This window comes from Bos indicus x Bos taurus, chromosome 26, assembly GCF_003369695.1.
Source record: "Bos indicus x Bos taurus breed Angus x Brahman F1 hybrid chromosome 26, Bos_hybrid_MaternalHap_v2.0, whole genome shotgun sequence".
NCBI lineage: Eukaryota > Metazoa > Chordata > Mammalia > Artiodactyla > Bovidae > Bos > Bos indicus x Bos taurus.
This window is the reverse complement of record NC_040101.1, coordinates 16,683,422-17,746,275: the sequence shown is the minus strand read 5'-3', so window position 1 is coordinate 17,746,275 and position 1,062,854 is coordinate 16,683,422. Positions and strand designations below refer to the sequence as shown.

Below are 1,062,854 nucleotides of genomic sequence, written 5' to 3'. Positions count from 1 at the left end.
AATACACATTCCTGGTTATTGTTACTTAGAGTCCAAGCTTCCTCCTTGCAAAAATACCAAGCAGAGTGCTGACGTCTATGAGGAAGATGCTTCCCTTGGCATCATGGGCTCAAGTCTGGGTTTCTGTTTGCTTTTTCTCAAGATGCCACTGGCCTATTTTAAGTACCAGCTTTAGGCTCTGCCCTGAGCTTTTCCCTCTGAGCAAACTTCCATAAACCATCATAAGCTGATTATATTTGTAAATTGCCCAAAATAGGTCTCTCTACTAGGATGCAGTGTATTCAGCACGGTTTAAGACCTCAAGGAAACCGAGAAAGAAGATAATGTTCACTGAAAGGACATGGACACTGGTTGAGAAATCCTTTCTCTTGTCCAGCCTTGCAGTGCATCACCCGAAATCTTTGGACTAGATACTCTGGGCACCACAGATTGCGTCTTGACTTCCTAGGAACACACCCTTCTGTCTGGCTTTCCATCTGGCAGGTTCTTTTCCATCAGATGTCTGGACAGGTGAGAAGCTGTGGTGGTCACCAAATTAAAGCAGCAGCAATGCATCTGTGTATTTAGGCAGGGACACAAAGGGGCTACCAGTAGCCCCAAGTAGCACGCATGTCCGAAGGAAAGTTATCCTTCAGAGTTCTGCAAAGAACTTCAGAGCTCTTTGCAAAAATATGCAAAGTCAAAAGGTTCTTTTACACTGTTTTGCCTTATAAATGTTTTTGCCTTGTAAATACAAGGTCTGTGCCCCGCAACATCCACATGCCCTGGGGGCTTGTCAGAAATGCAGAATCCCAGGCCCTGCTTCAGACATGTTCAGCAAGAACCTGCATTTTAACCAGAGCCCCAGGGGATCCACATGCATGTGGCAGTTTGAGAAACTCAGTTTTGACGGCAAGGACCACTTGTTTACACGTTTTGCTTCCCCTGTGCACTGAAGCTGGAGCTTCATAATACTTTTCTGTTGTTCAGTCACTAAGTCATGTCTGGCTCTTTGTGACCCCATGGACTGCAGCACACCAGGCTACTCTGTCCTCCACTGTCTCCCAGAGGTTGCTCATATTCACATCCAATGAGTCAGTGATGCTATCTAACCGCCTCATCCTCTGCTGCCCACTTCTCCTTTTGCCTTCAGTCTTTCCCAGCATCAGGGACTTTTCCAATGAGTTGGCTCTTTGCATCAGGTGGCCAAAGTATTGGAACTTCAGCTTCAGCATCAGTCTTTCCAATGAATATTAAGGGTTGATTTCAGGGAACAGCTACTCTCTCCAGTATTGTGGCCTGGAGAACCCCATGGGGTCACAAAGAGTCAGACATGACTGAGCCACTTTCACTTTCACTTTCCTTTAGGATTGACTGATTTGATCTCCTTGCTGTCTAAGGGACTCTCAAGAGTCTTCTCCAGCACCACAATTTGAAAGCATCAATTCTGTGGCGCTCAGCATTCTTCATAGTCCAGCTCTTACATCCATACATGACTATTGGAAAAACCATAGCTTTGAGTATACAGACATTTGTCAGGAAAGTGATGTCTTTACTTTTTAATATGCTGTCTAGGTTTGTCATAGCTTTCCTTCCAAGGAGCAAGCGTATTTTAATGTCATGGCTCACAGATGATTTCTTTTAGGATTGACTGGTTTGGTCTCCTTGTAGTCCAAGGGACTCCCAAGAGTCTTCTCGAGCACCATATGCCTAAAAAGAATTCATGAAAGAACATAACATGTTTTGGAGCTTTCACAGAAGACATGTTTCAAGCATGTTTTAATCTTCAGCAAAATCTTCTTGTAAAATTATATGATGCCATTAATCTCCATGGTATACTTTCTGTGCCCATCTCCATTTTAAGTGAGCCTTCTGCTGAATGATACAATAAGATTGTTTACACGTTCTCAAAATGTTTGAGAATGTGAATTGCAGGCTTTAAAATGTCTTTCATAGACTGAATGGGATTAAGGGAGCCATTCTTTGCATGGTTTTGTCACAGGCACAGATTGTTGTGCACTGAAACCACAGATCCTTTCTCTTCCCACCTGTCCTCCCAGTTGAGAGAATAATTGCCTCTCCCTGCCAGTGTGCCCTCAGGCCATAGATCACCCTTGATATATTTCAGTACTTTGTTTTGGGTCAGATGGTAAATAATTCTGATTCATAAATCATTAGCACAGACACACCAAGCACACATTTGGAAGGTCCCAGCCAGCGCCACAGTATTGGTGTGGACACGGAAACACCATTAGCTTGCAAGTTCATGCTTGTCTAACCGTCTAAAAGTACATGATCAACACCTGAAAAGCCAAAAGCCAGATATGATGAGTTGACTTTAGCGTGAAGTTTGGTTTATATAAATATTAATGACAGTACAATTTTCTAATAAATTTGTTTTAAGCATTTAAAGCCAACCTGTGTCAAAGGATTTACATTTGGAAGGCACTTGGGCTTATAAAAGCAGGAATACAAGCCAGGCATTTCTTGAGCTTTGATGGCCAGATCCAGGTAGATGGCATGAGGTTCAGAAGGAATTTGGTAGAAAGGGAGGTAGAAACAGTCTGATAGGTTTGGCCTAAACTGCTAGTTCCAGGGAGTTGCCAGCTGGCCTAGTGGTTTGCAACTCCATGCTTTCACTGCTGTGGCCTTCAGTTCAGTCCCTGGCAGGGGAACTGAGATCCCATAAGCTGTGCAGCACAGCCAAAGAATAAAAGCAAAATAAAATAAGTTGCTAGTTCCAGCTTCAGTTGCTTGAGGCATATCAGTGCTCACAGCATCAAATTCTTTCTTATGAGCCAGCATTAGCAGAGGTGCTTTTAACCATCAGTATTTAGAAACTTGGCTCTGGATGCTTCCCTGGTAGTCCAGTGGTTGAGAATTTGCCTTGCAATGCAAGGGACACCAGATCCATCCCTGGTCCAGGAGTACCCCACGTGCCACAGAGCAACTAAGCCTGTGTGCCACAACTACCAAGCCCACATGCTCCAACTACTGAACCCCACATGCCTAGAGTCCATGCTCTGAAACAAGAGAAGCCACCACAGTGAGAAGTCCGTGCCCCCGCAACTAGAGTTGCATTCCAGAGAAAACTTGTGTGCTGCAACAAAGACCTACCACAGCAAAAAAAAAAAAGGTGGTAAATAAATAATAAATAGATCTTTGAAATAAAGAAAGAAACTTGGCTCTGAGTCCCATTAAAAGATAAACTGAGGCAAACTAAAATTTTAGGAATTTATTTAAGCCAAAGGGGAAGTGGTTAGAAGTGCTCCCTAAAGGGAGCTGGGGAAAATCTTTTACAGGGAAAAAGTGGAAGCAAAGTAAGGAAATTATTGATTGGCTGTAGCTTAAACCCAGGTTGGCTGTGATTGGTTGCCCTTAGCTTTCTCTTTCCTGATCTTGAGATGTTTATAGGCTTAGATTTTGATTTGCTTATGTCGGTGCAGCAGCAGTCACTCAGTTGCTCAGTCGTATCTGACTCTGCGTGACCCCATGGACTGCAGCACTCCAGGCTTTCCTGTCCTTCAATATCTCCTGGAGTTTGCTCAAACACTTGTCCATTGAATTGGTGATACCATCCAACCATCTCATTCTCTGTCGCCCCCTTCTCCTCCTGCCCTCAGTCTTTCCCAGCATCAGAATCTTTTCCAATGAGTCTGCTCTTTGTATCAGGTGGCCAGTGTATTGGAGCTTCAGCTTCAGCATTAGTTTTTCCAATGAATATTCAGGGTTGATTTCCTTTAGGATTGACTGGTTTGATCTCCTTGCTGTCCAACAGACTCTCAAGAGTCTTCTCCAGCACCACGGTTCAAAAGCATCAATTCTTCGGTGCTCAGCCTTCTTTATGGTCCAACTCTCATATCCATACATGACTACTGGAAAAACCATAGCTTTGATTTTATGAACCATTATTGGCAAAGTGATATCTCTGATTTTTAATGTGCTCTCTAGGTTTGTCTGAGGTCTCCCAAGTACAGGCATTACACCAAACATTGATTTATACAGCAAACATTTAAAGAGCACTGCTAAATCCCAGCGGAGAAGGCAATGGCACCCCACTCCCATCTATGGGTCGCACAGAGTCAGACACAACTGAAGCAACTTAGCAGCAGCAGCAGCTAAATCCCAGATGTTTTATTAGGGGTGCAGCTAAAAAGATGGCCAAGAAATGATACCCCAGAGGAGGCCAAGAAATCACTCCAGTAAAATAGTGACTTATTTTTGTTTATTAGCTGAGCTGTGCATTCATTACTCTAGAGTATAGGTGAAGAGGTGTCCCTCTGCCTAGGGATTCAGAGGGGTTCCCGGAGGATATATGTAACTCTCTTCCACTTTATCCTCCCAACAAGGCTGAGAGGAGGCAGCAGACACAGGAAACAAAGGTCAGCAGGTAGAAAATGTTTACTTTCACTTCAGTTCAGTTCAGTCGCTCAGTCGTGTCCGATTCTTTGCGACAACATGGACTGCAGCACCCTAGGCTTCCCTGTCCATTACCAACTCCCAGAGTTCACTCAAACTCATGTTTATTGAGTCAGTGATGCCATCCAACCTTCTCATCCTCTGCCTTCCCCTTCTCCTCCCGCCTTCAATCTTTGCAGCATCAGGGTCTTTTCCAATGAGTTGTTTCTTCCCATCAGGTGGCATAAGTATTGGAGTTTCAGCTTCAGTATCAGTCCTTCCAATGAATATTCAGGACTGATTTCCTTTAGGATGGACTGGTTGGATCTCCTTGCAGTCCAAGAGACTCTCAAGAGTCTTCTCCAACACCACAGTTCAAAAGCATCAATTCTTCAGTGCTCAGCTTTCTTTACTGTAGCGATTCTCAAGTATTAGGTGCCTGAGAACCCTGGAGGATCTGTGTTTGAAGCAGTTTCTTACACCCCACTTCACTTCCATTGTAATTCAGTATTTCTGGGTTGGAGACCAAGAATGTGCACATTTAACAAAAGTGCCTGGAGATTCTGATGTAGGTGGTCCGAGGACAGTGTGCTTTATACTGATATTAAAAGATTCCCTTGCAGATCAGCATGAGTGGCAGTAAAACCTCAATTAAACATCTAGGAAAAACCATGAAAGGTTCAGCCATTCATGGGCTATAATCATATCTGGTGACTTAGTCACTTGGGACTGCTGACAAATTTCTATAGAATGAGAGGCTTAAACAGCATTTATTTCTCACAAATCTGGGGTCTATAAAGTCCAAGATCAAGGCACCAGTAGATTTGATGTCTGGTGTAAACCTGCTTTCTAGTTCAAAGATGGCTATCTTCTCACTGTATCCTCACATGGCAGAATGGGCAAGAGAATTCTCTGGGAGTCTCTCTTATAAGGGCACTAATCCTATTCATGAGGGCTTCACCCTCATTACCTAATCACCTCCCTCAAAGCCCCCTTCCTAGAGAAGGATCAAATCAACAAAATTAGAAATGAAAAATGAGAGGTTACAACAGACAATGCAGAAATACGAAGAATTCAGTTCAGTCACTCAGTTGTGTCCGACTCTTTGTGACCCCATGGACTGCAGCACACCAGGCTTTCCTGTCCATCACCAACTCCTGGAGTTTACTCAAACTCATGTCCATTGAGTCAGTGATGCCATCCAGCTGTTGCATCCTCTATTGTCCCCTTCCTCTCCTGCCTTCAATCTTTCCCAGCATCAAGGTCTTTTCAAATGAGTCAGTTTTTCACATCAGGTGGCCAAAGTATTGGAGTTTCAGCTTCAGGATCAGTCCTTCCAATGAATATTCAGGACTGATTTCCTTTAGGATGGACTGTTCAAGGGACTTTCAAGAGTCTTCTCCAACACCAGATTTCAAAAGCATCAATTCTTTGGCTCTCAGCTTTCTTTATAGCCCAACTGTCACATCCATCCATGACTATTGGAAAAACCATAGCTTTGAGTAGACAGACCTTTGTTCACAAAGTAATGTCTCTGCTTTTGAATATGCTATCTAGGTTGGTCATAACTTTTCTTCCAAGGAGCAAGCATCTTTTAATTTCATGGCTGCAGTCATCATCTGCAGTGATTTTGGAGCCGAGAAACATAAAGTCTGTCACTATTTCCACTGTTTCCCCATCTATTTGCCATGAAGGGATGGGACCAAATGCTATGGTCTTAGTTTTCTGAATGTTGAGTTTTAAGACAACTTTTTCATTCTCCTCTTTCACTTTCATCAAGAGGCTTTTTAGTTCTTCTCCACTTTCTGCCATAAGGGTGATGTCATCTGCATACTTGAGATTATTGATATTTCTCCCAGCAATCTTGATTCCAGCTTGTGCTTCATCCAGCCCAGCATTTCGCATGATGTACTCTGTGTATAAGTTAAATAAGTAAGGTGACAAAATACAGCCTTGACATACTCCTTTCCCAATTTGGAACCAGTCTGTTGTTCCATGTCTAGTTCTAACTGTTGCTTCTTGACCTGCATACAGATTTCTCAGGAGGCAGGTAAGGTGGTCTGGCATTCCAATTTCTTTAAATTTTTCCACATTTTCTTGTGATCCACAGAGTCAAAGACTTTAGTGTAGTCAATAAAGCAGAAGTAGATGTTTTTCTGGAACTCTCTTGCTTTTTCAGTGATCCAGTAGATGTTGGCAATTTGATCTCTGGTTCCTCTGCTTTTTCTAAATACAGCTTGAACATCTGGACGTTCACAGTTCACATACTGTTCAAGCCTGGCTTGGAGAATTTTGAGCATTACTTTGCTAGCATGTGAGATGAGTGTAATTGTGCGGTAGTTTGAGCATTCTTTGGCATTGCCTTTCTTTGGGGTTGGAATGAAAACTGACCTTTCCCAGTCCTGTGGCCACTGGTGAGTTTTCCAAATTTGCTGGCATATTGAGTGCAGCACTTTCACAGCATCATCTTCCAGGATTTGAAATAGCTCCACTGGAATTCCATCGCTTCCACTGGCTTTGTTCATAGTGATGCTTTCTAAGGCCCACTTGACTTCACATTCCAGGATGTGGAATGTGAGTGATCTAGGTGAGTGATCACACCATCATGGTTATCTTGGTCATGAAGATCTTTTTTGTACAGTTCTTCTGTCTAGTCTTGCCACCTCTTCTTAATATCTTCTGCTTCTGTAAGGTCCATACCATTTCTGTCCTTTATCGAGCCCATCTTTGCATGAAATGTTCCCTTGGTATCTCTAATTTTCTTGAAGAGATCTCTAGTCTTTCCCATTCTGTTGTTTTCCTCTATTTCTTTGCAGTAATCACTGAGGAAGGCTTCCTTGAACTCTGCATTCAGATGCTTATATCTTTCCTTTTCTCCTTTGCTTTTCGCTTCTCTCGTTTTCACAGCTATTTGTAAGGCCTCCCTAGACAGCCATTTTGCTTTTTTGCATTTCTTTTCCATGGGGATGGTCTTGATCCCTGTCTCCTGAACAATGTCACAAACCTCTGTCCATAGTTCATCAGGCACTCTATCTATCAGATCTAGTCCCTTAAATCTATATCTCACTTCCACTGTATAATCATAAGGGGTTTGATTTAGGTCATACCTGAATGGTCTAGTGGTTTTCCCCACTTTCTTCAATTTAAGTCTGAATTTGGCAATAAGGAGTTCATGATCTGAGCCACAGTCAGCTCCTGGTCTTGTTTTTGCTGACTGTATAGAGCTTCTCCATCTTTGGCTGCAAAGAATATAATCAATCTGATTTTGATGTTGACCATCTGGTGATGTCCATGTGTAGAGTCTTCTCTTGTGTTGTTGGAAGAGGGTGTTTGCTATGACCAGTGCGTTCTCTTGGCAAAACTCTATTAGTCTTTTCCCTGCTTCATTCCGTATTCCAAGCCCAAATTTGCCTGTTACCCTAGGTGTTTCTTGACTTCCTACTTTTGCATTCCAGTCCCCTATATTGAAAAGGACATCTTTTTGGGGTGTTAGTTCTAAAAGGTCTTGTAGATCTTCATACAATCATTCAACTTCAGCTTCTTCAGCATTACTGGTTGGTGCATAGGCTTGGATTACTGTGATATTGAATGGTTTGCCTTGGAAATGAACAGAGATCATTCTGTCTTTTTTGAAATTGCATCCAAGTACTGCTTTCGGACTCTTTTTTTTTGTTGACTATGATGGCCACTCCATTTCTTCTTAGGGATTCCTGTCTGCAGTAGTAGATATAATGGTCATCTGAGTTAAATTCACCCATTCCAGTCCATTTTAGTTGGCTGATTTCTAGAATGTCAATGTTCACTCTTGCCATCTCCTGTTTGACCACTTCCAATTTGCCTTGGTTCGTGGACCTAACATTCCAGGTTCCTATGCAATATTTCTCTTTACAGCATTGGACCTTGCTTCTGTCACCAGTCACATGCACAGCTGGGTATTCTTTTTTCTTTGGCTCCATCCCTTCATTCCTTCTGGAGTTATTTCTCCACTGATCTCCAGTAGCATATTGGGTACCTACCAACCTGGGGAGTTCCTCTTTCAGTATCCTATCATTTTGCCATTTCATACTGTTCATGGGGTTCTCAAGGCAAGAATACTGAAGTGGTTTGCCATTTCCTTCTCCAGTGGATCACATTCTGTCAGACCTCTCCACCATGACTTGCCCATCTGAGTTGGCTGTCCACGGCATGGCTTAGTTTCATTGAGTTAGACAAGGCTGTGGTCCATGTGGTCAGATTGACTAGTTTTCTGTGATTATGGTTTCAGTGTGTCTACCCTCTGATGCCCTCTCGCAACACCTATAGTCTTACTTGGGTTTCTCTTACCTTAGACGTGGGGTATCTCTTCGCTGCTGCTCCAGCAAAGCACAGCTGCTGCTCCTTACCTTGGATGAGGGGTATCTCCTCACAGCCACCCCTCCTGACCTTGAACATGGAGATAAACTCAAAATGGATTAAAGACCTAAATGTAAAATCAGAAACTATAAAACTCTTAGAGGAAAACATAGGCAGAACACTCAATGACAAATCAAAGCAAGATCCTCTATGACCCACCTCCTAGAGTAGTGGAAATAAAAATAAAAGTAAACAAGTGGGACCTGATTAAGCTTAAAAACTTTTGCACACCAAAGGAAACTATAAGCAAGGTGAAAAGGCAACCCTCAGAATGGAAGAAAATAATAGAAATGAAACAGCTGACAAAGGATTAATTTCCAAAATATACAAGCAGCTTATACAACTCAATACCAGAAAAACAAACAACCCAATCAAAAAGTGGGAATAAGACCTAAACAGGCATTTCTCCAAAGAAGGCATGCAGATGGTTAACAAACACATGAAAAGATGCTCAACATTGCTCATTATTAGAGAAATGCAAATCAAAAGTACAACGAGATACCACTTCATACCGGTCAGAATGGCTATCATCAAAAAGTCTACAAACAATAAACGCTGGAGAGGGTGTGGAGAAAAGGGAACGCTTTTGCACTGTTGTTGGGAATGTAAATTGATACAGCCACTATGGAAGACGGTACGGAGATTCCTTTAAAAACTAGGAATAAAAGCACCATTTGACCCAGTAATCCCACTCCTAGGCATATGCCCTGAGGAAACAAAAATTGAAAAAGATACATGTATCCCATTGTTCACTGCAGCACTATTTGCAATAGTTAGAGCATGGAAGCAACCTAGATGTCCATTGACAGATGTACGGATAAAGAAGTTGTGGTACATATACACGGTGGAATATTACTCAGCCATAAAAAGGAATGCATTTGAGTCAGTTCTGAGGTGGATGAACCTAGAACTTATTATACAGAGTGAAGTTAAGTCAGAAAGAGAAAGATAAATATCGTATTCTAACGCATATATATGGAATCTAGAAAAGTGGTACTGAAGAATTTATTTACAGGGCAGCAATGGAGAAACAGACATAGAGAACAGACTTATGGACATGGGGAGAGGGGAGGAGAGGGTGCGATGGATGGAAGAGGAACTTGGAAACTTACATTACCATATGCCTTGTCCGACTCTGTGCGACCCCATAGATGGCAGCCTACCAGGCTCCCCCGTCCCTGGGATTCTCCAGGCAAGAACATTGAAGCGGGTTGCCATTTCCTTCCCCAGTGCATGAAAGTGAAAAGTGAAAGTGAAGTCGCTCAGTAGTGTCCGACCCTCAGTGACCCCATGGACTGCAGCCTTTCAGGCTCCTCTGTCCATGGGATTTTCCAGGCAAGAGTACTGGAGTGGGGTGCCATTGCCTTCTGTAAAATAGATAGCCAGCAGGAATTTGCTGTATGGCTCAGGAAACTCAAACACGGGCTCTGTATCAACCTAGAGGGATGGGATGGGGAGGGAAATGGGAGGGAGGTTCACAAGGGAGGGGATATATATACACCTATGGCTGATTCATGTTTCGGTTTGACAGAAAACAACATTTTGTAAAGCCATTATGCTTCAATAAAAAATGAATAAACTTTTTAAAAAAGCCCCCCTTCCTAACACTGTCACATTTCAGGGGGTTAACATTTCAATATATGAATTTAGGGGAGGGGCACAAATATTCAGTCCATAACACCCAGCTAGCCATCCTATCCCAATACCAAATGTGCTCAGAACTAGAGAATACTTGAAGCCCAGGTACTTCCTGAGGCTGAACAGGAACTTCAAGCCCAGGGTAACTTTTGGAGGAAGCTTGGTAAGTGTGAGGGAGTTTGCAGTGAGTGGGTCCAGATGCATAGGCTTCTCCAGCTGGTATCTGCAGGCACACCTCTTTCCTCTTCCTCTCAAATCACTTAGGCAGTCATTTCTAGGCAAGAGGGGCCACTCATGTTTTCCCTATCCTCTCACTTCTCGTAGGTACACAGTGAAAAATACTGCCTTTAACAACATTACTGACAGTTTAAAAGGAACTTTTCTCTCCTACATCTTTCATAATTAATGTTAACCAGGTTAATGTTAAGTAAGAAGAGGAAAAATTAATTCTCAAGTGAATGTTTTTTTATACCAGAGTGTAGGACCAACTCTTAAAAAACTTAGGAAAATCAGCTTTTGCAAATTATCTCTTCTGAAGCTTCCAGCTGTATTAAGTGCTGACAGTTTTTAAGCACTGAGATGAAAGAGACAAATTCTTTTGCTTTTGTGTTGCTAATTACGATTTCGCTTGGCGTTTTGAAGCCTGCATGTCTCCTGAGACATTTGCCAGCATACATTAACTGCACAAATATTTACAGACTAAAGCATAGGGGCAGCTTATACCAAAAAAGATATGGAACACTTGAAAAAAAAAAAAAATCTCTCTGACACATTATATTTGCAGCCTGTTACCCAGAATCAGCACAAACTATTTGCCCCTTAGCCTCAGCAAATGTGTTTAAAGAGCGGTGTCCCGGGTTGACTGTTTACTTTGCTGGCAATGGATGCTGAAGCCTTCTTCAAGAGCCTTGTGGGTGACACTTTTTTTTTCTAGAGTTAAAAATAAAGTTTCCAAAAATATGTATGCATCTTATGGATTGCTACGCTGTCAACACTTTTCATCTCCTAGGCCACCCATGTGGCGTGGAAGAGGTTTATCCAGTGGTTGTTCCAAATCCCAGGAGCTTCAGAAAGCTAAATTGAACAAGCTGGAAAATTGGAACAGCGAAGCCACAAGGCTGTCTGTACCTTCTCCGTTTCCTAGTGTGCTAGTTGAGAACAAAGACTCTGGAGGAAGAGCCCTATTCCCCATCTATCCAAGTTGCATAACCTTGAGGAATCTTTCAAGCTCTCTAAACCTCAGTTTCTGCATCTTAAAATGGAAATAGCCATGTGTAGGTACCTAGGCTGTGTAGGAGAAGGGCATGGCAACCCACTCCGGTATTCTTGCCTGGAGAATCCCATGGACAGAGGAGCCTGGTAGGCTACAGTCCATAGGATCTCAAAGAGTTGGACACAACTGAAGAGACACCATGCATGCACGCACACAGGTTCCTAGGAAATGATATCTACCTTGAAGAGTCTTGTGATAAATAAATGGAATAATGAGTATAAAGCCCTTAACACAATGCCTGACACACAGATAGTACTCAGTGAATATTTAACTATGTTTTTAAACCGTGGGACTTCCCTGGCATTGCAGTGGTTAAGACTCTGAGCTTCCAATGCAGGAACTAAGATGCCACATGCTGTGCAGTGTGGCCAAAAAATAAAACAAACAAGCAAACAACCCAACCTGACCTTATTAATAATTTAGGACACAGAAAGGAGATTAAGAATGGGGAGAAAAGGAAGAGCAAGTGGACTCTAAGCTACAGAAGAGGCTTTCTGAGAATTATGGCTACCCATGCTTTGGAGGGAATGATGGTAAAGCTGAAACTCCAGTACTTTGGCCACCTCATGCGAAGAGTTGACTCATTGGAAAAGACTCTGATGCTGGGAGGGATTGGGGGCAGGAGGAGAAGGGGACAACAGAGGATGAGATGGCTGGATGGCATCACTGACTCGATGGATGTGAGTCTGAGTGAACTCCGGGAGTTGGTGATGGACAGGGAGGCCTGGCGTGCTGTGATTCATGGGGTCGCAAAGAGTCGGACATGACTGAGCGACTGAACTGAACTGAACTGAACTGAATGCAGAGGAGAGGAAGGACGAAGGCAGGAGCTGGCTGTCAAGGTCCTGGGACAATATAGGAAAGCAAAAGAATGGCGGAGCCGATAGTCTGAGCTTCAGGAGAGGAATGGACACTGAGTGTAGAGATGCCCAATAGAAAACAAGGTGTCAGTTACATTGGAATTTCAAAACAATTTTTTTTTAGTGTAAGTATGCCCCAAATATTCCATGAAATAAACTTATCCTGAAAAATCATTTGTGGCTGATCTAGACTTCCAGTTTAACTGGGTATCCTGTTTTTATGGGGTCATTTTTTATTGTATTTGTTTATGTTTTGTTCAGTCTGGCTGCCCCAGCCCTAACTCTGCAGACCCTCGTTACAGCTGCCGTCACCTCCTCTTGGCCCTGAGTACCCACTTCACATGGATGTTGGGAAGAGTTAGAGTAAAAATGTGTGGACAGGGTTTTGCAAGCTCCAAAGAACTATAAAATCAAGTAAGAAGACATTTCCTTTGGTGGGTGTTGTTATGAATCATCAAGCAAAAGCTAGGTCTTTGGGAATTTAAAGAGATAAATGTAAAATTCCAGGGAGTTTATGTAGAAGCAAGTGGGTGGGGGAGAGTTCTAAAGACCCTAATGAGAGGCACTAGATGTGATGGTCCTCAGTCGTGGCTACACCCTAGAATCACCTGGAGATCTTTTCCAGTCCCAGAGCCTGGGCAGCATCCCAGACCAGCTCGGTCAGGATCTCTGAGGGTGGAACCAGGAATCAGTGCTGTTAAACACTGATTTCAGTTTGCAGCCAAACTTTAAACCAGTGGTAGAATGCACCCTAGGAAGAGGTAACAGTTGAACAGTTTAGAAATTTCGGAGCCCAGAGAGGGTTCTAAGGCATAGCTACGCTCTTCAGTGAGACTGAGTGTAAGAAGGTGAGGAGGAAAAACAAAAAAAGAAGACAGGAAGGAATTATAAAGATAGATATATTCTATCTGCTAAACTGTTAAAAAATAATATAAGTACCAAGAGCAAATGCGTATAGCTAATTTTAAAACCAGAAGATTTGGATGTGTGCTGGAAGCGGGGATTAGGTAAGAATACCAAGCAAGATTTTCAGTAATTAATCAACCAGTGCCTAAAAGCCACATAGCTGATGTGAACAGCGGTCCCTCTCAGTTGAGAGGGCAAGACGGTCCATTTGTGACTGAAGAGGGCAGTTGGAGGATTTGTATTTTCAGTGAAGTCACAGCTAGTTCACAATTTTTCTTCCAACTTAGGACTTGTGGGAACTGAAGACCGATTTCTTTTTCAGGCATAGAGATCTGGAAGGTGTGGGTGGATATGTAAAAACGCACGACTTTGTGTTCTGGGTAAACTGCAGCTACATAGGGAGCCACCACTTGTCTTTGACTAATCATGATGGATACCAAAAAGGAAATAACCTTTTGTATACTTTTTTTTTCCTCAATCAACTGATATTTACTGATCTGTGCTAAGCACTCTTCTTAGAATTGGGCAAAGAACAGTCAACAAAACAGTCTTTGGCCTCATAGAATTTACATTTTAGGGCAGAAGAGAGATGGTTAATATGATTTCATGCAGTGAAAAGAATGAAGAAATTGAGCAGGATAAGAAGCTCAGGTGGGACTTCCGTGGTGGTCCAGTGGTCCCTGCTTGCCAATGCAGGGAATGTGGGTTCTCTCCTTGGTCTGAGCAGGCTCCACGTGCTGTGGGGCAACTAAGCCCATGCACCACAACTGCTGAGCCTGTGCACTCTAAAGCCTTGTGCTCCACGACAAGAGAAGCCGCTGCAGTGAGAAGCCTGTGCACCGCAACTAGAGAAAGCCCACGTGCAGCAGCAAAGAGCCAGTGCAGCCAAAAATAAATTAATAAATTAACAACAATTTTTTTAAAGCAGCTCAGGAATGGTGAGGTAGGTGAGAAGACGGTTACTTTAGGTAGAATGACTGGGAGAGACCTCTCCCAGGCCTATATCTGAGTAGAGTGATGGGGTAGGCCCTGTGGACATGCAAAGAAGGAATTTTTTTAGGCAGAGCAAGCAGCGAGTGCAAAGACCCTGAGGCAGCTACCACCTGGGCCTAGTTGAGAAACAAGAAAGCCAGTGTTGCAGAGCAGGATGCTGGGAAATAAGGATGAAAAACGGGCAGGGCCTGACTGTGTAGGGCCCCCAACCATGGTGAGCACGTGGATTTCATTCTAATATAACAAATGGGAAGCCCTTCAAAGGATTTGAGTGGGGAAGTGATGGGATCTGATGAACTATTTATTGTCAAAGATACTCTAGAGATTAGACTGAAGAGTAGAAGCAGGGAGCCCAGGTGTTTCAAAAGTGGCCGAGGTGAGAGATGATGGCAGCCTGGCATGGCCAGGGACATCATGGTCAGACATGGGCTTTATCTTGAAGGCAGAGGCAGAAGGATTGGCTGGCGGGTTTGGAGCAGGGATGTGCAAAAAGACGAAACCAGGTTGATTCAGGTTTATAGGCTAAGCAGGTAATGAATTGGTGCCGCTTCCTGGGTCTGGAAAGAGGAGGTGGGAGCGGGGCAGAATGTGAAAATCAAGGGTTCTGTTTCTCACAAGTTGTTTGAGCTACCTGCTGAACTTCTGTGCTAGACCCCAGGGTTAACCCATCCAGTATCCATTCTCTCTGCATTAGTTTCTGATTATTGCTGTAACAAATTACTCTGAATGTCATGGCTTAAAACAATATAATTTATTCTCTTGCAGTTATGAAGTTCAGAAATAGAAAACTGAGGCATCAGCAGGGCTGTGTTCCACCTGGAGGTTTCAGGGAGAATCTATTTCCTTGCTGTTTCCAGCTGCTAGAGGCTTTATATTCCTTGGCCCCTGGCGCCCACCCCCACCCCCCAAGAAACACTTACTGCCACCTCCAGACACCACACCCTCTTGGATTTTCACTTGCTACTTTTCACTCTCCTCTTTCACTTTCATCAAGAGGCTGTTTAGTTTTTTACTTTCTGGCATAAGGGTGGTGTCATCTGCACATCTGAGGTTATTGATCTTTCTCCCAGCAATCTTGATTCCAGCTTGTGCTTCATCCAGCCCAGCATTTCACATGATGTATACTCTGCATGTAAGTTAAATAAGAGAGGTGACAATATTCAGCCTTGACGTACTCCTTTCCCAATTTGGGACCAATGTAACTTACCTGATATCAAACATTTTTTATCAGCTGCCTTCCCTTCTTGGGAATAATACCTGCCCTGCTTCCCTCGCAAGATTTTTATGCAAGCAGAAGGAGACTGCATAAGTGTTTTGTAACTGGTAAACTGCAGAATCAGTTAAGCTGCTATCAGCTTAACTGGTACATAACCCCCTTCTCCAGAGGGAAAAAGGGGACAAACCCAAGGTCTTCCAGTAAATTGAAGCAGACCAGAAGCATAAACTTGGTATCCTGATTCTAGGTCTGGCAGGTTTCAACTCTGTCATGATGTTTATTACCAGATGACTCTTAGATGATTGCTGAGCCTCCTGTGGCCTCTATTTACTGATGTGAAATATGGAAAGAATGACATCACACCCCCAGTGCCACTGTAAAGTGCTTTGGAGAGTCTTTAAACCCAGAGGGGAGGCTTCAGTTCAGTTCAGTTCAGTTGCTCAGTCGTGTCTGACTCTTTGCAACCCCATGGACTGCAGCACACCAGGCCTCCCTGTCCATCACCAACTCCTGGAGTTTACTCAAACTCATGTCCATTGAGTCAGTGATGCCATCCAACAATCTCATCCTCTGGCATCCCCTTCTCCTCCTGCCTTCAATCTTTCCCAGCATCAGGGTCTTTTCAAGTGAGTCAGTTCTTTGCATCAGGTGGCCAAAGGATTGGAGTTTCAGCTTCAGCATTGGTCCTTTCAATGAATATTTAGGACTGATTTCCTTTAGGATGGACTGGTTGGATCTCCTTGCAGTCCAAAGGACTCTCAAGAGTCTTCTCCAGCACCACAGTTCAAAAGCATCAATTCTTTGGTGCTCAGCCTTCTTCATAGTCCAACTCTCATATCCATACATGACCAATGGAAAAACCATAGCCTTGACTAGACGGACCTTTGTCGGCAAAGTAATGTCTCTGCTTTTTAATATGCTTTCTAGGTTGGTCATAACTTTTCTTCCAAGGAGCAAGTGTCTTTTACTTTCATGGCTGCAGTCACCATCAGCAGTGATTTTGGAACCCCCAAAAAATAAAGTCTGACACTGTTTCCACTGTTGCCCCATCTATTTGCATGAAGTGATGGGACCAAATGCCATGATCTTAGTTTTCTGAATGTTGAGTTTTAAGCCAATTTTTTCATTCTCCTCTTTCACTGTCAACAAGAGACTCTTTAGTTTTTCTTTGCTTTCTGCCATAAGTGTGGTGTCATCTGCATATCTGAGGTGATTGGTATTTCTAGCCCCTCCCATTAGAGGTGTGACTCCTACACAAACTCATTTATAAGTTAAATTCCACGCACGATGCCCCTGACTTATTTGACAAACACATAAAGTGCTTACTGTGCGCCAAGCACTTTGCAAATAAATATCTGCTCATTTCATTCTTGTAACAACTCTATCAAGTTGGTGCTATTATTGTTCTCATTTAAAGATAAGAAAACTAAGGCACAGAAAAGCTAAGTGATTTCTCCAAGAGTACAGAGCGTTAGTAATGAACTCTTGGAAGTCTAGAACTCTGACTCTATGCTTGAAAATACTATGCTAGGACTTTCCTGGTGGTCCAGTGGTTGGGAGGCTGCCTGTCAGTGCTGGAGACACAGGTTTGATCTCTGGTCAGAGAAGATCTCATATGGCTCAAGGCGAGTAAGCCCACACGCCACAGCTACTGAGACCACACACCTAGAACCTGTGCTCTGCAGCAAGAGAAGCCACCACAGTGAGAAGCCCAAGCACCGCACTGAGGACCCAGTGCAGCCAAAAATCAAATAGTTTTAAAAAATAAATATTAACTTAAAAAAAAGAAAGAAAATACTATGCCGTGCTCAGTCATCTTCTTTTTCACCCTGCCTTTTTTATCCTTTTTCTCCTGTAAACTCTCTCCCCCTATCTCTATCCCCAGGGCAGTACCTCATGTTCAAATCGTAACACCCCTCAATCAAAATGACTTCCATTTGCACAAAACAAACAATTTAATGCAACCTGATTTCAACAGTCAAGGGAATTTCCGTTTCTTCTAACAGGAAAGTCCAGAGGAAGGATGAAATTCAAGCACAGTTTAATCCAAAGTTTACCAAGCCATCAAGACAGTGGCTCTATCTCTGTGATCCTTTCAGCTCTGCCCTTTCCCTGAGTCATCTGCATTATCAGGTTGGCTTCCCCTTGAGGAAGCAAAATGCTTTCCTGTCGACACACTGTGCTGCCCAGAGAAAGAGAAGGAGCCTTTGGCCCAGAATCCCACTCACAAGCCTTGAGATTCCCTCGGCCTCTGAACCAGCAGCTGAGGCCAATGCTGGAGTCCAGTGAGTCCATTATCCAAGAGTCACATGGGTCCCAGAGACCACTGGAAAGTGGGAGATGGGGGAGATTTTTAAGATCCAGCTGAAGTATCACCTCCTCCACAAAGCCTCCCTTGGTTTCCTCCTCTTCCCTCTCTGGAAGAACAGCTGTTTCCTCTGAATTCCTGTGACTCTTGATCTGCAGCCATCACTCTGCATAATCCTCACTGGAATCCTCCTGGCCCATCTTCGTTTGCCCCTCCAGGCCACTCTCCACTATTCTGTTCTTCTCAGCCCTGCTCTGAGCCCAGCCAAATGAGCCCTTTCTCCCTGTCTCACAATAGTGAAGAGGAAGGGACAAGCAGAGTAGAAAGGAGACTCCCAAACGGGGGACCCCCTGCAGGAGTCACTTTCCCAAAGCCTGTCACGTGCACAGTGCGTGTGTGCTAAGTCGCTTCAGTTGTGTCCAACTCTTTGTGACCCCATGGACTGTAGCCTGCCAGGCTCTTCTGTCCATGGGATTCTCCAGGCAAGGGTACTGGAGTGGGTTGCCATGCCCTTCTCCAAATGTATAGGACAGGGTGTAATTACTGTGGAGAGGGCAATGGCACCCCACTCCAGTACTCTTGCCTGGAGAATCCCGTGGATGGAGGAGCCTGGTGGGCTGCAGTCCATGGGATCGCTGAGAGTCAGACACGACGGAGCGACTTCACTTTCACTTTTCACTTTCATGCATTGGAGAGGGAAATGGCAACCCACTCCGGTGTTCTTGCCTGGAGAATCCCATGGACGGAGAAGCCTGGTAGGCTGTAGTCCGTGGGGTCACACAGAGTCGGACACGACTGAAGCGACTTAGCAGTGGCAGCAGCAGTAATTACTGATGCCTTAGGTTTCTCCATTGGTCTGCAGTGGGGCTTCCCTGCCGCTCTGGATCTCACAGCTGCCCACTTTATTTGTACTGGATCTTCTATAGTAATAGAAGTAACCATCTTTTATTTATGGACCTGGAGAAGAAAAAGCATGTTCCACATGGATTTTGTATGAATAGTGAGTTTGAGGAATCAGGTGAAGCCCATAAAATCAACATTGAACAGCATTTCATTCTTCTGTCTTTTGTCCTGGAGGATGCATAAACATTTAAAATGCTTTTATCCCTTTCCATTCCTATTGAAGTTGAAGGCAGTTAATAAAAAAGAATATTTTATTTTAGCATTTATTACTACCAGTTGCATAAGGGTTCCTATTAGGAATTAAAAAAACAAAACAAAACAGAAAACTAAGATGCCATCAGACTTTCCACTCTACACCACTCTCCCAAGATAGCTCTTGGCAAGGCCATGATGACCTCCGTGTTGCCCAATCTGGTGGTCAATTCTCAGTCTTCATCCTCCTCCTCCTCCTCCTCCTGGCAGTGTTGGGTGTGGCTGATGCCTCCTCCCTCCAGAAACACTCACTGCCACTTCCAGACACCACATGTTCCCGGATTTTCACTTGCTCCTCTGACTGCTCCCTGTTGATCTCCTTCACCGGCTTCTCTCCATCCATCCACCCCTATCCATCCCTGTTCTCTGCATGCAGAACCTTGGTTATGACTGTGGCCATGCTCCTTCCCCATCCTGTACCATGGTGTTTCTCCTGTAGCTACAGCCTGGAGGAGAATCTGCTAACACTGCTCCCTCCTCATATCCCAGCAGGGCTAGAAGTGGTAAAAGTTACTGCTAGACCCTGTCTGCTTCACCAACTCTTTGGGCTCTCTTAATCCAACTGCATGCATGCTAAGTCACTTCAGTCCTGTCTGACTCTTTGTGACCCCATGGACTATAGCTTACCAGGTTCCTCTGTCCATGGGATTCTCCAGGCAAGAATGCTGGAGTGGATTGCCATGCCCTCCTCCAGGGACTCTTCCTGACCCAGGGATCAAACCTCCATCTCGAATCTCCTGCATTTGCAGGTGGGTCCTTTACCACTGGTGCCAACCTGGGAAGGCCCTTAAGCCAGCTACACCTCTGTAAATAGTCTCCTTGGTAACTCTCTTCCATAAATCCTTTGAGTGTCCTGTTCCCTGCTGGGACCCTGATGGACACACTGCTTGCTTTTGTATGTTGCTCACTCCAGTACTTTTGCCTGGAGAATCTCATGGACGGAGGAGCCTGGTAGGCTGCAGTCCATGGGGTCACTAGAGTCGGACATGACTGAGCGACTTCACTTTCACTTTTCACTTTCATGCATTGGAGAAGGAAATGGCAACCCACTCCAGTGTTCTTGCCTGGAGAATCCCAGGGATGGGGAAATTTGGTGGGCTGCCGTCTATGGGGTCACACAGAGTCTGACACGACTGAAGTGACTTAGCAGCAGCAGCAGCATCTCCCATATTAGCTTGTAAGGTCCTAAGCACAAGGACTTAGTTCTCCCTTTATTCCTATTAATGATTGTTATACAATTGGTACCAATAAATGTCAAAACAAAATATTCTTTCATATTAACTGCCTTCAACTTAAATAGGAAGTGAAAGAGATAAATGCATTTAAAATGTTTATACAACCCCCAAGACAAAAGGCAGAAGGATGAAAGAATGTTAGTTGCTGATTTTATGGGCTTTGCCTGATTCCTCAAGTTCGCAGTTCATACAAAATTCATGTGGAACATGCTCTATCTTCTCCAAGTCCATAAATGAAAGATGGTTACTTCTATTGCAATAGAATTGAAGTACAAATAAACTGGGCAGCTGATGAAATCCAGAGGGGCAAGGAAGCCAGCAGAGGACCAGCAGAGGGAGCTCACCTAGGGTGTCAGTAATTACGCTACATCCTATACATGTGATGGGCTTTGAGAAACTGGCTATGCAGGGGGTCCCCACTTTGTGGGGGGGGGGGGTCTCCTTTCTACTCTGCTTGTCCTTCCCTCTTCACTGTTGTAAACTGCACTGCCACTCCTTCCCTACCAACTCTGATCCCACTGCCTCAGTGCCAACCAAGTGGGCAATATAAGGATTCAGTGCAACAAAGGGAAAGTAAAGGAAGAAAACAGAAGCAACTCTCCTCATCTTCCCACTGGCCCCAGAGGTGGTCTTTTTGGCTCTCCCCAGCCTACAACCTTAAGGTAATCTTCTATCACCTATACACATTCCCCAATCCCTAGAAACTGGACCCAAATGTTCTTGTGAAACAAAGAGGCTTCTGACTTCAATCATCTATGGATCCAAGGGTCCTCCTTGTAACACATGTTACATTTATGTCTACTTTTGCTTTGACAAATGAATTCAACTATTAAAATGGACACTATTGTATGTGTGTGTTAGGGGAAGTGGGCAGAGATGATTAACTTCATTCTGTTTTTAATTTCAAAAAAAATTAGATAATTTCAAAAGGATTTTGTTCCATTAACTAGACATCCATGTGGATGATCAACCATCTTAGCCACTAAGTTCTTTGACCTCCTCATTGCCAATGACCTTCTTATACATTGTAACTCAGCCATTCCCTCCCTGCAACTGTTCACCTTTTAAGATCATCAGTCAATCATACTCTCTCCAAGGATCACCTCCTACCCTTCCAGCCAGCTGATTCTACCTGTCTTCAATCTCACCTTTACTTCCTCTCCAGGAGCCCCTCCTATCTTCTCTTGCCTCTGTATGCCTCTATGATTCTGTGGTTCATCATTTTGGGCACCCTTTTGCAAGTAACCTAAGCTGCCCTGCTCTTTTGTCCTTCCGTGGCATCTCCCCAGCAAAAATTCTAACCCAGAATGAACCTCACCACCTGGCTTCCCCACACCTGCTACTGAACAGCTGGGTGCTGCTGTAGAAAATCACACACTGGGCAGATAGGAATCTTGCCGGATTTATGGTCACCAACCTCAATGAACCCTCAACAGTTCTGGCATCAAAAAATGCTTGAAAAGTGGATAAATTTCTAGGGAAGGAATGCTGAGGATTCTGAAATGTAAGGATTGCACACAGGGAGAGAAGTGAACAAAAGAGACAAAGAAGATAGATCCGCAGAGACGAAAACTAGATAAAAAAGTAGCTTGGAAAGAGATTTTCAACAAGGCTTCACTAACTGCCATTTTCTCTTTTAAGCAAATCTCTTTGTGTCACCAGCCACTAGCCAACCCAACAGAGGGGTGGCTCTAGGGTCACCTGCTCAGCTGACCCAAAGCCCAGGTTGACGCATCTCCTTTGACAGGGAGTTGAGGAATGTCAGTTTCAGCTAGAAAAGGTCACTGGTCACAACAGACGTGTGAAGGTATGAGGAAGGGTCAAGAATCTTGAGGGTTTGGAGAGGCTGGATAACAGGCTTGGTTGAAGTAAGAAATGGTAGAAGGATGGGAAGTTGCAGTCAGAAAATGGGATACCAGAATTTTAATGTGATCAAAGGCCAGACAGGTATGGGTAATTACAAAGTTCCAAGTGTGGCCATGGGAATAGGGTATGGAAGTAGAGCAGAAGTATCATTGGAGTATTAGAGTTCATTGTCTCTGGTCTCCATGGCCATATTAAGAGCTCTCAAAAGACATTCATCTTTTAACCCATAAAATAACACCTTGCATGTAGTAGGCCCACAGTAAACGAAGAATGGGAGAAGCATTTAATCTAGCTACTGGGGATGCAGTGGTCAGCAGAAGCCAACATGATACTAATAATTCTCATGGATTTTTCAGCCTTGTGGAGGTAGAGACAGACATTAATCAAATAATGAGACAAATGAAGATAGAATCACAAATGGGAAAATGTGTTCTGAAGTTAACACAGCACCATGATAATGTACCAAGAGAATCTGGCCTTATCTAGGGGAAAGAGGGAATCCCTGGGAAGTGGAGAAGTTATCCAGGTGAAGAGATGAAAGAAGAATGAATCAGAGAGAGGGAACAGTAAGTACACAGGTAAAGATGCCTAGAAGGCAGGGAGCACAAGTGGGAATTTTCAGAGGTGATCTTGGAGAAGGAGTTAGGGACCAGGTGATGATGTCATCAACAGACATTCTGCATCCTCTATCTTCCTGATAACTGTTCCTCAATTTTGTTCAGATGCCAAGGAAAAGGATCATGATTGGTCCAAGCCAACCCAGGAAATCGTATTTCCTCTTGGTCAACAATAGACCTTGAGGTGACACAAGACCTATTTTGTACAATTTGATGTAAGGAGAAGTCTTCTGCAGGTCTTGTAAGAAACTTTTTTCCTCCTAAAGTGGAAGGTACATAAAAAGAATCTTCCTTTTCCCTCAACCCTTCTTTGCTGCTTGACATGCTGTCTTGTGAAACTGTGATGCTTGTGACAGCAGATGTGTGGCCGTATAGAAAAAAATCAAGAAAATCAGGGACGTGAAATCAACCTTCTAACATCACTGAATCATCAAACCAGCTCTGAGTCTGGTGCACTTCAGGCATCTTACATTATGTACGATAAGCCAATTATAAGCCACTACCATTGAGTACTTTTTTTCCACTTGCAGCCAAAAGCAATCCTAACTGTGTGGCAATTCTCAGTCATAGAAGAGAATGATAGAAAACATTTTATATTATCGATCCTGTCCTCTTTACAAATTTAAGATGATTTAGATTGCCACCAAATAGGCTGTTAAAAGTAGATTTTCATCTATTATCATTTTAACCCAATCTAAAAGGCACTCGAGTTGTTCTTTTTTCCTGTGTACAGCTTTCCCCTTGCTTCCCTTGGAGTCCCTGTTCAAAAGAAGAGGTACAGCAAGAATATCCTGAAGTGATGCGATTGGTGTTGCTCCTTCACTGGTGACATCCGCAAAGGCATATATACTATCCACTTGGAGAACAAGCATGCAACATGCAACGAGACAGCCTGTATGTTGATGAATCATTGGCATTGCCTCAAGGGCATCATCATAATCAGAACTCAATGGGTACTTGGAGCTCCTTAACGAAGGGACAGCAATGGGGATAGGAGGCCCAGAAAGTATCAAGCTATGTAGGGTCACACAGTTGGTGGCAGAACAGGTCAAGAGCCCGGGCTGACAGATCCCAGCCTAGGATTCAACACAGTAGAGGGTGCAAAGGACATGTATAAGCTTAATAGTCAAGACAGTCTGATTTCTTGTGGTCTACATGTTAGTTGTATGACTTTGAGCAAGTTGTTTTTTTCTCTCTAAATTTCAATTTCCTCTTTTCAAAAGTAAGGCACTTATCCTACAAAATTGTTGGGATTAAATGAGATATTATATGTAAAAGAAAAATTCCCAAGTGTTAGGTCATATAATATAAACTGTTCAGTTGTGTTTTGCTTAAAAGGCAGCAGAGCTAATAAGCACCTCTTTCATGATAGAAAAGCACAACTGGAAAAATCAGAAAATAATTTACCTGATATTTCAAATGAACGAGTGAGTGGCCTTTTGCAACAGGTATTTCACTGATCTCTTGTTTACAGGTCACTGAAGAGAATCGAGGAAACTATACTTGCTTTTCATAGGTATGGTCAGTTTTTACAATCTTAGTATTTGGTGTCTACTTGCCATTTTTTTTAAATTTTCTAGATGGCATCTACAGTACAAATAACTCTCATAGGCACCTGTAAGATATATTAAGCCTTTTCTTTGAAGAGCTTTATAATATTGTTAGGAAAATTTGACCATAAAAACCTAGAACAAGGTGAACTGGGTGGGTAGATATTTGAATGGATACACAGATGGATGAATGGATGGAAGGGGAGTTCCTTTGTCTGTTTAACTGGTTTATAGCCTTTCCAAAGGGATGCAGTCTTAAAGTAATTTTCTCTCCTCTGCTTTTTGGTTAAGTCCCTGGATTATGAGGTACTGTCTGTCTGTAGCTTTATAGTTCTGAGTAAGTAGAGAGAAGCACAAGATTTTCAAGAGCTACTTAGAGCAAAAACTAATGATATCTGGTTAAAAATCAAATGTAAAGATACTAAAAACTATTTTTAGAGTAGTCAAAACCTGGCCTAAGGAAACATCTAGAGAAATACATTCCAAGAAATTATTTCTTCTCACTCAAGCAAAACCTGTCCCATGAAGGAAGTAAGCTATAAAATACTCACTTCTGCATTTCTGAAATTCATCTGTTTGCTAAATGAAGTATTACCTGCACCCTCCATAAGATACCAAAAGGGAAAGCAGAGAAATAACCATTGTTGAATGGTTACCATGAATCAAGCACTGAGCTATAGGGTTTTTATGGTGAAATCTTCATTTTTAAAAGATCCTGTGAGGTTAGCATTATCCACCTCATTTTTCAAATGAGGAAGCAGACTCAGAGAACTTGAGTAACTGGCCAAAACCATTCAGTGAATATCTGGTAGAGCTGGTTCAAATTCAGCTACACTAGTGAAGACAAAGATTAAAATTATGTACTTTTACTTCTGAAGGTGATATAAGAAGTTAAAGTCATTTGCCATTTCCTCTTTCCCCTTAAAACAATTTAATAGAAATGAAAATATATCTAGGGCCCTTTGGTGACCAGATATAACTGAGAATGACCAGTCATGGTAGCCTGCTTTTTTTTTTTTGAGTAATAATTATTGAATATTATAATTGTACAATATGGAGAAGTATAGAACTAAATACAATTATTGGGGAACAGTTGCTCTACAATATTGTGTTGGCCTCTGCCACACATCAACACGGATCAGCCACAGGTATATATAGGTCTCCTCCCTCCTGAACCCCACTCCCATCTCCCACCCCATCCTACGCCTCTAGACTGTCACAGAACACTGGGTTGAGCTCCCTGTTTCACACAGCAAATTCTTTTGCTGTCTGTTTTACATATGGTAACATACATGTTTCCATGCTACTCTCTCAAGTCATCCCACTCTCTGCTTTGCCCATGGTGGCCACAAGTCTGGTCTCTATTTCTGCATCTCCATTATTTTTAAGAGTTGTTGGTGGCTGTGCAGGATGTTCAAGACAGCTTGCCCAGTGCTACGCTGTTGATGACCACTCCATTATGGATATATAAGCAAATCTTCAGGAAGCCCCTTGGCATGTGCAAGTGTGTTGGAGAAGCCAGACTTTTGTTTCTTTATCTGGCATAAAAGAACCCTTCCTAACTTCCCCAGGAGGCTTGGGGAGGGTTTGGATGGGTGGGTAGCAAAGGAATTGTTTCACTGGTGGTCGCCTCAGGAGGTCAAGACTGGGCTGGCACTGTTTTCAATAACAGCCATTGTGATCATGGTCCAAAGTCTGGCAGGAAATTTTTACATGTTTGCTTTCATTTTGTTGTTAGATACCTGGAATGCCAAGGGCAGTTCTCTGCCAAACCACAAGAAGAATGAAAGCCCAGGACTTCCCTCGGGTCACCAGCTTCCTTCAGCTTGGGGCAAGAGTAAAATCTGCCCAAAGGTAGAAGTTTGGGAATTTCCCGTTGGCTCACATTTCAAACAAAGCTTGTACTTAATCCTCAGAGCTCAGAGTGAGCAGGGGTGAGTTCAAGAGACACAGGAACAGAGCACTCTGCTGAGAAACACACTAGCGACCACCTGGCTTCTAGTAAGTACGGCTTGCTTGACATGATGAGTTTGGGTTCTCAAGGCTGCGCCAATCTGGGCTGTTGTGACTTTTTCTTTATAACCTTCTTGGGCTGTACCATCAGAGGGAAATAGGACCTCTTGGGATTACACTCATCAGATTTCATTATAATGAACAGGTTAGGCAACAAGACTGGGTCAAGTCTCCTGAATAAGATCAAAGAGCTAAATCTGAAAAGATTTTTTATTTGGGGGCAATGACAAGAAATAAAAGCCGAACTATGAACAGATTTAATTCTTTTTTTCTCAGATAAAAGGAAGAGAAAAGTGGTTCGGACACCAGCTCTCAAGTTATGATTCTGACTCTGCTTTTTCTTATTTATGTGATCAAAAGCAAATTACTTAATCTCTCTGGTAACAGTTTCCTAGTCTGTAAAATGGATATTGTATCCCTGTAAGAATAATGAAAACTTTATAGTATTGTTGTATCTCATTATTATGTTATGTTGAATCTCATTAGATTTCATATGTGATAGATAATATTAAAGTTTTGCTTATATTATATAAGCAGAGTTTATATAATAGATTTTGTTTTCATGTGCATGTAATAGTAGATTTCATATATATGTATACATATACTGGATTTCATAAAAATAATTTGAATTTGATATAATAGAAATTAAATTGCATATATAATATGCAATATATGTTACATGAAATCCAGATATGTATACATATATATGAAATCCATTGATAAACATATAAAATCTATTTTACAGGTTTTGCTTAAAAGTGCTTGGAATGTATTAAACACATAATACATGCCAGTCATTATGAAGCAATCATAGACTCTCTGACCTGGACATGACCTAACAAGCAGCACTTGTTAAGCACCTACAAATTACTGACTGCTCCTTGCCAGATTATCTCAAGTAATGCTGACAAATCCTATGAGGGTGGTGATATTATCACTTCCATTTTATAGGTGAAGAAACAGAGGTGTAGAGAGGTTAACATGTACATATTACACACATATAATATACATACATACATATAGTATACTACGTTTGTATGTATATATGGAGAGTATAGTATATAGTACATAGTATATAGGATTCCCCGGTTGTTCAGCTGGTAAAGAATCAGCCTGCCAATGGAGGATACGAAAGAGACGTGGGTCTGATCCCTGGGTCAGGAAGATCCGCTGGAGGAGGAAATGGCACCCCACTCCAATATTCTTGCCTGGAAAATTCCATGGACAGAGGAGCCTGATTGGTTACAGTCCATGGGGTCGCAAAAGAGTCAGACATGACTGAGAACACACGCATGCAGCAAGCAGCACACAGAGATGGTAAGGGACAAAGTGCTTTTCAAATACTTTCATCCTTCACCCATGAGTTATTTAATGAATAATTGTGTGTGTGATATGAATATATATCTTTCCAGCATTTCTGTGAGTCATTTATATCATTTATACCCTGGGAGGAATGAGTGTTTATGCTGGAGAAAGGGAGCACTCAGGAGAGGAGGAATGAGCTCATGCCAACCAATAGTAAAGGACCCTTTGCCTCCTCCTATTTACTGGGATGACCCTGGCACTGCCCTGTTCGGTGCTTCCTCCTATTTGAGAGTCCTATGAATTCAAGGTGAAAATTTGATTCTTGATTTAAAGATCACACCTGCCCCTTGGGCTTTCATCCTGTGGGACCCCTCTACTTGCAGGGCCTCAAGTCAGTTACAGGATTGCCAGCAGATGTGTGCAGGAAAGGACTTGACATCTAGAGTCAGTTTGATCATATCAGCCTGAGCTCCTAGGGTTGGGCAGCCATGGGAACAGGCCTCTTGGGTGGCAGGGGCAGTTTAAGGACAGGGGTGTGCCCTGGTCCTTGCTCTCAGGTTTCCCTCGAGAGAAAATGAGTTCCTGGCACAGAGAAGAGCTTATCTTGGGCTTCCTTTTGGCCAGGAATGCTTTATCTGCTGCATTTGGTCCATAGCATCCTGCCCTCTGCCCTATTCTTGTCTCCATTGTTTGGTGTTTCTGTCTCCAGGGGCTCTCTTGTCAGAGCCACTTAAGAGGCAGAAACGGAGAAAGTCCAGGGAAGATGCTCCTTCAGTCATCCAGCAACACTTCCACAGAACTGCCACGTGGTGAGCACAGGCTGCTGGGATGGTCCTTGTTACCATGACTGCTATCAGCCTCAAGGGCAGAATGGGAAGCGGGGCTGATGACCCATCTCACCAACATTCGAGAGCACCATTCTGCCACTTGGTGACTGAGTGGCTATCAGTGAAGCATACTGTTGTTTGGGGACTAACACTTAGTCCTTCTATTTTGCAGGTAAGAACAGACAGCCATAATGGAGCGCAAACCCCAGAAGAGTTCAGGTACCCAAGGGGCATATTCTCAGAAGGGCATACTCCCATATTTTTTATTGGAAATAATGATCAATTCCCATAAAAGTAGCCAGGATACAGAAGATGGTTTTAGTAAGGATAATGGGTGGCATTCTAGGGTAATGATTGTTGATGTGGAGAATGTAGCAAAGACTGTTAGATTCGGTTAATTATTTTGTAAGAGTTCACTTATCTAGAACTTTGGCATTTTCCAACTTTTATGGATCAAATATTTTATGGAGATGGTATTGATATTAACAGCACACTATATCCCTGAGAAGACTGGAAAATATTTCCTTAATTTTACAGGAAACTCTCATTTGGACAGAAACTGCCTAAACTGTTACCAATAGATTAAGGGGCATCATTCAGATGTTCTTGCTTCATGCTCATATGCCAGAAGAGTCAGATTTAGGATGAAATAACTTAGAAATCAAACTATCCAATTCAATTCAAAAATAAATGTTAATGAATAATTATTCAAAGCACCTATTATTAGTAAGTTACAGTACTTCCTATTGCAGAAGGATGCACAGCCTAATTAGTAAGAGTCTTTGCTCTCAATGAGCTTGTAATTTCATTCGGAAGTTAAGATAAGCACATACAATCAGGATCAGGTTATGAAAGATAAGAGCAAAATGCTGTAAAGCTTGAAGAAAAAGAGAAAAAAAAAAAAGCCACACTCATAGTTGTGGCAATCCAGAGAGGTTGTATGAAAAGGGATTTGAACTGGATCCGAAACGATCCAATCAAAGTTTCAAAAGAGATTGGGAAAGAGAGCACATCTCAGCAGAAAGGGATGGTATGACCAAAAGCAATGAAGTAGGTTAGAGGCAGGTTGTGTTCAAGGAGAATATGGCTATAAAATAGGACGGGAGAGAATAGACTGGTGCCAGGAATTGACCTCGTAGGACCCTGGCAACCCTTGAAGAATTTCAAGCCCAGAAAAGGTATCATCAAATATGCTTTGGGGATTGCTCATATTTTGAGAAAAATAGCTTTATTGTAGTATACTTGACATACAATCAACTGCACATATTTTAAATGGTTTGTGTGTATATGACTTGGAAATAATCACCACAGCAAGAGAGTAATCACCTGCATCACTCCCAGTAATCTCCTTGTGCCTCTTTATAATCCTTCCTCCAGGAACCAATCCTGCTCCCCGCAGTTCCGCTTTCTGTCGTTCTAAGTTCATTTGTACTTACTCCAGTGTTCTTGCCTGGAGAATCCCAGGAACAGAAGAGCCTAGTGGGCTGCCGTCTATGGGGTCGCACAGAGTCGGACACGACTGAAGCGATTTAGCAGCAGCAAGTCGCTTCAGTCGTGTCCGCCCCATAGACGGCAGCCCACCAGGCTCTGCCGTCCCTCGGATTCTCCAGGCAAGAATACTGGAGTGGGTTGCCATTTCCTTCTCCAATGCATGAAAGTGAAAGGGAAGTCACTTACTAGAGCTTTACACAAATGGAATTTTACTGAATGAATTCTTTGGTTTCTTTCATTCAACTTAATTCTTTTGAGATTCACCTTTACTGTTACATATATCAAGTTTTTTGTCTAGACAGTCAATTGAATTTTTATCTTTTAAATAGTAAGGAAAATATTCCACATATTTATCCTTGCCGTTACCACTTCAGCGTTCATCATTCACTTGTATAAATTCATATTTCCATCTGGCGTCATTTTTTCACCTGAAGGATTTCCTTTAACATATAAAGCAGTCCTCCTAATTCTTTCAACTTTTGCATGTCTGAATATGTCTTGAAACTGCCTTCATTTCTGAAAGATATGTTTGCTGCATATAAAATTCTAAAATGACCTATTTTTCTTTCAATAGTTCAAGCATCTTGTTCCACTGGTTTTTGTTATTATTATTGTTTGCTTGCATTGTTTCTGATGAGAAATCTAATGATATCTGTATTTTTTCTTCTCTATGCATGAATGTCTTTTCTCCTCCTCTGATGGTTTTTAAGATTTTTCTTTATCACTGATTTTGAGCAATTTGATATGATGTTCCTTATCAGTTTTCTTCATATATTTTGTGTTTGGCGTTCCTGAGCTGCTTAGATTTCTGAGACAGTTTTCTTTAAATTTGTGAAATTTTCAGCATTATTTCTTCAAATATTTTTTTCTGTCTCTCTCCCCTACTTCAGGGACTCCAATTACTTTAAATTGTTGTTGTTATTCAGTTGCTAAATTGAGTCTGATTCTTTTCAGCCTCATGGACTACAGCACACCAGGTTTCCCGGTCCTCCACACTCTCCTGAAGTTTGCTCAAATTATGTCCATTGAGTCAGGTCACTTGAAATTGTCCCACAATGCACTGGTGCTTTTTTAATGTTTGGGTTTTTTTTTTTTTTTTTCTTCTGCTTTTCACTCTGCGTTTGTTTTGGTAGTCCTGTTAATCCCATCTGGTATTGCTGTTTCTCTGAGACATTGTAGTTTTCATCTCTAGCTCATTTTGGATCTTTTCTATATCTTCTGTATATCTAATTTCTTGAATGTGCAAAATGCAATTAATAATGCTGGTTTTAATGAACTCCTCTATTAATTCTCATATCTGTGTCAGTTCTAGGCCTGGTTTGATGGCTTGATGATTATCCACATTATGGATAATGCTTTCCTTCCTCTTTGCATAGCCGGTAACTTTTGATTGGTTGCCAGATCTTGCAAATTTTACCTTTTTGGGTACTGGATATTTTTGTATTTCTATGGGACAAAAAAAAAAAGATCTTAATGACCCAGATAAATGTGATGATGTGATCACTCAGCTAGAGCCAAACATCCTGGAATGAGAATTCAAGTAGGCCTTAGGAACCATCACTGCAAACAAAGCTAGTGAAGGTGAAGGAATTCCAGCTGAGCTATTTCAAATCCTAAAAGATGATGCTGTTAAAGTGCTGCACTCAATGTGCCAGCAAATTTGGAAAACTCAGCAGTGGCCACAGGACTGGACAAGGTCAGTTTTCCTTCCAATCCCAAAGAAAGGCAATGCCAAAGAATGCTCAAACTACAGCACAATTGCACTCATCTCACACGCTAGTAAAGTAATGCTCAAAATTCTCCAAGCCAGGTTTCAGCAGTACGTGAACCGTGAACTTCCAGTTGTTCAAGCTGGTTTTAGAAAAGGCAGAGGAACCAGAGACCAAATTGCCAACATCTACTGGATCATGGAAAAAGCAAGAAAGTTCCAGAAAAACATCTATTTCTGCTTTATTGACTATGCCAAAGCCTTTGACTGTGTGGATCACAATAAACTGTGGAAAATTCTTCAAGAGATGGGAATACCAGACCACCTGACCTGCCTCTTGAGAGATTTGTATGCAGGTCAGGAAGCAACAATTAGAACTGGACATGGAACAACAGACTGGTTCCAAATAGGAAAAGGAGTACGTCAAGGCTGTATATTGTCACCTTGCTTATTTAACTTCTATGCAGAGTACATCATGAGAAATGCTGGGCTGGAAGAAACACAAGCTGGAATCAAGATTGCCGGGAGAAATATCAATAACCTCAGATATGCAGATGACACCACCCTTATGGCAGAAAGTGAAGAGGAACTCAAAAGCCTCTTGATGACAGTGAAATAGGAGAGTGAAAAAGTTGGCTTAAAACTCAACATTCAAAAACCAAGATCATGGCCTCTGGTCCCATTACTTCATGGCAAGTAGATGGGGAAACAATGGAAACAGTGAGAGATTTTATTTTCTTGGACTTTGAAATCATTGCAGATGGAGACTGCAGCCATGAAATTAAAAGACGCTTGCTCCTTGGAAGAAAAGCTATGGCAAACCTAGACAATGTATTAAAAAAGCAGAGTCATGACTTTGCCAACAAAGGTCCATATACTCAAAGCTGTGGTTTTTCTGGTAGACATTTATAGATGTGAGCGTTGGAGCATAAAAAAAGCTGAGCGCTGAAGACCTGATGTTTTTGAACTGTGGTATTGGAGAAGACTCTTGAGAGTCCCTTGGACTGCAAGGAGATCAAATCAATCAATCCTAAAGGTAATCAGTCCTAAATATTCATTGCAAGGACTGATGCTGAAGCTGAAGTGCCAATACTTTGGCCACCTGATGTGAAGAGCGGACTCATTATAAAAGACTCTGCTGCTGAAAAGATTGAAGGCAGGAGGAGAAGGGGACAACAGAGGATGAGATGGTTGAATGGCATCACTGACTCAATGGACATGAGTTTGAGCAAGCTCCAGGAGGTGGTGAAGGACAGAGAAGCTTGGCGTGCTGCAGTCCATAGGGTCACAAAATATTAGACACAACTGAGCAACTAAACAAACAAAAAATAAACCTTGAGTATTTTTTCTGGGATGCAGTTAAGTTTCTTGCAAACAATTCAATCCTTTTAAGACTTGCTTTGCTGATTTGCTAGATCTGGAGCAGTCCTCACTACTGAGGAACGACTTTCTTGAGTACTCTTCCCAAAACTCCATAAATGATCAGTTTTGCTAGTTTAGCTGGAGCGAACAAGCACTTTCTCTGACCCACCAGAACACTAGGCACTATTTCCTCTAATTTTTTCTAATGGTTCTTTATCTGGCCTTGGGTAATTTTCCCACACACGTATACTGATAAATATTCTTGAATACTTGAAAGTGAAGTCGCTTAGTCTGTCCAACTCTTTGCAACCCCACGGACAGTAGCCTGCACCAGGCTCCTCTGTCCATGGGATTTTCTAGGCAAGAGTACTGGAGTGGGTTGCCATTTCCTTCTGCAGGGAATATTCCCGACCCAGGGATCAAACCCAGGTCTCCTATGTTGTAGGCAGACACTTTACCATCTGAGCCACCAGGCAAGTCCTATGAATACTTGAGGGGGACCTTATTAATGTCTCTGGGATTCTCTCTCATGCAGCTTTTTCCTCTGTCTTGTGAGCTCTAGCTGCCTTGATCTCCCTGAACCCTCATCTTTCTTCCCCCAGTTCAGGGGTCCACCTGGTCCCACCTCAGTTCCCCTTTTCTGTGCTGTGGGCTGGAAACTCCATCAAGGAAATTATGGGGCTCACCTAGTTTGTTTCCTGTCTCTTAAAGGTCCACTGACTTTTATTGCCTATGACCAGTGTCTTGAAAACCACTATTTTATATATTTTGCTTATTTTAAACAGGAGAGTAAATCCTATCACTACATCTTTGTCCAAAGTGTAAATTTGGTCAGATTTGGCATGGATTTGATCCCTGGGTTGGAAAGACCCCCTAAAGTAGGAAATGGCAACCCACTCCAGTATTCATGCATGGAAAATCCCGTGGACAGAGGAGCCTGGTGGGTTATAGTCCATGGGGTCGCAAAGAATTGAACATGACTGAGGGCAAGCACAAACAGATTCTTTAGTAAAGGCTATTTTTTACCAAACCCATGGACGAAATAGAATTTTAGCCTGGATGTAAAAGCAAAGTCAAAGTCTTCTTTTCAAAATAAATTCTATTTTAGCAACATTAATTTTTTTCTAAATAATGAAAGTAGTTCATATTTCTTGCAGACATTCTCAAAAAACATAGGAAAAATCGAAACTGCCTCTACATTTCAATCCTTACCGAGAAGTAGTTAACAATTTGGAAACCTCTTATTTAACGACTTTGCCACCTTATTTTCAATAACAGGTCATTTTGCTTTTGTTTGGTAAGTCAAAGGGCAAGGCAGAATTATCTGGCTGTGGCTGGTGCTTCAACAGAAATGGAGACAAATCTTTGTTCACATCTAGAGAGCCAATCGGAGAAGGCAATGGCAACCCACTCTAGTACTCTTGCCTGGTAAATTCCATGGACGGAGGAGCCTGGTAGGCTGCAGTCCATGGGGTCGCTAAGAGTCGGACACGACTGAGAGACTTCACTTTCACTTTTCACTTTCCTGCATTGGAGAAGGAAATGGCAACCCACTCCAGTGCTCTTGCCTGGAGAATCCCAGGGACGGGGGAGCCTCGTGGTCTGCCTTCTATGGGGTCGCACAGAGTCGGACACGACTGAAGCGATTTAGCAGCAGCAGCAGCAGAGAGCCAATAGCCTCCTCCAGAGACGGGGAGCCAGACAGGTGTGAGCTGAATTAAAGAGCTTCTAAATGTCATCTGAATGAAGGTCCTAACAGTGGATGAATAAGAATCACACACGTGGTCCTGAGGTTTTTGTTCTCTTGGCCTATGGTAGATGTTCTTTTCCATAACTGAATAATTTGAAGACCTTTCCAGAGGTAAACAGTGTTTTTCAATTGAATCAGTTCTTCTCAGAAATTTTTAGAGAACAGACTGAGTCCTGTTCACTTTCTTTTACTAGGCAAACAATTTACATTCTATTATGAAAAAGAAGTCTGCAAACAAGATTACTTTATTAAATCACCACCTCCTCAGCTTTTCTTCTCTGCGGTAAGTATTCACAAAGATTTAACAGGCCTCCCACCAGCCTCATGAGCATTTTTTAAATCCTTTCTCTTCCTCTGAGATTTAACTGAGATGCAAAGTGTTTTCATTTTTCAGACCTCTTGGAAAAAGCGGTTTTTCATTCTGTCAAAGAGTGGAGAAAAGGACTTTAGTCTTTCATATTACAAAGACCATCATCATCGAGGTTCTATTGAAATTGACCGGTGTGTATCCAATCAAGAAAATGTTGATAACAACAAATACTAACATGTTGCATGCAAATTAGAAAAAGAATTAGCAAACATTAATTTGTGGAACCAAGACTCTAACTGAAATATGAATTTTTCAGTTAAGTTTTAGGCTGAACAAAGTATTTTTAATCAGTGATAAACCAGATCTAAACTTATTTTCTAAAACTATTGGATACTTTTCAAAGCATTGGTCAAACAGATCTAAAGTTTTATTCAGTTGGGATCTTAACAATTGAAAAATATTAGTCAGTTTTCTTCCTAATTTTGTATTTGCATCTGTTTTAATACTTTATATCTAATAGAAATTCCAGTGTAGAAGTTGGCATCAGGAACCATGAAAAAATGCAGTCTGTACAGAAGATGTTTAAATGTCACCCTGATGAAGTGATGTCCATCAAGACCACTAACAGGGAATACTTCCTCATTGGCAGTGACAGGTAAGTAGTAAGATAACGTGGAGTGTCTCCTGTATTTTAAAACAATAAATATGCCTTGAATAGAAACCAGCGGCCACAGCCTTATAATCAGCTATGCATGCATGCACACTAAGTGGCCTCAGTGGTGTCTGACACTGTGCGATGGTACGGACTGTAGCCTGCCAGGCTCCTCTGTCCATGGGATTCTCCAGGTAAGAATACTGGAGTGGGTTGCCATGTCCTCCTTCAGGGGATCTTCCCAACCCAGGAGGGATCTAATCCATGTCTCTTTCATCTCCTGCATTGGCAGGGATGTTCTTTACCTCGAGTGCCACCTGGGAATACAAAATAAAATACAAAATACAAATAATAAATGCTGGAGAGGGTGTGGAGAAAAGGGAACCCTCTTACACTGTTGGTGGGAATGCAAACTAGCACAGCCACTATGGAGAACAGTGTGGAGATTCCTTAAAAAACTGGAAATAGAACTGCCTTATGATCCAGCAATCCCACTGCTGGGCATACACACTGAGGAAACCAGAAGGGAAAGAGACACGTGTACCCCAATGTTCATCGAAGCACTGTTTATAATAGCCAGGACATGGAAGCAACCTAGATGTCCATCAGCAGATGAATGGATAAGAAAGCTGTGGTACATATACACAATGGAGTATTACTCAGCCATTAAAAAGAATACATTTGAATCAGTTCTAATGAGGTGGATGAAACTGGAGCCTATTATACAGAGTGAAGTAAGCCAGAAGGAAAAACACCAATATAGTATACTAACGCATATATATGGAATTTAGAAAGATGGTAACGATAACCCTGTATACGAGACAGCAAAAGAGACACTGATGTATAGAACAGGCTTATGGACTCTGTGGGAGAGGGAGAGGGTGGGAAGATTTGGGAGAATGGCATTGAAACATGTGAAATGTCATGTATGAAACGAGATGCCAGTCCAGGTTCAATGCACGATGCTGGATGCTTGGGGCTGGTGCACTGGGACGACCCAGAGGGATGGTATGGGGAGGGAGGACGGAGGAGGGTTCAGGATGGGGAACACATGAGAAATCAAGGAATAAATTTAAAAAAAAAAAAAAAAAAGAAAAAAAAAAGAAAGAAACCTATGACCACAACCTTAAACCCCATCTTGGCGGTCTTTCTTTTTATTGCAGCTTGTTTAGGCTGTGCTGGGTCTTCGTTGCTGCACAGAGTTTTCTCTAGTTTCGGTCTGCAGGCTTCTCATCGAAGTGGCTTCTCATGTACAGCATGGGCTCTAGGGTGCGTGGGCTTCAGGAGTTGCAGTTCCTGGGCTCTAGAGCACAGACTCATAGTTCTGGCACATGGGCTTAGTTGCTTCGTGGCATGTGGGATATTCCCAGACCAGGAATCAAACCTGTCTCCTGTATTGGGAGGCAGACTCTTTACCAGTCAAGCCCCTTGGCATTCTTTATTATGACTTTAGTCTTTATTATGCCCCTTGACACATCACAGTATTCATTTCCTAGGGCTGCCATAACAATGTGCCATAAACCTGGTGGCTTAAAACAACAGAAATTTGTTATCTCACTGTTCTAGAGGCTAGGAGCCTGAAATTGAGGTGTCACGGGCCACGACAGTTCTAGAGGTTCTAGAGAAGATCTGTTCCAGGCCTCTTTCCTAACTTCTGGTAGTTTCTTGGCCTTGCTGCAGCAAACCTCCAGCTTTTACATGGTGTTCTCCCTATGTGCACATCTCTGGGTCCAAATTTCTCCTTTTTATAAGAACACTAGTCATCTTGGATTAGGACGCCCTACTCCAGTCTGACCTCATCTTCACTAATTACATCTACAGCAACCCGACCTGATTTCCAAATAAGGTCACATTCTGAGGTACTGAGGATTGGGATTTCAGCACATGAATTTAGGGGGCACAATTCAGCCCATGATAATCACCATCACCTCAGAAGCACTTTATGTGCACGAACCCAATATACAAATGTCTGTGCAAGCTACATATATTAGGGAGGGGCTGTGCTCATCCCTGAAGGAGTCTTCAGTTTTTAAGAGGGGCTTCTGGTGCTGGCAAAGATGCCTAATGGATCCTTTGTAGATGATTATCTGCTTGACAGAGAGGCTAATGTTGGGGGAGAAAGAAGTACGGAGGAGGCAGCGAACGCTCAAGCCAGAGTATGAAGAAACTTGAGCTGCTGTAGATCAACCCCAAGGCGAAAAGCTTTCTTTTCAACCGTCCTGAGAGTCAACAGAAAAGGAGGTGTGATTGATACACATTCGTTCAAACACGCCCTTCATAAACACACACACTCCCTCACGGGAGGCACACCTGGAGAGCTCCAGAAAATGGCACTGACAGATTAAGGGGCCGCTTAAGAACACAAAAGAAATACATGTCAAAGCCAAAAGCTCCAAAACCTGTGATTATACTGTTACCTCCCACTTTTCTTCCCATTTCTCTGAGCTTTCCTCACAGAGGCGGCATGAGGGTTAATTCTAGTGTGTGAGTGTGGAAGTGGTGAGGAGCTGGGGATGGGCATTTAAACTACTCGGGGAGGGGGAAAAGTCCTTATCTGCCTGGTACCTACCCCCACTGCCTGTTCCGGTGTTCATGAAAGACTCATTCTCTGGTTCAGAGGGAGTGCAGGCACCACTGGTGCCACATGCCAGCTGAAAGTTTATTTCTTTCAACAGGGAGAAGATTAAAGACTGGGTCTCCTTCTTGTCATCACTCTGCCAGGATATAAAAGCAGCGCACCAGAATACAGAGGTGACTCCATATCACTAATAAAATCGCAGAGCCCCTGAACACAGCCCTCTTTCCCAAGGGAACAATGCAAGCTTTTTCCCCCCCCGCTTGGCAACTGGCATTCACAAGGAATAAATAAGTGAGAGAATGTACATCCTTGTAATTTTTATGATTAGCAATAGAAAAAAATTCTTTTGTGTTTTACAAGAAAGCTAAAATATAGACACTTGAGATTTTCATTACTGGAGTAGGAGGGGTAAATTTTAGCTGTGGCATTTTTTTAATAGTAGCTGAAACTACAGTATTTTTCATCATTGTTATTCAAAGTACATAACAGCTACCTTTGGAATGACTAAGTTCAGGGTGGTTTCTATAGAAATGCATTTCACCTGTCTTGTATTTTCAATAGAATGTTTCTCTGATGTAAATGCTAGTAATTTTAAGTTGCTTACTTGCTTCATAAGAACCTTTGCTAAATTTACCTAAGTCCTTTCTTATGATAGGCTTCCCTTGTGGCTCAGCTGGTAAAGAATACACCTGCAATGTGGGAGACCTGGGTTCAATCCCTGGGTGGGGAAGATCCCCTGAAGAAGGGAAAGGCTACTCACTCCAGTATTCTGGCCTGGACTATACAGTCCATGGGGTCTCAAAGAGTTGGACACGACTGAGCGACTTTCACTTCTCACTTCGCTTTTCTTAAGACAGACCTTTATTAATGAAACTGGCCTCTAGGTACCATTTTGACATGGTTTCTAGGTTGTCCTATGCTTACAACAAAAGCAGAGGCCAAGGAGAAAGGGAAAGCAAGGGTGTGTCTGTAAGAACTCAGATGATTAGAGAGAAGGGTACAGAGGGATATAGGGTTGAAAAGACAGGGAAACTCAGAGCATCTCTGAAGGCCAGGCTGGAAGTCCTCAAGGGTCTGGAAACAGGAGAGGGACAAGATCAGCTTTAATCTTAATGGGAGCAGGCTGACCAGCAGTATAAATGCTAGCGGTCAAAGACTGGGAGCAAAGACCCCAAGACCAGGCGGTTGCTTCATTCTAGACCAGGGATCAATTGTGCCCTGATTCCAATATTCCTTTTTCATAAGCAGGAGAAACTCTCATCAGGTGATAAAAGGCCCTCTTCAGACCCTCTCCTTGGACCTTTCCGCATGCCAGAGGCTGTCAGCGCCACCATAGCAAGAAACAGTCTTCCAGACATGGTAATCAGACTTACCCCTCTTTGTTAGGACACCATGCCTGGAGCTAGCTGATTCAGAAGTCAATTGTATTTGACATCTTCCTCAAAGCCTAACCCATCATGAATGATTTTTGGTCCTAGGATCTATCCTTTATTTAGTCTGTTCCACCTACCATGATAAGCCTCACTGCATGCCCTGCCTACCTCTAAATGTATTCTTTCATTTTGGATGCTCCTTGATACACATCCAGGTACGTATCCGCATTGGATGGAGATCCTTCAGCTAAACAAAAGCCTGGCTGGCAACCTCCTCTTTCCTTTCACAGGGCAAAGATTACTTCTAAAAAAAAATTCCCCAAACACCACTTGACCATTTGTACTCTTGAGGCAAAATCAGATTCTTATTAATTTCGTGTATTCACCCAAATCAGTCTTACTTCTGTGTGTGTGTGTGTGTGTGTGTGACTTCAACTTCATTTCTAATGAAATCCACTTGAGGAAAAAATTATACTACATCTGCCCCTTGAAAGTGATTTGTAATTATGCCTCAGCTTTCTTAGATTTGCAGGCTTCCTAGTTTTGGATATTATTAACAAACAGGCTGAATGTTGTTTTCTTCTGCCATGGATGCTATTTTGTGCCTTAGAGATGTTACCATTGGCATTCTCTTTTTTTTCCCCTTTTTTTCCCCTGGGTACCAGGCACATCTCAACAGGACCTAGCCTCCTGTTTTATCTAGTTGGAAGCTCTCCAACTATTTTAAAAGCTTTTTGTAGCATATCAAATGCACCAAGCCAAATACTTCACTTGGGATTTGTCATAAGGGTGATAGGAATAAAGACTGAGAAGGATAACTCTTTTCTATAAATGCCTCTTGCCCTCCTGCTTTTCAACGTCCATACCCTTCTCTCTAAAGATAATGTTATTGGTCATTTTGTCTGTTTTGCGGTGTGTTCCAATCAGTTCCCATTAAGGGTACCACCTACATTGTTGGGAGCTGTTGTGGTTGTTGTTTCCAAAATAGAATGGGAACCCTTCCTCATCCTCAATTCAGCATGGCCTGGCTCCATGAGCTTGGAGCTAGAAAAATGGACACAACTTAAATACATCTTTTAAAAAAAAGTCACTTTCTTTCAAGGACTTCCTAGAGAACATTCAGGGTTTTTTTTCAAACCCACCTCCCCCGCTCTTGCTCTAAGGCATTGTTCTTGAAAGAACTGAATTACAACAATTTTTCTGCCACGCAAAGCAGCTACTTTGCAGAATGTTCTGTATCTATGAGGGAGGGAAGCAATAATTGGTGGAACCTAGATCACCTTGAAGGCTTATAATTCATACTATCACAAGATCAAAGCTAAAAAATTGCATTGGAAACAATAGAGGTATAGAAGCCGAACACAGAAGAGGAATATTGGGCAGAAAGTGAAAAGACGCAGTGTCTTGCCTCTAGGCTGCTTACCTTCTCAGATGGCACTGAAAAGCAGGAAAAGATGAGAGTGAGGATTCTGCGGCAGAGCTTAGTGACTTAGAACACCACGCACCAGAGAGAATCACTTGTTCTGAGTTCCAGGACCCAATAGTAGAGAAAAGCCTGAAAGATGCGCTTATAATTTTCTATCAGTGGTGATAGAAAGCAGGTTTAAGTCATATGGGCTTCTGGATATAACCCTGGAAGATCCTCAGGTGTTCCCAACCCAGTTACTCTATTATGCCTTTTCCAGAAAATATGTGGCTTAATTCTGTCTGTTGCAAAGAAAAAGAAAAAGCATTCATTCTGTCTTGATCTCTTGATTCAGCGTTTAGTGAAAGAACAGTCTCCAGGACTCAGAGAAGCTCGCCTATCGCATGACTTCTCATCAGAAATCTCTGAAGATTCAGAAGAAGACAGCCATTATATTAGTCCTCGGAGCATTCTTTTAGAGGTAACCTCTCCCACCCATCAGTCATTTATTCCTTCTACAAATATTTACTGAGCCCCTACCAGGCACTCAGACTAGGTTCCGAAGCAGACACAGGTGACGCGCTCACAGTGTTGACACTTTGATAGAAGCTAACCAGGACACACGACAGAAAAGTCTCCATGCTGAAGAGAGATGCTTATAAAATGCTCAGAGGGCCTGAGGCGTGGGAGGCAGGGGGAGCTGACTTTCAGACAGAGGCCAGGGAAGGTTCCATGGAGATGACATTTGGCCTTATATGCCAGGCGAAATTTAGACTTGAGGGGTTGACCTGAGGAGTATTTCTGGATAGAAACAATAAATATGAACAGACCCAATATTCTTGGGTGAGAAACTGTGCGGTATGTGCCAATCAGCATATTGATCATTCGGAAGCCCCTACTGAGAGCCTTCTGTGTGTTAATCCTGGCCTGTGCTAGGCGTGGTGGCTGCCAGGAAGGACCTGACATCATGCCTGCCCCCCTTCCCCCACCGAGCTCACAGTCTTACCAGTCTTACAGGTCGATGCTCCAGCAGAGGTGTGGTCAGAGAGCTCTGGAAGCAAACAGCAAGGCCCTGTAGTATAGCACAGGAGACAGTATTCAATAACCCGTGATAAGCCGTAAAGGTGAAGAATATGAAAAAGAATGTACTTATATAATATATAACTGAATCACTTTGCTGTACAGTAGAAATTAACATAACATTGCAAATCAGCTATATGTCAATAAAGCTGACATAAATATATGTCAATATTATTTTTTTTTTAAAAAGAGCCCTGGAGGCACTAGGAAAAAAAAAAATAGGTTTTCTGTCTCCACTGGAGTCAGGGAAAGCTTCAAGATACAAAATAGCATTTGATATGGGTGTGATGAATAGTTTAGCTTAGCCCTAACCTAATACTAACAAGTGACCTATTGGGGGAAAACACACAAAAAGCAGTAAAAAGACTCAGTCAGACCATGACGGATTATGAATGCCAAGTTGACTTCATGCTACAGGCAACACAGGGGGCAGTAGCAGCTTCTCAATCAGGAAAGAGCAAAACCAAATTATCTTCTAGGACTGCTAACCCCGGGCTTCACAGGTGGCTCAGTGGTAAAGAATCCACCTGCCAATGCAGGAGACACAGGTTCAACCCCTGGGTTCGGATGATCCCCTGGAGTAGGAAATGGCAACCCACTCCAGTATTCTTGCCTGGAAAATTCCATGGATAGAGGAGGCTGGAAGGCTACAGTCCCTGGGGTCGTAAAGAGTCAGACACGACTGAGCACTCACTATTAACCTAAGAGCTACATTTAAGGTGGACAGTGGAGAGAAGAGAATGGAAATGGAAGGTAGGAAGACAGAATTGGGGGGAGGGGGCAGCAGTTCTCAAACCAGGGGGAGTGGTGTTTCTGCAAGATGATGACATGTGTTCATATGAAGGAAGCATTCTGAGGTCAAGTACGTTCTAGAAACAGTAAATCAAAGTAATTTACACAAGCTTCTTTCGTGTAGAATTCTCTGTGCCTTTAGCATGCAGTGGTGCATTATCAACAGCCAACCAGAACACAGCGCACAGCATGTGACCCCAGGACCCTGCTTTACCCCAGGTTTTTTCACAGCTGAGCTCTTTGGGACACAGTGACGACAACCAGTCTTTTCATGACAGTCGAACCAACCGGTCAGGTGATATGAACACTAAGCTATAATGTCTGGCATTTTCTAGGTACTTTATGAGATGCAAAGTCTAGTAAGGCAAATAAAACTAAGCTGGTGACTTCCCTGGCAGTCCAGTGGTTAAGACTTCGCCTTCCAGTGAAGGGAGTGTGGGTTCTAGCCCTGATCGGGAGCTAGGATCGCATGTGCCTTGCGCCCAAAAAACCAAAACATAAAACAGAAACAATATTGTAACAAATTCACTAAAGACTTTAAAAAGAGTCCATCTCAAAAAAGTAATCTTAAAAAAAAAAAAAAACTGGAAGACGGTTACAAAAATTAAGTGTAACAACTGTGCTAAAGAAGTTCAGAGAAGGGAAAGGTTGGCAGTGGCTAATGTGATCAGAAAGACCTCAGGCCAGGCCTGAATACAGCATCATTAGACAGAAGGGAGGGCTTCCCAGGTGGAGCTAGTGGTAAAGAATCTGCCTGCTAATACAGGAGATATAAGAGACTCGGGTTTGATTCCTGGGTTGGGAGGATCCCCTGGAAGCCAGTTTTCTTGCCCATAGAATCCCATGGACAGAGGAGCCTGGCAGGCTGAGGTCCACAGGGTCTCAAAGAGATGGAAGCAATTAGCATGCACACAGACAGAGGGGAAAGGGGGCATTCCAGGCAAAGAAAATGGCATGAAATGGATAAGGGGCACAGTGGGAAGACTGGCTTGTCTGGAATGAAGTGTTGTAATAATGGTTGATGATTTTTTAGGTAGGCCATCGAAAGCCCTCAGGGAATTTTGAGAAACCATTGTCCCAAATGACTCAGTTCTGACCACCTTGGTGGGGAGCCCCCAGAGGGCAGTATTTTCTAGGACCTTCACAGCCCCTTGAAGCAATTTGCCTGCCTGTGAGCACAGTAGCCTGCTCTCTACAGAGAGAGGCCAGCCCTGCGTGTGTCAGAGCCTTTGGCCCAGGTGATATTATTCTATAATAGCACTGGTTGGGAGAAAAAGAGTTCATGTCATTAACTGCCTAATGATGAAACGAAAAAATAAATAGCAATTGAGTCCAGTATGCACCTGTATCAGGAGCGTGGGGAACCCAAGAGAAGAAAACGAACTCTGAGTCTGCAGAAACTTTACTGGTTTGTTCTCCCAGAACAAGCACCACTGTTCATTCGATGGTAGACGTACTTACAGTTTCAGGGACCAAAGCCATCAGGAGGCAGCACAAGGTACCAGGCTTATTGGTAGACTTGCGTCCTTACATCTCTGCCTCTTTTCTGTAGTTGGGTAATATTGCTCCCAATGATTCTGGTGAACTCACGGACCCCATTGGACCTCGTAGTCCAGACAAGGTCTCCAAGACAGCTGAGTGTCATTACTTGTCAATGAAATCCTGGTAAGTAAAACTGCCATACTCTAAAATTTGCTCTTAGCTAATGTGCTATTCAATGACAATTGCTGTCAGTTCATTTCAAGGGCTGATGTAATAATACAGATGCGTTACTGTAGACCAAATTCAGCATATTATTCATCTCAAAACAAGAAAAAGTGAGAATGGTTTCCCTACCTATAGAAAACATGCTTAGTGACATCCTTGGGACATTTTCTGTCTTGTGGGGCAACATGCTTAGTGACATCCTTGGGACATTTTCTGTCTTGTGGGGCAGTTCTTTCCTATTTTGTATTCACATCTCTCACACTCTGACTTCTGTCTCCAAACTGTCCCAATGTAAAGAGCTATTTTGATTCCATATCCATTTTTAGAAGGGAATTCTATTGGATTTAATTCTGACTGTGGTTGGGATTCTGCTGGTTGGATATACTTCAAACACTGTTAATTTTTACACGGCTTTAGCTACTTAAATCTGATTCGCACACCGTGGAAAGTTGTAGACAGACATGCTGAGAAAACTTTTGTGTTAACTTCTTATGCTCTAGTCTTCTCAAAGAGCTGTCCCTTGAGTCTGTTGATGGCAAAGAGGAATTTCAGCCCCTGGCAGAGATCCAGAATGGGGAGCTTCATCAGCAAGAACAAGCCTCAGGAACTCACTTTTATCTTCCACCTGACAATTCCGAAGCACAGACCACGAATGACGCAACGCAGTCGGCCTCACTAACTGTTGTGCAATTGTCCATATTAATCAAGTAAAGTCTTCATTTCTAAAACTTTATGGGCCCATAGAGCAAGGCAAACTTCCTTTTGTACTCAGAATTCACATTTTCAAGCAGTTCCTAAAAATCTCCAACTTGGCCAAGAATCTGACCTTGGCCTTGTCACTGAAGTGGTGGCTAAGGACAGTACGTACCAGAGCTGGGAATACAGTGGTCCCTGGGCTGTGGGTGGTGATTTCAAATACTTTTTAAAAATTCTCTGTTAGCTGGTTTTTCAGATTCTGGAATTTTGGATCATTCTGATCAGGTTAGCACATCACCCAGATTTTACTATTAAAATTATGGGCATGCAAGCCATGTCAGGTTTGGTTATAGACTAGAAGGGGAGATCAGTTAGGTTTTAAATGATGCCAAGAACAATTTGATGAGATTGCTCTCAATTTTAACTCTTTCTGGTGTCTCCTTCAGTGGAGAAATGTGCAATCTGATGTGATACATAATGAATTTAGTCCAATTTTTACTTCTTTTTCATTGTCCACCGTCATGAACCCATTCCAGGAGGGATGAGGGAAGGCATTGATGCGGAACTTAAATCTATGTTCTTCTCCAAATGTTTTAGATAATCTTTAACTGGACAATACCCTCTCAGGTGTCAGAGCCCAAAGTCCACTCGGAAAGTGTAGATCAGAGCCTGTGATAGCTGCCTGATTTTTGCAAACATCTTATTTTACAGTAATATCCCAGATGAAAGCCAAGTGCAGAAACTGAACGTGTTCCTTTCTCTTCCTGACATCAAAACTTATCTTGTTCTCAAAGAAGCTGCAGGACGGATATGGTAGGTAGGAGATTTGAGGGTTATTGATTATAAATGGGGTTGGATGATATGAAAGCAAGAATTATATCTTGAAGTACTGTATGTGGCAAAACTGACTGGAGAACTTGGACTTGTGTCGTTGTTGTCATGCAAGCATGCAGATTCCCTTCAGTCATGCCCAACTCTGTGCAAACCTATGGACTATTGCCTGCCAGGCTCGTCCGTCCATGGGGTTCTCCAGGCAAAAATACTGGAGTGGGTTGCCATGCCTTCCTCCATGCAGTTGTCACAAAGGGTCTTTGAGAATATCGCTGTATAGGAGAGTCAGCTGAGGGTAGGTGGGTATAGAAGGACCCAAAGTTCCAGGAAACGGTAAATTTCTGCTGTTTTGAAGTCGGCAGGGATATGTATGGTCCAAGGAAATCATTGCCAATCAATGATCAGTGATTATTTTATGAATGAATGAAGTTACTGAGGTCAACAAGAATCTAAGATCTAAAAGAAAACAGCATGCCCGGGTAGAAGATGTCCAGACATCAGCTAAACACCCGCTGGTCAGGAAACTCAGACACAGAAGCCTGTGTGGCAGAGAATTTCCTTAGAATGACCACTGTTTATTTGACTCTATATTCTTTTTAAGACTTTGTAACTCATTTTGACGGAAGATGAGTTTTATAAGAGAAAAAAGCTTGCTAATGTAAACATCACGTGTCAACTGTCTTATAATTTTATTAGAGGGAAGGAACCATAGCTTGCCATTTTTCCAGACTTCCCACAATCCAGGGCTGAACACAGTATTTGACAGGAACTATAGACTTCTCTGTGTCTGAGCTTGCTCATCTGTTAATTCATTTATGTGTTCATTGGCCATTCATTGTGTAATCATTATGTACCCACTTTCAATAAATACTTAGCATCTTCTGTTTATAGGATTATAAAAATATTTTAACGGTGGTACCACATGCCTAGGGTCTCAAAGCCTGGTGGAAAAGACAGCTACATAAACAAGTAAATATAAAATCGCATTTTATTTAAATATACAATAAGTGAGGGGCCCACACAATACAATAGAAACCCAGAGGCTGCTGCTGCTGCTAAGTCGCTTCAGTCGTGTCCGACTCTGTGCGACCCCATAGACGGCAGCCCACCCGGCTCCCCTGTCCCTGGGATTCCCCAGGCAAGAACACTGGAGTGGATTGCCATTTCCTTCTCCAATGCATGAAAGTGACAAGTGAAAGTGAAGTCACTCAGTCGTGTCCGACTCTAGCAACCCCATGGACTGCAGCCCACCAGGCTCCGCCATCCATGGGGTTTTCCAGGCAAGAGTACTGGAGTGGGGTGCCATTGCCTTCTCCAAATCCAGAGGCAGGAGAGATTAATTAAGCTAAAGGAAGTGTGACAAGGGCTTTGCAGAGGTAGCACACTTTGGAATAGGACTTTGGAAGAAGGTTCAGGCTGGTAGAGTAATGACAGAGGAAAAAATATTCCAAATAGTAAAAGGAGTTTGATTGTTTCAGATATGGTGAAACGCAGCTAAAGAAATTAGTAACAGTAGTGGTAGAATAGACTAGAGTGAGGAGCCCAATCTGTGCCCCCATCTGTGCCTGGCATTCCCAGCGGGCGCCGTCTCACACTTGTGTTGGATGCTGTACCCTCGTTGCAGTGTGGCTCAGTGGGATGCCCCCCCACGCCTGGGATGCTTATTTTTCCATGGAGATCACCTTTTGGCCGTGAATGACCTGAAGCCCCAGAGCCTGGAGGAGGTCTCCTTGTTTCTCAGCCGGTCCATCCGGAGGGAGGTGAGTGTTGCTGATTGGCTCTGGACAGGGCAAGAAAGAACAAGAGCAAGGCCTTGGTTGGCATCTGAACAATACTCCGAAGACAAATGAGATGTTTCAGTCCTCAGCCGCCGAATGTAAATAAGAGAATCAGAAGTGTAAATAACACTTCATACTATACATCTAAATAACAAGAATGTTATTTTAGAACCCTTTTAAAATTGTTTTGTATAAAGTACTATTTGGAGGGAGCCCTGGGCTAGGAGACTGAAACAGCTGGGTTCAAGACCTCAGACTCAGCATGACCTGGCAAAAAAGAGCTTGCAGAGATATCAGACAGGCTTTACATCCCACCTCCTTGAACCAAATGGTGCTTCAATTTTCTCTTCTGTGAAATTAGGGATAATGACTAATTGGGCTTCCCAGGTGGCGCTAGTGGTAAAGAACCCACCTGCCAATGCAGGAGATGCAGGAAACGCAGGTTCAAGCCCTGGATCGGGATGATCCCCTGGAGTAGGAAATGACAACCCTCTCCAGTGTTCTTGTCTGGAAAATACCATGGGATAGAAGAGCCTGGCGGACTACAGTCCATGGGGTCACATGTACACATGTCCTTAAAAGGCTCGTCATGTTTCTGCCTGTTTGTAAGTCCCAGAGTCGTTATCCCTTTCCTGGTCTTATTTTATTTCTGATGAGCCACATGACCTTGGGAAGGTCACTTCCTTCTCTGACAAGTGAATTTGAGTTTCTTCTCTCTAAAGTGAGAGAGGGTTGATTTTCAAACTGTACTTCTTGGACCCCTGAGACAAAGACAGGAGGAGAGGAGAGGAAAGGGACAGTGTTCAGGGCCTCAACTATAGAGAGTAGGGTATATTTTTCATTATTTTTTCACGTTTGAATTTCCTGTTATCTTACCTTGAGGAAATAGTGACTTGGCTTAAAATTTCTAAAAACTGCTCTATTGGAAGATCTCTCAAATTTCTTCCAGCTCTGAGAGTTTATGATTAAATATGTCTTATCTCATCTACATCACACAATAACCTGGTTGGTTAGACAAATTGTTCTGCCCCTACTGTCTAAATGGGGAAACTTAGGAAGAATGAGTGAGTTCTTTACGATACATAAATAGTTTTAGAGCAAGGACTCATTCATTCCTTTATTCATTTGCTCACTCGCCATTTATCAAACATCTATTGTATGCTGGATTCTCTGCTAGGTCCTAGAGCTACAAAAATGATCTTTGAGTTTAAAGAGCTTGCAGATTAGTGGATAAAACAGATATGTTACAGGTACAGTGTGTGCCTTGAGATATGAGCAGAGGGCCATGGGATCACAGAGGAAAAATGAAGTTAATCTATTTGAGGGAGGCCAGAAAGGTGTCTCAGAGAAAAGGATGCTTGGCTTGGGTTTTGAAGCCTAGGATAGGAGTTTGTGTGGTGGAAAAAGAGGGAGCTTTCAGGAGTCCAGCTCAACAATCTAGTAACTGTGATATATTTCCTCTGCCAAAAACCCACACTGAGGCCACATGTTTAATATAATCTTCTGAAAGTTACCAAACAACACTCTGATCCAGAGACCCAGGCATCAACTCTGAAGCCAAGAAAAGGGTTTTTTCCTGGGAGCAGATCCAGGAACTCCACCTGGGCATCGCTGACTGCAGTTTATCAAGACTGCCTTCTACACTGTGCACTCACTTGCAGAGAGTGGCGGACAACGTTTGTTTTGGGCCCTTTCTGCCTCTTCACTTTCTCCTGTGTGCTATTGAGAAATACGGGGTGTTCACTGACATGATTATTGGAAGGTCAAAAAATCCCCCAACTTGCTTACCCCACCATTCTTGATCTATTCCTTTATGTTAAAAATGAATACCTGGTCCTTTTAAAAATTCAAATAGCTGGTCCCTGGAAGGAAAATAATGTTGGAAGAGGGGAAATGTGGAACCAAAAGTGTGTGTGTGTGTGTGTGTGTGTGTGTTAGTCTCTCAGTAGTGTCTAACTCTTTGGAGCCCCATGGACTGTAGCCCACCAGGCTCCTCTGTCCTTGGAAATCTCCAGGCAAAAATACTGGAGTGGGTAGCCATTCCCTTCTCCAGGGGATCTTCCCAACAGGGATCAAATCTGGGTCTCCTCCATTGGCAGGCAGATTCTTTACCCTCTGGACCACAAGGGGAGCCTAGAGAGGGTAGTCAAAGACTGATAATGTCTTAGAATAGTTGAACCAAGCAGACGCATATTCCATCCTTGAGACATGAAGTTGATGGAAATAGGAATTTGGGGTGAGCAGGGGCTGGGGTTGGGGAGGGGAGAGAATGTGAGTGTAGAAGGGGAGGAGATGCTAGATTGCAGGAAAAACAGAGAGAGCTTCAGTTTCCTCTCAATTTTGTCAGAGTCTGGTCCTGTCTAGTGCTCCGGTTTCAAGAGGCTTTTTAATTCTTGGTACAAATAGGCCTTTCTGGACAGGATTAATGTATTCTGATTGTGTGTGCGTGTTCAGTTGCTCAGTCATGTCTGACCCTTTGCGAGCCCATGGACTGTAGCCACCAGGCTCCTCTTGTGGATGGAATTTTTCAGGCAATAATACTGTAATGGGTTGCCATTTTCCTCCTCCAGGGCATCTTCCCGACCCAGGGATCGAACACGCATCTCTTGCATCTCCTGCATTGGCAGGCAGATTCTTTACCACTAGCACCACCCAGGAAACCCCAGTGTACTCTGGAATCTGCCCTGAAGTCTCAGGCCAGTGGAGGCCAGAGAATAAAAACCCATCTTCCCCCTGAATATATAAGGTCATCCTGGCTTTTTCCTGCCCAGATTTTCTTCAAAACCAGCTTCACAGGGTGTGAATGAGGACAGACTGAAATTGAGAATCAACAGTCCTAAGGATAATCTTTAGCCATTTAATGTTCTTCTCTCTTGTGTTTTAGAAAGTAAAACTCACCATCGGTCGTATCCCAAATTCAGAGAAATTTCACACAATAGCCTGTACGTGCTCCTTACAAGACCAAGGTGTTAAACCTTCTCAACTGGTTACATCTGTACTGGAGAGTACGCTGAAAAGGACTCGAGCCATTAAAAGGGGTCAGCGGAAAAGATCTGGAGAGTAGCGTGCTGGGGCCCACCTCCACCAAGCCAGGACGGGCTTTGGACTCTGTGCTGGTCTCTGGCCCTCATCTCTGTGTGACACCAGGCAGCCAGCACACCTCTCTGAATTTCTCCATCTGCATCGTAACAATGGAACAACCCTCCCCTCCCTGGCTTTAGCATCAGGGATGCTGGAGAGGTCCAAAGGGAATAACGTCTATGGAACCCAGTGAGCATGCGAGGCCTTATTATCTTAGACTTTGTCCCAAACACCACGGACAGAGAGTGGGTAAGTTTCTCATCTAAAATGCGCTGTGTGTTCTGTGAGGTCATGGTCCACACAATCTCTTCTTTGTTAGGGAATGGACAGTTGGAAATACTCATTCCGGGAAGCCAAGATTCCCCAGGGAGATGTGATACTGTATCGGCCTTCCCAAACACCTCCTGTTACTCATCATGTCCAGAATGTTGAGACATCAGTGGCCTCTTGGATTCCATGATCCTCTTGTTTCCTTAAAGACTCAGGAAGAATTTTAGAAGTCAAAGCAGTTTGAAGGTTATATCCAGCAAGTTTGCTTGTTCTACCAGTACCAAGAGAACTGCGTAGCACTTGAAAGTTTGAAGAGTCTAAACTAATTGATGGGCTTCCTAGGCGGTGCTAGTGGTCAAGAACCCACCTGCCAATGCAGGAGACATAAGAGACTCGAGTTCAATCCCTGGGTCAGCAAGATTCCCTAGAGGAGGGCATGGCAACTCACTCCAGTATTCTTGCGTGGAGAATCTCATGGACAGAGGAGCCTAGCGGGGTACAGTTTATAGGGTCTCAAAGAGTCAGACGTGACTGAAGTGACTTAGCACACACGCAAGTAATTGATGCATTAAACTCACTGATCCTGAAAGGTGGGAAGTATTTTTTCTCATAAATAAGAAAACAAATTCAGAGGACTAAAAAGGATGAATCAAAGCAAGGAATGGTAGAGCAAAAGAGGGCTTTGGAAAATAGATGGTACTGGGTTGCCATTTTACACAGGAAGAAATAAGGCCTCTGATGTTTACTGATGTATTTTTTTTGTGGCTCCTGGTTTCATAGCTATTTAGGGGCAGAAGCAAGAATCTAAAAGCAGATATGGCAGATGTCCTGATCCTCTCTTTGGATTGGGATTTAGATTTGAAAAGGCCTTCTGCGTATGGATAGAAAGCGCTGGTGGCTCAGACAGTAAAGAATCTGCCTGCAATTCGGGAGACCCGGGTTTGATTCCTGGGTTGGGAGGATCCCCTGGAGAAGGGAATGGCAACCCATTCCAGTATTCTTGCCTGGAGAATCCCATGGAAGAGGAGCCTGGTGGGCTGCTGTCCATGAGGTCCCAAAGAGTCAGACACAACTGAGCAACTAGCACTTCCAGCATATAGATGAGACACTCAAAGACAGTTTATTTTCTGTCATCTAGATTGTACAGAAAAGTATTAAAATTTTTATTCATATGCCCTATTGGATCTGTTTCTTTCTCTATTTTTGTAAAGCTCTATTGGAATTAAGACTCTACATTTTTTCTAGTTTTACTGAGATGTAGTGGACATATAACATTGTATTGGTTTAAGGTGTACTGTATAATAATTTGATATGTGTATATTGACCTACTGTTTCCACTTCTAGAAATTTATCCTATGGAAATAGTCACACAAATACACAAAGATATCCGTTAAAAAGTTGTTCACAGTAGCATTGTTTGTTACAACACAACAGAAATCCTTTGGGAATTGCTTAATTATAATGACTTCATGTAAGTGATCACTCTGTGGATGTTCGAAGCTTCACATTCATGATTAGGAAAGATGCTCACGATGCCTTAAGAAAGAAAGGAGCAGGTTGCAGTACAGTAAGTAGAGCGTCATCACACTTTTACAAAAATGGCTGGGGTTGGTGTGTATAAAATTTCCCCAACCCTAATTAGGGAAAGAAATTCTTGCCTCGTGGGGGTTGCTGTGAGGTTGAAATGGACGGTCTGCATACATCACCTGACACATTGCCTGACGGGGAGTGAGCACTTAGTAAGGATTAGCCCTGCCACTGCTGCTCAGACAATCTTTTTTTTTTTTTGGTCTTCTTAGAAAAACATACATCTAATTGTCAATAAGAATCATCTCCGAGAAGTATGATCACAGTTGGCCTTCGGGGGGAGGCATTTCTGTAATGTTTGAATTGCTCTCTTTTTTACTGTGAGCATATGTCATGTTTATAATGAAAAATAAATACAGGTGTAGTAAATAAATAATATGTGTATTTAAATATATTTATGTATTAAACCTTTATAAGTAGAAATCAAGCCATCTTATTGAAGGAATTAAAAAGCCATCAAGGTGAAACTGTCTGGGAATCAACAGTAGGGGTGTACACACTGCTTTGAAGCCCAGAAGTCCTTCTTCTGTTTTGCCCAGACATTTAAACTAAGATGGGATGGATGGTCAAGCGTTAGCTCACAGGCCCTTCAGCCTCCCCGCACTGGGGAGAAGAAGAGCCTGAAGACTTAGACACTAAAGCGTCTATATGGCTCCCAGAAGTGCTGGAGATCACAGCACTCCTGGCTCCCGGTCCACGCTCTTCCCTGTACCATGAAGGAGGCGAGCCTACTCCCAGCCCTCTCTTCCTCCCAAAACATTCCACCTGAAGCTGACCCAGCTGGCGTACTTGTCATGAAGATTCTGCTCTAGGGGCTTCTCCCACATGAATGGGTTTGTTCCCCCAAAGGAAGTCTCAGGGCAGATTTCAAGGTGTCCCCCAACCCAAAGATTCTGATGCAGCAGTTCTGGTGTGGGGTCCTGGAATCTGCCATTCTCAGGTGACCAGATGGCCGGTGGGCCAGGGGGAGCATGTTGAGGGAGCATCGCTCCCCTGGGTCACAGGGAGAGGCCCGTGTTTCTTCTGAGAGGCTGCAGAACACGGAACCTGCACAAGAACGACATTAAAGGGAAAAAGTCCTTCACTTTCGATAGCTCTGGAAGAGGCTGCTGATAATCCCCCATCTCTTCCCCTCCAGAAAAGAACCTGTTCCTGAGCAGAGAAGCCTGGTTTCCACTCTTGGCTCTCTGCCACTGGGGAGTGTCAGCCAAGGCCTGGAAGAAGCAGCCTGTCCTGACTCTGGGTCCCTGTACGCCACTGGGAGGAGGGTGAGGTGCGGAAGCTTTAGGATGGAGAGGAATGTGGCACGGGGCTGCAGGCTGCTCCTCATCCAGTCTCATTCCTTCCCAGTGTGGGAAGCCAGCTACTCTTTCCCAGGACTTAATCTAGGTCCAAACATAGGTCTTCTTCCTCCTAACAGTGGTAGTGGTCCCAAGGAAAGCTGGTGGCTGAACTGACCCAAAAGTCTGCTAATTGAGGCTTTTGTCCCAGCGCCCAGCTTTTGGAGCCTTCTGTGACTCAACAAAGAGCTGTACGACAGCTTGTGGATGGGTGGGGGGCAGGTCTGAGGCCAAGGCTGAAAGGACATGTGCCTCCGAGAAATATAATTCATGAGAGCAGAGAGGGTGGGACAGACCCTTCTCCCGCTGTGCGTCCCCAGCCACGTCCACAGCCATCCTGGGTACACAGAGCCCTCTGCGACCTTCCCCTTCCAGACCTGCCCTTGATGTTCATGCCACCCGATTCCAGGTGGAAGACCAGAGTGAAGGTGGAGTGGAGGGCTGCAAAGTGATGGAGGCAACTGTCCCTGCAAGGGAGAGCCCTGTTCTGGGCGTGTTTCTGGAGGAGAGGAGGTAACAAGAATGGATTATAAGCTAGCCTTGGAGACTTTGCTGGTGGTCCAGTGACTAAGACTCTCCACTGCCAGTGCAGGGGGCATGGGTTTGATCCCTGGGCAGGGAACTAGATCCCAGATGCCAAAACTAAGACTTGGTGCAACTGTGTGTGTGTGTGTGTGTGTGTAAAGTTAGTCCTGGCCATCATACAATCTAGGCCCAAATCTGGTGCAGTCTTGCTGGGGAAGAAACCAGACCTGGCCATGCAAAGAGACTTACCTGAGCTCCCCAGCTCTGTGCAGTGCCTCCAGCTCCCAGGGCAACATCTTTTCTGTGCTTGTTCAACTTTCCAGCAGGGCATTTGGAGCTGCCATCTCTTTGGCCACTCCATTTTGCTAATGGTTTTCTCATGTCTCTAGAACAAGCCCCAGAGGACGCCTGTCTCTTTCCACTTTGTTCTTTCTGCTGAGGACACAAACTATTCAGAGTGAAATCTAAACAGCAGCTGGTAAGATATGCAATGAGCGTGCAGGGTCAAAGGCATCCATTCCGACACAAAGCTGCTGACACGTGAGCATGGATTCTAGAAAGGCGTTCATCGTTACGTAGAGAGTGAACCGGTTTGCTCTTCAATAGATGTGCGTGTGTGTGTGTACGTGTGTGTGTGTGTGTGTGTGTGTGTGTGTGTGTGTGTGTGCAGGTAGATGGCAGGGATGGAGTCGACAAGGAGAGGACAATAATAATTCTTTAATCAGCTGAGAAGCTAAAGCACTGCAATAGCCCCACCCCTCCTCTATCTCTTCAAGACTTGTGTCAAATACTTTAATTGGGATAATAAAGAGAATTTAAAGTATCATAAACAGGCCCAAGGGAGAGGGCTTTCAGATTCAGAAGCTGGATTAACTCAGGGTTCTTTGGTGAAGCTGAATTTACAGATAGCATGTTTTTGTTGATGAAGTATTTGTCTAATGAGCAAAGATCTGGAAAGACCTTGGGAGCCATTCTCAATATCAACTCTGGCTAGATGGTTCTGGAAATCTAAGGGTTTAAGTGAATTTTGCACTCACAGTACTGAACTTGGAGCTAGGCTGCCCGATTCAGTAGCTGCTAGCCATGTGTGACTTTAAATTTTTAAACTAACTAAAGCGAAATAACGGAAAAGGCAATGGCACCCCACTCCAGTACTTTTGCCTGGAAAATCCCATGGACGGAGGAGCCTGGTGGGCTGCAGTCCATGGGGTGGCTATGAGTCTGACACGACTGAGTGACTTCACTTTCACTTTTCACTTTCATGCATTGGAGAAGGAAATGGCAACCCACTCCAGTGTTCTTGCCTGGAGAATCCCAGGGACGGGGGAGCCTGGTAGGCTGCAGTCCATGGGGTCGCACAGAGTCGGACACGACTGAAGCGACTTAGCAGCAGCAGCAGCAAAGCGAAATAAAATTTAAAATTTGGTTTTTCAGTTGTACTCGCTACACTGGAATTATTCAGTAGCTCTGCTTGGCAAGTGGCTACAAACAGATACAGAGTATTTCCATCACTGCAGAAAGTTCTAGTGGACAGCCCTGATCTAGAATGTATGTTAAACCCCTCAGGGGGGAACAACGCATATTTGCCTTGCTCAGTACCATATTTCTAGCACATAAATACAGTGCACTGTGCACAACCAGTGTTAATACATTTATATTAAGGGACTTCCCTGGTGGTCCAGTTGTTAAGACTATGCTTCCAGTGCAGAAGATGCAGGTTCAATCCTTAGTCAGGGAACTAAGATCCCACATTCTGGGGCAACTAAGTCACAGGCTGCAACCATTGGGTCCCTAGCCCTGGAGCCCGCACGCCGCAACTGAGACCTGACCCAGCCAAATAAAAATTTAGCACAAATAAATGATGTTATAAAAATATGTTGACAGAAGGAATCACTAAATAGGGGGTTATATACCTTTTCTTTAGCATTATTCTCTTTTGATAATGCTTTCAAATAAAATATTCTTAATGATTTTTATAACCTTTTTTTTTTTTTTTTTGGTGTGGGGTCAGATCCAATTAACTTAAAAGCCCACCTGCAGACCTTTTTAATATCAGCTATTTTCTCAACAATTCACAGGTTTCTATGGACTACTCAGTGTTATCTTGGGAGCGTTTGTGGGGACACAAACAATATACAAGATCTAAAATTCTTTAAAAAAGAGTTTATGACATGGTATAAAAGAGGAAGGTGACCAGACTGTGATCTCCTGTTTACCTGATGTCATTTGCAAAGTCACTCATCTATAGTTTAAATTTTAAATTATGCTCGTCACAATCTTTCTGAAATTTGATAATGTTCTCTCACCATCTTAAACTCCTCTTACTCAGAACCATGGTAATGGGCTTTATTTTACCACACTCTTAAGTATTTTCTAATAAGTACTGGGACATGGAAGCCTTTTTTTTTCTTATACCAAATGATCTTGGACTGCTTTTGTTTATGCTGTGGGCTGGGGAGGCAGATGGTGCCTCGTGTTCTCACTATATATACAGTAAGAGTTAACAGGCTATGAGTGTGGGTATAAGATGTTCCATGAGTGGAGCCCATTCATTTTTATTTTATTTTATATTATTTTCAAGCTTTAAACTTTTTATTCTGCGTTGGGGTATAGCCAATTAACAATGCTTAGCCGTTTCAGGTGAGCAGCAAAGGAGCCCATTCATTTTTAGTATAGGGGTTCTGTGACATTAATTTGGGGTACGCAGTTATCTTGATGGTGGTAGCGGAGCTATTGTTATTTGCCTGCCTCTTGGCTCTCAAGTGTGTTCTGGGAAAAAGACTGAGGGACTAAGTAAAATTATAATAAAAGTTAGAGGACAATTATCACATACCAAACTGTATGTGATAGAGGAAGAGGTGGTGGTGGAAGGGAGTGCCAATCATGACTAATGTTCAGTGAGCTCACACACACTAGTGAACCAACAACAGCTTTGTAAAACCAGGACTGTCACTACCCCCACGTTTTGGATGGGAAACCAAAGCACATCAGCGCTAAATAATCTGCTCAAGGCTATGGCTGCTACAGTCTATGGGTTGCAATGAGTCGGACAAGACTGAGCGACTGAACCGAACTGAACTTGATGGCTGATACATGCCAGAAAGCGAGAGTGATAGTCGCTCAGTTGTGTCCAACTCTTTGCAGCCCCAGAGACTGTAGCCCACCAGGTTCCTCTGTCCATAGCATTTCCCAGGCAAACATACTGGAGTGGGTAACCATTCCCTTCTCCAGGGGATTTTCCTGACCCAGGGATTGAACCCAGGTCTCCTGCATTGCGGGCAGATTCTTTACCATCTGAGCCACCAGGGGAGCCCCTATCCATGACAGAGCCAGAATGTATATCAGACCGGTTGACTTTGGAGGCCACAAGTCTAACTCTACATCACACTGAAAGCTTCTTGGAGAAGGAGAGGACTCGAGCTCGGCAAGTAGTCCACAGGCAACAGCGGCACAGACAGAAGCGAGCACAGCGCATACTTTCCAAGTGCAGCAAGAGCTGCGTGGAATGACTCAGATTTTTCATACATCTCTGATTGCAATGATATCCACTCATTGACTGGGCCTCTTGCCCAGGAGAACCATAAAAGTCGACACCTTCTGTTCCAGGAACCAGGGGGATTCTACGGAGGCTCCTGTTATGACTGGTTAGCATGTTTTACACCCCTCCTTTTAGATGGCCATCTGCCTCCACAGGACAAGTTAATAAGCAATGCACATCTCCAGTGGCACAAAGGCATGAGGCTAGAACTGTGGGCAGGAGAAGAGCGATAAAGCATCTTTGACTCTGTAAACCTTTTCATCAAGTGGGGGAAACAGAAAAGCATGCATAGATAACTGCAAGACAAATCCAATAGCTCTGAATCCTTATTAAATTAAATTCAGCGTTAAATGAGTAAAAGTCTTAAGGATTAATCATATTTGGTTGGTTTGGGGAGAGCCTCATCGGAAGGGTGATTTTTATTTATTCATTTTTATATTATTCATCTATTTTGAGGAGTGAAATTTTACCTATGGAAGAATGCATAACATTTAGTGTATTTTCTAGAACAGGCCAAACCACCAGTGCACTGACGTCAGAACCTGACTGGAAGGACCAAAGAAATCCTCTAGGCCCTTAAACCACCCAAGCCCTTTGAATTGTCACCTTATGCACCTTTTAAGCACATCTTGGGTTCAGAAAATGATACCAAACACTGGTGACATCAACAGAAATAAAATACTTTCTCTTAGGGATGTGATAGCCTAATTAAGGATATGGGTATAAAAATTGCTTAGGCATAAAATTTTTGCAGATAGAATTAAATATATATGTTCACACAAAAACTTGCACATGAATGTTCATAGCAGCATTATCCCTAATAGTCAAAAAGTGAAAATGTCCATCAGTTGATGTATGAATAAATAAAATATGATATATCCATACAATATAGAAAGTGAAAGTGCTAGTCTCTCGGTCATGTCCGACTCATTGTGACCCCGTGGACTGTAGCCCGCCAGGCTCCTCTGTCCAGGCAAGAATACTGGAGTGGGTAGCCATGCCCTTCTCCAGAATGGAATATTATCTAGTCATAAAAAGAAATGAAGTACTGAGATTTGCAACAACATAGATGATCCTTGCAAAGATGCTAAGTGAAGAACAAAAAGTCACATATTATATGATTCTATTTAAATGAATTGTCTACAATGTACAAATCCATAGACAGAAAGTAGATTAATGGTTGCCAACAGATGGGAGGAGGGGATAATGGGGAGTGACTGCTAATGGGTATGAGGTGAGAATGTTGTGAAATTAGATAGTGGTGACTGTTGTACAACTCTGTGGATATCCTAAAACACACTGAACTGTACGCTTTAAAAAGCTGAATTTATGGTGTGTAAGTTATATGTCAATTTTTAAAATATAAGATAAAAATTTCCCTCACAGACTCTAACCTGGGGTAGGAAAACTGGATATCAAAGTTATCTCCCCAAACTTGAACCTTGGGTTCATTTACAGTTGATGAAGCAAAAAGGCAGGAGCAGCCTTTCCTGTGGCTGATGAAGCCGTCTTTTCTAAAACATTTCTTCGTGTGAAGATGATAAGAATATCCCATTGTAAGAAACAGTTGATCACCTGATTAACAACAATAACTCTTTTATAGGGGTAATTCTTATTACCATCAAATCTTAAGATAGAAGTACCTCAAGGACATGGGATCCCATTTAAAATCTCATTTAGACTAAGGTATAAATGACTACAAATCTTAGGGCAGAGGATGGTGAGAGAGGACGAGAATGTACTCAGTGCCTCGAAGGGCAGGATGTGCAGAGCTAGACGACAAAAAAAAAAAAAGATGAAATATACCAATAAACATACCAAGACAAATAAGATCCAGAACAAATAACATTATTAACTTGTCAAAGTAGCTATCGACACTGGCTAAAGTGGCCAGAAATTATATTCCTTTCTCTGAAGCCTTCTTCTAGGAATTGCTGAGTAAACATAATTGTTATTTTTAGTTCAGAGTCATATATACTGGCAGGATTTTCTTGTGCTCCAAAGAAAGTGCTCCTTGATCAAATGTTTTCTGCCTTCTATGCAAATCCAGTCCCACTATCTCATAAACTGCTTTGCAATTACTTTCTTGCCACCAAAAAAAAAAAAAAAAACCACACACACACAAAATTTAACACTGTAGTAAAAAAAAAAAGTCTTCCCAAAGCCCCCCAGAATTTAACACTGTAAAAGAAAGGCCTTCTCAAAGCCCAAATCAAGAGGATCCAGCTAGGAGGTCAGAAGCTCTAGCAACGAGCTAGAGGAGGAAGAGTAGGACTTAGTTCAAGAAGAGGGAGATTTAGGAAGAAATTGGTCTTAACCAATTACAGATGGCTAGCAAGATGCTGCCAGCTCAGCTCAGCCTGGATGCTATAATCCAGCTTTTCTTTAATTAATATCTCACACTTCCAAACAAAGTGGGTGAGATCACAAGTGCTGTGCCAAGATTCCTCTCAGCTTACATAAGCCCAACTTGAGCTGGGCTGTGGGTTTATTAGGCGCTGCTGTGAACATTGTTAATGCAGTGTTTATTTACTGAGCTGTATAAATAGGCTCGATACGAGTGCCATCCTCAGTTTAGGAAAGATGCTCCTCTTCACATGTTGGCTGTAAGATATCTGCACATTATTCATTATCTTCAAAGTATCTTCCACCCTCCCTTCCGCCTTGCCATCTTTCTCTCCTAACTTGCTGAATTTGAGAATACAGGTGACAATTCAGATCATTTAAACCATATCAGGATTGCCTGGTTAACTCTCTACGAGGCAGGAGTTAAACAAAAAGTTAAATGCTAATCACAGCACTGTGAACATTTTTAAATGCTCATATTTAAAAGCAAACTTGACCCCTAAGGTCCATCTCAAATGTCATCCTTCTTTATCTCTTTGCCTCTCTTTCTCAAGTAGAATGAATTGCCCATCCATGTTTCCACATCAATTTGTATTCATTTCCTCTGTAGTATGTAGATCGATTCATTTTTTTTGTTAATATGTCTGTTATTCCATACAAGTCTGTGGATTCTTTGCAAGCAAGGCTATATCTTTGTCACTTTTATATTATTAGGATCTGTAAGAATGTTCAGAATAACAAATGCATGATGAATTAAAGTAAAATGTGAGGTTACAATCTCACAATATGGAGCCTTCCTCAAAGTGCAGCTACAATGCCCATTGCACACCAAGTCTCCACTTGGTTTTAATAATGAAGATAAGTTCTTAAAGCTGTATACTTCAGAGATGCTAGGATGATAGAGTTCTAACATTTGTCATCAGCAAAACTCTACTTTTATCTTAAGTCAATAAGAGTATTTATTCAGTGGTGCTTAGTAAGACTTAGTGGAGTAAGTGGAGCTTAGAAATTATAGAAGATGCTCTTTAAGATGTAGAAAGGAATGAAAAGTGGTCTTTTTTTTTTTTTTTTTAGCATCTATTCAATAACACTAGGCACTGTTTTCTGTGCATTATTCCTTTTCAACTTCTCAACAACTTTCCAAGGTAATTACTACCAACCTCATTTTACAGATGAGGAAAAATGAAGCTCAGAGAGGTTAAGTAATTGTCTCAAGGTCACAGATTTAAACCTAGGTGGCGTGGCTTGAAAACCCATGCACTTCCTTATAAGGCTTTGGGGTCCCACTGATCTATCACCTAAGTGCCATTTGACCTTGGGCCTGGAACATTCACTTCATCTCCCAGGCCTCAATTACTCCATCTGTAAAATGGGAATGATACAACCTTTGTGGACAAACGACAGCCTAACATTGTAAGAAACGCTTGTAACCCTATCAGGCCTGTCATACTAAATCCATTAGAGGACATGTGACTATCATGAAACAAGCATTGTGTAACACAAGAAAGAATGTTTCAAAGTGCTAAAATCTACCATCCACACAAGGAGTAATGCAGGAATTCACAGGAAGATCACGTGCATGTAAGCTAATGATCTCTGAGAAGGCCGCTTGGAACAGACGTGCAATAAACTGGAACTAAAAGGATGAATGAGATTTGGAAAGACAAAGGAGAGAGCAGATTGAACAAAGGAAGAAAAATGAATTTGAAATGAGCATGTTAAGGAAAAGAGCATTCCACATTATGATAAAGAAAACTTCCATTTACTGTGTGTTTATTATTGATATATAACAAGAAGTGCGCCAAGCAATTTGTAAGCATTACTTTATTTAATCCTCACCTAATCTTGTGAGGTTAGCTGTTTGAGAAACCCCATTTTACTGATGGAAAACTAAGGATCAGAGAGGTGAAGTGATTTTCCCAGGGTGACACAGTTTCTAAGTGGTAGAACCAGAATTCTGATTCCATGCTCTTGACTAACCAGGAAAGATGACAATGTGTTAAAGAGAAGTTATTCAGAAGCGTCTGGAATATCATATGGTTTCTGTAGTCACTGAGATTATCAGTCTATGTGGATTAATTTTCCCCACAAAATATTAAGAACTGTGACGCCCTAAAGATATCTTCCCTAATTCCTGTAATTTGTCCTATCTTTTGATGAACCAACAAACTCAACTTATTTGATTTGGACTTTTCTGGATATTCATTGCATCGTTGTATTTTTGTCATGTCAATAGATTTCGTTTTTGTTTGTTATATTCTGATGTCATTATAAAATCAAGGTGGTTTCTGTTACCTACTTTTCTTCCCTTTTGAAAATTAACCTTTCTTCCTCTTTTCAAAATTAATATCTAGTAACTTTTTTACTTAATAACTGGTCTATTATCCCATGTCGAAAAACAACAGGGAGAGGTTGGCAATGAATAAGCAGATTTCTTTCTTTAATTCCATCTGATAGATGGTAACCAGATGAAACTCTTTACAGAGACACATTTCCCAAGGGTTCTCTAGGAGGAAATAGTTCTTTGAGATCTTTGTAGTCCAAATTTCTTTTAATTTCATTTAAGAGTGCCAAATGTTGTTATTATTGTCATAATTTCTAGATTTGTTCTTCATGTGTCTGTTGATATTTTTTTTCTTTCTCTTTCTCCCAGGCTTTTAACTCTCAGTTCTTGTCTTTGAGCTCTTTGACTAATACAGTTTTTTTCTACACGTTAGTTTATCAGAGAATTTGGCTCTCTAGAGGCTTTGTTTCTGTCATATATTTAGTCCTTGTGTTCTAAGCAATTCAAGAATTTAACACCTGACGTCTAATATAGAAGTGATATCATATAAGAAGTCACTTTCTCACTGCACTGCACAATGTGACAATCAAATACTATGACTATGTGACTTCAAGAGTCAAGAAGTGATGGGCTTCAAATTAAGCCCCCTTTGACCACTGGCCCTTTTTGGTTCAGAGAGAACTACTCTAGAGGATCACCACGCTTTCAAGCATCCACATCTGTTTTCACTCATCTGCAATGGCAAAAACTCAGTCAACCTATCAGCCAACTTCAAGGCACAAATGTTCAAGGCATAACCTATCTCCCAGCCTTCAAGGCTGGGGCCTCCAACACTTGGTGGGAATTTGTACCCGGAATGTGTGGCAGTCTTGAAGATTCAGTGACCATCAATTGAAGTTGCTGTTACACATTGCATTGATTTTCTCAGAACACCAATTATTAAAGACTAAAATGAATAACTAGCAAAGGATAAAGTCTTTCCAGAAGGGAAAACTCTGGATGTCATGGCGCTAGATGTAAAGATTACCATTCGGAAAGGAATGTTGTGTTGAAGTGAAGAAGTGTTAGTCGCTCAGTCGTGTCTGACGCTTTGCGACCCCATGGACAGTAGCCCACCAGGCTCCTCTGTCCACAGAATTCTCCAGGCAAGAATACTGGAGTGGGTTGCCATTCCCTTCTCCAGGGAATGTGTGTGTGTATTGAAAGCTGGCTTTTAATAATAACCACCGTTGTCACCCTGAGGAACATAAATGGACAAAGGAAGAAGGTGTGGTGAGGTGGTGGGGAGTCTAGTCCTGTCCCCTCTCCTGTGTGCCCAACTCCCCATGGTGTCTCATGTGAAAATTCAGCTGTGCAGCCCCCTTAACAGGGAGTCTTGATTAGGTGGGGGCAGCATAGAGCAAGCTTAGCCATATCCTATCAACCTACCAGGTCTTGGAGGGGGGCCTTATATTGGAATACTTAACCAAATTATCTTAATATAACATAAATTCTTTGGAAAACCACGTGGAGAATTATGCAGATAGTACTTTCTTTAAGAATTACTGGCAGGTGGAGAGGAATTGTGCAGTGGTTTCCCATATGGGAACTGCTTTTCATTTCAGGTTGGAAATAAGACCAAACTTAATCATTGCAGCAGGACTGAATAACAGTATGTCTATGTGCTCAGTCCTTATGTCGATTTTTAACCAGATTAACATTTGTCAAAAGAAGTAGAAAGCTACACTTAAAACTGAAATTGCATAGTTCAATGCAAATCTGTAGATGTGAATTGAAAACCTAGTACATGCAAGACATCCTGAAGATATAAGATTAGATGAAATATAACTCTTCTTTCTATTGCTACCCCAGCCGGGTGTTGAAAATTGTCACAGTGAACACGTGATGGCCAACACATGGGCTGAAGATTTGAAAATATAAATCAAGATCAAAGTGGAAATCCCTTCTTTATTCCCAAATCAATGACCAACCCCAACCTGAAAGTGGGAATGGTGGTAGTGGTGGTTTAATTGCTAAGTTGTGTCTGACTCTTGTGACCCCAAGGACTGTAGCCCACCAGGCTCCTCTGTCCATGGGATTTCCCAGGCAAGAATACTGGAGTGAGTTGCCATTTCCTTCTCAAGGGCATCTTCCCAACCCAGGGATTGAACTCGTGTATCCTGCTCGGCAGGCAGATTCTTTACTGCTGGGTCCCCTGGGAAGCCCAAAAGTGGGAATAATAGCCGAGTATTAAATTCTCCTTGGTCTCAGTAAATCCTCCAGATTTCCAGTCCTGGTTACTTGGCGGCCAATTTGTATCTGTTTAAGAAAAAGCCACTCGTTCAACAAATATTTCCAGCACCTCTTATGTTCTAGGGACTATTCAAGGTACCAGAACTATAGAAATAAACCCAAGATGCGTTGCTTTAGAAATTGGTGTCACTATATTCTCTCCCTGAAGATTATAAATCTGTTAATATCTACATTTTTAAACTGTTGGAACTGGCCTAAGTATGGAATAAATACCATAGTGACTCAGACTCAAGGAAATATTTTCTAAAATCAGTTTCATTAAATTACTTCCTACTTCCATTTCTGGATCTGGTATCTCCTAAAATGTAAGAAAGTAGTTACTATTCATGATAAATCATCTGCTTGTTACAAATGTGAAGTTTAACAAATAAGTAATACATGCTATATTTATCGCCCTGTCTACTGCTTAACTGTTCATTGTGAGCAGATTATTAAAGATTACTCTATTTTCTGCAGTTTATTACACAGTAAGTCTTTGAATAAGTTGAAGTTTAAGCATGCCACAAAGTTATATTAGAATACAATTTATTTTTTAACACTTAAAAAAATTTTATTTTAAGATAAATATCCACGGAAGTTGAAAAAATAGTATTGGGAGTTCCTGTGCAGGTTTTCACTTAGTTTTTTTTAGTGACATTTTTTTTTCTTTTTTAACTTTTCTTTTTTAATTTTTAATTTTGTGTAGGGATATAGCCGACTGAAAAACAATGCTGTGATAGTTCAGGTGAAAAAGGGACTCAGCCACACGTATACATGGATCCATTCTCTCCCAAACTCCCTTCCCATCCAGGATGCCACATAATATTGAGCAGAGTTCCAAGTGCTACCGTAAGTCCTTGTTAGTTATCACAGAATACGATGTAAAGTGTTTTTCTCTATAGATTTTTTGACTGGGGAAGCAAAAAACAATGTTGATTAGTGCATTTTTAACACATAGCTGTGTTTCTATAAGACGTGTTTCTGCATGTCCCAGAGAGCTGGAAAACTTTGTTCTTTGCTTCCATTTGTGGGTTCTGTTTTTGTGGGTTTTTTTTTAAGAAATGCATAAAGGAATAAAATCTTCCTTACTTGTTTTAAAAAAAAAAAGCAGCAAAGTTGCTGCTTTCATAGACCTTACATTTTGGTAAAAACATCACCTCCAACTTAGAAATTATAATAATGGATGTGTTTTCTATACAAAATTGACAGAGAGTATGTATTTTCTGCCAATATTTTTTAGGAATAATTTTCATTGACTGACATCTGAACTGAACATAAACTTTCCTGATTTTCCCTCTGTGTGTCCCATGGACAACACCTGAGGTATACAAGTTAATAAGCTTCTGTTTGCTTTTCTCTTGTTAAAAAAATAAACTCTTCTAAATAACATTGTTGATGAAATATTAATCAGATGATCTAAGAAAAAATGGAAAATTTTATTTGAGCCAAATTTGAGGATTATAACCCAAGAAGAACATCTCAGAAAGCTCTGAGAATTGTTCCACCTGTTAAAAGTCAAGGCACAGTTCTATAAGTGTTTTGAGACTAAGGGCTATATGTTAAATGACATATCATTCATAGTTTACACAATCCAGATCTAAGTGGCATCATGGCCCCTTACAAGGTCAAGAAGAAATGTTATCTTTTAAGGAGTTGCTTACTGATGCTGGGAGAAAGTTGCTCTTCTTGGTTGGAGGGTGTTTCTGCCAATGGGGAGGTCTAATTGTATAATGCAGATATGTAATGCACAGCAGCAGGGAGAGAGGAGGCCAAAGAGCAGAGAAAAATTTTACATCCAAATCTTTCTTGTCTTGCCATAAAATATGAATTTCATTTCACAATATGAGAACTGGTTACAATTTAATTATACCCTTATTTGAAAAATAAGGTATTTTAAAATTTAAGTATAACTGTTATTGATTGGAGAAGGCGATGGCACCTCACTCCAGTACTCTTGCCTGGAAAATCCCATGGACGGAGGAGCCTGGTGGGCTGCAGTCCCTGGGGTCGTAAAGAGTCAGACACGACTGTGTGACTTCACGTTCACTTTTCATTTTCATGCATTGGAGAAGGAAATGGCAACCCACCCCAGTGTTCTTGCCTGGAGAATCCCAGGGACTGGGGAGCCTGGTGGGCTGCCGTCTATGGAGTTGCACAGAGTCGGACACGACTGAAGCAACTTAGCAGCAACATCAGCAGCAGCAGTGTTATTGATTAATATGCATATTTTAACTGACTATTTAAACATTTAAATACACTTAACATGCTGACAATATCAAAACACTTTCATGAATTTGCTGTTATTTCTAAGATCCTGGGTCTTGCTGGAATGTGGTTTCTTGGCTTTCCCCTCCCGGCAGATGTAATCTCCTGAATAACTTTGTTTTGTCCTAAGAAGTAACAATCCCACATGTGTACCCTTGTGCTGCTACTGCTGCTGCTAAGTCGCTTCAGTTGTGTCTGACTCTGTGCGACCCCAGAGACAACAGCCCACCAGGCTCCCCCATCCCCAGGATTCTCCAGGCAAGAACACTGGAGTGGGTTGCCATTTCCTTCTCCAATGCATGAAAGTGAAAAGGGAAAGTGAAGTTGCTCAGTCGTGTCTGACTCTTAGCGACCCCATGGACTGCAGTCCACCAGGCTCCTCCGCCCATGGGATTTTCCAGGCAAGAGTACTGGAGTGGGGTGCCATTGCCTTAAAGGCCTCAAATATTTTTCACTTCATAATTTTGCTACATTTGCAAGGTAGTTGGAATGGATCAGACATTTCCTAGCAACATCTTTTAGATATAAAAAGTCTGGAATTTAACATTCCAATGAGAAAGTGCACCCTTTGGAAAAAGCAAGAAATTGATGAAGAACTTGCAGAGGTTTGCATTTATCAAAAGAATTAAAAAGAGAGTAATGTCAACAGTGCATTCAACAGTGGGGTTCCCAAGGCGGTGGGGTGTTGGTGGACAGCAAAATACTTGGATGTAGTCTGACCTTGACCATGACTCACTGTGCGACCTTAGATGAGTGATAAGCTCTCTTCGTCCCCAACGCTCTCCAGTTTAAACCCATACCTGGCCTCCAAATAAAGAGTCTGCCCTCCCGAACAATTTGATGGAGTAGATTGGGTCTCTATGAGCAATCCTGTTTAGTTTAAAATAGAACCAGGTGGAAAAATCCATCTTAGTGATAACATTTTGACTGATGTTGACACTAATCTCAGGAATTTAGAACTGCCTGTCTACTTTGCAGTACCAAAGGGTGCTGGAATGATTTCCTTCCAAGTACAAAATGATTTTAACAGAAATTTAAAAATCGCATTACCTTCCCTAGATCTATTCTGGATGATCAGAATTGGAATCTTGGCTAAATCGAAAATGATAATGCTGGGAAATTCACGGGACTATAATCCTCTAGATAAAACAAGTGTGAGAGAATGAGCTAGTGGCTTGTTTTCAAATAATTTCAAGATCACATCTCCCTAGTTTTGTAACTCGTTTCTTCAGCCATGAAAATAAATAATTGCACAATATTTTCAGAACTTTAATCAGGCAATAAGACTAAAACCAAATGAATTTACTCTGCCTCCCTTTCATGTGTCCTTATATTTTGTAAGGCTATATTTATTGGAAATCTTTTAAGTTCGGTAAAAATTTCAAATTCATCTTGTTAAATAATGAGTTATATTCTATTACAAAATGTTTTCCATAAAAATTTCACTTGAGACTAACACTGGCAATTCTCCCCCATCAGACTGAGAAAGCACTTAACAAGACTGTGAATTTTTTGTGTGTTTATAAAATTTTTGAAGCTAAGGAAAGGCCTAAAGGCCAAAAGATACCAGATGAGTTTTTTTGTTGTTACTTGTGGTGGTTCGGTTTGGGGTTTGGCTTTTTTCTAGAAAGCTCACACAGTTAAAGAAAAATGCCACAGCTGTAGCTTCCTAAATGCCATGAAGTCCAGCAGGTCAGAGTGTCAGGGTCTCACAGGTACGGGTGATGGATAGATTCTGACATTCTGTCCTGACAAGATACAAAGCCTCCCAACCATAATGAGGATGTACAGGATAAGCAGTCTGATGCTGCTTTCTCAGTTCATCCCCCGCTCTCCTTCTCCCACTGTGTCTACAAGTAGCACTGACATATACACCCTGTGCTGTGGTGTCTTGTGCTTAGTCACTCAGTCATACCCGACTCTTGGCGTCACCATGGACTGTAGCCCATCAGGCTTCTCTGTCCATGGGATTCTCCAGGCAAGAACACCGGAGTGGGTTGTCACGTCCTTCTCCAGGGGATCTTCCCAACCCAGGAATCAAACTGGGGCTCCTGCATTGCAGGTGGATTCTTTACCAGCTGAGCTACCAGGGAAGCCCATATATACACTGCTGCTGCTGCTGCTTCTAAGTTGCTTCAGTTGTGTCCGACTCTGTGCGACTCCATAGACGGCAGCCCACCAGGCTCCCCCGTCCCTGGGATTCTCCAGGCAAGAACACTGGAGTGGGTTGCCATTTCCTTCTCCAATGCATGAAAGTGAAAAGTGAACGTGAAGTCGCACAGTCGTGTCCAACTCTTAGCGACCCCATGGACTGCAGCCTACCAGGCTCCTCTGTCCATGGGATTTTCCAGGCAAGAGTACTGGAGTGGGGCGCCATCGCCTTCTCCGTATATATACACTACAATGTGTGAAACAGATAGCTAGTGGGAAGTTGCTGTATGACACAGGAAGTTCAGACCAGTGCTCTGTGATGACCTAGAAGGGTGAGAGGCAGTGTGGAGTGGGAGGGATGCTCACGAGGGAGGGGATGTATGCATACATATAGCTGATTCACATTGTTGCATGGAAGAAACCAACACAGCACTGTAAAGCAATTATCCTCCAATTAAAAACAAACTTTTAAGACAAGGATAAACATGCCATGTTTTCCTTTGGGCTGTTTGAGACTGGGATTGCTTAGGGTATAAAAACACTTCCTGACCTGCAGCCGACACAATACCTCCTGGGAACACAAGATTAACATTTATTTATTCTAATAGATGTTCTTTGGATCATCTGTCAAATTCACTTCCAAGGCAATCAAACCCCTTTTCCCATGCATTTGTAATTTCTGAAAATACATAAGATTTGTACATGATGCAAGGTGTGTGTGTGTAAAGCTTATATTATTTTCTTCTTTTGAAATGTTCAGTTTTCCTCATGACCAGATAGAAATTCAGTCTTGAATAAATTGCCTTTTTAATCTGCCTGCTTATAATAGTAAGAAAGCCTCTGACTTAGTCTAACATTGACTCATGTGTTAAAATAATGCCAAGCTTACAGGAACATTAAAATGAAGTACAAGCCACCTCTTTCTGAATTATACATTATCATAGCTTTTAATAAGAAATGCGGTAAAATAATAAAGCTAACTTATTTTAGGCTGGATTCTTGTTTAGTCATGAGGAAAATCCTAAAAGTTTACAGAGAAAATAATTGATTTCTATTTTTTTAATCCATAAAAATCACCTAGAGTCGAAGTGAGTTGTATTAATGGTATGAAATAAACTGGGGTACTGGTCTATATATGACGAAATTGACTGCGTATTTTTCACAGTTACACTACCCTTCCTATTATCTGTACTAGTGAGATTTGGTTGATTTAGGTTGGTGTCTCTCAATCCTGGCTACAATTTAGAATTCTCTGGCGAGCTTTTCAAAAAATACCAATGCATAGGGTCCTCCCCAGACTGAATTGAATCAGAATCTCTAGGGGTGAGGCTTGGGCATCAATACTCTTACAGCAACTTCTTTTTTGTGGGGGCACAGTGTGTGGCATGCAAGATCTTCGTTCCCTGACCAGGGGTCAAACCTGCAGTAGAAGCATGGAATCCTAACCACTGGGCCAGCAGGGAAGTCCCCGGCATCCACACTCTTGAAAACATCCCATGTGGTTCTGATGTGCAGGTGAAGCTGAGAATCATTGATGTACAGAGAATCTGACCCTAGAACAAATGATCGCATGGTCTATGGCCTGGAAGGTGCCATTGCAGATCCACCACCAGTAGGTAGCACTAGAGGGAAATCAAAAGCCAGGCCAGATGCCAGCCCTGGTTAGGAAGCCGGACCCAGTGGGCCCCAGAAGGAGTCTTTAAAGACTGGAGGACTTTCTGAAAATTATTCTCAAAGTTGTGGGGTTTTTGTTTCTAAAACTTATATTTGGGTCTGATATTTGGAAAGTTCAACACATTTATCCAAGGAAAAGATGTATGGAAGCCTGGAAAATGGAACAGGGAAGAAAAGAAATCACAGAATAAAAGATGTTTCTTTTTCAAGGACTTCTTTGCTTCCAAATAATGTAAAGTTATTGAGAGAAAGAGCTGTATCTGTCTATATTTATGTCTGTATTTATGTCCTACATGTTCGGGATTTGGAAAGAATCACGGAATTTAAAATGAAAGGTAGAGGAATCCTGATGCTATGACAATGAGGTCTTGAGCAAATCAATCTCTATAACCCTCAGTTTTCTCACTTGAAAAATATAGCTTAGATGGAAAAACAATTGAAATGCAAACCACATGCAAAATTTTCAAGTGTGCAAGTACTAATTATTTTCTTTAAAGTTGGCTTTCAGGTATATTGGAATTTCAAGGTCAATCCCTCAGCAACCATTCTTTGAGAGTCTCTCATGTACAGAGCTCTATACTAGGGGCTTTATCTAATGATGACCCTGACTTGTTACCAAGTATGGTTAAGAATACTCATCACAGGAACTTCCCCGGTGGTCCAGTGGCTAAGACTCTGTGTTCCCAATGCAGGGGGCCTGGGTTCAATCCCCGATCAGGGAATTAGATCCCACACGCCACGATGAAGATTTTGCACGTCACAGCTAAAGATCACATATGCTGCACCTAAAACATCTTGCACGCCACAACTAAGACTCAGTGCAGTCAAATAAATAAGTACTCTTTTTTAAAAGAGAAGACTTCCCTGATGCTACAGTGGATAGGAATCCACCTGCCAATGCAGGGGACACAGGTTTGATCCTTGGTCCAGTAAGATTCCACATCTCGCGCACAACTAAAGCCCAGGGAGGCACAGCTACTGAACTCGCACTCTAGCACTTTAGAACCCTCTGCTGCTGCTGCTGCTGCTGCTGCTAAGTCGCTTCAGTCGTGTCCGACTCTGTGCGACCCCATAGACGGCAGCCCACGAGGCTCTGCCGTCCCTGGGATTCTCCAGGCAAGAACACTGGAGTGGGTTGCCATTTCCTTCTCCAGTGCATGAAAGTGAAAAGTGAAAGTGAGGTCGCTCAGTCGTGTCTGACTCTTAGCGACCCCATGGACTGCAGCCTACCAGGCTCCTCCGTCCATGGGATTTTCCAGGCAAGAGTACTGGAGTGGGTTGCCACTGCCTTCTCCTTAGAACCCTCAAGATGCAACCACTGAGCCCATGTGCCTGGAGCCTGTGTTCTGCAACAAGAGAAGCCACCAAAATGAGAAACCTATGCGCTGAAAAGAATAGCCCAGCTCACAGAAACAAGACAAAGCCACTGTGCAGCAACAAAGACCAGTGTAACCAAAAAATAATGAATGAATTAAAATATTTTTTAAAAAAAGGATACTTATCACAAAAGTAGCCATTGTTCTAAATACTTGTATATGCCTTGACTTTTTCTTGGTGTCTCAAACTAGCTAATAAGGAGTTAAAAATTCAATTAAAGTTACTTAAGTGTGACTAAAATAGGACATTCTCTTCTCAGCAACTGGAAAGAGTGCTGGCTTCTGGAGAACAGCCGAGTTTTAAAATGTTTATATCCACATGTCCTCCTGCCCCAAAAGGCTTAATAAAGATTCTAGTTGGAATTAAATTTACAATACGGTGACTAGACATTTCATTTTTTACTGAGATGCAGTCTAATCCCCTTAGAGTATTGCATTTCATCTATGTAAATATCTACAATTTGTAGATGCCTGTCCCTCCTCTAATAAATTGCAAAAGACTGTTGATGATATTTGGCCTCCCAAGAGCTCACAGATTTGTTTACAAACTGTATCCAGTATTATTTTCAAGCTTTGCAATCAGAACTGTGAGCCTCAGCAGTCAGCTGCTTGGGCATTTCATAACACATAGCCTTGGACTGATAATTCGACACTTGTTCAAAGGCCTTAACCCCTCACCTGCACTGTAGTTACTGAAGGTCAGATACCAAGACCTCGGTTTCCTGTCCCTTCTCACAGTCTCCTATACATTTCATTCAAAGATTCTCCGTAATACAGAAAGTGCTGGAATTGGATGGAGTATGGGAGGGCATTTGATCTAACAGTTTCATCTTCTGAGTAAGGTTGAAACACTCCAGAAACTCCAAAGACATGTACATGGTAACTCAGTAGCAAGATGAGAACTTGAACCTAGCACTCCCAACCTCTAGATTCATTGGATGAATTGGTAAGAAACACTAAACATCACATAGACGATCTGGTGCTTTGAAAGGCTGCCAGAAATAAAAAAGCAATAAAAAGTGTGGAGTCATTCTATTCCCCTTAGCTGCCTCCAGGTCCCCTAAGATGGACTGACACCAGGTTGCCAGTCTTAGTGGAACACATGAAAGCAGAAGTAGTGGCATTTGGAGGGATATAAGGATGTGGAACAAAAGTGGAAGGGGTCTTCCATTCCAGCCTATCTCCAGGAACTTTCCCAGCTTGTCCAGGCCTGGTTCTTGAAAGAGCACAAACTGATAACTGAAGCTCTAAGTAAGGACTTTCAGGACATCTGCTTATATTGCTCTGGATTTAAGTAGGTGAGATGAGTGGGAAAGAGATTTGTAAATAACAAAGCACCAGACAAGCAAAAAGGAGATTATTGTCCATCATTTATTTTAATCCAAAACAGACATGACTTTCATTTGTACTGTCAACATATGGAATCACAAGAAAAAGTAAGTTACAAAACTCAGTCTCACTTTTACAGTGCAGAGTGCCCATACTTGTTCACTTCATCACAGGAAAGCCTCGACTTGCTGCAAGTGAAGTTCTCTGATGACACTCGCATTCTAAGATACATAAGAAGCACATATCTTTTATTAGATTCAATTCCATACATGCCTAATATTTCTAAGGCTGACAAAACACAAGAACATAAGGACAGCTTTTGTGAGTAATCCTTGTGTAATATAATGATTTCAGGCATTCCAGAATCTGACGTTTACAAAAGGAAATGTCAGTTTCAGCTCTTGCTACTTGATTCATGACAACAAATCAATGACATATTGTTACAACTCAGCCAATGAAAAGTCACCATATTTAGAAGCTCCAGGTTTTCCCAATGGACTTTCTGTTTATAAACAGTCCCTTCCAACATCCCCTTCTCGGCTATAAAAGTTTTCTCTCTTTTGTTTTACTAGACTTACATGGGGTTCACCATAGTTGCCTGCCCTGAATTGCAAGTCTTTGCTGCTCCCAATAAACTTGTTTTGTTGATCAAATACATAGCTGTTCTATTGTTTGAGGTTAACAAGAGTCAGTAGGGAAGCAGTATTTGTCAAAACCTGTAAGGATTGTATAAAAATGGAAAACTTCATAATTTAGCAATATAAGCCTTTATAAATATAAAACAGATTTTTTTTCTTATTCATCATTCCACAAAATGTTCATTTAATCAACACAGAGTGGATTACTGCCAACCAAAAACTTTTAATTATTGACTTTTCTTCTTTTTTTAAAATATTTTTTTTTGACAGTTTTCTTCTTGGAATGTTCCATTCTTCAATCCCACTGTTTATTTTAAATGATCCTATTTTTGACAGAGTGACTTTGCTGTAAGCATTTATAAAAATTTCTTTCTTCTATTCCTATCCATGAAAAATAGTTTAAGAGGTGGGTCATTACAGAATTGAGGCTCCCCTGGTGGCTCAGTGATAATGAATCTGCCTGCCAAGCAGGAGACATGGTGCATCCCTGGCTTGGGAAGATCTCCTGGAGAAGGGAATGGCTACCCACTCCAGTATTCTTGCCTGGAAAATCCCATGGACAGAGGAGCCTAGCAAGCTACAGTCTATGGGATCAGAAAAGATTCAGATGCAACTTAGCAACCAAACAACATTACAGAATACAACATGGAAAGCTTAGGTGCTTCTCTGGTTGTTGTTTGTTTGCTCGTGTCTTGGCTTATTCTCAGCCATCAGGTTTTCCCGGGTACCCAATGCTTTATCTAACACCATGGGGTGGGTTGTCTTCCCTCCCCTCTGTGTGTCCTTTCTGATTATCTTCGGGAAGCTTCTGCACACTGAGTTCACAGCAGAGAAGATCCAGAAACACAGGTTTGCATTTCAGGGAGAAGCCAGCCACCTGGCGAGGCACTGGATCTCAATGTTTTTCCACCTCAGATGATAGTACTATTCCGTCAGCTGCATCTCCTGGCTCTACAACATGCAGACGGTGGGTAATGAGCCATTGTGCCCACCGTGAGGCAGGAAAGAATGCCTCCGGCATGGAGATTTGGCAGTAAATTGTGCTGGAAATTCACTGCAGTACAGTGTGCTGAGATCCCTAAAAAAGCCACTTCCTCATTGAACCTTTGTTTTCAGGTGTGCCGTCTCTTTCCATACACATAGTGCGTATTATTCTTAAGCCCCCTGCAGATGAGCTTCCTAATTCGTTTTCTTTTTGAGGCTTATGATGTTGGTATCTTTTATGATATCTGACTATGTATCACAGCAATGCAGCAAATGTTTTCTCTTTCAATATTTGTACACATATCTTTCTTTAGTGTTTCAGGATGCTTAGAGCTATGCAACACCCACATTTCTTGGCTGGTGATGAAAGTTCTAGACACTGTTAAATTTTATCCTTCACAGGGAGAAAAACAGAGCCCTGAGTCCTATGGATTAAAGCAGTGATTCACAAAATTTTGGTGACATTAAAAATCATCTGAGTCCTTCCTCCTTAACTATAAAAAAAATAAAAAACCTTGCTAACCCTGCATAAATTCCCAGGTCAACCCCGCTAGCCCCCTTGGAGATACTGATTTAGGTCCAGAAATTTGTCTTTTTTTAAATTAGGGCCCCAGGTGATGTTAAGAAATGCTCACAGATCATGCTCTGAGAAACCCTGGAATGGAGGAGAGCTGTCTTAGGTTTACTCACCTCCTTATTAAGCTCTTATCTGAGGGTTCTCTAAGCTCAGAAAGAAACCCATGAGGAGCGAAAAAGTCCTTCTGGGAGTGAACTGCACATTCCACAGTGGGAAGTTTCTGGAGGCCTCCGAAGAGATACAGGCAAATGCTTTGTTTCAAAAAATGGTCTTGTTTCATCATCTGGTTGGCTTCTTCTTCTCCTTCCTCTTCTCTCTCCTTCTCCCCCACCCGCCTCCCTTTCCTCATCCCCCATCTCTCCTTTCCCTCCTCCTCCTCTGCTTCCTTTTTTGGTGCATTTAGGCACTATAATCTTTTCTCCTTTCACTATCCAATCCCTTTTTCCACAAGCTATTGCACAGTCTGTCAGGTGACTATTTTTAAGATGGAGTAGGTAGAAATTATCAAATGTTAGCAGAACTGAAAGACTTCTGTGAAGCTAAAGAGCTGCTCTCTGCAGGATCTTGGCATTGGTTGGGGATATATTACCTTTCTTATTTTTAGGGTGAATCAGATAGGTCTGTAAAGTGGTGGAGAAATTCAGCAGCACTCCATTGCTCAGATCCTAGCAAGGGAGAATTCACCACCCCACCCCACCCCCCACTCCCCACTACTCCACACAAACACACCCATTACCAGGAACAGGCAAACACAGAGTCCAAGTTCCTACCAAATTCAAAGCCATCACAGGCACTAAGACTCTGCCACAAAGAAAATCTCCAGGAACTGATTATCAAGATTAGTCACCAGGGTGACTCACAGCCTAAGAATGGGCAGAGCATTTGAAGTAGCCCTTGGGGAATGCGAGGGTAGCAAGGCTAATTTAAGAGGTTGCTAACACAGACAAAGCTATTTACAAGCAAGGCCTTTCATTCTTTTATCGGTGAAACAAACCAGCTGCCGGTTAGTCTTGACGCTGTAATCTGGCCAGTAAATGGCAGATGGTGAGCAACATCCTCTCTCGCCAGGCCAGGATATGGCAAAAATAAATTGTCTCCATGGACCCCTTTAGGGATAAACAACAGATAATGCTTAATATCTTTTGATCATGTCCCTGTTGGGAAGATACGCATTGCCAAAATGAGTGAACAATGACCAGTGGGGTTTGAATCCTGGTGGGTTTGTATCTGTTTCACTTATGGTTGAAGAGCTGGCTCCAAAGACTGAAAGAGAGAGTCAGAGACAGTGGAACTTTAAAAAGCCACTCTTTTTTTTCCCCAAAAGCAGAATAGCTCTGTCCTCTACTGCTCCAACTAGGGGCCAGACCTCTGTCTTGGCTTGCCTCATAGAGAATTAAGCCATCTTCTATCTGGGAAGAGAAAGGTGTAGAGAAGGGAAAGGCTGCCCACTTCAGTCTTCTTGCCTGGGAAATTTCACGGACACAGGAGCCTGGAGGGGTATAGTCCATGGGGTCGCAAAGAGCTGGACACGACTGAGCATTAGCTCCTTAGCCATTATAGGTCTTACCAACTGCTTGTATGACACACCTGGCTTATCAAAATGAATAATCCGAGTATGCAGATTTGTTCTGCTCTCCTGTGCTCACTATTCCCTGAGAATGCAGAAGAATAAACATGCTGTTCTTACTCACTCTTTCAGTTACTTACCGATGGGCTAGTCTGTTGATATTGGCTCCTGACCAGGAGCCAAAATAGTTAACACAACTATTTTGGTTAATAACACTATGAGAGATCAATTCTACCGTTGCTTTACCTCCAAGGCCACAAATCTAAATGGCAGGAAGTTCTGCTTTAATATATATTAAACAAAATAAATTGGTTGAAACCCTTTTCTCATCTGACATATTTTAATATTATACAATATATATATTGTGATAAGAAGCTTGACCAAAACCATCATATCCAAGTCCTAGAAAAGCATGAAACACTCAACAAAACAACAACTGAGCTAACAGGACTTAGAATTATAGAGTCACCATCTAGAGATCCATCAGCTCTCCCATTGTAGTGGGGGATACAGACCTCATTTCAGTAATTCAGGGAAGTGAATTAATTTGCCCAAGGTCACAAATTTAGTGGCAGCTGCTGCTGCTAAGTGGCTTCAGTTGTGTCCGACTCTGTGTGACCCCATAGACGGCAGCCCACCAGGCTCTGCCATCGCTGGGATTCTCCAGGCAAGAACACTGGAGTGGGTAGTTAGTGGCAGAACCAGGTGTAAATTGTAGTCTCTGGACACTAAGCCAAAAGTTTTCATTACTATACCTCCCACAATAGCAATGTTGCTTCTCAAAAATTTTGTAAATTGATTACAGGTTGTATATGATGATAGGGCCTTCCTTGCTGGCTCAGATGGTAAAGAATCAGTCTGCAATGTAGGAGACCCAGGTTCGATCCCTGGGTTGGGAAGATCCCCTGGAGAAGCAAATGGCTGCCCACTCTATTATTGCCTAGAAAATTTCAAAGACAGAGGAGCCTGGTGGGCTACAGTCCATGGGGTCACAAAGAGTAGGACATGACTGAGCAACTAATACTTCTCCTTGATGATGATACTGACCGTCTTTTTTGCAGAGCTAACACCTGACCCCTTTAAGCAACATGAAATGAAGTTAGTATTCTTAGCTCACTTGGCTAATTCCACCATGTTTAATTGGAGTTAGAAAAATTTCCCTCCTCCTTTGGTAGGTGGTCATTCCAACCAAAAGGTTTCCATCATCTAAGAGCCATGAGGAATGAGATTGCTTACCCATTCACATTCATCTCTAAAAGGAACTCAAGACTTGCCATCCGTCTCTTGATCTGCTTCTTTGTGGGTTGCTACAGCAAGGACGACCATAGCTGTCAAGGCTTTATCTACAGGGTTTTCCAAGTGTGAGATCTAATCTCATCTCATACTCTCCCCACAAACTCCTGGATGTATCAGTCTGAGGTTTCTCATTCATTCACAGACTTATGGAATAGCTGCTAAGGCCTATATTTGCCGCTGAAGTTTATAGCACATATGTGGAGTCTGCCATCAACAACGTGCTGAGAAGTACCTGAGTAAATGTTTTGATGATATAACAAGTGGCTTATAATTAGAGACATTTTGTTTAAACAGAGTACAAGCTACCACAAAACAATCAGGCCCTTAATATTCCTGTGTAATTTGCCAAATCACTTATTGCCTCCAAGAGTAATTATAAAGAGAAAATCATGAAATACGATGGAGGAGAGAGATTTCATATTGGTTAAACAGAGGCAAGAAGTGTGGCTGGTTAATTATAAAGGAAAAGTAATACTATGACAGAGCTGTGTTAAAAGAGAAATAATGGCTTGAGGGTAGAAAGAAGCGGGTGGGGGAATGCCATATTAAGGAAATAGCCATGTGCTGAGAATATCCTAGTTGAGAAAATTTGGAAAAATACACAATCCAAATCTCAATCAATAATCAAAAACACAGCAGCAGCAGCATAATTTGTAATTTGTAAAGTTATAAAATCAATTATCTTTTTCTGGATCTTGAGTGTGTGTGTGTGTATGTAGTTATACCGGGAAAGGTGAAAAAGACACGCAGAAACTGTGAATGTGACCATAACGCAGGAAAAGCCAAGCATCTGGAGGACCGGTTTTGTAGGGTCACGTTCTGAACCAGCACAAACAAGGCGCTGTCAGCTCGCTGATAACGCACTGATTACAAATGTGACCGAGTGGAAAAATCTTCCTGCTGCCAAATTAGTCATTGGAAACTTGATAAGAAAGTGACAATTTAGCAGTGGGTGCAAGTTCAGTGAAGCATGAACATTAAAAGGGGAAAACCCTAAAAAGGAGGAAAAGGTGGTAGCTTTGTCAGTCTCCTTAACACACCAAAAAACAGTCCCCAGTCCCTATTTCCTCATATATTTCTAAGCTCCCCAAGCGAACGTCACTCGCGACCTCATGGTTCTAAAAACATCGGCCATTTTTCAGATCTGAACTGAATGCTCTGCTGGCCGCACTCTTCACTTTATGTTGGTGACTCTCAAACCTATTTCTAGCCAAGATCTTCTAGCCCTGGAAAGTCAAATGTTCCCCGACTGCCTTTACATCCGTCAACACCAGGAATCTTCAAGTTGCTCGCTGGTCTCCCTCTGCCCATGTTGCCCCTCAGTGACTGCTCAGCAAACAGCCCATCATTCACCCATGTAACCTAGTTAGACTTCTGAGTTCATCCTTGATTCTTTCCTCTTCTTTGCATGCATACGTGCTCAGTGGCTTTAGTTGTGTCCGACTCTTTGTAACCCTATGGGCTATAGCCTGCCAGGATCCTGTGTCCATGGGATTCTCCAGATGAGAATACCGGAGTGGGTTGTCATGCCCTCCTTGATCTTCCCAACCAGGGATCAAACTCATCTCCCCTTTGTCTCCTGCACTGGCAAGCAGATTATTTACCACTGAGCCACTGTGGAAGTTCTCCTCTTCTTTAGATCACAAGTATTCACTGAGCGTCAACATGGACCAGGAACCATGCTAGGTGGTCCCTGGAAAGGAGCAGTAACAAAGGTCCTTGACCTCACTGAGCTTATAGTTGTGAACACGCCTCATTCTCACTGATGCTGCTAACACTGTCCTGTTGTTCTTGAGTCAGCCCCCTTCTCTCTAACCCAACCACTCTTTTCTCACTTCAGGGATCCATCATTTCTTGCCTTGATTGCTTCAACTGCTTCCTAAATCATTTCTCTGATTCGAGGCTTGCTTCTTCAAATCATTTCCACAATACAGAGAGACCAACCTGCCTGAAGCCAATTTTATCGCACCTTCTCTGCTTAACACACCCCAGTGGATCCTCACTGCTCTTAGGTAAGGGTAAACCTTCTCAAGAAACAGCTCATTAAGTGGCCTGTAGGACTCATAGGAAGGAAGATAACACGGTGTCTTTTCAAACCTAAAGTCTTTAAATATTCATTCAACATTGTTAATCAGGAAAAGGTGGATTCTATTAATAAAACTTGAATATCCATTTTTATCTAAAGTTAGGAATTCACCATATGCATTGACTATAGCACAGCATCTTTTTTATGCATATGTGCTTCATATATATATATATACAGAAATAGATCTAGCTCTACATATTGATATGTTATGCAACCTACTCTTTTTATTTTCATATTTCCATGTTATTAAACATTCTTCTACCACTGTGATGACCATACAGTATTTTGTTTTTAAATTTGATCTTTTCCAAAGTGATAAATGCACAGTTAAAAAAATTAGATAGTATTAAAGGGTTTATAATAAAAAATAACAAAACCAATAGCACCCTGTGCCAGCTGTCCACCCTGCAGATCTGGTACCAAGAAGGAGCCACTTAGGGATGTTTCAGCTGTTGTTTTTCCTAACTCATCTCTATATTTCCAAATAATATGGGTATGCCACTTTGCATTGGTTTATTTTATCTGTTGTGATCGAGTCAATAATTCAGCTCAGACATGTTACTCACTACTACATGCCAGACACCGTTGCAGACAATGAGCAAAACAGATAAGATTATTATATTCGTGAAACTTAATTCTAGGAGAAAGGCAATCAAAAAGCAAATAAGTAGGACTTCCCTGATGGTCCCGTGGTTAAGAATCCGCCTGCCAATGCAGGGACATGGGTTCAGTCCCTGGTCCAGGAATATTCCATGCATCTCCCATGTGCCGTGGGGCAACTAAGCCCATGCACCGCTGAGGCCTGCCCAGTGCTCTGCAGCAAGAGAAGCAAGCCACTGCAATGAGAAGCCCTTTCTCTGCAACGAGTAGCCCCCGCTCACCACAACTAGAGAAAGCCCAAGTACAGCAACAGAGACTCAGCGCAGCAAAAATTAATTAAACATTTTTAAAAAAGGAAATGTTCATCTGAAATAACATTTGAGGTGAGCCTGTATTCTGAAGATCTAGAGTAAGAAAGAATGGTATTAATTAGGATCTGGGTAAGGTGCATGTAACAGACCCTATGACAACAGCTTAAACAAGTGAAGATTAGTGTTTGACTTATATCGTAGCCTAAGGGTATTCAGTGGTCCAGGCTCCTTCTGTTTTCTTGCTTTTCATCGGTAAGGTCCAAGATATTTTCACTACATTTGTGTTCCACACGGCAAGGTGGAAGAAAGATCAGGGTACATCCTTTCTCTGTAAAGACACAACTCGGAAATTTCCCATCTCTTCTCCTCACATTCTTTTTGCCAGAACTTAGTCACAGAGACACAGCTAGCTGCAAGAGAAACTTGAAATGTGGATTCTATTCTGGGCAGCCATGTGCTGAGCTAAAATTCTATTCCTGTGGGAGAAGAGAATGGGTAACAGGGATCAACATATTCTCCAACAAAAGAATATTTTACACACAGGGAAGATCAAGGGCAAAGGCTCTGAGGAGGGAAAGACCTTGACCTGTTCAAGGAAGAGAAAGAAGGCCAGTGTCACTGAACAATGGTTCAAGAGCTGGAGAGAGAGGCTGTGGGTTCAGGGAGGCAGACAGAGACCAGAGGAGGTGAGGATTTTTAAACCATGGTGAGGATTTCACTCTAAGTGCAATTGGAACCCATGGGAGGCTTTTCAGCAGGGAACTGATTTAACCATCCTCTCTCACATCCTCCTCTGTTCCATTCCTTAATAGTGTTATAAAACCGACTTGGATGAAATCATCACCACTGTTAACATCATCGTGCCTATGTGCTTAGTTGCTTGGTCATGTCCGGCTCTTTGCGAACCTTTGGACTATAGCCCACCAGGCTCTTCTGTCCATGGATTCTTCAGGCAAGAATACCGGAGGGGTTGCCATTTCCCCCTCCGGGGGATCTTCCTGACCCAGGGACTGAACCCACGACTCCTGTGTCTTCTGCATTGCAGGCGGATTCTTTACCCACTGAACCACTGGTGAAGCCCATCATCATGATATGTAAATATCGTTCACTGCAGAACCAAGTAGTGTAACTGGGCTTCCATTTGATCTCTTGTATACCTTTTGGCTTGCCTCATGCTAATAATACAATTTGGTTTCAGCTTACTTAATTATACACACATGCACACAAATACACAGTTTCAACTCATTCCGAAGTATGTATCATACCATCTGTCATCTGTTCTGACCAGCTGACTTTTTTCTGTCTTCCAGAAATTTCTCATTGCAATCTTCCACCCACTGGCGGGATTATTCATTTTTTGGTTTTGTTTTGCTTGTTGTTGTTGTTTTTAATTGGAGTGTGGTTGCACAATGCTGTGTTAGTTTCTGCCGCAGAGCAAAGTGAATCAGCTACACGTATACATGGTATACATATATCCCCGCCATTTTGGATTTCATTCCCATTTAGGGCACCAAGTGAGTAGAGTTCCCTGAACTATACAGTTGATTCTCCTTGGTTATATATTTTATACATAGTACTATATATATGTCAATCCCAGTCTCCCAATTGACCCCCACCATTGGATTATTCTTACATATCTGGATTATTCTTATGTATTATTCTTACGTATTAAAATGTATTTAATACATTTACTACCATATTAATGAATCTTGGGATAGAGAGAAGGAAAATATCCCACAATTTAACTGACATTCCATTAACATTTTAGCTTAAGAATTCCCTCCTTTTATAATAACTATTAACTTGGAAATACACATTGAAAATAAGACTCCCCTTTTGACACTTCTGTGAGACTACAGAAAAGATTCAAAGTCTTCCAATATGTCTTTGTTTAATTGCTCCCTTGAATGTGTCTGATGCCAAGGGCTCAGCTTTAATGGGGCCATACTCCTCCTCTGTCAGCCTCCAACTTGGACACTGTCTCTGCCCATACCATCTTATTTCCCAGATGATGTATTTTAACTTCCTAAAAGGCAGCTATCTCTCTTTTTGACTGCTTTTGAACTGCTCTGTTTATTGCCTGAACTTTTGTGGACATTTAAATGTTTCTTGGATGTATGAATGCTATTCACCTCTTCTTTGAGTGGAAACTTTTACTCACAACCAACTTTGATTTTTTTTCCTTAAGATATCATTGTCACCCTGAGCTTTTATCTATTATCAGTATCCCAATTGTTGTTGTTCGGTTGCTAAGTCATGTCTGACTCCGAGATCCCATGAACTGTAGCACATCAGGCTCCTCTGTCTTCCACTGTCTCCCAGAGTTGGCTCAAATTCATGTCCATTGAATCAGTGATGCTAGCCAACCATCTCAAACTCTGTCGCCTCCTTCTCCTGCACTCAATCTTTCCCAGGATCAGGGTCTTTTCCAATGAGTCAGTTCTTAGCATCAGGTGGCCAAAGTATTGGAACTTCAGCTTCAGCATCAGTCCTTCCAATGAATATTCAAAGTTGATTTCCTTTAGGATTGATTGGTTTGATCTCCTTGCCATCCAAGGGACTCTTAAGAGTCTCTTCTAGCACAACAATTCAAAAGCATCAATTCTTTGGCATTCAGTCTTCTTTATGGTCCAACTCTCACATTCGTACATGACTACTGGAAAAAACATAGCTGTTTAAAATCTACTTTAAATGCTACCTGGTCCCCGAAGACCTCCCTAAGGAATCCAAGCCCCTTCCCTTGCCCAGCACAGTGTCTTACATATAATTAACATCCAGTAAATGTCTCCTGAATGAATAAACTAAGTCAACCAATGAGGATTCAAATGAAATTTTTTCATGCTATGTGTTAAAAAATTTTCAAGTTTCTGCCACCAAATAGTGAACAGCTGGAAAAGCCAGCATTGTTAATGTCAAACACCATTCCTAGCCTAGATACAGACATGTAGCAAAAGGATATTTAACATTTTCCTCAATTGTTTATTTGGCACAGCAAGGGTAATGTAACCAAAGCCATCTGTTTCCTCTTGTCTGGGGATTTCATATGGTGACAAAAAGAACTTTATGCTGACCTTCTCATGACTCCTGACTCATCTCACCTGTTCTTTGTCACAAACTTGTTAAAAATTTTAATACATATGAATAAATTACTAGGACATAAACTGGGATAAGTAAAGAGTTCTTATATAAATGTCAACAGCTTCAAAACAAAAAGATAAGTTTCTTGGCTGATTATCTATTCTTATGACAAGTGAATAGCTGAACTGTTTAAAACACTGTGCTTTTATTATGTATTTAAAAAAAAAACCTGGATGTTAACCAGGAATTATATAATTAGAGGATTTAAGACTAAACAGGACCCAAGTAAGTTGTTTATTTCATTATCTAGCCTTCACAAAATATCTTAAATAGCATGCTGCAATTTTAGAGTTTAAAAATTGTTGTTAAAAAATTGGATAAAGATTTACATTTATATATTCACATCAACTTCTTTGGCCATTTTTATAAATTGCATTGCTTATTCAATATGACCTGCTGTTATCGACCACAGTATTTGAAAACTTCCTGTCTTCCTATCTCAAGTCTTCCTTTCCAACGTATAATTACGAAGATCATTTTGCTTCCTTTTTGCAAACTGAGGCAGGAAGTCTGTGTTACCTGAGTTGCATATAACCACTTTATGGTACTTGGAATGCTGTTATGCATTTAAAATTTATCTTGTTATTAATTCAAGTAATTCTCATTGGACCAACATTTTACACCTGTCTTTACTAAACATCATCATCTTCTAGCAAGTCAAAGCCACAGTCTATAAAACTGACTATTTTACTTATGCTTAACTAACACATTTTACAACAACCAGTTAAGTAAGCTTTCTGAACAGTGTACTCTTTCAAAATAGAGTTAGTGAAAAATTGCTCAACATCATTAGTAATTAGGGAAATACAAATGAAAAGCACAACCAGATACCACTGCATATCCACTGGTAGTAATCAAAAAGGCAGACAATAATAAGTGTTGGTGAGAATGTTGGAGAGATTGGAATCCTCATAGATTCCTGGTGGGAATGTAAAATGGTGAAGCACTTCGAAAAACAATTTGGAGTTCCTCAAGAAATGTAAACGGATTTGCCATATGACCCAGCAATCCCCTTCCAGGTACACACCCAAGAGAAAGATATAAAACCTTTCTCACAAAAACTTGGACAAAACGTTAGCTGCAGTTTGTTCCTAATAGTCAAAAAATGGATAATCCACATATCCACTAGCTGATGATTGGATAAACAAAATGTATTTTCAAACACCAGAATATTATTTGACCATAAAAAGGAATGGCATACTAATACATGCTATAACATGGATGAACCTTGAAAATATTAAATCAAGAAAGTCAAGAACAAAAGACCATGTATTATATTTCATTTATATGAAATGTCCAGAATAGGTAAATCTACAGAGACAGAAAGATTAGTTGTTGCTTAGGAAGAGAGGATGGTGGTAGTCATTGGGTGGGGGGAGGGGAGCAGAGGCCTAGGGAGTTATTGCTAATGGGCATGGGAGTTCTTGGGGGCGTGATAATATAAAATTCACTGTGGCAATGATTGAACAACTCTGTAAGTATGCCAAAATCCATTGAATTGTACACTTTAAATGGGTAGATGATATGGTATGTGAATTATAACTCAATAAAGCTATTAAAAAAAAAACAGAATTTAGCACTCTTTCCATGGATAAAAGACACTAATAAAAAAATTGGCTGATTTAACAAAACAAGGGTATTTGGCCTTTAATCCCCTTCCAGACACTGTTGCTTTTAGTTCATTTACAGTTTTATCTGCTTATCCTGTGTGATATGTAATCAGAGCCTGGAGCCTCGGAAGGAAGTCCACAACAGTTTTTCAAACAAACTTAAAAAAACAGTTTAATAACATAATCTGATAGTGTATTAAAGCATTGCTTTGAGCATTGCTTTATGATTTTAAGCTCCTTGCTTTCCATTTTGAAATAGCAGAAGGACTTATACAGATAATGTAATTTGACTTTATGAAATTTCTTTTTTCATTGGAAAAAATCTGTCATATTTACGACAAAGCAAATAGTGTTCTTAGCTGTTTTTAAATCCCTATGTAATCTACAATAGCTTGATAAGGATTTAAACCACAAAATGCAGTCCAAATAGAAGAGCAGTACTTATATAAACCAAATTTGATTTAAATGAGCTTGTTAAAGACTGGTTCAATTGATCACTCATGAACTGTTTACATATTGTTTCTAAATTAGTTTCACATGTATTCTATTTCATCAGCTAGCTCATATAACTCCAACCTACCCCAATCTCCTTTCTCAAAATATAAAGCTACATAAATTTATCTCTTAATAATTTTACATATATTAGCTTTCTTTTCCAGCCCCCTAAGCACACGCTAAGCTCCTCAAAGACAAGAATTTTGTCTTAAATGTCAACATCTCAGATACCCCATAACTATAATGCTTTTCAAGGTTCAGCACTTAGCCCAGTTCTCCTGTCAAGCTGTATATATTGTTCATATATGTATTAATATATGTGTGTATATATATCAATATCTATCTCACTTTTACTTCATTTCATTAGTATATGCTGCTGCTGCTAAGTCACTTCAGTCGTGTCCGACTCTGTGCAACCCCATAGACGGCAGGCCATCAGGCTCCCCTGTTCCTGGGATTCTCCAGGCAAGAACACTGGAGTGGGTTGCCATTTCCTTCTCCAATGCAGGAAAGTGAAAAGTTAAAGTGAAGTCGCTCAGTCGTGTCCGACTCTTAGCAACCCCATGAACTGCAGCCCACAAGGCTCCTCCATCCATGGGATTTGCCAGGCAAGAGTACTGGAGTGGGGTGCCATTGCCTTCTCCGCTGGTGACACCCAAATCCTCAAAAACTTTCAATTTGCTTCAGAATAACCTCCAAACTCCTCAGTAGGGATATCAGAGTTGTTTGCCATCTTCCCCGCCTATTCTTTCTAGCCTGAGCTTCACATGCCAACATACCAATTGCTCAAAGCTCCTCTTCCACACTTTGCATCTGCAGTTCCCAACCTTTTTGGCACTGGGGTCTGGTTTTGTGGAAGAAAATTTTTGCACAGACTGAGGCAGGGGGAATGGTTTCAGGATGATTCAAGTGCATTACATTTATTGTGTGCTTTATTTCTATTATTATTATATCAGCTCCACCTCAGATCACTGGCTATTTGATCTGGGAGGCTGGGGACCTCTGCCTTACACTGTCATACTTCCAGGACCCCACTGTTTCTTAGTTTTCTCTCCAGCCTATGAGAAGTCTGTTGATTTTTTAAGGGCTGTGTACAAAGTCATGTTCTCCATGGACTCGTTCTTATCAGAATTAAGTTCTCCCTTTAAAGTGTTTCCCTGGTGGCACCGAGGTTAAAGTGTCTGCCTGGAATGAGGGAGACCTGGGTTTGATTCCTGGGTCGGGAAGATCCCCTGGAGAAGGAACTGGCAACCCACTCCAGTACTCTTGCCTGGAGAATCCCATGGAAGGAGGCTGGTAGGCTACAGTCCATGGGGTTGCAAAGGGTCGGACATGACTGAGCGACTTCACTTCACTTTGAAGTGTTTGGTATTATATCAATTATCATGGCTGGACTTACATGGTGCCTGGAAACATGTCTTTCTCTCCTAATATTATTTTTTGACATTGAAGACTTTTATTTATATGAGTTTCTGGACAAAGGCCATATTTGTATCCCTTTCACCTTATACAGAATAATCACTCAATAAATCTTTATTCGATTGAATTAGTCTCACTTTCCCCACAACATCAAAAACAGTGTGGGCACACAGCAGTTATCAATCAACAACAAATAATGTTGATTGATATAGTATAAGTTCTGGGAGGGAGGATTCAAACACTCAATGACTGATTTTAGTGACAAACTAAAACAATAAAACTTGACCAAAAAAAAAAAGTGTATTCTTTAGATTGATCATGTACTGAAGTAACAGACATTTTAATATACCAAAACAAACAATCAACTGAGTAGTTTCAATATATTTTTATTTTTAGTGGTTCTTCTGGAATCAAACAATTTTCGCCTGAGGAAAGCACATAAAAGAGTTTTGGAAGTCAAATTCTTATAATATAGATGGATTTTTCACTGTTTATTCAAGATTCATTCAAGCATTTACCATCTGTTAGAACTGTCTCTGGACCAGACAAGACACTGAAAAAGGTACTAGACCATAAAATGAGTAAGATATGAGCCCTGCCCTGAAAGTGTTTATAATACCCCAGGTGAAGAATCGTAAAGGAATCTGGGTTTTGGTGCTGGTATTAATTAGCTCTATATCAATGAATCTGGAAATTCTTGAAAATATACTCTTCTAAATTCAGATTACAGTATTTACATAGATATTAAAAAGTGTATATAAAATATATATATATAGTATATATTAAAAACAAAGCTATATTCTATTTAGAAAGCCATTTTGGATTTATCAAAACAGCAAAAAACACAATTAGGGGCTTGCAATTAGGTCAGGAAGCAACAGTTAGAACTGGACATGGAACAACAGACTGGTTCCAAATAGGAAAAGGAGCATGTCAAGGCTATATATTGTCACCCTGCTTATTTAACTTCTATGCAGAGTACATCATGAGAAATGCTGGGCTGAAGGAAGCACAAACTGGAATCAAGATTGCCAGGAGAAATATCAATAACCTCAGATATGCAGATGATACCACCCTTATGGCAGAAAGTGAAGAGGAACTAAAAAGCCTCTTGATGAAAGTGAAAGAGGAGAGTGAAAAAGTTGGCTTAAAGCTCAACATTCAGAAAACTAAGATCATGGCATCTGATCCCATCACTTCATGGCAAATAGATGGGGAAACAGTGGAAACAGTGGCAGACTTTATTTTGGGGGGCTCCAAAATCACTGTAGACAGTGATTGCAGCCATGAAATTAAAGGATGCTTACTCCTTGGAAGGAAAGTTATGACCAACCTAGATAGCATATTAAAAAGCAGAGATATTACTTTGCCAACAAAGGTCTGTCTAGTCAAGGCTATGGTTTCTCCAGTGGTCATGTATGGACATGAGAGTTGGACTGTGAAGAAAGCTGAGTGCTGAAGAATTGATGCTTTTGAACTGTGGTGTTGGAGAAGACTGAGTCCCTTGGACTGCAAGGAGATCCAACCAGTCCATCCTAAAGGAGATCAGTCCTGGGTGTTCACTGGAAGGACTGATGCTGAGGCCGAAACTCCAATACTTTGGGCACCTCATGTGAAGAGTTGACTCATTGGAAAAGACTCTGATGCTGGGAGGGATTGGGGACAGGAGGAGAAGGGGACGACAGAGGATGAGATGGCTGGATGGCATCACCGACTCGATGCACATGAGTTTGGGTGAACTCCGGGAGTTGGTGATGGACAGAGAGGCCTAGCGTGCTGCCATTCATGGGGTCACAAAGAGTCGGACAGGACTGAGCAACTGAACTGAACTGAACTGAACTGAATCAGGGCTTAGAACTAGTGTGAGGCAAGAGAGATTTCCTAGTGTTGAGTTTAAGAAGATACTCTCAGGGTCATGTGAGCATGGGGTCAGCCTTAAAATTCAGACTTCCAACTTTTGCCTTTTTAAATCTTATACCCTAGGCATCTCTCCTCTGCCTCTCCCTAGTTCTGGTCCAGCTATGACTGTTTAACAAAAGAATAATTCTGTGTTATACTCAGATAACAAGTGTTTTATAAATTATTTGTGGCTTACCAAAAATAGAAATGTGAAATCATGAAGGACTGAGTTCCTAAGCAAAGACAGTATGTCTACTTTCTGGAGAAGGGGTAGATACTAATGGAAAGATGAAATGTAATTAGCATATAAAATGATTACCAAGTTAAAAGCTTCTACCTAATCACATTGGAATGAATTCTCTTACTAGATCATTCTATTATTATCTATAACCATTAACTTATAATTCTGCTGATTTCAAATAACTGCTTATTTGGAGTTTTTCTAATGTCAATACCAAATGAACTGAATGAACAGGGATAAAACCACCAGGAAAGTTACAAGGCAAAATCAATAGTCTTTCAAGACAGATAATTTTAGATATTGGTACTTGAAACTTCCTGGTCCGGTATAGATGGCTGTTGTTGCTGTTTTCAGTTGCTAAGTCGTGTCCAACTCTTTGCAACCCCATGGACAGCCGCGCGCCAGGCCTTCCTGTCCCTCACTATCTCCTGGAGTACAGATGGTTATTCAGGACCAAATAAGTAAATTCTTGATGTATTTGGTTCACAGGAATATAACTCAATAACACAAGAAAGCCAATAATTTAGCTTTTCTGAAAACCAGTTTCATATTTAAGGACATTAAAAAATGCAGGGAAAGTGATAAATAACTTAGAAATAAAAGGCACTGACAGCAAGTAGAAAAGCTTTTCCTGTTAAATCAAAGTCATGAGAACTTGCAAACAACCTGTCATGTATCACTGTATCTGGTAATTGAATATTCAATGTCAGATTAAGAGTATAAAGGAGCTTTCTGAGAAGTCCCCAATACATGTAACGTGTGGTAACGCATTTTCCCTGCATTGGCTTAATTCTATTTCTCCTTCTCTACTCCTGTTAAAGAGCTGCTGTCCATTTAATTCTTTGCTTCGTTTCACTTTAAAAGTGAAAATTTTTACCTACCAAATTAGGTTGTTAGGCTATTAGAACTAAGAATTTCATATACAGTTTTCAACAGAGCCTTGAAAAGTTTGGTTGTTGTGACTTATTTATAAAATAAATCCCATTTTTGGGATGGTCTCTAAATGAGGTTGTGCATATTCTGCAATAATAATAGCAAAACAAAACCATTCTAAGCTGCCATAAATGGACGATTGTGTAGAAAGATGTTTCTGCGCTAGAAAATGAGACAGCTGAGGCTGCTCTTAAATAAAACGCCTGGATTTCCAAAGTAAAACAGTCAAAATCATGAAACATTTTTTTGCCAATGAAAAATACAATTCTAGGAAAAAACTATTACTCAAATAATAAGTAATAACCTTAAATGACTATACTATCTCTCCCATGTTAAAAATTCCTTTATTTGTAGTCTTTCTAATTCTTAATAACTTATAAAAAGTGTAAAACACCAAGCCCAAACAAGTCAAAATATTTTAAATACATAATTGAAGTCAACTGAGAACATACTTACACTGGATTTATTACTACTGGGTCCCCAAAGCTTTTCCTCCCTTAATGTGATCCCTGTTAACAATTACCTCTGTAACAAAGTAAAATCCAAGCTTATGAAAATAAACTTCATTGGAAGTACCATCCTTCTAGTGACTAAAACTGTTATGGAAAATAATTTTCTATTAAAACATTTATTAAGAAATCCCTAAATTAATTTCATTGTTAGAGGCAATGCAAGAATTGTTGTTGTTAAGTTGCTAACTTGTGTAGGACTCTTATGACCCCATGGACTGTAGCCTGCCAGGCTCCTCTATCCATGGGATTTCCCAGGCAAGAATACTGAAGCGGGTTGCCATTTCCTCTTCCAGAGGATGTTCCCACCCAGGGATTGAACCCACATTTCCTGCATTGGCAGGTGGATTCTTTACTGCTGAGCCACCAGGGAAGCCCAATGCAAAAATATGTTTTCTTATTTAAACTCCATTAAAACATTTAAAACATGCATTATCCCAAATTTTCATTTTGGATCAGCTACTTAATCTCTGTTTGGGTGATCCAGATTCATAAATAAATTACATAATCTCACTTAAAAAATTGCAGTCTAAACTTTTAGTTATCTGATGTCTTGAGCAAACAATCCAGATAAACATTATTCATGCAAGCTTTTCTCCAGCCTTTATTGGGTAATTATCTAGGCTCTCTGAGTCATCTTCAGAGTCAAATGTTCAATTACTGTCACTGAAATTTTATAAAATTACATAAACATCAATTATAAATCCTAAAAAACAAATGACACTATAGCATATTTAAAGATTAATTTATTTAAGTATGCATATCATATAAACTTTTTATCATAAAAATATGCCCCATATTAAATAATTTTAAAGATACGTAATTACTTATATATAATGCTTTCAATAGAGTTCATTATCATGAATTCTTTGGTTCCCGAATCTGTCTTTGTTTCCCCTCCTACTGCTGGATGCGGAATACAATAGCCCCCGCAAGAAGGGGCAAAATACAAAGGTTCTAGGCTGACCAGTCTCAGTTATCATGGACGATGCTAAGATGCTCTGCATAGTCAGCACCATGAACATACTACTCAAATGTAAATGAGAACTTAGGCAGAACGAGTGACCTTCATGAGGCTTTTCACATAAAGTGTACTTCATTATCACTGAAGATTTAACTACTAACAAGGGAGGTCTAAGTTATTTAACTATTTCTGAGCCCTTTGGGGTAATGTCAATATCCAGCTTCCAGTTTCCACTCTTGAAAATATTTCTCCATTGTGCGTCTAGATTTCAAGGAGCCCACATTCACGGTAGGTATGATTTTCTGCGGCTTCAGCCACTGAACAAAACGTTTCATCTCTAGGTAGCTGCTGTGTTCACTGTAAGGAATCCCTGCAATACAAAAGATAGTGCTTACTAAACAAACTAATAAAAAAAACTGCATACACCCAAAATAAAATAAAAGAGAAAAAGAAAGCAATCCAAGTATTTTTGCCAAAAACTCCTTGGTGTTTTTTTTTCTGATAACAAAATTTGCTAGTATTTTTTACAAATTGTTTTTCCTTTGTTCAGTCCTTAAGTTGTGCTCAACTTTGTGCGACCCCATGGACTGTAGCATGCCAGGATCCTCTATTTATGGGATTCTCCAGGCAAGAATACTGCAGTGGGTTGCCATGCCCTGCTCCAGGGTATCTTCCCAGGTTAGGCATCGAACCCATGTCTCCTGCCTTGGCAGGCGGATTCTTTACCACTGAGTCACCAGGGAAATCGTCTATTACCAATAATAAAGATTAAAATTATATAAACACTTTTGAACATTAAAAAATGCTATTACTTTTCTACGTGAGCTTCCCTGGTGGCTCAGATGGTAAAGAATCTGCCTGCCAATGCAGGAGACCTGGGTTCAATCCCTGGGTCTTTTCTACTTTTCTATGTAGATACTTAATGATATGTATTTCTATAGATTCTTATATGTAAATAGATTTTTTCTTTTTAAACAATTCTTCCCTTAAGCACTTTGCCCAGCTACTGATTTCATGAAAATTCTAGAAGAAATATGAGTAAAACCTGAAGGGTAACAAGCAAAAGATTCTTGATTTCCAGAGCAAGTAAGCAGATTCCATCTCCAAGCTTTGTACACATTAAAAGGAAAAAAAAGAAAAAAAAAGATTAAGTATTCAAAATCTCATTATCTTCTTTACTGAAGATCAAATACCACAGAGAAAGGGTCCTGGTTAGAGTAAACTAGGGTCTAAAAATGTCTCCATTGGCCACTATAGTCATAAGCCAATTTCTGAGGACAGAAATGATTAACGTACTCCAAAGATGAAAAAATTAAAGTCAAGTCTGTAACTCTTGCTGTCACCACATCAGTCACTGTCTTCGTATTCTCAGTGCCACAGCATCATTTAAAACACAGTGGTACCACCCATCTCTCCTTTTGAGTAGTATATTGGGTTGGCCAGGAAGTTCTACAATCTCCCTGACATGTCACTGATAACACACACGGGTTCCTCTGTATTAGTCACTGTCTACTAGCCATACTTCTTTATATAAGTTTACAATGTACTAAAGATATAGGTTTAGAAAGTGAGGAGCAATTTTCACCTGTTAAATTCTTAAAGATACTTTGGTGCCTCTTTTTTGTTGGATCTTAATTTTACCGCTTTTTTAAAAAAAATGTAAACTAATTCCAAATATTAAGAGTAAAAGCAAAATGAATATACCATATATTGAAATGTTTCCTTTGGTCTGGGGAATAATATCTGCTAGACTAGTTAACTTGTTAGAATGCGTCCAACCTGTCGGTCGAAAAGCCAAAATCTGATTGTATTTCCCACCACATTTCTTCAAGTGATTCTGTAAACCCTGTTTAAAAAAAAAAAAACAAGATATTTATTTAATGGTTGGTGAAGATGGGTAATGTGGAATAAAACAGAATGATTAAAATGCTGCATCGGCACAGTTTTGGGGAGTTTTCAGTTGGTGAGCATTGGAAAACCTAGTGCTGTGTTCCTCACAAGAAAATAAAATAACTGAAAAAAAAACTTTCCCCTTTGCTTAACTGAAGTTGTGTGTGTGTGTGTGTGTGTGTGAGTAGCTCAGTCGTGTCTGACTTTTTGCAACCCTTATTAGAGGTATGATACTAACACTGATAAATGTGAGTCCTTACTCTCCATGCATTTACACCAATACAGGACTGACGGATGGATATAAAGATGGAAATAACTTTATAACTGCATTATACTCAGCACAGACATACATTTTAAGATGCACAGTAGCTCTTTTCAAATGTTTACTCCTTTTCACCCTTTATACATGAACTAGAATAACTGCAAAACTTCTCAGGCTGCTCTAATTAGAAATAAAACGCTAATACATTTTGAGTAGAATAGAACTTTCCAAACTAAGGTTGTCACTAGTGAGGACATTAGGTAAGATTCTTAGAAAATCAGTGACCAAGGTTCAACCTTCGAAAGATAAGAAAAACCCAGATAAAGGCAAAATGGCATGAGGGATATTTAAAAAAAAAAAAAACTAATATTTTTTGGCTAAAGACTAAACCCAGAGTGTCAAAGGCTTAATGTAAATTTATAATAACATCCTCCTGCTGCTGCTGCTAAGTCGCTTCAGTCGTGTCCAACTCTTAGCAACCCCATGGACTGCAGCCTACCAGGCTCCTCCGTCCATGGGATTTTCCAGGCAAGAGTACTGGAGTGGGTTGCCATTGCTGTCTCCATAATAACATCCTAGTTTTATTTAAAACAATAAGAAACCTAAATAGTATATAGTGTCATCTTGGATTTCCAGAAGTCTCCTTTTTCTTCTTTAACCATACATATAAACTACTGAATTTTAAAAAGATGCTGGCAAGAAGTTCTGAAGAAATCATAAAGACAAATCCACTCATCTACCTATTCGTTCATTCAGTAAGTATCTGTTCCAGGGGCTGATATTCGAGTGGTCAGTGAGACAGAGCCTTCGCCTTATGGAAGCCTACAGCATAAGGGAAGACTTCCATAAACACCACTTTCTGAATCCTTTTCTTTTTTTTTTAATGGAAACAATGTGCTCTTTCTTTTTAAAACTCTCATAATCTATTACACCATCAGCACCTAGGAACCTTAGATTGATTTCTTCAGAAAGGACTTATTTGTTTATAAACTCCTAGAAATGGAATAGCTAAGGATTTGCCCCTAATTTCCCTTATAAGTGGATGAAGAATGCCATTTCTCTGAACCTCAGCATAGGAATACTACCTTTTTAAAAAGTATGCCTATTTGGTAGAAGACAAACACATCATTGTGCTTCATTTAAAAAATTTTCTTCTTATTATCTACAGGCTGATGATTTTATTGTGTTTATCAGACATTAATATTTCACTGGTAAATTAATAATAATCTTTTGATTTCTTTTATATCAAATAATGATCTTTTGCTAATTTGTACACCTACCATTAAACAGTTATATATCTTACCAACTACTATCCCTCCTCCAAAAAAAAGTTTCAGTTACAGATATATAAGTTTTCATTACCACATCCCTGGTTCTGCAAATTTTCAGGTTTTTGTCTTGCTTAGTCTAGGATCTAGCTAACATAATGCTCTTTGCTTAATTACTAATCCTCTTCTCTTCCTGTCCTCACAAAGAAAAGAAAATGACAGGAGCCAGGTTTAGAGCAATTATACATGTAGTATCATAAACTAAGAGTCCAACTTTCAAAAATAGGTCATCAAATTTATCCATTCTTATGTGTCTCTGTCGGAGAAGGCAATGGCACCCCACTCCAGAACTCTTGCCTGGGAAATCCCATGGACGGAAGAGCCTGGTAGGCTACAGTCCATGGGGTCGCTAAGAGTCAGACACGACTGAGTGCCTTCACTTTCACTTTTCACTTTCATGCATTGGAGAAGGAAATGGCAACCCACTCCAGTGTTCTTGCCTGGAGAATCCCAGGGACGGGGGAGCCTGGTGGGCTGCCGTCTATGGGGTCGCACAGAGTTGGACACGACTGAAGTGACTTAGCAGCAGTAGCAGTATGTGTCTCTGTAAAAACACTCGGGAGAACTGAATCAGAAGTAATTTCTGCTTTTCATAAGACAAATTAGAGTTACCACAAAAACATCATTAACCTGTGCCACAAACAAAAACACAGGACATCATCATCTAAGCCAAGCACACAGAAGACTGCAACCACCACCAGTCATTCATTAACCACAACTGGAGGACTACTATCATGAGGAATTTTATTATGATTTAGTCAACATAAAGTCCCTGATCTATGACTTGTTTCTCTGTTTATTGATAACTAGTTTGTGATAAAAATGCCTTCAGTAGATGCTACTAAAGTTATTTTTCAGTATGTAAATTAATCATCTATAACTAATGTTTTACCACATCCCATCAATCAGGTTAAAACCAGGGGTGGTAGTCAATTACGTTCTTACATACACGAACCTGGGATGCTGAACTAGGTAGCATGAGTGCTATCATTTATAGCAGAGGCCTCCAACCTCTGGGATCTGATGTCTGATGATCTGAGGTAGAGCTGATGTAATAATAACAGAGATAAAGCGCACAAGAAATGCAGTGTGCTTGAATCATCCCCGAACCATTCCCCTCCCGCCTCCCAGTCTGTGGAAAAACTGTCTTCCATGAAGTCAGTCTCTGGTGTCAAAAAGGTTGGGGATCCCTGATTTACAGTGTTTTTAAGTCTTTCAAGCCGGCCTCAGAAACCCTGACAATTGTATCATGTTTACATTTGCACAAAAAAGTCATTTTCTCTGATGCAATAAAACTATTTTGCCTAGTTTAAAAAACTGCCTTTAAGTACTAACTAAAATGTAGCCTTATGGTAACCATCTGCTTCCGCTCCACCTGCGTTTTGAAGATATGAAATTGTAAAAAGAATGTCATCAATACCTGGTCACTTTAATGGAAGAAGGGGAAGAGCTACAGAAAAATACCAAAAACATACAACAAATAATGGAAATAAGACAAAGATTTCAGATATTCTTTTTTTTTTCTTCAAAGCAGGTAACTGCTAGTTTTTTTTTTTTATTTAAACATACAGTTCAGTGGTTGTTGGTACAGTCACAAAGTTATGTGACTATCACTGCTGCCTAATTCTAGAACATTTTCATCAATACCTCCATCCACCCCTGCAAAGAAAACACTGTTCTCATTAGCAGTTGCTCCCTATCTCCTCTCCCTCAAGCCCTGGAAACCACTAACCTACTTACTCTCTCCAGATTTACCTATTCTGGACATTACATATAAATGAAATCATAAAATATGTAGTCTTTTGTGTCTCTTTCACTTGGCATGTTCTCAAGGCTTATTCATACAGCAGCATGAAACAGTAATTTATTTCTTTTTACAGCTGAATACTTCTGTTTTATGTACATAACACTTTTTTTTTTAATCCATTTATCATTTAATGGACACTGGAGCTTTTTCCAGCTTTATGGCTACTATGAACTATGCTGCCATGAACATCTGTGTAGAAGTTTTTGTGTGGACATTATGTTTTAATTCTCCTAGGCATATACCTAGGACTGGAATTACTGATCATATACTCAATCCATGTTTAATTTTTAAAGACATTAACACATTGTTTTCTAAAGCAGCTGCACCACTTAACGGTCTTGTTAGCAATACATGAGGTTCCAGTTTCTCCATATCCTCATCAACAATTGGCACTATCTTCCTTACTACAGCTATCGCTGTGAGTCTACAGTGGTGTCTCACTGTGGCTTTGATTTACAGTTCCCTGATTGCTAACAGTGCTGATCCTCTTTTTCTCATGTGCTTACTGGCTGTCTGTATACCTCCTCATTCATTCCTTAGCCCTCTGCTGCCTCTGGCTTCCTCCAACATTACTTCACTGAAATAGTCCTTGTGAACGTCATCCTTTCCTTACATGACCTCTCACAGCACAAGGTACTCATAAACAGTCTTTCCTGAAAACTCAGCCCCTTCACCTCCATAATATTCTGACTCCCCTACCCGTTTTGTCCCCTTAAATGGATCATTTGTTCAAATGAAACAAACTAAGCAAGAAATAAGACAGTAAGATAAAAATCATAAACATATGTTATACCCTCCTCAGGATATCAGTGTTCATTTTTTGATTAAGCAACATTCTCATTAGCCTCCATGCAAACTGGATACCTCTCAAATTTAACACATGTTTGCAAAGCTGGCTTAAATGCTAATGGACAAGACTATGACTTGATTATCCTTGACATTTTTATGAATTACATACTCATGGAAATAGGTGCCAAAAGGATTTTATCATAATCTCATGAAAAGAGGAGAATTTCCTTACTCAAGGCATAGAACTAAAATACTAATTTTCCTTACACTGTATCAGTGTTCTTATTTATGACAGATATAGTAATCAATACCTACTAAGCTATTTCAAAAGGCTCCATAAAACTGTTTCATAAATAACAAAATTAAAGATATGTTTTTTGGTGTACATCATGTTCTTTATTGCTTTTAATACACAGGTTTGATGTATTCCTTTGCAAGGTGTCAAAATGTCAGTAAAAGGAATGAATCTTAGTATCTGAATAAATCTGACAAACAAACCCCCATAAATTACAGGGAGGTCACATCATATGTATCTTAATTTATACCTCAGAACTAACACTAGAACTTTTTTTTAAAATACACCTCTACTATTTCATTTAATCCTCACATATATATTTTCAACATATATCAATGGTATAGTGGCTTAATAATATACAGAATAGACCTGAAGAAAAGTAAGAATGCCTTAGAATTCTTCATTCATTTCCCCACTCATCCAGGAAGAAATGGAAAATAATCTTATAAACAGAAGGTGTGAACGACCAGAGAGATGCATACATTTTTCTATTTTTGTTTCCTCCTTTGTTTCTTCCTTCCCTAGCTCCTAAACTCCTGGTGAGCATATGAATCACTCTATACAGCTGCACCAAAAAAAACTTAAAAACATTTCAAATTTCACTTAAAGGATTTTTTAGGGCAAACTACTTTGTCTCCGTTGTAATTGAATTTCTCTACCTTAAATGCAAGTAAAATGGCAAGTAAAATGGCATTCTAGTTTACAATCATCAGATTGCCTTTTCTAGTTCATCCTAAAGACGTATCTCTTGAGTGCTTACCTTAAAATTAATTTGCATCATTGGGAGAAGGTGAACCAGTGAATTGCACATGTCTGTAGTGATGAAGGAACTGACTTCTGGTATATTGAAGCACTGTAATGTGTTATATTTTTCTTTGGACATGCCTACTTTTGAACCCAGAACATCGGCAATGGCTACAGGAAAAGTTTAAAAATAATAAGTTATAGTTCATGAAAAGATTAAATAACAACTTAATCAACTTTAAAACAAGAATTTACCAAAAAGAAATTTAAAACATTCACACTTTTGCAATAATGTCTCAAAAAGGCTGAATAATTTTCTTGGTTAACCATAAGGAACGGAGAAGGCAATGGCACCCCACTCCAGTACTCTTGCCTGGAAAATCCCATGGACGGAGGAGCCTGGTAGGCTGCAGTCCATGGGGTCGTTAACAGTCAGATGCGACTGAGCAACTTCACTTTCACTTTTCACTTTCATGCATTGGAGAAGGAAATGGCAACCCACTCCAGTGTTCTTGCCTGGAGAATCCCAGGGACAGGAGCCTGGTAGGCTGCCGTCTATGGGGTCGCACAGAGTCGGACATGACTGAAGCGACTGAGCAACAGAACCATAAGGAATAAATTGTGAGAAATCCAATAACTTATTTTTAAAGAACTAGTCTTTCAAAATTATAAAAGATGGATGGAAAGGGGTTGAGGGAGGGGGAAAAAATAAGTTTGCAGGAGTTAAAACCCTGACTGTATCATTTTACATCTTAGTATTTGACATTATGGGACCACAGTTAAGAAGAAATGGAAAATACTTTGCAAAATAGTACCATACTATCTAGAAAAATTACAGTTGCATTTCCAGAAATCATTTAGGAACAAAAACTAAACCTGTTCTCTAAAATAATTAATTGATAATTATCATCAAAAAATGCAGTGAAACTATACACTAGTCATCTCTCAGTCTGCTAAAATATTAATGTAGTGTGGGCTTTTGCTCTATCAACACTTTGTAGATATAAAGGCTACCATAAACACACTTATCAAATGTTTCCATTAAGTCTTTCAAAGTTTAAAGGAATTAAACTCTATCAAATTTTTCTTCAATTTCAAAGGTAATACTGAATTGTTTCAGGAAATAAATATCGAGCACAAGAACGATGCCTGAAAGGGCTTTATGCAAAAAGAATCTGATCCTTGTAATACAGTAATGTAAATTAGCTATAGCTATCACCCACCTAGGAAGATTTTCTCTTTTCCAATAGAGTAAGTGCCACAGACAACAAGAGCCCGGGGGTTTAGAGTTACAGTCTCAAAGGCAGTGTTGATGGCAAACTGGATAACCTCTTGCTGAGATGGAAAAGAGTATTCCGGGCTGCAATATCTGTAATATGTAAATACAGTCTTACTAAAAGAACAACAAGAAAGCCATAGCATTAAGTCGGATGCTATTTTACAAAAGAAGCTTTATCAAAATTACATACAATAGCAGTATAGTGTATGAACACCACTGCAGTTACCTCACCAGTGCCTGTGGTTAAAATATTTGTTAACAGCTATTGATTATTTATGATGGAATTACACATTTTCAATATACCTTTTTCATTATATTTATCACTCTCAAATACAAAAACTGCATTTTCTTCCTTCAAGAATATTTCTAGTTAGCTATTTTATCTATGAATTGTAAACCTTAATATCTTCTTTTTTTAACCCCAAGCCCTGTCAAAGAAAATACTATTGATAGGGATTGTCTTTATGGACTAAAGAATTCTGCTTTATCAAAAATATATATTTTTAATAATGAAATGGAACATGAATTTGATGAAGTAGCATAAAATCAAGTAGTTAATATTCACACGGTTGTTATTCTCTCTTAGGAGATACAGAAATATATATAATATTATAGGAATATAGCAGATCTAGTTGTGTTTACCTCAATATAATAACACCCAAAGAAAAATACTACTATTAGTATTAACTCTAACACTTCTAGTTATAGATATTCGACATGAAAGTTCAGCACTTTTTTTACTAAAAAACTCATAAAGTATAAACATCAAAGAAATATACTCTTTGCTGGTCAGCTATAAGAGCAGACAAAACTCAGTCTTCTCTCCTATAAAAACCCACATAGAAATTCAGAATGGTATGTAGATTAAAGTAACAATAAAAAGGTTTCTTTTAAAACATTATTTTCTTAATTCACCTAGTATTTAAGTACATATAGAAGGATGGAAAAATTAGCAATAGTGTTAGAAAACTGGATATGGAAGATCATCTCTTACTAAAATATGCCATCCAAACTCAGGTCTTATGGAGACAGATTGAAATAGTTAACATCATTTCTGAAAAACCGATGAGAGGTATTTTAACAATAATAAAAGGACAAGGGATTAGATCTGACAGAGTGCCTGAAGAACTATGGACGGAGGTTCATGACACTGTACAGGAGACAGGGATCAAGACCATTCCCAAGAAAAAGAAATGCAAAAAGGCAAAATGGCTGTCTGAGGAGGCCTTACAAATAGCTGTGAAAAGAAAAGAAGCAAAAAGCAAAGGAGAAAAGGAAAGGTATACCCATTTGAATGCAGAGTTCCAAAGAACAGCAAGGAGAGATAAGAACGCCTTTCTCAGCGATCAATGCAAAGAAACAGAGGAAAACAATAGAATGAGAAAGACTAGAGATCTCTTCAAGAAAATTAGAGATACCAAGGGAACATTTCATGCAAAGATGGGCACAATAAAGGACAGAAATGGTATGGACCTAACAGAAGCAGAAGATAGTAAGAAGAGGTGGCAAGAATACACAGAAGAACTATACAAAAAAGATCTTCATGACCCAGATAACCACAATGGTGTGATCACTCACCTAGAGCCAAACATCCTGGAATGCGAAGTCAAGTGGGCCTTAGGAAGCATCACTAGGAACAAAGCTAGTGGAGGTGATGGAATTCCAGCTGAGCTATTTCAATTCCAAAAGATGATTCTGTGAAAGTGCTACACTCAATATGCCAGCAAATTTGGAAAACTCATCAGTGGCCACAGGACTGGAAAAGGTCAGTTTTCATTGCAATCCCAAAGAAAGGCAATGCCAAAGAATTCTCAAACTACCGCACAATTGCACTCATTTCACATGCTAGCAAAAACAGACTGGTTCCAAATAGGAAAAGGAGTACGTCAAGGCTGTATATTGTCACCCTACTTATTTAACTTATATGCAGAGTACATCATGAGAAACGCTGGGCTGGAAGAAGTACAGCTGGAATCAAGATTGCCAGAAGAAATATCAATAACCTCAGATATGCAGATGTCACCACCCTTATGGCAGAAAGTGAAGAGGAACTAAAAAGCCTCTTGATGAAAGTGAAAGAGGAGAGTGAAAAAGTTGGCTTAAAACTCAACATTCAGCAAACGAAGATCATGGCATCTGGTCCCATCACTTCATGGCAAATAGATGGGGAAACAGTGGAAACAGTGTCAGACTTTATTCTTTTGGGGTCCAAAATCACTGCAGATGGTGACTGCAGCCATGAAATTAAAAGACGCTTACTCCTGGGAAGGAATGTTACGACCAACCTAGATAGCACATTAAAAAGCAGGACATTACTTTGTCAACAAAGGTCCGTCTAGTCAAGGCTATGGTTTTTCCAGTGGTCATGTATGGATGTGAGAGTTAGACTGTGAAGAAAGCTGAGTGCTGAAGAATTGATGCTTTGGAATTGTGGTGTTGGAGAAAACTCTTGAGAGCCCCCTGGACTGCAAGGAGATCCAACCAGTCCATTCTAAAGGAGATCAGTCCTGGGTGTTCATTGGAAGGACTGATGCTAAAGCTGAAACTCCAATACTTTGGCCACCTGATGGGAAGAACTGACTCATTTGAAAAGACTCAGATGCTGGGAAAGACTGAAGGTGGGAGGAGAAGGGGACGACAGAGGATGAGATGGTTGGATGGCATCACTGACTCAACGGACATGAGTTTGAGTAAACTCCGGGAGTTGGTGATGGACAAGAAGGCCTGGTGTGCTGCAGTCCATGGGGTTGCAAAGAGTCAGACACGACTGAGCGACTGAACTGAAAAAGACAATGGGGCTTCCCAGGTGGCGCTAGTAGTCAATAACCCCCATCCAAGGCAGGAGACATAAGAGACATGGGTTCTATCCTGGGTTGGGAAGATCCACCTGGAGGAAGAAATGGCAACCCACTCCAGCATTCTTGCCTGGAGAATCCTATTAGTCAGAGGAGTCTGGTGGGCTACGGTTCATGGAGTCGCAAAGAGAAAGACACAGCTGAAGTGACTTAGCAAGCATGCACTCAAAAAGACAATGGCTTATACTATTATGTTGATAGCACTTAGGAATTCAAGACTGTTGCTTATAGATTACCTTTTGGAGAAAGGAACAATGTAATTCTGAATATTCAGACACAGACCTCATTCTCTGTTTTCTTTTCTTCATAATCACACTTAATTGTTACAAAGATACTTTGAAAGGATAACCTTAAAGGATGTTTTCCTAAAGTTTGCTCCCAAATTTCAAATTTTCCTTCCTTGTTTCTGCAACAAGATTCTCATATAAACCATATTTTCAAAGGGATATTACCAAAAAAAAAAAAAAAATTGAGCTGGAGTCAATTAAGACATGTAATCCCAGATTTGTGCTAAGTATGTTTTTTCAACCATCTTTCTGATAAGTACTTAAAATGATAATTGACAGTAAGTCATTACTTTGATTACCTAAGCACAAGCTCAAATTATTCATAATATACAGGGAAATGCTGTCAGTGGAAAAAAGAAGCACACAAACAAAGCTTCTCTTACGTTGTATCTAAGTAAAGCGTGTGGACTTTGTGGCTTCCAAGTAGAGAACGTTCCATGCTGGGGTCTGCTCTGAAGTCTCCCGTGTGTAGTATGACGTGACCGTTAGGAAGACAGAAAAGGATCATGACAGCACCTGGACAGCTGAACACAGACATTTCAAAGGAATATTATTTACACAGATCAAAACAGCTAAAGAAAGAGTATTCATTTCAATATCAACAAGTTAACACACTTTATTAACTGACCACAATGATACAGCATTGTACTACAGAGAAGTGTAGCATTTTAAGGTAAGGGAATTTATGTCACACACACAAAACACTGGTGTGCAGGAAAAGGTTAATTCAGCAGGCCAAGGCTGGTAAAACTCCACACATGCTCAAGAAAGGCCTGTCTTTAGGACTAGTCCTTGGAAGCTGAGTTTTGGGTCCTTGGAGCATTCTGCCTGCTAAGAGTGTTTTGGATGCTGCGCCCATTGGGCCATGTGTTACTAGTTTGATCACATAGTTACTAATAGTGGTGAATACTTGTTTTCTGCTTTAGGGGAACTGGAGTCTGAGTACTGAGGTCAGTCATGTGGGTGCTAGAATTATACACTGCTGTTGCTGCTGCTAAATCACGTCAGTCATGTCCGACTCTGTGCAACCCCATAGATGGCAGCCCACAGGCTCCGCCATCCCTGGGATTCTCCAGGCAAGAACACTGGAGTGGGTTGTCATTTCCTCCTCCAATGCATGAAAGTGAAAAGTGAAAGTGAAGTCGCTCAGTCGAGTCCGACTTGTAGCAACCCCATGGGCTGCAGCCCACCAGGCTCCTCCGTCCATGGGATTTTCCAGGCAAGAGTACTGGAGTGGGGTACCATTGCCTTCTCCAGAATTATACACTACTGACTTCCAATAAAATCCCTGGATACTAAGGCTCAGCTGAGCTTCCCTGGTTGGTCACAGGTCCCATGTGTTGTTAGGGCTTCCCTGGTGGCTCAGATGGTAAAGAATCTGCCTGCAATGCAGAAGACCCTGGTTCAATCCCTGGGTCAGGAAGATCCCCTGGATAAGGGAATGGCAACCCACTCCAGTATTCTTGCCTGGAAAATCCCATGGATGGAGGAGCCTGGTGGGCTGCAGCCCATGGGGTCACTACGAATTGGACTCTTAAATTCTAGGAAAACACAGGAAATAATTGGAGAAGGCAATGGCAACCCACTCCAGTACTCTTGCCTGGAAAATTCCATGGACGGAGGAGCCTGGTGGGCTGCAGTCCATGGGGTCGCGAAGAGTCGGACATCACTGAGAGACTTCACTTTCACTTTTCACTTTCATGCATTGGAGAAGGAAATGGCAACCCACTCCAGTGTTCTTGCTTGGAGAATCCCAGCGATGGTGGAGCCTGGTGGGCTGCCGTCTATGGGGTCGCACAGAGTCGGACAGGACTGAAGCGACTTAGCAGTAGCAGCAGCAGCATTAAATAATTACAAACTTCCCTTTCCCTGAACCCAAAATCCACACCTCAGTGACTTCACTGGGGAATTCTATGAAACATTTAGGGAAGAAATAATAACAATTACTATATGACATATTTCAGAAAATATATTTCAGAAAATAGAGGAGAAGGGAATACTTCATGAGGTCAGTATTACTCTGATATCAAAGTAAGACAAAAGTATTATTTAAAAAAACCTGTAGACCAATAGACATTGTAAAAAAGACAAAATTCCTTAACAAAATATTAGCTATCAAATCTACCTATAAATTTTCAAAAAGGGTAATACATGAAGACTAAGTGGGGTTTATCTCAGTAATATAAGGCTGGTTTAAATCCATCTTTGTCATTTACCACATTAACATTATAGAGGAGAAAAATTATATTATAATCTCAATAGATGCCAAAGAAACATTTGACAAAATTCAACACCCTTTCATCATCACAAACTTCCAGCAGAGGGGATTTTCCTGATAAAAGGCATCTATGAAATACCTATTGCTAACATCATACTTAATGGAAAAAGACTGAATACTTTCTTAAGATTAAGAACATGGGAACATGTCTGGTCTCACCACTTATATTTGACATTATCTGAAGGCCTAATCCAGTACAATAAGTAAGAGAAAAAATACCACTCTAAATGGAAAGAAAGAAGTAAAACAAAATCATATTTGTAGACATATGTGGAAAATTTTCAAGACTCTATTAATACCAAAAAACCTACAACAGCTAATGACAGGTTTAGCAAGGTCTCAGGATGCAAAGTCAAAGAACAAAAATCAGTTGTCCATCAAGAACTGAATGGATAAAATAATTGTGTAGATACTATGCAGTAATAAAAAGGAACACATAACAGCATGGATGAATCTCAAAAATACAACATGTGACAGAAGCCAGATAGAAAACAGGAGTTACTATATGATTTCATTCAGATGAATCCCTAGTAAAGACAAATCTAATCCACAGTCACAGAAAACAAGGTTTTCCGAGTCCGAATTGGGGTTTGGGATTGACTGGGAAGGAACACAAGGAAATCTCCTGTGGTAGGGAATATTTTCCATATTTTTATTGTGGTGGGAATTACACGGGTGTGTACTTTTGTCAAAATTCAACAAAGACTTAAAATAGGTCCATTTTATTTATGTAAATTACACCTCAATAAAGTTCACCAAAAAAAAAAAATCAGAACTGGAGTTGTTATAATTGGTGATTAAAAAAATAAACAGCAGCAAAGTTAGCAGATAAAATCTCACAGGCAATCTGAAAAAAACAGCACTGGCCTGGAATTTAGGAGACCTTGGTTTAGTCTTAATTTTAATTCTCTAAGTATCTATGATATCTAAGGTACACGGAAAGTGTAATGTGTAGCTGACTGCCAGTTGTATTTTGGCACTGTGAATCCTGATAGTACTTAACATTGAAAAAAATGAGGCGAAAAAGAAAAAAATTTTTTCAAGAAAAAAGTCTTCCAAGTCTTGAGTATCAAAAACCTAAAGGATTTCTTAAAGGAAAAAAAAAAATCCTCTAGAATCTGAAGTAACAGCTGGAGTACCAGCTGTTAATTTATATAAGTGATATTAAAGAAAATGGCCAAAGGTTATCTCTTAAAGAACAGCAACAATATGTTAAAAGATTAAAAAAAAATAAGATAGAGTCTCATATATAAAGCACAGTAATTAAACTATACTAAAAAAGGGTTAGAGAACACTTAAGAGAATCTCTCTACATTTAATCTTTGTTTCTGTATTGGGTACATTTTGTTTTTCCAAAAGAAGAAACACATTTTACTTGTTTTAAGAAATATCAAGCATAATAGTTTCAATAAAAAGTTCTTAAATAACCATGCAATGTGTTTTCCTTTTGAATATTTAAAAACTGGTTGTCAGTAAGGTAACTTTAATACTTACTGATTGGCATCTAGCAAAATAACCTTGATACCATTCACTATACATTCAGTGTCTGTTGGCAAGGGATGGATATATTGTTCTTGTACATGAAGTTTGCTCTTCAACAAATTGCCAGTTATCTGCAAAACAGGATGTGCTTATTGCTGATACATGAAAACACTAAATAAGTTTATTTCATATCTACTGAAGAACTCAAGCATCTTAATAATTTCCTTATTCTTTCACATATATTCATGTAAACCTACCAGAATGCCAGGAAGAACTTTCTAAAATGCATCACAACTTTGCTTAAACACTATCACCGACTTCTCCCTCACCTGTAAAAAGTCTGTTACCCAGCATGACACACAGAATCCTTCATGATTTGGCCCCTACCCATTTCTGCGGGTTTATCTACTGTTATTCCTTAGCTTGTTTTTAGCAACTGAAGTTCTTGGAATGGCTATACTTCTCAGGTGTCTGTTCCTTTACACAAACTCTTCTCTACCTGGAAGGCTCTCTTCTCTTTCTTTTGCCTGGATCTGGAATCAGACAGACCTGTGTTGAAACTCTGTGTCTGTCATTACTAGCTCTGTGACTTGGGGCATGCTACTTAACCGCTCCAAGCCTCAGTTACTTCACTAATAAAAAGAGGTAATTCAAGAATACTTAAGGATTAAATCAAATTCTATCCAAAGTCCTCAGTAGTACACATTAAAATGCTCACCTTTTAATGATTAGTTCAAGGTGTCTCTCTCACCATGAAACTTTTTCTAACCTTAGCCTAGGACATAGTAAAGCCCCCAACTTCTCCCTACTTCTAGGCATTCTGTTTACTTTTCTACTACAAATAGAGAGCCCACTGGAGTACTGGTGAATGTGTAGGCTGTAAGCTCCCTGAAGTTAGGTATTTTGCCATGAGTATCTTTTTAGGCATTCAGTAAATAATTACTGAATGAAACATGTTTCAGTACATCATGAGCTAGCTTATCTGTTGTCTCTATAAAATAAAGCATATTTTAAAAAATCTATTGTAACTATCGACAATAACTCATTTGATTTTAGAGTCTAAAATGTGGAATCTGCTTTTTCATATATTTTCTAGAAAAATGATCTTAAAATTTTAATTATTTTTTAACCAAACTGCTTAGAAATTCACTGCATTCCACAAAATCAGAATTGAGAATACTAGAACTTACCTTACTACAATAAATGGGAAACGTGAAGTTTTTAGACAATCCAGCATAATGATCAGAATGGAAATGAGTGAGAAAATAGGCAGTGCAACCTTCAACCCATCCATACTGAAAGGCATCGACCGTAAAGCCAGTTCCTACAATGAAAACACCAAAGCAGCTGCTTTAGCAAGAGTGAAGTAAAAGTTACCCAATTTGCTTATATAGCAAACGCTCTTACACCTTTACATCTCATGTCCAACTTAACTTTACAATTTAATTTAAAAATCTACACCACATAAATTCATCAAAGGATGATCCTAGAGATAAAAATGAGTCTTGTTAAGTTTAGGCTAAATATACCCAGTATAGTCTTTAAGAATAACTTTGCCAAAAAAAAAAAAAGTACTAAGCTACAAACCAGTTATTTGCTTAGCTGAATGTTTTCATGATACTTACTAGGCACCTAAAAATCCTTTACTTCTGTGAAACAGCAAAAGGGGAATGCTATCTTTCTTCTAAAACATGAAATCTCAATAGGGGTGACATTGACCTGCTTCTGGCAGGAGAAAAATGGCTGATGACCCAAATGATCTCACTGGCCCTCCAAAGAGTCACAGAACAACAACAGGTAAATAGATACCCCTAGTATTTGAATTTCATTGTGGGAGGTGGGGAGGAGAAAGGGAAATGAGAAAAAAAAAAGCCTAAAAAGGCTCCCTAGAGCAGCAATTATGAAAAAAAAAAAAAGATTGAGCTGTTGTAAAACATGCAGGTAAATAAGCATACCTCCACAATTCTACAGAGGCCTATCCACACATGGCCCACTAGTTCCGGGCTCACTTTAAATATATAAATTTAATCAAAATGTGCATAAATACTTTTCCTTACATAAATATTTTGAGCAAATTATAATTTATAGTATCAAAAAAGCACATTAAAGAATCCTCCTGAAACCAAGTGCATTTTGGCAGTTTTATAGTCTTTTCAGAAAGGTACCTGGTTTCTTCAATAATAAAATTCATTTTACTACACATTTCTCTATTAGCTCTTCTATGAAGGCACAAGAAATTTAAAAAATATGAAAAGATTACGAAACTAAATTATTACATGGTTTAAAAATGGTTAGCATTTATTATGACCTGTGTAACCCATGACATTTTCCTTCTTTGAAGCTTTTTCAGTTCAGTTCAGTCACTCAGTCGTGTCCGACTCTTTGTGGCCCCACGCCAGGCCTCCCTGTCCATCACCAACTCCCGGAGTTCACTCAGACTCACGTCCATCGAGTCAGTGATGCCATCCAGCCACTTTGCATTTCTCTTAAGTTCTTAGAGGCTGTCTGTTACCATGGTTACTTACAGAAATCCTTTCCTTCCTCTGTATTAAGCTGATCTATACTACTTTTTGTCAAATCTGTAATATCTATATAGCTAGTACAGTATCTTGTATATGGTGGTGGTGTTAGTCACTCAGTTGTGTCCAACTCTTTTTGTGATTCCATGGACTGTAGCTCACCATGCTCCTCTGTCCATGGAATTCTCCAGGCAAGAATACTGGAGTGGGTTGCCATTCCCTTCTCCAGAGGATCTTCCCAACCCAGGGATCGAACCTGGGTCTCCCACATTGAAAGCAGATTCTTTACTGTCTGAGCTACCAGGGAAGCCCCATTTTGTATATAGAATATGTTTAGTAGAAGTTTGCTGAACTAAATGGACCAAAAAAAAGATTAAATAGGCAAAAAAAAAATCTGTTACATAAAAAATAAGGGAAACACAACAAACTGTTTCACATGCACACAACATGAGCAATGAACATGAAGTTTAAAGAAGTTGCGTCTTTGTAGATATATTAAGCGTTGCTACTTCGACTTACCAGGTATTTTTTTATAGAATGGGCATGTCCTTTTCCTTAATTCTCCTGCATTAGATGACTCTGAGATTTTTGTGTTCTCTCTCTGCACTCTGCCATGAGCTGATTTTATGAAGGTTTTGTCTTTACTTAAATTGACTGTTCTAGGTACTGTCTTCTTAAGGTGACCTGGATTCTTCTGATGTCCTCCTTCCTGCAATGAATCTGACTTTTTAAGTCTCTTTTTTTGACGCTGTGACCCCTTATCAGAAAGCTCCACAGAAGGCTGACTTTCACTTAAATTCTTTGCCTCTAATTCTAAATCACTTAAAGATTTTTCTGCTTTCCTCTTGCGCTGCTGGGACCTCTTTTCATTAGGACTTACAGCTGTATTGAAGTTCATCCCTTCTAATGAACTTTCCTCCAGCAATTTCTCTTTTCTTTTGGGTGGCAGTCCAAAATACACACCTATATCCATCTGCTTCATTACCTTAGTAGAAGGCTGTGTTGCATGACACTTAGGGCCAGAGGGCAACATTTTCGAAGGCTTAGCAACAGTAGGTGTACTAGAAAATGTTTCTGAATTTAAAACTGGAACTTTATTGTCCAGCATACCACCTAATGCCTTTCTGCAGAAACATGTTGAGTTTGCGTTGTTCTTAGCATTGGAATTCTTATTTGATAATTCTCTAGTTTTACTTTGGGTTGGGTGGAAAGAATGACACCCTCCTCCCTGGTTTTCAAAACGTTTTGACATTTTACTCTTAAGTAATGGAAGAGAATTTTGATTGTAAACAGCTGATTCTTCAATCACCTGTTTCTCTTTATTTGATTGAGATGAGCGAAATTCTGGCTCATCAGGTTTTGCTTTAGAGGCTTGGTAACCAGGAGAAGTAAAACTCTCTGCTAATGCAGGTGGAAGCAACATAAAATCATCATCAGTATATGCTGGATGACCATGTGAAACAATTCTCTTATTTTGGAAAGTAAGTTGAGACGAATCATTAAGAGAGTTGCATTCATACAATTCTTCATTGTATTTATCCTGCGTTAAGAAGCTATCCACTTCGGGGCAGGCCTCCTGGTCCTTCAGTAAGGGGTCATATAGTTTTTTAAACAAAATGGAGCTGTTGTCATCTTCTTCTAGATTGCCATCTTTAGAGCTTTCCATGAAAAATAGTTCCTGTTGTGAATCATCCAGCTTATCATTTGTATCGTAAGTTTCTTCATCACTTTGAAGTGGAGAATAGGAGATTTCACAGTTGCTAAAGTCATTTTCTGGCAATGGCAAATTTCTGTGTTCTGGGTTGTTTTGGCTGTCTAATTCTTCAGCAAGAGGCAAACCAACTCCTACCAGTTTGTCACTGTTAACATGTCCTGTAAATTGTGGGACTTGTTGGGAAGTTTGGCTATTTGTCAAAGAGGAAATCTTTTTATTGGTTTCAGTTGGAGACTGAGAGCTTTTTAGACACTGTGTCACTAACAAGGGATCAGCTGAAACATTTTTTAAGTTTTCTGTTTGTTTCTGATGTGGAGACCATCTTTTCTCAAGGCTACAAAGAAAGTCTGAATTAGTTTCGCGGAAACTCCGCCCTGACCCATGGGAAGGATCCTTGAGAGGACTATTACCAGCTCTGCTTTGAGCTAGCAGAAGGTGAGTGTATCTCTGGTAATGAGAAGGAATTGTTGAGGAACACTGAAGACCATCAGGACACTCTGAAAATTTTAATAAAGAAAAAAGTATTACTGGATCAAAGCACAGAATAAGCTTTGACAGTATTAGCACTATAAATTAACAGGTAAGTGGTTTAACAGGTAAATAATCAGCCCTACTTTGCAGCCTTAGGACAATAGCTATCTTTATACCAACAAAAAATCAACACACAATTATCAGTAATCAAGCATGGTTTTACAAGGTGCTACTTATTATTTTTAAATCAAATATTCTTTTAAGTTTCCTTTCAAATACTCTTTTCTTGGGGAAAAAAAAAAATTAAGACTAACACCTTTTTCTCCCCACTAAAAGCTTTCACAAAGATGAGTTCCTCCAAAATGCATGTCATGCTTGTATGAGAAATCTATCCCATCAGTTTCACTACATCTCTATTGCTCAGGCAAAAAAAGAGTAGAGAAAGCTGGTATGTCTGTATCATAAGTTTAAAATTCCAGACTAAAATTCTACTCCAATTTTTGTCTTATCAGGCAACACAGATGTATGACAACCGCAGTACCAAATTAGGTTCCATTATTTAATATTCACACTGTATACAAAAACAGTAATACCAATCTTAATCAGAGTTGTCCATACACTAAACATTTTAGATTCTGTCATAAGATTTGCAATTTAATTTGATAAATTGGTTAATAATAAGGCTTAAGTAATCTGGAAACTTCCCTGGCATACTATTATGATTGAGAAACAGTATGGAAACTGTCTTGGCATAACCTCCCCCTTGTATGTCACTTTCCAGGCCTATCAAAAAATGACTCCCTCCACCTCCAAAGGGCCCGCTTTGTGGCTCAGCTGGTAAAGAATCCGCCTGCAACGTGGGAGACCTGGGTTCCATCCCTGGGTTGGGAAAGGCTACCCAATCCAGTATTCTGGGCTGGAGAATCCATGGACTGTGTAGTCCATGGGGTCGCAAAAAGTCAGACATGACTGAGCGACTTTCACTTTCACCTCCAAAAAAGATATTACATTAAACTGGAAGACTTCATTGCTTAAAACTTAAAACTCCCTCATAAAAGTATACGTTAAAGAACTCAAGAACAATCCACCTGAGATTCTGTTCAAAGGAGTTTATCAGTGAAAAGCAAAGAGAAAAATCTCTTTGAGGTGGCTTCATCTGTAAGACATTTTACCCTGAGGGGCTCATTATGGGACTTCGATTTCTGATTTTCAAGCCACTGAAAACCAAATTACTAGCATTTGTTGAGGCTTTCACTTTTACAGGAAAGGCTAGTGCCAGTTTTTTGTTGTTGTTGTTATTTTGCATCTTTGCAGTACTTTAAAATGAGAACTAGAGGTTAATAATAAAATGTCTTTTGAATCATAGTTAACTGAAAGCCTTATTGAATATTACTTTTATTCTATTGAATTTAAATTCTCTGAGATTTAAAATTTTATATATGGTATATAACTTTAAAATATACAAAGCAAATAATCAATAACAACTTATTCTCCATATACTATAAGTAGGATTTATATTACATTTAATTTACATATTAATTCTACGTATTACATTTAATTCTACATATTAAACATGACATTTACTATATAGTTTAAAAGGTAACAACAGTGTAATATTACTTCCGTTCTCATTTGGCACAATTATTTACTAGAATCTTAATAAACTAACACTCCTTCCTAGTCCTTCTTTCTATACATTAAGAATGTACGGCATCCTTGACTTCAAGAACCCTGTGGACTACATTCATGATTCTCTAAAAGTCTGTTTCACAAAAGATAAAACGGGCAAAGGGTTCCAACTTTTAAGAACACCAAGTGCTCAGACGGTAAAGAGTCGCCTGCAATGAGGAAGACCTGGGTTCTAGCCCTGGGTCAGGAAGATCTTCTGGCCAAGGAAATGGCAACCCACTCCAGTATTCTTGCCTGGGAAATGCCATGGACAGAGGAGCCTGGCAGGCTACACCCATGGGGTCGCAGAGTTGGACATGACTGAGCGCCTTCACTTCACCTCTACTGGATATCAATTGCTGTTGTTTAGTCACTAAGTCAAGAAGGGCATGGCAACCCACTCCAGTATTCTTGCCTGGAGAATCCCTATGGACAGAGGAGCCTGGAGGGCTGCAGTGTCTGGGGTCACAAAGGTTTGGACTAAGCACAGCACAGTCACTAAGTCATGTCTGACTCTTTGCAACCCCAGGGACTGTACCCGCCCCCACCAGGCTCCTCTGTCCATGGAATTTCCCAGGCAAGAATACCGGAGCAGACTACCATTTCCTTCTCCAGGAGATCTTTCCAACCCAGGGATTGAACCCATGTCTTCTGCACTGGCAGGTGGATTCTTTACCGCTGTGCCACCTGGGAAGCCCATTAGATGTCAATACCACCTACCTTATGCAGGTGAAAGTAGCCTAATATATGCTCAATTAACATTTATGAAAAATCACAGATGTTTTGGAACTCTTATGAAATAATAAAATGCATTAAAACTTTCTTTTTTGGCCATGCGGCTTATAGGATCTTAGTTCTCAAACCAGGGATTGAACCCATTCCACCTGCAGCAGGAGAAAAGAGCCCAAACCACTTACCACCAGGGAATTCCCCATTCAAACTGTTTTTCAGGTTTGCAACACTCTCTACAGTTATACCAATGACTAGTATCTTTTTACCCTCACAAGAAGGGTAACAATGCATTATCTTGTTTCCTTCAAAGGTGAGTCATTCTTAAGAGTATCTCATCTCACTTCCGGTTTACTACTTATCTGGTTTCCTTCCTTCCTTCCAGATTGTTAAGTCTGGCCTCATTCAGGTCTTGTTGACTATTTCGAGCCCACTGTCTTTTTTGGAATCTTACCTGTTCCAGAGACTGGTGTGGAATCCAAACACTCAAAAACGTGCCATCGAGGTGTTTGACCTAGCAAGGAGGAAAAAGGCATCTGGCAGTTGGGACAGTACCCATCATAAACCTGCCGTGTCTTTGGAGACATGTGTTTGGTTTCGTGAGTCCTACCGCGCTTTTCTGGAGTGGTCTCCGTGTCTTGGCACTGTTGAACACCATCTCCACATATGGAGCTCTGACTGGAAGCTACAGATGTCTGACTGTCTGTTTCTCTAAGGCACGTTTCCGGGGTCTTGACCTTCTTTTTAGTTTCTACAGTCCTTTTTTTATTTCTGTTTCGTTTTGACTGGTGTTGTCCATCTGTTGCTTTTTCAACAGAATCTGGAATATTCTCAGAGCAATTATTTGGACGTACTCGTTTTGGTTTTCTTTTGGATTTGTATTCCCAGATGTCTTCTTCCAAAAAAGCATCTTCTAACATGGCAAAATGATTCTGATCATGAAAAAAGCACTAATCTTAAGCAAATTGACAATCTGTTTCTTGTTACAAAATTATTAAAGGGAATTATTTTGCTGAGGAAAAAAAAGGTAACAAAAAACTTACTAACTTGATGGGACTCTAAAGCTCTGGTAATGAATATATTGGGAAACCACAAACCTCTTACCTAAGAACACTTGCTGTTCCATTTATAGCACAGTAAAATTAACAGGGGTAGCATCTGAGTTTTCCATTGTGTATACTTCATTCAGGTCTCTTGGCTTTTTCCAGGACTTGATTCATAAAAGTAAGAATCAGTAATACTTTGAATACCAAGTCCTAATGGAAATCATAGGTTTAACAGACTAATTTTAGAAGGAGCTTTGTAAAATCCTTATAAAGCTCCTGTCAATTCTTTTTCAGCTGGACAACTGTACAAATCACAAATTCAACCACAGTCCCTAGGCAACTGACTCAGCAGGTGTTCCAAACACTTAATGGCTACTTCAGCTTGCTAGTAACTCTAGTCACACCATAATCAAATGTGTGTGATTGGCAAAAGAAAAGTAATAGCCCTTATCCGTGACTCCAGGTCATTCAACAGCTTCGGTTTCCTGGGTCAGTCCAGTGTCTTCCTCCAGCGGCAATGAACAAAGACTGCATAATGAACAAACAAAATTCAAGTATGTGAAGTTGTACCTGCACCGAGACCACCCACACGCCTAACTTCAGATCGCAGAGGTGATCTGCCTGCAAGTCATCAGCTTTCTTTCCCACCAGCCTCAAAAACCAAGGTTCACCTGCCTGATGACACCCACCGGCTCGACCTCCTGTTTGGGCATTAGAGACGGCAAGGCCAGTGGAGAGGGCCCTCATTCCCCTCCATTCCTCAGGGCTGGGAGTGAGGGAGCTGCCAACACAGCCCGCTCCGCAAAAGCCATCGGTGCCCCTACCCCCCACCCACCCACCCCGCCTCTTCTGAGGGCAGGCGCCCACCTGCCACCCTCACCACCCCCACCTCCCTGCGAGGAGCTCCAGCTGCGTCCGCTCCCCCCGGACACCCCTCGCCCGCCCGGTCCCCGTGTTCGCTCCTGCACTTTCACGGCACTGCTTGGTAATAAAACGCGGCGCTCATGTATAAGCCAAGCCATTGGCTAGTCCCTCCCAACTTAAAAAAGCCTACTCCTTTACCTTTCATGTCGTGGCGGGAACAGCTTCCCGTGACCAACGCTGTGTCGAATCGGCTGTTCCCGGTCTAAAAGGGGAACTTTGAAAAGAAAAAAAAAAAAGTTTGGGCCCTTTAAGTTCTACAGATTTATTTCGTTTTATTTTAGTTCTAAAACCTGCTAATTTCCAAACTGAAGGGTGGGGAATTGTTCTCTTGGAGCTTCTAGAACGCCGGCCCAGTGGCCTTTTCCTTGTTGAATCTGGCGTTCTGAATGTCCAGGCTCCCCTGGGGCGAGAAGACTTAGGAGGGGCGGGGTAGGTTGGGAAGGTAGTTTAATTACGTGCCTGGGAATTGCCCCGATTTACACTTTAGCCTTTGAACAAACTGCCGTTAGCGTAGAGTGGGGCTGGTGGAAAGGGAGGCGAATGTGCGGTTTGGAAACCAAAGAACAATAAAGCGCTTCCTCTCTCTCCACCCGAGACCGTCCCGCGGGCTGGGCGGCCGCCCCTGGACCATCCGGAGAGAACATGGCGGCGCCCGGAGCCCGGAGCTGCAACCTCTCGGGCCTGCTCCCGGCTCAGACCTCGCTGGAGTACGCCCTGCTCGACGCCGTGACCCAGGAGGAGAAGGACGGCCTGGTCTACCAGTATCTGCAGAAGGTGGACGGCTGGGAACAGGACTTGTTGGTGCCCGAGTTTCCGGAAGGTGAGGGGCTGGCTTCGGGGTGGGGACCCCTCCGGAACCTCCCCTTTCTCGCGGACCGCGCCCTCCCCTGATGCGGTGGGCGAGGCGGCTGTGCAGCCGAGCCGCGGAGAGACGCCTCGCCCAGCCGAGACTCTGTCCCCAGGCGGCAGCGAACTAGGGTTTGTGGAGGGCGGGAACCTGCATCTTCGTCTCTATCCTCCGTCTCTTCCCGGGCCTTGGGTTAACTCAGTACACCGAGTTAAAGTTTCGTGGCCCCCGTTGGCAGTGATTCCAGTGTCCACGCCACCCTGTCCTTTCAGTCTGGTTGCGCATCATCATCATCATCTTTGTGCATCATCCAGGCTAAAGGTTACGGATCACTTGTGGGCCACAAAGAGTCCTAAACACAAAGTATTTGTTACTTAATCTTTGCAAACCACCGAGGTGGTCTTATTGCGTGGGTGCTTAGTCGCTCTGCCATGTCCATCTCTTTGCAACGTCATGGACTGCAGCCTGCCAGGCTACTCTGTCCATGGGGATTCTCCAGGCAAGAATACTGGAGTGGGCTGTCATGCCCTCCTCCAGGGGATCGTCCCAACACAGGGATCGAACACAGGTCTCCTGCATTGCAGGCGGATTCTGAGCCACCAGAGAATCCCGAGGTGGTCTTTTCAGCTCTGTTTTACAGTTGGGAAACTGAGGCACGGGAATAGAGTCGTTTGCCTAGGGCCTGGCAACTAAGAAATGCTGAAGTTGGATTATACAGACACTGCCTCCCACATCGGCCGGTTTCTTAACTGGGCCACACTCCTTTCAAAGTTGTGGAACTTGTCGTTTTAAAAACCTGAATCAATTATGGCCCATCTCCAGGTTTGAATCCTGTTGCTGTCAATGTTGGGAGCATGAGAGAACTGATATTCCCAGCAGTGCTATTTGTGAAGCTCATCTTGCTATGATAAACGAAACTGAATGTTACCTTCTTTGGTTGGGACTGGCATTGTTTTGCCTGGTGATGTTGGCGTGTCTCCTGGCATGACACTGAAACCACATGTATAGTTAATTGGTTGGCTGTGGCAGGGTTCAGTGTCTCATGGGAGGTCTGTTGGAACCCTGCCCCTGATGACAGCCTCGTGTCTTTCCAAGCCTTTTGCTCTGGCCTTCAGAAGTGCTTATTTTTTTTCTGTTATTAATCCTATACTGGACTTGAATTATTGTAGAATTCTGTCTAAAGAATTGGGTGCATTAGTGCTTATCCTATCCAAGAAACTTTAAAAGTTTATATACATGTTGTTGTTCAGATGCTAATTCTTGTCCAACTCTTTGCAACCCTATGAACTGCAGCGTGCTAGGCTTCCCTGTCCTTCACTATCTCCCGGAGTTTGCTCAGACTCATATCTGTTGAGTTGGTGATGCTATCTAACCATCTCATCCTCTGCCACCTGCTTCTCCTTTTGCCTTCAGTCTTTCCCAGCATCAGGGTCTTTTGTAACGAGTCAGCTTTTCGCATCAGATGGCCAAAGTATTGGAGCTTCAGCTTCAGTATCAGTCCTCCCAATGAATATTCAGGGTTGATTTCCTTTAGGACTGACTGGTTTGATCTCTTTGTAGTCCAAGGGTCTCTCAAGAGTCTTCTACAGCACCACAGTTCTGAAGCATCAATTCTCTCAGCCTTCTTAATGGTTCAGCTCTCACATCGAAAAACCATAGCTTTGACTGTACAGACCTTTGTTGGCAAAGTGATGTCTTTGCTTTTAATACACTGTCTAGGTTTGTCATAGCATTCCTTCCAGGAAGCCTGCATCTTTTAATTTCATGGCTTCAGTCACTCTCTGCAGTGATTTTGGAGCCCAAGGAAAGAAAAATCTGTCACTGCTTCCACTTTTCCCCCTTCTATTTGCCATGAAGTGATGGGCCTGGATGCCATGATGTTAGTTTTCTCAATGTTGAGTTTTAGGCCAACTTTTTCACTCTCCTCTTTCACCCTCATCAAGAGACTCTTTAATTCCTCTTCATTTTCTGCCTTTAGAGTGGTATCATCTGCATATCTGAGGTTGTTGGTACTTCTCCGAGCAATCTTGATTCCAGCTTGTGTTTCATCCAGCCCAGCATTTGAAAAGATGTACTCTGCATATAAGATACGTAAGCAGGATGAAAGTATACAGTCTTGGCATACTCTTTTCCCAATTTTGAACCCATCAGTTGTTCCATATGAGGTTCTAACTGTTGCTTCTTGACCTGCATACAGGTTTCTCAGGAGATAGGTAAGGTGGTCTAGTATTCCCATCTCTTTAAGAATTTTGCACAGTTTGTTTTGATCCACATAGTCAAAGACATTCACATAGTCAATGAAGCAGAAGTACATGTATTTCTGGAATTCGCTTGCCTTCTCTACAATCCAGCAAGTGTTGGCAGTTTGATCTCTGGTTCCTCTGCCTTTTCTAAACTGTGTTTGTACATGTGGAAGTTCTTGGTTCATGTACGATTGTATGGTAGTTTGAACATTCTTTACCACTGCTCTTCTTTGGAATTGGAACGAAAACTGTTCTTTTCCAGTCCTGTGGCTACTACTGAGTTTCCAAATTTGCTGACGTATTGAGTACAGCACTTCAACAGCATTGTCTTCTAGAATTTTAAGTGGCTCAGCTGGAATTCTATCACCTCTACTAGCTTTGTTTGTAGTAATGCATCCTAAGGCCCACTTGACTTCTCACTCCAAGATGTCTGGCTCTAGGTGAGTGACCACATCATCGTGGTTTTCCCAATGAACATGAACAGTAAGAAAAAACAAAAAGATTCGACACTGGAAGATGACAACCCACCCCCAACTTCCACCGCCCACAACCCCCGTCAGAAGGTGTCCACTATGCTACTAGGAAATAGCAGAGGGCAATTACTAATAGTTCCAGAAAGAATAAAGCGGCTGAGCCAAAGTGAAAACAGCACTCAGTTGTGGACTTGTCTGGTGGTGGAAGTAAAGTCCGGTGCTGTAAAGAACAATATTGCGTAGGAACCTGGAGTGTTAGGCCCATGAATCAAGGTAAATTGGAAGTGGGCAAACTCCAGGAGATGGCAAGAGTGAATGAACATCAACATTTTAGGAATCAGTAAACTAAAATGGACCTGAATGGGTGAATTCAATTCAGATGACCATTATATCTGCCACTGTGGGCAAGAATCTTTTAGAAGAAATGGGGTAGCCCTCATAGTCAACAAGAGAGTCTGAAATGCAGTACTTGAGTGCAGTCTCAAAAACGACAGAATGATCTTGGCTTGTTTCCAAGGCAAACCATTCAACATCACAGTAATACAAGTCTAGGCCCCAAACACTTATGCCAAAGAAGATGAAGTTGACTGATTCTATGAAGACCTACAAGACCTAGAAATAAAATTTAAAAAAGATGTCTTTTTCATTGTAAGGGATTGGAATGCAAAAGTAGGAAGTCAAGAGATACCTGGAGTAACAGATAAGTTTGGGTTTGGAATACAAAATGAATCAGGGCAAAGGCTAACAAACTTTTGTCAAGAGAACACAGCAATCATAGCAAACACCTTTTTCCAGCAACACAAGAGATGACTGTATGCATAGACATCACCAAGTTGTTTGTACCAAAATCAGCTATATATAGTACACTGTCATAAACCAGCATGCCAGCAGCTAGGATTTTGCCCAGTGCTTTTATTTTCTTGTTGGTATTTACCGTGAGTGTATTTTATTACCATGAGATTTGATCTCCATGACTCATACATAATATAATAACAAAATACTCAGTCTTTGTTTTTAACATAATTACTGAGGACAGATTATTGGATATGAGTTTTTTCTTGGTTTATCAATTATGGTAATAAAGAAGTCATAACTCTCTCAAAAACACTTTGTTTATTTCTTAAAAGAAACATGTTTTATGGGAAGCAGAATGGTATAAATGAAGGACTCAGACAGACCTGGAATTAAATCCCAGTTATTCCATTTGTTAGTTATAGGATCTTGAGCAGGTTTCTTAACTTCTCCAAGCCTTACTTTTCTCACTTATAAAATGGAACCAGTATTTGCTTTTCAGGTTTATTATGCAGTTTGGAAGTAATATATCTAAAGTTCTTACTTCATATGAGAGCTCAGTAAATGTTAACAGCTTTTAAAATTATATTCATTGTTATTTTTAATATAAAATGCATTATTATTATTAAGTCTGCTAAGCACCTAGCACAATAACTGACATATATAATAATACTTTCCCTACTTCCCTAATCTAAATCGCTTGATTATTTATAGAAAATATATTTGAGACTCATAAATATTTTAAAATTAGGAGATATGAAATACGCATTAATTAGTTTGGAGCTTTATATGGTCATTTGATCAGGTATATAATTAACACTTTAATAAAGTGGATAATTAAGACCTTACTGTACTCTGAAACCTCACTGTTGTGCTTAGTCTTTCAGTTGTGTTCAACTCTTTGCGACCCTGTGGACTGTAGCCCACCAGGCTCCTCTGTCCACGGGTATTCTCCAGACAAGAATATTGGAGTGGGTTGCCATGCCCTGCTCTACGGGATCTTCCCAACCCAGGAATCAAACCCAGGTCTCTCATGTTGCAGGCAGATTATTTACTGTCTGAGCTACCAGGGAAGCCAAAACCTCACTAGGTTGGACTATTGACAGAAATACTAGTTTGATTTGCAGGGTTGTTTTTTTTTTTTTAGATTTTGTTTTGAGTAACTCCAGTTGCCGTTATTAGTTGTTAACTGTTATTATTCATTTGTTCCACCCAACTTTGGTTTTCAGTTTCTATAAACTATTTATTTCCAAGCTTCAAGGTATAATTAATGGTTTTAGTAGGTACATTTATTTACTTATAAGCAACAAACTCTTTATCTTTGTTTCTTAAATTGGTAACAGATGCTGCGCTTTTAATCTACTTTTGTTTGACAAAATTTTTCTTCATAGTATGTAGTTAAAGTTGTAAATCATGGTCTAGTAATTATAAATTCTGATTTATGAAATCACAGATTAATTAGATTTTATTTTCTTTCCTTTGGAGAGAAGGGAACATGGTCTTCATCGATATTAATATTGCTTTCATGAAATCTTTAACTGTGTTTTGCTTAACTTTTCATTTAAAATATTTTCATTTAAATGAAATGAAATAAAATATTTAAAATATTTTGTATTTAAGGTCTCATTTAAATCCAGAGCATTTTAGCTCTTTCTCTTATGAAATTGGCTTAGGTATTTTGTATGTTTATCCTTTGCCAACAAAGGTCTATATAGTCAAAGCTATGGTTTTCCAGTAGTCATGTACAGATATGATAGCTGAACCAAAAGAAAGCTTAGTGCTGAAGGATTGATGCTTTTGAACTGTGGTGTTGGAGAAGACTCTTTAGAGTCCCTGGGGAACAAGGAGATCAAACCAGTCAATCCTAAAGGAAATCAACCCTGAATATTAATTGGAAGGACTGATGCTAAAGCTAAAGCTCCAATACTTTGATCACCTGATGCGAAGAGCCGACTCATTGGAAAAGACACCGATGTTAGGAGAGATAGAAGGCAGGAGGAGAAGGGTACAACAAAGGATGAGACGTTTGGATGGCATCAATGACTCGATGGACAGGAGTTTGAGCAAACTCTGGGAGGTGCTGAAGGACAGGGAAGCCTGGTGTACTGCAGTCCGTCGGGTCACAAGGAGTCGGACATGACTGAGGGACTGCACAACAGCGTGTTTATCCTTAAAGTTTAACACTAACACTGTTCCTTTTTGTTATTTATTCTATTCTTAAGGGTGACTTTAATTTTCAATAGCTCATTTGTACCTAATCATGTACCTAAACCCTTTTAATATTGATTCTTCCTCCCTATATTTTACCTAAATATGTTGATCTTCCTTTCACACACAGACTAATATGCTATTTCTAAGAGAATTTGGTAGCTTTTTCTTACTATATTTGCAGACTGCCTCATAATAGTAGCTTTCTATGTATTAACTCCCCTCTTCCTTCCTGTCCCCCATCTTTTCTTACAAATAATAATGGTTCACATTTTAATGGAAAGTTTTAGATAAATTATCTTCATTGTTTCCTTTAATCATTATTTATTTTGTGTAAATTTCAGGATTAGAATGGCTGAATACGGAAGAACCTATTTCTGTCTATAAGGATCTATGTGGAAAAGTGGTCATCCTTGATTTCTTCACCTACTGCTGCATAAACTGTATTCACCTGTTGCCCGATCTTCATGCGTTAGAACACACATACTCTGATAAAGGTATCTGCTCTTTTTAGTTGGTTTCTAACAGACTGTCCTGGCATAGTCACTGGAGAGTGGCTGACTCATTTTGCTCATAGGAGAATGAACATTTGGCAAGACTGCAGTGATTCTGAAAGTAATTTCTAATCTTGAATTAAGGACTCCGTGTACCTTTTTGTGAAGAGTTAAGCTTAGTGATAATGGTTTGCCTTCCTAAAGAACCAGCGTTTAGTATATGATTTTTCTTTAAAAATAAGGATATAGTTTACTTTTTTCATGATCAAGTATTTTAAAAATGTCATTTTGTACATCTGGACTTAACTAAATTTGTTCCATGAAAAAAAGAGAAAATAAAATGCATGACTAATTTTATACTCTTCTCACTATGATAAAAAGGTTTAAAGTTCTTTTTAGGAACTGTCACTAGGCTTCCTTTAATTTCAAATGACCTAAAACTACTACTAATATTTTAGAAGGCAGAATATTATAACAGATACTTTTTCTTTGACCCTGCTTTATTTATTTATAAAGGTTAAGGCTTTCCAGAGCACACTAGGAAATCCTTTTTTATGGTATTACAAATTTTGAAATTTTAACAAGAGATTATGCTTAGTCTTTTCTTTAGAACTTTGACATTTTTCAGATTTTGTTTCTTGTTTACTTCTTTCTATAAAAAGAGGACATGTGGAGTAAATGAAATAAAGGCTCCATTTGATTAGGCTTAAATTAATTGAAGCTGTCCTCTTTGCAGTCACTAAAAAGTAGACTGATCTTGTGAGAGTAAAAATGAGAATAGAGTATGCATGTACAAAAATGAAGGGTATCTTGAAACTTAGTTACAAAAAAAAAAGAAATGTTGAATAAAATCTTCAGTGCAAATGAAACTTCCAATGCTTTTAATTTGGAATGGACTATATTGGAATTGCCTGTTAACGAGATTTATCAAAAACTCAAATATTCCCAGTAATTAAATCATGTTTTTAAAAATTCATCCATATTTAAGAAATAAGAGTATTTCATTGCCTCCTAGGTTTTAGATGCTTGTGTGTCTTGTTCAAGTCCATGTAATAAATGCATTTATTGAGTATGTATTATGTGCAGGATACTCTAACCGCTAAGGAAATATATAACAAAGTTGAATTAAAGCAGTGGGGAAAGGAGTAACTCACTTTGCCTAAAAGCTTTGGAAGATGTTTCTCAGAGGAGACAATTAGGTTGAAACTTGAAAAATGAGCAGAAGTGTAGCTGAAAATGAAAATGGGGCAGGAGGGACACTCCTGGCTGAGGAAGCGACAGGTAAACAAGCAGGGAAGCGAAGAAGGACTAACGTTGAAGGAGGAAGACTTGGTTTACATTTTATATTTCTGTTTGAATTTTTGCCATATGAATATATTACCTTTCTATAAAATGCTTTTATAAAGATGTTAAAAGAAAAAGATTAAGCATCTTAAAAATTATTTAAGTTAGATTTATAGCTAATATAAGAGGCAATTAATTCCCCTGATCCATTTAATCAAATTAGGAAATTTTACAATAAAACAATTAAACAGTGATACTCTATTCATATAGTCAAAGATTAGAAATGTCCATGAAATGCTTTACTTACAATCCTCCTTCTAGGAAATTGCAAACATTTTCATCTCTCTTAGATACCAAATGGAAGGAGTAGATTTGGGGAGTGAAAAATAGTTTACTGTGGCAAGACTTTAGGGGCTCCTTGGAAAAGTGAAAGAGAGGAAGGTAGATTAGGTTCAGACTCACTATGAAGAGCTTTGTGTAACATTCTTAATAGTTAATAGGCTTTTTCATCCATTGAAAATACAGATGTTTGAGGTGGTTTTTATTTGCATAATAGGAGAATGACAATATGATTTGTGTTTCAGGATGGTATTTACAGACTTGGTTAAAAATCCCAAAGTTAACCATTTCCTACTTCAGATCACTGCTAATAAACTCTTAGGTTAACTCAGTTGTTTAACCTCCATCTGAAGCAGATTCAGTGGCTTCTTAGAATGGATCCTTACAATCTCTTTACCAGTTTACTGAAAATATTTTAAAACACATTGTGACAAAAAATAACAATTTTTACATATAAATACACTTGTGAAAAGTAAAATACTTTGTAAGTGGTTTCAACATTGTAATTTCAAAGAAACAATACTTCAGTAATATGCTACTGTGTTAAAATTCTGGTAACTTAGGAAAAAAAAAAGATTTTTATATTGCTTCAAAGATAAGTTCAGTTCATATTCACAAAAGCAGGCATAATCAGAATTATCATATGAAAGTTCAATAAGCTGGCACTAAATTAATTTGCTTTCTTGCTGCTAAGAGTCTTTAAAAAAATTTTTTTATTGGAATATAGTTGATTTACAATATTGTGTTTCAGGTATAGCAAGGTGAACAGCTGTACACACACACACACACACACACGTGTGTGTATATATATCCTTTTTCAGATTCTTTTCTCATATAGATTATGTTATTACAGAATATTGAGTAGACTTTACTGTGTTTTATAGTAGGTTCTTGTTATTTTTTTACATATATTAGTGTGTATATGTTAATTCTAGTCTAATTCATCACGCTGCTCTGTCTTATCTCAGTACTATCTGATATATTTATGAATGTATCTGCAGCCATGTTATTTATGTCCTTGAAGAGGCATTCAGCAGCCTGTTTTTATTTCATGGAATTTCAGTTTGTTTATCAGTAAGCCAGAAACGCTCAGCTGAGTGAGTAAGTGGATTTTAATTTAAAAACACTCTGAAAGAGGACCAATTTAATACTCAGTCTCCTTCCTCTTTAAAACAGCTTTTAGAATCAGGTTTGTAATTGTGACCAGTATCACTTTCACAGTAGCATACAAGAAATTATAAATGTCAAAGATCTAAAGCAAAAGTAAAGATACTTAATAGTAGTGAATGGTTCTGATATTCAAACAGTTTTTAAGAATGTAGCTGGGCCCTAAGCTTGTTATTAATTCGTAATGAGTTAGCATATATTTGTATTAAATTGACAGATACCTCTGGATTTTTTTCCCTTTTCTCCTTGAGGGTTTCTAATTTTCTTTTTAACCTCTTTATACTGGCTATGTTAATGGTATATTTTTATATAACATGCAAATTTAGCACAGTGGCTATCTGAAGAAAAGCACTGATTTTATAAGAAAACATCTAGTAGGAAAATTTGGCATACTTTTAAATGTGCTTACTAGGTGAATGTTAATATATAATTAAATCAGACTCTAGAAGTCTAAATTCCACAATACTTCTGAGTAACCACTGGTATTCTCATTATGTGAGAATACCATAATGTGCTATTTTTCTGTTGCATACTTTGTTAAAAATTAGAATATATTTCTGATTTTACAGTGAAAGTAAACTTTTTAAAAAATTTTATTTATTTTTAGCTGAAGGATAATTGCTTTACAATATTGTGTTGGTCTTTGCCATACATCAACATGAGTCAGCCATAGTTATACATATGTGCCCTCCCTCTTAAACTTCCCTCCCACCTCCCACCCCACCCCTCTAGGTTGTCACAGAGCACCAGTTTGAGCTCCCTAGGTCACAGAACGAATCCCCAGTGCCTGCCTGTTTTACATATGGTACTATATATATGTCCATGCTGCTCTCTGCATTCGTCCCACCCTCTCCTTCCCCCACTGTGTCCATAAGTCTGTTCTCTGTGTCTGCATCTCCATGGTTGGCCTGCAGATAGGTTCATCGGTACCATCATTCTAGATTCCATGTATATGTGTTAATAAACAAGATTTGCTTTTTTCTTTCTGACTTCATTTTGTATAATAGGCTCTAGGTTCGTCCACCTCATTAGAACCGACTCAAATGCATTCCTTTTTATAGCTGAGTGATATTCCGTTGTGTATATGTAACACAACCTCTTTATCCATTCATCTGTCAATCAACAGCTAGGTTGCTTTCATGTCCTAGCGTTGTAAATGTGTTGCAGTGAACATTGGGGTACATGTGTCTTTTTCAGTTAAGTTCCCTCAGGGTAATGCCCAGTAGTGGGATTGCTGGGTCATATGGTAGTTTTATTCCTAGTTTTTAAAGGAATCTCCATACTGTTCTCCATAGTGGCTGTATCAATTTGCTTTCCTACCAACAGTGCAAGAGGGCTCCCTTTTCTCCACACTGCCTCCAGCATTTATTGTTTGTAGACTTTTTGATGATGGCTATTCTGACTGGTGTGAGGAGATAATTTCATTATAGTTTTGATATGCATTTCTCTAATAATGAGCAATGTTGAGCATCTTTTCATGTGTCTGTTAGCTGTCTTGAGAGTCCCTTGGACTGCAAGGAGATCAAACCAGTCAATCCTAAAGGAAATCAATCCTGAATAGTCATTGGAAGGACTGATGCTGAAGCTCCTGATACAAAAAGCTGACTCATTAGAAAAGACCCTGATGCTGGGCAGGGGGAAAAATTGAAGACAGGAGGAGAAGAGGGTGGCAGAGGATGAGATGGATGGCATCACTGACTCAATGGACATGAGTTTGAGCAAGCTCCAGGAGATGGTGAAGGACAGGGAAGCCTGGCGTGCTGCAGTCCGTGAGGTCACGAGGAGTCGGTTAGAATACCACCACACTGAAAAACAGCAACGACAGAGTAGCCGTCTGGGAAATGAAACTTTTAATGAGTCATTATTTGATGATTTTACTCTGTCAGGGTTCCCAAAACCACCCCCAGGTCAGTTCTTTAGGAGGACTCATAGGACTCGGCATGTAGTTGTACTCCTCGTGGCTACAATTTTTTACAACAAAAGAATACAAAGCAAAATCAGCCAAGGGAGAAGACACATGGGGCTGAATCCAGGGGAGACCAGGAGCAAGTTTCCAGAGTTGCCTCTTGATGGAATCACATAAGATGTGCTTAATTCCCCCAGCAAGGAGTTGTTAGGGTAAGTTTGAGATGTTGCCAGCCAGGGAAGGTCATTAGAGACAGCTCCCGAGGTTTTTGTTGGGGGCTGGCCACAGAGGCATCTTCTGCCTGGCGCCATGTACCAAAATTCCAGACTCCCAGAAGGAAAGCAAGTGTTCACCGTAAACCATAGTGTTTGTACAAACAGTTTAGATCTTGTGTGCCACTCTTATCAGTTCTGGGAATGATGGGGACACTCTCAAAATCCAGGCAAGGACCAGCCCTATAAGCAGACCTTTGAAAGAATAGCAGTGGGGCCTGGTGTGTTAACTCTTTTTTGTACACACTTCATATTTTCTTTTTGCAGCAGCCTATATGTTTATTATTCTTTGTTCCTAAAGTATGATAAAAAAATATTGGCCAATTTATGGTAAACTTACAGAGTGTTTAATGTGGCCACAGGGAAATGTCAGTTTTTGAAATTTAAAAAACATTCAAATTTGCTTCTGGCCTCTGCTTTAATTTAGTAGTCCGTGATTGTGATTTTTTTCCACCTCGTGTTTTCAGTGCTCTTGGTATAAAACCTAAAATCCTCTCTCTGCATACCTTTCTTGCTTTCCCTCAGGGTCTTCTAACCTGCCTTGTCTGCCTTCATCTTTTCTTGTGTATGCATTCTCAGTCGCTAAGTTGTGTCCGACTTTTTGCAACCTCGTGCCAGGCTCCTCTCCATGGAATTTCCCAGGCAAGAATACTGGAGTGCGTTGCTATTTCCTTCTCCATTGGATCCTTTCTTGCCTAGTACTAAAGTCACACTTGTCTTTTAGATCTCAAGATGTGTCAGTTTACAGTTTTTGTAACAGTAAAACTCCTCAATTATTTTTAGTTTTTTCATTGAACTAAGTTATTATACTGCCTGTGATCAAACTTTACTGTCTGCTGTATATTATATATACATAATATATGAGGCTTTTCAGTGTAGTGGTAAAGAATCTGCCCACCAGTACAGGAGGCACAAGTGATATGGGTTTGATCCCTTGGTCAGGAAGATCCCCTGGAATAGGAAATGGCAGTATTTCCAAGAATAACTCCAGTATTCTTGCCTGGAAAGAGGAGCCTTGTGGAGTACAGTTCATGCGGTTGCAAAGAGTCAGATGTAGCTGAGCAACTGAACACACACACACACATTATATATATATATATATATATATACACTACTATATATAATTGTATCTATATGTCTATACATTTCACAAAAATAAGACCTTAAAAGTTTTTTTTAAAGTCTTAACACATTATTGACTGCTTCTGCAAAAATTCCCCAGTTAATGATGAGTTAAAAACTTAACTTTATTACTAACATTTTAAAAGCTGTTACTCTTTATTTGGTTTCACCTTCCTTTTTTCCCTTTCTTCTTCCTCTCCCTCTCTTCTCACTTTCTTCCTTTTCCCTCTCTTCCTTTTCTTTCTTCCATATTTTATTTTAAATGCAGTAGTTTTGATCTGCTGCTGCTGCTGCTGCTAAGTCGCTTCAGTCGTGTCCCACTCTGCGAGACCCCATAGACGGCAGCCCACCAGGCTCCCCCGTCCCTGGGATTCTCCAGGCAAGAACACTGGAGTGGGTTGCCATTTCCTTCTCCGATGCATGAAAGTGAAAAGTGAAAGTGAAGTCGCTCAGTTGTGTCCGACTCTGTGCGACCCCATGGACTGCAGCCCACCAGGCTCTTCCGTCCATGGGATTTTCCAGGCAAGAGTACTGGAGTGGGGTGCCATTGCCTATGTGATGGCAAAAAATCCCAAAGGGAAGAGTCTTTTACATCCTGTTTTATTTTTTATGTATGATTAACAGAACAAGCGAAATATTTTAAGAAAAATCTCTGTATATGTACTTTAAGGTTGTTGACACTGAAAAAAATTAGATGCAGTTATTTGGCAGTTGTTTTTGTGTATAAATCAATATACATATCCTATTTTGTCAATATAATGTGGCTTATTGCACACATAAAAGTTTCTTTAGCATTTATACCCTGTCCATTCATTACCTACTTTGTACGAGGCACTGTGCTGGTAAATAATAAAACAGTGTATGGTCCCTAAATAATTAATAGGAATTACAGTCTAACAAGGAGAAAAGTTAAATAACCACATAAATATTTTTATAATTTCGATTAGTGCTAAGAAGGAAATTACAGTAACCTGGAAGAATAGAAAGTTTTTTCTTTTTTAATGGAGTATATTTGCTCTACAATGCTGTGTTCGTTTCTTCTGTACAGTGAAGTGAATCAGCCATATATCCCCTCTGTCTTGGATCTCCTTTCCTGGACTCCCAAGCCCACCCATCTAGGTCATCACAGAATACCCAGCTGAGCCTCTGTGCTATCTATAGTAGCTAGGTATCTAGCTACTAGATACCTGCTATCTATCTATCTATCTTACTAGCTATCTATAGTATGGAGATTCCTTAAAAAACTAAAAATAGAACTACCATATGACCCAGCAATCCCACTACTGAGCACATACCCTGAGAAAGCCGTAATTCAAAAGGACACATGTACCTCATAAAAACAAGAAAGCCTTTTTAAGAGTAAAAATGGAGCTTGAGATCTGAAAGACAGGTATGACTTTACTAGGTGAGAGCATTCCAGACATAGAGGCACTCTGTAACAAAGAAAGCCCTGGTTGCTACAGCACTCTGAGCTGGATGTGGAAGAATATGCTGAAGACAAGCCATGTGGTTTTTGTACGTAGAACAATGGAACGCCCATGGAGGGTTTTCTGCCAGAAGATGATGTGATCAGATTTGTGTTTTGTAAAGATCCGTTTGTCTCCTGGGTGGGTAACTGTTAATTAGTGAAGAAGAATGGATCTGTGACAAGGCTGTTGTGTTCCCCGTGAGACCTGACGATAGCTTGAAGTCGGTTTTAGGTAATGAGATCAATAGGACTTGATCATGGATTAACGAAGGGTGATGATAGAGGGCTGGTTGGTTATGACACAGGTATTGTAGGTAGTTTTCTGGCTTGTGTAATTGGACAGATGGTGGTGCCGTTCTGTGACAGGAAATGCTGTAGAAAGGACAAGTTTGGAGGGATGTTCACGAGTTTAGTTTGAAGTACCTTTGAGACTTGCACTTCATTCTTCATCTGACTTCCGTTGTTTTTAAGAATGAAGATCTCAGTCCTTAACATGACTCAGGAGACTGTCTCTGTCTGTAGGTTTATTCTCGTTTTGTCCAGTGCTCCCGTTTGTTCTGTGTGTTGAGTCACTGACCTTCAGTCTCTTGCGTGTGTTGCTTTCTCTCCCAGGAATCTCCTTCATTGCTCTCTTAACATAGTTAACATCTTCTCATCTTTCAAATCTCACCCTTACTCATCACTTTTTTGAAGAAGTATTGGGGTATATTGACCAGAAGAAAAAAAATACATTTTTTGAAGTAATATAATATCATTTCAGTTGCTCAGTCGTGTCCGACTCTTTGCAACCCCATGGACTACAGCACACCAGGCTTCCCTGTCCTTCACCCTCACCCTGAGCTTGTTCAAACTCATGTCCTTTGAGTCGGTGATGCCATCCAACCATCTCATATAATATAGATATGATATATAATATATATATAATATGTTTGGACTCAGCTCATGAATTCTTATTTGCTTTTATGAAGCGTCACTGTCGTTATTTATTTTGGTTTTCACAGTTTTCCTGTTTGACTAATAGGATCTCCTTCAAGCTGTTCTATCGCCTGTGTCCCTTTGTCCTTAATCATTCTCTGAGCACTTCTTGTCAATAACAAAATATTTCCAGGTTCGTCTTGTAGTTTCCCAGCCCCACCTCTGAATCAGCCATTTTTCCAAGGAGCCTCTGATTCCTTTTAGTATTGAATATTGAGAATGGTTTTGAGAAAATAAGATCTGGACACTAGATGTGCTTGTTGCTACGGGGATGTCTTTGCTTCCAGTCCCTCTCAACTAAATTGAAAAACTATTTAAATTAGTTCCTCCCACTCCCCACCCCCCATAAGATTATGTTATTCATTTGAAGTGCAGCTAGATTCATTTGTTTTTATTTGTATTTTTAGCCCCCCTTCCCCCATTTTGGTTTGATACTGTTTGTTTTTTAAGTATGCAAAACTATGGGCTTCCCTGGTGGCTTAGACAGGAAAGAACCTGCCTGCAATGCAGGAGCCCCAAGTCAGGAAGATTCCTTGGAAAAGGGAATGGCTACCCGCTCCAGTATTCTTGCTTGGAGAACCCCATGGACAGAGGAGCCTTGGAGGCTACAGTCCATGGGGTCACAAAGAGTTGGACAGGACCGAGTGACTAACACTTTCACTACTTCGTGAAGAATTATGACTTGGTCTAAAAGTCAGAACCACACAGAAAATATAGTTCCATCCACCCATCTCTTCTTCTTATTCTTACCATCTCATTCTTTTTGTCCTGTTCTTTTTCTTTTTTAAATTTCTTTTTTTAATATTTTATATTAAGTGACATACCATTGACATTTTTGTGCACTTTACTTTTTATCATGTAAGTTTTCCTGGCAGTCACTCCATATAAATTTATAGAAAACTTCCCAGTTGTTTTTAATAGTGCATAGTAGTGTGTGCGTGTGCGTGTGTGTGTGCATGCGCACGTGCCATAATTTATTCAGCTGCCCTCCTGTCCTGTGTATTGACCCTTGTTATTCACTCGCTAAGTTGTGTCTGATTCTTTGCGACCAGGGGACTGCAGCACACCAGGCTGTTACATTGTTTCTAGTATTTAGCAGTCACAAACAGTGATCATCTTGTGGATGCATTTTTGTGCTGGTTAGTTAGTCTACCTGTAGCTGTTGCCTGTATGTCTGATGGTTCTACCCTGTCAGGAGGTCAGGTAGTTGAAAGGAAAGATGGATATGAAGGAGGGGAGAACAAGGGCAAACTACAACCTACATGCCTGAACTGGAGCCCATGTAAGCTTCCAACTTAAGTAATGAGTTGACCAGCAGAATATGTTTGTTCACTTCATCATGCAGTTAACAGCTCAACCTGGCCCAGGAGTTGGACACGCCAAGGGAGGAGATCTGGCCAAAGCTGGTGCAGCTGCCAGGGGCCCCGCCGCTCCCCCACAGCCCTCCGGGTGAGCCCACAGAGGAGGAGAGTGTATACACTGGTGCCCTGGCGCCTGGTGCCCTGCACCCGCCTTCCCACGGAGAGGATCGGGCTGCTGCTGCCTTTTAACCTTCCAGTTCTCTCACAAAATATCTCGTGGTCCAGGATAACCCAGAACTCGACGGGGAAGAGACTACTGGAAGAGTTCCAACCTAGCTAAATCAGCAGAATACAACCCAAGAGATGAAGAATAATATAAAATCATATGTTCTGACAGAATTAGAAAAATGCAACTAAAGAAAAATGGAAATAAAAGGGAAAGTGGGGAAACAGACTATTGATAATTGTATAGGTAATAAGTGGCAGTTAAAGGATACCATTTAAAGATGATAGACCAGATCATAAAAGCTTATAAAAATGGGAATTAATACTTTTATAATATGATAAAAAATATTAATAGAAAATAGCCACTGGAACAAAAATACAGACCTTCCTAAAACCCCCAAAAAATCTTAATAAAAAAAGGAAAATGGGCATACCAAATAGACACACTGTAACATAATGTACAGTAATTACAGAATAGAGAAATACAAAAGGTTTGATTGACAAACCACATCAATAAATGTGATTAAGGTTAACTTTCCTACTGAAAGAAAATACCCATCAGTTCCTATTTTCTGTTTTTCAGTTTTTTATATTTTTTTGTCAGGAGTGAATGTGTGAATGCTGAATTTTTTAAAAAAATTTGTCTCTCATGAATTTCTTGTTTATCTTTATTACTTACTTCTGATTTATTTTCTTTTCCTGGCCATGATTAGGAGCTTGATTAGTTCAGGCCCCTACCACCCCACCTCCCATCCCTCTTCTTCAGAGAGGGGAAGAGGCTGGAAATGGAGTTAATGATGGACCATGCCTCTGTGATGAAGCCTTTTTAAAATTTCCAAGGGTATAGAGCTCAAAGAACTTAAGTTGGGGAACACAGGAGGAGCTGGGGTAGTGGCAGGCTGGGAGCGCACGTGGAAGCCCTGCACCCCTTCCCACATACCTCGCCTTACGTTCGCTCTTCCATCTGGATGCTTGGCTGTATGTTTTATCATACTCTTGTACTGTAAACCAGTAAAGCATAAATGTTTCTCTGAGTTCTGTTATTGTAGCAAATAATCCAAAGGAAGGGTCATGGAAATCTGATTTGTAGCCAAGTTGAACAGAAGTGTGGGTAGCTTGGGGACCTATGACTTGCTGTTGTCATCAGAAGTGGGAGGGCAGTCTTGTGAGGGACTGTCCCCGTGTTAGAATTGAGAACACCCAAAAGTTGTCGCAAACAGTTGCCTAGTGTGGGGGAAACACCCACCCATCTGGTGTCAGCAGTGTTGTAAGTGGTATTAGTGTAGGAGTAAAGGAGAAACATGCAAGAATAGTGGAGTTTTTCTGAAACAAAAGACAATTTTTTTGTTAATAATACCAGCTTTACTGTATTGTGGTTTAGAATGTAATCTTTATAATCCTTTCTTTGTGATCAGTATTTATAAATATCCCATGTACACTTGAGAGGAAAGTGTATTTTTTATTATCGGAGTGTGTCTGATTTATCAAGTTGCTTCCTTTATTGCTTGGGGGTATTCCTAGTTGTCTTGTCTTTGTTTGTAAATGCTTCTCACATGAAAAAATTTCTTCCTTTGTTTAATGCTGTGAGGATTGACATCTGCCTTGTCAGATATATCCTACTGCTGCTGCTAAGTCGTTTCAGTCGTGTCCGACTCTGCGACCCCATAGACGGCAGCCCACCAGGCTCCCCTGTCCCTGGGATTCTCCAGGCAAGAATGCTGGAGTGGGCTGCCATTTCTTTCTCCAATGCATGCATGCATGCTAAGGTGCTTCAGTCGTGTCCGACTCTGCAACCCCATGGACAGCAGCCCACCAGGCTCCTCTGTCCACGGGATTCTCTAGGCAAGAATACTGGAGTGGGTTGCCATTTCCTTCTCCCAGATATATCCTACTTACCAGAATTACACCCTTCTGTTCCTATCCTTTCATTTGCCCACATATGTTTTCCCATATTTTTATTTTTTGCTTTCTGGTTCACTTTGTTTTCGATGTGTCTCTGATGTATAGAAGGTGTCCGAATCTTTTTAATAGATGAATTAAACCCATTCACATTTATTTTTAAGTATTATTATGTATAGTTATGTGTTATTTTGTATATTAGGTTTTATTTGTTGTTTCTCAACATGATATGCTTTTTTCCTGTTTTACATTACTAATTTCTTTTGATACATAGAAAATGTTATATTTCTCTTTTATTGATTATCTTTGTACTTATAACTTAAAAAAATAATAATAGTGAACATTTGTTGAGGTTTTACAGTTTTACAGTGTACTAGGTACTATGCTGGAGAAGGCAATGGCACCCCACTCCAGTACTCTTGCCTGGAAAATCCCATGGATGGAGGAGCCTGGTAGGCTGCAGTCCATGAGGTTGCTAAGAGTCGGACACGACTGAGTGACTTCCCTTTCACTTTTCACTTTCATGCATTGGAGAAGGAAATGGCAACCCACTCCAGTGTTCTTGCCTGGAGAATCCCAGGGACGGGGGAGCCTGGTGGGCTGCCGTCTATGGGGTCGCACAGAGTCGTACACGACTGAAGAGACTTAGCAGCAGCAGCAGCAGCAGATACTATGCTACATGTCTTATACAGATTATCTCTATATCCTCAAAGCTGACCTGTGAGGCAATTTACTGTCATTTTCCCATTTTACAAATAAAAAAACTGATACACAGAGAGATTTAGTGCCATGCCTGAGGTAACTCAGCAAGTAGTAAAGCCAGAATTTGACTTCAGGGAGCTTATTCTGTTTTTTAAAGAACTTTATTGCTGCGTATCTGACATACAGTGTATTGCAAGTGTGCAGGCCTTCCCACTCTTCTGCCTGGTTTTCCAGGCGCCACTCATCACCGTGTCTTTTTTTTTCTGCAGCTGCTTTCAAGGCGTTTGTGGGTTTTTTTAATCTTTGGTTTTCAGAACTTAATGATGTGTGTAGGCATGATTTTCTTTCAGTTTCTCTTCCTTAAGGTGTACTAACCTTCTTGAATTCTGTGAATTTATATCTTTAATCACATTTTGGAAGTTCTGGTGTTATGTATTTTTTCTGCCCCAGTCTCTTGCTCCTCTCCTTCTAAGATTCCTGTTGCATGTATAATAGATCTGAAACTGTTCCACAGGCTCACTGGGGTCCATTCTCAGTGCAAAGCTGTGAAAGGGGAAACAAAATACAGCTGAAAACTCACCCTCCTGTAACTTGCTTTTCCAAGTTCTGACCCCTCTCTAGCAGTCTACCTGCTTTTGTTTACTATTCTCAGTCGTCAGGCATGTGTTTGTGTATGTGCTTTGATTTGGAGTTACTAGTTGTAATGGAAGGATGGGCTGTCTGGTACTGAGACCTCCCAATTTGTGTGGTTTTATTTTTTCTTCATACTGGTTTGTATAGTTTTTAATGAATATGTTGGGAGATTCTAATTTACATGGCTGTTATTACCTCTATCACCTTGGTAGTCAATACTGAGTTTTTCTCTGAATCTAGCCTTACACTTCATACTTTTTTTTTTCTGTATTATTTTCTTGACATGCTGTATTGATTAGGTAAAAGAAATATATTGTTTTTAATTTTCAGCAGTTCTGCTGTCTATAATATGGTCTGTTCTAAGAGCTATACAGTAGGAATTTTAAATAAGTCAAGGACCTTATGGAAACATCTTGTTCCTGTTCATTCTGTTAATCTATGATGTAGTTAGATCAGAAAAATTTAAGAGGATAATGTGACAATCAGTACCAGCAGAAAGCAATCATAGTCTTTGTGAATTTTAAAGGAGCTTAAAATAGGTGGGAAAAGGTTACAAAATTTCAACATCTTTCTAATAAAATAAAAAATTATTTTAAAGCTTTAGATAAAGGACACAGGGTTTTAAACTTAAAGTTGCTACATGATTTTGATCATATGTGGTTTTTATGTAGTTATCAAGATTGAGTTTAGGTTTAAATGTTAATTTTTTATTCATGAGTTTAAATACAGTTGAAGATACTAATTTAGTCCTATCTTTTATCTTTTTTATCTGTTTATACTTACTAATGACCCCAACCCTAATATATGGATGGTGATAGTCAAATTTTAATACTTAATAATGTTCAACTTTTAATTTTTGGCATTTAGATGGTCTTCTGATTGTTGGTGTTCACTCGGCCAAGTTTCCAAATGAAAAAGTCCTGGATAACATTAGGAGTGCTGTTCTTCGATACAACATCACCCACCCTGTGGTTAATGATGCAGATGCCAGCCTTTGGCAAGAACTAGAAGTTTCCTGCTGGCCAACTCTGATCATACTCGGACCCCGTGGAAACATGTTGTTTTCTTTGATTGGAGAAGGACATAAAGAGAAATTATTTTTATATACTTCAATAGCTTTAAAGTATTACAAAGACAGGGGACAGATCAGAGCTAATAAAATTGGAATAAAACTCTATAAAGATTCCTTGCCACCTTCACCATTGCTGTTTCCTGGCAAAATAACAGTGGACCATGTTTCTAATAGATTGGTAATAGCAGACACTGGACATCACAGAATTTTGGTCGTCTGGAAGAATGGACAAATTCAGTACAGCATTGGAGGTAAAGTTTGCTGATTATGATATATAATGTATTTTACATTATATATGTAAAAATTATTCAGAGAAATGTGTTAAAATGGAAATTTATAAATAACTATAGAAGGGCAATATACATTGACTGTTAACTTCATCAGAAATTATTTTGTTAATTAATGTGGGGTATCTGAATTAATGTCTTCTCACTTCCTCAAAAACAACCAAAACTACCCCAAAAAATTCCGTTAGATCAAAAGGAGGAAATCTTTTGTATAATTTTCAAGTATATCTGTATATTCCATCTTTTTTCAAAAAACTGTCACTTTATTGTATCTTATGAAAATATTGTATACATTTTAGATTTGAGGCATTTCATATGGAAGTATTATATTTCCCTTTCCATCAAAATACAGCCATATCTTTTTTAAGACCAAGATTAAATAAACCCTAAGAACTTGAGACTTAGATTATAAAATAAATAACCTAGGGTTTGTATAACATTATACCTTTCTCTCCTTCCATAAGAACTTAAGCATACTTTTGAATCCACTGCCTTTGGTTATAGCAAAATAAAAGTATCATATAAGCGTAGGTCATTTTCTTCCGTATCTCCCTGGTCTGTATCTAAAAAGGGCTCTTACTGACATCTTATGTAATTAAGAATATCTACTAAGTACACTATTAATCCTGCTCACCCAGGCTGAAATGACATCCAACAACGTATTAGTCAAGGAGAAAAGTAATTCATCTCTTTGCAGTCTTGATTTAGTCACACATGCACTGTTAGTACATAAGGTAGGATGCAAATAAACTAATCATACCCTCAGCCCTGGGGCTGTTCTTATTATGCCAGGATAATATTCCCTTAGCTCTTGAAGGCATTTGTTGTTTCTGTTAGAGTATGTGTGTGTTCTGTTTATTTTGCTTTGGCAACTTTGTATTTTAATTTGTAACAGGCAGAGAATTGTTACTCAAAAACATGTGTTATAGCAAGTTACATTTAAATAATTAAAAGCTTTTTAATAGCTTCTAAAATTTTCAAAATAGTTTAGATGGATATCCTTTGTTAAACAGAGAAACCAGCAGCAAACTACCTTTTCCAAACATGTTTCTAGAAATACTGTTATCTTGTGATAAATTTATAGTTATTCTGCAAGTTTTAAAAGAGAATTTTGTGGTCACATACACTCAGGAGATACTGATCAGATGTGCTTTAGAAGATTCTTGGTGGTGGTGGTCTCATTCTACTAGATCTTTTACTCTGCTAATGTGGCTCAAGAATATATGGGTTAATAGTACACAGTACTCTCCAGTCTGAAGTGACCATGGTACTCTCCCTTTTTTTCCCCCTCAGAGAGTTCTCATCATCAACAATAATAGTGTTATTAATAATAACAAACAAAATATGCCTGGCATTATTCTGAGCACTTTACCTGTATTAATGTACACAGTGCTATAAGTTAGGTATATTATTAGTTTCGTTTTACAGAAGAGAAACTTTCGTAAACTTTTGTCACACAGAACTTGCCTACATCAGCAGCTAACTAGAGCTGGGGTTTAAACCAAGTCTGTTAAGTTGGGATTCATGGGCTATTAAGAAATGCTTGAATGATCCTCATGACCTGTGAACCCCTTGAAATTGTTGGTGACATTTAATGCTGCTGCTGCTAAGGCACTTCAGTCATGTCCGACTCTGCGACCCCTGTAGACAGCAGCCCACCAGGCTCCTCTGTCCCTGGGATTCTCCAGGCAAGAACACTGGATTGGGTTGCCATTTCCTTTTCCAATGCATGAAAGTGACAGGTGAAAGCGAAGTCGCTCAGTCGTGCCCGACTCTTAGTAACCCCATGGACTGTAGCCTACCAGGCTCCTCCATCCATGAGATTCTCCAGGCAAGAGTACTGGAGTGGGGTGCCATTTCCTTCTCCAGACATTTAATGGGCATGTGTATTTTTGTAAGGGAAGGGCTCATAATTTTCATTGTTATCATCAAAGGAGTTTATCTTCCAAAATTGTTAAAAATCCTTCATCTAGATGCTGAAAGATTTAAATTATTTTTAATTCTTTGTAGTCTAGGTAATAGATGCCTTTTTTAAATTTTTTTTTAAACTTTACATAATTGTATTAGTTTTGCCAAATATCAAAATGAATCCACCACAGGTATACATGTGTTTTGAATTAATTTCTTCTGATACAAACTACTAAAGTGTTCTAGTAACCATTATCTAGTAAGTCCTTTCACTTGCAAAACTTATTGCTGAGAAAAACAGGTATCTTGGGAAACAGGTTAGTTTTTAGGTTGTTGTTGTTCAGTGGCTCAGTCATGTCTGACTCTTTCCGACCCCATGGACTGCAGAAGTATCATATTAAAATCCCAGCTTTAAATATAAGTTTTTGTTTGGGGGTTTTTGTTTGCTTGTTTTACTTTGAGATAAGAAAAATTTTCTTTTATGGTTATTTTGTCTTTTAGGACCTAACCCTGGAAGAAAAGATGGAATCTTTTCAGAGTCAAGTTTCAACTCACCACAAGGTGTAGCCATAATGAATAATATCATATATGTGGCAGATACAGAAAATCACCTTATAAGAAAGGTAATTTTCCATTTTAAATAAAGTTTTAATACTTCTAATCAGAAAAACATATATACTTGCTACATAAATATTTGAAATGAGAGGGTGTTGCTTAAATATTTCAGATCATCCTTTTCTTAGAGGTACTTGCTTTAACTTTATTCTTATGTAACTTGTTTTTCTGTGTGTCAGCATATTGTCACAGAGGGCAAATCAAGTCCTTTTTTTAATCCTTTATTTCAAACTCATGTGCCTGATCACCATAAGGCTCCCCAATTTGAAATATTTTCTTAATCAGTTTGTAAAGTGATGCTTTGTCCCTTTTCAGTTAAATTTTCTCAAATCTAGGAAAAAAGCAAACACTCCTGCCTCCCTTCAGCTCTTATGTTTTCTCTGGGAATATTTATGTGTCAATTAGACTTAAATATTTTTGTAGTCTCATTATAGTAGTAATATATGATCTCGTTTTTTTTTAATGATGTAATACCTAAAGATTTAAAAAGTCCCCTGTGATCTATTTGGGCTCCCTAGTGGACTCCAGTGTTCTTGCCTAGAGAATCCAGGGACGGGGAAGCCTGGTGGGCTGCCATCGATGGGGTCGCACAGAGTCGGACACGACTGAAGCGACTTAGCAGCAGCAGCAGCAGTGATAACCATTGTTAAAATTTGTGTCTTCAGAAATTTTCTACTCATATGCAAACTAATTTTGTCTTTAGAGAATCTTCTTTTTTAAACAAATGGAATCATAATGAATATACATAATTTTTGCATTCCTCTTTAACTTTTTTTTCCCATATTAGTCATATGAATATGACTGTGCAGTATTACCTAGTTATTTTAAGCATTTCTTACTGATGAGTATTTTGGCTGTAATTTATTGGTCTTTAACGTGCCATCTATTTGGAAAATAAGTTCATCTAACCCATTCTGTCTGAACATACTATTTCAGGCACTTCCCTTGCTTTTCTCACTATTTCTCTCTATCGATGTTTTTGCCTATTTATATTGACAAAATTGTCAACTAATATACTTAGTTGATAATTATACATAAAATAGGAAAAAACATGTAGAACATATAATGATAATAATCACTGTAGTGTAAATCCCCACACGGGCGTGAAATTTGTTTTCTTTACTACTGAAATCCTAAGCACCTAAAACAGAGCCTGGCCCACAGTAGGTGTATTTAATAGATATTTATTGAATAAATTTATGAGCAAGTAACATCTGTTGAATGAAGCATTTTCTAAAGTGTATATTCATCCTAATATGAAAAGATGTTACATGAGAAAAAGATTTTGTGGCTTTGTAAATTAAAGCAGATTTGTTTTTTAAACATCTTAGAGAATTTCTTAGATTTTAATATGCCATATATTGTGCATACGTTAGTGGGGGGATATGTGTGCAGTATTTCTAAACTTACTTGACCAAGAAGCCCTATTTAGCAGAACTTTTCATAGGACTAATAACTTAACGTTGTGTACTTTGGGCAACCGTGATTTTACGTTGCTCCTTAAAGGTCAGTATTTCTTTATCATTATCTTTTTTGGGTCTGTGCTTCTAAAATTCATAGTATCGTAGATATCGAAGAGAATAATGAAGTAGTAAGGTATTTAGCCCACAAGGTAGAGGGAATACTTGTCCTTTTTTGATTACACATTAATTTCTCTTGCTTTAGAACTTAGTGGGTATTACAGTATTGATAGCATAATCATCATAAGAAATATAGGTTACTTGGAGTCATTTTTATATTTTATGACAGTTTCAGTTCAGTCGCTCAGTCGTGTCCGACTCTTTGCAACCCCACGCCAGGCCTCCCTGTCCATCACCAACTCCTGGAGTTCACCCAGACTCACGTCCATCGAGTCAGTGATACTATCCAGCCATCTCATCCTCTGTCGTCCCCTTCTCCTCCTGCCCCCAATCCCTCCCAGCATCAGAGTCTTTTCCAATGAGTCAACTCTTTACAGTTTAGTATCTTCAAAAAATGGAAATGATGTAGAATTATTTCTTCCTCTCTTTTTAAATCTATAAAAATGTTTATTTTACGTTTTTAAGATCTCATTTGCAGAGGGTGGACCATACTCCTGTATTTATACCTCATGAACATCTTTGTTCCATGTCAGCCTGTTTCTTGTTAGAAATAATTTACTTACTTTTGTAAATTCCTCTTCATCTCCATTTCTGTCTCCCCTGCCATTCCCTGTACATAAGTACACCTATAGGCAGCCTTTCTGATGTGTTTAATTCACATCTTTTTATTTGTTTGTGACATCTATTTATTTGTTTGTTATAAAACCTGTAGTATTTTATTTGTTTGTGACCTTATAAAATCTGTAGTATTTTAAGAACTTTATTGTGATATATTTTCCATAGAATAAAGGTCACCCGTTTCAAGTATATAATTTAGGAATTTTTAGTAAATTTAACAAGTTGTGAAACCATTATCATAAATCATTTTTAGAACATTTTCATCTTCCTAGTAAGAACCCTCATACCTAGTTATAATTAATCCCCATTTCCATCCCCCAGTTTCTGTATAAATTTGCCTCTTTTGAACATTTATATAAATAGAATCATATAATGTATGGTCTGTGTGTCTGGCTTCTTTCATTCTGTGTAATGTTTTTGAGGTTCACTGATGATGTAACATGTCAGGAGTTCCTTTATACTGCTGAAGAGCATTCCATTGCATGTATAAACCACATTTTATCCAGTAACCCGTTGGTGACATTTAGGGTGTTTCCAATTTTTGGCTATTACAAATAATTCACATAGAAGTTTTGTGTGGGCATACATTTTTATTTCTTTGGGGGGGTTGTTGTTGTTCAGTCACCCAGTCCGACTCTTTGTGACCCCATGGACTGCAGTGTGCCAGGCTTCCCTGTCCTTCACCATCTCCTGGACCTCACTCATACTCATGTTCATTGAGTTGGTGATGCCATCCAACCATCTCATCCTCTCTCGTCCCCTTCTCCTCCTGCCTTCAATCTTTCCCAGCATCAGGGTCTTTTCCAGTGAGTCAGTTCTTTGCATCAGGTGGCCAAAGGATGAGTTTCAGCTTCAGCATCAGCCCTTCCAATGAATATTTAGGACTGATTTCCTTTAGGATGGCCTGGATTGATCACTTAGCAGTCCAAGGGACTCTGAATAGTCTTCTCCAGCACCACAGTTCAAAAGCATCAGTTCTTCTGTGCTCAGCCTTCTTTATGGTCCAACTGTTATATCCATACGTGACTACTGGAAAAACCATATCTTTGACTAGATGGACCTTTGTCTCTGCTTTTGAATATGCTGTCTAAACTTGGCATAGCTAAGGGTTCAACTTCATTCTTTTACATGTGGACATCCAGTTATCCCAGAACCATTTATAGAAGAGACTGTTCTTTCTCCTTTGAGTAGTCTTGGCAGCCTTTAGAAAATCAATTATTCATACATGCATGGGTTTATTTCCAGACTTTCACGTCTATTCCATTGGTCTGTTTTTCTGTCTTTATGGTAAAATCACACTGTTTTGATTGTCATAACTTAATAAGTTGTGCAATCAGAAAGTATGAGTCTTCCTACTTATTTGTCAACATTTTTTGACCGTTCCTGAATCCCTCTCGGGTCTACAAGAATTTTAGGATCAACTTAGCCATTTCTGCAAAAACTTCTGTTTCTTTCTCATGTGAATATATTTTTTGAAAAAAACACACAACAGTTTTATCTTTTCCCTTTTCATTTTTATACTTCATTACCTTTTATTATATTGCTTTTAAGCATTATGGTAATAGTAGATATCTTGTCATGCTCATAGTCTTAAATAGAATGCAAGTAAACTTTCTCCAGAAGTTTACATGCATTTTCTGTAGCTTTGGGAAATAAAATATTTATGAAGTTAGGAAATTTTCTCTTAGTTACTAAGAATTATTATATAATTTTATTAAATGCATTTTCTGTATTTATGGAAATAATTGTATAGTTTTTTGCCTGTAGTATACTGATGTGATGAATTATATTATTAGGTGTATTTGATGTTGAGTCATCTTTTTATCCCTGGAATAAAACTTACCTAATCATGATTTTTTTAAAAAGCCAAATTAGATTTGATTATCCAAAATTACATTCAATGTTATAAAATTCATATTCATAAATTCTATATTTTCTTGTTCTGTTCTCACCTGATTTTGGATCAAGGTCATACTGATCTCATCAAGTGAGTTTTTTTCTTTTTTTTCTGTTTTTTTTGAATAATTTGCCTCACATAGGAATTAATGGTTTTTGAATATTTATTAAAACTCCTATAACATTACCTAGGCCCAGGCTTTCTCCAAGAGGAATTTTTAAACTATCCTATCAGTTTCTGTGAAAAGAGAGTGAAAGTGAAGTCGCTCAATTGTGTCCGACTCTTTGCAACCCCATGGACTGTAGCCTACCACATTCCTCCGTCAATGGGATTTTCCAGGCCAGAGTACTGGAGCGGGTTGCCATTTCCTTCTCCAGGGGATATTCCCGACCCAGGGATCGAACCCAGGTCTCCCACATTGTAGGCAGATGCTTTACCACCTGAGCCACCAGGGAAGTCTTAAATCAAGATCTATTTCAAGAACCCATCCCTGGCTGCCTTTTGTATTTTTGCAGATTATATGTTGCAATAAAAATATAAAGTTACATTGATTAACATTTTTTATAATTTCAGAAGATTATAGAGCAGCTACCAAAAATAATGCACGAGGATATCACCAAAATAAATCAATGTAATTTGCCATAATAACAGAATGAAATAGCCATCTGATGCTTTACTAGATTCAGAAAAAAACTGGAAAACATTTAATCGTGTTAAAGTTAATAAACTTGAAATGGAAATGAGTGTCTGCAATAGGATAAATATCATCTACAAAAAGCTTACAGCTACACTTAATGCAAAGTATTGAATACTTTTGCCTCATGATTGGGAACAAGACAAGGCATGATCACGTTCATCATGCCTATTAAACATTGTACTGAAAGTACTAGCCATTATAATGAGGCAAAAAAGAGGAATAGAAGGCATATAGGATAAAAAGGAAGAAAAACAACTATTTGCCAGAGACATGTCATGTACATAGAAGACTGTATCTATACAATCTTACAAAGTAAGATTATATATATATATATATATTATATCTATCTATATAGATATATCTATCTGTATATTTTCTATATATATCTATACAATCTTACAAAGTAATCTATACAAAGTTACTCCAACTAATAAGTGAATTTGGGAAGGTTACAAACTACAAAGTCAATGTAAAAAGATCCATATTTTTATATACTAGTAACAGTCAACTGGAAATGGAATTTTAAAATTCTGTTTACTTAGCAACCAAAATAGAATATTGGAATAAATTTTTAGAAATACATAACCATAAAACATTGCAGTCACTGCAGATGGTGACTGCAGCCATGAAATTAGAAGACGCTTGCTCCTTGGGAGAAAAGCTATGACCAACTTAGACAGCATATTAAAAAGCACAGACATTACTTTGCCAACAAAGGTCCGTCTAGTCAAAGCTATGATTTTTCCAGTAGTCGTGTATGGATATGAGAGTTGGACCATAAAGAAAACTGAGCTCTGAAGAATTGATGCTTTTGAACTGTGGTGTTGGAGTAAACTCTTTTTTTTTTTTTTTTTTAATTTTATTGTAGTGGTTTGCCATACATTGACATGAATCCTCCACGGGTGTACATGTGTTCTCCATCCTAAACTCCCCTCCCACCTCTCTCCCCATCCCATCCCTCTGGGTCATCCCAGTGCACCAGCCCCGAGCACCCTGTCTCATGCTTTGAACCTGGACTGGAGATCTGTTTCACATATGATGTTATACATGTTTCACTGCCATTCTCCCAAATCATCCCACCCTCTCCCTCTCCCACAGAGTCCAAAAGACTGTTCTATACATCTGTGTCCCTTTTGCTGTCTCATGTATAGAGTCATCGTTACCATCTTTCTAAATTCCACGTATATGCATTAGTATACTGTATTGGTGTTTTTCTTTCTGGCTTACTTCACTCTGTATAATAGGCTCCAGTTTCATCCACCTCATTAGAACTGATTCAAATGAATTCTTTTTAATAGCTGAGTAATATTCCATTGTGTACATATACCACAGTTTTCTTATCCATTTTTCTGCTGATGGACATCTAGGTTGCTTCCATGTCCTGGCTTATAAACAGTGCAGCGATGAACATTGGGGTACACGTGTCTCTTTCAATTCTGGTTTCCTCAGTGTGTATGCCCAGCAGTGGGATTGCTGGGTCATATGGCAGTTCTATTTCCAGTTTTTTAAGGAATCTCCACACTGTTCTCCATAGTGGCTGTACTAGTTTGCATTCCCACCAACAGTATAAGAGGATTCCCTTTTCTCCACACCCTCTCCAGCATTTATTGCTTGTAGACTTCTGGATCGCAGCCATCCTGACTGGCGTGAAATGGTACCTCATAGTGGTTTTGATTTGCATTTCTCTGATAATGAGTGATGCTGAGCATCTTTTCATGTGTTTGTTAGCCATCTGTATGTCTTCTTTGGAGAAATGTCTGTTTAGTTTGTTGGCCCTTTTTTGATTGGGTCTTTTATTTTTCTGGAATTGAGCTGCAGGAGTTGCTTGTATATTTTTGAGATTAATTCTTTGTCAGTTGCTTCGTTTGCTATTTTTCTCCCATTCTGAAGGCTGTCTTTTCACCTTACTTAGTTTCCTTCGTTGTGCAAAAGCTTTTAAGTTTAATTAGGTCCCATTTGTTTATTTTTGCTTTTATTTCCAATACTCTGGGAGGTGGGTCATAGAAGATCCTGCTGTGATTTATGTCAGAGAGTGTTTTGCCTGTGTTTTTGTCTAGGAGTTTTATAGTTTCTGGTCTTATGTTTAGGTCTTTAAACCATTTTGAGTTTATTTTTGTGTATGGTGTTAGAAAGTGTTCTAGTTTCATTCTTTTACAAATGGTTGACCAGTTTTCCCAGCACCACTTGTTAAAGAGATTGTCTTTTCTCCATTGTATATTCTTGCCTCCTTTGTCGAAGATAAGGTGTCCATAGGTGCGTGGATTTATCTCTGGGCTTTCTATTTTGTTCCATTGATCTATATTTCTGTCTTTGGAGTGAAGTCTTGAGTGTCCCATGGACTGCAAGGAGATCAAACCAGCCAATCCTAAAGGAAATCAGTCCTGAATATTCATTGGAAGGATTGATGCTGAAGCTGAAGTTCCAATTCTTTGGCCACCTGATGCAAAGAGCTGACTTATTTGAAAAGGCCCTGATGCTGGGAAAGATCAAAGGCAGGAGGAGAAGGGGATGACCGAGAATGAGATGGTTGGATGGCATCACTGACTCAAAGGACATGAGTTTGATTGAGCAAGCTCCGGGAGCTGATGCTGGACAGGGAGGCCTGGTATGCTGCAGTCCATGGGGTCACAAGGAGTCTGACATGACTGAGCAACTGAACTGAACTGAGAAAAATTAACTCAGTATTGGACTGCAAAACTCAGTATTAAAATTCATTTTATTCTAAATTGATCTATAGACTTAATGCAGTCCCAATCCAAACACTTCAGACTCTGTGCGACCCCATAGACGGCAGCCCACCAGGCTCCCCCGCCCCTGGGATTCTCCAGGCAAGAACACTGGAGTGGGTTGCCATTTCCTTCTCCAGTGCATGAAAGTGAAAAGTGAAACTGAAGTCACTCAGTCGTATCCGACTCTTTGCGACCCCATGGACTGCAGCCTACCAGGCTCCTCCATCCATGGGATTTTCCAGGCAAGAGTACTGGAGTGGGGTGCCATTGGAACTAGGATCCCACAAACCACATGGTGTAGCCACAAAATAATTAAGGTGAAAAGCCACAGTCTATCAGAAAATAGTCACAAAAATTCACAAAAATACATCTATGAAGAGGATTAGTATCTGTGTAATATAAAGGTATCTACAGCTGAAAAATGGGATGACAACCCAATAAAAAATGAGCCAGAGATTTTAACGTTTTTCAAAAGCAGATATGATAGTAACCACAAGTACATAGAAAAATGATCAACATTGTGAGTTGAGAAGGAAATGTGAGTTCAAACCACAGTAAATATCAATGTATATCCCCTGTAATGATTAAAATTAAAAAGACTGGGAGATGGGAGGGAAGTTCAAAAGGGAGAGGATATATGTATACCTATAGCTGATTCATGTTGAGGTTTGACAGAAAACAACAAAATTCTGTAAAGTAATTATCCTTCAATTAAAAAAAAAGACCGACAATACCAGAGGTCGGCGAGGATATGGAGCAATTTGAACTCTCATACGTTATTGGTAGAAATAGAAAATGATAGACCATTGGAGAAAACCTTCTGGAAGTTTTTATATCAAGCTGCTAATACACCTGCCCTATAACATAGCAGTTACTGTCCTGTGTACATACCCAAGAAAAGCGAAAGCATGTCCACAAAAAGGCTTATATGAGAATGTAAATAGCATCCCTACTTAAAGGCCCCCAAGCTGGAAATAGCCCAGGTGTCCATCAGTAAGAAAATATATAAATGAGGGACTTGGTAGTCCAGTGGCTACGACCCTGAGTTCCCAAGGCAGGGGGCCCAGGTTCAATCCCTGGTCAGGAAGCTAGTTCTCACATGCTGCAACTAAAGATCCTACATGCCTCAACTAAGACCCAGTGCAGCCAAATAAATAATAATACATTTAAAAAATATGTAAATGAGCTGTGATATATTCTTTTGATGGAATACTATTCAGCAATCAAAAGGAACATGAATAAATTTCAAACATGTTAAATGAAAGAAGCCTCAAAAAAGAGTTCATTACTGTATCATTTCATTTATCTGAAATCCTAGAAGAGTTACAGCTAATCTATGATGGGAAAAAAAATTTAATACTGTTTGCCACTGGAGTTGGGGATGACTGGAAAGAGGTGTGAAGGAACTTTCTAGAGTGACGGTAACGTTCTGTATCTTTATGTACGTTGGGGCTACACAAGTTTCTGTATCTTTGAGAATTTATCAGATGGTACACTTATGATTTGTACATTTTGTTGTAAGTTTTGCCTCAAAAGAAAACGGAGGTCTGAAACAATGAAGCACTCGAGTTAAATTCTTTCAGCTTTTCTCTGTGTTTGAAAATTTTCATGAGATATTGAAAAGTCTCAGGAGATGAAACCAGAGTATCTTTTTTTTTCAGTAGAATGCGTTAGTTTTTTTGGTTTATGAAGCAGAGGCATGTAGTAGAGCTGGAAGTCCAAGATCCTGGACTTACTGGCTCTGGGGTGTTGGGATCTTAATGATCTGTGCCTCAGTTTCCTCTGAAATAATCAAAATCACAGTTGTAGGGATATGTGAGTTTGGATGGATAGATGGGGTCAGTGCTTGCCACATGTTAAGTTCTAAATGTGTTAATTACTAACCAAGCACAATTGAAATATACATTTAATTTTAAGAAGTGTTTTTCTTGATGCTGCTTTACATTTTCAAGTGTCACCTTCTTTTAAAATATTTTATAGTTGAGTTCAATACCCGTTTTGGTAGAGGCATGATGAAGGCGAGTGGGTAAGAGGAGAGTAGGGGAATGGATGGATAGAGAAGTGAAAAGGACTAAGTTTTATGCATTTTAATAACAAGATCACCGTGTACTTGATAAGCCTTTTTTCTTAAGCTTTTTTTAAAGTATTTATGTTGCACGTTTCCTTTTTTATTTTACATACAAAACCACTCAGTTTTTTAAATATATAATAAGTTCACACATAGAATAAATAAAGCACATGTTTTCTATATGTTCTATTGTAAATAGATGCATTGTATAAAACTTGTATTAATTTCTATAGATTGACCTAGAAGCTGAGATGGTGAGCACTGTGGCTGGCATTGGAATTCAAGGTACAGATAAAGAAGGTGGAGCTAAAGGAGATGAACAGCCCATTAGTTCCCCTTGGGATGTAGTTTTTGGAAGGTCAGGTATGTAAACTTGATATTAAATAAGTAAATTTTGCTGAGTTAAAGTAAGATTTTTAAAATATTACAGGAACATTCATTTGGATTAATCATTACTAGTTATTTTATGCTTTTATATCCATGACTTGGGATTTGTTAATTGCATAAAAGCAAAGCTACCAATAACATATAGAAGGTAGGATAACTATATAATTATATATAACATGTGACATTACATGCATGTTTTATATACACGATAGATTATATATTTCTCTCATGTTAAAGAATTTCATTTTAGTTGCAGTTTTCGATTAAGATAGTTCTGAATATTCTTAAATTGGAAGGATTATAGTTTCAAAATTTCAAAAGGTTATTCATGCAGTATACTGTTTAACAGTGTCCTTTTTATTTACTGCCATGTGAAAAACAAATCAAGAAATGACTGGGGATTTTTTTTAGATTATTAAAATTTTAATTTAAAAATTATAGCTTATTTTGAGTAGTTTAAAAAAATAATAATACTTATATATAATGGAATATTCCTCAGTCATAGAAAAGAGTGAAATCTCGCCATTTGTGACAACATAGACGGACCTAGAAGGTGTTATACTACATGAATGTATCAGAGAAAGACACACACTGTCTAATTTCGCCTATAATCAGAATTTATATTGTTTAGAAACAGGGTGTACTTTACCAGATGTTTTACTATGTTGGATTCATTTAGTAGAGTACTTGCATATTTTTCTAGGCTAAAAATTTTTCGGTCCTGCTTTATGGCATGGAATTTCTGGTTGTTTATCTCATATTGAGAGTGTACCTAAATTGCTTTCCAAGGAAAATATTGGCTCTGTTGACAAGTACTCCCTCAGCTTCCAACTGGAGTGATGTGCTGAGGCTTATATCTTTATTAGGCTCAGTTTTTAGAAAGGAAATGAGTGCTACCTTAGCTCAGTAGATCATTAAAAGCACGCGTGCATGCTAAGTTGCTTCAGTCATGTCCAACTCTGTACGACACTATGAGTGCAGCCTGCCAGGCTCCTCTGTTCATGGAATTCTCCAGGCAAGAATACTAGTGAGGTTTGCCGTGTGCCCTCCTCCAGGGGATCTTCCTGACCAAGGGATCAAACCCACATCTCTTGCATCCCCTGCATTGGCAGGCAGTTTCTTTACCTCTAGTGCCACCTGGGAAACACCATTAAAAGCATGTGGCTCTGCATTTAACTTAACAGTTAAAGAGATGGGAATACCAGACCAACCTTACCTGTCTCCTGAGAAATATGTATGCAGGTCAAGAAGCAAGTGAGGACTGGACATGGAACAATGGACTGGTTCCAAATTGGGAAAGGAGTATGTCAAGGCTGTATATTATCACCCTGCTTATTTAACGTATATGCAGAGTACATCATGCGAAATGCCGAACTGGAATCAAGATTGCTAGGAGAAACATCAATAACCTCAGATACGTAGATGATACTACCCTTATGGCAGAAAACAAAGAAGAACTAAAGAGCCTATTAATGATGAAAGTGAAAGAGGAGAGTGAAAAAGTTCGCTTAAAACTCAACATTCAAAAAACTAAGATCGTGGCATCCAGTCTGATCAGTTCATGGCGAATAGCTGGGGAAACAATGGAAACAGTGAGAGACTTTATATTTTGGGGCTCCAAAATCACTGCCGATGGTGATTGCAGCCATGAAATTCAAAGATGCTTGCTCCTTAGAAGAGAAGCTATGACCAACCTAGGCAGCATATTAAAAAGCAGAGACATTACTTTGCCAACAAAGGTCCGTCTAGTCAAAGCTATGGTTTTTCCAGTAGTCACGTGTGGATGTTAGAGTTGGACTGTAAAAAAAACTGAGCACCAAAGAACTGATGCTTTTGAACTGTGGTGTTGGAGGAAACTCTTGAGAGTCCCTTGGACTACAAGGAGATCAAACCAGTCAATCCTAAAGGAAATCAGTCCTGAGTATTCATTGGAAGGACTGATGCTGAAGCTGAAGCTCCAGTCCTTTGACCACCTAATGTGAAGAACTGACTCATTGGAAAAGACCCTGATGTTGGGAAAGATCAAAGGCAGGAGGAGACGACAGAGGATGAGATGGTTGGATGGCATCACTGACTCGATGGACATGAGTTTGAGCAAACTCTGGGGGCTGATGATGGACGGGGAAGTCTGGCGTGCTGCAGTCCATGGGTCGCAAAGAGTCAGACACAGTTGAGCGACTGAACTGAGCTGAACTTAAAATCACTTCCCTTCCAGATACTTGGCAAGAGGAATAATCTTGAATTTAAATAACCTTAAATAAGCTCAGCACCTTTCAAATGCTAACAGTAAATGGTTTTCAAATACTGTAGGAATGTCCTGTAATCACAATGGCTACAAGAGTTTTCTTTTTTTTTAAACCACAAGAGTTTTTAACCTTGTCTTAATATACCCAAGGCATTTGTGGTTAGACTTTGTGAAGTACTTAAATTTCCCAGAAATTCTACTTAAGGTTTGGGGGGAATTGGTCAGATTCTCATCAGAGTTTCAAAGTGGTATGTTACCCAAAATCATTTTTAGAACCACTGCTTTAAATCACTCTGAAATATAATCCTGGATTAATGTATTTTGTCAGGGTATGGGGAAATTGGATCATAGACTACTTCCTCTCCTTACAATTGTTTTTACTAAACTATATTTTGGCATCATATCATTCATTTAAAAATATTTTAACATATCAATGTATCTTACATTCATTTTTATTTATATGTTTCATATTTATATTTCATCAAAACACAGTCCTATGGGACTGTTAACTGTTTTTACTGTAAGGGCTTGCTGCTAATTTTAGTTACTATCTTAATCTCTCTGAACATCTACTAGAGAATTTCTTTTCTGTGTTATAGATAATTATACTTTTTTCTCAGTATCAAGTTTATTTTTAAGTTCCTGGATGATTTAAATATCGTGTTTGCATTGTTATATTAATTTCTGGGAAACTTAGATTTGTCTTTAGCAAAGTATAATGGAAACATGACATTCATATTTTAATATTAGTATGGCTGCATCTTTTTTTTCTTCTCTCTTTACCTATTGCTTCAATTTTATTATTTTATATTTATTTATCTTACTAGGGTTTCTTTCTTTGTGAACTACCTAAATACTTTGTAAAATAAAAGTGGAAGTGAATAAATCCAGTAGAATCCTTTATTGAAGTGATTGGCTATGATAAGCGATCCATAAAGGAAAAAAATTGTTAGATCTGAGAATCGTAAAACTAAAAATGCTTTAAGAACTATAAATATACATTGTGTCCCCTGACAGTCTTTATTATGTATTATTTTGGTGTCCTTAAACCATGATGAGTTTTTTTTAAACACCTGCAAAATAAACTGAGGGCTGAAATTTTTTAAAGCTATTCTTTCCAGTTATCTTTCCACATCTAGTTCACTAATAATTTGACTTAGCTACTTGCCTTTATTGAGTCTTTCCAAAGTATTAACTTTGTTTTCAGAGAAATAGCTTCCCTTTTGCATTCATGTTGAATTGATTCATATACATTTAAGTTATATAATTGTAGAACTGGTTTAAGCAAATGTGGGATTAAATGCAGTTTGACAGGGATTGTGGTTAAGAAGAATTGTTTTTGTAAACAATTAAATTCTTTAATACTTTAAAAATTATATAGAATATTTCTGAAATTCTACCATATTTAGGAGTATGAAAGAGGGTGGAATTATCAGAAGGAAAACATGAAAAATAGGTTGTATTTATTGTAATATCTTCATATATTAAGCTGTTGTGCAGTGCAAACAAGAGCCCACAGCCATACCTAGTAGCAAAGATGAGTATTAGGAAATCTGTTGAGCATAAAAATGTTCCGTTTTTGTAGAATGTTCAGTAGCAAGCAAGACTAATTATACAATGAGAGAACCGTTCAAACATGGTAATTTTTAAAAACTGAAGAATATAATAAAAAAACATTTTTAGACTGGTAGAGAGGAGGATGATATATTCATAAAGGGATGCAGGAGGTTTTCAAATAATACTGCCTTTTGTTGAGCTGGTGGTATGCACATGGATATTTATTTACTGTTTAATCTTTATAATGAACACTTATCTATTCATATGCATATTTAAAGAAAAAGTAAATCTTAAAAGGAAATAAAATAGGTCAGAGAATGGAAAATAAAAGATAAATATACAGTTGAATATATACTCCCCGAAGAGACTCAGATAATGAACAGCACACTTAAAGAAGACATTAAGGAAAGGGATTTGAAATACCTCTGATTATTTTAAATATATATGTAATATGTAAATGTGTGTGTTTGTATTTTAACTAGTACCTGAATATTTAACCCAATTATGCTGTTACAGTGATAAAAGCATGAAAATAATTAACATTTATGCCAAAGTTTTTTCATCTTTATTTTTGATTATCACTCTAAATATGGTCAGAACTTTGTCATCCACTAAATAATTAAAAATAACTCCAATAAAATCATTTTTCAGCAGAAACATTGCCATGTTTCTAATGTGCATATTAAATCTGTGCTGATTCTTACTCATACAAGACAATAACCCAGGAATTATTTTTTATTGTAAAAAAATTTTTTTTCAGTATCCCCTGCTAGTCTCTAAGTAATTCAGACTTTACCTGATTTTAAATCATTTAAGGAAAGATAGTATGCCTGAATCCCATTAACCTTCCTTGGCCCTTTAATCAGCATTTCCCTAGATAGAAATTTAGCTGTACTTATTTGACCTTTAATGATTGAAATCCAACTATTTAGTATGCTTGTCTGGTAATTTACAGCTTAGATAATATGCATCTCTCACTTCCATTATTATGCTCTGAAATAACATTTATCTTCTAATCAGGTGAAACAGAATTTTTTTTTGAGGAATAAATCTTATATAATGTGACTAATGTGTTTTTATTTTAATAAAATAAAACAGTTGTATTTTTGTATCTGAATATTATCACATTGACTTGGTGTTTATAAAGCACAAGCTCCCTTCTGCAGTTCCTTCATTCTGATCATAACACTGATAATCTGGATTTGGCCTCACTGCTATGTGCTGCTGTGTTAGTCACTCAGTCCTGTCCAACTCTTTGTGACCCCAAGGGCTGTAGCCTGCCAGGCTCCTCTGTCAATAGAATTCTGCAGGCAAGAATACTGGCTGCTGCTGCTGCTAAGTTGCTTCAGTCATGTCCGACTCTGTGTGACCCCATAGACAGCAGCCCACCAGGCTCCCCCATCCCTGGGATTCCCCAGACAAGAACACTGGAGTGGGTTGCCATTTACTTCTCCAATGCATGAAAGTGAAAAGTGAAAGTGAAGTTGCTCAGTTGTGTCCGACTCTTTGCAACCCATGGACTGCAGCCTACCAGGCTCCTCCATCCATGGGACTTTCCAGGCAAGAGTGGGGTGCCATTGCTTTCTCCAAGAATACTGGAGTGTGTAGCCATTCCCTTCTCCCTGGAATCTTCCCAACCCAGTCATCGAACCTGGGTCTTCTGCATTACAGACAGATTCTTTACCATCTGAGCCACCAGGGAGTTGAACTCACTAAAATATTATTATTCCAGGTTTAGCTGTGTGAATACCAACAAATTATTTAACCCCTTTGAATTTCAGTTTTTTATAAAATAGAGATGATAATAACAAGACTTGCTAATGTTGTCAAATTAAACGAAATAGTCCATGTAAAGGGCTTATTCTTAGCTCAGTGCCTTAAACTAGGAAGTGTTCTGAATGGTTATCCTTTTCATCACCACACCCCCCATCATTATCCTCATCAGTTGATATGTAGAATCATGTCAACTCCTGAATCCCAATCTGACACAGCCTCTGCTTCTGCACTCTTTTTCATACCCCTAGCTTCTAAAGGAAATAAGTACACAGAGACCAAGAACAAACAGGCTCACACTAATACTACTTTGAGGCTTTGGCCTCAACCCTAGATGAGCTAGTCTGGCCTGTTTGGAGAAGTTGGACACCTGATTTGATCTTTCACTTGTGTAGAAACCAGAGAGTTCTTTGGCCAAGTTAGGCTTTAAACTCATGTCATCTTCTAATGATTACAGTTTTATTTCCAATCTTTATGCTTTTTGCTTCTTTTTCTTACTTGTATGAATTAGGACCTTCATATGATGCTAAATAAGTGTTGATAGCAGATCTCCTTGTCTCATTTCTATTCACGGGGAATGTCTTAGCTCGGGCTGCCATAACAAAATGCCACAGACTGGGTGGCTTAAACAACAGAATTTTATTTTCTCACAGTTCTGGAGGCTAGAAATCCAAAGTCAAGGTGCCAGCACGATTGGTTTCTGGTGAGAGCTCTCTTCTGGCTTATAGAAGGTCACCTCTAAGCTTTGTCTTCACGTGGCAGGGGCAAAATAAAATAAGAATATAATAATGAAGAACTTTTGATCTAGTTTTAAAGTGATTAAGCAGAGACTGAGTCCCCAGAGCATATGGATGCCGTTGTCACTTTTAATACAGTTTTTGTTTATAAAAGTATTTGACTATGAAAAATTAAAATAAACTCTCTTCCTTTAGATTTCTATGATAGCAATTAACAGAGAAAGCAGCAACATGTTAAATAGAATTTTCTGTTGGATTATCTGGGTTCAGATTCCAGTTCCTTCATTTACTAGCTCTGTGATCCTGTCAAGTCACATGACCTCTCTGAGCCTCAGTTTCCTCTGTAAAGGGCCACCTGTCTTCCAGGGCTTTTGAGAAGATTTGGGTAGTGTTCTCTATAACGTGCTTGGCATACAGCACCACAATTTGTTGATCATCACCTTATTTTTGTTGCTGTGAAATACACTTGAAAATAATACAGGTTAATGAAGAAAAATTTCTTCTGGACACAACAACTTAAAGAAAGTAAAAAAAATAATCTTACCAAGATATTTCTTTTAGCATAAGATACATCTGACCAAATTATTTTAGTGAAAATATCTCAACTACATGTAAAAGTAGACTCAGAATTCAGTTTAAATTAAAATAATTAAAAATTTTAACAATAGAATTAATTTTTGAAATGGAGCCTTGTCACATTGTAATAAGTTGCAATATCAGTCTTAAAAAACAATTATTTATTAATTTTAGAAAACAAGTATAATACATTGTACTCCTAGCTTTATTACATGTCAACTATATCTTTTTGAGAAAGGTTCAGAGCAATTAAACAGTAGGTTTTTAAATAGCAGTAGTGATGTGAGTCTAAGCCTAAAAGCTAATATGTAGTGGAAATATACATTTCTTAAACTATTAAAAGGTACAATTCTTCCATGAGAAATTGTTCAAAGAACTATTCCTGTATTCTTGAAGCGTGTAATTTAGGTTCTTGACTGCCAAAGTTTCTTTGGAGTGCGTGCATCAAGCCATTTCTTGTCACATAAAATAAGAAATCAAATGTTTAAAAACATCATGCCCAGAGATGTAGAGGGACATTTTGCTACTGAGAATACTTTGGATTTCTGTGAATGTATATTTTTATTTTTAAGTCTAAAGAAGTAAACCTTTCACAAGGAAAATGGAAAAATTTCCAGAATGACTTAAAACATTGCAAATGTTTTTACTTCCTTCTATCAGATGATTTGTAAACATACTATTGTCTCCCTTAATTTAAATTTCTGAAACAACTGGGGGTGTTTGTTAATCAGATACATATATGATAATTACTGTTTCTTTTCATAAAGGTCCAGAGGTCCAAAGAGATAACATTCTGTGGATAGCCATGGCAGGGACTCATCAGATATGGGCACTCTTACTGGACTGTGGCAGATTACCAAAGAAAAAGTAAGTGGTAACGTCTCTCTCTGGGTAAACATGGAGTTCACAGAATTCCTTTTCCGAAAGTCTCCATCCTTGTAACACCCCCTGTACTGGACAGGATATGCGGGGCTATGCTGCCATAATGAACGGCTCTGGTTCTTGGTGGCTTAAGACAAGGTTTGTTTGCAGGGGGAGCACTACTCTGCCACCCAAGCTGATGCAGCAGCCGCCATCTGGAGCTTTGCCAGTTGTCTTGGCAGAGAGAGAGAGGTGGTGAGGTGTTCACTGGCTCTGAAAACTTTTCCTCAGAAGTAACATATCACTTCTACTTACGTTTCATCAGCCCAAGTATGTCTTAGGACCACACCCAACCTTGAGTAGCTTAGGAAGAGCAGTTTCATCAGGCATTCACGAAGAGAACTGGAAACATCTTTTAACACATATTTCTAATATCCCTGATCAATTCAGATATTTGAAGACTGCATGGAAGAATGGTGAACAGCTCCGGTTTTGTTGTCAGGCCTGAAATTGAGCCTGGCTCTGCCACTGTTTATCTACATGAGCTTAGGAGAGTCACTTTAACTTTCTAAGCCTCAGTTTTCCTTATTTTTATCTACCTCATAGGTTTTGTTTTGAGAATTAATATGTGTGAAAACCTCAGCCTAGTGCCTGGCCTGTGCAGTGAATGTAGGTAGCATTGCCGCCACTGTCAGGGGTATAAAGATAGAAAAGTAGTGTCTCTACAAAGTTTCTTGTATTTTTCCTGTAAAGCCTTTCCTCTTCTTCTAACACCCCAGCCTTTCTCTTCCCCTCCCCTCCCATGTCTCCCTTCTTCCCTCCCTCTCACCCTTCACCCCACCATCCTCCCCTCTTCTCTCTCTCAACTTCTGTATTTTTGTTTGCACTTATTTGTTTACAAAGCTATTTTCTCCCACTAGACTGCCTCTTTAAGGAAAGGGCCCTTTCTCATTCACTTCTTGTCCCCTGCACCTAGCACAGTATCTGGTGCACGACAGGAGCTCAGTAAAGGTCTGCGGAAGTAAATGAATGAAATTCATAGACCATAAAGGCTATCAAATCACTGTAGAAAGTAAGTGCCAGTCACTTCAGTTACCTTTATCAGTAGAGAGGGTATCCAGAATACCAGATATTCTGAATTGTGTGTGTGTTGCTTTGTCAGATGTTTAGCAGCATTTAATCGTCCATTGAAAAATATTTATTAAGCAAACAAGGCACTATGCTTTGCTGTAGGGATGAAATGGTATGGTCTCTTACATAAACAAGAGGAACATCCAATATAAATGAAATTTGAGGTATCAAAGGAACACTTCCTAGAAGAAGCTACTAACTAAGACCTCCTTTTTAGCTACTGACTGAACCTGACAGAGGGTAGGAAGGAGTTCAGAAGGGAGAGGTTTTCCAGGCACGAAATGACCCTTGTGATGTCAGTAGAAGCCAGATCCTTAGAATTTAAGAGATTTGAAAGTTATTCTACATGACGTTATAGGAAGTTTTAAGCTGGGAAGTGATGTGATAAGATTTGTGTTTTTGAAAGAACACTGGTAGCATTTGGAGTGTGGCAACACTACAGACAGGTTCAAGGAGGAGGCCACTGCTGTTATCCAGGCCAGAGCTGACAGAAGCTGAATAGTGAGGTGACCAACAACACAGATGAGGAAAAAAGAAGCAGCGGAGATGACCAGACTACGTTGTTCTCAATGATGACTGTTTTGGACCTAGACGGTCAAGAGCCGTCTAAATTTCACTAAGTAGAGTTGTCACGCGTTCACAATAGAAAAGTCTCCAGTCTGATCACACTGACTTGTATTACATATTCAAGGATGCGTTATTTGTCACTGACCTTCAAGGGGTAATAACTACTGAACTTTTAGAAGTTACTGTTTCTCCCCACTATTTCTAGCTTTTATCAAGAGAACTCCTTTGTAAAATTGTTTTAACTCCTTTGTTTGGCATATTTGTTATTACTTATAAATAGGCCTTTAATAAATGGCTGTATTTATACATTTTCTATCCCTTTGCTTCCACTCCTTGTTCCCTACCTACATTAGCATTGGGGTCATATTAACCAGTAAGTGACTGATGGTCATTTTAGACTTTTTTTTTGAATGTTTTACAGTATTAGAAAATGATACAGAGTCTCTCATTGTTTTGTATCCCAAGTCAGCTTCTTCCCTCCCCTCAATACAAGACACTAGCATGTCTTCCTTACAGTTCCTCTGACATAAACTTAGAAACCAAGGTATAAAACTTTCTCCATATTGCAAAGAAATCATTACAATAGTCCTTTAAATAGAAATTTCCCTAGTATACATAGGAAATGGATTTGTACAATTGATTAAAGCAGCGAAGTCATATTATTACTTTAAAATGAACACCCATCTTTCACAAATGATTCTTTTAATTCTTTTTGCTAGTCTCTTCTTATATCTTTTGTTATTTAGTCGCAAAGTCATGTCCAACTCTTTTGCAACCCTGTAGACTGTAGCCTGCCAGGCTCCTCTGTCCATGGAATTTTCCAGGCAATAATACTGGAGTGAGTTGCCATTTCCTACTCCAGGGACTCTTCCCAGCCCAAGGATTGAATCCACGTCTCCTGGTTGGCAGGTGGATTCTTTACCACTTAGCCACCAGGGAAGCCTGGTCTCTATGTGCAAGAAAATAAAATATTTTTAATGAAAATTTAAGCTCAGAACTTTCAAGAGCTAGAAGAGATTACCTGCTGCTGCTAAGTCACTTCAGTCGTGTCCGACTCTGTGCGACCCCATAGACGGCAGCCCACCAGGCTCCCCCGTCCCTGGGATTCTCCAGGCAAGGACACTGGAGTGGGTTGCCATTTCCTTCTCCAATGCATGAAAGTGAAAAGTGAAAGTGAAGTTGCTCTGTCGTGTCCGACTCTTCGTGACCCCATGGTCTGCAGCCTACCAGGCTCCTCCGTCCATGGGATTTTCCAGGCAAGAGTGGGATCTTTTTAATTCCCTTTCAGAATCTAATATTGCATGAAGCTAAGAAGAGACCAGGATGTAAAGGTGGGATCTAGCTGTACCTGCCTCTCATCATTTGGAGGAAAACTATCCCATCAGTGATGTGATCTTTATTCATGTATTTTTAACTTTGTCGGGGATCTCCTGTTTAATCATTGAGAATAGTTTCACTTTTGAGTATGTTTAAAAAAAAAGAAAGGTAGAAAGGTCCCTATACAGTGGGTAAATAAGTTAATGATTAGAAAAACCACAATGAAAGCTTACTTGCACAATTTAACTAGGTCAAGATCAGCAGATTTTTAAAAAAATATATAATGCTATCACCCTTGGCTTCATCATTTACATTCATTTGTTTAATAATTAAACTGGGTCAGTGTAACAGTGTTGACACTTCACCTGTGAATTTGTCTTCTTCAGTGAGTTAAAAAAAGGAACCTGCCTTCGGTTTGCTGGAAGTGGAAATGAAGAGAATCGAAATAACGCGTACCCGCACAAGGCAGGCTTTGCCCAGCCTTCAGGTCTGTCTCTGGCCTCCGAGGGTCCCTGGAGCTGCCTGTTCGTGGCGGACAGCGAGAGCAGCACAGTGAGGACCGTGTCGCTGAAAGACGGAGCAGTGAAGCACCTGGTGGGAGGGGAGAGAGACCCCATGGTAACGAGAGCACTTCTGCGCCGTGTGCCTGTTAAGCCAGCTTGTGATTTTCTCAATTGTGAAGTTAATAAGACCTAGGAAGGAAAAAATTCTTGGACTTATCCGTGTTAAAATGGAAGTCAAACCAAAGGAAATATGGCTATAAAGAAGCACAAGTAACAAAACCACCTAAGAAAAGCTAACTGATCTGATTTGATTCTGTATAAATGTCAAGGCTTCTGAGAGGAAGGAAGGATAAAATTGTGATTACTGAGCAAGGGGAAAATGAAGAGTAGATATTTGGCAGGAGGGTGGAAAGAGCTCCAGAGTAGTAGACCTGAATCAGATGTGCCATTTTTGTGAATAAGATTCCTTAGAACCACAAATTAAAAATCAGGTTCAGAATTCTGTCATTTTTTTTCTAGTTTCAGTCAAATGCCCCAACCCTATTTATATGAAATCAGACTTTTCCCCCTTTAACTTCAGTAGCATGTACAGCCATCTGAATTTTCACTTTATACCCTAACAAAGTTCTGTGAAAAAATTTTAATACATGCTGTTTCTTTTCTTTTCAAAAAAAAAGAATTTATTTGCTTTTGGTGATGTTGATGGAGTAGGAATCAATGCAAGGCTTCAGCATCCACTTGGAGTAACTTGGGACCAGAAAAGGAATTTACTGTATGTGGCAGACTCTTACAATCACAAGGTGAGTCTTGACAGAATTATATAATACCCTGCTTTTCACTTGTGGTATTTAAAATGCTGAAAGATCTGTGAGCCTCCTACAACTGCCACTCTAAACTGTAGGGAGGAGTAACAGTCTTTGACAACTGTACATAAGCCTCTCTATTCCTTTTTTGGTCCTTTCTTTGCAGAAATGATGTGTTAGTACTCTGAGCTGGGGAAAGGACTAAACAAATTCCCAATGACGATAGCCAGAAATTGGGAATTGCAAGCCACTAAAGCTGTTGAGTAACATCTTCAGTAAATAAGGAGAAGGCAGGTAACAGGGAAATTAATATGTCAGTTAACAAATGAACATTTTTGAGCCTTTGCATAGTTAGCAAATAATTCGTTTTCATCAACATTTCTGTTTTCTTTGTCTATTTTATTTTTACTATGCATTTTTAAAATAAAATCATTGGAACATAAATATTAGTATTTTGTGATGAGAAGCTTATGAATTTAACGTAATTGAAACACAGGAATCACAGCGTCTAACATAAGTAGCAAATCCTCAGCCAGTATTAGATGTTCCTAAGAAGGAGGTCAGTTCAACTGTGTCCCATTGTGAGGGAAAAGAAGAACATGAAATAATTTTTTCAAAGATTTCTTCTAGAAGACAGACTGTAACTGGGGATTTCATAGTGTTTAGCTCTCAGGATGAAATATCTCCCCTTAGACTAATTTGAATGTTTGGCTGTTCAAGAAAATATGGAAGTGTCTGTTCTTTCTCTGATGTTTATTAAGAAAACTAATAGCAATCAGGAATTCTCTGCCTTCCCAATTAATATGTTACTCTTCCATACCACAAATGTGAAACTGAGCTTCAGATAAATAAATTTTTGTTCTGTCCTTTTTAGATTAAAGTTGTGGATCCAAAAACAAAAAACTGTACAACACTAGCAGGAACCGGTAATGCAAGTAATATGATCGGTTCCAGTTTTACCGACTCAACTTTTAATGAACCAGGAGGTTTGTGTATTGGAGAGAACGGTCAATTATTATATGTGGCAGACACCAATAACCATCAAATTAAAGTGTTGGATTTAGAAACCAAAACAGTTTCCGTGGTAAGTAATCCTTAAGTTAAGGGGCATCATTTTAAGAAAGGTTCTGAAATCCCTAGCAACAGCTGAGGCACTTTTGGTCGGCCAGCACTGGTGGTGAAAGTGAAGCATATAGACAGAGCAGTGAGTGGGTGCCTTTCCCAAGGATGTCCTGTTATTTTTAAAATAAAAATTCCATCTGTGCCAAGAGTGTTTGAGAAAAACAATAGAGGTTGGAGAGAATTTGATCAACTTTCAGAAAAGGAAAAAAAAAGACTCATCTGTTTTTAAATGTATGGACATACTGATACACACAAACTATGTGGGTTGGATTGTTTGAGTGTTTTTTGTTTTTTTAATTTTTAAACAATCCTCAGACTGATGTGTAATCTTTGTTTCCTATGGTGAATCCATTACCAAATAATCTTTAAAGAAAGGTCTAGAAGCCACATTTCTCAGGACTTAAAAATAAGATGAGAGGAAACTTAAATACATTCTACTTTTAAAGATATGGATATGGTCTCTAATAAAATTTCAAGTTACCCCTTTCTATGTCACATTTGTCCAGAAAATGCAGGAGTTCTTTATCTAAAATTCTAGGAATTTCCAAGATGTGTTTTAAAATAAAAACACAGATTGCCATCATAACAATAAGTTCGTTTCTCATGACATAGATCTCTGATATGAGATGAATGATGTCTTATAGTTGGCAGTGAAGATTATAAGAGAGTGTATATTATATCCACTGCATTTAAATTGATAAAGTTTTAATTTCCTGCTATCTATAAACATATTAAACAATTAATTTCATTCCATTTCATTCATAAATGTTGACGGTCTTTTGGCCAGGATGAAGTTTTTTTTGAACCTACAAAATAATCATGAGGAAGTCTAAGTAAACGCATTCTGATTCAGAAGAAAATGGCAATCAAGTTTCCTTGACATTGAACCTCACTTTTGTACTGAAGTCTGAAAATAAGCTCTCTCAGTCTACAATACTGTAAAGTACTTGTGCTTTAGAAAACAGATTTTCTTGTTTTTAGTTCCCAGTCTTCAGATCTGAAAATGCTGTGGTGGATGGTCCTTGTCTAGCAGGAAAACCAAAGACCTTACCCAAACTACCTAAATCTGCTCCAGGCATTAGACTTGCCCCTGTGGCTGCGTCTCCCGGACAGACTCTGCAGTTCAAGCTGAGATTAGACCTCCCATCAGGAACAAAGCTAACTGAGGGAGCTTCCAGTTGCTGGTTTCTGTCAGCTGAAGGTATGACAGTAACCTTTGCAAATGCAAATATTTTATGAATTCTTGATGTTTGATCTAGAAAATTTTCTCATTTGTTATGTGATACTTTAACTGTACATTTAGGCTGGATTTGAAGGGGGTCTTATAACACAGAAAGATCCAGATCTAACCCCACTTTAGCAGTTTTCTTTAGTCTTTGAGATTCTTTCTCTCTCTTTATTAATAACTGTGTAACTCCCCAAAGGTAATCATAATTGTTGCCATTTGCTCCCAGGTAAGTTCATCACGAGGTGGACTGTTTGTGGTCCTGAATAATAAATAGGTCCTTGCATATTAGAACTGAAAGGCATCAAAAGACACCCTGTGTTCTAAGCCTCTTATAAATGAGGAGACTAGAGGCTGAAAGAGATAAAATTATTTGCTTAAGGGCATATATTTAATTAGGTCAAAAGACGGAATTTGAACCCAGCTCTGCTAGTTCTTAATTTAGTTACTTTTCCTTTGTGCTGTGTGTGCATGCTTGGTCGCTCAATCATGTTTGACTCTTTGCAGCCCCATGGGCTGTAGCCAGCCAGGCTCCTCTGTCCGTGGGATTTTCCAAGCAAGACTTTTGGAATGGAGTGCCATTTTCTCCTCCAGGGACTCTTCCCAACCCAGGGATCAAACCTGCATCTCTTGCGTCTCCTGCATTGACAAGCAAATTCTTTACTGCTAGCACTACTTGGGAAGCCCTTCCATTGTGCCACTCCATCTCAAACTAGCTCCAGGGTTACTAGTGCTTGAAATGAACTTAATTTTCTAAAGACATATAACACTCAAGGCCACCAGTTACACATTTGCATGTTACAGAAGCTTCCAAACCTTACTCTTCATTTCTGCACTTAACTTATCATTGTGTTGAGTTAACACATTGTGTTGAGGACCAACAGCCATCCCTAGGTTATACTTTGGTGGCTCTGTTCTGGCACAGTACAGCATAGAGATCAAGGAAGGGAAGAGGGACCCTCACAGGAGACTGAAGAATGAATAAGCAAGCACGTGCAGGCAAAACTCAGAGAAGGTCGTTTTCTAGAGCCGGTGTTTTAAGGAGAGAGTGATCAGCTGTGTCAAGTGCTGTTGATAGATGAGCTAAGATAAGGGCTAAGAATTGATCTTTGATTCAACATTAAAGTTAATTTATATCCTCGACCAGAGCTATTTCAGAATGATGAAAGAGGTGCCTAATGAGAGCAAATTAAAAAAGAAGAAAGGAACTGTAGAAAGCAAATGTAGATAGCTCTTTGAGGAGTTTAGTTAAAAAGATAACAGGAAAGAGAGCAGTTGCTTGAAGGGGAAAGCAGAGTTGGGAGAGCAGTGTGTTTGCTGTTATTGATGGCAAAGATCAGTAGAGAAAAGATGATGTGTGGTAGCCGTGGATATCCTTTAGGAAGATATGAGAGAAGATGGGCTCGAGTGCACAGGTGGAAAACTGGTCTTTGCCAGGAAAGTGGGCAGCATTTCCATGGTAAGGAGGGAAGGCTCCAGGTGTGACCCCGAGATCTGGTTAGGAAGTTGTGGAGATGAATGCTTGCAGAAGTGTTTTTCTGCATGCTTGTTTTCTTAGTATTAATATGTTGGGGAGTGTGACCATCAAGCTGAGAGTGAGAAGGGGATGGGGAGAAGGTTTTGGAGGTTTGAAGAAAGAGGGTCCGAAAGGTGAAAGGGTGACTACGTGAGGGAAATACAGTATGCCTGCTGAACGGCTGAAAGGCTGCATTTGAGGCTGGCTGTCATGAACTGAAAGTCAGTCTAGTCCACATGGAAGTGGTTTTTCTCCAGCCAAGGTTACACACAAGGAAGCAGCTCTGTGACAGCCTAGAGGGTGGGGGGTGCTTGGAAGGGGGTCAAGAGGGAGGAAATACATGTATACTTAGGCTGATTCACATTGCACAGCACAGACCAACACATTGTCAAGCAATTGTCCTCCAATTAAAAATAAATTAAAAAAAAGAATGCAGTTACTAAGTAGTTTAATCAGAAGTTCTCCGAAGTCCTGATCCAGTATTAATTGTGATTACTACTATACCATTAAATCGCACAGATTCTAAAGAATTAGATTTCCCCCTTGAGTATGATTTAAAAATTTTTTTTAATTCTTGTTTTTAACTGAAATAACTTGACAGATTCTAATTCAGTTCTTTGGTTGTTTTATTATCTTTCACTTTTCCAGATAGTTTCTTGTCAAATACTTTAGAGCTTTCAGTTGCTGTTCATTTTATTTCAGTAGTATCATTAAGACTTGACTTTTTCAGTTGCTCAGTCATGTCTGACTTTTTGTGACCTCATGGACTACAGCACACCAGGCTTCTCTGTCCTTCACTGTCTCCCAGAGTTTGCTCAGATTCATGTCCATTGAGACCAGTTATTAAGCCTGAATCTGTGTTTTCTTCTCCAGGGATTCCCAGAGTAGCACTTGAGCCCCATTAACTTGCTTGCTACAAGAAAATGAATGCCAAAGCCATTGCTTAAAAGTATGCCATTCGAGTAGAAGAAAAAACATTGTTGGAAGAGGATGTGTAATTGAATACAAACGAATTACTGTGATTAGAATCCAGGCAGAGCCTTTGTCCTCACTGTCTAATTTGTGATCTTTGAGCCTTTTCTCAAAGTATTCAGTTACTGTAAATTATGTTAAGATTTGGGTGTGTATTTGAATCAGTGTGAACTTATTTCATGAATTTACAAGTAATCAGTATACTGCTTGTCTTATAGCAGTGCTTTCCAGCGTCTCCAGCAAAGTAGGCAGTAATTTCAAAGTGAAATAGTTGTAGTCCATAATGGAATTCTGACATCTTGTCTCTAGTGATCTTCTTCTGTCCGAGCCTCCCATGCTCTCGCACATGTTCTCACTCAGTTTTTCCTGCCCTACTTCACCTCTCTCATGCCTGCTCACACACACACCTTGGTACATTCTCAGGGCAGCAGCTATTGTCCTGCAACTGCCCACTTGGAATCCACGCAAGAGAGCAGAGAGCTCTTGGTAGGCTAGCCAGAAGAAACTGTGCTGGCTCTGGAGGGACCGACTGAGCCTGTGAAAAGATCACCACCATCCACTCCCTGCAGAGGAGAGTTCTGAGCCATGCGGCACTAGCGGATGTTTGGAGCTAGGATTGTGGGCAGAAGAGAGCTCAGACCCTGGCCATTCACTCCTCAGTAAGTTTAGAGCAAGTCCTCGACTGCCAGTTCAGCTGTTCTGCCTAGGTCCATTAGTCTGAAAGCATTGCATCACTGGGAGATCATGTTAATTTAATTTCTCTCCATGAAATTAAACATTATTTTTAAGTAGGATACTGGTAAATTAACATGCTTATTTTCACTCTACTTTGTCAGTTATACAAGTTAATGATACTAATATTGAGTTATTAGAGTACAAAGTATAGATAGTGTTAAAGGAAAATGAAATAACCTATAGAGAAAATTCTTAGTTATCTTAACACTTATCCAAGGCATTGGTTCTGTTTTTATTGTATTGTGCATTAGTTGCCAACTCATGTCCAACTCTTTGTGACCCTATGGACTGTAGCCCGCCAGGCTCCTCTGTCCGTGGGATTTCCCAAGCAATGGAAAATGGGTTGCCATTACTGAAATGGGTTGCCATTTCCTTCTTCAGGGGATCTTCCTCACCCAAGGATCAAACCCACATCTCCTGCACTGCAGGCAGATTCTTTACCGCTGAGCCACCAGGGAAACAATTTGTTTTGGTATAGGGACAAATAAACTTTCAAGCAAGAATCCTAATAATTTAAGTCTTTGAGTATATTATTTTATAGGATACATTTGTAAACCTGTGATTAAAGGACATTTTTTATTCTTGGCTTGTTATTTAGAGACCATAACACTGATTTTTAACTAAATTTTGGTGGGTCTAGTCTTAAAGCTGCCAGCATTTATGGGAAGGTTTTAAGCCAATAAATTAATAAATAAATGGCAGTATAAAAGCCCCAAGGGCATATTGTGCTTCACAAATCCTTCATGTGAAGTATCTGAAAATTGTCTACAGAAACACTTTTATTTTTAAACCTGGACATTAAAATAGCATAATTTATTATTTTCCTGTTTTCATTTAACATATAAGTTCCCTTACTAATCTGCTGTATAACAAAATCAAACATATTCCTCAGTGCAGAAATAAGCAAAGAAGTCCAGAGACTTCAAAAAGAATTATGTTTAAAAGCTCTGCATTTAACTCTTTAGAGTCTCACCTTTCACAGTTTCCTTACTCTTACTTGATATATTTTTCTCAAATTTAATTTTTCAATCAACAGAATATTAGAAGCACTAAACTAAAGGAGAGATGAAGAGCACAGGTAGAGACAGGTGCTGTGGTCTGTTGACTCATCCTGAGGTCAAAAAAGAAAGAGAAGCTAAAAAAACAGACATAGAATTTCATCACTGCTCAGTAGATGGTCCAGTTTTTGTACAGATAGCCCTGAGTTGTTGGTAAGTCATTAGATTTTGTTCAGTTCTATTTCAGATGGCAGGAAAGCATGCCCTGCATTTCCCAAACACTGGCTCTTAATAGCTAAGCCCCTCTAACGCTGTTAGCCTAGGTATGTGCTTCCTCAGAGTGACACACACATTCCTTTGGAGAGAAGGCATTGGGTGACTGAAGACGTTTTAAAAACTTTAATACTAGAAGACAGATTTTTAGTGATTTTTAGATGTTTGTTGTATAGATGATCTATATATTTAACTCTCAGAGGAGTCTTATGTATTAAAATGAAGTAAACAAAGACTTGTCTTTTACACTGAGTCTATTGGAATAATGTATGCAGTGTTACTTGTTTCTGAAAAAAAAAATCAATTTTTTTTATTTCCTTTGGATAGTCAATAATTCATCACTGTCTTTAATGGAAAGTCACTGCAGAGTTGTACATACGTTTGTTTTCCCTGGCTTGTTTTGTAGTTTGCATATTATATTTCTAGATACTTTTATCTGGTAAAAATTAACTATTTTCTGAAGTGTCTTATGTTTATTTCTAGGACTTATTAATAGGTTTCATTTCTACATTTTCATTTTAATTTTACCACATTTTAAATCTATAACCATACTTGTAATATTCATCTTGATTTCAATAAAAATTAATTTATATTTATGTTTGCAGTGTTCAAAGAAAGAATTTTAATTTGATATCAAGATGGCTAGATTAGGGACTTATATCTTGTGTCCCTCACACAGAGCACAATGCCTGGCATTTAGAGGCTTTCAGTAAATATCATTCGAGAAGGCAATGGCACACCACTCCAGTACTCTTGCCTGGAAAATCCCATGGACGGAGGAGCCTGGTGGGCTGCAGTCCATGGGGTCTCGAAGAGTCGGACACGACTGAATGACTTCACTTTCATGCATTGGAGAAGGAAATGGCAACCCACTCCAGTGTTCTTGCCTGGAGAATCCCAGGGACGGGGGAGCCTGGTGGGCTGCCATCCTGGTGTCGCACAAAGTCGGACACAACTGAAGTGACTTAGCAGCAGCAGTAAATATTGTTAGTTGAGTAAATCTAGTGTTTGTAAAGTTTGTCTGATTTCCTACTCAATTTCTTATGCAGTCTTAATAATTTATGTCTTTATTTTCTAGGCAATGAATGGCTTCTTCAAGGACAGATACCATCTGGAGAGATAGAAAGCATTTCCAATCAACCAACAATCTCACTGCAGATTCCTGGAGATTGTTTATCACTTGAGGCCATTCTGTCTATCAGCGTATTTCTCTATTACTGTAGCTCAGACAGTAGTGCCTGTATGATGAAGGGAATTTTGTTCAGTCAGCCTTTACAGATAACTGATACACAGCAAGACTGCATACCTCCAGTGGAACTCAAGTATATATTTTAGCAAGCTGGCTAGCAACCCAGTGCCACCTCTTCTTGCTCCCCACCATTACTGTAATTTATGAAAAGAAACTTTATTTCTGCCTCCGGGTACCCAGAAACCCAGTTCAGTTCTAGCACCTGATATTAAAATAAAGTATGCTCCTTATTTAATTATTTATTATAGACAAATTCCTTCATTCCGGCTGTGTACCAACGAAGTCACTGACCATGATTTGAACCATGATTCTGTAATCTGTGCTGTTACTTGGCACAAGACTTAAGTCCATGTTACAGGAAAGAATATTATCATGAGATAATTTTCAGTGACTACTGATAACAATAATGATACCAAATGTTTTAACTAACTTTTTTACCTTTTATGAAGCAGCACATCTGAATGTGTAAATTTCACAGTAACTTTAAACAGAGCTTAAGATCCAGTCCACGTGTTGATATAAGGACACCTGCCATTCAAGGCGTAGGGTCTGTTTTAGATCAAGAAAAAAAATGTCTTCATCACAGTAGTGGTTTAAAGAGCATCTAGGTGGTAAAAATGTTCCTTGTTCTCGTCTGTGATTTTCTCATTTGAGATATATTTATGGTTATAAATTATTTGCTATTTTAGCATACCATTATTGATGGTATGTTAAATATTCTGTATATTTCTATTTACAGAAAATATATTTCTATATTTCTGAAAGTTGGAGTCTCTAAGGACATATACAGACTCCTTTTAACATTTTTCTGAATGAACAGTTTTAGTAATGAATGAACAGTCTTAGTAATGAATGACTCCTTAGAAATATTAGGACTTTCAAAGAGAAAGGGACTTCAGAACACATTACTGCATGTGACACCACTTAATGGTAAAGAATTAATTGTTACAGCTGAGTCCGATGCAAATGGGTATATATGTTGTATTAGAAATTTACATTTCAGTTGAAGCATTAAATGCAGATTTGCTAGGTTTAGGGTTTTTTTGGTTCCCATATTGAGAATTTAAATTATCATTATTGTGATTTTTTAAAAAATAGCTGTTAAGCCTTCAAGGTGAAAATTTCAATATGAAGCACTTTTATGCTTTCATTATGTATAGTATATCTTAATATATTACTTTAAAATATTAAGGCTGAAACATACAGTGACTTGATGATCCTGTTTTTGGTGTGTTTTTTCTAACCTTAAAAGAAATAGTCACCAGAAGATATAGGAAAGGTTTTTTTTTTTTTCCGTGATGCTTTCTCTTTATAACTGTTTTAAAAGACTCTGCTTGTTTTTACCAAAACTGATTCCACATGTTTGTGGTTTAATCAGCTTACAAGATTTTAAAAACAACAGGTGAATCATACTTATTCAGTAAATATTTATAGACAATATAGCATAATACGCCTTGTTGCTTCAAAACCAGTGCTGTTTGAATTGTAATATTTTAAGCATAATCATCTGCCCATATCTTTATATTCTTTTGAAATACAGTTTTGAACATACTATTTCAGATTACCTAAATATGAAGTAAGGGAATGCATAGATCATGACTATTTAATTTGTAGCCTCCTAAAGCTATATTTAAAGAGAAGAATAAATGTAAAGTTAAAAGAAATTCTGTTTAAAATTATATATAAGTACTTCATAAACCTTTTCTCTCCATTAAAAAAAAATGTTCTGTAATAAAAGAATATATAATATTGACATTCTCTTTTATGGAGAATAGGCCATAGTCATTTTTAAAATCTCATTTTATTATTATACTTCTCATTTCCAGCTGGACAGAATGAAAATAGTTTGGCTTAATTTTTTCCTATTTAAGGACATAAACAGTTTCACTCTCTGAAGAAAATATATACACTTTTAACTTGCTAATTCAGGAATGCTTGATAATTATTTTTGCAGTATTATGCATGAACTTACACACAGTATATATTTTCATGTACATTAAAATCTAAAAACATTTCTAGAATATATTAATGTCCATTTTGTCTGTATAGAGTTTTCTGTTAGAATTAAGCTTATGCTCTTCTTGATTTTTAACTACAGTTCTATTGAATATTCTTATTCTTACCCAGCCAGTAATCTACATTGTTTTTCACATTCAAAATATTATGTATACAGATTACATGATTTTTTTTGTCAATCATGCTAAGCAATATAAATAGGTTCTTAGAATTTATGACTAACATAATAAACCTCTTACATGATAGAAAGCACTAGAAAGTTCATTTTTAAAAACTTCTGTGATTCCTGACTCTGTTTTTAAATGTATGGCATGAAGAAAAGCAAAAGTTATGTTCAGTGATAGTTTGAAAAACGATTTTAGTGTTAGTCACCATAATCAAATTGCCAGTGATGTGGCATTATATACACTTAGACGCAATACCTGGAATCTTTGCCCCAAATTATTCTGCTTCTCTGTCACTGTTTTTTTCTACCATTCTTTATATCACTTCACAAATGGTAAAATTTTCTTTTCTGAATTTATAGTCAGAATTGATATCTCTGAAAAGAATTTTGGTTATCTTGGAAATGCTCAAGCAAATATTTAACCTGTCCACAAGGGAAAACTTTACAGTTTAATCACCCATAAGTGTAACTTTGGCAAAGTTCAACGACTAAGCAACTTTCTCCTAAACTATTGTAATAATACATTTACCTATAGTATTATCAGGCCTGCAGAAAGCTATAAATTTTAACACAGCCCCCAAAAGCTTAGTATATGTAGATGAATGTACGTGTCTATATACTTACACAGATACAAAGATCAACTAAATTTCTCACATGGCCAGTATACTCTGGAGATGGTACTACTGAGATAAGTTGCTCTCTGCTTGCTTTTTCATAGTTGGAAAATTTGGGAAGACATTAACAATACATATCTCTGTAATATAGTAATTTTCTACTTGCCCAGCATTTAGTATTAGTTTATATCTGCCGATTAGAAACAGTCTAACCATTATATTTGACATAAGAACAGTCATCAAAAACTAAATTTCTTAACTCATGAGTTGCATGAAAATATATGCAGAGGGACTGTCATGTGGTGGACTATGAATGGTGGAATTGTGAATATTTTTTACTTTTTCTGTTTTTTTTAATTGAACAATGGGTTATTAAAAAAAAGAACGGGAATATGCTTTTAAAGACTTAAAATGAACTGAACAGTAAGCACTAGTTACATACTAACTTTTTCTGAAGTCACTTTTATCACGGAAGGTCAGAACTCAGTTTAGAGCTCTTTGATCTACCAGTTCTCTTCAGTTTGTGATTTGGTGGAGACAAAAATAATTGTGGCTTTTGCTGCTAGTGATTTTATTGTGTGATGTAGTATAGTGTTTATGAACACAGGCTTTGCAGTCACTTGGATTCTGCCCTATTAAATGGGGTCACTATACCTGCCTTATGGGGTTGCTGTAAGGGCTCAGTGAAACAGTATTTGTATAGCAATTAGTAGATAATGGAACTGCCAGTTATTGGTCTAGTAATAATAATGATAATAATTTATGACCATAAAACACATGGCTTCACACTTTCTTCGCAACTGCAGTTTCTAAAGGAAACTTCCTCTACCAACTGTGTGGTATGTTAATACTCTCTGCAGTGCTGGGATTCAAGAAGAGAAATAGTTTTATAATAAATATGTTACTGTTTTATAAACCATGTTATAAAGAAACAACCTACAGTTTTAAGAACTTTTTTAAGACCTGGAATGATGACTGATGAGCTTCCTTTGAGAGAGTCCAGACATACCCTAAACCATGTTCCTGGAATATCCACTGATGGTGCTTTCCCAAGCCGGAATTCCAAGTGCCTTCATGCATTTCGCCTCACGAATCAGACAGGTAGATCTTATGTCCGTTTTACACTGAGGAAACAGCTTTAGAATGTTGGCTTCATGTCTCAAGTTCAGCACTCCCCGAGTAATGCCTGATGCTGGGGGGTGCCCGGGGCAGGCAGTTGCTCAGCCAGTTTTGCTGAATGATTGAGTGACTAGTGGGTGATGGGTCTTTTATTTGAACACAGATCTCCTACTAATTTCTAGCTCTACTCCTAGACGTAGAGTGCAAACAAACTGGGATTAAGAGTATTTATTTTTGTGAATGCTTTCTTAAGCCTTTGCAGTATTTGAAAAAAGTTATAAGAATAATAGCTAAATCTATTCAGTGCTAACTATGTGCCTGGCACTTTTCTAAGTGCTTTCTGTGTATCAACTAATTTAATCCTCACAGCCACCTTATTAGAGAGGTTCTAGTTTTCCTTATTTCTCTGATGAGGAAACTGAGACACAAAGAAGTGGTAAGCACTTAGACCAGCGTAATTGAGATCAGACATTTAGGGCTGGCCGAACCTGGGTGCATCTACTCAACCACCATGCTTCTATGCCTGCCTTTAAAAGTGTGTGTTTGTTTTTTAAGCATAAATCTTCCATAGTTATATATAGTAACTAATCAACCCAAAGAACTTCAAAAGTCCTAGTAGTGATTGTTTTTGAAGTTTAAAGTAAATCCATTTAATTAATATCAGCTTTTTGGACTTTTCATTATACATAGTTATCCTTCAGGGTTTGGAACAGTCTGTATAATTGTCTCTCCCAGAAGATTTTATGTACCATTCTTTCTTAAATTCAGATATTATCAAGCGTTTTTCTTGGCAGATGGATGTATTAAAGAATTAACTAGCCATTCAGTATTAGTTCCAACGATGTTATTTTAATTGGTCTTCAGAAGGTAATTATAAGACCTTGTCACAAGTATAACTGGATTCTTAGTACAGGACTGTCTCAAACTTTTGAAAGCTTGTTCATATTTAAGAAAATAACTGTTTTAATGACCAAAGTGAGCTATAGAAACATAATACTCGGCCCATCTGTTAACACCCAGAATCATCTGCCTACTTGATTCATAACTACTGCAGTATATAGACCTCATCCCACCCTGCCCCCCAAGACTCAAGATCTATGCAGTTCTATTCTAGTAAAGTTTTCACCAGATCACCCTATTATTCCAGCTTTCGGTTCTATTAAAAGATATGACGTAGAATGCTGCCTACCGGTGATTATGATTCATGAGCATCCAGATACAAGAATGTAAATGGTTTTCATTTATCATCTGCTAATTTAAATATTATTAGAATTTGTTAATATTGTTATAAAATTCCAAATCAGAAATCTATCAGGAAATGTACATCAACTTTAAGAGATGGAAGTGTTACACTTTACAAGTAGAATTAACTGTTAATCACCAAGATTTCCTCCTTTTTCCTCTTCTAGGGGCACATAGTTTATTTAAATGAATTCACAGTAACCATAAATCATGATTTTGTCCTGACTACTTAAAAGTATGTCTCCACCCCCTCTTTTCCTAGCAGTAGGATGATAGAAAGCATGGCCTTAAGAGCTAGAGGCGGGACTAACCTCCTGTGTGTATTCCCTGCCCTGCACAGCTTGGCCCTTTCATGTATTATTAGACTGCAGGTCAGCCTAGCTGCTTTGGGCCAGGGCTGCCAGTCTGACCACAGCCTGGGAAAAGCAGAACAGGAGGCAGCGTGGTCGGCCTCTCTGACTGCATCCCCTTTGTTTCTGAGTGTGCTGATTTGGTTTAGTTTTTGTCAAAAGTTGGAGTTGGAAAGTGGAACCCTAGATACCTGTGGACTCTTAGCCTAGCTATAGTTATTCCTTGTTTGGGATGTCCCTTTTCCACATTGGCGTGTCGCTCTCAAGTGGACCAAAGGACATTTTATTCTGTTGAAAGCCCCATGACCAAAAGGAAAGAATTGTAAGTACTTCCAAATCTACCTCCTGGCCTGTACCAACCATATCCTGAAAAGCCCTGAACAAGCATGGTGAAGCACTGGACAGCCACATACTCACAGGCATTTTGGAACATGTCAGGGCATGGTACGGATGCCTTCCCCTTAAAGGAGCAGCTTTCAGACCTGGTGTTTTTCAATAATACAGAATTAAGCAAAATTGTCAGGTTTTTTTTTATGAGTTAAAGGGACAGCAGAATTTATTGCCTTTTGCTTTTAGTATACTGGGTTACATATTTATGTTTGAAATGAGGCCTCATAATACTGAGAGGGAAAAAAAAAGCAATCCTCAAATTTGACTAGAACCAGTTTAAATAGTATTTTTGAATATCTAGTGTGCTATGCTCATAAGTATGTGTTAAGGTATATAGGGCAAAACAGTTGATAAATGATGGTAGTGAAGGGTAAAAATAGACACATTAATTTCTGAAAATGAAGAAGGGCTCAGTCTAGGAACTATCTTCTAGTTTTAGATTTTTGTCATCACTATTCTTAGTCCCACCAGAAATGTGTTTGTTCTGTGAGCATGTGCAGAATGGGCTACCTGTTGTGTTCATTACATGTTCAGATGCTAACAAGTGTGTGTGTGTGTGTGTGTGTGGAGTTGGAATGTACTTTCTCTGTGTGCCTCTGATGTTCATCACCCAAATTTACCTGTAGGAGTACACAACCACATCCTCTCCACACTTTGGGCTTCCCTCTCTTTGAAAACAGTAGTGTCTGTAGAAGTTTCAATGAGGAACTGTATGGTTCCACAAATGACAGATATAGTAGATTGGTTTTGTTGTGGTAAATTTTTTTTTCTAAAATTCTTAATATTTCAGTTTCTGAAGAAGGAGAACATTGTGCTACATGACTTTAAAATCAATTTTACTCTACTTCAGGTATATGTTTCTAATTATGTTATACATAGGTTAATATTTTGTAAAAGTTTGAAGTTTTCACTGTTAGGATGCATTGAGAGCCAGTTTAGAAATGCTTTAATTGCTGTCATTACTTTACATGTGGATTATGGATTAATCAAAGTGTGCTGTGATACATATATATCACATACATACACATATACATACATATATATACACACAATCACTTTCAAATTGTAACATTTCATAAATTTGTCAAGTTTTAAAAACTCAGACTCTTCTCCTCTTGTGTGTGCATAAAGTTGTGGTTTTATCTTTGAGAATAGAGTTGGTCTGCTGTGCTGACTTCATCTCTGTCATTCCAAGAGTTTGATTATGTCTATTTTTTCTTCAAAGATAAAAGATGCAATTGAAATCCAGTTTACAGGATCATGTATTAGACTTGGTTGAGTTCTAAAAGAATTGACTTGGTCTGCATTTGTAAGCATTTCATGTAGATAGAGTAATATATTTTTGTACAACACTGTATTTCTACATTTATTTCAAGTCTTTTCAGTGACTTTAAGTACATGTGTTAAGATGGTTTGGAATGAGAGCGCAGTGGCCTTCATTACCAACTCAAAAGAAGTGTATAATTCATGCAGTTATAGAAAACCAGAATGTGTTCAGACTGTACACTGAAACCGAATGCCTCTTTTCTAAAGCTTTGTACATTTTTTTCATGAAATAGATTAAATATTTTCCCTCTAAAGCTATGTTTCTCTTTTTTATGCTTTCTGTTGTAAGTATACCATGAGATCATTTTGCTGCTTGGAATCCTATCATCCAGATTAAAAATGGTGCTTAGTTTGGGTGGGAGGAGGCAGGGAGGCAAGATGAGGGTGACCAGTAGACGTGAGTCATATGATCCTAGCTTTTGTGTTAAGTGATTCAGGAGTTTTAGGGAGAGGGGTTAAAACCAGGGGTTATGGATAATACAACTGCCTGTACTTCATTCCATTAAAAAAGAGAAGGCAGAGAGGCCGGTACAAACTTGCTGCGCTCGATGGGGTCAGGAGGACGGGGACAATGTCAAGAGGGTAGGCAGCGGCCAAAGCTTGAGTGATGTGCATCCTCTAGCATTTCAATAAGCTAGACGCCATTAAGGAATTTTTAACAGGGAGTCCTGTGATCTAGTTTGTTTTTAAAGATCTCTGTGCCTGCTATGTGAAAAACGGCTTATGAGAAATGGGGCCGAGAGAAGAAGCAGTTAGAATGCTATTAGTCCAAGCAATAAAGAGTTAATTATGCCAGACAATATGGTCCTGGCACAAAAACAAAAATACAGATCAGTGGAACAGAAGAGAAAGCCCAGAGATAAATCCACACACCTGTGATCACCTAATCTATGACAAAGGAGGCCCGAACATACAATGGAGCAAAGACTGCCTCCTTCAATAAGTAGTGCTGGAAAAACTGGACAGCTATGTGTAAAAGAATGAAATTAGAACACTCCCTAACACCATACATAAAAATAAATTCAAAATAGATTAAAGACCTATGTGTAAGGCCAGACACTATAAAATTCTTAAAGCATACAATACTCTTGGACATAAATTGCAGCAAGAGCTTTCTTTGATCTTTCTCCTAGAGTAATGAGAATAAAATAAGAAGGACCTAATTAAACAAAAACTTTTGTTTTTAAGCAAAGGAAACCATAAACAGCAAAGGAAAGGAAAGGAAACCATAAACAAGGCAAAAAGACAATCCTCAGAAAGGGAGGAAATATTTGCAAATGAAAAAGATGAGTTTCCAAAACATAACAAACATGCAGCTCAATATCACAAAAACAACCCAATAAAAAAGGGTGGAAGGTCCAAATAGACATTTCTCTGAAAAAGATGTACAGATGGCCAAGAGATGCATGAAAAGATGTTCACTATCACTTAGAGAAATACAAATCAAAACTACAATGAGGTATCCCCTCACACCTGTCAGAATGACCATCATCAAAATTCTTACAAACATTAGATGTTGGAGAGGGTGTGGAGAAATGGGAGCCCTCTTGCACTGTTGGTGGGAATGTAAATTGATACAGTCACGATGGAAAACGGTCTGAAGGTTCCTTTCAGAACTAAAAATAGAACTACCATGTGATCCAGCAATCCCACTACTGGACATGTACTCAAGAGAAAACCATAACTTGAAAAGACACGCACCCCAGTGTTCATTGCAGCACTGTTTCCAATAGTCAGGACATGGAAACGACCTAGATGTCCATCAACAGAGGAATGGATGAAGAAGATGTGGTGCATAAAAGCAAGGGCTTCCCCAGCAGCTCAGCGGCAAAGAATCTGCCTGCAACACAAGAGATGTGGGTTCTATCCCTGGGTGGGGAAGATCCCCTGGAGAGGAAAATGGCAACCCACTCCAGTATTCTTGCCTGGCAAATTCCATGGACAGAGGAGCCTGGTGGGCTACAGTCCGTTGGGTTGCAAAAATGAAGCGACTTAGCAATTAATCAACAACATATATACAGTGAAATAGCAATATTAAACATAAAAAGGAATGAAATTGGGTCATTTGTAGAGATGTGGGTGGACCTAGAGACTCATACAGAGTAAAGTAAGTCAGAAAAAAAACAAATATTGTATATTAACAGATATATGTGGAATCTGAACAGATCGGTATAGACAATCTTATTAAAGCAGAAATAGAGATGCAGACATTGAGAACAAACATACAGATACAAAGTGGGGAAAGCGGGAATGGAATGAATTGGGAGCTTGGGATTGATGTATATACACTACTGTGTATAAATTAGACAGCCAGTGAGAACCTGCTGTAGAGCACGGGTAACTCAGTGCTCTGTGGTGACCTAAATGGAAAGGAAATCCAAAAAAGAGGGGATATATGTATATGTATAGTTGATTCACTTTGCTGTGCAATAGAAACTAAAGCAACTATACTCCAATAAACATTTTAAAACTTTTTTGAAAAGTTAATTATGAATTGGGTTAGTATGGGAGAACTGGATAGAACTGACACATGGAGGTAAACCCATTAAGATTTGCTGGTAGATTTGACTTTTTTGCCCATGAAATTGGCAAGATTTAAGAAGACTTGGTGAGGTCACATGGAAATGGGCACTTTTATAATGGCTTTTCACACAGAGTTGGACACAACTAAAGCAACTTAGCAGCAGCAGCAGCAAAGGAATATAAATTATGCATCTCTTTTAAGGGCTATTTGGCAATGTCTATCAAAGTTTTAAATGCATAAATGTCTTGACCCAGTAGTTGCACTTACAGAAATTCATTCATTAGAGTACTTGCCTACGTGGACGAAAGAATGTCAGCAACCCTAATAGTGAAAAACTTACAACAACCTGAATGTCCATCAACAGAATGTGGTAATGTAAATATCCTATTATGTTTTTTTAACTACACATATTACCAAAAAGACAAAAAACAAAAAACAGTGTTGGTGACAATGTTGAAAAAGGGAACCCTTGTGTATGTACTGTTGGTGAGAATGTAAACTGGTGCAGCCATCATGGAATCGTGGAAAACATTATATGCTTAGTTGCTCAGTCATGTCCAACTCTTTGTGACCCCATGGACTGTAGCCCACCAGGCTCCTCTGTCCATGGGGATTCTCCAGACAAGAATACTGGAGTGGGTTGCCCTGCCCTCCTCCAGAGGATCTTCCCAAACCAGGGATCAAACCCAGGTTTCCCGAATTGCAGGTGGATTCTTTACTGTCTGAGCCATCAGGGAAGCCAAGAATACTGGAGTGGGTAGCCTATCCCTTCTCCAGGAGAACTTCCAGACCCAGGAATCAAATTGGTGTCTCCTACATTTCAGGCAGATTCTTTACCAGCTGAGCTACCTGGGAAGCCCTGGAAAACAGCATGGAAGTTCCTAAAAAAACTAAAAATAGACCTATCATATGACTTAGTAATTCCATTTCTGGGTATTTATCTGAAGAAATTGAAAACACTAACTTGAAAAGATACATACACCCTCATGTTCATTGCAGCATTATTTACAAGGGCCAAGATATGAGGGGAAAAAAAAAACCTGTGTCCATTTATGGATGAGTAGATTAAGAAAATGGGATACATGTATGTGTGCATAGTATAAGTATATATGTGTGTATATATGAATATATACAGTAGAATATTATTTAGCCATAAAAAAGGAGATCTTGCTATTTGCACCAACTTGAATGGACCTTGAGGGCATTATAATAAGCAAAATTAAGTCAGACAGACAAATACCATATGATCTCACTTTCATGTGAATCTAAGAACAAACAAAACACAAACCAAAAAACTGAGCTCATAGATGAAGAGGACGGATGGGTGGTTGGGAGGTGAGGAACAGGCGAAATGGGTGAAGGGTCAAAAGGTACTGCTGCTGCTGCTGCTAAGTCGCTTCAGTCGTGTCCGACTCTGTGCGACCCCATAGACGGCAGCCCACCAGGCTCCCCCGTCCCTGGGATTCTCCAGGCAAGAACACTGGAGTGGGCTGCCATTTCCTTCTCCAATGCAGGAAAGTGAAAAGTGAAAGTGAAGTCGCTCAGTCGTGTCCAACCCTCAGCGATGCCATGGACTGCAGCCTTCCAGGCTCCTCTGTCCATGGGATTCTCCAGGCGAGAGTACTGGAGTGGGGTGCCATTGCCTTCTCCGCAAAGGGTACCAGTTCTACTTAAAAATAAGCAAATAGCTCTATAGAAGTACACATTTGTTTACACACACACAAATTACATAAAGGGTCATTGCTGTGTACAGCAATGCAAGATTATAAAAATGACCATGCATGCAAGCTGAAACTACAAAGCAATCTTGATAATCAATGAAAGAAAGTATTATTTGTCCATGATCTTTAAAACTATTTGTTAATTAAAATATTAAAAACGTTCATGTTGATTATAAATACATGGGGAAATTTTTTAAATGAAGCTAAATTTATTTTTTATTTATTTAGCACGCTGTAATTTAAAACTTTACAAATATTGAGAGTTGAAGTTTTTACTTCTTCATGAAGAAAACTTACCAAGATTATTTGAACAGTGTTTGCTTTCTTCTCACCACAAATTTATGAGACAGAGTAGGTGTCCTTTCTCTGCCCTGGCAAATCGTCACGCTCCTTTCTAAGTTTGGATCAGCTACCAGCATTTTAATCTTTGTGCTTTCAGTGCGGTGTTATCTCTAAGAGTTCCTTTAACGCGGTGTGGTTTTTTTTTTTTTTTTGGCCAGAGTGACTTCCTCTGAGGGAATTCTTTTCATTACATTCACTTTCCTCACTTATGTTAAGCTCACCCTCACGAAGTTTCTCTGGTTGTGTACCTAGAGTCCATCAAACATTCTCCTGGGCAGCTATTTTCTCTGAAACTGTATTTACATTCCATTCAAATTTCACTTCCACTGTTTTCACTTTTCATTCCTTTGCTGTACATATTTAAGGCCAATTCCCTCTTTTGGTTTTCCACTTTTGTAAAATGTCGAATGGCTCTGTGACCGGAAACCAAGAGGGCAGCACAGCTACGTGATTTGCTGTCTGTGCATGAAGTAAAAACATGAACAGTGGCCGGTCACTAATGGGCTTTGAAGGCGGCATTATGAATCGCTGGTCATGGGATGCATCTGTTCATAGGTAAACTACTCTCGGTTAATATACCATGATAGCTGACGCTGAAAGTTGTGTTGTTGGGCAACTGGTGTTATTTAAACTGTAGTCCCTGAGACCGTGCACACCAGAACTACTCAAAGCAAGGGCTTTGAATATAGAGAGAAACAAGGAATAGATAACAGAAGGGACACAATAATTTCCTAATAACTATGCAGAGTTAAGACCCTGATGTTGAGAAAGATTGAAGGCAGGAGGAGAAGGGGATGACAGAGGATGAGATGGTTGGATGGTATCACCAAATCAATACACATAAGTTTGAGCAAACTCTGGGAGATGGTGAAGGACAGGGAAGCCTGGCATACTGCAGTCCATGGGGTCACAAAGAGTTGGACACAACTGAGCGATTTAACAACAGCAACAAAATACAGAGTTAAATACAGGGGATAGGTCAGGACTAGTATTTACTGACCTGAAATACTTTTCTATTGTTTGATCTTTTGCAAATTAATATTTATAGCTTTGAGGGCAAACGAAAGTGGGAAAAAGATTACTTCTGTCTCCCAAAATCTCATCCTGTCTCCCACAGTTGGCATCCTGGTAAAGGTAACCAGAAGGACATTGACAAGTATTAATAATATGAGAAACAGTGCTGAATAAGAAACTCTTTGTTGGAGGGGTCAGGAAAGCCTGTGATGGTTATCTTAGAATATGTGAAGGGAAATCACGTAGAGTGAGAGTGAGTTTGTCAACAGCATAGTGGCATGTCTAAAACACTGAATTTGTGTCAACTGACCTGACTCTATAACTAAACAACAGAATGGCCTTGAGCAAGTAACTTCACCTCTGACATTGCTTCTTCATCTGTCAGACTGAGTATTAATACCTCACAGAATTATTTTACGATAACATTAGAAAAGAACTTAGCCCAGTGACTAACAACTAGTCCATGCTCCAACACTGAGTCATTCATGTGCCAAGAGCACTGAGTTCTCTGCCCATGAATGTCTTCAGATAGAGGCTATAAGATAGTTGGATCCAGTATTTATCACAATGGGTGGTAAATGAAACCAGATGACCTCAAGTTCTGAATCACTCTAAGAGTCTGTGATTTGGAATACATATGGAAAATTCTGTTAACTTTTACTTCAAAATAATAACAATTCATTATTTATGCCTTAGGACTTTAAAACATTTTTTAGAATGAAATCCACACACTACAAACCAACTCAAATACTAGTACATTTAAAGATACACAGATTTTTAATAGAACTCAAAAAATTACTTAAAACACTTATAGATAACCCAATGCAATGTTATTAGTATAAATAATTTTATATAACTTCCCTTTTGCTTTATGAATATGCCACAATAAATATTTTAAGTATCCTTTATGTACATAAAACCTTACTTAGAGTATTTTTAAAATCCATTAAAATGAAGGTTTACAGAAAGTCATGGGCTATCCAATATATAGTAATTGTGCTGTTTTACAGATTTGTGACCTTGATCTTAACCGCTTTCCAAAAAATATATTGCTCTTTATTTTGTGATTTTTTTTTTCACAATACATGGGATACATCAAGACACTGATGATGTTTTGTGTTCAATTCTTATCTAGTTAGCCATTTAGGAGCAGATAAAATCAAGGAACTTGGATACGGAAATGACAGGCAAATGTATTTCCAAGCTCCTGCAATCTGAAATTTGTCTTTCATTAGGTGAAAGGTAAAGGCAAAGGAGAAAAGGAAAGACATAAGCATCTGAATGCAGAGTTCCAAAGAACAGCAAGGAGAGATAAGAAAGCCTTCCTCAGTGATCAATGCAAAGAAATAGAGGAAAACAATAGAATGAGAAAGACTAGAGATCTCTTCAAGAAAATTAGAGATACCAAGGGAACATTTCATGCAAAGATGGGCACAATAAAGGACAGAAATGGTATGGACCTAACAGAAGCAGAAGATATTAAGAAGAGAAGGCAAGAATATACAGAAGAACTATACAAAAAAGATCTTTATGACCCAGATAACCACGATGGTGTGATCACTCACCTAGAGCCAGGCATCCTGGAATGCGAAGTCAAGTGGGCCTTAGGAAGCATCACTAGGAACAAAGCTAGTGGAGGTGATGGAATTCCAGTTGAGCTATTTCAAATCCTAAAAGATGATGCTGTGAAAGTGCTGCACTCAATATGCCAGCAAATCTGGAAAACTCAGCAGTGGTCACAGGACTGGAAAAGGTCAGTTTTCATTCCAATCCCAAAGAAAAGCAATGCCAAAGAATGCTCAAACTACCACACAATTGTACTCATCTCACATGCTAGCACAGTAAAGCTCAAAATTCTCCAAGCCAGGCTTTAACAGTATGTGAACTGAGAACTTCCAAATGGAATTAGAAAAGGATTTATAAATGGATTTAGAAAAGGCAGAGGAACCAGAGATCAAATTGCCAACATCTTCTGGGTCATCAAAAAAGCACAAGAGTTCCAGAAAAACATTTACTTCTGCTTTATTGACTACGCCAAAGCCTTTGACTATGTGGATCACAACAAACTGTGGAAAATTCTTAAAGAGATGGGAATACCAGACTACCTGACCTGCCTCCTGAGAAATCTGTATGCAGGTCAGGAAGCAACAGTTAGAACTGGACATGGAACAACAGACTGGTTCCAAGTAGGGAAAGGAATACGTCAAGGCTGTATATTGTCACCCTGCTTATTTAACTTATATGCAGAGTACATCGTACGAAATGCTGGGCTGGATGAAGCACAAGCTGGAATCAAGGTTGCTGAGATAAATATCAATAACCTCAGATATGCAGAGGGCACCACCCTTATGGCAGAAAGCAAACAACCAAAGAGCCTCTTGATGAAAGTGAAAGTGGAGAGTGAAAAAGTTGGCTTAAAACTCAACATTCAGAAAACTAAGATCATGGCATCTGGTCCCATCACTTCATGGCAAATAGATGACAAAACAATGGAAACAGTGAGAGACTTTATTTTGGGGGCTCCAAAATCACTGCAGATGGTGACTGCAGCCATGAAATTAAGAGACAATTGCTCCTTGGAAGAAAAGCTATGAGCAACCTAGACAGCATATTAAAAAGCAGAGACATTACTTTACCAACAAAGGTCCATCTAGTCAAAGCTATGGCTTTTCCAGTGGTCATGTGTGGATGTGAGAGTTGGACTATAAAGAAAGCTGAGCACCAAAGAATTGATGCTTTTGAACTGTGGTGTTGGAGAAGACTCTTGAGAGTCCCTTGGACTGCAAGGAGATCCAACCAATCCATCCTTAAGGAGATCAGTCCTGAATATTCATTGGAAGGACTGATGCTGAAACTGAAGTTCCAATATTTTGGCCACCTGATGCAAAGAACCAACTCATTGGAAAAGATCCTGATGCTGGGAACAATTGAAGGCGGGAGGAGAAGGGAACAACAGAGGATGAGATGGTTGGATGGCATCACCGATGCAATGGACATGAGTTTGAGTAGGCTCCAGGAGTTGGTGATGGACGGGGAAGCCTGGCATGCTGCAGTCTATGGGGTCTCAAAGAGTCGGACATGACTGAGCAACTGAACTAAACTGAAATGAGGTGAACAACACTTTGTCAATATCCACGATGTGTCAGTGCAGCTATTTTCCAAGGAGGGTAAATGCTTCAAAATAAACAAACAGGATTGCTTCAAATCAGGTTTTAAATAATTTATTGCTGTTGTTTAGTCGATAAATCATGTCTGACTCTTTTGCAACCCCATGGACTCTAGCCCACCAGGCTCCTTTGTCCATGGGATTTCCCAGGCAATAATACTGAAGTGGGTTGCCATTTCCTTCTACAGGGGGTCTTCCCGATAACAGGGTGGGAACCTGTGTTTCCTGCATTGCAGGCAGATTCTCTACCACTGAACCACCAAGGGAAGCCTTTTTAAATCATTAGGTTTTAGTGAACTAGGATGAGAATTTTTTTCACATTAATGAGTATTGTACTTCATTTTGCTATTCATCAAAGCACTTTAAGTTGACTTTCTTTTAGCTCAGATAGAATTTAGCTTTTTAGCTCTATGCGTTGAAAGTGAAAGGCTTACTTGCTCAGTCGTGTCCGACTCTTTGTGACCCCATGGACTACTATAGCCTACCAGACTCCTCTGTCCATGGAATTCTCCAGGCAAGAATAGTGAAGTAGGTTGCCATTTCCTTCTCCAGGGGATCTTACTGATCCAGGGAGAGAACCCGGATCACCTGCATTTCAGGCAAATTCTTTACCATCTGAGCCACCAGGGAGCTATAATACTCAGTATAAATATATATTGATCACTATATCTATCTATATATCTATATGAATATAATCATAACATACATATGAAATTACATATATAATTCATAGTTTGCATATAATTTTTGTGTATTTCACCAACTGTAGTTCCCAGTTTTTCCTTTTTGACTCAACAGTCAAATTCTAGTATCCTAGAGCACAACTTTAATAAGTAGTCAATTTTAACCATACTGTGCAAATGATCATTTAAATATATGTTCAGAGTACTTTGTGTTGCTAAGAGAAGTTGTCAGACAGCATCACTGTATCTGCTACTTCTTCCTCTTACTGAAGAAATTACTGAACTGCCACTGGAAGAGTGGGAAGATCCCAAAGAAAGACCAAGTTCTATAATCTTGCCAACACGTGAGAACATGCATTTCCTTTAAGATTTTTAGATTTTAACTTGCAAAGAGGCATCTCATTAAATAATATATATCTTTTTAACTTGAAATCATTATATATTTGGCATTTCATTTGAAATGAAACCACAACCAAGTGCCTTACTAGAATAAGCAAGATATGGAGGATAAATATTTGAAGTACGATTTATCTCCTCATCCTGGAAAGGGAAAAACAATAGCTTACCCATGTTCCGGAAGCTGACATGCCCTGAGAACCCAAGCATTGCCAGGGATCTAACGAGGTTGTTTACCCTGTGCTCCAGTCTGGGCAGCAACATAGCCTTGCCAGAAGTCAAGAAGGAAAGATAGCTGTTCTTATTTGTTGAACTTCCTGGTGAAGTGAAGTCACTCAGCCATGTCTGATTCTTTGCAACCCCATGGACTGTAGCCTACCACACTCCTCTGTCCGTGGGATTTTCCAGGCAAGAGTACTGGAGTGGGTTGCCATTTCCTTCTCCAGAGGATCTTCCTGACCCAGGGATTGAACCCAGGTCTCCTGCATTGTAGGCAGACACTTTACCATCTGAGCCACCAGGGAAATCCTTAACTTCCTGGAGGAAGAACAAAATACTCATCTGTCTGGCCCAGAACATCATTTGGTTTAATTGCACTTTGCTATTAAAAACTTTGGTGGCTCCAGTGGTAAAGAATCTGCCTGCAATGCAGGAGACCCAGGTTTGATCCCTGGGTCGGGAAGATCCCCTGGAATAGGGAGCGGCTACCCACTCGAGTATTCTTGCCTAGAGAATCCCATGGACAAAGGAGCGTGGTGGGCTGCAATCCCTGGAGTCTCAAAGAGTCAGACACAACTGAGCACACACACATATTAAAATTTTTTAAATATTTATATTTTGCTCCGACTGAATGTTGTAGGTAAAACGTACAACCTGATGCTATTTTAATAATTTGTGTTAATAAAGTACCTCTGTCAAATTCTTCCATAATGAATGTGGTGATAGGGAAGCTGCGTTTTACTTACTCAGGAGATCAATCATCTAAAGTTGAGGATCCAGTTTGTTTTAAAGTGCTATTCTACAAGCTTTATGGGGAGCACACTCTGCTATTTGACAACTTTTTAAAGAGATTATTTGTGTCTAAATTATGTGTCTTGCTCTCCACTGCAAGCATTCCACTTTTTTGTTGCTCAATGAACATGTCCTAAGCTCTTCACAACTTTAAACTTTACTTTTCAAAGGTAATTATTTCATATTTTAACATTTTCTCCAATTCAATATTAATTCCCCACATACACATCTCCTATGCGGTCTTTGTGTCCTATTTTCTGTCAGCCCTCCCTGAACTGTTCACAGGCACCTAAAGTTACAAAGCCAAGACTTGAAGTGCATTGCGGCAAGGCTGGAGATTGGGCATACTTCTAGAATTTCACGTGAGGAGTCCTGAGGACCCTCTTTCCAGTGAACAACCTTAACTGGTGGAATTATCTATAAATAACCATCTCTGTAAATTGTCCAATTGCTTACAGCAAAGGAAGAAATACTGAACCAAGAAAATCTACTTAAATGTCAAGAATCTGTTGCACTAGAGCTATGACCCTTACTCTTGCAGCCTTTGCCCAGATCAGTGTGATAGAAGGCTCACTCTGGCAGTCCAAGAAGACTGAACTGCCTCTCCCTAGTTCTCATAAAGAGCTGCAGTGGTTCTGCAGGCGGGCAGGCTGCATGCATGTCTATCTTGCCTACCCCACCGGCCTCTGTTGAAATTCCAGATGAGTGTAGCCAAGAGATCATGGACTCCTTTCCTTTACCCAGCTTTACTTATACTGTGATGGCTCTACTCCAGGTATAGCAAGCCAAGAACCCTGGGGCCTGAGCCCCTCACCCCACCTCACTCATTTGGCAGAGGTTCCATAGCATAAAACTCAAGCCAAGAAGACCAGAGGCTACCACCCCGCCCACCGCCATGCTCAAGAACCATGAGTGTCGCTCCAGAAACAAAGGACAGTATTTTCATTACCATCTCCAGAACAGTGATACAAAGAAACAGAAATGGAAAAGAGGTGTTTGAGAGAGGTGACCTTACAAATACAAAAATTTTTAAAAAGGATTATGAATAAAAAAATGAATAATTTAACTTAGATAAAATGGACACATTTCCATAAAGACGAAACGGACTCAAGAAGAAATAGAAAGTCTTAAAAGATCTAAGAAAATTGATAGATTGAATTATTAATTGCAAAACTCTCACAAAATTTTTTCCAAGAATAGATGACTTCACTGGTAAATTCTACCAAATGTTGAAAGAGGAATTAATATTAATTCTTCACAAACTCTTCCAAAAAATAACAGAATACTCCCCAGTTCATCCTATAAGCCTGATACCAAAAACAAGACAAAGACATCTATAAAGGAAATCTATAAACCAATATCTCTTTTGAATACAGATGCAAACATTCTCAATTAAAAATACCAACAAACTGAATGTAGCAACATATTAATATAAAAGGAATGGCATGTGATGATTGTTGTGTAATAAACACATTGTTGTGTAATGATCTGTCTGTTCTTTGCCCAGAGCTCCTGGCATGGAATTTCCAAAATCCTTGGAATTTCCTGAGTGATGAAGTACCTTTGTTATTTGTGAGCCCCTTGGATTACACCTTAGTTTGTGTCAATGAGTTGACTCACAGTGAACCCCTGATTAGCATCAGGATGGAGACTGGTCATGTTGGAAAGAACCCTGTGATTAGAGAGTTGGAACTTTGAGCCACATGATATCAGCCTGACCTCCTGATCTCCAGGGAAGAGAGGGGAGTAAAGAGCTGGAGACAAGAGTTCACATGGCCAATGTTCAATGCAATGGTAACCTAATAAAAACTCTAGACATGCCTGGTGGAGCTTCCTGGTTAGCAAACACATCAGTGTGCCCGAAGGGGGACATACACTGATTCCCTGGGGAGAAGGCATTGAAGCTCTGTGTTTGGGATCCTCCCAGACCCCACACTGCCTCTATCTTCATTTGCAGGTTAACTATGGTGTTGTCCTGAGTTTTGTGGCTTGTTCTGGTAAATTATTCAACCCCTCTGGCTTGTAGTCAGTTGATCTGACATAGGGTCAATCTCGTTGTGGACCATACACTTCAATGTGGGGTCTATACTAACTCTGTCTGGTTGACATTTTATCTTTGAGCACTTTGAATATGTTATTCCCCAACCTCAGGCCTCTATTGTTTCTGCTGGGAAGTCAGATGTTTATCTTATTGAGATGGCCTTGAAAGCAGAGACATTACTTTGCCAACAAAGGTCCATCTAGTCAAGGCTATGGTTTTTCCTGTGGTCATGTATGGATGTGAGAGTTGGACTGTGAAGAAGGCTGAGCGCCGAAGAATTGATGCTTTTGAACTGTGGTGTTGGAGAAGACTCTTTCGAGTCCCTTGGACTGCAAGGAGATCCAACCAGTCCATTCTGAAGGAGATCAGCCCTGGGATTTCTTTGGAAGGAATGATGCTAAAGCTGAAACTCCATTACTTTGGCCACCTCATGTGAAGAGTTGACTCATTGGAAAAGACTCTGATGCTGGGAGGGATTGGGGGCAGGAGGAGAAGGGGACAACAGGATGAGACGGCTGGATGGCATCACTGACTCTATGGACGTGAGTCTGAGTGAACTCTGGGAGTTGGTGATGGATAGGGAGGCCTGGCGTGCTGCGATTCATGGGGTCACAAAGAGTTGGACACGACTGAGTGACTTATCTGATCTGATCTGAATGTAACGAGTTTGGTTTTTTCTTGTTTTCAAGATTTTTTCTCTTGTCTTGCACCATTTTTACCATGATATATCTATTTGTGAATCTCTCTGTATTTATCCTACTTGAAGTTCATTGAATTTGTGAGTTGTGTAGGTTATTCTTCATTACTCTTTGTCCTTAGGATCATTTCCAGAAGTTTTAATGGCTGCTTTCTTATAATTTTAACTGGTTTAATCAGAGAGTGAGCCAGCTGAGCTCTACACACCATCACTCCACAGGGTAACCTCCTCTCCCCCATCCTCTTGGGTTGTATTCCAGGCAAGGACCATCATTCCCTGCCTTGCACTCATGAGATTGTTCTTCCATTATAACTGTCAACAGCAGCCATCTCCAAAGTCATCGTGAATCTTTTAAAACGTCAAAAAAAAAAATGGCCTTTACTCAAAAGTTCATGAAAATGTTATACAGTACTTGTAGAAATTCCAAAATGGTCTCCTAAAACCAAAAGCTCAAAGTGGCATTCAGTGGTTCAATGTGTATGTGTGTGTGAAGGATTAGGACTTGAAGACATGAAGAAGAACTAAAGAGCCTCTTGATGAAAGTGAAAGAGGAGAGTGAAAAAGTTGGCTTGAAGCTCAACATTCAGAAAACTAAGATCATGGCACCTGGTCCCATCACTTCATGGGAAATAGATGGGGAAACAGTGGAAACAGTGGCTGACTTTATTTTTGGGGGCTCCAAAATCACTGCAGATGGTGACTGCAGCCATGAAATTAAAAGACACTTACTCCTTGGAAGGAAAGTTATGACCAACCTAGACAGCATATTAAAAAGCAGAGACATGACATTGCCAATAAAGATCCATCTAGTCAAGTCTATGGTTTTTCCAGTGGTCATGTATGGATGTGAGAGTTGGACTATAAAGAAAGCTGAGTGCAGAAAAATTGATGCTTTTGAACTGTGGTGTTGGAGAAGACTCTTGAGAGTCCCTTGGACTGCAAGGAGGTCCAACCAGTCCATCCTAAAGGAGATCAGTCCTGGGTGTTCATTGGAAGGACTGATGTTGAAGCTGAACCTCCAATACTTCGGCCACCTGATGCAAAGAGATGACTCATTGGAAAAGACCCTGATGCTGGGAAAGATTGAGGGCAGGAGGAGAAGGGGACAACAGAGGATGAGATGGCTGGATGGCATCACTGACTCAATGGACGTGAGTCTCAGTGAACTCCGGGAGTTGGTGATGGACAGGGAGGCCTGGAGTGCTGTGGTTCATGAGGTTGCAAAGAGTTGGACATGACTGAGCGACTGAACTGAACTGAACTTAGTCTATTTAGTCTGCTTATAACAAAACATCATATCCTGGGTACCTTGTAGACAATATCAATTTCTCCAAGTTCTGGAATCTGGAAGTCCAAGGTCAGGGTGCCAGCATGCTTGGGTTCAAGTGAAAGCCCTCTCCTAGTTTTCGGATTGTCAATGTCTCACATGTCCTCACATAGTGCAATGGAAGAGCTAACTCTCTGTGGTCTCTTTTATTAGAGCATTAATCCCTTTCACCAGAGCTCCACCATCATGACCTCAGCAACTGTCAACAGCTCCACCTCCTAATACTATCACTGGGGGGGTTAGGATTTCAACATATGAATGAGGGGTGTTGGGAAAGACATAAACATGAAGACCACATCCCTACATCTGTAGTTTTATTTCTTTTACTGGACAAAACTCTTAAATTGATCTTCCACAAGGTGTGTTCTAGGAAATCCAAGTCTGAGGAGTTTACATGAGAAAAGATTCCTTAATAATTTTCACGTTCCATGAAAATAATTCCACAGGAAGTTTGGCTTCCCATCTTACCAGACCTCAGGAGTAAGACTCAAAGAATAGATCTTATTGGAGAATGGTTAATAATACATCCACTACCCTAAAACCAAACATGAACCAGAAATATGACTCCCGCTATATGGATGGAAACTTGGAGACAGTGAAATGGTAACTGTCAGAATGTGACCTTATTTGATAAGGAGGTCTTTGCTAATGTTAGTTAAGATGTAGTTATAATGTATTAGGATGGCCCTAATCCCTTGGACTGCAAGGAGATCCAACCAGTCCATTTTAGAGGAGATCAGCCCTGGGATTTCTTTGGAAGGAATGATGCTAAAACTGAAACTCCAGTACTTTGGCCATTTCATGTGAAGAGTTGACTCATTGGAAAAGACTCTGATGCTGGGAGGGATTGAGGGCAGGAGGAGAAGGGGACAACAGAGGATGAGATGGCTGGATGGCATCACCGACTCGATGGACGTGAGTTTGAGCAAACTCCGGGAGTTGGTGATGGACAGGGAGGCCTGGAGTGCTGCAATTTATGGGGTGGCAAAGAGTCGGACACGACCGAGCAACTGAACTGAACTGAACTGAATCCAACAACCAGGGCTTCTGTAATAGCTCAGCTGGTAAAGAATCTGCCTGCAATGCAGGAGATACCAGTTTGATTCCTGGGTTGGGAAGATCCCCTGGAGAAGGGATAGGCTAGCCACTCCAGTATTCATGGGCTTCCCTGGTGGCTCAGATGGTAAAGAATCTGCCTGAAATGCCGGAGACCTGGGTTCGATTCCTGGGTTGGGAAGATCCCCTGGAGGAGGGCATGGGAATCCACTCCAGTATTCTTGCCTGGAGAATCCCCATGGACAGAGGAGGCTGGTGGGGTATATGGGCCATGAGGTCAAAAAGAATCAATCATGACTGAGCAACTAAGTATAGCACAACACAATCCAACAACCAGTGTCCTTTTAAAAAAGAAATTTGGACACAGATGCATGAGAGAGACCATGTGAAGACAGAGATCCAGAGACACACAGAGATAAGGCTACACAAAGACAGAGACTGGAGTGATGTACCTACCAACTAAAGACCACGAAGAGTTGCCAGAAGCCTTCGGAGGCTAGGGAGAGAGGAATGAGATAGAGCATTCCCTGAACTCAGAGGAAGCATGGTCCTGTCAATACCTTGGACTGTCAACACCTTGAGTTTGGACTTACAGCCTCCAGAACTGGGAGAGAAAATTTTCTCTTGTTTTATGCCACCAAGTTTGTGGTACTTTGCTATAGCAGCCTTAGGAAACTGATACAAATTAATTCTGTACAAATATTTACTATTGTATAAAAAAATAACAACAAAGCAATATTGAATTCTAACAAGATAGAATTCTTACTGGTTTAAATGTTACCTCATACTGCTGCTAAGTCGCTTCAGTCATGTCCGACTCTGTGCGACCCCATAGACGGCAGCCCACCAGGCTCCCCCTTCCCTGGGATTCTCCAGGCAAGAGCACTGGAGTGGGTTGCCATTTCTGCCATTTCCTTCTCCAATGCATGAAAGGGTAAAGTGAAAGTGAAGTCTCTCAGTCATGTCCGACCCTTCTCGACCCCATGGTCTGCAGCCTACCAGGCTCCTCCGCCCATGGGATTTTCCAGGCAAGAGTACTGGAGTGGGGTGCCATTGCCTTCTCCAAAATGTTACCTCATAGATATAGTTAATTTAGAGGTGTCTCTACCCATGGGCACTGTCAAATTACTATTATCAGTTGACGTTTAATTATGTTCTCTAAAAGAATCGTGGGCATTTGTTTCTCATGAGTTAAAAGCTCAAGAATTTGGAATAAAATCTATGTTCTCTGTCCAGGCCAGCTTAAGTTTTCAAAAATTTTGTTAATAAAAGAAATCATTAAGCATTTTTGCAGACGTTTCTGAAATTTTTTTCTCTTTTTTTCCAGCATATTGCCACTTCCAATCCAGCTTGTCCTCAAAATAAGGTCTTTTAATTAGCTAATCCTTCAGAAACAACATATGGTGACCAGATTAAAGATTAAAGCAAGGGCATAAAATTGGTCTTTGTCAAAGAATGATTAGCTCTCCTGATGTACCAGCATCAGTCTGGGTGGAAAGCATTCACTGATTTGTGGATGGTTTCTCAAGTTCATCACTTTCTTTATTCACCAACATCCTACCCTTTGCTTCACCCAGTATATCAGTGTGCCCCTCATAACCACACATTCAACCCTGAGTCTCAGTACCCGTCTTTTCTTTCAAAATACGATTGATTAAATAAGCCCTTCTTTCTTTAAACTTGACTCATTTATGTCATGAATGAAAATAAAAATAATTAAGAAAACAGCAAGAGTGTCATTCACTTTGTGGAAAGCAAGCCCACCCGTCATGGCAGCAAAGCCTGGTTCATGATACCCTTACTACGGACGTCACTGTAGCTGATCAGTTGATGGAAGGTAAACAGCTTACTTGGGGACTGAATTATGGGAAACAAGGCATTCTTTGTGTGAATTCTGCTTTTATGCTGCTTATGTTATCTCTTGAAAAGGATATCTATACTTTGACAAGTTATGAGCAATTAAACCAGACACACGACCGCACCAGTGGCCCATTGTCCAGCAAAAGGCTGCTCCCCGCATCTCGGAACCACAGAGATCTATGTTGGATTTTCCAGTTCTTCTGGTTAGGGCCAGTGGACTCTGCCTTCAAACAGAGTGAGCACGACAGTGTCAAGCAAACCCACGTCAGGAAGAAACAGCAGCACGCACTCCCACTGAGAGACAGCTGGCCGGCTTGCAGAATGGTGACAAGGACGTGCAGTTTGGAACTAAATATGGAAAGTCCTAAAACTCCCTGTGAAGACCTTCCATCACGCTGATGGAGACTGGGTAGGTTTTTTTGGCCATCTGGTTAATCGCTACCAGCTTCAGTTAAAGGTGTTTCTTCTCCAAATGGAGATGCCTCTGTTTAACTATGGCTCCCACCAGCCTCATATTCGGGGGTGACCCCGAAAGGACCCTCCAAGTCGACCCCATGAGAGGTGATGGCTGGGCTGCCTCGTGTCACCCCAGAGCATAGTGAGGCGGGGGAGGGGTCTCTTTCCCTGGACTCATTTATCTGGGAAGAAAAGCACATCTTACATTGAGCCTTTTTCTAGGGATCTATAGAGTGCCTTTATTGACCCCCAGAGTGGGAAGTGACACCCTGGGAGAGCTGATGAGGACTCAGAAGTTCACGGGGCCATGGAGACCCACTAGCTAAGCCATCATATTCTCAGGAAAATGAGAAAATCAGAGCCACGGAGCTTGTGACTTAACACAGTCCTACTGTTAGTGGCAGAACTGGGCTTAGAACCCAGGCATCTAGCAAGGCCATTACACTTAACACCATCATGGTCTTATTTACCATACCCCAGATGCCCCAAAGTCTGCTGAGACTCTCATAATGGTATTTTCTCACTCTATACACGAGAACACTTGGAAAAAATGATGCCCTTTCATCTCCTGTTTACTTTGTCTGAAGACTGATAAAATATTTCTGTACCCGTAACAAAATGCTCTTGCTCCCTGTGAGATTATATCTGATATTTACTTAGGGTTTAAACCTGGGCACAACCAGGAGGTTCTGGCTGTCTGGTTTGGTCCTAGGAAGGGTGGCAGAGAGCAGAGACATTTACAGATGCAAGTGTTTGCCTGATGAGTCATAAACTCTCAGTCCCATTCTCTTCTGAAATCCCTGGATACAAGTTAATGTTCTTGACATCAGGTGCCCAGCCTGGTATCAGTGACTATGTACAGTATGTCCTCCTACCCTTCACAGCACCTCCAGGGAGTGAGGCTGTTATTATCCCCCATTTACCTTCTGGAGCCTCGGAGTCACGCCCCCAACATCACCTGGGCAACGCTGCCAAGCCAGGACTCAAACCTAGGTCTGTGCAACTCTGCAGCTGCTAATACAGCTTCATAGTGGGCAACAAAACCCTTTTTGTTAAAACATTGTCAATTTAGCATCTGACACATTTTAGATAGGTAAATGAAAGTATAAAAAGATCTTAGGAGGTAGCGTTAAGATTACACCCGAGAATAAATTCCAAAACACAAAGTCCATAAAAAGGACAAACGACATTAATTACCTTTTTTTTTTTTTTTGGCTGTACCACATGGCATGTTCCCCAACCAGGGATCAAACCCCTGCCCCTCTGTGCAGTGGAAGCACAGAGTGTAAACCACTGGGCCCCTAGGGAAATCCCTAATTACAAATATTTGTTATTCTTTCATTTGAGCAATTCCCCTAAAGACCTCCCTCTCCCAACTGATTTTCTGTTTCTCTAGGTTGAGCGTAAGGAAGTTGTATTTCCTTGATAATAACCTAATCCTGACTTTGTATGCATTCTTCGGGAGGACCTTGACTTCTCACCTGAAAGATTACTTTCCTTGTTCAGGTACAAGAATAAGTTTTAAAGAGTAACAAATAAGACAATTGATACATCCTTGGTGCCCAGAAAAAAGAAGGTTTCAGAAAAAGGCTTACAGTAAAATTAGAGGATATTACAAAGCCACACCCAGCTCTCACAAAAAGTCCCTAATTGTCTTCTCTGGTGCCTCAGATGGTAAAGAATCTGCCTGCAATGCAGGAGACCCGCGTTCAGTCCCTGGATTGGGAAGATCCCTTGGAGAAGGGACTGGCTACCCACTCTAGTATTCTTGCCTGGAGAATTCCATGGACAGAGGAGCCTGGTGAGTCCATGGGGTCCCAAAGAATCAGACACGACTGAGCGACTAACACTTTCACTTTCAAGAAATAAACATCAGGCTCCAGAAAAGCCAGATGTCTTTAGTGTCTACACCTGGCACATATTTCTTTCTGTTTCCTATCCAAATCCATTCTTTCTTTGATGTCCCTTTCCTTTGCACGTGCAGATATAACTTAATTCCAGGCATCATCAGCCTGGCTTTGAAAACCACCTCCAATAATACTGCTCTAGTCTACCCTTAGAAAAAGGATTATTAGCTCAGTCGGTAAAGAATCTGCCTGCAGTGCAGGAGATCTGGGTTCAATCCCTGGGTCTGGAAGATCCCCTGGAGAAGGAAATGGCAACCCACTCCAGTATCCTTGCCTGGAAAATTTCATGGACAGAAGAGCCTGGTGGGCTGCAGTCCATGGGGTCGCAAAGAATCAGGCGTGACTGGGTGACTAACACTTACTTACACTTACTTACTACCCTTAAGGTTACCCTTAGGGTTAGGGTCCTGGAAAGCATTCTTACATATGAAACTGGTATCTGCAGCACTTGTTCATAATCCTCATTACAATCACTCCTGGGAGCTTAAAAGGGTAGGATTGCTTTCTTTGGAGGAAAGGGTAAGCTGATTTTCATGATGCTGTTTTGGGGGCAGGGCATTCTAGCCATGTCTGAATGAGATGCCCTCATTTAACCTGGCTGCATGAAGAAGGAAGGGGAAGTTCTCTGGAGAACTAGATAGAAATATGCCACTGGAGCAGTCTGAGAACTGCGAGGTTTCCTGCTGATGTACTTCTCATTCGAGGCAAGGCATGTCAGAGCAGTGGGCTCGTGAGAAAGTGGAAAGCACATGTTAAACTAGGCAGAGTTCTGAAATCTTATTTCTGCTGAGGCATTGCCAAATAGAATGCCTGGGAGATTCAGCTTTGGAAGCTGAGGGAAGGATGCAGGAATGTCCATGGAAAAGCCCGACAGCCACACAGGAGCCCATGCACCAGCTCAATCACATGCCCCTCTTCACTGGGCATTGCTCCTGTAACAACTGTACAAGGTGGTGCTGTGTCTACACCAGCCCTCGAAACAACTAGATGCATAGGCCAGAGAGGAATCCACTCGGGATTTAGAAACCCTGGCTGATGCCCACAGGACATCAAAGAAGCAGCCCCCCAAAATGAAGAAAATTAGAACAGCTTCCGTTGATCGCTTCATGACATATATAAAGGGAAAGGTGGAAACAGGGACAGATTTTATTTTCCTGGGCTCTAAAATCACTGCAGATGGCGACTGCAGCCATTTAATTAAAAGATGTTTGTTCCTTGGGGAAAAAGCTATGACAAATCTAGGCAGTGTATTAAAAAGCAGAGACATCGCTTTGCCAACAAAGGTCTGTAAAGTCAAAGCTATGGCTTTCCCAGTAGTCATGTATGGATGTGACAACTGGCCATTTAAGAAGGCTGAGTGCTGAAAAACTGATCCTTTTGAATTATGGTGCTGGATTTTGAATTACGGTGCTGGATTTTGAATTACGGTACTGGAGAAGACTCTTGAGAGTCCCTTGGACAGCAAGGAGATCAAATCAGTTAATCCTAAAGGAAATCAACCCTAAATATTCATTGGAAGGACTGATGCTAAAGCTAAAGCTCCAATACTTTGGCCACCTGATGCAAAGTGGAAGTGAAGTCGCTCAGTCGTGTCCGACTCTTCTCGACCCCGTGGACTGCAGCCTACCAGGCTCCTCCACCCATGGGATTTTCCAGGCAAGAGTACTGGAGTGGATTGCCATTGCCTTCTCCAAAGGGTTACTTTAAAATTTACTAAAAGAGTCAGACACAACTGAGCGAGTGAGCATGGACCACTGGAAAGCTATTTGGAAATATGTTTCAAGCACCTGATGCAAAGAGCCAACTCATTGGAAAAGATCCTGATGCTGGGGGAAAGATCCTGATCCTTTTGAAAACAAAAGGAAAAGGAAGTGGCAGAAGATGAGATGGTTAGATAGCATCATCAACTTAATGGACACAAGTTTGAGCAAACTCCAGAAGATAGTGGAGGACAGAGAATCTTGGTGTGCTGAGGTCCAGAGAAGCCTCAAAGAGTCAGACATGACTTAGTGACTGAACAACAACCATCGATCCCATCTACAGAACCCAGAAAGATCTGAATTGTTTTCCTTCATGTTGTGATGCAAATCCAAATGGCCTGACAAGGCAAGCTTTAAATCTTTTTAAAGAAATCCTTAGAGCCCGTCACCCTCTGACATCATGATGTGAAATGCGACTAATAATAAGAATCATTTGAACAGGGCATTACTTAAAGAAACCCAAGTGCGTATTGAGTGGCTGCCTCTGGTCTATTCCTGGCAGTACCACAGGTTTGCATCTGAATGAGTGAAATTGATCACTTGGTTCTTGCACCTCACCTGCTTCCTCCCTAGGTTAAAAGAAGAGAGATGTCAAGACCAATTACCTGCACAAGACAGAACTTTCATTTTTTTCTCTTCTAGGAATCCTCTGCAATATCATGAATCCAGGTGAAGCTTGCTACATTGCGGCTATGCAAAACTGTCATAAAATTATTTGGTCCTTGATTTGTTCCTCTTTGTTCCTTTCCAGTTAACTTAAAAAAAAATTCCCCCCTTCAACATCTCCCACTTCAGCAAAGACTTTGACAACCCCTCATAAGCCTGCACATTTGGTGACAGATCTATGATTATATTTAAGCAGGCTTGTCAGGGGAAGCACACGCAAGCTTTTAGTTGTTGCCCAATTTTAAAGAGTGCAGTGAACTCATTCATGTTCTATTGAGAGCCTTCTGCACTTCAGAAAGGAATGGAAAATGGGTGGGACTTTTCGAAGGTAATGGTTATCATTAATACATAAAAGCAAAATAAATAAACATACTAAGCTACACTAAAGGAAGTCTCTCTGGACCTAACCGTCACTGGAAACTAAGGCAGGGCAAGCTTAGCAGTCAAATCAGTAAAGGGATTCGTTGGGAGGTGGGGGTGGAGAGGGGGGTTGGAGGCAGGCAAGGAGGGTAACTGCTCTGGGACACAGAAGGCTCCGGGTTTTGTTCTGGTGGCTCTGGAAGCAGCTGTCAGCAGACACAGCAGGAAAGTAAATGCCCTCTGATTACAGAGAAGGGCGAGACAACAATTAGACATGTCTGTGAATGGAATGGACAGGAAAAACCGTGTCGCCCCACAGCCAGAAGTGTTCAAGCAGAGGCTGAGTGATCACCTGGCAAAGAGTGTGTGGAAAGTGTTTCTCCTTTGGGTGAGAGATGAAGCTAGATCACAAAAGACCAAAAGTGTCTTCCATGTCTAAAAGCATGTGATTCCACAGAGACACAGACATAGGGAATGGACTTATGGACACAGCGGGGCAAGGAGAGGGTGGGATGAATTGAGAAAGTAGCTTTGACATATATACACTACCATGTGTAAAATAGAGAGTTAGTGGGAAGCTGCTCTATAACACAGGAAGTCCAGCTTGGTGCTCTGTGACAATCTAAAGGGGCAGGATGGTCGGGGGTAGGGTAGGAGGGAGGCTCAATAGAAAGGCTTAATAGGCAGGATGGTGGGGGTGGGTGGGAGGGAGACTTACTAGGGAGAAGGGCTCAGTTATGACTGATTCGTGATGCTGTATGGCAGAAAGCAACACAACATTATAAAGCAATTATCCTCCAATTAAAAACAATGAAAGTGAATGAAAGCATAAGGTTCCATGGCTTTGGACAATACGTAGTCCACTCTGGTCTCAGTTTCCATATCTGAAAAGTGAGAGCTTTGACACATAGTGAGAGCTTTTGACCACACAGCTATGACCACAATGTCTAAGGTCCTTCCCAGCCAGAGGCGAGATAAACGTATGGCCTGGTAAACTGGTTCATGTGGGAGGCCATGCCCGGCAGCCTCACTCTCTGTCTAACCCAGACGAGGTCCCTGAGCTTCTCTGAGCTTTGCTCCGAGGTCTTTCCTGTAATCCACAGTCAAATGGCAGACTGGGCAGACACAAGCTCACCACCGAGGGGGAAAGCAACAGGTCAGATGACTGAAGTCAAAACATTGTAAAACAGGGAGTAGGAGGAAGGCCCAAGAGGGAGTGGATACGTGTATACATATAGCTGATTCACGCTGTTGTACAGCAGAAACTAACACAACATTGTAAAGCGATTTTACTCCAATAATCAAATAAAATTTAAATGTAAAAAATCATTGATAAAACAGAGGTTTTCTAAACTTTTGTTTCAGACAATATCTATGGCAAGGAACATTGGGACAACACCTTAGATTCCTTGTCATGGATTTAAGGGAGTCTCTCAGGCGTTGATGGCGTGTCTTATAGAGCAGTTTGAGGTCTAAAGAAGGAAAGCCCCCCCAGCAGGGACAAGTCACCAGTCCTGCTTGTTCCCACACTGGTTCCCACACTGGTGACTCTTGCCTTCTCAGCCACATTCGTGTTTGGTAAACAGTTGGTGCCCAAAATATATTTAAATGAACAAAATAGGTTTTCTCAAGGGAAAATGTTTATACCAAGCCTATTCTAAGCTTGTGCATTCACTTCAGCTATGCATGCTGCAGAGCATATTTGAAAATTACCTTGACAACTAGAGTTGAATCCCCAGTAAGCAAAGTCTCTGGGGGGAAGGGGGCCACTGTGACATCACAGGGGCATGTGTCAGGGCTGCCAGGCTGGAGGAAGCTCTGATGCCTTGAGGCCATTCCCTGGCATGCTCCCTGATTTCTGGTTACATGTTTCCGTGATTAAGTGAATTTTTGCCTCTCAGGGAGCTATTTGTCCCTATACAAACAGAAAAGGTGTTTTCATTCACCTAAAAAGCAATGCTGATATATTTTTCTTTCTAAACTGTTAGGGAAAGAGAGAGCTATGTTGTGCTTAGTTGCTCAGTTGTGTCCAACACTTTGCAACCCCATGGACAAAGGAGCCCGAGGGCTACAGTCCATGGGGCTTCTCCAGGCAAGAATACTGGAGTGGGTTGCCATGCCCTCCTCCAGGGCATCTTCCCAATCCAGGGATTGAATCCGGATCTCCCACATAGCAGCGGATTCTTTACCATCTGAGCCACCAGGGAAGCCCTAGAGAGCAGGGTGCACTTTATCCATAAAACTGAAATGCAAAGACCTGGAAGACCCTCCCTTGTAACAGCTTGTCTCCACGCCCAGAGCCTCTGAGCTGTCCAACAGAGCTGACTCGGGGCAAAGTGATGAAATGGCCAAAAGAATCTCTCTCTCTTTCACTTCCTACTCTCTCTCAGTGCCTTCCCAGTCATCCCCAATACTTGTTCCAAGTCCCAGGGATAATATCCCATGTTGGTGCCTATTTCTTGATATTTATAAGATTCCGTCCTATTCAGCCCAATAGCCCAGTACTCCTGGACACACTTAAGCACCCTAAGCTCCATCCAGAGCAGGGCTTCAGGTGACTGATGAATGTGTTCCTATATTAATATATGGTTTAGGGTGTTACCCTTCCAAGGACATATACATTGTAACAAGATTGAAGTTCAAAGAATGAATCTGTCTGAGGTAGAGAAGACAGGTAGAGAAAACTCTAGACTACATGACCCCCAGCTTTTCCTGACCAATAGTTAAGACACATGAACTGAAAAGATAATAATATACTTAAAATCAGAGCTACTTTGAAAAGTTGAAACATAAATATACATTCCACTAATTTTTCAAATTATATAAGTTAATAGAAGACCATGTCCTGTAGTCATCATATCCTCTACTTCTTCTCCACTTCTTCAAATGATCTGATAGATGGGGACCTAGTCTGTATTTCATTGTAGGAGTCTTGCTGGAGGTCTGCTGCTGCTGCTGCTGCTAAGTTGCTTCAGTCGTGTCCGACTCTGCGCAACCCCATAGACGGCAGCCCACCAGGCTTCCCCGTCCCTGGGATTCTCCAGGCAAGAACACTGGAGTGGGTTGCCATTTCCTTCTCCAATGTGTGAAAGTGAAAAGTGAAAGGGAAGTTGCTCAGTCGTGTCCAACTTGTAGTAATCCCTTGGACTGCAGCCTACCAGGCTCTTCCATCCATGGGATTTTCCAGGCAAGAGTACTGAAGTGGGGTGCCATTGCCTTCTCCAATGCATGAACGTGAAAAGTGAAAGGGAAGTCGCTCAGTCGTGTCCGACTCTTAGCGACCCCATGGACTGCAGCCTAGCTACTTGCATACAAGTTTCCTCTCTCTGATGAGATTATAAGCTTGTTAGGCAAGACTCTTGCCCTAATAATCTCCACGGTTCATAGTGGAAGACTTACAGCAGTTTGTTCAACTGTTACGTGATGGGTTGGTGAATGGATGATGGAAGGCTAGTTACACCCACTGGAGCCCACAGCTTAAACTGTAGGTGCTGTAGGAGTGGAGATTGGATTTAAGAAGAAGACAGCAGAGAGGCAAGTACTACAAGAAACAGAGCAGAGCCCTTGGTGCATCTGGTTCGGGGGTAGGACAGGAAAGGTTCTGAGAAGACTGAAGAGGGTCTCTGGGCCTTCACTACTCTGTCTGCCAAGTGCGTGGGTTTAGATCACTGTAAGGTCCCTTGCAGCCTGAGAGCCTTTTGGATCACAGATTGTGAATTACTAGCCACTGGGCCCTGGTGGATGCAAATGGCCCAGCTTCTCTCACCAGAGGATGCACTGGAGAGTGGCAAGCATTTCTGAGCATTATTTTAAGGACAACCTTTAAGCCTTAATCATAATTCTCATGGTGAGCTATTTGTCCTCCTTTGAAATTCCTGCAGTTCAAAGACTCTGCAAACATGAGCACGAGCCCCTCGCATGGCATTGAATCTGGAGAACATCCTTTCAGCCTCCCTCTCCTTTGCACAATGCTGCCGATTCCTCTGTGTGAACCTGCCAACTTGGATGCACAGAACGTGTCCCACAGCCACCTCTATTCCCGCTGAACCCTGACCTCTGCTGCTTATTATAAACTGGCATGATTACAAGGCAGCTGAGACAACCAAAAACTCTACACTCACATATACAAGAGCTGCTGTGAACAAACTGCTCCAAGTCCATCCAAGTTCAAGAACATGATGGGGAGAAGGGCAGAGGGATTTTAATCTTTGGCCCATCACGTGGAAGAAAGGAGACAATCTCACGTACCCATGCTTATGTCCTGTGATGTTCACCATCTGAGACCACAGGCAATGAATCTGTTCACTGTGTCCCCTCTCCTCCCCCAACCCTGGGTGGGGGCTGCTGGCCTGGAGTTAGAGAGGACAGGATGCCCCTCCCCAGAGAGGAACCAGGAGACTGAACTCTAGATGGAGCCTCCAGAGGCTTGGCAAATGGGGCCTAAACCAAGGCAGCTGTGCATCTTTACTCACTGTCAGAAACCCCTTGGACTTACTGCAGACACTGGGGAGGTTTGGCTGGAATATTTTTCCAAGGAGATAATACATTACTGCTTCTAGGGTCTGTGGTGTGAGAGGTACGTTGTTGCAACAGCAGCCTCCAAGGCCACCACCAGGCTGGCTAAACCAGAAGCCACAGAACTTAAGGTGATAGGCAGCTTCTAGGTCGGTCCCCAGTAATTCCTGCCTCCTGGAATTCAGATCCTTATGTAATCCCCTCCCCCTGTGTAGTGGCTGGACCTGTGACTTCCTTCTAACTGATCTTGCAAGAGATGGGATGTGAATCCTGAGATTAGGTTATGAAGAGGCACTGGCTTCTGTCTTGCTTACTTTCTCGTGCTTTCTTACGCCCTCCCTGTGATGGAAGGCAGATCCACATTGTAAGCTGCCCTACAGAGAGGCCCACATGGCAAGAAACTGAGGGTGGCCTCTCTCCAGCCTGTGAGAAATTGGAGCATCCTGCCAATACCACTTAGGAGGACTTAGAAATAAATTCTCCCCAGTTATCCTTGGGAGGGCTGCAACCAGGCCAACGCCTTGATTACAGCCTATGAGAGACCCTGAGCAGAGGACTATATCCCGATTCCTGACCTACAGAAATTATGAAATCATAAATATTTATTTAAAGTCACTAATTTGGGGGTAACTTGTTATACAACCTTAGATAACAAATTACTGTGGACTGAATGTTTTTGTCTCCCCCCAAAATTCATGTTGCAACCTAATCCCCAGTGAGATATATTTAGGAAGTGGAGCCTTTGGAGGTGATTAGGTCATAAGGGTGAAGCCCTCATGAATGAGATTAGTGCCTTTTTAAAAGAGACCCCAGGTTGCCCCGTCGTCCCTCTACCACATGAGGACATAACCAAGAAGACAGTCATCTATGAACCAGAAGGCAGGCCTTCATCAGACATTGAATCTGCCAGCATTTTGTTCCTGGAATTCTAAAGCTCTAGAATTGTGAGAAATTTCTGTTGTTTATAAGCCATCCAACCTATGATATTATGTTATAGCAGCCAGAACAAACTGAGTCATTAATGCAGCTTATTAAAGCAATTAAAAAATGAGAAACAAGAGGAAGGAGAAGGGGTGGGGTCCAAGTGAAATGAAAAACCACATAACTGAAACCCTCCCCAACGAAAGACTCATTTTTGCGTACTAATTTTTAAAAATTGCAATTAAAAACTCTTTAAAAGGTGGGTATAGAGGGAACATACCTCAATATAATAAAGGCCAGATATGACAAGTCCACAGCGAATGTACTCAACAATGAAACGCTGAAAGCTGTTCCTCGAAGATCAAGGACAAGACAAAGACGCCCACCCTTGCCACTTTTATTCAACAAAGTATTGAAAGTCCTAGCCATGACAACTAGATAAGAAAAAGGAAGAAAATGCATCCAAATTGGAAAGGAAGAAGTAAAACTGTCTCTATTTTTAGATGGCATGTTACATACAGAAAACCCTAAAAACTCCACCAAAAAAAAAAAAAAAAAGAAAGAAAAACTGTTAGAATAAATAAATAAGGTAAAATTGTAGGATACAAAATCAACTTTACAAAAATATAACCAATCAAGATACAAAAATCAGTTGCATTTCTATACACTATAGAAAGAAAGAAATTAAGAAACCATCCCATTTAGAACTGCATCAAAAGAATAAAGTTCCCAGGAATAAATTTAACTAAGGAAGTGACCACTCCAGGATTCTTGGGCTTCCCTTGTGGTTCAGCTGGTAAAGAATCCGTCTGCAATGTGGGAAACCTGGGTTCAATACCTGAGTTGGGAAGATCCCCTGGAGAAGGGAAAGGCTACCCATTCCAGTATTCTGGCTAAAGAATTCCATGGGCTGTATAGTCCATGGGATTGCAAAGAGTCAGACACGACTAAGTGACTGTCATTTCACTTCACTTCAAGGAAATGAAACTATAAGACATTGGTGAAAGAAATCAAAGAAGACACAGATAAACAAATATATTCCATGCTCATAGATTGTAAGAATATTGTTAAAATGTCCATACTCCCCAAAGAAATCTACAGAGTCAGTGCAATCCCTACCAAAATTCCAATGACATTTTTCACAGAAATAGAACAAACAAGCTTCAAATTTGTATGGAACCACAAAAGGCTCCAAATAACCAAAGCAATCTTGAGAAAGAAGAACAGAGCTGATGATATCATGTGTTCTGATTTCAAACTGTATTATAAAGCCATAGAAATCAAAACAGTATAGTATTGGCATAAAAGACACATACACCAATGGAACAGCATAGAGAGAGCCCAGAAATAAGCATACATACCTATACATACACACACACTCACACACACACACGACAAATTTATGACAAATGAGTCAAGAATATACAATGGGGGAAAGGACAGTCTCTTCAATAAAAAATGTTGGGAAAACTGGACAGCTACATACAGAAGAACAAAACTTCCACCATACACAAAAATTAACTCAAAATCCGTTAAAGACTTTAATATAAGACCTGAAACCATAAAGAAGAGAACACAGACAGTAAACTCTTTGGCACTGGCGTTGGAAATGGTTTTGTTTTTGGATTTGACACAAAAAGCAAAGGCAACAAAAGCAAACGTCAACAAGTGGGACTATATCAAACTGAGAACAGATGAATGGATAAAGAAGATGCAATACTTATATGCAATGGGATATTAATCAGCCATTAAAAAGAATGATGATTTTGAACTGTGATGTTGGAGAAGACTCTTGAGAGTCCCTTGGACTGCAAGGAGATCCAACCAGTCCATCCTAAAGGAGATCAGTCCTGAATATTCATTAGAAGGACTGATGCTGAAGCTGAAACTCCTATACTTTGGCCACCTGATGCAAAGAACTGACTCATTGGAAAAGACTCTGATGCTGGGAAAGATTGAGGGCAGGAGGAGAAGGGGGTGACAGAGGATGAGATGGTCGAATGGCATCACCAACTCTATGGACATGAGTTTGAGTAAGCGCCAGGAGCTAGTGATGGACAGGGAGGCCTGGCATGCTGCAGTTCATGGGGTCACAAAGAGTCGGACACGACTGAATGACTGAACTGAACTGAAAAAGAATGAGACAATGCTATTTGCAGGAACAAGAAAGTATCTAGAGATTGTCATGTTAAGCAAAATCAGATAAAAACAAATATATATTGCTAACATGTGGAATCTAAAAACAGGTTACAAATGAACTTATGTTTCTACAAAACAGAAATAGAATAACGCATGTATACTACAAACTTATAAGAGGGTAAGATGGGAGGGATAAATTGAGAGATTGGGATCAATATACACACCACTATATACAAAATAGGTAACTAATGATGACCTATTATATAGCACAGGGAGCTCTACTCAATGCTCTGAAATGACCTATATGGAAAAATGATCCAGAAAAGGGTGACTATATGTATATGTATAAATGATTCAGTTTGCAGGACACATGAAACTAACACAGCACTATAAATCAACTATAGTCCAATAACATTTTTTTTTAAAGAAAAACTTTTTTTACTTTATTCCCTCCCCACCCCCACACCCCCCCCCCTTTTTTTCTTTTTTTGAAGGAGAGCAGCAAATGTTTGATGTGGGGTCAGATGCTGCTGCCAGAAACCAGTTTTTCCACAAGACAGTTCCCACATGGGAGTTGTCCTGCTTCTCCCCAGAGTCTCCAAAGCCAGGTTTCAGAGGCTGTTCTGACAGCCCGGACCCGGGCTGATGCCAGGAGTTCCAGGTCTGAAGCACCCCTTGGAGGAGTTTTAATGTTCTTGACAGACAATTAAAATACTCATGTCTTCATTTGGAGTTTCCATCTCTGTGTTTGAACTGAGCTCCATCCAGCTAAAAAGGGAAAGAAAATATTTGATGTTTTCTTTACTGCAAGGTCCAGCCAGATACCAACCAAACTTTATTATCAGTGGCACCAAATTCTGCACCATCTGTCCAACCTGGAGACTCTAAATGACTCCCCAAGGCCACAAAGCTCGTGTGGACTTGGGGTTTGGAAGAGGGCAATCTGGTTCTGGCAAGTGCATGGCAGGCCACCCCCCAAGCCTAAAAACACCCATCAGAATGATTTTAAGTTCAAATGAATATCAGCTGGCTTTAGCCACAGTGCCCCATTTATGTTATAAAATCATGCATTCTTAGAGCTAGAAAGGATCCTGGAGATCTTCTAGGACAACATCCTCATCCTACAGCAGTAAGTTGAAGTGGGTCATTGAAGGAAACCTTCTGGTTGGTAACAGAGATGGGACTGGAACCCAGCCAGGCTTCCTGACCCCTGGCCCCGATCCAAAATTATATCTGCTCACTACAATTCAGCAGGGTTTCCAGATAACCAAAACATGGAATAGACCCTGCCAGAGGCCCACCAATTTCAGTCTATATTTTCTATGACAGCATTCCAACAGAACCTAGAGATTTTGACATTTCCTTTCACAGTGTTGGATGTGTCCAGTAGGAGAAAGATGCTCTTTGACTTTTCTTTATAAGTGATCTGTTTATTGAGTTTGCCCAGTTGAGTGTTCTATACTCCTTTACCAGATTCATGCTCGGTAAATGTTTCACAAACATCTAGCCCATTTCTTCTGCTTCTGTAGCCCCCAGAAAAGATTGACATGACAAACACCTTCTGGTTCCCTAAGGCAGGCTGAGGTTGAGTAGCAGATAATTAGAATTTTCTGCTATTTGGTTCTGGTGGCTTCAGTTAATGGAGCCATTGAATCAGAAGTTAGGGGGACCTGGGGTTGAGTGTGGCTCTGGCCCATCCCTGCCTGGTTCCCTTGGAAAGCTTCAGTCTTAGCCTGGCTTGTAGAAGCCAGGAGGGATGTGAGCAGCTCTGCCCTGGGCTCTCAGTTTTGACTTGTGCCAACTGCCTGTTTCCTAGGTGGGCATCTGTGCTTTGCTCTTCTGTGCCCTTGGCATCATCTACTATGCTCCTTGCTCTGCTCTACCCTGAACACTCATTCATTCTTCCCCACAACCCTGTCTGTGATAGAAATCCTAAGAGCTGGGTTCTGGATCCCCTGCCCTTAAGTCCTGCCAACCTCTTGGAACAAGGAACAATCTTAGACTAGACCTCTCTGGTGCCAAAGCCTCACCTGGCTGGGTTGGAATGAAGCACATGGTGGTTCAGAGTCTGTACATCTGTGTACATGCAGGTTCCCAATCTGATGTCCCACCAGGATTGGGAACCACAATCCCATGGACGGAGAAGCCTGGTAGGCTGCAGTCCATGGGGTCGCACAGAGTCGGACACGACTGAAGCGACTTAGCAGCAGCAGCAGCAGGCTCAACCTCTCTCTGGCTTCCCTCCTGGTCTCAGCTATCTTTGCCTGGCCCCCTCTGCCACTCCCATTCCTCCTTCAGCCCCCTGGATGGGTCTAATTCCAGATTAATCCCACCCTGTCTTATGGAAGCCAAGAGGGCCAGGCTGGACACCATGACTTAAGGAAATGCTGACATACACAAATACGCAACCACGTGTATGATTTCTCTGGTTATTGGCATGAGAGGCATACAAGACAGAGCATGAAAAACTTGGCCACTAGAAAAACCAGGCTGCTGGGTCTCCTGAGGTGAGTTTGATTATTTATTAATGTCTTTAAAGTGATCTGAGTTTATATGGGAGTAGAAATGTACCCACTTAATGAATATGAAAACTGAGGATCTGAACATGGTGATGGGTCGGTCCTGCCCCCAGACTCAGATGGATGTCACCAACATGTGGAAACTCAGCCATAGGAAAGATACCAAAACAAGACTTTGATTTCTGAGGACATGTTTTTTAAGCCTGTGTGTATGTGCTCCAAGTTGCTTGCTCATTGCAAGGAAAGTTATGACAAACCTAAACAGCATATTGAAAAGCATAGACAAAGTTCTGTATAGTCAAAGCTATGGTTTCTCCAGTAGTCATGTACGGATGTGGGAGTTGGAACATAAAGAAGGCTGAGTGCCGAAGAATTGATGCTTTTGAATTGTGGTGCTGGAGAAAACTCTTGTGAGTCCCTTGGACAGCAAGGAGAGCAAACCAGAGCAAACCAGTCAATTCTAAAGGAAATCAACCCTGAATATTCGCCGGAATGATTGAAGCTAAAGGTTCAATACTTCAGCCACTTAATGCGAAGAGCCAACTGGTTGGAAAAGACCCTGATGCTGGGAAAGATTGAAGGTAAAAGGAGAAGAGCACAGCAGAAGATGAGATGGTTAGATAGCGTTATCCACTCAATAGATGTGAATCTGAGCAAACTCCAGGAGAGAGTGGAAGACAGAGGAGCCTGGCATGCTGAGTCCATGGGTAACAGAGTCAGACATGACTTAGTGACTGAGCGACAACAACAAATGTGTTCCTTGTGAAAAGTACTAAATCTGGTGATATAACAAAATGGCCTTCGTTTCTATTTACATTTTGTTCATCAAAAATCTGGGTTAACCATTTGCCCCCCTGACAGTTTCCTTCCTGATACAGCTCTCAAAAGTGAATCTAGTCTGGGCCCTTGTCCTAGGCTCAGGACTTTGCCTTTCTTCTGGAGTCCTGAGAAAGGTCACACAGGGAGTGGAGTGGGAACATGCTGATGATCCTTGGGTGGAAAATGGTGCCGACTTAGCAGACAGAGCAGTGGAGGAGGTCCCCTGAGACCCAGGAAGATGAAAGCTCCCAGTGGTTGGGACAGCACATGGAGGCCGATAGTGCTGAGCATGTTATGGAACAATTAGCTTCAGGTCACATTTTTAACTTTTGTTCTGTCCTGACCCCAGTACTTTAGAGATGGAAGATTTGCAGTCAGTTCTGCAGTGATTTCAAAAGGCAATTTCTCACATTATATTTCACTTGTAAATTTTCAAAATGCTCATAAATTGTCTTCAATGGGGTCCCTCAGATGTGGACTCAGGAGAAGGTTTATGGGCAAGTGATTTACAATGGAGATGCTCCCAGGAGAAACTGGCCAGGGGCTGGGAGAAGCAGCTCCAGCAGCCCAAGGACCATCCTCCAAAGGCGGTCTCAGCTTGGAGCCTTTGGAAGCACAACGCTAAGAAACTGGGGGATAGGCACACAGAACCAGTCAAAGGGCTCTAAGGAGGCCTGGGTACAGCGCTGACAGCATCTGCTAAGCCTGGGCTACTTTGCTTGGTCCTTAAACAACTCTAGGAGACAGAAGAGAATACAACCTCCATTTACGTCTGGAGTCCCCAACCGTCAGATCTAATGCCTCTGAGGTGGAGCTGAACATGTAATGCACTTGAATCATCCTGAAACCACCCTCCTGCCCCGGCCCTGTGGAAAAACATTGTCTTCCATAGGACAGGACCCTGGTGCCATAAAGTTTAGGGACCGCTGATTACAGAATGTGGGAGCTAAGACAAAGAGAAGCTATGCCCAAGGTCACAGTTTAGATAAAGAGGCATATAGGGCTCACCTATCTGTGCTCCGCCTTCCAGGCTCTTCCTTCTCCACCATGTGAGTGCTCGCCTTCCACAATGGTTTTCCACCTGGTCAAGATGATGCATGTCCAATGTGATTAGGAAGTCAAACCAGCTGGAGACTACTTTTGGTTTGTTGATGTTGATTATTTAGCTTTCTAGCCACCTAAACTAGAAGAGATAATCAGGAATTGGAAGAAATTTTGTACTTTTTAATCTCAACGCCTCTGGGAAACAGACATCAGAATAGCATTTCAAGTACATAAATTCGCCACTCTCCTGGCATGCCTTGCTGCATCTCACTTCATACCTATGCTGTTCTCATCTGTGAAATGTACCCACCCCCTCTCACCACTACCAAAGACCCCCACCTAAGCCAGTGAACGAGTCTTGCCAGATCTCCTAAACTTGGGTTGAGTAGCCTTTTGGTGGCATCTTGTCCCGCTTACCTTGTAAAATAAGTTTGCTTCTTTCTGCCCAAAGAGAAAAGTTGCTTTTTAGGACTGGCCTCACATCCAGTGGGGAAGCCCAGGTGGTGCAGTGGTAAAGAATCCGCCTGCCAAGGCAGGAGATGCAAGAGACGTGGGTTTGATCCTTGGGTCAGGACAATCCCTTGGAGTAGGAAATGGCAGCCTGCTCCAGTATTCTTGTCTGGAGAATTTCATGGACAGAGGAGCCTGGTAGGCTACAGTCCATGGGGTCACAAGGAGTCAGACATGACTGAGCACGCACACACACTCACATCTGATGCCACTCTATATTCTCTGCTAAGTACAGCACAACGCTTCAGAAAAAAACGTTTGAAAAGCTTTCAGTCATTCAACTTTGGAGACAGAAATGGAAGCAGGAAGAGCAACCTACCCAGATAAATCACAAGCCACGGGCTTGCAGACACTTCCTCTTGGTTTTCCTCATTGAAACCGAGAAGGACTGAAGAGAACTTGGTTTAAGAGCACCCCTTTTAGGGCTAACAAGAAAGAGGCGGGCTCTGGAGTCTACCTGCTTTCCTAAGTGGTTAACTGTGAAGCCTTAGGCAAACCCACTTCACTTTCCTCTGCCTCTGTTTTCTACTCTGTAAAATGGGGTTATTGATAGTACCTTTTTCATAGAATTATGGAGCTTGAGTTTCATGTGTATAAAGACCATTAAAAGGTACAGAGGAAACACTTTAAATAGATTTATCTATTATTATTACTATTACTGCTGTTATTTTATGAGTCCAAAAGAATAAGGAGTTTGCCTAAACATTTCCTGTCTAGGAAGATTGTACTCAATCATCAGCTCCTCACTGAAGCCTTCCCTGACCACCCTATAGGAATTTTTCTTCTTTGTATTCTTTGTCTCCCTTTCCTACTTGTCACCTTTTAACCTACCCTGTAATTTACTCACTTTGCACGTTATCTGTTCTCCTCACTAGTGGGGAGGCAAAGGCTGGTTCTCTGCCCATTTTGCTCACAGCTGTGTCCTGTCCCACCCCCTCACCCCCCAAACATGGAACAGTGCCTAGCACACAGGAGGGGCGCCATAAATATCTATTGAGTGATGAAGTGGCAAATCTGGGACTCAGTGTCACCTTTGGTGGCTGTGGGAACCACCATATGCTGGTCTGGGTGGCGTGGCTTCCGGTGGACAGACCTCCCTCTCTGTACCCCCACCCCCAGCGCCCACAAATACGCAGTGAGACTTCAGAGGTAAATCACAGAAAAGGTTCCACGTCTCTGCCCAGGTGCTACATGATTTAGAAGGCAGGACAGTTGGGCTGCCAGTCAGAACCACATCCCAGGCCCAGGTTGGCCTCTCTCTAGGCGTGTGTACCTTGGAGAAGGGCCCTCTGTCTCTTGGGATCTTCCTCTGGGCATGGTAGTCTCCAGGCTTCTCCCAGCTTCCTCGATCTCAGTTTTAATTAAGGCCTGCTTACTTGCAGAACAAAGAACACTTAGATCTCCCTGACCTTCCTTGTTACACCTGGTTTTAAAATCAGCAAGGGCCACTCTGGGCACCGTTGCTCTCCATGCAGCCAGCCCTGGCCCCAGAGAGAGGAAGGGAAATGAGTAGGCTACACTGGCCGCCCCGGCCAACTCTCCCAGGACTGGCTCTCGTGCAACCCCAAGCAGCAGAGCCTGAACACTTGCTGAATCCTTTGAAGCTGGGACTGTTGCTCGGGGCTGGGGCTGGGAGGGGGCGGCAGGCAAGTGTCAGCCTGGGCAAGCTTTTGGCTTCTTTTTTTTTCCCCCTTATTGCAGAGAATTTCCGCTTCCAATGGCATTCATCTTCCCCCGGAACTCCCTTCAGCTAAAAGAGAAAAGAAAAAGCAAACAAAAGAAACTCTCCCTGGACAAGGAGATTTTCTTTCTCTGACTGTGAGTCCCTGATAAGAAAAACCCTCTGCCAACTGCAGCATCCTGCTCTAGACCTGCCTGCTACTCTTCTCCTTGGTGAGGCCATTGTGTCTCTCTGTCTCCCAGACCCACTTTTTAATAACAACTTATACACATTGCCTGCTAGACAATGTGTTTTAAAAAGATAAAAATGACCATATTATCTTTTCTAATCTGAGACACTCTTTCACTTTAATAATGAAACCCGCAGGCCTGAACCCACCAGAGACTGAATTCTGCTGTATGGGGGAGAATCACCATCCAATATGGAAGCCATCTGCCACATACGGCTTCCTGGGCACTGGAGATGTAGTGACTCCCAAACTAAGATAAGTTGTAATTGTAGATACACGCCAGGTTCCAAAGGCTTAATATGACCAATATGTAAAAATGGTAAGTTTTATACTGATTACCTGTGGACATGATAATGTTAGGGATATATCGGGTTAAATAGATGACTGAAATTAATTTTTACTTTTTTAATGTGACCACTAGGAAATTTAAAATTATGTAGAGATACCAAAGGAAAATTTCATGCAAAGATGGGCTCGATAAAGGACAGAAATGGTATGGACCTAACAGAAGCAGAAGATATTAAGAAGAGATGGCAAAAATACACAGAAGAACTGTACAAAAAAGATCTTCACGACCCAGATAATCACGATGGTGTGATCACTGACCTAGAGCCAGACATCCTGGAATGTGAAGTCAAGTGGGCCTTAGGAAGCATCACTACGAACAAAGCTAGTGGAGGTGATGGAATTCCAGTTGAGCTATTCCAAATCCTGAAAGATGATGCTGTGAAAGTGCTGCACTCAATATGCCAGCACATTTGGAAAACTCAGCAGTGGCCACAGGACTGGAAAAGGTCAGTTTTCATTCCAATCCCAAAGAAAGGCAATGCCAAAGAATGCTCAAACTACCGCACAATTGCACTCATCTCACACGCTAGTAAAGTAATGCTCAAAATTCTCCAAGCCAGGCTTCAGCAATATGTGAACCATGAACTTCCCGATGTTCAAGCTGGTTTTAGAAAAGGCAGAGGAACCAGAGATCAAATTTCCAACATCCTCTGGATCATGGAAAAAGCAAGAGAGTTCCAGAAGAGCATCTATCTCTGTTTTATTGACTATGCCAAAGCCTTTGACTGTGTGGATCACAATAAACTGTGGAAAATTCTGAAAGAGATGGGAATACCAGACCACCTGATCTGCCTCTTGAGAAATTTGTATGCAGGTCAGGAAGCAACAGTTAGAACTGGACATGGAATAACAGACTGGTTCCAAATAGGAAAAGGAGTTCGTCAAGGCTATATATTGTCACCCTGTTTATTTAACTTATATGTAGAGTACATCATGAGAAACGCTGGACTGGAAGAAACACAAACTGGAATCAGGACTGCCGGGAGAAATATCAATAACCTCAGATATGCAGATGACACCACCCTTATGGCAGAAAGTGAAGAGGAACTAAAAAGCCTCTTGATGAAAGTGAAACAGGAGAGTGAAAAAGTTGGCTTAAAGCTCAACATTCAGAAAACGAAGATCATGGCATCCGGTCCCATCACTTCATGGGAAATAGATGGGGAAACAGTGGAAACAGTGTCAGACTTTATTTTGGGGGGCTCCAAAATCACTGCAGATGGTGACTGCAGCCATGAAATTAATAGACGCTTACTCCTTGGAAGGAAAGTGATGACCAACCTAGATAGCATATTCAAAAGCAAAGACATTACTTTGCCAACAAAGGTTCGTCTAGTCAAGGCTATGGTTTTTCCTGTGGTCATGTATGGATTTGAGAGTTGGACTGTGAAGAAGGCTGAGCGCCGAAGAATTGATGCTTTTGAACTGTGGTGTTGGAGAAGACTCTTTCGAGTCCCTTGGACTGCAAGGAGATCCAACCAGTCCATTCTGAAGGAGATCAGCCCTGGGATTTCTTTGGAAGGACTGATGCTAAAGCTGAAACTCCAGTACTTTGGCCACCTCATGTGAAGAGTTGACTCACTGGAAAAGACTCCGATGCTGGGAGGGATTAGGGGCAAGAGGAGAAGGGGATGACAGAGGATGAGATGGCTGGATGGCATCACTGACTCGATGGACGTGAGTCTGAGTGAACTCCGGGAGTTGGTGATGGACAGGGAGGCCTGGCGTGCTGGGATTCCTGGGGTCGCAAAGAGTCGGACACAACTGAGCGACTGATCTGATCTGATCTGATATGGCTCACATTACATTCTATGGATTGTGCTTTTTCTTTTCTCTTTCAGCTGAAGGAAGTTTCTGGGGAAGATGAATGTCATTGGGAGCGGAAATTTCTTATTTTCTTAGAATTACTTCTAGTTTCTACATTCTAGCAAAGAAGACTAATATTTTGCCCTGCGCATCTTCCTTGGATATTCAAATCCACATTTCCCAGACTGCAAGATGAGAAAGAACAATCCTTTATTTCTTGCTAGTTACTGGCTCCAAAAGTCCGGAGAAGGGAGGTAAGCACAGGACTCTGGTCAGTTAGTCAAGTTAAAGGAGGATAATAAGTTCCCATTTTCCCCATAAAGAAGCTATGGTAGTTTCTGCAGTGGACGACCATCATTTCCAATTGTACCTTTTACTTAGAAATACTCGTTATTTCAGAATCTTATTTGTAAAACCACTGTTTTCCTAATTAACCAATTAGCAGAAAGTGCTTGGAAAGGCATTTGTGAGCAGCTGAGTTAGGGATAGCTCTGCTGGAACTCTTTAAGAATAAATCATATGTTTGTTGCTATTCACTATCTTAACCTGCACCTTGGAAGAGCGGTTATAAGACTGGTACCCAGGAGACACGAATGCCAACCCCAGATCTTTGACTAGTAACTGCATGACCTTAAGAAAGCCACTTCTCTAGCCTGCAATTCTGTCATCCATAAAGCTGGCAGGTGGCTTCTAAAGTTCCTTGTTCCTTTTGGACTAGATTTAAGATTCTAGACTTGAAAATAAACACTCGATTTTTCAATATGCATCTTGAGTAAGACAAGCTTAATGATAATGTCATATTCAAGATGCAATAACAAAAAATTGAATTTTTGTAGTCAATTTTTCAACATTATGCAGGTGTTTCTGATTATCTTATAAAGATTTTTCCTCTTTTAAGTTTGAGATTATCAAATCTAAGGAGTAGAAGGACCTATAACATGTTCATAATTATTTTATAGTAAAAACCACATCTGGTTTGTGCAAATCACCCCATAGTAGCAGTTTGGTAATAAATATTAAGATTGGCAAAACTCATCTCCTGTGATCCCTTCTTGGAATCCATCATAAGGAAATTATCAGGAATTTGAACAGAGATTTGTATGGGGATATAACACTGTGAATCAACTACACTCAATATAAAATAAAAATGAATTTGAATTTTAAAAGACTCATATGGAGAGTTAATAAGCAAGGCTACTTAACATATAACAGCAATAATAATAAAGTTCAGATGTCCAGTAACAAGTGAACAGTAAAAATAGATGAGTAAATCCATACATTATTATTGTTAAGATTATTATTACAGAAATTGCTTTACAAAGCTATTTCACAGCACAAGAAAGTATTTTTTCTATTTTTAAAATTTGAAGAAAATTCTTCAATCCTAACAATAGTTTTCTCCAAGTAGTGAAATTTATGAGTGACTTATTTTATATTTTTCTATTTTCCAAATTCATTAATAATTCTAATTACCATGATAATCAGAAAAATGATGACTTGAAAAAAAGAAGGCCGTTGTATTTTCCAAGCCTGACAATGACCTAGGCTTTATTTGATTCTGTGATGGACTTGTGGCTGAGCCGGAGTACATGGTGATCTACATGCTTTAGAACAAGACAGAGAAGTGTTCAGCAAAGGCTTGATTAATGACTGAATGAAGAATTGGAGAGAAAACATAAATCATGATGAGTTAAATAAAATAACTTTAACTTTTCAGGATTAATTTTTAAATGAATGGTATAAAAAACTGAGTTGAGAGGGAGAACAATCACAACGAACTTCAGCTGAAAAACAAGACCTTATGGAGGAAACCTGCATTAGCTTACCGGGACTGCCATACAAAAACACCCCAGACCAGGTGGCCTACACAATAGAAATGTATTTCTCACAGTTTGGGAGGCTAGAAGTCCAAGGTGTGGGCAGGTGTGGCTTCTCTACAGGCCTTGCTCCTTGGCTTGCATGTGGCCACCTTCAGGCTGTGTCCTCACGTGGCCTTTCCTGAGTGTGTGCATCCCTCGTGTCTCTCCACGTGTCTAAATCTTTTCTTATCAGGACCCCATTCATATTGGAATAGGCCCCACCCCAAGGGCCTCATTTTAACCTAATCATCTCTTTAAAGACTTTGTTTACGAACACAGGTTCTTTCTGAGGTCCTGGGGCTTAGGGCTGCATGTGAATTTGGAGGGACACAATTCTGCCCTTGACAATCCCGATCCCAAGTGATTCCATGAACCTAAAATCTCCCAAGTGGTCCTTGGAGGAGCAGGGAATGGACTTAATTCTCTGGCACTTCCTGCCAACACTGTCCCCCTCCCCACTGCCAGAGATGTGTCAGAATCTGAATTGGAGACACCAGAGACTTCAGTGGAGCCAAAGGTCCCTTTGGGAATGTTTTTGGAAGAAAAGTGAGGAACCACATTAGAAGAGTAAGAATGCAGTAAATCCTTTCATCCTTGGCTAAGAAATCAGATGTAACTCTAGATATTAGAGGATCACTGCTGCCCTGTGCTTAGTTACTCAGTCATGCCCAACTCTGCGACCCCATGGACTGCAGCCTACCAGGCTCCTCTGCCCATAGGATTCTCCAGGCAAGAACACCGAAGTGGGTTGCCATGCCCTCCTCCAGGGGACCTTCCCAACCTAGGGATCAAACCTGGGTTTCCCACACTGCAGACAGATTCTTTACTGTCTGAGCTACCAGAAGATCATTAGACAAATATTAATAAAATAAACTTGTGTAACTTCCTTCTTCTTTTTTTTTTTAATTCTAAAAATGACTATTCCACATGAGACTTCAGAGGTATTGGTTGTTAATACGCAGCATTTAAATAGAGATAATCTTGGCAAACAAGTCTTAGGGTTAAAAGAAAAGATAGTCTTTGTTCCATTAAATAAAAATATCACAGAATTGAACAAACATGACTCTGTTTCATTGCGCCTGCACAGCCAAAGCAGAAAGTCAAGTCAATTATCTAGATAATCCTGTTTTATTTATGAAGCTTTTATTTCTAGTGGAGGATGCTTACCTAGTACTGTTACTATTAGAAAATAATTAAATCCTGAGCCCTTTAAGTGCTAGAGGTAAAATGGATATTCCTTCCAGAATTTTGGTTTTTGAGTTCCTGCATTGTGCAGGCTGTCTGATTTTTCCTTAACCTTTGACTTCCTCTGCTACCCTCTCAAGTTGCCAAGTTCCCCACCAAGAGATCCCTAGAGGAAGGCAGTTACAAGAAAACTGTCAACTGGCTGTGATGGAGCCTGCTTTTCTTATTGAAATGGAGATTTAAGGTCAGGGAACCAAACAAAAACCAAAACAGAACAAGCTCATCAAAATGCAGTCCCCTAAATTGAGACTAACAGTGTTTAACTCTTTATTTAAAAGAGAGATGGGAGAGAATGCCGCTGGCTTTCCAGAAAACAGGGCAGTTTCCCTTCCTGAGACAACACAGATTTCGTTGTCTTCTATTTTAAGACTCAGCCATATATTTCATCCCTTCCCTGCTGTCTTTTACCTTGTCTCTCTCAGTGACTTCTAATTTTTTTTTAATCTTTGCAAGCCACCTTAAATTGTTTTTAGAACAAGACACACATAGAGACACACTTATCCTAACAAATAATACTTGAAAGCGCTCATTGATCATGCCGCTGTTCAGGCTTTTTCTTCTCTCCACTTTGTCTCCTGAAAGCCTGGCATGTGCAAAAGGAAACAGCCCCGGTCTTATCCATCTATTCAAGTCCCTCCATATCCACTTCGGATTGGTTCCAGGATCTTTGCCCCTCTCCTCATCCTCCTCAGATACCAAATCAAAGGATGCTAAAGTCCCTTATGTTAAATGGTGTGGTATTTGTGTATAACTTCCATACATTCTTTTGTATATTTTAAATCATCTTTAATTTACTTAGAATAACTAACAATGTAAGTGCTATGTAAATAGGTGTAAATACAATGGAAATGGAAATAGAAATACAATGGAAATAGTTGCTGTGCTGTGCTTAGTCACTCAGTCATGTCCAACTCTTTGTGACCCCATAAACTGTAGCCTGCTAGGCTCCTCTGTCCATGGGCATCCTCCAGGCAAGAATACTGGAGCAGGTTGCCATACCCTCCTCCAGGGGAACTTCCAGACCTAGGAATCAAACCGGTGTCTCCTGCATTGCAGGCAGATTCTTTACCAGCTGAACTGCCAGGGAAGCCCAAATCTGCTGCTGCTTGGCAAATTCAAGTTTTGCTTTTTGAACTTTCTGGAATTTTTTTTTTTTTTTTTTGGCGGGCGGTGGCCACACCTAGCAGCCTGTGGGATCTTAGTTCTGCAACCAGGGATTAAACCCACGCCTCCTGCAGTGGGAGCTCAGAGTCTTAACCACTGGCCTGCCAGGGAAGTTCCCATTTTTCTGAGTGTTTTTGATCCAAGGTTGGTTTTCTCCACAGATGCAGAACACGTGGATGCAGAACTCACAGACACAGAGGTGCAACTGCATTCTCAACTGAGTGTTGACAGAACTGAAGTACAGAGAACATCCAACGGAGGGTCCCTTACTGTGCCCCGAGATTGTAACCATGTGTGATGGAATGAGGGCTTCTGACGTGGTGCAAGTGGTAAAGAACCCACCTGCCAATGCAGGAGACAAGAGATGTGGGTTCAATTTCTGGGTTGGAAAGATCCCCTGGAGGAGGACACAGCAACCCACTCCAGTATTCTTGCCTGGACAAGCCCATGGACAGAGGAGTCAGGCAGGCTATGGTCCACAAGGAGTCAGGTACAAAGAGTCAGGTACAACTGAGGCGACTTAGCACACATGCACACTATAGAATGAATGCTTATGTTCCCCCTGAAAGTCCTGTGTGGAAGCCCTAACCTCCTATGTGATGATACTTGGAGGTGGGTCCTGCCAACAAAAGAATGTCCCTTGCCATCTGGTTCTTCAAGAATTAAGTCATTAGCTACTGCAGTCACTGACCTTCAACAGATCCTAAAAGGAATTCAGGGTGGAGATCAGGAATGAAGCACTCTGTGCTCTGAGAAAACTGGCAAAACAAGTATTCAAGGAGTTAGCTATTTTCAGGAGAAAATTTGTGAACCCCAGTTCTTGCATCTTCCCATACATAAAAAAGCACCAAAGCCATTAACTAGGATGTTGGTTTCTTATGACTAGCAGCAGCATCTACTGAGATGTGTGCCTGGTTGCGCATCTCTCTTCTCCAAAATCACATATATGCTGACCTCTGCCCTACCCCACCTCTTTGGAGAAGTTCCTCAGAGCTACCTGAGAGACTGTCTCCCAGGCTATAGTCCTCAGTAAGTCCCCCAACTAAAATGGAAACTGACACCTCTCACATTGTTTTTATTTCAGTCAATATTCCTTTGGGAGGAAAATAAGTTTAGATGAGATCCTGAGAGTACAGTCCCCAAGATGGCTCAGTGCTCTTATAACCCTGGTGGTTCAGTGGTAAGAACTCCACATTTCATTGCAGGTGGCCCAGGTCTGGTTCCTGGTCAGGGAATTAAGATCCCACAAGCTGTATGGCACTGCCAAGAAAAATAGAAGAAGAAGAGAACGAGATATTAGAGCTTCCTCTCTCCACCACACATCAAGACACGTCAAGAAATGGGCAGTCTGCCAGTCAGGAAGTGGGCCCTCACTAAGAACTGAGCCTGCTGGCACCTTGATCTTGGGCTTTCCAGCTTCCAGAACCGAGAGAAAAAAGTGTGTGTTGCTTAAGCCACCCAGTCTGTGGACTTTTGTTTTAGCAGCCGGAGCCCTGGCCAGACACCGAAAGTAAAGCAACAAACCTCCCAGCATTCTTGCCATCAAGACACTTGGCAGGTCATTTCCATGGACCACAGACAGCTCTGATGGGTTTCCATCACCTCCTAGGCAAGAGACTGGTGAAGCCTTTTTGAGCCCAGAGGATCTCAGAGGCTTCATATCATTTCTTTCTCTCTTAGAAAAATTGGAAGCACCTGTCCTTAAACATCTGCGGCTCAAACTAGCATATTTTATGCTCATAGGATTTGGTGGCGCTTCACAGAAAGTAAAATCTTCCTCTCATGTGTTCCTGGGAACTGACCTTTTCTCTGACTGCTAATGTTGCAGTTTCCATAAAGTTTCACCATGTGCCATCTCTCTAAATTTATGGCTAATTTACTTTTTTTCTCCCCATCCCATTCAGTGAAAGCCAGTCACAAAAAATTACACATTGCATTTTTCAGTCCAGGCAGGCGGTCCAGTTGACGACAATATGTTAATTACAGAACTTTGCGCTGTTCATCTAAATGAAGACTGATATGGTCTAATTGTCTGAATTGGTTGGAGGGTGGGTGCAATTCTAAAACCTGTGCCATTGCCAAAATAATCTGCTGCCTAATAAGCAAGCTGATTGTGTTTCTCTGAAGCGATTTTGCATAGAGCACTCTGGGGAGCCAGGGGTCCCACTCAACCACCTCCGACACTCTTAGTCCTCTCTGACCTTCAGATTTCCGGCAGAACTTAGACTCTAGCTCATGGAGTCACAGGCCAGCCCCTGGGTCCCAACTGCATCAAACCATTGTCAAAGTTCTCAAGGGCTCCTCTGGAAATCCCACAGGCTTAGGCTTGGGTGAGGGGCCTGGGGGATTCACAGCCAACCCTACTGCTCCCTGAGTACTCATTCCAGTGCGTCCGATCCCCTCTTTCTCACTTTTGTTCTGGCCTTGGTCAGTTCCCAGGGTCATGTCTTTTGGAAAGCTGTGTATGGGAAGGGCTGTATATCCACACTTGGGCCCAGTGGTTCTCAATCAGACAACACTGTACCCTCAGGAAGCTCATGGAAATGCGTAAAGACCTTTCCGAGGATTGTTGAAACAATGAGTTGGCAGATTCTCCTAGCATTTTAGCACCTGGATCAGGGTTGCTAAATGTTCTGAAATGCATGGGGCACCCCTACACGCTGCCCCAGATGTTCGGAGTGACACTCCTCCTAGAGAAATAATGGTCATCAAAACTAGGGCACAAGAGCCCCATTCTAACAAACTGATATATTCTGGAGCCCCCTTTCTGCTTAAGTGAGAGCTTCTATGGAGCCTGAGTGACTTGGGAATTTGCCATCTGTGTCCTTCTGCCCAGACCATAAGCATCTTGAGGGCTGATGCTATTTCTGATCCTTTGAATGGCATCTGCGACATAGTAGATTCCAATTAGGTCTGTTGAACTCAACGAACTGAATTACATTTCACTATTTCATGAGAATATGAACAAAGATCCAAACACATAAAGTCTGAGAAGGATAAAAACCCTGATTGGACTTGACAAAAATACTTTGTAAGGGGCAGTGAATAGGAAGTATATTTACTGTTCCTTAGAAAGTGGGTTCATTATCCCTTCCCCATGGCTTCTATTTGTACCCCATCCCTGCCCCCGCTGGCCTGGCCAAGAAGAATACAGTAAATATCCCCAAATCAACTTCTGGGCTTTATGCTGATCAAGTAGTGAATCAGAGCAAAGAATAAGGTGACAAAGAAACAGCTGAGCTTTGGAAATGGGCACAAGTTAACACCCTAGAAGGTAAAGGGGGATCTGAAAGGAGGGAAGGGTCAGGAGAGCCAGACTGTGGGCAGAGCCCTGGTGGGAAGTGTTTGGACAAGGGAGGGTAGGGGATGGGACCAGGCTCAGCAAGGAGAATTTGGAAGCATAGTCTGAGGGGCTTTAGGTCCTTCACACCGGTTTTATTCGTTTGTTGAACTTTCTCGTACATGAGGGAGGTCACAAAGTCAATAAATAGTTGACCATTATATAAGCATCTAGGGCTTCCCTGGTGGCTCAGTGGTAAAGAACGTGCCTGCCAAAATGCAGGAGATGCAAGCTCAGTTTCTGGGTTGGGAAGATCCCCTGGAAGAAGAAATGGCAACCCACTCCAGTATTCTTGTCTGGGAAATCCCACGGACAGAGGAGGCTTGAGGGCTACAGTCCATGGGGTTGCAGGGAGCCGGACACGACTGAAGTGACTGAGCACACATAGGTTACAAGGATGGAGTGCTACTGGTTTAGTTAAGGTTCCAGAAACAGAGCTTGAAACAGGAGTTTGAAGCAAGTGATTTATGAGAGAGTGCCTCTCAGAAAAACCTCCATGGAAGGGCAAGAAGGAGGGCAGAGCAAGAATGGGTCTGATAAAGGTAAGCTGCGACCAGAGCATTTCCATATGGCAGTCACACTGTCCTGGGAGGCAAGGGGGCTGGCCCTGTGCCCCCTGCTGTGTTGGGGGGCAAGCAGCTTGGAGATGAGGGCCCTGGTCTGGTGAAAGGATATGGCTGCTTCTTTTGGAGGAATGCCATACTTTCATGACTCACGTATGCAAACCACCCACAGGCTAGAGAGCTGAGATGGTTATTCCTGGAAACAGGAATAAACTATGGTCCAGTTATGAAGTGATTCCTCTAGCTAAGAGATGTCCATGGTAAAGAACTTTCCAGTGTGAGAACTGAGGCTGAGAGGGTGAAGGCAACCGATGACTGACATGGAGGGAACGTAGCTATTACCTGCTGCTGCTGCTGCTAAATTGCTTCAGTCATGTCTGACTCTGTGCAACCCCATAGACAGCAGCCCACCAGGGTCCCCTGTCCCTGGGATTCTCCAGGCAAGAATACTGGAGTGGGTTGCCATTTCCTTCTCCAATGCATGCATGCATGCTAAGTCGCTTCAGTTGTGTCCAACTCTGTGTGACCCCATGGACAGCAGCCCACCAGGCTCCTCTGTCCATGGGATTGTCTAGGCAAGAATACTGGAGTGGGTTGCCATTTCCTTCCCCCAGCTATTACCTGCTACATGGAAAAATATGGACACAGCAATTTTTGGAAAAGTTTTATGTTTTAATTGGAAGATAATCGCTTTATAATGTTGTGTTGGTTTCTGCCATACAACAATGCGAATCAGCCATAATTATATATATATATACATCCCCTCCTTCTTAAGCTTCCCTCGCCCTGTCCCATCCCATTGCTCTAGGTTATCACAGAGCACCAGGCTGGGCTCCCTGTGTTATACAGCAGCTTCCCACTAGCTATCTATTTTATACGTGATAGTATATATACATCAACACTAGTTTCTCCATCCATCCTACCCACACCTTCCCCCACAGTGGACACAGCACTATTTTAAGAAGAAAGGAAAAAAATAACTTAATACACAAGTTTACTGCTTGTAAAACCCAACATCACAAAATACCCTGATAAGAATCGACGCCAGAGAGGCATTTTAAATAGTTAGCATCTTCTTCTGCAGTGGATGTAATTACCACTCTGCTTTGTACATCTGTGTTTGCTGTACCCTCCAAATGGAACAGGATGCCATTTCACTGATTTGGCAGATTCATCCACCTGGCTTTTGAGCACTTGGTCACTTTTCAGTCTGGTGGTGAATGCTTCCCCACCCACTTCAGCGTGTAGGCTGGTCCCTCCCACCCCAAGCTCCCAAATCCAAGAGAAAAAGAAGAGAAGTCAAGGAGAACTCAACACAGGATGGTTGATTTTTCCATTGATTGTCTGCTTTCTGATCCTTCCAGAAAATGCAATTGGCTAGTTCAGTGGGCACTGGGGGAGCAGGGGCAGCTTAGCAACCCAGAAATGACAAATGCCAATGACACACCCTGAGGGATAATATCTGCTCGTTGACAAAGAGGGAAGGTCCCAGTGAGGCGTGGAAGGACGCAGCTGAGTCCAGTGGCTGGGAGGCACAGTCACTACCATCCCAGGGCGCTTGAATCTGATCTTCTGACCCAAAGAGTCATCTCATCCGGGTTTCCTCCTGGTTTCTTGCACCATTTGTAATCATCAAGATAGCACTGATTTCAAGGAGGAAACTTCCCTTATGGCTAGACACTGTGTCAACTCATGATTTTCCCAGCTCAGAAATTCTAGAGTGATGAGACTGTGTCCTTCAGGGTGGGGTGCAGCCTTCCACCCCCTCCAGCCTGTGTACAGAGGAGACTTGCTCCCCAGAAATCAGCCTCTATGGGTGAGTTTGCAGTGCTCAGGGCTGGCCCAGAAAAGTCTAGAGCCCTTAATCGCATGAATAAACAAGGCTTATTCTCTGCCAAAGGTAACTGCCAACTCTGTCCTAGAGTCCCAGTGAGTTTCTCCCTTCAGCCTCCCTCCTGTCCCCTAAGACACCCTCTGGAGTAGGAAAGTGAGTCATGAAGTATTGCATCTGTCAGGGATGCTGACATCGTCCAGCTTAGGGGGCTCACTTTCCCTTAGTGGTCATCAAACAAAAGTAAATCATGAACAGGAGTTGGCTCTAGTCAGAGCAGAGAGGACACTAACTCCAGGCTTACTGACCTACCCACATCCACTGACCCTGGAGCCCCCTGGAGTCCTCAGAGCCATTTGGAAACCACTGATCTACAGCAACTCCTTTTGATGTACATAAAGAAAACCCTGGCTACAATGGACAATTATTTAGTTGCTAAGTCATGTCCGACTCTTGCAACCTACGAATTATAGCCCTCCAGGCTCCTCTGTCCATGGGATTTCCCAGGCAAGAAAATTGGGTTGAGTTGCCATGTCCTTCTCTAGGGGATCTTCCTGACCCAGGAACCAAACCTGGGTCTTCTGCATTGGCAGAAGGATTCTTTACCACTGAGCCACTAGGGAAGCCCAGTGAACTATTACACAGCCATAAAAAAAGAAAATAAATGAAATGTTGCCATTTGCAACAACATGGCTGGAGCTGAAGGCTATTATGTTTTGTGAAATAAGTCACAGAAAGACAGTTACTGTATGCTATCACACTGTGGAATCTAAAAAAATAAAACAAACCAGTAAATATTAATAATAAAATAGAAACAGACTCACAGATATAGAGAACTAGTGGTTACCAGTGGGGAGAAGGATGAGGGGTAGGGAACTAAGAGACAAAAACTACTGTGTAAAAAATGAATAAGCTATAAGAATATATTGTACAGCACAGGGAATAGTATCAATATTTTTTAATAACTTTAAATGGAGTATAAAGTATAAAAATTTTGAATCACTCTATTGTATACTTAAAACTATTGTAATATCATAAATCAACCATATATCAGTAATAATTTTTAAAAAGCACATCTAATTTTATACTTCGGGGAAAATGCTGGCCTAAAAGGGAAACCTGTGTTTCCAAGTCTCAGGAGATCTGCGGGGGAGATGGGCCTGGGTCCCTCCTGTGTCCCGATACATATGGCCTGTCCCATGGGCCTGACCAGGCTCCTGCTGGGACTGTGTCCCTTCCCAGGTCAACCCTGCTCCTTGGTCAAGGCTCCACATGAAAGACCAGACTTGGTTTTCGTGGTTCTCGTTCTCGGGCCCCTGACTCTTCAGCACCACAGCCTCAAGGCCGCCTGCCCTACACCCACTGTGCGTGTCCTGGAAGGTGACACCCAGGCTGGAGCAGCCACTGTTTGCCTTGCCCAAGCAGAGGACGAGCGTGACTCTGTTTGATGTTGCTAAGGAAATAAAAAAAAATAAAACCACAGGCTCCACAGTGAGGTTTTGGGTATGACTGTGCAGCACCGTCTCCCAGGGCGGTGGGGCTTGGAGCCAGGGCTGGGCTGAGATGAGAACCACGGCTTGGGAGAGGGTGTGAGGGGAGAGGGGACAGGAAGACAGCAGCCATGTGATGAGGAGACAGAAAAGTGACAAGGGAATGACACTACTCTTTGGGGAGTCTGCCTGGTGCCCCAAAGGGCATGTCTCTTTTTTAAAAAATATTTACTTTTATTTATTTGTATATGTTTGGCTGGGCTTCCCCAGTGGTTTAATTAGTAAAGAATCTGCCTGCAATGCGGGAGACCTGGGTTTGATCCCTGGGTTGGGAAGATCCCTTGGGAAGATCCCCTGGAGAAGGGACCGGCTACCCACTCCAGTATTCTGGCCTGAAGAATTTCGTGGACTGTATAGTCCATGGGGTCACACAGAGTCGGACACGACTGAGCGACTTTCACTTTCATATATTTGGCTGCACTGGGTCTTAGTTGTCCCACAAGGGGTCTTGGATCTTCACTGCGGCATGCGGGATCTAGTTCCCCAATCAGGGATCGAACCCAGGCCCCCTGCGTTGGGAACGAGAAGTCTTAGCCACTGAACCACCAGGAAGCCCCCGAAGGGCATTCCTTAACACCAGAAAGGATGCAGACTTAGCACCTCTGAGTCTCTCCTTTTCTCTCGCTTCTCTTTCTGCTCTTGCTCTCTGTCTTTGCCCTCGGTCACTTGTTTCCCGTCCCCTGGCTTCTTTCACTCCCTCACTCTCTCTGTGTTTACACAAGCCCATTGCTCTGTGGGTCTCTTTTCCTTCTGTGCTTCCATTTCTCCATCTCTCTGCTTTCCCTTTGGCCATTCGCATGAACACCACATACACGCACACATGATACACACATGAACACATACACAGTCCCACACAGCTCACACTCTCCCAGACTCACACTGTCACCCGTCGATAGAAACTTGCACGTCCCCACTCCCCGCTCCCTGTCTAGGCTAAGGTGAGTAAACTCAGGAGGAGACCAACTCGATACTCACAGGCTTGTTGACATCTCTTCGTATTAAGAGCGATTAGTAACCATAGGGGCGTCTTGGTTAATCAAATATCTGAGGTTCAGGACCAATAAGCTGGGAGGCCTCTTATATGAAACTTGTTCCAGCCACATCACCCCCTGGAAGGGAGCCTCCTGTCTCAGTCACTTAAGCAGGTGGTGACTCTGTCAGCTGTAGCCAGACTGCTAAGAACTGGAACATCTCATATGCCTTTTGAAGACGGTTGTGATTAGAGTTTGGAGGCCTGTGTTGGTTTAGATTTTCTGAGCCTGGCTTTAGAAAGGAAGTATTATTTTGAGGAAGGAGATCATAATCACGCTAGTTTGTCTGATTTGGCAGTTCTCCTCTTGTATAAAAACTCCTCAGGAGGGATGCAGGTTTTGCCATGTAAGTCAAAAGGAAGATGGTAGCGTCACCAGGTCAAAGAAAAGAGAGAGACGTAAGGAAATCTAAGTTTTCACCAGCCTTGCTACAGATCAAGAGGTTGATACCATTGCCAGTTCAGCTCCTGTGGCCTCGGTTACCTATTCTCACCATGCCAACAGACCCCTAGGGGTGGGCCTACCAATGAAAGCATTTGTGCAGAAAATTATTTATCAGGGTTGAAGGGTAACAAACAGGAAACTGCAAAATATTTTTATTTCATTTTAATTCATGCAAGGCAAACACATGAGTTATGATTCCCTGTTGCATTGTTATTTGGAGCCACTTATCGTAAAGACAAGTAGCCTTTCAGCTATAGTGACTGTACCTGAACAGAAAACCAGGAAATGTAATCTGATAAGAATAAAGAAAGTAGGAGAGAATCTTTAAAATTGGAATCATTCCAGAAAATCTGCAACACATGGTAGCTTTCCAATACTGAGTGATCCTCAAGGGTGATGCTATTACATGGGATAATAGTTTATATTCAAAGAAATGCCCCCAACACATCACCAAAATGTTAAATAAAGTTTAATGCATTCTGTTTAAGTAGAAAGGAATATATATATATATATATATATATATATGTATAAATTCATACATCTACAAAGAAATATATGATATATATGACTCATATGTATGATTCACAAAAGACTTAATCTTCCCAAACATTAAAATGTTAAAGTTGAATGTTTAACTCAAAATGTTAAAAATGAAACCTCCTAAAAGTTAAAAATGTTCATCTTATAAAATGTTTAAACTAAAAGATGTTTCAGGTCTTAAATGAGTATACCCTCAGCTTTTTTAGAAAAACTCAATTGTCATCAGAACATATTTAGCAAGAGTCCAAATAGCTGAGACTTCTCTACACATAATTTATAACTGTCCAGCATCTAGTAGTTTTGAAGAAGAGGTCGCCTTTCTATCTTTTGGGGGCATGCCGGTCTGGACTAGGGCAGTGTATTAGTTGTCTAGTATTGGTCTAACATGTTACAGCAAGCTTAGTCATTGAAAACCAGACACACTCTCTTACAGCTCTGTAGGTCAGAGTGAGCTAAATTCAAGGTGTTGGCAGGACTGCTCTTATGGGGATTCTAGGGGAGAAAGTTTTTCCATGCCTTTTCCAGCTTCTAGAAACTGCCCACATTCCTTGTCTTATGACCCCCTTCCTCACTCTTCAAAGCCAGCAATGATGGAAAATTGAGTCCCTCTTGTGCTATGCTGTGCTATGTTGCTTCAGTCATGTCCGACTCTTTGTGACCCTATGGACTTTAGCCCGCCAGGCTCCTCTGTTCGTGGGATTCTCTAGGCAAGAATACTGGAGTGGGTTGCTGTGCCTCCCTCCAGGGGATCTTCCTGACCCAGGGATCAAACCCACCATCTCTTTAAGTCTCCTGCATTGGCAGGCAGGGTCTTCACCACTAGCACTACCAGGGAAGCCCCTTGAGTCCTTCTTATATTACGTCAATCTGACCCCTTCCTTCTGCAGTCACATCTCCTGCCCCCCATCCTCCACAGCCAGGAGAGGGTCTCTGTTTTTAAGGATTCAGATGATTAGATTGGACTTGCTTGGATAATCCAGGAAAACCTCCCCAACTCAAAGTCCTAAACCTTAATCACACCGGAAAGTCCCTTGTGCCTAGTAAGATAACATATTCACAAGTTTCAGGGATTCAGAGGTAAATACCCCTTGGGGGTGGGGGAAGTGGTGGGAGATAGAGACCAAGATTCTAGATGTGAAGTTAACAGGTCGGTTCAAGCTTAACCACTATCAGCAAATGATTGCAGGACTAGAGCGAGGCATGGAATTGCTCTGCAATTTTGCTTTCCCCTCCAGCCAAATAAGAAAACTAGGAGTTCTCCACCTCATGGGCCATGTCAGACAGCAATTTGAGGTTGTCCCACTTTGGAAGCATCATTCAAAATCCTGGGAAGAGGCTGCTTTCTGCAGCCCCCAGAGAGAGCCCAGCGTGTGTCCATGCTTCGCCTACATCTGCGTGCTTGGTCATGTCCAACTCTTTGCGACCCCATAGACTGTAGCCCACCAGGCTCCTCTGTCCACGGGATTTTCCAGGTGAGAATACTACAGTGGGTTGCCATTTCCTACTCCATGTTATCTTCTGGACCCAGGAGTCAAACCCACATTTCCTGTATCTCCTGCCTTTGCAGGCAGATTCTTTACCACTGTGCAACCTGGGAAGGCTATTGCATATCAGAGCCCATCATCAACAACCTGCTTCTGAGAAAATACCTACTGGATCCAACTGTTGGATTTCAAGCAAAGTTGTAAAGTGAACTGGTTTGCATTTTAGGAGACTAGGGCTCCAGTGCAGTGACAATAAGGGGATGATGCTTGGGGGTGAGGAGAAAACAAAGATGATTGATTCCTTGAGTCCCTGAATTAAAGTGATCTATAATTTAGTGATAGGATCAAGCACACCTATCACTCAGATGCAGGACAGGATGAATTAGGGGTTGCAACTCAGGAGGAATGTGCCACAGGGCCAGGCCCAAGCTCCATGCCCATGCTCCATGCCCATGCTCCATCCACAATATTCTGTGTCTCTGTTAAAGGCATAAATAAACAGTTTTGTGGACGGTTCAGCCAAACTGAGAAGGCCAAAGTCATTCCCTAAGTTTTCTTTATTTCCTTCTAACAGTGCATTTCAGTTCTATCTTGCTTTAATTTATTTAATCCTGTTTTTAAAAACCTAGTGCAGTCGTAGAGACCTTTCAGAACTCTGAAAGGGTGCTGAGTAAATGTGGTGCCTCTTTTTTTAATAACATAGAAGTTTGTGAAATACCTTTTGTCTTTTTTCCTACTTTGGATTTTGACAAACTTTTTCTCTGCCTCCCAAGGATAAAGAGGCTACGTTGAGACCTCTGTTGCTTGAGCTTTATGTTGGCAAACATGACTAATACCCAGTTATCCAGGTGTTATCCACTTGTAAAGTGCCTACTGTGTTCTTAGCAGTGTTTGCACATCCCACCGTGTTGGAACAGGACTTTCAATATGGCGCGGTGACAAGGATTTTGGTTTGGTTTTGACATATGCAAATCTATGTAATGATATAAGAGTAAAGGTGTGGTGAATTGCCCACCAGGTGGAAGGTGAGTTAGGGGGAGAAGTAGGGGGAGGATGGGAATATAAAAATCTAGCCTTACAACAGAGACTCCAGAGGTGATGGGGATGACCCAAAAGCTGGAGATCTAGGAGGAGGAGCTGAAGGCGGAGTGTTTGCCAGGGAGGAAGGAGTTGGGGGGGAGGTGGTGATGAGGGGATGATGGTAAAGATCATATCAGGGAGCCAAATCTGTACCCATCAGGGCAGGAAGTCAGCAGACAATGTCTAAAGCTGATAAAATAAGAAATTGTGGTATAAGCATTTGAGTTAAAGATAGGGAAGTCACCACAGAAACAGAGAAATGAAAAGGAGGAAATGTAGCTCTAGGGAGAGGACTGGGGTTGCAGAGGGTTGAGCAGAGGTCAATTTTTACTCGCCCTAAGAGCCCTTCTACCCCAGCTGACTTTCTGAAAGACGATGTGTGTGTCCTGTCTGATGGGAACAAATACGTTGAGCAGATTAATGTAATGAAGAGTCCCCATTCAACTTCTACAATATTCTACTCTTTCAGGGAGGTTTAATTCTTTCTAAGAGAAACATATCACATATGTATTAGCTGCATATGTATAACACAGGTATCAAAGGTCGAGTGCATGTATGTAAATCTTAATTACTACATTCATTTTTTTTACTCTTTGCCAACATTTTATTATAAAAAAATTTCAAGCATACGAAAAAGTTGAGGAAATGTTTATGGTAAATATCCATATACCCACCACCTACCCACAATTAGCATTTTATTATACTTGCTTTATCAGCTATCTGTCCATCTCTCCATTCTTCCATCTGTCAATTTATCTTAGCTTTCCGAGGCATCTATTATGCAGATATTTTATTGTGGTAAAAAAAAAAAAAACACATAATAAAACTGATTGTCTTTAAGTGAACAGTTCAGTACTGTTAAATATATTCACGCTACCGTGGAATTGATCTCCAGAACTTTTTACATCTTGCAAAACTGGAACTTAAATTCATTAAACCACAGCTCCTCTTTCCCCTCTGCCCTGGCCCTGAGTAACCACCTTTTAATTTCTGTCTCTGGAACGTTGGCTACTCAACACATCTCATATAAGTAGAATCATACAATATTTGTCTTTTTGTGACTGGTTTATTTCATTTAACACAATGTCCTCGAGGTTCCTCCATGTTGTAGCATGTATCAGGAATTCCTTCCTTTTTAAGGCTGAATAATATTCCACCATATGCACATATATAACACTCTGTTTATTCGTTCATCTACTGATGAATGACTATCTCCCACTTCATGGCTGTCTCTGAACATATGTGTGCAAATATCTTTATGAGACCCTGCTCTCAACTGGGATATACCCAGAAGTAGCATATTGGACATCTACCAACCTGGGGTGTTCATCTTTCAGTGTCATATCTTTTTGCCTTTTCATACTGTTCATGGGGTTCTCAAGGCAAGAATGCTGAAGTGTTTTGCCATTTCCTTCTCCAGTGGAATACATTTTGTCAGAACTCTCCACCATGACCCATCCATCTTGGGTGGCCCTACATGACATGGCTCACAGTTTCATTGAGCTAGGCAAGGCTCTAGTCCATGTGATCAGTTTGATTAGTTTCCTGTGATTGTAGTTTTCATTCTGTCTAATGGATGAGGATTAAGAGGCTTGTGCAAGCTTCCTGATGGAAGGGACTGGCTGTGGGGAAAACTGGGTCTTGTTCTGGTGGCAAGGCCATGATTAGTTTAAGTCTTTAATCCAATTTTCTGTGGATGGGGCTGTGTTCCCTCCCTGTAGTTTGGCCTGAGGCCAAACTATGGTAGGGGTGATGGCGACCTCCCTCAGAAGGACTTATGCCAGCACACGGAGCCTCCTAGGAGTGTTGCAGTCAGTGCCCCTGACCCTGCAGCAGGCCGTTGTCCACCCACGCCCCCACCAGAGACCCCCAAGCCACACAGGCAAGTCTGGCTCAGTCTCTTACGGGGTCACTTATCCTTTGTCCTGGGTCCTGGTGCGCACAAGGTTTTGTTGTGCCCTCCAAGAGTCTCTCTTTCCCCAGTCTTGTGGAAGTGCTCTAATCAAATCCTGCTGACCTTCAAAGTCAGATTCCCTGGGGATAATCAGTCCCTTTGTCAGATCCTCAGGTTGGGAAGTCTCTTGTGGGACCTATAAATTTTGCAGCAGTGTGAGAACTTCTTTGGTATAATTGTTCTCCAGTTTGTGAATTGCCTGCCTGGTGGCTCTATGGTGGAGCTAATGGTGACCTCCTTCAAGAGGACTTACACTTGCACCTCCCAGGACTACTGTTGCCAGAGCCTCTGTCTCCATGGCAGGCCACTGCTGACGCACGCCTCCACAGGAGACCATCAAGCACTCAAAGACAGGTCTGGCTCAGTTTCTTGTGGGAGGTCACTGCTCCTTTCCCTTGGTCCTGGTGCACACAAGGATTGTGGCTCAGATCATGAACTCCTTATTGCAAAATCTGGACTTAAATGGAAAAAAGTAGGGAAAACCACTAGGCCATTCAGGTATGACATAAATCAAAACCCTTATGACTACACAGTGGAACTGACAAATAGATTCAAGGGATTAGATCTGATAGAGTGCCTGAAGACCTATGAACAGAGGTTTGTCACATTGTACGGGAAGCAGTGACCAAAACCATACCCAAGAAAAAGAAATGTGAAGAGAAAAATGGTTGTTTGAAGAGGCCTCACAAAAAGCTAAGAAAAGAAAAGAAGCAAAGGCAAAGGAGAAAAGGAAAGATATACCCATTTGAATGCAGAGTTCCAAAGAATAGTAAGGAGAGATAAGAACGCCTTCCTAAGTGATCAATGCAAGGAAATAGAGGAAAACAATAGAATGGGAAAGACTAGAGATCTCTTCAAGAAAATTAGAGATACCAAGGGGATATTTCATGAAAAGAAGAGCACAATAAGGGACAGAAATGGTACGAACCTAACAGAAGCAGAAGATATTAAGAAGAGGTGGCAAGAATACACAGAAGAACTATACAAGAAAAGATCTTAAAGACTCAGATAATCATGATGGTGTGATCACCCATCTAGAGCCAGACATCCTGGAATGTGAAGTCACGTGGGCCTTAGGAAGCATCACTATGAACAAACCTAGTGGAGGTGATGGAATTCCAGTTGAGCTATTTCAAATCCTAAAGATGATGCTGTGAAAGTGCTGTACTCAATATGCCAGCAAATTTGGAAAACTCAGCAGTGGTCACAGGACTGGAAATGGTCAGTTTTCATTCCAATCCCAAAGAAAGGCAATGCCAAAGAATGCTCAAACTACTGCACAGTTGCACTCATCTCACATGCTGGTAAAGTAAAATGTTCAAAATTCTCCAAGCTAGGCTTCAATAATACGTGAACCGAGAATTTCCAGATGTACAAGCTGGACTTAGAAAAGGCAGAGGAACTAGAGATCAAATTGCCAACATCTGTTGGATCACAGAAAAAGCAAGGGAATTCCAGAAAAACATCTACTTCTTCTTTATTGATTACGCGAAAGCCTTTGACTGTGTAGATCACAACAAATTGTAGAAAATTCTTCAAGAGATGGGAATACCAGACCACTTTACCTGTCTCCTGAGAAACCTGCATGCAGGTCAAGAAGCAACAGTTAGAACTGGACATGGAACAATGGACTGGCTTCAAACTGGGAAAGGAGTACATCAGGGCCATATATTGTCACTCTGCTTATCTAACGTCTATGCAAAGTACATCACGCAAAATGCCAGGCTGGATGAAGTACAAACTGGAATCAAGATTTTGGGGAGAAATATCAATAACCTCAGGTATGCAGAGGACACCACACCTTATGGCAGAAAGTGAAGAGGAATTTAAAGAGCTTCTTGATGAAGGTGAAAGAGGAGAGTGAAAAAGCTGGCTTAGAACTCAACATTCAAGAAGCAAAGATCATGGCATCTCGTCCCATCACTGCATGGCAAATAGATGGGGAAACCATGGGAACAGTGACAAACTTTATTTTTTGGGGCTCCAAAATCACTGTGGGTGGTGATTGCAGGCATGAAATTAAAAGACATTTGCTACTTGGAAGAAAAGCTATGACCAACCTGCTGCTGCTGCTGTCGTGTCAGTTGTGTCCGACTCTGTGCGACCCCATGGACGGCAGGCCACGAGGCTCCCCCATCCCTGGGATTCTCCAGGTAAGAACACTGGAGTGGGTTGCCATTTCCTTCTGCAATGCATGAAAGTGAAAAGTGAAAGTGAAGTCGCTGAGTCTTGTCCGACTCTTAGCGACCCCATGGACTGTGGCCCACCAGGCTCCTCCGTCCATGGGATTTTTCAGGCAAGAGTACCGGAGTGGGGTGCCATTGCCTTCTCCATGACCAACCTAGACAGCATATTAAATGGCAGAGACATTACTTTGTCTACAAAGTTCTGTATAGGCAAAGCTATGGTTTTTCCAGTAGTCATGTACAAATGTGAGAGCTGGACAGTAGAAAAGGCTGAGCACCAAAGAATTAATGCCTTCAAACTGGTGCTGGAGAAGTCTTGAGAGTCCCTTGGACCTCAAGGAAATCAAACCAGTCAATCCTAAAGGAAATCAACTCTAAATATTCATTGAAAAACTGAGGCTGAAGTTGAAGTTCCAATACTTTGGCCACCTGATGCGAAGAGGTGATTCATTGGAAAAGACCCTGATGCTGGGAAAGATTGAAGGCAGGAGTAGAAGGGGATGACAGAGGATGAGATCGTTGGATGGCATCACCGACTCAATGGAAATGAATCTGAACAAGCCTCAGGAGATGGTGAAGGACAGGGAAGCCTGGTGTGCTGCAGTCCATGGGGTCACAAAGAGTCAGACACAACTGAGTAACTGAACAACAGAAACTACCCAGAAGTAGAATTGCTGGATCATGTGGTAGTTTTATTTTTAGTTTTTTGAGGAACCTCCGTACTATTTTCATAGCAGCTGCCCCATTTTACAATCTCACCAAGGGTTCCGTTGATAATATCCTCATATCTTCACAGACACTTGTAATCCTCTGGGTGTTTTGTGCTTGTTTGTTTTGGATGTTAGCCATCCTAATGGATGTGAAGTGGCTACTACAATTAAAAGTTAACCTTTTCTAAGTAACTGAGAAAATAGTATCCTTAGAAGAAATTGCAATGCTAATGACAAGACAAAGTTCAATAAATCTAAGTAAAAAAATTTCCTTAGGAATGGATGGTAAGTCAGGAAGCTCAGAATTTTTTCATGGTAAGTTTTTTCCTAATTGCTTCCTTGAGTCAGTGCATAGGCTGAGTTAAAAGGCTACAGGTTTGTCACCACCAGGGGTACTAAGAGAAGAGTAAATACTATGTATTAACAGTTAGATTATGGACCTAACTAAACCGAGGTTGTTTCATATCCTGAGTTTTCCCATTGATTCTGATCCATGGGGCTTCTTGTAGTTTCTACACCAGATTTAGGCTTTGTTCTTTGGTGAAAACATCTGTCAGTTTGGAATTATGTTGGCCTTTGAGCCAGAGTTACCTTTGGGAACTTTTGACTCCTTAAAAGTTCCTTCTATGGAAACGTCTATCCCTCAGCTAGACAGACACTGTTCTCCTCCTAGCTTCCTTTGGGTAGGTAGCTTGGTGATCACCGTTTTAACTAACTCCTGATGAGAGTGCAGTCTGGCCTTCATGATATTATCATCCTGGAGTTGCATTACAAAAGACTGATCTGGGACTAAATGTGATCTGGGTACCTGTGAAGCTGGTAAGAAGATTAGCAAACAGAAACCTTAAGAACAATTAATCCATTTCTACATAGCTGCATGGCTGTTGCTCTGCAAGACAATTCTGAAAATGGGTTTCTTGATCCGTTCTAGTTCTGTGCTTGCATCTGTGGCAGATTGAAAGGCTGAAGATGAGGAAGAAGATAGGAAAGCAGGCAGTTGTTTGTGTGTTCAGTCTCAGTTGAGTCCAACTCTTGAGGCCCCATGGACTATATAGCCCACCAGGCTCCTCTGTCCATGGGCTTTTCCAGGCAAGAATACTGGAGTGGGTTGCCATGTCCTCCTCCAGGGGATCTTCCTGACCCAGGGATCAAACTTGCATCTCTTACATTGTAGGTGGATTCTTTACCACTGAGCCACTGGAGAAGTTCAAAAGCAGGTCGTTACTGGTTCCCAAGTACTGTGTGACACAGTCAGCCTTGACACAGCCACAGCCAAGTAATCCCACCATAATTGGTCAACCCTTGGCTAATCCCATTTGTAGATCCTGTTTACTTGGCAGGATGGTTCAGCCATCTAATTAGCATTTTCTGAGATGGGAATACCAGACCACCTGACCTGCCTCTTGAGAAATCTGTATGCAGGTCAGGAAGCAACAGTTAGAACTGGACATGGAACAACAGACCAGTTCCAAATAGGAAAAGGAGTACGTCAAGGCTGTATATTGTCACCCTGCTTATTTAACTTCTATGCAGAGTACATCATGAGAAACGCTGGGATGGAAGAAGCACAAGCTGGAATCAAGATTGCCGGGAGAAATATCAATAACCTCAGATATGCAGATGACACCACCCTTATGGCAGAAAGTGAAGAGGAACTCAAAAGCCTCTTGATGAAAGTGAAAGTGGAGAGTGAAAAAGTTGGCTTAAAGCTCAACATTCAGAAAATGAAGATCATGGCATCCGGTCCCATTACTTCATGGCAAATAGATGGGAAAACAGTGGAAACAGTGTTAGACTTTATTTTGGGGGCTCCAAAATCACTGCAGATGGTGATTGCAGCCATGAAATTAAAAGACACTCCTTGGAAGGAAAGTTATGATCAACCTAGATAGCATATTCAAAAGCAGAGATATTACTTTGCCAACAAAGGTCCATCTAGTCAAGGCTATGGTTTTTCCAGTGGTCATGTATGGATGTGAGAGTTAGACTGCAAAGAAAGCTGAGCACCGAAGAATTGATGCTTTTGAACTGTGGTGTTGGAGAAGACTCTTTCAAGGCCCTTGGACTGCAAGGAGATCCAACCAGTCCATCCTAAAGGAGACCAGTCCTAGGTGTTCATTGGAAGGAATGATGCTAAAGCTGAAACTCCAGTACTTTGGCCACCTCATGCAGAGTTGACTCATTGGAAAAGACCCTGATGCTGGGAGGGATTGGGGGCAGGAGGAGAAGGGGATGACAGAGGATGAGATGGCTGGATGGCATCACCGACTCGATGCATATGAGTCTGGGTGGACTCCAGGAGTTGGTGATGGACAGGGAGGCCTGGCATGCTGCGGTTCATGGGGTCGCCAAGAGTCGGACACAACTGAGCGACTGAACTGAACTAAACTGACTGAAGGATACGCCACCTCCTGAAGAGCCTCCTTTGGAATACCATAGGCACTGTGATGCTTGATCAAGAAAGGTGTAGATTTAAGGTACCCTCTCTTCTTTGATTACTAAATAAATTAACTAATTAATATTAGTCTGACATTAGAGCATTTGCCATGTTGGCCAGCTCTACAGACAGCATTTTAACAGGCAAGATCTTATTACTGAATCCATTATTTAATTAATCAATAGATTAACCAGTAACAGAATTAATTAATAAGGGAAATAATTAGTAAATAAGGGGTTAATTAACCCCATAATGCAGGCGCTCATTATGCTCACGTAGACAAAGTGCAGCTCAGAAGGGTAAAGTAACTTATCTAAGAGAACTAGGATTTGAACCAGGTTTGTCTGAGCCTGGAGCAGACCTTTAACTACCGCCTGAGTTTCCTCTCTCTGTGTTCCTGCGTTCTTAGGACCAGAGCTATCCCACTTCAGGGAGCTAGTTCATTGCCAGTTTTGTGTTAGTCATAGCCCCCAACCAGACAGTGAACTCTCCTTCCTGCGGCCCATAGGGCACAGTTTTGGGCACCTAGTAACTGCTGGGTGGATGCTCGGTGATTGATGAATGTGCTTCCATGTGATCCCTGCATTTAAACTTCCTACACCAGCTTCCCTGAACTGTCAGCTCGGCTGCGCACAGAACACTGGATAATGGGGGAAACCTGGGGTACAAATGAGAGTGGCTCAAGACAAGTGGCTCATTCTCCCTGGGGTTCTTTTTCCTCTTCAGCAATTTCCATGTGTTAGCCACATGATCTGCGGTTTCCTGTACTGAAATATTGCATTTGTAAATATAAATTATAATAAGATGTTGGTGTTAGTTGGGGCCCCAAACTAGTAATAAGGGCCCAGAAATGAAAATAGAGTTGCTATATACCATCCTCTGCAAAGAGTCATCAGCTATGGGGCCATTCACCCCCTCCAGCATAAGAAGTGGCAAACCTTTCTTCCCTCCTCCTCACTCAGAGCACAAAGGCTCTTTGGTCTTTGGGGAGGCTGAGTGTTTGGGGAAGGTGATTCTTGTCCCTCTGATTGGAGAGGAGAGAAGAGTGTTTCTCTCTACTGTGGTCTGACCTAAGCTAGGTGATGGCTGTCAATTATTGAGCTATTTTTTCCATATATTAGTAGCTTTTAATAGTTTTACAATAGGGAAGAGCTAACAGTCTCTCTCACTCTACAATCCGGAAGTCCCAGCCAAATCTAACATACATATGCTAATTTTATAAACAAGTTGGCATAACAAAACAAAACACAATCCTCCAACCTGCCTGTGAACTTGATAAAGTCCCTACAATCTGTCCTTGGATTCTCTAGAAGCAAATGCAAGAATGTTCTACGGGCATGTTTCAACCAACTAGTCATCATCAAGAATCCTAAGGAGCTAGAAAGTGAAGTGATCTTAGGCCCAAAGTGCAACCTGGAAAGAACAGGCAGTTGTACTCTCTAGGTTTTTACACTCTATTTATGGCAGCCATGCTTGTACACCATGCCCGTCGATTGGTTCACATATCTTGAACATCACTCATTTCACAAGCATAAAAAAGTCATTTCTAAAAATCCCTCCACTAATTAATAAACCCTCTGGTGTTGATTAGAGATAAAAATATTTCTATCTGATAAAGTCCTGGCAGAAAACAGCACATTCCAATGAGGTAATGGAAGAAAATTGAATGAAGGGACTATTGCAAAGGTGTGGTCAGGGTTAGGAGAAGCCAACAAAGGATGGAGAAGCACCCCAGGGCTTGCAATTGTGAGAGCCTTTGTTCCTCTTCTCTTGAACCTGAAGGGGCACAAGAAGAGGTTCCTGGAACCTGGAAGAAGCTTTCTGTGGAGCAGAGGGTTAGAGGAAAGTAACCACTGCCAACCTGTAGTCCAAAAGGACTCGTTTGGATTGTTGGTGAGGAGGAGGGGTAGGCATTCTAGTCTTTCCTTTCCAGCCTCCAGTCTCCTGCTGGCGCCTCCCACTAGCTGAACCCAACCGGAAGCCAAAGACCAGGGGACTGGGTTGATGAAGTTCTGAGAGGTCAGCTCTTAGGGTCCACTCCCAGCAGTGCGGAGGACAGGGAGTGGATCTGGAGGTCATCGGGCATCTGGTGGAAGGCTTGCAGTAAACTTTAGAGTTTTCAAAGGCAGACAGCATCCCTAGAGTGGGGCTTCTTAGCGCACTCCAAATATTCACTAAGGTCCCTGAGTTTAACACTGAAACCCGTGCATAGATCATACTGTGTCCGGTATTTTAAAGTAAATTGTAGGGCTTCCCTGGTGGCTTAGGGCTAAAGAATATGCCTGTCAATGCGGGAGACATGGGATTGATCCCTGGTCCAGGAAGATCCCACATGTCAAGAGGCAGCTAAACCTGTGTGCCCTAACTATTGAGCCTGTGCTCTAGAGCCTGGAAACTTCAACTACTAAACCCACGTGCTGTAACCATTGAAGTCCAAGTGCCCTAGAACCTGTACTTGGCAAGAAGAGAAGTCACGGCAGTGAAAAACCCGCACCCCACCACGAGAGCGTGCCCCCCTTGCCGCGGCTAGAGAAAAGCCTGCAAAGCAACAAAGACGCAGCACGGCCAAAAATAAAGAAAAATTTTAAACAAAGTAAATTACAGATAATTTAACACCTTCTCTGAACTCAAGTAAATCACTCTTGAGAACTGGAGATAACTGCAAAAGGGGGACCCTGGTATATCATTCTGTAATTGGATATCGGCTTAGGCTGCTGACTTGGTGACCTGTACAAGACCAGTCTACCTCCTAAATGCTGGAACCGTCTTCTAAAGGCTGGAACTGTCTTCTAAAGGCACAGCTGAAGTGCCAGCTCAAAGGAAACCTTCAGAAAAGGTGGGGTGCATCCTGCAGGACACAGTATGTTTATTAAATGAGAGATTCCTGTATGACACTGTGTCGCCAGTAGGAAGGATACATTTCAGAAACCATGGGCAAGAAGCAGCAGGGCTCCCCCTACCATCTCTCCCAATGACTAGGAAGCTTGTCCCTGCAACTCTGGACTCTGCTTACTTGAATGTTCTGGTCTGGCAAAAGGGCCCACTCTTGGCAGGGGACACAGCAAGGGTCCCATTGCACTCTAGTTTACCACTGCCACCCGGGTACTTTGAACTCCTTGTGCCCAAGGATCGGCAGGTGAGGAGAGAGATCATTATACTGCCAGGGGCTATTGACTTTGATAATCAGAAGGATGGAGGGACACATTCGCCTGTCTGTGGTTGTTCAGTCACTAAGTTGCATCTGACTCTTTGCAACTCCACGGACTGCAGCACGCCAGGCTTCCCTATCCTGCATTGTCTGTCAGAATGTGCTCAAACTCACGTCCACTGAGTTGATGATGCCCTCCAAGCATCTCATTCTCTGTCTCCCCTTTCTCCTCCAGCCTTCAATCTTTCCCAGCATCAAGGTCTTTCCCAGTGAGTTGGTTCTTCACATCAAGTGGCCAAAGGATTGGTGCTTCAGCTTCAGCATCAGCCCTTCCAATGAATATTCAGGGTTGATTTCCTTTAGGACTGACTAGTTTGATGTCCTTGCAGTCCAAGGGACTCTCAAGAGTCTTCTCCAGCACCCCAATTTGAAAGCATCAATTCTTCCACATTCAGCCTTCTTTATTGTCTGACTTTCGCATCCATACAGCATGAAAAGGGCAGGTTACCAAGACCTCAGATCCCCCTAGGAGTGCAGATTTGGCTCAAACCACCAAATATGCCACCAGTACCTGTCAAGGTGAGAGCTGAGGGTGAGAGGAATTTCGAGTGGATAGTGGAGGAGGAAGAGGATGAGTGAAGCTGTGACTCCTAGACCCATTGCACCAAGGTGGCTGTGAGAACACACGAGCAGACCTCCATCTACAGGGAGTGTAATTAACCAGTGGCCCCAGGTGCTGCCCCTGAAACCTGCTGCTGGCCTTGCCCAGAGGTCACACATCCCTGCACTACTCCTGGAAAGACGTGGTCAGGATTCTCCTGGAATAATGTGGCCAGATTTCTGAGGCACTCCCCTTCCTAGGAGACACCATACTGTTCTCTCAGCTGACTTTGCAGGGGGAGATCCCCACACAGACACACACAGCCTTGCTCACCCTTCCTTGGACTACATTGGCATCTAAGATGTTCCATTCAACCTTCCACTCAGATCAGACCTGTGTGGTGGTCTTCCCTCATTCCCGCCTCATCTTCCCACACTCATGTTTCCACTAATGAAGTCCTGACCTCTTTAATCCTGTCTTGGAATCTATTTATTGGATGACTAGAGTAATACAAAGCCTTGGGTAAAACACTTCTCCTTTTCAGGTCTCCCTGTCCTTGTTGTGGAATGAGGATGCTGGCTCAGTGTTCCTGGAGTTCCGTCCTGCTCCTGGTTTAGCTGGTCTGGAGGCTGGTCCAGACTGACTTTCCAGCCGAGGCTGTGTGCTGCCCTCTGGACTGGCCCACTTTCTCAGGCCTCCTTCTGAAGATCCAAGACCCTGATCCAGAGCAGGGCTGTCATTTTCATAGGGCTGACCCTATGAAATGTAGCCCACCAGGCTCCTCTGTCCATGAGATTCTCCAGACAAGAAGAGTGGAGTGGGTTGCCATGCCCTTCTCTAGAGGATATTCCCGACCCAGGAATTGAACCCGTGTCTCTTATGTCTCCCGCACTGACAGGTGGGTTCTTTACCACAAGTGCCATCGGGGAAACTCTGATCCAGAGTGGAGTAAGTGCCTAAAAGCCCTTCTGTCTTGTTACAGAATCTGTGCTGGGATGGTGATCAGGCTCTTTTCTATCTCGCCTGCTTCCGTATTTGGCATGTGACTGCTCACAATGCCCTTGGACCACAAGTTAACCCACAGGTGTCAAGGCTTATCATGCATTGCTAGAAAACTCTTAAGTAGAGCCTGTAAGTTTCATCCCTGGAGACACTTTCACCCTTATAAATGGACCTTCCAATTCAAGGACTAATGTCCCCCCTGCCCCGAGATAAAGAACCAAAATAACTCTTGGGAAAAATGTGATTTTTGCTCATTTGGAGCCTTATTTTTTTTCACCCTGGGAACCATAGACTATCCCCTTTTGCTGCCAGAACAAAGGGTAACTGCTTCTTTGGAGGAGAAAAAAAAAAGAGTTATGTTCAGCTCTATATCAAAATGTCTCCTAATCTTGAGATTCTATCTAGGACAGTCTATATTTTCAAGCTTTAGTTCAAGTTCATGTCCTTTGGTTGCCTCAAACTCAGCATTTGCCCTGCTTGCTGACGCAGGGGGAAACATGTGCTTTGCTCTCAAAAATAAAAAGGAAAAACAGAAGAAGAAAAAGAGAGTTCCCATCTCAAGGGTTGGGTTTATTCTGGATTAGTTACTGAATTCAGAAATGTTTTACTTCAATTCACAAAGGCAATTTGGATGTTCTTTCTCTGTGTGGCTCTGTCTGTCTGTATCTGTGTGTGTGTGTGTGTGTGTGTCTCCTCCTCCTTCTAACTCAATCAGTTAACTATACCTCCATTTCATCTGATTCTGCTTTAGTGGCTTCCTGCCTCAGCAGAGTTTGATCTCATACCAACGCAATCAGTGGCACTGGTAGAAAGCAGGCATTTCTCTTCAACCAAGGTATAACTGATCAACGTGGCGACGTGGGGCTTCCCAGGTGACGTCAGTGGTAAAGGACTCACCTGCCAGTGCAGGAGATGTAAGAAATGTGGGTTCGATCCTTGGGTCAGGAAGATCCCCTGTAGTAGGAAATAGCAACCTACTCCAGTATTCTTGCCTGGAAAATCCCATGGACAGAGGAGCTAGGCGGGTTGCAGTCCATGGGATTGCAAAGAGTCGGACACAACCAGGCGACTAAGCACCACGACAAGGAGTAACTTCATTTTGGCTTTAGCACCGCCATCCGCCAAATAGCTGTGAAGGAGCTGGGTAAGTTGTCGGTGATAAGATACCCAACAAAGGCAGAGGGGTGGAAGAGCAGCCCAACCTAGAGAGTGCTGCAAATACAGAAACAACAAAAACAAATGGCAGGGACCTTGGTAGCGTTTTCCAAATTCTAGCTCCTTCTGTTTTCTACTTATGCCTTGAGCAAGCTGCTGAATACTGAGACCCTCTAGGTGGGATGGACCCTCTCCATCTCAGGCAAGGAGAGGTCTCTAAAGCAGCTGACATTCTCTTACTTTGTCCCTTGTCTGAGTTTCTGCCTGCCTCCCCACTTCATAAAAGCCCACTACTGGTCTCAGTCAATAAGAGGGTGAATTATAAACCAGTGAGCTTTTTGTTTTGCTGTATAATGATCACACGCTGAACCCTGTATCCAAATAAGCAAGGCTTGATTCAAAGCAGTCACCCTGGGAAACCCTCCATCCTGTGTTTAAACAAAGCTATGGCTGCTCATGGGCTTCCCGGGTGGTGCAGTGGTAAAGAACCCACCTGCCAAGCAGGAGACGCAGATTCCATCCCTGGGTCAGGAAGATCCCCTGGAGAAGGAAATGGCAACCCACTCCAGTATTCTTGCCTGGGAAAACCCATGGACAGAGGAGCTGTTGTGCTACAGTCTGAAGGGTCACAAAGAGTTGAACACAACTGAGGAGCCATAAACAACAACAACATATGGCTCCTCCCATTGCCTTACAAGACAGTGGGCTATAATAACTTAGTAGTCAAATCTCTTAGTAGCTTGCAAAGCTCAGATGGTCACACGCTTTGAAGCTGGCACTGTTCTCATTGCTGTTTCATGTAAGGAATCATCCAATCCTGAGGTTACAAATTGAGTTACCATCAGGCAGTTATACACAAGCTGTCCTAATCCATTTCTGGTGACAGGACAAATGTGTGTGTGTGTGTGTGGTAAGTCGCTTCAGTTGTGTCTGATTCTTTGCAACCCTATGGACTGTAGCCTGCCAGGTTCCTCTGTCCATGGAATTTGCAGGCAAGAATACCAGAGTGGGTTGCCATGTTCTTCTCCAGGGGATCTTCCTGACCCAGGGATTGAAACTGCATCTCTTTAAGTCTCCAACATTGGCAGGTGGGTTCTTTACCACTAGCCCCACCTGGGAAGCCAGAACAAGAATGAACTGGAAGAAAATCCAGCCCGCTCCTTCCTACCTCTTTGCTGGGAGACAGTTCTCCATGGATCTCTTCCATTTCTACACACCTTGCAAGCAGAAGCACTGTCTACCTTCATTCTGGATTGTCTTTTCAAGGTCTTAGAAGTGTAGTTTCTCCCTCCAGAGCAAAGGACATGTGGGCTTACCACCTTGTATAAGGATAATAGCTCCTTGTCATACAAAAGACAGGAATGTTTACTGCCCAGTATAAAACTTTCTTAACTCAAAGCTTTTCCTAAACTCAGAGTTTCTTTTCTAACACAACCCACTGTGTGTTCGCATCACTTATGGGAACTGGGATGCAGGGAACTAACACAAAGTTGGTACTCTGGCTACTGCCATCATGGTGAGTAATAAAATGTCCTTTTCCTCTGACCCAGGAATCTTGTATCTTCTGCCAACATCCATGGAATTGTGACGAGCTAATTTATAGGTGAGACACCCTTCACAATTTTGGACATTCTCTACTCCCAGGAGATGGAAGATGTCAAACAGTGTAGGAAGAGGTGGGGAGTCCCAGAAGAGATGTAATAATAGGTCAATCCTTGTGTGGATTTAGAGGTTGGATTGGTTTCCAGCAGCTACTGTGGCAAATACCACCAACTGATGGCTTTAAGCAACAGAAATTTGTTCTCTCAGTTCTGGAGGCCAGAGGTCTGAAATCAAGGTGTCAGCAGGGCTGTGCTCCTTCCAGCTGCTATGGCTGCTGGCATTTCCTAGCTTGTGGCTGCATCACTCTAATCTGGGACTCTTCCACTCTGTGTATCTCTCCTCCTGACCCTTACAAGAACACTTGTCACTGGGTTTAGAACCCACGCAAATAATCCAGGATGATCTCATCTTAAGATCCTGAGCTTAATTACATCTGCAAAACACCCTTTTTCCAAATAAGGTAACCTTCATAGGTTCTGGAGATTAAAAAGTGAGCATATCTTTTGGGGACCCTCATCCGGCCCACCATAGGAGCCCAAATTCATATCACTGGGATGGTCAAAAAAAAAAAAAATCTTAAGCCATTAATATAATTGAAAGTCCTGAACGGATATACTTTTCTAAGTACCTGGCAGAAGCAAACACAAATCTTCTTGGATAAAATGCATCCCTAGTGTAGGGGGAGTCTTACAAATAATTTCCCAAGGAAAATGAGCAGATCATGGTAAAATAAATAAATAAATAAATAACCAAGCACCACAAGAAAACAAGGTCAAAAATTGCCTGCCACACGTATACTCGGTTCTTTGATAAATTACCTTGCCCACAGACCCTGCTTCCTAGGAACCTATGTTTTGAACCTGTTGACACTGACCCCTGACCTTCACGTCCACTGATAACCAAAGTGGGCATCAGTACCAAGAACAGTCAGTTTTCTGGTTGGCTCATGACTTGCCTTAGTGTTAGTCACTCAGTCATATCCTACTCTTTGTGATCCCATGGACTGTAGCCTGCCAGGCTCCTCGGTTCATGGGATTCTCCAGGCAAGAATACTGGAGTGGGTTGCCATTCCCTTCTCCAGAGGATCTTCCTGACCCAAGGATTGAACATGTCTCCTGCATTGGCAGGCAGATTCTTAACCATCTGAGCCACCAGGAAAGCCCCAAATGACCTGGTACAAATAGATGACCTGGCTGATCGGTTTTCTCTTTCTTCCTCCCTTCCTCCTTCTTACAAATTTGAGCTAATAAATTAGAATAGAATTGGTAGGTTAGTGGTGAAAGCTAAAACCAAAAGCTTATGATGTAGAAGAAGTTGAGAAGACCATGATGGGTCAGGTACAATCTGTTATGGGAGGTACAAAGAGTTATGGGAGAAAACACTGGGTCATCAGAGGAACCAGAGGAAACAATTGAGACCAGATCTTATACAAACAGATCCATTGAGTTAGCTGGTCATTAAAATAGTGGACCATACAATGAAGGTTCATTAACTCATTGAACAAAAATGCTAGATACACTTCCTTACATTTTTTTCACTCTAGGCTGGTTTGAGAGAACGTAGCTCTGAATGAGATGAAGAACTTCCTTATAGCCTAGCAGGAGTTCAGAGCTAAAAACAGAACAAAACAAACCCAAAAAACCTCACACATTTCCAGTGAATGATATGAAAAGGAAGAAACCCCTTATTGACATGCCTTGCAAGAATCTAGAATCACCTCCCATCTCCATCCTCTGTGATGTCCAGCCCTCAGACATCACTGTTCTTGGATCTCTGTGAAACTGAATCATAGGAATCCTTATCTGAGCTCATCTAAGCAGGTCTCTGATGTGTGTGATCAAGAATGAAACCATGCCACAGTCTCCTCTTCCATCCCTTAGCTCAGGAAGTAGTCAATAATTATTGACTTGGGGATCATTTTGCAGCAGTGCAAATTAACTACAGTCAAAAGCCCCCTCCTTGGAACCTTGGGAGCAGGTGATTTTACTGAGATGGAAAGGGAAGAGCTCTGAGTTGCATCTGCTTGCTTCGCCAACTTCAACCCTGATGCAAGATTCTAATCCTGCAGCATCCCATCCATTCAGTACTCAGGTTAGTACAAGTCCTAAGCTATCCTGTGGACTTTGGTCTTTCTAGAAGATGCATTAGAAACATGAGGCTTTTCAGTGGGATGTTTGCCTTGTGCTCTAAGAGGGGGAAGATGGGTTGAGATCAAAGAAGAGCTCCCAAGTAGAACATACCCAGTGACCACAGACAAGCAGTAGCATCTTGGAATGCAAGAGTGGAGGAGGCTTTGGGTGTCCTCTTTGGGTGCTAAGGCAGAGGCTGTGGTAGGACTGAGGCTGTTATTTCTAATCACATTTCTGCCCTTCCCTTTCTTCTGGACACAAAAAGTAGGGGAAAGGAATTGCCTCTTACCAGATACATGACCTAATTACCTTCAACCCCTACTCCTTCCCATCCTGTTTATGTGATTATGTCATTAAAAAAAACTGTATGATTTATTTATTTTTGGCTGTGCTGGGTCTTCAAGGGATTTTTTTCTAACTGCAGCCCATAGGGGCTACTCTTCATTGTAGGGCACAGGCTTCTCATTGCAGTGGCTTCTCTTCTGTGGAGCATGCGCTTCACATGCTCGGGCTTCAGTAGCTGCAGCACATGAGCTCAGCAGTTGCGGTTCCCCGGCTCTAGAGCACAGGCTCAATAGTTGTGGTGCCTGGGCTTAGTTGCTTCAGGGTATGTGGCATCTTCCGGACCAGAAATCAAATCCTTGTTTCCTGTATTGGCAGGCGGACTGTTTACCTCTGAGCCACCAGGGAAGCCTCTATAATATTGTTTAAATTTGACTTCAAAGAGTTGGGAAGGTTCTACTTGGTTCTGTCTCTGGCTTCAGGAACACAGCACATGGGAAGCCAAGGAGCCCTCTAAGTGGAGGGGCCCCGGGGTTCCCGGCAACTGACTTCCTCGTGGAGAGGTTCTTCCCCAAACACCTGTGTCTTCTGTGTGAGTGTGGAGCCCTGCAGGCACTCCAGGCTGCATGTTGACATAAGAGATTAGGTTACACTGGAATACCCTACTTAAGAGATATTTTGATTGAAAGAACAAACTAAAAATTAATAATGATAATTACACTTCATTTCCTTCACTGAGTTCTATCATTTTTTTGAAGGCGACTTGAGAACAAGAATCTCCCCTTTGTGTACAAATGGAAATGAGATCTGAGGAGAGAGCAAAAACCATGGGTCACAGCTTCTGGCATTTCCCTGTTTGCTGCCTTTATTGCTCTCAGAACAGAGTGCTCACATTTTTCTTTGTTTATGTCACAATTCCTTTATCAGTGGTTTCCTTTCAAAAAAAAAAATCACGTAATTTTCTTTATCTATTTTTAAAGAGACCAGTAAATTTCTTCCCCCACTCCGACCCCGCCAAATGTAGATGTCTTTAAAAATATATATTTTTTTATTTATTTTGGCCATACTGTGCAGCATAGGGGATCTTAGTTCCCTGACCAGGGAACGAACCCACACCCCCTGCAGTGGAAGCCTGGAGTCTTAACCACTGGACCACCAGGGAAGCCTTGAGACCAGTAAATTTCTAAACCCGCTTGCATCTCGGCTGACCGTGGAGCTTCCATTCTTGCTAGCCTGGCCCAAACTCAGGTTGGCTTCCAGGCCTTGCTCTTCCGCTGGTCATGCTAGGCATTTCCACGTGGACAGGGGGCGAAGGGCCAGGCCCACAGGAAGCTACACAAACATTCTGACGCACCATCTTGTAAAATCTCCCAGTGACCCAGGTGGAATGAAAAGTCCAACCTCCTTTCCAGCCTGTATGAAAGAGCCCGGTAGTCAGGGATGGTGACCTGCCGTGCACTGGGAAGCCCCCTCCGGTGACCGGTAAAGGTCCCCTCCTGGAAGAACAGCAGGAGCGGCCAGGGGAAGTGATGGTCTAGCCTCCTGGGTAATCACGGTTGGTGTCCCTCGCCTGCTGCCGGAAGTCCAAGAGGGAACCTTTTCCAACGCTGGCCACCAGGCCACATGGGGCCTGCAAAATCATTCCAACCCTCCCTGAAAGAACATAGAGCAGCCATTGTCGTGTACAATTAGCCTGGGCAAAGCCCCAGAGAACGTATCATTGGATGCCTTCCTGCTGTTCCTGCACAAGAGCATGTGACAGAAATGGTTCCAACTCCTGCCTTGATCATCAGCATTTTCCCAGTTTTCACTATCCATCTCTGCCTTTTAAAAATTATTTATTTATTGTTTTGGGATGCGCTGGGTCTTCGCTGCTGCGCAGGCTACTCTTCATTGCGGTGCGCAGGCTTCCCACTGTGGTGGCTCCTCTTGCTGTGGAGCACAGGCACTAGGGAGCACGGGCTTCAGTTGGTTGCAGCACATAGGCTGAGTAGCTGCAGCTCCAAGGCTCTAGAGCTCAGACTCAGCAGTTGTGGTGCACGGGCTCAGTGACTCCGAGGCATGTGAGATCTTCCTGACCCAGGGATCAAACCCGTGACTCCTGCATTGGCTGGCCAATTCTTTACCACTGAGCCACCGGGAATGCCCCATCTCCTACTTTTAATTTCCTTCCTGTCCCAGATTCCTTGGTCACTGAATTTCCTCCCAGAGGCTGCCCAGGAGAGAGTTGTAGTCTCCTGGTGGCCATAGAGGGCAGAGAGAAGCCGAGGAAAGCATCCAATGGTCTCGTATCTGCCAAGGCTCCATGGAAACCACGTCTCAGCTCTGGGTGAGCAAACTAATTTGGCTCTCCTTCCAGGCTTGGCCCTCTTCATCAAATGTCTACTTTGCCCAAGATCACCCTTCAGCCTGATAACACAGAATAAGGCCACTGTCTGATTGTGCCCGAGGCCTTTCATTCAAAGCCAAGTCCACTGACATTCTGCCTAACACCTCCCCCAAGGAAGGCCGCAGCTTTCTCTTCACGCCTTTGCAAAACGCAGAGCTCCCTCATAGTCAATGGCCTGCTAGAGCCAAGACATTTCTGTGGGCTTCTCATCAATTACTTCTTATTTTCCAGGTCGGATACTCCCTCTGGAGCAAAATTGAAAGCTGAACTGTGCTCAGAGACTCTCCTGGCAGTGAACACACCAGAGTGCGAAGTGAAAAATCTATGATCTCCCCACCACCTTCTCCGATGAGTGGGCCTCACCGGCCACAGCAAGGATTCATTTGAGTGCTGTCTTCTCTTGGCATTTTGGGTTGAGTTTTCCAGGACACAAAGGCATGAGATGTTCCAGGATCTCGATCATTTTTATGGCCAGTGGGGAGGTAGATGAGAATAAATAATTGGATCCAGTGTCCTGTGGAACAAATGAAATGGGAAAATGCTCACGGTCAAGTTCTGGTTCAAAGTGACTGGCTCTTAGATACGCAAGAAATTTGGCCTCCCTTAAAATACGCAATGAGGATGGAGCCTCCAGGATTGAGTCTTAAAAGTGAGTCTTTCACAGGTTTCAGGAAGCATTCAGTGCTTCCCATTACCACCCAGCACTCAAGAGACAGTGTCATCTAAAAATCTGAGTTACAAAGTAGGGGCTGAGATTGGAAATAAAATACATACATGAGTTATGCTATGATGAGGGGATTCCTGGGTAATTTTTTCCTTTTCTCTATTTTCCTAGGTTCCTGTATGCCATTAAAAAAAAGACACAACCCCCTTTCCTTTTTAGAAAGTCAGCCATGCAAACACCGAGTTAAAATTTGGGCATTCATTCTTGAGGCCTTTCTTCTCCTTAAATGCCTCAATCCGTGCATCCTCTCTTCTCTATCTCCGCCTTCTGGCCCTTAGCGCAGGCATTTGGGGCCATTTCAGTGCTCTTTTGAGCACTGACATCCTCCCCTACGTGGCTTCCCCATGACTGGACTCTCTCTTCATGCAGTCCACCCTCCAACGGCAGTCAGAGCAACTTTCTAAAATAGAAACCCTGTCACGTCACATTCCTGCTCAACCTCTTCAATAGTTTTTCATTGCCTCCAGGAGACAATTTAAATTCCTTTCCATAACACCCGGGGCTCTTCAGAACGAAACCTGCCAAGCTCTTCCTTGCTCCTTCCCCAGCAGCTCTTCCCCCAACCACTGCTTTTTCAGGCCCCGGGGTCACTCATTCCAGCCAAAAGCCTTTATTCCAGCCATTCCCTTTGCCTGAAATGCCCCCACCTCCCACCAATACAGCCTCCCAGGCTCCACAAAGCCCAAGCATCCTACCCTTGTCCACCCAAGGAAACGCTGCTGGCCATACACATGGCCTTGACACTGACCCTGTCCATGTCACAGCACTGCACACGGGGCTTTGGAGCTGTGCCCCCTGCATTTGTCTCTCTTACTAGACTGTGGGCTCCAGAAGGGCAGGGACCTGGTTTGATTTATTTCTGGATCCTCAGCACATGGCTTCTGCAGCGCCCAGAGCAGGGGAGATGTTCAGTAAATATTGTTGATTTCAGAAAAGGAGGATTAAGTCAAGGAATTAAAATGTGGCTTCCTGCCATACTTGTCATATTATTTAGAACTGTATCATCTACTTCAGCACAATGAAAAATAAAATTTAAAAGAAGCATCCTCTAAAACCTCAAGGAGAGCCAAAATCCATCCAATGCCTATTGGTTCCCAGATTCTAGGCTTTTTCTCTTTCCCCACTGCTCACCCCCTTATCGGCCCTCTGCTGCCTTCCAAGTGTTTTTGTGCGGAAAACACAAAGAGGTACCTAGAGGAATTTTGCTGTTTTGAGTTTTAGTGTATTTTTGCTCAGGACCTCTGTGGCAAAAGATTATGGGTGTTAATGCTGCCTTAAAGGAGGGTTCCTGTTTTGAAGAGTCTTCTCATAGAGATTCTACTGTGATTACAGAAGCCCTAACTACTTAATAGGAGATATTAACTACTTAATAGGAGATAAGGAAAAACCCAAGCCAAAGTGGTAGAAGCCACTGTCCAATGAAAAATAGCTAGAAATGGAGATAAAACATCTCTGAAATTACAACACGAATCAGAAATAGAGTTTGTGTACATACCGCTGAAAAGTCCAGAGTCTGGATTCCAGCCCATCCAGCCATTTGTGTGGACCTGGGGCTTGTGTGTGTATTAGTCCCTCAGTCATGTCTGACGCGTTGCGACCCCATGGACTGTAGCCCACCAGGCTACTCTGTCTGCGGGATTCTTCAGGCAGGAATACTGGAGTGGGTAGCCATTCCCTTCTCCAGGAGATCTTCCTGACCCAGGGGCTGAACCCTGGTTTTCCGAATTGCAGGCCTAGGGCAAGTCACACAAACTGAGAACCTTAGTTCCCTCAGCGTAAAGTGAGGCGGGATCAGAGTAGGTGTCCTACGAGAGTCTGTGCAAGCATTTCAGAGGACAGAAATCTGGGACAGTATAAAGGTCAGAATCGGGCCACAGAGGGAGGCCAGGCTCAGCCGGGCTCTGTCACGTTCGGCTCTATGTCCTTCGTTGTCCTTGAGCAGATTCCTTAAGCTCTTTGAGCTTCAGGTTCCCCAGCAGAAAGATGGGGCTTATAAAATGGGATATTCAGAGCTGTTCTGGAGAAATAGAAAGTAGCCCATGTGTAGGAAAGGATAGCTCAGATTTTTGGGGTTTGAGACCATAGGGCATAGTAATCAGGAAGGCAGACCTATCTGGTTCAAATTCCAGTTCTGCTGGGTTACTCTGGGCCTTGAGCAAGCTCCTCACTTTCTGTGAGCTTCGTTTCTTCCTACTACAAATGGAAACAGCAGTTGTACGGACCTCAAACCGTTGTTGGGAGGGTTTTTTAAAAAAAAACAATGTACACAATGAATGTAGGGGAAGCACTCAGGATTTGCCCATGACACCTTCTTCACCCATCTCAGGGTCTGAGGTGTGCCTGTCCCCACCCCACCACCCCTTCTCAGCTCACTTGCCCTGAGGTCAGAAGGGTCCTTCCTTCCCATCCCTCCAGGGAGGAGAGGGGAGGGGAAAACAAGATCACAGGTGACAGGGGAAGGGCCCAAGGTGACCTTGGAGGCATGCAGAAAGCTGGCCTGAAACTCTTCTGCACTTTGAGCCTGCCGTTCACCCCACCTCACCTCCCCACCTCACCTCCCTTGTTTCCGAAGCTGAAAATAGACCGAACCGGTGTGGCCACATTTCAGTGCCACTCAGAGAGCACCCCTAGGGTGTTTTCAAGCCAGCTCTGAGCTCCTTACTAGCTAGGCATTGGTCAGGAGTTATTCATTCACACCCGGCCTTCAGCAGGTGTGTGGGGAAATGCTTGCCGAGTGAGTGCTTTTCTGCTCAGGCCTGGAACTCTACATGCTCCAAGGGGTCAGACCAATCAGACCTAGGCCTGTGGGACCCTGCCAGCTGTTGGGCAAAGGCTGCAGGGAGGAGCGAGGGATGGCAGGATCACATGATGGGGTAAAATCTGCACTGGGAGTCAGGTGGTGGGTGGTCTAGATCCAGCACCGCCCTTCATTCCAGGTGGTGACCTTGAATGAGTCGCCTCCCCTCTCTGGGCCTTTAACTGGCATCTGATCTTTCTCCATCTTTCAAACTGGCTCTTCTCCACCTCCCAGTGGTGGAGAACATTCTCAGACCTTCCGTGATGTCAAGATGGCTCCCAGTAGCTCCTAACCAGCAAACAGAGAACAGCAAACACAGAAAGCTTCTCTTCCCCATTGCTGGCCAAATGAAAGTGCTGACTTTTTCTTAAAGATGATTTGGTGTCCCCCATTTGTGGGGTCACAGCAAACCAATCCCCGTTCAGGATCCCTTCAGGATGCCTCCCTGTGCTGCAAAGCCTGCGAAGTGGAAACCTACATCCTCAGCCCTTCTCAGCTAGGGTTCTGCATGCAAATTAGGTGCCACTCACCTGATGTCCCAGCGTGAGATTCAGAAGGCAGCAGTGAGCTGGGTACCATTCTCTTGCTGCTTCAGGTGTGGCTCCTGGTCAAGTCCTACATAGAGTCTCCAGCTTGTGGGCGTCCAGAAGCTTCTGAAGCCTGATTGCAGCCTCTGGGTGTATTCTTGAATGGGATGGCAGGGTGGAGGTGGTGCTCCTCTCTCTCCACCTTGATCCCTGGTGGGCAAAAAGCATCTTTCCTGGAGACCCAGCCAGAGCTTTTCTGGTGATTTCATGAGTGTCTATTTCCCGGCATTAAATATCTTTCTGTTTAAAAACTGCTGAGTCATCCCTGCTCCCTGTGCCTGACTCCTGACCAAGGCCCCATCCCTGGCCCAGTCCCTGGACCAGAGGGAAAGGAACATGCTGACGGCCTGAGCCTTGGGCACATTGTGACCCACAGAGTCTGGGTTAGTCATCCCTGCCAAGAGATACAGACTAAGAGGAATCATTTCCTGAAATTGCTAATATTTTAATACTGCTAAATTACTCTAATGATAATTAACTTATAATTATCAAGGGAAAGTGGGGGATGGAGATGGGGCAACCAAAAGCCACAAATGCCCACGACACCTCCCAAGCCAGGTGTTGGGGAAGGAGCCCTGGCAGACATAAATGGAGCAGTGGAAGACATCAGGATTCTGTCCAGGCCAAAACTGTGATGAAGTCACTGACAGTACTGTCCTGAGGTCCCCTCCATCCCGCTTCCCGTTCCCTGTGTCCAGCCCCTGACCCTCTGTGCTCCGCTTCTCACCTGCAACAGAAGACTACCCTGGGTTCCTGCACGCACCAAGAGCCAGGCTGCCTGGGAGCTCACCTGGGATAGGCTGGCCCTCGATTGATGACTGGCTGGTGGAGGGAAATGAAAGACCAGTTCTCCTGCCTCAGGTGTGGACTGACTCTGAGGCATTAATTGACACTGCAGGGCTCCCCCAGGGGACCTGGCTGAGGCTAGGACTTGACCTGAGAGCTTATCTGTACTTGACATTTCCTCTTTCTTGTCCTGCTCCCCCAGTCCCTGGGAAGACTTTTAATAAATCATTTGCATACATGGCCTTATCTCTGGGCCTGCTTCCGGAGAAATCAGGACATATCGAAATAGCCAGAGGTGTACACAGCCAGTGAGAATCCTACCATCTGCTCTGGCCCGCCTGGAAGGTGACATCGTGAATAGAGATGAGTCCCACCTCTGAGCTGCGACTCTGGATGCAAACTGGTTTCCTCTTTTTAAAAAAGGAAATCATTACATGGGGAAGTTTTATAATGCCTGCTTTGTCCTTAGATTAAAGCCATGCAAACCTAAGAGAATATCAATTAATCTTGGTTTTATTTTCACTGCTCCTTGATAACAAAAATTACTAAAGATTACCAGAAGTGTTCACTTATAATCCAAGTTCTTAAATAAATACTTGAGGAAAGAACACTTTCATTAGCTTAAAAAAAAAAAACACTCTGGTGGAAAGAGGCAAGCCATAGGGAGTAGCAGATGGCAGGATGAATGGGTGGAGGGGGCACAGGGAGATTCCTTTCCACTCTGCGGCTGCTGGACAAACTAAGGCATTGTGGGACCATGGGACCTCTCTGAATCCACTTCCTCATCTATTGAAATGATTGCCTCCTGGGTCCTGTCCAGTTCCAAAGTTCTCTATCTCTTCTAGGAAGGATGTCCACACTGCTACAGAAGTTTTAATACTGAATTTTATTTTTTCATAGAAACCAGAGGGGAGTAGAAGCAATTTATTTTATTAAGTGTTCTTTTACTTTTCTGAGAATTTAACAAATTCACTGCACTACAGATCTATAAAGACTAATGGCTGACCTCACAGCTTCCAAAACAGTTCCTGATCTCGGCCAAGATGAGCACTGGGAATCTCCTTGAGCAGTAGTTCAAATGTCCAAATCACTGTCATCTTTGTCTTGGGCCCCTGTGACCCACAGTCTCGCCACATCCCACCGGGAAGGACCATTACTGGGGAGACAGCTGTATTGCAAGAAAGCCTTTGTTTGCCAAAAGAGAAAGTTGGGTAATTACAGTTCCAGGACTTCATGTAGGTGGCTTCTTCAAATGACTTCATTTATTTGCTGCTTGATGTAAAAGAAGCCTCATTTATGTCGTTTCTTTTTCTCACAGGGAGGTTAAGAGCTCAGTGTAACTAACGGACTACATATGTCACTGACTTTGATAGTTCCAGGCAACTAAATGCTAAAGCAATGTGATGATTTTGTGTCATAAAAAGCATTCACTTTTACTGAGAATGGAAGATCAACTAATCAGGTGTCCATTCAGAAAATAATGTAGTTGCTGAAAGGCATTTGTTGAGAAAGTGAGGAAGGAAGGTAGGACAGAAGGAAGGGAAAAAGGACGAGAAAGAGGAAGCAAAGAGAGAAGGAAGGATAGAAAGGCAGAAAGCCAAATTTATAAATGCTGTTGAATTTTTAACCCCAGTAGACTAGCCAGCTGTGTCCAATAGAAATATGTCGGCAGAGACTATCTTCATGGATCACCAAATATCCCTAAGTTACAGTGTCTGGCATGAGGTGATTATTCTATGAATATTAATGCAAGAACACATGCACGAATAAACTCAAGTCATATTTATTATCTACAACATTATATTAAGCACTACATTAAATATTAAAGAAATGTAAATACTTTTTGAGTAAATGAATGAGCAAATGAAGGAATGAGATCATATCCAACATGCCCTTCTAATCTATTTATATAATGGGGGGGTGGTTCATAATCTAGGACTTAGTATTTTCAGTATGCTAAAACAAAACCACTGTCACTAAAATATTTATTTAAAATAAACTAACAGCCTGTTTTTTTTGCCTAGAAAATTTTCATATTTTTTTTGTCATGGTTCTTTATAACTAGAGCTTAGGATCATTCTCTTTTATTGAGCATAGAGATGCTTATATAACAGCAGATGGAGTCTTTGTTGACACATTGCATCATCCCTTCAGAATATCTGATAATCTGCAAGAAAAAGAGATAGCAACAAACATACACAAAATCATAAGAAATGCTTGTGTTCAAAATAATACTGTTCAGGAAAAAAAAGAGAAATATAATGTGAGTCACATGTGTAATTTGAAAGTATCTAGTAATCATCTTTAAAAGGTAAAAAACCAAAACAGCCCTCCAATAAACTCATTTGTTGTCGTCTCTATTTGGACAGCTTCTTCTCCCAGGCTCCCAGGCCAGACCTGGCTCCTCCATTCAAGACACATATTCCCAGCTGCCAGAAAGACTTCTCCACCTAGCACTCCTCAGCACCTAAGACCAAATGTTCAAGACCAGCCCTAATCTCTCCTCTTACCCATGCTAGCTTTCTTTCCTGACATCCCAGTTTTTGTCCGTGTCAGCATTACCATTGAACAAATATTTAATGATCATTTACTCTGTTCCAGCTGCGGGGATACAGCAGTGAACAAGCCAGATGAAGATAAACAATCGAACATAATCAATAAGTAACGTGCATACTACGTCAGAAAGTAATATTTGGTACAGAGAAGAACATAGTAAAATAAGGGGGATGGGGGGCCCAGCAAAGAGGTGACCTTGGGACAAAGCCTTGGAGGAGGAGAGAGAGTGAACCCTGCACATATCTGGGGAGGAGTTTCCAAGCCAAGAGAGAAGTCCTCATGGCTGAATGTGTCCAGTATTTGATGTTTAGAGAAACCACAAAGGCTAGAGCAGAGTGAACAAGGCGGGAGATAAGAAGGAAATGAAATCAGAAGGAGAGGAGAGTCTAGAATGACAGGCTGCCCAGGCCATGGTGAGGGCTTTGGTCACCCAGGCTTGGAATGTAGGTCTGATCTCTTTCCTTTGTCTCTCCATTCACCCAGTCTTTGGGGCTGACCTTCTTTTTTCGTGGTTGTTAGATCATGTTTTATTTTGCATATGTGTGTGTTTTTAATTAACTTTTTAAGATTTTTATTGGAATACAGTTGATTTACAGTGTTGGGGAGGCTGACTCTCTTGATCCACCCCATGCTTCATTTTATCCAGTCCCCACCACCCTACCCTTGGTAGGTTACTCTCCCTAAAGCACAGCTGTGGTCATGTCCTCCTGCACAGCCTGGCCCAAGCACCTCTGAAATAAGGTTTAAAGCCTCAGGTGAATCACTTAGGGTCCCCTCCATAATCAGCCATTCCCTGCTCACCCACACACGGCTACCCCTTGTTCCAGCTACATTGGATTCCTTGCAACTCCCTTTGCATGCTATGTGAATTCCCTAGCCCCTGTCATTCCCTCCATTTGAAATACACTGAGTTGCTACTCAGTTCAATGAGTAAACACAGTTATCTTCCATGAAGATCTCCCTTAAACAGACTCACTCCCACCTGGTAATTTCTTCTCTGGATTCTCGTACCATTTTGCATTTGTCCTTGCTAGCACATCTGCCACATTTGGACTTGGGTTATAGTTACGCTTGGCTTATTTCCTTTCCTAAATTTGTCCAGGGAACTTCCTTTTATGCTTGTGCAGATCTCCTAATTCCTAGGGCTATGCCTTCCACAGATGGGATATCAGGCAACTGTTGACTCTCCTAGTGGATGGATGAATGACTGAATTGCAGTAATATAGCTAGCTGCTGTGTTATATTGTTGGGTGAGGTTGGCAGAATTAAACATTGTCTTTCTTTCCTCTAATCTATGGGAACTTGAATAGGATTCGTATCCTGCTGTTGTGTGAAAAATGTATAAATTTTAATTATGCTGAATTGGTTCATAGTGCTTTTCAGGTCTACTACATCCTTTGACTTTTCTGTCTATCCATTCTATTAATTTTTGAGAGTTTGTTATTAAAACTCCAACTAAAAATCTTAAAGTATCTACTTAAAAAGATAATTGTTCATGATGATGTGTGACAGAAACCAATACAATATTATAAAGAATATCATTATACTTTAAGAATGAATTTTTAAAAATAATTATAATATATAGTGGAACTACATGTAAATTTGTTTTGTATTTTCCAAGTCACCTGCAAATGTGTTATCATATTTCATAATTTAAAAAATAAAGAGAGAAATCTTTGTAATATCTATTTTATTATTTAATTAAAATATTTATGTAATTTTAAAAAATCACTATAGTTCATGCTGGGTTGGTCATGAATGATCAGGTAAGCAACTTAGTTTCTCTGAGCCTGTTTCCTCAGCTATAAGGCAGGGACAGGATTCTTACTTTATAGAGTCTCAATGAGAATTCATATTCATATGAGATTGTGTATGTAACATATCAGGTATCTAGCCTGGCACATAGTAGGTACTCAGTTAAAGAAAGGATAATGATGATGGTAACAATGGTGATGGTGATGGTGTAGTCGCGGTAACAGCGATGGCAAAAATTATGACTTTCAACCAGCTAAAAATGAAGTGCTAAAAAGAGAAGGTTCTGCCTGGGTGGTTGAGGGACCACAGCTCTCAATGTCAGATAACTGACTTTTCCCTTCATCGGATGCTGTTTACAAAAGCAAAGGTCATCTAATATATTCATAGAAGGCTCTAGGCATATCAGCTATTTATTCCCATATTTGAGACTTTGAAACAGATACATTTCATACTGGGGCTACAAATGATTAAAAGGAGAAAAACCCAGTTAGTGTGGTTGTTAGCTGTGATGAACTCTGTAAAAATGGTTTATTGGAGGCACGTACAGTTGTTGTTTTTTTTAAAGGAGCAAATCTTTCTTATAATAATTTTGTAGCTTTCATCTTTATATTATAAAATAATTCATGTTTATCATAGAAAATTTGCAAAAAAACCCAATAAGACAATAAAATAACTCATAATTCCACTGTTTTGTTTAGAAACAAAAGCTGTGTACGCTTTGAGGTGTATTTCTCTGATCTGTCTTATTTTTTCCTTTTAGAACTGAAAATTTGGGTGGCTTCTTCGTCACTAGCCAGTGATTTTATTTTCATGCCTTTTAAAAATAGAAATGAAAGCCTAGCAGACAGTTTTAGAAGAAATGAAAGTAAGGTATATAGAAGTTTTAAATGTAGACTAAATACCAGTGGTTTCCCATGCAGATAATTCCACAGGAGCCAGGCAAGGGCTTGGTTGAGGCCACGTCAACCTACTTCTAATTTGGCTAATACCCAAATTCCTGGTCAGGCCTTTATAGGAGAGCCCCTATAGTCCGCTGTGATGTTCACTCTTTCTTCTTTCTTTCATCCATGAGGATGGAAATACCCTCATGGGTTTGATGGGCCTTTTGGTCATGGGAGGAGGTGGGGTGCCCAGCCATAGTCTTCCTGGAAAGGGGGACTTCAGAAAGCACTGAGGCAAAATAAAGTGGGTGCGACAGGAAGATTTCAGGGGAGCCTAAGGAGGGAGAGGCGGGGCTGGGAATAAGAGTCATGGGGGAGAAGCTGGGAGGGATAAGACCAGTTCTGGGGAACAAAAGGGATCCAGCAGCAGAGCAGGAGACCAAGAGCCTGAAAAGGAAAGTTGGGCATAGGTCAGGACTGAAATATTCTATCGGACTCCACCCCACCACTCTTCAGCCCACAGGAAAGTCGGCCAAGTGCCACAATCTTGTGATAGCGTGTCTCATGGGAAGGGAGCTGCGGTCAGCTCCTGGGTGGGTGAGGGAGAGAGGCCGAGACGAGAGACAGTCCAGGAGGGTGGCTGCTGAGTTCGGCAGGTCTGAACCGGGGAAATCTCTGAGGCAGGGGCTGGTGAGCAGATTGCAAGGCTCCACCAGGGACCTACAGCAACCTTGGAGTGGATGCAAAATGGTTCCTGCATGTGCGGTGGGACTGAGAGCATCATATACTGAAAAGTTGGAAGGACGGAGCCCAGAGGCTGGGAGGTTCAGAGACAACTTGTTGCCATCCCCTGGCTTACATAAGACTCATCTCCATTGACAGAGCCATCTCTGGCTTTCGGATAAGTGAATTTTTAGTCTGTGGCAGCTACCAGCACATGACTGAGTTGTAGTCACAATGTTTTAAAACACCCCTGGAGATTCCTGGCCGAAAAGTGAAAACTGTCACTAGAAAATGACAAATGAACCGGAATAGCCAGGCTTGGATGACCTCCACCAGCTGCCCAGGCTGCTTCCCATGATAACGAAGCCCTCCCCGTGCAGAGACAGAGGTCCTGGTTACCCCACTAGACTTCTGTTCCGGGAGCCCACCCACTCTCGGGAGGAGGGGTTCTTTTCAAAGAAACCTACCTGGGTTGGACAATGGGGTTCTCTGGGTCACTGCAGAGTGGTGCGGTGAGGGAAAATAAATGATCCAAGTATTTGGAGAGAACGATTTCAGAGAAAAATTATACTTAAAAAACAGATGGTTCCTTTGTTTCCAATAGTTGCCTATAAATTGTCTATTTTTCTGTTCTGCGGAATTGAAATTGATTGAAAAGGACATTCTTTTATCATGAGTCAGTTGACAAGAAAATTGAGAAAACAAAACAATGAGTGCCAGCTTTTTTTTTTTCCTCTCTCTTTTCAGACAAGTAAGTCCAGAGGTTCAGGTAAGAAAAGAGAAAGAAGGTCGTCAGTGGTGGTTTTTAGCTGCTGTCCGTGGTCGCCTTTCTGAAGCTGCTGTGCAGATGCCTGGACACACACGTCCCTCCAGCTGCCTCACATCTGGAATTCTGGAGTTGTCCCTCTGGTGCTCCACGAAAAACAGCAAAAAACCAACTTTGGTTTCAAACCCAACATGGTTTCACAGGCTTTTCCAGACTTGGGCTGTGGAAAACTGCCGCTCTTGGCTTGAAATTCAGTTTAGCAAGTGGTATGTTTCAGGGGAACTGGTGGATCTGAAGATTAATTTGTCTCTGCTGCCTCCTGAGGCTCTCCCATCAGCTGCTTGGCTCCCAGAACCACCAGTCTGAGTGTCGCAATGCACTCCAGGGGCGAGGAGGAATGCGGCACAAATGTCGTCAGTGAGAACAGCCCACTGTCTGGGTGTCTTCTGGTCTGTGCGTTTTCTCCCGTTTTCACCATATCATGTATACAAAGAGGGTGATAGGAGACACGTGTGTCTTCCACCGGTCACAAAATGCCTCCTTGTCCTGTAGACCTGGACGGGGTGTCTCTTTGCGGTAGCTGTGTCTTCCTTCTTCTCCCAGCCACGTGACCCCCCTGAGATGCTTTACGCCAGGTCTGCTGATGAGTGTGCAACAGGAGGTTGCAATGACAGGTAGGGTACCAGCTGACCAGCTACCGGAGCTTGAATCATTTCTCCAAATAATAGGCATATGAGAGAAAGGTTGCTGGTCTCTAAACGTGGTGAATTGGTTTAGTAAAGAGTCCTCTTCCTGCTTTTAAGTACTGCTGAGTCCCAAAGGATGTTCAACTGTCCACACATGACTTTTAGAAATGGGATGGAATTTTGGGTGGAGGTGGGGAGAGCAGTGCATAGAATTAAACTATTGAATTTGGGGTTTCCCTGGTAGCTCAAATGGTGAAGAATCCACCAGCAATGTGGGAGACCTGGGTTCAACCCCTGGGTTGAGAAGAACCGCTGGAGGAGAGCAAGGCAACCCACTCTAGTATTCTTGCATGGAGAATCCCCATAGACAGAGAAGCCTGGAGGGCTGCATTTCATGGGGTCGAAAAGCATCGGACACTCCTGAAGTGACTAAGCACAGCACATGTACAATGGTTGGCACATATACAGTGGTTGTATTTTTTCCAATGGACAATCCTGAGATCCACAGTCTTTGGCTGATCATTAAGGTGCTCTGGGGAAACAATAATAATAATAATATATAATAATAATGTTATTAATATTAAATAATATTATATATTATTATAGAGTTAGCAAATGTTCCCTGCAAAATGAGGGCCACAGATTGGTGGATGTTCATTGTAGGCAAATTCAGGTAAGCTTTCATGGGGGACATGGGTTTCTCAGTTGGCACAGCAGTAAAGAATCCGGGTGCCAATGCAGGAGATATAAGAGGTGTGGGTTTGATCCGTGGGTGGGGAAGATTCTCTGGAGTAGGGCATGGCAACCCACTCCAGTATTGTTGCCTGGAAAATCCCATGGACAGAGGACGCTGGCGGGCTACAGTCCATGCTCTATCAAACAGTCAGACACAACTGAAGCGACTTAGCCCGTGCACAGCACATAGAATAATGCTAATAACCTTCCTAGGTGTTCTTTCCATTTTTCTCAAGTCTCCAATAAGACTCTGGACAGGAATAGTGGTGCAGACACTGTGGACATGGCGGGAGGGAGGATGAGATGAACTGGGAGACTGGGGTTGACATGCTGCGCTGCCAGGTGTGAAATAGGTGCCCAGTGGGAGGATGAGATGAACTGGGAGACTGGGGTTGACATGCTGCACTGCCAGGTGTGAAATAGGTGCCCAGTGGGAGGATGAGATGAACTGGGAGACTGGGGTTGACATGCTGCACTGCCAGGTGTGAAGTAGGTGCCCAGTGGGAGGATAAGATGAACTGGGAGACTGGGGTTGACATGCTGCACTGCCAGGTGTGAAGTAGGTGCCCAGTGGGAGGATGAGATGAACTGGGAGACTGGGGTTGACATGCTGCACTGCCAGGTGTGAGATAGGTGCCCAGTGGACATGGCGGGAGGGAGGATGAGATGAACTGGGAGACTGGGGTTGACATGCTGCGCTGCCAGGTGTGAAATAGGTGCCCAGTGGACATGGCGGGAGGGAGGATGAGATGAACTGGGAGACTGGTGTTGACATGCTGCACTGCCAGGTGTGAAGTAGGTGCCCAGTGGACATGGCGGGAGGGAGGATGAGATGAACTGGGAGACTGGGGTTGACATACTGCGCTGCCAAGTGTGAGATAGGTGCCCAGTGGGAGGATGAGATGAACTGGGAGACGGGTTGACATGCTGCGCTGCCAGGTGTGAAATAGGTGCCCAGTGGACATGGCGGGAGGGAGGATGAGATGAACTGGGAGACTGGGGTTGACATGCTGCACTGCCAAGTGTGAAGTAGGTGCCCAGTGGACATGGCGGGAGGGAGGATGAGATGAACTGGGAGACTGGGGTTGACATGCTGCACTGCCAGGTGTGAAATAGGTGCCCAGTGGGAAGCTGCTGTGTAGCACAGGGCGCTCAGTTTGGGGCTCTGCGATGACCTAGACGGCTGGGGTGGGGAGGGGGTGGGAGGGGGTTCAAGAGCGAGGGCATATACGTATACATACAGCTGATTAATTTCATTGTACAGTAGAAACGAACACATTACAAAGCAATTATATTCTGATTAAAAAAAACAATAAGGGCAGATATGTGCCTATTGTAACCCCAGCATCAGATTCAGGGTCCTCCCTGCAGAAGATCTCAAAATAACCTAATTATGTAGAAAGTTCCATTTATGTAAGGAACTGAGGACAAGTATCTTGCAGTAGGAAATGACAAGGACAGCAGTTCTGTTCAGAAAACACTTGCTGATGTCTTCCTGGGGTCATGGCTAAAAGCGACTGTCACAGAAAAGTGAAAGTCACTTAGTCGTTTTCGACTCTTTGCAACCCCATGGACTGTAGCCTGCCACGCTCCTCTGTCCATGGAATTCTCCAGGCAAGAATACTGGAGTGGATTGCCATTCCCTTCTCCAGGGGATCTTCCCAATTGAGGGATCAAACCTGGGCCTCTTGCACTGCAGGCAGATTCTTTACCATCTGAGCCACCAGGAAAGCCTCCTAAAAGGAATTCCTAATTCCAGAGGTAAAGGCCATTGTACTGGCCACTTGACTGTCTTCAGTGTGACCCAGAGGCATGGATACAGGGAGTGGAGAAAATCTGAGAAGCCATAGGAATTGGGGCTGCAGAAGTGTAGCCTATCCCTGAGTTATGGAGAGGAAAATATTGATACACCAAAGCCAGCTGTTATATACTCAGCAAAATTGCAGGATTTTGAGAGTCAGTTGTTAAGTGACTGGTACCTTAAGACTGGCTGTGGTAAGAGTATTTACATCATGCAAATAAGCAAACACAACAAATCAGGTTCCTCCCATCCTATGCAGAAGAGCTGCTTTACCAGAACATGGCTGCGAACCTGACCATTTGTGAACAGGCAAGAGTAAGTTTTTAGAAAAAGCTTCAAACTGACTGTGACCTTGACAGGACTTATTCAAAGCACCAACCTCTGCCAAAAGCAGCCCCTATGGTTCTCAGACCAAAGGTTGGAGATTACCTGTAGCTGAGAATCCTGGTCATTTCTGGGTTCTTGTTACCTGTATCTGTCCACCTGAAACCACTTAAGAGTCACAGCAATAGGCATACACATATAATCTGAATGTTGAATTTATAGACTTCTTTTATTATGAACCCACAGAGCACTGCGTATGAATTAGGTCAGCCGTGGTTCCTACTGGTGATGGTGTTAAGTCACTTCCAGTCACATCCTGCGACCCCATGGACTGTAGCCCGCCAGGCTCCTCTATACATGGGATTCTCCAGGCAAGAACACTGGAGTGGGTTGCCATGCCCTCCTCCAGGGGATCTTCCTGACCCAAGGCTCGAACTCTCATCTCTAACAGTCTCCTGCATTGGCAGGTGGGTTCTTTACAACGAGCCCCACCTGGGAAGCCTTGTGGTTCCTATTAGTGGCCCCCCAACTTGAAACAAGCAGAACCAGAGTAACTACAGGTGGCCTGAGTCCCCTCACATGACACTTTCTTCTTGGACATTTGCTGCCGTTATTTGCTCTCCTCTGTAATTAATGCTTCTCTGGCTGGCATCCCTGGCATTCAATACTGTTATACTCTGATCACACCCAAATCCAGCTATGATCTCTTCCCTGAGCTCCAGACTCACATCCAACTCTCTCCTTGACATCTCCACTAGGAAGTCCAATGGGTGTCTCAAACCTTAGGTTAGAGGTTAGATTGGCTCATGTCACTTCTCTGCTCTGGAGGCTTCTCATCTCATGCCAAGTAGAAATCCCCAAAATGGTCTGATCTGTGTGCCCAGCCAATCACTTTCCTGTTCTCCTCTATCCCTGCTCTCCCCACTGCCATGCTGGCCTCTTTGCTGTTTCTGAAACATGGCAGACAGGCTCAACCTTAGGAGAACTTGCTATTCCATCTGCCTGGAAAGTTCTTTTATGGGATGTCCACGTGACTCTCTCCCTCACTTCCTCAAGTCTTTACCAAAGGCCCCATGTTAAACAAGCCTCCTAATTTTACATCCTTCACACTCCCTATCCCCTCCCCAATCCCTACTTCCCATCACTTCTCAACACGCTATATCATACTGACTTGCCTGTTTGCTGTTTTTTCTCTCCCACTAGAATGTAAGCTCCCTGAGGGCAAGGCTTTTAGTCCAGTTTGTTCAGTGTTGTATTCCTAAGACAGTGCCCAGCACATGGCAGGGGCTCAGTAGACACTTGCTGAATAAATAAATGAAAATCTGGGCCTCTCTCTTCAAACCTGCTCCTCTCCAGTCTCCACTCTGCCAATGGGCCCCCACCATTTCACTCCATATTTCAGGCTAAAACCCTGAGCCACCCTCATCTTGCACATCCAACCCACTGACAAGTGCTGACAGCTTGACCCTCAAAACACATTTTGAGTCTGACAACTTGCCCCCACTTCTTTGCAAACATCATAGTCCAAACTATCCCCAGCTAGACAACGGTGATCACTTTCTACCTGGGCTTCCCACCTCCCATAGTCCTCATGCCCACCCCTTCACACACACACACTTTGCCAGCGTGATCTTTAAAACATGTCCAAGAGAACACCTGACTCCTCCACCGAGAACTCCCAAAGGCTTCTCACCACATTTAAAACACAATCCATTCTACTGACCTGGCCACTGCTGACTTTTCCAGACTCATCTCTGACCCTCTCAATTATTCTCCTTCCTTCAACAGCAAGTCCTAAGGGCCTGCTCAGGGATGGAGCTGTGCATGGTGTTTGGGACACATCGTGGTTGGAAAAATACTTATGCTCTTGTGGAACTTCTGTTCTACTGATGGGAAATAAACAACAAGCAATAAGCATGGTAATAATAATAATTGAGTAGGCGTTTCCCTCATAGCTCAGTTGGTAAAGAATCCGCCTGCAATGCAGGAGACTCTGGTTCGATTCTGAGTCGGGAAGATCTGCTGGAGAAGGGATAGGCTACCCACTCCCGTATTCTAGGGCTCCCCTTGTGGCTCAGCTGGTCAAGAATCTGCCTGCAATTCAGGAGACCTGGGTTCGATCCCTGAATTGGGAAGATCCCCTGGAGAAAGGAAAGGCTTCCCACTCCAGTATTCTGGCCTGGAGAATTTCACAGAATGTATAGTCCATGGGGTCGCAAACAATCGGACATGACTGAGTGACTTTCACTTTCATATAATAAGGTGGGCCTTCCCTGGTGGTTCAGTCGGTAAAGAATCTGCCTGCAATGCAGGAGACCCAGGTTTGAACCCTGGGTCAGGAAGATCCCTTGGAGAAAGGAATGACTACCCACTCCAGTATTCTTGCCTGAAGAATCCTATGGACAGAGGATCCTGGCAGGCGTGTGGCAAAGAGTCAGACACAATTGAGCAACTAGACACTCACACATATACGAAGGTGATGAGTGGGAATTCCCTGGTAGTCCAGTAGTTGGGACTCTGTGCTTCCACTTCAAGGGCATGGGTTCAATCCCTGGTCAGGGAACTAAGATCTTGCATGGTGTAGAGTGAGGCAAAAAAAAAAAAAAAAAAGAAGGTGATGAGTGCTATGGAAAGTAAAGAGACATTAGAGAGGATTTAGAAGGATTGTGTTTGGCCCAGCAGAAACTGGCTGCAATGTTAGGTAGGTCGTCACTGATGGGACAGGACCTAAACAAAAATGAGAAAGACAAACCACCCTGGTCATCCTGTGTTTCCAGCAGGTCATCCTGTGTTTCGTATTGTGTCAGCTCAGTTAAGCTGAATGTCTGTCTTAGACGAGCGTAGCTGCATGCATAGTTCTGGGTTAGCACGGCCCACAGTCCTAAGTGTGGTTTGGAGGCAGCCGTATTTTTTGCTAGGAAAGTAGGCTACGAGGTGCAGGCATAGCTCGCTCCAGACCATGCTTCTCTGCTGGCTCTGCTTTGTTAGCCAGAGGCTGAGCCCCAGTTCCTTCAGTTCCCACAGGGTCTCTTCCTTCAGCAACTCCAGCTCCTGGCCAGGGGAACACCTAGCCCTGTGACCAAGGGCGCTGAGGATGGAGGCTTAAAGGCATCGAAAGACCAGTCAGATTCCAACTCATTCTTGCACTCCCTGCTGGTCCTTCCTTCCCTCTCATCACACCACACCATTCCCAACTGCCTGCCTCACTGACTTTAGGATGGATCACAGGATATAGGAGCAACAACCTCACACCAGCTAGTTACTGGCTGCCAGGCTTCTCTGAGGCTAAATCCCTCAGTAACAAATGAATGAACTAAAGAAGTTTTTATAGGATTTATTACAAGGATAATACATTTTACTATACTTATTATTAATGTATACACAATGGCTGGCTCTTTATCTTTTAATCTATGCTCTTATGTCATCACCTTATAAAAATCTTACCTAAGTATCTAAGACAGAAGTTTCTGTACTCACTCCATATCCCCTCACCTGTTCTTTTATGGCATATATAACTCTGAACTTTTTCTTAGAAATTTATTTGATTACTTACTAAACAGGGCTCACCCTATTCATCACTCTGTCTCCAGTGCCTAGAACACAGACTGCACATGGTAGGAATTTTTTAAAAATGATTGAATAAATGTGTCTGATGTCTTTTATTTTTGGTGTCTATGAACACATTTCCAAATACCAAATTAAGCTATAATGGTTTCACTTACTGGAGTTTTGGGGCTTCCCAGTTGGTGCTAGTGGTAAAGAATCTGCCTGCCAATCCTGCCTGCCAATGCAGGCAGAGAAGGCAACGGCACCCCACTCCAGTACTCTTGCCTGGAAAATCCCATGGACAGAGGAGCCTGGAAGGCTGCTGTCCATGGGGTCGCTAAGAGTTGGACACGACTGAGCGACTTCACTTTAACTTTCCACTTTCATGCATTGGAGAAGGAAATGGCAACCCACTCCAGTGTTCTTGCCTAGAGAATCCCAGGGACGGGGGAGCCTGTTGGGCTGCCATCTCTGGGGTCGCACAGAGTCGGACACGACTGAAGTGACTTAGCAGCAGCAGCAGCAGCCAATGCAGGAGACATGAAACCCGGGTTTGATGCCGGGATTGGCAAAATCCCCTGGAGGAGGGCATAGCAAACAACTCCAGTATTCTGGCCTGGAGAATCCCATGGACAGAGAAGCCTGGAAGACTATAGTCCATGGGATCACAAAGAGTCAGACATGACTGAAGCGACTAAGCCCTCACGCACATACTCAAACCTGAGGATTTGATACCTCTCTAGCAAGAAATTGAACTCAAAGTTTCTCCCTAGCAAGAAAATACAGAATTAGAAGATTTTTTAAATTACAGTATACTAAAACAGGAAAATCTTTTAAAACAAATATCTATGTTTAGAATTTTAACCTCTAAAGCCAAAAATACTTCTGAATCAAAACTTCTTTTGCCAGTTCTTCAATGGAATGCTATGCTGTGCTGTGCTTAGATGCTCGGTCATATCCAACTCTTTGCGACCCCATGGACTGTAGCCCCCCAGGCTCTTCTCTCCATAGGAATTCTCCAGGCAAGAATACTGGGGTGGGTTGTCATGCCCCTCCAGGGGATCTTCCCAACCCAGGGATTGGACCCAGATCTCTGGCATTGCAGGTGGATTCTTAACCATCTGAGCCACCAAGGAAACCCTTCAATGGAACAGTGGTCCTAATTTTTGGCAAGTAACTCATTTTAATTGTTATTAATTATTCTTTGTAGGCATTAGACTGATGTTTGCTCATCTTACTTTCCTTTCCTTTAGAGTCTCTACTCTTAGCATCCCACCTGGCTGTAGATCTTCTGCACTGAAGCTCCATGTAAAAGAATTTGGTGCTTTCTTCCTGGGGTCAGTTGTGGCATAACTTCTCATTCCTTCTAAACATATTTGTATGTTCATTCATGCGTTGAACCAATATGAATTGATCATCTCCTATTTCTCAGAGGTTGTTTTAGTTTCAAGGTGATTGTCTTGGAGGAGTCCCTTCTTTTTCTGACCCAGAAATGCTGTGCCATTGACCTGCAGCAGCAAGTGTTACCCTGTCTTGTTTTCCCAAACATTCTCCCTGAAATCATTTGGGGTGTAACACTTCCTGCTGCTATTCCTACAATTCTCCGCAACTGATTCTTATTTGTCCTTGGCTAAGTGCTCTTCCTTCCCATTTTTGTTCCAGCCCTTTAAAGTCTGAGAGCATCAGAGGATGTCCTGTGCAGCCTCTGGTTTTACTAGCTCCCTTCCCTTTCCTTCTGAAAGAGGAGCACTTTCAATCAAAGATTTAGAGTGACATTTCTCAGAGTGCCCCAACCCTCTTGAGACAGGATTCATCTAAAAATCTCTGACAGTGACATCTGGGTTATCTCTCTTCTGACCTTTGGGAAATCTGCTTCCCTAAAGTCTGATTGTGTGTTTTTACTGCAAAACTTCCCCTGTCCTTGATGCTCATGAGCTCAAAAATGGATTTTGAACCAGGCAGTCAAAAATTCGAATCCTGGGTCTACCCCTTCTTGGCAATATCACCTAACCAAGTCATGGAATTTGCCTGAACCAAAGTTTCCTAATCTGGACAAAAGATGACTACTGTAAGGGTTATACCCCATCCCGTGTGCTTTTACTACATGTGCTGTTGACATCCCCGCATCTGGGCAGGCAAGAGAATACTGTGTAGCTTCTGAGACAAAGTCAAAACAGGCAACAGAGCTGCTGCCTGGCTCTCTCAATCTCAGAACACTGCTTTTGGAATAGGGTTGTCAAATTTAGCAAGTCTAAATATACAGGATATCCACTTACATTTGAATTTTGGAAAAATAAAAAATAATTTTTTAGTGAAAGTATATCCCAAATACTACAAAGGACATATACTAAAAAGTTATTAATTGTTTCTGTAAATTAAAAGTTTAACTGAATGTCCTATATTTTATATGGGAACTCCACTTTGGAGCCCAGAGGCGCCATGTAAGAACTATGGCTGCCCAGAAGCTACTAGCTCTCCCAGTTTCTTGGTGTTTGAGTGTTCCCAGTTCAGGCATCAGACATATGTACAAAGAAGCCTTCAGGATCATTCCTGCCATAGTTACAGTTTACCTGCAAACATGCAGATACCCCAAGACAAACCCCTAGATGAACCCAGCCAACCTTCATAACAATAAGGGATGATAATAATAGATGATTGTTACTGTTTAAAGCCACTAAATTTGGGGGTAATTTGCTATACAGAAATAAATAAATGCCAAGACATAAAAGCAGCCTAAATGTCCATCCATTGACAGAGGAATGGATAAAGAAGATCTGGTACATCTGTACAATGGAATATGACTAAGCCATTAAAAAGGACAAAATAATGTCATTTGCAGCAAAAATGGATGGATCTAGAGAGACTGTCATGCTGAATGAAGTCAGATTAGATCAGATCAGATCAGTCACTCAGACGTGTCCGACTCTTTGCGACCCCATGAATCGCAGCACGCCAGGCCTCCCTGTCCATCACCAACTCCCAGAGTTCACTCAGACTCACGTCCATCGAGTCAGTGATGCCATCCAGCCATCTCATCCTCTGTCGTCCCCTTTTTCCTCCTGCCCCCAATCCCTCCCAGCATCAGAGTCTTTTCCAATGAGTCAACTCTTCGCATGAGGTGGCTAAAGTACTGGAGTTTCAGCTTTAGCATCATTCCTTCCAAAGAAATCCCAGGGCTGATCTCCTTCAGAATGGACTGGTTGGATCTCTTTGCAGTCCAAGGGACTCTCAAGAGTCTTCTCCAACACCACAGTTCAAAAGCATCAATTCTTCGGCACTCAGCCTTCTTCACAGTCCAACTCTCACATCCATACATGACCACAGGAAAAACCATAGCCTTGACTAGACAGACCTTTGTTGGCAAAGTAATGTCTCTGCTTTTGAATATGCTATCTAGGTTAGTCATAACTTTCCTTCCAAGGAAGAAGCTGAAGTTGAACGGTTCTATGAAGACCTACAAGACCTTTTAGAACTAACACCCAAAAAAGATGTCCTTTTCATTATAGGGCACTGGAATGCAAAAGTAGGAAGTCAAGAAACACCTGGAGTAACAGGCAAATTTGGCCTTGGAATACAGAATGAAGCAGGGCAAAGACTAATAGAGTTTTGCCAAGAAAATGCACTGGTCATAACAAACACCCTCTTCCAACAACACAAGAGAAGACTCTACACATGGACATCACCAGATGGTCAACACCGAAATCAGATTGAATATATTCTTTGCAGCCAAAGATGGAGAAGATCTATACAGTCAGCAAAAACAAGACCAGGAGCTGACTGTGGCTCAGACCATGAACTCCTTATTGCCAAATTCAGACTGAAATTGAAGAAAGTAGGGAAAACCACTAGACCATTCAGGTATGACCTAAATCAAATCCCTTACGATTATACAGTGGAAGTGAGAAATAGATTTAAGGGCCTAGATCTGATAGATAGAGTGCCTGATGAACTATGGAATGAGGTTTGTGACATTGTTCAGGAGACAGGGATCAAGACCATTCCCATAGAAAAGAAATGCAAAAAAAAAAAAAAAAAAAAGAAGTCGGATAGAGAAACACAAATATCACATCACTTATATGTGGAATCTATAATAAAGGTACAAATGAACTTATTTACAAAACAGAAAGAGTCACAGATGTCAAAAACAAGCTATGGCTACCAGGGGGAATGGGGAGGGGAGATGAACTGTAAGACTTGGATTGACATATACACACTACTGCACACTCTTGTCTGGAAGGTCCCATGGACGGAGGAGCCTGGTAGGCTGCAGTCCATGGGGTCGCTCACAGTCAGACACGACTGAGCAGCTTCCTTTTCACTTTTCACTTTTATGCATTGGAGAAGGAAATGGCAACCCACTCCAGTGTTCTTGCCTGGAGAATCCCAGGGATGGGGGTGCCTGGTGGGCCGAGGTCTATGGGGTCACACAGAGTCGGACATGACTGAAGTGACTTAGCAGCAGCATACAAAATAGATAATAAGGACCTGTACAGCACAGGGAACTCAATACTAAGCAGAGACATCACTTTGATTACAAAGGTTTGTATAGTCAAAGCTATGGTTTTTCCAGTAGTCGTGAATGGATGTGAGAGTTGGACCATAAAGAAGGTAACCATAAAGAAGGCAGATAGCTGAAGAACTGATGCTTTTGAATTGTGGTGCTGGAGAAGACTCCTGAGAGTCCCTTAGACTGCAAGGAAATCAGACCAGTCAATCCTGAAGGAAATCAACCTTGAGTATTCATTGGAAAGACTGATGCTGAAGCTCTAATACTTTGGCCACCTGATGCAAAGAATTGACTCTTTGGAAAAGACCCTGATGCTGGGAAAGATTGAAGGCAAAAGGAGAAGAGGGCAGCAGAGTTTGAGATGGTTAGAGAGCATCATGGAGTCCACGGACATGAATTTGTGCAAACTCCAGGAGATAATGAAGGGCAGAGAAGCCTGGTGTACTGCAGTCCATGGGGGTCACAAAAAGTCAGACACGACTTAGCAACTAAACAACAAAACTTACCTCTATGGGAAAAGAATCCAAAAGAGCATGGATGTATATATGTGCGTAACTGATTCACATTACTATACACCTGAAACTAATTACAACATTGTAAATGAACTGTATTCCAATAAAAAAATTTTTTAAACTTTTTTCACTATATCCCCCCCCCTTTTTTATAAGAGAGCAGCAGATGTTTCATGTGAGGTCAGATGCTGCTAGAGACCAGTTTTTCTGCAAGACAGTTCCCTTGTGGGAGTTCCTGGTCACTAAGGCAATGGCACCCCACTCCAGTACTCTTGCCTGGAAAATCCCATGGACGGAGGAGCCTGGTAGGCTGCAGTCCATGGGGTGGCTAAGAGTCGGACACAACTGAGCGACTTCACTTTCACTTTTCACTTTCATGCACTGGAGAAGGAAATGGCAACCCACTCCAGTGTTCTTGCCTGGAGAATCCCAGGGACGGGGGAGCCTGGTGGGCTGCCGTCTATGGGGTCTCAAAGAGTGGGACACGACTGAAGTGACTTAGCAGCAGCAGCATCTAGATAGCATTCCTCAAACCACCCTTGAAGCTGGGGGTGGCCTGTGACTGAGGTCTAGCCAATGGAATGCGAGTGAATGATAAGTGTCACACCCAAGCTTGCCCTCCTCCAACAACACCCCACCATGCATGTTATCATATGTTCTTTACCCTTCCACTGGCTTGATGCAGATAATCATGACAACCTTGGAAGCAATATGTTGTATATACCATACAACAGATGGAGACTGGGTCCCTGAATCACCCCCTGGAGGAGAATTACCAGCCAATCAGGAACATTTGTTTTGGACTTTATGTAAATAAGAAATTTGCTTTTATTGCACTGAGTAATTACACACTTGGGGGGTTGTTTATCATAGCAGGTAGCATAACTGTAAGGAAATACAATGCAAATCTCAAATATTTTAGGTAAGCACAGTCTATTTTGCAGACAGGCACACCAAGGGATCAATGCCAACTGTAAGAAGCTGATTGGGGCTTATGTGTCACTATGAACCCAGAAGGTTTTATAAACATGCCTTGAAGAATAGTTCTTTTCAGGTTCTCCTGGCTCAGCCCAATTAAAGCCACTGCTGATGCAACAAACCCTTCTCTTAATGCATTACATAACTAGTATTAACAAAAACAGTATGGTTTGAATATTTTCACTGTAGTCTAAATCTGAATAAGGAAATCACTTAATACCCTTTGACTTTGTCAAAACACAATTTTCTGGACACAACCATTCAAACACTCTTTAATGTCCAAGAGAAGCATCACCCTACGAATGTACGCTCATCTCTGGACCTAAGATTAGGGGACCAACCACCCCAGTTCACCTGAGACAGAGGGAATTCCTGATATATGGGACTTTCAGTTTTAAAATCAGGACAGTCTCAGACTAACTGAGAAGAGCTGATAACCCTACAGGATACTATTTTGCTAGAAGCAAGTCTAAACATATGACTGGAAATCCAGAATAGAAGAACAAAGAAAAGGGACTTTTCCCCGCTTCTGCCTGGAAGGGCAAACTCTCAATTGAGGAAAAGATGTCTTCCTTTAAGGCACCACTGACTGGGAAAATTCCAGAAACTCTGACTCATCCAATGGTCATGCCCATGCCCTCACAAAGGCCAAAGGCCAATGCTGAAATTAGGTCATTTGGGAATAACGTGTCCTCAACTTACCTTGTGTTCTTTCTTACACAGCAGGGCAGGCAGCTGACACTAAATGCTGTGAGAACAGTCCTGAAGCAGAATGATAACTCCGAGGGGAGGTGGGTGCTGATGGCAGCAGGAGGGCCTGGGAGCAGGAGGGGGACAGCACAGCGCTTGGCGGCGCAACACAGCTCAGCTGCTCCTCTGCCCTGGTGCTTCCCGCCGTCTGCTGACTCACAAACTCTTGAGGGGATGTTGAACAAATGATTTGAGTGGTTCCCGTCACACGGTGCTGCCCACCTCCCTTCCAGCATCTTGAGACGCATCTCTTTGACATGACCTTGCAGGAGTGGATGAAGCTAACTCTCACCTGATTGCAGGTCAGGCCACGTGAGAGGACGTAATGTTTCCCGCCTCTGTCTTTCTTATGCCACTGTCCCCATTTTGGTTACATCCCATACTTCCTATGCTATTCTTTACCACAGATTTTCCTTGATATGGCCTCCCTTTTTAAACTCAATTCTATCTTCAAAGGAAATTGCATATCACCAACATAAATGGCAATACTTTGGCTACCTGATGCAAAGAACTGACTCATTGGAAAAGACCCTGATACTGGGAAAGATTGAAGGCAGGAAGAGAAGGGGATGACAGAGGATGGCACGGCTGGATGGCATCATCAGCTTGATGGAAGTGAATTTGAGCAAGCTCGGAAGTTGGTGATGGACAGGGAAGCCTGATGTCCTGCAATCCATGGGGTCACAAAGAGTCGGACATGACTGAGTGACTGAACTGAACTGAACTGAATATAAACGGAAAACTGATATCACTTGACATAACTATAACATAAAAAATTAAGTACAATGAAAGCAAAGCAGTGTGGTTCAATTCCTACTTGATGTAATTTCTGATGGACAGCTCCAGGTCTCAAGCCTGCTCTCTCTGGATTCAAAAGGGACATCAACAGAAGTTAGAGAAGTACTTTAGATGGACTGGCACCACACTGAGGCTTTCTTCTTGGTTAACTGGGAGAGAATCCCTTTTAGTGAATAATTACCTGCACATCTCTCATCTTAAAGGAAACCTCCCTGCTCATCCACCTCCAGCTGTTTCCCCATTTCACTGTTCTTTCTTGCATCTCAAATTCTCAAAGGAATGGTCTACACACCCACTGGATCCACCTCCTTTTCATTCCTTAACCCACCATACTCCAACTCTAACTTTCATCTCCCTGTCATCACACTAAAATTGCATGAGTCAAGACCTCCACCTTCTTACACGGTCCCTCCCTCCCAAGGCATTCTTCTCCTTGGCTTCCATGACACCCACATTCTTGGCTTGCCTTCTACTCTGTCTGCTTCTTCTGAGTCTCCTTTGCAAGACCTTCTTCCTCTATCCAGCCTCTCACTGTCTGCCAGGGCCTGGCCTCCAGCTCTCCTCTCCTCCCTCCACACACTCTCCCAAGGGGGCCTTAGTAATCCCACAGCTGTATCATTCACAGGCTTTAAACGCCTGAAATTGTCTCTCAGGCCTGAGTCACACCTTTGTCCTCTCCTTGGCATCCACAGATGCTCATTTTCAATCTCCATTTGGATGTCTTACAAGCATCGTCAACCTTATATATCCAAAATGAACTTGTGATTCCTCCCGTTCCCTAGCCTTTCTCGTTTCAAAGGGCCCCACCCTCTATCCCATGGCCTGAACTAGAAATCTGGAGGTAATTCTTGATTCTCTCTCCCCCTTTCTCACCTCTCTCAGTTCTAGGCCTGTGGCTACTCCCCAGATGTATCCCCCATCCATCTTCTCCCCATCGGCTCTGTCACCGTCCTAATCCAAGCCACCATCATCTCTTTTCTGGATTATTGCAATGGCTCTTCATTTCCAATACTCCAGAGGCATCTTTAAATACACATCACTTCCTCCTTTGAAACCCCTCTGTGGCTTCCCACTAAACACAGAATGAAACTCAGACTCTTACTATCAAACCTACAGAACCCTTCTAGACCTACCTCCACCCACCTCTCCAATCCTGTCGTATGTCTCTCTCTGGATTTCTCTCCTACTACCTTGAAACTCCCACTGGCTTTCAATAAATGAACAACTTTGAATGAATGAATGGATGGATGGATGAATAAAATGCCCAAGACTTAGAAAAAAGTAAAGTTTAATACAAGGTTTTCAGATAAAAAGTCATTAGAAGAATTAAGGCCTTTTCAAAGAAATACATATAAAAATAAGAGTGTAATCCCAAAATTCGTTAAAAGTATTTGTTTAAAGTTTCCTCAAAGGTGCTTGGGTGACACACATACCCATTTCTGAAAATTGCAGAACTCCTTATTTGAAAAAGTATTCACACTGCCCTACCTAAGGAGAGAATTCACACCTATCTTCAATTTGTTCACAGACACACACACACAAACACCTGAAAACATGGCCAATATTCTTAGGAAGGAAAAATGAGAGGGATTTATGCCCATAAAGAGAAAGCTCTTTCTCATAAGTTAGAAGGTAATCATGTATTGCGTCTTTGAGGCATTGGCATGGTGAACAGGTGGTCCAAGACCTTATTTCAGACCACCACAAACTTACTCTGATTTTTCAAAAGCAGCTCAATATCTCAGTGCCTCTAATTTTGTTTCTCCTTCTTTCAGACTGTTATTACAATTAGCAAGATAATTTCCAAGATGTATTATGTTATTTTGAAGAGAGGTATCACATATGTAAATCCAAATCTATACTGAAGTAGAGAAAACTTCAGTACTGCATTCATTTGGAGCAATGAGAGATTTGCATGTCCTAGGAGTGTCTGGATCAATTGCCATAATAAGGTGAACCATGGATATAGTGAGATTCTAAAGTTATTTTTTGAGTTATAAAAAAAATATATGCTGGGTCAAATATTTCAGAAAATATAATGTCATAATGGTGGGTTACTACAACTCAAAAGATTAAATATAGAGTTAGCATATGACCTAGCACTTTTCCCTCCTAGGTGTATACCAAGAGAACTGAAAATAAATCTTCAAAGATTTGTATGCCAATGTCCATAGCAGCATTGTTCATAATAGTCAAAAAGTGGAAACATGTCAAAAGGCACACATGTCTACCAACTAACAAATGGATAAATAAAATGTGATATATTCATATAATGGAATATTTTGGCATAAAAAGAAATGAAATAGTGATACATGCTATAACATGGATGACACTTGGAAACATTACGCCAAGTGCAAGAAGCTGGTAACAAAGGATCACATGATGTATCATTCTTATTTATATAAAACATACAGAATAAGTAAATCTATAAACATGGAAATAGACTGGTGGCTGCTTAAGGCTGAAGCTGTTGAGGGTGGGGGAAACTAGGGACTGATGGCTAAGGGATAAAGTGTTTCTTTTGGGAGTGATGGAAATATTCGATAAGTGGTGATGGTTGCATAACTGAGTATGCTAAAAGACAAATGTGAATGTGAGAATGTCAAAGTCGCTCAGTCGTGTCCAACTCCTTGCCACCCCATGGACTCTCCATGGAATTCTCTAGGCCAGAATACTGGAGTGGGTAGCCTTTTCCTTCTACAGGGGATCTTCCCAGCCCAGGGATTGAACCCAGGTCTCCAACCCAGGGATCAAACCCAGGTCTCCCGCATTGCAGGCAAATCTGAGCCACAAGAGAAGCCCATAGAATAAAAACTAATTCAAAAAGCCATTGGATAGCACACTTTGGATGAATCAGATGATATGTGAATTATGTCTCAATAGTTATTAAAAGCAATAATCATATGCTATTTTCCATAAAATCATTTCTTCATCCCATTTTTATAGGAGCATTCAGCATGTTAAGTTAGACTCAGTAAATCAATATTGTCTCGTTAAATGCTGTTATCTATTTAGACATTTTTAATAGCATGAAAATCAGTTAACAAAAGCTGACTAAACAGTTGATGCTTATAACCTGACAGATTACACTCCAGAGACTTTTATTCATGTGTTCATTTGTAAATACCTTCATTGGCCAGCCTCTGGGATGGGCTTTTTAATACCAGTCAAGGAGTTTGCTATTGCAAAGCTAGACATTTTCTGTGCCTTAGGACTTTTCCCTGGTTGTGCCCTTCAGAAGACGAAGCACCACTGCTTACAGGAATTTCACAGCCTTTCCCCACTGCGTATCCTTTTAAGTTTTTTAACATTTAGATTTATTCCTCACTTATGGATAAAAATGTCACTTCAATTAAAAATAATGTTCTCATTATGGTGGTGTTCAATCACCATAGAAAGTGGTCTTGCTCTTGAACTTGTCTCTTGTCACCCTCTCAGCTATGGCTCTAAGATCCCTGGGTATGGTATGAACTTGACCTTGAGACAATGACAGCCGCAGCATGCTGTTAGCTTAATGTCATGCCAGAGTTGTGACCAACAATAGCCATAATTGTGTCCAAACAGTCTTAATATTCAACAGTGTCAAACAAGATTCTCAAGGGTGCATTGTGCTGGTGTAACTGAATTTGATGACTTTGGCTGCTCTTTTTAGCAAGTGTTCTAGATTAGTTTTTGTTATAAGGTTTTGCTCTTTTAAGTGTAGGAATATCTTCTATGATCTCCCAGAGTCTCTGTTTTCAAAGTAGATAATCATTTTAATGGCCTGATTGCTTCCATTTTGGCTAAAGAAAGTGATTTGTTTCCAAAGGCATCAAAGAATATGGTGCTTTTGCCTAGACATGATGGCTTTTTAAAAGGATGCCAAAGAATATACTGCTGCTATTATTTAAAATAAAACAAAACAAAATGACAATGTTCCTTAAAGGGTGTATATCACTACACGGTTATAGATTTTATTAACTTTGAGTAAACATTATCATTACACAATCCCACATTGACCCATGTAGTAAAAAAGGCACACATCTCACTGTTTTAAATATTCCAAAAGAGAAGATGCTTAGGCCAGTGACAGGGCTTACAGGACTTACGAAACACAAAAGTATTAATTCCCACAGAACGATAAATACTGGGCTCATCAAAAATGCCAATAATAAGTGGTATAAAATGCCCCTTAGATTAAATTGCTGATTTAATTTTCCTTTCCTTAATTGTAATAAAGTCTATGATGCTAACACCAGGAAGTATGTCATTAGCTTTGTTTTGTTTGTAGTTTACTTATTCCATAAATAGCCAGCTGGGAACATATTTTATTGGGGAAGAAGAGTAATCTATTCTTTTCCGTAAAACTCAAATCAAGATGAATTCGAAGTTCCCCCAAATAATTGTTCGCTAGGTTATAAACAAGCACTGGAATTCCAAGCATGAATCGCTCATCTCTCTGAGTAAGCAAGCAGAACTCAAGAGCCCTGGAGAATGGGGTCCACCGGGAACCCTGGAGCAGAAGGCGGGGCTGTGTAGCTTTGGGGGCCATGCAGCGGACAGGTAGTGAAAGCTTCAGAAATAGGAAAGTGTCCACAGGACAGTGAGTGAGTGAACTCAGTCACAGATTCTAACAGAATAAGCCGATGGCCTTGTTTCCACCTCCCATCATTGACGAACAAAACAAATGATGCGCTGGGCTGAGGTCTCTGTGAGGAATACTGGGTAAGAAACCACTGCTCATCAATGCTCTTAATACACACAGCAGCTGCAGACCCAAGCCAGAGTTCAAAGGCCAAGGGTCAGTGGCCTGAGGGCCTTCAAAACTGTCCTGAGAGTACTATGTTGGATTCCTGTGCAGTAAAGTGAGCCCACCTCATTTTCTTAAAAAAAAGAAAAACTAGCAAAGTTTAATTTTCCTAATACCAGTGTTGTTTAGTCACTAAGTCATGTCCGACTCTTTTGCAACCCCATGGCCTGTAGCCTGCCAGGCTCCTCTGTCCATGGTATTTCCCAGGCAAGAATACTGGAGTGGATTGCCACTCCCTTTTCCAGGGGATCTTCCAGACTCAGGGATTGGACATGAATCTCCTGCTTGCCAAGTAGATTGTTTACCACTGCACCACCCGGGAAGCCCTAAAAAATAAGTTAAATTATGCCTTATAGAAAACCAAACTCAGACAAGTATAAAGAAAAAAAATCTATCATCTTTCTGCCCTGATTACTTTTAACATTTTAGTGTTTTTCTTTTAAAATGGTTTTCTATACAGATATGGTCATAGGTTATAACAAAATACCATGATGAATATCCAGTTTTATATCCCACTTTCTCACTTAGTATTATACTGTGAGCATTTTCTCACATCATTCAACAGCCTTAGAAATGTGATTTTTTTAATGGCTGTATATTATTCTATCAATTGGATACACAAGAACTAACCATTTCCCTACCTTAGACATTTAGATTGCTTTCAACTTTTCATTATTATCAATCACTCTGCGATGAACACTCCTCCCAACTTATTTTTAACAACCTAGGGAGAATCTTTGTGTTCTGTGCAGGTAGACTTACTAACACAGTAAGAAAAAAAAATGACACCACAGAGCTTGGAAGAAGTTTCAAAGATGGTCCGTTAGAGACAATGACATGCATGCTCCCAATGGAGCAGTTCCATAAAACATGCACAAAATCAGACCTCAGTTGCTCTCCATTTTAGGACTTAAGACTCCAACTGCTCTTGAAAAGCACTTTGCTTTGCAACACAGGTCAGTCAACAATTATCTCCCTCCTATCAGGTGGCCAAGTCTCACCCACATGCAGCAGCAAGAACTTTCTGATGAGGGAGAATCAGGCAGCATTTGCCGAATGCCCAGTGGCCGTAACAAAACGACGAAGGAGGGAAAGGAGACCGCTCTCCACTGCCCTTTACCTAGTTACTCATTGTCTGTTTTATTCTGGCAAAACATATAGGACTTCCCTGATAGCTCAGTTGGTAAAGAATCTGTCTGCAATGCAGGAGACCCCGGTTCAATTCCTGGGTCAGGAAGATCCGCTGGAGAAGGGATAGGCTACCCAGGCCAGTATTCTTGGGCTTCCCTTGTAGCTCAGCTGGTAAAGGATCTGCCCGCAATGCAGGAGACCTGGGTTCAATCCCTGGGCTGGGAAGATCCCCTGGAGAAGGGAAAGGCCACCCACTCCAGTATTCTGGCCTAGAGAATTCCATGGGTTCATGGGGTTGCAAAGAATGGGACACGACTGAGTGACTTTCACTTTCACACATAACATAAAATTTACCATTTAATCAGTTTTATTCCAGGAGCATTAAGTACATTCACATTGTCATGCAACCATCATCACGATCCTCTTACAGAACAATTTCATCTTGCAAAACTTAAACTCTGCTCTCATTAAACAGTAGCTTCCTGTTCCCCTCTCCTCCAAGCCCTGGGCACCTGCTCTAGGCACCTCATATCAATGGAATCAGACAGTACTTTTCCTTTGGTGTCTGGCTCCTTTCACTTGACATAAGGTTTTCAAGGCTCACCCATATTCTTGGAATCTTATTTCACTGAATGGATAGATTGCATTTTGTTGATTTACCCCAAAATGCTGATGGACATCTAGATTGTTTTTACCTTTTGAGGATTATAAACAGTGCTGTAATGATTCACATAATTGAATGTTTGTGTGTGGGTGCCTGCTTGACACTCTGCTTTTGATTCTTTTGAGTACATAACTTGGAATGGAATTTCTGGGTCATATTGGTAATTCTATATTGACTTTTTCAGGAACCACCAAACTGTTTTCCACCACAATGCACCATTTCACATTCCTACCAAAAACACACAAGAGTTCCCATTTCTTCACATCTTCATCAACACTTGTTATTTTCCTTCTGTTTTTTTTTTTTTTCCCCAGTAGCCATTCTAATGGATGTAACATGGGTTTCATGTGCATTTCCCTAATGAGTAGTGACATTGAGCATCTTTTCATGTGCCCATTGGTCATTGGTGTATCTTCTTTGGCGAAATGCCTATTCAAGTCTTTTGCCTATTTTTGAAAAGGGTTGCTAGAGGCATCTGCAAAAAGCTGGGACAGGCAGACACTCAGCATCAGAGTGCTTTCCACGCAGAACACTTGATGGCAAGGAACAGATATAGATTCCCCAAAAGTCAACATTTAGAAGGGAGTTATTATGAGGCAAAGGGGACCCCTCTTGGGATCCTGGTACAGGAAGTTCAGTGGACCTCTGGGGCTGGGAAAGGCATCAGACGACTACCCTGTTCCTCTCTCTCTCTGGGGATGGTGCAGTCCTGTCTCTGCCTCTCCCTGCTCATCCGCTTGTCCCTGTGTGAGGCACTTACCCTCTGCTTCCCACCCCGAGCCTATGTGGCTGACTTCCCAGGATACACGCCCAAGCTTCATCTTCACATGACCTTAGAGCTCCAGGGGCCCCCAGTCAACTCCAACTTCTCTATCCCCTCATTCAGCATTTCTCCTCTGGGGTCAGGAGCCCCTGTAGCCCAGTCAGCTTTGGCAAACACGGTCAACTCAGCTCCTGCTTGCATGGAGGACTGTGGATGGAAAGCAACTCCAAGGAAGAGCATCTGGGGGTTGCGGCAATGGCCACACTTAGTAGCCAGAGGAAAGTTTCAAAGGTTTTCAACAACTCGTATCACATCATTTATTACACCCATTTCTTAATCACCCAAGAGTTTTCTACACTCAATATTATTTGCCTTCAGCCTGATATACAGGCCTTTCAGGGAACGCAGCTGTAATATTCCAAAGGCACACTTCAGGGTTGGTGTGAGACAGCACCGCATCCAACGCTGAGAACAATTAATAAGCCCGTGATGGCATTTCAGTTCCAGAGGCTGAATATTGATCTCAGCAAGGCAAACTTGCTCAGTCCAGAATATTTCTATATGAATGTGCTGTCAGCTGATCTCCCTGGTGTTAAATGCAAGCTATATTCTTTCTCCATCTTTTCATTTGCTTCAAAAGGGAAAATGGCAATCGTGTTACTTGAGAGTAGTTAGAACATGCAGAGTTCAAACAGGGCAGCCGTGGGAGCAGCTCCGGAGTCAGCCCAGGTGGGACCCAAATACCCCGGTGAGACAGGAGGTCTTAACATTACTTACAGGTTACCACCGACTAGTAGCAGCTAATAAGAGATGAGGTCTTGTAATTAGGACAAGATCCTATTACAGATGACTCCATCTGTTTGGAATGTAAACCAAAGGTAAGTTGTGAGTGGTTCTCATTGCTCGTTCCAGCCCCTCCATCTTTGGATGGAGCCTCTGCTTAAAGGCTGTTAGTCCCCGAGAAAGCAGATATTTCCCAGAGGAGTGCTGTGTGTGCTCAGTCACTCAGATTCAGTCACGTCTGACTCTTTGTAACCCCCTGGACTGGGGCCCACCAGGCTCCTTCCTCCGTGGTATTTTCCAGGCAAGAATACTAGAGTAGGTTGCCATTTTCTTTTCCAGGGGATCTTCCTGATCCAGGGATTGAACCCATGTATCCTGCATTGGGTAGGCAGGTTCTTTACCACTGAGCCACTAGGGAAGCCCCTTCCCAAAGGAAAGGACAGTCCTATGTTTCTTTGTCAGATGATGACAGATCCAATCAAAACCCTTTTCCCATTAGATAGCACCTTAGGAGGGAAACCGTGTAAAGGATAAAATGGGGGAGGTGGACAATCAGAGGATGAGAGAAATGCAAGACAATACGTCTTGGTAGGTAACCTTGGAGGCAGGGGGGAGTAAGGTGGGATGGCATACTGTATTTTTTATTAGCATGTGTTTAAAAAATGTAAGAGACTTTATTTTTTTAGAGCAGCTTCAGGTTGGTGGAAAAATGGAGCAGACAGCTCAACATCATGAATCAGCGAAGAAATGCAAATCAAAACCACAATGAGATATCACCTCACACCCATTAGGGTGGCTACTATCAACAAATAAAAAAATAACAATTGTTGGCAAGAATGTTGAGAAATAGGAACACTTGTGCACTATTGGTAGGATTTCAAAATGGTGCAGCTGCTATGGAAAATAGTATGAAATCCCTCAAAAAATTAAAAATAGGACCATCATATGATCCAGCAATTCTATTTATGGGTATATACCTAAAAGGATTGAAAGCAAGGTCTCAAAAAGATATTTTCATACTTATGTTCATAGCAGCATTACGCACAGTAGGCAAGATGTGGAAGCAACCCAAATATCCATCAACAGATGAGTAGATAAACAAAGTGTGGCATATACATACAATGGAATATTATACAGCCTTAAAAAGGAAGGAAATTCTATCACAGGCTACAACATGGATGAACCTTGAGGACATTATTATATGTGAAATAAGTTAGTCACAAAAAGACTACTACTGTATGATTCCACTTACATGAGGTAACTAAGGTAGACATTCATAGAAATAGAAAGTGAAACGGAGATTACTAGAGGCTAGGGAAGAGGAAAAGGGGAATTATTATTTAGTAGGTATAAAATTACAGATATGCAAGATGAAAAAGTCCTGGAACTGTTTCAGAGCAATTTGAATATACTTACCACTACTGAACTATATACTTAAAAATGGTTAAGATGATACATTTTTATTCCACAGACATGTGTTAATATATAGGAGCCTATTGTGTAGCACAAAGAGCTCAGCTTGGTGTTCTGTGATGCTTTAGATGGATAGGATGGAGTTGAAAAGGGATGTTCAAGAGGGAGGGGATACGTGTACACGTACAGTTGATTCACTTTGTTGTACAGCAGAAACTAACCCAACATTGAAAAGCAATTATTTTCCAATAAAAGTATAAAAGAGGTAAAAAAGATAATACATTTTGTATTTTTTTACCATAATTTTTAAATGAAGTTACCTAAGTAACTCAAACAGGTATGTGTATACTAGTGTTCATAGCAGCATTATTCATAATAGCCAAAAGGTGAAAATAGCCCAAATGATCAGCAGCTCGTAAAAGGATAGAGAAAATGTGGTATAGCCATGCAATGGCATATTTATTCAGTCTTAAAAAGGAATAAAATTCTGACACATGCTATAAAATGGATGAACCTTAAAAAATGAAGCCTCATGAAAGAAACTAGACACAAAAGGACAGATACTGTCTGCTTTCACTTATATGAGGCGCCTAGAGTAGGGACAGAAAATAGATGGTGACTGCCAGGGGTCGGGGGCCTGGGGGGAGGGGTAGTTGTGTTCAGTGGGGACAGAGTTTCAGTTTAGCAGGATGAAAAAGTTCTGGAGATGGATGGTGGTGATGGTTGCACAAAATTGTGAGTGTACTTAATGTCTTGAGCTGCCCATTTATAATAAATACAGTTAAAATGGCAAAATCTGTTATAAATATGCAAGCTTGCATGCTTAGTTACTCAGTCGTGTCTGACTCTTTGCAACCCCATGGACTGTAGCCCATGCTCCTCTGTCCATGGGATTTTCCAAGCAAGAACACTGGAGTGGGTTACCATTTCCTCCTCCAGGGGATCGTCCCAACTCAGGGATTGAACCTGCACCTCCTGTGTCTCCTGCATTGGCAGACAGATTCTTTTACGCCACTGGGGAATATATATATTGCCACAATTCTTTTAAACAGGAAAAGAATGAAGTTGCCTAACTTTTCTTCTTTTGTTCAGAAAGCTTAGCTGCCATAGGAAATGTGTCCAGGAGGAAACCAGCTTAAGCTGGAGACTGTTGCCCTGTGGCTTTCTTAGAAATCATTTGTAGAATCCAAGACTGATGGCAGATCTCACTGTCATTAAATTCCAGGTTGTGTTAGACATTTCATCAGTGAGAAGGAATAAGCAACTGGAAGCAAAGGGAAGGTGAGCAAAGGCCTGCTTCCTTGACCAACTGGTAGCATCCAAGATTCAAAGAATCATAGAGATCAGCTCACAACAGCCCCATTTTACCTCCTGGCCGATTGAGGCACAGGAACTTTGAAGTCAATTGCCCCAAGTCACATATGTCTGAGAAGCAGGTTTAGGATCCAAACCCAGATGGTCAGACAAAAGAGGCTACATTCTTGACCACTTACTATTCTGCCCCAGAGGAGGTTAGGGGCCAAGAAACCACAGACATGGATGCAAATAAGAGACAAGAACATGAGGGTTTGCCCAGCCTTACCAGGGGCGAAGTTTTAGCTCATTCAACTATGGTACCTAACTCTAGGACATGGTCACCATTTCTATTCCCAGTCAAGGTACCTGGGGGGCAGAGATTTAGACCAGTTTCCCCAAATCCCCCAGCCAGTGAACCCCATTCAGACTCACCAGTCCCAGTTATTGCTGTGGTTGGAAAATAAGAGGTTTCTCCATATTTTGTCATTTCTCAGAGGCAGAATTGGTCCAGGTTGCTAGAGTTGTTCTCTAATTTTTTTTTTTTTTAATTTTAGATCCTGGTAATTTAGTCACTAAGTCATGTCCAACTCTTGCGAGCCCATGAACTGTAGCCTGCCAGGCTTCTCTGTCCATGGGATTCTCTAGGCAGGAATACTGGAGTAGGTTGCCATTTCCTTATCCAAGGCATCTTCCCAATCCAGGAAATGAACCCGAGTCTCCTGCATTGCAGGCAGATTCTTTACCGACTGTGCTATATACATCCTGACACTTCCTAATTGTGCGATGCTTTGACACTTTCACCTCTTTCCCCCAAACCAAGAGACTAGTAAGCAACTAGGGCTGGAAGGGCTCCGCAGCTAGACTCAGGGAGAGATCAAAATGATCAGGGTCAAAGCGATGGGCAGTTCTGGTCTGAGCCCTGAGTTTCTGAAACATGAGATTCTGCCTGGGGTGGAGGAAACTATGAAGCTGGAGGAAAATGTTGAAAATGAGAATCCACCAACGTGGAAGGAAATCTTTACTCAAGATTTTCAAACTTAAACACTGTGGGAAGCAGTGGCAGATGGGGGAACATATTGCAGGAATGGGGCTGAGTTAACTGCTGACACCGGGGAACTTGGACCAAGGCGAGGAAAATCATAGGCTCCAAAATCGCTCGAATGTGACTGGGGAAAATGTGAACTAATTTGTTGTGGTCAAGAGCAGTTAAACTTGTCGCACACGCTAATGAGTTCAGGATACCCAAGGAAATGGACCACTAGCCAAACCCAATAGCAGCCAGAGTCAAAAGGCAACAGGACTTCTCCCAAAGGAAGAATTCAGGAGCAGCAGCGCTCGGGGCTCTTTCCGGAGGGGTTATCTTGGATGGCTCTGGAAGGGGGTCACTCTGGTCACCCCCAGTGGCTGGTGATGCTCCGATGCCTGGACAGAATCAGCCGTCAAGCCTGCTCCTCTCCCTTCCACACTCTTGATGTTCTCCTCTGCCTCCCACGGCCGCCTTCCTGAGCCAGATGCCCATCACCTCTCGCCTGCTGCCAGATGGAGTTCACATGCCAGGTTCCCCTGCTTGGAAACCTCCAGGAGCTCCTCATCTGCTGTACAGCAAACCTCCAACTCCTCAGTTCACTCACCCCGTGCACTGATCCCCCCACCCTCCCACCCACAGCTGCCAGGTCATTCTGTCTCCAGGTCATGACTATGCTGTCATGACTTCCTCAGGACAGGGATTATGTCTGTACCAGACAGATTCTCCATCATGTTTGTTGCATCAGCACTGCCAATTTCACATGCTTTCGAGTCAGAAGATGTGAGTTGGAATTTCGGTTCTACCACTCATTGGCTTGGGTAAGTGAACTGACCTCGCTGAGCCTCATTTTCTACGTCAGAAATGGGGGTCAGGGTGTCTACTTCATTGGCTTATGAGAACTAAATGGGGCAAAATATGCAAAATGCTTAGTCGATAATAAACTGCCAATAATTTTTTTTTTAATTTAGTCAACAATAAGCTCTCAACAGATGCTTACATTTTTTTTTTCATTAATAACAAACTCTTTGTAAATGCTTTTTGGATAATTAGGTCTCCCCTGCATCTCTGACAGTCACCTGTGCCGCAGTGCTTGCCCCCTTTAGCCTCAGGAAAGGAGAGAAGTACCACCAGATAAAGGATTCGGGCGGCATTTATTAAAAGGAGCTCTTTTGTTACAGTGCCCAGTTTTAGTTAGCTCATAAGACAGACAGCTGAGAGAAAACAGGCTGGAGAAGGAATTTTTAAAGGACTGGACCAAGAGGAAAGACAAACAAGCTGAAGATAATTATTGATTCCAGAAAGAGGGAGAAATACAGCCGAAGTATTCTACCTTCCAGGAAGGTCATCAAGTCTGTTCCATTCTTGTGAGTTTCAGCTTCCCTGAGAGAAGTATTATCAAATCCAAGGGCAGTAAATTTAGAATAAATGAGGGCACATGTGCTTTCTGAAGCTGGGCTGGTTCTACTAGCTGGGAAGGAAGCTGATCTCCTCCCCCATCGACCTCTGCTAAGCCCACAGAGGCCGGGCTTCTCCATCACCCAGGATTCACCGCTGGCGTGGTTGTGGTCCAGGTTGTGGTGGAAACTGGAGTGACTAATGCTCTGAGCAGTGTTATGGTGCTGTCATGGCACTCGGGCCCTCCCTCTATATTCTGGCCACCCTCCCACAACCATCCATCAGCTTCCACACAATTCTCCCCTTGCCTCCTCTACGTGGCAAGCACTGTCCTCTCCTTCTCCATCAGAAAGTGTTAATATTTCAGTGCAGCGTCTTAAACTTGCAAGATGCAGCCCGTTAGTGTCACTAAGGTCAGTCCTGTGGGTTGCCATCAACTACTTTTTAAAAATTAAACAGAAAGTGACATAGTGCATCACACATGGTAAAGTATTCTTTTATGACACTTTTATCTCAGTTATGTATATAGGAGTTAGATGTACTTCATACTGTGGGTCCCAATCAAAAATGTTCAAACATCTGACTCGGGTATCTGTTTTAGAACTGGCTATAATCTTCATGTTTGATTCCTGTTTTTATCTAGTTTAGCACCAAGCACCATGCCCTAACACAAAGGAGATGTCTACTAAACATTTGTGGAATACGTAGGGATGAATGAATCAGTTATTGCTCAGTCACTAAGTTGTATCCAACTCTTTGTGACCCCAAAGACTGCAGCACACCAAGCTATCCTGTCCTTCACTATCTCCCAGAGTTTGCTCAAATTCATGTCCATTGGGTTGGTGAGGCTATCTAACCATCTCATCCTCTTCTCCTCTTGCCCAGATCTTTCCCAGTATCAGGGTCTTTTCCAATGAGTCAGCACCTTGATCACATCAGGTGACCATAGTATTGGAGCTTCAGCATCAGTCCTTCCAATGAATATTCAGGGTTGATTTCCCTTAGGATGGACTGGTTTGATCCCTTTGTTGTCCAAAGAATGAATCAGAGCATGCATGAATAATGAAGTGCAAGTAGCTAGGACGAGGAAGTTCTTGAAGGGCAAGAAAACAGGTAAGAGAAAAAATTTAAGAGGGTTTTAGGGAAGTTTTTTCTTCCTTTTGGGAAAGAACTGGGTTATTTCAAGCTGCTAGGATCTGGTTCATGAGGCACAACTTAGGCCTTTTTTCCTTTAAACTGGAGTCTTAGTTGGACAAAATATTCATTTGATAACTTCCTACTTTCCAATGTGCTTGATGCTGTGTGGATCCACTACAAGAACACTTCAGAACAGATGCTGTGTTTTGAATAACTCAAAATCAGGACTGGATCAAATTGCCATTTCAACATTAGTGTCACGTCACTTAAAATGATCAGTGACCAAGTAATATCACAGCAAAACTTGAAAAGGATCTTAAAGTCCATCAGCAGATGGAGACTTTTAACAAATTGATCTCTCCATACAGTGGGATACTACTCAGAAATAAGAAAGAATAAATTACGGATACATGAAATAAGGCACAGTGCTATAAAGAACCTGCCTGCCAACGCAGGAGACACAGGAAACGAGGGTTTGATCCCTGGGTCAGGAAGATCCCTTGGAGTAGGAAACGACAACCTGCTTCAGTATTCTTGCCTGGAAAATTCCATGGACAGAGGAGCCTGGTAAGCTACAGTCCATGGGGTTGCAAAGAGTTGGACACAACCGAGCGACTGAGCACGTACTCGCACGCACACAAAACAAGACGAACCAACCTTAAAAGCATTATGATAACTGAAAGAAGCCAGACACAAAAGACAGCATATGGTATGATTCCATTTATCTGAAATTTGTAGACAGAAAGCAGATAAGAGATTGCCTGGGCCTGGGGTGCTGGCAGGGGAGCACGGGTTGACTGCAAATGGGGCCAAGGGGACCTTAGGGGCTGCTGGACGTCTAAAACTGGATTCTAGTTCTGGTTACACAACTGTATACATTTATAAAGACGCATTGGATTGTGCACTTACAACAGGCAAATTACGCTATGTAAATTATACCTTGTGAAGCTGTTAGAAAAATCACAGGTGTTTTGAAAAGCCTCCCTCACTGGGCCTGATACAGGAGAGATTTTCCCTTCTACTTCTCATTTGCGGCTTTCTTTATTGGAAAGGGAGTGGATGTCTCTTGAGTCAGACTGTTACATAACCTGGCCACTTCCACCTTTTCAGGGACTATGGACGGAACAGCAGTATCTGTCTATCTGCTTGCTGGTCAGTTCTGTGGGACTTCAAGACAGCCCGACACCAACCGACAAACAGGGCCCCGCTGGCCCCATGCCCACTCACTCCACAATGAGAATGGCAGGGAGGAAAGAAGGCCCCCGAAGCCCTCTCTGTACTGTGGAGCTTTACAGCAGACAGGATGTGGGGTCCTTTCTATGCTGCCCAAATCAGCAGCAATTGTAAAGAGAGAAGAGAAAAAAAAACAGGCCAATATAACGAAAGTACAGGTTTTTTCTTCCCCAGATATAACTCAGCTCACATTGAAAGTACAAAGCAGTTATAATATTTTCAACCTTATAACCTAAAATCATACAGCTATTCAAAGCTAACGATCGAAGCAGACAGCATTTTGAGGAATCAATTGCCATTTTCCTCCTCTCTTGTTCACAGAATGAAGGAATGTGTTTTTTACTCATCTTTCGCGTCTTCCTGCTCTTCTTGCAAATGGTATCCTGGAACTGCGCTACGTGTATAACAAGTCCCAGATAAATACTTGTTGGTTTGATTGATTCTTTGTCTTTCTTGGTGACAATGGCTAGATTAGAATTGATGGGATGATTTTCCCCAGGGTGGACTGGAACACCATGTACACTGTGGTCTCAGTAATTTGATTGATGATCATATGTTCTACAATGATTACTTTCAAATCTCAAACCTCCAGAATCTTTCAAATCCAAACCAGAAGTTGTTTTTTCTTTTTTTTTTTCTTAAAAGCTTAGCATTATTTTAGCTCTCACCAGTGCTTGCCAAAACTGCAAACCAAACCCAAGTAGGTGAAAGTTATTATAACTCACAATTCTATGAAAATCAATTTCAGCTTTGCTAATGTTTAAAACAGACAAGCGTGGCACTCAAGTTTTGTTTGTTTGTCTAAAACCAGAGTTTCCATGTGGTGGGAAATTCTAACTCAGAAAAGCCAAAATATACACGGCTAGGTCTTTGGCAAAACACACAAAACACAAACTAAAATGAACACTAAATCACAATTTGATATTGAACTAAGGATGGCATTTTGTGCCATTTTTTAACTTTTCTGAGTATTTCTTATAAAAATATATTCCTAGCTGCCGAATACACACAGATAAAGGGAGATGGCTCCAATCCAGCCCACTCAGCGGCTGAAAGTGACTCTGATTCTGAATCTTCTCCACTGGGATCGTCATTGACGAAGCATGCAGTGAATAGCCCTGCCTCGCCTGAAGTGCCGACAGCCCGTGGGGGAGAGCTGGCTCTATTAAAGGCTTCAAGCCACAGCAGTCACTCGCTGGAGAGGAAGAACATGGACTCAAAGAGAAGCAAGAGCCACCTACCTGGTTCAGTTACTCCACCCAAATTGCCAAAATTCAGGCTCAAAATCCCTTGTCCTCAAATTAAATATGGCCAAGAGAACCTGCGGTTCATTTCCATTGTTTTCATCCAGTATTTACTGAAAGTCTACACTGGGCCCAACCCGTGAGTAACTCAGTGAATTTTGAACATTTTTGCTTTTTGACTGTGCCTGACTCTCGGTGCTTTGAAAGATTTTTGAGGAGTAGGACTGAGCCTTTCTGTCTTTGTAGCCTTGGCCTCTAGCCCAGGGCCTGGCAAAGAGTGTGCATTCAATTAATGCTGGTTGAATAGATGGATGGGTGATGGGTAGACAGACATGGATGGATGGATGGGTAGGCAGGTAGGCAGCTAGGTGGATGGATGCTTTGATGGATGGATGATGGGTTGATGGATGGAAGGATGGATGGATGAACAGATAGACCAATCATTCAATAAGCTTCCCCACTTTCAAGGTCCTATCGGTCAAGGTGTCCCGGATTTCAGCTGTTAAATAAATGCATGGGATTATCATTAAGTTCCAGACATTCATCTGTTTTGATGATAAGAATGGTGAGAGTAGACAGAAAAAGAGTTCTGTGATTCACTGATGCCACATGGGGAAAGCTCTTTGCCAAAGGCACTATTTATCACCTGAAAACTACTCTTCCTCATATCTTATTCCATTTATAGATTCTGACTCTAGAGCATAAGATTTTATTTTTTGAATTAAAATGTGATAAGTGACCTTTCAGTTCCCAGAGTCTCTTCTCTGTAGGTCAGAAGTTACTGGCTGGACTCCCGGCATCTCCCTGGAGCTTCTGCAGCCTCCTGCTGACCAAACCTCCTCAGCCGTCAAACCAAATGACATCATATTCTTTATCATGCATTTTTCTAACAGTGGACTTACATCAACATATATACCCATTATCTTTGATTTCCCACTATTTACAGGAATTTCAAGCAGTTAAGCAAGTTCTAATTCTACATAGTGAGTACTTCATAGGGGGTTTGATGATAAAGCAAATGAAAAGTGTGTTGTTATTTGTTCAATGCACTGTCAATGATGGTATGGTTTTGTGGCCTATTATATAATGTGACATTTAATCATTGATGAAAAGATATCTCTTAGAGGTACTGTATTCTGACACAAAAGTTATGAAAATAAATAATAAATACTATTTACTAAGTACTATGCAGGGCTCTCACACCTATTTGCTTAGTCATTTCGCACTAGAGTCCTAGGGAATAAGGGATATTATTCTGATTCTGTTGGTGAAATAACTGAACTTCAGAAAAAATGAAAGGTACTGCTCAAAGACATATAGTCCCTGGCAAAGTAAGACTTATACCTAGATCAGCCTGTGTTCTTTCTACTCCATCACCTGGCTTAGATACTGTAGTTATAAGAAAAAACGCATCTCTTTTGCTTGTTACATAGGACACCATGGTACTGCTCATGTGCTAAAACCATGTTCAGAGGTATTGTGGTTTTGAGTGATTAAAAAAAAGAAAAAACAAGCTCAGATGTGTAGATTTCCTTTGACTTCAGTACAGTGTGACCTCAAAAAAAAAAAAAGCCCTTAATCTTTCAAGTACCGGTTTCCACAATATGCATATTCACATGTACTCTGAAATGACTGGGTAGAATGAGTCTGGCTGATTACCTCCAGAGCGATAAGCCTTGGCCCAAATTACAAGGCTGGAGGGCCAGAGTGAGAGGACATTGCAACCTTTGATAATCCTTGCCTATGTGTGAGTGCTCATACTGAGAATCCAGGACATAATGGCAGCACCTCCACTTGGTTTTTGCTTTATAGAATTTTTAACAACAGTGGCAAACTGGAGGTGACTGCCGACTGGCTGAAATCTACAGTTAATCCGAAAGGTCAAAGAAGCCTCTGTTTCACATATGCCATCCCTCCCCATTCGTTTGTAGGCTACTCAGCAGTGGTGACCCTGCCAGGGTCATGCCTGCTCTCGTCCCCAGTGTGTTGTGGTGATGCAGGGGGTGCTGATACGGCTTTGGGGCTCAGTCTAAGGTCAGCCTTTCCCATGTGTCATGTCATGGCCCAAAGGGCACCAAGCTTGTGGTTCAACCTCTGTCTCTGGCAGCACTCAAGGCCAAGGCAGACTGCCCAAGACTGACAACAAAGGGACACCTGGCTGCCCAACAGTTCAAGACACCGTAGCCAGCCACCAGGGCCAGCCACCAGCCCCAGGGTTCACGTGCCTCCTGCCCACCTCCACACGCACACATGCAAACCCTTCCCAAGCACCTTCTGGCCCTGCTCCATCACAGTCCCTAACCCCTCAGCCCCACACTTCTTTAGCCATTCAGAAACTTTCATCTTAAGACACGGCAAATAATTTCTTTCCTGATGAACTAACTGCTCCTTCTCTCCCTCACCCTCTAAAGCACGCTCTGAGATAATTCTCTTTGACAAGACAGTTTACTCCTGGTGAGGATTAAAGGTTATTTTTAACCTGAACCGCACACAAGGAAATGATGCAAGAATTTCTCTGAGCTGGCTGAATGGTTCCTCTTTTTTTGGTCTTTGAATTCATATGATTCTGAGCTTTGTTTCTGGCTTTCGTGAATTAATTTTGTAATCCCAAGATAAAGTCCCCGTCTTACAATTTAAAGAGTTGATGAGTAGGGGATCCTTTTCCTAAAGGACTGGCATTTTTCTTAGATGTAGACCTCAGTGTTAATACTCAGAATGATTTCAAGTCATCACGCACTTTCAGGAAGATCTCTCGGCTCCCCCAGAGATGTCTGACGTCCTCTTTAATCCCTTTCCCAAAACCTCTCCAATAAAAAGGTAGTTTACTCTGTCACTGGGGCTATTTCCACATGTGTGTGTGTGTGTGCGCGCGCTCAGTCGTGTCCGACTCTTTGCAACCCCATGCACTGTAGCCCGCCAGGCTCCTCTGTCCATGGAATTTTCTCAGCAAGAATATGGTAGTGGGTTGCCATTTCCTTCTCCTGGGAAGCCCATAGGCATTTCTTAATCCATTTTTAAATTAATTGTGCCTTTCAGGCCATATGTTTATATCAAGGCTTCAGAAACTCAGCACTATTGAAATTTGGGGCCAGATCATTCTTTGTTGTAAGGCTGTTTAAACACAATGGGATGGTTAACAACATCCCTGGCCAACACACTCCATGCTGGTAGTACTCCCTCCAAAGTGACGACACCCAAAACTATCTCTAGACATTGCCAAATGTCCTCCAGGGAGGCAAAATTGTCCTCAGTTGAAAAACACTGGCCTTTATGCTGTTTTAAATTACAAGCTCCTCTTGGACCGGAACTAACCTAATTTGTACAGACTTCACAACAGGAAGGTGCTCAGAGAGGCTGTTTAGTGATGATCACTATCACTAAAATTGTAACAAGAATTTCTGGCTCACATCTAAAGAAAACGGAACATTTAAACAGATGATCAAGTAAACACTGGATGATTTGTCTTATTCAGCCTTCCGTTCAAATCAGTAAGATTAAAACAACAATCAGCTCTCATGTATTAACCACACAGAGGAACTGAAAACCTGTAAGAAAAGGGTCCATCACTTCAGAGTGAAATTGCTCCCACAAGGTAAGGTAAGAGGCAGGTAAACTGAAATCCCCCACAACAGTGAATGATCGCAACCCTCAGAGTGAAGAGTGTGAGCCGGGACAAACATTCCTTTGCAATTACTGTTATGTGAGGCAGGCAGTGAGGGCGGCCCCCATTCCCTCAGCGGGACTGATCTGGCCCTTGTAAAGTACTTCGAGTATCTTTCATGGGTGAGAAACCAAAAGATAGATATGAACTGATATGTCATTATAACTGCTGCTGTTAGTCATCCATTCAAGCGGCGTGAAACTGCTGGATTTGTAAAAGAAAAGCTTCTAAATGATCTTTTAAGAGCCCTCTCTCTAGGCAAAAGAACAAAACCTTTATCAGTTAATCTCATGAATTACATGGGCTATTTTTAACTTCTATTCATAAGAGACAAAGCATGGAGGTCCTGCTTGTTCTCACATGCATTAGTTAACAATTCAATTAAACAAATATTTATTAAAACCTTGAACAAGGCAATCTGATAGTCACCAGTCACTGCAGTGGAAATACTCAATGAGTTAAAAAATACGGTTCTGCCCTCAGAATGTTTACGATTTTGATTTCTATAACAATTGGTTGTATATTTGTATAATATCTCTGTACACACTTGACTTTGTTACTTTAAGTTCCAATACTATGAATTCTAGGAAAGGTTTAAAACATCCAGTGATGATTCAAAGGCCCAAGCAACCACAGATGATGAGCAATCAGGGCAAAAGTTTACAGAAAGGAGGGTTTTAAAATTAGGGTGAGTGCTCCAAAGAACATTAATGGTGAGATTTTGTTCCTGATTATAAAATTAATGCATTTTTTTGGTTTTTTTAAAATATAGAAAACAAAGAAAAATCCAAGAAGAAAATGGTCTCACATAAGCAGCAGAAGGTGTGGGACTTGGCATGAGGAGGGATAGTGGGACCTTTTGGGGAGCCTGAGAAATAATGGAGGAAAGTGGGGTGGGAACTTGAATGCCAGACCTAATTAGGAGGGTAACGCGGAGCCATTGATGGTTGAATGTTCTGGGAGTGGACTCCTTCCATCCTCACCACAGTCCTGTGAGATTGCAGTGGTTCTGCTCAATTTTCAGCTGGAGAGCAGGAGGACTTAAGACGTGCTGTTAACTTGCCCAAGGTTATGCAGCTAGTAAGTGGGAGAGGCAGGCTCTCCAAAACTCCACGCATCTCATACCTAGTGGGAACCGAGTGGGACAAGACAGGTCTGTGCTTTAGAACATTAAGAGTCTACATGGACAGATAGAACAGACTGGTGGTTGCTGAGGGGGAGGGATGGAGTGGGAGACTGGAGTTAGCTGATGTAAGCTGTTATATTAGGATGTATAAATAAGTTCCTACTGTACAGCACAAGGAATTATATTCAATATTCTGTGATAAATGACAGTGGAAAAGAATATTAAAAAAGAATGTATATATATGGATAACTGATTCACTTTGCTGTACAGCAGAAATTGACACAACATTGTAAATGAACTATACTTCAATTAAAAGAACATCAAGAGTCTAGACACAGCAGATATACCTTTGACCCAATGGAATGGATCAAAAAATTCTATAGGTTCAGGAAAAGGATCCAAGTCACTTGACAGATAAAAGACCAATTTAGAGCCCAGAGAAGCCACACAGAGCAGGTACAGCTTCCCTTACCCTCGGGAGCACAGCATGGCACAACACTGCCAAGGTACCACCTGAATGTGGTCAGGATCCCTTCCAGTGCTTTGAGCATCTCCCATTGCACTTTGCATTAGGAATCTGTGTCACCGACCCATTCCAACAGATATTCTGGACCATCTGGCTAAGAGCCAGCCTGCTCAGCAGGTGTGAAGGGATGGAACCCTCAGCACACATTCCTGAGACTATAGGATCCATTCCCAGGCTCCCCAGGCTCCTGGTAGACCCAGGCCTCATGCCAAGAAAGGACAAGATTTCAAAGGAAGATTCATGAGTGTGAATAGGATTATGAGTGTCAGAAGCTACAGAAAGGGCACAGTGCACAAAGCAACCAGTTCTAACAACCAGGAGTTTCCGAGAACCTCTGAGCAAGCACTTTTGAATGGTAGAGGCAGCAAAACCGGACTGCTCAGAACTACAGAGGGAAGGAACAATAGCAAAATAAATACATTAGATATGGTCTACTTCTTTGAGAAGTGTATTGACAAGGAGGAGGAGACAGACGAGAAGTGGTGGTGGGATGGGGAGGATTTAAGTCCAGAGGCGATAGGAACTTTTCTTTTTCAACAGCATTCAAACATGTTTTCTGTGACTTGTATGTGCCAGGCACTGTCCTAGACCCCAGAGATAGAGCCACGAATACAAACCAGCAAAATTCTTACCTTCAGCAGCTTATGCTCGGGGGAGGGATTAGGAAAGGGAACGGGTGGAAAAACATACCAAATATAAAAATAAACACATAAATATAAATAAATACTTTTAGACGATGATGTGACAATGTCAATAATATAGCAGTGACGTAAGAGTTTGTTATAATGAGATGGAGGCTGGGGGAAGGGTGGTTGGACAGGGCTTCCATAAAGGGGTGACATTTGAGCTGAAAGCCTCAGGAGTGAGAAGGAACTGGCTGTGCAGGTCAGTCAACAGGGAGTTCAGAGGCCCTGTGGCAGGTACCAGTTCAAGGGACAAAAGGACCAGTGTGGTAAAACACAGGAAGCAGAGGGGGGTGTGGGGGAGGAGAGGCAGCGACAGATCGCCGACCACTTCAGGCCACAGAAGTGAGTTTGGGTTTAATTCTGATTGCAAGGTGAAACCACTGGGAGAGTTGAAGCAGGAAAGCTAAGTAATCATGTATGTATTTTTGAAAGATGACCTTGCCTACAGAGTGGAAAATGAATTCTAGGGGCAGGAGCAGAAATGCTGGTGTCTGTGCACGAGCCTGGATAGGAGATACTGCCACCAAGGGAGTGACGGTGGGGAAGGTGAGAATCTTGCAGATGCAGGGTTGATAACACTCACTGATGAACTGCCTGTGGGGAGAGCTGGGCAGAAAAGAATTGAGCATGACTCCCAGGACCTTGGCCCCAGCACCTGGGCTGAATGTTGGTGCTCTTTCCTGAGATGGGAAGACAGGAGCAGGAGCTTGGGGAGAGCTGAGAATATTGGACAAGTCAACTTTGAGATGCCAGTATGCCAGGGGAGATCTGAAGGAGACGGCTAGGAGAAGATAGGCCAGCAATACAAATTTTGAAGTTATCAGAACACAGATTTTTAAAAAAGAAGTCAGATTAGTTAAAAATAGAGTTACCACAGTTACCACATAAGCAATTCCATTCTGGGTATAGACCCCAAAGAATTGAGAACAGGTGTTCAAAAAAACCTTGTACACAAATATTCATAGCAGCACTATTTAAAATAGCCAAAATGGTAGAAACAATACACATGTCCATCCACAGATGAACAGATAAACTAAATGTCAAATAACCATTCTGTGGAATATTATTCAGCCATGAAAAAGAATGGAGTGCTGATACGTGCTACATGGATGACCCTTGAAAACATTATGCTAAGTGAATGATTCTGTTCATTTGGAACATCCAGAAAAAACAGATCCACAGGCTTCCCAGGTGACTCAGCGGTAAAGAATCTGCCTTCAGTGCAGGAGACACAAGCTCAATCCCTAGGTTGGGAAGATCCCCCAGAGGAGGAAATGGCAACCCACTCCAGTACTCTTGCCTGGAGAATCCCATGGACAGAGGATCCTGGTGGGCTACAGTCTGTGGGGTTGAGAAGAGTCAGACACAACAGAGCATGCATGCATAACAGCAGCATACAGAGACATAAGGCAGATTCATGGCCAGGGGCTGGAGGGAGGGCGAAATGGGGCGTGCCTGCTTAATGGGGATGGCATTATTTTTTGGGGGGGTGATGGGAATATTCTGGAGTGAGATAGAAGTGATGGTTGCACAACATGAATGTACCATATGCCACTAAACTGCATGCTTGAAAGGATAAAATGTATGTTAATGGTATTTTGTCACACTCAAAAAAAAAACAAGCAAGGGGATTGGAGGAGACAATCTAAGGAGAGGATGTTGACGGGAAAAAGGACCCCAGACTGAACCCTGGAGCACGCTGATATTTAGAGGCCAAGCAGAAGTTGGTTGGCCAAATACAGAGGTTCAAAAGGAGCCAACTGTGATACTGGAGGAAAATTACGGGAGTTGCTGTTTAGAACCCAAAAGAGAAAGTGCTTCCAGAAAGTACAGTGGCCATCTGTATCAAGAAATGTGGTTTGGATAGAGGTTGCCAGCTCCGCCTACACCCGAGTGGAGCCAGTGTGCACCGTGCCCAGCACTGATGTGCTCTTTTCTGTCTTGCCAGCGCGGCGCGTTGTCAGAATGTTTGCCAATCTGGAAGGTGAGAACTGGATCTCGGGGTAGTTTTCACTTGCGATTCCCTCACTGACAGTGAAGTTGAGCATTTTGCCAAATGTTCGAGGGCCATTTGACTTTCTTTCTGGAAAGCTATCTGTTCGTGGTCTTTGCCCATTTTTCTGTGGAGCTGTGAGTCTTTTATTTCTGATTTCTAGGAGCTGTGTAAATATCACAGAGTTTGGTCCTTTAAAGCATCCCCTTTTCCTGAAACTCTCTTCTCTTTGTGTCCACTACAGGACTGTCTCCTAGGTCTTCTCTCACCTTCTAGGATCTCATCTCAACATTTGGTTTCTTTCTTCCCCCTCTGTGTGTGGGTTACTCTTCCCCTTGGTACCTTTTACATGGTAGTCCTCCTCATCTTCACAGCCTCACTACTCTGTGTATCTTTCTAAAGCAGCTCTTCCCTGCCTCCTCTCTCTCCATCAGGATTCTAATTACAACTATGTGCTAAAAATGCCCAAATGTATTCTTCTTGTTCAGTTGCTCAGTCATGTCCTACTCGTTGCAACCCCATGGACTGCAGCATTCCAGGCTTCCCTGTCCTTCACTATCTCCCAGAGATTGCTCAAACTCATGTCCATGGAGTTGATGATACCATCCAACCATCTCATCCTCTGTTTCCCCCTTCTCCTCCTGCCCTCAGTCTTTCCCAGCATTAGGGTCTTTTCCAGTGAATCAGCTTTTCTCATTAGGAGGCCAAAATATTGGAGCTTCAGCTTCAGCATTAGTCCTTCCAAAGAACATTCAGGGTTGATTTTTAGGACTGATTGGTTTGATCTCCTTGCTGTTCAAGGGACTCTCAAGAGTCTTCTCCAGCACCACAAACCAAAAGCATCAATTTTTCAGTGCTCAACCTTCCTTATAGTCCAACTCCCACATCCGTACATGACTACTGGAAAAACCATAGCTTTGACCATATGGACCTTTGTCAGCAAAGTGATGTCTTTGCTTTTTAAATACACTGTCAAATGTATAGGGAATCAGATATTAAAATAGGATTTTTCTGATGCTCCCATCTGGGTTGAGACCCCAGAGCTGATGGCAAGGATTGTGAGGCAGCCATGCCTTCTAAATAGAGGGGTTAGGCCATCCATGCAGACCCTGGAAGGGTGACCCAAACACTGCACAGGAGCCTTGTCTCATCCTGAGGATCTTTACTGGAGGCTGGGGGGTGGTTCCTGGGTTTTCTGCAGAGTTGAGGGGCTGTTGTGGCTCTTGCCCACCTGCCTCAAACCAAGCAGGGAGCTTTAAGAGAGTCTTTTGGAGAGTGTGGCCTGTGCCTTACGGAACTGGGGAGACAGAGAATTTGCACCTGCCTCACGCTTGAAAAACTCTAGTAGTGAGAGGCTGGGTTCTGGTCTGGGCCCTAAGTGAGGAAAGAGAAGGGACCAAGGTCAACTGTCATCAATGCTGTTTCAGGTGGTGTGACCCCTAGTTAGTGGCTATTTTCTCTCTACTGGTCATAGAAAGTTAGAAAAAATCTTGAAGGCTTTATAAGGGTGTAATTGTTGATTTGTGTGGGAAGTCAGGAGGCAGGCAATGTAACAACAGAAGAGAAAAAAATGCCAAATAGATAGATTCAGTAAGTCACAGAGGACCAGCCCTAAGTTCATGGAAAACATCCTTACAAACGAAGTTTTTACAAAAGACAAGCACAGGAAAAAAAAAAAAAAAAAAAAAAAACCTCTTATGACATCATGTAGCATTCACTTAAGACTTTTTGATATCAATTGAATTTGGACCTTAGTTTCAAAATAATAAGCTGTTTCAAAACGAAAGGAAAATAAAATGAGGTCTTATTTTAGAGCCATAAAGAGGGCTCCCTTTGGAGTCACACAGACTTGGCTTGGAAGTCCTGCTTTGCTATTTAGTAGCTGTGAAACTTTGGGCAAATCACTCAACTTCTCCAAGCCTCAATTTACTCCATCAGAGGGAAAATAATGCCTGACAAGACCATTACAAGAAGTAAATGGGATATTATAAGTGATACCCTTTGCAAAGTGTCTGCTGTTTAGTCATTGGTTTTGAGAGAGAATGTGACATCACCACTAATAATCATGGAAATGTAAATCGAAACCACAGTAAAATACCACCTCACACCTGCTAGATGGCTGTTATAGAAAAGACAAGAGATAACAAGTGTTGGCAGGGATGTGGAGAAAAGGGAACGCTTGTGCACCATTGGTGGGAATGTAAAGTGGCACAGTCATTATGGAAAACAGTGCGATGGCACCTCAGAAAGTTTAAAATTGAACTACCATATGATCCAGCAATCCCACTCCTAGGTATACATCCAAAGGAACTAGTTAGTATCTTGAAGAGATATCTACCTACCTATGTTCTTTGCAGCATTATTCACATTAGCCAGGATATGGAAATAACCTAAATGTCCAAATGAATGAAGAAAATTATAAATTTAGACATATGTGTATGTCTCTATATATGTCTATATAGAATGTGTATATTGGAGAAGGCGATGGCACCCCACTCCAGTACTCTTGCCTGGAAAACCCCATGGACGGAGGAGCCTGGTGGGCTGCAGTTCATGGGGTCACACAGAGTCAGACACGACTGAGCGACTTCACTTTCACTTTTCACTTTCATGCACTGGAGAAGGAAATGGCAACCCACTCCAGTGTTCTTGCCTGGAGAATCCCAGGGACGGGGGAGCCTGGTGGGCTGCCGTCTATGGGGGTTGCACAGAGTCGGACACGACTGAAGCGACTTAGCAGCAGCAGAATGTACATATACATACACAGGGGCTTCCCAGGTGGCTCAGTGGTGAAGAATCCACCCACCAATGCAGGAGACTCAGGGGATGTAGGTTCAATCCCTGGTTCTCGAAGATCCTTTGGAAAAGGAAATGGCAACCCACTCCAGTATTCTTGCCTGGGAAATCCCATGGACAGAGGAGCCTTGGCAGGCTATAGTCCATGGGGTCACAAAGAGCAGGACACAGCTGAGAACCGAGCGGGCATGCATACATAGACACACAATAGAACATTACTCAGTCATTAAAAATAAAAAGGAAATCTTGCTTCTTACAACAACAGGAATAAACCTGGAGGCCATTACGACAAGTGAAATAAGCCAGTCAGAGAAAGACAAATACTGTATGGTGTCATTTACATGTTGAATCAAAACAAAAACAATCAAAACCAACTTCACAGAAACAAAGAATGGAGAAATGGTGGCTGCCGGGGGCTGGAGGGAGGCAGACACACGGTGATACACAAGCCGCTGCTACTGAGTCGCCTCAGTCGTGTCCGACTCTGTGCGACCCCACAGACGGCAGCCCACCAGGCTCCCCGTCCCTGGGATTCTCCAGGCAAGAACACTGGAGTGGGTTGCCATTTCCTTCTCCAATACATGCATGCATGCTAAGTCGCTTTAGTCGTGTCCGACTCTGTGCGACCCCATAGACGGCAGCCCACCAGGCTCTTCTGTCCACAGGATTCTCCAGGCAAGAACACTGCAGTGGGTTGCCATTTCCTTCTCCAATGCACACATGCATGCTAAGTCACTTCAGTCGTGTCTGACTCTGCACAACCCCACAGACAGCAGCCCACCAGGCTCCCCTGTCCCTGGGATTCTCCAGGCAAGAACACTGGAGTGGGTTGCCATTGCCTTCTCCATGATACACATGAGAAGGTACAAATCTTTGTACATCTTTGGTTATGAGAACAAGTTCTAAGGATCTAAAGTGCAACGTAGTGGTTATAGTTATGGTATCGCAGACTTGAAAGTCGCTGAGAGCAGATCTAGCATCCTTACCGCTCTACCAACACATACATACAGAGTTATCTATGCTAACAACATGACGTGATGATATGCCAGTTATCTTGATCTTGGTGATCATTCTACAGCACGTATGTATATCAAATCATCACACTGTACACTTTAAATATGCACAATTAGATGTGTCACTTATTCCTAAATTTAAAAAAGAAAGAAACTCTGCAAAGATAAGCTTCTTGAGGAATGGGTCCAAATCTTTCATACAGACTTACTACTCTACATTTCATACCAAGTGAATTTTTACAGCTGGATATTACTATTAATACTATGACAACAATGATATTTCAGTTAAAATTTTCAAGAATCTTTGTCAGTCAGAAGTGTTGGCACAGGTTTTACATGACCACAGGAAATATTTTCAATAAAAATAAAAAGAAACAAGAAAAAGTACAAACTAAAGAGAATGTGACATAAATCTGTTTCTATTGCACCGCACTGGAAAGAATGCATGTATTCTATGATTCTGTTTCAATTCTTTAATTTTCATCATTCAGTTTGGTCCTTTCTGATGGATGCTACCTACTTTCAGGGAAGTGTTATGAAATTTCCAAAGAAAATTCCCTGTAATATGTTCTGAAGGAAACTGAGAGGAAAATAACCAAACTGAAGTATGGAAACACAGCTTGGGAGTTCAGAAAAATTATTTGCTCATCATAAATCAGGTTAAAAATACAGTTGCACAAACAGATGACTAAATAATACTAAGATCCACAGAACTGAGCTTTTCTTTAAGTACCATCTTATATAAGCTTGTTCTACTGAACTAACCTCACCATTAAACAAATATAGACGTGACATTTAAAAACATACAGTTTCAAAAGAAAAAAAAGATACAGTTTCATATACATCCAAATCCATGCTTTTTACCTTTTACTGTAGCATACACAGAGCAGATACACTGTAAGGAGGAGTTGGCATCATTGCATGGAGAATGCATGGTAAGGATGTTAGATTCTCAGAATTTCCTACTTGGGCATCCAGTTCTCATTCAGCTCTGGTGGCAGAGGTATTTAGGACAGCTGTGAGTCATTCTTAATACCAAATGGCAAGCAAGTTATCAGATTGAGTTTTTAGATCTTAATTAGGCGGGGATTTGTTTTTTGGGCATGAAGGTCAGGTTGATTTGGTCTGCAGACATGTATAGATTAAGATATTATTAGCTTGATCATCAGTATCAACAAACGCCAATCAGATATACAACTTAGGGACACATACAAGCAGGCTCTTTGTGAACTTCAGATTCCATAATAAATCTAAATCAACATACTGAAGGCAGTTATTTCTTAGGTCAAACCTCTGCTAGCCAGTATTGTAAGATCTGAATCACTCTCTCAATCAAAATCTTTACTTCAAGGTCATAAAAATCTTGTTTTTCAATGGATTCCATATGAGTAAGCACCTGGTTTATCTCACCTCAAAGGCTAGCTTTGTTCTTCAGTTATAAAGCTTTGTTATATCTCACCTACTCAGTTATTTGCTGTCTGTTACTTTAATTTTAGCTCAGGAAAAAAATAACAGGCATGTTGCAGCTATGGACAACTCTGAATGTGTCCACACAGTGTCAAAACAACCTGCGGAAAGTGGTTTATACAACAACCAAGTGGATTGGCTGGTTCTTCTCCTTGAATGTGAATTACTAAAGTGAGTTTGAATTATTCTACTCCATTTCCCAGAGAACAGTGGTTTCCTGGTTTGTGCGTGCACACATGCTCAGTTGTATCTGACTCCGCCAACCCATGGACTGTACTCTCTAGGCTCCTTTGTCCATGCAATTTTCCAGGCAAGAATACTGGAGTGGGATGCCATTTCCTCCTCCAGGGTGTCTTCCTGACCCAGGAATTGAGCCCACGTCTCTTGTATCTCCTGTATGGGCAGGTTGATTGGCACCATTTACCATTAGTGCCTAATGAAAAGTATAAAGGAGTAGTACGTCAGCTCCTTCCTACCCTAAAGTGAAAGTGAAGTCGCTCAGTCGTGTCTGACTCTTTGTGACTCTGTGGACTGTAGCCCACCAGGCTCCTCCATCCATGGGATTCTCCAGGCAAGAATACTGGAGTGGGTTGCCATTTTCTTCTCCAGGGGATCTTCCCAACCCAGGTCTCCCACATTGCAGGCAGGTGCTTTAACTTCTGAGCCACCCGGGCAACAAGTACCTAAAAGGCATAGGGCATACACCCCCACCCTATCTAAGAACCAGGCTACTCAGCAAACCTGAGGACTTGATCTGAGCACCATCAGCCTGCAGCATTCACGACTTTGTGACAGCCTGGAACTCCACTACAAACTTGAGAGTTCTCATCAGGGTCTGAGTACTATTTATTTGCAGAGCCGTTTTTAGTATGAGCTTTGAGAAGACATTATACTTGCCCTCTGTGCTAGTAGACATAACAAATAAAGCATGTATGAGATACAGGCAATAGAAGCAATCAAGGCAAAGTGAGGTCATGAAGGTGGTTCCTAATCTAATATGAAAATGAGAAATTTGGACACAGAGACAGACATAGAGGGGAAAACAGCCATCTCCAAGCCAAGGGGAGAAGCCTGGAGCAGGTCCTTTGCTCACCTCAGAAGAAGCCAACTTGGCCAACATCTTGATTTTGGACTCTTAGCAAACTACTGTATACCTCATTGATCTAGTACCATGGGAGGATAAAAATAGCCTATATCTATTCGATTTCTAGATAACCAAAGTGTTCTAGAAAATAAGTTCCCCAATTTTCATACCACTATTGTTCAATAAAAATGTTTCTAAAACACACCTTCCATATTCTTAAACTGAGGATGATTTAATGTAATCTACAACTGTCTTTACCCATTTGAGCCAGTGGTAAAGAATCTGCCTGCTAATGCAGGAGATGCAAGAGACGTGGGTTTGATCCCTGGGTCAGGAAGGAAGGCACAGTGGCCCTCTCCAGCATTCTTGCCTGGAGAATTCCTTGGGCAGAGGTCTATAAGGTCACAAAGAGTTGGACAGGACTGAAGCGACTTGGCATGCATGCACACAACTTTCTTAGTGACCCAGGTCTATCAGTGACTTCAAGCTGCAGAGCACAGAGCACTACTGGTCTCTGCAGTAAATGGCATCACCTGTTTTCCTGTTTTCTCCTCTAATGTAAAGTTCCCCGAAGCCCCTTTGATCCCTTCACCATCCTTGTGCCTTCACTTTAATTTGCTTCTCCTGATCTGTTATGAAAAATCAGAAACCAAACAAGATATTGAATCTGTTTGGGGAATAAAATTAATAGTTCTGCGTGGGAGTCTGAAAGACTCTCTGAGGGTTTAAGCCACATGGTCTTGGGAAAACCTTTTGTTGCCTGCTTCTTTCTTTACTCTCTGTTCTTAGGGTGTGGGCTGGTTAGACCCCTTGTCCTCAGGACAACCGAAATGTCTTCCACTGACACAAAACAAGTCACAAGAGAACCTTCTGGTCTCCTTGAGATCTTATGAATTTATACCATAAAAAAAAGCAGCTTGAATCAATTAGAGCTTAGGAAATAAGCCTCTCTATTAAGAGTCCAAGTGAGGCTTTATTTGGTCATTGCTATTGTTTCATATATTTGGAAGATGGTTTATATCACAGGATGGAAATCCCTACAATGACCTTTCCATAATGTAAAATTAGTTTGAGAAATTCTAATTCCCCAAACGGAATGATAATCAAGTTAAACAACCATAGAGGAATAAACTTGCCTTTGAAAGCAAAAGAGTACTTACCAAATAAGATTCTTTACTGCATCCTCTCACTTAAAAGGAAAATGCAATTATTCAGTTTCCATGGACTAGATGCTACCTCCTTTGTGGCCCTTGGTTTTGGGCAGAATGAGGGTTTTTCTGCCACGATCTTTCTCATTGGTGGCAGCGGGGGCAGGGGGGAGCGGGAGAATGGAAAAAAAGAAAAAGTAACATGTATTAAGTACTTAACAACGAGCCAAGCACTACACCAAAGGCTTTGTGTATCTTATCAAACCCTCCAAATACCTTAGAGGTAGGTACAATTATTATTATTCCTACTTAACAGATAATGAAACAGAGGCCTGAGATGGCCAGATAACTTGTTAACTTATCCAGCTACTAACTGGCAAAAACCTGGATTTTAACTCAGGCAGTGTGATTCCACAGGCTGCATGCTTAATCATGATGGTATATGCTGCTGCTAAGTCACTTCAGTCATGTCCGACTCTGTGCGACCCCACAGACGGCAGCCCTCCAGGCTCCCCAGTCCCTGGGATTCTCCAGGCAAGAACACTGGAGTGGGTTGCCATTTCCTTCTCCAATGCTTGAAAGTGAAAAGTGAAAGTGAAGTCTCTCAGTCGTGTCCGACTCTTAGCGACCCCATGGACTGCAGCCTACCAGGCTCCTCTGTCCATGGGATTTTCCAGGCAAGAGTACTGGAGTGGGTTGCCATTGCCTTCTCCGATGATGGTATATATTGAGAGGTAAATGTCACAACTAATTATGAAAATTAGTCTCATCTTACTAAAATGCCACAATTTGAAATTATGTAATAAAAAGCCTGCAAAACAAAAATGCATAAGCCAGGGATATTTTCAAAATCTCCCATCAAGACTGGTTATGGTATAACACACTGATTATTTTCTGTGAGGTGAAGTGTGGGTTTTTAGCTTGCTTAATAAATTACTTTAGTCTAAGTCAACTCCAAGGTAAGAACTTATGAAAACTATACATACCAATATGTATGTGTGGGAATTTTTTAAACCAAGATTATTATCCTCAAGAGAGATCTATGAGAGGGAGGAGGGAGGAGGGTTCAGGATGGGGAACACATGTATACCTGTGGCGGATTCATTTTGATATTTGGCAAAACTAATACAATTATGTAAAGTTTAAAAATAAAATAAAATTTAAAAAAAAATTAAAAAAAAAAGAGAGTATGAAATGTACATAATCTCCATTAATTAGTAATGGGGGAGATGTCAAAATGCCTACAGTGTGACTGGCAGCAGAAGGAGGAAAGGTAAGGAGTGGGATGGAAATGGTGACAAGTTGGAGTAAAATCATCACTTTAGATATTTCCAGAATAAGAAAAAAATAAATTTTCGGGACTAAAATGTCAATACCGTTTTAGTGCATTTTCCAGGCTTTTCCGAGAGCCTCAACGTTCAACATGCCCATGACATAGCTACCTGGTTCGGAAAAGGTATTAGGGTGAGGAAATGACCCAACAAGAAGAGCTTGCTTTTTAATTTTCTGTTCCAAGCTCCCAAACAGCTTCATTTTGACTCTTCAATAAAATCCCCAAGGTTGTCACAAGTCTGGGGCCTTTGAGTCTCAGTAAGAGTCTCCTGTGAATTTTTTTTTACTAGTTACAGACTTGAAAACAAAACAAAAAACCAAATCACTTAATTGCTTTGCTTTGCTTTTTGTATTTTTGTTTTTTTGTTTTTGTTTTTGTCTTCAGAGTTAGTATTCATGTGGCACTTTCGCAAATCCACATTGAAATGCAACAAAGCGACTTTAATTTGTGTGGATAAATATGACTATTCTTTCAGATCTATTATACTTAAACTGAGTGAAAAACACAAATAAACATAGCGTGATGGAATCTCCTCACTCATTCAGAGCTATTTATTTAGAAAACTACTCTATGACTTGCTCCAGGTGCTCCAGGCCCCCAAATAGATCGTGCAACTTAATCACACTGACAAGTAGTCATAATCTGTGAAGGATGAAGGCTCTGGTAATTAAAGATTAGCTCAGGAGACGGAAAAAAAAAAACTCCCTTTCCCTTTCCTTCAAACCTTAAGCACGCCTTTCTCCTTCTGTTTCAGTGTCTTCATATTAAAACAGGAAGGGAAAAACTCAACCATTTCTCACCAGTGTGAAAAGTAATTTCTATTTAGAAGAGGTCTACAAAGAAGGTCATTGCCCCGCTAACATTTAATTAAGGGATAATGCTCTGGAAACAGAAAGCTATCATGGGATAAAGATTTCTAACAGGTATTATTCAAGGAGCTGCAAAGATGGGACATTGTGGAAAATAAATGTCATGTCGAAGGTCTGATATTTATTTTCAAACCCTGACCGCAGTGGTTATCAAAACCAAAGTAGCGGGACTTCCCTGGTGGTCCAGTGGTTAAGAATCTGCTTGCCAGTGCAGGGGACACAGGTTCGATCCCTGGTCCAGAAGGATCCCACATGCCACGGGACAACAAAGCCCGTGTGCCTAGAACCTGTGCTCCTCAACAAGAGAAGCCCCCACAATGAGAAGCCCGTGCACTAAATGAAGAGAGGTCCCCACTCGCTGCAACTGGAGAAAGCCCGCATGCAACAACAAAGACCCAGCACAGCCATAAATAAATTAAAAATTTTAAAGTAGCAGCAATAGTGTCCAGCTAGTGTGGAACTCTACCCTTCCAAGGCAAAGGACTTGCTGTGCCTCTATTTATTGAATGGATCTGGATAAGCATTTATACAGTATGTAAATAATGTCAGTTACCTACAAAAACATATGGAAAAAGATACCTGTTTGGTCTACTCAAAGTAGTGAGTGAAAAGAAAGCAAGGTAAATGACTTTGTCTGCTACCCAAAGGCACGGCAACCTGTTTTTCTCATTGGTTCCCGTTGGCAGTTCCATGCAATTGGATGGCCCAGATCCATCTTTCTTGGGTGAACGGAAAACACAATGTCTTCTTTTATTTTAGAGAGTGTGCTGTGTGCTGTACTTAGTTGCTCAGTCGTGTCCAACTCTTTGTGACCGCATGGACTGCAATTTGCTAGGCTCCTCTGTCCATGGGGATTCTCCAGGCAAGAATACTGGAGTGGGTTGCCATGCCCTCCTCCAGGGGATCTTCCCAACCCAGGTCTCTCGCATTGCAGGTGGATTCTTTACCGTCTGAGCCGTCAGGGAAGCCTGGTGTATGTAGAGAGTGTACATAAGCTTTTGGGCTTCCCTAAAAGTTCAGTGGTAAAGAATCCGCCTGCCAGTACAGGAGACGCAGGTTCAATCCCTGGGTCGGGAAGGTCCCCTGGAGAAGGAAGTGGCAACGCACTCCAGTATTCTTGCCTGGAACATCCCAGGGACAGGGGATCCTGGTGGGTTACAGTCCATGGGGTCGCCAAGAGTCTAACACGACTGAGCACGCAACCACCACATAAACTTCTAAGTGTTTCCTTTATTGCACAGGAATTTACAAAACACCAGCTATCAACACATGACCCAAATAAATGGGAGCTAACGTATTTAAAAGGTGTCATTTCTACCCTTTAGAAACTTAAAATCAGGGCTTGGGGGATTCTTGTTGCTACAAATTTCTCAGCTTTTACAACATAATCATTTTATCAGGAGCACAATAAGACTCTGTTAAAATAAAACTTAAGAGTTTTCAACAATTAGCATAGCTTGTTATCATTACAAGCTCTAGACTTGGGCAAACTGAGGTACAGCTCTTAGCCAAATGCTTTCACATATACAGATAACACTCTCATCGCCGCCAGCACTTCAAGGTAAGATCTTACAGCTGAATAAGAACAGAAGTTATGAAAGTTGGCTAAACTTTACATTGAATTACCTTCCTTTTGTAAAAAGCTACTATTTATTGGCACTAATTGAGAAAAAAAAATTCTTTCTCTGCTGCTAATATTTCACCACCGAAATCCTTTAAAGGAATTTACGTCCGAGAATCACATAAACAAATACTTTTTTAAGAGTAGTGTACCTATTAAGGAGGGGCTTCCCAGGTGGTGGTAGTGGTAAAGAACTCACCTGCCAAAAAAGGAGACTCGGGTTCAATCCCTGGGTCAGGAAGATTCCCTGGAGGAGGACATGCAACCCATTCCAGTATTCTTGCCTAGAGAATCCCACGGACAGAGGAGCCTGGTGGGCTACAGTCCATGGGATCACACAGAGTTGGACACGACAGAAGTGACTTAGCTTACACGCATGCACGCATCTAATAAGAAAGGGCACCAAAATGGGGGGAAGACTTTTTTTAAAAGGTGATTTCCCAAAGGTAAAGGCATTTAAAAATTGCTTACTGTTACTGAGCCTCTGGGGCTTCCCAGGTGACGCAGTGGTAAAGAATCCATCTGCAATGCAGAAGACGCAAATGCTGGTTCAATCCCCTGGGCTGGAAAGATCCCCTGGAGTAGGATACGGCAACCCACTCCAGTATTCTTGCCTGGGAAATCCCGTGGACAGAGGAGCCTGGTGGGCTACAGTCCATGGGGTTGAAAAGAGTTGGGCACAAACAAACCAAGCCTCTGGGTTGTAATTAATACCTAGTGGGAGAAAGAAAGGAGTCAGTTGATACAGAGAAGCTTATATAAGTGAATTGAGTCTTCTCATACAAGCAAATCCTGACACCTTTCCTGATCTGAAATATCATGATGATGGGATGAGACAGCATTTGATACATTACAAATATACAGTGCTATATGAGATTTCAAGAAGCTTTCACATACATCATCTCATTTCATCCACTTGTAACCCTGTGAGGGAGCAGTGAGTCCATTTTAAAGATGAAGCCAGTACTGAAGGTCAAACTTAAAAGTGACACCAGACACAAAATTGGATCTTCTGCCTAACACTTTCCAATACACCCAAATTTTGAAAAATATTATTGGCTCTTGCACTGTTCAGGGTACTCTTTAGACATACCAGGAAGAGGGGAAGAGGCAAAGAGGCAGGAAGTGGGAGAGAGGAGAACTTCTGAATTCTCCAAGTAGTCCCTGCTTTGCTGTGATTATACCACTGTCTTCTGTGCTTCTTATCACAATGGATGCAATTGCTTGTCCCTGTGTAAACTGTGGCTTCAAAATCAGTATATGACCTTAAGCCAGCCACAGGCACAAACTGTTCTTTGCTTAGTGCTAAGAGAACGTTTCAGCAGTAACATTGCTTTATGTGAAAAGCTGTATATCTTTTCTCAGAAATAGCCACTAGAGCTCTGATCAATGATTTCTACCACCTATTATCATCCTCAAGGCAAATTATGCTAACTTAACTGATTCGATACACTTCTTGGGTATTTACATGGAAATTTCCCCCAGACTTTCTCTGGCCAACCTTCCAGAAGCTGCCCAGTTAGGCTACTCACTATTATTTTAATCTCATTTTCCAGCAAAGTCAACTGAAGAACAGTCAGGTCTTCACCAAGCTCATGACTTACAACCATGGTTGGGTGGGACACCCATTAGTCACTGCTATATACAGACTTTTAATCTGAACTAGAATTTGAATCCAGATTCAAGTCACTAGCTTGAAATGCCTGGATACAGAGTATCATAAATGAAGGGAAAAGGTAATTTACCATGAATGTTTATAAAGATTAGGTAGCGTTTTTATTATATGGACTTACATGATTCCTTTGGAAAAACTCTTAAGCTATGTCTGCCCCACTTTATTTATTACCAAGTATGGTATAAATTGGAGAAGGCACCCCACTCCAGTACGATTGCCTGGAAAATCCCATGGATGGAGGAGCCTGGTAGGCTCCAGTCCATGGGGTCACTAAGAGTCGGGCACGACTGAGCGACTTCACTTTCACTTTTCACTTTCATGCATTGGAGAAGGAAATGGCAACCCACTCCAGTATTCTTGCCTGGAGAATCCCAGGGACAGAGGAGCCTAGTGGGCTGCCCTCTATGGGGTCGCACAGAGTCGGATGCGACTGAGGCAACTTAGCAGCAGCAGCATGGTATAAATTTGGGCTTCCCTGGTGGCTCAGACGGTAAAGAATCTACCTGCAATGTGGGAGACCTGGGTTTGATTCCTGGGTTGGGAATATCCCCTGGAGGAGGGCATAGCAACACACTCCAGTATTCTTGCCTGGAGAATCTCCATGGACAGAGGAGCCTAGCAAGCTGCAGTCCATGGGGTCCCAAAGTTAGTCGGATATGACTGAGCGACTAAGCACAGCACAGCACATGATATAAATTTGTTTATCTCATTAGCCTACCTTATATTTGTAAAGCTTATATTTTGAAACATTTATATGAAAATATCAACTAGGGTATTTGTTGTTGCTGTTCAGTCACTAAGTCATGTCCAACTCTTTGCGATTCCATGGACTGAAGCACTCCAGGCTTCTCTGTCCTTCATTATCTCCTGGAGTTTGCTCAAACTCATATCCATTGAGTCAGTGATGCCATCCAACCATCTATAAGAGCATGAGTTATTACTCTAAACTTGAAGCATGAGGAAGGATCGTAACTCCAAAAACACTTGATTATTTCCCATACTAGTTAATATGAGAATATTTTAATAAACATTTAATCTCTATGAATCAAAGCTTAATGCTAATTAATGTTAAGTAATATTAGTAAACATGGAAAATATAAAGATGTATAGGACAGCCTTCGCTCTCAGTGGGCTTACAATCCATATGACAAGAAAAGAGAAAAATAAAAAAGTTATAAAAATTAAATCACAATAAAAGAGACATCAAAAGGCAACATACTTTTAATTGACACATGAAATGCAATTAGCAAAGTAACTACGATAAGTAGAGGAAGGAGAGATCATTTCTAGAAACAGTGGGCAGGGATGACTGTCATGAAAAAATATATCAGCCAGATCTTGAAAGCTGAATCCAATAAGACAGAGATGGAGGAGGGGATTCGTGGTGGAAAGATTCCAGAGAGAAAGAGTACAGATAACAAAAAGGGAAAAGAGTATAAATTCAAAAACTAACTTACAGAACTGCAAGCTAGGGTGACACGGAGATTTCTAGTATGAAACAGTGCTGGAAAGGCTCTTTGGAAGTGGACCGTGGAGGGCTTTGAAGGCCATGTTGAGGAGCTGAGGTTTCTGAACAGAGAAGCATCTTGGTCAAAGTAGCACTTTAGAGAAATTAATTTGGTTGTGATATGCTAGATTAAGGGCTTTCCTTAATCTAGTTCAGTTGGTGAAAAATCTGCCTGCAATGCAGGAGACCCCAGTTCGATTCCTGGGTCAGGAAGATCCGCTGGAGAAGGGATCAGCTACCCATTCCAGTATTCTTTGGCTTCCCTTGTGGCTCAGCTGGTTAAGAATCTGCCTGCAATGCGGGAGACCTGGGTTTGATCCCTGGGTTGGGAAGATTCCCTGGAGAAAGGAAAGGCTACCCACTCTAGTATTCTGGCCTGGAAAATTCCATGGACTGTATAGTCCATGGGGTTGCAAAGTGTTGGACACAACTGAGCGACTTTTTCACTTTCACTCTAGATTAAATGGACTGGGGAAGACTGGTGGTGGGAGATCAAGAAGAACCCAAAGCAAGTTCAGAAGTGAGAGGGAGGCAGTGGGATGGGAATGGGAGAGGTGAGAGCAAGAAATACTAAGGAAGAAGCCCACTCGTTTTCAATGTGGTGATTAGCATATAGTGTTGCAGCTTTGTTCCTTTCTAAAGCATCATCAAATCTGTGGGTTCCCAAGAACTGAATCATTTTAACAGTTGGGAGTGGGGAAATGGAGGAGTTACTCATTTTAAATTTGCAATATCTAATACCTGGATAAGTGGATAGGTTTTCTTCTTAATCTTGTATCCTTCTCTCTCTCTCTTCAGTCACTAAGTTGTGTCCAACTCTTGCAACCCCATGGACTGTAGCCTGCCAGGCTCCTCTGTCCATGAGATTCTCCAGGCAAGAATACTGGAGTGGGTTGCCATTTCCTTCTCCAGGGGATCTTTCAGACCCAAGAATCGAACCCAGGTCTCCTGCATTGCAGGCAGATTCTTTACTGACTGAGCTATGAGGGAAGCCCTGTATCCTTATCTAAGGACAAAAAAGATGTCAGCTCAAAAACTTTTTTAAAAAAGAGTGTCATGAAGTGTAGGGATTAAAGGAAATCTGAGAACATTTTATTTTAAAAGAAAGCGAACTCTACTTGAATCCAAAGTATTTCAAATGTTTCCATCAGTACAACCGAAGGACAACCTCAAGACCCCAGGAATCCCTTTATGCCTGCAGCCCTACGCTGGAATTCCTATCAAAATAACTTTCTGATTTTGGATATTTGTGATTTAATGTATTTATTATCCAGAAATTCAAGGAAACTTGATTTATCTCTAAATAAGCAGGGGAAAAAATTCAGGAGAGTTTTTCAGCGATTCATATCTCATGTCCTGATATTTCTGGTGTGTTGGTGAGCTTCCCTGGTGGCTCAGATGGTAAAGAATCTGCCTGCAATACAGGAGACCCTGGGTCAGGAAGATCCCCTGGAAGGGAATGACAACGCACTCCAGTATTCTTGCCTGGAGAATCCCATGGACAGAGGAGCCTGGTAGCTTACATAGTCCATGGGGTCGCAAAGAGTCAGACACAACTGAGGGACTAACACACACGCATATATACATATACCAGTACGTGTGTATTGGTACTATGGTAATGCTAGTGGCATCCAGGCGTCTGCACTGAATCTCTGCAGCCAAGTTCAGGCCTTATCACTCACAGAAACGCAATCCCTTTGCCCTTCAGGGGCCCTTAAAATTGTCACACAATATTCCGGTAACACCACTTGCCAGAAAGATGGCGCCCAATAGAAAGCGGCCTTCCCCACATTCCCTACATTTCATTGCATGGCCCAGTATTCAGAATCCTGCCGCCTTAAATTCTGCTTTTTCCAACCCCTTGGCTGACTGACCCTTGAGGGTGGGAACAGAATAAAGTCAGAAGAGGACACAGGTTTGCAGAGACTTGGGTAACTAGTGCTCTCTGGGCACCTACACTGAACTTAGGGTGCAGATCTCCAACCCCCTCTTTCTAGCCCTCTCCTTCCCTTGTTTCCCCTTCTCAAGCTTCCCAACTGGCAGAACTAGGCTGACAAGTCCTAGGCCAGGGGTGAACAAGTAATTCACCCACACCCACCCACTGATCATCAAATTTGAGCCTAAAGCAAATTTATAAGTTTGGATAAAGAAAAGTTGGGCTTCCCTAGTAGCTCAGAGACCCGTCTTCAATCCTTGGATGGGGAAGATCCCCTAGAGAAGGAAATGGCAACCCACTCTAGTATTCTTGCCTGGAAAATCCCACGGGCAGAGGAGCCTCGTGGGCTACAGTCCATGGGGTCGCAAGAGTCAGACACAACTTAGATACCAAACCACCACCATGGCTTAAAACTGTTTGACTTTATAAACTGAATACACATTGCTGTTAGCTCTTGACTTAGGGAGCTCTCTCCAAGGTAAGAAAGCTAGTCTTTTTATTCCAATGCTAGAAGGATGTGTGAGCATTATGTAACATTTTCATGCACCCTTGAGTGGGTAATTAGAAGCTGTTTACTTCTCAGGATTCAATTAAAAGCCTTTTATTTTCAAGGCTGAGTTGAGAACTCCTGTGGTGGAATTAGACAGGGGGCTTACACACCTTTGGCTACATTGTGTGTTGATGGTGACTGTCCTGTAGGTAGGTCCCCACATATAGTCACACCACTGCAGAGCTAACGACTCACTAATTTTAAACGCATTCAGCTGCCAACCCAACAGCCTTTGATATAACTTTAAATGCTATTGGATTTTAATCTTCTTGAGTATTTATATATTTTTTCTTCTCTCATCCCTCCAAAATTAATCCTAGAGTTTTGAGAATCTGGGAACTTGGGCAAAGGAGAAGGCAATGTAGCAGACCAAGAAATTTGAAATCTCAATTCACTACTGTGTCACCCAAAGACAATGTACCTTTTTTGTTTGCACTGACCCAGATCAAGTCATACAATCACGTGAGTAACAGAACACAAAATCCAGGTGTTATTACTGAACACCAAAAGTCTGAAAAGTAATTAAACGTGTTCTAGCTTCCGTGGCGGTGTCATTTACTCTAACATGCCTATGTCCTTAAGCCTCTCTGTTTACATTACCGGCACACACTGTTGCACCATACCCACACATCCATCAGCTGGGACCCGGGAGAGTGTATTTTTCCAACTGATCCTTAGCATTAGCTGTCAGCTGCACAAACCATCCCTTCCTTTCTGCATCTGCTGCCCTGGAATGACAGAAGCTTCTTGCAAGAATAGCTCCCGGGGAGCGTTCCTGACAGATGCGCGCTCTGCTCTAGCAAGGCGCTCGCTGGAAAGTTTCTTCTAACCGCTCACACCCGCCTCCGATCCGATCCCCGAGCTGGCAGGATGCGAGCTGGCTGGGACTCCTCTTGACAGAGGAAGGGCTGTCACACCCTCCTAGGCTGCCCAATACAAGAAACAATCTTGCAGCCAGACTCCTCCACCCCCAGCGAACAGACCGAACAGAGCGGTCCAACAGACCGCTCTGGTGTTTCGAGAACACCGAAGTCCCCTCCCTGCTATAGGGAACACGCGCTCTGCTCTGCAGGAAACCTGGGCACTGGAGGTAGATGGGATGGGTGGCTGAGGGTAGAGCCGGGGCGCAGGAGGAAACCAAACGCCGGAGGCAAACGGGGCGCAGGAGAGGGGAGATTGGGGGCCGCGGGAGGGGACAGGGTGGAAGCCGGGCGCGATTGGGAGCCGAGGGGAACTGGGCACTGGAGCCAAGAGGGCTCTGGAAGGGACGCGCGGGCAGGAACCCGCGAGCGCCGGGGAGGCGCTTGCTTGGCGATCTGCCCCGGACTCCCTAAAGCCGCAGAACCGCCGGTGGAGGCGGGGTGCGAGGAGTTGGCGGGGCCCGGGAGAGGGGGGGTGTGGGGGGGAACCAGAGAGGGGCGTGCCTTCGCCAGGATTGGCTGCAGGAGCCTGACGCGAGGCCCCGGGGGTTGGCTCGGGGGAGTGGGAGCCGGGTGGGGTGGGTGCTGGGTGCCGGGGCTGCGGGCTCCGCGAGCTCAGAAACATGCTGAGGTCCCGGCAGCTGTTCCAGCAGCGACAGCGGCTCCAGCAGCAGCGGCGGCGGCGGCGGCGGCGACAGCGCACGGCTCCGGCGGGGAAGGCGCCCGGCGCCCATGCCTCCGGCCCCGCGCCGCGGCTGCCCTGACCTGGCCGCGACCTCCCTCCGCGCGCCCCGCCGCTTGGGCCTCTGGGGGGGTTCCCCAATCGCGGCCCAACTCCGCCACACCCCTCTCCCCAGGCCTCCGCAGCTCGGCATGGGCGCGGGGGCGCTCGCCCTGGGCGCCTCCGAGCCCTGCAACCTGTCATCGGCCGCGCCGGTCCCCGACGGCGCGGCCACGGCGGCGCGGCTGCTAGTTCCCGCGTCGCCGCCCGCCTCGCTGCTGACCTCGGCCAGCGAGGGACCCCCACTGCCGTCGCAGCAGTGGACGGCCGGCATGGGCCTGCTGATGGCATTCATCGTGCTACTCATCGTGGCGGGCAACGTGCTGGTGATCGTGGCCATCGCCAAGACACCGCGGCTGCAGACGCTCACCAACCTCTTCATCATGTCGCTGGCCAGCGCAGATCTGGTCATGGGTCTGCTGGTAGTGCCGTTTGGAGCCACCATCGTGGTGTGGGGCCGCTGGGAGTATGGCTCCTTCTTCTGCGAGCTCTGGACCTCGGTGGACGTACTGTGCGTGACGGCCAGCATTGAGACCCTGTGTGTCATCGCCCTGGACCGCTACCTCGCCATCACGTCGCCCTTCCGCTACCAGAGCCTGCTGACCCGCGCGCGGGCGCGGGCCCTCGTGTGCACCGTGTGGGCCATCTCGGCGCTGGTGTCCTTCCTGCCCATCTTCATGCAGTGGTGGCGGGACAAGGACGCCAAGGCGAGCGGATGCTACAACGACCCCGAGTGCTGCGACTTCATCATCAACGAGGGCTACGCGATCACCTCTTCCGTCGTCTCCTTCTACGTGCCCCTGTGCATCATGGCCTTCGTGTACCTGCGGGTGTTCCGCGAGGCCCAGAAGCAGGTGAAGAAGATCGACAGCTGCGAGCGCCGCTTCCTCAGCGGCCCCGCGCGGCTGCCCTCGCCCGCGCCCTCGCCCGGGCCCCCGCTCCCTGCCGCCACGGTGGCCAACGGGCGCGCCAACAAGCGGCGGCCCTCGCGCCTCGTGGCCCTGCGCGAGCAGAAGGCACTCAAGACGCTGGGCATCATCATGGGCGTGTTCACGCTCTGCTGGCTGCCCTTCTTCCTAGCCAACGTGGTGAAGGCCTTCCACCGCGACCTGGTGCCCGACCGCCTCTTCGTCTTCTTCAACTGGTTGGGCTACGCCAACTCGGCCTTCAACCCCATCATCTACTGCCGCAGCCCCGACTTCCGCAAGGCCTTTCAGCGCCTGCTCTGCTGCGCGCGCCGGGCCGCCTGTGGGAGCCACGCGGCTGCCGGGGACCCGCCGCGCGCCTTGGGCTGCCTGGCGGTGGCCCGGCCGTCGCCGTCTCCCGGGGCCGCCTCGGACGACGACGACGACGACGACGAAGACGACGTCGGGGCCGCGCCGCCCGTGCGTCTGCTGGAGCCCTGGGCTGGCTACAACGGCGGGGCGGCGGCGAACAGCGACTCGAGCCCGGACGAGCCAAGCCGCGCGGGCTGCGCCTCGGAATCCAAGGTGTAGGGCCGGGCGCCCCTCCCCGCCTTCCCCGGCTTCCCGAGTCAGGGCGTGGGCTGTGCGCTCCAGGAGCAAGAGAACCCGGGAGCCCTGAACCGCTTCCCCGGGAAAGAGGTCTGTGTTTACTCGAGACCGAAAGCAGGTGAACTCGAATCCCGCGAACCTCGTCTGCATCATCCAAGGGCAAATAGGAAAGCCACGGACCGTCGCACAGAAAGGAAAGTTTGGGGAAAGGTGGGAGAAGTTTGGGGAGGGGTGGGAGAGTGGCCTGCTGATGGTTCTTGGGGTTCTTTTTCCAGTTTGTGGCCCGGCCTTCTTCTGTGTGTGCGTGTGATGCATCTTTAGATTCTCTCCTCCCCCCCGCCCCCACCCCGCCACGTGGCTTTTAACACTTTCTGCGATGACTGGGAAGGGAAGGGAGAAGCGTTAGGAGATAAAAGTCTCTCGACTTCGCTTCCATCCCATTCCCGGGAACAGGAGCGGTCAGCCAGAGAGAGAGGAGAGAGAATGACACTTTCTCAGGACGTTGCTTCCTTTTGCTTTTCAGAGAAATTGCATTTTAATTTCTGAGGAATGATTTCTCCTGTTCTGAAAGCCGAGGGCAAGGATGGATGCAAAAATCGCGTTTCAGGAAGTTTTATGCTCTTCTTGGAACAAGCCTCACCTTGATTCCCTTTCGGAGGGCAAGCGGGCTGTCCCTGAACGCCTCCTCGGTGGTCAGGCTGAGGGGTTCCTACCTCACTCACACTGTGCACATTGCACAGCCAGATAGAAAGACTTGTTTATATTAAACAGCTTATTTATGTATCAATATTAGTTGGAAGGACCAGGCGCTGAGCCTTTGTGACATGTGACTCTGTCCATTGAAGACAGGACAGAAAAAGAAAAAAGGAAACAATTCAGATTACTGCACATGTGGTATAAACAAAAAATCAAAACAAAAAAGCCGTGATTCAAAGTGGCATTTTTTTGCACAGTATTAGGAACTGTAAAGTCCACAGAAGACGTTATTTGCACAAAAAGAAATTAAATATTTTTTAATGGGGGTGGGGTGGGGCAGATCTTAAAAACTAAAATAAAATTCAGACTCTATCTCTGTTGTCTGTTATGTTATTGAGCTAGCGATTTATTGGAAAAATACCTTTTTATACTCTTTTATCATGGTACTGTATCCATATTATAAAAAATTATCTTAAGGATTTTTTTTTATTATATTTTTATGTCCAAAGGCACACGTGAATCTGCTGGTGAAATTTAGCACTTGTGTGTAAATACTATTTCCTCTGTGTGCTTTACCAAGTATTTATACTCTGGTGCAACTAACTACTATGTGAGGAATTTGTCCATGTGCAATAAATACCAGTGAAGCACAAAAAAAGATTATGTACTGTGTGTCTGTAAGGGGGGTCAGTGATAATGGAAAAGACAGTTTGTTTTGTTCGAAATATAGACTGGATTTCCCATAGAGCTCTTTTAATAGCTTTTCATGACTCAAGAGCATAGCAAAATGCCTCTAAACCAAATAAGGCGTGCACCTACTGAGAGCTGCAGACTTGCCCTACATTTTCACAGCCGGTTTCAGAATATTCTAGACTACTTGGAGGTGTTTTCAAGATCCCATCTGCCACACTTGACTTAAGAAGTAACATTTGGGTTTGTGCATCTTTTTTAAAAAAAAAAAAAAATTGAGTCAGGTAGCTCAGCTGCAACGTCAGACAACGCAGGAAAGGAGACCAGCCTGTGGAACCATCACTGCCTGCTTGGAATTTGGTAAGTGGCATTCACGGCTGGCTTTTGTTTTCCAACAGAAGATCGCAGCCTGGAGGTGTACACATGTATCCAGGGACTGTTTAGAACGCAAAATGCTTTACTGGTTAAGTGAAAATTCATAAAAGAGCCTTGAAGTAAAGACTTTTCTCTTGTGTGATTAAATAGACCATTTCAGTGGAAATTCTGGCTGGGCAGGTAACTGGGAGAAGTAAATCTGAAGTTTTAAATTTTCCTAACAAGGTTATGACACCCTCAATGGATAGTTTTCCTAAAATTAGTTCCTAAGGAAAGTATAGTGAAATTCTATCTTGTGATTAATTCTGCATTCTCCAAAATAACTTCAAGTATTTCTCTTTGTATTTTTAAACAAGCTTTTCATGATCGTATAGTAAGGAAACCAAAGTGAAGAGTACAAAGTTCTGGCTTATACCGAGATGAAACATGAACAAACTCTTCTCTACCAAGGAAAGTCAAGACCAATTATCCTTTTTCTGTAATGAGATATTCTAAGGACCAGGAGAGAGGAGAGTCTTCTGAGAAAGGTTAATGTTGCCGATGTTTTAAGAGACCAGCGGAAAGTTGCATGAACAGTAGCCATTTCAACAAAAGCTGCTATGAAGTTTAACCCCTTTCTCCAGGAGGAAAAAAAGGGGGGAGGAGTGGAGCAGGAGATGGCAAGACTTACTTAAAAATAGAAAGATACATACTTGAAGAATCGTATTTTGGAGAATGTAAAAATCAATTTTTATCCTTTCCCCAAGGAACAAAATACAGTCCATTTCTATCCTCCCTTCCCCCAGAGTATGTAAGTCACATTTTGTTAGGGACTTTGTTCCTCTTTATTTTAAATCACACAAGATTAATAGACAATGTCTGGTTTCATCTGAAGAAACACTCAAATACCAGGTAATGCTTCACTTTCCTGTTTTGTCTAGATAAGTCTTTACATTTAAATAAATTTTTCCAGCCCCAAACTTACATATAGATCTGTCAAACTCTAGGTCTCAAAATCACAAAAGTCCTATAAACTTTAATAACAAATATAAATATATATATATATGGATATATATATATAAGTAACTGTTTAGTATACAGATCTAAACTCTTTAGTGAGTTAGAGGAAACCACTATAATTCTGGGGCCAACTTATATGTTGTTTATATATGTTGTTTAGTTGCTAAGTCGTGTCTGACTCTGCGACCCCATAGACTGTAGCCCACCAGGCTCCTCTGTCCATGGGATCTCCCAAGGCAAGAATATTGGAGTCAGTTGCCATTTCCTTCTCCAGGGAATCTTCTCAACCCAGGGATGGAACCCATATCTCCTGCACTGGCAGGCAGATTCTTTACCACTGAGCCACCTATCAACCAATGTTGTTTTGAAGAAGACATTGACTTGTAGAAATGTAGGAACCTGGGCTGCCAATCCACATAGCTATGGCATTTGGAAGAGAAAACTGTCCATCCTGTTTAATCTGTTGAGACCATGCACAACAGAAGTGACAGGAGGGAGTTAGTGAGCAGGCAGAAAAATCAACTTTACCCCCTAGGTTTGTGTGTAACAGTACTGAAGGCATAAACCTTAAAATTAAAACAGTGAACATGTGACCAAGATTAACTGACTTGCTGCATTTGAGATTATGCTTTGGTTGCACACTGTAACGTTCTCCGGATATGACATGACGATATTCCAGCTTCTATAAATTCTCCCTCCAGTGTAGGAATGTATACTTAGTATAGCAGATAGCTTCATCCTTTGGTGAGCTTGCCAATATAAAACTTTGCAAATAGAGCTTATTTTTTCAGTCTAGGCTTTCTTTGGAACTGGAATTATTAATAACTTCTAAGCAGCTATTGTGAAACCTTTCCTTGTTAAGCACATTTTCCTAGCTTATTTTAATTTCGCATTTTGTTGAACGTGCTGACTTCCTCTGGCAATATGTAAAATTGCCAGGCGGAAATTCTGCACTCAAAGCCTCAGGATGATATTAGTAGTCAAATTTTGAGCAAGAGCTTCTAAGCAATGGTCAAAACGAAAATTATTAAGTTTTGCTATCATTTGTGAAAGACTTGAAAAAAAAGTGTTTTGTTTTTTTTTTTAACAAAGCTGGATCTATTAGTTCTCTGGAAGGAAAAAAATGTTAACCTTAGCTGTAGTTCAAATTAAACACATTGGCACAGATAATTTAGTTTTATTTGTACATTTCTGGTATAATGTGCTGAGAAATACTAATTCTTTTGACTCCCTGCCAATTTGCTACTAATCAAAACGGAGAAGATATGCACTGTTTGGATTATACCTAAAAATAGTTGTGCTGCAGTCACATCAGCAAATGGAATTAAATTAATTTCGTTTTCTTCTCCTGCACACACACCCTCCACATTATTTAAATTTCCATCTCGAATACTGCTTTTGAATCTCATAGTCTGTGAATGTGTCCCAAATTGCACTGCCACATTGCAATTATTTTAAAGCAAATTCTATCAAACTACTTTTCAAGAAGTACACCTCTCCTGAAATTCCAATTTCTACCCTGCTCTCATTTAAAGAGTCTCTACTAAATAGTCCATATAATGTAATCAAAGAAGTATTAATACTATGAATAGATACTTTGTGGATTAATTTACCTTCCAATAGTCTTTTTAACATTTCATGGGAGGAGGGAGAGGGTTTCTGAATCAGTAAGACTTGGGTATTTGATGGAGCAGTTAATAAGCTTTCAAATGCAATTGCTCCAATGATAGACTGGAAAACAGCTGCTCCAAGGAGAAGCTGACACTGTTCTGGCAATATTAGAGCATGATCTCAGCAGTCATCTTAGCAGTACCCAAGGAAACCTGGAAAGTCACCGTCTACACCCCTTACACCTTTGTCTCACTTTCACGTTGCCTTCATTCTGAACGTACCTGAGAGAGTTCCAGTCTTGGACCAACCATATACTCACCAGCCCGTCTCTTGAGCATGTCTTCATTTCCTCTTGAATGAACTAGAACCATCTAGAACATTTAGTTCTAGATAAATTTGTCTTCCTAGAAGCATTAAAATCTCATGAACGGTTTCCTAAAACTCTTGATTTTCAACATCTCTCAATACTTAGAATTGTTGTTTTCTTCTCGCTCAACATTCCCTGGCTCATAGCTTTTATTAGTATCAGCAAGAGTACACTGTTTTCTTCCTGTTTATGACATAGAACTTACCTGTGATGCATTTTAAATGTCTGAAGTTTGGATTTCTTCTTCAGAATTTCAGAGTTGCACATAATTATGAGTAGAAAAAAATTTAAACTCTTGTCTGTACCTTTCCTATAAAAAGTCTTCATGTTGAGTTTAATATTTGGGATGTGGGGCTTTCTTAACAGACTTTATTTTCCTGTTTATCTCTATTTTTCGGTTAACTTATGACCTTGTCAGTTTTTCGGCATCCTGATTGCAAAAGATAACATAAGCTGTTCCACTTTCAATTATTTTGTAAATTAGTTTTCCTAATCATTATTAGGCTAGCTGATTTGAGGGAATTGTGGGTAAATTTCTACCAGAGGAGCTCAGAAAACTTGTTCAAGCAGACAGTCTAAAGACTGGCTGTTCTGGCTCCTCTGTATTTACTGCTGTGCCCAGTGACCTTGGGGAAGTTAGTTGGTTTCCCTGCTGCTCAAGTTCACTTCCCACAAAGCCTGACTATTAACCTTTGTTTGTAAATCCCTTTGAGATGCTCTGATAGAAGGAGTTCATAGATTTGCAAAGTCTATCATTACTAATACTTCCTCCTGACCTTCTTTTCCCTTTCCCTGCAACTCCACCCACAAAATCCCTGTTTTTCTTTAAGTGAAAAGAACAACTAAGAATAGCAAAAATACACATAATACCCCATGCATCCCAACAAACAGTCCTTCACTTATTATTATACTTAAAAGTCCACAAAAAGCACAACTGAATAAAATAATCTTCCCAAACATCGGATTAGAAAACTTGTTTGCTCTATGCTAAGGAAAAGTGGCTGTTTAATGATTCTGAACCCACAGCCACTTTGAGAAAAGTAAGTAAATTTGGAAAGTTACTCAACTCTACGATTTTGCATTGAGTTGTAAATGGTAAAAGCAACTCTCTAGATGGTTCCCCTTTTCCTGGAAGAGCAATTCAGAGATGAACAGTGCTGAGAGCAATGGCAGTCTGTGTTTTTGTTTACCTCTTTTGTGACTTGCAGAGCATTGAGTTTCTCTGTTCCCAACTTAACACAGTGACAAACCTACAGGAACTTACTGACTTAAAATATCTGTTATGCTAACTATAGAAACTCACCTGCAATCTTGAGGTCCTAGTTAAAAATGCTTTTAAACAGTAAACATTAATGTCCCAATGACATTTTCTGCACTGCAGAGATTTTTTTCTAAAGCCATTCAAGGTAACGGTTTAATAAGATGCTCTTATAAGGAATTTCATGTGCTTAAATGATTCTATGGTCAATCTTGAAATAATGTGTGGGGTTTTTTTTTCCCCTTAGAAAAGGCATAACTAAGTAAAATAAATTGAAGAAATTTTGGCATGGGAAGGACCTTGATAGGTAAACACCACCATACTATATATAAAACAAATAATCAACAAGGACCTACTGTGTAGCACAGGGAACTCTACTCAGTATTTTCCAATAACCTATATGGGAAAAGAATCTAAAAAGAATGCAAATATGTATGTGTATGTGTGTATGTGTGTGTGTGTGTTTGTGTAACTGAATCACTTTGCCGTACACCTGAAAATAATACATTGTAAGTCAAATATATTACAATATAAAATAAAAATTAGCTTTTTCAAAAAATAAAAGATATGGTCCAAAAAAACCCCAAACACCCCCATACTCAAGAATACCTAGAGATCAGCGCAGACCAAGACTGATGTGATTTAATTTGAAGTATAAAGACCTGGGGACTTCCCTGGTAACTCAGCTGGTAAAGAATCTGCCTTCAATGCAGGAGACCCTGGTTTGATTCCTGAGTCAGGAAGATCCCCTGGAGAAGAGAATGGCTACCCATTTCAGTATTCTGCCCAGAGATCCTATGAGAGGAGCCTGGTGGGCTACAGTCCATGGAGTCGCAAAGAGTTGGACACAGCTGAGCAACTAAGCAGAAGCGCCATGATATTAATACATATGAACAACAGGGCCCTCCCCCTCAGCTTTCTATGTGTTAATTCCATTTCCTATTATAACCAACTTCAAATCCTTTCATTCCTCCTGTTGTTCAAATGGGAATCCCATTACTTCCCAGTTACAGGGATTTTTCCTGGCTGGAGACTGGGATGAATTATAGCATAGGGCAGTGTTCAGTGCAGCACCAGACCTGGTGGCACCAACATGTCATCCTTCAGTAACTGTGCTGCTAATTTTTTTCAACATTACCAGGTCACAAAACTCCAAGGATCTGAAAAAATACTGTACCGAGTGACAAAGGGCAATATGAAAATTGTAAGTCCTTATAGTACTGCAAAAGCATTCTTGCAAGCACAGGACAATATCAATTTTACTCAAACCAGGCAACCAGTATAACTCCCTCCCCGAACAGCAAACATTTACAAGTCTCTTCAAACTTTTGGAGTGTTAATATACCTATATGGAGAAATAATTTTTTTCACAATAGAGGTGCTCAGAAGACCCCTGGGCAACTTAACTATTTGAAGGATACCTGTGATTAGTTTTTGAGTTGTGATTCATATGTTTACCTGTTCCTAAAAGATTGAGGGTACTATGTCCTCAGTGACTGTGCTATATGGGGTACATCCCCTGAAAACACTGGGCCTAATCCCAGAGCAATCACACTCTGGCTAAGGGGATCAGACACTCACAAGTTAAAAGTGACAAAGAATGAGGCAGATGTGGCTACGTGCCAGACATGTGGCCAAAAAAAAGGGCTCTAGACCAGCTCTACCTGGTAGAAAACAATGCAAGCTGTAGAGTTCAGGTCCAAGATGGAGGAGTAGGACACACACTCCTTTCCTCCTGCAAGAATACCAAAATCGCAATTGATTGAACAACCATTGATAGGAGGATGCTGGAACCCACCAAAAAAAGATTCCTCATGTCCAAAGACAAAGAAGAAGCAGCAACAAGATGGTAGGAGGGCCGCAGTTCAGTTCAGTTCAGTTCAGTTCTCAGTCGTGTCCGACTCTTTGCGACCCCATGAACCGAAGCACACCAGGCTTCCCTATCCATCACCAACTGCTGGAGTCCACCCAAACCCATGTCCATCGAGTTGGTGATGCCATCCAACCATCTCATCCTCTGTCATCCCCTTTTCCTCCTGCCCTCAATCTTTCCCAGCATCAGGGTCTTCTCAAATGAGTCAGCTCTTCGCATCAGGTGGCCAAAGGATTAGAGTTTCAGCTTCAACTACAGTCCCTCCAATAAACACCCAGGACTGATCTCCTTTGGGATGGACTGGTTGGCTCTCCTTGCAGTCCAAGGGACTCTCAAGAGTCTTCTCCAACACCACAGTTCAAAAGCATCAATTCTTCGGCGCTCAGCCTTCTTCACAGTCCAACTCTCACATCCATACATGACCACAGGAAAAACCATAGCCTTGACTAGACAGACCTTTGTTGACAAAGTAATGTCTCTGCTTTTTAATATGCTGTCTAGGTTAGAGGGATGCAAACATAATAAAATCAAATCCCGTATCTGCCGAATGGGCGACCCACAAACTGGAGAACAGTAATACCAAAGAAGTTCTCCCACAGTTGTGAAGATTCTGAGCTTTGTGTCAGGCTTCCCAGCCTGGGGATCCTGCAAAGGGACTGAGACCCCCAACGAATCTGACTTTGCAGGCCGGTGGGGTTTGATTACAGGAATTCCATAGGACTGGAAGAAACAGAGACTCTTGGAGAGTGCAAACAATGCAAGCTGTATAATTGATTTTGTATATCCTAGCAGGCACTTTATTTGAAACTCTTTATTTTATACTGGAGTATACCCAATTAACAAAGTTGTGATGGTTTCAGGTACACAGCAAAGTGACCCAGCCATACATTTACATGCATCTATCCTCCCCCACTCCAGTACTCTTGCCTGGAAAATCCCATGGACGGAGGAGCCTGGAAGGCTGCAGTCCATGGGGTCGCTGAGGGTTGGACACAACTGAGTGATTTCACTTTCACTTTTCACTTTCATGCATTGGAGAAGGAAATGGCAACCCACTCCAGTGTTCTTGCCTGGAGAATCCCAGAGACGGGGAGCCTGGTGGGCTGCCGTCTATGGGGTCGCACAGAGTCGGACACGACTGAAGTGACTTAGCAGCAGCAGCATCCTCCCCCAAACTCGGATGGATAGGATGGCATAAACTAGAATCTTGGTGATGTAGTAGATCTTGGATAAGGTGATTAAGTGTTGTGAACAGCCATTCTACAAGAAGCCACAAGGGGAAGAAAACTGCTTAAACAACAGCACAGAGGTGTAGATAGTTGAGATGAATCTTTAGACAATGACTAGCCAATTGCAGACAGTATATGCATTGATGAAGCAAATAGAAGATGAAATCGGAAAAGTAATTCCAGAGCAGATCAGAATGTTAATGCAAAAGTGTTGATCTCTAAACTTCCCTTAAGCCTGCAGATTGATGCACAAGAGTCTCATGACACAAGCAGTAGCTGAGAGAGATTGACTTGGTATCAGAGGCAGGACAGCTGGCTCTCACATTTTAAACTTCAAAATAATTCTGAGTTAAATAAATTCAATAACCATATTTTATAAATCAAAAGATTAATATTTATATAATCTCATATAGTGAACATGAGCTCATTATTAAATTGGCTTTCTGGCTTTCATATATCAACCCCAGGGGCTGACTCAGAGAAATGCATCCTTAACAAGCATATTTCTTTTTTTTTTTTTTTCCTTTTGTGTGGCACACAGACTCTTCCTCATATCTCATGAGTTTAGTTGCCCCGTGGCATGTGGGAATCTTAGTCCCTGACCAGGGACCACACCTATGTTCTCTGCATTGGAAGGTGGATCCTTAACCACTGGACCACCATGGAAGTCCCCCAAGCAAGTTTCTGAGAGCATAAGGCTGAGGGCCTGGTAAAGCCAGAAGGTTCTGCCCTCCTTTGGAGGTAAGGTATATGAGCTCAGGTGATTTTTTTCGAGAAAACAGGTAACCAGTCTTGATCAAGTCAAGGTGTCTGACTCCTAAGTCCATCTGTTCTTCATGTCACCAAACCACATGTCTGTTCCCAATAAGACTGGAAGCTCCCTTAGGGTAAAGGCCTCGTCTTTTTATCTTTGACTCTCTAATACCTGATACATTGCCGGGCACAAGGTATGAACTCTGAATTTTCATTGACTGGATTTAGCTGGAGGCAGAGAACCAAGGTCTCTGACTTCTGCAGCAATCTAAGCACAGAGTGTCAGCAGGTCTTGCTAGAGCAGTTCACTGTGAGATGTGATGGAACCCTCCATTTCCTTTGAAATTCAGATTTTTTAAAAAAACTTTTATTTTTTTAAATAAAATTACTCATGAAAACATTCTAAAAATGTACAGTTTTTCATTTTTAACAAAGTATAATAAAATGTAAAACCCCCCAAAACAGAATACTTGACATTTACAATTGAAATTCAAATTAGCAGAATATTAAATATTTACAAAGCTATATATTTTAAAAGTATTTATAAAGTTATGTGCAATTTTGTAGAACTGACATAAAAGAATGACTCACTCAAAAGTGGAAGAATTCTTCTTCATTCCTAAAAAGAAAATATGTCCAACAGAAGTTGTGAAGATTCTTGAGTACACAGGGTCTTTGGTACTGAGATTGAAATTCAGATTTTCACCATCAGACAAAAATAAGTTTCTCTAAGAAAGGTGCTAAGCCTCAAATTGCAACATATATGGGGCATTCTTTGCTAATGTTACAGGACACAATGAGATTATTTCCCAAATATTTCCAAGAAATGGATTTATTTGTAGAAATCGCACATAGACTACTGGAATGTATTTCAGCAACATAAATTCAGTGAATGTGAAGGTGGTATACCCTGTATGAAAATGTCCATAATTATTCTTTAAAAATAAGCATTTCACTAAAATTGTTAAATAAGGACTCTATGTTCTAGGCTCTCGGTTCAGTTGTCAATGTATAAAATACTTGATTTATTTGTTGTATATTGTATTCTATTTTAAATGGGTTTTTTTCCTTGCCAACTGAAAGATTTATAGCCATTTATCTTACTAGGCTTTACAAGGAAAAAGCCCCTTTCCCCACCCCAAGTTTTATTCCTGAACCCCATCAGTCAATACAGCTAAGAGAATCAAATTCTGTTTCACTGACTTATAGATTCCAGTCTTAAATTTTATTTCTGCATTCCTGTCCTATAAGAAATAACAATATATCTATTAAAAATGTATTTGGAATAAACAAACATCAGAGCCCTCTCAAAGATTGCATATCTCATGTAAGTCTTTTCCACCTGAAACAGATTCATAATCATTATCTTCCTATCTTAACACAAGAAAGAGTTCATGTTGACTCTTTCGCTGATTTGAGAGAAATTATATGGATTCTTGTCTTTTGACAATGCATTAGGACTTTGCTGGTATACATTTTTTAATGTATGTGTGTGCTCAACACTGTAGAGTTCATTTTAAATAGCATTTCATTTTCATTACCTGGCCCAGATTAATGTTTGTAACATACACCTGAAAAATTGGGTAGGGAGGGCAGTAATGTGGAGTCAGATATAAGGAACACACCCAGGGGTGTCATGACCTTCCAGCATTTACAGGTCCTCAGTCTTGAACACTCAGAGACATATTTGGTAAGAATGCATTTCTCTGGATCATCTCCTGAGATTATAGATAACATCAGAGAGCCAGTTTATTGTAACTGTCATAAACCTATTACACTCCCTTGAACATGATCAGATCTTCTGTCTATACCCAGGGAAGAAAATTAGGATCACAAGGTTGCTTAGCAAGCATGGGGTCAGAACGAGGAAACCCGGTTGCAAAACTTAACAGTAAGGGCATCTGGCTAAGGTTTATCCATACATTCACTTCTACCATGCGCTGGAATACCAGAAGTCTGCTGGCTTTTCTCCGACTCTCTTTTCTCCCCTAGATAGGGCATGGATGGGCACTGACAACAGTTGACTCCCTGTCTCTCTTTTTTCTATCACCAATAGCCACTGCACTCGTCCTTGCCCCAGCAGATGCCTTCTTCCTTTATAGAAGTTAGGACAGGTAAGCAGGTCATCGTCAAGTCTTGTTGATGTAGCTGTTTCTTTATAAGGACAGCATATCTCCACTCTCATCCATTTTTTGGGATTAATGGAGGGTGGGAGTGGGGAGAATATTTTGCTGGCTTCCCTACAACACTGAAATTAAAGCATATTCCCCATAGAAAAGCTCCTGGTTCCATCTTCACATTATAGAAACCCAGGGTTGTTGTTTTATTCAATTTTTAAAATTTCAGTACAATTTTTAAGGGCTGCTTTCTATTCACAGTTATTACAAAATATCAGCTATATTCCCTGTATTGTAAAATATATCCCTGAGCCCATCTTACACACAGTACTTTGTGCCGCTCTGCCTCCCTGCTGGTAACCACTAGTTTGCTCTCTATATGTGTTAGTCTGCTTCTTTTTTGTTGTATTCGGCAGTTGTATTTTTTTAGATTCGACATGCAGGAGATATTATGCAGAATATGTCTTCCTCTGTTTTATTTCACTTAGTATAATGCCCTCCAACTCCATTCACATTGCTGCAAATGGCAGGTTTTCATTCTATTCTTTGGCTGAAGAACATTCCATTATGTATATATAGCCTACCTCTTTATCGATTCATCTGTTGAGGGACACTTAGGTTGCTTCTGTATCTTGGCTATTGTAAATCATGCTGCTGTGAACACTGAGATGCAGGTATATTTTCAAATTAGTGTTTTTGTTTACTCAAACGTACACTGAGGAGCGGAATTGCTGAGTCATGCGGTACTTCTGTTTTCAGTTTTCTGTGATACCTCCATACTGTTTCCCATAGAGGCTGCACCAATTTACATTCCCACACACACTGCACAAGGGGAACCCAGGTATTTGATTCTCTTAATCCTGCTAACAAAGATAGCATTATTCCTCTTTCACTCAATGATATGATCTCTTTCTTAAAATACCTTAGATGTATGTCCATCTAGCCAGTCAAGCTTTCTCTCTCTGATTTGCATATTAGATGAATTTGAACTCTAAATGCATGTTCCTGATCCATATGGTAGAAACCTGTTAGCTACATTTGACTCTGAAAATGCTGCTTTCTTAGGTCATCTTAGCCTGGAACTCTGAACAGATGTCTAAGAGTTGAATCCAGGAGAGAAAAATGGTGATTTTTGCAATGGCACTGAGGGATTAGATTCACGACCTAACTCATTTTAGATTATAATTTTAGAGCATGGAAGATGCAAACTTTGCAATTTGCATGGAAGATGATTATATTGTTAGGCTTTCTGTTTTCAACCAATGCCATAAAACATTGTCATTTGATTAGACTGCAAATACAAATATTGACCTACTATGCACTAGGCATAGTAGGTAAATATGGAGCAAGACAGACACACAGGCCTCAGAATGAAGCAGCTACTCTGTATCATGTTTCTCCCACATACACTCAAAGCATTAGCAGAAACAGGGTGAACAAGCACTTTTTAAAGTTCTTCCTCAAAGATCAGAAATAACTTGCTGTGTGCCAGTCCAGTTTGGAGAGATGAGTACTTTGTTCCTCTTTTAAGAGTGACCACACAGATACCAACACACAAACTTATAGAAGGTTTTTTAGGCAAAATATATGGTCCAGGTCCACAGACTTTTACCTGGGGTCCCATGGGGGCAGATGTGTTTTGGAATTCAGAATTTGTGGGCTTCTAAGAAGACAATAGGGTGCATAGACTACATATTACAGAACGTCCTAAGCAGGGTGCAGGTCAGCATTCCATTATCAAACATGAATGTCTCTGCAGTGAAATGTATGATTATTCATACTGAGTAGATAAATAATAACTATAAATAGTCTCATGCCACTTCAGGTCAGATCTTGCTGCCAAATGAGTTCAAGTCAGGTCACATTTACTCTCAAGTGAGTTACAGAAAAATCTCCATCTTCAGAGCTCTCTAGATTTGGTTACTAAGAGTGAACCTGTATTATGAACTATTCTTTTGTAAAATGTCATCTACTCATTAGGAAGGCAAGGAAACATTTAAACCTACCAAATAAGTTAAATCAATTAATTTACAAGTAGTATTATTTAGCAAATACTGTCCAATGAGGAATAAACACAGTTATTTGGATAAAAACAAGTATTTAAAAAATGGCAATTACAGGGAGATTTGAACTAATAGGTTATATCCTGTTAACAGACTTTAAGAATGGTGGAAGTCTTGATAGTGACGGGTGATCAACATTTTTGGAAACAATTAACAAGAGCCAATATGTTACATAGCCAACCCACTGCTTGTCAGAGGCAACATATCAGCTATGAAAATATTCTTGATTAGTACAAGGCTAATTTCAGAGAATCTCAGGATTGGCATCACTTTAAAATAAGTGTAATCCAACCACCTCTTAGAGCAAAGAATCTTATCCTTAGCTCACCAAGCCCTTAAAGATTACAAAAGGAAAAAAAAAGAAGGGGAAAGGTTATGATCTTCACCCCAGAAAGATGCACCCACAGGATAAGTGTCACAATCTTTTCCAAGGGATCTATCGACCCTGAGATAAGAATCCCTGCCTTAGATGCTTGCCATATTTGAAAAGAAAGCTAATGTTTTATCATTTCACAGCAGTCTTAGTACCCTGGAGAGCCTCTGTATTTTAAGTTGCTCATAAATTGACTGTGGTCATATGTGTTAGTGGCTTCCATGATATTTATCTCAACTTATGATTTTCTATGCAATATTTATAGGATAAATAGTTTTGAACTCTCTGTGACCCTTTATTGCAAAGGTTGAAAAGAGGAAGCATGATGACAATTTTTTGGCTTTTCTTTTTATGTTTTTTATATCCCATATCATATATAACTCAGAGGGCAGAGAAGAAGAAAAAGAAATCCCCTAAGGAAAAGATGTAATTTTCCTACTAATAAATTTATCAAGAATCAATTTTCAATTTGACATTAACTGGGATAGGATATGGCGTAAATTTTCTAAGTGTGAAGCTGTCATGGAAGAAAGGGATTGGTCTCTGGCATCAGATCATGATTTAGATTTGTCAGTATTAGGCACACCATTTGTTTTCTTTGACGTTTTTAGGCATCCCATAGGAGAGGATTCTGCATACGTTGCAGTAAACACTTCTTTCTATGCAGTTAGCCAAACAGTTCATCGAGAGCATCCTTCTCAATTTTAGCATCTCAAAGACTCTGACTCACCAACACCAGTACCCAGGCACATCCACAGAAGGAGTGCATGAACTCCACAATCACATAGAAAAGACGGATTTCTCTTTTTGCAAGAAATTAAGAAAGCAATGGTTCCTGCCAGACATGGACAGAAAAACTGCCCTGCAGTCTCTTTCCAACTAGTCTGGTGAAATTGAACATAAGCTGTTCTAAGGGCAAGGTGGATCTTAGCTGAAATCTCACCCTGTTACTAGGCATCTTCCACTAGCTTGCCACACCATCTTCATGTCCACCCAAGGACTATGCAAGGAAAAAGCCAGGCAGGTCAACAGGATCACAGCCAAGTCAGATGACAGGCTCCCCGCCCTTCCTACACGTAATCACACCATCAGGCTCAGCCCAGGGCCCAGAGAAAGTGATGCAAAGCCATCCTTAGGTCAAGTGGCTAAGGGATGTGGAGGATTTCCCTTCCCATTGTTATCCTTGAGGACCACTGCTTCACCTCTCCCAGTAGGAGAAAAACTCTCAGTCATAGTAATTCTCATGTTTGACTTGTTCTTGTGCTGCTCTTCAGTGTCAAAGACATACCGTGAACATTACAAAAGACAGAATCAGATACATCTTGAAAACGTCATGCTCACTTAAAGAATCGGACACGAACGCCATATATTCCATGATTCCATTTGTACGAAATGTCCAGAATAAGCCAGTCCATAAAGACAGCATGTAGATGGATGGATGCCAGAGGCTGGGAGGAGGGGTCATAGAGAACATTTAATGGATGTGTAGTTTCCTTTGGGATGATGAAAATGTTCTGGAACTTAAGAGTGATGATGATTACCTCTTTCAACATGTGCTAAATATAACTGATTTTTGAGCTTTCAAATGGTTAAGATGGTGAATTTATGGTATGTGTCTTTTACTACAATAAAGAGAAATCTGAAAGGATCCTTTTCTTGCAATTTCATTTCTGTAGACAAAAACATACATATAAGGTAAAGATTGGGGAAGATTCTTCAACAAAAGACGAAAGGGAGAGAATTTATTCTAGCTTCAAAAATAGTCATTTATTTTTATCAAATTTTTATCAAATTTATTTTTGGAACAAGCAAGGAAGAATCTTCGTCTTCATGAGCCAATGCAATTCCCTCATCTCACAATTCTAAGGGGGCTTCCCAGCTAGCGCTAGTGGTAAAGAATTCACCGGCCAGTGCAGGAGAAATAAGAGACGCAGTTTCCATCCCTGGGTCAGGAAGATTCCCTGGAAGAGGGCACAGCAACCCACTCTGGTACTCTTGCCTGGAGAATCCCATGGACAAAGGAGCCTGGTAGGCTACAGTCCATAGGGTTGCAAAGAGTCAGATATGACTGAAGTGACTTAGCATGCATAGTGCTAAGAAGTTAAGGCTTTTGTGGTAACCTGGCCTTGGGAGCAGACATCCAGCTTTGAATCTGGTTCTGCCAGATTCTGGCCTACTGGTCTACATGGAGGAATGCCATCTTGACAAATCTTAATTTCCCAGAAGAGAAAGTCAAAATGAATATTTATAGGATTTTAGGATCTGGTCTCAAGTGACTTGGCTTCCCTGGTAGCTCAGCAGGTAAAGAATCTGCTTGCCAATGCAGGAGACGCAGGTTCAACCCCTGGGCTGGGAAGATCCCCTGGAGGAGGAAACGGCAACCCACTCTAGTATCCGTGCCTGAAAAATCCCATGGACAGAGGAGCCTGGTGGGCTACAGTCCATGGGATAGCAAAGAGTCAGACAAGACTGAGCGACTGAGCACACACTCACTCAAGCAACATATAGCCAGTCTTCCAATGTGGAGCTGACTAAGATTAGGTGGAGTTCAGAGCATCAGAGAAACAGTGAAGACAGCAGGGCAAGGAGACTGAAACAAGTCTTGACTAACTATTGTCTGGATAGCCGGCTGTTCACCTGTTGCTTTGGATAAATTGCTCTGCAAGAAGCAAAGTGTGAAGTTATTATTGGTTTACAGCCTTGTTGTTCCTGAGGGCAGGGTTCCTGGAACAAACAAGCAAGTCATGTCGACTTGCGTAGTCTCAGTTTCAGGCTTTAAGAGTTCTGTCATGTGTGATGTAGGGGGTCTCAGAGGCTCTATAGTTATATGTCAAGCATATAACCAGCACCTACATTCAATAAATCATTTATTTGCTCCCCAATCTCACCACCACTCCCACTAAACACTTACTCCTCGATGATGAATCTCAGCCAGAACTAGAACCAAGTCTTCCACCTTGGATTCTAGAACCCTCACCATGATTGAGTTGGGTTCCACTTCTCCTGGCATAAGCAAGTTTATTCAACCACAGTAAAAAGCTCCAAATCTTTTTGCCACACCGAATGAAGAAGCCACAGAGCCAAATGTTTACGATGCCTGGGTCCCAGGCTTTCTGTCACTGAATCTGTGACCCTAGGCTAATTATTCGCCTCTTCAAGCCTCACTTCCTTAGGTGGAGAATAAGGGTGGTTATGCTTAGCACTCAGTATATATTCAGTTAATTTTTTAAAGTAATAAATCCACACTCCCAAATTCTAGTTTCAATTCCTTTTCTAAGGTTTGACAGAGAAGACTTTCATTTTGTTTTGCACATATTCCTGATCTTCTGGGAGGACCTGGGTGTGGCTCTCAGGATGCTGAGAAAGCAGTCTTTCCAGTGGCATCCGGAGACTGACCTATTCCAGAGAATGACACAGAATCCCTTGGGACATGAGGGACCCACAGAGTTTAAACCAGAGAAGTTCACACTGTTTAAATGGGCAGCCCCAAAGTTTGATGATCTGATTTTGTTGCTGTTCAGTCACTGAGTCATGTCCAACTCTTTGTGACCCTATGGACTACAGTTCATCAGGCTTCCCTGTCCTTCACCATCTCCGAAAGTTTGCTCAAACTCATGTCCATTGAGTCAGTGATGCCATCCAACCATCTCATCTTCTGTCACTCCCTTCTCCTCCTGCCCTCAATCTTTCCCAGCATCAGGGTCTTTTCCAATGAGTTGGCTGTTTGCACCACGTGGCCAAAGGATTGGAGCTTCAGCTTCAGTGTCAGTCCTTCCAGTGATGACTTTCATGAAGCTTAAATTCTCTTTCTGAATACTTGCCTCTTCCCCTTTCCTGTAACGTTCATCACCCTTCATGAGCAAAACTGTTGACATTTTAATTTTTTTTTTTTTGGCCACACTCTGTGACGTGTGGGATTTTAGTTCCCCAACCAGGGATTGAACTGGGCCCTTGGCAGTGAAAGCAGAGTCCTGACCACCAGACCATCAGAGAATTCCCCACCGTTGACATTTTTAGCTGCTACCTTTCAACATGATTTACTGCCTACGGGTCAAGTACAACAGTTTTTGTTTCAGTATTTATTCATATAAACTAGCAGTCTGTCTGACCTGTAGAACTAACCACACCCACATGGCAGGTTAAATCTATGACACAAGAGTATTGTAAATAATTCCTATTCTGGACACTTCCAATGGAGGCATCAGAAAAGAAGGCCCCCAAACTAGGTATTGGGACTGCCATGGGTTCTAATGCCCTCTGCCCCTGATAAGTTTGGGGGAATAATTTTATATGTTTTAACCACAATGTTGAATCTGAAAAAGACTGCTGGTTGAATAGGGTAACAGCTAAGATCTTTTCCTATCTCTGATGATCTGTAGCTACCTACTTTAACCAGGGATGTTTTCCTGAAAGTTCATGATCTCCTTGAAGGCAAACTCAATAACATTCTCATGGGTTTTATAAGAGATTAAAGTTAACAGGTTAATGTATATCTTTCTGTCCAGAAACATTTATTGCACTCTAACTAGAAGCCAGGTATCACCACAGGTAATGGAAACAGACGAGTTGCTAATCCTGACCCCCAGGGAGAGCTCACAGCCTGGTGGATGAGCAGCCAGTTAAAGCCCCAAATTGAATTATGCAGGGTTTACTCTGAGGCCCCCAAAGAGGGAACAGACTGAAAATAGACGGGGACAATTAGGGAGAGCATCTTCCACAAGCTATCAAGGGAGCTGGAACTTGGTTGATTCTGTAGTTTTTGCCAAGATGAAAAGGGCATTCCGAGCAGAGCAGAGAATTTTCTAAAAGCACCAATGCAAGAAAGAACAGGCTGGATTCTGAAGACAGCGAGAACATTTGCATGGCTGGAGCGTAAGGCTGCCAAGGCCAGTGCAGTGGGAAAGAGACTGGATAAACAGGCAAAGGCTAGACAGGGAAAGAGTTTATAGTTCTTACCAGGAATTTTGAAGTTCATTCTGAAGGGCAGAGAGAATCACTGAAGGTGTTAAGTAAAAGAAGCCCCAAGTTAGATTTGAGTTCCATCACACGTACTGAACAAGGACAGGAGGAATGGACCAGTGAATAGAACCGGAAAGGGGGAGATGGGTGAAATGAGTCAAGACGATGAGAGGAGGCCATAAATTACAGAAAGGATGGCAGGACCAGTAGCAGGTTTTGTTGGGGGGACACTCAAGGAAACAGAGTCGGATGTGTAGTTGGAGGTTCTTGAGTCTCATTTGGACACACAGAGTGAGAGGTTCACTAAGGCTAGATACAGAGGTGTGGGAATTGTTGGAGCACCTCTGGGGAGAAGTAAAAAGCGAAAACTTTCTAATACTGTAAACAAAAATACAACAAAATAAATAAGAAAATAATGGTAGGGAAGGCACAAACAATTTCTACAGTTTTCCTTAGGCTGTTTCCTATGTCTTCACAGATAAGCATTTCTTTTTTATAGCCAATTCTGACATTAGATAATAGCAAGTAAGAGGAGTACAGGTTCACAACAAGATTACAGAACAGACTGGACATACGCAACACACTTAGGGGGTCACTGCCTCCCGTCATCCCAGATGGGACCACCCAGTTACAGAAAAATCAGGGCTCCCACTGTTCTACATTATGGTGAATTGTATAATTACTTCACTATATATCACAAAGTAATAATAATAGAAATAAAGTATACAATAAATGTAAAAGAAAGAAAAGGAAAAGGGAAGTTTCTGGAATGATTAAATATATACACATATGCATGCAAATATGTGTTCGGCATTTGTTTAGGTGTCTCCTTCCTCATTCTAAGGAAAGATGGTACATCAGCTTTAAGCCAGGTGAGTTGCCCAAGAATAGCTAGGAAAAAATTATATTAACTTCTTTCTATTTTAGTTTGTTGTCCAATGTATGTAGGACTTTGCCCTCCATCCCTGAAAGAATGTGTTTGGCCCCAAGGACTTGGTATCAGGCAGACAGCATATTTCTTACTTTAGAAGTGGCACTGTTAGAATAAAGAGCCTGAGAACCGGAACTGTTGCCAGAAATAGCCGGGTCAATTCACCCACTTCCAAGAAGGTCACCCAGCTTCAGGACAGGGTGCAGGCAGATTGAAGCAGAGTCTTGGCACTGCCACTGCTCTGTCAGTCGGTTGCAAAACTCATGCCTCTTAGTTGCCTTGATTGAGAGAGTGCTGGTGTCGACCGGGCATTTGCTGTTTCTCTTGTTACACTGCTTTCCCAGCTGTGTCACTGTTCCCAACTGACCTCCCCTAAGAAGCCAGTCTCCCTTCTGTCTTTAACAGCTACCTGTTGAGAATCCTATTTTTAATGAACAATTAGAACCTCAAAGCTGTCATCTGTCAGGTTTTAAATGTTTGTTAAAAAGAGAGTCCCAGACACATAGTCATTAGACGACAGAAAACCATAAACAATAGCAAAAGCCAGTGACAGCAGGAGGTGTTAATTATCTGAATTCGTTACTATACCTCGGCTGGGAAAGGGAGGGCCAGACTCAGAAGCAAATCATAAAGAAATGGAGGGTTGTGGTCCTTAACGGAAGCAGTTCTACTGGCCCATGAGAAACTATTAACACATCCCTGGGGACATCCTGTTCGTGTTAGTAACTGTAGCTATGCTTTCGTGGAGGGGGCGCTTAAACTAGGAATTGGAAAAATAGGGTATTATCTCAAGAACAGTATGTAACTCGGGAGAATGCTTTGAAACAATAAGTGATTTTTCTTTAGTGTTTCTTATTTTATGTAACACTACACTAAATGCTCCTACAGATCACATTGCTTGGTCTGAAAGAATACTGTGATACAGGTCCTGTGTCAGCTCATTTTACTGATGAGGAAACTGAGGCTTTGTGAGGTCAAATGACTTTGCCCAAGAATCCAGAGCTGGGGAGTGGCTGCCAGAGCTCTGGGGATCCAAGCACTTTTCTCCGGAGCCTTCCCTCTCTTTTTCACACGACTGCCCTACCTAGAACACCAAAATGCCCTTTTATGGATACTAAAATGGGCACACCACCTCCCCACCCCCATCCCATTGGGCTCTCATTCCTGCTGCACTTTATCAGATGGGTGGAGACTTGGCTTTCCTCAAGTGACTAACTCTCCCTATCCTCTTTAGCTGGGGAGAGGAGGTGGGGGTTTATTCCATGGCCCCATTCTCCCTACCTCAACATGGTACCATGATGACCCGGGTCATCACAGACACTCAAGATGTCCAAAGATACAAATCCAAGGACACATCTACACTTCTTCATTAAAGATCACATTTTTAATATTAGTAGCTTCTTTTGTGTCATCCAATTTCCTTTCTCAGGCCAACACATTTTTTTTTCTGTTCCCACGCACAATGGAATATGTGCTTTTCTTTCTGAGCTATACCCTATGTAACTCACGTCCATGGTCTTGCTCCCACAGTATTTCTCTACCATTTCCCTGATTTTTGGAAATTGAAACCTCCATATATGGAACCCTAGGACAGAATAGACTATTGAATTCAGTTGAGCAGAAGACCTTTAAATAGCAGCCCCTGGTACACTGCACTACATGTAGTTAACAAGCACTGCAGGGGTGGGATGGGGAGGGGGTGGAGGCAGTACAGTCCTGACTAATTGACAATCACTCAAAAATTAATACAAAGCATCTCTGAAATGCAAATTGTTAAGTGTTTTTTGAAACCTGTCTATATGCCTGTGCTGAATACAACATACAAAAACATTTCCAAAGAACTTATTGTCTGATTACACTCAAATGAATAATTAGAGGAAAATGTGATACATAATCAAGTGTTAAAATGTACAGAAGGTGATTCAATTGATCAAAGTCTATTGTGCGATCACATTTCAGATACACATCTACAATACAAAGTGAGCCATCATTTTCTTGGTTAAAAACTATACAGAAGTTCATAATTTTCTATGGGAAGCTTTGAGGTCAGGCTTAAGACAGCAGGCTAAACACCAGTTTTAGCCTGATGTCTTTCTTCCTGGTATTTAGGCTTTCCTTTTATTTGAACTTCATTTTAATATCCTTGAATTATTTAATAAGAAATGCAGTCACTATAACCACAAATGGGGTTTTTCATTGCATATCAAAATTATTTCCTCATTACCTACTTGCTCCTTAGAAGTTGTTTTGAAAACGTACTCTCTAAGATAATACTTTTCTTAAGATTTTATTTTGGGGATCTAAGTAACAATAGCCCTTTCTCCCTCCATCTCCTGAAATTCATCTGCTGGGAACCCTGGTGCCACAGAAAGGATTCTCAAGCTCTCCGAGAGAAAATACCTGATAAACTTTACAGCCAACATCAGACTGGAGAAGAGAAGACAAGCGCGGCTGGGAGAGGACCATACACAGAGGCCTTCTAAATTCCTTTTTCATTTCTAGTGCTGCAGATAAGTTTTTCCATGAAGCAGTCCAACCCCTGTTCCTGCAAGACCTGTTTTTTTTTTTTTTTCCAATAAGTCGGTAAACCAACTGAAACTTCTGTCAAGTCTGGTGACTCTGTATAAATGGGTGCAAATATAACTTGACATGTTAATTTCTTTCTAGAAAACAATTTATATCCATAGAATCATGGAATCCCATAGCTGAAAGGACCTTAACAGTCACCCAGTCCAAACACCCATCTCATGCTGGAATTGCTCATTTCTAAAGAAATCTGTTTTCCGAGAAGCTGAGCTGAAGTCCCAGAATCAGATGTCCTGCTCATCTCTGTCCCATTAAGGAAGTTCAGTGTGAACATCATCTCATTGGTGATTATTTTTGCTGGGTGGTATGGATAGATCACGAGGGATAGGTTTAAAATGGATTGCTAACAGGTTGAACTAGAAATTGATTTTTTTTTTTTGCTCACCCCAATGGCCAAGGTATACTTCTGTATATTTCTATTTTTCTTTTCTTTACAGAAATATCTGTACTTCTGAAAATTCTGACATGTTTGTCATTTTATTATAAATCTCCTCTAAATAGATGGAGTTTTGAAAAATCTATCAGTCACCCATGAAACAGGATGAGTAGTTTGAAATTGAAGGCCTGCAAAACTGACCAGAACAGAATAAATACATGAACTGGCAGACACACAAGAGATGAAAAACCCAAGGACAGTAGCTGAGAGAGAGTCCTCACGGACACATGCTCACAAATTGGGGCCAGCTCAATCGATGGATTGTGGGGAAAGGAGACCAGAGTTTCTGAGAACTGTTTAGTAGAGAGTCTTGCCAGACAGGAAGCTCTAACCTGTCCAGTGACCAAGAGAATTAAGAGAGTCCTGACTTCATCTCCAGACACAGGAGCCAAAAAAAGAAACCTGATGTCAGACTATAGGCCTGATTAGCAAATTCAGCTGAAAAGAGATAAGTCGACTAAATGAGATAGAATTACTTGTAATAACCTTGGTGTATTTAGTCTGTATTCCCCAAACTTATATGATAGTGCAGTAAAAAGTTTTACTACAAATGGTTATGTTGATTAAGCCAACATGGGCTTCCCAGCTGGTGCTAGTGGTAAGGAACCCACCCGCCAATGCAGGAGATGCAAGAGACTCTGGTTTGATCCCTGGGTTGGGAAGATCCCTTGGAGAAATGGCAACCCACTCCAATATTCTTGCCTGGGAAATCCCATGGACAGAGGAGCCTGGCGGGTTACAGTCCATGGAGTCGCAAACAGTCGGACACGACTAAGCACACACACCTCATACTGCTTGTCAACATGGAGAAGGGATTCCAGGAAGGGGAAAAGAGTACAAGAGCAAAGAAAGAAAACTGGTCCATGGAGGTGCAACCGGCAGAAAGCACCATTAGTAACAGCAGCCCAGGAGTTTCTGTCTCATTCTCACCCAAGAATTAAACAGAAGGACCTTATGCAAAGGGTCAGATTTGATTTTTCTATCATTGGAGTTTATATTTGCTTCCATCTCCACAACAACTGCTTCCTTTACGGCTGACAAATCTATAATTGAGTTCAATTGAACTCAACTGGGCTTTTTCCATTTCCTTAAACGTTTACACTTTATTAAACAGGAGGATAAAGAAAATGGGAAAGTATAGATAATTGGCAGCAGACATCTATATAGCACTAGCTACTAGAATTTATTAATACTAATACTGGTCCATGTTCCAAGTGCTTTTAAAAATACCAAAAAAATAAAAGAAATTGAAGCCGTTTGGTTTCCAAATCAACACCATTCTCCCCTTTCCTTCCCCAGAGGCAAGATCTATCATGAATCTAATAAGCATTTATTCCCAAGGATTCGTGCCTATACCATGCATAGATACATCATAGAATACTTTCTAGTTACATTTTTAATATTACAGGCATTATATTATTGGTATTAACCTACAGTTTGCTATTTTTCAGCCAACATTTTTGGGATCCAGCATTTTACATCTTACAAAGTCTCAGTGACCACTAGTTTAGAGAACTATTTTAAAAAGAAAAGAAAAAAGAATGATTCCAATAGGTAAATGTTCCTATTAGATAATAATGAAGGATTAAAGCAATGATTATTTTGGACAAAAGACATTAAAAGCACTCAGTTGCACCTCCAAGGGTATCATGAGGGTCTTTGATCTATCAAATTAAAAAGCACAACATTTTAAAAAAATTGCAATGAGTACTAATCAGACCAGATACTTTTCAAATTTCATGGAGTTGTTTTATTCAAATGAAAGTGCTTTGAAGATGAAAAGCGCATGTTTTCCCTCCCAGAATTAAGTCACTCTGTCCCTCATCCCACAAAGTTTATTAAAGTGGGAAAAATAAATACTTATGTTCTTCCCTTTTTCAGTTTACTTGTGTTAGAGCTTGCTTCAATTTTCTATCCTGATTTCTTGTCACAGTTTGTAATTTCCCTACACTGATAGATATTCTTTTCCTTCCCCTTAAATTATGCAGAGTAGTGGTCTGGAGGGAGGGTTCTTGAACCTTACTTTCCTTGTGGTTTTCTCTCATTATTTCATTGCAAGGCAATAGTTCTTGAAAGACCTCATGCTAGCGAACGGCAATTGACATAACAGAGCATAACAACTCTTTTGGAGTCTGAAGGTCTGTGATGTAAATACCCAAGTTTGTTTTTAAAAGGTTTTCATAATCCATTGTATAAATATACATACTTAGATAATTTCCAAAACATGTTCTTTGAAGCCGCAATCCTTCCAGCGCTATTATCTGTTAGTAGCTAGTGAGTGTGGGATCTGCAGGCTTGAATTCCAGCGTATCACTTTAACATTTTCAAATTTCATGAGAGTTGGAACTCAAGAGGACAGACTTACCCCATCCGGCTTTAGGAAAACATCCTCAGCACGTCTTTCATGCTGGAGGGAAGAAGACTCCTGGGTTTTGATAAACTTCACCTCTGTGGAATTACACCAGAAGGAACGGAAATAAAACACTTGTCAGCATTCAGACTCATCCTCGTAGGTAACATTCTGCAATTCCTCCTGGGGTCCACTTTTTATTTTGCCCCCAGACTGCTGACCAAGGCCATGGGGGTTTCAGTGGAAGTCAACAAAGACAATACACGGCCTGCTGGAAATCCGAGGGGTATTTCCTATTATGAGAGGTTTTGCACGGACTTGGTCTACCCTGGCTTGGGGGCAGAGCTACTTAGAGAGAGACGGAGAGGCCTAGTAACAGTTTCAGTTGAGTTTTTCTGATTTTTGGCTTACTGGGGAAAACACCGTGTTGGACTGCACCGCACAGGCCGACAAGCCTTGTAGTTGCCTAGCCGTGAGAACAAAGAAAGAGCCTGTAGAAAGCAACAGAGACATCATTTATTTTTGGACAGGGGGTCTTACTCAAAACATCCTGGAGCAACACCCCACTGTGTACAGCAGACAACAGGAAGGATGAGGCCTCAGTCTGCCATGCTGGGGGAGAAGGAGGCTCCCATTTATAGGGGAATTGACTACAGATGAGCTCGTCAGTTACCAGGGACTACTTAAGTCCTATAATTAAGAGTTGTATAGTCATGTAAATGAAGCAGGGCCTGCTTGGTCAGGGGGATGGACAGAGAGCCAGAGTGGCCGAACCATTGTCTGAACACAATCCCATGGGTGTTTCCAGCCTCATCTGCCTACCTGTACCTGAAACCAAAGAGCAAAGATAGCTGGAGGTCCTCTGGACCAAGCCCTCTGCTAGGCCTTGACCGGACCTTTTACCAGCCCCTCTATATGTTGCTCCCAAGAATCCTTTTGGATTTTTGGTTTCACCAACCAAGATCGGTCGTTGGTATCTTCCAGACTTTCCAACACCACAGAATTCTTGACCCTTGGTGGACTTCATTTTTTACTATAATGAAATTACTTTGGGGTACATTATCTTTTTTCATAGCTTCTGTTATTGCAGTTTGCTTTCCTGATACTTTCTTTGCATTTTCATCTTTAAGAAAATAAGACGGAAGGCAGTAAGAATAAGGGAAAGAATCTCAAACCCAGGGACCAAATGCTGGTTATCTCCGAGTGAGCTCCGCCTCACTCAGCCCTTCCCTGTCAGCGCAGCTCTCATTTCAGCTCCAGATGGTCCCCTTGACCTTGAAGACAGCTTTCTGGGAGAACTCCTTAGTCTTACACCTAAAATCATTATTCTTGGCAGTTCAGTGGAGGATACAGGCTAAACTATTCCCTCTGGGGAACTGTAATCCCAGCCCTAAAGTTGGCTTAGTGGGGCTGGAAATATACTCTCTTATCTCAAGATGAGTAAGTTTACCAATTAAAATTCTTGATTTCTCATCTGCATAACTTTCTCACACTGAGGTGATTAAGAGGAATGCTGGATAGTCTCCTTCTGTCCCTCTAGATCCACTTTCCACTGCTTCTCCCAGGCAAATCTGGCCTAAAAACAAAACAAACAAAAAAAACCCATGTAGGCAAAAATGTATCTTTAAACCAGAAAAGGACCAGACCATCCAGTGCTTTGAAACCATCACCACCATCATCATTGTAAAACATTTGTCAGACACCTGTTCCAGACCCACAAAATACAAGGAAGTGTAAGATGTAGCTTCTGCCTCCAGAGATGTCTCTAATAGCATGTGACTACAGGACTTGCATATATTTGCATAGGATGGAAAAATAAATAGGTTTAAGGAAAATGCTATGGGAGAAAACCGCTCAACCATGCAGGCAATAAATACTGCAGGAGTTTAGGAAAGGGGAAGAAGACTGCAGCTGACTATATTTTAAAAATGATCTCAGTGAAGAGGTGGGACTTGGGAAATACAGTTTTGAGATGATGAGAGAGAAGGGTGTTCTTTCTTCCAAGGAGAAACGTGTGAACAAAGACATAAAAGAGAAAGGAGACAGACCTGCCTGAGGTCCTTTACTGGGCCAGAGCTTGGTACTGAAGTTTTGTTTGACCTGCCCTCAGGACAGGGCCGGCCTCTTTTCCAGGTGTGCTACAACCTGTCCAGGCCATTCGGTATACCTGGGGGATGCTACAGCACCTTTGCTACGGAAGCAACGTTTTGCTGCTTGTGTCCTACTTGATTTGATAAGAATGGTGGGAGTTTTCAGCTGAGAAAAGATTGAGAACTGTATTTGTTTCAGCTCACTTAATTCTGTTAACCCCAGCACACTTTTTCATGCTTTACAATTAATACATGTAGTAGAACATACGAATTACAGGCAGGAAATTGAAACATTTTAGTAGATAGACCTTTGAGTTTTGATAAATGCATGCAGCTGCGTAACCGCAACCACAATCAAGACATCAAAGAGTTCCACCACCCAAAAAAGTCCCCCTGGGCCCTTTGTAAGCAACTATCTCTTTCATATCCAACCTCTGAAAACCACAATCTATTTTCTGTTCCTGCAATTTTGCGTTTCCCAGTGAAAGTCGCTCAGTTGTGTCCGACTCTTTGTGACCCCATGGACTGTACAGTCCATGGAATTCTCCAGGCCAGAATACTGGAGTGGGTAGCCATTCCCTTCTCTAGGGGATCTTCCCAATCTAGGGATCAAACCCTGATCTCCTGCATTGCGGGAGGATTCTTTACCAGCTAAGCCACAAGGGGATGTCTATAAATAGAACCACATATTCTGTGGCTTTAGAACCTGGCTTCTCTCAATTAGCATAATGTGTTTGCGATTCATCCATGCCATAGCATATATCAGTAGTTTATTATTTTTTGTTCCTAAATAGTATTCCACTGTATAGATGTTCCAGAATGTTTACCATACAAAAGTTGAAGGATATCAGAGTTGCTTCTACTTTTTTGGCAATTACAAATAAAGCTGCTATTAACATTCACAAACAAGTTTTTCTGTGAATGTAAGTTCTCACTTTTCTTGCATAAATACTTCAGAGTGAAACCTCTGGCTCACACAATAAGTACATGTTTAGGTTTTTGGCTGCTGTCATTAAGCAAGTCCTCATAGGCACATTGAGTGTTTGTGTAGGGGAAAAGTCTGAAAAGGTTCACTACCTTATGTTCCCTTGACTTTTCCACATTTTTTAAATGTAATTTAACATAGTTTGGAGGGGAATAGCTAAAGAGCTCTTTTGCTCTTGCCAGCAAAGTCACACAATAAGTGATAAGAGCAGCTCAGTGTTTATCAATACTCCTCAACGTTTCACTTTATTTTTTCTTTAGTTTTTTTTTTTTTTTTTTTTAGTTTTATTAGTTGTTAGTATACTTAGTTTCATAAGAAACTGCCAAACCATTTTCCAAAGTAGCTGCACTATTTTGCATTCCCACTGTCTTCCAGTTTCCCTGCACCCTTGCTAGTACGGGTATTGTCATTTTTTTTTTTTTTTTGTAAACGTAGCCTTTCTTATAGGTGTGGGGTGATAGCTTCAGTATGTACTTCCCTAATGACTAATAAAGGGGACGACAGAGGATGAGATGGCTGGACGGCATCACCGACTCGATGGACGTGAGTCCGAGTGAACTCTGGGAGTTGCTGATGGACAGGGAGACCTTGCCTGCTGCGATTCATGGGGTCACAAAGAGTCAGACACGACTGAGCAACTGAACTGAATGACTAAAGATGCTGCGCATCATCACACTGGGGAGGTTTTAGTTCTACCACAACTATGAGTAACTGCCGCACTGCTCGGTGGTTCTGGGGGACACTTGGCAATGTCTGGAGATGTTTTCAGGTATCCCAATGGGGGAGTGTTAGTAGCATCTAGGGTAGAGACGGGTAGAGGCCAGAGATGCTGTTGAACCTCCCGCAGCGTAAGACAGCCCCCCACAAAAAAGTCATACATCTCAAAATGTCAGGAGTGCCCAGGCTGAGAAACTCTGCACTAGAGGTTGTCAGATTCAACCACAGGCTGCTCTGAAGACCAGGCGAGGTCTTCATGCCACACTGTTGATGTTTGGCTGCTTAGCTGTGTCTGACTCTCTGTGACCCCACGGACTGTAGCCCACCAGGTTCCTCTGGTCATTGGATTTCCCAGGCAAGAATACTGGAGTGGGTTGCCATTCCCTCCTCCAGGGAATCTTCCCCACCCAGGGGTGGAAACTGAGGCAGGTGGATTCTTTACCACTGACCTACCAGGGAAACCTCCATGCTATATTACATTTATCCTAAAATAAATAGACTGAGAAAACAATTTTCAGTTGATTTTTAAACCCTTATTTTTTTTCAGTCTGCCCTGGGGCTCACATGCCCTCAGCTTGATACTTCCCATGATAAGCTCCCTCGGTTTAGACGCACACTCTTGCTAACTTGCGTATTTGGCCTTTTCTGACCTGAGTAAATGTCAAATTACTGAGTTTTTTTTCTTTGCGTCTGAGTTCCTTTTAATGGTGAGACTCTGTATTATCAAACTTTAGCTCAAAGTAAGTTACGTTTGCATCATAAATCCTTGAAAACGGTTACAATTTATTGCCAAAAGGCAAGTCACCTACTTTCTGTGCACCTCGGTTCCCCTGGTGTGAAATAAGAGAATCAGAGGGGCAGCTGATTGCCAAGGCCCCTCTGACACTCTCCTGTGCTTTGATTCCTATCAAGACTGTTGGGTGCTACTGCCATCTAGAAGGGTGATGAAATCATTCATGTAGCATTTCTTGGCACCAAAGGTATACAACTATTTGGGAGTCCATGCCTCCAATCACCCCATCCCAAATTTTTAAAAATAATTAACAGATAAACAAAGCTATGTGATTTACAGATTCTAGCCATTTAAAAATTTTTTTTCAAATTGGAGGATAGTTTATATTGCTGTGTCAGTTTCTCCTGTACAGCAAAGTGAATCAGCCACACGTATGCATATATCCCCTATTCTTTGGATTTCCTTACCATTGAGGTCACTGCAGAGAACTGAGTAGAGTTTACTGTGCTACCTAGTAGGTCCTCATGTTCTAAAAATGACTGGAATTGGGATACCAGGATTCCAGTCATTTTTAGATTGGGGTTTTTATTTATGGTCAGAAATAAAGCCATTTCCAGTCCATGCTTGTGAGCCCTGATGTTATTCTTCAGAATGTGTGTATAAACAGCAGTGAGGCAGAAGGGCAAGCCATCACCTACCTGCTGTAGCCAAAGACTGCTCTGAAATTTTTATCTCACTTTTCGCCACTAATGCAAAGCCATAACTTCATTCAACAAGTCCGTATTGAGTATCTACTGTACTCTCAAAGCTGTGCCCGAGACTTAGGCAGACACCAAAGAAGATCAACATATGGGACATTTCGTCCCACAGCGTCCCTCGACACAGGGAAGGACTAGCCCATCACCCGCCCTAAATCGTTAGCCAGCTATACAAAGCCAGGACTATCAGCTCCTTGGAGGCTTGTGCCCTAGAGAAGACACTTGCTTGTGAACTTTTTTTCCTCTGATGAAGTAATGGAGCACCAACCAGTGCTTCTTACAGTAAAGGACCTTTTTTAAAATTTCTAACCCACTGGAGACCGATCGATTAGAGACCAATGCCTTGGTAAAACGCAATAAAAGCATGTGTGGCCATCACAACAATGCCCAATGGTTACACAATTTGCTAAAAGCTTCATCCGAATTTCTGTGGTTATCTCATTGTAGAGTAGTAAAATAACAAACAGAAACACCCACAGGCCAGCGCTGGTCTGCACACCACACTCTGGTAATAAAAGAAAAAGGGAAAAGAGGATATATTATGCCTAAAGTGATAGTAAAGCTGGAATCTACAATTCACACTGATTTTGCCCACCAGATCTGGGCCTTGATGCAAGTAAGAAATTGAAACAGAAAGACTCCCCATCCTCAAACCCCACCCGGACTTGACTTTACTTCCCAGCTCCTCTTTCTCCCAAATCTACTTTCTTGTCTTTTTAAAAATAGGTATTTATGTATTTTGGCTGTATTGGGTCTTGGTTGCAGCACACAGGCTCTTCATTATGGCACGTGGGCTTCTCTGTAGTTGTGCCATGTGGGCTCTAGAGCACACAGGCGCAGTCGTTGTGGAGCACAGGCTTGGTTGTGGAGCACAGACTTGGTTGCCCTGAAGCTTGTAAGATCTTAGTTCCCTAACCAGGAATCAAGCCAGTGTCCACTCATTGGAAGGTGGGTCCTTAACCACTGGACCACCAGGTCAGATCAGATCAGATCAGTCGCTCAGTCGTGTCCGACTCTTTGCGACCCCATGAATTGCAGCACACCAGGCCTCCCTGTCCATCACCAACTCCTGGAGTTCACTGAGACTCACGTCCATCGAGTCAGTGATGCCATCCAACCATCTCATCCTCTGTCGTCCCCTTCTCCTCCTGACCCCAATCCCTCCCAGCATCAGAGTCTTTTCCAATGAGTCAACTCTTCGCATGAGGTGGCCAAAGTACTGGAGTTTCAGCTTCAGCATCATTCCTTCCAAAGAAATCCCAGGGCTGATCTCCTTTAGAATGGACTGGTTGGATCTCCTTGCAGTCCAAGGGACTCTCAAGAGTCTTCTCCAACACCACACTTCAAAAGTATCAATTCTTTGGTGCTCAGCCTTCTTCACAGTCCAACTCTCACATCCATACATGACCACAGGAAAAACCATAGCCTTGACTAGATGGACCTTTGTTGGCAAAGTAATGTCTCTGCTTTTGAACATGCTATCTAGGTTGGTCATAACTTTCCTTCCAAGGAGTAAGCGTCTTTTAATTTCATGGCTGCAGTCACCATCTGCAGTGATTTTGGAGCCCCCGAAAATAAAGTCTGACACTGTTTTCACTGTTTCCCCATCTGTTTCCCATGAAGCGGTGGGACCGGATGCCATGATCTTCATTTAAGTCCCCCCAAATCTGTTTTCTGTTCAAAAGGAAGAAGGGCAGATGCCGACTGACGCCACTACCCAACCTGAGTGATTGACAGAGGGTGTTCCCAGCAGCCCTCTCAGGCTCTCCTCTTCAGCTCCTTAGGTCATTCTGGGCTTCTCACACTTCCCTGATTAGTTACTGGGCAGTATCCATCACGCTCTGAAGACGTTCAAGCCACTGACCTACCACCTAATGGTTCTCTCATGAGTTTTTCTAGCTCCCTGAAGCATCCAGTCACAGAAATCAAAGACTCCTCTCCTCGTCCATCCCACCCATGGCCCTGGCCAGCTACAGTCACCATAAGGCAGCCTTGACTTTCCTTCCCTCTCAGTCTGTCCAACTGCAAGCATAAGACCCAGAGAGGAAACTCCATCTCCCATGAGTAGACCTGGGCATTCTGCTCCCTGCAGAAAGCGTTTTATTTTAAGAACCAGAGCAAACTGTCATGGCAATAAGTCTTCTACAACTCAAGATGAAACTTCATCCCCAAAGTGCTTACTGAAAAAACAATGGAGAGAAGAGCTCCGTATTCTTAGTTTGATGGCCAGCCAGGTTTGGATTAGGCCGTGTCTCCACCAAAACGCTGAGAAAAAATGACGTGTGAAAATTCCTCTGTCTGCCTCAATACTTTGGTGGATGGTGCTGAATATTTGCAGGACATGGTAACAGAGAAACACTCTGCTATGCAAGCCATTGTTGACACTGTGTTCTTAAAAGAATAGCAAAAGGAGATGCTCAGCAGACTTCTCGGGTCTCTGATGCAATCATACCAACGTTGCCTTTTTTTAATCACTCAAGAGGACAGGAAATTAATCTGACCCAGAAACCAAGTTGTGGTATAGAGGAACCAAACTTCATGCATCTTGACACTTTGACATAAAACTGAGTAAACAATATTAAAGTTGAATGATATTATTTTGAGAAACAGTGACTGGAATTGCCTCTCAGCAGTACTTCCCACCTCAGCCTCTTCCGCCTTCAATCTCCCCTGCATATGAAATTCATCTTCCTAAAATACTCCTCTCACATCCCTCTTTTAGTCATGAATCTACAATGGCAGCCAATAATTTATCTCAGAGGCAGTGCCTTGTAAAGCAGAAGGAATCTCAGCCATTTCATCCAGACTCCTTATTTGCAAAGTGATGAAGTCAGAGTCCAGAAAAGGTGATGGACCACGGTTGCTCAGCCAGTAATTGACAGAAATAAGGAGCTAGAGCTCTGAATCCAAGGCATGGCTGTAATTTTTTTTTTTAAACTTAATTCCTCTGATAAACCTTCAAAGCACAACTTGATCCAACATTTAAGCAGAGCATCGTTTCTCAGCCGGAGTCCCCAGTTCTACCTCCTCGGACCTTTAGCAGGAAGGTCCTCTCCCTCCTACCCTTTACTCCCCAGCCCAAGGATCTTCTACTTCTACTCCTTTCTTGGTTCCTCTCCTCCTCTTTGGCTATACATGTGGTGATTGAGCATTCAGTCACATAGTCTTGTTCTTTCAGTGTTTCTTGGGTTTCTTCTTCATTAGCATCATAGAGTCATAGGACTTTAGAGGTGGAAGGTATCTAGAAGTCATCCAGTTCAGTCTCAACCTATACCCCATTGCTGACTCGCTCTCCCAGACCACTACCAAGAAGGAGAAAATTAATACCTGACCCCCAGCTGCCCATTTTAAGTGAAACAGCGTGACTTGTCGGAGTTTTTCCTTTTGCTGAGACAAAAATCTCCTTCCACCAATCTCCACTAAAATTGACTTTATGGCTGTTCGTCAGGATGACACAGAGTGAACTGAATCTCTCTTCCATACATCATCTGTTCAGATAATTAAAGACAATTTTTGTGCATCCTCCCTTTCCTTGGTCCCTTCCTTTCCCCAGGAATCTCACTTCCAGCCCAAATAGTTCATTCATCACATTCTCCCCATGATATGGTTTTGAATATGCCACTCACATGGCTCTTAAATCATGATTTTAACAAGTTGAACACAATACCAAAAATATAAAATCAAACACCAGAAAATAGTCTGCTGATGGCCCAATCACCTTCCTTGTTCTAAAATTATACTCTGCCATTGTGTCCTGCAACCTCACTCACTTTCTGAATGCCGTGTCACACTGTGGATCCACCATGAGCTTGTTAGAACTGAAACTTATCATCATCAGGGTATATCTTCCCTCTCTAGACTATGTGTGATTACATTTTCAGATCTTTGCAGAGTGTTGCATCTGTTCTCCTTAAAATAATTCCTTCCTTCTTTTGTTGAACAAGTCATGATTGAATTCCTTGGCACATGTGAGAAACAAAAAAGAATCAGTCAATACTCCTTCATCAAAAAGGGCTCGTAGGGACCTTCATGATGGTCCAGTGGTTAAGACTCCATGTTCCCAAAGCAGGGGATCTGGGTTCAATCCCCGGTCAGGGAACTAGACCCCGCACATTGTGACTAAGACCTAGTGTAGCCAAATAAAGAAATAAAAATATTTTAAAAAAGTGCTTATAGTAGTTGAGGTTGTATATGCATATGCTCAGTCATTTCAGTTGTGTCTGACTCTTTGCGACCCTATGGACTGTAGCTACCAGGTTCCTCTGTCCATGGGATTCTCTAGTCAGGAATACTGTAGTGGGTTGTCATTTCCTCCTCCAGGGGAATCTTTCCAACCCAGATATTGAATCCATGTCAACTGCATTGTAGATGGATTCTTTACTCACTGAGCCACTTGGGAAACCCAGGTAAGATTCAGTTCAGTTCAGTTCAGTCACTCAGTCGTGTCCAACTCTTTGGGACCCTATGAACCGCAGCATGCCAGGCCTCCCTGTACATCACCAACTCCCAGAGTTTACCCAAACTCATGTCCATTGAGTCGGTGATGCCATCTAACCATCTCATCCTCTGTCATCCCCTTCTCCTCCTGCCTTCAATCTTTCCCAACATCAGGGTCTTCTCAAATGAGTCAGCTCTTTGCATCAGGTGGCCAAAGTATTGGAGTTTCAGCTTCAACATCAGTCCTTCCAATGAACACCCAGGACTGATCTCCTTTAGGATGGACTGGTTGGATCTCCTTGCAGTCCAAGGGACTCTCAAGAGTCTTCTCCAACACCACAGTTCAAAAGCATCAATTCTTCGGTGCACAGCTTTCTTTATAGTCCAACTCTCACATCCATACATGACCACAGGAAAAACCATAGCCTTGACTAGACAGACCTTTGTTGACAAAGCAATGTCTCTGCTTTTTAATATGCTGTCTAGGTTGGTCATAACTTTCCTTCCAAGGAGTAAGCATCTTTTAATTGCATGGCTGCAATCACCATCTGCAGTGATTTTGGAGCCCAAAAAAATAAAGTCAGCCACTGTTTCCCCATCTATTTGCCATGAAGTGATGGGACCGGATGCCATGATCTTCGTTTTCTGAATGTTGAGCTTTAAGCCAACTTTTTCACTCTCCTTATGGGTGTAAGATTATACACCCATAAATAATTTGTTCTAAGGTAGACATTAATGTGCTTTTCACAAATTTCAGTTATGGAAACGTGGAAGTTCAGAGAAGAGGAAATCACTCCCAAACAGTAAGAGAGGATAGAAGATATGGTGGAGAAAGGGCATGGCTTGAATACACTGAAGTGATAGGAAGGGAATTCTTTGTGATGGGAAAAGGATATGCAGAGATACAGAGGCAAGAGATCAAAGACTCAAAACAAGCTCAGAGGTTAAGAACAGACCTCGTCAGTTGCACTGACACCGGTCTTATCGGGTGCTTCCCTGTTTTCCTCCAGTTCACGTTTGCACATCCCTCCCTCCCCAGGAATGACCTCAGGTCCCCCAGTATCGGCACATTTACTCACTTGCTCAATTCTATGACACTCATTGACACACCCATGTCACCTCACAAAACAAAGCTACTGAAAAGAGTTCAAGATTAACTGGCAATTTTTTTCCCCTCTCTTGGATTCATTCTCCCACCCCAGGCCTCTTTAGCACTATTGTGTTATTCCTTTGAAATACAGTGGGGCTCATTTGTTTCTGTGTGCATGCGGTGCAGAGTTTTTTCCTCTTTCTTTTTTTTAACTTGGGAATGATTGCTTTACAATGTTGTATTGTTTTCTGCTATACATCACATGAATCAGCCACAGGCATACACAGGTCTCCTCCCTCCTGGACCCCCTTCTCACCTCCCACCCCACTCCACCGCGCTAGGTGGTCACAGAGCACTGAGCTGACCTCGCTGAGTCACACAGCACATTCCCACTTGCTATCTGCTTTACATATGGTAATGTGTATGCTTCCATACTACTCTCTGAATTCTTCCCACCCTCTCCTTCCCCCTCTGTGTCCACAAGTCTGTGCTCTGTGTCTGCATCTCCATTGTGCGTGTGTGCCAAGTCACTTCAGTCATGTCCAACTCTTTGTGAGCCTATGGCCCATAGCCCACCATGCTCCTTTGTTCTTGGGCATCCCCAGGCAAGAACACTGGAGTGGGTTGCCATGCCCTCCTCCAGGGGATCTTCCCAACCCAAGGATCGAACCCAGGCCTCTATGTCTCCTGCAGTGACAGGCAGGTTCTTTACCACCAGCGCCACCCTCCATCGCTGCACTGCAAGTAGGTTCCTCGGTGCCATCTTTCTAGAGTCCACACATATGTATTAATACACAATATTTGTCTTTTTCTGGCTTACTTCACTCTATATAATAGGCCCTAGGTTCATCCACCTCATTAGGACTGACTTGAATGCATTCTTTTTTATAGCTGACTAATATTCCATTGTATATATGTACCACAATTTCTGTATCCATTCGCTGGTCGATGGACATCTAGGCTGCTTCCACGTCCCCTCTTATCTTTCTTGATTTGACTTTAGTTTTCTAATATGTAGAACACACATCTGCTTGACCAGAAACATTATGTTTCTCTGGTAGCTTACTATATCTAGCAAACTGGATCATTCAAAACAGGCAGTTGCTTTTTGACTGACTCATTACTGAATAAATAGACAGTAAGATAGTGTGTATATCAATCAGATATACCTATTACTGAGGAGGTTTTCTGTTGAACCTCCAGAGTACAGAGTTCAACTATAAGCTTAAGTCTTTGATGTCCAGTCATAGCAAAGTCTGATGTGCCCCTGAAGTCTCAGGCTAAGGAAGGGCAGACACCCAGATGGCAGCCTGGGATGCCCCACAGGAAGGGACTCCATCTGGGATGCCATTCAGCGGTGCCCTGGGCAAGCCTGCCCTGGGGTTTGTCCTTGATGTCGCAGTGGCTGTTGGAAAGATGTTTTGAAGTTGCACCTGTACAGTAAACTTCCTCACGTGACTGCTGCTTCTTCCGCTGTGGTCAAGGTACAGGAAGGAAGAAAGAGGCTAACCTTCCTCAGAGGTTTAGACAGATCAGTGTGTGCACGGCATTTCTTTGGGTACCCATAGGGTACCCATATTTGAGAAACATGAATTACAGCCAGGTTGGCCTCTCCATGAAGAAGAGATAAGAAAGATATGATTCATTACATAAACCTGAGAAGAAGGGCTCTAGTTAACATAGAATCTGTTTCACTTTTCAATTAGACTTATCAATCACTATAAATGTAATCATTAACAAATTATTTAAATAATTGGCTGTGCAAACAGGGGGCCAGAAAGACAAACTACTTGTTTGGGAGTTCCCAAAACTATCCTTTGAAATTACAAGATCCCTTTTTTTCTCATGAAAATTTTCATGAAAAAAATTCAGCTTCAGTACTATGCATTAAGTGTGATTTTCCTCTCCCAGTGAAGGGAGGAGCACACTGCAAGTTCATTGGTAGCATCTAAAGGAGTGTGACTCATTCCAGCAGAACCTACTGGGCTCCTGGAATGAGGAGAAGCTCAGCGCAGTAGCCTTGGGGCTCCTGTGACATGAACCCTTTATCCAGGTTTCTCCCTTAATGCCCTCAAACCACCTCACTGGAGAGAAGAATGCAGATAGAGAACTGGGTAAAATTCTCTCCTTCAATTGTTGAAAACACATTTTTGACCTTTTAATACAATCAGAGAGAAAACAGAATTTGTTGATATCATTCAACTTAACCTAAACAAAGGTCTGTCTAGTCAAGGCTATGGTTCTTCCAGTGGCCATATATGGATGTGAGAGTTGGACTATAAAGAAAGCTGAGTGCAGAATTGATGCTTTTGAATTGTGGTGTTGGAGAAGACTCTTAAGAGTCACTTGGACTGCAAGGAGATCCAACCAGTCCATCCTAAAGGAGATCAGTCCTGGGTGTTCATTGGAAGGACTGATGTTGAAGCTGAAACTCCAATACTTTGGCCACCTGATGCAAAGAGCTGACTCATTTGAGAAGACCCTGATGCTGGGAAAGATTTGAGGGCAGGAGGAGAAGGGGATGACAGAGGATGAGATGGTTAGATGGCATCAGCGACTCAATAAACATGAGTTTGGGTGAACTCTGGGAGTTGGTGATGGACAGGGAGGCCTGGCATGCTGTGGTTCATGGGGTCCCAAAAAGTCAGACACAACTGAGAGACTGAACTGAACAGAACTGAATGATAGAAGATGAGATCTCCAATCTAGAGGTAAACATGAGTCACCAGGGGATGAGACACCCAACTCTCACTGTCCCATGCTATTTTTCATTCTCTCCCTCTGTATCTCCTTAAATAAAAGCTGTAGGAGGATTCGTTATTGATCACATTTTTGTGTGTGCAGAGCAAGGTACTAGGTGTAAACTGTAAGGAGACATTTGACAGGTTTATCAGTTAAATGCTAACACATAATTAAGGAATGGCAATTCAGTCCAGTACTCTTGCCTGAAGAACTCCATGGACAGAGGAGCCTGGTGGGCTACAGTCCATGGGGTCACAAAAAGGTGGATATGACTAATAGATGCACACAGTAAACCACATAAGACCTAGAGCTTAAAACAACAACCGTTCTATTTATTCTAGGTGTCAGAAGTTTGGGCTGGTTCCCTGATAGCTCAGTTGGTAAAGAATCCACCTGCAATACAAGAGACCCTGGTTTGATTCCTGGGTTGGGAGGATCCTTTGCAGAAGGGATAGGCTACCCACTCCGATATTCTTGGGCTTCCCTGTGGCTCAGCCGGTAAAGAATCCACCAGCAGTGAGGGAGACCTGGGTTCCATCTCTGGGTTGGGAAGATCCCCTGGAGAGGAAAAAGGCTAGCCACTCCAGTGTTCTGGCCTGGAGAATTCCATAGGCTGTATAGTCCATGGGGTCGCAAAGAGTTGGGCACGACTGAGCGACTTTCACTTTCACGTTTACCTAGTGGTTCTTGGGCTGGGTCTGCCTAGGGTGCCTTGTTCAGTTGAAGCCATCCACCTGGCAACTCAGCTTGGGCTGAGTGGTCTAATGTGCCCTCACATGCAATGTCTGGAGGTTGGTGTTAGCTGCCAACTGGGTCATGTGTCTCTAACAGGCAGGCAACATTCCAATATGGCAAACCTCAGTATAAACTTTTCAGGCTTCTTATATCCTGTTTGTGGATATCCCATTTGGCCAAAGCAAGGCATTTCATCAAAACCAGAGTCACCAGGGGAGGAGCCTCCCAAGGGCATGGAGGTGGAATTCTCTGAGGACAACTGCCATGCTAATCTACCACACTCAGTCTTGCAAGGCCATGGCTATATGCTTTACCATCAAACCACAGTCAAGGCTTCTTTGGGCTGCTCAAGGCTCCAAGCTAGGGCTCTTTCCCCAGCCCACACTCTCTCTGTCCTCCCCAGTCTAGCTCCTATTTCCTGGTTAATGTGTCATTCATGCCAGGCTGTGGTGGACTCAGATCTACACAACTTAAGAGACCTCCTAAGCGCCTAGGCTTTGAGCCCACCACTACTTCAATCCTGGCCAGCAGTTCCTCTTTGTTTTATTTGTGTTTTAACTAGCTTAACTTTATAGAAAAACAAAATAAACACCTGGTAAAGTAAACCAAATAGTACATACGAATAAAAATGAAAAGAAGGAATCCTTCAAGCCTATCTACATAAACTACACTCCTCGATTGTTCTTCTGAAGGCATTCCAGCACTATCTGAGCTCCAAAGTCCATTTCATTTCCCACTCAGGACTTCAGAGCCACAAGAATTCTCTGGCTCTGCCAAAGTGGGCAGGGATCAAGGAGGTTTTTCCAGCCTCTACAGATGACCTGCAATCTCCTGGCCCATCTCTCTCAACTGGCTGTTAAGTTCACATTTGTTAATTTCAGAGCTCTGGAGCAGAGAGTCTCCTCCGCTACCCAGCAGCTTATTCCCCAGGGCTGGTAACAAGACTTGGGTGCTGATATAGCACTGAGTGGTGCTTCTGTGTCCGCGTGAGAACAGGCAGGCGTTACTTGATGGGAAAGCTTGAGCAACAGCTAGGGAGGGGGTTTTAAGGTGCTCCATGGAAGATTGCCGGAAGAAATATCAATAACCTCAGATATGCAGATGACACCACCCTTATGGCAGAAAGTGAAGAGGAACTAAAAAGCCTCTTGTTGAAGGTGAAAAAGGAGAGTGAAAAAGTTGGCTTAAAACTCAACATTCAGAAAACGAAGATCATGACATCTGATCCCATCACTTCATGGGAAATAGATGGGGAAACAGTGAAACAGTGTCAGACTTTATTTTCGGGGGCTCCAAAATCACTGCAGATGGTGACTGCAGCCATGAAATTAAAAGATGCTTACTCCTTGGAAGGAAAGTTATGACCAACCTAGATAGCATGTTCAAAAGCAGAGATATTACTTTGCCAACAAAGGTCCGTCTAGTCAAGGCTATGGTTTTTCCAGTAGTCATGTATGGATGTGAGAGTTGGACTGTGAAGAAAGCTGAGCGCCAAAGAATTGATGCTTTTGAACTGTGGTGTTGGAGAAGACTCTTGAGAGTCCCTTGGACTGCAAGGAGATCCAACCAGTCCATTCTGAAGGAGATCAGCCCTGGGATTTCCTTGGAGGGAATGATGCTGAAGCTGAAACTCCAGTACTTTGGCCACCTCACGCGAAGATTTGATTCATTGGAAAAGACTCTGATGCTGGGAGGGATTGGGGTCAGGAGGAGAAGGGGATGACAGAGGATGAGATGGCTGGATGGCATCACTGACTCGATGGACGTGAGTCTGAGTGAACTCCGGGAGTTGGTGATGGACAGGGAGGCCTGGCGTGCTGCGATTCATGGGGTCGCAAAGAGTCGGACATGACTGAACGACTGAACTGAACTGACCTGACGGAGGAGTATCACAGAATCCAGGATACACCTTCATCTCACATTCCACTTAAGAACTGATTTTCCCCCTTCAAATAAAAGTGAAGCCCTTCCATTGGCAAACCATATGCACACTCTGAAGAACTGAACATTGCATCCGAGAGCAGGCGGACATCGGACAGAGAACCAGGAGCGCACACTGGTGAAAGGGAGCGAGGACAAGCCGGTGGACTCAACACCAGCCTAGATGCTAAGACTGCACCCAAAAACAAACAACCACAACAATCCTGTGAACAAGAGCATCAGCAGAAACTGAAACTAAAATGGTGACTCTGGTTCTCAGCCCGGGGTAAGACCTACAGAAAAGGAGTAGCTGGACATAGGCAGAAGAGTAAGCCAGACCAGAGGAAAAAAGGACTGTTCTCTCAGCCACGCTATCTGAGGTTTTTCACCTGCCTCCCCATGCCCAGGAAATTAATACACTAATCATCTACACCAGAAGTTCAGAATATGTATTTCCATGAAATGCTTATGCACAATATAAATTATTCTTCAATTAGCTGCACTAAACTGCAATTCTCATTTAATAACAGTGGCTTCTAGTTAATCTTATCAGATCTTTTTAATTGTCTACCTCAAACCCTGGATTAGAGAACTCTTGTAGCTTTTGTTAGAGGAGAATGTGTGGTCTGTACAGACTCTCTCTAAATACTACTGTCAAAATGCTGGTGGCCAGAGTGGCAGAGCCCAGACAAGCCTCATCCTTTGCTGAATCTTAATTTTATGAGGCTTATTTCCACCTGTTCTTGGGCTACGTTGTACTTCCTCGTAAGCTCTGAATTCACTCTTTCTATGCACATCTTCATTCTCCCAGACCAGCACTTTTCAGAGTAGCTTTTTGTTTCCATTCCATCTTCTTCTATTCCCCAATCACTTTTTGAAATAATATTTATTGTTATTAAACTTGCCCCATCATCTTTTTTATTTTTCCTCTGGGTTCTGGGAGAGTTTCCTAACCTTATCTTCCCCTTCCTTGATTTACATTTCTGTGGCATCCAGTGCCTCCGTTGGGGTTTGTAATTTGGCAATCACATTTTTCATCTCTGGGCTGCCTCTCCTGCTTTCAGATATCTCCTCCTCAAATTTGCTTCAACTGTTTTCCCAGCAGCCATTTCCCCTTGGATCTTACTGAGAACACAAATCAGATTCTTTTTTTTTGCACTGAGTTGATTTCATAGTTTATTTTGCGTATTTGCTTGATTCATCTGACAGGTTCCCTTCTTCAGAAGCTTGGAGTTCCTCTGGGTCTCATGCATTCTGTCTGAGTCAAGCCTTTCAGAGAGAGGGGAGAGTTGGGAGCTGAGGTACAGTCATTCCAAATGATGGGGTCACCTGTTTGAATTTTTCACACAAGAGATTGACTCTAGCTTCACTTTGCTAGGTCAGACTGGGTCCGGCTGCTCCGGCAGAGTAGATGGTGGAGGTTGGGGGAAAAAAGCAGGAAAGAAGGCAGCACCCTAGGCTCCAGGTTAGAAGACTTCACCCACATGCCAGAGACACCTTCTCACATCTACAGTGACAGAGATGTTCTGCCTGAGGCAACTGTGCTCTGAGAAAGCAGCTCCGTGTTCCCCGTCTCTGCCTGAGACCATAGTCCATTCCAAGAGCTGGAGCTGGAAACGACTGCACCCCAAAGATACTAAAGAGCTGGTGAACTTGGTGCTCCTCTTCCTCCCTTCTCTGCCCCCACCATCCCCACCCACTCTCCAGCCCTCTCCCTTGGGTTTGGTGGGTCCTGGTGGGCGAGGGGGTTCTAAGCCTCTTCCACTTCCCAGGTAAGTAGTTCCTTTATACCTGTATTTAATAAGAGAATGGAATTGTATTTACCAGAATTCCTATTCAGGAGAGCACTGTGTTTGGAAGAAATAAGTTGATCAGCTGCCTGATAGAGGGGATGAGACTCCAAAGGCATATTTGTATTACTAAAGATGATTTTACTACTAAAGATGATTGTGGAATTGTGGACCCTGAGACAGGGAGAGGAATTTGGCTCCTGAGAAGCAAAAGAGAGAGAAAGAGAGAGGTGGAAAGAGAGGAAAAGGAAAAGGAAAAGGGGAAGTCATGGAGATGGCAGAAACCCATGGACAGTGCAATGCCACCAGGTCTGTGGCATTTACATCTTCAGGTAAAGTCGGGTTTCTCAGTGTCACCACTGAGACATTGGGGGCTGGGTCCTTGTTTGTCATGGGGGCCGCATCCCTGGCCTCTCCCCAGGAGATGCCACTAGCTCATCTCCTCCAGTTGTGACAACCAGAGATGTTTCCAGACACTACCAAATGTCTCTTGGGGATGCAAAAGAGTTCACAGTGGAGGACAACTTGAGTTAACACAGCTAAACTCATGAAGTGCCTGGGCTGAGTGAATTCTTTGTGGAGAGGGTTGAAGGGTTTGAGTTTCTGATCAGGCTGAACTGGGGGCCAAGCCAGGGCAGCAGTGTGAGGGTCAGAGGGGTCAGAGGCAGAGGGGACCGTGAGAACAGAAGCCCCAGGAATTCTTGGATGTGGCGAGTCGGGCTTTGAAGTTTCACGAGCTGTGGTCTCTGGGGGGCAGACTTCTGATGCCTGCAGTACAGATGTGGTCCCTCATCCTTGAATCTGGCCAGATGTAAGCTGTAGATGACAGAGATTCCTCCCTGTTCCTGGCATGTGGTAGTCAGTCGCCCTTACTTTCCAGCTCTAAGACAGGCTGTTTCCGTTTCTTCGGTGGGAATCCAGGAGCCAGCTAGAGGTCACCCCACCCAGAAGCTGTCCTATTAACCTAGTCTCTGCACCTGCTTTAAGTCTTTTGCGTCAAGCAGAAGCACGAGTGGGTACGTTTATGTTGACACAAGGAGCAACAGGCATTTCTGACAGGCACATACTAAGACCTCAGAGCAGTTTTTTTCAAGCTCAAGGGGAGCAATATTTTCAGAAGCTTCCTGATGTATCCTGGAAACTGGCACGGCCAATTGATATTTTTTGTTTTTCATTTTTTTGCCTAGGCTGGTCGATGCTTCACCATTTCCCATGAGCACCTGCTTTCTTCTCCCATGTGAGTGCTTGGACTAGTTTATTTTTTATGGTGCCCACCTGCTTTTCTATAACAAGCACCAAGATCCTTAGAAGCTTCCAAAATCCTTTCCTTCTCTCCTTTTTTAAATGGAGAAAGCTTCCAAAATCCTCTCCTTTCTCTCCTTTGCCAATTTCCTAAACACGAAATGGTGGTTTACCTGTTAATTCAACTCAGTCAGCAAATACATGCTCAGGAGTTGGAACAGAATGATCTCCCAGAAACATGGACACCATTTATTAAGCAATTTTCATGTGCCCTCTGCCCTGATGGTTCAGACAATAAAGAATCTGCCTGCAATGCAAGAGACCCGGGTTCAATCCCTAGGTTAGAAAGATCCCCTAGAGAAAGGAATGGTTATCCACTCTGGAGAAGGAAATGCCAACCCACTCCAATATTCTTGCCTGGAGAGTCCCATGGACAGAGGAGCCTGGCGGGCTATAGTCCATGGTGTCAAAAAGAGCTGGACACAACTGAAGTGATTTAGCATGCACCAGTGTCCTTGCCCGGAGAATTCTATGGACTGAGGAGTCTGGCAGGCTTCAGACCATGGGGTCGCAAAGAGTCAGACACAACTGAGCGACTCACACACTCTGATTCTTTAGGGAATTAATCTAACAGCAAAATCCCATTTTAAAGATAAAGAAATTGAGGTTCTTCTGTACAGTACAGGGAACTCTACTCAATACTCTGTAATAACCTGAGAAAAGAATTTGAAAAAGACTAGATACATGTATATGTTTAACTTATCACTTTGCTATACGCCTGAAATAAGACAACACTGTTAATCAACTATACTCCAATATAAAATAACTTTGTAATTAAAATTAAAAAATTTTTTTTAATTTAAAAGAAACAGGTTCACAGAGGTTAAGTAACTTGCCTATTGTCATAGTACTAGCGACTTAACAATTCAGCTGCACTTAACAAAACTTTCTGTTTTTACAGTATTATAAAATGACATAAAAGAGGAGACTATCAGATATAATTTTGTGGGTTTTGGGCATAGCATAAATTTATGAAAGGAGAGTTCGCTTTTTTAAAAATGAGGTTATTTTCACAATACTTAATGAGTTGAAAAATTTCCAAAGAGATTAACTTGTGGTTCTTTTGGATAGCAAATATAATATTTAATGTGATAATACTGAAAAGCAATTTCATAAATAACACAGCTAATTAGTTAGCAACATCCAAATACTTAATATTATAAATTAAAGTGTTAACCTGTTAACTAAAATACACTATAACTTTCTATCTTAACAAATAGGACTCAATATAACAAAATAAAATGTACATGTGAATTTACATTATTTTTATGACTAAAATAATTATTTTCAAAATTCACGCCTTCAGACAGATTCCTAAAAGTGGAATTTGGAGTCAAAGGTAATATACATAATCTCAAGGCTCATAGTACACATTGCCCAAGTTCCCTATTTTAAAATCTTTGCTATGTTGGTAGGTGAAAACAAGCTACCTTTTAATCTTATTGTGCATTCTTTCTTTATCTCTAAGACTGAACATTCTTTCGTGTTTTTTGAGTATCTGCACTTCTGTTCATGTCCTTTGTCTATTTTTTGGTGCACTTTTTTCTTAACATTTTGTGAAGTTTGCTTGTAAAATAAGGCTATGTACCCTTTATCACAGCATTAAATTATTTTTGTCATTTGCCTTTTTGGTTGCTTATTATTGCTTTAGACACTTAAGAACTTATTTTATTTTGTTGGAAAAATCTCATTTTTTTGAAAATAGTTAATTGTATTGATGCAGCATGTAGAAAGTACTCAATTCTGGTATTTCCTTCTGATTTTAAAAAGCTTCGTGTTTTACTTTCAAACTAATCCACCTGTGATGCATTCTTACCTATCAGGTGAGGCTATAATTTTAATCTTTTACAAAATTTCTACCATTTTTTGACGAATCCAAATCTTTCTCCAATGGGCCCTTTAATGCTATACTGCTGCTGCTGCTGCTGCTGCTAAGTCACTTCAGTCGTGTCTGACTCTGTGCGACCCCATAGACGGCAGCCCACCAGGCTCCCCCGTCCCTGGGATTCTCCAGGCACGAACACTGGAGTGGATGTGTACTTAAATATTCTGGGGTCTCTTTAGGTTGACTGTTGTGTTCTGTCCAGCCACTTATCAATTCTTTTGCCCATAGCATAGAGTTTTAAAGTAGTTTTCAGAGCTCCTTGGGCTTCCAAGGTGGCATTAGTCATAAAGAATCTACCTGCCAATGCAGGAGACACAGGAGATGGAGGTTCAATCCCTGGGTCAGAAAGATCCCCTGGCATAGAAAGTGGTAACCCACTCCAGTATTCTTGTCTAGAGAATCTCATGGACAGAGGAGCCTGGCAGGCTACTGTCCCTGGGGCCACACGGAATCAGACACGACTGAGTGGCTGCGCACATACAGATCTCCTGTATTAGTTAAGGCTTCTTCTCTGCTCATTATGCTTTTCCCAGACCTTCTTAACTCAGTCGTTGTGTTTATTTTTCCAAATGAAGTTTAATTGCTACGTCATTTTTTTTTTTTCTTAAAGAGAAGCAACATCTCATTGCTATTTACATTGGGATATAACGTAGGGATAGTTATATGGGTTGGGGTAGTTAACCTGCAAGTTGGGATAGTTAACCTGCAGCTCTCCCAGTCTGCCTCTTGGGTCTTTTGCTCCGTCTTTCCCTAGAATCCCTCCCCCAACTCCTACCCCACGTCGTCACCTAGGCAACTCCAGGCACTGGTTTAACTGCCCGGTTGTTCATGTCTCTTTCGCATCCCTCTCCTCCTGCTCGCACCCCCACCAAGCTGTGAACCTCTTAGGAGCAGAGGTGAAATCTGGTTCTAGTCCTCCACCCCAGAGCCTGACTTTCAGCAAAAGGTGTTTAAATAAAAGATCAAGGTAGAGCCAACTGGAGGTGAATGTGTGAGGTAAGTTTCAGCCTCCATCTCGAGGAGGCTCAGGGTGCAGCTGGGCCTTCCTAATTTCAGAAGCCCCCTGAGGCCCCACCCTAGTCTCCAGGGCCTCTTCAAGACTCCTCTCACATCTATGCCTCACTCCAGCCTTCTGCCGAACTGCTGTCACACAACCCACGTCAGAGAGATATTCTGAGATGATTTCTGCTACAGGCCCAAGTCAAAGACTTATGGAACTGAATTTTAATGCTGGCAGTACAAAGTGTGAATAAACATTGCCATGCTTTATTGCTGTAAATCTGCTGCTAAATCCCTTGTTTCTCTTTGAGTTAGAAGCCCAATAAACAACTTCTGCAATGTTCCAATAATTACTTTGTCATTTCAGATACTCTGAATGATTCATAGAGTCTTCCTGCCGATTCCAACCACAGAAGTACTTTCTGTCTAAAGCATTAAGCCTGAAAATCCATAACTCACAGGGTCCTCAGAACAATTGGGAAAATAAGAGACACTGAAAGTGATACCTGGAGCTGGAAGTGGCCACAACAAGACTTGGAGAGCAGCATCTTTCTCCTTGATGAGCAGAAACACAGGTGAGGGTTGCATACCTATTTTCATCCTTATATCGGATCTAGTCTCTAAGATGTAGGGAAGGTCTTGCTCCTGCAAAGTAATGACTGTCTCATTGGCAACTGCACTGTGGGCTTGAAATAGAAAGGGAGCCATATTCCTCTCTATTACATCTTCAACCGAATAGGCTCTGCTTGTCCTGGGTAAACAATCATCACCCCTTCTAAATCTGCACTCACACCCTGTATTAGAGACTAAGGAGAAGGACAGTCCGTTAGATATAGGTAGGTGTGTTAAGTTTTCAAGTCTGTGCTAATATTTTATGAGCAGGATCCTCCGTGCTCTGGCTCTATACATAGGCGGAGGAGGAGGGCACTGGCTGAGTGGTAGGATGAGAACACTGCTTACATTTATCGCCCAAGCCCATACGCCCACGCCCAACTGTCACAGAGCCTGAAATTCCTACCATTAGAGTTGCTACTTTTGGTTGAGGCAGAGGGCTTCAAGAAAACCCTTGTTCAAGTACAAATATACCAGGCAGGAATTGTTCCACCACACTCAGCTGCAAGCAGCATCTCATTTCTTTATTTTTCTATTGCAAATAAAACAGGGTTGGATGGCTTTTAAAGAATAGACTATGGAAATGGAAACAGTGACTTGACAGTGGTGAAACTTTGCAGATACCTCCTTCAACAAGTGATGAGAGCTGACCTTACTGGTGATGTTATGTGGGTGTCAGGATCCCTCTGATATGATGTAATGGGATGAAAAGGGCAAGTCCCCAAGTTCCCCAGCCCAAGCCTAATATGAGAAAAACATGTGAAACCCAGGGACATTCTACAGGATAGCTGGCCAGCTCTCCTTAAAGATGTCAAGGTCATGAAAAACTAGGGAAGACTGAGAAACTGCCATAGATCAGAGAGGAGACTGAGGAGACCCTGGATTAGATCCTGGAACAGAAAGAGGACATTCGTGGAAAAAACTAGTTACATCCAAATTAAGTTTGGAGTTTATTTAATATAGTGTACCAATGATGGTGTCTGAGTTTTAACAAGGTGCCAGAAAAGTCACTGGTTCACAGGGCCTACCCCTCACTCAATTTGCCTCAGTTTGGGACAAACTGAGTGAAGGGTAGACAGGAACTCTCTGAACTATCTCTGCAACATTTCTGTTCAGTTCAGTTCAGTTCAGTGACTCAGTCGTGTCCGACTCTTTGTGACCCCATGAATCGCAGCACGCCAGGCCTCCCTGTCCATCACCAACTCCTGGAGTTCACTCAGACTCACGTCCATCGAGTCAGTGATGCCATCCAGCCATCTCATCCTCTGTCGTCCCCTTCTCCTCCTGCCCCCAATCCCTCCCAGCATCAGAGTCTTTTCCAATGAATCAAATCTTCGCGTGAGGTGGCCAAAATGCTGGAGTTTCAGCTTCAGCATCATTCCCTCCAAAGAAATCCCAGGGCTGATCTCCTTCAGGATGGACTGGTTGGATCTCCTTGCAGTCCAAGGAACTCTCAAGAGTCTTCTCCAACACCACAGTTCAAAAGCATCAATTCTTCGGCGCTCAGCCTTCTTCACAGTCCAACTCTCACATCCATACGTGACCACAGGAAAAACCATAGCCTTGACTAGACGAACCTTTGTTGGCAAAGTAATGTCTCTGCTTTTGAATATGCTATCTAGGTTGGTCATAACTTTCCTTTCAAGGAGTAAGAGTCTTTCTGCACATTTAAACTTTCCAAAATAAGGTATTTTAAGGATCAGGGAGAAGTCCAGAATCTATTTTATTCTTTGGCGCTCCCACAACCAGTCTTGGGTTGTAAGGGACCCAGGGAACTTAGTAGGGCTGTAAATGATTCTCGAAGTGTAAATGTAAGGGCAGTGCTCAGCTGATCCCCTCATGGGTGCAGTCCACAGCCATCTGTTCACTGCTGTGCATGCATTGGAAGCCAGCCTCACTAGCTCTGTGAGCCTAGGCCAGCCTGGTCCAGGAACTGGGCAGCAGTTCATGGTGAGTGCTCCACCCCTCACCTACCAGGCTGGGCACCAGGGGGCACTTGCCTTGGCTGTTAGAGCATCTGACATCAGTACCTGATGTGCAGGTAACTGGCCTTTATCCAAGGTGTCCCCTTTCACGAGGTGGTGCCTGCAAGTTATGGTGGGTCTTCACCATTTCAGAACCTCCCTTCTTGCATCTGGCCTCCATCCCCTGCACCCTCCCCTTCAACCCACAGAGCCCTCATCATTCCAATGGATCCTATCTCCTGCAGGAATCTAGACTGTTGAAAACACAGGCATCTAATGTTCCCCTGAGATGAGAGAAGTCCAAGCACCCAGGACAGAGTATCTCGCCCCTCTCTTGGGAGAAGAGGGGAAAAATGATTCTCATTTTTTCCTGATGAGCTTACAGCTGGGCAAAAATAGGCATAGTTAGTTCTGAGCTGGTTATTCTACCAGGTTAAAAGTTCAATATATAGTCTCATACCACCAACCTGTGAGGGGTGACACATAACCCAGTCATGGGAAGAAGTAGCACCAGGCCCTGTACCATACTCCAACCCCAGAGGGAGATGGAGAAAAAGAAAAGGATGGAGCCGTCCTTTCCATGAATGACCCAGCAACCATTGTCAAGAGTGTCAACAGCAGTAGCCAATAGAGAGTAGTAGGGGATCTTTGGGGCTTCCCCAGTGGCTTAGCAGGTAAAGAATCCACCTGTAATGTAGGAGATGCATTCAGTTCCTGGGTCAGGAAGATCCCCTGGAGAAGGGCATGGCAACCCACTCCAGTATTCTTGCCTGGAGAATCTCCTGGACATAGGAGCCTGGTGGGCTACAGTCCTCAGGGTCACAAAGAGTCAGATGCGACTGAAATGACTTAGCATGTATGTAGGGGTCCTTTACTGTCTTGGGGGCTTCCAAGGTGACCACTCTGCATAAAAATAAGCCTGGCTCTCCCTGCAGGAAAAGAGCCCCGCACTGCAGGTGAGAATTTTCTTTGCTGATATGGGTCTAGATTACACTGCCGCTTGAGGCTTCATACCTGTCCCTCCTTTAGACGTGCACCAGCTTGCTCTAACAGCCAAGCAGTCAAAGAAACAGGAGTGCCTGCCAGCCCCACAGCAGAACAAGAAGAGGGCTCAGTTAGCAAGGGGAGTGGACCACCTCTGTAAACATTATTGACCATCAAGCTGAAGCCCCAGGTGTCATTCTCAACAGAAAGACTCCAACCTGAGCAAAAGCAATAGGGGTATCTACAGCAAGGGATGTGGGCATAGTTTCAGAGCATGAGCCCCCTCCCATTGGCCCAAGTTGAGTTTCCCATAAAAGATGGGGTTGGGGGGAGATCCTCATACAGGTCTTAGGAGAAGGAGGAACAGTCTGAGAACCAGAGGATCCTGGTTCAGGTTTGGGGGGTCTGCTGTGATGACCACTGTTGCTGCTACTGCTGCTAAGTCGCTTCAGTCGTGTCCGATTCTGTGCGACCCCATAGATGGCAGCCCAGCAGGCTCCTCCATCCCTAGGACTCTCCAGGCAAGAACACTGGAGTGGGTTGCCATTTCCTTCTCCAATGCATAAAAGTGAAAAGTGAAAGTGAAGTCACTCAGTCGTGTCCGACTCCTAGCAACTCCGTGGACTGCAGCCCACCAGGCTCCTCCATCCATGGGATTTTCCAGGCAAGAGTACGGAGTGGGGTGCCATTGCCTTCTCCGGTACAGCCAGTTTAATAACAGAGGACCTAGCAGTTTGTTCAGTGTGAGATCTGGTCCAGGACAAACTATAGCCTCTTTGCCCAAAGTGAACTCAGTGGAGCATCCTTGAGGACAGTCCCAGAATTGATGTCAGGGATTGTGGCTGATTACACAGTCTCCAAGCTTTATTCTCCATCCCTTGGGATTCTGCTGCTGCTGCTGCAAAGTCACTTCAGTCGTGTCCAACTCTGTGCGACCCCATAGACGGCAGCCTACCAGGCTCCCCCGTCCCTGGGATTCTCCAGGCAAGAACACTGGAGTGGGTTGACATCATCTAATACACTTTAATAAATGCTTTTTCTGCTTTGAAGGGCCAGACTTGGTCTCTTGTTATTTGCTATTAAAACCTTGATTAAAAAGAAAAAAAAAAAACTTAATCAACACATGTTAACTCCTCTTATTCCAAATCAACATAGATAAATGTCCCACAGAGAAGATTCCCCGGAGCCTGGAAACAGTAAAACAGTAAATTAAATCGACTTGATGGACTCTTTTAGCAAAAGGGACTAAAAATGTGTTTTTGTTTCCTCCTCCCACAACGCTTATTAAATAACCCCTTCTCACATTACTTTCTGCACCTCAGAGACTCAGAAACCACTAGGAAGCAAAGGAGGGCTTGTGAGTTAATTATAACAGCCTCTGCAGGATTCGGCTTGTGGTTTTCCTTTTACAATGAAATGCGAAGCATGGGGGAGGTGAGCTCTGCTGCATGTTGCTGCTAATGTTTTTAACCAAGGATCTAAGGCTGTTTGATATTCTTGGCTTCCTCATTCTGATTTCCAGTCCTCTTTTGGAAATAAAGCAAGATTGACGTCCGAAGGAGTTTCAGAACCACAAAATGGTCTGTTGGCCCAAGGCAAAAAGTTAAATTCCCGAGGTCCCTCTTCCCATTTTTTCAAGGTTTCTTTTGTCATGTAGCATGGGCTTTCTGATGCTCTCTTGAGCACCTTCTTAGTGTACTGAGCCATGCATCAGTCTCAAAATCTGATGCCCTTTTGTTCTTTCCTCCTCAGTGCTTACTGTGGGTCTCCTTTCTGCCTCAGATTATTGCAACATCTATTTTGTGGCTGTGGACTTATCTCTTCTTGGAACTCCTCCTGGACTGTGAGACTTCAGATTCAGGCCTGGGCACCAGAAGACTTTGCCGGTGGCCCATGACTAAGACTCTGTGCTTCCAGTGCAGGGGCCCAGCTTTGATCACTGGTCAGGAAACTAGATCCCGCATGCCCCAGCTAAGACCCAATGCAGCCAAATAAATAAATAAACTTTTTAAAAAAAGGAAATCATAGAAAAATGCAAAGGAGTAAAAAAGGATATGTAGGTATGCATACAATAGGGATATAAAAAATATCAGAAAAATACTATAAACATGTTTAGGCTTATAAACTTCAACATAGATAATATAAACAATTTTTCTAGAAAATTTTGTTTAAAATACCAGTTTGAGCCAGGAAGATATAGAGAACCTAAATAAAAGAATAATCATTAAAAAAAATAAAAGAAATCAAAGCAGTCCCCACTTTGCTCTTGGATTCCTGAGGAGGATGTGACTCTTTTTCCCATCCTGCCCATACCCCATCAGGTGACTAGAACCCAACAGAGACGGGGTTCCCCATGGCTGAGATCAGAGCTTGGTTGTATGCTCATTTAACTTCAAAGTTTCAAAATTCAAGAAAGAGATCCAGGGTGCCTGATGGTGTTGTTTTACTCCCTATGAACTTGTGCCGTGCATCTGCAGAGCTTGGGAAGCCCAAACAGTAAGGAATACCTGTGCCTTGCACTTTACTTAAGGACAAGTGCAACCTCTTCTGGCTTCTGTACACTCCTGTGTGTGTGTGTAACTGACCCTTATTTTCCATAGAACCCAGGAATGTCTGCCTCACTGTAGCAGACATTCAGTCTTTAAGAGTGACAGACTCTGAATTTTTCCACCCTGAGTTTAACCTATGTGGTTCCATTCCCCGCCCCAGGGTGACCTCCTCTGAGTTCTTCTGAGCCTCCAGATCCTGAGCAGGCCCCTGTGATTGAGGAAGGAAGAGTCAGGGGAAGTTGTTGAAAGCAAGAGATATTTTTAGCAGAGCTCCCCATAAGCTGCACAGGAAGACAAATTAGAAGTCTTCTCCTACTTAATGACATTTCCTATAAAATTCATCTAGCCAGCATGCCATTCTGCATCATTTGTAGATAATGGATCACAGTGACCCAGTGCCCAGCAGAGTAGGTGTGAAATCGATGGTGAGGAATAAACGAATGGAAACGTGATTGGCATTAAAGCTCAAAGAGCCAAGAAAGCATGATATTTAGCCGCACCTTTGCCAGTGCATCTTTTCCTGGCAGACTTGTCCTTCAAAGCTCAGGTATATATAGAGGACACAACTTTATATTGGTCTCTAGTACTCTTGCCTGGAAAATCCCATGGACTGAGAAGCCTGGTAGGCTACAGTCCATGGGGTCGCAAAGAGTCAGACATGACTGAGCAACTTCACTTCACTATAAGACCTCCAGTCCTAAGCTGCTTATCTCACCCTTGTAAGATAACAATTTTCCTTTCTGTAGAATCTGATGCCCTTCAAAGTCACTTTTTTTACTTACTTCATCTCATTTGAGCTTCAACACAGGAAAGGAGGGGCAGTTTTACTCCAGTTTTCCCAGTGAGGAAACTGGTACTCTCTTATGGGCTGAGTTGAAAGTAAAAAGTGAAAGTCACTCAGTCGTGTCTGACTCTTTGAGCCCGCCAGGTTCCTCTGTCCATGGAATTCTCCAGGCTGGAATACTGGAGTGGGTAGCTTTTCCCTTTTTCAGGGGATCTTCCCATCCCAGGAATCGAACAGGGTCTCCAGCATTACAGGCGGATTCTTTACCATGTGAGCTACCAGGGAATTGGCTGAATTGTGTCCCCCCAAATTCATGTGTGGAAGCCTTACCCCCCAGGTCCTCAGAATGTGACTCTACTGGGGACAGTGTCGTTAAAGAGATAATTAAGGGACTTCCCTGGTGGTCCAGTGGTTAAGAAACCGCCTGCCGATACCAGGGATACAGGTTTGATCCCTGGTCTAGGAAGAGTCCATATGCTGTGTGGCAAGTAAGCTGGAGTGTTACGACTACTGAGCCCTTGCACCCTGGAGCCCGTGCTCTGCAAAGAGAGAAGCCACTGCAGTGAGAAGCCTGCGCACTGCAATTAGAGAATAGCCCCCACTTGGTGCAACTAGAGAAATCCTGCATAGCAACAAGACCCAGTGCAGACAAAAGTAATCAATTTTAAAAAGAGGTAATTAAGCTAAAATGGGGTTGTTTGGGTGGTCCTAATCTGATTGGTGTCCTTAAAATAAAAGGATATTAGGGCACAGAAAGAAGACATCAGAACATCATGGGAGCACAGAGAGATGACCGAGTGAGGACTTGGCAAGACGGTAGCCTTCTGCAAGCCAAGGAGCGAGACCTCAGGAAGAAGAAAACCCCTGACACCTTGGTCTTTGATGTCTAGCCTCTGGGACTGTGAGAAAATAAATGTCTGTTGTTTAAGTCACCCAGTCTGCGGTCTTTTGTTATGGCAGCCCTTACAGACTAGCACAGGCTCAAAGACATTAACATCCTGTAAGAGACAGAATGAACTTTAGTCCACATGCCCCAGTTCGAAAATTCTTTATCAAATAAAACAATTGACTTAAGGGGAACACCCCTGCTTCACGGCTGCTAATGAGTCATGGGTCTCTAATTTACTCACTGCTTTCTCAGTGTTTGATTCCCTGAGGGGTTGTACACACACAGACACCAGTTCCAATGTTCCTTTCATTTCAGGTGACTTTTCGTTCAATTAGTATTTAGAGCTAAAATTCAATTAGTATTTAGCAGAGCTGGAAAATAACTCAGGATCCTCCCCTGCCCGGCCCCACTTCCCCCACAGGAAAGCTCAAACCTCCCTCCTATATTCCCTGTTTATCCAATATTCATATTTCCTACTTGAGCAACACACAGAGAATCACAAAGATTTTGAGAAAAAATAGACTTCTTCAGGTAGGCCTAATTCCAATTAAAGCAGCCCTTGGACATGTGGACACGGTGGGGAAGGGGAGGTTGGAAGAAACTGGGAGACTAGGGTTGACACATACACACTGCTCTATGTGAAACAGATAGCTAGTGGGAAGCTGCTGTTTAGCACAGGAAGCTGGGCCCTGTGCTCTGTGATGACCTAGAGAGGTGGGATGGGGGTGGGGGGAAGGGGGAGGAGGTCCAAGAAGGAAGGGAAATATGTATACATATAGCTCATACACTGCATGGTACAGCAGAAGCTAACACAATATTGTAAAGCAATTATACTCCAATAATAATAATAAACCAGCTCTTGAATCCTGACTTGTCTTCTTTGGGGAAACATGGAATGCACTGCTCCTCCCCTCAGGCCAGAAGTGGCTGGTCACTGCGAAGGGGCCAACGTTTTAACTCTATGTCAACACTTTCCCTGTCTCCAGCTTACTTTCTCAGAAGTAGAGCAGAGCAGAACTCTTTGTAGGTGTGCATGCAAAGTCGCTTCAGTTCAGCTCAGTTCAGTCGCTCAGTCGTGTCCGACTCTTTGCGACCCCATGAATCGAAGCACGCCAGGCCTCCCTGTCCATCACCAACTCCCGGAGTTCACTCAGACTCACGTCCATCAAGTCAGTGATGCCATCCAGCCATCTCATCCTCTGTCGTCCCCTTCTCCTCCTGCCCCCAATCCCTCCCAGCATCAGAGTCTTTTCCAATGAGTCAAATCTTCTCATGAGGTGGCCAAAGTACTAGAGCTTCAGCTTTAGCATCATTCTCTCCAAAGAACACCCAGGGCTAAGTCGCTTCAGTCGTGTCCAACTCAGTGCAATCCCATGGACTGTAGCCCGCAAGACTCCTCTGTCCATGGGATTTATAGGATTTCCCAAGCAAGAAAACTGGAGTGGGTTGCCACTTCCTTCCCTACCTAAGTATCGAACCTGTGTCTCTCACGTATCCTGCATTGGCAGGCATGTTCTTTGCACCTGCCTGGGAAGCCCCCTTTGCATTCTGAAATGGAACTGAAACTTGGGTGTGAGCAATGATTTACATTAGAAACCCATTTCCCCTTTTCCTCCCACCCTCTGGAGGAATGCTCACCATCTCATATGGGTCTGACCTCTGGTGTTGGCTTTCTGAAGCCAAGAGGCCCCCTCAGTCCCCCAGGTAAGTGAGTGAGTGCAAGTCGCTCAGTTGTGCCTGACTCTTTGTGACCCCATGGACTATACAGTCCATGGAATTCTCCAAGCCAGAATACTGGAGTGGGTAGCCTTTCCCTTCTCCAGGGGATCTTCCCAACTCAGGGATCAAACCCGAGTCTCCCGCATTGCAGACGGATTTTTCACCAGCTGAGCCACAAGGAAAGCCCAAGGTGGCCCAGGAGACAAGCTCTATTCTGGGCAGGACACGCCCCCCTGCCTAAAGGGCTAGAAACGCCCTTGTTATGCTGGGGCTGGAGGGGGGCCCAAGGAAGGACACAGCTGACTTTCCCAGCAGGCAGAGATTAGGTGCGACCTGGTTAAAATAGTAACTGTTGAAAGTGACAGCGACATAATCCATGCGTGCAGCAGTCACCATCTGAGTTCTCCAGCCACGTTCTGGCTGAGGACCGCCCTGGATCATTTTGTATCCTGCCCGGCTCCAGGACTAAAACCTAAGGGCTTTGAGAATTTGCATTCCTGTTCTTTCAGGTGAGTGCTAAACATTAACTGGTGTGCTGCAGTCCTTGGGGTCGCAGAGTCGCACACGACTTAGCGACTGAACAACAAAAACACGAACTGGATTCCTTAAAAATGTGCCTCTGTCTTCACTATCATCATCTTTGTAGCTTTCGGGATGATCATTAGATTGTTATCCATATACGCACAGCTGGCAAAGATGCCAATCATGCCAATAAAGGCCAGTCTCAAAATCTCTGATCTTCATGAGGAGTGGGGAAGTTGGCGTCCCACCCAGGCTGTGACATAGGGGTGACAAGGGGGGTTGGGAAATGGGTGAATTTTTAGACCTGGTAGGCTCTAAGTAATGCAGCTCCTCCCTCTCTTCCAGTGGCCTTTGAAGTAAAGGCAAAACTAAACCTCCTGGTTCCCAAGCGTGATAAAATGAGGCACAGGAACCGCCAGGCAGTGGGTGATGGTTCATCTAAACAGCCGCCACGGAGGATGTACTGCTGGTTCCCAATGCAGCACAACAGTCTTTTATTCAAGACTTTATTAAGGAAAACCGTATTTTACACTCCCCATTAAAGCCAGTTTGGAAATGTCTAAGAATACTTCAGTATTATGACCAAAGCTGAAGAAACGCACCCCGCTACTAAAGCAAATATGATCCAACATTAAATGAAAATAGCTCCCTGAAAAAAAAAATTCCCTGCATGTCAAGCCAGGAACCACCTAGAAACGAGAAAGACGAAATGAGTGCGGTTTTCCTTCCTAGAGTGAAAACCACCGAGAAGGTTACTGGCAGCAGGGATCAGCCTCCCCGTGGGCTGCGAGGGACCCCGTGCAAAAGGAGGAGAAACCGGCCTTACACCCCGGATTGGGGGGCGGGGGTGGGGTGGTGGCAGAGGCACTGCTGGAGGTGGGGCTTGGGGCTCTGGAAAGAAAAGAAGGCCTGGGCTGTGGTTCAAGCTGTGGGAAATCCTCAAGTGATGAGGATTTGGGAAGTGAATGGGGACCCACAGCGGTGAGCAAAGTGTCTGGAACGGGGGCAGTTTCCAGCTCACTTCCCACCCCCAGGGCATCTTTCAAAGCTCTGTCCAGACACTTGCCAACAGATGAGCCAGCTTAGAAATGAGGCTGCCTGAGGCTTCTCCCCTCTACAATGCCTTCCTCTCCACCTCCAGCTGCCCCTGACCACCGACAGGCACTCTGCTCCCTCTCTGGGCTTCCTTCTATTCACAGCTGGCTGCGCTTCCAATGACCCTTGATAGACAGCGAGAGGAGGGGAACCTCCAACCCCCGGCTTGGCTCGCATGGGCGAGGGCAGTAGGGTTCCTTCAAAGAAGGGAATGATTGTCTTGACTTCACTTCGAAGCCCCTGAACTTCATGTGCCCTTAATTTGAAAGCTGGATTTCTCTCTTACTTTCTTCCCAAAGCTGAGAAACAAATCCGTTTGCTGGAAAGCTCCAGCCCTGGAGGGAGCATATGGCCGCTGCAGCAATCACTTGCAGGAGGAAGGGCACGATGGGTAGAAAAAAAATGCTCTGGCAACATCTCAGCTGACACCAGAAGCTAGGAGCTCCTCAGTAAGAAAGCACTGCCCAAGCGGGACGTGGAGGCCCTGAACAGCTCGGGGACACACTGAGGCTTTAATTGATGGTGGCTTAGGGCACAGGTGGGCTTCCCAGGGGCGCTAGTGCTAAAGAACCCGCCTGCCAATGCAGGGGATGTGAGAGTCGCGGGTTTGATCCCTGGGTTGGGAAGATCCCCTGGAGAAGGGAATACTGCAGTATTCTTGCCTGGAGGATCCCATGGACAGAGGAGCCTGGTGGGCTACAGTCCATGGGGTCGCAGAGTCGGACTCAACTGAAGCGGTCCACTTAGCACAAGTAGGGCACAGAGGAGAGTGGGCTGCACCCGAGGACATACTCTCAGGAGCCACCTCCAAACCCCGCTCCACCGTCACCTGGACAAGGCGTCCTTTCACACTGTGAGGTCTCCATTCTGTGTCTTTATCACATACCCTGCTGCCATCCCAGCCGGCCCTGTGCCAACCCCCAGTCACATCTGTCGTGTGGGAATAGAAGAGGAGGACTCGATTCCTAAACCAAGGGCCTCAGCCAACCTTCAGCTTTCCTCTAGAAACTGGAACAATTAACTGAATGGTTATAAACGACAGGAGAAAGTTCTGTTACTCTCGGCAATCTATGTTGTATACAATAAAACTCTGAGTCATAAAGCAGAGCCTGCTGGATTTTTTCTTCATGGGGTGGTGACATGGCATTAAAGCAGCAAGTTCTCTAAGAGAGCATTTCCTCTCTGCTTACCACGCTGCTCGATCAATCCCATCCCGAACTCTCTCCAGATAGAATATAATTGAGCCGGCACTCAGAAATAAAAGCAGTGCTTTCTAGCTCAGACTCAGACCTTTATTTTTACAGGAAGAAAAAGAAAAGAAAGAAAATTTTAAAAAAGAAAAGGCCCATTGATGAACCAAGTTTAAGCTGAATTAGCCTCTCAAACTTTGGAGTGTTTGAACCTATGCTCAGCAGCCAAAATGAATGACGTCTGAGATTAGGAAGTTAAAGGTTTTCATAGCAGAGGTGTTGTTGGCTCCTCCTGGGAGTGGGCAGGTTGAGAAGTGGATCTGACCACAGGAAGGGAGCGAGACAGCTGGGCAGTGTATTGGGTTCATTCTCTCTAACAAGTGTCTGCAGAGCCCTGCAGGAATGCTGCTTTTCTTCCAAATGTCCAGCTCTAGGAGACTCGACAATTTTTCAAAGGATGGAAAACTCTGGGTATTTTCTTTTTAGGGATTTGGGCCCATCCAGGGCCACAGACTCCTCTGGGAGGGGTGAGTATGCGGAACCACAGGGACTAAAAGGCCAAGTGAAAGGAAAGGTCTCTCAGGATCCTTCAGACAGGGCTCCCTCCAGGAGACCAGGAAAGGGAGACACGCACTTTTCCTAGTCAGTGATGATTGGCGGGTTTCATAACGTTCCTCTGCCACCTAGTGGCAGAGTCTACATGTAAATTCCACAGAACGTTCTAGGGATTCCTATGTCAGGGAGGACAATCTGCAAGACTTTTATGAATTAACTTTGTTTTACTCAATCAGTTTTCAAAACATCCTTCCTGGGGCTTACCAGAGAAGCGATCAATGAGAATTGACTTTGGGTCTATGTTGCTGTGTGGGGTGATGACCACTTTGCCATGTGGACCCTTTGCCTGAGGACTTGTACCAAGTGACAACTTTTTCCATCATAATAATGTGATTCACAGCACAAAAGCTACATACACACATGCATGTGCTCACGCATGCACACACACACACACACACACACACACACACAATCCTTGCTCTCTTCATCACTAGAGACAAGGAGGTCCACCATAATTCCTTGACTAGCCTCTACCATATGTATTGCTTTGGGGATTCTTTTATAAGGGTCAGGCCAATCTTTAATGACATCATGCCATTTACATGCCTGCAGTCTTTGCCTGACCTTGCACTGTTCTAAGCCTGGAAGAGCCATGTTCAGTTCTGGTGTTCTGGACTCTCAACCACGACAGTGGCTAACATTTATTTCGTGCTCATGCTGTGTGACAGAGTACATAGAGTACACTCGTCATCTCATTTGAGTATCACAGTAATACTAGAAGGAAGGTACCTACCCTCACCATCATTGTACCTACGAGGAAACTGAAGCATGAAAAGGTGTAGAGGTTGTTTGACATAAAACAAAAAATTCTGTAAAGCAATTATCCTTCAATTTAAAAATAAATAAATTGTTAAAAAATGATATAGAGTTTTGATCAACTGATCCAACCCATATGGGCAGATTCTGAAGTGTACATTCTTTCCCTATTTTGCCAAAACTGCCTTCATGTTCCTATCATATCTCCACTGTTTGACTTTTTGATGATATGAAACATAGGATTTTTCAAATTGATCAAATTGCTTGATTAATAGTCCAAGCTCATCACTGTGCACAAATATAAGGTCTCAGCAGGAGACATAAGAGACCTGGGTTCGATCCCTGGGTCAGGAAGATCCCCTGGAGGAGGGCACGGCAACCCAGTCCAATATTCTTGCCTGGAGAATCTCATGGACAGAGGAGCCCGGAAGGCTATGATCCATTGGATCACAAAGAGTTGGACACGACTGAAGCTACTCAGCATGCAGCATGAAAAACCACAGCCTGATTCCAGGAGGCGGGTGCCATAACAGCAATGCATATCACATTAAACCAAGGACTTCTTAGCACTGAAGCAGAGGCCTGGAAGTGAATTAGACGTGTGAAAAATTTGTAGCATATTTCGGACTAGCAAATCTCAGGGAAGATTTCCCAGAGCCATTTCAAAGGAAGACCTTGTAGATGGTGTGAAGGAATGAAACGAGCCCAGATCCAAAGTCAGACATCGAGGCCACCTATGCAGTCAAATGAATTCAGAACCTACTTTCATCAATTGCTAAAAATCATTCTTTTGACAAAGCTAAAAAGGAAAATAAACGTTGAAATTTAAGATCTCAAATAAAACGTGACAGCAGAAAAAACATGCTTCAGTTTCCACACTTTCAGGCAAGCAGAGAACGTCTTTTAGTGCTTTGACATGAATGAAATCATTCAGTTTTGTGCCTTCCAATTTTTAAAGCCACTTGAGGTTTTAAGGCCAAGTGTCGCTAACTCTGTTAGATGATCTTGTCGCCTCAGGGCGCTCCTAAATCTTTTAAAATTTGTTTTCATTTAGAGAAACGGCACTCTGCTGAGGATAGAGCAATGAGAAGGGTCAAAATTAGTAATATGAAAGGGAACAGACTCCAGAAAAACTGATATTCATGTCATTTGAGGTTGTTTAAAGTTTTTTTTTCAATTTTCCTTTTGAACAATGATGTACTGTACAGGGCAGTAAGTGATTGCACCTATATGATTAATTTTGTTGATCTCTACTTGTGTGTTTCTACCTTCGCTGCATCTTTTACAACAGGCATTTGATTCATGCCAATTATAAGATTAATTAATAATCTTGTTAATATTTTATATTAATTAATAATAACATTTAATTATTTTAGTTAAATTTAATTACATTTTTATTAAATAAAATGTTGCTGCTGCTGCTAAGTTGCTTTAGTCGTGTCCGACTCTGTGCGACCCCATAGACGGCAGCCCACCAGGCTTCCCCGTTCATGGGATTCTCCAGGCAAGAATACTGGAGTGGGCTGCCATTTCCTTCTCCAACGCAGGAAAGTGAAAAGTGAAAGTGAAGTCGTGTTGTGTCTGACTCTTAGCGACCCCATGGACTGTAGCCTACCAGGCTCCTCCGTCCATGGGATTTTCCAGGCAAGAGTACTGGAGTGGGGTGCCATTGCCTTCTCCGAATTAAATGTTAAGCTTAATTTAATATTTAAATAATAATTAACAATTAATAACATATTAATTAATGTAAGAAATGTCAATAAAGGAATCCAGCGGTTAAGACTAGGAGATGGCGATGGCACCCCACTCCAGTACTCTTGCCTGAAAAATCCCATGGATGGAGGAGCCTGGTGGGCTACAGTCCATGGGGTCGCTAAGAGTCAGACACAACTGAACGACTTCACTTTCACTTTTCATTTTCATGCATTGGAGAAGGAAATGGCAACCCACTCCAGTGTTCTTGCCTGGAGAATCCCAGGGACGGGGGAGCCTCGTGGGCTGCCGTCTATGGGGTCGCACAGAGTCTGACACGACTGAAGCGACTTAGCAGCAGCAGTAGCAGCAACAGCAGTGGTTAAGACTCTGTGCTTTCACTGCTGGGACCTAGGCTTGATCCCTGGGTGGGGAACTAAGATCCTGCAAGCTACCTGACCAAAAAACAGAAAAAGAAAGAGTAAAGAAATGTCAATAAGTCAGAAACTTGCAACCAGCTGTACTTGGCCTTGAAATCTTGGGTCTATTGGGGCCATATGTTTATTTTACAATATTTGATAGAATTTTATATATTGTAATGCTTTCACATCCAATAACACTGAACTCCGCCAGTTTTTACCTTGGCTGTTGGTAAATCAATCAACTAAAGTAGTTAATGCAAAAAAAATTTTTAATACATTGTTGGATTTTCAGCAAAATGTCTGCCAAGGAAACTTTTCAGCACGGAAAACAATATTTTTAGAATATAAATACATATTTATAAGTAGAAGATGTATTTTAAAATATAAGGTGAGGGATTCCCTGGCTATTCAGTGGGTAGGACTCGGGCTTTCACTGCCAGACTCCATTCCTGGTTGTAAAACCAACACCCCACAAGCCATACAGCGTGGCCAAATATGTATAATTTGAAGCAGTCCCCAAACAAAAAATGTGTTGTTTTCTACTACACATTAAAATGCAATGACAAAGCTCTGCTTCCTTTCAACTAAAATGTGGCCAGATACCAAAGGCAGTCCACAGCCAGGACACTTCTTTGTCTTTCCTGAAGTCAGTGTCTTCTTGCATATCTTGCTAGAGAAAGTTGGCACAGAGTGTGTATCTTTCCTAGCTAGATATTCTATCCCACTGGCAAGAAATACATGCCATTTTTGTAAATTATAACAATCCAAGAATGCCATACTCTTTCTCAATGACCTGCAGAGCAAATTGTACCTTGGGCTGCACAAATTAATCTGAATTACCCAAGGAAAATGTGACCAGTACAGAGATCTATTGAGATATTGTTTATATGGCTGTGTTAATTTTTCTTTGATATTGTGTAATTTGGTTTTGCAACTGCTTAGATAAATAGTAGTTAAGAGAATACTGAATAATTTATAATTCATTCACTTATTTGATAAGTGGTGACTGTGCATTCTCTCAGGGCTGAGGATTCTGGCAACTAGGACTCTGGTGTCCTTGCTGAGAGCAAAAACTCTACAGTCATCTGGTCTGAATACCACCAGTTTCCCCAAAAGTAATTTATAATGATTTCCAGACTTATTTTTCCAAATGAAATGTCTATTATCTACAGCCTACATTGGGTGTTGGGCTTCCCTGGTATCTCAGCGGTAAAGAATCCTCCTGCAATGTACGAGATGTGGGTTAGATGCCAGGGTGGGGAAAATCCCCTGGAGGAAGGCATGGCAACCCACTCCAGTATTCTTGCCTGGAGAATCCCATGGACAGAGGAGCCTGGAGGGTTATGGTCCATTGGGTCACAAAGAGTCGGACACGACTGTAGTGACTGAGCACGCACATTGGGTGTTAGGTTCCTCCTCCAGACTTTTAGGAGCCAAGCATGATGAAAGAACATCATGGCTTTGAGGAGCCATACAAATGGCCAGTGGGTACATGAAAAGGTGCTCAACCTCCCTGATCATCCGGGAAATGCAAATCAAAACAATGAGCTATCAGCTCACACCTGTTAGAAGGGCTTTTATGAAAAGCAGAAGTGTTGGCAAGGATGTACTGAGTGAAAGGGACCCATTTTACACTGTTGGTGAGCATGTAAATTGGTACAGCTACTATGGAAAACAGTATTGAGGTTCCTTAAAAAATTAGAAGTAGACTTACCACAGGATCCAGCAATCCCATTTCCAGGTACATAGCCACAGGAAATGAAACCAGCATTCCATGTTCACTGCGGCGATATTCACAAAGCTGAGATATGGAAGTAACCTAAATATCCATCAACAGATGAATGGATTAAAAAATGTAGTGCTTATATTCAATGGAATATTATTCAGCATTAAAAAAGAAGGAAGTCCTTTTCAGGTCATCTGATGTACTTCACTTTCAGCAGTAGTCTGGGTCTAGTCAGGAGAGAGAAACAATTCAGTAGGTTAAGCAAAATTTAAATACAAAGAATTACTAACTATGAGAAAAGACTATGGTACCTCGGCTGATGGAGAGAACCCAAGAAAACACAAACTTGGCAGGGGTTCAGCCCACTGAGCAGCAGAGGTGTTGGCTGGTTTGGCCAGCAGGGAGATGGTCTGGATTGTTCAGCAAACAATATGTAGGAGTGCCAGCAGAGGGGCAAGTGGTCAGCAATCAGCAGCGCGGCCCTGCAGTGGCTACTTTGTATGACTCTCTGGACTACATGTAACTGTGTGTATTCCTGCAGGGGCTTTGCCTTCCATGCTGAGAAGGCTATAGAAAGGTCATCAGGTGCTGCAAAGTTGCAGAGGGATGGCTGGAGCAGGCTCACTAGATGTCCTCTTACACAAGGCTGATACTCAGCCCCTTCCAGCAATTTCTAGAAGGTTCTTCCTCCTGTAATGTGCTTCCATTGCCCTCTGCTAAGGAAGCTTAACACCATGCTCACTTCGAAGGAGTATTGGTTAAAGGAATTCTCCTGTTGGTCACAGGGCAGATATTTCACATTACATTTGGACCTGAGAGGCAATAATTCAATAACCCACATACTTTCCATCTTCAGAGCTTCCATAGCTTATTCGGTGCTTGGAACCAAATATGTAGAACCATAAGGTATTGGTATCAACTGTGATTCAGGCACTATCAGGGTCATCGGTGCTTCTGGAGCAAGGAAAAGCCTGGCAAAGTGTGACCTCAGGCAGATCACTTCCTCCCATGGGCCTTTCCCCTCCTCTTATACTGAGTGGCTGGAGTGGATCTGTGATTTTCAAATACCAGACTCCACTGAGGGGAGAAAAATAAATAGAGCTTTTCACAGTACTAAACTCATGCAATTTAAATGTTAAATCTTTCAGCCTCTTTTGAAAAGTGTTAAAGCTTCCTCTTTCATGAAATTATGGTGATAAATGGCAATTCTTTTTGATCCTCACTTAGCAGAATAAGTCTGCAAGCTCAGAATTTTGTTTCTGAAATGTTATTAGCCTGTGGGACCTGAAAGTCTGTTTGCCGTAAGCCTAGATGCTCTCTCAAGCCTTCCTCCATCTCTGAGAGCTGTGGTCCACATGGCCCTGCAGTCTTTGCTTCTCATCGTTCAACTCTAAAACAGGCAGAATAAAATCTAAAAAAGGTGCTTGCTCCAGCAGCACGTGTAATAAATTTGGGTCCATCACAGAATTCATGTGGCCCCTACACAGTGATGACTCATGAATAAATAAAGCATTTCATGTTTTTAAGATATTTTGTAAACCCCAGGGCAACCACTAAGACATTTTACAAAGAGGATTAACTCGTAAGCCAATTATGGAAATATAATTGAATTGTACAAAATAATCCAAAAGCAGGCAGAAAATCTAGAAAAGGATGGAGAATTATTTTACATGTGTATCTGGCTTAGCTTAAGGATTGAATCTTAGTGGCTGCAAACACAGCCTGAGTTCTATCAAAACACACCTTGAGGGACTTCCCTGGTGGTCCAGAGGTTAAGAATTCACCTGGCAGGGGACGCAGTTTCCATCCTCGGTCAAGGAACCAAGATCCCACATCCCAACTAAGCCTGTGGGCAGCAACTACTAAGCCTGGCAACTAGAGAAAAGGAAAAGCCCTGACTCTGCAACAAAGACCCAGCACAGCCTAAACAATTAATTAAAAAATAAAATGTAAAATGTTTAAACATACACACACTGACTCAGGAGCCGTGCTTGAGTTATCAAGCCGTGCTTGAGTGGAGCTTTGAAAAGCACCACAGAACCTAAATGAAATATTGACGATGGAGCTTTCTTAAATTCAGAGAAAGCCAACCTTGTGCCGGGGTGGACACATGGTCAGTTGCCAGCACCTGTCTGCCTTCCTGTCTTCAACGGCACACCATTGCCTGGTTTTAAGCTGGGGTGGCTGAAATCGGAGCCCTGGTTAAACCCCCTGACCCAAGGACTAAAGGAGGCAAGTGTTGCCAACACCTTCCTTTGGCTGGTATTAGTAGAATTCCAAGCCCTGTCGTGTTTTCCTCCCTTTTCTCCCTCCTTCCTAGCAAAGGTGAAACACCCCCAGTACGTCCACAGTAGAACCTGGCCTTTAGCACAGAGTCTGTGTGACCATGTCCAAAACATCTTAATTTTAAAGGTCCAGCCATCTAAACACTCTCCCTACTGACACCTCAGTGGCTGTGCATAAGAGGATGGGGTTGGCTGGAAAGAGTAAGTTCAAAGGCACCTGCATCCTTCTCATTACTTATTCTCATCCTTCAGCCACTGCACCTGCTGTCCCACCTTCAGAAACAGCATCAGGCTGCAGGTGTCTCCAGGCAGCACGGGTCTGACGCTAGACTTGAATTATAGATCTTTTCAGGGAATGCTGCTCAAACGAACACTGGCAATACATCACCTTCTCTTACCTCTTTCCAACTGTATGAGGAAGCTGAACAATCTCTTTCAGGAGAATTAGAAAGTTGAACAATAGGATCTTTCTAGATAATAAGTATGTGTGTGTTTGTATATAATCTCCATCCCTGCCCTCTTTCTCTTACTATGCACCTCCTATGGTGCCTGGCATGTGATATGATTCTTAGAATACAATTTTACAAGCCACCTATAGCAAAAGAGCACACACTCATTGAAAAATATCTTGGAAACAAGAATTTAAAGTGAAATATGAAAGTATACCAGGGACTTCCCTGGTGGGATACATGCAAGTCCATGTCCAGTGGATAAGAATCCACCTGTCAATGCAGGAGACATGGGCTCGATCCCTGGTCCAGGAAGGTTCCACATGCCTTCTGAAGCCTGCATGGCTCTAGAGCAGGGGACTCACAATTAATGAGCCCCTGTGCTGCAATTACTGAAGCCCATGTGCTTAGAGCCATGCTCCACAACAAGGAAGCCACCTCCATGAGAAACCCGTGAACTCCAATTAGAGAGCAGCCCCCTCTCTCTGCAACTAGAGAAAGCCCACACACAGCAGTGGAGACCCAGCACAGCCACAAACAAATGACACAGCAGTGTGTACAGGGCAATCTCAGGGAAGCATTCACATTAAAAAATCTTTTTAAAGAAAGTGCAGCACGCCTCAGGGGAAGCCACTGTTGAGTCTATGAATCTAATCAGAACTTCGCCTTTACATACATGGACAGTTGTATATTTAACAGTGCTTTTTCACTCTGTTGTAAAGGCTATTCTATTAAAGCAATAATCTTTGTAATACAATTATATATGCATCCTTCAACATTTTAATAATAGTATTTGCAAAAACAGGAATTACCCCTTTCTTTTTAAAGATTTAGCTTATCTGGCCACATCTCAGAGCTTCACAGTCTACACAGTTCTTCCGCATTCAGTGCCCAATTTAATCCTCAGAACAGCTCTGCAAAGTGCGTTTTATCATCCCCATTTTACAGGTGAGAAAACTGAAGCTCAAAGAGGTTATGTGTTTAAGGTTTCACAATCAGTGGCAGGGCAGGGTCATGCAAGTCCGTGTCCGGATCATTTTACATCCCTCAGCGTTCTCCAGCTGCCTTAGATGAAGATGGGGCCGGAAAGGGAGGCCCCATTACAGTCACCAACAGGGCAGCAAGAAAAGATATACCCACAGGTAATTCAGAAGCTTAAGGAACCCAAAGTGCTGAAAAAATTATAGTATCATCCATTAACTGAGTCCTCTGCAAAACCACTACTGAGGTTACAGAGAACAAAATGACTGATTTTTATACTTCTCTGATCACAGTTAGAGGAAGAGCTTAGTCAAAAGACAATCAGAAAGAGGAAGAAAAGAGAGGTGCCAAGTCTCCAGCTAAGAGTCTGCTAAATCACCCGAGCTTGCACATCCATCTTCTTTTAACAGTTGATTGGTCTTTTTGTTTAAACCATATTAATACAAAGAAAAAGAATCTAATTATGACTTCAACCCACTCATGGATATATTTGTGCTTTAACTGTGTTCCTTATCATTTTAAAAGGAAAACACACATTCTTAACATGCAAAAGCAATATAGTACATTATATTTATTTCTGACCAGAGACACTAGGTCCTAAATGCTATTGGGCTAAGTAAGTACAGCATTGGGTAAACCCTTAGAACCTGTAAGAGCATCTCGCAGGACAAACCATGCTCATATAGGAAACTACTTTTCTTATGCTGACAAGTGTCCAAAACCAATCAGAGGGGCTTTTAACTTCATTGTTGGAGGGATCATGCAACCAGCTGTATCAGAACATGAGACTCAGGGCCCTCAACCCATTTCTGCAGACCTCACCTTCACTTGAACTTGGTCCTTACCTCTACCCTACCCACCCCCAAACCTGATAAAGTCTCTGCTTCTCATGCCCACCACTCTATGACACCTACTGATCTGTTAATGAGCATTTAAGGCAGAAATTAATCTAGAAAAACATTTCAGTATACTCTGAGTAATTGTTTCTCAGGATTGACTGGCTTTTTTTTTTTCTTTTTAGAGGGGAAGTTTTAATAGAATCAACTTTAAATTATATAATACATGAATTTATCCTTTTAAAAGGGGCTTCTCTGATAGCTCAGTTGGTAAAGAATCCAGCTGCAGTGCAGGAGATCCCGGTTTGATTCCTGGGTCGGGAAGATTCACTGGAGAAACAGGCTGCCCACTCCTGGATTCTTGGGCTTCCCCTGTGGCGCAGCTGGTAAAGAGTCCACCTGCAATGCGGGAAACCTGAGTTCGATTGCTGGGTTGGGAAGATCCCCTGGAGAAGGGAAAGGCTACCCACTCCAGTATTCTGGCTTAGAGAACTCCATGGACATCCAAGGGGTCTCAAAGAGTCAGACACGACAGATTTTCACTTTCACTTCTATCCTTTAAAAAACTGGAACAGTCCTTAAACCTGGCACCTCCTCCTCCATTCCCCTCTCAATACACAATCAAAGTAATTTCTTCTAGTGTTTAGTGTTTTCTATTCAGTGTTTAACTTTCTGGAAATCCCCTCCTTTTAAAAAATAATACATATATGTTAAACTGTACATCTCTAGTTGAACTTACAAAAATGTGCAGTGACATCAGGAATCACTATGGAACATCCTCTATAAACAGCCACGTTATGTGGGTCCTGCCTCCTGTGGCATACCATCCATAGCAGAGGCAAACCTATCTATGATACAGTAGAGCACTTCCACCATCACAATAGCAATTTGACAAGGAACTGAATGTGACAAGGCATCTTGCTGAACTTTCTCGTTTTTCCCTTTCATCTCTTCCTCACTTGACTGACTTGTAAAAAAAGCCTATCCCAGCAGAATTTGAAGGAAGTGATGAAGGTTGGAAACTCAAGAGACAGCCAAACCAGCTCTGGGCAACAGTGTTGTTTTGGGTGTGTGTTAAGTTGTGTGTGGGAGATAGGAGTGTGGACAGAGACAAAAGGAAAAATTCTCTTCCGCTTTATCCTAAATTTGTTACTGAAATGAAACTACACTGTGCCTGCAGGTAGAGTGCCATCTTTAAAAATCATCAGCAACCTTTGTGCTTTAGAAGACGGACTTGGCAAACAAGTGACTCAGACTGACTTCTGAGACTTCAGGACACCTTTGTGAGACTGTAATATTGGATCATCGAATTTCTCAGGAGGTATCTGGGGCTTGAGTGTGTGGCACACCATTCTGCCTTGAAGCTTCCAAGCCTCTGCTTTAACTTTTTTTTTGGAAAGTTGGTGCCTTGGAGCTTAGAAAGCATTTAACCACATAAAAGTAAAGAAAAAAATGTAATAAACGTTACAGGCAAACACACACAGCCTTCTAGCCCATAAATTTTGATTAGAGTTAGTCACTGTTTGAAAATACCATTTCTATAAGGTGGATTCTGGATTCCAATTAGGAAGCAAGCAAGAGACTTTTCTTGGCCTGCGAGTCCCAAGCAGGTTCTCCCTCCATCCTTCCAGGCTTGCCTAGATAACACAAAAATAACAAATAACACAAAAACATTCAAATCCAGGGAGAAGCTGGTTCAGAGCCCAAAGCAATAGCCAGGCCTTTAGCATGAACTCTAGGGAGTTGGGTTTTGGTGGGGGAGTTGGGATCTATTGGGGGCTCTGGTGGGAAGAGCTGAAAGTGTTTCTGTCGTGTTGGCGGGCACACTAGATCAATGGCAGCATTTGGTCAGACTTCATAAAAAAGAACCTAAGAAATACCACGGCAGGCTTAACTGCTTTGGGACAAGTAACATGTAAGGATGCTGAAAACACATCTTGCCCTTGGGTCTTTGAAAAATAAAAACACAGTGAAATGGATGATATGCAAAGCCATTCCAGTATTTAGTTTCCAAGTAAATGTAACTAAAAGTTGGCTAACTCTGTATTTCAGTGAATCCTAAAATTTCAATAGAACTCTTTTTGCACTGGGTTAAATGGCAGGGACTCCTCTTTCAGATGTAACACCCTACCTCTTCCCTTTTTTCTGAAATGCAATTATGGGTAGATCATCTGACTGGCTAGCAGCACAGCCTTCGGACAATTCAAAAGGCTGAAAATCTCTCAGAAATAGGATATGACTTCAGTGGGTGCTTCTTTTAAAAAATTAGAATCAAGTCTCCTAAATGTAATTTAGGAATTAATAGTGCATCTCTGCAGGGGCAGGGGCATCTGGTCTGGTCACACTGTTCTCGGCATTAGCCCTGGTCAGCCAGAGGCATCCTCCCAAGTTGCTGGTCCTCTTGAAGAAGTGTGCACCCATCCTGCACTCACTGATTGAAGCAGACTTTAGTAAGAAAAGGCAGGACTTCCCTGGTGGCACAGTGGATAAGGATTCGCCTGCTAGCGCAGAGGACACAGCTTCCATCCCTGGTCCGGGAAGAGTCCACAGGCCGAGAAGCAACTGAGCCCGTGCACCAGAGCTACGGAGCCAGCATACTGCAACTCGAGCCGGTGCTCTGCAACGAGAAGCCACCTCAGTGAGAAGGCCGCGCCCTGCAATGAAGAGAAGACCCTGCTCACTGCAACTAGAGAACGCCCGCATGCAGCAACAAAGACCCAGCGCAGCCAAAATATACATTTTTTAAAAAGAAATCATTAAAAAAAAAAAAAAAAGCAGTCTTGGATTTAAGTCCATTGGAACGGTCCTTCATAACTGCAGGTCACACTGACCAGTTAAGAACCATAAGCTATCCTCTTCCAAAAACTGACTCTTCTTTTATATACTCCTTTCTCTTGCAAACAAATCTAGAAGCCGCTGAAAACAGATTACTAAGTAAGTCAGCAAAGCTTCCTCAATCCTATTAACTGTACCTTTATTTTAAGGATCCTGATTTCAGGAGATTCTTTCCAATACTGAACTCGTTAAGGAATGTGGCATAATCTGTGTGTATCTGAACTGTTATGAGAAACGGAAAACAACACACCACGATGTGAAATATCCATTATACATGTTACCTGTATGAAGCTAATGCCATTTCAATATCTTTTTATTGAACCTATTAGGTCTTTATTATTAAACCTACATAATTTGGGCAAGTAAGTTCCATAGTTTTGTGGAAAATCTGAATTTATTACTGGCTTGTCAAGTTCAATGAGAAATTTTCACCTAGGCAGCCTTTTACAAAAGGCCAGATTTAGACAAAAATTTAAAATACAACATGGCATTCAATTAGTTTACTATTGTTCACGGACTTGTAATTAGTAGAATAAAGACAAAAATGGAAAGCAAAAATTCTTATTAATCTGGTTTAAAAAGGAACATTCAAGCAATTTCAGTCTTCTGATGTCTGGAGAATCAGTCTGTTAGTAGTGGTATGTGTAAATAATCAAAGATGCCAGTAAAATACAACTTGGTAAACAGGCATTTCCTATTTAATAAGTACAGTATATACATAAAATTCTCTTGAAAAGCTTCATTTTATACAGAAAGATATTTACAAAATGAACAGTGTAATCAAACTAAAGATTATCTGTACAATGCACACATATATATATATATGAACTTTGGAAGATAAACAAGTTTCATCATAGTCAAAATGGACAGCTATATGCATTTTAAAAAAGAATTTCATTTCAGAAGAAAAATACATCTTTAATATACAATTATATTTTTCATTTATTTTCCTGAAAAATTCTATTTGGATTCTCTTTTGATTATCTTCTCTTGTTCAGTCTTGAAAATTTTTCAGGTTTCTAGTGCCACCAACCGGTATTAAACATGAACAATCTTAGTGTCAAAAAAGAAATCTTTTGTTTTAAAAAGGTTATTGGAAGACAGACCACTGAATCCAGCATTCATAAGGCAAATTAACCATATGGAATACCATGATTGATAAAAATAAAATATTTTCATCAGGGTAACATATACAACATTTACAGTATTAATGGTTTCTAGTGCTTTTTTTCTTCTACTGATAAATCCTCATCTGAAATTATATGTAAAAATCTTTAGAAAATAATATACTGCAAAACAATTTAGAAACAAACATGACACCATGATTAGGTTCATCTTTATGAGCATCAAGTGGACATTAATAACTTACTAAAATGGCAAAAATTAAGTGCCATTTTATGGTCACTGGATTTTTTTTCCCCTTCTTAAAACAATAATTAAACATCAAACTGTGAAAAGTTAGGAAATGTGCAGAACCATCACAAAAAAAACAATCTGCTCCCAGTGTACCTCAGCAAGGATTCACTTCCCAAAGCATCATGCCAGAGCGAGACTTCTGGATCACCTACTTGCCAAGTGCATTAACCTCCTATGACAAGGGCTGGTTGTGGGCTGCAGAGACTCAAAGACTGCCTCCCAGCGGTTTTCACTAGACCATAAGCCCCATGCGGACACGAACTGCCCTGTCTAGCCTGTCTACAGTATAATGTTGACACCCTATATGGTGCCTGGCAATAAAGGGGTTTTCAATAAATGTGTTTATTATATGAAAAAATAACATTTGTTGGTAGCCTGACAAACTTTAATTTCAAGATAAATTGCTTTAAATGGTTATGGATAGAAAGTTTAAAAAACAAACAAACGAAGTTTAAACTCATTCTACTGTTCACATCCACCATTTTCAATCCTTAGAGCTTAACAGGCTAAACTCTGAAGTGGTATGGGGAAAAGGCAGTCACAGTAAGTATTCACTTTAAAATTAAAACCTAGTAAAGTGCATACTTACTGTGACTGCCTTTTCCCATACCACTTCAGACTTTAGCCTGTTAAAATTTGGCCTGTTTTAAAATTAAAACCTAGTAAAGTGCACGTGTATGTATACACACACACAAAAATAATTTCCTCCTCAAAGAAATCAAAATGGCGCTAACAAAAACAGCCTTTGATGTGTTTAATTAATAATAAACAGACAAACCAAAATTTCTCCCAGAAGTTTATCATTTATCCAACCATTTTCCTTTTCTGGACACCCCATTCTTCTTTCCATATATTGCCTTCTAAATGCTTAATCAGGATCTGTGGGTCAGTCTAGAGAGAGATCTGATAAATGCACTTTGCTGTACACACTTTTGCTGAGTCATGATCTATATACAAAAGGATATAGTAGAAACTAAAGAACAAAAGGAAAATAAAGCATTTTCTTCAAATTTTCCACAGTTCCTTACATTTATGGGGGGAGTAATAGTAAGTCAATATATGGTTTATAACTGCATTCTTCTAAAACTGTTTAACCATTAAACGTCTTTGAATGCTGGCACAAATGTTAATATTGGAATGTTTCATTTTCATATGCAATATATGTATGCAAAAATGTGTGTGTGTACGTACATATATATTTTTAAAGTGTACAGACATAGAATACTGTAGATCTGACCACTGTTTGGTCTCCATTAACATATTTTGTGTCTTGGAAGGAAAAAAACAAATACTGTAGTGTATGAACCTATATCACATAAGAAGCTGTAAAAATTTAGTTACATTGACTAGTCTTTGGGAGCATCAATACTATTATCAAAAACAACTAGGAAAATAATTCAGATGTGATTGCACTTACCCTCATTTCTTTATTTTGATAAAATTATTACTGGTAAAAAGACACATTATGGTAAGACTAAAACTTTTACAGCTATTTTAAATATAAAGTGTTTCTGAACTTATATTTCCATTTTGAAGTGAAAAGATTTTGTTTTTGGATGAAACCTATTAACTCAACATACAGAAAAAATAAGATGGTACAATGAATCATCTAGCCTTTAGTAAATGATCTTTTTACACAATGCTAAGTTGATTTAAAAAAAAAAAAAGTTAAAATACATTAAAGGGACATTGCTAACAAAAGCCCAGCCCAACTGGTAAAGCCATACAATTCTTTAAAGGCTTTTAATCCATCACCTCAATGCTTACTTCTCTTGAGAGGAAAAGAAGGATGCAAAAATTCAAAACAAAAACGAAGCTTGCTGCAACATCTGTGTATGTGCCAAGGTATCATTACAGAAATGATCTGAATATAACGAAATGTAGAAAATCAGTGAGAAATTACAAGAGACAAGAAAAAAATTCAGTGACAGAAATACTGATACTGTGACCAGCAACACTTGAGTGCTTATCTTAAATAAATATTGTAAAAATCCAATAGGATACATAAATTTGGCTCTAAAACTCCTTTGGTTACAAGGACGTAATTATTTTGTGTTTTAAATAAATATATCGAAACACAGCACATTTAGGGGCTGTAAGATCACACCACTATAACATGGAAGTAAACTAACAGTAAAGAATGGTGCACAGATAAAATGGTTAACAGTGCCCTATGCTGGATTCTCTTGGGAACTGGTTCATCATAAGTATCTTATATTTATCTTTATACTTGATGTCAGTAAAACTAAAGTATTTCTGTTTCAAAGAATTCGTTATTCATCTCTTGGTTCTAATGACTAATTTACTTCACATTTTAAAATACAACTGAAGTCCACAGGAATTTTCTAAATGAGCAAATTATTTCAAATCATAGTTTATGTAACTAGAGATTTTTAAAAACTTAACAATTAACTCAATTCACATCTGAAAAAAATGTTCCTAGCACAAATAAGGAAACCTGACAGAAGCATCCACGCCCGATCCCTGCTGGTCACTGAGAGCCACTTTCCTATCAGCTTCCATGAAGATCAAAGGATTTAAGAACTCACTGGTGTCCCTAACACACAAGCAAATGTTATATCAGAATGTCAAAACAAAAACTTTCTTCATTTCTTTAGTTTTATTCATGTTGGAGAAATAGCGTATTACTGAATGATTAACACCTGTCCTTTCATGCATAATTTTAGAACGTGAAATCATTTCTGACATTATATATTTTAAAGGGAAGAAATACGGAGAAGGGGTTTTCAAAAGCCCTTGTTGTAATGTTCAGCACTTCATGTGACTATCAGCCAATTAAATTCAGTGGTTCAGATTCAATGACAGGCTGTCACTGTACAAGAACAAGTTTCATCAGAGCTCACATTCTTACAGTACACACAGCAATGCATTTGTATTGTAAAAAGGTACTTCTTTATACAGATAAGCAAAACAAACTTTTTACTGGCTGACACACAAAGCAGGGAGAAGTTTCCAACAGTGCTGGGCAGTGGCACCTGCTCCGTGTGTGGCTTTTGTCTGTTCACTGAGGAAGAGCTTTTGCGTTAGGTTTTCTTCGTCCTCTGCTCTAGTTCATGCTGGTGTTTAATAAGACGTTCTATTTCTGTTCCAAGTGTTTGCAGATTTTCCTTTAACAGTTAGAAAAAGAGGGAAAAGAAAACAGAACTACTAAGTGTAATAAGTAAAAAGATCTGATCTGAACTATTTTTCCCTAAATTTTGAACTAAAGAGTGATAAACAGTCGTATCTGCCATGTGAGATAAACTTTGCACATACATGTTTTCAGTGTAGCAATCCTGTATACTTCAGAATCATACTTAATCTTTTTACTAAAGCTGTAGCAAATTTTAGTGCATAAAAGTATTATCAGATTAAAACTTTTTTTAAACCCATTACTAACCATTAAGGCCCAAACAGCACAAACAGAATAGCTGGGTCAGATAACAGCTGCAAAAAATAAAATATAGCTGGAAAATACATTAGAAAATAAATACTTCAATCTTAATGCCTCAGTAATCAATTGTAACTATTGTAATATATGTCAAAGACTTTCCATTGCAAAGCAAATGACTCATCTTAGGGAGTCTATCCAATAGCTATACTAATTTTTTTTTTTTTGGTATTTCTTTCTTTCCTTGTTAATTTTAAAAATTACATTTTTAAAAAAGAGAAAAACATAAAATGTCATCTATAGAAACAATGGCTACCCTTCATTACAGAAATAGTCCATCCATGTGTTAGACTGAATATCATTTCTGCCATGTTTCTTGGTTGGTAAGTGAATGAGAAATACAAATACCTTCAAAGTAATATTTTTCAGCAATGTATCCTCCAAAACAGCCTGTAGTTTCCGGTTGATCTCCAAAGAGAGTTCCAATGTTAATCCAGTATCGGCTGGATGGGACGTGTACAAAGATGCCATGATGCCACCCCGCCTACTTAAATGCACTTTGTTAAAATCAGATGCCTCTGAAGAAAGTGTGCCTGATTCTTCTCGTAAAATATAACTCTGAATTATTCTGTAAAATAAAACACTATGACAATTACGTTCCTGCAGAATTTATAAACACTGCAATTTTCAAGAGTGAACTAATCATAAGTGTAAAGATGATGAATAAAATAATTACGTTATTAGGTTAATAACAGAACTATATTAGAACACAGGGGCTTCTCAGGTGGCGCTAGTGGTAAAGAACCAGCCTGCCAATGAGACATAAAAGACTCAGGTTCAATCCCTGGGTTGGGAAGATCCTCTGGAGAAGGGCATGGCAACCCACTCCAGTATTCTTGCCTAGAGAATTCTATGGACAGAGGAGCCTGGTAGACTATATACAGTCTATAGGGTCACAAAGAGTCGGATATGACTGAAGCAACTTAGCAGTTTTTAGAAAATAAGGGAATTTTTCTTATTCAGATGGCTTTTCAAATGATCCCATTTTTGTTAAAACATGGTATTTAGATTTAAGATATATAAACATGGCTCTATTTTTTTCCTTATGTAAATCAAAATACATGAACAATTTATGTTCCAGTTTCAGTTAATATTTTCTATTTTCTTGTCACTAAACTTAAAACTTGTGTTGTCCTCTTTTTCTTTTAAAAGTCATGGGCAGGGATGTCCCTGGTGGTCCAGTGGCTAAGATTCAATGCTCCCAATGTAGGGGGCACAGCTTCAATCCTTGGTAGGGGAACTAGATCCCACATGCTGCAACAGAGACCCAGCACAGACAAACACAAAAAAATACAAATAAATGTGTGGAAAAAAAGAATGGCTTCGGTAACTTTAAAAAAAATTTTTTTAATAAAAGTCATGGGCAAATTTTCCCCTAAATCTGTAATACCTCACTGTGTCCTGCTCAACAGGAATGATAATCCACAACCCCATTATCTCTTAGAACCACCAGCTTGAAAATAAGAAGCTAAGCAGAGCACAATCTATTTTTAAGTTCAAAGTTATTCTAGTAAACAAGTTTAACACCTACTGAACTCTATATCACCTTAAAGGAAAAACCTATGCCTTCTTTCATTTCTGTATTCCCAAAACCTAGAACAAAACTAAGTGACCAATCAAAGATTGAGAACTATATGATCATAGTTTTAAAACCATTTTTTGAAAGAAAGGCTCTTGATATAATTGATTTTGAACTCAGTAACTTGATCGTATGAATAACGGTATTCTGAACACAGACCCCAGTACCATAACAACACACACTTTGGGACTTCCCTGGTGGTTCAGTGGTTAAGAATCCGCCTGCCAATTGCAGAGGACCTAGGTTCAACCTCTGGTCTGAGAGGATTTCACGTGCCAAGGGGCAACTAAGCCCGTGTGCCACAGCTGCTGAAGCCCACGCACCCTGGAGCCTGTGGTCTGCAACAAGAGAAGCCTCCGCCACGAGGAGCCGAAGTATCACAAGCAGAGGAGCCACGGCTCCCCACAACTAGAGAAAGCTGGCACGCGACAATGGAAACCCAGCACAGCCATAAACAAACACACAAAGAGGAAAAAAATACATACTTTGTTTTTTTCCTAATTTCTTCCACCAGCTGTTTGATGTGATCCTCCATAAATTCTATCTTCTCATTTTTCCGGGCATGTGCCTTTTGCAGCCTTACTATCCTCTCAATCAGCATGGCCTTGTCTACTTCTGGGAAGTTATCTACAGCTACTGACGACCCAGTATTTTCTGGAGATCGATCTTCTGCACTGCTTCGAGCATTGAGGGACCCTAAGACCAAAAAAAAAAAATTTAACTTATTGTACTTAGTCTGGAGTCAACTCTAATCTCAGGCATTATTTCTTCTATTATCATTTTCAAATATTCAATCTAACAGAGCTGGGCACAGAACTCAAGTCATATCTGACCATATCTGACCTGAGTTCTTGTTTTTGAATAGACTGATGATACAAAAAAAGGGTCTAAAAAACAGAAATATGAAGTGGCAATAGAGAAATGAGAAACTCAAGACACCAAAATTAAACAGAGACACACAGAAAGAGAAAAAAGTCACAAGACAGAATATAACCAGTAGCTGAAGCTCTGGAGCTGGTCCTCCCAGTAGCTCTGCGACTCTGGACTCTATCACAGTCACATCATTTAAAACCGGGAACCATGGTATGATCTGCCTCACTGGACTGCTATCCTCATTTAAATGAGTTACTATGTCCAAAGAGCTTAGAGCAGCATACAGTAAGCACTAAGTAAATGGTGGCTATTTCTTTTTACCAATATCCGTTGAGAAGAACTTCTAATCTTTTTTAATCCCATAAAGACATATTTTTTTCCAATCCCATTTTGTAGATTTAAGTTAAGTAATACTATCTTATTCAAGGTTCAGTTCAGTTCAGTCGCTCAGTCGTGTCCAACTCTTTGCGACCCCATGAATCGCAGCACGCCAGGCCTCCCTGTCCATCACCAACTCCCGGAGTTCACCCAGACTCACGTCCATCGAATCAGTGATGCCATCCAGCCATCTCATCCTCTGTCATCCCCTTCTCCTCTGGTCCCCAATCCCTCCCAGCATCAGAGTCTTTTCCAATGAGTCAAATCTTCGCATGAGGTGGCCAAAGTACTGGAGTTTCAGCTTTAGCATCATTCCTTCCAAAGAAGTCCCAGGGCTGATCTCCTTCAGAATGGACTGGTTGCATCTCCTTGAAGTCCAAGGGACTCTCAAGAGTCTTCTCCAACACCACACTTCAAAAGCATCAATTCTTCGGTGCTCAGCCTTCTTCACAGTCCAACTCTCACATCCATATGTGACCACAGGAAAAACCATAGCCTTGACTAGACGGACCTTTGTTGGCAAAGTAATGTCTCTGCTTTTGAATATGCTATCTAGGTTGGTCGTAACTTTCCTTCCAAGGAGTAAGCATCTTTTAATTTCATGGCTGCAGTCACCATCTGCAGTGATTTGGGAGCCCAGAAAAATAAAGTCCAACACTGTTTCCCCATCTATTTCCCATGAAGTGATGGGACCGGATGCCATGAGCTTCGTTTTCTGAATGTTGAGCTTTAAGCCAACTTTTTCACTCTCCACTTTCACTTTCATCAAGAGGCTTTTTAGTTCCTCTTTACTTTGTGCCATAAGGGTGGTGTCATCTGCATATCTGAGATTATTGATATTTCTCCCGGCAATTTTGATTCCAGCTTGTGTTTCTTCCAGTCCAGCGTTTCTCATGATGTACTATACATATAAGTTAAATAAGCAGGGTGACAATATGCAGCCTTGATGTACTCCTTTTCCTATTTGGAACCAGTTTGTTGTTCCATGTCCAGTTCTAACTGTTGCTTCCTGACCTGCATACAGATTTCTCAAGAGGTAGGTCAGGTGGTCTGGTATTCCCAACTCTTATACTAGTAAATGGTAGAGCTGGGATCTAAATACCTATGTGTAATCTCAAACCCATATTCTTTCTACTATACAATTTTTCCACTATTATAAGAGTTGATGATGTTTTTCCCCTACTGTGCAACTCCTGGGAGGCAGTGAAAATGTCGTGGCATGCAGCCTCTAGAGTCTGAGTTCTGTCACTGTGGATCTGGGGAAAGTCAAGACTGATTTCCTTTAGGACAGACTGGCTGGACCTCCTTGCAGTCCAAGGGACTCTCAAGAGTCTTCTCCAACACCACAGTTCAAAAGTATCAATTCTTTGGAGCTCAGCTTTCTTTATGGTCTAACTCTCACATTCATACATGACTACTGGAAAAACCATAGCTTTGACTAGATAGACCTTTGTTGGCAAAGTAATGTCTCTGCTTTTTAATACACTGTCTAAGCTGGTCATTAACTTTTCTTCCAAGGAGCAAATGTCTTTTAATTTCATGGCTGAAGTCAACCAGTTCATCCTAAAGGAAATCAGTCCTGAATATTCATTGGAAGGACTGATGCTGAAGCTGGAACTTCAATACTTTGGCCACCTGATGCAAAGAGCTGACTCATCTGAAAAGATCCTGATGCTGGGAAAGATTGACGGCAGGAGGAGAAGGGGATGACAGAGGATGAGATGGTTGGATGGCATCACCGACTCAATGGACAAGTTTGAGTAAATTCCAGGAGTTGGTGATGGAAAGGGAGGCCTGGCGTGCTGCAGTCCATGGGGTCACAAAGAGTTGGACACGACTGAGTGACTGAACTGAACTGATGGAACCACTCTGAATTTTAAGTTTCCTCATTTATAAAATGGGAATTACAACACTTACCTCACATGACTATTCTGTGAGTAGATATGTTTAAAGCATTCAGCATGGTTCCTAGCATTCCAAATATGATAAATATGCTGACATTTTGCTAATTATCATTCTCACAATGCTATCAATCAAATTTATAGACTATTAATTTTTGTTTTAAACTAGGGGCATTTTTGGAGAAAGAAATGGCAACCCACTCTAGTATTCTTGCCTCGAGAATTCCACAGACAGAGGAGCCTGGAGGGGCTGCAGTCCATGGGGTTGCAAATAGAGTTGAACACGACTAAGCGACTCAACAAGAGGCATATTTACCATGAAAAAGCAAAAAGATTCAGAAATACATACATATATATATTATCTGAAATATAATGATGACCCCATCCCATTAGGTCTCAGGTGTTAAAAGCAATATAAAATTAAAAAGAAAACGGAACACATGCTATACCATATCTTTCATAGAGATGGATACAAATCTGAACTGAAAAATGGAAGAAGAAATTGTTGCACAGAATGAAAAAGCAGGTAAGGAAAAGGAGGTAAGGAGACATGGTATAGAACCCCATGACAAACTTAAAATCCTGTGTAATGATTACAACTTAAATGTTTTAACTGGAAGTATTTTTTACAAAGTAATTGTATATAACCACTGCTTTTTATAATTCAAAATTAAAGAAAAACATATCGATACCTTGTAAAACAAAAAATGCTATTTCTTTTGATAACTAATCACTGAAAAACAACTATAAAAGCATTAGTTTTTACCTGATGAACTAGAACGACTTCCCATGCTGCTGACTTCTTTATCACAGCTTCCATTCTCAACCTGATCTAACTTTCTTCGTGCTGCAGGAAAAGAAATGGATTACTTGTGACAACAATCATGACCATCTGCCCCCACTATCTCTGATTTTAACTGCTAAAGTCACTTAGGCCAAAATGGCATAAGCAACAAAAGAAATTTCTTGAATACATACTTTCAGCAGGAGGTCTGTAGGGTCATTCATTCACATAAAATGACATTTAGAAACGCACAGGTCAAATACAAAGTACATGGAAATAATATTATGATAACAACCAATACTGACATCACTTAGGTACACAGAACCTAACTTCTGGAGTCCTGAAAGATTTAAAAGAACTCCACAGTACCAGAAAATCCCCCCAAATTTCCCTTCAATTACATCTATGAAAACTAAATTCTTCTGGCAAGTATCTGAATATATTTCTATTAAGTAAATGCTAAGTCTCTTTTACCATTTTACTTTATGTGACCCTATTTTAATACAAATAAAACAGTGGGGAGTAGTAGAGAACAGGACGTCAGACTATCTCTTATTCATCTGCGTATCCAATCACATAGCAGACTCCATAACTGTATACATTTTTAAATGACAGAAATTTGAGTTCCAGTTCTAGCTGTCAATCATTGTGTTCTGGAAATTTATAACTTTTCTGGATCTCAGTTTCCCCTAAAATTTAGGGTTAGGATTCAACAATCTCTAAGTTAGAGGTCATCAAGGTGGGTGCAGGTACCCTAGATGCTGTACATAACAATTCATAGACAAGTGTAGGCAGAAAATACTAGCACTCTACTTAATCTGATCTTCTTAAATTTATATTTTTCATGTTTTTCTAATGTGCATAAAATAGAGTAATACATGTATACAATTTACAAATTGGAGAACGAATACTTAAATGCTTTTCATTGATAGTAACATGTGATTAACAAAGTCTAGACATTGCTGTCCTGGAAGGCACTTTCCCCATTCTTCTATTCTGTGATTCTGTGAACAAATGTATTTTAGCATAGAACATGCTTTAAACTATTTATGAAACAACAAAGTCAGTCATTTGGTTTATGAACATTAAAAAGAACCTACAGCTCTACTCAATGTGGGAGAAACTAATGTAAAATATATTTTTTCTATAAATCCTTCAACAAAAAGAAACAAGAACATTTAAGTTCTAAGTGCAGAAGAACTGTATACCTTGCTGAAGTTGTTTGGTAAGATCCTTGACACTAGAGGCATGTTTACGTCTTTGAGTCACTAATTCATCTTTTAATTCTTCAACCTGGGTACTCAATGCTTTAACTTCAGTTTGTCTACAAGTGAGTTCAGCTTGCAGAGCCTGGACTTCCTCTTTTCGCAGTTCTTCTTCTTTTAACAATCTACTTTCCTAAATATTAAAATAAAAATACCGATTTTTGATATGTTTTAATTACTGCCCAGAGTTTAAGACCTTAAAAATACAAGCCCTTTGGTAGTAAATTCTTCTATCATCACTCCTTACCAGGTGGTTATTGTGTTCCTCAAATTTCTTATGCAGTAAAGTGGGGTGGGGGCAGAAGGGGAGGAGTGATATATTAATGCATCTGCCACCTCACACAAGCAAAACAACATGTGATATAGGTCTCTGTAGTTTTGGACTAAAGTCTTAAATTATTTTTAAGAGTAACTTAAGACCCCCTCACAACTTGGAAATATTAAACCATTTTTAAGCTATAAAAATACAGAAATTTAAAGTCCTATTAAGAAATACATGGTAATTCCAGTTAGGAATGACAAAAATCCTGGTTTTCTTACTTTCAAAAGTGAAATACTTCTTCATAACAATGTTAGGGAGAAATTTTATTAAAAAACACATAAGTTGAAAGGAAAAACTGACATTTCTCAAAGCGTCGGAAATTATCAGAAAGTCTGTGCTTATCCCACCAAAAAGAGCTTAATCATCCACCATTAGGTTTACATCTTTAGGGAAATTTAATTTGTGCTTCTTGCTGTGTTGCCTTAAAAGTTAAATGTACACTAATACTTACCAAATTCATATTTGTCTGTTTCATGTGTTCACATTGGCTTTGTAACTGACTTTCACTACAGGAAAGTTTATCAAACTGTGACTGCAAAGAATTGGATTCAGATTGAAGCTGTGCATTCTTACTAGTGAGCTTTTCTGTAAACAGTAGTAGCTCAGATTCTCTTTTCCTACTGCCTTCGATGTCTTTTTGTAGGTCATTAATCAAAGAATTAAGACTTTCCACTTCTTCCTTCAAATTTTCAATTTCTTGTTTACCTCTAAAAAACAAAGTTTATATTTCAGAAAAAAAATTAACTATTAAAGGACATTAAGGGTTTGAGAATTTTCATTGATTGAAATGCTTTATAAAGGTACTTTTATTCATTCATTCAAATATTTATTTGGATCACTACGAACACCTAATATATGCTAGGAACTAAGAGCTCACTAAGAGCTATAAGCAAGACTGATCTAACTCCTGGTTTCAAAGAGCTTTTAATCAAGCACTGTGAAAAAACATTTTTGATGATGAAAGCACAGAGTGTAAGTGATTAAAGTAATACTTAAAGGGTTAGCAAGCTTTTCCTATAAAAGACCCAGACAGGAAACAACATCCTGTTCCTGGGGCACGTGGCCTTTGCTGCAGCTGTTCTAACGGAGCCACGGTCGTGTGAGAGCAGCCACACAGCACGTAAGGGGTGACAGTGGCTGTGCACCCAAAAAGCGTTTCTCTACAAAAAAAGGCAGTGCACTGGAATGCCCTGCGGGCCAGAGTGCAAATTCCTGAGTAAGAGCAGAAGCAGGAGTGAGTGGGAGAAGACAACACATTCCAGGTAGAGGAAACAGTATGTGCAAAGCTGGGGAGGGAACGAGAGAATGACGTCTTGTTGATACTAACAGACAGATATTCAATACTGATGAGGATAAAGACTGTACTATATCCTAGCACTTACACAGGGCTCCACACCTAGGAGACAATTAATCCACGTCTGTTAACCAACTACTGCTAAAATACAGAATGAAAAAGGAGAACGCACAGGAGGAGAAGCAATGTTACTAATGATCATCCAAGCCATGTTAAGGCATCTGAACTCACTAGGCAATTCTTGAGGCAATGGGAATCACTGAAAGGTCTGAGACTTCCTTTTTAAAAAAGATCATGTTAACTACACTGTAGTAAACTGACTAAAAGGGAAGTAAGCAAACAACAACAATAGCAACAGTTTAGAAGCCGTGGCAGTTTTCTAGATGAGAGCTGATAACGGCTTAGATGATGGTAGTAGCAATGGGGATGTAAAAAGTAAATGGACTTGAAAGATACTAATGAGTTAGCATCAGAAATATTTTGTGACTGGTGACGTCTGAGGGAAAGGATAGAAGAGCCAAGGGTAATCCCCAGGTTTCTGGATTGGAAAATCGTTTGGATGTCACACTCATCACTCATCTCAGCAACATCAGAGAAACGTATTTGCAGGCAAGACAGATGAACCAGTTTGGGACATGTTAAAAAGTTTGAGGTGTCTTTGATATTTGCATGTCTAGAGCTCAGCAAAAGGGGTTAAAGATAATAACTTGAAGGTTCTGCAACACATTACAGGAAGAGTTAGGATCGCCCAAGGGTATAATAAAATAAGAATAAAAGACAGCTTAATGACAGAAAGAGAGGGCTACCAAGGAGACAAAAAAAGACTGGCCAGAAAGTTGGGGAGGAACACCAGGAGAGCACAACGAAATTCATTTGGCTTCAGCCAAAGGAATGGAGCATGTCAAGAAAGGTAAGGGGCTTAGTGTGTCCATACTGAGAACTCAAGCATGGCTTAATCTGGGAAGTATCTACTCTATTTAAGGATGTATTAGCAGTTTGTAACAGTACGTTGGGGAAGCTTGAAGAAAATGGAGAGAAATAGAAGAGCAAAGGATGCACACAAATGGAGGAGGGCTACAGATGATTCTATAAAGATGTGGTTGTGAAGAAAAGGAGAAGGGCGATCATAGGATTTCTGAAGTTTTTAAGATGGAGCAACATTTAAATGTAGACAGAAGAAAAGAGGGAGACAGTGAAAAGAGGGAGGTAAGAGATAAAGGAAAAAGAAGGAATAATCAAGGAAGACCCTGAGAAGGCAGAAGAGCGTGGGATCCACAGTAGAAGTAGAGACCACAATTTGATTCAGAAATAGGAACATTTCTTGCACAAAAACAGAAGGAAAAGAAAAACGACTGCAGACGCAGGCAAGCTCACAGGACTGACGGCAAGAGGCTGAGAGGTGTCACCTGACAGCCCCCTTTTTTCTGCCAAGAGTAAAGGGCGAGGAGAGAGAGGAGATTACTGTGAAAGCAGTATGGTTTGGAACAGACGCTAAGAAGATGGGGGAGAAGACTCTAAGGACATACGGTAGGACTGCGGGTGCAGCAGTAGTCCCAGCTGAGGTTGCTAACCATGAATTTATAGCAGCAGCATCTGGATGATGGTGAAGATCTCTTCAGCAACACTCAGCAGCCTGGGTGTTGGTAGGGTATAACAAAGAAGATATTTGGATCCAGTCTGAATCCAGGCTTTGTCAGGTAAAGTCCTAAGCAGAACTCAGCTAACTGGTGTTATAAGAAGCCAAGGAATAATGTTACCTCCTGATTGCAAGCTACATACATGCAAAGATATAGACAGAGATACAAATCTACCTTTTAGAAGAAACACTACTGTGTATAAGTAACAGAATTTGAAAGCTAAGGAATGGATTTAAAAAAAAACCCACAATCCATTCTGTCTTATAAATAATTACTGCCAATGTTTACATAAGAATATAAACTTTGATTTTTAGAAGCGTGTTGGGAACCTCAAAAATAATCCAAAACAGTTCAAATGAAGATAGGAATTAAAAATTTTTTTGCCTAGTAAAATATAAGATTATTCTTATTTAATGCAATGACTGCATTTAAAAACACCAACTTAGACAGAATCAAAAAGCCTGTTGATTAGCACAAACAGAAGTCGCTCATTTTATACCTTTGATGCTGCTCCTGTATCTGATCTGCAATTTTCACTTTGTCCAACAAATTCTGAATTTCAGCTTTTTGGCGATTAATAATCTCTTTATATTTTGATAATTCATCTTCTGTCCTCAATCGTTCGTCTTCTAGACATTTTACCTATCAAATAATCATAAGCAAGTTAAACTACAAAACAGTATTTTCTTGTTCCTTATTAGCTATTTCAGATAGTGGTTATATTTTAATAACCTGAGCTGAATTGTGAAGCAGTATTAATTAACATGAAGAAAATACAGCGAGAAGTTAATACTCCTGTGTTTCAGTCTCAGATTTCTCATGATTTAGTCATGGCAGTTTTAGCATGCCACTTCATTTTTGCTGCACCTCCATTTTCTCATCTGAAGAGGATATACCTTCCCTTACCTACCTCAAAGTACTGGCATAAAGAAAAAATAGAAGGGCACATGAAAGACACTTTAAAAATTAAGTGATCATAAATTCAAGACGGTTACCTAAAAGCTTATTTCTAAGTAAATGAAACATACACAATGATAGCATATTTGACACATATTAAAAGGGATACTATTCTTATAAGGACCATAAACACTGGAAAAGACTTGGGAGACTGTTAAAAATTAAACCTGTATACAAGACTATGAAATATATTCAAGAGAAATGTACAGTCTTTCTACTATTTTCTGACATAGTTCTAAAGCCCATGTATCTTCCCAATTAATTTGCTAGTAAGACTGCCTTTAGATCAGAGGTCCAAGGACAAGTTACAGATAGAGCAAATGTGCTGTGAGACAGGAATGTTTGGCAAACACTTTAAAGGGACTGAAATGGAAGACATTTTTATTTCTCTAAGAGTCAATTTTGTTGCTAGGGAATTGACACGCTACTTCTTGATTTTAGATTATTTCTATATAAATATCCTTCCCCCAACATTTAAACATCAGAATGAGGACTAAATGAAAGCTGTTTACCTGTCCTCTAGGGTCACGACTACAGACTGAATTACCTTTGTTCTCAGTGTCCTGAGCTCATCCATGCCCTCCTTAAATGTCCTCTTCAGATCTTCTAGTTCCTTTATTTTGGCATGATGCATCTTTTTAAAAGTTCAAAAGAAACCACAAATCATTATATGCTAAACCAGATCTAACATTTATTGCCTGCTCCTTCTAAAAGACCTTAAAAGTAGATGGCAATAAGCACTTGTTTCTCTCCTTCAATATTACACCATCTAAGGTATACAAATACAGAGCTACTCACTTCTAGCTGGTCAGATTTTTCTTGCATTTGTTTTTCAAGTTCTCCTTTTGTGACTCTAAGCTTGGCATCAAGCTCATTTGATTTAATTTCTTCTGACTCCTAAGGGAAAAGAAATGACAAAAGTATGGCAAGTTTTAAAGTTTTATGCTTTGAAATGTGAAGACGGCTTTTGCAATTAAGTTAACTAATCATAAAATACACAGCTCATGCATCTAAAATTGATGACTGCATTAAATATTTTAAATATATCAATTTTGCACAACAGAAGAGAGTATTTAATATGCATATTATACAGAATGGGCTTTTTTTTCCCTAAGTTATACATTTCCTTGTACTCATCTTTCTTCTAAAGTTTTACAGTGTTTTTATTTGTCCAAAAACTTTTCTAATAAGATTTCTATTTAAGCTGCAAGTATTTTAACATAGGAAATAGCCTGCATTTAATTTAGCTGCCCTAGAAAATCTACTCCACACTTCAAATACTACAGATACAAAAATTTATGAAACCAGAGTATTAATATTTGCTAAAACTTGTTATAACTTGTTATAAATAAATCTATTCAAAACTTTAGCATACCTGATATGTTTTTATCATATCTTGACAATTTTTCCTAATCTGATCTGCTTCTTCCTTTGCTTGAGTTAATTTTGTTGTTGTTTCTTTGAGTTTATCTTTGGTTTCCTGCATTGACAAAAAGATAGTGTGAGATGACAGAAAATAGATATTGGTCTCTGCCCCCAATTCCTGACAGAGCTCCTGAAACCCCTCATAGCCTGGGCCCAGGCCTGGCATCTGAAGTGGCAGGCTGGGGAGGTTTTGTGGGACTGACACTCTCTCTGAATAGACAATATCAAAGTGAGTTCAACTGTAGGTCACTCGGCTGGTGTCACACACAACTGCTAAGGGAAAAGCCTCCACACACTGGTAACCAAAGGAGTCAGCAGTGAAGTGTTCTGTGTTAAAGTAAAGGGGACACGCAAGAAGAAACCCACAGGAGGGAACTGGATTTTCCCTATGCTAGAGGAACGGTTTTTTTTTTTTTTTTTTTAATTTACAGACAGCAACAAGGCTGGCACGGTGATGTGATGACTGGTGAGAACCATGGCCAGAGAGTAGAGAAAGTTCTTGTCTCAGCACTGCCACTGGAGTCAGAAACTATTCCAGTAACAATACTTTGCACTTCTGACAAAAAACTAATGTGGCCTACACAGCTGATTGATCAAGTCATTGAATAAAGTCAAATTTGATAGTTTTCAGCAAATCAGTAGAAGTTACTAACTTGAAAAGACAAAAATGCAAAATGTTTAAGCAGTTCTTTGTAGACCCACATAAAAGACGATTCTTTGTTTTATGGCCAAGGTACCTATTCAGAACTTTTTTTTTTACAGATTCATGCTGCAATTTGGTTTCTCTTCCTCACCACTCTATTAAAATAGCCATTCGGATGGTTTGCGTGGAAGACTTTCTCATCAGATCCAGCTGCTTTTTCTAATTTCTTATTCCTGACTTACCTATTCCAGTTCTGATCCACTCCTGACTCTTTCAATAGCCTTCCTCTGTCTATAAGGCAGTATATTTCTTTCCCCCACCCGCTTCTTCCCTTCTCTCTTTTCTTACCTTGCTGGACTTCCTGTAGTGATTGTCCAAGTACAGCCCTACCCTTCAACTTCAACGTTCTCCACCAGAGTACCCGTACAGTGCCATAATTGGGGTACCACGTGGATTTCTAATGAAAATTTAGGTATCATCTTCTCCTGGCAGGTTCCCTTTAGGAAGGGACAGAAGCTGCTATTCTGCCTTCCCACAGATAGAATCCAGGGAACGCCAACACTGGAACAAATGGTACTTTCTACTGTAGCTCATTACATGCTTCCCTACTGAGAAGACAGTTCTGGCTTACAGCTAGCTCAGTATTCACATATGAACTGTTCATGTAATAAATACCGAATTAATGAAGGAATACTTAACATGAATCTTCTGTTCTAGTCAGGCTGGTTTTCCCAAACACCAAATCTCCCTTTTCTCCTTATCTTGTTCCTCCACTTGGAATGCCTTTCCCTTCATCTCTTGATATAAATTCCATCTACACTTCAGATACCACTTCTTATATGTCACTGTTTTTTGATAAATTTACTACACAATTAAGTGTCTAGTGACATACTTTCAGTTGCAGGTCTTTTAATAATAATTTGGCTTATATTAAAACAGTGACTTTTAAAATATAAACATTTGAAGGCTTTTTCAAATACTGTTTTTTAAAATATGAGAATATTAGCTCAACAAGAGGAGGGAGAGATAAAGGAACTTTATCTGTAGCCCCCCAACTTCTATATCATCAATAACTAAAGCAGAGCTTGACACACAGAGGCACTCACTCCATTCATTCAGAACGTAGCAGCTGAGACATTCCAGTACGTCAAATACAATTTTAAACGGTGTGTAGCCATCCCAGTGTGAACCCTAAGGATTCTTGCTCCTATTCCTTCTGGCAGTTCTTCCACTGCCCATATATCAGCAGTTGCCTAACACTCATTTGCAGATCAGCAATTAGCTCAGAATCCCACCATTCTCTAACCTTTGACCATTGTCAACACAGACACCCAAGACGGACAGGTCATGGTGGTGAGTCCTGACAAAACGTGGTCCACGGGAGAAGGGAATGGCAAACCACTTCAGTATTCTTGCCTTGAGAACCCCATGAACAGTATGAAAAGGCAAAAAGATAGGACACTGAAAGATGAACCCCCCAGGTCGGTAGGTGCCCCATATGTTACTGGAGATCAGTGGAGAAATAACTCCAGAAAGAATGAAGAGATGGAGACAAAGCAAAAACACCACCCAGTTATGGATGTGATTAGTGATAGAAGTAAAGTCTGATGCTAAAAAGAGCAATATTGCACAGGAACCTGGAATGTTAGGTCCATGAATCAAGGCAAATTGGAAGTGGTCAAACAGGAGATGGCAAGAGTGAACATCAACATTTTAGGAATCAGAGAACTAAAATGGACTGGAATGGGCGAATTTAACTCAGATGACCATTGTATTTACTACTGTGGGCAAGAATCCCTTAAAAGAAATGGAGTAGCCCTCATGGTCAACAAAAGAGTCTGAAATGCAGTACTTGAATGCGATCTCAAAAACGACAGAATGATTTCTGTTCGTTTCCAAGGCAAACCATTCAATATCACAGTGATTCAAGTCTATGCCCCAACCAGTAATGCTGAAGAAGCTGAAGTTGAACGGTTCTATGAAGACCTACAAGATCTTCTAGAACCAACACCCAAGAAAGATGTCCTTTTCATAATAGGGGACTGGAATGCAAAAGTAGGAAGTCAAGACATACCTGGAGTAACAGGCAAATTTGGCCTTGGAGTATAGCATGAAGCAGGGCAAAGGCTAATGAGAGTTTTGCCAAGAGAACGCACTGGTCATAACAAACACCCTCTGCCAATAACACAAGAGAAGACTCTACACATGGACATCACCAGATGGTCAATACCGAAATCAGATTGATTATATTCTTTGCAGCCAAAGATGGAGAAGCTCTATAAAAAAGATCTTATTGACCCAGATAACCATGATGGTGTGATCACTCACCTAGAGCCAGACATCCTGGAGTGTGAAGTCAAGTGAGCCTTAGGAAACATCACTATGAACGAAGCTAATGGAGGTGATGGAATTCCAGTTGAGCTATTTCAAATCCTTAAAAATGATGCTATGAAAGTGCTGCACTCAATATGCCAGCAGATTTGGAAAACTCAGCAGTGGTCACAGGACTGGAAAAGGTCAGTTTTCATTTAAATTCCTAAGAAAGGCAATGCCAAAGAATGCTCAAACTACCACACAATTGCACTCCTCTCACACACTAGTAAAGTAATGCTCAAAATTCTTCAAGCCAGGCTAAAACAGAATGTGAACCATGAACTTCCAGATGTTCAAGCTGGATTTAGAAGAGGCAGAGGAACCAGAGATTAAATTGCCAACATCCACTGAATCATCGAAAAAGCAGGAGAGTTCCAGAAAAACATCTATTTCTGCTTTATTGACTATGCTAAAGCCTTTGACTGTGTGGATCACAATAAACTGTGGAAAATTCTGAAAGAGATAGGAATACCAGATCACCTGACCTGCCCCTAAAGATACCTGTACGCAGGTCAGGAAGCAAAAGCTAGAACTGGACATGGAACAACAGACTGGTTCCAAATAGGGAAAGGAGGATGTCAAGGCTGTATATTGTCACCCTACTAGGAAATCACTCCTGAATATTCACTGGAAGGACTGATGCTGAAGCTGAAACTCCAATACTTTGGCCACCTGATGTGAAGAACTGACTCATTTGAAAAGACCCTGATGCTGGGAAAGATTGAAGGTGGGAGGAGAAGGGGATGAGAGAGGATGAGATGGTTGGATGGCATCACCAACTCAATGGACATGAGTTTAGGTAGGCTCTGGTAGTTGGTGATGGAAAGGGAGGCCTGGTGTGCTGCAGCCTGTGAGGTCTCAAGCAGTCAGACATGACTGAGTGACTGAACTGAACTGAACATAGACACCTATCCCTACAGTTTTCTCTGATAATATTATATACAAATATCCAAAGGTTAACAGTTCCTGCATGTGTGCTAAGTCGCTCAGTCGTGTCCATCTCCTTGCAACTAACATTTCTACAAACTTGAATTATTTAAAGAGATAACAGGGACTTCCCTGGTGGTCCAGTGGCTAAGACTGCACACCCCCAGTGCAGTGGGCCCAGGTTTGATCCCTGGCCAGGGAGCCAGATTTCAAATGCCACAACTAAAACCTAGTGCAGCCAAATCATTATCAATACATTTTAAAAAGCCAAAGTTAAAAAATCCCATCTAATTTAACATATAAATCATGCAAGAAAGTAGCTTTTCATAATTCGGAAAACTCAGCAGCGGCCACAGGACTGGAAAAGGTCAGTTTTCATTTCAGTCCCGAAGAAAGGAAATGCCAAAGAATGCTCAAACTACCATACGTTTGCACTCATCTCACACGCTAGTAAGGTAATGCTCAAAATTCTTCAAGCCAGGCTTCAGCAATAGTGAACTGTGAACTTCCAGATGTTCAAGCTGGTTTCAGAAAAGGCAAAGGAACCAGAGATCAAATTGCCATCTGTTGGATCATTGAAAAAGCAAGAGAGTTCCAGAAAAACATCTATTTCTGCTTTATTGACTATGCCAAAGCCTTTGACTGTGTGGATCACAATGAACTGTGGAAAATTCTGAAAGAGATGGGAATACCAAACCACATGACCTTCTTCTTGAGAAACCTATATACAGGTCAGGAAGCAATAGTTAGAACTGGATATGGAACAACAGACTGGTTCCAAATAGGAAAAGGAGTACGTCAAGGCTGTATACTGTCACCCTGCTTATTTAACTTATATGCAGAGTATATCATGAGAAATGCTGGTCTGGATGAAGCACAAGCTGGAATCAAGACTGATGGGAGAAGTATCAATAACCTCAGATATGCAGATGACACCACCCTTATGGCAGGAAGTGGAGAGGAACTAAAAAGCCTCTTGATGAAAGTGAAAGAGGAGAGTGGAAAAATTGGCTTAAAGCTCAACATTCAGAAAACGAAGATCATGGCATCCAGTCCCATCACTTCATGGGAAAGAGACGGGGAAACAGTGGAAACAGTGAGAGCCTTTTATTTTTGGGGTTCCAAAATCACTGCAGATGGTGATTGCAGCCATGAAATTTAGAGACGCTTGCTCGTTGGAAGGAAAGTTATGACCAACCTAAACAGCATATTCTAAAGCAGAGACGTTACTTTGCCAACAAAGGTCCATCTAGTCAAGGCTATGGTTTTTCCTGTGGTCACGTATGGATGTGAGAGTTGGACTGTGAAGAAAGCTGAGTGCCAAAGAATTGATGCTTTTGAAGTGTGGTGTTGGAGAAGACTCTTGAGAGTCCCTTGGACTGCAAGGAGAGCCAACCAGTCCATCCTAAAGGAGATCAGTCCTGGGTGTTCTTTGGAAGGACTGATGCTGAAGCTGAAACTCCAATACTTTGGCCACCTGATGCGAAGAACTGACTCATTGAAAAGACCCGGATGCTCAGAAAGATCGAGGGCAGGAGGAGAAGGGGATGACAGAGGATGAGATGGCTGGATGGCATCACCAACTCAATGGACTTGAGTTTAGGTAGGCTCTGGTAGTTGGTGATGGACAGGGAGGACTGACGTGCTGCAATTCATGGGGTCACAAAGAGTTGGACACAACTGAGCGACTGGACTGAACTGAATCACGAAATATTTTGGCTCAAGCTATACTACAGGAGTCACTAAAATAAGCTTTACGCCTGATTAATAACTATTGCTATATTTGTTCTTAAAACTGATTCTAATAGTTTTTCCACTGTGTTACAGTACTTACCTTATGTGAATCCATTTCTGCTTTTAATTTGTTTTGTGCCCATTTTACTTTAATGATGTGAGAGTTGATATCTTCCTTTAATTTGTCTATTTCTCTGATGAGTCTAGTAGCTTCACCTTCCTAAAATAATATCACTGGGTCATATTTTTCATTTAAACAACCAACAATCATTTGTGTGTCTTTCATATCTCAAGATTATCAGTGCAATCCAGGGGCTAGCACTTTATGGCTTACAAGCGATAAAACTGATTTAAAGTTTAAATCATAAGAGGAAAGTAAAAATCCTAAAACCAATGAACAGATATAAGATGATTAACATTTATACTTTAACCGACTATTATGTTTTGTGAGTATAAGCACACCTCTGGTGCTTCCCAAAAGGCTAACATAAGGTGAAATGTAAATTAAATTGGTTTTGCCAGAATTACTGACAACAATGACAACATTGCTAAACTAAAACTTAGTAGAAAATAACACTGATTATCAAGAAATGATAACCTGCTGGACACAAAACTATGCCATGAGGCTGTTAGTTAAAAGCAAAGGCTCTGAATAGCTCAGTAATTAAATCTCTTTAAACAGCATCTAAAAACATGTTTTTCTGCAAGAAAAATATAAATCCTATTCTATGAGCATTACATTAAAATTCTGGTCAATTATACTTCTCGCTCAAAAACTAGGCTTCCCTGGTAGCTCGGCTGTTAAAGAAATATGCCTGCAATGTAGGAGACCCCAGTTCGATTCCTGGGTTGGGAAGATCCCCTGGAGAAGGGACAGGCTATCCACTCCAGTAGTCTTGGGCTTCCCTGGTGGCTAGGTTGGTAAAGAAGCTGCCTGCAATGAGGGAGACCTGGGTTTGATCCCTGGGTTAGGAAGATCCCCTGGAGAAGGGAACAGCTACCTACTGCAGTATTCTGGCCTAGAGAATTCCATGGATTGTATAGTCCATGGGGTCGCAAAGAGCTGGACATGACTGAGTAACTTTCACTTTCCTGTGTATCTTTTACAAAAGTAAAATCTTCCTTTGAAGCATGAAGTCATTTCTACAACATGTAGATTTTAAAAGAAAGTTTTAAAAAAGATCTAATAAACAACATGTGTCAGTTTCTCATGTTTTCACAGGAAAAACGTTTTGCAGTGACTAACAAGATATTGGAATTATTAAAGCATTCACATTCTTTGAAGGTAAACTAACAAAACAGCTTTATGTTTAACAGTGGTTGAACCATGTTAATTTATGATTATTTGATTAAATAAGGAAAAGCAAAGAGAATAAGCTTCAGGTAAGGACAACAGCGAAAGTGATACCTTTGTTTCATACAGCTGGTGTAATCGTCCTTTCTCCTGAGAAAGTTGCTTAATTTTGTTAGTGTTTTTCTCACATTCTTTATTTGCATCTCTAAGTTTTTTTTCAAGCATCTCTTTTTCCTTTCGAAGGTCTAAAGATTCCTTCTCACCTCTTACATACTTCATTACCATTGCTTCTTTTTCCTGGCGTGCCTCTTCACATTTCTTGTTGGCCTTTGAAAAAAGTATCTAGCATTAATAAAATATGGTTTTTAAAGTAAAAATAAACTAAAACAAATAATATTTTCCTACAATATCACCAATTTATTTTTTGATTTTTGCACATTTTGGGGACCCGTGTCATGAAATCATAAAAAAGAAATGATACGATGAACAAATTAATATCACTAACATCTGCTTCTTCCCTTTCCTATTTCACTTCCTTTGGCTAATACAGATGCTATTTTCTGTTTATGCCTTCAGATCACTTTTCCACTCTTTCCTAGCCTGCCCTGTGCTCTGGGAAAATGACCAGCAGGGACTATATTAACAAGTTTCTTTATCCTCATACAAAGAAAAGGTTTGGAAGAAGACATGTTTTACTGTTTGAATTGTTATTGTGTACAATTTATTATCATTCTGTTTTTATTTTAAAATATAATCCTAATTCTAACAGTTATTTTAATGAAACTATGTTTGGGTTTATTAAAGCTATCAATTTCTTAATGTCTTATCCTCTATATTTTTCTTTAATTAGTATAAAAGGTTTGAGAACTGATAGTATAAGTGTTAAGCATGTAACATTCCTATTGCTCAGGGTCAGCATATTGTAAAGAATCACAGAAATAAGAGTTGAAGTTTTTTGTAGTTAACATACATTTATGTAATGCTTTAGTATTTTTAAAATCCTATTCCTAATACACACTAATGTCTAAAATTATCTAACAGGGTTAAATAAACAAAAAGTCAACAGAAAGTTAATAATAATGATGATTTGAAAAATACCTGTTCCATCCGATGGGCCATCTCTTTGTGTAATTGCTGAATTGCATTTTTGGCTGCAATGTCTTGAGCTAATACTTTATCTTTGGAAGCCTGAACTTCTTTATTAAGTTCCTCTATTCTTGTTTCCAACTGTAAAGAAAATTATTTCCAGATTATTTTTATAGCTATAACAAACAGACCACTAACATTTCAAATAAATATAAATTATATATATATGAGCATAAAGAATTCAAGAATATACTTCAGCCATAGACATAAAAAGTAAACATTAATGATGTGCCAACATATCATTAGAATTAAGTCAGTATAAATCTGAAGCAGACTCTGAGAAGAAAGATGGTAAGCTCTAGAGTAATTATCAATAAAATAACTCAAAAAAGTTAAAATATCATGAAAAAAATTTAAATGTTACATATTTACTTAATGCAATATAAAGCAGTAAGTGAGGAATAGGGAAACAAAATAGGAACATACCAAAAAAGACATAAAGAAACTATAGACATAAAATACTCAAAAATGGTAGACATAAATCTATAAACCTAACCCATAACCCTAATCTTAAATATTGTAAAAGCTACAACTTGACAGAAATCTTGAAAAAATTACACTAAGAAGCTAGATATTACATGATTCCACTTATATGAAGGAAAAGGAAGCATATATGATTCCATTTATATGAAATATTCAGAACTGGCAAATATATAGAGGGACAGAAAGTAGGTAGTTGTCCCCTAGAGCTGAGGAGAGACAGCTGACAGGGGCTGGAGGGAAATGAGGGGTGACTACCACGGGCTTGCAGTTTTCTCCTGTGATAAAATTTTCTAGAACTGTGACAAAATGTACAACTAAAAACCATCAAACCGTATACTAAAATGAGTGAATTAAGTGGTATGTGAATTATATATCAATGAAACTGCTATAAAAAACCCTACATGTTAGCTTACATATAGTACACATGTACTACTTTTCCTTATGACAACACTGTCCAACACAATACAAGCCCAATTTTTTAGTAGCAACATTTTAAAAAGTAAAAAGAAACAGGTGAAATAAGTGTTTTATTAAACCCAATGTATACAGAATATCATTTCAACAGGTGGTCAACATTAAAGAAACTGAGCCATTTTACCCCTGTTTGTACTAAGTCTTTGAAGTGCACATTTCACACTTACATCACCTCTGAATTTGGACTAGCCACCTTTCACATGCCCAATATCATGATGGCTAGAGGCAGCCATATTAAGTGGTACAGATTCAAAGATAAAATTAGGAAAGAAAACTCTGCTATACTGGCTAGCAAAAGAAAGGTCAATCGAATTTTCTCCTTTAAAAAGGCACAACCACTAACAAGTTCAAGAAAAGAACAGCTCTGGTTAGCCTCCATCTGTTTATTCTGAAGTTTCTGGTCATCAGCAGTGATCTGTCTACCAAAATTCATATTCAGCCCCACACTTTAAAATTAAGGCACCTTCACTTTAAAATTCTAAATTTGGTCTACATGTGGTAGATGACACACACACACACACAAATCAGGATTAAACTTTCCTGATTAAGTATAATTTCATTAAGTATAACAAAGTGTAAGTAAGTGAAACTTGGTTTAACTTTTCATTATGGTACTACCAGCTGTTTACTTTTATTTTCATTATACAGCTTTCTGTGAAAGATGAGGCAAAAAGAAAGACTTTTAAGGCTACCATGTTTCTAACCTTTTCCACAGAAGAAAAGTGAAAGTGAAAGCCACTCAGTCATGTCTGATTCTTTGCAACCCCATGGACTATACATATAGTCCATGGAAGTCTCCTGGCCAGAGTACTGGAGTTGTAGCCTTTCCCTTCTCCAGAGGATGGATCTTCCCAACCCAGGGATCGAACCCAGGTCTCCCACAATGCAGACAGATTATTTACCAGCTGAGCAACAAGGGAAGCCCAAGAATACTGGAGGGGGTAGCCTATCCCTTCTCCAGTAGATCTTCCTGACCCAGGAATTGAACTGGGGTCTCCTTCATTGCAGGCGATTCTTTACCAGCTGAGCTACCAGGGGGAAAAAAAAAAAAAAAGGCAGCTCAAAAAGATAAAGAGCGGCTGAGCTACCAGTCTAGAATATGCACTTTGCTGATCCAAGCATCACAGTACATTAAAAAAGAAAAAAAAAGGAAAGGAAAGGCTTGGGGAAACTAGCTAACCAGATAAAATCTGAAGTAAGAGAGTCAGCCTTCAGTATAGTTTATAAAATACTAAGAACAGAACTACATTGAACTATCAGCTTAAAAGGGCTTCCCAGCTGGCACTAGTGGTTAAGAATTTGCTTGCCAATGCAGGAGATCTAAGAGACGCAGATTCGATCTCTGTGTCAGGAAGATCCCCTGGAGGAGCAAAGGGCAACCCACTCCAGTATTCTTGCCTCAAGAATCCCATGGACAGAGGAGGCTGGTGGGCTACACTCTACGGAGTCACAAAGGGTGGGACACAACTGAAGCAACTTAGCATGCACGTATGCTTAAGCTGTAAAACCTTCTAAGGCCAGATACAAACGTTTAGGTATATACTGCTTCTTCTGAAACAATCTATTTGACTGCCAAACAAACTGTCTTTCCTTCTCAGATATCTATTATAGATAGAATACTGCCACACATATCATATAAAAATATTAATTTACATAAAACAGAAAGATAAGGCTAGGATTCCCATAAGAGAGAATGCTTCACATACCAAGCAATCTTCTGCATTTAAAGTATGATTTAATTTACAGAACTTCGATTTATATACAAATTTTCAGGAATGTATTTAAGAACAGACTTCTAAGATTTGTCTTTTTACCTGTTTAATTGTGTTCATATGCTGCTTCTCTGTTTCTGTTCTTTTTTTAAGTTCTTCTCTTAAATTGTCTTTTTCTGAACAAATGTCTAAGATGAGTTCCTGATGCTTCTTATTTTCTTTAATTAACCTAAATATAAAAAGGCCAGTATAAGTAAAACATAATTTAAAATGTGAAAAATAATCTGTTTGCAGACTGAGGTGGAGATACTTATGATTAATAAACTAATATTTCCAAGAAGTTCTTTGGTAATGATATATTTCTTGGACTCCAAAATCACTGCAGATGGTGACTACGGCCAAGAAATTTAAAAGACCCTTGTTCCTTGGAAGAAAAGCTATGACCAACCTAAACAGCCTATTAAAAAGCAGAGATATCACTTTGCCAACAAAGGTCCATATAGTCAAAGCTATGGTTTTTCCAGTAGTTATATATGGATGTGAGAGTTGGAGCATAAAGAAGGCTGAGCACCAAAAAATTGATGCTTTCAAACTGTGCTGCTGGAGAAGACTCTTGACAATCCCTTGGAGAGCAAGGAGATTAAACCAATCAATCCTAAAGGAAATCAACCCTGAATATTCATTGGAAGGACTGATGCTGAAGATCCAGTACTATGGCCACCTGATGTGAACAGTCGGCTCATCAGAAAAGACCCTGATGCTAGGGAAGACTGAGGACAGGAGGAGAAGGGGGCGACAGAGGATGAGATGGTTGGATGGCATCATCAACTCAACAGACATGAGTTTGAGCAAGCTTCAGGAGCTGGTGATGGACAGGGAAGCCTGGTGCTCTGCAGTCCATGGGGTTGCAAAAAGTCAGACACGACTGAGTGACTGAACAACATATTATACTTTACAAAACATTCTCTGGCAAACAGGCTATTACCCTTTTCCTAGAAATCTGTATGTTTCAAATTAAGTGAAATATAAGCAGATAAAGAATACCACACTCTTTTATGTCTAAAGGCACACGAATTATGTGCTCCATCCCTTCAAAACTGGAGTCCCTTCAAATCAGTCAGGGTCAATCAGGTACAATGTTTCCCCTCCAAGCAGGTGTCTGGAGACAGGCACTTTTGGAAGTCACTACGTGGAAAGCATTGCTACAGCCTTTCTATGGGTAGAGGCAGGGTTGCTGCTAAACATTCTACAATGCAGGACAGCCCACCACCAGCAAAAAACCATCTGCCCCCATATGTCAATAATGCTGAGACGGAAAAATTTCGCTTTAGATTTTAATGACATTCTAATTCTTGGGCTTCCCTGGTGGCTTAGAGGGTAAAGCATCTGCCTGCAATGCGGGAGGCCAGGGTTTGATCCCTGAGTTGGGAAGATCCTCCCCTGGAGAAGGCAATGGCACCTCACTCCAGTACTTTCGCCTGGAAAATCCAATGGACGGAGGAACCTGGGAGGCTGCAGTCCATCAGGTTGCAAACAGTAGGACACGACTGAATTAGATACCATCAGGAGAAGGAAATAGCAACCCACTCCTGTGTTCTTGCTTGGAGAATCCCAGGGACAGAGGAGCCTGGTGGGCTTCCATCTATGGGGTTGCACAAGAGTCGGACACGACTGACACGACTTAGCAGCAGCAGCAGCAGATATTAAATTAGAATAGAATTAGAAATCTAATGATATTCTAACTTAATATCTATGATATTCTAATTTAATATTTAATGGTATTCTAATTACAGAAGTAGTCAATGTAAAGTAATAAAGTGTGAGCAGAAATTTCATTTTGAGTTATCTAAAAAATATAAATAAAACCTTAAAAATTACCAATAAAAGTACTTAAAACTATAAAATAAGATACCTAAGAGGGTTAACAGCTAATATTTTAGGATTACTAACAACAGCAACAGCTATTATTTAACATTTATTGCACAATTACTATTTCCTAAGTGTAGCTTTAAATGTATTATTTAATTTTCAGGTCTATAAATTAATAAGTCTATAAAATCATTATTTTATGCTTTATGAATTTGAAAAACACACCAAAAATGAAGCCTACAACTTATTCCAGGTCATATACTTAGTAAGTGGAGAAGGAAATGGCAACCCACTCCTGTGTTCTTGCCTGGAGAATCCCAGGGACAGAGGAGCCTGGTGGGCTACAATCTATGGGGTTGCAAAGAGCTGGACATGACTGAGCAACTAACACATATAGTAAGTGGGTGAAGATTAGATTTGGACCCAGGTCTAATTCCTTGCCATCTTCTACTTTGAAGATCCCTCAATTACTCAACAAATGTTGACTGAGTACCTACTATGTACATATACTAGTAGTCTACATTTCGGGGGTATGTCAGTGAACTATCCCTGCACTCGTGATGCTCACATTCTAAGAGAGAAATTAAACAATAAATAGATATATAATGAAATGCCAAGTTGTGATTAAGTTCTATTAAGAAAACTAAAAAACTGGCAAGAGGACAGGGAAAATGAGTTAAACTATGACTATACTTACGGAGAAGGCAATGGCACCCCACTCTAGTACTCTTGCCTGGAAAATCCATGGACGGAGAAGCCTGGTAGACTGCAGTCCATGGGGTCGCTAAGAGTTGGACAGGACTGAGCGACTTCACTTTCACTTTTCACTTTCATGCATTGGAGAAGAAATGGCAACCCACTCCAGTGTTCTTGCCTGGAGAGTCCCAGGGACGGGGAAGCCTGGTGGGCTGCCGTCTATGGGGTCGCACAGAGTCGGACACAACTGAAGTGACTTAGCAGCAGCAGCAGCATGACTATACTTGAGGTAATCAGGACAGACCTCTCTCATAGTACAGGAATGCAGTGAGGAGGAACGTTGTGAAAATGTTTGGGAATAGAAAACTGTGTAGCATACAAGCTTCTTCAAGCCTTTTATGGCACAGTGATTTAACTCAGAGTATATGACAAAGATGAACACTCAATTTGTTGCAGAAAACAACTAGAAGCACAAGAATCCTGACTATAGTTCATAAAGTAAACAATTTAGGGAGAGAGAAGTGAAGAACAGCAAGCCCTGAAATTATTATTCTTATATGCCAAGTGCACATCCTATACACAAATAATTGCTCCTAATTAAAAATCTGGTTGGGACATTGGATAATAATATGACGGATGTATTAAACAAAGACATTTGCAAATAGATGCATTCATGAAAATTAAAGCCAAAGCAACTAAAAGGTAGTTTTCTTTACAGGAAATTGAATGAAGGTAAAAGAAAAAAAGACAAGTTATTTTAGAGCTAACCTGAATCATAAAGCATTTTATTTGAAATCTAAAATATTACATGCATAATAAAAATAACTTGGGATTTAAAGTAATAATATTTTAACCCTTTAATGTCTTCAAAACAATCCTATCAGGTAAGTATTGTCCCCTTCATACAGATGAAAAATCTTTGTCTCAGAGAGGTTGACTTAACTAAGCAAACAAAGCTTGCAACTGGCAGTGGGAACCTTCCAACTGTGCTTATTGCCCCCGTCTACCACGCTGCCTCTGTCCCGACATGATAGAGCACAAAAGAGGAATTAACTTTCTACTGTATTCCTAATGTTTTTAGCTAAATTTAATAACATGTAACCTGTTCATTTCTGATAAGCACATTTAAAAAATTCACTTAAGCCAGACTAAATGGGTTCAGATTTTAACTTTGTCATTTAGTAACTTGTGACCCAGAGCAAGTTAGTTACTTAACTTCTCTGTGCTTCAAGTTACCTTATCTGTAAGATGGGAATAATAACTGTTCATACTGCATAGAGTTGTTTTGTGAGGATTCCATGCATTAATACATGGAAAGTGCCAGGCACACTAAGTCTTCTGGCTATTATTATCAAATCTATAACATCTTATAATTTACAAGAGAAATATGAAAGTGGTCAAGACTCAAAATCTAAGGAAAGTAGAAAGAAGTATCAGGAATAATCTCAAAGGGAAACTTTAAAAGATTAAAGTATAAATCAGATCAGATCAGATCAGTCACTCAGTCTTGTCCCACTCTTTCCAACCCCATGAATTGCAGCACCCCAGGCCTCTCTGTCTATCACCAACTCCCGGAGTTCACTCAGACTCACGTCCATTGAGTCAGTGATGCCATCCAGCCATCTCATCCTCTGTCATCCCCTTCTCCTCCTGCCCCCAATCCCTCCCAGCATCAGAGTCTTCTCCAATGAGTCAACTCTTCGCATGAGGTGGCTAAAGTACTGGAGTTTCAGCTTTAGCATCATTCCTTCCAAGGAACACCCAGGACTGATCTGCTTTAGAATGGACTGGTTGGGTCTCCTTGCAGTCCAAGGGACTCTCGAGTCTTCTCCAACACCACAGTTCAAAAGCATCAATTCTTCGGCGCTCAGCCTTCTTCACAGTCCAACTCTCACATCCATACGTGACCACAGGAAAAACCATAGCCTTGACTAGACGGACCTTTGTTGGCAAAGTAATGTCTCTGCTTTTGAATATGCTATCTAGGTTGGTCTTAACTTTCCTTCCAAGGAGTAAGCGCCTTTTAATTTCACGGCTGCAGTCACCATCTGCAGTGATTTTGGAGCCCAGAAAAATAAAGTCTGACACTATTTCCACTGTTTCCCCATCTATTTCCCATGAAGTAATGGGACCGGATGCCATGATCTTCATTTTCTGAATGTTGAGCTTTAGGCCAACTTTTTCACTCTCCACTTTCACTTTCATCAAAAGGCTTTTTAGTTCCTCTTCATTTTCTGCCATAAGGGTGGTGTCATCTGCATATTTGAGGTTATTGATATTTCTCCCAGCAATCTTGATTCCAGCTTGTGTTTCTTCCAGCCCAGCATTTTGAGAGAGTCAGTTCCTAGGCAGGTTGATAGAGAGTCTAAGGGTCCCCAAGGAGAGAGGGGTCTGGAATTCTCAAGGAGGAAGAAAGGACAAACTTTTTTTCTTTCTCCGCATTCCTTAGGATTATATAACAATAATGTATCCTGCCTAAGGACAGTCTTTGGATTCAATCTTCTGTTATCTTAAAATGTTAATTATGGGAGTAGACCTGGTCTTTACAAGGATGTATCTTGCCTGAGGACAGTGTTATCTTAAAATGTAAATTATGGGAGTAGGTCTGATGAGGTCTTTACAACCTCCAGACATTCTTTGGATTATATAACCTCATTGTTAACACTAGCAAGCGGGTACTCTTTCTGCCCCCTTCTGATGCCTATGTCAGAAGCTTTCTCTATCTCCTTTATACTTTAATAAAACTTTATTACACAAAAGCTCTGAGCGATCAAGCCTCGTCTCTGGCCCCGGATTGAATTCTTCTCCTCCAGGGGCCAAGAATCCTGGTATATTCACGTGATTCAACAACAACCTTTCAGTTTCTCATGATGTACTCTGCACATAAGTTAAATAAACAGGGTGACAATATACAGCCTTGACGAACTCCTTTTCTTATTTGGAACCAGTCTGTTGATCCATGTCCAGTTCTAACTGTTGCTTCCTGACGGGCACACAGGTTTATCAAGAGGCAGGTCAGGTGGTCTGGTATTCCATCTCTTTCAGAATTTTCCAGTTTATTGTGATCCACAGAGTCAAAGGCTTTGGCGTAGTCAATAAAACAGAAATAGATGTTTTTCTGGAACTCTCTTGCTTTTTCCATGATCCAGCGGATGTTGGCAATTTGATCTCTGGTTCCTCTGCCTTTTCTAAAACCAGCTTGAACATCAGGAAGTTCACGGTTCACGTATTGCTGAAGCCCGGCTTGGAGAATTTTGAGCATTACTTTACTAGCGTGTGAGATGAGCGCAATTGTGTGGTAGTTTGAGCATTCTTTGGCATTGCCTTTCTTTGGGATTGGAATGAAAACTGACCTTTTCCAGTCCTGTGGCCACTGCTGAGTTTTCCAAATTTGCTGGCATATTGAGTGCAGCACTTTCACAGCATCATCTTTCAGGATCTGGAATAGCTCAAATGGAATTCTATCACCTCCACTAGCTTTGTTCGTAGTGATGCTTTCTAAGGCCCACTTGACTTCACATTCCAGGATGTCTGGCTCTAAGTCAGTGATCATACCATCATGATTATCTCTGTCATGAAGCTCTTTTTTGTACAGTTCTTCTGTGTATTCTTGCCACCTCTTCTTAATATCTTCTGCTTCTGTTAGGTCCATACCATTTCTGTCCTTTATTGAGCCCATCTTTACATGAAATGTTCCTCTGGTATCTCTGATTTTCTTGAAGAGATCTCTAGTCTTTCCCATTCTGTTTTTTTCCCCTATTTCTTTGCATTGATCGCTGAAGAAGGCTTTCTTATCTCTTCTTGCTATTCTTTGGAACTCTGCATTCAGATGTTTATATCTTTCCTTTTCTCCTTTGCTTTTCGCTTCTCTTCTTTCCACAGCTATTTGTAAGGCCTCCCCAGACAGCCATTTTGCTTTTTGGCATTTCTTTTCCATGGGGATGGTCTTGAACCCTGTCTCCTGTACAATGTCACGAACCTCAATCCATAGTTCATCAGGCACTCTGTCTATCAGATCTAGTGCCTTAAATCTATTTCTCACTTCCACTGTATAATCATAAGGGATTTGATTTAGGTCATACCTGAATGGTCTAGTGGTTTTCCCTACTTTCTTCAATTTCAGTCTGAATTTGGCAATAAGGAGTTCATGGTCTGAGCCACAGTCAGCTCCTGGTCTTGTTTTTGCTGACTGTATAGAGCTTCTCCATCTTTGGCTGCAAAGAATATAATCAGTCTGATTTCGGTGTTGACCATCTGGTGATGTCCATGTATAGAGTCTTCTCTTGTGTTGTTGGAAGAGGGTGTTTGTTATGACCAGTGCATTTTCTTGGCAAAACTCTAATAGTCCTTGCCCTGCTTTATTCCGTATTCCAAGGCCAAATTTGCCTGTTACTCCAAGTGTTTCTCGGAGAAGGCAATGGCACCCCACTCCAGTACTCTTGCCTGGAAAATCCCATGGACGGAGGAGCCTGGTGGGCTGCAGTCCTTGGGGTCGCTAAGAGTCGGACACGACTGAGCAACTTCACTTTCACTTTTCACTTTCATGCATTGGAAAAGGAAATGGCAACCCATTCCAGTATTCTTGCCTGGAGAATCCCAGGGACGCGGGAGCCTGGTGGGCTGCCGTCTATGGGGTCGCACAGAGTCGGACGTGACTGAAGCGACACAGCAGCAGCAGCAGCCAGGTGTTTCTTGACTTCCTACTTTTGCATTCCAGTCCCCTATAATGAAAAGGACATCTTTTTGGGGTGTTAGTTCTAAAAGGTCTTGTAGGTCTTCATAGAACCATTCAACTTCAGCTTCTGGAAATAAGGAAGTTACCCAGAAAAGCAAGAATGGCAGAAAAACTGATGATTCAAGTATAAAATCATTGTTTTTTCCATAACAGCAGCATTCCAGTAAAGTTATTAGCAGCAGTAGCTGCCATTAGTTTTTAGGCAGTATTAAGAAAGTATCAAGAGATATCTGGAGTCTCAACAGATATTTGTACACTCATGTTCACAGCAGCATTATTCAAGACGGTCAAAAGGTAGAAGCAACCCAAATGTCCACTGACGGATGGAAGATAAACAATATACAACATACATACAGTGGACTATTATTCACCCTAAAAAGGAAAGAAACTCTAACACATGCTACAGTTGGGATGAACCTTGAGGACATTCGCTAAGTGAAACAAGCCAGTCACAAAAAGGCAAATACTGTACAATTTCATTTACACGAAGTATCTAGAGCAGTCAAACTCTTAGAAAGCACGACAGAATGGTGGTTACCAGCGACTAGGGTGGGGGAATAGGGAGTTGTTTGATGGATATAGAGCTTCAAATCCATGAAAAGCTACAGTGCTGGCTGTACACTCTGTGAATATACTTAATACTACCAAACTGCACATTTAAAAATGGTTAAGGTGGCAAATTTTATGCTATGTGTATTTTATCACAATTTAAAAATAAAAAATAGGAAAAAAAGGCTTTGGATACTGGGATTAAAATTCATTGGACAAACCAATTTCCTCCTCCCCTTTCTCTACACACACCCCTCCCATTCTAAAAAACTTTTTTAAAGTATCACTTTTTAAAAAAGAAATCAGTCTATATTAATGAAGGCTAGCAAGTTTCATTTTCCTTTATAAGGGTTATAAGAGTATATTAAATATATGCATCACTGACACATATAAATATAAAATGAAAACACAGGGTGATATAACACTAGGAAAAGATAAAATGAAATTTAAACTGTTGTTAAAATAGAAATTAACTCCACAAATTGAAGAGAAGGCAAAAATTAACTATGTTATTATTTACTGAATGATAATATACCAATTCTTCTGTTCTCTAAATTTTAATTTTTTTAACCAATAAATTTACAGCGGGGATTTTAAGAAAAAATTTTTAATTTCACAACTTCTCATTCCTTTTGAATTTATCTTAGTTCTGACAATGTAATGCTTTACATTCTTTTAAAAATGAAAAAATTGAGCTGTCTTTACAAACATTTCTAGATCTTTAATGAACTTACACTTTAATACAACATTTATTCTTTTAAACTTAACATATTAAGACTTCTATCTAAAACAAATTTTGAATCATATTCAAAACAGTGCCTTTATAAACATTTCTATATATGCTAACATATTTAACATAGGTATATTATATATAACACTCTTAAAAACACTATTTACCTACTATTTCTAAAATAATGAAAATATCACATCCTAAAAAAAAGTTATGTATTAACTAAGCAAACTTGACATTTGCTCAATAACTTAACTACTTATGTGCATGGCTCTACTGCGGAAATAAAAGTAAATAAAATGATACTTTAAAGAATTTAATCTTTAATCCCCATGTAAAAAATGACTTGAAAGAATAAAAAACTTACTTTTTTATGGTGTGTTCCTGCTGCAAATACTTATCTTGCACACACTTTTCAAACATAATTAATGCATTTTCTCCCTTATTCATTCCATTTGGTACTCGGTGTTCTTTTGCAAACTCAGTAGATAAGAGCTCAGATTCTATTTCTTCCAACAAATCCTCTGATGTTGAAACATTCTTTATTTTTGAAATAAGTTTCTTGGTGCAGTCTGTATCATAAGGACTTTCTGAGTAAGTCTTTTGATTACCTGCTGCTGTAAATGTAGATGACCTTAATTCCGCCAATATTTGTGTGACTGTTTGTTCTGCTTCACTTGTTTTCAAAACTTGCTTTGTAAAATCTCCACCAGGAAAACTAGCTATTTGTTCAGAACTTTCTGGGCCTGTGTCTGTTTTAGCACAGGAATCCTTACCCCCACCATGATCTGGAATATAATTTTCCTGTGTTTCAGTTTGATTATTGTGTTCATTAGGCTGACATAAAGTTTTATCCAAGTTTAATGACAACAGTTTGGACTCATTTTCTAAGCTGCTGCTTTCATCACCAGAAGAAGAGTTGCATGAGCCTTCCTTTGTTTCCGACGTTTTCTCAATATTTTGATCAGAGGAAATGGAGGCTATGTGCTCTGTCTCCGACATGCTGACTGGCACCGATTCACTGTGTACGTCTTCAAATCTGCTCCTGATCTTCGTCTTACATCTAAGAAAGTCAAAACACACATTTTTAAAAAGTTTTTTTTAAACCAAGACCCCATATATAGTTGCATGCATTTCATGATGTAGAAAAACTAAGGCTACACATTTTACCAGTAAAAGTTCGTTCACTCTCTTCTCCTTCGATCCAGTCCTACCGCTTCACTTCAGCGGCAGTTTGGCCCCATGATACTGGGTACACAATGATACTAACAATGAGATTAGTGCCCCAGAATTGTTTATTAATAGAATTCCTTTAGCTCCATAAGGGGAAAAAAAGACTATGTAAAGAACTTAAAACAAACTATTGCAGAAATCAGATAGCAATGAAAACAATGGGCAAGAAATTACAAATCAAGGTAATAAAACAATGTACATTAACAATGCTATTTACTGCCAAAGGAAAACTAGACAATAAAACACAGCTGCCTACAGCCCAGACACCTATAACTGAGCTGAAAGAAGTCAAGGTGTAAAGGATTCCTGGCAGGAATTCATGTTTCTCCCTGGGATAAAGAAGTATCATAGTGATTTCCAAACATTCTCATCAAGAACACACAATGCTCAGCACAACTCAGATGGACCCCATTTGCATTGCTTCGCTCATAAAAGGAACATTTACAAACCTAATTCAACAATGTTAGAATATATTTTTTAAGCTGTTTATGAGGGTTACTAAGCTAGCTATTTTCTGAAAAATTAGTCAACTTCAAAAATTATCCTGAGACAAAAAAACATAGAACATTCCAACAATCTTAATGAAGAATTCTAAGAAAGGAAAAGAAGACCAGCTTGCCTGTTAAATATCCTGGCATCAACTAATTAGACATTGGCCCTAATACTATAAATTACCTACTTGTACAACGTATTTCCAAACAACCAAACAAATTATCATTATTATCTTGCTGTGTGTATGTTACAACTAAGACAAAGTCCACACTAGCAATAAAAGTTTGGTTTAGGCAATAACAATAAATGCAGTAAGTTAATAAAAACCCTTATGAGTAAGGTGTATTCCAAATCAAGGACAAAGTAAAATAATTCTCAAACAGGGACCTTAGCCACTATGTGGCTTCCTCATTTGGAAGGAAGCCACTACCTTCCTCAAAATAACTAATTTTAAGATACAACTTATGAATGTATTGCTGCTGAATTTGAAATCTTAATTTGGAAATCAATCTAAAAAGTGCTTTCAAACATCATAACTAGTCATAACTAGTCAATGTTATGTGATATCTACTGAAGTCGAGTTCAGAGCTGACCAAATGTAATGGACAGAAGATAAAGAATCTATTTGAAAGAGAACGAGTCTGTGACTCTCCAGCATAGACTGACCAAGTCAGAAGAAACTTTCATTTGACGACTCTATGGCGCTTGTCTGTGTGCTGTGCTTTGTCGACAGAAAAGCATCACACAAACAATGGTTATCTTCTTACCCAGCTTTCACGTTCCCCAGGGTTCAGTCCACAGCTTTATTTTCCCTGCTAGAACTCCTCCAGTGTGATCACTGAAGCCACAAGCTCATGGTTGACGCGCACTTGGTTTCACCCTGTGCTCCTGAGTTACAGATAACAAATTACCTCTTTGTTTTCACTCTACTTCTACATCTGTAATAATCTCACACGAATAGTGGCATTTCCAGTGGCTCAATTCAAAAAATGGCTAAATCCAGAATCACAACAATAGCTTCTAAGGTTGAGAACCCCTCATCCTTCATTTCTGCCAATGCTATCGTTTTTCTTCGTCATGACTCTTTCTTTCCTTTAGCCTCATATTCTTCTACTGATTTCATGTTTCCTGCAATTACACCCTCATTTCTGCTGTCACTGTCCCCTTCCTGCAACTCAACCCAGGCCTGATAACTTCCTATCTGAACACTTGAACTGTTGGTTTCTCAATCTCACTCCATCCTCCCTCCAGCTCTCCTTCCTGAAACTTCAAGTCAAGGAGCAAGGAGGCTAATATTAGGGCAGATGACCTGAGACGGCACCAGGTAAGTGTCATCCAATCCAGAGAAGGCGGTAAGTGTACACTACATTGGCTCTGCCACAGAGGCACAGGAGCTGCCCTGCAAAGTGAATCCTCGGTGGCACAAGGGTCAAGGGAGTTACAGAACTGCCCCTTCTCCCCAAAACACCACACACACCACCTCCAGGGAGATCACATCAAATACAACCAGATGAATCAGAGTAAAGGCAGAGCTACTGCTTCCCTCTTTCAAGTTTCAGATAGTGAGAACTCTGCCTCCACTGGCTGGTATTCCCCCAACTCTGAAAGGGCCAGTTAAGAGGAAGGAGAGGGGACAAATTTTAGAGCCAAATTACATCTCTTCTTTAATCTGAGCAGCTGGGAACTAACAGTTTCAACATTTCTTCATAGAGAAGAAAGAGTTTATGATTAACATGTTTTTGTTGTCTGCTTTTGTAAGCAAGTGAAACCAGTCGTAATTCCTGGAATAAGTTTTTTCTAGTAATCAAAAGTGGCAGAAGAGTTTTGACACCAAACCAAGACATTATTAAAGGACTGTACCTCAGAGGCAAGTGGAGGGGATGTGGACATTTCATGTTTATACTTCAGAGTTGCGACTGTACTATTTTCTCAATCTTATCTCTCAACACAATCTTAAAATCCTAGTATTTCTCTATCGTACCTTACCAGCCCTTGACCAGACGATTCTAGATTCCTCCAAACAATGTGCACGTTAACGTCTCCATGGCTTTGCTCTCATCTAGACCAGTGGCCCTTCAGTCTAGTGGCAGTGGTTTAGCCCCTAAGTTGTGTCCACTTCTTGTGACCCATGGACTGTAGCCCACCAAGCTCCTTTGTCCATGGGGTTCTCCAGGCAAGAATTCTAGAGCCGGTTGCTACTTCCTTCTCCAGGGGATCTTCCCCACCCAGGGATTGAACCACTTCTGCTGCATTGCAGGAGGATTTTTTACTGCTGAGCTACCAAGGAAGGCCCTCCCTTCAGTCTATCCAGAGCCTAATTATACTTAAAGGACAGACTCTAAGGTCATGTCGCCTCCAAATTTTCCTAATGGCAAGCACAAAAAAAACCCTCTCATGTAAATGAAAACATACTGTACTTACACTCATCAGGTACACAATCATAGCCTTCCTTGTGGCATTTCTCAACAGCCTTTTAAAAGATTTCCGTACTCGCAAGGAAGAGGAACCTCACTCTGAACTGAATCAAACTTCTTAAATCCCAAGCAATGAAACAGTAATAGTAAAAAGATAAACAAATCCAACAAATATATTCTCTACTACACTTAGAGTCATTCTTGCAAATGCTATTCAATGGTTCTCAGTGAGGGTGGGGCTGAGTTTACACAATGAGCTGGGGGTGCTGAAGACATTTAGAGGGTGGAAACCTGGCTGTAAGAAGACTTGCTATGTGCAAGACAGCACAGAACAACAAAAATGTCTCATTCTGCCGGCTCTTCATCTAGGTAATAAATGAACAAACACACACCTGTTGCTATAAATACCTCAGCTTAGATTCTGTTTTACATATCAAACCTCTGCAAATTAAAGAAGGCTGTAGCTCAGATGATAAAGAATCTGCCTCTGATGCAGGAGACCTGGGTTCAATCCCTGGGTCAGGAAGATCCCCTGGAGAAGGAAATAGCAACCCATTCCAATATTCTTGCCTGGAGAATTCCATGGACAGAGGAGCCTGGCAGGCTACAATACTTGGGGTCACAAAGAGTCACACACGACTAAGTGACTATCACAAACACAGTTCAACATCAAAAGGCAAGTACTTTCTATATTGTTTCTCAGTAATATGTCCATAATCTTTGGAAAAAGTATCCATATAAACTGGCATCTGATAACCACTTAGTCTGCAAACTCAGTTTTCAGATGTTCAAATGAATACTGATCGGGGCAAAAGGAAAGGCGTTAAAGAAGATTTGTGTGTCTATATGTAAAAAGCCATCGCCAAGAGTAAGTAAGTACACAAGAACGCTGCAGGGAGGGGCCGCCATCATGTGCTTGACTGTCTGCAGCTAAGCAGGGGAAACAGTCAGCTGAGTCCTCCTGTGGGCCTCCAGCTGGCAATGCTGATGCAGGCCCATTTGGCTGCTGTACAAATTTTTTCTTGGGGGTGGGGGTAAAGGAGTAGATGTCATTAAAGCTACCAATGATGGAATAGCCTAGGCGTATATTAAAGGGGTAGGATGCAAAACTATACATTTGTATATAAGATTGCTTTAGTTAAGAAGTGCTTGTATAAATCAAATTCACACTCATATACAGACATAGTGACTATAATTACTAATTACAATCTCTTTTGCTGAGGTAAGAAAAAACACAGGTTACTTGACTTTTTAGCAATTCTTACTCATTAGGGGAAGACACTATATTTAAATTTAGCGAAGTCACAAAATTCCTCTTAATTCAAGGACTTTTTTTCCCACCAGGGTTGTTTCTGTTTCTGACACAGTACTACAGGACCAATTCGCACTTCAAAACTGTTTCAGCAGAGTGAGAAGTGGTTTCGCTCTTACTGGAGCTCATCAGCTGTAGGCAACTGGTCAAGAAACACTCTTCACTTGCCTTAAAGCCAACCATTATTCACCATAGATTTTATTCTTAACCAGCAACTGTACAAAATCATTCCTATATAAGAACCTTATAAACAAAAACTCTGTTTTTAACAACTTTTAATACTATTTCTTGTTTGCCAGTAATTAGTAGTATAAACAAACAACAAAAGAAAAAAGCTTACTCAATAAATGCAAATACAAACTAATCCAAATCCACAGACATTTGGTACTAGATTATCAAACATACAAACCTCATACAAAACTGCCAAACCAGAAATACATTTCTAAACTAGATATTAATTCATTTATTCACCACATATGTATTGAATATGAATTATGTTCAGCACTGTCTTACCTGTTGAGAACAAAGCAGTGAATAAAACAGATATCTTTCTGGAGTTTACTTTCTGGTGTAATGAACCAACACACAAAATCTGTGTTAAATCTTTTACTCTTTGTTTACAGTATTGTAACTGGAAGGTCAGCATTCCATGAGACGCTATATAAGAAACATATGAGTGTTTAACTCCAACAGAAACATGTGACTCAGTTCGGCATAAATGTTATCTATAACAAACTACAAATTTTAAACTTACAAATTGTACCATTTGAGTCTCAAATAATACCAGCTGTAGCTTCTCAAGTAATGTACATCAAGATAAGCAAGTTGAGCTTGTGATGGCACTCCTGTTCTTCAATATAATAGTTTACTGTCCTTTGAAAAAAAAAGTAAGTACATCCAAAGGTCTTTTACACATTCCTCAAATACACTTTGAAAACAGAATAAACAAAATGATAACTTATCTTTCCGACCAGTTCTAATAATGTTCTAATAAAACAATTAAAATCAGAAGCAACCAAAATCATCATCCTCAGTCCAACATAAACTGATCACAACCCCCAAGTGTCTGACTTTTGATAGATATGAACTACAAAATATAAATACTTTCCTGGATAAAGTTTTAAAACACAGAATAATGAACAGAAAAGAACCCATACCAGAGACATAAAACTTTGTTTCCCGTAATGAAAATATCTGACACTGAAGTTTATACAAGGCGAACCTAATTCTACTCTTAAAAGATTAAAACCTGAGCTTGTTATTTCAAAGAACTCTAGACTAGTTCTATCAAAAGGAAGATTTATTTGTAAAGTAGTCACACTGTAAATGAGCTTTTTGGTAAAATTCAACTTTAATATACTGCGTTTCCTTGTGAAACACATTACTAGCTCTTTGTCCATTAGTTTAAAAAGTGTATCATATGAGGCCAAGGTCAATTATCCCTGTAGGGCTTTGTTTAGCTTTGCACCCATGGGTCAGGGCATTCAGAATTTCACAGTATGTATACTATAACACACACAGAAAAAGATGGTGAAAAGACTCAGGGCAATAGATGCAGCAGGACACTCACCCCCACAAACAGTACGAAAACCTGTGATACGATAACAAGAGAAATTACGGTCTGTCAAGACTCCAGGAAAAAGCAGCAAAGTAGCTACATCATATATCACATTACAAGTTATATGTCATATTAAAAGTTTGGTATTTTAGATCCATGGTATTTTATATATGTCTTATAGTAACTTTTAAATCAGAAAAGTTATTAGCATAGAAATCTCATCTAGAAGCTCCTTGTATAGACCTCACCAAAAAAAGTTCAATGACTCTAAGAAAACACGAAAAGTATTTTCAGCTAATTTCCCCCCCAAAAAACCTAAAAAGTAAAAAATAAAAAACAAAAAAACAGGGGGGCAGGGTTGACCTACAGTTTCCTTTTCAAAATGGGACTAGCTAATAACCTAAAAAAAATTTTAAAAAGATAAGTTTTAAGTCTGCCTTATATTAAGAAGTTCTGGTTAATGTTTATATTTTGAAGCCACCTTTGGCCTGGGCTTGGTTAATTTGGTACAATGCAATTTACCAAAAAATTAAATTATTAGCTATGACATGATCATCTCTGAAGCAGGTGAATAATTCGTGTTTCTTAATGACAGGCAACTGTACTCACAATCCAACTGACACTTTGCTGGGTTTGATTTCTACTTTCTGTCTTTGCCCCTTCACACCAGTACTTCTTTTGTTTACTTCTTAGCCCAAATAGATTTTTAAAATCTCAGTAGCTGAGAAATAAAGTTGAAAGGTGGCTTCTGAAATAATAAAATTACAGGGTTACTCGCAAATTTAAGTTATCTATGCTCCCATCCTAAAGGAAATCAGTCCTGAATATTCATCGGAAGGACTGATGCTGAAGCTGAAATTCCAATACTTTGGCCACCAGATGCAAAGAACTGACTCATGTGCAAAGACCCTGATGCTGGGAAAGATTGAAGGTGGGAGGAGAAGGGGATGACAGAGGACAAGATGGTTGGATGACATCACCGACTCAATGGACGTGAGTCTGAGTAAGCTCTGGTAGTCAGTGATGGACAGGGAAGCCTGGAGTGCTGCAGTTCATGGGGTCGCAAGAAGTCAGACACGACTGAGCGACTGAACTGAACTAATGCTCCCAAGGTTGCCCCGAAATGACACTGAACATAATATTCCCAACACAGTAAGCCCAGTGACATGTTTATAAGAAATTCAAGAATCAGCTTTAATTATTTAAAACTAGAGATAAGAGGTAAAAAAACAAATCTAAACTTTGTGAAAGAAACGTAACTTCAGGTTAAGGAGTCTTTAACATGAACTGTTAAGATGAATTTGAAAAACTAGTACAGATTATTAGTCATTCTTCAAAGGAAAAAATGATTTTTCTAAATCTCTAAATAAAGGCTGCATCAACCTATCACCTCTCCTAAACAGCAGACTTCCAGGAAGTTAGCATGTATTTGTAAATAGATGGTTTTAAATAGAATATACTAAGCAATCCTCATTAGCTATGCTGTCACTGAATAGCATCAAAGAACTACTCTTTAGTTTACGGTTGAAGGGACTAAAAGGTTAAAGGTCGGTTACTGTGCTCCACCACTGCTTTCTCGTTAGCAATAAACAAGACTGAAATACCAATGATACTCTTATGGAATCTCCACTCTCTATGGAATCAGTGGAGTGAATCAGTGAGATTTTTAAAGGAACCTCCGAATTTATATGCAGGTATTTTGAATAAGAAAAGGTCTTAAAAAGAATAAAACCAATATAATTGTAAGCCAGGCATTTCCAGGTAGAATCTTTAGTGATTATACATGCCCGCCTATTACAATGTAACAAGGGGTTTTAATTCTTTATGCTGCAAAGTTTGTGAATCACTCAGTATCTTCCACTGAATTTAAAATAATAGGAAAGGACCAAAAAGGAAGGAAAAAAAGAGAAGAAAAACAAAGCCAATCTTCACTGTTTTCTATTTGTACAATGATGGATAAGGAATTTGAAAGTAGCTGAATAGAAAAGATACACAAGCGGATGGTCGGTTTTACTATTAACATCTCTCACACCTTAATCTTTCCCACACTCTGCAAATATGAAGGTGTAGTTAGCAGTCCGGAAGGCTACACCCACAAGCATACCTAAACACTTACAGTTTTTTGGTGTGTTTTTTTGTTTGTTTTTGAGCGACTGCCAGCATACCTCTTGAAACACTATCACTGATTTGCCACATATTGTCCTCAGAAAAACTCCCAACCTATCATTTTAGAAGAAATTTAAAAAGGTAGGCATGAAAGGTAGATTACACAGGTACACACAGAGAAAGCTGCCAAACGCCTGGGGCTGCCCGGCATTACTATACTACATAACTCTCGGAGGTAACAAGATCATCAAATCGAAGATAACCCAGATGTTTCAAATCCAGGCCTCTTTCCTCTAAGCAAAATCAAGATGTAAAAATTAGCTAAAGTTCTTCCATTGTTAACAGGCGATGAATAATTATACCTGCACTGTTCCCCAAGATTGCTACGAGGGGACATGTAGAAGGGGGTTTACCATTTTACAGGTTTGACAGACACATAAATTTGAAATCTGATCCTTAGCAACCAAGATTTATCAAATGCCTTGATGTCCTTGGCGGGGGCGGGGGGGGAGGCAATATAAATACCAAGAACGATTTCGCTCATAACCACGATCCCAAAGAATCGTCTCTAAAATTGCTTAAAATCATAGTAATGGAAGTGTTTGGAAAAGGGTTTAAAGTCACTACAGTAAACACGAAACACGAACACAGTCAACTTGGAGAGGAAAGGAGAAACAGACGCTGAGTCCATGAGGGGTGGCCGTGCAGGTGGGGCTTAGCTGTTGTACACACGGGGAGACCCGGCCAGCGGCCTAAGTTCTGCCGCTCTCTACGGACCTCTCAGGAGGCGCGGCCCCCACGAGCCCCCGCGACCCCTCGCCGCCTCCGGCCCCGGCGGCCCGGGACTGACGGCCGGGAGGCAGAAAGAGGAGGGAACTCCTTCCCCCAGCGCTCGCCTAACTCCCTCGAGAAGCCAGGCTAGGGAGCCGCCCCGGGACGTGCAGGATGGCGCAGGAGGTGGGAAGCCCGCCGCGCCGCCACCGCGACTCCCCGGTCCTCCCCGGGCGCCCCTCTAGGGTACTTACCCCACTGATCCGAGCTTCAGGCCACACCCCTAAAGAAGCCGCTGGAACTACCGCTCAGGAATCAACTTCTCCATAGAGGGGCCCCGCAGACCTGGAAGTGCGGGGGCGGTGGGGAGAGCGGTGGGAACAGAGCCAAAAGCACGCTCCCTCAGCCGCGGCTGCCCCAAGCCCCCGCGGAGCTGACACATCAACAAAGATGGCGGCGACGCCGAAGCCGGCCAGGCTACAGCTGAGGGGGCGGGGCTCCTCAGAGGAGCCAATCAACGAGGCGAAGGCGTCGTGACGCAACGCACCTTGGGCCTGGGGAACCTGTCTGCAGTGGGCGGGGCCGACGATCCTCTGTCTCCAGCTCGGCCAGCGTCCTTCCCGGGCACTTCGTCTTCGGAACTCGCCACCCCTTGGCCATTCTGGCGAGCCAGCTGTCCTGCCTCGCTAGTCCGGCCCTACCTCTCACGCCCCTCCCCGATCCAAGTAGGTTATTGCTTCCTGTAGGACGCGCTCCTTGGAGCTGATCCCTCTGCACCCTTTGGCCCCTACTCATTTTACTCAGGGACATAAAGAGAATTTGAAATTGTGACCTCCCAGCTCTGATGCGTTAGTCTTGCACCTGACGTGGGCGGAGTCAGCAGGAGCTGCCTACCTGCCCCTCAGACAGTTCATCTCTGGGAGAGGCCCAGGGGGTTTCCATAACACCGCATTCATGCCTACCGCTTGGCACCTACTGCCATTGTTTAATAATAAACTGTTGGTGCGTTCCTCTCTAGTACCCGACTGTGAGCCTTGAGCACGGGAAGTGTCATCACCCTAGCACGCAAAGTGGGGTTTGGCACGCCAGTGCTGCTCAATAATTAGCTATATATATGTCTATATATATATAGTGTACTGGGCGGGGGAAACGTATACTGAATACAGTTGCATAATCACGTCCGGAGAAGGTGAGCAGTTTCAGTCTGGAGGTTTTGCAAACCTACTCTGCCCAGTTTAGTGCTGCTCTTTGATTTAAGGCTTCTTACTGCACAACTCATGACTGAAAGAACAAAACCCCCAAAACAAAAAGTCTCACTTGAAAAACATTCAACACTGTGTAACTCTATTCCTCTTTCCAACAGGAAATGGCACCTCCCTCCTTAAATGAAGATATTAGTTAAAACACATTATGCAGTTAAAGTGTGACAGTAAAGAAATGACTTTTAAGCAATAAATTTACCAAACATTCCTGTTGTTTAGTCACTCAGTCGCGTCAGACTCTGAGATCCCATGGACTGCAGCCCAAGCCCAGCAGGCTTCTCTGTCCATGGGATTTCCCAGCAAGAATACTGGAGTGTTTCACCAAGCATTCCTTTTGAGATGTTATTCCGAGGGGAAAAATATAAAAGAAACTTTAAGCTTTTTCAGTATGCTTATTGGCAGTAATATTGACACTGTTATTTCTGAACTATATTAGTATTAAACATGTATGTAATCCTTGGAATCAAGATTTTCAATATTGGAGAAAGGAAATACAAATATAAAAATCAAAGAAGTTAAGTGTAAAAAAACACTGCAATCCTAACTTTGAATTTAGAAACATCAGTATGAATTAGTAAATTTGAAATTAGAAATATCAGCATGAACTCATGGTACATTTCATTTCCATTAAAAAGAAAAAAAGGCTGTCTACTGAAAAGGTCTAGAATAATGATCAACCCAATGGACACCCCTATTGTCCAATCATCTCTAAATGTAATTTCCCACTAAAAGTAACCTAGGCTCCTCTAGGAACTCAAGGGCTAAATCTACAAAGCAAGAAATGTACAAGAAAATTTAGGCTATTTTGGTTATACCAGAAAGTAAAGATCAAAGGAGTTGTGTCAAAAAGATTTGAGCCAATTTAAAGGTGTTCCCCATAGAAGACAATTTTAGCATTTAAAAGTAACAGCAAACGAAACAAATCTACCAGTTTAAAAATTAATGAATGTGTTGATTTTTTTTAAATGGTATTGGTCACCTTTGGAGGATGCCAATAAATCATCACATTTTGAAAACTAATAAAAAAATCGAACATCCTGCCTTTTCTGTTACAAACTGAATCTCAAATAGTTGACATGAGAAAGTTCTTCTTTATGGACTTTCAGGTAACACATGCAGAGAAAAAGACTATTATCATTTTGGAAACACTTCTCTGGTAACTCAGATGGTAAAGAATCTGCCTGCAATGCAGGAGACCTGGGTTCAATCCCTGGATCAGGAAGATCCTTTGGATATGGGAATGGCAACCCATTCCAGTGTTCTTGCCTGGAAAATTGCATGGGCAGATGAGCCCTGGGGGCTACGGTCCATGGGGTCACAAAGAGTGGGACACCAAGTGACTAACACTTTCACTTTCAATGAAATAATGTATCTAGATAATGATCACCAGTGAATCCAGAATCCTATGGAAAGCTGGCTGGAAACTTTAGAGTGTATATCCCCCAAAGAGAAATGACTAGATATTAAGTGTCTTCTGAGTGAATCAACAGAGAGACACAATACCACCTGGGAGGTATTCTTGCCAGAGGGAATGTAATCAAGAAAATTGTGAGGAAAACTGCCATTCCTTCAATGTGTAAATTGCAAGAAGATGAAAAGATTAAAAGAGAAATCTCTTTTTAAAATACATCACTGAATGCAAATATAGGATCTGATGTGACCATACCTATTAAAAGTCATTCGAGACTACCTCAGAAATTTTAAATACTAACTTTATGATATTATGAAATTATTTTTAAAGACGGGATAAATTTGGGTGATGTTTTTCGGAAGTTAAAATCTTTTAAAGATACCTACTTAAATATATATGGATGTAAAGATACAATATACCAGAAAGAAAGAACATGCTTCAAAAAATAAAAACAACCCCACATTGATGGGGGTATGTCAAAGAAGAACAAAACATAACTGAAAGAGTTGCCAATAGTCAAAGTTGGAACAATTTGAGCAAGGAAATAAAGGAGTGTTGGATTATAACTCAGAGCATAAAATGAATATCTGAGTCTCTAATGATGTATATATGACTGAATATGATTGAAACATCTGCTTCTGCTTTATTGACTGTGCCAAAGCCTTTGACTATGTGGATCACAACAAACTGTGGAAAATTCTGAAAGAAATGGGTATACCAGACCACCTGACCTGCTTCCTGAGAAATCTGTATGCAGGTCAAGAAGCAACTGTTAGAACTGGACATGGAACAACAGACTGGTTCCAAATCGGGAAAGGAGTATGTCAAGGCTGTATATTGTCCCCCTGCTTATTTAATTTATATGCAGAATACATCCTGAGAAATGCTGGGCTGGATGAAGCACAAGCTGGAATCAAGATTGCCAGGAGAAGTATCAATAACCTTAGATATGCAGATGACACCACCCTTATGGCACAAAGTGAAGAACTAAAGAGCCTCTTGATGAAAGTGAAAGAGGAGAGTGAAAAAGTTGGCTTAAAGCTCAACATTCAGAAAACTAAGATTATAGCATCCAGTACCATTACTTCATGGCAAATAGATGGAGAAACAGGGGAAACAGTGGAAACAGTGAGAGACTTTATTATTTGGGGCTCCCAAATCACTGCAGATGGTGACTGCAGCCATGAAATTAAAAGACGCTTACTCCTTGGAAGGAAAGGTATGACCAACCTAGATAGCATATTCAAAAGCAGAGACATTACTTTGCCAACAAAGGTTTGTCTAGTCAAGGCTATGGTTTTTCCAGTGGTCATGGATGGATGTGAGAGTTGGACTGTGAAGAAAGCTGAGTGCCAAAGAATTGATGCTTTTGAACTTGGATGTTGGAGAAGACTTTGAGAGTCCCTTGGACAGCAAGGAGATCCAACCAGTCTATCCTAAAGGAAATCATCCCTGAATATTCATTGGAAGGACTGATGCGGAAGCTGAAACCCCAATACTTTGTCCACCTGATGTGAAGAACTGACTCACTGGAAAGACCCTGATGCTGGGAAAGATGAAGGCGGGAGGAGAAGGTGACAACAGAGGATGAGATGGTTGGATGGCATCACTGACTCGATGGATATGAGTTTGAGTAAGCTCTGGGAGTTGGTGATGGACAGGGAAGCCTGGTGTGCTGCAGTCCATGGGGTCACAAAGAGTCGGACACGACTGAGTGGCTAAACTGACTAATGATTGAATATATTAGTAAATTGAAGAGGAGAGACAAATCTCCCATGCAAAAAAATTTCAAACAATTTCTGTAGGCACTCTACTTTTAAGGAAGGGGAACATAATTCCCTTTGTTTAGACGTAGACTGCACAAAATGACTCTGTGTTCATGACATAAAGGAAGGGAAAAAAGAATAACTTTATAGTAGAGAAACCTGACAAATACTAGCCAGGTGATCACAAAAAATAGCAACTGTCATGTTCAAAGAATGCTTGATGTGATGCTACAGAAATAACACTTTACCTCTGTAGTCTTTCTAATAACTACCCTGTTATTATGAGAAAACATCAGACAAATTCCATCAGTGGGACATCCTACAAAAATGTCTCACCGATACCCCTGGAGGCCATGAAGACCATCAAAACCAGGGACTGAAAAACTGCCTGAGGAGACAAGACAGCTAAATGATGTGTGTTATCCTGAATGGGACCCGTGCTGAGAAAAAGGACAGTAGGTAAAAACTTAAACATTTTCTCAATAAAGCATGGACTCTAATAATGCATGAGTATTGGATCCTTGTGCTTAGTTGCCTCGGACTCTCTGCAACCCCATGGACTGTAGCTGGCCAGGCTACTCTGTCCATGGGATTCTCCAGCAGAATACTGGGATGGGTTGTCCCTTTCCTTCTCCAGCGGATCTTCCCAACCCAGGGATGGAACCTAGGTCTTCCACATTGCAGGCAGTTTCTTTACCCTCTGAGCTACCAGGGAAGTCCTAGTGGATCCTTAATTGTAACAGATGTATTCTACTAGGATGTTAATAATAGGGGAAACAATTTAGCTTATGTGGAAATTCTCCATAGTCTTCTGAATCCACTTATTCTCCTAAAACTGTTCTAAAAATAAAGATCTTAAATTGAAGAAAGTAGGGAAAACGCCTAGACCATTCAAGTATGACCTAAATCAAATCCCTTACGATTATACAGTGGAAGTGAGAAACAGATTTAATGCACTAGATCTGATAGAGTGCTTGATGAACTATGGATGGAGGTTCCTGTGACATTGTACAGGAGATAGGGATCAAGACCATCCTCATGGAAAAGAAATGAAAAAAGCAAAATGGCTGTCTGGGGAGGCCTTACAAATAGCTGTGAAAAGAAGAGAAGCAAAAAGCAAAGGAGAAAAGGAGAGATATAAGCATCTGAATACAGAGTTCCAAAGAATAGCAAGGAGAGATAAGAAAGCCTTCCTCAGCGATCAATGCAAAGAAATAGAGGAAAAAAACAGAATGGGAAATACTAGAGACCTCTTTAAGAAAATTAGAGATACCAAGGGAACATTTCATGCAAAGATGGGCTCAATAAAGGACAGAAATGGTATGGATCTAACAGAAGCAGAGAAGATATAAAGAAGAGGTGGCAAGAATACACAGAAGAACTGTACAAAAAAGAGCTTCATGACCCAGATAATCACGATGGTGTGATCACTCATCTAGAGCCAGACATCCTGTAATGTGAAGTCAAGTGGGCCTTAGAAAGCATCACTACAAACAAAGCTAGTGGAGGTGATGGAATTCCAGTTGAGCTATTTCAAATCCTGAAGGATGATGCTGTGAAAGTGCTGCACTCAATATGCCAGCACATTTGGAAAACTCAGCAGTGGCCACAGGACTGGAAAAGGTCAGTTTTCATTCCAATCCCAAAGAAAGGCAATGCCAAAGAATGCTGCAACTACTGCACAATTGCACTCATCTCACATGCTAGTAAAGTAATGCTCAAAATTCTCCAAGCCAGGCTTCAACAATACGTGAACCATGAACTTCCAGATGTTCAAGCTGGTTCTAGAAAAGGCAGAGGAACCAGAGATCAAATTGCCAACATCTGCTGGATCATGGAAAAAGCAAGAGAGTTCCAGAAAAACATCTATTTCTGTTTTATTGACTATACCAAAGCCTTTGACTGTGTGGGTCACAATAAACTGTGGAAAATTCTGAAAGAGATGGGAATACCAGACCACCTGACCTGCCTCTTGAGAAACCTGTGTGCCGGTCAGGAAGCAACAGTTAGAACTGGACATGGAATGACAGGCTGGTTCCAAATAAGGAAAGGAGTACGTCAAGGCTGTATATTGTCACCCTGTTTATTTAACTTCTATGCAGAGTACATCATGACAAATGCTGGGCTGAAAGAAGCACAAGCTGGAATCAAGATTGCCGGGAGAAATATCAATAACCTCAAATATGCAGATGACACCACCCTTATGGCAGAAAGTGAAGAGGAACTAAAAAGCCTCTTGATGAAAGTGAAAGTGGAGAGTGAAAAAGTTGGCTTAAAGCTCAATATTCAGAAAACGAAGATCATGGCATCTGGTCCCATCACTTCATGGGAAATAGATGGGGAAACCATGGAAACAGTGACAGACTTTATTTTGGGGGGCTCCAAAATCAGTGCAGATGGTGACTGCAGCCACGAAATTAAAAGACGCTTACTCCTTGGAAGCAAAGTTATGACCAACCTAGATAGCGTATTCAAAAGCAGAGACATTACTTTGCCAACAAAGGTCCATCTAGTCAAGGCTATGGTTTTTCCTGTGGTCATGTATGGATGTGAGAGTTGGACTGTGAAGAAAGCTGAGCACCGAAGAATTGATGCTTTTGAACTGTAGTGTTGGAGAAGACTCTTGAGAGTCCCTTGGACTGCAAGGAGATCCAACCAGTCCATCCTAAAGGAGATCAGTGCTGGATGTTCCTTGGAAGGACTGATGCTAAAGCTGAAACTCCAGTACTTTGGCCATCTCATGCGAAGAGTTGACTCTTTGGAAAGGACTCTGATGCTGGGAGGGATTGGGGGCCAGAGGAGAAGGGGACAACAGAGGATGAGATAGCTGGATGGCATCACCAACTCGATGGACATGAGTTTGAGTGAACTCCGGGAGTTGGTGATGGACAGGGAGGCCTGGGGTGCTGCAATTCATGGGGTCGCAAAGAGTCAGACAGGACTGAGCGACTGAACTGAACTGAAAAAGAAAACAGTATACAAGTAGGAATTTGCTTCAGACAATCAAGGGAGATTGTTGCATCAGTGGGATACTGACTGATGCAGACAAGAGAGATCTAAATAGATACTATTGGAACTGGGTGATTGGTACATACAAGTAACGTTTTTCTTCCGAATTTTTTGTGAAAGTCATCGTTTAAAAAGTCAAGTTTACAAATGTTTTTCTTTGAGCAACATCAACCTATAATGAAGTGCTCTCAGGGCAAACTGTGATCACGTGTACCTACTTTCCGCAAGCTCACAGAAGCAGGGATTGATTTGAAAACCTTTTTTAAGACTTTAAGTGGTTAATATGACCCAAGTGACCTTTGAGGAGACAAAGTCTGCATCTTCGCCTTTGGAGTTTCCAGCGACTCCTATCTAGAAGCTGGAACACTAGGTACCTATGTTTCCTCAGAGGATTGCCCTGAGCCCGCAGCCTTTGTACCAGCCCCCACAAAGCTGCACCACCAGGGCCTGAGCACGCCTCCGCATGCACGCGGAGGGTGCACGTGGACGCAGCGTGAGCACTTGGGCGTGGACTGCGCAGGCGCCACACTGGCGCCAGGAGGGCCGGCTGGGCATCCGGAGCGAGGTGAGCTCAGGGTGCGCAACTGGGCGGCAGGGCTCCTGGCACGGGCAGACGCCACCACCACTACGAGGCTTCAGAGACGGGTCGGATCCACAGCCTTTTTGCCTTTTTCCAGGTCGGGGTTCCCATGCACACGGGGGAGCGAAAGGGGCTGCATGAGGGCTGCGGGACTTCGGTCGTTGGGGGCCGGACGTTGGGCGCTGGACGTTGGGGTCGGGCGTTGGGGTCGGGCGTTGAGCGGGTACCAGGGGCCTGGAGGTGGAGAGAGTATCGAAGGTTGGAGAGGTCCTAGGAGCTTGGGCGGGGAAGGCACGTCTGGGGTGGGAGGTTTTGGTGGGGGAAGATCCCATACTGGGGGGAGGGGCGAGAGATGTGAGAGTTGAACTTTGGACGTAAGGGGGACTTGCAGCAGGTTTAGAAAATAGTTCATACTTACAGGCGTGACTCTCCAGAGTGCAAACTTCCACTTGCATCCCCTTCAAGTACCCCTTTCCCTTCTAGGAGAATTTGACTTGCTATAGTGCAAAGAATATTTTTTAGATTTTACCCCCCGCCCCCTTCCTACCTCCTGTAAAAGGAAGGTGCATTGCAGCATTTGCTTCGACATAGGTGAGGCAACCCTGGTTCGTTTAACACGTGTCTGTAGCCTGTGTGCGGTGTGCCAGTCGCTTTTCTTGGTACTCAGGCCCTGCTATAAATACGCTTGCCTTTTTGGCCTCTGGAATTAAGGAACATGCCTCTGGTTGCCTTGTTGAGCCATCCGGGTATTGAATGCACAATTGCAAGGCCTAGGAACATGACCTGAATTTTCATCTCAACTGTGTAAGGGCGCTGGTCCTTGTGGGTTTGGAGAGTTACTAAACCTTCTCACGTCTTCTTTCCTTCTCTGTGGGAATAAAGAAATAGGACTACTTGAATTCTCAAATTATTTCTCTCTTTAGGGTGCAAACTAATTCCGCAGGAGTAGAAGAAATTCTTTGAGTGTGGGAGTGCTACAAAAGTAAAGTAAAAATAATAGCTGCCTCTTATGGGTTTAGTAAGCACCTGCCACGTTGCTAGGTGGTTGACATACAGCCTCACGTTTAATCCTCATGATTAGATATTATGAGGAAGTTACTGCTGCTGGCTAGACTTTACAGTCACTGAATCCTAGAAAGATGAAGTGATTTGCCTGAGCTAGCGTACTGAATGAGGAAGATGAAATTGCTCAGACTTGTATCTGACAGACTTTAAAGCTCATGTTCCTGTGGAACCGTTGAGCTTCAGAACTTGAAAAGTTGAATGTTTCCTTTGGGTAGCCATTCACTCTGAATGCAAGGGGTTACCGGGAAGACAAAAGCAAACAGAAAAGGGGAAAAGTGAGTTATCTGCTGCACGCACTTTCGGTATTTAGCTCCCTCGTGGCTCAGACCATAAAGAATCCGCCTGCAATGCTTCCATCCCTGGGTTAGGAAGATCCTCTGGAGGAGGACGTGGCAACCCACTCCAGTATTCTTGTCTGGAGAATCCCATGGACAGAGGAGTCTGGCAGGCTGCAGTCCAGGTTGACAAAGGGTCAGAAACAACTGAGCGATTAAGCACAGCACACTGTGAATTTACTCTCACCTCTTGGCTGTGGTGTCCTGAAGAGAGGAGAGACCTTATGTCACGGTTTGCAGTGTATCCTGGGATGCTCCTGGCTTCATAGGGGAGGGGTTGCAGAATTCTAAGGAAATAAAGAAAGTTTTTACCCTTGAAAGTGTGTCCAGTCTTACTGAGATCAGTTTGTGCCATCAGTTTGTGTTGTCTAAAAGACAACACAAAACCAAGGCCTTATATTTGCCTATAGAACTGCAGAAGTTAGTTACTTTCATTCCACTGCTCTTTTATTACATCAGTTCAGTTCAGCTCAGTTGCTCATTCGTGTCCGACTCTTTGCGACCCCATGAATCGCAGCACCCCAGGCCTCCCTGTCCATCACCAACTCCCGGAGTTCACTCAAACTCATGTCCATCGAGTTGGTGATACCATCCAGCCATCTCATCCTCTGTCGTCCCCTTCTCCTCCTGCCCCCAATCCCTCCCAGCATCAGAGTCTTTTCCAATGAGTCAACTCTTCGCATGAGATGGCCAAAGTACTGGAGTTTCAGATTCAGCATCATTCCTTCCAAAGAACACCCAGGACTGATCTGCTTTAGAATGGACTGGTTGGATCTCCTTGCAGTCCAAGGGACTCTCAAAAGTCTTCTCCAACACCACAGTTCAAAAGCATCAATTCTTTGGCACTCAGCTTTCTTCACAGTCCAACTCTCACATTCATACATGACCACTGGAAAAACCATAGCCTTGACTAGATGGACCTTTGTTGACAAAGTAGTGTCTCTGCTTTTGAATATGCTATCTAGGTTGGTCATAACTTTGCTTCCAAGGAGTAAGCGTCTTTTAATTTCATGGCTGCAGTCACCATCTGCAGTGATTTTGGAGCTCCCCCAAAATAGTCTGTCACTGTTTCCCCATCTATTTCCCATGAAGTGATGGGACCAGATGCCATGATCTTCGTTTTCTGAATGTTGAGCTTTAAGCCAACTTTTTCACTCTCCACTTTCACTTTCATCAAGAGGCTCTTTAGTTCCTCTTCACTTTCTGCCATAAGGGTGGTGTCATTTGAGTCTCTGAGGTTATTGATATTTCTCCTGGAAATCTTGATTCCAGCTTGTGCTTCTTCCAGCCCAGCGTTTCTCATGATGTACTCTGCATAGAAGTTAAATAAGCAGGGTGACAATATACAGCCTTGACGTACTCCTTTTCGTATTTGGAACCAGTCTGTTGTTCCATGTCCAGTTCTAACTGTGGCTTCCTGACCTGCACACAGGTGTCTCAAGAGGCAGGTCAGGTGGTCTGGTATTTCCATCTCTTGAAGAATTTTCCAGTTTATTGTGATCCACACAGTCAAAGGCTTTGGCATAGTCAATAAAACAGAAATAGATGTTTTTCTGGAACTCTCTTCCTTTTTCCATCATCGGTGATTCCTTAAAGAAATTTGGGAATCTTTCTAATTAACCTCTTGTGTTGGCTAAGGAAACAACTAAACTATTTACTGTGGATTTGAGGATGATTATAAATTTCTAGTGTTCATCACCAGTAGCATGTAAAAAAAAATAGTGGATTTTATATGGAGGAACTACTTACTTTAAAACTGGGTGAGGTATTATGACCTGCAAAGCAATATCTGTGCCTACATATATTGGAAGTTTGCAACCCAAGGTTGGGAAGCACAGCATTATGGTACAAGGCCCATTGACTCCATATTCAGTTATGCCCCCGTGATTGACCCAGGATGAAGCCAAACAAAGATACTTGCACATTATCATTGTTTCATAATGTTGAAATTCAGCTTTAAAAGCCTGTTGTGTATCCCAGTTGTGGTGGTTACATAAATCTATATATGTGTTAAAATTCATAGAACTTACAAATCAGAAGAAAAAAGGCAGTTGTGTGGTAGGATAATTACACATTAAAAAAAAAATTTGATTTCCAAAAGATTTTAGATGGCTCTGTATGTGTGCTCACAGTAATCCTACTTCCTCCAAAAGCTGGAGCATGGGCGAAAGTGGTTTTCAGAGTCGGGGACAGCACGATTCTCCTGTTGACCATTCGTCAGCCCACATCTGGAATCCTGTGCTTTTAGGAGAGTCCTGTCTGTGTGTGGGTTGTTCATGAACTAGAGAAAGTGCTAAATTGTGGGAGGTTGGGCAGATCCTCAGCTGGTGAAGGACCTGGAGGAAAGTGGACGTGGTGCCCATTTCAGATGTTTGAAAGGTTGGGGTCACAACAGGAGTCAGTGGTCAGTTGGGAAGAGAATAATTTTACAGAGACGTGTGCAGTACAGTTGGCTGTCCAAAATTAAAGGATGTTAGAAGCCTCTAGTTATAGGACAGGTCTAGATGTCTGTTTACCCTGGGGGTTGTAATGAAAATTCCTAAAGTGGGTGAGGCAAGTGAACCTAAATTCTAACCTAAAGATTCCACCGTAGGTGAAGCTTCTTTTAAGCTTAAATCCTCTTTGTTTGCTGCTTCAATGTGGAAGACCTGGGTTCAGTCTCTGGGTTGGGAAGATCCCCTGGAGAAGGGAAAGGCTACCCACTCCAGTATTCTTTCCTGGAGAATTCCATAGACTGTATAGTCCGTGGGGTCGCAAGGAGTCAGACATGACTGAGCAACTTTCACTAAGCAGACTAAACTTTTTACATTAGGTCTAAGACTGATTCTGTTATCCTTCCTAAAGTCAATATATATTTATTAATTTTTGGACTTTGGAAGAGTTGAGCTAAGACATGAATTATTGCTATTAAATTTCAATAAATCTCATACTATGATGTATTCTCTGTTTGAAAGTGAAAGTGAAGTTGTTCAGTCATGTCGAACTCTTTGCAACCCCATGGACTGTAGCCCACCAGGCTCCTCCATCCATGGGATTCTCCAGACAAGAATACTGGAGTGGGTTGCCATTTCCTTCTCCAGGGAATCTTCCCAACCCAGGGATCAAACCCAGGTCTCCCACATTTCAGGCAGACGCTTTAACCTCTGAGCCACCAGGGAAGCTCATAATTCTCTGTTTAGGATGGTCAGATGACATTTTCGGACAGTGAATTTAACTGTCCTGTCCAGGTTGTCAGGAAGACAGTGCAATAGGGCATGTTAGCTAGTTTTTGTCATACACTTATCTTTTGAATGCCTCTTTATACCAAACACCACAGTAGGTGCTATAGGAAATTAGAAGGGTTTTTGTTGTTAATTTTTTAGTAAGACATGGTTCCAGCACCAGCTTAAAATAACTATCTTTAGTCAACTGTACAGGGTAGTAAGGAGTTGTGGACTGACTGTCAGCCTTACCGAATAAAGAGAAATTTAGGAATGCTATTTTAGGAGTTAAAGACTGTGTGTTGAGGGTCCCGGTGGTATCTTGAAAAGCTGTCTGTACCCTAGTTTTGTGGTTTAAGTATTACTGTGATTTTTTACTTGGTTTAAAATTAACCACACTTTAGGAAAAAGGTTTAATTGAACATGCAATGATATTTTAACCCTTAAAATACTTTTTTGTATAAAAGTAACTCATCCTTTAATATAATTTGTAAAATGAAAACAATAGTGAAAAAGATTTTCCTGTCAACTTACCCACCCCGGACCACTGTTATTTAAAATTTTAAATTTAATGTATTTCACTCTTCTTTTTTACATGGAGTTTTGTTCTTTTTTATTTTGCAGTTATTATACTAAATAGCGGTGTTTTTCTGACTTTTTGTTTGCTGTTCTAACATATTTTCCAGTGTTTCTGAAAACTAAAATTCTAAATGGTAGTGTAATATCCTATCTAGTAGAGGCATCACCAGAGCAGGCAATGGCACCCCACTCCAGTACTCTTGCCTGGAAAATCCCATGGATGGAGGAGCCTGGTGGGCTGCAGTCCATGGGGTCACTAAGAGTCGGGCACAACTGAGAGACTTCACTTTCACTTTCATGCATTGGAGAAGGAAATGGCAACCACTCCAGTGTTCTTGCCTGGAGAATCCCAGGGATGGGGGAGCCTGGTGGGCTGCCGTCTATGGGGTCACACAGAGTTGGACACGACTGAAGCAACTTAGCAGCAGCAGCAGCAGAGGCATCACAGTTAACTTTCTCTTTTTTCTATTTTATTTAATTAATTTATTTTTATTTTTCTATTTTAAATGAATATTTATACATACTGTATTTTTTGATATTTACAATTATTTCAGTGGGATGATTTCTAGAAGTAGATTTGTCTGGTGAGTGGCTATGGACATTTTTAAGAATATATATTATGTATATGTTTATGTATGTATATGTGCATATATATATATGTACACATATATGCAAGAGAACAAAACGCATATATAAATCTCCAAATTATTTCCCAGACAGAACATATTCATTTATATTCCTTTCATCACTGAGTTTTATTTACATGTATGCTGCGTAGGAAGTGATACATAGGTATTCCCATTTGAGTTTTTTTTTGTTACAAGTGAGATTGAATGTTCCCCCCTTCCCATATGTTAATCAAGTAATCTTCATCCTCTGTGCGTTTCGTTCACACCTCTTGCTCGTTTATTTTATTGGTATCTGTATCCTTTGGGCTGCAAATAAGGGAAAACCCAAAGGTTTATTTTTCTGATGCCACAGCAAGTCTATGCATAGGCTGATCCGAGCTAGAGTCAGAGCCTTTGCCAGGGGCACCAGACTGGTTATTTTCTACTCTAATGTCCTAGAGTTGTGCTGCTTGATTATGCTTATTGCTTCCTCATTGTGATGTGGGTGGTACATCTTCAGGCCTCAGGTCCATGTTGCCGGAAGAAAAGAGTGAAAGACCCTGCTAGCTGGATCTGTCCCTATTCATCAGAAGTGGACAGAGGTTCCGAAGAAGCTCAACTCGGGAGAACTCTGATGATGGCCAATGTTGTCTCTAACTCAGGCTGGCAAATCAGAGGTGAAAGGTGGTGTTTGGGCCAGTCAGCCACAGTGTCTCGATGTTTCTTTACTGTTTATCCCGCTTTTTAAAGGTATCCAATTGGTCATCTTTGAGTTAATATTTATTTCCTGATCTCTTTACTATTTTTTGTAAGCTTTTAATTGTTCTTATAGTCAGGCTTGCCATCATTTCCTTTGTAATATTTTACCACTTTTAAACTAAAACAGGGACTTCCCTGGTAGTTCAGTGATTAAGATCTCATGCTCCCAACGCAAGGGGCATGAGTTCGATCCCTGGTTGGGGAACTAAAATCCCACATGCCTCAGGAGGGCGGCGGGAAAAAAAAACAACTAAAACCAAACCCAAACCCCATCGTCCACTGTGGGTTTTGCATGCTGGTTTTTCAGGGAAGTAAACTCTGAGGTGGAGATTGGTATAGTGTGGTGAGTGAACGTGGCTTGTATGGTACTAGTTTCTTTTGGAGTTAGATGAAGTGGACTTGGTAGTCCGGTATATCTCAATGTTGGAAAAAATGAATATTCTTGGTTGTATTGGTCGCTACTAGATCAAGTTTCATTGTGGTAGTAAACTGCATCTTATCACTGATGATTGAGTGGCTACAGGACTGGGAAAGGTCAGTTTTCATTCCAATCCCAAAGAAAGGCAATGCCAAAGAATGCTCAAACTACCACACAATTGCACTCATCTCACACACTAGTAAAGTAATGCTCAAAATTCTCCAAGCCAGGCTTCAACAATACGTGAACCGTGAACTTCCTGATGTTCAAGCTGGTTTTAGAAAAGGCAGAGGAACCAGAGATCAAATTGCCAACATCCGCTGGATCATGGAAAAAGCGAGAGAGTTCCAGAAAAACATCTATTTCTGTTTTATTGACTATCCCAAAGCCTTTGACTGTGTGGATCACAATAAACTGTGGAAAATTCTGAAAGAGATGGGAATACCAGACCACCTGACCTGCTTCTTGAGAAATCTGTATGCAGGTCAGGAAGCAACAGTTAGAACTGGACATGAAACAACAGACTGGTTCCAAATAGGAAAAGGAGTATGTCAAGGCTGTATATTGTCACCCTGCTTATTTAACTTCTATGCAGAGTACATCATGAGAAACGCTGGGCCAGAAGAAGCACAAGCTAGAATCAAGATTGCTGGGAGAAATATCAATAACCTCAGATATGCAGATGACACCACCCTTATGGCAGAAAGTGAAGAGGAACTCAAAAGCCTCTTGATGAAAGTGAAAGTGGAGAGAGAAAAAGTTGGCTTAAAGCTCGACATTCAGAAAACGAAGCTCATGGCATCCAGTCCCATCACTTCATGGGAAATAGATGGGGAAACAGTGGAAACAGTGTCAGACTTTATTTTTTGGGGCCCCAAAATCAATGCAGATGGTGACTGTAGCCATGAAATTAAAAGACGCTTTCTCCTTGGAAGGAAAGGTATGACCAACCTAGATAGCATATTCAAAAGCAGAGACATTACTTTGCCAACAAAGGTCTGTCTAGTCAAGGCTGTGGTTTTTCCTGTGGTCATGTATGGATGTGAGAGTTGGACTGTGAAGAAGGCTGAGCGAAGAAGAATAGATGCTTTTGAAGTGTGGTGTTGGAGAAGACTCTTGAGAGTCCCTTGGACTGCAAGGAGATCCAACCAGTCCATTCTGAAGGAGATTAGCCCTGGGACTTCTTTGGAAGGAATGATGCTGAAGCTGAAACTCCAGTACTTTGGCCAGCTCATGCAAAGAGTTGACTCATTGGAAAAGACTCTGATGCTGGGAGGGATTGGGGGCAGGAGGAGAAGGGGACGACAGAGGATGAGATGGCTGGATGGCATCACTGACTCGATGGACGTGAGTCTGAGTGAACTCCGGGAGTTGGTGACGGACAGGGAGGCCTGGGGTGCTGTGATTCCTGGGGTCGCAGAGAGTCGGACACGACTGAGCGACTGAACTGAACTGAGTATGTTTCTAAAGCTGGTGTGTCCTTTTGGAGGCTGAATTTCTCTTAGTTTTTACTTTATATTGATACATCTCAAGGCTGTGTCACTGCTCTCTCTCCTGGGAGTGTTTCTTTTATCAATATAAAATATCTCCCTTTATCTGAATATTTTCTACCTTAGGTTCTTTTATCTGCTGTTAATCATTAGCAGACCAACTTTATTTTGGTCATCTGCATAGCACATGTTATAGTCCTTTTATTTTCAAGCTTGCCGTATATTTTGTTTAATGTATGTCTTTTGTGCATATTATCTATCTGGATATTTTTCTCCCTGGGTCTATCTCTCTTTTAATTGAGACTTAATCATTGATACTTTGGTTACTTAGGCTTGGTGCGGTCATCTTATTTGGTGTTTTCTATTTATCATTTTATCATAATGGGAGTTTTCCCCTCTGTTGGGTTTTGAAGTTACACACTGTTTCTGTCCTTGTGGTAGTTGCCCTAATGATTTAACTGGATGTTCTTTATATTTCTTGCACAGAGTCTAGTTACTCACTGTTCATCTCCCCACCCAGTATCCCCTGGAACTTATTTTTCCTTTTGTAGTTTCACAGTATTTCTCTCTTACTGCATCCAGCATTGTCGTTCTCAATCTGATCCTTCAGTTTAGTGTACTTTTTGCTACAGGTAGGCTTTCCCTGTGGAGAAGGCAGTGGCACCCCACTCCAGTGCTCTTGCCTGGAAATTTCCATGGACGGAGGAACCTGGTAGGCTGCAGTCCATGGGATCACTGAGAGTCGGACATGACTGAGTGACTTCACTTTTACTTTTCACTTTAATGCATTGGAGAAGGAAATGGCAACCCACTCCAGTGTTCTTGCCTGGAGAATCCCAGGGACGGCAGAGCCTGGTGGGCTGCCGCCTATGGGGTGGCACAGAGTCGGACACGACTGAAACTACTTATCGGCGGCAGCAGCAGCAGGCTTTCCCTGACACCTGCCTCCCAGCACAGCTGCCCATCCGAAGGCCTTGTTAGGCATCCTCCAGGACCTGGTCCCCTGAGAGTTCCCTCACCTTGAAGTCTGCTTGTGTATATCTTTTCTTTTAAAATTTCATTATCTTTCCTGTGTTGTCATTCAGTGGACATGAATTTGAGCAAACTCTGGGAGATAGTGGAGGATGGAAGAACCTGATGGGCTACAGTCTATGTGGTGGAAAAGAGTCAGACCTGACTTAGCAACTGAACGACAACAAGGCCTGATATAAAGCAGAGATAGCAGTTTTAGGACACCAAGGGGGAGGATTTTTCTGCTTTCTTTATCTTCTATTTAAAACAACGTTACCCACCCCAGTATTCTTGGTCTTCCCTTATGGCTTAGCTGGTAAAGAATCTGCCTGCAATGCGGATTGCAATGCGGAGACCTGGGTTCGATCTCTGGGGTTGGGAAGATCCCCTGGAGAAGGGGAAGGCTACCCACTCCAGTATTCTGGCCTGGAGAATTCCATGAACTGTATAGTCCATGGGGTCGCAAGGAGTCGGACATGACTGAGTGACTTTAAATGTAAAATGTAATGTAAATAACATTTAGCTGTTACTCATACCAGTTTGGGCTATCTATGGCCTTTTTTTTTTTTCTTAGCTGTTTTGGGAAGATAGGCAGACATTTTGCCTGCAGGCTGAAGACAGATCTATAGGTCAGTATTTCAAAATAAGATTGTTTCTCCACTTTTTTTTTTTTAACTTCCCCTGAGCACTTAGTATTCTCAAGGAGTAATAGAAAAACAACAAGCCAGCCTAATGTCTAGATAGAGGTTTCTCAGAGGCTCTCTGCAACAATATGTGTACCTTACTTGCAGCCAAGCACTCACACAGATAAATATTTAAAAGCAACAGATGCAGGTTACAATTTATAAAGCTCAAATGGAGATTATGAAATGGAGGACTTGAGGGAAAAGAAAAAAACAAACAAATCAGCTGAGGCAAATAGGAAGCAAAGAGTTGACCAGGGGGATGAGAGCAAGGACATTCTGGGGACCAGGTTCAAGGTCATAGCAGAGCAACAAGCAGGAGAGGGTAGACGGGTTCTGAAAGGCTCAACAGGCAGATGATGACCTGATTTAAACACTACCCTCTGTTATACTTCACCATTGAGTTGTAGGCTCTAGGTCAGAAATACATTAAAAAAGAAAAAAATGTAAGTCAGTAAGTGTTAGTCGCCCAGTCGTACCCGACTCTTTGCGACCCCATGGACTGCAGCCCACCAGGCTCTTCTGTCCATGAGATTTTCCAGGCAAGGATACTGGAGTGGGTTGCCATTTCCTTCTCCAGGGTGTCATCCAGACCCAGGGATCAAACCCGGATCTCCTGCACTGCAGGCAGATTCTTTACCGACTGAGCTAATAGGCCTTTTCTATCCCTGTTGTTTCCAGAAGCTTTTTAAAGTAAGGAATGATGCGGAACTCAGAGGTGTAATGCTTAATGTCTCTTGAATTGTCCACTGTTGAATTTTGTTCAACTTGGAGTTTGTACTTAAATGATAAAGAATCATTCTTTTCTTGTGCCTGTAGAACAGGCTTTGGTATTAAAACTGTTTACCTCAGATTGGGATTTGAACCCATGTGGCTGGGACTCAAACCCAGTCAAAACCCATGGTACCTGGTTTCAGGACCAAATGAAGCTCGGGTTCTTAATGTCTCATTGCAGAAAAATTCGGTGAGAGACAAAGTGATAGGTAAGAAGTGGATTTATTTGGATACAGAGAGGAGCACAGTCCACAGAGTATGGGCCATGGCAGAGGACGAGTGTGGCTGAAAAGGGGCGTGGTTAGTTTTTATAGGCTGGGTAATTTCATTTGCTAATGAGTGGGAGGATTATTCCACCTGTTTTAGGGAAGGGGCGGAGATTTCCAGGATTTGGGCCACCACCTTTGAACAGTGCCTTGGAACTATCTTGGCACTTCTGGGTGTGTCATTTCACCTGCTGACTGAGGATCAAGGTCTAGTCTTGTCCACCAGCTTGGTCCCACTGGATTCTAATCAGTCAGTGTTGTGTCCTTGGGCTATGTCATTCTTTCAAAAGTTGTGCCCTGCCCTTTTCCCTCCAGTTCAGTATCACAGTTAGTTACATCTGCTTTGGAGTCATTTATGAGAAAGAGCTGTTGCATAAAAAAGAAACCACCTGGGCCTGCAGTGCTTCTATTTTTGGAATTAAAAGTTGCCTTTTGAATACATTTCTTCCCTTAGACTTCTGTGAATGTTAAACTGCTGCTTAATATGATGTCAAGAAATATTTTGGCGGCATCTACCTGTAAAATGACAGAGCCATTTAATTTTGAGAAAAATGAAAGCAAGCTTCCATCACACGAGTCTTTGAGAAGTCCTGGAGGACATCCTAACCATCCTAATTTCAGGTTGAAAAGCCCAGAGAATGGAAATAAAAAGAACAATTTTTTGCTTTGTGAGCAAACCAAACAGTTTTTGGCTAGCCAGGAAGACAGTTCACTGTCTTCACACCCTAACGGTGTCAATGGAGAAATGGCTGGATCCAAGGAAGACAGGAAGACATTGCCAACAGGTGAGTACAAACTGCAGGTTTAATATTCACTTGATTCTGATGGTTTCTTAGACTTACTGAAAGTATCTGTAACTACACACCAGGGGCCGATTAACAGAATAACCAAATGGCTAACTTACAGTATTTGCACGTAAATATTAATTTAGAAAGGAAAACCAGATGCCAAGTAGCTACTTTGGTTACGTTAATCACAGAAGGATTCATGAGAAAATGTCTATAAATGAACTTCTCTCCCCAAACCTCCACCTCATCCAGAGATACACTAGAGATGAAGAAAGGAAACACTGGCTTTTTATGAATGTTCTAAAGATTGGTCTTAGGCTAGAAATACTGTGCAAATTTTGTGCATATAATAGTTCACAAAGATGTATCTAAGACAGTAATTTGTTTCATTCCTTTAGTCTTAATTCTAAAAATCTACTTTTTAAGGAGGCTGGGGCCTGGTGGAATTTAGCCTCTGTGAATGTATGTAAAGTATGACCTTATAATATGGTGATGTAATCCTCAGAGTTTGGCCCTTGGGCCTCTGAAAAAGTGAAAGTTGCTCAGTTGTGTCCTACTCTTGGCAACCCCATGAACTGTAGCCCTCCAGGCTCCTCTGTCCAGGAATTCTCCACTCAAGAATACTGGAGCAGGTAGCCATTCCCTTCTCCTGGGGATCTTTCTGACCCAGGGATTGAAACCACGCCTCTTGCATTGCAGGTGGATTCTTTACCATCAGAGGCACCAGGCCTCTGGGGTCACAAGTAATTTCCTAATAATACTAAAACATTATTTGCTCTTCTTCACTGTGCTGAGTTTATGCAGGTGGTGCAGAAGCAAAGGTGGGTAGCCTCTGACACCTCATTAGCTCGTCTTTAGCAGGGGTGCCAGCCTGGGTTAGGGGTCATTGTTTTTCATTGTCATGCACTTGCATTTAAGACAAAAGCAAGCCAGAAATGTCAGTGTTACGTAAGAGTGCCCTTGATAAGGCAGTACAAATTTATTAATAAGTCTTGACTCTTGTGTACAGGTATTTTTAATATTCTGGGTAACAAAATGAGAATTACTCCTAACTTTTGCTGCCTACTGAAGTATGAAAAACATGTGTGCAATTGTTTGAATTGTGGCTGAATGGAAATTTTTTTGGAGTTTTTTTTGTAATTTTTCATTTTTGCTTGAAAAGAATGACAAACTGTGATCATTCAGACTTCGCTATCTGGCAGTCATTTTCTCAGAAGTGGGCAGAGTGGGCCTGTCACTTCAAAGGGAACAGCTGACGGTATTTTGTTGCTAATGATAAAATTGGAGAAGGCAATGGCACCCCACTGCAGTCCTCTTGCCTGAAAAATCCCATGGACGGAGGAGCCTGGTGGGCTGCAGTCCATGGGGTCGCGAAGAAGTCGGACACGACCGATCGACTTCACTTTCCCTTTTCACTTTCATGCCTTGGAGAAGGAAATGGCAACGCACTCCAGTGTTCTTGCCTGGAGAATCCCAGGGACAGGGGAGCCTGGTGGGCTGCCGTCTATGGGTCGCACAGAGTCGGACACGACTGACGCGTGCCCTACAATGATAAAATACAATTTGAGGAAATGTGTATCAGCCACTGTGAGCTAGAGAGCTTCCCAGTACTTAGAAGATTTTTCTGCTGAGGTACACAGTGATATTAACACTTAAGATGTTTTATATTGTCTGATGAAATATGTCAACATTTGTAAGATCTGCATAACTCAAGAGTTTCTTAGTCTTTTCCAAAAAACCAATGTGTAGTGTTTTGTAGTCATGCATGGATAAAAATCCATTTAAAGTGCAAGATAAATCAATGGATTCTAATGTAACAGATGAAAAGTTTATTGATATAGCTTTAGATTCCATATTGCAACTAACCCTTAAACTACCACTTAAGTTTTGGTGTGAATTAAAGGAAAATATCCACAGTTATCTGAGAGGGCCATGAAATACTATTCCTGTTTGTAACCGGATACGTGTGTGAGGCCAGATTTTCTTCAGAGACGTCAATTAAAGCAACATATGACAACAGATTGGATTCAAAAGCAGATACGAGAATCCAGCTATCATTGGTGAAGCCAAACATTAAAGAGATGTGAAAAAATGTAAAATAATGCCACTCTTTAAACAATTGTGGTTTTTTCTGCTTTGGAAAATGCAGTTTTTTTCTAAAAAAATCATGGCAACATGTAATACATTTGATATTTTTAATAAATATTTTTAAATGTTTAGTTTTAATTTCTACTTCTTAGTTTTAATTTCTTTTTTTTTGGGCCGTGCCATATGGCTTGTAGGACTTACCAGGGATTGAACTCGGGCCCTCAGCAGTGAGAACATGGAGTCCTAACCACTGGGCTGCCAGGGAATTCCCAGTTTTCATTTCTAATAATGCTAAATATTGGTAGATATAAACCATGTAGACAAAAGCTCTTTGAGGTCCTCAGTGATGTATAAGAGGTAAATGAGTCTGCAGTTCAGAAAGCCTGGTAACTGTTTCCATTGTGAATGGAGAGAAGTTCACAGTGAGCAGGGTGCACTGGTAGAGGAAATTGCAGGCAAATCCTTATTTTCCATTAGGAAAAGAAGGATGTTGCTTATTTATAGTATGGCTTTAAGGCTATTATGGTATAGCTCTATTTGAATGTTACCTAATTATGTTATTGTACATTTTCAGGAATAAAGTAATATTTGACTTTTATTCGGCATTATGTTTTATATCCCCAGGTAACACTGTGTCACCATTAAATGTTGGAAATAATTCACCACCCAAAGAAGTAAATAGTGTAAGTTAATGTGGATTTTCTTCTCTTTGGCATTTCTGGATAAAAGATTCTAAACATGTTTTTGTATTATGTTAGTAAAGAATTACTCAATTTGCAGGTAATATTCAAGGTCACACTGTTTTATTTTTAGCCTAGTATCTTTTAAAAAAAATAAACTTTTTCTATTTAGGTAATTACAGGTTGACACGCAGTTGTAAAAAATAATAGAGATCATTTGTAGCCTTTACCCAGTGCTCCCTATGGTCACACACTACAGAGCTGCAGTGTAATGTTTCAACCAGGATCATGAAACAGTACAGTCAAGATAACACAATATTTCCATCACTCCAAGGATCCCTTCTGCACCTTTTTGAGGTCACATCCACTTCCCTCCTGCCCCCATACCCTCTTCTTAACCCCTGGCAGCTATTAATCTAATCCATATTTCCAAAATGTCATTTCAAGGATGGGATGTCATACAAACAGTATTATACAGTTTGTACCTTTTGGGATTGAATTTTTTTCACTCAGTGTGATTCTCTGAAGATTGACCGCGACTGTTGTTGGTATCAGTGGTGTATTGCTTTTTATTGCTGAGGCCTATTTAATTCTGCGGCCCACTGAAACACATCTGGAATGTTGCCAGTTTCTGCCTATTGTAACTACTACTACTACTATAAACATTCCTGTGCAGAGTTTTATGTGAACATGAGTTTTTTGTTTTTGCTTTAGAATAAGTGCCCAGGAGTGCAGTTTCTGGGTCATATAGTAGTTGCATATTTAGGTTTTTAAGAAGCTGCCAAAGTGTTCTGCAGAGTGGCTCTACCATTTTACATTCCCATTGAGAATATATAAGTGACCTAGATTCTCTCCATCCAGCATCCTCTCCAGTGTTTGCTAGTGTTAGTATTTTTAGTTTCCCTGTTTTCATGTTTATCTACTGATGGCTCATTGTGATCTTAATTTGTTTGCCTGATGGCTAAGGATAAACATCTTTTCATGTGCTTATTTGCCATCCATGTGTCTTTTTTGGTGAAATGTTCTTCATGGCTTTTGTCCATTTTCTAATTTGAATTGTTTATTTATTTATTTTTTCCTACTGAGTTTTGAAAGCTCTTTATGTATTCCAGATTCTAGTGCTTTGTCAAATATATGATTTCCAAATATTTTCTCCCAGTTCCTGACTTGTCTTTTCATTCTCTTAACAAGGTATTTAGCTGAGCAAAAGTTTTTAACTAAATCCTGGCCATTTTTTCATTTTATGGAGTATTTTGGTGTCATGTCCAAGAACTCTTTGCCCGTTTAGCTCCAAAAACTTCGGGATTTTTTTTTTCCCCAAAGAAGTTTATAGTTTTATATTTAAATGTGTGGTCCATTTTGAGTTAATTCCAACTCATGAGACTTAGGTTGAGGGTAAATTTTTTTGGCTAGGGATGTCCAGTTGCTCCAGCACCATTTGTTGAAAATGTTATCTTTCCTCCACTGAATTGCTTTTGCCCTTTTGTCACAAGTTAGCTAGACTAATTTGTGTGGGTCTGTTCTGGATGCGCTGTTCTTTTCTGCTGATCTCTGGGTCTTTTCCCTGCATCAGTACCATACAGCACTGGAGCTGTGATAGATAGTCATGAAGTTGGGTACAGTGATTCCTCCCATTTTCTCTTTCATCTTTCAAAATAGTTTTATCCAGTCTTGTTTCTTTTCTTTCCAGTCTACATTTTGGAGTACTCTGGTTTGTAACTAGAAAAAAATCTTGCTGGAATTTTGATAGAATTGCATTAAGCCTGTTTATCAATTTGATAATTATTGCCACCTTTGCTGGGTTGGGGCTTCCCTTGTGGCTCAGCTTGTAAAGAATCTGCCTGCAATCTAGACAGCATATTTAAAAGCAGAGACATTACTTTGCCAACAAAGGTCCGTCTAGTCAAGGCTATGGTTTTTCCAGTAGTCATGTATGCATGTGACATTTGGACTATAAAGAAAGCTGAGCGCTGAAGAATTGATGCTTTTGAACTGTGGTGTTGTAAAAGACTCTTGAGAGTCCCTTGGACAGCAAGGAGATCCAACCAGTCCATCCTAAAGGAAATCAGTTCTGAATATTCACTGGAAGGACTGATGTTGAAGCTGAAACTCCAATACTTTGGCCACCGGATGTGAAAAACTAACTCATTTGAAAAGACCCTGATGCTAGGAAAGATTGAAGGTGGGAGGAGAAGGGGACGACAGAGGATGAGATGGTTGGATGGCATCACCGACTCAATGGACATGAGTTTGAGTAAACTCTGTGAGTTGGTGATAGACAGGGAAGCCTGGCATGCTGCAGTCCATGGGGTTGCAAAGAGTCAGACATGACTGAGCAACTGAACTGAACTTGCTGGGTTGAATCTTCTAATTAACACAATCTGTCCTCCAATTCATTGAAATGTTCTTTGATTTCTTTCACTGTGGTTTTCAGTTTATAAGCTGTGTATGTTTTAGATTTACAACTAAGTGGGTTGGTTTAGATTTACAGCTTTAGATTTACAACTAAGTGGGTTGGTTTTTTATTTTTTATTTTTTGAGTAATTATACATTTTATTTCCATGTGTCTTCATTTTCATTGCTAATATGTAAAAATACGGTTGATTTTGCACGTTTATCTGTATCCTGTGACCCTCTAGGAGTCACTTATTCTAGGAATTTTTTTGTAGATTGCTTGGGATTTCCTATATAGATAATTGTATCATCTGCAAATAAAAGACAGTTTTATTTGTTCCTTTTTAAAATATATGCTTTTTATTTCCTTTTCTTGTCTTACTGTGTGAGCTAAAACTCTAGCACTGTGTTACTAGTGATGAGAGTGGATATCTTTGGTTCCAAGCTTACAGGGAAAGCACTGAGTCTTTGCACTGTTGAGAATGTTAGCTATAGGATTTTTGTAGATGATCTTTATCAAGTTGATGAAGTTTTCTCTCTTCCTACTTTGCTGAGAGCTTTCTTTTTTATCATGAATAGGTATTGAATTTTTTAAATGCTTTTTCTTAATTCATTGATACTGTTGTGATTCTTTTCCCCTTTAGCTTGTTAATTTTGTAGATTACATTGATTTTTTTTTTAAATTTAATCTCATATTTCTGGAATAAACACCACTTGGTCATGATGTATAATTATTTTTTATATATTACTGAATTATATCTAGTGTTGCTTTGAATAAGGATTCTTGTACCCATTTTCATGAGTTTTGTCTGTAATTTTCTCTTTTTTATTGTCTTTGTATAGTTTGAGTGTCAAGATAACACTAGTTTTTTGGGATAGAGATTGTATAGAATCACTGTAAATTCTTTAAACATTTGGTAGTATTCTCCAATAGTAAAAGCCATTTGGGCTTGAAGATTTCTTTTTTGGGAGTTTTAAAATTATTCATTTTCCTTAATATTTATAGCGTTATTCAAATTATCTATTTCATATTATAATTTGTGGTTTTTCAGGAATTGGTCACTTTTGCCACATTGTGAAATTTATGTAAAGTTGTTTGAAGTGTTCCGTTATCATCTTTGTATCTTCGTGGTCTGTGGTAATATATACCTATTTCATTCCTGATACTGATGATTTCTGCCTTTGTTTTCTCCATTGTTAGTCTTGCTGGAGATTTATCAATTTTGTTAATCTTTTCAATGAACCAGGTCTTGTTTGATTTTTTTCTCCCAGTTTTATTTTTAATTTCATTGAGTTCTACTTTTATCTTTATTGTTTCCTTCCTTCTGCTTGCTTTGGGCATGTTTTATTCTTATTGTTTAGGTTCTTGAGATGAGAACTTACAGTATTAATTTAAGACTTTCCTCTTTTCTAATGTGTGACTTTAGTGCTACAAATTTCTGTCTTAGTGGTAACGTGCGTTATGTAGAAGTGTTATTGTCTAGTTTCCAAATGTGTGGAGCTTATCTGTTCTCATTCTGTTACTGATCTCTAATGCGAGTCCATTGTAGTCAGAGAACACCATTGTCTGTATGATTTATGGCCCAGAATGTGCTCAGCTGGACAAGGATGGGAGCTCAGCTCCCTAGTGTCCTTAACCCCTCCCCGTGCCCCCCACCACATCCTCTCTACTTGCATGGGGTGGAGGGGGGACTGGAGATGGGAGGATCTGGAGAGATGCCACGCATTCCTGTTGAATGGTGGTGGGAAATCCTGACTGTCCACCAGGCTTCCTCTTAACCACCCCAGTGGTAGTGCTGATGGGGTAAGAGGGACACTCATTACTGCCAGGAGAAAGTCCAGGCCCTCCACATGGCCTCTGCAGGGAGACCCCACAGGGATGAAGTGCTGGCTCCCTGCTCTGTTGGCCTTCTCCCACATCCCCGGCCTTCTCCCACATCCCCGGGTGGGAGAGAGGGGCACCTCCCTGTGCCCTGGTGCGGGTGGAGGTCTTACCAGGCTACCTTTGCTGATGGGAGGGGGACCACAGTTTTTTTCTGCGGTGATTGTCTAGAGCAGTTACTGATTAAGGTTTTCTGTCTTGCTGGGCCGCCCCTTTCTTGGTCTTTTGGCCAAGAAAGAGAGCGAGCAGGCTTTTTGCTGGGGCTTTTATTGTCGCTGCCTTTGGGTGTTTCTGGCTTCTCCAGTACCCCATTTGGGTACTTCTTTGGGCCCCAGGGTAGCTCTTCTGTCTTCTGCCTTCCTTCAGAGTTGCTGTGTGTTTTTCCATTTAAGCCCAAGGTGTTCAGTTATAATTAATGGTAAGAGTAAGGAAAAGTACATCTGCTTAATCTTCTCAGAAACGATATCCCAAATCTGTATGTAACAAAAGAAAACAGAATATTCTTACCAAGTTTTAATACTGCTCTTCTCTTTTCTTCATAGAAGCCTAGCAATCATGTGCCTCCTGCAAAGTCAAAGAAAGTACACAAGTTGGTTGAGAATTCCTTGTCTATAAATAATCCAGCACTCTTCAACTCCTTAGGACCTCCTCTTCGATCGACAACTTGCCATCGCTGCGGTCTGTTCGGTAAACATTGCTCTCAGATGCCTGTTGAATTGGGCTTCCCTGATAGCTCAGTTGGTAAAGAATCCACCTGCAATGCAGGAGTCCCGGGTTTGATTCTCTGGGTCAGGAAGATCCCGTGGAGAAAGAGATGGAAAGAGATACCCACTCCAGTATTCTTAGGCTTCCCTTGTAACTCAGCGGGTAAAGAATCTGCCTGCAATGTGGGAGATCTGGGTTTGATCCCTAGGTTGGGAAGATCCCTTTGAGAAGGGAAAGGCTACCCACTCCAGTATTGCCTGTTGAATTATTCCTTTTCACATTTGAAAAATATTTTTATGTAAAACATAAACAGCTGAGTGTATATACATCACGTGCCCGTTTCTGAGCTTCAGCAGCTGCCAGCTTCCTACCCTTCTTGTTCATCCATATCTTCCCACTCTTACTGTTTCTTTGCTTATTTTTATACTTTTTTTTTGAGATATTCAATAAAAATATAATATGCACTGAAGTGCACAAACTCATAGCCCTGTCAAAATGAAGATTTCCATCTCCTCAGAAAGTTCTCTCCTGTCCCTTCTCAGTCATATACCTGCCACACCTGAGGCAACCACTGTGGTATTTTGACCATAATTTAATTTTTCCAGGTACAGAGTTTCTCGTAAACGGAATCATGCAGTGTGGACTGTGTGTGTGTGAAGCTTTTTCTGTTTAGAAAATATTCCTGAGTTTAATCCATGTCGTTGCATGTACAGTTAATTTTTTTGTTGTTTGCTGAGTAGCGTTTCACTGTGTGATCCCACAGCTTGTGTGTCTGTTCTGTTGAACATTCTGCTTGTGTCCACCTTTTGGCTATTATGAGTAGACTCTCCACATTTTTGCATAAATCTTTGTGTGGACATAGGGTCTCATTTCTTTTGGGTGCAGACCTCGGGAGTGGGATTGCTGATAGATATATGCTTCACTTTATAAGAAAAAAGACCATTTTCCAAAGAGTTGTCCCATTTGGCATTCCCTCTGTTGTTGAGTTCTGATTGCTCCACATCGTTTGTCAACATTTGGTGTTTCCAGTCCTTTTAGTTTTAGCTCTTCTCTTGGGTGCATATGGTGGTATCTCTCTGTAGTTTTAATTTTCATTTCCCCTCATGATCAGTGATCTCAAGCAGTTGTATTGTGCTTACTGTCTATTTGGATATTCGCTCCTTTTTTCCTACTTTTCTTTTAGAGTGGAAGCATTCGAGGTCAGCCTAATTTTGTGGGTTTTGTTTTGTTTTTTAGATAGCTTGTTTTCCTCTGTCTGGATACCGATAGCATTTTTTCTTTCAACTTCATTTCAGAAACTTCCTGGGTTTTTCTAGGTGTGGTTGTCCCGTTGGTTTTTGTTCTGTGCTTTCTTAACAGCACAGGGTGAACCTGTGAGACTCTGTGCACTGTCTGATTCCACCACCCCAGACTATCTGCCCCCTTTGATTGCTCCTTTTCCAGCATGCGTTCTGGGTTCTACTTGAGGAAAGTCAGTGGTGTTTCCAGTCTGTCGTCGTCCTGGTTTTAATCTGGGCACTCCCCTTTTTCTGCAGTTGGAGAGCTTTAAAAGTTCAGCCTTAACCTGGAATCATAAACAGCATGATCCTCTTCACATAGTCTCCTTGATATGATTAATAGAGTGGCATTTGATATGTCTGGTCTTTGAGTCTGTCTTGCTCTTGGTGACAGATATTTGCAATAACACACTGGCCGTGTCACGGGCTGTCTTCTATAGGGTCGCTGAGGTGCTCACAGTGCAAGCAGACGTACTACTGCTCCAACATATGCCAGAGAAGGGACTGGGCAGCCCACAAAATTGTGTGCAAACCTGTCCAGCAAAAGTAAGTGTGAGTTTTAAAAATTTCATTAGAGGATATTTTAAAATGTGGGTTTTTTTTTTTTTTTTGGTAGTATAGGATCAAATCCGGTAAACAGGCATAATTATGTAAATGTTACTCTTTTTTACTTTTTTTTACTTAAGTATAACATAGAATGTACAAATGCGAAGTGAACAGCTGTATAATTTTTGATCCTCAGAACTCTGTTTTAGGTAACATAGGGATTATTCCCATTTTGCAGTTAGGAACACTGAGGCTTGGAAAATGGGACTGTCTCCCTTTCATTAGGTGGCTTTTGGTAAAAGCACACCTGTGCACAGAGCAGACCATTGCAGAGCCAGCCTGGGTGTATTACCTTGTTACTACTGTGATTCTCTCTGGAAGAAGCTGTTCTGCTCTTTGTGGGTTTTGTGGAGAATGTAACATAGCTGTGGCCCCTACCACAATTATGTTACCATTCATTGGTTCTGCGGCATGTGTTTTCTAATTGGCTGCTTTATTTCAGTTTCCACAAACTTGAAGATTATAAATCACCTTTTGAAACAAAGAACATGGAAGTGAAAGATGAGGTATGATATATTTATACTCCTTCTGTGCCCTAAGAGCAAATTTTTAATGATGCCCATTATTTCAAAATAAGAGGACTGAAGCTAAATAAAATACTTATGACTTATTTCTCCATTTCACCAGTGTTCTGTTTTTGTTTTTGTTTTTTTTCCTGTTAAATAAATCTGTATACCCTAGTGATCTTTGGGGGTCTACAAGAATTGTTTATGCCCAGCTGTTTTTTTTTTTTCTAAAAAGGACTTGAGACGCTGTGTCTGGCTGTAGGCGGACGACTGAGAATCCTTTCTTTTTTTAGTCCCTGTGTGCAGGGCTCTCTAGCTTTGTGTACTGGATTCTGATAGGACCCTGTTATCTAAAGGAACATTTTTTTCCTGTTAATACCTTTCTTCCATTTAGGTAACTATGTGAAGTAAATCATTTGTAATCTGGAAAGTATTGCTGAATCCAGCTCATATTTTATAGATAAATTGTAGTCTTCTCTAGCTGGTCCTCACTTCTACTTTCAAAAATAAAACACATCCCTATAAAACGTTAACAAGGGAAGACTTAAAACACTGCCTCCTCCGCTTTCCCCTCCCTTCCCTTTTTAAAATAAGTTCAACATCCTTATCACCATCATGGCCTGATTTTTGGGTGGTCCCCATGCTGTGTACTCTGCCTGTGGACACTTTGTTTTAATGACTCTTGAAGATGTGTTATTTCTCTGTGCTTTTATTCAAACCTGAGCTGTTTTGACCTTGATTCTAGCAAACACCGGCCATGGTATTTAAAAGGGTGCTTGTAAAGTAACTCACTTATGTGTTTTTTTTTTCCCCCCCCCAAACCAGAGTGACTCTCCTCTCAGAGTTATTAAAGAAAGAGCTATTTGTGCTGATAAAATAATGTTTTCTGATTTGAGAAGCCTGCAACTCAGGAAGACCATGGAAATAAAGGTATTTGCTGTTTAATTTCCACAGACAGAGCTCCAAAGCACTACAGATTTTTTTCCTTGTTTCCCGTGTTTAATTTGAATTTATAAGATAGCTCCAAAATAGTACTGAAGTTGATACAAATTGCAGAAACTACTTATAACACTTTTTGTATCTTGTTATAAAGCTTTATGCGGAGAAGGCCATGGCACCCCACTCCAGTACTCTTGCCTGAAAAATCCATGGACAGAGGAGCCTGGTAGGCTGTAGTCCATGGGGTCGCTGAGGGTCGGACACGACTGAGCGACTTCACTTTCACTTTTCACTTTGCTGCATTGGAGAAGGAAATGGCACCCCACTCCAGTGTTCTTGCCTGGAGAATCCCAGGGATGGCGGAGCCTGGTGGGCTGCCGTCTGTGGGGTCTCACAGAGTCGGACACGACTGAAGTGACTTAGCAGTTAGCACAAAGCTTTATAGAATTAACATTTGCTGTATTTCTCAGCAAATTACTACAACTTTTATGTCTTTGAAAGGGTACAGTTACTGAATTCAAACACCCAGGTGACTTCTATGTGCAGTTATATTCTTCAGAAGTTTTAGAATGCATGAACCAACTGTCTGCGAGCTTAAAGGAAACTTACGCAAATAAGGCACATGAAGAAGATCATGTTCCTGTGAAGGGGGAGATTTGTGTTGCCAAGTACACTGTTGATCAGGTAACCCCTATTGAAATGAATTATTAAATAAGATCTTTTAATTCACCAACTAAACAGGAAAATTGACTTGTTTCCTCCTTGTGTGAGTTTCTTTTACTTTCTAAATTCCTACTAGTGTCCCAAAGAAGCTGTTTTTAATGTTTTGTCGTGGTTCTGTCAGCTCCTCACCAGAGCTCTTAATGACGCGTTAGATGGCTTGGGGTGAGGTTCTGGTCACGATGCTGTTTTTCTTCCTCAGCCGGGAGTCCAGGTCTGTTCGCTTACTTCCTTCATGCCCCAGGCCTCTCCAACTTTACTCGTAGGCTCCTCAATTGCTGGGTGGGTAAGAATCCTAGAGCTTGTGTTTGTTTTGTATAGCCAAGTCTGCTGGGCTAGAATAGCCTGGGGATCGTGCATACTAAAGCATCGAAAATGGACACATTTGGGGAATTCTGAGCCAGATTCTTAGGAAGTTAACTTGTTAATGGAGCATCTCAGAATAGAATAGTCACCTTTCCTTAGCAAGTTCTGTAGATTGAGAGTTTTTAAACCTAAGGTTGTGAAATGCTGTTTTGAAGCAGAATGCTGTCATATTTCACTTTCAGACCTGGAACAGAGTAATAATTCAGGATGTTGATCTGCTGCAGAAGGTGGCACAAGTCTTATATATTGATTATGGAAATGAAGAAGTAATCCCAATAAACAGAATTCACCAACTAAACAGGAAAATTGACTTGTTTCCTCCTTGTGTGAGTTTCTTTTACTTTCTAAATTCCTACTAGTGTCCCAAAGAAGTTGTTTTTAATGTTTTGATGGACACAGTATTTGCATGTTGTTTTGTCATAGTTATTATGAAAAAGTATCAATCGGTATCTCTTTTACTATGTAGAGAAATACTAATGGACTTTCTTGGCTCCACTTTATTAGGCCTTACTTAAGGTACTGCCACAGGTGAGAAACTTGGCATTTTTAGGGACATTTTATCAGTCTGCTTTTTAGAAGCAATAATTTTTATATTTATTACATTATTTGAAAGCGACTTGAATTTATGTGTGATTGAGGGATAATTACTGTCTTTTCATGGATTTCTCAAGCTTCAAGTCCCAAAAGGTAAAATGTTGTGGACAGAGTATCAAGAGGGACAAATAGTTATTTATAAAATTATCAGGTTTGTCCTTGAAGATTTTTGATAAATCTTCAGCATGAAATACATCGTTCTTAAAAAAATCTTTACATAGTTAGAAAAAAGTCGTTTTCAAATACTAATCTCTAGGATAACATTTTTCAGGCCATAAGATGCTTTGTGGCCAGTGTTATCCCGGCAGAGGGGAATTGGAGCAGTGATTGTATCAAAACTATTAAATCGCTGTTAATGGAGCAGTACTGCTCTTTAAAAATAGTGGACATCGTAAAAGAGGAAGAAGGCGTTACTTTTGCTGTGGATGTTATGATGACAAGTTCAGGTAAGATCTGACTCTTTCTTTTTAAGTGGAGCACTTAATGTTACACAGAAAAGAAATAGAAACATGAAGTGAGACCAAGTAAGCCCTAGTCTGGAGTCATTTAGATTGTGATGGACGACATGGCCTTGGCTCTGCTGTTGCGGTTGGCAGTTTGTCAGAGACAAAGCATGAGTTTGTAGAATTGAGTATATTAAGAGCTAGATCTACACTTAGTGTTGGAAAACTGTATTATCTTTTTTATACAGCTACTGTAATATTTATTCCTAAATTCTACTCATTCACTGGGAAAATTCAGGAATTTCTCTGAATTTGTCCATCCTCACCATTAGTGCTTTTTCACAGAACTGCACAGAACTGGATTTGGTTAGCATTGTTGTCGTTTAATCGCTAAGTCACATCTGACTCTTCTGCGACCCCATGGACTGTAGCCCACCAGACTCCTCTGCTGGGTCAGGGAAGATCTCCTAGAGAAGGAAATGGCAACCCACTCCAGTATTCTTGCCCAGAAAATCCCATGGACAGAGGAGCCTGGGGGGCTATAGTCCATAGGGTCACAAAGAGTCCACCATGACTTAGCAACTAAATAACAACAAGAATTAGAGTTGTAGAAATGGAAGCAGTTTGAGATCCTGTTCTTCCTTTATGGCTCTGTACATATTTTAAAAGCAACTTCTTATATTCCCTTTATGAGCTTTTAATTGCCTCTTGATTTCCAAGGTATTATTACTCTTCTACTGTTTGAGACCCATCGTTGGTTGATTAATTGGTAGTAAATTCAGTTCACCCTTTTGTGAAATTAAGTATAAAATCTGTATGTTTTGTTTCTTTGCTGTGTATGTTTCATGTTACGACTTGAGCTTTTGGATACTGTTGATATTTCTCAACCATACTTTAAATCTGAGATGAAGTAGTCTTACGTCTTAAATTTATTTTTTCTTGTAAATGATGATTATTCTAAGCATGCCAGTGAGGTGATAGCTAAATCTTTCATGTTAGTCATAATTTTTAAGTGAAATATTTCTATTAAGTTTTTTGTCAAGTAATGATGGGGTTTTTGCCCCAGTTTTTAAAGCTGAGCATTAATAAACTTATGTTTTTCACATAGAAGCTGAACTAGTAAAAAAAAAAAAAAAAAGTAGGCCAGTGTGCGAATACTTATAATCTCTAAATCATGTGATTATGATGCATTTGTTTTGTGTTTGTTCTCTTCCTCTAATACTTGGTACATCTCAATGGAAATATGTTTTCTGAATCACTTTTAGGAAAATTCTTAGACCATGTGCTCATAGAAATGGGATATGGTTTGAAACCTAAGGGACAGAATTCTAAGAAGCAAAGTACAGATTCAAGTGAGTATACAGATTAATACTGAGCGGTATAGTGATTTTAGTTACTGAAGAATATATTCTTACTAAATGAAAAAGGCACAACTATCACACTGTCAGATTTAATGGAAATGATAACCATTCTGTAAACTTGATAGAAGAAAAATGATACTTTTGAATTTAGTAGTATCTTATTTCCTTATTTCTGATCAGTTTTCCCTGCGTGTTTTCCTTCCCTCTCCAATCAGCTGATTCTCTATTTTATAATTGCCAGAGATTACGAAGTACTAAACATCACAACACTTTGAGTTGAGGGATTTTTAGCTAACATTTCCATAGTTTGATTTGTTTTCCTCCTTCCTTTGCATTCTGGCAGTAATAAATAGGGCTATAACATTCTCTTCTGGTAGGGTGGTATTTCTTCTTAAATTTTCCACTTATTTAATTGTGTAGTTTTCATTTAACAAGAAAACCAAGAAGTTTTGCTGTTAACATTGTATTTTCTCTTTGCCTAGCCTTATGTATTGCTTTTTGTGGTCTGCTTTCTCCTTTTTTTTTTTTTTTTTTGCTCTTTTTCCAATTACTTTAGATGTAGATGCACTTTATTTTCTATTTCTCATTCTTTCAGAGATGATTGCCAGATCGACGATGCTGTGATGGGGCACATCCTGTCAGAGACTAGTCCTTCTTAAATCTACTTTATCTCTCAGCTCCCATCTCTTATGCTGTATAATTGGTTGCTAGATCTTTATTAGTTCTTCTTCCTAAATAGCATTTGTATATTTCTTTATTTTTCCTTTCTTTTTTAAAAATCTTTTTTTTTTTTCCCCTACCATTTTTCTGGTTCAGGAGTCTTTATCATTCATGGATCATTTCAACAGCCTTCTAATTTATCTCCTGTCTCCTGTCTGTATTCTTATAGTACTGCCTATATGAAACAGAAATCTTGGTGTGACAGGCTTGCTAAAAAGCTGTCAGTAGTTTTTTGCCATCTGGAGGTGAAAACCCAATACTTCATGGTCTAAAAGTAGTCATGGTTGGAACCATAAATGATGGTGGTGTCTTAGGGAGAGGGTAAAGTGAGGGAGATGAATCTCGGCTTACAATACCAAGGGAGAACTGTGATGGGAGAGGTGGAAAGAGAACGTGGAGAATGTTGCCAGAATAACAGAAGAGTCAGTCTTCTGAGCAGGAGTCAGCAGCAGCAACAGATGCTACCAAGGGGTCCAGGGGAAGGAACAAGAGCCGCCCAGCAGAATACCTGTGGGCAGTGCAGGCCCTGAGGGAAGGAAGTGGAAGTGAAGTCGCTCAGTCGTGTCCGACTCTTTGCGACCCCAAGGACTGTAGCCTACCAGGCTCCTCCGTCCATGGGATTTTCCAGGCAAGAGTACTAGAGTGGGTTGCCATTCCCTTCTCCAGAGTATCTTCCCGACCCAGGGATCGAACCCAGGTCTCCCGCATTGTAAGCAAGACGCTTTACCGTCTGAGCCACCAGGGAAGGCCCAGAGGGAAGAGGTTGTCAAGTGACTGGTAGCAGAAGCACAGGTGTGTACTGGGGGCCCTGACCCAGATTTGGAGGAAAGCCTTTTGCAGTGACGTCATACTGAGCAGGAAAGACTCAAGTTGTTGGGAGATCTGGGAGTATGTTCTGGAAAAAGGACCAGCATGTAGTGAGGCCTAGAAGTGTGAAAGAGCACAGGAAGGTCTGAAAAACCAGCGAATGGGATTAAGGAAACCAGAATGGCTTACGTCTCTGTTTTCTGATAAGGTGATCTTAAAGATGTCAGAAAAATGATGGCTGAAAATAAAATTGTCGTGGACAGAAGTGACCTCATCCCCAAAGTGTTGACTCTGAATGTCGGTGATGAGTTTTGTGGTGTGGTTGCCCATGTTCAGACTCCAGAAGACTTCTTTTGTCAACAGCTACAAAGTGGGCGTAAGTAAATCTTGATCGGTGCTGTCAATATAACATACCCCATCTGTCAAGAGACTCCACCTGCAGACGTGCAGGCAACATGTAGACTTGCATTTTTGTGGTTTGAGATGTGGTCTTTGTCTCCAGGTAAGCTTGCTGAGCTTCAGAGGTCGCTGGGCGAGTACTGCAGCCAGGTACCTCCACGCTCGGATTTCTATCCCACCATTGGTGACATCTGCTGTGCTCAGTTCTCCGGTAAGGAGAAGGGAGTGGTGGTAAATTTTCTACTTAGAGTTAGGTGCCAACAAATGAAAGATTGAGGGCAGGAGGACAAAGGGACGACAGAGAATGAGATGGTTGGATGGCATCACCGACTCAATGAGTTTGAGCAAGCTCTGCGAATTGGTGATGGACAGGGAAGCCTGGCATGCTTCAGTCCATGGGGTTGCAAAGAGTCGGACATGACTCGAGCGACGAAACTGAACTGAACCAACAAATGAGACAGAATCTTGGGTTTGCATTAGATGGCTGCATTTGAAGATCGTCCTGCACCAATTATATTTTAAAATATATCCAATTAAGCAGAATTGAAGTGTATGAGGGAGGAAGCCTGTGAACAGGCTTTGAGGGTGTGGTGGTGCAGGAGGTTTTTATCTTATCTCTTTAGTTCAGGAGACTGATACAGGTACTTGTTTATGTCATTTGGGAATGCGGAACCGCCCAGGGTCATGTCTTGGCCAGCTTTCTTTGGACAAGGAAGAGGGTCTGGAGGCCCAGCCTCTGTAGCTCTTCAGATGATGACCCTGTGATGACCGGGTTCAGTCATCTGCTGAAGAGCAGTCCAGTGGCCCTCCCGAAAGGGCAGATCCAAGTAGGCCTGCAGTAAATCTGTGGCTTGGGCGATGAGTCTGGTTGACTCATGCGGTCAGGTGTTCTGCAGTTGATCAAGACTTCATGGACTCACTCACATGACCAGGACATCTTCCCAGTCCTAATGGAGTTCACTGTCTCCTAGGGAGACAAAGCATGGAAGTAAATAATGACAGCAGCGTGCAACTTGAGTGGCCTAGTAAGGGCTGAATAAAAGTGACATTCTGGAGTTGAAAGCTTCTGATAGGCAAAAGTAGCAGTGTTGAATAAGCATACGTTGTTCAGTAAAGCTTGATGTTACATGAAAAGAGAGTCTACATGACCATCTACATTGAGGAGGGAAGGTTTGTGTTTGTATCTACATTAGAAAAACATTTCCAGTGAGTCTCTTCTCTTTTCAGAGGATGACCAGTGGTACCGTGCCTCTGTTCTGGCTTACGCTTCTGAGGAGTCTGTACTGGTCGGATATGTAGACTATGGAAACTTTGAGATCCTTAGCTTGACAAGACTTTGCCCCATAACTCCCAAGTTGCTGGAATTGCCAATGCAAGCTATAAAGTGTGTGCTGGCAGGTATGTAATTTTTATGGTTCTCATATTCTTAAAATACTGAAACCTAAAGTAAGAGCATTGGAATTGAAATTAGTGATCAAGGAATATGTTTAGATACAACTTACCTTAATGCAGAAATAATCCTTAATAAAACGTTTGGGAAATACAAGTGACTCTTTTGCTCTCTGTGCTGTGCTGAGTCGCTCAGTTGTGTCTGACTCTTTGGGGCCTGATAGACTGTAGGCTACCAGGCTCCTGTCCATGGGGATTCTCCAGGCAAGAATATTGCAGTGGGTTGCCATGCCCTCCTCCAGGGGATCTTCCCAACCCAGGGACTGAACCCAGGTCTCCCACATTGCAGGTGGATTCTTCACCATCTGAGCCACCAGGGAAGCCCTTGCTATCTATAATAAAATAAAATTGAATATACCTGTGTTTATGAAATTGATTATTCTTTCCTTATTTATAGATCTTGCCTTTTAATATAAGCACAGCAGTCTGTCAGTTGCGTGTATTAGGGGGAAACCTGCTTTTAAATTCTACTGTTCATGGAAGTTTTCGGCTAAGAATACTGGAGTGGGTTGCCATTTCCTTCTCTGGGGATCTTCTTGACCCAGGGATCTCAGGTGGTAAAGAATCTGCCTGTAATTTGGGAAACTTGGGTTCGATCCCTGGGTCAGGAAGATTTCTCTGCAAAGGAAATGGCAACCCACTCCACTATGCTTGCCTGAAGAATTCCACAGACAGAGGAGCCTGGTGGGCTACAGTCTGTAGGGTGGTAAAGAGTTGGACACGACTGAGCGACTTTTATTTTCACTGCTTGTAAAAACAATAAGAACATGAATGATCGTGTGCTTAGAAATTGCTGTACATGTATCGTGTCCCTCTAGGAGCAGGAGCTTCTTTCCAACTTAAAAGATTGGCTTCTACAACTTTGATTCAAAGTACCGTAATTTAACTAGTATCCGCTTATCGGAAGGATATTTCCAAGTTTTTGCTACTAGCAGTGTTCTCTTAACTACATTTCACAACCTATCCAAGATCATTTTGTTAGGAAGAGATATAGGCTGCTATGTATAAATTAAAGAAGCTGTCTGGATATATAGTACAGGACAGAGAATATAGCCAATATTTTATAATAACTTTGGAGAATAAAAATACTGAATTACTGTGTTGTACACCTGAAACTAATACAGTACTGTGAATCAAATATACCTCAATTTAAAAATTAATTTTTTAGAAAGATCATTTCCTTGGGATAGGTTGTAAAATACAGTTATATTGCAAAATGCCTCCTTGGGGGGAATGGAGGTGTGGGAGGTCTGCTGCTTTGCGTGTCTGTGTACCTGCTTTGATAGTTCTCTGGAAAAGGTGGACCTGTTTTACACACCCGCCAGAAATGTAGGAGGGAGTCAGTTCCTTCACTCATCAGAGTGCCAAATAGATACTTCTCTGTTATTTCATCTTGGCCAATTTTGATAAACGAAAACATTTTAGTCTGTTTGATGACAAGTGAGATGGGAGGTTTGCTCGTAAGTTACTTGGCTCTTAGTTTTATGAAATGACTGTGCATAACGCTAGGGTTGTTGATTCTGTTAGTGCCCTTTCAGTAAATACTACAGATGTTTCCTACATCAGTGTTAGTGACCGGGTTTCTTCCTGGATTGTCTTATACTTTTGTTTATGATTTTCTTAACCTTATTGAGCTATGATTTGTATACCATAAAAGTCACTGTTTTAGGTGTGTAATTCAATGATTTTTAGTAAATTTATCGAGTTGCACCATCATCTCCATAACCCAGTTTTGTAACATTTCCATCACCCCACTGAGATCTCTTATGCCCATTTGTAGTTAATCCTAGCTTCCCAGGCAACCCCTAATCTACTTTCTGTCTTCTAGGTTTGCTTCTTTGGACATTTCATATCAATGGATTTATGATGGCTTGTTTACATAGAAATATAGAAGCTTTTTACAGACTTTGTAATTTTGCTTTCATTTTCATGTCTAGAAAATCCTTTTCCAATGGACTTTCTGATTCCAGTGTTTGTCATAGATTCCTTACGGTTAACTTTGTGGAAATTAGGAGCTAAATTTCTAGATGGTTGCGATAAGAAGTATTTGAACATTCTTTCAAAAATTCTTTGTTAGGAGTAAAGCCATCATTAGGAATTTGGACTCCAGAAGCTGTTTGTCTGATGAAGAAAATTGTACAGAACAAAATGATCACAGTGAACGTGGTGGACAAGTTGGAAAACAGTTCCCTGGTGGAACTTACAGATCGATCTGTGACACCCCACATCAGTGTCACCAAAGCGCTCCTCAATGCAGGCTTTGCCGTGGAGGACAAGGGGCTTGTGACAGATAAGCCCAGTGACGTGAAAGAAGCCAGTGGTAAGTAAATTGTCCACCAGGTAATGTCCATGTTGGAGTTCAGATGGCTCTGTGAATGTATGGGTTCTCATATTTTTTAAAAGAATGGACGTTGAGTACCGTTTGTCTTTTTAAATCAACCATTCATCCAGAGTATGTGTTTGGGTCACTGGCAGCTGAAGATTGATCAGAAATGTAAATTTGAAATTCAGTGAGATAGTAATGGTTAATTCTGAGATTAACTGGCTTTCCTGTAAAGTCACTAAGAAAGTCATTGGAAGTTCTGTTCTTCGAGAGCAGGTTCTTCCTGCCTTCGACTCACCGCCCTGGACATTTGTTTAGCAAAATGTCCATTTATTTTCACAGTTCCCTTGGGTATGGAAACAAAAGTCAATCCACTGGAGTGGACATGGGTTGAACTTGCTGTTGATCAAACAGTGGATGTTGTGGTCTGTGTGATTGATAGTCCTGGAGAATTTTACTGCCATGTGCTTAAAGGGGATGATGGTAAGTTGACTCTTACCTATTTATGTTACATTGTCATGGATAATAAATAAAGAAAAGTTTGTGATTGGGTGATGATACTGTTCCCTCTTCAGTAAGGGCCAAGTGAGTATTTGTATTTCCAAGAAAGATTTACAAGAATCCTGGAGTGAGTTGCCATTCCCTTTTCCAGGGTATCTTTCTGACCCAGAGATTGAACCTGGATCTCCTGCATTGCAGGCAGATTCTTTACCATCTGAACTACCAGGGAAGCCCCCTGGTTATACTTGGTTGCCTTTTATTCTGTTGTAAGCCATGATTTCTGTTTTCAATAGTGTCTCTTTTTAAACCAATTTAGGTTTCACAGAGTGTCTCCTAAATTTATTTTTGAAAAAACTGAATTGTTGACTTCATTTACGTATAACATACACATAGAGAAGTGCACAGATAAGAGTGATGTGTGTGCTTGGGCTCTGAGGAGAGTGCCCTTGAGGTCAGATGGGCCACTTCCCCCCGCAGTGTATGAAAGTGCCCTCTCCCACACCATTTCCAACACTGTGTCCTTAAATTTTCTTATTTCAACTAATCTGAGAGGTGACAGTTCTAACTTGATGCAGTTTAATTTCCATTTCTGTGAATGGGCCTTTGCCACATGTTTAAAAGATATTTTCCATTTACTTCGTATAGCGTTAACATGGCTTTTAAAGTTCTCCACGGCCTGTGTCTTTCTAAGCACATCTCTGGTGCTTTTGTTCAGTGGCTCACCTTTCCACCCTTCTCTGCCAGACTGCTCCCACCAAGTGTTTTTGGCTGCTTTGCCTCAGAGCCATTGCTTTTTTTGGAATGCCCTCTCCTAGCCCTCTCCTTTGAGATTTCTCTGTGAGACCTTTGGTACAGAGCCCACCTCTCTGAATGTCCTTAGCAGACACTGTCTGCACCCCCCATGTAGTGGCGGTTCATATATGCCCCTTCAGGACAGCTTGTGTGTAACTTCCTTTCTGTGCAGGCTTGTCCGCCGTTTTCTGGTATACACGCAGAAGCCCACGCTCTAGCATATTGACAATGATGCTGTCATCGCGGCTCCGTGCCCACTGAATTGTTGGTATGGGGTTTACCGAGAATATTAACTGTTAACTAAATAATGACTGACTTGCCCAAGTGCTTAATAAGGAAAAGGGAAAGGCATTTGGTGTGCTTTATAATTGTCAGGAGATGTACCTGGATTTTTATGATCAAAACACTTTCCAGCTTTAAAGGAAAGTCTGCTACTCCGCATGTTTTAAAAATGTTAAATGCCGTATGTGTGTTGTGCTTTCAGCCCTAAAGGAACTCAGTGATTTGAACAACTTACTAGCAGAATATTGCCAGCAGAAGTTGCCTAATGATTTTAAGGCAGAAATAGGGCAACCTTGTTGTGCTTTCTTTGTAGGTAAGTTGCAGTTGGCACAATCTTGACTATATTAGAATCTTTTTTTTCTTGACATTCAAACCTCATTTTTAGTGTGTATTCTCTTCCTGTTGTTTAGGCAGATATTTTTCATAATCAAAATTAAATGAATGCTTAAGATCTTATGTTTTCTCCCTTCTCTCTTTGCAACAAGAGACTCCAAATGATACTTTTCCTACTTAACTTTGTCAAATGCTTTTCTTTGCAGAATTTCTGATACTAATGAAAGGGAGACCTGTTCACTGCAGAGTCATTGTTTCTTCTGGTTACCCTTTGCATGTTTATCTTGAAAATATATTTGATGAAATCCCTTAATTTTATTGCATGTTTTTCTGTTTATATTATTTACCAAGTAACAGGTAAAACAGTCTTAATTAGCAATAAGAGAATTATGTCCTCCAGTTTGACAAATATGTTCAAGTTTATTAAGTCTTTTCTTAATATTCTGCTTACTGGTTAGGTTATGAATGAAATCTTTATAGTAGATGTAAAAGTGTGATGCTATAAAAACTTTGGAGGTAATTCTAAGAATGAATTTTGAAATTTCTGAATTATGAGCTAAAGGTAACATCTGGAAAAAGAACAAATTTATTAGCTACTTTAGACAAAGGATGGTCTTTTTCAAAATAAAAATTTCAAATCTCAATAGAAGAGAAATACTCCATGTTACAAATTTTGTGTTAAATCTAGGTGACAATAATTGGTATCGGGCTTTGGTCAAGGAAATCTTACCAAACGGAAACTTTAAAGTACATTTTGTGGATTATGGAAACATTGAAGAAGTTACTGCAGATGAACTTCAAATGATCCCATCCAAGTTTCTAAAACTTCCATTTCAAGGGATACAGTGCTGGTTAGTAGGTATGATGCAAAATGAGAAATATTCTCAATTGTCTTCTAATACTTAGATTACACAAACTTCTCAGTGTTAATATATCTCTAATTTTAATATTTTGTGTAAGCTATTTTGTTTCAAATAGCCTCAAGTATTTTAGCCTTTTGTCTTAGCAGTTTTGCTTCTAATAATTCATCCCCCCAAAACAGTCTTATGAGTTCACCAAGTTCACCTACATGGAAATCCGTTACACTACTGTTCATAGTGGCTGAACAACCTAAATAGCCAGAAATAGAGCCTCGGTTAAATGAGGATCCATATAGTGGGTAGTGAAAATGTTAGTTACTCAGTCATGTCCAATTCTTTGTGACCCCATGAAGTGTAGCCTGCCAGGCTCCTCTGTCCATGGAATTCTCCCGGCAAGAATACAGGAGTAGGTTGCCATTCCCTTCTCCAGGGGATCTTCCCAACCCAGGGATTGAACCCAGGTCTCCTGCATTGCAGGCAGATGCTTTACCATCTGAGCCGCCAGGAAAGCCCATAGTGGGTAGTGGTGTTGCCTCTTTCACAAGGATGTTGTGAGGATTATTGAGTGAATGTTTAGACCAGGGTCTGGCACTCAGAAAGTGCCATTAAATGTTTGCTCTTACTACACAGTCATTAAAATGTTAAATATGTGTTGTTGACATGAAGAGTAGTTCATGAATTAAGCGAAGGAAGCCAGTTATAAAAGAGATGCAGGGTAGTATTATGGTTAAGAGAACAGATTGCAACCACCTCTGCTGCCTGCTTGCTGTGAGATCTTAGGTAAGCTGGTTAAACGATGGGCTTCCTTTGCTCATCTGGAGAATTATTGTACTTCCCTCGAAAAGACATTAAGAATAAAAGAGAAATAAAGTATAAAGCACTGAATAGTGCCTAACATAGTAATTTTTTATATTATAAAATTTTTATATGTGTATATTATTTTTATAAGTTTTTAGTATTATAAAATTTCTTTATAAAAGAATTATGAGTGTATATGCATGTGAGTATTTCCATATGCATGTAAAGATTATGGAAGGTCACATACAAAAATGTTAATAGTCATGTATGGAAGCGTTAGATGCCTTTTATTTTTCCTTTCGCCTATCTGGTTTCTTTTTACTTATTTTACACTGAGTATGATTTGGATTATATTTTCAATTACCATGTTTTATGTCAGTGCTTAAAGTATGATCCCCTCCCACCCTACAACCAGTGAGTAGTATCAGTATGAGAACTTGTTAAAAACGCAGATTCACAGTCCCCACCCAAGACCTGCTACTTAACTGGAAACTCTAGGGCGGGGCCCCCAAATCTGTGTTCACCAGCCCTCTAGGTAATCTAGGTGCACAGCCACATTTGAGAATCACTGTTAATGAAAATTAGGGTGTAAGTCAGAGTTATCCTAGAAAAATAATTTTTGGTTTCAAATCTAAGATGACATTTTAAAATTATCATTGGAAAATTATGTGAAAGTATGTTTTTTTTTTAATCAGAATAATTGATACTCATGATTGTGTATATAAGAATGATGGCTTCTAGAAACAGTACTTCTGTTTATGCCTATTGGGAAAAATGTCAGGTGAAGATAAGTTAGTGAGGAAAGTCATGACAGACCCCGAGACTCCTAAAATCCCAGTAGTGTATTTGCAGATGCATTATCTGCAGCACAGGCACAGTATAATTGACTATTGAGAAAAGATATTCAAAATCACTGACCTGAATGGGAAACTTGGCAAGGGGAGTGCTGGATGTTATTGAGGCAAAAAATGTAGCTTTGGGGCACAGAGTTCTTGTTAATGCTGTTCTTATTTGTCAGGTATACAGCCTAGAAACAAACACTGGAGTAAAGAAGCCATAGCAAGATTTCAGACGTGTGTTGCCAGGATAAAACTCCAAGCCCAAGTGGTTGAAATCACTGAAAACGGAGTGGGGATTGAACTCACTGACCTTTCCACTTCTTATCCCAGAATCATTAGCGATATTCTGATTGATGAACATCTGGTTTTAAAAGCTGGTTCACCACATACAGACTTAGCGAAAACCAGACCTGTTGATAAGCATGACCTTCAGATTGATACCCCGGGGCTTCAAGGTAACATTTTTAAACTGTTATTTAAATTTGTGTTCTCCTTTGCTTTTATAGGCTATGAAAATTGTGCTATTTCAAGTGACCGGATTTTCCTGTAGAAATACCATTTGTGGAAGTAGATTAGTAATAGGTAATTTAAATCAGTTTAATGTTTATTGAATTCAATATCACAGTAATCAGTTTAATGTTTATTCTTTCAATATCATGGTAATCCAACTCTATGCCCCGACCAGTAATGCTGAAGAAGCTGAATGGTTCTATGAGGACCTACAAGACCTTCTAGAACTAACACCCAAGAAAGATGTTCTTTTCATTATAGAGGACTGGAATGCAAAAGTAGGAAGTCAAGAAACAACTGGAGTAACAGACAAATTTGGCCTTGGAGTACAGAATGAAGCAGGACAAAGTCTAACAGAGTTTTGCCAAGAGAACACACTGGTCATAGTAAACACCCTCTTCTGACAACACAAGAGAGGACTCTACACGTGGACATCACCAGATGGTCAATACAGAAATCAGGTTGATTATATTCTTTGCAGATAAAGATGGAGAAGCTCTATACAGACAGCAAAAACAAAATCAGGAACTGACTGTGACTCAGATCATGAACTCCTTACTGCCAAATTCAGACTTAAATTGAAGAAAGTAGGTAAAACCACTAGACCATTCAGGTATGACCTAAATCACTATACAGTGGATGTGAGAAATAGATTCAAGGCATTAGATTTGATAGATAGAGTACCTAATGAACCATGGACGGAGGTTCGTGACATTGTATAGGAGACAGGGATCAAGACCATCTCCAAGAAAAAGAAATGCAAAAAACCGCAATGGCTAACTGAGGAGGCCTTACAAATAGCTGTGAAAAGAAGAGAAGCGAAAAGCAAAGGAGAAAAAGAAAGAAATACCCATTTGAATGCAGAGTTCCAAAGAATACCAAGGAGAGATAAGAAAGCCTTTCTCCATGATCAGTGCAAAGAAATAGAGGAAAACAATAGAATGGCAAAGACTAGAGCTCTCTTCAAGAATTAAGAGATACCAAGGGAACATTTCGGAGAACGCAATGGCACCCCACTCCAGTACTCTTGCCTGGAAAATCCCATGGGCAGAGGAGCCTGGTAGGCTGCAGTCCATGGGGTCGCTAAGAGCCGGACACGACTGAGCGACTTCACTTTCACTTTTCACTTTCATGCGTTGGAGAAGGAAATGGCAACCCACTCCAGTGTTCTTGCCTGGAGAATCCCAGGGACGGGGGAGCCTGGTGGGCTGCCGTCTATGGGGTCGCACAGAATCGGACATGACTGAAGTGACTTAGCAGCAAGGGAACATTTCATGCAAAAGTGGGCACAAAAAAGGACAGAAATGGTATGGACCTAACAGAAGCAGACAATATTAAGAAAAGGTGGCAAGAATACACAGAAGAGCTATACAGAAAAGATCTTCATGACCCAGCTAACTACGATGGTGTGATCACTCACCTAGAGCCAGACATCCTGGAGTGTGAAGTCAAGTGGGCCTTAGAAAGCATCACTACGAACAAAGCTAGTGGAGGTGATGGAATTCCAGTTGAGCTATTTCAGATTCTAAAAGATGATGCTGTGGAAGTGCTGCACTCAGTTCAGTTCAGTCACTCAGTCGTGTCTGACTCTTTGCGACCCCATGAACCACAGCACGCCAGGCCTCCCTGTCCATCACCAACTCCTGGAGTCTACCCAAACCCATGTCCATTGAGTTGGTGGTGCCATCCAACCATCTCATCCTCTGTCATCCCCTTCTCCTCCTGTCTTTGATCTTTCCCAGCATCAGGGTCTTTTCAAATGAGTCAGCTCTTCACATCAGGTGGCCAGAGTATTGGAGTTTCAACTTCAACATCAGTCCTTCCAGTGAACACCCAGGACTGATCTCCTTGCTATCCAAGGGACTCTCAAGAGTTTTCTCGAACACCACAGTTTAAAAGCATCAATTATTTGGTGCTCAGGTTTCTTTACAGTCCAACTATCACATCCATACATGACCACTGGAAAAACCATAGGCTTGACTAGACAGACCATTGTTGGCAAAGTAAGGTCTCTGCTTTTTAATATGCTGTCTAGGTTGGTCATAACTTTCCTTCCAAGGAGTAAGCGTCTTTTAATTTCATGGCTGCAGTCACCATCTGCAGTGATTTGGGAGCCCCTAAAGATAAAGTCTGTCACTGTTTGCATTGTTTCCCCATCCATTTGCCATGAAGAGATAGGACCAGATGCCATGATCTTAGTTTTCTGAATGTTGAGGTTTAAGCCAACTTTTTCACTCTGCTCTTTCACTTTCATCAAGAGGCTCTTCAGTTGTTCTTCACTTTCTGCCATAAGCGTGGTGTCATCTGCGTATCTGAGGTTATTGATATTTCTCCTGGCAATCTTGATTCCAGCTTGTGCTTCCTCCAGCCCAGCATTTCTCATGATGTACTCTGCATATAAGTTAAATAAGCAGGGTGATAATATACAGCCTTGATGTACTCCTTTCCCTATTTGGAACCAGTCTGTTGTTCCATGTCCAGTTCTAACTGTTGCTTCCTGACCTGCATATAAGTTTCTCAAGAGGCAGGTCAGGTGGTCTGGTATTCCCATCTCTTTCAGAATTTTCCACAGTTTATTGTGGTCCACACAGTCAAAGGCTTTGGCATAGTCAATAAAGCAGAAATAGATGTTTTTCTGGAACTCTCTTGCTTTTTCAATGATCCAACAGATGAAAATTTGATCTCTGATTCCTTTGCCTTTTCTGAAACCAGCTTGAACATCTGGAAGTTCATAGTTCATGTATTCCTGAAGCCTGGCTTGGAGAATTTTAAGCATCGCTTTACTAGCGTGTGAGATGAGTGCAATTGTGCGGTAGTTTAAGCATTCTTTGGCATTGCCTTTCTTTGGGATTGGAATGAAAACTGACCTTTTCCAGTCCTGTGGCCACTGCTGAGTTTTCCAAATTTCCTGGCATATTGAGTGCAGCACTTTGACAGCGTCATCTTTGAGGATTTGAAATACCTCAACTGGAATTCCATCTCTTCCACTCGCTTTGTTTGTAGTGATGCTTCTAAGGCCCACTGGACTTCACGTTCCAGAATGTCTGGCTCAGGTGAGTGATCACACCATCATGATTATCTGGGTTGTGAAGACCTTTTTTGTACAGTTCTTCTGTGTATTCTTGCCACCTCTTCTTAGTATCTTCTGCTTCTGTTCAGTTCATGCCATTTCTGTCCTTTATCGAGCCCATCTTTGCATGAAATGTTCCCTTGGTATCTCTAATTTTATTGAAGAGATCTCTAGTCTTTCCCATTCTATTGTTTCCCTCTATTTCTTTGCCTTGATCACTGAGGAAGGCCTTCTTATCTCTCCTTGACCGGGAGCTGACTGTGGCTCGGATCATGAACTCTTTATTGCCAAATTCAGACTGAAATTGAAGAAAGTGGAGAAAACCAATAGACCATTCAGGTATGACCTAAATCAAATCCCTTATGACTATACAGTGGAAATTAGAAATAGATTTAAGGGACTAGATCTGATAGACAGACTGCCTGATTATCTATGGATAGAGGTTTCTGACATTGTACAGGAGACAGGAATCAAGACCATCCCCAAGAAAAAGAAAAGCAAAAAAGCAAAATGGCTGTCTGAGGAGGCCTTACAAATAGCTGCACTCAATATGCCAGCAAATTTGGAAAACTCAGCAGTGGCCACAGGACTGGAAAAGGTCAGTTTTCATTCCAATCGCAAAGAAAGGCAATGCCAAAGAATGTTCAAACTACTTCACAGTTGCACTCATCTCACATACTAGCAAAGTAATGGTCAAAATTCTCCAAGCGAGGCTTCAACATTATGTGAACTGTGAACTTCCAGATGTACAAGCTGGTTTTAGAAAAGGCAGAGGAACCAGAGATCAAATTACCAACATCTGTTGGATTATTGAAAACGCAAGAGAGTTCCAGAAAAACACCTATTTCTACTTTATTGACTATGCCAAAGCCTTTGACTGTGTGGATCACCACAAACTAGAAAATTCTGAAAGAGATGGGAATACCAGACCACCTGACTTGCCTCTTGAGAAATCTGTATGCAGGTCAAGAAGCAACAGTTAGAACTGGACATGGAACAACAGACTGGTTCCAAATAGGGAAAGGAGTACATCAAGGCTGTATATTATCACCCTGCTTATTTAACTTATATGCAGAGTACATCATGAGAAACGCTGGGCTGGAGGAAGCACAAGCTGGAATCAAGATTGCCAGGAGAAATATCAATAACCTCAGATACGCAGATGACACCACGCTTATGGCAGAAAGTGAAGAACAACTAAAGAGCCTCTTGATGAAAGTGAAATAGAGTGAAAAAGTTGGCTTAAACCTCAACATTCAGAAAACTAAGATCATGGCATCTGGTCCTATCTCTTCATGGCAAATGGATGGGGAAACAATGCAAACAGTGACAGACTTTATCTTTAGGGGCTCCCAAATCACTGCAGATGGTGACTGCAGCCATGAAATTAAAAGACGCTTACTCCTTGGAAGGAAAGTTATGACCAACCTAGACAGCATATTAAAAAGCAGAGACCTTACTTTGCCAACAATGGTCTGTCTAGTCAAGCCTATGGTTTTTCCAGTGGTCATGTATGGATGTGAGAGTCGGACTATAAAGAAAGCTGAGAGCTAAAGAATTGATGCTTTTGAACTGTGGTGTTGGAGAACACTCTTGAGAGTCCCTTGGATTGCAAGGAGATCCAACGAGTCCATCCTAAAGGAAATCAGTCCTGAATTTCATTGGAAGGACTGATGTTGAAGTTGAAACTCCAATACTTTCACCACCTTATGTGAAGAACTGACATGTTTGAAAAGACCGTGATGCTGGGAAAGATTGAAGGCGGCAGGAGAAGGGGACAACAGAGGATGAGATGGTTAGATGGCATCACTGACTCAAATACATGAGTAAACTCATGGAGTTTGAGTAAATCTGGGAGTTGGTGATGGACAGGGAGGCCTGGTGTGCTGCAGTACATTGGGTTGCAAAGAATTGGATGCAACTGAACTGAACTGAATGTTTATTTAAACAGGGTTTTATTGAACACTATACTCATTTTTAATGTAGTTACTTGTCAGGTAAACACGTACATCATACAGCTATGTATCCCTTAAAGTTTGAGTAAATTTTAAAAATTAAATGTACTATAGAAATAAAAATAGTCTATATGAGTGTCATAGTTTAAGCATTCTTGTTATATAGGTTGAGCTTTTTTGTAATGCATACTAGAGTCCCTAATATTAAACAAAGTCTTTTGGAAAATACAGATTTTCATTTTGGGACTTTGGGAGTGTTGAATACTGAAGTTTATCTGTTTCATGAGAGGCCTGTATTTCGTGTATTTTCAGCCATGTCTTCAGCTGATCAGTGGAGTACAATAGAATTGCCAGTTAATAAAACTGTACAAGCATGCATTTTAGAAATCACAAATGCAAACTTGTTTTATGCTCTACCAAATGAAATAGCAGGTAAGAAAGTTTTAGACATATTTATGCTAGTCTGTTAATTGTAGAATGAACTTAACTGAACTCCTTAGGAAGTGACCTGGAGAAGAAGTGATGATTTCTTTTCCACTCAGTGTTTTAATTGATCATAGTAATATGTAAGGAAAATCTGATTTTAAAAACAGATGTGAACATGCCCTGCATTCAGTCTCTACTCTGCCTGGTCTTGATCATCTGCAGCTTTTTATAACAAGGCAGTGTCCTTGATTACTGTATAATTTCTTGTTTAAAAGTAGGTACTGTCTGTATGGAATTATACTTACTAACCTAACCTTCTACGAGCATTGAGAGAATTTGAACTGAATTCTGTTTTAGATATGTTGAAAGAGTACTTTGAAATCACTGTTTAATCACAATGTTACTGAGTCTTAGGAATTTAGAGAACTGTTTTACAGTGCCTCTAATTGTGAAGAAGAGTAGCATATAAATGTTGACTTTAATTTTCCTTTTTTGTTTCATGAAAGATTACAATTCAGTTATCTTGTCAGTGTATTTGAGTTTATCCTTGTAGTTCAGAAGCTGAGTTAGTACAAGTTAGCTATTCAGAATAATTTGTAGATGCTTAAAAATGAAATTTTTTTTAAAGTGATCAAACCAAGAATTGTGGTGATACCAATAACTGCTCTTAAATTTATTCTCTGTATTAGGAACAATCATTTTTATACTGTATAGTAGGAAGCATGGGCTCAGGCTTATTCCATCCTGGCAGCTACATATGGTGTGATGAATTGGAAGTACTTTATTTCATTTTCTTACCTATAACACACTGACAAGTTCACGGAACAATTGTAACGCTGTAGCCTGATACCATAAGCTTTTGTAGAACGAGCACACTGGACTAGCCACCCTGATCAACAAATTAGCCCACCGGTGGCTTCCTTCTTGCCCCTCCCAGTACTGCATCCCTTCCCCACAGGGTACCCACTAGTGGTTTTATCTATTTTTAAAACAGAAATGTTTTAAAATAGTAAAAATTAAAATATTTTAAATATTAATATTTAAAATATTAAAAATATACAGGATCTTTGGAGTTTAGATTTGATCTTCCTTTTTATATACTTGTATAAATATTGGCATTGAAAGTTTCTTCACAGAACGTTGTTTTTTTTTATATATATTTTAGAAGATCAGGAAAAACTGAGCGTATTGACGGCCGAATTGTTAGAATATTGCAATGCTCAGAAAAGCCGATCGCCCTATACACCGAAAATTGGAGATGCGTGTTGTGCCAGATATACAAGTAAGATTCTTTGTGTTACCCAGAACAGTGAGCATTTAAAACATGAGACTTACAGTTTTTAAAAGTATTTAATTTTCTATTTATTTTATATGATAGTTGGATCTTCAGTTTCCCTCTGTTTTCTTCCTGGTAGAAATGTGTCCTAATTTTTGGTTAGATAAGTATTCTGTGTTACGATACTAGGGTTGCATAAAAGCGGTTCACAGCCTAGCCATGTAGTCACTATAAATACTTTCGCAGCCTTTTTTTTTTGTTACTTGTGTTCTGTATACTTTCAGTAATGATCTCCAGTCCTCTCACTGGTAAAAATTCTATCCAAGAGTACTTTATGTACTTAATCAACTTTTGTCATAATTGTAGGCAGCCCTGGCCTTTTTGCCAGCTCCTGTCTAGACTGCTTGTCTTTGGGACCTGAGCTGTCCTCCTGGAGGTTCTCGTCACCATCACGCCAACCCTCTGTTGCTTGGATTTCTCTCCCACCCCTCCTCTTGTTGCAAGATTGTCTCCCTTCCTCATTTCAATGTGCTTTCTGGATCCCTTACTTTTGATTTACTCTTAATATTTGGGTATATCTCATCCTCTGGAAGCTGAGAAAAGGTATGTGTAAAATAAGTTTTCTGTTATGTTTCATGTTTGAAACAGTATTCACCCTAATAGTTTCTTAATAGCTTACCTATAGATAGAATTCCAGGTTGGAAATCATCTTCCCCTTAAATTTTTGAAGGCGTTGCTTTTATATCGTCTTTTAGCTGTAGGTGTTGCTGGTGGAGAGGTAGATGTCATTGAGGTTCTCCAAACTCTGTACATATTTTTTTCCTTCTTTCTGGAACTTGTGGTAATCTCTTCATCCCGAGTTTTGAATTTTATGATGTGACTTAGCATTGGTTTTCTTTCTTTCTTTTTCTGGGCTACTCCACACAGCTTGTGGAATCTTAGTTCGCCAACCAGGGATCGAACCCGGGCCCTGACGTGCAGGTGTGGGGTCCTAACCAGGGACCTCCCCCAGCTCTGGTTTTCCTTCCACCATTGTACTGAGCGAGCACTCAGCGGGTGGGCACTTTAGTCTTGAAATTTATGAGCTTTAGTTTTGAAATTTGTTCCTGAATTTTTTTTATTCCTTCCTTTCGTTTTCTGCTGCTTTATGAACACCCAGGTTTTCTAATGTTGGGCTTAAACTCTTCTGCTGAATTTCCTCTGCTGTTTCATCTTTTTTGTTCTGTTCAAGAGGTTTCCTCAGTTTTCTCTTCCAGCCTGTCTTACCTCATTTTTAATACCACAGTTTTTTTGTTTCAGTAGTTTTTATGTTTCTCAAGTGTGTGGTTTTAACACTTCCTTGTACCTGTTCTCAGGATGGAAGGTCATTTCTCTGAGGATGGTCATATTCTTTTAATTTTCATGGTTCCCTCTGTCCTTGGCCTCTGTTTCCTCGAGATCCTGTTTGTTTGGTCTGGTCTTCTCTTTCTTCTTCTATTTGGCCATCCTTTGCTGTTTTATCTTTATAAGGTGAGGCGCTAAGAAGCTAATTGGAAGTTCCTTTGAGTGGGGGCAGAGCTTGTCTGCTTGGTGGGCTTCCCTGTGGGCTGGCTCTGCTGTTTCACTGGGAAGTCCTCACGCTGGTGTCTTGAAGTGCTTTTGCTTGAGATGGTTGTCTGCTGCCTGAAGTGCGTGACTTGCCTGACAGGGATCTTGTAAACTCTATCCTCTGCTCTGCCTCATGTTCCCCAGTCCACAGTCTCTGGTTCGTCCTCTCTGGAGAAGAAACTAGTCTTCTGCCCGTGGGTAGAGCCGTTACCTAGAAAGGGGGACTTTAAGTGTTATTAAAGCATGTAAACACAGAGCTGATCATAAAGCTTCAGCACCTTTAAAAATAGCTATTATGTGTAATGTGTTTATAAACTAAAGTTTATATACATGTCTTGGGGAAGGAACTCTGCTTCCACTATTCAGTCACCATCTCAGTTCCGTCTTTCCTCCTACTTTTGAATGAGTAGCACCAATTATTGAGCCTTGCTTGCTTAGGGATTTGAAATGCAAACTGGGACGCTTCTTGGCTTCCTTACAGCAGCTTCAGTTGAGCTCTGCTAAGTCATTTCCATTCATGTATCTGCTTTCCAGCTTCCCAACCTTACATTGTCTTCTCGCTTGTTCTCTATCCTTGTGGTTTTAGCCTTTTTTTCTGTTCAATCCTATAACTGTCTTTTCAGTAGAATCTGCAAGAAGTAGAGGTGATGCTTGTATTTAATCTAGACTCCTTGGCATGAAACCAGAAATCTTGGTGTGGATTTCCAAGTGATGTCAATGTAACTGAATAACCACCTTAAGGGAGGAGGGCCTCATTGAATGTAACTTCTCACCTGAGACTCCGTTCCGTTTTTAGGCGATGATTGCTGGTACCGTGCCATCGTGCTGGGGACATCAGATGCCGACGTGAGAGTGCTCTATGTGGACTATGGAAACATCGAAACCCTGCCTCTCTGCAGAGTGCAGCCCATCTCTGCCAGGCACCTGGAGCTTCCTTTCCAAATTATCAAGTGTTCCCTTGACGGTAGACAATTAAATCACTTTCCAGTATGGGTGTCTGTGGGATTTTTTTTTCTTTCTTCTATAGCATTAAGTCTGAAACAAATGGGTATTTTAAGTAACTGTCCAGATTTCTAAATATCAAGCAGAGTTTATATAAAAAAAAAAAACCTCATGTCTTTTATTCTTTATTTCATTCTCACAAAAATTATATTCAGTCGTTCTATCTTTGGTTTCACAGATTAGTGTCAAAGAGTCAAGGCTCAGAGATTCTGGTTGGCCTCAGGTTGCAGAGGTAGTAAGTGGCAGAGCCAGGACCAACTGGGGTCACTCCTCTGACCTCTTTTGTGGGGGTCTTTCTACTTTGTTGCAGACTAGAGATGTTCACATGACACTGTTTTGGGCTACCTTACTATTCGTACTCTTATGTATATCTGCATATTTATTCAACCCTTCAGTTGGAATTTGAACAAAAGGAACCAAAATGCTGAAGTAGCTTTTTATTCTTACTCCTATATTCTTTACCTAGAGGTTCCACCAGATAATAACAGACCGCCTCGTAGTCTACTTTGGTTTTGACTCAGAAAATTCTCTTTATCATTGTTTGCTTCCCCCATTAGAACAGAAGTCCACGCAGGTAGACATTTGTCAGTGTTCTGGCTTTTAGATCTAAATTAAGTGCTTGACAGGGCTTCCCTGATGGCTCTGCTGGTAAAGAATCGGCCTGCAATGCAGGAGACCCTGGTTTGATCCCTGGGTCGGGAAGATCCCCTGGAGAAGGGATAGGCTACCCATTCTAGTATTCTTGGGCTTCTCTTGTGGCTTGGCTGATAAAGAATACACCTGCAATGCAGGAGACCTGGGTTCGATCCCTGAGTTGGGAAGATCCCCTGGAGAAGGGATAGGCTACCCACTCCAGTACTCTGGCCTGGAGAATTTCAAGGGACTGTATAGTCCGTGGAGTCGCGAAAAGTAGGAAACGACTAAGCAACTTTCTCTTCACTAGTGCTTGACACATAATAGGGATTGAGGAATATTTGTCAAGTTTGATTTATTTGAATGCAGCAGCAGTTGTACATTATAGCATACGTAACTAAAGCTAGCTAAAATCAGTGAGCCTTTTGTTTATTATCCTTAGACAATTAAGTTAAATATTATATTTTATAAACTTGTTGATTAATACTCAATTTTTTTCCAGGACTAATGGAATTGAATGGAAGATGTTCTCACCTAATGATAGAGCTACTGAAGAATTTCATGTTGAATCAGAATGTAATGATTTCTGTAAAAGGAGTTATCAAGAATGTCCACACGGTGTCAGTTGAGAAGTGTTCCGAGAATGGTATTATCAATATAGCTGATAAGCTGGTGATGTATGGTCTGGCAAAAAACATCACATCTAAAAAGCCAGCTGCTGTAAATACAGGTATTGTTTTTTCAAGTTTAATTAATAACAGATGTAAGCGTGACCAGGAACAGACGTACCCAGTTTAGTAGGTCTGATCTGTATTCTCACGGCTATGTTTGTTCCCTTTGTCGTCCTCTTCTGTGAATCCTGCAGTGGGGTACTGACTCATGTTGCCGCCTCAGAGGAGCCTGGAAGGAATCCGGCCTCCCAGTCCAGATTTTCCTTATATCAGGCTCAGCAACCTTGTCCATAGCATTAATGCTCCAAGCTTTAAAAAGGTCAAGCATTCAGAGTTACTTCCCACTTCCTTTTGATCCTGATCAAAGTGAGAAGAACTCGTATACTTGAGACTGGGTCTTACTAGTTATTTCATAAGATGATTAGGCAGGCCTGATCTCCACCAGAAAGAGATACACTGTGCAGGATAGGCAAGACCTGAAACCTTGGAAGGATGAGGGCACTCATTGGGTAGAACCCAGGACAGAGTAGTAGGTAACATTAAAGCGCCGATGAAAAGTTTAATCCATCTACTCCTTTGTGGTTGGAAAGGATCTGCCCTGTGGGGCAGGCTTGTGTATGTTCAAACTCCAGGTTTGTTTTTTTTTTTTCCTGTTATTTATAGCTAAGAGGTCTAACAGCTCTTTGCATTTGCTTTTAGAAACGGCAGACAGGATGAACTGCTGCTGCACGAAGCTACAGAAACAAGTGGGTGAATTTCCCTAAAGTGAAATTATACTCCCAACATTTTAAGGAATGAAATAACACTATTTTCTTTCTCACCCTCAGGTTGAAAAGCATGAGCAAATTCTTCTCTTCCTTTTAAACAATCCAACCAATCAAAATAAATTTATTGAAATGAAAAAATTGTTAAAAAGTAAGTTAAATTTGATGTTTTTTCTCTTAGGCAACCCCCAACAGGACATCACCCATCTTTTTCTCAGGGCAGAGTATGTGTTTAGAGGCTGTGATGTACTCTGTGGTCTGAGGATCAGAGGGCTGGCTATAATGATTCTGCCGTCTTCCTAGGTTTTGTTTGGTAGCCTCCCTTTGACACTGCTTATGGAACTGAGTCCAGGGCCATCCTGTCCTTACTGTTGCTTGACATAGAGAAAGCTCATGACGGTATGTGCAGGGATATGTAAAAATTGTCGTGAGGTCAAGCTTAGCCTGAAATTCTTTGTGTCTAGAGTGAAATTAATACTTCCTTGTACACACTCCTATGGAGATGGTTAACACTTTTTATGAAGTTCTGAGTCAAGAAAATGGGCTGCAGTGATAGATTTCATTTCAGAACAAAGAATATTCTTCATCTTTAGCTACGGTGACTCTAGTGGTTAAAGATGCCACCAGTGGGTTTTATTTATTTTTTCTTTTTAATTGAAGGATAATTGCTTTGCAATGTTGTGTTGGCTTGTGCCATACATCAGCACGAATCTGCCATCAGTCATCAGTAAACCCATAGTGGATTTTAAATAGTGGTTCCCTTGCTGCTGCTGCTGCTTTATCTTTTTTCTGCCTGGGATGCTGTGATCTGAGATGACTCTTGGAATGTGTTTCGGGATCAGTAACCAATTAGGACTTCTGGTCAAAATGAAGTTGTCCTTCTTGGCACTTTGAATTGATAGAATTTCAACTAAAAGCAAGAAACTTTGAGTTAATTCCCACACTCTGGCAGGCTAAAGTGCAGTTTGTATCTGACCATTGCAAGGAGCTCCCAAGGTCCTCCTGCTCTCTGGGGCTCTGAGTGTAGCAGTTGTTTTCTGTTTTCTGTTTCTGAGAAAGTATGACTAAGTTCTAAGCTAACTGTCATTCATGTAGGATCATCAGGTTTGATTCTCATGATTGATTTTGAGATGATTTATTTACTTCACAAGTTTTGGGTTACTTTTTAAAATAAATGCTAACTTGCAATTCCAACTTTCAATCCTTTTTAATACATTGTTTTTATACTAACAGCTGTTTTGTATACTTGAGTTTAAAATCGGAAATTTGATGATACTTTAAATTTCATAGATTGGGGAACATGCAATGACATAAACTTCTGGCGTTTAGTCCTAACACCAAGTCATCATATTTTTAATCAAGTTGATTAACTTGTATGTGCTTTTATCTTTTTATCTTTGAAATAAGTTTTTTCCCCCCATAGGAGTATTGAGTGTTGCATATACAAGTTCAGATGAAACCAGTGTTTTCTGTTTCTAAGTATATTGAAGTTCAATTCGCTTTAGTCGCTCAGTCATTTCCGACTCTTTGCGACCCCATGAATCGCAGCACACCAGGCCTCCCTGTCCATCACCAACTCCCGGAGTCCACTCAAACCCATGTCCATTGTGTTGGTGATGCCATCCAACCATCTCATCCTCCACTGTCCCCTTCTCCTCCTGCCCTCAGTCTTTCCCAGCACCAGGGTCTTTTCAGATGAGTCAGTTATTTGCATCAGGTGGCCAGAGTATTGCAGTTTCAGCTTCAGCATCAGTCCTTCCAGTGAACAGCCAGAACTGATCTTCTTTAGGATGGACTGGTTGGATCTCCTTGCTATCCAAGGGACTCTCAAGAGTCTTCTCCAACACCACAGTTCAAAAGCATCAATTCTTCGGTGCTCAGTTTTTTTTATGGTCCAGCTCTCACATCCATACATGTCTACTGGAAAAACCATAGCCTTGACTAGATGGACCTTTGTTAGCAAAGTAATGTCTCTGCTTTTTAATATGCTGTCTAGGTTGGTCATAGCTTTTCTTACAAGGAACAAGCGTCTTTTAATTTCATGGCTGCAGTCACCATCTGCAGTGATTTTGGAGGCCCAAAAAATAAAGTCTGACACTGTTTCCACTGTTTCCCCATCTATTTCCCATGAAGTGATGGGACTGGATGCCATGATCTTAGTTTTCTGAATGTTGAGCTTTAAGCCAACTTTTTCACTGTCCTCTTTCACTTTCATCAAGAGGCTCTTTAGTTCCTCTTTGCTTTCTGTCACAAGGATTACCGCATATCTGAGGTTATTGATATTTCTCCTTGCAATCTTGATCCCAGCTGTGCTTTATCCAGCCCAGCATTTTGCATCATGTAATCTGTATATAAGTTAAATAAACAGTGACATTATACAGCCTTGAAATACTCCTTTTCTTATTTGGAACCAGTCCATTGTTCCATGTCTGGTTCTAACTGTTGCTTCTTGACCTACATACAGGTTTCTCAGGAGACAGGTAAAGTGGTCTGGCATTCCCATCTCTTGAAGAATTTTCCACGGTTTGTTGTGATCCACACAGTCAAAGGCTTTGGTGTAGTCAATAAAGCAGAAGTAGATGGTTTACTAGAACTCCTTTTCTTTTTCGATGATCCAGCAGTTGTTGACAATATGATCTCTGGTTCCTCTGCCTTTTCTAAATCCAGCTTGAACATCTGGAACTTCACAGTTCATGAACTGTTGAAGCCTGGCTTGAAGAATTTTGAGCATTACTTGCTAGCACGTGAGATGAGTGCAATTGTGAGGTAGTTTGAACATTCTTTGGCATTGCCTTTCTTTGGGATTGGAATGAAAACTGACCTTTTCCAGTCCTGTGACCACTGCTGAGTTTTCCAAATTTGCTGGCATATTGAGTCCGGCTCTTTCACAGCATCATCTTTCAGAATTTGAAATAGCTCAAGTGGAATTCCATCACCTCCACTAGCTTTGTTCATAGTGATGCTTCCTAAGGCCCACTTGACTTCACATTCCAGGATGTCTGGCTCTAGGTGAGTGATCACACCATCGTGGTTATCTGGATCATGATCTTTTCTGTATAGTTCTTCTGTGTATTCTTGCCACCTCTTCTTAATATCTTCTGCTTCTGTTCGGTTCATGCCATTTCTGTCCTTTATTGTGCCCATCTTTGCATGAAATGTTCCCTTGGTATCTCTTAATTTTCTTGAAGAGATCTCTGGTCTTTCTCATTCAACTGTTTTCCTTTATTTCTTTGCATTGATCATTGAAGAAGGCTTTCTTATCTCTCCTTGCTATTCTATAGAACTCTGCACTCATATGGGTATATCTTTCCTTTCCTCTTTGCCTTTAGCTTCTCTCCTTTTCTCAGCTATTTGTAAGGCCTTCTCAGACAACCATTTTGCCTTTTTGCATTTCTTTTTCTTGGAGATGGTCTTGATCACTGCCTCCTATGCAGTGTCATGAACCTCCATCTATAGTTCTTCAGGCACTCTGTCTATCAGATCTAATCCCCTGAACTTATTTGTCACTTCCACTGTATAATCGTAAGGGATTTGATTTAGATCATACCTGAATGGTCTGTCTAGTGGTTTCCCTACTTTCTTCAATTTAAGTCTGAATTTTGCAGTAAGGAAAAGGGAGAAGGGAATGGCAAACCACTTCAGTATTCTTGCCTTGAGAATCCCATGAACAGTATGAAAAGGCAAAAAGATATGACATTGAAAGATGAACTCCCCGGGTCGGTAGGTGCCCAATATCATTTTGGAGAAGAGTGGAAAAATTATTCCAGAAAGAATGAAGAGATGGAGCCAAAAAAACAAACAATGCCCAGTTGTGGGTGTGACTGGTGATGAAAGTAAAGTCCAATGCTATAAAGAACAATATTGCATACAAACCTGGAATGTTAGGTCCATGAATCAAGGTAAATTAGAAGTGGTCAAACAGGAGATGGCAAGAGTGAACATTGACATTTTAGGAATCAGTGAACTAAAATGGACTGGAATGGGTGAATTTAACTCAGATGACCATTATATCTACTACTGTGGGCAAGAATCCCTTAGAAGAATTGGAGTAGCCCTCATAGTCAACAAGAGAGTCGAAGTGCGGTACTTGGGTACAGTCTCAAACATGACAGAATGATCTCTTGTTCGTTTCCAAGGCAAACCATTCAGTATCACAGTAATCCAAGTCTGTGCCCCAACCACTAATGCTGAAGAAGCTGAAGTTGAACAGTTCTAAGATGACCTACAAGACCTTCTAGAAGTAACACCAAAAAAAGATGTCCTTTTGATCACAGGGGACTAGAATGTAAAAGTACGAAGTCAGGAGGTACTTGGTGTAACACGCAAGTTTGGCCTTGAAATACAAAATGAAGCAGGGCAAAGGACAACAGAGTTTTGCCAAGAGAATGCACTCGTCATGGCAAACACCCTCTTCCAGCAACACAAGAGACGACTCTACACATGGACATCACCAGATGGTCAATACCAAAATCAGATTGATTATATTCTTTGCAGCCAAAGATGGAGAAGCTGTATACAGTCAGCAAAAACAAGGAGCTGACTGTGGCTCAGATCATGAACTACTGATTGCAAAAATTTGTTAGTAGTTTAATTGTAAAACTGCTGAACTAAGAGTTATACACTTAACAAGAACATAAAACTCTGGTCCTGAGTTGAGAAGACTCTCCTGGAGGAGAATGGCAACCCACTCCAGTATTCTTGCTGGGAAAATCCCATGGACACAGGGGCCTGATGTGCTGTAGCCCATGAGGTCACAGAGACTCAAATACGACTGAGCATGCATGCATATGTCATATATATGTAATTGTAATATTGCTGAACTAGGAATGGTGTGGTATGGGAACATAAAACTGTAATCTCTTCATCAGAGATTTAAGTATTTCAGCATACAGGTTAGTATAAAATATTCTTTATATTTGGAGGGGAGCATATCTGTGAAGGGGAGTACAAACAGCTATACTGAACATAAAGCCCTGTTATTGCAGTGGTGAATTTTTTTTAACTAGCAAATCTGACTGAAGGAAATGTGGAATTTCAGATTAAAAGTGAGTATTTGGTTTTCTTGTACTTAAAATAGATATTAAGAACCACAGTGACTGGGTTTTTGTATAAGGCATACTAAGAATCGATTTTTGTCTTGCAGATACAGCCTCTCTTGAAGATCAACACTTATGAGACAGGAAGTAGCGAAGGCTAGATTTAGGAGAGAAAGTACTGCATCTTGTGTTTTTGTTTGTTGGAAACTTTTTCTTTAATGACCTTTTATGTCTGCATTTTTTGTTTGCTTACCATTCTTCTGTCTAGGTTGGGTAGGTTTTTTTTTTCCCCCCTCTAAATGCATCCTCTCAGTCTCGCATTAAAGATACACAGTAAGTACATGGGAGCATCGGGAAGGGATACATAGGGGCTGTCTAGTCTACATAGAGCTTTTTATTACTTAAAGGTGCTGAAGAAAATATGGCTCCAGGTTAATACTGGGTCAGTTTAGTTGTTAGATACACAAGTTGTATTTTTTGGACTTTTCTCTGTATGTTTGATGTGTTTCATAATAAAATACACCCTGCTCTCCCTGTCACAACCTGTCTCTTCCACATAATAAAAGTTCTTTGGTTTGTTGTTGCTCGGGTCTCTGCCCTTCTTTTCCTGTCTACTCTGAGGTCATCAGTTTCTCTCTGTCTGTCCTCACTGAGATCACTTTTCTTTCAGCCCGTGGGCACAGTGTGCCCTTGGGCTCTCGCCCACTCTGACTGGGAAGGCAGTTTCTGCTCCTGCCATCCGTAGGTACCTTTCCAAATCTGTGGCCACTTGGATTTTTAGTGTAGTGGAATTTACATTTTCTGAAGCACAGATTCCTGGAGAACAGTTAACAGCTTAATGTAAAAAGCCAAGTTAGAGTATATATTTTTCTTGAAGCACATAAAGACATCTTAAACTCTGTAAACTCAACATGTGCGAAATTATGGGCCAGCCAGCCTTCCTGCCAGCCCATAAGTTTCTGTTTGGGAATTTTTTCACGATTTAAGTATCAGACTGTGAAAGCCTAAGATGTTGTCACCAACTCAAAGAAGAAACTTGACTTTTTGTTTGTTTGTTCTTTTAAAATGTACCTTTGCTGGTAATATGTGTTAGCAGGATTAAATGGAGTTTCACCTCATGTAAAAAGTTGTTCAAACATTGATATGCTTCTATGAGATAAAAATTTAAGCTGCTGTGCCCAATAAAATCCTTTTACTTCACAGCCAGATTTCCCTTGTGTTGTTATCACCAGCCGCATTTTGCTAATTTCCTTTTTTTACTGGCATGTACTAGGAGCACTGGGCACTGAGTTTGTTCATACTCTGTTCAGTTCCATCCACAGTGCAAATGCAAATGAAATCTGTGGAATCACAGAACTGTCCTTTTTATTAAGGGAAGTTAGGGATATGTCACAGAACACACTAAGGAACGCTTAAGTCAAAGTTCATCAGATCCCAGGGTTTGATCCTATGGTACAGACTGGAAATTGGGATAGAAACAGTTTAAATTAAATGCAGTTTAATATTACTTGATGATTCAGCTAGTCTCACACTAGATGGATTGAATGTCTCCTGGATTGATTCAGCATATTTTCACACTGGACCAGATCTTGTTTTCGATCTTTCACATTCACATGTTTATCGAGCTCCAGCTGTGTCCTAGCACCGAGGTTAGTGATGTGTTTATCACCCAGTAGGGCCATGTATGGTCTGCACATGCGCCAATCCCAGTCTTGGGGTTTCCTCAGAACCCCTAGTTCACTCATAGAGAAGTACTCTGGAGCTGAGACCAGATAATCAAATAGTTTATTCCTTGGCAGAGGCCTTGTATATTGAGACAAATCAGATCTGTTTTGCAAGAGAAGAGATTCTTAACCATGCATGGATTAAGGATAGTTTGGGGGGGGGGGGTGCGGTTAGGGGAAGAAGACATAGTTGGTATGCCTTTTCTTTTGGTGGAATGTGTTTTTCTAGGGCTGCTGGAAATGTGAAAGTTTTAAGATTGTGAACGAGGGTGAGGGATAGTCTAAACTCAAGCTCTCCTGCTCCAGAGAACCTGAGGATCATTCTCAGCAGAGCCCTAAACTGCCAAATTGTAGAGGAGGAATAAAGTCACTGTGAAGCCTGCCACTCTGAGACTGCCAGCCCAGGGCAATAAACTGAGTGTGTAACTGGTGGGCTTATCACCAGCACAGCTGCAGCTGTCCAGGTTTGGCAAATTGAGCTCTTCTAGGATTAGCCCAATAACTCCAATACTTTGACCACCTGATGCAAAGAACTGACTCCTCAGAAAAGACGCTGATGCTGGGAAAGGTTGAAGACAGGAGAAGGGGACAACAGAGGATGAGATGGATGGCATCACTGACTCGATGAACAGGAGTTTGAGCAAGCTCTGGGAGTGGGTGATGGACAGGGAAGCCTGGCGTGCTGCAGTCCATGGGGTCCCAAAGAGTCAGACACAGCTGAGCGACTGAACTGAACTGACGCCAGCACCTGAAGGTGAAAGCATATGAAAGTGACTGAGGCTGGGCAGCTAAGCCTTAAATGAAACCAATTCTAGGTTATGTGAAAGCTACTGCCAAGATTTGAGAGCCTTCCTAGGGAAGTTAGACCGCTTGTCTACAGGGTAGCTTGAACAATGTTCAGGCATAGAAAAAGGGTAAGCACTTATCTGGGTGGGACTTCTACCACTCTTATCCTGTGCAAATGGGCAGAAGTCTTGCCAAATCTGAATCTTCGTTTAATTCCAGCAAGCAAAAACTGTCCTACAACTCCTAACTGCACGATTGGAACCACAGGCTGCCCTCCAGTTCCTCTTATTTGGAAAAACAAAGCCAAAAGACAGCAGCCTTCAGGATCTTGTGTTTAATGAGTCAACTCTGCTTGAGTCGGTCACAACTGAGCTACTGACTGAACTGAACTGAGGAAATGGGATGGTCTGTGAGGTTGATTATAGGTCAGGCAGGGCCTACTTCGCCACCTCCAAGGGTGTACCCAGATTCCTCTGAAAATGCGTTCAATGGATACTTATATTAGGGCATGCACATGTATGTGAAAACTAAAGATACAGAATTTGGAAGCATTCAGTTCAGTCAGTTATGTCTGACTCTGCAACCCCACGGACTGCAGCACACCAGGTTTCCCTGTCCATCACCAACTCCCGGAGCTTGCTCAAACTCCTGTCCATCAAGTTGGTGATGCCATCCAACCATCTCACCCTCTGTCATCCCATTCTCCTCCTGCCTTCCATGTTTCCCAGCATCAGGGTCTTTTCCAAGGAGTCAGTTCTTTGCATCACGTGGCCAAAGAATTGGCACTTCAGCATCAGTCCTTCCAGTGAATATTCAGGACTGATTTCCTATAGGATTAACTGGTTTGATCTTGCAGTCCAAGGGACTCTCAAAAGTCTTCTCCAACACCACAGTTGAAAAGCATCTTCGGCGCTCAGCTTTCTTTATGGTCCAACTCTCACATCCATACTTGACTGCTGGAAAAACCATAACTTTGACTAGATGGACCTTTGTCAGCAAAGTAACGTCTCTGCTTTTTAATATGCTACCTAGGTTGGTCACTGCTTTTCTTCCAAGCAACACGCATCTTTTAATTTCATGGCATTGACTTAGTGCTTCTGTGGTATTGGATGTAGATTGAATGACGAAATGTTACCCAAGCCTTTGCCTTTGTAGACATGCCATAATTGTAGCCAGAAGGCATCACATTTTCTAAAAGCAAATCCAGATATATCTTCTGCATAATTGTTCTCACTGTCTTAAGGACTGGAGATACTTTGAACCTAAGAACAACAGTTGGTGCCTGCCCCAAACCTAAGGGTCTTCAGCTGTGAGATGGCTGTATTTCTGTTCCTTATGCCCCCTGGCCACGCCTTTGTCTCCTGTTGCTGCCATGAGCTCCACAGTTTTTGCTCTGGCTTCATTTATTGCCTATGGACTACTTGAGAACCAAGCCTTTCATTTCCTCTGAGATGGTTTCCTTGCCATTTAATAGGCAGTTTTCTATTCTTTTATTTTTTAACAAGAGAATTCTGGAAAAGATACAAGTTTTGTGGCTCTGTTAGGAATCCTCCTCAGGATTTTTAAATATGTGCTTCACCTTGCTTCATCATTTGGGGGACGGCATGCAAAGAATTTGAATTGGGCTTCTGTAAGTTTGGGAACTACCATGCCCATCAACTTTTAATTTTGTAGTCCAGGAACCTTAACAGTCAAAAATGAAGCATCTTATCTCTATCAGAAAGCCAGTAGGGAAGAAAGCTGGACGGGGAATCCCATGCCTCCTCATCTCCAAAGGGACGTCTCCCTCTGCACATTGCTGAGAGCTGAAGTCTGCCTTTATCTCTTTGTGGAATTCAAAGTTGTCATCATGCCTTGTGTGTTTACAACTGAGACATACCCTACAGGGAAGATCACAAATTAATTCACATTTTGATTTCTTGGGCTTCCCTGGTGGCTCAGCTGGTAAAGAATCCACCTGCAATGTGGGAGACCTGGGTTCGTTCCCTGGGTTGGGAAGATTCCCTTAGAAGGGAGAGGCTACCCACTCCAGTATTCTGGCCTGGAGAATTCCATGGACTGAATAGCCCACAGGGTCACAAAGAGTCAGACATGATTGAGTAACTTTCACTATGCCCCTGGGCACTGGGGCCACAGGATGAGTCTGCCAAGTCCTTGGAAACAAGGGGCTCGCAAGCTCTTTGGGATGAAGATCTTTCATGGTGACTATTTTTTAAATTTCCGCAAAGCAGGGATTGCCGTGGATGACGAAAGTAGTTGCCCAGCTTCTCTCTGTGTTAAAAGCTTCTACCCCTGCTAGTCAACCACTCAGCACCCTCCATAGCTTGGGCCACTGGCTTTTCTGCCTCCTTCCCACACATACCTGGTGAAAAGGCACAGGTGATTAAACTTGGATTGAAGGCGTTTGAAGCAACTAATATTGTTACCCAAAGTGGGGGTCCAGCTGCTCTCCACTCTGAAGCCAAGAAAGAGGCAAAGTTGCTGGAAAAGAAATTTGCTTTATTTTCAATGCCGACAACCTGAGAGGAGGGCAGACTCCTGTCCAAAGGCTGATTCCCCTCCCCCACACTGACAATCAGTGGGCAAAAGCTTTTATAGGTAAAGGGAAGGGACTACATGAAGAAATGGCTCTGACAGTCATTTTGAAATTGGTCATGTGGTGGTTTGATCAGTGTCATCTTGATTTAAGTATAATTAGTCTTTAGTTCCAGGGTCAGTTTGTTTCCATTTCTTTGAGACCAGCTCTCAGAATTGACTGCAAGGAGATGCAACCAGTCCATTCTGAAGGAGATCAGCCCTGGGATTTCTTTGGAAGGAATGATGCTAAAGCTGAAACTCCAGTACTTTGGCCACCTCATGCGAAGAGTTGACTCATTGGAAAAGACTCTGATGCTGGGAAGGATTGGGGGCAGGAGGAAAAGGGGACGACAGAGGATGAGATGGCTGGGTGGCATCACTGACTGTATGGACGTGAGTCTGGGTGAACTCCGGGAGTTGGTGATGGACAGGGAGGCCTGGCGTGCTGTGATTCATGGGGTCGCAAAGAGTCGGACACGACTGAGCGACTGATCTGATCTGATCTGATCTGATCTCATGGCTGCATGTCTTCATGTGGTTAATGTCTTCCACCTGGTTGGGATTTTAGTCTCTATAAGATAGTTCAGAGGATATGGCTCAGAATATTATCTATATCCCTTGAAAAGGAACTAAAAATCCTTGATTATGCTTAATGACTATTATTACTTAATCTTATTTGACTGTTTACCTTTGTTTCTGCCTCTTCTCACTTCTCTGATTAAATTTATTCTTTGGCTGAAGTTTTCTTACAGACAAAAGACTGACTGAGGTCATAGTCCCCCAGGACCAAGGGTCCTGCTCTGTTTCAGTGTCTCCACCAGTATTTATAGTTTCAGCTTTTTTACTTCTTAATCATGGAATGAAAACCCCAGATATAAAGCTGTCAGGCTATCCAGAATTAAAATGTAGCTTCTCTAAAGTAAATTTGCTTAGGCAAAGGTGTGCTGGTAACTTGTTAACAACCAGTCAGAACAAGTAGGTGAGAGGGCCGTGAAATTCCCACTTTGGCCAGGACTTGGTCTGCTCACCTCAAACCCCTGCTCTGTCTAGAGTGGCATGGGCTACTCACCACTTGTGGCTCTTGAATACTTATAATCTGGCTAGTGCTAAGGAGATCTGCTGTAAATGTAAGGTACAGCAGAATTTCAAAGACTTGGCTTAAAATAGGACTTCCCTAGTGGCTCAGAAAGTAAAGAATCTGCCTGCAATGAGGGAGACCCAGATTCAATCCCTGGGTCGGGAAGATCTCCTGGAGGAGGGCTTGGCAACCCACTCCAGTATTCTTGCCTAGAGAATCCCATGGACAGAGGAGCCTGGTGGACTACAGTCCACAGGGTCGCAAAGAGTGGGACATGACTAAAGTGACTGAGCGTGCATGCACAGCTTAAAATATCTCACCTTGATTACCTGTGGAGATGTTTTGGATCTACTGGGTTATTAAATTCACTTTAATACAGCTACTAGACCATTTACTGTTACCTGTGTGGCTTGCAGCCCATTTCTGTGGGACAGTGCCCATCTAGAGAAACCATGCCTCCCTCCGTGAAGATGAGTCCCCTTCACAGATGCTCATGCCTTAATTATGCTGTTCTGGTTGACTGTTTTTTCATCTGGGTGCCCAGTAAATATTATTGGGAGGAATAAATGAGTGAAAAAATGAAGACCCTTCCCCCTCTTTACCGAAATTTGCAACACCAACTTTACCCTGGGCCACTTTCACTGGAAGCTGTCAATACTGAAAAGGTTGTAAACCAACTGAGAACCCCAGGGGGAAATATATTTAGAATTTTCTGAAGAAGGACAGTGTAAAAGCAAAATTGTTATTAGTCCATCAAATAAGAATAATGGGGGAGGAGCTTGGAAAAGAAGAAACAGGCCAGTCTTCCTGGTCGGCAACTTGATAATACATATCAAAAGCCTTAACTTGTATATATACCCTAGAGTGTGTGTATGTATGTATATACATATATATCTAAGAATTGTACATTATTCTTGCAGTTTGCTCCAGGGAGTTACTGGGCAAAACCACAAATATCTAAAGATTAAAATTAAAAGTTGATAGTAAGTTAAGCACAGTAGAACATTATAAGTGGATAAAAGCCACAGAATGATGTCAAAAGGGACAAAGAAAAGCTGGCTATGATATACTATACATGGAATGCTGCTGCTATTTAGTCATGAAGTCATGTTGGACTCTTGCAACCTCAAGGACAGTAACCTGCCAGGTTCCTCTGTCCATTGGATTTCCCAGGCCAGGTTCCTCTGTTCATTGGATTTCCCAGGCAAGAAACGGGTTACCATTTCCTTTGCCAGGGGATCTTCCTGACCCAGGAATCGAACCCCAGTCTCTTACTTCTCCTGCATTGGCTGGCAGGTTCTTTACCACTGAGCCACCAGGGAAGCCCATGCATGGGATGAGCTAACAATAAAATTTTGAGTAGACTGATGCTGGAAGAAGAAACACCATGAAGTTAACAGGGATTATCTCTGGGTGGTGGAGTAGGTGTGGTTTGCTTAACCTAATTTTTTTTTTTTTTTTTGTAATGAGCACACGTTATGCAATGACACTTTTTTTTTTATGAAGTATGGAAACTATAGATTATGCAATAAGAGACTTTTTTGAGTCCTTACTATGCACAAGGTGTTGTGCCAGACTGAGCTATTTTTGCTTTATGGTATTTGATTTTTTTAAAAATCAAGGCACCTTCCAGATTTCAACGAGGATACTGGCCAAAGGGCTCAATTATTACCGCTCAAAGGCAGTAACAGAACACACAGGTAAACAAAGGGAAACTGCCATGACAAATAGTAACGATGCCAAAGTCAGCATTTTCACAAGGGTCGAAGCAATAAATCCTGCGGAGTCCAAGGTGGATGGCACAGTGCTCCCTGCTGCACCGCTCGGGGGCTGGGAGACCAGAGCAGAAGTACCTTTGTCTCCCGACCATGGCCAACGCGTTGCTTAAAAACGCGAGGGGCGGCTGCGGGCTGGCTTCCCAGCAAAGCGATGCAGCGCCCTCGGGAGAGCGGCCCCAGCGGGGTCGGCCGGCGCCGCCCTCCCCGCCCCCCCTCGGTGCAGAGCACAGGTGTCCCACGTGGCTCCCGCCCGGGCGCGCCTCCCCGGGCTTGCAGCGCCCCCTGGCCCGAGCCGGGTCCCGCCGCGCGCTCCTCGCCGTGAGTTCAGCCGGCGTGGTCTCCGCGTCGCTGGAACCCCCTTCCTTCCCGGCGCTCGCACCGGAGGAGACGCCCCGCCCCCGGGCGCCCCTGCCCAGCGTGCAGAGACGGGGCGTCCGGCTTGGATGCGGCGTCGGCGCGGCGGGTTTGGTTCGGCATTGTCTGCGCTCCACCCGAGCACGACGGCGGGGCCCGCACGCCTCTTCGGGAAGTCGGCGTCCCGGGCAGAAAGCACCTGGCGCGCCCCTCCTCGGGGTACCCCTCCTTCGGTCCCGCGGCGAGCCGGAGGGGGTCTTGGGAGCCACCGCGCTGCGGCCCCGGCAGCAGCCCCTCCGGTGGGTCCCCCGGGAACGCCAAGCAGAGCAGCTCGGACCGCAGGTAAAGGGGACGGGCGCTCGGTGATGAGTGGAGGAGGGAACCTCGTATTACACCTGGCCGTCTTAGCAGAGTCGTAGAACCCCTAACCCGACTCACCTTTTGAATAAAGGCTTTGGGGACAAGCCGACCCCTTCTTCCCCGCCCCCCCCCCCCCCCCCCATTTTACAGAACAGATGCAGGTGTTAAAGTCACTCCTGCATGCTTTTCCCAAGCAGCCCGGTGACCCCAGCGAGGTCTCTGCATGCAGAGCCTGAGGGGCCCGCGGCCCCGAGAGACTCGTCCTTGGCCTTTGGGAAGTCTAAGAGATTTATCCTCTCTGGTGATTCACCTGCTTGGACACCCCCCTCCTCGTCAACCCCACTCTGGCCAGCTGGTACAGCCCAGCTTCCTGCACTTCTCCAGGTCAGAGCCCAGCTCTGTGGCCACCTTCTGGGAGGGGAAATGGGAGGGTCTTAGAATTGCACCTTAAAAGCTTGCCAGGGGGCATGGATTTAAAAATTTGGTGGACACTCAGGCAGAAGAGAGGAAAGGAGCGCACCTTGCTTCCCTTTCACTGTGGAATCAGTGGCTGTCCTGCTGAGAAGGGCCTTTCCATGGGGACACTATGAAGCGTGTTTAGTATCTTGGAACTAAATAAATAAAATGTGTACAATTTTCAATTTAGGCGGTCCTTTAAAAACAACCCCTCTAGAACCTAAGTGTTTTATAAATTGAAGTCTAAAAATTCAAGGTCTATTTTGCTTTCTCAGTGACATTATATTAAGAAATGTGCAGTTATTAAGAGGAGTCAGAAAAGAGAAGGAAAGCGAAGACTCAGCACTGCAGCTGGCAAAGGCCGTGAGAGTTAATTTGTAAATGCTGCTGGCTTTCAATAGCTTGTAGCCATTCTTTTCCTTAGATTGATGAGATACAAAGCTTTACTGGCTTGTTCTTTGCGTTGGATACAGCCCTTACTCTTCTTTGTAGACATCCAGCTCAGAGCCATCTCTTGATGTATTAAGAATTTCCCAGTGTGGATCCCCAAGCAAATACCGGAGGTCCACGGGGATTCCATCCTTCCTTCATCATACCCGTCTCTTTGAAAACCATCAATGACATTTTTCTTTAAATCTGGCTTTTTGGTCCACCACCCAGAGCTTAGAGTAGCTGTTTCCCTTCCCCCTCACCAGGCTCAGGCTCTTGAAATGAATTATAGTCAGATGCCCCTGTTTTTACAGATGAGGAGACGGAGACCTAGGAAGGGTGGAAGACTGCCCGAGGGAGAACGGGACTGCCTGCCAGGAACCCTGGCTCCTGGTTCTGTAATGAGCACAGTCATTAACTGGCAAGTGATGACACTAAGGATAAACCGCTGGTGCAAATGTAAAAGCCCCTTGTTAAGAATGTGCCCACCAGGTGCGCATCTTATGGAGTTTTTTCCACCGCATCCCTAACACCTGGGAGAGTGCTGAGTGCAGGGCAGATGCTTAATAGTTGTTATTGAATAAGTTAAATTTCATGCCATTGTATCAGTGGAAGGGTCAACACTGTGAGTGTGTTAGAACAATGATTCCCACACTGAGCAGTAAGAAAAAAATAAAAAACAGTTTTAATTGAGAGGACTGTAACAAAATTGCTAATTTTTAATTTTATCCCACAAGGATATTTTTTTAAAATGCAATAAGCCCCTCACATCATCGACAAAGCTATTGGAGTTCTCTTGGGGGCCCTGCATAAGAGTGGGTCTAGGCCATGCGAGACACCCCTGCTTCAGTATCCCAAGCCATCAACCCAAAATAGCTGAACACACTCAAAGGCCCTTCTTTTAGTTCACCCTTTCATCTTCTAAACAGCTCCAGCAGCTTATTCTTCCACCGCAGAACCACCTGCTGGGTTTCCCTGATTGTGAGCCTGCAATTCCTCACTTCCCTTCCTGATCCTGGGTCCCTTCTCTTAACTAGTTTTCCTGATCTCCACTTGGGCACCTCTGCCCTTACCCAGAGGACTTCGGCACTGTTGGCTCCTGGGATCCTGGCAATAACCTTTCCAGGTAAATTGGGTGTGTAATGTCACCCCAATTTTTGAAAGGAGAAAATCGAGTGACTGAAAGAATGGACTTGGGAGATTGGTGCTCAGGTCTCCTGACGTCAGATTGGTGCCCTTTGCACACCAACTGTGTGCTGCACGCTGCTTGTCACGTCTGGGCTGCCTGCATCCGAAAAACTGGGCCTGACGCCAAACTTGTGATTTACCAGCTCTTTGACCTTGGGCCCCAACTTCTCCAAGACCATTTTCACAAGTGTGAAAGTGGAATTGATCATGTCTACCCTATAGGGCATATGAATGTAGTTATATGACGTTAATATGTGAAATGCAGTGATAATCTTTTAACGTCATAGGTTCAAAAAGTCTTTTACCATTATGGGGGACATTCATACTGTTTCACTGGATCTTTAAAACACTGTCAGTTATGAAACAGATGAATGAGGTGGGAACTTGGTGTTTGCAGAGTTACCCACCTGGTTAGAAGCAGAGCTAGTTTGGAATTCCATCTTTGGAGTTCCAGTCCTGTGGGTGCGCTTTCCACAATCCTATGACAGTGGATTTGGTGGCTCAGGTGGTAAAGAATCTGCCTGCAATTCAGGAGACCCATTCGATCCCTGGGTCAGGACGATTCCCTGAAGAAAGGAATGGCTGCCCACTCCAGTATTCTTGTCTGGAGAATTCCATGGACAGAGAGCCTGGCAGGCTACAGTCTGTGGGATCTCAAAGAGTTGGGCATAACTGAGTGACTAATACACATACTGACAGTTTCAATAAAGGATTTTCAAATACGATCATAACAAGCATCAGAATCTCTTGTCAGGTACAGGGTGTGGGCAGCCTGTGGTTTACACCCAATCTGCCTCTTCTCCCTAGTCATCCAGGGGCCCAAAGGGCACAGTTTGTCCCTTATGGCTGATTTCTGGTTGCCAGACTGTTGGGTTCTGAAAATTTGTGATTTTGTTAGAGAAAGCATAGCGTGCCCCAGAACAACTTGTAAAATGCCCTTCATGCCTTATCGGACTAGAAACGTGTCAACCACTTCCCCTGATTGCCTGGGTCTGAGCCAAGTATTTTGCCAAGTGAACAAGGAAGATGTTTGTTACAGCGAAAGACCACAGGCTTCCTGGCTGACTTACCTCCAATGTGAAAGTCTTTCTCTTCTGGTGTGGACTGTTTTTGTAAAAGGATTCAGATTTCCATTCTACTGATGGAGAGGAGGCTGCCAAGGGCTAATCTAATATTTGGGGTTGGAATTGCATTTTGTAAGGAGGTGGAAGCGCTCTCCTTTTTCACCCTGCCCTCGTTTCATTTCCGATCATAGAGGAGAAGGTGGGCATTGTCCTGCAAAACCGCCTTTAGCTATTGCTGTTCGGTCTGGCCCTTCTTTTTCAAAAGTAGCCTTGTTTGGCCTTTGCTTTCTTCCTGTCTCTTGGGAAATGCAATCTCCAGGCAGCACAGAGTGTTATGTTTTGTGGTGCCCTGCAGCAAACCTCACACATCAGAATTTGAAAATAACAATCAGATGAAAAGGCTAGGGAGTCGGGGAGGGATCCAGGTCCATGTGTGAGAACCCCAGAAGCCGGGAATGACGATGTGTGGGATTAGCATGAGTAATGGAATAGAAAGGAGCAAATGTGATGAGCCAGGTGTTTCGTAATGGAAGAGGCTTGACAAGGTATACCTGGAGATGGAAGTTCTGTTTCTGCCCCTGGGTTGCAGACCACTCCCATCTGCCTAGCACAAGACTGCAGAAAGTTCTCTAAATCTTCTCAAGTTATGTGCTCGGGTGTGGGAGTTGCTGGCAGCTGATGGAAGACTGCCAACAGGTGAGATTCAGGGTGGCAGATTTTTAATTAGGCTCTGTTCCTCTGTCCTGATCCCCCACAAACAGGAAGGTGACAGATGGAACAGAACACAGGGAGGCCAGAAGGAGTAGGATCCACTTATTAACTGTCTCACCTGGGGCAGAACTGTCTCACCTTGGCTTCTCTCTGTCTCAGCTTTCCCATCTGTCAAATGGGGGCTTGCTGTGAGCATTAGGAGAGAGAAGATACGTAAGTATAGAGTGTGGTGTGTGTTAATCTCTGTCATGTCCAACTCTTTGTGACCCCATGGATTGTAGCCCACTAAGTTCCTCTGTCCATGGAATTCTCTAGGCAAGAATACTGGAATAGTTAGCCATTCCCTTCTCCAGGGGATTGTCCCAAACCAGGGATTGAACACGGGTTTCCTGCATTGCAGGCAGATTCTTTACTGTCTGAGTCACCAGGGAAGCCCACGGAGCCTGGTACTGGGTGCTTTAGTGAGTAAATTATGCTCACTAGATGGGAGCAGCTGGTTTTTTTTGTTTGTTTGTTTGTTTTTTACTGTGGAATTCATTCTTTCAAGTCTTAGATGTAGGGTTGTATTTAGAATGTTGAATTAGTGTTGAAAGAAAGTTTTGCTGTGTGAGGAAGGGGGATTGAGCTGAATATTTGAGATGATTGGGTGGGAATAGATAGTGTAGAGTACTATTAATTCTGTATCATCATTGAAACAACGTTAGGTTCATTTATCTTGGTATAAAAAAGGATACCGTGAGTGCAGTGAGCACAGGAAGAATACTTCATCAGGAAGTATCCCTCCAGCCCACCTGCCTGAAGCGTTATGATGCTGATTTCCAGCAAGCACGTGTCTCACCTACTACATGCCAGGCATATTCAGAGACTGAGACACAGCCCCTAGTCCCTGAGCCATTTGCCACGCGGCAGGCAGGTTCAGTGTGGGCTGTGTGACAGTGGGGATTGCGGTGGAGGTGGGGGCATGGGGGTCGGTGGGGGGAGGTGCTGCTGAGGTCTCAGGGTCAGCACCGCCTGAGCCTGGCGCTCACAAGGAGGCACTTGATTTCCAGATTGCCACCCTCAATTCTGTTTTAATGAGCAGAACCTTAAGAGGCTCTGGAAAAACATTCACCTGGGCAAGCAGAGGCACATGGTGGAGCCAGATGGATCTGCCTGGGTTTGTCCCCTGGTACAGGGAGGGGCCCCGTGTTCACAAACACCTGCTGTGCAGCAGAAAACTTCTGTGCTGCCTTTTGCCTTGTCCTCACGGGAGGCTGCTTGAATCCTAGTTTTGTTAAAAAAAAAAAAAAAAATTAATAGGCCTGAGCCTCAGAGTCCTGCGTGTGCCCAAGGTCAGAAGCTGTGATCCCAGAAAATCTTGAGCCTCAGGACTGGATGGCACAGGGATGCCCTTTCCTTCTCCTCCAAGCTGGCCCTTGTCCCCAGGCCTCGCCCCTGCCTGGCTCCCAGGTGGAAGGTATGGACTTGTCCCATGGCTGTTGTGTGGAGTAAGAGGAAAGAGAACAGGAGGCGTGGCCCCCACTGGCCAGCATTCTCTCCAGCCCCCTCTCTCCCTCTGACCATGCCTGGGAAACTCCTGCCCTCCTCCCTCCTGTAATACCTTATCTCTGGTCCTTACTTAGATGAGGTGAGGCTGGGAAGCCTCTCAGTTACTTGAAGCACAGAGATGCTCAGCTGGGTAGGTGATTCCATTTAGTTTGCTTTGGGAAAGTTTTGAAATCCAGAGAGCTGAATAAACAGTGGAGTAAGGTCTGACCATCATAGGTCCATGGTGGAGAGGAGATCAAAAGGGGATTTTCTTTTTTTTTTTTAACCAGAAGACATCTTAGCAGCCTCTGGTCCACCCTCCTCGTTTTCAGGTGAGGAACTGTGGCTGCTCTCAGGGTCGCACAGCGTCAGATGAGAAGTGGGACCCCTGGATCCAGGGTGCACACCCTCTGTCATCGTGGGGCAGAGGTAGCTCCCGAGTCACGATGTGCCAGCTCAGTGGGCATGGAGTTCAGGGGGATGGCCCATGGACCTTGAGCTGACCTCGGCTCTAGGAGTTGCATGGTTAGAAGAAAGCCCGTTGGATGGGGACCCGGAGACTCAGGACTCCTCCCCTTCTGAGCCTCAGGGACGCCTTCCCATTCACTTCTGGGGTGTGTATGCTTATTCACTGTGTGTCCTCCTTAGTCTGATACCACAACGTGCCCCCTGAGGGTAGGAGTGCAGGCCCAGGGCATGGGGGGCGTGGTCAGCACTGTCCAAGAAAGCACCAGCCTCCCCACCGCCCCCCCTCCCGCCCCAGTTATTCATATTTCCTTCAGTTCCAGTGAGGTCTTCACGCACACGAGCTGGGTCATTTTGAACTTTTATGCAAGTCACAAGAATCTGCATTTCCTGGGTGACTTCTATGTTCAAGGCAGCCCTTGCTTTCAGCCTGGTTGGCAAATCCTCTGAATTCAGAATCCAGCTGTGTTTTGTTCCTGCGTCGGCCAGGTATGTTTTCAGTGCCCGGACAGAGGTGGTTGGGGTGCATCAGAAAAGTAACACAATTCATTTTAGCGCAGATTAAGTTAGAGGCACGTGGCTGAGTCACCAAAGATGACCAGGAGACCCCTGCCAGGTGTTCTGGAGAAGTGGTGTCCCTAATGGAGGAGGGGAGGGGCGGTCCCAAGGGCCAAGATCCATGAATGGAATCTTGGGCCCTCTGCCTTGCTATCCATGTTTGTGTATGTATATATATGTGTTTGGCTTTGATGGATCTTTGTTGCTTTGTGTGGGCTTTCTCTGGTTGCAGTGAGCAGGGGCTATTCTTCACTGTTGCGGCTCCTCTTGTTTTGGAGACAGGCTCGAGGGTGCGTGGGGTTCAGTAGTTGCACACGGGCTCAGTAGTTGTGGCTTAGTTACCCCGAAGCATGTGGAATCTTCATGGACCAGGGATGGAATCCTTGACCCCTGCATTGGCAGGCAGATTCTTAACCACTGGACCACCGGGGAAGTCCCTATCCATGTTCTTAGGTTGCAGGAGCATGGCCCTCATTGAGCATGTTAAAGGAACTTTCGAGAGCGTCAGGTTGAAGTGAGTTTTCTTTGTCCATGGAATTCTCCAGGCAAGAATACTGGAGTGGGTTGCCATTCCTTTCTCCAGGGGATCTTCTTGACCCAGGGATTGAGCCCGGGTCTTCTGCACTGCAGGCAGATTCTTTACCGACTGAGCTACCAGGGAAGGGGAAGATGTTAAGGCTGTCCTTTAAAATCAAAGTCATTGGAGTAAAGTCTTCCATGGCTTTTTGGGATCTGAGTCTTCTCCAGACTACAGTAGTTATCATGTGAGCAGCAGCCTCTAGGGTCATATCTGTGACCCGGGAAAGGCTGAGCCCTTGTCGTCTTGTTTGGGGCTATGACTTGGGGGAGCTCACAGAACTGATTGCTGATCCTTTTTTTTTTTCCTTGTCCTGACCCTCTAGTCATATCAACATGCCCTCCTTCCTGTTGCTGGAAGCCATCTGCATTGTCCTGTTTGCTGGAGGTGAGTGTTCTTGGTGTGGGGAGAGGTGGGTGAGGTGTTGAGGGGTTTGATGTGCCTCACATCTGGTGGATTTTGACTTCTAAAGGTCTCTTGAGTGCATCCATGTTTCTCCACTCCTGGCCACTTGCCTAGTCTAAGCCCCATCGTCTGGTGCTTGGACCACTGCAGTAGCCTCCTGACTCGTCTCCCTGGAGACGAGTGAATCCCTGGATTCACCTGGTCCCCCTCCATCCTGTTCTTCACACATTTCAAAATGCAAATCTGGTCATATCTGGACCCCTCTCCATTCCCATTGCCTACCGGAAACTTCTAAGTGATATTCCACTGCTCTTAAGAGGGCCTGCCTGATCTGACCTTGTGCCACGTGGTATCCCCTCTGGAGCCCCCTCCCTCCTCCTCTTTGTTGCAGCCCACACTCCTTCCAGGCTGGCCCAACACTCTTGCTCCCTCCCACCCTGGGGTTCTCAATTATGGTGGACCATCTGCCTATATCACTGACTCACCCAGCACCTCTACCCTGGTAAACTCCTACTCATCCTCCAGAACCCAGCTCAGTTTCTCCTGGATCCCCAGGTCAGATCCCCCTACTAAAACCTCGTGTCCCATTGAGTCTCTCTGTTGTGTTGCACTTAATACAGATATGAGTTCATTCCTGTGTGAATTTAAAAAATGAGTGTTTATCTTCTCCACTGGACATAGGCTGTGTAGTCTTGGCACCTAGTACTGGACTTGGCACCTAATCTATGCTCAAGAAGTAGATTAGTGATTGGATAATGGAGCAAATCAGTTTTCTATTTACTTCCCACGTTGGCCCTCCCACATTCTAGACTCTTTGAAATACGAGATGGTAGAAAGGAATAGGTGTGTTTTGTGGGTTGGCTGATGAGTAAGAATGAGTGGGCTGGGTGGCTGGCTGCCTGAGGCTAGCCCAGAGTTCTCGTGCAGTCTCGGAGGCTCTCTTGCAGTCCCTCCCTGGTCTGTGTTTCTGTGAGTAGGGGTATCCTCGCTATTCGTTGGCTGCTGTCACTGTCTGCTTGTTTTCTGGAACCTCAGGGAGATAGAGGCTGGAAGAAGGACGTGGTTGCCCAGTCCGCCTGTCGTCTCTCTTGAAGCCATGTGTGTGATCAATGTCACACAGTAGCTTCATGACCGACAGACTGGGATGACATAAGACATGTTTGGGGACATGCGGTCCCTGGGGGCCCAGGCAGAGTAAAGCTTCTGTTTTAACTCACTGTGGAAGCTCACCCTCTGTAGCCCGTCCAGTTCACAGAGCACTGGATCTGACACCCCTTGGTTGTACCAGTGAGACAGGGAAGGCTCAGAGAGGCTAAGTGATTTGCCTGGGACTGCACAGCTTTCAGGAGCAGGACTGGGATGAAAACCCAAAGCCGAGTCTCCCCACCCTGTCCAGGCAGGCGGTCCTCAGAGGTGAAGGCTGACTTGGTTGGGAGAGGAAGCTGCAGTCACATGCTCACTGACTCTCTGTTCCTGGGGGAACGTCTGCAGAGTCCTGAGGTAGTTTCACAGGGGGACCTTGGGATGTCACTGGGTACCCGCTCCCTGGAAGGAGGTCTCACCTGAAGCCTGGCACCTCCCAGGACACCTGAGCAAATGATACAGTTATATAAGCTGAGTCACGTCCGTAGTGAGTGGTCCCTGGGCACGGAGCTCCTCCTCCCATCTCCCATCCAGGGGTGATGGCTAGTCAGTCTCCAGCTGGAGAATGTGCCAGTAAAACATTTTAAAAGACCTTAGGGATTCCTCAGGGACCTCCCTGGTGGCCCAGACAGTAAAGAATCTGCCTGTTACTCGGGAGACCCTGGTTCAATCCCTTGGTTGGGAAGATTCCCTGGAGAAGGGAATGGCAACTCAGTCCAGTATTCTTGCCATGGACAGAGGAGGCTGATGGGCTAGTCTGTGGGGTCATAAACAGTCAGACATGATGGAGCTACTGACACTTTAAGGATTCCTCGACTCCTGGACTTTTTGTCAGTGATTCGTGGGCTCATTCAGGAAAGCTTGGTGCTTTCCTGCTTTGACTTCAGGGTCAAAGGAGGTGCGAATTTTTTATTCATTTGGCCAAATTGTGTGCAGAAAGCTGGGCTGGGCTCTGTGGAGACAGGTGAAGGCGTTTCTGCCCCATGAATGAACTCCAGCGGGTACTGCCAATTAGAGGCGCCCCTCCCCCCGGAACCTGACCTCATCTTTTGGTGTCCTCTTCCTCGTCACCGTCCTGGCAGCGGCAAATCCCCCTGAGCCCAACTTCCCTGTGTTATGTGATTCCTACCACACCCCCACCTCCATCCCAGCCTGACGCCATCTCCTTACCTCTTTCCCCAGCAGCCTCCCGCCACCTCATATTCCTTCCTCTGCCCCTGGCCTGGCCTGGCCTGTTCCTAGCTTCTGCACACCCTCACTTGGTGCCTTCTGTGCTTATCCACAGGACATGGACTTTATAAGCATCTGCATGTCTGCTTTGTCTGACAGTGACCATGCATGTTTGGCTTTTCAAATAACCCCTCCAAGTGGCACCTCATTGTCTTCAGGACTTTCATAGTGGTTGGCTTGCTGTTCAGCACCTGGCATGCTACCTGCCCTCAGAGTTTATTTTGTAAAATTGTTATTGACTGCTCATATGCCATTACTACAATTTTACTGGGTATCACATAGAAGAAAAAGGTGTATCCAGAAACTTCCTGCCCAAAACTTTTTAGCCCTTGTTCATGTTAATTGCACTGAATGATTGTATCAGTGTTACTCTGAGTCCTGTCTCTATGGGTATTTGTCATCGCCATCATTCTGAAACAAATAATGTTGAAGGAGATGTCTTGGTGGCACATTTTCCCTTCCCTAAAATTGTTTTTCCTTTGGATCAATTCCCAGGTGTGATGCTATGTAGCCTAACCCCTTTTATGACTCCTAATTCATTTGGCTAAATTGTTCTCCAAAAAGATTGTGCCAATTTACTGTGCCACCATTGGAAAAGGTTTTCCTGACATAATCTTTCCAGTTACATTTACATTTAAACTTTGATCATCTAAATTTCACATTTAAAAGGGTACCCCGTGGTTTGAGTTAAAGCACTTTGTCACCTATTTGAAAATTTTCCCTTGTGCTTTTCTAGGAATTCTCTTCCTTCTGTGAATTGTCTGTTCATGTTCAAGGTTAATTTTTATGGCAAGATGCTGCACCCCAGAGGGGCACCCAGTTCTTACGCCTAACCAGGGGCAAAACTCATTAGAATCAAGGCTCTCTATAGCCTCTGGGTAGATAATTTTACTCTTCACAATACCCAAATTTAAATGCAAAGGTACCTGGTAAATTTGGAGTAGTTTATTTGGAGGGCACTATTTATGTTATCCATCTGGTAATTTTTAAGATACAGTATCATTAAGCTCTTCCACCTTCTTGTTTTCTCTATTGTCGCCTGTTCATTCTGGTCACGTAACGTGGAGTCCAGGACTCCTCCCCTTTCTGCCTTGTAATGTGTGCTTCTGTTTCCTCTCCTAGTGCCTCCTTCCCTCCCTCTTCAGGAAGTCCACGTGAGCAAGGAGATTATTGGGAAGATTTCAGTCGCCAGCAAAAGTAAGCCCATGTTTTTCTTGACCCTCCAAACTCTCCCACTTCGGCCTCTATGTGATGGACCCAAGGGAAATCTTTTGGCTTCAGACATTTTCTTTCCCAGCCCTGTCTTCTTTCGCACTGTGGCCAGAGTCATTTTCCCTGAACAGAGGCCTGACGAAGTTCCTCTCCTGGGTGAAAAACCTGGGAAGATCCCTGTTGCTGAATTTCTTGGCCCTTGCTTCAAGGTTCTCCTCTTGTATGACCACCGCCTACCCAGCCAGCCTCATCGGCTGCTGTATTTCTTCCTCTTTCTCTCTGCTTGGCATTCCTCCACGTGCTCAAGCCCTGCCCTCCCGCTTGCAGGGACTCTCTGGTCACCTTCCCTCCCTCTCTGGTGAAATCCCCCTTGCTTGCTGCTACTGGGTGACACCTTCTCACTGGTTCTTCTCTGACTTCCACTCTCATTTTCATGGTGAGGTGACAAGGTGTGGACTCTGACACCCTGGGTTGGACTTCCTGGCTCCACCACTTCCTGGTGCTTTGACCTCAGGAAAGTTCCCTGAATTGCCCTGTACCCTGCTCTCTTTATCTTGCCAATGGGAATACAAATTGTAAATCTATTTAGGGGTGGTGGTGAGGGGGCTAGGAAGCTGATAGCTAAAAGGTACAGAGTGTCCTTTTGAGGAGATGAAAGATGTTCTAAAATTGACTATGATGGTAGAATATCTCTTTGAATATACCCAAAGCCATTGATGAGATTGTTGGATGCCATCTTCGACTCAATGGACTTGAGTTTGAGCAAACTCTGGGAGATAGTGGAGGACAGGGAAGCCTGGCATGCTGCAGTCCATGGGGTCACAAAGAGTCAGACACAATTGAGCAACTGAGCAACACAAAAAAACCACTGAGTGTATACTTCAAACATTGACTTATATGTGAATGACATCTCAAGATAACTGTGAAAAAATTAAAAAATTATAATCTATCTCAAGGTGGTTATGAGAATTAAATAAATTAGTGCATTTAAAGTGTTTAAAGCAAAGTACCCGGCCTATAGGAAAGATTTGTTCAGTGCTTGTGATTACTTTGTCTCTTGGGTAATGCATCCTTATGTACCAGGGTGCCTGACTGTGTCCCAGGCTAGATTGTGAACCCTGAGGGCAGGATCCAGGGCTCTTGGGTATCCCTCCATGGCTCCAGTAGCCCCTCCTCTCAGATGGCTTAGTTAGTGTTGTTGAATTAGACTCTCATTATCACACAGACTTTCATCAGTGTTGTGCCCATGGTAGGTCCATGCTCCCCGCTGCAGGGGAGCATTGCCTGTGGCCCAGAATCATCTCCAGTGTTATTTCCCCCACTGTACTAAGAGGAGCTTGACCCACTGCAAGATTGTTTCCGCCTCCACTCTGCTCTGGGAGGAAGATCTTCTCAGGACCAGACCACAGGGAAGCTGGCTGTCTCTCATGTTGCCCCACTCTCCCCTAGTGATGTGGTGCTCGGCCGCAGTGGACGTCCTGTTTCTGATGGATGGCTCTCATAGTGTCGGGAAAGGGAGCTTTGAAAGGTCCAAGCACTTCGCCATCACAGTCTGTGATGCTCTGGACATCAACCCTAGGAAGGTGAGTTTAAGTCTCATTGTCTTTGTATTAGGGTGTCTGGCTGCAAGTGACAGAAAGCCCATTTTAAGTGGAAGAGGGCATTTATTGGCTTGTGGAACCAGGAAGATCAAGGGGATGAATCCTGGTTCCTGGCACAATGGAATCCCAGGCCTCAATTGCTCTTTTTCTCCTCCTCTTCATTTTGCTTTCCTCATTTGGGTTCCCCCTGAGGCAGGTTCTCCTTACTCAGCAGAGTTGCTCTACACAGTCCTTCAAGCTATTTATCCCCAGAAAAAGAAAGTGGACCTCTTTCCCTGTAGAGCTGGCAGAAGTCCTCAGGAGGGCTCTGATTGGGCAGATGTAGGTCACATGACAATCCCTTTACCAATCACAGAAGTCAGAGGGAAGAGCGTGTCTGGCCATTCCTGAGTCACGTGCTTATGCTCCTTCTTGGGGTAGGGATGAACAGTGGGACTTCCTGCTAGAAAGAGAGGTTGTGTTCGCAGAACTAAGGGAAAGGGAAAGCATGCTGCAGACAAAAACTACAACTATTTCTGAAGACTAGGAGAAGGCAATGGCATCCCACTCCAGTACTCTTGCCTGGAGAATCCCATGGATGGAGGAGCCTGGTAGGCTGCAGTCATGGGGTTGTGAAGAGTTGGATACGACTGAGCGACTTCCCTTTCACTTTTCACTTTCATGCATTGGAGAAGGAAATGGCAACCCACTCCAGTGTTCTTGCCTGGAGAATCCCAGGGACAGGGGAGCCTGGCGGGCTGCCGTCTATGGGGTCACACTTGGACACGACTGAAACAACTTAGCAGCAGCAGGGTCTTAATACAAATCAGCTCCTACCCTCTGTGTTCGCTTGAAGGAAGCAGCTCCTGCCTGGTGAATCCAGCCAGTATCTTCATTTCTTGTTCTTCCTGGTTCCAGATAGCAAGTCTTAAATGTCAGCAGACTGTGCTAGCTGTGGCTTTTGTTGCTAAAAAATGGCATTTGGGAATAAGTCAACAGAAAAATGGACAATAAACACAGACAGTTCCCAGGAAATGAAACACAGATGGCCCTCTGACATAGGAAAAGATGCCCAACCTCAATCAATGAAATAGCAAATCTCTGACTGATACACTATTTTCTATTTAACTGGATTACCAAAAATCTAAAGTTTGGTTTCATGCTTCATTGGCAAGCCTGTAGGAAACTGGTGTTCTCTTGCTGATGGGAATGTGCAGCCTCATTATGGAAGAATGTCCAACAGTGTCCATCCAAATGACAAAGGCTGGGACCCTTTGGCTCAGTAATTTATCCTATAGATACTCCTACAGGTGCAAAATAATTCACACTCAAAATTATTCATTGCAGTGTTGTTTGTAATTGTAAAAGATTTCAGGCAACCCAAAAGGCCTGCTCACAGGGATAAATCCTTTATGGTGTCTTCATATAATGAATCACAGGGCAACTGTCAAAAGTGAATAAGAAAAGTCTTTGATGTGGAAAACACCAACACAAATAGAATATAAAAGTAAGGCGCAGATGGTACATATATGTTACTCTTTATGAAAAACAGAGATGAAAAGAGCCTGTATTTGTATTTGTTTATATGTGCATGAAGAAACTCTGGGGGCGTTTGTAAGAGGCAAAGAGCAGTGGTTTCCCATTGAGGGAGGGAGTGGGAACTGTGCAGATGGGGCACAAGTCCAGGGGGAGGCCCATCGATATAAATGTCTTTATACTTTTGAACCATGTGAACTGACTCAAAAATCAAGTAAAAATTTAAGAAGGGCATTTTGGTTTGGAAAGCTGTAATTACGTGAATGAGAGACTAGTCACATACAGGTGGAGGAAGGAAGTGGTTTTTCAAGATGATATTCCTGGGTTAATCCTAGAAAAACCTCTAGGACTTAGGAGCAAAAGGGGCTTTTAATGAGAGCCAGATTTCTTCCAGAAATGACATGTCATTTGTGAGGAGTGAGCACATTATCTTGGGCTTCAGGCCATCTTGCATGGTTGTAGCTGACATCATTCTGTCTAGATACCGATAGCCGGAAGTTCCAACTATAAAGTCAACCCACTGTGGACTCTCAGAGGGTCAAGGCCAAAGGCTGCTGAATCTCTGCCCTCCTCCCCAAGGGACCCTGCTTTTTAAAGGAAGTGATTCCTTGGGGGAGTTTTGCTAGTTTTTTTATGGAGGAAGAGCCATAAAGATCAAACACTGTTGACCTTGAAATGGATGTAGTATGTCCTGAAATGGGTGGTCTGGAGATCCCAGTAGATGACAAGTTGGAAGAGAAGAACTTCACGGATTATTAGAGAATGTTTTATAGATGAAGATTCAGACTCAGAGAGGCTAAGTGACTGCTTAGGGTCACACAGCACTCTTAGAGCTCTCAGCATGGAAGAACTGGGGGCTGCTGAGTCTCAGCCCAGGACTTCACATTCTGCTCTTACAGTCACATAGGCCGTGGACAGCTGGTGACATGTGGGGTGTGTGTGTGTCTCTTTACATAGAAGCGGTGGGTGCTGATGGAATCAGCATCCTCAAAGAGAGCGTAAGGAAACTGTGACCAAAAAAAACAGTATGGGCAGTACTGCTGGGAGTGACTCTCCCAACCCACAGGTGCCCAGAATTCAGGGAAGGCATCTGGTCCCATCACTTCATGGGAAATAGATGGGGAAACAGTGGAAACAGTGTCAGACTTTACTTTTTGGGGCTCCAAAATCACTGCAGATGGTGATTGCAGCCATGAAATTAAAAGACGCTTACTCCTTGGAAGGAAAGTTATGACCAACCTAGATAGCATATTCAAAAGCAGAGACATTACTTTGCCAACAAAGGTCCATCTAGTCAAGGCTATGGTTTTTCCAGTGGTCATGTATGGATGTGAGAGTTGGACTGTGAAGAAAGCTGAGCGCCGAAGAATTGATGCTTTTGAACTGTGGTGTTGGAGAAGACTCTTGAGAGTCCCTTGGACTGCAAGGAGATCCAACCAGTCCATTCTGAAGGAAATCAGCCCTGGGATTTCTTTGGAAGGAATGATGCCAAAGCTGAAACTCCAGTACTTTGGCCACCTCATGCGAAGAGTTGACTCATTGGAAAAGACTCTGATGCTGGGAGGGATTGGAGGCAGGAAGAGAAGGGGACGACAGAGGATGAGATGGCTGGATGGCATCACCGACTCAATGGATGTGAGCTTGAGTGAACTCCGGGAGTTGGTGATGACAGGGAGGCTGGCGTGCTGCAATTCATGGGGTCGCAGAGTGGGACATGACTGAGTGACTGAACTGAACTGAATGTTGCCAAACCACGTTTAGAATATGGCATTTTTAAGGTGGTAGAGAAGTCGCTAAGTAGTGTCGCTCTTTGCGACCCCATTTATTGAAGCCCGCCAGGCTCCTCTGTCCATGGGATTTCCCAGGCAAGAATCCTGGAGTGGGTTGCTATTTCCTCCTCTAGGGGATCTTTCCTACCCAGGGATCAAACCCACATTTCTTGTATTGCAGGCAGATTCTTTACTACTGAGCCACCAGGGAAGACCTAATTTTTTTTTTTTTTAAGGTTAGATATTGGCGAACTAGACAGTGCCCACAAGGAGACAGGATAGCGAGAGGCCTGGACACTTTCCCATGAGTTAACCTGACTGTTACTTTCATTGGAAGGAGGGTGCCGCGTGCCTCTGTTTTATTAACAGGACAGAGTCTGGGTATTGAGGGAGCTGTATTTGGGTTTGATATGAGAAGACTTTCTCATAGCCAAGACTTGTTGAGCTAAGGAGTTGGTGTCTTTTTCGCAAGCAAATGAGCACCTCCACCTCCAAGCTGCTCAGACTTGCTGGAATTGCTAGTTGAAGAAAGATTTTTGCATTAGGGTGATTTCAGATGCTTCAGTCTGACCTGTGGCTTCAGGTTTGTTATGTTTGCAGCTGCGTTTTAGGTGTCATCGTCTTGTTATTGGGCTTCCCATGTGGCACTAGTGGTAAAGAACTCGCCTGCCAGTGCAGGAGACTTAAGAGACACAGGTTTGGTCCTGGGGTAGGAAGATCCCCTGGAGGAGAGCATGGCAGCCCACTCCAGTATTCTTGCCTGGAGAATCCCACGGACAGAGGAACCTGGTGGGCTAGAGTCCATGGGGCCACAATCGGATACAACTGAAGTGACTTAGCACAGCATGGCATGTCTTGTTATCTCCATGTACTGAATACAAGGAATTTGACTTGCACTTTATTTTACTTTCTGGGAAGAATTTTCAAGTAGCTATCAATTAAAGCTTTTTATGGAGGCTCTGTTTTGAGGTGGATTTAAGGTGTTTGAAGTCTCCTCTCAACACTTAGGCTGAGAAGTTCACTTCCTGGCTCTAATATAACGACTGCAGCAGTGATTACAGTGTGGTGAGAAATCGGGGCGGGCTTGCTTCTGAGCATACAGTAAACTGAAGATAAAAGGTAGCTATTTTGCTCCCAAACCGCCAATTAAATTAAATGCCTTGACTACTGACTCAAGCTGTTTCTATCTTGTTTTGAAGTTGGTTCCTTCCTGTTTAAGTAAATACACCCAGCTGTTGGTCTCAAGGGAGTCTTTTCTTTTTTTTAACCAATTCATTCACATGGTTCAAAACAAAGACATTCAATGAAAAGTATCCCTCCCAGTCCTGTATTTTCTATTTGCCCAGTCCTCCCTACCCCCACCCCTGCTGTCTTAAGCATCCTTACAGAATTGCTTCATGCAGATAGAAGCACTATGAATATATATTCTAATTTTTGCCATTTCACACAAAGGGTAGCATGCTTACACAGTTTTATCTCACCTCTTTCTCCTCACATTATCTTGGAAGTCTTTCCTATCTAGGTAGATAGGTAATATAGGTATTAATATAGGCATATATCATTTTTATGTGTTTCCCAGACGGCTCTGTGGTAAGGAATCCACCTGCTGATGCAGGAGATGTGGGTTTGATCCCTGGGTAGGAAAGATCCCCTGGAGGAGGAAATGGCAACCCACTCCAGTGTTCTTGCCTGGGAAACCCCATGGACAGAGGAGCCTGGCGGACTACAGTCCATAAAAGTTGCAAAGAGTTGGCCACAAGTGAGTGAGCATGCACGAGCATGCATTTTTACAGCTGGTTAATGTTCCATCGCAAGAATTTACCAAGGTTTAGTTAACCAGTATTTGTGTGTTAGTTGCTCAGTTATGTCTGTATTTCCTCTTCTGTGATCTCGGTTCATATTCTTGGCCTATTTTTCTGTCGGATTGTTGATCTTTCACATATCAGCTCCTAGACACTCTTTATATATTGGTGAAAGTAACTTTTTGTCTCTGACATAAGTAGCAAATAACTTTTCATTTGTCTTCACTTTTTGGTTGCATTATGACATTTTTTTGCCCTGTAGAAGTTTTCTTCATAGAGTCAGATTTCTCATTTTTTTTCCTTTACAACTTATGGACTGCAACTCATAATGATGTCTTTGTTACTTTGCAATTACAGAGGAATTCTCCCAAGTTTTCTTCTAGAACTTTTATGGTTACACTTTTGACACTTAACTTGTGAATCCATTTGCAAGCTTTCCTCTATTCTTTTGCAGATGGCTGTCCCGTTGTCCCAATATATCTTACTGATGGCACCATCTTTTCCCGTTGGTTTGAGATGCCCTAACGGTTTATCACATGCTAAATGCGAGAGAAAAAGGGTCGCTTCTCAGAAACTCCTTCCTGAGGTTCTCTACTACTCTGCTTTCCTGTGTCCATCCCACATGCCCATCCAAGACTTGTATTTCTTCCTGCTTAAGATGCCCGGCAGCTCCTCCTCAGAACTTCCGGTGGGAAGAAAGTTGACGGGCTGTGCTCCCTGCAAGCAGATGCAGCTGGCCAAGTGCTTTGATCGGCTCCCAAGCACCAGGCCTGATAAGGGGTCAGCAGTGAAGGAATTCACATAGCAAGAAAAAGTCAGCATCGTTGTTTAAATATGAATCATTTGGCCCATCTGCAGTCTTGGCCAGAATTCACTGTGAGATGAGTAACTGAAAATGTAGTTTCTCCAGGACTTGAGAGAGCCAGAGACTAGGTGCAGGGGTTAGGCCCTCAAGAGGAAACTTACGTGTTTAAACCCTTCTCTGCTTGACACACTAATCGTAAGAGTCCAGAGAATGACTTTACTCAGTTTCCCTTCTCCTGTTTTGCAAGGCGTTGGATTTTCTCCCGTGGCCTTCTGAATGAGGATGCAGAATCAGGAATCGCCGATGGCTCTCGCTTCCTCTGCTACAGAGGAACTTCAGCTCCAGTTAGTGCTTGTCTCACATTAGGGAGTTGCTTGGCCCCCAGTCTTACTCTGGCTTGGAGATCTGGCCTTCCCCTAGTTTAGCAGGAGGCGGCCTGGAAGGATGGGTGTGTGGTGGCTGTGATTAGTGATGGGCCACCAGTTGATGGTGGCTGTGATTAACTTCTGGTTGGGCGTTTTGCTGGAAGCCTGTGCTGGCTGCTGAGGAGACAGTCTATATATAGGCTTGATGAAGATCACAGGCACCAAGTCCAATGGCCATGTTCTTTTCTTTCTAGCCCTGGGCCAGGTCTGTATCCTCTAGTTTCTCCAGCAGTAATTATGGGTATGAATAGCGCCTCTGTGGAGTAAATGAAATGTGTTGAGAAGGCTTAAAAGAGTGCCTACACTTGGACTTAGTGTGAGCAGAGACCGTGAAGTGCTCACAACTCCACCCAGAGAGCTGTCAAAATGATGGTCGAATTCGTGGTGGTCCGTACAGAGCACAGGCTCGTTTGACTGTTTCCTTCCAAATTCTCCTCCCCGTCTTTGGAACTTCCTTTCGGGGAGATCACAGAAATACCAGCACTGGTATTTGCAAGTGGGCAGGAGGCAGGGTTGTTAACCTTTCTCGTCCCTTCTCTCAGGGATGTTTGTGACTTGACCCCGCTCTCAGCCCCCGGGCCCTCTGTCTCCCACTGCAGGTCAGGGTGGGAGCCGTCCAGTTCAGTTCCGTCCCTCGTCTGGAATTCCCCTTGGATGCGTTTTCAACCCAACAGGGAGTGAAGGGAAAAATCAAGAGGATGGTTTTCAAGTAAGTACAATCAGATACTGCTGCAATTAGAGCAATGCTAGCTGCTCTCAGAATTGCCTTTGAAGAGTTGCATCTGCTCTTGACCCCACAGAGGGAGAGAGGGCTGTGGTCCGGTTTCCAGAAGCCCAGGGGTGCACGACGGGTAATAAGAATTCCCTGCTCAAAGCTGCCCCTTATTACATACTGTCTAAGGTGGGAACTTAAATGCAAGAAAAAAAAAAACTTAAATGTAAGAAAAAAAAAAAAGGGAAGTGTTTGCTTCTGTTGTGTGTGGTTGTCAGCTGGGGAAAGGTCTAGTGAGGGTGGGGACAGATTAAGAGCTGGTGGTGGGAAGAATCCTGGGTCCTTCTCCTGGTTCTCTCCCTGGTGAGACAGGATGACTCACCACACTTCTAGGAGCCTCATTTTTGTGACCTAAAAAGAGCTAGCACTCCTCTGTTACTGAAAGCACTTTAAGAATGATGACCCACTCTTTATGTGCTCATACATATTCTATGAATATATATATATGGTGGGTCACAGGCTTCCCAGATGGTGCCAGTGGTAAAGAACCTGCCTATCAATGCAGGAGACATGAGAGATGAAAGTTCGATCCCTGGGTTGGGAAGATACCCTAGAGGAAAGCATGGAAACCCACTCTAGTATTCGATCCCTGGACAATGCCCTGGACAGAGGAGCCTGGTGGACTGCAGTCCATAGGGTTGCAAAGAGTTGGACATGACTGAAGTGACTTAGCACACACGCACATGAGGTGGGTCATGATTTTAGCCACATTACAAGTCAGCTGATGTGTGTATATGTACATACATATATGTATATATTTTATGTATATTTTTATGTATACATAAATATGTATATTTTATGTATGTGTATTATACATATATGGCTATATGGATATAAACGTGTGTTATACACACCCACATACATATGCATACACATATTCAATGTTCTTCATAAGCCCTCACAGAAGAATGCCTTTATTGGCCACTTGCTACTTTGATCTCTGAATCTTCTTTGGTCTCTGCTGCCCTCACCCTAGTGTCTACTGAAATCTTGTTCAAGTCCATAGTCCCAGCCAGGTACACCTGTCACCTCCACTTGCAAAGGCCCTGAGCTCTGAGGTCCGTTCATCAGTCTCAGGCCTGTAAGTCCCCAGTGTTCTCAATAAGCCAGGATCCCCACACTGGGAACAGAAAGACCTCTGGGGATCCTACAGGTCCCAGAGACCTCCAGTGACTCTTAAAAATTTATTTTATATTGGACTATAGTTGATTTGCAATGTCATGTTAGTTTCAGGTATACAGCAAAGTGATTCAATTATACATATATCTATTCTTTTTCAGATTCTGTTCTCATTTAAGTTATTATAGAATACTGAGCAGAGTTCCCTCTGCTATACAGTAGGTCTTTGTTGATTATATATTTTAAATACTTTGTTATTATATATTTTAAATTTCTTCAGAGAAATGCCCCTTTAGGTCTTCTGCCCATTTTTTATATTGGATCTTTTTTTTTTCTTTGAGCTGCATGAGCTTTTTATAAATTTTGGTAATTAATGCCTTGTTTGTTGCATTGTTTGCAAATATTTGCTCCCATTCTATGAGTTGTCTTTTCGTTTTCTTTGTGGTTTCCTTTGCTATGGAAAAGCTTTAGAGTTTAATTAGGTCCCATTTGTTTATATTTGTTTTATGTGGGTCAAAAAAGATATTGCTGCGATTTATACCAAAGAGTGTTCTGCCTATGTTTTCCTCTTAAGAGTTTTATAGTATTCAGTGTTACATTTAGGTCTTTTTGACCATTTTGAGTTTATTTTTGTGTACAGTGTTAGAGAATGTTCTAATTTCATGTAGCTTTCATGAAATTTTCATGTAGCTTCATGTACATGTAATTTCTTTTACATGTAGCTGTCCAGTTTTCTCAGCACCATTTATTGAAAAGACTGTCTATTCTCTATTGTATAGTCTTGCCTCCTTTGACATAGGTAAATTGACCATAGATTTATTTCTGGGCTTTCTATTCTGTTCCATTGATCTATATTTCTGTTTTTGTGCCAGCACCATACTCTTTTGATTACTGTAGCTTTGTAGTATAGTCTGAAGTCAGGGAGCCTGACTCCTCTAGTGTCATTTTTCTTCCTCAAGATTGTTTTGGCTATTTGGGGTCTTTTGTGTCTCCATTCAAATTTTTTGTTGTTCTGGTTCTGTAAAAAATGCCAAAAGTAATTTGAATTGCACTGAATTTGAATTGCATTGAATATGTAGATTGCCTTGGGTAATATAGTCATTTTGATTATATTGGTTCTCGATTAATATTGATTCTATTGATTCTTCCAATCCAAGAACATGTTATATCTTTCCATCTATTTGTGTCCATTTTTTTTCTTTCATCAGTGTCTTATAGTTTACAGAGTCCAAGTCTTCTGCCTCCTTAGGTAGGTTTGTTCCTAAGTATTTTATTAATTTCGATGTGATGGTAAATGGGATTGTTTTTTTAATTTCTGTTTCTCATCTTTCATTTTTAGTGTATAGAAATACAACAGGTTTCTGTGTATTAATTCTGCAACTTTACAAATTCATTGATGAGATCTAGTAGTTTTCTGGTAGCATCTTTAGAATTTTCTATGTATAATATCATATCATCTACAAACAGTGACAGTTTTATTCTTCTTTTCCAATTTGGATTCCTTTTATTTCTTTTTCTTCTCTGATTGCCATGGCTAGAACTTCCAAAACTGTGTTGAATAAAAGTGGTGGAAGTGGACATCCTTGTCTTGTCCCTGACCTTAGAGGAAATGCTTTCAGTTTTTTACCATTGAATATGATGTTGGCTGTAAGTTTGTCATATACAGCCTTTATTATGTTGAGGTAAGTCTCCTCTATGCCCACTTTCTAGAGAGTTTTCATCATAAATGGGTGTTACATTTTTCATCATGATGTCAAAAACTTTTTCTACATTTATTGAGATAATATGGTTTTTATTTTTCAATTTGTTAATGTGGTGCATCACACTGATTGATTTGAGAATATTGAAAATTCTTGCATCCCTGCAATAGATCCCACTTGATCATGGTATATGATCCTTTTAATGTATTGCTGGATTCAGTTTGCTGGTATTTTGTGGAGGATTTTGGTGCCTATGTTCATCAGTGATATTGGCCTGTAATTTTCTTTTTTTGTGGTATCTTTGTCTGGTTTTGGTATCAGCAGGATAGTGGCCTCATAGAATGAGTTTGGGAGTGTTCCTTCCTCTGGAATTTTTTTTGGCCGAGTTTCAGAAAGGTAGGTGTCAACTCTTCTCTAAATGTTTGATAGCATTCACCTGTGAAGTCGTCTGGTCCTGGACTTTTGTTTGTTGGGAGTTTTTAAACCATAGTTTCAATTTCATTACTTGTTATTTGTCTGTTCATATTTTCTGTTTCTTTATGACTCAGTCTTGGGAGACTGATCTTTCTAAGAATGTGTCCATTTCTTCTGGAGTGTCCATTTTATTGGCATGTAGCTGCTTGTATATGTCTCTTACAAGCCTTGGTGTTTCTGTGGCGTCAGTTGTAACTTCTCCTTTTTTCATTTCTAATTGTATTGATTTGAGCCCACTCCCCCTTTTTTTTTTCTTGATGAGTCTGGCTAAAGGTTTATCAATTTTCTTTTCAAAGAAACAACTTTTAGTTTGATTGGTCTTTCCTACTGTTTTGTCTCAGTTTCATTTATTTCCGCTCTGATCTTTCTGCTTTCCCCCTACTAACTTTGGGTTTTGTTAGTTCTTTTCTCTCTAGTTGCTTTAGGTGTAAGGTTAGGTTGTTTATTTGGGATTTTTCTTGTTTCCTAAGGTAAGATTATATTGCTATAAACTTCTTTCTTAGAACTGCTTTTGCTGTGTCCCATAGGTTTTGGATCATCATACTTCCATTTGTCTCTGGGTATTTTTTGATTTCCTCTTTTATTTCTTTAGGGATCCATTTTTTTTGTTTGATAGCATATTGTTTAGCCTCCATGTGTTTTTTTTTTTTTTTTTTTTTTTTTACAGTTTTTTTCCTTGTAGTTGATTTCAAATCTCATAGCATTGTGGATGGAAAAGATGCTTGAGATGATTTAAGAAAATTTACCAAGGCTTACTTTGTGGCCCAGCATGTGATCGATACTGGGGAATATTCCACATGCAGTTAAAAATAATGTGTCTTCTGCTGCTTTTGGATATAATGCTCTATAAGTATCAATTAAGTCCATTTGGCCAAATGTGTCATTTAAGGCCTGTGTTTCCTTATTGATTTTCTGTCTGGATGATGTGGTGTCCATTGATGAAAGTGGGGTATTAAAGTCCCCCATTATTTTTGTCACTGTCAATTTCTCCTTTTATAGGTGTTAGTATTATATATTGAGGTGTTCCTATGTTGGGTGCATATATATTTTCAATACTTATATCTTCTTCTTGGGTCGATCCCTTGATTATTACGTAGTGTCCTTCTCTGTCTCTTACAGTGGTCTTTATTTTAAAGTCCATTTTGTCTGATATGAGTATTGCTACAGTAGCTTTCTTTTGATTTCCATTTGCATGAAATACTTTTTTCCATCCCTGACTTTCAGTCTGTATGTATCCCTAGATCTGAAGTGGGTCTCTTATAGACAGCATACATATAGGCCTTGGTTTTGTATCCCTTCAGCCTTTTTGTATCTAATGGTTGGAGCATTTAATCTATTTATATTTAAAGTAATTACCCCTGCCTCTGCTGGAAACCCTCCAATACCATCAGGTAGATCTGGCCCAGGCTCTTAGGAGGTCACAGATTTTGTCCCTGGGATCTGGTATGAAACCTTGTGTGCACCCTCCAAGAGTGGAGTTTCTGTTTTCCCCAGTTCTGTGGCAGTCTGCAATTAAATGCTGCTGGCCTTCAAAGCCAGATACTCTTGAGTCTCCTCCTCCTGATGCCAAACCCCCAGGCTGGGGAGTCTGGCATGCAGCTCAGAACTTTCACTCCAGTGGGAGAGCCTCTACAGTATAATTATTTTTCAATTAGTGGGTCTCTCACCCAGTGGGTATGGGATTTGATTTTATCATGATTGCACTTTTCCTACCATCTCGCTGTGGCTTCTTCTTTGTCTTTGGATGTAGAATATCTTTTTTAGTAGGTTTCAGAGTTTTTTTTGTTGTCATTGATGGACTTGGACTCAAATGACTCAGCCCTGCTCTCATGTGAAAAATTATGCCAGTTGCAGTGACTGGTACCAAACGGCACTTTATAGAGGTCACTCTGTACCTCTCCCATCCCCTTATTTTATGGAGGAGGATACTGAGGTTGAGAAGGAGCAGGAGACTTGGCCAGGACCACAGAATCACACTGCTCATCCAATAGACCCCATGGAACCGTCCTTTCTCACCTCTCCCTGCCCTCTCCTCAGCCTCTTCCTCCTAACACTTAATTGAGCCTCTTGTTAGCTGTGTTGAAAGTCATACCTAAGGGCTGTCATTCATGACCCATGACATGCAGAGACACATTGAGAATGTGCCAGGTGAAGACACTGGGGTGGAGAAAGATGCCTCTTTACATGTCTGAACAAGGTCAACTCTTTGGGGATGTGAACAGTTAGCACTTCTGTATCCCAGGACAACTGTAAGACGACCAACCAGGACAAGAGTCAGTAACTGGATTTTTGGCGAAGGTTGCAGGGTCACTGAGGACACTGTTGAGACACTCTTATTATTCAGAACAGAGGAATGTTGGCTGACTGGGAGTGATGACCTCCCCAAGGCACGTTACCCTTTTTCTTCAGTGGAGTTTGAAATTCTGGACTGATGAGCACAGCTATGCCCAAAACCCAGAACGCTTGCCTTTCCAGACCAAGGCAGTCCCCTAAAAGTGTGTCTTGAAATGGCTAAGAAACCACTATGACAATCACCTTATTGCTATTTTGTGATAACTTTGGGAAACATAACAAGCAAACCTTCCAATGTTGTACCTCGTGATAACCTAAAATCAGAAAAAACACAGCCAGAAATTGGCCTCCAAAGGCTTAGATCTCTGGCCAGGGGGACTGTGCAAGTCTGTTCCATCATCTGATTAATTTCATAATTACACAACTCTGAGTTTTCTGTGATTGAATTTTTTTGGACCCCATCTGTAGCTTTATCAGAGTTTTAGTATGTTTAAATAGCTCTACAGAAATAGCCCTCACTACATTACTTTAGCACAAAGCCTTTTATAGCAGCTGTGGCTTATTTCAAACTACATTAACATTTAAACATAGTTTTTAGAATAGATAAAATTATAAAACTTTTAAAAATATTTGGTGTGTATTTTTTCATAAAACTGCATTATTTCCCACATTGAGCCCTTTTATGGTTATATAACAAACCAGTGAATTTGGCTGTTATAATGTAGTAAATTAGTCGCTATAACAGGGTCACCCCACCCCTGGTCATGGACAAGTACTCGTCCGTGGCCTGTTAGGAACTGGACCACACAGCAGGAGGTGAGTGACGGTCAAGCTTCATCTGTAGTTACAGCCACTCCCCGTCACTCACATTATCCCCTGAGAGCCACTCCTGTCAGATCATCAGGTGCGAGAGATTCTCACAGGAGTGTGAGCCCTACTGTGAACTGTGCATGTGAGTTCTAGATTGCATTCTCCTTATGAGAATCATCATGAAACCATCTCCCCACCCCCCAGCCTCGGTCCATGGAAAAATTGTCTTCCACGAAACTGGTCCCTGGTGCCAAAAAAGGTTGAGAACCACTGCCCTAAAAGAACACATTTAGCTAGATTCCAGGATTTTTATCCACTGCCAAAACCACCACCAACAAAAACTCCTGTGATCAACATCCCTGTGCCTACAGCGAGCGTTCTTAGGAATTATTTTTCGAAGTCTGTTCCATGCACTACGTGTACCAGAATCACGGCGGGTGGGGGAAGGGAGGCGGGTGTAAAATGTAGATTCTCGGGCCTGGTTGCACATCCACCAGTTTGCACACTGGGAGGGTAGAATCTGAGAATCCACATTATTAAGTCGCCTGAGGGACTTTCGTGCTTGCTAGAATTTGAGATGAACTCAAAAGATAAACCTCTTGGAATAGACTGCTAGGTGGTCATTATAATGACCATTGATGGAGTGCTTACTAGGTACCAGGAGGCATTTAACCCTCACACAGTACTGTTACTTTCCCTACTTTAGCAAGTTTAACAGGAATCTCAGGCTGAGTAACTTTGCCAAGTTTAGCTGGTCAGTATACCACAGGTCTTAGTATCTGGATCCTTGTTCTTGATCAGTCTGTGCGTTGGTCTCATAAACAGCAGTCCATCTGTGAACTTTCACTTTCTACCTAGATTAGTCCCATTGGAGAGAAATTAGCAAAACATTAGATTCTGGACTCAGACCTCTAGTTCTGGAGCCAGCTGCTGAGCTGAGAACAGACTCAGTGAGGAACGCTCCAAGAAATAAGGAAAGTGGAGACAGCGGGGTTTGTTCTCACTTGCTGGGGGTCAGAAGCCATTGGGAATCTCCCCTGAGCTTGGTTGGCTGGAGTCAGCAGGGCAGGTGCAGGAGAGGGTGACTGGTGCGGGCATTTGTGTGCTGAGCAATGTTGGAGGGTGGACACCACAGAGGCCAATGGAGTAGTGACCTGGGCCCTCCTGTCCTTGAAATTTAATTTATCTCTGGCCACAGGCTGGTGACTCTGAAGAGGGGGCCCAGACCCACTCTGAAAATCTGGTTGAAAAGGAAGAACAAAGTTGACGCTGGAGGGGCTGAAGGCAGACCTGTATGAGAAATGAGAACGGGTTTTTGGCGAACAAGTGCTTTTTTTCTGATCCCAAAGTACTAAACCCAACAGGAAAAGAAGTGATGGTTAGATGGATGACAGAAGGGCACATTTTCAGGAGAGAAAGCTCAGGCTGGCTGAGAAAGTAAGGCTGCAGGATCACAGCCAGAGGCTCGTGGGAATCACCACCAGGGGAAGCCACAGAGAGCTCCTGGCTTTCAGTGAGAAAAGTGTTTTGTGACCGTTTGGGCAGTAGTACAGAGTCAGGGTCAGCAAACCTTTTCATCAGAGAGCCATACAGTAAATATCGTAATGCTCTGCTGGCCACATGGTCTGTGTAGATAGTACATAAATGAATGGGCACCCATTTTCTGTGCCCATTTGCCCCAAAGCTTTAATTTGCCAACCCCCTCAAAGGAATGACCGTTGGCTTTGAAATCAGCCTGCTGCTGCCAAGTCACTTCAGTCGTGTCCGACCCTGCGTGACCCCATAGACGGCAGCCCACCAGGCTCCCCCATCCCTGGGATTCTCCAGGCAAGAACACTGGAGTGGGTTGCCATTTCCTTCTCTAATGCATGAAAGTGAAAAGTGAAAGTGAAGTTGCTCAGTCGTGTCCAACTCTTAGCGACCCCATGGACTGTAGCCCACCAGGCTCCTCCATCCATACTGGAGTGGGGTTCCATTGCCTTCTCCAGAAATCAGCCTGACTGGGTTTAAACTGCAGTTCTGACCTCCACTAGCTGAGGAGAGGCAGGTTGTATAATGCGATGGTAAGAACTTGGACTCTGGAAATTCCGGGTTCAAGTCCTACCTCCACCACCCATGAACTGTGTCACTTTAGCTAAGGCCCTTCTCGGAACTCACCTGTCTCAGAGCTATGGTGAGAATTACATGAGCCAAGCACCTTTATACACACTCTTAGTGGTGCTTGGTGGACAGTAAATATTAGCAGTTAGTATTACTGGTCTCTGAGCAGGGGATTCCTCATCTATTACCATCCACTGAAAGGCTTTGCCCAAAATCTATTGCAGAAAGTCATTATTTTCTGCCTAGGTGACACCCAGAGCTGGCAGTTCACCCTCTGTGGATGTGGGCACGAGCCTCCTATGGTGAGATTTAGTCGGGATTCTGTGCTGGGATTCCAAGCTCAGCCAACAGTCTCCATAACTGCACTGCGAGGAATGGACAGTCTTAGCCTCCTGATGAGATGGGACCATAGTCATCTGCCCTGCTCTGAAAATAGTCAAACAGTTCAACTTCCCAATGCCCAACCCCAAACCTGGAAGTGAGACACAGAGGCTTGATCTTGAAAATGACCCTTGCATCAAAGGCCCACCATTCATGCTCAGAAATCCTTACCAAGCTCAGTTACCTGCTTTCCCAAGGACGTGTTGAGCTGTAACAAGAAGGGAATGGTTCAGGGATGGGGAGATAGGAGGTGGGTGTTAGACAAATGATGAGAATCGTGCCCTGGAGCCACCATGGGGAGAGAAAGCAAATGCATACATGAATAACGTTATTATATAATACAGCACATGTGCAGGCTGAGTGCTGAGTCCAGGGGAAGAATTCATTTTTCTTCATCACTGTGGTTTAGATCTTTCCCTCTCTCTCTTTTTTTCCCCTTAATATATGCATTTAACACTGTGTGTGTTCTCAGTTGCGTCTGACTCTTTGTGACCCCATGGACTGTGGCCCACCTGACTCCTCTGTCTGTGGAATTCTCCAGACAAGAATACTGGAGTGGGTTGCCATTTCCTTCTCCAGGGGGATCTTCCCAACCCAAGGATCAAACCTACATTTCTTGCATCTCCTGCATTGGCAGGCGGATTCTTTACCACTGGTGCCACCTGGGAAGCTCCATCACTGTGGTTTAGATGGTGAGAGAGTGCACAAATCATGTGGGAATTATCCCTTTGAGCCTCTGCTGGGAGAAGGTGGCTGTTGTCTCAGGTTCTCATTCCAACTTCACCCCTGGATCTCTGGCTATTTCGTCTTTTTTTTCCTTCTGGGTGAGCTCAGAGGAGGGCGCACAGAGACAAGCCTTGCTCTGAAATACCTTCTGCGCAAAGGATTCCCAGGGGGCAGAAATGCCTCTGTGCCCCAGGTCCTCATCATCATCACTGACGGGAGGTCCCAAGGGCATGTGGCCCTGCCCGCCAAACAGCTCAAGCAGAGGGGCGTCACTGTATTCTCCGTGGGCATCCACTTCCCGAGGTAAGAGATTTGGTTGTGCTGGGTCAGACCTCTGGGTCAGCCTGGAGGGCTTTACGGCCATGGGCAGAGAGGGGAGCTGGGAAAACCATCCTGGATCTTCGGGGACCTGTCTTTTCCTCACTTTGCTGTATTGTTGCTACCACACAGGGAACTCCAACTCTTTGGAAATCTGAGAGTTTGCGTTGTCTTTAGTCTGAACACTTGGTTTCAAGGGTCAGAAACTTGACTCCAACGTATCTGGGCAGAAGTGGAAATGCAGGGACTCATATAACTGCACCAGTGGGTCAGGGCTCTCTCAGGGTCAGCACGAGTTGAGGATTTCGCTGCCTTTTAGACTCTTTCTGTCCCCCATCCAATTGTCTCTGCTCTTCTCTCAGCCCGGCTTCCTCAGGAAGCTGGGACTGTGGGTGCAGGCAGCACCCCAGGTCCCATCTTCCCAGGTCCATCCTGGAGACAGAAGGCTCATTTCTCCCGTTTCAAGTTGAATAATCCAAGAAAGTGTTCTGGTGAACCTGAGACCAGTCTCTGTCTGGCTCCCCTCTTCTCCATCATGTTTCTCCAGATGCTGAAATCTGCCTTCCTGGTGAGAGGGGGGTGGTATATTCTCAGCCCTAGAAATGGAGATGACCTCTATGAGGGTCTAGTTGTGGGTATCAAGTGAAATGACTCTGGTCCTGGCACTGTGCCTGCACACAGACATCTCTACTAATTTTAGTACTGTCATTCCAGAACCAACTCCCTACCCCAGGACACCACAGTCCACGGATGTTCAAGTCCTTTATTTAGCCCTCCCATATCTGTGGATCACAAACATAGCTCAGGAGCCACAGTGAGCTGAATCTGTGGGTGTGGAACCTATGGATCTGGAAGGGCTACTGTACTTTTCTTATTCTCTCAATAAACATAGGTTGTCTTCCTCATGCCAGACACTATTCTAGGTTCTCAGGATACAGAGACAATAATATTATACAAAGTCCTTGCCTTCATGGAACTCCTTCTAGGAAAGGAACTAGATAACACACAAGTGAGTGAATAAATAAGTAATTTCAGGTGGACATAAAATGCCGAGAAGAAAAATAAAGTAGGTAAGAGGTTACAGAATGATGGGAGTAGAGAAGATAGCTATTTTTGGAGGGGAGGTCGTGCCATGCAGCTATTGGGATTTTAGTTTCCCAACCAGGGATTGAACCAGCAGTGAGAGTGCTGAGTCCTAACACTGGACTGTAAGGGAATTCCCAAGAGGATAGCTATTTTAGATAAGGGGAGTCTGGTAAGGCTCCCTCAAGGAATTGATCTTTGAGCAGAAACTTGAGTGAGGAACAAGCCTTCCAAGTAACAAAAGAGAGCAGGCAAGGCAGGCAGATGGCAAGTGCAAAGGCCCTGAGGCAGCAGCTAGCTGAGTGTCTTACAGAAACAGCAAGACAGCCAGAGAGCAGCTGGAGACCAACCGGCAAGGGGCGAATTACAAGAAATAAGGTGGAAGAGGTGGGCAGGAATCTGGGCTGGAGACTTTGTGGGTTATTGTGGAGACTGAAGGTTGTAATGAGTAGTGTGGGAAGTCTGTGGAGGGTTTTGAGCAGGAGAATTGCATGAACTGGCTTACATTTTTAGGAGATCACAGGGACTGCCAAGAGGAGAATAGACTGATGGGACCGAGAGAGGCGATGATAGGGGCAGTGGGGAATCTAGGAGATGGTGGAGCAGCTCACGTGCAGTTTAATGGTGGTTTGTCATAGGGCAGCAGCTGTAAGCCGCCAAGGAATGGCTGGATCTAGGCTGTGCTTGGAAGGTGGAGCAGTGGAGTGACTGGTGTGTTAGACGTGGGTGTATGAGAGAAGAATAGAAGATTTTGGCTTGAGCCCCAGCATGAATGACATGAGAAAGACTGGGAAAGGAAATTGAATGCTGTTCTAGACAGGGCAGGTCTGATTCATATTGGCCATCTCAGTAGAGAGGCTGAGCAGGGAGTTGGATGGAAGAGTCTGGCACATAGGAGAAGGGACAGGCATCGAGACGGAGACTGAAGATAGTGTTTAAAGCCTAAATAAGATCACCCGAGTGTCGGGTGAGAGGACCTCCGAGGACCAGCAAGTGCAGGTCAGAAAGGAAGGTTGGAGACTGAGGTTGTGGGCACCATGGGGCTGTCCTGATTGTGCCGTGTCCTGGTGCAATGATGACAGCCACCAGCACCGTGTTGCTGTCGTTGTAAGTTGGTACTAACGCAAGCTGCCTTATGGCTGGCTCTTTCTGTGTTCCCAGATATAAGGAACATAAACCCCTTGAGAGAGGAGAAGGGTGTTGCTTTATGGCTCCCTGCCCACCCTCCTGCCCAACCGTGTCTTACGAATAATAGTTGTCCAAGGCCTGTCATTGAGGATGGAACTCCCCACAAGGTGGAAACACTGGCCCATTCTGGGGCTTTCTTCTCCAGCTGCTAGCTGGAGGAGCGCTTCTCAAACTATATGTGGTGAAGGTCCAGTTTTTTTCCCTAATGGATTATGCCCTGATGCTTAAAAAAAATTACAATTACCAGAAAAATGAAATAAAGACAAAGACAAAATAGAAGCTCAAATTCTTATTAATTGACCCAACAGACATAAAAATGGCTCTGTCAAGTTGCCATACAGTTAATTTATAAATGCTTGGTATCTATGCTTATGAGATTCTGAATCAGGGTGAGAAGTTTAGGGACCTGTACTGGGCCACAGACCATACTTTGAGCATTCCTGGTGTAGAGAAATTAAGAAGCCAGTTGCTCAGGAGACAGGGTATCACTCAGATTTGAGAACCCGAGTTTTGCAGACACAGGAAGCCTCCGAGGAAGCCTGCTGGGCTCGCAGGCCCACCTAACCCCTTCCCCCACTCCTAGTAGAAGGTTGGAGCACCGTTGACCAGTGGTTCTCCAGGCGTGTTCCTTGGACCAGCAGCATCAGCATTATTTAGAGCTTGTTAGAAATCCACGCACTTGGGCCGCACCTCATTGAATCCAAAACTCTGGGGCAAGGAGCCTCAGTCTCTGCTTTCTCTGGTCCTCGGTGATTCTGATACCACTAAAGTCTGAGAACCACTGTAGTGAGATTAAAGACTGATGCCGCTCAAACTCTTCCCTCCCCGCCTGCCTTTAGTGTATTTTAAACCCATTCTCTGAGGATTCTCAGCTCTGGCTGAGCATCTGGATTACCCAGGGAGCTTTTAAGGTCTCTTTGGGAGCTGGGAGAGCTAAGGGTGGAGCCTAGCAGAGCTGCCCAGTCAAAGCTACTGTAAATCTAGAACTAAGAAGCCCCTCCTTCATGCCAGGCGCTGTCCTAGGTACTGGATAAAATGGCTGGTTTCTGTGGTTTCAGAGGAGAATCAGAGTTTTACATGAAGTGATTTAGAGATCCATGAATGTTTTGCTGTATTGCCAAGCCTTGGTCTATTTTGATGAACTTTTTGATGGGTAAGATTCTAAATGGGTTACTGACTGCCTATTCTTCTTAAAGACAGAGTTTTTCCAACATCCTTTAACCCTTCTTCATGCCCTAGGGTCATCGTCCCACCCATCATTTCTATTCTGGGCACTGACAGTGCCCTCTGGTTGTTGAACTATGCCAGTTCCCATCTCTACATGGCCTTGCATTGCTGGCCTCTGAGTTCTTATGGCCATGGTTTATAATCATCAGGATTATTATTATTATTTTTTCTATTACTAGTTGTTCCTGTGTGTGCTTCTCTTGGCATCACCTAGAACCACAAACCACTTTCCTTCATTTCCTTTCTGGTTAAATTTTTCTCATCAGCTAAAAGTTATAAAACCGGATGACTAGATCTGTTAGGACTGAGTCTCAAATAAGAGCTGGCAGTTCAGTGGGAGGCTCTCCTCTGAGGAAACTGGTGGGTTGCTGGAGCATGCACACATTACTACCCACAGCTCAGCATCCTGTCTTTCTGTGGTTCACGTCTAGACCTTCCTTGCATCCTAGATGGATGAGGTTGCAGCTAGGGGGCTCCTGCCTTGGTGGCTGGTGGTGCTGTCCACACAGAGCCCAGGGTCTAGGAGATGGGTGGGCAGGAGGTGGGTGAGCGTGGGGCGACGAGCCATTGTGACTTCTCTGCTGCGGCCGGGACTCAGGTGGGAGGAGCTGCACTCGCTGGCCAGCGAGCCAAGGGAACAGCACGTGCTGATGGCCGAGGAGGTGGATGACGCCACCAACGGCCTCTTCAGCACCCTCAGCGGCTCCTCGATCTGCACCACCGCCTCTCCAGGTGAGTAAGGGCCTCCCAGCTGGGAAGGAGTGGCCTTGCCCATATGGAAGTGGGATGCAAGGGTGGGGAGGGTTCCCCAAGGCCAGAAGTCAGGACACAGGAGGCTCCCTAGGGAAGTAGGGGAAGAGGGACAGGACCTAGCATCTTCAGCCCTGGGACACTCAGCTTTGTCCAGCCTCCCTGTGTCAGGCCCTGTGGGGGTTTTGGCTGGGAATCCTGAGATTGTCTTTGAGGGATCGAGAGGCTCGGGGCTTGGGACCCCAATGTAAGGGGGTGGGCCCTGAGCCTGTCTACTGCTTGGGAGGAGGAAGGAGCCAGCTCCCCACGCTGTCAGCACAGGGAGGCTTCATCTGGGGGTGAGATCCCTGTATGCATAGTCAGCTTTGTCAGGGTCTCCGGGAGCTGGAGTGATATATGTAGTATGAAAGATACACGTGTGCACAGGATGGGAGAGCTGTGAGGGGCGGGGCCTGTGCAGAGGAGATGCTCGGAGACTGGCTGGCCCTCCGCTGTGTCCTCTGCTGAGAGGGAGTGAGGGCAAGGGTTAGTGGGACCACAGGGAATGAGGGTTAACTTTGTCTTCCCTGTCTTGGGCATGCATGGTGGATACAGACTGCAAGGTCCAGCCTCACCCCTGTGAGCGCAAGACTCTGGAGACGATCAGGGAGCTTGCTGGCCTCGCCCCGTGCTGGAGAGGATCTCGGGGCACTGATGCTGTGCTGGCTGCCCTCTGTCCCTTCTCCAGGTTTGTCCTTAAGGTCTGAGCTCAGACCCCGAGGGTTCGGCCTGGGCAGGGTTGGCCAGGGGCTCGTGGGCTGCAGAGAGAATGGCTCTCTGGGGCCTTGGCCGTGCAGCCCGTGACGGGGATCGGAGTAGACCAGAGAGGGAGACAGGGACAGAGTTTCAGGGACACAGGCAGGGCGCAGGTACTCAGTGTCAGAGTCTTGTAGACCCACCAGCCAGGCACCCAGGGTAGGTGAGTGGGGCAGGTCACAGCCATTCTGGACAGCTGGTGGCTCAGCCAAAAACTGGTCAGATAGGGCAGTAGTTTGGACGTGGGATAGTGGTCTGGTAACTTGGTTCCTCTGAGTACCAGTTTCCACCTTTATGGGGGCTGAGCAAAGCAAGAGGCTTAAATAAGATCCTTGGATGAACTCCAGTTGTAGATGTCGTGGGGGAGGCTGGATTCTTCAGGACAGGAGCTCAGGCATTCGAGAGCCCCTGCTGGCCACTGCCCTGCAGACTCCCCAGACCGTCCCTTGGCACTTTATCTGGATCACCTCCAGTATGGCCCCTGGTTAGCAATTCATGATCCGACCCATCTGTCCTTTCTAGAGAGCCAGGGTAGCGTTCGAACCAGCTGCGTCTTGCCCCTTGGCCTGGCCTCTGCGATGAGGTCAGAGCATGTACACAGCAATGAGATGGAACAGCCGAGAAGCTGCACGGGCCATGCTGGGCCAACGCCAAGTCCAAACACCACCCTGGCAGGGAAGGGCCGTGCCCCGCACGTGGATCAGAGGAAGTGGGGCATGGGGCTGTCAGAGGCCATTTCTAGGCTCTCTTCTGAACCTGAGCTTTCAAGTGAATGGAGGTAGTTCTTTGTTCTCTGGTGAACTGTTTAAGTGCCCCTCTGAGCTGGACGGTGTGTGACAAGGAGGTGGACACAGTCACTGCCCCCAGTGCTCTTGGTCCAGAGAGAGCCTCCCAAGTGCTGGAGAGGGGCCTGTTTGCTTCTTGCACATCATGGAGAAGGGGCTGCTTGCACAGCCTTTACATATAATTATAAAGTCTTTATATCATTGTGTTTCTTCATGGCTGCACTGGGTCTTTGCTGCTGTGCCTGAGCTTTCTCTAGCTGTAAGTGGGGGCGCCTCTCCAGCCGCCTTGTGTGGGCCTCCACTGCGGCGGCGGCTCTCGTTGCAGAGCGGGGGCTCTAGGGTGCATGAGCTTCAGTAGTTGTCGCTCGTGGGCTCAGTAGCTGTGGCGCCCGGGCTTAGTTGCCCTGCGGCATGTGGAATCTTCCCGGACCGGGGATCGAACCTGTGTCCCCTGCATTGGCAGGCAGATTCCCAACTGCTGCACCACCGGGGAAGTCCGTCAACAATCTTGAATGGTGTCAGAACCAGGTTGCAGTGGGGCTGAGGCATCCAGAGGTTGGGAGGCCCAGGAGAGGCTGGTGGGTAGAGTACACTTAATGGCTTTGTGCTCGGACTCTGGGGACACCACCATTAATGAGCTGGGACCCTCTGCTGTCTGTTCCCATGTTCAGGAAGGGAATGAGAATAGGACCTACCCCAGAGGACTTGTCTGGAGCATGTAGGAGTTATTACATCAAGGCTTCTAGAATAATGCATATAATAGGCTTTTCATCAAGCCCTTCATTCAAGAAATCTTCGCAGAGGCTCTCCTGAGCTCTCAGCACTGCCCCAAGTCCTGGGGAATCTGCATGAGCATCTCAGAAACAGATCTGCCCCCCTGAGCAAGAGGCAGCAGTGAACACAGTAAGTAGCTAGAGGAGCTCTTAGGTGACGCCAAGTGCCTGCTGGGGAGAGAATGTGGGGGTGGGGAGACAGAGCAGGGTGAATAGGTGGTTGGGGTGGGGAGCACTTTTAATTACAGTAGGCAGGGAAGGCAGAGAATGTGGCATCTGAGTCTAGAGCTGAGGGAGGTGGCAGGTGGTGGGGTGGGGCGGCAAGCTGAGGACAGGTCCAGGCAAAGGCCTAGACAGTGTCTGCTCAGTAGCATGGGCTCCCAGTGCTGGGCTGGGTAGGGAGGGCAGGGCCCGTGGAACTTTCTGGGCTTGGATGTGTGGTTTTATGAGGTTGTCACGGGGAGTACACACAGAAGGGAAGAAGAGTTCTCTTTAATGAGCTGGTGGCTTGGCAGAATTTTGACTTCAGCAACCCCTTGAGTTCAGAATTGACTTGGCTTTTATCCCAAGTGGATGTTTGGCCTCAGGTAAGCTCCTGCCCTAGCAATGAGCCCCATTAGCCGTCCCTCAGCTGGGCAGCACTGGGGTGGGATCCCACTGGGAGAAGCCTTCTTGGGAAAGTTTTAGAGAACTTTATTGCCAAGGCCCCGAGAGAATCTCCTTAGAGATGAGGCCATTGTGGAGCTACTGCCAAGCAAGGGGAGGGCTTCCTGCCTGAGGGACAAGGACCCCTTCTTGCCTTGGCTAGTGTGTGACCCTGCAGAGTCAGGAGAACTGGGGAGGGGTGACCCAGAGGGCAAGATGCGTGGGCTTTGGAGTCCGAGACAGAGTTCAGATCCCAACTCTGCTGTTTTGATAACCGTGTGACTTTGGGCCCCTTAATTCAGCCCTCTGAGCCCTCTTCTCCACCTGAAAGAGGCTATTGTCTCTTCAGATAGCTGAGGACTTGATGTAATGATGGGGACGGATGGAGCATGGAAGCCAGTACAGAAATGGTGGCCCTGTGTTGCCACAGAAGGTTGGCAACCAAACCGGCCTCAGGGATCATTGAGACCAGCCAGTGGTTTGCACACCCTCCTGAACTACAGTAGAGGCTTGCATGGACGCTTGTCCTGCAGACCAGAAAAAGCACATTTGGGTTGGGGGCAGGGCTGTGGCACTGGGGGAGCCATGAACAGTCCCGTTCCCTCTCCACCAAGGCTCCAAGGAACACAGTTGAAAACTACCCAATAGAGTTACTATACAGAAGAGGGGACTGAGGACCAGAGAAGGAAAGTAACTTGCCTGAGGTCACACAGCCAGAATCCAGTTGACTAATCCCAGTATTTCTTGCCCCCCACTCATTCTGCTGTCCCCAAGAAAGCTGTTCATGTAGCTCAGAGTATCGAACACAGACATCTCTTAACTTCTGGCAGGATAGCCAGCTTAAATTATTATTATTTTTTTAATTGCCTTTGAGTAGTTTGAAACATTTCCTACTCCATGTGCAGACAAAAGTTGGGGTGGAATCAGGGGGAAAAACAGGTTTATTGAGTCACTTCTGCATTGGCATCTTATGTCAGCTTAGTATTTTAAATAACCTTTCCTGTTAAACCTCTGATCTGTACTGTTTGATTTCTTGGGTCGTAGCTGGAAGAGAGTGTTCTTCACCCACCCCACCACCTGCTACAGGACCACCTGCCCAGGTACAGTCTGCCTCTTTGATTCTCCTGTTCTTTCTGCCCTGGGACGAGGCTGGCTCCCAAAGGGGCATTTGTACTCCTGGGGCAGTGAGTAGGGTTGGACCCAGCTCCAGGGCAGAGGCACGGGGATTTCAGGGGCAGAGCAACATGCTTGTGTGATACTCAATGTTTCCCTCATTCAGCAGTATCTTTTCACTGAGAATGAAGTGAAGCTTTGGAATTACTTCCTTAACTGGGACTCTGCATTGACATGAGGCTGAGCAGGGCATGCACTGACCCCTGGCTTTGCAAACAGAAAACTTCATATCTAGCACCAAACCCAGGGCAAGATACCTGAGCCTTACTTTCTTTCTCTGTAAAATGAGGGCAATGTTTGCCCCTCGTCTGGACTCCCTGTCTCCCTACTCTGGATGGTAGAGGGTACCACACATGGACCCCTAGGGAAGAGTCAGTAGATGATGTCCACCCAAGTGCTTCATCAGTTACAAAGTCCCCAGCAAACAGGAGGCCTTATCAACCCCATTAGGATCATTCGGCCTGGCTCCCCAGTGGGCCCTCCCTACTCATCACTCTGGGGTCTAGAGCATCTCACGGATGCAGGAGCATGAAAGTTGGTTGTCTTGGCATCAGTGCTTGTGTGGATTTGTTGCTCCTAATGAGGCCAGGTGCCTGGCCCCTGAAGAGCCAGAGGCTTGTGTGCAGACAGGAGGGTTCTTCCTACCTGGGGTTAGGAGATCTGCTGGGCATCTTATTTTAAAGTTCCAAGGTGGCTGGCCTCTGACAGCTGGCAGGAACTGAAAGCCTGGTTGTTTCCACTCAGAAATAAAAGGTCAAGGACTTGCGGTTTCGAAAGCAGAATAATTTGGGTTTGAGTCCCAGCTCTGCCGCTTTTCAAGTAGCTAACCTTCAGCATGTGACTTCTATTTGTTGAGTTTCAGCTTCCTGTCTGTGACATGAGGCTTCACAGTACTTGCTTCATTTGGTTGTATCAGTGAAATGAGATAATGCATGTGTAACCCTCAGCTCAGTTCAGTTCAGTTCAGTCACTTAGTCATGTCTGACTTGGCAACACCATGGACTGTGGCATGCCAGGCTCCCCTGTCCATCACCAACTCCCGGAGCCTACTCAAACTCAAGTCCATTGCGTCAGTGACGCCATCCAACATCTCATCCTCTGTTGTCCCCTTCTCCTCCCACCTTCAATCTTTCCAGCATCAGGGTCTTTTCCAAGGAGTCAGTTCTTCGCATCAGGTGGCCAAAGTCTTGGAGTTTCAGCTTCAACATCAGTCCTTCCAATGACTATTCAGGACTGATTTCCTTTAGGATGGACTGGTTGGATCTCCTTGCAGTCCTAGGGACTCGCAAGAGTCTTCTCCAACACCACAGTTCAAAAGTATCAATTCTTCAGCGCTCAGCTTTCCTTATGGTCCAACTCTCACATCCATACATGACTACTGGAAAAACCATAGCTTGGACTAGATGGACCTTTGTTAGTAATATCTCTGCTTTTTAATATGCTGTCTAGGTTGGTCATAACTTTTCTTCCAAGGAGCAAGCGTCTTTTAATTTCACAGTACCTGACCCATAATAGTCGTTCATTTAAAGGCCACTGTTGGCACTGTTAATGAACCCCCAGTCGTTTCCATGAGACTCCAGCTGATAGGACTGCAGGCCTGGGTGCCCAAGATCAGATCAGATCAGATCAGTCGCTCAGTCGTGTCCTACTCTTTGCGACCCCATGAATCGCAGCACGCCAGGCCTCCCTGTCCATCACCAACAGTTACTCTCAATTCCTACCTTTCAAAAGTATACACTTTAATTATAATCATGTGACCACTAAGTAATATATTAACATTTTTAAGGTATTGGGGGTGTCGAATCCTACATATGAATATTCACTGGAAGGACTGAATGAATAAATCTTCATAGTTTTACAGTTTTAAAAATTCATAGTTTTAAAAAATCTTCAACTTCACCACCCCATCTTCACCATCCTTCACCATCTTCAGCTGGAGCTCCAATACTTTGGCCACGTGATACTAAGAGTGGACTCATTGGAAAAGACCCTGATGCTGGAAAAGATTGAAGGCAGGAGGAGAAGGAGGTGACAGAGGATGAGATGGTTGGATGGCATTACTGACTCAACAGACATGAGTTTGAACAAACTCTGGGAGATAGTGAAGGACAGGGAAACCTGGCATGCTGCAGTTCATGGGCTCACAACAGTCAGACAAGACTTAGTAACTGAACAACAACAATATATGAATGGGTGTGTGTGGGGACATAACTCAGTCTATAACATGTGCTCCCAGTATCAGAGCCAGATCGCATTGGCAGATCCGCAGTGAGCCTGTGCTTCACACAGAGCATTAACTGAGCCCACCACTGAGTATCTGTTACTTCCCACACCCTAACCCCTCATTGGCTGTCCTTCTCATCTTTGCTACAGGTGTTAAGACCAATTTCCTAGTGCATCCCAGGAAAGGAAGGGGCTGGGCCCTGGTGGGGCAGGGTGGCCAAAGCCCTTCCATCTCTGGGCAGATGTGCCAGGCTGTTAACAGGCATCTCTCTGGTAGGCCCCTGTGACTCACAGCCCTGCCAGAATGGAGGCACGTGTGTTCCAGAAGGACCGGACAGGTACCACTGCCTCTGCCCACCAGCCTTTGGAGGGGAAGCCAACTGCGGTACGTGTGCCCGGGACTTCCCAGACTTCAGTTATTGGAAGGCAGTGGAGTCCGGGCTCCTGCTCTTTGTCTGCAACCCTGTTAGCCACTAGGTAGGAACTGGCCCAGGAGTTAGTGCATTTGAAGTACACCACTGAGCTTATGTCTCAGATGATAACCCTGAGGGCTCCAGGGTATAACTTGGGTGGGGGAGTTGGGTAGGACACGGCCCCTAGCTTCTTAGCTTTAGAATGGCCACCGCTTGATCTGTGGGCATCAGGGAGCCCAGCTGTAGGCTGGAGCCAGCCCATCAGGTTCATGCTTCTGGGCAGTGTCCCATCTCCCCTCTTGCAGAAGAGGAATGAGAAGCCTCGACCTGTCTTGATTTTAAAACTGTGAAGATTATAATTGACTTTACTGCCCTGTGGTTATGGGAGTTTGCAATAACATTCTGTACGTAAAGTGCTCAACACAGTGCTTGACACAGAGGATGGGACTTGTTAAATAATAACTTTTTAAAAACTGTCATGCTAGGTCAATTGGAGACTTATTTGGGAAAAAGTATGTCTTGATTCCCCTACCTCACAAGTTACACAAAAATCAATTCCAGATGGATCGTTGATTTAACTGTAGAGAGCAAAGCTGTGAAGCTTCTGGAAGAAAACATAAGGAGCCTACTGTCATGATTTGGGGGTAGACAAAGATTTCTCCAACAGGACACAGGAAGCACTAACCATAGTGGGGGAAGAGTATAGATTCTATTTTTCTCTTGAAAAAGAGGTGAGAGCAAGACCCTGGGTGGGAACCGGGCAGCCCTGTCTAATTCGGTGATGGGCTCTGGTCACTAACCTTTGGGGCCTCAGTGTCATGACCCCATCCCTCTCCTAGGAGGTGGGTGGCTCAGCCCCACGTGGGGTTGGGCATCCCAGGTGGGACGGTGGTCTGCATGCTCCCCAGGGTGACGGCAGCTGTGTCCCGGCAGCTCTGAATCTGAGCCTGGAGTGCAGAGTGGACGTCCTGTTCCTGCTGGCCAGCTCAGCAGATGCCACCCTGGAGGGCTTCCAGCGGGCCAAGGCCTTCGTGAAGCGGTTTGTGCGGGCAGCGCTGACCCGAGACTCCCAAGCGCGCGTGGGTGTGGCCCTCTACGGCGCGAAGCTGACCGTGGCCGTGCCAGTGGGCGAGTATCAGGATGTGCCAGACCTGATTTGGAGCCTCGACGGCCTGCCCTTCGACGGTGGCGCCACTCTGACGGGCCGGGCCCTACGGCAGGTGGCAGAGCGCGGCTTCGGGAGTGCCCCCAGGACAGGCCTGGACCAGCCTCGACGGGCGGTGGTCCTGATGACCGAGGCGCGCTCCCAGGATGAGGTGGCCGGCCCGGCGGGCTTCGTGAGGGCCCGGCAGCTGCTCCTGCTGGGTGTGGGCAGCGAGGACGTGCGGGCGGAACTGGAGATGATCACTGGCGGCCCGGAGCACGTGCTGACCTACACCAGCCCACAGGACCTATTCAACCAAATCCCAAAACTTCAGGGCAAGCTGTGCAGCCAGCCACGCCCAGGTAGGGACCATCCCCACACCCGTGCCAGAGGCGGGCCAGCCGGCCAGGGGTAGAACCTTCCACGTTTTGGTAGGGATTTAACCAGGGCCTCTGGTGCAGGCTGGAGCCACAGCCCCACTTTATTTTTTTCATAAACTAGCCTTGTGATGAGTAACTTCTCAGTTTTGTTGTTGTTTAGTCGCTAAGTCATGTCTGACTCTTTGCAACCCCGTGGATCCTCTGTCCTCCACTGTCTCCCAGAGTTTGCTCAAATTCATGTCCCCTGAGTTGTGATGCTGTCTAATCTTCTCATTTTTCTGGTCACCACAATCTGGCAAATAGTAGCACCTCCTGAGGGGCTTTTATGAGGATTACTTAGGGCGAGCAAGATGCACACTAGTGCAGAGTAAGCTCAGAGTGTGCACTCAGAATTGCAGGCATTGCTGTTTATTAATTGTTATAGTTAATAAGGAGCTCTGAATCTACTAAGTGTAACTCTAGAACAGCAGCTTCCCAGTTTCTTTTTGGCAAGAAAGAAATGCATTCCCAGTACACACATGTGCCTGTACAAGCATAAACGTCTAGAACAAGCCAAGCCTTTCCTGAAATGCTACTTGTCATTTCTACCTGAGATGCGTTCTGACATCATTCTGTTCTATGACCCATGTTGATTTCCATGACCTGCCACTAGAGGGTGCCCTGGAGAACAGAACCTGGGAGTAGATATCCCCATCAGGGGTGGGGGCCTGGCCCATGGTCAGCGACAGGAGTAGGTGAAACACACCCTCCGTAGGGCTCCGGACTTCTCTAAAGAAGCTGCGTGTGGATTTCAGCTCCTCAGCCCCAGGTGTCACTCTCACCAGTGGTGAGACATTCCCTCCTGCTGTGGGAAGGACAGGGCTCTGCCTGCCCACCTCCACTGTGCCCCTCCAGTCTTATCTTCCCTTGGCAGCCAGAGGATTTTTAAAAAAATAGTTTTAGATTCACAGAAAAACTGTGACAATGGTAGAGTTCACTTGTGTTCCATCCCCAGTGTCCCTCTTGTAAGATGTTAACCAGGTACAGTTATCACAATTAATGAACCAACATTGATGTTGTTCAGTCGCTCAGTTGTGTCTGACCCTTTGCAACCTCATGGACTCTAGCACGCCAGGCTTCCCTGTCCTTCACCATCTCCTGGACTTTGCTCAGTCTCATGTCCACTGAGTCAGTGACGCCATCCAACCATCTCATCCTCTGGCGCCCCCTTCTCCTCCTGCCTTCAATCTTTCCCAGCATCCATGTCTTTTCTAATAAGTTGGCTCTTGCCATCAGGTGGCCAAAGTATTGGAACTTCAACTTCATCAGTCCTTCCAATGACTATTCAGGACTGATTTTCTTTAGGATTGATTGGTTTGATCACCTTGCTGTCCAAGGGACTCTCAAGAGTCTTCTCCAGCACTGCGATTCAAAAGCATCAAGTCTTTGGTGCTTAGCCTTTTTTATGGTCCAACTCAGACATTTGTACATGACTACTGGAAAAACTGTAGCTTTGACTATCTGGACCTTTGTCAGCAAAGTGATATCTCTGCTTTTTAATATGATGTCTGGGTATGTCATAGCTTTCCTTCCAAGGAGCATCTTTTAATTTCATGGCTGCATTCACTTGTCTGCTGGAGCCCAAGAAAATAAAATCTGTCACTGTTTCCACTTTTCCCCTTCTATCTGCCATGAAGTGATGGGGCTGAGTGCCATGATCTTAGGTTTTTTGAGTTTTAAGGCAGCTTTTTCACTCTCCTCTTTCACCCTCATCAAGAGGCTCTTTAGTTGCTCTTTGCTTTCTGCCATTAGGGTGGTATCAGAATATATGAGGTTGTTGCTGTTTCTCCCAGTAATTTCAGTTTGTAATTCATCCAGCCTGGCATTTCTCTTGATGTACTCTAGTAGCCTATAGGTTAAATAAGCAGGGTGACAATATATAGCTTTGATGTACTCCTTTCCCAATTTGGAACCAGTCAGTTGTTCCATGTCTGGTTCTAACTGTTGCTTCTTGACCTGCATACAGGTTTCTTAGCAGGCAGGTAGAGTGGTCTGGTATTCCCATCTCTTTAAGAATTTCCCACAGTTTGTTGTGATCCACATAGTCAAAGGCTTTAGTGTAGTCAATGAAACAGATGTTTTTCTGGAATTTCCTAGCTTTCTCTATGATCCAGTGAATGTTGGCAATTTGATCTCTGGTTCCTCTGCCTTTTCTAAACCCATCTTGTACATCTGAAAGTTCTCGGTTCAGGTACTGCTGAAGACCAGCCTGAAGGATTTTGAGTATTACCTTGCTAGCATGCAAAATGAGTGCAGTTGTACAGTTGTTTGAACATTCTTTGCATTGCCTTTCTTTGGGATTGGAATGAAAACTGACCTTTTCCAGTACTGTGGCCACTGAGTTTTCCAAATTTGCTGCTATACTGAGTGCAGCACTTTAACAGCATCATCTTTTAGGATTTGAAATAGCTCAGCTGGAATTCCATCACTTCCACTAGCTTTATTGGTAGTAATGCTTCCTAAGGCCCATTTTACTTCACACACCAAGATGTCTGGCTCTAGGTGAGTACCCACACCATCGTGGTTATCCAGGTCATTAAGACCTTTTTTGTATAGTTTTTCTGTGTATTCTTGCCACCTCTTAATCTCTTTGCTTCTGTTAGCTCCTTGCCATTTCTGTCCTTTATTGTGCCCATTTTTGCATGAAATGTTCCCTTGGTATCTCCAATATTCTTGGAAAGGTCTCTAGTCTTTCCCAGTCTATTGTTTATTTCTTTGCATTGTTCACTTAAGAAGGCCTTCTTATCTCCCTTTGCTATTCTCTACAACTCTGGATTCAGTTGGGTATATCTTTCCTTTTCTCCTTCACTTTTTGCTTCTTTTCTCAGCTGTTTGTAAAGCCTCCTCAGACAACTATTTTGCCTTCTTGCATTTCTTTTTCTTGGGGATGGTTTTGGTCACTGCCTCCTGTACAACGATACAAACCTCTGTGCATAGTTGGTCATTATTTATTACAGTCTGCACTTTATTCCAACTGCCTTAGTTGTTACCTCATGTCTTTTTTCTGTTCCAAGGATCCCATCCAGGATACATTTTACATTTAGTCTTCCTGTCTTCTTAGACTCCTCTTGGCTCTGATGGTTTCTCAGACTCTTCTTATGCTAGAGTTGTTTTAAAAAACCAGTAAATCAGATCCTCTTACTGCATACTTTACTCCTGGTGGGCTACAGTCCATGGGGTCACAAGAATCGGACACAACTTAGCGACTAAACCACCCCTGCCATACGGTTCATGGCACCTGGGGTATAGATTGAGCCTCAGAGCCCCATGGCTTACAGACAGTAGTCGTTTATTCCTCTCCCATCACAGTTCAGAGGTAAGCAGCCTGGGCCGGCAGGATGGTTCAGCTGTCTGCTAACTCCAGGGCTGCTGTTTCTCAGACAGCAGGAAGAGGGCAGAGGGGAAGTGGAAGGCAAGCAGCTTGCTTTCGGGGACAGAACTTAGAAATTGCAGTTACTTTCCATTACATCCCATCGGATAGAACTATCACATGGCCGCACCCAGCTGCCAGCAGGGAGGGTAGGAGTATGGTCCAGCTGAGCCTTCGTGTGTCCTGCTTTTCTTCCAGGAGAGGGTGGAGGCCGGATGCTGCAGTGGAGACCGGCTGACCTGGGCTCTGATCACCCCAGAGCAGCACCCTCCACTGCCCGGCTACCCCCTAAGGGCCGCTTTGCTTATTCTACAGGCTGCCAGGCCCAGTCGCTGGACCTGGTCTTCATGCTGGACGCCTCGGTCTCAGTGGGGCCCGAGAACTTCGCCCAGATGCAGAGCTTCGTGAGAAGCTGTGTCCTCCGGTTTGACGTGAACCCCGATGTGACGCAGATCGGTCTGGTGGTGTACGGCAGCCGCGTCCAGACAGCCTTCAGGCTGGACACCCACCTCAGCCGTGCTGCAGTGCTGCGGGCCCTGAGCCAGGCCCCCTACCTGGGAGGGGTGGGCTCAGCAGGCACGGCCTTGCTGCACATCTATGACAAGGTGATGACGGTCCAGGGCGGTGCCCGGCCTGGCGTCCCCAAGGCGGTGGTGGTGGTCACGGGTGGGAGCGGGGTGGAGGACGCGGCTGTCCCGGCCCAGAAGCTGAGGGACAACGGCGTCTCGGTCTTGGTGGTGGGTGTGGGGCCCGTCCTGAGGGAGGCACTGTGGAGGCTTGCGGGTCCCCGTGACGCCCTGATCCACGCAGCAGCCTATGCAGACCTGAGTCACCACCAGGATGCACTCATCGAGTGGATATGCAGAGGTGAGTGGGGGAATCTGCAACTTTGGGGTTGCCTCCAAAGGGCGGACCTCAGCCAGAGCCTTCATGGACATCCCTATGGGGACAGCAGCTCCTCCCAACTACCGGGGACTTTCCATGTGCTGGGCTCTGTGCTAAATCCCATAGTCACATGGAACCCTGCAGGAGGCACACACAACTGTCCCCATTTAAGATGCAGAGAATTTTAGACAAGCATCTCTCCCCAGACTTAATGTATGCACCCCACCTAAAAAGAAGAGATTTGTTAGGATATCCACCAAGACCCCAGGATGGCACTGACCTTGCTAGGAACAGACACAGCCAGGCTAGCCTGACTTCAAGCCTCCTTTTACTAGGAACATTCTCTGCACCTTTTTAAAAGCCTGTGGCCGTAATAATGATAGTAAGCACTGCTTGTGCTCAGCCCATCTTAAAGAAAGCGGCTGCTTGCCTGCAGGCAAGCTGAATGGAGGCTGGGGCCCACCCGTGTGCTCACCTGTGGCTCAAGAGCCCACAGAGCCACTGTGACACCTGCTCTGGTGGCCTCACCTTCGTCCTGGGTGAGGGTAGGGTCCGCAGGGCTGACCCAGGCTGGGTCTGCTGACACGTCCTCCCGTCTTCCCTTGCAGAAGCCAAGCGGCCAGTTAACCTCTGCAAACCCAGCCCATGCATGAACGAGGGCATCTGTGTCCTGCGCAACGGGAGCTACCGCTGCGAGTGCCAGGGTGGCTGGGAGGGCCCCCACTGCGAGAACCGTGAGTGTGGCATCAGCTCCAATGTAGGGGCTGGGGTGGTGTTCTCAGTCCTCCTCTTCCCCAGGAGTGTACCAAAGGAGGCTCTAGGGCATCGAAGGAAGGAGTCAGTCATTGGTTCATTCATACATGAAACATTCAGTGGGTGCCCCTACATCCCAGGTGCCATGCTGGGTGAGAGGAACAGAGCAGGAAACAAGACACGGAGACTCTCTGCCCTCCTGAGGGTTCTAGTCTAAGACACAACCAGTAAGAGCAGCATGTAGTGTATTAGATGGTGCTGAGCACCGAAGAATTGATGCTTTTGAACTGTGGCATCGGAGAAGGCTCTTCAGAGTCCCTTGGACTGCATGGAGATCCACCCAGGCCGTCCTAAAGGAAATCAATCCTGAATATTCATTGGAAGGACTGATGCTTAAGCTGAAGCTTCAATCCTTTGGCCACCTAACTTGAAGAACTGACTCCTTGGAAAAGACCCTGATGCTGGGAGAGATTGAAGACAGGAGGAGAAGGGAACGACAGAGGATGAGATGGTTGGATGGCATCACTGACTCGATGGACATGACTTTGAGTAAGCTCACTGTGTTGGTGATGGACAGGGAAGCCTGGTGTGCTGCAGTCCATGGGGTCGCAAAGAGTCAGACACAACTGAGCGACTGAACGGAACACACTCTGATGAAATTCTGGGGAGACTGTTGGGGAGGAGCACAGTGGACACAAAGTAACCGGAACACAGGCAGAGGATGTGGGCACAGGTTCGAGTGGGTGGGTGGATGGGGCAGTGGAAGTTGGTGGGAGTTGTTTTTTTGAGCGTCTCTATTTGCTCACCAGAGGGTGAGGGCACGGAGGAGGTGCTGGAGGTTTGAGGAGAGAAGAGAATTAGTAACCATCTAGGAGAGAAGGCAGAGAAGGCAATAGCACCCCACTCTAGTACTCTTGCCTGGAGAATCCCATGGACAGAGGAGCCTGGTGGGCTGAGGTCCATGGGGTTGCAAAGAGTCGGACATGACTGAAGCGACTTAGCAGCAGCAGCAGGAGAGAAGGAGGCTAGAGTAGACATAGAAAAACGATTGTTGCGCAGCCTCCTTAGGCCCCCTGTGGCGGCTGCTTCTCATGAATTTAAAGGTAGAAAAGCCAGCAGCAGCCAGTGGATGCTTCCCATTAGAGCCCTGCGTTTGCGGGCCCTGGCAGAGGTGGTTTTCCTAATACGGGGAGGGCTGTGAGGGGCACTTCCTGCTTGGCTTAGCCTAAGTGCAAGGCACAATGGGGCCCATAAGGTTGCTAGTTGGTTAAAGAAGAGGACTCAGACCCTCACGTCCTCAAAGTTCACTTCTTTCCTAGGGGCCTTGAGAGGAGATGCCCTCAAGGCACGTGGCTCCAGCCGAGAGCCTGCAGGAGGGCAGCCACCGCGCCCCTCCCGGCTGGGCCTACAGAGAAGGCCTGGGCCCCCTGGGCGCTGAAAGGGAGCCTGCCCTCAGCACAGCACCCTGTCTGTGGTCTCTGCCTCCAGCCCCGTCTGAACCCTCCTGCCCACTGTCCTGCCCCAGGGAGAAGAGAGGGCTCAGCTGCCAACAGAGCTGCCCAGGGACATGGTAGCAGCTGGTTGCCCCCCTCACAACCACACTGAGAACTCATCAGCATGTTTGCTGACCTAATTGTGCACTGTGGAGCTGGTGCCGTCTGCCGCGTGTCCCCCGAGGAGCAGCAGAGGAACCTGGAGACTTCTGATGGCCTGTTTGAAGCTCACGTTACCCACGATGATGGCTAAACAGGACATTGCTGGGACAGTTACGCCTGAGAAGGCAGTGATGACAGACCCGACTCGATGGTGGCCGAGATGGACGAAGGGTGGGCTTTTCAACACACCTTTCCCCGAAGATGCTCCAGATGGATTCGTTCTTTAGTTTGAAGAGGGGCTTGAGCGGCATTTGTGACTTGTTCTGGGACGGGATCCCTGTGTGGGACTTGGAAAGGCCTCAGACAGGAAGGAGACTGACCAGCTCTTTACCTGAGGGGGAGGGGCTGAGTGTGCAGACAGCCCTGGATTCGAGGGGCCACCTAAGCTGACCAGCACTCCCTTCGAGAGGCTTCTTAGTGTTTACTTAGGAGGGTTCACTGTGGGGTGTTTCTTGAGTGCCTGTCTTACTCTCCCTTTGGGGGTCAAAAAGGAGCAGAATTCTTAAACTCAGTCCATGTAGAACAAAGAGATTTGAAGGGGTTGGTTTTTTTAGATAGAGATCTTATGCTGCCTTGGTTTTAGTTTTGTTTTTCATACCTGGTTTTAAAAGGAATATTTCAAGAAGTGATGTTGGTTGTGTTTATTTAACAGGAGCATTTGTCCCTAAATGGGCAAAAAGGCTTAGATAGCATATTCTCCGGCGAACTGGATATTTGCTTATCCCACAGTCCTTAACAAATCAATTCTCTGCCCAGGTGGTCGAGTTGGGAGTTGGTTTTCAGTAGAAGCCTTTGCAGAGCTCTGATTTAAATCCAGACACTTTATCATAGTTTTTATTTTTAATGTAAATACCTTTAATGTGATGTTTTATGGGCAAACATTCACGGCTACTTTGATTTAAATACTGCTTAAGAACTTCAGGATTTGTGGTGCAAAGAAAAGTACTTGGAAGGTCATCACCGTGGTTTTATTAGATGTTAAAAACAAGTCCAGTGTGCCAAGCACTGTGCATGACAGTCATTTCCATTCAAGGGCTATTTCCATTCCAGTCGTTGCCTTCTGCCAAGGCAAAAGCAATATCAGAGCAGAGTCACGTGCCCACCCGGTAGGTGCCGATAGCTGCTAGAGAATTCCATTGTCTTTACATTAACAGCAGTTTAATCATTTCATAATATAGGTTCTTTGTCTGGCTCAGGGTTGATATTTGGATGTCCCATTTGAACTGGACTTAAAAACCGCACAAAACTGGGCCCTGGGCCTAGCCTACATATTAAAGACCTTACTGTTGCTATTTTTAGGTTTCAGCCCTTGGGGGAAAAGAAATTTAACCTTTTCTAGCGAAGGTGCCACTGGAGTTTAACCCTTTCTGGGTTCTAGTAGCGGAAGAGGGAATTCCTGACAAGATAACCTTAAGTGATCTTTTCCCAGCTAACCCTTTTTCTTTCTTTTTAAAGAAACTGGCTTTTACTTTAATTACGTAATATACAAATATGTTCTCCTTGTAAAAACTTAAACATTGCCGATAGATCATAAATCTTTTATTTTCTCCAAATGATCCTTATTCCAGCCAGCTGCTCTAGTTTTTGCTTTTCTAGAAAGATAGCATTTACAAGTAATGACAGTTTTGTCTCTCCTTTTGAAATTTTATACTACTTTTTCTTGTCATTTTGCATTTGTCTAGGACCTCCAGAATGATGATTTAACAAGTAGTGGAACGTAGCTGGTTTTTGACTTGAAAGGATGTTTCTGTCATTGCTACTCTCTGTGCATTACTTGATAAGGAATGCTTGCTTCTATTCCTGGATTAGAGTGTTTATTAGGAGTACTGAGATTTGTGGTTTGCTTTGCTGCTCCCTTTGAGATGTTTTTTCACATTGGACTCGTTAATATGATGAAATGTCTATCTGTATTTTTCACTTGTTGAACCACCTTTGATTTCTTGGATAAATGCTATTTGGTTGCAACGTCTGGTTCTTTAAACACTGCTGAATTCCACTTGCCAATATTTTAAAGTTTTTTTTCAATTTATGTTCAAAAATGATTGTCTTTTATAATATATTGGAATGTTTTTCTTTTATGTGTTGGAATTTTGGTATCAGAGCTATGCTCTCTCAAATGAAAATATGTAGTCCTCAAACTTTCAAGCTGCTATATTCATAGTATTTTCTTGTAATTCAAAAGGACTGTCAGTATCGGTACTTGAGGCCTCTTTTTTCAGTTCTGCCATTTACTATTGCTGTAGGCTGTCTTTTTAATGAGTCAGAAATTTGGTTTTGTCATTTTTAATTATTACTACTAAGGCAACATTTCAAGTATTGATATGATTTTTACTCCCCTAAGAATTATCTAGGAGTGTGTTTAAACGTATTGATTTTCAGTCATTTTTATATATGATCAGTTTCTAAAGATGTTTCCCAAGTCTTAATTATAATTATAAAATCTTTCAGCCTTACCTCTGCTACTTGATGTAAGGAGGCTTAAAGTCTCCTGCTAGGATCCCACCTTGTAATTCTATGTTTTGACTCACAGAGTTTGAAGTTCAGTGTATAAATATCCACAATGTTTTCCCCTTGAAGTAGAAGTCTACCAGGCCTTGCCACGTCATCCCATGAAATACAAGAAAATCCAAAATACAATGAACATTTTATTAAAAAAAAAATCTAACTCACTCACCACTTGGGACGCCAAGTGTTAATGACAAAGGAAATAAATGCCCTGGGAATAGAAAGACAAGGCAGACTCGAAGGCCCTTTAGTTCCCAGGAACCAGTGTTAAAGAACGCTGATTCAGAACCCCCAGAAGTGAGGCAGAGATGATAGATGAAATGTTTTAACCTGTGTTAACAATGCCATCGGGAGAGAAACAGGCAACACAAACAAGAGCACTGTCGATTTTAAGAAAAGAGACCACCTGAAACAAAATTTGCCCCCTTTTTTCTTCTTGGAAAGGGCCTGGACATCAAGCACAACTTCAAAAAACAGGGACTAAGAGAGCACTGTATTAAATAACTCTTCTCTTAAAAATGGCCTTTCCATGGGACTGAATCTGTAAACACAGGGTAATCTTGTTTCTATAGTAATGTAAAAAGTCAGTTAAATCTCAAAAGACACTTTTCACTGTTCTAAATTACAGGATTTTAAACATTTTTTCCCCCTATATAATACAGCATCATTTAAAATTTTTATTTAAAAGCAATTGGTTCAGGCCCACTTTAGCCTGAAAAAAGTCCTTAATTTACCAGGAACAGTGCCTCAGTTTGGTCCCAAATATTTTCCCAATTACCATTTCTTTAAAAAAAAAAAACCATTGATGGTTTTTACACAGTTGAAGACAAGGACGATTTAACCCCTGACACTGCTTAAGTATCAGATAGGAGATGACGGTCAGGAGTTGAGATATACTCTCACCAAGGCCCTGTGATCAGTGAGACAAGGCCCTGCTACCTCGATTTCTCCTCCACCAAGGCCTCCACATCAGAAACTTTTCATTTAAAAAGTCTGATAAAACAACTGATGAAAATTTCAAGGAAGAAACACAGAATACCCCTAACTACAGCAATGTCCTATTTACAACCAATAGACTTGGGTCTCCAAGAGTCTTGTATTATTTCCTTTGGCCCTGCACAGGGACAGAGCCTCCTCTTAGCCGAAGTATTCCATTCACAGAACCCCAGTTCTTCCTTTTTCTTGTAAACAGACTCACCCTTTTACAGAGTTGCTGCTTTAACGAAGACTGTTACGAAGCAGGATTGTCACCAAGGTCCATATTGACAGGAGAGTCTTTAGATGAAGTTCGTTTCCTAACTTGCTCCTTTCTTCTCCCATTCCTAGGGTACCATTCAAACACCAGCATCCAGCCCCCCAAGAGAAGAAAATTAGTTATCCTCCGCAGCCAACCTACATATTCATAGAAGAAGCTAGGAAGAGAGACAGCAATTAAGGTTCAACCCCCGTGTGTTCCCTGTTGCTTGGAGCCCCTGTTCAGAGATTTTGAGGCCATGGAGCAAGACAGAGGCTGAGTGACGTCTGCCTCGGTGCTCATGTGCTTACATGGATTTAATACACAGTCACTGGTACAGGTGTCTTACAATACTCCCAGCAGGTAATAAGCAGGACAGCAATGAGAGCTGCCTGTGGTAAGGAGCAGCATTTGCCAAAAACACAGGCAGCTCTAGGCATGCTCTTTACTGTACAAATGAGTCAAGGGTTCATAACGCTCCTCATCCAGCCCCCAGGGATAAATCTGCTCTCGTTTACCCCTCACCGCCAGTTGCCTGGGTGGCTTCTGGCAAACCCATCACCCATCTGAATCTGCGGCTTTTGTTTTCCTGACAGACGCCCTTCAGAATCACTGAGGTTCTTTTTAAATTGGAAAACTCTCCAGCCCCTCTCTGTCTCTGAGCTGCTCCTCTCCCCCCACCCCCACGGAATCTACTGATAATCACGCGGTGGGCAGCGCAGAGCATTTGCATGCCCTCAAGTGGACTTGCAAGGACACAGAACCAAGCAAGCACCTTTCTGGTCGGTCAAGGCCAAAGACACAGCCAAGTCCCAGCCTCCCGCCTCTTCCCTCAGAGCCTATGCTCAGAAGAGGAAAGTGCCACCTGGGTCAGATGGGCGCCCCGCCACCCTGGTGACAGTTCTGTCCTCCAGGGGGCCCTGAAAGAGCACAGGAGTGACCGCTTACCTTGGCTTTCTGGAGGACGGTGCCTTTGCCCGTGACCATGACCGACAGAGGCCTGTTCTTGAGCGCAGTTGCGGAGTTGACCGGGGTACAGTCGGGGGCAGGAGTCGGGGTGGCCGCTTTGGGCTGTGGGGTCAGAGGAGAGCGAGGGCTGAGTGAAGGGCGGGGAGGCATGGCTCATCCCGTGCTTGGCCCACGGGGACGGGGCACCGGACTCACCCGGGGGCTCACGCTCTCCAGGTGGGTGGTGTCCACAGTGGTGCCCAGCGTCACGGGCCCGGCCTCCGCCTTCCTCAGGCTGTCCTTCACCTCCACAATGCTGAGCTCCAGGTCCACACGCCTGCGCTCCTCCACCCTGCACTCCTCGTCCACCTCCCTCAGCTTCTGCTCCAGGCTGGCCGCCGCCCCCTTGTCTGCAGAGAGAAGTGAACAGCCTTTCAGCCAGAAGTCACGCCAGGGGCAGGACGGATTCACACACACACACCATGCCGAAACACGACCCCCGAGGGGCTGTGGACCACTGCTCTGGCTCTGACCCTTAGAGCGGGGACAGGCCTCTCGATGGGTGGCAGACAGCCTCCAAGTCCAGGAGCCCAGGTCCTGTGTCTCCATTCTGCAAAGGCTGGGGAGGCCCCGGCCGCAGAGCTCCGCCTTCACAAGAGGGCCTGAATCTGAGGCCTAATGTCCCTCCTGGTAGGTGCTTAGGGACTCTTGTTGTTTCAATACCTGCCATGGTGACAGCAACCTCAAAGCGAGAAAGAAGCTTCACTGGTGACCTCTGGAGGATGGTTGGGCTGTTTCAACTTGCCCCACATGGTTCCCTCAATCCTCCTGGCACGTGCTGCTTCCCTGGGCCTAATGGAGCCATGGTCCTCAACCCTGCCCCCTTCTCAGCCCTGTCTTACCCTCCCCTCTTCACCCTGGTGTTCTCAGGCTGTTCCTGTAGCACCAAGAAATGATGATTCAACCAAGAGTCCATGCTAGGAGCTCACTGCAGAGGAAAGGATGGTACCACATGTTCAGTATGGAATCCTGAGCACCGAGTGACTGCCCGTGAGTATGGGCGATGGAAATGTTCTCAAGCTGACTCTGGTGATGGCTGCACAACTCTGTGAATATACTGGAAACCATGTGCAAATGGGTCATCGTATGGTCTATGAATTCTTATCAATGAAGATGTAATCTTTTTTAAAAAGTGGGTCACATCATGCCCCCCTTACCTTTCTTCTACCAATCATGTTTATAAGATTCTCGGGGATCAACTGCTTATGTTGGTTAGTGCGCGTCTAATGGGCTTCACTGATAGCTCAATTGGTAAAGAATCCACCTGCAATGCAGGAGACCCCGGTTCGCTTCCTGGTCAGAAAGATCTGCTGGAGAAGGGACAGGCTACCCACTCCAATATTCTTGTGCTTCCCTTGTGTCTCAGCTGGTAAAGAATCCGCCTGCAATGTGGGAGACCTGGGTTTGATTCCTGGGTTGGAAAGATCCCCTGGAGAAGGGAAAGACTACCCACTCCAGTATTCTGGCCTGGAGAATTCCATGGGCTGTATAGTCCATGGGGTCACAAAGAATCGGACATGACTGAGCGACTTTCACTTTCACAGCTTAAATATTAAGTGTACACGGAGTTACTCTCTGAAAATGAAGTCAAATGCTGCTGAAAGGTCTTACGAGGGACAAGCTGCTAGGAAAAAGCTAAAGGATGATATGAGGATGACTTGGAAAATAATCTACAAGGATGCAGATTTCTTTAAAATGAACACAGATTTAAGGCACTTGTAAAGAGACGGCCAGTTGAAGCATTAGAGGTGTGGCTAATGCGGGAACCATGACCCGGGGCTCCCGTCAGCCAGCCCAGAGGGCAGGGAGAGACCTTGGCATTGCCGCAGAAGATGGGCCAAGAAACAGACATTTGTCTTAAATGAAATGACACATTTCAGGTCTAGACACATAATTTTTAGAGATTTCCTTCTTTTTCAACTATGTCCTGATATAGGACAGTGACCTTTCAGAAAGGCTAGAAGGGGAGGACTTTGCGGGGAGCACCCACCTGTGCCAAAGGTTGAGGCGGCTGCAGGCATGTGCTCAGACAGGAGGGGTGCATACCTGTACACTTTAACAGGGTCTCTTTCAGCTCCCGTTTCTCCCTCCGGAGCTGAGCCAGGTGCCCTCGGATCTCTTCCTTCTTCTTCTCAAGCCTCTCTTTTTCCTCCGTGTACCGCTTCACCTCGGCTTCTGTCCGGTTCTTGCCAAGTTTGATCTCTGCAGACCCAGAGGGAGGGGAACCCCCTGCGTCAGTCAGGCTGGCCCCTGAGGGCAGTCCCACTCCTCTCTACAGGCTCAGGCAGAACCCAGCACTCTGGAAGTAGGTTAGAGGTGGATGCCAGACCAGCCTAGCAGGGACAGAAAAGGAAACTGAGCCTACCCCTTCTTTGCTATGAGACATTGGGCAAGTCCTCCAACTCTCTGGGCCTTTCTTTCCTCATCTGAAAGGGAGGCAATCAGACTAACCTCTCCAAGTAAAAGTGTTAGTCGCTCAGTCATGTCCAACTCTTTGCACCCCTGTGAACTATATCCCACCAGGCTCCTCTGTCCATGGAATTCTCCAGGCAAAAATACTGGAGTGGGTTGCCATTTCCTATTCCAGGGGATCTTCCCAACCCAGGGATTGAACCCGAGTCTCCTGCATTGCAGGCAGACTCTTTACCATGTGAGCCACCAGGGAAGCCCCCAAGCCCTTTCCAAAACCTTCAACTCTTATCTAGCACAGGCACCTGGACTGGCTGCCTTCAGCCTGTCCTTCACAGGTGGGCTGGACCCGGCCGGGGTGACAGCCACCGTGTCAGGGCAGCTTGGGGAAGGGGAGGTCTTCTGCTGTCCAGCCTGGAGCTTGACCTCTGTGCCTCCCAGGGAGGGCTCCTCAGGTTCCTGACTCTCCTGCTGCATCTGGGTGGGGAGAAAGCAGATAGAATTCAGCCGGCCAAGGGGCCCCCCGAGAAGGTAAGGCTAGCTCATTCACTGCGGGAGCCCCTGTACCTGCAACTCGGGGTTCTCTGGAGACTTTATGAGGGGCTCATCAGGGGCGGGGTCCAAATCTTCAGGGAGAGGGAGAGTCTCGGCCGGAGGGTCCTGGTGGGGCGGCGTGGGTGAAGGGGCCCGGGCGCCGCTGTCACCGTGTAGGAAGGACTTGATGGGCGTGAGGTCCAGGTACACACGGTCAGGGTCAGGCTCACCCGGAGCATCTGTTGCAGGGGTGGCTTCCTCGGGGGCTTCCCCCTGCATGGGGAAGAATCAGGGGGCTTTCTCCACTGCCTTGGGTCCTTGAGCCCTAGAGGGGACGCCAGCCCTGCTGCATAGCTCCTGTCCCTTCCCTGTGCCCAAGTTCACCAGACCTCCTTCCCAAGGAGCCTCCTGAAGAGCTGGAGTTAGAAGGCCCGGGCTCATCTCCTGGGTAGGCCATTCAAGAGGTGGGAGACCCAGGCCACAGTGCTTCATCTCCCTGACTTGACTTCCTCATCTGGAGAGAAGAGGCTAGGAGTCCCTCCCTCTCAGGTGGCTGGGATGAAGTGAGATCGCCCACAGATGCCCTTAGCACAGAGGTCCATGCCCCGTGACCAGAGCCAGCTGTCAGGGTGATGAATCCACCTCCGCCACCAATCTGAACCTTAAAGGCTAATAGTGTCTGGACAGCTAATGTCTAAGTAACAAGATTTTAGTATTTCCTCATACCACAGTTGAGAAATAATCTCAAAACGAATTAAAGACCTCAGTGTAAGACCTAAAACATAAAACTCCTAGAAGAGAACATTGAACACTCTGACAGAAATCATGCAATATTTTGGGGGGTATGTCTAATAAGGCAAAGAAATAAAAGTAAAAATAAGCAGGACCTAGTTAAAAATTGTTGCTCAGCAAAGGAAACCATCAACAAGATAAAAAAGACAATATATGGCATGCGAGAAAATATTTTCAAATGATATGACCCACAAGGGGTTAATATCCAAAATATATAAATAGCTCATATATCTCTATATAAAAAAAAAGCCACCCCATTAAAAAATGGGTGGAAGACCAGAATAGACATTTTTTCCAAAGCAGACAGACAGATGGCCAACAGACAACATGAAAACATGCTCGGCATCACTAATTATTAGAGAAATGCAACAGAAACAAAACGAGACACTACCTCACACCTATCAGAATGGCTGTCTTCAAAAAGCCTACCAATAACAAGTGTTGACAAGGATGTGGATAAAAAGGAAAGCCTGTTCACTGATGGTGGGAATGTAAAGTGGTGCGGCCACTATGGATAACAGTCAAGAGGTGCCTCAAAACATTCAAAATGGAACTACCGTATGACCCAGCAATTCCGTACCATGGAAAAAGCAAAACCACAAACTCGGAAAGATACATGCGCCTCAGAGCTCATAGCAGCACTGTTTACACCGGCCGAGGTGGAAGCAACCCTAGTGTCCATCCACAGACGCACGGATGAAGACGTACGCATGCGTACACACACACCATGGAACATTACTCAACCGTGAAAGACGATGAAGTCTGCGGTTTACAGCGATGTGGATGGACCTAGAGAATATCATGCCCAGTGAAATAAACTCAGAGAAAGGCAAATACTGTGTGGTGTCACTTACGTGTGGAATCTGAAAAACAGGACAAATGAATCACATATAGCAAAACAGACGCACTGATACAGAAAGCAGCCCAGCGGTTACCCGTAGGAAGAGGGGAGGGGGAAGGGGCGAGAGAGGGGTATGTGGTTAACAGATACAAATCACTATGTATAAAATAGATGAGCAACAAGGATATATTGTATAGTATGGGGAATTATAGCCATTATTTTATAATAACTTCTACTGGCATATAATCTATAAAAATACTAACTGTGCTGTATATCTGAAACGAATATAATATTGCAAATCAACTATACTTCAGTTTCTTAGAAAAGGCCAATGATGTTGCTGTTCTCTATCCCAACACCTCACTGTCCACCCCAGCACTGATCAGAGTGGTTAACCAGCTTTTATCTGGATGAGTCCCCAGGCCAGGCAGATGGTAGCACCCCAGCAGATAAAAGAGAACCTCACTGCACCAAGTCACCCTCACTGCAGATGACATGGAGTCCATTCCTCTTGGGGACCATCTAACGACCTCTGGCATTGAGGCTTCGGGTCTTGGCAGAAGGGGATGGACAGCCCCAGGCTGCCACCTAGCCAGCATCCTTACCGCGGTTGTCAGCTCTGACACCTCCACATCGTCGTACAGCAGCTCCTGGCGATCCTGGCTGGGCAGGCCGTCAATGTAAGTGTTCGGCTCCGAGAACTTTCTCTGCATCAGCCTGGAAGACATGGTGAGAGAGGATTCAGGATAGGGGTAGGGGTAAAAGCCACCAGTCTCAAAGGCTTCCAAACAATGAGAAGCGCGGTGAAATCCGCGGGCTGTGCAGGAGGCCTGGGGATGAGCCCTAATCTCCTTGTAAAATGAAATCATTTGTTTAGGGGTATCTCCTCCCTCTCTCCCCAGGGTCTTCTTACTAGAACTCCTGGTTCCAAATGTCTCTTCTTGAAAAATAATCTTCCCTTGCCCCATACCCCTCCTCTCTGACACAACTGAGCGACTAAGCACAGTACAGCCGTCTTTTCACCCGGATTCCACCCTTTCAGGACCTCCTTCCAACAACAAAATCCTGTCATTTCATCTTCACAGTACACTTGGGCCAGCACAGACAGACACTTTCCCCATTTTGGCTCAGTTTGCTTCCACCCAAGGAGGAGGGAGATCAAACCAGTCACTCCTAAAGGAAATCAGTCCTGAATATTCATTGGAAGGACTGAAGCTGCAGCTCCAATACTTTGGCCACCTGATGGGAAGAGCTGACTCATTAGAAGAGCTGACTCATTTCCCCTGATGCTGGGAAAGATGGAAGGCAGGAGGAGAAGGGGCTGGCAGAGGATGAGATGGTTGGATGGCATCACTGTCTCAATGGACATGGGATTGAGCAAACTCCAGGAGACAGTGAAGAACCGGGAAGCCTGGGGTGCTGCAGTCCATGGGGTCACTAAGAGTTGGACACAACTGAGCAACTGAACAACAGCAATGCTGCCTCTACCCACCCCCCTCCCCAAGACCACTTCTTCCCGAGACCCAGTTTGCTCATCCAGGAGGCAGAAGTACCCCCTGTTGGCTTACACCAGTGTGTGCTGGGACTCAGTAAGGGAGCCATGCAGAAGTGCCGCCTCTTCAGCAAGGAAAGCGAAGGCCAGGAGAGGTGCCCACTCTGCCTTCAGGAGCTGCTGCTGCTGCTAAGTTGCTTCAGTCGTGTCTGACTGTGTGACCCCATAGATGGCAGCCCACCAGGCTCCCCCGTCCCTGGGATTCTCCAGGCAAGAACACTGGAGTGGGTTGAACAGCATCTAATTAGAGCCAGGGATGTGGTGGCTGTCCCCCGGGCCAGTGGCCTGGCTTGGCTCCTTGCTGGGCCTCCCTGAGGGCTGCTCCCTGGCCCTGGTCTTCCTGCTACTGGGGGAACAGGGCCCACCCAGAGTTCCCAGCTGCTCGAGGAACCACGAGAGGCCAGTCTAGGCCTTGATCTAGAAGCATGGCTAGGAGTGAGAGGTCCTCGAATACTCACAGCAGAGAGGTTTTGGCAGCGCTCACGATACAGGAAACTCTATCGGCATCCACATAGTCATAGGTGAATTCTTCCGGGTCTGTCTTGGAGCCCGACTCAGAGAGCAGGAGGCCTAGCCAGTGGCCCATTTCCTCGGAAGACTTGGCCTGGGAGGAAGCCGAGAGGGACGTGAGCAGGGCTGGAGCGTGCTGCCTGGCGCCCAGACCTCCTCACCTCTTCCCTGATGCCCACCCTGCTGGGCAAGGCCTCTGAGAGCCCTGAGGCCATGTTCCTCATTTTTGTTGGTATATTTCAGCCCCCAGGAACCCCAAATAATATTTCCTGCTACTAGTGATACCCTGGTGCCATCTCAATGATGCTGTGGGCATTTGTCCCCAGTATCACATGTAATATTTATAAAGATGTATTTCTAGAGGGCTTCCCCAATGGCTCAGCAGGTAAAGAATCTGCCTGCAATGTAGGAGACGCAGAAAGGAGACATGGGTTCGATCCCTGGGTCGGAAAGATCCCCTGGAGAATTGAACAGCAACTCACTCAAGAAATCCCATGGAGAGAGGAGCCTGGCAGGCTACAGTCCAAAGGATCGCAAAAAGTCAGATATGACTAAGTGACAAAGTATGCATGCCCCATCACATGTAATGTTTATAAGCATGTATTTCTAGAGGGCTAATGGACTAGGAGAGGACTGTTAAAATGTATGCATTTTAGGTTGACACCTCTATTTTATGAATTATCACATTTTAGTTTACAACCCTAATGCACATATACAAGACTACCTGGATCCCTGCTAAGAAATAACAAAATTCAAATGTATTTTTGTTTATGGTTTTAACAATCAGACTGTCTTATACACCTTATGCCAGGTCAGCTACCTCTGACTAATCATGAACTAAATCCCAGTGAAGCCGGTGCCTAGTTTTCCCCAGGCGACAACACATTCTAATCAGACATGTACACTGAGTATTTTCTATTAAAATGCCAGCATGGTTTCTGGGCTTTATAATGAGAAAGAACTGGGAATCCCATAGATACTGCAGGTTTACTTTCATGAGGAAAAACAAACCACCATGCTGGCTTTACCAGCATGCCACAGCTCTGTGCTTGTGATGAGAAGGGCAGCTGAAAGTGCAGCTTGACATTTAGCTGGTTTCCTTTCCCCACTCATTTTCAAGTGGATTTTTCAATACAGCTTTTCACGGGCTGCTCTAGTTCCTGCTGCCACCATCGCTGCCCTGGGCGATGAGTCTCATTTTATCCTTTCCTGTCCCCCTTCCTTCCATCCCCCACCCAGCAGCTGGAGGACACATCTTGGAATCCAAATCTGAACACGACACCCTCCCTTGAAACCCTTCAGGGTCTTTGTTGTTCAGCCACTCAGTCGCGTCTGACTCTTTGTGACCCCATGGACTGCAGCACGCCAGGCTTCCCTGTCCTTCACCATCTCCCGGAGCTTGCTCAAACTTCATGTCCATCGAGTCGGTGATGCCATCCAACCATCTTGTCCTCTGTCATCCCCTTTTCCTCCTGCCTTCAATCTTTCTCAGCATCAGGGTCTTTCCCAATGAGTTGGCTCTTTGATCAGGTGGCCAAAGTATTGGAGTTGCAGCTTAAGTCCTTCCAATGAATATTCAGGACTGATTCCCTTTAGGATGGACTGGATGGGTCTCCTTGCAGTCCAAGGGACTCTAAAGAGTCTTCTCCAATGCCACAATCCTAATGCATCACTTCTTTGGTGTTCAACTTTCTTTATGGTCCATCTCTCACATCCATGCATGACTAGCAGGTCTACCACTGCTCTTAAGATCTGCCCCCACTCCCTGCCACAGGCTTTCTCTACACAGCCCCCACCCGCCCAACATTCAAACTTTCATACATATTCACAGCTCCTGCCCCCTGCTCAGTGATTACTAAGTTGTCATTACTAGTCATTACTTAGTGATTACCAAGTCAGCAGGAGCTAGAGGCAGCCCGTGAAAAGTGATAAAATGGATACTGAATCACATCTCACTCTTGAAGGTAGGTCCCATGCCAGGGAACACATCTGTCTCGTTCACCAAATCATGGTACTGAACAGGTATCTGTCAACAGGATGGCGGGATGCAGGAATGAACACAGGCTTGTCCTGGGGAAGCAGTTTCCCCTTTTAGCCACAAGAGGGCAGTATTGGAGCAATTTCAGGATGAAGACCCCTGGATCTAGGACTAGGTGAACAGGAATGACTGGGGTGTGTGCTTAAGTGCGTATACAGCACTCTGGCTTGGGCCTGCCCAGTTCATGGCAAGGCGTTATGTCACCTCTCTTTTTGTAAATGTAACATAACATCAAACAGGGTGGGGAGTGGGAATAATGCAATTGCATCACAAACCTTATTCTTCCCCCAAGATAAACCCTAACCGTCTGCATTTTTATGTACTGGGTCCCATCTGGTGATACACAAACGAAATCACAAACCCGCTTTGAGTCCCCAGAAAGTTTTTCCAGCAACTTAGGGAGTTATAAATACTCCTTCTACCCTAAGTGCAGGAAATAGCTCATTGTCCCGTTCCTATAACACAACCACCCTGAGGTCAGAAAGGGAATGGAAATTTTTAAAAAACGCAAACAATCTCAGGCAAAGGAAGTAAAAATAAAGTGCAGCTGAGCTGAATCTCCCGTGGTAGGATTTCAGTCCTCAGGACCTGGGGCAAACAGCCGTGACCGTGACCTCCGCCCTGGCTGTGTCTGCCTCCCCAACCCCCCACCGCCCTGGCCAGCAGTACCTCGAGCTTGGCCAGCTCCTCGCCGTTGTGGAGGATGCGGAAGGAGTAGAGGTGGTCCGGGCTCGGGTCCGGCACCACCTCACAGCCCAGCAGGCTGAGGGGCTGCTGGGCCGCCTTGCTCCGGTTCCGGTCCTGGTAGAAGTACAGGTGACTGTCCCTGACGGAGCACCAGCGTGACTTCCACTGGCTGTTGACCAGCACGTTCAGGTAGCCTGTGGGGAGGGACACGGCTGAGGGGGTGTCGGTGGCCGAGGGCATCCAGGACTGCCCTTGCTTGCCCCTGGACCTCCGGAAACGCTTCTCTTAAGTCTCAGCTCCCAGTCTTGCCAAGCTTTGCCTGAGAGAACTTCTCAACCTCGAAGAGGCTGTGAATCTCAGTCTTTCTCCTTCCTGTGTGTGAGGGGCTGGATCCCTTGAAGGAGGGGAGCACACAGCCCTACTGGTTTTTGGAAAAGGCGTGTCCAGGGGGCAGTGAACTGTGTCTTGGACTAGACCAGGCCAGGGGGTATGGGTGGGTGTGTGTGGGTGGGTGTGGATGGGTGTGGGGAGGTGTCATGGGGGGGAGTGTGTGGGGATAGTGTGTGGGTGTGTGTGTGTGTGCGCACGCTGGACCGAGGCTCCCTGGCCTGGCCTCGTCTCCCAGCTCTAAGCCTGTGACCTGCAGCGGCCCTCCCCAACCTCTGCCGGCCCAGGCCACCTGCAGGAAGCCCTCCTCCAGCCATGATCAGTCCCCTCATCTCCACAGCCTTAGCTCCCTAAGCCCCCCTGACACCTTGCCACCCCTGGGTCACTCGGTCTCAGCCTGCAGAGCCTCCTCCCCTTGGCCAAGTCCTCCTCATCCTCCCAGGGGCAGCTGACCCTGGCCCTCTCGGTTTCTGCCGCACCCCACCCCCCGCCACAGCTCTGCTAGCCTCAGAGCACTTGAGAACTGGAACAGTGACACTCTGCTTCCATGTCAGCTTCCCAACTGGACATAGAGCCTGTCAAGGGCATGAATTTGCCATGCCCATCTCGAGCATCCGGGTCTGTGCCCTGTGGCTCCTCCACTAGGGAGCCCTCCTTTCTCCGCCAGCACCCAGGGCCTCTCAGCGCTGGGGTACACCCATTCTGCAGGGCTTTGTTTTTAGATGGCTGCATGTGTCGGGTTCAGCTTCCTCCCCAACTCAGATGAACGTTTATGGAGCTGACACCATGTGCCAAAGCACAGCCTTGTCCCCGGGGCTGGAAAGACCAGTAAAAGTCCAGCCTTCGGAACCCTTTCCCACCTGCATGCAGTGAGCTGACGTCTGTCTGTGCTGCTCATCTTCCCAGAGGTACCAGTTTGCAGCGTGGATGCCTTTTCCATCTTAAGGGAGCAGCAGCTGCTCTGACCCTTAGCCGGGATGACCCAGGCCCACGCACCAGAGTCAAAGTGCATGGCCACCTCTGTACCCAGCCCAATGCTGGACTCTCAGTGGGGGTCGGAATTTCTCAGAGCCACGTGACCATCCCATCACAGCAGCAACATGGAAGAATGTGAGCCTAGGACTTCGGAACACTGGCTCATTCAGGCAGGCGCCTCACTCGCCCATCACAGTTCTCTGGGCCAGAGAGAGGCGGGGAGCTGAGTTGCCAAGCCCCGGGAAGGAGTCTGTGTTCTCTTTGGCCCTTCCCCAGCCACAGGGGACAGGAGCGTGCTTCTCTGCTGAGTAACGTCCAGCAATAGCCCAGCTGCATCTCCCAAAGTGACTCACTGGGACCAGGCTCCCAGGACCAACGCCGTGCCCTCTTGGCGCAAAGGCTGGCCGGGCCGGTACCCAGGGCCCTGGCTGGAGGACCAGCAGGCTCCAAAGAGAAGACCCCATCTTCTGCTGCCTTCCTGTCTCGCCAGCCCACCCTGCCAGCCATGAAGCACAGAGCTGAACTGGGACTCAGGAAAAGAGCCCAGGGCTGGGACACAGGTTCCGTGAAGAGGAGGGAAAGGCCCAAGGATGGACAGTGGTGGCCTTCTGGCCCCAGGGGTAAGCACAGCAATGAGCCTCAGGTTGGAAGCCAGGGTATTTTCTGGGCAAGTCTCTTATCTCTTCTGTCGTTCTCTCTCTCTCTCCCTTGGCCTCAGTTTGCTCAAGGCCGAGTCAGGGCAGTAGAGATGACCCAGCACCCACACACACCCTCTACCAGCTACACAGGCTTTTGTTGCCCTCTTAGTGGCTCTTCCTGGGCCCCTCTCAGTCTCTGCTCCTGCCCGCGGGGCCAGCCCAGCCCGTTCAACTCCTGCCTGCCCTTCAAGGCTCAGGTTCAGGAAGCCGTCTCTGACCACAGAGTAAGAGAGGTTCTTTCTGTCCCTGAGTCCTTGGAGCTCCAAAGACCTCACAGTGTGTGCTTCTGGGTATAAAGCCGTCCTCTCTCTTGAGCTGTAAGCTCTCAGGACCGTGTTTTCTGTCTCCTTGGTCCCCTTTCCCTAACACTGCGCCTGCCATGCTCCTGACATGTGATCAAATGAACACAATCTTAAAGACCATTAGAAGGACAGTCATCAATTACCCTTCACTTCCACACAGGAGCCAGCACTGCAGCAAGAGAGCCTGGGGAGTCATAAAGAGCTCCCTGCTGCAAAGATCAACAGAAACTATGGGCCGTGGGCTCACTGGCCAGGGAGGGGTTAGAGCAAGACCCCACATCCCTGCCTTTGCTGTCTGAGCTGTCTTCCTGGAGACCAGCCACAGCCCCGGGGGGACAGCCCGCCCTCTGGTCCTGGAGGCAGCTGTAAGTCTTACTGGATGTCTCGAGGGACCTGTCCGGAGGCTCCAGCGAGGTAGATTTCTTCCTGCCCAGGTTCATCAGGTTGCTCAGTTTGAGACCAGCAGAACATTTCTTCTTGACTGTCAAGATGAGAGGAAAAGTCATCAGCCTTGCCCACAGCCTACCGACGTGGTCTCATGAAAGACAGAAAAAAACAGCAGAACTGTTCTCTTCCTGTCTGTTCCTCTGTGGACGCACGCACACACACACACACACGTCTGTTCACACATGCATGCCCACACGCACACGTCTGTGCTCAAGGCCAGAGTCCACAGGTCAAAGTCGGGTATCTCTAGAACTACACCCTCAAGAGAAGCCCACCAACCTCTCTTACAGAATATGTCAGCACTGGAGAATCTTTACATACTGAACTGGCTCAGAGAGATCTGAACCAGGGTTAGCAAAGAAGAGAGGAAAGAATATTCTAACCCAGCAATTCATGACACTAGCGTCAGTTTGGGCTGCTCTCTTTCTCCGGAATCTATCAGCTGTATATTTAGCAGTTTAGAAATTGGAAGCATGTTGCAATTAGCTGTTAAAACCCAGTAGGCTTGAGCCAAATGGCCAAGCCTCACAAACTGGGATACCACCCTTCTCCCTGCCCTAGGCTGACAGCCAAAGCGTGCGCACCGTCTTTGGTCTCTGGGACTTCAGGGTGACCATCTATGGGGCTTCCACACTCCGAGGCTGACAGGTACTTCTCCGTTATATCTGGCTGTGGAAGAAAGAGACAGAAGTGGGTGATCTTGTCTGGAAACGGTCACCTTGGAGACCACAATTGAAGGGACATAATAGATGACTCTTGGGTGTAGGCCAGGGGTGACCTTGGAGTCCCAGTCACAGGTGGCACATAGCCAGGCTTCCCTGGGGCTCCCTGGAGGACCTGCCTTTGCCCTCCCTTCTGAGCTTCCCTGCCCCGTCCCAGAGCATCTTCCCCTTCTTCAAGCCACCCACATATCCTCGTTCACGAGTTCTCATGGTGACTGCTCCACTGATGTGACAGATGCCCTGAAGCAGGGGGAGAGCAGGTAGCCAGCCTCAGGCATGCACGAAAGTCAGCACTGCAACTGAAGCTAACTGTCAGGCCCCTGGGACTCACCCCTAGCAGGAGGGTGTGAGGGTGTCTTTTGAGAACTGACTGTGCTACCCACACGTCAGGCTTTGGAGAAGGGCTGGTTTGTGTGCACAGGGTTAGATCACGATTCGAATCCCACTTAGAACATTCTCTAATCAGGCGGGACCTCTCTGAGCGCCATCCTGCATATGTATAAAATAGGGAGACTGGCCTGTCTGCATTCCCAGGGCTGTTGTGAGACTAGAGACAGTCCCCTAGAACGGACACTCAGAATATTCCCATCAGGCTTCTTCTAGAACCACTGACTCCAGACCTCTGGAAGACAAACCCAGGGATTCCCAACCATAGGACCTTCACTGGGGGCCAAGGACCGCAGGACCTGACCGGGGCCTCTGCGTTCCCGGTCTGTGGGGAGAACTCGTTTCTCATCCCAACATGAAGGAAACCCCAGGTACACTCTGACTTTTCTTATCAGTGACCAAAAAGTGAATAAGGCAAGGAAAACATCAGCCCTTCTTCTGTCACTCCAGAAGGCTGTGGGTTCTCCTCCTTGGGGGTGGCCTATGCCCACCTGCCTGCCACAGGTGGAGACCCCAAGATGAGAAACAGGGACCCTCCCGCTCTGTGCACACCAGGCTTCAGGTACCCACCTGCAGATACCTGGGGACATGGAATGTGACCCCTTGGGCCAGCACCCAGCCCAACTTTCCTGACTTTGACCCTAAAGCGGGGGCCCCGCAGCTCCATGCAAATGAGCAGCAGGACTCTCTGGCTGAGGTCCGTACCTACACGGTTCTCCAGCCTCTTAAGATCTACTAGGGAGTAAGTGGGAGGGAAGAGCCTAGAAAAGTAAATCTCTCTGCCCAAGAAGGGAGGCAAGTGACTTCTGTCCCAATAAATTTTCCCCCAAGCAAGAAACTGTTATAAGTCTCTATCATCCTCATCAGTCTCCCTGCCACGCTGAAGCTACTGCCCTCAGCCAAGCATGGTATGTTTCTCATCAATCTGGCTGAAGTACAAAAGCAAAGCTCCCAATTTTCCACCTGTAATTTTATGGAGAAAAAAAAAAAAAGAATCAAACTCTTTTCTGGACCGTGACAGAAGTGAACCCTCTCGCCCCACCCTGGCAGGGGCAGAGGCTTTGGGTTTTCCCGGTAGCTACGTTGGTAAAGAATCCGCTTGTGGTGCAGGAGATGGGGGTTCGATTCCTGGGTCAGGAAGATCCCCTGCAGAAGGAAATGACAATCCACTCCAGTACTCTTGACTGGGAAATTCCATGGACAGAGAAGCCTTGGGGGCTACAGTCCATGGGGTCACGAGAGTTGGACATGAACTTAGCGACTGAACCACCACCGGCCAGAGGCTTGCTTACCTTTGGACAGCTCAGGCGCTGGGCATCTGGGGTGAACTGGCTTCCCTCACAAGCTCCTTCGGAAGGCAGGCCGCTGACCTCCTGAATGACCTGAAGAAGAGGAAGGGCCTTTAGACCTGCACTCACAGCCAGACCACAGCTGGAGCCTGCCCTCCAGGTCGGGGGAGGGCCGGTGTCCCCCCTGCCCTCCTCAGGTCAGCCACCCCTAGGCGGGTGGGGGTGAGAGAGAGAGAGGTTATAGAATTTCCAAGGAGCAGAACACCCTGTCCCACCCCTGCACCCAGCCCACCTATGGCCTTGGGCCCCAGCTGGGTGTGGCGGGGGGGGGCGGGTAGCGTTCCTTGGCCCTGTGTCCAGCAGGCCCCACGTGTTCTGGTGGGGCACCAGGGAACGGAGGGCAGGGTTTGCAGCAGAACCCAAGCAGGCCCAGAGCAGCTGCCCTCAGCTCCACAAGGCCCCTCTTGCCCCATCCTGGGCAGGGGTGGCTGCTCCTTGTGGGGGTAAAAGCGACATTTGCCAGACAGTCCTCTGGCTCCTGGGGACCATGACGCTCACTGTGGAGGGTCTGGGTGCTGCCTTGGTCCAACCCCGGCTCCCAGACTTGCCTGTCACTGTCCACCCTGCCTCCTCTGGGAGGAGTCTTTTCATGGGCCAGCGATGCCGCCCTGGAGGCCAGAACGCAAGTGGATTTCAGCTGGACCCCAAGTCCAGTTGGCTGCCAAGGCCACAGAGCTGGCCACTGAGCCCTGTGATCTATCTCCCCAAGACGGATCGCTACCACTTAGGACAGGGGAAGCCCTGCGGACTTGAAGGATGGTAGACCCTTTACCCTGACCATAGGATCCCTTTGAAAAACTGGGGGAGCTGGGCCTGCAGGAACCCCTGGGGACCGCAGAGGGGAATGGGTCCGCTTCCCGGCGGCCTGGTGCCTCCCTCACCCTGAGCCACTGCTCCGCCTGGTCCCTGCTCTGCAGGCCCAGCACGATCACGTCGGCGTTCAGCGGCGTGATCTTCAGCTTGTGCTCCTTCTTCCGCACTTGCTTCTCCTTGTGCACCACGCTGCTGCCCAGCAAGCTCACGTCCAGCTGAGGACTGTGGTCCTTGGAGGATTTGTAACACTGCAAGAGAGGAGAGGCGAGACGCTGTCAGCCAGGTTCTGCAGAGGAGGGGGCCGCCAGGCAGGGCAGGGCCCACTGAGAGCTGGACCAAAAGGTCGGACACCTTTGTGCAAGTGCAGAACTGTGACCTCCACCATCAGCAGAGTTTGTTGTCAGCATCAGAACCACCAGGGAGCTCATCTGTGTCTCCCTCAAGCCTCCCCCTCCAACTCTCAGAGACACTCCAGGGCCCTGCTTACCCAAGCAGCTCTAATCCCCCTGCAGATCTGGGCTGGCTCCTATTTTAGGAGTCCTCTGTGGGCAACCCCACCTCCCCAGGGTGGAAGGCCCTTTCCCCAGCTCTCTGCCTCTCTGCTTCTCTTTCTGGCTCAGCTTTCCCAGTAAGGGGCCCAAAGGGGATGAAGGCCAAGTTTATCATCCACTGAGAAATGTGTTAGCAAAGAAAGGAAGCGACTCTCTTCCCGATCAGGGAAAAGGTACTACCCTCCGTTTCTCACTTGTAAAACGGGGGTTCTTATGAGGCTGCCTAACAGGACTACCTGAAAGCATCTGCACACAGCAGGACAGGTTTTAACTAGTGAAAAAGGGGTGTTTGTAATGACCCCGTGGAGCCTCAGATTGGGGCATAAAACCAAGTTTTAATTTAAAATAACAAGAAACAGGGCTGTGGTCAGAATACCACCTTCTGATGCCCTTAGGGGTCTTAGATCGGTCATTCAGAATATTCCAACTTCTGAGCAGACGCCGACGGTTCTCACGCTGCACGCTGTGGGATTGGGCGCTGGGCAGGGGAGCCCTAACTGGGCAGCAGGCTCCGCCCCAAACCTCCAGAGGCTGAGATGTGAGGCAGGAGGAGCCCACAGACCAGGGGACCAAAAGATCCCTGGAAAAATATCCAGGGGATGGCGTTGGGGGGGAGGGGTTGGTCATCACAGACCCCTTTGAAAGTCTGCTGACAACTACTAGACCTTTCTAGTTTAGAAAAAAGCATGTTCGTCCATGCTCATAAGGTTCTGCGTGCAGTTTCAGGCTGGGGAGAAGTAGAAACTTCCTGATGTAATAGGCTCTGAGCACCTGGCATCCTGGACCACCCCCATCCTGCTCCCAGGAGAGGAGATGGGAGAGGAGCAGGAGGAGAGGAGGGCACTCACCAGGAGCCTGGTGTCCTTGATGACGCACAGCTGCTTGGCCCACTGGCCCAGCCACTTCTTGCGCCAGAGGAAGGCGCAGATGCGGGCGTCGCGCATCAGCTCGATGCTGGCCTCGGGCGAGGGCCACTGGTGGGGGGCCGACTTGCCCTTGTTGCTCTCCTCCTCGTCGTAGGACTCGTAGGAGCTGCTCACGGCCTCTCCGTCCTCTGCAAGGGAAGAGCTCGCTGTCACAGCCCTGCCGGGCAAGGGATGCTCCTAAACAGGCTTTGCTCCTTTGTGAGGGTGGGCAGCAGGCAGGAACAGCCCTCCCCTCCCTGCCCCCTGGGACCAGCCCATCGCCACCAACCGCAAGCCCAGGCAGCCTTTCTGGCCCCTAAACCGCTGAGCAGTGTCTTGGATGCTGCCTGTGGTCACAGACACAGATAACGTGAAACCGGGTTTCTCCCCTTTCCTCCTCAAATCCTGTCATCTCAGACCCCACGGAAACCTCTGACCAGACACTGTCCTCAGACGTGGGCTCTTGAGAAAACCCGTGCTGGCCTCAGGGCCTCCGCTTCCTCAACTGAAGGATGAAGCGGTGGGTGGACTCTTTCTTGGTTCTTCTGGTGTGTATGCGTGGGTGATGCTCTATCATTCTAAGGCCCCAGGAAGAGGAGGTTGCCATCTGAGCCCAGAGGTGGGCAAGCCTCCAGCGGTCGCCCCCCAACTCCCCCGCCAGGCCTGTTCTGTCCCTGTCCTGTCCTGGGGGCAGCGAGAAGCAAAAGTGCAGTAACCCACAGCAGGAGTGGACCTTCCTGGCCACCCTCCCCCTCCTAAGGTCACAGTCATAGCCCTCCTGGAGAATCCACTCTTATCCTCCACAGACTGTTCTCTCTCCCCACAGAAGACCTCCCAGCATGAACCCAGGTCCTCCTGCTCACCTCCACCTGATACCCTTCCTTCCTGGCAATGAGCCACACTTACGGTTTTATTCTCTTTAAAAGAACCCCCCAATTCACCACATCTCACCCAATCCTGTACCCACTCCACGTGCCTCAGTTTCTGCCCCCACCACTTTGCCAGAATTGCTCTTCTGGGCCTCAATGCCCTCTTCAAGGCCAACAGAAACTAGGTGCAGAAAAAAATATCAATCAAACGCCAAAATGCAAGACATGGAAAAAAGAGAACCTCAGGATTCAGGTCCAGCAACCTCTGGCTCAGCTCAGGAATTCTGCTTATCATAATCCTGCTTATCATAACCCTGCTCTGGCCTCTGCTTGAATTCCCCCATGGGCAGGGAGCTCACTACCCCTGGTTGCTGGACAATTGCTTCCTTGCTGGGCAGCTCTAACAGAAAGTCGTGTCTACTCCCCTATGACTTCCGTAGACATGTTCTGTCCCCTCAAGTCAGAGTGAACGGAACCTCTCTTTCATCTCCACATTACCCATCGGGAAAGAGACAGCTCATGGGTCCCCTGTCTTCTCTTCTCCAGAAGCTTCTGGTACACCCTGCATAGCTAGGTTCCTGCATACTAAGAAAACAGAACCACCTTTGAACTAGAAATATAGGAAAATGGAACGAGGCCACGGCCACAGTTATTCTAGCTACAAGGCCAATAAAAATGTGCTTTATTTTGCTTTAATATTTCTAAAAATAACACTTTGACTACTTTAGTATCAGTTTTCTTTAAAAGCAGTGTGATACTGCTCCCCTTCCTGACAATAAAAAAGTCACAGTATTCACAATTTTACACCTATTAAATACGCAGACTGAAAACAGTGGTGCCACCTGGTAGGGGACCCTGACCTCTTGTATGGCTGGTGGCGACATAAATTAACACCAGCCTCTCAGGAAACAACCCATCAGCCTGTTTTTTCGAAAGCCATAAAAACATCCATCCCCTCTGACCCAATAATCCCAGTCTTGGGAGTTTAACCAAGGAAACTACCTTTTTAAAAAGGAAGGAAGGCGGGCAGGGAGAGGTTACATGCATTAAGATATTCATGCAAGTACTTCTGAACAGTCAGCAGAAGGAGGCTGGAGAAAGCGTGATTTCATTCAGGGGACCATGCAACCGTAATTAGTGAAAGCTCTTGCAAGCTAGTCTGCAACTTGAGAAACTCCTTAAGATGGCAAGTGAGAAAGCACAGTTCCAATCATCTATGCAAAGGCCACACGGAGAATTCAATGATTCGATCTGGTGGTGGGGTGATTCTGTACAAAAAAAAAGTCCCCCTTGTCAGCACTGCATTAGCTGCACAATAAATGGAAGAAGACAGATGCAGCCGTTGGGGTATCTCTTTCAGTGGGTTAGTGGGTGGGGCTAGAGTACATAGTGTGAAGAAGCTGGCCAGACCCCACCCTCCTCCCCGCCCCCGGCTGTTTTGTGCTCCTGGGGTTGCCCCACCTGTTCCATGGAGAATTCTAATGTCTGCCCATTCCCAGGGGGGAATGGGATGATACCTGGAATGGCTCAGAGGAAATTTTAGGGCAAATGTATTGGCCATTTTATTTATCCCTACGAGCGATCATGGCACAACCATAAGTGAAGGATATTGTTAAACAGACACCTGGCTGCCAGAGGTCGCAGGATAAGCAGGAGGGAAAGGCAGGATGCTCAGATAATTCCAGCCCCCTTTCGGCTGCCCCTGGTGGGCACCGCAGCCACCGCGTACTGTGGCACGTCCTCAGGAACAGAGGCCGGCACGGCCCTGCCGTGCCCTGCGTCCTCATCATTCCAGATGCCACAGGCAGGGGTCTGCAGAGGGGTGACACAGGGCAGCCTCATGCAGGACCTGCACACGAGGACAGGAAGCGGGTGGCGGCCACCCTCGGGCATGCACCCCGCCTCCGCGAGCCAGGCAGCAGGCATGGGGATCACTGGCATTCCCGCTCTGGGACGAGCAGTACCCAAGGTGATGGTGGCGTAAACGACTCCTTCAGGCACCTGTACCCATCTGGGGACTCCACAAGGGGGATATCTGCCGGGATGGCCTGTGGCATTTCCAGAAGCACAGAAAGAGACAAGAGGAAGAGAGAGAAGATGAAGAGAGGGGCAGGAACAGAGGCAGAGACACAAAGAGATGTGGCGACGTGGCTGCCCGTCCATCAGAAGTGAGCGTGTTCCCATCAGAGGTGTGGGCTCATCAGGCGAGGCCCCAGCCTGACCAAGGACATCATTTCCCAGCTCCTTCCCATCCAGAGACGTGATTGCCTGTCACCAACAGAATGTGGAGAGAAGCCCTGGGTGTCCTTCTGGCTGGTGCCTTTAAGAAGCACACAGAGGTCCTCCACCCTCTTTGCAGAGGCTTCTGTGGCCTCAGAGGGTGGCCAAGCCGACGCTGGAAGGAGCCTGCTGACCAGTAATGCCCACGCTGAACTGTTTCAAGAGTGAGAATCAGATTTGCACTGGGCTACTATAAACTGCCAGGGGGTGCTGTTTGTTACAGCAGCTGCCATTACCCCGGCAGGAGGCATCATCCGTGCAGGAGCTATACTCACAGCAGGCCACTTACTACACTTGGGTTCAGAGAGAGCCACCTGGCCCACGGGAGGCGCGAGGGGACAGTGCTGATAAAGCAGCCCAGGAAGCCAGCCCCTGGTCTTCTGCAGGAAGTCAGCAAAATTGCTGATGGCCAAGAACTAGAGCAAGGAGCTGGAGTCCAGCGGTTGCTCCTCTTGTTGTGACCAGGGGTCAAACAGGTGTGGTGGACGACAGGCTGGAAACAAGGACAGCCCAGCTTTTAATGCAGGGGAAGGTCCCCCAGGTCATCCTCGGTCGTTGTGCTGGCAGGAGAGAAAAGGCAACTGGGCATCTTCCCACCGCCCCTACTTGCTGACCTTGGGATGACCCCCCTCTCCTCCTAGTCCTGGATAAAACCAATACGAATTTCCAGTTGAGAGACAAACACCGAGATCCTTCTGACCACTTGTTTGTGTCGAGATGAAGTCTGCCCCACAGACAGGCCCCTGGGAGCGTCTGGGAGGCAGGCCCTGGCTGGCAGGGGCCACACCCCAGAGAGACGGGCTTCAGAGGCATGGAGGTGCTCACCGGGGTGAGTCAGGGCTCCCACCTTCCAGACGCACCCAGACAGCCCTGCTGCGCCCACAGCTCCGGTCTGAAATCACAGTCCAGCGGTGACTTGGCAACACCTCACAAGCTAAGTGACGTCTGCCCACAAAGCCAGTCTCTTAGAATAAAATTCCATGAGTCCCGAGAGTCCCTCGCCTCCCACACAGTTCCTGGGACGGCAGACAGTAGGTGAGGCATGAAAAAAGAGGACAAGGATCCCATGTGCTCCAGGGGACTTGTCCCATCTCATCCCCAACACCAACAAGGCCCCTTTAGGCCAAGTTCATTCCCCACATCAGGGACATTGACTTCCCATATCTGCAAATTGCCTTATGCTTTCAGAGACCTTTCACTTACAAAAAAAGGGAAGAGGAGGAGGTAAGAAAGGGAGAGAGCGAGGGGACCAGAATCTAGCTACCCCAGAGAGTAGGGTCACAACCATCTCTCCCAGGACCTTCAGGTGTTTCTGTGTTATAGAACCCCCACAACAAGAGCATTTCTGATCCAGCCTCATCAGGCCGAGAACCACTGGCCGAGGACAAGAGCACGCCAGCGTGAGCCATGCCCCCAGAGCAAAGACCGTCTTTTTAATACCTATGTTAGGTCTGCCACGAAGTAACCCTCTAAAGGCTAGAGAAAAGTCTATTCAGAGAAAAGCTAAGGTCTTTACCAGGGTCTACAGCTGCCTTCCGTGTCCACATCTCCTATCCATCTCATCCGACCCTACCTGCTCCTGCCACGCTGGCCTCCAAACGTGCGGAGGGCCCTCCCGCCTCAGGGCCTTTGCATGTGCTGTGCACTCTGTTCCTCCTGCAGGTACCAACCCCACCCACTTGCCACTTCTTTAAGATCTGCTCAGAGAGGCCCTCCCTAAGTTAGAATAACATCCCTCTCCTGCCCCAACTCAGCCCTTGCCACTTTGGGTCCTGACAAGTTATCACCACCTGACACATCCCACGTCTCTATGCTGCCTGTCTTCTCTCCCAGAATTTAAGTGCTGTGACTGCTGAGTCGTGCTGAGTTCCCACTCCTGGAAGCATACTGAGTTCACGGTGGGAGCCCAGGGACTATCAGTCCAGTGAAAGGACCTTGAAAAGTGGGCTCTGCCTCAGCCTGACCACATTTCCATGGCTTCCGGGGCCTTGTGCCACTTGGCCAGCACACCTCTCCTCTGTCACATCTCTGTACTGAATCCGCAACATCCAGGCAGGACCACAGAAAGCATCAGACACAGTAAACCCAGCCCACTGGGGACCATCCTAAGCCCTGCCCTGCAGGTGGGCTGGGTCTGCTGTAGGTCTCAGCTCACCATCAGACCACTGGTCAAATGCTCTGTGGCCAGCTCTTGACTTGGGCCATGCTCTCTGGGAGGAGCATCCCAGGCCCCACTGTGTTTCCAGCCAGGGTGAGCGTGCCGGTCACCACGAGGGGAGTTGGCGCCGGCATCTGTGCAGGAAGTGGTCAGCCCCCTCCCAGCCCTGTCCCCAGGATGTACCATTGAGGGATGTGTCATACGGCTCAGCCTCTTCATAGTAACCCTCTGGAGACTCGATCTTCGGGACAGAGAGCTGTTTACGTTCTGGAATCTGTGGTATGAATAAATAAAACAAACATTTTCAGATACGACACACTGGGAACAACTCAGAATTAAACCTTTGGGTGGAAAGGAGAGGGAACCAGGAGAAAAAAATGCCCAGCTTGGACGTCAAGCAAGTCGGGAGGGAAAACAGATTACAGCGACCCCCGTCAGCTGCCCTGTCCACAGTGTTTGGTTTGCATCAGCTGAAGGGCTGTGGGTGTGTCGTGTAACCTCACCAAACCTCAGAGTTCTCCCCTGCAAAATGAGGCTCTGACGGCCACCGCACACACAGTATAGTTGTACAAGTGGTGTAATGCACTTACAGGTCCAGGTGGCATCAGGCTGTCATGGTAGCTATGATGGCTTCTACATAGAATATACTTTCTACAAAGACCAGAGCTCATCAGGGGCACGCAGGGGAAGAGCACCAGGCTTCTAACCCCCAAATGTCTCCAATAATAAGTTAAAACATTGGCTCAGCAGATATTGGATGGTTCCTGCAGACTAGCTGAGAGATGCAACCAGATGGTTGGGAGTCAGTCCTGAGAAACACTTAACTAGGCAATGAATGCTCACAGCTCCTGATAATGACTGAAAGTCACTCAGTCACGTCCAACTCTGCGACCCATAGATTATATATATAGTCCACAGAATCTCCAGGCCAGAATATCGGAATGGGTAGTCTTTCCTTTCTCCAGAGGATTATCCCAACTCAGGGATTGAACCCAGGTCTCCTGCATTGCAGGTGGATTCCTTACCAGCTGAGCCACAGGGGAAGCCTAAGAATATTGGAGTGGGTAGCCTTTCCCTTCTCCAGGGGATCTTCCTGACCCAGCAATCAACCTGGGGTCTCCTGCACTGCAGGCGGATTCTTTACCAACTGAGCTATCAGGGAAGCCCACGGCTCCTGATAGACAAGGTCAAATCTCCACGGGAGCCTGGAGGGTATGAGGAACATTTAGGACCAAGGAAGGATGCTCAGAGGATAAGACAACCCTGAACTTCTTACATGACATGAGGGTGAATGAGCATAATTGGAGTAGGATAAAAAAGAAACAAAAACATATGCGACTGTGGAGCACAGAGGGTGAAACTGTTCTCTGTCCTTCCATTATTCCATCTGTAAGATGGGCACCGGACTATGAAGGTAATATAAGCAATAGCAGGGGAGAAAAAGACAGGCAAGACTTCTCTGGTGGTCCAGTGGCTAAGAATCTGCCTGCCAATGCAGGGAACACAGGTTCGATCCCTGGGCCAGGAAGATTCCACATGCCACAGAGCAACTAAGCCTGTGCACCACAACGACCGAGCCTGCATTGTAGAGCCCATGTTCTGCAATGAGAAGCCACCGCAACGAGAAGTTTCTGCTCCACAGCTAGAAAGTAGTCCCCACTCGCCACAGCTAGAGAAAGCCTGCCTGCAGCAACGAAGGCCCAGCACAGCCAAGAATAACAAAAAAATTAATTAAAAAAAAAAGTAGATTGTGGTGTGAATATTAGTACATACAGTTCATCAACGTGTAAGCATCCATCCACATGGGTCTCCAATGTCTATCTGAATCACAAAGTCCCTACAGAGGGCCAAGGGAACCTTGATGAGTTGAGAACAGACATGGAAAAAGCTGGAGTGCATTCCCACTCCTGGTTTTCAGAGGTCCTTGCGCTGGGCATTCCACATGGGGAACCCATGGGCTGTTGGGGATTCGCTGTCCTACCCAGAAGAGGGCCAGGCAGTCAGGGTACGGAGAATCTAGAAATCTTTGCCTTGGAAAACGAGCTTCTTTGGGGGACCTATGACAGAACTTCTCCAGCCCTGGCCCCAGCAATAGTGGGAGAACAGTCAGCATGGCCTTGAGTCCCAGTGGGACAGTACTCAGCAAGGGCCGCGAGGGCATCTGATCCCAGGTTCCTCTGGGGTAGAGTGATGCTCCTGCAGTTGCTGCCCCCAAACCAGGCTCCCAGAAGCAATTCTTCTGTGGTTTGGCTAGTGGAGCTATCTATATGGCCCCTAGAGTGAAACTAACCGGGTTTGAATTCAGGCTTTAGGAGTCCATAGCCTTAACCGTGAATATGTGACAGCCTCTCTGTGCCTCACTTACCCTCTCCATAAAACAAGAGCCTGTCTTGAGGATTCAAGGAGACAAGTGTGATTGAGTTTCCATAGGGCTGGTGTGCTAAGGTCACTTCAGTCATTTCTGACTCTTTGCGACCCCATAGACTGCAGCCTGCGAGGCTCCTCTGTCCATGGGATTCTCCAGGTAAGAATACTGGAGTGGGCTGCCATCTCCTACTCCAGGGGATCTTCCCGACCCAGGGATCGAACCTGGGTCTCCCTCGTTGCAGGCAGATTCTTTACCGTCTGAGCCACCAAGGAAGCCACATCAAATACGAGGAGGCTCTTGCCACCATTGTCTGGGGCCTCCCAGCCCAGGCGCCTGCATTGGCCAGGTCACAGGAGTGCTGTCCAACAAGCTGAGACACGTCCGCATGAAGAGGGCCAGCAGAGGCCAGGTCACCACCTGGCTCCCACACATTTTTCTAACGCCATCTGGCCCGATACCAAGAGAGCCAACAGAAGTCCCAGAGGCAGGCTCTGAACAGCTTTCAGCCCCAGCAGGTGCACCACACAGCACGCAGGAAGGAACGGAAGACTCGGCTCATTTCCTAGGCAGCCCAGCTGCGTTCAGGGCTGGCAGGTGCGGCTGTGGGGCAAGCGGGGTGGGCTCCTCCCTGGGGCGGGGGTCGTGCATACAGTGGTAGCTGCTCGTGGCTGACCCTTCACCTTTGCTGCTCCGGGCATTCCCGGCCCCTTGGTCAGCCAGAGGAAGGGCGGACTGTGAAAGCCAGCTGTGGTTCTCTGAGAGCCGACTTCCTGGGGTCAGGAGGGGAAAGCGTTTCCCCTCCCCTGGGCCCTGCCAAGGTTTCTGCAGATGGGTGCTGAGGCTCAGGGTTCCTGAGGAGGCCAGGCCTCCAGCTTCATCCTCCAAGAAGCCCTTCTCCCCTCGAGGGGGTGTGGGGACCCTTCTCGTGGTAAGAAGGTGGGTCCCATCTGGAGAGAAGTTCTGAGCACCCAAGATCCAGCTCTGGATACCCACGATTAGAACAGGACAGAAGGAGGGGGGCAAGCCATCCAGCAGGAGCTCCTGATGGTCATTATCTCCACAGGGGGCCTGCCCTCTTGTCCAGGAGTGGAGCACCAGGGGGTGTTTCTTGAGGGTCTCCCAAACCTTTCACTGTACAAAATCATCTATAAATGGATCGATACAGAGAGGCATATAGGGCGGAGGCAGGAGTCTGACCTCCAGGGCTGGGTTTGAATCCTGACACTGGCACATCTGAGCTGTGTGACTTTGGGCAACTGACTTGACCTCTCTGGGCCTCAGATCCTCTGCTGCAAAATGGGGAGGGTAGAAATAACCATCATATGGTGTCATTGTAAGGATTAAACTGCACTCAGCATTATTAAGTAACAGATGCTAGTTTTCACTAAGCTTCAGAATAAAATACAATAATGTCAAAGGGAGAAAAGCTGCACGTGTGCGTGTTTGGTGGAGGAAGACCACGGGCTGTCTGGGAGGATACTGAGGAGGTATGTGAGCATGACCTGGCTTATACTACGCTTTCCCTCCTTAAAGAACAGGACAGCCTCTGTCCCCAGGGTTGCCAGGGCCAAAGATAAGAGCCCAGGTCAAGTTTAAGGATAAAACGATTCCAACAATTCAGAAGAGCGTCACATAATCACACAGACCCAACAGTCTATTATCAGAAGTTGAAGGAGCAAGAGATCCTAAATGCCAGGAATTAAGAATAAAGGAAAATTATTTTAATCATCATCATGACGACGTCGATGGTGCACATTCAATGAGGATGCCAAGGAGATGTGACTTGGGAACCTGAAATAATGTTCTCACGGTTCACAGGAAGGGCCAGGGAAGAAAGCCACCCCGCTCAGGGTGATGTGCCAGAGGTTGGCAAACGTTTCCTATAAAGAGAGAAAGAGGGATTCACAGGCCACTGGGGCTATGCAACCCTGCTACTGGAGTGCAGTGAAGTGAAATGAAAGTCGCTCAGTTGTGTCCGACTCTTTGCAGCCCCATGGACTGTAGCCCGCTGGGCTCCTCTGTCCATGGAATTCTCCAGGCAAGAATACTGGAGTGGATTGCCACTTCCTTCTCCAGGGGATCTTCCCAACCCAGGAATCGAACATGGGATTTCCCAGGCAAGGATACCGGAGTGGGCTGCCATTTCCTTCTCCACTGTAGTGCAGAGGAACCCGTAAATAATACACAGATGAATAAGCTTGGCTGAATTCCAACAAAATGTTATTTACCAAAGCAGGTGGTGCAGGATTTGGTCATGGGCTTGGCTTCCCACATGGCTTGGTGGGTAAAGAATCTGCCTGCAACACAGAAGACCTGGGTTTGATCCCTGGGTCAGGAAGATTCCAGGAGAAAGGAAAGGCAACCCACTCTAGTATTCTTGCCTGGAGAATCCAATGGCAGAGGAACCTGGTGGGGTCCATGGGGTCGCACAGAGTCAGACACAACCGAGTGACTGAGCAGGCACGTACTTCAGCAGTTCTGATTTGGATGAGACACAGAGCTGGAGGTGAGGGGCGGCCCCAGGTGACTTGAGGCGTTCTTGCAGTTCTGAACAACCAGCCCCAGGGTGCACTGTGGCAGGTTCGGGGTGGGGGTGAGCGGACGCAGTCCTGGCTTCCCAGACCGACCACGGCGACGCCGTCGGTGGCGTCAGCTGCTCCCCTCACAGAAGCCCAGCACCGACGCGTGTGCAGGCCTCAGCGGGGACGGGTGGAGACGGCCGCGCTGGCCAGGAGCGGAATGGTGCCAGCAAACATCTGTTTCTTCTACAGCAACCACAGCACCTGGCTGGGCCAACTGCGGCCTGGACGTGCCAAGGCTGCCTGAGTCACTGGCCACACCCAGACCCCTGGCTGCCCTCTCCAGTACTGGACGGGCTGAGCCTGGGACGGAGGCCATGCTCCTGGCCAGCCCTGGGCACTGAGGACCCCAGGCAGACACCCAGCTTCTGCCACAGCCACCGGTGAGCCCCGGGACTGGGCATCCAGGCAGGAAAACCATGGCAGTGCCCTGAAGCTCCAGGGTTGGGGCGGGAAGAGACATAGCTTTCTCTGGCTGATGAAGAGCTATTCCAGGGTCACGCAGGCTCCGGCGGCCACGCTCTCCCCTTCCTCCCAGACTACTTGCTGCTCTGTTTCTCCTCCTCCTTGTGAGAGCCAGCAGACACAGCTGTTCCCAGCTCCGCCCTGACGGCACTTCTCTGGGGGCGTTGGATGAAGTCTTCAGCCCGACTGGACCAGAGCGGAGGCTGGAGGGGAGCAGGCAGGTGCGTGCAGGCGGCGTGGGGAGGACCCCGGGTTCCGCCCCCTCCTCCCTCACTCCACACCTGGAAGGCTCCTGGGGTGGAGATGGGTGATGGAGACGGGATTCGGAGGGACCCAGGAAAGGTCCTTCTTGGCAGAGAAATTCCACAAGGAGACTGTCAAGGTTACTGGCTCTGCTGGAAGTCACCCCAGGGCCTGGACCGTGTCCACAGGAAGTGTCACCGTGCATCTGAAAGGCCGCTCCAGGACTGTGGGACTCTCAGGTGGTGGGATCCTCCCCGCTCCAGCACCAGGTTCCTCTCTAGCCTCTCCTGGCCCCGACGGCCTGCAGACTGCTCTCCAGGGGCCAGCCTCTGCCCTGGCCTTGCTTGATGGTCCTGCATCTCACACTCCTGAGCCCTTAGGGCCTCTGTGCCCAGGTCACAGGAGACTGGCAAGGGAGTAGGAAAAGCCAGCTGGAGTCCCGGGCTGTGGGACTCTGTGACCTGATCAGTGTATAGCCACAACCCAGCCCCAGACCCTGGGCACCCAGTCCAGCACCATGGTCCTCAAACACAGGCTTCCAGAGGGAGTCAGTGCCTGGAAGGTCCCGCCCCATGCACACCCCTTCTGTCCAGTGCGGGTCCATCGGCAGCTGCCCCACGTGGGGCCAGCAGCAGCACCTCCATTGTACAGAGGCCAAAGGTACCCTGGTCAGAATCATACATGAACTCAGGCTACGAAAGTTCCAGCCCTGGCTCAGAGCAGCCACCTCTCCTCCCCACATCCGGCGAGCAGAGCTTATTAAGTGAAAGTGAAAGCTGCTCAGTTGTGTCCGATTCTTTGCGACCCCATGGACTATACAATCCGTGGAATTTTCCAGGCCAGAATACTGGAATGGATAGCCTTTCCCTTCTCCAGAGGATCTTCCCAACCCAGGGATCAAACTCAAGTCTCCCACATTACAAGCGAATTCTTTACCAGCTGAGCCACAAGGGAAGCCCGAGAATACTGGAGTGGGTAGTCTGTCCCTTCTCCAGCAGATCTTCCCGACCCAGGAATTGAACCAGGGTCTCCTGCACTGCAGGCAGATTCTTTACCAACTGAGCTATCAGGTGAGCCTGCAGAGCTTAGGGTGCACCCGAAAACCACGGCACCTCCCACCTGCTTAAAACCAGCAGCAACTGCATGGAAGCTGAGGGGCTGTGCCCCCTTCCCAAGTCCCAGGGTCACAACAAGGGGGGACCACAGCTGGAAGAGACACAACTTGTGCCTCTACTTGACTGAGAAGACAAGCTGAGTGGAGTCCAGGAGGCTGCAGAGTGGCCCGGAAACCAAGACCCTCCTTACAGATCCTGGCCCTGCTACCTCCTCGGCCAGTTGTTTTCACTCTCGGAGTCTCTGTTTCTTGGCAGGTGATGGGAGGACCATGTTTGGGTGTGCCAGGCGGGCAGTGGCTCAGAGCCCAGCAGTCACTCGCATCATTGGCATATGTCCAGGACCGAGGCTCAGTCCATCAGGTCTCCCTCGGCCTGGGATGAAGGGTCCCCATCAGCTGTCACCCAGATGTGGGATGCTGCCCAGGCACTCCTGACCTGCACCGCCAGCTGGGAGGGCAGCAGGGAGAACCACGCTACTTCCAGGAAGGCATGAATGAAGGGGGCCAGTCTGGCGTCAGGACCCCCTCAGTGGTGACCTGAGCCCACAGACCCAGCGATGGATGGCTCGGTGTGAGCTCAGTCACCGTGGAGTTCCATGTTCTGAGAAATCCTTCCCAGCTCACACCTTTCCCAGGAAGCTGCCCCAACCAGATCCTGGAGTGGAAAGAACTTGGGTTCATGTCCTGCCACCTCGAGGTTGTGCAACACCGGGACATTGTAAGCCTCCTGACTCCTAGTTCCTCTCCCATAAAGTGTAAATACTTCTGCTCACCTTGCTGAATACCAACGTGGTCTGCCAGGCCAAAGAATAGAGATCTTAGTTGAGAGATGTTCACGTGCCTTTCATTTAAACACCAAGAAACCAAGGGCCAGAGGCCTTAAATAACTTGCTTAAGGTCAAGGAGCTTAGTACTGGCAGAGCTAGAGCGGGGATCTGAACCCAGGTCTGGAGGAGTCCGAAACTCCATTCATCCATCCATGAACAAATACACATGTGGCCTACTGTGTGTAGACACAGGACATGAAGCAGCAGATGAGACATGGCCCCTGCCTCAGGGAGCTTACATCTCCTCTGGGAGGCAGATAATCAACATGGAGGGGGTAACTAGGTGGTAAGGCAGGCGGTCATGGGGGCAGGCACCGAGGCGGGATGTCTCACCTGTGGGCAGGCCAGGGAGAGTCTGTCTGAGACTAAGGAGGGGCAACTTTGAAGAGTCAGGGCCCAAGAAGTGCAAAGTCCCTGCAGCAGGACTGACCACAGGGCACAACCCAGGAACTGAGGGGAGGCCGGTGATGAGCAGACGCGGTGAGGCTGGAGACGCAGCTGGGCCAGACAGGGTGAGCCCTGGGAGTGAGGAGGAGTGTGGACGTTTTGTCCTAAGTTCAGTAGGAGCTCTTGGTGGGTTTGGGCAGGAAGTGGTGTGATGTGATTTATGTTTCTGAAAGATCACTGTGGCCGGAGCTGATGACCACAGCTGTGCACGGCCCCGCTCAGGGGTGCTGGAAAAGAATCTGGCAGGTCACCTCGGACACACGGTGACCCTCATCTCCCACTGCCATCCCTCTCTGTACTGAGCAAATGAGATCACCCATAGGGCAGGCTGGCTTGATCCGTCTCTCCCGGTGCCTTACCCCAGGCCCCATACACAGTCGTTTTTCAGTTGCTAAGTCATGTCTGACTCTTTGCGACCCCATGGACTGCAGAACGCCAGGCTTCCCTGTTCTTCACCATCTCCCAGAGCTTGCTCAGACTGATGTCCATTGAGTCAGTGATGCCATCCAACCATCTCATCCTCTGTCATCCCCCTCTCCTCCTGCCCCCTATATAGTGGATGCTCCAAAAATGCCAGACGCTTGGTGGACTGCTATCTGGAGGACCCACTAGGCATTCACAGGGTCACATCAGGGAAATCAGGGGTCCCAGACCCACACTTACCATCTTGGGGGGTGGGAGGTCTGGGAGACTCTTCTGAGGGGCCGAGGAGGGCTGGGGGGGCTCACCGTTGGTCAGCGGGTTCTGCTGCTCGGGGGCTATGGGGAGCAAGCAAGAGAGGGTTTCCGTGAGGGGCACCCAGCCTCCCAGCAGAGTCTCATTATCCAGGAATGTCTGGTCACATGAGCCCTGAGTTCTATTTGAGCAGGTGTTAATTACCCAGGCAGGCAGTCCCTGGAGCCAGTGCTGTTTTTCCTCCAAGAATAGGGTAGATTGGCCCCGGGCAGATTCCTCAGAAGGAACTAGTTTGAGGTTTCTGGCAGGTTCCTCACCCTCTCCTCCACCTGCCCCATATCCAAAATGATCTGGCCACAGAGCTCTGGCAGTGGAGGAGCTGCCTGTGGGCACTATATTGAGCGGCTCTCAGCACCGAGCCTGTGATTACGTCTGTCCACCCCACCAGTTTCCCCGGCAGGCAGGCTGACCACCTTAGGCACATGGGCTCTTTCATGCAGGGGACCTCTGCTGAGTCCATGCTTGGCGGTGGGGCAGGAGGTGAAAGCCACACTGAGTAACTGGACCACCAACCGTCTGTGCGCTTTTAGGGAAAAAGGCGCCAAAGGCTCTTCTGAGCCCATTTCAGCCGGGCCGGACAGGCCCAGGCAGATTTGACCCTGGGGCTTTTCAGGCTGATGTCTTGAATCCAAGGCTTTACCAGACTGAATGCTCTGGGGTGCTGTGTTCCCACCTCTTGCTAAGCCTCTGCATTTGAGTTACGGGCTTGAGAGTTGGGAGATGGGGCCTCTAACCCCCTGTGCTCTGCAACCTAGGCAGCTGTGCAAACCTTGGACCTCCCTGGGATCCTGCTGGACCCAGTCCTGGGGGTTTTCATAGAAAAGCAGAGAGCAGAACAGAGCAGGAGAGTAAGACACCACGGAAGACGATATGTCCTTCCAATGGAAGATAAAATGTTCTGCCAAGAGATCACCTTTGAACAAAACCTTCACATATTAAGGCAACTGCTGGCAGGATCGCTTCCTCCCCATCACTCCTATCTCCCCCCCGACACACTCATAAAACCCAGACTATTAAAAGTCATAAAGCCGGGGCTGTGGGATCAGCACCGTACGCAGCTGCTTTCTTAGAACATCTGAATTATAACTTCCTATTTCCGGGGTGATGCTGGGAAATGCTGAGAGAGTTTAGGGACAGATGCCTTACCCAAGAAGGGGGTGTGAGACCTTTAAGAGGCAAGGAGGTGGCCTGGTTGGTGAAACTTCCCCAAAATACATCAACCCAGAATACCATCAACTAAAATAGGACTTCCCAAAATAACCCCCCCAGGCCTGTCTGTGGTGCTGGCTGGAAGGAAGGAGGGGTGGTGTGGGACCAAGGCTTAAACCTGCCCCGCTCCCGGGAGCCGGCCCGTCTGTCGGCAGTAATCCCATACCTTTGTCTTGGGACTCGGCATTCTGTTGCTTGTGGACGGTCACCTTGTTCATATAAATGTATTCCTCATCAGAACCTGCAGGAGGGGGACGGAAGACAGAGGCTCCAGGTGATTTCATGAAGGGAAAGGGCTTCTAGAGAGAAACACCCCCCCACCCCCGCCACCCTCGAGACACCGTCATCAGCCTGGATTCCAGTAAAAGCATACAACATTTTCAGTTGATTGGAAGAGTCCATTATAGAAAGAGTTGACGGATTTCCAGAAAAAGAAATGCCTAGTTTGCTGACTCAATTTTCTGTCCTGGGAAGAGGGGAGAGGACAGAAAGGGAGGGTGCAGAAGGGTAGCTTTGGGAATAGAAGTCTTACATGGAAAAGCACCCATAGCCTAAGGATCTGCCTCAGATTCCACCAAGCAGAGATTTCTCTGGTTTTTCCTAGGCTTTCATTTAAATTGTGAAACATTTCCTATCAGTCATTCTCAACCTAGTCTGAATTACACGTATGGGCTGATCAGAGCAATGTCTATATAAGATAGGTCACATTGAGGATCTGGAAGTTTAGCTTCCAGGCCTCTAGCTGGAGTGCTGCTGTGCGGCCCTGAGCTCTGTTTTTGGAGGGCTGAGTGTGCTGGGACGCGGGCCTGCAGCACCAGCAGCTGCCTGCTCTGCCTTCCGCAGCACAGCCCTTCCCTTTCTTTAGAAACATTTCTGTACAAGTTGTCACGTTCCCCCTGCACATCTGGGCAGAGAAAGGCTCGTCTTCTAAGACAGTTCCCAACGCCCCAAGGACCCTTTCTTCAGAAGCCTGCAGAGGCGGCTCATCTCAGTGTTTTTTCTCTTAGCAATCCTTCTGCATTTCTTTGCAGTTCTTAATTTGCATTTCCTAGAAACTTGTGGCTGATAAATTCCAGTGGCTGGAGACGGTGCTACTGAGCCAAGGAGCCCAATCCACACCCCTGGCAAAGGAGGCGGTTCAGCCAGTTCCCCACCACAGACCGCCCGGACTCCAGCCAGCAGGCCTGCCTCCACAGAGTCCTGGAGAATCCAGAGAAACTGGAGGAGGACACGGCTGGATGGAGCTTCCTCCTTCAGCTGTGGGATTGCCACCCTGGTGCCCAGCCCTGCCAGGGCCACTCAGCAATGTGATCCCTATACCAAGGGCTGCAGCAGCTAACAGGATGGAACTACGAGGTCTAAATGCAGTTATCCACAGCTTGCATACTTCCACTAAAGGGCTGCGTCTGTACCTTCTCCAGACCCTGGCATGGGGAGAAGCACTCTGCAGGGGGAGGCAGGAGATGGGGTTGGGGGTGGGGCGTGGTCCTCAGCCAAACTCTGCCGTCAATAGTAATTCTGAGCCAAACATCCAACCTGTGTACCTTGGTTTTCTTGTCTGCAGAATATGGAAAACAATTGTGATGAAATACTGCCTATTTCTGGGGCTTCCCAGGTGACTCAGTGGTAAAGAATCTGCCTGCCGATGCAGGAGATGCAGGAGACTTGGGTTTGATCCCTGGGTTGGAAAGACCCCCCTGTGAAAGGAAACGGCAACCTACTCCAGTATTCTTGCCTGGGTAATCCTATGTTCAGAGGAGCCTACAGTCCATGGGGTTGCAAAGAGCCGGATACGGCTGAGCACACATGCATACATACATATTTCCTATTTCTGCCTAACTGCAGTTCTCAAGAGTTCAAAACGCAAATATCAGGCAATCTGAAAGAGTAAGGTAACCTTATAACTAAGATTTTAAATGACAGCTTAGGACTTCCCTGGTGGTCCAGTGGTTAAGAATCCACCTGCCAGTGCAGGGTACACCAGTTTGATGCCTGGTCCGGTAAGAGCCCACGAGCCACGGGGCACCTAAGCCCATTCACCCCAACTACTGAAGTCTGTGTGCCTAGAGCCCGTGCTCCACAACGAGAAGCCACTGCAGTAACAAGCCCACACACCACAGCTAGAGAGCAGCCCCTGCTCATCACAACTAGAGAAAGCCCGCACATAGCAACAAAGACTTAGCACAAAAATAAAGTTAAAAAAAAAAAGAAAAGAAAAAAAGACCATTTAAATTATGGTTTTTCCAGTGGTCATGTATGGATGTGAGAGTTGGTCTGTGAAGAAGGCTGAGCACCAAAGAATCGATGCTTCTGAACTGTAGTGTTGGAGAAGACTCTTGAGAGTCCCTTGGACTGCAAGGAGATCCAACCAGTCCATCCTGAAGGAGATGAGCCCTGGGATTTCTTTGGAAGGAATGATGCTAACGCTGAAACTCTAGTACTTTGGCCACCTCATGTGAAGAGTTGACTCATTGGAAAAGACTGTGATGCTGGGAAGGATTGGGGGCAGGAGGAGAAGGGGACGACAGAGGATGAGATGGCTGGATGGCATCACTGACTCGATGGACGTGAGTCTCAATGAACTCTGGGAGTTGGTGATGGACAGGGAGGCCTGGCGTGCTGCGATTCATGGGGTCGCAAAGAGTCAGAAACGACTGAGCGACTGAACTGAACTGAACTGAAATTATAGCAAATAACTCAAAGGCTCAATAATAGGAAAATGGTGAATAAACCATAGTACATTAACATAGGTAATAGCTGGTCACCTTTAAAAATAAATGGATTACTGGAGAGTGTATAAATGGGCTGAACATCGTGGAAGTGATTTTAGAGGATTTATTTAACTGTTCCTGGTCTTTAACCCATCATTTTCCTTGTCAGAAATCAATATTTTGAATCAAAAAATATTCAAGTATTTTGAAGATAAACTCCAGCATGAAAACAAATTTTATTTGAGGGGGTTCATTGCCATGTTATATAAGAATTTTTTTTAAAGAACAAAATGTATATGTTCACTAACAATGGGCTAGTTGAACTAGTTGAACACTTCTCATTCGTCAGTGGACACTACCCACCTGTGAAAAATAACAAAACGGTGCTATGTCTGCTGTTTATAAAGATATCCAAAAATTAAAGGCTCATGTTTCAGAAAAGAAAAAAGAAAAGAAAAAGTACACAAACTGTCAACACAGGGCAGTGTGCACAGGCAGCGATACTGAACATAAAAATAACACAGAGCAGAATGTAGGGGCAAACCACAAAATACACGAAAATATTCTGATGACACCAAGAAAGGTCCCAAAAGGAATCAAAGCAATGTAAATAGGGCTTAACGTTCGTTTCACATTCATTTCTTTTTTCAAGTTGTTGACTAAGCCCACACTCCTTTCCAAAAAAAAAAAAGGCAAGATATTGTTGATTATTGTTTTAACTGTGAGATTCTGAGCAGGTGATTCCTCCCCAAGATGGCCATTTGTAAACTGCAGTTTAAACTGGCTCTGGTCCATGTCACAAGGCCGCGTGTCCCTCCTTGGACACGCTGCAGGCTCTGCTTGACTAAGTATTGATCTCAGTGTTGCTAATCCCCCAGAATCCAATAAGTAAGTAACAGGCTCCCAGGGCCGTCTGCAATCCTGTGAACTGGGCCTTGGAAAGGGGAGGCTGATGAGCTGTCCCACGTCTGGGAGGCAGTCTTGGGGTTGGGGAATTTCTATCATGCTCTCATTTATTTTCAGAAGTGCACTGAGCCCCAGCACCATGTGAGGTGCTGGGGACACAGCAGAGAACAAAACAGACATTGTCTCTGACTTCATGAACCCACTGGGGCAGGGGCAGGCAGGCGGGAGGGAGAGGGAGGCAGATCTGGATGGATAGTCACACAGGTTTGTGGGGCGTGACAACACTACGGGGCGGGGGAGGAAAGGAGAGCTCCCAACGCTCTGACCACGTGTGCGGATCCAGGGAAAACAATCTTTGTCTGAAGAGGGTGGTGGTGAGGGGTAGGGAGGAGGGGCCCAGACCCTCTCCCTTACAGTTGGATAGACTAAATGTTCAAATCATGTCCCATCACAAGGGCAGCCCCTGAAATGTTCCCAGAGTTTCTGAGCAGGGTATTGGGGGAGCCCTCAGGCTTAGGACAGGAAAAGATATCAGGATCCCAATAAACAGACCTCAATCCATGCCTTGATCTCACTATTGAGACAAAAGAAGAGAGTAGGAAATTGAATACTATTTATACATGAAAGATCAGAGAACAGACAACTCGATGTGAAAAGTACAGACACAGACACACACACACACTCATACTCTGCCCCAAAGGTGTGGAAGTAAACAATAGCTCAGCCAGTGGAGATCACAGGCTATCTTGAAATGATCAGCCTGTCTCCACCTACGAGTCCAGGCAAGTTGAGTTCATTTTCTGGAAGACACACAGTGAGGCAGGTCTGGGAAGCTGAGAGAAAAAAAAAAGAATGCCTTCAGTTTAAGGGGCTGTGCATTCTATCCTGTGCAGCACAGTAATTAACCTGGGGCAGACTAATCTGGACCGTGAAGAGGGGAGGGTAGCATCAGGGTTAGGTCGGCTGGCCCAAGCCTCTGCCGGGCTCTGCCACACGTGGCCATGGAGACACAGACATACAGAACAGACTTGTGGACACAGTGGAGGAACGAGAGGGTGGAACGAATTGACAGAGTAGCATGGAAACTTATACACCACCCCAGGTAAAACAGATACCAAATGGGAATTTGCTGTATGACTCAGGGTGCTCTGTGACAGCCTAGAGGGGTGGGATGGGGTGGGAGGTGGCAGGGAGGTTCAAGAGGGAGGAGACTATGTATATCTACGGCTGACTCATGTTGATGGATGGCAGAAACTAATACAATACTCTAAAGCAATTACCCTTTAATTAAAGATAAATAAGTATTTTTTAAAAGGGGGGAAAAAATGTCAGTTGCTGTTGTAACCACTCTGCCATGTGAGAAGATGCTAAGAGAACCAGAAGGGGAAACTTATAAGTAGTGGCTACTCACCCGTGGGCACTGACCTGGAGAAGAGTTTGCATGCTAAGTCGCTTCAGTTGTGTCTGACTCTTTGTGACCCTATGGACTGTAGCCCACCAGGCTCCTCTGCCCATGGGATTCTCCAGGCAACAATACTGGCGTGGGTTGCCATGCCCTTCTCCACGGGATCTTCTCAACCCAGGGATCAAACCTGTGTCACTTATGTCTCCTGCATTGCTGGCAGATTCTCTACCACTAGCACCACGTGAACAGAAGTGACAGCCAAAAGTCCCAGTATGGCTTTGCATGTTTATCTGTAGTCTGGGTGCACTCTGGGGGAGACTCACACTGGGGAGCCCCCTAACCCGCTGTGGGCAGCTCCTGCAGCCCCTCATGCTGCAGAGACTAAGGGTGGGGAGGGCCTAATTTTATAAGAGCCAAACATACAAAGATTAAGGATGAAACAGAGGTCACCTACAGGAAGTCACACTAAACCAGAAAGGGACCCCTGTACCAGGGGCTCCGATGGGGCGGTGAGAACCAGAAACCAGGGGTCAGCCGCCACCACCGCGGTGTTTTTCAATTCCCAACAGAGGTGTTCTTTACCATCAGACATTCTCAAGTCGGAGCACATCTAAATGGACTGGGAGTGTGCTCTTTAAAGGGTTCCACCAATGAGTCCCTCTGCGGAGTGACTCATTCCTCTCTAATGCACCTGCTTTGGAACACGTATTTCCCATCCGTTTGTCCCACCTTTGATGCACTGCTGATCAGCACTCAAGGCGGGTCAGCAGACGCTCACTACAAAGCCAGGAGGAGCCTGGGAATCAGAGGGTGGCCTGCAGAGCTCAAAGGCAATGAAGGGGCTCCAAGAAAATGCCTTTGATGAAAGGCTAAGGGAGCTAGATTATGCCGACAGAAGAGAAGGCTGCCGGGCATATAACAACATGCTTTGGCTTTTATAACTTTTCTGATGTTCAGACAATAGAAACTAATTCCACAGGGAACAAAGAAAAGGAAAAGGGACTTTGAAATGCTGCCCAGTGGATGCAGGCTGGATGTAAGGGAGGAGTTCCTGGCTGTGATGGCCGGAGCAGGTGCGCCTCTCTCCCTGGCATGGATCTGAGCTGCTCCTACTGTGAGGCAGATGGATTTGATGCCCTCTTACGATCCTAAAATATCACTTTCAGTTCTCAAACATCCGACATAAAAATAAACTTGACTAAACTGTTATGACTTCACAAGAAGCCTCTTCTTTAAAAAAAAAAAATTGTGCTAGAAATGAAACCATATGTCTACAAGAAGATTTGTACAAGACTGTTCAAAGCAGCCTTATTATTCCTAACAGCCCAAATCTGCGAATAAACCAAATGTCCGTCAACAAATGAACTGGATAAACAGGTTGCAGTATATTCAAAGAATGGAAAACCAATCAGGAATAAAAGGAACTACTGATGCAACCCATGGCATGGCAGAATCTCCTGAGTGAAAGGGACCCAACCCGAAGGACAAACCATCCAATTTCATTTATATGAAAATCCAGAAAGGGCATCACTAATCAATGGTGGAAAAAATCTGAACAATGGTTGCCCTGGGGTGGGTGGGGATGAATTCTTGCCCTTGAAAAATAGAAATGCTCCCGAGACAACAGCAATGTTCTGTGTCTTATTTTGGGTGCTGGGTGCACAGGTGTATAAGCTTCCCAGGTGGCGCTAGTGGTAAAGAACCCACCTGCCAATGCAGGAGATATAAGAGACACAGGTTCAATCCTTGAGTCTGGAATATCCTCTGGAAGAGGGCATGGCAACCCACTCCAGTATTCTTGCCTGGAGAATTCCATGGACAGAGGAGCCCGGTGGGCTACAGTCCATAGGGTCGCAAAGAGTCGGACACTACATTCTCAATTAAAACCACTGAAGAGAAAATTAAAATGATAAGAATAAAGTAGTACTGCTCATAATATTCTTTACTACTCTTGCAGTCTGTAGATTGAATTTGCCCTCCTCTATTAAAAATTTTAACAGAGGACTTAACATGCACACACACACGTGTATACAGTTGTCCAAACTCACTGAATTGACTACTCAAGATTTGTGTACTCGACTGGATACAGAATCTAGCTTGATTAAAAAGATAGAAAAGATAATTAACTCAGGGTTCTTTGATTTGTTGTTGTTTAGTCACTAAGTCATATCTGACTCTTTTGTGACCCCATGGACTGTGTAGCCCACCAGGCTCCTCTGTGCATGGGATTCTTCAGGCAAGAATACTGGAGTGGGTTGCCATTCCCTTTTCCAGGGGATCTTCCCAACCCAGGGATCAAACCCGGATCTCCTGCATTGGCAGGCGGATTCTTTACCACTGAGCCACCAGGAAAGCCCTGTGATATACAGTCTTAAAGCAATGTTTTCCAGTTTTCCTTTGGGCTGTATGACTCTGGACAAGCTATTTAGACTTTGTAGGCCTCGGTCTCCTCATCTGTAATAATAGCACCAACCTCACAGGAGTGTTTTGAAGATGAAGCCTTGTTAACACATGTGCAGGCGGGAAGAACTCAACGAAGCACTAGCTATTATTATAATACTAGTTTATTTTCCCTTCTCTACTTTCAATAATAGGAAAAATACTTTGAAAACACTGTTTGAAACCTCTCTGTGGGCTACTGTGTTGAGAGTCCGTGGGGCTGCCACACACGTCCCATCACTTCTGTACTATCGTTACCATCTGCTGTGTCCTGCTAAAAATGCATAAATTAAGTCCTAACCCTGAACAGCTCAGAATGTGACTATATTTGGAGAAAGGATATTTAAAGAGATAATTAAAATAGGATATTTAAAGAGATAATTAAAATTAAACGAGGGCGCTGGGGTGGGCCCTGTTCCAATATGAATGGTGTCGTTACAGGAGAGATTTGGATACCGGCGTGCACGCACAGGAAGACGGTGTGAACACTCGGGGAGAAGAGGACCATCTGTACACCAAGGAGACCAGCCTCAGAAGGAAGCGACCCTGCCAACACCTTGATCACAGAGTTTTAGCCTCCAGAACTGTGAGAAAATGAGCTCCTGTTGTTTAACCCAGTCTGGGGGCCGTTATCACGGCAGCTAAACACACAGACGACTATCCCCCTGTTTCCGCAGGGACCCTTCACCAAGGCCCCGACCACACCCACTGCTGCTCTTGGTGTATAAGCGGAGAAGCTCGGCCAGGCCACTCTTCTTCACCACGGCTGTGCTGCTCAGGTTCTCCTGGTCAAGAATCCTGAGGAAGTCATCCAGCTCTGTCAGCAGCTGCTCCAGGGCTAGAGACAGAAAACAGAGGACACTCTTAAAGCAGCTGCCTTCTCCCTAAAGGCCCCATTCAGATACACCTCTGATCTCATAGCATCCCATGACGGACCCTCTGGTCTCAAGGGGAGGGGTGTGGGGTGAGGTCAGGCAGCACACAGGGGACCCAGCCAATAGGTGTGATTCCCAGCGCCAGGGTGGTGGGGACAGGCCAACACACCCTTAGCTTTGGGATGGGCAACCTTGGCCAAAGCTGCAGGGCCACCATCTGCTGGATTGACAGTGGTCAAAGTGTCCCGATCAAGCCCCTCAGGCCATGAGAGCGTGGAAACAGGATTTTCTTCCTCAAGTAAAGAACAGCTCAGGGTCTGGGGAACTTGAACACAGATCAAACCCACAACCACCAAAAGAAACGCTGTGGTTGACTCAGTTGTTAAACCTTTCCCCAAGGACGGGGAAACACAGAGTCACTCCAGGGAGATGAAACAGTGATTATGCTGTCCCTGCAGGAATATAGACAACCCATCAAAAGCCACGCTTGGACAAACAAAACCTTTCTCCAAGATTCTTCACTGATTGAGAATCAATGTCACGAGTCCAGCATCACTCCCAAGTTGATGAGGGGCTGCCGTGCCTTGGGATCCACAGCCCTTATTTGTGGGTCTAATAGGCGTCTCTCAGGTGCCACTGTTACAGAAGCACTTGTGGACTCCCGGCTGGAGGCACCTTGCAGAAATTATTAGTGCACCGGGCAAGAGGGAAGGTGCAGGACCTTCACCACACCATTACTGTTGTGGTTGTTACTGTTAATGACCTAAATCTCATCTAAGAACAGAATGTCAGACACTTCCTGATGGTCCACTGACTGAGACTCCACAGGGGACCCAGGTTCCATCCCTGGTCAGGGAACCAGATCCCACATGCAGCAACTAGGAGTTCTCATGCTACAGTGAAGATCAAAGATCCTGAGTGCCACGACTAAGACCCAGTATAGCCAAATAAATAAAGACAAATATATATAAAAGAAGAACAGGATGCAGCATTCACGGGTGGGGTCTCACCTCGGCTCTTCCAGCCCAGCTGGCTCTCCTGAACGTGCTCATTAATGGCAGCGACTTTGAGGGTCTAAACAATACTTTCCAACCCTGGCTACACTGGAATCACCTGGAGAGATTCTCAAACTCCTGATGCCCAAGCCACACCCAGATGGATATCCGAGCCTCTGGGAGTGAGACCCAGGGGTCAGATCAGATCAGTTGCTCAGTCGCATCCGACTCTTTGCAACCCCATGAATCGCAGCACGCCAGGCCTCCCTGTCCATCACCAACTCCTGGAGTTCACTCAGACTCACGTCCATCGAGTCAATGATGCCATCCAGCCATCTCATCCTCTGTCATCCCCTTCTCCTCCTGCCCCCAGTCCCTCCCAGCATCAGAGTCTTTTCCAATGAGTCAACTCTTCGCATGAGGTGGCCAAAGTACTGGAGTTTCAGCTTTAGCATCATTCCTTCCAAAGAAATCCCAGGGCTCATCTCCTTCAGGATGGACTGGTTGGATCTCCTTGCAGTCCAAGGGACTCTCAAGAGTCTTCTCCAACACCACAGTTCAAAAGCATCAATTCTTCGGTGCTCAGCCTTCTTCACAGTCCAACTCTCACATCCATACATGACCACAGGAAAAACCTCCCCAGGTGATTCTGATATGCAGATATTTTATTTTTGCAGCAATAAACCTGACATGCTTATTGATTAAACTATCGCTTCAATTTTTAAAAATGAAAAGAAACATGTTTAAAAATTCTCTTTTTTACAAGTATGTACACTTTTTACTTTGACATTCAGTCTTTCATAGACAGCTTTCAGCATTATTATTTTTTGAACTATTAAATTATTTTTATTCTTCCCTGTCACAGGAAGTTAACAGTGATGGACTTGAGACACATTTTTTTTTCCTTTTTTTTTTTTTTCTTTTTCTTTTTCTCTAACCAGAAGTTTGGAAGACCACAAGGAAAAAAAAAAAAAGCAAAGATCTGTTATACATGATAAAGTTGTCAAGAAATGTCTTATTCCTAGAAAAGAAACTTTTCATCTGTTGAGCTTTTGAAACAAAGAGTATGAGCCTTTGAAGCTGAGAAGCATGGGTCTGAACGCAAGGCCAGGGGCCACACCTGTGGGCTCTGCTTCCGGGGCAGCAACCGAGTGGCCCAGGCCTGCCCTCCATCACCTACTGCAGGAACTCTGAGCAGTCGCACAACCTCCAGGCTTGTTCCAGCCTCTGTACCGTGGAGAAGATAACGTGGGCCCCACCCATCTCACAAGGCTGGTGTAAAAGACAAAACCTGTGAAGCTCTCCACAGCTTCACTTGTGAAATGCTACGCTAACCACACGAAGAGCTCTGTCATCGTCTCCTCCCATCCTGCGGTATCACTGGTTATTTCTTATTCTCCACCTTAGAGTGCTCGTCTCTAAGCTCCGCTTTAGAGAAAAACACAAAACCTTGCCCCAACACTCCCTACCACGGAAGGTGGTGGAAGGAAAGGAAGGTCACCTCCTCAGAGCAGCCTTGCTTGACCACCTTCTCCAAACTAGCTATTTATTATCATCTTCTAACTCAGCATCTAGGTCTTCATAGCCCTAGGCCTAGAAGTGGGGCTGCTGCTGCTGCTGCTGCTATGTCGCTTCAGTCCGTCTCTGTGCGACCCCATAGACGGCAGCCCGCCAGGCTCCACCATCCCTGGGATTCTCCAGGCAAGAACACTGGAGTGGGTTGCCATCTCCTTCTCCAATGCATGAAAGTGAAAAGTGAAAGTGAAGTCGCTTCGCAACCCCATGGACTGCAGCCTACCAGGCTCCTCCATCCATGGGTTTTCCAAGCAAGAGTACTGGAGTGGGGTGCCATTGCCTTCTCCGGAAGTAGGGCTACTTCTTAGTAATAAGAATATACCTCATTTTTAAGATTTGTAAATGAGTAACATCAATAACAAATGAAATAATAGTTGTTATTTACTTGCTCATTTTTAACGGGCATCTTTGTCTTTCTCACCCTGGTCTAGTCTGTTAGCTCAATGAGAATCAGAACCACATCCGTCCTAATCCTTGGCACCTCACACTCTTATAGGTGTTGAATGAATGTTTATGGAAAGAATGAATAAATGAATGAGTAAATTCGGCACCTACTAGCTCATAACAACTCTAGGAGGTAAGCAACATTATGCCCATTTTGCAGATGTAGACCTCATGGCCCAGAGAAGACCCATAATGTCCCACACAGCCAGTAGCAGAGAGCTGGGTTTGCTCTCTGACTCCAAGACCGAGCTCTTGGCAACACCCCAACTGATACCTCCATGTAGGGCCTTCTTCCAGCATCCTGCAAAGGCCTGGCTCCCCAGAACTGAACCAGAATCCAAGACTATCTGCTAACCTCCCCCCTGACTATTAAAGAAGCCCTATGCTCCCCTAGTTCTAATAGAGAGCTCAATGGCCTATTTCCGCTCAAATACCCCTTTGACTCTCAGTGGGGCAGTAGCCTCTGACTTCATTCCTGAAAAAAACAAACTCCCTGGAATGAGTATTGCTGTTGACTGGGAGAGAGCTGGAGGAAGCAAAAGGGGAATGAGGATGCGTGTTTCAGAGAAGAGTGACGAAAGTATGGACACACGTGAGCGTCAGATCAAATAGCCTGCTCACTCAGATGAGTGGGTGGACGGAAGATGCCCTCAGCTCTGCCAGAGATGAGATGGGTAGATGGTGAGTGATAGGCAAGGCTATCACGAGAGAGAAGCCGCACTGGGTAGCTCTGCTTGGCAAAGAACCACGGGCCAACAGCAGAGCCTCCTGCCCCGTCCTTAGGTGTTGTGAAGACCACCCTGAGAAGTCTCCAAGAGGCCAGTGGCTTTTGCCCAGTTTTACTTAAAACTGATCAAAGTCTTTATGGAGTGAATTTTGAAAGAGCACCAGCAAAAGTTCCCTGAGCTCACTGAATTAGTAAGTCCCCAACCTACAAACGAGTTCCATTCCGAGAGCGTGTTCATAAATCCAGTTTGTTCATTAAGTCCAACAAAGTTAGCCTAGGGACCCAACTAACACAATCAGCTCTATAGTACTGTAATAGATGTGTAAGACTTTTCCCACAAATAACACATAAAAAATAAACAAAAAATAGAGCACTTTGAATCTTACATTTTGCATCTTGAAAAGTTCAGTAATACAGCACAACCGCTGGCATACAGGGGCTGGTAATGAGTGAACAGGCAAGAAGAGTTACTGCCTGGAGGAGGGAAAGGATGTGGGAGATGGAAGAACTGAAGGGTCTTCAACAATAGGAGACGGAGGGCAAGCTGCAATTTTTCACCTGATGCTGATGGCACAGGTTCTGGTTCCTCGCGGGATTCAATTCTATCTGCGCTCTGGGAAAAAAATGGCCCAGCAACATCTGGGTAGCAGCTCCTTTTTCCTTGTCATAGGAGACATGGTAGCACTGGACAGTATTCTGGACGGCTGCTGCAACCTTCACGAACCATCCTGTGCCTCGAAAACGAACAGTGCCTCCTCAAATAAAGCAATTCCCCTTGCCATTTACTGCATCATGAATCTCTCTGGTTCTTCAGTTACTTCTTCCTGTTGCTTTTCTTAATCCTTTCTCCGGGCCTCTAATTCCATTAGGTGTTCAATGCACATTCGCATCTTTGAAAGTTCACAACTTAAAGGTTTGAATGCAGGGGACTTACTGTACCAGGTGAGACCCTAAAGTGTGCCCAGCACTCGGCAAGGCCCTCAGCCTAAACTTACTGGGAAACTGGAAAGGCGATCAGGATCACGTGGTTCTGCTCTCTTGCAAGCTCGTTGGCAGGGCAAGACCAGCACAGATGAAGTGACGTGATCAACAGACCAAGGTGTGCCACCAAAAATTCAAGAATCAAGCAGGCGGTATCTCTTCACATGTGACAGGAGATCAGACAAGAGGCTGAAGGCTGGAAGGTTTCTAGGAAGAGGCCATAGTAGAGTAAGGCTTTGTGTTGTTTTTTGTTTGGTTTGGTTTGATTTTGAACAGCTATTTCCTGTTGGCTGCAGAAACTCACAGGCTAAAAAGCACTGAGTTTCAAGACGGCAAACTCAGGAAAACAAAGGATAAATGACACTGCTCCTTGACCTCGGCTGCAGTGGATAAGGAAGAACCTTGAGAAACAATCAGGATCTCAACCACATTTTTCCTGACCTTCTGACCTCCACCAGGCTGTTACTCCTGCTACCCCTGCTAACAAAAAAAGAAGAAAAGCCCAAGAACTGAAAGTGTCTCTTGCTTCCACATCCTCAGCTATTCCCAAAAGCTGCCTGATTCCTGGAAAACAGCCTTTGTTTATTTCTTATGTGAGCAAATACATACCAAGCCAAAGGATGAAAAGCATTGTGCCTGGCTCTGGGGGGACAAAGGTGACCCAGATTCTTGGAAATGGGGGCGTCAGTGAATACACCGGGTAAAACAGAAGGGATCCAGGGACATCTCCAAGGATCAGGGATGCACCAAGGAAAGAAACAAACTCAGGGGTTCTCAGGGGGAGGAATGTATAAGCTGGGCATTGAGGACGAATAGGAGCTTGCCAGAAAGACGCAAAGGCATTTAAGGAAAAGGGAATGAGACACTCAGGCAATTCAGGTACTGAAGGCACAGGGGCATCTGAGAAACCATGAGCAGCTCTGTGTGTCAGGGCACCCAGAGCAGAGGGGCACAGTGGGTGGGCTTCAAAGGGGAGCAGGTGGGCTCTGTGGCCAGACCTGCAGACTTAGATCAGGTGGGCAGATCATAAGGGTTTTATCTACTTTGCTAAGGAGTTTGTGCCTTTTCCGTCAGGGTCTCTGGGCAATGCAGTGGAGGAGGCCATATAATACTATTCTCCAAGCAGGCTAGAAGTAAAGTAACTCTGCCGACTGTGGGGAGGACGATAGAAGGGAACTGGGGACAGGGAGGGGAGGCAGGGAGACCAGTGAGATGGCTGCATTAGCACAGATGACACAGACAATGGTGTATCCTAATCACAGCGGTTGGGACAGTGCAGGGCGCTACACTCCCCAGCAAATCCAATTCTCCCGAGCACCCTGCAAATGTGGAGTGGAGAGTGCGCTCCTGAGGCTGGATTACAACCTAATTCGTCACATCCACAGTCAGCAGTGGCCCTGGGGCCAAGTACTGGCTGTCTGCAGACTGTCCCCAGGGGAAGTCAGAGAGATTCCCTGGATCACGGCTTCTGCTTCCCATTCCTCCATATTTCACAAGGTAGCAGGGGACAGGATGGAAGGGCTGCATTTGAGACACGTGACAGGCAGCGGCCATGGGTCTCGGTGATCATTCCACTAGACGTGGAGACTGTGAGCAAAGATGCCCGCGGGTGGCCGAGAGATGTGGAATGCCACCAGACACTCAGGCCTGAGGACCCTGCAGTCAATCGGGCAGCTGTGGTCCCTGCCGCTGGGGAACCAACAGGCCAGGCCGATGGGAAAAATGGGCAGATGGGGAACACTGAGAAAGCAGAAAGCTTCCTTTCTTATGAAAAGAGCTGAGCTAGGTGAATGGTGGAGAAGGCAATGGCAACCCACTCCAGTACTCTTGCCTGGAAAACCCCATGGGCAGAGGAGCCTGGTAGGCTGCAGTCCATGGGGTCGCTAAGAGTCAGACTCGACTGAGAGACTTCACTTTCATTTTCACTTGCATGCATTGGAGAAGGAAATGGCAACCCACTCCAGTGTTCTTGCTTGGAGAATCCCAGGGACAGGGGAGCCTGGTAGGCTGCCGTCTATTGGGTCTCACAGAGTTGGACACGACTGAAGCGACTTAGCAGCAGCAGCAGCAGCAGGTAAAAGGTAAGCCCCGGGGTTGAAGAAAGACAGGACCAGAAGCAGCAGGAGTCACAAAGCCCAGAGGTCATCTCCCTCCTCTCCGGATCCATGCTGTCCCTCAAGGTCTCTCCAGGTCCCTATCCACAAAGCCGCCCACGACCAAGCTCCCGGGCCAGTAGACCTCACTGTCAAAGTCCAGTTGTTCACGGTCATCTCGGTTTGTACCAGGTCTACATTCTGGGCTAGGCCTGAGTCCAGTTCTGGTCAAGGGTCAGCCTCTGGAAGTCTGGGCCTCTGACAAGGTACTAAACACAGAAGAGGCCAGGGATGCTTCTGAGATCGTACCCTCGGGGCTCCAGCCACAGGCTCCCCCGATCCCAAAGCAAAGCGTTCCAATGAAAACTTGTACAAGCCAAACAAGCAGAAGGTGAAGCAGCGACTGTCTTTTTCTGGAAAAATGAAAATCCTCTTTGGGTGGATTTCAGTTAGCTGAAGCAGATATTCATGTACCTGCTTTCGTCAAAGCCAAGTGGTGTGAAGCAAACTTTGGAAAAGCAGGGGAAACCAAGAGCTCAGGCCCTTAAAAACAGCAACTGATAAAAGCGAGGCCCCAGTCTTGCACCAACCCCAGTGACATTTTAAAGCCCTCAGAGCTCAGAGGAATGCGGCCCTTTCACTGCGGCCCTGGAACGTGCTCAGCTCCCTTGCCCCCCCCGCCCCCCCCACCCCAAAACCGCTCATTCTGGTCTCTTCCTGGTCCTCCAGCGGAGGGAGGGGAAAATGAGCGTGTTGTTCACTGTGGAAACTGTAGGCCCTTGTGCAGTCTTTGCATCCTGCCTCTGTTCAAGTTCAGAGCTGTCTGCTCACGGTCTGACAGCTCATCAATAAGATTCTTGTTCAGGACTCGCAAGGCCCACGCGGAGCTGGACGGGTCAACTGTGCGATTCATTGCCCTCGGCCCAGCCAGGCTCTGCCTCCAGAAGACCTCCTCCCCCGGTTCCGCTCATTCTGAGGCAGTCCCGCTTTGTGGTCACTAGGTTCCCAAACATACATGTCTTCCCAACATGCCAAAAAAGCTGCTCCTTGTGGTTCCCCTGCTGTTTTATGCACGTATTTTTATTTATTCAGCTGCATTTGCTGAAGACCCACGATTCAGGGTGATTTTCCTTCCAAACATAAAACTAAGCAGAACTCTTCTTTAAGTATAAAGACATGCATTCCCCTCCATATCCCATTGGTTCCTAACATGAGCCACTATAGACATATTATCTGCATGAACCCCACTGCTGGAGACCAGTTGAAGTCATGAAGCTGGTGACAGTTTCTGTGATAAGCAACAGCCTCAGGTGGGTTGCCATGGAAACCAGAAAATGCCAGCAGATTTCTTCTGATCCTAGAGAATCCTCAAGTTCTCAATAATGAACTTTTGGGGCTTCCCTGGTGGCTCAGTGGTAAAGCATCTGCCTGCTAGTGTGGGAGACAAGGGTTCGATCCCTGGTCCGGGAAGAGCCCAAATGCCGTGGAGCATCTACGCCCATGTGCCACAATTACCAAGCCTGTGCTCTAGAGACCGGGAGCCGCAATTACTGAGCCCGTGTACTTCAGCCCCTGAAGCCCTCTCGCCCCAGCCCCCATGCTCTGCAACAAGAGAAGCCACTGCAATGAGAAGCCCGCACACCTCAACAAAGAGTAGCCCCTGCTTCCTGCAACCAGAGAAAAGCCCGCGCAGCAACAAAGAATACATAGTTATTTTAAAAAATAATTATAAAAAAGAAAAAGAATGAACTTGGAAAATATGCCCCTTTATTCCACCTAAAAGGAGATTCCCTCCCCCCAGCCCTTTAAGGAGGTCAAAGCCTTCTTTCTTTACAAGAGCCAAATGCCAAGTCAACCTTTACCAAGTACCCAATGTACTGGTGGGTATGTGCCAGGCATGTTGATAGGAAGTGGGTTTCTTTTTTTTTTTTATGGTGGTAATACAATATAACTTTATGTTTATTTACTTTAGCGACTTTAAAGTTTACAATTCGGTGTCTCAATGCCATGCAAGTATCACCACCAGGATCTAGTTCCAGAACTTTTTCATCACAAACTCATTAGGCAGTGGCTCTCTATTCTTTCCTCCCCTAGATTTATGGCAAACACGATTCTGCTTTCTGTCTCTATGGATTTGCCAATTCTATAGTATGTGACTTTCTGAGCCTAACTTCTTTCATGTTTCATCACTATTTTAAGATCCCTCCAAGCTATGGCAGGTATAGTATTTCGTTACTCCTTACAGCTGAGCAATGTTCCCTTGTATGGATATACCACCTTCTGTTTAACCCTTCGTTATTAATGAGGAAGTGGGATTTTATTACACAAAAAAACGTGTTAATTGGGCTATCATTTCTGTACACAGTAACGTCCTCTGTTTCTACTGCACAGTTCTATTGTTTTGACAAACACACTCAGCTGTGGCAATTATCACCACAATCAAGATGCAGAACATTTCCACGACCCCAAAAGTTCCTTTGTGCCCTTTTGCAGGTGGCTCCTTCCTCACTCCCAGGCCCTGGCAACCTGCAGGAGGCTCTCAAGAATGCATGGGACTCTCAAGACTGGAGAATGATGATCCTTTTACTGAACATAAGGCATCTCAGATTTGTCCACTGTTGTACATGGATAAGAACTCTGGTCCTTTTGATTGCTGTGTAGTATTCCACCCCACCGTTGCAGGAAGCCCATATGTCCCCATAAATTCAAAGATATCTTCTCTGCTGGGTGCTTTAACACAGACTGCTGGTCTCTGTGTCCTCCCACCAGTTTTCCATGCTCTTGAAGCACCCTCTTGCTGACTTTCAAAGGCATGACTTGAACACCAAATGGATGACCACTCAGGGCATACAAACAAAAGACACACAAAAGACAAAGCCGTGATTCTTACCAAAGGTTGCACCCTGGAATCACCTGGGGAGTTAAAAAAAATATTCCTGATTCCTGGTCCATCCCCAGAGCTCCTGCTATAATTGCTCTGAGTGTGGTCTGGGCCTCAGGAGTTCTCAAAACTTTCCAGATGATTCTACTATGCAGCCAAGGTGATGAACCAGAGAAATAAATGTGTGATGGTTGCTTCATGAAAAGTCTTTTAAATTGAAAAAACTATGTATAAGAGTCTTTAAAAACAACCATAGTGCTGCTACATAACTCAGTTCTGATTTCACACGGAGAACTTTCTAGGTTCATGCTTGTTACATAAAATTGTTGTTCAGTCACTGAGTCGTATTCGACTCTGTGACCCCATGGATTGCAGCACACTAGGGACCCTTGTCCCTCACGATCTCCCAGAGTTTGTTCAAACTCATGTCCATTGAGTCAGTGATGCCATCCAGCCATTTCATCCTCTGTTGCTTCCTTCTCTTCTTGCCCTCAATCTTTCCCAGCATCAGGGTCTTTTCCAATGAGTCGGCTCTTCACATCAGGTGGCCAAAGTATTGGAGCTTCAGCTTCAGCATCAGTCCTTCCAGTGAGTATTCAGGGTTGATTTCCTTCAGGATTGACTGGTTTGATCTCCTTGCAGTCCATGGGACTCTCAAGAGTCTTCTCCAGCACCACAATTAGAAAGCATCATTTCTTTGGCATTCACCCTTATTTATGGTCCAACTCTCACATCCATACATGACTACTGAAAAAACCACAGCTTTGACTATGCAGACCTCTGTCGGCAAAGTGTATATAAAGTTAGATACACTTGAAAATATCCTTTTTTCCTTCTAACATCTTTTCCCTTCTAGACAGTGAGGAAGGGAAGTGTGGAAGACAAGAACCAAGAAGTCTTTGTGTTTACACATCACAGAACTCAGTTCTTTGTCCCGCTTGAACAAGTGGGAGTTCTTATCACTGACAATCGGCACCCAGAAGATTTGCAGGCTACCCTCCTCGGTGGGCTATCACTGATCCTGTCTGCTTGGACCTCAGGAGAGTAGCCAGAAATGTAAATAACTTTCTCCAGGATAAATACTCCAGGAGTTTTATCTCCATCTCCAAGAACCAGCGAGGGGGAGACGGCTGTGCTCCATTTACCAGGGCAGTGACTGCATTGCTCCCTGCTGAGCCTGACCTTCAAGGTCAGTCTGTCATCTTTTTTTTTGCAAGATCTGCCTTTTCTCACCTATCTCAGAGTCTCATCACTTAAACACTTTCTTCAAGAAAAGGCTGCTTTCTGCACTTCCATATTAGCTGTGTGGGCTTGAAGAGAGTGGACAGATGCTCTGCCACGGCTTGCACTCCTGGAAAAACAACTCGAGCTGCTCACTGGTGACCTCTCAGATGGAACAAATCTCCCCAAGAGCAGAATTCCAACCCCAGAGACAGAGCCAGCTGGAACCGGAGCCGCTTAGATATGGCCCCTTGGAAATTCACACAGTAACCGCTAAAGACATGAGACTAAGCACAGCAAGGCAGAGAGGCCAAGGGCCACTTTCCCTCTGCTTCAACCTGCCCAGAAGCACCACCTGGCCACCCAATCTAAAGCAAAGGGGCTATTACTTGGCGATTCTCCCATCTCTAATTTTCTATTTGTCCCATGAATGCAAGTCCTTAGTCCCCAGTGAGGTTGACAGCTCTGAGTGCGGTTTGGTTTCCCCCACTATGAGTGACAACCCACTCCAGTATTCTTGCCTGGGAAATCCCACGGACAGAGAAGCCTGGCGGGCTACCGTCCATGGAGTCGCAAAGAGTCGGACATGATTGAGCAACCGACACACTATGGTTAAACAATGCTTTACTCAAAAGTCAATGCTTGGAGAACATCTGCTGAGCATAAGGCTTTCAGAGACACACACAGACACCACCCCCCAACTCCCTGCAGTGAAGGCTCCTCCTGAATTGTCTTGCACTGACAGTATCTGGGCCAGTTTGTCCAGTAGGATCGGGCAGAGGGCTCACCAGTTACAGACCACGATTCAGGTCCCCACAGTTAACAGCTCTGGAAGGACCACCCAGAGGCAGCCCCGAACAGTGGGCCTATCTCACACCTGGACAGCATTCTGCTGGGAGAACTTTCTCCGGGGTGCAGGTGGGAAGGGCATGGCGGTGGCTGCTCCCCCAGAGACCAGGAACCTACGGCTGAAGGAGCTCGACCCCCAGGGCACTCCAGCAGTTCAGGGGGTAGAGGCAGGCAGGGGCGGGGCAGCCAGGTTCTAGCAGCCATCAGGGTCCAGGCCAGACAAAGAAGCTTTGGGGCCCAGGGGGCCTTTGTTCCCCTGGCTCAGTTAGGACATTCCTTAAATGCAATCTGCCAGAAGAGTGGCTTCATTCAGACTCAGTTATGCGGGTGGGAGGCGCAGAGGTTCAGCTGGGTGGCTCCCTGCATGGCAAAGCCCACAACAACTGGTACAAACCATCTCAGTCTCTGAATGAGGGTCACTCAAGTTCACTTTGGAAGTTTGGGAACTACAGTGTCTAATAGAGGAAAAAAAGAAGTCTGGGAAATAGCAGTGATTATTGCTTGGTGGAGGGGTTCTGGGAAAATTTTCATTCCTTCTTTATATCCTTCCCTGTTCATCAACACAAAAGAGCAGTGAGTTATTACACGGAGAGAAGATGCTGCCCAGGGGCCGCTCTGCTTTCAGTTTTGGCTGCAAGTTGAGGTTTGTCCTTATTCACTGTTGGACAAAAAGAACAGAAACTACAGATGTATGGAAAGAAAAAATAATCACTGTCCTGTTCAGATTTCCTGTTTCTCTCCAGCTTTTGGCAACGGGCATGACACACCATTGGGCTGATGTACTAGTGTGGCCTGCTGATCCTGTTCAGGCCTCCGCCACCAAGGTCAAAGTCAGCCACAGCAGTCCAAAACCACCACCACCTTGACCTTGGGATCAGCCAGCAGTAGGCTACCCTAGCCTGATCCAGTGCCCCCTGCCCTACATAGTCAAGAGCCCTTCCCTGGGGCTCCAAGGAGGCTGGGCTAGAGGACAAAGGTCTCCCAGCCCCCTAGCCTCTTTGCCTGGCCTGGACCCTGGTGGCTACTGGACCTGAAATTCCTCACACTCCCTGTGAACTGCTGGAAGATCCTGGGCAGCCTGGGGTAGGGGATGCGGGGGGTGGTGCTCATGTACCTTTTGGAAAAGATCCTGATGCTGGGAGAGACTGAAGGCAAGAGGAAAAGGGGGCGACAGAGGATGAGATGGTTAGATAGCACCACTGGCTCAACAGACATGAATTCGAGCAAACTCCGGGAGATGGTTAGAGAAAGAAATGGCAACCCATGCCAGTATTCTTTTTTTTTTTTTGAATTATTTATTTTTTAATTGAAGGATAATTGCTTTACAGAATTTTGTTTTCTGTCAAACCTCAACAATGAATCAGCCATAGGTATACATATATCCCCTCTCTTTTGAACCTCCCTCTCATCTCCTTCCCCATCCCACCCCTCTAGGTTGACACAGAGCCCCTGTTTGAGTTTTCTGAGCCATAGAGCAAATTCCTGTTGGCTATCTATTTTACATATGGTAATGTAAGTTTCCATGTTACTCTCTCTCTCACCCTCTCCCCATGTCTATTAAGTCTATTCTGTTTCTCCATTGCTGCCCTGCAAATAAACTCTTCAGTACCATTTTTCTAGATTCCATATATATGTGTTAGTATGCAATATATATTTTTCTGTGACTTAATTTCACTCGTATAATAGGCTCTAGGTTCATCCACCTCATTAGAACTGACTCAAAAGAACTGTTCCTTTTTGTGGCTGAGTAATATTCCATTGTGTGTATGTACCACAACTTCTTTATCCATTCATCTGTTGATGGGACATCTAGGTTGCTTCCATGTTCTAGCTATTGTAAATAGTGCTGCAATGAACAGTGGGATACGTGTGTCTTTTTCAATTTTGGTTTCCTCAGGATATATGCCTAGAAATGGGATTGCTGGGTCATATGGTGATTTTGTTCCTAGTTTTTTAAGGAATCTCCATATCATCTTCCATGGTGGCTGTATCAATTTACATTCCCACCAACTGTGCAAAAGCGTTCCCTTTTCTCCATACCCTCTCCAGCATTTATTGTTTGTAGACTGTTTTTGATGGCCATTCTGACTGGTGTGAGATGATATCTCACTGCAGTTTTGATTGGCATTTCTTTAATACCACTCAAGTATTCTTGCCTGGAGAATTCCATGGACAAAGGAGCCTGGCAGGCTACAGTCCACAGGGTTGCAAAGCGTCAGACACGACTGAACAACTATCAGTCACTTATTCACCAGGAGATAGTGGAGGACAGAGGAGCCTCCACTATTTTGCTTCATGGGATTACAGAAAGTCAGACACGACTGACTGAACAACATGTACCTTTAACCCTTGGCTCTTGGTCCAGAGAAAGCAGTGTCCTCCATGCCCTCCCCATCTGTACCAGGTTCCAAACTTACACTGCTTAATCCTAATTCCAAATCATGGCTCAGCCTTGGGTTGGTTTCACCACATACAGGCTGTGTGGCATTTGGAGAGCTTAACTGACCTCTCTGTGCTTCAGTTTACTCAATTGTAAAATGGGATTAATAACAGTATCTACATTTCATAGGATTGGTATGCTGCTGCTGCTGCTAGGTCGCTTCAGTCGTGTCCAACTCTGTGCGACCCCATAGACGGCAGCCCACCAGGCTCCCCCGTCCCTGGGATTCTCCAGGCAAGAACACTGGAGTGGGTTGCCATTTCCTTCTCCAATGCATGAAAGTGAAAAGTGAAAGTGAAGTCGCTCAGTCGTGTCCAACTCTGCCATCCCTGGGATTCTCCACGCAAGAGTACTGGAGTGAGGATTGGGATAAAGATCACAAAATAATTCCATTAAGTACACATACTAAGGTAAATGTTAGTTGCTATATGTATATGTATATAAGTTGCTCAGTTGTGTCTGACTCTTTGTAACCCCATGGACTGTAGCCCTCCAGGCTACTCTGTCCATGGAATTCTTCAGGCAAGAATACTGGAGTGGGACGCCATGTCCTTCTCCAGGGGATTTTCCGGACTCAGATTTTGAACCTGGGTCTCCTGAATTGCTGGCAGATTCTTTACCATCTGAGCCACTGTTAAAGAAAACCTAAATCCCTCCTATAAAATGGATATGGAAGACCCTCCATAAATACGCTCACTCACACACACACACACACATAAACACATTGTAAATTTAGTAGAACAGTTTCAAAAAAGTGATTGGAAATATCCTTGTTTGTTTTTGCAGGACTGCTAAACTATGTCCTGGCAGAAAGGCAGCAAGGGTAACTGAGGTGGAATTTGGGTTGAACCCCTCTGGAGAACCATATTTCTCGAAACACATAATGCTGAAAATAAATAAGTGAGGGTTTTCCAAGCTTTCCATAGCTCCCCAGTCCAGCTTAAACTGACACCAGAAACCTATGTGCAGAATAAGGGAGAGCGGTAGGCTGTGAACGGAGAGGTGGCTACCAGGTCCTATGCTTGTTTTCCACCCTGTCTAACCCCAGACTGGGAAACACCCCGTTGACAGAAACCCAGGTAACATTCCTATGGGCCGAGAGCATAACACCACTGAAGACACTGCCCCAGCAGGGACAACCCAAGAGTGTGTACAGTGGATCTTACCTACAGTTTTCCTTCCTTCCCAGCATCCACTTGCCCTTCTCATTTGTACCCAATTTCTCTTTGGGAAACCCTTTTACCCAACTGTATTTGTGTCTTATATAGAAGTAGAAGCCCCACCCCTGACTCCATGACAGCCATGTGACCTTGGAGTTAGCCAATCAGAGTGTTTCATTCCCTTAGCCACAGTGATTGGCTTAGAGATGGCTTCGTGATGAGAGCCAAACCAATGGGCATCAGCCTTGGGTCTCTTCCTGGAACTATTTCCTGATCTTGGAGCTGCTAGAATGTCAGTCTGGGGCCATCTTGGCCATCTCTAGGAAGAGCCTCCCAAGGAAGGAAAACAGAGCCTAGATATTCTGACTATTCAGCCCCGACTCTAACTAGCCTTCTCCTCTACCACTCAGTTATGGACAGCCAGGACATCCCATTTTTTGATTAAGCTAGATTGAGCTGGGTTCTCTTTTGCTTGCAAAGGGAGAGTCAACTACCACAGCGTATGTTTTTTTGAGCCTGGAATTTGGACCGGCTGTCTGCAGATACAGTTTCAGTTCATCCTGCTGGGTAGGCATTATCATCCCCATTTCACAGAGGGGAGACCTGAGGCCAAAGGAGGGTCACACTGTACATCAAGGCTCAGAATCAACAACAGATCCTTCTGACCTCATACCTAGAGTTTATTCCATTATCCAAGTCTACTTCATATTGGTAAAGATTTGCGTATTACTCCAGAGAGTAGAAATAAAAAACATTCTAATGAAAGCAAAGTGTGGGGAAAATATCCAGGAAGAAAAGTACCTTGAGCAGCCTGGGATAAAATGTCACCAAGGCTTGGGCTGAGGGCAGAGACCCATGGGTAGAGCGCAGTGAACATAAACTTCTGCCCACCTCAGGAATAAGATGGGAAGGAAAACTGAAAGGGAAATTCCAAAGGCCCAGCGGGTAGAAGCAGAGCAGGGCATGGCATCCAGGGATGGGGAAGGACCTGAAAAAAAGACTTTCACTTATTCCAGGCAACACTGATGGATTTCAAGACAGCCAAGCCCTCCAGGGCAGTCTGACAGGATAAACAATGGTGGCAGCTGCAGCTCTTGGCTCAGGGAGCAGAAGAGCTGGAAAGAGCTTGCCATCCCCAGTCTGACTCCTCAGTGCCAGGGTCAGACCAGAAGGATGGAACAGAAATGGGGAGGGTGTGGTTGTTCAGTTGTGGGAGAGCACAAAGAATGCGTCTGCCTAAAATGGCCCTTACTACTAGGAGGGGTGGGGAAGCAAAAGCCCCCACCCAGACGATCAATTTTAATAAAGCTGGCAGTTCTGAATGGCTTTCCAGCTAGACCAGTCCTGCTTCTGCTGGTTAGAACATCTCCAATGGACGGGAACTGATAATCAGGCAGAGACCACATCTAATCCCATATGTGAACCCCATCAACAAGGAATCAGTTCTGAGCCTTGTAAAAGGTCGGAATCAGTAATGAATGGAAGCTAATGGAGAACAGTATGGAGATTCCTTTAAAAACTATAAATAGAGGTACCATATGACCTGGCAATACCATTCCTGGGCATATATTTGGAGAAAAACATGGTCCAAAAGGATACATGGACTTCAACATTCATTGCAGCACTGTGTACAACAGCCAAGACAAGGAAGTAGCCTAAATGCCCATCAACAGAGGAATGGATTAAGAGGATATGATACATATGTATAATGGAATATTACTCAGCCACAAAAAAGAATGAAATAATGCCATTGTGGCATCACGGACAGACACAGAAATTACCACACTGAGAGAATCAAGTCAGAGAAGGAGAAGTAACAAATGATACTGCTTACATGGGGAATCTAAAACGAAATGGTACAAATCAACTTATTTACAAAATGGAAACAGACTAAACAGACTCACAGACTTAGAGAGCAAACTTACGGTTGCCAGGGGGAAGGATGGGAGGAAGGGATGGTTAGGGAGCTCGGGATAAACATGTACACGCTGCTAGATTTAAAATGAAAAACCAACAAATCCCTACTATGTAGTACAGAGAACTCTGCTCAAGGTTATGTAGCAGCCTGGATGAGAGGGGAGCTTGGGGAAGAATGGATACGTGTGTATGTACACCTAAGAGCCTTGACTGTCAACCTGAAACTAGCACAACACTGTTAATGGCTATACTCTGATATAAAAAGTTTAAAAATAATAATGAATGAAAGTTAATTACTTTGCTCTATTTACTATTCTTTCCCCCTTCTTTCAGTAATCGGAGGACCTATTCCATATGGTTCAGATTTGGCTGACCGCACCTGAGCCGTAGGAGGTGGGGATGTAGCTGAGGACTGGCCATTCTTTACGCCCCAGTGATGGGTTCAAGTAAGGACAGAATTTTCCCTAGATTTGCTCAACTGGCTTTGGGAGAAAGAGGTCTTTCCTGTCTTCAGAAAATAAACCATGAGAATATGTACTTAGAGTTGCCATTAACCCTGTCACCTCCCACCCTTTCCAGTCTGAAGATGAAGCCAGCGCTCAGAGGGGAGAAAAGCTGGTAACTGGAGAAAAAGAGCCCTATCCACATTGCTGGAGTCCCTAGGTCCAGCCATGCCTGAAGCTACCTTTGAACTTACCAAGTACACGAACCTTTCTCACATAAACTGGGGATTGCTCACCAGTGATCAGAAAGTCCTTATTCATGTGTTAAGTAAAGTTTGAACAAATGGTGGCTTCATGTAAACCACCTCTTTTATGAGGCGCACCTTGATTTCCCAAAGCCATAAAATGGCCCAAGAGTAATCTTAATTTCCTGCCCCCTTTGATGGGCCCAAGCACAAAGCCAGGTCATTTTCTTGGATGACTAATATGGTACCCAAACCACCAGGAAAACAGCTGATAATGGCCCACAGACACTGAAGGCGAGGCTGTGATGGTTCACTTAAACCACAAGCAACAGCAGGCCTAGGGATAGATGAACAGGGTTGAGGGGGCTTCTCTCTTTGCCAGGAGCCCATCTCTTCTCTTTTCTGACTAATGTCCATGTCCTTGTGCTGCTCTCCATGGTCCCCAATACACAGCTACACTTTATACACTACAGAGCTACACCCAATACACTGCTAAGTGCTCTTCAAACTGGACACGGCCCTTTAGTGGGCTATGCTGTCCACTCAGTGAGTTACCAGCAGCTTGAAAAAAAAATGTAGCAGGATATATCAGAATGCATAGCAACTAGAAAAGGAGTGTAATCTCCCATAAAACCTTTGTTTTCATATGTGTGTCCTGGCATACAATGTACAATATATTTCTTACGATGGTTACAATCAAAAGATTTGAAAAATTCAACTACAGGCCCATGATCTCTTATCTGAAACCACAAAACCAGAGGTGTTTGGAGAGTCAGTACATTTCAAATTCTAGAAAAAGATCATGGTGCACAACCTACCAGCAAGGTCTGGGGAAACAAGAATAAAACCCATTAATATTTCTACAGCAAAATACACAAACACTCAAGCTAAGCTGGCTGAGTGGTCAAGAGTCCACCTGCCAAGCAGGAGACATGGCTTTGATCTCTGGGTCAGGAGGATCCCCTGGAGAAGGAAATGGCAACCTAGTCCAGTATTTTTGCCTGGGAAATCCCATGGACAGAGGAGCCTGGCAGGCTACAGTCCATGGGGTCGCAAAGAGTCAGGCACGACTGAGGTGACTAAACAACATCCTAACCCTTACTATTTCCTGACACACGCATCCAGTAGGCTAGAGAGAGCAGGTATCCCCTCACATCACATCACATGCCTCCAAATTAACCAGTGCCAACCTTACACACACACACACACAAACTTCTGGCTTTCCCAGTTTGGGGATTTGGGAATTGAAGAGATAACACTGTGGACCTATCTAGGGATTTGCAGGGCCTTTGTCCTTCTTCTGCCTCAAAACTGACTTCTAATTTTCCAATTTTTGAAAAAGACCTCATGGGTAATGCAAACCCACACTAGGCTTTTAAGAATTGAGGCAGAACTTGCAAGGTCTAAGAAATTCATGGGGCTATAAGCAGGCGGGCCTTTTAATGATTCTCCTCAATTCACTGTGCATCTGAGTAGGGCTCACTCGTGACTCACGGTCTCAAATGGTACTGTTCAGTTCTCAGGCCACCAGCCGTATGTGGCTACTGAGCACGTGAAATGTGGTTCATCTGCAATAAGATGTGCTGTAAGTGTAAAGATGAAACTTCAAATGCTTAGCACCTCTCCCACAAAAGAGAATGTAAACTGTATCAACAGTTTTTTTTTTTTTTTCCACTCTATTGACTTCATACAGAAATGTTGGTTGTATTTTGGCTGTATGAGTTAAATAAGACATATTCTTAAAATTAATTTCACCTGTTTTTAAAATTTAAATATTTTAAGTGTGCTTTAAAATTATATGTGTGTTTTGCTGTATATTTCTATTGGGCAGCACTGATCTAAAATGTCTATTGTAGACTCAAAGCATTTTATTTTTTAAATTTATTTTTTAGAAGATTTTTAAAATATTTATCATTATTTATTTATTTGGTTGGGCCAGGTCTTAGCGTGCAAACTCTTAGTTCCAGCATGTGAAATCTGGTTCTCCAGCTAAAGATTGAACCTGGACCTTCAATACTAGGAGTCTGGAGTCTTAACCACTGGACGACCAGGGAAGCTCCCTAGAGCATTTTAAATGCCAGGAAAAAAAGTTATCCTTTCTAATGGCAAGGAACAAAGGTTCAGAGAGAAAGGGACTGTGCCAAGGTCACTGGTTAGTTTGTAGAAAGCTGTATTTCCTGTAACTGCCCAAAGCTTTCTAAATCTAAGTTCAAGTAGTTTCCTATCCTGGAAAAGCACAAGGGTCATTCTTAAATGAGAGTACCATGGGAGCAGCAGAGATGCCTCAGATGAGGGACAAGATTCTAAGAGTGTTGGTCATGTTTCCCAGAAGTAAGAAGGGGCAGGGAGGGGAAGTTCTCTCCTCAGGAAAATGGCTGTGACCCGGATGAAAAAGATTTGGTTCCTTGGTGCAGGCTGGCTTTTGTTTACATGAACAAGAGCCAGTCATTCATCACAGAAATGTTCTGAATTAAACCCCTGAAGACCCTCTATATAAACAACATGAAGGTATCACAGAGTTTTGAGTTGGATCATTGTTTTTTGTTTTGACAAAATTTGTCAAAGCAAACTGCTGCTGTACCATTTCTGACTCTTCCAGAGCATTTCGGTTTGGGAGAATGCTTTTTAAAGTTTACATGTGGCTCTTTGTTCCAATTTCCCTTTGCCTCCCTGGCCAATCTCATAGAGACTGCTCTGCCCCTTATCTCCCTGTGGCCATGTCTCCAACACTGTGGGCACGAGCCTTGGGCACTCTGGAACTATCTTTAGCCACATCTTTTCTCTGCCAGGGCCAAGTTCTCCAATGCAACACCCATGCACACCACCCTCTCTCTGAACTACTATCCCCTTGACCTTCAAAGCAGGCTTTAAGAGCCCGCCCCACAAAGCATGGCCAGCCTTTCAACCCTCAGTGTACCCTGGACCTGTCTATTCATGCCACCTGTCCAGCAAGTGTTTCCTGAAAGCCAGCTGTACATCAGTGGTCCCTTTAATGATGTCAGCTCCTACCCTCTGCCAGGACCATGCATGGCAATATGGTAGGGGAGAAAAACAGGCAAATGTCTATTTCAGTTGACATATATTCCTTGAAATCATAAAATAAGAATGCACACTGCAACTCCATTTGCAGGTAATGTAGTTGTGCTTCCTTTATTCTCTTCCCTCAACCTCAGCTACTTAATTGAGGCTGCTTCTTGTAACAAGTGACATCTCAGACAATCATCTCTCAATCAGCACCTCCCCTTCCGACCACAGTGACTTTCCATTCACTCAAAGTAGGGGCTATTTGTACCATGTTAAGTTTCTTTGGACCAGTTCCTTTCTAAGTGTTTTCAAGCCTCCTAAATGCTAAAATTGTGTCTGTTTAGAATCTCAAACCAGATCTCTGTAGTGCAAGCTTCAGAGTTTACCAGCATCCCCTGCTGCACCTGGTAAGTCCCTGGTCAGGTACCTGTTAGGCTCACACTCCCGTGAGCAGGAGTTAACAGATTTGATGACTATAGTAGGTGAAGAATCCCCCTCTTCCAGCCCATGGCTCTGAAAGCCCCTGTCCTTCCCATTCAGAACTGGTTATTGGGACCCATCCAGCATCTCCAGAACAATCTTAGCTCTGAATCCCAAACTTGGTTCAGGAGTTGCTTACTCAGAAGTAAGGCTTAATTTTTAAAACCTGGGAATAAAGATGCCTTCTTTTGCCTTACCACTGTTCTGAATGTAATTTGGTGGAAAGTCAAACAAAAATACAATGAACTCTGGATTCAGCAACCAGGATTAACCGATTCTATGATGGGCAGTTCTCTACTGAAACTTCAACAAGGAAGACAGAATTACAGTTAAATAAATAACACAAAAGGCTAGTCATAATAAGCCAGTAAAAAGAGAAAGAATATAAACCAAAAGAGGAAAACTGCTTTTATTATGAATAAAGTCAGCCACATGACTGACAAGTTTCACCACACTGAGCTCTTAATAATAAACCTATACAGTAGACACAACTATCCCAGAGATGAAGAAACAGACTCAGAGAGATTATGTAACCTGCCCAGAATCACACACACACAGCTAGTAAATTCAGATCTGAATGCAAATCACTCTCATCTCCCTCACTATAGCCCTGGCTGGCCTCCCCTGCAACTTCTTCTTTCACATCCAGACAGTCCAACTTACAAAGAAGAAGAAGAAGAAGAAGAAATTCACAATCATTTGAAACCAGCACTTTGGGACTCTCCTGGTGGTCCAGGTGGCTAAGACTGCACTCCCAGTACAGGGGCCCTGGGTTTGAAATCCCACATGCCACAGCTAAGACTTGGCACAGCCAAATAAATAAATTAAATAGTTATAAAGAAATAGCACCTGGCAGAGCTGGCATACCTGAGAGAATATTATTGCCTAGACTCATATATACATACAGAAGATGTCTGCTAGTCCATTTCAACCCTCCTTATTCATCCAAGCTGCCAACGACTACATCATATCCCATGAGAACAGTAACACAGTAAAAAAGAATAGTAAAACACTCAGGAAATATATTTAACTAGGTGCTGAGACCACTATTACTAAAGCTTCAGATGTATGACATTGACCTGACAAGTTTACCAATAAATCTTGCATGGTGATTATTTTGCTAATACAATATCTGTTAGTGGCCAAATTACAAATAATGTTAACTTTATTACTGGATTTTAAATGACTCCTGGTTTTAAGACGACTAAATACCTAGAGCCAGACATCCTGGAATGTAAAGTCAAGTGGGCCTTAGAAAGCATCACTACAAACAAAGCTAGTGGAGGTGATGGAATTCCAGTTGAGCTCTTTCAAATCCTGAAAGATGATGCTGTGAAAGTGCTGCACTCAATATGCCAGCAAATTTGGAAAACTCAGCAGTGGCCACAGGACTGGAAAAGGTCAATTTTCATTCCAATCCCAAAGAAAGGCAATGCCAAAGAATGCTCAAACTACCGCACAATTGCACTCATTTCACACGCTAGTAAAGTATTGCTCAAAATTCTCCAAGCCAGGCTTCAACAGTGTGTGAACCATGAACTTCCACATGTTCAAGCTGGTTTTAGAAAAGGCAGAGGAACCAGAGATCAAATTGCCAACATCCGCTGGATCATGGAAAAAGCAAGAGAGTTCCAGAAAAACATCTATTTCTGCTTTACTGACGATGCCAAAGCCTTTGACTGTGTGGATCACAATAAACTGTGGAAAATTCTGAAAGAGATGGGAAGACCAGACCACCTGACCTGCCTCTTGAGAAACCTATATGCAGGTCAGGAAGCAACAGTCAGAATTGGACATGGAACAATAGACTGGTTCCAAATAGGAAAAGGAGTACATCAAGGCTGTATATTCTCACCCTGCTTATTTAACTTATATGCAGAGTATATCATGAGAAACGCTGGGCTGGAGGAAGCACAAGCTGGAATCAAGATTGCTGGGAGAAATATCAATAACCTCAGATATGCAGATGACACCACCCTTATGGCACAAAGTGAAGAGAACTAAAAAGCCTCTTGATGAAAGTGAAAGAGAGTGAAAAAGTTGGCTTAAAGCTCAACATTCAGAAAACGAAGATCATGGCATCCGGTCCCACCACTTCATGGCAAATAGATGGGGAAACAGTGGAAATAGTGTCAGACTTTACTTTTTTGGGCTCCAAAATCACTGCAGATGGTGACTGCAGCCATGAAATTAAAAGAATTAAAAGACGCTTACTCCTTGGAAGGAAAGTTATGACCAACCTAGATAGCATATTCAAAAGCAGAGACATTACTTTGCCAACAAAGGTCCATCTAGTCAAAGCTATGGTTTTTCCAGTAGTCATGTATGGATGTGAGAGTTGGACTGTGAAGAAAGCTAAGCGCTGAAGAATTGATGCTTTTGAACTGTGGTGTTGGAGAAGACTCTTGTGAGTCCCTTGGACTGCAAGGAGATCCAACCAGTCCATTCTGAAGGAGATCAACCCTGGGATTTCTTTGGAAAGAATGATGCTAAAGCTGAAACTGCAGTATTTTGGCCACCTCATGCGAAGAGTTGACTCATTGGAAAAGACTCTGATGCTGGGAGGGATTGGGGGCAGGAGGAGGAGGGGACGACAGAGGATGAGATGGCTGGATGGCATCACTGACTCGATGGATGTGAGTTTGAGTGAACTCTGGGAGTTGGTGATGGACAAGGGAGGCCTGGCATGCTGTGATTCATGGGGTCGCAAAGAGTCAGAAACAACTGAGCGACTGAACTGAACTGAAATACCTTATAATCAAGTTAGCTAACAACAAAAATCTACCACTCAAATGTATTTTGTGGGCCATATATGTAAATATGCCCTTCACTAGTCAACACAGCAACTGGGAAATGAAAAGCGGTGGGAAGGAGGCCTAATGAACATCCATGGACCAGTCCTACTGGAGCTATTCATCCAAGTCCTCTGAAAGTTAACTGACTTTCCTTGCCCCCTGCATAGCAAGTCTACTCAGAGTGGGTTAATGGGGAGAGTTATATCTGTTAATAAAAAGGGAAAGAGTTTGGCGAGCTAATACAGTTTTAATCAAAGCCTTCCTCTGTCTATTAGAAACAGGTTTCAAGCAAGAGACCTGTAGATGTCGTCAAAGAAACCCAAACACCTCTCCCTGCACTGTAATAACATATCTCCCCCATCTTTTCTTTCGCTCATTTTAAAAAGAGAAACAGACACAATCAGGACAAGAAGCAAAGGAAGCCGATGGACATTTACAAGACTAAGAAAACATCCTATCTTATGAGCCACTGTTTTGATTTCTGCCTTGGCTCCTACAGTCTTCTGTTTCAATTGAACATACCTTTGCCAAGGACATTACAAAGGGTCATATCTATGACACTGCAACCTTACTAGAGCTAAGAATGAACATACGCCATAGAAATTAAGTGTGAGGTTAATTTTAGGGGTCAACTTGACTGAGCCACAAGCTTCTATAATTACAGGAACCAATTCCTTATAATAAGTCTCTTCCGGTGGATGAATGGATAGATGGAGGGAGGGAGGGAGAGAGATCCTCTTGGTTCTGCTTCTCTGCTTCTTCTCCTCTAATACACAGAGCCTTTGCAAACCAAGGAGATGTCCCATTCAAGTTGAAAGACATTTTGAAACAGTGAGGTAAATTTCACATGGTTGGGAATTAAAACACTCACCACTATTGTCCAGAAACCTCAAACCTCCTAGGTACTTTCCCAACCCAAATTTATTCCAATAAGCATGGTTCAAAATGCACAGATCTGTACAGTCTCTTGGGTACTGAGGCTCAGAAGTTCTTAGAACTTTTGAGCGTGCATTTTCTTTTCCAAGCAAAATTTCACAGCAGTACAACAATTTTCTCCATTTGCTTATATTCTATTCCTGTGAAATCGTGGGACCCAGAGTCAGGAAATGAACCCTGGCAGAAAATGGTGGACAAGCTTCTGCCTGGGAAGGTTTGGGGCTCTGAGATGTCTCAGTTGATCCCAGTTGAGAAATAACAGTGAGACAATCAAGATTATTCCCAAACTCCTGGCATCCAACTTTTAATACAAACTTAATTTTGTTTTTTTCCCTAAGAAAAGCACTCCCATCTCTCAGGTGACATCTGAGCAGAGAGGCTCTGCTGCAAAGACTGTGCAAAGTGAAAGAACACCTCAACTTTACTTTGGCAGCTAAGAGGTCATATACCATAGCGGGGTGTTGTCTCAAGGTGACCTTGTCCTTGGTCTTCTCACACCTGCATTTCTTAAGGCATTCATCTATTCACTAAATATTTCTGGAGCACCTAATACATGTTAAGAGCTTTGCTGGTGGCTCAGCAGTAAAGAATCCGTCTTTAATACAGGAGACAATGCTAGAGACATGGGTTTGATCCCTGGGTCAGGAAGATCTCCTGGAGGAGGGCATGGCAACCCACTCCAGTATTCTTGCCTGGAGAATCCCATGGACAGAGGAGCCTGGTGGGCTACAGTCCATAGGGTCACAAAGAGTCAGACACAACTGAAGCAACTTAGCACACACACAAATATGTGTTAGACCTTTAGATTCAACCACTAAATAAACTGGGTATGGCCCTCTTGAAGTACCTATCAATATCCTCCAGTATAAATTCTTTCACTCTAGTTACGTTAGCTTTTGGCAACTTTTAGATGAACATCATTACAAAATCCCTGCTCTTCTTTCCCCCTACCCCTGTATTAGCCCTCTCTCCCCCAGTCCCCACTGGTAACCACTAGTGTGTCCTCTATATCTGCTATAATTTTTTGTTTTATTCACTATTTGTTGTCTTTTTTAGATTTCACATGAGTAATACCATACAGCATGTCCTTTATCTGACTTATTTCACTTAGCACAATGTCCTTCGTGTCCTTTATCTGACTTATTTCACTTAGCACAATGTCCTCCATGTCCTTTATCTGACTTATTTCACTTAGCACAATGTCCTCCGAATCCATCCACGTTGCTGCAAGTGGCAAAATTTCATTCTTTTTTTACGACTAATATTCCAGGGTAAAAAAATTCCTGATATTCTTAATGCCCCAATATTCTTCGGTGGTTCTCCGTGCGTGAATGAGTGGTGGAAAACCTGTATGTTTTTCCTATGGCCATGTTACTACGGTAGTCGTTCATTTCTCTCCCTCTTATAATGAAGGATGACTCCACTTTAGTGGAAAGAGCTAGGCTAGAATTCAATGGCTGCACTAGCAAACTGTTTGAACTTCAACAAGCTTGACAGCTTTTTCAAACTTTAGTTTTCCCACCTACAAAAGTGGGAAGAAAGTGTACCTATTTCGCAGAGTTAGTGTGGGGATTCAGTGAAGTAACATGTGAAAACCACCAGACACAAAACATTATTCAATAAATGTTTTTATTACCCCCTGTAGTGGGTTGAATAGAAGCCCCCAGAAAGAGACATCCAAGTCCTAACCCCTGGTATCCATGAATGTGACTTTACTTGGAACTGGGTCTTTACTAATGTAATTAAATTACAGATTTCAAAATAGGGTTATCCTGGATTTCAGATGGGCTCTAAATCCCATGACTGATGACATCACTGAAGATAAGAGAGGGAGCTCTTGGACTTCCCTGGTGGTCCAGTGGTTAAGACTTTGCCTTCCAGTGCAGGGTTTGCGGGTTCAATCTCTGGTTGGGGAGCTAAGAGCCCTCGCAGCCAAAAAACCAAAACATAAAACAGAAACAATATTGTAACAAATTCAATAAAGATTTTTTAAATGGTCCACATAAAAACAAATTTTTTTTAAAGAGAGGGAGCTTTAAAATACAGAAACACAGGGAAGAAGGCCATGTGAAGGCAGAGACAGCCACTGCAGTGGTACCCACAGCCAAGGAATGCCAGGCCCCACCCAGAATAAAAAGAGGCAAGAAAAAATTCTCTCCTAGGGCTATCAGAGGGGCCATGGCCCTGCTGACACCTTGATTTCAGTTTTCTGGCCTCCAAAATAGAGAATAAGAATCTGGCATTTTAAGCCACCTAGTTCGTGTTCATTTGTTGCTGCAATCCTAGGTGGCTCAGATGGTAAAGAATCCCTCTGCAGTGCAGGAGACCTGGGTTAGATCTCTGGGTTGGGAAAATCCCCTGGAGAAGGGAATGGCTAACCCACTCCAGTATTCTTGCCTGGAGAATTCCACGGACGGAGGAGCCTGGCGGGCTACAGTCCATGGGGTCACAAAGACTGAGCAACTAACACATACACGCACAGGTAACTAGCACACTAGCCTTCAACTCACGGAACTAGAGCAGAGAGCTCATACACAGCTTGCGAAACAAAGAGCCCAGTAAGGAACAGACTTACGAAAGATTTAGCCTGGTTGGAAAGCTCTGATTTTCCACTAGATTAGAAGAATCTGATTAGATTTAAAATCAAGCAGGTAAAAATCTCTGAATTTGAAAACATCCACTCTGGTGAAACAGAGCCCTCCATGTTGGTTATAAACAACAGTAAACAACTTTCACAAAAAGCTGAGCAGGTGGTGGGCCCAGGGCTTCTAGAAGGCGGGCTACCGACAGGTGCAGACAGGACAGCTGCACAGAGCCCAGGGGGAGAAGCACACCCAGGCTGCCCTCTGCCAGGCTCTGCTCCCCACTTGATGGTGATGGGGTCTGAGCTGCTCGTGCCCTCGGAGCTGTCTTGCAGGAGTAAGTGCTGGATACAGGAGCAGAGAACTGGGAAAATTGGGAAGTTGGGGTGAGGCCACCCCTGGAAGAAGTGCAAGAGTCAGAGATTCCAACTTGTGGCTCTTGGAAGGTTCTCTTGAGCCCACTGGCTTCCCATCCTAGAGAAACCTGCAGCATGTATACCACGAGGCCAGAGTCAGGCCAGCTACCCCATTTCAGAGTCAGCACCCTGAGCCCCCAGCAGCCCCACCACCTGGGAATCAGGCTGAGCCCCTGCTCTGGTTCTGAGTCCGGGTCCTTCCTGTCCCTTCCGATGAGTCTCTGGCCAACAATGACAAATGACGCTTGTGTCATTTCATTTGCCACCATCGTATAGGTTTTGTTAACCAATCTTAAAGCTGAGGACACTGAGGAAAGTAACTTTCCTAAGGTCTCAGAGGTCACTCATGATAGAACCAAAATCCAAGCTCCGATCTTTGCCCCGCCACCCAGGTTCATCCATACACCGAGGTTGGCGTGATCAGGCTCCCTGATCAAGCCAAAGGATGTTTTCCTCCACCATTCAGGCCGCTCTGTTCAAATCACTAAAATGACGGCACTGGCATGTAACAGCTGTCCTACCAAGGCATTCTGCTCACATTTTATTTAATCCTCACGACAACCCTGCACAGGATCTATTATTAACCCCACTTTACAGAGGGGGAGACAAAGGTCTCCAAGCCACACTTCTTAAAGTCACACAGCTGATGTGACGCAGGTGGGGTTAGAGCCAGGGCCCCAGAGGACACGCTCTTTCCCCACCCAGAACCCTGATCAAGCCACTGACTTGATGATGAAGCTGTAGTAATGATGAGCAGTTGTAGCTGTGGGACTGATTAAGTGACAGCCACACTATCCCTTAACACTTTGAGTCCCCTTCTCTCTTGCTGACCTCCCATGCAGGCTGCAGTCTTGATTAAAAAAAAAAGTCAAGAAAGTCACAGCTGTGACACTTGCTGAGGGTTTGCCTCTGGGCTCCTGCTACCCAGGTCAAGGGGGGAACCTGGCATTGCCCTTCCCGTGGGCATGACCCCTGGGGTCTGTATTAGGTCCCATGGCTGCATGACAAAATACCTTGGAATGATGATTTCAGTCAACAGGAATGTCTTCTCTCCCAGCCCTGGAGGCTGAAGTCCCACATCAGGTGTTGACAGGATCGCGCTCCCCGTGATGTACCCAGGGAAGAATACTTGTCTCTTTTTAGCTTCTCGTGGTTGCTGGCAAGCCTCAGCATTCCTTGGCTGCAGCTGCATTGGTCTGACCTGTGCCTCTGCCATCCTCCCTGTGTGTCCGGATCCTAAACCACCCTCTTCTTTATAAGGACATTTTACCCTTATTGGAGAAGGGCCCATCCTAATCTAGTAGGGCTACTGGATCTTAACTGAATTGCATCGGCAAAGACCATGTTTCTGAATAAGGCCAATGCTGGGGGTTAGGATTCGAACATAACTTTTGGGGGGATCCACAACAGGGCCCATGGAAGCCCAAACAAGCTTCTCTGAGCCCTCTCACCTGTGGCCCCAGCACTGAACAAGGCCCTTATTCTCAGGGAGCTATATGGGGACTGGATTGGGGGGGCCTTTGGGTCTTCCTGTTCCCCCCTGGACCATGAGTTTTGTTTTCCTGACAATATTCGTGCCCCAGACCAAATATGTCAGACTCTCTCTCGTTGGGCCCAAGCACCTGGAGGCTCCCCGGCTGATTCACATGAGCAGACAGGATTAACAGCGAGAGTCCGAGGGTGTTAAGTGTACTAAACCATTGGTTCGAGAAGGGTGCTAAGTCATATACAGCCAATAACTGACACTCCTCTGTAGTGTGTTCTGGGGTTTCCAGACTCCTTCTATCATAATACTCCTGAGCTGTCAAGGCTTGTTAAAGCCTGCCTCTCTTCCCCAACTTCCCCGCTCCATCCCCCAGCCTCTAAGATTCATGAGGCATACTCCCCCATGTCTGTCTTGATCACTGCCTACTCACAGTGCCAAACTTGGTGGCTGGCACATAGGAGTTACTCAATACAAGTCTTTTACATGAACGATGAGCAAGTGAATGAATCCACGAGTAAACAAATAAACACAGGCACTATGAAGGGCATCTTAGAAGGAGACAAAGCCACGTTAGGAGCTGAGCTGAACCCTGCCTCCCACCCAAGAGTACATAACCCAGAAGCGGGGGGGACAAACCCACCCACTCACCACCCCACAACTCAAGAACATGTCAAGTCCACATGATTGCTAAATCTAGCGGGGGGAGGAAAGAAGAGAGACAGTAATCAGAGTGGGGGTGATCAGAGAGGGTAAAATGGTGTCTGGACTGGGCTGGGTGGTGGGGGCTTGGACAAATGGAGATGGGGCCAAGGCAGCATTCAAGGAAGTGATGAGAGAGGTAAGATGGGAGCTTTGGGGGCTTCGTGAGGAAGGGTGGCTGGAGCACATGCTTCTGGCAGGCGAACAGTGAGATGAGACTCTCATGGGGTGAGACTTGCCAGCCAGATGGAGGTGTGTTTACCTTGCTGCCCAGGTAAAGTATCCAGTTGGTAATGGGAACTCATAAATGGCTTGGAGCAGAGGAATAAGGATGAAGACAGACTCACACAAAAGTTATATGGGTGTGGTGCATGGAACCCAGCAATTTGAGGCCCACCTCTGTTCCAGCCACAAGCTCAAGTTCACAACTCAGACAGAGGCTGGGCAACGGGGCTGTCTGACGAACTCTACATCCTCTCCAGAAACTCCTAACAATTCATGTTTTACAAGGCCAATGACTTGAAAGCAGAACTTCAACACCCAGGGCTCTCAATAGGAAAGAATTCCCTCCTCCCTTTCTCTGTATACATACTTATTAAATCATTGGGATCATTTTGGCAAAGAAAGTGACTAACTTCTCCGAGCCCTGTTTGACTCACAGTAACGTACAATACAGTGTAATAGACATAAAATGTGCAGAAGTGTTGAGACATGTGTATTGTTCTCTTCCATTCCTAAGCTAACAATTCAGGAACCCCCTCTAAGTATAACCCTATGGTCCCTCCAGGGAATCCAGTTCATATGAGGGTTTTTTTTTTTTGCCACACCACACAGGCATGTGGAATCTTAGTTCCTCCACCAAGGATTGAACCCATTCCCCTTGCTCTGGAAGCATGGAATCTTAACCACTGGACTGCCAGGGAAGCCCCATATGAGTATTTTTGGTCCTCCTTGGGCACCAACCTGACAGTAAATATAATTGAGACTAGTCACAGGTAGCCCTCTTGAGAGTCCCTTGGACTGCAAGGAGATCCAACCAGTCCATCCTAAAGGAAATCAGTCCTGAATATTCACTGGAAGGACTGATGCTGAAGTTGAAACTCCAATACTTTGACCACTTGATGCGAAGAACTGACTCACTGGAAAAGACCCTGATGACGGAAAGATTGAAGGCGGGAGGAGAAGGGGACAACAGAGGATGAGATGGTTGGATGGCATCACTAATTCTATGGACATGAGTTTGAGTAAGCTCCGGGAGTTGGTGATGGATAGGGAGGCCTGGCGTGCTGCAGTCCATGGGGCTGCAAAGAGTTGGACACGACTCAGTGACTGAACTGACTGACTGACTGACAGGTAGCCATCCAGATGATCCAGAAGAGGCTTAAAACAGTTTAATAAATTATTACCAAAATGAAAATTTAAATCATCATAAACAGCTTAGAAACAATATCTAGGGCCCAGTTTGAGAAACATAATCTTAATGCAAGGCAGAAAACCACTCCCAACAGCTTCCGAGTCCCCACCCACCACTGCAGTCCCTACAGAGCTCACGGCCCTCACAAGGCCTTTCCAGCCAAGTCTGTCCAAATCCAGTCAGTTTAAGGGGCACCTTTGCCTTTAGCATCCTTGAGATGCCCATCATGCATTTGTAACTACCTGTATCTTTGGGGCTTAGAATGACAATAAAGATGTTCCCAGCATGACTGTGTAGTGAGCAGATTCATTAGTTACAGAAAAGAGCTGTGAGTCTCAGTTGTCAGTAACAAGATTCTGTCTCTGAACAAAAGGGAAAGATGCTGAGATACTCATGAAAGATGCCAACTGAGGCAGGGTTGTGAAAAAGACAGCCCTGGTTGGGATTCTGTCGGGAGAAAGCACACAGCCTTCCAACAGGGAGGGCTATGTGGGGACCTCAAAACCAAAGGGCAAAGTGATGATGGATGGAAGGCAAGCAAGAATCACTGCCTTTATCTTTTTGTTGTTGCTGCTTTTGAATATTTACTTGCTTATTTGGCTGCATCAGGTTCATTGTGGTATGTGAACTCTTAATTGCAGCATGTAGGATTGAGTTCCCCGATCAGGGATGGAACCCAGGGTTCCTGCACTGGGAGTATGGAGTCTTAGCCAATGGACAAGCAGGGAAGTCCCAAGAATCACTGCCTTTGAAGAGGTAACTTATTTGTGCCCAGTATGCTTCCTATAGGATTTCTGAAAATGGAAACAGAAAACCAAAACCCAAGTCAAAAAGGGGGGGGAAGAAAATATGCCCCAAACGTAGGCTAAAGTTGTAAAGAATAGGAAATATGAGCTTTGCCTTCTGAGGTAGTCCAAAGAGAGAAAGGAGGGGAGGCAATTATTCTTATCTGGACACATACCAGTCCTTTGGCTTTTTCCTGGTACTGCATTATAAGAGAGATGCTTCACCTTTGACAGATCAAGCCTCCTCCAGTGTTTTCTCATACTATTAACATTTATCGGCAGGGCCCAGCTGCTGAGCTAAGATGGCCGGGCTGCTGCACGCCCATGAACACGGCCCCTGATATGTGGGAGGGACAGCCCACACGTCACCTTCTGGCTGAGCCAAAGGGAAAACAGAGCTTTGGGTGACTTCCCATCTCTTCTGTGTAACGGGAGTCTTCTTGACAAAAGGCGAGAAGATAAATAGCCTTCTGGAAATGCTCCGTCTGTGCCAGGGTAAAACAGCATCAGCTGTTCGCAGACAGACATTCTGGAACTTAGACTCCTATCATCAGGCTGACCTTGTGTTCTCTGAGGACGTGTCATGGAGAGTGAACTTCAGGGAGCATCCCATCTCCAAAATGCCAAGGGAAAAATGACTCGGTGATTTGGTCCATCTGTCTAGGGCGGCCGCCTCCAGCTCACACCCCTGCCTGATGTAACCCCAGTGCAGCCCAGTGCCGTCCGGTACTAAAGGGACAGGATGTGGTTGTGGGCAAGAGCTAAATGTGAAAAGGCTTGTTTGCAGAGCAGCCAGGAACTGACCAATAATGAGCCCCAGTCCCCGAAGCTGCTGATAACAGAAGGCCAGAGGCCACACTAGAATGTAACCTCCAGTAAATCACTGTTAATTGCCAGGGAGATGGGAATGGAGGCTCTACTTGAACTTGCAAGTTGATTTCAGGTCGTTCCACAGCCTTTCTGGCGGCTCCCTGGCAAGGAGGCGGAGGCAGGCAGAGGGGCTGGGGAGGAAGACTGCTCTTCACCCTTTTCTAATTGTGTCCTTTTTAGCAGCAGTCAGTGCAAATGCACACACCCACGGGAAGGCACGCACACTTGCTACCAACAGAAAGCTTACTTCTTCCCACCCCTGCAGGCCAGGCTGCAGCATGGCTCTCGGAGTAATCAATTACATGAACACATTAAGGTAGTCTGCTGCACCTAGGGAGCAGAGACCAGAAGCCAGAATCACAGAAGTGGATTCCACAAGTGGAAGAGAGCCAAGCCGGTGCTGCATGGCCCTAGTGGTGGAGGAGATAAGAGGCTCCACCTGCCTCACGGGGTAGATGGCTCAGAAAAGCATGCCACTCTTAAAAAGTACAGCACCAGTACACTAGGGACAAAAATCCTATCTTTCTTGAAAACTGATTATGACTGGCAACTACACGTCTTCCTTGTGACTATGGTTTCCTTGGCTGGGTGTGGAAACTTACTGCTGATTTTTAACAATTTTTAATGAAAAATTTAAATAAAATTAATTTTTAATGAAAAATTTCAAACATATAAAGTAGGAATAGTAAAATGAACTCCCCATGAACCCACGATTGGGTTTCATCATTTTCCAACAGTTCTAAGCATTTTGGCATTCTAATTTCATCTCCTGTTGCACTTATTTTTGCTGAAGTATTGAAAACAAATCTGTTCAAAATACAGTTAAGTTCTGCAATATGCATAAATGTCCCAACATGTCTCTGTCAGGTAAAATCTTTTTACATTCAACACCAATGATCATACAGATGAATGAATAAAAAAGACGTGATACATATATACAATGGAATATTACTCAGCTATTAAAAAGAATGAGATAATGTCATATGCAACAACATGGATGAACTTGGAGATTACCCTACTAAGAGAAAGACATATTATATGATCTTTAAAAAGTGATACAAATGAACTCACACACACAAAAGAAAAAGACTCACTGACTTATGAATTCACTGAGACTGAACTTATGGTTACCAGTGGGGAATTGTATCGGGGAAGGACAGACTGGGGTTTGAGGTTGACGTGTACACATTGTGTGTGTGTGTGAAGTTGCTCAGTCGTGTCTGACTCTTTGCTACCCCGTGGACTGTAGCCCGCCAGGCTCCTCTGTCCATGGGATTCTCCAGGCAAAAATACTGGAGTGGGTTGCCATTTCCTTCTCCAGGGGATCTTCCCAACCCAGGGATTGAACCCAGGTCTCCTGCATTGCAGGCAGACGCTTTATCTTCTGAGCCACCAGGGAAGCCATGTGTACACATTACTATATTTAAAATAAATAACCAACAAGGACCTACTGTACAGCATAGGTAACTCTGCTCAACACTCTGCAATAACCTAAATGGGGAAAGAATTTGGAAAAGAATAGATACATGTACAACTGGATTATCTGCTGTACGTCTTAAACATGACTGTTCCACTACACTCCAATATAAAATAAAAATTAAAAAAATAACAGTGATCATACTCAACAAATGAACATGACTATTTCTTACTCATTTTGGCACCTCTTGCGCAGATGCAGGATGCAGAAGGTCATAATGGGAGGAACTGAGATACCCTGTCCTCTTTTGGCACCACCAAGCAGAGTGACCTTAGGCAAGCTGATCAACCTTCCTGACCCATAGTTTCCATACCACTAATAGAAAATCAGAGGGGTGGGTCTCTCAGGTTTTATCCAAACTCCAAATATAGCTGTTCTCAGATATCCGAGGGTCCTATAATACTGCCTAGAACCCACTTGCACACTCTTATTTGAACAGTACAATATATGTGTGTGCAAGTAAGTTAGCCTAAATCCACACCCTGGGATGGGAGGGGCTCATGTTGAAAGTACCCTAAACAGATTACACACACCAGAGGTTTTGGTTAGCTCAAAGACCCCAATCACAAATCCGTACCCCAGAGGCAGCTAGACAAGGCTTTACTTACTTTGAAGCATGCTGAAACTGTTTCATTGCTGACATGAGTGGTACTCCCACAAACAGAGTAGCTAGAAACTCTGTTTCAGAGCCTCCACCCTCACATGAATCAGGTCTGAGACAACAGTCAGTGCAGTGTTCGCTCATTACTGGATGGACCACTAGGGGACCTAATTCTGCCACGAGCATTTTCTCGAACCTGCCTTCAGCAAAGTGCCTGGTGGGCAAAACCAGCGAACACCAGAAAGCGAGGGCTTCATCAGGCTCGTAGAACAGACTAAGGCTCTTATTGTATCTGCTGGCTCATGGATATCTGGGGTGCAGCTGAATGTAGTCTGATGCTTGGCTTCATCTTTGCCTAGCAGCAGGGACTGACACTGTGCGGGAGGGGACCTAGGTTCCCTTTTATATTTTAACCATTGGAAGTTACCCAGTTTGTCAAAAGCACCCACAGTGTGGCTCCCTTCCCACTTCTAAACTTTTATTTGCAATATTTCCCTTTATTTGAATTCGCCCCACCCCCACCTCCATAAATCCTTTCCATCTGTTAAAGCCCAGTGCAAATCCTGCTTCCTCCAAACGGCCTTCCCCAGCCAACAAGACCCAGGCAGCAGTCAGGCAACAATAAACTAACCTCTACATTTCCCATGACCGTGAGATATATCTGGGGGCTGCAGGAATGCTTCAAGTTAACTCACTCCGGCAGGCTGGTGTCTGCGGGGCCTCCCACAGGGTCGACAGCGAGGAGATTGAAGGCCAAGTGGAGGGCTCAGTCCTTCTCTCTCATTTCTCCCCACCTGCCACTGGGCAAAGCCGCTAAATAATGCTGAAACCTTTTCTCGGTCCACCTGTTGACATGCTCTGTCCTCAAAGGAGAAAGCCAGGTGGGTTCACGCTGAGGAAGCACAGTGGGAAAGAAGAGGCAGGGCCTTGGCTGCCATCTTGGAAAGAAGAAAGTCAGTCAGCTGGGAATAGCCAGATCATAAAATTAAAGGTTTCTGGTGTGGGCAGCTGTAAATGCTGATTCTGAAGAAAGCAGATCGGCAGAGCAAGACCCCTCATCAGTCCAAAAAAAAAGATGATTTACCAAGGTCAGAATTTGGGCCATGGAAAATTCCCTGTGTTTATGCTTTTTTTTTTTTTTTAAACAGCCCAAGAACAGAGGGAAGCTTATCTTTCTGTGGGGGTGGGGTGGGGGGGAAGGCCACTATACAGCTCATAAACCTAGCGAATTAAATAGGATCCCAGCGTGTGGGTAATATGGATGAATTCTACTGTATTGAACGGCCTCTCCCCACGAGAATCACTCCATTAACTTCTCCCCAGCAAGTCACATCCTGTAGAGACAGCAGCAGCAAAGGTCTCTTTCCCTAAACTTGGATGAAACAGCAAAATTCCTGAGTAATTTGTTCCCAATCGAAGCTTCTCCTTGGACTTGGAAAGGGATGCTGCTGTTAAGAATGGTTTTGTGGAGAATCTCAGGACAGTTGGAGAGTTTAACCCTGTGAATGATCACTGGTCTTTCTCTTTGGTCCCTGGGCAGTCACCTGGGCAGGCCCAGAGCCACCTTGGGAGCCCTCCCTCCAGCCCAGAAGCCCCAGGCACCATGATTCATGCCAACAGGTTCCCAGATTTTCCCTCTGTAAACACCAAGTCCAGCGCTGGGCTGTCTTACCATTGTTTGGCCCAGAATTTATGGCTCAGATAAGGGAAGCTGCATGGGGCTGGGTGGGGTGAGAGGGGCAGGGCTTGCCACGAGTGAAATAACCCAGTATTTTCTTTTGCTTTTTTCTCCATATCTCAGTGTCCAGAGCAGGCTGAGGGTGACCAGCTCCGGAAGCTTCCATGATGCCAAATACCTTCTCAATGACTTCTTTTGTGTACTTTCTTCTATTTTTATTAAACTTTTACTGGAAAAATGGAATGTATGCAGGCACATGGTAAAAATATACTCATTTGTTTACTTATTTATTCATATCAAACAGCAGCACAAACGTAGACGGTAAAAAGCTTCCCTCCCAACTCAGAACCCCCAACACTAGCCCCTTCGCTGGAAACTTCTATCAATGGACTATGTGTCTGACCAGAGACTTCTGATGCATACTAGTCTATATAAAAAACATATAAAAAAATACAGGGAAAGCTCTCTTACATTAGTAAGCTTAGACTACCGATGGCATTCTGAACCTTGTTAGTTTCACTTGTCAATGCCCCTTGGAGATACACTTTGGGCAACATGGATGTGCCTTGTTCTCTTGAACAGCTGCATGTACTCCATTGAATGGATGTAATGTATGTTTAAAATATAATCGCTTTGCTTATAAAATACTGGTTATTATTTTGCAAACCTAAACTGCAGGAAATGCACAGTAAGGAGGAAAATGTCATTAACTCTTCCTGCCTCTCCTTTTTTAAACCTTTCAATTCTAATACCTCAAAGTCCCCCTGGTTGCCCCAAATGATGACATTCTAGGACATACTTGTGGTGGCCAACAGAGAGGACAGAGACTTGGAAGACAAAGGCCAGAGCCCCAGAGCTCTGCCTCCATACCCTGCTCTTAGTCTTGGAAGTCCCCAAGCCTTTGCTACCATGGTTACCTATCAATGCACACCGCCCCCACACCCCCACCCCCACCGCCACCCTTCTCCCAAGGCCAAACAGCAAGATAACTTTGTCCTTCTCTGCTTGTAAAATCAGCCAGACCTGGGTCCACAGTGGACAGGAGATTGGCTGAGACCCCAAGATCACACCTGCCTAGATACAGAGGGTAGGAGGCCTGCCCTTGGAGGACTTCTGTCCAGCGTCAAAGAGAAACACCACAGAACCGTCGATTCAAACCATCTCACAAACTCTACACGCCAAATCCTCTCCCACTCCTCAGGCTGTGGCTTCAGCATTTCGGGCTGGGGAGGACATTTTGTTGGTTATTTCATAGACTTTAACATGCCCACTCCTTACGTCTCCTAGGCAACGTGACCCCAAACATCCCAGCTCGTCACAAATTTGAAACGCCTGCACATTATCATTGGATTTTTCTGAAACTTGGTCATTCAAGCAGAAAGGGAAAAAGTGTTTCTGGAAACTCTCTCCATGAAACAAACAGTACTGCTGGCCAACCCTCTGGCACGGAACCATCCTGCCCGGGGCACCAGGCCTGCCCATGAGGACAGGTCTCACGTGGGGAGCTGCAGACATGCAGCTGCCCCGGGAGGGTCTTCACAGACACCCAGCTGAGGGACGGAGAAGCCAGTGTGCCCTGGAAGACTCTCTGAGAGGCTCCCCTTCCCCAGCCTTGGCCCCAACATAAAGGCCGGCGCTGCAAGCCTTGGCTCTGTGGGGCCCGTCTTGCTGGTTGGGGAGTAGCAGGGTTTGCTCCAGATTCGTTCCCAGATTTGTCTTTCGCTGCTCAGCACTTACACAGGAGCTGCCAGAGTCCTGAACTCACCCCCTTGCTGGATGATTCTAGAAGGAAAAAAAAAAAAAAATCCTGCAGCTGTTTCAGTTTCTCCATCCTTGGAAAGACCTTCCAACTAGGAGCTGGAAGGGGCCCAGGGCTGATGTTGCATTCTGAAGAAACTGTTTCCTAGACAGATTTTAGAGAACTAGGTTTGTGGGATGATGGTGCTGGATATTCCATCCCTCCCAGCCAAGGAGTGGCCCATGGGAGCAGGCGTGCCCCACGGCAGTGGTGAGAAGGGAGTTTGTCACCAGGCCAGATGCTACCTGGTCTGGTACTATTTCAGCTTTGTCAGTGAGCTGACCTAGTCACTGAGGCATTAGGGGGGTTACTGCCTCCTCTCCAGATCCTCTAGGACTGGGGTCAGCAAACGGTAACCCATGGGCTGGACTGAGCCCACCCCCTGTTTCTATACAGCCTTCATGCTAAGAAAGTATTTCACATTTTTCAATGGCGGAAAGAATATTCGAAGATGACTTTGTGACACCTGAAAATCATACAAAATTCAAATTTCAGTGACCATAAATAAAGTGTTGTTAGAAAACAGCCAGGCCCATTTGTTTCCATAAATAAAGTGTTGTTAGAATACAGCCGGGCCCGTTTGTTTAAAGCCTGTGGCTGTTCTCACACCTCAGCGGCAGAGTCGAGTCCCTGCCGCACAGACCGTATGGCTACAAATCCTGCAATATTTACTACCTGCCTTTTACAGAAAAGTTTTCTGGTCCCTTCATTCTACGGCACACCACTGGGTAAAAATCAAGGATATTATGAAGGTATTACTCTAACAAGAGAAAGCACAAATTTCCTATTGACAAAATTCAAAATACAGTAATTGAGTAACTGTTTTATAATACAGGTCTAATGCAAGTGAAAATCTTTTTATGGGTAGGGAATATTGTGCTCATTGTGGACTCAGAGTAAGAGTTTCCTTTCACTAGATTGATTGCAAATGTTCATTTGTAAAAACCTTTCTTAGCTTGAAGGTCACTGGCCAGTACAAAAAGGAAGAAGACTTCAATTTTCTGATTTCTTATTTCAGTTCCATGAGAGTCTAATTGGGAACAAATACTAAACAGAAACTGGATTTGGGACAACAAAATATTACACGGTCAATTATATTGTTCCCTTCTATCCCTCCCCTCTTAAAGGGGAGCCTTTAAGTCAGCCTCTTAAAGGAACCACACACATTAAAACTTGTTTAAGAGATTGTGAGATCTGCCAGAGGAAGGGTCGTGTTTATTTGTAAGCACTCTGACTTGTGACATAAACCCACATATATGGAGGTGGGGTAGGGGTGGTGAGTGCAATACAGAGAAGTATGAAATGTTAGCTACATGTAAGGCTTCTAAATAAGAGAAAAGAAGGAAAAAATAACAGTTAAATTATAGAACTAAACTCTGACACCAACTTCGCTGCTATGGTAGCACGTGACTGGCGTGCCAACGTAGGAGACACAAGAGATGAGGGTTTGATCCCTGGGTTGGGAAGATCCCCTGGAGTAGGAAACAGCAACCCACTCCAGTATTCTTGCCTGGGAAAATCAATGGACAGAGGAGCTTGGCAGGCTATAGTACAGGGGATTGCAAAGAGTCGGACACAACTGAGCATACAGTATTCAGTATTCATTCACTATAAATGCATTTTCTCCTAACGGGGAGAGAGCATTCAGGTTCTTTTACCCAGAACTGAGGAACCTCTACAATCATTGCTCCTTTTGAAAGAGGATCACGGCAATTGCCGATCTCAAAACCCACAAGGAAGATCACTCTGAAACAGTCACAGGGACTGAAACGACGCTCCAGATTCAAACCCTGATAAAGCAGTTGTTGAATGTGCTATATCCAGCACTGTCGACACTCAATTAAAAACACACATTATGACTTCAACCCTATCCAAGGGATAGAAATACTGAAGATGTAAAAATAGAGAAACATGGGAGGAATAAAGGACCACCCAGGCAGAATCAGCCAGAGCCTGAGAAATCACTGGGGTTTCTGGGCCTCCCTAGAAGTCACCACCCACAGAGCCTTGAGCCAGGAGGAGCAGGAAGGAGATGACGGGGAAAGTCCAGGGGAATGGGCCCGGCACAGCCTTCACCTGGCTTTCTGATGCAGGAGAAAAGGGCACTCTGCTGGGCACCTTCAAGCATCAGCAACGATATTATACAAGTCAAGGTGATAATATACAGAGAAAATGTCATCTGTGGCCCACAGCTTGCTAATTCACACTTGCCCCTTCTCTCCTGCCCCTGGCTTCCCAAGACAAAGTGCACCTCTGAACAGCCAAACGTGCGATGTCATAAACTTCACCTTGACTAGCACACACAGAGTTACCACTCAAGTTCAGTACATGGACTATTTTACCAGATTATTGAAAAGCCCAGCAGAGATGTTCCTTTTTCACGACTCTTCAGGGAAGCCAGTCTCAAGGTTAGGATCAAAGGTGGCACAAACCATGATCTGTAAACTAGATGACTGGAGTCCAATCGAGGACAATTCTGTGCTTCTTGAAAAGAAGCCATCACTGTGCTCATATGCAGGACATGAACACTTCTAGACCATGTGCTGTATCACAGACATTGTACCATATACAACGTGTATTCATTAAGGAGTACCCCTTTTCCATCCGCGGTCAGTGCTGTCTACAGAACCAAGATCTTAGCAAAATAGCAGTTAATGGAATAGAATGGTTATGAGTTTCCCCCAGTGTGATGATGGAATTATTCAATCACTATTTATTGAGCTTCTATTCTCCTCTAATCGTTGAAAAAGCAAGAGAGTTTCAGAAAAAAAGTCTACTTCTGCTTTATTGACTATGCCAAAGCTTTTGACTGTGTGGATCACAACAAACTCTGGAAAATTCCTAAAGAGACGGGAACACCAGACCACCTGACCTGCCTCCTGAGAAATCTGTATGCAGGTCAAGAAGCCACAGTTAGAACTGGACATAGGACAACAGACTGGTTCCAAATCGGGAAAGGAGTACGTCAAGGCTGTATATTGTCACCCTGCTTATTTAACTTATATCTAGAGTACATCATGAGAAATGCTGGGCTTGAAGAAGCACAAGCTGGAATCAAGATTTCAGAGAGAAACCTCAGATATGCAGATGACACCACCCTTATGAGAGAAAGCAAAGAACTAAAGAGCCTCTTGATTAAAGTGAAAGAGGAGAGTGAAAAAGTTAACTTAAAACTCAACATTCAGAAAACTAAGATCATGGCATCCAGCTCCATCACTTCATGGCAAATAGATGGGGAAACAATGGAAACAGTGACAGACTTTATTTTGGGGTGCTCCAAAATCACTGCAGATGGTGACTGCAGCCATAAAATTAAAAGACACTTGCTCCTTGGGAGAAAAGTTACGACCAACCTAGATAGCGTATTAAAAAGCAGAGACATTACTTTGCCAACAAAGTCCATCTAGTCAAAGCTATGGTTTTTCCAGTAGTCATGTATGGATGTGAGAGTTGGACTATAAAGAAAGCTAAGCACCAAAGAATTGATGCTTTTGAACTGTGGTGTTGGAGAAGACTCTTGAGAGTCCCTTGGACTGCAAGGAGATCCAACCAGTCAGTCCTAAAAGAAATCAGTCCTGAATATTCATCGGAAGGACAGATGCTGAAGCTGAAACACCAATACTTTGGCCACCTGTTGTGAAGAACTGACTCACTAAAAAAGACCCTGCTGCTGGGAAAGATTGAAGGTGGGAGGAGAAGGGGATGACAGAGAATGAGATGGTTGGATGGCACCACTGACTCGATGGACATGAGTTTGAGTAAGCTTTGGGAGTTGATGATGGACAGGGAAGCCTGGGGTGCTGCAGTCCATGGGGACACAAAGAGTTGGACATGACTGAGAGACTGAACTGAACTGAAATATAAAAAAAAAAAAAATGAATACGATTTTAAGGCACTTCTATTTTTAAGAATAAGGCATTTCTACCCTCAAAAGCCTTCATATCAACACATCAAGATAGTGATAAGCCAATAGTGATGGGAGCACAGAGAAAGGAGTATTTATTGCCCTGAGAGGCTTAAGGACCGAGCATCAGGCAGGTGGGCTCCATTTCGAGGGGACACTGAGAGTCCTCCCCATGTCTGGGAGGGCTCATATGTGTTTTCTGCAACATTTCTCAGCAGTCGCTTCCCAAGAAACTAAACCTTGATTCTTCTGGGTCTTTGCTGGTGCCACACCTCCATGTGCTGTGAACCTATTTGCCAGGAAGCGTCTCAGGCAAGGAGGGCTGTCACAGCAGAAACAGAGCCTACGTCAAGGGAAAGGGCCTTTACAGTGAGGATCCAAGTCACCAGGGGTCCCACCACCTGCTAGGGGACTGCCCTGTTGGCAAAGAACATGAAGGAGAATTCTCTTTTCCATTATTAATGGAATTCATAAGGCAAGTTGCTTATGATTCTTTCTTATGTGAATGCTAAACATGTTTCTAAAATAAGCACTAGCTTTGTATTGACACGGAAACGGACTGGAATTTTCAGTCAGTAAGGTGCAAAAGCATTTCATACTACTGAAGCTTGTACCTTTGTTAATCCTCACCAGTCCATAACCTCATAGACACCTGGATGGAACAAGGAAAAGGTGGGATGTGAAAGTCGCTCAGTCGTGCCTGACTCTCCGTGATCCCATGGACTATACAGACCATGGAATTCTCCAGGCCAGAATACTGGAGTGGGTAGCCTTTCCCTTCTCCAGGGGATCTTCCCAACCCAGGGATCGAACCCAGGTCTCCCGCACTGCAGGTGGATTCTTTACCAGCTGAGCTACAAGGGAAGCCCAAGAATACTGGAGTGCGTAGCCTATCCCTTCTCCAGTGCATCTTCCTGACCCAGGAATTGAACCAGGGTCTCCTGTGTTGCACACAAACTCTTTACCAGCTGAGCTACTAGGGAAGCCTACAGAAAAAGTGGGAACACCACACACAGAAAAGGTGGGAACACACACTAAAATCCTAGCCCTTCCCAGGGCAAACTGAGAAGCTTTCTATGAACAAATATTAAAAGTACTGCCACTGTCTTCATTATCACTAGAGGCCAGGAGATTTAAAATCTAAATGAGTATCTTCTAATACGAGGAACTACAATTTCTACATGAGAAAGGTAAAGTCTTTCTCCACTGTTGTTCAGTCACCCAGTCATGTCTGACTCTGCAACTGCAGCATGCCAGGCCTCCCTGTCCCTCACCATTTCCCAAAGTTTGCCCAAGTTCATTGCTTCGGTGATGCCATCCAGCCATCTCATCCTCTGATGTCCTCTTCTCCTTCTGCCCTTGACCTTTCCCGCATCTTTCCCAACTTTTCCATTGAGTTTTCTGTTTGCATCAGATGACCAAAATACTGGAGCTTCATCATCAGTCCTTCCAGTGAGTATTCAGGGTTGATCTCCCTTAAGACTGACTGGTTTGATCTCCTTGCTGTCCAAAGGACTTTCAGGAGTCTTCTCCAGCACCACAGTTCGAAAGCATCGATTCTTTGGTGTTCTGCCTTCTTTACTATCCAGCTCTTGCAACCATGTGTGACCACTGGAAAGACCATAGCCCTGACTATATGGCCCTTTGTCGGTAATGTGTCTGTTTTCAACACACTGCCTAGGTTTGTCATTGCTTTCCTGCCAAGAAGCAATCATGTTCAGATTTCATGGCTGCAGTCACCATCTGCAGTGATTCTGGAGCCCAAGAATAGGAAATCTGTTACTACTTCCACCTTTCCCCCTTCTATTTGCCATGTAGTAATGGGGCTGGATGCCATGATCTTAGTTTTTTAAATATTTAGTCTTAAGTCAGCTCTTTCACTCTCTTCCTTCACCCTCATCAAGAGGCTCTTTAGTTCCTCTTTGCTTTCTGCTATTAGAGTAGTATCATCTGCATATCTGAGGGTTTTGATATTCCTCCCACCTGTCTTGATTCTGGCTCATAACTCATCCAGCCCAGCATTTCTCATGATGTGCTCAGCATATAGGTTAAACAAACAGGGTGACAGCAGACAGCCCTGTCGTGCTCCTTTCTTGATCTCGAACCAATCATTTGTTCCATACAGGGTTCTAACTGTTGCTTCTGGACCTGCATACAGGTTTCTCAGGTGACAGGTAAGAAGGTCTGGTATTCCCATCTCTCTAAGAGCTTTCGACAGCTTGTCATGATCTACACAGTCAATGCCTTCAGCATAGTTGATAAAACAGAGAGAGATGTTTTTCTGAAATTCTCTTGCTGTTTCTATAATCTAGCAAATGTTGGCAATTTGAGAGTCTTTCTCCATAAAGCAGTGTTATTTTGCTTTCCCTGCAAATGTACCATCTTCCAGACTGTCAGAGACCTCTGCTCCTAAAATGATGCCTGAAATTAAATTAAGCCCCCTCCCCCCACCCAAAACCAAAGCTAAGGGTCTGGGAGAGAAGTAATGACTCCCACTTCCCAGTTTCCCAAGATCCACAGTCTAAGAAGTTCCCCAAGGAAACCCATGGAGGAACATTCCAGGCCTGCAGGGATGTTCTAGCCACCATGGAAGACCAAGAACACATCACTGGTCATCACTAAGGGAGTTCAGGGCCAGTAAGCCCCAGCCCCACCAACCCTGAGGAAGCACCTGCCCCTGGCATGGCCTGGACCAAGACATGCACCAGATGGAGAAGCAGCAACATGAACTATGCCAGAAATACACACATCACCCACACCAGCTCCTCCGCCATGGTCATGCCTGACACAAAGTCAGCACAACCAGCATCCTCAAATCCAGGTCACCCTGACCCAGCCTAAGTATCTTCTTTTCCCACGATAAAAAGCAAAGGACAAGTTACCCACCACCCAGTAGAACTGTTAAAACCTTGGAAGAGTTTTCCCGTAAAACAAAGGTCTTTAGGGGATGTTAGGAAGATGGAGGCAGAGACAGACAGACATTTTTTCCTATAGTGGAAGTTCTCAAATATTGAGGCAACTTGGATTGCATTTTTATTGCCACTTCCAGACAAAATCCTCCTGAGATTTGTTCTCCATGGGTTTACCCCACATTCCTACAAGTGAATGCTTCCAGGGTGGTCACATGGTCCTCTCTTAATCCCATAACCCTCCGAACTCCGAGTGTTTGATGAAGTCTGAGGAAGTGAAAGTTAAGTAGGTCTTTTCCTTGAGTAAATCAGTTCCCTTGCCTTACAATTCCCCAGAGAGTGGAAATCAGCCAAGGTCAGGACAGTGAGTCTGCCTGGGAAGAGATGATTTCATTGGTTGGGACTTTATGGGGCTTGTATGTTTTATATGGCAAATACTCTGCTATCTTTTTGCAAGGGGGGAAAAAACAAAACAAAAACTCTATCCCTGGCAGGGATCTTGAGTCACACAATCTGGGGAGAGAATGTAGCTAACATCCAACCTTATTTCCCTACTGTCTGGAGTCTCAGTGGCAATTTAGTCTTAAGGAATGATAGGGTTTTACATCCAAGAGGCTTGCATTCCAAAGTGTGGGAGCTCTCCTCTGAAGCCTCATTTACCCTGGTCATTCCATGATGAGGAAGCAGACACTGGGCCCAGGGAAGACCCTGAGTGAATTTACACCCACTGCCCTGGAATGTCTCTCCACTGATAAGGCACCCAAGAGCACCTGACCCAGAACTTTTTGAAGACAACCCTGTATGTCCCTGGTTCAATCCCCGGGTCAGAAAGATCCCCTGGGGTAGGAAATGGAAGACCCACTCTGGTATTTCTGCCTGGAAAATTCCATGAACAGAGGAGCCTGATGAGCTGCCATCCCCGTGGGGTCACAAAGCGTGGGACACGACTGAGCACACACACACAGGCACTATCTGTCCCGAAGCCTTGGTTTCCTCGGGTCTCTAATGGGAATGCAGAGCTCTATCTAACCTCACACAACTGTAAAGTCAAATAAGATAATTCACCTAACAACACTGGTTAGAGGCATGGCAATGAGAACTCTTATTTCCTACAAGCTTCTTGGTGGCGGGAGCAATGTTGGATTTGATTTGCACTAACTCTGTACTGCATATAGATCACGGTTTAATAAATGCCTGTGATGAGTGGGTCTTTCAAAAAATTAAGAGTGAACAAATATGTCACAAAGCTAAAGCAGTGTGGCAATGATGTGTGAATGGTCAAATAGATCAACCGAAAAGACGAGTGCACAGAATGTGTGTGTGCAAAGTCACTTTAGTCATGTCTGACTGTGTGTGACCCTATGGACCATAGCCCGCCAGGCTCCTCTGTCCGTGGGATTCTCCAGGCAAGAATACTGCAGTGGGTTGCCATGCCCTTCTCCAGGGATCGAACCCACATCTCCTATGTCTCCAGCATTGGCCGGCAGGTTCTTTACCACTAGCGCCACCTGGGAAACCCCTCAATGTCTTTATCACCAACTAAATCACTGCATATACTAGGGTCTATTCTGTGTACTCTGGGGCTTCGATCCCTGGGTCGAGAAGATCCCTGGAGAAGGGCATGGCAACCCACTACAGTATTTTTGCCTGGAGAATCCCTTGGGCAGAGGAGCCTGGTGGGCTATGGACATTGCGGGAGGAAAAATAGATAAGTGAAAAACACTGTTCACACACGAGGGTGGCCATCTGGAAAAACAGACATTTAGAGCTCTATGTCATAACTTATGAAGAATTTCAAATTGTACAAAAACTTAGTACATGAAAAATATGATCACAAAGTATTAGGAAAAAACACGACTGGTGGAAATGTAAAATGTTTAGTCACTTTGAAAAACAGTCTGGCAGTTCTTCAAATGAGTAAACATAAAGTTACCTTATAACCCAGAAGTTCTACTAATAGGTATATACCCAAGAGAAACAAAAACATATCATAAAAATTGATATATAAATACTTACAGCAACATTATTTATAATAGCCAAAAAGTGGGATGTTCATCAAAAGATGAATAGATAAACAAGGTGTGTTACAGCTATCCATAGACATACAATGGAATATTTGGTTATAAAAAGGAGTGAAGTATTGATAATATTACAACGCAAACTTTAAAAACATGCCAAGACTCCTGAGAGTCCCTTGGACTGCAAGGAGATCCAACCAGTCCATCCTGAAGGAGATCAGCCCTGGGTGTTCTTTGGAGGGAATGATGCTAAAGCTGAAGCTCCAGTACTTTGGCCACCTCATTCAAAGAGTTGACTCATTGGAAAAGACTCTGATGCTGGGAGGGATTGGGGGCAGGAGGAGAAGGGGACAACAGAGGATGAGATGGCTGGATGGCATCACTGACTCGATGGATATGAGTTTGAGTGAACTCTGGGAGTTGGTGATGGACAGGGAGGCCTGGCGTGCTGCGATCCATGGGGTCGCAAAGAGTCAGACACGACTGAGCAACTGAAGTGAACTGAACTGAACTGAAGTTAAAGAAGCCAGTCACAAGAGTCTACATATTATGTAATTCTATTCATGTGAGAATCCAGGATAGGAAAGTAGATTAGTAGTTACTTACGGCTGGGGGTAGGGGCAGGGAGAGAATGGAGGAAAGTGGGTGTCAGCTTAAGCATAAGGGAATTTTTTTTTTTAATCAGATGATGAAATGTTCTAAAATTGTGGTGATGGTTGCATATATCTATGAATATGCAAAAAACCCACTGAATTGTATACTTTAAATGGTAAGTTGTATGGTATGCAAATGACATCTTGATAAGGCTGTTTTGAAAAAGAAGGAAAAAACATTTTTTAAAGTAGAATTCTAGAGGAAGACTTTCTAAGTATGAGCAAAAGCCATAAAAGGAGATAAATTTGACCACACACATACAAAAAATTCTACTTCAGAAAAAAAAACATAAGAGCAAGTCAAAAGACAAGAAACTGGGCAGCGAGGAAGAGGGTACAAATTCGCAGCTCGTATCCAAAGGGTTAATTTCTTTACCATATTAAAAAGTGCCTACAAAATGAATTTTAAAAGACCAACAACCCAAGAGAGAAATGAACACACTCACACACATGTGAATGGCTTGTAAACATACAAAAGGATGCTCAACTTTTCTTATAAAAAGAGAGATATACTGTGGGGAGAGAGCTTTAGCCACTCTGATAGGCAAAGGTGAAAAAGTGTAATATATCATGCTGATGAGGGTGTAAGAAAACAGACACTCTGACCCTTTGTCTATGAGCATAAAAAGGACACAACTTCACAAGAGGTATTTATCTAGTCAAACTGTAAATGCATATATCCCTTGACCCAGCAATTCTGCTTCTGAGATTTCAACCTGAGATGAAATCCTTGATGTATGTGAAATGACCTGCATGCAAAGAAATTCATGGTGACACTGTTTGTTAGAGCGAAAGATTGGGAAAAAACTTAAACGCTCAAGAATGATAAATTATGCTGTCTCCATATAAAGGAAACGCACAGCAGCGTTAGAAAGAAATCAGCAGATCTATCAGGAAAGAACTCCAAGAAACACCCTTAACTTAAATGAGAATGTGAACAGTGAGTATGCCACATTTGCGGGAAATGGGGACATTATACTTACAGGTGTGTGTTAGTCGCTCAGTAGTATCCGACTCTTCATGACCCCATGGACTGTAGCCCACCAGGTTCCTCTGTCCATGGAATTCTCCAGGCAAGAATACTGGAGTGGGTTGCCATTTCCTTCTCCAGGAGATCTTCCCCACCCAGGGATTGAAACAAGGTCTCCTGCATTGCAGGTAGATTCTTGACTGACTGAGCCACCAGGGAAGCCCAAGAATACTGGAGTGGGTAGCCTATCCCTTCTCCAGGGGAACTTCCTGAACCAGGAATCAAACTGGGGTCTCCCGCATTGCAGGCGGATTCTTTACCAGCTGAGCTACCAGGGAAGCCTGTGTACCTACATAGCTGCTTCTTTTTTTTTTTTTTTTTTGAAGGATATATAAAACTGAAGCAGTGTTTGCTTCCAGCAAGGGAACAAGAGTAAACAGGAGTAAGAGGGAGGTTTACTTTTTACTCTACCCTTTTGCTTTTTAAAATGATACCGTGGGGTTGGGGGTGGGGGACTTCCCTGGTGGTCCAGTGGTTAAGACTCCACACTCCCAATGCAGGGGACCTGGGTTTGATCCCTGATCAGGGAACTAGATCCCACAGGCTACAACTCAAGATCTCACATGGCACAACAAAGATTCTTCATGCTGCAACTGAAATCCAGTGCAGCCAAAAAACAAAACCAAACCACAGGGGTCAAAAAGAAGGAAAGAAAAAAGGACAGGGCCAAGGGGAAGTGAGAGAGGGTAAGAGTGGAGGGAAGGAAAGAAAGAGGGAAGAAAGGGACAGTGAGGATTACTGCAGAGAGGAAGAAAAATATTTGGCTAAATATATCCTTCGCAGATAATATCATTGAGGATGGAATTCTAGGGATTTTCAGATTATAAATTTCTGCTACATACGCATATTTGATAATAAACATGTATGACTTTTGCCACAAAAAAAAGACATAAAATTACTACATGAACTCCTTACTGAGCGAAATAACAGTTTGAAAAATGTAGCTGCTGTTTACACTATTTTAAAGTAACTTCATTAGAAAAAAAATGAAAATAACAAAAAGGGAAAGAAAGACTGAATTTGCCTAGTTGGGCCTTTTATCCCTGGCTTGGAATGCTGATCTTTTATCTTTGTTTTGGAAAGTCAGCGGAGATGCAAGTGCAGAGGGGAGGTTGGAGGCAGAACTTGGTGAAAGGGGGTCCCGTGGACGCCCAGCCTGAGGCTGGCAGCGCTGAGATACCGACTCCCAGCCCCTAGGCCAGAAGTCCTCACTGGTTCCACCTAACTCTCTTCCCCACCTTCTCCTTCTCCATCATTCCTTCTGATCTGGCTACAGGAGCAATGAAGCAGACAGATTCTGGCAAGGAACCAGGATCAGGGTCTTTTCAAATGAGTTGGCTGTTCGCATCAGGTGGGCAAAGTATTGGAGCTTCAGTGTCAGTTCTTCCAATGAATATTCAGCGTTGATTTCCTTTAGGACCTTCTAGAAGGCAGTACTGAAGAGGTGGACTCCTTCACAATGATGTGGGGCCTTTCTCAGCAGCCATGAATCCCATCCTTCTCTCTCTTTCTTGCTGCCTCCAGCCCCCCAGGCTCCACCGCTGTTTGGAGGCTTCCTTTGCTGAATCAATGGCATCTTGTCTGTAGTCTTGACCCAGCTCCAAGTGATGAACCAACTTCATTGGGAGTGTCTGCTGAGGGCTCTCTGAGAAGGGCCATTGTTCCCCCTCCACTTGTCCAAAGCCTCCATTTAGGGACGGCTGTGAGCGTGGATGGAGGACATTCATCACTGGGAACATTTGCCAACAAATGAGAGACAGCTGTTGGGCTCCAAGGGCGTGTGGCTGAATGTTGCCTGTGGTGAGATTTATTTTTCCAAATGAGAATAGCCCCACTTATCTTTTCTCCTTCCAAATTCTAAGATATGGGGAAAAGGCTCACCTTCTCCCTTATGTGTCATAATCCATGGCCATCCCACTAATCACAGGGTGTGCAAGGCATCATGGGAGCACATTAGCAAACAAACAGTGTGCACGCTGCACCCACAGCTGCCTCCAGGCCCATAGGGAGATGTGGCCGGGGACCATGCCCTGCCTCTCCTGACCCTCCATGTGCCCACAGCAGGGCGGTGTCCGCACACTCAGCAGGGACTCCTGAAGGCTGGTTGCAAAGAGGCAGATGGGAAACTGGGCAGGAACTCCTGGGAATTACCAGGGACAAAGTGAATGCCTGCTTATGTGCCAAACACTCTGCTGTGCATCTTAGGGCCTATAAAATTAGCTGTGGAGACATGGCAGGGATACGAGGAACAGAGACCACATATGCCAGCCCAGGGAAGTGCTGACTGGGTCCCACGTGGAGCCTGAGCAGCTGGAACAAGATGTGATCAGTGCAAGGTGGCTTTCCGAGGCAGGGGTGGTAGACGAGGTGGGTGTGAGTACCAAAGGGAGGAGGGATGGGAGCATATATTCCCCATCATAAAGAACAGCAGAAGCACAGGTCTGGCCGGGCCAGCTAAGGATACAAGAGGGAGTCAGGACACCCAGAAGCCAGGCACACAGAGGAGCCTGCTTTTAGAAAAGACTATTTCATCAGCCAGGGTTCTCTGCAGAGATAGCCAAGCTTCAGCTGTGAGCAATGTTGGGGAATCCTCCTCCCCATCCCAAAGGGATAGACCAAGATGCAGCCAGGAGACGCAACACCCCATTTAACAACAGATTTAAATACGGATGCAGCTGGTTTGAAGCCACCTGAGGATGGAGACCATGTCTAGCTTGATCAAGCTACACCAAGAAGCAGAATGCATTCTGGAGTCTGATGGAGCTGGGTTTGGATCCTGCCGGACTGGCAGTGAGGTTTTGCTTGGGCTGCATCTGGCTTCAATTTCCTCCATCCACAGAATAAGGACAATAATGTTTACTGCTGGATTCCTGCCGCCCCACCCCCACCCCCAGTTCTGATTCTGTGCGCCTGGAATAAGATGAAAGTGTCTGATGGAAAAGCTCTGGGAAGCCTCTTATTAACATTCTCAGCTCAGCCTAACTCAGGGAAGCAAGTCTCTGCATTCCAGGGGACTTCTCCCCCAGCAAAGCAATGCCAAGAATGTCATGGAGGATTCAAAGATGCTTCTCCTATCACAACTCTCCCAGGCATGTGGCTTCCCCAGGGAGGCTACAGGTACCTGTTGGAGGGCGCAGCAGTGGCAGGTGACAGGTTCTCACGGCCACCTCCCAGGAGGATTTAGGGACTAAATGAGATGGTAACAAAATGCCCAGGGGAGAGAGGCTACCGCTGAACCTGTGAACACAGCCACTACCAGATGCAGGCTGAGAGGCTGACAACTCACCTTCTGGTAGAAACAGCTTCTTATTCAGTAGCTGTGTGACATTTAAGGCTCAGGCCCTCAGTTACCCCATGGAGAAAACCACTCTCTTAAGATTTCCAACACATCTCACTGGGATATCCATGAAAGGTAAAAATGGAACACCCATTGAAATAAGAAGATACTGGTATTAATTATTGTTTTTCATAATCACTATAATCACTCTTGTTAGTTGCGCAGTTGTGTCCGACTCTTTGCGACCCCATGGACTGTAGCCTGCCGGGCTCCTCTGGCCATGGGATTCTCCAGGCAGGAATAATGGGAGTGGGTTGCCATTCCCTTCTCCAGGGGATCTTCCCGACCCAGGGATCGAACCTGGGTTTTCTCACATTACAGGCAGATTCTGTACTGTCTGAGCCACCAGGAAAGTTTTCATAATCATTATAAACACCCTTGATGCTCCACTTAAAAATCAAGAAGGTGGCTTCCTCCCCGAAGGAAGCAGTGCTGGAAGTCAAGAGAGGTCAGGTGTGTGAGTCCCTGGCAGCCCAGCCCTACCCAGGGAGCAGCTGCCAGGAGGCCCGAGGCTCCCTGCGCCCAGCAGAACCCCGTTGCCAGGCCAGCAAGCAGCAACCTGGGATGAGTGTCTCTGAGCAAATGTTCTCGTGGGGTTGCAACTGGTATTCAAGCTATGTGGGCACCGGTTCCCCATGACTGCAGAGGGCTTGTCACCCTCCTCATCTCATAGTTGGCTCTCAGCACAGAAGGGTCTACTGCCTACAGGACTGACATGAATGTCACCAGCTCTTACTGAGACGTAACTGCTGACCATGATTCCACACCTCACCATCCCTCCCAGCAGCCAATCTCAAACACGTTCCCACCATGACCAAGAAAACACACCGTTTGGCCAGGGTTGAGAACTAGTCAGGCACAACTAGCAATGCCTAAGGAAGTGCCAAGGATTTCCCTTTGCCTGTCATGCAATTCCCAGTCTAGCACTGAAAAAAATCACCTTTCATATATGTTCAGTGTTCTTTAGATTTCAGGACACACTCATGCACGCTTTTCATTCGACTTCCCAACAAGCCTGGGAAGGGAGTAGAGTGGTGATTACTATAGATGGGGTTGCAGAGTCGGACATGACTTAGTGACTGAACAACAAAAAAATTGAGGCTGGGGTGACAGGGGAGTAACAAGGCACAGTGTTCTCATATCAGTGGGTTCAGAAATAGGAAATGGCTCATCTGCAAGGATCAGCTTGCCCCTCCCCAATACTAATGGTTGCATTACTGAAAGCAGAGGCTTCAGGCATCAGAAATAAACATGGAAGACCCATGGCAAATGCAACCCAGTGTCTTGTTCCACCACCACCTACCACCTATAATTAGCATTGTGGGGCTCTGACCATGTGCTGTACCTACGGAGAAGTACAAGATTTCACTCAGTTCTTACAAACCTCAAAGGAAGAGGGTAATCAGTCGTTTTCAGATAAAGAAATGAGGGCTCAGAGAGGGCAAGTAACCGTTCGACACTGCAAGCATGCGAGCTGGATACAAACCAGGCCAGCATAAACGTGCCACTTTCGACCATGATTATATTCGCTGCAACTGGCACAGGGCAGAAATAAAGCAGTCAAGGCCTCTTAGAGGGAGAAGCAATACAGAGATGTTGGGTCAAATGGAGATCAAACAGCTGCTTGCCTTCCGTGGCTTTGCCTGGTGGGGAGGATGCGAGATCACCAGTCGTGAACCTCAGGCACCTGGCCTATACCTGCTACCAACGAGCTGTGTACCTGCGGGCTTTCTCTGTGCCCAGTCCCCGCCTCAGAACCCACTTCAGTGAAGTGTGGAAAACTGGAATAGGTCTGTAGCACCTCAATCTCTTCAGAGAAGTACGAAGAATATTCTTTTAGGATGTGCTTGGATTTTTGCTGTGGAATAGAAGACTGGTGGTAACCTACCCATTTGTAAGAGGCAGTGGGTGACTGGGAAGCTAAATTTGGACTGCTTGTGAAGCGTTCTCAGAATACAACCCAAGCTGCCGGCTCTTCAACCTCATCCCTCTCCACTATCCCTTTGCTGATGGTCTGCTTCCAGGCCCCATCCCCTAAATCCATATCATATGAGGTCTTGATGATCTCAGGACCTTTGTACCTGCTCTCCTCTCTGACTGGAACTCCTAACCATCTTCTCCACATAGCAGCTTCCCCCTCATTTAGGTCTCAACCCAAATGTCATCTCAGAGAGATTCTCTGTGATCACCCTGACTGATATTGGGACCACTCCCTCCCCTGCCAATTACTTTCACAACATCCTGTTTTTCATGTTACTTACTGCTATTTGAAAGTATCCTTTTTTTTTGGGGGGGGGGGTGGCTCTTCTATGCAGCATGTGGGGTCTTAGTTCCTCAACCAGGGATCAAACCCATTCCCCCTGCAGTGGAAGCACGGAGTCTTAACCACTGAACCACCAGGGACATCCTAAAAGTACCCTTTTTTAGAACTGTGCTTGCTTGCTCCTGGTCTGCTTTCTTCCTCTAGAATGTAAGCTCCATTATGACAGGAGCCTCGTTAATACTGTGTCCAGCTTTATCTCAACATCCTGATGACACCTGACACATGATGAAGCTCAAAAAATGCCTACAGTGTGAACACCTGGAAATTCGCCCACTGTGTGTCTGTGTTCAGTCATGTGCAACTCTTTGCAACCCCACAGACTGTAGCCCACTAGGCTCTTCTCTCCATGAAATTTTCCAGGCAAGAATACTGGAGTGAGTTCCTGTTTCCTTCTCCAGAGGATCTTCCTGATGTAGGGATCAAACCCATGTCTCCTGAGTCTCCTGTACTGGCAGGCGGATTCTTTACCACTGAGCCACCAAGGAAGCTCAAACCCTGGGGCTGATGCTTGAACTTGAAAGAACAGAAATGATGATCTGCACTGTTCCATCACTGAGGCACACACATTCCAGTGAACCCAGGAACAAGCAATGCAGATCTAGAGACTGGGGTGGTTATAGCCGGTGACAACTAAACTTGGTCAATAAATGGAAGGTCAGATGAAGAACAGTTAGAAAAAAGACATCAGTGCAAGAGAAAGAATGATGGGAAAGCAATCAAACGAGCAGAGCCCAAATCAGGGATTTGTCCCTTCTCTGAAAACCTGAAGCCTTGGTTCTTGGCTTTTACACACAGTTGAATTCGCTGCCCCCTATTCCCCAACTGAGCCACAGCCAAGAGAGTCAGTTCTTCTGCCCACACTCACAAGACCCTGGGAAGCTCCAGGTTCTGCCTCCTGGGCCCAGGCAGCCTTGCAGAGCACACTCTGGGCAGAGCAGAATTGGGCAGTGGTCTCCCTGGTCCAAGCTCAGTCAGTAAAGAATCTGCCTGCAATACAGGAGACCGGGGTTCAATCCCTGGGTTTGGAAGATCCCATGGAGAAGAAAATGGCAACCCCCTCCAGTATTCTTGCCTGGGGAATTCCATGGACAGAGGAGCCTGGTGGGCTACAGTCCACGGGGCCACAAGAGTTGGACACAACTTAGCAACTAAACTACCACCTCCCTGGTCCACATGGCTCTTTACCACACACATCTTTGGCTCTCAAAAAGACTTAAAGGACAAATAGGTCTATTTCAAGTAGATACAGAGATGGAACAAAAAATTTCAGGGCCAACTTTGTCCAGATCAAGGAAACCCCAGACCTGTTGTGGAAGAAGCAATTGCTCTCATTTGAATGCACTGATTTTGAGTGAATATTCCCATCTCCTTGGTGGACAGAAGCAAAAATGAATGGCTGTACCGAGTCTAGCAACTTTGTGTCCAACAAACCATGTACTAGAAATATCCAATTCTAATGCCTTCAAGAGTCAATCTGATAAACCTGTGGACATCAGCTCTAGGCCGTGACTTGTATGTACTTATGAGCAATCTGAATCCAAAGATGACTCCAGGTGCTCAGAGTGGCTGGAGGTGGAAATGAAAAATAACAACTATTAAAAGCCAGCTCTACCAATCCCAGGCTTCTCTGAGGCAGGGTTATAAGCATCCCCTTCCCTCATGACCATATAGGCTGCTAATCACTGCTACGGATCTCTGGTGTGTATTGTAAAGGTTATCTGTTATCACAACCTCACAAGCAAAGAGTCTCGGACAGCCCAACAATTAGTAAGAAAGAAGTGGCCTCCCACTAACTCTTCCGCATGGTGGTGAGACAAGTACCCACCCCCTCCACCTCTCCATAGCACATGCTTGCACTCCTGGCTGTTGCCATCACTGTGCCAATTCTGGCATCAACAGCAGATGACAAGCAACCTCTTACCAATGTCCTTTCATCCCCGTATTCCATTACCCACCACTCAACAGAGATGATGGTCTGTTGGGTTGGCCTAAAAAGTTCATTTGGGTTTTTCCAGCCCATCTGACAGAAAAATGTGAACAAACTTTTGGGCCAACCCCATATCATGTACTTTTTTGTATGTGTTCCTGCTCCATGACTACTGCTCTATTAATTCTTAATGGCCTGAAAGGCTGCAATTGTCAAGTGTGCTATTCTGCTTCTTACCTCCCTGCCGGCACTTTGCCTTAAAGAGCCCTCTTTTTCTGGATGGACATCTAATTCATTGCTTCTATTGCTACTTAATTTTCTAGAACGTACATCTGCTATCATCATTCACCCAGACACCAAGACCACTTCCTGCTCTTCACCACTGCATATAACGCTGCAAAGGTCATTTTCAACCCTGCCTAGAGTGGGCCCATGCAGAAAGTTCTGAGTGTTCTGAGAACACTCGGCCTCCTCAGTTCTTCACTTCCGCCAGCCTCCTGGGTGGCTGTTCTGGCTGGTTTCACTCTGATAAGTAAAGGAGGCCGAGTGAGCATTCCTTCAGGTGTTCATTAACATTTTGGAGGCTCCATCACCTGTAAACTGCCATTCACACCCTTTATTCACCTTCTTTTCTGCTGAGATTTCTGCCTTTTTCTGGCTGATGTGCATCAGTTCCTTGTATATTCTAATTGTTAACCCCCTGAAGCTTTTAGATTGTAAATATCTTTCTCTTTTATTTCATCTGCCTACTACCTTTATCAGGATGCCCACTAATGACCAGAAGGCCTTCATTTTGATGCAATCAAACTTAGAAAACTTGAGGACGACAACCATTTCTCAATCACACAATACCATACATGAGCACTGACAATACATCACCCATGCAGTTAGGTGCTGTGGACACAAAGAGGAATAATGGCTTTTGACCTTTGATCTTTCAGTCTCCCGGGCACACAGACTTTCCATCAACTGTAATATGGACCTGATGACCATGGCGGGTCAAGTAAGGTGCAGTAAGGGGTTAAAGGCTTCAGGGCGTTGGGGTCAAGGTCAAGGCTGAATGACCCTTGCAGATAAGCCTGGCTGGCAGTCTTGAGGGGAGAACATTCCGGGTTAAAGGAACAGCATTTGCCAAGGTCCAATTGGGAAAGCACAAGGAATCCAGAATGGCTGAGACATAGAACAAGGTGAGAAATAGCCATAGGAACTGCACAAATAGGCAAGCCTATTGCAGAAGGAGCTCAGACTTTTTCCAGCAGCACACATCTTCCCACTCTACTCATAGAGTTGCTTTAGACACTGCCTGCCTTCAAGAAAGAGGGCGTGGGTCAGGGACCCTAAGAAATCTGGGCTCACCTTAGCTACAGACCAAGGTGTTGAAGTCTAAGAGAAACCCAGAGACATAATATTCTAGAAGGAAAAGGTTCATTAGCATTCAAGTTAAGCTACCAAGGTCTACCTCTCCAATGAGACACCCATTGGACAGGTCTAGATTATCCCTAATGCAATGAAGACTTCCCTTCCTGGCCTCAGCCAAAAGCTGCTCCAGCTGCAGCTCTTGCCTTGACAAAAGTTCTCAGCCACAGAATTCCCCAACTGCCAACTGCGCTTGTGCCGGAAATGTACCCAAGAAAGTCATTAGTGACACAACAGAATCTCACCCAGGACCCCACCAGGATCTCTGCCAGCCAGCTGTTTCCCCCTGAAGCTAAACCATTTTTACACCCAGTAATGGTGATGTTTAAGGGGGGGTGGGGGGGAAGCCATTTGTAGACAATAGTTTGCTCCAAGCTGTTTGACTGGTCGTATTATTTCCAGCCAGAGAATAAACCCACAAGCATGGATGAAGACACAGAGGAAAGCTGTGCAAGATTCAGGGAGGGGTTAAGGCCTGGGGCGGGGGAGGGGTCAAGGTGTCAAGGCTGAGTGAGCCGTCGGATAAGCATGGCACCTGGACGTTACTCTACCCAGCAGAACACAACCTCTTTGCACTCTCAATTTCTTTCAACCTGCCTCAGCCCCCCGGGGGGCAGAAAAATAAATCTTGTTGTAGGACATCAATCTTATTCTTTAAAGACATTGCTGCTGCTGCTGCTAAGTCACTTCAGTCATGTCCGACTCTGTGCGACCCCACAGACGGCAGCCCACCAGGCTCCTCCATCCCCAGGATTCTCCAGGCAAGAACACTGGAGTGGGTTGCCATTTCCTTCTCTAATGCATGAAAGTGAAAAGTGAAAGTGAAGTCGCTCAGCTGTGTCTGACTCTTTGTGATCCCAGGGACTGTAGCCTACCGGCTCCTCCGTCCATGGGATTTTCCAAGCAAGAGTACTGGAGTGGGTTGCCATTTCCTTCTCCACTTTAAAGGCATTAGGTAAATAGCTTTAGGAAATTTTGAGAAAATGGGGCTGATCATCACCTGACATCTCTTCCCCAAGACACACACACACCACACACACACGACCAAATCATGCCTGATGCCAGTGAAATGAATAAGCTTATTAGCTTCTTCCCCCAGCTGATAGGTATGTTAAGAGCTGCAAGGGTGCAAAGATGGGAGAAGCCAGACCCCCAGCATCAGTGCCCCTCTACGTTCTCCAACAGACCTAAGGTGTTCTCTAACACAAGCCCTGCTCTTACTTCCAATTGTACTTCTAGGGCCAGGGAAGTAAGCAAGTGCCCAAAGCCGCCTACACACACTTTAGAGGCCTCCTGCTTAGAACAAGAGTCCCGCCTGCCAGTTGCCAAGCCTGCGTCAGGAGTCCAGCTGCACTTAAGAAACGAGGCTGAGACTGACCTGAAACTTGCCCTGGTTAGTGGGGCCCCGGTTCTCACACACAGAATGCGGGCCTCTCTCTCTGCTCCTCTCATCCACAACAACACATCAGGGCCTCCCTGCAGACTTGGGGCCCTCACCTCAGGGTCAGGTGAGTAGAAACCCCACTCACTTATGAAAGAGCCCCTCCCCCAGCCTGAGTGGAGACCTGGGGGGTGAAGGCATGAGAGGGAGTCTTGCTTCAGAGGATTTGATCTCAAAAGCAACAGACTCAATTCTGTCTCGGAGAACAAGACGACCTTCCCCACTCTCGAGGGAACCAGTGCGTGGCCAGCCGGGAGCAACACCTGGATCCCATAACTCCTCTCGGAGATTCGCTCCCAGCCCGAACTGTTTACAATTACATACACCAAACCAGCATCAGATGGGCGGGAGATGGATGCTTGCCCACAGGGAAGCCAGGAGGTCAATGGGAAAAAATTATTTTAGTTCAATGCTGAGCCTTCATGTTTGGAACGTTTATCCAAACTGTGGTGATGTTCCCATGCTCCCCCTGTGCGGATGCCAGGCCGTCCTCTGATGTTCATTTTCAGGGAGCCTGGGATGGCAGTGGGAGGAGCCCCACTCAGGGCTGAGACTGTTTCTTCCACCCCTTGAAGGTTAGCAGGTCATGGGGCTGTTTAAGGACCCACAGAGAGAGGGTGAGAACTCTCCCAGGAATCCTAGTCACCATGACCAGTCACATTAACCTGCACTAGGTCAGGTGGGATGGGTTAGCAAGTGGCTGGACCACAAGGGTTGGGAAAGGGGGCCTTCTCTACAGCAGGCAGTGTGCAGTGACACTCTCTAGGGCCTGATGAAGCAGTTAGGGACTGCACGGAACAGATTTCACTCAGGCCTCCTCTTCCTAGAAGGAATGAGATGCTCCTTGATGGGCTGGGAGCGTGCCCCACTTCCCATCCTGCCTCTGAGGTCATCAGCTCCCCCCTCCACCCCCAGTGAAGCCTGGGATTCAAGCCTTGGCTGCTAGAAATGACAGCAGAGACCTGGGGCCAAGGCAAAGCTCTCTTTCTGGGGCTTTCTGACCTTAGGCTCATGGGGAAGGTCCCTTTTCTAAAGGAGACCTGAACAGAACTCAGAGAGGAAAAAAAAATGAAAAAGTCAAAAGGAAGAGAATAAAAGAATCAAAGAAGAGAGTGGGGGTGGTTGGGAGAAAACAGAGGGAGCAGGGAAGAGAAGGTTGAAGGCACAGGAGCAGCTGTGAGGCTGTGTGCACCCAAGAGGGGTCCTGCAGGACCCAAAACGCACTCACACTTGCCTCTGATGGTGCTGTCCTCAAACCGACCTGCTTGGCCACAGCCTAACTTTCAGGGCACCTGGGATGTTACTGATGGGACCAGGGAAAGACTTTCACTGTCTCCAGTGAGACAAGAGTCTCAGCCCAGCTCTGGTACCCGCGGGACTCTCAGGAAACCCTCTAGGGCTCCAGACACCCCACTATCACTGAACCTAGGCAACCGCACTGGACTGTCAGACACACCATGACCCTCAGCCACAGCTCTAGCAAAATTCCTCACAGAGACCCCATCTCCAAAACACGCCGAAAGACACACCATCCAACTCTGCCCTGACTGTCATGGACTGGCTGCACTGCATCAGGCATTTAAGCCACAGGCTGTCTGATACTTACTGCTTCTGCCCAAGCTCTGCCACATCACCACCCTTTATTTCATTACACGGGTGCAGGAAACTGTCAAGCAGAAGCCCTGCTTGCGGGGAGCGGGGGTGGGCAGGCGGGGGCGGTTGTGTGGCTCTGCTGATGGAAGTACCTAGTGGTGGTATCCATCTTCACTGTGTCAAAAAAAAAAGTGCTAGAAGGGGATGCCACAAAAAGTCCAACAAGGCAAAGGGCAGTAGGGTGGTGATCATCCCAGGCTCCTAAGAAATCCGGGATTATACATGGGAATACCTACCCTCAAGGAGACCCAAGAGCACGAAGATGAAGACAGGATGTCCCTGGCAAACCCTCCACCCAATAGGTCCCAGCTCTGCTATGAGGGACACCCAGCACCCTCCGAGTTCCTTCCTAAAGGCCCCTATTTGAATTTTAGTAAATCAGCTCAATATGTTCAAGGACTTTGGGTATTAAATAAAAGAAGTCAGTGAAGTCTACAAACAATAAGCTCATTCAACACAATCTTTTTTCTCCCCCATCTGGGGACTTGAATACAGTTAACATGAATAAATCCTGTTGTGTAAAAACTGGGAGAGAGGAAAGGGGGGCATGGAGGATGGAAGGAAGTGGCAGGACTCCCATTTGTTGGTCTAAGAGAAAGGCTAAGACAGAACCCCAAAAAATGCCAGCATGCCAAGGTAGCCCAGGGAGACGGTGGTAACACTTTGCAGTTGAGGTAAGGAAGTATCTGGAATTTCCTCACCTATGCATTCCCAGTTTCTCTGCAGAACTCAGACTAATACTCATGTTTGCACTCAACCTAGAAGTGGGCCCTTGGGCAGCCCCAAAGCTCGCCACAAGCCAGGCCTGACAACGTATCAGGGAAGATTCTCTGCAGATATGCACAACAAGTATTTCCTGCCTCTTTCCCACCCTCGTTAGTCCTCCAACATAGTTGAGACCATTAGGACTAGACTGCAATTATTCGATTATTATTCTGTTTATTATTCAGGAATTCTTCCTAAATACCCCAAGAACAGGTGGAACAGCCTCTGTGGGTAATTAGCATCCTGGACACACTTTTGATTAAGAAGAGTCGCGTGTGTGAAATTCTACAGCGTAATTCACGGTTAAAAGTCATCTGGGCCCATGCGGTCCTCACGGATGAAGGTTCTACAGCCTTCCAACCCGCTGTACTTAACAAAAAGGAGAAGACACAGAGTCAGCTACCGAGGTCATAGAGCCAGACACCGTTCCCCTGCCTAACAAGCCAATTCAACTTGGGGTTTGAGTTTTTAAGAAATAGGGAACCACTAAGCTCTTCGGATTCCATTAGGACCACCAGATGAATACTTCCTTATTTGTGTGGGATCCCATATCCCCCTCCTGGGCTGGTGAGCAAGCGCCAGTGCTGGTTGTGCATCACAAGGTTTTTTTCCTGCTTGGAAACAAGAGTTGTTGCTGTTGTTCAGTTGCTAAGTCTTGTCGGAAACAAGACGCCTTGTTTCCCACAGGGGTTAGCTTTCTAACCCCTTACCTGGCATGAGGCTAGGTGCATTATTTTGCTAACTCATGCATTCTCCCTGCTCAGAATCAATCCTATCTAGCAGAGACACGCAGGACTGCCAAAAACAAAACGTTGGCCGGGAAATAACTATGGTGCAGACTTGGGTACTCAATTCCAATTCAATAACTTCATTGGTGGAAAAAAACAAACTTGCAGCAGAAAAGCTGCCAAAGTTAATACATTAGAGCCATGTGTGTGCAGCAGAAGAGTTCCCAGGGTGGGAACCCGGGGCGAAGGCTTCAATATTCCATGACCTTCCTGGGCACATCTGCTGCCTGGGTTTTAGGAGATCAGCTTTTCCTTTTCTCTCAATAGAAGAGCTTCCACCATCACCCTGGTTGTGCCTCACAGACAAATCTCTTGCATGTAAGTTACCATCAAGTAGTCCTTTGTTTTGTACCTGAATTGTTCACCTTCTGCTGCACCTCCAGACGGCTGCAGGCATGACCACACCAAGACCTCAGATTCTATTTACGACCCATGATGGCCAACCACACGCTCAATGGATTCTCCATCTTACACCACAGTGTCATAAATGGCTAGGGTTTGTTTTAAAGTCAGCTTTCTGGAGGTATAATTTACACAAAGGGCGAAAACAAAACTGCCCTGTAGATTGCACAGTTCTAAACTATATAACCAACTCTGCGACACAGATTCAAGAAATGAAGATTTCTATCATTTTAGAAATTTCCTTCAAGCCCCTCTGTGGTGAAGCCTTTGTCCCCGCCCTAGCAACTACTGACCCGTTTTCCTTTCAGACAGTTTGGCCTTTTCCAGAAAGTCACGCAAATGGAATCACAGCGTGTAGGCTTTTCAAGTCTGGCTTCTCTCTCTTAGGACACTGGTGGTATCATGCAGCTACAAACTAAGTTCAAAGTGCTGTTTTTAAGCTCTGGGCTTTTGCTTTCTTGTCAAAGAGACGAAATAGCTGGCTCCATTCATCTTTGCTGTGGAGTAATCACGTTTGATTTTGGAGAAGGCAATGGCACCCCACTCCAGTACTCTTGCCTGGAAAATCCCATGGACAGAGGAGCCTGGTAGGATGCAGTCCATGGGGTCGCTAAGAGCCGGACACGACTGAGCAACTTCACTTTCACTTTTCACTTTCATGCATTGGAGAAGTAAATGGAAGCCCACTCCAGTGTTCTTGCCTGGAGAATCCCAGGGACGGGGGAGCCTGGTGGGCTGCCGTCTATGGGGTCGCACAGAGTCGGACACGACTGAAGCGACTTAGCAGCAGCAGCAGCGGCAATCACATTTGACTTAGCCTTTTAATAAAGCTGAGGCTTGGGAAAAAGGTGACCTAACCCACCAACTCCAGTCTGTCCGAGACTGAGGGATTTCCTGGGATGTGGCACTTTCAGTGGCAAAACCAGGCAAGTCCTGGGTAAACTGGGAGAGTTGGTCACTCTCCTTGGGAAAGCCACTCTAGGGGCAGGAATGCACATGGCCCCGCTCAGATTCCTCCTGGGAGCAGAAGGCTGCTCTCTTAGAGCTGACAGCCAGCCATCCTTCCCCCACTGAATCAGGAGCAGGCAGTCAATCTGCAATATGCTGGGACCGACCTGACCACACTCAATAGGCCTGTTGCTGTCTTTGAAGTCCCTGGGAGGGGCTCAGGGAAGTGAGAGGAGAACTCAGGGATCTGTTTAGGAAAAAAACAGGGCAGGGCTTCTGTTGCTGTCAGCACAACTTCCCCCTTGCCCTCCCTGGCAGATATTTAAGGTCCACAGAGAGACGGGACATGAGAATATGTTGAGCTCATCTGGTTTATAACCAGTACAGTGTGTCCAGGGTAATGCAATTCATGTTCTTGACTTTTTCTATGCATTCTCCTTACTCCTCCCTTTCAGTGGAGTTTTTCATTAGTTTGAGACCATAGGGCTTCCCTGGTGGCTCAGACAGTAAAGAATCTGCCTGCAATTTGGGAGACGCAGGTTCGATCCTGGGTCAGGATGATCCCCTGGAGGAGGGCATGGCAACCTACTCCAGTATCCTTGCCTGGAGAACTCCATGGACAGAGGAGCCTGGCGGGCTACAGTCCATGGGGTCTCAAAGAGTCGGACACCACTGAGTGACTTTCACTTTCAGGGAGAAGGTGAGAGTCAAGCGACAGAAAATTAGTAAAGAGCTTGAGGTTCTTGTTAGAATGCAGGGGCCTCTCCTATATACACTTAGTGAGACAGCAGAGGAATTCCTTGCCCTTCCAGCTGACCTCGAGGGAATTACATAGCTGCTCTGAGAAGCTAGGCGGCCTGGGAACAGACTAAGCAACCCCAGCTCAGAGCTTCCAGAAGCATGAGGGGCACAGCTGGTACCAAATTAACTGTGAGGACCACCCAGCCCCCGAAGAAGCCAGGAACTGGAGGGGCCAAAACCATGTCAGAGGTTTCCGGGTATCTGCTCCCCTGAATTAATATACAGTTGCCCCTTACAAGCACAGCACAGCAGCTCTGACAAGTTATTCCACTAAGCCGCAGTTGGTAGTCTTTCTGCTCATTCGTACAGATGAGGAAGCAAGGCCAAGAGGGATTAAATGACTTGCCCAAGGTCGCACAGAGTTAGTGGCCAAAGACAGATTAGAACCCTGAGCCCCAGAGTGCCCAGGCCCGTGCCCAGCTCCAAACATCCCTCAGAAATCGGTCCAGAGCATGGGCAGAGCCAGGTCTGTGCCCTCGGGAGCCCTGGAGGCCGGGTGAGCTGCTGCAGGGGGCACAGGCAGGCTCATACTCACAAGCAGAAACCTGCAGCATCCTTCTCTGCAGCAGCAGACAGCAACAGCCCTGTGCTGGAACAGACAGAAAGAGGCTCAAGTCGAGAAAGCCAAGGGAGGCCACCGTGGGCCTGCAGTCTCCACGTCTGGAATCTGGGTTTGAGATCATGCCTCATTTTCCTTGGTGCCCAGGGCTCCTATTGCCTGGAATTCATTCCTTCGCTCATTCCCCCATCATGTCCCAGACACTTACTATGTCACCTGGAGGTGCTCTAGGGCTGAGAGGGAGCCATCCTTGGAGGAGAGAAACATCCGTGTTTTGAACGGGTTTCAGGGCAGACAGACATAGAGACATATAATGATAAGACAATGTGACTTTAATTCAACAAACAGTTTCTGAGCACTTGGGATGTGCTGTACCTAAAATAGTGAGGGAACACACAGCAACTCAGGGAAGGCTTCCTGGAAGGGGCAGCACGTGGGCCGGAAGACTGAGAAGAGTTTCACTGAGCGGCTTAATCGTTTCCTGGCTAAAAGGACACTGATAAGGCAAGTGCCTGAAACTGTTCTGAGCACTTCTTTCTCAATAAGCCCTTGCTGTTATTAGAACAGGACTCTACCCATCAGAAACTCATCTCTCGGGGATCTCTTATCTGGGTTCTGACTTTCCGAGTTAATCTCTTTCATCTCAGTGGACCTGTCTCTCAAATGGGAGCGAATAATCCCTCGTCTTAGAGAGGCTCCGGGCTTCGGAGGCTTGTTCACACAAAAGTCCTTGAGCCACAAATTCCTTGCACAGCTGATGGCATCCTCTTTCCCACCAAGGCTGCCGTGCTCCACTCTCAACAGGAAATTGGTTTTATTTATAAGAATCACAATCCTAAACTGACGTTTACTGGGCTGCTCACATTCCCTCTCTCACTTCCCTCCCCTCCCCAGGACACATTCACCCTCCAGAGATTCCTCAGTGACCACAGAGCAAGTAGCGCTGAAGAGTGCTCGGAAAACCGGATGGACAGATGCTGGAGACTGTTTCCTAGAAGGGGATACTGAGGCCTGGGGAGTGACTCACCCGACCAAGCAGAACCCATGGGGCTCCCGGTTCCCAAAGAGCTGCCTCTTCCTTGCACCCTGACTGCTCTCCCTCCCGTTTCTGCCTAGGCTCTGGGAAGAAGTTCCATCTTCCCTAAGCTTGGGAAAAGCCTCCCATCTCTGGATGACAGAAGTCTTTAGAGAAACGCTTCCCATCATTAAAGGGATTTGGAAGAAAACTGGCACAGCTTCCTCAGCTTTGAAGCTCCTTGGCCCCTCCTGCCCTTTAATGGGACTTGGAACCAGCCCAGTTCCGAGAGCGCTCACCCCTTCTGAAAAGGGCAGGGGCCCAGAGCAGAATTCCCCCTACTCCTCCTGGCCTTTCAGCACCAAAGGTGACCTCTCAGGATTTGTTTCAGACCACTTCATTGCCAAAGCATCGAGGGCTCCCACACAAAGAGCTTCAAAGTCAGGAGGGTTCAGGTCAAGTACGATCATGAGCAAACCCCGAGCTTAGGAATCGGAAGCATCACATCGGAGACTGTTCTTCAGTAGCTTTCCCACAGCCTTTTAAAAAAAGCCTTTAAAAGCCTCGAGTAATTAAGTTAGATTTCTGCACCATCACAAAATTTGGTTAAACCACATCATGTAAGTATGGAAGAGGTATCTGTTTCACTCCACACTTGCTCTTAATTTTCCAGGTGAGGAAAGTGTTACATACTTTTTTCCAAAGGCTCACATCATTGGCTACACCTTAGAATCACCCAGAGCTTTAAAAAACACACCACCTAAGCTGAACCCTTAAACCAATTAAATCAGAATGTCATGTGTGTGCACACGCACGCACGCTCACATTCATTTGAGTCTGACTCTGCAATCCCACGGACTGTAGCCCACCAGGTTCTTCTGTCCATGGAATTTTTCAGGCAAGAATACTGGAGTGGGTTGCCACTTCCTTCTCCCAGAATGTCTTGGATGGGGGTCATATTTTTTAAAGCTCCCTGAATATCTCCCACATGTGTCTAAAGTTAAGACCCTCTGCCTTAAGTAGAAATTTAATTGGAAAAACCTGAGCTCCTCGACAAGGAGGAACAACAAATTCAGATGACGCTTGTGAAGGTGAAACAAATACTATCAATCTGTTCATCCCTTTTAATTAGTTTTCCTTTTTCAGACCTTCCCTGGCCACCGATCGCATGATTCCCACATAAGCTTTCAAGTATTTTTACTGGCTTGACTCTTCACAGCTCATCTCTATCTTCCAGTGCCCAAGAATTAAGTGCCCTCTCCTGGCAATCAGGTGATCTGACTCAGAAACCAAAGCACACAGGAAAGGGATGATACACTTTTGACCAATTATTGTGATCCAAATTAAAGTGACTATCTCAACTGTGCATGTATGGCTGCAAGTGTGACGCAATTTCAGGAAGCTTTGGCATGGACTTCCAAGTGCAATCCACAGATAGTAGGTCAGTCACATTTGGCCCTGGACACACTCACCAGCTGGAAGAGCAGTAGGAACCAGAATCCTTGACCACATGGTGTGAGTTCAGCCAATGGGCTCATCCACAGGGACACAAGGATGCTCTTATGAGATTCATAAATACGTAAACACCCAAGGACGGGAACCATCTCAAAGCACCCCATAGGATTTAGCACAGCTTAGACAATAGCAAAGAAATTCACATGCAAAATACAGCAATTCTGCCATCACTTTCTAGGACAACTCTTATAAACGCTCTACCTCTCTGGGGAAGACACCCCCACATACTCTTTCCTCTACCACCTTGGTTTTACTTAGAACCATGGCTGTCTAGCGGAATGGCTTAGAAAGGATGAGGAGAAAGCCTGGAAGTATTTCTACATTACACACTGGGTGATATTCCAAAGACTCTCTACCTCCAGACATCTCTTTACATCTTAAGACACAATGGAAAATCAGCCCAGAGCCTAAAAATGATAGGCTACTTTGGAGATGCACAATATGTAACATGCAGACTGGGGAATATGGAAAACAGTTTCTCCTGTACTGACTGATTTGTGAGATTTACAAATGAGAGAAAACACTTTGAGATTCTGGAGATGGTGATGAGGCAGTTTACCTATTCTTAAAAGTATCACAAACAATTCTTTACAATTATTACAAATGTTCTGAGACTCCAAGTACATCTTGCACTTCGATTTAATTTTGCTGTTAAAATCACGATGTGCCTAGTCATTTCATAATCATTCAATCTTACCTTTAAAAGAAAAAGGCCCTCAATCTCTGACAGGCAAGAGGAGACTCAGATACTAGAGGCTGCACTGGTTAATGGAAGACTGGGACCAACATACTTAATTTGATTTTGTTTGCAGTAATGCTTCCTAAGGCCCATTTGACTTCACACTCCAGGATGTCTGGCTCTAGCAAACCATCGTGGTTAGCCCGGTCAGGAAGATTTTTATGTGTAGTTCTTCCGCGTATTCTTGCCACCTCTTCTTGATCTCTTCTGATTCTGTTAAGTCCATACCATTTCTGTCCTTTATTGAGCCCATCTTTGCATGAAATGTTCCCTTGGTATCTCTAATTTTCTTGAAGAGATCTCTAGTCTTTCCTATTCTATTGTTTTCCTCTACTTCCTTGCACTGTTCATTTAAGAAGACCTTATCTCTCCTTGCTATTCTCTGGAACTCTGCATTCAGTTGGTTATATCTTTCCCTATCTCCCCTGCCTCTTGCTTCTCTTCTTTCCTCAGCTATTTGTAATGTCTCCTTGGACGATCACTTTGCCTTCTTGCATTTCTTTTTCTTTGGGATGGTTTTGGTCACTGCCTCCTGTACAATGTTATAAACCCCTGTCCATAGTTCTTCAGGCACTCTATCAGATCTAATCCCTTAACTCAATTCATTACCTCCACTGTATAATAATAAGGGATTTAAGTCATACCTGAATGGACTAGTGGTTTTCTCTACTTTCTTCAATTGAAGCCTAAATTCTGCAATAAGGAGCTGATAAGCTGAGCCACAGTCAGCTCCAGGTCTTGTTTTTGCTGACTGTATAGAGCTTCTTCATCTTCTACTGCAAAGAATATAATCAATCTGATTTTGGTACTGACCATTTTGTGATGTCCATGTGGAGAGTCATCTCTTATGTTGTTGGAAAAGGATGTTTGCTATGACCAGTGTGTTCTCTTGACAAAATTCTGTTAGCCTTTGCCCTGTTTCATTTTGTACTCCAAGGCCAAATTTGCCTGTTACTCCAGGAATCTCTTGACTTTTTACATTGGCATTCCAACCCCTTATGATGAGAAAAGGACATCTTTTTCCAGTGTTAGTTCTAGAAGGTCTTGTAGGTCTTCATAGAACCAGTCAACTTCAGCTTCTTCAGTATCAGTAATTGGAGCACAGACTTGGATTACTGTGATGCTAAATGGTTTGCCTTGGAAATGAACCAAGATCATTCTGTCATTTTTGAGACTTTTTGTTGCATTACTGCAAACAAAGCTAGTGGAGGTAATGGAATTACAGCTGAGCTATTTCAAATCCTAAAAAATGATGTTGTTAAAGTGCCCCACTCAACAGGTCAGCAAATTTGGAAAAACTCAGCAGTGGCCACAGGACTAGAAAAGGTCATTTTTCATTCCAATCCCAAAGAAGGGCAGTGCCAAAAAAATGTTCAAACTACTGTACAAGTGCACTCTTCACATGCTAGTAAGGTCATGCTCAAAATCCTTTAAGACAGGCTTCAGCAGTATATGAAACGAGAACTTCCAGATGTACAAAGTGGGTTTAGAAAAGGCAAAGGAACCAGAGATCAAATTGCCAACATTTGTTGGCTCACAGAGAATGCAAAGAAATTCCAGAAAAATACTTACTTTTGCTTCACTGACTACATGAAAGCCTGTGACTGTGTGGATCACAACAAACTGTAGAAAACTCTTAAAGAGGTGGGAATACCAGACCACCTTACCTGTCTCCTGAGAAACCTGTATGTGGGTCAAAAAGCAACCATTAGAACCTTACATGGAACAACTGACTGGTTCAAAATTGGGAAAGAAGTACGACAAGCCTTTATATTGTGACCCTGTTTGTTTAACTTACATGCAGATTACATCATGCGAAATACAGAGCTGAATAAATCACAAGCTGGAATCAATACTGCTAGGAGAAATAACAACCTCAGATATGCAGATGATACCACTGTAATGGCAGAAAGAGGAACTAAAGAGCCTCTTGATGAGGGTGAGAGCAGAAAGTGAAAAAGCCAGCTGAAAACTCAACATTCAAAAAACTAAGATCATGGTATCCTGTCCCATCACTTCATGGCAAATAGAAGGGGAAAAGTGGAAGCAGTGATAGATTTTATTTCCTAGGGCTCCAAAATCACTGCAGACGGTGACTGCCGCCATGAAATTAAGACACTTACTCCTTGGAAGAAAAGCTATGTCAAATCTAGACAATGTATTAAAAAGCAAAGACATCATTTTGCTGACAAAGGTCCACATTGTCAAAGCTATGGCTTTTCCAGTAGTCATGTACCGATGACACAGTCAGACCATGAAGAAGATTGAGTGCCAAAGAACTGATGCTTTCAAATTGTGGTGCTGGAGAATACTCCTGAGAGTCCCTTGAACTGCAAGGAGATCAATCCAATCAATCCTATAGGAAAGCAACTCTGAATATTCATTGGAAGAACTGATGCTGAAGCGGAAGCTCCAACACTTTGGCTACCTGATGCGAGGAGCCAACTCATTGGAAAAGACCCTGATGTTGGGAAAGATTGAAGGCAACAGAAGGGGATGACAGAGGATGAGATGGTTGGATGGCATCACTGATGCAATGGACATGAATTTGAGCAAACTCTGGGAGACAGTAAAGGACAGGGAAGCCTGGCATGCTGCAGTCCATGGGGTCACAAAGAGTTGGACAGGACTTAACAACTGAACAACAACAACAAAACTTAATTTTGCACGGGTCAACCTTTCAATGCAGTGACTGTTCAGCACACAACTCAGCTTTTTCAGTGAATGGGGATTTCTACAATCTCTGGCGTGGCAGGGCAGGGAAATTCCGATTCCTTAGCTGAAAGGTGCAGTAAACAGATTAGTAGTGTTCACTAGGGAACCTTGGAGAATTTTCTCCAGAATCAAACACTAAATGAGCCCCCTGCAATCCAGATAATTCTCAAGTGTATTCCTTTATCACTGGCTGTGCTTGATTTACTGCAAAATGAGGAGGCAGATGTATGGGTTACCCAAAACATACACACTCTGAACTGGCAACCAAAATTTCCTTCAGCTGGCATAAACCATTCAAGGATCTTTGAGGGTGGGAAGATTTTAAACTCCCAAGAGAAAAAGATAACTAAGACGATTTACTCAGGTTAAGGGCCAAGTCGAAAGCTATTAAGACAAAAACCTTCTGATAATCACTGGGTGTTTGGAAAGAAGACCCAAAATGTTATCACTTGCCCTAAACTTAGAAGGATTAACATACCGATTTGAGAAAGTAGCTTGCAACCTGGACCCTCTATCAGGAGCTGACACAGTTCAGGAAGGGCAGACTCTTGAGCTGGAAGGGTTCCTCAGAGAGACAGCTCAAGAATCTAATTCCCTGTGAGGGTCCCTCCCAGAGGGCAGAGGGGGCCCAGTGGGGCTGGAGCAGCAAACTGCCATTTTAGAAGGCGAGGGTCTGTGGCCTCAAGTGTTCAGAGACTACAGAAGGACGCATTCAGCCATCCAGGCACAAAACTGACGTGATCTCAGCAGAATTTGAGACAAAAAAAAAAAAAAAAAACCACCCGGTTAGAAATGTGAGAGAGGCTCCAGGGAGGGTTCACAGGAAAAAAAAAAAAAAAGGAAGATTGCCAGCTAAGTTAACCCTGTCTCCTCAGCTGTCTTCTGTGCTCTTGGCAAAGACCCTTCCTCACCTGTAACCAGCTGATCCAGATGAGAAAAAAAGTGAGAAAAATCAAAAGATCCAGCTTAGTGAACCAAAGCTGAGCCCTAAAATTTATGTCAGTTCAGAAATGAGAAACCACTGGGAGAGAGATTCCTTGGGAATCTGAGCGTTTTTCTATTACTCTTTCCCAGGAGAAAATAAATATAGAAATAGTATTTCCTTTTGCAGGTTTGATAGAGACAGACCAGGAAAATGCAAGAAGTTTCCCCAAAGGAAAGGAGTTGAGGTGGGGGAGGTCCCCCACAGCGTCACGATTAAGGGGCAGCTCCTTAACCTTTTCCAAAAGATGTGCAAAGTGCCATCGGAGGCTTCTAGACTCCACCCGGGGGTCTCTGAGCTCGGGTGCAAGCCGGGCACAACCAGTACAACCCAGGCCGGCCAGCCGCCCAGGAGGGTTTGGCCGAGATATCCGGGCCCAGGCCAACTCCGAAACTTGCTCAGCTGCGCCGGAGCTCAGCCTTTGGGCTGGGACGCGCTCCACCTGCCGGGCACCCTACTCGGCCCAGAATCCCTGCACCCCGCCCCTGCCTGGGGATAAGGCAGTTACCGGAGCACCCGCACGATTGGGGTGGCCGGACCAAGCCGGGAGCCGAGCTGCGCGCCCACCCCACCCCACCCCACCCCACCGCCCAAGCGCATCCCCTCGCAAGCTTTTACTCGGGGTCTGCAAGAAGCCCTCCGCTCTGACTGGCGCCCGCTCCAGAATCCCCGACTACCTGCCCTTTCGCCCCCCAAGCAGCCCCGCACTCTTCCGACCTCACTCGGGGACTCCTCGGTCCCTGGCATCTTTCCGAGGTGGCCGGGGCTTAGAAGGTGGGTCCCCATGTGCACCCCCGGCCCTCCAACAGGTGAGAAGCCTCGTCACGCCGACCCCCCGGCCTCCGTGCCTGGGAGGATCAAAAGATCTTCGGCACAGGTCCGGGCTGGGCAGGGGTAGCCGGCCTGGCTCACCTGAGCCCCAGAGGAACGCGAGGCGCACTCGGTGACGCACCCCCCTACCCTCGGCCCTGCTTTCTGGCGCCGTGAGGGGCGCGAAGGGGTTGGGGGCGCGCCGCCCCGGGACCCCGCGTCCTCACCTTTGAACCGCTCCATCGGGGCCGCGGCGTGCGCTCCTCGCGGCTCGGCTCGGGCGGCGCTGCGCTCTCGGCGCTCGGCTCCAAGCCCAGGGCCGCCGCGCTGGCCCCTCCCCGTGAGGTCACGCTCACGCCCGGACCTCCTGGCGCGGCTGCCGCGCCCGGGCCCCGGACCCGGTCCCCGCCCGGCGCGTCGCCCCCGCGGGGGAACTCCGCGGCCGGCCCCGGCGGACAGTCAGCTATCGAGTCCGCTCGCGCCCGGGGCCCCGCTCCCGCGCCAGCTGCTTCACGTCCCGGCTCCGAGACTTGACCAAACCCTGGGGGGAGGCCCCCGGGAGGGGCGGGCTCGGGCGGCTTACAGGAGCTCTTCTTCCAACCACCAGGCTGCGAACCCACTGCCAGGAGGTGGAGACTGAGGTCTGAGTCGTGAGGCTGAGAGGTACCTAGAGCACACCCCCCGCCCCGGTTGACCCCTGGGTCCGCGCACTTTTGCCCTTGGCATTTCTCGAGGTAGGACATGGGGAGGGGGGTGGGGACAACCGAGTGCGTCCCCAGTTCTTCAGGACTTGCTGCTACTCTCTCGCAGTCTTTCTGGGTAGCCGATCGCAAAGACGTCTGCTTGCTGTCTTCTACCCCAGTCCAGGTTCCCTGGGCGCTTTGGTTCTCCCAGGACTAGAATTTATAGATCCGCCTAGATAAACCCCGGAGAGCAGGGTTCCTGGGCAGGCTAAGCGCCGACCGCCCCGAGGGGCAGCATCTATTCCCTAGGAGCCCAGTCTTGGCTCTAACTCCACCACTGCTGCCAGGAAGCTGCGCACTTCCCGTCTTTTACCTTCCTTTTTTTGATCATTGGTCCCTCCATCAACAGGCCGTGTCCTCCCCACCGGCCCCCAAGGAAGATCCATGTTTTCCTTTAAACTTCCATTTTCACTTTAAAATTTCAATCACAGTTTGTGCTGAACGCCTGGTTTTGCAGCAAGTCTCCCCCAACTTCCTCGAAGGAACACTTAAGGAAGATTTGTTGCTGCTGCTGCTGTTTTCCAAAAGACTTCCTAATTCTTTCTTGGAACAGCAGAGTTAGCCCTGATGTGTTGAGACCTTCTGCCCCAGCAGTCTTAGAAATGTTTTCTCAGTCCCATTAGCAGCTCACATTCTCCATAGCATCCATGGAGCTGTCCTCGCAAGCCAGGCATGGGATGCTAAGGGCTGTACATGCATAGCCTTTCATTTTTCCTATAAGCCTGTGATCTGAGTAGTATTATTTCTACCATGTAGGTAAAGAAATTGATGCTTACAGAGGTTAAACTTGCCCAAAGTCACACAGCTAAAGGGAGCCCAGCAGACATTAAGCCCAGGTGGTCTGCTTCTAGATGTTTACCACAAAACTTTCCTGGTGCTCGAGGAAGTACCAGGCTGTCTGTCACTGTCTTGGGAAGCCTCAGATCACGGAATAATGATGGCCCAGCCAGGCAGGGGCTCTGGTTAGACCCAAGCACAAGGCATTCTGGGAACCCAGTGGAGGGCCCTGATCCCACCTGGAGAAGCCTCCTAAACCTTCTAGAAGAGGAAATGACTGAGCTGAGTCTTAAAAGATGAGTTAGAGCTAGTTTGGTGGCAGGAGAGGCAGAGTGACTACAGCCTTCCCGGGAGACAGCGGGGAGCTATTTTAAGGGTCCAGTAGTTGTGGGCTGCTACTACTGCTGCTGCCAAGTCGCTTCAGTCGTGTCCGACTCTGTGCGACCCCATGGATGGCAGCCCACCAGGCTCCCCCATCCCTGGATTCTCCAGGCAAGAACACTGGAGTGGGTTGCCATTTCCTTCTCCAATGCATGAAAGTGAAAAGAAAAAGTGAAGTCGCTCAGTCGTGTCCGATTCTTAGCGACCGCATGGACTGCTGCTGAAGCCAAAATACCCCAGGAGTGGAGAAGGTGAGGCTAGAGGGGCGGGCACAGGCCTGCTCCAGGATCCAGAACATGGAGTGATCTGAAAGTTAAGAGGATTGGGCAGCCCTGAAAAGTGAAGGTGTCCGGGATTTCCTGGGCAGCTGAGTGGAGGGTGGAGTGTAGGAAGCTGTCGCACCAGCCAGGTGAGAAGTCAGTGAGGTGGTAGAAACCTGGAGGAGAGGACTGGGGCAGAAATAGGCAGAAGTTCAAGGCCAGGGCTCTGTGTCTGAGCGTAGGGCTTGAGGGAGATGGAATCAGATGCAGATAAGTGTCAGCAAGTTGGGGTGTTGGGGGCAGAAAGTGAAGGACCCCCAGCAACTCGAAGTAGGCCTAGGGACCCAGGTCTGAGCCCTCCAAGTCACCCCCATGCATTATTTCAGTCCTCTCAGCCACTCTTCCAGGTGGACTGGGCTCATGGGGGTTCTGAAAATAGGAAGAGTGTGGGCATCTCGGGGAACAAGGGAAAGGAAATAGTGTTCCGGGGGCCTCGAGAAGCAGGGACTGGGAACTGGGTCAGGATGGGGGAGGGTCTCTTGCTTTTTTATGTTCTCCCTCCTCCCCCCGTTTCCTCATCTTGCAAATGGCCGGGCATGGCACCCACCCTCCGATATACAGTGTCCAGAGACAACTGGACATTGCTGGGTCCCCGGTTTCCTTTCAAGTTCTCCAGGGGAATCTGGTTGTGCAGCCTGGCAATTTGAGACCAGCCTCAAGTCTGGTGGCTGGTCATGCCTGACCAGATTTCAACTCCAGCCATCAGCTGGGACCAGTAGGTTACAGGGTCCAGCCCCCCTCCTCAGTCAGGCCTTTGTCACTGCTGACCCTCCACAGGGGTGAGGCTGACTCTAACTGAGGTCATTAAGTACAAAAGGTAGAATTCAAGTATTTCCATCCTATGAATGGAGAGGATTTGGGGGCCTCACCCAAGTCACCAAGTGAGGTAATCTCTTTCAGAACTCAGATTCAAAATTCATGTTTCCTGGTTCCAAATCCTGTGCTGTCACACCCCTGCCTGGCTTTCCCAGGGCTCTAACAGGGCTTCACCCCAGCCAGTCCCCTGGTGGCCGGCTCTGTTAGCACTTCCGGTAATGGCACCATCCTCTCAGAAAGCTTCGGGGGGCTCCATATCTCTCATGCCTGCTCCCTCTCCCCATTCCCCCACCACCACCCAGCTCCAGCCCTTTAATTGCCTCTTCTTAAATCCTCTCTAGTTTATCCACGGAGACTTGGCAAATCCCAGAGCCTCTAGACAAAGAGAAATCAATCAGAAATGTAAGCAGAATGAATTTAAAATGGGACTTCACCACCCTTTTCAAGAATGAAATTGAAACACTACTTCAAACCATCAGTAGGAATCAGGGCTTTGGAAGACTCAGCATTGTGTCCTCCTCTTTCCAAGTCGCATGTGTGTGTGTGTGGCTCAATTGTGTCCAACTGTTTACAACCCTATGGATTGTAGCCCACCAGGTTCCTCTGTCCATGGGATTTTCCGGGCAAGAATACTGGAGTGGGTAGCCATTCCCTTCTCCAGGGGATCTTCCCAACCCAGGGATTGAACCCGGGTCTCCTACATTGCAGAGAGAGTCTTTACTGTCTGAATCACCAGAGAAGGTCCAAGTCCTGGATGCAGTTTAACCCCGTGTCTTTAGTCCCTTTGCAACTTTGATAAAGGAGCCACCCCATTCAAATTCTAATTCATTGAGTTTCTGGCCTCTAGGATCAGAAGATCTGGTTTCCTGTACCTTCTCAACCTTCTGAGGGCTCTGACCAACCCCACCCCAGACAGACCACAGGATCCCTAATGGGCTGTTCTGTTGCAGGCAGTCCTGAAACCAAACTGAGCACCTCCAATCTGGAGGGTAGGTAGTGGGTGGGTGTTCCCACCAAGTTCAGCAGGGGTGGGGGTGCACCAGGGCCTCTGGGTGTTGTGGAAGAGTCTGGAATCTGCTAGAAGGGCTGATTCTCCCCTAATTTCTAAACCAGTTCTCGGCACCAGACAGGTTTGTTCAATCATAAAGTGTTGAGGCAATTGCCAGCTGAGGCAATGAGGAGGGGAGCCCAGCTTTATAAAATTATCCTATTTAATTCTCACAGCCATCCAGGCAGCATATACATTTCCCCTTATTTCACACATGGTGACCTTGGAACTCGCTCAAGGTCATCACTCGGCAGGACCCAAGCCAGTCCCATTTGAGCACCATCTCTGACCCAACCACCTAGGAGTATAACTGCTGAGTGATTTGTTAATTCCATGCTTAACTCTTTGAGGAACTACCCAAAATGTTTTTGCAGAGGCTCCACCATTTCACATTCCCACCAGCAAGGCATAGGGGTTCCCGTTTCTCCATACCCTCATCAAAACTTTTTATTTTCCATTTTTAAAAATTATTCCCATCCTAGTAAATTTCATTATTTTTTCATTATTTTTTTTAAGACATGTCACCATGACATGAAGGTAACATTTCTTCTTAAATCTGAGTGGTTGCTACAAGAGTGTATTTTATATTATATTATATTATATATATATTATATATTATATAATATATATATTATATTATATATAATATATATATTATATAGCTCAGGTTAACCCTCTCATAGTTTTGCTGATGCATTTGAAGAAGCCAAGACCTAGAATTTTGAAGTAGAAAGTGTTTATTCAATATTCAGGTGACTGACCCTCCTGGCCAGCATGTTTGAAATACTTCAGAATTTAAAATAAGTAAATAACAATAAATATTTGGGTGGCTCAGAGGGTAAAGAATCTGCCTACAATGCAAGAGACCTGGGTTCAATCCCTGGGTCAGGAAGATCACCTGGAGAAGGAAATGGCAATCCACTCTAGTATTCTTGCCTGGAAAATTCCATGGAGAGAGCCTGGCGGACTACAGTCCATGGGGTCACTAAGAATTGGACATGACTGAGTGACTAACACTTTCAGAGAAATGAAGACAGCCAAGGCCTCGAGGAAGGTGCATAGATGGAGGCGAGGGGAGTGGGTGGACACACGCCTCCTTGCTCTGTCTTTTCCTCTCCCCATGCTGTCTTTCCTAATGCTTGCCCCGGCCCATCTCCAGGCCCTTTTGTCTCCTAACTTCTGCCCAGATTCCTAGTCCATTGATGCAGAACATTTCAGAGCTGTTTGGAAACCAGGAATCACCAGAGAATCCAACACTCAGGATGCCAGAATCCAGAGAGGTGCCAGCACCAATCAAAGCAGACCAGCAGCTGGCAGGTGGCACCAGCACCCAGTCTCAGCGTCCAGCAAGAGCTCTTCTTCCAGCTGCTTGTGCTCAGGGCTCGGCTGCCCCTTCTCCCTGGGTAGTCCCAACACTGTGTCACCCTAAGTTGTACAGAACCCCCGAGATGTGCCTGAGTTATGGTGCCTACACAGTGGTCAGGGTCTTGGTCTTGGTTTCACTTCTTGATTTTTTTTTTGCTGACTCTTCCTGTGATTGCTAAGATAATCATTTCTCAGATGAGGCTTGGGCAGAAATGCAGCCAGACCAGAACTGACAGCCTTGCAGGTTCCTCAGAGGCCCCAGATAAGGACACCTTGCAGAGAAGTCATTCATTTGTGCCTGGAAGCTGAGAGTACTTCCTGCTTCCTTCCCCAAACTGCTGTGCCCCTGCAGAGCCCCAGCTGGTCCTTCCAGACCCAGCCCAGAGGCCTTTCTCCTTCATCAAGGCTTCCCGGAACATTTTGAAAGGACTGAAGGATTAAAAGGATTCTTGAAATCCTGTTAACACTTTCCCACTTCCAAAATCCATTTCTCATTTAATATCAGAAAACAACTAACCTTCTTTTTAGGTCTTAAGCTCTCCAAAGAGCCTGCAGGATCTTGTGAGCAGGAACTCAGTAATAAGCCCCTTGATTGCCAGCCAATCAGGACTGGCAAGTCTCAGGTGCCTAGGTTTATAGACTGGCTGTGGGTCCACAGACCCTGCCATAAAGCCCGCAGCCACTTGTCTGCAATAGGTGCCTTCCCAGCACTGTGCTGCCAACAGGCTCAGCTCCCCAAGGCCTCTTGGGGCTGCCTGGGCCCACACCAGGCCAGAACAGCTCAGCCTCTTAATCCTCCATCTAGCAAGGCTGAGCTTCAAATCCTCATCACTACATTTCAGAACCCACTCCCTCCAGGCTGACCTGCCTGGTGACTCTTCTTCCCACTCCTTGGTGTACTCTTTTTGGATCCCTTTCCAATGGCTGGATGAAAGGAGTGGAATTTTAAGTCTTTTGCCCTAAAGTCACTGACTGGGATAAGGGATAAAATATAAAACCTGGTATTGTTAACTATGGGCTTCCCTGGTGGCTCAGTGGTAAAAACTCTGCCTGCCAATGCAGGAGATGTGGGTTCCTTCCCTGGGTTGGGCCGATCCCCTGGGGAGGCGGGGAGGAGGGAGATGGCAACCCACTGCAGTATTCTTGTCTGAAGAATTCTGTGGACAGAGGAGCCTGGTGGGCTACCGTCCATGGATGCCACACAGCAACTGAGCACTCATACATTGGGTAAAAGGGATAGAAATGGGAAGTAGTTACTAATTGCCTCAATCTTGCAGAAACAAGATTTCATGTATATTGAGGACAAAGTGGGCATGCACTGATGGAGCTCCTGCTTAGCAGCCCTGGGAGAGGCAGGAGGGATTAGAAGGCTGTCTGGGGGAGCTCAGGCGCATCTCTGTGACCCTGATCCAGGAGCCTTCCCCAGCAGGTCCTCTGTGCTGCTGCCAGCTCACCAGTATGCCTACCCTTAGGCACACAGCATGGTTTTTCTTTAAAAGTATCCATTGAGTTCAGTCCCCCCAGTCCCAAGTTCGGTAAGGAATGTGCCAAGAGATTGACTGACCTGGAGCCACAGGAGCAGGATTGGAGCCGGACTCTGATTCCCAGGCCAGGGCTCTTTCTGCAGCAGCCACTGTGCTCAGGGTAGAAGCAGGTCTGAACCCAGCTCCTCCAGGATGGAAAATGCTGCCACATCTGACCAAGGCCTCTGGGCCTGTTCTGCTGACAGTCTTTCTAGAGCCCCAGACACCAGGCTCTTCACTGTGGGTACAGCCTAGCACACAGAATTATCCACAAGTCATCATGAAAGAGTGAAGCATTTTCCACAGGTGTGATCGTATCCCTGAAGGGACAAAAATTTGTTCTTGGGAGGGGCAAGAAAAATCTCACGGTATATAAACACACATATAGCATATAAACAGATACACAGTATGTCTATGGCATTAAAATTTCACGGGCGAGTAAAATCTCAGCCGCCAATTAAAACATGTTTGGGACTTTCCCCCATACCACCAAACAATGCTCTGATATCAGCTGGGTACTCTATGATTTGACTCAACTCTGACCCCATCTACCTGGAGATAGCATCAACTCCAAAAGGTTAAGGGTTCAGTCCTACGAGACTTCGCTCCAAGCCCTTCCCCACCTAATCCCCACAGCTTCTGATGCCAATCCCAAATTCAGGTCATCACGTGTGCTTCTGATCAATTGCCTATATACTGGTGATGCCCAAGACTTTCTTTTCAGGTTTGGTTAATTTGCAAGAGTGGCTCACAGAACTCAGAAATACATTTTACTTCCTAGATTACCAGTTTGTAATAAAAGGATACAGCTCAAGAATGGCCAGGTGGAAGAGATGCCAAGGGCAAGGTCTGGGGAAAGGGCACAGAGCTGCATGCCTCTCCCAGCTCATCACTATCTCCAGATCTCCAGGTATTCATGAAAGCTGGAAGTTCTCCGAACCCTTTCCTTTTGGGTTGTTATGGAGTCTTCATTACATGGGTATTACTGATTAAATCACTGGCCACTAGTGATTTATTCAAGCTTCATCCCCTTCTCCCCTTCCTTGGGGCAGAATGGGGGTCAGGGGGTTGGGACTGAAAGTTCTAACCCTTAAGTCACATGGTTGGTTCTCCTGGCAACCTGCCCCCATCCTTAGGATCGCTCCAAAATCACCTCATTAACATAAACATGGGTGTGATGAAAGGGGGTTGTTATGAATATCAAGACACCTTTATCACACTTATTTATCACTTAGGAAAGTTACAATATCACAAATAGAACCTAGGAGAAAATGTCTACAAAGGCTCCTGGATGGGGAGTTCCCTGGTGGCCCAGTGGCTAAGGGGGCCTGGGTGTGTTCTCTGGTCAGGGAACTAAGATCCCACATGCAACAACTAAATATCCCAAGTGTAACTTAGACCTGATGCAGCCAAAAAACTAAATAAATAATTTTTTTTTAAAGGCTCATGAACAGAGGCGATGATGAAAGAAAGGTGAAAAACACCAGAATACAGGCTCTAGAGTCAAGGTTAGACTCTCCCCTCTACCTCTTTCTAGCTGATGACCTTGGGCAACATGCTCAACTTTTACGCCAGTTTATCCCTTAAGTCAAATCAAGATAAAAACTGTATTCACCTCACAGGTTGGCTGTGAGGATTTCATGAGATAGACAATACACATAAGGCACTTAATTCCATGTCTGAGACATAAGTTCACAATAGGTGTTAGATGCAACGATGATCAAGACAGCTGGAAGGGAGGGCGTCTTCCCCCTACATGGTAAAGAATCTGCCTGCAGTGCAGGAGACACAGGAGACTCGGGTTCGACCCCTGGGTCGGGAAGATCCCCTGGAGGAGGAAATAGCAACCCACTCCAGTATTCTTGCTGGAAAAATCCCATGGACAGAGGAGCCTAGCAGGTTACAGTCCAAAGAGTCGGGTGCAATTAAGCACACATGCCTCCTATGGCAGAGAAAACAAAGCTATGGCTGGTTTCAGAAATCCCTCTACAGGAAGAAGGGTCCTGCTTGGTGCCAAGGATTAGAACTGGTGCTAAGATTTCAACCACTCATCCACCCACCCACCCACTCAGGTCTCTGCTCTCCATCTCTACTTCCCTGTGTCTGACACTAAGCATGGCACCTGGGGCTTTATTGGATGATAAACTGCACAAAGGGATTTATAGCCTCAAAGGGGACCAGAAACTCCATCTTCACTGGCAAAATGTCTTATCTACTAAGTGAGTGCTTCTTAGATGGTAACATGTATAGGAATCACCTGGGGATCTTGTTAACATTCAGCTTCTGATCCCGAAGATCTGGAGTGGGACTGGAGAATCTGCCTTTGTGACAGCCTCCCAGGCGATGGGGATGCCCTGGTCCAGCACCACTAATTGGGGAGCCAGACATTCACGAGGCTTTCCTTTCCCACCGTTAACCAAACCCAGGAAATGATGCTTCCCTTTCTCTGCTGATGGTTGCCTATTATTTTATCATGGGCCCATGATAAAAGCATCTAGAAATTTTTATGCTGGTAAATTCTAGAGAAGACTCTTGAGAGTCCCTTGGACAGCAAGGACATCAAATCAGTCAATCCTAAGGGAAATCAACCCTGAATACTCATTGGAACGACTGATGCTAAAGCTCCAATACTTTGGCCACCTGATGCGAAGAGCTGACTCACTGGATAAGACCCTGATGCTGGGAAAGACTGAAGGCAGGAGGAGTAGAGGATGACAGAGGATAAGATGGTTGGATGGCATCACTGACTCGATGGACATGCATTTGAGCAAACTCCAGGAGATGGTGAAGGACAGGGAAGCCTGCAGTGCTGCAGTCCTAGGGTTGCAAAGAGTTGGATAAAACTCAGTGACTGAATGAACAACAACAACAACAAATTCTGGAACAAAGTCCTCAAGGCGAGTCCATTCTGTACCTGGGGTCACAACTGGTTTCTGAGGATTCTGAACGTTCAGTTACAGTGAGCTCGCTTCAGTGCTCCAACTGGATCACACAGTTGTACTTGTTTTTCTTTCAGGATCAAAATACTCTGGGGGAGGGAGATGAGAAGGGGGTTAGGAGGAGAGAGGGGAGGGAGAAGAAAAGGCTGGCCAGGAGGAGACAGCCTGGAGAGAGAGAGGAGGCTCCCAGCCAGGCTCTTCCAACTACCCTTTTGTTTGGAAACAGCCTCAGGTAGCCAGCATTTCTCCTGGCAGAAACAACTGAGAGAATGTAAATGGGAATAGAGGAGGCTTCACCAGGGCAGAGCACTTGAAACCAGGCCACTAAAATCGGCCAGTGTCTGGGGACCTCGTTCGGTCACTCGATTAGAATTTTTAGTGTAATTCAAGTAATGTTTACGGAAGGTCCCAGAGCAGAAGGGCCTGGGGTGTGGGGTTTGGAGCCAAGAACAGGCAGGTCCCAGATGGCAAGGAACAACAATCGTTTTTCTTTTTTTTAAAAAAGCACTTGAGGAGCAGTTTTCTCAGAAAAAGAGTAACCTGTTAACACATACAGTAAGAGTCCAGTCTCTCAACTTGGACTGTTGAGAGAATGCAGCTGCCCGTGTGCGTGACCTGTGGATGGGCTCTTGGGTCGGCCCCACCCGCCTCAGGGCTCTTGGTAGGATTCACATCCTCCCACACAAAATACTCTCACAATTCAAACAACACGTGGGGGCATCACAGTGCTCAGTGTCTTAGAATCCATAGTCTCCCCAACAGATGGGCCACCTCCAACGGGGCTGTAAGAGTGGGAGAGCTGGAACTACCCCCGGCCAAGTGGCTAAGACTGTGTTCCCAATGCAGGCGTTCGATCCCTGGTTCAGACACAGATCCTGCATGCCGCAACTAAGACCCAGCACAGTTAAATAAATAAGCAAAAATAAATATTAAAAAAAGAAAAGTGGGAGAACTTGGGAGGCTATGATAAAGATTTTCCTGAGCTGGGTCATAGCTTGACTCAGTCCTTCTGACTGAAGGGCTGGCATGACTGAATTATCCCAGGTCCATCACTGATGATCAGTGTGACATTGAGCATTCATCATCTGTAAAATGGGGATAATAATAATACCTACTTCATAGACATGTTGTAAGGATGCTCCAGGATGAAGCACAGAAAAAACAGCATAATATCTGCTATTGAGTGAATGTTCAAAACCGGGTTGTGGGTGCATTTATCTAGGGCTTAAGTTTTGGACTGGGGTGGGGTGGGGTGGGTGGAGGAGAGAGGTAAAGGAAAGAGCTAAGAGCTTAGAATGTAGTTTTTCTTCCAATGCTTTCCTTCATGTGCATAGAACCAATTTAACACCCTCATCCTAAGCCATAAATGTATATCCTTCCTGCTCAAACTTCTTGCCCATTGTCCACTAGGGAAAAAGCTAACTCGCCACTTCAGAGCCTCTAATGACAGAGCTCTGGAAACACAATGCTCTTTTTTCTTTCCGTTGTTGCATGCAAACTCTTAGTTGCGACATGTGCGATCCAGTTGCCTGACCAGGGATTGAACCTGGGCCTGCTGCACTGCGAGCATGGAGCCTTCAGCCACTGGACCGCCAGGGAAGATCCCTGCCCTAGCTCTTGATTTCCACGTTCTCCAATCTCCCATCCTTTTGCATCTCCAGTCAACATTTGGTTGAATCTCATTCTTCTCCAAAATCGACTGCATCTTTCTCCACTATATAGCTTTTGGGTTTTACAATAAAAATAAAACTCTGTTTACATTTTTTCAAATTAACTGCCCTTCTTTGTCATTGAATGTATTTTTAATTGCTGTGTTGAATTCCAAGTAATTGCTATGTCATAATTTTTATAATCATCCTCCCACGGAGGGGTATTGGAGTGATTACTAGATTTCAATGTTCTAAATAGAACATCAAAAAACATCTTAATACAGATTATCTTTCTTCCTTTTAAAAACATTTTTTATTGAGATATAATTGACATACTGTGCAAATCACCCATTTAAAGTATACCATTTAATGCTTTTTACTATATTAATAGAGTGGTGCAACTGTTCATGGGGTCACAAAGAGCTGGACACAGCTAGGCGATGGCACCCCACTCCAGTACTCTTGCCTGGAAAATCCCATGGGCGGAGGAGCCTGGTAGGCTGCAGTCTATGGTGTTGCTAAGAGTTGGACACGACTGAGCGACTTCACTTTCACTTTTCACTTTCATGCATTGGAGAAGGAAATGGCAACCCACTCCAGTGTTCCTGCCTGGAGAACCCCAGGGACGGGGGAGCCTGGTGGGCTGCCGTCTATGGGGTCGCACAGAGTCGGACACGACTGAAGCGACTCAGCAGCAGGGACTGAACAACAACCACCATCACCACAATTAATTTTAGAACATCTTTGTCACGCTAAGAGGAAATCTTATACCTATCAGTCATCACCCCATTCTCCCCATTCCCTCAGCATTAGGCAATCACTAATCTATCTTCTGAATCGACAGATCTGCTTGTTCTGGAAATAAATGGAATTATTTAATATCCCCAAAGACATTCCATTCCACTGTCTTTTCTGCCTGGATTCTTCCAATTGGCATAATGTTTTCAAAGTTCATCCATTTTACAGTATGTATCAGAACTTGTTCCTTTATACTTTCAAGTAACATTCCATTGTATGGCTGTATCACATTTTATTTATGAATTCATCAGTTGCTGGACAATGATTTGCTTCCACTTTGGGTCTATTATAAATAATGCTGCTGTAAATATTCATGTACACTGCTTTGTACGCATGCGTGTTTTCATTTCTATTGGGTGCACTGAGTAGCTATGCCCTTACTCAGCTGTTGCTCTTGTGGTTCAGCCCTTGTTCATACGTTGAGCTCACGCTCTCCTCTCCACCCCAAACCTGCTCCTCTTCCAAAGCACACTACAGGTTCCACCACCTCTCCTGTTGCACAACCCAGAAACTCAGCCATCAGCCTGTATGCTACTCTCAACTCTTCCACCCTCTTCCCCATTGCAGCCCACATCCAGCCCAGTTGCAACTCAGATAGAAGCATGGTCCAAGAATGCTTTGCAAATGGTCTAGAATCAATCAGGCCATTAATTCTTTACACACTCATACCCCTCTGTTTATATTTGTCGAGTTACTGGATTAATGTCTGCTGCTGCTGCTAAGTCACTTCAGTCGTGTCCGACTCTGTGCGACCCCAGAGACGGCAGCCCACCAGGCTCCCCCGTCCCTAGGATTATCCAGGCAAGAACACTGGAGTGGGTTGCCATTTCCTTCTCTAATACATGAAAGTGAAAAGTGAAAGTGAAGTCGCTCAGTCGTGTCCAACTCTTTGCCACCCCATGGACTATAGCCTACCAGGCTCCTCCACCCATGGGGTTTTCCAGGCAAGAGTACTGGAGTGGGGTGCCACCGCCTTCTCCGGATTGTCTATTTGCTATTTTATCTCAAGTGCTCAACATAGCTCCTACTGCCTACTTTATAGCAAGACTGTAAGCCAGTTTGGGTATGTATCACATTCCTTTTATAACATCTCACAGATCCCAATACAATAGTACTGCAATAAAAATGTGTTGACTTGAATTGCTTTTATTTTTTTTAATAAATTTTTATAGAAAAATCAACATTTTTGATGTGCAGGTCCATGAGTTTTGAAAAATGCATAGTCACAAAATCATCACCACAATTAAGACGTAGAACATTTCATCACGTCCCAAATTTTCCATGTATTGCTTTATAGTTAACTCTCCCCCTTCCCTATTTCCCGGAAACCTCTGATTTGTGGTTTTCTATTCCTATAGTTTTGCCTTTTCCAGAATATCAGGTAAATCTAATCACATATCTGTGGCTTTTTGATTCTGGCTTCTCTTCCACTCAGCTAATGACTTTGCACTTCACCCATGTTACTGTAAGAGCTCATTCCTTTTTATTGTCGAGTACTATTTCATGGTATGGAAGAACTACAGTTTATCTGTTCCCCAGTTAAAGAACATTTGGGATGTTTCCAGCTTTAGGCAGTTTGACTCATGGCAGTGTAAACACTCAGAGACAGGTTTCATGGGAGCCAAGGTTCTGGTTTTACTTGGATGAAGACCTAGGAGATGGACTGCGCTGTCATATGACTGGTGTATGTTTAACTTTCAAGGAATTGTCAAATTGTTTTCCAGAGCAGTTGTATTCCAGAGCATTCTGTATCCCCACCAGCAGTGTGTGAGAGTCCAGTTGTCCTGCATTCTTGCCAGCACTTGGTGAGAATTTTTATGTTGCCTGGATTCCAGTACTTTAGCAGATAGGTGATTTGCAAATATTTTTTTTCCCACCTGAGGCTTGTTGTTTCATTCTCTTTCTCCAGGGGATCTTCCTGACCCAGGGATCAAACCCGAGTCTCTTGTGTCTCCTGCATTGGCAGGTGGATTTTTACCACTTGTGCCACCTAGGAAACCCGTTTGAAGAGCCTAAGTTCTTAATTTTAATGAAGACCAATTTATCACTTTTAAAATTTTCTGAATCATGCTTTTGGTATCATATCTAAGAAGTCTTTGCCTAACTCAAAGTCATGAACAATTTCCCTGATGTTTTCTTCTAGGAAATGCATAGGTTTAGGTTTTACATTTAGGTCTCTGGTCTATTTTATTTTTTTATCTCATAAACTTTTTCATCTGCTTTAGGTCCTAAATCTAATCTATGATATACTTGTCTATATTGCTTTCCACCCTTCAAGCTCCTTGAGGGATCATGTTATCTAAACATCAATATTTGTGTGACCCTGGGAGTGAGGTCTCCTTAAATTGTGAGCCCTCGGCACCTCACCTGGCTCCCTCTAGTGCCCACCCCTTATTTTATTCATGTTCATATTTTCCATAACACCAAGCATCATGTCTTTCACACTAGGTACTAAATAGATGTTACTGAAATTAAAAAGTGAGATAAAAGAATAATTTTAGCCTGCTTTTCACAATGAGAATGAAGAATTAGCACAACCAGGAAAAAGCATTTCTTGACGATGCACTGTAGAGCACCTACTGTGCGTTAGATGCTGGAATGCCTCCTGGTGGCTCACAACTCCCAGAAAGTTACTTCATCCTAAGCGGCCTTCTTACAGCAATGCTTATCACATTACCCGGTAAGCAGAAATAGAGTATACAACTAACCAAAGTGCTCTGGTGGGATGTTTTCAAATTCTGAAACACATCCAAGTAAAAAGTGTGCTCAGTCGCAGAGTCGTGTCCAACTCTTTGCAACCCCATGGACTGTAGCCCACCAGGCTCCTCTGTCCATGGAATTTTCTAGGCAAGAATACTGGAGTGGGTTGCCATTTCCTTCTCCAGAGGACCTTCCAGACCCAGGGATCGAACAAGTGTCTCTTGCCTCTCCTGCATTGGCAGGCGGATTCTTTACCACTGTACCACCTAGGAAGCCAAAGTAAAAAGCATGCTAGAGAAATAACACGTGAGCCCCCGGAATGGCAGACATTCTAGCTTGAGTTCAGGTGGAGGTCAGATGTGAAAAGTTAAGGGTCAGACTTGCAGGACTACTTCTCTCTCTCATTTTCCCTCTATTTCCCCCTCCCCCACATGCTAGAGTTTTCATGAAAAACCCACTTTGTGGCTCCCTGGGCAGGGAGAAGGTAAGCGGACTTTCTCCATTCAAGGCTTGCAAACTCACAGACTGGAGGAAAAATTCAGTTTGTCTGGAAGATCACTTCTATCTCAGGCCGTTACAATAAAAATACCATGGACTGGGTTCTTTACAACAGAAATGTGTTTCTCACAGCCCTGGAGGCTGGTGCTCTGAGGTTGGCGTGCCAACAAGGGGTGTATGAGGGCCACACCCAGTCTGCAGACTTCCCCTTCTGTCCTCACAAGGCAAAAGGGGCTGAGGGGTCTTGCTGGAGCCTCTTTTATAAGGACATTAATCTCATGACGGCTCTGCCCTCATCACCTCATCACCCCCACAAAGGCCTCACCTCCTGATCCCATCACTTCGGGCATTAGGATTTCAACACTGGAATTCTGGGGGGATTCATGCAGACCAAGCACCGACCTGTTTTGGAACGTTTTACAGGGGGTCCCTCAGCCCTCTGTCAGCAGCAACACGAGGCACCCGGGGCCTCAGAGCAGCAGACCTAGAAGGTGTGCGGACTGGGCTAGAGGGGGCGTGGCAGCTGCACTGGGAGCGGCCTGTAGATGCCGGACCAGTCCATTCTCACCTCTCGAAAGATCTGAAAGAGCTCTGAAGCTCCGACAGAACATTTTGTCCCAGACTGCAAAAAAAAAAAAAAAATTTGCTGTTGTCATTTATCTTTTCCAATTATATAGGTTGAGAAATGCGGAGCATAAAGCTTAGTGATGTGAACTTAAGCACTTTCTAGGGGCAGGAAAAGACTCATTAAAATAAACTTTATGACCTTGGCATTCTGTACCGTTTCAAAGTAACCAATTACAGAAAATGGAAATGAGATGGCAAGATTTCGATTTTAGTTTCAAAGCAAATGCAGTCCCTTCCTAGTGATTAATAATTAAAATAAACTTCATGGTTCTAGGGAACAGCCTAATTTGAGCAATGTTTTTAAAAATTATAATTTGTAAACCACCAGCCCCAGAATCACATGAGAGTTTTGTTATTAATCTGCCTTCCTCCCTCCCTCCTTCCCTCTTTCTCTCTCTCTCACACACACACTCACATACACACACATTACTAGGTCCTCTATTAAATTTATCTGGTGGTGAGGGACCTGGGAGTTCACATTTTTAATAAGCTCCTAGGATCTAGACATTTTCAGTCAGGTTCTAAGCCATTAATGTATAGACTGTTTCCCCCTCATGCTGATAATACCCTATAATACTAAATACTAATTTAGTAACAATAATAATATTTTTCTAACCTTTTATTATGGTGTTAACATGAGCCTAAGCGATGGTGAGATACCATCACCCACTCAATGGACATAAATATGAGCAAACTCCAGGAAACAGTGAAGCACAGGGAAGCCTGGCGTGCTGCAGCCCATGGGGTCACAAAGAGTAGAACCGGACTTAGCAACTGAACAGCAACAAATGGGCCTGTGTTATCTCATGCGTAACTGTTGAGTGTTTCTCATGCATAATCCTCTCAGCAACTCCTGGGATAATCAGCATCTTTCTTCTCATTGGGTACAGGGATGCAGAAACTGAGGCAGGAGTAGCTTGTCCAGGTCATGCTGCTGGGTAGTGGCTCTGGATTGAAGGAGTCAGCACCCGGAGCTCCTGACAGTCACAGAGAGAGGTGAACTCACAGGCCCCTCTGGCCCTGCACACTGGCAGACGGACGTTTACATCAATATCCTCGCCAAGGGCCAGGCTCTAAAGAGCAAAGTCCCTTGAGGGAGGAGGAGATGCCACCTGATTGGCCAGCTCAGTTCTGTCCAGGGACACCCAAGGTGGGCTGTGCCTGCTTCAGGCCTTACCTCCTGAAAACATTCTAACCAGGTTGGGCCATTGATGCCTGCCTGGCCAGCCAATTGATAGCCAGGCAAATGTTGAACGTTTCTTCTAGAAAGAGAAAAATCTGACCCTTATCTGCCTCTCTGGTGTTGGAGAAGGAGGCCTTGTGTCTCCACACCTGGGCAGAGGCATCACAGTGCCCTGGGGACCTAGGTCAGCACGATGGAGGTATCTGGTTTAGACCAATGCTTGCTCCATCTTGCTGAGGAGTTAGAGACCTTTTTTCACTGATAAAAATGCAATATTAACTTCCTAGAGCTGCCATAACAAATGAGCAGAAACTGGATGGCTCAAGATGACAGCAATTCATTCTCTCATCATTGCAGAATACAGAAGTTCAAAATCAAGGTGAAGGCAGAGCCATGATCCTGCTCAAGGTGCTAGATGAGGATACTTCTTTGCCTCTTTCAGATGGGTAACTCCTGAGCTCATGGTGGTTGCTGTTTACTCACTCAGTCATGTCTGACTCTTTGGTGACCCCATGGACCATAACCCTCCAGGCTCCTCTGTCCATGGAATTCTCCAGGCAAGAATACTGGAGTGGGTTTCCATGATCTTCTTCAGGGGATCTTCCCAACTCAGGGATCAAACTGGTATCTCCTGCATTGCAGGTGGATTCTTTACCACTGAGTCACCAGGGAAGCCCAACACAACTTTAATCTTTGTCTTTGCCTTCATATGGTCTTTGTCTCTGTGTGTATCTCTGTCTTCTCCTTTTGAGTGTCGTATAAGGGTCGCTAGGAGTCTGACACGACTGAGTGACTTCACTTTCACTTTTCACTTTCATGCACTGGAGAAGGAAATGGCAACCCACTCCAGTGTTCTTGCCTGGAGAATCCCAGGGACGGGGGAGCCTGGTGGGCTGCCGTCCCTGGGGTCACACAGAGTCAGACACAACTGAAGTGACTTAGCAGCATAAGGGCATATACGATGAGATTTAGGGTCCACCTGAATCTAGGATGCTCTTACTCCCAGACCCTTGCCTGAATCACATCTTCAAAGACCCTAATTTCAAATAAGGGAATATTCTAAGGTTCTGGGTGGACCTATCTTTTGAGGGACAGTTTTTCAACTCACTGTAGATGCTTTACATATAAGGATTCAAAAATAAAAAACAACCACTTTTATGTAAAAGAAAAGTTTGCAGACATAACTCTTGGTTTCCCTGTTCTTATTCTCCCTCCAGCTAGGCCTAAAGATAGTTCCCAAATTTCCCTGGAGCAACTATCTCCACAGAAAACTCAAGACTAGCATTTTTTACATGCACCCTACCAGCAAACAATTCAGGAGACTGCCTGCAGTGCAGGAGATCTGGATTCGATCCCTGGGTGGGGAAGATCCCCTGGAGAAGGAAATGGCATCTCACCTCAGTATTCTTGCCTGGAGAATTCCATGGACAGAGGAGCCTGGTGGGCTACAGTCCATGAGGTCTCAAGAGTCAGACACGACTTAGTGACTAAACCACCACCACCAGCAAACAATAGATAGAAAGAACAGTGAGCACACTAGGGAAAAAATAAGCTGTTTGGTGGAATAATGGGATTTTGAGGGCAGGCTTTCAACCTTCAGGGGTTTCTCAAGTGGAGAAAAGGAGGAGGAGAGATGCCAGTGGATTGTTTTTCCTTTGAGAGACTGGGCACCTGACCCGTTCTCGCTCATCTCACACTTCTTTCTTTAAAGAGAGACAATCTCCTTCATCTCCTTGCAAAGGAGCTGACATTTGGACAGATTCTGATTCAGAGAGCTGGACGCCCTGCTGTGTGAAGCATGGGGCCCGTGATTTCTAAGGAGTCCTCTGGCGCTCACAGGCCTCTTCACGAGGGCAGACTTCCCAGGCCCTGGTCTGACTTCCGGGTGACACTAGGGTGACGGTGAGTAACAAGGTCTGCAGATGGATGTTTGGTGAGTCACAGGCCAGTTCCACTCTAAACCTGAGGCCATGCAGTGTGGGCCAGGGCTTCCCAAGCTTGGTTGATCATCAGAATCACCTGGAAGCGTTTTTTTTTTAATTCTTTATTTATTTTAGTTTGACTGTACTGGGTCTTAGTTGAGGCAGGAGGGATGGAGCTCCCTGACCAGAGATGGAACCCAGGACCCCCGCATTGGGAGCACGGAGGCTTAACCACTGGACCACCAGGGAAGTCCTGCACTTGGGAGCTTTGACATTTTGCTTTAGGTGACAGCTTCCCCCCAGCTCCCTCCCCAGACCTACAGAATCAGAATCTCCTTGTGGACTGAAGCGTGAGCTTTTCTGTTAGCCCTGGGGCCACACCTTGACTCTCCCTCAGTTCTCCCTGTGAGTTTGGACAAATCAGCCATGCTCCGATGTGTGTACCGAGGGCAGCGGCAGCTCCCCAGGTTGCCTGTGGGGGTCAGAGGTGATGCCTGTAAAAGTACCACTTTTACAGTGGAAGCCATTTGACTCAAATAATCATTAATAAGGGACTTCCCTGGTTGTCCAGTGGCTAAGACTCCACACTCCCAGTGCAGGGGATCTGGGTTCAATCCCTGGTCAGACAACTAGATCCCACATGCCGCAAGTAAGAGTTCACGTGCTGCAACTAAAGATTCTTCGTGCCACAACTTAGAAAGATTCGGTGCAGCCAAATAAATAAAAATAAAATAAAATTCAAAAAATTTTTAAATGATAAATAAATACTAGCAATTTAATCTGAGTTGTCTGAAAAGCCTTATTTTTATGTGGAGGAAGAAGTATTTGTTCTATTTATTAAAAAAAAAAGAAAAAGAAACGCAGGGTAATCCAGCCGGCTTTGACTCCTATCTGATGGGAATGTAACTGCTCACAACATTTCCTAACTTTTCATTATGAAGCATATGTTTGGGGACAATAGCAGGAATTAAAGAACCTACATTTTCTGTGCCAGCATGTGCCCAGTTGAGAGCAAAAGGTTGTTATTCCTGGCCAGGCTCCACCTTGCAGAGAAAGGTTGGGATTGGTCTGTGCAAAGATGGTCCTTTTGCAAACCTTAGAAGCCATGTGGACTTCCCAGTGGCGCTAGTGGTAAAGAACTCATCTGCCAATGCAGGAGACCTAAGAGACAAGGGTTCGATCCCTCGGTCAGAAAGATCCCCTGGAGTAGAAAATGGCAGTCCACTCCAGTATTCCTGCCTGGAGAATCCTATGGACAGAGGAGGCTACAGTCCATAGGCTCGAAAAGAGTCAGGCACAACTGCAGTGACTTAGCAGGCACACACAGAAGCCGTGTGCTAATGAGGAGACCCCAGAGAGCCTTGACAGCCTTAGGAGGAATATGCCTGTTTGACTTGATGGGAAGGGCTAGAGTCCCACCCACTTTTTAGTGCCTCTCTCAGTCAGGGGTTTACCTTCACAGATGAAATCATTTATACAAAGTACTGAGTCCGGAGGCTCTCAAAGAACATCAGCTGCCGCCATCAGACCATCACCATTCATCTTCTCAGACCATCTGGACTCACATACCCTCCAGTCTGGTTCTCAAGCTTTGCTTCTGAAAGCTAGGAGGCTCTGCCCTGCCTCGAGGCCTTCTGGAACATCCCAGGATGTTCTGGGAGGGCCCACAAGTAAAACACGCTCAGGACAAAGCAGAAACAGTCTCTGCTTTGGAGGGAGGTTTTCCCAAGCCAACTTTTCTTTTTATCTGATGGGAAGGGTTGAGTTTACACGAAGCAGTGGCGGGGGACAGCACAAATAAATACAGAAAAACCCCTCCAGGGGTTGCTATTGTGCTTAACACAATGACAGGCCCTGAAGAGGGTTTTTTAACCAGTTGGGATTGGAAACTGAAAGAAATGTGGTCAGATTACACCCTCCTCCGGAGCGGAGCCCTGCCTTGTTACAGCCCTCCCCTGTGTGCTATAGGATAGAAGGGGCATTCCTTTAGTCAGAGTCCTGGCTGCTGTAGGGGAGAAGGGAATTTAGGGTGTGGAGGCAGGTCTGCAAATTTGGGGCTGAGCTTTGGGCACTAGTCCTCTGACCATCCTGGGCTTTCTCAAAAGCTGTTAGCACAAGTTTCCACCCTTCCCAGGGCTTTCCGGCCAACAATGGGCCGTGTCCAGCAGGGCAGGGCTCGTGACACACCCAGGCAAGCCTGTTTGATCCTGAAGGGAGGTGGAGCGAGGCCCCCTTCCAGCAACGGGGTTGAGGGTGAGGGGTGGGGGCAGGACTTAAGTAGGACTGGTGGCTTTCTCAAGCCCCAAGGAAATGTGCCCAGATACTGTAAGGACTGGCAGCTCAGCCTCTGTTGCCTTTGGTTGCTTTGAAGTGAGTCATACAATTGGAAAGATCTTTCTGGAACCAAAGTCATCTTTCATGGGAATGAGTCTCAAGTCTTTTGCAGCTGGTGTTTCTATCCCTCGAGTAAGCTGGAAAAATCTACCCAGCTTTAAAACCCCTTGGGAAAAGCTGAGCCCTGCACCACCGCGCCGCCCCCTCCCCCTGCCCCGGCCCCTGCAAGCTGGCACCTTAAGATGCTTCCATTGTGGGTGGTTTGGCTCCTGCAGTACCTGTGGGGGCACCTGAGCCCTTCTCTGCATGATACTTGCTTACATTTTGAGCTTGGAACTGGGGAGATGGGGTCTGAATCCCATAGGCCAATCGCGTATAAGGCACTTGGTCCTTGGGTTTGTTTCATGGAAAGCAGAAGCAATATAAGGGGCTCCATGAAACAGTGCATGTAAGATGCTTAGTTCAGAATGGGCACACAGTGAGTCCTCACTACATGGCATCAGCTTCATAAATAAAAGCTAATATTTGTGACTTCCCTGGTGGTCCTGTGGTTAAGACTCCATGCTTCCACTGCAGAGGGCCCAGATCCCTGGTCAGGGAACCAGATCTCACATGTTGTAACTAAGAGCTTGAATACGAAACAAAGATCGAAGATTCCACATGCTGCAACTAAGACTCAGCACAGCCAAATTAATTAATTAATTAATTTAAAAAAAAGAAGCTAATGTTTGAGTGAGTATTTCATATCATGCCCAGTCCTATTCTACTTGATTCTCACAACAGCTCTTTGAGGTAGGTATTATTATTATTATTGTTGAAGGCAGGAGGGGATGACAGAAGATGAGATGGTTGGATGGCATCACTGCCTCAATGGACATGAGTTTGAGCAAGTCCATGAGATGGTGAAGGACAGGGAAGCCTGGAGTGCTGCAGTCCATGGGGTCACAAAGAATTGGACACGACTTAGTGACTGAACAACAGCAAATTGCTATGATTATTCCTATTTTATAGAAATTAAAATTGAGGCTTAGAGAAGTAGGCAAATTGTCACTAGTTACACAGCTAATTCGGAGAAGGCAATGGCACCCCACTCCAGTACTTTTGCCTGGCAAATCCCATGGACAGAGGAGCCTGGTAGGCTGCAGTCCATGGGGTCACTGAGGGTCGGACACGACTAAGCGACTTCACTTTCACTTTTCACTTTCATGCACTGGAGAAGGAAATGGCAACCCACTCCAGTGTTCTTGCCTGGAGAATCCCAGGGACGGGGGAGCCTGGTGGGCTGCCGTCTGTGGGGTCGCACAGAGTTGGACACGACTGAAGTGACTTAGCAGCAGCAGCACATCTTCAGGGGCTCTCAATCTTAAATGATAACTGGACAAAGAGAGTGCTGTTATTGAAGCATATAAGACACATTGTGGGCTTGTTTTAATGTTGGAGAATTCATATAAAGATCAGAGATGAAAAAAAGCCCAGAACAAAAACTAAAATTCTTGAATGATCAGACTATTTAAAGTAGTAGTAGAATGCTGGTAGGAATGTAAATCAGTGCAGCTATCACGGGGAACAGTATGGAGGTTCCTTAAGAAACTAAACATAGGTCTACCATATGATTCTATAGTCCTACTCCTGGACATATATCTGGAGGAAACTATAATTCAAAAAGATAGGGACTTTCCTGGAGCTCCAGCAGTTAAGACTCTGAGCTCCAATGCAGGGAGCTCTGGTTGATCCCTGATCGGAAATTAGATCCTGAATGCCACAACTAAGAACCGACATGCCACAGTGAAGATCCCACGTGCCACAACTAAAACCCTGCAGCCAAATTAAAATTTAAATTAAAAAATTAAATTAAAAAAGAGATGCACACACCGCAATGTTCAGAGCAGCACTATTCACAGTAGCCAAGATACGAAAGCATCTTAAATGTCCATGGATGGACGAATGGATACAGAAGTTGCAGTACAGGACTTCCCTGGTGGTCCAGTGGCCAGGAATTCACCTGCCAGTGAAGGAGACATGAGGTTGGTCCCGGTCCGGGGAGATCCCACACACTGCGGGGCAACCAAGCCTGTATGCCACGACCGAGCCCAAGCTCTAGAGCCTGTGAGCTGCAACTTCTAGAGACCACACTTCTAGAGCCTGTGCTCCACAACAGGACAAACCACCACAACGAGAAGCCTGCACACTGCAATGAAGAGTAGCCCCTGCTCGCTGCAACTAGAGAAAACCTGAGCAGCAGCAAAGACCCAGCACAGCCAGTAAATAAATATTAAAATAAGAAATTGCGGTGCGTGTGTGTATACACACTGCAACTTTTAAAATATTTATTATATAATGGAATATCAGCCACAGAAATGAGTGAAATAATGCCATTTGCAGCAACACGGATGGACCTCGAGATCATCATACTAAGTAAGCCAAAGACAAATATTATGATACTGTTTATAATGTGGAATCTAAAAAAATGATGCCAATGAACTGATATACAAAATGGAAACAGACCCCCAGACACAGAAAACAAACTTATGGTTACCAAGGGGGAAAGGGGAGGAGGGATAAATTAGGAGTTTGGGATTAACATATAAATACTCCTATATCTAAAATGGATAACCAACAAAGACCTATTGTACAGCACAGGGAACTCTACTGCTGGCAGAGCCTGGTGGGCTGCCGTCTCTGGGGTCGCACAGAGTCGGACACGACTGAAGTGACTTAGCAGATAAGAGAAAATAATCTAAAAAAAAAGATATAAATGTACACATAACTGAATCACTTTACCGTACACCTGAAACTAGTAACATTGTCAAGTAAGCATACTTCCATAGAAATAAAACAAAATAATAGCAGACCCGGTCCAAGTGCCAGAAACCCTCATTACACAATATCATCTGTAAACAGTACTTTCCTGTTTCTGAACATTCTACTTCATCTGGCTTCACAACCCCACAAGATAGCCGGAGAAGGTATTCATTCCTAATTTACTCACGAGGAAACTGCGGTTCAGGAAGCTTTGGGGATTCTACAAGTCTAAGTGGCTAATTATCCTTAATAAAGATCACTCAAGTTTCCTGACCAATGATGACATGCTAGCGCCTGTGCTGTGCTCAACAGGTGTTAGGATTTAGCAACCATCTTTTTTTGTGAATTTTTAACTTTCTTTAGTAAAAGCCAGAGACACAACTGACAAAACACTGCTCTTCTTTACTGTGAAAGAACACATTTTTGTTATTTAGTGTAGCTGCTGCAACAACTCACTATTTTTACAAACACAGAAACCAAAAATAGATTGTTTACTTTTTAATTTCAGGTTAAGATTAGAATACAAGGCTCAATATTAGACACTAATTTCATGTACATGATACTTTTTAAAAGTTGAAGTGAATTTTCAGACTGATTTCAATGTCACTTCTGAAAAGTCTTTGAAATTGACACTATAGAATTAATAAAACTGTCCTTTCCTTTTAGAAGTTGTCATGTTTAGCAAAGACCTTCTGATGGGTCTTATTATCAATTTTGCAGATGAGCAAACTCAGGCCTAAAGAGGTTCAATGACTGGCCCCGAGGCACACAGCTAATTAGTACCCCCCAGAAAAGAAAAAAAGAATGCTTCGCTTCAGTCATGTCTGACTGTTTGTGACCCTATGGACTGTAGCCCACCCGGCCCCTCTGTCCATGGGATTCTCCAGGCAAGAATACTGGAGTGGTTGTCATTTTCTTCTCCAGGGGGATCTTCCTGACCCAGGGATCGAACCCGCGACTCTTATGTCTCCTGCATTGGCAGGTGGGTTCTTTACCACTAGCGCCACCCGGGAAGCCTCAAGCACTATGCATAAGTGTGCCTTGGTGGGAGTACCGAAGGGGACCGGCCAGTCTCACACTGAGAGGCTCCTCTGCAAAGTGCACCCCCCAAAGATGTAGAACATGGGGGACGTAGTCCTTGCTTTCAGAAAGTCACAGGTGGTAAGACACAGAAGCAGCACAGGATCCGCAGTGGAACAGACCTGGAGAATCCCAGGTTTGCGGCTCCCTGAGTGATTGAAAGTGAAAGTGAAAGTGAAGTAGCTCAGTCGTGTCGGACTCTTTGCGACCCGTGGACTGTAGCCCACCAGGCTCCTCCGTCCATGGGATTCTCCAGGCAAGAATACTGGAGTGGGTTACCATTTCCTTCTCCAGGGGATCTTCCCAATCCAGGGCTCGAACCCCGGTCTCCCTCATTGTAGACAGATGCTTTACCGTCTGAGCATGTTTAATTAGCCTCTGAGCTTTGGTTTCCTCACCTGTTACAGAGGAACTACAATCATCTGCTCCTAGGGCTGTCCTGAGGGATCCAGTTAAGGGGAGGCTAACACAAAGCACTCAACATGGAGACCATTTCACTGAAGTTCAGCTGAAGAGCAGAAGCACAGGCAAAACTAGCAGTATTAAGCAACAGTTGAAAAGCACCAAACGTGATGTTCACCCATAGGCATGCGAAGAATTTACTGGGGCAGGTTGGGCTGGGCCCATCAAGGCAGGCTCCGAGAGAGGGTGTGAACTCGGGCTGGCCTTTGATTTAGGGCCAATGGAGCCCATGGGAAACTCACACGGTTAACTCCAAAGAGCTGTGGGCAACTAATTTCAGATAGTCAACACTGACATTACCTTCTGTCCGTGGGGCCAGGTCCTCACGTCTCTCCACTGCCTAGAAGAGCTGGACCTCGTACAGAAGACAAGCCCTTGGCAAAGCTGCAGAGGCGGAGAGGGCATGGTGCGTTCAAGGAACTCAAGTGTTTTTGGAACAGCTGGAGGGCGGGATTCAAGGGGGGAGGGGTGGCCGAGCAGTGGGCGGGGCGTCGTGGGCGGGACATTGTGGGCAGGGCGGCCGCACAGTGGGCAGGGAATTGTGGGCGGGGCGACCTGTAGTGGGCGGGGCCAGGGCCAGTCAGGAAAAGCCTATGATTCCCAGCACCAGAATGGGAATTCTCCGCTGTGGGCGGGCAAGGGGGACCCATCAGTAAGTCAACTTCCGATGCAGCGGTGATCCATGGTGGCCCATGCCACAGGGCACTCAAGATTATCTCAAGATTGACACTGGCTGTGGGAACCACGACCCAAACCGAGTGGTGATGCTGGTGTGGGCTGCGGTAATAGTGAGCAGAACACAGACCTTGAGCCCAGGCCTCCTGACCCATTTTCCACAGTAGCCAACTAACCTGCCAACCGCCTTGAGATAACCCATTTCCAGCTTCCAGGTGAGGATCCACATGAATGCTAGGGCAACGGGCCCCTGGGCCTGTGTTACAGACTGGGGACTGCATGTTTGTGTGCTCCCCAAATCCTTAGATTGAAGTCCTAACACCCAAGGGAATGGTATTAGGAGGCAGGGCTTTTGGGAGGTAATTCCATCACAAGGGTGGAGCCACCTGGTGGAATTAGTTCTAAGAAGACATGTCAGAGAGATTACTTCCTGTCTGCTCTTACCATGTGAAGATGCAACCAAAGGATGGCTGTTTACAAAACCAAGAGGGTCCTGGCCCGACCCTGGATCAGCCACCACCTTGATCTTGGACTTCCAGATTCCACAACGGTGAGAAATAACTGCTGTTTAAGCCACCCTGTGTCTGGTGGTCTGTTACAGCAGCCCACGTGGAGTAAGACACCAGGCTTGTTAGACACATAGGAGGGAGGCTATAGTTGGAGAGGCCGTTGTGAGTATACATATATCCTTATGTCTTCCAGCAAGCCCCAAATCTTGGCAGTGAAGATAACAGTTGAAATCCTGAAGATTTTCTTGGATAATGCAGTGGCGGTCAAAGATGTTTTGAACAATGTTTCCTTCCCACTGCACTCTAACTTCTTAGCAACGTGGTCAATTCCTGGAGGAACGGAAGCGCTTGTCCTCCAACCTCAAATCCCCAGCCTTTCTTCAGTGATGAGACCACCGCTGCTCTGTGTCTCAAGCAAAACTAAACAACAACTAGACCAGCACAGAGCAGCAGCTCTATTACCTTCTTTTTTTTTCTTTAGTTGACATGGTCAATATGGTCTGGGTTATTGGGCAAACATTCCTGTAATATACCACTGCTACTTCATGCATTTTCCCCTCTAACCTGCCTGCCTAGATGATAAAATTGCACTCCCAGGACTTTGATTCTGATTTTGTTTTGGTTTTGAGAAGTTGGAATGGCACTTTAAAAAAAAATTTCTAGGTCAAAGGATATTAATTTTTGTTTATTTATGGCTGCACAACTTTGTCGCTGCACTAGCTTTCTCTAGTTGCAGCAAGCAGGGGCTGCTTTCCAGCTGTGGTGTGAGGGATTCCCACTGCGGTGGCTTCTCTTGTTGCAGAGCATGGGCTTAGTTGTCTTGGCGTGTCAGATCTTCCCAGACCAGGGACTGAACCCATGTCCCCTGCACTGGCACATGGATTCCTAACCACTGGGTCACCAGGGAAGTCCTTTGGCACTTTCTCAAATGGGACAGACTTTTAAAGGGAGCAAGGGAACCAGAAAGGAAACACGGCGTGGAGGCAGTTACGAATAAAGCACACACTTTATTCACTGAGTTTTGAGGATAACAGTGAGGCCAGACAGCGGCGGGGGAGGCAGGTGCTGATTTCAACAGGAGCGCGGAGCAAGTCAGCATCACAAGCATAGCAGCTCGGGCCCAGGGCCACCCCCGCCTCTGCGCATTGGTGCGCGGCACTCAGGACACCGACAGACACCCACACACTTTCACGGGGGACACGATACATCTTTTAAACAGCAGTTCTTCCAAATATTTGCTTTCATATTTCTGGAAGGGGAGGGGAGGCAAGAAGAACAGTATGCCTTCCAACACTTGAAAAAAAACTCCATTAAACCCAACTTCAAAATGAAAGAACTGCAAAAGCTTCAATGCAGGATTGTCGGCAACTCACAGAAACCACACGTTTATTACTGGACAGGTCTGTACAGAACATCCCAAACGAACACCAACCCCTTGGACACTCCTCTTCCGTAAGAATAAAGAAACATACACGAATACGATCACTAAGTAGCTTCCTGCCTTTCTGAATGTTAGTGGATGCGGGCTTCTCCTCTACCTTTCCCAAACGGGCTCGGAAAGCGACTCAGGGCTTGGGAGAGACTCTTTGGGGAAGAATTTTATTTAATGAGAGCAATTGCCACTCCATTACACTAAGCATCAGAAAAGACTGGCTTTAATTTTGCCGTGTACAAGCAGATTGTTTAGAGAGCTTTCCAGCTTAAACCGACCACTTCCCCCTTTTGAGTCTGTCGTAAATGAAACTTGTCCCAAATGAAAAACACAAAGATTCACATGCAAAGTGTGTCAGTCACCATCTCCCCACTGCTTCTTGGCAGCAAACAGAAAGTGATTTTTTTTTTTTTTAATACCAAAGTTTCTCTTTCTTTCATTAAAACATAATTGGGAGGGGTATCCGGGAGGGAGGAGACATGGTTGTACCTATGGCTAGTTCTTGTTGATGTATGACAGAAAACCACAAAATTCTGAAAAGCAATTATCCTTTAAAAAAAAAAAAAGCATAATTGGGTAGTGCCCTTAATGCACGTCAGCACTATAAGGTGTCATTACAAATCTCAAGCCTGAAATAATCTGTTTTTGGTTTTTTTTTATAGAACGTACTTCAAAAGGGAGTACTAATGAGTGAGTTTTAGGGCATCCTGACAAACACTTGTTTTATCAAAGGGAAATAATCTTAGTAAGTCAGATAAAATCAAGTCTGGCCTAGGAAGTACAGATTAAACAGTGACTGGAAATACAGACAAGATGATTTGTAAAAACTGAGCTTCCTGCAGAGGACACAGAAGGGTTGATGGCACAAAGTTCATCTTCCTTCCACTGTCTTTCCCGGCGGTCAGAGAGAAGGCTCTGGGAGCCTACAGACAGGAGGGTCCCCTGCCCCTCAACATGCAGGAGAACGCTAACACCAAGTTTGCCTTAAAGAGTTTTTAGAAAGACCTATCTAGTCAAAAGTGAATTTGAATTTTTAAACTTGCAAAAGCATATATATTTTATATAATCATCTGAGAAGCAGTTCTTTAGAAAAAGGTGTTTGCTTTAAAGTGTAAAGAAATTAGGTGAAAGTTTAAGAAACATTTCCAGCGAGACTTTTCCTAGTGGAGCTGATTGACATCACAGATGGAGGGGATGGAAGTTGAAAAAGGCATAGTTCTAGCCTCACCCTGGAAGAGGAAACTCAGCTTGGACACAACAGAACTGGAAGAAGAGGGGAGACTGAGGACTCGACAGGGAGAAGCTATTTTTTTTCTTTGCACCTTATTACCCACTGACGCTAGCTTTTCTGTTCAAGGTTTCTGAGAACAGGCAGTTTCTCTTTCGTGATTAAAGAAGTCACATTAAGAACATTTAGGAACGAACCCAAACCAAGAGATAGACACCCAGCAAGATGAACAAGTTTCCAAATGCTCTTTGTGTCTCGACATAAATCACACCCAAAGACTAAATGGTATCCTGGCTTTTCTGGAAGAAACTCTAAAGGAAGCGCTGACTTTCATGTAACTATAGAGGCCTCTTCATGCAATCAGCCTATGCTTCAAGAATCACTAGTCAGTCCAATGCTCAAAAATGTAGCCCTTTCTGTACGTACTAGGGAAGCTTGCCATGCATATACTTCCTTTTCCTAGAGTAAACAATTCTTATTAATTTGACAGTGTTAAGAACTGGAATTTTTTATGCAGGGCGGGATTCAGGCAGAGAACACTGATTTCCTGTGCAGTGACCTGGACGTTCTGAGGACAAGCATGCTGAGCTCAGTTCAACGAAACAGATAGGGTGTTGTAGCCCACTGATTTGATTTGATTCGGCAGTTGGGAGAACCCGGTTGTGCCGTGACCCATCACTCTGCCTGGAGCTTTCTGCTGGGGAGCGGGGCTGGGAGCCCCCACTTCAGAGAGCAGCATTTCTCTGCTTACAGACAGGAAGCCATTGGCATTTCTGGCAAGGCAGTTTTTTGCATGGTATAGTTTAAATTAGCTAATACATTTGATATGGAAAGAAGCGTTCCCCTTACCCAAGGAGGATGCTGAACTGAATTCAAAAGTAAGAAGAAAAGTAAAGTTTCATTAGTGGGGGCAAATTTAGGGCTCAGTTCTTTAACTATCATTGGGGTTTTTCTTCCACTGACATTTGATCTGCAAGTATGTGGGTTTTAACTCATTCGCCAGTGAAAAACACTGAGGGCCCTTCTTATCTCCACCATGAAAATCTCTCTCCTCCAGCTGAGCCCTGGGATCCATTCGGCCATCTGTGTCTTTGGTCAAGGCAGGGAAACACTGGGCCTACACTGTGGTCTCCCCCCTCACACTTTGCCAAAGTGAAGCGAGGATCAGGACACACAGGTGCTGAGGGCTGCCCATGCAGGAGAGGTTAGATAGAAGACAGGCCAGTGGATGTACTGAATGAAGCAAAAGGCAACAAACCAAACAGATGAAGGAACAGAACTGAAGGAGCCGTGGTCTGCCTTCTGTCCAAGGAGGAGCTGGTTTCCTCACATCAACCTCATCAGAACCATTTGCTAAATACATTAGTAGGTCCAGCACACATTCACACACACACACAGTCCTTAAACATTCAGTGTCTAGCAAAGGTCAGGAAGAGCACAGAATGCAATAATTAAGCAACTGTCATGTTCATTAAGACACCCAGTCTCTAGAGTGTGTCACAAGTTAGGTCTTCAGCACAAGGTCAGAAAGAATATTCTTGCTTTTTGCCACTGGTATCAGCTACTAACTCATTCTAATATTTGGCGCCAGCAGGAAGAACTTCTGAGCTTTTATAATTAGTGGCATATACAGGTTCTCTCCTTTGGCTTTAAAATAGAGTTTACAAATTCTGAAACAGAGCCCCCAAAGCATGAGAATTTATGTGACACCCTCCTATGCTTTCTCCTTTGGCTTTAAATAAGAGTTTAAATTCTTAAGCAGCTCTCCAAAGCACGCAAATAAATGTGACAACCTCCTACGTGTATCTGACATCACCTTCAAGTCTCAGCCAGAGGCTTTCAGGAACCATGGTGGCGTCTTACATGCAAGTTTGGGTGTAATCCTTGGCTCCAATGTGAATCTTGTGTTGCTGAGTTTGAGGACTCTCGTGGGATGTTCTGCTGTTGTCTCCTCCCAGCCTGATCCAAAGCCTCGGTCTTCAGTCTGATGCTGACTTGAGCTACATCTGTCATGGAATATGTTGGCTTCTAACCACCAGCATCTTTCCATGAGGGACCTGATGACCAGGATGCAGTTAGCCTCACTCTTGACCTTTGAGTCACATGCACCTGTGCAAATGTCCCCAGAAACTGCAGCTGAGTAGGACAAACCTTCAAGCAGGAGTGAAATTTAAAAGCACATGCAGACTCCCCAAACTGTCATGGGTGAGTGAAAACACGAACACACACATACACACACACACACATATCAGGAAGTCAACAGAGCTAGGCAAGAAAGCTGAAAAGACCAAATTAAATCAGTTGGGGGCCATCGCCCTTGAGTTTCAGAGCTTTCAAAGAGAAAAACATGCCTTTCCTTAGCCTACTACTGAAAAGACCTTAAAGAACTCAAAATCATCGAGGGCTTCGTGTGATATATAGGATGCTGGATAGAAAGAAGAGGAAGCTGGGCTGGGAAACTTGCATTGGGAAGACACAGAATTTTTCTTTTTTGGTCAAGAGGGCTATGGCCTTTGGACCAAACTCATCTAACAGTATCCAACTGGGCCAATCAGGAGACAATCTTTCCCTTTCTTTCCTTTGTGAGAGTAGAGGGCTGGGGGCTGAGACAGCTCTTGTCCTTGGTGGGGAGGAACATATTTCCTGAAGTAGAAAAGGGTTAAAGGAGAATTTTCATCCATTCCTTTTTCCTCTTAATTTTTTTTTTTTTTTTTAGCAACAGCTAAGTAACTTGCCAAGTTGGGTCCTAGCAAACAGTAGGGAACGAGGAGCTTTTTAAAAATGCCTTTGGTGGCTACTGAAACAGAGCTCCTGGGGAGCCCGACCCTGCTGTCCATCCCACTGAGGCCCGAGCAGCACTGCAGGAGGCCAGTGAGGAAAGAGGCAAAGGCTGCTGCCACGTGGACTGTCCCCGGGCTCTTGCTTCTCAGCCAAGGCGCTACAAGATAAATATATTCATACTTTGGAATTATTACAACTGCTTGCCCATGCGGCATCTTAAGGGCACTTGCTGGCTCTTATTCATACAGACGCACTACTGTTGGATAACAGTTGAAAGGAAATGAAAGAAGTAGCTCCTGTTGTGGACACAAGGTGATGGAAAAAGGTCACAGGTGAACGCTAATGTCGAGTGTGGAAACACAGACATTTCTACCCCACTGCTTCTGGGCGAGTGTGGCCGTGGGCTGGCCCCATATTTGGCTCATGGGTGTTTTAATCAGATTTTTCCCTTTTGGCTGTTGCTGAGGGACTATAGTTTGCAAATGCTCCAATCAAGTTTGGGCCTTAATTCAACATCCTATGTGTCCCCGCCGTGGTCAGTCCTTCTCCTAATGGCTGTCTACGTGTGGGACTCAGAAGAGTTTTGCTTTTTTCTTCATGTCGTTGCGTCTCCAAAGAGGTAACTTGTCAAACTCCTGGATGGACATTCCAAAGATTTCCCGAAACACTTCTGGGGCTAAGTGGCGCTGTGATGGGAGAAAAGAACAGTGGTCAGTCCTGCTGGCCACCTGGGTGGCCTCGAGAGTTGTTCTTCAGTTAACAAGTAATTGTTTTGAAGAGCAAGGCAGAGTGCCGGAAGAGGAGTTTATCCTGAGGCTTCCTAGCGGGCACTGGACCCAGCAGTTCCTTACCTGGATGGGTCAGGTGAGGTACCCCTCCTACCAAACAGAAGAGCTAGTGGAGTACTACTGATGATTATCATAACACTGAAAGCTGATGGGGCACAGAAAGCTAATTCATTATGCCAGAGGCGACTCTGTTTCAGGTCAGTGGAATGCTGAGTAGATGTGGAGAAAATGGACCAGAGGAGTAAGAAAGTCAGAGAGAGACAGCCAGGGTGGTCTTTTGGGAGCCCTGGGGCTTTTTCCTGACTCAGCAACAGGAGTTCATGTGGATGCTTGGTCAACTGATAATGAAGATGTGTGTCTTCTGTCACGTCTGACTCTTTGTGACACCATGGGATTGTAACCCACCAGACGCTTCTGTCCATGGGGTTTTCCAGGCAAGAATACTGGAGTGGGTAGCCATTTCCTTCTCCAGGGGAATCTTCCCGACCCAGGGATCAAACCCATGGCCCCTGCTGCATCTCCTGCATTGCAGGCGGATTCTTTACCGCTGAGCCACCAGGGAAGCCCTGGTTTATGGACTTCAATTTCTTGTGCCGTCTAGAAAAGTTCTCTTGGGATAGTGGATCCAGCCTTTCTCCTCTGTGCTAGCCTGAGCTCACATACAAAGGTACAGCCTTTTGTCAGGGAAAATTAACGATACTTTATAAGACTGGAAGCCAGAGTTTTTCTTAATTAAAACCATTCAGATGGAAAAGTACAAAGATCAGTCTCCCATATCTAAGGAGGGCGGCTTAGGTATGTGTACCCTGCTTAGCCTTCATCCAGGAATGTGGAAACAGTCAAGATAGACACTTGTCTAGTACACATCTCTATATCAAATGCTCCCTCCCTAATCTCAGCAGACTCAACTCAGGCTCAGGGAAAGATAAGGATTTGGGGGTATCTGAAATGTGGTGGAGACTCCATTCTACATCACCCACTAAATTCTGGCAACATTACATTTCTAAGGAAAGAGAACATGAAAGTCGCTCAGTCGTGTCCGACTCTTTGCAACCCCATGGACTATATACAGTCCATGGAATTCTCCAGGCCAGAATACTGGAGTGGGTAGCCTTTTCCTTCTCCAGGGGATCTTCCCAACCCAAGAATCAAACCCAGGTCTCCCACACTGAAGGTGGATTCTTTACAGCTGAGCCACCAGGGAAGCCCACATTTCTAAGCAAAATTACTAAAATCATACTGAATTTCTTGGGCTGTTTTTCTGTATTTTACCATTTTTATGCTGATCTCCTAAATACAAATCTGGGTTTTCATCCAAAGTTAGTTTTACCTAGGTTGATCCTTTCTCATTTTTGCCTTAACTGGAACAATTCTTAGGGGAGAGTCACAGGAAATGCACAGGAATATACAGTTGGGACAAGTTTTGTTTTTTACCTCCAGCCTGGTTCTGTCCACATCTCTTAGGATTTTGTTGCGCCCCCTGTTGGTCACCATCAGCATTTCATACGGAAATATCTGCAAAGAAAAACAACCTCTTCTAGAACACAGCCGTACCTTTTATTAACAAGCAAAAGCTACCTAAAACCTAGGACTCCCAAGACAGAGCTTCTGAGACACTATGATTAGAGCATTGGAGTGATGGGTGTTCCTCGCTTGAGCTTCCAGTGGACAGGGGCAGGTTCTTACACATTCCCAATCCCCACCTGTTTCTCTGTGGCATTGGGCCTCTGGAGGGCATGGTTGAGTGAAAGGACCCCACTTTCTATATACTGGATATGAAGGTAAAGATTAGAAGAGAACTGAAATGACAGGTACACGTTTGTATATGGCAGGACACCTGTGCTGGGCTCAACAATCTTGTTCCATGACCAGCTCATGAAACCAGGGAGCCATGCAGCCCCAGCAGCAGTGATTTAGTGGGTGACATACTGAAATAACTCCCAGTTATGGTCACCAGGGGGCACACCCCTTGGACACCTCTAGAGTCACAGAATGTTCTAGAGCTGGGGCGACCAATGATCCCAGTTTGCTGGGGATTGCGGAGGATCCCAGGATGCAAGACTTTCGGTGCTATAACCAGGAGAGTCCTGGGCAAGTTGGGACATGTTGGTCATCTTATCTGGGGTGGGCTGCAGCTGCTCCACGTAGTACTGGGCAGGCTTTGCTGTGCTCGTGGCAGGGGCTGAGTGAGTACCAAGGTCACAGGAGGGAAGTGCTGGCACGTCACTGTGAACATAGCACCAAACTCAGGGAGGGGTTAACCCTGCTGGCTTGGTGAGACAAAACCAAAGGGATAGAAGGATGCTTTATGATACAGCTTGACTAATGGACAAGGCTGGAGCCAAGCGGGTCTCAGTACTGAAAAAGATAGAAAATCAAGTCTTTCGAGGGTTTCGTCCCAGTTTCATCTCCAGGTGAGAGGAAAGAGAAGAAGAGCCACGCTTGCCTTTGGTTCCAACATGTTGGGCATGGAGACGCCCCGGTCCATCCTCATTCCAGGCATGTGGCCATCTGGGAGGGTCTGCAACAGAGAAGCAGGTTTCAGGAGGAGCCCCTGGCAGTGGGGGAGCTGGGGCAGAGCTCGGCGGGCTCCCAGACCTCCTTGTCTGGATCTCAAATCCTCACTGCCATTTTACAGCTGTGTCATCTTAATTACCATGGAGTTTTCAAAATGAGCTCCTTGCTGAACAAAAACAAGGATACTGGGAATACTGCCCTCTTATAATCCAGTAGATGAAAGATCCTGGCTTAATAACTATTCACTAATCCCTGAATGTAGGCTGCATGCATGAAAGTACATGGTACATCAAAGAATCGCCAAGTCTATGACTTTTTTTTAAATTTAAATTTTAGTTTTCTTTGCACTTTTCCCCTTTTCTCACTCTCCATCATCATTTTAGGTTTAGGTTCTAAGAGAAAAAGGAAAGCTACACACAGCAGCTCTTTCCTATTGGCCAAGACAGGGGTTTCATTTGTGACCACAAAGAGGAGGAGAAGGCCTCAAGGAGTGAGTGGTTATGATTAAAAGAAAATACAGCTGTACATGTGTGAACCCTTGATGCTGGGCCACTTCCACCCTGGAGAAGACTCTCCAAGGCAGAGTGAGAGAGTCCTCAACATCTGGCCTGGTTCATGCCCTGTCCGCAAAGCCTGCAGGACTGGCTTGATCTGGGTACCAGGCATGCCTGCTGCTCATGGCTCTTCACATCTGTGGACTAATGAGATGGATCAACCAAAAATCAGGGTCTTCTCAAAAGAAACTCTTCTCTGGAGTAGCAGAAGAGCACGTCTGGATTGGAAAAAGACTGTTTTGCCCATGTAGTCAACTTGAGAAAGACAGGGGTCCATACCTGGTAGTCTGGAAAGGAAAGACAAAGAAAATCTCAGAAGGGGCAGAACCACAGAAAAATACGGAAACATAAACAGAGATTACATCCGATTGCAATTCTCCAAACATGCCCCCGTGAGCCATGCTCTCCCCCAGCTCTGGGTCTCTGCCCATACTGCCCGGTTGCTCCCTAAAGCCAAGAAATGCCTGTCCCAGTTTTAGCTATCAATTTAAATACCCTTTCTCGTGGAAGTTGATACCCTGAAGATGTGGCTCCCTTTTCTTTGCATGTCCAGTCATAGCATCTATCTCAGAGTTTCTCTATCTCTCTCTGTCTCTGCAACATGCATTCTGAAGACAGACCCACGGCTTGCTTATCACTTTACTTCCAGTGCTCAGCACATAGTAGGGCCAGTGAATTCCTTCCTACAAGGAAGGAATGTGTGTAGCTTTCCTTTTTCCCTTAGAAAAAGGTGTCGTCTCATGTCTGTAGAGATACTGACATGTTGGCTCTCGGACAGACGTGGTCTGACTGCAGGATGTCACAGAGTCCAGCCCGTGCGCCTGCGGCAGCACGGCCCCACCCCACCGGGGCGCGGTCAGCGGCACCGCGCTGGGGCCTCACCTCGCGCTCCCCCGCTGACGTCCCCGTAGCTGTTGTACTGAGCGAAGTCTGTAGAAACGGGCTGAAAGGAGGGGAAACACGCCATGAGAAAACCCGCTTCACAGTCCTCATTTTGGGGTCAGGTGGAAGGGAAGAATGGATTTAAAAATCCTGAGAATTCCTTCCAAGTTGAGTTGCTGGACTGCCATTACTTCCCCTACATATTTCTTCTATGAAATCCTTGGGCTCTGTTGTATATGTTCAATGCTACTGCTCACACCCTCGGTAAGCAAGTATCTCTTGCTGATAAATAAAAACACATTTCTCCGCATCAGAGCTACACAATTACACTTGTTCTATGCTTTGTGGGGAGCGAGGTTGAGACAAACTTTCCTGTATCATTTTACAGCAGAGATAGGGGCTCCAGTATATAATTACTTTTTACTTGATTGTAGAAATTTGCCACACAATCCAGTTTTCCCACAAGCTTCTATAGGCTATTTTTTAAATTTTTAATATATTTTCCTGAAACCAAGGCTTCCAAAATATTATCATTCTAACATGCAATCAATATAAAAACTATTGGTGAGATTTACTTGTAAGAAGGTTTCTGTACTTCTAATGTTTTGTCCTTACAGCATATCTTAATTCAGATGTTAAATTGTCATGGGATATACTTATCTCATAAAACACAAAGTTAAAAACATAGATTCACATTCATAAGTTGTTCCAAACATACTTAAAATTGGCCAATAACTTAATAAACCATCAAAAAGAATAATTTGTATAGGCAATTGTTTTATCTAAAGTCAATTTCCCTTTCTCTCAAAAGAAATATTTTATTTTGCCTGTAACTCAAAGTGATTTACCAGGAGACCAGAGAGATTACAATTTTCATTATATTCCAACGCTGAGATCATATTGTCAGATATATTCAGACAGTACGTCAACATTTCAACCAGGACTGAAGAGGGAAGAAACTCAGAAACGAGTCATTGAGAAATCTTACCCGGTGAAGCCCATTTCTTCCATAGCCAGGGAGAGATGCGGTTTTGGATGATAGAACATGTGAAGCTGAATAAGAGAAAGATTTAAAAAAGCAATTGTTAGGAACCGAAACTGTAATTCTTTCATGAAATTGCCAGTGTGTCTTCTACTCTGCAGAAGATTTAGACAAGGAAAAAACAAAACAAAACAAAACCCTCATCTCTTCTGTCTCCTGCATCAGCAGGTGGGTTCTTTAACCCTACCACCACCTGAGAAGCCTCATATTGGGCTCAAATGTTGACAAAACACCACCAGATTTGGGTGATACAGGGAATGGGCGGGCAGTGACATTATCAAGGAGGGGTTGGGAAGAAAGACATGCTTGGCATGCTTTATCTCTGACTCCTCAACACAATCCTAATAGTGCTGATATTATTTCCATTTTACAGGAGAAGAAATAGGGACCAAGAGAAGTTAAGTACTTGCCCGAGGTTGCTCAGCTTGTAAAGATCTGAGCAATGATTTGAACCCAGGGCTACTGGGATGTATAGACCCAAGCCCTGGCTGGTATGGCAGTGATAACTGATCTGGAGGCCAACATGTAAGTTACCAGGGTCTACTGGCCAGCCACTGCTAGACTCCTGGAAGGCCTGTGAAAAAAGGTGTCCCACCGATCAGCAGCATGGATGCCTCATGCTGCTGGGTTTTGGAGGCAGCGGACCTGGGCTTGAATTCTGGCTCTGTGACTTAACACCACTGCATCTTTGGGCCTGGTATTCCATCTTTTAAGGTCTTCACTGCTTGACCCATGTAGATGCAGTGCTATTTACTCTTAGAGAACAGATCTGCAGAATTGGAAGGATTTACTCTAAAGATTAGAAAGCTACCTAATCTAAGATCAATACCAGTCAGCATCTATGAGAGGTAGGAGGGCATTCCAGCTAAGAGTGTGGGCTCTGGGGTTATAACACTTGGACTCCTAATCTTAGTTTTGTAGTTATCAGCAATGTGACACTGAGTAAGTAACTAAAACTTCCTGAATTTGTTTCCTGATCTACAAATTGGGGATGATAATATCATGTGCTTCTTGGTATGTTGTGACAATTACATGAAGTAATGTTTAGCAGAAGTATTTGCATAGGAAAATACTAAACACATGTTTAAAGGAACCCTCAGGAGAGAAAATTATGCACTAGTTTAGAACATGAGAGAAGAAATTTTACAGCTTGAAAGAGATTTGGCTTATGATAAGTGTAAGCAGGGGAAAATTACTGATAGACTATTTCAGCCCAGCAGATGAGTAATCTCTTTCAAAAGTATCAAAAAATCACTGTTAGCCCTCAGCTCTTACACTGAATATATTAGAAAATATAGAAAATATTTAGAAAATAGTGTTCATGCTCTCTACAGTTAGAAAGCACTCTGTGCTCAGACTTCTCTGGGACTCCAGTGGTTGAGACTCTGCACTCCCAAGGCAGGAGACATGGGTTTGATCCCTGGTCAGGGAATTAAAATCCTGCATGTTGCAGAGTGTGGACAAAAACATTGAAAAAAAAAAAAAGAATTCTGTTCTCTGTAAGAACTTCCTTTTGGCCACTTTCCTCTGAGATGGATTCAGATGTATGTTCTAGAAGGTAGACTCAGCACAAGGAACCTGACCCTTCCTGGTTCGTGACACCCTCCAAGTGTTCCTCCCCAAAGGACTGTCATGCTTCCTTTGCTGGAGCAGCCCTGGAACAGTCAAGATAGGTTCCCCACAGGCAGGTGGCCGGCTCCCAGCTCAGGGAAGGCAGTGGGTCTGCTGCTCACCTGAGTTGATGGGGGAATCATAGCGACTGGCGGCCAGGGAGGCCCTCTCCCGGCTCTCCCTCTCCTTCTCCATCTCTTCTTTCAGGATCAACTGGCCAAGGCCCGAGTTGAGCTATTCATGGAGAAAAAAAAATGAAAGTGGAGCCTGCAGTCACTTTCAGGGAGATGCAGTTTCTTTTTAGTGGATCCTGCAAGAAGGTCCTGACTCTAAAGAGGCCTGAAGCATATTGTCCCCAAGCCTGGGGGTTCCCCCAAAAGTCAGCCAGGTTTTGGACCTTGAACCCCACTTGGCCTCTTCAATGTCAAAGCTTGGTTGTCCTCAGCCAGGCTCCACATCAGAAGAGTGTTCTCCTTTCTCTGCCCTCTCCCCTTACCCCCAAAGTGCCAGCAGGGAAACTCAAGAGGCAGTGTGCGAGGGTGTACCTATTTTTGACATGGGAAGGGAAGCTTAGGGATAGCAGCCTTTAAAAAGAAATTATACTGATTTGTTTAAAAAATAGGGGAAAAATAATGCATGCTCATTGTACAGAGTCTAGAAAAATCTGGAAGGAAAAAAGAACAGGCCATAATCCACCAGGGATAACCACTATTGCCATTTTGACCTACCCCATGCAATCTTTTTCTATGCACATAACATACAAAACGGGGATCACATAATACATGCAACTTTGTATCCCCATAAACTAGTATATGTGCTTTCCCCAGATGATTAAGTATCTTTGGAAAATAATCTTTGTTAGTAGGAGTTTACAATTTCTCAGCTCCCTCAACCCCCGGCTACAATTGACTACCCTTCCTTTGGTCTTCTGGGATGCTGCAGGCCTATGCTAGAGACAGAGGCTATCATGAGGGTGCTTTGGTGAGAGTCTACTTTATCTCTCTCTCCTGGCCCAGATACACACACAAGGTCCTATGAGTCCAAAGAAAGACTTGGAGAAATGCTCTGTTCCAAGGGAATTCCTTCAGCACAGCCTGCGTGAGGGAAGGAAGGTTTTGTACCGCCTTGAAGTACACTTGGGCTGTGCCTGGCCTTTTAGCATCCTTTCAACACAGGTACCATACCCACACGCCCCACACAGAGTCTCGCTCTCCTTGAAGAAGCCCTAATATTTATTCCATGCCCATTTGACCTCCAACCTCCTCATGCTCTCTTCCAGAACCCACTAAATGTTCTGCCTTAAAGTCACTACGTGCCCATCTCGTCTCTCCTACCTGACAGCAAGAGATCTGGGACTACCTCTTGCTCATCTTGGTGGCTCACCCACAGTCATCATTCCATAACAAGGATCCACAGAACCCAAGGCTTCAGCAAAGTCGTTTAAGGGACAAACCTTCATTAATTGCTCCTCTTGAAGCTGCCGGCGTCTCAGAAGCTCTTCATCCTCTTCCTCTCGGCCACTAGATCTGCGTCTCGTGTCAGCTCCTAGTTCCACAGCAAACACAACTTCTCACGTTAGCCCCAGGGAAGGGGGGTTGGGTCTCAAGGGATTAGAGCAACTGTGCTCAACTCGTCAGGTGAGCAAAGTCAGCAGTGGTCGTCAGCATTCGTGAACAACACAAGAGAAAAAAAAAAAAAAAAAAGCCTGCCACCAATTCAGCACCCCTGCCTGGCTTCTTGAGACAGGGAGCCCTATTTGACAAGCCAGTGCAATGTGTGATTCAGTAAGGTGCGAATTTTGGCCTGGAACAAATCTGATCTGCTCACTTAGAACCTGGATTGCGATTATGATTGGGTCTATGTCATCCCATGGGCCACCGGCCAGAGTGTCCATAATAGGTGGGAGGGACATCGATAGTTATTATTTTGATGTCCCTGGGGTCAGTGTTCAAACACAGAGGAACCCAAATTCATCTAGCTATCATCAAATAGGTAAGATAGTCACTTTCTTGTGAGGAGTTTGAAAATCTTATAGTTTTCCCTTTTTCTGAATATTTAGATTTGTCACCACACTATCACCCTGCCCTCTACTTTCAATAAATTTATTAAAAAGCATGCTTTATTTTTTCTTTTAAGGGATGGGTTTCTAATGTTTCCTTGTCTTCTGTCTCTTAGAAAATGGTCCAAAAAAGTTTTATAAGAATGGATCCATAAAAAGGGTTACTGCAGCTATGAAGTTACTTATTTCAGTATAATATAGCAGATAATGTACAAATTTTAAGCTTCCTGGAAAGAAGGAGCTGGGGTAGAAAGGAGGAATCTGTCTGAATGGTTGGAAAAGTAAGATAATTACTGTTTTCCTATGTTGCCTGGATTAATCTGGCTGTGGGAGGAAACAGGAAAGCTTGCTAATCTAATCAAAATAAACTTTAATAGTTTCAGTCTTCATCATTTTGATTAATGGACCAGAAATTTTCTTCATTTTGGAAACCCAAAGAGCTTTAAACTATTTACTGTTGACAGTTGATAACAATAAAATGTTAATTCTTCCCCAAAGTTTAGCTGTTTAATGTCCCCACTAAGCAACATGACTGAACCAGGAATCTCAGTTAGCCCTAAGAACTGCCTGAAGGATGTGGACTAGCAGAAAAAAGCTGATGATCGTTTTAGTTTTTAAATGGCAATGTGAATTTTCTCACTTTAATCTACACTAGTAAAAGTCTGTAAGAACTAGCAATAGAGACACCTTAAGCCAACATAATGTAAAAAATACATGTGAATAATGAACCAAGGAGGTAGATTTTTCCTTCAACCATTTCTGTAACTATCAATTGCTTTAAAGTCCACTTATATTGCTTGTAAAAGTTATTCTAAAAATAACTTGATAACAAAATAGGATGAAGAAAATTTGGGAGTTTTGGAAAATTGAAGGCCTTTAGGTTGTCAACAGAAATATGATAATACAGTCATATCTTCGTAAAGCTGACTCACTAAATTTTCAATAGCAGCTTATGAGTTTGCCGACAGCATTTTTTAGGGTCAAGTGATGTAACTAATGACAAAACAGTAAAGACAGAGACACAACTCTAAAGCATAAATGTGCGGTTCAAAGCAAAGAATGAAACAGCTCAAGTGTGACATTAGCACAGAAGTCATGGAAATGACAGATGTGAAACCATGTAACTTTGCACGAGCAATATTCCAGAACACCTGCTACTCCGTAACAGCCCTTCTTAGTAATGGAGAACGTGATCAGGCAAGAAAAATGAAAGTGCTTCAGTGTTACGACTGGTTGTTAAGAACTTTAATTACAACCCAGAAATCATCTAAAACAAATTTAATTCAAAGAAGTCATGCTTCTGTGGACACTCAGTAAATTCACTCACTATAACTATAGAGAATAAAGTTCAAGGCAGGAGGCTTTGATTCAGCTACATTCAAAAGAGTTACTGATTTTACAACAACCACTGAGAGTCCACACAAAACACCTGTTTTAGACCAGTTCTGCCCCTTGTTGGGTTTGGTTAGCGTAAGGCTCTGGTGGTTGGGTTTTTGTAACTTGGAAGTATTCTGCACACATCTTAATACTACATTAGTTCTTTTCCCTCTTCTACCTCTTGGTCATACTTTTCTTAGAATCTTTACACATTTCCCTGCATACTTTTTAAGCATTTCATTTTGAAATCGCCTAGCAATCCGTCCATTTGGCTTAGCTGCAACAGCGGCATACCTACGGCGGCAAGTGAGGGGGGACCAGGCCAGTGGTCCGTCTCAATCTTTGGAATCTCGCTGGGGTCTGGAGCCTGGGCTGCTGGGAACTTGGAAAACTTGATGATGTCTTCCGAAGATTTGCTCTGGGCTGCCAAGGCAGCTGCATCTGGATGGGAATCAGGGGCAGCTTAGCTCTCGGTCTGCAAGGCCACAGTGGTACAACTCTCTGACATCGCTTTCTTGTGCTCTGGCCAAAGTGTCAACTCCAGATAGCTGCTTATCACCATTATCAATCACCCAGTCACTAACAGTGCCTGGGTGACAACTCATCTTCCTTGTGTTCTGCCAGAAGCAAAGCTTCACTCCACATCTATTCTACATCTGAAAAAACCTTGTTCTAGAGCTGTGCTGTCCAATACTAGCTTGAGCTACGTGTGGCTATTTACATTTAAATTAATGCAATTAAATAAACCAAAATGATTAATAAAATTAAAATTCAGTTCCTCAGCTACACTAGCCACATTTTATGTGATCAACCTGTGATTAGCGGCCACTGTATTGGACGGCATAATTAAAGAACATTTCCCACCATCACAGAACGTTCCATTGGACAGTACTCTTCTACAGCAATTAGAAACTTGAATTAGTAATTTGAAATTAAAGAGGTAAGTAAAATGCATGACACTGTCATTTGACTGTAGGTGTTAATTGTAAGAGAGTTGGTTTTGGATCTTTGTGGCTTCTTAGCCATAAAAAAATTGATCCGGTTCATTTTAATCCTTGCATATTATATATGTGTCCTTGAGTACCAGGTGAAATGGCAGCAGGAAAGTTCACTATCAGTTTGCAGGAATTAGCCTTGAGACTTAGGTTTGCCGTATCCATTTGGTCATTCTGTTCAAGGGTCTGCATATACAAGTGAGTCATCCAACTTTAAAACAACAAAATCGGACTAGGAGCACCATTGGTTCACAGTGTGCTTAATGGCTGTGCTTACAGGAGGGGTCACTGGCTTAGAGCCCCAAATGTAATTACAGAAACAAGCCAGGCTAAATGGTCAGACTCTGACTCTGGCTAATTTTGCAAACTGATCTGGGATGTTACTAAACATTTCTAAATGTATTAATAATATGTATTTATATACCATAGATACAACTTGGCCCCCTCCAGGAGCTTGCTGCTGCTACTGCTGCTGCTAAGTCGCTTCAGTCGTGTCCGACTCTGTGTGACCCCATAGACAGCAGCCCACCAGGCTCCCCCTATCCCTGGGATTCTCCAGGCAAGAACACTGGAGTGGGTTGCCATTTCCTTCTCCAATGCATGAAAGTGAAAAGTGAAAGTGAAGTCTCTCAGTCATGTCCGGCTCTTAGCGATCCCATGGACTGCAGCCTACCAGGCTCCTCTGCCCATGGGATTTTCCAGGCAAGAGTACTGGAGTGGGTTGCCATTACCTTCTCCGAAGGTTTTTAAATCTGGAAGTAACTTTTTGAATTTTCAGCTCCAATTGCTCATTTTTAAAGTAATCTCTGAGTCTCATTTTGGTTAAGTAACTTGATCGAGGTTGCCATATATTAAAAAGGGGTAAATTCTCAGTTAGAGATGGAACAGTGTTTTTCTTAATCTCTAATCTTATGAGGAAAAAAGATAAAATCAGCTTGGAAAACACTGCCTTGTATATCCTCTTCTTAAAGAAGGATAATAGGTGTTAGCGTGTTAAAGAATGAGAAGTGTGACTTTATTTAAATCTAGCATTTTCAAAACGCACAGAGCACAGACATCAGCTTTTGGTATGGTATGACATCTTTTTCTATCACACAGAACTGCTCTCTTGCAGAAAGTCCTTTGGATGTACCCCTCTGCTTGTGTTACTCTTAATTCCGATAGACTGATAGAAAGTAAAGCATAAAGTCAATGTCACAAAAAGAAGTCAATTCCTTCCAAATAAATAACCTAACATTATCCAATCTCTTTAAATCTTATTTGATTATTTTTGTCTGGAGAGGCAGGATCTTAGAGATTTTAGTATTTAAAGAAAAAGTCTCTAAATAAATAAAGTTTCTGATAAATCAAACTGGGAATCTTATTCTTAAATTAAAAAAAAAAAAAAGCCAGACTTCAAACAGTACTTACGCATTAGAATTGGTGGTCAGTAAACATTCACATGTTAATGAGTGGGTGAGAAGACATTAAACCATAAAAAAGCAAACAAAAACAATGTTAACAAACTTAAAAAAGCAAGCACAAGGTGTAAACTCCTAAAAAAGAAAAACACAGATGAAGGAAAAAAAAAAAACCTAGTCCTGGAGTCATTACAATACCTATTTTCTCTTTTTTCCCCTATAATGCTGCCCCGAATTTTTTTTCCTCTTTGCATTTCAACTTTATTTGCTTTTCATGTCATCCTAAGCCTTCAGGATACATTAACGTCAACTGGATTCTAAAGGCAGCCTTCAAATTTCCAGGCACAATTTGGGTACAATTTTCTGAAATCACCCAAAGTCTTGGCTTTCTACCTATTCATGAAGATTTACAGCATCGGAATCCACAGAGACCTAAAAATGGTCGAGGGAATAGTGACTTGCAAAGGGTAATACTATTTCCTGGGTTTAAAAATTCTATATTCCCAGAAAAGGAAAACACAGTTCTAGATCCACGTTAGTGGTTCTTAGTTTGCAAGAATTTCAGAGACAAGCTGGCCTCATGCACTGGCTTTTGCAGACGAGGAGACTGAGGGACAGAAATTTCATCTGTGATATCTCAGAATGGTTTACATGACAAGCTGGGACCAAGGCCAGGGCCTGTGTCTCAGCGTGAGGCTGGTCCACTCTACCACAGGGCGCAGACGTCTGCATGCCCCATCAGAAACTGGGAACTGGACAGTCAGGCTGATGGGGGTTTGGTCAAATTAATTAATTCATTTTCTCTTTTTTTTTTTTTTTCAGCTGTGAAGCTTGTGGGATCTTAGTTCCCTGACCAGGGATTGGGGATTGAGTCCATGCCCCCTGGAGCAGAAGTGTGGAATCCTAACCACTGGAACACCAGGGAGTTCCCTTGGTCAAATGAATTTTTTACATAGCTAGTGTTCACTAGTTTTAATTAGTTAAACTGCAAGCTCATCAAAATTATCAGAGAGGTTGGTTAAGTTCTTTGATCCCCCCTCCCCCCAAAAAAGTCTTGTGAGGGTGTTTGTGAATGACTGTGTGACCATACTTCCCCTCCTGTATGAGTGAAATGATACATGTTGATGGGCTCAGAAAAAGGCTCGGTGTTTTCTATCTAGGAAAACCAACTTTACAGTATTTGCATCTTAGCAGATCGTAAAGGCATAACATGCTGGACACCCCAGTTTGATTCTCAAAAGCAACAGCAGATGAACGTTTCAGAGGACAGCAAAGAGTTGAGCTGACGTTGCTACTTAAAAGCTACATGGAGGAAAGTGGGTTTTACCATGCTGTTTGTAGATGGGTGGTTTTCGGTAAATGTTGATCCCTTGATCTGTGGAAATGAAAAGCAAAGGTGAGTGATTATGGGAACCTGTTCAGCGATGGGAAAAACAGATCAACCCAGAGGCAAACCGAACTGAAGACTCTTGAACAAAAATAACCCAGAAGGTTGACTTTTGTATTACAAAGATTGAGGTTACCAAAGAAGAAATTATAGAAATGAGTGAATTACTATAGACATGTGACATGGAATCCTTTGTAATACATCTTAGGATACAGAGAGATGTCACTCACTCATGAGCCATTTATTTCAAATACACACTTCAGTAAAAGTGGAGTTAAAACGGGGAGAAATGCAAGCAGCGGAGATACTGTGATGGTGAGGAAGACATAACCAGTTTGGGGAAAATCCCCAAATTGCTACTGTCTAGAAATTGAGCTCCCAGTAGCGACTAGCAGCTCAATTTACTTTTCAACTAATGAGTGGAGCAGTGGAAAGCGATGAAGTAAAATTAAGAGAACCTTCTTGTAAAACACAGAAACAGTTTTTACGTGCAAGGCTAATCTGATGTATTGACAAGATGTTGGACAAAATCCTAACGTGCAGAGGCCAAATTTAAAAAAAAAGAAAAAGGAAAAGAGATGCCAAATATTATTCATATTTTTATACCGAACCCCATTTGATTATACAACCATTTCACTTCGACTGCAAATACTTGGGAGGTTTCAAAAGGTTTCCCCAGAACCTTGGGTACTGGATTCTTGCGAAAAAGCCACAAATGTACAACACTGATTTTCAAGGTTTGATGAAACTTTTTCTCTTTTAAAAAGGCAGTCGTATCTCAGGGGTATGAATCCTATTGAACTTTGTTTATTAAGTTTTTAAGTTTATTAAGTTTTTCTCAAAAGAGAAAAAACTAATACGGATTCCAAATATGTATGCTAACATTAACATAACGGTCATTTATTAGACTACTTTCAGTAGCTAAAAGAAGCAAAACAATGTACTTGGGATGGAAAAATAATATCATGACCTCTGATGGCCAATCTTGCCTTCACACATTGAGCTGACCCGAAACATGAAGATATTGATATGGGTTCTGACTCTTCCAGTTCCTGGTGGCAAATTACTGTTTGCACCATGACACCAAAGCTTAGAATGCCAAGCCTAAATTGCAAGATCTCTCTGCGGGCTATGGAGGGTTAGTTAATTATACATTGCAGAAAGACCCTCCAAATGACTCAATTTTACAGCTCTCTGAAAAGCCCACAGAAAGAATCTCCACGCTGAAGACAAACAGATAAAATAAAAGTACTTTCAAGAACGCTGTGGTTCAATCTTTACAATGAGAAGATAACCAGATTGCCATCATGATAGTCAATGATAGTGAGCCACAGAGTGGTAGCTTAGAAGGTTCCAATATAAGGGTAAAATTAACATTTTAGTCACAACAAAATAAAGCGATTCAACCCTCCTTCCTTCACCTTCTGCCTCCCACCCTACTTTACAAATTTTAGAGAAAATGGAAACTTTCAATACGATCCTGGCATTTCCCATACACAGCTCCTGAAAGGCCCTCTAGGTCAGACACTGCAATTTAAGCGGTTATCAGCTGTGTGCATCTCAATGAACAGAGCGTGAGAGATGGAGACGAGACAGAAGCGACAAGGCTACATTCTACACCGTGACAGGACACCAAGACACGGACCGTGTCAGCTCCTACCTGGAACATGGAAATGTTTAGGGGCCTGAGCGTAAGTTGGAGTGAGAGGGCGGCTGTCTGGCCGGTAAGGGAGAGGGGAGTTCCGGCCGCTGGACGGCTCATTGCCTCCAATGAGAAGAATGGAGAGAACAAAATGAGAGAAGGGAGAGCAAGAAAGAAAACAAAGCAAGCATAATAAAAATTCAAAACAACAAACCGGAAGGAGGTTCATCAAAAAGGAGAAATCAAAGCAACAAACTCAATTCATCCATTTGGCTCACAAAGGTGACTGGAATAAGGTTGAATTTTTCCAAAAGAGAGACTCGAGTTCAAATGGAACTAGGTTAAAAGCAGCTAGCGGTCAGATGCATCATTCCAATGGCATGCGGTTGTGGCTGTGAGCTGGCAGCGAACTGATTAGATGGAAAGTACATTGAGGGGGATGGAGAGTCACTTGCTAATGATTTAGGGTCAGTATCAGATGGTTGCATCCCAAGCATGTAAAGGGGTGGGATATGCGAACGCAAATACAATCACTTCCAGGCATGATGGCAGAGGCTGGCAATCGGAATCTATTTCTTTGAAGGGGAGGGTGAGACTGGGAACCTGTGTAGTCACCCGGTCCTTTCCCTGAGCAGCACAAAGCACCTTTACTGCAGCCCACGTTTCTGTTGCCTCACTTTGAAATGTACATGATACAGTCAGATCCCGTTCTTCCAGGTACTTTGGGACCACTTTCCCCACCATTCTCTTAAAGACAAAGCTTCACCCAGTCTAACAGTTCAATCGGTAAGACATTTACTGAGCACCTACTGCGGCTGGGCAATTCAGCTGAAGCTAAGGAGGTGAATATGTAACGCCATACAGGTGCGCTGACTCAGGAGTGTATGAAAAATTCAAGGCACTCAGATGAAGGTGCCACTGATTTTTCAGAAAGGCTGTGGAAAGACGCTAGAATTGAGATGATCTCACTAGGTGGGTGGGTGGCTAGAGGGGTGAGAAGGGGCAGAATCTAGGGAGCTGGAACATCGTGGGGAAGGAAGGGCCTCGGAGCATGGGAGCAAGAGGACAGGCCCCTGTGGCTGGGCAGCACAGGGTTCTTGGAGGAGGAGGCTGGAAGGGGCTGCTGGGCGTGGCTGCAAAAGCCTAGAGACCCACTCCCGTAGCCCCCACCACTCTCTCTGATGAGAGCTGCAGGGGTGAACTGAGACTTGTGCAAAATCAGAAAGAGGTCAGCTGTTACCCTACTGTCTTCCTTCCACATGACTGAGCAAACATCCATCCCAAGAAAACACCAAAAAATGTAGGACTATCAAAAGTTAATGAACTAGTAACATAATTATCAAGTGTTAGTTGCTCAGTCGTGTCCTACTCGGTGACCTCAATAAACTGTAACCCACCAGGATCCTCTGTCCATGGGGATTCTCCAGGCAAGAATACTGGAGTGGATTGCCATTTCCTCCTCTAAGGGATCTTCCCAACTTAGGGACTGAACCCAGGTCACCCGTGTTGCAGGCAGATTCTTTACCATCTGAGCCACCAGGGAAGCCCCATAATTATTGGGTTGGCCAAAAGTTCATTTCGGTTTTTCCCATAATATTTTATGGAAAAACCCCAAAATGAACTTTTTGGCCAATACAACACTTTTATGATTGAGTTGTAAGGGTTCTTCACGTATTCTGGATACAAGTCTCTTATCAGATACACAATTTGCAAATGTTTTCTTCCACTTTGTGGTTGTTTTTTAGTTTCTTGATAGTGTCCTTTGAAGCACAAAAGTTTTAAATTTTGATGAAGTCCCATTTATCTATCAATTAAGGCTAACAATTTTAAGTAAATCACAGATCTTCAGAAAACAGAGCAGGAATAAATTTTTTTTTTTATCTTAAATTTTTAAGACTGAGATATAACTGACATATAACAGTATATTAGTTTTAGATGTACAAGAACCAATTTCTTCAAGTAAGTTAAACGGTTTTAAATCTAGCCAGCAACACATGAGCGATGTCAACTGCTGCAGTTTCAGAATAATATGTTTAATAGACTTTTTAGTTTTTCAAAATATGTAGTTTTAGATAACCAGAGTACAGATCTGTACCAAATGGGCAGTAAGATATTCCAAATGTGAGATCTGCATTTGTTACTCTCTCTAATTTAGATTCCAGGTTTTTGATTATCATGTTCTAAAACTTTTGCCCCCCCCCGCTTTTTTCACCAAGAGTCTGTTTACCATCTAGTTCCCAGTATATTATAATGCTGTCTTTACTAAAGTCAGATATTAGCTTTTGAAAATTAGGAAGCTTCACCCCAAATTACCAATATAGTAAAAAGTTCATTTAAAGAAAATGTTATCTCATTTACTACCACTCTCCAAAGGAGAAATAACCATGTCTGAAAAAAATGAGTATGGAAAACACAGGTAGAGACAAGCAATGGAAGGAAGGATACATACATTTAGTAGGAAATCTGGCTTCAAACCTGAGGCTGAATCAGAACTAGGTCTCTTTCATATTTGTGTGTTCAGCACAATGCCTGGCCAAGACTAAGCGCTGAATAAATGTCTGCGAATAATGACTGAAGTAGACCAACTAAATAGTTCTATAGCAACGAATGACCTAATGTAGTGAGTACCACTCCAGGGTCAACCCCATCTTTCTGTCAATTAAAGGCAGCCAGATGCTAGGACACAACAACGGGATCACAATAGCATCTTTTTTTTTTTTTTTAATAGGTTTCCCTAGGGTTGATCCTCAATAACCCCAACTGAATTGTGCCACGTCAGAAGAATCCTTTACTCTTACACACATTAGAAATTACTCACAGGAATAATCCCTAACTGAAAGAATAATTCTTGTGGGCTCTTCTCAAAGGAAGATGTAGAGAGACTCAACTTCCTTGCTTTGAGTGTTTTTTTGAAGACTCTGCATATCTGAAACACTGATGCTACTGCTCTAAATCTACATTGCTCTCTGCCCTTAATCCTGCACCTCTAACCTTCCTGTACCTGTAGAACATCAAATTTTCTGGTGGATATGTTCTCACAGGTTTTGGTTATGATATCCAAACAGATGAAACTCGATTAAGTTTGTTCTGATAGTTAATAGCCAGAGTCATTCACACACAAAAACAGATGCATCTACAGGACATCAAGATTTAAAGTCATTAGAATTGGCATTTTGCCCATGAATTAAGTCTTTCTATTATTAAGATGCTCTGCTGGCAAACGGCAGGAGAAGCCCATAACTTCTATGGCTGACGGCTCTCAAAGTCTACGGGGTGTGTGTATGTGCTCAGTCATGTCGCTCTTTTGCAGCCCTTGGACTGTGGCTGACCAGGCTTCCCTGACCATGGAATTTTCCAGGCAAGAATACTGGAGTGAGTTGTTTTTTCCTTCTCCACAGGATCTTCTCGACCCAGGGATCAGACTCATGTCTCTTGCGTCTCCTGCATTGGCAGGTGGGTTCTTTACCACTGTGCCACCTGGGAAGCCCTCAAAAGTGATGGTTTGACTATCTAAATTCCCTGAATGTAGACAGCTGATGCTGTCTCCAGTTGGGCAGAGGTTTTTCTGGCAGCATATCTTCAGCAACCATTGCCATTTCTAGTCGACAGAAAAAAAAAACAAACTCTACTATGTTGAAGTCTCTGTAAGCAGATTTAACTTTATAATCATTTAAAGCCTCCCATAATGACATCTTAATACACTAGGCAGACAGACACTCAGCAACACCGCCATCTAAGTGCTCCTGAACAATATGGTTTCTACATGTCACATGGCTTGTTGGGAATAAGGTCTTAGAATATATAACATTGCTAGGTACCAAATTCTTAGTCCTTAAAAGATGAAAGGCATTACAATGTTTGGCATTTTTAAAAGAAAGACATTCTCAAGATGAGGCCTTTTATAAATCAAACACTCTATCTGTAAGTGATAAAACATTTCACTCTCTCCTGAATGGAAATAAATGGTGAAGGCCCCCAAAGGTTATTTTTGTGTGCACTTCATTACTCAGGCATAAGGGATATATGCGGCATCAGATGAAATAATCATATATGGAGGGTGTTATCATCAACATCAATCAGCCTGGAGTTAACGCTGTTTAAAAACAATAGTATATATATATATATCATATCATATATGATATGATATATATCATACTCAGCCATTTTGTTCTCTAAATAAGTCCTTATATTGGTTAAGTTGTTAGTGATGTTAGCTACTGGGATGAGGAGCTACCATGTATATAGATTTATATTTTCCTGGTCTTCACTTTTAGCTCTTTCCATGTCAGTTTAATGTGTCAATTTTTCAGTCCTTGAGAGATCATTCTTTGGCAGGATTCCCACCGTGCTTAACAAATTCAAATGCTCTGTCCCACTTTCTCTCTTCTTTCTGGAACACTGAGAGCCTCAGTGACAAATCCTAAGACAAGTCAATCTAAATGGCAATGCTTGTGTCTGCTGCGGGAGTCTGCTGGCCTACCACTTAGCTTCCGAACTCTAAGTGCTTATGTCCTAAAATATAAATGCCAAGGGGACCTTAAAAATTGGCAGCTTCTAGAATTTCATGACAGAATTTAAAGATTACTGGTTCTTGTCTAAAGCTTCAGGAAGTGTGAGGGTTTCCTTCAGCAAGTGTCAAATATATATTTGCATCATAGCAACTCATATCTATGGCAAAACAGGGAAGGTTCCTTTCAATGAGATTTAATATATGTAGCTCTCCTGTTTGCAAGCCTGATTCACAGACACAGAAAGTAATGTCTAATAGTATTTCAAAGAGAAAGGAAGAGAAACTCTGCAAACAGTATAAAGCTCAAGTGAAAGTGAAAGTCGCTCAGTAGTATCCGACTCTTTGCCACCCCATGAACTATACAGTCCATGGAATTCTCCAGGCCAGAATACTTGAGTGGGTAGCCTTTCCCTTTCCCAGGGGATCTTCCCAACTCAGGGATTAAACACAGGTCTCTAGCATTGCAGGCAGATTGTTTACCAGCTGAGCCACAAGGGAAGCCCACAAAGCCCCAGACAAAGTGAAAACAGTTTCTCCAAATAGGCAAGCACTTGTCCAGATGGCTCAACAAGGACATACTGATATAAAATGAAACTGCAAGGAAGGTCAGAGAACAGAAATAAAAACACAATGAGAAACAAGAAGGGCATTACAGAAAGTAGATGGGGAAGCCAATGAGAGAGAGAGACAGCTGGTGACGTTCATCTAGGCTCTACACCTATGCAGGCGTCCTCAGCTCAGTGGACCCTGGGGGCCTGGGCCACTTAAGTCTGAAATAAGGGCTAAGAATTAAACTAGGGCAGTGGAATGAGGGCTTATGGCTGCCAGAGTGGCACGAGGACTCCTGCTTGCAGCTACATCTTCCTGAGATGGACATCCTACCCTAGAGTCCTCAAGCGCCTTGGTTTGTATTTGTTTTAAAAACAATGTCCTGGAGATTACAGAACAAGCCCCAAGATACAGAGTGAATGTTCAAATGAAGAGCCATGGAAAACGCTGGGAGATTTTGCTCCTTTAAAGATATCTTAGATGTGTTTCTCCATGGTCATAAGTTCCTCTGTGCTGGAGAGGACTTCCATGTAGATACATGTGTTTCAGAATAAGAAAGATGTAATTCCTTAGAGAATCTGCATTTAGCTATTCAACTAGACTGAACTTTAAAGCAATATCTTTAATATACAAATTCTGCATGATTGGTTTTGCAGTATAGCAAAAAGCCTTTATAACTAAGCATATACTATTATGTACTTCATATTTTATATCTGAAATACATAAACTATTTCATCTGAACAAACTGTAGACATATACCCAGTTTAAAGAAAATGGGAAAGAGACTATCAGATATTTTTAAAGTATAAGTATGAGACATGCCAAGGCTTTTTAGGATTTAAACCTATACTATTTGACTGTATACTTTGAATTCAGACTGAAAACAGAAAAGAATGCATATCTGTATTTTTAATAAAGCACCATTTAGGTACATTGAGGTACTGTAATTTTAATAACTAGTTGGTGTTTCTATTGAAAAGCACACATTGTTAATTTTGTAATTTAAATGACTCGAATAACTATTTTAGCCTCCATAAGAATGAAATTTCAGCATGAAATTAAAAGATGCTTACTCCTTGGAAGAAAAGTTATGACTAACCTAGACAGCATATTAAAAAGCAGAGACATGACTTTGTCAACAAAGGTCCATCTAGTCAAGGCTATGGTTTTTCCACTGGTCATGTATGGATGTAAGAGTTGGACTATAAAGAAAGTGCCGAAGAGTGGATGCTTTTGAACTGTGGTGTTGGAGAAGACTCTTGAGAGTCCCTTGGACTGCAAAGAGATCCAACCAGTCCATCCTAAAGGAGATCAGTCCTGGGTGTTCATTGGAAGGACTGATGTTGAAGCTGAAACTCCAATACTTTGGCCACCTGATGCGAAGAGCTGACTCATTAGAAAAGACCCTGATGTTGGGAAAGATTGAGAGCAGGAGGAGAAGGGGATGACAGAGGATGAGATGGTTGGATGGCATTACCGACTCAATGGACGTGGGTTTGGGTGGACTCCGGGAGTTGGTGATGGACCTGGCGTGCTGCAGGTCATGGGGTCGCAAAGAGTCGGACACGACTGAGCGACTGAACTGAACTGAACCGGAGAATGAAAATTTCTAGTTAAAAAGGGATGGAAAGTAAAAATTTGCTTTAAAAATTATTCTTCAAGTATATTTATATTGAAACACATCCCTCTAATAGGAATGAAGGTTGAGAAGGCTTGGGGGTCTCTCTAGTCCTGGTGCTGCCACTTCTGAGCTGCGAGTCCTTGGCCGGGTCACTTAACCAGGGCCTCAGCTGTTCATCTACCCCTAAGCCTCCCGCCTGCTCCTTTAATCACAGGATACTGTGAGGAGTGATGTAACCGGAAGTGTTCAAAGAGCATCATGCTGAGAGGGAAATCACAGATGCACAGAGCGGAGTGCTCATTATGAGGAGGCGTGTGTGCTCATTCACGACCAACTCTTTGTGACCACATGGACTGTAGCCCACCAGGCTCCTCTGTCCATGGGATTCTTCAGGTGAGAATACTGGAATGGGTTGCCTTTTCCTTCTCCAAGGGATCTTCCTGACACAGGGATTGAACTCACGTCTCCTGCATTGGCAGGCAAATGTTTTACCACCGTGCCACCTAGGAAGCCCGCCTATAATACAAGTTGGCAAGGGCATTTCACCTTGCCAACTACAAACTGGCACTTGCCATCTACCTCTACAAGGATTAAACCATGAGCTGCTGCAGCTGCTGACCTTCAACACCCCCTGAAAGGAGCTCAGGGTGGAGAACAGGAATGAGGCCCTCTGTGCTCTGGGAAAAACTGGCACAAATAATCTGTCAAGAATTTTAGGAAGTGCTGTGACTGCTGAAAAAGACAGATGTCTTTGCTAAAGGCAAGTGGTGTGTGTCTTTAATAGGCATATCAGCAATGTTATTTTCACAGCCTAGAAAATGCAAAAAAATAGCATGCTCACAAAGTAACTGCTTACTGATAGGGGCAGGAAATTTATATTTTAGGACTCAACTGAGTTGGACTCAACTCAATTGATGCTTTTGAACTGTGGTATTGGAGAAGACTCTTGAGAGTCCCTTGGACTGCAAGGAGATCAAACCAGACAATCCTAAAGGAAATCAGTCCTGAGTATTCATTGGAAGGATTGATGCTGAAGCTCAAACTCCAATACTTTGGCCATCTGATGCAAAGAACTGACTCATTTGAAAAGACTCTGATGTTGAGAAAGATTGAAGGCAGGAGGAGAAGGGGACGACAGAGGATGAGATGGTTGGATGGCACCACCTGACTTGATGGACATGAGTTTGAGCAAGTTCCTGGAGCTGGTGATGACAGGGAAGCCTGGCGTGCTGCAGTCCATGGAGTTGCAGAGTTGGACATGACTGAGCAACTGAACTGAACTGACTAAAAAACTGAGTCCTAAAAATCCAGATGAGTAAAAAGGTTGGGTAGACTGCAAACAAAATTCAGTCAAAGAGCACAACGCTTAGGCTGTTCGAGAAAGTGTTAGTGATGTGAGATCTTGGAGCTCAGGGTTAGAATCCTTCAGGTCTGTCTTAAGACCCATGACAACATCTGTGCTTGCCTGCAACTCTCTCCTTCAGCTCTTGGGTTGGCCAGAAAATTTGTTTGGGTTTTTCTATAACCGTTTATGAAAAATCCAAATGGACTTTTTGGCTAACTCAATATTCTCTTCAGTTACTTTGGTTCAAATCAAGGCTATGGAAGAAGTCAGCATTCTCTTGGGAGCTCCGACATATTTTAAATTATGGCCCCTTGGTGATCCCTCTGTGGCTCCTGGCTCCCCCACCAAGTAAGGAGAACTGAGAACTCCGATTGAGGACTGCTACCGAAGCACGATGAGAACAATGGGAGCAACACAGAGGGAAGGGCAGAGATGGGCAGGAACAGAAAACGGAAGGCAAAGCCCCTCTTCTCCATCATGCAGACATCAGGACAAGTCAAAGGAAGATCACCCTAAGAGTTGGCTCAAGGAGAGAAATTTCAGTTACATGGGCCTAGGTCTTTCGTACTGTCCAAACATCTTAGTGGTTACGTGGCTTATCATCATGAAGACAACTTTGGAATCCTTGTTCTGAATACCGTTGGGGTTTTGCTGAGCCATATCACATATCAAAAACAGGAAAATTCCCCAGATATATATTATATTTTGCTTCTAACACAGAGAAAAGCAAAATGATAATATATATTTTTTCCTAAGCAGGAGAGAAGCAATCTTAAGGTCTCCAAAGTACTTCCTGTTACTTCGTCTAGAGCCCTTAGAAATGACATATTTCTCCCAAGGAGAGATGCTATGCCAGTTCTAAGACACGGCCGGGTGTGAAGTCATGACGCACGCAGGCATGCTGAGAGGTCCAAAGCTGGGGGCTGACTCTTGGAGATACACCTTATTAGCCTTCCCAGGGCGCTAATAAATCTCCGCTTTGCAGGGTGCTGCCTGGAGAAGCCTGCCTCCTTACCTTTCACATGGGGAAGGAAGTGGTGTCGGAATGGGGAGTTGGGGCGGGAGTCGCTGTGGGCGGAGCTGAGGCTGCTGGTGCGCAGGAAGGACCTCTGCACACCAGGAGACAGCAGCTCTGTGCAGCAAGGACCGGGGGCAGGGCAGGGTGGAGACAGAAAAGAAGAGCAGAAATTAACACAGGAGCAGGGACGCTGCCATCGTTCCAAGGGAGGGAAAAGGAAAAAAAAACAAAATAAAGAACATTAATCAGGAGTCTGAAAACGGAGGAAGGAAAAGGGGTTAAGAAGGCGCCTGCGAGGGGTTAGGCACAGTGGGGAGAGTCTGCCAACGGGTCCAGGTCAGTCCAGAGTCACTCTCCAAGGATAAATGGCTTTAGTGGGAGGGAACGGCCACCAGGACATTCTGGCAGGATGACACCCGCGACCACTGAGTCGGGACCAGGCTTGCCACTTAGATTCAACCACGGCTGTTTTAAAAAAGGCACCTAACAAAACAGAATCCTCTAACATGTATGTTTAAAAGTTTCAAGAACCTTGCAAAAAAACTATTGGGCTGGCCAAAAAAGTTCATTTGGGTTTTACATTAAGATGACAAACTCAAATGAACTTTTTGGCTAACCCAATACCAATATGTCAGGGTCAGATTCTCTTTTTTTTCTGTTTAAGTGTAAACTTCTCCTACTAGAAGTTTAATTTTACTTTGTCCTTGTCTGTGTCCCCTAGGTGGCAAAGAGCTGCCTATGATGCTGAGAACTGGGCAGTGGAGGCACTGATGAGCTGGAAACTTAGTTACGGACCTTTAAGCCAAACCAGACCGAGGGACGTGCATGACTCTCTGGCATCTAGAACTTACGGACTGGACACTTCAAGGTGCTCTGTGTTGACCATGACTGTGCTAGCAGAGCCCCCACCTTGAAAAAATAATCTTAATAACTGGCATCACACAGGTCCATAACGTATCATGGAAGGGGAGGAGAAGTGCTTAGGATGCACAAATTGTTCTGAAGCTTCTTGGAATCAGAACTATGATGGGAACACAGGAACACTTTCTACTGCCCCATGAGGACATGGCCTTTTTGGGAAACCAAGTCGCTCACTGACCACTCCCTGGCTATCCAGTGGTCTCTCGGACAGTTTCCCGGCAACCCCATGTCATTCTGACAAGGTCATGGCTGCAGCCTCAGTGACCTTAGGGGTATGCCCACACATAGGTATGGTGGTATAAAGGATTTCTCATCATCCAGGCAGATAAGGGCTTAAATCCAAACCCAGGAATAAAATGGATATACATGTATATGACAAATGAATTCCTTTCCTGAAAATTTTCCTTTAATGGTATTTAACAAATACTGAGTAAATGTTTAGGAGCCTAGAGAAAACTATATATTATTGAAGGATCTAAGAGTAAAAATTTAATCCTCTACAAGCACTAAATTTCTGGCTTTAAAGAGAAGATTGCAGCCTTTTTACATTCAGTTCATCCCTTTGGTTTTATTTTATAAAATAAGTTCCCATATGAATGGGCTTATGAGCCTACACAAAAGCAAGAGGCTTAAAATGAAGTCTTTGTAGACATGCATCATCACCAAGTTTGTTTAGAAAGCCAAAATCTTCCTTGGTGAATGTATTTCTTCTGTGGATTTATTCATCTGTCTTCTGTGATAAGATTCTTCTTTTTGTACTCCACATAGGAGACACCCTCTAATATGAAAAAGGACCACATTTTGCAGAGATAAAGGTCGAATGAAGATCATTACTCTTAATAGTCTCCATCATAGCTCGTCTCCAGTGCTTATATGTTTTCCAAGTCTGATTCAAACTTTTAGGTAGGAAGGCACCTTAAAATTGACCAAATACAGCCTGTGCTTACATATGAGACTTCCTTCTAGTGGGTTCTTAACCAAGCACCCACAGTAATACCATGTGCCTGGATGGGGGAACATAACAAACCCATCCATAAATGACTGACACTGGATTTTAGATGATGCTGGTAAGCCTAAAAGGCACATCACCATATTTTCTTTCGGAGATCTCCATTTTAAGTCTCAACGTGCTGAGATTATCTTCAAGTCTTAAAAAAATAAATTCCTTTACTTTTTGTTGTCCGCTGTCAAAATGTAACAATTCAGTAAATCATAATAATCATAAAATGTGTCTTAAGAAAAGAAATAACACAAACTTTAATGGGATAGGAGTTTTTGATTTTTTTTCCTGGGAGAAGGGAAGGTAGATTCGGCAGGCAGTCAGATTTTTAATACACTACTGGTGGTGGGGAAAACAATCACACAGAAACACAGAGGGTTATCCGGAGTGAATCCAGGGAACAGGCGCCCTTACCAGGTCTGTGAAAATGCTGAGGAGAGCGGGATGTGGTTGGAGTGTAGCTGTGGCGGCTGTACACTGGGGAGTTGATGGAGCCCTGGCTTGTGGACCGGTGGATCATCCGGTCCCGCCCATCCTGGTACCCCTGGAAGAAAGTGTGAGACGGTGGGCGCACGACACACGGTCAGGCTGTTGTCAGGCTCAAGTGAAGTCAAGCTGCACCCAAGTCCCCCAGGAACTATCCCGTCGACCCGCTGCTGTATACATTTTAGGGGCACGTTCCTTAAGCAGGTACGCAAACGAACACTCCAGGGGTGACGCCTTTTGTTCAAAACCTGTAGTCCTTGCCTTTACCAAGATTTTAAGATGTTAAAGTGATAAACTCCAGTGTTGACAGAGGTCTGGGAAAAGAGGGAATAATCCAACGACCATCTTTATATGATGCTTTTCAGTTTTACAAAGTGCGTTCGCATAGGTTGTATCATTAGACCTGCATCAGAAGGAAGGTAGAACATGTGGTGCTCCTTCCCTTCTCCATAAATGCAGGATGTTCCAGAAGGTTCCAGGCAGCTGAGACCTGTGGGCAGGTGTGTAGCTCGTACAGTGGAACCTGTTTCAGAAACAGCCTCCTGACTCTAATCTCACCCCTGGATCCAACCACCTACTCATACCATCTATGCATGTTGATCTGGGGACATTCTAAGTTGATTTTCCCGGAGAATAAGCTTGTGGTGGCCTCAAATCCAATAATTCTATCTCTAAGAGGCAAACCTAAAAATATTTTTTAAAATGATCTTTAAATGGAAAAATTTCCTCAGATATTTATAATGTCACCATTTATAAAGACAAAGTTTTGTATTATGTGCTCAACAAATGGGGGGCACACTTAAGCTATGGCATATCAATTTAATGGAATACAGTAGCATCATACCATGTCCAAATCTAAAGAATACTGTACATATAAAGTTCAAACAAAAAGTCATACACACAACCATAACTTAAAACTGTAAAAGAATTAGACGAGTATAGGGAATGTTTTACACTTTAGGAGTTTGCTGTCCTATGAAGTTTTTACTAGCACAATAAAAATAAAAGTTTGAAAAAATGCACAAAAATGATTTAAATTAAAATCTCAATTACCATGGGTATGTGAAATGCAAGAGCAAGAGGCAAAAAAGCTTTGGTTTGATCCTAGTTGGCTCTAACAATAAATTGAAACAACAACAAAACAAAATTCCTGCAATAGTGTGTCTCAGTCTTGCAAGTGGTCAATTATAGAATGACTGCTTCATAATTTCAGTCATAAATGCCCATAGAAATTATTCATAGCGCTCAGTATAAACCACCACAATACTACAGAGATAGTACCATCTCAAATTACAGTGATTACCTAAGGTCAGTCCAGTTCTATATAGACTATCCAGAAAGTTACTTGACTTTAAGACAAGACTACTGATTTTATTTATTATTATTATTATTCGTAGATGGGGATAGACCCAACCCCTGAGGAGTTTGCTCACTGGATGCATAAAGAAATGCAGAATAATAAGAAGCATGCTGGAACAAACAATCCCTTTGTTATTATCTGTAACAGCTTACGTGAAAGAAAGTGCTAGGCTGGACCTGGGTGCTGGAGCATGCTCAGATTTGAGTGGGTCTGAGCTTAGGCTGCTAGTTTCAAAACTACCCTCCAAGAGAAAAATTACACAGGAACAACAGGAAGTACTTCTAAGGCTTCTGGTCACCATGTAGGTAAGTCAATGTGGATGAGGGCAAAACCAAGAATTTCTGGGACCAGGGCTATAGAGTGAAGGTGTTGTTCCATTTTGTAAATCAATATCACCGCCTTCCTGAAGAAAGTTTAAGAAAATGGGTTGGGAGTATAAATCATTTGGGAGCTGTGTCTTTGGTGTTGGATGCTACAGAAGGGAAGAGTATGTTTGGGTTGACACGGGACCCATAGCTTACTATAGAACAATCACTGACTGCTCTATGTGATCCAGACACGCAGGAGGTTATTCCCAAGGGAACAGACAGGCTGGTGGACTTGATAAAAGCCACTATACGGTCTGTCTACCCTGAGAAGGGAGACAAGACTATTGATTTTAGACTAAGAGGGCTGGTCTTCCATGAAGATGGCTCTGCTGATGGAAACACCATGGCCACGGTTGGCCATTTCAGATAATCTAGTAGGTTGGGAATCAGATCAATTAATTATGGTTGATGAGAAAGAGCCCAACATAGGGACAAATGGCTCTACTCCCTGCAAACACTTTCCTACTATTCAGAGGTGCAATGTACAACTGGTTTTATTTCCTTGTCTCCATTTAAAAAGAAATGTGCTTCTGTGTCTTAGAGACATATCTTACACTAAGGAGTCCTACATTCATCATAATCTCGTGCAGTTTTTCTGTTCATTTATTGTCCTTTTGCAAAAATGTGAGTCTAGGAAAGGTCCAAGAAATTCTCCAATTCCACCCATTTAAATTTTCAAAAATGGCACTTACTTCCGCTGATGGAGTAGGAGACAGAGTCCTTGGAGACTGGAAGAATAAAAGAGAAAGTCACAATGTTAACTCGCTTTAATTAGAGTTGCTTATCAGAATCATCTGGAAACACTATTCAAACCACACATGCCAACACCCTTGCCTGTCCTCCACCTTCTGATTTAGAAGATGAGAGTGGGGCTCAGACAGGTACACAATGACAAAGCCCTTGGGGGGCTGGGGCGCACGTGTCTGCCTGATGACCATGGGTTTTGACAAATATGCTGTAATGCTTTTAGGTAATTAAGTTAGAGAAATTGGAACTATTTCCTGTCTATATTCATGGTTTACCACCATGAGTTACAGTGTCTACTGAAACAGAATTTGGTAAGCACAGTTGCTGACTAAGTTATAACCACAGTAATTAATCATGTAATATGTTATGGTGACCGCCTCGGTGGCATCTTCCCCAGGAGGCCTTGTCGACCTCATCACCATTCACCTTCTGGCTTCCATCTTTCTAGGATTCCTCGAGGCCGTCAGCCGACCAAGCCCTCTCCCACCTCAGGGCCTTTGCACGTGCTGTGTCCTCTGCCAGCAGTGCTTTCCACTCAGACACTCGCAGGGCGCACTCCCCATCTTCAGTGAGGCCTCTGCTCAAATGCATTACCACCCAGTCCCTTCTGTGATCCTCCCAGTTAAAGCAGCAACCCAGCACCCCCAACCCCCGTGTACTTTCTCCTTATTCTGCTTCATTTTCCATCACCCTGTAATATCATGTTCTGTGTCTGTCTATTCTATGTCTCCCTTTCCACTGCAAGCTCCATGAGGGCAAGAAATCCATTCATTTACAACTAAGTGTTCCCAGCGACTGGAGCAGCTCCTGGCACATAGTAGGTACCCAATGAATATTTCCTAAATGAATGAATGAAATGTTCACAATTAAAAATGCAAAAAAGCTTTCAAATAGAAATGAAATGCAAACGAAGTGTTCTGAAGAACACGGCCAGTGGCGGATTTCTCAGTTTCAGAATCTGCCCTTCTTTTCCAAGTGTACAAGAAGTCGCTGGCCGTCTGTACTCCAGACTTCCTCGAGCCCCGTGGTCTGTCTGATCTGCTTTCTGGAGGCACAGATGGCTACACAGAACTTCAAGCTTACTTCTCCATTGTTTCTAAAACGGCAGTATATGGATTCTATGGAAGTGCTAATGATCAAAAGGATAACGAAACAGCTTGTAAACTTGTCTAAGCTGCAAGCTTCATGGGTTGGAGACGAGTTCATGAACACATCTGATTTCTGACTGGAGGGTATCCACCTAGTCCAGACTCTGTGCTCAGAGAAACCTGTAGGCCATCATTCTAGGCTACTGTTGAGTGCTTATGTGCCAGAATCTAAATACTTCACTTAATTCTTACAGAAAACCCCTACGGTAGGTGTCCCTATTATCTTGAGTTTACAGATAAGGAGATGGAAATATGCAATTTTTCCAAAGTCATATGGAGAGTAAATATCAGAGTCTGGTTCCAAACACAGAAATGTTCCCTTCAAAGCTCGAACATCTGGGCCCATAACACCATAAAGCCCATAACACCATAAAGCAACTCGCCTCCCCTTGCTTGTATGGCTTGAACATTAGGCAATTCTCATTCACTCTCTGTAGGACCAGCTTCTATGTACTCTGTTCAGGAACCTTCCTTTGCCCCTTATCCTCTGTGAAACTCTGCCCGGCAAAGGCAACTGAATCACCCAAGCCAAAGATCAATCAACCTGCACTTCAAAGGCTGCAGATGCAGTTACAGCTATGTGACCACTAGGTGGCACTACATGTAAACGGACACCACTGCCCACCCAAGGGATCATTTCAACCAGGAGCTATGCTCTGAAACACAAACCCAGATTGGAAAAATAAAAAAAATTAAAGATATATATATATATATATATATGTAAATATATACGCACATATGTAGGTATATACATAGATTTTGTCATTATCTGCTTTACAAAGAAGTTAGGATTATAAAGAGTGTCTCACGGTCAAAGTCACATAACTAATGAGTGGAGTCCCTGGGTTAAGCCCAGGTAACTCGATTCCAGAAGCCCATCTCATACCACTTTGCTGTACTGTGGCCCTACGCATTTTTTTCTTTGCATATACTAATTATCTTACGATGCTGGAAGACACAGTTGTCAAAATTTAGGGGGTGTGCTCTCTCTCCTCACAATCCCCATGAATATATTTCAACTCGCCCCAAGGCTACCCCCTCGCCCCAGAGGACCCTTGCCCCGATCCCCTCTGCTCACAGACTCTCCCCAGTTTGGGCTCCCTTCCCAGCAAGTCAGCTCCTCTACCCTCCAGCTTGGTCCTGATACTCACTCCTCCTGCCCTGTTGTTTCCTTTGGTTGGTCTGCTTCCCCACCTCTCCACACCTCCCACGGGGAGGGGAGGGTGCAATAGGCTTCTGACTACCTCAACGCACCTGCTACAGAAGCCTGCGAACAGCGAGCAATGAGAAGGACTCTCTGACTTATCTTGACTCCAATCAGTAGTTTTTATACAGGTGGCAAAAGAGAAAGAAGTTGTGCCGTTCACGACTTCTGGGAATTTATTACCTCTCCCAGGCTCTGCCTCTCCTGCTTGTCATCATAGCCCGAAGAGTAGAAAGGCTCATAGGTAATAAGATCTGGACGTTCAATGTCGTAAATCGCCTTGACCTTGGGAATGGCTGCTAAATCCTTGTAATCCAGGATTTCATTATCCACTTTTGCCTGCCAAAGTTAAACAGAAAGAAAGATCATTCTGCCATCTTATCTCTGGGGAACTGTGGTTAGTGCATCTCATGTCTTATTTAAGAGTGAAAATCTTAAAAACAAACAAATCCCCAAATACTTTGCTTAGCATGGTCACACTGTTTATAAAGTTGCCTGTTTAAGACTCACAGACATGGAGCACAGAACTGTGATTGCCTAGAGGGAGGGAGATTGGGGTGGGAAGAACTAGGAGTTTGAGACTAACAGATGCAAAATTTCTTATGTAGAACGGATAAACAAGAAGGTCTGACTGTACAGTATAGGAAACTATATTCAATATCCTGTGAAATAATGGCAAAGAATATGAAAAGTAATATGTGTACATATGTATAACTAAATTATTTTACTATACATTAGAAATAGATACATTGTACATCAACTATATGTTAATAAAATAAATTTAAAAAATAAAGTTGCCAATTTATACCAGATATTCATATTTTCAAAAAAAGTCACCAAAAGCTTGGGGAAAAGTCTAAGTAGAATTCATCAAATAGAGAAGAATGCAAACCTTCAGGATTTCCTAAATTTATGACACAGAAGGGAAAGCTCAAACAGATGGTCAAAAAATCCTCCCAGATGGCTAAAAACAAGAACTGCATATTTAATAAACTAAATATTTAAAGACCTTTGTGGCAGAATTTAAGGACACTCAGTACTGGAATTATAAAACATATAATTAATCTCCAAATATCTATATGCAAGTTAGGTGCAATAATTTTTCAAGTCCTGTATCACATTACTGCATTTTATAGGGTTATCTACTCAATCACTCTATACTGATGGTCACATCCACAGAAACATTCGATCGCCTGGAGGAAAATGGGATTGAGATGGCTGATCTACAAGAATGAAAACTGGATCTCATAACAGAAATAGAAAGCATTTTGAATTATTCCCTTTCAGATTATCCAGTCCACACTTACCGTCTGCTACCTTACCTGACCTGGAAGTATCTCTTCCAGAAGCGGATACTTACATAGATAGTATGACCCGGGGAGCCAGGGATGCTGGAGCCTGGTCGAGAGTAAATGCTTTCAGAGGAAGTCCTGGTAGGCTGTAAAAGAAAGAGTGTCATGTAAGATTTCAGACCGTGGCTTCCGAATCACGACTGGCTGAAGTCCCTATACTTGCCTAAAGACTTAAGCTGATTAAAAAGAGAAAGACTTGTAACTTTTCTGAATAAGGGAAAATATAACCGAGGAAGAAAGGTCAACGAGAACGAACTGTGCCCTCAGCCTTGAAAGTGCACCTGGGGGCTTCTTTCTTCTCCTTGTCCCCGACACCACCATCGAGCACATTACATCTCCAGGACCACCACCCTAGCACCATCCAGTCACCACCTGTGCTCGCCTGGACTCCTGCCATGGCCTCACCTTTGGGTTTCCTGCCTTCGACCTGCCTTCCTTCGACCATCTGCAAATCCACTGGGCACCCAGTGGCCACAGAGATCTGTGAAGAACACAGTCTGAACAGTCACTACCCTTCTTTAGGCGTCAGCATCTGCAAAGAATGGAGTCACCGCTCCCAGGGCCTCGGGATCTCGTCCCTGCCTGCCTCTCCTGCATCACTCACTGCCCGCTGTCACTCACAGGACAGGAACATGTCACTGCCTCAGGATCCCTGTCCTTGCTGCTTCCTCGACCTGAGAAGCGTGCCCTCATCCCCCGTTTCACTTTTCTTCCCTCCTTCAGTCTTGGCTTAAATATCACCTCCTCCAAGAAGCCGTGCCTGTTCTCTTCCTCCAGAGTTGGTGGCTTGCTGTTTTCTCTCCTCGCATTAATCCTGCTTTCTCCTTCACGAATAAAATGAAAAATGCCGTACTTGTTGGTTTCATCATCATGTCAATCTCGCTCATTACCCTTAGTTATGGCCTCTCCTCAGAGGGCTTCTTTTCTTACCACCTACAGTGCCCACCGTTTTGCACAGGTACAGAGTAGGCATAAATATTTGTTGTGGGAATGAGAATGTATTATTTGCAAGCAACTACTCAGTTTGTGGATACTTGACTCATGTTAATTACATGATTTGAGCTTAACCACATGGAAGGTCACTGAGTTAAGGTCCGTGGTCGGCCACCAGGGAAAGTATAAAGTGGACTTTGTAACACAGACTTAGAGAACCCTGAGAGGGAGGGATGGTGACGGAAGATGGAGGAAATGCATGAACTGGGATTAACGGCCCCCCAACCCCTGCTTGGTATGTTCCGGAAAGCTCTGCAAAGACACCAAAGGCCTGGTCTTAGAAGGCTTCTCCCTTCCATGCCGCTATTTCTTAGACAGGATGATTTATAGATCTGTGTTAGGAACACTGTTTCTGCTGATATTTCGGGATCCTGATGTGAGTATAACTGAGTCCCTAGAACCCCCTCTAAAAACAAGGATATTGTATCACTATGGACCTCACATCTGAAACAAGGAAAGCAAGCCCGCCTGGTCACCTTGAGGCAGGCAGTGCTTGGACCTGCTTTGACGGTAAGAATCCACTGGAGGGGTGGGATCAGTCGTTCTCACCAGGGTCCCTGACATCTCTGAGACATAAGGGGGGCAGGGGGTGGAGAGTGCACAGGGCACAGTGGAGGCGAGCCAGGCTCGACCCTTCCGGCCCTCCCTCCTTGTACAAGCACTTTCCTCCTTGAGTGACAATTTTCCAATCACAGGAGTATCTCAAGATGATAGAATCCCCACATCTGAATATATTACCAAAGAAAGGATTCATGTAATAACAGGACTCCCCAAATCCAACTCCTGGATCAATCTGCCAATCAAAACATACAAGGGACACCACCAAAGTGCAGCCTTCCTATAAAGAGAGATGCGCCCGCTTCAGAAAGCTGAGCCAGTAACCCTCTCTGTGGGATAACTGGGCTTCCCTGGTGGCTCAGTGGTAATGAATCTGCCTGCAATGCAGGAGACCCAGGTTCAATCCCTGGGTTGGGAAGACCCCCTGGAGAAGAAAACGGCAACCCACTCCAGTATTCTTGCCTGGAGAATTCCATGGACAGAGAAGACAATCATTTACTACAGGCAGTCCTTCAGCTTCAAGTTGCCAGGATCTAACATTTGCCAAACTCGATATAGTAATGAGGCCTCTTAGGCAACAACATGAGATTAGCAGTACTGAGCATTTCTTACTCACTTACTCTGTGGCAGGCCCTGTGCTGAGCACTCCCCAAGTATGCTCTCGTTTAATCTTCCCAATAACCCCAGGAAGGAGATTCTGCCAGCACCCCTGTTTTCTAAATGACGGGAAAGTTGCACAGGTGGGCAAGGGTCAGGATTTGAAACCAGATGCTTTAAAGGCAGAGCTTGAGCTCTTAATCCCTGCGCTAAATTTTCTGCGCACATCGGAGGGCAAGGGTAGCCATTTACTTTTCATCACCATGGCTTTGGGACAAATGAGGTGAAAGTAAAAGAAAAATAAGGAGATGAACTAGCAGGAGAGAGTGCATGCTAACTGAAAGTGTTTTGACTGCCACTTGGAAGCTTCTAAGAAGCCTGTAATAGCTCGCTGTTGGGGTGGGGTGGGAGAGGGTGTTCCCCAGGAGAGTCAGATGTTTTGGGTTGCTGGTGTTGCTATGACAACGGCTTGTTTTCATTAACAAGCCATGAGGACACTGTGTGAATAGCCAAAGTGCACGCTGAGCTTTGGGGTCTCTCCCACGTTCCTCATCCTTATTTCTGCCAAAATGTGGGTCAGGTACCCTTTGTTTGTTTCCTGTTAACAATGGACCTGGGGGTGGCTCTGAAGTGTTTCTTCCTCTGATGTACTATGCACCCTGATAGGAATACAGCTGGGGAAGAAGGCGCACAGGGATCAGGAAAGGGCCCTGAGTGCTCCCTTCCAGAGATGGAGAAATACTCGGCTGGAAAAGATCTCTTGGCTGAACCAGCCTGTCCCCAGCTCAGTCTCTCTCTCTCCATTCTTCACAGGATTGAGCATCCTGTGAGTGACACAGGCTTTCTCTGAAGCATTTATCTTACTCATTTACTGTTTTAATATTGTTGGGCTAAAGATATTAACATCCAAAAATTCTTCTCAAGTTCCATTGTCTTCAGATTGCAGTCACTTCCAATTTGCATCCAACTGCCCTGGCTTCTCTGATTGCAAAATAAAGATTTGAGAGTTTCATAGTCAGTTTTTGAAGTCAAGCCAACGTTCAACAAATCCACCGCTGCTCTGGCTCTTTTTTGAGATCACTGTGCCCAGTGTGTCTTCAGACCACTTGGTGTATTTCAGAAACAGTGACAACGTGTTGGAGGTTCAGAACCTGCTGTCTTTCACTGCATTCGCCCCTGTTTGTTTTAGCTTTATTCTGGCCTCCTAACCTTACTGTCAATTTTACTTCTACAGACATCTTGCTTATGGGTTGAGTTACGCCCTTGCTTGCCTATTTTCTCATAGGGGTCCTAAGTTGTTTTCCTGTTTAAAATGAAATAATGGAATAAAATACAGTTCTGTATAGCATAATCTAGGGGGGTTCAAAGGCTGGCTTTGGAGTCGAATACCTTGACGCATATATTGGCTCTATTGGTTGTATGACATTACACGAGTGTCTTTTTTTCCCTTTCCTTCCCTTTCTCACTCTTTCCTTGTTTCCCTTTAACTTCCTTACGCTTCAGTTTATCTATGTATAGAATGGAGGAGAGGGTACATACAACACCTCTTTCCTAGTGAGAAATGAAACAGTACGTACAAAGCTCCAAGTACCTTGCCCCGCACATGACGAAGACCCAGCATTTTCCGGACAACAGAGGTGAGACTGGAGTTCTTTGCCAGCATCTCAAATAATGAAGGGCAGGACTCTCTCTGTTCTGCTCCTCATGACTGGACGGTCATTTTGGATGTGAGCTCCAATGACCAGACTTCCCTCGAGTTCTCACCCTTGGAGACCTTCCCATCAGAACTCAAGTAAGTTAACTGTCTCAATAGTTAACTATTGTGGATGGGGCAGTGGTCCCACCCAGAGCCGACAAATGTCCTTCCCTTTCTGGAGAACTCCATGGAACGAATCTGTACCCTCCCAAGACAACAACTTCTCCAGCTGGCGTCTAGGCTCTAGTTACTATCACCCTTCCATAATGGATGGCAGAGAACTTGCTCAAGCCTGTCTGATCTGCCAGGATAACTCCTGTCTGCTCCCTCGTGAACCGTGCTCCAAGTTAAATGGTACACAGGGATGGGCCACTTACGCCACAGCCCCTAACGGCTCCCCACGCTGGTGTGTTTGCTCAACCAGCAGAGGTTAGCGGTCTCTTTTCTGAAGATAAAAACACTTACTCCTAAAAGTGGGACTATTATTTTTGAGTTGGAATCTTAAATATTTAGAATTTTACATTTCAATTCTAAACTTCTAGCCTTCTAAACATGTTGCATTTTATTGTCTCTGTGTTTTAAAATGTTAATTTAAAAAGAGCCAATTCCTAATATTACATCATATGACAAAAGAAACCCAAATGGTTTAAGACCTAAAGGCAAATGTAATTTGATAGTAGTTTAAAACAAGAAGGAAAAGAGACATGCTGAATTTTAAATGAACATCTTGTTTATCACTGAAGCCCCCCTTTTCTTCTTCTAACTGTGTTTGCCCTCTAATTAATATACAACTTGCTAATAGTGTTTGATGGCCTTCAACATCAAAAGGCACAGAGCTGTCTTCTGACATGACAGCTCATATCCACACACTCAGAATTAAGGCTCATCTTAACCTCAAAAGCAACAGCTTCCTGACATGTTTTCCCTCTTTCAAATCCCACTGACAGTTTCTTCTTTATCATTAACTTAATTCTAGTGTCACCTCTTCGGGTGGTAACAAAGTTACAGATAATCCATATTTCTACAGATGATCTTTACGTGCAATTATTTCATCTAAATTACTGTTTCATCCCATTCAGATAACCAAGTTCACAACAGTGATTCACCGAATTAAATCAAGAACCCAAATGAGTCAACAGGCTTTGTCTGTGGAATTCTCTATGAGAGCTGTGATAGACACAATTACCTTCTTGCCTATATTATAAATGAAGATAATTCCAAATATTTATCCCCAAAGGTCTTCCCACTTCTGTTCTACAGAGGGGAAAAAACCAAACCTATAGAGCTGTGATGAAGCTGTTAAAGCAGATGCAATCTACTTGTTCTCACTTTTTCCTTCATGCCTTACAGAAAAAAACAACTTGAAAGCTCAGTTGGAAAAATTCAGTTTTTTCTTTTGATGCCATCTTTGGGGGGCAGGGAAGGTAGAGGAAAGCATGGGAAAAGCAAGGTAGATATAAGTAGGATTATAAACAGTCTATGATCTTTCAAAGGACTTTGCCAACAAGATTAGCCTTTAATCCTCATTTTGGCAACAAGAGAAAAGGATCCTTCAGTAAGAACTTTCTAGTTGTATGTGGCTCATGCAAGAAAAGCACTTTCATAAAGAAAGTGTCTAAATTTACATTTATTTCTCCAGCACATCTTCACATACCTACTTTCAGTTTCAAAAAGGCTTTTTATTTTTCCTCGAAGGAAAGAAAGAAATCAACAAAGAGGTCTCACCGGACTAGTAGTTCATTTCAACATGAAAGAGGAAAAAATGACATTTGATCGCTAATAGTAGATGCTTGAAAAATGCACATCTTTTTGTTTTCTGTACAAAACTTTAAAAAAACTCTCTAACTACATTTCACTTGCTGTTTCCCTTAAGGCTTGACTTTGTCCACCTGTTCCACACTTCGGAAGGCACAGTCACAGGATGAAAATTACACCGAAGAAATTCGCCAGCTCTCAAACATCTTTAAATGTTTACCATTAAAAACACTTACTGGAGCTTTGCCTGGAAATTAACCAGAGAAATGACATTTTTGCTTATTTCCAATTGTGGGCCGCCCCACACACCCGGTCCCTTCTTAGAAGCAGACAGCTGGAGAGCCCTCTTGCCCCAGACCTCCCCTCACCCCACAGGAGCTGGGGAGTAACAGCTATGTTCATCTAGTCTGCATTCATCCTAAGCCATGCTCTAAGAAGGGAGAGAACTACAGGCAACTGGATCCCAGATCAGAGAGGTCGTATGAGGGCCTACGGGACCGCTACTCATATAAGGTAGTTGACACCTTATACGAAGTGCTGCTAAGGTTGACAGTACCTGCCTTGGGTTTTTGTCGAAGTTCACCAGACAAGGAGGTGATAATAGCTGCAGAAGAAGGAATACTTTAAAAAATCTTAACATATTAAATATTCACTGCTAAGTCAAAAGAGGAAATCCTTTCAGTTTTTTTGTTTGTTTTTGCTTTTATTTTTGGTTTAGTTTTGGCTGCACCACCAGCTTGTAGGATCTTAGTTCCCTGATCAGGGATCGAACCTGTGCCCTGAGTAGTGAAGGCACAGTATCTTCTCCAGAACCAGGTGTGCAACCACCATTAGCCTTTACTATGGCCAAGAGTCCTCACTGTGCAGGATAAATCCTCACACCTGTACATTCTGATACACCAAAAAGAATAAAATATCCGAACAGAGAGAAAGCTGGGAATAAAGTGGTATGTCTGGTGGCAACATTAATAAAACAGTAACCAATAGCATAATTTCCTTATTGTAGATATACTTACAGCCTCTAATTAGCTCCTTTGCAGAAATAGACACACAGTATTTGTTTGGTATATTATGGGTCTGCAAGTGCATACGTTATAATACAGTGAGTGTTAGTTTCAGAAGAGAAAAAAAACTCATGCCCACTTTGGATGGCAGCCATTCATGCTTTAGCCTCCAAAGGCACAGCCCAGAAGCCCCTTTTTAGAACAAAAGCAAGTGATCCACTCCAGATTACTACAAACTTGGTCCTGGGAATATGGTGTGGTTTGTTTATAATGAATTACCGACCTTTCCCTGTAGACAAAATTTGCTTTTCTTATAGAACTCTTCCAAGTAAGTGAAACCAGAATATATTTTTCTTAGGTCATTCTATTGGGCTGGCCAAAAACTTTGTTTGGGTTTTTTCCCATAACATCTTGCAGAAAAACTTGAATGAACTTTTTGGCCAAATTAGTAATGTTTTTCCTCACCATTTTCTTTTACCTGTAATTCAGCAAGAGGAAATAAGAGGAGATTTCAGAAAATAAAAAATAAAATGACCTTCCTCTACAATAAAACCAGGCTTATTTCCAGGGCATGAAGTGCTGAAAGTCCCTGCAAGGGGTACAGTGTATCTAACACTAAAGGTACTTGATACTAATCTGGTGAAATGAACTACTGTGTAGTCAACAGTATTTAAAAGACCAAAATATCTGGGTGGCTTGAGAATTGCTTTGGCATTTTCAGGCTTCTCAAAGGTTTTGATAAGCCATGATGGCCAATGGGTGAAGCAAGAGCTTGTCAAATGGCTCATTTTCTCTGCCGGGTCCCAAGTGATTTATACCTTTCTGTGACAGGGTTACAGTTAACTTTACTGATATTTAAGGTTCGACAATGGGAATTAGATACCCATGCTTAACAACAGGGTAGGAAGAGAGAAGGTTTTCCAAAATAGACCTCTTTCTCTCTTTTCTTCTTTTTTCTCTCTCTTCTCCAGCCAACCACATCTCTTAAATGTAAGGGTCTGGAGAAGACCAAAAAATTTCACAGTTGATGGTATTTTTCTTAAAGTCATGAAAGTGAATCACTTGGCAATAGCCTTAGGCTAACAAAATAAAACACTATTTGAGTTATAAAGCATACTTTCAGGGAAAAAACCAAAAGCTATTGAAAAAGCAATTTCTTGCCAAGTAGGTACTAATTCTAAGAACTCACTTGCAATGGGAATAATTTCTGGCTGTTCCTCTGGATTCATGACACTGTATGTTAACTGTATGTGAAACTCTGCTGTTGGAGCCAAAGGTTTAAGATAGATGAAGATCATATGACAAATATAAGTTGAACGTAACCCAGCTTCACGGGCCAATGCAGTACACTCAGGGCCTGGAATCTACGGATAAGTGTTGCTCCTTTTGACCTGCAACACCTTGGACTGACTTCACTCTGTAGGTGGAGAAACTCCAGGGGTTGATGTCTAAAAGGTTTCTTTCCCCTCTGAAACTCTGTACTTCTATCTTTCAAATCATTTAAAGAAAGCAGGTACAGCTTTAATGAAAGTAGACCCAAACCCAAACTGTCCTGGGCCATCGTGCAGTTCTGGCAGGCAGAGAAAACAGGCACGGGCGTCAAGCCCAGACTAAAGAGCTGTGTCGCAACCCTGAGTGTCAACAGAGCTGCATGATGGGTTTCATCTGGACAGAGCTGGGGCCGTGAAAGTCACTTGTAACTTAACGGGCCAAGGTTTCAACTGATTCTCAGAAACCCCGAAAGAAGGTCAAGCGTGTGCAGGGAACACAATCTCCTGCCTCGCTGCTCATCTGGAGAGCTGGCTGAGGACTGTCCCAGGTTCCAGGGGATGCTCTGGAGAGACGGTGCCGCCCTTACACCCTGTCTCTTCCTTGGGCACCATCAGACTTGGCCAGTATTTCATGCTCTCCTCTTTGTGTCTTCCCAGCTCTCTCTCTCACTCTCCCCTTGTAGGACAGTGGAAAGAACATGAGTTACTGGCTCCAATCTCAGCTCTTCCACTTACTGCTGGGAGAACTCTGGGGAAGTTAGTTCACTATGATGGTCTCAGTCTTTCCATCTGTAAGATGGGAATCAGGACAGCTACTTGGCAGGGATTCTTAAGGAGAGCCACTGAGAGAGTATGTCAGTTTCTCGCCTCTGCAGAGCTGTAGCTAGTCTTATTTGTTCTCTTTTCCACTTTGCCACTCCTTCCTCGAGCCAAACCTCTCCTTCCCCAAGTACTGCATTTCCCCAGCTCCACACTTCTGTTGCTCTTTTCGTCAGGCCCACCCCTTTCTCATCATCTCTATGTGTTCAAATCCCATCCAGCCTCCAAAACTCAACTCAGAGACCACTTCTCCCAGGAAGCGCCCCTTGAGCCCCTTTCCCTCACCTGACCTGCCTTGATGTTTACGATCCCTATGCTGTGATATGTTTCAATATCTTTTAATAATTATGTACCTGTCTTTTCTTCCTTACTGTACCTGGGTACTTGGCAAATATTTGTTCAGCGAACAAATGTGTGAGTAGAGTACAGGACCGAAACAGTGGTTTCCAATGAGCTCGCTGTCCTGAAGACAATGCTTTAGCCACCACTCTAAATGAAAACATTGTCTAGAGCAGGAAATAGCCAGAATCAGAATGTGAGATGCACTCCGTGGGGTGAGAAAAAGCATCTGCCTCTATGGGAGCCCAGAGTTATGTGGGGAGAGCAGCAAGGGGAGGAAAAGCGACAGAAGCCTGGGGCCCCCGGCACAGCGGCCCCGAGCCTCAGCTCAGACATGGTGCCAACCTGCAGACACGGGGACCGTCCTGTGCGTCGAATCAGACTTTTGGGATAAAAGAAATCAGACGGAGATCGACGGATGTTTGGGGGCTGTCGTAAAACATGAAAAAGGGAAGAGTGAAGAAAGAAATAGCCTCGATTCAGAAACACTATCAACAAAAAAACCTTTAGGAAAACTAATTTGATAAGTGATAAGTGACATCAGGTTTTCCCTGGTGGCTCAGTGGTAAAGAACCCACCTGCCAATGCAGGAGACTGGGTCGGGAAGGTCCCCTGGGAAGAGAAAATGGCAGCCCACTCCAGTATTCTTGCCTGGAAAATCCCATAGACAGAGGAGCCTGGTGGGCTAGTGCTTGGGATCACAAAGAGTTGGACATGACTGAGCAACTAAACAACAGCAACGATGTGGAATCACTTTAGTCGGGGGTGGGGGGTGTGTGTGTGTATTTTTAAAGTCCATGTTGAAAGCATAGTAACTGGTCTTCATTTTCTTTCTCTTTTGGCCACCCCACGTGGCTTACGGGATCTTAGTTCTCCAATCTGTGATTGAATCCATGCCTTCAGCAGTAAAAGTGCCGAGTCCTAACAATGAGACTTACAGGGAATTCCCTAACTGGTCTTTACGTTACAGTATATTTACCTATGTTCCAACCTTCCCCCCCCCCCCCCCCCCATCATTCCTTTCCATTTATTTTGGCTGAAATATTCTTACATATGAAGAGTTAGAAGCCAATGAAGCCACTGACAGATGTTCTTGAGACTCTGTTATTACAAACACCCCACCAGTTCTTGAAATCTGGAGAATGTGGATTACTCAGTGGGGTTGTTGAAAGATCCTTAAAACATTTTCATTTTGCTATGGTAACTGAACTGATGTGACACTGGGAAAAAGGCCTGAAAGTCCTGGCTCAAGGCTGTCCTCCAAAGACACACCCTTAAGAGAGCACAAGAGTTGCTCCTTCTTCAAAATCTAGCCTCTTTTTTAAATCCCATCAGCATCCACATGTGCCCCACTTGGGGTGCATCAGAACCTCGTCTTCTTAGAGGTACATCACCCATACTACCGAGTGAGTGAGCTGGGGGCCGGCCAGACCTCCCAAGTGGTAAATGCTGGCTTTAGGAGAAAAAAGTTTCACTAAAGGGAGAAAAAACTACAGCTCCTCTCGGCCAGAATGAGTGGAAGTATCTCACTAGTTGTTTTCATAATCTTATCCAAAGAGTTCCATCAAGATGCGATCAAAAGGGTTGATTTTTTCGAAGCCATTTTAGTAGGACAATCTGCAAATTCAAGCAGTCCTTACAGAGAAAGGACACATTCCATTCAGTCTGGCCTCGTTAGCATTCCTCTTTGTCTCCCAGAAGACTTCATCAGGGATGGAATAAAAATGATTATTCAACCACCAAGGGCAACACTGTAAAGACAGTGCAGACCACCAGCTACGAGGCTGGTTTGGGGAGGGCATCTACAAGTTACACAGTGAATTCTGCATTCCTGTGATTAAAGTGACAGTAAGCACTATCTTTAAGGTGCCAGCATTTTATAACGATAACCCGCTTCAAAGCATCCATGAGTCATCAAAAATCCCAGAGGCTGGCAACTTCCAGCGTGCACCTGTCTGACTGACAGATGAGAGGGCTAGGTACACATGCTCAAGCTGAAGTTCTATGTCGAAACAGGGATCAAATCATCCTGCTGCTGCTGCTAAGTCACTTCAGTCGTGTCCGACTCTGTGTGACCCCATAGACGGCAGCCCACCAGGCTCCCCCGACCCTGGGATTCCCCAGGCAAGAACACTGGAGTGGGTTGCCATTTCCTTCTCCAAGCACGGAAATGAAAAGTGAAAGTGAAGTCGCTCAGTCATGTCCGACTCTTAGCGACCCCATGGACTACAGCCTACCAGGCTCCTCCGTCCATGGGATTTTCCAGGCAAAAGTACTGGAGGGGGTGCCATCGCCTTCTCCGCAAATCATCCTAATATTGGTGAACAAGTTTCTCTCCAGTTTGTCTGGTCTTTACTCCATTATTTTGAGAAAAAGTGATTTTTCCCCCTCCACTTAAAGTCTGCTCATGTTAACTGAATTTTAAGACATCCGTTTTTATTCAGGGTCACAGGCAAGGGACAAGTTTCTAAATTATGCAAATGACAAAATATCTCCATCTGATCTTACAGATGCCAGTTGAAAAAACAAAAGCAGAGGAAATAGAGCTTCTAGGCAGACAAGAGCTTCACTGAGAATAAATAAAAGATATTGAAAAATGAAAATAAGAGCTGTCATTCCCAGGGGTGGCAGGCCAAAAAAAAATGGGGGGGTTCTGATAATCATTTCTCTGAAGCCAAGTCACTCCTTCACAAATGACACATTAGTAATCAGGCCACAATGATGTAGCAGCTGTGTGACTGCTGGGGATCACATATATAGCTTCTTGCAACTGCTAACAGCAGATCAAGAAGAAATGATTCCACATTCTAGAATATTGCTGTTCAGTTGCTAAGTCGTGTCCGACTCTTTGTGACCCCATCAATTGCAGCACACCAGGCTTCCCTGTCTTTCACTATCTCCTGCAGCTTGCTCAAACTCATCTCCATTGAGTTGGTCATGCTACCTAACCATCTCATCTATAGCATGGCTTCAAAAACTAAATTTGGTCCATTCTTTTCCCTGAAACACCAGGTGGTGTAGTCCAGCTGTTTCAAAGGGAACCACTAAGGTAGTTAAATGAAGGGACTGTGGACTGGGTCTAGTCTGATTACTGCTCTGAAAAATACTTCACAGCCCAAGCGAAAAACTAGGGGAATCTGAGTAAGAAACAGATTATGATCATGGCCCTGCAGCTGTGTACAGCTCTTTGCTTCTGAAACAGGTAGAATATTGTCTCCTGGTGGTGATCTGAGAACAGACTAAGATCAAGGGAAGGCTTTAGAATTGAGAGAAATGCTAAAAAACCAAAGGAAAGAAAGGAAAAACAGGTGAAAGATAGTCTATCCTCCGTGTGATCCATGTTCCAGGGAGTTTTGAAAATATTTTGATGCTACCTAAGGTTTCAGTTACAAAAACAATCAAGGACACTTGTTCCCACTGACTCGTCTGAGCTCATCATGATTTTCCCCAAAGGTTTTTTATCTAAAAAATCATCAGCTTTTGGAGATGGAGGCTACTTGGTGAACTTGGATTTGAGAGGCCAATCAAATGTAGCAAGAGCTGAGCAATGGCTGCAGAGTTTGGATTGAGTGATGTGATGGATGAAGTACAAAAAACATCCTCCTCTGGTGAGGAAGTCACCAGATATTGGACCTAGAACTTGACTTTGCCCCTTGAATGCTTTCCTAAGAACCTGATACATGAAGCAAGGCTTATTTTGTCTAACAAAAGCATTTGAAACAAGAATCACCATCAGCGGAAGGTAGGAGGAAACCTCTTTTTCTGGCCAAATGGCCTTTCTACTTGGTCTGTGATAGAAGGGGAAAAAAAAGTCCTAAGAAGCAATTTCACCCAAACTGCAGTCCCAAGAATCAGTGACTGTCAACACGATGGACAGCAAGTACCTCTGCCGTCACAGTGCCAAAGCCTTCCTTACCCGCAGCTTTTCCTCAGTCTTGGTTGATTGCTTACAGTCGGGATGCCAAACGGTAGAACCTGGAAAGACAATGCACATCTAAGAGTAAAGGAAATGGAAAGCAGCCACGGTCCTATTACACAGAACTTCTGAGAGAGGCCCTGTGCCCAAGTGAACCACGATAGCTCAAATTCCAGGTGAGTTTTCTGCGTCTAGTCTGAGCTTGTTCTTAACAGTTATAATCCTAGCCCACAGAGGCCCCTCATTTGGCACAAGAGTGTCTTGATGAAAGAGACATTTAGTTCTCAACTGGGCAGTGTTTTTTTTTTTTCCCAAATATTATCATTGTCCTTTGGGGACTTCCCTGGTGGCTCAGATGGTAAAGAATCTGCCTGCAATGTGGGAGACCAGGGTTCAATCCCTGGGTTGGGAAGATCCCCTGGAGAAGGTCAGGCTACCCACTCCAGTACCTGGAGAATTCCATGGGCAGAGGAGCCTGGCAGGCTACAGTCCATGGGGTCACAAAGAGTCCGTATTGAGCAACTAAGTTTCATTTTTCATTTTCATTATTCTTTAAAAGTAATGTCTGTGTACTTCCCAATATCTACTTTTAATTTCAGAAATATAAGCCATAAGCCATGTTTATATAACATCAAAACAACCAAGCAATTTAGATGAGGGCAATAAAGTCAAACCAGATCATCTATATCCAGAAGCAAAACGCACCAAATTTTTTTTGTTGCTTCAATTATACAGTTACCTACACAGACACAGGAAATCAATCCAACTAGCAGAAAGTTTGAAACTTACATTACAAATCCACAAGTTTTCCTTTAACTTTTTAACCTTTTAGTTAACTTTAAAAGGTCTTTACTTTTAAACTAGTGAAGTTACTACTTAAGTGTTGTTTTCTGGTCCTGGGTCAATGCCTCACTTTACAGGAATTTAAGGCGCTTTCTTGGATGGTACCAGTATCACAGAACTAAGCAAAACACTTATATCCAATAGAAAGCTCTTTTCTTATAAGAATTCAATGCCTGCCTATGCAATTTTTTTTTGCCTAGGTATACAATGTATGTAATTCATGGCTAAGGTCTACATGTAAGTCCTACGTTCACACAAGAATATGTTCAAACGTGGGAATGGTGGAAGAATTTGAAGAGGGACTTAAAAAGACTTCAGCAAATAGTTACTAAGTTGAAAACAGTTGTTTTTTTTTTGCCTAAATTTGTAAATTTATTCTGGCTACATTTAAATTGTTAAAAGAGTCATGAGGTTGTCTGTGCAGGACAATGTCAATGATATAAACTTAATATGAGTCTCTGTATGAATATTTTATGCTTTACATTTCACTGTTGAACTCTTTCTCTCCTGAAAAGCTATCAAATTAAAATAACTCTTGAATTATTTTACACCACTGAGCTAAAAATACTATTAAATTGATGACAGTGTAAATACATTTTATATCAGAATAATACTTTAATCCCTATTTAGCAGTCATTTCTATCTTGCTTAACCCAGGGCCAAAAAATCAAACCAAAGCCAGACAGACACATAGTCCATTCAGCACTGGCTTTTACTCTGAGGCTGGCTTCAAAGCACAGAAATCCTCTTAATGTGGAGAGCCGGGGGGGAGGTAGGGTGGGCAGCAGGGCTGGAAGCGGAGCAGGGTGCACTGCAGAGGTTCTACTGAGTGGACATCCTGGCCCAGAACCCTGGGGGCGCACAAGGCATTGAACTGTCCTCCAGAGGTCACACACACAGGGAATGCAAGCCAGAGAGAACATGAGATGCTGGGGAAGATGAAGCTGCTCATTGTTCAAGGATGTGCTGAGAGCACAGGCAAAGAACACCAGAGCCCAACTCCATCAAAGATTCACGATGCTCAAGTGCGGAACATAGCCCAAATTCCCAGCGTTGTTTATCTATAGTATGAATGTGCTGTACTTGTGTACAGCCTGAAATCACCCTCTTTACTCAGCTTGCAGAACTCTGTGAACATACAGAGGTGCACCCAGAGCCCTGAGTCTCAGTTCTTAGCAGACACTCTTGGGGTGATATACACTCTTGGGTCTTTGATGGTGAGTGCAGTGACTGACACATTAGATCTAAAACAGCCTGGAGACCAACTGAAGAATAAATCTGCTCCATGCTGAACATGTAAAGTGACACCTGTCTACTGCTCCCAAGGATTCACAGTTTGTCCTGGGGGGAAATGTGTCATATAAAGCCCATATGAGACCACAGATTTGGGGCTTGTCACTTGCCTTCATCAGGCCCTTTAAAATTCAGCGAGATTTTCCACTGTAATTTTTTCAGAGAAATCATTCTAAAGCTAAAAAGGATGTCTGGGTTGTCAATTTCTCATACAGCTAGCGTTCTTTAAGGGGAGAGCAGCCAAAGCTTTGATCTAGTACTCAAGAATCGTTTCTGGCGACTTTTCTTAGTTTCGTAAAAACAAAAATCAAGAGCAAAGCAAACCATTCATTAAAACTACACATAGTGTTATGTGCAGAGATGAAGAAATGACATGCAAAGGCCAATGAGAACCAGTAATTAGCAAACTGAACAAGCAATAGCTCTTATATTCTTGCTAATTTTACTGATCAGCCCTTGTCTATTTAATGACTCTTTCCAGCTAAAAATAGTAAAATGCTTGCACAGATGGTACTGTTTGACTGGAGGAGAATCCTTCCCTAAAACTCTCTTAAAAGCTTCAGAATTTTAGAGGAGATAAAAGCTAATCATAGCTGTACATAGGGAAAATTTCTCAAAATTATTTTCATTAAAAAGAATTGAATGGCCCTCTGGTAATGAGCATTTCCTTGGCATCAGAAACCTCTCAACTTCGCTGTCAGGAACTTTGGGTGTGTTCTCTCTCACTCTCTGTCCTTCTCTCTTTCACTATGACAGCGATCTCATCTTCATGGGATGAAGAACATCTGTGATGTAATTCGCCAAATATGAAATTTTCTTCTTCCTAAAAGCCTGGATAAGAGCATACTGGGAGGCCCCCCAAAATCCTTCTCCCAGGAAAGTAAAGTGAGAAAAACCAAGTATTATAACCATCCAGTATGTAACATTTCTAGACATTCATTTCCTCTTTTGATCTTTTGTTTCCCAAGCATATTCCTGGGGGTTGGGGGTTCCTGAGGCCTAGCTGATCTTTCCTCCTGCCTTATCTCCATGGCATCAAGTTCAATCCATTCATCCATAAGCAATCCACTCATTTGTTAACAGCCTCAGGGGCTCACTGCCAGCATGTCAATTGCTTGGCTGATTAATACTAACTGATGAGGTCACATTTGGCTACATTCATTTGGGATCTGGGTAGCCTTGCAGCTAATGAAATGCCTCCTTCTCTTCAAAACAAACAAACATAGCCCAGTTTTCTCTCCCCACTCCAGACCACCTTACCTTGCAGATACATTTCCTCTCCTTCTGTGAACATCTGGTTGCATCTGCTGCATCGTGCACAACTCGGGTGGTAATGTTTGTCACCCGCCTGTAAGAGAAGAGGTAGCAAATGTTCAGTCTATCGCTGGGCACTGTCCCAGCCTCTTCTCTGCACATGGCAATTTGAGGAAAAGAGAAAAAAGCTAAGGCGGGAAAGATAATTGTCTGACTGACCAAACTTTTCATACCAACAGCCTTAGAAGCTGAAGCCAATGGCACTGGCCCCACAAGGGGCTCAAAGATCAGTGCTCGTGTCTGCCACGTGGGGCTGCCTTGCCTCTTGGGGTTTCTGGCATGCGGTTGTCTCTTGGCTTAGGCTCTCCTGGATAGTTGCCAATTACACACCATGTGCCTGACATAAGTCTACTCCATCTCCCCAAAAAGTTCACCTCGAAAACATTAACATCCAAATTGACGTTGGAGACCAATGTTGGTTTGTACTGCTGCTGCTGCTGCTAAGTTGCTTCAGTCATGTCCAACTCTGTGGGACACCATAGATGGCAGCCCACTAGGCTCCCCCATCCCTGGGATTCTCCAGGCAAGAACACAGGAGTGGGTTGCCATTTCCTTCTCCAATGCATGAAAGTGAAAAGTGAAAGTGAAGTCACTCAGTGGTGTCCGACTCTTTGTGACCCCATGGACTGCAGCCTACCAGCCTCCCCCATCCATGGGAGTTTCCAGGCAAGAGTACTGGAGTGGGGTGCCATTGCCTTCTCTGTGGTTTGTACTAAAGCAATAGAAAGAAAGGATCCTATTTAGTAGGTCCTTTTCTAGCTAAGCTGGTTTTAGAAAAGGCAGAGGAACCAGAGATCAAATTGCCAACATCCACGGGATCATGGAAAAAGCAAGAGAGTTCCAGAAAGGCATCTATTTCTGCTTTACTGACTATGCCAAAGCCTTTGACTGTGTGGATCACAATAAACTGTGGAAAATTATGAAAGAGATGGGAATACCAGACCACCTGATCTGCCTCTTGAGAAATGTGTATGCAGGTCAGGAAGCAACAGTTAGAACTGGACATGGAACAACAGATTGGTTACAAATAGGAAAAAGAGTTCGTCAAGGCTGTATATTGTCACCCTGTTCATTTAACTTATATGCAGAGTACATCATGAGAAATGCTGGACTGGAAGAAACACAAGCTGGAATCAAGATTGCCGGGAGAAATATCAATAACCTCAGATATGCAGATGACACAACCCTTATGGCAGAAAGTTAAGAGGAACTCAAAAGCCTCTTGATGAAAGTGAAAGAGGAGAGTGAAAAAGTTGGCTTAAAGCTCAACATTCAGAAAACTAAGATCATGGCATCCGGTCCCATCACTTCATGGGAAATAGATGGGGAAACAGTGGAAACAGTGTTAGACTTTATTTTTCTGGGCTCCAAAATCACTACAGATGGTGACTGCAGCCATGAAATTAAAAGACACTTACTCCTTGGAAGGAAAGTTATGACCAACCTAGATAGCATATTGAAAAGCAGAGACATTACTTTGCCAACAAAGGTCCGTCTAGTCAAGGCTATGGTTTTTCTTGTGGTCATGTATGGATGTGAGAGTTGGACTGTAAAGAAGGCTGAGTGCTGAAGAATTGATGCTTTTGAACTGTGGTGTTGGAGAAGACTCTTGAAAGTCCCTTGGACTGCAAGGAGATCCAACCAGTCCATTCTGAGGGAGATCAACCCTGGGATTTCTTTGGAAGGAATGATGCTAAAGCTGAAACTCCAATACTTTGGCCACCTCATGCGAAGAGTTGACTCATTGGAAAAGACTCTGATGCTGGGAGGGATTGGGGGCAGGAGGAGAAGGGGACGACAGAGGATGAGATGGCTGGATGGCATCACTGACTCGATGGACGTGAGTGTAAGTGAACTCTGGGAGTTGGTGATGGACAGGGAGGCCTGGCATGCTGCAATTCATGGGGTCGCAAAGCGTTGGACACGTCTGAGTGACTGATCTGATCTGATCTTTCTAGCTAAGGCAGGCTTCCCTGGTGGCTCAGACTGTAAAGCGTCTGCCTGCAATGTGGGAGACCTGGGTTTGATCCCTGGGTCAGGAAGATCCCCTGGAGAAGGAAATGGCAGTCCACTCCAGTAGTCTTATCTGAAAAACTCCATGGACTGAGGAGCCTGGTAGGCTACAGTCCACAGGGTCGCAAAGAGTCAGACACGACTGAGCGAATTCACTTCACTTTCTAGCTAAACAGTATGAAAATAATATAATCTGCCCAGCTTACATCAAGATGAGAAAACCATAGTAAAAGATATCATCCACTGCTTTTTAATTTTGGAAAGAGGCCTAACTTGCCTCTCTGCTGCCTATGATAATCTTCTGCCAACGTCTCATTTTAATTGTTTTATGAAGAAGGCATTTTATTGAGGCAGCTCTGCATTATTCATGGGCATGTCACTTTCTTAAATATGACAGATGCCACCATAGCAGGTGTTGACTTCCCCAAAGCGAAGTGTCACTGGACCCAGGGACACTTCTCTAGACAGGTGCCAAGTCACATTAGAGTCATGCTCCAAATACATGCCTGACAAAATGAAATCCTTTCGTTCATAGTTCAGCAGAAAGTCTCACCACCTAAAAATTATCAAATGTACTCTGCAATTAAATCATGTCCTCAGTCAACCGTGAAAACACTTCTTTTGCATTAGCTGTGGGCAAGGCAGTGCTGAGAGCCTCGAGTTAGAAGTGGCTTCACCCTGTGCCTGCGTGAAATCTCCACAGGAAGTCAGAGGTCAGGTGGTGATTTCTTTCTCACACCCTCCTGTGCAAACTATGAAACCACTTGGCCACTAGAGTGTGAAATGGTGGTCAGCTACTCAAGATAACCCAGTGGGGAAAAAAAGTTGAAGTTATTTAAAACTAGAAGCCAGGAATGAATTCTTTTCAGTGGTGCCTGCCAGAAAATTCCAGAACTGGAATTTTGTTCTTATCCATACAGCATTCTGTATTTATCTGGGGGGAGGGGTATAGGATACGTTAACACAAAGTGACTCTTTGCCTTAGGCCAGCCAGGGTCCAAGGTGAGTGAAGGGAGGACGAGAGCAAATATTACTCAGTGTTAAACGCTGTTGAGTCAGCTGGGAGATTAACGCTGGGAGGTCCCAGGCAGCGAGGACAATCTCTGAATTCTCAAGGAAAATGTAGAGGAAACAGTTAAGGCCCCTTGACAGGAGTCTGGTGTAGTCTGCAGTGAAAGGCACACCCCTCACTAAGCTAGCAGTAGAAGTTTCTGCGCGCTGATAAAATGGATCCACCATACTTAGTGCTGCAATGTTACAGACATTCTCATTAAAGACAGGAAGCAGGCAGAGATGTACACTTTGACCAGTGTTTTTCTTTACTGTTTTTCCTAGCCAATGTGACAGATCAAGAACAAGAAATAAGTACAAAAGTCAAGAGTTCAGTCGAGTAGCTAGATAAAAATCTAACACATGTGTAAAAACCAATAGTTTTTCTATTCATTAACAATACATATTAAGCCTAGGTGATGAGAAAACAGGTCCCCATTTGTAAATAAATATTTCAGTGCAAGATCTACACAAGGAAAACAGTTGAATCTAACTGATGGGCATGAAAGACTTAAATAAAGACATATGGTATTTATGGAAGGAAAAAGTAAATATCGTGAAGTTGCCAAATTATGTAAAATGAGCCTATGAATGCAACAAATTCTCAATCAAAATATGAACAGGAGTTTCTTTTATGTAAACTGACAAGCCAATTTTATAAGTTTACATGGAAGACAAAAATGCAGGAAAATATAAAAGATTATTATCCAAAATATACAACAAGCATCTACAATGAACACTAAATGGCAATATAGGCAAAAGGCAATTTCTGGAGGAAATATAGATTACCCTGAAAATAAAGAATTAGCTCAACCCCATCAGGAATCATGGAAACACAATTTAGAAGAAGAGTATTTTTCTTCAACAAATTGGCAAAGATAAAAAGAAGACTAAGGTGAGGGACTTCACTGGTGGTCCAGTGGTTAAGAATCCACCTGCCAGTGCAGGGGACACGGGCTCAATCCCTGGTCTGAGAAGATTCCGCATGCTATGAGGCAACCAAGCCTGTGCGCTGGAACTACTGATACCCAGGCGCTCTAGAGCCTGCTCTGCAGCAAGGGAAGCACCGCGATGCAAAGCCTGCGCACCCCAACGAGAGAGCAGCCCACACGCGCGGCAACTACAGAAAGTCTGCGTGTGTAAACCCCAGTGTAGCCAAAAATAAATAAATAATTCAATTTAAAAAAGACTAATGTGAAACAGGCCTTCTCACATACTGTCAGTGAGCAAAATTCTTTTTGGAAAGCAATACTTAAATTTAATGTGTGCACACTACTCCCTGATGAACAATTCCACTTGTAAAAGCCACTCTACAGAAATTCTCACACCTGTGTCCAAAAGTATTAAGGATATTTGGTGTTGGATTATTTATAACGGCAAAGAACAAGGAAACAGAAGCCTAGATAAGAAAGTGGTGAAACAAAATATTGACTCATATGTAGCCATTAAAAGGATGAAGCAAAGCTATATATACTTACATGGAAAGAGTTCAAACTAATGAGAGAAGAAACTCAAACAGAAAAACAATACCTATGATACAGCCACATACAGCTGTGGTCAAAAGTGTGGAGATACTGGGTAAGTCTGGCTGGATTGAAATCCAGTTTCAGCACTATGTGGTCCTATAAAGACGACAATCTCTCTAACCTTCACTTCCACATCTGTAAAATGGGTAGAATAATAGCATTTATCTCATGGAGCTGATGAGAGAGGACTAGTGTATTTCCTGGCATGCCCCACTCTTGCCAACACTGACCACCAGTCCTGTAAGTCAGGCACAGTTACTATTGTTTAAGCCTAAGAAGACACACACACACACACACACACACATACTTATATTGATTTTATATGTGTGTCCTGCCCAGAGAGAAGGTGGGGAGAAGGCATGCCAATTAGTTTTCTGTGGTTCTTTGTGGAGAGAGAGGAAAGAGTACAGGTGGGAACCTAACAACTTCCTTTATATGTTTCTGTATTGCTTTGATCTTTTACAAGAATTCATTTTTATGTTACTGTGTAATAAGGAAATAAAAACGAAGAAGAAAAAAGTCCATTGTCTCTTGGAGTCATTACGTGATCTTGGGCAAACCACACACTCTTGGAAAATCTGCTGTAGAGATGATGGAGTTGATAGCGGCAGCGACAGTAAAAGGGAACATTTTTATTGTGATGATTTGGTGTCAGTCGCTGTTCTCCATACTTCATAAACATTCAGGCGTTCGTTTCATAAGAACCTACTGAGGTTATTACTCCCCACTCTCCAGATAAGGAAGCTGAGGCTTGGAGAGCTTTAGTAAACTTGTCCCTGGTCACACAACTAGAAAGTGGGAGGGCCAGGGTGCGAACCCAGGTGGTCTGACTCTGGAGCGTGAGTCCCTAACTAGAATCACAGCTAATCGCCATACAGTACCTCACGGCTGTATCCACCTCACAGGGATGCTAGGGTGAACGATCGGATGACATTGACAATGCTGTGATTCACTGCATACAACAATAACAGGAAGACAATGTAATGAGCTTCTGAACAGAGGTGGTTCTAGGACCATCCACATAAAGAAGGCTTGCTAGTGCAGTCTGGGATGCTGATAAAAGGCTCTCTGGATCCACCCTTGCCCAAGGACAGGCACGGGGGAGTAGCTATTACATGAACTGTCACACAAGATGGGTGGGAGGTTCGGCCAGGACCCCCGTGGCAAGGCTCTGCTCTGCAAATCATTAGTAAAAGCCCTGCTGAGAAACACTGCCAGTGTAACTCCAGGGGTATCAGTCTTGACCTGTGTACTTGCTTCATCCCAAGATGCTGAACATGTCAGGAAATACAGTGAGCCAGAATCGAAGGGCAGTTGCACAGCTGTTCGAAAGTCTGTCTGTGTGGGCCCACAGTGTGGGCCTGGGGGGATCGGGGGAGGGCACAGGGTCAAGGGCTCGAGATAAGGGAGCCCCCCACCCCCGCACATGTTTCACTTCTTCTCACATGACAGTTCTCAGACAAGCCCTGTGTGCAGGGCCAGGGAAAGTACCAGAGCTGAACACAGACAGGGTTACATGCAAACTAACCAAAGGAAAAAAAACGGATGTAGCTGAATCCAAGGCATTTAAAATAGAGTCATTTTTAGAAGAAGGAAAAGAATTTCAGATAATGAGTAAAATGAGACTAAACAGCACCCAGGGAAGAATGAAGAGGAACACATGATTCATGTGGAGAGGAGGCTGTTGATTGCAAACTTTTAAAGCACTGTGGGCTTTGTTGTGACAGGTGACTCCATAAATGATGGTTACCAAGTACCTGCCCCCAGACTCACATCCTGCAACTCCAGCTCTGCCCCAGCCTGACAGACCAGATGTGTCCTTGGGACTTCCTACAGTCCTGTGGCGAATGGTGACTTTTCATCCATCTTTGTACCCTGTTACTTAAAAAACTACAACCTTATTTATTGTCACACATTCAAAATGCATACGTTAAAAAGTCCACATTCGGACTGGCACTTAACTCTAGTTGAGTTTCATTAAAGCACCTGCATACACAAAGTGCTAGAAATTGCTTGCCTTTAATAGCACTGATTAAGTCATGCTTCTGCGGTTATTATTTCTGTCTAGTTGATCTCTAAATTGAAGTATAAACTTTATCATACAGGTGAGAATTCCATCTGGGGAAACACCATCTGCTACAAGGCAGAATTTGGTGCAAGGCACCAAATTTGTGAAACTTACTATCTGGAAGAGGAGAAAGGAGCTCTGAGCTCCTTGTGGACACTGAGTGAAGGAAAAGGGCTACAAGATTCAGAATTAGGAGACTGGGGTATCATTTCTTTATTTCTTATTCATGAGACCTCCATTATGTCACTATTTACCGTCTCCAAGGCCCTGGCTCTTCCTTTGTAGAAAGTGAAGGGCTGCTGCTGCTAAGTCGCTTCAGTCGTGTCTGACTCTGTGCGACCCTGGACTAGACAATTTCAAGTCCCAGCCTGCTGTAAGATTCTATGATTCTGTGTAAAATCCCACCCCTCTCCAAGCTTACATGGCAGTGTTAACAAAAGAGCAATTTGGGTAGAGAAAGGACATTCTTGATGGCAGAGATTGGAAATGAACCAAAGACCCCATGGTGTGTGAAAGCCAGGAGGAGTTCCGGTACCCTAAGCCCTGTGCTGGGAGGACAGACCACTGTGGGGAGAACAGAGCACTGCGATCACAGACCCCATCCTTGGACAGATAATTCTCTTAGCTCCGGGGTGGCTAACTGTCTGTTTCAGTTTCTCTCCCCCCACCTCCCCACCACCGTTTCTCTTGTAGTACTTTAGTCCTGATATAGCTCAGGAGATATGGAACAGGGTCCTTGAAGTCAGCCTTCAGCCATTTATAGCTCAGACCACACCTCCTTCCCCAAAGGACTTCCGGATGCTTATCGGAGAAGGCTGTGATCTGAAAACAATGAAACAAAAGCCTCAGAGAAAAAGAAAAATCAAAAGGTTTCACTCTCAGGCCAACATGTTCACAGTGATGCAAGCTTCTCAGTAGATAAGGACAAAAGAGAAAATGGGCCACTTTGGTCTCACTGGGTTAAAAAATGGCCACATACAATTGTCACTAGAGAGGCAAGGTTTCCTGATGCTAAATTAGTCACAGGCTGTGAACCTCAACCATGGGCTGAGGTTCCATACGGGCCTGCTCTGTTTCAGGCGTGGCTCCCAGGGCTCTGAGTGACAGGTCTCACACAGCCCTGTGAGGGACGTGTTCTTTTACAACCATGTTCCTCGAACAATGAAACGCTCAGAGAAATGAAAACTCAGAGCAAACAATTTCTCCGAAGCTCCCAGTGCTTCCACAAAGCAGAGCTGGGCTGTGAGTCCTGATTGCCTGACTCCAGGCCTCCTCTTGCATAAACTGCCTCCAAAAAGCCCCAAAGGAATTCTCACAGGGGGAACTTCAGTTCTGGAGCAGCTAACCAACTTCCACACTGATTTCACTGATGGCTGGAAACATCCAAGTAGTTTTTCTTCTATAAAGCCTTGAGAAAAACAGAGGGTGTAGACTAAAGGCCACTGAATGAAGTCATTTTCATAGGGGAAGTTAAACTATCAAGGTCTAGGGTGGTAGACCTTTTTAAAAAAGATCTAACTTGATTCAGAGATGATGTTCAGAATACCCCAAAAAAGAAACAAATTGCTTTTCTGTCCCTGCATGCTAAGTCACTTCAGTTTTGCCTGACTCTTTGTGACCGTATGGACTGTAGCCCGCCAGGCTCCTCTGTCCATGAGATTCTCCAGGCAAGAATCCTGGAGTGAGTTGCCATTTCCTCCTCCAGGGAATCTTCCTGACCCAGGGATCAAACCTGTGTCTCTTACAGCTCCTGCAGTGGCAGGCAGGCTCTTTACCACCAGCGCCACTTGGGAACCCCTGAGACTGTTGCAAACATGGCTCTGGTTGATGATGCTTTCAGGTTTAAGGACACACAAGCATTTGGAGGCCAGTGTGTTGGCCTAGATCAGGGGTTTTCTAACTTTACTGCACATAAGCAACACCCAAGAGACTTTTAAAAATGGATTCAATGGCCCTAGGGTGGGGCACAGAGATCAGCTTCTTTTGTTTTGTAAGCACTGACATAAGTCCATGCAGATCACCATGAACTGGGGAAACCTGATGGTAGACGGGGAAGCCAAAGGCCGTAACAAGGACGTTGCTTCCCTGGCAGGTGTACGGGTGGGGAGAGCGGCAGAACCACACTAGTTCCTGGTACTGCTCCTGAAGAAAGGCAAGGTGGGGCTAACTCAGGCTTCTTTGCATTTGCTGCTTTTTCCCTTGAAGTGGGAGAGGTTTCCAATGCAACCGGACTAGCTTGATCTCGAAGTTACCACTCACCTGTTCCGGAAGGCTGATTCAGCATTCTGATTGGGCAGGATAATGAGGGTGTGCCTTGGCCCAGAGTTTGGATCCTGGGCAAGATGAATAAATCAGTCTGCCCAGGCAGCTTGCACGAAGCCCAGAGGGCTCTCCATAAGTCTGCAAAGCCAGTCTGCACAGAGACTAGCATGCTGCTGCCCCACTCCCTCACCAACTACAACCCCAACAGTGGCCCCTGCTCCAAATATCAGGGAGAGGGTTCCCCAGAAAAGATGCACAAAATGGTGTGAAGAGATATCCACAAGTGCACTCCAATGCTCTGGTTCCCTTTGACCAGCTCAAAATATAAAAGGATAAAAAAGGCTGCAATATTCCAGTGGAAATGCATATTGGCCTTTTGCAAGTGATTACTGCTGTCTTTATCTCCTTCTAGATATCTCCTTCAAGGAGATAAAACCAGTCAATCCTAAAGGAAATCAGTCCTGAATATTTATTGGAAGGACTGATACTGAAGCTGAATCTCTAATACTTTGGCCACCTGATGCCAAGAACTGACTCACTGGAAAAGACCTTGATGCTGGATAAGATTGAAGGCAGGAGGAGAAGTGGACGACAAGGATGACATGGTTGGATGGCATCACTGATTTGATGGATATGAGTTTGAGTAAGCTCTGGGAGCTGGATGGACAGAGAAGTCTGGTATACTGTGGTCTATGGGATTGCAAAGAGTTGGACACAACCGAGTGACTGAACTGAACTGAACTGAACTATCTCCTTCTAAGGAACTCAGTACAAAAATTTCTAAGTAGTCTTTGCAGTTTAACAGTACAAGATAAGGAGAAGGCAATGGCACCCCACTCCAGTACTATTGCCTGGAAAATCCCGTGGGCGGAGGAGCCTGGTAGGCTGAAGTCCATGGGGTCGCTAGGAGTCAGACACGACTGAGCGACTTCACTTTCATGCATTGGAGAAGGAAATGGCAGCCCACTCCAGTATTCTTGCCTGGAGAATCCCAGGGATGGGAAAGTCTGGTGGGCAGCCGTCTATGGGGTCACACAGAGTCAAACACGACTGAAGCGGCTTAGCAGCAGCAGCAGCAGCAGCAGCAGCAACAGTACAAGATAAATGTTATCTTTAGATGTATATATTCCTGTAAGACCTAACCAGTCTCTTTAAATTGATCAACAGGTTCAGTGTAATTGCTACCAAAATCCCAGCCAGATTATTTGTACATTGGGAAGCTGATCCTAAAATGTACATGGCAATGCAAAGGACCTTGGAGAGTTAACAATGTTGGAAAAAGAATAGGATAATGGTAGAGGACTTAAACTACCTGATTTCAAAACTTATAAAGCACTGAGATATAAAGCACTGAGTGGTATCAGCAGTGAGATAGACATAAAAGTCAATGCAATGGGAGAGACAATTCCAAAATAAACCCACACATTTATGGTCAACTGATTTCCAACAAAGTATCATGACAGTTTGATAGGGAAGGGATGTTTTCTTTTAATAAATATCGATGGGACAACTGAATATATATGTCCCATCAGATCCCTACCTTACACTATACACAAAAATTAACGTCTACTGGATTACAGACCTACATATAAAAGCTAAAACTATAAAACTACTAGACAAAAACATAAAATCTTTGTGACTGCGGGTCAGGCAAAGATTTCTTAGACATTATACAAAAGCACAATTATAAATCAGATGTTGTCAAGATTAAAACCTTTTTCTCTTCAAAAGACATCAAGAAAATGGAAAGACCTGCCAGACTGGAAGAAATTTCTGCAAATCATATTTCTAAAAAAGGAACAGCATCCAGAATATATAAAGAACTACTAGAGTGCAATAATAAGAGGCTGTGCAACCCTGTTAAAAAGCGGGAAAAAGATTTAAATAACACTTCACCAAAGAAGATATCTGAGTGTGACACATGAAAATATTTTAAACATCATCAGTCAAGCTAATAAAATTAAAGCTTCAATGAGATACTACAATGCAATGAGCCAACTATAAAGCAATGGCTATAATGAAAAAGACTTTTCCATAGCACATGTTGGAAAACATGAAGAAACTGGAATCCTCATCGATGGATGTGAGAGTGAAAAGCGGTGCAGCTACTCTGGAAACCCCTTCGGCAGTTTCTCAAACAGTTGAACATAAATCTACCAAGTGATCCAGAACTTGCACTCCTAGGTTTCCAAGTAAAAGAAACGATAACTTAGGTCCACACAAATTCTTATACGCAAAAGTTCACAGCAGTGTTCTTCATAACAATCCCAAACTGGAAATAATCCAAATGACTCTCAGCTAAACAGATAAACAAAATGTGGAACATTCACAAAAGAGAATACTGCAAAGCTACTGCTTTTAATGTTCAGTGAAAGAGGCCAGACATGGAAGACTACAGATTGCATGATTCCATTTTCTATGAAATTTCCAGAAAAGGCAAAAAGAAAGAGACATAAAGTAGATTGGTGGTTGCTGGGAAGAAGGATGGAATAAGACTGAGCAAGGTCGACTGTAAAGTCAAACTGAGGTGATGAAAAAGTCGTAAAACTGCATTGTGGTGATGGCTACCAAGTGCTTAGATGTAATAAAAATAAACTGTATACTCACAATGGGTGAATTTTTTGGTATGTAAGCTATTCTTTAATAAAGAATAAAGAGACAGGACAATTAAAAAACAAGAAAACATTGATGGGTTGGGGAAAGACCTAATGGGAAGACCCACTATTCACATCAAGGCGTGAGTGCATTCATTCCTTTGGTGGGGGCACAGATTCCTTTGGAAAGTTATTGAAAAGTAAAGATTTTTTTTTTTGCAGAGCAAAATACACCTGCATATGTGTGCAGTATTGAACTGATAGCAGTTGTCCAAAGACTTGAACATTTTCAAAAGGATAAGAAAACAATTGTCTAATCTGCTAATCAAATCATTTCTTTCTTCAGAGGGATCACTATTATTCTGTATAAGAAGACAGAACTGCAGAGAGACTGAGTAACTTGCCCAGGACCTCACGAGCAGTCAGGATAAAAACCTGGGCTATGACATTAACCTTAAGTGTCGCTACTGGCTGGCTCTTGGGCTCTGTGCTTTTATGCACAGTATTTAATTGCTGTTTTCTCTGAACTTTTGAAGTAGGTGACCTCGTTCTTGTTTTATAGTGATGAAACCTAGGCTCAGAGGCCAAACGACTTGCTGTGCCAAAACCAAGGTCACACAGCTAAGTGTCACAACTAGGAAACATCCCAGGTCCTTGGACACAGTTCAGTTCTCTTGCACCAATATCGCCACATCACAGATACACTGCTTCTCTCGTTCCAGAAATCCTAGGCAACTAGAAAAATTACTCATGTATGACACAAAAAGTTGGTCAAGATGACTGAGAATGTTTTGTTAACACGTGTTGTAGAAATTTTGCCAACTTTCAAGGCAGAGCAAATAAACACTGGAGGCAAAACATAAATCGGAAACGCAAGGATCTCCGCATTTGAAACTGACCTCTTCTCCCTGGTATTCCTGCAGCCCTGGGCTTGGACTTTCCCACGTTTTAACTTTGCCTCCTGTTGTTATGCGGGGCTGGCTGTCCCATCCCACTGCCCACCATGGAGTGGAAGGAGATGGGCTCTGGAGCCCAGAGAACCCAGGGTCTGCATTCCAATTTTGCAAACGGTGTGGCCTTGGGCTCTTTTGGGGATTTATTTCTCCATCTGTAAAAACTGGTATAAGAAAACCTGCCATGGAGGATTGTTATGAAAATTAAATGCGTGTATGTACTAAGTCACTTCAGTTGTGTCTGATTCTTTGTGACCCCATGGCCTGTAGCCCTCCAGTCTCCTGTGTCCACAGGAATTTCCAGACAAGAATACTGGAGTGGGTGGTCAGGCCCTGTTCCAGGGGATCTTTCCGCCCCAGGGATCAAACCCACATCTCCTGAGGCTCCTGCATTGTAGACCCATTCTTTACCACTGAGCCACTGCGGAAGCCCAAAGGCAAGTTCAGTTCATACCAAAGGGAGTATCTGGTAGTCAGTGCAGGGGAGCTTGCTGCTTCTCTTTCACATTAGATTCTACATCCTTTTACAGATGTGGTCTACACCCGTGTCATCAGAACTCTAGGATCTCTCTTGCTTTCCATAGAGCAAGTTCTCTAGGAATGTCAGGTGAATTAACAGGCCAACAGAAGCCCTTACCCCCAAACCTCTAGATGGATGAACAACTGTTTCCTGAATGATTACGGCCAAAAGAGAATTAGGTGGTGAACTTCTGTGCCCCAGCTGTCATGTCGGTATTTACTTGTTTCCAGACACTATGCTAAGCAAACCACATCCCACCTGACTCTCCCTGCAATCCTGTGAGGGAGGTATTATGTCCATTTAACAGATGAAGTTAAAGCTTCAGAAGATCAATCAATCACCCGAGGTTACTCAGTTGGCAAGGGCTGGAATCGTAGTCTGAACTCTGGTCTGTCCAAGCCCAGACTGCACTCAACCCCACCAGGCCCTCCAGCCTCCCCCGCTTAGCAGCTCCATTCATGAGGGGAGACCCTCGCTGAGATCAACCCTAAAGAGGCGTATTTCCTATGACCGTACAGCCTCATCTTTCAGCTTTTTCTTTTTTTAAAGAATATAAATAAAGACTTATTGTACCAAATCAAAGTCTTCATATTTTACCGTTTGCTAAGGCTCAAGGAAGACTACACCATGTAAGATCTTAACAAAAATTTTACTTTCACGATCCCTCCCACCTCCAACTATTCAAATTGTGTGCTCAAATGTTATGCTATGCTATGCTAAGTCGCTTCAGTCGTGTCCGACTCCGTGCGACCGCATAGTTATAAAACAAAATAAAAAACCCAAACCACAAATAATACCAAGTCCTTCAAAGACAACTCTCCCAAAGTTATTTCTTGACACAGGTGATCTTCGTGGCATGGGCAGTGTGATCCTAAACCCTTGTGAAGCAGCCCCTGACAGTTCCAGCCTGCCCGTCATTTTCAAATCCAGTAACAGCCGTGTCACGTGCCCCCCGGTACTAAATGTACTTCCTTAAAACCAGGAGCTGACTGATCCAAGCAGCATGGATTAAAATCATCTCACTAGTCTCTCTGATAAGTTATTAAGGAATACAACACAGTTTAGAGGGTAACCAGGGACCCAAGGATGTGGGGTTGAATTTCCTCTGATAGTAGCTGAACTTGGAATTCCCTGGTTTTGTCTCATCACAGGTTCTCCTACAGTTTAGCTTTTGTCAGCAAAAATACCATGCATTTTACACATTGTATTACAACGTTCTCCCTTACAAGGCAGGCAGAAAGTCCTGAATGCACTTTCTTCCCTCCTTCTTTGGAGCAGGAAAGAGGTATGCTGTATTTTTCTTAAGTATACTTCTTTGTTGATGTAGAACACATACTGAGACAAACACATAAATGATACATTTCCAGCTCAATGAATTGTCATAAATGTGACACAACCCATAACTAGCACCCAAACCAGGTAAGAGAACGCTATCTGTACCCAGAAGCCCCTCCATGCCTTCTTCCAGCCACTGACTTCTCATCACTATGCCAACTTCTAACTTTTACCTCTCTCTGAAATTTACATAAGTGGAAGCAGATACGTCTGGTTCCTCTTACTTGACAAGGGCTTCCCTGGTGGCTTGGATGGTAAAGAATCTGCTTGCTTATGGGGGTGACCCAGTTTCGAGCCTTGGGTCGGGAAGATCCCCTGGAGAAGGAAATGGCAACCCATTTCAGTATTCTTGTCTGGAGACTTCCATGGACAGAGGAGCCTGGCCGGTTACAGTCCAGGGGGGTTGCAAGGAGTCGGACATGACTGAGTGACTAACGCTTCCACTTTTCTCTTAATCAACACCATGAGAATTATTCAAAATGCTGTGTGTACTTGTACTTCACCACGTCTCATGACTGCACAGTATTCCTTTGAGTAATTATACTACATCTTATTATCCATTCTTTTTTTTTTGGCCACACCATGTGGCTTGTGGGATCTCAGTTCCCCAACCAGGGATCGAACCCAGGCCTGAACTATTGGAACCACCAGGGAATTTTCCATCCATTCCACTCTTGATGAGCATGCTGGTAGCTTTTAAATATTGGCTGTTTTGAACTGTGTTGCTGTGAAAATTCCTGACTATGTCTATTGGTGAATTACATACACATTTCCGTTGTACATATACATAAAAGTAGATATATGACAAGGTCATTGGGCATGTTTATGTTCAGATTGAGGCCTGCCAAACAGTTAACCCAAATGGCTTTTGCCTTTTATTACAATTTTAATCTGAGAGGAATTTGAAGGAATTAAATAAGAGGAATCAAATTAAGAGTGCTTTACTGACTAGATTCCCAAAGTGTTTTTCTAACCTCTGTGAAGTGAATGGTTTTTTTTTTTTTTTTAATAAAACGGTTTCTCAGTAAAAACTCTGCAGTATAATCTCATCAGGTATCCATTATTCTGGGACCTCCAGAGTGCCACTGAAAATTTTCCAATTCTCCTTTTATCCCCATCTTTCTGTTGGTAGAATCCTTTGAACTGATGGGGAGACGTGGATGAAATGCAAATAGTCCTCATGTTTAATTCTGAAATTGACTCAGAATCAGCAGGCGATGGCTGACACTGCCTGGATCTCTCTGCCTAAATCTTTGTCATGAAGCTTCAAAAGTGACTTCTAGTTAGGACCAAGGTCCACTGGAAAAGGTCAAAAAAGAATTGGGATTGGAAAGTTGAGAACTTTGGTGGCCACTAAAAGATTTCACTTTTCCTCTCGTGATTGAGCTTAAACATTTCATAGCAACTGTTTTTACTGTTATCTTTTGCATTTGCTTTGTAATTGAATGTTAGTACCTTCCCGTTTAATCCCCCCAGTGATGTGGGGGCACACTTCTGCCTATCTATGGGCTAAGAAAAGTCTTCAAGGTTATAGAACTAGGGTTCAATCTAGAGTTTTAATTAAGTCCATTCTCCCTTTCCCCCACATCCAGCTACACGTCAAGGGTCAGAAAGAGTGGAAATTACTTTGGTGACTTGGACAGCTTAAAAATAATAAGCATTGTCTTTCCTTCTTCCATAAATTCTCATGAGGGAGTGCAGCAGCTAACCACCCAGGAAAGATCCAAGGGAATCTCTGAAGACTATCTTTTGTACAACAATAACTCACTTTGGGCAATAATTGTAGAAACTGTAGACAAGAAAAGGATCTTCCGTTCCTGGGGTTTCATCAGAAGTCAGCTGGGTAGGGTCCACTGGCTTGTTTTAGACATTGGGTTGCCCCAGTTCCTGAATGTGCAATGTCAGGCCTGGTGAAAGGTGGATCTTTGAGAAATCTGTTCAGTTGAACCCTCCACTGAACTATCAGAATGATTGGATGCACTGGGACCTAACTGTTCATTTCCCCCAATCTTATGCACTTTCTGAAAAGGCTTGTATGTTCTAGTATGTTAAAATGGTGGAGAAGCACTGATTCTGCCTAGTGTACAGGACTGCTATGTAGGTAAAAGAGATGTTAATTACAATAAATTCACCTTGAATAATATGATACAGGGAGACAACGAACTAGATTGCAAAACCCCAGCTGATTCTAGGCCGTGGACCCGAGACAGACAGACTCTGGGAATCCAAAGAGATATTCCTGTGAACATTGAGTAGAATGCCAGGTCAGTGTTGCTTTGCAGGTGGTAAAAACTATTATCATAACTCCAGGGAAGGAACAATAAGAAACTCTTCATGTTTCTGCTTTAATGCAACCTGTTTTTCGAATACAGACACCATTGTATAGTCAAGGTCAAAGGTTTGACACCTTTTCCTTTCTTAACACCAGGAGATAAATATTTGCCGTCAAGTTCAACATTCTTGAAAGTTAATCCCAATTGGATAATTATCTCTTGTGCAAGGGCAAACACTTACGGTTTCTTATTGCTCATGATCTCATTCCTGGTCTCCTTACCAACCCAAGAGCATGTTGGAGTCAGAAATGCACAATAACAGCAATCCAAGGGTCTCATCACTGCCTGATGCTCCAGGGAAAGCAACGATCAATACATGTCCTGACAGCCAAACAGCACAAGTGCATGCTCAGGAGAAAGGGGATGGGAAACAGCATGCAGCTCCCATTTATTTATTACCTGAGTAATGACTTTGTAACTTATAGGAAACATATAGAAAGCAGAGCTTTTTAAAATTAAAAATATTTAAGCTTGTTATACAGTGTAGAGGAAATGTCTTCCAACTCCATAAGATTCTAGTTTGTCAGCTGCTTTTCTTCATCAAGTTGCTATCTCTAAAGAAAATTCCAGTTCTGTGGTTTTTACCCTTCTCCAGCAATTACAAACATTTTTCCATCCCATCTCATTCTTTTTCCTTCCTTGATATTTCTAGTTTAACATAACTCATAAAGGACTTCACAAGAGTCAGAAAAGACACAGGGTCTTGTACATAGCCCTTTCCTTGCTTTGGGGTCTTCGGTGATCCTAACAAGTTATTTCCACTGAAACCATGGCTCTGCGTTATCACCTCTTTTAGAGATGGGTCAGCTCTGGGTTGCCTACAGCCCACTATCAGACTAAAAATATTTTTTCTTCCCCAGGGTTAGAGAAGTCGTCAGGGTGGGAACCAATACCAGAGCAGTCAGAAAAACACAGCTTGCTTTTAAAAACATCCTTGTCTGATTTCCTCTCCCATTGTGGCTGGACTTTACCTCCTTTAACAAATAACTAAGCCTTTCAGCCCAGAATCTGTAAGGCCCAGCCTCTTACCATTTCCCTGGGAGTGGAGGGGAGGGGTGCTCTGGCCATCACTGAGTATCAGGGCTAACAGTCAGTAGGAGAAAGAAACAGAGGGCAAATTAAATTCTAAGACGGAGGGGGAGATATACGAAAGCACGCAGGAGCCCGGGTTTAACAAGACCCAAATCAAAATCCATTTCAAGCACAGCTCATGCCCTTGGGTGACAACCAAAATGTTCCTGTATCCTGCAGAGAGAAATACAATTCACATTCCACACTCTACACCCTGGGTGGGTGCCCGCCCCGTCCCTGGTCCTTTGGATTCCTCTAGAAGGGCAAGCCTCGAGGCCGGAGACAGGATAAGCAGGTGGTGCTGGGAGCCCTGCCAGTCGTATCTGCCACCCCTCCCACCCACCACGTCGGGTCACAGAGGGTCCTGGCAGAGGGGAACCAATGACCTTGACGGGGCTGGATGTTGGGACCCAAATGACAGCCTGAGCCACAGACATCAAAGTGACTCTGTGCGGCCACACAGCTCTAACCTTCAAAGTATTAGACTGTGCAACCTGAGCCGATGCTAAGCCTGTACTTTTACCCAGGGCAGCAGACCAGCCTGAGTTCTGAGGTCGAGTCATCCAAGTGCTCCTTAGCAAAGCCCACTGAACTCAGTCACAGCTAGCTGGCTCCTTTGACAACAGACAGATGGACAGACAGACGGGAAAAGCCCAGCTGCCTAGGCAAAGTGGCCACTCTACAGAGAAATGCTGGTCAGTTCTCCTTCCTCACCACTAAGCAGCTGGATCAGAGGTCCTTTACCGAGCGAAGGATGTTTAAATGCCAGGTGCATTTTTATTGAACACCACGTAGATCACAGTCCTCCCTGGACAAAAAGTCTTTAAAGTCATCCCATTACCTACTAACGAAAGGAGATCCAACCAGTCCATCCTGAGAGAGATCAGTCCTGAGTGTTCATTGGAAGGACTGATGTTGAAGCTGAAACTCCAAAACTTTGGCCACCTGATGCGAAGAGCTGACTCACTGGAAAAGATCCTAATGCTGAGAAAGATTGAAGGCGGGAGGAGAAGGGGACAGAGGATGAGATGGTTGGATGGGATCACCAACTCAATGGAGATGAGTTTGAGTAAACTCCGGGAGTTGGTGATGGACAGAGAGGCCTAGCGTGTTGAAGTCCGTGGGGTCACAAAGAGTTGGACACGACTGAGCGACTGAACTATACTGACGAAAGTTGAATTCCTACCCCTGGCATTCAACAGCCTTCACTATCTGGTCTCAACCTACCTGTTCAGCTTTAAAAAAGTATAGGGGCCCCTCGAGAGAGGGGAGGAGTAGGTCTGAGATGGCTGGGGAGCCAGCAGTTTTAACCAACTCCCCTTGTGATTCTCCACTGCAGCCCAGACTGAAAACTGCTAGACTGGAGTGAGTCTTTTCCAACCCCCCAGACTCAGGCATTCATTCCCTTTGACCTGCGTTTATTTCTTGTCCCAAATATATACTCCTTAAACGTTGATATAAAGTAAGCACCATTTATCCAAAGCAATAAATAACTGCTGTTTGCTCAACAAGTTTTCCCACTACACTTCTCATTTCTCAGAAGAAAGAACACTGTCTTACTCATTTTTGTATTCCAGAGTCTCACAGGTGTTGAGCAGATAGGTATTTTTCATAAAAATAGTCTGTTCATACCAACGCTCCAAGCACTGGGCCAAAAGCTGCCTTCTCAAGGGATCTTTTCTTATCATTTTGACCTGGGTAGGACCCAGGTCTCATCTGTACTCTTAAATAGCATTTACTTATCCCATTCATGTAGTGCCTCAAGTTTGTAGATATTTATGTGTTTTCGAACTACCACTTTTAGATTTTGTGAAGGCAGGGACTGTGTCTCTTATCATTGTATATTATAATGATAATTATATAATCAGCTAGTAAGTATAAGCATTAAATGCTAAATTCTCGTTTAAAGAATGAATTCTACATCAAACTAGTAGACCTAAAATATGTTAGTACGTATAGTCCTGAGAAAAATGATAATGCTGTAGAACAATGACAGAATATATTTCTGAGAGCAAATTTACATTAGGATTTTATTCTATCCCAGCGCACATCATGAGAAACGCTGGGCTGGAAGCAGCACAAGCTGGAATCAAGATTGCCGGGAGAAATATCAATAACCCCAGATATGCAGATGACACCACCCTTATGGCAGAAAGTGAAGAGGAACTAAAAAGCTTCTTGATGAAAGTGAAAGTGGAGAGTGAAAAAGTTGGCCTAAAGCTCAACATTCAGAAAACGAAGATCATGGCATCCGGTCCCATCACTTCATGGGAAATAGGTGGGGAAACAGTGGAAACAGTGTCACTTTATATTTTGGGGCTCCAAAATCACTGCAGATGGTGACTGCAGCCATGAAATTAAAAGACGCTTACTCCCTGGAAGGAAAGTTATGACCAACCTAGATAGCATATTCAAAAGCAGATATATTACTTTGCCAACAAAGGTCCATCTAGTCAAGGCTATGGTTTTTCCAGTGGTCATGTATGGATGTGAGAGTTGGACTGTGAAGAAAGCTGAACGCCAAAGAACTGATGCTTTTGAACTATGGTGCTGGAGAAGACTCTTGTGAGTCCCTTGGACTGCAAGGAGATCTAACTAGTCCATCCTAAAGGAGACCAGTCCTGGGTGTTCATTGGAAGGACTGATGCTGAGGCTGAAAATCCAATACTTTGGCCACCTCATGCAAAGAGTTGACTCATTGGAAAAGACTCTGATGCTGGAAGGGATTGGGGGCTGGAGAAGGGGACGACAGAGGATGAGATGGCTGGATGGCATCACTGACTCGATGCACATGAGTTTGGGTGAACTCCAGGAGTTGGTGATGGACAGGGAGGCCTGGCGTGCTGTGATTCATGGGGTTGCAGAGAGTCGGACACGACTGAGCGACTGAACTGAACTGAAGCTATGTTTTCCTTTTTAAAATTCTTTTTTAATCCTTCATCTCCTTCTAGAAGAGTCCTGCTTTCTGAAATTTTGCTCCTAGTACATTTCCTGGCAAAGAGGAATTCTCCCTCTTTCAGTATAAAACAAATAAGTTACCTGCAAAAAATACTCCCAACTCTCAACAGAAAAACCAACTGTCTAGATTCTCCAGTATCATAAAGTTTAAAGGCCTCCCTTTCCTAAGGGACCAAACAGTTGTCCCTCTGCCACTCTCTCCAAGGGGAACACAGTGGCATCACTTCCCTATCAACAAGCTAGCTCAGGTGCACAGATGCGCTCTCAGCATCCTCCTGGACAGACTGGTCCGGGCACGCCCCATCCAAGGCAGCCAATGGCCTTCTGTCCAACTCGGGCAGGAAAGCTGCTTCCACTTCCTTGCTGCAGGCCAGCCATGACGAGCACAAGATGACTTAGGTTTGTAAACCTTGCCAGGGGTACTTATTCCAAAAATAATGAGCCTATTAAATGCTGGAGCCAGAACAAAATGCTGTTTTCTCCTATGCCTAAAGCAGGCCCGAATTAGTTTCTGGAGAAAGGAAATCTGTTCTGCCCCAATGTAATGCACACGTGCAGACCACCTGGTATAAAGTGATGTCAGGCTGTGTCTTCCAGGCCCAGAGGCCTGCATGAGGCCAAGAGCTTTTAGGCAGCAGCCTTGGTCATTTCTGCATGCCCGGTTTGTGCAAATAGTAAGTGCTCAAGAAACATTCACTCAATCAAAGACTCTGCCCCGGGATCAAAGGGAGGGGACAGTGGTTAATGATGATTCAAGGAGTCAGAGAAGATGTCACTGAAAATGGCCCTGTAAATGGAGATTAGAAAGATAAGCAGAATCTCCTTTTCATTTTTACATGTACCAACACTCAAGACTTTTCCCATCACTCACATTGTAGACCAGAACATATCCACCTGGATCACTCCATTCACCTGCCAATTTCCCCAGCACACAAAAGCAAACCCAGAGAACCAGATGTTTCTTTACCTTGAGTTACTTTTCTATGGAACGGCTGTGTATTGGGTTGGCCCAAAAGTTCGTTCGGACCCTTCCACAGCATCTTTTGGACAACCCCGAAAGAACTTTTTGGCCAATCCAACATGATGATCAGCTGAAAGTTCATTTCTTACCTCTTCTACATTTAACTGATAGATGGGATAAATTTAGAGAACAAAAATCAAAGAGGGAATAGAACGAGAAGAGACAAGAATATTGGTTCTTCACTGTAGAAAAGCAGTGATCTTAGAAAAATGTGTTTCAAACTTCCCAACCATGTGACACAATGGCTCAGAACAGGAAGAAATTAGCTTTATTTCAGTGACAGCCAGGAGTTTACCACCTTTTTTTTTTTTTTTCTCTACCACCTCTTAAATCAAGCAAAAATAATTACACACACACACACACACACAAAGCCCCTGGCAGGCAACATCCTACAGTAATGATTTCACACTCAATTTATCCGGAGCTGGCTTATACTACATCACAGCAATTTCACCAGGTCAACTTGCTTTTTGTTCACCTCTTCCTCAAGTAATGACCACCAATAAAATTCCAACTCAGCCTGCAGCCCTAGTGGGCTTAGAATCAACGTGAATGTAAAGTCTCTCACTAATTCTGGTGACTGATGAGAGCAAAGGGTGTCCCTCATTAACCAGAAATGAAAGAACAGCTAAATGGTTCTTAGCATTCCTGTCTAGTCCAGAGGGTGCAGACATAAGCGATTTTTTTCACAAAAGGTGATAAACTCAGTGCTACCAAAAATATATCCTTTACCAAAGAGATGATGGGGATTCGTACCATGGCAGAGTCTAGTCAGAATCTAGTTGGCTACTGAGATCTGCCAAGTTTAGGTCATGTTTCAAATTTCCAAGACAGAAAGATTCTTGAACATGTCATCACAAGGCTGAATCTCCTGCATCGCAGGCAGATTCTTTACTGTCTGACCCACCAGGGAAGCCCTCTTTCAAACACTGCTATCCCTCAAATGATGATATTGTGCCTGGCCTCTAGGCTGTATGGGTATCTCTTCTTGGGGCATCTGCAGATTGATTATCTCAAGTGGTTTGCTCTATGCTACACAGTAGACTCAGAAAATAGAAAGTTATTTTCCAATGTTAGTTAGAAGAAAACGTAATTAAGACATGAAACAGACATTTTGAATTATGAACTGTTTGGATAATTTATGCAGTCATTCCCTTGAATTATTTTTATAGTTGAACTAGAATCCTACCTTCTCAGCAGAGAGTGCATAAAAACACGTACAAAAAGGCATTCAAAGTACAGGAAACAAGCTTCCCTTGGGCCATTTAGTGGAGTTTAAAATTGTTTATACATTAGTGAATTTGAGTAAATTCTCGGAGATAGTGGAGGACAGAGGAGCCTGGCGTGCTGCAGTTCATGGGGTCACAAAGAGTTGGACAAGACTTAGTGACTGAACAGCAACAACAACACTAGGGTGATCCTGTTTAAAGAAGTTTAAAAGCGTTAGTTTGAAAGCTAAAATAAGAAGCACCAAGCACTTGTCCTTGATAGCTACCGCCAACACATCCTTAGGGACTGAAGATTCAATTAAGAGTCTCCATGTGCTTTTTGCCTGAATGCAAACACACTGGCCTTTCAGAGAAACGAAAAATCTCAAGCACATCTGAGAACATTGCCCAGGACCTGAAAGTGGGTTAGTCCAGATGACCATGCGGTGGATGTAAAAGAGCAAACTGGTGCATGAGATGTCATCAATAGCAAGACAAGACCAGGGTCATTTAAGAGTAACACGTGGCTGAGGCTACTCCACACTCATGATCCCCTAGTGAGTGTGTCAAGGCCATCCCACTCTGGGAAGCCTCACGCTTCCCGAGTGCAGTCACAGGAACTGCCATCGTCTCCACAACCAGCCACTGGCCACGGCAAACAATCCCGCCTGGACAGGTGACCACCCATGGCACTTCCCCAGGATTTCCTGATGTGAGCAGGGGAGAGAAAAGTCTTCTTCCACTAAGGCTGAGATGCTCAGAGCCCCTGCAGCTGTGCCCTGTTCATGCAGGGAGAGGAGGCTGGTGAGCGTGAACACACCCGCAGAGACAAGCCGACGGCCCAGAGCACACCAACTGCATCCGAGGCCCCACTTCGGTCCCTCCAGCCCCTGTGAGCCTGGTCCTGTTAGTCCTGTCCTGCTTCAGCTGGTGTTAGAGGTTGAATTGTGTCCCCTAAGAAGATATGTTACAATTCTGATCCTCAACATCTCTGAATGTGTTCTGGTTTGGAAACGAGGTTGTTGCAGATGTAATTAGTTAAAATGAGGTCAGACCAGAGCTAGGTTGGCTCTTAATCCTGGATGGCTGGTGTTCTCATGAGAGGAGGAAAGGGAAACACACCCATTTAATATGCCAGGTCACAGGGAGGCAGAGACTGTAATTATGCTCCCCATTCCCGATGGCTCAGTGGTAAAGAATCTGCCTGCAATGCAGGAGACGCAAGTTCAATCCCTAGGTTGGGAAGATCCCCTGGAGAAAGAAATGGCAACTTCACTCCGGTAGTCTTGCCTGAAAAATCCCGTGTACAGAGGAGCCTGGTGGACTACAGCCCGTGGGATTGAAAGAGCTGGACACGACTTAGTGATTAAACTACTAACCACAGCCAAGCCAAGAAGTGCCTGGGGGTCCCAGAATCTGGACCAGGCAGAAAGACCCTTCTCAGAGGTCTCAGAGAGCACCTGGCCCTGCCAACACCTTGACTGCAGACTTCTAGCCTCCAGAACTCTGAGAGACTAAACTCCTGCTGTTTTAAAGCCTCCCACTTTGGAGTGCTTTGTGACCACTGCCTCAGGGCGCTAATACCACTGGTTTGAGGTGAGTTTCTGTCACTTTTGAGCAAAGGTGCTGTCTCTGAATGTCAAATGGACTGGCCTTATTTTTCAGTTTTGGAAATTAAGACCTTTTTGTATCCAAATGCCTTGAGCAGCACAAATAAGTGCTGTTTCCTCAAACTATTCAGAACAGATGGCCTATCCAGCCACAGTCCTTTAGTTTTGCATTAATATAACTTTCTTCCAAAAAAGTATACAAATAGATGGTGTTGGTAATCTGGATCTCATGCTGGATGCAGTCAAAGTTTGAAAGTCTAACTCTTAGAGCTGGTTAATCTCAGAGCAAGGCCGCCATTCAGCTGGCACCAACAGAATTAAAAACCTTTGGGGATTACAAAACAGCATTTCCCTTCTGCTTCCTTTTCAATTAAAGTATCAGATATGCAAACACTTTTCTCATTAGCCTCTTATTTTGCTGAAGTCGGCAAGAAAATTCCTAGAAGCTTTGCAGTTCTGTGATTTCTACGACTCATCTTAGACTTGCAAAGAACTCTCAACAGATGCCATTCCTGGGGCTGCCAAGGTTCTCCTCAAAAAGCAGGGCTGCTGATTATGACAAGAATGAGGCAGGAGGGAAAGCTTGAGAAGGAAGAAGACTGATGCTTAGAGGACGTAGAGTGAGCTAGACTGAGACCCCTACAAAGTGTGTCTTCAGAATGTAACTGTGCTTGGAATAGCGGTTTTTGCAGATAGAATTAAGGTAAGGATCTTGAGATGAGGTTGTCCTGGGTTGGGGTGGGCCCTAAACCCAATGACAAGTCCTTAAAAGAAAAGAGAAGGGGAAACAGATCCAGAGATACAAAGAGGAAGGCCATGGGAAGATTGGCAAAGATTGGAGTGATGTGTCCACAAGCCAAGGAATGTTTGGGACTACCAGCCACCATACCTGGGACGGGGCTTCCCAGGTGGCACTATAGGTAAAGAACCTGCTTGCCAATGCAGGAGATATAAGAGATGCACGTTTGATCCCTGAGTGGGAAAGATCACCTGGAGAAGAGCATGGCGACCCACTCCAGTTTTCTTGCCTGGATAATCCCAAGGACAGAGGAGCCTAACGGGCTATGGTCCATGCATAAAGTTGCAAAAAGTCAGCCATGACTGCAGCGATTTAGCAGCAGCATACCTGGATGGGTTCTTTGTCAGAGCCACACAGCCTTCTTGTGTTTTCGAGGTCTCAAAGTCCTTAACATTAAGAAGATCAGACCAGATCAAATCTATGGCACTTGCCTGCCATGATATTTCTAGGAGTCTTGAGCAGGAATTACCTTTAACACAGAGAAGCAGGTAGAGAAGAAATCTTTCTGACTGGCACCAGGCCAGGTCCAAGAACAAGCCAACTACGAGGCAGCCCATGTCAGTGGAGTTCAGATTAGGCAAGGCCCCAATTACCAAATGGCTCTGGGCTGGAATAGCATATGTGATCTCAGTCAGAAATTCCTTTCCAATACTCTCATTGCAAAGTCAAATGCAAGCCATGAGACACAGTTATTATGAACACACCCAAGACCATTACGGGGCTTGAGAGTCGTGTTAAAAAGTCAAACACAACTCCAGTTTTGCTCAGGGATGGTTAAAGGGCCAGGAGTGGCTGTGATGAATGGAGAAGCTGGGTCCCATGTTGGGGTTCACGACACGGCACCTCTTGGTGGTCTCATCCCCAGTGCTGGACAGACTTTTGATGTATCGCATCAATACATAGCACATGGACACCGTCTTCCTGATTATCCTCCCATCAAGGAAAATGGGAACCCGCTGGGTTGGCCCCAAGTCTGGGTGAAACTTGGTTCCGTGCCAAGGAAAGGTTTGACAGACCAGCCTGACGAGGCTGCAGGCTCTGCCTGTAAGAGTTGTCGTCAGAGCTTGTCGTGTGCTAGAAAGTTGAAGAGGCCAGACAATGAGGGACCTGCACCCAACACAGGCTGCCAAGTTCCCACCTGAACACTCACACTACCGGGCACACCACCGATGTGAACACTCTGGGCATGAGTGCAGTAATCTATTTCCACATCAACTCTACGCAAACTCAGCAGTTTTATCATCTTAGAATGGGCTTAGAGAATTGCATTTATGTGTCAGCAAAGGCTTCTGATCTTGGCTTTCAACTTCAGCAATGAAACATCCTGTAGTCAACCAAAAAGACTGGTGGCAGCGATTCTTCCATATTTTTAATGTAACCAAGTGCTTCCAATTGCCTTCCCCTCTGCTTGGTTAAGGCTTCCCTGGTGGCTCAGTTGGTAAAGAATCCACCTGAAATGCAAGAGACCGTCTGCAATGCAGGAGACCTGGGTGCGAGCCCCGGGTTGGGAAGATCCCTTGGAGAAGCGATTGCAACCCACTCCAGTATTCTTGCCTGGAGAATTCCATGGATAGAGGAGCCTGGAAGGCTACAGTCCATGAGGTCGCAAGAATGAGACACAACTTAGCAACTAAACCATCCCTACCACCACTTGGTTATGCTGAAAATATGGAAGAAAGGCTGATACATTTTACAATTTTAGGCTTTTGCCTAGTCTTTCTCACTTAAAACGTTTATGTATGGCTGCTATGGTGATTTTTTTTTTTTAGTAGAATCTTTATGCTTTAAGGAAAATCAAAGTAACACTGGGAGCTGAAGACAGGGAAACTGATTCCTAGGGCTGCCCAGGAACCACCTTGGTTAAAGTTCATTCGGGTGATTCAACAATAGCTGAGCTTTTTACTAATGGATTTGCTTACATGAAAAAAATGAGTTTAAAGAATCATTAAGCCCTGTCTGTTTAAAAAAAAAAAAGTGAATTAAGATATACAAGCTGGTTGTCCTTAGTGATGAGCTTATAGACTCATTTTTATAATATTTATATAATATTGCAAGTAATATTATAAATAATGTTTATAGTATGCTATAAATAATGTTTATGAGCTCAAAGAATAAGGAACAGAGAGAGTACGTGGAGTGAGGTCTTAGGTTTCATTCATTTGGCCAAAGCTGACGGCGGGCCTGCGAGTCAGGCGCCAGACACCTGAGGAGGAGACAAAGGCCACAGAATCTGGGTTTTGGAGACAGACATCCTGTATTCAAACCTCAGCTCTGCCAGTAACCATTTGGATGCCATTGGGTGGCTGCTCTGAGCCTCAGTTTCCTTTCGTGAAATACAAAGGTGAGAGTTAATACACAGCAATGCACACTGATGGAAGGACTTTAATGAGAAATGTTTATGAAGTGCAAAGGCAGTAAGAACTCTCAATAACTACAGCCCACACCACCCTTTATTAGATATTCCTGCCCCAATGCTTACCCTGCACAAGTGTGCGTGCGCGAAGGGTGGCTAATTCCAAAAGAAGGGATTACAGCAGGTGACCCTGTTGGTGTAATGTGCCAGGTCAGGAGGGGGTGGGGGAGAAAATCACGCAAGACCACTGTGCTGGGGAGCCAGGGGGCACCACAGAAGGGGAACACTTGGTTAGATTTAAAGGGAGTAAGAGATTACTAAGCAGGTAGTCCCCAATGCCTCCCTTCCTTGCTCCTCATTCATTCATCCATCTAGCCATCCACCATCCATTTATCAAGCATCTACCTACCTTCCACGAGATACCATTTCATTTTACTTTACCGAAGTAGAGTTGATTGACAATATGGTGTTAACCTCTGGTATACAGCAAAGTGATTGCTGTGCTAAAGTCGCTTCAGTCTGCGACCCTATGGACTGTAGCCCGCCAGGTTCCTCCGTCCGTTGGATTCTCCAGGCAAGAATACTGGAAGGGGTTGCCATGCTCTCCTCCAGGGGATCTTCCCGACTCAGAGACTGAACCACATCTTTTATGTCTCCTGCACTGGCAGGCACGTTCTTTACCACTAGAGCCATTCTTCAGATTCTTTTCCGTTATAGGATCATAGGTTATTACAAGATATTCAACTTACTTCCCTGTGCTATGGGCTTCCCAGGTTGCTCAGTGATTAAGAATGTACCTGCCAATACAGGAGACACAGATTCGACCCCTCGGTCGGGAAGATGCCCTGGAGGAGGAAATGGCAACCCACTCTAGTATTCTTGCCTGGAGAACCCATGGACAGAGGAGCCTGGTGGGCTACAGTTTATGGAGTCACAAAAAGTAGGACATGACTGAGTGACTGAGCATGCATGCCCTGTGCTACACAGTAGGACCTTGGTGTTTCTCTATTTTATATAAGGTAGGGTGTATCTGTTTCCCAAGCTCTTAATGTATCCCTCCCCTCCCCTTTCCCCTATGGGAACTGTAAGTTTTGTTTCCTATGTCTGTGCATCTGTTTCTGTTTGTAGATCCAATTGCAGACCCTATTTTAGTTCCTGGAAACATGGCAACACCATCTAGCCAGGGTGACAGACAATGACGTGTATACAAAGAAGAATTTCAGATCATGGGGAGGAAAGTGCCACGCAGGGCCAGGGGATACAAGATAACCCTGGGGAAGAATGTTCCAGGCAGAGGGAACAGGGAGTGCAAAGACTCTGAGACTGCAGGAGAGAGTGCCTAAGGGGCAGAAAGCAAGCTAGTGAGCTGGAGTGAATGGGGGAAGAGATGTAGGTGAGCAAGGGAGCAAAAGCTTAATTGCAGAGGGCTGGCTAAGCCAAGATAAGGTTTTACAGTAGGTTTTTACAGTTCTGAGGTTAAAAGTCAAAGCAAAAAGTCCACTCAGGCACATATTTTTTTTTCCTTATGCTTTAAAACTCTTTTAAAAATACAAAGAAAGACTGGAAATCTGCACCACCACCACCCCCCTGACCCGGCCCAGTCCTTTGGCCCTAAACTTAATTACATAAGAACCGACACCTTTAATCTGTTGCCAGAACCAGATACACTTTGCATCCTAAACAAGTTGCCAAAACAAAGCAGAACGCTGGGCTAAAACTCTCTGCTAGAGGATGTTTTAAACTGTTCAAAACACACTTCTCTACCTTTTCAAGTGTGTTTATTTGGACAAGGTATACGGATATAAACACGGATGCAAGGAGCCAGCTGTGGGGCCTCAAGACAAACCAACACAATTATCATCTCGCAGGAGGGAGAGAGAAAAGCAGTCTGAAGTGTAAGCAAGCATTTCTGCTTCATCTAATGTTTATGAGCCAAAAATGACCTCCGTGTGAACCAGCAGTGCTGAGAAGGACACAGACACGTATTTGTCAAAGACATTCTGGACTTGGTGAACAAGAAAAGCAGTGGGGTTTGTTTTCTCTTTTACTCAGGCCCTCTCCCTGTAAGGTCACAATTTAACCCTGGGCAGCTTAAGACAGTGGCTAGACTCATTCTTGCCCATCTAGACGCATACCAGAGGTTCTGCTTTAAAAAAGGGAGCTGCGCAATATTATGTGGTAGCCAGGAAGGGAAGGGAAAATGGATACATGTGTATGCATGGCTGAGTCTCTCTGCTGTGCATCTGAAACTATCACAACATTGTTGATCCGCAATACTCCAATATAAAATAAAAAGTTAAAAAAAGAAAGCAAATGAAGCTGGGGACAGTCCTTGAATCTCAGTATTAAGAATATCTTGGGCTTTTTTACCTACCACCATTTACATCCTGCATATTCCAGACACATTTCAAGTTATTTGCCTCACCTGGACACCCCACAGCCTGATACCTAATTCAAGAAACGTGGGCTCTTTTAAGCAGCAGCATTCTGACTTCCCAGTAGATACTTCTAACTCTCTAAGACTTCATGCTCCAACACATAGAGCATATAAGGCTTTTTTTTTTTTTTTTTTTTTTTTCCCCATTTGTGATCTACATGCTCATTTGACTGGATAGTTTTCTTGAAAACAAAGAGAATGGCAATGCTTTGCCTTTGGATCAAGTCCTAGGGATAGTAATCTCTTTCTCTTACTGAAACCACAAGGCAGCTTTAGCATGTAGGGCTTTGAATATAAAAGCAGAAGTCTAATTTCTGGGCTTCATGAAGAAAAATTAATAAAGTTCTCCCCTTTAATTTTACAACCCCCATAACCACTTTTTCTAAATCCTTAAAAGACTTCCTGGTAGTCCTTCAAACAGTAAAGGCTGCTTGGATGGGGACCGGATTTCTCCTTTTGAAAAAAATACACAGAACAGACCACACGGACAGGACCCAGGTTGTAGACATGCGAGTTTTTTGCAGACCAAGCTCCCAGGTGGTCTTTTCAGGAGAATCACTGACATTCACTTGTTTATTCATCATCTACTGAGCAGACAACATTGGTAGGCACTGTTCTGTTAATGCATCCTGGTGATAAAACGGGCCTAAATACTAGTGTTCTCTGTATTCACAGACCTTAGGTCTAGTGAATGAGGGGGTGGATTTTTCAAATAAGGAAATGCTTTCAAGAGAGTACAAGGTGTTGGCTACATAGGTACCTCCAGGTAGAGCTAAATGAAGCTTTTGTTTTATAATGAAACACAGAAAACACCAGGGGCCGTTCCAACCCCATCACCAAGAATGACTCCAACAAGCAGAGGTGTTTCCTGATAAGCTCAACCAATGTCAGGCTCCACCCTTACCCCAGACTGCGGGGGAGGTTCCCTCCCAGAGCGGCCTGTGGCAGCTACCTTGTAATGTACTACGGTGTTCAGAGCACCTCATGATGTTCTTAGAGTAATGCCAAGAAAACGTGCTGTTATCACTTGTGTATCAAAGCTGTTTAATAAGATTATACAGGTATACTTATAAAATTTAAAGCTATAATTGGAGCCTAAGTCCACCGAAAAAAGTGAAGTAGAACTAAGCAAAAATTTTGTTTTGTCCCAGTATTTGTTACAATTTCATTCATTTTTGTAATCTGTTGACTTCTGAGGGCAAACAAACAGCATATGCAGAAAGTGTAAGAAAACTTTTAAATGGAAAATGTTCCAGCCATTGACTTTTTTGTTATCTGTAAACTGGAAAAAGGCTGTGACTATTTTATTTCATTGACAAAATGAGACCCAACTCTCAGACAACCATGAAGTTTGAGACTCGCTGGTTCAGGGTGGGAAGAACAAAAGAAAAGGAAGCATTACAGGTTGCAGAAGAAACACCAAATAGGTGTGCCCAGATTTACACAAAGCTCACATATCACAAAAACCTGTATTTACAGACCTGATAAGTTCTGGGTAATTATTTGCCTTATAAAATGTGCTATGAGGGTCTTCTTTTTTTTTAATAGTGCATTCCTGGGATGCACTTTTAGAGAAGTTTGATCAGGAATTGTATCAGATGTATTTTTGTTGTTGTTTAGTTGCTAAGTTGTGTCCTACTCTGCGACCCCATCCATGAACTGCAGCATGCCAGGCTTCCCTGTCCTTCACCATCTCCCAGAGTTTGCTCAAACTCCTGTCCTTTGAATCAGTGATGCCATCCAACCATCTCATCCTCTGTCACTCCCCTCTCCTCCTGCCTTCAGTCTTTCCCAGCATCAAGGTCTTTTCCAGTGAGTCAGCTCTTTGCATGAGGTGGCCAAAGTACTGGAGTTTATGTGTGTGTTAGTTGCTCAGTCATGTCTGACTCTTTGCAATCCCATGGACTGTAGCCCCTATGGCTGATTCATGTTGATGTATAGCAGAAACCAACACAATATTGTAAAGCAATTATCCTTCAAGTAAAAATAAATAAATTAAAAAAATAAGGCCCACAAAGGCCCATGAGGGGGGAGGCTGGGAGCAGAAGGATGTATACCCAGAACAGCGCTTACCCCAGCTCCCTGACCCAGCTCAGGATGTGACCTCAAACAAAAAGAAAACAAAGACCAAAATGCAGGGCAAAATATTTGTTCTGTTCCTGTTCTTTTGATAAACACCCTCCCTTGGGGTCACGCCTCCCCGTCATGGTCCTCCCAGTGGGTCTCAAAAGTGGTTACTTAATGGTTCTCAACTGGGGGGTGATTTTGCCCCACACAGAACGTTTGGCAATGTCTGGAGACACTTTCAGTTGTTGAGCTGGGGGGGAATTACTATCATCATGGGTACCAGGGACGCTGCTAAACAAAGACTCTTCCCCACAACAAAGAATCATCCTGTCCAACATGTCAGTGGTGCTGACTTGAGAAACCTGGTTCATAGTGGGCAAAATCATGATCGTCCCTCTAGACAGTTGGTGTGTGAGTCCTGAGTATTTTGGACTTTTCCATAAATTAGGCTTCCCTGGTGGCTCAGTGGTAAAGAACCCGCCTGCCAATGCAGGATACATGGGTTCGATTCCTGGGTCGGGAATATCCCCTGGAGGAGGAAATGGCAACTCACTCCAGTATTCTTGCCTGGAGAATCCCATCGCCAGGGGAGCCTGGCGGGCTACAGCCCATGGGGTCACAAAGAGTCGGACACGACTTAGCAACTGAACAATAACAACAATCCTTTTACATTAACTACTATTTATTTGGAGGGGAAATCTTGCAGACCTCTGCTGTCATGATATGATATTCTCTGAACCAGTTGGATAAGCCACTGATACAAGGGTTAAACTCAGTGACACAGGAAAACGCTGTAGGAACCCACCTGAAAACAGCAGGTAGAAACAGGCATTCACATCTTGTTTCAAAGAGGCTGGGGCCAGGCCTCATACTTAGTCTTAAACAGCCTTCTCAGAAGTAATTTATACCAATGAGCCGTGGCAAATTCACCTCTTCTGTAAGTCCATCATGACTCAACAAGCCTTTTGATCCATTGTAGAATAGCAACAGTATTTTAATTAGTTATTTTCACTTACTTGTCAGAACCTGTTTGGATAATCTAAATAACTTCACATCCTCTTAACATACCTCCTGAGACTGTCTCAGAGAAAACAGGCTCAATTTTCTCTTAAATCCCCAATACCAGTTAAGGGATAGACGAGGCTGCCATGGCAACCCCACTCCTGCTGACTTTTTGGCTAGACTCACTTTTTTTTTTTTTTAACCTTTCCCAAATCATAAATCTATTTCTTTCACGGTTAAGAAGATTTTTATTGTCTCCTTCCTTCTTGCGCACTTTAAAACAGCTTTTTTTTTTTTCCTCAAAAATAAACTTTGGAGCATGGTTTGATTAATAACTAGGTTTTCAGAAAAACTGTTTGCATTAGAATAAGGCAAGAATCTCTAGATTTCTAACATTTCCTGCCCAAAGATGGTAAAGAGAGACCACAACCAGGCTCTTTCAACCTGTAACAAAATGTGAATAATACCCAAATGTTTTACTTCCTTGTTTCATTCATGGGAAATTTCTTAAAGAAAAAAAAAATACACATCTATAGTAACAGATAAATTGACTCAATTCCTCTGACTCCTGTGACCACCAGATCCTCTAGGATTCTTAAATTCTTTCATTTCAAATATAAATTTCATGGAGCTCTACAACTACAGACAATCAAACAAAACACTCTGGAAAGCACACTCTCCTTTCTTACCTTGGGGGCAGCAGCCTGAAAAAACACAAACATTGTTTAAATGGTCAGTAAACTATTCCTCTCATTCAAATAACCCGCCTTTTCCTGCTCTTTATTACTAGATTGATTTTTTTTTTTTAAGCTCCGTAGTTTATTTTGCATCACAAGCAAAAAGTTAAAGCAAAATGTCCTTCAGATCAATGCAAGTGGTCTCTAGGGCCAGCATCCTGCCCATCCCATCTGGAGGACCCTGGGGGTCTCCGATGTCGCCCAGGAAGCCGGGCATTTCATGTCTGCCCTGCAAAGCCAAGGACACCTCCAGCAATGTCGCTTTACCTTAAGCCCGGGCTCCTTTTCTTCTACTTCGGTTCCTGGTTGTTCTGAGCAGGGAATTCCTCTGGGCTTCAAACCCACAACACTGCCAAGAGGCTTGTAAACGCCAGACCTCGGCCCGCGAGACCGGGGCTCCCTGCCCGCCTCGGGGACAGGAGCGAGCTCCCCTCTAAAGCGAGACACGAAACCTGTGCGTCTCCGGAGACACACACCGTAAAAAAGAACAGACTAGGCCAGGCAGTTCCCACCCTCCCTCTCCCGCTGCACTTACTAGTTAAACACACACAGCCACCACTAACGGACCAGTCCATGTGCCTGAAAAAGGAGGGGGGTAGGTTTTCTTTTTTTTTTTTTTAACTGCAGGTGGGGAAAGTACCATTTCTGCACATTCACCCACACTTGTCTGCACCACTGATCTGACAGTGATTGTTCCCGGGGCAGAGGCTTGCACTGAAACTAGAGTCTTGTGATTTTTAAGTTTCTTTATTAGATTTGAGAGGATGGAAAGATACACAACCATCAAAGAGCCTCTTCTCCTAAGTCACAGCATCCGAGACACACTGTATGGCACCCTTTACACAACTGTAATAAAATACAGTGCAACTTGATTTTGGTTTCCACTTGTTATTCAGAATTTCAGAATGTTTATTTTTTTTTTTTTCAGAGAAATGTGATCCCCGCCCCTAACTTCGCTTATCAAGTTTCTGTGATTCATATTGTTGGTACATTTCATTTTGTGTTCCCCATTGCAGCAAAAATTACTAGTACCTACATTCCTGGTACTTTACACACCTTACCTCACTGTCCAATAAACCTATAGAAATCCCAGGTGAACCCAGCTCTGCATATTTGTAAAGGAACAGATGGAGCCCGAAGCCTTCTACCAGGCTAGCCCAGCCCCTTTTCTGAAGCCTTTCCTTAGGAGTAAGGCAAGACTCTGTTACGACTCTTGTCATTTTTAACAAGACTTAAGTGATTTAGGGGAATTTTTCATAGAGATTATTTGCTCGTAAAGATCAGCTAATAAAAAGACTTTTGCGTGGAATCTAAATTGGTTTGGAAACAATCCCAAACACTGCTGAAGAAATGTAAAGATTTCAGCAATAAAACAGTGCTTCTAAAATGAAGAGGAAGCTACTGGGTTACACATTATAATAACTACGGGGGATTAGCTAAATTTCTAGTGCATTTTCCTTCCAAGAAGCCTTCAGGAAAGTGCTTTCTCCACACTCTTGTCAGGCCAGTTTCTGTAAGTTTGATCTGTAGCCCCCTGGCCCTACCAGAATCACCAGAGCATGCTAACATGCAGATTTCCAGCCCCAGCTTGGACCCCTAGAATCACTGGGTGAGGTCTGGTGATCCATACTTTAAACAAGATATCCAGGTGATTCCAGAACATCACCGCTTGTTTGGGATATTAGTAGGCAGTCCCACTGTTTGTCAGAGGAGGGAAGGAGTCCTTCCTTACAAAGGAAAAAGGGAAACCCAGCCAGCCCCCCAGGCACAGGACTAGAAATAATAAAACCTAAGAACTGGGGTCACTGCCCCCCAGACCTCATCCTCGTCTACTCTCCCACATTTGGAGTATCAGCTCCTCTTTTAGACTTTATTTCTTTAGCCATCTCTACATCTTCCAGGATGGAGAGAAAGAGGATGGTTCATCTGCAAATTTACCAAGCAAATTTCCAATTGAAAAGGATCCCAAATCACCAGCAGATGGACTCAAAAGTTTCAAGAAGTCTGCCTGACTGGGTAGCCCTTAATGAGCAATAATGAGGTGCCTTTCCTGTCAACCTGACTAATCTACATTCACATGGATGTGATTATGGGAAAGAAAGTGAAGAGTAAAGAACTGAAAGGTGAGCAGAGGGGTCTGCTGGATGAAATGTTCTAAGACTGGACTGTGATGATGGTTGCACAACTCTGTGAATTTACTAAAGATGGTTGAATCACTTCACCAGGGTGAACTGTAAGGGATGTAAACACATGTGTTGCTAATCAAAGCGGCAGTTGGTTAACATATGTTCCAAAGGGACTCAGTTTATATAAAGGAGCTGATATTGGAGCACTTACAATTGCAGAGGCTAAGATGCCTCTTCCTCGTCATCCCAGATACTGTGTAGGGCCCCATCTAGGCAGATGTGCTGGGCATTATACAGAGCAGTTACACAGAAAAGACAAAAACCCCAGGAGTCTACAGACCACACTCAGGTGGATATAATAACCAACTCTGACAGGAGAAAGACCGTGGGCATTTATTTCCCACTTGAGGGAAAAGAAACTGGTAATTAGTAAGATGGTGAGGAATTTATGCCCAAAGAGTATGTGAAGGCCACGACAAAAATCAATAACGGGAAAAACAAACATTCATCAACAAATCTTTATTTCGTAGTTGTTGCTGCTGCTACGGCTAAGTTGCTTCAGTCATGTCTGACTCTGTGTGACCCCACAGACGGCAGCCCACCAGGCTCCCCCGTCCCTGGGATTCTCCAGGCAAGAACACTGGAGTGGGTTGCCATTTCCTTCTCCAATGCATGAAAGTGAAAAGTGAAGTCGCTCAGTTGATGCTTTAAAGGAAGTAGGAAATGGCAACCCACTCCAGTATTAAACAGGAATACAAAATACTTGCTAAAACAGTGGCAGGTTGAATTTACGGGCCTGTAGATGTCAATAGTTAGGCGATCTAAGAAAATTTCAAAAGAAAGCATCAGTGTGAGTATCAACTTGTGCATCTTAAATAATCCCAGACTTAACTCCACCAGAGAGTAAATGATGGGGGTGAGCCTGAATCCATTCAGACAGGAAGTTATGAGCTAATTTAACGTACCGTGTGTGTGAGTCGCTCAGTTGTGTCCGGCTCTTTGTGACCCCATGGACTGTAGCCCACCAGGCTCCTCTGACCATGGGATTCTCCAGGCAAGAATATTGGAGTGGGTTGCCATTTCCTTCTCCAGAGGATTTTCCTGATCCAGGGTTCGAACCCAGGTCACCTGCATTGCAGGCAGATTCTCTACCATCTGAGCCACAGGGAAGCCAATTTAATGTTCTAGGCTTTTACAAAAACGTGTTTCTTTATAAAGGAAGAAAACAAGAAAAAATTCTTGAAGTACTGTATGTTAGACACAGGTGACTCGTTTATAATCTGATTTAAGTCTTTAAGAGGTAAAGATTATCCATATTTTACAATATGAGCATGCTGAGGCTCAGAGAGTTTAAGCAACTGGCTACCCATTGCTCAGCTCTAAATGTAGGTCCTGTAATCAAATCCTGGTGTGTGTGGCAGTGGCAGTTCTTTCTACTAAGCACACTCCCTCTCTCACCTTACCTACAGCCACTTCAAGCTCCAGAATTCCTCATCCTATGTTTCCAAGATGCCTCCAGCTTTGCGTTTACCTGCAGGGCCATGAAAATTTTTAGGTGGTTTATAAGCCGTTTTCATTTGCAAGGCCAGTCCAAAGTGTCCTTTTGGGAAAGGGATTAGTGAACCAGTTCATTTCCGCCAGGCTGGAGAGGCACCAGCTCTCACTGTCACCCCTCCTGGCACACTCCAAGCAGGTCCATCTGCTGGAGTTGGCACAGCATCCCTCACAAGACAGGAAGCCGTGAGGTCCAGGAAGAAAGCACGTTCAGGTGGAAAACGAGAGAGGAGGAAGCCTGTTCCTAGTAGGACAGGCAGAAGGGCCGCGTCACTGCCTGGGCCAAGGGGACTCAAGGTGCCCATCTCCCCTGGAGCACTCTCCATCTCCTGGACCCCGTGGACTGTCTCACATCCTCACCTAGAGAGAACGGAAGTTGTCCTAGTGACCTGAAGATGGTACCACGTTTCTTTCTCCCTCTCCCTTCCTCTTTCTCTTTCTCTATAGCTGCTCAGGGTCTTAGTTGCCAGGACGCAGGATACTTAGGTGCAGCATGTGGGATCTAGTTCCCTGACCAGAGATGAACCCAGACCCCCTGCACCTGGAGCGCAGAGTCTTAGGCACTGGGCCACCAGGGAAACTCCAATGGTTCCATGTTTCAATATCTAACCATCCCCCACCTCCAGCTGTACATTTGCTACAAGAGACTAAGTGGACAAAATATAAGGACACGGTAGAGCCAAGGTAACGCAATATACCACCTTTTGTCTGAGTTTTCATGAATCCAGAAGCTAGAGATCATTTCTTGAGACCTGAAGGGTTGTCACAATCCTCCCCACCCCCACCCCACACCCCCTAGAGATAAAACCTGGATTTCAGGAGAGGGGCTTGATCTGGGCATAGAAATCCCATCTACCATCAGCCAGAACAGTTACAGGCATTTTCTAATAGGGATGATTTCAGATGGAGAAATGGATTCAGGTGAACCCACAAAAGTCAATGTACTTCATAATTAAATTAATAACGCTAGTCACAGATGGAAAAGATTTAGTATTTTAATTTTTCAAGCTTACACCCTGACTGAATACAAAAATGATTTGAAGTGGAAAACGGCACACAATAAGGATGCAATTAAACCAAATGGTAACATGAAATAAAAGAAACAAACAAGGTAGAAAAAAGTGACCCAAGACATCAGTCACAGGAGCAAATGGAGATAAACTGCTCACTCTCACCTGCCTGTACCTACTCATTCCTCAAGATCCAAAGCTGACTTCTAACAATTGACAAGAATCTCTTTTAAACTCCAGGTCTTTTATGATGTGTGCCTCTTACTAGGCCCTCACACAACTGTGGGCCCCTAGTTATCTTGTGTACTGAGATATGTTGTCAAAGACTGAACTCTCTTTCTGCTCCGCCAAGAAAAGGTCATGACAATTACCTTGGAATTCACTGAAGGTCCCTGTGCAGGGCAGGTGAAGCACCCTGGAATCGATCCCTTAGAAGAAGGAGTATAGTCTTCCTTTTTACGTTTATCATGGTGAAGGAGATATGAACAGAGCCAGGGATGGGAACAGGTGGGGACCAGCAGGAAGGGGAAGGATGGGTGCCCTGAGTCCATGAGAACACAGACACATAAGCTTTCTGTGGCTCAGGATGTGCTGGGTCCTGGAGAGGAGAATGAACAATTATGAGGCGTCATCACATCTGTGCTCAGAACAGTGGCCAGCCCAGAGACCCATCCCAACACTGAACTTGCTGGCCACCTGTCTAGGCAGGCTGGCTCTCTGCTGTTGGGTTCTAGATTTTTTTTTTTTTTTAATTAGAGTATAATTGCTTTACAGTGTTATTAGTTTCTGCTGTACAATGAAGTGAATCAGCTACATGTATACATCTATCCCCTCCTTCTTAGACCTCCTTCTCCTGCTCCCCAAGCCCACCCATCTAGGTCATCACAGAGCACCCAGCTGAGTTCCCTGTGCTATACAGCAGGTTCCCACTAGGGTCCTAGCTATTTCTAAAGTTCAATACCACCACTAAGAATTGCCCTCACACTAAAGACGCTGCAATAGCTTTGGGTACTCATGGGCCCTAGGGGTGCCCTGGACCCTGATTCCTAATTTTGGACTCAGACGCCCTATTACTTTTAGAAATGTATGCCTTATCTATCTGAGAATGAATCCTGAATCTCACATCTTCTGCGGCCCCTAAGGCAGGGCCACCAGCACATGCTCAATACTTCTTGCTGATTTCTCAGGAAGAGTCACGTTCCCCGACTCGGTTCAGCTGTCACCCCACCCCCACACTTCACCAGCAAGAAGCTAAACTCTCTGAAGTGGAATAACACTGAAAAGCAAAACATCTTTTTAACTCAAAACACAAACTCTTTTCAAAATGTCATTTCCGGAGAAGAAAGCCCTTCCGTTTGTGCTGGCAGAAATGGGGTGACTTTTTAAAATAAATATCAAACCTTTACTGCCTGTGAAGAGTCTTCTGTTACCCTGGCAACATATTTCCTCTTATCATTAATGTAGGACAAAGTGGATAACTTTGGGTGAATCAGAGAAATTTTCCTCCAACCATTTGTCATGTCAGCATGCTTCTTGTGCTCTACTGGGCTGATTCTTAATCTATTAATGATGCAGGGAATCAAATATTAGCACCAGGTTATTATCTGCAAATAAGATATTGTGACCAATGCATCAAAAACCATACTTCGAACTTAAACTTGAGTTTCCTTTCCCACGCTGGGGAGATTATATGTTAATCAGGTCACACACTATGATCAAGGGCACAGTTCTGTGCAATGACAACCTATGAGCATGCAAGGGAATGAAAGTTTAAAGCCCACAAAGGAAAGAAGCTCACAGACACTCTGGCACGAAGACATTTATTGACTTGAATCTCTATTCTTGTCCCTTGTATGCGTATGTGCTAAGTCACTTCAGTCGTGTCTGACTCTTTGCAACCCTACGGACTGTAGCCAGCCAGGCTCCTCTGTCCATGGGATTCTCCAGGCAAGAATACTGGAGTGGGTAGCCATTCCCTTCTCCAGGGGATCTTCCTGACCCTGGAACTGAACCTGGGTCTCCTGCATTGCAGGCAGATTCTTTACTGTCTGAGCCACCAGGGAAGCCCATTCTTGGGCTTTACCCACTTTCTAATAAGTGAAACTATCAAAGACTGGAAGAAAGGAGAGAGAGAAAGGAGAAGGGACTAACCTGGCTACTAATTATGCTAAAGATTTTCATGCCTTTATTTTCAAATCCTGCAGCTCTATGAGGTAGCAGTTAGCAGCCTCATCTTACAGATATGGAAACTGAGAAATACTGGATTCCAACTCTCTATCACCTTGTATATCTCTGCACAGATGGATAGATGTATGTGTATGTATATCTGTCTACTTACCTACCTACCTACACTGAGATATCCACATGCCATAAAATTCACCTTTTTGGAAAAAAGTGTACAATTCAGTAGTTTTTAGTACTGATTGATTCACAGACTTGTGCAACCATCACTACTATCTAAGAACATTTCATCACCTCCAAACAAAACTCCATACCCATTGACAGTCATTTCCTTCTCCCGCCAGACCCGGGCAACAGCCAGCAGACTTGCGGTCTCTACAGATTTGCCCATTCTAGGAATCATCTAATTGGTGATCTTTTGTGACTAGCTTCTTTTACTTAGGATATTTTCAAGGTTCGTCCATTCTGTAGCAGGTAATCAGGACCTTGTTCTTTTTTATTGCTAAATAATATTTCTTTGTATGACTATAGCATATCTTGCTGAACTCATATTTAAGATAAAGCCATTTCTGCAGTTTATTGTTAACTTCTATTTTAAATTAGGAAAAGTGACCAGTGTATGTCTATATTGGAATGGCCTCAAAGCTCTTCTTGACTCTCCATGGAGCTCTGGGGCATCCTCAACCAGAGCTCTGTACACAAAGTGTGTTCCCTCGTCTAAGACAGCACCATCCACCTACAATTGTCTCCATGGCCCAAGTCAGGTGCCCTTGTGGAGCCTCCAGCTGAGTAAAGAGGGCAAGACAGAATGAGGCACGACAATGTAGAAACGCCACAGACTCTGTGCACAGGGTCCCTGAACTTCGGCAACATTTGACACAGGAATAAAGGAAACCAAAGAAGCAGCAGATGTTTACTGCCCTGAAAATAGATATAGCAAGGCCACTGTTCAGATAGACTTTCCTCATCTCACCAGGAATTGGTCCTTCTGTAAGTTATTTCAGGAGGCAATTTAGTTACTTGTTCTCTGCAATGATTACTGCCACATGGATCATGAATCAGTGTGTGTGTACGTGTGTGTATGTGGGTGTGCATGTATGTTCATATGTGTTTCTATCTTCTGAGAACTGAGACTTCTAATCACAGTTCAGTTACCAGTCAGCCTCCAGGTTTCTAGCGTAGCAGCCTCATCTGTAGATGGAGGTCAGTAGTAACTGCTTTCATCACTTTACAGGCCTATTGTGAGGATCAAATATTTATGAGATCACTTGTAGATGTTAACTATTTTTATTATGCAAAAGCCTGCTATTGTGGTGGTTCACTCTTCACCAGGGCAGAGACCATCTGACTCAAAACTTCTAATATTACTTGATTCTTTTCCCTTCCGTGATCCAGAAAAATATTTGGGTCCACAATTAAGGGGAAGGAGGTACAAATTCCTGGGGCCACAGTAGGAATGAGAAGAATGCAATTAGTTTTCTGCCTGAACGTGGTTTATTAGCCTTGCTTGCATTTAAGGACACACACAGAACAAGAAAGGAGGGACTTCACAGTTCAGTCTGTCTCTGCAAATTATGTGTTCAATGGTGACAAAAAGACCGTCTGCCATGCAAGTGCCCTGGAACAGCTTGTTTCCTCTCATTAGATAACAGGCGAGCCCAGACCAAGACCTACTCATTTCAGAACATGCTTAAAATACAGGAAAATGAAGGAAGCGGATGGGACCTCCAGTTTGTAATGTGTATTAGTTTTACAGGAACATCATAAACATTTGTCCTCGGGCTTTATGAAAAAGGAGTTTTAGTTGAAAAGTAAACAAAGTAAAAACAAAACAAGATAAAACAAAGCCACCATTTTTAATCCTTCAGAGAATCAAGGGAAAGGATTTGCTGAATCACGTGGTGAGTACACTTACTACACTGCAGGGGATCCAGCAGGAAGGGTCTAAAGCCAGCCTGAGTCCTGTCCTTTGGTCCATCACTTCCAAGTTAACAGATAAAGACAGTGCCGCCCGTGGGTAGGGATGGAAAGGCACTAGGGACTGGCCACGGGCCACGTGTCAGGGGCTCTTACATCGTGAGACACTCGAATTGTAACAGAGCCTGTCACACATTCTTCCCAGGAGAGCGCAAGCGGCATAGTAGACATCCCACCCCAGCACAATGTGGGCCACCAGCCCTTCTGGAAAGACAGGAGGATTGATTTCCTGGGTGTGGTGACCTGAGGAAGAAAGCCAGGGAGAGACTCGGAGCCCTGCCCTCCTCTCCTGGGAAGAATGCAGACACGCCACTTTCCTTTTGTCTCTGGGGTCTGAGCACAGGAGGCTCCGGTGCAGATGGCCAGGTGCCTGCTCAGGGTGGCCCTGTCTGCAGAGCCAGCCAATCCAGAGAGCACTGGTCTTGAAGGAATGTGAGAGAGCTTGGTAAACACTGAGCTCCCTGGGGGAGGGAGTTGTGCAAAAGGACAGACAAAGGGAACTCAAGACCACCCTCGGTCTGCAGATGGAACAGCCCTGGACGGGGGTGGGGTGGACAGGCTCTTTTCCTTTACCCTCCAGACTTCTGTGTCCAGTTTGACATTTGCTTTTTTCTTTTTTTTCTGTATTGCATTCATTTTGCAATGATTTTGTTGCTGCTTTCTTTCTTGGGAAAGTTGGCAGGTAACAACCTGAACCCAGGAAATGAAGTTTGTCGGAGTCAGAGATCTCCTAGGACCATCCAACAAAAAGATGGAAGGAAATTCACACCAAAGGGATGCCCCTAATGTCTACTGACATCTGTGACCTAAGTCTGAAGGCTCACGCCGAGTCCTGTTACCTCTGGGCTGCTAGAGCAGAAGCGAGCAGGGTGGGTGTAGGGAAGGGAAGTAGGACCAGGAGGAGGAAGATTGCTCTGAGAAGAGTTTAGAGATGGAGATGGAGAGAGCAGGCTGTTGGCTGTATCTCACGCAAATCTGCTTTTGGACTTCTTAGTTAGGAGGCAGGTTGTAAGCATTTTCAGAACACGCCTGAATTTATAGGTTAATTAGCATAAGCTCTAAAAGATGTGCCACTTATAGCAAGATGACCCTCAAAAACAGAACTGAAAGCAAGCTAATGAGAAAACTACAGTTTGAGTGTATGCTATATGCTGAGTGTTCTAGAAAAATCTCTCCAGAAAAAAAGAACTGCTGGCTCTGACCCCTTAGATCTAAGACAAGGAGAATTATAGAATTCAGATCCTTAGAACCAAAGGAAATTTAGAGGTCAAGTGGCCCAAGTCTTGGATTTACATGTATAGTTTAACATTTGTATATTAAAGAAAAAATCAAGGTTCAAAGAAATTGATTTGCCCAAGGTCACACAGCTGTGAATTCCAGAACCAAAAGTAGATCCCTGATTTCCTATCACTGAAGCCCTTTTCATTAAAACCCATGAAGGCTCTCCTCCCCATCCCCTCAAGCCCACATCCTGGGAAGGGTTTATCCCAGCAATCCCACTACTGGGCACATGAGAAGACCATAATTCAAAAAGACACATGTACCCCAGTGTTCATAGAAGCACTATTTACAATAGCCAGGACAGGGAAGTAACCTAAGTATCCATCAACAGAGGAATGGGTAAAGGAGATGTCTTACATATACACAATGGAATATTACTCAGCCATTACAACGGAATCAAATAGGGTGGTTTGTAGAGATGTGGATAGACCTCGAGTCTGTCATACAGCGTGAAATAAGTCAGAAAGAGAAAAACAAATATATTAACGCACATATATGGAATCTAGAAAAATGGGACTGATGAACCTATCTGCAGGGCAGAAACAGAGACACAGACAGATAATGGACTTGTGGACACAGTGGGGGAAGGAGACGGTGTGATGCATTGGGAGAGTAGCACTGTCATATATACACGACCACGTGTAGGACAGACAGGTAGTGGGCAGCTGCCGTGCAGCACAGGGAGCTATAGTGCTCGGTGCTCCGTGATGACCTACAGGGGTGCAAGCAGGAGGTGGGAGGGAGGCTCAGGAGGGAGCAGATACATGTAAACATACAGCTGATTCACGTTGTACAGCAGAAACTGACATAACATTGTGAAACAATGACATCCCCAAAAAGAAAAAAACAATAACAGAGGGAGACAGAATTTTAGAACAGGAGAGGGAAGGGGGCAGCCATGGGACAGGTCCTCTTCCTTTACCTTCCACACTTCTATGTCCGGAAGTCCTTTTACCTATATATGCAGATAGTCTCAAAGAGGCTAAATGACCTGTCCCAAATTCCTCAGGAGTTACTGACATAGCTGAGCCTGGAGCTCCTTGATCACTGTTCCAGGACCTTTCTCCTTCTTAAAGCTCCTTCAGGTGTCTGGTGGTATCCCGGACGAAACACGTCCAGAGAAGCGGTCTCAGGACATCTCTGATGCTCGGTGAGGGTTCCATTAAAACCACATCAGAGCTTCAGCCCTCACTGGGATGAGACTTGTGTAAGTTTCCATGTTGACTGAAATGGTGCCCCCCTCCCTACCACCAAAGATATATCCACATAAAATCTCTGGAACCTTGGCATGTCTGAAAAAAGGGGCTTTGCAGATGTAATTAAACTAAGGATCCTGGGATGAAGGAATCATCTTGGAAGAGCCTATGTGTGTGAAGTCTCTTCAGTCGTGTCTGACTCTTTGTGACCCTATGGACTGTAGCCCGCCAGGCTCCTCTGCCCACGGAACTTCCAGGCAAGAATACTGGAGTGGGTTGCCATGCCCTCCTCCAGGGGATCCTCCCGACCCAGGGATCAAACCCGCATCTCTTACGTCTCCTGCATCAGCAGATGGGTTCTTTATCACCAGTGCCACCTGGGATGCTGATGAACCTTAAATCCAATGATAAGGGACCTTCTAAGAGAAAGAGGTTTGACACAGACGGAAGACAGGGCACAGAGGGGAAGGCTCTGTGCAGACCAAGGCAGAGGTCAGGGTTATGTAGCCACAGCCACCAGAGTCTGGAAGAGGCAAAGAAAGATCCTCCCCTAGAGCCTTGTAAAGGAGCCCTGCCAACACTTCAGTTGTGGACTTCTGGCCCCAGAACTGTGAGAGAAAGTTTCTGTGGTTCTAAGCCACCACTGTTACAGAAGACACGGGGAACTCACAATACATTCACAATCTCTACGGGTAAAATCAATCAGAAACAACAGCAACAACAAAACCAAACATCACAGACTGGAAAGGCAAAATGTGGTATGTCCATACAATGGAATATTATTCAGCCTGAAAAAGAAAGAAAAAACTGTCACACACTACCACATGGACGAAACTTGCGGACATTACACTAAGTGAAAAAGTGAGAGTAAAAAGTGAAAGTCGCTCAGTCGTGTCTGACTCTTTGCGATCCCCATGGACTATACAGTCCATGGAATTCTCCAGGCCAGAATACTGGAGTGGGTAGCTGTTCTCTTCTCCAGGAGATCTTCCCAACCCAGGGATTGAACCCAAGTATCCCACATTTGCAGGTGGATTCTTTACCAGCTGAGCCACCAGGGAAGCCCAAGTGAAAAAGGGCCATCACAAAAACAAACGAACAAACAAGACCCCACAAATACTGTATGACTCCATTTATATGAGATGCCCAGAGCAGTCAAATGCATAGAGACAAAGTGGAATGGTCACTGCCAAGTGCTGTGGGGAGAGGGGGATGGGGAGTTACAGTTTAATAAGCACAGATTTCAGTTTTATAAGACATAAAGGGCTACAGAGCTGGATGCTGGCGATGGTTTCACAACATCATAAATCTATGTAATACACGGAACTGTACTCTGAAGCATGGCTAAGACGTTACATTTTATGTCATGTGGCATATGCTCAGTTGTGTCCAACTCCCTGTGACTCCATGGACTGCAGTCCACCAAGCTCCTCTCCATGGGATTCTGCAGGTGAGAATACTGGAGTGGGTTGCCATTTCCTACTCCAGGTATATTATGTGGATTTCACTGTAATTTTAAAAATGGGGAATACCCAAACCAAAACAAGGATTATAGTATTTACAACAAATCAGACCCATCCTGCTGCACCTACAGTAGATCAGAGAATAAAGGTGGAGGGAGGAGCTCAGGGTTTTCTGCTGGGAGCTGGGCCAGGCTGACTCACGAGCTGTCACATGTCGGCGTGCTCACAGCACAGGATGATTTTCCAGATCACACACCCATCTGAGAGGGACAGCACGCCCAGTGGGTGGGTCTTGACTCTGCCCAGAACCCTGCTGCAAACTGCTCCCAGAAGCCCCACCTCTGTGGGTCTGTGTGGAAAGGATGCAAGGTTTCACCCCCACCATTGGCCCTCACGGAGGCCTGAAGCCAACGTGGTAAGGGGCCCTCACAGCCCCTACAAGCATCTAAGTACTTGGCCTCCAGGGAAAAAGCAGAGCGAGCAGATGTGTCTTCAACACGGCATGTTCTTGGATCCAGTTTTCTTTTAGAGATTCCTTCCCATAGCAGTTGAACTAAATCTGAAGGTAATCAACACCCGCCCCCCTCAGTCCTTTTGTCTCCCCAACTCTTTTTTGGGGGGACACAGTCCCACATATGGCCTGAGGAGAGAGCTGCCTCCATACACGCTGTCTACAAATGTGGGGCCTCCAAGCTGGGGGCGGCATTCAGTCTTCCTGTCCCTTTAGCTATAGCCAAACATCTGGGAAATGGTTCTGGTGTTTTATTTATTTGTTACTGAATTAGAATCAACATACAATATTATATTAGTTTCAGGAGTACGGCATAGTGATTTGGTATTTTCATGCATGGATCACTCCATAAGTCTAAACCCCATCTTCCTGCTGTTTTAAAATGAAATTTCCTAACTGCTCCCACCTCAACAGGTTTATTTCAGCCCCATGTAGCAGATCAAACTTGGGAAGCTCAAAGGAAATGCTGTTGAGTCTCTCAGGGCTCCTTGCTCTGTGGAGGGACGAGGGACACATTCAGAGGACAGACAAGGACCACTGCACTTGTGTCTTGGGATGAGAGGGCTGGACTTGAAGCGACAACTCTGGATGCATCACACCCACTTCTCCAATAGCTTTCTTAAGCATGTGCATGACCTTGGGCCCCAAACCCAGCCTTGAAGTATCCTTGGACTCGCAATAAAAGCCTTATTGGAAGGGCCGTGAAAAATCCCCCTTACCGCAACTGTGTGTGGGTGGTGGGGGTCCACTTCTCAGGTGTCACTCCAGCCAGCGGCACCACTGTTTGCTGTCCAAAGCTCTCCTCTACGTGCCCTCCTTGTCTGCTCCCCACTCCATTTCCATCCATTAATGTGTTTCATTTGAGGTGAAATTCACATAACATCACATACACCATGTTAAAGGGAACAACTCCATGACATCTAGGATATTCACAAGGTTGTGCAACCACTTCCTCTATTTCCCAAGCAGATTCATCACCCTAAGTGGGAACCAATAAGCAGTTACTCCCCACTCTCTCCCTGCCCTCAAGTTCAGGTAACTGCTTTCTCTATGGATGTACCTATTCTGGATATTTCATGCAAATAGAATCATATAGTATGTGGTCTTCTGTGACTGCTTCTACTACTTGGCATAATGTTTTCAAGGTACACACATGCTGTGGCATGTGTCAGAATTCCTTCCTAAGGCTGAGGGACAGGCGTGGGTTGTTTTCCCTTCTGTCTGGTGTGAGCCAAGCTGCTGTGAACAGGGGGGCACACTCATATGAGGACTCCCTTCCATTCTTCACACAGCAGTCTGATCCTATCACATGACGCTCCAGCTACAATCACTTCAATACTTCCCACCATCCTCAAGGTAAAGCCAAACTCCTGACAGTGATTTCTGAGGTCCTCACACTCGGGGCCCTCCCTTCCTCCAGCATCCTCTCTCTCACCCATACCCCTGCCCAAATGACTTGGTTTCTTGGGTATGCTGTACTTGTCCTTGCTGCTGAGCCTCTGCCATTGCGGTTTCCTCTTCCCGAAACACTGTTCCTCTGGGTCAAGAACTGCACTGACAACCTGCATCCCAAATCTAATTAGCTGGACTAGGTCCAGCACAGAGCCAGCACTGCCCCCTGTCCTGCATTTCATGGGCAGGAAGGCATCATGGGGCTTGCTGTGGGACTAGGAAGACTACACCCACAGAAGATGCCCAGGGACACCTCGGGTGCCACTCAGATTCATGTCCTGGGTCCCTGGACCACACCCTGCTGGGAAATTTGAATGTGGTGATGTGGATATAGTGACTGGTGTCTATAGACGCAATGTGACGAGTTGCCCGGTCACGTTCCCAGGGCCCCATTGGGCATCCTGACTCACGTCTGCTCAGCACACAGCCTCACCCTGAGACTTGGGGTGGGTGTGAGGCAATGCTTACTTCTGCTGTGTGTGTGTGCTCGGTGGCGTCCAACTCTTTGTGACCCTGTGGACTGTAGCCCTCCAGGCTCCTCTGTCCATGGAATTCTCTAGGCAAGAATACTGGAGTGGGTTGCCATTTCCTCCTGCAGGGGATCTTCCTGACCCAGGGCTCAAACCCAGGGGTCTTGTATCTCCTGTACTAGCAGGCAGATTCTTTACCACTGAGCCACCTGGGAAGCCCTTACTTTTTCCATGAGAGTGGGTTAATATCTCACAGGCCTGTAGGCAGGCGGGCAGTGACTCTCTGACCTCTGGCCCCAAGTCTACTGATGGCGCCAACTCAGGAGCTCAGTTCCGCCCAGAGGCAGAAGGTGGCGGGGCGACTGCTGAGAAAGCAGGAACCAAGCTTCCCGGTGCGAGGCAGTCAGTCACACCAGAACTTGACAGCCTTCTGTCAGCCTGGGCCACAGGACGTTCTGGGTCACACAGGATGTGGTTTTCTAAGGGTGAGGAAGCCTACGCCCTCACCTCTAACGACTTTTTTCTCTTAACTTCCATTCAGAGCTTCTGTTCCCTGAGTCTGTATGCTCCCATTTGTACACACATGAGCACCCACACATGTGCACACACAAATATGCAGGCACATATTGTAGCCTAGTTGGTAAAGAATCTGCCTGCAGTGCAGGAAACTGGGGTTCGATCCCTGGGTTGGGAAGATCCCCTGGAGAAGGAAATGGCAACCCACTCCAGTATCCTTGCCTGGAAAATCGCATGGACAGAGGAGCCTGGTGGGCTGCAGGCCATGGGGGTCTCAAAGAGTAGGGTATGACTGAGCAATTAACACTTACTCACTTACTTATACACACATTTGTACACACAGACACATGTGGCTCGAACACAGTCTTCATTTCCTCTTTTCTAACTTCTAAATAAAAAGAACAGTTTAATAAAGCCGTTCCTCCTACATAATTCCTCATAGACTCTTTTCCATTCTTTTTTTTCCCTCATATTCTCTATCCTTCCAGTTTCCAGCATGAAGTAGACACTGCCTGAGCAGACAGTGTCACACAGACATTCTCTAAGTGATCTGTCACCTGCAACTACTTTCTTTCCTCTGCACGTGAGAAAAAGATGGAAAAAGAGACCCTTGTGTGTTTCCGAGAGCCTTGAGGACCATGATGGTGGTTCTGATGGGAGCCCGTGTGTCACTTACCTCCAGGACTTTCCCTGTGATGAACTGGTGGCAGGCTTCACATTTTACCCCGAAGAGCCCCTGGTAGTCCTTTTCACAATATGGAGCACCATCCCTGCAGGACAAACACAGCTCAGCTTCTGAGGGCAGGACAGATGCCCAGACCCCATCTCTCTCCGACCAGTTGCACAGAAGGGAAGAAGAAGTTATTTCTCGCTCAACTACCATTCACATGCCTGGAGGAGACCTGGTGGGGCAGAGTCAAAACCCACAGGAGCAAACACTCCAGAGAGAGTGCTGAGGTCCTCCAAGCCACATGGGAGTAACAGCCAAATGGCTGTCGCTGCTCATTCCTTGACTGCCTCAGACCTCACTAGCAAAAACCATGGCGTCCCTCTCTTGCAGCACCAGGCCTGACGGGCTTCAGCTGTAGTCCCACACTCCTCTTCCTTGTCTCCTCCCCCACACCTCCTTGATTCACACACCAGAGCCTCCTAAGAGCGTGGCGACGCCTTCTCCTTGGCCCTGAGGGAGCCTGGGGGCCCAGGGCCTCTCAACCATCCTCCTGCAACTGTCTTCATTTACCTCTCGCATGTGTGCTAAGTCGCTTCAGTCGTGTCCGACTCTTTGCGACCCTATGGACTGTAGCCCACCAGGCTCCTCTGTCCATGGCATTCTCCAGGCAAGAACACTGGAGTGGGTTGCCATGCCCCCCTCCTCCAGGGGATCATCCCCACCCAAGGATCAAACCTGCATCTCTTACGTCTCCTGCATTGGCAGGCGGGTTCTTTACCACTAGCACCACCTGGGAAGCCCCTCATTTACCTCATGACACAGTTAAAAGATCATGTTCTAGGTGTGCCATCGCATGGGAGAGTTAAAACGTCTCCAGACAGCCCAGTTACCTAGCTCTGCACAGGCATCGGTGTTAAAGGCGGAGCAGTTCTCTTTGGCTGTACCTCAGAATCACCTGTGTAGTTTCTGCCTCCTGAATACCAGGGTTTGCTTTACCCCAGATCTGCAGAATTAGATTTCTAGGGGGTGGGGCCCAAGCTACTTATTTTGTTTCATTGTGTATATTCATACATTAAATTCATTAAAAAAAATTTTTTTAAATAGATGCTGGTTGGAGAACATTTTAAAAAGTGGATAGGGAAAAAAAATTTTGGAGAAGGCAATGGCACCCCACTCCAGTACTCTTGCCTGGAAAATCCCATGGACGGAGGAGCCTGGTAGGCTGCAGTCCATGGGGTCGCTAAGAGTCGGACATGACTGAGTGACTTCACTTTCACTTTTCACTTTCATGCATTGGAGAAGGAAATGGCAACCCACTCCAGTGTTCTTGCCTGGAGAATCCCAGGGACGGCGGAGCCTGGTGGGCTGCCGTCTATGGGGTCTCACAGAGTTGGACACGACTGAAGCAACTTAGCAGAGGGGAAAATTTTCCCTTACTGCCTCTAGGCCCTCCCCCCACCCCATGCTCATTCTTTCCTCAATTTAAAACGTAACCACTGTAACTAGCTTTTCAAGGTCACATTAAACAAAACCCCCAAAACGTCACCTGCTCTAGCTCTTCTCTACACCAGCCTCTGACTCTAAGGAACCTACTCCAGAGTGGTCCTAATGGGCTCTGTGCCTGGACACTGAGTTTTTTTAGGGTGGGGTGGGGGCAGGGGAGGGCCAGCAGTCATGGCTGAGACCTGAATGGAGGATAAAGGTTTACTATCAGTAGTTTCAAATGGGGGAGGGGGGATTAGCAAAAGTAAAATTACTAAATGCTTAACTGGTTGCAACATATAGCCTACCATTATGTCAGCTTCGTTAATTGTTACATTAGGCAACGATGAACATTTAATTAAATTTATAGTGGGCAACAACAGAAGAATAAAATTCCTTTCCAAAGTTTCATAGCAAAAAGTTCATATGGATTGTGGAATGTGAAGGTCTTTCATCACGTCTGATGGGCTGGGCTGGGGTGTATTCCTAGAGCGCAGGGCAGCCCACGATGCCCCACCCCTGCTGAAGGATCCATCCGCGCCTGCGCCCCAGGCTTACTTGCTGATGTACTCGCCGGTGAGGACTTTCCCGCAGGACTTGCACTTAAAGCAACCCAAGTGCCACTGCTTTTCCAGCGCCAGCAGGGCCTGTCCATTCTTGATGTCTCGTCCGCAGCCAGCGCAATCTGGAAAAGAGCAGCCGCCGGTCCTTACTCCACGTTTGTTAAATCCATAGTTTTGCTAATCCAAGCAGGTGGGCCCCAGCATGCACCCACTACACACTCAATAACTATTTACTTAAGCGCCATTTCATTCCGCGTTCCTGCCCTGCACAAAATCTTCCCCAGGAGACTCGCAGACCCCCCATCCTCCCTTAGCGCGGGAACATCATGAGCCTCAGCAGATCCAAGGGCCTGGATGTCCTTCTGTTTATTTCCTTGGGGGTGATTTAAATAGCGTCTGAGCTCCAGCTGGCCCAGAGAATATTTAATTATAGCGTCCTGGCTGTGATTTTAAGAAGGCGCTCATCAGCCTTTATTAATTGAGGGCACCTGTGAGTAGCGAAGTACCAACTCCCCCTCCCCCTCCCATGCCGGCTGCCTCCCTAATACTATATATGCGACTTCTGGAACAATGCCCATAAGTCTCATTTTTGTAAACAGGACTCTACTTCCTTATCACCCTAAACCAGACTTTCTAAAATTTGTGATCATCAATTCAATGGCTCTTAATTTCTCAGCTTTAAATTCTCCGTGGCAGGATCCTGTGAAGAAGATAAAGAAGAAAGTATTTCTTCACAGTAAAGAGTGTAGGCCCTGGAATAGGACACCCTGGTTCTGAACCCCAGCTCGCTGTTGGCTAACCACGTGACCCAGGCTAGCTCCCCCCCTTTTCTAGCCTTGGGGTCCTCATATGAAAGCCAGGATGTTATTAGTGCTTGTCTCAAGTTCTCTGATGAGGATTCAATGGAATAAAGGACTCAGGTCTCTATGAAAGTTTGCTATTATTATAGTTGCTGTTATTCTGATTATTAGAAACATCATTATTAGGGCAGCTGAGTATTTAAAAGAACCCAGAAGAATGTATAGGCATACACCGTTTTATTGTGCTTCGAAGATAATACTTTTTTGTGTAACAAATTCAAGATTTGTGGCAATGCTACATCAAGTTTATTGGCACCATCTTTTCAAAAACCTTTGCTCACTTCTAATTCTCCCAATTTTTCAAACTTTTTCATTATTATTATATCTGTTACGGTAATCTGTGATCAGTCATATTTGATGTTACTACTATGACTCACTGAAGGCTCAGATGGTAGCATTTTTTTCAGCAATATTTTCTAATTCAGGTGCGTACATTGCTGTTTTAGACATAATGCTATCGCACACTCAGCAGACTACAACATAGAGTAAAGATAACTTTCATATGCACTGGGAAAGCAAAAAATTTGTGTGGCTCATTTAACTGCTGTATTTGCCTTACTGTGGTGTTCTTGAACCAATCCACTGAGCATGCATTATCTCTAAGGCTTGCATGTAAATTGGGCAACCTTTCTGGAGAGCAATTTAAATGTCTAGAGACATTTAAAATCAATGTGCCTGAGAAAGGGAAAGAAAGCATTGCTGGCAGCTTGCCCCTGATATCCCCAATTGATCACAAAAATCATTCAGAGAATAAAGAAATGTGCAGATAAGGCCTCTCAGTACACAAAGTGATTCAACACCCCCCTCTTCTGACCACATCTGTGGCTGCTGCTCCTGTACTAAGGACATTTCTAGGCCAACTTGAATTCTCTCTCTTCTAGAAAAACTTTCCTATAGTACCCGGCACAAGCTCAAGTCCCATAAAAATTCCTTCAAATGTCATCCAGCAGTGACTCACAATTATTCTGGTTTTCTTCCTTGCTGAGGTTTAAGTACACCTGACTTTTATTTTTTGACTGCAGATGTGTTTCTGGTGACCTTGGGTCACTCAGTATTTACACAACCTTTAGATCCAGCAATCTCATGGCTAAAATTTCACTCTGCAAATAAATTTTGAAAAGGATGTGCATGTGAATGTATGTGTGTTTGTCCCCTGAAAAAACAATAAAACTGAAACCAACATATGTGGACATTAATGAGAAAGTGGTTAAATTAATTATAGTATAGTCATTAATGGGATACTATACACTGTTAAAAAGAATAAGGTAGATTTGTGTGCAGACATGGAAAGATGTCCAGAATAGATTGGGTAAAAAAATAAGCTGTAAAACAGTATGTACAATATAAGCTCATTTTTCTAAATCATGAGAATGTAAAAAGAATTGAGCAAATAAATATTTAAAAAGTTAAAAGTATACTATACAAGTTATGAATATTGAAGATTAGAATTTCTACAAGTATAGCCCATTATAAGCTAGTGTATATTATATGGTCACAAAGCATGAATTTTTTGTTTTTAAGCTGGGATTTACATGATGTCCAGCATCTCACCAAAATCCTTTCAGAGGGAATCACACATATGGTAGTTTAATATAAAGATAAAAATGGAAGACCACGATATTTGCTCGAATGCAATTTCTAAAGGACAAGAGCACAAGATGAATATAAGATGAATTGGTAGGTTTTAATTTAAGTGAACTGAAAATTTTTTTCATTCTTCTGATTAGATTATGCCCACTAGGTGGCAGTAAAGATTTAAAATAATATGCAAGATGCCGGTTGGTTGAATTTTTTTCAAGTAGAAAATAAACTTTAGAGATGGTTTTTCATTTCTACAGGAGAGGAACTCAGGGAGGTAGGTGGGGCTGTTCATATCTTCCTTTCGCAACACTGGGGTCCAGGGAGATCAAAGTTGGGGAGACAGCGACAGGCAGGCTTTAGAATTAGGAAGACTTGGGCACTAACTAGGAAAAGTTACTCTCTCTGAATTCTCCTTTCTTCATCTCTGAAATGCGGACCCACTTCTCAGGTTGCTGGAGGAAGAAGAAACACTCTGTATTGCAAAGTGTTTCATGTGACTTAGAACACTTGGGACCTGCTGGTTGTTCCACACAGCTCTCCTTTCCTTGATAGGGTCTGAGCTAGGACTAGAAACCAGGTTTCTTCACTCTGTCTTGCACTTTTTCTAAGCACATTAATGCCCAGATACCCAAGACCTCTAACAGCAGCAGAGACACAATCTTAGCACAGAAATGACCTCTCTGATTATTCTGTACCAATGGCTTTGGTAAACCAGGCATATTGTGAGGGCTTCATAGACATATTCTTCAGGAGTTATTCTCCACAATTTATTATTCTTCACAGTAAAGGAGACAAAATCCTGGCCAGTTAGCTTAGTTAGAGCGTGGTGCTACTAACACCAAGGTCACAGGTTTGATCCCCATACGGCCCATAAAGAAGGCTGAGCACTGAAGAACTGATGCTTTTGAACTATGGCGCTGGAGAAGACTCTCGAGAGTCCTTTGGTCAGCAAGAAGATCAAACCAGTCAATCCTAAAGGAAATCAACCCTGAATATTCATTAGAAGGGCTGATGCTGAAACTGAAGCTCCAATACTATGGCTACCTGATGCGAAGCATTGACTCATTGGAAAAGACCCTGATGCTGGGAAAGACTGAGGGCAGGAGAAGAAGGGAGTGACAGAGGATGAGATGGTTGGATGGCATCCCGACTAGAGGACATGAGTTAGAGCAAACTCTGGGCGATAGTGAAGGATAGGGAAGCCTGGCATGCTGCATTCCATGGGGTTGAAGGGTCAGACATGACGTAGAGACTGAACAACAATGGAGTCAAAGTGCCTTGCAGTTTGGAAGCCTCTGACCTCACAGGATGTCCTGAATCTCTCATATCCTCCATGCCCCGCAGTGCCCTGGGGAGGGCACATATTCTACAGCTGATATTTTAAAAAAATATTTATTTATTTGGCTGTGTCGAGTCTTAGTTGTAGCATGTGGGATCTCAGTAGCTGTGGTTCACAGGCAAGTTGCTCCAAGGCATGTGGGATCTTATTTCCCTGACCAGGGATCGAACCTGAGTCCCCTGCATTGCAAGGCAGATTCTTAACCACTGGACCCCTAGGCAAATCCCATCTACAGTTGATCTTGATCATGTTTCACAGAGAAGCATTTACCAAATGTGAATGCCTAAGAGCCAGCCATCTGGTGAAACTGGGCTGGAAGGAGAGGTTGGGGATGAGCCTCCTTCATCCCAAACCACAAGACATAAATTAAGGAAATCAACAAACACGGCCTTCTGGCCCAGAACACTGGCCCAGCTGATTCAAAATATTCTAGTGTACTCCACAGAGGTTACACATTCATTCCTCTCTGGACAAAACTGTATTCTCTCCTTAAACCTGACATCACGCTGGGGAAAATAGAAAAGATACAGAGATAAAAAGATTTGTGCTGATGGTTCACGCTTCCTATGCTCGTTCCAACCAAGCTCTTTTATAAAGAACAAAATGTCCTCCTCTCTATCTTCATGTTTTTCAGCTGTTGAGAAAATTGTTTGCACGTCACTGGAGCAGCTGCTGATAAATATAGAAAGTCGGTTGATTGGCACTGGAATTATTGCCAAAGTCAGAAGTAGGTGAATATGAGGCAGCGTCAAGGAAATCAAACCCTCCAGCAACTCACTGGTCCTCCCCTGGGGATAAACAATGGCCAAATGCGAAAACAGAAGAAAGCTATAATAAGAAGGGGATGACAGAGGATGAGATGGTTGGATGGCATCATCGACTCAATGGACATGAGTTTGAGCAAGCTCTGAGAGTTGGTGATGGACAGGGAAGCCTGGCATGCTGCAGTCCATGGGGTTGCAAAGAGCTGGACAAAACTGAGCGACTGAACAATGTAATAACCTTAAACACTCCGCCTGAAGCATTTCATTCTTGGCACCAGAAGCCAAGAGAAAAATAGGGATTTGGCTACTTACGTCCAAGTTAAACTAACATCCAAGTACACACCTGGCTTCATATTTATACCATTCTGTTCAAAGCCAATAAATATCCTTGAGAATAGGGATCCTGTCTGTCTCCTTTAATATATCTCTCTTTGCTTGGCATAAGGCCATGGACACCTGGGCTTCAAGAGTATTTAAGATGAAAAAGGTGGCAAATGGCTCTCTGGAAGGTGACCTGTGTTCCCAAGCTAAGAAAGGTGTCATCAGTTGGGCTGCCTTTAAAGTCCCGTCAGCCTAGATACCTATGTTCTTTTTGAGAACAATTTCAGCCTTCCTAGAGTTTCCCGTTTGGGAAGGGTAAGAGCTAAAAAGATGTCTTACTCTGTGAAGATGGCTCTAGGAACAGAAGGCTGAGGAATGAAGCTACAGAAAAGGGAAAATCATGGGACCTGAATTCCTGATCATCCCCACATTCCCAGGCTTCTGTCAAGCCCAGAACCATCAGTGGAGGTGGAAGCTGCCACTCACAGTGGTTACCCGTCTGGGACTAAAGCTTCTACAATATGGAATGGGGCTTTCCCCAGAGTCTTGAAAATTTTGGCTATTGTTTTAGAGCTGAAAACAATGATGATAAATATTCCATCTCCTAGAGCAGGTTGCTAGCAATACCCTGGCTGGACTTAGCAAAGGATCGTAGAATCTACCTGATGACTCAACCCTACTGCCTCCCTACATCTGAAATTATCTTATTAACATTTCTAGCATCCTTAAAAAAAAACAAAATTCAAAAAGGCAGAGAGGAGAGTGGGCTGGGAGCTGTCTACACAGCAGGCCTGGGTGTTCGCTCCCCTATATTGTGAGAGGAATTAAAAGGACCCTGGGAGAAGTGGGGACTGGCTCCCTGCTCCCCACCTAGATGTTCACTAAATAGGGGTGCTCAGGCCCTGGTGCTGCTGTGGGTCCATGAGAAGCTTGATGTTAGAGTCTTGGGACAGACTGACTGGACTGTCCTGGAGCTTGGTGATGTTCATGAACAGAGTCTGCAGCCTGTGGGAGTCTGGAAGGTTTGGAAATTAGGAAGCTGGCTGGACGCCTTTCTGAAGGCAGGCGAAGGAGAGACAGAAGGCAGAGAGGTGTGCATGGCCACTGTTTGGCTCACTGAGGATGCCTGTGTGTCCTATGGCTGGTGCCCACATCCAAGCATCGTGAATGAACCCACCTGAGAAAGCTACCTGCTGAGCATGGGAGATTTCATTAGAAAGAGGCTATGAGGATCAGGGGCTTCCCAGGTGGTGCTAGTGGTAAAGAACCTGCCTGACGGTGCAGGAGACATAAGAGACGTGGGTTTGATCCCCGACTGGGGAAGAGCCCCTGAGAAGGGCATGGCAACCCACTCCAGCACATGAGTTTGATCCCCGACTGGGGAAGAGCCCCTGGAAAAAGGCATGGCAACCCACTCCAGCGTTCTTGCCTGGAGAATCCCATGGACAGAGGAGCCTGGCAGGCTGCAGTCCATAAGGTCGAAAAGAGTCGGACACGACTGAAGTGATTTAGCATGCGTGAGGAGTAGGACCTGAGGCTGGGGAGGATGGAGGGGGTTTGTTGAAACAGCTTAGCCAGAAACTGCACACTTCTGTCAAGGAATTCAAAATGGGCCCTATTTTTTTTTTTTAAATGTCTCCAGCCAGTGTTAGCTGAAAGTCAAGTATGACAATGCGAGTATAACATCTTGTCCCCTGTACCTGTTATTTCCCTCCCCTCTGCCTGGACCCTCAGGGAACCACAAGCAGAATAGGAAGGAGGTAATAAAAAGGGGTAGAAGAGGCTGTACCCCCTCTTTATTGCAGGTCTCCTATTTGGATCTGATCTGAACTGGGAAAAGGGTACAGATCTGATATGGATGTGAGAATAAAGGCTTTGACTGTACTGGACTTTTAAGAGCTGAAAGTGAGCAGAAAGCTATGGAACTGCCTAAGATATTATTAAGGGTGAGAAAGGGAGCTCTGATAAAGGATAATAAAAGTACCAACAACAAAAAAATAAGACCATTGTTCTGTCCCACGAGTGTTCTGACCATTCTACATGCTGATTGTGCAACTCACAGGGATGAAGAACTTGTGGGCAAAGAGACCTGGGGTCAAATTCCAGCTCTGACAGAACAAGGGACCCTGTGCAAGCCAGGTAATTCAGGCTTCAGCTTCTTCATTTGTAAAACGGGCAGATGAACAGAACTTATGTTCTAGGGCTGTTGTGAGGGTAGACAGAACATGTGTAAGCCGCAAGCACGGTGTTGGGCACACGGAAAACAATCCAAGTCTATCCTCACACCTGCAGTAACCTCACAAAGCCAACATTGCATCTTTCCCTTAACAAACAACTGAAGTAAGTTAGACAGAGAAGGAGAATATCCTATGACATCCCTTCTACTGTGGAATCGAAAAGGAAATGATACAAATGAACTTACTTACAAAACAGAGAGAGACTCAATGACATAGAGAACGACCTTATGGTTGCTGGTGGGAGGGATGGGGTGAAGGGATAGTTAGGGAGCTTGGGATAGACATGTATAATCTGCCATATTTAAAACAGATAATCAACAAGGACCTACTGTATAGCAGGTGAAACTCTGCTCACTGTTATGTGGCAGCCTGGATGTGCCGGGAGTTTGGGGGAGAAAGGATACATGTATATGTACGGCTGAGTCCCCTCACTGTTCACCTGAAACCACCACAGCATTGTTAATCAGCTCTACCCCAACACACAGTAAAAGGCTCAAGAAGTAAAAAACAAACAAAAACCAAATAACCAAGACCCACTGTGAGCCTCTGGAAAAGGCATTTTGGTTTCTCTGACTCCACAGTCATCTTTCCATTAACATTACTATTGTTGTTGTTATTATTCACCCCTTAACTTTTATTTTTATTTATTTATTTATTATTCACCCCTTAACTTTTAAAAGATCTTGCATACTTTGCCTCAGTCCTCTCTTAGGGCTTCCACTAACCTGGAAGGACGGTGGTTATCCACATTTCACAGTTCACAGAACATCTGAGATCCAGAGAGATTTTGAAGATATTTGATGCAAAAGCTTCATTTTACACACAGGAAAGTAAGGCCCAGGGTGGGCCAATGCTTTGCACAAGGTCACACAGATAGAGAGTGCCCTATTAACTGCAGAGTGGAAATCTTTATTCTCAAATGCTCTTGAACGTGAACCCATGCCTTCACAGCTTACAGGGATTTTCTGGGCTTAAAGCTCTAATCATGCATTTGTTCACCTGGTTATTGCCTCTTTTGCTGTCAACTGGCAAAAACATCCACCATGGAGCTGAAGCATGGTTTCACTTGTGGGTATAGAGAATTATTGTGAAAACAATGTAAACTGTAAAGACCCTGATGCTGGGAAAAATTGAGGGCAGGAGGAGAAGGATTGACGGAGGATGAGATGGTTGGATGGCATCACTGACTTAATGGACATGAGTTTGAGCAAACTCCGGGAGATGGCGAAGGACAGGGAAGCCTGGTGTGCTGCAGTCCATGGGGTCACAAAGAGTCAGACACAACTGAATGACTGAACAACAATGAATGTAAATCATAGAAGGGGCTAGAGAGAGACTTCACTCATTTAACTGATGTTTGCTGGGATGCTGAGAAGTTATGTCGATAGAGATTTTAAGTCAATTCAGAGTATTTCCTTCCTCTATTGTAAAGTCTTTAAAATTAAGAATAAAAAAACTACATTTCAGGATTGATACTGTTGCCTATATAAGTTCCAGAAAATTTAAGCTTTCCCTGGAATCCCTCTTTAAAAATGATAATAAAAAAGAAACTCTAGTTGTCATAAACAGAGATGAGCACAGAAGTTCATAGCTACACACGTGGATGAAGAATAAATAGACACCAAATCATTTCAGATTTAGGTCATTATTAATAGATAGCAGATAAGACTTTGCAAACTTTATAAAATATTCAAGTGGTGTCTTTTTAATAGACTGTTAACTAGGAGCACTTTATCCCTGGCCAGGAATCAGTATAAGGCGCTTTAAGGAGAATAAACAAGCAAAATCCCCCGATTTAAGTTCTGGGGTTTGGCTAATGTGACTCCTGAATTTAATGACATCATATCTTGTCATTCAGTGGCTCCTACAAGATGTGGATTTCCCGTGACCCTGTGTGATAAAATGGTGAATATGCAGAATGCCAGAGAGCAGTCATTCTCTCCAAAAGAGAGAGAAACTGGAGACAAGAGATGAGTGACCCAAACACAGGTCAGATGCTGTGAGGTTAACAAGCTGCCTTTGACACAAGCTTTCAACACATCTGATGAGCCTCTGACATGTGGATCCCTCCATGGGAATAACTGTGGGAGGCACGTAGTGGCTGCCTGCTTTATACAGGACAGATATTTTTATTTTGCCAAGGTTTCCATCCTTTACTAGGGTCGAAATGTCAACTGCCATCTGTCCTCACACTTGAACTGACCACATGCTCCTATGTTATTGGCCTGGCCCTTTTTTGTAGTCTATGAATTAAAAAAAAAAAATCCAGACTTTTTAATGCTATTTTCTTGAAAAGACTTGGCTTACAATTTTAGCATCTTTAAGGTATAAGGGGTTTGGTGTTTGGGTGTTTGAAAACCTTCCTTTGATTAAAAAGACCACATCATTTAGTAGTGATAAGAGCATCCATCTAGCAGGTAGACAGTGTTAAATGTTGACCTCTGAACTTCACCTGTCCTGCTCAGTGCTGTCAGGTCCCAACCAGACGTTTATGAGTCAGCAACTACTGCTGGCCACAGTCCATGTCAAGTCACTGACACGAATCGGCAGTTTTCTATCCTAGTATCTCACGGCAAATACCATGGGTATGAGGTCACCAAAAGAAAGGACACATAAAGGGCGAAATGCAAATACATTCATGTGAGGCACTTCTAAGGATTACTTTCTGGGACTTCCCTGGTGGTCCAATGGTTAAGTCCCTCCCAATGCAAGGGACTCAGGTCAATCCCTGGTTGGGAAGCTAAGATCCTACATGCCTTAAACCAAAACATAAAAACAGAAGCAATATTGTAACACATTCAATAAAGATTTTTAAAAGGGCTCACATCAAAAAAAAAAAAAAAAAGGAATTCATTTTTAAAAGTACTTTTTCACTTCTGAAATTCTATACTGCATTGGCTGAAAAGTAATTCATGGGGTCATAAGAAAATACTGGTTGGGGCTGAGGGGCAGATTGGAACATTCATATTTATTTATATTCAAATACATGGGTACAGTGTACTTGCCATGGCTCTAAAAAATTTACATTGTCAAATTCACTAAGAACAAGGCAGAATTACTTTAAAACATTATGTGTTGCCTGAATATGTAACCTTGAACCAAACTTTGAACAGTCACCCATGACCTCGCTTAGGTCAGTTGCTTTCTTTGCTATCTTGATGGCCATGATGGAAACGTCACAAGCCAGAGCAGCCTCTGACCTCTATTTTAGGTGAAGGTTCTTGTTGTCTTGGGAAAACAATACTGCACAACAAACAAGTTTTCACGGGCCACAACAGCAGCACATTATCAGCCTCGTTGAGAAAGCTGTAAGCAGGCCCCGGAACAGCTATTTTCTGAGACCTCTATTATATAGTATTCGGCAATCAAACCCATCTTTCCTCCTTTTAAAGTGTATCTCAGGACTTCCTAGGTGGCGCTTCAGTTCAGCTCAGTTCAGTTCAGTCCAGTTGCTCAGTTGCGTCCGGCTCTTTGCAACCCCATGGACTGCAGCTCCCCAGGCCTCCCTGTCTATCACCAACTCCCAGAGTTTATTCAAACTTATGTCCACTAAGTCAGTGATGCCATCAAACTATCTCATCCTCTGTCGTCCCGTTCTCCTGCCTTCAATCTTTCCCAGCATCAGGGTCTTTTCAAATGAGTCAGTTCTTCACATCAGGTGGGCAAAGTATTGGAGTTTCAGCTTCAGCATCAGTCCTTCCAATGAATATTCAGGACTGATTTCTTTGAGGATGGACTGGTTGGATCTTCTTGCAGTCCAAGGTACACTCCAGAGTCTTCTCCAACACCACAGTTCAAAAGCATCAATTCTTCGGCTCTCAGCTTTCTTTATAGTCCAACTCTCACATCCATACGTGACTACTGGTAAAACCATAACTTTGACTAGATGGACCTTTGTTGGCAAAGTAATGTCTCTGCTTTTTAATATGCTGTCTAGGTTGGTCATAACTTTTCTTCCAAGGAGCAAGCGTCTTTTAATTTCATGGCTGCAGTCACCATCTGCAGTGATTTTGGAGCACCCCAAAATAAAGTCTCTCACTGTTTCTAATGTTTCCACATCTATTTGCCATGAAGTGATGGGACCAGATGTCATGATCTTAGTTTTATGAATGTTGAGTTTTAAGCCAACTTTTTCACTCTCTTCTTTCACTTTCAGTAAGAGGCTCTTTAGTTCTTCTTTGCTTTCTGCCATAAGGGGTGGTATCATCTCCATATCTGAGGTTATTGATATTTCTCCCAGCAATCTTGATTCCAGCTTGTGCTTCATCCAGTCCAGCCTATCTCTTGATGTACTCTGCATATAAGTTAAATAAGCAGGGTGACAGTATACAGCCTTGACGTATTCCTTTCCTGATTCAGAACCAGTCTGTTGTCTCATGTCCAGTTCTAACTGTTGCTTCTTGACCTGCATACAGATTTCTCAGGAGGCAGCTCAAGTAGTCTGGTATTCCCATCTCTTGAAGAATTTTCCACAATTTGTTGCGATCCACCCAAAGGCTTTGGCATAGTCAATAAAGCAGAAATAGATGTTTTTCTAGAACTCTCTTGCTTTTTCCATGATCCAGCGGATGTTTGCAATTTGCTCTCTGGCTCCTCTGCCTTTTCTAAATCCAGCTTGAACAGCTGGAAGTTCACATATTGCTGAAGCCTGGCTTGCAGAACGTTGAGCATTACTTTGCTAGTGTGTGAGATGAGTGCAATTGTGCAGTAGTTTGAGCATTCTTTGGCATTGCCTTTCTTTGGGATTGGAATGAAAACTGACCTTTTCTGGTCCTGTGGCCACTGCTGAGCTTTCCAAATTTGCTGGCATATTGAGTGCAGCACTTTCACAGCATCATCTTTTAGGATTTGAAATAGCTCAACTGGAATTCACCTCCACTAGCTTTGTTCATAGTGATGCTTCCTAAGGCCCGCTTGACTTCGCACTCCAGGATGTCTGGCTCTAGGTGAGTGATCACACCATAGTGACTATCTGGGTCATGAAGATCTTTTTTGTACAGTTCTTCTGTGTATTCTTGCCACCTCTTCTTACTATCTTCTGCTTCTGTTAGGTCCACACCATTTCTGTCCTTTATTGAGCCCATCTGTGCATGAAAAGTTCCCTTGGTATCCTAGGTGGCACTGGTGGAAACGAATCCACCTGCCTACGCAGGAGATACAAGAAAACACAGGTTTGATCCCTGGGTCAGAATACAAAAAGCCACATGTGTATGATTCCATTTATATGAAATGTCCATAATAGGTAAATAGAAATAGAAAGCAGATTGGTACTTCCTGGGGGGCGATGGCACCCCACTCCAGTACTCTTGCCTGGCAAATCCCATGGGCGGAGGAGCCTGGTAGGCTGCAGTCCATGGGGTCGCAAAGAGCTGGACATGACTGAGCGACTTCCCTTTCACTTTTCACGTTCATGCACTGGAGAAGGAAATGGCAACCCACTCCAGTGTTCTTGCCTGGAGAATCCCAGAGACAGGGGAGCCTGGTGGGCTGCCGTCTATGGGGTTACACAGAGTCGGACATGGCTGAAGTGACTTAGCAGCAGCAGCAGCTAGCAGAAGGGGTGAATATGGAGTAACTGTTTAATGGGTACAGAGTTTTCTTTTGGGGTGATGATAATGTTTTGGAACTATATAGAGGTGATGGCTGGACGATGTTGTGAATGTACTTATCATTTGCTTTGAAATGGTTAATTTTATGAATTTCAATTTAAAAAAATCTGTACCAACAAGTTTTGTCCTGCACTTAATTAAGCTGTAAACTTTAACCTGGTGAGGAGGTTTATGATAAATCTTTAACTGGCTATGGTCAGCCAGCATACTGGGCTCTTGCCAAAGAGGAAATCAATCATACTTGAGTTTTACGTCAGTGTCTCAGATCCAGTACTCATTAGCCAACATCAGCTCATTGACTCTATTCCAAAGATAGGAAGAAGAAAAGAAGGGGTAGAATGTCAGTTTCAGTCTTTTCATCATGTGACCAGTCACTTAATACACACACAACTGAGAGTCACACCAAGGGCAAACTGCAAGGAGGCTTCAGTCTGGAATGGGCCTTTTAGTTTTTAAATGTAACATTATGCTATTTTTGAGGTGCTTTTGTTTTAAATAGGTAGCACATACACATGATTAAGTTTTTTTCATACAATAAAAATAATTCCTTTCCTTCTGCATCTCCCAGCGACTCCTGCCTCTCTTCTGGAGAAAAGTACTAAGAGTAATTTCTCAATATCCTTCTGGGAACAGACTATAGGAATATACAACTATACCTATACACAACAATCCTTTGAAGAGCTAAATCATTACTGCTGCTGAAAAGTTAAACTGGGGAATAACCACTCTTCAATCATTAAAATTCTAGTTTTATTGATGAGCTGCCATTTATAAGATGTCTTATTACATAAAAGTCACATCTAATGAAATGAAAATAGCAAATAACACAATACCAGTAACTTTCCAACCCCTGAAACATTTTTCCTACCCATGTTCACTTTTTGTCCTGAGTTGGACCCATTTCCTACAAGTCAGGAACTTTTCTTTTCTTGCCACTGAGATAATCCAGGTTCTGGTTAAGTGAAAAAATAATGTCACTCTGGGATCTTTATGTCTGACTCCTTATTCTAAGAGATTTCAGCCTGAAAAATCTAACCATTAATGCTCCGTTTTGCAACATACCTTGTCCTTCTGCAATGAATCTCTGGCTACTATGTAAATGGCAAACTCTCAGTAATACAATCCACACCCAATAGAGCAATACTGGAACTTCCATGCCAGGTTAGCCTCTGTCCCTCGAGGCCATGGGCTGGCACCCTCAGCTCCCAGAGAGGTGAGGCCTGTCTCAACCTCACACTCAAAGTTGGGAAATAATCCCCTGACACTTCTACTTAAAAAAAAACAAACACATGATTCCTTCATCAGCCAAATTATCTAAAGCAATAACTCCTTTCCCTTTTATAAAATAAGAGGACACATTTGCAAACAAGATGAGAAGATGAATGTTTAATTCTGCCAATACCCCTTGCCCTCATGCACCCAAGCTGTACTATGTAATTTTTACAAAACCACAAGAGCCATGTCACCATCATCATTCAAGTAGCACGCAGAACTCAACATTCTGGACCTGGGAGCTGAGATTGACTGCCTCAAAGGCTCTCCTGGGATGGCAACAATTTACCCACTAAATGAACATTCATGTACTTGCTACATGCACACTGCTATTCATAGGGACAAAAGAAAAAAAACAAAATCAAACCAACAGTCCTTGTCATTAGGTAGCTCATAATCTGGCTGGAGAGATAAACGTACAAAGAACCAGTTAGGCTATACAGTAATAACCGCCTCAGTAGAAATGCACAGCACAGTTTTGACCAGAACACACGTGAGCTGGCCCTGTAGCCAGGGGCCTAAGCAAATTCAAAGCTTTCAGCCTTGTGTGTGAGACACTCAAAAGAACAAATGATTTTTGACAAAAATATACAGGAACAAAATGTTATGGGAAGAATTTATTAGAAATTATACATGTGCCTAAGCACTTAGAGCTAAATCCAGAAGCATGTCCACCAAAATGTTAATAGAGGTGATCTCACTGTGATGGGGTTTCAGGTGATTTTAATTTCCTTTTTTGTACTTTTCTGTAAATTTGTATTGTTTTACAATGAATATTTAAACCCATTCTAAAAGAGAAGATTGTTATTAGCTCTGTTCAGACATTAAGATGGCTTTGATTCAATTTCCAGAATATTTGTCTGGGGCTTTATGTGCTAGACCTTGTATAAAAGAGAAACACAGCAGGGTCCTTATCTTTAATGAGTTCATTATCTTGGTGGTGGAGGTGGGCACACATCTAAACAGTTAAAATGCGACAGACCACACATCAGTGTTTATTTCTTAACTGTGACAAACATATCATCCTAATGCATGATGCTGGCTGTGTAATGAAGAGTTTGGCTGGTGCCTGAAATACAACAGGTGCACAAAGAAATGTTCATTGAATAGATGAGTAACATCCATATCTTTCTTTGACATCATCTTTTCATTCATCTTTCTCATCTTTTCTCATAGCCACTGCCACAATCGATGGTCTCCTCAGCTCTGATCACTGAGGCCAAATCACTGATTTTGCATATCACCATTGCCATCAGTGGGGCTTCCCTAGTGGCTCAGCGGTAAAAAATCCACCTGCGATGCAGGAGGAGGCTTGGAGACATGGGTTTGATCCTTGGGTCAAGAAGATGCCCTGGAGAAGGAAATGGTAACCCACTCTGGTAAATTTGACTGGAAAATCCCATGGACAAAGGAGCCTGGCAGGCTACAGCCTATGGGGTCACAGAAGAGTTGGGAACGACTGAGTGACTAAGCAACAATTGCCATCACCACCTTAATCTTTCTGGAACATTGCTTTCCTCTGGTCATCCTCCAGGCTAAGCCAAGCTCCACATTGCCAAGCTCCTCAAGGCCTACAGAAGCCTAGTCCCCTCGTTCCAACTTTCCAACTTCTCTTCTCAGAAGGTGGAAGAACAAAGTCTTTGCCTGGGTCCCCCATGTGCTGTTTTAATAAGTAGCCTCCCCACATTAAGACTGTTCACCCCTGTAGTATCTTATTTAATTCTCATAACAACCCTTAAGAGTAACTATTATCCAATTTTCAGATGCAAACCTGAAGGTTCTGAGACAAACAGTAACTTGCCCATTGCTCCACGTCTAGGAGAAGGCAGGACCAGGAGTCAAAGCCAGGCTCTGGAATATAGAGGCCACATTCTAAACTGTTAGCTTATGCACTCTCTTTCCGTTCCTTTCCAATTCTAAATTATCTCCAAGCTCAAGTTCTAGTCTCATAACTTCCTTAAGGAACGATGGTCAACATCTGGATGAGCTTATTAGGTGTCATGCATCTTTTAAGTACTTTCACTTATATAAATCCCCACAACAACCCAATGAGAAAGGAACCATTATTGTTTCCCATTTTATAGACAAAGAAATGCAGGTAGAGATTGAGTTCTCAAGGTCACACAGCATTGTAGAACCGGGATAAACACTATCAATCTATCCAGAACCATACTCCTTAGCAGTGCCCTGCCAAGCCTCCTCTGCCATCCTACCATCCAGCAAGAAACTGTCTCAAGAGGGGGGCTGATCTGTTTTGGAGACTCTGCCATAAGACATATCACCATGAGCCAAAATCCAACAATCCATGGATTGTTTGTATGCATGTGTTCCTGCCTTCATTGGTTTTACATATTGGTAGAAAATATCAGATGAACAGAAAAGCCAGCCACCGTGAACACCAGAGTGAAAAAAAAAAAAAAGCACAGTCACAAAAAATTGAGACTGTCCTACACAAAAATTCATGTCATTGCCTAACTAGTAAGTTCTTGTTTTATAAATATTCAGTACTTTTATCTGTTCACTTATTTAATCGCACAAGGTAGGTCCCTATCGCCATCCCATTGTACAAATGAGAGCCTGAAGGATGGAGAGGTAAGGAGATGACTAGAGCCAGAGCGTGACCCAGGCAGTCAGACGCCAGCATCAGATTATCACCACTCCACCTACAGTCTCAGCAGACAAGCCCGCTCAACCCACAGATGCTTTTTTGAGAAAGAACATAGATAGAAGAAAAATTATAGTGCAACTATTAAAAGCTATTGCACCAAATAGAAAAGTGAAATAATTGAAAAATTCATCCTCCCCTTTGAAAACATGTGCGTGACTGTTTATCTGAAAAGATTTCTATTCAGTCCGAGTAGACCATTGCTCCAATACCTGTGGGAATTCCAACTGCAGTCGGAACAATGACAGCGCTGTACAGGGTGGGTGAAGGGGAGGAAGATGGCTTTGGATGTATATGTGCGTGGGTGTTCATCGCATCAATCTGCCAAACCCACACACAATCAGACACTAGTCAGACACCCTCTGAAATGGAAAGGGTGATTGTAGACAGCAACCCACTTCTGCTCGGATGCCTGAAATAGAACGGAGCTGTGCAAGAAGCAACATCCAAACCCAATTCCCTGCCCTCTAGATTGTCACACGTCGACTCTCCCTCACACGGCTCCATAACCCATGAGAACCTGTCCCTCAATTACTGGCAGATACAGGAAAATGGAGTGGAGTTAGGCTTTACAGGAATGTCAATAACCTTCTGGAAGAGTGTCATGCTCTCTGGACATACATTTCCATTTCTAAAGTATGAATCAGCTAGACATGGGCAACTGATTTTTTCCTTAATAGTAAAAGCAGTCTAACGAATGGTCATCATAACCCTGTGAGGCAATGTTTACTATTATCTCCATGATATATAATGTTTGTTGCTTATTGCATTAGATTGTACGAAGCAAAAGTTTTAACTAATTCAAGGGCAATCATCTTTCATTGCAGGTAGTGTGTGTCTAGGATTCACTTCCTGATGGTTTTCATTCACCAAACCTCGCTACCCCAGGGAGTAGGGGAAGCGCACAGCCTTTGGGGGTGGACACTCAGGTGAATCCGCAGACAAGTCAGAGCATTGCGCCAAAGCTCAGCAACTCATCCTTGGAAGTCAGAGAGATACCACACTGTGAGATAAATATCAGGGATGGTAACCTGGCATCTGGAGCCTGGGTCCATATCCCAGCATCACCACTGTGTGATCTTGGGCAAATTATTTAACCTCTGAAGAAGCTGAAGTTGAATGGTTCTATGAAGACCTACAAGACCTTCTAGAACTAACACCCAAAAAAGATGTCCTTTTCATTATAGGGGACTGGAATGAAAAGTAGGAAGTCAAGAAATACCTGGAGTAACAGGCAAATTTGGCCTTGGAGTACAGAATGAAGCAGGGCAAAGGCTAATAGAGTTTTGCCAAGAGAACGTACTGGTCATAGCAAACACCCTCTTCCAACAACACAAGAGAAGACTCTACACGTGGACATCACCAGATGGTCAATAGTGAAATCAAATTGATTATATTCTTTACAGCCAAAGATGGAGAAGCTCTATACAGTCAGCAAAAAAAAAAAAAAAAAAGACCAGGAGCTGACTATGGCTCAGATCATGAACTCCTTATTGCCAAATTCAGACTTAAATTGAAGAAAGTGGGGAAAACCATTAGACCATTCAGGTATGACCTAAATCAAATCCCTTACAATTATACAGTGGAAGTGAGAAATAGATCCAAGGGATTAGATCTGATACACAAGAGTGCCTAAAGAACTATCGACGGAGGCTCCTGACATGGTACAGGAGGCAGGGATCAAGACCATCCCCAAGAAAAAGCAATGCAAAAAGGCAAAATGGTTGTCTGAGGAGGCCTTACAAATAGCTGTGAAAAGAAGAGAAGTGAAAGGCAAAGGAGAAAAGGAAAGATATACCCATTTGAATGCAGAGTTCCAAAGAATAGTAAGGAGAGATAAGAAAGCCTTCCTCAGTGATCAACGCAAAGAAACAGAAGAACACAATAGAATGGGAAAGACTAGCGATCTCGTCAAGAAAATTAGAGATACCAAGGGAACACTTCATACAAAGATGGGCACAATAAAGGACAGAAATGGTAAGGACCAAACAGAAGCAGAAGATATCAAGAAGAGGTGGCAAGAATACACAGAAGAACTGTACAAAAAAGATCTTCACGACCAAGATAATCACGATGGTGTGATCACTCACCTAGAGCCAGACATCCTGGAGTGCGAAGTCGAGTGGGCCTTAGGAAGCATCACTACAAACAAAGCTAGTGGAGGTGATGGAATTCCAGTTGAGCTATTTCAAATCCTAAAAGATGATGCTGTAAAAGTGCTGCATTCAATATGTCAGCAAATTTGGAAAGCTCAGCCGTGGCCACAGGACTGGAAAAGGTCAGTTTCATTCCAATGCCAAAGAAAGCTCAAACTACTGCACAATTGCACCCACCTCACATGCTAGTAAAGTAATGCCCAAAATTCTCCAAGCCAGGCTTCAACAGTGTGTGAATCATGAACTTCCAGATGTTCAAGCTGGTTTTAGAAAAGGCAGAGGAACCAGAGATCAAATTGCCAACATCCCTTGGATCACTGAAAAAGTAAGAGAGTTCCAGAAAAACATCTATTTCTGCTTTATTGACTATGCCAAAGCCCTTGACTATGTGGATCACAACAAACTGTGGAAAATTCTGAAAGAGATGGGAATACCAGACCACCTGACCTGTCTCTTGAGAAACCTGTATGCAGGTCAGGAAGCAACAGTTAGAACTGGACATGAAACAACAGACTGGTTCCAAATCAGGAAAGGAGTATGTCAAGGCTGTATACTGTCACCGTGCTTATTTAACTTCTATGCAGAGCACATCATGAGAAATGCTGAGCTGGATAAAGCACAAGCTGAAATCAAGATTGCCAGGAGGCATATCAATAAACTCAGATATGCAGATGACACCACCCTTATGGCAGAAAGGGAAGAGGAACTAAAGAGCCTCTTGATGAAAGTGAAAGAAGAGAGTGAAAAAGTTGGCTTAAAACTCAAAATTCATAAAACTAAGATCATGGCATCTGGTCCCATCACTTCATGGGAAATAGATGGGGAAACAGTGGAAACAGTGAGAGATTTCATTTTGGGGAGCTCCCAAATCACTGCAGATGGTGACTGCAGCCATGAAATTAAAAGACGCTTGCTCCTTGGAAGAAAAGTTATGACCAACCTAGACAGCATATTAAAAAGCAGAGACAGTACTTTGCCAATAAAGGTCCGTCTAGTCCAAGCTATGGTTTTCCCAGTAGTCATGTATGGATGTGAGAGTTGGACCATAAAGAAGGCTGAACGCTGAAGAATTGATACTTTTGAACTGTAGTGTTGGAGAAGACTCTTGAGAGTCCCTTGGACAGCAAGGAGATCCAACCAGTCCATCCTAAAGGAAATCGGTCTTGAATATTCACTGGAAGGACTGATGCTGAAGCTGAAACTCCAATACTTTGCCCACCTGATGTGAAGAACTGACTCATTTGAAAAGACCCTGATGCTGGGAAAGATTGAAGGCAGGAGGAGAAAGGGACGACAGAGGATGAGATGGTTGGATGGCATCACTGACTCAATGGACATGAGTTTGAGTAAACTCTGGAAGTTGGTGATGGACAGGGAGGCCTGGCATGTCCACGGGGTTGCAAAGAGTCAGACACGACTGAGTGACTGAACTGAACTGTGGCCCTTGGTTTCTTCATCTGTGAAAAGGAGATAGTTAGTGCCAACCTTTAGGGTGGTCATGAGAATTAAATAAGTTCAAATTTGTAGACCAGCTACGCAATGCCTGATCACATGAGTACTATGTGAATGTTTGAAGAAGACAATAAAATAAATATAAAAGTGAGAAGAATTATTATAATGTGGAAGGAAGCACCAAGCAAGGTGCCCAAGATATCACAGGCATCCCACTGGGAGTTCTCCCTAAAGCAGAGCAATACAGACATGGCGGCCCCTGCACTTCTACAGAGTAAGCACAAATGGAGGCTGTTTTGTGCAAATTCTCATCACATTATTAACTTGTCTTCTGTTGATCACTCTACTTCTTCTCTCCCTTTCTCACTGTCTTTATCTCCTATTCAGTGATGATGGAAAACCAGCCACAGAATGTGAAATAAAATTTCAGTTCAGAAGTGCAAACATTTTTGAAAGAACATTTCAAAGGAAAAAGAAGACCTTGGCTTTCTAATTTCATCACCACTGTGAACATATCAAAGAAGGGTTTCTTCTTTTTTTGCTTTCCTTTAGGAAACTTTGCCAAGTTAAGAAATTAAAAAAAAAATAAGAATCAAAGTAAAATCAGGATAGTTTTAAAATACAGGGTATTTCTTAAAGAACTGCGAAGAACAGTGTACTGTAATTATGTTCCAATGAATTTTAGAAACTTGCTGAAAATTCCCTTGCTGTTGTATTTGTGTGCCCGTCTCTTTTGGGTATTTTGCATGTGTGTATCCATATATAAGAGTTCTCTTTTTGACAGACACTCACACCCACATGCTCCAGAAATGCTATTTGAGTACTTATCTAAATAGATGAGTACTTGTTAAAAATAAAAATGTTCTGACCAAAAGAGCAGCACAGAGAAAAGGGTTTCATCCATTGAGAGCAAAGGAGAAAAGTGAAAAAAAAATAGAATTTGGACCAATAATTTGTATGTATACAATAAATGTCAAATATAACATTACAAATGTAATGAATTTGAGTATGATACATTTTTACACTTAGAATTTTAATTGCTTTTTTATGTGCATGATGACTATTCATATACAAGAAAACATAGGTAAAGCAAAACCATGTTTAATAAAAATCAGAATAACCATTTTGGTGGAGTTATGATTAGAAATATGTTCCCAAAAATTACATGAAGGAAAAGGACCAAAAGCCTTCAAAAATATCTTGGTTCTATTTCTTAAACCGAACAAAGAGGAGTCTTGGATGAAACAAAGACAGCCCCAAGCCAGGAGTCAGGAGACCTGGCTCTAACAAGTTACCTATGATTGGGTCATTTGTGTGACTTTGGGCCCGAATTTCCTCACCTATCAAGAAATACAGCTGGACTAAAGGACTGCACAGAATCTGAGGACACAGTCATTCCTATTCTAAGCCTAGGGATATGATCCTGTTATAGTTGTCATCCGATCCTGGGACTCATGCAACCTTCTTTTTCTTTGCTTTTCTTTTTTTAATTTTTTTTTCCCCCAGTGTGGACCATTTTTAAAGCCTTTATTGAATTTGTTACAATATGGCTTGTTTTTATGTTTAGATTCTTGGCCAAGAGGCATGTGGAATCTTAGCCCCCTGACCAGGGATTGAACCTGCACCCCCTGCATTGGAAGGTTGAAGTGTTAACCACTGCACTGCCAGGAAGGTCCCAATCCTCTTTTCCTTAACTGTACTGAAGAATTCCTTCAATGTTTACAGTAACATACTTTCAAAGCAAGCCCTCTCAATCAAGGGGGTCGGAGTGCCTGTTCTCACCCCAGGTCACCTTCCCGATGACCTTCATAGGCAGAGTAGGTAAGAAGAGTGAAGGACCTGAGACTCTCTAGTGGTCTAGGATTGTGCTCTGTTTGGTAGCCCTTATCCTACCCAGGCTGCTGTTATTTAACAAGAGGGCAGATAAATCCACATGCTAAGGATCTGATCATGTGTATTGAATAAGATGCACTAATACATTTCTTTCTTTTTTCCCAATGGTCAAAATCCAATTTCTATGCAAATGCTTTTGGGTCATAACATTCTTATTTTTAACAGGTATAAATCTACTTTAACAGGAAGATTTGGAATCGCTGTTATAAATGACACAAAATTCCTCCAGAGCAGAAGAGGCTTATCTCATTCTTAGGTGCTGAGACTGGCAGGGCTTCAAGGCATGTGTTCTCCAAGGACAGGCACAACCCACAGAAACGGAGGCAAACCTCTAGTCCATGTCCTAATGCCCCAGGAAGGAGAGGGAAGGAGAGCTTGGTGCTCTGAGTTCAGAATCCCTCTCAGTTCATCTTGAAGTGACCCACTCAGTGTTATTTACTAGAAGAAATACTTCAATTGGCCACTGTTTTTATTTGGAGGGAAATTGGTTTTCTTTGGATTCCTATAGGTCAGACAAGCCCTTGTCATCAAAAATCACAAATCCCATGGGTATGGACAGCTTGTCCCCATATTTCTTCAGATCTATCCTTAGGTAACAAGAGAGGTTTCTCAGATTGCCCCATACAAACATAGACCCATTGCCCTGCTTTTTCTCCCTGTGTTAATCTTCTGTGCATATTAGATATATTTGTACTCTATTTATTGTCTATCTACCCCACTAAAAAATAAAAATAAAGATATTGAGTATGTTTTGTTCGCTCTATATCTCCAGTGTGAGCAACATGCATTGTAGGTGCTCAGAAAATTATCCATTTGATGAATAAATGTCAGAAACCCTCCAGGTGGGAGACTTCCCCAGCAGTCCAGTGGTTAAGACTCCGCCTTCCAATGCAGGGGGAGTGGGTTTGATCCCTGGTCAGGGGTGTGGCCAAAAAATAAAAAAATACATAACCAACAAGGACTTACTGTAAATAAATAAATAATTAATTAAAAAAGGAAAAAAAAAAATCCTCCAAGGGAATAAAGAATAGTTGAGGATAGTAAGGAATAATTTAAGAGTTAGCATAAACCACCACATTCACCCAAGGCACAGTGGGGATAACTTTTTAACACACAGCAATATCAGTCACATCATCACTAAATGCGCTCACAGTTTAACTCCATGCCCAGAGAGGGACACTTCTGATGTAACACATTATAATTCTTTTTCCTTCATTTACCATCAAAATGCACAGTTGAATGTCCAATTCTCTTTCTTTTCTTCTGAAAGAAGGGAGACACCTCTCTCTGCATTGCCTTTAGTGAAGGCTTCTTTTTTACAATGAAAATGCCTTACATAGGCCTACTCTTGACTCCGGCTACCAGAGTTTCTCAGAAGGGAAGGTACCTCCCTAAGCTGCCTTTGAGGAATGAAGGAATTCATGTCAACATGTGGCTGGGGCACTTACTGCCAGAGCAGGAGGCTTCTTTAGGGCTGGAAGACATCGGCTGTGCGCAGAGCTGGCAAAGGCAGTCTCTCCCATTGAACGTGACTCGGTCTCCGGGTGGAAACGGGCGCCTGGAAAGACATTGCCCTGAAGGTTATTGTGGCAATTTCATCCCTTTCCCTCACTCCTTCTGCTTTGCTGCCCTCCAGTGCCAACTCATTACTTGGAGGAGCACCAGCCAAAACGTCTGAAATGCAGTCTGAACCAAGCCGGCCAGCTGGATCCAGTCCAAACAAACAAACGCGCCTCATTTTAAGAGGAAAGAAGAATGCACAGCTTCTACAGGCAACCAGATAGTAAATGAAACCATTTACCTCCACTCCTTCGTGGAGGGACGTTCCGGCAGGTCACCTAGCAGGGCACACACAGTAAAATCTTCCACTTCCAAATTGAAATACTACCATGAAGAAATGTTTGACATGTCATGAATTCCTATTCAAGCTTAAGGTGCCTCCAAGAGAACTGGTCATACAGGGCAAACATTAATTCTTCACATTCCCTAGACCTAAATGAATACGATGCTGAATTAGACATTGTCGTGCAGTGGGCAAAATGAATACCTCACACTGCTAGGGACTCAGTCCCTTGTAAACCTGGATTAAATATGAAAATGCTGTAAGTATCTGTTTAAAAATTAGTATTCACTTCCTTTCAGAGAATATTTCCTTTCACATTAGTGAAAGCGCAAGTTGCTCAGTCTTGTCTGACTCTTTGTGACCCCATAGACTATACAGTCCATGGAATTCTCCAGGCCAGAATACTGGAGTGGGTAGCCTTTCCCTTCTCCAGGGGATCTTCCCAACCCAGGAATTGAACTGGGGTCTCCTGCATTGCAGGCGATTCTTTACCAACTGTGCTATCATATCTGTTTAAAAATTAGTATTTGCTTCCTTTCAGAGACTATTTCCTTTCACATTAGACATTCATCAATAAATAACAGCACATTTTTTTCAAAAACATTGCCTTCTGCAGGTATGTTATGTTTCTTCTCCTCCCAGCAGGCAGATAACTTAAAAAAAATAAGTTTAATTAATAGCCATATGACAGTTTCCATGCTGGCTCACCCGCCATTGGCCAATTTGCCAATGATCTTCAACATGAATTTTCATATGTGTGATTCTGTCAGTTAGGAAACTTAAAATTCATAAGCCAAACATCGCCACCCATCTGAGTCAGAAGCAAATTCAGGCTTCTGGACATGAATTTTATGTTCACAGGTACTTTAAGTTGCCCTTCATCACCTAACAGTTGGTGATTAATCGTCCTGCACACACAGGTTGTGAAACTGGGTTTAAAACAACTCCACAAATGTGCTTGGTGCCAGTCATCGAGGAGAGCTTTAAATCACACCCCCAAATTTTAGAAGTGCTGGGTTGAGGTGGTCTCCTTGTGCCATGTTATTTTCCATCGCTCAGATAAAGCCCAGAGAGGGTAAGTGACTTGCATGGATTGACCACCTAGGGAGAAACATGCCACAGGCAGGGGTGGGTGGTGCCCACCAACCCAGAACTTGCTCTCTCTTCAACAATCAAGGTCACACTCTGGTGGGTGCCAGCCAGCCTATCAATTCACACTCATCAGTTAAAGCCAAACAAACCTCCAGCCTCCTCTGTAACAAGGCCATCAGGAAGTGAAGGATCTGTTGATATAATAAGCATAGTTTCTTTGCCTCTGATCAGGGCCAGGGCCAGAAGGAGGCCAGCAAGGCACTCAGGATACAGCACTTAAGGAGGTCCCCACTCTCAGGAGGACCGCATGACCTGGGAGTGAGTACCCCGTTTAAAGTGTGTGCCCAGGTACCTCCCTGGCCTCACCCCTAGTCCAGACCCTGTGTCTGATTTAGGCTTATATTTCTAGACTTGAACCCCACACAGATCCACCATAGAACAAACCAGAGTCCAGTTCTCAACAAGGGGCAAGATGCTCTGAATTTTGAATTCTGTTATTTCATAAAGGATCCCTTTCATTTTCCTAAGTCCTCTGCCTACATGGGTTCACTTCCTTCTGTTATTTGCATGAATGTTTGTGATAAAAGAGAGTTGGATTTAGAGTCTGAACATGTGAGTTGAAATATTGGCTTTGTGATATGAAGGACTGGGAAAATCCCTTAGACTCTGGGTCTCAAAGTCACTCATAAGTAGGGATAGGAATTGCTGATTGACCTCACAGAATTGTTGAAAGGGTTAAATTAATTTCTACATGAATGCAATTTGTAAGTTGTAAAGGTGGCCTCCCAAGTAGGAAGAATTGGTGTCATTAGGCAGCACCAGCAGCTTAGACCATCAGTAGCAGGCACCTCTCTGTTGGCTCAAACCTCCAGAGACAGGGCTATAGCTGATGACTGTTTTACCAACCTGAAGCAATGATCTCTCAGGGCCAAGATCAGGAAGGCTCTTAGAGTTTACCTGGGCCAGGGCCTTCTAACCTTTTAAAAAAATTTTAATTGTAGGATAATTGCTCCATGATTTTGTGCTGGCTTCTGCCACACAATCACTCAAATTAGCCACAAGCATACATACATATGTCCCCTCCCTCTTGAACCTCCCCCAACCCGTGCCTCATCCCACCCCTCTAGGCTGTCACAGGGTATCCCTTGAGCTCCTTGTGTTAATACATAGAAACAGATATTTTTAAAAGACCCTTCCTAAGCTCCAACCTGGTGATCTGTGACAACCTAGAGGGGTGGGGTGAGCTGGAGTTGGGGAGTAGGAGGGAGGTTTAAGAGGGAGGGGATATATGTATACTTATGCTGGATTTGAGTTGCTGTATGACAGAAATCAATGTAACATTGTAAAGCAATTATCCTCCAATTAAGAAAGGAAAAAAAGAGACCCTCCCTTGGGGATTCCAGTGACCACCCAGGTTTGGGGAATCACTTTTATCTAATCCACAGCCTCTCATCTTACAGACAAGACAACTGCCATGGAAAAGTTAGCTTACAGAGGTCTCAAACCAGCTCAGAAAAGAGGACCAGAAACAGGGCTTCCTGAATGCCAGCCCAGAGTTCTCAACCAGACTGTGGGCGGCAGCTTGAATAGCGAGAGGTCAAAAGGAAACTTTGCTGTTGATTAAATACAGAAAAAATTCAGCTCATTAACCCAGAATTTTAAAATTATGACTTAAAAATACATAATTGAGAAATGACCTAATAGCTACAAAAAGTTACTAAAATAATTTGATTATGAATATTTCATCTAAATCTTATGATGATTCATCCAATGAGTATTATCCAGCTAATTAATTGTATAAAATCAAATTTACCCTTCTAGAGTTTACATTTCTCTGGCCTAAAAACAGGAAATACTGGAAAATAAAATGAACTGAACTACAGTTTTTACAAAAGCATAGCAAAATTGAATACATATGATCAACATCATACCAAAAGGCATGGAATTACTTGATCAATATGGGCCAACTAGTTAAATTCCCTCTTCTCTCTGATTGACCATTTTAATCAAGCTGCTTTGTGAAATAAAGATTTAACCTTGGTTGATGATAGATACTTATAGAGGAGGGGTTAACAACTTTTCCCCCGAAAGATCAGATTGTAAATATTTTTTTAGACTGTGCAGATCATAAGGTTTCTATCTCAACTACTCTACCACTGTCACTTGGAAGCAGTCATAGACAATATATAAACAAATGGGCATGGCTGTGTTCCAATAAAACTTTATTTACAAAACAGGTCTAATTTGATACGTGAGGCCATTAGCTCTCCCTGGCTATAGAGCAAATGAGATAATTTTACACACCCACACCCACACACGTAAGAGCTGATACTTCCAAATAAGCTTCATCTTTCCAAGTATTTATGCCATCTCCTCCCATGTTTCCACTGCTCAAAATGTCTCAACACCTGGGGCTGCTTTCAGATTCGGCTCCCAGCCACTTAAGATCAGTCACACTATTTAGTGGAGGACATTCCATATAAAGTTTCCTAACTAAATTGCTTTTTAACTAAGCCTGATAATACAGTAGGAAAACAAAAAATCTAAAAGTGCATCAGAAAAAAATATATACAGAGAAATATACGATATCACTTATATGTAGAATCTAAAAAAAATGATACAAATGAATTTATTTACAAAAACAGAAACAGGCTCAGACACATACAGAACAAACATGGTTCTCAAAGGGGAAAGGAGAGGGGAAGGATAAATTAGGAGTTTGCAATTAGCAGATACAAACTACTATATATAAAATAGATAAACATAAAGGTTCTACCATACAGCACAGGGAACTATATTCAATAACTTATAATAATCTATAATGGAAGAGAACGTGAAAAATAATGCATATAATATAAATAATATAGTATATATATACAACATAAATAATACATATTATATATATATATATATGAAGAAAGTGTGTTAGTCACTCAGTCATGTCCAACTCTTTGTGACCCCATGGACTGTATGTAGCCTGCCAAGCTTCTCAGTCCATGGAATTCTCCAGGCAAGAATACTGCAGTGGGTTGCCATTTCCTTCTCCAAGGCATCTTCCTGACCCAGGGATTGAACCTGGGTCTCTGTATTGCAGGCAGATTCTTTACCACCTGAGCCACCAGATAAATAATATATATAATATATAGAGATATAACTGAAACACTTTGTTGTACACCTGAAACTAACACAACATTATAAATCAACTATACATCAGTAAACATATTTTTTTAAAGGAAAAATATTTTAAGACTAAGTACAACTCAAGACCAAAGCGCAGATTCCAAGCTCTGAGAGCAGAATCCAACACTTCCCTGTTGGCGGAAGCCACACTTACTTGCAGATTGTGCAGGCAAAGCAGTTGGGATGGTAGGTCTTGCCCAGGGCGGTCACCACCTCTCCTTCCACAAACTCCCCGCAGCCATGGCATCGTGTGCCATACATCCTCTGGTAGTCCAGGGTGCAGAGATACTCCCCGTTCTTTATGAAGAAGCCCCCCTGGGCCAGGTCACAGCCACACACTGTGGACAGACAAGTTCACATCTGGTCACAAGCTGCCAAGCTACTGGGCAGCATCGCCTTCTACCGCATGCTGCTAACTTACTCTATGATCTCAGCAGTATGGGGTTCGGGGTGGGGAGGACTGGTACAAAGAGCTATTTATTGTTGGGCTCCAAGTTCTCTCTTGCCTCCCTCCCCCTTTGTTTCCCTTCCCTTTGGGAGCTATGCAATATCTCATGCAAGTAAAATCCATTGGCTAGGTCTCAACAGCCTTTGCGATACATCTAAGATTCAGAGATAATCAGTCTTTGATGGAAAGATACCTTTGGGTCATGCTGTCTCTCATAGGAACAAAACTGTCTCTGGCAGTGCTATTTAGGAAAGATAGACACTGCTTGCCCACACAACTGCTTGGTTTGGCCTAAACTGTTACTGAGCTGAGTAATAAATTCCCACTCTACCAAAAGCAGGAGCTGAAATGTCCAGTGTCTATTTTTTCACACTCTGGAAATACTTTCCCATAGTCGTAAAACATTTAGGCATTTAATTTTCTCTTGGTGCAGCAAATAGGATAAGTCCATTATTTATATATTAAAGAGTGAGATAAAAATGAACAAGCCACAGAGGAAAGAAAAGGGAACATGTCCAAGATAAAACTGTCATTCCGGACCTCAGCACATGCAAAAGAGGATTTTGGCACCTCTTTCAAATCTGCACAGCTGTGGAGCATGGAGATGGTGTGAAAAAGTAGGTCCTGAAATGCCAGGTCTGCATGTTCAGACAAGACCAGGGCAGGACTCAGCAGCTTGTCCAAGAACAAAGCCAAAGGCGGCTCCTGAGAGTGAAGACTTTCCATTGACAAATGACCGGGAAATAACACCAAAGCTGGAAATCTCTGTTCTTAACCTCTGTATTCCCAAGGTTGGTTGACTCCTATACAGTTCAGATCCTTAGGCAAAGAATCCAGGATCCATCTTGATTATTCCTGCCAGCAGCTGGAATAGGCTTTTAGCTGGGGTAAGGATGAACTGAATTCAGTCACTAAATAGTTTTCCTAAGGACCTGCTAGAACACACCCAGGGTTCCTCTGGTAAGTTCCCATGACCCATGAAAGCATCTAGATGAACTAGTGTTGAGCACAGTAAGATTTTGATGCATTCGGATAGAATCTTACACTCCCACCCCAGCTCGCAGTCTCTACTAATTGCAACTACTGAGGATATTCAAGGTGACACAGAAGCTACAACAAGCTTTCCAGTGTGGGTTCATCTGTCTGTTTAGGTCCACACTCCACAGCTATGACCTTCTTCTTTGCAGTTTATAATCAAGTAACCCCAGATGATGGCCTGAGTCCATCATGCTGAAAATGACCATATAAACTCTGCTGTGATCACATTACCTGGAAACCAGCTCGTTTACCACCTGCTGCCTCCCTAACTTGCCAGTGCCCCCACTGTTTCCATTCCTGCCTTTTCCTACAAAATGAGTCCTGTGGGTCAAGGCAACTGAAGTTAAGACTAACCTCGCTCTAATTGCAAATTCCTTCAACAACAATAAACACAATCCTGAGGGTCACAGGACACCTTAGAGATTTCTCTTCAGTATTTTTCTATGTATTTCTTAATTTTCACACAAGACAACAAGGCACTTTATGGTTAAGAGTCTTCAGCTTCACTTCTTTTGATTTGTAGAAACCTCTAACCACGGAATTTAACGAAAGGCTGGGAACCAATTTTTTAATTAAACTGAATCCACTTCAAATTTGGCAGACTCCTACCAGTTTCACTCCTTAGTGGCGTGAAGTAGTTCCAATGACTCAGTTGCTCTTCCAAACTCGGGTCTTTGTCAAAACCATGACAGGTGACAATATAATGCATTTGGACTGCTAATAATTTCCTTTAGTTTCTCCTCCAACCCCCTAAGGTAGATAGAATGTAAAAGTTCACAGATCCTTTATAAAAAGCTCTGGTGGCAACAGGGTCATCCTTATGTACATGCAGATTGTAGGGATGGCTTCAAAGCTAATTCTAAATGTTTTAGACATCCCTGTACCCACCGCTTCCTTAGGGTATCTTTCCAGGCTCTCTAGTTCACATGGTTTTGAGAAATTGACACATGCTCTCCTTTAATAATAAAGTCTTAGTTTATATGAACATAATATAGCCTTAAAAGTGATTTTGTAATTACTGTTGAGAGATGCCAAACTACAATCAAACTATGCCCTTTGCAATTTGATTTGGCTTGGTCCTTCAATTCAAGGCAGTGGCTCAAATGTGCTTACCAAACCGTACCATTGTTTCTGGTGGTTTATACCCGAGGAAACTAGCATTTGAAAACAGACTCACAGAGGCAAGGGTCATGAAGGCATACACAGCGAGTAGTGGGAGGGGAGGTCTATACTGCTCAGACCTAAAAGCACTTAACAACACATTACATTCCCAAAGAACGGACTAGTTGGGACGTAATCTCGGACCTTTCCCTCTTTCACTTCTCCAGGAATACTCGCCTATTCCTCCTCCTCCTTCTCCTCCTCTGGTCACAACTTCTCAGTCTCCTTGGCCACACCCTTACAGGCAGGTAACTCCCATGGACATTACCTTCTTCCTCTAAAACATAAGTCCTCCCTGGAAACAGGGCTTCCCAGGTGACACTAGTGGGAAAGAACCCACCTGTCAATGTAGGAGACATAGAGGTGCAAGTTCGATCCCTGTGGCGGGAAGATCCCCTGGAGAAGAGCATGGCAACCCTCTCCAGTATTCTTGCCTAGAGAATCCCAAGGACAGAGGAGCCTGGCGGGCTACAGTCCATGGCGTCACAAAGAGTTGGACACAACTTAAGTGACTTAGCATGCACACACACTTTGGAAACAGATCTCATCCACTCTTAGAGCTTCAACTATGATTGCAAAGGATTCTCAAGTCAATGTCCATGTGACATCTTCCCCACCCTGGGCACAGACAGCACACTTATCTGAACACAGAATCATCCAAAAAAACTCTATTCTCTCAGCTTCTCTGCCATCTCTTCTAAACGTTCTACTATTCCCTCTTCCAATAAAATGGTAGCGCTATGCGTTCTCCCACTCTTAAACCCAAATTTTCAACTGGCCACTAAATCCACTGTGTTTTCCTAGGAAAACATTTCTTTGATCCATTCCCTCCTCTGCCTTCTTATCACCTCTACTCAGATCCTGGCCTTTAGTATCTCTTGTGTGAAAACAGTTTTATTACAACAGTGTTTGTACTGGTAGAAAAAAAAAGAAACAGACAAACCTGGGAATAACTCAACTTTCCATCAGTAGAGCAAGAGTTGGATAAATTATGATATATCCAGTCTGTGGAGATAGGTCAGATCAATATCTGTAACCTAGAGGTCTGTCCATGATAAATTGTTAAAAGAGAAAGTTTCACAAAGAACTTCAACAATCCCTTTTTTCAAAAGTCTACTTATGTTTTTACAAACAAGGAAAAGTGAGTTAACACCAACATAGGATTATTAGTGGGTTATCTCAGCAGGATGAATAACTATTCACATTTCATTCACATACCTATGTGTCGGCTCACTTTTTAAAGTTATGTAATTCTGCTAAACACACATAACATAGAATGGACCGTCTCAACCATGTTTAAGTGTACAGTTCAGTGACAGCACATTCACCTGGCTGGGCAGCACCATCCCCATGTATCCACAGGACATCTTTCATCCTGCAAAACTGAAACTCTAGACCCATAGAACAGCACCTCCCTAGTCTCCCTCCCTCCCCCAGGCCCCTGGAAACTGCCACTCTAGCTTCTATCTCTATGAATTTGACTGCCCTTGGTGTCTCATCTAAGGAGAAACTCACTTTATGTTAAGAAAAATTATCAAAAACATGTCCGAAAGGTGGAGGAAAGAAGCATGTTCTCCAGGGTCATGCTGGAATTCTAAGAGCTCACACAGAACTATTTCGTGACCCAAGGCACTGGATCTGTGTTTGACAAGATCTTTACCTGGGTTCAATCCGTGGGTTGGAAAGATCCCCTGGAGAAGGGAGAGGCTGCCCACTCCAGTATTCTGGCCTGGAGAATTTCATGGACTGTATAGTCCATGGGGTCAAAAAGAGTCGGACACGACTGAGTGACTTTCACTTTCATTTTACTACTAATCAAAAGCCCAGACTTTGAAAGTTAACTGTAACTTGTAGGTTCTTGTCCAATAGACGTGCAGACGATTTCAGTCCAGGTTTACTATCAGCTCCCTGTTAGGCTGCTGATCAGTTTTATATTTAACCCTGGCATCTTATCCTACATCCTTTGTTTTTCTTTTCTCTTTTGGCCACATTGCACAGCATATGGGATCTTAGTTCCCGCAGGGATCGAACCCACATACCCTGCATTGGAAGCACAGATCTTTAACCACTGAATCGCTAGAGAAGTCCCTGACATCCTTTCTTGAACACCTTTAAACCCATTCCTTTGGTTCTCCTTTGAGTTGGCTTTACATTCTACTAGTTCCCTCATTAATGAGTTGACTAAATCTCTGGTTAACGTTCATTCTATATTGGTGTCCTACTGCTGCTGCTGCTAAGTCGCTTCAGTTGTGTCCGAATCTGTGCGACCCCATAGACAGCAGCCCACCAGGCTCCCCCGTCCCTGGGATTCTCCAGGCAAGAACACTGGAGTGGGTTGCCATTTCCTTCTCCAATGCATGAAAGTGAAAAGTGAATATGAAGTCACTCAGTGGTGTCCGACTCTTCGAGACCCCATGGACTGCAGCCTATCAGGCTCCTCCATCCATGGGATTTTCTAGGCAAAAGTACTGGAGTGGGGTGCCACTGCCTTCTCCGATACTGGTGTGAGAGTCATATATTTAACTTTTTTGAAAATTACACTTTGACAAAGTGTAATTAACCAAAAATGAAAACCAAAAGTTAACCAAAAATATCTAAAGGTGAATCATAAAAATGTTAAAAGGTGGGAGGGGTGCTTCCCTGGTGGCTCAGTGGTAAAGAATTCTCCTTCTAATGCAAGAGACACGGGTTTGATCCCTGATTCAGGAAAATTCCACACACTGAGGAGCAACTAAGCCCCATGTGCCACAGCTGTTGAGACTGAGAACCACAGCTCCTAGAGCCTGTGCTCCTCAACAGGAGAAGACACCGCAATGAGAAGCCTGAGCACCGCAACCAGTAGCCCATGCAGCACTGAAGACCCAGCACGGCCAAAAATAAATTAAAAAACAAATTTTTTAACTAGAGTTTAAAAATAAAAATCACTGTAAAAAAATGTTTTTAAAGTTCAGTCTGTTTATATTAATGACTTAGCAAATGCTTTTAACTGGTGGCACAAAGCAAAACTTCAAAACTTCCCACTCAAATGACCACACAATCCCAATTAGGTCGAACTTCAGTAGGCTATCTTTAGGTTTTTACTTTTGGATCTCTATTTGTCTCTCCTTTGATTAAAAGTTAACAAACGCCCAGGGAAAAGAATAGATTCCTTTCATTTTTTTTTTTTTTTTTTAAAGAGCTGCCAATGAAAGAGAATTAATTGCTTTCTTCTTGATGATCAATTATTTAAAACATGTCCCACTCAAGGCCTGCCTGAATCTTGCCTCCTCTGTTACCACTAAAGCATGGCCACAAACAGTCATATGTCTCATAAAAGTTACACTCTTGAATTCACTCTCTACATACCAGTGAATACCATTAAGTATTTAACTAGGAACATGTACATCAAAACAATTTAATATGAAAGTTGTGAAATTAATAACAGCACATTTAAAAATCTTACATGTTAAAAAAAGAAAACTTAACAGGAGCTTGCCTGTGTTGTAAAAATACCACAGAACAGGAAGTGCACCAAGCACGGAGGTGTCAGATTAAGGGGGAAAACAGTGTCGTGTTTTAGTGGCACGAACAGGGTTGTAGTAGCAATTATTTCTTCAACTTTCTAAAAACAGAAGTTACATTTTCAGTTCAGTCGCTCAGTCGTGTCCGACTCTGCGACCCCATGAATCGCAGCACGCCAGGCCTCCCTGTCCATCACCAACTCCCGGAGTTCACTCACACTCACATCCATCGAGTTAGAAATGCCATCCAGCCATCTCATCCTCTGTCGTCCCCTTCTCCTCCTGCCCCCAATCCCTCCCAGCATCAGAGTCTTTTCCAATGAGTCAACTCTTCGAGTGAGGTGGCCAAAGTACTGGAGTTTCAGCTTTAGCATCATTCCTTCCAAAGAAATCCCAGGGCTGATCTCCTTCAGAATGGACTGGTTGGATGTCCTTGCAGTCCAAGGGACTCTCAAGAGTCTTCTCCAACACCACAGTTCAAAAGCGTCAATTCTTCGGCGCTCAGCCTTCCTCACAGTCCAACTCTCACATCCATACATGACCACAGGAAAAACCATAGCCTTGACTAGATGGACCTTTGTTGGCAAAGTAATGTCTCTGCTTTTGAATATGCTATCTAGGTTGGTCATAACTTTCCTTCCGAGGAGTAAGCGGAAGTAAGTAATTTCATGGCTGCAGTCACCATCTGCAGTGATTTTGGAGCCCAGAAAAATAAAGTCTGACACTGTTTCCACTGTTTCCCCATCTATTTCCCATGAAGTGGTGGGACCGGATGCCATGATCTTCGTTTTCTGAATGTTGAGTTTTAAGCCAACTTTTTCACTCTCCACTTTCACTTTCATCAAGAGGCTTTTTAGTTCCTCTTCACTTTCTGCCATAAGGGTGGTGTCATCTGCATATCTGAGGTTATTGATATTTCTCCCGGCAATCTTGATTTCAGCTTGTGTTTCGTCCAGCCCAGTGTTTCTCATGATGTACTCTGCATATAAGTTAAATAAGCAGGGTGACAATATACAGCCTTGACAGACTCCTTTTCCTATTTGGAACCAGTCTGTTGTTCCATGTCCAGTTCTAACTGTTGCTTCCTGACCTGCATACAGATTTCTCAACAGGCAGGTCAGGTGGTCTGGTATTCCCATCTCTTTCAGAATTTTCCACAGTTTATTGTGAGCCACACAGTCAAAGGCTTTGGCATAGTCAATAAAGCAGAAATAGATGCTTTTCTGGAACTCTCTTGCTTTTTCCATGATCCAGCAGATGTTGGCAATTGATCTCTGGTTCCTCTGCCTTTTCTAAAACCAGCTTGAACATCAGGAAGTTCACGGTTCACGTTCGAGGTCAGGGGCGATGGCCGAGAGGAGCTACCCCACACCCGAGACCAGGGGCAGCGGCTGGGAGGACCAAACTAGTTACATTTTAGGTTGCAACAAAACTCATTTCAGAGACATTCTGTCTGTCAACTAGTTCATACTGCCAGAAATTTAGGAGCATAGGTAATATTTCAAACTCCACCTAAAGGTTGCTTGGAGGTAAAACACGAGACATCTTCATCTAGATCAGGAGATTGGACATCTCTGCTGGTCTCATTGTCGTTTTAATCCATGAGTGAGAGAGGGAGGGATGTCAACTCCATGTGATCGTTTTCAATTTAGCTTTGAGCAACGTTAAGAATTCTTGCTGGGGGCCAGGAGCCTAAGGTGGGTTCTTTCTTGTCTTTTGTAGGGCAGACGCTGGCTTTGTGGTTTGGCACTTTGCCAGCCGGTCAGCTCATCACAGCTCTTCTGAATCTGCCCCAGGGAAGTGGAGGCCCTGCATGCCAGGACCTGGGTTTCACCCGCTCATTTCAGGCGTTAAGGACCATGTGCTTTCTGCCCCTACCTTCCTTCCTCCCCCCTTCCCTCTCTCTCTCTCTCTTCTTTCTTATTTTTTACATTATCTTTTTTATTTTTTCTTTCAGTTTTATTGATACAGTTCACACACTCCACTATATAAGTTTAAGGTGTACAGCATAGTGATTTGACTGACGTACATCATGAAATGTCTATCACAATAAGTTTAGTGAACATCCTATATCTTACATAGATATAAAATTAAAGAAAGACATTTTTTTCTTGAGATGAGAACTCTTTACTGTTTTAACAACTTTCATATGCAACACACAGCCATGTTGATTATATTTATCAATGTTATATTACATCACTGGGCTTCCCTTATTATTCAGCAGTAAAGATCCACCTGCTAATGCAGGAGATGTGGGTTTGATCCCTGGGTTGGGAAGATCCCCTGGAGAAGGAAATGGCAACCCACTCCAGCATTCTTGCCTGGGAAATCCCATGGACAGAGAAGCTTGGTGGGCTATAGTCCACGGGGTCACACAGAGTTGGGCATGACTTAGTAACTGAGCAAGCATGCACGCACGTACATTGCATCACTGCTGCTGCTAAGTCACTTCAGTCGTGTCCGACTCTGTGCGACCCCATAGACGGCAGCCCACCAGGCTCCCCCGTCCCTGGGATTCTCCAGGCAAGAACACTGGAGAGGGTTGCCATTTCCTTCTCCAATGCATGAAAATGAAAAGGGAAAGTGAAGTCGCTCAGTCGTGTCCGGCTCTTAGCGACCCCATGGACTGCAGCCTACCAGGCTCCTCCGTCCATGCGATTTTCCAGGCAAGAGTACTGGAGTGGGGTGCCATTGCCTTCTCCGACATTGCATCACTAGTATTTGTGTTATAACTGAGAGTCTGCACCTTTTGAGTGCCTTTGTCCAATTTCCCCCCACCCCCACCCCTCCCCTCCCCTCTCGTAACCACAAACCTGATCTCTTTCTCTATGAATGTGTTTGTTTCTGAAGCACAACTGACTTACAACACTATCTTAGTTCCTGGTACACAACACTGCGATTCGATACTTCTACACATTTCAAAACAATCATCACAGTAAGTCTAGTTACAAGCTGTCACCACACAAACATATTACATAATTTTTGACTATATTCCCCACACTATACATTTCATACTGGTGACTCATTTATTTCGCAACTGGAAGTCTGTAACTCAATCTCCTTCACCTATTTATCTTCTCCCCTTCAACCCTCCCCACTAGCAACCACCTGTTTGTTCTCTGTATCTATTTATGACTATTTCTGTTTTGTTATCTGCTATTTGTTCATTTGTTTTGTTTTTAGAGTCCATGTAAAAGTGGAGTCATACAATGTCTGTTTCCTCTGACTTATTCTGCTCAGCATAATGCTCTCAAAGTCCATTCACATTGTCGCAAATGGCAAGATTTCAGTCTTTTTATGGACAAGTAATATTCCACTGTACATATATATACCACGCCTTCCTTATCCATTTATCTATTAATGGGCATTTAGGTTACTTCTATATCTTGGCTACTGTAAATGCTGCTGCAATGAAAAGGGTACATGTATCTTTTCTTTTTTTAATTGGAGTATAGTTGATTTACGACACTGTGTTAATTATTGCTATACAGCAAAGTGATTCAGTTATGGGTTCATGTATCTTTTCTAATTAGTGTGTTTGTTTCTTTCGATAAATACCCAGGAATAGGATTACTGGATTGTATGGTAGATCTATTGTTAATTTTTTGAGGAATCTCCATATTATTTTCCATAGTAGTCACACAGTGTACATTCCCATCAACGGCGTACAAAGGTTCCCTTTCTCCACATCCTAAAAGGACTCTGTGCTCTAGAAGTTCTACTTTACAGGCGAAAACTCTGCTCCTCGTCCCCTGGGCCAGCACTGCCTCCTCCTAGGCTGCCCTGTGCAGGAGCAGGGGGGTGGGATAGACAGAGGGTACGGAATTCTCAAACTCCTCACAAGTGGATTTGCACCATACTCTTCCTCCATCTCCTACTCAAGCTAAATTTTTAAAAAAGATTATTTCACCTAAGATGTCATTCTATTCATCTCCTCAAACCCTTTCTTCATAGCAAATCCAAAGGTAGACTTTGACATAGCATCCTCTCAAGCCCCCTCCAATGCTGCCTTACGGTGTGGGGTCTCACTGAATCAGACTTTGCCCTGAAATCCAGAGCAGTGTGTTTCAAAGTACCATGCACTGTAGCTCCAAAGTATGACATGCTGTAGCCCAGAGCCCAAAATAGCTGAACAGAGACTCATAAACAATAATAAGAGGGGGCAGCTTCCACCAAAAATAACTATTAGCTAATGCATCATCCTGGAAGCAAATACTAAGCCGCAAAACGTATTTAAAGAGCTTTTCACACTCATTTCTAAATGTGCCTCAAAATCTATGGTTTTTCTGGGAAAGAAGATAGTTAGGAGTCCAACTAGATGACAAAATGAGACCCCAAGGTCAGGCATTTGAGGTGTGGTATTAATCAGAGCTTGAATTTACAATAATAACTAAAGAGATTTGATTGAAAAGGAATCAGTAGGACCCTCTTTTATTAATAAAATCTTCGACTACATAGTAAGTTTATTTTTAATGCTTGTCGTAGAAATTCATGTGCAAATGACATTAATTATAACCAGCTCAAGTAACAAAGATATCATCCAGAATAATACCTCTCACTCAACGTATTATTTTGTTTTTGTTTGGGTCCATAACACAAAACAAGTATCAAAGTCTTCTCTGATAGCATAGATTACTTAATAAGCAGGAAGTACCATGTATAAATGCTGAAAATATACACAAGGAAGAAATGAAAGGCTGGCCAGATTTAATAGGACCTTGCTTATCCCAGGTAAAACTACCTCAGGTAAGCCACTCATTGGAATTCTGGGCCCACAGGTAAATTTTCAGGTCTATATTCTGTCCTTTCCCTTTCCCTGTTCGGTCCCCAGAAAAAGTTGGGTCATGAATCTTTGCCTTTAACAAGCTCCCAGACCCCAAGGACACAGCCTCAGTGAGAGTTCTGTGTGTCTATAAGCTGACCCTCTAGGAAATAGAAAAAGGTAAGGATGCATTGCTACTTTTACCAGCAACCACAATAAGTAATTAGCATGGGGTTTATTAACCCTCTTAATGGGCTCTTTTTCTCTGGCTTCTCCTGAATCTATCTGGCTTCTCACTCAATCTATCCTGCTCACATCCTCTAAATTAACATGGTAAACGCCCTCCTTCTTCACTTTGATCTTGCATCGAAGGTTCTGGCATCTACCAAACATTCATCTGACTCTTCCTGACCATCAGTGCTTTATTCCAGCCAAACTGACCCTCCCATCCCCCATGCCCGATAGACACCTCCTCCCACCTCCTGCCAGTGCCCATGACAACCCCAACCAGCCTCCCTGGCCCCACTCAGGTTCGACCTTGTGATGAAGCTGCTGGCTTCTTCCAGTCCTGTCTGGCTCTGCTTTCTCAAGGCTCTGAACAATGATTAACATTTGATTCTTAATCTGTGTTACCTTATACTGCCACCAGGATTTTCTCCTTATCTCAGTTGCAAACTTATTGAAGGCAAAACCCACTTCTTATCATGATACTTAGAGAGATGGAAACTTATTATTGTCCCTTTCCACCTATTCATACCGCTTTAAACCAGGCTGGCATCCGGACTGTGTGGGTGGAGCCAAGTTGCTCTGGCACAGCATAAAGAGAGCCAGTAATCCTGCCTTTGCTTCTGAAAGTACCTAATTGGCATCAAGATAGTGGTGCCAAGGTAGCAACTCTACCCTCTCTCAACTTCTTCAATCTCCTAAGACTCTTCCTTCACAATTGAAATTGACTACAACTCAAAACAACTCTAGTGATCATTTTAATTCGCAAGTGTAGGGTCAGACTATGCTCTGCTTTGTGCTCAGTAATAACCAAAAAGGTCTTGATCACAGAGAATAAGACTGCAGCTGGTTAAGTGCTCCATGATTTGAGGTGCATGAGAAGAAACTAGAATGAGATTACAGGGTAGCAACAAGAGTAATCCTGTCTCTAAGAGAGAACATCTGAGGGGGGAAAAAGTAGATGGAATTGGGATTATACCAAAGAAAAAGAAGGCAGAGTAATAATGGTCTTTAAGTGTATGGCAGGTTATTTTAAGGAAATCAGTAATCAGCTCTTTTCCGTCTAAAGGAGAAACGGGGAACGTTTGCTTTACATGTATGAGGAGATGTAGGTTAGATAAGCTTATAGCTATCACTATAGAGGTGATTACAAATGAGAACAAGCTCCTGAAAGACACTATCTTACATCTATGATTAAAAATATTTATGGCAGGTGAGGTGAGATGTTAGTTGCTCTTTGCGTGTCTGACTCTTTGCGACCCCATGGACTGTAGCCTGCCAGGCTCCTCTGTCCACAGAGTTCCCCAGGCAAGAATACTGGAGTGGGTTGCCATGCTCTTCTCTAGGGGATCTTCCCGACCCAGGCATCGAACCTGGGTCTCCCGCATTGCAGGCAGATTTTTCTTTTTTTTTTTTTTACCGTTTGAGCCACCAGGGAAGCTATTTATGGTAGAATAAATGGCTTTTCCATTCAGGACAGAAGGGGACTTATCTTTTTGAATATAGACAAGGTGATAATGTGACTTTCCTGACCTGTACACCTACATCAAATCACAGGGATTACGGTGCAATGAAAAAAAACATCAAATTTATTATTTTACCAACACCTAAAGTTCCATTTTGGAAATAAGATATAAACATAAAGAGTTAGTTCTTATAGCATATACATTATGTAATACAGTTTTACTTTTAAAAAACTATCTAAACACAGAAAACTCTTAATCTGTATATTCAACTCACCCACCCCTCAATTTTCATTCATTTTACTCCGCAAAATCCTTGCATTTTATAAATACACATATTCTATGTAGAATGACCTGATCTGGTAAACATCCTATAAACCCTAGGATGACAAAACTGGTATGGTTTTTCCCAAGCCCTTTCACAGAACCCAATCTTTAATTCTTGAAAGGTAAATTGTAATTCATTGGCATAGTGGAAGCTGTAACCTGAATTTTCTAATAGTTTTAGATAAACACTAAAAATAATTTTGATGTTCATGGGCTACCTTCATAGATTGAATGTTACAGAGGATAACGGACTTTTAGAAGCTGTCAAAAGATAGCATTTTTGACACCCTTTAACTATTAAAGTCTAACACACAGTTAAGACTCATATTGCAAAGTGGCACAGTCTCTATTAAGACATAATTCTGTACAAGGATTTCTGCCAATGCTATTTGGAGAGACGAGCTCACATGATCTGATTTTTAAAAATTTCCACAGACATTATCCAATGTTCAGAAATCTTTCTAAAACTATGTGGCTATAAATAACATATAACATTAGTTCCATTTCTGAAATAAAACAAAGTTACTCTAATGAATGTTTAAAATGCCATCCTTCAAATGCCAGTAGGAATGTTATGGCTCCACTCATTTCTGGCAAGAAACTTGCTTGCCCAAATGAAGGCCAGTGTCAACTCCAGCTATATCCCTGTCTCTACCGCTTTGAATAAGGCAGCCCCGACCCCTGACCACAACTAGCGTCCTCTTTTCAGTCCTGGGAAGGTTTATTATGTTTTTATTGAGCATCTGTGCTTTATCTACCTTGCCCCCTTCTTGGTAACATCCCCAGACCATTCAGCTCTACGTGTTCTCTGCAGCCTCAGACTCGCTGCGCCTGTGCTCTGGACCACTCACCGGCACCATCCTGCTACTAGCCATGGCTCCTCCGGTAAGCACAGGCTTGCCAGCAGATCACATGCTCTTCAGGGGTAGATACCATGTTATATATATATATATATCTTTCAAGCCTCCATAGCCTACCATGGTGAAAGGAGAGATGACAGATGCTCTATAGACATTTCACATGGTAAACATTTGAAGGTCATCAATTGTCCATATTCCCAGGTTGATTTATGCAAAAACATTAAGTGACTTTTAGTAAGAAAAGAATATAAATCTGCTCTTAGGAATAATGAAGTCCATTTAGTTGACTTTTCATACAAGGAGAAATTAAGTAGTTATTATATTTTCATCCTTTACAGAATAGAAGTTTGAGCTGCCCTCTATTCCCAGAGAGGTGGAGGTGGGATAGGGAATCATTTCCTGACCACCTGTCCATCTCCCCCCAACAAACACACTGAGAGATCCTTCTGTTACAAGCTCATTTTCACTGGGGCAGATCTTTTTATTTTCCCTTTATTGCACCAATGACAGTTGGTAAGTCACAGTGATTTCATATGATTATTTCATTGTCTGATTAATATCCTGTCTTAATGCATTCAGGCTGCTGTAACAAAATACCACAGACTGGGTGGTTTATAAACAATAGAAATTTATTTTTCACAGTTCTAGGGATTGTGAAGTCTAAGATGAAGCTGCAAGCTGATTCAGTGTCTGGTGAGCGCCTGCTTCTTGGTTCAGATGAGATCGGGTACATTGAGGGTGGCATGGCTGTAACCCTGCTTCTTGGTTCAGAGAGCAGTCTTCTCACTGGGTTCCCTTGTGGCACAAGGGATGAGGGAGCTTTTGGGGTCTCTTGAAAAAGCACTAACCCCATTCACAAGGGCTCCACCTTCATGATATATCACTTCCCAAAGGCCATACTTCCTAATACCATTAGGGATTAGGTTTCAAAATACAAATTTGAGGGGGAACACAAGCAGTCTATGATATATCTCTATGAAGGCAGGGATCATGTCTAACTTATACATATAGCTTGATGTGTATGACTTATTCTTGAGTATCGTGGCACTTGAAAAAAATATTTGTTGAATAAACAAATGTTACCATTTATCCTCAGAATTTATAGCACACCCTAGAGGTTAGCCAGGGTTTTCATTATTCATATCATTTGACTTCGGTCTTCTGCTTTGCACTTGTGGGTGCTGGCAAACTGTGCAACAGGGAATTCTAGACCCTTGCTTCTTTTGCCCCATTCAGAATTTCTACGACATAGCTCAATACCATGACTTTTTCCATCTCCATATTACTAGTCAGGTATGTTTAGAACATACATTTTTATATCTACTTTTTAGTGGAGCACTTCATACCTAAATGAAGCTGCTCTAAAGAAAAGCCCAATTCCTGGGAACTTCATAGGCTGTGAAGGACCATGACCAGAGAATCCTTATCTGGATGGTTCCCCACAGGCTACTAATATACTCCTCCCCCTGCCCGTCATCACACCCCCAATTCCAAGCCCACGTGCAACAAAGCAGTGGTCATCAAATTTGGTGAGCTGGTTGAAAATGCTAGACCCTGATCACCAACATGCTGATCAGGGATACTGGGGTGAGACCAGGAAACGGAATCATTCACCAGCATCAGAGCTACTCTGGTAGGTGCTCCTTGGACCACACTTACTCAACTCTGCTTTTATATGTTTAACGCTTTTATAAGTTTAATGCCTAAGTGCTTTTATAAGTTTAACGCCTCTCCAGGTAGCTGCGTACCATACACATACCTCCTGATAATTAATACATTGCAGGAGATTCTCCCTACTTCTCACTAAAGGTTCAATGAATATAGAGAAACTCAGAGTTTTAGAAGCTTCCAGGCACAGCAGAAAAGCAATTACTGGCTCTTAGGTCCACTGTAAACACTCTTTCCTGGAGGGAAAATAGGACCCACTCAGTTGCCCTGCACGGGCTATTCAAGGCAGATGATGGGAACCCTGTGGGGACCTACAGGGAAAGGCTAAGGACAAATTTGAATCACAGAGGACGCTTGAAGTCACCTCACAAATGTCACTTCCATCATGGAGAAAGATGACTCAAATCTCTCTGCTTGGGTTTAATGTGGATTAGAAGGTTTCAGGGCACTTATCTCATTTGGGAATTGGTTATCAACCAAGGAAGAATTCCAAAAGGAATCCTGCTTTTTCTCTCTAGCTTTCACTCAGTAGATAATATCTCTCTGGTGTGTGTGCTTAGTCACTCAGTGATGTCTGACTCTTTGCGACCCCAAGGACTGTAGCCTGAGAGGCTCCTCTGTCCATGGGGATCTCCAGGCAAGAATACTGGAGTGGGTTGCCATGCTATCCTCCAGTGGATCTTCCCAACACAAAGATCGAACTCAGGTCTCCTGCATTGCAGGCAGATTCTTTACTGTCTGAGCCACCAAGGAAGCCCAATACCTTTCTAGGCACTATCAATTCCCTTCTCAGATTAAATCAAAGAAAAAGAAATGACCAAGGTCGAGTCAATTCTTACAGGATACTTTCCAAACTGCAACCAAAATTTACTAATTCAATCTAATTAGTGGCAGGCAAATCTCACCATAAAAGTTCAAAAGTTGAACTACATTTACCTAAGTCCAGTTTTTCTTCTTGAAGGCAAAAGAAGAAGGGAGTGACAGAGGATGAGATGGTTAGACAGCATCACCAGCTCAATGGACGTGAATTTGAGCAAACTCCAGGAGATTGCGAAGGACAGAGAAGCCTGGCATGCCGCAGTCTATGGGGTCTCAAAGAATTGGACATGACTTAGTGACTGAACAAGTTTTTCTTATTCAGTAAATGGCATGATTATAATATGGTATAACATTTGAGTCCCAAGACCACACTAAAAACAGCCTCATCACTTCAGATGCAATCCAAGCCCACTACCAGAATCAGTGTTCCCCAAACTTTTCCAATTTCACTCATGTTACCACCTTCACTATTTTTTAATTTGGTCATAGTTTTTGAACTATCTATTCTGTTTCCTTTGCTGTTATTTAGTCACTAAGTCATGTCCAACTCTTGTGACAAAACAATGTTCCAAAAGGATTTAGGTGATGATGGCAATTGTTGTTTGGTCGCTCAACCCCATAGATTGTAGCCTGCCAGGCCCTTTCTGTCCATGAGATTTCCCAGGCAAGAATACTGGAGTGGGTTGCCATTTCCTTTTCCAGGGGATCTTCCTGACCCAGGCATAGAACCTGCATCTCCTGCACTGGCATCCGGTTCTTCACCACTGAGCCACCGGATAAGCCCATGACTTTTAAAACCTTCAGCGCTCTCTTAATAACTATAATTATTTTCAAAGGCAAAAACCATAAATCAAAACTTCCAGGGCCACTTCCCCTCTACATAAAGTATCTATAGAAGTAAATAATTAAATAATGCAATTCAGTTTGAGCTTTAATATCATTTCCTGACCAAGGCCCTGGGGCTGACAGCTATTCTCTCTTTGTTATAAAGATCTTCCGCTTCATGAAATTAGAAGGTTGGAAAAAGGAATGAGAAAGAATAGTTCTTCACTGTGTGAGAGAAATGCTGTGTCTGAACCAAAAATAATTTTCTCCTTCCCACACTTAAAAAGACATTGATTGAAGTCAAGTCTGGGTGACCCGGATTTAATAATTTGGAAATAATAATCTGTAATTAGTATCAATCAATGATAAACATTTCATTCACTCATTCAACAATTATTATTGAGTGCTTAATGTAAGCTAGGTTTTCTCCTAAAGGCTGCTATACAAACCCTGTTGGTGCCTAGCAGAGGGAGACAGGCAACAAATAAACACTACATAACTTAAACCGTATATAAATACATATATATGTAAACACACACAGATACACATATACACATCTATACATGACAGATAGTGTCAAAGATGATCTCAATGATAAATGACATTTGAGAAGAGACCCCAAGTAAGTTGGGGAGGACACCAGGCACATAGCTAGATAAAAAGCTCATCAAGCAAAAGGAACAGGAAGTGGAAAGGTCCGGAGGCTGTTCAATGCTCGGTTTAAGAATGATCAAGCAGGCCAGGGTTACTCAGCAGAGTGAGCCAGAGAGAAAGTGGTGGGAGATGAGGACAGGGAGTAACAATGGGGAGGGGCTTTGGAGGTCACATTAAGGTTTTTGGACTTAATTCTGAAAGATGAAGGAATCCTTTGGAAAAGGTGACAGAATCTGGCTTTATTTTTAAAGATCACCTTGGCTACTGCATTAAGAACAATCTGCAGTAGGGGTAAAGGCAGATGCCAGGAGGCCTGACACCATTATTAATCCAGGCAAGATATGGTGGCAGCTTGGAGCTGGAGCATTATCTTTGGGATGGTGTAAATGGCCAGATTTTTTATGAATATAGGGCTGAAGGGACTTGTTGGTGGAATATTTGTGCCATGTGAAAGAAAAAGAGAAGTCAAAATAACTCTAAAGTTCTCAGCCTAAGCAACCGGGAAGATCCCCTGGAGGAGGGCCTGGCAACCCACTCCAGTATTCTTGCCTGGAGAATCCCCATGGACAGAGGAGCCTGGCAGGCTACAGTCCATAAGGTTGCAAAGAATCAGACACGACTGAAGCAACTCAGCATGCACGCAACTGGGAGGAAGGTCTTGACAATGGCTCAAATGAAAAGACTGGAGAGGGAGTGGGGATGGTGCTAGTAACCAAATAACCCATTACTAGTTAGGTTTGAGAGGCCAACTGGAGATGCTGAGAAGGCTTTTGAAGACACCAGTTTGAACCACAGGGCAGAACTTTGGAGCTGGTATTTTCAGGGCACATATGGTACTTCTAAACTATGAGACTGGATGAAGTCACTAGAAAGCAGAGATGCAGATGAGGTCTGAGCATGTGGCACTTCAAGGTTTCAGGGTCATGATGTGAAAAGAACCAGCGATAGGATAGGGTCAATGCTTGCTTTAAAAATGTTTGAGGAACATTTCAGTTTTCTCCCCTGCTCTATGATATAAACATTCCTATAACCTTTGCTAGATAAATCATTTTTCTTAGAAGATGTGCTCTTCCTTGATTAAGCTAGGAGAAATTCAGCATTCCCTTTCTCAAAATATAAGCTATCATTGGACTTCCCTGGTGCTCTAATGGTTGAGAATCTGCCCATCGAGCAGGGGACACAGGTTCAATCCCTGGTCTGGAAGGATCCTACATGCCACGGGGCAACTAAGCCCGTGTGCCACAACTACTGAGTCTAAGCTCTAGAGCCCTCAAGCCACAAAAAGAGAAGCCACCGCTGTGAGAAGCCCTAGTGCTACAACTACAGAGTAGCCCCCACTGGTCCCAATTAGACAAAGAGCACACACCCAGCAACAAAGACCCAAGGAAGCCAAAAATAACATTTAAAAAAATACATTTATTTTTTTTTATCCTTTCAATTTTTTATTTAAAAATAATATCAAACCTAAGAAGAGTTGCAGGAATAAGAATAATACGAAGAACAGTTGTACGATTTGCTGATTTCTTTAACAAATTACCTCACTTGCTTTACCATATGCTCTCTCTCTTTCTCTCTGTAGATAGGGAGAACGCATGATGAAGCAAACGTGGTTATGTGTAGATCTGCATTTATAATCTCTAGCGATCTTTATGTAGATAATAGCTATGTTTTTATGAAACAGAAAATATCTATTACATATAATAGATATTTTTATACATATACATATATACAGAGAGAGATGCATACACACAGGTTTTTTTCCTGAGCCACTTGAGAGTAACTTATATACATCACTTTTAAAAAACCCTAAATACATTAATGTGTAAAAGCTTTCACGGACATGAAACTGAGAATTCTCAAGAACTATAAAGAATTGGAGGTTTTACCTGCAAGCTGGCAAGTTAGCCTGCCCTGGTTTCATGGATGCTGGCAGAAGACATGAAACTCCTGGGTCAGAGCAAAAGACTGACTCAGGGCAGGTAACATGAGCTGCATATTTGTTATGCATTCCTCATGACCATGCTACATCGCGCAGAGGCGAGAGAAGCAGGTCACCAGGATGCTCCACGTGCAGTGGGTTTGTGTCCCACCAAGGAACCTGACTATGCTAAAGCCTTTCACTGTGTGGATCACAACAAACTGTGGAAAATTCTTAAAGAGATGGGAATACCAGACCACCTTATCTGCCTCCTGAGAAACCTGTATGCAGATCAAGAAGCAACAGTTAGAACTGGACATGAAACAACAAACTGGTTCCAAATTGGGAAAGGAGTACATCAAGGCTGTATATTGTCACCCTGCTTATTTAAATTATATGCAAAGTACATCATGAGAAACACTGGACTGGATGAAACACAAGCTGGAATCAAGATTGCTGGGAGAAATATCAACAACCTCAGATATGCAGATGATACCACCCTTATGGTGGTGAAAGGAACAGAAAGGGAAGAGGAACTAAAGAGCCTCTTGATGAAAGTGAAAGAGCAGAGTGAAAAAGTTGGCTTAAAACTCAACATTCAGAAAACTAAGATCATGGCATCTGGTCCTATCACTTCATGGCAAATAGATGGGGAAACAATGGAAACAGTGACAGACTTTACTTTGAGGGGGTCCAAAATCACTGTGGATGGTGACTGCAGCCATGAAATTAAAAGTCACTTGCACCTTGGAAGAAAAGCTAGGACAAACCTAGGCAGCATATTAAAAAGCAGAGACATTACTTTGCTGACAAAGGTCCGTCTAGTCAAAGCTATGGTTTTTCCAGTAGTCATGTATGGATGTGAGAGTTGGAGTATAAAGAAGGCTGAGTGCTGAAGAACTGATGCTTTTGAACTGTAGTGCTGGGAAAGATTCTTGAAGAGTCCCTTGGACTTCAAAGAGATGAAAATCAGTCCTGAATATTCATTGGAAAGCCTGATGCTGAAGCTCCGATATTTGGCCACTTGATTCGAAGAGTTGACTCATTGGAAATGATCCTGATGATGGGAAAGATTGAGGGCATGAGGAAAAGAGGGTGACAGAGGGTGAGATGGTTGGATGGCATCATTGAATCAATGGATATGAGCTTAAGCAAACTCCGGGAGATAGGGAAGGACAGGGAAGTCTGGTGTGCTGCAGTCCATGGCGTCGCAATGAGTCGGACACGACTGAGCAACTAAACAACAACAAAAGGAACCTAAAGTTTAGAAAACCCCAGTCTTATAATGAGCTGTAAGCAAATCAATCCAACCTTTGTTCCAGCGGGAGACATTATCTTTATTATACTAGACAGCAAACAAATCCATCCTCTAGTCCAGAGGGAAATGCTGTCTCTGTCTTGAGAATATTCACTATACAAACATCCTTGAAAGAGAATGCAGAACAAAAAGTGCCCACACTAACGAGAGACCCATGGATAATCATCTCCCAACAAAAGTCAAAACTGTGAAGCAGCATATTTTGAAGAATTTCTGAGTCCTTATCCTATTTCACTTTGGAATTCAAAATCTTAAATATTTTTTTAAAAATATAAATTATATTTATTTACCTAGGTAACACTTTAACATGGCAGAAAATTCAAAAGATAAGCTATACAGGATTATCCTTTTCTCAGCAAAAGATGGCATCAAAGTGGTTTCTCATTTGCTGTGAGAAGGGAGTACATTTGTATCAGACTCATTTTCTTGCATCCTGTTTATTTTGCCTTCTACTCAATTTCCAAGTGAGTCAGATTCTCTAAATAGATGTTAAAAGCAGGAGCTCAGCACTTAGGGAATATAAGAAACTGTCTCCATTTTACTAGTGCTTTATCAATGTCCACCTGAACCCCAAATAACCCACATGGAGTGAGTTGTATCTAGTGGGTTAAGTGAAAGCTAAGGGTCTAATCTGGCATAAGGGTCTAAACAGCAGTGATATCTCACCCAAGTGCTGCCTGACAGGGGCCTTTAGCACAGGTTCTCTTATCTGTTCCATCTGCCAGGCAGAGACGCCTCGCTCTGTAATCAATGACAGATAGCCTTACTTACACTCTTTTCAGCAGATAATGTTGCTGTCTAGTAAGCATGTGAGGGTATATATCATAGTAAGCACTTGACAAATCTTGTTGGCTAGCTATGCCATCAGAAGCACTTACAAATATTCAAGTTCCAAAGAAATACATGGCTACTGTTCATTCATTTGTTCAGTCATCTCTCCCCTCATTGGGCACCTAATGCATCAGGCATTGTTTTAGGTACCAGGTACACAGTGATAAACAAGACAGACAAAAATCCCTGCCCTCAGGGGGAGCTTACTCTCTCGTGGAGGAGGGAGACACGTGAATAAAATATGCTAAATAATAATAAATGTTAAGGAAAAAAGACACAGTGGAAAGAGATGTGATATCTGGAGAAGCTGACATCTTATACAGGATAGTTCAGGAAAGGCTTAATGAAAACAGAATATTTGGCTAGGCAGCCCTTCTCAATCCTCTGGTCCCTGGTCTTTTCTAAATGCTCTAGAACATTCTGACAGAAAAATGGATCTAAGGCATTATCCTGAAAAAAATGCTCAAGATAAACAACAATAATTATAATGAACAACGTATCAATAAGATAAACCATATAATCCTAATTAACTTAAATATATCAATTATTAAATATTAAATACATAATTATTAAACATCAAATTTTTACTACTTAATTTCTTATTCTCTTATAGAGTATGTATCACAATCATGATATAGACAAGGTGGTGCATTAAAAAATGGTCATATCACTGAAACAAAATCTGAATGAACATATAGCATTAAAAAAAAACAAAACAGCCTCCTTTAAGTTAGTGGAATGGTTGCTGCTAATAGGCAAGAGTGAAAAACAAAGCTGCTGAGTACTGGAGACAAAGAGCAGCTCCATCGGAAGCCTGCAGCCACATTTTATCCCCACTGAGTTATTATAAATTCTTTAAATAGCAGAAGCTTTGGGGATCTCCTTTTCTTTTAATTATAGAATCCACCCAGTAATTAAACCACTTTTCTCATCTCATTACCAGATGGGTACATTTTCCAAGGTTACAAATGGAAATCAGGTTCCACTTCCTTCAGATGCTGGCTTTGTTATGACTCAGTTCCTGTCCTTTCCCAGGGGAATTCCACACACAATCATATAGCTTTAGCCATTATCTGGATGCCGAACACTTTCAATCCTTCTTCCCAACACAGACCAGTATCTCTTGAGTGCTAAGCCTACGAGACGTTGTATGGATCACGTATGCTCAGCCTCAATGTGTTATCTAAACTGAACTCCTCCCCTCTCCTCATAATAGCCTCTCTAGTGCTCCTGTATTTTCTTATCTGGTGGCAACCTTATGTTCACCCAGGCAGTCCAGCTGGAACTCTGGATCTTTCTTCATTCCTCACATCCAATCAGTCATCAAATCCTAGCAACCTTAACTGGGTTAAGGTTAAATGTCTTAGGTCAAGGTAAGGTTAAGGTTAAGCTGGCTAAATATCTCTAAAATCTGTCCCCGAGTCCCTACCACACTTGGTTCTATGTTCCTTACATTACTTCCACCTGGACTACCATAATACCCACCGCCTTTCTGGATCTATCTGCCTGCCTCCAGTCTACATCCTGTATTTCTCTCCATCACAGCATTTATTATTCAGTATCCTGCGTGCACATGCTCTGTCGCTCAGTCGTGTTGGACTCTTTGAGACCCCATGGACTGTAACCCACCAGGCTCCTCTGTCCCTGGAATTTTCCAGGCAAGAATACCTGAGTGGGTTGCCATTTCCTACTCCAGAGGATCTTCCTGACCCAGGGACTGAACCCAGGTCTCCTGCATTGCAGGCAAATTCTTTACCATCTGAGCCAGTATCTCTTGAAATACCCCCACGAGTTCCTTGACACATGGAGTATGTATTTCATTAACATTGACAAATTGGATATATAACTCTTGGACCAGTAGATTCCAAGATGCCAGACATCTTAGGAAGTAACAGAGGTTCACCAACAAAACTCCTGCTCACCAATCCTGATCCTGGACAGTTTACTGGTTTAAGTTTGTGCTGTGAACTCTAATTCCTCCACTGCAACCCTTTCCCACCTTCATACTTATCTAGCTCTCCTATAAGATGTTCAGTGTCCTCTTTCTTCCTCCTCTTTCAAAATCCAAGAGTCCATCTCTTCTTTTTATTTCCACAGGCATTTGTATCTTAGGGCTTTCTTTCTAATTGTGGAAAGTCACCTCTGGTCCCATTCAAGGGCCTTGGGACATGGTTACTTTGGGGTCAGAGTCCTCATCACAGTTGAAAAGAAACATAAAGGACAGATAAATAAAGAGGTCCTACCGTATAGCACAGGGAACTATACTCAACATCCTGTGATAAACCGGAATGGAAAAGAAGATGACAAATAATGTATAACTGAATCATTTAGCTGTACAGCAGATATTAACGTCACATTGTAAATCAACTATGTCATGTCTGAAAGGGACCCTTGAGAGTTCCTTGGACAGCAAGGAGACCAAACCAGTCAATTCTAAAAGAAATCAGTCCTGAATATTCATTGGAAGGACTGATGCTGAAGCTGAAACTCCAATACTTTGGCCCCCTGATGCAAAGAACTGACTCATTGGAAAAGACTCCAATGTTGGGAAAGAGTGAAGGCAGGAGGAGAAGGGGGCGACAGAGGATGAGATGGCTGGATAGCATCACCAGTTCAATGGACATGACTTTGAGCAAACTTTGGGATATGGTGAAGGACAGGGACCTGACCCGCTGCAGTCCATGGAGTCGCAAAGAGTCACACACAACGTAGTGAGTGAACAGCAACATGCCGTGTCATGTCCGTGTCTCAGTCACGAAGTCATGTCAAACTCTTTTGCAACCCCCTGGACTGTAGTCTGCCAGGCTCCACTGTCCATGGAATTTTCCAGGCAATCAAATGTACTTCAATAATATTTAAATGTTTTTTCAATTTTTTTAAAGAACTATAAAGCACAAAACACAAAACTTCATTTCATTGCTCTTTCACAGTTAGTCTTCCCTCTCAGGATGAGGAATCTCAGTGAACACCCAAAGGCCTGTGTACCCCTGGTCTTGGGGCTGGGGCAAACTCAGTATTCCCCTTAACTTCAGTCTATTCCTGAATTAGAGAAGGTGAACAACTTCAGGACTTAGGAGCACATTCAATTATCAACTGGTATGGAGTTAGGGAGATGGGGCTGCCTCCAAGACAAGCAGTGACCGTGACACGCCACGTCTCCAGGAAGCCAGAGGTGCCTTACCTTTGCAGGTGAAACATTTGATGTGGAAATGCTTGGTCTGGACCCGAAGCACTTCCCCTTTGCACGGCTCTCCACATTTATGGCAGTGAATGACAGGCTTCTCTGATGGGTGGTGAGGGTCCTGAGGGTGGGCCACTGAAAGAAAAACAGGAAAGATCCATGTGAGTAGAAAGCATTCCTACAAAAGGAGTCATTGTGGGTGGGCATAAACATGCCCATAATTTTAGTATCAAATGAGCCACATATTGATTCAACAAGCACCAATGGAGCCCCTGCCGCCATGTCATAATCATGGGGATACACAAAGCAAAAAGAGCATTGTGGCTGTAACAGTCCACTGTTGGGGAAAATGCTTATTTCCCTGGGAGCCAGCACTCTTCTCTCTTCTTCCCAAACATCTCGAGGACTATGTATTAAATTTTTGAGTCATTAAGTACATAATCTTGCTTGGTTCAATATGGTGTGATATGTACCTATCTTGATTTAGAAAATGCCTTTGAGCCAGGAGTTCACTGCAGACTGTAAGTTCCCTGAGAATGGGGACTAGTTATTAATAAAGTTCATATATTGTTTCTCCCCACTGGGACTCCTCTTCCCTTCTCCTAGCTCCTCAGAACACAGCAGAGCACTCGTGCACAAAAGGGGCTCAGTCAACATTTATTTCCTTCTTAGCAGGCACTGGCTAGTTCCTCGTCTACCAGACAGTCATTCCTCCTCTTCATTTGGCAGCTCACGGAACCTGTTGGAGGTCTATTGTGAGCCTCCCATTGTGTGCACTGGAGAAGGAAATGGCAACCCACTCCAGTATTCTTGCCTGAAAAATCTCATGGACAGAGGAGCCTGGTGAACTAAAGTCCACGGGGTCACAAAGAGTTGAACATGACTAAAGTGACTTAGTACACATCATGCGCACGGTTCCCGGTACACACTGCAGGTAGTCATTAAAGAAAAAATCAATTAGAAACTGTGTGGACGTCTCTGAACCTCAGACTCCTCTCCTGTAAAATAAGCGGGGTCGGATCTGAGGCTCTTTCCAGGCTCTACAATCATATGATGGGGTTTATAGGGATTATTCTTTCAGTTTCCAGAGTGTAGCCTTCAGAGAATGGAAGTTGTTGTGACCGCCCCGCCCCAGGACAGGATTGCAGGCTCCCCTGACAAAGGACCAAGAGGGAAGACAGCAAGAGGCCACCTGTGACTTGATGCTACCCAAGGGTCTTCACTGAACTTGCCGTTTGTTCAGCCAGAGAATTCAGAGAGGCATTTTTCGCTAGTAAATTCCCCTTTTTCTGATTTGGGTCCTCAGAAGGAGGAATCATGCAATATATAAAAACGTATTGCATAAGTACCGACATGAGCATGATAGGGGATAAGAACAGTGAGCCTAAAATTAATCAACCAGCACAAAGAACAAAGGTCATTTTTTTTTCAAACAGTAAAACCGGGTTGGACGTGGTGAGACAGGGGGGTGTGGGCAGGTATTGCTGAAACTGAACTGCGAAATCACCTCCCAGCAAGGAGCTCTCCGTAACACACCAAGTATAATAGTTCATTGTTTCTCTCGGACCACTGTACCGTTCACATTTCGCCTGGAAAGAGCTTGAGCAAGACAGTCCAAATAGTCCATTACTAGCTAGATTCTCAGGAACAAGGTTCTTCTTGTGAGACTGAGACTAGGAGCAGCTGTAGCTTCGGGTTCAACACCTGATCTGAATTTTCTGCACTGGACCCTGAAGCGTTTGGCAAAGGTGTCAACATCATGATACCCCTGCGTTTCCCTGCTGGGGTCTCTCCTGGAAACCTATATTCACAACCGAAGTCAGTCCTGCCTGAAGGAATTAAGAAGGGACAGGCTTCCAAGATCTCTAAACAAGCACTGACTTCTAAAGTGATGTGCAGTAAGGCCAAAAACCGATTGATCTGGGCATTAAAAAAGTTTCCCATAACACTGTCTGCTTTACGCAAGGTTTTTCATGTATTTGTTTCAAATTCTTGCTTCCAGTACAAATGGAGGAAAATAATATTTATTCAGCATCTGTCTCCAAGTGCCAGGCTCCCCTGTCGGTGAGGTGCTTACACGTGTCATTTTATTCCATCCTCACCACCCTCTCTCAGTCAGGTGGGTAATACTGTTCCCATTTCACAGATGAGGAAACCGAGCCTCAGAGAAGCTGAGCAGCCTGCTCAAAGAACAGTACGTGGAGGCGCAAAGATCCACACCCAGGCCTTTCTGACTCCCAAGCTCATGTTCTTCCTGGGCCATTTGTCTAAATCAGAAATTATTATAAGCCCAGCAATGACTGTTGTAAGTTGGGCAATAATTTATTTAGGTGGGCTCAAGAGCTGTTTCAAAGCTACAACTAGGACTTGGCTTGTAAAGGCTTATACACTGTGTATGGTAAAATATTGCTTGCTGGGCATGGTACCCAGATGGTGATCCTCAAGATAGTGCTGCTGATCCCCTTTAACAGAACCCCCCGTGTCATGTATTAAAAATGCAGATTCCTCCATGCACCCCAGTGTTCACTGCAGCACTATTTACAATAGGTGGGACATGGAAACAACCCATGTCAATCAACAGATGAATGGTTAAAGATGTGGTACATATACACAATAGACTATTACTCAGCCATTAGAAAGAATGAAATAATGCCATTTGCAGCATCATGAATGGGCCTGGAGATTATCATATTAAGTGAAAGAAGTCAGACAGAGAAAGAGAAATAACGTATGATATCTCTTACATGTGGAATCTGAAAAGAAATGATACAAATGACTTACAGACTTATTTTCCTTAAAGAAACCAACTTACAATTCCCAGCGGGGAAGGATGGGGGAAAGGGATAGCTTGGGATGGACATGTACACACTGCTATATTTTAAATGGATAATGTATAAAGTCCTGCCTTCCAGGTGGCTCAGTGGTAAAGAATCCACCTGCAATGCAGGAGACTCAGGTTCCATTCCTGAGTTAGGAAGATCCCTTGGAGAAGGAATTGGCAACCCACTCCAGTATTCTTGCCTGGGAAATCCCATGGACAGAGGAGCCTGGTGGGTTATAGCCCATGGGGTCTCAAAAGAGTCAGACATATTTAGTGACTATGACAACGAGGTCCTACCAAAGGCACAGGGAACTCTGCTCAATGTTATGTGACAGCTGGGATGGGAGGGGAGTTTGGGGAAGAACGTATACATGTTTATGTGTGGCTGAGTGCCTTTGCTGTCCACGTGAAACTATCACAACATTGTTAATTAGCTATTAATTAGCTAATTAGCTATCACAACATTAGTTAATCAGCTATTACCAATATAAAATAAAAAGTTAAAAAATAAATAAAAATGAAGATTCCTCAACCCCACTGAACTAGGGGTTAAAGTCAGGAGACCTATCATTTTAGTAAGCTCCTCAGGTGATTCTACACACTACAGTTTAAGAACGATTGTCCCCACAGAATTCAGACAATATTGGGAAGCAAGTTACAGAGTAGAGTTAGAGTGGAAAAAATTAACCCACAAGGCCATCCATCTCAGAAACAATATTAGAACACAGTGGATCTCTTGACCACGAGGGAGAATGCATTTTTGGATGAGAAACTGCATTGCAGTTTCTCTTGACACTTGATTTTTTTATAACTAAGCAAGCTGGCTAGGCTTGCTGAGTAATGATGAGGGAAGGAAAATATCATCTCACTTCTTGGCTCTCCCCTTTGTCTCAACAAAGGTGCCAGGGCAAAGGCTGGCACCAGTCATAAAGTCAGAATTGAGATCAGCATCTGCATTTTGCAAGCATTTCCCTTTGGAAATATATATTACACTGCGAAATCCTCCATGCCCAGAGATGACCTCTGTTTTCACCCAGGGATGAGTAGAGACTTTATCATTTTACTTACTGCTCCAACCCACATCAGCCTAGGCAGACACATCTCAGAACCACCTACATGTGAAGAAATGGGCTTTGCTTGTTAGAGGACAGAATCCAAAGAGCAAAAGAGACTCAGTACTGATTTCATCCCAACCCAAATCAGGGTAGAGAAAAGAATGTCTCTCCTTTTTCAAGCTCAATAAAGAGGCTTTACATAACTTCCTTTGGCAGTTTGGTTAATACCAAATGTATGTTCTTTGGCTCAATTCTACATTTTTGAAATATGCTGAGTCAGCTGCAATATAAAAATGACATTAATTCTGTACTCTTCTTATTTGCCAGCTGGCCCTGTTCCTACTTTTTCCTTGATTGCTTCATCTTTCAGAGCCTGGGTGGTCCCTCCTTACTCTACTGATAGGGAAAATGAGGAGCCAAGAGCTTACATTCCTTGCCCAAAGTCAGCCCCAAATTATCGGCAGAGGTACACTTAGCACTTGGACTTCCCAAATCTTTCTATTGTACCAAGTAGTCAGTGGTTCATCCCGGAATTTGGGCAGACATGGTTAAAATTGTCCATGGCTTATCAGTTTGTTGCTACAAAAAGAATAATACAATAGAAAACCTGAAGCATGGTTGTGTATCTCCTTAACAGTGAGGAAATGTGTATGAAGAACCAAGAGTCTGTTTGCCTGAAAAGGTAAAAGGATTCCTCCACTCCGGTTTGGAGGGATTCTGGAGACTCAGTTAAGGCAGCCTATTGCAGGCCTAACGTAAATTTCACACTGCCTCTCACAGTCAAGCGAAGCAGGTTAGCCTTATCGCTGAGACTCTAGAATAGAACAGGAACCACAGTTCCATTAGGCTATGTTACTTTGGAAATGCCTACTGGAGATTACAGGCAATGAGGCTGGGACAGGAAGTGGAGATCACTAAGGAAAACTATCACCTTCAGTGTCGTCAAACAGAGGAAATTATAGCCATAAGAGGAAAGCTAAAATGATTAGGTGGAGTCCTTCCTAATATTCATAACCAGCTTCACCTCATCTAAATTCCTCCTATCTAGGGGACAGACCATGAAACTAGACCACTAGAATCAGAACATCTGAGAAAGCATATTGGAAATAAAAATCTCTTTAGTGGGTGACTATCATGAGCCTATATGACAGCATTCTCGGTATGCATTATAATTGCCCCAGGCTATCGGAACTATTCACACCCGTCAAGATGGTGGAGTAGAAGGATGTGTGCTCATCTTTTCCTGCGAGAACTCCAAAATTGCAACTGCTGAAAAATGATCAACAGCAGAATGTTGGATCCCACCAATAAAAGATATCCTTTTACTTTGCCCACAAAGGTATGTATGGTCAAAGCTATGGTTTTTCCAGAAGTCACGTATGGATGTGAGAGTTGGACCATTAAGAAAGCTGAGCATTGAAGAATTGATGCTTTTGAACTGTGGTGTTGGAAAAGAATCTTGAGAGTCCCTTGGACTGCAAGGAGATCCAACCAGTCAATCCTAAAGGAAATCAGTCATGAATATTCATTGGAAGGATTGATGCTAAAGCTGAAGCTTCAGTACTTTGGCCACATGATGTTGACTCATTAGAAAAGACCCTGATGCTGGGAAAGATTGAAGACAGAAGGAGAAGGGGATAACAGAGGATAAGATGGTTGGAAGGCATCATCAACTCAACTGACATGAGTTTGAGCAAGCTTCAGGAGCTGGTGATGGACAGGGAAGTCTGGCATGCTGCAATCCATAGGGTTGCAAAGAGTTGGACGTGACTGAGCAGCTGAACTGAACTGATTTGAACTATTCAGAGTCTCCCAGGTAATATATTCCCCCTCCCAATTGCCCTTCCCTCTCATTAGCACCATCAGTCTCTCCACCAGCCTTTGAAACCACATCAGGCTTGATGGTTTTCAAAACCCTTCCATCTGCATTATCTCAAGTCACTCTCGCAGGAGCCTTATGAGGTAGGAAGAGCAGTAACAGTCAAGCCCATTTTTAAAATAGGCAGACTGAGACTCAGAGGGACAATATGCCTCACCCAAGGTGACACAGCCATGAAACAGAGTTGGCAATAAACCAATGCAGTGCTCTTTACGCCCAAACAAGCCCCTAATCACTGATGCTTGGAACCTCTCAGTCATCCTGAGTCCACCCTCTCATTCATCCCCCATGAAATTCTGTCCACCCTCCCATCCTTTAGTCATCCCTTTGCTCACCACATAAATCCAGCCTTCAACCCCTTTCTCAAGATTGCTGAGAGTTCCCAGCAGCTTGGCTCTTTTGTCTTCAATGTGGCCTTGGAAGTGTAGGTCACTCAAAGAGGTGGACATCACTCCCCACTCCTTAAGCTCAGGCTGTGCTTGGTGACTTCATTCCAGAGGGGACAGTATGGAAGAGGGGTGGGAGAGAACCTTTACAGTGAACAAATCTGAAAAGCACTACCTCACCTGGGTGATCAAGGTCAACATCAACAATCAACATCATGTTGAGAGTGTGTACCTCTGATATGATGTCATGACAACTGGCACTTTTCCCCCATGACCTTCTTTCCCATAAACTTCATAACCCTAGTCTAATCATGAGAAAATCCCCCAAATGAGGGACTTTGCACAAAAACCTGATTAGTACTCTTCACAGTCATCAAGATCATCAAAAACAAGAAGGAAAGTCACATTGGCGCAGCCAGGAGGAGCTGAAAATGACACGATGACTAAATGCAGTATGGTGTCCTGGATGGAATCCCAGAACAGGAAAAAGACATCAGAAAAAGACAAGAAAATACAAATAAAATGCAGACTTAACAACGTGTCAATCTTGGTTCATTAACTATTACAAAAGAATTATGTTAATACAAGATGTTACTCACATGGAAAACTAGTATATGGAAACTATTATTTTCTCAAATTTTCTGTAAGTCTAAGACTGCTCTAAAAATAAAATTTATTAAAATAAAAACAAAATAACTTCCATTATTTCTCTTAGTCCCAATCTATCAAATCTAAAGTTCTTGGTACTATTTCAGAGATCTTCAATAACATCACCCATGATAGCTATTTAGATATCTAAAAAGGGACTACATTTGTTAAGTACTTCTCACTGTGTTGATTGGTCCTGAACACTAAAGTCCTCTGCTGTCCATTTGTATGAATATACAAAGCCTCCTTTAATGAGGCCTCCTGACTACTTCCTGATCTTCATCTTCCTTGCCTTCACTCACGTCATATGCCTCACTTAGAATAACTTCTCCTTTCCTCATTTGCTTGCTCCTTGGAAGAAAAGTTATGACCAACCTAGATAGCATATTAAAAAGCAGAGACATTACTTTGCCAACAAAGGTCCGTCTAGTCAAAGCTATGGTTTTTCCAGTGGTCATGTATGGATGTAAGAGTTGGACCATAAAGAAAGCTGCTCACTGAAGAATTAATGCTTTTGAACTGTGGTGTTGGAGAAGAATCTTGAGAGTCCCTTGGACTGCAAGGAGATCCAACCAGTCATGACTATTTATTGAAAGAACTGATGCTGAAGCTCCAATACTTGGGCCACCTGATGTGAAAAGCTGACTCATTAGAAAAGACCCTGATGCTGGGAAAGATTGGAGGGCGGGAGGAGAAGGGGACAACAGAGAATGCAATGGCTGAAGGGCATCACCGACTCATTGGACATGAGTTTGAGCAAGCTTCAGGAGATAGTGAAGGACAGGGAAGCCTGGTGTGCTGCAGTCCATGGGGTCACAAAGAATCAGACACGACTGAGCAACTGAACAACGCCTCATCCACTCAAAGCCAACCTGACACACAAGGCCTAGTCCACATCCTGGCTCTTATCTGAAGCTATCACTGTACTTCATATTCATAAAATATTTCATCCTCCTCCAAGTCCTAAAGCACTAAATACCTGCACTGTTGTCCAGCATTTAATTGTCTCTTATTTTGTGTTTGCTTTTGCTTCACAATGCATCAGTCCTGACCCTATAAAATCCCAAGCTCAGTGTTCAATTTCTCCAGATTTTTGGGATTCTTCTGATATCAAATAACCTGAGTTGTTCTCTCTGTGCTCCTCAGTTCAATTTTTAGATCAGGGAAAACAGGGTTACCATTCAATACCACTACTGAGGTACCTCCCCCATGAAGCTAGAGACTCCTGAACATATGACACCGCAAGGTCACTCTGTAACACTATTCTATTATTGCAACAAGAAGAATTTATTGAACACTTACTATGTCCAAGGCCCTGTCATAACTGTTTTATCCCAGCAATGACAGATAATCTTACAACTGCCTTTTGGGGGGAATTATTTCATTATTCCTGTTTTGCAGAGCAGAATACCAAAGCAAGGAGTTCAAAACCTTGTTCGAGATCACTCAGCGAGGAAGTCTTCCGACTCCAAAACCCAGGCTCTGAAGCACTGAGTAGGGGGTTTCCACAGGAAAGTCTTGTGCAGCCTAGACGGAAACCACGCTAGTGTGATGTATTAGATTCTGATTACACAGTTCAGAAATGCTGAATACCCAGCTGCATGAGAATCCCAAAGGTAACACCTGCTAGTAAATAAGCAGATGGGAAATAGCACTTCAAATACCAAAAGTTATTCCAGGCTGCAGTGATTTACGGGAAAAGAACACTTGCAGGGGAAGGGGAACAGACTGAGGAAAAGCAACCCGACTTCAGGAGGACACTGCCTCCGCTCTGAGCAGAGGTCTGGGCTGGAAAATTGTCTCTGGTTAGGACTGGTCTGGATTTGCAATCACACAATGATATTCTGCTGGTGAGCTTGGTTTCTGCCTAAAGCCAGGAGTCCTGTTCTCCTGGGAGTCTACATTTCAGAGAGACGGCTTTTCTCCTAAGAATACTTTCTAAGCTTTACTGCCTTGTTGCTGTTTAGTCCTAAGTCATGAAATGAAGTCGCTCAGTCGTGTCCGACTCTTTGCGACCCCCTGGACTGTAGCCCACCAGGCTCCTCAGTCCATGAAATTTTCCAGGCAAGAGTATTGGAGTGGGTTGCCATTTCCTTCTCCAGGGGATCTTCCTGACCCAGGGATCGAACCAAGGTCTCCCGAATTGCAGGCAGGCGCTTTACCATCTGAGCCACCAGTCTCATCCAACTCTTTTGCGACCCCATGCACTGTAGCCCACAAGGCTCCTCTGCTCCTGGGATTTCCCAGGCAAGAATACTGGAGTGGGTTGCCATTTCCTTCTCCAAGGGATCTTCCTGACCCAGGGATCGAACCCGCATCTCCTGCATCGGCAGGTGGATTTTTTACCACTGAACCACCAGGGAAGCCCTTCTACCCCAGTTCCCACTTAATTGTAAACGCGTATCACACAGATGTGTTCTCCCCGTCCTACCACTTCTCTCCACCTCCTACTCCCTTTCTTTATGCTAGAGTGGCACTATTATTGAGCCTAGGAATCAAGAAACTCAAGAGTTTAAATAAATGCATAGAGTGCTTAATTCATAGTTTACCTAAAAGTCTATTTCCTGCTGTGGCAAATGGTAGTTACAGGAAGCTACCCACGGTCACTGTGTCGTTAGTTACCCAAAATGATCCTTCTCTTGAACTGGCTTCCGTGACCTAATTTTCTCCCACTATGTTAGTCTGGTAATCAGGATTATTATTTGGCACAAAGCACAGGGCTGCCTTAGCACAAACCCTCCCAGCGAGCAGTCAGACAGCTCTAACTTTCTGCCACTTTGGGCTTTCCACTTGTAAGAGGTCCCAGTATCTGACGTTTCTTTTCTGAGCCAATGCCATAAGGCCTCTGCTATTCCTCCCAACATAAAAGACACCGTCAGCCATGGGGCAGCTGGGATCCTGATTATAGAAACAGCCCAGGCTCTAATCCAGTTAATCTGATTCCCCCAAGGCAAAGAGGTGCTAGGATAATAAAAATTCAGCTAGAAAACTTCCTCTGTGTAAATCATAGGATGCTTCTACCCTGCCATGCTAGCCCTGTCTTTTACATATAAAGGTTAATCTTAGAAGGGGTTTAACATCAGCTTGGGTGTCTTATCCTCCTGCTTCTAAAAGACTGACTCCCTCGACACACCTTTTGGTTGAGATGACTCACTTAAGGCAACACCCTTCTTTGACCTCTCCTAGTCCATCTCTGCGGAGGAGGCAATGGCACCCCACTCCAGTACTCTTGCCTGGAAAATCCCATGGACGGAGGAGCCTGGTGGGCTGCAGTTAATGGGGTCACCAAGAGTCGGATACGACTGAGCGACTTCACTTTCACTTTTCACTTTCATGCATTGGAGAAGGAAATGGGGACCCAGGTTCTTGCCTGGATAACCCCAGGGATGGGGGAGCCTGGTGGGCTGCCGTCTATGGGGTCGCACAGAGTCGGACACGACTGAAGTGACTTAGCAGCAGCAGCAGTACCAGTCCATCTCTGACAGCACTGAGTGATTTCACTTCGAAGCACAGTCATGGGTAAAAAGCCCCACCTCTTCTCTTGAACAGTAATTAGAAAGGACCTTGGGTTAGCAGTTAGGAGACTCCCAATCCTGCCTTGCCTGCCATGTGCCTCCACTGCCCCGAGGCCACACAAAAGGGCTTAAGAATACCTCACAGGGTGGAAATGGAGACATGAGGTCATCTTCTCATGGGAGCCCCCACAGCGTTGGCCTGACACGTCGATGCCCGAGTCAGCTGAATGTCGGGAGAGGCAGTCACCAAGCCCTATGAGCAGGAATTGCTAAAGGATAATAAAATTCCCTGCTGAAATGTGATACAGCCTTTTAAGGTCACCCAGGGCTCTCAAATTGTCCCTGTACCAGCAATTCCATTTAGAAATGGATCAAGTCGAAAGATTGGGCTGTGACTTCAGCCTGAAGCCTGCTGCCAGAACACCACATCTTTTTGGACTGCTGGAAGAGCCACCTCTGTGCTGACTCTGAGATTGGGACTGATGCTGGCCCCCCTGGGGCCATTGAGGGTACTCAGGTGAAGACTGAGGGTCATAGGCTATCAGCATTTAGGCCTCAGGCCCTGGGATGGGGTTTAACTTTAGGCCTGAAATCACCATGGCCTTCACCTACTAATTCCAAATCCAGACACTTAAGAGGGGTTTAAAAAAACAAAGAACCAAGAAGTTGATTCAGGACCAGGATGCTTCCCAGCTGTGTTTGCCTTTTTGATTTTTGGCTACTTCTACTTATTAGTGCATTCGGAATTACTAATTCATTAAACAGTATTTTAACAGCCACTATGGGGGTGGGACCTTTCTGTCTAGTTAGAAAAACACGTTTTTTGGACTTCCCTGGTGGCTCAGACAGTAAAGTGTCTGCGGGAGACACGGTTTCAATCCCTGGGTGGGGAAGATGACCTGGAGAAGGAAATGGCAACCCACTCCAGTATTCTTGCCTGGAAAATCCCATGGACGGGGGAGCCTGGTAGGCTACAGTCCATGGGGTCGCAAAGAGTTGGACACGACTGAGTGACTTCACTATTACTTTCACTTTCATGGAGAAGAAAGTAGGGAAAACCACTAGACCATTCAGGTATGACCTAAATAAAATCCCTTATGATTATACAGTGGAAGTGAGAAATAGATTCAAGGGATTAGATCTGATAGACAGAGTGCCTGAAGAACTATGGACAGAGGTTCGTGACATTGTACAGGAGGCAGGGATCAAGACCATTCCCAAGAAAAAGAAATGCAAAAAGGCAAAATGGTTGTCTCAGGAGGCCTTACAAATAGCTGTGAAAAGAAGAGAAGCAAAAAGCAAAGGAGAAAAGGAAAGATATAAACATCTGAATGCAGAGTTCCAAAGAATAGCAAGGAGAGATAAGAAAGCCTTCCTCAGCAATCAATGCAAAGAAACAGAGGAAAACAACAGAATGGGAAAGACTAGAGATCTCTTCAAGAAAATTAGAGATACTAAGGGAACACTTCATGCAAAGATGGGCTCGATAAAGGACAGAAATGGTATGGACCTAACAGAAGCAGAAGATATTAAGAAGAGGTGGCAAGAATACACAGAAGAACTGTACAAAAAAGATCTTCATGACCAAGATAATCACGATGGTGTGATCACTCACCTAGAGCCAGACATCCTGGAATCTGAAGTCAAGTGGGCCTTAGGAAGCATCACTATGAACAAAGCTAGTGGAGGTGAAGGAATTCCAATTGAGGTATTTCAAATCCTAAAAGATGATGCTGTGAAAGTGCTGCACTCAATATGCCAGCAAATTTGGAAAACTCAGCAGTGGCCACAGGAAAAGGTCAGCTTTCATTCCAATCCCAAAGAAAGGCAATGCCAAAGAATGCTCAAACTACCACACAATTGCACTCATCTCACACGCTAGTAAAGTAATGCTCAAAATTCTCCAAGCCAGGCTTCAGCAATACGTGAACCGTGAACTTCCAGATGTTCAAACTGGCTTTAGAAAAGGCAGAGGAACCAGAGATCAAATTGCCAACATCTGCTGGATCATCAAAAAGCAAGAGAGTTCCAGAAAAACATCTATTTCTGCTTTATTGACTATGCCAAAGCCTTTGCCTGTGTGGATCACAATAAACTGTGGAAAATTTTGAAAGAGATGGGAATACCAGACCACCTGACCTGCCTCTTGAGAAATCTGTATGCAGGTCAGGAAGCAATAGTTAGAACTGGACATGGATCAACAGACTGGTTCCAAATAGGAATAGGGCTTCCCTGGTGGCTCAGATGGTAAAGCATCAGCCCGCAATGCGGGAGACCCGGGTTCGATCCCTGGTTTGGGAAGATCCCCTGGAGAAGGAAATGGCAATCCACTCCAATATTCTGGCCAGGAGAATCCCATGGACAGAGGACCCTGATAGGCTACAGTCCATGGGGTCGCAAAGAGTCGGACACGACTGAGCGACTTTACTTTCTTTCACTTATTTAACTTATATGCAGAGTACATCATGAGAAACGATGGGCTGGGTGAAGCACAAGCTGCAATTAAGATTGCCAGTAGAAATATCAATAACCTCAGATATGCAGATGACATCACCCTTATAACAGAAAGTGAAGAAGAACTAAAGAGGCTTTTGATGAAAGTGAAAGAGCAGACTGAAAAAGTTGGCTTAAAGCTCACATTTGGAAAACTAAGATCATCACATCTGGTCCCATCACTTCATGGCAAATAGATGGGGAAACAGTGGCTGACTTTATTTTGGGGGGGCTCCAAAATCACTGCAGATGGTGATTGCAGCCATGAAATTAAAAGACGCTTACTCCTTGGAAGAAAAGTTATGACCAACCTAGACAGTATATTAAAAAGCAAAGACATTACTTTGCCAACAAAGGTCCGTCTCATCATGGGTATGGTTTTCCCAGTGGTCATGTATGGATGTGAGAGTTGGACTATTATAAAGAAAGCTGAGTGCCGAAGAATTGATGCTTTTGACCTGTGGTGTTGGAGAAGACTCTTGAGAGTCCCTTGGACTGCAAGGAGATCCAACCAATCTATCCTAAAGGAGATCAGTCCTGGGTGTTCATTGGAAGGACTGATGCTGAAGCTGAAACTCCAATACTTTGGCCACCTGATGCAAAGAACTGACTCATTGGAATAAAACCACCATGTGACCCAGCATTCCCACTATTGGGCATATATCCTGAGAAAACCCTAATTGAAAAAGACACTTGTACCCCATTGTTCATTGCAGCACTATTTACAATAGCTGGAACATGGAAGCAACCTAGATGTCCACTGACAGATGAATGGATAAAGAAGCTGTTTTACAAATATACGATAGAACATTACTCAGCCATAAAAAGGAACATATCTGAGTCAGTTCTAATGAGGATGAACCTAGAGCCTATTATACAGAGTGAAGTAAGTCAGAAAGAGAAAAACAAATATCATATATTAATGCATATATATGGAATCTAGAAAGACGGTCCTGATGAACTTATTTGCAAGGCAGCAGTGGAAACACACACATAGAGACCAGACTTGAGGACACAGTGGGGAAGGGAAGGGTGGGACAAACTGAGAGAGTAGAATGGAAACATATACATTACCACATGTAAAACGGATAACCAGTGGGAATTTGCTGTGTGACTCAGGGAGCTCGAACTGGTGCTCCATGACAATCTAGGGGGGTGGGATGGGGTGGGAGGTGGGAGGGAGGTTCAAGAGGAAGGGGACATATGTATACCTGTGACTAACTCATGTTGATGTATGGCAGAGACCAACACAATATTGTAAAGCAATTATTCTCCAATTGAAAATAAATAAATTTTTTTAAAATAGAAAAATAGTATTTTAGACAAACTAATGAATGTAGGTAACGTGCGTACGCCTAGATTAACCTCACTGGGCCCTTGAGCACCAAGGGTGGTGAGCCGTTTGGCTCCTGCTGCTGCAGAGAGCTGGCTGCACAAGGCTCTGCCCAACTGTGTGCTCAGTGACTTCATCTTAGTAGCCTGAAGTCAGCCACGGGGAAGGTATTTACACCCCAGAAATCAGCAAACTTAACAAATCAGGGCTTTGCCCTGTGCCTACTCCCAGAGTCTGCTGTTACATGTTTACTAACACAGCCCTGTGCCCGAGGTTTACCTGCTAGGAAACAGCAACACGAGGCTTTCAATTCATGTGGCGGTAAATTTCAGAAACAAGATTTGAATCCTCTCTGAAGTGGCCTTCCCACTCCTGCTCTGTGTGAATAAACACACACCGTCACCTTTTCCTGGGTCTCTCGTGGGTCTGCACACCCAAGAGGAGGAGGAAAGCAAAGGACCTGAGTTCACAGCATCCAACGTGCAGAGTCAGACATGATCTTACAAACGCTGGGACTGCTCTTTCGGTGTTTAGGCTCCTTCCAGAAATGAAGTTCTGACTTGTTCAGGCTTTCTGTATGACATAACTCTGCCCAGTGTTACCTTTGCAAGAAAAGGCAAACACACATAATCTATACTTGTCATCTTGCCAGGTATTTTCCCAGGCACCCAGGTGACAGAGAATCTGACCCTGAGTGGTTTGACCATTCTCTCATTTAACTTCAGAGATTCATCCACAGGAGTGGGAGAAAAGAGATTATTTCCTGAAGTTTAGCAAAGCTCAGACCTGGTAAAATCTAACACCGGGACAGAAAGAAATATATTTGAAGTTCAACATGGGACCAGGGAAGAGGACAGAGAGACATTAAATAAATACTTCCACTAAAACTCCTAAATTCCAACACTTGGGAAATAACTTCTTATCTACAGTCAACAAATAGTGAGCATGTGAGAGCCGCTGTGTGTGCTGTGCTGTCCCAGGCCTTCTGGGGAACTGTGGAGACAGACCACCCAGGCCCTCCCCAGTGCTGTGCACAGCACACAGGAAGCTGATCAATGCAGAGAGAACATGCTGTCCTGGGAGGTTAGGACAGCCTTCTGATCTAGGCTAGGACTTCGGAGGGCTTCCCTGGTGGCTCGGCTGGTAAAGAATCCGTCTGCAGTGCGGGAGACCTGGGTTCGATCCCTGGGTTGGGAAGATCTCCTGGAGAAGGGAATGGCAACCCTCTCCAGTATGTGGCCTGGAGAATTTCAGGGACTGTATAGTCTGTGGGGTTGCAAAGAGTCGGACACGACTGCAGACTTCTGAAGAGAGAAGCACAGTAGGTTGGGACAAAGAGTTGGAGAGTTTCAGGGAATTTGAGACCATGGTGTGGGCAGAAGGTGAACAGTGACAAGGGAGGATGTTTTAAGGGGAGGGAGAGTGGGAGCCAGGCCTGGAGGTGGGAGAGCCATGGCTTGTTGGGCAGCCTTTTGACCCAGAGGCTTCATGGGCAAAAGCAATGGAAGGTGAAAATGACAGCCCTTCTTCCAAGATATTCATGTAAATCCCAGACACTGGCCTCAAAGAGTTTACAATTTAATCAGGTAGGGTAGGTGGAAGGAGGTAGAGGAAAGGAGAGACAGTCAGATAAGGAGACAGAGAGATGGAGAAAGAGAAAGAGTGTGAATGGAAATACAAGGTAGAGAGTAAATCGTGTGCTGCAATAAAAGTGTAAATTGAGAGAGAAACCAGAAAGTATCCTCTCAGCTGGGCCTTTAAGAAAGGGTAGGTGGCAGGATTTAAGTGAGTAGGAGGGAAGAGTAAGGCATCGTAGACAATGGAGGGGTGGGTTGGGGTATGTTTGGGGACCATCAGGACACCTGGTTTGGCTTAAACATAGTGAGCAAAGGGCAACATGGAATAGAAGACAGTGAGCAAGGTTCATCCTGGACATCCTTGCAGGGAAGCAAAGGACCAGACTGTGGCTTCCTCATCTCCCCGGGAAGGAGGCAGAGGTGAGTGATAGTATCAGAGTACAGTTGGCCTATTTCTTAGGTGCTGAGTTAGGACTATCTCGCAGCTCGCAGTGCAGGCAAATTGGGAGCCATGCGCTATGACACGATGGCTCTCAGGGAGGGGTCCCCTCTAGCCGTGAGATGATCACAACCTGGATTCTGGTCAGACAGACCTCATGTGAATCCAGGTTCCACCTCTCTTAGCTCTGTGATCTTGAGACAAGTTACTTTTCTTTCCCAAACCTTACTTTCCTCATCTGTAAAATGGGGATAAATTCTATTCAGACACGAGGATAAATGAGTTAATGTCTGTAAAGTGTCTGGCACTTTTCCCAACAGACAGTGAGCATGCCCCAAAGGGAAGCCATGATGTTCCCACAGTGTTTGAGAGAGGGAATAAGGTGAGCTGCAGTTCAAGGTCCTTGATCATAAATGGATAACCATGTGCTCCACCTGAAACATAAACGCTGAACTTCCAACTCTACTATCTTTTATGACTTTCAGCAACAGACACATGCTCTTGTGCTGGGTAACACCCAGCGAATATTCAGTGCACTTAATGAATCTTATAACTTTCTGGATCATCATTTCAGTTTAACTTATAAAAACAAAATAGCAGACTTTGTTTTATCAGCATATAATTCACATATCCTAAAATTTAACAGCATATAATTCACATATCCTAAAATCTACCCATTTAAAGTGCACAACTCAATGTCTTTCGGAATATTCACAGTATTATGTGACCATAACCATAAGTTGTAATTTTGGTATTTTGGGGTACATTTTTATCATCCCCAAAAGAGAACCCACACCCATTAGCAGTCACACCCCACCCCTACTCTGCTTGTGCATGTGTGCTAAGTCACTTCAGTTGTGTCTGACTATTTGTGACGCTATGACTGTAGCCTACCAGGCTCCTCTGTCCATGGGATTCTCCAAGAATTAATACTGGAGTGGGTTGCCATGCCCTTCTCCAGGGAATCTTTCCGACCCAGGGATGGAACCCGCGTCCCTTATGTCTACTGCACTGGCAGGCAGGTTCTTTACCAGTATCACCACCTGGGAAGCCCCTCCCCTGTTCAAACCTGGACAACCACCAGTCTATTTTCTGTCTCTATCTATTTTAAAAAGCAGGTCTGACTTGCATCTGTTAGTCTCAGATTCTCAACATTAGCACAGCAATCAGAAGGAAAAACTGTACATGCACAAACAAGGCTTTTTCAATCCCTCCACACACCCCACCCCTTACTGATGCATGGAATCCTCCCCGCTAAAGTATATCTTTGTTTTCCACCAACACATCCCCACTCTGACAAGTGTCCTCATCATCACTTCATTTCTGCTGCCCTCTTGAGAAAGAGCCCATTAGAAGAAAAAAAAAAAAATTGAATGAGATACCATCAGACCCAGTTCACATCTCATGTGGGAGTTTTCACAAACACAACTTGCCTAGAGGTATGTAAACACTGGAGATTTGCCAGAAAACTAGAAACAAGAGGATGTACGTCTGAGTAATTAGTTCCTCACCAAGTAGGGTGCTGCTAGGGGCAGTGTGGGCTTTTGACTCATGCATTCAATTCCTTTGTTACAGACCAACTAGAGCGATCTTTTAAGGGCATAATTCAAGCAGATCATACCACCAACTAAGGCCTCTAGGCAGCTTCCGCTGCGTTATCCAAGACACCCTAGGGTAGCCCACAGAGCCCTCCCACCAGTCTGGTCTCTTCTCACGCCCTCTTCACACTGCTCCGCAAGCTCCAGTTCCTGCTCCTTCAAGGTCTCCACCTGCCCTCTCCTTTCCCAGAAGGGGCTCGTCCCCCAGGTATTTGCAGACTGGCTCCTCCTCTTCTGGTCTCATCCTAAAGCAGCTCCCATGCCATCCTTCCGAGAACTCTGCTGGGACCACCCAAGTCGAATCAATCTGCTACTCCCCCCAACTCTGTTTACTTGCTTTATACTTAGCACCGTCTATACATTCTCATTCTTTCTTTCTTTTCTGTCCTCTATTACGAGGTTACTGTCACTGCATTCCCAGGGTCTGGCATAGTTCCTGGCACAAGGTCTGTGCTCTATAAATGTGGGTTCAGTGTGTTCTTTCACATAACATTAGCCTGGTTTTCTGTCTCTTTTCCATAGTAACAGCCTTTGGGTGACATAGAAAGTTGGTTAAATGCCTTGGGTTCGCCAACAGTCTCTATCAATTAGGTAATTTTGAAGATGTCAATAAACCCAACTAATGACATAAGATACAAGACTAGCTTAAATTTCTGACTCAGGAGAAAAAAAAAAAAGCTGAAGGAATGAGCTTACTGGTGGGCCAGTTTCAAACCCACGGTGGCCGAGCTTCTCTCTGAATGAGAACCACACAAAGGAGTGCAATTTCCAGTTGAACTGACCTGAGGCAGGAGCAGAGGTGGCATCAGAGCCTTGGAAAAGCTAAACAAGGGCCTGTCCCCAGAGCATGACATGACAGGACACGATGATGGGAGGAGCCAGCAGGGGCTGCTGCAGAGCGGGTAAACAGCTTCCTCGGCGAGAATCCTGGGCACACCTGGCTTCGAGCCGCAAACTTTTCAGAACAACTGTTCTTACAAAATCCACACATTCTTGCACCAAATTATTATCAGACATCTTGTTTCATTCCACAGGGTGAAGATGAACTAGGATGGGCATCTCGCTTGCCCAGAGGGTTTGAGGCTCAAGAACCCAGCTGGGAGAGGTCCTTAGTGATATTTGATCCCAGGACAGTGGCCATGGGAAGCCACTCGTGCGGTCCTGAGCAGGGTCTCATGACAAAGAGTTACAAATTCTTGCTCTGCTTGAAGTGAACTTTGAAGAGACTGCCCAGCAGGAATGGGTGGTTCCTCAACTCACGCATCCAGCTTTGTTCACTTGCCTGCATCCTCAAACTAGTCTGATCACTGAACTCCATCCCAGGGAAGACATTGGCCCCGTCACACACAATTCCACTCAGTCCAGGATAATAATAATAATGGCAGCAAGAGCAAGCAACTACTGGCTCTTGCTGTGGGCTTCCCTGGTGGCTTAGATGGTAAAGAATCTGCCTGCAATGCAGGAGACCTGGGTTCGATTCATGGGCCAGGCAGATCCTCTGTAGTATGAAGTGGCAACCCACCCCAGTACTCTTGCCTGGAGAATTCCATGGACAGAGGAGACTGGGGGGCTACAGTCTATGGGGTTGCAAAGAGTCAGACACGACTGAGCAACTAACACTTTCACTTGTTAGGGTCCAGGCATTATTTTAAGACTTTCTGATGTGGACCAGTTTTTAAGTCTTTACTAAATTTGTTCCAGTATTGCTTCTGTTTTCTTTTTCTATTTTTTGGCTGTGAGGCATGTGATATCTTAGTTCCCCAACCAGGAATCAAACCCACACACCCTGCATTGAAAAGTGAAGTCCAAACCACTGGACCACAGGGAAGTCCCCCTGGGCATTCCTTTATTATTTAATATATATTAATTATATATTAATATATACAGAATATATATTCCTTTAATATTTAATATAAATATTAACTGATTCAATCCTCACAACACCCTATGAAGTTGGTACTACTGATATCATTATTTTCTGATGAGGAAACTGAGGCATGACGGAGCAGGCCAGGATTCAGTGGCTTGCTCCAGGTCACACAATTAGTAAGAGTAGAGTTGGGATCCGAACCCTGGGCAGTGTAGCTGCAGACTCCCGGAAGCAGTCTGCTGCTTCCAGGCAAGCTTACAATATCTCGAAGGCTTTGAGGATAATCTTACAAAGTTATCAAGGTAAATGGAGCAATTGTACTGCAAGGGACAAACGAGAAAGAGATGAATGTATACAGGGAAGGGCTTTACCAGTTCAGCTCCAAACCTGTGTCTCCTGAAAACCCCAGCTGCAGGCAGTTTGATTGCATCTCCGCTCAGCTACAAGTTTAGTTCTCATCGCCTACATTTTAGGTTTATTTTTCTCTGCAAGGAATATTGGGCCATTCCCTTTGGCTCTGGGGTATACACCTACCCTACTATTCTCTACATATCAGTCAGTTCAATTCAGTCGCTCAGTCGTGTCTGACTCTTTGCGACCCCATGAACCACAGCACACCAGGCCTCCCTGTCCATCACCAACTCCCAGAGTCCACCCAAACCCATGTCCATTGAGTCAGTGATGCCATCCAACCATCTCATCCTCTGTCATCCCCTTCTCTTCCTGCCCTCAATCTTTCCCAGCATCAAGGTCTTTTCCAATGAGTCAGCTCTTCGCATCAGGTGGCCAAAGTATTGGAGTTTCAGCTTCAACATCAGTCCTTCCAATGAACACCCAGGACTGGTCTCCTTTAGGATGGACTGGTTGGCTCTCCTTGCAGTCCAAGGGACTCTCAAGAGTCTTCTCCAACACCACAGTTCAAAAGCATCAATTCTTTGGCGCTCAGCTTTCTTCACAGTCCAACTCTCACATCCATACATGACCACAGGAAAAACCATAGCCTTGACTAGACAGACCTTTGTTGACAAAGTAATGTCTCTGCTTTTGAATATGCTATCTAGGTTGGTCATAACTTTCCTTCCAAGGAGTAAGCGTCTTTTAATTTCATGGCTGCAATCACCATCTGCAGTGATTTTGGAGCCCAGAAAAATAAAGTCAGCCACTGTTTCCACTGTTTCCCCATCTATTTGCCATGAAGTGATGGGACCAGATGCCGTGATCTTCGTTTTCTGAACGTCGAGCTTTAAGCCAACTTTTTCACTCTCCTCTGATCAACTGATCTTCAATTAGCATTTCTGAGCTTTTAACACATGTTACCTCATTGAAATGAATCTTGACAGTAAAGATATGAGATGGGTAGTATGAGTTTTCTCCCATATGTTTTGCTTTTACCGAAGTTTAAGACATTAAGAAGGCTTATATGCATAAAAAGCACAGAGACTGCATGATGGCAATTGCCTGCCTCACTGCTCCTCCCAACCCCTCCGTGCCCACTGTAAGAGAGTGTGTTCAACTTTAGGTGTTTTTCTTGGACTTCATCACTACATTTCTTGGTCTTAAGAAAGTCTTACTGCTATTCTTATTGCTACATTCTTATACTAACTTAGCCACTACTTTTAAACATCTTGTTCCTACTAATATGGCAAAACCACATTCTCAATTAACTGTGGTCAGTGCTTACACGTTGAGAATGTAATTATCATTGTACTAGAACTTGCAGTGCAATCTGTGAATACAGTGTCTTTATTGTACCTTTTTTTTTTTCTTCTAGATTTTATCATTTCCATGGGTAAAGAATCTGCCTGCAGTGCAGGAGACACAGGAGATGTGGGTTTCATCCCTCAGGAATATCCCCTGGAGAAGGACATGGCAACCCACTCCAATATTATTGCCTGAAAAATCCCATGGTCAGAGGAGCCTGGCGGGCTACAGTCCATAGGGTCTCAAAAAATCAGACATAACTGAGTGACTGAGCATACAGTTCATACTAGCCTAGTTTCTGATGAACAATCCATCACAGTTTTGTTTTTTTTTTCTTTTGCAGATCTAATCAATAATTCTTTGCAGTGCTCAAACTTCTCAAATAACTTATCAAACCTCCACACTTGGAGAGAAAAGTGGGTGTTCTCTGCTATTTTCACTGAAGAAAGAAACAGAATCTCACTCAGGTGAAGAGCTTGGCTCTACATCCTCTGGAAAGTGGGGAGTCATGATTCAACTGATACCAACCCCAGCATTCGCTCCCTAGCGTCACTGCCTCTGGGGAAGGAAGACGTGCAGGCCGTGGGCTGCACAACTCCAGAGGGGGCCACTCACCCATGTGAGGATGAGAATGCAGGGAGGCAACCCAGAGGTCCTGTAAAAACAAGGGGACTTCCCATCTCATCTTCAAACTTGCTCCTGATGGTCTGGCACCGCACAGGTAATATTGTATCGGATACTCTCTGGCCTAGCAGACTGCTGCTCTCTGTCTGGCCTTCTTTTTTCATTCATGCTTGTCAGCTGCCTTTTTTTCCACCTGTCTTGCAAAGCTACCATATCTGTGCTGCCTCCCTATGGTCCTGGGCTTTCATAGTAAGCACGACCTTTCCTTAGGGGTCTCTCCATCATGGCTGCTCCTTTCAATGGCGAGAAGGCACTCTTGCACTCTTGCTTCATAGTCTGCGCTCTTTTTGAGTCCTGTTGGATCTTGCAGGAATGCCTCTGACTCAAGATAGGAGTGATGGCAGATACACTCGGAACTCAAAGGATGACCATCCCTTTCCTGCTGCACAGTAGCCTTGCAATGACAGATCACCTCTCAGATATTCCAAGAGAGGGGTGCATGTGTACTAAGTCATTCAGTCGTGTCGGACTCTTTGAGACCCTATGGACTGTAGCCCACAAGGCTCCTCTGTCCATGGGATTTCCCAGGCAAGAAAACTAGAGTGGGTTGTCATTTCCTCCTCCAGGGGATCTTCCCAACCCAGTGATTGAACCCAGATCTCTTAAGTCTCCTGCACTGGCAGGTAGATTCTTTACCAGAGAGCCACACAATAAAAAAATAGAAGAGACTAGAAAAGAGCAGAGAGTGAAGGTTGAGTATTGCTTCACATGACTTTTTCACTAGCCATCTATATGTGTAAGTGTACAAGTCTTTAGTCTTTTTGTGTGCAAATGTGTTTCTTATTGTGGGTAGGCTTGGTGAGCACAGACCACAATTAGACCACAATCAGAAGGTCCTTTGGCTGAGTGCTGCCCACAGATATGTTTTGTTTGGCCTACATGAAGATTTTTTGAAGAGAAAGTTGAATCACTTGCCAACTTTAAGCATCTGGAGATTTTTACATAAAAAAACCTGTTTCTAGTCACTCTTGGAAACTGGAAGGTCTGGCCCTGTGGCCCACATCCCTCTGTTCCTAGTTTTGTGGGAACCAGGATAGAGCAATAGGGTGGCTTTTCCTGTAGAGAAGGCCCTGCTGTCCTGTCTGGCCCCATCTCCACTCATCTAGGTTATCTGCCTGATTCTTAGTGGCATCTGAATGTACAACCTCGGTTCTATCCATCCTCAAATCAACCTGACCTGCAAAGCCCTCCATTTACCCTTCCCCATGGTTACTGCAGTCCCTCATGATTAATGGTAGTTCCTGCCAAACTCAGCTGGCTGCATTTCCTTCACTGCTTCTGTCTTGCCAACTGGAAACCTTTCTCTCGTTTCCCCTTTATTCGTTTGTTGCACTTCTGTTCATCCTTCAAAGCCTAGTCTGCCATGACCTTCCAGGAGAATTAGCCAGCCCCCTGCACTGCAGTCCCACATTAAAGACTTCTTTGTCGCGTACATTTCACACTGTATCATAATTATGTATTTTTGTGTTTATGTTCCTTGTTAGAATGTGAGTGCTCTTAGGTCAAGAATTGCATTTTGTTTCTGTACCCAGATTGCTAATCTCTTATTAGACTCTGAATAAACACTTAAGAATACCCATCTCTCTACCCATACACATCCTTCATCCACTTTTCAGTTCATTCAACATTCACTGAATACTTACCATGGAGCAGACACTGTATAATGGGTTTGAACTGAATTAAACACCATCCCTAACAGGAAGAAATTAACAGAACCCTTCAAGGCCAATCTTAAATGCTCCCTTTTCTGTAAAGCCTTTTCTGATTCATTTGAAACACTAACTCTTCCTTCAAACCTCAGCAGAATACCATTCATACTCCTTCTGATCACCTTGTGTTGCTTCTATTTTCAATCAGCACCCCTGCTACCACTGGTAATTCATTAACCTGCTGAAGGCAGGACCTTTTCCATGTATTAGGTTACCCTCGAAATGCCTTGCAGAAAGTAGACCTTTATAAATTTGTGATGCGTTCAAGACACCGGTTGCTATGGCTCACTGCTTCAGGCTGGGTTCTTCACACGTGGGGGACTGGCAACATCTTCCAGCTGAGCAGGAACAGCATCATTGAACCTAGTCCAGCAGATACCATTCCCACCAGTCAGCCCTAAAACTGTTCCCCAGTAGCTGTCCAGACAGGGCTCCCCCACGTGGCAATCCTGCAACACTCATCTAGCCCCACATGCCACTTAGGGGACCCTCCACAGACCAGGGAGCCCCCAGCGCCTGCCATTTTTCTGAGGGGTTATAGCCTCTCTCTCATGTCCTTCCAGAAACTCCGTGTGAAATAACCTTGCTATCTTTTTCTACCATTCTCTGCTTCTTTTAATTTTTCTTAAACTTCTCCCTTCACAGTGTTTCAAAGAGCACTGTGAATACAGATTGTTGAACAATCTGTGGTTCAACAACAACAGAATATAGACTGACAACAAGAATACAGACAAGGCAATGGTCTCTATTAAAACTGGTTGAGGTTTTAATAACACATTTTAGCTCCTCAGACACTAAACGGTTGCAGCTCTTGTGAGCCAAGATAGCTCCCGAAACAGTCTCTAACCAAAGGATTCCAAAGAGGTCTATGAACCGCAGTAAAAATGCTCAACGAACCCTTTGGAATTGGGAGTGATGGTTACAGAATGGCACATTTGTGCCTTGACTCCCCCAAGCCAAGCTGAGCCCCAACTCACTCCCAGGAAAAGGTGCCCTGTAACTTCCCCCCGCTCCCACCCTGCCCACCCCCTACACGTCTAGTGTCATATACTGACAGCAGCCTCCTGGTCGCTCAAGTCTCACAGAAGGTTTCCATTTTATGAACCGAAGCTTCATCCTATGCTGCAAGAGAATCAAAATGAAAACAATGCTCTTGACTTTGCCATCTGCATTATAAGCAAGATAAAACTGGCGAGAGAGCAAAGAGGCTACTTATATAAAAGTTCTCTCTTCTCTGCCTAGAACACTGATCATTTTAGGGACAAGAAACCATGATAGTGTCCAAGTATGGTCCCTGAACCGTGAGCATCAACATCACTTGGGAATTGCTAGAAGTGCAAAGTCTCAGGCCCTTTCTCAGATTTACTAAACCAGAACTCTGGGACCAGGGTCCAAAAATCCCCACTCTGACCAAACTCCCGGTGGCCCTCATGTCTGCTAACACTTGAGAACCACTGCCCTAGACAGTAATTTCTCTGAAAGCTTAAGAAAGCCAGCATCTTCACAGTTAAGTCTAAGTATTCAAAAAACTCAGCCTGTTTGATTGCAATGGGACACAGAAACTCACCCCTGGTGCCCCCCAGGGCACACTGGACCATAATAGCATTAATCATGTCAGTGTGAACACAAATACAGTGTTTCAGAGAAAAGAGGTCATGCCTACAAATACTCACCCTCCCCCACTGCTAACAAAATTTGCCCTTGAATACACAGCTCCTGCCAGTTTGGGATAAACATACCTCTCGGTATGAGTCACCATCAGACCAACACACAATGAAATAGGAAGCTGTGCTGGTTTCTACTGTGGTTTGCCCAGAGCAGGCTCAACCACAATGGGAAGAAATCCTGCACCACTCACCCATCACTGAACCTTCTGAAAAGTCTGCTGATGCTCTAATGCTGGCTCAGGAAAACCCTCAGTGTTTTGGCTTTGGCATATGAGATGCCAGCAGTATGAGGACCCTCCTGCTTGCCTCCCAGGGGCAGTGAATATGATGATGACATCAAGGGGCCCCCTCCTCACAGAGAATCAGTGCCAAGATTTTGCTTTTAGTGGGCTGGGTCTCACTTCAGATCAGATCAGATCAGTCGCTCAGTCGTGTCCGACTCTTTGCGACCCCATGAATTGCAGCACGGTCTCACTTAGGACATCTTTTCTGCAGGACTTTGGAAAGTTAATTTCTTGTTCTTTAAAAAAGAGTTTCTATGAAACAGTCCTGGTTGTTTCATCCTCCCTGGTCACCTGACCAGGTCGTCAGAGAAGCAAGAGGCAGGATCATTTCTAAGTGGCCCAATCAGCTGAAGATTGCTCTCAAGAGCTCTGGGTAAATTTAAGTCAACTATTCCTTCTCTCTGGATAAGGGAAAGGCTACCCACTCCAGTATTCTGGCCTGGAGAACTTCATGGACTGTATAGTCCATGGGTGACTCACTTCACTTCATTCCTTCTCTCAGATGTCTTCCCATAGTCAGCTGTAACTCTAATTGTGGAGACGAGGTCTTTTTCTTCTCTCTCTCTCTCTGGATAAGCATTTCTTTAGACATTAATGAGTAGGTGGCAGAGGGCAAGGATTTGTTGTGATTTTTTTTAATGTGAAGTTCTTTCCCTTAGCCTTAGAAATCCCACCATCTAGACAGCCCTTTGGTCCTGAAGACAAGTGGGGCAGAGTCATACTTCCTGGTGAGAGCAGTACTATTTCATTTATAAAACAGTAAGAGAAATTCACACTTGGGTTTTTTTTTTCCCCCCTCCAGTGGAATATGGTGACAAAACTGGATCTCTGCTCACTCTAAAGATGCAAAGTTCACAACTGAGATATGTGTGTAAGTCGCTAATCCAGACAATGTATTCTGAAGCTTGTAGCATTGTGGTGTCTCTTTAAATCAATAGTTTCCCTTTAGACTTTACTTAGGAAATTTTCTTTCCATTGGTGTCCCCTTGAAAAACTTGGGGCTTTTCAAGTTAAGGAAAAATGAACAATCTAGACAGTTGCAAGAGCAGGTCAGGGTAGGATACACTCACCTGGGAAGCAGGGTTGGGAAACCGAGTCTCGGAGGAGCTAGTCTACACCAACAGGGGGCCTGGGAGGCGACTCGAATGGATGATGAATTATCACACTGCAGAGAGTAATCTGTTCTCAGACTTCCCCAAGGATGGAACAGAAATGGGTTTCGATTACATTAGGCTGTGTGCACGCTCTTGAGTGGGGAGTGCTTGTGTGGGTGTGGGTGTTTGGGAGGAGTGGGATGGGGCAGAAGGACAGACACCGTTAGAGGCAGCAACACTTGGCAACTCTAAAGCTTGTTTCATAAGATGGTATATGAAGTCAGCAACTCCTGAGGGAGAGGGACACTCTTTCTTAAGTCGTACAAGTGATAGATTGTTGTTTAATTTCTCTGGTGTTGACTTAGGTGCTCAGAGTAATTCGAGAAGAATTTACAGAAGGGATGGGCCTTTGAAAACCATTGTAAGGAAGCAGAATTTGAGTTAGGTCATGGGCAAATATGCAAAAGGAAACAATATGTATTTCTTATGGGGCAGGAGGGGCAGAATGACACCATGATGGAGATGGAAAATATATCCATGATTATTCAAACAGGAAAAATGGGGGGGAGGGTTGGAGCATAGGTACAATTAGTGCAGATTCTGCAGCCATAATGGCCTGAGTAGAAAATCAGCTCTTCTACTTTTTAAGTGATCTCTGGCAAGTGGCTAAACTCCCACTAACCTCCTCTTTCTCATTTACTAAAGGGGAGGAGTGCCACTGACCCTGATGGGCTCAAAGATTATATGTGATGTATGTAAAGGTGTCAGTGCAAAGCCTGCCATTTCAATAACTGGCAGGTTTAATAATAATATTACAAATAAAACAAGACCGGCTTAGATGGGGGTAGGGAGGAGGTAGTTTAAGGACTTGGAGAGAATCCTCAATGATTAGCAGGAAGTTGTGAAATTTATCTTGTCACTCATTTAGGTTTTTCGCCTGGAAATATGATGACATCAGCATCCTAAGAGGATTACTTTGGTGCCCGTCTGTAGGACACATTTGAGACCCAGTATACCACTGTTCTTAGAAGCTGCTAAGAAACAAGATTGCCCCATATGTGTGTGTCTGTGTCCTGTACTCTGTGAGTGTGTGTTTCCATATTGTGTGTGTGCGTGCACGTGTGCATCCCATACACTGGAATGTCAGGTGGACGGTGAACATCTCTCCACCAAGGATGAACTAGAATGAGTCTCACTGGGTCCTGCTCTACTTAAAAGAGCTTCCCTGGTGGCTCAGATGGTAAAGAATCTGCTTACAATACGGGAGATCTGGGTTCAATCCCTGGGTCGGGAAGATCTCCCAGAGAAGGAAATGGCAACCCCCTCCAGTATTCCTGCCTGGAGAATTCCATGGATGGAGGAGCCTGGTGGGTGACAGTCCATGGGGTCACAAAGAGTTGGACACAACTGAGCAACTAACACTTTCACTTTTCACTACTTTAAAAGCAAGTTGGGTCATCCAACAGTGGAAGAAAACTTTCGGGAAACACAACAAACAAAAAACGATGTGCTCAACTGTAGAACTGTTTTCCGTGATGTGCCTCCCTCACTGCTGAATATTCATCCTTCTTACATGAAGGATCAAACTTTTTCCAAACCCTAAGCTCCCTTATTATTTAAACAAATGAGTGTTTACATAACTTAATCTCTAATATTTGCTTATACTTATTTCCTCTAACACTAAGAAAAAATAAATCCCCTTCATGTTTATTTTTAAAACTTGCACTAGGACACACATAAGCTAGAATTAAAGTTTATAATGAGTAGACTAGGCCACTGGAGTTTAGGTAGATGAAAGTGTATTCAGGAAGACAGATATTGACTGATAAACCCACAAAAATCTCTCCTGCTTCTTTGTTACAAGACACAGCAAGGTTAAGATGCCCTTGAAAGCATCAGAGAAACAACTATTTCATGAAGATTCCCAGATCAATAAGGGTCTACAACTGGAAGTGGGTGGGTGCCTGGTTGGGAGAACAGAAGAGGATGAGGGTCAAAGTCGGTTGGCCAATGTCATTCCACACTTGCAGACGTGTGATCTGCCAGCAGGCTTTCTTTCTGTCAATGTCATGGAAACTTTATCCAGGAGAGAAAATGGCAACACAGACCAGCATGACCTAAACCATCTCCAAGCGATGAGCAACAGGGAACCTATGTCACTCCTTCAGAAGACTTCTCGTGCTCCTCAGGATGGATGCTACCATGACACAAACTCGCTCCCGGCTGATTCGTGTCTACCCCAAGAGGAAGGAAGAAGCTGGAACTCTCTGGAAGCAAGAGGAAGCAGAGCATACTGGAAAAGTCTCAGGATCAGGAGGGCACAGGTTCCAGATCTAGCTCTAACAATGGGCCAACCGGCCTCACTCTGAGAATCTATGACGTGCAGGTGTCAAGCTATGAACTGAAAAATTAAAGGTAGAGACACAGGGCTGCTTCGGAGAGGTTCACTGTCTGGTGATGGAGCCAGTGCGTGATAAATGCAGACACTGAGCCGTGTCCTCCTGTGATGGAACACAGAGGATGAGTCTCCTCTATGTTCTCCATCCACCCACTAGTATAATAAACCTGAACTTAGTCCAGTTACCTGCTGTGTGATTTTGAGCAATTTACTAACCCTTTCTGAAGCCCAGTTTTCTTGGGTCTAGGATGAGTGCCTGGACTGCGAGTGCTCCTGTGCCCTTCTGGCTTTAGAAGCTTTAATGAAATTCCTTTCTTTCCACTGAAGTCCTTGTGTACCCACCAAAAACCCTGCCTTTCCCTGCTGTTGACTGAGGTCAATGCAATCAGGGAGCTGGGAGGCAGAAGTGGAGACTGACATGGACCTCAAAATAGAAAAGGAACAGCCTTTAATCAGTGGCTAAGGGCTTAGATAAAACTAGTATGTGACCTCTCGGTGGCCTGTCCAAAGTGTTCTAGTCAGAAAGTGGTTACTGACTTGTAAAGCAAATGTGAACCCAGGCAATCCAAGCTTTGGGAAGTCTCTAATGACTTAAGAAGAGTTGCTATTTGGGGACTACTGACCTATAAAACATTCACCACGAACAGCAAGTCCAGGGCTTCCATGGGCCCCTGGGGGATGGAATTGGGAAGTGACCTTTGCAATCCTCTTTCCCATTGCTCATAAATTACTCATATTGGGGAAACAAACTCAAAACCATTAGCAGTAGAGATCAGAGTCAGTTTGTTTCAGCTGTAGGGGAGGTAAAAATGAAGAGACCTGACCTTGATTAAATGTCAACGTCTTTATTTAGGGTTCCTGGTAGCACCCCAAAAAGAGAGGAAATATTATTAGAAGCACCTTTATTCTCACTAAATCATTTCGTTCAATTACCCCTTAGTCGGTGTAAAACCAAAACTAAACCCTGTGATTTATGAAAGATACATAGGAGCAGAATGGACTGACCAGAAGCTGTTTCTCTTTGTGCTAAGGTGCGGCCCTAACATGGTTAGCTGTTGTGATCCTATTCCTCCATCCATCCACTAGTATAATAAACCTGAATTGAGTTTCCAACAATAGGGATCAGCTTGAGTTCAGCACGTTCACCTCACATTTACTCCCTGTAGGGGCTTTAAGAGAAAGTAGACAAAGATAAATCACGGAAATGTTGAAGACAGCGCCCAAAGAGCAGACATCTGTGTTTATGGAGAAAAGTATGTCCACAGTCAGGAAATGTGGCAGAATACATCCAGGCTTACCAAAACGCAAAATTCAGTGGTGGTTACTCACACTCTCAAATGATGTAGTGAAGGTCCCAAAGACATACTATTAACAGAAAAGAATCGAGCCACGAAAAAATGGTCAGAGAATGATCCTTTTTTAACACTTCTATCTATCTATCTTATTCCTTCTATAAGTTCTTGAAGGATACACACTATTAACAATTTTGCCTCAAGAGAAAAGGGGAAATGAAAGTGAACCAGGTAAGGGTAAGGAGATTTCATCTTTCACTCTCTAATCTCCTGTGACACTGCACTTTCTTAACATATGACATATTTATATATTACTTGGATAACTAAAATCAAACATTGTTGTGCTCTTTTACATTTCACAGACAAATGAATAAGTTAAATAACAATTCAATTCTGAAAAGTTTAACTTCCATTTCGGACCACGCCCAGTGCATAAATACGGTATGCCTGTGCAGAGCGTGACCATCCTTTTCACATTCTTAAGACATGATTTGCCGCCCTTGACATGTAACCCATCTTTTAAGGTGTTTGGAAGAGTGATTAGGGATGCCGCTGAAATGACAGGTTATTAGAGAGGCACACCTGGAATCTTAAAGACCAACCGCTTGGAACTTTGAGCTAAGCTCGGGCAGGTCCCAACACAGCCTAAACCTGGTAGAAGGGCCCTTTCATTACACAGCTTCATTAATGTATTGATTTGGGTGGGGGTGAGTGAGGAAGAGTGAAGGCTAGGATGAAGGCAGGAAGGCAAGTCTCAAACACAACCAAAAATTCCAAATGCAATAGCAATCAAAAAAGACACACGCCCTGGGAGCTCGGCTGTGCAAACACTCCAGAAATAGGAATGCTCTTGGGACGCGCCGTGGCTAAATGAAAGGTTCTTAATGAAGTAAGTCTCTGCTCTATGCAAACCCGGACTTCACAATACAGATTCTCACACCCAGAACATGTCTGCCTGGCTTTCCATTGATCGTCCCCCATTAGGTGGCCCAGCCCTGCAGCACCAGTGCAACTTCTGCAGCCATGCACAGGGATCGATATTTAATTACCTTTCTCCTTCACCATGGTAACCGGTGCCTTTGGCGAGCAGAGCGGGAGGAAACGGGAACAAAGTCTAGGAGTGGGAGCGCCGCTGGGCAGACAGATCGGCTGCTGCAGAGGCTGCGAGGAAGCGCCCGGCCATCTACTCGCCGAGTCCGGGCTTCTTTCTAAAATCCCGCCCCCATCTCTAGGGCCGAGCTCGGGTGCCGCCCCAGCGATCGCCGCCAAGTGGTGGCCGCGCCCTGCTCGGGGACGCTGCCCTTCGGCCGGCGCAGCCACTCGCTACAGCTGCTGCTGTAACAAATGCAAAATTCCAGTGTCCTAAGCTCTGGTCACTGACACCACGTAGCATTCCTCGTGTCGGCAGAACCGGCATCAAAATGATCCCCGAGCACCGGCCCCCTCCCGGGGTCTGATAAATGATTGCCAGGAGGGGGTGGGTGGGCCGGTGAGGGGCAGCCAGGGACTATTCCAGTAAGTCAAACTAGTCGATTGGTAGCTTATTAGTTTCCTATAACTGCTGCTCTCTAAGATTCAGCTTCTCTCAGACCAACCGAATCAATAAAATTAGCCTTAATAGAAAAATAATGCAAGTGACGACTTCCAGTTCATTTCCTTCAACTTTTAAGGTCCTGGAGGCTCAGTGATAATGAAAAATGAATAATGATGTTTGATGTTGTCCCCCTTTACCTGAAACAGGGCGGGGGGAGGGGTGGGGAGAGAAGAGGGGACAGACTGGGACAATGAGGAGCCTGGGAAGAGGCATTTTTCAGGCTTCAGTCCCTCATCCAGGATCAAATCCAGAATCAAAGTAAAAACCTGACTTATCCTGTTAGGTGGGGTTCTGACTTTCCCCTTCTCCCTGATTCTTTAGCATTTTCTAGACAAGCCCCCTTGGTTCCCTATGTGTCAGGGAGGAGCCCTCCCAGCCCACAAAGCAAAGGGTGAACAGTCACACCCACATCCCTCACCCGCCTAACCCTGATCCTGGCTTTCAATTTCTGACCCCCAGAAGCACAGGTCTGTCTGCAGGGAGCAGGTAACTTCCAGTGGGTGGAGTCACCAAGCCGCCTACCCACCCCTTTCCAGCACCTGTCTCCCAAACCCAGATCGTTCACAGGCTCCCCACCGTGTGGGAGTGATGTGATGAGCAAGAGACACAAAGGCAGATGCTGCTGCTCTGGGAGAACAGCAGATGGACCACTCATCTTTCAGAACCAGAACAGGCCAGGATTAGACTGTTTTACTGCAAATATTGTACCGTGTTGGGTCTAAGAGAGCCGTGGTAACAGAAAGGAATGAAGTAGGCAACCTGCCTCATCGTTGCCTCCGAGCTTGTTTAGAGCTGAGATGACACCAGGCGGGCTGGTTTTCTGCGGGGTTACAGTGGCAGAGCTCAAGCGGCTGTGACATTCCTACATCTGTGATTCAGGGCTTTACTATTTAAAGCCTGGGCATCTCCGCCTGTAAGAAAGGGCGAAGGCCCCTCCAACCCCTGGGTCGTCTTTCCTATGACACAAACTTCTCCCACAGCCCTCCCTGCCCCCATCGCAGCCCCACAGGGTCATGTTTTTCCTAAGTCAGCGGCCAGCTGGAGAGTAAGCGCTGAAGAGCCTTTAAGCGGCTTCTCTAACCTCCATTCATAAAGAAGAGCCTAGCAATGAGAGCAGCGCGACCTCAGGGCTGGGCAGGGCTCAGGAGCAGGAAGAGAAGCCCTTTTCAACCCCCGAAATGTTCACGGCCAGCACTGCACAGTCTCCTTCCCCCATCCCTAACCCCCCCAGAGCCCTCAAGGAGATGCTGACAAGCAAAATGAAACTCAGGGAGCTAGAATTAGTTTGGCGCTGTGAGCCTCGCAGGTGAACTTATTTTATTATATTTTGGCTGCATAAATAGATTAGCACCTCACTGAGGCACTTCTCCCCAAGGCTTTCATGTTATTCGGTGCAAAGCTAAGGGAACAGAACTCTCTCTTTCTCTCCCCCTCTCCCTCCCTCTCTTCCTAATGGAATGCGACAGTAAAACACCGTGGGGTTTCTAGTCCAAACCAAATCATCATATAAATATTCCAGGTACTATGAATGCTGCTGCTGCTGCTAAGTCGCTTCAGTCGTGTCCGACTCTGTGCGACCCCACAGACGGCAGCCCACCAGGCTCCCCCGTCCCTGGGATTCTCCAGGCAAGAACACTGGAGTGGGTTGCCATTTCCTTCTCCAACTATGAATGCAGTGAGTTCAATTTCTCTTTTATTCAGGTGACTGTTTTTAATCCTGAGATTTTAGTTTATTAACCAAACTGATCCCTTATTGCGGCTCTGAGCCTACCTGTATACCTTTGTGGATGAACTGCTCAGAAAGCCCAGTTGAGGAAGACTCTCCAGGAGCTTTGGGGACTAAGCCAGCCGAGTAGCAGCTGGTGCCTATTCATTTTCAGAGGAGCCTTTTCCAAAGGAAAATACTACACAGTGGTTCAGAGAGATTTCTGCCCCCCTCCCTTCTTGTGTTTTCCATGGAAAGAATTTTCCTGTACCACAGTCAGAGTGAATGAGTCACCAGCATTTAGTTGCTAAATAACAGTCATATAGCTAAGGTCCCCCCCACCCCGCAACAGTCAGACACTGCTACTTTGGGATAAAAGCCTCCACGCTATACTTTTAAGATAACCAAAGAGGATATTACTACAGTTATTTTTGGACTGTGGCAGAGTAAAACCAAATTGTTTTTGTCTCCTTGCCTCAGGGCCAAATAGTTAAGAGCTTTGAGAACAGAAGCAAAGCACAGATATTTTGTGCTTTATAGTTAGTTCAAGCTACAAGAAGCGCCGCAAAATAAATGAAACAATTTAAAAACTGTACAGCTCATAAGACGACAGGACTTTTCATTATTATTTCTAGAGAAGATTTCCAAAGACCTTATCTCAATCTCATTCCACTCAGATGAGATAAGACTTCATAATATAGACACCAACCTGTGGGTTCATCTGTTGTTTTATTCTCTCAAACTGACTGACTGCTGCCTTGTCATTCACTCACAAAATGAAGGCAGGGTTGACCAAAGTGAGCAAAGGACAGAAACCATTTTGCTGGAGAGAAAAGCTTTGTGAGCACACAGCCACTCTTGGCAAAAACTCAAGAGTACATCACGTCCGCAGTGCCTGCCTATGTGCTGTCGCTTCAGTTGTGTCTGACTCTTTGCAACACTATGGACTGTCGCCCGCCAGGCTCTTCTGTCCTAGGGATTCTCCAGGCAAGAATGCTGGAGCGGGTTGCCATCTCCTCCTCCAGGGGATCTTTCCAACCCAGGGATCGAGCCCCCATCTCTTACGTCTCCTGTATTGATAGGTGGTTTCTTAACCACTGGTACCACCTGGGAAGCCCATGCCAATTAAGAGGGAAATGTGAAGACGAGAAAGAAGCAGCTGGATGGAGTCCACGCCCTCACTGCTCTCTTCTCTACAGAGTCATAGGTTTCCTGTGGCTTATGCATCCACAAGGCAGGAATTTCCAGACCCCTCCATCCTGGTCCCCAGGAGCCCAGGCTTCCAGATACCCCCTCAAAAGCTCTGGACTTATTGGCAAGAGTGCTCAAAATTCTTTCTAGCAGTATCTGGCTGGAAGAAAACTTGAGAATGAGTTTGTTATTAGCTTTCTACTTAATGTTTACATCTACCAGTCCACAGCAGACATTTATGGGGCATCGATGGTACACCAGGTCCAGGGCTGGCTGTACCACAGCAGGAGGAGAGAGATCACTGCGCAGGAGTTGCTTACCATCAAGTGAAGGAGCTGCTCATGCACAAGGACTCAACATGATTAGGAAGGTGCTAAGACAGAGGCTGGTACACAGGACGCAGGGCAGTGCTGAGCCCAATCTGGGGGGGTCAGCAGAGGCTTCTAGGAGGAATGAAGGGGCAAGACAGGGCTGCCAAATGAACAAAGCGGGGAAGATCATTCCAAGTGGAGTCACAGGGCAAGAAGGTATCAAGATCAGTGTTCACAAGGATTAGGGAGAGCCTCAAGCTAAGGCCTCAGTGGCAGGTCATGGAAGGTTCAGAAGGCCACGGTAAGGAATTTGAGCCTTTGAAGGGATGTGATGAGAGCCTCGGACCTGAGCTACCTATTTCTTACAGATTAGATTCAAAAGACCGTGGGTACATTTCAAAGTCTGCCATGATGTGTGTCCCATCACACTGCCTCCTTCCTACAAACTGGATTGTGTTGGTGTGGCATGTCCAGTGTTAACCAGATTGTGCCCATTTGTGCCTATGTTTATTCGTTTTTTTAAGACAGAGCCGACTCATTGGAAAAGACCCTGATGTTGAGAAAGATTGAGGGCAGGAAGAGAAGGGGGCAACAGAGGATGAGATGGTTGGTTGGCATCACCAACTCTATGGATATGAGTTTGAGCAAACTCCAGGGGATATGAAGGACAGGAAAGCCTAGCACGCTGCAATCAGGGGGTCACAAAGAGTTGGACATGACTTAATGACTCAACAACAACAAATATTTCCCCGAAAAATAGAATAAAATGACAGTCACACAAATAGCTTTTTGAGTAGCGCAAACCATTTGGGATTGACTTATCCTTCTGTAATAATGGCTTGCTGTCCACAATGAGGCTATGAGAGTTTCATACTTTTCCAGACTCCTGAGAGCGTAGTCTGCAGACCTCCAGGGAGAAAAACACTGGGGGTACTTTAAATGCATACACCTGCTCCCATCCAAGGTCTAAAGATTCAGATTTGCTGGTTAAGACTTGAGCTGCACCACCAGCTCCTTAAGTAATAAAGAACCACTGACTCGCTTAGCACACTGGCCTGTATCACCAAAAGTGACTGAACATGTAATTCACAAACGTAGCTATAGCCAATGCTGCCCCGTCTAAAAAAACAACCCCCATCTTCTCAGTGGGCTGAAATAATAACTGTCATGACATTCACTGTAATCTTCATGAAAATTTATTGGTAGTGACGATTCCAAAGTTTCCTACTGTCAGACACAAATTCCTAAATGTCTGATCCCTCTTGATCCTGATCCTACTCTTAGGTCTTCAATGGAGAATTCTTAGGATTTTTTCCATGTGAATCTCACAGAATCGGTGCCCAGCAAAGTTCTTTTCCATGAGTTCTTCAAGTAGAATAATTTACATTTGCATCCAAAACTACTCTGTGGTCTTTCTCAGAAGTCAATTCTGAGTTTGGATCTAAGCAACAGATTGCAGCTTAAGAAAAATCACTAATGCATGTTAGTCACTCAGTTGTGTCCGACTCTTTGCAACCCCATGGACTATATATAGCTCACCAAGCTTCCCTGTCCACGGGATTCTCCAAGCAAGAATACTGGAGTGGATTGCCATTTCCTTCTCCAGGAGATCTTCCCAATCTAGGGATCGAACCCGGGTCTCCTGCATTGCAGGCAGGTTTTTTAGCATCTGATCCACCAGGCAAGCATATTTAAAACTTTCCATAAATAATCCACTATAGATATTAACTGCAGGGGGAATGTAAAAATCAGTCGCTTTCCTACAAGTGTACTGGAAATGATTACTGGAATTCAAAGGATCTTTTGACAGTACAGAGAGTTTCATGGATTGTAGCCTAATTTCAGGCACATGAGACGCTCACAAGAAGTACAGAAATAACCCTGAAGTACTTGGGAAAAGCCTCTTTTTTCCCCAATTTACTAGTGAGTTGGCCAAAAAGTTTGTTTGGGCTTTCCATACCTTCTTATGGAAAAACCAAAATAAACTTCTTGGCCAATTCAATATTATTAGCTTTTTCTTTTCCCCTAATATGTTCCAGGTAGAAATATAGTACTGGAAAAGAAAAATGGTTCTTTACTATCATCTGAAGCTGGGATGCATTTCCTAGCAACACCCTCTTCTTTTTGGTACTTCATGTCACCAGTGGGGCTTCCCAGGTGGCACGGTGGTAAAGAACCCACCTGCCAATGCAGGGGATGTAGCTTTGATCCCTGGGTCAAAAAGATCCACTGGAGTAGGAAATGGCAACCCACTCTAGTATTCTTGCCTGGAAAATTCCATGGATAGAGGAGCCTGGGAGACTATAGTAGTGCCTGGGGTTACAAATAGTTGGACACGACTGAGAGACTGAGCATTGCACACGCATGACATGTGTGTGAGCCTTGCACACGCATATCATTAGTGCTCCAAATATGACGACACAGCAGTGAAGCATTTATGTGTCTGTTTTTGCAAGAGGTGAGCTCTCTGAGGGACGAGATCACATGTGAATATCTGAATTCACATAGTGATAGGCACAAAGTGGGCATACGACATTTGATAAATTCTAAGGCGCAAACGTCACTGACTTACCACAGTAGGTCAAAATGCTGGCTAAGTGTTCATTTTTATATCAAAAAGACTGATTTTGAAATCTCATTCAAGTAAATTAAAAGTAAATTCAGTCTCACACATAAATCAATTTAGTGGCTGCTTGAAAGTAATTGCCAAGATGCAAACCAGTAATTCACTTTGGGAGAAACAAGTTGAAAGGAACTTAACCAGGTAGCATTTTATGAAATCTCCTTTATAACTACTCCTAAATACCACCTTTCCCCCTCTTTTAACACATTTATTATTGGGGTTAAATTATAGTAATTCCCAAACTCAACCCCCAAGAAACAGTTATCTATGCCAAGCTTACTTCATACTAATTTTCTTTTCTTGCTTTTTTTACAACTTGATTTTTTATTGGTGTATAATTGCTTTACAATGTTGTGTTAGTTTCCGCTGTACAACAATGTGAATCAGCTGTAAGTTAATTACCACTTTTGTTGTCATTTACAGGAAGCTTATTATGTGTCAGCCACCATTCTGGTCTCTTTACACTCATTTATCACCTCATTTAATCCTCCTAACAACTGGATAAAATAATATTTTCTTTACACTTGAGGAAACAGGTTTGTCATAATCCAAAGCCATGGGTTCTCCCTTTGCTTTGTTGGGTCTTTGTTTCCACAGAGGTCACAAAAGTGTCACCCTTTCCCTATGCCCAGCTACACACACACACACACACACACATGCACACACATTTTTTTAGTCAAAATGCACTCAATGTGTATCAACTTCTTTGGTATTTCTAGAAGAAAATGATGTTGCATTTTGCCTCTATAAAATGATCTTCTCTCCTGATATTTTATCCTTCATTGGTTTTTGGACTTCTTATGATAGGGTCTGCAGGTGAATGGCATCATCTTGGCCTGTTGGGCTCATCTTTGGCTGGACAGGGAAAGATGTACTCAGATCCACATTCTCAAGTCTTTTAGGGTGAAGTTCCATCATCCACCCTCTCTGATCATCCTCAAGGAATAGCATTCCTGCGTGCATGCTCAGTTGCTCAGTCATGTCCTATTCTTTGTGACCCCACGGACTATAGCCTGCCAGGCTTCTCTGACCATGGGTTTTTCCAAGCAAGAGTACTAGGGTGGGTTGCCACCCCAGTATGCCCTAGAATGTGCACGCATCCAAAAAGTAAAATAAAAACAGTTGAGCTAGTCGAGTGCAAAATTCCCACACTTCTGGAAAGATTGAAATACGTATGCTTCTACAATCTATGAAATATAAATTGTGCAATTTCAGTGATTCCACAAATGAGTTCAGTCCTCTTATATTTGCATTCAAAATGAGCAGGGCATAGCTTAAACACAAAAGTTCCAAATTCATGTCAACAATGTAAAATTTTACTTTATTTAGGACAACATTAGGTAGAATATAAAACACTTCGACAAGGTGAGAAAGAGTCTGTGGAATAATGGAAAAAAACTTGTAGAACTTTTAATGGCAGGGCTTCCCAGATGGCACAATGGTAAAGAATCTACCTACCAATGCAGGAGATGCAAAAGACGTGGGTTCAATCCCTGGGTTGGGAAGATTCCCCTGGAGGAGGAAATGGCGACCCACTCCAGCATTCTTGCCTGGAAAATCCCACAGATAGAGGCACCTTGGGGGCTACTTGCCCTCACCATTCCTCATCTGTCCCCTCTTTTGAGTGGGCACTGGGCAATATGACTTCATGCCTTGGCCATGGTTCACTGGATCACAGGTGGACGCTGGATGAGCCAGGGGGACCCATACCTCAGCTGGCCAAGCACTCGCAAAGTATATCCTATCTTGAGAAAGAGGATCTGGGTCAATTAGGTTTTCACTTCTGAGGATCTGAACTTAGAATCATATAGAAAAGTCCCAGGCAGGAGCCAGTATTGTATTAAAAGATCAAGTAAGACCAAGCAGCAATAGGCTTCCCAGAGACACGCAGATACCAAATCCTGAGGGAAGCCAATGGGGAGGGGAGAGACTGGGACTGAACCGATGGTCCTGGGGCAGCCTAGAACCCTACGCTTCCTGAGGCCTGCCTGCTCGGCACTTTCTGGGTTCCTATGAGTCCTCCCTATGTTCTTACACATGTGCATTCCTCCTTCTTTTATTTTTTATTGGGACCATTTTTAAAGTCTCTATTGAATTTGTTGCAAAACTTTGTGTTTTACGTTTTGGTGTTTGGGCCACGAGGCATATAGGATCTTAGCTCCCTGACCAGGGATCAAACCTGCACCCCTCGCATTGGAAGGCAAAGTCTTAACCACTGGACCACCAGGGAAGCCCCCGATTCCTCCTTCTTTTGAATGCCAGTGTCTCCTTGGCATTCACTTCTAAAAGTCAAACCTGGTTCCTGGAAACATCGCAGTGAGTTAACGCCCCTGGAAGCAGCTTTCCATCAGTGACTGATGGGAAGATGGTAGACAAATACCCCAGCTTCCTTGTCCCTTGGCTGGGACATCCGTGGGGTGTATCTGTGCTGTCTACCAGAGTTTCCAATCAATTAAGCCTTGGCTGCCCACACTGGTAACTAGCTTGATAATTCACCTTTCGCTGGCTTCACTCCCCTGTTATTGCTTCCTGGGATCATCTTTCAAATATATGATTTGTCCTTGAATCCTTGTCTCCAGGTTCGATTGGAGGGGGGAGAATTTCAACATAAAAGAGAATCTAGGTTATCTATACTTTTATGCTTAAAAAGAAAGAAAAATTAGTCTTGATCCACTGATTACTTTCTAGTCCTTTGCTTTAGATGGTAGAGACAGATTCTAGAACAATACCCTGAAGAGACCAAATTTGCTCATCAGACAGAATGCATGCTTTTGTCCTCAAGAGAACCAGTGATTAATTAGATCATTTTTTGTACAAACACAATGAATGTATATGCACACACACTGTGCTGAAGTGCTTCTTCCTTTAAATATGTAAACAAGGCTACTTGGATTAATTCAGGTTACAGGGATCAGAACTAAGAGCTGCCTCATAAATCAATATGCCCCTAAGTGCCTTTTAAGCCTGCAGTTATATTTTACGGCGAAGGATGTGATTTAGGAAATTTATCAAGTTCTGTAGGAATGAGTCATTTTATAATATTATTCTACTGTATTTCCATATATACTTGGGCTTTCATTTTAAAAATTTAAATAGTTCCACATTGCTACAATTCCACCAAAGACTGTGCTAGTACTATATGCCATATGCCACACTGGCTGTATTTCTGAAAGCAGTATAGAAGGTAGTTTTATTCCTTTCCTCCCCTCTCACCATCCCCCAGCAAAATAGAAACACTCTGCATATGCATGGGATTTGTTGGGGTTTGGGGAGATTGGAGGGAGGACAGGAAGGGAAATATTTAGAATTTAAATTTCCCTTCGTATTGGATCTGGATCCCACAATATATTTTTCCCTTCCTGAATAAAACATACTAAGAGTGCTGAACATTTGGCAACATGCTTCATTGACTATTGGGCTTCCCTTGTGGCTCAGCTGGTAAAGAATCTGCCTGCAATGCTGGAGACCAGGGTTCAGTCCCCAGGTTGGAAAGATCCCCTAGAGAAGGGAAAGGCTACCCTCTCCAGTAATCTGGCCTAGAGAATTCTATGGACTGTATAGTTCATGGGGTCACAAAGAGTCGGATACGACTGACTTTCACTTTCATTGACTATTAAATTTACACATGGAAAAAGTAAGGAAGCTATGAAAACAGTTTGAAGTCATAGCATCATGCAATTGAAGACAAAGTGGGCAAAATTCAGTGAAGAATGAAAAGAAATTACCACTGATTCACTAATGATGCTAAGAATATTTACTGGACATCTACAATACACAAAACTTCATAAAGCTTCATAAAGTTGACAGTGATATATAGAAAAGATGCCTAGATTAAGCCCTCATTGAGCTTACATTCTAGTAAGACAAGTAGTGAAAGTACTGAAATAACTTTAAAAGGAGGTAGAAAGGGATGGGAATCAGAAATACTGAGAAAATGCTATAAGGTTTTGAAAAATGCTTGCCATTTAGCAAAAAAGATAAAGTTTCAAGTGTTAATAGAATGTGGTCCTCCCAAAATACAGGAGTAGTTACAGAAAGTTGGTTGAGCCCTGCGTCTTTTCACCAGTTGCTACAGATAGAAAATGAACTGGGATGACCCAGAGGGATGGTATGGGGAGGCAGGTGGGAGGGGGGTTCAGGATGGGGAACGCATGTACACACGTGGTGGATTCATGTTAATGTATGGCAAAACCAATACAATATTGTAAAGTAAAAAAAAAAAAAAAGAAGGAGAAGAAAATGAACTGGACTACTCCTGGTATCCAGATAAAAGAGGAAACCAAGAAATTTGTTGAAAGTACCTACCTGCGTCCTCTTTAAAAACTTAAAAAAAAAATAGCTCTAACTATTTGACTTTCTTCCCATCTTTATCCCTGGGGGCCTCTTTCGTGTCATGAGAATTCTCCCTTTCTACTGCACCACATGCAAACTCTTAAAATAGACCAACCAAACCATGATCTATGCAAGTTCAAGTTCAGTTGAAGTATTACTAAAAAAAAGTAACATCACATAGTATTTCCACCAATGATAATATTGCAGCAATGGATGACCTCAACAACAGGGCAGTTATTTATTAAGTAGCCAGTACCCCTGCAACAGGGCTAGCTACCAAGTGGTTACAGATTTGCAGTGTTGCTTCGAGGACAAGTCTGGCCCGAGGAAAAGGTAACAGATGAAAAGCAGCTGCATACTAGGGTCACATGATAGCTCTTCAGGGAAAACAGTGATAGGAAACAGAACTGGGGATTGTCTTGCACAAAGAGCAAAGGTTAACTAGCCTAGAATATTCTAGTGATGCCAAAAATGACCTGCCAGCATGATCTGGGGCAGGCCAGGCAGAAAGGGAGAAAGCTGGTTGCTGGCAGTGGCTCTAACTATTTGACTTTCTTCCCATCTTTATCCCTGGGGGCCTCTTTCGTGTCATGAGAATTCTCCCTTTCCACTGCACCACATGCAAACCTCTGTGAGCGGGATTTTTCTGGGCATTGTGAGTCAGAACATCTCTGACATCCTCTGATTCATTCTGGTTGCTATCTATGGCTACAGAACTTGGATGAGGAAAGATCTTTTAACAGCAACCAAACACAATTTGGAGGCTATCCTAAGGCACCTGCAGAGGAATAACAAAACCAGCTAACTAATGTCATGGAGTAAATAAAGAGCCTACCCTCCTTTACGTAATGTGTTTGCAGACCTTTGCGTTATAGGGATAGGAACCTACCTGGTGGCCCAGTGGCTAAGACTCTGTGCTCCCAATGCAGGGTCACTGGGGTTCTATCCCTGATCAAGAAGCTAGATCCCACATGCAGCAACTGAGAGTTCCTATGACAAACTAAAGATCCTACATGCCACAGTTAAGATACAGCACAGCCAAATACATAAGTAAACATTTAAAAATTGTAGGGATATACAAGGTTTTGAAGATTAAGGTAGAGGGTACAAACAGGTATGAATGTAAAAATGAGATGTTTCACTTTAGAGAAAATTGGTTATTTCATATTGGGGGAAAAATTCTGACTTAATTTGAAATTATATTAAGGGCAATTTTAATGCAAAATAGTGTTTTCCCACTGGGGAAAACAGTCTGACAGTTCCTCAAAAAGTTAAACACAGAGTTAACAGGGACTTCCCTGGCGGTCCAGAGGTTAAGACTCTCTGCTCCCAATGCAGGCTGCGTGGGTTTGATCCCCGGTCAGGAAACTAAGATCCTGCATTCCACATGACATGGCCAAAACAAACAAACAACAACAACAACAAACAAACAGTGATAACATATGACCCAGCAACCCCACTCTTAGGTATTCCAAGAAAATGGAAAACAAAAGTCTTATGTCCATACAAAAAGTTGTATACATGTGTTCATACCAGCATTATTCTTAATAGCCTAGAGCAGAAACAACCCAAATGTCCATCAGCTGGTGAATACACTGTGGTCCATCCATACGAGGGGATAGTACTCATCCATAAAAAGGGATGAAGCAGTGATACACGCTGAACTCCAGTGAACTGTGAAAACATGATGCTAAGCAAAAGCGGCCACATACAAAAGGCCACTTGCTGTGTAATTCCAATTACAGGAAATGTCCAGAATAGGCAAACCCAGAGCCAGAAAATAGACCAGGAGTTCCCAAGGGCTGGGCAGTGTTGGTAACAGGGGTGACTGCTAATGGTTCAGTTCAGGTCAGGTCAGGTCAGTCGCTCAGTCGTGTCTGACTCTTTGCGACCCCATGAATTGTAGCACGCCAGGCCTCCCTGTCCATCACCAACTCCCAGAGTTCACTCAAACTCACATCCATCGAGTTGGTGATGCCATCCAGCCATCTCATCTTCTGTCACCCCCTTTTCCTCCTGCCCCCAATCCCTCCCAGGATCAGGGTCTTTTCCAATGAGTCAACTCTTCGCATGAGGTGGCCAAAGTACTGGAGTTTCAGCTTTAGCATCATTTCTTCCAAAGAAATCCCAGGGCTGATCTCCTTTAGAATGGACTGGTTGGATCTCCTTGCAGTCCAAGGGACTCTCAAGAGTCTTCTCCAGAAAGAATGAAGGGATGGAGCTAATGGTTACAGGGTCGTTTTTCGGGGTGATGAACATGCTCTGGAATTAGATGGTGGTGATGTTTGCACAACTTTGTGACTATACTAAAAACCACAGAATTGTACACAATATAATGGTATATTTTTATGGCATGTGAATTATAACAATTTTTTTAATGTATGAAATGTGTTTATTCACCAAGCACAGTATATATTATATACTAGAGAAGCAAAGCCTGTTAAAACAATTTTCTTGCAAATAAGAACCTTACTACTTGGCAAAGAGAGATACGCAGACAGATAGATATAACCAAGCATTATGTTGTTGTTGTTCAGTCGCTAAGTCATGTACAATTCTTTGTGACTGGAGTACTGGAGTGGGGTGCCACTGCCTTCTCCGAGAGAGGACCTCACAGTGTACTAAATAAGACAGGCTTATAAACAGGCAGCTCTAACAGAGTTCTCACAGAGTTCATGCATGGGATACTGTACATCACGGAGAGGATGAGGCAAGAGGTAAGACAAGCCTGCCCAGAGGAGGAAAAGCTTAAAGCAAATTCCACCTGAGAGTCAGAGGAACAAGGAAGGCTACACCAGGTAGCAGAACATAACACAGTAAGACCCGAGGTGAAAAGGCCCTTGAGACATCTGTGACAAAGACATCTGCTGTGAGTGTTGTTGGGGGTGGGGTAATGGTTGAACATGGTAGAAAGGCAGGGTCTGACCGTCAAGGGCTTGAAATTCTGATTCTGGGAAATATGATTAAACTAATGGAACAGGCAGGAGCTTTTGGAAGTTAACAGGGGTTATAGATAACTATAAATCAATGAAAAAATGCTGGCTGTCTAATGCTTTGCATGCATGCTAAGTCGCTTCAGTGAAGTCTGACTCTTTGCGACCCCATGGACTGTGTTGCCTGCCAGGCTCCTCTGTCCATGGGATCCTCCAGCCAAGGATACTGGTGTGGATTGTCATTTCCTCCTCCAGGGGATCTTCCCAACCCAGGGATCGAACCTGCATTACAGACAAAACTCCTGCGGTCCTGGCATTACAGACAGACTCTTCACCGCTGAGCCACTGGGAAGCCCTGTCTAATGATTTACCACCTATTAACAGCTGAAAACCTAATCTCTCCTTCCATGCCCTCCCAAAATTTCGAAGAAACCACTCATCATTTCCCACCTCAAGAGACTAGGGAATCACTTCCCGTCAACAAACAATGAGGCCCTGGTGGCCGGGTGTGTGGAGGAAAGAAGACCATGGCTGAGGGCATTGCCTCGCCAACACCGGGTGCCTGTCACTGCTTTGTATCCAGCCAGCCACTCATGCAGCTGGCAGCGAGGACGGCAGGGCTGACGGGAGGAACCAGATATTGCTCCTTATCACAGCTTCTGGGAAACATTTTTTATGGCCAGAAGTCAAACACTGCTCTCCGATTTAAGGTGGGGTGGGTAGAGGTCTTCACCATTGAGTCTGAGATTTGCCAAGTATTTAAAACATTTTCCAACACAGCATCTCAATAACACCAGGAAGATGAAATAGAAAAGCCCCATGGAGCTTTGGGAGATACACTCCTCAAACTGTGGACAACAAAGTCCCTTTTTAGCCTTTGACAGAGCCCAAGACTTTCCCTTGGAGAAGGCAATGGCATCCCACTCCAGTACTCTTGCCTGGAAAATCCCATGGATGGAGGAGCCCAGTAGGCTGCAGTCCATGGGGTCGCTAAGAGTCGGACACCACTGAGCGACTTCACTTTCACGTTTCACTTTCATGCATTGGAGAAGGAAATGGCAACCCACTCCAGTGTTCTTGCCTGGAGAATCCCAGGGATAGAGGAGCCTAGTGGGCTGCCGTCTATGGGGTCACATAGAGTCAGACACGACTGAAGTGACTTAGCAGCAGCAGCAGCAGCAAGACCTTCCCTTGGCCCTTTGACATCAATGTGTGACCCATGGGGATGGGACTGATGACAGCAGATGGGATGAGAAGGGACATGAAAGTTAGAGAACCACATGAGTCACACACCATGAACATATAACAAAACAGGAAACAACAATGTATTAATCACCTATGATGTTCTCTCAGTTACACGGTAAATCTCAGTATACTGGAGTGGGTAGCCTTTCCCTTCTCCAGGGGATCTTCCCAACCCAGGGACTGAACCCAGGTCTGCCGCATTGCAGGTGGATTCTTTACCAGCTGAGCCACAAGAAAGCCCCTTAGGGAGACAGACCGTTCCAAATGAAGACAGACCTAGGAGGGGTACAGAAGATTATAGGGGGGACACAGCAGGTCCCTGAACCAGAGCAAAATCACCTTCTAATTTAGGGGATATGAACTGCTTTACCAGGGAGGGGACTGTCAATTCTGTTTTGGTCACTGGTATTCAGTCCAGAACTTTCTGCTTCGGGATGTAGACTCAGCTGACAACATAATCATTGAATCCTTTCATTATAACCTTAGGGCTTTTGATAACAGTGCCAGTCTCTTCTTGTTTGTTTGCTGAGAAGGTATTGCCCTAAATATGCCTCTTTCATGTACTGGACCCAAAAGCTCAGGAGGTCAGAGAAACACAGGTTCAGAAACTTACTCTAAGTTTCTACCAGAAGGTGATAAGAAAACCCCATACAGAGAGCTTGTAATCATGAACTAGGAAAAAGAAATGTTTGCTAATTTTCCTTGAAAAACCAATTTATTTGATAAGAGAAGCTTCAGATCTGAGTTATTAAAGTACTTCATCAGCACTATTATTTACAAAATTAAAGTGTGCCAAAGATTAGCAATCTCTATGGATGACCTGACCTTAAGCTCCCGGGTTGAGGCCTTACAGCATCATGGTTTAAGACCATGAACTTGGGTGTCAGGCCAACCAGAGTCCAAATCTAGCTCTTTCACTTAATACCTACGTGACTTTTAGCACGTTTCTTAACTGCATACGCCTCACTCTCCTCATCTGTAAAATGAAAATGAAAGTAGTGCTTGCTTTGTTGAGTTTTTAAGAATGTTAAATGGGGGAGCTTATAAAGCACTTGGCACGATGTTGGACACACAGCAGGCCCTCAATGAATGACCCTGGTTCTAGAATGGTATGGCATCCACGATCAGAGCTAACAATCAGATCCACATGCAGAAGCTGTTTTTTAATGTTCACTTATCTATTTGCTTTGTCTACACATCTAGTTTCTTGCCGATTCCTTTCCCGTTCTGAAATGGGGAAAACAGTTCCTCCTCTAGCGACTTCCAGGGGTTGTTTTGAGCATGACAAAGGAGAGAGACACATAGGTGGAGCCCTGCACAGCTCAAAACAGGAGTGAGTACCAGACAAAAACAGGAAGTTGTGGCATCTTGAGGTCCTTCTGGCAGCTGCAGGAGGCCTCTGCCAAATATCCCTGAGTGTCCTGCCAGGAGCTGCCCCTGAGCACTGTGGGGCTTTGCTCACAGAGGAACACGGATGACTACAGGAGGAGGGGCTTCCTTCAAGCACCTGTCCTAAACAGGATACTTTAAGTTCACATGGTGGCTTCCTGGGAACCCCACTTCCTGTGCTGTGTGTAAACTCCTGGGCCCCAGCAGCCCTGGAAACTGGACTTCTATTGGTTTACAGCCATGGAAGACAAACAATAGAAATCATTGCTTTCAAAATAATGAATGAGTTCATTGTACTTTTATTATAGTTAAAATTTAGTGGGTGTTTGTGTGTGTCATTGTAGCAAACACCTCTGATGTGCATGTTCTTGTTTAATCCTTGTAATCGGCGCTGCCTTTAGACTCAAGCAAGCACAGGCCCTGGCCCTAAACCATACCTTCCTCAAAAATGTCTAAGTCCCCATCATGAAGCTGCAGAACCAACACTGGAACTGGAATTATTGTTATATAAAAACTAAGTCCCCAGAGAAGGAACTTATGGTTGCTGGGTTGGGGGGAAAGATGGAGGAAAGGCATAGTTTGGGAACTTGGGACAGACAAGTACACACTGCTACATTTAAAATGGACAACCAGAAAGAACCTACTGTAGAGCACATGGAACTCTGCTCAGTGTTATGCGGCAACCTGGAAGGGAGAGCAATTTGGGAGAGAATATAGAAATGTATGTGTATGGTTTAGTCCCTTCACTGTTTACCTGAAATTATCACTGCATTGTTAATTGGCTATATCCCAATACAGGGGCTCCCCTGGTGGCTCAGCTGGTAAAGAACCTGCCTGCCAATGCAGGAGAAGCAAAAGACAGGGGTGTGATCCCTGCATTGGGAAGATCCCCTGGAGAAGGAAATGGCAACTCCCTCCAGTATTCTTGCCTGGAAAGTTCCATGGACAGAGGAGCCTGGTGGACTACAGTCCATGGGGTCGCAAAGAGCTGAACATGACTTAATGCACATGCACACACATATCCCAATACAAAATAAAAAGGTTTTTTAAAAAAATAGAGAGACAGGAGGAAAAATATATCTAAATCTCTTTCTGGTGCCTGGGCTGGAGCCAGCAGTGCTATCTAGGCCGGGCAGTCCAGCTTCCTCTTTGGAGTTCTCTCTGATGATCCTCTGTGTCCCTCTCATGCTGTGCAGGGGGTTGACCAGATGCCTAGAGGCACTCTAGCCAGCCAGGAGTTGGAGTCAGCCCAATTCCAGGAGGAGTTTGGTGAACAATCACTCTTTGAGGCTGGCATGGTGTTTTTTAACCTTGATTGAGCAAGGTTGGACTGCTGACATATTGACTTGGAGTGACTAAAACTGTTTATATAAACAGGATCTTCACAAAAACTATTTGCCCGGGAACCCATATGCCCTGGGGATGGACCTGCTCCTAGCAATCATGTGAAGTGTGCATTCTTCTGCATACCTTACAGATGGGGAAATTGTCACTTGGAGACATTAATTTCCCAAAAACAACGCATTGAATAAGTTGAAGAGTTGGAACTTAAATTCTGAAATGTCCAACCCCAAAGCTCACACACCGAACTAATTCCCCAGATTTCCTTATCTGCCCCCAATAAGATACCAATACCCTAGAGAAGGTTACATTTTCCTTTACCCAGGCTCTCTTTGATACTGTCTATTCTCTTGTTGCCCTGTGATTGAAACTACTGACAAGCTATTGTCCAACACACTCTCCTTCGGCCACAGGTTACCTGGTCTCCTCCTGACTTCCTGCCTTCTCTACTGGCAGACCTTATCTTTTTAATGAGCATCAACAGCTCATTCCAGAAACATTTTATTTGAATCTCTTTAAGTAGAGTCACTGAACAGAAGCACCAAATTCATTCATAATTGTTAGTTCCAGAGGAAAGTTACATGTTTTGTTTTTACCCCTAATTGATGAATTAACTTTTTTAACTCAATAAAGGGACTTTAGGTATCCACCAGCACGGGAATCCGATATTTAAGAGAGGTGCCCTAAACTCCTGCAATATGCATGGTCAGCTGGCTCTGAACCAATTTCTCCTAGAGTGGCTTGTAAGAGGCCTGAGGGCAGAAGTCATGGTTTCCCTATCCCTACTCCTTGCTTCCCTGAAAAGGATGAGCCTGGAGTAGTGAAATAAAGACTGTTAAAGAGTGAGAGAGTCAAAGAGCTGTCAGCATCTGTCAGATCAGTATCCTGTCCTGCCTTAACACCGATCTCCTAGCCAGCCTCTCGGTGAATTGCATGATGTATGAATTGTATCTCAATTTGTTGTTGTTAAGTCACTCAGTCGTGTCTGACTCTTTGCAATCCCATGGACTGCAGCACACCAGGCTTCCCTGTCCTTCGCTATCTCCAGGAGTTTACTCAAACTCATGTCCATTGAGTCAATGATGCCATCCAACCATCTCATCCTCTGTTGTCCCTTTCTCCTCCTGCCCTCAATCTTTCCCAGCATCAGGGTCTTTTCCAATGAGTCAGTTCTTCACATCAGGTGGCCCAAGTACTGGAGCTTCTGCTTCAGCATCAGTCCTTCCAGTGAATATTCAGGACTGATTTCCTTTAGGATTGATTGGTTTGATTTCCTTGCAGTCCAAGGGGCTCTCAATAGTCTTATCCAGCACTGCAGTTCAAAAACCTCAATTATTCAGTGCTCAGTCTTCCTTATGGTCCAACTCTCACATCCGTACATGACTACTGGAAAAACCATAGCTTTGACTAGACAGACCTTTGTCAGCAAAGCGATGCCTCTGCTTTTTAATACACTGTCTAGGTTTGTCATAGCTTTCCTTCCAAGGAACAAGAATCTCAATAAAGCATCTCAATATCTCAATAAAGCTGTTCAAAAATTAATTGAAAACAGAACACCCTAGTATAAGTTAACTCCCTTCCCTAACCTAGCCTTAATCTAATCGTGCCATCCTCTCTAGCAAAGAATTATCTGGTATATATTCTGTTTTCTTGCTCTTTGGGGTCATCTTCACATGTTTATAGGGACTATGTCTAATAGCCTTCTGCTTCTTATATGAATTCTAGTACTGATTTTGACAAGGAGTGAGCATCTTCTCAATAAAGAAATCATAATTTCCAAGTCTGAGAACTCTTAAGTGTAATAACTCTTGTCCTCAGACTGGGCTTTCTCAACTTCTTTCCCAGGCCGATAGATAAGTGACCTCTTTCTAATAAGCTTCACTGAAAAGAAGCCTCAACAAGTTCTCTCAACATTTTACATCCTTTCTTTTTCTTTTCTTTTTAAATATTTCATAAGTATACCTAAGGCGGTTAACACAATTTAGATCTCAACTTCACTTAGGTCCTTTTTTACTAGTAGCAATCTGTTGCCTTGACTATCTCTTTTCCATTCATCCTATATTATATGAAAGAAAATCATCTATCAATAGAGATCTTTCTTTTCCACCTCTTTGCAAGCCCATGGACTGTAGCCTACCAGTCTCCTCTGTCCATGGAATTTTCCAGGCAAGAATACTGGAGCCGGTTACCATTTCCTACTCCAGGGGATCTTCCCAACCCAAGGGATCGAACCCATATCTCTCACATCTCCTACCTTGGCAGGTGGATTCTATACCACTGTGCCACCTGGGAAGCCCTCTTTTCCATCACACTTCCTGTTATAGACTGTTATTAGTACAAAGAGCTGACTCATTGGAAAAGACCCTGATGCTGGGAAAGACTGAGGGCAGGAGGAAAAGGGGCAACAGAGGATGAGATGATTGGATGGCATCGCTGACTCAATGGACATGAGTTTGAGCAAATTCCGGGAGCTAGTGAAGGACAGGGAAGCCTGGCATGCTGGAGTTCAGGGGGCCACAACGAGTCGGACAGGACTGAGTGACTGAACTACAACCAACTATCAAGTTTGGAAAGAGACATATTTGTAACTGAGATCGTGAAATCATGGACAAAAATACCCTCAGAATTTAGTTCCATGACTGTACTTATGTTACATTCTCCATTCCTCCCACTCTCACCCCATCAATTATATATCCAGGATAGTGTTTCTTTTGAAGAATACATCATGGAAGAATGGTTCTAGACAGCACTTTATTACTTATGCCAATCACAAAACACAAAGCCACGTACAGAGTGGGCTCTTTTACTTACCAAGAGGATCCGGGTTGCTCAACAAGTGCTCAAACGTGCAGCAGACATCAGGATGCAGATACAACAAGTGAGTGATGGTGGCCCGCCTGCGAGCGGGGGCGGGGCTCCCGGGGAAACTCACATCCTGGACAACCAGTCTCCTTTTGCACGAGCCCCTGGTGCTGGTTTTCGCAGATGAGGTGGCTTTGCCTTTCCCCGAGTTGCACAATTTCCCCAGAGACTTTAAACCAAGGAAGCAAGGCATCTCGGCACAGATTGCAAAGAAATGAGAAATAGATACCAGGCTTCCAAGAAGCTGTGCTTCTCCACAACTCTCCTGACTCCTTATTGTTTTTTTTCCTCTCACTGCCCAGCAAAGAAGATTAAGGAAGATGTATTTAAGTGATTACCTTCAAGGGCTTAGGTACAGCTCTGTATACACAGATGATCAGGTTAAAAAAAAAATAACTACCAGGAATTCAAGACTATTTTAGTCTGAGACATGAATGAAGAGTTAAAAATCAGATTAATATCCAGAGCAAGAGAAAGGACATAGCTTCAATAGCGAAAAAGATTCACCCACAGACATTCCTAGGATATTCAATATCATCTGGTAAGACTGCTGTGAATAGGCATATCTATTGATATGAATCTAAAAATGCATATCAGAAAAAATTCAGGATAGTAATTCCAAGTTCTCTCGTGTTTCAGCTCTCATGGAGGAGAGAGCTCAAGAAAAGTTCTTCAGCTACAACTAACAACCAAGCTAGCTCCAGGCCACAGTAAATAATCCTTCTCATTTTCTACCCTCCCCTCCCCCTGGTGTCATGAAAATCCTTCAGCCTCCTTCCATTAATCCAATGGCAATAATATTCTTAACGTTGTTTCACATGTTTTCGCTACTGCAGAATCTCTAGCAGAATCACATGATGAGAGAGAATTACCATGAAGGTGGCTGCATGAATTAATAAAGTTATAAGCGAGCAGCAGCATCACACAGTCAGGCTGCTGAAGTACAAAGCAGCAAATATACAAAGGCTGGTAATGACTTTTTACCCTTGACACCCACTCAGTCAGGTTAATAAGCACATGTGACTGAAATACCACACAAGAGTCACAAGTCAGCGTGAATAAAACCACACTCCTTCTCCTGTCACTGGGATATTATATTCTAATAGCATTTTCTTTTCAATAAAACCCTTACACACTTTAAACAGGATAGAATTATAGAGCTGGAAGGGTCTTCAAAGATAAGCTACTCCAATGGTTCACAAATATCACTGCATGCAAGAATTTTGTCTAGAACTTTTGAAAAATACAGAGACTGGGGCACCAGCTCAGACCTCTAAATGAGATTCTTTGGGGGTGAGGCCCAGTATTACTCAAAGTTCCCCAGATCAGGACCAACATTCAGGAAACAGGGATCTTCTCCAGACTTTTAATTTTAAGGTGCACAAGGTAAGCCTTAGGGATACTAACTGGCTTTCCCAGGACAACACAGCACACCCAGGATGGAGTCAGGTCTCCTGACTCATAAGCTATAACTGTTTCTATCACAGGCATCAGGTCTTTCCATAAAGCTACAGAGGGATGAAGCAGAGAAAAGAATTATTTGCTTCTTTTATTAAGGAGAGTAAAAAAGCTGACTTGAAACTCAACATTAAAAAAAAAAGATCATGGCATCTGGACCCATCACTTCATGGCAAAGATAAAAGGAAAAAGTGGAAGCATTGACAGATTTTATTTTCTTGGGCTCCAAAACCACACAGCAGATGGTGACTGCAGCCACAAAATTAAAAGATGCTTGCTCCTTGGAAAGAAACCTATGACAAACCTAGACAGTATAATAAATAGCAGAGACATTACTTTGCTGACAAAGGTCCATATACTCAAAGCTATGGTTTTTCCAGTAGTTATGTACGGATGTGAGAGTTGGACCATAAAGAAGGCTGAGTGCTAAAGAACTGATGTTTTCGAATTGTGGTGCTGGAGAAGGCTCTGAGAGTCCCTTGGACTGCAAGGAGATCAAACCAGTCAATCCTAAAGGAAATCAACCCCGAATATTCATTGGAAAGATTGATGCTGAAGCTGAAGTTCTAATACTTTGGCTACCTGATGCAGAGAACTGACTTATTGGAAAATCTCCTGATGCTGGGAAAGACTGAAAAGGAGAAGAGGGTGGCAGAGGGTGAGATGATTAGATAGCATCATCACCTCAATGGATATGAATTAGAGCAAACTCCAGGAGACAGCGGAGGATAGAGGAGTCTGGCATGCTGCAGTCCATGGGATCTCAAAAAGTTGAACACAACTTAGCAACTGAATAACAATCTTTAATGCAGGACTTGGCAACAGAATTCAAGAACCAGAGAATTCAAATTTGCTAGAATGATTCTAAGCCAATGGGAAGCACAGTGGAAATAGAGATAGACTGCCCCAGAGGCATCCAGATTGGGCCAGAGATACAGAGGGTGGAAGTGTGGAAGCTTCTAGTACCGTAGTCATGTGGTGAAATTTCTCTTCTTAAATTTGGAGGATTAAGTCCTATATCAACATTGCCCCCAGAAAAAAATCCTTCCAAGATCTTCCTCTAAAAACAGCATTCAAAGTAGGTAAAACAGGGTGTTCTTCCCTGCTGGCTCAGCGGTAAAGAGTCCACCTGCAATGCAGGAGATATGGATTCAGTCCCTGGGTTGGGAAGATCCCCTGGAGAAAGAAATGGCTGGCTACCCATTCCAGTATTCTTGGGCTTCCCTGGAGGCTCAGATAGTAAAGAATCCACCTACAATACAAAAGACCTGGGCTCGATCCCTGAGTTAGGAAGATCCCCTGGAGGAGGAAATGGCAACCCACTCCAGTATTCTTGCCTGGAGAATCCCATGGACAGGGGAACCTGGAGGCTTACAGTCCATGGGGTCACAAAGAGTCAGACACGACTGAGTGACTAAATGACAACAAAACACGCTGTATGTGTTCTATTTCTTGTTTATTTCAAAGAGCCTTAGGATGTACAATTAAGATATTTTATCAAATGTTTCCAAAGTGTGGTTCCTAAACCAATCTGTTTAAAACACAGATGCCTGGGGTCCTGTAGACTTATTAGGTTCTTTTATGTTTTCCTAATAAACCTACTAGTGTCAGAACCTCTGCCCTAAACCATTAATTCCTTCTTTCCTATAGGACTGCTCTTTGCAAACTGAAAACCTGAGAAGATCTATCTGCTTACATGTTTGTTCACATGGTCTATTTGTGAAACATATACCTGCTTATATAGAGAAGCCAGACATAGTCACTCAAAACATAGGCTCTAGGATACACTAATGATTCACAAACACAGACTTTAGACAGATTTTTTTTTTAATCCAGCATCTTTCTATAGCAAAAGTATAACTATTCTATAACAAAGCTGTCCTGCCTTCTTGGTCCCTAAATTTGTCAAGCATTGCCCCCTAAAACGAATCCTATAGCACTGACTCCATCTCAGTGCTTAGCTGTTTTATCAGTAGAATCTAGTCAGCCAACTCCTAAATTTTTGGACAAGTTTATAGATCCATATTGGAGAAGGCAATGGCACCCCACTCCAGTACTCTTGCCTGGAAAATCCCATGGACAGAGGAGCCTGGTAGGCTGCAGTCCATGGGGTCGCTAGGAGTCAGACACGACTGAGCGACTTCACTTTGACTTTTCACTTTCATGCATTGGAGGAGGAAATGGCAACCCACTCCAGTGTTCTTGCCTGGAGAATCCCATGGACAGAGGAGCCTGGTGGGCTGCCGTCTATGGGGTTGCACAGAGTTGGACACGACTGAAGCGACTTAGCAGCAGCAGCAGCATAGATCCATATATGTAGTTAAAAAGTGGCTATGTTCTGACAGACTATACAAGGGGAAAAAATTAAATTCTTCTTCAATAAAAGGATTATATATAAGAAGTTTTATCTACTTAATGAATTTTAGATCAGGATGAATCATAAAGAAGGCTGATGAGAACACCAAAGGTTTTTTTGCTCTTAAAGACAGTCTGATTATATGTAAATGTGAGGTGCTGACTTATTTTTCAGGTGGTGGAAAGAGAAGAATTCAGATACTGGCTGCTTGGGGGTTGGGGCCAGCTCTGACAGTGGGCACCCAGGAGCTACATCCTTCTTTATACAGTGCCTAGAGTTCTTAGCTTGACCTCTTCCATGTAGCTCATGGTAAACACCCTGCAGAGGCCACACCTCCAGTATTAAAAATATTTTTTTCAGTGGAACCCACACAACAGCCATGAAAACACAGTACAGAGAAGATCCTTAAAGAAGCAGCAGTGGACCCATGTCTTCCATTGCTGTACCAACATCAGCCTCTTGCCACAGTTCATGTCAAATTACAGTCACAGCATTTACAAAGGAGTGGAGTGGCTTCTGGGACAGTTCATGTGGTTATAAAAGAAGGTATCACAAACTCTACACTATGAAGCTAATGCTAACTACAAATGCATAATTTGCTTGGGTGGCCTGCATACCTTATCAGATAGGCTTTCTTAACACTGCTAGCAACAGTTCCATCGCTTCTAAACAAGCTCGTCTATGACAAGCAAAGAAAAGAAACTGTCAGTGGCAAAGTTAACCAGGAGCTTTAACCCAGCCCTGAGAGACCCTGGGCATTCTGCCTTTACACACTGTAGAACCTCAATAGTGAGATGAACCCCAACCTCAGAGCCAAGCACTTTGGGGGTTACACAGTGCTTAGAGGACAGATGCCTTAACTACTCTTAATTCACCAGTCACAGGTCAATCCCTGCAATTCTGTGCAAATGAATTCTGACTTTATTCCATGTAATGATTTAAGTCTTTATATTTTTCCAGACAAATGTCCCTTCTCTACCTTTAAATCATCTGCTAAAATTTATCTGCTTTTTGATAAGAGAAAAAAATTTTAAGAGAGAAAATTACATTGGGAAGGAAATCCAAAGCAGAGAGGATATATGTAAACATGTAGCTGATTCACTTTGCTGTACAGCAGAAATTAACACAACATTGCAAAGCAACTCTACTCCAATAAAAAATTTTTTAAATGCCAATTTTTTTAAATGCTAATTTTTATGGGATTTAGTTTTACAATGAATTTACAGCCTGTGGTTTCATCAGTGACAAGGAGGTCACCTGCTTTTCAGTTTGGGGTTTTGTTTTAATCAGAAGGGAGCAAACACAAGAGCTCAGCAAGTCCACTTAAAACACCTGCAGAAGCTCATAGTCTTCGGGATGGTCTTCGCTGCTGAGCAGAACAGAGGAAGCAGACAAACAGCAGTGTTTTAAGCAGGAGTACTCAGAAGAAGGGGCACCATCAAACTTCTAGACAGTGATGTCCTGACCCATGAAGTGTCTCTTGCTCCAGCAGTTACACCTGTTCCCTGCCACCAGCAAGTCTTAAGTTTAGTTCTCCTGCTGGCCTGCAACGTCAACCCTATGCATCGCCTCCACAAAGCCCCATGCCTAAGGGGTCTTACCCATTCCTCCAAAGCAGGCTGTGATTTTCTGAGCATACTGGCACAGGCTCCTGTCTGGGTAGGGCTCCTCTGGAAGTCCTGCTTCATCCATCACTCTGCAAGCAGCTGCCTCTCTTCCCGTAATGCCACCCGTCCAAGACCTGCTCAAAACGGAACAAGCAGCCAAGCCCCCTGTTCCATATCGTGTCCATTAATAATTCAGATACTACATCAAATCTGCTGAGCATTCAGGATTGAGAGCACCAAGGCACTCTGTGGACTGAAGCATAATTAGTTTAACAGACAGCAAGTGTCTCAGATTACCCTCTGACAATACACTTCATAGACAAGATTTCCAAACAGCCATGAGAGGCGGGCTTGGAATGCCTTCACGGAAGCAGCCACAGATGGGGATCGGCTTGGGAAGGGTCACACGCATCCCCGGAGCTCAAAGCCCATATGGCTGCCGCATGCATCTGTTTCCTAGAACCAGAGCACTACGTTTGACCACAGATCCCAGCCCGCCAGCCTGGGGTCTCCTTCAACTGCCAAACCTTCTGCTCTGAGTACACCTCATACTCCCCAACCTTTAACTATTTCTGTGCTTCTTCTCTTTTCCCAGCAAACCTCAACCTTCTCCCACCTGATCTTTCAAAAATCCACCTGTGCTTAAAAATGCAGCTCACCTGCTGCCTTCTCCATCAAGGTTTCCCAAATCCCACCAGCTAGAATCAATTTCTTCCTGTCTTTGCTTCAAAAGCAGCTCTGCCATGGCATTTTCTATACCCTGCTCTATAACACAATTACCTGTAGACTGTCTTATTTCTGTAAGCTTCTGGAGGGCAGGAGTTTGCCTCTGTCATCCTGTTTCCTTCACACAGGACTCTACACATACTATCTGCTCCATGCGTGCTCAGTCGCTTCGGTAGCGTCCGACTGTGTGACCCCGTGGACTGTAGGCTGCCAGGCTCCTTTGTCCATGGGATTTTCCAGGCAAGAATACTGGAGTGGGTCGCCATTTCCTTCTCCAGGGGATCAAACCCAGGGACTGAACGTGCATCTCTCACATCTCCTGCATTGGCAGACAGGTTCTTACCGTTTATCCCACTAGCTTCTTGGGATCCTATAAATAGAACTGGACAATTCTTGATCAGAAATCACTGTGACATACGAGTATACCATACTTGGATAGAAGGCAGATATCTAGGATAAAACACACCATGGTCATCAGTAAGTGCTTTAGTGGTCTGAGAACTCCTGTTTCCACATGTGCGGCTGCAGGATGTGGTTATTTTCCTGCTGGTCAGAGCTTACCTAAGTGCCACTGGACTGGGACGCACTAGGCAACAGGCACATGCCCGACAGGCAGCTGTCCCAGTGGTTGGTCATTAGGAGACAGGCTGTCCTTGCCGGTGGGATAAATAGCTGAGCATAGGAACGAGAAAGCTCACTGTCAGCACTTCCCCTCGGCCCCGCTGACGGAGGTGCTGGCCCTGGAGCAGGTGTGCGGTGCCTGCCTCTTTCTGCTTCCCTGCCAGGGCCCTCCCGGGAGGAAAGCTGCAGAGGGGAGTGATCCAGCAGCATGGTTTGAAGTATTCATAATTCATCCATCTCGACACAGAGTAGCTCCGACTCACTCTGGCAAACCTCATGTTCACTGTCAAGTTACTAGAAAATGTCAATCTATTCCTCCCGAACAGTCTATTTCCTGACTATGTTGTAATCAGTGCCTCTTGCTCACCTCATTTTTTCTAAAGCTCATTCACCTCTGGACTTCAACTTTGACTTCCAAGAGGAACTCCCTGGAGTTCGTGGTCACAAGACAGACATAAGACACATACGGAATATAACAGGAGACCTGCTGGTGCAAAGCAGTGTCAGGCTTTTCTGCATCCTTTGTTTAAGGCAGCTATCTTCATTCCACAAACATGTACTGAGTGCCGCCAATGGGACACGCCAGGCGTTAGCTGCCTTAATGATGAGTACCACAGGGGCCTTCAGAGAGCACGTAAATTAGCAGACGACATGGGTAAGTATATGCCAAACTATCCTGCAACTCAGTAAATCCACCCCAGTGTATGTGAAAAAATGAAAGTTGTTTTAGTTGCTCAGTCGTGTCCGATTCTGTGCGACCCCATGGACTGTGGAGCCCACCAGGCTCCTCTGTCCATGGGATTCTCCAGGCAAAAATACTGGAGTGGGTTGCCATTCCATTCTCCAGGAAATCTCCCTGAGCCAATATAGTTTGTGAAATAAAAGATGGAGGAGGGGTTTGGTTTAGAGATTTGAAATGCAGTTAGCGGTACCTTTTAATTTTCTGTCTTAAAATAATGTGTTTCAGAAAAAGAAGTGATTTATGGTTCAGGGTTTACACGGACAACTTTATGCATTTCTGTTACATTCGCAACAATAATACACACAAAAAGGCTTTCCCTTTAGGGAGTCCACAGGGCGTGTGTGTCAAGCCTGTTCCCTCATCATACACTCAATGCCATGCTCTGAGGTTATGAAAGTGCCTGAGAAGGAAAGATTGAGTCAGCCTGGTGCTTTGGGATTCTGGAGAATAGGATGTTCGATCTGAAATCAACTTATGGCTGCTGGGGGGAAGGGACAGTTAGGGAGCTGGGGGTGGACATGTATACGCTGCTATATTTAAAATGGATCACCAACAAGGACCTACTGTATAGCACATGGAACGCTGCTCGATGTTATGTGGCAGCTTGGATGGGAGGAGGGTTTAGAGGACAATGAATACATATATATGTATGGCTGAGTCCCTTCACTATTAACCTAAAACTATCACTACATTGTTAATCAGATATATCCCAATACAAAATACAAAGATCTAAATTAAAAAAAAAAAAGAAGAAGAAGAAGGGGATTAGAATAAGACAAAAAAGAACAATCCAAACAGAATGCTTCAGAGAAAAGCTTTATTCAAGTCATACAAGTTGATGGAAAGAAGTTCAGGGAACACAGGTAGGGTCTTAGAAGGTAGAACCCACCCATCCACATATAAACAGCTTTATTCAGAGAAGTAACATGGCTAGCACAAGATCTATCTGCTAAACCCTGCTCATGCCATTCTGTAGTGTGAGAACTCTAAGAAAACTCCTAGAACATACCCACGAATGTACTTCACTCTGACTCACTCTTGCACTGCCTCTCTCAGCACTTGCTTTTCTCCAAGTCCTTTTTAACCACAGTTTGTTAATCACGGCAGCAGTCCCATGAGACCCGAGGATGGCAAGCTCTCCAGGGAGCCCCCACAGCTCAGACTGATAAACTGAGACCTGAGGGGAATTCCACTTCTTGAGATTAAATTCACAGTCGCTATTAGAGGTCTGAAAAGAACCCATGCTGCTCAAAGGCCAGTCTGAGACCGTAATAGCAAGAAAAGATGCCACTGGCTATTTTGAAGTTCAGGGCTGTAAAAGGTTTTAGAGCACAGTGGCTACAGACGGACAACTGTTTTTCTAACAAAGGAGAATTTTGTTCTTTCCATAATCTGGACTGATGTGGTGACTGTCTACTGCACCCTTTATCTAGAAGGGACAAGTTATTGGATACAAAATTGGGAGTCTCTGACATAAGAGATGTCTTCAGGTAGAATCATGGTCCAGGAATTGCTTCATGTACTGGTCAAAACAGGGTAGGCAATACCTAAGAGATAATTTATTGTGGTGTAGAAAGAAAATTCTCTCTGTATAAATATATACATAACATCTTACTCTTTAACATTTTAGAAATATATATGCTTTAGACTAGATATGATATTAACATAGATCAAAAGAGTATCATTTATTAGTAAATAATAAACATAAATAGGTAAGTTTTTTTCACCGCTAAGGATGCAGAATCAAGAGTTTGGAGACCGGGGGTTACTCTGAAAACAAATCATAAGGATAGGTACAAGAACTCAACCAGAGGTAGGTACTAAATAATGGATGAAACCAAAGCTTAAAATAAACAAAGGAGAACAACGTGATGGCTAAATGCATGGGCTCTGGATTAAGAAAACCTCACTCACATCCTGGCTCTGCTGCTTCTGGTGGGCAACCTCAGGTAAGTTCTTCACTTATTTAAACCTTGGTTGCCTTGTGTGTAAAATGGATATAATAATAGTATCTCCTTTGTGTATCTGCTAAAGCCTGTAGTAGCCTCTTATACTTAGGAGGGGATCTATACATGTTAATTCAAAGGCTACCTATTCAAACACTTGCAGGACTGAAAATAGACATGAAAACAATTGAGGCAGTAGGTTGGTCCTGAGATATTATACTTGTGATACTTGTAACAATACTTGTGTGTAAAGTATGTTATCTACCTAAAGAAGGAGCCACCATTCAGATCCAGGCAATTACTGCTGTTTTAGAATGTCAGCTAAGGATTGCCAGGTGTTCAGATTTTTAGGGAGAAGGCAATGGCACCCCACTCCAGTACTCTTGCCTAGAAAGTCCCATGGACGGGGGAGCCTGGTGGGCTGCAGTCCATGGGGTCACAAAGAGTTGGACATGACTGAGTGACTTCACTTTCACTTTTCACTTTCATGCATTGGAGAAGGAAATGGCAACCCACTCCAGTGTTCTTGCCTGGAGAATCCCAGGGATGGGGGAGCCTCGTGGGCTGCCGTCTATGGGGTCCCATAGAGTCAGACATGACTGAAGTGACTTAGCAGCAGCAGTAGCAGCAGATTTTTATATGAACTCTCCCAATTTCAAACATTTGCAAGTAATTAAAAAAAAAAAACTATCTGTATATCTCTGCCACAACCAAAAAAGAGAAAAAAAAACAAAAAAACAGCACATGTTCACAGGCCTGTGGTGGCCTATGGTTACCAGTCTGGGATCTATGTACTAGTTATTACAAGCCTATGATGTAAACCCTCCTACTCACCAAACTTAAACCAAACAGTAACAGTTGTGATTGATTTCAGGTACTGTTGCTGCTGCTGCTAAGTTGCGTCAGTCGTGTCCAACTCTGTGCGACCCCACAGACGGCAGCCCACCAGGCTCCCCCATCCCTGGGATTCTCCAGGCAAGAATACTGGAGTCGGTTGCCATTTCCTTCTCCAATGCATGAAAGTGAAAAGTGAAAGTGAAGTCGCTCAGTCGTGTCCGACCCTTGGCGACCCCATGGACTGCAGCCCACCAGGCTCCTCCATCCATGGGATTCTCCAGGCAAGAGTACTGGAGTGGGGTGCCATCACCTCCAGATTTCAGGTACTAAAGAAAGAGAATGGGGCAGAAGACTTTTAGAAGCATCGGAAGGTTTCACATACCAGATTCATACTTTCTTGTTTGCAGAATCGGATTTTAATTATGGAATTTCTGTTATGAACCACCACAAAACAGCCATTATCCTCAGATACTCAGTGTATGATGCCAACAGCAGTACTTCCAGAGCAAATCTGACCACCCTTTTTCCTTGCCACAAATGCAAGAGCGTGCCTTTTCTCTTACATTGCTTTCTTTATACCTACATTATATATTTATTTATCTTTAATCACTAGTAGGATACTACTATGCATTTTACTCTAGATTTTTCCCCTTAATTTTTTGTTTCTTTCATGAAATTAAGATTTATCTACAGTGAAAAGTATAGATCAATGAGATCTGACAAACGCTTTTGCCCATGTAACTCATATCTCTGTCAAGATAGAGAACTCATCCCTCTCTTCAGAAAATCCCCTGTGCTCTGTCCCACTCACTCTCCACCCCCACATCAGAACAACCACTGTTCTGCTTTCTATCACCACTTTTCTCATTCTAGAGCTTCATATAAATACAACTACCCAGTATATACCCTTTTTCCCCCAGCTTCTTTTGATCAGCATGTTTTTGAGATTCATCCATGTTTCCCCATTACATTTTGCCTCTCCCATTTCCCCCAGTGCAAAAATCATAGCTTCTCTCCAGTATGCTAGAAATCATCTGACGTTATTATCCCAGGAGTGCTTTGCATGCTAAGTTGCTTCAGTCGTGTCCAACTCTGAGACCCTGTGGACTGTAGCCCACCAGGCTCCTCTGTCCATGGGATTCTCCAGGCCAGAATACTGGAGTGGGTTGCATGCCCTCCTCCAGGGCATCTTCCCCATCCAGGGATCGAACCCACATCTCTTAAGTCTCTTGCATTGGCAGGCGAATTCTTCACCACTAGTGCCACCTGGGAAGCCCCTATTATCCCACAGTAAACACCAGTTCATGAACTTTTGGAAATGGAAAGCAATGCAAAACTTACTTTTGGTCTTAAAACATACTAGTGTTGATATCATGTCACTGATTGGGGCAGGCCACGATCCAGGGGCCGCCTAAGTGGACGGTATTAGAGGATGGGAGAACTACAGGCTATGCCAAATTGGAAGGGGCAGTGCTTGAGGGAGAGAATCTACTGGAAGAGCTACCTGTCTGCAAATACTGAATCAGAAAGAGAAGTGGGAATGGGGAGGTAGTCAATTATGCATGAGCATTCAGGAGGACAAAGGAAAGGGAAAGACCCAGTCCAGGCTGAGATAAGGAAAACAAGATCGTTCTGCGACCTTCCCACAAATACAGGGCGTCCCACTGAGCCACTGCTCTCTTGCATGGATTCATGCACCCAGTCACTCTGAGCATGGGTGTTGTTCACAGGCAGTGACTCCAATGGACAAGTGACCAGAATAAAAGGAGGGGGATGCTTAGTAAGGGGAAGTAACTGTCATGTCAGGGGTTTGGTTAGAACCCCCAAAGATTAGAACTTGGGTAACTGGAAAAAAGTAGAGCCATTGAGAAAAGAGACATGGGGAAGAGAATGAGTTTGGGTGGAAAAGGTGATTATGAACTAATTTCAGATGTAACGAGTTTAAGATGTCATCAGAGCATCCATGGAGTGGTGACCAGTAGGAAACTGGGCATGCTGCTGTGGCTCCCAGGGGAGAAGTCAAAGCCAGAGATGTAGTTTTGTGGCATCCAGCAAAGTGAGGGTTGAGGCCACAGGAATGAATGAAAGATGAAAGAACTCACCGGACTGTGAACTCCTTGAGAGCAAAGGTGGTCTCTCTCATTTCTGTGTCTGTTTCAGGGGAGATGCTTCACAGATATTTATGAACATTGGACCTTAAAATGAATACTACATAAAAAGTTACCTGGGAAAAATATTAAAATTCCCCATATATATTCAATTTACTGAAATTGACCCTCTGCACATAAATGCTCAAAGCCTCTCAGCTCATGGCATTAACTAAATGATTCAACTCAGCAGTACTTCCCAGCATTCTAATTAAAGTCACATACATTTTATCGACTAACGTTTCCAGTAAGAGCATAATGCTATTGCTTACCCTGCCAAGAAAAGAAGAGAAGCATTAAAAAAAAAAACTTACAAGAGACATCACTCCATCTTTCAATTCATCAGAGAGAATTTGAAAATGTAGTAATTAAACTCACGTAAGAAGATACAGGTTTGCAGAGAAGAGATTCAGGAAAACATTGGATTCTAAAGAATATGACCCCTTCCACAATCGACTTCATGATTATAAATGTGTACCCATCAGTAAAAATGTGCACGGAAAAACCTACACGTGGCATAAACCATGATCTGTAAGAGGGCAATTAAATCAGCACTTATTGAGCATTTCTTTGCACACAGCCCGGCAATAGGTATAAAATAGAAAACCACAGTGCTTTGTTTTTCATTTTTTGATGGAAACCAAAGTACTCTTTAAAAGATTCCAATATAGGAACTTGCAAGACATAGCAAACAAAAATAGCCTACACCAGGATGAAGTGAATGGTGGATGTCTTCAGCAGATGGATCATTTGGAGCTGTGTGTGTGTGTGTGTGTGTGTGTGTGTGTGCGCGCGCGCGTGTGTGCGCGTGCGCGCGTTTCTGGGGTTCTTTTATTTATTTTTTTTTTACAGAAGAGATAATGCCTTGGCACAATTAATTTTTAAACTCACATGGGCACATGGAGAAGCAGGGGGGAGGGGAGGGTGGGGAAGGGCAGGAAGTCTCAAGATAGAGAACAGAGCAAATGGTAATTCCAGAAGACTATAAAGGATAGGAAATGAGCTTTTTAGGAATAAGAATTACAAATGATGGCTTAAAAGATCAACATGTTAAGCATTAAAAATAAAGCAATTATACACTTGAAAGTGTGAAAGTGAACGTCGCTCAGTTGTGTCTGACTCTTTGCAACGCCATGGACTATACAGTCCATGGAATTCTCCAGGCCAGAATACTAAGGTGGGTAGCTATTCCCTTCTCCAGGGGATCTTCCCAACCCAGGGATTGAACCCAGGTCTCCCGCATAGAAGGTGGATTCTTTACCAGCTGAGCCACCACAGAATCCATGAAGAAGACAGAAACACGGTCAGCCAACACAGACTGAGGAACACCGGCCAAAGGCAACATCACACAAGGTCAGCTGTCCACCCCAACTCCTGCTTCCCACTGTGACCTTCCCTAAACGCTGTCTCAGCCCCTCTGAGGTCTTCTCCATGAAGCTTTCTCTACGTCTACAACTCCTGAATTTGCCTGTCTCTAAATTGCTATTTTCCTTCCCAAAATATCAAAACGGATTTATGATCGAGGTTCAAGTTATCTCAAATATCTCCTTAGTTATACTTTTTACCACTTCAACTTTTCTGTTATAGAAGGAATATACTGCATTAGAGAAAATTTGTAAGACAGACACTGAAAACTATTACTAACACAGTTTTACCATTTGGAAATCACTTATTCTTCAGTATACTTTCTTTCAATTTTCTTCCTTTGAATTTATGCCAGATCATATTTCATATACAATTTATAACTTTGGCTTATCAAAACTTTCCCCATGTTATTCAAATCTATTAGTATGATTTTTAATGTTCAAATTTCAAGCATTTGGCTCAGTCAGTGAATTTTTTCATGTGTCCATGTAACCACCTCCAAGATCAAGGTCTAGATCTGTGCCTCTCTCTGTGTGTGAAAACAACAGTAAGAAAGGAAATTAACCAGAGAAAAGAGAACAGCTCAAGAAGATGTATATAACAAATTAAAAGACAACATAAGACCCAGAAATCCCACTGCTGAGCTATCCCCTGAGAAAACTATAATTCAAAAAGACACATGTACTCCAGTTTTCATTGCAGCACTATTTACAACAGCCAGGGCATGGAAGCAACCTAGATGTCCACTGACAAGGAATGGATAAAGAAGATGTGGTACATGTATACACTGAAATGTTACTCAGCCATAAAAAGGAATGAAATTGAGCCAGTTGTAGTGATGTGGATGAACCTGGAGTCTATCACAGAGAGTCAAGTCAGAAAGAGAAAAACAAATACTGCATAGTGATGCATATATATGGAATCTAGGAAAATGGTACTGTTGAACCAATTTGTAGGGCAGAAATATAAATGCGGATGTAGGGTATGGACTCATGGACACACTGTGGGAAGGTGAGGGTGAGACAATTTGAAAGATTAGCATCGTCATATATATACTGCTGCTGCTGCTGCTGCTAAGTCGCTTCAGTCGTGTTCGACTCTGTGCGACCCCAGAGATGGCAGCCCACCAGGCTCCCCTGTCCCTGGGATTCTCCAGGCAAGAACACTGGAGTGGGTTGCCATTTCCTTCTCCAATGCATGAAAGTGAAAAGTGAAAGTGAAGTCGCTCAGTCATGTCCGACTGAGCTCCTACCAGGCTCCTCCGTCCATGGGATTTTCCAGGCAAGAGTACTGGAGTGGGGTGCCATTGACTTCTCCCATATATACACTACCATGTGTAAAATAGCTAGCTGTATAACACAGGGAGCCCAGCTAAGTGCTCTGTGATGACCTAGAGGGGTGGGATGGGAGGGTGGGAGCTTCCAGAGGGAGCAGATATATGTATACATATAACTGATTCACACCATCATACAGCAAAAACTAATACAATATTATAAAGAAATTATACTCCAATTAAAACAAGACAATGTAAGATAATAATAAATAACAGTGAGAGTGGATTTATATGATTATGCTACCTGGGAAAAAATGCATTTTTCCAAGAAACTCAGGGGACTTCAAATGATGTTCTTAAAACCTACCAGGAATTTGTTTTAATTGTATTGCTGCCCTCAGGTAGGATAGTCATAAATGCTGATGGTAAATGAATAAACAGGTATTAAAGATTCCAAGCAAAAAAAAATCTTTATTTTCTAATAGTATTCTGGGCTTTGTTCTATCTTCAAATATGAGGGGAGCATAATGATTGCTAAGGAAAATCTAAGTGAAATACAATTGAGGTGGAAAAATATCCACTTGAATCCTGCATATTGTTTCCTTTAAAAAACGAAAAACCTTTATTTTTATTTTAATTATTTATTTATTTGGCTGTGCTGGGTCTTAGTTGTGGCTTGCGAATTCTTAGTTGTGACATGTGGGACCTAGTTCCTTGACCAGGGATCAAACCCAGGCCCCCTGCTTTGGGAGTTCTGTGTCTTAGCCACTAGACTACCTGGAAAGTTCCTGCAAACTGTTTCTTAAAAGTTAAAAATAAATCATTCATATTAATCCCTCTGGTTCCTTTATACAAATCTAGGTCACATTAGTCAAATGCAACTTTTTTAGTGGCATAAAATCAAATCACTTTAATTAGTTACTTCATTTTCAAATGCTTTCTTCCTCATCCACCAACTAAGCAAAAATATGAACACTCTTAATAAACATGTTTTCAAATAGGCATTCAGAAGCAGAAATCATTTGTAGCAAGTAATACTTTTGTAGAGTGATGAGTTCTCATTCTGACTGGACCACATTAACCTGTGGTAAAATCTACCTTACTCGCTCCTTGGAAGAAAAAAGACGCTTGCTCCTTTGAAAAGCTATGACAAACCTAGAGTGCATATTCAAAAGCAGTTGCATTACTCTGCAAACAAAGGTCCATCTAGTCAAAGCTATGGTTTTTCCAGTGGTCATGTATGGTTGTGAGAGCTGGACTATAAAGAAAGCTGAGCACTGAAGAATTGATGCTTTTGGACTGTGGTGTTGGAGAAGACTCTTGAGAGTCCCTTGGACTGCAGGGAGATCAAACCAATCAATCCTAAAGAAATCAGTCCTGAATATTTGTTGGAAAGACAGATGCTGAAGCTGAAACTCCAATATTTTGGCCACCTGATGAGAAGAACTGACTCATTGGAAAAAAACCTGAGGTTGGGAAAGATTGAAGGCGGGAGGAGAAGGGGACGACAGAGGATGAGATGGTTGGATGGCATCACCAACTCAATGGACCTGAGTTTGAGCAAGCTCCAGGAGTTGGTGATGGATAGGGAAGCCTGACATGCTGCAGTCCAAGAGGTCACAAAGAGTTGGACACTACTGAGTGACTGAACTGAAAATCTACCTGTTGAATGACCACAAGTTTTTTCTTACTTCATATTTAAAACAAATTTTGTTGAGCTAAATTAATCTTCACTGCCTTGGAAATTATTACTCCTTTTTCAACAAGTCTTCCACAACTGATCCTTTCTTATTTCTTTCAATATTCCAGTCCAGTGGTCTTTAAACTAACGCCTGAAGTCTGGTTTTGTATTATAAATAAAGATTTGCTGGGACACAGTCATGTCTATCCATTTGCGAATTGTCTATAGCTACTTCTGTGCTGTAACTATAGCTGAATAGCTGCAACAGAGACTCAGCTGACAAAAGCTAAAATATTTACTATCTTGTCCTCCACAGCAAAAGTTTGCTTTAGGCTGCTGCTGCTGCTGCTGCTGCTAAGTCGCTTCAGTTGTGTCCGACTCTGTGCGACCCCATAGACGGCAGCCCATGAGGCTCCACCGTCCCTGGGATTCTCCAGGCAAGAGTACTGGAGTGAGGTGCCATTGCCTTCTCCTTGCTTTAGGCTAGTCACATACAAACTGTTAAAAATCTATTGCTTAGCTTTTTGCTCTATAACCACTTCATTCATTAATTTCATCTGTAGATCATTTTCTCAAGTATGGCTTAGTAAAGTCCTTGAGGGTTAGAATTCTCTTTTCTTAAATCCAAATGAAAGCCTGGCAAGGTTAGCTGGACATAATAAGACTTTTATTTCTGTGAGTCTCAATAAGTGTCCATTCATGCTGGGGCTGCTGCTACTGTCTAGAAGGCCAGATAGGTTGCCTCAGGGGCCCTAGTTTATCTTCCTCCCTTGTATCAAGCCTTTTGCCGTGTTATTTTGCAGTGCCCTCCCACTTTGACCATGTAACTTGCTCTGGCCTACAGAATAAAGAGGACAAAAGTGACCACGTGCTGGTTCCGAGCTTAGGTTCAAAGAGGTCAAGCATGTCTCTATTTGCTCTTTGTTCTGCTTCAGTGTGATGAGGGCATGATTGGGATAGTCTGCTGGTCCCAAGAGGAGGATGAGCAATGTACAGAGCAGAGCTACCTCCAAACATGTTAGCCTGCCAAACTGCCCCCTGATTCAGCAGAAAGCAGCTGACCCCCTGCCAACCCTGCAGACTCATGGAAAATGATGGATGATTACCGCTTTAAGTTTCCAAATTTTGGAATGGCTTATCAAGCAACAATAGCTAATTGATACAAGAGTATCCTGTCTAATCATGCTTACAGCTAGTACTTATTATTCCTTGGAATCTTAAAACCAAAAAAGAAAAAGTTGCAATATTTTTAGTGGCATGGTTTTCATGGGACCACACTAATAAAGGTAATATATATGATGCCCCTTTTTAGCCAAATATGAAAAGCAATCAACTACTCAACCAGAATTTAGTGACTACAAAGAACTCATGCAACTCAACAACAAAAACAAACAAATGGATTAAAAAATAAACAGAGGATCTGGATAGACATTTTTCCAAAGAAGACGTATAAATGGGCAACAGGAAAATGAATCACTGATCATCAGGGAAAGGCAAATCAAAACCAGAAGGAGACATCGATTTATACTCATTAGAAGGGCTATTATCAAAAGATAAGAAATAATAAGTGTTGGAGAGACTGTTGAGAAAAGGAAATCTTCATACACTGTTGATAGGAATGTGAATTGGTATAGCCACTATGGAAAACAGAATGGATATTTCTCAAAAAATTAAAAATAGAATTATCATATGATCAAAACTATTCCACTTCTGGGCATTTTCCAGAAATATAAAAACATTAATTCAAAATGATATATGCATCCCTATGTTTATCCCAGGATTATTTTTAATAGTCAAGATATGGAAACAACCTAAGTGGCCATCAACAGATAAATGAATAAAAAAGATGTGGTGTGGCGATGCTGGTGGCAAAGAATATGCCTGTCAATGCTAGAAATGGAAGAGACGTGGGTTTGATCCCTGGGTTGGGAAGATCCCCTGGAGAAGGGAATGGCAACCCACTCTAGTATTATAGTCTGTAAAATTCCATGGACAGAGGAGCCTGGCAGGCTACAGTCCATGGGGCTGCAAAAAGTTGGACGTGACTGAGCACACACACATATATACCATACTGTAGTGTATTTGGAAGTCAAATTATAATACTGTACATGTGAAACTTATACAATGTTATATATCAATGTCATCTCAATTAAAAGAAGAATTTAGTGAGCACACACCATATATTCATTACTGAGATTTCTGAAAGATATAAAAACCACAGTTTCTAATATCAATGAACTCATAATTCTCTTGAAGGAGATTGAATGAAATGTGAGATAATTAGAGTATAAGATATTAACTGAGTGGGAAAATCTACAGAAACTTTGAGCTTCTGGCTAAACATGGTTCTGTGAACATGTGTTTATCTCTGTGTCTTCACAGAACCCCAAAAAGAACAAGAGAGAAGCAACGTCAGCAGACAGATGTTTGGAAGCTTCCAGTTTGGAAGCTGGAAAGTGAATGGATGACATAAGAAAAGAAGGAGGAGAAGCTGAAACTTAGCCTGGAGTGGGGACAACTCTCGGGGCAATCCAGGAAAGGCTGGTGTCCGAGGTACCAAGTACCACTGAAGGCCAGGATGAAGAATGAGGATGAGATGAACAAGATGAGGTGAACAGGAAGATGGGATGTTGTCTTTATGGCAGAGTCAACCTCTACACCCCCTCCATTTCTTCTCTCTGCGGGAGACTGACCCTCACCGATAAAGATGAAAAACAAAACAGTCAAAAATCCCACCTCAAAGAGCCACATTCTGTTAATAGAAACATCAGTTTTGATCACATTAGGAAGTCAGGCCAGAAAAACTCCAGAATCCTAGCCTCTTACTCCTTTGTCTCCCATTCTTGACAGAAGATACTATTTGACTTTCAAAACTAGGAACATGCACTATTTTGGTGAAAATAAAATGAATAAATAAAACTGATGATAGTAGTTACAGCCTAGGTTTGTCTTTCATAAAGTATTTGAAATTTTGACAGTGAAAGCTTACACTTGTAGGTTTGTATAATTTAAAATAAATAAAACACACACACAAAAATAAAATAACCAAACGAGAATGAAGGCCTATGGATTCCAAAGCTCTATTTAACAATAAAAATAATTTAGAAGCAGCTGAATTACTCAGTTGGTGCCATAATTGCTAATGCTAGAACCCGTTCATTATTGCAAATTAGACACCATGCCTTGGGTTTTATAAACATCCTCATTTACTCTCACAATCTCATAAAGCAGGTTGCCCTACTAGCTCCATTTTATAGATGCGGAAACTGAGGTTTGGAGAAATGCAGCCACTTTCTCACAGTTACTTGGCTAGTAGGTATCAAAGCCATGATGTGAACAAAATCTCGCTGTTTCTAGAGTTCAAGAACTTAACGTTGTGTCCAGAAGGAACACAGTTTGCTTCTACAGGTCCCAAATCATATATTTACATTAGGAAAAAATAACTCTGAAATTCACCAAAGAATAGTCATTTTAGCAAGAGGAAAATAAATCCCCAATCCTTGGGGCCCTGGCAGTGGTGGGGTTGGGGGTAAAGATGATTCCTGAGGACCAGAGGCATACTGATCCAATGCTGGAGCCATGGGGAGAGGTGACCTGTGGTCAGATTGCACCCTGATGAACTCAGTGGGGTCATTTATATCCCAAGGAGCCCTTGGGGGCTTTCCTAGCTATCATCCTAACCAATTTAGGTGACTACATCTTCTCTTTTAAAAAATTGAAATATACTTGATTTATAAAGATGTGTTACTTTCAGGTGTACAGCAAAGTGACTCAGTTACAAATATATTTTTCTTCAGATTTTTTCAATTATAGGTTAAGATAATGAAAATAGTTCCCTTTGCTATACAGTAAATCCTTGTTGTTTATCTACTTTATATACGGTAGTGTGTATATGTTAATCTCCTATTCCTAATTTGTCCCTCCCTGTGCTTCCCTCTTTGGTAACCATAAGTTTGTTTTCTATGTCTGTGAGTATGTTTTTGTTTTGTAAATAAATTCATTCTGTATCATTTTTTAGATTCCACATATCAGTGATGTCATATGGTATTTGTCTTTTTCTTTCTGACTTATTTCACTTAGTATGACAATATTTGTGTTTATGCTTAGTCACATCCTACTCTTTGTGATCCCATGGACTGTAGCCCACCAGGTTCCTCTGTAGAATTTTCCAGGCAAGAATATTGGAGTGGGTTGCCATTTCCTACTCCAGGGGATCTTCCAGACTCAGGGATTGAACCTGTGTCTCTTGCATCTCCTATACCGGCAGGCAGATTTTTCACCACTGCACCAACTAGGAAGCCCACGATAATCTCTAAGTTCACTCATATTGCCGCAAATGGCAAAACTTCATTCTTTTTAATGACTGAGTAATATTTAATTGTGTGTGTATGTGTGTATGTGTGTGTGTGTGTGTGTGCGTGCGTATGTATCAGTCAGTCACTCAGTTGTGTCTGATTCTTTGTGACTCCATGGACTGCAGTACACCAGGCTTCCCTGTCCATCACCAACTTCCAGAGCTTGTTCAAACTCAAGTCCATCGAGTCAGTGATGCCATCCAACCATCTCATTCTCTGTCTTTTTTATCCATTTATCTATTGATGGACACTTAGGTTGCTTCCAGGTTTTGGCAACTGTAAATAGTGGTGCTATGCACACTGGGGTGCCAGTATCTTTTCAAATTAGAGTTTTCATCATTTCCAAATATATGCCCAGATGTGGGATTGCTGGATCATATGGTAGTGGTATTTTTAGTTTTTTAAGGGCCCTCCATACTGTTTTTCATTCTGGCTACACTAATTTACATCCCTTAGGTAAGTACATCTTCTTACATTTTCTATTCCAATACTGATATTCTTCACCGGGCCCTGGTCCTTACTAACTTCTCATGCTGGTTAGCTGCCCAGCACATCTTTGGCACACACCTGCCAGTGGTACTTCCAAGACTACAAATTCTAAATGACAGAGATTTGTTCTGAACAATACCTAGCACAGTGCCTGCCACCTGCTGAAAGACGCCTAGTAAATTAATGATGACACACAGAAGGTTAATGGGCCACTCTAATGCCAAGGCAGGAGAGGGCTCTATGACACATCTGCAGATCCTACCTGATGAAACTGCCAGTTAGAGGCAGACTGTTATGGCAAGAGTGCTTTTAAAGTAAAAAAAAAGTAAGTAAAGACGTGGGTGAGGCCAGGAGCCTCCAAAGTGAAGTGACTAATGAAATCCATGAATCTGTATGTGCATTTGAACTACACAGTATATATGAAAAACAGACAAAAGGGACCATTTAAACCATTTAAAAATAGTCCATGGAGGGACTTTCCTGGTGGTCTCGTGGCAAGACTTCAAGCTCCCCATGTAGAGGGCAAGGGTTCAATCCCTGGGTGGAGAACTAAGATCCCGCATCCCAACAGGGCATGGCCAAAAAATAAAAATACAAATGAATAAATACAATTAAAAAAACAATATAAAAATAATCCATAGAGATGTGTCTCCACTAAATAACACCACTCTGCTAACACCCTGAGATTTCCCAGGAGCACTGTGTGTCCCGCTTCCCCTTGTATTTCTGCCACTTCCATTCATGCCTCACATGAGGTATGGGTCCCCTGCAAAGTATTATAAAGAAAAGTAATACCAGGCTCGGGGAGATTCTATTCCACTCAGATCTTTGTGGTATGAGGTGTGATCACAAGCCCAGGGAGCCTGTCAACAGTGACTGCGGGGGAGGTGGGACTCAGACAGGAATCCTCAGGGCCCTGTTTGTCACTGAGAGCTTTATACAAACTCAACACTCGGAGCTCCTGGGCCTGCTCCTACTGCTCGGGCACATCTCTGGCAATGTCATGCTCTAATAGACCCACTGGCTAATGACCTTGACAGAGCTCATTCATTATGGCAGCTATTGATTACCTCTTAGAGCAGAAAATGGGCTTCCCTGTTGGCTCAGATGGTAAAGAATCTGCCTGCAATGCCAGACGCCTGGGGTTCAATCCTTGGGTTGGGAAGATACCCTGGAGAAGGGAATGGCTACCCACTCCAGTATTCTTGCCTGGAGAGTATCATGGACAGAGGAGCCTGGTGGGTTACAGTCCAAGGGGGGTCACAAAGAGTCGAATACAACTGAGCGACTAACACTTTCACTTTTTCACTTGACGCAGTAAAACCTGCCCAGCACTCCACTGTCTCACAGGGAATCTAAAAGGAGTGCCAGTCAACACACTGTGTTCCCCCCCTTTTTGGAAATGCATTATATTTAGAGTTGTCTTGTTAAATCTCGATATTCTGAATTAATATCCTTACTCTGACCCCAACCTTTGAGGTAGGTTAGTGATGGAGAAGTATGTGTCAGCAGTCAGATTTTAATATGAAAGAGAGGCTGGGTGGCTCAGATGCCTAAATGACTGTTAATTGTATGCAAACACTAGCTCTCAGCATATCCTTTAGTGCAGAAGATAGTAAATCGCTGTATCAAAGTCTTATATCAACAGTCCTCTAAGTAGTTAATGCTTTCAAGACGTTCCAGGAGAGGCCAGGGTGATGCACTCATTACAGAGGGATGGATGAGGAGTTGAAAACCTGGTTGTTTTAAAGCATCGGAACCCAGCTACCAGGTAAGATACCAAATTTAAGCATAGTCAAACATGTTTATTAGCTATCCTTTCAAAACACCCTTCTATTTTAAAAGAGTCACTAAAAATATTGTCAATATTCTGTATGGAGAGTACTTTTAAAACAAAGCAGAGGAGTGAAACTCCTTGTTAGGAACATAATGTGTGCCTCTTTTTAAGCCTCAGAATAATTTGTCAGCTTCCAATTTAATTATGACTGAGATTCAAGTCAACTGTTGAGGGTTCTGGGGATACACTCTCCATAGATTCCAGCCAGTAGCAAGTGGAAAGATTCCAAATGCATTAAAAATATACCATGGAAAGGAGGGGAGCAGGAAACATGGAAAAAAAGAAAAAATGAAATTCTTTTAAAAGAAAAATTTCTTTTTCTTTCTGGTGACCACTAAAAATATAATCTGACATGACTTACTCTGCTATAAACTTATCCTGTTTATAATCTCTCTGTCATGTAAGATTTTCCAAAACCTTCCTTATCTTTCCTGGAAATCAAAATTAAAACCTACCCTTTTTACAGTGCAAGGAAAACAGAGGGTTTCAAATTTATTCAAATAGAGAAATATAGACATCTTGAGACAGTCTAGTTTTATCTCTAAGACCCGTTTCAGTTAAGAAAAGCCATCGAATCATAGTTTCCAACTCTAAATATCAGTACTCTGTTAATACTAATAAATATGTACAGTGTTATCATTAACATTCAGATTCTATCTTCAAAGAAAGCCCAGAGAGTGCCAAAGAATCCAGAGGCCTTTTGTAAACATCAGGTGATGTTACACTTCAGAATGAATTGGGGAAGAAAAAGCTGTGACTAAGTTGCTGGCTTCCTGCCCACCCAGGGCCATTGTCAGCTTTCAGTTTAATTATTCTGATGTTTGTCAACTTTTGCCTTCCCAGTAAATGTTGAAGGCGGATCATTAAAGAACATGATGCCACATTTCCAGATTTTTCAGTCAGCATTGTCTTTCAAAGTAATGTTCATTTACAGGAGGAAATTTTATGGCACAGAAAGCCCTCATGAATTATTCATCAGTTACAGAGCATGCCAACATTCAATTCCTTTATACCTCTCGGTGAGTGTGGACATGTGAAGTGGAGCATGCTCTGGCTCTCTAGTCCTACAGGAAGGCAAACTCGAGCTCACCGGAGGTCCTGGTAAACAGAGAAGAGCAGAGTCTTGAAAAGTAAAGGTGGGAGGTACAAAGCGTTTCTGCCTTACATGGGATTGATTACCTGATAGACTACTCTCCAGAAACCAAAACAAGTTACGATCACTTGCTCTAAAGTCTAGTATCAAAAGAATCAGCATGAATTGATATGGTCTGCTGGTTTCAATACAGCAGCCTGAAAGATCGCCTTGGGATGCCTCTGAGGCTGTGGCGTTGGCTGTGGGTCCCTGGGGATGCTGAGCAGGGGAGCTGGGTCCCTCCTGAAGCCATTCTCCCCAGGGTACCAACTGTCTCATAAAGCACAACTGTAAGGGATGCATCCTAGGGACAGCATCCCTATGAAAATGGAATATTTCCTGCCACATCAGTAAATAAGGATGTCACAGTCATCAGTGATCATAGCCCTCCAAGGTGAGTTGGTGAGCCCTCAGGGCACTCAGGAAGGAGAATACCTGCCATCGAGCAGCCACAAGACTGCAGCCACTCCCTGTGGTGAGCCCCAAGGGAGCTCAGGATGTGAAAAACACAGGCTACTGGCCCCAGATAGCGAGGTGCATATGAAAGGAATAAGTTCGGTGAGCCCAGACTCTTGTACCTTCCCATACAAATAAACGTGCTAAATTCCTTAAGCTGGGATATCTAGTTTTCTTTAATTAGCAATAATTTTTCACGTTCAGACGACCTGCTTTTTTGTTGCAAAACTTCTATGTAACTTGGTTCCTCCTCTTGCCTCCTCAGAGACGTTCTCTCAGGGTTACTTGAGATGCTGCCTCCTGGTACTGAAGTCTTAAAAATTTCCACTGAATGAAACATAACTCTCAGCTTTTAGGTTGTAAATATTTTTAAGCCAACCCCTAGCTCAAACAGAGTGTCCGTTGTACCCAATCTACGCAGACAAAAACAACATAACATAAGGAGATGGGAGAATTCACCTCAAAGCTATGTTAACACAGATATACTGGCATGGAGATGGGAAAGAGTACATAAGCAAAATGCAGGTCACAGATTCTCACTCACAGTCACTGAGGACCCCCAGTGTGCTCCAACAGACCAACCTACCCAAATTTAACTTAATGGAGCTGGACTCCTGCTACATAATAGTCATATCCATTTTTTAAAACCCCATTCTAATGATATTTATAAATGTTTAAAGAGTAGTAAATAATAGTATTTATAAATATACTTAAATAGTGGTAAAAAAAACCCACTTGCAGTGGTAAGGAACCTGCCTGCCAATGCAGGAGACATAAAAGACTCAGGTTCGATCCCTAGGTCAGGAAGATCAAGGAAATGCCAACCCACTCCAGTAATCTTATCTGGAGAATCTCATGGACAGAGGAGCCTGGAGGGCTATAGTCCATAGGGGTGCAAAGAGTCGCACATGACTGAAGCAACTTAGCACAGCACATAAGTATGTTAGTATATAACATATGCATATTATACAAGCATGTGTTTGTATTAACCTCAAGGGTTAATATAATAAGTGCACAACTATTTTAACCAATGGAAAAGTCCCTGCAGCTCTCCTCATCTTTAAATGCACAGCCCACCCCAGACAGCACACGTGACAAGTTTATGAAAAAGACAGCCAAACCTCGGTGGTCTTCAAGGATGTGATGAGGGTCCATGAGCTCAACGGGTTCCCAGGTCACGTGCACAAAGCTCTAAGGCTTCAGCTTTCCTTCCTGAGGTGGCTGACACACGGAAGCGCTGCATCCACTCCTCAAAGGGGAGGCCTGGGCCCTGGTTCTCCTTCCATGAGTCTGTGGGCTGAGCTGGACTCCAGGGAGGGTGTGCCACCCCGAGGGTGTGTCACAGCAGCTCAGGAAGAATGAGGAGTTTCCTGGAGTCTAGCTCCTTCCTCCAGCACAGAGTCCTCATCTCCTGACCCTCCCCACTCTGTCTCCTGTGCTAATTCTAAAGACCACTCCAAACAGCACATCAGTTCACTGACATCACAGCTGCAGAACACCATCCTTGTTGCAAAGACACTATTAAAACATGCCCGAAACGTTCCACGGGTTTTCCGCTGCTCTGAATCCAGATTTATATCTCTGTGATTGCACAATAACTCAAACACAGGAGACAAAGAAAGAAAAGGATCGATTTTCCCAAGGCTTCTGCCTCTTCTTTTCACTTAATGAATTATCATCTCACCAGATGGGCTTTTAGTACTTTTTTTTTTGTACTAGGATTTAACAAAAATACTCCAACTTGGGGAGGCTCATTTTACTATCAGCCTGGTTGTTCATCATGGCTTTGGATGTTGTTCCCAGACAAAATGCTGGTCTGAGGCCAGTCATGGACTTTGAGTCCTTTTGTATTAGGTAAAGGCTGTCTGAAAACAATGGCCCCATCCGGTAAGGTTCAGGAAAGAGGCATTTTTTTCCTTTAGTAATCAGTAATGCCCTGATGCAGGGCTGGATTACCCACCACCCACAGTCCGATTTTTTTCCCAGTTATTTTTGAACACCAAGGCTTTTGCAAATTAGAAATGTTATGAAGACTGTTTAAATGGGAAAAGATACTTAGGACAAATATCCCCAGCATCAGATGCATTTATAGGCTAAGACATAGAAGGAAACTAGCATAACTCTTTTAAATGTGAGAGCAGATCATTTGATTCCTGCAAGAGACACAAACTCCAGCACCCATTCTGAAACAGTAATTTAACATAAGGCACATAATTTACCCAATGAAAAGGAAAGACTACGTGATCACATTGTTTAAATATAAAGCTTGATTAATTCAACATTCTCAGCTTACTTTCTTCTCCGTCTAGGTGGGTTTTTTGATTTGTTTTGAAATGGCTTTGGGCCATACTCTGGGGTCACCCCACCCTCCCTTCCTTGAGTCCAGGCCACTGCCTGGAACTCTGTACCCCTGATAACATCCTCCTGACTTGGCCAAAGCACCAGGCGCCAGGCAAAAGATCACAACTGGACCACTCGTTGATAAAATGCTTGGCTTTTGCAGAGCTGTCATATGTTAGCTGCTGCCAAAAGGCCAGTTGCATTTATTGAAATCTTCTGATTACGCCTAATGCCCAACATGCTCATGACTGATTTCAGAGTTTAGCCCTAATGCTTTTGTGTTAGTGTCTCAGGATTGTTACCATAAGGATAGAACATAAGTCTTTTATAGTTGCATTTTTTTTCTCATTAGTTTTCATTTCAATTCTAATGAAAGCTAGTTTTTCCTATTTCTTTGAAATCTCATATTATAATCCCTAACTGATTTTAAATGAAAGGGAGGAGAAGAAGCCATGTGTAGTGTTGTAGCACTTTTCTGAGGCTAAAACAGGATTCTAGCTACTTGCCTGGGTTCCCTGCCTTTTATAAGGCAGGACAGCCCCGAGAGGGGGTGGGACATGATTCAACATGGAAACTTTGACTTTTTGAAGAGTTAGCCAATAAAGTAGTTCCTTCCTGTTCGTGGGCCTCCAAATTTGACTTCTGTTAGCTGAACCAGAGATACTCTGGCAGTTTATCAGAATGCAGACACCTATTGCTTAAAAACTGTTTACACAACTGTCTTCCAATTAAAAGGCAATGGTACACTTACATTGTCATTCTAAAATCAGAGACACTGCTGTGTGTTCTTTACCTTACATAACTCAGTCACCTGAGGAAACTGCAGCAGAAATCTTTCCCAAAAGATGCTCTTCAGAAGTCTTCCCAGGAAACCAAAATTAACCAATAAAAAAATTACATATTCACCTATATTTGAGAAATGCTTCATTAAGCATTGTTCAGCATGGAGCTTCTCAGAGACCTTGATAAGCATGTGTGCCTTGTAACTCTTTGAGAGAAAAATAAAGTAAGATGCATTTTCTAAATTTATTCGATGAGAGAATGCCCAACCCCAACACAAAGATTAACTGACCACAAAACTGAGTTTGGAAACTGCACTAACGAAGTAGAGGGCTAGCAAGGAATGTAGAGATCAGAGAGCAATCTTAGAGCCAGAGGAATTCAGGAACTTGCCAAGGCCACACAGAAGATACAAGGAGGAGAATTCTGACCGGCAACATTCAGTCCTGTTATCTAGGTGGCTACCACAGGCCTCAGTGCCTGGTTCTGTTTGCAAGTCAAGTCTGGTCCCCAGTGATGCTATGCTTGGAACATAGATACTGCGTGTTCCTAGGCAAACAACACATCTTAAGGCAAATTATGTTAAAAGACCGGGCCTAGGAGATGCCGCCTACCATAATACAATTTAACGACAGAGCTGAGAGTAAAAAATAGCAGATATCAATAACAAAACACCCACAGGGCCCTGGCCTCATCTTTTAAACTGAGCAGAAGAGACAGAAACTTGAAGCAAATTTAATTCCCTAAGAAGAATGATTCTATTGGGAAAGATGGAAACTAAATTTCTCAAAAGGTCATATTCAATAAGGAAGAAGACCCCCCTAGACCCTAATGAGAAAAGCACAGGAAGGAAAAAAGTTAAGACTGATTTGTCTTTTCCCTTGAACTTGTGTTCCAATGTTATCTGATTATACGCCCGGATAATTGCCCCAACCCAAGCTCAGCCACTGACTCCATGAGAAAGAACAATGTCAAGAACTAAAAGAGGCCCCCTGGTCCCCAGGCAGGCCCTCGGGTGGCAGTAAGGCGGCACCAATGGCCGCGAGGAGAGGGTGACGAGGCCACCACGTGAAGGCGAGTGGGCTGGGCCTGGCTGGGCGACCGCCGCCATGAGCAGCTCCTCAGGCACCCTGAACCTGGGCAGCAAGATCAGCGTCATCTCCAAGGCGCAGATCCGCTACGAGGGCATCCTCTACACCATCAACTGGGACAACGCCACCGTGGAGCTTGCCAAAGTGAGGTCCTTTGGTACTGAAGACCGTCCCACAGATAGGCCTTCCACCCCCCTAGAGAGGAGATTTATGAGTACATCATCTTCTGGGGAAGTGATGTCAAAGATATTACTGTGTGTGAACCTCCAAAAGCTCAGCACACGCTCCCTCAGGATCCTGCTGTCCTTCAATATTCCCTGGGCTTGGTTTGGGCTCATCCTTCCAGCCACAGGTGCCTTACAGCCCCTTCTGAGGCATGCCACCCTACAGCCAGCTGGTGGCTAGCTCCCTGCTTAGCCAGCAGTATGCCGGCCTCCTTGGGTTTCCATCTGTCTCAGTCAGCAAGAGCCCCATGGTGGAGCAGGCCATCCAGACTGGATCTCTTGATAACTTGAACTCCAAGAAGCTGTTACCTGGCTAGGGCACCATGGGCATGCAGCTCAACAGGTGCCCAGCCCCACCCGCAGCAAGGCCGCCACGAATGTAGCTCAGAGGCAGCTGTGCAAACTCAACGGCAGGTGAATGACAGAGAAAAGAAGACCTCAGAGGAGGCGCTCAGGGAACAGATGAACAAGGAACAGCTCCGGAGGGCAAAGCTGTCCAACTAACATCAAGGAAAACACAATCAAGTTTGAAGGCAACTTTGATTTTGAGAGGGCAGATGCCTTCAGCCGAGAAGAGCTGGACAAGGAATTTAAGAAGAAACTGAATTTTCAAGATGACAAAGCTGAGAAAGGGGAAGAGAAGGACCTGGACGTGGTGACCCAGAGTGAAGAGGCCCCTGCTGAGGAGGACCACTTAGGACCCTGGTGCTACTACAAGTCCAAGTCCTTTGACAACATCTCCTCTGAACTCAAGACCAGTTCCAGGCGGACGACGTGGGCTGAGAAGAGGAAGCTCAACACGGAGACCTTCGGGGTGTCAGGGAGGTTCCTCCGAGGCTGTAGTTTCTGGGGTGGATTTCGAGGGGGCAGGGGCAACGGTGCAACCCACCATAACCCAACTTCCCACAGAGCTGGAACTGGCAGGGTGTATGGAGGTGGCTGAAGTTTCTTGCTGAAGCGGCACCGGTGCCAGGCCGTGTCTACAAGGACGATGGAGAATGCTGCGCTTACTGGGGGAGACATGGTCACTTCATTTACCGAGTTTGGAAAGTCCATGCTACCACTTACGTTTTGAACTGAACTTGGATGTGGTCTGAGTTAGAACCTCTTGTTTGGGGAAGTGTACATGGGAAACCGCTTTGAGGTATTCTAACCTATTTTTCCTTTTCAGCTGTGCACAGCCTAATTCTAAGGTTTTGGTGTCCTGCAGAAGGCTTCTAGAGTGAAAGTGTGATCCTCACTTTGTGACCTTTCTTGGACAGCTTTGACTTTGAAGGCGGAACCCAATTTCATTTGGCAAATGCAAAAAAAAAGAACTAAAAGAACTTGCAGTTCACCACCCCTTAAACAGAAAGCAATCTGATGGTGGCTTCATCCAGATTGGTGTGGTCTTTATGGCATACAATGATCTCTGTGCTACTCGAGCCAGTTTCTGCCGATGATTTCCAAGTGGATCCCATGTCATTATTTTTGTGACTGGAAATGAAGTTTTATAGAATTTACTAAGATAATAACAATGCCTATATGGATGTGATGTATCTCAGCTTCATAAACTGCAAATAGAACAGCCTTATTATAATTCACAGCTCACATTTACAGCTCACTCTCTGCATGTATTGAACAAAGAATCTCTCATTGATTTCTAATAACCCTCTGGGGCAGGTACCATTACCATCTCCATCAGAAAGATGAGGCAGCTGCAACAGAGAGAAGTTGCCCAAGGTCATTCCACTAAAAAGCAATGCAGCTGGGACCTGGACACAAGCAGTCTGAGTCAGAGACCATAGCCAGGATGCTAAAACTCCCTCAAGAATATTAAACAGTTCAGGCAAATCAACGAATCAGAGAAGGTGTCAAGGCCATCTCCATGCCTGAGACAATGGTAGGGATAATCCAAAACATAAATTTAGCAGTATAAAAAGTAAGAATACATCGAAGTCTGCTACTGCTTTTTGCAAAAAGCCTAAATACTGAAGACTATATGGGAGATTGATTTCAGAAGAATCATTTTTCTGAATCACATGATGTTTTCATGAGATTCTCCACTATTCGTCTCCTTCACAAAGAGACCTAGTCAGTGGCTAGTACCTGTCTCTGCAAAGGCTGCAGTGAAGGGACCACCATCACGGCAAACTGCTCCCCCGACCTCACGCCCACCGTGTACAACAATGTCCCCTGCTCATACTGGAGTTGCCATCTGACACTTACTTTAGACCCCACTTCTTCTTAACTTTTTGTTTTGTATTAGGTTATAGCCAGTTAATAACACTGTAACAGTTGTAGGTGAACAGTGCAGGCATTCAGCCATCAGATCAGATCAGATCAGTCGCTCAGTTGTGTCCGACTCTGCGTATATATAAATCCATTCTCCCCCAGAGTCCCCTCTCATCTAGGCTGCCACATAGCATTGAGCAGAGTTTCATGTGCTATAAGTAGATCCTTGTTGGTTATCCATTTTTACATGTCCATCCCAAACTCCTTAACTACCCCTTTCCCCCATCCTTCCGTCCAGCAACCATAAGTTCATTTAAGTCTGTGATAGACCCAACTCCTTTCTTGTTCCGGCCCTATTGTAACTCACCAGTGATCCTAGGCCAATCACCAAACTAACTTCTAAATCTGTTCAATGGGCAAATAATACCTGCTCTATCTACATCAGAAGAGTTAACAGATAACAGGGCCACCCCAAATTTCTTTTTCTTTTTTTTCTTTCTTCTTTTTCTTCCTTCCTTCATTTTTTTCTTTCTTTTCCTTTCCTCTTTTTTTGGCCAATACTTGTCAAAAAGGACTTTAAGTGAAATTTCAATAAACTGGACTCCCCACATCAAACAATAAGCTGGATAGAAATAGGGTAGCTGGTACATGGGAATCCATCACCTGAATTTAAGGTTATCCTCATCGCTGCCGGATGCTGACCCTTAATATTTGCCACCAGCACCCCAAAACTGGACTAATATTTTTCAAGCAGTTATTCTATCCCAGGGACTAAGACAAGCATTCTTAACATAACAGCCTTAATAGGTAAGTGGTTGGAAGAAGGGTATTATCAACCTTTCTTTAACATATGCAAAGCCTAGAGAGAAAGTAATTTTTCTCAAAGTTGCAGCTAGTGGTCAGGGGAACAGGGACTAGAACTCAGGTCCACCTGTTCATTACTGTGTTACAGTGAGGTGTGATCAAGAGGCTAAACCGCAATATCCTTGAGCCTTCTCCACATCACTCTGTGTGCAATTAAGCAGTATCAGTGCTGTTATTTGTGTGAACCTTTTCAAATAAAGAGGAACTAATTCAAAGCAGAATGTGCTTAGTGGTTGTCATCAGACACCTCCTACATCGCCTTTTCCGCAGCCAAGAAGCGCACCACCGTGGATTTGCTATTTCCCTCCTCTCGCGCTTTTGTCTTTCATCTGCCCTCATTCTCAGTCTCACCCAGCCTACCGGGCTAGGCTAGAGGGGATTAAAAAATATTCCTTACTCTCTGCCAAAATACTAGGCATCTCTCTTTCCTGGCTCATTTGACACAGACTGCAGGAACTGGGGGGTTCCAGTCTTTCTGTACCTTTGCAAAAGTTGCAATGATACAGTCTAAGATGAAAAAAAAAATTACTGCAGAAGGAGGAAATTCTACTTTTGTCTCATTATAGGAGCACCAAACATTAAGTTAAATCATGATTGACCATAGTCTGGATTTTTATAATTTTCACATTAATTATCATTTGTCTCACAAGTGACGTATGACCATTGTGATGGCAAAACATTCCACTTGCAGCTTCACCCCTAGAGAAAGAAGGCTATTTATTGACTGTGCTATACACAGCAGGCTACATTTTATATGGGATTTTTTGTTGCGAGAGGGCAGGAAAATGGATAAACACCTAGAATACTTGCCCTGGAGATGTTACCACACCATTCTGTATCACCTGCATCTTTCAGGGTGTACCACTAGCAACCAGTTTGAAAGCTGTATTCTCTTTGGAAACTTTATTCAAAGTTAGCGAGAAGAGAATATGCCACATTTTAATGAGAATGAGAATACTATTTCAAACCACTGTCTCTGATTCAAATCTCCAGCATAATTTGGGAAACTGTAAATTCAACTTAACATTCTGTACTATCCTGTCTAGTTAACAATTCACTGACAGTAAAACATTCATATCTAATCTTTAAGGAAAGGGATCATTTATTTATGGTCTCATGGAAGCCAATAATTCCAAAGACTTTTCTATTGACTTTTTTTTTTAAGATTTTTTTTTGATGGAGACTATTTTTAAAGTCTTTATTGAATTTTTTACTGTTTTATGCTTCTGTTTTATGTTTTAGTGTTTTGGCCAAGAGTCATGTGGGATCATAGCTCCCTGACCAGGGATTGAATCCACACTCCCTGTATTGAAAGGCAAAGTCTTAACCATTGGGCCACCAGGGAAGTCCTCCCATTGACATTTGAAAATCTTAATGGTTTGTTTCTGCCCACTTTCAATTTTCATCTCTTCTAAAATCATTTGTTTACTTGGCAAAGGGAGTCGGACTAGTCTGTAACTACATACATCACACCTCTATGCTGCTGCTGCTGCTAAGTCGCTTCAGTCGTGTCCGACTCTGTGCGACCCCATAGACGGCAGCCCACCAGGCTCCCCCGTCCCTGGGATTCTCCAGGCAAGAACACTGGAGTGGGCTGCCATTTCCTTCTCCAATGCAGGAAAGTGAAAAGTGAAAGTGAAGTCACTCAGTCGTGTCCAACTCTTTGCGACCCCATGGACTGCAGCCTACCAGGCTCCTCCAGCCATGGGATTCTCCAGGCAAGAGTACTAGAGTGGGGTGCCTCTACAAACCTAGTCAAAAATCAAAAGCCAAAAGAAAACAAAAATCTTTCTACTCTGTTCCAAATAAAAGAGGATAAGTCTAGTTTAAGGTATGTTTAATGACAGAGCAAAAAACTAAAACAAAACAACATGCATTTAAATCTTTCAAAATAACACTGAGGATGCCTACTTAAACCTTTTTAGGTTTCCTAATAACCAGCCACTTCCACTTTAAGAATGAGATGGCTGATGGCGTCACCAGTGCAATGGACATGAACTTGGGCAAACTTTGGCAGATGGTAACTTTCCTTGGAAGGAAAATTATGACCAACCTAGATAGCATATTCAAAAGTAGAGACATTACTTTGCCAACAAAGGTTCATCTAGTCAAGGCTATGGTTTTTCCTGTGGTCATGAATGGATGTGAGAGTTGGACTGTGAAGAAGGCTGAGCACCGAAGAATTGATGCTTTTGAACTGTGGTGTTGGAGAAGACTCTTGAGAGTCCCTTGGACTGCAAGGAGATCCAACCAGTCCATTCTGAAGGAGATCAGCCCTGGGATTTCTTTGGAAGGAATGATGCTAAAGCTGAAACTCCAGTACTTTGGCCACCTCATGCAAAGAGTTGACTCATTGGAAAAGACTCTGATACTGGGAGGGATTGGGGGCAAGAGGAGAAGGGGACGACAGAGGATGAGATGGCTAGATGGCATCACTGACTCGATGGAGGTGAGTCTGAGTGAACTCCGGGAGTTGGTGATGGACAGGGAGGCCTGGCGTGCTGCGATTCATGGGGTCGCAAAGATTCGGACATGACTGAGTGACTGATCTGATCTGATCTGGTCTGAAGGGACAGAGGCCTGGCGTGCTGTAGTCCATGGGGTCGTAAAGAGTTGGACATGACTAGGAGACTGCACAATAACACAATAATCAACCACTGGGTTCAAAGACAAAATTGCCTTTAGCAGTCAAATGCTTCTCCCCAATGGTAGCCTTCTGATACTCCAAGCCCTATTCCCCTGAGAACTCAGGCACAGACTGTATGGAAGCTAGAGGGAGCCTTCAGATCATCATTAGTCCAGTTGTTTTCAAGTTCATACACAGAAAATTGAGGCTTCTTGGGGACTGGTGAGGGATTAGAAAAAATATGACTGACTCTGGCTCTGCCCCAACTTCCACCAGAGAAATTTCAGCTCATCTAATTTATTTCCTGGGCTTCCAGACGAACTTTTGTTTGAAAGAGGATTTCATAGCTAAAAACATATGCTTTTAAAAATTCCCATTGTGTCCATTTCTTTCATGTTAGGAAGGAGGTAAATAAAGACCACGAAAATCTATGACTGATCCCAGGTTGCAGAATAAGTGACTGGCCCAGCCAGGGTTACAGCCAACCATGGGCTCTGAGTCACGTTCTCCAGAGTAAGCACTGTCCCCAGATTGCAGAGGACACAGCTCCTAACAGACACTGTCCTCATTCAGGAACGCGCCCGGGTCTGTCTGTTACCACTCTTCTGGGAACTGCCCGCAGTTCTAGGCGCAGGCTCACAGATGAAGTAGTGATCTTACTCTTGTTCTCAACATTTTAAAAATACTAAATTGAGAGGCCAGGGACAGGAGAGCAGCCAGAGCCCTGCTAATTTAAGATGAAAAATAAAACCTTTCTGAAGTTGAGTGCAAATCCATAGAAAACAATGTTTGCTTGATAAAATTTGAATTTACCCTCAAATTAGCAAGGAAGCAGGATCCATCCGTCTTGCTGTGATCTTCATTCTTAAAATCTTGTTACTTAGCCAGCCACAGCTGAGCTCACTGCGTGGGGTTTGGCCCCAGGGCCGCTCTAGTACTCATCAGGATAACAGCCTATGCAGTCAGCCTGGGAGTGCATCCTGGATAAATATCGCAGTCACCGGCTCCAGGAAGGTGGGCTCCACTTTTTGTAAAATGTGACGAAACCACAGTGTGAGCAACAAAAACTGATAAATTAGACTGAACTATTCCAGCTATCCCTAGAGCCTCTGATTTACAAAGAATCCTTCAAATAACATTACATTACATCTTTCATCACTCAGTCGTGTCTGACTCTTTTTGAGCCCATGGACTATAGCCTGCCATGGGCTTCTCAGTCCATGGAATTCTCCAGACAAGGATACTGGAGTGGGTTGCCATTCCCTTCTCCAGTATTTAAATAGACTCCTAAAATAATCCCAGTTGCCATGCACTAGGTAAGTATCGAAACAAATTATCTTACCTATATGTACCCCAGCTTTCTCACCTATAAAATGGAGATAATTAAAGCACCTACCCTATGAGGTGTCGTAAGAATTTCAGTAAACAGTTCCTGGTGTATATAGTAACCTCTACATAAACATTAGTCACTGTCATTGTTGTTACTCTTATTTTGTTTAAAAAAAAAAAATTAAGTGTTAGCAAGGCCAGGGATGGGAAAGAGGAGCCCTGCCAATTTAAGATTAAAAATGAGATTGTTCTGAAGTTTAATGTAAAGCAATAGAAAGTAATAATTGGTTGATAAAAGAATTGGAATTGGAATTGACAGATTGGGGTGATAGTTTCACTGCTTTTCTGCTCAAACCTGACCTGGAGTGGCAGCTTCGCTATTACCTGGGAACTGGTTAGAAATGCAGAATCTATCTCAACATCCAACTCTGCTCCCGCTTACTGGATTAGAATCTGTCTTCTAACAAGATCTCTAGGGAATTTATGTGCATGTTAAAGTTAGAGAAATGCTACTTTATGGCACATACTAAGGTTTTAGCACTTGTAGGTTAAAGGAATAAGACCTCATTCTGTAGTTATATCTCCACTTGAAAAGTGAAAGTGTTAGTTGCTCAGTTATGTCCAACTCTTTTGCAACCCCACTGACTGTAGCCTACCAGGCTCCTCTTGTCCATGGCATTCTCCAGGCAAGAATACCAGAGTAGGTAGCCATTCCTTTTCCAGGAGATCTTCTCAACTCAGGGATCGGACCCAGGTCTCCCATATTGCAGGCAGGTTCTTTAATGAATGAGCCACCAGGGAAGCCCATACCTTCTCTTAAATCCTATACCTCCCATGTTAGACGCTTTCAACCAACCTAAGTCTTAAGGTAGATGCTCCTTTCACTAGCCATAATAATAATATGTCAGGAGCGCATCAGAGCAGCAAAATCACCTCTTGTTAGTAAAGTCATTATCAAGTCATCATCAGTGGCTAACATGTATTGAGCTCTTAAAATATGCAAGGATTAACCCAAGGTGGTTTCTGAATGTTCTCAGTGAACACTCACAATACTCTTTCAAGTATTACTGTGCCCATTTTATAGATGAGGAAACTGAGGTTCAAAGAGGCTACATCACTTTCTCTTATCTTAAAGATAAGACCTTATCTTAAAGGTCTTTCTGAAATTTACTCTCTTTCTCAAAATTGATGCCTAGAACATCATAATCAAGTGAAATGGGGAGCTGTAATTATCTCTCTTTTTAGGTAAAGAAAACTGAGACACAGAGAGAGTGAATGAATGATGTAAAGTCCACAGCCTGAAACTTAGGTCAGAACGAGGTCCATCAGGATTCTAGTTTTTCAGATTAAAGAATTCTGCTAAAAGGTTTCCATACATGAAGCTCTGTACAGTCGAACCAAGGAACTTCCAGTTTTAATATCTGAAGTCAAGGTCTTACTGGGGCGTCAGCCTCTTTGGCAAACCAGCACATCCAGATTTGTATTGCTGCGGCTTGTGTCAACTAAGCCCTTATCAGCACATCTCAGCTAACATCTTACACAGTGTTATTCTTGCACACCTGTGAAACTCTCCTAATTACAGTCTCTCTGATTTCTTTCACCAGCTCTCCGTCCAAGTTTGATATCCAAAGAATTCAGAATTCAGCAAGACTAGTCAAAACCATTCTTAGACAGCAGTCGTGTCATAAAGTCAAATACACAGGTTCAGAATCGAGTGATCAGGACCACTTATCCAGGCCCCAGTGAATGCTTGCTTCCTCTGGCCCTGAGGGCAACAGGGAAAGAATCAGGATATATTGACTAAACATTCTGTATTAGTTTCTGAAAGCTGTCACAAAAAAAATACCAGACTAGGGTGACTTCAACAGAGACTTCTTTTCCCATGGTTCTGGAGGCTGGAAGTTCAAGCTCAAGGTGCTGGCAGGCTTGGCTTTTGAGGCCTCTCTCCTTGGCCTGCAGACAGACACCTTCTTACTGTGCCCCCACAGGGTTAGCTGTGTGTGTGCATATCTTGCGTGTGTCTTTCTCTCTTCCTCTGTGTCCCAATGTCCTCTTCTTATAAGGACACCAGTCATATTAGATGAGGGCCCACCTTAACAACCTCATTTTAATTTAATGACATCTTTTTTTTTTTTTTGCTGCACTGGTCTTTGTTGCTTTGTGAAGGCTCTCTCATTGAACTGACTCATTGGAAAAGACCCTAATGCTGGGAAAGATTGAAGGCAGGAGAAGGGGATGACAGAGGATGAGATGGTTTGATGGCATCACTGACTCAGTGGATGTGAGTTTGAGCAAGCTCCAGGAGATACTGAAGGACAGGGAAGCCTGGTGTGCTGCAGTCCATGGGATTGCAAAGAGTTGGACACGACTTAGCCACTGAACTGAACTGAACTGAACTGAGGGCTCTCTCTAGTTGCAGCGAGCAAGCAGGGTTGCCTCCCTAGTTGTAGTACATGGGATTCTCATTGCGGTGCCTTCTCTTACTATAGCTCCCAGCTTCTAGAGCACAGGCTTCAGTAGTCGTGCACTGGCTTAGCTGCCCCACGGCATGTGAGACCTTCCAGGACCACGAATTGAACCTGTGTCCCCTATATTGGCAGGAGGATTTCTAACCAGTAGACACCAGAGAAGTCCCTAATGACATCTTCAAAGGCCCTATCTCCAAATTCACTTACATTCTGAGGTCCTGTGGGGATGGAGGTAGAGCATCACAGTGTGAGTATGGGGAGAACACAAGTCAGTTCACAGCTGATCATGAATAGATCTTTTCCTCCACTGTCACTAAGCCCTAGAGCCGGGCTGAGGCCTTCTCATCCAGTTTGGGTTCAGTAAGAAGCAAGAATCTGCAATAATCTGAATCTCTCACACCTGTGACCCAGACCACTCTGGAGGGAGACTGAAGAGGAGGGATTTCCAGACGAGACCTTTTCTTTTCAGTCTGCGCAGCCTAGGTTCTTCCCTGCCCCCACTAACCACGAGTTCAGGTGGGGTCACTCTGAGGTGGCTTTTTAACAAAATTTAAATGGTACTTCTAAAACCAGCCTGAGTCAGGGACATGAACAATGACTACAGTACTAAAAAGTTGGAACTGGAAAGAACTGGAATCTGGCCGCCTGCGAGGCCTCTTGTGCCCAGAGGCACATGCTCCTGAGCGGTGAGGTGCTGAGCCCTGGGAGCTGGCACTGGACTTCCCAGACAGCTGTCCTGTGCAGCAGGACCGCCTGGAGGCGAGAGCCAGCCCCGGCCAGCCCACTCAGCCCCCCGAGGCAGCACAGGAAATGTCAGAGAGTGGGAGGGAGGGAGGGAGGGAGGGCAGCACAGAGCCAACACGTCAGGAGGTGCGGGCTTCACACAGGGTGTGTGCGAACGCTCCAAACAATGCATCAGAATTAAGTTCCTGGGCGTCTAAACCAGGATACCCTAGGAACAGAACAAGACTGAAAGTGAGAGTGCCATTTGCTATGAAAATGAAAACCCACACATGGTCAGTCTAATAAACCTCATTAATGTAGACTGCCCTAATTTTCAATTTTAGTAATTCAGCTATTCCTGACATCATTAATTTTTAAACGTAGATCTGAAAACCTTTCCATGTTGATATAAAATTCCATACTCTTTCTAGGGGTTTTAAAAGGTTGTTTTGCCATTTCATTTGGTATATGATACGGACTTGAAAGTAACCGTTATGTTAGATTAGTGTATTACTAAATGTATTGAAGACTATAATGTAGAGATCTCTTGCACAGAGGCAATGCAGAATATGAAACTAGAGAAGAAAATGACACCAGCAAGAAAACACAGGGAAAAATTAATTCCCAAATAGAAATTTCCTTATTAATCCTCTATTAATTTATTAATACCTATGAAGAAACAACTAAGAATCACTAGACATTTGAGGAAAATGCACAACACAAAATAGCACCAAGATGAAAATATAACCACATGATTCTAGAGAATATAAATAATTCATACAACATACGAGGACCTAAATAAAAATTCAAATTCAATTCATATCCTCTGAGGGATTTGAGAACACACTGTATCCATGAAATAAAAGTGGGAAAAGATTAAAGGAGCAATTGGAAAAAAAGAGAGTTTGGGGAAATTAAAAATGATTGTGACAATAGAAAGAAATTTAATAGGCAGGCGAAGAGAAAACTTTCAGAAGATTTCCAAGAACATAGAACAATATATAAAAGAGATTGAAAATATGAAAGAAGAATTAAGAGAGATGAAGGATGCCCAGTATTCATTTAATAGAAATCTCAGAAAGATAATACAGACAAGAGGGGAAAAAATAATACAAAAAAACTCCCCAGACCCAAAGAAAGACACAGGTCTTCATATTGCATGGGCAAACCAGGTTCTGAAAAGGATGAAGAAGACAAATAGCAAGACATATCTCGCTAGAATTTCAAACCTCTGAAGATATAAACAAGATCCTTAGAGCTATCAGAGTCCAAATCAGGTTACCAAGAAAGGATAAGGACTCAAGCTGCCATCAGACTTGGCAGACATTCTGAATTTCAGAAGACAGAGGAACAAAACCTTTAAAGTTTTTGGGGAAACATGGCTTTGAATCTGCACATGTATACCAGGTCAATCAAGCACCTGGGCAAAATAAGCATTTTCAGATATGCAAGGATCCCATTTACCTCCCATGCATCCTAACTGAAAAAAAGTTTGACTCCAAAGGAAAAATTTATCCTCAAACAAAAAACTATAGGTTTCAAGAAAATGTAGAATACGTTTAAGAATGAAATGATGGTGGTGTTGGTAGGCCAGGGGAGGGCAATGGAATCCCACAATGACAGCTTTGCAATAGATCTAGAAATATGGTTAGAACATGGTCAGGAGTCCAAAAAAAATCTCCAAGAAAGTAAATCTCATTCAACAAGTTAGTGTAAGCAAGAAAATGGGGAATTTTAGTGATGATATTCACTTTGCTTAGCAAGAATAAAACAGAATTAACAGTAAAAGCTTTGTATAAATTAAACATCTGCATAAAAAATCATGGTGCAACTAAAGTAACATAATTTTGAGCAAAAAAAAGGATTATGGAAAAGGAGCCTTTGCTGATGCTTGAACATCCTCTTAGAGCAAAACAGAATTGGTGCCCCAAAGAATTACTCCTCTACAGGTCCAATCACATACCTGCTTTGCAGTGAAGAATATTTACATAATTTCAATGTTATAGATGCTTTCTATTGGTTTTTCAGAATTCAAAATCAACCTATAATAAACAGGAAAGCCTGAAAGTTAGAAGGTTTACAATATTATAAACCTTGACAATGTAAAAGTAAGGTATAGAGGAGAGTAGTGAGAAGGCAGAAAAAAGTGGGTAAGAAGAAAAGTCAGGTGAAGGACTGGGAATTTCCTCCTTTCCCATCATAAGGAGTCAGGAGATAGTGTCTAAACTCAGATAAAATATAGCAGTATATAATTTAGAGTTATAAAGACAATCAACAGTAGAATTAAAACTGATAAAACTCTAGAAGTGAGTAATAAGGTTCCTAGTTTAAGAGACATTGTTGAAAGAAATGCAAATGCTAACATATTACTTCCAATTATGCTTCCCTGGTGGCTCAGACAGGAAAGAATCAACCTGCAATGCAGGAGACCTGAGTTTGATCCCCGGGTTGGGAAGATCCCCTGGAGGAGGGCATGGCAACTCATTTTAGTATTCTTGCCTGGAGAATCCCCATGGACAGAAGAGCCTGGTGGGCTACAGTCCGTGGAGTCACAAAGAGTCAGACATAACTGAGCGACTAAGCATAGCACATTACTTAGAATTATAGTAGTACTCATTAGAAGTAAAAAAGAAACTTTAAAAAACAGCTATATCTGTTATAAAAGGGCAATACAAGAAATCCTTGTGGTAATGAAACTGCTTTGTATCTTGGTTGAATCAACGTCAAAAACGTTGCTTGTGATAGTGTACTGAAGCAAAAATGTATTTTAGTGACTATATTCTTAATTCTACCAAAGAATCCTACCAAGTTAATACATTTTTTTTTCTTTTTCCAGCTTTACTGAGGTATAACTGACAAATAAAATTATAAATGTAAAACTTCAATAGATTTTCTACAAAGGTCCCAAGGCAATGCAACCAGGAAAGGAGACTTTTCAACAACTGGAAAAATTGACTATCCATGTGGGAAAAAATTAAACCTCAATCCCTCCCTCACAGCTCACACAAATTTATTTTGAGTTGAATGGAAGATGTAAACCTAAATCCAAACCTATAAAGCTTTTAAAAGAAAACATAGAATACCTTTCTTCCTTGGGATTAGGCAAAGATTTCTTGAATACATAGGATACAAAAAAACACAAACCATAACAATTGATAAATTAAACTTCATTGAAATTAAAAATTCTGTTCATTAAAAGGGACTGTTAAATAGGCAAATCTCAGGCTAGGGAAAAAAACACTTGCAAAACATAAAGTAGACAAAGAACTTCTATTCAGAATATATTTTTAGAAAGTACTACAACTCAATAAGGAGACAACACAATACTGAGGGGAAAAAAAACTTGACTGGCACTTCACAAAGAAAGATATGCAAATACCCATTAAGCACACGAAAAAGTTCTTAAATAATTAGTTATCAGGGAAATGCAAACTAAAATCACGATAAAATGCCTCTTTACCAAATTAAAGTACTAAATGTTGATGATGTAAAACAACCGAAACTCTTAATAGGTTGCTAGTGAGACTATAACTTGGTACAACAACTTCAGGAAAAGGGTTGTCATTTTCTGATAAAGTTAAACATACACCACCCCTTGGCCCAGCAATTCCACATCTAGATCCTTATTCAAAGGAAATGAAAAAAAAAATCCACAAAAAGACATTTTGGAGTATTTTCATAGAAGATTTAATCATATTAGTGAAAAGTCATATAAAAAAGTCAAATCTCCATTGATAGCGTGAATAAACAAGTTGTGGTGTAGCTGTATAGTGGAATTCTATTTAGCAGTAAAATGGAATGACTATTTCTACATACAAGGACATGGGTGAGTCACATAGACCTTATGCTGAGCAAAAAATGCTTTATACAAAAAGAGTACAAATCCTTTACATGAAGTTCTAGAAGGGGCAAATCTATTTAGGACTATGGTTGTCTAGGGGTAAGAGAATCACTGACAGAAGACACAAGGGAATACCTGGGGATGTGGATATTGTGATAGGAATTATATGTGATAATATTGTGATAGGAATGATATGGATATATCCATTTAAAAAAATCTTATAGGTAAGATCTCCACATTTCAATGTATGCCAATTACACCTTTAAAAAGTAACTTAAAAAACAATACAGGGGGTGGAAAGTTAGATCAAATAAGAATGGCAGAGTGTTGCTAACTGAGACTGGGTATGGACATGTGAAGTTCATTATACGATTTTGTTTATTTTTTTTATTATGGAAATCTTCAAAAACATGCTGAGTAACAAAGGTACAATGAATTTTAACTTTGTATATGGCAACATGATCAGGTAGATGCTTAGAATTCTAATATTTAAGCTTAAACATTCAACTTTTACTACTTTTATTATTTTATTATTAATTTATTTTTTAATGGTAAGCTAAAAAGATAAGATTTCAGCCTGTTATTTCCAAGCTTTTCTCTCTGAATACCACATTATAAGTGAGGAAAATCTTTACTGCTAGTAAGCAAAAAAATAAATTGCAGATAATCATTCATTAATTATCCTTCTAAAACATTGACTTTTGAAACATAGGTAGTCCAGTGATTTACAGCAGAATTTTACTTAGATGAGTGAAATGCATGAACATGGTGAAGATCATAGAGTTTGCAGAATTTAAAAAGGTGTTAATTACAAAAGTGATTCATTTGTATTTTATCATCCATGTTTTCTACGTTTCTTATCTTTACCCAAAAGTCTACCATGACTATACATTAAACAATATATGAGTAAGAATAAAAACACTTCATAATGATAAAACATTTAATATCCCTAGAAGTTTTCATATAAATAAGAAATCAACAATACCAATTAAAATTCACTTTCATTTACTAGGCATTTAGCAACTCTCAAGCCATTTGTTCTTAAAAATAATATTTAATTATTTGTTGATTTTTTAATAGAAATTATATAGATACCATTGCTTTTAAATATATGGATTTCAGGAGTAGCTAAATAAACTAATTTAGATATTTGTAAACACTAACAGAGAAACTCTATTATATATAATTTATACTGAATAAAACAATAGTTATCCACAGAATAGCCTTTGTGAAATACAGTACTATGAGTTTACAAACTTAGAAATAAAATTATCTATGCTTCTTCTGTTCATCCTTCATACTCCCTCCCTCACAGACATACTTTCCACCCAATGATCAAAAGAATTTTATTTGTCTTCAATGCTCAGCTTAAAGACCACTTCTCCCTTGAAGCTATCCCTTCCAATCCCTGACTACATTCATCACACTACCTTCTGCTGCTACAGCAGGTTGTCTAACCGCTTTGCCTTATAGAACTGCTTCTCTATATATGCGTCTTCCAGTAGGTCTGTGTTTAACTAGTAGTGGATGAAGTGGCAGGTATTATTGTACCCATTTTATGGATGAGAAACCAAGGACTGATCAAGATGAAGAAACTTTCCCTAAGGTTGCATCACCTACAATGGCAGCCTCAGGATCCCAGTATATGCTGTCTGTCTCTCAAGCTTAAAGACTGCAAGAAACTGTCCTTTGAAACTCCTATGCCATTTAGGGTTTAATCATCTTTTTTGCCTCCAAAGTACCTGGTCTGTGCTTTACACATTACACATGCTGTAAGTGCTGGTTGAATTTGATCTTAATTTACATTATGTACTGTGAGAGTACACTTTATTTTGGGGGCTCCAAAATCACTGCAGATGGTGATTGCTCCTTGGAAGAAAAGCTATGACCAACCTAAACAGCATATTAAAAAGCAGAGACATTACTTTGCCTTTGAGGTCCGTCTAGTCAAGGGTATGGTTTTTCCAGTGGTCATGTATGGATGTGAGAGTTGGACTATGAAGAAAGCTGAGCACCAAAGAATTGATGCTTTTGAACTGTGGTGTTGGAGAAGACTCTTGAGAGCCCCTTGGACTGCAAGGAGATCCAACCAGTCCATCCTAAAGGAAACCAGTCCTGAACATTCATTGGAAGGACTGATGTTGAAGCTGAAACTTCATACTTTGGCCAATACTTTGGCCACCTGATGTGAAGAACTGACTCATTGGAAAAGACCTGGTGCTCGAAAAGATTGAAGGCAGGAGGATAATTGGACAACAGAGGATGAGATGGTTGGATGACATCACAGACTTGATGGACATGAGTTTGAGCAAGCTCTGGGAGTTGGTGATAGACAGGGAGGCCTGGCGTGCTGCAGTCCATGGGGTTGCAAAGAGTCGGACATGACTGAGCGACTGAACTGAACTGAACTGTGAGAATAAAGTATTGAATTAAAGGAGTTTTATCAGTTCACTCATTCGAACAGAGCACAGAGGTTCCAAGCAGAAGGGCATGTCCGCCGCTGCCCTCTGCTGGACAGCCAGTTCTTGCACAAGAGTTACCCATTTTTTCACTAGAGTGAGCTTGACTCCTTTTCAGAGCCAGTGTACCCGCTAAATCTTTACCCCTAGAGAAATCTGTGGATTTTCTTTGTAGAAATAGTAAGCACAGTGTACACTCACATGCCCAGGAATGCCATTTAAAAATATTTGACTTTTGCTCCCGTGAAACACAAACATCTTCTTGGTGTGGTTAGCATCAGCAAGGACCAACTTCTGAATGACATGGGTTCTATCTGTGAGCCTAAGTTCAGGCTGCCATATGCCACCTGTAGTTGGCATTTCTGTTGTTTGGCTTTTGTAGTTACTCAGTGATTTAAACAATTTCTCTCTCCTTCCCTGCTTCTTCCTGCCACACATACTCTACCGCTTATAACATTGCATCTCTGGAGTACCTTGGAGTAACAAGAGCTTAAATCATGGCAACATAAACTGTAAAAAAGTACCTTAGAACTGTAAAAAAGTACCTTAGAGTTCTCAGTAGAATATTTTCATGAGCAGGGATTATCTGTAAATCTGCTTTGGCCAGCTACTAAACTAGAATTTAGATTATGTATTACCTATTGGCAGAGCTGTCCTAATGCCCAGTTTCAGGCTTTGCTTTAAATTGCTTCTAGCTCATTTATTTTTCATACCATTTTCAATAAAGTGATTCATAGGCAAAGCCTCCCTTTGGTCATTCTGAAAAGAAAAAAAAGTAGCAAGCAGGGCAAATCAGTCTCTCCCTTCCTGAGTGGGGGCCAGTGTCTTTTTTTTTCTGGCATGCCTGGGAATGTGAAAGTACACTTTGTTAAAGGCTATTTCCACAAACAGAATCCACAGATTGTTTCCAAGGATAACGATTTAGTGGATCATTGACCCTAATAAGGAGTCAAGTCCAATTTCAGTGAATTCTGGTTCTCAAAGACACACTCATGAATAGTTCATCTGCTGCAGTGGAAAAGCTGCTTTATAATTCCTTTCATGTACACCAGTCTTAAGGCTTTTTAAAAACACTGGGTAATTGTGCCAAAAATTTGCACCCTCACCAAAATACTTTAAACAAAATGAGATACTTAAACAAGCGAGGCAATAAGAAACAAAAATTTGACATTGCCTTTCTTTTTAATTAGCGTCAGGTCTAGTTCTTAAACTAAACACGTGCAGAATCAGCTCAGAATCAGCTGAGAAGTATCTGGTTCATGTCATGACCTCCAGGGAGAGATGTACTTACACCACTGCAGATAAAAGGGTATGTGTGTGCATGCTTAAGACTTCTAGGTAAAAACATGGGGAATTTTTTTAAATGCTAAAACAAGACAGGCAGAATTCTGACTTGACTAGAACCAACCAGTCTGAGCTGTGTTTTAAAGCAGTTACCACATAAACTATACAATAAAATGAATGCAATTTATTGGTAAATAAATTGACTTTAAATTAGGGACTTCCCTGGTGGCTCAGTGGTAAAGAATCCACCTGCAGGGGAACCGCAGGAGACGCAGGTTCAATCCCTGGGTCGGGAAGATCGCCTGGAGAAGGAAATGGCAACCCCCTCCAGTATTCTTGCTTGGAGATTTCCATGGACAGAGGAGCCTGGTGGGCTACCGTCCATGGGGTCACAAAGAGTCTGACACGACTGAGCAACTGAGCATGCAAATTAGGATATTCTGGTTCTCAAAGACAACACGTGTACCTGCTGGACGTGATCTTATATTCCAATGTCAGATGTTAATGCCCAGGGTCCCTGAGGGGATGGGTCACCACCAGGAAGGGTATATATTAACAGGGTAAGACAGATTTTGAGTAGCTGAAATGGGAGGAAATATTCTTTAAAAAAACCCTTTTCTTTTTTGCAGAGGTTGAACCTGTTGAATAAGGATGATGGAAAAGGGGGAGAACTAGAGATGGTTTGGGAAAAGCAAATACAGAAGACAGATAGAAAGAAAATGGAAGAAGTCTTTCAACAAAAATTTACTCAGACCCTGGATGAGAAAGTCTGGGTACAAGATGGGCACAGAACCAAAAGTAACCCCTTTAAGACTTAGTGCCAAGATAAAGCAGAAGTGAAGCCACTGTATCTTCCAAAGACAATTGTTTAAGACATCGTTGTAATTTATGCAGGGAACCTTAACACCAGCAAGTATAACACGAAGTCTGAAATTTTATGAGATGTTTTATGTGCAGAAATCTTCAGTGCAAGGGCAGGGTTGTGGGTAGAGGGATGGGGGTGTGGATCAAATTATTTATTAATACATTTCATTGGGTATTACCCTGAAACCTCTAATACAAGGCAGTCATCATTCTTACCATGAAGAATTGGATCCATTAAAAATCACCAAGTCGAATTCAAACCTTCAAACCTGAATCTCAAGTCCAAGACTACACTCCTTCTCGATCTCACCCTCAGAATCTGAAAATCAATCAACCAAAATCTGTTGAGTATCTACTACATACAAAATTACAATCTATAATTAGATAAGGGGATGGAAAACGACATAAAGTAAGTTCAGCAAATTCAAAGGGTTAGGAAAACTTTGGGAATTGAATTGATTTAGGCACAAGACACTTCTAGGAAAGACCTGATCTTTTTTCTTTCCAAGATTCATTCTGTCATCCAAGTTACATAAACTGCATTGTATTAGTAGCATCAGTACCAAATGATTGTCAGAGTTTTCTGGTACACCCTTATCAGTGGATAATCCTAACTATGAGTTATTATCACCACAAATGTTTACTGGTGAAAAGTTGACAAGTCAATGCATGTTCCAATATGCTGGAGCCGAACACAACAGGCAGTGACAAATCCCAAGGGATCCTTTTCACAGGAGGAGTACACCAAGTGTGGCTTGCCATCTAAAGGAGGAAAAAACTATTCTCTTTCTAGATGCCAGTGTGATGAAGCTTGAGGCTAGAGACACACAACACAGTTGCTCACTTACGATAGGGAGAGGTAAGGTTATAAGAGATAACCTTTGGGGGAAATATTTTGTGAAAAGCAGAGAACTTGCTTTGTTGTTGAACTTGCTACATCCCCAAGGGGGTTTCGTTATCCAATTAACTCAATTACTATAAAGAGAATGGCCTACTCCTCTGATTCATTATGTTTCAGTGTTTCGTTCAACTTAAAAAAAAAAATAAAAACCCTGCCCAATCCTGTGGGAAGCCAAAACAACCTCTCCCTGGACTTCCAATAAGTCGGTGAGGGACCAGTAATAAATTCTCAGTCACACAGAATGGCCTGTGAGAGAGCAGCACTGTCAGTAGAAATACAGTGCAAACCACATGTGTCATTTAAATTTGTTTAGTAACTACATTACAGAAGTAAAAGGGGCGTCCCTGGTGGCTCAGTGGTAAAGAATCCACCTGTCAATTCAGGAGACATGGGCTCAATCTCTGGTGCAGGAAGATCCCGCATGCCACAGAGCAATTAAGCCCGTGCACCACGTCTACTGAGCCTGCTACTGAAGCCTGCGTGCCCTGGAGTCCATATTCTGCAACATGAGAAGAGATGGCAATGAGGAGTCTACACGCCACTACTAGAGAATAGCCCTCACTCTCTGCAACTAAAGAAAAGCCCACACAGCAACAAAGACCCAGCATAGCCAAAAATAAATAAACAAGTAAAATTATTTTTAAATGTAAAAGGAAACAAGTGAAATCAATTGTGATAATTATTTTATTTAAATCAATATATCAAAATATATTTAGCCCAATATACTACCCCTTCAACAGAGCTCAAGAGCCATGTGCGGCTACCATCTGGACAGTGCAGTCAAAGGCCATAATATCCCACAGGGTTTTCAATGTTTTACTAAACTATTTTGCTAATTGCTACTTTTCAAAGCCTATTTTGGTTGCATGTCTTTTATCATCAGATAGCGGTGAAGGCAAAATATGGACAACTCAAAAGTCTTGGGGATGGGAAATCTTATTAAAAGCTTCTTAACCATATGGAAAACAGCATTTTAATAGAGGAACCACCACGAGAAGGATGCCAGGGTAAAGTGCATGCTGAGCTATCTCTAGATAAAGCGGTCCAGCTACTGGCACACTTTCTGAAACAAAACCACCCCAACAGGCACTGGCCCAGGACTGTCACGTGACCGTCAAATAGCTATACCCTCTGAAGCCATCACGAAACTTCTTGATCTAACAGGAAGCCTTACCCTGAAAGTGCTTTCTCCTACCTGTCATGTCCTCTCTGCAGGTACCCTCTGCCACAAACGGCTCCTTGTCAAGCATGAGGCAATATGAAGAGACCCTCCTTTCATGGGACCCCAAAACCACATGCAACTGGTAATTAGAGGCAACAGCGATGCATATGAAAATAAATAGTATATTTCTGGAGAAGGAGGAGGTCAAGAAAGGGTAGAGGAACAAGTGGAGAGAATGAAACAAAAGTGAATGAGTTAATTTTAAAAAGAAGTACTTAGTCTCCCTCAACATTTGAAGAAAGGTGGGAGAGAGGGAAGAATGGAAGGAGGGAAGGAGGAAGGAACAAAGGAAGGAACAAAATAAAGGAATAAAATCTACATATCCTAAAAGTCTACTCTGCTGCTGCTGCTGCTAAGTCGCTTCAGTCATGTCTGACTCTGTGCGACCCCATAGATGGCAGCCCACCAGGCTCCCCCATCCCTGGGATTCTCCAGGCAAGAACACTGGAGTGGGTTGCCATTTCCTTCTCCAATGCATGAAAGTGAAAAGTGAAAGTGAAGTCGCTCAGTAAGTGTTCGACTCTTCGTGACCCCATGGACTGCAGCCTACCAGGCTCCTCCGTCCATGGGATTTGCCAGGCAAGAGTACTGGAGTGGGTTGCCACTGCCTTCTCCACCCTAAAAGTCTACTCTAGTTAGCGATAAAATCCAGCATCAGTGTCTTAATGCTTGAGTGAGGCAGCAGACAAGTTTTCCAATATAATTAACAGGAGTGGATTTACCATGAAGCTAATGATGCTTAAGCTACAAAGACTCTCACTTGCAGGGACCTTTCAAAGTCCTGGAAAGAACCCTCATATTTTTGGCCATAAGTCTGTTAAACTTCTGCACATGCATGCACACTCACACACACACACACACACACACACACACACACACGAAGATATTTCAATCAGAATCTTTGAAGACTCTCTTCTTTCCATTTTGACTTCCCTTCTTGCAGGTCAGTGTTGGAAGTGGTACAGAGTATATTTTAAGAATCTGGCTAAGGAGAAGTTGAGTTAGTCAACATTTAGTTTGGGGCTTTGTGGAATATATTGATGGGGTTCACAGTCACCTCTGCATATTGTTACATTATTGCTAGCTGTCACCCGTAAAATTGACTACCATGGACACTCCTATCACATACAACACTGACTCAGTGTCATGACATAAAGACATGAGACCAGAGGTCATGTGATAAGAATGTGTCTCACAGCATCCAACACAAAAATTATGCACGCACTAGAGGAGAAACAAGGTTTAAAATGTACAAAGGTCTATGGAAAAAACCTTCCAACCACCAGACATGTAAAATCAGAAGCAGAGATTCAGTTCTCATCAACACCGAAGCTCTCTCCTACCATAAATATACTTGATAATGAAACAGATATAATTACAAATGCACCATTCATTTTCAAGTAGACACTATGTGAAATCAAAATTATCGAAATTCTGGTATTTGTAGATCCAAAACTATAGCAGCAAGTATAACTGTGCAAAATTGCTTGTTTCATGTATATCTGCTAGCAATACAAAAAGTAAACTTTAATAAACTATGCTAAAAAGAAAAAGCATTTTTCTTTTCCCTATACAGAAAATATTATAAAATTGTTGTTAAGTGAAGAAGCAATCCAAGAGTATGCCATCTAAAATGTAGGGGGAGAAGTATTACAAAGTTATATCATAATATGCTTACTACTTAACTGCCTGTTGCTCTGTATTGCATGATATTTGATATCTGTCACTTTTAAGAAAGAAATTTGACATTTCTTGTGATTTGTTTTCTCTTCCTAAACATTCATCTTTATACCTAACTTTGTAGTCATAATTTTTCATTATTTTACCTAAGGAGGACTCCTAAAATAATATAATCTTTAGGTTCCATAAAACCTTAGCAAAAAGTAACTAGACATACTACCATCCTCACCATGTGTACTCACACATACTTGGGGATGCACATACACACACACACACACACACACACACTTACTTAAGCAAGAACTGCCATGTTGACCCAGGTCAAGGATACCCACTGGACTTCCCATCCATTCCTCTCACTGGTTCAACTGCCAACATATCCACATCCAGAAGTGGAGTCACTTACAGAGCTTTGTCAACTATCAGAATTGTATTAACATGCAATCTTGACAGAATACACACTTTGGCTTTCCAGAAAGAAATATGTGAGTTCACATTTGCATACCAAGTATCTGAATTTCACTATTTCACTAGAATAAGTGAGCCTCTGAAATATTTGCTCACCTTTCACTCATTCCTTAAAATTCTAAAGACATTCTGACATGTCCCACTTAAAGTTGATCTTTAAGCTCATACTTGCAGGAAAGTAGATCTGAAAAAGGCCAGCCAATGATTATGATAATATCAAGCTATTCCTATTTCATTTGGTGTCTGTAGTCTCTATGAGGTATCTCTTTCTGCCACAAGGCACCATGAATTCACTTGCCACAAGAACAACTTGTAACAGAAGTCATCTTACTTCCAGTTGTCACAAGCAAGGCAATGAATACTGCTGTCCAGCCTCTCCTTAGAAATTGATTTCACTGAGAGTTTTGCAAAATTTTCTTTTGCTGATTGTCTTGCTTGCAGTCACCCCATTTCAACTTACCATGAGCTCTTCTGTTGATATATAATGGCTTTTTATAGGAACTGAGTATATTCCCTATCTTTTAATGTTCAATTTACATGGTAACAATGTTGTAACCATTGAAAAAGCCACAAGGAAAGCTTAGGGTAGATTCCAGTTTCACAGTTACACATACCACTCTTAGGATCAGGAAAAGCCAGGGTCTTGGCAGGAAACAGGTAGAATATTCACACCAGATGATTCGAAAAGAGTTAAACAAAGTGGGTGTTTACAAAGGTGTGGGAAGGGTTTAGGTAAACCTGCAAAGAACATGCACCGCATGAGGCTAGCTACTTGTAGAGCTATTATTACTTACCCTCGGCCAACAGAGGAGAGGAGTAGAGAAGATACTAGAATCTGAAGTGCTTAGCTGAATGGGGAGGGCTACCTGGCAGGCACTGTGGCCATTAATAGAGGGACAGACAGCCGACAGTGACCTGGCAGCGAAGGAGTCAGGGGAACAAACCCCAACCACATTCTCCTCCCACTCTCAGATGCCCTGCCAGAGCCCCTCACAGGCGGGATCCAACTCCAAGCAGAAGTCAAATGAGTCATTGATGCAGCTGTAGAGGTGAGCCTAGAGCACAGAACAAGAGCAAAGGGTAGAGAGAGTGGAGTCCAAGGAACAATAGGAAGATTTTCAGTGTGTCCTTGAGAATGAAAGGAAAAAATCTCATTACAAAGCATACTAATGCTATAGTTAAAAGTTACAGTGGTCCCTTCATAAGACCTAAAAATTACAGCATAGAGGTATACAGTGGTTTTCAAACCACCATGCACATGTGCTAAGTCGCTTCAGTCGTGTCTGACTCTTTGAGACCCCCTGTAGCCTCACAGGCTCTTCTGTCCATGGGATTCTCCAGGCAAGAATAATGGCGTGTGTTGCCGTACCCTTCTCCAGGGCATCTTCCCAATCCAGGGATTGAACCCATGTCTCTTCTGTCTCTTTCATTCGCAGGCATGTTGTTTACTGCTAGTGTCACTTGGGAAGCCCAAAACCACCATAATAAATGCATAAGATAGGAAATTAAAAAACAGAAAGGCTGCAGTGTATTATGGGCTACATTCAGACTGACTACATTTAGCCAAAGCTACCTTCTATTTGCCAGGCTCCCCAGTGCCATGCTGGCTCTCTTGGTTGAGTTTTCCAGTTTACTGTCAACACATGGCTGAGACACACATGCTAAGTGGATAAAAGTTAAGTAGATGACAGCTCACACTCAGATGCCACTAGTGTTAAGTCTTAGCGATACATGGAACAAGCTGATAGGGGCTGGTCAATGGTACAGGAATATTTGGGGCTTCTCAGGGCTAAGTTGAATCTGATCAACAAAACTGTCATTGATATTATATGGGGTTTTGTTTGTTTTTCTCTAGGTCATGTCCAACTCTTTTGTGACCCCATGGACTATAGCCCGCCAGACTCCTCTGTCCATGGGATTTCTCAGACAAGAATAGTCGAGTGGGTTGCCTTTTCCTCCTCCAGGAGATCTTCTCAAACCAAGGATTGAACCCAAATCTCCTGCATTGGCAGGAGGAGTCATTACCACTGAGCCACCTGGGAAGACTCAGGCTTTACTAAGGAAGAGGGGACACTGGTATAAGAAAATGCCTGCGAAGGAGGAAGCCAATTCCTACCGTGCTGGCCTCTTTCTGGGGCACATGCGTTACTTGCCAAGAACAGCAGAAGGGCAGGTTTCCATTCCAAAACTATTGTGTTGGTCAAAAAATTCGTTCAGATTTTTGCATAAGATGGTCCAGAAAAACCCAAGTGAATCTTTTGGACAGCCCAATAATACAGGCTGATCCCCTTCATATGGAAAGTCCAAGATCCCACTAAAATCCCTGCATTTTGGGAGATGTTACAAAACTGTTACTCTGTTAGGAAGCAACAAGGGAGCTAGGTCCCCAAGGGACAGTGATTTTTAAGTACACAATAATAAGATCTGGCAGTAAACCACACATCCAAAGAAATAAACACGAAGCACAAGATGAAGGGACAGGGAAAATAGAAAACAGGCCTTGTCAAGAAGCCAAACCTCAATGTTTTTCTTACCCAATGAAGGGGATTACAAGGCTCCTAACCCCACATTTCCTACCACTGGCATCTACTTAAAGTGCAGCCTTTTCATTTGTGTTAGTCTTTTTTTGGTAACACTAAAGAATTTGCAGCCAGCTTCATTCAACAGGATTGCTTCCCTTTAAGGGGCAGCTTTGAAGAAAACTTCCTCCTTCGATAAAAGAATAGAAGAAGTGAGGAATTCACACTCATCTTTCTCTCAATGCAAAGACAGTAAGTGATCAATATCACTGTTACAGAAAACATATGTCTTTGTACTTAAAAAACACACACAGTGGATGGAGTGACAGCTTAAAAGCGGCTCAACCGAGACCAAAATGAGACACTGACTTGGACCTACTCTGTGTTAACTGCATTCTGAAGGTGCTGTGTGCACGGGGCCTACACGCAGACTTGAACTCGAAAACCATCTCCCAGAAACACCTAGAGAGGAACCTCGATAAATATATCAGACCTCACCAACATTCTACTTTCGGGAACATTCTTCCCCAAACAGCATCCTCTGAAGTGGCCCCCTCTGATGCTATTTAGCCTGGGATTAAGTACCTTCTCTTCCTGTTTACTCATCACAGGGCTGGAGCTGGTTTTTTAATTAGCTTCATCTAGATGGTGAAATCAGCTGTTTGGAACCTCTGACTTCACATCACTTTACAGATGAAAAAAAACTAAAGTTCACAGAAGTAAGTTAATTGGTGACCAGTCAGTCCTAAAGGAAATCAACCCTGAATATTCACTGGAAGGATGGATGCTGAGGCTCCAACACCTTGGCCACATGATGCGAAGAGCTGACTCATTGGAAAAGACCCTGATGCTGGGAAAGACTGAAGGCAAAAGGAGAGGGCGAGAGCAGAGAACGAGATGGTTAGATAGCATCATGGACTCAGTGGACATGAATCTGAACAAACTCCAGGAGACAGTGGAGGACAGGGAAGCCTGGCGCGCTGCAGTTCTTGGGGTGGCAAAGGATCAAACACAGCTTAGTGACTGAACAACAACAACAACAGAAATGACTTACTGCAGATGAGACAACTAATCAACTAAGCCTAGAATGAAGGTCTTTGGACATGGAGCCCGGGGCTCCTTGTGCTATAACACTTCTGGGTCTCCAGTCAGATGAAGCCTTTCAAAAATGGACTGTCAACCACCCGCATTGAAAGAAACCAGTGTTCCTGACACCTCAAGTGGAAAGCTGCACTTGAAAAAGCTTTGGGAACTCTGGAGGGTTGACGTCCTCGTGACTAGTGTTACCGAAAGATCCCCAAATCAGACCTGAACGCATCCAGGCATGGCTCATGCTAAGCTGTCCTTTGACTGTAACCAAGAAGGCAGAGCCACAGAAGACTGAAACGATCCCTCTTGTATCTTGGGATCACACACGCTCAGAATGGGTTGGTTTGTTTTGTTTTGCTGCAGCTTGCACACAAGTACAGAACAGATTATTTCATGTAAACTATTTACAGATTCAGAAAACTAAAGAACTCTGTTGCACAGCAGGAGATTCATTTCCCTTCCTGAGTGTACCAGGATATTTTGTTATGACACTCAGTAGAATTCTGTTTTAGAAATACAACAATGTGTCCACTCACATGTTGAGCATTGTTTATCTTGTGGGGCTATTTTGAATAAAGCAGCTATAGATATTTACATGCAAATCTTCTGGTAGACATATATTCTTTTTTTAAATTTTTTGATTGAAGGATAACTGCTTTACAGAATTTTGTGGTTTTCTGTCATATATCAACAGTCATTAGACACGCCCACGTCCCCTCCCTCCTGGACTTCCCTCCCATCTTCCTCCCCATCCCATCCTTCAGCCTGTCACAGAGCCCCTGTTTGAGTTCCCTGGGGCATACAGCAAATTCCCATTGGCTATGTATTTTACATATGGTATTGTAAACTTGGATGTATATTCTTATTTCTCTTGGAATGGGATTCTGGATCTTAAGGTGAGAGAATGTGTAAACTGTTAAGGAACTGCTAAACTCAATACCAACATGGTTTGTGAATCATTTTTAAAAGTCTCTTATTTTCAAAATAAGAAAACTAAGCAAAAGCCTTAAGATAATTATCCATTCACTGTAAAAAGAACTAAATAAACTGACCCCATATTATGTCATTATATATAGAAGGATTGTCATCCTTCTGATTAATAAAAAACAAACAAAACTTCATTTTTCAAAAAAAACACTTCGTATTCTCTTTCTCTTCTTCCTTCCCCCACCTCCTTTTCTATTCCCTTTTAATGCCATGAGGACAGTAGTGATTTCAACATCGACTTTTGCATATTCTTAAAAAAAGAAGGAAAAGAAGAGAAAAACACAAAGCTCAAAGCTGATACCACATCTAAACTTTCAACACTTTGAAAAGTTACTTGTGTTTAATATAATATTATTCTTAATAAACTTACTAGCTTTCATGGAAGCATGGACTTTCTTATTTGATGCAGGGGGAAAAAGGCAAAAAGATTTCCCAAACAGGCTGAGGGCCAAGGGAGTTGGAAGACAGAGCCAAGAAAGAAAATTCCAGGCATCTTAGTTGCTCTACTTAGGGAGCATTGCCCTTTCCTCCTAATTAGCTAGCCAAACACCATTAGTTTTCACAAACACACCTAGGATTAGTATTCAACCCTCTTCCTTCAATTCTTTCCCAGCAAAAATCAGCTGCAAGAAAGGGACAAGCCTGGGAATTCAGGAATCTTCTGCTTTTTTCCTAGTAAGAACACATTTAGTAAAACAAAACAAAAACCAAGTTACATTCCTGAAAAGCCACGTATTTCCTCATAACACCTCCTCCCTGATAAGCGACCCAGGCTAACCTTGAGGCTGACTTGCTCTCCTTTCACTTAGCCCAGTGGGTAAAAGTGCCCAGTGCTCACACACAAGTCAGTCCTCAAAGGAGGACAAAGTGCAGAGGGGTCCTTCCTGACCTCGGCTCTCACCGTGGCCTTTCCTTTCTAGAAGAAACCTACAGTACCATTTATGTTTATTAAACGCTTTATTTTGTATTGGAGTACAGCCAATTAACAATGTTGTGATGGTTTCAGGTGGTCAGCAAAGGGCCTCATCCATAATATACATGCATCCATTCTCCCCAAATGCCCCTCCCATCCAGGCTGCCATGGAACATTGAGCAGAGTTCTCTATGAATAACAGATTTAAATCCTGGAGTTTGGGGGCTAGTTAAGGTTAAAATTGAAGTTCACCCGTCCAAAAGAAAAAATTTCTTCTGAACAATAAATTTCAATTTTCAACCAAATAGACTTCTGAATTCTTTCATTTGCATACTAAGAAAAAGGAAAATGTGAACAGAGATATTGCATTGATCAAAAAATTAGTTCAGATTTACCCATAAGATGTCATGGAAAAACCCAAACCAACTTTTTGACCAACTCAATACAATGTGGAAAAAAGCATAAATACAATGAGCATGTTATAGATTGCCCTTGAAATTCATCTAAAGAGTTAGGTACACAGGACAGAGCAGTCACATTTGACTCCCATCGTGATATGGAGCCACCATCATGGAGCCAGGTCACAAAAGTTCCTATTTCTCCCTCTACTTACCAACCAGACAAATCAAGGATTTCCACAAAAGGGTGGTGTAAGGATAAAGCAGAAAAGCTCTCTGGTCCTTTTGGAAGTGCATGTTCCATCCACCCCTGGAGTCCCTCTTTCCTGTCTTAGGTTGTCTGCTGGAGACCTCCAGACCAGGAGAACAGCTCTCCAATAAGCAGAGAAAGGGCTTCCCAAGTGGTGCTAGTGGTAGAGAACCCACCTGCCAATGGAGGAGGCATAAGAGATGCAGGATCGATCCTTGGGTTGGGAAGATCCCCTGGAGGAGGGCGTGGCAATCCACTCCAGTGTTCTTGCCTGGAGAATCCCTTGGACAGAGGAGCCTGGCGGGCTTCAGTCCACTGGGTGGCAAAGGGTCGGACAGGACTGAAGCAATTTAGCACGCAGCAAGCAGAGAAAAAAGACTCTTTCGTCATCATGTGCCATGTCCCTCCACATAAAGAAAGTGATCCTTCCATCATTTATGCCCAGAATTAAGACCATTTCTCCAGCTTCAGCTGACACTCTTTAGTTAGAATAACTAAGTAAAGTAGGTACATATATATGCAACTTCTGATGGTTTGCCATACATAGGGGTCCAAAATTAGTAGAGAGAAATAAAGAAGAAAACACTTCCCCACAGCACCCAAAAAAAAAAAAAAAGAAAGAAAGAAACAAAGTCAATGTAAATATATTTTTCTGAGTTTCTTATGTGGGGACCACCACCTCCTGAACTTACAGGGGATATTTTCTTAAGTATAATCACCTGTCTTCTTATTGATGGACTTCATCTTGAACATACATGCTATTAAGATCATGTAAACTTGCCACACCAGAAATCCTCCTATTTCAACGATGTCAATGATTTGGGAATCCAAAGTAAAATTAAGTCCTTTAAAGCTCCAAGAACAAATGATCCTCTGCCTGAGTGGTTTTTATGCAGATCTCCAAGGCTGAGTTCATTACACACTAGCTGTTTCTGCAGATGCCAGATATGTATAAATTTCTTCTGTAATTGCTTGCACTGATTGGAACTGCTCGTCACAGGTGCAGCAGGAAAATACAGGGGAAATGGTGAGCTTCGTTAAGGAAAGCTGCTGTGTGAACATGGAGCTGTCATGGTAGTCACAGTTACCATGAAGCAAAGTATATGCTGGTACCAGGTTTCTGCTCACATCACTGCTGCAAGCTCACCAGCTAATGCCGAAGCATCGCAGGATCTCATCCATTCAACTGCTGTCTGTTGAACTCCTGCTACTGGGGAGTAGGACGCTGGGGTTGGGGACACTGTGGCAAGTGAGAGGCCTCATCTATGAATACCTGACCAATGGGTTAATTCTTGCCATTAGTGTTTGTTAGGAGCAAGTGAACTGTTCTGCGTGGATACCTTTATCTACTGATCTGAAGAGACTCTGAGAATCTAACAGCTGGAAGGGATGTTTGAGGTCCTAAGAAATATACAAAAACCAGAAAATTGATATCCTGCAGAGAGTGTGCTGAACTCTAGATGAATCAGCTAGAATTCCTCAACCTCAACATCACTGACATTTGGAGTACAATAATTCTTTTGTCATGGGGATGTCTATGCCTTATAGGATGTAAAGCAACAAACATCCCTGGACTCTGCCTCCTGAATGCCAGCAGCATCTGCCCCTGAGATGTGACAATCAAAAATGTCTTCAGGACTCCCAAGTGGTACAGTGGGTAAGAATCTGCCTGCCAATGCAAGGGACACAGGTTTGATCCCTGGTCTGGGAAGATTCCACTTGCCTCGGGCAACTGAAGCCCATGCTTTGCAAAAAGAGAGGCCACTGCAATAAGAAGCCCAAGCATAGCAACCAGAGAGTATCCCCCGACTCATCGCAACTACAGAAAGTCCACACACAGCAACGAAGACCCAGTGCAACCAAAAATAAAAATAAATTGTCTAAAAATGTCTCCAGACATTGCCAAATGTTCCCTGGAGGATAAAACTCCCTCCAGTTGAGTACCACTGAAACAGATACCATGAATAAATCTTCAAACTAGGATTTTTTTCCTTCCAGTTTTATTGAGATATAATTGACACACAGCACTGTATAAGTTTAAGGTGTAAGGAACTGACTTCTAACTAGAATTTTATTTAAAGAAGGCAGGACAATGGAAAGAGGGGAAATAAGTAGACACATAGTATCCCTTTGAATAAAATTTCCAAATTATCAACAGATGACCCCAAAGAGCCAAGTGATTTACGCCCTACCCTCAACACACACACACATACACACATACATCACACATACTCTTTTCTCCTATTTTACAATAGGAAATGCAGTATGGAAACACCTATATTATCACCTGCTATATGATTCTAAAAGAAATCACATGTGGCTCCATTTTGTAAGAAAATTTTCCTTCTCCTGAAGCTCCTGGTAATGAGGACACGGGATGAAGCATTCTCTCCTGGTTCGGGCTGGATGATTAATTACCTCTGTGGAACAGCGATGTAGCAGCCTGTCTGCCAAGTGTCCCTGGGACCCATAATTAACCCAGAAGGTCCTCCAGGGGGAACAGACAAGAAGCCAAAGGAATATAATTAAATCCCTTGCAGCTTTAAAGGTGCTCAAGTCCTAGATTCTTAAACCAAACACACTGTTGGTCTGGAATCACCAGTTCTCCTCCCATTTTGCCCATGATCTTCCAAATAATCTAGCTCTGTGTTAACCAATATTATGTGATGTCAAGTTATTGAAAAAACAAGGTGTAGAAGAGTGTGTCTGGGTTGCTCTCATATAAGTAAACAAGATGCATAGGCATGTAAGTGCAAGAAAAATTTGTGGAAGGAGACAAAAGAAGCTTAACATTGGCTACCTCTGCAGAGTGTAAGTGGGGTCACAGGAAGCTCATTTCACTGAATATCCTTACATGCTGCTTGAATTTTTTGTTCACATGTGTATGCTATATAATAATGACCAGCCAGCAGGTAGCAAACTCGGCAAGAAAAGTCTGGAATATAATGAAAAGTAGGAAACATAATGAGAAGCCAATAGATTCTACACCTCCCCCTCAAAGAACACTGATTTCCTTGCTTTAAATGGCAGGATTTATGTTTGGTATAGTTTCACAGGGGCTGAAAATTTACTACATAGGCTCTCTTCATTAAAAAGTCCAGTAAACATTTTTTGACTACCTACAATGCCCAAGATACTGTACAGGGCAGTTTACATCAATGATCTCAGCTGAACCTTAATAACCCTGAGAAGGAGAATCCCTGCTCTCTTATGAGCTGCGGGACATAGCCCAAGGTCACTGAGATAGTGAAAGGGCCATACGAGGCTCGAGCTTGAAGCTCAGTCCTGTCCTTACCCTTCACTCCCATCTTCAGAGCCCTGGGTGAAGTGACCTGGCAAGGCCATTGAGCTCACCCCTGCTTGGAGGATTGTGAGAGATCAGTGGTCTTCTCATCACTGGTGTCAGGCTCACAGGATAATTCTAGGTATGGCAGCAATAAGGATGTCCATCCTTGTATCAGAGTGTGTGTGGTATAGAAGGCCACAAGAAGCAGAAAAGAGATATTTGTGTCTGTTAGACTCTTGTCTTCTGAAAACCCATTGGGCTGGCTGCTCTGGCTGAAGTCTGGGCCTTCTGGTGGCCTCTCTGAACAAATCACTTTTCAATGGTTAGACATTTTCAGAATTTCCATTCTTTAATCAAACATACCTGCCTTTTCTTCCATTCCTTTAGAATAATTCTCAATAATTAATCCTATAAACTGCACCATGAAGAAAGACCTTTCTTTAGTAACATGTTTTCATAGGGCTTCTTGGAACCTCAAAGGGCACTCTGTTCAGTGAGCAAGAATGCAGAGACATCTTTAGGAAAGAAAGGCTTCTAGTAGCCTTTGAATCACAATACTTATCCATCCTGAAAGTTCCTCAATTATCTCCTTTCTCCCAGGGTCCTTATGGATGTAGCAAGACCAGGGAAAACTCAAATGAAAAACAGCAAGTATGAAAACTTCAATCTTAAAACAAGAAACCAAATCTATTTTCCGTACAACATGAACCATGAAACATCATCCCTCCCGCCCCTTCTCGGGCATTTGCCTACTGTTTACCTTCAATCTTCACAACTCCAGCCATATAAACAAACCAACAAGGACAATTAATAGCATGCCTCAATGAAAACCCTTCCCAGCACTGGCTAAAACCCAAACACAGAATGTCTGAGACCCCAGTCCCTACTCTGAGCCGGGGTCAGCCCACCCAATAAATCTGGCTCCCACTGAATGTCAGTTACTCTATAAGAGGTTGCTCTGCGAAGTGATGGGAAATCGCGCTCGGCTAAGATAAGGAGGGTGGCCACACTGTTTATTAATAGATCAAGTAGCTTTTCCAGGTCTGATTTGGTGGTAATGGGGATTAACTGTGCTCTTTTCCAAACACGTTCCTGGCTTGATCCCTTCTGGGACAGCTTCCTTAGTTAGCAGGGACTCCCTCACAGGTAACCTTCACTTCTCAGGACTGAAGGCAGCACAGGAAAATCTCCTGGACTTCAGAAATAAGCTCTTTTACATTCTTCGGAGGATGGTTTGTGGACTCCTTCCAGCCAGTGGGGCCCCACTGAGCACTTACTTCTAAGCAGATGCCCAGAGATGGCCCCCGGCTTTATGCAGATAGATCAGTCTGGAGGACGTCCTTGACAAACAGGCAGGTGGGCCTGGAGGGTAACTAAGAGCTCTGAGAGGATCATTTTAAACCTTAAAATCAGATCTCAAGGTTCAGTCACATTTTTGTGTGTGTTATTAAAATTCCAGAGACCGAAACTTCTAAATCTATCCAATAGCCTAATTGAGAAATTTAAAAAATAGTTGTCATTTACTCCCTGTTTCCAACTCATCTTTACATACAGGCACACACACATTTTAGGGCTTCCCAAGTGGCACAGTGGTAAAGAATCCGCCTGCCAATGCAGGAGATGCAGCAGACGTGAGTTTGATGCCTGGGTTGGGAAGATCCCCTGGAGGAGGAAATGGTAACCCACTCCAGTATTCTTCCCTGGGAAATCCTATGGACAGAGGAGCCTGGCGGGCTATAGTCAATGGAGTCTCAAAGAGCAGACACAGTGACTGAGCACACACACGCTCTAAGGCACAAGCAGAAGAGGAAATTTTGCTTTCCTGGCATTTCTTTTACCCCAGATGATTTTGCTTACCGGATTTTGCTCCCACTGGTGCCAAAGACACGTTGCCCTTGCCTGGGCAGATGCAGAGCCGAAAGAGCAGAGAGGAAGAGTGGCCTGCTGCATGGCTGGCCAGGAGAGGCGGGGGAAGAGGGGGGCAGCTCCTGGGTCAGTCCTTTTCCCCCAGCAAAATCCCGCTCATGCTTCAGATCCAGCTCAAACTGAGCTAACCTCTCCTTCTGTAATCATAGCTTGCAACATAGCACTGAGCACTTTGTACCGTAACGATTATTTACATGGCTGTCTTGCCAGCAGACCATGAACTCCTACCTAAGCTATTGTAGCCTAGCACCTATCCCAGTCATAGCCCCAGAGCTGCGGTAATTATGAAAATGCACCCTAATGAGATTTTCCTATTCAGTCCTTTCTAAGCGTCTGACCGGATTTGGGTGAGGAAGACAAAGTGACAGATCCAAAGGACAGGAATACCCAGGGGAGGCAGGCTCAGAAGAGGACCAGAGCCCCATTAGACAGGGGACAGTTCTGCCGGGAGGGACACACAATGATAAATACAGGCCCCTGTAAAAATATTCAGACTGTCTAAGAGAACAAAGTGTAGCTTGGCCGGACATGGGGGTCTCGGGAAATGGAATAAGGGGCAGGTAAACTTTAATGACTGAAACAGGAACAAATGAGAGCACAGACTGCGACCTGGGAGGGCAAGTTGGATGGAATTATTCTAGTGGGTTGAGCCAGGCCAGCACGAAAGGACTGCAGAGAAAGGTCAGTGTGCATCGTGACCTTTTCAAAACTTTGAGAAAAACCATCGATCTATCCTGGGCTGACTCTTACCCATCTTCCTCCTTACCACCCACCTACCATGGAGACAGCCTCTCTGCCCTTTCAGCTGGTCTGACAAGCCTACACATAGAGACGAATTTGTGTTTCAGTGGAAAACTACGCATTGTCTATACACAACACACACTTAAGGGTTATCTGATTTTAGCCCACTTTGTCTTTGAATCCTTTGCACCTCTTTGTTTATAGATTAAACTGAGAGATGCCATCGCTGTAGAGTCTGGTAGAGGGTCAATTGCCTTCCTTCCCACTGCATGCAAAAATCAGTTTGCTTCTATTTACATATTTGTTTCAAAATTCCAGATCTAGAAATGTATGTGGTTTCGATTCTCTTTTGAACTGGTTATAACACCTGTATGGTTCCTTTGTTGATTAATGAGTAAAACAAAACTGTCAACATGTGCTCATTTTGATATCTGTAGGAGAGCCAAGGTTTTATCTTTTTCTGAAAAGATTACCTTTTAACAATTCCGATTACCTCTTATCCAAACTTTCAATCACTTTTTAAAAGGAAGACCCCTCATTTCACAACTGGAAGGCTACTGACGGTATTTAAGTTGCATGTTCTTTATTAGTGGGCAGTGGAGAGAACCCTTAACAAGAGACTCCTCATGGCTTCCAGTTCTTACTAGCTGTGTGACTTGAGTACGTTACTTGATTTCTTTGGGCTCAGTTTCCTCATCTGTAAAACAGAGTCACTGTGAGCGTCCAGGGAAAATGTATACAACAGTACAAGCCTACAGGGAAAGCACCTCAAATAGAACTATCGTCTCTGTCATTATCATCTATATGGAAGCAAGGAATTATTTTGTGTGTCTGTGTCTGTTAATCCCAAGCTCCTAATCTATCCCCCACCTTTCCCCTTTGGTAACCACAAATTTGTTTTCCATGTCTGTGAGTCTATTTCTGTTTTGTAAATAAGTTTACTCATATCATGTGTTTAGATTCTACTTACAAGTGATATCATATAATATCTGTCGTTCTCAGTCTGACTTACTCAGTATGATAATCTCTAGGTCCATGTTGTTGGAAACAGCAAAATTTTATTCTTCTTTATGGCTGAGTACTATTCCACGGTGTGTATGTAAGCCTATATGTATATATGTGTATACATACATGCACAATAAATATTTATACCACATCTTCTTTATCTGTTCATGTCTTGATGGACACTTAGGTTGCTTCTGTGTCTATCTTGTTGTAAATAGGGCTGCTATGAACATTGGGTGCATGGATCTTTTTAAATTAGAGTTTTTATCTTTTCCAGATATATGCCCACAGTGGAATTGCTGGATCATATGATAACTGTCTTTTTAGTTTTTTAAGGAATCTCCATACTGTTTTCCACAATGGCTGCACCATTTTACATTCTCATCAACAGTGTAGCAGGGTTTCCTTTTATCCACACCCTCTGCAGCATTTATTAATTGTAGACTTTTTGATGCTGGCCATTTTGACTGGTGTGAAGTGATACTTCACTGTAGTTTTGATTTACATTTCTCTAATAATCAGCGATGTTGAGCACCTTTTCATGCGCCTCTTGGCCATCTGTTTGTTTTCTTTGGAGAAATGTCTATTTAAGTATTCGGTCCATTTTTTGATTCAGTTGTTTATTTTTGTGTTTTTTGTTTTGTTTTTTTGACATGGAGCTGTATAAGCTCTTTGTATATTGTGGAAGTTAAGCCCTTGTCAGCTGCATCATTTGCAAATATTCTCTCCCATTCTATGAGTTGTCTTTTCATTTTGTTGACGGTTTCCTTCGCTGGGCAAAAGCTTGTAAGTTTAATTAGGTCCTATTTATTTATTTTTGCTTTTATTTCTTTTGCCTTGGGAGACTGACCTAGGAAAGTACTGCTATGATCTATGTCAGAGAATGTTTTGTCTATGTTCTCTTCTAGGACTCTTCTAGGAGTTTTATGGTGTCTTGTCTTACATTGAAGTCTTTAAGCCAGGAATTCTTAAAACTGGAGAAACCCAGTTTCCCTCCTGCTTTCACCTAAAGACAAAATAAGCAAAGCTGCCCTGGCAATAGACACTCCCTAGCACTGGGCCTGAACTTTTCTCTTCCGTATCCCTTCTCTTACCCATCCTTTTCTAGAAGCTACACTGAAAGGCACTTATTTTGTACTGGCCTTTTCAAGGCCTTCCAAGGTAAAGAGCATCCCCACCCTAATAACAGAACAGGGATTGAGGAGCTCTAAGAAGCCCTGCCTTTCTCCCCTGAGCACAGCAGACACACTTCAGGAAGACATCCTCGAGCCGGGCCCTCACCTGGACTGTCTAACCCTAAGCAGAGATTCAAGGTGCCAGCGAGGGTGGTCACCTGACCCAGCCCACCGGGTATCAGCCACCAGACCTCCAGTGTCTGCGAGTTAATGAGCCTGTGTGTTCTCTTAGAGCAAAGGAAGCATATTCCGTTAAAAACACGCCCCACGTTTCCACATATTTAGATGCACCATGAGTAAAATCAGGTTTCTCTTTTTTCCCTCCACTCCCAGCCACACAAAATAACTCAACACTATTTTTTTGAAAAAAGATGAAATCTTCCTCAACTAGCATCAGGCCTTTACTCCAAAATTAGCATTTGGGAATATATTTTTAATCTCCAGTATTAAAACTGAAGAACTTGAAAAGCACATAACTGGTGAACTCACAAATTGCCCCACTAGCGATTTATCCTACAGATGGTTGATGGTTAGTTAGTGTTAGTCACTCAGTCGTGTTCCACTATTTGCCACCCCATGGACTGTAGCCCACCAGGCTCCTCTGCCCATGGAATTCTCCAGGCAAGAATACTCCAGTGGGTTTCCATTCCTTTCTCCAGGGGATTTTCAAAATCCAGGGGAAACCCAGGTTCAATCCCTGGGTCAGGAAGATCCCCTGGAGGAGGGGGTGGCAACCCACTCCAGTATTCTTGCCTGGAGAATCCCATGGACAGAGGAGCCCGGTGGGCTACAGCCCATGGGGTCACAAAGAGTGGGACACGACAGAGTGACTAACACCCTATAATACACCAGAACAAATGGGTCAAAGATACATGTATGAAGATGTTTCCTATAGCATAACATGGAAAAAGCCAAACCAAAACAGAAATCAAAAAAAGCCTAGAAACATCTAAATACCCATTAATAGAGACTATGGCACTGGATTAAAAAAAAAAAATGCACACCAAGGACTTCCCTGGTGGTCCAGTGGCTAAGATTCCATGCTCCCAATGCAGGGGGGCCCAGGCTTGATCCTTGGTCAGGGAACTAGATCCCACACGCCATAACAAAGACCCTGCACAGCCAAATAAATAAAAAATACAGTATTTTGTAAAATGCAGACCACCCACATGATAAATCGGATACTGCCATTAATAAGGACTCCACATATCTACATGCTCAGGTGTGACAAAACCTCCGTGTAGATTGTCAAGTGTAAAAATCTAAAGGGCAAGATGGTGTGTAGAAAATGACCCTTTAGGAGAAATGGAGTGCACTTCTTCTGGAAGAATACAAAGATACTCTCTTGGGGGAGATGTGTTGGGTGTCAGAAAAGTGACAAGTCTCGGCTCTCGGCATGTACTGGGCAGATGGAAGCCCTACTACTGCTGCTGCTGCTGCTAAGTCGCTTCAGTTGTGTCCGACTCTGTGCGACCCCATAGACGGAAGCCCTACGTGTTATCACTTTTCTTGCCTATAAATGTCCACAGGCACTACCTGGATTGTAAGAATCGAATTCATTTTCTTTTCGTGCATTTCTACATTGAATCTGTTATTTTTTTTACAGCTCCAAGGAATAGGAGTGTGTGATCTATAAAAAGTTTTAGGGATAGGCATAGAGATTTGTTGCTGTTACAAAATGAAATGAAACAGCTGTTGTAAGTATGTGGGAAAGCTATTTTCTGCAGTTTTCATAAAACTGCTTCATTTTGCCAGTGGGCAAAAAGGGTTTGTGACTTATAGCAACACTGTCTACCTTGCAGAAACAATGTTAAACATGAATTCATATAAATAATAGCAATAAAGCTACCCTTCCAAATTTTCCAGGATCTCAAAAATGTCATCATCAAAGACATTTACCTCCCCTTGGGACGCTGATGTGCCTCAGGATATAAACAAATCGATCGGCCCATTTCATCTCCTTGCCATCTTCTCTGAAGAGAATCTGCTAGCATACTGAGATAAATATGTGGTGTCACCCATCACAGAAAGCTAACAAATATTTTAAAAGTTTCCACTAAGAAAGAATTGTTTCACCTTAGGAACAAGATAAAATTTCAGGTGACAATTCAGAAGTTTCTATTTGTGTTTTGATACAAGATCAAGAAAGTAGAATACAGAATTGTAGGATACACAGCAAAATATCTTTCCTCTACCCATCTCAGGCTCTTGGGTAGGTCTCTGTAACAAAAGACAGATTAACAAAGGAAAACCATGCAGATGTACTTAACGTCAGTGTATGTGACACGGGAGCCACCATAAGAAAATGAAGACCTAAAGAAATGGCCAAACCTCAACGTGGTTTTGTTTGTTTTAATTTATTGAAGTACAGTTGATTTAAAATGTTGTGTTAATTTCTCCTGCACAGCAAAGCAATTCAGTTACACACACACACATACATACACGCACGCACGCACGCACGCACACACACACACACACACACACACACACACACACACACACGCAGTCTCTCTTTTTTTTGGTATTCGGGATCTTAGTTCCCTGACCAGGGATGGAATTCATGTCCCCTGTAGTCGAAGCATGGAGTCCTAACCACTGGATCGCCAGGAATTCGCTATACATTCATACTCTTTTCCATTATGGTTTATCATAGAATCTAGACTACGGTTCTGTGTGCTACTCTTGTTTAAATCTGAGGGATTTTTATGCTCGTTTGTTTTTCAGTTGAGATATAATTGATGTATTAGTTTCCGGTGTAGAACACAATGAATCAACATTCATATGTGCTATGAAACGATCACTGCAGCAAGTCTAGTTGACATCCATCACCACACTCACAATTTTTTTCTAGTAATAAGAACATTTAAAAACTAGTCTCAGAAGCTTTCAAATATACAATAAGTGTTATTAGCTAGAGTCTCCATGTTGTATATTACATCCTCAGGACCTGTTTTATAACTAGAAGTTTGTACTTTTTGACCCCTTTACGTACCCACTACCCCCCAGTCCCCGCCTCTGGTGACCACCTGTCTGTTCTCTGAACTGGAGTTTGGTGTTCTCACGAGGTTTAATGAAGACTGGAAAGTTATGGGAAATGTGACAGGACAGAGTGTGAACTAACTGTGGGAAACAGAGAGATTTGTAAAACTGTGATAGGGAAACAGTTATCCAGAATTTATAAACACCTATAAATCAGTAATACTAATTTTAAAAAGGCATAATAGTCCATTGGAAACTGGGCCTCCCCAATGGCTCAGCGATAAATAATCCGCCTGCAATGCAGGAACCACAGAAGATGAAGGTTTGACCCCTGGGTCAGGAAGATCCCCTGGAGGAGGGCATGGCAACCCACTCCAGTATTCTTGCCTGGAAAAGCCCATGGACAGAGGAGCCTGGTGGGCTACAGTCCATTGGGTGGCAAAGAGTCAGACACAGCTGAAGTACTTAGCACGCACACACAAAGATATTGATAGGCAACTTACGATTGAGGAAAAACAAACGATTGTATACAAATGTATAAAAAGGGGCTGTTTATACTCCTCAGTAATCAGAAAAATACAAATTAAAACTAAAGTGGGTTATCATTTTCATCCTCAAACCTGACAGTGGCAAGCACTGACCAATCAGTGGAGAAATGGGGATGCTCTTACACTGCTGGTAATATACCTTGGAGAGCAAATTTTTACTAAAATGGAAGATGCACAAGCCCAAAGCCCCAACAGCTCCTCTTCTGTTTATGCATCCTGCATCAGGAGGACACATAAGAATGTTTATTGCATAACTGTTATAATAGCAAGAAACTAGGAGGCACCTAAATATTCATCAGTACTGGGAAAGGATAGATTGATATAGTCATAAAATACTTGCCTTAGATCCCCTGGAAAAGGTAATGGCAACCCACTCTAGTATTCTTGCCTGGAGAAGCCTATGAACAGAGGAGCCTGGTGGGCTACAGTCCATGGGGTCACAACAAGTTGGACACGAAGCGACTTGGCATGCATAAATCACAAAATGCCTTATAACACAGGGGGAAGAAAAATGAATGAACTACAGGAACCTGTATCAACATGAATTAATCTCAAAGATATAATGGTGAGCAAAAAAAAAAAAAGCAAGTAGTACATAATGCCTTTATATAAAGATGGAAAGAAGCAAAGTGGTGCTGTATGTTTTTCATTTACATATATACATGGGAATACTCTAAAAGCAGTGATAACAATTCATGATAGCAATTATCTCTGGGGAGAGGAGAGGAAAGAGATTCGAGAGGGTTGCATAGCACCATCCCGCTATATTTATGACATTTTATTTCTTTAAAAAGCTGAAGCAAGTATAGCAAAATTGTAGAAGTATATCTGTGTCCATATTATGTTTTCCTCTATTCTTCTCACTTTTTAAAGTGTTCCTAAAGTAATGTTTCCAACCTGCAGTTAGGAGTCTGATCATTCATTCATTCAACAATTACTGAGCCCGTGCAAGCACTGGTTCTAGGTACTGCAACACTGTCATTTACTCTGTGTAGGCACTGTAGTCAGCACCTTTAATGTTTTAGCTTCTTTAATCATCATTCCAGGCTTCCCAAGTGGCACTAGTGGTAAAGAACCTGCCTACCAATGCCAGTGCAGGAGATGCAAGAGACACAGGTTCGATCCCTGGGTCAGGAAGATCCCCTGGAGAAGGGTCATGGCAACCTACTCCAGTATTCTTGCCTGGAGAATCCCATGGACAGAGGAGCCTGGTGGGCTACAGTCCATAGGGTAATCATCACTCCATTCCCCTGCTCCTATGTATATTGCCAGTGAGTAAAATGAGGTTTAGGAAAAGTATTTGACCAAGTTCTTGCAGCTAAAAAGTGGCAGAGTACGAAACCAGGATGACTCCAAAGTCAGTGTTCTTCCCAGGGTACTCACTGTCTGCCTCCAGAGGTTTCAATTTATAGGTATACCCTGAGCTCCAACACACTGGGACATTCCATTCAACATGGCGCCACCACCCTGGTCTCAAAGCTGATCATTCCATCAAACTCTGGGACAGTATCAAAGCCCCAGGGAAATGAGGACCTTTTTCAAAACAGGAAGGGTTTCTGGTCTAATATGCCCAGAGCTAATTAGTATGGCTTCACTATTAAAGTGAAGAGGAACTAAAGAGCCCCTTGATGAAACTGAAAGAGGAGAGTGAAAAAGTTGGCTTAAAGCTCAACATTCAGAAAACTAAGATCATGGCATTGAGTCCCATCACTTCATGGCAAATAGATGGGGAAACAGTGGAAACAGTGGCTGACTTTATTTTTCTGGGCTCCAAAATCACTGAAGATGGTGATTGCAGCCATGAAATTAAAAGACACTTACTCCTTGGAAGGAAAGTTATGACCAAACTAGACAGCATATTGAAAAGCAGAGACATTATTTTGTCAACAAAGGTCCGTCTAGTCAAGGCTGTGGTTTTTCCATGGTCATGTATGGATGTGAGAGTTGGACTATAAAGCTGAGCACCAAAGAATTGATGCTTCTGAACTGTGGTGTTGGAGAAGACTCTTGAGAGTCCCTTGGATTGCAAGGAGATCCAAGCAGTCCATCCTAAAGGATACCAGTCCTGGGTGTTCATTGGAAGTACTGATGTTGAAGCTGAAAGAAACTCCAATACTTTGGCCACCTGATGCAAAGACCTGACTCATTTGAAAAGACCCTGATGCTGGGAAAGATTGAGGGCAGGAGGAGAAGGGGACAACAGAGGATGAGATGGTTGGATGGCATCACCGACTCAATAGACATGGGTATGGGTGAACTCTGGGAGTTGGTGATGGACAGGGAGGCCTGGTGTGCTGCAGTTCATGGGGTCGCCAAGAGTTGGACACGACTGAGCAACTGAACTGAACTGAATTATCTATGGTATGATCTATGGTATGAAAACACCTGAAGAAAAAAAAAAAAAAAAAAACCAGTCTTAAAGTAGTTTTTAGAGTCTGATTGCCAAATTGTAACAGAAACTGTGACTGCTTTTAAGTCGTCTGACTCTGAATGTCCATAGCTGCTCTCAGGACATCGAGCACAGGAAACTTTGTAGCACAGCTAAGGAATGGAGTCTGGACCTCAACCCAGGGTGTTTCTTAAACCTAGGCCTGAGAAAATGATACTGCACTACAGTGTTATGAGAAATAGAGAAAAGTCAACATTTTGGTGCAACAGATGTTTCTATTCCAAACTCTTTCCTCATCCTTTTGTCTTATGGTCTACTTTCTACCAGTAAAAAGCCATGTTATTTGGCATGGTCAGTACAATTATTGGGCAAAACTGTAAACCAAATTAAAAATAACAGTTTCCTCGTTCTTCTAGCCACTTCACTAGAATATAAACACTTTGAGAACAGAGGTATTATTATATCAATAAACATTCCTACAAATATATCAGCCTCATTCAATGGCCTTTCATTCTTCATTCAAAAACTGTTTTACTGTTCATACGGCTGGGTTATGTTTCTTTTCCCAAATAATGTGTATATAAAGAATGTAGGAAACTGTGAAATATCAATAGCTGGAGTGCTGTTTCCTTAACTGAAGGACAAAATTCCACCTAGAGTGAAACGGCTGAGTAGGCTAAGGTCAGTTACCATGATAAAATCCTGAGCCATTGGACTAATAACATTATGAATTATGTAAACTGAACTTAAGTTCATTGGAGTTAGCATTCATAGCCCATCAATAGCAAGTATATGGATCTTTATAGGATAATACGAGTTTTATTCCTAGATCCACTTTATATCTATATGCTTATTTCAATTTTCTCATCCACTTTGCTTTGGAAATATAAATACCTAATTCACTCTTGTAAAGTATACACGGGGACTTTCCTGGTGGTCCGGTGGTAAAGAATCTGCCTGCCAGTGTAAGGGACACAGGTTCAATCTCTTGCCTGGGAAGATTCCACATGCCATGGGACAACCAAGCCTGCAAACAACAGGGGAGTAGCCACCATTGGTCTCAACTAGAGAAAACCCAGCACGGCAATGAAGACCCAGTGCAGCCAAAATTTAATTAATTAATCAATTTTTTAAAGTATACACTTCATTAGTTTTTAGTATATTCAAACATTTGTACAACCACCACCACTATCTAACTCCAGAACATATTCATTACCCAAAAAGAAATTCTGTATACACTAGCAGTCACTCCCTATCTCCTCTTGCCCACCACCTCCAGTCCCTGGAAACCATTAGTCTATTTCTGTTTCCATGAATTTACCTATCCAGGTTACTTCATACATACGGAATTATACAAAACGTGACTTTCCATGTCTGGGTTCTTTGACTTTTCAAGGTTCATCCATGTAGTATATATCAGTGCTTCATTATTTTTAATGCTGAAAAATATCCCATTGTATGGATATACTACATTTTATTTATCAGTGCACCAGCTGATGCACATTTGAGTTGCTTGTATTTTTGACTATGAATGCTGCCATAAGCATTGTATGGATGTGAAAGTTGGACTATGAAGAAAGCTGAGCGCTGAAGAATTGATGCTTTTGAACTGCGATGTTGGAGAAGACTCTTGAGAGTCCCTTGGACTGCAAGGAGATCCAACAAGTCCATTCTGAAGGAGATCAGCCCTGGGATTTCCTTGGAGGGAATGATGCTAAAGCTGAAACTCCAGTACTTTGGCCACCTCATGTGAAGAGTTGACTCATTGGAAAAGACTCTGATGCTGGGAGGGATTGGGGGCAGGAGGAGAAGGGGATGACAGAGGATGAGATGGCTGGATGGCATCACTGACTCGATGGACGTGAGTCTGAGTGAACTCTGGGAGTTGGTGATGAACAGGGAGGCCTGGCGTGCTGCGATTCATGGGGTCACAAAGAGTCAGACACGACTGAGCGAGTGAACTGAACTGAAGCATTCATGTGCAGGATTTTGCATTGACATCTGTTTTCAATCCTCTTGGTTCTATAGTTCAGAGTAAAATTCTAGGTCATATGGTAATTCTATATTGAACTTTTTGATAAACTGCCAAACTGTTCTCCAAAATAACTGTACCATTTTACGTTCTTACTAGCAATGTATTAGAGTTCCAATCTTTCTACATCGTCACCAACACTTCTTACCTTTTTTTATAATAACCATCCTAGGGGATGTGAAGTGGTGTCTGGTAATTTTGATTTTAATTTCCCTAGTGACTAATGATTTTGAGCACATTTTCATGCACTTATTGTCCATTTATATATCTTCTTTGGAGAAAGATATTCAAACCTTTTGTTCATATTTAAATTAGGTTGTATATTTTTGTTTAGTTGTAAGAGTTCTTTATTCTGACTAATAAATCCTTATCAGATATATGATTTGCATATATCTTCTCCCATTTTATTGGTGGTATTGTCACTTTTTCGATAAAGTCCTTTGAAACACAGAAAATTTTACTTTTGATGAAGTATATTTTATTTATTTTTCTTTGGTTGCTTATGCTTATTGGAATATCTAAGAAATCATTCCCTAATCCAAGGTCATGAAGATGTACACATTTGATTTCTTCTATCTCACCTACTTTAAATTATGCTGCCTTGGCATATTTTATATATCACTATAAACTGCCATAAATTAATTCTAGAAAGAAAGCTAAGTATTAATAAATTAATTTCTTAAAAATTTATAGTCATTAAAAAGAATAGCTAAGCTGATTCCTTTCATACTCAGAAATCCTATAACAAATACACAAAAAACTAAAAATTTGAAACTCAAAATATGAAAGTGAATTTTTTACATTGACCTGAAATTGAAATTCAGATTATATAACCTAGTTTAACGTTCAGATTCCTTGGTCTATATTACTGTGTTCATTTAGTATAAATAAAATAATTAAAAATATGCTAGAATCATTGATTCCATATTATGAATCCTAAAACTAGATAGGACCATAAAGAAAGCTAAATACTGAAGAACTGATGCTTTCAAACTGTGGTGCTGGAGAGTATTTTTGAGAGTCCCTTGGACAGCAAGGAGATCAAATCAGTCAATCCTAAAGGAAATCAATCCTGAATATTCATTAGAAAGACTGATGCTGAGGCTGAAGCTCCAATACTTTGGCCACCTGATGCAAAGAGCCGACTCATTGAAAAAGACCCTGATTCTGGGAAAGATTGAGAGCAAGATGAGAAGGGGACAACAGAGGATGAGATGGTTGGATGGCATCATCAACTCAACGGACATGAGTTTGAGCAAACTCCAGGAGATAGTGAAGAACAGGGAAGCCTGGCGTGCTGCAGTCCATGGAGTCACAAAAGAGTGTGACACAACTCAGCGACTGAACAACAAAATTAGGATCATAGTGTGGACGACCACAAGTGTAAGGTTATAGAGTTTGGACTTTGCTACATAAACAAAACCACTGAGGAGGTTTTTGAACAAGTGAGTGACACAATCTCAGTGGTATTGGAGGAAGATTTGGTAGGGTGCCAGGTAAGTGTGTGAATTAGACAAGTGATGGGATGAGAGTGGGGAATAGAGGAAAGAGAGCCCTAAACAAGGACAACAGGGAAAATTGTAACTATTCTGAATTCTTTGACTGAATGGTCTAGCAACACCAACCTGGTCCAAAAAATCGCCCTTTAGAAAAAAAATACTGTAACCCACAGCTCATGTAGCTTGATCATATGTAATTCAGCCACTGTACAAAGTACCCCAAGCGAAAACATGCCCTTTGAAGATCTAATGTTTAGTCTCTGGAATTAATTTAATCAGCCAAACTAAACAATTTAAAAGTCAGCCTTCTTGTAGCATGCTGGGCTAAAGTTATTTATTTATGCGGCGAATTGAACCCCGCTGAGGAAAAACTTAGAGATGTCACACCCCATTTTCTTCAGTACCCAAAGAACAAAAGTGATGTGTGGGAAAACTGATTTACGACATCTAAATTCAGTCTCCTTATAATTAGGTAAAAGACTCATTTGTCCCCCGTAAGAAACAGTTATTTCTGCCCAATACTACCTGTGTCAGAAACAGACTCCCTGCTGCTGTCATATTCAAGTAAAAGATGTTTGGCATCTCATTCTTCCTTTGTATTTCCATCACTAACTCCCTATTTCAGGACCTTGAGACTTTAATAGGTGGACTCAGTCACCCTAACCGTTTTTTCTTGCCTCTGATCTTTGCCCAACTCCCTTCCAACGAATTTAATTCTTCCTGTACCTGGCTCCCCATCAACTCTTCCAAAACTACCACTGAGATTGTGTCATTCTCTTGCTCAAAAAGCTTCCAAATAGTTTTCTGTTTATGTAGCAAAGTCCAAACTACATAACCTTACATTCATTATTCTCCACAATATGCTCCTAACCTACTTCCCAGCCTTATCTATAACGAGTCACTCTCTCAAATCACCATTCTAGTCAAACTGGTCTTCGGTTTCTCCCCAAAACTCCCTGTAGTCTCCCCAACTCTCACACTCTGCTCCCCTCATCCTTCCTGAAAGGCCCTCCTCACACCTCTGTTTTCCAAAATCCATCCAATCCACTGAGATTCAGCTGAGCTTCCCACAGGAGGAAGTCTTCCCCGACCACTGGGCACATAATGGGTAACATCGTTTCCTGTCCATGACTTGACTTATCATGGCATCAAATCCTCAATAGATTACTTTACATGGATTGTTGAGTTTTCAAAAGGTGAAGACTTCTCTTTACTACTGATGGGTAGGTTTCCTGAAGGTAAGCTTTCAGTATATCTTTCATCAAGTAAAAACAGTAAATACCTAATGATTATGAAATACACTCAAAAGGTTAAGAAAGTTCTTGCCTGGGATAGTTTTTAAGTGAAGATGAACTGCCTACACTAGTTGGAGAAAGGATTTCAAGCAGTTCACAAGACTGCCTGAAAGGAAGCAAGTTTGCAAGTACAACTTTAAAATCTTTTTTCCTCTACCACGCACACAAATTTCCTGAGGGCTCAGCAGTAAAGAATCTGCCTGCCAATGCAGGAGACATGGATTTGATCCATGGGTCAAGAAGATCCCCTGGGGGGGTGGGAATGGCAACCCAGTGCAGTATTCTTGCCTGGGAAAGCTACAGTCCACAGGGTCGCAAAGAGTGGGACATAACTTGGTGACTAAATAACAACTACACCGTGTATACAATGCAGTTGTAGGTACTGCAGAGGTTTTCAAAAATAAGATGAATCCTTGAGTCTCTGCCTTTGAGAGGTTCAAAATTTAGGAAGCTCACTCAGGGCCTCCAGTTACTTCCTATTATGTTTCCGGGAAAAGGAATGGTATGAAGAGAGGAAAGCAGGCTCCTACTTGGAATAATGCTGAAGGGTCTCTGTAAACACCAATGATTTCCCCAGGGAGCGAAGATGATTTATTTTGTTATCTGTAGAGCCAGTAAAGCACTGTCTGTAATTTCTTCTGGATGCAGATAAACAAAACAAAACAAATTTCCACTTTCAGTATGTTCCAGGGATTTGGATCCAGTTGGAATCCCATTTTTTTTTTCATTTATATTTCTATTATATTCAGAAATATGCATGATTAGTCTTATGATGGAAAAAATGTTTTCGTAAAACTGCTGTTGTGGTCAAGTCCAAGTTGTATTTGCAAAGTTGTATTTGCAAAGTGTCTATTACAAAGAATCCAATAGACAAATATTACAACATAGCGTGTGTGTCTCTGTCCATATGGGGACTAGGTGTAGGAATGTGAATGAGTAATCACAAATCTCTATAATTCTCTCAAAATATCTAACAGCACTTCCTTTGCCAATGGAAAGCCAGTAGATCTCCCTGCCATGCCATGTGTGGAGCAGTGAGGCATTGAAGCTTGCTCGCAAAGGAATTGTTTTAGATTATGTACCTACAGAGAGAACTAGAGTTTCTGCAAAAGAGACTGTGACAGGTGGTGGTGTTTTTCTAGAACCATTCCCATAATCCTCAACTGCCCCCCCAGGAACCAGGAGGCACTGGTTTTGAAATCCACTATTATGCCATCTGTCTTCTGTGAGGAGGAGCCTGATGCTGAGATAGGAGGTAAAGTACAGATACTGTTGGTATTAAGCAACAGCCTCATCAATAAGAATGTAATAAGTGAGCCACAGTGACTTAATTCTCACTGCCATTTGGGGTTTGATTATTAAGCCAAACAAAACAGACAATTAGATGAGCATGTTGGCTGACTGATTTGTGTATTAAAAAACAACCACCCTAAGGTACATTTCAGTCCCTGGTTAAAAAGTAAAAAAAACTGACAATTATTTATTGTAATAACTTTGTATGGTGACAGATGGTAACTAGACTTGTGGTCATCATTTAGTAATGTATAAAAATATTGAATCACTCTGCTATACATCGGTAACCAATATAATATTATAGGTCAATTATGCTTCCATAAAAAATTGACAATTACATATACTCCTTAACCATTTTTAAATAATAAAGGGGACATTCGTGCTGGGAAAATATCAATAGTGTATCCAGTGGCAGCTACCTAAACATGAATCCATGAAGCACATTGAGATGAGCAGCACACATGACAGGGTTGACTATAAAAACATACAATGCTCTGAAACCTAGTGACAGACATGCGGCTAGAAATATTACTTTACCACTTTGGGTGTTTAAAAAGCCAACGTAATACAATGATGTTAATGTGATGCTTAAAATATATTTATCTGAAATAGTTTCAGACTATAATGTTGGTGAAACTTCAGTGAAAACACCGAAAAATGAAGGTGTATTGGCATGCTCCAATGTGGCATGTGGCACGTTCCACATCTGTGGGACTGTGGCAGCTAGCATCAGCCAGAGAGAAAACAGGCACAAAATAGATAGTACCTGCTCAATTTGGAAAAACCTCTTTTTCAAATCTTCTGATCTGTTGAATTCCAGGCACTGTTCTGCCTTGATCTTTGAAACTTGCATCATTCTTAGTGCTTCCTGACTCCCTGGTTTCAACACAATGGCAGTTATAATTCTAAATCCCCCTATCAGGAATCCTAGGCCTGTTCATCTCTTGCTTCATGCTTATCCAAATTGAAGGAAGATTCTAACCTTGTTTTATCAACAGGTACAAATATCACTAAAAAGTTGTGTTTTTTTTTTTAAGAATTTTTATCACACACTTCAAACACTAAAATAAAGTTCAAAGCCACCCAATAAAGAAACCTCTAAACTTGCTGCAACACAGCACAGAGAACATTCAGATAGGTCTGAATGATTATGGTCTTCAGAGACAGTGGCTAAAAGTGGAATGATTTCACACTTGCATATCCATGCAATAAAATACTTTGCATTTATAAAGTTAGTATACTTTGCATATCTAACTTTTCTTCAACATTAGTTCAGCCTCAAGAGCATTCTAGCAAAAAAAAGTACCATTATATAAAGAAGATGTGGTGGATATATACAATGGAATATTACTTGGTCATGAAAAAGAATAAAATTATACCATTTGTTAGCCATGTGGATGGACCGAGAGGTTATCTAAGTGAAGTAAGTCAGACTGAGGAACAAATATCATATCACTTATATATGAAATCTAAAAAACAAAAAATTACACAAATGAAATTATTTACAAAATAGAAACAAACTCACAAACATATAGAACAAACTTGTGGTTACTAAAGGGTAAAGGGGGAAGAGGGATAAGGCAGGAGTTTGGGATTAAGAGATACAGACTACTGCTGCTGCTGCTGCTGCTGCTAAGTCACTTCAGTCGTGTCTGACTCTGTGCGACCCCATAGACAGCAGCCCACCAGGCTCCCCCGTCCCTGGGATTCTCCAGGCAAGAACATTGGAGTGGGTTGCCATTTCCTTCTCCAATGCATCAAAGTGAAAACTGAAAGTGAAGTCGCTCAGTCGTGTCGGACCCTCAGCGACCCCATGGACTGCAGCCTACCAGGCTCCTCCACCCATGGGATTTTCCAGGCAGGAGGACTGGAGTGGGGTGCCATTGCCTTCTATACATATATAAAATAGATAGCCAACAAGGACCTACTGTATAGTATAGGGAACTATATTCAGTAACTCATAATAATCTATAATGGAAGAGAATCTGAAAAGGAAATTATATGTATGTATATTTATACAACATTGTAAATAACTATACTTCAATTTTAAAAATTAAAAATAAAAATAAAAAATACATTTTTTAAAAGGTGCCATTATAGCCATTCATTCTGGGTAACAGATACATGGGTTTTCATACTACCATTTTATCCACTTTTGTAGATAGTAAAATAGTTTACTAAAAAAATTAAGTTGCACAATCTTTTGATTTTACTAAAAACAACTAAAATGTTCACTTTAAAAAGGTAAATTTTATGGTATGTGAATTATATCCCAATAAGATAAAAATGCAACCATTATGCTTTCCAAATTGGAGATGGAAGAAATTTGAAACAGCTAGGGAAACAGTCATTTGTTCAAAGCCAAATAATGTGTCCTTGGAAAAATGCACAAATGTGGGCAAAAGCTAATGCAGCAGTTTATCCCCTCCAGTCATTAAATTAAAGACAGAATAATTACAAAATCCTTTTATTCTCTTGGCTTAAGGAGGGAAATGGCAGAGGAAATAGCCAACAGCTTTTGATGACTTTACATGAATAGATATGGGTCTTCTTTAGTCCAATTACCCTTTACTAGCTGTGTTTTACCTCAAAACTGAAAAGGGAAAAAAAATGACAATTTCAAGCATAAACTCTGAGCTGGATCTATAAGGGACAGAAACTGAAGCACAGCTGGGAAAATGAGGATTTCTGGATGACAAAGGAAAGGACGGTAGGTTTTTTATTTTTTATGGAGTGGTCAGGATGAGCAAGAACATACTCTGTTTAAGACAAACAAGAGGAATAATCCTCTTCAAATGATAATATGATTAAGAAGCTAAAGATCTTTGTAACATGGGGAAAATATTACTGTCTCTTCTCTAATCACAAAAGAGAAAGGCTCCTATAGGTGCCTGTTCTTCAGAATGGGCAGAGAAGCTACAATAAAGTCATTATCTGGAAAAATAAATTTAAGGTGCTGTGATTGTGAGTACTTGTGGAATGTAAGAAAAGAGAATCCATTTGACCTTAATGCTTTGAACATTCTCCTTAAAGAAGTACAGGTGTGGTTCTATGGCACTGCACTTCTTTTTCTAGTTTCTAATATTTAGAATAAGTCAACAGACAAAGCAGGGCAAGTTTATAATAACATCATAATGTGATAATAATAATAATGTGATAATAAAGAAACAGTGTGGAACTGATGGAGCTCAGGGACTGGTGTGAAGGTGAGGTTGAAGGTAATTAGGGACCTTAGTTTCTCAGCTTACATCTTAGTGAGTCCATAGAGTCCAGAGGTGACAGAACAAGAAGCTGGGGTAAAAGTAAATGTTTAAAATTAAAAGACTTATAATAAAAATAATAGAACATTGGGTAGGACAAACGACTAGGCAGAGATATAGTAAGGATACTAAATCTTTTGTCTTTCATAGTGAGCAGTCTAACAGTAATGGATGGAGAAAGAGCAATATAGTTTTTACATACATTATATCAGTTCAGTTCAGTTCAATTCACTCAGTCGTGTCTGACTCTTTGCGACCCCATGAATCTCAGCACACCAGGCCTCCCTGTCCATCACCAACTCCCGGGGTTCACTCAAACTCATGTCCATCGAGTCGGTGATGCCATCCAGCCATCTCATCCAATGTCGTCTCCTTCTCCTCCTGCCCCCAATCCCTCCCAGCATCAGAGTCTTTTCCAATATTATATATATGCATATAATATAATTCCATTCAGTACTGGTTGATTTTTTTTCTTTTTACATTATAGATGCATTGCTTTTACCATGCTTTCTTGATTCTTTAAATCAAGGTCAAGGGGAAAATAATCTGCTTAACAAATAGGCACAGTAAAGACATTTTGGCTGCCATGAATGCACTGGATTGGCAATTTCCCACTTCAGATGGTCAAATGCCAAGTCAGCTGGCATTCAGGCAATGTCAGGTCCTTGCTTCAACACTAGCAAAACAACTAAATACAGCTAATGGAGGTAAAGGAAGCTCAACCAAGATCCTGTCTGGTTAGTGCACATTTCTACTAGCAAATTATCAAGTAAAAAGAGGGCATAAAGGCACTGATCTTCAATCCACTGGATGAACTCCCTATTTTCAGCTTGGATATGGAGAATCATTTCTGAAATAACAACAAACATATCAAGATCAATTTTTTTTAAGTCTTAAACTGAATATACAATATCCAATTATAGGACACAAAGAAAGAATGGTTACCAAAACAATTTGTGTTTCTAGGCAATCAGTGGAGACTCTCCCACAATGTAGTAGATGGTTGAATACACATTTCCACGGTTCTTCACTAAGTCTGGCACACGTTAGTATGGGTACCTCAAAATTTTATTAATACCTGTTTTGTTAGTTATTAGTAAGAACTCCTTTTAAGAATAGATGTGTTGTTTTTCATACCTGTAGTACATACATGTACTGCATATCAGAAAAACAGGAATACTAACACAGACAGTCATAGATCTTTAGCAGAAGTTTTACCCCTTGCCTACGTTCTCTTAGGGAAATTTGTTGCCTCTTTGCTTGGGGCTGTATGAAAAGAAGTAGTCCTAAGGAACTTCCACTACGTCCCTTAGAAGTCTTTCTTATTCTACCGAGGAGGAAATCTGGGCATCATTAAATCCGAACTACTATATATGCTCCGAGGGGTGAGTGTTAAAATGGAAATTTGAGAGTATGGAAAGGAATAGCTGGGGGCTTCCCTGATAGCTCAGTTGGTAAAGAATCTCCCTGCAATGTGGGAGACCCCAGTTCGATCCCTGGGTTGGGGAGATTCTCTGGAGAAGGGAAAGGCTACCCACTCCAGTATTCTGGAATGGAGAATTCCATGGACTGTATAGTCCATGGGGTTGCAAAGAGTCAGACACAACTGAGCGACTTTCACTTCACTTCAAAGGAGTATCTGAAGCCTCAAATTTAAAAGTACAGGCAAATAAATACCGTACCAATTGGAAGTAGTCACTTAGAGCTGATATGAAAACAAATCTTTGAAATAAAAACTTCTGCTTTTCTGAGGTGAAGTATAGACTGAAAATCAATGGCAATGTGGTCTTAGCACCCTGGAAACCACTTGTTAACAGTGATTCACAGCTTGCAAGTCATCGTAAAGAATTCTATTAGACAATAGCTTTGATAGCCGTATTCTTAGCAACAATCCATTAAAACAGTGAAAGTGTACTAGATTTAAAATCAAAAGACCTGCCAATAACTGAGAAGGTATATGTATCACATATATCAGGCAAATGGTTAAATGGCTAAATGGTTCTTTAGGGAAAAAAGTGGAGGGACATTCTCCTATCCACACCCCTCAACCTCCCACCATAAAAAATCAGGCAATTCTCAAAAAGCAGCATATGGGAAAAGGTCAGAATCATTCCTAATCAAAAGCATGTAAGTTTGAATAAGATTCTTTTTCTTCCCCACAAATAACTGATAGAGATTATTTGAAATTAAAATCCAGAAACTGTGAGGACAATATTACAAACCTTTAGTAGAAGTTTAAAATGATACAGCCTTTCAGGAAACCATATGCCCTCATGTCTTCAGATTCATTCACTGGAATATTATGAGGTCATGAAGAGAATCCTGGAGAAGTTTTATAGCCACAGAAAGTTGTTTATGCAAAACTCTAACAAAAGAAAAATTACCTTTTTGTCAAACACGTGAAACAACCTCGTGGACTTTCTATATTTAACAAGAATGTTTAGGGTTACTGGTAGGACAAAGTGCATTGCTTCTACCCTTTTTTGTTTCTTTTTTTAAAAATAATTTTACTTCTTTATTTTAGGCTGTGCTGGGTCTTTGTGGCTGTGTGGCCTTCTTCTCTAGTTGTGGTGACCGGGCTTCTCATTAAGGCAGCTTCTCTGGTTGAGGAGCATGGGCTCTGGCGTGCGAGGGTCTCAGTAGCTGTGGCACGTGGGATCTGTAGCTGTGGCTCCCGGGCTCTAGAGCACAGGCTCATTAGTTGTGACATGTGGGCTTAGTTGTGCTCCAAGGCATGAGGGATCTTCCCAGATCAGGGATCAAATCCGCGTCTCCTGCAATGGCAGGTGGATTTTTTTTTTTACCACTGAGCCACCAGGGAAGTCCACTTCTACCCTTAAGTCTCACAGATCTCTCTAACTTTGGTAGTAAGCTAGCCTATCTCAAACTGATTCTCACCTCAGGAAATAGAAACGTCTAAGACAAAATAAAACAGTACTTAATTTTTATATTTGGCATTATTTTTTAAAAGGCTTTACTAACAGTGCTTTGAAAGCCCTTGAAAAATGTATGGCTGTGTTTATTTTAAATATTATAAAATCAGTTAATTGCAAAGTGCCACTCAGACTGTTGCTGTTTAGTCTCTCAGTTGCGTCTGACTCTTTGAGACCCTATGGACTGTAGTAAGCCAGGCTCCTCTGTCCATGGGATTTCCCAGGCAAGAATACTGGAGTGGGTTGCCATTTCCTTCTACAGTGGATACTCCCAAGCCAGGGATCGAACCTGTGTCTCCTGCATTGGCAACCGGATTCTTTTTTTTTTTAATATAAATTTATTTATTTTAATTGGAGGCTAATTACTTTACAATATTGTATTGGTTTTGGCAATCAGATTCTTTACCACCGAGCCACCGGGGTGGCTTACTCAGCCTTACTCAGACTGTACTGTGTTGTTATAGCAGCTTAAACAGATTAAGATATACCTCAAAGATAATGAATGATTTGTATAAACACCTTAGAACATTGCTTTGCACACAGTACCTCAACAAACCTTCAGTTCATTTCAGTCTCTCAGTTGTGTCCGACTCTTTGCGACCCCATGAACCGCAGCATGCCAGTCCTCCCTGTCCATCACCAACTCCTGGAGTCCACCCAAACCCATGTCCATCGAGTCAGTGAAGCCATCCAACCATCTCATCCTCTGTCGTCCCCTTCTCCTCCTGCCTTCAATCTTTCCCAGCATCAGGGTCTTCTCAAATGAGTCAGCTCTTTGCATCAGGTGGCCAAAGTATTGGAGTTTCAGCTTCAACATCAGTCCTTCCAGTGAACACCCAGGACTGATCTCCTTGAAGATGGACTGGTTGGATCGAGTTTTTATAAGTATTAGCATTACCACTACTACTACTAAAAAGTAATGTACTTAAATTATTATTATTGCTATTATTATATGTGAGGATACAAGCAGTAGCACTAATGTGGATAAATCAGAATTAAAGCAACTAGGAAAAGCAACTTCAAGGTAATTTTGCCGAAAAATGAAGATTTAGAACAGCTTCTAGAATTTAAAATTTCTTTTCTATTGATGTTGACTAGGGCACAATGAAACCTAGGTAGCATTAGGGTTATACCAAGTGTCCTGATTGTCTGGGTAGAAACATCCTCAGAGCAAGCGACTCAATTAGTTATTAAAGGTGTCATATATTTTAGAATGCAGAAAAACTAAAGGTCAGTAGTAGAACCACTTGTACTTTTTGAAGTTCAAATTACCAAATTCAGATACACTGCCGATTTCTTGAATAAATTAGATATAACCATCTCAGATCTTTCTGTGAAATAATAATTTTTAAACTCAGTTTTAAATCAGTACAAACGGTAAGATAATAAATTTTTAGTTCTTTAGTTCTTTGCTTTCTCTCGACACTTTTTTTTTTCCAAAGCATGAGAAAATTTTAAATCTCTAAAAATCGAATGAGTACTTTTCAAAGATATTCTAGGGAAGTAACTGTTCATCAGGGCTTCCCAGGTGGCGCTAGTGATAAATAATCCAGCTGCCAATCATTGGCAGGAGAGACAAGAGACTTGAGTTCGATCCCAGGGTCAGGAAGATCCCCCGGAGAGGGAAATGGTAACCCACTCCAGGATTCTTGCCTGGAAAACTCCATGGAGAGAGGAGCCTGGCGGGCCACAGTCCATAGGGCCACAAAGAGTCGGACACGACTGAGCAACTGAGCACGGCACAGTAATATACTTGAAAAACAGAAATCCTAGAGCTTGTGTTTCATCTTGGGGTCACAAAGAGTCGACACGACTGAGCGACTGAACTGAACTGAAACTGAAAGCTTGTGTTAAAGATCAGGACTGGGGGCTTCCCTGGGGCCTAAATCATAAAGAGTCCACCTTCCAATGCAGGAGACATGAGTTCACTCCCTGATCTGGGAAGGTCCCACATGCTGTGGGGCAACTTGTGTCACACAAGCCCCTGTGTCACAGTTACTGAGCTTGCGCTCTGTAACAAGAGAAGCCACCGCAATGAGCAGCCTGAGCATTGCCACCAGGAGCAACCCCCCTTGCCGCAACTAGAGAAAGCCCATGCAGTGACAAAGACCCATAGCCAAAAATAAATGAATAAATGAAATGGGGAAAAAAAAGACCAGGGCTGGCTGAGCAAGACTGCAGCGGTTTCTGCCTTCTGTTCCCCCATCATGGACCCTTACTTGTGGGGGCTGATATGCAGAAAAGAGGATGAATCCTGGGAGATGGGATACAGAATGGCCCTGTTTCTTAGCTCTGCCACATAGGCAGGGTCTGACGTCTATAAAAAGAGGGGCTAATGCCCAAGAAGAAAAGACTGCTTTCTGTAGGGATGTTATAAACTATTTTTTAGAACCCTAATGTATAAATAGAGTTTCTCTGGGGTCCCAAGTGACAAAGTGAGATGAGCACTTGAGGCAAAGACCCTTCTCATGCCCCTCCTGGCAACCTAGGTTGACCTCTTGGGAGACTGAAGCTTTGTCTAGGATCACAGCTCTGTTGATGTTATATCATGGGCCTTGTGATAGTCACTGCCGAGGGAAGAAGGCAGTAATCATCACGGTGAAGGCCCTGTGCCTTGGAGTCAGATGAGGTTCCAACCAAAGGAAAATCAAAGTGTCCCTTCTACCTCACTGGCCATTTATTCTCAGGCTCTGTTTCCATCTCTTCCTCCCCTGTTTAACCTCTAAACCTCAGATCAGTGTTCCTCAATTGTCTGGGGAAAAGGGTCAGGTGATTTTGTGTTAATTTGCAATCCCCTGCAGAATGATATTGTTGTAAAATGCAATAACAACATATTACCAAAACAACGGAATCAGAGGCATACAGAGTAAAAGCTACTAATCAGGCATTTGCTGTAACTAAAAGTTCCTGAAACTTACTATTCCGTTTTTGTCTCACTGGGACCAGTAACAGGGCATGGGCAGGCACCACACTCAAAGGTGGACCACCTTTGAGCAGCATTGCTTCATTATCTACATCTCTTCCTAGGTGATGTCCCTGTGCTTTACACTGACAAATCCCCAGTGGAAAGCACTTACCTTGACTCTCCCCTGGAATAGACTCAGATGTCCAGCTGCCTGCTTGTCTGTCCCTCGTGAACATTTCAGAGGCATCTCAAATTAACATGTGCTAACAGAACCCATGATGTTATTCCCACTCCAACACCTGTTCCCTCCATCCCCCCCACCATCTCCCTAAACAGAACCACAGCCCTCATTCCCCTCCAAGGTACTCTCCTTCCCTCACTGACTGACTCCCTCACTGACTGACTCCCATCAGTAATTCCTGTCAATCCCTCCTCTAAAATAGTCTGTGAGTCTGCCCACTCGTAATCCCTTCACTGCTCCACCCTCCTCCAGCCACCATCCTTTCCCCCTACGTCTGTGAAGAGGCATCCCAGTTTCTCTTTCTGATGTCTCTCCTGCCGACTTGTAACTGATCATCTATAAAGCAGCAGAAGGGAAGTTTTAAAATGATCCCATCATGCCCTGGCTTAAAATCCTCCAGTGGGTGTTAGTAACTGTCAGAGTGAAACTAGGATGATTTGAGAGAATAGAGCTGAAACATGTATATTACCATATGTGAAATAGATGACCAGTGCAAGTTTGATGCACGAAACAGGGCACTAAATCCGGTGCCCTGGGACAACCCAGAGGGATGGGGTGGGGAGAGAGTTGGGAGGGGGTTCAGGATGGGAGACGTATGTACACCTGTGGCTGATTCATGTCAATGTGGCCTGAATCACAATATTGTGGTGGCAAAAACCACCACAATATTGTAATTAGCCTCCAATTAAAATAAATTAAGTAATTAAAAACAAAAACAAAACTAAACTGTTAATACAGCGCACGAGACTCTACCTGGCCAGGGCTTGGTCTCCCCTGCAGCTTCCTCTCTGATATCATTCCCACTGGTAACTATATGTCAGCCACACAGACTTTCTTTCTGTCCCTGAAACATACCAAGCTCCTTTTGGCTTCAGGATTTTACATTTGCTGTTCCTTGTGCCAGTAACACTTGTTCTCCAGATCTGCAGGTGGCTGGCTCCCTTCCACTCTGATCTCAGCTCAAATACTTCTCTAAACGGCTTCCCGGGCACCCCCCAAGATGCCCACCCACACTCCAGTCATTCTGATTTCACACAACCCTGGTTTACTGCCATCAGAGCCCATTTGAAATAATCTTGTTTGTTTCTTGTTTTGTTTATTGTCTATCTCCACCTCCCCCAACGGATTACAAGCCTGAGAACAGGGAGCCTTGGGTGCACTGTTCACGGCTGCAGCCTAGCACTTGAACAGCACCTTGGTTGGTTTGCAAAAAAATATTGTAAAAGGCAATAAAAACGCATTATCGAAACAATGAAAGCAAAAGCATACAGAATACAAACTAGTGAGCAGGAGTTTGCTGTCATGGCTATAAAAGTTTCTAAAATGTACTCTCAATTCTGTTTTTATCTCACTGGGACCAGGAACAGGGCATGAGCAGGCACCACACTCAAAGGTGAATTACCTTTGAGCAGCAATTTGTTGATTTAATTAATGGGTGAGTCTGAAAAATGCCATTTAAGATCCCTGTCTTTTAATCTCAGGCCTCTGTTTCTTTGTCTGTAAAACTGGTGTTAATGCCTGTCCTGTCGGGTGGCTGGGAGAATTCATTCATTCATAAATGAGGATATGTATGTTGAACACTGGACACCAGGCCTGGCAGTAGCACTCTGTGAATGGTGGTTAAACAGTAAATGTGTGCACTGGCCAGTAATAAGGAGCTTACACTGGACATGGTAAGCTCATTTGCAGCACATATGACATCCCTCCTGGGCTCTGCCAGAAAAGGTGGGGAAGAGACTTTCAGGGAGGAAAATGCTGAGGTCTTCCAGTTTTTTAGTTGAAGGCCACTGAGCCAGCAAAATGTGGATACTCACAAGGATATGCCCTCATTTGTACTCACTGGCTGGTCGGCCCTAGGGAACTTGGTGTGCATTTGCATTTCTACACCTTCTGCACTAAAATACCAACCGAGGCTTGCAGATTTCAGAATAGAACCTGGAAATTTCATTTACTTTTATATTTAGAAGGAACCTTTGCCTGTCAACCCAGCATTTGTCTCAAATAAGCCTGTACAAAACTATGACTCCAGTTTTAGAATCGTTTTCAAAGGAAGCGGGTGATAAACAATCATACTGTTTTGTGTAACATCCAAATTATACTAAACTACGGAGAAAATAGGACATGTGTACTCTAAGCTCAGCATCCCATCACTACGTCTAAACCAGGAGTGACAAATTCACTCTCCAGTGTTATTATTAACATTTTCCTCCTCAACACACCTGATCCTGCGTGCCTTTAAAAGTAAATCTGACCACAGGCCAGCCTATTTGATTCAGTGACACTCCAGCCTTAAAAAGATCTGTTTTTCTTTGTGCTTTGAGGTATTTTTATTTCCATCTTGTAAATCTGTGTTTAATCACCAATTTTTGTTGACTGAATAGGGTGTTAGACTAGATTAGAAGTCCCTAGCTAATGTGGTTCCTTAAAATACATCAAGGATATATCAAGGGATGATAATTATAAACCAAAACTTCCCTGAAGGGCTGAAGCTTCTCCTATTTGCCCCATCATTTGATAACTAGGGAGTTACAGTAGCACCAGAACACTCAAGGAAATGGGCATGCGCCTGGGCAAGCTACTGTGTGGATCACAACAAACTGTGGAAAATTCTTAAAAAGATGGGAATACCAGACCACCTTGCCTGCCTCCTGAGAAATCTGTATGCCAGTCAAGAAGCAACAGTTAGAACTGAACAGGGAACAACAGACTGGTTCCAAATCTAGAAAGGTGTACGTCAAGGCTGTATATTGTCACCCTGCTTATTTAGCTTATATGCAGAGTACATCACGTGAAATGCCGGGTTGGATGAACCATGAGCTGGAATCAAGATTTCTGAGAAATATCAATAACCTCAGATACACAGATGACACCACACTTATGGCAGAAAGTGAAGAACTAAAGAGCCTCTTGACGAACATGAAAGAGGAGAGTAAAAAATTTGGCTTAAAACTCAACATTCAGAAAACTCAGATCATGGCATCCAGTCCCATCACTTCATGGCAAATAGATGGGGAAACAATGGAAACAGTGACAGACTTTATATTTTGGGACTCCAAAATCACTGCAGATGGTGACTGCAGCCATGAAATTAAAAGACACTCTCTCCTTGGAAGAAAAGTTATGACCAACCTAGACAGCATATTAAAAAGCAGAGACATTACTTTGCCAACAGAGGTCTGTCCAGTCAAAGCTATGATTTTTCCAGTAGTCATGTATGGATGTGAGAGTTGAACTATAAAGAAAGCTGAGTGCCAAAGAATTGATGCTTTTGAACTGTGGTGTTGGAGAAGACTCTTGAGAGTCCCTTGGACTGCAAGGAGATGCAACCAGTCCATTCTGAAGGAGATCAGCCCTGGGATTTCTTTGGAAGGAATGATGCTAAAGCTGAAACTCCAGTACTTTGGCCACCTCATGCGAAGAGTTGACTCACTGGAAAAGACTGTGATGCTGGGAGGGACTGGGGGCAGGAGGAGAAGGGGATGACAGAGGATGAGATGGCTGGATGGCATCACTGACTCGATGGATGTGAGTCTGAGTGAACTCCAGGAGTTGGTGATGGACAGGGAAGCCTGGTGTGCCACAGTCCATGGGGTCACAAAGAGTCAGACACGACTGCGCGACTCAACTGAACTGAAAGAAAAGAGGGGCTTCCCAAGTGGCGCTAGTGGTAAAGAATCCTCCTCCCAATGCAGGAGAGGCAAGAGATGCTGGTTCAATCCTAGGGTCAGGAATATCCCTTGGAATAGGAAATGGCATCCCATTCTAGTATTTTTGCCTGGAAAAGTCCATGGGCAGAGGAGCCTGATGGGCTACAATTCATGGGACCACAAAGTGTTGGATACAAATGAGCACTAGTACCAGCAGTAAATCAAAGAAAAGAGAATGTTAAACTATGAGTATTTGTAAGAATTGTCATTGCAGGGCTTATTATTTCAACAAACTGCATTTTGGCCTCCCAATCCTGGCAGTTAAACAGTTCCGTTCGATTAGATGGAATACTCAGAGAGCCAGGCACTGACCTTCTTTTTGTTTAATCTACAAGCACATCAGAAAGAGGGAAACACTGACTCAAGTGGGTCATGAAAGGTTAGCACTTGACATTTTAAATCAGAAGATATTTTATGAAATTTGAAGATGGGTATAATGCAATAGAATTGTTTACCAAATTCCAAGGAGAATTTGGGTGTATTCTAAGGAGAAGGTAGAAGAAATTGCCTAAACTCTTCCACTGCTATCTATTAGTTTTCTGAGAAGAAAACTGAAGTCTAGACTAAGGCATCAATGTATCATTGACTTCATGGTATGAATTTTTAGAAAGAAGTATAGTTTAATCACAAATACTTTGTGATCCTATTATAAGAAGGAAAATTTTCTGTTAAATGGATTTGTCCCTTGAGATTAGGTTCAAGAGGAAAGTTGGTGCTACAGTCAAATGTTATTTAAGGGTTAATTATCCAATCTGGGGATTGTTCAGACTGTAAATTCTCTCTCATCTCTCTTATAGGCCCCCAGTTCCATGCTCCTATATGTTACTTAGTTCCTGCTCAAACCTATCTTCATAGTTTAAAAACATACTTTTTGCTCATGCTTCCTCCTCTAAACCGAAGCTCCTTTTCTGCCCAATGTTGGCTGATTTAAATCAAGTCAAGAGAAAAACAATAAGATTAAACTAACTCATTTATAAGACCTTTCCATAACACTGCATTTTCAAAGAGGATATTGGTTAACACAACCCAATCTGGGATCAATATAGCTTCAGGCAACACAGCACAGTGAAAGTAAAAAGAGATATCTTCAAACTTCTAAATCAAGCGCACTAACATAAAGCTGCTCCCCTCATGGCATTACTAGAATAACTGATTAGCATTTTGGGGGGAAAGGTTGATATGGCTATCGTAATCAGAATCACGTCTCTCACAGTATTTTAACTTGGACTAATCCAGTGGTCATGTACGGATGCGAGAGTTGGACTGTGAAGAAAGCTGAGCACCGAAGAATTGATGCTTTTGAACTGTGGTGTTGGAGAAGACTCTTGAGATTACCTTGGACTGCAAGGAGATGCAACCAGTCCATTCTGAAGGAGATCAGCCCTGGGATTTCTTTGGAAGAAATGATGGTAAAGCTGAAACTCCAGTACTTTGGCCACCTCATGCGAAGAGTTGACTCATTGGAAAAGACCCTGATGCTGGGAGGGATTGGGGGCAGGAGGAAAAGGGGACGACAGAGGATGAGATGGCTGGTTGGCATCACCGACTCGATGGACGTGAGTCTGAGTGAACTCTGGGAGATGGTGATGGACAGGGAGGCCTGGCGTGCTGTGATTGATGGGGTCACAAAGAGTCGGACAGAGTTTGCTGTGTGCCAAGCTCTGTCCTAAATATTTTTTTCTGTATGAACACAGGAAATTCTCTTAACAACTCTATAAGAAACTTGCCACTGATGAGGAAACAGGTACAGACAGGTGAGGGCCCTTTTCCAGGGTTACATGACTGTAAGTGGCAGGGCTGGGCTTCGAACCCAGGCAATCTGCTTCTACACTCGTCTCAATTACAATTCTGTATGCCTCTCACTGCCTGGCACAAAGAAAGGGTTCAATAAATAGCAGCTTTAAAAATGTTTCTTTTCTAAGTATAAGAAATGCAATTAAAACAAGCACTTCAATCTCCATAATGCAAAGAGACTGTTACACAAGATGCTGCTGCTAAGTCACTTCAGTCGTGTCCGACTCTGTGTGACCCCATAGATGGCAGCCCACCAGGCTCCCACAACCCTGGGATTCTCCAGGCAAGAACACTGGAGTGGGTTGCCATTTCCTTCTCCAATGCATCAAAGTGAAAAGTGAAAGTGAAGTCGCTCAGTCGTGTCCGACTTTTAGTGACCCCACGGACTGCAGCCTACCAGGCTCCTCCGTCCATGGGATTTTCCAGGCAAGAGTACTGGAGTGGGGTGCCATTGCCTTACACAAGATAAGAGACTCCAAAAAAGCAGAAAAGCTCGCTCTCTCACACACAAAAGAAAACTCTTCATAGCATATCAGATGGGCTTATCAAATAGACACAATTTTATCGAAATTGCTGAAGAGAAGGGTATTCCAGGTGGAAATAGAGTCAAAAGTATAGTTGTGTTTGGAAAAGATGAAGAGTCTAGCTTGATCTAAGCAAAGGTTTCAAAGGCCAGAAAAGTGAAGTGGGCCATCCAGTTCATTAAAGTGAAAGTGTTAGTCGCTCAGTCGTGCCAGACTCTTTGGGACGCCATGGACTGTAGCCCGCCAGGCTTCTCTGTCCATGGAAATCTCCAGGCAAGAATACTGGAGTTGGTTGCCATTTCCTTCTTCAGGGGATCTTCCTGACCTAGGGATCGAACTTGGATCTCCTGCATTTCAGGGAGATTCTTTATCATCTGAGCCATCTGAAGATAAGCTGTTCATGAGGAGCCTTGAATACCAAATTAAAGTAATCTGAAGGCAATTCAAAAGGCAACAGTAGCAGGTGGGGTGGGAGGCAGGGAAATTATGAAAGCTTTTGCAATCATGCAATCAAGCTGTAGAAAATTAATTAATTTGGAAGTCATTTCTGCTTTGTGTGCCTGTCTCTTCAGTCCACTCAATGTGTGTGCATGTCGAATGAATTCATCTCTTCTCTCCAAAAAAATTAAAACATCCTGCTACTTGTCACAAAGGAGCCTTGAATGAAGTGCCAGAAGAATCTGAAGGTAATTCAAGAGACAATGGGGGGTCATGGAAGCTTTTTGAGAAGGGAGCCAGGCAATCAAGACCAAGCCATAGAAAGTTAATTTAGCAGTGATACATAGAAAGAAGTAGAAAGGGGATGTGAGTGGGCTTGATAACAACTGTTCATAAGTACAAATGACCTAGTTCACAATTTTAATTGCTTTCTTTTTTAGAAACTTGTATTGAAGTATAATTGATTTACAATGTTATGTTTAATTTCCGCTATACAGCAAAGTAATTCAGTTATACATATATTCTTTTCCATTATGGTTTATGACAGGGTATTGAATATAGTTCTTGTGCTATACAGTAGGATCTTATTGTTTATCTACCCCATATATAATAGTTTTCATCTAATCCCAAACTCCCAATCATTCCCCTGACCCCCATTGCTTTAATATATTCTTGAAATTTAAGAAGAGCATTACCCACAATTGCTTGAAAGATTTTAACCAGGATGTGATCTCACTTGAGTGGCTGAATTGCCAAAATAATGGGAAAAAATCACAAACCATGTGAAGTCCTGTGCTTAAGAAATTCTCATTTTAATGGAAATCATGAACAAAGTTTGGAAAATTGGGCTGACCCTATTTTTAGCTATCATTAATCTTTACTAGTTTTCAGTTCTTAAGAAGCATAGTGGTAAACAAACATGACGTTAGATACTGTCTCTGGTTGCCCAGCTTACAAAATGCAATCTATCCAAAACATATCCAGAAGGAAAAGTGAAGTTCAATTCTGAAATTATATTTCTACTGTCAGATATGCAGAGACAGACACAAAACAACAATGAAAACGTTATCTCTGTGTGTTTTAATACAGCTCCGGGCCTTCAGAAATCATATCTGCTGTGTGTACCTGTCTCTTATTCTGTTCAGGGTGTGTGTCCAATAAATTCATCTCTTCCCTCCATTTTGTCTGTTTTCCAAAAAATAAAATAAAATATCCTGGTGCATATCATAAAAGATCAGGCAAGGATGGCAGCTGAGATTTTTGACAGCAGTCACATCTGCACATAATCTCTGTCCCAGGGGGACCTGCTTCTAGCTCGAATTGCATGCTATCCTTACGACTGCCTAATAACTTAATAGACGTACCATCCCAAAATTCATGGGTATATTTGAGAATATAATGATTTATCATCAGACATCTTGATTTCTAAGCTTGGTCACACCCTTTATGAGGTGGTTATCTGGCTTTACAGCTTTTCCTTTCTGAAACCACAGAAGGAAGGGTTTGCCTTCCTCCCCTGGCTATTCTTCTGGGCTGTATGAAGTGCTCTAAGCCAAATATAAGGCAATGACCATTACCCATTGGCTCCATTTGCTTCTTCCAACAATATCAGTGATCTGTGGTACAGGATATATGCTTTGTTTGCTCGCTACAATGGTAACAGCAGCCAGAGGTGAGTTTTATTCATACAGTTATTCACAAACAAAAATAATAAACACACGGAGCAGGACTAAGGTGAGGGGAGCAAGGTGATCTGGGTGCAGAAATTAGGAGGCCTCATGCTGAGGGCCAAGTCTTACTCCCTTCACCCTAGTCCTGGCCCTATACACACACACACCACAAAGCCCAAAGGTGACCGAATACTGCACAAATAAGCAAGCCATAGCCACTGGTCAGGGTCTTATGTTTTCTTTAAAGATATGTTTGGTTCAGATCAACATTTAACTGAGTGTGTTTGTCTGCTCAAAAAAATCAGTGGTGCCCATTTCACTCAAAGTCTTTCTGTTGGTTCACAAGGCAGCCCATGACTGGTCCCCCAAACTGCTCTCTGACCTCCCTCTTCTACTAACCTCACTGTGTCTGAAAAACTCCAAGCATGTTCCTGACTCAGGGTTCCAGTCACTGGTCCCTTCACCTAGAATTCTCTTACTCCAGGTATTACCTTCTCCTGCTTCTGTTTAAATGTCATCTCAAAGAAGCCTTCCTTGATCAAGCTCAACCTGCACTCTCCACTTCCTGCCCCTTCTTCATTTTCTCTAGAGCGTTCATCACCACCTGATATGCTAAATGTTTTACTTATATTTCACAAATATAATTTTTACATAAATAAAATAACAGTATATGCTCTCTAGAAAGCACCTACTAGAAAGGATGTTTTTTAGTCTGTTCTGTGTACTGCTGCATCTACTGCTCCTAAGACAACAGGTTAATAAATATTTTTAGAATGAAAGTACTAGACGCTAGACAGAATGTTAACTAAAATGTTGCTCCTCCTATTCAGACGATAACAGTATCCGTGAATTTTGCTTCTCAAGTAAAGTGAAGCCTATCAAATTATCTACATTAGGGTCCTCATCAGTGTGGTGATGTACCCAGCCTTTTTAAATCATTTCCAAAACTTCTTTTTTTTTTCAAAACTTTGTTTTTAAACTGAAGTTTAGTTGATTTAGAACATGATATTATTTTCAGGTATATGACATAGTGATTCACTATCTATTCACTATAGATTATAATCTATAATCACTATAGATTATACTCCATTAAATGTTATTACAAGATACTGACTATAATTCCCCGTGCTATACAACATATACTTGTTACTTATCTGTTTGATACATGAAAGTGAAAGTGTCCATTGCTCAGTTGGTTTCAACTCTTTGCAACCCCATGCACTGTAGCCCACCAGGCTCCTCTGTCCATGGAATTCTCCAAGCAAGAATGCTGAAATGGGTAGCCATTCCCTTCTCTAGGGGATCTTCTCAACCCAGGGATTGAACCCAGGCCTTCTGCATTGTGGGCAGGTTCTTTACCATCTGAGCCACCAGGGAAGCCCATGTGATACATAGCTATTTGTATTTCTTAAACCCATACCCCTGTTACGCCCTTTCCCCCTTCCCTTGCCCTTCTGGTAACCATTAGTTTGCTTCCTATATCTGTGAGTCTGTTTCTGCTTTGCTTTATACATTCATATGTATTTTTTTTTTAGATTCCACATATAAGTGTTATCATAAAGTTTTTGTCCTTTTCTGTCTGACTTATTTCCGTATCATAATATTTTCTAGCTCCATTCATGTTGTTGGAAATGGCAGAATCTCAATCCTTTTATGGCTAAGTAATATTCCACTGTATATTATTTATCCATCTTCTTTATCCATTCATCTGTTAATGAACACTCAAGTTGCTCCATATCTTGGCTACTGTAAATAATGCTGCTATGAATATTGGGATGCATGTATTTTTTCAAATCGGTGTTTTCATTTTTTGTATATATTAGAAATGGATATGGTGGAATTTCTGGATCATATGGTAGTTCTATTTTTAATTTTCTGAGGAACCTCTGTACTGTTTTCCATAACAACTGAATCAATTTACATTCCCACCAACAGTGTGCCAGGGTTCCCTTTTCTCCACATCCTCTCCAACACTAGACCAAAACTCCTTTAGAGAAGAAAATTTAAACACTCTCCTTAGGAAGTGCACTTACATCTATAGTCTAATTTAGACAGAATAAAAAACTCAAATGACAACTAGGAAATAAACTTGGAAAAAAAGCTTAGGAAAGTAAAAAATGTTGTTGATATTATTCTCAACAAAACCGAAGCCAGATAGAACACATCCCTCTTCTGCCAAAGCTTTATAGCATCAATATTCATAACATCTGAAAGCACTCTACTATATTTTAAACATGTATTATATACAACAATATCCTAGAAAACATTTTTCCTCTAGCATTCTATTAATGAAATATATTCCCACTGAATGTCATTCCTTTTTTATGACCTAGACAATAAGACAGTAAAAATTTTTTTTCAAAATAAAACTTGTCCTGACATTAAAGTCATATTTTATGGATTACATTTAGCATCCCAACTTCAGTTTCCTGTGGAATATTTTCTTCTGTAATGAATAATACTGAAGTAGAAATCATTGTGTATTCTAAAAACAGTCAATTAGTGTGTAAGAGCCTTTCCCCCGACTTTCTTTTCTTAATTGAGAAAGATGTTGCATAATTTGACCATCATGATTCTAATGACAGAAGCGATTGATGGAGAAGCTACCTTAATGACCAAACTCATTCAAAAAGAGAAAATGAAAACACTCACTGATGCATCACTGCAAAGACAAAGAGCCATGTTGGGGAAGCAGGAGCTGCTCTGAACACATACTCTAGTAGGTAACCCCCACTTCTTAAATTTGCATTTCCTCTTTTGTTGATATTGTTGGTGTTGTTCAGCTACTAAATTGTGTCTGACTCTTGGTGACCCCATGGACTGTAGCATGCCAGGCTCCCCTGTCTTTCACTAACTCCCAGAGTTTGCTCAAAATTCACATCCATTGAGTCAGTGATGCTATCTAACCATCTCATCCTCTGCCATTCCCTTCTCCTTTTGCCTTTAATCTTTTCCAGCATCAGGGTCTTTTCCAATGAGTCAGCTGCATTTCCTCTTTACCAATAAATATGTGGTATTTTTTGTTTGATTGACTGGTACCAGAAATAACAAAAAGAGGCATGGAAAAAAAGAAGATACTGATATTTTTCTAGTTCTTTCTGCTCCATACAAAAGATGGTATTTAAATTCTCTTGTAAGTTAGATATGATATTCTTATATTAAGCTTTATCTGTCAATTCCCAAATAAATTCATCCAACCAACCGAATGAATCACATATGATCATTTCAAAGAGTAAAGTAGGCTTTCTGTTAGTTTTAGGCTCTGGCTCCTTGATCAGAATATGCTATCAGAATCATTAAAAACATTTTACAACAACCAAACTAAAAAAACAATGCTCTCCTTTCACTAGCAAAATTTTCTCTCTCTTTTTTTTTATTTGTTGGCTTCAGAACACCAAACCCACCACAGGCTTCCTGGAAATTCTGTCAGCTCTCCTAGGAAATCAGCAGTCACAGCTTGCAATGGCAAGAGCAGCCTAAAATTTTAATGCCATGACTTGAGATGGCAGCCAGCCCCTTCCCAACCCATTTGCCCAAGTAGCCTTACATAAGACACTGCTAATCTCTGCTCCTGCCTGCTGAAACTCCAGCCAAGAGTGAAGCCTCACAGGAATTTAATCAAACCAAAACTGAATCATCTGATCTGGAAATTCATTTCTAATTTCAAGACTTGGTAGCAGAAGAGTCTTCTAAGGTCATGGAGGGAACAGGTGGGAACAGGAAATGGGGCTCCAAGGTCAGGGTCTGTTGTACGGTGTGCCCACGACCAGACAGCTGGAGAACCAGAGCTGCAGTACAACTCCAGTTTCCCAGCTCCTCCTCCAACTCTTCCCACTAGAATATACTGTCTCCTGTGGAGTGCCTGCCAATTTGATTATCTGTAAGTGGGGAGATTTGGACTCGGTCTTAAAGAGAATTAATTTTCAGGTTTCATTTTTTAACTGAGGGTAACGAGTGATCATGAATAAGGATAAATAATCCAGCCTCTGTGAAATGTATCAGCACTGGACTGTTTTGTGAATATCTTATCCTAAAATCCATGGATCATTCTGGAGAAAATGAATCTTGCAACAGGCAACAAGGTTGGCTTTAGATGAAGGAAGGAAAAATATATATTCTTTTTTTTCCTCTAGGCTAGAAGTGGTCTGTCCCTTTATATAAATAAAGGAGATGTCTGTAACATTTTCTAGTGCTGGAGAAACAAGCTGTTCCTACTGGGCAGAGACTGAACAAGCACAAGGCAAGAGATACACACAGGAGAGAGCCCAGAGGAAGTCAGCCTCACAGGGGACCACGCTCCCTCGCCATTTCCTCTGAACCATCAGTAAAGCCTCATTAAAAGTTATAGCTAACACCTGTGGCTATCTCGAAACACATCCCCCTGCAATGCTGGACACCCAGGTTCAATCCCTGGGTCAGGAAGATCTCCTGGAGAAGGAAATGGCAACCCACTCCAGTATTCTTGCCTGGAAAAATCCCATGGATAGAGGAGACTGGCAGGCGATAGTCCACAGGGTCGCAAGAATCAGACACAACTTAGCGACTAAACCATAAACATGCTCTAAAAATCTCAATAAGATATATGCACAAAGATGCTCAATGCAGCAGCAGGTATAAAAGCCAATAAGCTAAGTATCTATCAAAAAGGACTATCAAATCAGGTGTGGTACAACCTTCTTCATGAACACTGTGCAGTCATTAAAAAAATAAAAAGTGAACTATATCTGTAGAAACCAAGGTAGAGCAACTTCAATACATTATGTGAAAAAAGGCAAACTAGATTTGTTTTTTCTTTAAAGTAAATAAGCAAGTAGATCATTGTTTTATAGGTAATAGGTTGATTTTAATGTCCTAGTACACACAAAACTTTTCTTAAGAAGAGAATCTCAAGAAACTGGTAATGATGGTTACTTCAGAGGATGAGGACCTTTCCATTCTCATTTATGCTACTTAAACTGTTATTTTAAATCTAAGCATATGTGTATGTTGTTAATGCTGTTCAGTCACTAAGTTGTGTCCAAGTCTTTGAACCCCATGGACTGCAGCACGCCAGGCTTCCCTGTCTGTCCTTCACTGTCTCCCAGAGTTTGCTCAAATTCATATCCATTGAGTTAGTGATACTATTTAACTGTCTCATCCTCTGCTGCCCTCTTCTCTTGTTGCCTTCAGTCTTTCCCAGCATTAGAGTCTTCTCCAGTGAGTCTACTCTTCCCATCAGGTGGCCAAAGTATTAGAGCTTCAGCTTCAGCATCAATCCTTCCAAGGAATATTCAGTGTTGATTTCCTTTAGGATTGACTGGTTTGATCTCCTGTTAGTCAAAAGAGTTTCCCTGGACAGTGATGCTATAGCTCTTAGGATTATGAAAGAAGCTTTTACCTTTTTAGTTTTCAGTTAGTTTTCTAAGTTACATCTTGGTCTCAGTTACACTCTGGCAAAGCACCTCTGGCAGTGCTTAGCTCAAACCAGTTCAAGGAGATCATGGCCAAGACTGGATGGGGGAGGAAGAGGTGACCAGAAGCCCCAGCAAAACAGCAGTGCTCAAGGACGTTGTCTACACCAAGGTAGCAGGGTTGCACCCAAGCTTGCTGTCCAAACATAAGACATGTGAGACAAAACCTTAGGAAACTCTTGGAAATAGCTGAAGGACACTTTGGAGGGGACTAATTTGTAGCGAAAGGTACAGTGGGCAACACAATAGCATACCCAACCTACACCCCAGTATCCTTGCACATCCCACAGCCTCATGACAGGTGGGAATGAGGAGTAAAGGGAGGAGAGGGTCAGGGTCCCTGGGGTACACATTACCGTGTAGGAATACAAAAGGCAGGGGCAAGAGGGGTGAAACTGCCCATCAGAGCAACCACATCAGAGTCTAGCTTTGCTCCTCCCAGAACTCAGCCCACTGAAGAACACAAAGGACGGAGTTAGAGTGTGCATGCCAAACACTCCTTTTCAAGTAGGAAAAACTGTGTCCTTGATCAGGCTTAAGAACAGAGGCACATGAGGAAATGAACTTTCAAGTCATGTCCAACTTAAGGGTTCAACCAAAAGGACTGAGAAATTCCTCTACCCTGCTTCATATGTCTGAGTATCCCACCAGACTTTGGATCTCATGGACAGTAAGCCTTCTTCTCCCAATCTCTCAGTAACTGTTCATTAAATATCTACTCAGCTTCCAGTTCTGGGGTGGAGCTAGGATCTGGGAATGCACTTACAACACTCGGTCTCTGGCTTCCTAGAATTCACAGCCTAGGAGAAGATGCTGGGACCCTGACGCTGGGAAAGACTGAGGGCAGAAGGAGACGGGGGCTACAGAGGATGAGATGGTTAGATGGCATCACTGATTCAGTGGACATGAACTTGGGCAAACTCCGGGAGATAGTGAAGGACAGGGAGGCCTGGCCTGCTGCAGTCCATGGGGTGGCAAAGAGTCGGACACGACTTGGTGAGTGAACAACACGAGAGGCTAGAGCCACTCAGACAACTCTGCACAGTTCAGTGTCACTGGATTAGACACTAAAATGAAACAGTCTGGGGGGAAGAAGTATAACTGTTAGAGGAAGAGTAGAGTTTACCACCAAGTTCAAAATGTGTTTATTAGCAGAGAAACCAGGGCAAAAGGATGCCTTCCAAGCAAGCGCTGATTTAATCAAAGGTATTCAGAGAAACAGGCCGGCTAATCTCTAAGAACCACTAACAGGAGGATCACTTAAGTCAAATGTTCAGAATACCCGCCAAGTAAATATTCTTTATCACCTTAGGCAGCTCGGCTCTGGGAGGAGAAAAGGCTGAGATAAACGAGTTCATTAGGCGGCCGGTTCTAGCCTGGCTCCGAGTGCTCCTCTGCCCCCTTTTCTGCAGGAGTGCAACCAACCCACCGTGTCCCCTCTTTTCTGTGGTAAGGGTGAGCCAGTGTCACTGGGCAGCCTAGTATTAACCTTAAAGTGGACGGCCACGTAGTGCCTTTCCTACAGCCGTCACTATCCTAAGGAAAGGCAACGTTCTGAAAAGCAGGAAGAGTGGGAGTGGCCATGGCCTTCCAGTTCCGGTTATCAAGCCGACGTCCAACATGGCCTCTGCACGGTGGGGCTCTGCCGTCCGCGTCGCTGCACCCCTACATTTGGTACTGCAAACCCTCCCTCTGTGTTTGTGGAGCGAGGGGTGACGGCCATTCTCAGAATCTATCTAGCCTGCATTGTGCAGAGTGTAAAACTTCAGAGAGGTCCTCAGCTGAACCCCGACACTCACACTGTCAAAGCACTTGCCACGCTCTCTAAAGGCCCCAGTAGTACCCCCACCCCCACCTTGCCCACCTCAGCCTCTTCTTTGGCCCCTTCTGCTGTCTGGACTTCCTCAGTGTAGATGGCCAGGTCAATTCAGCCCTGCAGGGGCCGTGTGATACAAGACAGAAGGCTGGGCTCTTCCATAGTTTCATGTAGTTAAATGTATCTATCTTTAATGACTTTTAAGCCTTGAATCCTGTAGAAAAGGTCAAGAATCTTCTAACATCCTCGGGCTATAAATTCACCTATGTTTTCTTCTAGGACCACTTATTGTTTCATTTACTTTCCACTTAATGATTTAATACATTAGGAATTGTGTGTGCCTGTATGTAAGAATTAAAGGGCCCAGATTTCTTTTTTCTAAATAGCCAGTTGTACCCATAGCATTTATTGAATCTTTCTTCTCACAATGATCTTAAATTGCCACTTTACTATAACTAAATTGCATATGTACATTCAGTGTACTCTATAATCTTTTTCCATTATTCTCTCTCCAATCTGTTTTAATTATTATAGTTTCATATTACATCTTAAGAGCTGGTAGGGTAGACTCCCTTAATTACACCTCTCTTTCAGAATTTCCTAAATCGTTCAGTGGTAAAGAACCCACCTGCCAATGTAAGAGACATGGGTTCGATCCCTGGGTCAGGAAGATCCCCTGGAGGAGGAAGTGGCAACACACTCCAGAATTCTTGCTGGGAAAATCTCATAGACAGAGGAGCCTGGCGAGCTACAGTCTATGGGGTCACAAAGAGTCAGACATGACTGAGCACACACAGGCATCTTGCAAATGGATAATAGTATCACTTTGCCATGTCTCTAAAAAAAGATTCCGTAGGCATTTTAATCGGGATTTCATTTCTTTTACAGAGAGATTTAGGGAAAATGAACGTGCTTACAATATGGTGTCTTGCTATCCAAGAGCATAGTAGGTCTCTTCAATGACTTAAATCTTTACATCTCTTCTCAGGGTAGTTTTTCATTTTCCTGATATTGCTCCTTTATGTTACATTTCACCTCAAATGTCTTGTTCTTAATGTTTCATATACTTAACTACTATTTTTAAAATTGTAAAAGCATGCTGTTTCCTATGTTTGAAATGCTTTTCCAGCACCTCTGCCACTTGGCACTCATTGGTTAAGGCCCCATTTCAGGATCACTTGCTTTGTAGTCTACTTTGGCCCCACCTCCAGTCAGGATGGAGCCAGCTCCCTCCTCTGTGCTCCTGCAGCACCTTGTACATCCCTCCTTCACCACTGGGCACACAGTGTTGAACATTCTGTTCAGTTCAGTTCAGTCACTGAGTCATGTCCAACTCTCTGCAACGCCATGGACTGCAGCACGCCAGTCTTCCCTGTCCATCACCAACTCCCAGAGCTTGCTCAAACTTGTGTCCACTGAGTTGGTGATGCCATCTAACCATCTCATCCTCTATCGCCCCCTTCTCCTCCTGCCTTCAATCTCTCCCAGCAGCAGGGTCTTTTCTGTTGAGTCGGTGATACATGCCTTTAATCTCATTAGTCTGGGAGCTCTGTTAGTGGTTTAATGTTTAAAGTCTCTCAGTTGTGTCTGACTCTTTGCAACCCCGTGGACTCTAGCCCACCAGGCTCCTCCATCCATGGGATTCTCCAGGCAAGCATACTGGAGTGGGGTTGCCATTTCCTTCTCCAGGGGATCTTCCCAACCCAGGGATCAAACCCAGGTCTCCCACACTGCAGGCAGACGCTTTAACCTCTGAGCCACCAGGGAAGCCCCTGGTGGAGGAGCCAATTATTACCCTGAAGTCTGGCTTATCACAAGCACTCAGTCATCAGATCAAATGAATGAATGAATGAATGCTGTAATATGCTTCTTCATATTTCAGTAGCATTTTTGCAATGCTAACAATGATAACACCAATAAATAGCAGAATTTGGGATAATGTGACTGATTTTTTTTCCCCCTCTTAAACATAAGCCATGTTTAAAAATGCAGAAAATTATAGAAGGAGAAATCATAATTAGGAAGTAAAAAACTAGATCCATTATTTTTCTGGCATGTATTTCAGCCTAATGTAAAGAGGTAGCATTGTGGTGGATAAGACACACTCTGGCCTGAATTTAAATCTTGGATCAACCACTTATCAGCTAGATGGTATCAGGCAAGTTCTTTGCTTCTCTAGGCCTCATTTTCTTTCTTTATAAAATGGACACAATAAATATCCTCAGAATACCTAAAAGAAACATCTCAAATTTAAATGTCCAAAATACTTGGTTCTCCCACCCCACAAACCTGCTTGTGCAACACTCTTCCCCATTCTATCCTTCCAGGGGCTGAGAAAAAAGAAGTACTCACAATTCTCCCCCTTCTTTTACTCCAAGCTTTCTCCCATCCACAAGTCCAAAAAGCACTTCCTTAGAAAGATTTCCAGAATCCACTGACTTCTCACCAGCCACTTTCCTACCACCTGGTCTAAGTCATTATCTTCTCCATGGTATCTTCTACCATTACAATAAGCTCCTAACTGGTCTTCCTGCATCTATGTTTATTCACTGTCATCTATTCTCTATATTGTTGACCGAGTGATCCATTTAAACTATATCAAATCATGTCACAACTTTGCTCACAACTATCCAAAGACCTCCTAACTCACTCAGTCTCACTCAGGGAAACTCAAACCCTCACATGGCCTGCAAGGACCAATCGGACATACCACCCCCTGCCCAACTCTGTGACTTCATCTCTCCCCTTCAGTCCCTGATCCAGCCACACTGGCCTCACACACACACAATATAGACCTCAACACCTTTGCACTGCTTATCTCACTGCCTAGAAAACCCTTCCACCAGAATCTGCATGACCTCTCACTTCCTTCAGGTCTGCTCACCCATCACTTTATCAAAGATGCCTTCCATTATCATCCCAAATAAAATAGCACCTGCCTTGTCTCTCATCTCCCCAACTTCCTCTCTCCTCCTTACTACTACTACTAAGTCACTTCAGTCGTGTCCGACTCTGTGCGACCCCAGAGACGGCAGCCCACCAGGCTCCCCAGTCCCTGGGACTCTCCAGGCAAGAACACTGGAGTGGGTTGCCATTTCCTTCTCCAATGCATGAAAGTGAAAAGTGAAAGGGAAGTCGCTCAGTCATGTCCTACTCTTAGCGACCCCATGGACTGCAGCCTAGCAGGCTCCTCCATCCATGGGATTTTCCAGGCAAGAGTACTGGAGTGGGGTGCCATTGCCTTCTCCATCTCTCCTCCTTACTCTCCTTTTTATTTCTTCATGGCACTTTGTTACCACTGGTCCCATTACAGGTTTATTTGGTAAGGGACTATCCCACTCCAACACCTGGAAGAACCTGAGCACTTAGCAGGTGTTCAGCTAATACTTACAGAAAGACCAGAAAAAATGAATACATTATTTACAACTCCAACTCTATAGTTTATGTAAAGTGTCTAATCACTGAATAGATTCTCCTAAAATAAACAGCAGCTACGGAACTGGTGAAAAAACTAAACCGTCACTGGTATTCATGTTCATTGCTCACCTGAATGCTCAAATGAATCAAAAGAAAGATTCCCTTGTTCTACACAGAACAAGAAAAAAAAAAAAAAACTCCCTAGAAGCCATTAGAGACTGCCAACCTAAACTTCTTTTCTACATTTTTTTAACTTTGAAAAATGATGGCTTTCCCCCCCCACCCTCCTTTCCCCAGACTCTGGGACTCCTCTCCTTCTGTTCATTCCTATTTGGAGCTAAAAGACAGAAATAGCTGTTTACTTCATTGTCCTCATTTCCCTTCATTGTTAGCATTCAGTTCTCTGATGGCTACCCTGTTATGGATGAGTTTTTTTAAAAAGAATTCTCGATAAGTTGAGAAAGAAAAGCATGGGTAAAGACCTTAGACATGGTTTTAAGCAAAATGTATTAGAGGGTATTTTCTTTAGGAAAAACTATTTATAAATTGACTCCAACATGATTACATATACACCATCAAATATTATTCTCATATGCAATAAAGTTAAAGAGCTGGCGAAAAGAACACACAGCACAGAATAAAGCACTTTGATTTATTAAGATGTGAATAACAATAATTATGCATGTACAGTTCTTCCTCATGCAAGCTTAAAGAAGAAATTTTCTAACAAAGGACCAAAATCATATGACCTCTAATCCATCAGCAAGTAATTTGGAGGTGCTTGACCCACAATTTCTGCTTCCATTTTTATCCTAATGTAGAACTGAATAATACAAAAGATTTCGTGGGTACATCTACTAAATAAGAACTTGCCCACCCAATAATTATAAAACAAAATACGGACAATTTCTTTATACTGGAAAATGCATATTAGATAAATTTTCCAATAAAGTAATAGAATGTACTGGGTAAACAGATCTTAAATACATTGACTGAGAGTCATCAAATAGGTAGTGAGTCCAAGAACAACCACAGGTAGAGTTGACTACACATTCTAAAGATGCTTTGAAATTGCACTAGCTAGAAGAAACAGAGCCACGAATTTTACTATTTTTCAAAGATTATTTTTTATGTGAACCATTTTTAAAGTTTTTTATTGAAATTGTTACAATATTTCTTGTTTTATGCTTTAGTTTTTGGCCATGAGGCACGTGGGATCTTAGCTTCCCAATCAGGGATCGAACCTGCACCCCCTGCATTGGAAGGTGAAGTCTAAACCACTGGACCACCAGGGAAATCCCCAGAGCCACTCATTTTAAATGACTATAGAGGATGAAAGGCACGCAACATTTCCTTCTCTAGATAATTTATCTCAGTAGAAGAAAACTATCATGTGAATTACTCTAAAAATTTCTAAAGATTCATTTGGGTTTAGCTTCATACCAAATGTTATTGTTAGTCTATAATGGTAATTATGGACTTCCCTGATAGCTCAGCTGGTAAAGAATCCACCTGCAATGCAGGAGACCCTGATTTGATTCTTGGGTCAGGAAGTTTCCCTGGAGAAGGGATAGGCTACCCACTCCAGTATCCTTGGGCTTCCCTGGTGGCTCAGATGGTAAGGAATCTACCTGCAATGCAGGAGACCTGGGTTGGGAAGATCCCCTGGAGAAGGGCATGGCAACCCACTCCAGTATTCTTGTCTGAAGAATCTGCATGGACAGAGGAGTCTGGTGGGCTACAGTCCATGGGGTCACAGAGAGTTGGACACCACTGACTGACTAAGCACAATGGTAATTATACCTGAGCATATCAACTTCCCATGAGAGAAAACTGCTCAGAAATGTGCTGGAATGATGGGGAAGAGATGACCAGTCTAGGAGTCAAGTTAAATCTTCATGTAGGTAATATACAACATAGCTAACACTATACACAGATAATCAGATATTGACAAAAATTCTATCCTTTGAGACTGAGGAACATGCTAACACTAAAACACATACTGGCTGGAAACTTTACTAGTTAGGAAGGGCACAGGCCCAGTTTGCAGGACAGCAGCAGCAGCAGCCCCACTCTATATCTGTGTCCCAGTATTCCATCAGGTTTAGAATTTGTCTTAGACAGGAGTATCCCAATTTGGATGATAACACATACGTTAGATCAAACGTCAGCAACAGATATCTATCAGCCTTATTTGCTCCAGCCTCATTCAATCACAAATTCTAACATCTTGTAATATTTCTCTCCCTCAAAATCATGACAGTCCTCACCCCAGAGTGCTCAATAAATATTTGTTAAATGACTTCATTAATTTATTAGCATCATCAGTTCAGGAATAGATTTAGAATAAATCTGGCTGCTCTAGAAAAGAGGTTCAATAAACATTAACTGATTAAATATCAGTGGAGAAGGTTGAATGGGCATGAGTTAACCCTTGCTTGCTGCCAAGAAATTTTCAGATAAATAGTTGGCATTTCTGTTCTTGGGGGAAGGGAGAGAAAAAAAAGTATGTATTTTCTTAATTGTGGAATCCTGTGTATATCTAACATAAATTTCAACTCCAATAGTTTCTATTTCATTTTCAATAAAGAAAAATGTGATAATTCAACTTACACTAGCAAATATCTGTTTTACTCAAACTTGATATCTCTATTCTCAATTTTTAATAGTCTTGTTTAATCTACATCCATCCCCTATTGCTCTCATGTTCTCTGTCCCTCTCTCTCCTTCCCTCCTTCTCCATCTCCCCCTCCTACTCCCCCACTCTTTACTCTCACAGCAATTTCCTCTCCAGTTTGTAAGTGAATTGGTTTTCTCCTCAGGCTGCTGCCTGTGACAGAATGATGATGTTTGTGCTCTAAATCATGAGGTATTTACTAAGGCAGCAAAGAGCATTCCCTAACTTGTAGAGGAGGAAACATGAGCTAAAAATGGAAGTGCCCCAGGAGAAGCTAAGGGAAACACAGGGATTGCTCTATCCATGGGGTAGAGTCATAGGAACCTTCTTAACCTTGCCACAATGTCACCAAGATGGGCTGCAGGAGAGGACCACAAAGCTTCAAAAAAACATCAAGAAGACTGTAGGGAAAATGAAGGAAATAGCTGCTATTTGGCATGAGCTGTTATAACCAGTTAGTGTTACACATTTAGAGAGAGAACAACCCCACCACACGAAGATAATGTAGGCAACAAGTCAACTCCTAGTGATATCATAAAACTTAAAATAGACATACAGCTGTTCATTTGATGATGTTTATTATGAACTCTAAGGAGGTTGAATAGATGTCTATAGGATGGATGGATGATATTCCAAGAGACTGCTGCTTTACCAGGGTGAAATACTGATCACTCCCATTCTTTTTCATTTGGCTACTGAACAGTCAGAAACCAGGGATTAAGCAGATAATGGCACCACACAGTTCAGGACTTAAAAAGTAGCTTTCCCTTGTGAATGGAGCCACAAAATGTCTAGTTGTATCAAACGATCAGTACTACCTATGCTAATAGACATTAAGGGTGAATCAAGTTAGAGAAGAACCTGAATCTACAGGCTCATAAAAAAAGAAACATTTCTCCCATAAAAGATGATGAAGACTAATTTACGATCTCAAAGAGATTATTTCATACATTTTACAAAATTTCATCTCCCATTTTAAAGGGCACTCTGAATTAGTGCTGTTTTGTTCCCCTCTAGAACTGAGGGAACTAGTAATGTGCATGTAAAAATAGGATCACTTAAGAATACACACCTCCTGGTCCTGGAAGAGGCCACACGCTGTGCAGCAACTAAGCCGGCCCATGTGCCACAACTACTGAGCCTGGGCTCCAGAGCCCTTGAGCTGCAACTCCTGAACCCACAGCCACAACTGAACCCCACACACCCTAGAACCCATGCTCCACAACAAGAGAAGCTACCGCAACGAGAAGCCCGCACACGGCAACTAGAGAGCAGTCCCGGCTCGCTGCAGCTAGAGAAAGCCCATGTGCAGCAATGAAGACCCAGTGCAGCCAAAATAAATTATAAAAAACAAAAAACTAATTCTCTCATGTAAAAAAATATATATAATTATTTAGTTGGAACTCATTTAAGTGTGGAAAATGACTTCCAGGAGTGCAGTGTGATGTTGTTTAATTTTTTTTAATACCAAAATTTATAATGGCTAAACTTGGCTTTCAAATATATTGTCCTTCTATTTCAGTTCAATAAATTGCTGAGAGTTCTGGAACTCAAAGAGAGGAAAAGCTCTAGCTAATTCAGGCCAGAATCGGTCCCCCTATAACACCAAACAAGCCAGTGTACTAATCATCTTAGTGCATTAATCATTGCAACATCACCGTGAAAGAAAGTGATAAAGGTTAGAGGGATGCAACTAGAGGTATAACAGAGAGAGAGAGAAAGTTACAGAAATAAGTAAGAGAAAGAAGAAATGCAATGGAAGTCTCCACTTTAACGGATTAGCAGATTCATGTTTGTTGAGCCTACTGTAGCTGGAAGCTGAAGAAGACATCAGCAAAGATGAGCGCAGCTCTGATTCCTGGAGTCCCTCTGTGCCCCAGGCCTATGGAAGAGCCACTGTCCAGCAGAGGGCTTGGCTAGCACGCGTACTCAGTCATGCCCCACTCTTTGTGACCCCACGGACTGTAGCCCACCAGGCTCCTCTGTCCGTGGGATTTCCCAAGCAAGAATACTGGAGTGGGCAGCCCTCACCACCTCTCTGCCTTTCAGCTGGGGCTGCCTGGGACTCGGCTCACTCTGCAGCCAGAGCTGCTCATGCCCAAATTAAGACATTTGAGGCCGACCATGCCCAACCATCTCTCTCATTCCCGCAGTCGTAGTTGTGGACAAGACAGAGAAGACTCAGCCTCCCTTATTTCCTCTTCCCCTCACTCCCCCTGCCCGGCGCTTCTTCCCTCCTCCTGCACACCCCTCATCCACTGCTGACATCCCTCCACCGTGCTCCCTGGAACCACACTTCCGTAAATGAAAATGTCTTCCTCCTCGACCTTTCCACAAAGTGCCCACCGCACCTCCTCACCCCACTGAGACCTGGCTCCCCTCTCCTAGCAAACATACCATTCTGGACCTATGTGCTTTCCAAGCTGGCACACACAGAACTGTTTCTTTCATGCTTGAGTCTCCCTGGAAAGACTTTCCCTCCACCCCATCATCCTTTTTCATCTGGCTATAGCCATTCTCCCAGGAAGATCCCTGCTTTCTTCAGGAAGCCTCACCTGATCTCATGGTCCTCACTATCCATGGCTACGTTTGATGTCACCCCTTCATTATCATCAGAACTCTCTCTCCAGCCCACTTTCTCTCTCTCTCCCTCACGCTCAGCACATCCTTTTATAAATAGCGTGTATGTATTTGTCTCCCCCACAGAACTGTGAGCTCCTTGAAGGTGCATGCTGTGTCCTAGTCACTGATCGCCTGCACGTAACATCTATTTGTTGAATAAATGAAAGCAGATCTACATCATTGACTTGAATAAATGAATGAATAAATGAAATGAACATTTTTTTATTTATTTGATGTTCCTCTCAGTGCTGGGAAAGATTGAGGGCAAGAGGAGAAGGGGGTGACAGAGGATGAGATGATTGGATAGCATCACTGACTCAATCAATAAACATGAGTTTGAGCAAACTCTGGGAGCTGGTGAAGGACAGGGAAGCCTGGCATCCTGAGGTCCATGGGGTTGCAAAGAGGAGGACATGACTTGGCAACTGAACAACAACTCAATCTTTTAAAGTTATATCTACTTGTTATCAAACAACACAAAGACATGTTCAAAGGAAAGCCAACTCTCTCCCCTCCCTCTCCTTGACTAACGTTTTTTATCCTTGACTTTTTTTAACCACTGTTAAATGCTTGGTGTGTACTGCTCTATGATTTTCTCTATGCTCCTGGCACACACTCATAGGCATAGTTAGAGATTTTTCACAATATATAGAACTGAGATCATACATTATATATATATAATCTTAAAACTGCTCTTTTCACTTACAATGTATTATAGCCATCACTTCAGACTGACACAAAGGGACGTAACGCACTCTTTCTAATAGCTGCTTAACAGTTTACAATATGGATGAGCCATGATTTAGTCACGCATTCTCTGATGAGTGAGCATCCAGGTTGCTCCTAGTTTTAAGTTCTAAAAACAGATAGCAAAACTGATCTAACATTGCTAGAGCATACATACTGTGAGTTACTTCTCTGCCAGTGCTATGGACTCTGCCCTCACACATCTGGATCTATTTTCTCAAGACTCAAGCTTCTGCAAAACTAATAGCCTCATGAGCAATCTCTTCTGTGTATAGTGCCTGCTGTTTGTCATGTGTCTTATACTGAATAAGTATTTCATATTTATCGAACTGAACCAAAATCTAATCAGATAGAAAATGCCAGAAAGGATCCATAAGAGGCACTGTTAGCCATGCTTAATTCTGAGGATTTTGTAGGGAGTAAAAATAGTGAATTTTCATTTTTAACTTAATATATTTCTGCTTGAAATTTTACTAAAATACTTTATAATTTAAATATTTAATACATCCATTAATGCTTATACTAATATATAGATAATTTTATTGTATTACTTTTATAACTCAAAAACAGCTTTTTCCAAAACTTGCTGGATGATATAAAACCCTGAATTAAAAGGAACAAGCTTCAATTCAATAGCCCCCAAGATGGCTGGTACATAAGAATCAACTGAAGTTTGTTTAAAAATTCAGATTTCCAGGCCTGTCTCTGAATATTCCGATTCTGTAGACCTGAAGCAGAACCCTGGTAACAGCATGTTTAACAATACTATACTCCAGATGATTCTTTGACCCTGTTCTAATCTAATGATTTTTAGAATTACCTGGAGAGCTTTTCACATAGTTTATGGATGTTTGGCCTCTACCTCTAGACTTAACCCATTAGACCTGGAATGAGGCCCGAGAATCTACACTTTTAAAAAAAGTTACCTGGATGATTCTTCCCAAATTTAGAAACACTATTCTAAGTGCTACAATTTTCTCCAGTTTGTCAATTCAAAAATGAAGACATGATAGCTCCATTTTGGTCTCTAGTAGCAAAAATATGACACCAAGTTAAAAGTTTTTGATGATAATATTCTAAAAGACCACAAGATGTGGAATGTCTTAGCTGGCCTTCCATGGAATTTATGAATATCTTTTGTTAGTTTAATTTAATGAATCAAATTTTAGTACTCACCTTATATCTTAAAGAGAAAATGAATTAAAAATATTTTTGACTCTAAAATATTTTAATAAAATTATTTATTTATTAGGTTCAATTAGTTTCAGTGTTTTCAATTAAAAAAAAAATTTTACCCTTACTATAACCTACAAGTCTAGATATTAGAAATAAGCTAATATATTTTTTAAATAAGATTTATCTTTCCCACTATCTAAAGACCTTCCTAATTATAAGTTAGGTATTTAAGTGGACATAACAAAACCATAAAAGCTTATCTCTACTTTCAGGATTAGAAATGAGAGCAGATACTGAATTACAAAAGCATAGTGAAATTCGGTTCTGAAAATATTTTTCATAAAAAATAAATGGCAAACAGACATTTTTCCACATGAGCTTAATTCAGTAGCTACTATACTAGACATTCCACTAATCAGAAGTCAGACAGACCTGGATAGAAATCAGGATCCTCCATCAACCAACCATTTGAGCTCAGGCAAGTTACACAATTGCTCAAAACCTCAGTTAATTTCACCTTGAAGTGGAGAGGTATCTCTTGATTATCAAGAGTATCTCTTGATTCACTGTTTGAGAGGACTAACTGATGTAATACATGTGAAGCACCTAACATATACTAAGGATGCAGTTACTAATACTTATCATGTTTTTTTCTCCCCGTGCAATATGAGTCATACTTTTAAACTGTTAAGTACAAGATTATCAACATGGAGTTTGAAGCGGAAGCAAGACCATTGAGTGAAGATTTATGTCCAACTCCAGATCATCATGTTTGAAACCAGGTTCAAAAACAAAATCATGAACCAGGACTCAAGCCAGAGCTCTAGACAGAGAGCTTGGAATAGATGGGGCCAGAGACCAGGTGAAACTGGGGTGTTACCTAATGAACCTGATGCTCTTTCTAGGACGCACCAAGGTTTGCGGTAGTGACTTGGCTCTTCCAGTGTGCAATGTTTTGTATACTAAGGTCTCTGAGTGGTGCAAACTGCATCAGAGATGGACTCTGATCACAGAGAGTTTTACAACCTATGAGAACTAATCACATCTTCCTTGTACTTAGGACAGAACTCAGGACCAGGGGCTTCCATCTTAGAACACAATTCAGTGATTATACAGCTGGAATCACTTTGAAGATCCCACATACACCCAATCCCTTATAATTATATTTGCTCCACCCTCTTTTTTCTTTCTCTAACACACACAAATTTTAAGACATTACTAGGCAGGTAATTTCTCAGGGTCCCATATCACCTCTGTAGCCTGAAATCTACAAATGTAAATTCTATCACTCCACCCAGCTGGTACCACCCCATTTCCAGATACGGAACCAACCAACCATATTCAGCAAAGACCAGTGTGTTCAAAAAGGAGTTTAAACATTCTGGATAGAATTTATTTTATATATTATATGCCCCAGAATGAACCTTGAAAAACAGCACTGAGTTAAGCAACACATGTTATTAAATACCCAAACTCCCCTCAAAAAGCAGGGTTAACCCTTCAGTGTTTAAAAAAAAAAATTACTCTTCAACTCCTCTTAAAGCTTCAGGGTATCAAAAGGGGTGATAATTCTTGCTTTGCAAATATACTTTCTAAAAATAATATTTTCCTTAAAGGCTTATGGCAAAGCGACCGAGTCACTTCGTTTTCATTGCTGGCAAGCTGCACAATGACTTGATCTCTTTAATATTTCACTCATAGTAGCAGCCACTGAGCTATGACTAACCCAGTCTCTCAGCATCACCACTGGCTCCAGATGGTAAAAAGGAATACATTCCCTTCACTCTCGCCTGAAAAGCAATTCTGATTTTTTTTTTTTTCTTTCGCCCAGTTTCACCTGCCATAAGCGTAATCGTTTCACTCCAGGCAGAAACTCTCTGGGGGTGAGGGGAGATGCATGCACAGAGGAGCACAGGCAGGGAATTTACTTTTTTTTAATAGGGTGTAAGCACTGCAGCTTTAAATCTTACTGCATCAAGCCCTGGATACCTTCCATAATCAAGCTGCAAAATGGTAACAAGAAAGGAGGAAAAAAAAAAACAAAAAAACCTCTTCCTCCCTCCCGGCTAGCCCTCCAGGCCGCTGCGGGCAGCGGCGAGCCCATCCCCCAAGCCCTGCCAGCCCAGACGTGCAGCTAGTACAGGTGAGCCGGACACCGACCTTGGCCCTCAGACTTCGCCCACATCCGGGGATCAAGGTCAAGGGCGAGGGCTTCCTTCCACCCCCCTTCACTCTCCCCCTCCCCAAGACCGCCCCCCCCACCCCGCCCCGCCTATCCCCCGCAGCCCAGAACCCAGGGACCCGATGCCAAAGTTTCAGGCCGGGTTGGGGCCGGCGCGGCTCTCGCAGCCCCCAGCCCTCCTGCACCTGCCGGGCCCGGCTGTGGGGCTCTGTGGACGGCGCCCACCTGGTCCCCACTCACCCCTGGCGGACATGGTTCAAGCAGCAGGAGCCGGAGCCGGGAGGGCGGCGGAGACACCCACCAGGGCGTGGGGAGGAAAATTTCTCCGAGACGCACGAGGCGCACCCGCGGCCGCTCGCGAGCGGAGGCGGCTGGCCGCGCGGGGACGCCTCCCGCAGGACACCTGGGCGCCGCGCGGCCGGCGGGCGGGGACGCGGCGGACGCGGGGACCCGCGGGGCGCGGCAGCGCTGACAGCCCGCGGCCGGAGCTGGGCGGGGCCCGCCTCCCCGCCTCCCGGGCCCGCCCGGCCCGCCGGGTCCAGCGGCCACGGGGACGCGCCGCCCGCTCCGCTGCGCCGCCAGCCCGAGCTTTTGTCCCCGAGCGAGCGAGGTGCGGCGGCTTGCGGAGAGGGCTGCGGCTCCCCTCCCCGCCCCGAGCCCTTAAGAAAATAATAGTAGTAATAATAACAGTGTTGCTGTTCCAGTGCCGGTCCAGCCTCCCGCTTCGGTCTTTGAGAAAGCAAGAAGGAAAGAGCTGCTCTGCTCCCTCCGCTAAGTGATGCCCCGGACCGGAGGGGAAGACCACGGTCGCCCGCGGGGCTTGGCCCTCCGTAGGAGTAAGGCCTTGGGCGGTCGCCCTCAAAGCAAGATAAGCCGTTAGTGAGCCCCTTCGAAGTCGCCCGGGTGGGATGGGCGGACTTTTCTTCCTGGGACCCTTGAGAGTAGGGCTGACTTAGCGCAAGGGCTTGAGTCAACACACCCAAGGAAGATCTGTACTCAACACATCTGCTTTACTAAACACTTCTGCTTTATTGTGTCAACTCTGAAGTGTCAGGGCTGGGCTGGGCTGTTTAGTCGCTGAGGGCTGAAGAGTGGGGTGAAACAAATGCACTTTTTCTATTTATCAGAGTACAATTGAAAAAATGCATAATAAAAGAACAATATCCTACTTCCTGGAGGTTTATCGACTAGAGCTTGATGCTGGTAAGCAACCTTACAACAGCCACCAGATCCAGAAGTTCTGAACTGAAGAAGTGGCTTTCTAAGCCTTGAGGAGAATGGGCACAGCAGCTTATTAGACCTCTAAGACTGATGGAAGAATTCCAGGTTTCAGGAATTCACACTCACTCCCTTATCTCTCTCTTCCTGGGTAAGCTCTCACAAAAGATATTCTAGGTATTTTCTATGGAGGCACTTCCCAAACCTATCCCATAATGGAAATTGTGTAATGGGTCTGATAATTCAGAAATGTTCCAAGAATAGTTGAACAAAATATCTCTATAGAAAAAAAAAATGATTGATGGATAATTAAGCATCATTGAAAAAAATAACCAAAAATAATCAAGCAAATAACCATGTCAGGAGGGAAATAGTAGGAAAAAGATAAGTAATGAGAGTAGAAATTCCAAAGTTCAGCTACCAGCTGCAAAAATTAATCTATTACTTATCCATCTTGACAACATTCCTTTCACTATCTTCTAGGAGGCAAATTTGCTAATAAACCACAATTCAGTTGCTTCAGTTTCAAAACAATTCCTTTCCCAGCATCCTCGGTCTACTGCGAACCCTTCTTACCCAAAGGAGATTCCATGAAAGCTGCTGCTGTCCCAACATCCAGCCTCCACCCACTTCAGTTTGTTTTGCCTAATTGCCTTGAGAACAGATTTCCTAAAACACTATTTGTAATATGATATCTTCATACTTCAGAATTTCCAGTGAATCCCCACCAATCTTCAGACAAAGCCTCAACATTCAAAATGTCTTCATCCATGCAGTTAATCCATTCAACAGAATCTTATTGAACATAAACTATATACCAGTCTCTATGGTAGGTTTTTGTTGTTGGTACCAGCCTGTCCCCAGTATTGCATGGGTCATGTTGTTGTTCAGTCGCCAAGTCATGTCCAGTTCTTTGTGACCCCGTGGACTGCAGCTTGCCAGGCGTCCCTGTCCTCCACTATCTCCCAGAGTTTGCTCAAGTTCATGTCCATTGAATCGGTAATGCTATCTAACCATCTCATCCTCTGCCGCCCTCTTCTCCTTTTGCCTTGGTAAGTGCCAGACATAATGATGAACAAGATAGACGTTTTCCATGTCTATCTGGAGAAGGAAATGGCAACCCACTCCATTGTTCTTGCCTGGAGAATCCCAGGGACGGAGGAGCCTGGTGGGCTGCCGTCTATGGGGTCACAGAGAGTCGGACACGACTGAAGCGACTTAGTAGTATGGAGCTTAAGGTCTATGAAGATTGTGAGGCCTTCCACAGTCTGTGCTGTCTTACCTCTCCAGCATCATCTCTAGCTACTCCTCTAAGCAAATGCTTTGTTATAGACAGAATAGCTTCCCCTCTGTTTCTCCATACCATAATATCCACTCTCCCTCTTCCTTGTGGCTCATTCCCACTGCTCTTCCCAAACGCCCTCTTCCTCACCACAATTAATTTATACACTGACTCCTTACGCAAAGCTCTCCAGCTACCTCAACTCACATGGATCTCTGCATTCTCTCAACTTGTGTTTTCAGAACCACCTATTTTTACTGAAGACACAGCCTTGTGTTGCCATTTAATGGTTTTGTTGTATGTGTTTCCTGCCTTTCTGGCTGATTTTCAGATCCTTAAAATGAGAGACTTGGATTGTATTGTTGAATTTTTTCTGGAAGTATATTGCAAAGCACATACTGTATCAGACTCCATCCTAGTAAAATAGGGAGGTCCCAGAATTATGTGGGTTTCTACTTTTATTCTTGTAATTGATGGTCAACCTTTTTCTCTAACTGCCACAAAGTTCTCATCCTTTATAACCTCACTCCAGAATTATAGGTACAATGCAAAAGCCTAATAATGAACAGAGCTTACTCTTGTCCCTAAGATACTTATAATAGACTACACAGGTGCTTATAAAATACAGTCCTATATTTAAATCTAAGTCTGGAATAAGGTAACTTACACAAAACTGTTAAGCACACACTAGTACTTAGTACCTGATTGATTGGCAGTTTAGAAAATGGTAAGTTTATTGTCAGATTATTTTTGGCTAAAGAAAGTTTTCTCCCAACAGGGACCTATTGTGTAGCACATGGAACTCTGTCCAGTGTTATGTGGCAGCCTGGATGGGAGGGGGTTTGTGGGAGAATGTGTATGTATGGCTGAGTCCCTTCGCTCTTCACCTAAAACTGCCACAGTGTCGTTGATCGGCTATACCCCAATACAAAATAAAAAGTTTAGAGTTTGGGAAAAAAAAAGAAGGGTTTCTCCATGAATTTAGTCTTCTTCAGCTTAAGTATCAGATTAGATTTTAAAATATATATGATTTGCTTATATTTTGGACTTATGATTAAAATGCCTATTAGGGCCAAACATATCATTCTATAATCTATTCCTATAATCTTACAAATCTAAAACTAATTCTTCCCACCACACAGGAACCAATTTCCTATTTGTAACCTGAGCATCCTAACAAATTCTTCATCTAAGATAACTGAGAATACTTTTGAAATTGTCATAAAAGAAAACTGTGAGATGCAAGAATTCTGAGAGAAATGTTAAATGCCACTTTTTAAAGTCAGAAACTAAAGTATAATCTATTGTTTGAAACTATACATAGCAATTTTATATAGACCAACGGGAAGAAACACATTCTGGTCTGTGTTTGAAAAAAGATGTTACTATATGACTCTTGCCAAAAATACCCTTTCATCTTCTAATAGAAGGAAAGTTAACATGCATTACTAGTGTTTTCTATTCTTTATTGACTTTTTTTTTTCTTCTTTATTGACTTTTAAAGTGATTGAATATGGATTCATACTCACACACTTTCAACTGCGGATTTATCATCACTTCAATTCTGCTTTCTGTATACCTTCAAGTTTTAAAAAGGCAGGGGGTGGTAGAGAGGAGCACCAGCTGAGCTACGCAGTAATTTTTCAGCAAATACTTTTGTAATACCTACTCTGTAAGAGACAATGAAGAAGACATGGCAAACCAGTTAGATTAGTTCCTTGCCTTCGTGATATTTATGTTCTAGTAGGAGAAAATTAAACCATGTACAAGCTGGAGGAGCTAAACTTGAGACTCATCATGAAGTCAAGTCACTAAAGGTGTCACCAGTATTCCTGGCTCCCTAGAGAAACAAACAAAAATTCTATTCTGATAAAATTTGACAGATGATCAACCAAAAATGAGGTCACAATAAAAGATTATTAAATATACAAGAAAACATGCCACTCTGAATGAGAGTTATCAAAAATAACAAATAGCATACATAAAGTACTTCAGATATTGTAACTCCTGGATTAAAATATAAAATGAGATGAAATATATAAAATATGATAATAAAGTAATATACACGTCACACACACACACACAAAAACCAATAAGGTATTACCAAAAATGACCAAGTAAATTTCTTAAAAATAAAAATTTTAAGCATCAGCTGTTAAAAAATTGTTTTAATTTCAATGAATAGGTAAAACAGAAATTCTTCTCTTGGAACCAGAGAAGAAATGGAAGGTAGACATTTTAAAAACTGCAAAGAACACAGCTGTTGACATGCCTGAACACACATGAATATAGTCTCAGGTAAACCGTAGCCTTCTATAGCCTGAACCATGAAGGGCTCTAGAACATAAGTCACATTGGGCTTCCCCGGTGGCTCAGTGGTCAAGAACCCGCCTGTCAATTCAAGAGATGCAGGTTCGATTGCTGGGTCAGGAAGATCCTCTGGAAAAGGAAATGGCAACCCACACCAGTACTCTTGCCTGGGAAATCCATGGACAGAGGAACCTGGTGGGCTACAGTTCATGGTATCACAAATAGTTGGATATGACTTAGTGACTAAGCAACAACCATGGATGCAGCTGTGAAATAGTAGGAGATGGAAATATTTTTGTAAAAAAAGAGGCTAAGTTATATAAAAGAAATCTTTAATTAGACCTTTGGATGAATGGTAAGTATTTTCTTGGCTAATAACTGAACGTGAAAGAATTGAGGCTTTTGAACTCTAGTGCTGGAGAAGACTCTTGAGAGTCCCTTGGACTGCAAGGAGATCAAACCAATCAATCCTAAAGGAAATCAGTCCTGAATATTCATTGAAAGGGCTGATGCCAAAGCTGAAATTCCAATACTTTGGCCACCTGATGCAAACATCCAACTCACTGGAAAAGATACTGATTTTGTGAAAGATTAAAGGCAGGAGGAGAAGGGGACGACAGAGAATGAGATGATTGGATAGCATTACCCACCTGGTAGACATGAGTTTGAGCAAGCTCCGAGAGTTGATGATGGATAGGGAAGCCTGGCGTGCTGCATGCAATACATGGGGTCACAAATAGTTGCGACCTCGGTTGAACATGACCAAGCAACTGAACTGAACTGATCCCTCTACGTCACCACTAGAGTCCTACTTTTCATCTCAGGAGCTTCTGAGCTAAGTGTGGAGCCATCAGCCTAATTATCCACCACTTCCATTCTGAAACCTGTATTTAGTTCCTCTCAGCCTCCTAACTGTTCCCACATCTAAAAAATTTAAGTGATTTCACATTTAAAATGGCCATTTGGAAGTGGAGGATTGATATCACTTGGGAGGTTTAATGTCAGTTAACTTCTTGGGAATGATCTACTGAATGGTTTCTATTCTGTCCTTTAGTAAATAGTAAATGCTTTACTTATCATTATGTGGAAGCCCTCACATAATGACATTTAATTCAAAACAGAGGCTTAGAGGCTGGTCAGGTAGCATACTGGAAAAGCTACACAGTATTTGGCAGTAACTTGGGGAAACAGAGAAAAATAGGACTGAAAGGGGAGAGAAAAAGTCAAAAACAGAGCAATGAGTAATTGAGACCAGATCCAGGCCAGAATGGGAACTTTTAAGGTTCTCTAATACAGAGCCAGGGGCTTCCCTGGTGGCTCAGAGGTTAAAGCGTCTGCCTGCAATGAGGGAGACCTGGGTTTGATCCCTGGGTCGGGAAGATCCCCTGGAGAAGGAAATGGCAACCCACTCCAGTATTCTTGCCCAGAGAATCCCATGGACGGAGAAGCCTGGTGGGCTACAGTCCACAGGGTCGCAAAGAGTCGGATACGACTGAGCGACTTCACTTCACTTCACTTCACTTCAATACAGGGCCAGTAGCAGGGTTTGGTAGAACACAGTAGAGATCTTAAATATTTTAGATGTAGGCTTCTTTATTAAAAGAAATCAAGATAGAGTTGAGATCAGATTCTAGCTCCTACAGGAGTCAGGCAAAAATGGTGCCAGTGGTGCCCAGCCAAGGAACAAGTGCCTGGGAAAGAAAAAGAAAGAAGGAAGGAAGGAAATGGAGGATGGGGGGGAGGAGGAAGGAAAGGAAGGAGGGAGGAAAGGAAAAACACAAAGTGTTCAAGGGGCCTGAAAAGAACGTATCTGGATGGTCAATGGAGTGTTTGAGAGATGGAGAGTGGCAACTGGTTAATTCCAGTCATCAAGGATTACTCATCAGCTGCTGGTTGGTGTTGCTTTGGTCAGGAAAGAGGTCAGGCAACCAAACAGGAAATAACTGGATATTCAAAGACAGGCCAGAGAGGATACATTAGCTAGAGGACATTCTCACTGTCCTGCTCCACTTATGATGAGTGCATGAGAGTACTTTTTATTGTAGTATAATTGCTTTACACTGTTGTGTTAGTTTCTGCTGTACAACAGCATCAATCAGCTATATGTATACCTATATCCCCTCTCCCTTGGACCTCCCTCCCACTCCATCCCCATCCAACCCATCTAGGTCATCATAGAGCACTGAGCTGAGCTCCCTGTGCCATACAGCAGGTCTCCACTAGCTACCTATTTTACACAGGGTAGTATATATATGTCAATACTCATCTCCCTATTCATCCCACCCTCCCCTTCTCCTGCTGTGTCTGCATGTCCATTCTCTATGTCTGAAGACACACATTTTACCAACTCTCTCAGTCATTATTTAGATGTGTTAAATCACACCGGAAGGAACCTCAAGCTCAATGATAGCACTGTTGCTTATATTATTGAACTGTTCCATCTGTCTCCACGCTGTGAATATAGGGAACTCGTAAGTGACATGAATAAAAATGACCTGGCCTATGGTTTGTGATTAAACTCTAAACCTGATGTTTATAATGGCCTTAAAAATGTCCCCAGTCACTGAGATCCAATGTTATATACTAGAAAACTTAGAATAAAAGCTACCAATACAAGCAAGATTCCTAATTTACAGCAGAAAGCTCTCACTAATAAAGTCAAAGCAACTTAAACTCTGTATGAGATTATGTGGATGCTATGATTTGATTGCAGAGTCAAGTCAATGGAGTACAAAAGTAAATACCACCTTAAAGAAGTATAAAGCTCCAGTTTCCACAACCTGGAATAGGTGATCTTTATGCCACACAATGACAAAGCCCCAAATTATATAAATAATATTAATGGAGTGTGAGGCCACACAACTCAGAGTGCTAAAGAATGTTGAAAAGATGTAAAACTGGCTGTAGAGAGTTGGACTCTAAAGAGAGCTGAGCACTGAAGAATTGATGCTTTTGAACTGTGGTGCTGGAGAAGACTCTTGACAGTCCCTTGGACTGCAAGGAGATCAAACCAGTCAATCTTAAAGAAAAGCAGTCCCGAATATTCATTGGAAGGACTGATACTAAAGCTGAAACTCTAATACTTTGGCCACCTGATGCAAAGAACTGACTCCTTGGAAAAGACCCTGATGCTGGGAAAGATTAAAGGCAGGAGGAGAAGGGAACAACAGAGGATGAGATGGTTGGATGGCATCACCAACTTGATGGACAAGAATTTGAGCAAGCTCCAGGAGCTGGTGATGACAGGAAAGCCTGGCATGCTGCAGTCCATGGGGTCACAAAGAGTTGGACATGACTGAGTGACTGAACTGAACTGATGAGACAGTGAAAAACACATCCATAATTGGTATAGGTAAAACATTTGCGATCAGGGACTTGCCTGGCAGTCCAGTGGTTGAGACTCCCCACTACACTGCAGAGGGGAAAGGGTTTAATGCCCGGTTGGGGAACTAACATCCCACATACTACTATGTAGCAGAACCAAAATAAATAAATAAATAAACAACAAAGATACCTACATTTTTAAAAGATTGTGATCATTATAAGGTACATAGTTTGTTTTTTTCCCCAGCAATTTAAAGATGCCATTTCATCATCTTTTTCCATAGTTCCCGTTAAGATTAAAACTACTCTTACTTGTTCCTTGAAAGTAAAATGTCTTTTCACTTCTCTATTTTTAAGATTTACTTTTACCTTTGGTTTTCATCAGTTTGTCTGTGATATGGCTATGTGTGTGATTTTCACTTATTTAAGCCTGGTTGGAGTTCAGTAGTCATCTTTAAAAAAATATTTGGGTTAATGTTTCCATAAATTTCTTTTCTCTATTCTCTATTCATACTCTATTCTCTCTCTCTTTCTCTTTCAAGTAGTAAATAAGTTAAGACTGTTTTTAGACCATTTGTGTTCAGCACGTCTTTTATGTGCTGTTCTTTTTCTTCCATAATATTTCTCTGCATATTTCAATTTGGATACTTTCTGTTGACCATCTGAAGTTCACTAGCTCTGACTATGCTGTGTTCTGTCAAACTCATCCAAAGTATTTTCTAACTTCAGAGAGTATATTTTTTATTTCTAGAATATATACTTGGTTCTTTTTTTATAGATTCTGATTCTCTGTTGGACTTTATCCTTTCCTCCATTTTCCCATATTTTCTTTAATATTAATCATATGTTATATTTACAGTTTTTTATCAGTTACCTGTAATATATAATCATCTGTGGTTTTGCTTATACTATCTGTTCTTTCTCTTCATTATTGGCCACATTGTCATTTTGTCATTTCTATTGTGTGCCAGACATCATATATAAGAATTCAGAGGCTGCAAATGTGTCATCTTCCATCAAGTAGGCAGATCACCTTAGCACAAACAGGGATCTCTCTTCATCCCTATTTCCCACGTGTGGCCCTCCTGGCTCTTGACTGAGAGCCTGCTGGGTCTTTATGTCTTCAGTTCTTCAGAGTCATTTCTACCTATTAGACATTTTGAGTTTAGTTCTTTGCCTCTTACCCCATGCAGTTTCAATATTTAGCAAATGTCTTGAAGAAGTAACTGGAGATGTATTTGTGCCAGGACCTCTCCTTAGAGTGGGATTTTGTCTCCTAAGTATTGTGAAACAGATATTTCACTCTGCCTTTTTGAAGCTTTTATCTAAGTCTCCTAGTATCTTGCAACACCCAAGAATTAACAAATGGTCATTTGTGTGTGGTCCTATATGAGTTGACAATCTGTCAAGCCAGCCCCACACAACCACCAAAACTTCTGCTTGTATCTCTTTTCCCTAGAGGGGTCCCTCCCCCTTCTTAGTCCTCATTCAGAACTGGCAAATATCTCCAGGGAAGAAAACAGCCAGAGACTGTCAGTTCATCTAGGAAGGGGTCTTCCCTGTCTGGAATTTCAGCTCATAGAGTCTTGTTTCCACAACTCTCTGATAACCTTTTAAACTGTGACTTTTGTAAATTATCCTTTTCCCCCCTAAATGTTACAGCAGAGCACTGCCATGCCATGACCTATTACATTCCATATAGAAGCAGAAGTCAGAAATGGTCCTATAATATTTTTTTTCAAAAGGTTGTTTCTCAAAGTTGAGACCTGTTACATAGAATCCCCTGATCTATCAAGGCAGGTTATCTTTAGTAAGCTTTCCCCTATAGTCTTGCTTTCTGCTCTTATTACATCGTGGATACTATATGACTAATGTCATCTTTGGTGTTACTGTCTTTCCAGATTTGTTACTCTTTACTTCCTCCAACCTTTTTTTCGCCTTCCCCTCTATTTGCTACCAAACACACACACACACACACACACACAAACACACACACACACACACACATACACATACTGTATTTCAGCAATGCTGACCTCCTAGTAGTCCCCTCACATAAATCATGATGTTTCCTCTGCCTGGAATGCCCATTCTTTCCTTGTTGTCATAGCTAACTCTTCTCCATCTTTCCAGTGTCTTTACCTTTTGAGGAGCTTTCCTCATCCCCATCTACTCCTTTTCTCTCTGACTATATTTATCATTTCTATCGGAGCCCCACATTGTGCTGAAATGACCTGTACATTGGTTTGATTCTTCCCTCCACCACACCTTCCATCACACAACTCCTTAAAAGCAGAAAATTTACCCCATTAGTCTTTTTGCCTCTAGCATTCCAGTGTTTGATATTAATGTTGGTTGGACTGTACACTCCAATTTGCCATCCTGCTTTTTGTTCCAGGATGACTAGGTAATAGCAAGACCATTAGAAGCTTCATCCCCAGGGCTTTTTGATATTGATTTTTTAAAGTACATTTCCTGAGGTCCCACTAGTGCCAAAATATAAATAAAAGCAATAATTATTCTGACTAAAGTGGAATCACCCATGATTCCTTCTTCCCTTAATCAATAACACTGCTGCTGCTAAGTCACTTCAGTCGTGTCCGACTCTGTGCAACCCCATAGACGGCAGCCCACCAGGCTCCCCCGTCCCTGGGATTCTCCGGGCAGGAACACTAGCTAACACTTATATAACTTATTCTATGTGCCCAGCACTTTACACATATCGTCTTCTTTCATCTTTACAGCCATTTTCTGAGATGAGTACTATTGTTACTCCCATGTTACAGGGGAGAAAACTGAAGCACAGAAGGGTTAAATAAATATAGGTTGTCTGGTTCCAGGGACCATGAAATTAACCACTCTGCTATATCGAATGTCTTCTTGCTTCCTTTGTTCCTTTGTCTTAAATGTCTAACTGTATAAGCAGTACATTGATACACATGGTAAAAAATTGAGAAACAAACCAAAGCCCAACTTAATCTAACGTCCACCCATATCCACCTTTCTTCCCCAGGGGTAATCATTTCTATTTGTTTGATGGGTAGGCTTCCGAACCTTTTTTCTTTGTTTACATACATGTATACATCATATATGTGTGTATACATATATACAGAGAAACATTTTTCTAAAGATAACTGTTTTCATTTAACAGTTTGTCTTGAAGGAGAGTTTGGGGAGAATGGGTACATATATATGTATGGTCAAGTCCCTTTGCTGTCCACCTGAAGCTATCACAACATTGTTAACTGACTGTGCATGCTAAGTCGCTTCAGTCGTGTCCAACTCTTTGCGACCCTGTGGACTGTAGCCTGCCAGACTGCTCTGTCCATGGGATTTCCCAGCAACAATACTGGAGTAGATTGTCATGTCCTCCCCTAGGGGATCTTCCTGACCCAGGGTTTGAACTCAGATCTAAGTCTCCTGAATTGGCAGGCGGGTTCTTTACCACTCACACCACCTGTTGTTGTTCAGTTGCTCAGTCATGTCCAACTCTTTGCGACCCCAGTGTCTACAGCACACCAGTCTTCCCTATCCTTCCCCATCTCCCAGAACTTGCTCAAATTCACATCCATTGAGTCAGTGATGCCATCCAACCATCTCGTCCTCTGTCATCCCCTTCTCCTCCTGCCTTCAATCTTTCCCAGTATCAGAGTCTTTTTCCAATGAGTCAGCTCTTTGCATCAGGTGGCCATCTGGGAAGCCCAGAAATGGGAGTGCTGTGCTTGGTTGCTCAGCAGTGTCCAACTCTGTAATCCTGTGGACTGTAGCCCACCAGGTTCCTCTGTCCATGGGGATTCTCCGGCGAGAATACTGGAGTGGGTAGCCTTTCCCTCCTCCAGGGGATCTTCCCAACCCAGGTCTCCCACATTGCAGGCAGATTCCTTACCATCTGAGACACCAGGGAAGCAATGGCCAGTGCCACCTGGGAAGCCCATTAATCGGCTATACTCTAATATAAAATAAAAAGGGTTTTTTTCTAAAAAAGATATCAATTTGTCTTAAGGATCCTTCCATCTATCTATATATATATATATACAAACACACACACACACACACACACACACACATATATATATAGAGAGAGAGAGAGAGAGAAAGAGAGAGAGAGGTCTATTTCATTCTTTGGATGCTGCAATAGTATGGGTATAGAGCATTATACTTCAGTTACCCATGTTTCCTTTGTTGGTCATTTATGTTGTCTTTTATTTCACCATTACAAATGCTGTTACACTGAGTATCACTGAACATGTCTCTATGATTATTTGTAAATATACATCTAGGAAAGACACTTAGAAATAAAATTGCTGGGGATGAAGGTTCTGTCAATTTTTTTAACGGTGACTCACAAGCTGAGGCTATGACTTCTTTTCTTTGTCATTCACAGATTTAAAAAGGTTGAGGCTGTTATGTTTCCAGGAAATCAATTTTGTATTTAAGCACTCGAACACATGAAGGAAAACCAAGATCTTCTCTCTTTACCACTTTATCTTCAGAAAGAAGAAGTTTTGATATAATTTGCAGAACAGAGTCCTTGAGAACACACAATGGGAGTCCCAACAAAAAAGGTGACAGGCCAGAAGGAAGTGAAACTTTCTGTAGGAAAATAATGAAGTGGGTCAAAGCTTTCCTTCTGTCTTGAGTCTCTCTGTTCTGTATGCTGTGACCTAAGAGGAGGAAGGGGGTCCCTGGGAATGTCCCTTTATGCCTGAAAGGAGCACTGGATAGTGTAAGATTCAGGGTCAAGACACCGTGGAGTGAAGAGTTCAGGAGAACTCTGCTTTAATACCTTAAGGAAAGCCAAAGCCGATCAGCCATGTCCTGCTCTTTGTGACCCTGCGGACTGGGGTGGGATTCTCCAGGCCAGAGTACTGAAGTGGGTAGCCTTTCCCTTCTCCAGGGGATTCTTCCCAACCTAGGGATTGAACCCAGGTCTCCCGCATTGTGGACAGATTCTTTACCGTCTGGGCCACCAGGGAAGCCCAAGATTACCAGAGTGGTAGCCTATCCCTTCTGCAGGGGATCTTCCCAACCAAGGGATCGAACCGGAGTCTCTTGCATTGCAGACAGATTCTTTACCAGTTGAGCTACCAGGGAGGACCAGTGAACAGAGAGGGTGAGGACTAAAGGTACAGCTAGAAATCCTGTGCAATTGCCTGGGTGTCTCTTGGGCATACATCCCTCCCGATTTCAGAAAAGTCATAGTGGTTGTGGCTACTGGTTCTCAGTGCATCAGAAATGGTTCATGAGACAGCTAACAAGCATTTGAATAAATTTCTCTCCTTAAATGATTTTAAAGTTTGATGCAGGTACTAGCATTACTTCATATCAGTTATTTCTATCACTTAAAATGTTATTTATTTGTTATTTATAATGTTATTTTAAATATTATCTTACTTGAATGTATTCTTTAGAATAGCAAGTTGATGTTGCTCTCTAAGCCACCCACCTCTCTCTCTCTCTTTTTTTTTTAAGGATAAAATGCAGCTCTACCCTTTCTCTTTCATTGGAAGTTCTAATGATAAATAAGCTGCATTTTTAATATCAGATTAAAATTTCAGAACTTTCTGATATCAAACTCAGTGACAAATTTAAAATCATACAACCAGAATATTATTAGCATCACAGTCTAACCTGTTAAATTGTTGGAGTCCAAATGCACTCTTTCCATATGTGTTTGATCAGGAAAAAACAAGTGGAATGTATTGCTTAATAGGTTTAGTGGTGCTTTTCTTTCTTATTTTATTTGGGTTAACAGAAATATTTCAGTTCCTATTCTAGCTCTTCGATTTACTAGTACATACTTAGTAATTCAAAGCATAAGTGCTAGAGATGTTCTGCTTAAGTGAAACTACCCATCTGTGAAACTACAAAGTGAAAAGATACTGGGTTTTAATACTGCCACATTCAGGGCACAAGTCTTAATTCTGGAACTCTGGAATGCTAGAAGTTAAATTTTAAAATAATTGTCCCCTTCCCCCCAAAGAGTTGCCATTTATTTAACACATTCTCTGTACTACAACTTACGCTGAGAAATTTTAAGTACTTTTCTTTTGCTATTTATTCCTATACAATACATCCTTATTTATAGATTCATTCTTCATCCAACCAGGAAATAAACAGGGAACTGAGACAAAGAACAATGATAACGTAGACTTAAGTTGATTTGATAATTAAAGGAACAGAAACACCTAACCACAAAACGAAAAGGAAAAGGTCATTTCAGAGAAGGTGTGCCTATACAAAAGCTTTATATGGGGGAGAAATCTTGTCAAACTCAAGGACCAAAAAAGCCAGCCACTGTGGGTTTGAGTAGAACACAAACAAGCTTGAATGATCACACTTCAAATTGGACAGATTAGCAGAAACCAGATCAAAAACCTGAAATCTGATTTACAAGCTGAATATAGTGAAAGACTGTTTAAGGGTTTTAAACAGCGAAATGCTGTGACCTGATTTACATTGCATCACTTTTTGCGGCTACATGGAGATGGATTGGAGAGAAGGAAGAATTGATATTCAGAGAGTAGTTTGGGGGCTGTCATAGTAATTGAGTTGAGAGATGATGGCAGTACAAAATGTGATGGCAACAGAAATAGAGAATAAAAATAACAGTCAAGAGGTATTTCAGAAGCATAATTAACAGGATTTGCTGCCAGGTTAGATACTAGGATGAAGGACAAGGAAGAACCGTGGATAATGCTCATGTGTTTGACTTTGGTAATCAAGTAGACAGTGGTTCCATTTACAGAAATGCAGAATGTTGGGATGAAGGAGATAAGTAAGGGAAAGGGTTGTGGACTTAAAACTGGAACTTTGTTTTGGCTGTGAGTCTGAGATGTCTGTGAGTTTAAATAAGTTTTAAACAAGTTTAAATAAGTATTTTGATGTTTGATTTTGGTTCTTGGGGCAGAGAAGGCTGCAGACATGAATCTGAAATCAGCATAATGGTAGTATTTAAATACTTGAAAATTAGTGAGATTATTTTTGAAGCCAGTATATAAAAGGAAGAAGAGAAGGCCCAGGACTGAGGAAGAGCCCGCAAAGGAGTAGATGGAGGAGCTACAATGGGAGAAAAGCAAGAGAGTGTGGGATTGCCTTTAAAAAAAAGGCTGGGAGAGGGGTAGTCCTGTAAAGGGAAAAACGGTCACCTCTATCCAGCAGTGTGTTGGTAAATGTTTGACAAATGGCTATTGGGGAGGTGGGAGGGCTCTGGTTTTTGGCGTTTTCTGATTTCTATGATGCAAATATTCTCACCATGCCTAATTTCAATCTACCAACATGTCTTCACTGAACTTGGAGTTGGAAAAAGAATTCACATAATTAGCTGCCAAGTACCATTACCATCAGGCTCCAGGACAACACTGGTGCTGAGAGGGAGTAAGATAAAGACTGGAAAATGTACATTGAATCTGACAATGTGCAGGTCATTAGTGACCTTAATAAGAGTCATTTTTGGACTATGGGGACAGAAGCCAGATTGAAGTGGGTTGAGTAGTGTGATAAAGGCAAGAAAGGAAAGACAATATACAATCTCCCTGAAGAAGCAGATTGCAGCTAGAGAGAGGAGTCAAGATTTAAAAAAAAAAAAATTCAAACTCAACGTTACTAGGATTTTTGCCCTAAAATACATCAAAAAAGTACAAATGGCAGGGATAGGATTTGAACCCAATTTTGTTTGACCCTAAAGCTTACGCCTTATTCAGAGTTTCCTGAACTATAGAGAAAAAAATTTCATAATCCATCTAAACGTAGAATTATAGATGATTTTTATTTTTATACTTTTCTGGATTTTTCAACTTTTCATTAGAAGAATTTTAAAAGAGAATAAATTACTTTCGTAATCATAAAAATATTTATATAAATATAATAGATTTTTTATTTGTCATGTAACGCTGGCATACAGTAAAGTATATGAAAATCATTAGCTAGTCCAGTTCAACATAAATAGCTTATTACCAAACAGTGCCACCTAGTGCACAGTTCACTTCTCAGATAAATATTTGAACTTCCTTTCCATTTTACAGATTATAAATCAACACACATTTAAATTTCTATGAACTAAACTACCTTAAGATACTACCTTCAGAACTCACACTTTAACAGATTCTAACTCTTAGATTCTAACTCACAATATTACATACAGGAAAGGCCCATGTCCTGCTTTCTGTGGTGGTAAGTATACAGTCATGGCTCAAAAGACAGTAAATGGTGGAAGGAATCAGATAGTGGTATAACTTTTCTGTAAAAAGTCAAAGGCTCTTATATTGAAATTTAAAAGAAATTGAGGACCTTATTGAATTTTGTGGGGATGCTTTCCTTCCGTTTATAAGAAAACAGATCTTTGTGATGAGAATAAGCCTTCTTAGTAGAATGGGTGGAGATTAGGGGTATGGGTATAGATGCAATGGATAATTGAGGTTCCATTTTTACACATTTTATATTAAATCATTTATGTGTAAATACAATTTTAAGGTTATGGCTGTATCTTTGGATTATAGTATTAAACTATTATAATGACAATATCTTTGAATGAATACAAAAGTTCATACTAATGGAAGTAATTTTCTTAAGAGCATAAATACAATTAATATATTTTCCTTCTTTATGCCTACATTTAATAGAATTATATTTAGTTTCTCTACATTATAAAAAGGGAGATTTACTGTTATTTTGAAAGAGAGAAACGTATGTTATAAGCAGATAGTTTAATTGTATATTATAAAATTCAGAGTATTTATATTAATACTACTTGAACTATAGAGTATGGTCTAAAACAAAAAGAAACATACAATTAACCTTACAAGTAGTAAGAAGTAGTCTGTTAGAAAATACAAGGGGAAAAAATTACATTTACAATATCATCAAAGGCTACAAATTCTCAAAATACCCTTGGAAGTATAAAGGCACTGTAGGCCTCTAGAACTGGACCACACAGGGTTTCAATCCATTTGATGGTGGGTGTGGGAAAGATGAAGACTCAATTATACTTAGTTTTAAGTACCTTGAAAACTCTTTTTTGTGAACACTTCATTCTCTCCATATTTTTAAATAACTTTTTATTTTAATTAATTAATTTATTTTTTTTGGCGTATTGCTATCCTTTTATTTTGTTCTCCTTAAAGAGGGTTGGTTAACCATGGGGACTGGATAATAGGTTTTATTTTATTTTTTAATTTTTAATTTTATTTTATTTTTAAACTTTACATAATTATATTAGTTTTGCCAAATATCAAAATGAATCCACCACAGGTATACATGTGTTCCCCATCCTGAACCCTCCTCCCTCCTCCCTCCCCATACCATCCCTCTGGGTAGTCCCAGTGCACTAGCCCCAAGCATCCAGTATCGTGCATTGAACCTGGACTGGCATCTCTTTTCATACATGATATTTTACATGTTTCAATGCCATTCTCCCAAATCTTCCCACCCTCTCCCTCTCCCACAGAGTCCATAAGACTCTTCCATACATCAGTGTCTCTTTTGCTGTCTCGTACACAGGGTTATTGTTATCATCTTTCTAAATTCCATATATATGCGTTAGTATACTGTATTGGTGTTTTTCCTTCTGGCTTACTTCGCTCTGTATAATAGGCTCCAGTTTCATCCACCTCATTAGAACTGATTCAAATGAATTCTTTTTAATGGCTGAGTAATACTCCATTGTGTATATGTACCACTGCTTTCTTATCCATTCATCTGCTGATGGACATCTAGGTTGCTTCCATGTCCCAGCTATTATAAACAGTGCTACAATGAACATTGGGGTACACGTGTCTCTTTCCCTTCTGGTTTCCTCAGTGTGTATGCCCAACAGTGGGATTGCTGGATCATAAGGCAGTTCTATTTCCAGTTTTTTAAGGAATCTCCACACTGTTCTCCATAGTGGCTGTACTAGTTTGCATTCCCACCAACAGTGTAAGAGGGTTCCCTTTTCTCCACACCCTCTCCAGCATTTATTATTTGTAGACTTTTGGATCATAGCCATTCTGACTGGTGTGAAATGATACCTCATAGTGGTCTTGATTTGCATTTCTCTGATAATGAGTGATGTTGAGCATCTTTTCATGTGTTTGTTAGCCATCTGTATGTCTTCTTTGGAGAAATGTCTATTTAGTTCTTTGGCCCATTTTTTGATTGGGTCATTTATTTTTCTGGAGTTGAGCTGGAGGAGTTACTTGTATATTTTTGAGATTAGTTTTTTGTCAGTTGCTTCATTTGCTATTATTTTCTCCCATTCCGAAGGCTGTCTTTTCACCTTGCTGATAGTTTCCTTTGATGTGCAGAAGCTTTTAAGGTTAATTAGGTCCCATTTGTTTATTTTTGCTTTTATTTCCGATATTCTGGGAGGTGGGTCATAGAGGATCCTGCTGTGATGTATGTCAGAGAGTGTTTTGTCTATGTTCTCCTCTAGGAGTTTTATAGTTTCCGGTCTTACGTTTAGATCTTTAATCCATTTTGAGTTTATTTTTGTGTATGGTGTTAGAAAGTGTTCTAGTTTCATTCTTTTACAAGTGGTTGACCAGATTTCCCAGCACCACTTGTTAAAGAGATTGTCTTTAATCCATTGTATATTCTTGCCTCCTTTGTCAAAGATAAGGTGTCCATATGTGCGTGGATTTATCTCTGGGCTTTCTATTTTATTCCATTGATCTATATTTCTGTCTTTGTGCCAGTACCATACTGTCTTGATGACTGTGGTTTTGTAGTAGAGCCTGAAGTCAGGTAGGTTGATTCCTCCAGTTCCATTCTTCTTTCTCAAGATCGCTTTGGCTATTCGAGGTTTTTTGTATTTCCATACAAATTGTGAAATTATTTGTTCTAGCTCTGTGAAGAATACTGTTGGTAGCTTGATAGGGATTGCATTGAATCTATAAATTGCTTTGGGTAGTATACTCATTTTCACTATATTGATTCTTCCAATCCATGAACATGGTATATTTCTCCATCTATTAGTGTCCTCTTTGATTTCTTTCACCAGTGTTTTATAGTTTTCTATATATAGGTCTTTAGTTTCTTTAGGTAGATATATTCCTAAGTATTTTATTCTTTCCGTTGCAATGGTGAATGGAATTGTTTCCTTAATTTCTCTTTCTGTTTTCTCATTATTAGTGTATAGGAATGCAAGGGATTTCTGTGTGTTGATTTTATATCCTGCAACTTTACTATAGTCATTGATTATTTCTAGTAATTTTCTGGTGGAGTCTTTAGGGTTTTCTATGTAGAGGATCATGTCATCTGCAAATAGTGAGAGTTTTACTTCTTCTTTTCCAATTTGGATTCCTTTTATTTCTTTTTCTGCTCTGATTGCTGTGGCCAAAACTTCCAAAACTATGTTGAATAGTAATGGTGAAAGTGGGCACCCTTGTCTTGTTCCTGACTTTAGAGGAAATGCTTTCAATTTTTCACCATTGAGGATAATGTTTGCTGTGGGTTTGTCATATATAGCTTTTATTATGTTGAGGTATGTTCCTTCTATTCCTGCTTTCTGGAGAGTTTTTATCATAAATGGGTGTTGAATTTTGTCAAAGGCTTTCTCTGCATCTGTTGAGATAATCATATGGTTTTTATTTTTCAATTTGTTAATGTGGTGTATTACATTGATTGATTTGCGGATATTGAAGAATCCTTGCATCCCTGGGATAAAGCCCACTTGGTCATGGTGTATGATCTTTTTAATGTGTTGTTGGATTCTGATTGCTAGAATTTTGTTAAGGATTTTTGCATCTATGTTCATCAGTGATATTGGCCTGTAGTTTTCTTTTTTTGTGGGATCTTTGTCAGGTTTTGGTATTAGGGTGATGGTGGCCTCATAGAATGAGTTTGGAAGTTTACCTTCCTCTGCAATTTTCTGGAAGAGTTTGAGCAGGATAGGTGTTAGCTCTTCTCTAAATTTTTGGTAGAATTCAGCTGTGAAGCCGTCTGGACCTGGGCTTTTGTTTGCTGGAAGATTTTTGATTACAGTTTCAATTTCCGTGCTTGTGATGGGTCTGTTAAGATTTTCTATTTCTTCCTGGTCGAGTTTTGGAAAGTTGTACTTTTCTAAGAATTTGTCCATTTCTTCCACGTTGTCCATTTTATTGGCATATAATTGTTGATAGTAGTCTCTTATGATCCTTTGTATTTCTGTGTTGTCTGTTGTGATCTCTCCATTTTCATTTCTAATTTTATTGATTTGATTTTTCTCCCTTTGTTTCTTGATGAGTCTGGCTAATGGTGTGTCAATTTTATTTATCCTTTCAAAGAACCAGCTTTTGGTTTTGCTGATTTTTGCTATGGTCTCTTTTGTTTCTTTTGCATTTATTTCTGCTCTAATTTTTAAGATTTCTTTCCTTCTACTAACCCTGGGGTTCTTCATTTCTTCCTTTTCTAGTTGCTTTAGGTGTAGAGTTAGGTTATTTATTTGACTTTTTTCTTGTTTCTTGAGGTGTGCCTGTATTGCTATGAACTTTCCCCTTAGGGTTGCTTTTACCGTGTCCCACAGGTTTTGGGTTGTTGTGTTTTCAACCTTTCAAATATATGGATAAAATAGAGTATTAAATTTGGACTTGCTCAGCAGCTCCCATAAAATCATTTGATCACACTGCCACCTACAGGTGGTGAAAAAGCAGAGCGGCACTAAAACGTATTTATCATTTCCCTGGTGGTTCAGAGGTTAAAGCATCTGCCTCCAATGCAGGACACCCGGGTTCGATCCCTGGGTCGGGAAGATCCCCTGGAGAAGGAAATGGCAACCTACTCCAGTACTCTTGCTTGGAAAATCCATGGACGGAGGAGCCTGGTAGGCTGCAGTCCATGGGGTCGCTCAGAGTCTGACACGACTGAGCAACTTCACTTTCACTTTTTACTTTCATGCACTGGAGAAGGAAATGGCAACCCACTCCAGTGTTCTTGCCTGGAGAATCCCAGTGACAAGGGAGCCTGGTGGGCTGCCGTCTCTGGGGGAGCCTGGTGGGCTGCCGTCTCTGGGGTCGCACAGAGTTGGACACGACTGAAGCGACTTATCAGCAGTAGCAGTAGGCAACCCTTAAAAATGGAGATAATAATGTTGACCATATCCTGCTGCTTAAAAGGTTTCAATCATCCCTCATTGGCCTCAGGAGAATGGAGGAGCATCTTAACACAGCATCATAAGAATATTCATGTCTCTGCTCCCATCTTGCTCCTCTCTGCCTTAGCACCAACATCCAGTCAACATCAGAATATTCCCTTTGCTTAGACATTTCTTTTGGACTAGGTACAGAGGTTACCTTTACAAATTAAAAGTTTGTGTACCTTTTAATATTGTTTATGATAATTTGGGTTTTCCTTGATGGCTCAGCAGGTGAAAAATCTGCCTGCAATTAACCTGGGTTTGATTCCTGGGTCAGGAAGATCCCCTAGAGGAGGACACAGCAACCCACTCCAGTATTCTTGCCTGGAGAATCCCCATGGACAGAGGAGCCTGGGTGGCTACAGACCAAAGGTTCACAAGGAGTTTAACATGCTTGAGTGACTAACACTTTCACTTCACTCTGATAGTTTTATTACATGGTTACATCTTACCGCTGGACTTAAGTGAGTATAAAAATTACAATAGCAGATTATAATTAAATTATTATTTCAAAGAGAAAAGACAAAAAAGAACTCATAACTCACATAAAAACATTACTTTGGAAAGACACACTGGAAAATATTTTATTTCCAGAGAATTTTGTGTTCTTATTTAGATGATGAAAGAAAAATCCTAGTGAACTTGAATTGTATGTGTGTGTGTATAGTTATACAATTTGCAAGGCAGCATGCAATATGAAAACATGGAACTTCTTGTTCAAAAAATTATTAAGAATTTCAAGATGGTACAGCATAGCATTAACCTGGGAACCTCCTAAGAATAGGATCCTGACTCCACAGTTTCCATGCTCTGTATAAACATTTTTTTTTCACCAACCGAATTGATTTAGACTTTAAGTCTCTCTGAGAGAAGTTCCTTTTGTTTAAAAATAGAAGTATATGAGTGACTTAAAATTCATGATATTTTGACATCTTACTTGGTGAACCTACTGAACAATCAAGAAGAAAATAAAGCTAATAATATGGATTTTGCAGGCAACTCAAGGCCTGGCTTCATGGCTGCATAAAGGGCTCATGGATTGGCTTTAGGAATTCTCAAACTCTCTAATTACAATCAAAAGTGTGTGTGTGTGTGTTTGCATATGCATTTTTCAGAGAAGAGCTTTCACCTTATTCTGAAAGGGATCAATAGTTCCCAAACGCTTAAAACTGCTGTTGTATAAAATAATTCCTCTTTTTTTTGTCTTTGTTTCTCTGCCCAGCTATGCTCTACTTAAGGAAGCCTCAGCAGGCAACTCATTTTTAAAAATATTAAATACAAGAAGTTGTGCAGGTTTTTTAAACTACTTCTATTTCAAAATATTAAGGAGAAAACAAATATGAGGAACAAACAAATACATGAGGATCCCAGTCAGAGAAATGAAATCTGAAAGGATCTTACATCTTGCTGCTGCTGCTGTTGCTAAGCCGCTTCAGTTGTGTCCGACTCTGTGCAACCCCATAGATGGCAGCCCATCAGGCTCCTCCGTCCATGGGCTTTTCCAGGCAAGAGTACTGGAGTGGGGTGCCATCGCCTTCTCTGATCTTACATCCTAGCTGCTGCTAATACTATGCACGTTCAGTCGTGTCCAACACTTTGTGACCCGATGGACTGCAGCCCGCCAGGCTCCTCTGTCCATGGGATTTTCCAGGCAAGAATACTGGAGTGGGTTGCCATTTCCTCCTCCAGG

General features: G+C 43.1%; 9 protein-coding genes, 4 long non-coding RNA genes and 1 pseudogene across 54 annotated transcripts; 8 read left to right on the top strand and 6 right to left on the bottom strand.

Annotated features, from left to right (window-relative positions):
* Positions 1 to 26,151: 26,151 nt before the first annotated feature.
* Positions 26,152 to 52,567, top strand: PLEKHS1 (pleckstrin homology domain containing S1). Of its 2 annotated transcripts, none has more exons than XM_027529146.1 (13): positions 26,152 to 26,387; positions 28,704 to 28,750; positions 35,037 to 35,125; positions 35,237 to 35,343; positions 35,673 to 35,807; positions 38,480 to 38,555; positions 39,631 to 39,741; positions 41,516 to 41,641; positions 44,585 to 44,697; positions 45,240 to 45,446; positions 46,147 to 46,248; positions 47,891 to 48,026; positions 50,929 to 52,567. In XM_027529146.1, exons 2-13 carry the CDS (start codon positions 28,723 to 28,725, stop codon positions 51,106 to 51,108), a joined length of 1,410 nt encoding a protein of 469 aa, XP_027384947.1. In that variant the 5' UTR covers positions 26,152 to 26,387; positions 28,704 to 28,722; the 3' UTR covers positions 51,109 to 52,567. The 2 variants fall into 2 exon arrangements, with proteins under 2 accessions (XP_027384947.1, XP_027384946.1); XM_027529145.1 differs by having other exon boundaries at positions 39,628 to 39,741.
* A 40,545-nt stretch (positions 52,568 to 93,112) lies between these two features.
* DCLRE1A (DNA cross-link repair 1A) lies at positions 93,113 to 117,951 on the bottom strand. Of its 2 annotated transcripts, XM_027529212.1 has the most exons (11): positions 117,854 to 117,951; positions 116,850 to 117,319; positions 116,200 to 116,757; positions 111,683 to 113,374; positions 109,835 to 109,968; positions 108,657 to 108,775; positions 105,268 to 105,408; positions 101,687 to 101,832; positions 100,480 to 100,634; positions 95,053 to 95,194; positions 93,113 to 93,718 (listed from the first exon to the last, which is right to left on the bottom strand). In XM_027529212.1, the coding sequence occupies exons 3-11, from the start codon at positions 116,663 to 116,665 to the stop codon at positions 93,558 to 93,560; spliced, it is 3,156 nt and encodes a 1,051-aa protein (XP_027385013.1). In that variant the 5' UTR covers positions 116,666 to 116,757; positions 116,850 to 117,319; positions 117,854 to 117,951; the 3' UTR covers positions 93,113 to 93,557. The 2 variants fall into 2 exon arrangements, with proteins under 2 accessions (XP_027385013.1, XP_027385012.1); XM_027529211.1 differs by lacking the exon at positions 117,854 to 117,951 and adding an exon at positions 117,481 to 117,608 and having other exon boundaries at positions 116,200 to 117,319.
* Positions 117,952 to 118,112: 161 nt separating this feature from the next.
* On the top strand, positions 118,113 to 179,564 carry NHLRC2 (NHL repeat containing 2). Its single transcript, XM_027529213.1, has 11 exons — positions 118,113 to 118,535; positions 124,623 to 124,775; positions 138,933 to 139,388; positions 141,834 to 141,955; positions 151,770 to 151,899; positions 159,579 to 159,678; positions 163,074 to 163,305; positions 163,868 to 163,990; positions 164,868 to 165,077; positions 166,097 to 166,316; positions 171,913 to 179,564. The coding sequence occupies exons 1-11, from the start codon at positions 118,358 to 118,360 to the stop codon at positions 172,167 to 172,169; spliced, it is 2,181 nt and encodes a 726-aa protein (XP_027385014.1). The 5' UTR covers positions 118,113 to 118,357; the 3' UTR covers positions 172,170 to 179,564.
* A 30,792-nt stretch (positions 179,565 to 210,356) lies between these two features.
* Positions 210,357 to 214,810, bottom strand: LOC113884617. Its single transcript, XR_003508934.1, has 3 exons — positions 214,668 to 214,810; positions 214,215 to 214,389; positions 210,357 to 210,636 (listed from the first exon to the last, which is right to left on the bottom strand). It is a non-coding gene; the product is annotated as an uncharacterized LOC113884617 (long non-coding RNA).
* Positions 214,811 to 264,508: 49,698 nt separating this feature from the next.
* On the bottom strand, positions 264,509 to 267,095 carry LOC113884647. The gene is made up of 2 exons (XR_003508951.1): positions 265,827 to 267,095; positions 264,509 to 265,083 (listed from the first exon to the last, which is right to left on the bottom strand). It is a non-coding gene; the product is annotated as an uncharacterized LOC113884647 (long non-coding RNA).
* A 57,048-nt stretch (positions 267,096 to 324,143) lies between these two features.
* Positions 324,144 to 326,911, top strand: ADRB1 (adrenoceptor beta 1). Its single transcript, XM_027529155.1, has one exon. It carries the CDS (start codon positions 324,281 to 324,283, stop codon positions 325,823 to 325,825), a length of 1,545 nt encoding a protein of 514 aa, XP_027384956.1. The 5' UTR covers positions 324,144 to 324,280; the 3' UTR covers positions 325,826 to 326,911.
* Positions 326,912 to 368,857: 41,946 nt separating this feature from the next.
* Positions 368,858 to 381,517, top strand: LOC113884577. 4 transcript variants are annotated; one of them, XR_003508919.1, is made up of 4 exons: positions 368,858 to 369,488; positions 370,694 to 370,743; positions 374,060 to 374,267; positions 379,035 to 379,224. It is a non-coding gene; the product is annotated as an uncharacterized LOC113884577 (long non-coding RNA). The 4 variants fall into 4 exon arrangements; XR_003508916.1 differs by having other exon boundaries at positions 379,005 to 379,224; XR_003508918.1 differs by lacking the exon at positions 379,035 to 379,224 and adding an exon at positions 381,324 to 381,517 and having other exon boundaries at positions 368,859 to 369,488.
* Positions 381,518 to 398,972: 17,455 nt separating this feature from the next.
* CCDC186 (coiled-coil domain containing 186) lies at positions 398,973 to 445,591 on the bottom strand. 2 transcript variants are annotated; one of them, XM_027528432.1, is made up of 17 exons: positions 441,209 to 441,347; positions 437,737 to 437,857; positions 435,612 to 436,307; positions 426,768 to 426,894; positions 423,949 to 424,077; positions 422,965 to 423,177; positions 421,657 to 421,776; positions 415,830 to 415,934; positions 415,253 to 415,351; positions 415,002 to 415,088; positions 413,997 to 414,139; positions 411,018 to 411,273; positions 410,188 to 410,377; positions 408,962 to 409,042; positions 405,529 to 405,739; positions 403,813 to 404,032; positions 398,973 to 403,141 (listed from the first exon to the last, which is right to left on the bottom strand). In XM_027528432.1, the coding sequence occupies exons 3-17, from the start codon at positions 436,244 to 436,246 to the stop codon at positions 403,058 to 403,060; spliced, it is 2,700 nt and encodes an 899-aa protein (XP_027384233.1). In that variant the 5' UTR covers positions 436,247 to 436,307; positions 437,737 to 437,857; positions 441,209 to 441,347; the 3' UTR covers positions 398,973 to 403,057. The 2 variants fall into 2 exon arrangements, with proteins under 2 accessions (XP_027384233.1, XP_027384232.1); XM_027528431.1 differs by lacking the exons at positions 437,737 to 437,857; positions 441,209 to 441,347 and adding an exon at positions 445,385 to 445,591.
* A 7,450-nt stretch (positions 445,592 to 453,041) lies between these two features.
* Positions 453,042 to 506,851, top strand: TDRD1 (tudor domain containing 1). The gene is made up of 27 exons (XM_027528982.1): positions 453,042 to 453,143; positions 453,256 to 453,381; positions 464,801 to 465,131; positions 467,847 to 467,905; positions 472,721 to 472,865; positions 474,601 to 474,706; positions 475,209 to 475,272; positions 476,098 to 476,202; positions 476,713 to 476,895; positions 477,480 to 477,623; positions 478,163 to 478,337; positions 479,600 to 479,686; positions 481,431 to 481,598; positions 481,725 to 481,832; positions 482,849 to 483,019; positions 485,148 to 485,390; positions 485,736 to 485,876; positions 487,171 to 487,281; positions 487,990 to 488,160; positions 489,978 to 490,253; positions 495,646 to 495,765; positions 496,925 to 497,041; positions 499,419 to 499,586; positions 500,760 to 500,987; positions 501,628 to 501,674; positions 501,756 to 501,916; positions 506,836 to 506,851. The coding sequence occupies exons 1-27, from the start codon at positions 453,042 to 453,044 to the stop codon at positions 506,849 to 506,851; spliced, it is 3,873 nt and encodes a 1,290-aa protein (XP_027384783.1).
* An 8,115-nt stretch (positions 506,852 to 514,966) lies between these two features.
* On the top strand, positions 514,967 to 566,318 carry VWA2 (von Willebrand factor A domain containing 2). Of its 8 annotated transcripts, none has more exons than XM_027529238.1 (17): positions 514,997 to 515,367; positions 517,308 to 517,396; positions 519,393 to 519,446; positions 521,543 to 521,714; positions 522,686 to 522,747; positions 526,261 to 526,335; positions 527,800 to 527,933; positions 534,867 to 534,976; positions 544,750 to 544,944; positions 549,056 to 549,189; positions 549,802 to 549,934; positions 553,250 to 553,305; positions 555,879 to 555,986; positions 556,948 to 557,520; positions 561,263 to 561,814; positions 562,441 to 562,566; positions 563,889 to 566,318. In XM_027529238.1, the coding sequence occupies exons 4-17, from the start codon at positions 521,590 to 521,592 to the stop codon at positions 564,188 to 564,190; spliced, it is 2,685 nt and encodes an 894-aa protein (XP_027385039.1). In that variant the 5' UTR covers positions 514,997 to 515,367; positions 517,308 to 517,396; positions 519,393 to 519,446; positions 521,543 to 521,589; the 3' UTR covers positions 564,191 to 566,318. The 8 variants fall into 8 exon arrangements, with proteins under 8 accessions (XP_027385047.1, XP_027385039.1, XP_027385046.1 ...); XM_027529245.1 differs by lacking the exon at positions 563,889 to 566,318 and adding an exon at positions 562,726 to 562,913; XM_027529243.1 differs by having other exon boundaries at positions 514,998 to 515,367; positions 563,905 to 564,354.
* Positions 565,193 to 709,555, bottom strand: AFAP1L2 (actin filament associated protein 1 like 2). 7 transcript variants are annotated; one of them, XM_027529247.1, is made up of 21 exons: positions 683,406 to 683,447; positions 675,379 to 675,432; positions 609,351 to 609,479; positions 601,347 to 601,421; positions 599,900 to 599,994; positions 591,377 to 591,467; positions 588,720 to 588,803; positions 585,830 to 586,035; positions 584,499 to 584,678; positions 583,561 to 583,650; positions 581,744 to 581,828; positions 581,089 to 581,193; positions 578,333 to 578,544; positions 575,574 to 575,719; positions 574,169 to 574,280; positions 571,964 to 572,203; positions 571,702 to 571,873; positions 571,034 to 571,189; positions 569,144 to 569,337; positions 568,928 to 569,050; positions 566,866 to 568,067 (listed from the first exon to the last, which is right to left on the bottom strand). In XM_027529247.1, the coding sequence occupies exons 1-21, from the start codon at positions 683,419 to 683,421 to the stop codon at positions 568,041 to 568,043; spliced, it is 2,592 nt and encodes an 863-aa protein (XP_027385048.1). In that variant the 5' UTR covers positions 683,422 to 683,447; the 3' UTR covers positions 566,866 to 568,040. The 7 variants fall into 7 exon arrangements, with proteins under 7 accessions (XP_027385050.1, XP_027385051.1, XP_027385048.1 ...); XM_027529249.1 differs by lacking the exon at positions 588,720 to 588,803 and having other exon boundaries at positions 565,193 to 568,067; positions 683,406 to 683,443; XM_027529252.1 differs by lacking the exons at positions 675,379 to 675,432; positions 683,406 to 683,447 and adding an exon at positions 709,446 to 709,555.
* A 1,761-nt stretch (positions 709,556 to 711,316) lies between these two features.
* On the bottom strand, positions 711,317 to 1,040,379 carry ABLIM1 (actin binding LIM protein 1). Of its 23 annotated transcripts, none has more exons than XM_027528356.1 (25): positions 1,040,181 to 1,040,335; positions 871,683 to 871,817; positions 846,839 to 847,022; positions 842,018 to 842,127; positions 818,416 to 818,542; positions 816,382 to 816,475; positions 765,998 to 766,085; positions 762,602 to 762,660; positions 759,031 to 759,114; positions 749,662 to 749,739; positions 748,485 to 748,640; positions 745,895 to 745,930; positions 743,403 to 743,532; positions 741,065 to 741,181; positions 732,043 to 732,147; positions 730,323 to 730,370; positions 726,895 to 727,041; positions 724,618 to 724,709; positions 723,287 to 723,398; positions 721,500 to 721,564; positions 720,512 to 720,572; positions 719,909 to 719,916; positions 719,005 to 719,079; positions 717,993 to 718,073; positions 711,317 to 716,456 (listed from the first exon to the last, which is right to left on the bottom strand). In XM_027528356.1, the coding sequence occupies exons 1-25, from the start codon at positions 1,040,191 to 1,040,193 to the stop codon at positions 716,343 to 716,345; spliced, it is 2,319 nt and encodes a 772-aa protein (XP_027384157.1). In that variant the 5' UTR covers positions 1,040,194 to 1,040,335; the 3' UTR covers positions 711,317 to 716,342. The 23 variants fall into 23 exon arrangements, with proteins under 23 accessions (XP_027384157.1, XP_027384156.1, XP_027384155.1 ...); XM_027528355.1 differs by lacking the exon at positions 1,040,181 to 1,040,335 and adding an exon at positions 903,175 to 903,333; XM_027528354.1 differs by lacking the exon at positions 1,040,181 to 1,040,335 and having other exon boundaries at positions 726,895 to 727,035.
* LOC113884150 lies at positions 930,094 to 943,333 on the top strand. Its single transcript, XR_003508813.1, has 2 exons — positions 930,094 to 931,074; positions 942,793 to 943,333. It is a non-coding gene; the product is annotated as an uncharacterized LOC113884150 (long non-coding RNA).
* On the top strand, positions 951,636 to 954,611 carry LOC113884149 (annotated as a pseudogene).
* Positions 1,040,380 to 1,062,854: the final 22,475 nt, after the last annotated feature.

Bases quoted from the DNA above. Each gene is read 5' to 3' on its own strand.
- ABLIM1 (XM_027528355.1), bottom strand. The intron at 762,661-765,997 runs GTAAGGTGGTCT...TTGTCTTTCCAG, and splicing joins AGAGGAAATGTATCTGCAAG to GTTCTACCGTTTGGCATCCC. The intron at 759,115-762,601 runs GTAAGGAAGGCT...GTTTTACGACAG, and splicing joins AGACTGAGGAAAAGCTGCGG to CCCCCAAACATCCGTCGATC.
- TDRD1 (XM_027528982.1), top strand. From the start codon at position 453,042: ATGCACGCGGAGGGTGCACGTGGACGCAGCGTGAGCACTTGGGCGTGG. The intron at 481,599-481,724 runs GTAAGTAAATCT...CTTTGTCTCCAG, and splicing joins TCAACAGCTACAAAGTGGGC to GTAAGCTTGCTGAGCTTCAG. The intron at 481,833-482,848 runs GTAAGGAGAAGG...TTCTCTTTTCAG, and splicing joins CTGCTGTGCTCAGTTCTCCG to AGGATGACCAGTGGTACCGT.
- CCDC186 (XM_027528431.1), bottom strand. From the start codon at position 436,246: ATGTCGGAGACAGAGCACATAGCCTCCATTTCCTCTGATCAAAATATT. The intron at 426,895-435,611 runs GTAAGTTTTTTA...TTTTATATTTAG, and splicing joins CAGGAACACACCATAAAAAA to GTTAATTAAAGAAAATAAGA. The intron at 409,043-410,187 runs GTATACAGTTCT...CTTTTCCTGCAG, and splicing joins TACCAAACAACTTCAGCAAG to CACGAAGAAAGTTAGATCAG.
- DCLRE1A (XM_027529212.1), bottom strand. From the start codon at position 116,665: ATGTTAGAAGATGCTTTTTTGGAAGAAGACATCTGGGAATACAAATCC. The intron at 100,635-101,686 runs GTGGGTGATAGC...CTTTTCCTGTAG, and splicing joins AAAAGAGAAAATCTTCCTAG to CCATTGCCGATGTTCTGGGT. The intron at 95,195-100,479 runs GTAAGCACTCAA...TTTTTTAAACAG, and splicing joins TGATGCAAATTAATTTTAAG to GGTTTACAGAATCACTTGAA.
- NHLRC2 (XM_027529213.1), top strand. From the start codon at position 118,358: ATGGCGGCGCCCGGAGCCCGGAGCTGCAACCTCTCGGGCCTGCTCCCG. The intron at 163,991-164,867 runs GTGAGTCTTGAC...TGTCCTTTTTAG, and splicing joins CAGACTCTTACAATCACAAG to ATTAAAGTTGTGGATCCAAA. The intron at 166,317-171,912 runs GTATGACAGTAA...TTTATTTTCTAG, and splicing joins CTGGTTTCTGTCAGCTGAAG to GCAATGAATGGCTTCTTCAA.
- PLEKHS1 (XM_027529145.1), top strand. From the start codon at position 28,723: ATGGAGCGCAAACCCCAGAAGAGTTCAG. The intron at 35,126-35,236 runs GTAAGTATTCAC...TTCATTTTTCAG, and splicing joins CTCAGCTTTTCTTCTCTGCG to ACCTCTTGGAAAAAGCGGTT. The intron at 38,556-39,627 runs GTGACTCCATAT...CTTTTTCATAAG, and splicing joins CAGCGCACCAGAATACAGAG to CAGGAGAAACTCTCATCAGG.
- AFAP1L2 (XM_027529247.1), bottom strand. The intron at 599,995-601,346 runs GTATGGGATTAC...TGCTCCCCATAG, and splicing joins TGCCGAGTCCCAAGACAAAG to CCCCCGAGCAGCAGAACCCG. The intron at 574,281-575,573 runs GTGAGTATTCGA...CATGTCTTCCAG, and splicing joins GCTGCCAAAACCTCTCTGCT to GCTGATGCAGAGAAAGTTCT.
- VWA2 (XM_027529239.1), top strand. From the start codon at position 521,590: ATGCAAGTCACAAGAATCTGCATTTCCTGGGTGACTTCTATGTTCAAG. The intron at 527,934-534,866 runs GTGAGTTTAAGT...CTCCCACTGCAG, and splicing joins TGGACATCAACCCTAGGAAG to GTCAGGGTGGGAGCCGTCCA. The intron at 534,977-544,749 runs GTAAGTACAATC...GGGTGAGCTCAG, and splicing joins ATCAAGAGGATGGTTTTCAA to AGGAGGGCGCACAGAGACAA.
- ADRB1 (XM_027529155.1), top strand. From the start codon at position 324,281: ATGCCTCCGGCCCCGCGCCGCGGCTGCCCTGACCTGGCCGCGACCTCC.